We start from the raw sequence: 1090309 nt of genomic DNA on the forward strand, positions 1-1090309 counted from the left end.
TCTTGTTTCACATACGAATCTGACCGTGTGCCGCAAAGGGGAATTGGAAACGAAATTTTGGTTTTAAAAACAAAATTTCGTTTCGAAAAACCTTTGCAAAAGGAAATTTCGTTTTCGTGTTAGGTTTGAAATCGAAACAGAAGTTGGTTTGGGTTCCCCGAAGAAATTAGTTAAATATTACAAGCCCTCAATGAAATTGCGTCACAATTGTGTGACATTTTCGAAATACTCGAGTTGTTTTACGCGACTGTAAAGTGTAATGATGTTATTTACGTAGAAAACAGTTTATTTCAATGATAACATTCTCACCACAAACTAAATATGCGAAACTTCGCGGGTTTTACATCTAAGTAAAGCAAAATCGTGATTGTTCATCGTGATAAAGTGAATCCTGCACTATTTACGCCAAAAGATGATGAAAGATCTTGTTTCACATACGAATCTGACCGTGTGCCGCAAAGGGGAATTGGAAACGAAATTTTGGTTTTTAAAGCAAAATTTCGTTTCGAAAAACCTTTGCAAAAGGAAATTTCGTTTTCGTGTTAGGTTTGAAAACGAAACAGAAGTTGGTTTGGGTTCCCCCAAGAAATTAGTTAAATATTACAAGCCATCAATGAAATTGCGACACAATTGTGTGACATTTTCGAAATACTCGAGTTGTTTTACGCGACTGTAAAGTGTAATGATGTTATTTACGTAGAAAACAGTTTATTTCAATGATAACATTCTCACCACACACTAAATATGCGAAACTTCGCGGGTTTTACATCTAAGTAAAGCAAAATCGTGATTGTTCATCGTGATAAAGTGAATCCTGCACTATTTACGCCAAAAGATGATGAAAGATCTTGTTTCACATACGAATCTGACCGTGTGCCGCAAAGGGGAATTGGAAACGAAATTTAGGTTTTTAAAACAAAATTTCGTTTCGAAAAACCTTTGCAAAAGGAAATTTCGTTTTCGTGTTAGGTTCAAAAACGAAACAGAAGTTGGTTTGGGTTCCCCCGAAGAAATTAGTTAAATATTACAAGCCATCAATGAAATTGCGACACAATTGTGTGACATTTTCGAAATACTCGAGTTGTTTTATGCGACTGTAATGTGTAATGATGTTATTTACGTAGAAAACAGTTTATTTCAGTGATAACATTATCACCACGCACTACATAAGCGAAATTTCGCGGGTTTTACATCTAAGTAAAGAAAATTGTGATTGTTCGTCGTGATAAAGTGAATCCTGCACTATTTACGCCAAAAGATGATGAAAGATCTTGTTTCACATACGAATCTGACCGTGTGCCGCAAAGGGGAATTGGAAACGAAAATTTTGGTTTCGAAAACAAAATTTCGTTTCGAATAACGTTTGCGAAACGAAATTTCGTTTTCGTGTTAGGTTTGAAAACGAAATAGAAGTTGGTTTGGGTTCCCCTAAGAAATTAGTTGAATATTACGAGACTTAAATGAAATTGCGACACAATTGTGTGACATTTTCGAAATACTCGAGTTGTTATATGCGACTGCAATGTGTAATGATGTTATTTACGTAGAAAACAGTTTATTTCAGTGATAACATTCTCACCACACACTAAATAAGCGAAACTTCGCGGGTTTTACATCTAAGTAAAGCAAAATCGTGATTGATCATCGTGATAAAGTGAATCCTGCACTATTTACGCCAAAAGATGATGAAAGATCTTGTTTCACATACGAATCTGACCGTGTGCCGCAAAGGGGAATTGGAAACGAAATTTTGGTTTTTGAAACAAAAGTTCGTTTCGAATAACCTTTGCAAAAGGAAATTTCGTTTTCGTGTTAGGTTTGAAATCGAAACAGAAGTTGGTTTGGGTTCCCCGAAGAAATTAGTTAAATATTACAAGCCCACAATGAAATTGCGTCACAATTGTGTGACATTTTCGAAATACTCGAGTTGTTTTACGCGACTGTAAAGTGTAATGATGTTATTTACGTAGAAAACAGTTTATTTCAATGATAACATTCTCACCACAAACTAAATATGCGAAACTTCGCGGGTTTTACATCTAAGTAAAGCAAAATCGTGATTGTTGGTCGTGATAAAGTGAATCCTGCACTATTTACGCCAAAAGATGATGAAAGATCTTGTTTCACATACGAATCTGACCGTGTGCCGCAAAGGGGAATTGGAAACGAAAATTTTGGTTTCGAAAACAAAATTTCGTTTCGAATAACGTTTGCGAAACGAAATTTCGTTTTCGTGTTAGGTTTGAAAACGAAATAGAAGTTGGTTTGGGTTCCCCTAAGAAATTAGTTGAATATTACTAGACTTAAATGAAATTGCGACACAATTGTGTGACATTTTCGAAATACTCGAGTTGTTTTATGCGACTGCAATGTGTAATGATGTTATTTACGTAGAAAACAGTTTATTTCAGTGATAACATTCTCACCACACACTAAATATGCGAAACTTCGCGGGTTTTACATCTAAGTAAAGCAAAATCGTGATTGTTCATCGTGATAAAGTGAATCCTGCACTATTTACGCCAAAAGATGATGAAAGATCTTGTTTCACATACGAATCTGACCGTGTGCCGCAAAGGGGAATTGGAAACGAAATTTTGGTTTTTGAAACAAAATTTCGTTTCGAATAACCTTTGCAAAAGGAAATTTCGTTTTCGTGTTAGGTTTGAAAACGAAACAGAAGTTGGTTTGGGTTCCCCCAAGAAATTAGTTAAATATTACAAGCCCTCAATGAAATTGCGTCACAATTGTGTGACATTTTCGAAATACTCGAGTTGTTTTTCGCGACTGTAAAGTGTAATGATGTTATTTACGTAGAAAACAGTTTATTTCAATGATAACATTCTCACCTCACACTAAATATGCGAAATTTCGCGGGTTTTACATCCAAGTAAAGCAAAATCGTGATTGTTCATCGTGATAAAGTGAATCCTGCACTATTTACGCCAAAAGATGATGAAAGATCTTGTTTCACATACGAATCTGACCGTGTGCCGCAAAGGGGAATTTGAAACCAAAATTTTGGTTTCGAAAACAAAATTTCGTTTCGAATAACGTTTGCGAAAGGAAATTTCGTTTTCGTGTTAGGTTTGAAAACGAAATAGAAGTTGGTTTGGGTTCCCCTAAGAAATTAGTTGAATATTACTAGACTTAAATGAAATTGCGACACAATTGTGTGACATTTTCGAAATACTCGAGTTGTTTTATGCGACTGTAATGTGTAATGATGTTATTTACGTAGAAAACTGTTTATTTCAGTGATAACATTATCACCACGCACTAAATAAGCGAAATTTCGCGGGTTTTACATCTAAGTAAAGAAAATCGTGATTGTTCGTCGTGATAAAGTGAATCCTGCACTATTTACGCCAAAAGATGGTGAAACATCTTGTTTCACATACGAATCTGACCGTGTGCCGCAAAGGGGAATTGGAAACGAATTTTTGGTTTCGAAAACAAAATTTCGTTTCGAAAAACGTTTGCAAAAGGAAATTTTGTTTTCGTGTTAGGTTTGAAAACGAAATGGTTTATAACTTCGAATTATAATTTCTTTTCGAGAAACGTCTGCAATTTTCTCAGCCAACGTAAAATCTGCGTAAATTTAATGTTTACTTTGATAAGCAAAGTTGTGATTGTTTTCATTACAAGTAGTCAGGCGTCCCTTCAACCGTGCAGGTTTCGATCGTTTATGCAGTTTATTAGGCGTCTGGTTGTCCCTGGGCTTTTTTCTCATTAGATGCCCAGCTGCGACTCGACCTACATTGCAAGTTATTTTTGCGTTGCCCCACTGTGTTGGAAATTAACTAGTGCGTCGTAACAGTGTTGGTGATGGTTTTACAAGGCTGTTAGCCACTATTTCAATTTACAAAAACGTCATGCAATATTGAACATGTTTTGTGAACAAAAAAAAAAAACAATAAAAGCCTGTTTCGAACAGTTCCAAAATGTTCCGCACGTAGATCTCATTTGAATTCCCGTTTGAAAAATGCATGCAAACCAAATTTAGTTTTGATTTAACAACGAAATGCAAGTTGGTTTGGGTTCCGCCAATAAATTACTAAAATATCACACCACTTATGTTTATCAATAAAATTGTTACATAATTACGTCATAGATTTACAATAATAACAATCCACGAACTGCATGTTGCTATTCGAAAGTTTAAAGGTGTTATTTGTGTGAAAAGCAGTTTATTTTAATGTCAAGTTTACGCTAATTATGCGTAAATTGAATATTTACTTTGAAGTAAAGTAAAATTGTAATTGTTTTTATAATATTTAACAGAACAACGAACACTAAGGCGTGTTTCGAAACAATTCCAAAATGGATCGCACGAACATCAGTTATTTACAAGTAATCATGTTTCCCAACAACCAGGGCGTTGGAAACGCAAATTTTGGTTTCGAATTATAATTTCTTTTCGAATAACGTTTGCAATTTTCTCAGCCGACGATAAATCTGCGTAAATTTAATGTTTACTTTGAAGTAAAGCAAAGTGGTGATTGTTTTCATTACAAGTAATCGGGCGTCCCTTCAACCGTGCAGGCAGTGTTGCCAGGTAAAATTTTCTAAAACCGCCCAACGCCTTGCCAAAACTAGCCCAAAAACCGTCCAAACAAGACATTTCTGAAACAAGCCCAAAACCAGCCCAATTTTACTCTGACTTAGCTTGAAATCGACAACTGTTAGTGAATTGTCGCACTCAGTAGCTTTAACCTACCGCGGTTACGTTTTTTCACATTTGGTTCTGACCATGGCGCTACCTATTACGTTTTCTTTAATTGCAAGGAGCATTAATACATAGCAAAAACATTGCAATATTTGATGAATTTGGGTCATAATATAACTAAAACTAACAACTTTAAAAAACGCAATCAATTAAAACATGTATTTTTACAACTACAAAATCTCGTACATCTGTATTCCGTAGTTTCGTCATACGCGTGTGTAAAGCGATCAAACGTGGAAGCTGTAAGCATTATGGCAAAAAAATTTACCCACTACGAAAGACCTCTTGACTGCATTGTTTTCTCAAGCAATCCTTAGTTCATTGGTTACTATATTTTTTAAATTTGTTTGCAAAAATAAAATTTTCTCAGCACCATTGCTGCTTTGCAAAAACGACTCCAGTTGCATGGTTCAAGTTTCTGTCGCACCCACCCACTGCGTGTTTCTCTGAACGCATTATTACTCTCTGCGCCGTACGATTGTTTCGTTTGTCGGGAAATGAACGCATTGGTTTACTCTTGGTATGAGACATTAGTGCCAGAATGCGTGATTATAGGGGTTGAAAATGTCATTGGCGAACCCGCCCAATAAACCGCAACCCGCAACTCGTAAAAATAACCCGCAACTCGATGTTGAAAACCAGCCCAATTGGGCGGGAATACCGCCACCCTGGCAACCCTGCGTGCAGGTTTCGATCGTTTATGCAGTTTATTAGGCGTCTGGTTGTCCCTGGGCTTTTTTCTCTTAAGTTTTAAATGCCCAGCTGCGACTCGACCTACATTGCAAGTTATTTTTGCGTTGCCCCACTGTGTGGGAAATTAACTAGTGCGTCGTAACAGTGTTGGTGATGGTTTTACAAGGCTGTTAGCCACTATTTCAATTTACAAAAACGTCATGCAATATTGAACATGTTTTGTGAACAAAAGAAAAAAAACAATAAAAGCCTGTTTCGAACAGTTCCAAAATGTTCCGCACGTAGATCTCATTTGAATTCCCGTTTGAAAAATGCATGCAAACCAAATTTAGTTTTGATTTAACAACGAAATGCAAGTTGGTTTGGGTTCCGCCAATAAATTACTAAAATATCACACCACTTATGTTTATCAATAAAATTGTTACATAATTACGTCATAGATTTACAATAATAACAATCCACGAACTGCATGTTGCTATTCGAAAGTTTAAAGTTGTTATTTGTGTGAAAAGCAGTTTATTTTAATGTCAAGTTTACGCTAATTATGCGTAAATTGAATATTTACTTTGAAGTAAAGTAAAATTGTAATTGTTTTTATAATATTTAACAGAACAACGAACACTAAGGCGTGTTTCGAAACAATTCCAAAATGGATCGCACGAACATCAGTTATTTACAAGTAATCATGTTTCCCAACAACCAGGGCGTTGGAAACGCAAATTTTGGTTTCGAATTATAATTTCTTTTCGAATAACGTTTGCAATTTTCTCAGCCGACGATAAATCTGCGTAAATTTAATGTTTACTTTGAAGTAAAGCAAAGTGGTGATTGTTTTCATTACAAGTAATCGGGCGTCCCTTCAACCGTGCAGGCAGTGTTGCCAGGTAAAATTTTCTAAAACCGCCCAACGCCTTGCCAAAACTAGCCCAAAAACCGTCCAAACAAGACATTTCTGAAACAAGCCCAAAACCAGCCCAATTTTACTCTGACTTAGCTTGAAATCGACAACTGTTAGTGAATTGTCGCACTCAGTAGCTTTAACCTACCGCGGTTACGTTTTTTCACATTTGGTTCTGACCATGGCGCTACCTATTACGTTTTCTTTAATTGCAAGGAGCATTAATACATAGCAAAAACATTGCAATATTTGATGAATTTGGGTCATAATATAACTAAAACTAACAACTTTAAAAAACGCAATCAATTAAAACATGTATTTTTACAACTACAAAATCTCGTACATCTGTATTCCGTAGTTTCGTCATACGCGTGTGTAAAGCGATCAAACGTGGAAGCTGTAAGCATTATGGCAAAAAAATTTACCCACTACGAAAGACCTCTTGACTGCATTGTTTTCTCAAGCAATCCTTAGTTCATTGGTTACTATATTTTTTAAATTTGTTTGCAAAAATAAAATTTTCTCAGCACCATTGCTGCTTTGCAAAAACGACTCCAGTTGCATGGTTCAAGTTTCTGTCGCACCCACCCACTGCGTGTTTCTCTGAACGCATTATTACTCTCTGCGCCGTACGATTGTTTCGTTTGTCGGGAAATGAACGCATTGGTTTACTCTTGGTATGAGACATTAGTGCCAGAATGCGTGATTATAGGGGTTGAAAATGTCATTGGCGAACCCGCCCAATAAACCGCAACCCGCAACTCGTAAAAATAACCCGCAACTCGATGTTGAAAACCAGCCCAATTGGGCGGGAATACCGCCACCCTGGCAACCCTGCGTGCAGGTTTCGATCGTTTATGCAGTTTATTAGGCGTCTGGTTGTCCCTGGGCTTTTTTCTCTTAAGTTTTAGATGCCCAGCTGCGACTCGACCTACATTGCAAGTTATTTTTGCGTTGCCCCACTGTGTTGGAAATTAACTAGTGCGTCGTAACAGTGTTGGTGATGGTTTTACAAGGCTGTTAGCCACTATTTCAATTTACAAAAACGTCATGCAATATTGAACATGTTTTGTGAACAAAAGAAAAAAAACAATAAAAGCCTGTTTCGAACAGTTCCAAAATGTTCCGCACGTAGATCTCATTTGAATTCCCGTTTGAAAAATGCATGCAAACCAAATTTAGTTTTGATTTAACAACGAAATGCAAGTTGGTTTGGGTTCCGCCAATAAATTACTAAAATATCACACCACTTATGTTTATCAATAAAATTGTTACATAATTACGTCATAGATTTACAATAATAACAATCCACGAACTGCATGTTGCTATTCGAAAGTTTAAAGTTGTTATTTGTGTGAAAAGCAGTTTATTTTAATGTCAAGTTTACGCTAATTATGCGTAAATTGAATATTTACTTTGAAGTAAAGTAAAATTGTAATTGTTTTTATAATATTTAACAGAACAACGAACACTAAGGCGTGTTTCGAAACAATTCCAAAATGGATCGCACGAACATCAGTTATTTACAAGTAATCATGTTTCCCAACAATCAGGGCGTTGGAAACGCAAATTTTGGTTTCGAATTATAATTTCTTTTCGAATAACGTTTGCAATTTTCTCAGCCGACGATAAATCTGCGTAAATTTAATGTTTACTTTGAAGTAAAGCAAAGTGGTGATTGTTTTCATTACAAGTAATCGGGCGTCCCTTCAACCGTGCAGGCAGTGTTGCCAGGTAAAATTTTCTAAAACCGCCCAACGCCTTGCCAAAACTAGCCCAAAAACCGTCCAAACAAGAAATTTCTGAAACAAGCCCAAAACCAGCCCAATTTTACTCTGACTTAGATTGAAATCGACAACTGTTAGTGAATTGTCGCACTCAGTAGCTTTAACCTACCGCGGTTACGTTTTTTCACATTTGGTTCTGACCATGGCGCTACCTATTACGTTTTCTTTAATTGCAAGGAGCATTAATACATAGCAAAAACATTGCAATATTTAATGAATTTGGGTCATAATATAACTAAAACTAACAACTTTAAAAAACGCAATCAATTAAAACATGTATTTTTACAACTACAAAATCTCGTACATCTGTATTCCGTAGTTTCGTCATACGCGTGTGTAAAGCGATCAAACGTGGAAGCTGTAAGCATTATGGCAAAAAAATTTACCCACTACGAAAGACCTCTTGACTGCATTGTTTTCTCAAGCAATCCTTAGTTCATTGGTTACTATATTTTTTAAATTTGTTTGCAAAAATAAAATTTTCTCAGCACCATTGCTGCTTTGCAAAAACGACTCCAGTTGCATGGTTCAAGTTTCTGTCGCACCCACCCACTGCGTGTTTCTCTGAACGCATTATTACTCTCTGCGCCGTACGATTGTTTCGTTTGTCGGGAAATGAACGCATTGGTTTACTCTTGGTATGAGACATTAGTGCCAGAATGCGTGATTATAGGGGTTGAAAATGTCATTGGCGAACCCGCCCAATAAACCGCAACCCGCAACTCGTAAAAATAACCCGCAACTCGATGTTGAAAACCAGCCCAATTGGGCGGGAATACCGCCACCCTGGCAACCCTGCGTGCAGGTTTCGATCGTTTATGCAGTTTATTAGGCGTCTGGTTGTCCCTGGGCTTTTTTCTCTTAAGTTTTAAATGCCCAGCTGCGACTCGACCTACATTGCAAGTTATTTTTGCGTTGCCCCACTGTGTTGGAAATTAACTAGTGCGTCGTAACAGTGTTGGTGATGGTTTTACAAGGCTGTTAGCCACTATTTCAATTTACAAAAACGTCATGCAATATTGAACATGTTTTGTGAACAAAAGAAAAAAAACAATAAAAGCCTGTTTCGAACAGTTCCAAAATGTTCCGCACGTAGATCTCATTTGAATTCCCGTTTGAAAAATGCATGCAAACCAAATTTAGTTTTGATTTAACAACGAAATGCAAGTTGGTTTGGGTTCCGCCAATAAATTACTAAAATATCACACCACTTATGTTTATCAATAAAATTGTTACATAATTACGTCATAGATTTACAATAATAACAATCCACGAACTGCATGTTGCTATTCGAAAGTTTAAAGTTGTTATTTGTGTGAAAAGCAGTTTATTTTAATGTCAAGTTTACGCTAATTATGCGTAAATTGAATATTTACTTTGAAGTAAAGTAAAATTGTAATTGTTTTTATAATATTTAACAGAACAACGAACACTAAGGCGTGTTTCGAAACAATTCCAAAATGGATCGCACGAACATCAGTTATTTACAAGTAATCATGTTTCCCAACAACCAGGGCGTTGGAAACGCAAATTTTGGTTTCGAATTATAATTTCTTTTCGAATAACGTTTGCAATTTTCTCAGCCGACGATAAATCTGCGTAAATTTAATGTTTACTTTGAAGTAAAGCAAAGTTGTGATTGTTTTCATTACAAGTAAACAGGCGTCCCTTCAACCGTGCAGGTTTCGATCGTTTATGCAGTTTATTAGGCGTCTGGTTGTCCCTGGGCTTAGATGCCCAGCTGCGACTCGACCTACATTGCAAGTTGTTTTTGCGTTGCCCCACTGTGTTGGAATTTAACTAGTGCGTCGTAACAGTGTTGGTGTTAGTTATTTAAAGCTGTTAGCTGTTTAAAAAAAAATGAAAATTTTTTGTATAAAACGCATAAGAACGAAAGCTGAAGCGCATTTCGAAACCGCACCAAAGATCAGTGTTAGTCAAGCAAATAAGCCGTACCAGAAAAAGAATAATTCAGCGCCGCGGCAGTAGTGCAATTGTTATTATTTCTGGGTAGATTGAGCCCTGATGATATTTGAATGAAAAATCTTTTAACAGTTTATTTTATTTTTTTTTTTTTAAATTGACGCTTTATTCTGTAACCAATAGTTATTCACTCTAATGAAAGAAGGTTTTATGTCAAATTATTTTCGGCTACATTGATTTCAAAGTCTTTGTTCGGCACAGTTTTTCTTTGTCAAAGTTACGTGGTTCAGCGGAGGGCGAAATGGACAATTTCAGAAGGAGAAAGTTGTTTGCCAAGTAAGCTTAATTAACTTTTTTTTTTGAAAAAATGCTTGTTCTTTAATTTTAACTTTTGTGTGTTTTAAGTTGATGTTAAGTTTTGGTAGTGATGTATCGAAGCTTCGGTTAACCGAATTTATTTAAAAAATTTTATCAACAATAGCGTGTGGACCGCATGAAAAATTTTTAATACTATGAAGATCACAGTCTTTTGTGCGAAAAATCTTTTTTCTATAATTGTGTTTCACACATGACGTAACAATTAGCTATTACGAATGCGAGTTATTTATGTAAGTCGTAGCATTTACGATGCAGTTGATTGGTGACCGCGGTCAAACACATTTCGTTGCGATACACTTATAGGTGTTTAAAAAACTCAACAATAATGTAATGTACATGTTCTGTGCTTATTCTTCACCATTTTTTTGAACATTCTATGACCCGGAACATCATTAAATTAACACTTGTATGCAGCGCCCAGAGAAACAGCGAATAATTAGTGTCTGAATGAATCAATAGGTTTACAAGATTTTATACTGTTGTTTTTGTTTTTTTCAGGAAAGCAAAAAAAGACCAAAGGTTAGAGTTTGCTAATGTCTTGTGTTATGTAACAAAGATTTTACCACTTCACTAATTTGCAGAAAAAAAATTGAGCGATATCACCATAAAAGGAGAAAAGACCGCAAACACTCAAAAAAAATGTTCAACCCAGAAAGCAACATAAAAAGTATGCTTTATAAGTTACATAAATTTTATTCTAGGTTAGTCAATTAAAAACTAAAGTAAAATACGTGTAAAATTTTTGGATATGCCTTCAGTAACGTTTAATATACTTTGTAGAATCATCAAGTGGTTTGAGGGAATGCCATGCATGTGATAAGCTGTATAAAAATGTCACATACCACTACAAAACATACCATCCAGACATGGACAAGTCAGAATTCCTGTATGCCAGTAGGGCGAAGAAAAACAGAATTGGAAAGTATCAAAATTTTGAGGGACACTTCTGTCCCATTTGCGGAAGGGCAGTAAAGAATTTATCTAAGCATTATGAAAATTTACATAAAACAATCGACACCAAATCCAAGCAATTTCAAACTCTTGTTGCAAAGACCCAGATTGGTTCTTTGCAATCTGTAATAACTAAATATGAGGAGCACTTATCAAAGTTTGGAGTAGGGAAACGCAAAAGAGTTGACAAGGCAGTGGCCCACTCAAATGCCAACCAAATAAGAACTTTAATACCAACTATTGAAGTATTTAAAAACCCCCAAAAGATTTTTGAAAATTTAGAGCAACATTTGAAAGGTGAAGGTCAAGTTTCATCGAAAGTTGCATATTTGTCTACATTACTGAATTTCCTTAGATTTTACAAAAACAATCAGTTTGATTTGATTTCCGAGAAATGTTTAAATTTAGTGCATTCGGAAACAATGGACCTGCATGCACGCATAAACAAAGAGAAAAAGAGAAGAGAATTTTACACTAAAGAAAAATCCAGAAAGAAGTTGTCCAACATAAAATCAAATGCATATAATGCCATACTACAGTACGAAAAAAGCGAAGAATTCAAGAGAGTTGCAAGAATTAGAGCCATGTCTGAATCCCAAGTTGGAAACGAAAACCTGCAACTATTGTATGGGGATATTTTCTGCAGGGTGATATGCAGACTAGGCTGTAGACCATCTGTAATGATTGGTCTCCTCATTAGAGAGCTCCAGGACTATGAAAAAACTGACGAGGGCAATTACTCAATTCTGGTGGTGGACCAGAAGGACAAGCAACCGGCGTGCATTGTTTTAAATGCACTTGAATTACAAGACATTGAAACCACCAGTAAATTGGCTTGGATGTATCACAAGATAAAACCTACAGGGCAGTCACCAGTTTTTCCAACAACGTCAGCAAGAAACTTAGCAGCAACAGGCTCATTTAAAATGACAAATGCAGAATTTTCAAAAATTTTTAAAAAGGTTATTCCTTTTGTGTTTGAAAACACATCTTTAACGGCGACTGAAGTACGAAAACTCATACACACATGGATGGCAGATGAGCCAAAAGAGGTTCAAATTGCTGTGGCAAAAGCCTCTGGTCATTCACTTGCTGTTGCTGACCAAGTATATAATGTACAACACCCACACAGAAGGGTTGAAAAGGCTCGACTGTTGTTGGAGGCTCGTGCCTCTACATCTGGTAAGTGTTGTGTGTGATTTGTATTATATTAAATATATTTCTTCAGTGAATGGTTAACTTTTTATTTGTTTTTGACAGATGTTCAACCAGCACCATCACAACAACAAGATGATTTGCAAGGTTTGCACTATTGATTGCCTCTGTATAGTTAAATGTTTAAAGACAAAATAAAATATGGTTAACCTTTCAATTGTTTTTGACAGATGTTCAACCAGCACCATCACAACAACAAGATGATTTGCAAGGTTTGCACTATTGATTGCCTCTGTATAGTTAAATGTTTAAAGACAAAATAAAATGTGGTTAACCTTTCAATTGTTTTTGACAGATGTTCAACCAGCACCATCACAACAACAAGATGATTTGCAAGGTTTGCACTATTGATTGCCTCTGTATAGTTAAATGTTTAAAGACAAAATAAAATATGGTTAACCTTTCAATTGTTTTTGACAGATGTTCAACCAGCACCATCACAACAAGATGATTTGCAAGGTTTGCACTATTGATTGCCTCTGCATAGTTAAGTGTTTAAAGACAAAATAAAATGTGGTTAACCTTTCAATTGTTTTTGACAGATGTTCAACCAGCACCATCACAACAACAAGATGATTTGCAAGGTTTGCACTATTGATTGCCTCTGTATAGTTAAATGTTTAAAGACAAAATAAAATGTGGTTAACCTTTTGATTGTTTTTGATAGATGTTCAACCAGCACCATCACAACAACAAGATGATTTGCAAGGTTTGCACTATTGATTGCCTCTGTATAGTTAAATGTTTAAAGACAAAATAAAATGTGGTTAACCTTTCAATTGTTTTTGACAGATGTTCAACCAGCACCATCACAACAACAAGATGATTTGCAAGGTTTGCACTATTGATTGCCTCTGTATAGTTAAATGTTTAAAGACAAAATAAAATGTGGTTAACCTTTTGATTGTTTTTGACAGATGTTCAACCAGCACCATCACAACAACAAGATGATTTGCAAGGTAATGAATACGAACAAATTACTAAAATATTGTTAAAGTGTTTATCTTTGTCTGGCTTTTTGTTTTGTAGAGGTCAAGTTTATTCGAGTAGTGTTCTTGGATGATGGTGAATGCCTTGACATCTACCGGATTACAGATTTGAAAACGGAAGGCCGAAAGAAAATAAAACACTTTGAAGAAATAAAGGTGAAAGATTTGTGCTTCGCTCGCTGGCCTGGAAACAAACTGTTTTACAAGGCAGGGAGAATTGCCAAAGATGAAGGTAAAATGAATTATCAGTTCTAATTTTGTTAAGCATAATAGAATCATGAGTTGTTTTTGAATGCTGGGAAACAGTACATAATTTAAGCTTTTTTTCTGTGAACAGGTCGGTCAAGCTGCACACATTCTGATTCAGAGGCCTCAAATATGTCCCCATCAAAACCAAAAAGCTAACAATGAAATGCAATTTCAGCCTTTGATTAATGTTGTTAGTTTACATTAACGTTTTTGAGTGTGAATGGTCTGATTATTTCTGTCAAGTGTTATGCTGTAAATGACTTAGTTTACTTAAAATTGCCTTCAAATGCTTTAATATTTCTGCTGGTACCAAGTGTACGCTGTGAATGACTTTGTTCACTTATAGAAAAATTGCCTTCAAATGCTTTAATATTTCTACTGGTACCAAGTGTTTGCTGTAAATGACTTAGTTTACTTAAAATTGCCTTCAAATACTTTAATATTTCTGCTGGTACCAAGTGTTTGCTGTAAATGACTTAGTTTACTTAAAATTGCCTTCAAATGCTTTAATATTTCTGCTGGTACCAAGTGTTTGCTGTAAATGACTTTGTTCACTTAAAATTGCCTTCAAATGCTTTAATATTTCTGCTGGTACCAAGTGTTTGCTGTAAATGACTTTGTTCACTTAAAATTGCCTTCAAATGCTTTAATATTTCTGCTGGTACCAAGTGTTTGCTGTAAATGACTTTGTACACTTAAAATTGCCTTCAAATGCTTTAATATTTCTGCTGGTACCAAGTGTTTGCTGTAAATGACTTTGTTCACTTAAAATTGCCTTCAAATGCTTTAATATTTCTGCTGGTACCAAGTGTTTGCTGTAAATGACTTTGTTCACTTAAAATTGCCTTCAAATGCTTTAATATTTCTGCTGATACCAAGTGTTTGCTGTAAATGACTTTGTTCACTTAAAATTGCCTTCAAATGCTTTAATATTTCTGCTGGTACCAAGTGTTTGCTGTAAATGACTTTGTTCACTTAAAATTGCCTTCAAATGCTTTAATCTTTCTGCTGGTACCAAGTGTTTGCTGTAAATGACTTTGTTCACTTAAAATTGCCTTCAAATGCTTTAATGTTTCTGCTGATACCAAGTGTACGCTGTAAATGACTTTGTTCACTTAAAATTGCCTTCAAATGCTTTAATATTTCTGCTGGTACCAAGTGTTTGCTGTAAATGACTTTGTTCACTTAAAATTGCCTTCAAATGCTTTAATCTTTCTGCTGGTACCAAGTGTTTGCTGTAAATGACTTTGTTCACTTAAAATTGCCTTCAAATGCTTTAATGTTTCTGCTGGTACCAAGTGTACGCTGTAAATGACTTTGTTCACTTATAGAAAAATTGCCTTCAAATGCTTTAATATTTCTGCTGGTACCAAGTGTTTGCTGTAAATGACTTTGTTCACTTTTATAGAAAGTCCTTCAAATGCTTTCATAATTTTGCTAGTACTGAGTGTTATGCTGTACATTAATTTTCTTTATTCACTTTCCATCAAATAAAGTCTTTACGCTTAATAGTTCTGATGTATTTACATAATTTTGGGGATTTTTGACAGTTGTGATGTGTGTTGCTCAGCAAACTTATGTCGTTTCCGATTGGTTCACTGGCCAACGAGGTTACCGCCATGGAGAATACTTAGGTTCGAAAAGTCTTGCTACTTGTTTTGAATTGAATAAGGGTCAACCTTTTTTGAGACGTGTCAATCACCTAGAACGGCGCACGTTTTGGAGCAAATCATTCAATAAATCACAAACTATTTTGTTTATGAGTCTGAGAATCGCTGGGCTTTTTCTTATTGGTATCTTGTACCTGTAGGTCAAAAATGACTAGTGTAGCTTTTGCACTTTTAAATTAAATAAGGGTCAACCTTTTTTAAGACGCGTCATTCGCCTAGAACGGCGCACGTTTTGGAGCAAATCATTCAATAACTCACAAACTATTTTGTTTATGAGGCTGAGAATCACAGGGCTGTTTGCTATTGGTATCTTGCATGTGTAGTTTAAAAATCACTATTATAACTTCCGTACTTTAAAATGTAATATGGGTCAAACTTTTTTGAATCGCGTCAAGCCGTTTATTTGCTTGTTTCAACTTCAATTTTAATAAAATTTTGCAACGTGATACTACTGTCCATTTGATATCGGACTGTGGAAACCGTTTGCTTTTAATTACATTGACTTTAAATTGGAAAACGAATAGACGTTTTAAACAGCTTGATCCTTATTATCAACTCAAATACTACGAATTTCAGTCCTATGCATACAACAATGTGTTAGATATTGAATGATTATCGTTGAAACAGGCCGCTAATCAGAATTTCAAGTAGCTTGACCCTTATTAACTCCAAAACTACATAAGCCACAACATTAATCTTTGCAGTACTTATAGTGGATACCAACATGAAACAGCACAGCGAACTTCAGTCCTATGCATACAACAATGTGTTAGATATTGAATGATTATCGTTGAAACAGGCGCTAATCAGAATTTCAAGTAGCTTGACCCTTATTAACTCCAAAACTACTCAAGCCACAACATTAATCTTTGCAGTAGTATTAGAGGATGCCAACATTAAACAGTACAGCGAATTTCAGCACTGTACATCGAAAAATGTGTAGAATATTCGATGATTTGCCTTAAAACGGGCGCAAATTTTATGACGGTGGTTTGACGCGTTTTAAACATCTTGACCCTTATCAACTCTAAAAGTACGATAGCTACAGCATTCATGTTTGCAGTACTTATAGTGGATATCAACATGAAACAGCCCAGCGAATTTTAGCACTATGCATACAAAAATGTGTTAGATATTGAATGATTATCGTTGAAACAGGCGCTAATCAGAATTTCAAGTAGCTTGACCCTTATTAACTCCAAAACTACTTAAGCCACAACATTAATCTTTGCAGTAGTCTTAGAGGATGCCAACATTAAACATTACAGCGAATTTCAGCACTGTACATCGAAAAATGTGTAGGATATTCGATGATTTGCCTTAAAACGGGCGCAAATTCTATGACGGTGGTTTGACGCGTTTTCAACACCTTGACCCTTATCAACTCTAAAAGTACGATAGATACAGCATTCATCTTTGCAGAATTCATAGTGGATACGAACATGAAACAGCCCAGCGAATTTCAGCACTATGCATACAAAAATGTGTAAGATACTCGATGATTATCTTTAAAACAGTTGATTCGAATTTGATATAGCTTGTATCCACTGAAGTAGTAAACCTGCAACATTCATGAAAGTGCTCTTACGGGTCTATCCATCAGTTGAACAACACTATTCCGATATGAAATTTTTTTTTTAATTTTTTTCGCAATAGAAAATTTTGTTTACAGAAGTGAAATTTTATTTACAAACTCAAAATTTTGTTCTCAAAAGGGAAATTTTGTTTGCAAACTTGACATTTGGTTTACAAAAGGGAAACTATGATTTCGTTTGATGTTTACAAAAGAAATTGTAGTTCGTCGTGTTTCCGCCAAAGTTTTCACCTAGGATTGTTTGGCATTTTGATAGTGCATTATAAAAGTTTTCATAAAATCAACACCGAACATCTACCAAGCGTTTTCTCATTCCCCGCTACTTCCTAAAACAAATTAATGAATGCTTTTTGGTGTGGCAAGAAAAACATAAAACATGTAGCGTATTACGTTTTTCAATGATCGTCTTGACGTGGCTGCAGTATATATCTGCTAAATTTCAATTCGCTTGTATGTAAAAGTAAATACTAACATGCGATCACCTGTAAAAGACAAGGTTATTACGCGCTATACGTCAAAATAAAGAGAAGTTTTTCGGCATTGTCTGCTACATGACTGTGGTATTTGTCTGCTAAATTGCAAATCAATTAATTTAGTCCACCATTGCGACAATTAACAAGAATTTATATTTCCTAAATCGAAGTGTCCGACGAACATTTGCTACACCTACAGCTAAATCACGCAATTTGGGTTTGATTGTAATGCCAGTTGATGTAATCCAGTATTTCTATGATAAGATCGTTTAAGAACTAAGAATCAATCGCCAAATCAAGGCAAATTGTACCGCATATCTACATAGTCCTCTTGCGACACCATGCGAAAAATTGGAAATTTGAAAACAAAATTTCAAAACGAAAATTTCGTTTTCAAATTTTTTTTTTGTGTCGGACCGTGCTATAGGACGCAAGTTCTCCAGGCTTACGCAGAAGTCACTTGATTATTACAACGGACGATTTCTGGGTTACTTTTTCTTCAGCGTGCGTGCATTCGCGGTACGGTTTGGATATGTTATAATGCTTCTTTTACTTGGTGTAGGTTTTCTTATTAACACCCGAATGATTATAGGACTAGTTATTGCATAATACTGAATGGTACAATTGATTGATTTACACCAGAAATTCTTTTTTCCTAAATCATTTTTTTGTTTTTCAACTAATGTTCTAACACCGTTTTTGGTAAGCCACTGTTCCGACCCATTAGATCACATTGACCCTGTCTGCAGGTCACTAAAAACATTATTGGCTTTATTGCCTAGAACTGACATGTTGAAACACTTTATTGTGCATTTTGCAGGTTTTAAGTTACCTTACCATTTACTGCATTTTCTACGCCGGACGATCGAACGATATATCAGATTCAAACAATACTTCATACGGCGGTCCCACATTCCTTCAAAACTTCTCTTTTTGTGGCCCAAACGACTGTCAGGACCCGAACGTCACCCAGCGCAATCTGGTGCGATACGTCCCATCACAAACCACGGTGTATATCATGTTGGGCGCGTCTGGAGCTATGGTATTGATAGCTCTGATTGTTCAAGTATTTTTTGTCGAAAAGTCATGTCTTGAAGAGCTGGGCAAGGCAGTGAGCGATGTCGACCACGAGGTGTTACCGAGTGTTGAAATCGTCCTTTCTTCGAACGTTTCGTTGAACCAAAGAAGTAAACCTATTCCTGTTCAGCCCCATGTCTTACGGTCGATTCCAATTGCTGAGAGTTTTAACACTCAGCCACTGAGGTTCAAGAAACAAACCAAAAGTGAAGTAAGTATATTCCCTCATCTTGTTAAATTAATAGAAAAAACGTCAGAAATGTGACTGCAAGGATCGGCGACGGATCTGCCTTTACAAATCAATGTAATATTCCTAGGGCTCCAAAAGAGTAACAGACGATCACACCAGTATCTTGTTAAATTCTTGATTTTATCACTGTTGGTTGCTCATCTTATTACAATGATTTAAATTGGTTGACCAACATAATTACGCATAGCAATTGATGACAACGTAGCAGATCGTATAGTAGACTAACGATATTTTTTCAGACATAGGTTGAGCCAATTTTTTTAAAGTTCATATCTTTTTCTTTTAACCAGGATTATCTAAGATTAGCCGTGGCGTCTGTGCGAGAAACGTTTAATCAGATGTTGCGGACGAAGCAACTCCTTATCATTCCTGTAACATTTTGTACCGGTTTAATGCAAGGCTTTATTTATGTTGAATTGCCCAGAGCGTTTGCCTCATGTATCATTGGTGTCCATCAGGTATGTGCACGTTTTTAACAGCATGAATTGTGAGTTACAAATGATTACAACAACCATATTTTTTGAGGTTGGATTGTGCATGATCAGTTTTAATATTGTGGGTGCTTTGATAACGGTGTTTGTGGGAAGATATTCCTCCAAAATCGAAGAACAAATATGTTTGCTGATATCTACGTTAGTTGATGTTGGCATTTCATTTATTTGCTTGTTTTGGATCCCGACCGAATCTACAACGTGGTTTGTTTACTGCTTGTTTGGATTAACAGGCATTGGAAACGGAATACGTATTCCAATAAGTACAGGTACTGCTGTGATGCAATGTTGGATTCAAGTAGAATATGTTAAAAGTCAATTTAATAGTGTGGTAAGACTGCTGGACGACATTCTTTGGTAAATTTTGTGCAGTAATACAACAGTTTACATATCACATAGATTACATCAATTGGTCACTTTTTCTTTAATTCAGACCACCTATACTGTGCAATGCTTCCACAAAAAATGAATTTTGTTGTTATTGCAGGCCTAAGTATTATTGATTATCCTGATTTTTTTGCCAGCCACAAAATATAATATGATAGTTTGTTTAATTTCAACATTATATTTTGCAGAAGCAAAATTACAAAACGCAAAATAATTATCCTCAAAGCTTTGTTTAATACAGATGCTCATGCTGCCTTCTTTCCCAACAACCAAGAGAAAGCTATGGTGGTTTGGTCCATATGGTATCTGGCCGGGTATGCCTTTCAGTTTGGTTGGAGCTCGGCTGTTTGTGTAAGATACAAGATCTACTTTCAACTTGGTCTGCTTGTATTCAGCATGGCAACCTACAGTAGGTCATTTGCAATGTAGTAACTATAAAATTTAAAAGTTTAAACCTTTGCAGGTGTTGCTGAAGGTTTGCACAGAAAAGAAAATCGTGTTAAAACATCTTCGTCAGGCCTCCAATAGCCGCCCATTTGTAGGATTAGACTTTTCTGCAAATTTTGATTTTCATTCATAATTATCTGATAAAAGTTTCTTAAAAGGAACATAAATTTTCAACCAGAGTGTTAAAGAATTTTGCTGGTCTGTTTCTCAATAAACAGTTTTACAACAAGCGATATTAATACTTTGGCGGGTCCTGCCACACTCGGGTACTCGAATTCACTAATGACACATTTAATTTTTAAGTTTGTTTAATTTCCAAATGAACCAATATTGAAACAACACTAAACCAAGAGTAACCAATGCAAACGTAACAGCGTTTAACACATATTGTCCTTTTGCATTACAAAATGCTTGTACATTTGCTTGGTCAGATAAGCGTGCTCATGCGTTAAGGTTAGACAGGTTGTTCCCAAGATTTTACCCAAAATAAGTGATTGCGAAAGAACAAGCTAACCGCGTCACTGTTGTTATGATGATGATGACGAACAAAAACGAGAAAAGGAATGTAAAGTTCAAATTGCTGCGTATGTAATATTGTGGTTATTTAAGGGTGGCGATACGGACTGATTGCGAAGGAGTAAAAAAAATATTTTGTAGATCCCAAATTTTTGGCTTTGTTTTGATTTTTAGATATCGGGACATCAAAAAGATTGCCTACAAGTCCCTCTGAGCAACAATGGCATAAATATACAAAATATAACTTTAAACATGATGATGATTATGAACCACGTGAGGTTCCAACTTAAGTAACAGATATGAACGGAACCTGATTCATCACGGGAACAATTGTGGCGCTGCCACATTGAGTAGCTTTTTCGTTGAAACAAGATGAAAATCACTTCCAACATCGGTACGTGACGACACTCCTATTGTAGACGAGCGCCTACAGACACATGGGTGATTAGGAATCCCGTACACAAAAACATATGGCTTCACAATTATCATCAGGAGATATAAATGATATTGCGAAGTTTTGTGTTTTATTAGGGTTGTGTTGTGGAAAAATGCTAATTTCGTAACGAAAAACACTCTACCACGAATAAACTATGCAGAAACGTAACAGCATTTAATGCGACGTATTTCCCCTCAGCACCAACGAATTCGTTTATTTAGGGCTAAATGCCTTACTTGAAAAAAGTTCGCGCACACGTACAGAAAATAAAGACGACATGCAGCAACAAGTGACCATTTGACAGCGAGGAACTTGAGGAAAACAGGCGCAAAGGAGTTGCTGAATAGGATTGTCGTAATATATATTGTTGTGGCTGAAGTCACACCTGTATTAAGTTGTAAAAATATCACAAGTTTGTGTAAAAAATAAAGAAACATATTGCTTTCTTCAAAGGCACACATCAGTATTGAATGCAAATGTTAGGTTTTACATACTGTTCCGTCTTACCCAAACCGTCGACTACATCTTCGCGCAGCAATATACTTAAAAACAGGGAACGAATTGACGTGAGCACCGAAAACATTACTGCGGTGCTATTGACTGGTGTCGTGACGTACTTCAACGCTGCAAATTCGATGGTAAAAAACGCTTGTTTTGCTTCGTCAGCCAAGCGCTACGTGTTAACGTCCTGGCAAATAAAAAAGTTGTTGCAAATATTTTACCAAGGCAAGTGTTAAAGAAGGTATCACTGGCTGACCCAGTCACATTTGTTATAATAATGATGGCAAACGAACATGAGAAACGGAATTTAAAGTTTAAGTTTGCACAGTTTGTGATTAGTTCTACTATCAGTTTAGGTGCCTACAACTCACTGGTATCACTGCAATCCAGTATCAATATTGTCGACGGTTTGGGTAAGACTTGGAAGTGAGAAAAGTAGATTTTTTTAGTTATTATTACTGTCTTGTAAACCAACGTAATTGTTTTTGGCACGTAATGATAAAACATCTTTTTCATCACAGGTGTGACTTCAACCACAACAATATATGTTACAACAGTTGTATTCAGCATCTTTTTTGCGCCTGTTGTCCTCAAATTCTTGACAGTTAAATGGTCTCTAGCTGTTGCACTCGGGCTATATTTTCTGTACATTTGCGCAAACTATTTTGCAAGTAAGTTAAACTGAAGACTGAAAAACAGCAAAAAGTTTCTGTGATGGTTTCATAAACTAGACTAAATTAAATAAAAATAAAAATTTTCCGAAATTACGAACAGAACGTATGTCTAAATAAGTTGCGTTGCATCATCAAAACTTTCTTTTGTTTTTCTGCTTGTGCACAGATATTTATATGCTCGTTGCCTTTGGAGTGCTAGTTGGCGTAGCTGAGGCACTGGCTTGGCCATCTTTCATGGTTTATTGCGTGAATTTCGGACGCAAGTTCTCCAGGCTTACGCAGAAGCCACTTGATTATTACAACGGACGGTTTATGGGTTACTTTTTCTTCAGCGTGCGTGCATTCGCGGTGCGGTTTGGATATGTTATGATGCTTCTTGTTCTAGGTGTAGGTTTCATATTAACACCCGAATGATCATAGGACTATAGTTATTGCATCATGCTAATGGTACAATTAACTGATTTACGCCAGAAATTCTTTTTTCCTAGATAATTTTCTTGTTTTTCAACTAATGTTCTAACACCGTTTTTGATGAGCCACTGTTCCGACCTATTATATCACAATGACCCTGTCTGCAGGTCACTAAAACATTATTGGCTTCATTGCCTGGAACTTACATGTTGAAACACTTTATTGTACATTTTGCAGGTTTTAGGTTTCCTTGCCATTTACTGCATTTTCTACGCCGGACGATCGAACGATATATCAGCTTCAAACAATACTTTATACGGCGGTCCCACACTCCGGCAAAACTTCTCTTTTTGTGGCCCAAACGACTGTCAGGACCCGAACGTTACCCAGCGCAATCTGGTGCAATACGTCCCTCCACAAACCACGGTGTATATCATGTTGGGCGTGTCTGGAGCTATAATATTGATAGCTCTAACTGTTCAAGTATTTTTTGTCGAAAAGCCATGTCTTGAGGAGCTGGTCAAGGCAGTGAGCGATGTCGACCACGAGGAGTTACCGAATGTTGAAATCGTCCTTTCTTCAACCGTTTCGTTCGACAAAAAAAGTAAACCTATTCCTGTTCAGCCCCATGTCTTACGGCCGATTCCAATTGCCGAGAGTTTTAACACTCAGCCACTGAGTTTCAAGAAACAAACCAAAAGAGAAGTAAATATATTCCTTCATCTTGTTAAATTATGGATTTTATCACTGTTGGTTGTTCATGTTATTACAATAATTTAAATTGGTTGACCAACATAATTTCGCATGGCAATTGATGATAGCGTAGATCGTATTAGTAGACTAACGATATTTTTTAGACATAGCTTGGGACAATTTTTTTAAGTTCATATCCTTCTCGTTTAACCAGGATTATCTGAGATTAGCCGTTGCATCTTTGCGAGAAACGTTTAATCAGATGTTGCAGACGAAGCAACTCCTTATCATTCCTCTAACATTTTGTACCGGTTTAATGCAAGGTTTTATTTATGTCGAAATGGTCAGAGCGTTTGCCTCATGTATCATTGGTGTCGATCAGGTATGTGCACGTTCTTGTGCTATTTGTGCACGTTTTAAACAGCATTAATTGTAAGTTACAAATGATTACAACAACCATATTTTCTGAGGTTGGCTTGTGCATGATCAATTTTAATGTTATGGATGCTTTGATGACGGTGTTTGTGGGAAGATATTCCTCCAAAATCGGAAGACAAGGACTTTTGCTGATATCTACGTTAGTTGATGTTGGTATTTATTTTGTTTGCTTGTTTTGGATCCCGACCGAATCTACAAAGTGGTTTGTTTACTGCTTGTTTGGACTAGAGGGCATTGGAAACGGAATTCGTATCCCAATGAGTTCAGGTACTGGTGTGATGCAATATTGGATTCAAGTAGAATGTGCTAAAAGTCAAAAGAACAATTTGATTGTGTGGTAATTGCCAAAAAAAACACTGCATCTAGGCCAGTTCAACAGTACTATTTGAGGAAGCAAAATTACAAAACGCAAAATAATAATCCTCAAAGCTTTGTTTAATACAGATGCTCATTCCACCTTCTTTCCCAACAACCAAGAGAAAGCTATGGTGGTTTGGTCCATATGGTACCTGGCCGGGTATGCCTTTCAGTTTGGTTGGAGCACGGCAGTTTGTGTAAGATACAGGATCTACTTTCAGCTTGGTCTGCTTGTATTCAGCATAACAACTTACAGTAAGTCACTTGCAATTTAGTAACTATGAAATTTAAAAGTTTTAACCTTTGCAGGTGTTGCTGAAGGTTTGCACAGAAAAGAAAATCGTATTAAAACATCTTCGTCAGGCCTCCAATAGCCGCCGATTTGTAGGATTAGACTTTTCTGCAAATTTTGATTTACATTCATAATTATCTAATAAAAGTTTCTTAAAGGAACATAAATTTTCAACCAGAGTGTTAAAGAATTTTGCTGGTCTGTTTCTCAATAAACAGTTTTACAACAAGCGTTACTAAAAATGCTTGGTAGTTTAGTGCAGTTATTCACATACTTTGGCGGGTCCTGGCACACTGGGATACTCGAATTCACTAATGACACATTGAATTTTTAGGTTTGTTTAATTTTCAAATGAACCAATATTGAAACAACACTAAACCAAGAGTAACCAATGCAAACGTAACAGCGTTTAACACACATTGTCCTTTTGCGTTACAAATTGTTTATTACAAAGGCGAATGCCCTTTAAGCACACACTAAATACTTTTACAATAGCGTGTATAATTTTTCCATAGGTTGGATGTTACACAACATGCTGAAACTCTTTGATCACTTGGTAATTAGTTCAATATTCACGACACACCTGCGCGTCGCGGCACACAGTTTGAGAAACCCTTGTTTAGGGCACTATGGCAGATTAGGGCACGCTAGCATGTCACCACCTTCGTGATAGACAGCAACAGGATACCAATGTAATTCAAAACCAGACGAGATGAACTTGCAACGCTGCAAGTTTAAGGGTAAAAAGACGTAGTTTTGCTTTGTCAGATAAGCGTGCTCATGCGTTAAGGTTAGACAGGTTGTTCCCAAGATTTTACCCAAAATAAGTGATTGCGAAAGAACAAGCTAACCGCGTCACTGTTGTTACGATGATGATGACGAACGGACACGAGAAAAGGAATGTAAAGTTCAAATTGCTGCGTAAGTAATAGTGTGGTTATTCAAGCGTTGCGATACGGACTGATTGCGGAGGAGTAAAAAAAAATATTTTGTAGATCCCGAATCTTCGGCTTTGTTTTGATTTTTGGATATCGGGTCATCAAAAAGGTTACCTTCAAGTCACTCTGAGCAACAATGGCATAAATATACAAAATATGACTTTACCAACGATCCATGATACGCCCATGTGTTTTCTCTTGTTGCCTGCGGCCGCGGTACCACGCAAGTAGGTCATCTGCCATTGTTGCTCAGAGTGACTTGGAGGTATTTGGCACCAGCAGCCAAAATGTTCGGCCAGTTTTACCACTGGAAGTAGGAAACGTAAATTTTGTTTTGCACGTGCAAGTTTCGAAATATGATCAACCACAGCACAATCTACTGCACAATTGATTTAGCTGATTTCTTTCACACCAAAACTTTCGATAAGGCAACAGAGACAAACAACTCTGTATATAACTTGTGGAGGGTTCGATAAGGCATTCACCCATGCACAAAGCTTTACAAAACCACAATACTTATAATAAACAAAGGTGTAATTATAATATTGATTATGTATTTGCTGTTATATTTCTGCAAGGTTCATTACCTGAAGCATTTACGAACGCATTCACGTAACTTCCAACGACCTTTTTGAAAACTATCACGACTATTAAAAAGTGATGTAATGCATTGTCCAAAGAACAGACCATTCAATGAATCTTCTTGATGTCATTCTGATTCTATTTCGATTACGAACGTTTAAATTGATAACTCGATCTCTTGGGTTTACTATTTGAAGTTTGTTCAAGTTTTGCCATCTTTAATAACAACAGATTGTTTTTTCTAAAATGGTGTTTGATCTGAACGGAGTTTTGTGAATAAATAACACGCAATCCTAAAAGTGGTGACCCCGACGTGGTCTTGGATTTTCTGCAAAGAACTGAAATCGTGAGTATACTTTCTGTCTTATCTGTTGAAGAACTCCAAACCAAAGAAACATTCTCACGATCAATTTTCACCTTAAAGATCGTTTAAATTCGTTAAAATTAAGCTTATTTTCAGTTATCAGTGATAGGAACAATTGTTTCTGTGTTGTGCTGTGTTATCGTGATTTTCCCTCATACTTTTATTGTTGATTTTTAACATATGACTGTTGGCAGGATCTGATGGTTGGTCTGATGTGTGTTGGTGTAGTTTGTATTCTGACAGTTCTTGATATTAAATATTTCCTGAACCAAAATTTTATGCCAGTAAAATTATACCTATCATTTTGAAAAAAGGTACAACAGTATTATCTGAACTGAAAAAATACAAAAAGAACAGTAACTTTATTTCTGCAAGATAAGAGCAGCAAAGTATCATGCAATAATAGAGCAGTGCTGCACAACATTTGGTTAGATACCTTAAATGAGCAAAAGTGTAAAATGTAGACAAACATCAAATACCACCAGAGTCGACAAGGTTTTGGGATGCAAATGTTATGGCTGAATGGGTAGATAGTTCATTTTTGGTATTATTGTCATTGGTACTGTAACATGCGTCAGAGTAATCAGTATTTGTATTGCGCAATGCCTGCTGGTGTGCAGCATTGCACAAGTGTTGCACAACCCATTGCAAATCACATACAAGTCCAGTGTGTACCTGTAAATTTATTCTATCATTCTACCACTATTCTGCTAAAGCTCTACTTTACAACCCAGCAATTTGATGCAATTTGAACAAAACGCAGCAATTTGAACTTTACGTTACTTTTCTCGTTTTTGTTCGTCATCATAACAACAGTGTCGTGATTAGCTTGTGCCTTCGTAAGATCTTCTTTTGGTAAAATCTTGGCAACAACTTGTCTAACCTTAACGCATAAGCTCGTCAGTGTCTATGAAGCAGGTTTTATAGACATATTAACATGCACTAAACTGACATAGTGCTCAGAACGGAGGTTTCTCAAATACGTCACGCAGGTGTGTCACCTGACGCACACAACAGTCCCAAATCTGACGCACAAAACAATAATTGGTGAAAAAGTTTCGTCTTGCTGTGCAAAGCTCTAAACGAAAAGAATTATATGCACATGCTGGTATGATAATGCAAATATTGCATAAATCATTTTTTTGACATTTAGGCCTCAATAAAAGAATTTCTTGGCGCTAAAGGGCAACGTCGCATTAAATGCTGTTACGTTTCTGCATTATTTATTCCTGCATGGTAGAGTACAGTTTCACGTCTGTCTGTTATCAGGTAAGGTGCGTTGAGTAACAGTTCCTGTTTTTCAAGTCGCCAGTGCAAATAAAAACTATTCAAGAGCTTGTCCCTGTGTGGTCACGCTTCGCCAGTGTTGAAAAATAGTGAAGAAAGGTTTTGTGTGGGCTCTGCATATTTTGGAAAAACGGAAAAGAAGTCACACCTGTAATAAAATGTTAGAATATCACAAGTTTGTGTAAAAATTAAAGAAACATATTGTTTTCTTCAAGGGCACACATCAGTATTGAATGCAAATGTAAGGTTTTTCATACTGTTCCGTCTTACCCAAACCGTCGACTACATCTTCGCGCAGCAATATACTTAAAAACAAGGAAGGAATTGACGTGCACCGAAAACATTACTGCGGTGCCATTGACTGGTGTCGAGATGTACTTGAACGCTACAAGTTTGATGGTAAAAAACGCTTGTTTTGCTTCGTCAGCCAAGCGCTACGTGTTAAAGTCTTGGCCAATAAAACAGTTGTTGCAAATATTTTACAAAGGCAAGTGTTTAAGGAGGTATCACTGGCTAACCCAGTCACATTTGTTATAATAATGATGGCAAACCAACATGAGAAACGGAATTTAAAGTTTAAGTTTGCACAGTTTGTGATTAGTTCTAGTATCAGTTTAGGTGCCTACAACTCGCTGGTTATACTGCAATCCAGTATCAATATTGTCGACGGTTTGGGTAAGACTTAGAAGTGAGAAAAGTAGATTTTTTTAGTTATTTTTACTGTCTTGTAAACCAATGTTGTAAACCAACGTAATTGTTTTTGGCACGTAATGATAAAACATCTTTTTCATCACAGGTGTGGCTTCAGCCACAACAATATATGTTACAACAGTTGTATTCAGCATCTTTTTTGCGCCTGTTGTCCTCAAATTCTTGACAGTCAAATGGTCTCTAGCTGTTGCACTCGGGCTATATTTTCTGTACATTTGCGCAAACTATTTTGCAAGTAAGTCAAACTGAAGTCTGAAAAACAGCAAAAAATTTCAGATATGGCATCATAAACTAGACTAAATTACATTTGAATAAAATTTTCCGAAACTACGAACAGAACGTATGTCTAAACAAGTTGGCTTGCATCATCAAAACTTTCTTTTATTTTTCTGCTTGTGCACAGATATTTATATGCTCGTTGCCTTTGGAGTGCTAGTTGGCGTAGCTGAGGCACTGGCTTGGCCATCTTTCATGGTTTATTGCGTGAATTTCGGACGCAAGTTCTCCAGGCTTACGCAGAAGTCACTTGATTATTACAACGGACGGTTTATGGGTTACTTTTTCTTCAGCGTGCGTGCATTCGCGGTACGGTTTGGATATGTTATGATGCTTATTTGCCAGGTGTAGGTTCTCTTATTAACACCCGAATGATTATAGGACTAGTTATTGCATAATACTGAATGGTACAATTGATTGATTTACGCCAGAAATTCTTTTTTCCTAAATCATTTCTTTTTCAACTAATGTTTTAACACTGTTTTTGGTGAGTCACTGTTCCGACCCATTAGATCACATTGACCCTGTCTGCAGGTCACTAAAAACATTATTGGCTTCATTGCCTAGAACTGACATGTTGAAACACTTTATTGTGCATTTTGCAGGTTTTAAGTTACCTTGCCATTTACTGCATTTTCTACGCCGGACGATCGAACGATATATCAGATTCAAACAATACTTTATACGGCGGTCCCACATTCCTTCAAAACTTCTCTTTTTGTGGCCCAAACGACTGTCAGGACCCGAACGTCACCCAGCGCAATCTGGTGCGATACGTCCCATCACAAACCACGGTGTATATCATGTTGGGCGCGTCTGGAGCTATGATATTGATAGCTCTAATTGTTCAAGTATTTTTTGTCGAAAAGTCATGTCTTGAAGAGCTGGGCAAGGCAGTGAGCGATGTCGACCACGAGGTTTTACCGAGTGTTGAAATCGTCCTTTCTTCAACCGTTTCGTTGGACAAAAAAAGTAAACCTATTCCTGTTCAGCCCCATGTCTTACGGTCGATTCCAATTGCCGAGAGTTTTAACAATCAGCCACCAAGGTTTAAGAAACAAACCAAAAGAGATGTAAATATATTCCTTCATCTTGTTAAATTATGGATTTTATCACTGTTGGTTGTTCATGTTATTACAATGATTTAAATTGGTTGACCAACATAATTACGCATATAGCAATTGATGACAACGTAGATCGTATTAGTAGACTAACGATATATTTTTGGACATAGCTTGGGACAATTTTTTTAAGTTCATATCCTATTCGTTTAACCAGGATTATCTGAGATTAGCCGTTGCATCTTTGCGAGAAACGTTTAATCAGATGTTGCAGACGAAGCAACTCCTTATCATTCCTCTAACATTTTGTACCGGTTTAATGCAAGGTTTTATTTATGTCGAAATGGTCAGAGCGTTTGCCTCATGTATCATTGGTGTCGATCAGGTATGTGCACGTTCTTGTGCTATTTGTGCACGTTTTAAACAGCATGAATTGTAAGTTACAAATGATTACAACAACCATATTTTCTGAGGTTGGCTTGTGCATGATCAGTTTTAATATTGTGGATGCTTTGATGACGGTGTTTGTTGGAAGATATTCCTCCAAAATCGGAAGACAAGGACTTTTGTTGATATCTACGTTAGTTGATGTTGGTATTTATTTTGTTTGCTTGTTTTGGATCCCGACCGAATCTACAACGTGGTTTGTTTACTGCTTGTTTGGACTAGAGGGCATTGGAAACGGAATTCGTATCCCAATGAGTTCAGGTACTGATGTGATGCAATATTGGATTCAAGTAGAATGTGCTAAAAGTCAAAAGAACAATTTGATTGTGTGGTAATTGCCAAAAAAACACTGCATCTAGGCCAGTTCAACAGTACTATTTGAGGAAGCAAGCAAAATTACAAAACGCAAAATAATAATCCTCAAAGCTTTGTTTAATACAGATGCTCATGCTGCCTTCTTTCCCAACAACCAAGAGAAAGCTATGGTGGTTTGGTCCATATGGTACCTGGCCGGGTATGCCTTTCAGTTTGGTTGGAGCACGGCTGTTTGTGTAAGATACAAGATCTACTTTCAACTTGGTCTGCTTGTATTCAGCATGGCAACCTACAGTAGGTCACTTGCAATTTAGTAACTATGAAATTTAAAAGTTTTAACCTTTGCAGGTGTTGCTGAAGGTTTGCACAGAAAAGAAAATCGTATTAAAACATCTTCGTCAGGCCTCCAATAGCCGCCGATTTGTAGGATTAGACTTTTCTGCAAATTTTGATTTTCATTCATAATTATCTAATAAAAGTTTCTTAAAGGAACATAAATTTTCAACCAGAGTGTTAAAGAATTTTCTTTGTCTGTTTCTCGATATTAATACTTTGGCGGGTCCTGCCACACTCGGGTACTCGAATTCACTAATGTCACATTGAATTTTTAAGTTTGTTTAATTTCCAAATGAACCAATATTGAAACAACACTAAACCAAGAGTAACCAATGCAAACGTAACAGCGTTTAACACACATTGTCCTTTTGCGTTACAAATTGTTTATTACAGAGGCGAATGCCCTTAAAGCACACACTAAATACTTTTACAATAGCGTGTATAATTTTTCCATAGGTTGGATGTTACACAACATGCTGAAACTCTTTGATCACTTGGTAATTAGTTCAATATTCACGACACACCTGCGCGTCGCGGCGCACAGTTTAAGAAACCCTTGTTTAGGGCATTATGGCAGCTTAGGGCAAGCTTTAGCATGTCAACACCTTCGTGATAGACAACAACAGGATACCAATGTAATTCAAAACCAGACGAGATGAACTTGCAACGCTGCAAGTTTAAGGGTAAAAAGACGTAGTTTTGCTTGGTCAGATAAGCGTGCTCATGCATTAAGGTTAGACAGGTTTTTCCCAAGATTTAACCCAAAATAAGTGATTGCGAAAGAACAAGCTAACCGCGTCACTGTTGTTATGATGATGATGACAAACGGACACGAGGAAAGGAATGTGAAGTTCAAATTGCTGCGTATGTAATATTGTGGTTATTCAAGCGTTTCGATACGGACTGATTGCGGAGGAGTAAAAAAAAATATTCGGGACTTCAAAAAGGTTACCTACAAGTCACTCTGAGCAGCAATGGCATGAATATACAAAATATGACTTTAAAAAAATATGATCACGTGATACGCCCATGTGTTTTCTCTTGTTGCCTGCGGCCGCACGCAAGCAGGTCACCAGCCATTGCTGCTCAGAGTGACTTGGAGGTATTTGGCACCAGCAGCCAAAATGTTCGGCCAGTTTTACCACTGGAAGTAGAAAAAGTAAATTTTGTTTTGCACGTGCAAATTTCGAAACAGTTCAACCACAGCACAATCTACTGCACAATTGATTTAGCTGATTTCTTTCACACCAAAACTCCTCGATTGGAATGGTTACGTGGCACATGTTTGTGTGCAAGAGCTTAAATAACCAACTTAAAAACTTATAACCAGAAGGTTCAACTTAGCTTGGTATCGATAAGACCATATGTATTAACGCCTGGGCCCAAAGCACTTGTAATGATACCTTTTATACTGTCTTTCCACCCGTACAATTTATCCTTTCAGTCCAAGTTTACTGTGTAACTTGTGGAGGGTTCGATAAGGCAACAGAGACAAACCGTAAAGGTGTATTATTATATTGATAATGTATTTGCTGTTATATTTCTGCAAGATTCGTAAATGGGGTACAAGGGAAGATTTGAACCTGTTCCGTGACCTTATAGGCTACATTCACGTGTGGATGCACTTACCAACGTATAAGATAGAGACTAAAAGTACATATGTCGCCAGGACACAGAAAAAAAAGGTTTTTTGACTGTGCTGCTTCCTGCAATGTTTTTATTGAACAATAAGTTTTTACCTGGCACATGTGACCGTTTTATACACTGTAATTTATGTGCTTACGTTGGAAGCAGTAGCTGGACAATTGCTTACTTAACTCCTGGTTGGATATTGTTTTGACTCAAAGCACAGCACACTTCTTTGTTATTTAGTATCTTCTGCATAATGACAACGAAATCAGTCGCTGAATAATTGCTTTAGCAGACATACACCACAAAGGTGTCAATTCTAATGGGTGCAGAAAAGAAAAAAGGAAGTTCAAGGTTTCGATTTCGGTTGCGTTTTACAGGAGAAACCCCTCACCTGATCTCTCGTGCGGTAATCGAATATCACACCAACAGACAGCGGTGGCCAACCTCTGGCGCATTACATGATGCAGTGGTGGACTACACCTCATAGACAATAAATAAGAAAAACTACGGATTTTCCACAAAAACATAAAAAAATTAGGTCACTTATTGTTAAAAATGAGTTTACAGAAATTCATTCGGATTAACACGTTTCAAAAAATTAAAAGTCATCAAACTCGTGGCAGATCTAAATTGAAAGCAAAAATGTATGGGAGTGGAAAGGCCACCCCTGGACTACTAAGGTTACCATTTGTGAAAGATGCACAATATTTAATATCAGTGACATTTTAGCTTTTTGTCGTTTCTCTTTGACGTAAAAACTGACATCCCGCCCATCTCAAATTTGGACGTAATGTGGTTGCATTACGGTATTGGGCATCAATGGTGTTTTGGTCATACAATTTGCATGAAGAGTTCGGTAGATTAAATCCACACTAACCTACATAAATTCACACTTTCTGAGCAAACCAACGATTGCAATGCTTATGTGCACTGCGGCTCCTAGAAGGCAGTAGAAATACAAGAACCAACAAATCTGTTTTGTTTGTAGTTTTTGGCTGCCATTAAAACAAACAATGCAGACCTGCATTTATCCACCATACATTCTATTTGCAAAGAAACACCAAACAGGAATACACACAAAGTAATGCTAAAACCTGGCAGTGAAGTTTTGTTTCATGACAAAAAGCTTAAATGTGTGGTTTTCCAATCCTTAACACTTTGAGAATTCATTAGGCTTCATAATTTTAAAACTTGACATTAGTTATAAGGCCCAAATATTGTAGATGAATAAAACACATCCAATCAAAATAAGTTACATTGTTTGCATTTTATCTCTTTTATCATTAAACAGCTAACTTCAAATACCAGTATATTGCACAAATACACTTCATCAACCAAACCAAAACAGTAAATGTACAGAAGCCCGGTCAGAACAATCGAATTAAAAGGTACATTACAAAAAAAACTGCCATGGCAAACATAAAGAGATAAAAATACATTTTGCCATAACCTCCTTTGGATATATGCTTCAACTTTCTCATTGTTGTGCCGAGAAGTCCTTGTACTTTGTTCATATCATCATCCTATAAAAGTGGAATATGTTACCACTAATTCATTTATTTTTCTGTTGGGAGTACCAAAAATTGATGTTTCAGAAAATACTTTTAAAAAAAGATTGGAAACTAAACTGGATTAGTGAACCAAGCTGTCAATCAATATCCCTGTTAGGAGTTTCTGGGTGAACTGAAAATACCGATCAAGCAGATAGTTCCACAGATGTTTTATAATTGATTCTACTTAAACAAGTCACATAAACTGATGATGCCTTTTAAAGGAGAAATATATTTTTCCAATACAAAACATCTATAGAGATGTCTGCTTGAATGCCATTTGAGCTTTATGCAACTAATAATTTGCTTACCATGTCACCAATTAGGTTGTTTTGTCCACGGACTTCATCTCCAATATTTATGGACAGCTGGAAAATAAATATATGTTTTTACAAATTGTGACCATTGGCATTTCCTTGGATATACGAACAAAATACCAATACACACCGATTTTAAGACCTGCACTTTTCCACGCAAGTCTTGTTCTAGTCGATCATTTTCTTCTGCATACACAGACTGATCTGAAGCAAAAAAATAAATTTAATCCAATTGGATTAGAGTCAGTTCACAAAGCTGATATTCTGTGTTCATACACTGTACCTACTAGAAATTGTGTTAAGTAAAAACTTTATTATGACCAGATGGTATTTAACTAACATGCAACTTACACTGCAAGCGAGGTACGAGGTAGATTTTTTTTAGATATTTATTGTTACAGTAGAAAATTTATGATTTGCAATCTTTTTTCACATGATTTTTTGTGAAAATATAACACATTGGAATAAGACAATATATATCCGGTGGTATATTGTATATTATGCTTAATGTTAAACATCTTTAACATTTTCTGTTTTATCATTTCCTGTCACCTGTCAGTACAGTTTACCTTGCACGTGTGTCGGTCTCCGCATTGACAAATAGTGTTTGTTTTCTTGATACGAACAAAGGCGTAGTCTTCACTTTCAAACGTGTTATTCGTCTTGAGTGCGAGATAACTGGTGCTAATCAACAAAAAACAGAATTCACGGACAGTCAACCAGTCAAAATGTCAATACCGACGCGTCATTATTGGGAACTTCCCATTAACATTACTAAAACAATTATTTAAAATGGATCAAAACAATTACAACATGCCTGTGAATTCGGTGCTGACTGCTGTAAGATGATCGAACTTGAAAATTGACATAAACCCTATTTTGACGCAGAGTCATTTGGGTCTGAATTGATATTATTAGGGTATGTTTGGTTATGAAAGAATCAGGGTTAAATTCACCAAGTTAGATTAATCCAAGATTAAGCTAATCCTGGATTAAACATGGGATTATCCCAGAATACCCTATTCACCAACCGGGATTATATTTTAATCCAGGATTAAAGTACCGAAAATTTAATCCTGCTATACCCCAGGTTTAAGATTGGATTAGGTCGGATTTTTTTGCATTTTTGCATGACACGGAAGTTTAATTCGCATGATTAATACAAATTCATTTGTCAGTGACAAATTTATATTTATTATTTTTACAACAAACCGCATGATTGGTATATATTTTAGGGTGCTAAAACTTGGGATTAGTAAAATATTATGCATATGCAACTTATGCATTCCTTCAAAAAAAATATTTTACTTTTGCTTTTGTTTGCAAAAACATTTGCCTAAAATAAAATTTGCACGTTCGTTATTTATTTATTGCCAAATTAGTGCATTTGTTTCTTTCCATGATAAACTACAAACATAACATGACAGACAACTGCTCAAACCGCTTGATTTAGTTCAAACGCTAAATAGCCTTTTTGATATTTATGTGTGAGGATTTTTCGGTCAAGTGAATTGCGTTGTTGTTTTCTTCCGATGATTCGCAAATGTCCTGTTTTATTAACTTGGCATATATTTGAAGAGTATGTCAGAGGTAACTTTGTGTTGCAGATGTACCAGTTTTATTATCTTTCTGCTTAAACTTTCTTTTCTAACAGAGACGGAAGCGTAAAGAAGATACATGGACAAAGGAAGAGTTGTCCGCTGCGCTACACAAAAACAATGATCCATCAAATAAGAGGGAAAAGAGTAGTCGACATTCTGGGGGTTGGTATCTAATAATCAAAGATGGTTTCAACATTGCTTTTCATTCTCATGAAGTTTTCATTTCTTAAACACGATATTTCCAAATCAAGAATTACTTTTTGCAGACAAACCAAGGGAACGAAAGTCGAAGCATCATGATCTTGAAAGGGTAAAAATATTTTCTAGGGTTTAATAAGTTTGAAGTATTTCTAAATTTTTCATAGATGTTGGACGAACATGAGGAATCAGTGGGCAGAAAAAAACCAAAAGATCCTGAGTAACTAATTTGTTGTTTGTTTGACTTTACTTTGAATAAAATTCAGTACTTTATGGTGATTTGGTGTAGATAAAATGCCTCTGTTTTCCAATGTATAAAATATTGTTGCATGGAAAAATAATTTTCTTCCTGAGATTCTATAACATACTATATACGCCATTTCTGAAGGACCTATATTTAATCTTTTGTTAGGTTTGTGTTGCTAATGAAGTTTAAAAAAAGTTATGTGCAAACATGTTTGATTTAAACAAGTCAAAATCATCAATTTTGTTTATAAAATCAGGTTGCAAAGAGAACGGGCTGAAAGAAAAAGACGTGAAGCTCAAGAAAGAGATGATGCAGAAAGAAGAGCAAGAAAGAAACTTGAGAAGGAGAGAAGATTATTGGAGGAAGATCTCACAAGAAAAGAAAAAGTTAGTTACAGTTTGTCTATGGTAAATTATTATGATTAAATGTTGAACGGACATGTCTTTTACAATGGCGATTTTGCTTAAATAAGTAAAATATCTTGTGCTAATTGTCATTTCAGAAACAGAGGGAAGGCGATCGAAAACACAGAGACAGTAAGCATAAGGAGTAAGTAAGAATATGTGTTTGTGTGTTTGTCTGACTGTGTAAAAAGGAACTAAATCACACAAGACTATTTTATGATCCCGAACTTTCCTTCTTGCTTCTTTTGTATGGTTAGAATTGTAATAAAGATAGAGAAGAAAAAACATGAGGTCAATTGCATTTAAATTCAAAACATTGTTGACCGTGAATATAACATTTTGTTGATGAAATAAATCAGCCTCATATTTTTCATAGTAAAAGCGTATAGTTTTTTGTCCAAATTGTGTGTACATTATTTTTTTCATTTCAGACGAAGAAAGGTTGAAGAAGAACCTGTAGTGAAGGTATTCTGCCTTTAGTAATAAATTGTTATTAATTCGTGATTGTAATATGTTCATTTACTTTTGATTTTACAGCAAAGAAGCCACAGAGAAAGATCAGAAAAAAATAGGTAAAGTAACATTAAAAACCATGACTTGATTTTCAATAATCTCAACATGATTTTTGTAGGTCTGAAGAATATGAGGCTGATAAAGTAAGTGAAGCACACTGTTTCAACCTAAAGCCTAATTGGCTCAAGTAAAATTTATTAGAATCAATAGTTTTCATTCTTACTTTTTGAAGAATATATATGTTAAAAAGCTTGAGTTAAATTGTTGTTAAATTGTCGAGTCATGTTGTTTTAAAAGGAATTCTTGGGAACCAGTAATCAAGAGTAAAATTGCAAGTGTAAAACATGATCACGTCCTTTTCATCCTGTGATTTGAATGCCATTTTTCATTTTATTATTTCTCTGAAAGCAATCAACAATTAAACAAGCATAAAGATCATATTTTCTTGTGTTTTTTCTTAAGGAAAAGAAACGAAGAGAGCGAAAGGAAGAAAAGAGGAGGAGGTTTGTGTAACACCAACACTAAAAAAATTTAAACTTATATCAAACCTATGTTTTAGGCATGAAAAGGAGGAAGAGGAGAGGGTGGGTAGCTTGGGGTTGAAAGGTTTTGTACTGACCAAAAACTGCATGTTTACAATTTCCATGCTACAAGAGATTCTAGATTTCCTTGCAGTTGTTTTGTTTGTTAAAAAATGTAAATTTAGGTGTGAATGCTTTAATTTATTATGCAAAAACTGAAATAAAATATATTCTCCAGGTCAGAATTTAAATGACAATGTTTATATAATTAGAAATACAATGAAAAGCAGAAACACAGGCCAAACCAAGGGGACAGTGATACCAGGTACTTTGTAAATATTTCAACATTTACTTTGAGTTAATAAAATTTTTCTTGCAGAAATGATGAAGTACAGGATTATACACAGGTGACAAAAACACTTCTGTGTGGTTTTTTAAGTTTGTATAAATGCAGTGTAATATGATGTATGTTGCACTTTCAGAGTACACGGTCAAAGCACAAGTCTAAAACGTCAGAGAAAAAGTATGTTTTTATGATAATATGTTTTCATAGTTTATGCAATGTTATTGTTGTTGCAGAGATGCAGAGAAGGAAGAAAATGAAGAGGTTTATGACATTATCATTTGTAACCTGTTGTATTACAATGAAGAACAGAACACAAAATTATTACCAGGTACATTTTTTCTGAATACCTTTTTTTACTTTAGTACAACTATGAAGATGATGATTTCGAAGACTACGAAGATGACTTTGAAGATGAGGGGGCAAATGAAGAAGATTTCCAAGATTCAGAGGTTTTTCATTGTTTATCCACAAAAATATTATTTTTTTATCAAGATGTAACAATGCAGTTTGTGTGTAGTTTATAAAAAAATATATCATTGTTAATTCATTAATGCTTGTGTTTTGTAAAGTAATGTGTTATAAACAATAGTAATAATTTTTCTTAACAAACTGTAGACTTTGTTGAAATTTCATTCATTATGTATACCAGACCAATGAGAACACAAGTGAAATGAATGCGATCATCAGAGCAATCAATGAAGAAAATGAAAGAGTTGCTTCAGCTCGAACAATTTCGTCAAGAAGCGAACACAAACCTTCTGTAAGCTGTAATGCAATGTTACAAATTGTGCATATTTTCAACATTAGACTATTGCATTTGGCATGAAATGTTAAATATAGTGTATAATTGCAATTGTAAGGGATGTAATATTTAGCATGTTGTAATTTTGTGATCTGCAGACAAGTGTGAGTGGTTTCGAGCTATCAGGTCTTGTCAGCTCACTAGCCAGACAAAAACTATTTTACTTTGTGGTGACTTTGCATTGACATTAATCTATTACGTGCCAAACCTGTCAAGTCACTTGGCCGATCACAAACTTGAATATTCTCTGTCTGGCTACAAGACCATTGTCAGTCATCAGCTGCAGTGAAACCACTGAGCACAACTGTCTGCAGCTCACAATACGCAATTCTCCCATGTAACAAATTATGTTTGGTGTCGGTATTTTGTTTTATCATTGTTTGCAGACACCATCTGATGAGGAAGGTGGACGTTCTTCTCATTCCAGCTTCTCAAGTCTCGTGACAACCAACATTAACTTCTCCACTGGAAGGGGAAAAAGGCAGGGAGGCAAACTACATCGAAAAATTCTGTACGTAATAGTTATTGATTACCCACTACTTCTAAAATAAATAATTTCTTTGGCTGCACTCTGTCCTGAAAAAAATAGTTTGTTCCTTTATCGAATCCTTAAAAAATTGAAATAAAATAAGTCAGAAATTATGTAAAATGGCATATTCAGTAGACTTATAAATAACTTTAACTGAAAGTGCAAGAAAGTATTTATTCTGAACTAACATAAATCTTTGTTTTGAATTCCAGCAAAAGGCACAGGGATTTGGCTGCATTGATACAGTTGGATTTTGTTTCGATCGACTGTTTCGAACTTGCTCCTGTGACGGAGTACAATTTTTACATAAAAAGTTTTGGAGGCCAGAACACACGCCAGGTATAAAACACAGTTGAATTCCAGTCCACCCACAACCTTTGCATGCTTTGTTTTGGTTAATATTGTTATTGTAAGCACATTGGGACCAGCTTTACAATACATAAACAACAAAGTGCATGAATGTGCACACTTAGACTTGGCTCTGGGTGGATTTGCACATTCCAATGGGGGGTTAAGATGTGGTGTAACTGTAGACATCGATATTTTGTACTTAAAAAAAATGTTTGTGGATAAACTTCGAATTTGCAATAACTAATGTATGTTGTAAAAATTTGGGCTGTTAATAAATGTGTGCATTATTTTGTTGTGTTTTTAGGTTTCCACCCAGTGCAATGACGACTCATTGGAGGTTGACGTGCAAACTGAGGCCCCAGATACAAATGAATCATGGACACAACACCCACAAGATGGGCCTGCTGCTGCCGGGTGTAAGCACATAAATTTGTTAAAGTAATAGTAAGATAGGTATTCTGGCCGGCAAACATGCATTGCGTAATTGCACAGCTTCGTAAACTTAAATTCAAAGTTTGAAAACCACCACCCTAACATTTGCGTCGTTAAAATTCACGTGCGTCGTTGGAATAGAATTTTACTATTTTCCAGTTTTGTGTGTCTGCAGGAATTTATTGGCTGAGCACTCAATTCAATATAAGAATTTCCATTTGATGTCTTATATCGTTCACAAAAAAACACAAATACGCCTTTTTAGCATCATCAAGGTACAATGCGGACTCGGGTTACAGTTCCGCAACGTCGCTTTCGATGATGGAAGACACACGATCGTTTTCCCACTTCCTCCAATACGCTGACGAGCTTGTCGAGTCTTCGTTCATGGAGACAACTATGTGGGGAGGTTTAACCTCAGACCGACGAAGTCCCCTCTCATTTTGCGACTCCTGCACCCGTTTTAACACTAATATATCTTACCTACAAGGTTTGCTGGCTGGTTGGACTGATTTGGGACCAGTTTGGAAACTGCAGTCTCGAGCACATTTTTCTCTATTGGCGTTTTCACTGAGTTTCGTAAGCTAATTAATGTAATGACACGCTCGATAGAACGCTAATAACATAATGTCTAAAACGGCTTGGATTTGTTTTCTGACCTTCCTTAACAAAAGTTCGGCCAATAGCCTACAAATGGCACAAAAAAAGTTACTCTTATGTGTGTCTCAAAATGTACAAGTGAAATTGCATTTCCACAAACAAATATTTGAAAATCATTTCCAGGTCGAAATATACTGCTGACTGCATTTTGCAATGGAGCTATGGCGGTTGCTTTTGGTCCCGCAACCCAACATTTCTCAGCAAGGGTCGACAGAAAGTGTTTAATCACCGTGTGGAAAATAACCGACTCTGAAAACCCGAACAAGTAAGAAAAGCATTTGCAAATGTAACAATGTAATGTTTAAAACTTGGCAGAACAAAAACCTTTGCTTATACTTGACAAGCATACGTGAATGCATGAATTTGGAAGTTTTTGTAACCAATATTTCCTCATGAGCCGAAACAATCGTCTGTCGTTGCAAGTTTGAGTATTCACCTTGTGGTTTAAAACCATAATTGTGCCCGAAGGTCAATTTGTGTCTGGAGGTTAATCGACTCCTAAGGACAATTGACCTTAAAGGTTAATTGCAACTTCAATTATTCTTCCTACAGAGTACTTGTGTGCGATTCCGTGCCCACTTCTTGCTGCCTTTCGCCCTCTAACCAACATCATCTGCTTGTGGGAACAGTTGAGTGGATTTTATTTGATACATGTGATTGCTACAAGCGCTTACTACCATCTTTTTAACTAAACGTTGTAGGACGATGGATGTGTGTTGGCGTACGACTTATCCGAGCCGAGCACTATGCACCAAAAACTTCTACTCGAGAAGAAAAAGACCAACGTGTTTCGCTCCCCGACCTACACCACAGGTAGACAGTATGTTCCCTCTACTCTACAGGAATCACCTTATGTCAGAATGTTTTTCCGCCTATTTCTCTGGCCATAAAAATCAACGACTAAGTTTTGTTTCGTCTATGCGCACTTAAATTACCATCAGTATACCGTAACACCCAATATGTCTATACGAATTAGGTTGGAGGGACGATTTGCACAGCAGCCCAATAGTGGCGCTACACCCGTTAACTCCAGACGGCTCAACCAATCAGATTTACTCTCTTGAGGAAAACTCAAGAATATGTGTGTGGGTAAGTGGTCTATTGGAACCTCGAAGTAACTAGTATAACGCCCTAAATGGCTTGGAAAACTTGTTTATTTAACCCACAAAGGCCTTTTCTGCAGTTTTATTGAGTGCTTTTATAACTGTTCAAGGCGAACTGTAGTTTATTGATGTATTTTGAGTGTTAGAAATCTTTTTTGAAGTTGTAGGTTATACTCAAACGACGACTCGCATGACACGTCTCTTTTTGCAGCTGATTGCTGAGGTCGTGTCTGACGTAGACGATGACGTCGGCTTGGTTCCGCATGGCCGCATAAAATTAGTCCGAGGAATGGTCATCGACGTGGAAAGGTACCAATTGTTTTGACACGATTCCCAACAACTGTATTCAAAAGTTACAAAAGAAAAAGGGTCATTTGTCGTTAAGTTTTTATTATATATATTTCACCTACTATTAGGCATCGTCAGTATCGCAATCCAAGGCAAATTAACCTTATTTACATTTCAGTCCTGAGATATCGACTTGTGTTCAATGTCCCGACTCGAAAACCTTTTACGTTGGAACTGAAGGGGTAAGTTTACCATGTTTGATTAGTGTTTGATTAGTTTGAAGGGCGTTTGGAGGGTTTACGAATCAACTGTAAAGAACAGATTTTATTTGTCTTTAAACTGTAGCGCATTGTCATGCATCATAACTTACATCCATCTACACTGTAACCATCTTGAACCGAGAGTTATTACGAACCGTTATCCAACTATAGTTTAGTTCGTTTCTCTGTGATAATGGTCTTATAAACAGACATAAATTATTGCCGCATTTACCTAACAAAAATCATGCCTCTGGTGAGGTTCGAACTCACGACCTTAGTGGCGACTGCTGACTGAGCTACGGCTGCTCACCGGCTAAAGTGCTTCCCTCTCTGTAAACAAGGCCAGTTGTTTTTGTTTTGGAATCTCCTTCCTCACGTACTTGTTTATGTTTTCACACTTTCATTTTCTTCCGAACCAAAACAACGCGAACCCAATTTCCGTTTGAGTCGATGTGAGGGTAAGCACGCGAAACGGGAAAGTCGCCGATGCTTAATCATATCGGATGAGTTGACGGTTGGGTGTTGCGCAAGGTAGACAAAGGGAAATTGTTGTCGGATTTCACAAGACATATGCGTGTATGCGCCTTTCCAAAATTTCCAAGTTTCATGGTTGTTAGGACCGTAAACTGTATCGCATGTACGTAGGGGACCTCCACCACTGTAACCAGGCCACGCGGAAGTGTTACATGCTATCACATGACAGGACTGAATCGCCTCACGGCGCAGGCCCTTTATATTTCGCGATCTCAGCTGTCGTATTTGGTTCATAACATGTTTTTATGTGTTGTGTTTGCAGGGTAGCATTGTGAGCGTCACAAGGGACCAGCGAAAACGGGTGTTCGAGTCAAATCACGTGGGCGCGGTAATTTCAATCGCATTCAACCCGTCGGCGAACGAACTGATGTTGACTGGCCACCAAGACGGGTCACTGTGTCTCTTCCACATTGCGCAAGGTGATTTCACCACATATATGTACTAATAAACCCCTAAATCGCCATATTTTTCTCGAAAGCGACGCCTTTAATGACGTGGAATGTGGCTCAGGAGCGTATTGTTGCCTGTGATTGGTCAAATTGTCGGTCGTCGGTTTTTGTCGCACTTGATTCAACCAATCACATCCATGTGTGGGACTTGATGGCGATCGACTCTGCCCCTGCCGTTTCGTGCAAGTTAGACGAGCGGTAATATTGTTTCAGCGATGGTGGTTTAATTTTTACACAAGTTTGATGTTTTTACTCAGGGCATTGTCTCTGTGCGTTGATCAACTTTCGAAGAAATCAACCAGTCTAGTAAGTACAACAAGCGCTTTTTCTACGTATTTCTTGTTGGATTTTAACGAGCATTGGACGTTTAATGCATAGTTCTTTTCAAAAATTTCTTGAGAGAATAAAAATTAACTAGGAAAAAATTATGTCCATATGGTATAGTTAGGTGCATGTCAAGTATATATAGCAACGACGATTATAATTAAGTAACTTGGAGTACTGAAATGCGTTTTTGTAGCTATTTGCGTTCGAGAAATGCGACTTCGAAGTCCATCGGCTCTCTTCCCACTTCACCGATTTGATGATGTCAGACGAAACCGAAAATATGACGTCATCGATCCTTATGTTTGCTTGATGTTGTCTCGCGTTGCAGATGTATATTTTCCTAATAAACGTAACAGTGTCTATGAAGCAATGTGGCAACAATTGATGTTACCACTTCAGGTAGAGGGTATATGCTAATACCAGAAGTTTATGTTGGAGGTAAAACGGAACGTGAGTTTTGAGTTTAAAGAAAAATGCGGATAAATTTTGAAAGAAAACAAGCAACTTCAAAGAAATAGGAGGTATCCTGTTAGGTTGTTACGTGAGAGCACAGTGTGTACGCTAAGTCCTGCGCTGACGTCAAATTAATTTACGAAGCGATCGGTAAGCGCGTTTGGTAAATAGAAACTTCCACGGAAACGGTTCGATTAATCATGTGGCGCGTACGGGACGGAAGTTCTTAATATCTCGTCGTCGCGCGCCGATTGTGGTTCGCAGTTTTATTCACTGTTCGAACCTCGGAAGACAACAACCTAACTGAACATGGCTGCACAAGAAAACTGTTGCAACAGCCGAAAAACTTTTTGGGGCATACTTGGATTGGCTCAGGTAGGCTAAGTGGATATCTAATTTATATGTCATTCATTTACCAGCTTATCACATGGCAGATTGGTTTTTAATGCACTTGGCATATTTAAAATACTCGATAACCCTAATGGTTTTATCGGTGCCCGTTCCATTGACATACCAACTGTCGAGCAGTGGAGTTTAGGGTCGTCGTTAGGCAATTTCATTGACCAGCTGTTTTTGAATTCGGAGAGTTTAAGTCTGTTAAATTTAGTGTATTTCCCTACATTAACCATTACAACTTCCTCTAATCCACCGATGAAACACATGGGCACAGACAGCGTCTTTCTGGCTTTAATTCATCTGAGCATAACATGTTCTTTTGGTGTAGGTATGTGGCCTTCTCGCAATTAGCCTACTTGTGATGTGGAATGTGGCGTTCAACATGGGGTACCAGTGGGGTCACGGAAATCAGCAGTTCTCGATTCACCCCCTTGTAATGATCATCGGAATGGTTTATTTGTACGGCGACGGTAAGTTAAACATTTGGTTTCAAAAAATAAGATACGGATAATGTCATTCATCTTCTTATCGCTGGTTGATGCATCTTTGGTTAACTATTTGTACAGAATTTTGACAGCCAGATTGTTGATGTTATTAAATGTTAGATAGGGGTGACGCTAGACTTTCGGAGTACTTTTGGGAGAATAGAAAATAATTTAACCGATTTCGCCATGTTTTTTTTCAGGAGCTGTTGTTTTCCGGGTTCTAGAATGCATTGGACGTTTTCAAGCAAAGATTGTTCACATGGTGATCATGAGCATCATTCTGATATTATCCGTCTTCGGTAATATTTAAACCTGTAACTTTTTCGTAATTTCAAAAACGGTGTATTTGACAATACCTTTATTGCGTATAACCAATAATTCAATTCAATTTATTTAATTTTTTTCATTACCCACAAACAACGAAAACTTCGTAGAGGTAAAAACGATAAATATAATAGATTGCATAGTGATGTGTAGGCCATTAACAGTAGGAGTCTTTGCGAGAAAGTTCACTTCAAATATAAATAACACCAAGGGTTGTTTCATAGGAGTGTACACAGTTTTCAACTACCATGCCATGATGAAGTACGGTAACATGTACACAATGCACAGTTGGTGCGGAATGATGAACGTTGTTGCTTTTGGTTTACAGGTATGCCAAATACTTGTGCCAATTATCATCAATATTGCTAATTGCTTTGCTGTTTGCCCAATCCGTAAACCTTAGAAGTTATATTAACAAACCATGTTAACGAGATTTGTGTTCTGTCTGTTTTATTGGAGGAGTTCTACGTGTATTTGGGTAGGATATTGTATTGATCTGTAAATTAAAGGTAGCCTATAACCAAGCAAATGAACGATTTAACATGGCATGCTCATAAATCATAACACGTATAGAAACAGGATCTTGTTCGTGTAGGAAGTATATCGCAGGGTGCTCAACTCAAACAGTGATGCGTGTGATTTTTGTTGCACTAAGCCTATCTATCGCGTGCCAATATTTGTGTTGCATTTTTTAAGGGGAATATCTTACAAACTGTTTGCAAAAAAGCTGAATTAAACGTTGTTTGATTTAAAGTAATATTCATGACATTTTACAAGTAAAAATTATTTTTTAACCAAATTTTTAAAGTGCCAAATTTGGCACGTGTACCCTGTGTTGTGCACCACTAGTATAACGATTTTCTTGCTGCAAAAAGTAAGCCCGTTAGGTTAAATAAATTATGGTTAAATTTTGTATAAATATCTTTTAGTTTTTTGTCGGCTTCACCATCTTGCTGTGGCCTGGCGCCAAGGGGAAAATTCGCAACATTTACATGCCCATACATAGATACAGTTCATTCGGCATCATGGCGATCACAGTAGGGAGCATAGCCAGTGGCGTGGTGGAAGATCTACTTCTTTGCATGTAAGTTTGAAATAGGAAATTCTACGTTCTGAGAATCCACGAAACAAAGGAGTGCGTCATGACGCTTGCTTTTGTTTATCCGTAGCGTGACCTGCCAAGGACAAACTTGTTTATATTACAAGTATTTTAAACAAAACATGGATTTGTTTTCTCTTATACCACAATCATAACACAAACCCATATTGCGTAACGCTTGATCCGGATGTTTTTGTGTAAGCTACCCGTATCACGACAAAGTTGTTTACATATTTTGCTTAAGCGTCGTTATAGGTAAACCGACTTTTCGTTACAGCGACAACCGCGAGTACAGGGAGTTGCCACTTCACGCTGTCATTTTCAACGTTGTTGGAGTTCTTTGTATCGTTTATATTCTGCTGATAATGTACCTGACTTACCGAGACGACTGGAAACGGGGGACGAAACTAATACCGGCAGAGGGCGCTGAAGATGACCCAAAAGTTGACACCAAACAATCGGCTTCGGGCTCTGGCTCTGGCGAAACCGACAAACTTCTTCCTAAATAAATTGCAAATACCTGTTTTTGTTCTGTTAGTGTTATTTATCTTCGACCTTGCACTTAAGCCTCACTGAGTACTTGTTCGTGGCATGTCAAACAGTTGCGCAATAACTGTGTTTTTGTGTGGCATATTACAGTGTATCAACAGCTCCAGAATAGGATATTTACCTCTTAGTTAATCCACGTGTGTTGCTCTGCATTGTGTTTTAGCGTCAACATTTCTTCAAAGGTTACGCGAATTCCCTACTTAGTAGTCGTTTATATGTGCGTTAACTTTTTTATTTATTTTTAAACAAGATGGAAAAGTTTCAGGAGGTGTTGACGCCGATCCAGTGCAACAACGTTATCTATTTTTGTGTATAGTTCTTTGAAATAAAAGCGCAACTATCCTACTATGAACAGTGTTGCAACGAAACAGCAAGCGATTTCGCAATGAGTATTAACTGTATTTAAAGGGCAACTGCAGAAACGGTGTATGATATTATCAATTATGGGTGTATTTTGCCGTGCAGATTTAAACACTGTGTAAAATATTCTTTGTATTCTGCTTAGCAACATTCCTCACAAAGTTTGAAAAGAAATCCCATTAGCTCAGATTCAAATTTTGTAATAGCTTCATGTATAGGCAATTAATGCAAAGCATGTATTTTGGGTTGCTATATTTTCCATGCATACTACCAGGCCAATTCTATGGTTTATTTAAAACAAGTGTTGGTTTTTCACGTTTGCCAACTGAAAGACAACAAAGAAAAGCTTGCTGTTATTGTTTATAGTCTATACAAGCAAAACCTAAACTGAAGATGTAGTATCTAAACACTTCTCTCCGCCCGTAATGGCCTGACACCTCAGGAAAGACATCATTAGTCACATTTTAGGACGTTGCGCCCAGTGGTGCAATCGCACATCTACATAGCGAAGAATGGCTGCCAGGGAAAACTGCTGTAATAGTCGTAACACCTTCTTGGGTATTTATGGGGTTGCGCAGGTTTGTACTTGTCGTTTTATGTTTGTGAGCATGAAAAAGTTGTCGAAAAATTGTTTCAGTTATTTTGAGTTGCAATAATCAGAGTAATGTTAATAAAAAACTGGATTTAATTAACAAAAGATATTTTGTCAGGCTGTCACTCGTGCACCGTATCACTAACAGTATTCTTGTCAAATAATCATATTGCAGTCATAATAATTTTCACATTTTTAATTGCAAATTGAGAAACAGTGCAGAGCAACTGGTGTAACGAAATGTATGCTTTGTGTTGACAATTTTGTGCATTACATGCAAGTTATCCTTTTTCGATTTGCAGGTGTTTGGATTACTTGCAGTTATTCTGCTTGTGATTTGGCAATGCGTGTTCAACGGCGGATTCAACTGGCATGGCAAGTACGCCATGTTTGCAATCCACCCATTGGTGATGATCTTATCCATGGTATATTTGTATGGAAACGGTAAGAGTGTTCAAAAACACACAAATGAAAATCATCTGGTTACTTTTAAACAGGGTTAATTGAAAAATGGACTAAACATATTCAGTAATTTATGAAAATAATTGGTTTTCCAGATAAACGTTTGTTACAGTATCCGCAGTTTGAAAGAAATGGGTGCAGATCAACGATGCAATGTTTAAAATAAACCAGTAGTCGTACAGGTTGATGTCAAGATTCATTTACTGTTATAGGTGTTGTGCTGTACAGGGTCCTTGACCGTGTTTCGAAAACCAAGAACAAATACATTCACCTTACTATCATGTTCTTCACCTTGACACTAGCCACATTCGGTATGAATTCTTTTCTTCCATCCACAATTTGTTTTTGTAAAACCTGTGTTTTGTTTTAATTAGGAATTGCCACGGTCTTTGTGTTTCACAAGAAAATGCATTACAAGAACATGTACACCATGCACAGTTGGTGTGGCATGATAACTCTCGGCTTTTTCGCTGGCCAGGTGGGAGTCAGATAACATTTTGTCCACAATGTAATGCAAAACATTATCAAACTTCACTAAATGTTTTAGTTTTTGGCTGGTTTCGTCGTCTTCCTGTGGCCTGGCGTTAAAGGCAGTTTGAAAGACATTGCTTTGCCAATTCACCGATTTGGAGGATTCGTGATACTGGCCTTATCTTTAGCCAGTGTAATAAGCGGTGTACTAGACGATTTGTTGTTGTGCATGTAAGTTGATTGTTTATTCTATTTACATTAGTCCCGTTTGTGACATAACAATGCAAACGATCACAAAAGCTTTTTTCCATGAGAAACGTTTTTTGTCTGGCATTGTAATCAGATCTTCTTTTATCAGTAAAGTTGGTCGGTGTCTGTGGATGCTATTCCCTATTACCTAGTTTAGGAAACGTCGAGTGAAACTTAGCACATGATTGACTATATACAATATAACCTGTCAGTGTTTAGGCACACGCTAAGGCTAAGTCGACTTATGTGCTGATAAAAAGAGTAATTAACAATAGTTTAACTTGTGGGATTAACTGCATTTGATTTAAAATTTACAACAGCACGATTTTTAACATAACAGTAAACAAAGTATTCAAATACATTACATCTTATTATAAAGACAACATTAGACATTCGAAGTGTATTAAAATGCAGACAAATTTTGCAGAACAAACAAAGAATACCGCGAACTTCCGCCACATGCCGTGTTCTTCAACGTGATCGGCCTTCTTTGCATGGTCTACATTCTTCTGGTGATGTACCTCATCTACAGGGACGATTGGAAGCGCGGAGGAACGTTTACGAATCCGCCTGAAATGGCGATGGAAGAAGTTATCGAAGAGCCTCGAACAACTACCCCGGTTCCAGAGACTTCGGGACCAGGGGAACTGGAAAAATTGCTACCCAACCCCTAGTTTAAAGATGGTGTCAACCAGTGTGTTAAACGGCTTCGGCATGTGTATGATTGTAAATTGTTGAGCGGTTTGTTGATGGGCGTTATTTTATTCATATTGTAAAACAATGCTCAATGGGTATTATATCTTTGTTTTTATTTTTTAAATGCTTATATCGTGCATATGATTTATTGCGTTTATTAGATCATTGCTGAAATAGTGGAAAGTTTTTTTTGCAGAGTCATGACATATCTACATGAATAAAAGCAATTGCTATTATAACTAATTAAAAAACGTACACGAAGCAGTTAGACCTATACATGTCCTTAGCAATGTCAAAGCTTTTGCATGTATTCAATTTGTCCAATTAGCAACGATTGCATATTTACACATAATTGAGTACCTCCTGTTGTGTCTTTGACGGTTTGTGTACTTTACATTATTCTACCTTCACAATCTTTAAAACTGTTTGTTGTGCGAAATGCCTGTGTATAAAAAACAGTATCTTTAATATATAAATATATATTTTGACCACACCGGGATTTGAACCCGGGATATCCTGGCCACGAATCCCGATCAGCTTTTCTTCTTCGTATACGGGTCGGGCGCTTGACCAATGCTGCCAATATCTTCAACAGCGTTGATGCGAAATTTTTATTTTGCTCTCTTGCGCCGCTTAACGTCAGTAAAATAGTACAAATTGAAGCACAAATGATGTTTAATTTCATACCAGGGGTTGGCAGACTCACAGGCCAAAATTTTCAAACATTTTAAAGGCAGGGCCAGGCCCATGCATATTAGTTTAAAGTTGCCAAAATGTGTTTACACTTCAGTTCACGAACTATAAAACAATTAACTTTCAAAAGTTGCAACTGAAAAACCCAAAAAACTTTTAAATAACCATAAACTACAGCACAATAATTTGTACCACTTCCAGACAGACCAGATCAAACAATCGAACGGGCCAAACTTGGGCCCATGGGCTTTGTTTGCTTACGTCCGATCACTTTACGTTAGTTGTAAGTAATACGATGATATCAAAATTTAGTTATGAAATCTAACTTCCCACGTTTAGAAGCAGGGGTCGATTCTGCGGCTCGCTGGTGTTTATAGATTTCCGCAACGGGATTTTGATAAGTTTGCCGAATTCTGGTGTAGGTTACAGCCAAGTATGGATAAAATACGCCATATATACAAAGGTTTAACCAAACTATCAAGGGAAATGTACATTTCCCCGTTGGGACCTAGCAAAGTTGGGCTTTGGCCCGCGGCTGCAATAAGGTTACCGACCCCTCCTTTGCACTGCTTACTATCAAAATGGAACGTGGGAGTTTATGCACAAGGTTTGTGGGCGTGTCGTGAGTGTTGCGCTTATGTCAATTAATACAGCGGCACTTTTAGTGCACAAACACCGTTGTGTGCAGAAGTAACTCGCTTACTCAGCGTTTAATAGCAACAGCTGTTTATCTACAAAGCAAACCCCTTTTTAGATGCGCTTATAGGCGCGGTCGAGAGGTCACCAAACGCATGCGTTCATTGTAACTCCACTTTTCAGTGGATCCGGGGGTGAATGTAATTTTAAAATTGTCGTCCATTCGGGTAACAAGTGAAATTTGTCGATACTTAGTATGTTTCGTTTTTCTGACGCAAAAAAGCCTATTTGGCGGCACCTGTTTAAATTGCTACAGTATTCCAGTACTCTTGAACCACATCATTCTTAATGTTTAAATGGTTATTGCATTGCATGTGGTAATATGCATATTCCGACAATTTCATGAAGGGCTTTCATATCTTTTAAAAATATGTATTAATATTTCTAACTACACGGTTTACTTGTCCATTGTTTTCTTACTTGCGAACACAATTAACATCTAATTAAAAATCACCTGTTTGATGTCCATCATGATAATACAACATTACACGATTTAGCCGCCCACCCTATAAAGTAGGGGTTGCTATCTATGAGAAGCATCACATCTGCCAGGCTGTCACAAGTACGTTGTTTTCCTAATCGACCGTAGTGACGTGCGCATTTGGTGTGCTAAGTTTTTTAGTCGAGTCGGGAGGCTATATAAATTGATCGCAAAACTGGTACCGGTATTCTGTTTTCAGTGGACACAGTAGTCAACATGAAAGCACAAGTCATATTATTCTGTCTCTTCGTGGGAGCTTTGGGCCGCATCACTTACCACGGGTAAGAACAGACTTTTGTATACGTATCTGTGACCCCCGCGTAAGTACAGTATGAAATTTGTTTAGTTTATTTGAGTGTCCAAGTATCTTTTCCACCTTTTTGCAACTAAATCAACACAATAAAAGATGTAACTCCGGTATGTTATTATTAGTGATCAGGTACTTCGTATTCGCCCATCCACCAATGAACACCTGGAAATCCTGGAAAGCTTGGGTGATGTCTACAAGGTGAAAATATCAATGCCATAAATTTCTTTCGTTAGTTTTTCTTCTAAAAGTGTTTATATCCCTTATTTATCAAACTACAACCGCCTATCCCTATTATTAAACTATATAACTAGAACTGGTAGGTGCAACCGTTAACTTTGTGTTGTATTCAGTTGGACTTCTGGAAACCAATAAGAGCAGCCAAGGTTGCCGTCGATGTTCGCGTGCCCTCGGAATCCGTCCATATTGTCAAACTGGCTCTCAGAAAACAGAGGTAATAAAATGAGTTGTTCCATTTTTTTGGTTCTTCACCCCGTTTAACGATGATAATCCTGCAAACCCTTTTTCAGTCCGTTTTCTATAAAACATTAAACGAAAAAAAAGACAATTATCAATAGAAAAGTAGAGGTTGAATCCACATTTGTTGATAAAGTCAACTGCATCATTGCTCGAAACAAACGTTGACCTCTCAGTGCCGAAAACAGACGTGTAAGATTGAACGAATTATTGTTTTTAATAGTTTTCCATATGACTATATACACTCTATAATCCGCAAAACTGTATGTTAACTTTCTGTCAATACAACTATTGGCCACTTGCTTTGACTAAACTGCTGACTGGCCGCAGATTTTTTTGCGATTATCCTTTCCTTTCATTTTTGAGATCTGGCAGCATTTTATTGTAGAATTGACTACGATGTTTTCATCGAGGACGTGCAAGAACTTATCGACACTGAACGAACTCCACATCCTGAGGCAAAGGATTTGGCAGCATTTGACTATCAAGTCTACCACACCTTTGATGAGGTAAGACTGTTCAATACAAGCTCAGATTAGAAAAGAAAGTGCTTTTATTGCGTTGCAAGAAAAATATAAAGTTGGCGTCGTTAAGTATTTCACATAACCCACTGTAAGATGTAACGCATATAAATTATGCCGAAGGAATTTCCCTTCTTTAAAAAAAAACATGTTGTCAGTTAAAAACCTTAGACTAATACGAATTATTCTAGGTCCATAGATTAAATAAAATTATATTAAAACAACACTTACATGGAAAAGTCTCTTTAAAAAAGTTTAACTTTAATTTAATACAGGTACGCAATTAAATTTAATGCAATTTATTGGCCTATGTTTGCTTTGAAAACATGTCATAACTAAGGACTATGGGCTGGTCGGATATGCGGGGTTCGTTTCAGTCAATAGTAGGGGCCCGGTAGACATCTGTTATCTCAAAGCGTCACAAGTTTTCGACAGCAAATTTTAGACAATAGAACCTTTTTCGGGTATTCCTGTTTTTTTTTGGTAAATCGTGGGGCTCATTATTCGATTTTATTTTTGTAAACTTTATAGTAAAATTTTAAATTAGTAAAATTTTCGGGGCACGTGAACATGCCGCGGTATGCAGTTTGAGAAACCCTGTCCTATTACCATACTTATGTTTTGTAAAAAATGTAGATTCAAGCATGGGTAAGTGATATGGCAGCTGCATATTCATCACTGGCAACAGAACAGGTGGTTGGAACTTCGTTTGAAGGACGTTCATTCAAAGCTCTCACGGTTAGTAGCAAGATGCTGACCTGTTTCTTTTGCCATTCTTATACAAAACACCACGGAGTCGCTCATAATCAAAATAATAAAAAAATTACCTAGATTAATTATAACCATCAATCTCTTTGACTCAAAAAGTGGATTTATCACCTGGTGAATATTTATAAAATAATACACAGGGATTTCAATTACGCATAAAGTTTTTGACAGTTTTAAAAAATGTCGATCATATAAAGGTTGTCGTTTACTATGACTTTTAACTGTACGATTCCTTAATATTAGTGAAGGCTTATCTTTAGTAACTTGGGTAAAGGTTAGTTCCCAAAACGTAATAATATTGTCCTACATTCGGGATTATTGATTACATAGGTTAGTAGCGGAACAGGTCGACCCCAGTTTGTTATCAATTGCGGAATTCACGCCAGAGAGTGGGTGACCCCAGCAACCTGTATGTTTTCTGCTATGAAGGTAAGGTTTTGAATTTCTCTTGGTTTTTTATGATAGAACACACGAAATTCGTTGTTGTCATTTTGCAATAAACAAACCCAAAACCATATGCTTTTTTTAGTACACATTTTTTTGGTGCCGAAATTACACATTCATAGGTTATGGTAAATGACTTCATTCAAATTTGTCCAACTTATTTTGATGTAACTTTGAGCATCAATTGAAAATGGAATTTTCTTTCCTATTTGAGCGGGAAATTAGGTGTAAACATTTTCAAGTTGTAAGTTTGTTCTTTAGCTTGTAACCGGGTACGGTTCGGATGCAGAAATTACGTCATTGGTTGATCAAGTTGACTTTGTGTTTATTCCAAGCTCCAACCCAGACGGCTACGCTTGGACATGGAGTAATGTGAGTTCAACGTTCTCCTATGCAAAAACATCGATCATTCCAACTATATTGAACCTTATCTTGCTAATTTAATACACGGTAAAATGCTGGCATCGCAGCCATTTAATATCACGCTTCAACGTATTGGGAATCCAACTTTGATCCATGTTGATTGCAATGCCAGCGAACGTGATGCTGAGGTCGCCAAGAAAAGTTTTTTGCCACAAGGGAATAACTATTTTGTGTAAACAAAGCACCTTGCAATTTATCAAAACCGCAGGTGTACAACGTCTCATTTTAAATAGGTTTATGAAATAATTAAGGTTGCTGAATTCGTAACGATGTTCTGTAGGACCGCATGTGGCGTAAGACCAGAAGCACAGGCAACAGTCCAGTGTGTGTTGGAGTTGATCCTAACAGAAACTGGGACGCCAATCATTGCGGTAAGTTCAAAAACTAGTAAACCAAACAAGTGATCACAAATTTCAAATTTTTAGGCGCGGGATCAAGCACCAGTGCATGCAGTGACACCTACTGTGGCCCATCTGCGTTTTCGGAGGTCAGATTATCTAGAAAGTTCAAGTTACATTTGCGTTATTGTCCTCAACACATCTATTGCAAAAAGTTTTTCCATGAAAAACCTTAGCACCAATTTTTGAGGGCATATGTAACTTATTATATATATTACATATAACTTATTACATGCACAGTAACATATAAAGTTTAATTCCAAGTAGTTTGTACAAGTGTTATACCTTCCACACAAATTGTGTACGAAGACAATACCTAAAAGACACTACAATGTTTTGCAATTATAGCCCTGCACCATGGCACAGAAGAATTTCGTAGAGGCTCTTCCCAATCCCTTGATGTATGTGGATGTACATTCATACAGTCAACTATGGATGTTCCCGTATGGCTACACAACATCCCGACCCAGCACCTTTGGGACTTTGGTATGTAACCTGTTAATTGCTTCTTCAAATTTTTATTTTATAACTAAGTAGGTTGAGTTTCAAGGCCACACCAGGTGAATTTTAGTTTGAAAATCACTCGGGACAATTGAGAACGTAAATTTTCCATAACATTGTTATTTTGTGAAAATTTAGCCCTGACGCATGATCACGTTACATTGTTAAAGTGGTTGTTTTTGTTGAAACAGCGTTAAGTCATACTTAACAATTCAACATTATTTTAGGCTCAGATTGCACAAGACAGTGTTCAAGCCATCTTCGACACACACGGAATGGTCTACGAAGCAGGCCAGATTTCAACCACAATCTGTAGGTTATTGTAGACGTATTGAGACCAGTATAGAAATATTTTAAAATCCTTGCACAGATGTTGCCTCGGGTAGTACTGCCGATTACTTCTATGACACAACTGGTATCAAATGCTCCTTCGCTACTGAGCTGAGAGACACGGGAAGATACGGATTCGTGCTTCCAGAAAGGTATGTGGTTGCTTACAGACTGAAATTTGTTTTGCTAACTAGCGTGAAGCACTTAACAATAATCGAATTTGACTGTCGCTAAAAGTTTTAAAAATTGAATTGTGTTCGAAGCGTTTAAAACTTTCGCAACGTTTTTAACATGGTAAACGTCATTGCAGGTTGATTCAGCCGACAGCCGAAGAGTCGCTCGAGGCATTTAAAGTCATGGCACAAGCTATCGTCGATGGAAAATGCAATTAATCAAAACCCTTAAATGAGGGTCAATAATAATAAACGACTCAATTGATGTTATATTTGTTTTGTATTTCGAAGTGGGAATGGTAAACAGACAAAGAGAAAGAAGGTGCCTAACTACTGCCTGAAATATCTGTTGAGAATTTGTTCAATTTAGCGGAAAGTCAAAATTCTAGCCCAGAAGCAAACATTTAACTTGGAACCCAAAACAGCTTCACCAGTGTAATCATTTTAAACCAAGAAAAACAAAATTGCGTTTGAATTCTCAAAACCGTGACTGTCGGTCATCTAATAGTTTTCAATATGTTGGTATTGTTGTTTTGAATGTGGAATCTTAGGTTGTCATTTTTCGAACTACCAAGTACCAAACAGTTTATTTAAAAAAAACTTTACAATTTCAGAAAAACGTGATAAATTGTTCTGCAGTTTCCAACAATTTTGTAGTCAGAATCTGGTTAATGAGTTGGTTTAAATATAGGCTCATACAACCAACATTGCAAGATTCAAAAACACTCGTATTAACTTTCCAGATAATTTATTTAAAAATGCTGCAAAACTAAATATTGTTTTTGGATGTGTGTATACCATGTAATTTAAGGCCCTTCTGGCAAACAGAAAAACTAGTTCGGACGACGTTTCGGTCGTTATTCAACTGACCTTCATCAGGACAAGTGAAGTAAAACGACAACACGGCGATAAATAGTCACGCGTGAATAAAGGCAAAAAGACGAAAGAAGCATCACGAAAAAGCAAAAACGGGGAGGGGAGCACAAAGAATTGAAAATGCGCGCCAACAAGGAACGATACCGGGGTCTAAAGCACAGTGCCCTGAGGTGCGCAAGACCATCAGGTTCAATCAGGGGGCGTGTGTATACCATGCCCCCTAAAAAATCTGTCAACATTTAAAATGCAGAAAGTTTTAAAGTTAAATTCTAGATTCATCAGATGACAACCTATGACAACCCAACAAACCAGTATTTATTTATAGTGAGCTGCAGACAGAGCAGCAGTTTTGACCTAATAAGTCAAGTATTTGGACATAGTGTTCCCACCTTTGTTGGTTTCTGGCGTGTTTTACCCAGTTTGGTACCCAATGGTTAATGGCGGCTGTATAGTCACCACAAAGTGGAAATCTTGCCGGCTATTTAGCTGACAAGATCGTTGAAAGTCACAACATAACTGCACTGATGAGACCTATCATAGGTCGAAATAGTGGCCTTGTCTACAGCCCACTACAAAAAAACAGCATTGACCTTATTGTTTATAAACCAGTATTTAGTTTAGAAAACACCTCCCCCCGGGCAACACTATATCTGACTTGTGCCTGCTATTAACAAGGAAACCCAGCAACCAGCAATTCTCAAACTAAAAACGTATTAGTTTTGAGAACAAAAGTGGAGCACATGATAACTTGTTCCTTGAAGAAGTCTCACCGGATGGTGGACGAACGCCGATGGTAATAAAAATCTCGTAACCTTATGTTAGAAGAACAGTTCTTTAAAATTAAAAGTAGAGCGGTTTCTCACGGAAAAATTGCCGTCCGATTTTGTCCGCATCCGCAAATGTGAATGTACGTATCATGTGTACATTGATGCGTTCGTAAATATTGCGTATACGTAATACCAATGCAACGTGTAAAACAACCAAACAAAATCGTTTAAAATGGTGTTCAATGGTTAAGGTCAGTAGTCATTAAAGTGGATACTGGCTAAATTCGAACGGGGAGCAAAGGTTTATGTTGTAGCCAATAATTATATGATAAAATGCTGTACGGGTTATGTTAATTTATGCATTTTTCTTTCGATTTTCTTTCGCGTCACCGGTCATGGCACGGCATGACACATGGCCACGCATGTGCTTTTTATTTGATTCAACACGAATAAACAACAACCACGCCACAACACCATGATGAAATTAAAACAATGCTTTGGCAAGTCCATTTGTAAGATTTGTCCTTATTTAGAAAGAAAACTTACCAAATATTATTATTATTATTATCCTTCTATCTAATATACAACACTAAAAAAGGTTCGGTGAAACAATCCCTTGTTTAGTAGATCCCTGTAAACTTTGCAAAGTCGCTTAATCAGCTCGTTCCAGAAACAGCTGTTTGTCTACAGAGCAAACACCAAAGTTGTTTACTCGCTTATTCCGTAGACTGCGGGGTTAGTTATCGATGAGAAGTTGTTCATCTGTCTATTCCGTTGCATGTACATTGTAGGGAGCATTAGTGGCGTGTGCATTCGGTGTGCTGAGCGTGTCATATTGCGAGGCTACATAAACTAACTGTACAACAGGGAAGTCTATTTCCTTTCAGTGGACACAACATGAAAGCACAAGTCATATTATTCTGTCTTTTTGTGGGAGCTTTGGGTCGCATCACTTACCACGGGTGAGAACAGACTTTTGTATACGTATCTGTGTACGAAATATGGGATTGGTTTAGTTCATTTGAGTGTCGAGGTATATTTTTTGCATCTAAATGAATACAATGTAGATATCTCTGTGTGTTATTATTAGTGATCAGGTACTCCGTATTCATCCAACGACCAATGAACAGCTGGAAACCCTGGAAAGCTTGGGCGATGTCTACAAGGTAAAATAGAAAATATCAGTGCCATAAGTTTTGTTTAAATCGTGCTCGTTTTTGAGGGGGGGGGGGGGGGGGGGGGTTGAAATAATCAATTAGTGAAATTCACTTTTAATCACTGACTGTCGAACTGGTAGCTGCATTCGTAAACTTTGTGTTGTATTCAGTTGGACTTCTGGAGACCAATAAGAGCTGCCAAGGTTCCCGTCGATGTTCGTGTGGCCTCAGAATCCGTCCACTCCTTCAAAGTGGCTCTTAGAAAACTAAGGTATATAGTGAGTTGTTGTTTATATGTGTACTGAACTGTTCTTTTCTTTTTTTGGTCCTTTTAACGGTTTTCATTCTGCGACTCTATCCCCAGTTTTGTTCCTTCAAATCATGTATTTCAATAACAAACGCCAATGGAAAGGTAGACTTTACGACTGTGCGACTAAATATTTGTAGTTGATTGGTTAAAAAACCCAATTCCGACAACGCCGGTGATTGAGTCAGTTTTGTCTTAGTCCTTGTACACCTATGACCTTCCATGTGCATAAACTCCTATGCTCACTCTATGACAATGGATATTTACTTTCTGTCTTAGCACTTCAACTGTCGTCCTATGACTTAACTTCTAACTGACAGCAGCGAAACTAATTTTTCTCTTTCGTTTCATGAAAAGGTTGAACTTTTTACGAATATCTGTAACAGAAATTAGTGCGGCGCCCCTGCAATTCTTCCCAACGTTCTTAGTGGCGAGTCATTAAGGGTCTAAACCAGTGATTCTCAACCTATTTGTGGTTGCGTACCACTTTGAGGCAAACAATTTCGACGCGTTCCACTTACTTGAATGTTACAAAGTAACCTAGGGTATAAAGTAACAAACATTTTGGGATCACTTACGTTTTTTTCAACTCTAATCCCTACCCGCAAATTACGGAAAGGTGCTCGCGTACCACATAAAATGCCGTCGCGTACCACCGGTTGGGAAACACTGGTCTAAAAAAACAGTTTACCCAACCCGAACAAAAAAATGCAATTTGAGCAGGGACACAAACCGGCTATTGTGTTATCTTGGTATAAAATGCGGTGGCGATAAAAACGTATTAAACGACTTATCTCATGGTCAAAATACATAAAACAAAGTTCTCTTACGCCGTGTGACTCGTAAGCGGTAGTTAAGTCTTGACGTGTTGGCCAAATGTAAAACAGAGATAACAGCGTTAACTGCCTAAAGCCTACTCTAACGGCTTATCGCCAAGACCTCAATCCGCGCGGCCAACTCTTATGAATTAGTCAAACTATAACGCCCAAGAACAAAATTTAACAACACAAATACGTTTTTACCCATATTTTAATATCTAATGTCATCGTTGTTGTAGAATTGACTACGATGTTTTTATTGAGGACGTACAAGAACTTATTGACACGGAGCGAACCCCACATCCCGAGGCAAAGTCTTTGGCAGAATTTGACTATCAAGTCTACCACACCTTTGATGAGGTAAGACTGTTCAATACAAGCTGAGATTATTAAAAAATGCTAAGTGCTTTTTTTTGCGGTGCAAGAAAAAAATTAAAGTTGGCGTTGTTTGATCTCTCAAGCAACGATTCGGACATAATACGTGACGCAAACAAATTCTACTAATAATTGGAAGGGATCTTGCTTGAATAAAAAAAAAATCCTGTTGTCAGTCACAATACTAGATCTGCATACAGTAATCTAAGATATCTGCCAAACTAACGTTGTGTATTTATAGATTCAAGCATGGGTAAGTGATATGGCAGCCACATATCCAGATTTGGTTACAGAAGCGGTGGTTGGAACTTCGTTTGAAGGACGTTCATTCAAAGCTCTCACGGTTAGTAGCAAGATGTTGGCCCGTGAGACAGAACAACACAGCAGTCGCAGCTAATAACAATAAAACAAAACCAAACATAATTTTAGTTGTGTATAAGCTGCAGACAGATGGCCACTGTTTCGACCTAAAAGGTCTCATCAGTGCAGCTGGTGTGACTATAAGACGACTTTGCTGACCAAACGGCCAAGCAAATTCTTCCACTTAATTTTAGTTGTTCAAATCAACTTCGTTTTCTATCAAATATTGAAAATGCGCTTGACTTTCATCAACGCGTTTTTTACGTTTTAAAACAAACCTGAAAATGCCAGTGACAACATTTTTTTTGTTGAACACAACATCGCGTTCTAAAAAGTTGAAAAAAAACTTCTACTCGGAACTTTGTCGGTTTGATTGAAACTATTTAATATATTACTTTTTTTAAGAGTTCGGGTTACATTTGCAGTGTACTTGTTTTGCGAAACCTGATGGTTGATATCAATATATATCTAGGTCAGTAGCGGAACAGGTCGACCCCAGTTTGTCATCAATTGCGGAATTCACGCCAGGGAATGGGTGACCCCAGCAACCTGTATGTTTTCGGCTATGAAGGTAAGGTGGCATATTTCTCTTGCTTAGGACCGTATAGAGAAGAAAAAAAGAGATTGCAGGGATGCAAGTGCTGAAATCATTTAGTGTCAACGTAAACAATTATATTTTAGGCCGTCATTTTTACATTGATGAACCTTCTAGGCTCTGGTGCGCCGCACTTACTGCATATCGTTGTTTACGTTGACGTCGCACTTACCCTCTCGATAGAATACAAAATGAAAGAACCTACATAAAATCCGTGATTATCATTTACTAAATAAACCAACCCAAAACCTAAATTGGTTTCTGCACAAATTGGTTCACATTCAGCAGAAATCAATGGGTTTTAAACCATGTTGTTGAAAAGGGCTCTTCTGTGGAACGTATCAAGTAAAAAAATAAATTCATCTAGTTGTTAGAATTAGCAAAATCCCATGGAAGTAAAAATATCAATTTAGAAACTTTTTTCACATCAAGTCTACGATATTTATACATATTACATAACTGTAACAAGGAGCATCCAACATCGTCTTTTGGTGTAGTTTTGAGATTCTTTCCCTACTTGATCGTGCCATATTTGTAAAAAACTGTTATGTTTGTTTTTTAGCTTGTAACCGAATACGGTACGGATGCAGCAACGACGGCCCTCGTTAATAATGTTGACTTTGTGTTTATTCCAAGCTCTAATCCGGACGGCTACGTTTACACATGGAGTGATGTGAGTTAAACGTGTTTCTATGCAAAAATGAGGCTATCCTTTGCTCCAAATAATACCTTTACAATCTATGAGCAAAAATATGGTAAAGATTCTTTGACAGAAAAAGTGTTTTGCAATTTCTTAAAAGAGAATTTTTGTATAACGTCATATTTTAAAATGTTTTAGAAACATTTTTGAATTGGGGTTATTAAATAAAGGATATTCGATTATTCACAGGATCGCATGTGGCGTAAGACACGAAGCACAGTCGACGGCCAAGTGTGTAATGGAGTTGATCCTAACAGAAACTGGGATTCCAATCATTGCGGTAAGTTCACCAAGCAACTATGTGGATCAGCTTCAATTTAAAAATGCATTGCGAATGCGTGTGTTGGTGTATTCTCTGCAAGATTGCGTCCTCGGTTTTCATCCAATTTCCGTGTACAGATTATATTTAACTCATTTTCTGTGCATGTTATTTTGGTAAATAAAATCTTATTTCGCTGAACACGTGATGCACTGTTTAATGCTGGCTTTACGGATTTGTAAATGCTTTCCAATGTAAATTGTAACTTAAATCCCGTGCTTCCATAGGCGCCGGATCAAGCACCAATCCATGCAGTGAATCATATTGCGGGCCATCTGCATTTTCAGAGGTAAAAGTTTCTCTGGATAAATTGCGTATAATCTGCATTTATGTCTTGTTTATCCACCATTTTCGCAGCAAATTTTTGGGCTCTCTTCTGAGAGAACAATACACAAGTGTCAACTTCGGGACACAGTAACTTATAAAACGCATAATTTTAAAATGTTTTATGCAAAAATTCTACCCCAACAAATTTCGAAAAAGAATTAACACAAAAGCGTATCACTTGTAACTAATTTTGAAAAAGAAAAATTCAAATAACCTCACAATACAATTACAGCCGTGCACCTTGGCCCAGAAGAACTTCGTAGAGGCGCTTCCTAATCCCTTGATGTATGTGGATGTACATTCATACAGTCAACTCTGGATGTACCCATACGGCTACACGTACAACATGCCCAAGGACATCGTGACGTTGGTAAATCACAGTTTTGATTTTATGTATACGACATGGCTATAGTTATGTTTGTTGAGTTTTCGATACGTGGTATTCAATCTTTGGAAAACGTATATTTCTGAGGGATATCGTGACCTTGGTAAATCACAGTTTTGATTTTATGTATACGACATTGCTATAGTTATGTCTGTTGAGTTTTCGATATGTGGTATTCAATCTTTGGAAAACGTATATATCTGAGGCCAAATTAAAACTTCCTGTGTTTAAACTCAAATTTCACTAATAATATATCAACATGAATTTACCTGTGTTATTGAAACAATCTCAAACATGCCTTCGAAATCGAAATCCACTGTTTGTTTGTTTTTGCTTTTTAGAACGAGATTGCACTAGACAGTGTTGCTGCTATCCGCACCACTCACGGAATGGTCTACGAAGCAGGCCAGATTTCAACCACAATCTGTAGGTTATTGTAGACGAGAAAACCAGTTTGAAATTACTTCAAAATCCTTTTACAGATATTGCCTCGGGTAGTACTGCCGATTACTTCTATGACTCGACTGGTATCAAATGCTCCTTCGCAACTGAGTTGAGAGACACGGGAACATTCGGATTCTTGCTGCCAGAAAGGTATGTGGTTGCTATGTGATACAAAACTTACTTTCCAAATATACGCACATTTTATTTAGATCAATAACATTTTATAAAATTATAATTACCTGTAAAACTAAAAACCCTCTTGACAAAAGAGTTTTACTTTATTTAAAACATACAAAAATTAAGCTGTGGATGTACTTGAAGCGTTAATATAAGCCACGCAACGTTAACAACCTGTTAAACGTCATTGCAGGTTGATTCAGCCGACAGCCGAAGAGTCACTCGCTGCATTTAAAGTCATGGCAAAAGCTATCATCGATGGAAAATGCAATTAATCAACACTCTTTAAAGAAATAAAAAATATTAAACAGCTGCAGTGGTCTGCGCTCTTTGTCCTGTCTTTTGTAACATGGATAATACACAGCGAAACAGGGAGAATAAAACTTTACAAATGGTAGTTGAAATCTGGCCTGTCTCGTTGATTAATCCGTTTGTGGTGCGGATAGCAGCAATACTATCTGATACAATCTCTCTCTAAAGAGCAAAATAAAACATTTTTTTTCCGCTTTCTAACGTAAGATTTAAAATTTATTGTTCAGCACTAAAAAAAATTAAGTGAACTTTATGTTATCACATGACCAGGGATAAATTTTAACAAACTTGCAACGCAAAGCAAAATTTGTTTAGTTACAAGAAAGTTAAATTGGCCCCAAAAACCTACATTGAATTCCAAAGATTGAATATGACAGATCTCCAAAAACCCGACGGAAATAGCTTATACGAATAAAACTTTGAGTTACTGAAGTCATAATTTCGCTATAGGGATGATATACTTGTACGAGTAGCCGTATGGTTCCACAGTTGACTGTATGAATCCACATACAACATAGGGCTCAAAAGAGCCTCAACGAAATTCTTCTTGGCCGAGGTGCACGTCTTTTTAAGAGTTGACGATTTTTAAAACAGGTTCGAGGACATAATTTTGTATAAAAACCTTTTTTAAATAACGTGTCAACCGTTCTTTTAGATGAAAGTAGCGTACAAAGCGTTAAATGACAAGTTATTATGATCAACAAATTTGCAGCAAAAATGGTGGTAAAACAGAACGGAAATGCAAATAAAGCGCAAAATTTCATGAGAAATTCTTACTTTCGAAAACGAAGATTGGCCACAATACGCTTTGCTGCATGGACTGGTCCTGGTTTCTCTTACATTCGATTGTTTGGTTTACATTGGAAAACATTTACAGACGCGTGAACCGAGCCTCAAACAGTACACTTGACATATATTAAGCCATACAGTTTTGATAATTTAACTCCTGTAATATGTACTAAATAGATTTAAAACCAAAAATCAAGAAACTAATGTATGACCGTGGAAACCATTTCATCTGTCAGTGCTCCATAACAACATATGGCATTATTTCCCACGACTGAACCAACTATGAGTATATTGATCGTCATGTTGCGGTCATTAACTCAATAGCGTCTTTACCCGCACGACAATAATAGCCGAGAAATATGAGGGAACAAATTTTCTTTTTCATGTTATTCGTGGGCAGTGTTCTGGGAAGGATTGCCTACAATGGGTGAGTAATTTGATAGTGTAAGACAAGGTTACTGGTAAAACTATTTAAATAAGTATAGGAAGCTCCTAACAGTCTTATGGGCCAAAAAAGACTTAATATCTGATTAAACTAAAACGGCGAAATATATATATCAGAAACAACATAACAGCGAATAACATGGGTGCAGTGTAACGAATAATTGTTTATAACATCTCCCGGGCAAGTAAAAACGGTTTTGGATCAAGTTGTTACGTTAGTTCAATCTAAAAAACTAAACACACGTTTCTTACATGAAAAATATCAGCGATCAAGTTCTTCGCATTTACCCAACTACAGAGGATCAAATTAAGTCTTTGCAAATCTTGGACGATATCTACAAGGTTAAATAAATCATCATATAGTGTTTGCCACAACGCAAACTGTGCTTAATTTAAATATTTGTGAACAAACAGTTGGATTTTTGGAAACCTCCACGAGGCATTAACATTCCTATTGATGTCCGTATTTCTTCTCCTTCGGTTCAAAGATTCAAAGCATCTCTCCGCAAGAACAGGTTAAATGTAGTAATGGTGCATTTTGAAAGCATAAAGTTTCGTGGTAGGCGGAAATTAAGGAACATTTTGTGACATTACTTGTGTTACTTATTGACTGCCATTTACGTCTGGATTGGATTTACGAGTTGTCATTAAGGAATAGCAGTTTAATTTTTTCGAAACTTTTATCTTAAATTTCGTGTCGTGTTGTTATATCTTCGTTCGCAAGCATCGCTAATTACTCTTAGTATCACCAAAACTAAGCGAACTATGAACTTTAAAAAACTTTCTAAAAATACATGTATTACGCATGACAACTTGCAAAACTAATTCTTTGGAAAGACAGTTTGGAAACATGAAACACAAAAGTCGGCAAATAGAGTAAATAGTAATTCCTACGCAGAATCGACTTTGAGGTTTTTATCGATGACGTTCAAGTCCTCATTGATTCTGAAAGAACAGCCCATGCCGATGTCATGGATCTGGCCAGCTTTAACTACGGTGTTTATCATCATTTTGACGACGTGGGTATTCATTTCAATATGACCATTTCATGTCAACAGTGATTATAAATTATATTTTGGAAGATTCAAGCATGGATCGACATGGTTGTAGCTGAATATCCAAAACTAGCGATGAAATCGTTGGTCGGAATGTCACACGAAGGACGAAAGTTTAATGCCATAACGGTACGTACTATAGTATAACTCTATAGTTATTATAAACAGTACTATAAATTTGATAAAATAGGTTGCTTTCATTAGCTAACATTACAATACGACTGTTTTGGGCTTGATTGTTGTGGAGATATGATATAGAAAATTTTATTGTTGTTACAAAATAATAACAAAAATATCCCCTCAAAAACTTGTTTTTGTGGTTGCTGGTAAAGTTGTCTGTATTTTTGTATAAGATAAGCGGCAAGTCGGGAAATCCCCAATTTGTTATCAACTGTGGCATTCACGCGAGGGAATGGATATCCCCGGCAACTTGCATGCACTCCGTATACCAGGTTAGCACAAAAATTCGTTGAAAAGATCGAATTGTGATAAAAACTGGTTGCTTTTAGCTTGTCAGTCAATACGGCAATGACACTGCTGTCACTTCACTCGTCGACCACGTGGACTTCGTATTTATTCCCAGTTCCAATCCTGACGGTTACGTTTATACATGGGAAGACGTAAGTAAAGTGGTTATTGGAGTAACCATGGTAACTGGCTTCGGATAAAGTAAACCGCTGCCTTATTGCAACCATAACTTCTGTTCGTGTTCGGTTGGAAGCCGACAAGGCCAAAATAAGTTTGATAACCGTCTCCTTAATATTCCCGACAACACGTAATGAAGGCGAATATATTTTGCAACTGAGGAAGGATTGTGAAAACATATTTTTGTTGCTTGAGATTTTGTTTCCAGTTGCACGTGACAGAATAAAGGAGCAAGCAAAGTTCAGATTGCTTTTTGTGGTTTCCCCGAAATCGCTGCCAGAGACCGCCACACTGTGCTTTCCCGCTTATACGTTTTTGTTGTCTGATTAGGACCGCATGTGGCGCAAGACAAGAACACACACTACAGGTACCGTGTGTTATGGCGTTGATCCAAATCGAAACTGGGATTCGAACTTTGCTGGTAAGTGTTTGCATCTACCGCTGGGGGTCGTCGGCAACCTATTGAACACCGTGTGGCATGCAGTGTACGATTTGTCAAAACGTAAATGAATTTGCCTGCCAACCTCACTGTTTACCATTTCTCCCTGATCCTGTACGTATGTCAAAGTATTGGAATATGCACTTGCCGTAAATCACTCTGCGTGTCAAATATGTAAATCACTTCGCTTGTTAAACTCGTAAATCACTTGGCGGATGGCGACCCCCCTGCTGTATATTAGTTTGCTGACAAAATTTTACTTTGAAGGAGAGGGCTCGAGCACCGTGCCTTGCAGTGATACGTATTGTGGACCATCTCCATTTTCCGAGGTAAAACTAAAAGTTTAAATTATTGTGATTTTTTTATGAATCTTTAAATAAGCTTTTGCGATACAGCCCTGTGTCCTTGCACAAAAAAATTTCGTGGAGTCTCTTCCAATGCCAAAGATGTACGTCGATGTGCATTCTTACAGTCAGCTGTGGATGTTTCCGTATGGATACAAGTTGGACAAGCCAAGCAACTTCAATACACTGGTAAACACTTCTTTTAGGTTGCCTCTTCATTAGGAACACAAATCACGGATTTCCTCATAATTCTGAGTATAAAGAGACTGGCCCTTGTTGATAAAGAAAATTTTCTTCATTGTTTAGTCAAAAATCGCTAACGATAGTGTGGCGGCGATCAAAAATGTTCATGGAAAGATATACACTGCTGGACAGATTTCAACTACAATCTGTAAGCAGTTTTTACGTAACGAATTTTTTTTTGTGCCAAGCTTTACTACTTGTTATCTTGCAAACCGGTAGATGTAGCTTCTGGAAGTACTGCGGACTATATCTATGATAACGTCACTCCATGCGCTTTTGCGAGTGAATTGAGGGACACGGGAACCTACGGTTTTCTGCTTCCCGAAAGGTAGTCGTTTTTCCGTGTTCGTTCTTGGGTTGAAAATGCATGGAGATTAATAGGGACCTCGTCACTTTCATACACATATTTGTGATAAGAAACTAACTTTTTGCATTACTTTGATCGGTATTGCTTTAAATTGCATTTCTACGTTTTAAAATAGAAAGTGCAGTAATTGGTTTATTACTAGTATCAACCATTTTTAACTTCGGTGCAGTCCTATAACTGTGGCTATACCAATAGTACCAACGATTCGATAGCTGGGAGGCAAGAGCCTCTAGGAATCCTACTTTAACTTAAACCCTTCCCACTTGTGTGTTTGAACTGATGATTATCACTTGTTGCAGAGAAATTATTCCTACTGCCCAGGAAACCTTTGCTGGATTTCGAGTCATGGCGCAAGCAATCATAGACGGAAAATGCGAATCAAGAGTTTAACATTGTGTAAAATAGAACTTCAATAAACACGGATTGGTTCGGTATTATGCGCTTGTGTCGAGAATGAATTATGTTAAACTTAGAAGGAGTTGTATGGTAGCCTGTGGGTCGCCAGGACAAAACCAAACCAAACCTAAAAAAACAAATTTCGCGTCTTCCACCCACTCACATATGCGTCAGTATAGGTGTTAACACTTATTTTGACAAATGTTAACATTTAATATGACACCGCAGCTAACAAATTAACGTTTTGTAAACGTTAATAAAAAGTTTTTTTAGGACGGTAAGACGTTGCATAAACGTTTTTCTGACGTAAAAGTGTAGACTATACCATGAACGTTGTTAAAACGTTATTTATTACGTTATTTTCTTGCAAATGTTCCGTTTTAACGTAACATAGAAACGTTAGCACAACCACGCATTCTTCGTCGTCTTCACGTGTTTACATAACGTAAAGAAAACGTTATTGTCTGCACTATTCTCATGACGTTATTACAACGTCCAAACTCAACACAAGGCCGTATGTTAAATCCTTCATTTGTTTTATTTGCATTAATCGGAATCGGATGATAGTAAGAAACCGTATCGAATGAGCTGTTGCTAGCGGTAATCTTCTTCTGCAAATAAAAGCCTTTATACATTCGGAAATTCAATGCGTAAATAATTCGCGGTATTATGTTTCAAAAGAATACACTTGACGACGTAACCCAATGATCATCGTGCACATTAATAATTTGGACAAATATGCGTTGGGGGGGTGTAAGTGGGCACGGGGTCCATTAGCCGGGAGTAAGCTAAAACGCGCTGCAGTCCGTCTATGTGGGGGAATTGCTGCTGCAAAATGTGATGAGCCGAATCTATATGTTTATCATTGAGCCAAACGCCTGTGTCAAGCAATTCCTTATATAGTCCTGCTCGTTTAAAGAAAATATTGCTGACATATCATTTGCACAGCACCGTCGGGCCAAACAATGTTGTTTTAAAGCGCTTGCAAAGCATTTATGATCATTTACTTTGCGCTTTTATCCAATTTGTTGGACTTACTTGTTATATCTGAAGAACGCAAAATTGCCGCAGGCGTTTGAAAATATTTCCCAACTTTTTGGTTTCTTACCCCATTCTCTTAGTCCTCTTTTAGGATTAATTTACGTTTTCGCTTTATTGGAGGACGATAAGCGTTATCCATAAATTTCCGAACCACGGCGATATGTTTTTGGTCGTACAGCTCAGCAAATTCGTGCAACCCGTTTAATTTGCGCCTTTCCAATCTCATACGTTTTAATTCTTGTTGACTCTTTTCCATTACGCCTTGTGTCCTGTTGTTATTGCACAAAGTTTGGTAGGGTTTTAGGGAAACTTTTTCGAAAAAAATTGTGTAAGTATTGTACGCAGTGCTCTTCCCGTGCCGACCTAAACCCCGAACAACAAACTGCACCACAGCGCAATTTTCGGAAGATAGTGGTCACAAAATTTTGATATTATTTTTGGACTGAAGAACGCATTGGTTGGGTTTGAATCAGATGACGAAAAACCCAGATTTCGCTGCAATAACTACCTTTTGGAAATGCTGTTAAAATCGGTTTTCATTGCAACTTGGTTAAAAATGAGTCTTGTTCGTCTTCTTCTTGTTGACCTGTTTAGACCACGTGGCGCAATATTCCATTGTTTCTCTGTATATTTTTTTTACTCAAAAACGTCCCAACCGGCTTTAGCTATTTCGTGTTCATTTGCGCAAAAACCCGTGTTGCGTGAAACAAAATGTCGCCGATTTCTTCCATACTGGTGGCGGCCACCAACAGTGCCACAATATACATAGATTCTATGTGGCTTTTTTTGTTTTAATCCACAAAGTTCTTAAAATTTTTTATTATATGAAACGGTTTTTCGTGTAATTGTCTGTTGGTGGCCGCTCCAGATACAACAGATTAAAACCCATTAACGTACGATTCGAAATCCCCTATCATGTATTCCGTCAACAAAGCGCGAATTATCGCCATGGAACCATCGCAAATAATAAGTCTTATCAAGGCAAATTTATTTTAATCACTTAATTAATGTGACGTTATGCCTATTGGTGACAAATGTCGCAACAGCTAAAGGTGCCTAGGGTGGGATTTTTTACTACAATTTCATAGGCGTAGAAATGCGAATGATTTTTGTTTTTTACAACGCATCAATATACATTATGTCGTGCTTAGTTCATTAGTGAAAAATTTCCAAAGATTGTTGGGACCACAGCATTATACTAGGCGACGTGTTAACGTGTTGTAAAGTGCCGAGTAATTTATTCTTCTCATTCGGAACAGAACTCTTTTGCTTTTCTTCAATCGAAATAAGCGCCATCAATTTTAATAGCCGCATTTCTTGCTTTTTGTAAAACGGATTTCGATGTTACGCCATCTCTATTACCACAAGCCAAAAGTCTTCATCTAGACCTTTACAATATTCCAATTGTTTTTTAGAAACGCCACAGTTTTCTAATTATTTTTTTACGTTTTCTAAACGGGCACCTTTTAGGTAGCACGATTAACTGTTGCAACATTGTGTCGTGGTATTGTAGAATAGCTGACAGAAAAACAGCGCAACGCCATTGATTTTAAACCAACGTCAGCCACGCAGCCACAAAATTCAAATTTACACCGCATTTTACAATTAAAATATCGCTTTGAAATGCGTTTCTGGTTCCAGTGTGGTTAATATTCGATCAGTAGGCGTTCATTCAGATGCGAAAATTAGACTAAACAAGTTTGGTATGGTTGGAAAGGGTTTTTAATATAGTTTCCAATGGTGTATGAATGGTCGTGGCCGCGGTTTGATAAAAGTAGTTATGACCGATTTATTACAATATCCGTTTCATAAATAGTCGGAATTTTTTTAATTTTTTAATATTTTCTGAAACTACATGCCATTCTATGCAACTTGTGCTAAAATCATCGAAATCCATCGAGAGAAACAGCAAAGTTATGGGCACACAAAGGTCAAAATTTTTTTTTACTTTTTTTTACTGTAAATTATCATTATATAGGTAATGACAACATGCGGCCTTGTCGATTCTCCATTACCCTACGAATGTTATTTCTCCTCGGGTATTGTGAATGCAACATCGGATGAACAAAACGGAGAAAGTTGCGACCACTTTACCCAACATCTATACTCTTATCGCATGTGATGTCAGAATTAGTATGTATTACTGGAAAAAAACACTCACTGGCAAAATATTTTCGACAATTCTCCAGATTTAAGTATCACAGAAGAGGGACGGTATATTGCCATTTGCATCAATTTAAATAAAAAGATTTAACGCCAATCTCTCATCAAGGAGAGAAAAATTGCAAAAAAATGTTTCTGCAACTCAAAAAGCAACAACCCACACCAAGAACATATAAATGGTTGCAGCGACCAAACGTTGCTACGAACAACAAATGTATATGTTAACGCATATATGCCTTTAGCGCGTTTTTGCCAAGAAATAAACAGGAGAAGACGGTTTGGAAACGTATTAGAGAAAGACCCTTTTGAGCTAACTAACAATACATCTCTTGGGATTATAACTTGCTTGAAGTAAATATTATTCTGTTGAAATAAGGAGTTAAGTGAAGAAAACTAATTTGTGACAGCCTTTCAAGAAAAGAGAGGAGGACTCCCCTAAAACCACAGTTAAAGTCACATTAAATTTGGTTTACAAACTGACCCAACGACTACTTCGGCTTGTGTAAGTCATCGAGGGCTGTGGAAGGAAGTCTAGATTCTGTACTATTTCGTGGCCATGGTGCATGAGTGCACTGCCAAACAACTAAACTATTTGAAAAAAGATACCATCCACCTCATTGCGACGAGCCTAATGGGTTAAAAAACAGTGCTCAATTTAAAACAAAAAGAACCTAATATAGAAGAAGCGAGATAAAGCACGCGAAAGCTCGTGCTATAATAAAGTTATTTACCAGTCAGTCTCTTACAAAAACAGTGCACCAGCAAGCATTATAGGCATATACCAGAGACTGACACGGCAAGTTAAAGAAATTGAATAATATAGAAGAGGAATTGTATCGAGGAGCTCTGTTTTATGTGAGAAGAAAGAGCGTCTACCTCCACATATTTGATGATGGGAAGAGGAAGCGTTGGTTTGTTGATGAGCGAAAGCGAATTAAGATCAGGGGCAACTTCGTGCCCACTTTCTTGGTTCAAGATTCCTTTTAAATGCCTCGGATTGCGTGTTGGTGCACTTGACCAAAGGGTATGTGGATGGCTTACGACAATTGTAACAAGCATCTTTAAAGCCTCAGCAAAGAATGTGAGCATTGACGAGGATCCCAATCAAGGGCGAAATTCAATCCGCATCCAACAGGCACGAACCATCTTTGTGCCCAAAGTCGTTGGAAGCACGGAACCGGCGAAATTCCGGCCATTACCAACAGAGACAAGGTACACTATTGAGATAAAGTAGCTCACAACTGTCTTTACAACGAAGATAAGAAGTGCTAATGTTTACTTCTTGAGACAGCGAGAGGACGTTTCCACACTATTGCTAATGTATAAATTTATATTTAGTAAAATAATTTTGAATTGGATGTTTTTCTTTTTTTTGACAGATTTCTTTCATTGAATTTGACGAAAGGCTGTTTTGTAACCCTACATATCTTTGCGTAAATTAACAAACCCGGGCCGTGAAGCGCACGAAATGAGCATACATATACAAAATGTTTGTCGTAACTTTAGCGGATACTGGACCCAAAGAAGAGAGTCAACTTACACATAGTTAAGTGATATGCATGAATGGATTAACGAGATTCCCGTTGTCCCTATGTCCCTACGTCCCCAGATATATCTATATCTACTATCTAGCGCAGCCAAGGGCTTGGCAGAATTAGCGGGTAAAGTCCATTGGGTTTCACGAAAAATGCCTCTCTTTGGATCCTAATTAGGTGTAACTAATATTCTTTTTGAATAAGGAGCGAAGTGAAGGAAACTGTATATTCGGAGTGGCCCAAAACAAAAGCTATGCAAAAACCCGCATGATCTACTATTGAAAAGCAACAGACACAGGAAAGATTACCAAATACACAATACATTCGCCAGACCACGATTCTATGATGTCTCAAACCGTACGCATCACAAAATCCTGCGTCAACATTTACACCATCCAGAAGTTATTTTTTTCGGCGACTTAAATCAGCTGCAACCGGTTTCTGACCACGGTGGTCTGGCGGTTGCTGCAGGAGAAAACAAATGCTTCCGAAAACAACAATCAACGGCTTCGCTGTTTTATCGAACATGCCGAACAACATTTTTATAATGCGAACATTGCCGCAGACGAAAGCTTGTAAACGATGTATATAGAAGGATCTGCAGTACAGATGTAGATGATCGATTCGTGAACGTAATTGTGGCCGATGTCATTCGGTAATCACTGGCCTTTTTTCAAGCGAGTTTACAGTAATATACCAGTCAACACAGGTGCCACAATTACTACTAACTACACATTTCGCGTCTGTACAGACATGGAGATACTTGCTGGCGTACATTCTGTACACAAGTTTTACGGTGTTGACGTATTTTTATCTGTGGAGGTCTTTTTCCCCTTCCCCAATAATTTATCTGAATATACCTTGATAAATCAAATATGAAAAGTTAAACAAGGATTGTGTGTGACCACAAGGACAAAAAGCCCAAGATCTCTGTCCAACCCAAAAGAACCATGTAATACAGCGTTATATAATTTTGCTGCTGGGAGATACACAAAGAGGACTCACTATTATTACATGCGGCTTGCAAAACAAGCAGATTACAACGCCCACAGGATTATTTTTTCGACAAAAGCGACAAGTCGAAAAACTTTTTTTCCTGTAGAGAAAACGTTTTAAACGCACACAACTGCACTTTTTTTTAACGGATTTTCAATTTTTTTCAGGACTAATATTGATATATCTACATAGAAATGCCAAAGCTAGTATGTTGTTGACCATATTACATAAAGTAGACGTTTCGAACTCTTACTGGGTTCATCATCAGTACCATAATGAAATGAGCTAAACGCAGCAAAGAAGCGAGAACAACAACACCAACCAACATGCCGGATTCGCGTCACGTGAAAGCAGCAACGACGTTATCAGTTGCAATGCGTCAAGCTACAGTGAGGACCTAAATGTTGAACAGGTATAGGGGTTTGGGAGCTGTCATCAACGTTCAACGATGGTTTGTGGTGCTGGATGTATATTGCTTCGATAATTAGCAATTTGGATTTGACGTTGCAACTACGCGAATTCAAATTAACATGATGATCCCATTTTTTCCACAGGTGGTTGCTGACCTCACTTTCAGCTTTATTAAACATACCATATCGATCGATCGATGCCACACGGTGACAAGTCACGAATGTGCACCGAAATTTGCAGTGAAAAAAGCGGCCCGTGTTTTGCGCAACATACAGTCTTTGCTCTTTAACCGCGAAAGAAAAGTACGTATTACGGTCCTTCAATGCGCGTCGAAAGAATTACGGCCATTCCTTTCCTGTACCATATCTGTCTTTAATACGTCTGGTAACACAATCGAAATCGTCCTTAGGATTGTTTTCCACGTAATGTTCACCTCTTTCGACCTCGAAAAATTGTTCTTTGGGATTCGATTTCGCTTTTGACTTTGCACCCGCGATCGTCGATTTTTGTTATTTTTACGTGGCCAAAAGTTTTTGAGGTTTCGAATTTTGAGAATCAAATGTTGACAACGTGGATAATGCTTTTACAAACACGTCTATCTATTGTCAGTTTACTTTGAGAATTCTGCTTACGGGAGGCGAGACGGTCTCCATGGCGTCGGTCTTCTTGGCGTCGGGCGTCTCTTTCTTCGTGCACTTCTTCACTGGGGCGGTGTTTGGGTGGTCTTCTCGGCGTCCCCAGATGTTGGGATGGGCTGAAACTCCTCGCTGCTCTAGTAATCCGACGCTCTTCCTCCTCGTCTTGTTGCAACCTTCCATCCCGACTCCGATGCTTCTGTCACTTTCCGTTGTGGTCTGGTGGGCAGTTTGGTACTCCTCCTCCTCACATTTGAGAGGGACTCTGAAGCCAATCGCTGTACTGAGCCCATCGTAGGTACGATGGTTTGTCAACCTAGCAAATACAAATGTAGTAAACATACAAAGTTATAATATATTAGATCAGTGGTTCTTAACCTTTTAACCCGCCGAACCCCTTGCATCCTCTGCATCCGTCGAACCCCGGTTACATTAGTAATAAGATAAGCAAAAAGAGCAGATTAAACGGAATCCAAATCTAACACAATTTTATTGAATTTGGCTTACTGTGTCGAAGAAAAGTCATTTTCGCATGCAGGATGTTATATTTTTTTCGCAACTACAATACAATGAAAGATGGTTCGAGGAGAAATGACAAAAATGACACGGAAATTTCAAATTCGTTCACAATCCAACCTCCCCATGTCTACCTTAACTTATAAAAACTAAATATTTTTGTTTTTGCAATTAATTTAAAAGAAACATACGACTGAACTGTTCGCTGATTTATTGTAAAATCATTGAACCTTCGTTGAACCCCTAAAACGTATGGCCATCGAACCCAGGTTAAGAACCACTGTATTAGATTAATGTTTTACCTGCAGCGTTCTTTCCTGAACATTATCGCGGAAGGTTGGCCTTGATTTCACCGACTCCCGTCTGTTTGATGAATTTCTAGTATAACATAATGTCGTTATTGTAATAGTTCTTGCGTACATATTTGTAACATTTGTACTCACCGACAGTGGACCAGGCGTTACCACTATTCCCGCATTTAATTGGGGGAAATCCTGGAGAAGCCTTGACCACCACCTCTCGGGATTGGACAGTCCTTTTGTCAGCAGACGTCTTCATCTGAGAGATGGATTTCATCGTTACCAAGTAACTGCGAAGGGATGCTACCCTCAATAAACTGAAGATTGATTTCCTCTGCTGACTTCTCAATCAACCAAACGTGGCTTCTTGGTCGAAGGCAATAATCCAGTGTAAAAATCTGCAACATGAATCCGCGTATAAATTCCAATTCCATTAATGCCGCCATTCACAGGGTTGTCACCTTTCATTGCGAGAACGTCATTGGTGCCAAACCCTATGACCACAACTTTGAAGTCTTCAATGATAAGAAAGGACAAAAGTTCCTGTATTGCATGCCAAAAGTCAATAGAAAAAGATTTAGATGGTTTTACCTCATAAGGCAAAGCGTATTTCTGAGCATTGCTGTTAACAGAAACTCGCCACATTGTTTGCTTCCCAGATATGCCCAAGCCACACTTCTCCACTCTTGTAGACTGAAAACAAGTAAACAAAATAAACACATGTAATTAAATTCAAATATTAGCAAAAGTGCTTTTACCTTTGGCTGGGTGCAAACATTCAACCAGGTTTGAATAATTTTCTCCATAGCATTTCGATTTCTCCGATATTCGACAATGCTTCGCCGTTCACAAATGGTTTCTCAATGACAATGACTTTCTGTTTGTGTTTGCTTATATTGATGAAATCAGGAGCCACGTAGTACCCGATATCTCGGCGCATCATGCGGCCTCGAGTCTTTGCTGATTCCGATCACTCGACTCGCAGACTTGACAGATACCCCATGCCTAATGGAATTCAGCGTTAAAATAATTCTGGCGAGTGGACGAAGTACCCCGGGGTGCAAATAGGCCCCCAGGGAACATGCAAACTTGAAAAGAATGCGATCAGGGAGAACTTGGAACGGCTCCCTCCACAACACTGAAAAAAAAATTGGGTGTCTAGAGGCCAAACATATTGGGTGTTTGCCACAAACCATGTTGGGTTCATTCGTGGGGAAACCCAATAAACTTAACTGGGTTGTAAAAACCCAAAATACAGTTTGGGTTTTTAGTGTTCAATACCCAAAATACAGTTTGGGTTTTTAGTGTTCAATACCCACAATACAGTTTGGGTTTTTATTGTTCAATACCCAAAATTCAGTTTGGGTACTTAGACTTAATGCATTACACCACAGGAACTTTTTGGGTTGCTAGAACCAAACATCATGCCACTTTTGGGTTACTGCATCCTGCCTGGTAATTGAGGATATAAAATGCAAACGTGATAATCATAGACTGCAATTTATTTGCAGCGTTTCACATGAACACAACAAACGCAAAAGAAGCAAAAGCTGTGGCATAGCACAAATGTATATCGTACAGGTGCTGAAATCAAATTGTCCAAGTACATACTAGAGCCATAAAAATCAATGAGAGCTGCACACAGTAGTGCACACTGTTTCGACCTGTAGGGTCTCACCAGTGCATCTGGTGACTGCAGCACTAATCTAGCATTTTAACCAGCAGGCACGGTGTCCGCCACAGTCACCAGATGCAGTAATGAGACCTTGCAGGTAGAAACAGTGTGCACCACTGTCTCAGCTCTCGTTAGTTTTAGTTTTTAAACATCAAGCAATATTTACTTTAATCTTTGTAGTTACATTACAGTTTACAGTGCCTAAATGAGGTTTAAAGACATTGCCAGTTCCTTGACACTACTATAAGCCCCAGGAACATACATCTTTAACCAATACAATTGTAGAAACTGCAAAGCACGTAGCACATGTGGACAATATTCGTAATTTAGCACATAATAGTACGCAAACATTGAAATGATTGCCTGGATCAATGACTTCACTTCTAAAGTTGCCACCTTCTCACAGAAGATTAAATATTTCTTAGGGATAGTAATTGATCCGTAGACTACCAGAAAAGGCTGAAGACGATCAGGTATCTCATTGAAGATGTCATGATGAGTAGTGTTGGCCTGTCAATACAAGTAATAGCAGAAAAATGAATTACAAGTACATCTGAATTACAATTACACATCTCAGCCTTGGAAAATGAATGTTTATTAATATTCGACTTCAAACAGGTTAATCATTTACCATCTCATCAGAACCCTAGGCTAATTATGTACATATAAATATGATTTACCGGGCAAAGATCGATCAAGTATTTTTCGGGTCCACATTCCTTTTTGGTGTTGCAGCGTAACAGGTTACATAGTAACCATACCCCAATGATGATTACAGTTTCTTAAACAAATCACATATCATAACTTTATGGTGTCCACTGTACAAACTGTTTACTTTTCAATAATATTTACACAAAGACATTTTTTATCAATGGTTTAACAACATTAAAATCAGTTTCTAAACTTTAGATTTGTTCAAATATTATGCAACTCACCAATGGGATACGGCTCGTCAACAGGTAGATGTTGAAGAACCTTAGTTATAGACATTGATTTCTTTGGCCTAGCTTGAGCATATTGTATTATTTTGGTAAAAAGTGGCCTTGCACTGCTTTCAAGTTCTTTTTCAGTTTGTTCCCAACTTCCACATCTTGAAAATTCTCTCATGAGCTGAAAAATTGTAAATGTTTTTTTTTTTTGAAATATATCAGTTTGACAATGATACTGTAGTGAAACTAATTAAAAACAATATGCAACTTTACCTCATCATACAAAAATAAAGCCGGCCATTCCTTTTTAAGCAAATTTGGTGTGGGATTTTCTTCCAAAATATACTGCTTACGAAACTCAAATGTTTCGGTCATGAGCTCAGAGATAACTTTTTGGTTTCGGAGCACTTGAGCTTTTGAAAATTCTGTTTGAAGCATCTAAACCACAATTTGATTGATACATATACTTGGGACAAAATATGCATAGAAATGTCCATAAATTTACCTGTTGCTTTTCAATGTTGGTGGATTTATCTGTACTAATGGAAACACGTTTCACTTTCCTTCTTTTTGCAGCACGTGTGTTTGCCACTCCACTTTTGTTATTATTCTGTCTTTTTGATAATGGCTTATCATTTTTCAATTTTCGCACTTGCTTCATTTGGCTGTTTATTTTCTGGCTTATTTTTCTTAGCCAAAACACCTGTACAAATAATACCTTCTAACAACCATACATCATGTTTTTTTAAAACTAAACCAAATATCGTTAAATGTACACAGACCTTCGCTTCATCTGTACTGAGTGTAAGACAAGCTTTTCCCTGTTGTATAAGTGCCAAGACAGCCATTTGGCGTATTTTTCTTCCAGGATGCCTGAAAAGATTTTATGAAAGGCTTTATTAAGTGTAAAATTTGGCTGCATCAACACACCTTTCAAACTCTCTCATTACTCTGATCAATTCAGAAGTTATTTCTCTTTTCCCCATTTCACTTATTATTCCTGTCCGAAGCAATTCTTTTGCATGATAGCCAAAGTTACATAAGTCGATAGGAAACATTTTTGGGATTGGTTTCACTGAGTCACTGGACACAAAACTGCAATCTGAATACTCCTCAAGGCTTTCATCAAATTTGGCGCCTTCATAAGGTATTGTGGGCCCATTGCTATCTTTATCTATGTCTGAAGGCATTTCATCTTCTGCATCTGAACTTGAAAAAATTGGTTCTGTGTCAGCACATGATGCTGACTCTGTGTCAGGGCAAGATGCTGACTCTGTGTCAGCGCAAGATGCTGACTCCGTGTTAGCACTAGACAATGATCTAGTATAATCCCCCAAACTCATTTGTGCCTTAAATGCTGTAAATATCTTGATCATGTAACCACATGGTACATTGGGCAAAAGCCTTGCAAAAACATCAATGCTATTTATCATTGTCATTGCTTGGCCGTCAATTTTTGCATCTGCATAAATAAGAAGTATCATTTCCCTTTCAACTGCTTGACTGATCTCACTCACATATTTGGGGCATGATTTACCTTACCAAGATATGTTTTAATAAAATTGAGGCATAGGAAAACGTTAGATTACAATATATACTTGACAAAACAAACCTTTGAAGGCATTGCACACAGTTTCACATTCCAAGCAATCAACATCTTCCGATTTTAGTATCTGGCGAATAACTTCTACCAATTCCATTGTACTTATAGAGACCATTGTAGGTTGCAGGCAGTATTATTTTTTTCAGCTTCACTTAAATCACGCCCTGAAATAGGATTAGAGGACACAGGAAAAATTTAAATTGCCACATACAAACTGTTTGCAAATGCACAACGAATGACGAGTTGCGTTGCTAAATCCGTCTGAGCGACAACACGAGGTGCATTGCGCGGGAAAAAATACTTACGTAGACAAGTCAGGTAAGACTCGCCTTTTTCTCGTTTCTCTCTCTCTCTCTCTCATGTAGACAAGTTTAGTATTTTTTCCCATTTTCGCGATTGCGAAACCAAGTGATTCAGATTTCGACTTTGGCGCCTTTTTGTTTATGGCGTGGGTTTTTAGCAAGTACTAAATTTTACCGTCACACCAGAAGTTGACAATGGAGGAATCAACAATAACTGTTTGCAATTTTTGTTTCAAAAATTTCAAATCGTTTGTGGCGGTTAAAAGGCACATTTTTTCTGCGCATGTATTTGATCGCAACTTTAAGCTGGTTTGCAATATTGAGGGGTGTTGCGAACGTTTAAATGATAAATTTTCCCTACGAAAGCACGTAAAAAAACATCACAAATCAAAGCCTTGGAAATTGCCAACATCCTGGTACAGAAATTCGCCAAAAAGTGCATTTAATTGCCAACAAGACATTCTCCAAACTTACACTGATTTGCCTGATGATACTGTGGTTCAGGGCTGCCAGATGGTCAAAACACTTGACGGCCAATTTTTTTTCTCTCACGGCCAAAATTCGGCCAAATCACTTTTTTTGATTTTTTTTTCTCTTACGGCCAAAATTCGGCCAAATCACGTTATAAGTTTGATGATTTCTACAGAAACGACTATATAGCCGAATATAAATTCGTAAATTGTATGTTTAAAACACTGTTATCTATATGCTTATCAGTGGTTTCAAAACCGGTTATGTTGCTAAAACATTACGATTGCAGCATAATTCTTTACCAACTCAGTCAAGATTAGTTTATGACGTAACAATTTTTCGGAGACATATTTATGACAACACAATCGTCCACAAATCTATTGATAACCTGAAACCAGCAATGCCTTTTGTGCATTTATATAGTACCAAGTGAAATTCGGCCAAATTCGGCCAAATATCTGCCTTACGGCCAAACGATTTTTTCGCGGCCAGGCCGATTTTCAAACGGCCAAATTTCTGGAATTTGGCCGTGAAGACGGCCAAATGGCAACCCTGCTGTGGTTTATGCCGTTGATGATGACGATCCACAGTCAAGTTTAGATGAGCTTGATTCTGATATGATTCCATGTTCGTCCAAGGGTAGAAAAACAACCGATGATCTGATTTTTAAATCTGATCTTGATATCACAGCTTATAAAAATACTCTTGCCAATATTACAAAGAGGAAAGACACAATGGCCTTATCACTTTCACAACTTAAAACGGAATGTAATTTGACAGAAGTGGCCTTAACTGCCATTCAGAATTGGACGGAGGGGCTGTTGGAAGAGTGTGCCAGAACAATAATTGGAGGGGTCAAAAGTAATTTAGAAATAACACCAAATTTGAAAGAAGTTTTTACCCTGGGTATGGGATTGGCTAATCCTTTCCACGATGTTGACTCAGAATATCAACGGAAAAAACTACTTCCTTGCTTTGTTGTGAGTATTTGCCTTCCTACCTTACATGTTGCATTCATTTTTTTGGCAAAGTTGACAATGTTATTGTGACAAAGTATATTTCTGCAGCCCCCTAGAAGTCATGTCCTCTTGCAAACTCCCAAAAATGGATCGCATCAAGGAAGTGTAATTCATTCACTACAATATGTGTCCCTAATCGACACTTTAACATGCTTGCTGAATAACTCTGGACTATATCAACAGGTGGAACAATAAAATTGTTTTGGCATTCCTTTGATCACAGATTTTTTTAACATAGTTTACAGATCGATCAAGCAAAAGCTTGGAAATGTATGAAAACTTTATGGATGGAAACTATTTTAAACAACACTCATTGTTTTCTCAAAAAAAGCATGATATCCAACTTCTACTATATTATGACGGCTTTGAAGTGACTAATCCACTGAGTTCCAAAACTGGAACTCATAATATGGGTAAGATGAATAAATAGTGTGTGGTTATATTTTCATACCTGTAATAACAATGAGAAACAAATTTTGCATGATGTTTTTGCAGGTGCCATTTATTTTATGGTGTTGAACACACATTCCAAATTTATGTCGGCTGTCAATCGAATTTTTTTGAACACATTGTTTTACTCCAAGGATTTAAAAAATTCACTGATTGGGTGGAAACAAATACTTAAACCTCTTAATGATGACCTTTTCATCTTGGAAACAGTACGATCAATGTGCATTTGTGTATTATATGGTGTAATTTGTTTGTATTAATGTAACTGTAGAGGGGCATTAACATATTTGTTGGAAACAAGGAAATAAACTTAAAGGGCACCATTGCTCAAATGGCGCTTGACAATCTTGCTGCACATTCAATCCTTGGCTTTACAGAAAGTTTTTCTGGTTCCAACACTTTTGTTTCCCGATACTGTTTATGTACAGGAAAAGATATTCAAACAAAAGTATGTTTATATACTATTTATTTTTGTGTTTGTTAAAATGTTTATTGGACTTCCTTGTTTCTTATAGAACACTTACAAGCAATGCCAAATAAGAACAAAAGTTTCATATGAGAAATGCATCAAAGCCATTGAAACATCTGGTAAAAACCAGCAGGGTATCAAGTTTAGATGTCCTATATTGTCAAATTTTTTTCACCCATTTGACAATTTTGCTGCTGATGTGCATCACGATTTGTTTGAAGGTGTCATACCCTATATGTTAAAGCTTGTGCTACAGGTTTTTTTTTGTGTGTGTTCCTTGCAAAGCAGACATTTTTAACAGTGAGTTATACAACAGAACTTCACAGGCGAAAAGAAATATTTTACTTTGGAGTCGTTAAATGCAAAGATGACTTGCTTTGAGTATGGGGTTGATATTAAAAACAAACCAACAGCTCTTTCACACAGAAAACTTTTCAATGCCCAATCCAAAAATCTGAAACAAACTGGTAATATGATTGCATTACTCTTTTTTTTAAAACAATTAAATTTATGAATTTTGTTTGCCCAGCTTCTCAGTATTGGTGTCTGTCCCGAAAATTACCAATGCTGATTGGGAATGTTATACCACAAGATGATCCCACATGGAAATTGTATGTACTGTTTTTAGATATATTGGACATATGTTGTTCCCCAAGAATCAGTACCACCAGTATAACTGAACTAGAAGTCGCCCTTCAGGAGTTTTTCATTGAATTCAAAGTGTTGTTTCCGTATCAGTCCATTATTCCTAAAATGCATTTTCTTCTCATGTATCCCAGGTTTATCAGAGAAATAGGACCAATGTCGCAATTTTCTTGTATGCGGTTTGAAGCCAAACATAAACAATTGAAAAAAATTATTACAAAAAGCAACAATTACAAAAATGTACCATATACAATAGCCTTTCAACACCAAGTAAGTTTGGCTACACAAATATCCCAGAGTGATCTATTTTCTTGCTCCACTGACTTTGAAAAATGTGTTGGTGTAAGCTCTGCTGTTGCATTTGAGGGCTATAGTGTATTTCCCACTAAAGCACCCATTATAAGGCAAACAAGCTGTATTTTTGTGGATGGCATAAAGTATAATCTAAACAACGTGTTATGCACTTCTGTGGATAATGAAAACATTCCTACATTGTTGCATGTCAGAAACATTTTTTTAAATGAAGATTGTGAAACAATATTTGTTGGAAACCAGTTACTTTGTGATTATTACAATGAACATTTTCATGCATGGTCAGTCACACATAATGACAGAAGAGCTTATGTGTTTCAAAAAAACCTTGTATATCCCATTCCATTATCCATACATTTACCTTTTGGTTCATATGAGCACTTTGTTGTTCCGAAATTTAGACTTGAGTTTACCGTTGGCACAGCTCTTATTAATTAGTTTGCATTTCTCAGTCATATCATAGTGTGTGGAATTATGTGCTTGCAAATAAACACTTGGTAATTTATGCAAAAACTTCTGAAGTTAGATGTTATGTGATGCAAGAAATTACCCAAGCAACAGACAAACATTCTTAACACCCAAAATGTTGGTTTGGGTAATGTTTCAAATTACTCAAAAAATCTGCAAACATTCCCAAAACCCAAGATGTTGGTTTGGGCTTTGCATAAAACTTCCCAAGCAATAGACAAATATTTTCAAACCCAAAATGGTGGTTTGGGCAATGCATAAAATTACTCTAATAATAGTCAAAAATTATTTAAAAACAAGATGTTGGTTTGGGTGTTGTATAAAATTACCCAAACATTTTAGGTGAAATACTTTTGGGTTTTCCTTTACCCAATGTTTTTCCAAAGAAAAAAAAAGTTTACCCATTTCGTTTGGGTGTTCGAACGCAAGTAGTTTGGGTTTCACAAAAGTACACCCAATTGCTTTCAGAATACAACCCAAGTTTTTTTACAGTGAAGGCAAGGCTTAAATGTAATGTGCTCTTTTGTCCAGAATTGATGACGAAATTTTGTGACAACTATCTTCCGAAAATTACGTTGTAAAGCAGTTTACGCTGTCCGCACGGGAGAGGGCTGCGTATAACACAAAAACAAGTTTCTTTTTGAAAATTTTTGAAAAAACTTACCAAACCCGAGTAACAGGACACGAAAAAGTCAGGTAAAAGAAAGGAGATTAGAAGAGCCTCAATTAAACGGGCTACACTGCACAATATCTTTTAAATGCGATAATATGATTTTATTTAGGTGAAAAATAAGTGGAGTTAATGACTTTGAATAAAAAAGCCAAAGGTAAGATGCTGTTAATCATTTTCAGTAAACGTTTCGAACCTATACTTGGTTCATCATCAGTACTACTGCAGCAGGTTGCAGAAAAGCGTCGAGTTAATAAGGGACTACAACAAGCAACAAGTCGGAGGCGTGTAGCGTGACAGCAGCATCGAAAGCACAGAGTGACGTCACCATTTGCAGAGAGTCAAGCTGCAGTGCAGACCTAAGTGTTGAAAAGGTATAGGGTTTAGAGCCGTCATCAATATTCAGTGTTGGTTTATGGTGCTGGATGTAAACTGTTTCCAACATGAGCAATTTAGATTTGATGTTACAATTATGTAGAACTTTTGGCGAATTGAAATTGACAACATGGTCCGAGTTTTCCCACAGGTGGTTGCTGACCTCGCTTTCAGCTTTTGTTGAGGTGCTCATTCATGCGAATGGAAAGGTGATTTTATTCGTCCGCGGATAAAGTGAAACTTGCACTTGCATCCTGTGCAAAAGTGCTTGGAAATTCAGTAGGCGACGCGTGCAAAACTAAACAAATGATCAACGTCGCATTCGTCGCGCCCGTTACCTGTTCCACCTCTAATTTCTCCCTCACAGCATTCGCCATTAACAAAACACCATCATTATGAACGTTAGTTTTAACTCTTTCACCCTCTACAATTATTGCTCGGGATTCAATTCCGATTTAGCCCATTTTTACCTACACCCGCGATCATCGCGAAAAGAATTTGTCATTTCAAGTTCATTACATGACCAACAGTTTCGAGGTTTCGAAATGTTACCACGTTATTGTAAACTTGACCAAAGCATGCCACGTTCGGTGTGTGGATGAAATGCTGACAACGTGGACATTACTCTAACAAACATATTAGCTTACCTCGAGCCTTCTACTCACAGGACAGAGGCGAGACACACTGCATGGCATCGGGAATTTCCCTTCGTGCGCACTTCATTGATGACGAGCCAGTCTTGTTGTCGTTGGGACTCATTCTGGTATTATTTAATTTTGGTATTTTGTATCCTCCCGCACTCCTTAATTGGGTATTTTTTTGGGGGGCACTCTTTTGCTGCACTGGAGCCAACCAGACATGCGACCATTTGTCAACCTGGTAAATGTACAGTTTGTTTAGATACAGTGGGTTATAATATCATGTAGATTAATATCTTACTGCGCTCTTTCATCAACAACGTCAAGAAATGTTGGCCTCAATTACACAGGTTCCGCCTGTTTCATGAACTTCTAGTGCGACACAACCTTGATATCGCAATATTGGAAAAGTGGTATATGGAAAGAATGAATACAATTTCTGCATACCTTGGCGAATGGATAAAGAGTGTTCACCAAATGGACCAACTTTTTCTGTTACATACATAAATGGTGTACTTTTTATTAAATATTATCTATTTAGTCCACCGTTTTAAGTCATTAAGTTAAAACCACAAATTTTTACGAACCTCCTGTTCTATTTGTCCAGTCTGCAGTTTGGTTTGATAGATGTTCGTGGCCAAGATCGCTGAACAGCTCTTCATGAATGTCTAGTTTCTACTGTGAATTTAATACATATTAACTAATCTTATTAATTGTGTATGTACATTGAAAATATAGTGTATAATGCAACACAAATATGATCCCAAACACCTCATACTCATCCTGCATCTCACTCAGCCTATTATTTACATGGTTAAACCACATCTTCAAATCACTTATTACTAAATTCAACTAGGTTAATACCTTTGCAAAGGGTTACAAGATTTTTATTACAACCAACGATTTGTCTGCCATCCAGTGAGACTTCTTCAGGGTTATGTGGCAACAAGTTATCATGTATATATATACATTAACACAGTTTTTCTTTTCTTGCGTTTTTGGTGTTTTGTATATACAAGATAACTTAACCCTGTTGCCACATAACCCTGAAGAAGTCTCACCGGATAGTATACGAAACATTGGTATTAATAAAAATCCTGTAACATTATGCCAGAAAAACAGTTCTTAAAATTATTGCATAGTGTTTGGTTGACAACAATAAAATGCCTGCTGTTTTACATACATTTAAAAATAAAATTGTGTAAACTTGCAAACAACCCTTAGATATAAATTGCCGAAGTATCTCAAGGTGTCTGCAATTTGGTTTGATACATGTTTGCACTCCCACTGTAAACATACGTACACTTCTGATGATTTGAAAAATGAAGCTCCCGGTGAGTTTTGAACTCACGACCCTGGGCTAACCAGGCCAAACACTCCCATCAACTCAGCTACTGGAGCTCAGTGGTTTCGCAGAGTATATTGTGGCCAAGGTACACTGGTGCACAAGCGCACAACTTATTAGGCAACCTTCACATATACATAGGGTATCCCATTCTAGTTAAGATACAATTCTTGGCACGGTAATGGTCCTATTGTCTGTGAAAACAAATGCAAAACTTGCACAATGCCTTTTTTTTGTTTCAATTACCACAAAAAGATACTTTGGAACAGATCTAGGCTTCAAAATGTCATTGCAACACCACATCAAAATTAATGAAAAACAGTTCAAAAGGAATAAAAACAAAACAAGGAAAATCAAAATTGGCAAAAATGTTAAGCACAATAAGATTTAATCTTTGTTAAAATAAGTCTTTATTGTGTTTCAGGCCATAATTATGTCAAGTTTAATGGGTATAGAAACATCATTTCTAAATGTTAAATTGTCCCAACCTAACTTTATTGTCAACCAACTTTTGCAGAGTTCTCTTATGCCACATAGTTGTGTACTACCAATTGGGTACCATGCCATAAACGATTTAGTTTTGGTTATATATATGAAGATGTGCAAATGTGAAAAAAGGCTTGGTCAAAGCCAAAAAAACATTTGAGACAAACTCAATTTATATACATTTCAAGAACTTTTACCAACTTTTTTGTAGCTTTGTTCAATTATTTGTTCTGACAAAAGCTTTTTTCACATGGCTGTATGGTTTTGCAATACATTCAAGGTATTTAGATTAAAAAAAATTGTCTGTTCAAGCTTATTAACACAGGTGTTCTTTAACTGGGGGTCGGTCCCCTATAGGGTGGCGCGGAAGGTTGACAAGGGGAAGTGTTCAGAATAATTGTCTTGTAACAAATCAGAAATATATCTATGTTTAGTAGTTCTGTGTCCAAATACCTAATATTAATTTAGGCAAAAATATGGCTGTTTGTCAATATCGGAATGGTGTACACCAGATGTAATAAATAATGTCAGGGAGGTGACCAAAAAAGAAAAACAACCACTATGTTAGCATATAAACAAATGGTTAAAAACCTTACGTATTTTTTTAAATACGTTACGAAGTTGAAGTGACTTGCATAATATTATTGCTAACCTCAAATTACTTACAACACTCCTACAATTTCACCAAACACGTGGTAAAAATATAGCACAGACCACTCTAGCGGAGTTAACATTTTTGGCGGGAACGCAAGAACGCAAGTATTATCTTTATGTTATCTATGAAAAACAATACATAAAATTAATCATCTCAGACATAGTTTAAAAGAATCAACTTGGTGGTTACTAAATTAGTCAAACTTGGACAAAAATTTTTCCGCGACGTCTTTCTGAAAAAGATTTGCCGGTGGTAGTCGGCTACTATGTCGGACAAAGATTTATTTTTCATGCCATCAATATACTTGCACATTAAAAGGAACCTGAAAGCTAGCTCTTTCGTAGTCCTAAAAAGAGTAAATCGCAAAACAACGACCCACCATCGCCCAAAACGAGTAAGTCCTACCACAACAGCGACCCGCAAGTTCCCCATCAGTCCCAACCCATAGCAAGCTAACACTTACAAACTACGATAAAAGGTCAAAACGGCGACTTATAAAACCCGTGAGCTACTCCTCTTTTATGTTTCTTTCAATTAAACAGTAATCGCGCACTTTTGATTCCGAGATTTTCTTTTTTCACTCTTTAAGATAAATAAAAGCGAATAATTAAAGCGCGCGCGCTTCGCCTGATGGTGCTTGTGGCGCGAAGGGCCTTGGTTTTCGTGGACTGCATGATTGCTGCTGTCCAGTGGTAACCTGAACGTTCTTAACCAGATTGTAGTCGTGTTTTATTATTTCGTAGAACCTGGCTTACTGTGTGTTCCGCTTTTGTTACAATTATGCAATAACCCCCTTATTCTAAAACTCTCCCCTTCCAAAACAATTTTTATGGCAATCTTGTAAAACATAAAAGAGAATTTTCGGTTTTCATTTGCAAACAATTTATTGATCTTTAAAAATTCATAGCAAAAACACTAGTGTAAGATTTCAACAGTATAATGTCATCGCAGGGTTATATGAAGAACAAAACACATTAAAAAACACGCGGTTAAAATTAAAAACTACCACATGTTTTGAAATCGTTCGTAATCACACACAGCTGAGTCACCATAATACTAAACCACAGTATAACACGATATTTAGGTATTCGCTGCAATTAATGCACGTAAACTTTCCAACATATTAGTAGGAATGTCAAAATACACTTTATGATTAGGAAAACTGAGGTATATTTCATACAGGTCTTCTGGAGTAACACCTTCATTTGTTGGAGAACTGTGCCATACAGTTATAGAATATCTACACAAAAAAGAATCGTGTTTGCCGTTTTGCATGCATAATAAGGTGGTTTGAAAACGGCTGTGTTCCTTCCATATCGCATTGTAAAACTTCAACAAGAAACACTACGTCGTGTTCAACGCTGCGTTTGAAGCATTTGAACGAATGCTTTAAAACAAAGGCTTTTAAAAAATCTTCAATACAAACAAAAGAGCCAATACAATAGTCGAGAATCTCATGATACAGACGTATCGATTGTTGTACTACAATCATTTTCAGTGCAAAATGCAGGCGAGCCGGCAAAATTCTCGACTATTGCATTGGCTATTTTGTTTGTATTGAAGATTTACAAAATTGTCAGTTATGTTCCTAAATGTCTTTCTATATTTTTCAGGTCTTCATGAATTCGGCAGTACACAAAGCTTGAAGATAATCCTATTACAATCGTTAGTTACAAGAAATAGAGTGTGGGAGTGGGTGGGAAAGCAAAAAAAATATAGGCTGTGTTTATCTTACCGGTTTGACTTGGATAAAAGCCATTGAAGAGAGGGTATAGATTGCTTTGTTAACGATGCTCGGACAGGAAATGTAATCGCTTGACGAAACGAGCCACAATAGCTGTACATCTCTTCAACCATGTCACTGGTGTAAATTTCACTGTTTCCGATGGGTTTGTAAGCTTAAATTGGATACATTATGATTAATTTCTGTGCAAGCAAAGTGGGATTGAAATACTGTGTGAGACAAAATACCTGTAGTCCATCCCGGTGAGAACGTGCAGTCGAAAAAGTCGTCATTGATCATCGAAAAGAACTCTGTAGCATTAACTGGACTTGTCACTGAATTTGGGCCGGTTAATATGTCAGCATTTAGCCAAATGGGGAAAACCAGCTTGGATTTATATTCCTGAAGTATTTTAACCGCAGCCTTAACTGCCCCAGTGCTCTTGAAATCCAGTTTAACTCCTTTGGTTTTGTTGCTTTGGCTTATCTAAACAAAATAGACAAACGAGTCATATGGTTTGTCTCATAATAAAACTTCCGGTTCTTGCATCTGTCAAATACGAAATATTGTTAGTGGTCGGGCGTTCACTTGACTGAAACGACAGCGGTTTGTTTGCGGTGGTGTTTGAATCCACTTAATTTTGTAGAAATGGTTTTAACCGATCTACTAATTCAATACAGCTAAACGAGCTAAATGTAATTGAACATATCATCAAACAACCGGGCAGAACTTTAATTATTTAACGTTTATCAAAAACCGTCACAAAATAAAACAACATGTGTGTTTCACAATCGATTGCGATTAAATTCATTTGGATTGTAAACGCAAACAGTTGTTCGCGACCGTGTATAGGTGGGAAATTTAAATTGATGTATTCAAAGGGTTAAAATTCAGCCATGTTAAAAGTTAACCCAGTGGTGGTTATGGGGGAGGAAAGTAACTAAAACTGGTAAAGCTTAGGAACCACTGACATACGTGGTTGTGGCCGTAAAAACAAACATAGTTACCGAGTTCCGATACAAACGTCACAAAAAATACCTGTTGTAGAAATTCTGAAAGCGTGAGGTTGCTTGTGGACGCGTCTATGATGTCATGAGCCATAACAGGAAGTGATTCATTGACATTTGCTGTTCCTTCCGCGTAAAGTCGCACGTCGGCCTCCAACATCATTATGCTGCCATCTATTGTACAAAGACTATAGGTAGCCTTTACTGTATAGCTAAACTGATGTTTGATTAGCCAACATATCCGCCGCCTTGACGTACATGCGTGAATAGATTGGTACACGTTCACTTTTAACCAACGTATTTGTTGTTGTAAAGTACAGCAGTGCATTATTTTCAACCCTTTAAACCTTACCATCGAGCGCCAATTCTAGTGCAGAATGGCTGTTAACTCTGTGTGCCCACGAGACGTTCAAAGCTTCACGGTTTGGAATCCGAAAATAATCCAATGCGTTTCCACCCGAGTAGAACATTTTTGGGTACGTGTTATCACCTGTCGCAAAGTGGAGACCAATACGTAAATATGGAGAGATTCACCAGGCGTCGGGTAGGCTATTGTGTGCATTTTCAGAAAAGCTCTTCAACTAATCTACAGGCCAGCATTTAACCAATCTTTAAATATTGAGTAATCCTACAAAACATTTTGCTACAACTTAAAACAAACATCAAAATTAGCCACTACAGGTCTACCTACGATAGTAACACAATTTAAGCAAGCCACGGGCCACAAACTAGCTTGGAACAAGGGAACTTTACACAAACCTTCCAAAGCAACGAAACTTGCCGATAATATTGCCTTATGCAAAGTAGCAGCACAATGTTTTAAAACAGTATTACCTGCTCCAAGTTTAGTTTACTGAAAAGTTTTAAAGATGATCCCTGGGTGGCAACGGTTTGCGCAAATTAAGAGAATTGCATCAAGTCGAAGTTTGTTTATTTTCTCTATTACGGTTCTTTCCCTCAATGAAATTCATGGTATCCGGCCATTTATGTTTATTGAAAGAATTATGTAAAGTATGAAAGGAAACCGTGATTTTGGCGACCTTTATATAAACAACATTTATAAATTTAATTAAAGTGGTATATTAATGGGTCTATGTAATGGTTAAATATAACTGTAGTTTGCTCAAGCGACCAGTACAAATATATAACGCAACTAACAACACATAGGTAGAGCAAAATGAATTGACCCTGATTAATAGGCTTTCTAAAACAATACGAATATACTAACTGATTGCTTGTTTTAAAGGATCTGTGAGGCTACTGTATGCGTCGTAGAAAATTTTGGAAAGGTCAAAGTTATCGCGAACGTATACCATATCCTCGGTGTCCACTGGGTCAGTGGAAGCAGTCCAAATGGTCAATGAAAATCTGCAAAAACATATTGTCTCGTGTTATTTATTGTCATATTACAAGCTTAGCTTCGTGAGTATAAGGTTGAGGCAGCTTGATAACAATCACGACTTGTAAAGTTACATCATATTTTTTACAATGATTATTACGGTATCTGCATGGCCTTACGAAGTTATTTACAACAATTTTACTCACCTGTTACTTTGTTCTAGCAACCATAGAAACTTTGCCCATGAGTTTTTGACCAAAGCCGCTCTAGCTGGGAAAGTCACTTTTTGATTCAAGTCTTTTACTTTTTTATACATTTCGTCCATAGAATCCCAAGAATAGTCTTCGTTTTCCGCCAACGGCCTAACATACGGCCTCGTTCATTTTTAAAAGTGGAATGCGTAAGACACCATTACCTGTAACCAGTTGTCCACCCCAAAGATAAAGTTACATTGGGAAAAATACTGTTTACATTGTTGATGAAAAGGTCCCCGTTTATTGGACTGCCATTAGAATTTGGCCCAGCCACAATATCCGCATTAATCCATACGGGCTGGTGAAGAGAAGAGAGAAAAGAACTGTCAAAAGAAAACGAAAAAGTTTAAATACGCATAAACATAATAAGAATGCAAAGTTGCCTTAAGGAATTCAGAGCTGGTTGGATAACTTCATCACTTTTAATGTCCATTTTAATGGCCTTGTTTGAATCGGTTACAGCATCAAACCATTCATCCAGAGAATTGTCACTGACAGTCACTGGTGGATGAGCCATTATCGGTTCATTACTATTAGGTGATAGAGATATGTCTGCCTCCAAAACATCGTATTCTCCTGCAAACATATATTTGATAATTAGCAAAAATACATACATTGAATAGGATATACAAAATATCTTATGCGCCAGAAGAACAATTCTTATTAATTTACTATGCCTCATAGAAAGAATAGCACTATAAGATATACACCTATTATTACATACAGTGGCACACCTGTTAAAGCTTCGTTCATCTCATCTTTAGTATTAGCTCCGTGATAGAATTTTATGTTCAAACCATCTCCATCGGCTTCATTGAAATACTCAACTAGGTCCATTTCGGTAATTTGATAAATCGAAGCAACATCCACTTCACTCATAGTTGTCTGATGTACGCCTGTTACAGATTTGTCTCCGCATAATATTTTACTTACTATGTTTGATTGAGTATTTAGCAAAGTAGTAATGACAAAAAAACAGGAAATATCTAAGCCGTTATTACTTGCAAAATTACATACGTCAGTGCTTAGAGAGAAAGTGTTTCAATCCATGTTTAAACTTTTTACTGTAGTGACATATGATCACAACAAAAAAGACCATCGTGTATTATGACATTAGGCATAAATTATGCTCTGTTAAAATGTTGGGCAAATTGGTAACGTACATAAAACAACCAAGAGACACTGGTTCAAAATCGACGTACATTTTTGATAGTTTATAATATGTACAAACAGATTACTCAGCAGATATGAGGTAAAATATTTAGAGCATTATGTATAATTTCCTCTGTGATTCCGCCAAGTCGTTAAGGATCTGTGTGTGTGCACCATATCAAAACATGACATCAGCTTCACTTACAACTTTGTCTGATTCTCTAAAACGATCTGGTTCAGCAGATTTGTGGCAAAAAATTCAGTAATTTTACATCCGTTTTAGTGAAAACTCAATGTCGAATTTTCGTATATTTCGTGCGACGTAGACAAAACGCGAGAGAATTTTCATTTGCGAACAACATGACGCAGTCATCGCGCGCAATGTCGGCATATCAACGGCAATGACGAAGTTCGTCCACAAGGGATTTTAGATTATTACCACTGATTTCTCCGTATCGTTTATCACATCGTATGCACAGTTTTTAACACACTAAGAACGAACCTGTAGTAGAGGACAGCGTTGTCTCGGATGTTGTCGATGTTACAGTGGTCGTGCTTTGTACATCAATGTTAACATAGTGGTCTATGATACCATAAAGCACACCAATAGTAAATCCCAAAGAGATGAGAACGATAACAATTCCCAAAATCCATTTAATCGTTTTGTGCCTTTTGGCTGCCTTGGTCACTTTCTCTTGATGCAATTCATCGTCTTTGTCCAGCATACTGCTTACAAGCAAAGCAGTGACTCAATATCTTATAACTGGATTGCCTTAGCATAAAAATTACGTTACGCACAGCGCTGACTAGTGCAACATAGCTGTAAATGGTTAACAAAGAGAAACATTCGGAATAAGTTTGCTCACATTGCTTTGCTGCAGGACGTAATGTTTGCCTTTGCTCCATTTCCGAAAACATGGCGTAAGTATTTCACATATTACAGTAAAAAAGATGTCAAACACCAATAAGCCCTAAATAAGTACTTGGGGGTCATTTTGTTTAACATCGCAAAAATGGAACAGCCTCTTTAAAAGTCGGCTTCTGATTGACAAACATTTGTAATGACATGGTGCAGTAAAACTAAAGCATGGTAAGATGCATTATCGTCACCCTTACACCTCGTTGCATTAATCTTTGTTCCATTCAATTTACGGTCGAAGAAATCATTGTGTAGATAAGAAAGGCTGGTTGACACGAATAAAACTAATAAAAAAGGCCACAAGCATTTTAAAAACAACCCAACCAGTCTTGGTTTGCTTTGGCCCGTCTGATGTCACAAAAGAGTGTCAACAAACAAAGCGAGGCGATGCTTGTCTAAGGGCCGTGTCAAATATTAACCTGGTGGTTATACCAGGAACAGCCGAATTGAATATCTACCATCAAACCGTGATAGGGATAGCAACTAAGACAGCGCTGATAATTTGGTGTGTGCATGTGTTTTTACGTCACAATTCACCCTGGGGCGTTGTCTTCAGCCAAAACTCGGCGATGAGACGTGAGTAAATGATAAGCAAATATGTCTGCCATCCACAAACGTGGTTTGAAATGGTGTCTTACGTTAATAAATCTAGTTGTTTACTGCTTAGATTGCCAGTTAGGTAAAGAATGAAGGTAATTCGACAAGGGTTAAAGGAGCTCTGTTACAAAGGGCAAAGGTAGCTTAAACACAGCTTTTGGTTGGTACACTATTTAACCTAATATTTTGTAGTTGTTAGTGTGGAAGATGCGATAGAGAATTGTTTGCTGCTTGGGGATATAAAACGAGATAGGGTTACTTATTGCAATTACAAACAAAGCCTTGTTGACACGTGCGTGTTTTGAGACACTTCGTTTACTTGGGAAATGACATAACACAATTCAATGACGCCACTGTTGTGGAAGTGTGGATTTATTTGTGGATTGACTGTGGCTTGTCTCGCTTCAATTACAAACAGCAACGTCGCCAAAGACGGTTCTAATCAGTCTTCTACATTAGTGGTTGAAGTGGGGGGGAACGTTAGCATAAGTTGCTATCAAGGTCACAATGCCTACACAACTTCTCAACAGAACATCATTGGGAAAGAAAAAGTGATTTGGCGCCGAAAAAACAACGTTAGTAAGAATATCGTACTTCAAAATTTCAAGAAACGTTCAATTACCTTATGTTTATTGATGTTAATTTACTTGGAAAGGTGATAAATTCTTATCGGTAAGCCTGCAAGTAGGCGTATATCTAAGACTACCAATTAAACAATAAAATATTTTGAATTTGTTTTTTTTAAATGGCCTTGTATGGACTTGATGTTCAGCTTTAATGCAAGAAATACTAACGTAAGAATATTACGACGCAAGCACCAATTTTAATACAGATTGTTGATAAGTACTGGACAGATGTCAGCAACAACAGAGACGAAATTTGGTATTCCGGAGATAACTTGGTTTTGACAAACGTGTCCCTTGATTTCTCTGGCATATACGGATGCTTTTGGGGAAATTCTTCGTTGCCGTTAAATAAAATCTATCTTCAAATTGGATGTAAGTGCTTGCAGTATTTACACTAGTTGTTTGAACCCATTTAACTCTGAGCCAAATGATAGCATGACAATATTGCTCGTATTTCATGGAAACCTTGATCCTTCAAGGATAAGTTACGTCAGTGTTGAGAACTAGGCTACGAAAACCGCAGGGTTTATTTCTGATTGTTTCATACTGGACGAAATATTTGCTTTCCGTTGTATCAACAATTTCCTTCTGACAACAAATCGTTATCGCATGAATCAGTACTTACTCATCGTCGTCACGCGTTGCTATCGTTATTCTGGAATTGTCTGATAAAATAATATTTTGTATTGATCTGCAGATCCACCGCAACCTCCATACGGTATCTCGTGCGAAACTAACGGCCATTTGACACTTATGACGTGTTGCTGGCAAGGTGGGAGAGAAACGCATTTAAACACATCTTATCAAATGGATTGTCGTAGCAGCAGGTTTGTACGGCACTTTTTTCACTCAAATAACGTAACAAGTTGTTAACATAGTTTTCTATCAGACAAGAGATCCACACTCTGGTTCAAAATGGCTGCTTCGATATAAATTTGCAGTCTTTCACGAACGCCATGAGTCTAAACATAACAGCGCGCAACCAACTTGGTGTTTCGCATTCAGAAGTTGCGACCTTTGATCCACAGTACATTGGTAGATATTTGAACTTAAGCTGTCGATATAGTGTAATTTGAGATCATTCCGTGATTTGTTTGCAACAATCAAAATCCAATCGCATGCTTTTCCTTTTAATCTGTAAAGTGAGAATGGTAAAAGTATAATTGTGTTTCGAGAGGAGTATGTTTAATTCTATATAGCACATGGTGTAAGTTTAACATGTAGGTTATGTACCAAGCATGCAAAATAGATATTTTCGTAATTCATGAATCTAAATTTACACGATAGTTATTTCAATTTATGTGTTATTGGTATTTCTGTCATAGTAAGATACCTTAAATGTACCTTGAAGTCCTGTCACCCTAATTTTAAAATACTGCATTTTCGATCTCTTTTCCGTACCCGGGCCAGAGGGCATTCGCAAACGAACAAAGGAAATTGACAAAAAGGAGCCAGTCGCCATTTTTGCTCTAATTTGTTTAAAAGCCTATGACAGACGACAGCGTTTCATTGCTTATTTGCTGCACTTCTTGCGGCAATTATATACTTCTAATGAATATGTCTTAATAAAACCACAAATAAACGATCGCATATTGTTGTGAATATTATTAACTTTACCTTGTGTAGTAACGGGTGGTTAGGAAACAACCACAACCCCAGTCACTTTGCTAATTTTGTTGGATTTCAATGCGACTGGTATTAAATTTTCTCCCAACAGAACAATAATCGTGGATCGGCAAACTATGTAAAAACTACCGCGCATGTTTACAGATTTGCAAGCCACCAAATTCCGCTGCAACCAGGTTCACAGAAACTCTGGCCATGCGAGCGGAGCAGATCTGGTTTACAGAGCATCGTCTGTTGCTCTGTCTCGTTGATACCAATAACAGAGACTTATCTGAACTCACCCGCTCTTCTGCCCACATACACGGTGAAAGTTAACGCCTCCAACGCACTGGGCCACACAAACTCACTGCCGTCCATTGAGGTTCCGCAAATGTGGGGTAATTTCTAGCATGGAGCGTTGGTGGCATGAATACTACGCAATATATGCAGCGTATAGTATTCTTTAGTTTTATTATTATAAATTCATTGCACAACAATTATTTTGTCCCGAAAAATATGTGCGTTGTGTGAAAGACGTCGAACTGTTAAGTTGCACAGCCGGTCCAACAAAATTCTGCATGATCAATAAGTTGATTTGCATGTTTGTCGTGCATTGCATGAGCATGACGAGTCAGTCACCAAGCAGGGCGTTGCCTTGTCTTGCAGGACAATAAAATAAAAAAAACCTTTGCAGTCACACCAAATCCTCCTCGGAATGTGAGCATCGCCAGGAACGGCCAAACGGCCGGGCACCGCTCTACCTCCCTGCGCGTGCAATGGATTGCCCCGGACGTAAGCAGCCTCATAGACCTCGTCTACAAGCTTCGATATCGCATATCTTTCAGTGCTGATTCGTGGCACGTAAGTTCTCAGAAAATGGACTTTGACCACTAGTTGCGCGCTTTCTGTGTTTTCACAAGCGATATTCAGTTCTCCTTCCGATCTTATCCCAGCTTGTGCAGTATTTGCCCTAAAGTTTAGGGTATCGCTGACCTATAGCTTACCGTGGAAATTTAACCTAATAGTTGTAATTTATTTTACCCGATTTTAGCTGTATCGGTAACACTATTTGTGATCGATCGTTTGTTTGCACAAATTGCTTCACAGCTACAACAAAATTAGCTGTAAGTTGTAACAATGTTTTATTGCATTTAAAGCAATATTCGCATTGTTTTTGTGCAACGTCAGCAATAAAATGTTCAGCGCCTACAGCATTTCTTAGTCGTATACATTAGTCATCATTCAGTTGTCTCATCAAATTAATTTTTAATTAAGATATTTTTTCTTTTTTCCTACAACAGACTGTAGAAAGGATTACTGAAACCTCGTACGTTATCACACATTTGCGTTCGGGAAGCAATTATCATGTTCAGGTGGCAGCTAAAGCCTCCTCCGAAATGTTCAACGGGTACTGGAGCGACTGGAGTGAAGTGACGTCACGCCAAACTGAACACAACGGTAATGAAATGAGTTGCATTCATGTCGTATATCCTTTAAGACCAAACTATGTTTTAAAGTCGTTTGCGATATAAACGTTCGTTGTAGTTATAAACCGTCTTTTATTGTTATTGTACCTTTTTTCGATAGTACCCACATCGAAGTTTTTCTTCGAGAACATTCAGCTGACTATAGGGAATACAATCAAGACTGGTAGTTTAAGCACTAGATGGCGGCCGTATGCAAGAACGGATGAACCGGGTTTTCGTTACAAAATCTTCATTTCTTATGGCAGCACAAATGTCACAGTGAGTGCTAAATACATTAACATCAGTGAAGTCGTTTTGGGCATAATTGCGTTGATGACAATTATTATTTGTTTTAGAAAATAGTGACCCACGAGACGACCTTGAATGTTGCTTTTAAATCCAACACCTCGTTGGATGAGGTGCGACTTTCTGGTCAATATTGCAACAGCGTTGGGTGCTCCGTATCTGATGAACGTGCACTTGGTTTGAATCAAGGTTTGCACCTTCTTTGGAAACAAATCGAACAAACTTTGTTACGAATAAAGTTTAATTTACCTCAAATTGCAAATAAAATAATTTCCAAAAGCAAACTTTTGAAGCGTAAATGTCAATCATTATTTTTTGAATAAGCCGAACAAAAAAAAAATTATATTAACGCAGTGACATTGAAAAAATTGATCGTGTCAACGAATCATTATTTTGTACTGTTTTAGAATGGCGACCACTGGCCGGAATCAAACTTGAAATGAACGAAGGATACAAAAAAGTATATTGGCAACCCTTGGATGAACCGTGTAGTGCCAGAGGCTGCATCGTCCAAATTTGCCAGTCACCCAGGTTATTCGGCAGAACCTTGTCAACAAAACAACGCGTCCCGGCGAACGCTAAAATAAATATTTTGATCTAGGACGGGGACTACTTTCGAGGAGATGTTCGCCAACATTAATTTGAACACAGTGAGCAGAGCGCCAGGAACAAGAGTATGCGAAAACATTGCTGTCAAAACGAATTGTAATTCTGGCTCTCTGTCCGTGTATGGAAATAATGTTTCTCCCTGCAAAGTTTACTCCGCCAAAGTCCTGCAGCGATGTTCTTCGTCACAGAGCGAGGAAATATTCATCGAGTCTAAACCCTCCAACGAAATACGCAGTAAGTGACTTCTTGTTACTTTACCACTAACTGGGATTCTCTGAACAACAAAAATGTCCAACCATATACACAGACATTTCTTAGAGCGGAAAATTATATTCTTCTTTTAAACGAGATAAAAAATTAGTAGTTGAACAAGTTTTATGTGAAATATGTGCAAAAAAGGCACTTTTTTTAGGTGAAAATTTGTGGTTAAACGCATAACTGCGGTTTGTTTTAAAATTTTGTGTTAAATTCTAACTGGAACCTAATAAAGTATATATTACAAGTCATAACCCCGTTTGTGAAGTAACAAAGCGGAAATGTTGCTTGCGTAGATAACCCGATATTTCCGCCAATGGATTATCATGTCAATGAAGTCAGCGACAACAACCACCGAGGTTTAAATATTTCTTGGAACCGAAAATATGAATGCAATGGTGGCCAGGAATACACAAAACTCTCTGCCATTTACTCCCCTTTCGCCGGCGCAGAATGCAATTTCACACAATGTTTTGAAGAAGCGAGTTACGAAAAGGTGAAGAGTCGTTTGTTTATTTTACGCTTGTTGAGGCGCTGCGAGCAATATTAGATCCAATTTTGTGCAATTACATTCACAGATTCGAAACTGTTCGGCCTCTCAAGCATTGATTTCAAAGAACGTGTTCGGAGGAACCACTTACAAAGTGGGCTTGGGACATTGTTGCAGCGACGAATCTGTATCAAAAACGGGTTTACCATTTTGTTTCGTCGCGTCTGGTGTAAAACAAGTATCTACAACGATCAGAGGTAAGCGGTTAAACACGGAAAGCAAAGAATTAAGTAATAAGGATGTGCAAATTTATTTCATTAATATTTTGTTTTTGTATGCGTATTACGTTTGAGGTGTGGTGAAACGCCTCCTCACCTTCTGTAACGACACTGTTGCGACGATTTTTATTTGTTACGTATCGATGGATATTTTGTTTATTTATTTTCTTTGGATTTCAGCTCCAGGACCACCCCTGCATTTAACATGGAACGGTCACCCAAAAATCACGTTAAAATGGACGCCGCCGTTGCACAGAAATGGCAAACTCGACGGATACACAGTTTTTTACGGAAGAACAGCAAATAAAAATCACTCTATTGTTCATAAAACAACAGACACCAGCTTTGAGATCCCAGAAAGCTGCTCTTTGACAGCTGACGATAATGCCCTATGGGTTCGTGTGTCAGCCTACAACGTGGGGCCTAATGGAATCCAGCTCAGCGGACCGACTGTCAATGCAAGTGGTATTGCATGTGTGGCAGGTACGTTTGTTCTTTTCAGAATAACAATGTCCTGGAATAGCAAAACCATCACTGCATCTGATATTGTGCAATTGCATGAGAAGGCGCTATAAAAGACAAACAAGTTTTGTGTAAAACTTTTAATTTACTGCTTGAACATGAGTGGGTAATGTGTTTTAGGAGCTTCCGGAATGAGCAATTTTGCCGGAATATTTGTTGGACTTGCTATTAGTCTTGCGTTCATTTGTATTGGGCTTGTTTTGTGCCATTATCATCGCAAGCGGATCAAAGACGCCGTCCGAAAGGGGTTGTGGCCTCCCATTCCCGAGCCAATGGTCGTGGTTTCCTTTCAAGCGCACGACGAAGAGCAAACTTTCGAATTGACTTCAGAACCTCTTGATACAGCTTTGAATCATACGAGGTAAGCTGAAAGTTTCATTTGACGTGTAAGTTAAATACTTGTTTCACTAAAAAACTTGGAAAAACATGTAGGCGCACTTGATTTATCCATTCATAAAATATATTTATTAAAGCGCCCACGACGATTTGGAAAAAGTGGATGACATCAACGAGTCAATTTACCGTCGCGGCAACGTCAATGCATCCAACAACAGACATGTAGATGCGGTAATGCCGGGTGAAAGGACCACAAACCACCTAATGGAAGAAAGGGGGTGTTCCAGCAACCACGAGGAACGAGTTCGTTTATTGGATGACTCTGGCAGCCAATGTAAGCAATGGATTATTAACAACCTAATATCGCACACTGGTAAACAGTCGAAACCACGCAAGCAATTTATCCGCAGTTATTGGGCCCCTTGCGTAGAACGTGCTTCTTTACAATGTTTGGGCTAGTTTACTAAGTTCTCGTATTAATGTACCGCATTACATGTGACGTGATGTATGGGTGACGAGATGTTTGCCGAGAAAATGTAACAAGGCCTTTATTTCGGTACACACACAACAATGAGCACTCTATCAGCCACGTTTATTGACAAATCCTCCATAACTACATCGCCAAATCAACTATGTTGTTAAGGTGGCATTTGTTTATCTTTGCATTTCTGCTCGAAAAAGGTCAATTCACACGTCAACCGTCCCTTCCAGAAGATTCTGGTCTCTCCAGTCTTCGAGAGGTCCATCGTTTGTGTTTGACTAATAAACATTCAACGAAAAAAGGTCAAAGCAGTGGCTCGAATTTCACCGAATACAGCACCCTGTCTCCTCTGCCTCCGTTATTATCGCTTAATTCAGCGAGTTCGATTCCCGATGCTTATCCTGGCACTTCTCTTGTTTGTGCTTCACGTCCCACATCGTGGTCCTCCTTGCTGGTAACCGAAACTGTGCCACGACCAAACCGCGTTTCCAGCCTTCGGTGTTACTCCGAAAATAATCTTGACTACGTGAGGTATGGTGTGCTGTGATTATATATTATAGTTCAGATTTGTTTGCATATATACAGCCAAATTTAAACACTTTTTTATTCTATTTACATGTTTAAGATAAACAATTTAATTCTCTGTGTAAGTTTATTTGTAATTATTTACAATTTATGCTAAATTGAGCTATAAAAAAAAAATTTTTTTTTTAAATTTAACATATTAGTTTGGGTTAACAGCAACATTTCTTTGGCATTATTTTATTATACTTTTCCTACGTAAATTTTAGATACTGTAGAGAAAACGGAATAGAAATGGAAACTTCTCTTACCGACATCGAACAAAATCGTGACAGTGACACTCCCACCATATTGTACACAAAACTAGCGACCAATAGCCGGGGTGCGAGCACAACCTCCACCAACATCGACAATCCTTCATCTTTAAATACGGTGAGTTAAAGTGTGCAAAATTATTCACAAATTTGATCTCAAACACAATATAATTACAAGTGTAATGTTTACAATTACCAAAATTTCCCCAAATATACGCAATAACAGAGCATAGATGAACGCAAAAATTATGTAAATACTAAATCCTCAAAAAACTTTTATTTTGGTGACGTAATTTTTCCAAATGTTGTTTTCATTTTACCTCCAGCTTCGAAGGTTAGGTCAACGCGATGACTTTGAAAATGAAAGTGAGTCTTCACAGTCCTTGTGTGACTACGTGGGAGGAGTTGATCCATATGTAACAACACCAGCACACACTGAAAAACAAAACGAAGAAATGGCGAACTACAGCAAAGCAGCGACCTCGTCGCGTCGAAGCTCGGCCAGCATTTCGTCGCAGGATTCAATCGACCGATTATACGCTGTTGTGCGCCAAGGTGACAATCATTCTCCAGGCGGCGAGGAGATTGAGAGCTCCATTAATGAATACGTCACCATGGACCAAGCATTGGAAATGGGTGAAGAAGGGTCATCTCTGCCGGAAAACGATTTCATGTCGGTCGCTGGTGCTTCCAACCTTGCAGTGGCAGGGGATCTCGACGGATTGCCTGGGCTTGAGGTAAGTGTGGAATGCGATCGCGTCCGGCGCCAAGAGTTGATTGCGTTGTCGTTTGTGTACCTTACCACGCCTCGATTGCTGTACTGTTTACGTGATCTCGAGATTACCGGTTTTTCTAATCTATAAATATCGCGCTACGACCTCGGGCGCCCGACTTGCGGCAGCAATTACCGGTTGCTGTCGCGACTGTCGCAAGTGAAAGGATAACTTTCCTACGTGGATATTTACCACATTGGGCCCTTCTCCTGGTGTTGAACTGTGAGCCCCAATTTGCTATGAAAGAGATTTGTTTGTGAATGTCGTTGGGAAAATGTCAAATACACACGAAAAATCGTCATCTTCTGTTTATAGGATTCTGCACACCAGGCTGAAGCCGGTCGCCCCAGTAGTTCCGCACTGACAAGCGCCCTGAGCGAAATGGGCTACATTAGCGTCGCTGACGCTACGCAGATCGACGCATCGGCTTCGCTTCTTTCCTACCCGCAGCACCGATAAACACCATCAAAGCGTCTTCTGTTCAACTACACATAATGTGTTATTCAACAACACCGGGCGTGGTTCAGTCCAACAATGACAGATCGTGCGCGAGTCATCTTGTGACGCTACTTTCGCGCTCGCAATTGAATGGAACTTTGTGAACCTCCACGCACTAACATTGTTTTAGAGCCTCGCTACATGAATATTGACGTTAGATTTATTTATTTTTCTTTTTGTGTTCGTTTTGGTGACTGTCGCACTCAGTCCAACACTGCTATTCTTACTGCTTCTAACCTGTGTTGACCACCACCAAGGACACCCACACATTTTATTTTTGTATCATTGTGCTGAGAAACAATTGCAGAGAGAGACAACACCAAACACAGCACCACAAATAATTTCTTTCAAAATTACATTTATCTCAATCTTCCAGACGCCTCTAAACTTATTAACCGTGGATTTCAGTCTTGGTTCGGGCGAAGTAAAAACCGCACCAACTACAAATAACAAAATATACGTGCAATATAAAGTGCAGCACACGGTCATGTACTAAAAAAAAAACGCACGATAGATCAGCAGCGATCACAAGAGCCAAGCAAATAATAAATCATATCACACTTGAAAATCTGGTCTATGTATCAACTATACTTCTAAACACAGTGAGTAAAAAAGGCCGATTCACGTAAAACTACTTCGTCTCCCCTTTAAGGGATATTAAGTGTGGGGGGATGAGGAGGTTGCCGTTAATCCCGTTCCTCGTAACCAGGGATGGTCGAATCATCATGCCGTGTTTGGGAGGGCAGGTGAAGTAACGTTTTCCTTTTACTGATCCGTCGTTTTTACCCACCGGGGCGCAGAGATCCAATCCCAGCCACAATCCCGCGGCGAATTCTGTTGCTCCGATAAATCTGTATGAAGTATGTTTGAAAACAACCGCATCAGGGACTTTATGGATCCAGCAGACCAAGTATTAATAAGGTTTAAGCAGAAACTCAAACGCAACAAAGAGAATTTTAGGTTTCGACAACTAAACGTAACTTTAAATACAGCCCAGAGCAGGCTTCGAAATAAGTCGTGTGGTTTCTTGCGTATACAGTGGAACATGGGAAAATTTAATCGCCTCGATTTTGATCGCCAACTCCTCCCATGAACCGCTCGGGTTTTCCCGACTCAGTGCGTGATCGGATTATGTCACGTGCCTGTTTGTTGTCGGAGCGAGCTTGATTATGGATTTACCGCGACGCGAACAATAACCAACAAGCGGTGGAAACAATAAGCTTAACGACTTGCTTACTTTACTGTGGCGACTTGCTGGTTCGAGCGTAATTCCACTTGCATGTCCGGCTTCAGAAATATTGACTTTTTTCTAAACAGAAGCAAGTTGAAAGTGGGCATTCTACATGATCCTGTTCGTCAACTCTAGTTAACTGAGATTAGAAGTTAAACAAATGCTTACGCCACTGATTGTATGCACAGTGGACATAGAAATAATAATACCGGTCCCGACCTCAGCCATGGCTCAAAACATATTTAACAAGTCAAGAACACGGCCTACTCAGCAAAAAATTGCCAACTAAAAAAAAATCTTAAGTCAAAAATGCCTAATTACAACTCATCACCTCGAAGTCCCCAACGTATTTGAGCGCACTGGTCGACGTCTTTCGGTATGTGGAGTGCTTGGTGCAGATTTTGAAGTTTTATTCGTACTTCGCTGTTTTATTCTTTCAAGAGAGCCTGAGCGGCGATCTCTCGGTGTCGAGACAGGTGAAGGATCGGGTGTGTGCATTATTTCCGTTGCAACATCTGAGAGAACACAAGAATTATCCGTTATTTCTTGCCTGGTAATTCAAAATCATTTGCATGATTTAATTTGATTTCATGCACACACAAATATGTTACAGTGAAGATTAGGATTTCTAACCGTTTTCTGTCGCGTCACTCTCCACAATTTCTCTGCGTAGTTTGGACGGTGGTGCAAATATTCCCTTCGATTGGTCGCAAGTGAAATATCGAACTCCTCCTATGCTTCCGTCATTACGACACGAACCTCGTTTGTCCATTTCTACTCCGCACCACGTGCCTATGATTTGACATTAAAATAACATCCAGAACAACGTTTGTATATGAGTGCACATTTGAAACCAGGTGCAAGTAACGTTACTACAGAAAACAAAGGTTGTACAATGCAAAGAAAAATGTAACAAGATTTTTTTCCTAATTTGTACAGCTAAAACAAGTTAAAAACAAACCAAATCTAAATTTCGGCCAACGCCACAGCTTAAAACTACACAGGTAATTTAATTCATCATAAACAAGTTTACCAGATGCAAATTGTGTTGTTCCCAAGAAGCGGAGGGTTCCTAACTGTTTTCCAGCAACCACAACTCGTTCGCCAACCATTAAATCACAATCACCATCGGTTTTATGTCGTTCTGAAGCAAAAATTTGCTGTACAAATGTTGCTTTTTGGGAGGGGAGTAACACAAAATACCTTTGCTAACAAGTTTACTCTTGCTGGTTTCACAATTTTTATTGTCACATGCCACCACCACACAAGAAGCAGGAACAAATATACCATGGTTTCTTTTGCAACTGCAGTTAATAATAGTTGTATTTAAACCTAAACTATTTCTACCGACACCATAACTTGCTGTGCAAATACCACAATCAATTATTAGTAAATATCACTGACCTAAAGTATGACTTTCCACCCACAGACCCATCATTTTTCCCTTCAGGAGTCTCCAGCTCCACTCCAGCCCATTGTGAAGATGGATTAGACATTGACCCCAAGTATCGTAAGGTACCTGTTGCGTTTCACACATTCCGAAAACTATTATGTGGCTAAAGACAGCAAGCAACTCACCACAGAGTGTGTTGGATGTTTTATTTGATGGTGTTTTTTCAAGAGTAACCTTAACCCTTGATCCGATCGTCAACTTGGCTTCCTTTCTTGACTCGCGTTTAGCATTGGTTTTGGCTTTGCCATATCGTTGCCTAAATTGATTGTTATAATTAAACCTGTGCACAAACCATCTACGCTGTTGCTTACAAAAGTTCCCTGATATGGTTTGCCTTCATCTTTTCGTCTTTAGTGGTTAGATTGGAGGGAATGCAGTCTTCTGGTGTTCTGCCCAAGTCATCTTTGGAAGTGGTGCATGCACCTCTCTGTTAGTTATACACAAACATATTAAAAAACAAAAGGGATGTATAAAACAAACTGTTGATGCACCTTAATGGCCACAGGGTCAAGCATTTTCTATTCTTTACAACTTTTAAGTTTACAGGCCTTACAGCCCAGGCATTGCAGCCTTGCTGGATCAGCCACTTTTTCCGGCCTAACTTAAATTCAAAATTAAAATATTACAACCTGCAGTAAGACTTCGGCAGCACAGCAACTGAGACAGGTGGCAGCAATATGCAAACTTGTTCCATATTCAAAACTGCTACATAAACTGTCCACTGCAACAGGTGGCCAAGAATCGCTGGATTTCAAAAGCAAACCCACAGCTGCTGGAATATCGAAATATGCAGCAAGGTGTAAAGCGTTCATGTCGGTGTATATACTCCTTTGACTTGGATCAGCTCCTTGACCCAAAAGACGCTTTACTACTGACAGGGCATGCTTTTCTGTAAAAAAGATATATGTATCAAATACTTATTGATCAATAGAAATTTCAAATGTTACTATAACAACTTTGTGTCCACGCTTCTAGTTATAGAAAAAATGTTTCGCTTTTTATTAAGCATCTTCAGTTCTTATTTAAATAGAATAACTTGTGTCACATAAAAGAAGTGTTGCTGGTTAGGTGGATTTCATGAAGTAAAAACATTTTCTTGCTTGGTCAATAGAAAATTTACCTTTCACAAAAAGCAATGCAAACTGTGCTTTTTTGAAGTTACCAAAGAACAAGCTAGTTTTATGGACATCTTTGTGAGACTGTATATTATTACCTGCCATAGCAGCAGCCCGGATTGTATAATGCAAGATACTCATTCCTGTTGATTCATCAATATCATTTAGTTGTACACCACGTTGAATCATCTAAAGTTTAGTAGTATGCAGTTGTTTCATGATGGAAAACTTTGTATTTATTCACTTTACAAATGCAGTGGTTTCCCACGTCAAATTCAAAAGACACAAATAGCTCCATCAAAAGTTAGCTAGAAACAATTACTTTTATCCAAACAAATTAAATGACATAAGCCACATTGAAAAACTACATATGGATCAGCAAAAAATAATTTATTGTATAATACCTCATCAACAATAACACCAATGTTTCCACACACAGGGTTTATGAATTGTCTTGCAACAGCAAATAGTTGTGGTGCTGTTGTTTCCTTGTCGCGAACAAGCCGTTTTCCTTCACCGATGCTTGGATCCAGAAAAATCATATCGGTTTGCTTTAAATCCTAAGGAAACAATTATCATTCGAAAAATTATACAGTCTACTTAATTAAACTTTTGTTTTTAGAGAGTGCTTTCCACAGTTTTACAAAACCAAAAGTTTGTTAAAAAAAGGGGGAATGTCGACATTGCAAGCTTAAAAAAATGTAACTACAACCTCTAACTTACAATCCCAAATGGAAGTGGAAGCTCTACAGCGGGATGAATTGTAATATCCAAGCACTCAAATTCACTAGTTAATTCGGATGTTGAGGATTCATCTTGTGGCATTTCATCGTATGCGAGTAGTTCATTGTTAATATCTTTGGTTAAATTAACTTCTATATCGTCCATTTTCGACTGGATCACTTTATGCACATAAAATGATTAAAACCGTGTTTGTTTTTACAATACAGCACAACCTGCAACATCGGTACGACAGTATTCATCCGAAATAGTACTCGCAACTTTTACAAACGAACACTCGAACAGTAACAAACAAACAAACAAACAAATGTTGTTGTGTTGATAAACACGACACTAATAATACGCATCAGTTAACATAAACTCACATCGATTCGTTTTTATTCGCTTGACTGCATTTTTACGCATACTTTCCTCTGGCGCCAAGTTTGACTGTTCGACCCGAAGGAGAAGGTGAAAGTTACCACCCTCATTCTGGCAGAATTCTGGCAGAATAATTTTGCAAATTTGCCACATTCTACAAGGTACAACAGGCATTTACTCAAAAATTGCTTTTTTTGGATTAGAATCAAATTACAGAGATGAGCAAGCAGATCAAACCTCAAAAAACATTTAAACAACATTTTCCGCAGCTGTATCAATCAAAAAAATCGCGAATTAAAAAAATCGCCTGGTTTTGCGATTCAGCATAATGGCGGCATGCGAAAAACTAGTCTAATACAAAGAATTCTGCTCGGCGTTCTGGCAATAGGTGCCAATATTGACCAATATCAAGAGAACGGAAATTTAATTCTCTACAACATGCAATTAACAAATTTGAAATTAAGGTGCCGGATGACCTTCAAATCGCCGATTGAAGACGACCCGCTTTGAGCGAATCAGCAGCGTAATGGCGTAATGTCGGCATGCGAAAAACTTCCCTATTAAAACAATTCTGCTCGGCGTTCTGGCAATAGGTGCCAATATTGACCAATATCAAGAGAAAGGAAATTTAATTCTCTACAACATGCAATTAACAAATTTGAAATTAAGGTGCCGGATGACCTTCAAATCGCCGATTGAAGACGACCCGCTTTGAGCGAATCAGCAGCGTAATGGCGTAATGTCGGCATGCGAAAAACTTCCCTATTAAAACAATTCTGCTCGGCGTTCTGGCAATAGGTGCCAATATTGACCAATATCAAGAGAAAGGAAATTTAATTCTCTACAACATGCAATTAACAAATTTGAAATTAAGGTGCCGGATGACCTTCAAATCGCCGATTGAAGACGACCCGCTTTGAGCGAATCAGCAGCGTAATGGCGTAATGTCGGCATGCGAAAAACTTCCCTATTAAAACAATTCTGCTCGGCGTTCTGGCAATAGGTGCCAATATTGACCAATATCAAGAGAAAGGAAATTTAATTCTCTACAACATGCAATTAACAAATTTGAAATTAAGGTGCCGGATGACCTTCAAATCGCCGATTGAAGACGACCCGCTTTGAGCGAATCAGCAGCGTAATGGCGTAATGTCGGCATGCGAAAAACTTCCCTATTAAAACAATTCTGCTCGGCGTTCTGGCAATAGGTGCCAATATTGACCAATATCAAGAGAAAGGAAATTTAATTCACTACAACATGCAATTAACAAATTTGAAATTAAGGTGCCGGATGACCTTCAAATCGCCGATTGAAGACGACCCGCTTTGAGCGAATCAGCAGCGTAATGGCGTAATGTCGGCATGCGAAAGATTTGAAGGTCATCCGGCACCTTAATTTCCAATTTGTTAATTGCATGTTGTAGAGAATTAAATTTCCTTTCTCTTGATATTGGTCAATATTGGCACCTATTGCCAGAACGCCGAGCAGAATTGTTTTAATAGGGAAGTTTTTCGCATGCCGACATTACGCCATTACGCTGCTGATTCGCTCAAAGCGGGTCGTCTTCAATCGGCGATTTGAAGGTCATCCGGCACCTTAATTTCAAATTTGTTAATTGCATGTTGTAGAGAATTAAATTTCCTTTCTCTTGATATTGGTCAATATTGGCACCTATTGCCAGAACGCCGAGCAGAATTGTTTTAATAGGGAAGTTTTTCGCATGCCGACATTACGCCATTACGCTGCTGATTCGCTCAAAGCGGGTCGTCTTCAATCGGCGATTTGAAGGTCATCCGGCACCTTAATTTCAAATTTGTTAATTGCATGTTGTAGAGAATTAAATTTCCTTTCTCTTGATATTGGTCAATATTGGCACCTATTGCCAGAACGCCGAGCAGAATTGTTTTAATAGGGAAGTTTTTCGCATGCCGACATTACGCCATTACGCTGCTGATTCGCTCAAAGCGGGTCGTCTTCAATCGGCGATTTGAAGGTCATCCGGCACCTTAATTTCAAATTTGTTAATTGCATGTTGTAGAGAATTAAATTTCCTTTCTCTTGATATTGGTCAATATTGGCACCTATTGCCAGAACGCCGAGCAGAATTGTTTTAATAGGGAAGTTTTTCGCATGCCGACATTACGCCATTACGCTGCTGATTCGCTCAAAGCGGGTCGTCTTCAATCGGCGATTTGAAGGTCATCCGGCACCTTAATTTCAAATTTGTTAATTGCATGTTGTAGAGAATTAAATTTCCGTTCTCTTGATATTGGTCAATATTGGCACCTATTGCCAGAACGCCGAGCAGAATTGTTTTAATAGGGAAGTTTTTCGCATGCCGACATTACGCCATTACGCTGCTGATTCGCTCAAAGCGGGTCGTCTTCAATCGGCGATTTGAAGGTCATCCGGCACCTTAATTTCCAATTTGTTAATTGCATGTTGTAGAGAATTAAATTTCCGTTCTCTTGATATTGGTCAATATTGGCACCTATTGCCAGAACGCCGAGCAGAATTGTTTTAATAGGGAAGTTTTTCGCATGCCGACATTACGCCATTACGCTGCTGATTCGCTCAAAGCGGGTCGTCTTCAATCGGCGATTTGAAGGTCATCCGGCACCTTAATTTCAAATTTGTTAATTGCATGTTGTAGAGAATTAAATTTCCGTTCTCTTGATATTGGTCAATATTGGCACCTATTGCCAGAACGCCGAGCAGAATTGTTTTAATAGGGAAGTTTTTCGCATGCCGACATTACGCCATTACGCTGCTGATTCGCTCAAAGCGGGTCGTCTTCAATCGGCGATTTGAAGGTCATCCGGCACCTTAATTTCAAATTTGTTAATTGCATGTTGTAGAGAATTAAATTTCCGTTCTCTTGATATTGGTCAATATTGGCACCTATTGCCAGAACGCCGAGCAGAATTGTTTTAATAGGGAAGTTTTTCGCATGCCGACATTACGCCATTACGCTGCTGATTCGCTCAAAGCGGGTCGTCTTCAATCGGCGATTTGAAGGTCATCCGGCACCTTAATTTCAAATTTGTTAATTGCATGTTGTAGAGAATTAAATTTCCGTTCTCTTGATATTGGTCAATATTGGCACCTATTGCCAGAACGCCGAGCAGAATTGTTTTAATAGGGAAGTTTTTCGCATGCCGACATTACGCCATTACGCTGCTGATTCGCTCAAAGCGGGTCGTCTTCAATCGGCGATTTGAAGGTCATCCGGCACCTTAATTTCAAATTTGTTAATTGCATGTTGTAGAGAATTAAATTTCCGTTCTCTTGATATTGGTCAATATTGGCACCTATTGCCAGAACGCCGAGCAGAATTGTTTTAATAGGGAAGTTTTTCGCATGCCGACATTACGCCATTACGCTGCTGATTCGCTCAAAGCGGGTCGTCTTCAATCGGCGATTTGAAGGTCATCCGGCACCTTAATTTCAAATTTGTTAATTGCATGTTGTAGAGAATTAAATTTCCGTTCTCTTGATATTGGTCAATATTGGCACCTATTGCCAGAACGCCGAGCAGAATTGTTTTAATAGGGAAGTTTTTCGCATGCCGACATTACGCCATTACGCTGCTGATTCGCTCAAAGCGGGTCGTCTTCAATCGGCGATTTGAAGGTCATCCGGCACCTTAATTTCAAATTTGTTAATTGCATGTTGTAGAGAATTAAATTTCCGTTCTCTTGATATTGGTCAATATTGGCACCTATTGCCAGAACGCCGAGCAGAATTGTTTTAATAGGGAAGTTTTTCGCATGCCGACATTACGCCATTACGCTGCTGATTCGCTCAAAGCGGGTCGTCTTCAATCGGCGATTTGAAGGTCATCCGGCACCTTAATTTCAAATTTGTTAATTGCATGTTGTAGAGAATTAAATTTCCGTTCTCTTGATATTGGTCAATATTGGCACCTATTGCCAGAACGCCGAGCAGAATTGTTTTAATAGGGAAGTTTTTCGCATGCCGACATTACGCCATTACGCTGCTGATTCGCTCAAAGCGGGTCGTCTTCAATCGGCGATTTGAAGGTCATCCGGCACCTTAATTTCAAATTTGTTAATTGCATGTTGTAGAGAATTAAATTTCCGTTCTCTTGATATTGGTCAATATTGGCACCTATTGCCAGAACGCCGAGCAGAATTCTTTGTATTAGACTAGTTTTTCGCATGCCGCCATTATGCTGAATCGCAAAACCAGGCGATTTTTTTAATTCGCGATTTTTTTGATTGATACAGCTGCGGAAAATGTTGTTTAAATGTTTTTTGAGGTTTGATCTGCTTGCTCATCTCTGTAATTTGATTCTAATCCAAAAAAAGCAATTTTTGAGTAAATGCCTGTTGTACCTTGTAGAATGTGGCAAATTTGCAAAATTATTCTGCCAGAATTCTGCCAGAATGAGGGTGGTTGAAAGTTGTACATTTGGTTGTGTTAGTTTGTAATTATATTCCCTTATTTGTATGTGACCGCACCTGTATTTGGTTTTACTACACTAATAATAATTAAAACATTTTTATTGCAAAAGTAAAATCTGACCAACTTCATCAAAATGTCACTTTATGATGTACAAGAGGTTACAACACTTTCCTGTAATTCAAAAGATTACGTAAGTAATTTAGCATATATTTGTATCACGTATTTTGCGCAGGTGTTTGATTAAATTATGAAAATTTACATATATTTTCGATTCATTTTTAGTTTATACTGGATAAGACTGCAAATCACAATGTTTGGTTTCCATATTTTGCAGGTATCATCAAAGCAAATAATTTCATCACAATCATATTTGCAAGATATTGCAGTCATCAATGATTCTTCACTTTCAATTATATCGCATGATGATACAGCACTACAAAAAATTAATCTAGGTATGCCCTTTCGTTTCACATGTGCTTTTATATTGGTGCATAAAATTTGGTAATGACATAATAATTTTTCTTCTGTCCTACTTTAGATTGCATGGTTGATGCCTTATCATGGAGTGGTGATGGTTTGTTTTTGTTACTTGCTGACTCTTCTGGAACTCTTCACATAGTGTCCAAAAGATTAGGAAAAGTCATTTTTTCAAAATCCATTCACAACACAGATGATTTGAGTGATCAATGCAGTGCTTATTTTTGTGCAGTTGTTGCTATACAAGCAACCCAAAGCGGTAAGTTGGTAAATTTATTTATTTTTTGTTGAAAGCATTTGTGTCTTGAACACGGAACATATTCCGCATCTCATTTATGGCTGCGAAAATAACAGTCATTTGTTTATGTAGGAGTATACAACATTGCTGCTGCCATGAATACTGGACTAGTGAGCCTGTTTTTAAACGTTCCTCTACAACTAATAGATGATGGTAATAACTTGTAAAGGAATTATTTAGTGTTTTGTATGTTACTTGTTTTTTTATTTTTATTAGGCAATATGGACAGGCTACGTACCATTAAAAACTCCATAGAAACATCCACATTTGACACTGGTCCTTACCACTGCAACAAGATCATGGACTTATCTGCACAAAATATTGGAAACAGTTTAAAATTCTATACATCCGTAAATAGTTTTTTTGGCATCAACAATCTATTTCTCAGTCAAGGGGTTTTTCTAAATTGTGTGTTGGGCCGTTAGGTTTGTGAGGGTGGTCAAAATTTCTGTTCAATTGTCAACTTCATTTTACGCACAACTTATGCTTGACCTCTGCCATACCCGTTGCCATTATTACCAGTATTATGTCCTGTATTTACTGTTGTTATTACTGTGCTAAATTTATCCACAGTTTCTTTGAGTGTTTTTTGTTATAAATGTTTTTTTTGAAGGGGTTTGGTGATGATTTGTTGGTCTGCTGGGAATCCAACCAAACAGTGTTTGCCATTGAGGAAAAATCGACATTTAAAGCAAGTATTACTGCTTCCAAAAATTTTATTTGTGGGCTTCCAGGAAATTCTTCCTGCACTGGATTTGTGAACATATATCCGGTGTATAATTCCATTTTTTGCTTGGACAACGAGGTAAATGGACAAATAAACTTCATGATCTTTTTGGTGATGTTGACCATCCTGTGTTTTTGTCTTTGCAGGGTTATTTATATCAATTTGAAGCTAACTATTTATTTTTACTGAGATGGTGGCACAATCAACACTTCATTGACTGTGCAATTAGAATGCCCGCTTTACCCTTCAATCTTGACAAGTGAGGAACACTTTCAGCCACATTTTCACACATCCCTTCCTTATTGTTATTTTTTAAGATTTTCTATCGGTAGAGTGTATGGTTTAGTGAGAGACTCACACTCCGACACCCATATTTCAGTGTTCGGACTGCCGGACTTAAAAGAGGTAATATATTATTTGCCAAAGTGGAACCCAAATCTATGCTTTTAAACTGTTTACAGATATGCCGCTTTAATATTGGAAAAACAACAAGATTTTGTTCAGCACCTTGCAAGGTTGGGGATGTATTTTGGACAGAAAATGCGGTAGAAAGGTATTTGTAATATATGAACTAAAAGCTTTTGCATCTATGGGTATTTTTTTTTGTTTAGTGTGAAAGAGGACCAGGTGAATTTGGTTGTTAAAAGCATTTGTGCAGCTTCTCCAGACAATCGTCTCCTAATTCTCTTGCATCAACACAAGTTTGAGGAGGCTGTTGCATTTGCTAAAAAATACAACTTGGATCTACAAGATGTTTACAAACAGCAAGTAATTACACACGTTATATAAAGTTATATATGTATACATTCCCTGTATATTTTTAAAGGCTTCTTCCCTTCTGCATGCAATGCCTACAGTATCTGATGAATCAGGGCTGAAGATTGCATTTGAAAAATTTCAAGAATGTGCGAATAGGTAGATATTACAATATATTCTCCTGGAAACAACACATGCATTACCACTTATTTCTCAACAGGATTACTGACCCAGTATATGTAGCTGAGTTGTGCATGAGTGTTACATTGCCAGATATTTCAACCACGTACAAGTTGTTGAGTTTGGCACGAGACCACATTGATGGTGGAGGAAGATCATTCAAAGCTTCGGTTTCATCAGAATCTTCTAATGTTTCTGACTTTCACATTAGGCAGCAGGTTGTTAGTTGGAAAAGATTTACAACAGTACTGAGTATTCCTAAACCAGATACCATAGACATTAAAGTATATTCAAGAACTTTTTCCTATTGACATTTTTTACTTTAGGATGTTGAGTTATAAATCCACAAACTCTTGCGAAATGTAAAACTGTCTTAAAACATTGCAGATTGACAAGCTTCTTGACCTCTTGGCAACATTCCAAATAGCCTTCTCACAGGAGGAATCCAGCATGTGGTCAAGATTTCGCCAACAGAGTCTTCCCCGAGTTGTTGCTCTGCTTTTAAAAAGTGGGACATTGATACCAGCTGCTGTTCTTTGTTCTCGACATGAAGTAATGCAATTTTTTTTAAGGAAACATGCATGCCTTTACCCCACTGTGATGTTTTACTTAAAAAAAAGCAAGCATTAAGTGACTATTATGTACAAAAAATGCAGTTTGTTTACAACAAGTTTTATTTAGTTTACTTTAAATCTAAAATGTTGTTTATTTATAATAGTTCCAAAATCATATCATTGCCATGTGTTATTGGTGCTAACTACAAAATTACCTCAATAATATCTAATCAAGTATATACATTTAAAAAAAAAACATATCATTATGCTCTTTTTGCTCAAAAAAAGCTCATTTTTTTATATAGGCAGAGCTTGTATGTCACTTGGAGCAAAATGGTGCAGATAGTTTGAAATCTCTTCTTAATATTATACCTGAGGATTCATGTACTGATGAACTTGTCAGTTGGCTGGAAAATGTCATTCCCTCTTTTCTTGTGTCAACCATTCCTAACATTGTTGAGGTTTGTTTCATATTTGACTACATTGAATAACCCATGTAACCCACATACATCAAATCTGTGATTAGATCTTTCACCACTAAGAGGAATTATGAATAGCGAAAAAATTTTTTTAAACATTTACATTCTTTGTTGATTAATGTTGAATAAAGACCAGCGAACATCAAGAGTCATACCACTGTATACAAGTCATACAAGATGCAAGTTACTGCAAATTTTATTGGTTATGCTTGGCCTTGACTTGAATATCTCCCCTACACTATGCTAAACATTAATATTAAGCAATTATAATTATTTCAATTCTTGTTTTAACAGATATTGGCTGAATGGCTGCATTCCCGAGCTGAGGCATTGGAGGAAATATTCCCTGAACATTGGCCACACAATGGATTAAAACTCGCGAATGCATTTTTTAAAATTCAGAGACAACTTTCCACAACTGGTTCATTCAGGTTTTTACTTATGTACTGATTTTTGTTCATTCCCAAAAAAATATCAGACAGTTTAAACTCTTTTAGTAGTGTTTCTGTGTAAGGCTGCAAATGCCAATCAAAACAGTTAGCTCTGTAGATGTTATGGGTAGCTTGGTTCAAGCATAGATCCAGTATTATTTATATAGTTACTCATATATTTTGTCATAGGTTTATTTTTGTGTAAGTTCTTGGTTTGAAGAATATAATCTGTTAGCCTGTACGGTCTTCCAGATCTGGTTTTATAGTGCATCTGACTTTGTGACTCCCACTGTAGGGAGGAATTGTCAGCGACATACTTGATACACAAGCAAAAGTGCGATGCAGTGGCCAAACTTCAACTTCTCATGTCACGCCTTCAGCTGCTTTCCAAACTCCAAAACCAATATCACTGCCAAGTGTCCCTAAATGAACTTACCAAGGTATGAACTTTTTGTAAGATTTGAACTAAAGGAAAGCGGAAATTTCATTGTCATTGAAGTTTTGGGCACAGAAAATGCTGAAATTTACCATGAAAATATCTTATACACTCAACTTAAATATAACATTTGGAAAGTGTTTTGTTCTTAAGGAAACGACCACAAGTTTGACATTCCGTATGCTCGACAAAGTTGGTGTGCCGGAGCTCATTCCAAAGTGTCTCGATAACACAGTGCGGCCATACATGAGAGAACACAAACTAAACGAAGATGAGACTTTGCTGCAATACGTCGAAGTAAGCAAGGCAAGAATTGGGAAGTTTGTTTGAGTTAAACTTTTGTTGTGTTTTAGGAGGTGTTGGCTCATTGCAGGGACAATACACGTGGTGCGTTTCACTCGCTTCGTGAAAGAAAAGTTGTTGCAGTAATCAAATGTCTAAATACGGATAAGGTAAGTTGCTTTAGAGCAATAATTCCCAATCTTTTTGTGGTTGCGTACCACTTAGAGGTAAAACAATTATGACGCGAGATTACTTGCGATTTTTTAAATTGGAACTATTACCGCAAATTACGCAAAGGTGCTCGCGTACCACCGGTTGGGAAACACTGCTTTAGAGCGACACTAAACGTCTTACGACAAAGCCGTTGTGGTGTCAATTTTATGTATTTCTTATTTGTCTGCCACGTTTTGTGTTCTATTGGCATATGAGATGATTCTGTGTTCAACGTTCAGGTTGTCGTGAGGGCGGTGTGTTGTCTTGCCAAAAAAGCTTCTATTCCGTGGTCGAAAGATGTGAGGTCCCTCGTCGAAAAAGCATTGGCGCTCACCGAAAACTCTAAAATTGACGTGGTAAAAACACCTTCATGTTTACACAAACCCATAATTTTGTAGTTTCATAAAATACCATTGTGATTTCACACCCGGCATTCAATACTGCGCAGGTGAGTGGAAGAACTTCGTTCGAAGCAATGCAAGTGGAACTGCACCATTACGGCCACTTGGAAAGAATTCCCTCTATCACAGCAAAATACAATCTGCGCAATTTCTTGAACCGCGACAACTCTGGCAAAGAGGTAAGTGGTAAAAACAGCGAGTATAGATAAATTTACCCACGCTATCCCACAATCAAACCAACATTTACTGTACAGCGCTTTCTGCGCTACCTGATCAACCAAGACACCGATGAAGCGTTTGAAGATGCACTCGAAGTTGCTCATACATTCGCCCCAAGTCGTCATCAGCATCAGACACCGAAACAGCGGGTATACGTTTACCGGATTCATCGCCTTATCAAGCACGGCAAGGTAAGTCACCGTGTTTCGAGAAAGTGTTTTGTCCTAGTTGTATACAGAAACTATAAGCGTTAAAAGAGGCCACTGCATGCATATTTCATTTCCGACCTATTTGTAATTTTTGCCACCGAGCTTGTTTCCTGATCGTCAGCAGTACAATCATATAAATATGAAATTCCTGTTGCTGCCAGGCATATTGCAATTCAAAATGTACCGCTCTTCTGGCATAAAATATACATGTTGTACTTATTCGACGTTTCGTCTGCCACGCAGCGAGACTTCATCAGGTATAACGTAATTTCAAAGTAAACTGGATATAAATATGTGTGACTTCCAGATATCCGAATGTGTGGAAATATTGAAGAAGAACACAGATCTCGCCGAAACTCTCGTTGATCACGTGACGTTGCGGACTTCCCTCACTCTCGAAGAGACGCACGTAATGTGGGATGAGGAACGGGCAAATTACTGCCTTGCTGCGTGTCATATGATTGAGTATATGTTGCGCGATTATCCCGGCAAGTTGGAACCAGGCCAACGTCGCGAACTGGATGAACAACTCGTCACATTTCGAAACATACATGCCTTGCAGGTATAACACTTGCATTTGGGAACGTTACATTTTATGAAGTTGGACCAACATTTTTACTGCTTAAGCAATGTGGAGCCAATAATATGAATTGTGTATAAGCTGCCCAACGGATGACGGTGATTGTATAGTCACCACAAAGTGGAAGTCTTTGCTTGGCCGTTTGGCCAGCAAAGTCGTCTTATAGTCACACCAGATGCACTGATGAGACCTTTTAGGTCGAAACAGTGGCCATCTGTCTGCAGCTTATACACAATTTTTACTGCTTAGTTTATGTTGTTGTGCGCCAACCTGTAGTTATAATTCTCCGTGCATCTTAATACTGGTTAAAGGTTTTAATGTGTATCACATGTAATTAACATATTGCAGAGTAAACAGCAGAAGTAATAGTGAAATCCTAATTGACTTTTCTTGTTCGCAGACAAAGTACGACGAACGTTTAAGTTTGCAAGAATATTCGCCGAAGGAAAACAGAGACGCCATCCTCAATAAACACATTGTGTCGTATTACGGAAAAGATTCATCTTCCACTCAAGGAGCCATCGTCCATACAAATGTAACTTGATCTATTGAAGTATCATTGTGTTATTTATGCGCGCTTTGGTCCTTTTCCAGGTTTCTGAATTTGGCGACCACAACAACTTGTCCGTTGTCGATCAAGGGTATGTGGACAAAATCGACGTGAACAGTTGATCTGATAATTTTTTGTTCCCTCTTTACGTTGGTTTTCTCACCTTTCACATTAACGCGTATAAAAAAAAACACGAAAATTAGACGTCTTAAATATTGGACATCCCTAACTAATAGATATTTAAAGTCTTTTGGTAAAAGACCAACTCTTCATTAAACATTTTAAATCCTGGGCAGCAAAAGAGACGGGGAAGCAGAGGCAACTGATGATAACAAGCATTCCGCATCTAAACGCCATGATACTTTTGCTTCTGTTATTTTCCTTGCTCGTCTGTTGAAAGTTCCCCAACAAACCATGCAGTCGACGATCGCCCTGCAAGCCGCTAAGAAATGTCAAGTCACCGCGGCTATCAACCTTTGCCGGTAAATCCTCATTTATTGATGCCAGACTTGTATTTTCCCATCCCATGATTTTAGATATCCAAGCCGGAAGTGTTTGGTGTCGACAGTTTCTGGGGCCAATGTCGTTATTACAGCGTATTTTTGTATTTTGGATTCGAATGCGAATGTAACATGCGCAACAAAACTATCGAAATACCGCTTTATTCGTTTCACGTCCGGCTTTTGGATAATGCATAATTAGTGCACATATGCCAATTGTTTCTTTTTTAAAAGAAGTTTTGTCTTTAAGCAGTTACATTATTTTGTAGCAAGGCTTTTGTTTATTGACAGGGATCTTTACACTGCTTCACCGTGTCCAGCAACCGCAAAAACACTCCAGAGAGTTTCCCACATTCTCTTTAAACAACTTGAATCACACACGGACGAAATCGCTCGACAATTGCTTGGTATTTAACCTGTCTTCACTTTTATCACTTATTTCGTAATAATTAATATCGTGCCATTGTCTTTAGATCGTCTGTCAAAAAATTAATGTGTACGTAGATGTAATAAAAAAAAACTTTTACGAAGTATATATTTTTTTCCTTTAGATATTCGAGATCTCGTGGGGGCAGCAACCACCTGTTGCCATAAAAACGACCTTTTGGATGCAATAAATTTGTTCAGTCTCACTAACATTGCGAGTGAGGTTTACTTGGCAACTGATATGAACACACAGGACCTTTTATCTCAGGTACAACTGCTAGCGTTTATGCTTTTTGATGAAAAGTAGTGCGAATTGTCGCATCAATTGTTTTTTACGCTTTAAAGCATTAATTTTCCTAATTCCATTTCCAAACTTATCCGCCCTCAAAAACTTTGTCTTTATCCATGCAAGTGTGTTTCGACCGGACCGAAAGTTCGACGATCGAAATACGAACACAGCGAATGGATTCACAACTGGTACCATGAGACCGATGGTTTGAACCTGCGGGCTTCGGAAGTTTTGCCTCTTGTCGCCAAACTGAGAGATTGTCTGCTGACTTCGCAGGGTGCTTGTTTGTAAAGTGCTTCTTTTTGCACACTACATGTACCTAACATGGTTGTGCATTTTTGTAAAATGTTGTGTTTTTAACCATCCAAGTTCTACAACAGCAAAGAATCTTTGCTTGAAATAATGTTTTGTGCAGGAAAGTCGCTTGCCTGCACCCAACCATCCAGCATGGATAAATGTAAGTTTGCGTTGGGTCGTCTCGGTGACGTCTCCATGCAACTTGCGACACACCTGAAGAGCGGCCGCCACTGTATTCTTGCTCTCTACCTCATCATAACTTGCCTTTATAAGACGATCAGTCATTTGATGAACCACAAGTTGTTTTACCAAGTAAGCTTCCGCCGCTTAACTATAGTGTAGAAATAAATTTCCATGAGCCATTTTTATCATTAAATGTCTATTGTACTTGCTACAAATCCTCAGATGGTGAAGAGTTTGTACATAACCACAAGCACATCATTATGTCATACTTTAAAAAACAGAAGGACGGCACTGCCCGAAAAATTATGTCAGACCTGATAATACCAACCGTGAAGCAAGCCAAAAGCGAAATCAAAGGCTACATGGAAATTCTAATAGAAAAGGTAGTTTTTGCCATCACCGACGTTAAGCTCTAACAAATTTTGATAAATATGATATATTATCAGGTATTGTTAAGCCGAGACCCGGATGTGCCATTTGCTGCGGGTTTGTTGCTTGATCTGGAATCCGACCAAGCCTTCCAACTGCTGAACAACTTGCAACAGGGTGGAGGAAAAAACGTCAAGAGGATTTTGGTGCTTTGAATAATCCATTTTCTCCACATTTTATTTCGAAAGCGTCGCTTCAATTTATGTTTATTTGTTACTCAAACTCTCTGTACTTCGTACATACAATCAGTCAAACTTGTTGCAGTAAAATGGAAATCCATTGAAATCCATCTGATCTTAGCTTGTATGTTATTAGGGTGTTGCACAAACCGGACTTGCTGTGGCGAGACTAAAGTGTGCGTTCAACCACATCCCACGGTTCGAGTCACTCTTGCTTGATGCGAAGTGGGCACAGGAACTTTCTCCCATGCAGGTTGGTCCTTTGGGAGATTGTCGCAAATACGAATAAACACCTTGCTGATTTGCACTGACCAAAAAGTCATGAACAGGCAAATTTGCTATGGTGCGACATCGTTATATTCTTGCGAAACATATTCTGGATGTGCCAATTACCTAATTTTGCAATGTTTTGTGGTAAAATACCGTGATGGGATATTTGGTGCCTTTTTACAGATTTCAGCTGAAAATTTTGTGAACTCGGCACCGCAATGGAAACAGAAGTTTCTTCTGCGCATCATCGTCCACCCAGAAATCACCGGGTTGCTTATACTCGATTACTGCAGGTCTGTCCACTGAATGTTTTTGCAAAATTCGGCCGAAACCGAAACTTTTAGGATGTCACCGATGCGATTCGGCTCACGTCAATATGCTAGTGTGAAAATACGTGGCCATTTTAAAGATCGTTATGCTTCTACGTTTAATCTTAGAGACTACAATCTCGACCAGGATCAAGCCCTCATACAATATGCCAAAGTGTTGCTGGGTGCGGATTTGTACAATGCAGGAGATGGGTTGAGTCCCATATCTCCCGGCACAAGTCTGGTTTCCATTTCTCAAACCTCTGCGGCCATGTTGGCAGTCGGTCAAAGTTTTAAATCGGTCAAAACCCAATCGACCTCGCAGGAGACGAAGGAGAAGTTTCCGTGGAATAAAGTCAAGGAGGAATTGAGTCAGTGAACAGAAATGCAATTTAGCATAAACTGAACATAAAGTTTTGGTGTAAATCAAGTATTTATTTTGTTCTAAACATGGCGCGGGTTTAGTTTTAGTCGGCCATTAAGCTGGGTAACATCAATGTTATTTTATGTTTGTGGCCATAGTGTAAGACAACAACACTTACAAACATCTTAGTTAAGGCTACAACTACCTATAGCACGCGATGTGCTATAGGAGTTTTAACGATTTCAACAAACTATTCTGTCCTCAACATTGCCATCTCAATTCGGCAGAGTGGCTTGTCCAAAAAATTCGCGACAAGTTCGAGTTAAGACGTCAACTTGAGAAGTGTTTCCGAAATCACCTCTCACCATACGATTACGATCGTGCTGAATTCCTTCTTTGCGTCATTGATTCGTGTAACGCTAGCTTCGAAGGATCCGTGAACGTAAACAAGGTAACTTAGGCAGCACTGTACAATACGTTAGGGTGTGCATCTGCTCCATTGATAATCTTCTTCGTCCCGTATAATAAAACAGACTTTTGAAACTGATGTATTGATACCTGGATCACTTTGTTGTGTATAAATCACCACCCATGCGCAAAAAAAAAATAATTTTGTGCAAAAAAAAAGTTTAACGCGTCAAGTATTAGTGTTTGTTAAACTGTCCATAGCACGTTTTTGGTTTTTAACTTTATATTCTTTTTTTGAAAACTGATATTGGAAGTTAATCAGGATTGCTCTTCTGGCACTTAAGTTTTTAAAGTGTTTATTTAAAACCGACGTTTCGTCTGCCATCCGGCGAGACTTCCTCGGGGTTATTATAATGCATCAAACGCATAAACCTAGAACGCAAGAAACACGCAAGAAAAACACAAGAAAAAAAGGGAATAACATTGGCACCGCTTGTATCGTCGCGTAACCAGCTGTGTAGCGGGGCGTAACACTTGCAACAAGTTGTTGTAAACCGCTGGAAAGTAGTACATACATTGCTACTTGTCATTCATGTAATAAAACTTAAGTGCCAGAAGAGCGATTTTGATTAATTAGTATGGCTTGCAGCAAAAAAAGCAGTATATATGATATTGGAAGTGTTAGAATATATACTCTCAATGTTAAATACCGTTTATTTTAAAAAAAAACGTGTAATTTACATGCAACGATGGTAAGTTTTGGTAAATCTAGTTTACATCATCGTGCGTTTAAGGGATTGAGGTTGATTGAATCCCTGCGGAACGTGAAACGACGAAAGCCTCCCACTGATATTGAACTTCAGAGAATGTGGAATCCAGACCAACGCGAAAATCTTACCAACAAATCTTTACCTAAGCTCGCAAAGGACAGGTGGGTTCTTATCTTTATCTAAGAAGCCCTGATATTGATACATAACTGGTCCGCGCGCACGTGCGCAATAGAGTTATCTTTGCAAAGACAATTGACATAAACTAACAGCTTGCGTCTTAAAACGTAGCTCAAATGAGTGATATAAATTCAGTCACTGGTAATACGGAATATATTTCGACGCGTTATGTGAAATACGATACTTGTCAACTTACGTTAAATGCGCCCTACGTACATCGATGATGTTTTTTGCTTTCCCCAAGGTTGCCTTTGCATCCTTTTCTGTTTTGCGACTCAAACCAATCGTGGAAGATCTTAACCGCCGAAGTTGACGAGTTTTCCGCAAGCTTTCTCGCCCCCGCAGCCAAACTCCTAAAGATGGACGTTGACACACTTTACTTGACGGCTGCTGAGAACGTCATCAAGTTATATACTGTAAGTTGGGTTGTAACAATTAGGGCACACCTGACATCATAAGCAGGTTGATGCGGTGGAGGACGTTCCAATCATTTTTGCAGTTTGCAGTGAACTTGTTTTTACATATAAAAAAACAAACAAATGGTTGCTATGTTACCAAAATGCTCCCAATGACCAATATTATGTGTGTACACATAACAACACAATCAGTATCTGTATGTACATAAAATGATGTTGCAGGCGAAGGATGGTGAACGTGAGTTACCCGACAGTGAGTTGTTAGAGAAGATACGAAAACTGACCGAATGCATGGAAAACTTCCAAATGGCGGTTGCCATGGCGAAACGGGTTTCTGAAGTTCTGCCGTCTGGAGTGGAAAAAGTCTTGGCTTACAAATGGTGAGAAAGGCGGAGGTAGTAACGCTTATCCAAATCTTGTTTGAGTCACAGCCCAGAGTCATATGATATTTGCTATTCCGGCACAATAAAGTTAAACACGAAACCAAAATGCACCATCCTTGGTAGGCCTTAAAACCATCGTTTTATAAATATCCAACTTGAAAGCAGTGATCAAAAGTACCTCCTACCTAACTGCCCACCATTTTAAACAGCGGTTTCTGCATGTGTAGGTGTATTACCCTGGTTAACCGCTGGCTTGAAGAGATTTCTGAAAACTCAACTCAACACAAGACGATCTCCAACGCACTACAAACCCTTGCCTGGAATTACAAGCAAGCGGACACATATTTACAGCTGAAGGAAAATCTACTGGAAACGCCCGAACTTCGGAGCCTAATAAACAAACCCACAGATTTGATGGTGGCACTGTACAAGCACCCTTCCATTCTCCAGCGGTTTTTCGAACCCGGCAACCGATATCCCGGTATATTGTTGGATTTATGTTCTTAATACCTGAGTTCATTGTATTTTTTCCATGTGTGCAGTAAGAATATGTCATTTACAAGCAAAAGAGCCACATTACTCATTAGGCTGCAATTCAATATTTTTTTGCATCTTACGCGTGTATATACAGACATTCATCACGTCGCCAATCGTTTGGCGGAAATTCACAACGTCGATGTTGGACGACTAAGACGAGCACTCATCTATCAGTTGTTGTTAGCTGCTGACAAACCTGATTCCAACGACGAGGAAGATTCGGTAAATTTCCAGCTACTCTTGCTTACTCATATATTAACACCATTTTTTAAATTTGGGCGGCTAAATTTTTTTTATTTCTTTTTTTTATTCTTGTAACTGAAAACTAAAATGAAAGGGTCACGCGGGTTTATTGAGACTTGTTTTCAGGCTAAGCTGAATTTGTGCTGCTACATTGTTTTGACTGAAAACTAACACATAAGGGTAAATTTTCAAGCTTATTTTAATTTGTTGCGCGTTACAACAACTATTACTATTTATTTTTAATACGAGTTAATACTTGATAAACAGACGGTGGTTATCGAGCAGATGAGGAACAAGGCTCTCGCGCAATCATCCACACAACATGGTCAGGATGAGGAAGAAACAATCTTCTTACTGTACATCCTCTCACACGACAGTTCGCTTCAGCAAGCACAGTAAGTTACCTGCTACTCGCTATCCCACCATTGACATGAGTTCAATACTTGTCAAAGTGGGTATCGTACATGAATAAGTCAAGAACTGTTTGGCAAAATTATGTTTGGCAATCACATTCCTAAGCGCTTTCTTGTTATATGGTAAGCCAAAATACTGCCAAGTCGATCCCATTGGCCCTGCAAGTTAATATAGCAGTACGGGGTAGAACTTATTTACTCTCATGATTTCAGTTGATATTTTATTTTTAGATTGCTTGTTCGATGGATTGGGGATCATAAAAACAAAAAGTTTACAAACCCGTGTCGAGTCCGTGCCCTTAAATGTCTTTTCCATGTTGCCGATAATCAAATGTTACTTTCCTTGTGCGACAAAACTGCGGAACAGTTGAGGTAATTTTCATCCTGTAGATTTTTTAGAGTTCTTTTCAGAAATTGCAATACATTGTTAGGTAATTCTAGGCACTGGAACCAACAACATGTTTTTAGTGAGCTGCAGTGCACCTTGTTGACTGTTGAGACCTATAATGGTTCGGAACAGTGACCTTGTCTGCAGCTCACTTTAAACGTCATGTAATTGTGTGTGAAAGAACTCATACATTGTGTCTTTTGTGATTGCATGAGACGAATACTCCACAGGTGTGTCCCAATCACGGTTGACTAACAAATGTTTTCCGCACCCAGGTCGGAGTTGCGCGTCTTGGTATATCTCACAGAGTTGGAGGCGGCCAACTTCAAAATCACCGGATCAAACTTAAAACGAAGTGAAAAGTCGTCTGTCGCACGCAGTATTATAGCATCACCTGCCCACAGACACAATCCGCTTGCATTGAGAGTTGCCGCAGATATGTGTCGGGAATTTGGCTCCGTCTCATCCGATACGTGGGTGGTTTTGTTGCAACAACTCGTCTCTCTGCAACAGGTACATATGCATGACTGGTTTGTTAAAGTCTCGTCCACGCAAAAACTATATTAGATCAGTGTTTTTTTTTAATATTTTTTTGCAATATTAAAAAAAAGTTTTATTTGTATGTTAATTGCACTAAATTAGGCTTAAATTTACCCAATAACCGGGCCGTAAAAGTTGTTTTAAAACTTGACTGTTCGCAACTTCCTGAACGCTCTACGTTTCTGCGGGTAACCTCACTTCTTATGTTAAGGTTTCATATTTGCAACAATTACTGCCTGAAATATGCCGAGCATCGGCTGTTCGCTCCTTGTCCTGCCTGCCGTCAGTATGGCAGTCCTGCGTCACACTACCACTAGTGGCGCTCACACCACCTCTCGACGAAAATCAGGTTAGTGACGTAACTTGGGCCATTATAAACTTTTAACATTGTCAGTTGATCGTGACACTGTTGTGATTTTGAGATATTTCTTTCAGATAAATGTGGCTCTCGCCTCTTACCACTTCCTACTCAAATGTCCCGTTCTGCTTCGCACGGATCTTGCAAACGTCGCTCAACATTTTGAGGTCATCAATTTGTACGCGCTTGCTTTGGGTGAGTTATGTTGGAGGTTGGTAAAATTAACAAACAACGATCATAATTTTATAATTTCGAATGAAGCCTGTTTGTTGATTTCACCGGGAGAGCAAGAGCAAGCAAAAACACTCGCTTTGAATAATGAAAGGGAAATGCACAGACAACTGCAATATCTACATTCGGAGGAAAGACCGCTTATGGGTTACGGCATGGTAAACAAAATTATCTGTACTAAAGAAATTACGCCCTGTTAAAGACAAATAACACAATTTTTGGGTTACAGATTCAAAAGTACTTGAGGAAACTCCAAGATATGACCACACATTAGTATGTACAGCATGTACAACTCTCTCTACATGAGTTCCATTTTTGAGAAAATAAGTATTTTTTTTTGTTGCACACAATATATGAAATAAACGTAAGCTAATGTGGTTTTGCAAATTTTCTGTGATCCCGAACAGAGTCGGTTAACATCAGTTGTTTCGTATGTTAGTGGTTCTTAACCTTTTATAATGTCAGAGCTATAATCAAAACCTGGAGAAGCCGCGCGAAAAAATCAGGGCCAGCCGTAGCAGACAGAGGACCGATTTAAAAAGACCTGTTTTTGTGAGTAAACATTTGTGTAAATAAATTACTACTGATGCTGTCAGGAATGTTTTATTGCTGCAATATAGCTCTTCTGGCATTTGTCCTCTTGCTTAGAAGGCCGCCCAGCAAACTGCAATAAGGTATTTTCAAATAGAACCCCGCAATTTCTACGAGCCGACCTGCACTGTGAGACGTAAAAAAATAGTGGAGAGCCTTAAGTGCTGCGACCTACGATTAGACATTGGTTTGGTGGTCCTTGATTATGTAACCTATAATATAGGACACCTCATAGCCCTATTTATATATTTTCATAGTAGAACTACGCCTTTGCAAGCAAATTGTAAATTTTCTGATGAGAAGTACGTCAAAGGCCTTATTTGCTGCCCAATTTAGTTCTCCCACACATGTCAGTACAAGTTTTTGCAGCTTATGATTTCTATGCGCAAACGTATTTCCCGAATCTGTTATTGTGACGTATTTGTTGAGTTGCAGCAATCTCAGTCAGTGCAATGACGTGCAAGTTACGAAGTTGGTCATATTGTATCACGTGAATAGTGAGTTTTGGACATTTTGTTCTAAACAACTTCGTGTTCGTTATATAGGTCGAAAATTTGACTTAAATGGTAATTTGATTTAAAATGGTTTGCGGATAATTGGATTCAAAGTTTCAGTGACTTAACACGATATGGAGCAATGTTTGGGATGTTTAGGAATGTTATTTGGCAGTCGACGAAGAAGGTGTGTACAATATTTTTACAGAAAATGTATCAATATATTGTGTATATACTGTGCATAAAAACAGAGGCTCAGTAGCTTCATCGTAATTAAGATTAAATACTTAACTTTCATTGCTAATGTCGTGACTTCTGAAATAATTAGTCTATGTCATATGAAGTGTTACCAACCTTGCAGACCAAACTATTGTGCCCGAATAGATATTATTAGGATAAATAACTGTTCCTTAATAAAAGTTAATCAACTGCCTGGACTGTTATTTAAGTTTGGTCGTTTTACAGGTTGAGACACCTAGTTAAATACAAAGATGATGTTTCAAAAAATATTGGAGTTGAGTTTGAAAATCTTATGTTGGATGATCAACATAAACCCAAATATGGAACAGATTTGCCGTATGTGGTTTGTAATGTATTGATTTGTATAAATTTGTTGGCAAGCAAACTTTTTTTGGACACAGTGTAATAACACAAGAAGAAAAGGAGTACATTGCCAAACGCGACTACAACAAAATAATAGAGGAACAGAAGAAAGTTGATGCACAAATTAATAAGCAGGTATTTAATTTTAGCTTTAACACCAAGCGAGCTCCGTTTCGAGTTTTGAAAGTTTTAATTATCTGGTTCAGTTTGTATTCGGGGTTTGTAAATTTGTAAAGTTCCAGTTTGAGCAAATTAACCACCACAAAACAATTAAATGGTTCAGATTCGGTTCCACAATTAAAAAGTGCAAATAACCATACACAAGTGGTAACAAATGACATATACCAGCACACCATGGTTGTATTCTTTAGTTGCGCCACAATATTCTGTCATACAGTACAACTTGTTATGCGATGTATTAGATTCCAAGTATTTTAAATTGGGTCTAACTTGCTTTATATTATGTTGAATGTTATCCTTGTTATTGTAAGTTTGAAGTTAACAAACTTATTTAACACCAACCTGTCTGTAATGTTACTAAACTGATCATGATTACTGAATGCACACTAGCACAAGCATACACCTACTGCATCCAAGCAATGAAACAGCATGAACTTGAATTTGTCAATTATTTTCTTGTGCAACTTGTAATGAATTATTTGGGTTCAGTTCTGGTTTATCTCCCTGTTATTTTGTGTTTTAGTTGTTTGAGGAGGAAGAATTGATCCGTGTTGAAGAAGAATCATATTTAGAAGCTCAACGAGAAGCTGCAAGAGCAACTTCAATGACTTTGTCTTTAAAGGTTGAAACAAAATTACAACATTTCTTTTAGTTCCCTTTAACATTATTATGCACAAAGCAAAAATTTTCTGTCAAAAAGCAAAGTAGCGTGCAATGTTACAAAACTACTTAATCGTGTTCATACTTTTTAGGAGAAGACTGCAAGTCTAACAACATCTGAAGACAATGCACATAACAGAAACAGCCTCACACTGTATGTATTTTTGTATTACATGTTGAAATTATTTTTGATCAGAAATTTCTTGCCCAGGGAGGAAGTGGAAGATGATTTTGAGGATTTTTTGGAGGAAGTTCGATCGAGATCTGTAGCATTCCGCAATCAAGTCACAAGCAAAAGTAATGGACTTTTTTGGGTTTTTCAAACGTTGCTTAATATTTTTGTTGTCCAGACTCCTCTATAAATGTGCTGTCAGATCACTGTAATACATCAAGTACATCCATGTCACTTGACCGGGGCGGAGATGGTATGTCGAGTGAGGAAGATTTTATTCCGGCTGAATTTTCACATTCTAAAGGTATTGCTTCAGAATCTGAATGGGATTCATACACTTCAGGTAAAAATCAATTGTCTGTTATACATTGTATTGTAAGCTGACACATTTACCAGACATGTAATTCTTTTTGCAGGTGTAAAAAAAAACGAAACATCTTCACCTAAAAGACCACTTGAGAAGCGCTTGGACCCTGTTGGAATTGGCTCCCCCGGCGATTCAAAACCAGACCATTGGTAAACATGTATATGTTTCTTATTTATAAGCGTCAGCTATTGTTTACAGATACATAAAACTCTGTGCGGGTGGTGCCACACAATGGCATTACCTGTTGCTTTAAATTTTGTTTATTTTAACTACAGGGAGAAAGTGGACGATGCTCGTTCCCAGGCAGAGAGGATGTTTAGTATAACTGATGATGAAGATATGGGTGATTTTGTACATGCCTGAATTCTTTATCAGTTACATATGTGATCGGACATATGCTTACAACTGTTTTTTTTTGTGAAACAAAGCCTTGTTATAACTTAAAAATTTTTGTTGTGTTTGGAAATAGGTTTTGAAAACATTTCATTACTATGATTGATTCTGGGGAAAAAATATTTGAGCTTATAAAAAGTAGAGCACTTATGTTTCATTTTTTATTCATCAGCAGTGCCTGTCAATACAACACGTGGCTTACTACCAGTATTTACTGAAAACTTTATTTTATAAAAGTGTAATGTAATTGGTTGTCCCTATATGCTGCAGTTTTTTAACACTATTCGGCTGTGATATTTATTAACTTCTGTGCCTTGTTCCCAAGTTAATGTAAAATTTCGCCTTGAGTTTTTGTTTTTATGTTCGTTGTGCAATATTTTTCTGTCCGAAATTACAGGCAGTAAAATGCAAAAATACACATTGACAACGTGGAGAAACAATTTCTTTCTGACTTTTGTGCAACGAAACCTCTTCGGAGAAAAACACACCCACAGTTGGTTTCAAAAGGATTTTATTTGGCAACAGCAGTCAGCGAAACTATGTACAAGTGTACTGCATGCGAGGTTACTGAATAGTTTTTTGTTTCTATACAATACATTGCGCCGCGTCACCTACATTGATGTGGCCGGCGCTTGCAGCAACATAGCACAAAATATAAAGCAGGTAGAGTAGTTTTAAGTTAGTATATGAGGAATAACACAAAGAAATCTTCAGCGGATTAGCGTGCTCCGCGACCGGCAAAACAAACAGCGCGGCTAATGTTTTCGATAATGGTGGCGAGAGCAGCGAAGTCGTCCACACTGAAAACGTTCTGCGCATCAGTGCCCTCTGGCGGCGGACCGGCAATGTCGCGCAGTTCGCTGTCTATCGCCCCCCTGATGCCAATAGCAATAACCTCGGCAGACAAACGGAGAAGACTTGCTGGTGCAGCAACGCTGTCTTGTGCCTTGCCTGCAACCAATCACAAATGTATTTAGAAGTGATTTAAAGAGTTAATGTCTAACTTTGGCCGCGGAAGACTAAGCACAAATTTGCCACTGATATATGCAATGTTTGATTTCAGTTTGCATAAAAAAACAGCTTAAAAAAACAAAAACATTTGCAAACAAACTTGGTTGACTTACCGTCTGTGATAACGATGGCAACTGCGGGAACACCAGGTCGACGACCGTTGAAAGAACGGAAAGAGTTGGTGGCGGCAAAAGTTAACGCTTGTCCGGTCAATGTACCAGAACCACTATACACAATACTATTCACGGCTGCAATCATAAATAAGGGATTAATTTCCATTGGTTTATTATTATTATTGCCATATTTTATATGGCCATCACGTACCTTGGATAACATCGCTTGTATTGTTGTATTCATCGAGTTGGAATGCGGGATCCACGATTCGGTTGTATCGCAAGAAACCAACCTGAGCATCAATGCGAGATTAAACATTTGTGTGTTTTGTAAATTTCAATCCATTCAATGAGCATTCGTAGCCCACTGCGAGCCTTAAAATTACATCCCAAAGCGAGTTGTGATGACACTAAACAACTTCACAGATTGATTTACACTGATACTTAACATTCAGAAATTGGTGCCTGTCATCATCAAATTAATAAACGTGCCATATCAGTCTCTATGTGTTAACATTCAGAAACTGGTTTCAGAAAAAAGCACCTGTGTAGTGGAAGGCGACACCGAGAAGACCTCGATGAGGTTAATGATGAAATCTCGCATGAGTTCAAAGTTGTCAGTCCCAATACTCGACGAACTGTCGACGATAAACACAACGTCCATCACGGGTTCAGTCGGACACTCCGTAACATTCACGATGCCCTGTAATTAGAAGAAAAAACGTAGATTGTTATAACAAACATATAGAAATGTGAAAAAAAATTGGCAAAGGCCACCTATTGGACGCGAATGTAATACAAACGAAACAGTTCGCATCCTCGTGGAACTGTTGTATTTGTTTATGCACCTGACGTAGGCATTTTTCCGGGAAACAAGGAAGCAAAAATATTTAAAATCTAACTATCAAGTTACCTGACACAGCTTGATCTGGTTCGTGATGCTGTTCACAACTTTCGTGAGCGAGTTGAAATCGGCCACAGTGGTCGCGAAATCAGCGTCCGGATCCGAGGCAATCTCGTTAATTTCGACGATGTCGACGTTTCCAATACCGACAGCAACAACCAAAGTATTGTCCGCCTTCAGAAGTTGCGATGGCACAACAACGTCATCAAATGACACCCCTGTAAACATCGGTTGTCGGTTAAAAAACAATTTCGAACAAACAGTAGTAAAAGAGTAGCAGATCCACATACAGTATCACCGAATTTGTGAATTGTTTAAACTCACCATCCGTAACGACCACAACAATCTTCGGCACGCCACTTCTTCTGCCCGCTGCCTCTGTGAACATGAACTGGTGCGTGTAGTTTATCGCATTGCCAGTCAGTGTTCCGAAGCCATCGTATGGGATACGTTGAATACCCTGCAGCACTTCCGCCTTGGTTCTAAATTCGTTCAAATTCCAAAGTGGGTCGATCCGGTTGTTGTAACGAATTGCTCCGAACTAAAAAAACATGGAAGAGTGATTGAACTGCAATTTAGGCAAAGTATTTTTGGTGCCAAAGTTATCAAGATGATTTTGTACATTTTGATTGAGCTTCATTGACTTACCAACGCGTCTTCGGGGCCAACATTGAATCTCTGAACCAGACTAGTGACGAAACCTCGCACAATTCGGAAGTTTGCGGCTCCAATACTGGACGAGCTGTCGAGTACAAACACGACGTCCACCTGATCACTGCACTTTCCTGTGAGTCAAGATGATTTTGAATTTTTGTGCAATGAAGTTTAACCGGAGACTTGTTTTTTGTAGCTTTGTTTAATGTATTCTTTACGAAAACTATTTTCGCTAATTTGCTATCGCGTCATCTTGTAATTACCAACTTTTATTACAAAAAATTCCACATACATGTTTATCTTATGGCGGTGGGCATTAACCGAAAAACAATTAAATGTAGTTCGCAGGCACACGTGGCCATTTTAAGGTGACCCGCCGTATTTTGTATATAGAATAGACAAACTTACTGGAACAAGTTGGCGCCGCAGTGCTCCACTCTGCCACACCGACAGCGATCTCCTCACACACGAGGTTGGACATTCCGACAATCTGATATCCGGATCGACAGTTAAATGTGCAGATCGAACCGACGTTCACTCCATCCGTGCAAACAACGAAGCCCGATTCCATACCGACATCCTCGTGGTTCGGGGAACAAACTAAACGACGAGAAATGTTAAGATAAAGCGGTAAAATTCATTGTACAAATGCAATGTCAACGCATGTGAAATAAGCAATTACATGCGATTTACTTCATGTATTCTTAGCCAGCGGAGTCGCTAATACTGTTTCAGGATTTTAATTTTAATAACGTTCGCAAAATTTTCGTATGCTGTCAATGCAAAAATAACGAAAAAATCTTCAGAACTTGTAATGGCTCCTCTTTACATTTTTAACAAATAACAGAATGTAATGGTAACACGACACCTGACAGAATAAGAAAAGTGGCAGAACGTTACCTGGGCATTGTTGGTTGCCACACACTTGCGAGGTACGGTCTGGACCTGGACAACCGCTGTCGCCTGGACTTCCGTTCAAACAAGTTCTTGACCGTTGTTGGGTTCCGCCGCCACAAGTTGCAGTACACTGACCCCACGACTCCCAATTTGTCCACTCCGAGCATGGCTGCGAAGGCGAAAAGCGATTATTGAAATAAATGTTTGCAATAAAACTTTTGCTACCGCATGCGCATACACAAAATCTGTGGTATGGGAAATTTAAAGTTCGCCAATATTAATACGCAAACATTTCTGAAAATTATTAGCGATGTTTACCTGCTCTTGACAAGATCTCTCGTCCCCTGGAAGACCGAAACAACCGCGATCTCCCGGACTTCCGTTTTCACAGAAGCGATTCCTGGACTGTCTTCCACCACCGCATTGCACATTACATGATTCCCACTGTCCCCAGTTGGTCCAGCTTGGACACAACTACAAGGAATAATAAAATCATAACGTTATTTCTCTGTTTCGAAAATAAAATATCCAGCGAGATTAATAAAATATGCGGACTCTGACGGACTTCTTTTCACGCAGAAATGTGTCTACGGCAGTAAATTATTGCACTTTACAATTACTCAGTACGTGTATATAAAACAACCGCTCGACTCACTATTAATTTCACATTGAGCGTAGACAAATTTTTACCTGTGTTTCGCAGTTCTCAACTTGTTGGTCGGCTCCGGTGCATCCAAGCACGATATTTGCTCCAACCAAACATGACCTAGATCTGGATCTGGATCCTCCAGCACACGAGACGGTGCAGCTGCTCCAAGTAATCCAAGCAGACCACGTAGGACATGCCTGTGAAAAGCGTATATGTATAGCTGTGGTCGAACGTTACTAAACCGCAATGAAGGTTGTTAGCATAAGTTTTTTAACCAGTTTTGACTAGAATTGCGAACGAGGTATATATGGATTTATGGACAGAGGTAAAACTAAATTATAGATCAGAATTAAAATTAAAGAAACTCGGCATTTTCAATGTTCGGTTACAACAGAATTGAAACTAAACATCGAACTAGAATTACAAAAAATCAGGTTTTTCTCAACAAAAAAAGAGTAGGAACGATTCATACGCCAAGCTTTGCACGTTTCGTTCTGTATAATTTGTCGTGTTACTGAAAACTCATCATGAATAAAAACGGGCCGTTAGACAAAGCAGCATGTTTGATAAAACCAGAAACAACTAGGATTAGAACTGTTTCATTTTTTTCCAAATTTAGAGTTACTACAAATAGTAGTCGTTTCAATCTGGATACAGAATTGCGCAACTATAAAACACCAGTTCCAACAAAAGCATTTTGGGCCAGAATGAAACTGTCATAGGATGTAAACGCATGAACACAAATAGCTTTTTTACCTGGGTCTGACAATCGGCAGATTCCTGTATCGAACCAACACAACCGTCCTGTCCAACCGTGCCGAAAACGCAGCTTCTCGTTCTCTGGTAACTTCCGCCACCGCAGGAAACCGAACACTGGTTCCATGACGACCATGTTACCCATGTCGGACATTGCTGCAAGATAGCCAGGTATTCGAACGTGAGTTCGAGAAAAATAACCTTTATTCGACAAGTTTCAAAAACCTACCTGCTCGTTACAGAATTGCCGCTCATTACTTGCTCCCTCACAGCCGATCTGTCCAACATCCCCGTCACGACACGTTCTGGAACGCTCGCGACTGCTTCCGCCACAAGTGGCGCCACACGTACCCCAGTTCGACCAATCACGCCAGGTTGGGCAAAGCTACGAACCACAAAAAAGTGGATTTTTAATTCTGAAGCGAAGTCACTCGTCGACTTTCAAAATTTAATCTCACCGAATCGCCACAGGATTTTTCCTCGGTACTGAATCCCTCGCATCCGCTCCCGTCTTCTCTTCCGTTGATGCAAATACGTGATCTCTGGACTCTGCCTCCACCACAAGTCACAGCACATGAACTCCACACACCCCACGGTCCCCAGTACGGGCATTCCTAAAAGAACCAATCAAAAGTGAACCTCTTGCACCGCAAAAAGCAGGAAAATACATTTCAAAAATACACAAAAAATACACAAAAATACATACAAGTTTGACAGTTGAGAGCAATAGTTTCTCTTTTTTAAACAAACTTACACGAAGATTGCAATCATCTTCACTTGTATCTGAACCAACGCATCCCTCGTCTCCAACGTTACCATCAACACACGATCTTCTTCGGGTGACTCTTCCACCACCGCAAGTAAGACTGCACGTCGACCACTGACCCCAATCACTCCAGCGTGGACAGTTCTGCATTACATCGAAGGTTACATACATGTGCGCGTTACTTAACATACAAAATAACAAGTCATACCCCTGGGTTGCAAGGAGCACTTTCTTCAACCGGGCCTTCGCAACCGTGTTGTCCGGGAAGTCCATTCACGCAGGTTCGAGTGTGTTTGTGAATTCCCAAGCCACAAGTGACGCTGCACGCACCGAATTCAGACCATGGCGTCCAGAACGGACAAGGCTGCAAACAATGCATGTTTTCAAAAACATGTTTTGCCGGGCATCCAAAATACTAGCAATGCAGTTATTAACATCTTAAAACTGGCTTTTGTTGTCCGCGAAGCAACCACATACACACCAATCTAAATCAAGCTTGCCCAATAATTAAAACCAACAAAATGTTGTCAAAATGCTGTAGTAAAGACGTCATTTTAACACTACTTACTTGTGTTCTACACGCGATTTGTTCTTCTGTGCCCCCTACGTGGCATCCTATGGATCCAACAAGACCACCGATACAACTTCGAAGTCTCACACGAATTCCGCCACCACAAGAGGCGGAACAGCTCGTGTAGTTGCCCCATGGTGACCATTGCGGGCATCGCTGTAAGCGCACAGAAAATGTCAAGTCAGAAATATGAGACGAAATTCAACCAGTTTAAGCTAAGATTAATATTTTACCCGATACAAACTCTCTGCACTTCGAAAATAAACAGAAACACAATATTTTGACCAGACAAACACTACCAATTTTCGTCATTATTATTATTACCTGACTGCTGCATTCAACAAATTTCTCAGTGTCGCCTTGACAACCATCCTGACCGACATCTCCGTCCACGCAAGTCCTGCTCTCTCGTCTCTGTCCACCACCACAGGTGCTGCTGCATTGTTCGGTGCGTGACCACGGTGTCCAGTGAGGACAAGCCTGGAATTATGAAAAGCTCGTTACAAAATTTCTTACAGAAGCGGTTGTCAAAAGTTTGGTAAACACTCACGTTATAGTTACATCCTCTGGTCATTTCAGACGGACCAGAGCAAGCCTCCAGATCTATGCCTGAACATTCCCTTGATCTTCTCTGTGAACCTCCTGCACACGTGACTGTGCAATCTGACCACTCGCTCCACGTTGTCCAAGTTGGGCATGCCTGTGCAAGCAATTCAAAAAACGTAAAAACCAAAACTACCTTAATTTGACAAAATGCCATTTGGTTACAATATTTAGATATTGTCCATTAAATATAAAGTGATAAATTACACAAAAGCACAATTTATTTCAAATATAATACGTCATCAGCAGCTTACCTCTGTTCCACAAGCGGCTGAATCTAACACATAACCCTCGCATCCGATCTGACCCTGGACACCATTTTCACAACTTCTCGTCCTCTTGGTGGTTCCGCTTCCACATGAACGTGTGCATTCTTCCCACGAGGACCAAGGTCCCCACACAGGACAGAGCTGCACAGAAAATGACAGGTTTGATACCAAAACCAATTATCAATCCAAAGTCAAGCTGTAGAGGAGATTAATGGTAGCAATTTTAGTTTATAATCTTACCATGGTGGCGCAGACGACCGTGTCGACAAGGCCGCGAGGGCCATCACAACCTTCATCGCCAGCTTGTCCATTTACACAAACTCGTTCCCTGGATTTCAAGCCACCACCGCACGTAGCGCTACATGTTCCGAATTCGTTCCATTGTGACCAATATGCACACGGCTGCAAAGAATTAAACGTGTTGTAAATTTGTACCACAAACACGCTACGCCTAAGGGCACATCACAAAAAGCTATCTGATAAGAATACTGGTTGTACAAATGCTGATTATATACTAGGTTTGTATTTGTGGCACAACACTGCAATTTGCACCAACCACACATTTCTTTCTACCTTGACTTGACAGACATCTTCAACGGAAGAAGGTCCATCACATCCCATGTCCCCGACTTCACCGTTGAGACAGACACGCCGGTGGGTGTAGACGCCCTCACCGCAAGTCTTGCTGCAAGCGCTCCACGATTCCCAGGCAGACCAGGTCGGACAATTCTGATAACATCAACTATTACTCCGGGCGAACCTCACCACCAGATCACGTTTATCAAAGTTTACAGATTGTAGACACATATTTAAGTTTTTATCGGCTCTCCACGCACCTGCACGTTGCAATCTTCGGTAAGTTTGATGTCACCGTCACACCCGATGTCACCGAACTTGCCGCCTTGACAACCGCGAGTTCGGTAACGTGACCCAGATCCGCAAGTAAGCGAACATTCCGACCAGTCGGACCATGGAGTCCAAGTTGGACACACCTACAATGAGAAGAGCACGTATGTTTACAAACCGACAAAAAAACATTAAATCACAGTAATTAATTGCCAATGTCACTTTTTCTATCGACTTGCATAGGTTGGGGACATAACTAACAAATGTGACGTAATTTTTAGTGAGCATACTAAAAAAATTATGTCATATCCGTCATTGCCTACCATTGAGTTGCAGCCTTCCTTCTCTGAATCGCCCGTGTGACAACCAATATCTCCAACGTCACCGTTGAGGCAAAGGCGCACGTGACTTCGTTCACCTCCGCCGCAGGTTGCCGTGCAATCGCTCCACGATCCCCACTCCGCCCACGTCGGGCATCGATCCAACTGCAGAAGCGTTGGTGTGAATGTCGTCCAAGCACAGACTGATAAGTTTTAATAGTATTTTACCTCGCTACCACATGAGCTCCTTTCGCTTGCGATGCTGTCGCATCCGATGTCGCCGATAACTCCGTTCTGACAGGATCTCTGCCTCGAGTAGTATCCCACGCCGCAAGTAACGCTGCAGGCGCCCCACGACGACCAAGATCTCCATGATGGGCATACCTAGATAAACATTATGCACACATTATTAGTTTTCGTTGAATCGCAGAGAAGTTGCAGACTATATCTTTCATTTAGAACTGTTATAAGGCATAAAATGAATACTTTTTCTGCAAATGTTGATACAAGAAAATATGTTTCCCGAAATCAAAGTTTTACCGTCTGGCTGCAATTCCTCATTTGTTCATCGTCACCGCCACAGCCAACATCCCCAACTTCACCATGCAAACAATACCGCTTTCTGGAACTTTCTCCGCCACCGCATGTTCGACTGCACTGACTCCAAGTTTCCCATTGCGTCCACGAGGGACAGCTCTGCGTCGAGATAATTGTTTGTTTAAACATAAATTCAATTAAAAATTCGGTTCGTTAATAAAAAAATATTTAAAATAGCAAACGTATTGGACTAAAGAACTGATAACCTACAAAAGATTGTGTTAAGCCTGCAAGAGAAACGTGGTTATAGTGAACAAAAACATAAATAAGCTAACTTATATACAACTTATATGCATGTATACAAGTAGAGTTAAGGTTCTTGAATAAAGGTTAGTAAATAATACTTTAAGATTTCACAACTTAACATTCAGTTACAAAGCATATTAATCTACATCCGAAGGTAAAGTTAAGTAGGGTTAGTGTCCACGTTAAACGTTAAACGAGCAATGAAATAAATATTTCTGCAAAAAAATTTTGAATCAGCTGCAAATTGAAGCGAAGAAAAGAGAGAGAAAGAAAGTTAGAAAAAAAAACATGGTTAGTTTGGTTAGTGTGTTGCTGTTAAAATAAATGTTAAAAGGTAGGTTATAAGCAGTAAGGTTACGGGTACCATAATGTTACAAACCAGAGTTGCAAATTCACGTGTTAGTATACCTGCAAACACAAACAACAACATTAGTTACGTTAGTTCTTGAACTAAAGCAAAATCAGTTAAACAAACACAAATTTGTCAAACAAGTACGTTACATAATAAGCATGCATATATTATTCTTCCCCACTGGTCACATGTTACATTGCTATGTTAGTGTTAGCAGCGGTTTCGCCAGCGAAATGGTGCGGTTTCATGCCTTGACGTTGCAAATTTCTTCTTGTCCAGGTAGATCGTCGCATTCCACCGCTCTTGCTCCAGTGCATTCTCTCGATCTGAATCGCTTGCCCACACCACAAGTCCGTGTGCAAGTGCTCCAAGCTGACCAGTCGAATTCGATTGGACAAGGCTGAAATGAAAGGTTGTTGCATTTATGTGAAGTCACATTTTTTCTGATGCTACTTAAACTCGCTTGCCAACACGGAAAATGCACACGTATTTGAAATACAAATTCCTTACTTCGCTCATTAAACTAGACGAAATGCAAACTTTTATAAAACTCTCACCGCAATTTCACAACTGGAGCTTTCCACGTTACTGCCTTGACAACCGAGGTCGTTCTGCACTCCATTGACGCACTCGCGACTGTGGCTTCTCACACCAACCCCGCAAGTCGACGAACAACGAGTCCACGAACCCCAAGCTCCCCAGTAAGAACAAACCTACAAATCAAAACGGTCCAGTTTTCATTGAAACTAACACTAATCGAACATGGCGACACTTCTTGGTTATTCCATGATCGACAATAGTGTGCCTTTTTTAGGTCCCGGCGCCGAATCTCTTTGTAAAGAAATTCCGGACTTTCTAAACGAATGTCATCCGGAAAGTTCGTATCTTCGCGCGACAATAAAACTGCGCCCCCGGCAATCGCTCTTGTCCAGTTTAATTGTGTGTTGTTATTTTTTTCATCGGCGTGACACGATCAAACGATTCTTGTTGTATTTAGAAAGCGGATCAAAAAAACAATACCAAATATAACAAAAACGCATGAACGTCCGCGGATGAAAAAATTTGTCAATATTCGCGTGTGTAGGAATCAAACCTCTGTCGCGTTGTTAAGTTTCTGATAATTGTCGCAATTCCAAAATAATTGTTTAAAGCCAGTTATGGTTTTTGTCGGCGATGTTATTTTACATATTCATTATTCGAAACTCTGAAATCAGTTTGCAACATAATCGTAAGGCTTAACTCTTTGTGGGAAACAAGTTTTTATTGCTGTGTTAAAAGGAACAAAGGCGTTCGATTCTGACCTAATAGTGCATCGTTACGTCATGTTTTCTCAAAACCGATTTAGTTGCGGAAAAAAATTTCAAAAAAATTTAATATTTCAAGTCACCCAAGGGTCAAATTAACACTTCTCCAAAAGAATAAAGTTTAGTCGACGAAACTGACCAAGTCACATCTAATTCACTTACTCTCGTCAAACAGTCCTGGTCGTCCACGACACTTCCAACACATCCTTGTTGGCCGGGGTTTCCGAAAGCGCATGAACGGCCTCGAGATTGCTTGCCGACACCACAGGTGGCGCTGCAGTCCGACCAAAGCGTCCAATCCGCCCAGGAAGGACAGATCTAAAGAAATATGTAGGTGAGTATTGTTTCAAGGATATATTGTCTAAAAAGAAAGCTACCCATACACATTGTGCAGATTTTACTTTCAATGTAACGTGAATTAAAACCACTATTAAAAAAAACGCTGCAATTTTCAATAACTTGTATTAACATGCAATTAAAAAATAGCGTGTTCAGCAGTATGACGGTTCCTTACGCCAGTATTGCAATCCTCGTTGTTTTCATACGGTTCGGAGCAAGATCCGACGTCACCGACACATACTCGTTGTTGGCTTCTTCTGCCTCCTCCACATGACTTGCTGCATGAACCCCATGATCCCCAAGGAGACCAGGACGCACACGTCTAAAAATACAACATAATCGTCTAAATCTGCAACGTACGAACAAATGCCATCTTGCGTCAAAAAGTAATCGAACCGCGTCGTTGCATGAAGCTGATTCCTCGTTGCTTCCAGAACACGAGTTTCCGACTCCACTGAAGAGACAAACGCGGATTCTCTTCATCTCTCCTCCTCCGCAGGCGACACTGCAACCTCCCCAACTTCCCCAACGTGACCAGGTCGCGCAAGGCTGCGTAAACAAATCATTCCTTTTCAATATGTTCCAGTTTTCATTGGTTATGTTGTGATGACATTACAGCCGACAGTGGATAAAATCAGTTTTACTCTGCCATTTTTTTCCAAATTGTTCCACAGTCTTTTGCCAGAAATAATTTTACAAAAAAACAGCGATGCGGGCCAACAGAACATAAACTTAACGAATACTCACATGGCCGTTGCAGTACAATTCTTCCAAATCGCTTCCTAAACAACCAAGTTCTCCAGGCAAACCGTTTACACATATTCTCGATCTGTTCGTGGTTCCTCCGCCGCAAGAACGAGAACAAGGTTCTGGAGGTCCATACTCAGTCCAGAACGGACAACCCTGCAAATATTGAAAACCGGTAATCGAAAGTAATAACAGTATAATTAGGATTACGACTGGATCAAAACTGCATTTTTACACAAAAAGTAACCTACGCTCACACGATATTTCTAAGCGTGGTTTGACGACACTCAACTAAAATGTTAGGACTCACAAACACGTTGCATTCTCCACGTTCCCTCGAGCTTCCCTGGCATCCATCAACTCCTTCTCCGCCGTTCATACATTTCCTGTATCTTACTCTCATACCACTGTCACAAGACTTGTCGCATGGACCCCATTCATCCCACTCCGTCCAGAACGGGCAATTCTGAAACAAGGAAAGCGCAATTTGTAGCAAAGGAAACATCTTATTTTGCACGTTCGTCGCATGAACTCACTCCATGGATGCAGCTCCGTCTTTCTGAAATGTCGCCCTCGCATCCGGCATCGTTGACGTCACCGTTCACGCACTGACGCGTTCGAATCGACTCGCCGCGACCGCAGGAAACACTGCACACCGTCCAATGACTCCACAGATCCCAGTACGGACATTGCTGATTAAAAAAAACACCATTTAGTCGCTTTGTCAACAGCTGGGTCGGAAAATATTACAAAGAGCAAACCTTTGTTGTTAAATAGAGCCTATAAATGACACAAAACCCTACATAGAATTCATAGAATTTATGTTTCAGCATTTCATTAAAAGTTTATTGTCAATTGTTTTTTAGTTACTAACGCTTGCATCCAACCTGTTGGTTGCAGAATTCCTCTTGTTGACTGAGTCCGGAACAGAAGAAAGATGGAGCGTCACCAGCGAAACAAGCACGGGAACGACTTCGCAATCCACGACCACAGGATTTAGAACACGAACTCCAATCTCCCCATTCGCGGTAAGCGGGACAGATCTTAAGAGAATAAACAAACAAATTGTTAAAGAAAACATCAACCTTTATAAAGTAATTTTGCCAAAATACTGAAATATAATGTTTTTGATTATAACTAATAAATGCAAAATATTTTTTTTTCCTCAAGTTTTGAAAAGTCCAACTTCCCAACCTGTGGATTGCAATCTTCCACTGTAATGTCGCTTTCCTCGCATCCCACTTCTCCCATACTTCCTCCAACGCATTTTCTCGATCGAGATCTCCCTCCAACTCCACAAGATCTGCTGCAGAAAGTCCATCTGCTCCACAGAGACCAACTCGGACACGACTGAAATCAAATCCCGACACGTTAAAGAACGAAAATCTTCAACAAAACTCCAAAAAAACTCTTTTCCTACCGCTCTTCCACAGAATTCCTCTTCATGCACGGAGCCGATACATCCAAAGTCTCCGACTTCCCCTAGGACGCAGGATCTGTTGTGTGATCTGACACCTCCTCCACAGGAAGCAGAGCACGATGACCAGGTTGACCAATTAGTCCAGAATGGACAGTCCTGAAAGTAGATTAAGTTGCCGTTTTTTTTTCTCCTAATACACTTTTTAACGTTTAAATGTTACAATAAATTCAATAATCTTTGATACACTACGAAGTTTTACCGCTTTCTAATACATAACATTTTAGCTGCTAGCCTAGCTGCATAGCAGATGAAACGTCGGACAATAAAAGTCACGTTCAATAGTGCCAGAACGACAGATTAATAAAATATAATATGCCCGGCAGCAACAGCAACATATTATTTCTAAAACGTTCGGTTGAATAAAGCAACACTGTTGTCACACAAATACACTTATATGGCTCCTGTTGAACATGATCAAAGATTCGGTAGCAAGGCGTGTCACTTACCACAAAGTTGCATTCCTCCTGATCTGTGTAGCTACCCTGACAGCCGTTGTCTCCAGCCACTCCGTTTACACAGTTTCGTAATCTGCTGCGGACACCGCCGTTACACGGTTGCGTACATTGAGTCCATTGTCCCCATTCTGTCCAGTATTCACAGCTCTGAAAATAAGAACAACACCATTAAGAATAATCACACCGCTAACTTGAGACAAAATAGTGAACAATGCGTTTATATAAACACCGGGGTCGACTTACCCCGCGTATGCAGGACTGAATACCAACGGAATCGCCCTGACAAGCTCCCTCTATTGTACACGATCTGCTGTGACTTTGAACTCCTCTTCCACAAGTCGTAGAGCAATCTCCCCATGATCCCCACACTGACCACAGTGGGCATGGCTGCAGAATATAACACGATTTCCAAGTAAGTATAATGTTAACTCAAAACTCTATGAGATCACATTTTTGACTTAAACCAGAATGTAATGTTCCAACCAATTATAGCAGATCTGTTCTAAGTTGTCAATGTATTTAAAAGTACTAATAGTTTTGTTACAACACCGGATCTCACATCAAGGTTGCAAATTTCAGTATTGCGGTCTCCTCCGTTGCAACCGTTGTCACCCGGCAATCCCAAGTTACAAATTCGCGTCCTCGTCCTTTCGCCTCCACCGCAATTGGCGCTGCAGGAACTCCACGATCCCCATTGATCCCAAGTTGGACACGACTAAAGTACAGAAGATAGCAAGTTGATTCTTAGTATGCGCGTTTTTTCTTGGCTTACCAAATATTTTCGTTTGGAAGAAGAGCGAATAAAATTGAGCACACTATGTGCTGGGCAAACGAAACCCTTAGTCATGTTGCCCGCCTAGTGCCAATTTTATTGCGTCATGACGGACCAGCATAATTATCTCGCCACCAGTAAAGCCATATTTTTGGTGAAAAGGTAAACTATAAAAACCCTTTTATTGGTCAATTCCACGTACGATTGTGTTGCATTCTCTAAACTCTTGCGCCGGGTTACTGCATCCACGTTCGCCGAAAAATCCATTGGTGCAGTGGCGAATCCTGGACGTTATGCCTGTACCGCATGTCGCTGAGCACCGAGTCCAACGACCCCAGTTAGAAATGGTCGGACAGTGCTACAAATAAATTTTAATGCTCAAAATCCGACGAATCCACAGGAATGCAAATTTCTGTTATTTTAAATTAGTGAAAAACTTACGCGGTTGAAACACGTTTCTTCCTCCGAGTCTCCACCGATGCATCCGATATCTCCTGGCTTTCCGTTTCTGCAGATCCTCGAATGCGATCTCACGCCCACTCCGCACGTCACACTGCATTCCGTCCAGTTGCCATACTCACTCCACGTTGGGCAAATCTAAAGAAGGAAAAACGGTTGCGATCTTTTCAATAAAAAAGTAAACTGACATTAAAGTTGATTTTAACTATTAATTTTTACTGCAAAGAGGAAAGAGAAAATTTAATTTTGTAGCTGCAATAAAATGTAGTTATCTTACCACAGTATTGCACGGCTCAACAATGACGCTGTTGCCACGGCAGCCGAGGTCTCCAACAACACCGTTGTGACATTTTCTGATTCTAATCCGTGATCCTCCGCCACACGATACCTGGCAGTTGCTCCACTCCGACCAATCGCTCCAGAATGCGCAATCCTGAACAACGCTCGGTAACAACAGATGTTTGGTTTGAATATTAGGTTTATTCTCACCCCTTGCTGGCACATTTCAGTTATGACGCTTCTTCCAACGCACGCTCCACTTCCGATTTCGCCGTTTAAGCATGTCCTGACACGTGACCGCTCTCCTCTGCCACACTCTTCACTGCAGGCTGACCAGTTGCTCCAGAATGACCAGGTCTCGCAAGGCTACTCGGTAGTAGGAACAAAACATAGAATGTTGTTTTACAACACGTAAGAAAAAGTAAGAAATAGTTGAGAAAGCCTTTTAGCAGAAAACTTACCGCATCATTGCAAGTTCTCCCTTCAATAAGAGGACCGTCATGGCAGCCAACCTGTCCGTAAAGACCGTTGCTACACGATCGTCTTCTGTATTGTTGTCCACCTCCACATGTTGCTGTACACGATTCCCACTGCTGCCAATTCGACCAGCTCGGACAAACCTTAAACCAACACAGTAATATGTTTAATGAGGCAAACTTTGGACGTTAGCTTACTTTGATATACAAACCTGTTGGTTGCAGTTATCGTTCTGTGTTGTCACGCCAACACAGCCCAACATTCCGACCAATCCGTTGACGCAAATCCTGCCACGTGACCTCACGCCACCACCACATGTGGCCGAGCAACGTCTCCATGCTTCCCATGGCGAAAAGTAAGGGCACGGCTGTTATAAAATATATGGTTCAGTTGGACTGGCATGGTATTGTAGTATATTTTGGTTGTTGGTGTCATTGCAAGGATTTTTTTCCGAATAGTCGGTTCCCGGAAGAACAACAAGGCTAGTGAATAACTAAATCACTTATATTGCAGTTTAACCAACGAAACCTATTCGATTTAAATCGAATTTATTTTACAACATACCCGTCTGTTGCAGTACTGCATGTCATCTGTCGATCCCGGACATCCAATTGTACCGGAAACTCCGTTCACACATCTTCGAGATCTCACGCGAGTTCCGCCCCCACAAGTTTCACTGCAGTCGCTGAAGTTTCCGTACGGTGTCCAGAACGCACACGGCTGAACAGATGCAGAACATTATTTAACTCTGGTCGGTGATTCATACAAGGAATCAAGGAGAACAGAAATCACTTAATATGATGCGCTTGAGTGCTAAAGACTTAAGTTCGGTTCCGAAATACCACAGTTAACAGAATACTCCCAACGTCACCAACCTGATTGCCACAGTCCCTTGTTTCAACATTGTCTTCTCCACACAACGCGTCATTATTTTCCGAATTGACGCAGTAGCGAACTCTCGATTGAACTCCTCCGTCGCAGGTCGCGTCACACAGGGACCAGTGAGCCCAAGTGCTCCAGTAGGGACATGACTGCGTAAAAAACGTGTTGTTTATTGTGTTAAGTGGTGTTGGGCTGAACTACTCGACCGAAATAGGATATATCTGGTATATATATATAGTAGATTACAATCACATACAGCACAAGCAATTTGTTCTCCACGAGTAGACAAAGGACTAAATGAATATTTGTCACCAACTCACATCCACGATACATTGATCAGATTCTGTGGTGGATCCGACGCATCCGTCGCTTCCCAACGATCCTCTCACACAAACACGGGTGTGGGATCGGGAACCAATTCCACAGGAAACACTGCATGTGCTCCAAAGATCCCAAGAACTCCACGAAGGACATTGCTGTATTTGAAAATGTAAATATACTAAAACGGCGAATTTGAGATAAAATTTGATTATTTGTGGTGGCCTCATGACAATGTTACATCAACTCAATAGGGCATGAAAAAGGTATAGTTTGTTGTTTTGTCACATTGAAACGTAATGATAACGAAAAAAATATGATGTTGCATTCAATTTTGAATATAAATATTTAACAAAACAAACACAATTTGCCCATCGGCGCACTTAACAGCATAAAAAAAAACACTTGTGTATTTCGTAAAATGCATGTTTGGTTTGATCAAAAATGAGGGAATTGTACCTGGGAGTTACATTGTGTATATTCCTTTCTCACTCCTCTGCATCCGATAACACCGTATATTCCGTTCAAACATCTTCTGCTCCTGAACAACAATCCTCCGCCACACGACCGCGAACATTCGGAATTTTCTGACCAAGTTGACCACGACGGACATTCCTACATACAAAAACACCAGTGATGACATTTATTGAAGAATGTACCTAAGCAAGATCAAAGCGTATTTTTATGCAGAAAGGTTGATGTAAGTAAATGTAATGCAAAGAAAAACGGGATCTTATTCATGTCCAAGATATTCAGAATACTTTTTTTAAGGTTTGGGTAAAAGTAATTTATCATGTTCTACAGATCATTACAAAAACTTTCAACTCCTCATTCGAGTGACCCTAAAGATTTGCAATTACCATTGTGTTGCATTCAACTTCGTCGACAAGTTCTCCTCCGCACTCGTTTTCTCCATCAGCGGTGTTGAAGCAAACACGAGTTCTGCGTTTCGATCCTCCACCACACGAAGCAGAACAAGACGAGAAAAAACTCCAATCTCCGTAGTACGGACATGACTAAAAAAAATCCCAGAAAGTTGTAATTTATGTCGAAAACTTTGCGCTAGATGTCATATAATATATCTATATAAACGATAGAAGTACGACTGAAGATTGCGAATCATTCTACTTACTCTCAAATAGCAGTCGCGTGTTACTGACGTTCTTCCGAAACAGCCAACATCGCCTTCGACTCCGTTAGTACATGTTCGGGTTCTCGTGACGACTCCGTACCCACATGTGCGTGAACATCCACTCCATTCCGTCCAAGAAGCCCATGACACACACGACTGTGGATAAAAATTGCGGTCGATTTTTAAAAACAAATTCACAGTTTCATTGGCTTGTTTGGTTTATCACTGACAATGAGCAAACCCAGTGCTGTTAGTTTAACAAATAACATAACGTCGACTCATAAAAATAAACTTATTTTTTCTAATTATTGCAATGACAAACGTCAGCAGCCGAATATATACCTGTACCCTGTATTCTACTTACATGTGTGTTGCATTGGATCTCCTCGTCGGACGTTCCTTCACAATCAATACCTGATCGGCCATTCTCACATCTTCTGTATCTCCTCTGGGTACCACCACCACAAGAGGCGCTGCAGAAGCTATACTCGCTCCACGTTGTCCAGAAAGCACAATTCTGTGACAAATTCGTATTAGTCTGTGTTTGTTGTTTGGCTTCAGGCAGATAATGTTATTTACCGATTCCAAGCAGTCGACATCTTCTCGTGTTTGTCCGATACAACCGAAGTTGCCAACATCTCCAAACTGACAAGTTCTTGTGTGGAAACGTGTTCCGAAACCGCAAGTGACGCTGCATGAAGACCAAGAATCCCACGAACTCCAGGAGGCGCAATTCTGTTAACGTATTTTGCAAACCTTCTCAAAAACCGTTCGTTAATATTTTTCAGGCCAATATCGATCACCAATAACACGACTGTGCAACTTCTTTTTAAACAAGCAAAAATGACAAGAACTAATAGCGAGGTACACACTACCAGTAACCTACCTGCTCATTACAGGATTGTGGTTCGATAAGATCACCATCACATCCCAGGTCACCTGGCAAACCGTTTTCACACAGTCGAACCCTTTGGCGCTGACCACCTCCGCAGGGTCTGCTACACGGTGTCCACGGTTCCCAGTTGTTCCAAGTTGGACAAGGCTGAAAAAGTTTAATTACCTTTGCTTTTATCTGGGTAAAAAGCTGAGCAGCGCCGATCGTGCGCGAACGAATGTGATTTTGGCATGAAACTATCTGTAATATGCGTCTCACAAATTGTGAAGTAAAACTGGTGTAAAACTTACCACATCCCGACAGAAGTCAAACGCCTGGAGTAGACCAACACAACCAGCTTGACCCTGAACTCCGTTCAAACAGCGTCTGATTCTGCTTCTCACCCCTCGTCCACATGTCACGTCACAGTCAGTGTACGGGCTCCAGGGTGACCATTTTGGACAAGCCTGCGTAAATTACATGTGTTTTTTTCCTTTATTTTTGCGCATATCAGTATAATGTGATAGATCACTAACCTGTCCGTTGCAATACGAGTTTTCGATATTTTTGCCATGACAACCGGCCTGTCCAATCTCGCCAAACGCACAGATTCTTGTGCGGGTTCGGAGGCCGCCTCCGCACGTGGTGCTACACGTTGTATAATTTCCCCACGGCGTCCAAGATGGACAAACCTGCGGGCAAAAAGACTCAAATAAATTTAAAAAGAAAATGCAAAATTAATATCACTGTATACTGCTATTTTTGTTGCCAGGCATACTAATTAATCAGAATTGCTCTTCTGGCACTTAGTTTCTAACGTGTTTATTGGAAACCAACGTTTCGTCTGCCATCCGGCGAGACTTCTTCAGGGTTAATAACCGCAATTCTGATTAATTAATATCACTGATTCTTAATTTTGTTTAACTTCATCTGAATAGAAAAGTCAAAGCTATAATAATGCTGTTGTTCGACGTACGCACCTATCAAACCACACCGTGGTTCCGGCAAGAGAATTATTGACAACACAAGAGCAATTATTCAAAGTGCTTGCGATAAAGCATACACGACAAACTCACATTAAAGTTGCATTCCTGTGTTGAGGCGTCAAGTCCTTCACAACCTGCATCACCGGTACGACCGTTCATGCACCGACGAGTTTGTCGCCTTTCGCCACCGCCGCATGAGGCGCTGCACTGGCTCCACGGAGCCCAATCACTCCAGAACGCGCAATGCTAAAAAAGACAGTTCAAGACAATTAAAATTTAACCCACAGAAAAATACAAGTTACGTTGTGCTACAAATTTGGGTCTTGTTCGTATAAATTTTTAAGCTCTGTACTTACGCCTCGAATGCACGTGACCACGGCATCAGCTTGACCTTCGCATCCGCTTTCTCCAGCTACTCCACCCACGCATTCTCTACTTCGTCTGACATCTCCCCGACCGCAAGTTACACTGCAAGACGTCCAGCTATTCCAAGAACTCCACGATGGGCAGGTCTGCGTACAAACAAGGAATTCAAGATAACAAAATGCACAAAAGCCACTTGTGAGGTAGTTTGCTTTATCTCCTAATGGAGTTTATTTCGTTTCAATGTTGACACATGACATTTGGCGACACAATGTTTGAGATATTATAGGTAAATTCCAAAAATTTAACTTTGCCGAAAAAGGAGTAAAAAAATCTCATGCAAAACCCAGGCAAGTTGTTTACCCCTAGATTGCATTCTCCGTTCTCCACCCTGTTTCCATTGCAGCGAAGTCCGCTGGAAGAGGAGAAAGTGCAAGTGCGCAATCTGTCCCGATATCCCGATCCACAGCTCACCGAACAACTCGACCATTCTCCCCACGTTGCCCAAGCTGGACACTCCTACAAACCACACCTTTATTACCAAAGCAACGTTAGGCAAAAAGTGAACGACTTACAAAGTCGTTGCACAGTTCCGCTTGACTGGGTGCGCCGACGTCACAACCTTCGGCCCCCTCATTGCCGTTAAGACAGACACGTGACCGGATGCGAGTTCCGCCTCCGCAGAATTCCGAACAAACTCCCCAAGTCAACCACGTGGACCACGTTGGACATGGCTATAACAAAACAAGTATAAAGAAAATATTTAAAAGTTTTCACATTTGTTTGTTGTCTTGTTTAAAAGTTTAAAGAAAACATGTCACAAAAGAAGAACTGAACAACACACATTGAGTGCATCATTGAAACATACCACAGCGTTGCAATAATCCTCTGAGGAGGAAACGCCCCGACATCCCTTGCTACCGACGACACCATTAATACACGTGCGCTGCCGGGATCGAGTTCCTCCACTACAAGATAAACTGCAAGACGACCAATCGTTCCAATCAGACCACGACGAACAAGCCTAGAAACACAAATGCATGTAACGATTTTAGCTTCCAAAATATTCCGCATATTTCTACGGAGGAATCAGTCCATACCTCGTTGTTACAGACATCATCTTGTGTCGCAACTCCTTGACATTCGCCGTCACCCGGTCCTCCGTTCACGCAGTTTCTGTATCGACTTGTGGTCCCCCCTCCGCACTGAGCACTGCATCCCGACCACACGCTCCAGTCATTCCAATATGGACACAACTGTAAAATACGTAAATACGTAGAAAACGGGCTCTGGTAACATAAGCGATGCAGATGGCGATCACCATATCTTCCCGATCATATGTAAACTATTATAACACGATACTGCTGACTTCATCCCATCCTGTATTTCTTGTTTCAAATTTTGTCTTCATTACATTTGTTTTGCATACTGATTGAAGACTGTTATAACCACGAGTGTTGAAGCTAAGTATTGGGCGAGACAAAACTACTCAGCAAAGCGTGGCGAAGTAAACAGTTTCAACTAAGCCTGATGCGCATGTTGCTCCATATATCAGAACTTACTCCTTGAATACAGACAGTGGTCCTCGATTGGCTTCCGGTACATCCAATGTCTCCAACCTCACCATTAATACAAGTTCTCCTGTGGATTCGATCTCCTCGGCCACACGTGACGCTACACGATGACCACAAACTCCAACCAGACCAGGACGGACAATCCTGTGGACAGCAATCCGTGTTAAGTTTGAATGCAAAAAATAAGTTATTTTACGAAAAGTTAGTGACGAACCGCAGGGTTGCATGAATCGTATTCTTCTGTTGATCCTACATGACATCCAATGTCACCGTAGAAACCATCCTGGCAGATCCTTGAACGGATCCTTCTTCCTCCTCCGCACGTCGCCGAACACGATCCCCAGTTCTGCCACGTGTCCCAGACTGGGCAAGGCTGGTGAACAGTTGACATGTTAACACGTGATATATATGAAGTATATGTTATACGTGCATATGCGATATCTCACACAGATTTAACATTATATGCGAAAACTGACAAAACAATGAAATAAAAAAATGTGTAATACTGTCAAACAACCGGTTGCCTTTTACACGAACGAAACGATAAAAGCCGCGCAATTCCACTAGCCACGTACCACTTGGCCACAAGCTATGGATGCGGTTGCTTCACCAGGACATCCTCTTTCCCCGGCGACTCCGTCCACACAAACACGTGATCTCGATCTAGTTCCACCGCCGCATGTGGCGCTGCAACCTTCCCAGTTTTGCCACACTGCCCAGTATGAACATGACTGCAAACAACATACAAAAAAGTTGGTGTTATTCATTAAGTAGGGGCACAAGCTTTTTAATCAGACTTTATGGTTGTAATGTTACTAGAAAGAGACTCACCCCTCTGTTGCAGACGTCAAAAGCTTCTCCGGCTCCTTCGCACCCGAACTCCCCAAGTTGTCCGTTAATACAAACCCTTGTGTGAATCCTCAAACCCAACCCACACGTGACGTTGCAAGATGACCACGCAGACCATTCCGAAAGGTATGGGCATGCCTATGTAAGAAACATTCATATTTATAGAGAGTCAAACCCAGGAAGCAAAGGCTTCATTAAATGGGACATTTTACGGATTAACGTGAAACAAGAAAATTATTTCCTCATTTAATTTAATTGTAAACAATCAAGACTCACATTTATTCCACACGTTTGTTGTTCAAGCGATCGCCCGTTGCATCCTTCCGTACTGCAAGCTCTTGTCCTAACTTGCACACCTCCGCCACAAGAAGCGGTACACGCACTCCATTCGTTCCAGTCGGTGAATCTCGGACAAACCTTTAAAGTAGAAACAATTTAAGTCACAAAAACCCGCGGTTGCATTTTCAATTCCATGGCCCAGCGAAAAACAAAAAAATGCTTTCGGAATAAAGCGAACCTAAAAATATATCCGATTAAACTTTGCCAAACATCACACTTGTTTTTGTTAAATCTCCCAAATCCGGCTGTCGGAAATGAGTAGCCCAATATACACACCTGTGAGTTGCAAAGTTCAGTCTCGTTATTACTGCCATCGCATCCAGGATCGCCCGGGTTGCCATGGAGACAATTCCTGTAATGAATTCGCAAACCTCCGTTGCACGATGCGGAACATGGACCGAATTCGTACCAGTTTGTCCAAGATGGACACGCCTGACGAAGAAAGCAAGGTTCGTAACCAACTTTATCGGTAATCGCGAACACGCTCGCAACTTTTACTTACTTGTATGTTGCATTCGATTTCTTCAGTCAAAGTACCATCGCATTTTCCAGCCACGCACGCACGTGACCTGCTTTGGACTCCCCCGCCACATGTAGCGCTGCAGTCACTCCATGGAGAGAAGTCGGAGATAATCGGACAAGGCTGTAACAAAAATTGTATTACATGAAAGAAGCAGAAGAGCCACACTGATCATCAATATTAAGTTACTTTTTAACCTATAGTGAATAATTTGGGTAACTATTTAATGCAAACTGTTGTGAAATTAAGACAAGACTTGTCTTAATAGGCATGTGCCAGTGGCGGTGCGCGGGTTGCCCTGGGCTTTGCGCGCTCTACGCTTGCTTGGGTGGTTGGCTGTGTGCTGTCGCGCACGTGTTCTGTTGGTGTAGTTTTTAGTTCTCGTCCAGGTGTGTGTGCTGTTTTCTTTCGACCAATGTGTTTTTCAGTTGTTCCTCAGTTACAGTGACTTAAAGCCTCATTTAGCAAATAAACAATTAACATCATAACACAAACAAATATATACTTCTCGGATTGCATTAGAGGTAATTTGTTTTCATTTGGACAACTGACTGTCTTTTTAAAAACATATTTTCATCCTAGAAACAGGGTGAACATATTACCTGTGTGTTGCAAGCCCCGAGATCGTCTCCAGGTCCCTCACAGTCATTTTCACCAGGCCTGCCGTTGACACAAACACGTTGTCGTGTGTAACTTCCCCCGTCACATGTGCGCGTACACTGAGACCACGATCCCCAGTGACTCCAGTATGGACAGTTCTACAAAATGTTACCGTTTTGCCAGAAAAGTTCCATTTCTTCTAAAATGCAACAAAAACAACAAAGGGCGCTTTCAAAAAAACTTACTCCGATTTCGCAAATGTCGGTCTCTGTATTTGGTCCTCTACATCCACCCGATTCGCTTGAACAAACTCGAGTCCTGAAAATTTCCCCGAAGCCGCAGGTGGTTGAACAAACGCTCCAGGAACTCCAATCCCCGTAGGTCGGACAATTCTGTCAAATAAATAAGTTTTTTTTTCATTTATTCTTTTAAAAACAACAAAAGACAACAATTGGTTACTGGGAAAACATTATGCTAAAGCGTTGCACAGCTTTATTGCGTTGCAAAGTTAAGACTGACTCGTGGAGTCAACAGCAGCAAAAGAGAAACGCGGCGAAAAAGGCAATTAATCCTCTTCGCTAAAATGCGGTAAAGTGAGCGCTACAATGCCTTAATAGATCAATGCACAACCGTTTCCTTACCACTGAGTTGCAAGTAACGTAATCTACACCGGGACCAATACATCCTGGCACTCCCATGATTCCACCACTGCATGATCTGGTGCGTTCCTGATTGCCACCACCACACGTCTTGCTGCAAGACGACCAATCGCTCCAATTTTCCCAAACTGGGCAAGCCTGCAAAGAATAAACAACAAAATTAGATAAGATGGGTATGTTTTTGTTGAATGTTGAATTGTTGAATAACAGGCGAAACGTCGGTGAATAAAGTTACGTTTTATCTTTGCCAGAAGAACAGATTATTAAGTTACAATATGCCTGGCAGCAACAAAAACATTATAAAGATGGGTATGAGTTGCATGAAGGTAGCTAACGAATAAAACAAGTTTATTGAGTCAAAAATCGGTACCCCTTGGTAGTCACCACGTTGTATTTTAATAACGAGTTGATTTTCTGCCACTGTGTTTAACGACATATGCGCTTACCCTGACGTTGCAGTTTCCTGTTTCTGTGTCGTCACCGTCGCAGAACTGCTCCAAAATAGGATTAGCGTTGAGGCAAGATCTGCTTCTTGATCTGATTCCTCCACCGCAAGACACACTGCACTCTCTCCATGGTGACCAGTACGTCCATCTCGGACAGGGCTAAGGTAACAAGATTTGTTATTTGCAAGCGAAAATAAACGAATGAAACTTGGCAGAGGAAAGTTTACAAAAAAAATTATTATGTAAATATAAGGTTTACAGGCTTCGCAGCCAGGGCATTGCAGCCAAGCTGGAATCAGTATGTAGAAATATGTGTTTGAATTAATGACACGTAATATGTGTAAATTTATTTCCTTTACATTTCATGAAAAAAACGACAGTTGTCTGTAATAGCGCAATTGATTAAACCCGATTTTACCGTTTCGTTGCAGGATTCCTCCTCGCGGCTGTGACCGTTGCATCCACCGAACGAGGTACAAGATCTCGATCTAATCCGAACACCTCCGTCGCAAGTTGCGTCACATACTGACCACGTGACCCATTCTCGCCATACAGGGCACTCCTGCGAAAATGCAAAACAATTTGTTGCAGTAAAAGTGTAACCTGAAAACACTACCGGGCTTATCCACACCAACCTGGGAATTACAAGCAATTTCCTCATAATTCAGTCCGTCGCATCCAGAGTTTCCAGGGCGTCCGTTGATGCATGACCGAGCACGTGACTGGTAGCCGTTACCACAAGATCTCGAGCATTGCGACCATGCATCCCACGATCCCCATTCCGGACAAGCCTGTGGCCACAAACCGATCAGAACCGACATATACGAAGACGTCACTTGCAGGACCCACTTACCCTGTCGTTGCATGTAGCGGAATCCGACGAGCTTCCCGCACATCCAGCTTGTCCGGCTAACCCGTTGATGCACTGACGTGTCCTAGTTGTGCCGCCCGAACCACAGCTTGCACTGCACTGACTCCAGAAACCCCAGCTTGACCAGTAGGGACAGGCCTATAAGTCACGGCAGGTTTTAAAAGTGTAATATGAAACTGTCCATAAACAACCAAAACTTTGCCTAGCGTTCGTACGTTAAACTAAAAATATTTGTGATGACACTGCTAAGAGATTTTAAACAGCGTTTCTACATCTTCACACTTTAGTTTCTGATACAAAGCAATTCAACAAACAACTGAAATCAAGTTGTCACTACGCCTGTAACACCCTACTTACCAAACCATTACAAAACTGGTCGACGGTTGTGGGACCGTGACATCCGTAGTCACCAGGATTACCATTGTTGCAAACTCTGCTGTGAGATCGCCTTCCTCCACCGCATGAAGTTGAACATTCGGTCCAGTTTCCCCAGGCTCCCCAGCTCGGACAATTCTGTGGAGTTCATCGGCGTTTACAGCAAGAAATATTGTATTTCTGTGGAGTTTTGTTTTTACCTGGATCTGGCAGTTTCTCCTGTCCGTGCCTTCGCCTTCACACCCAACTCCAGCAACTCCTTTAATGCACTGTCGGGTTTTCATCTGAATTCCTCCACCGCAGCTAACTGAGCAAGTACTCCACTCAGACCAGTCGTTCCAGAAAGGACAGTTCTAAACAAAAACAACACTTTCATCAAACTACCCGTGACAACAACTGTTTTGCCTTTTTGTTAGATACCTTGCCTTTGAAAAAGCTTATAATGGGGGAAGTTAATAGCGTTAACAATAAAACGGTTTGAAATTCTAAATCCAATACGCAGCACTCACTCCTCTAATGCAGTCCTCAGTCTGTGAGTTTGATCCTTGACATGTGTGATCTTCATTGCCGTTAACACAACTTCGCTCGCGCGTTCTGCTACCACGTCCGCAGTCACTGCTGCATTGAGACCAGTTGACCCATTCGCTCCAATATGCACAAGGCTGATAAAAGTACAATTTGGTGATAAGTGCACGATTCTTTACAAAGCAAGGATAATTGGTAATTAAAATATACAAACAAAAATACATTTTTCCACTTGGCCAAGTGTATTTTACTTAACTTACTCTGCTGTTACATTCTTCTTGTTCCTTTGAGTTGCCTACATCACACCCTATGTCTCCAGGGTAACCGTTCTGGCAATTTCTCTCGCGGCGACGTAAACCTCCGCCACAAGGGGCGCTGCAGCCGGTCCAGTCGCTCCATTCCTCCCAGAGCGGACAATTCTTTGCAACAAAATGTTAATTAAAAACAGTCAAAACCTCAAAAATTGGACATTCACTCATCACAGCTGATTTGCCAATGCCTTGCATATTGTTAAATTTCCATTAAAATACGGCACTGAGACACAATTTTTACAGATATGTCACCTTATTGTTATTGTCCAGTAAACTTTCAAATTTAAATTTTTGTTCAGCGGCAATATCCAAGGACTTTCATTTTTTCTCATTTACATCCGGTTTAGATAAAAAGTATACGTTCAAGACAGCCAAGTGCACATTAAAATATTTCCGCTTTGAAATTACCATCTCATTGCAAAGTCTGCTCATGATTCTAGATCCTTCGCAAGTGAGTTCCAGCAGCGGGTTTTCATTATTACAAGTCCTCACGCGTGTTTTAAGTCCACCGGCGCACGTGACAGAGCAGGTTGTCCACTGCCCCCAGCCAGACCATGTTGGACACGTCTGTAATCAACAAGAGTCGTTACATTGCTTGAAGTTCCTTGAGCTGCATTTTTTTCGAAAACCGGTGCTCACCTCTGAGTTACAGAAATCATCTTGGGTGGTTTCCCCGCTGCATCCAATCACTCCAGGGAATCCGAATTGGCATTCTCGTGTTCTGTGACGTATTGCTCCACCACACGCAACTTCACAGGCGTCCCAAGATGTCCATTGTCTCCACGAAGGGCAAACCTATCATGGGAAAGGGGTAGCACAATTTTAGTTAAATGTACGTTGCAAACTTATTTCGGATATAACCACAAAACACGTATTCGCGTTTGGATAACAAGTTAATACGGAATACCAACATATGACAACAATAAGTAGTTGTTTTATTACCAGGAGGAAAGTTTGTTTTGTTTACCTGGTCGTTGCAACTTTCCAGCTGGTTGAGGTTTCCTTCGCACGTCTGTTCAAACAGAGTGTTGTCATTGATACAAAGACGGGATCGTGACCGTGTTCCGCTTCCGCATGTTTCCGTGCATTGGCTCCAAGAACTCCACTCGGTGAGGTAGGGACAATACTTCGTAATCACAACATAATTGCATTGAAATTCCATTATATTTTAAAAAGGTACAAAACGACTTGACTATAGCGTGGGTAAATTGGCATATAATAGAAATAACACCAAAGCTGCTCTGATGAGACATATTATGTTGAAACAGTGGCCCTGTCTGCACCTCACTGTAAATATGTCGCGTCAATAAAAACTAAACTTACTCCTCTGATGCAGGATTCCTCCATATATGCAGGACCATTGCATCCCGGTTCTCCGATCACTCCATCAGCACAATCTCTCGATCTTCTTCTGGTTCCGCGACCACAAGTCTGACTGCACTGCGACCACGCTGTCCATCCCAACCAAGACGGGCAGTTCTGCTCAAACATTTAGTTGAATTCACCGAACTGCAACGCAACTCAGCAAAGTGTGAAAAGCTTAGAATTGATAACCTTGAATAGAAAAGCCATGTCCAGCAAACTAGCTTTGGCTTTTCTGTTTAAAGTTCTAAACTCCAAGCTTTTCGTACATTGGTCGCCGTTATGAAGTATTTACCGTGCGAAAACTTCGCAGGCCTGAACATTCACATATTAAATTGGCCAAGACAAAGTCTAATGCCACTGTACAGGTTTGCCACTGTACCTTGACGTAGGAAAGCATATTTCCGTGTTAAAAAATAGTGAAACGAACGTAGCTCAGCAGTTTGGTTACATTTTGAATCGTAACACAGCGCATTGACGACAAAAAAACATAAAATCCCTGACAACACTTTAGTGAAACAGGTAGCAGCGGTTATTACCTCGGTGCTGCAATTGCGATACTGATCCCTGGATCCGGGACAGGGCATGCCTCCCCTCGCAATGCATACACGAATTCGGCGACTCGATCCCCCACCACAAGAGGCGCTACAAGCCTGCCATTGTCCCCACTCGGCCCAAGATGGACAAAGCTGCAAATTAAACAAGAGCATGATTCAATGTTGATGGAAAACCGTGCAAGCCACATTATGTACGAGTTAAACAAACCTGCGTAGCACAAACTTGAATATCGTCGGCGTTCCCTGAGCAAGTAAGGCCGCCTGACCCATCGTTGACACAAGTTCGTGAGCGAGATCTTGTTCCGGACCCGCATTTGACGCTGCACCCACTCCAAGTCGTCCAAGTACTCCAGTATGGACAAACCTGAACCAATTTATAAAATGGTTAAAGAACATGCACTCGTGTATTTTCTTGTATTTGAAAACTGGCAAGGTTTGCTTTTAGCCAAACTTACGTGACCGTTGCAGAATCTCTCTTCGCTTGCGGGGCCGTAACAACCGTCGCCAAGAGGTCCACCATTTACGCAGATACGTGACCTGGCCATGACGCCTCCACCACAAACTTCACTGCAGTTGCTGAACGGAGACCATTCCGACCAAAAGGGACAAGCCTTCGAAGAGTTGACACGTGTTATAAAAATGAAACGGGTCAGGAATTCGTCGCACTGCACTTACTCCCAGAGGACAATTTGACATCTCTCTTGCAGGATTAGGACAGCCCGGACCTCCAGCGACTCCGTTAATGCAGTTTCGCTCTCTGTAGCGGTTTGCTTCACCGCATGTTGTGTTGCAGCTGCTCCATTGCGACCAGAACGTCCAGTAAGGACAGTGCTGAAATATGATTGTAAATTAGTATGGATAATAAATACGTCTAGGCGGTCCTGCCTTTTAAAAAATTAAGTGTAAATAATCAAGGTTTATGTAAGCGCAGTGTTTTCAGTGGTGGTTGTAGGACAAATCTAGCCTTGAATGGTAACATACCCCTCGCACACAAAGCTCTTCATCGTCAATATGACCGATGCAACCTCGTACGCCCACATCACCGTTGATGCAGTTGCGGGATCTGCTTCGCTTGCCTTGGCCACAAGTCACCGTGCAAGCCGACCATTCTGACCAATTAGAGAATTCCGGGCACGCCTGAAAAAGGAAAGCAAGCATAAACTCAACAAGATGAATTTCTCTATCCACAGTCGAAAGACCCACGGAGAAGAAAAGGCTTTTATTACAGAACAAAAGATTAGTAGAAATACCTGCTCGTTACAAGATGCAGTGAGCTCACGTGAATCTGTACATCCCACCATCCCGAAAGAACCGAAGACACATCTTCGTACTCGAGAAGTTGATCCGCCTCCACATGAGCGACTGCACGATGACCAAGATCCCCACTCACTGTACGTCGGGCAGTTCTGGGACATATGACGTGTCACACGGTAATTGTACTTTCCAAGAGGACTTTTTCGAAAACCCGAAAACTTGTCACAAAATTAGTCTAATCAACTCATATGCCACAATTGCTGTAGAGGCAGGAACTCTATTTTTGGCAATCTCGTTGTATCGGTAAAAAACCTGCATTGTTCTTTTCGTTGGCCTGAACTAACCTTGTCGTTACATGCTTGATCTTCCAACAAAGCGCCGATGCATCCAATCTCGCCAACTTCGCCGTTCACGCAAATTCGAGCTCGTTCCTGGGATCCACCTCCGCACGTGACTCCACACGCTCCCCACTGACTCCACGGAGAGAAGTAGGGGCAAGCCTAAAGACGACAAGCCATCAGTTGTACAACACAGACGAAATACCAGCACATAACAAAACTTGAAACATGTCAAGAATTATCGTATGTGCTTTCACACTCCTGCTGGCCAGTTCTGTTAGAGATTTTTGTACGCGGAGCGGGCTTAAGGCAGGAGTGAGCTTTTTATCGGTTTTTAATCCCCCCTTTGTGTTTTTTTTTCACAATTACTGATGGCACTGTTTATCCAAATGTATTTGTCTGTTAGAAAGCCGACCGCTTTTATCGTCGGAAAGTAACGTTTTCAATTAAGGTCAGTGTTTCCCAATCAACAAATAATGTAGCTCTGTTTAGGGTATAGCTTCAAAAAAAATTGGGAATATGTGGTGTATGGCAAAAGGTCGAAATCGTTGTTGGGAAAGAATGGGGATTGATCTGGAATTAGTTAACAAAAATGTCCAGAAAGAAAGAAGGGTTTTGAGTTGTTTTTAGGACGTACTCAGACTATCATCAAAAGGGTATACTATCAAAATTTTAGAGTCTTGGTTGCGTACCTGTCCGTTACAGTATTCGTCTTCTTCAATGGCACCAACGCATCCTCTATCATTAGGTTCGCCATCCATACAGATTCTTGTATGAGTTCGAGTACCTCCGCCACAGGTGGCGCTACACGATCCCCATTCCGTCCATTGCGACCAAGACGGACAAGGCTGCCAAAAAAAAGCAGGTGTTTATTTATCTATCGTATGTGACCCGTACTAAGGAGACGACGTTCGAAACAAAATTCAGCAAAATTCGATCAATCTCACCGAGTTATTGCAAGTTCTTTCCTCGACGGGTGCCCCCTCACAATCCACCTCAGATATTCCATATTCACATTTTCTTTTACGTGATTGGTCGCCCCCGCCACATGTAACACTACACTTGCTCCAGTTCGACCACTCCGTGTAAAACGAACATTCCTGCGCAATTCGCGTTTTGAATTTATTCAAAGAGGCTTCTTGGACGTGATGATGTGTGCATTGATTTTCTCAGAGAAACATTAGTTTTTCAATGTACACTTACGATAAGTTACAATCAAAGAAACTTGCCTTTCAGTTTGAACTAATGATTGCTTGTTTGTTAACAATAAAATTTTAGGTATGTGGGGGCCAGCGTTTGTGACGTAATGTCAGGTTTTGTGAAATAAATGTACACTAACTTTTGCAATCGGACAAATACATTACTATAAACACAAAAAAAATACTACAAAAAACTGTACTGTATGTAAACCAACACTTAGGAACAAAGGCAATTATAATGTATTGTTATCAGCAACTCACGCCAACGACGCAATCTTCAAAGTCCTCAGTTGCACCGACGCAATCACCGATAACTCCCGGCGTTTCACTCGAACACACTCTGGCCCTCAGGCGATTTCCGCGTCCGCATGAAACACTACAAATCGACCATGCTCCCCAACCGTTCCAAGCCGCACATTCCTACAAAGCAGTTTACAACCCGGTAGTAACGTTGCAATTGTCACAAATCAATAACGGGGATGTTTGAGCAAAGAGTTGAAGGTCAAATTTAAGTTGAAGGTCAAGTTCAAGTTCAAGGTCAAATTCTAGTTCAAATATATGACGGAAGTTTTTAATTGTGTCTTTCGGAAATTATTTTTTGTCGATTATGTTATCCATTGTATCATGATCAATTTTCAAACGGTCCGATCTCAGCGTACGAATAACTTAGCAAATACTACAGGCAGCTAAGAAAACGTCCTTTTTATGGAACACATTAAATTTTTGATTTGTCATTGAGGCAGTTTCAACATAAATAACATACGCCATCGTTGCAGCTTTCCATGTCGTCACTGTTTCCAGAACACCCAAGGAAATGACTTTCATCCACCTTATTACATACACGTGACCTGCTTCGATAACCTCCGCCACAATCTTTAGAGCATTCATTCCACGATTGCCAGTTTGACCAAGTAGGACAACTCTGCACAAAAAGTGATATCATTATATATTGTGAAAACGTTTATCGAGTTTAATTTTTCCGATATTTCGCTTTTTGTATTATTTTGCTTTGTGCTGTTTACTTTCATTTTGTTATTTTCTTTGCACGATACGCACTCACACAACCCCATACAAACTTACAAAACTGTTACAATTTTCCACTTCGGTCGACAATCCTTCCTCGCATGTGAGAACGTCTACACTGTTAACACAAACTCTGCTTCTGGATCGGCTTCCACCGCCACATCTCTGTGTGCAGGAGCTCCAAAATCCCCACAGAGTCCAAAAAGGACAAGCCTGTATAAAGCATTAGCGTTTACTGATCAAGATCGTTGCACAGGTATTGACCAGGCATTTTTTAGATTTACGAAAAGTTAACGTTTATGCGCAATATCACATGACTGAATACTGCAGTTGCAAAATTCAAACATTTCTTACGTTTCCGTTGCAGAACTTTTGTTCCACATACGAACCGACACACCCTTGTTGTCCAGCCATGCCGTTCTGGCATTCCCTTCTGTGGGTTTGAATTCCTCCACCACAAGGAGCGCTACAACCACTCCAATTCTCCCAAGTTGACCAGGTCGGACAAACCTACATATAACGATTTTTTTAAGTGTTTGTATTTTCTTCGAACCCGTTTTCCCTGAAGCGTTTTCAAACTGGCGATGCCATTTAGGCAAAATTATAATATTTCTGTGATACTTCGAATAATAAAAGATCGCACTAACGCTGATAGTCTGCAACCGTTGTGAGTAATTTTGGATTTTCTAAAGCGTTTGGGTTTAAAAAATATTTATAAGTTAGAGAAAAAGGTATGTGTCTAGCGTATGGTGATGAGTATTATGAAAAAAAACATGTTCTTCTTTACTCATATGATATATTATTGGGCAACACGTTTACTGGCCAACAAATATACGCGGAATCAAGTTAACATAAAAACGTACGTTTCCGCCGCAAACACCGATGGCAGAAGAGAGTCCTTCACATCCCACATCACCGGCGTTTCCTCCCACACAAACTCTGTATCTTGTGTAAGTTCCAACTTCACCACACGATCTGCTGCACGTTCCCCACTCCGACCAATCAGTCCAATACGCACATTCCTGCACGACAAAAACTGGTTGATAGTTCAAACTACCTTTCCATTAAAACGCCGGAATCATTTTGTTGAGTGGAAACTAATCATCTGGTTTTAAAGTAAGTCATTGTGAAGGAATCGGTTAGAATTGACGATTGTCGCCGGAGCTTAAAATAAGTGGAAACAAAGTGGCAAAACTCACCCCACGAACGCAGCTGATTGTTCGTGCTTCAGTTGAAGTATTGAAGCAGCCGATACCCGAACAACTTCTTGATCTAAATCTCGTTCCACGACCGCAGGTTACAGAACAGTCGCTGTATTCAGACCACAAAGACCACGTGGGGCACGCCTAAACCGGAATGATTGGTTTTATAAATCATCGCCCAATAAGGTAAATTCAAGAGCCTCAGCCTATGTGTAACTACACTCCGCTGAATCCCCAACACAGGCTTTTTCACTTTATTGCAATGTTCAAGACTCAATTACAATAAACATTTGAAACCAAAAAGCAAAAATTAATTACACATTGCACCATAGTGCATCGTCGTTACCTGGACGTTGCACTCATTGCTTTCGATATACGATCCTTCACAACCGAGTGAACCAAGCCCGCCATTGACACAAGTCCTAAACCTGAATGTCCGACCTCCACCGCATGAGGCGCTACAGCCGTCCCATTCCTCCCAGGGGGCCCATGTCGGACAATCCTAAAACAATCGAAATTTTACTTTCGTCAATGCCAGGTGTTACATGAGATGAAGTCATACCTGGGAGTTACATGCAAGCTCCTCTGCTGTTGGACCTTCGCATCCCAGCTGACCCGCCTGACCATTCAAACACATTCGGGACCTTAATCTGACACCGCCGCCGCACGTGGCGCTGCAGTGACGCCATGGGTTCCACGCACTCCAAAACACGCAGGCCTGTGGAACAAACAGCAAGATGTGAAGAGTGAAAATATTGACGTAACTTCCGCTTTGTGTTGTAATATGGAAGATACTTATTTAACATATTGTGGTACAACAACACATTCAAAATGATGATTGGCAGAACTAGAACGGAGGCTGTTTATCTCACATTGCATGTAGAAATTCTAAGCATTACATTTATCGTCGTGGCAAACTATGTGTGAGCGATGTACAACCGTGATAACATAACTTACGTCCGAGTTGCAAGTCTGATAACCCGACGAGGGACCCGGACAACCAGCCGCTTCCTCTCCATCGATCACACAAACGCGCGAGTGAGATTGAATTCCACCTCCGCACTGTGCGCTGCAATCACTCCACGTTTCCCAAGCCGACCAAGTGGGGCAAGACTAAAGAAAGTTGAAGTTTACTTTCGTCGACAAGGTTTACAAGAAAGACAAGTTCAATGCCAAAGTTGACATACGGACTGCATAATAAAAGCGACACGCAGAAGCCAAAATTTTGGGCATGTTTTGTTTCAAAAGCACCAGATGAAAGGCTGTGCAGTACAAAAGATTTACTTCACAATGTTTGTGTGGCTCGTTGGTCTAGGGGTATGATTCTCGCTTCGGGTGCGAGATGTCCCGGGTTCAATTCCCGGACGAGCCCTTTTTTGTTCGAACTGCCGCATGCATTACAATTCACGCTCAATTAACGCAACTTACCCCGGCCTCACAATCTTCTCTTTCGCCAAGTTCGCCTTCATGGCAGCCAATATTTCCGAAGACTCCGTACAAGCAGGTACGGACATGTGACCTCACACCACGACCACAGGTGGCGCTACACGACGACCACTCGGACCAGTCGGCAAACATCGGACAATCCTAAATAAATTTTCAACAATGTTACAACATCAGTATCAGAAACAGCTTTTTCGTTTTAATTATGACAGAATGTGCTTAAATATTTGCAACACCGACAACTTAAACCAACGTGAATTACATTTTTTCCAACTTACCTGCACGTTGCAAAATCCAGTTTGCTCGGTGACTCCTCTACACCCAGCCTCACCCGGTTGTCCGTTGTTGCAGGTTCGTGTGTGGGTTCGTTGCCCACCACCACATGTCGCTGTACATTCGCTCCACTCGCCCCAATTGTTCCAGTAAGGACATGACTTCAATGAAAAACAACATATTTACTACATGTAGCATGAAAAATGGTTTATGATTTTATAGGTTAAGTTGGTTTATTCAACTACAGTTTTGCATGCAAGTATTGTTTGTCTTAAACAGCGTCTTGGTGTCGCTGGTAGAATGAAAATTCTCAGTTGAGAGATAGAATCAAGGAACCTGTCTTCAAGAAATATCGGATTCCTTAAACGCTTTTCTTTTCCACTAACTTGTATCACTATATCTGAAGTATTAACGGCTCGTTGGTCTAGGGGTATGATTCTCGCTTCGGGTGCGAGAGGTCCCGGGTTCAATTCCCGGACGAGCCCGAACACTTTTCACACGCATAACCAACTGCGTTAACTATTCTGCACATGTTATGGCACTGATGACAACATTTCACAACAAACCTGTGAATTGCAGGAAACACTTTGCACGAAATCTCCAGTACAACCGACCATTCCCCGATCTCCGTTCACACAATATCTCACTCTGCTCTGTTTTCCTCCGCCGCAAGTTCGGGAACAGCCAGTCCACTCTTTCCAATCTCCCCACGTCGGACATTGCTTGGCAACAAATACATTTTTGTGAAGATTCATTATCTTGTTGTTGTACCAAGTTGCGCCGTACTTAATTTAGACGTAAAATTTTATAATATAATAGGCAAATGAAATAAACAACCCATAAAGAATACCCTTATTATGCATGTCGACGCTTCTGAAACTTCGTTGGAACAACCGTCATCGCCAACGTCGCCGTAAAGACAAGTTCTCGAATGAGTTCGAACTCCTTCTCCACAAGAAGACGAGCAAACTGACCACTGACCCCAGACAGACCAAGTGGGACAAGGCTACAAAAAGGCGTATATTCAGATGTCAGTGCAATGCGAAATGTTTCACTAAACGTGGCAGGGAAAAACATTATACGCTTACCGTGGGATTGCAGAAGTCCTCTCGTCGACTGACTCCCACGCATGTGCGTCCCTCTCCAGCTCCAATGCAGGTTCTGGTTAAAACTCTTACGCCTCCACCACACGACGCCGAACAAGCGACAAATTCAGACCAAGAAGACCAAACAGGACAGTCCTAATATATCAAGTTAAAAGCGCGTAAGACCTTAATTTGTATCATTATAAAACCTAGGACTTGTAATATATTAAGTCACTTACAAATATGTTGCATTCCCCGAGCATTGTATCTTCGCCAGGGCAACCGGCCTCGTCGTTTCCAACGTTGATGCAGATTCGCATGCGCTCCTGTATTCCTCCGCCGCACGTGTTGGAACAAGCCGTCCAATATCCCCAGTGAGACCAGGTTGGACAAGCCTGAGCAAACATATATAAGTGGAAGCGCTTGAAGATATGCTTGAAACAATTGAACAACTAAAAATTGTGCATGTTGTTAATTAAAAGATTGCCAAAATTTGACGTAAAAATCATGACAAGATCTTGGATTGTAGTCTTACCAATCTTTTTCCGCAAAAATGGTCAGCTGACTACTGTTAAGTTAGGAAACCACTAAACTTCGAGTAAACAAATCCTTACATTTCCGTAACAAGGCTCCTCTACAGTTCTGTAACCTCTGCACCCAACGCTGGGGATGTTATTTCGCAGACAAATACGGGAATGAGATCGGACGCCGACTCCACATGTGACAGAACAAGATGACCACGTGGACCAGTCAGTCCAAGTAGCGCAAGTCTGCAGAAAACACAAACATGAAACATGGTTCGGATTCCCTAAATTCGGTACGGGTTTATAAGTTAACTCTTATGTACCTCTCCTACACATGCTATTTCGTCCTTCTCCGGTCCATCGCAGCCTTCGTCACCAGCGTAACCGTTCAAACATGTCCTGTTACGCGCCTGTCTTCCAACACCACAGTCAACACTGCATTCGCCAAATTCTCCCCATTGACTCCACGTCGGACAATCCTTCAAAAATATCAAGCGACTCAATGTCACAAAATATTGCAAGCAATTTGACCCGGGAACGTTGGCTTTCTTTGGGTGCATTCGTTTAAACTATATCTGCACCACTACAATTACAACAAACTTCAATAATTTTTCGACAAAAAGGAAAAATACCTGCAGGTTGCAGTTGACAGTCATTATTTGGTTTCCTTCACAGTCGTTCAAACCCCTTCTACCGTTCACACAAAGTCGCAACCTGGATCGACTTCCGCCGCCACATGAGGCGCTACAACCTTGCCATGAAGCCCACGGTGACCAGAACGGACAAGCCTGTTGAACGCACACAAAAAACAAAGATAATTAACTATTGTGGATTGCAATGCAATATGCTTTAAAATTTTACTTATGCTTCTACATTGCGGAACTAGCATAAACTTGTATTACATGGTTTGCTGTGGAATCGCCTGCCGCTAACGTTTATTTATTGCCGGTCACCGTTCGTAAGTCGAAACAAAACGAGACTCACCCCAACGTTGCAAGATTCCGATTCAGAGTCAGAACCCATGCATCCGTATTGTCCAGGTACTCCGTTGCTGCAAGCGCGAACACGGGAACGTGACGCAACACTTCCGCAACTCTCCGAACAACTCGTCCAATCACCCCAGCTTGACCAGACAGGACACGGCTGCACATTCACTCAAATTTATTATTGTTCTGATGGTTAAAAGACAGATATGTCATCGTACAAACCTGTAGGTTGCAGGTGTCTTCATTCATGGAGTGACCTAAGCATCCAACTTCACCGGCGTAGCCGTTGTCACACGATCGCTTCTGTCGTCTTACTCCGCCACCACAAGTCGAACTGCAATCACTCCACGAAGTCCACACCGACCAAGATGGGCAAACCTAAACGGAAAAGTCATTTGATGACTATGATATTTTCAACAAATATTCAGAACAATAATGCTGGCATCTGTTACGTGAAACACAGATATGTTTTATTTACTTGAGACGTTTTAAAAACGACTCATCCCATCATCAGTTAAATGCGCAATGTGTTTTAACAGAACACTGCCTGAATATAACAAACACCGAAAACACGAACCTTGTCGTTGCAAATTTCCACCATTGAGTCGTCACCTTCACATCCTCCTTCGCCGAACTCGTTGAGACACATTCGCATTCTCGACCTTTCCCCTCTGCCACACGTGACTGAGCAATCTCGCCACGGAGTCCATTTGGACCATTCTGGACATTTCTGAATAATGAAATATTGGTTTAGCATACAAAAGCCTCAAATCTATACTTTTTCCATTTACAAAAAAAAACGAAGATCATTTTAACGTTAATTTTACCCTGTTTCTGATGCGGTGGTTTTAATATAGCAACAAAATATATGATGTTGTCTTTTTAAACCAAAAAAAAGCAGAGTCGGTTTGTATTCAATTTCAAAATTTAAGTGAAGAAACTGGTTGTTGAAATCCCATCTTACATGTTCGTTGCACTTGAGCGTTTCAACAGACGGGCCGAGCTCAGTACAGTCGGCGCCGATAGGTAAACAAGTTCGTGTCCTTGTTTGACTTCCACCTCCACACGATGCTGAACACGAAACATATTCCGTCCAATCGGCCCAGTGAGGGCAGTCCTGAAACACGAAACAAAAACCCCTGTAGAGTCAAACACATTCTTTTGTCCCGAGGCTAAACCTCGGTCTCTTCATTCGCTGAACGTTGTCGATCCTTGGTACTGACCTGAACTTGGCAAATGTCGCTTTGTTTGTCAAGCCCGTAACAAAAAGATTCGTCGTTTTCGTCCTTGACGCAGATTCTGGTTCGTTCGCGTATTCCCTGACCGCATTGAGCGTTGCAAGACGACCACTCGACCCAACTGGTCCACGTGGGACATGACTATGATAACAAAATTTCAATATTTTACTCCATACAACAAATATTCTGAACCGTTTAATTACAAAAGAACTGATTTCGCGGAGAATAATATTTCTTACTACAGTATATTGGTGCTTCTACGTATTGTATCGTAATGCGATAAGTAAATTGCAGTTTTAGTCGATCGTGTGTTTGGTTTAGATACGAGAATTACTCCAGAAGTTTCATTTAGTCAGCCAAAACCTTAAAGTTTTTTTATGATGAGTGAAATCAAACATAACTCACCGGAAGACCAGTACACTGTATAGTTTCGGAGTTTGCACCTTCGCAATCTTGCACTCCTTCAATTCTGTTTACACAAACTCTTCGTCTGGTCTGTGATGCTTGGCCACATGTCACGCCACAACCACTCCAAGCACTCCATGGCGACCAATACGTACAGGCCTACAACAAAGCGGTTGATACGACATTTAATCCAAGCCCAAAGTCATACCACAAACTTAAAACCACATATTTCAAGGCATATACAAATGCACTTTGACTCACAACTCACAAGAATTTTTCGCTTTCACAAAATTGAAACCCGATTTGACTACCCGATATTTTGCACCCCTATGTTGTCCTTGTCAGAAATAGTAATATCTCTTACTTTGTGAAAGTAAAATTTTAATTCAACAGTCGGCGGTAACTATTGATTGATACTAACCTGGCCGTTACAATACGCTGTGTCAAAGGAGCGACCGATGCATCCCATCTCTCCTTCCCCAACGTCTTCAGAACATGTTCGAAGTCGAACTCTGGTTCCTCCACCGCAGTTCTTATCGCAGTCGGCCCACTCTTCCCAGTTCCGCCATTCGGGGCAACTCTGAGTAATTTTGAAAACAAATAAATGTTTTGCACAGAAGCTTTTATGCGTTTTTAAGAAATAATAATAAATTGCCAGAATGGAGTTTCAACAACAAACGGTCATAAACTGCAGTAGCAAAACACATGACGTACCTGGGTGTTGCAAGCCTCCATAAGTTCATCAAGTCCCTCGCACTCGTTGATATCCTCTTGGTAGTTATAGCAAACTCTCCTTACCGACCTTGAACCTCCGCCACATGTTGCGCTGCAACCACTCCAACTTCCCCAGCTTGCCCAACTTGCACAATCCTACACAACATATTTGTAATCGATGCAATTGGGGAAAGCAATGGTGCCAGGCGAACAATAAATCTCTTTAATTTTTGCATAAAAATTTTTGAAAAAAAACGACGTCACTTGTCAAAGAATGTGAATTAGTACAAAAAGCAGATAGTTATATTTTTAACGAAGTTTAACCAACAAGTCCTGTCACAAATATTCACAAGTAGCTAAAAGACAAAATTTCAAGCGTGTTCACCTCCGCGAACCTCATACTTCTCACCACAAATACTACTTCTTTTTTGTAACTTTAAGATGCTTACCCTTGTAACACATATTTCCTGTCGTTGGAACGATCCTGGGCAGTCTGTCACGGGTTCCTCGCCTCGCACGCACAAGCGTGTGATGATTCGAATTCCCTGACCGCATGTGGTAGAACATTCAGACCAGGATCCCCATCCTTCCCATGAACTGCACGGCTGTAGAAGGATACACAAGCTAATCGATCAGACTGAGACTACAGAAAAACTACTTCTAATTAAAAGAGTTGTAATGTCAATTCAGGTGTGCTATTACTGTAACCAGTTTACATATGGTGTTGTACACTTGGGCATTTCCAACCATCACAGTGAACGAACCTGTTCATTGCATGACGCTAGACGACTTGGAGCGCCAGTGCAACCATTTTCACCGGCAGATCCGGCGATGCATCTCCTCCTTTGAATGTAGGTTCCTCCACCACAACTTCGAGAGCATTCTTCCACATCATCGGGAGTCTCGGGCCAATCCTGCCAGGAGGGACAGTTTGTCTGCGCAAAAGCAATCGTGCAAATTTATCTTCTCTGTGGGGGTAAATTCTTGTTAGCAAACGTGAATATTTGTGTTTTATTGAAGGTGTAATCGTGCTGGTAAGCAATAAAAGGTTTATTTTTTAAGAAGAATTGTAAATGATGACTTTTACAGGACAGACACATGCATTTGTGTATGTTTTTTCTACAATAATAATGCATTTGCGGGGTTCTATTGTAAACCGGAGTTGTATATTCACATACGAAGGCTTTGGAACATGATACAGGGAAAAGTAAAGTTTTGATGAAGGAATATATGATAGTGTGGTTTATAGTTTGGTGCCAACCGACAATTAATTGAAGCATTTGAAACTAAAGATCAGCAATTTTCAGTCATTGACAGAGACTCACTCTGAGTATGCATGTTTGAGTTTCCGACCCTTCTCCTTCGCAGTTGGGAACAACAGACACATCTCCTGTACATTCGCGGGATCTGCGTCTATCTCCCTCGCCACATGTCACACTGCAAGGACTCCATGGTCGCCAGTTAGACCACAACGAACAAATCTACGATATTTTGTTATTATTAACCTAATAAAATTCCAAACTTTCAACATTGCAAAGTACTTCGTGTAGTTTGACTTCAGAAACATATATCCAACATGTAAAATCACACGTAAACACGCAGATATTAATTATCTCGTTTTCCTAAATTTGTAACGCCTACTACTCATATGAACCAACGCTGCGTCATTAACAGTTATTACCAAAGCCGGGAATTAAATCCTTAAAAACTTACCAACTCGGCACAGCCTTTGGTTTCAGCTCTCAAACCACGACATCCGGGACCTCCGTTTACTCCATATTCACAGACGCGAGTTCTGGTGACGCGAGATCCTCCGCACGTCACAGGACAATCGCTCCAGGTTGTCCACGGCGTCCAGCGAGGGCAGGGCTGCAAAAAGGACGACCCGAACCCGTTCGGATGTGTTGCAATTCCCCAAACAAAATCACCTATTAGTCGTCTGGGAAAGGTTAGTTGCGCCTTCGTTTTGAAGGCGGTTAATAGGAAGGAACCACGCGGGCGGTGGTGTTGTTAAAGGCGATATTTTTTAATATTGCCTGGAAGAGATTCCGCAGGATATTTGGCGAATCGCTTCGCCTGTTAGTTAAAAGCTGGGAAAGTCAAAGGAAAGAGTATAGAGTGTGAGAGTGAACCTCGGTCGTGTGAGTCGGGTTAGTGAATGCAACCCAAATCTGCTGACCTGGCCGTTGCAGTAAACTGTCTCGGATGCCGGCCCAGAACATTCAAGTCCGGGAGAAGAATGAAAACAGACTCGACGTCGAGTGGACGTACCGTTGCCGCACGAAACACTACAACCTGTCCATTGGCCCCAGTTCGACCACGTGGGGCAAAACTGTGTAACAGTGAAAGTTAAGTAATGTGTTGATGCGATCTCGACGCACGCCCAGTGCCTTGACGCACCTTGATGTTGCAGGAAACATTGTCGGTTAGGGGACCGGTGCAACCGCTCTCGCCGGGCTGCCCGTTTAGGCACGAGCGCGATCGGAACTGGCGACCACCGCCACAATCGGCGTCGCAGTTTCCCCAGTTGCTCCAACTGGACCAAGAAGGGCATGTCTGGTATTGCAAACAGGGGTTACACAAACCGCCAATGAATTCCACCTAAAACCTGTTTCGAACGAATCGCGCCGAAGACGCGGCGAGAACCCTAAAATATGCATAGCCCGGATAGCTGTTGTTACTATACCTGTGTGTTGCAAGTAGTGCTCAGGATGTCGACGCCGTCATCGCAGCCGATATCTCCCACGGAGCCGAATACGCAGACACGTCTTCTGACAATGACTCCCCCACCGCAGGTGACTGTGCATTCGTCATTCTGAGTCCACTGCGACCACGTGGGACAGGGAGCCGTGTTGCAAGTCTATTGATGATAACGAGCTTGATATATAGGGCTGACCAGGCGGAAATATGTTGCACTACAGATAATTGCTCACAAATATACTGATTACAATCGCAACAAACACAGATGTGCCACGACGCGAAATTACGTAAGATGTAATAACACAGGCGCGGGTGGGTTGGTACAAGACGCTTCACCCTCGACTAACCTCGGTTTGAGTTCTTTCTCCATCTGGACAGACGCCTTCGTTTTCACCAAAACCTCCGACACACACTCTTATCCTTGTGCGAGAGCTGCTTCCACAAGTGGATCCGCAGGATGTCCACTCACCCCATTCACCCCAGGTCGCTAAAATAAACAGTTAGTTTTTGAAAACCTTTCTATTCGCGCAAAACCACAACTAACACCGTTTAGTCATTTTGACTCGATCAAAACATCAATAGTAGCCAATTACACTGAGGATATTTTACCTCGTCCACAAGCGAAGGTTGCGACGTTCTCCACCACAGATAGCAGGGCTTCGAAGTCTTTTACGAAGAATGCGTACGTGCTGTCGGGGTCCGAAGCAATGGCATTAATCTCGTTTCTGTCGATGCGATCCGTTACAGCGATTGCCACAACACGAATTCCGAGATTTTTCAGTTGCTAAGAACATGAAAGTAACTTTATAGGTTGGAACGTGACAGACAACATGTCAGAACGACACATGTTTAAACATGTCTAATAAAGTCAGATAATTAAACTATAAGTTATTTGTACCCTTCATTGTAGCCATAATCAATAGTTTTAATCAGTTTTATACATAACATGCCAGTGGTTGGGAAATTTCGTTTTCAAGTGGCATATGTAACAAGGTAACTGTAAGTAACATAGCATAAGTAGCATAAGTGTCACAACCTACCACCACAGTTTCGCTAGGTTCGTCCTGGGCACGACCATCGGTCAATACAACGGCGAGACTCGAAATGTCAGGTCTGTCTCCTTCTGCTTCTGTGAACATATTAGTCGCGGCGTAGGTGAGAGCTTTTCCGGTGTGTGTTCCGGTTCCGTTGTACACGACGCGGTTGATTCGATCTATCAGATCCTGGCTGCTGGTAGATTGGGCAAAACTCCACAGAGGGTAGACGACCTTGTTATACCGAAGTGCAGCCACCTGCGACGGAATTTATATTGTCAAAGTCAGAGCAAAACTTTATACTTGACAAAAGGTTTCCAAAATGATCCGACGTAAACCTATCTAAAAGCTTTAATTCATTAACATGATTCGCTTAACTGTACCCCGCCTTCTTAAATCTATTTTATCGAGTAGTGCGTAAGTAAGCCAACATATGATGCAAGTCTACTCGACCCATAGGTAGACCACATTACCCGTGTTAAATCCAACCCGACGTTGAGGCGGCGAACAATAGACCTCATGAAACTTCTCACAGTTTCAAAATTCGTCTTTCCAATACTGCTGCTTGAATCGATGATAAAGCCGATATCAAGAAGTGTACAATCTGTTCAATAACATAAGTTAAACTTCGATTTTACGTTTTGGGCTATAGATATATCGCAACAGCCTTAACTTGAGCTGGCTAAATTACGTGATACTATTACTTTAAATTCGATACCGAAAAATATGCAGCTATTTGGTGATTTTTAATGTCAAACATTAAAAAATGATAAGTACAGTATGTTAGCTAACATCAGCGCTGTGGTCGAAGTGTTACAATTGCATGCACTGTATATTCTTTGTAAATACGACTTTGTTAAATGATGCGGTTAAAAGCAAGATTACATCAAACGTATTTCTGGCCTGCAAACAAGAGAACATGCAAACACTGTTAGTGTGGATTTATGTCAAAGATCAGTGACAAACTTCGAAATATTAGCGTTTGGTTAAAAAGCAAAGAATGCTATTTGTAAAGAAGGTGTTATTGTCAGTGGAGCATGACAACGTTAGTTTTGGTGTTTAAACTTACTGTCGAGAACCGGTTTTGGTGGGGGATCTGTTTCGGAAAAGAATATTGTAATACAACAAAAAGTCACAAAAACTTTTCGCCAAAACTATACACGTTTGTAACTTACCACATCTGTTCGTGTTGCAATCTAAAATTTCAAATGAGCCATCTTCCTCGCAACCTTCATCCCCGGGAACTCCAAACAAACAATCCCTGTATCTTTCCTGTATAAAATCGCACAACAATAACATTTGTTAGTATCCAATTTTTTTTTTAAATATGCATTTTCTAGAATTTCTAGTCATATTTTCCCCGGTGTGATCAAGACTGCACAAGTTCCTACCGTAAATCCGCCTCCACAAGTCACAGTACAAGGAGACCAGGGTGCCCAGTTGTCCCAGTATGGACACGTTCCTTCGTTGCACGGTGCAAATTCCTCGTTGGGTCCTTCACAGCCCTGGGCCCCGATTGTTCCTCCCGGACAATTGCGGAAACGTCTTCTTCGACCCATTCCACATTGCATAAACTCGCCCACATCGTTGCGACATCCACCCCACGGACTCCATTGGGCCCAAGTAAAACAAGGTGTCTGAAAGAATGCCAGTTTGTAAGTTTTTGGGAATATTTAGTTTGCTTTTTTTTGTATAAAAATAGTTCAAAGACAACACAAATGTAATGCTACCATAGATAATTACGACACTATAGGGAATATGGCAAAATAAAGGAGTTTTTTCCACTGTTCCATAGGTCTGGCAAAATGGTTTAAATGGATTAAAAGCTCACCAATTCGTCACACTCTTTCGATTCGGTAGGGGTTCCTTCGCAACCGGTCATTCCAAAAACTCCGTTTTCGCAAACCCTAGACCTTGACTGATCGCCGAAGTTGCAAGTAGCCGAACAAGGACTCCAGTCGCCCCAATCACCCATGTATGCTACAAACAATGATCAGTTGATGGTGACAGAAGTATTTTAAAAAGGTCTACATTTTGAAATGAATACATGCTGTTCACTTACGACAAGGGTCTGTGGCACATGTTCGCGCTTCCTGAGCATCTCCCTCGCAGTCATCTAGAGTCCCGTACCTACACGCCCTTGTTCTCGTTTGCACAGCTCCGTTGCAAGTTACACTGCACTCCGACCACTCGGTCCAAGACGTCCAGCGCGGACAAGGCTAGTAAGGAAAGATGTTAAATAGACTCAACATTAAACAAAAAACACAATATTTTCCAACATGGGTTCTCCAGATACTTCAAAATTTCGCACATTTTTTGCGTGTTGAATCAGAACAATTTGGTGATAATTTTACCTGGTCGTTGCAGCCTTGCGTCTCGACAAGCACGCCGCGACAACCAAGATCACCAGCCACGCCGTTGTCGCAGTTTCTCGTTCTCCTCTGAGTGCCTCCGTCACAAAACACTGTACAGTTGCTAAATGGTGACCACTGCGACCAGGACGGACATACTTGCGTGTTACACGTCACCGTTTCCGACTTGGCCCCATCGGCGCATCCTTCGTCACCAATCTGTACGACACAACAAAGTTCCCGAAATAATGTCGCTGCTGCAAATTTTTATCTGACCTCTACGAATAACTGCACGAAATCTGATTAAACAATGCGTAGGTTTTTTATAAATACATATTATGAGGGCTCTAATTTAGATACTCGGAAAAACTTTGCGAACCTGTCCATTTTCGCACGGACGATATCTGGTTGAAATTCCGACGCCGCAGGACAAAGAACAGTCGGAGAATGGACCCCAGTCTCCCCAACCCGAACATCTGTTTGTGTTGCAAACCTGCTCGTCAGTGTTGTCGCCGGGACAAGCGAAACCCTCTGCGAAATACACACGTTACGTGCTGAATATTATACACCTATCCCCGAGGGAGGAAACCCACAAGCACTCATACCCAATATTAACTTCTAATTTTAATATTGCGGTGATTGCGACAGTTTTTTTTTGCTGTATCTTTGCAGTATTCTAAACGCACACCCACCTGATCCTTCGACCAAATTACAAGTTCGGGTTCTGTATTGAGTTCCGCCGTCGCATAGGGCGTTACAATCGGTGTATTCGCCCCATTGTCCCCATGTTCCACAACTTCCCGTGTTGCAGTCGGCATTTTCCATAAGAACGCCGATACATCCGTCTTGACCGGGCAAACCGTTCTCGCAGGATCGGGAACGACTCTGTAGAAATGCAAAATCGAAAATGTCCTTCTACCACTTCGTACCAGACTTTTTCAATAGTACAATTGTTCTAAGAATAAAAAGACTGGCCCATACAGTTATTAACATTGTCAGTTTGAATTTGATGATTGCATAAGTTTTTGCCGAAACGTCTTAAACATGACAATGTTAATAACAATATAGGACAATCTTTTTATTCTCAGAAATATGAGTATGAGCAAATCCGTGATTTGTGTTCCTAACAATAGTTCTCTTTACAAGATATGATGTTAAATAGGTTCTCGCACTACTACAGCACATGTATAACATAAGCATTGTAATTACCATGCTTCCTCTTCCGCAGGGTCGGTCACAAGTTGACCATTCACCCCACGATGACCAGCTCGGGCACAGTCTGACGTTGCAACTGACGGTTTCTGAGGCAGAGCCTGTGCAGCCTTCCTGACCAACATCGCCGTTGATACACGACCTGGATCTGAACTGCCGACCGTCTTCACCACAAGGTTCTCTGCAACAAGATTCTTATAATTACTGAAGGCCGCTTATTACAGAGACCCAAAGCCTACGATCACACTTCCACACACATAATTCAAGTGATGAATATCAGTGATCGTGCGTCGATGACGTTTTGACGAAAAATCACTGTCAAAATGGCAAACTCACGAGCAGGGTGTGAATCCACTCCATTCGGACCAAGATGCACAAGAACCGTCGTTACAATCTTCGACTTCGGTTATTTCCCCGACACATTCATCCTCTCCCACGTTACCAAACTGACAAGCTCGGCTCCTCTCCCTCCTTCCGTCGCCACAAGAGGGTGTGCACTGTCCCCACTGACTCCATTCTTGCCAGACAGCACAATTCTATAATAGAAACGCATTCAGTGTTATGATGCTGTGGTTGCCATCACGATAAATAGTACACATTCATCTGACTATGAATTAAAAAAGTCAGTTCTATTCAGCAACATTTGCGTTTCGATTACAGTTGCTACAACTTCAAAACAGTCCATACTATTTCATCCAGAAAAACAAGCACTTACTTTGATAAAGCAGGTTTCCTGCATCTCGATCTCTCCGACGCAACCGACATCGCCAACTTGGCCGTTGATGCAATCCCGAGATCGGATTATCGTTCCCGATCCGCAGCTGGCGCACTCTTGCGTGATCGTCCAGCTTGACCACACTGGACAGGGTTGGGTTTCACAGGCGCGACTCTCGTCTGCAGCTCCGTCACATCCAACATCACCGACTTGACCTCCTAGTATTCCCAAAAAAGTGGGTAATATTGTTAGTTTTTGGTACAATTCGTTTTTGTATTCACAAAGTGTCTTTCGGAATTGTTGTGCTGTAAATTAAAACATGGGAATTTCGCTGGTGTTATCAATTTGTAACGCATCCCAAAAACAATAGATGGAAGACCTGCTACAACACTTATTACCCGCTTTAGTCTAATCACACAACCAAGTGACGACAAAATTTCATTACATCAACAGAAAAGCATTTGCGTCGTACCCGAACATTCCCGAAATCTGGTTTGAGCGCCGCCGCCGCACGACAATGAACAAAGACTCCACGTCGACCACTCGGTGAAGTTGGCACAAGAAACTCCAGTCGTGCAAACCACCGAATCGACCGTGGAACCACCACATAGACTGGCTTCCGTCGGTGAAGGAAGACATTCCCTTCTTCTCAGTTGCACGCCGTCGCCACAATTGGCGGAGCAGTCTCCAAACGGCTCCCATTGGCCCCAGTAGGGACAAACATTCTCGTTGCAAACCTCGTACTAAAAAGGAAGTGATTGTAAGCTTAATCCAGGCTTTCCGTGTATTTCAAGTTAAATTTGTGAGAAAAGCAACAGAAAAAAAAGATTTCATTTCTATCATATAAACTTTCAAGATCCATTGTGTCGCCTACTAAATTCTTACATTTTCGTACATGCCATGGATAGAAGATTAAAATGGTTTCGAGAAGTCAAAATCTACTTGAATGCAATCTAAATTCTCAGCAATATACCTTGGTAGCGTTGCCCATGCATCCCGGCATTCCTTCCGATCCGCCGACGCAAATTCTTGTGTACATTTGTCGTCCACCACCGCATGAGGCGCTACATTCACCTGAGCGTTGCCAGGGACTCCAAGTCTCGCATTGTTGGTTGTTGCAAGCTGACGCCTCGAAGGAATCACCTTCACATTCCGCGTTGCTCTCGGCAAACTGACAGGTCCTACATTGAAGATTGATTATTGAAAATCTACATGTTATTCCATCTTCCTGCTTCTATATGCTGGACAACTTGCAGGTGCTCGTCAAACAGATCGTATGAATATATTTGTAAATAATGACGATATCGGCCTCAACTGTCACAATGACAGCGCCATGTCTGTAGTGATGATACGACTATACACGGTAGAGCTTGGACATTATCCCTCAATTGACCAATTTTATAATTTTCTTGGGGTTATTTACAATACCTTTCTCTGCTGCGTATTCCTCCTTGGCATGACGCTGTACATTCTCCGAAATCACTCCATTCGGTCCACGTCGGGCAAGAACCCTGACCCTGACACGTTTGTGTGTCAGTGGAAAGCCCGGAGCATGCTCCAATACCTGGCACACCGTTTCGACACTCACGTCTTCTCATCTGTATCAAAAATAAAGACTTGGTAACACGAGCATCGAAGCCAATTATGACAAGTATTGATGTGTGGTTAAAACAGTGACATTGTCTGTAGCTCGCTGAAACGTAAGATGTTTATTTACTAAAGTTTGTAACTTACCCTAGTTCCGCTTCCACAAGAAGAAGAACAAGCTTCAAAGTCTTCCCAGTCGGTCCAGTACTCACAGTCATTCAAGGCACAGTCGGTAGCCATTGTGGCGTCTTCGATTAAATCACATCCAGTATCTCCAATAACTCCATTGAGGCAAATACGAGAACGAGTTTGTTTGCCTAGAAATGAAAGCAAGGTTGACAACAGGTCAAAAAAACAATAAAACGAAGCAAAACCAATAGAAAAATTTTTTATTTCAAACATAATTTTTACACCTACCCCCTCCGCAAGTAACCGGACACGCGTCGTAGGAACTCCACTCTCCCCACATTGCGCAATCACCAGTGTTGCAGGCGACCTCCTCTCTGCTGTCACCGAAACAAGTAAATCCATCGATTGCGTTGATGCATTCCCTGATGAAACAAACGAGAAAGTGTTGCCGTAACGCGCTTACAAGTTCGTGGGATCTTTCCGTTCGAAACAAGTATTACAACACAATACAGAAAGGCTGACAAAACAGAGAACATAGAAACATTTGCGACAAAAAAAAACACAAATAAACAATCGAAAAAAATATAAGCTGCTGCTTTGGGGTCTCAAGATGTCGGTTGCATTTTGCAGATCACCTTGTACGAGCTCTAACCCCTCCGCCACAGGTAACCGAGCAATCTGAATACCCGGACCATTCGGACCAGAATTGCTCGTTAAACAATTTGAAACATTCAGGAAGCGCAGGACACAAAACTGACTGAAATGAATCACCCACGCAATCACTCCCACTCTCGCAGATTCTGAAAAAACAAGTTCCTTTTAGCAATTGTGGTTTTCAATTCTCATCCACGAAACAGATTCAATCTTTCTCAAACTGTGCGGCCCGGCGTTCTGGTGCGTTGTTTTGAGTCGCGTAACAATTTATTTTTTTTAAAAAAAAAACGGTGGAAGCAACAAGTTAACTAATTCTTGTGCGACTGAAAATTGTTTACATAAAATTTTTGTTCTGATAGATTTGCAGTGAATCTTTCCAAATGCCTCGCATGCGAAAAAAACTACAGAAGAAAGCCATGATAACAATTTATGTTTCACCTGGTTCTGATACGAGGAACTTCTCCACAGGTTTCACTGCACTCGCTCCAAGCAGTCCATTGTCCCCATCGTGGACAATCTCCCGAATCACACGAGATAAAACTTCTTTGGTTTCCAGGACAATCCACTCCGGGAATGCCCCCAGTGCATACTCTGAAAAGTAGGAAAAAGGAGGTCTTTCCACAGCAATAATAAACCGGACACATCATCACATACAGTTTTGTAAATATTCCTAACAAATGACCATAAAACACAAAAATCACACAAATTTATAACTTCAAAGTTCAGGCATTTATAACGAACAAAAACCATCACACAGAATATTGAAAACGATGTTTTAGTAGTTAAATGCTCACCTGGTTCGTGTAAGTCTCCCAGGTCCACAAGATGACGAACACGCGCCGATTATTCTCCAATCCGACCACGATGGGCAGTCCACGCTCGTGCAAATCCTCGTTTCCGAATTTGGACCCAGACACTGAGCTTTGCTTGGACAGGTTCTTCAACAGTTCACAAAATCCCGTCTTTAGCGAAATGATCAAGTGCGTAGCAGCAAGCAGCATCTGACGCCATGCCAGCTGGTCGATGAATATTTGCGCCAAACAGTTTTGGAGCAAACAGACGAGCGTTGCAATCAGCATTTGGTGATTGTGAAAGAAGCGTGAAAAGCGCACGAAACGCGAAGCGTGAATAAGCACAAAACAAAGCGCTGTAATCATATGACTAATTCACTCTCCTTCGTGACATTAGCGTTTGTGTTTGATGTTCAAAGCGTGAGCACAGCACTGCACAGAGACGGATGCACAAAAAGAAGAATGTGACGCACAGAAATTAAACGATTGAACGCAAAAGCAAAAAGACACGGGTGGCAAGCCATTCATCATTGAGCAAACAGAAAACAGGGCATAAAAGCAAGGTAATATTGTAACCGAATTCATGCAAGCTGCGGCTGTAAAGCGAGCGAAAATATAAACAACAAGGCATAAGTTGGACAATCGTTCTTACCTTGTTCTGGAGGATACTCCACTTGCACACGTGGCGCTGCAAGACGACCAGTTGTTCCACTGCGACCAGTTAGGACACGCGGCGTCGCCACATATCTGTGTTTCGGCACCTGGGCCAGGACAAGCAACATCGTTGGGTTCGGCTCCGAAGTTAACGCATTCTCGAGTCCTGCGTCCAAAACGCATAGTTAATGGTTACGTACTGTGTTAGCAGACAAACATTTGGAAGTTTCTTATCCGACAAAGTGTTTAGACTTACCTGAGGCGTGAGCTTCCCCCGCAAGAAACGGGACAGTTCGACCACGGTACCCAGAGACCCCAACCCATGCAATCGCGCTCTTTGCATGTAATTTCCTATAAATGGATTTTAGATGTGTTTATTTGGACGGCAATAGTTTGTATATGCTAGTCTGTTGGTAGTTACTTCTAATTGCAAATTACACGTCCATAAACTTACTTCTCGCGCAATTCCCGGACAGTATTCTGAACCTGGGACCGATCCGACACAGCCCCGGAATTTAATTTGGGTTCCTTCGCCGCAAGTAGCAGAACAATCCGTCCATCCACTCCACAACAACCAATGTGGCACATCTATAATTGTATGTAAACATCGAGTTGAAAGAATATAAGGTTTAGCGAGAAGAAAAATCCAACAGCACATATTTTTATATTATGTTACCTTCTGATTGAGGTGTTTCGGTCACAGGTCGTGTTGTGGTTGCTGGTGGTGCCGTAAGTGCAGCGCATTGGATAGGAGCTGCATCACAAAAAGAACTGGCGTAAAAAACAAACTCCTTCATTACGTCACACCGTAATTGCAACTTTTGGTAGAAAAAAAAGTTAAAAGAGTTACCAGCAGTACACAAATTAGGCTTCAAACCAAGCAATGATACGAAAAATTAATGCAACGAAGCTTACATAATGGCAAGAAACACTGTTGTGAGTTGCCGTCAAAGCAACATCCCCTCCTGTATGCACACTCGAACGCGTTTGTTGGTGAACCGCAGGGTATTCTGAAAGGATTGATGTCGGATCAGTGTTTCACAAACTTGACACAAATGGGTAAAACATGTTTACAACCTACCTGTTAAAAGACGCAGCTTGGCAGCATTCTGACCTCGGAGGTTGGACCGTTGGTGGAGCCTGTAATTAGGAAAAAGTGAAATAATTGCCACCTCGTTCAAAAACACGCTACAATAACACGTGTAATGTAAGTTTGGACATGGAATGTTACCTGTGTTGTGGCGGGTGCTGCTGTAGTCGTTCCTGTAATTACAACAACAAATTGAGAATATTAAATTTTCCTTTTTGACGCCGAACGAAAAAACAACTTGACAACAGCAAACGCTTTCGGTCGGGGTATATAAAGTTACTTGCAAACCAAAAGGGCGTGACCACAAAAATTCGACATTAAATAAAGGCGCAAAACAAACAACACGCGCCGGACTTGAGTTAGAGCTTGCATTCTAACAAACAGGTAAACAAACACTCACGAATTTGGCAGAGGGACCCAGCGTAGCCTGGAGCACAGACACACGCAAATTGGATTCCAGAGCTTTGACACAAACCTCCGTTCAAGCAAGGTTGAGAGAGACAAGGATCTAAAAGCACAACCAGTAGGGTTTAGAGGTCGTAGGAATGATTTCCGAGTCCCGCCGCGGGCCTATGCGACGAAATTACTTCGATCATTTCTGCATCATCGATCTAATTCCGCCGCCTCCACGACACGCCCATTGATAGAACCAGGTGACGGGCGTTAATTTGTGAGCGCCGAGTGTCACCACATAGAGGGAAAAGTGATTATATGTGACCAACCGGAGGGATTAAGAATTTAATTGCCTGCTTTGATCAAAGGGCAAGTCCAAAGTTCTGCTTCCGACATACCGCAAGGCTCGAAAAAGTTATGTAATACAATCACACTGGTGATTACTTATTAGTTTTAACATGGCAAAGTGCGCGATAAGGCACAGTGTCCTGATGGTCGTGTTGTTTTGAGGAGTATCTTGTGCAAATAATTTTCATACGTTGTTGACAATTTTAAACGCACAGTTTGGAATTTAATCAATATTTAGTGATATGGGGTTTAATGCATCTTACCAGTTGGCCGATTGTCAATTTCACAGTTGGTCCCCACAAATCCAGAGGGACAAACACAAAAGTAGGCGGTGCCTTGATTGCGGCATTGGCCTCCATTTTGGCAGGGAAATGTTGAACATAGGTCTGCAAATAAACTTCCGGTAAAGTTTCCACACAAGAAAATAATGTTAGTAAGCAGCTAATTACCACGGCCAAAGAAGCATACACAGTAAAATTAATTCAGAAAAGGGAAATTGCTACGCTGACACTTACCAACTGGTACGGCTCGTCGGGTTATAAAGAACTTTCGGCTGTCGCAAGGTCCGTCGAACCACTCGGCAAGAAGATCGCTGAATGTACCGATGGTGTTGTGTGCCAGAATGTATAAACAATCCTCGTCACGCTGGGCTGTGGGTTCGAAGTAGCGGATTTGGGGCAGCGAGAACCAATTTTGGAAACCGACCTGGCTTCGCAACGGGATCGAAGTCCCATCACTCCAAACCCATTGGCCTTCCACCGCTGCGTCACTTCCGGCGATCCAGTACCCGGCTGCCCAAGGCGACCCATCCCATGTTCCTTGCTCAATCACACCAATATCAAATTGCAGTTGTTTTCTGACAACGGCCTGAATATCGGCATTGTTGATGATCAGAAGTTGTTGGTTGACGGTATTCGCGTAAAGCAGGGCTTCCCGGAACGTCACCCGCGCAAAGTAGTACGTGTAAATCCAGCCGTTGTATGTGAAGGAACGCACTAAAACCGTGGACATATGTTACATACAAACACTACATATAAAAATCTAGCTAGGTTTATGCAACAAGGTTATATAACACACGAATTTTAAAGCTATTATTTTTTAAATTTCGCAAGTTTATACGGGGAGTATACATCAAACAACAGTAAGGTGCCGAATACGCAAACCCATGTTTTTAGGTGTTTACACTGAAACAAAATTCTTCTTTGCAAGATTGCAAACACTGGATCGAAACGAACAACGAGTAATAACCTTGCGAGGCCGGTATGCTTGGTACAGTAAGACCTCCGGTTGTCCCTGCGACGCTTCCAGGTACCACACCGGCTGGAAAACCGAAGCCGGCCCCTTGGAAGGTCTGAGAGAGGACAACGGTTCGCCCATCTTCACCACCTTGTCGGAATGAACCCACCTCGGCGGTTTGGAAACAAGAAGGCTGAATCCGAAAGCGCAACAGTTCAAATACCAATTTTAAATCAAGTTGTATTGCAGGGAAGAGTGTGTTATGGGTTGAACACGCAACCAAATTCTTTTTTTCAATCAGGTGGTTTTGACATCATAGCAATTACACGATATTTTAAAATATTTAAAAAATGACAATACCGTTTCTTCGTCACCGCCGCTTTCCAGCTCATTATAGCAACAATCGTACACCATCGTACACCGCGTCTGGTCGCCCTGAGCCACCACATTGCCTGATATAGCAGATGTGAGGTTAAAAGTGTGCGCTGACTTGCAAGTGCATGCATTTATAACCTACCGGCATTATCTCTGCATGCATTTCGATCTGCTTTGCTAATATTGCAGGTCCGAGGATCTTCGATCGTGGCAGTGACGAGCAAAGCAGTTCCGTAAACTTCCTCGAAACTCCGCATCTGTTGTGCGAAGAATATTTATGTTTGTTAAAAACACGAAAACGCCATTACAGGTTTTGTTCCGGAGAACGAAATGTTTCATAAACGATGGCAATTGTTTCAAAATTCTATAGCTTTCAAAGGTTTGATATTTACGATTCCATTTGTGGGCATCATGTCTGAACCAAGTATAGCAAGAGTATACACACAATTTTCTAGTGTGATATGGATCCGAATCGGCGGTTTAAAGATATTTAATTACCTGTATATCGGGCATCGCCGTGGTTATCTGTGCCTCGGATCCAGTCATGTGGAAGGCCAGAAAAGCCACAAGCGCCACCGCGCGGCCAACCTCCATCTAGCCTGCAATTATAAGTTGCATGAAGCTTAAACGAGGATAAAAATTAGAGGTAATATAGAGACGGACGAAGCTTTGCCGCCAGCTTTCGCTCTGCTGCGTTTTCCAGACTGCCCCCAGGGCACGTCATATGATATTTACCGGGCAGTTAGCACTGTGCCTTACACCAGATAGAACGCTCGATCGCTACGGGCAACTCGGCTCACTTTAGTGCGCTGACGACGTCACTACGCACGACATAAACGCAAAGAAAACGATATTTTTGGCGCGTGTGGCATTTACATCATAAAGTTAAAATGCCAACTGACGGCGTGCATCATCTAAATACAACCAAATTTCAAACAGCTTTTCGGTTGACCGCAAAGTTCACGCAAAAGAGTCCATGTTAAACGTGGAACAAATTCTTGGTCCTTGAAGGGAAAGTCTATTTCCATATATTTTAAAATGAGCATTTACGTAATGATTACTACAGCTTCGTGTCTCCGTGGGAAATCGTGGTTTTTACCATTTTACGCAAACTAATACTTAAACGTCATACCTCTGGCGTGCAATGTTTCATAACAATGACAACTTAAAAATGGTGCATGGGCCATTGTTCAAAAGAAGCATGGTAGTCACAGAAATATTTAGGCCCCCTAATTTAACACCTTGTTTCGCAAGGCTTCGGAAGTGCGGCTTTGAAATTGACGCAGGAAGCGGGCGGCGGCGTTTAATTAGAAGGATATTTTGATGAGTATGGTCTTTGGGTTGACCGTGCCTTCATCGAACATAGTACGTACTGCCCCGGAGCTAGCGCCTATATGTAGGTGAAGTTTGCATTAAAATACCGGGGCAAAAGTATCACCATAAAATTAAAAACTATCTTATATTAATCCCCCTTCCTGAAGAACGCCATTTATAGCGACATGCGCTGCCGATAATCGCAAAATGTAACAACTTATACTGACGAATATGTTATTATGATTGGTGTCAAAGTTGGATTTCAAGCAGACCCAAAAATGATTAAGATATTTTAATTACAATACAGCAAATAACTACTCACCTTCTGGACTAATTAACTCTAGCTGACGATGTTTTTAAAGTCTGTCCTATTTTGATGGTTCGTTTCGGCAAATAAAATCAACAAGACAAATTTCCCAGCTAGTTCGAAAATTTGTCACGTGACAGAATGCCTGTTGCGTCCGCACTACTTGATCTCAGTCGCGAACTGGCTCAAGTCTCCACACCGCGACTCTTTCAACTTTTTTCGCCTTTTTTCTTCACGCGCAGCGGCGCCGGTTTTTGCGTGCAATCAAAGTTATTGGCTGACTTTAGATCAATTACTTGGCGTATATACTCGCACAACAAAGGGGATTTTTTTTCAATCGTATAATACTGTTTATGAAAACCATAATTTGTTTTGAAAAAACACGAGAAAATTTATTGTATGAGAGAAAATTCAATTGATAAATAATGATTGTTTTTGTCAAGGTTTTTTGGCATAGGCGTTGCATCAATATTGTTAAATCAATTTATTTCAACAGCTGTAGTAGTATTGATGATGAATAAAGTATAGGTTCGAAACATTTACTTAAAATGATTAACAGCATCTTAGCTTTGGCTTTTTTATTCAAAGTCATTAACTCCACTTATTTTGCACCCGATTTATTTCATTAAGTTGAAACATCACAACACAAAAAAGTGCAAACGAATATTGGACATGAAGATTATTTTTTGAGGTTTGCAAAGGATTACATACGAATGTTAAGTGTCTGTTAAAATCATGTGCTGTTGCGCTACTACGTTAAATAACCTACCTGCTTTCTTTAGGTTTTGTGCCTAATTGCTGGCAACTTTTGGTACGAAACTAAGCGAAATGCAAGATATGTTTGGCAAATTGATAAATTTTGTGTGTGACCCAAACACACCATTGACGATGACAGTTGCGGTAAAAGTGGCCAGGGCAGTTTCGACCGCGGGCGTTGTTTATATCAAACAAAGCAAACCTATTAAAAAATCGCCGTTTAATTGCGCGTTTGATACGACCTGTTGAAAACTCCGCCAGACTGCGTGCAGTTTACAATCAGGATTAGAAGCTTTCCTGGTGTTTGGGTGACAGAAATGCGGACAAGGGACAAAATCCATCGTTCTAATTGAAAACCCGGCAATTATCCCGTTTTACTATCCTCTACAAACCGACCACAAAACTTCACGCTTAACATTCTCTGTGCAAAATGTTGGGAACAGAGAAATACACTAAAAGGTGTATGGATCACATGTTCTTCCACCAAGCAGGTGCAAGTTGTGCAACACACTCACTGTGGCAATTGATTTGCTGATGAAGTTACTCGCCTCAAAGTCAGTTGTAAATCAATTTTCCTGTTGGTGAACCATTTGCCAAACGTATAACAGATAATTATAAATACCGGAGGAAATTTTTCTTTTTAACTTTTTCAAATAATAATTATGGCATTTATACGAAATACGTTGTTGTTTTGGTCGCAGACGTATGTACACTGCGTTTCACCTGGTAACTACATTGCAATATTATTTTCTGCTCAAGACCAAAATGTGTATGAGACTAAATAAACCCATAATTTTTTAAAAAATATCTGCAAGCGTTAAAATGTCCCCAAGCGTTTGTGGTATTCACTTCAAATACATAAACAGCACTGTAACATGAAGGGTTGTAAAGTGACACGGATCCCTAATTCGAAAGGATGGATAACGCGACTTTAATTTCACTGCAAACGACTGCTATACAGATTTTGTTGTTGATAGCCATATTAGCATTAGTGCCAGAGAAACAATTGCTTCTGACAAAATTGTTCTGCGAAAATGGACTCGGTTGCTTGTGCAAAACTGTGAGGTACGCGACACATACGTTTTGCGAAACAATGTGAATGGTCGTGAACCCTCAGACCGACCGTCCAACTCTGTGTTAACGGCATAATCGCATTACGAGAGTTCATCTCATGTAATTAGCATGTCGCTTTTCGTAGAATGTCAATTTTTGTCTAAAAGACTACGGCGAAACGCTATGAATGTAAAGCAGGTAAACTGGTTTGAAAAACAGGTGCGTGAAGAAGCAGTTTAGCAAAAAAAAATGTTTTTCGTAATGAAGATAATTCGTGTTCATCACGAACACCCTGGTTGCGCAACTTTCAGCTTTTATGTCAAGTTTGCCACAAAATATGTCCTTTGCCAACCCATTACAAACCACGAGAGCACTCTTTTTTCAAAACCACGAGGGCACAATTTTTGGATTGTAGTCGAATGTCACGGAGCGAACAATTCGCGAAAAAGTTTGTCACTGAAACGATGTCTTCATGTCTTATGTACAAAATTCGGCGGCGTTACTCAAATTTCTCCCTAATCCAGTGCCAAGGGTAGGGCAAGTGGTACTATCCTCGTTACCTAACATTTTTAGGGCTTTGTTTTTTCTTGGTCATGGCGGAATCAATACCAGAGGGATGTTAGTTGACAAAAAAAAATCGCCAGTTGACAAAAGTTTGAACGCGGGTTACTCGGCCACCTTACGAGGTAGCGACTAACCTTTTTCACACAAAAATAGAACGATTTAAACTTTTGTCAACTGGCGATTTTTTTTGTCAACTAACATCCCTCTGGTGGAATCAATGTGTGTTTACTTACATAGATTTAATTATTTCATGATCCATGTTATTCCATGGAGGAGACTTTTTCAACCTGCTACCCTTTGTAAAGAATGGCCTCACTTCTACACTCTGTTCTGGCCACTGCAAGAAAAATTACTGTATTGTCGATGGGTGAAACAATCAACGTTTATAACCAAATTCCACAGCCAATAAATTAAAATATTCTAAAAGAAAATCTTCCTATGCCTGTCGCCCTGTCCTTACAAAAAGAAAACATAAACTGTAAATGGTTCGCAACGCTATATCTTATAACATGGCAGTAAAACCAATAATAAACTAGATATGCATATTTGGCAATTCATGTGTACAGGTGCAAACCTATAGTGACCTTGCTATCAACTTTAGGAGGAATAAAAACTTCCAAGTCTGAGAGTTTAAAGGATTCCTGACACCCGTCCACCATTTGTTCCAGAAAGTTTGTAACGGAGGATTCTGAATTGCTTTCACCGAACTGTTTAGCAGGGAAAGTCCATATTTTTGGCATGAACGTGTTAAATAGTTCAATAGTTGTAGAATAGAGTTTTTGCAATGCTGTTGCTTCGTCATTGAAATGAAACAGGGCTAAATGGGCAACCACACTGTGTAGGTCCTCTTTCATTAAAAAGCATTGTTTAATGAGGGACTGTAAAGCTTGGAGGAGACCTTCTTCTTCATAGCGTGAACCCTCTCGGAGTGAAAACTTATTGCGCTGATGTTTGCGACGAGTTTTGGCACTTCGTCCGGACATGCGACTACTTCTGCTTCCTTGACTTGAAGTGGTTATTGTGCTTCCAAAATCTGATGCGATGTCCGATTCAACATATTCATCTGCCCCAGTCATCAGCATCTGAACAAGAAAAGTTTAAAAATTTGCCACTGCAACATGAAAAGGTTTTTAAAAATGCCATGTGATAACATACAGTGTACCACAGGTGAAAATTCACACTACAAATTGACACAATTTCTTCAAACCGAAAGGCGAATATTTTTTTGTCTTATGCCATTCATTACATGTCTGTTTTGCAGGACAAAGTTTAGCTTAGATTATGTCAAGAGATAAGAACTTCCTTACAAAACAATAGAAGGAATAAAATCACCATCTACCTTTAAATGTTTTTCCTTCTTTAACTCCCTAACTTTTATCAAGCGATTAAAATATCTGTCGAAGTTTTCTCTGTGTGAATGAAGGCTGGTTGTCATTGCATTAGCTGTAGTTTCAAGGGCAGGCACAACCAGGGAGTCAACAGCATCATTCAATTTGTTTTTGTAAAGAAGTTGCAAGGCATTAGCCCACTTCTGTGCCTTTATCAGAGCAGACAAACCGGAATGTACATTTTTTGCCTCTGTCACATATACATTGGCAGCTTCAATATGCCTATTTTGTTCTGAAAGTCTGTCAGCTAAAGTACATGCAAGTCCAATGTAATCCTGTTCAGAATACTTTAAAAATACAGCACAACTGAGGGCGTGCTCCCAGTAACATCCTTCCACAAAACATTTCAGGGCCCTTTTGTGCAGGTTGCAGCGAAACAAAATCAATCCTGCCTCTTCATATCTATGTTTTTCTGCCAGGAACTCAGCATAAAGCTTGCAAATTTCTCTGTGTTGTTCAGTGTATTTACCAAATACCTTTATTGCCTCCCTATACAGCTCGTGAGTTGTGACAAGCTCAATGCATTCCTGGAAATGTTCCGCACATTTGGCAATGTTATGCAGGGCACAGGGAAACTTTTTCAAAAACATGTCAATTTTGTATTTCATGTAGTTTTCTTCCAGCCCTTTTAATTCATTGAGGAACGGAATGTATTCCTTGGGGTCTTCGTTTGATGCCTGGGCTACCATCAGAGCAAGCTCCAGGTCATAAGTTGCAAGTGCTTCTCGATACAAAACTCTAGCATCCACCATAACATGCAAATGTTTCAAGGCACCGGCTGCAAGTGGGTTGTTGTCATCTTTCAATTGTTTTACTTTAATCAGTGCACAGTCAATTTCCGGCTTTGACTTGCGCACATGAGCAGTAAGTCCAGAGGTCAGATATTTTTCTGAGCAGGCTATTTTTCCCATGACCAAATCACATATTTTGTCCACTTTGCTTGACTTCTTGACAAGCAAAGATGTGGAGGTATTTTCTGGTGTTGTGTTGTAATACTGTTTATAAAGAGTTGAAGTTACGTCTTCTTCCAAAAGGTCACTGAGGAAAATGTTAAGATAATCACTTGACCCCAACTGCTCAATGAACTGACTTATGTCTTTGTAAAATTGGTCAGGATTGTGATCGTGAAACAGATTCATGTTGATTCTATGCTTCCTCATGATCATAAATGCCTGTCGATACTCACCTGAGCTTAAATGTACTTTCAAAACAGTCAACACAAGAGGTCTGGGATGAATCACTTCCAAGTTGCCGCGTGGCATTTGAAGTACAACCTTTGTATCACTGGAAGTTAGAGTAACTATCGTGGATCCACGTTCAACAGAGCGGGACAACTCTGAGACTGATGTAGAGTTTGGAAGAGCCAGATTGGTTGTTAATGGAGCATTTAACAATTGGCTCAAGGAAGTTTCTCGAGGAATTGAAATAAGTTTATGAGATGAGGTCGTGATTAAAATAAACTTATCATGAACTGCAAAAGATGTACATTCACTGTTTATTAAAACACCATTGAGAAAAAGCTGTTTTTCCAGGGACAAGCAAAGAAGTCCAAGAGAAACTTCTCCACTGTTGGTTCCAAATGTGGAAACGGCTTGTTTTGAACAAATAGAGGGCAACTGAATGTTCCCAAACTGTTTTGAATGTTGTGTTGGACTACCATCATCCGCAGAACAGTGAAATATTGTTCCTCGATTGTTTTGAATGACAATTTGCAAGCACTGGTTTTCATCCAAATATGGGGTTATGGCTACAACAAAACCATCTACCTTAACTTCATGTTGGATTTTAATGGTGTCTTCCTGTAGTTTCAGAAATAAAATGTAATCACAACCATCGTCATACTTTGTGGCAGAAGTGATAAACATATCATCTTTTGTCCAAACCATGTGTCTCATGGTTTGCAAGTCAAATAGATTAGTTTCAAGGTTAAAATTATGCATGGAACTGAATTGCAGTGGAGTGGTTGTATTTGAGAAACCATTTCCTCCAGCACACACAAGTTCAACTGAGCCATGTTGGGAAACGTCATTTTTGGTGTCTTGACGAAATGTTAAAAGCTGTCCCTTGTTGTCCAATACCCCGATTTGTTGTTCACCTGACTGGCAAAAGAAAACTGCATGGACAAAGTTTTTGATTTTAAGTTGGTATGCACACATCGGGGGTGGCACAGACATGGTCTTAAAAGGGGTTAACTTTATTAAATTTCTATCCACCACAGCAACATAGGACAATGCAGAACTGCTGCCACAAGTGTCACTTGAACGTGATAGATCAATTATTTCTGTATCACGATCAATTTCCCAAGCCCAGTTATAATAGCAATACCAACCACTGTCCAACAATACATGGAGAGAGTGAGGTTGCTCACTATCCCAACTAGCACAGTTTAATTTTTCAGCGTACTCCAAATGCTTTTTCAGTGACCAATGATAATTTGTGGAATACCACAGCTGCACACACGTTTTATTTAAGCCAGGAGTGGTTTCTTCAGCTACTACCATTAGTAATGTTGAGTCAGAGTTCCAGGCAAGGCTTTTCACGTTCATCTGCTTTGTTTCAAATGGCAGTGTGAATTCTCCATGTTGCAGACCGTTTAGTTCGAAAAAGACAATATCATGTCTTTGTACTTTGCGCTGTGTTGAGGCAATTAAGGAGCCAGATGGTTTCCATGCCAAGGAACTTTCTAAGCCAGATAATTTTTCTCCAGTGTATTGCAATTCTCCATCTCTGTTCCAAATCCTAACTGAGCGATGATTTTCCACATAATGGCTGATAGCAAAGTACTGACCATCACCTCTCCAAACAGCTTTTGTTTGCTGGTCATCGATTGTAAATGCACATTTTTCGGTCTGATCTGTTTTGCCAGCTACAAACTTTCCAGCTGAACCTTGAAACTGTGTTTCTTTGCTTCCCCATCCAACATTAACGAAATCTCCATCACCAAAATGTTCCGCTTCTATTTCAATTTCTTGCAGTGGATCAAAATCATGACTCAGCATAACCACACTACCACGGTTGGTCACCAAAAGAACTATTTCCTGATCAGGACTCCATACCATAGACTGAATTTCACAATCAAACATCCCAGTACTTTCAACAGACAAATCAAAAACACTGAGCAGTGCTATCTCCCCATGTCTCATTGCGATGCACACTTGTTCCTCACCGTACATGTATTGCAATCCAACAATACTTAGGTTCGTAGCATCAATGCAGAATTTAGAGTCTGTTAGGTCAACACTAAACAGTTTGCACATATTTTCTCCATCATAACCATCAACCGTTGTTTCATTAGCAATAAAAAATTTTGATGCTTCAGGATTGTTTGTGAAGAATTTTGCGTGTGATTCGACTCGCAGTTTCTTTCTAAACAGCAGTTTTAAGTTCTTCATGGTGAGTTTTTTACAAATCTCTACAAAAAGAATTCCTGATATCTACAAATCATGAAGACATTAGGCCTTTATGGATCAATAAGATCTGCATCACTAATTATATAAGTATTATGTGATACCATGTTTGTTTGACACTCCTATAAATCAGAATACAAGCATTGGTTCAATGTAATTAACACCATTGTTGTTGCCCACAGTGCACTCACATTTTAGACGTCATAAAATGAATTGTTGTTTCATGCTACAAAAATATATATAATGGTACAACACAAACAACAATTTAGTAAATTACATAACAACAGTATCTGCAATGTTAGATATTAATTCTTCACTTCAAGCAGTAGAGTCTTGGCGTTCTGATAGACTTCTTCATCTTTCAATTCAGAATTGTCGTCAACCAAGGAAGTCAGTTTTTCTATTGCAATCTTCAGGCGTTGCTCACAGTCCGGGGCCATCATCTCTGATTCTTGCAACACTTCTCGTCGTTTTTTAATGTCATATTCATCTTTTCCGCTTGCCTCCATATCCTCTAATTGCTTCCGTATAGTCACCGCCTCTTCTTCGTACATGGTCTTCTCTTTTGCAATTCTCTTCACCACCCCTGTTTGAATTTTAATTTTTTTCATGACACCCTCCATTTTTTATAAATGATATGTTAGACCTTTGAATAACCTGAAACTTCAAAACGTTAAATGTGATAAACCAAAAAAGCTTGGCATAAATCCTGCACCAGACTTTATAGACTAATGTTCTCACATGTTTCCATTACTCCACTTTTTTACCCATTTTGTTCCTAAATTGTAAAAATACGAACACTTTTCGTTTCGTAAATACTGGATCGGCATGTGGTTTCAGAGCACCAAGACGATAAAGCTATTTACCCGACAACCCAAAATAAAAATTAAATGAAGAAAGAATTGGGACATTTTACTTAACTTTAGTTAAAAGTAAAAGTAATTATTTGTGAAACTTTATTTGGAACAAATATTGTTCATAGCTTGTTCATTTTCCTATTTCGTAGAAATTAGTTGCAAAAATTTAACAATGCATTTTTACTGTTATAGGGATTTCCCTTTTTGTCCACTTCAATCATAGGTTTATAATTTCGGTAATTACAAAAGCTCGTACGAATAAAGTTTTCAAAAAGTCAAGTCTGTCGAAAACTGCAATTGTTAAAATTTGCTCCTCTAAACTCTAAAGCAACTGTTGCCGACCTTTTTTAAGGCGACCCTAATTACAAAAATCTATTTTGCAAAATACTCGCCATCCAAACATAAATGTCATGCAGTGACTTTAACCGATAATTAAAAAACTACTAACCGATATTTCAAAATCTTAAAAAAACATAATTGTTGCATAAAGGTTACATTGTTATGTCACGCGCCGACCGCTGTGTTGTGTGTAATTTCCGCAAGCTTGTTTTGCCTTCAATGTATGTTTTTAAACTCTGTTTCACACGTCCGACTGGCGCCGTCATTACCTCTCTGACCATCGTCCGATTCTCAGTTACTTAAAAAAGTGCGAAGCACTGATCAGTAAACTAGACACAAAACAAGTAAACAAAACTACCTCAAAACAAGTCGGAATTACACAGTTACAAAGTTTATTTTAAACCTACCACAAACTTACAAAGACAAATTTACAACCGTGGTCGGAAATCATTTGAATGGTTTTCTTCCCTGCAGCACCCGACAAGTTACGAATATAAAGTAAAGCAGCGTAACACGGGAAAATATTTTAAAGGCGACCAATGACGCAATCGTGGGCGTTGTAAAAAATGGCGGAGGCTTTCGGACTCGGCCCGGTTTAATAAACAACACAGGTCTTCCCAGCGGTTGTTCACGTAATGAGTCGTTGGAGGCCTGCAAGGCAGATTGGAGAGTTTCAGGTGCGAGGTAATTCCACCTCCTTTGGGTGTTCTTGGGAATCGTAAATTCAACTTCTGAATTGGAAAGGCAAAAGTCGACCAGAGTTGCGTATTTGCTGGTCGCTTTTATTCTGAAAACAATATGGGAATACAAAACGTGGTATAGTATAACTGTGGGTATGTTTTTAACCCCAAAAGGGTGAAACCGTGTGAATATAACATCGACAACCACAAAGATTAGAAGAAAATCGCCTAAATAAAAAAATTTAAAACATACCGCAACCACCGCCCTTGTGTTTTGGGAAAACCAGGCACAACCGAATAGTCCAATAACGCAAAGTTTCCTCTGGTCACTTGTTGGTCTGGAATGGGGGGCAGGCCACAACAATCTTCGAAGTTTTCCTGGATGAAAAAATTAACTGTAGTCGCTTGAATTTTTCGCAGCATATGATGAAAACACAAATGTTTGCTCTTAAGGTCTAGTCTTACCACACAATAGGCATCGACGGCATCAGCAACCCACAAAGAAAACACGGGTTTAACTTGTTTTAGCCACTCCATTTCACTTGCTTCAACAACAACTTCCACAGAAAAATCCTCGGCATCCACATCAACTACAAATTTTATTTTAAAATCATGGATCGTTCAGAACTAAGGTTAAATAATTCGTAACAACAAAACGAGTTTAATAATTTTTAATTTTTGGTCCAAATTATACGTTTGATTTTCGCAAATCCTTCTACCTGCGCAGTTTTCGACTGCACACATGAGATAGTCATCAGATGATCCGTTGCAGTGAAGACCGTTTCTGCTCGGAGGTGGGTTGTCGCAAACCCGACTTCTGTGCCTCAGCCCATAATCACATTTGGACGGACAAGGTGTAAAGTCACTCCACAAACCCCACATACCGTTGTTTTCGGTACAGGCCCAGTCATCGTCGTCCAAAACGAACTTATCTACACGCCGATAGGGGGACGGTAAAAATCGAGCTGCAGAGGTGTTTAGTGAGGTTTTGAGTAGTTATGAGCTGCATACAGGACCACTATTTCGACCCATTAGGTCTCATCAGCGCCGCTTTGGTGACAATGCAAGGATCTTGCCCGCGAAACGTCCAGGCGAAGACCACTTTGTGGTGACACACGATTGGTACCAGACTATTGGTGTAACCTATACTGCACAAACCAAGGTAAAACAATATGGCCAAGCAATGATAAAGCTAATAATGTCGTCAGGCTCCGCGTCGAAATGTGTCTAATATGTCGAAACAGTGGCCCTGAATGCATCTCATTTTTTGAAATGCAGCCTCCATTACAGAACCATGGATTGGTCGCAAAATTTTAAACATCGCACGTGCATTAATCGTAATTCCATACATTTCACTGCGGACGAGATGAAAATCATCCCTTGCACTCACTTGATGCGCACGAGCAATTATAAGATCCCGGTGTATTTGTACAAACTGTGTTCGGACCACAGCTCAACAGTTTATCACACTCATCCTCGTCATAACAGCTGGTGGGAAGTTCATTTCTTTCTTCAGAGCCTACACGATATCCTTGGGGGCAAAGACATATCGCCTCAGAAGCTCCAACAATTTTGCAGCTGAATGCGATGACTTATTAGAAAATAGTTCGAAAAGAAGGCAAAATCTACTTACCTGAATTGACATCTCCTACATTGATCGCTCAAGGAAAAATCATTTTCAATCAAAATCCGCACGTCTGTCGAGAGCTCGCAGGTGCTGCTGTTTCGTCCGTGAATTATTTCATGTCCTTTCGGACAATAGCAGGAAAAGCCGGGAACGTAATTCGAACACAAAGCGACACCTAAACGAAAAGCATAAATAAAAAAAAAATACCGGTTGCACCAAACGACAAAACCTTGGCAAGTATTAATTTCAGGACGGAGACACTCGTTCACATCCCGACAACTCCGACCATCCGAGTTAAGAACGTAACCCAATGGGCAAAGGCAGGTGTGACTTCCTACACCATTCTCGCATTCGAACTGGCAATCCCCGTTGTTGAATAAACATTCGTCCACATCCAGGCAAAGGTTGTTTGCTTCCGCAAACCCTACGATGCGTTTTAAAAGAAAATTTATTGTGAAAAGCAGTAAACAATAAAACTTTATCGCAGCTCTAATAAATGTATATTAAATAAAAGTAATAAAATGTTTTAAATTGGAACTGCTGTGTAACGGTACAACTGGAATCAGGCGAGGGTTATAACAGAGTTAAACGATATTCAAAAGTTGCCAGGTACGAAACTCAATACACAAAGAACCTTTGCTGCAGTGACAAGCATAGGATCCTTGCAAATTTTCACAAACAGCATTTTCATCGCAACCGGATAAATACGGGGAAGCGCATTCGTCCACGTCTGCAAAAACAGATTTGTATCATTAACAAACACAGGAGCAATCACAGCTAAGCTAAAATAGTTAGAAAGTAAATCCACCTTCACACTTTCTGCCATCATCAGTGAGTTTGTAACCTTCCGAACACCGACATAAGTAGGAACCAACAACGTCAACACAAAGCTGATCACATCCACCGTTGCGAAACTCACATTCATTTACATCTGCGAGAATGTTTGAGGTTTAGCAAACTAAGTTAGAGTAATTCTAATGCAATATGGAATGAATTATACTTAAAATAGTTTATTTATACTTATCACAAAACAAAATATATATATTCCTGATCAAATGTCAGGCTGATCCTGTAGTAAAAAGCTACTGCTTTTTTTTAGTGTTTCTTTTCCACAAAATTGCTTAAAAATATCACCATTTAAAACTTTTACCTATTTCATAAACTGTTTCATAAATAAACTAATTGGGCAACTTAAATAACAAAAGTTTTGGCGCTTACTTTGACACCCGACTGTCTCGGGAATGTTTTCATACCCAGAGTCACATCGACAGTAAAAATCACCTTCAGTATCAATACATGTGGATTGGGAAGAACACAAACCCGGTGATGCGACGCACTCGTTTATATTTTTACACCTGCACAAAAAATATAAACAAGCATACGATTGTATTCCCTGGAGTTTGACAAACATATTTAATCGCGTCGTGTACATACGTCACAGATTGGCCGTCAAATCTGTACCCGGCAACGCATCCACATCTCGGGGTGTTCGAATAATCCAACGAGCAAACCGCGTTCGGAAAGCTGCAATGCCTCAAGAGAGTCTCCTCATCGCATTCATTTTGCGCTGAAAGGAATATTTTTAAGCCGAAGTCCCAAATGTCAAAAAATCCAGCTACTTACGTATGCAGGTGGTTAGGTCGTGGTCGAGCTTGTATCCAATGTCACAGAAACACTTGTACTGACCGACCTGATTCACGCAGCCGTGTGTGCATCTGTTTGCGAGAGAACACTCGTCAACATCGACGCACGTTCGACCGTCCTTTATATATAAAATAAAAACAGTTTCAACAGTTGCTCCAAGACACTGGGGGTGTAAGACACCTCGTGAGGTTCATCTGGATTTGGATTACCTGGAGGAAATTTAGAAATCAACAAAACCTTTGTATGTTGTATATTTACCTCGTCCAATACAAAACCAGCCATGCAGAAACAAGCGTAACTCCCAATGTTATTTTCGCATCTGATTTCACAGCCTCCGTTGTCTTCCAGACACTCGTCAAAATCAACACAAAAGTCGTCTGTGCACAAAAAATACATTTAAAGTTACGAAAGCTTTCTGCGTTAATTTATTTTTGAAAGATATTGTGGTTTAGTTAAAGACAGAAGTGATTCGCGAAAGAATTGCAAAAGTCAAAGAAACGAACCTTGAAGCGTAAAACCTTCCTCACAAGAACACTTGTAACTTCCATGAGTGTTGACGCAAGTCGAGTATGGCTTTTTACACAAATCTCTTCCAATGCTGCACTCATCCACGTCTGCAACACAGTTGGTGTAATGTCATACAACGGGTCCCGAAAGTACCTTGACGGTACAGTAAATGGATTTTAACATTTGTGTTTATTTCACCTTGTTCGCAGCAAATCCAACAAAAACAAGAACAGTTAAGTATCTTATATCAACCTGAGCAAGTTCTGTTATCTGAGTTCAAAATCGTTCCTATTTCACACAGACAGGCCGACGTTTCGTCCTTCATCACGCAGATTTGTTCGCAAACTTGAACGTCCTCAAACGAGCAGGATAAATGAACACAATCGACACCATCACCCGTCATATCCGCTGGACAACTTCCACATGTGAAGTTGCCGGAACCGCCGTGAATACATGGAACGTCTAAGAATAGTTAAATTGCTTATCCCAAGTTACATCCGACATGATAAATAGTGGCACACAGGTTGTACAACAAGCATACTGTTTCATGCGAAATACCTGCGAAGCATTGGTGTAGCAAGCAAGGATTAATTGTGTACTGACAGAGTTGACCGTATTTCCATGGCGAACATCTGCATGAAGCGACAGTAATCCAATCACCGGTCGACAGGGGAACGTAGGTGGAAGCTTCTCGAACAGGTTGACCCTAAGAAAGTGGGGTTAACCTCATGTAATATGAGCACTGCGGCTTACATCTTTAAACACGCATTCCGAAGAGTTATTGCAAGGACAAAACACGGTTGGGAGAACGAAAGTTGTAAGAAGAGTTCCGTGTGATGCTTCGTCAGTCATGTTTGTTGTGCCACTTCCCTCTGTATCAACAGCAGCATCAGCGTTTCCTGATATAAACGAAAGCAAACTTTTAGTTTGGATTTACCATGAAACTGTTACATATTTAATTTTTCGATATTGAGTTTTATATCACAAAAAAATTTACTTCTTATATGACAACAAAAAACTCATTAAAAATGTTTGACAAATCACCTTGCTGGTTTGTGGCTGCAGAATACATTTCAATAATTATCGGATTCCGAAGAAACTCGGGAAGTTTGGTCAAATCGAACTGAGGTTCGTTTCCGTACATTGCTTCGGTAAAATCTCGAGTCTCAAACTCATCGTATTTCACGAGGATAGAGTAAGTGTAAGTTGCAAGACCGACCCGAAAGCTTTTCAGTGTTAGGTTTCCCGAAGATTTAGGTCCAAGGCGGAGAAAGTACTGCTCCAACGTTTTAGTCTGCCACAACATATTTGATCAAGCATGATTACGCTGAGAAAATACTCAGTTTAGCAATCAGTTGCCACAGCTGATGTGCGACATATGATATCTGGTTGAATTGAAGTTGTATTTTACGTTTTGAGAGTAAATGAAATTTCAAAAAACTGCTGTATTTGCAACAGCCTCGTCAATCACATTTCGTTTACAAAAGCGCAAACTTAACATGTCATGTTTTTTTGCGATTGACGAGGTGTTTCCAAGTAAACAAACTCTTCGGGGGGGGATAAGGGAAAAAGTTTGAGAGACACTGCATTAGAGTGTTGTTTTTATTATCATATACCTGTATACTGCAATCGACTTGGCTCCAGGTTTCCAAACTGATATGCAGACGAGAAGCGCAATTAACAACGGGAAGTGATCCTCCTGTGGGTTCTGTAATTAAACGTTCCTCAAAGGTTGCGATTGACGACGCGGAAGAGGTGGCAAAATTGACGCTGGACGAAGTTGATAAAGTACTGAGACAAACTTCCTTTGCGAATTGGGAAAAATTTGCGCAAGCGCCCAATTCCAGTTCAGGAATAGCTTCGATGTCGTATGTTCCCTGAATAAATTGCACATGCATTTACAATGAATGCGCATAAATGCATAACTTATGTAGCCCAACATGTTAACCACATTTCAAAGAAGCACAAAAACGTATACCGATATATAGGATAACTTCTGGTCGGGTTCCACGAAGTTTGTTTCCGAGTTGTTTCGAAGCAGCTGCAGAGTTGATACCTTCCACGAGTTCGCAATCTGTTTAATTAATTCTTTTGAAGTCAGACGAGGGTTGGGAGATTTTGAGGTTACAACGCTTGGCAACAAAAGTCCACCGGAAGTAACAAAATCATTTCCGGCGTCAAAGTCAAAATTTCCTGCCAAAAAGCGCAGTGTTGATATGGTGGACTGGTAAAAAAACAAAAGAAATATGTTTTTTTACCGAGCAGACCGCTACATTTCCCTATAAAACTGTATGGCAATCGTGTAGAAAACACCAACGACCGTCCTACCGCCCTGAAGCTCAAGATAGCGGTGTTTTTGAAAGCAAAATCCACGTTTTTGTGCAGATTTCCAATTTCCTCACCTGTAGAAGATAAATGTAGATATCTCTACAAGAAAATGTTAAACTGTAATAATTAATAAAAGGTCCATCATACAATACTGCGCACCACTTGTACAAGCAAAAAACAATAAACTTTAAACAGAATTAAATAAGCTGTACCTAGATAATGGGTAAAGTCCTGACTTAGGTCACTGCCGGCAATAAATTTCAGTTGGAGCGAATCGACATCTGCTGCCAACACTTCAGCCACAACTTTCCCGAACAACCCTCTGTAGTAAAACTGCACTCGGCTGAACACTGCCACAAACTGTGGATCTTCCTGTTGCTGTAAGTCGACCGCATTTACACTTGCGTAGATTTCCATTTCTTCGTTCTGAAGGAGAACGTAATGTCCAGGCTCGGAAACTTCAATCAAGGCTCCGTCAAGCGATTGGATAAGTGGATCACCGCCGCCATATGCTGTGGCCGACACGGTTGTTTGATCTACGCCTGAAAAACACACGAGAATTTGTGGAAGGATTGCCAACAATGCTCCCTTACAGTTATTTAAACCCTTAAAGCGGTTGATGCTTTATTGCGAGAGTCAGAAAAAGGGGCGAGCAACACAATAAACACGTGTATATAAGGCGGCAATCGCGACACAGGAAAAAGGCAATAGCACGCTTCAATGCACAGGCGAACACTACAGTTCGGTCGCCACACCCTCATAATTTTTAAAAACAAAACGCAATCTTACTGACAGAACTTGATTACAATGAAATCACGAATATATCACAATTAATACAAAAAACTAAATCACCAAACAAATTTTCTACATACCAGAAATCGGTCGTCTGCGCTCATAGAGTTTGCAGCGATTGGAAAACGAACCCCCTGTTTCTGTGGCAACACCGCAGCATTGTAACATCGGAACTAAGTCCTGATGAACATACTCCTGGCTACTCTTGTCATTAAACCTATGTAGTGGAAGAGGTTGGAGAAAAAAACAATCCTATCTACGTCATACATGTGCTACCTTCGAACAAACCCGGACATGTACCAGTTGTCCAAATCGGCCACGAGGATTCCGTCTTTGTAACAACAATCAACATTCCAACCTTCAGAGTCGGTGAGGACTTGGGTGAAGCAGTTGACCGAAGAGCTTCCCAGTTGCGCCCACGTCTTAACAAATCAAAGTATAAGATTTTTCTCAAAAAGACGCTTTGGGAACATTTGTTACCTTCAAAATGTCCTGAAAAGATGACGCCAACGTGTCCAGATAATGTTGAAATTCAATTCTATTTCCCCAATGGTTGGTTTGTTCCTGATAACATAGGCGGAAATATATTAAAAAGGACGAAAATATAAAACCTAAATATAATTTCCTTACCCACAACAAGGGATCCAAACGGACTTCAGCTTCGGTTGATGGACACGTATCTTTTATTGCCAAGTTTGTTCGGATTATTTCACGAGCGTTCCACTGCAAGCACGACGACAGTTCTAAAACCACACGTGTGTCCGATTGAAGTTGACGCTTACTATTTTTGGTGGTTTTAAGATATGTGATGATCGTTGAAAAAAAATTACCGTTTTTGTTTACTGAACTCATTCTTTCAAGGGAGAAAGTGTTTTGCAAAGAAGTTATGTTGAAAATAGGTTTGATTGTGTGCACCATAGGATCACTATCGATTGAATATCTGCAAGTGCAATAAAAAAATAAAATGTATTTCCAAAAATATATAAACTAAAGCAAACAGTGTACTTACACTAATTGATTTGCTTGTAGAGGTCTGTTTTTGCGCAAGAAGCCTTTGAAAACTGCAGGCCCCAGAGCAAACGTACTTTCGGCGTTAGAAGGTTTAGAGAACAACCTCAGCCTGTCATACGAATAAACTAAATACGTCGACTCGAAGTCTGAAGCAAGCAGAAGTTGGAGGGTTATGTTCTCTTCACGAGCTCCCCCAACTGTTTGCAAGCTTTCCCATTTTGACTTGAGGTTTTTCCAAGTTGCCACGACCAGCACGAGGGTTTTAAACGGCTGATCGTATCTATCCGAAACCAGTCTATCCACCTTCTGCAGACTGGAAACTGTGTGCTCCAGGGGATCCAAAGCGTCGAATGTTTCCACACAAACCTTTGAATCGTTCTTTAACGCTGCTCGCATCCACAGAGGAACCAACACCGCCTCAAAGTCTTTCATGAAAGGAAAGAATAGGATATGTCCTGGATTCTGGAGTGACTGTGCCACAGACAGTGGTATGACGTTTTCAGTTAACACAGCAGCTCCGTTTGGTGCAACGTACAGGTATTTATTGTATGACAGAATGTTTGAGGGCGAATCTCCAGGTAGTGGGATGGGTTGCGGCAACTTGGCTTCAATAAATCTACTTACACCTCCAGATTCAAACCCTTCCAAGCATTTTGCCGCGGTGGTTGGGTTTATCCACATCGAATTCACTGATGTCGGGTTTTGGATTCCATTCGGTCTAAACAGCAAGGGTTTCATGTTAGGCCTTAAAGGAAAACCTTTTTTTACATTCTTACTTGTTTTCATCGAAGTATTCGGACTCTGATTTGTTCTCACCGCAGCGCTTAAACTTTCCATTTGGATAAAGGATTGTTTCGTAACCCGGTTTGCATTCGCATCTTTTATCAAAAAAAAACACAGCAAAAAGTAGTAAACCAAACAAACGAAATTAATGCTTCACTGAATATACCTGTAACTGTCCAAGGCAACGAGATGGCAGATCCCTCTTCCCCTCAATTGGTCGCAACGGTCCGCCTCTTGTGCGCACAAGTTAGTGTGAGTATTAGGACAAGCTTGTGATATGCAACCAGTGAGCTCTTCTGTCGTACCTACAATAACAACGCAGCTAATCTCCGATATTTTCCTTTATTTTTTATCCGGAATAATAGATTTACCCCCACACTGAATGTCGTCCACCTGCCGGTGGATTTCGTCCAAGCAAACACGTGACCGGAAGTGAATTCCTTTTCCGCACAGAGAAGAACATTCACTAAGGTTGCTCCATGTGCCCCAGGATTTCAAGTCAGACGAACACGTTCCATTGCACACACATCTAAAAACAATAGTCGTCTATCGTCTTACCCATGGCCGCTTTTGCCGAAAAATAAGTTTTGAAAACATAACAGAAGAGATATTTTCCTATTTCGAAATAGTAAAAAAGGATATTAATAGTTGTTTGTCACATGACCATATAAAAATAATTTATAACCTGTATCCTGGACTGAGTTCAACGCAAATTCCATCTTCGCAAGAATGTTCGCTGCAATTAAGCGCATCTCTGCATTCGAAACCATTGCCTTCGTACCCTTTATTACACTCACATTCTGAAAATAAAAACGGTTAAGTTAGGCAAGGCAATCCACCGACAAAAAAAGTTTTACTAGTACGTGCCTTCATTTTCGTTGCACTTGGCTAAATGGTGACATCGCCCATCACATCGTTCTGTTTTCCTGCACAATCCACTGTCGTGTACAGATTCGTTTAGGCAGGCAACATGGCATGTGTATTTCATCTTGTCGACTGTACCTATATATATATATATAAATATTTATAGAATTTTGCGTAAATGTGTAATTTGTTACAAAATTTAAAATCCTGCAAAATGAGTTTGTACACAAGTTTAAAACAAACATACCCATGTTTAAAGGTGAAGTTTATACCTCCTGTCGTATGTTCATGTTTACACGCATTTTAAACCAACAGAAACGTAAACAAACACAAACTTTAATAATTTGTCAAAAATGCATGCATTTTACCGTTTACAAACGAAGTGCAACTTTCTTCTGGCACACAGACTCCATCTTGATTAGAAACCAGATCACCTTCACACTCACATGAGTATCCCTCGTACAAGTCACGACATTTAGATGGATGTTTACACTGGTCTATACCCCTTGCACACTCGTCCAATATCTTTGATCCACAGTCGTAATAAACGACATCACTGGCAACGTTCCTTTTGAATTCAATGGCGCCACTCTCGCCCTAGATTAGTACAACACAGATCAGACTTCACAAACAGAGAGTATTACTTTAAATTTCCAACCTGCGTTTCGCCGGCTTCGGCATAAGCTAAAACGTACACAGTGAGGGTCTTCCAACAAAATCGATACGTTGCGTTGTTAAGTGGTAGTTTCAAACCGTGTGTTGTATCTTCCAATATGAAACTACGGTAACCATTAACAATAGGCTGCTTCAGGGATTGCGCCAGCTTCTCAGTCAACACATCGTATTGAAAACACCGAGAATTGTTAACAGCGTTAAGGTATTGGTCTACACTCTGGACTGTCTCAATCATATCGTGATCGTAATCGCTGGAGCAAATATGCGAAATAAGTCGCACTAAAGGATCCTGGATGTAAGGCTCCGTCGAATATACGGAGAAACGCATAAGCAAAGGAACCATCCTGTTTGCAGTCAAAACAGGGCTTGGGCTGAGAAGTCTTATTTCCTCGTTATAAAGCCTGCGAAATGTTGCAACAAAATTACGGCTACAAATTTAGTTCTATTGACAAGCACTTATCTGACCTTGTTCCGGTAGGGCAGTTGACAATATTTATCCCATGTATTGTTAGAAGGTTGTTTTCAAATGTTTGTTCCTTCTTCACAAATAATCCTCCATCAATTTGTTGAACGAGGTGTATTTCAACCTTGAATATGACAATGTTGAAATATTGAAAAACTCGTGTGCATATAAAAAGGTTACATTTCAGTTAAATACCTGAAGATCGATGATGGTACTTTTGTCGTTGCAAAGTTTAAACAACGTTTCCTTCATCAGCATAAGATCAGAAATGTAATACGACAAGGAGAACACGTTTTTATTATCAGCGTAGGAACTCAAAACTTCCCCCACAGAAACCATTGTCTTTCCAATCGTCAAAGTAAAGCTTGTGTCGGAGAACTTCTTTGCTTTCAAAATAAAACTAAAGGAAGTATCATTTCTGAATTTGTTTTCCACGCAAAGAAACGTGTCCAATGCAGAGCTCCCGCTTCCGTATTCATTCACTGCCTCTGTGTTGTTGGAGCTCGTTGTGAATGTTGAGTTGTCGCACAACAGGTTGTGGATCTGGTCGCCTGGTGCGTGCATTTCCATCACGAAACGAACCGATAGGTTTTGGGCAAAGTCTACTTCTTGGTTATCATTTCCTATTTTAGACGCGAATTTAAAAGCCGCAGGGCCAAGCACATTTGGAAATGATAGGTCAAAAGCGTCGTAACAGGCAACGTCGGAAATAAAGGAAAACTGGTTATTGTAAGTCATCAAGTCGGCAGCCTGGTCGAAATTGGCCGATATCACAGCTTGCCACACAACATCGTTTACATATCCTGGTTCAGAGAACTGTAGGAGGCGACACAATGTGGGCGAAATTGTCATTCTTACTTCCATCTCGACCGGAGCCCATTGTCCATTTGCAAGTGTGCTTACATGCGTGACATGATTGTATTTCACAAAACTGGTCTGTTCATTTCCTGTTACTCCAACTATTTCCGGAATGAATTGGATGGAAAATATTTCGCTCACAGCAGATGCGCTGAGATCGCGTCCCGCAGTGTTCCACAAACGAAACCTTATTTTCAAGTTCGTCGCCAGTTTAGAGTTAAGTACAATTTGACTCGGAAATATAGTGTGATGATTTTCATCTTGACTAGACCATGATCTTCCTGTAACTTGTACATTGGTAACAGCGACCAAGTCATAGGGACACGACAATGTTATAGTTTTGTTTATCACGTTGTTCGTTCTTCGTCTATCGGGATATAAGTTATCCTCATCCAAAGTAGCCGTCAACTGCAACGGCCCGCAGAACTTTCCTTTGCCGCTAGATGGCTCAAATGGTATCGAGAAGTTTAGCAAATGTTTGACAGATGGAACAATCGAGCCTTCAAGTTTTATTAATTCAAGTGGATCAACTGTAGCTTCTATAGTGGTCGTCAGTAAGCGAATGAGACTCAAACCACTCGAAGCAACGTTGTTAACGTACAGTCCTATCTTTACATTCTCCAAAGATTTTAGTGCATTATTTTCTGGGCTGCAAATAACACGTGGTTTGATTTAAAATGCAACTTTACGCTTGGTTTATCGTACAACATGGAATCCAATTTTTAACGAGCTTAATGTATGATGCCTACCTATCACAGTTAACTCCAACGACCAACGTCACAGAATAGTTGACTTCTAATTCAACGACCGCTTTTTCCATGGAGATATCAAGCAGCTCAAGGTCAATCATATTATCGTCAGTAACATTACAGGCAAGTGTGCTAAAATCATGCAATGGCAAAACTAGGACGTTGTTGCCAACTTGTTTCTCAATTTCCAGAAGAACAGGTGGACCTGTTATGTGGTAATAAGTTCACTTCAAAGAATATTATATATACTATATCACATAAGAAACTGTTTTAAGATCACGTACCAATTATTAATAATAACCAATCACCGGCATTCGAGCATTATTTAAATATTCGCTTACCTTTGATCAAAAACAACAAATACAAGGGTGTACGGGAGCACACGAAGTCTGGAATGGTTGTTGTTATTTCCGCGGTTATTCTTGCGCTGTGCAATAAAACCTTTTACATGAAAAATCTCCTGGTAATCATTTTTGACTCACCGGTTATCATCCAACAGTACGTAATCTTGTATCGTTTGTCTGGTAATTGTTAATTCACGATTTTCGAGTAACTTGAGAATTGGTTCAGACGACACATGACCTGAAATTGACACAAAGAAATTTCCCTTGAACGACAGCAGATCCTGGAGGTTCAACCCGACCGCAAGTGAAAGGATGTCGAATTTCAAAGTAATCGTTTGTAGCTGGTTAACGTACAGCAATCGGTATGGTGACATAATTTCTACTGACGTGTTGCTGACTTGGAGAATATCATCTATAAGATATATAAAGAACGACAGTAAATCCTGGGGTCATATGTGCAAATAAATATGATCAAAGTCACTTACTGTCACAGTTGACAGAGGTCGGAAGAATTGCAAAGTCATTGGATGGTTGTAAGTCACGCGTTTGATTCGACACAGGAATAACTTCTACTATAATAAATTGTTGTCCGCAGTACAACGCGTTCCATCCCAGAAGAGGGTCAAATGGAAATTCGATACTGAACATGGCTAGGTTGCTATTATCAGATTCGTCCGTTTGAATGTCAGCAAACAGAATAGGACGCTTTGCGTAATTTGACAAACTACAGAAAAGTAACAAAATTTTTGTGCGATTTAGTTACGAATAGATAGCACGTAAGGTTATGCTAAGTGGTATGTTTGGGTTTTAAATATCGTCTGGATTATGTACAAAACAGAATGCTTACTTTGTTCTGGGTTCGGCCTTTTTGCTTATAAACCAAACGCGAATTTCAAACCAATCATGAAATTGTTGACGGATTGTGGTTGCGTTAAGTTGCATATTTTCCCGTCGAACATCGACCACCGCCGATAATTTGTTCGTGGCGAGTTCAGAAACGATTATATCGTTTGTTTCGGTGGGTTCTATCGAGAAGTCAACCATGCTATGATATGTTGAATTGTCACAGTTGATTGATGAAACTTCCAAAGAAATCCACCGAGTTGCCACATGGTTGAAGTGAGCTATGGTGAAAAATATAGACTTGTGTGACTACCACGTTTTTATATTAATTCTGAAGTTCAACCAAACGAAACATATTTTAGTAATCCGCATGTTTACGATATCACGCGCCATCGTAACATTTTACAACTCACGTGAACTAACATTGACCATCAGGCAAGGTTTGTATCCAACATTGCACAATTCTGGTGGAAGAAACAATTCCGCCAGACACCGCAATGTCTTGTTTTCTACATCTGTAAAGTATAGAAAAAATCTCATCCGGTTGGAACAAACACATAAACAAACTTCTACCTTCTTTCCTGAGGTGACACTTGGCAATTGCCGCATCGGTAACGATTAATCGTACATCGTTTTCACAAAACATATCGTTGCAGTTGGTAAGATACGCCACAACGTTGTACGCAATGTTATTGTGGGTATACCCAGAATGAATTTTTATGTCAAACACAAATAATTCTTGGATTGCTGGCAGGAGTGCCTCCGGAAAATTTATCAAATCAAATGAAGATATCAGCAAAGTTGCAGCATCGCAAACAACCAGCAAGGGTAAATTGGTGCTTGATTGGACAACTTTCCCTTCTATGGAATAAAAGCTTGACGTGACGCTGATCTGCAAATTCCAAACATGGTGGCAGAGAGATGCATCGTGTGGTAATACAACTGATATGTGCTTCTGTTTATCTTTCGTGTGGTTTGTGGATCGGAGGTATGTTGATTGCTCAATGCGCATTTTTGCGCTTGTTTTTACTTGTGTGTTTATTTGTAAGCACCTGGATATGTTAACTTTATCGCCTACAACATATGGGGATATTTGTTGTCTTTCGTCAGATTTGCGCAAAACCAACGACAAAAACACATCTGAAAAGTTGAGCTTTTCGTCGGTTTGTAAACTGTAAGCTTGCAAAATGTTCAGGTCCACATTGATCGGCTGGCGCAAGGAAACAACGTTGCCACCACTTAGTGAGGCGTCAACGATGCGGTTAAACGCATACAGACGATCGATGCAGGATTGCGTAGATACTTGTTCTTTATGCATGTTGTTGTTCCATTCTATTGTTTCTTCATATTGCCCTAACGAAAAAAAAAACTTATACGCAAATGTTTACAATACATAAATCAATTTCAATCACAGGTTTTTTGACAATGCACTTTTACAATTATCTCTTCTCGAAAGCTCACCCGTAATGTGAAGATGTTTTGACACACCGCTATCAGCAAGTACCAAAAGAAACATGTCTGAATAGTTGGAAGAAAACGCTTGGGAGCAAATTCGGTCAACATCGTGTGAGTGGAGATACAATTGTCCACTAGTGGCCAGATTCCCAGCAAACGGCATCAGAGGATCACTGGGGTGTGAGTTATTTATGCAATTCATTTTCTGGCAACAAATAATCGTGCAACTAACTCTTACCTATGGGCGTCTGGTTCAATGTAGTCAAAGCGTATGCTTGCTTTGTGTGATATCTCCACATCGTCATCCGACAAAACGTCGTCGGTGGAAAAATGTATCGAATACTGGAAAAAATCGATGTGATCGTCCGAAAGGGCAGAAAACTTGTTGATATTTTCTGGGTCGGTTGATGATACACGAAAAACAGCGTCGAACTTTACAGCGTGACCTGAAAGAAGTGTTGTAATGCCTTTGGCTTCAAACGCCGACACAGAGATATCCATTGCCGAGAAGTTTGTGCGCGACTCTAAACTTCCACAGCGCCACTGCATTGATGTCCAGGCTGTTGACAGGTTTGTGTCCGGAAGATCAACTTCCGAATTCGGAATAAGACTAATTCCAATATACCTATAAAAATACGCAGTGTTAAAGCATTTACTGACTGTTGTTCACTGGTATTTAGCTGATCAGCGACATATTTCTGTTTCTACTCTTGTGCCTTGTGTTAAAATTTTGTGCGGCTTTTAACATAATTACGCTTTTGGGGATTCACCAAAAGGGTTAGGTTTTTATTTACTTGAGTATTTTGAAAATAGGTTTAAAAACACTCCAAACCTCAGTGCAACACATGGAACGTTCAGGTGCTCCAGAGTTACCAACGTATCCACAACAAATCTTGTGGCAAAGTCTGGTTCCTCAAAACTGTTTCTAAACTTTGCACTAGGTTCAACAACTGCCTCTTCAGGAACGTTCATTTCATGGATTAATCCAGATAAAGTAGTCTTCGGAATTATCATGGGAACATTTTGCTCATCAGGTGCGTTGGAACTTCTGGCCCAAAGTCGCAATCTGTACGGATTAATGAAACAATGTTCCTGATCAAATATATTTTTATAGCGGTGCAAATTGGAATCTGATGGTGTTACGAAACGCGAGAAGAAATAGGTTCCAGAACAACGAGACCTTAATCAAAATAAAACAACCTATCAGTGACACCTGAAGAGATTATTCGAAATGGGAAGTGTCTGACAATCTTTCGTAGGAAGGTTGCAAATTACGTGAAACTCAACACGCAGCCGACTCCTGAAGCCAAACCACAAACGATCTTTCGTGTTTATGACCTAAAATAAATAAACACGTTTCACAATAACCCAAAACAAAAAGTGCGGAAAACTAACCTTGAAGTCAGAGAGGACAAATGGCTGTTTTTCGCACTTTACTTTGATCAGAGTTGACGCGAGTGAAGTGAATACGTCGCGTTGAAACGAACTGTGTTTGGTACGAACGCCCACAACCAGGGTGTGGAGGTCGCACGGAACTGATGTGAAATTTAGCGACAATTTTCCTTCAATGTTCAGCGAATCTACGCTGTAACCATCCAACTTACGCGAAACACCTGTTTTCGCAATAAAATCAATCTACGCTATATAAGCAAACAATTTACAACTTACTTGTGCGTATGTCAAGTGATTGAATAGACAGAGGAATGCTGTTTAGGATTTCTGCAGGGTTACTTCTTGGCGAAAGGTAAAATCGAAATAAACTAGCGTTGACTTCCAGTCCGGTTTCATAGTTCAATATTTGTTGAAGATTGACTTGTATGGAAACGTCTAGGTTGGTTTCTTGCGAATTGTTTTTGGAAAAAATTATAAACTTTTCTCCGTTAGGTAAAGCATGTAACTTTTGGTCATTATTTTCATCATATACATGGAAGGCTTTGAAAATGAACGTGGCAGACGACTGGGTGCAATCCACACTAATCGGCATCGCAAAAAAGTTGTTGGCGACTGTCAATTCGTCGGCGACAGATAGAACTCCAACCAGTAAGTAGATTCCTTTCATACAAAAGTCGTGGGAATTGTTGAATAGTTTTGACATCTGTAGTGGGTTGGGCATATTTAGTCTCGTTGTGAGCAACGTCTGCCCTCCCGTGATGCTATCATAGACTCGAGAGGTCATGTTCTCAAGTCGGACAGGCAAGTCATCAGTACTGAACAAACCGTCAGTGGAGAAGGCGGCAATCCACGTAATATTTGCAAGCCCTATATCCATTTCGTCAAGTGTGGTTACAATTACTCTTGCTTCCAACATCAGTGTTTCCCCTGCTTGTAAAGACGCTGAACCCAAGTTGTCTGTGTGTCTTTCAGTGGTAGTGAACATAAAATCGACTAAGCGGACTTGTATAATATCGTAGTCGCATCGCACGTTAACTTGTGTGATGGTTGCGAGTCTTTTCGCAATGGATGATTTGATATACTGTTGTCGTGAAAGTTGGGATGACAATCTGGATATGATTACTCCAATAACTAATTCACCGCACATGTGAGCTGGGAATTCTGCAAAAAATGTTTTACAAAACGTTTGTAAGAAGAACGTTTTTGCAGCTACAGCAATATATCCCATTCTTACAATGCTACACGCAAATAAAATATAACAGTTAGTACAAAATCAAAACGAATATAAAATAAATTGATTATTGTATCAGCCTTTCACCTAAACCATTTGTAAAATCATCCAATCGAACAAATGAACCCGATTGTACGAATTCTCCACTTAATGCAGAAACTTGGGCCTCCGTCAAATTTGCTCGCTTCAGTGACACAGCATTACGTCCACTGCGAACAAACGTGTCGTGTTCCTCGATGAAATACAGTATTGTGTATTTTAATCCAACAGCTGGCAAATCATCCACCACTCCCTGGTATTGTACTTCCAAATGATAAAGCTGGACATGGACGCCACTGTATAATGTGTCTGAAACGTGAAGATACAAGTTCTTGAAAAAATACTTTAAACAGATTCAGGAATGTGTTACCATACCTTTAGTATTGGAGAAAAGTTGGCGTCCGTTTACGAACTGAAAGTGTTTTATAACAAAGGGCACATCGCTTTTATAAAACCTCGCCATCTTTAAATCCACAGAAGCTATTTTCGTCCATTTGAGGCGGTCGCAGCTGACAAACAACGGCATAAATAGAGCTTTGTCGTTGCAGCTAAACACGGATATGCGTCCTTGGAGTTCTGCTTTGTATGTTTGTTGTTGTAAAACTGAGTCAACAAGAAGAAACGGCGACTCCTTCTCCGCTTTAAAACTGTGACTTTTCAAATTGAGCGTTGCCCCATTGTGTAAAAAATTGCTGCAGTTTGTGTTGTTGCAAAGGCTGATATACAAATCAGGATCAGTAGAACAGACGTGGGGTAGGGTTGCAATGAAAGCTGCACTAAACGTGTATTCTGTTGTATTGAGGCCAGTAGATTGTCCAACAAGGTCTTGGAGTTTGAAACCAGCCACGGAAATCTCTGAATCGTTTTGCGGACACGCTACATATATTTCTCTTCTCGACCTGGCATTAACATTGGGCTGTTCGTAAAACTGTACGACACTCGGGTCACTGACTGCAGAGGAAAATGTCCATGTGATTGTTGTCCAGCCACAAAGGGTTGGTTGTATGACGAGTTGGTCGTGGAATTTCTCAAACAAAGATTCGCTCTGAGAAAGGATTTCACTGGCGTTACGTTGAAACGTGTTAATTGACAAAACAGCGTGTCCGCAACTTTCCTCAGCACATTGAACTTTGCTTAAATAAATTGTCACTTTGAAAAGAACACCAACGTCACCCCCGGTAATTTCTTTAAATAGGTTCAGTACCTCATTGTTCCAAGGATAAGGCGACCCAACTGACACGAACAAGTGAATTCTGTTTAAGGTTTTCCCATCTGCTACGAACATCGGCAAAAGGTCCGGAAAGGCGACTCGCACAGATAAAGGTAGAGACCTTTTTTGGAAGAGTGCTTGGTTTAAAGGAAAGAATTGTTTTTCAAAAATGTTTAACTTCAGGCCAATAGCATTGTTTTGAATGATACGTTCATGTAGTTCATACGGTGGTGAGAATGAAACGTTCAAACTCCATACGTAAGGCGACGGAAAAAGAAAGTTGATGACCAAAGGATTCCGGACTGTAAACCTAAAAGTGAGGTTGACGATTTGGCCAGGGCGCAATTTCAACTGCAAAGTAGACACAGATGGAACCATATAAGAAGTCAATGCTTGACATGTCTGTTGTCCGACACATAGTAAGTTCAGATCAGCAGAGAAGAAATTGCTGCTTGGCAATTTTGTAATCATTCTGTCACCAATATACTGTATGGCTACTTCTGTGTCAATATCAACTACATCTTTGTTTCGCCAAACAACCGAGTTTACATCGGCGGAGATGACTCGAACAAGGTCCACTTTGCTTATGACCCAAACAGTGGAAGACGCCACGTTGTTCGTATTGTCGTATTCTGGAGGCTTTTTGTCATCAAGCACTTCTGCAATCACTCTGTGATGCATTTCGTAATCCATTGTGTTTTGATCAGTGCTTTGAATGTATAAGTTTCCTTCGACGTGTGTACTCGTCCTTTGACCAAGGCAAGTGGATTTCGGTTCATGGACAACGCTAATCACGCTGGTTTTCCTTGTAACTGTGTGAACAACGGGATTTTTGGAGTGGTTGCCGACCAACGAAAAAGAAAACGTGAAATCAGAGGATGACGTTGAACGAGAGGAATTACTTTGAAACTCGATCGCATCGATAACCGCGTAAAAGGAAAATGTCGCATTGGCAGCAGAAGCGTTCAAGTTCATCGTTTCCAGGTGGAAGGATCGAATGGCGAGATCCAATAGAGAACACGAACAATCGGTTTCTGGCTTCGGTGAGCACACGACATCAACGGCCAACACTACTCCCGTGTTGTTGTTTGATGCAAAAAGTTCGACACAAACGTATTTAAATTCATTGCAGATATCGAAATTCACTGGCTGAGTTTCAACGTGATGATTGTTGACTTGAATGAACCCAGTTGAGGTTCTACTGAAGCTCGGCAACTGTATAGCGCTGTAGTTAGCGAGAACATGGTTAGGAAATTTACCGCCAAGTAATGAAGACTTTTTGTTCGTATAGGAGAGAACCAGTCGCAACGCCAAATTGCTGCCTTTTGAAATGGTGCCCAAACCATTCCGGATCGTTGCATTGATCAAAATCTCAGACTCCAACCTTGGAAAAAACTTCTTTGAACTACGAGATTTCCACGAGAAAGAATTATTGACAAAGGCAAAACTGTCACCGTTGCAAAGTTTTTCAACAACTTTCTCATTTGATGCCACCCAAGTGGAGTCGCAGGATCCCGGAGAAACACAATAACCAGGATATTCACCAGCATTATCGATTGTTCGAGCGCATGTATCGGCATCTACAGCAAGCAGTGATCCAAACGTTGCTGTTTGGGGCAACAAGCAAAGGTGAGTGACATCATTGCAGGTAAGTTGCGATAAGTTAAATCTGATTGAGATAGTTTCGTCTGGTCGCGGATAAATGAGATATTCATCTGGTGGAGCGTATTGAAAATCGATGATTGAGAAATAGCAATTGGTGTCAGTTGAGTTGAAGACACATTTTTTCCTGTATGTGGCATAAAAAACTGGTGAAATCATTAAAAACGTGTTTAGGTTCCTTGAACGTGTTTAGATTAGCGGAATAGAACTACATAAACATAGGGTCGAGTAATATTTACTAATCACAATGAGCAACCCACTTACCCATTTTGAAGATAGCGCTCACTGTTCACAGATAAACCAATCAGAGAGATATTGAGCCATTTCAACCAAGATGAAAAATCCCTCACCACATTATTTTGACTCGTCCTTACTTTCAGTTGTAGTTCTGAGCTTGACTTAAACAATAACAAAGCCATAGCAAACAAGTTGTACAACAATGTATAAGCATAGGAACACAAATCACGGATTTCCTCATAATTCTGAGTATAAAGAGACTGGCCCATATTATTATTAAGGTTAATAACAATATGGGCCAGTCTCTTTGTACTCAGATTGAATAAGCAGTCGTAATAACAAACAACAGCGGCATGTCGTTGCGACAGAAAATTGGTGATAATTTACTTTTTCTGTCAAAACGTTTTACAGATATTTTGCTGTTATGTAAGATAACTTATTTATTGTCAGGATCATAAACAACTTGGCGAACAATGTTGCGAAAATCCCCACTCACATCACCAAAAACAACGAGCGACGAGTTATGGTCAAATTGAACATCACGGTGGTCGCATATGAACCACACGCTCTGCCAAGCCACGTTGTCACTCAAACTTCCCACGTCAATATCCTCGCCCAGACTGGTGGCGTTCGGCAACAAGACAGCAGCCATATGGATCAGTTTACCGCAAAGGTGCGACAAATCCAACCCATCAGCGGTGAGCTTTAAAAACAACAAACATCAGATCAAACATAGGAGGAAAATATATTTTACGCTCAACTTCGGGCGCATGCGGATTCAAAAATACCAAAATGCACAAAGGAAACCCCTATCCGTTAAACTTGGGGAGTGTTGCAGACACCAACAGATACACATAGCATTTAATACAAATATTCTCTATACTGTTGCATCCTACCTGGACACGTATTTTCCCACCGAGATCAAAGCTTTCGGTAGAAGCAATTTTTTCAGCATCTGGCAAGTATTCCTTCCTCAATATATACTCTTGGGAAGTGCTTAATACAAGCGGCAACATGTAGATGTCGTTGCTTAGACGTTGAACTGAGTTGACGTCATCCAGAGGAAATGCAATATAGTCGACTAGTTTCGACGCATTTAGAAGATGTTCGGATACCACCAAAGCCATGTGGATGTTGTATGCAACTTCCGGGGCCTTAAAAATCGTTTAAATTCCATTACGGATAAATTTGTAGCTAGAATAAGTTAACGTTCTGACTAATTTATGTGCTACATTTAAAGTGGATGCGAAAGTTTGAACGCCTTGACTAAGAGTTCGTCGAAAATGACCTTAAATATTTATTTGTTCTTGTATGATCTGCACTAAAATGCACACCGCTGATCATGACTTACTTTTCTTGTAAATATCACTTGTCCATGCAGTTTATATTCCACTTCTATTAGAGAGGAAACACGAAGTATCGAAGGTAACTTGAATTCTAAAATCTGCACGTCACTGTATTCTGTGATGAATAAAACTTCTAACGTGCATCAAAAGAAAACTACACTGAACCCTAAAGTTTTACCTGAACAGAATTCGTAAAAAAGTGGAAAGTTGCTTGAGGCAAAAGAACGAACCTCGTCTCGGTGTGGATTTATGTTCTCAACCTTCGCTGTTATCTGCGAGTCACTGCGACCACACATACCCAACGCAATCTTTTTGGACACATGGAAGGTTTGTTGAAACGTACCTTAAGATACATGGTCAAACCAAAGCATTAAAAACACTTCGGTTTCTGCCTTAAGATGCAAAACATGCCGTAAGATACCTTTTTTGAATGTCAGCATGTTCCCGTTTGTAATGTTTCATTTTGCCAACGACTTACCTTGGATCGGTCCTTGGCACCATCGGAAAAAATTCGCGTCGCAAGATCTTACAATGCCAACACACTTGTCGTCATCTTTCTCAATTGATCCGCACTGATGAGAGGAATCCAACTCCCACGGTTCACTTTTGCCCCAAAAGTTCTCTCCTGTTCGTATCAAAAGTTGGTAAGAATTTTTTTGATGGGAACGTCTATTTACAAAGAATCAAGAGCGTTCTTCCTGCAGAGCAGAGTTTTCCAAACGGTGGTACACGTACCACTTATGGTACGCGACGGTATTCTAGGTGGTACGCGAGGACCTTTCCATAATATGCGGTTATAGTTGGAATTCATAAGTGATTCCAAAATGTTCGTTACTTCATCCCCTTGGTTACTTTGTAACACTCAACTAGGTGGTACGCGTCGAAATTGTTTTAACTCCAAGTGGTACGCAACCACAAAAAGGTTGGGAATCACTGCTGTAGTGTTTACAAAACTTTACCACGTTGCACATATTTCTTCACCCTAATGAAGGTTGTTACGAGACAACGGAAACGTCGCAAGGAAGTAACAGTTCTGTTTTGCCTAAAGAGACTTTTTGCATTGTCAATAGGCCTGACAAGTCGGTAACACAGAACATACAATTACCTTCGGCAGGATAAAGTTTTGGAAAAGAAACTAGCGATCCGTCTTGCCAAGTCCAGAAACTGCGCGATGTGAGATTGTCCATGCCTGCAAAACGACAAGCAAAACAATGTTGACAAGTGTGTAACTGTACGAAATAAATTCACAAACCCATCCAGGTTTGAGTAGAGTCATTAAATTCCGCAATCTTATTGTAAATTGTGCTGAAAACTTCTGGGTATTTAATAACCGCCAAACGCCAACCGTCTTCCCTGCGAATAAAAACAAACTGAAAGTCTTGAAGAATTTATTCATACACCTTTAACAAAAAGCTCTGTTGAGTTCAAATGAACAAATCTGCCTGCGAAAGTGACGAAGTCGTTAACCGGCCTAAAAGCCCGTATTAAAGTAGAGCTTACCTGCAAGACTGGACAGACTCTTGGTAAGTTAGTTTGGGTTCGGTATGCAAGGTGTGAAAGTTTCCATACTCATAAAATTGAACGCTTGAAACGTTGCCTGTATCTGGAAAAACAAACTGGAATAAGCTAGTGCAAAAGCCAGCCCTGTGCCACAGTCAACAGCTGCACTGATAAGATCTTGCAGGTCGAAACAGTGTGTACACCCTGTCTGCAGGTCTCAAACTGGAATGTTTGGCACGTTTGACGAAATCAATGCAATATTGACAAATAAATTTTAATTATAATTTTCGCGCAAAAATAATTTAGTTTTTTTCTGACAGATTTTACTGAAAAAACGCCGAGCAAAAAATAAACACTTTTGGTTGTGTGTTGGTTGTGTGCTGTACCAGTACCTACCCTGAGGGAGCCTTGTTACCCTGAGGGAGCCTTGTTGGATAACAGGCGAAACGTCGGTGAATAAAAAGCTACGTTTTTGAATGTGCCAAAAGAACAGAATATTTAATTACAATATGCCTGGCAGCAACAGAACTCTTGATATTGTTGTTTGCTATATTCGATGTAAACAAAAGCGTGAAGTTCAGTGCAAAAGTCAGCTGCCGAGGTCTTGTGTGGAAACAGACTGTGTGGTGATTCAAGACAAAATAGATTCATGTCAGGTTCTTACTGGCAATATCCCAGAAGTTGGGACTTTTAGAACCCAAATTATAGACTATGTTTCCCGACTGTGATGAAGCTGTGATGGTTAAATGCGAGATAATCGTTTCCGGATCCGGTTTAACTTCCCGCAACATTTCGTCGTCACGGATGACGTTGACACTGACAAGTAAGTCCATATCTATAGTGGACGTTTCTGAAAAAGCGATAAACGAGTCAAACATTAAGTACAACAAAACATTGACGATAAGACATATAAACGAAATGGATTAATAAAAATATAATCTACCTCGTATATCTTCGAGTTGCAAATCGGCTAAAGAAAGCCAAGTGCCAAAATTTTTGTTTGTCCATTCATTAAAACATAATTGATCCAAATATTGCGTGGATATGAACGTCGACATCTTGTTATTCAGCGTAATTGATTCATGTCGATCCAAATCGTTTATAAATACCACCAAGTAATCAAGAGACCCGCTGCAAGTTGTGTGACTTGGATATACCTAAAACATATCATAAATTAGTTAAAAAATGTAAAATAAAAAGAAGTAATCCTTCATACGAATAATTTTAAAGTCAAATAATTCCATAAAAGAACAACGAGTGACAAATAGGATCAGGTCATTTACAATTTATTACGCCTTTTTTGCACAGTTCAGATCGAAAGAACTAAAATACTAAATTCTGCATACATGGATCACGTGATTGAGAAGTTTGCCCTTGTTCGGTTCAAAATATCCCGAAAGAAGAATTCCAATCTCTGCTGATGTGTTCCTGCACAATTAATAAACAAAAACATTATAGTTTTATTGACATCAGTATTGTAGTGAAACAGTTACCTGACTGGGTCGTAGCTGAGTTGTAAACTTTGCTTTAGAGAGGTTGGATCGCTGCTCAAGTAAACTTCGACAACCAAGTTGTTTTCCGGTATCGGCGCAACGCTTAATAACTAAAAATACATGCATGTTTTCCAGACAAAACATTGCTAACAATGAGGTATTCTTAATTTTCTGTTCCTACGGCTATCTATTGCATTAAAAATTCAGATTTTAGTTGTTATATCGATAGATTAGCCGAATACATTTCGAAACGGACTCTACCTCATGTGTCAAGTCCACTTGAAGGACTGGTCTCGCAGTATCGTATGGATTTGGTACAATATTAAGCTGCCATAAATCGTGGGTAACAAGGAATAAGTCGCCGGGACATTGAAGCAGAACCTAAAGATAAGGTCATTGCGTCAACATTCAATGCGGGAAACCTGGAAACATACCGAGTTTGCAAATTCGTTGTTGGAAATATTAAAATCACGAAAAGGATCAGCGATGGTTATTTCCAACACAAGTGAAACTTTGCCGCAAAACTCTGGATAAACTTTGTCAATTCTGTAAATTTCAAACCAGACAAAGATGCAAAGAATGATTTCATGCTAAGATATAGATAGATGCCTTATGGTTCCCAATATTACCTAATCGGAAACTTCTCATCAAAGAGGTAAGTCATCATGTTATCAACTGCTTCTTCATTTGTCAAGTAAAAATCTGACATAGAGATATTTCTGGAATATAAAATCTGCTTCTTGTCATTTTCTTTCTGTGGCACCAGGAAAGCATTCAGCAACCCAACGAATAAAGACATTGCACCTCCTACGCGAAGCTGGACCTGAAAAAAATAATAAATTTCCATTTGTGTGCAGACCAAGCAATGTTCCATTATACTCTAATTTTGACCACTTACAACAGCACTGATTTCATAACTTTTTGAAAGATTCATCGTTTGTAAATCATCTGCAATCGTCACAGATACATCTCCGTCCCCACAGAAACAAGAAGCTGGCAAAACAACGGAAGTTTCGCGCACTTTGTCTGCAGCAAAATTCATTGCTCTCCAGCCAATCGCAGGTTGCCATGTCAAAGCAAATATTCTCGTGAGACAACATTGAGCGTACGTCAATGATTTGATCGGTATTTTGAGATCCAAGAGCCAGGTTGTGCAGTCATTCTCATGCCAAGTTTCTGAGAAAGGTAAACCTGTTACAACTCAACGATGTGATAAATACATCCTTTTTCTACTTCCAAAAAAAGTTTATAAATTCACATTTTAATTTAGATATATAACCAATGTAAATACAATAAAGTGTTTTCGGTCACGATTAACTGTAGAAAATTATTTTTTTTTTAATTATAAAAATATCTCACTTAATTTTCAGTAAATGTATTCAAGCATTAAAAGCACTTATTCCGTATAAAACAAATCATTCGTTTATAGCCCAAACTGACATGTGTCTTAGCCAAAAATGGGACAACTTATCTGTTAGCTAATCTCCCAACCCTTTACAACAGTCATTGAATAATTACCAGAACCTATATGAGCTGGAATTGGTGTCCTGGTATTTATTTGATAATCGGTTTTAAATCTTACCAACCGCTAAACAACTTAGCAAAACTTGTTCTTTCGCGGTTGCTATGACTGTTAGACGCTCTACATTAACATTTCACCTTTGACATCACCTTCCTCAACGACAAAACCACTTGCAATGATGTCCGTCACATTTGAATCCTCGACCTCAAGGACGACCACGACGTCGAACGTAAATGCTTGCAAGATTTCGGCGGTTTTGTAGTTGGTTGTCAGTAAACCTTCTTGACATATTGTCAAATTGCCAAGCACCGCGATCCACTGCTTACGCTGTAGCGGCTTCAACAACTGAATGCCATTTGGAAGTAGATTTAGCGCAAAAGTGTCTCCATTGCATCTTGTTTGCACGGTTGTTCGGTAAATATTGTTTTCGATTTGGGTCTCGTACAGATAAAAGTTGGTACTTGAAACATTTTCCGCCAAGGAAATCCCAACGCCAAGTTTTAAAGATTTTCCGCACAGCAGTGTCGCTTTGTCGTCTGGTAGTGGCAGCATTCGTACAGATGTGATTTGTCTAAAATTCACAAACAACTCATCGAACCATTACTGTTGCCTAAGAAGGATTCATAATGTTTTTAAAGTATGTTTTGCGTTTTGTTCAAGTAACATTGTGTTCCTATGTCACCTATGACTAAAAAACATTGAATATATCATAAATATATAAAGCATCAATTATAATTACGCAGTAATATTTCATGCAAAAAGTGGCAGCTAGGGTGCATTACCTGGGCTGCCAAGCCTGCAAACCTAAATTATAATCAGGTTAAATTAAATATAGCCTAAGAATAACATTGGACAACATTGTTTTTGAATTTTTAATAGGACGCGTTACTTTTGGTTTGTATTACAGTCTTCAAAATACCCAGCAGCGAAACACAACAAACATGAACCTTTGCACAGATGACGTGTTAGATTGAAGCCATGCGTTGGACTCAGAACTGTGAGCTTGTATAGAAATCATAATTTCTTTCCCGTCCGCTGTTTCGAGGAAAACGTGAAATTCTACCCCGGGGAATCGTATATTTTCATTTCTGTAACGTTCAGGTAAACCAGCAACATCCTGAACGTGCAGCTCTGCTGTTATTTGCAAATCCAAAATTCCTCCAGTAATGTCCCACTTTGTACCACTGAACTCCAACATGTCGATTGACGAAATGACCAAGTCGTACAGAATGGCTGTAAAGGCCGAAGCCGGCAACAGGGGAACCAATTCACAGTGAACGCGCACCGGAGATAGGCTGTTGCTTTGGGTGTAGTTCAAAGCGTGTGGCGTAACTTGAAATTGCATGCTTACTTCAGCCATGGCAACACCATTCTTGCAAAGGCATTCGTGAAGTTCAACCTCGAATTGGGTGTGAATTGCAGTGGAGGATTGAGCAGGCAAGTTGTTGATTGCGAGCAGTGACAGTCCGGAAAATGATGCAAGAGGTTGGGAACAAGAAGGTTTTTGGCCCAACGCCAAAACATGAAGGTTGAAATCACTTCCTTTTGCCTCGTGAACTCCGTAGTTGACGAGCGTCCCCTTTATTTCAATCGAGCTGCTCAGTCGCGGCATCAGAGCAAAATCTTTCGACTGCAGGGAATCTAGAATCTAAAAATACATATTGGACTAATTAAGGCTCTCTTTGACACCTAAAGGTAAATAGGTTGTGCCTAATTGCAGTACGCCGCTCATTGTTTACAACCAAACGCACTTTTGACGTTACTTGAATTAAACGAACGATTATTTGCTGTATCATATACAACAACTACAACGGCTATTAAAACAGTGTAAAGTACCTTCATATAATAAAAACGTTGATAGAATAATATTATTGCAAAAGAGTCGTTTTGTAGCATTGTATGTAATTATAGACAAATATTTTTCATGTTCAAATCTTTTGCCAACACAAATAGAAAAGCGCTTGATATGGTTGACTGACCTCAATATTTTTCAAACCGAGAACTTCGCCAAAGCAGAGAACGTGGGCGACACGCGTCGTCTGCACAATATTTTCCGAACTTTTACCTCCGTCGTTCGCAGAGTGGCAATCGAGAGTAAGTTGGAACAGAATATCGTGACCGCACCATTCGACTGACCATTCCACGCCAAAACCGACCGACGTTTTCACACCCGACGGACTGCGTAGCTGCTCACCAAGGATAACCAACAGGGATGTCGTCTCGTGAAACAATTCTATTTCATATTGGCACCAAATTTCGGTGCCTGCTACCGCTTGCGGTGTTACAGCTACGTACGAGAGGTGTCCTGAAATTGTGTCGTCGCTCGGGTTGAGAAACAATCGGTCCATGGAGTCAAGATTTTCGATGTGAAATTCACTGATGTAAGATATGGTTCGGTCGGTTTGGCAAAATTCAGAGTTAACAGTTAAAACTCCCGAACGGAAGTTGTTGGATTCGTCTCTTTCCTTGATCTGGTGAACCAGCATGGAAAGCAATAAGGATTTTTAAATACAACGGAATAAAATCTATCTTACTTTCCCTGCAGTTCCCAGGGTCGAAAGTTCACTTGTACTGTCAACCCAAACACTCACATAACACTGGTTCAGGGGTTCGTCTAAACAATATTTCATGATCACTTTAATGCTCCCAAAAACGTAAACCACTCTTTAAATTAACCAAACAACGCACAACAATGCAACTACTTTCGAACGCACAGGTTTCTTGATTAATATTTCCAACCAATACCGTTGGTTAGTTTTTCCAAATTACAAACAAAAAAAATTTAGGAAATGTTGTACTCACGAAGACAGCATATCCTAAACAAATCGGTTTCCTTGAGTTGAAAAGTTCCACGAAAGCGCATTAGTGATCCGCTAGAGGCGATAGAGGAGCGCAAAACATTCCAGTCGTCTTCGGTCTTCTTGTATGGGATTTGTAGATCGGTACTTGGCGAAATCGCATTTTCTTTAGTCAGATAGAGCGAGAAATCGAAGTGGTGTTCGTCGTCAAGACCATTCAATAGCGACGGGAGAGCCAAACTGCGCAACATTTATCACAAACCTGAACACTGATTTAGAACAAAAAACGATACTATGACATCGCTTGGTCAAAGGAAATGGTTTAAACCTGGGGTCATTAAATATAACGTTGATATCCAAAGAAAAGTCGACTTCGAAAGATTCGTCGTTTGTAGTGGTTTGTCGAATCGCGGAAACCGACAACACCGGCAGCAGATCAATGTAAACTTCACTCTCACAATCAACGTAGAATGGAGTCGTCGCCCGGTTGTTGGAGGTTATAGCGAAGTTAAAATTAGAAACTCGTGCGCTGTTGCCATTTTGCAATTCCACATGAAGAAAGCGCTGCAAAATTTCAGATAAAAGTTAACTTCGCGACAATCGTGGGGGCCATGCGGCAATTAACTCAAACAAATCTAAAAGCAGAATTCACTCTTGCCTGGTTAGCACAAGGTGCGGAAACCGGGAACTCAATGTAACCCCTGGCACGATAATTAAACTCGTTTTGGTTTACGTTGAAACCAGCCCACAGCGGGGGATCCACCGACCACCATTCGTTGATTGTCTGCGAAGTAATATTAATAATATTTAGTTTTAACTTTCTTTTGACTTGTATAACTTGGTGCTTTTATAACATGGCTGATTAACTACAATGGAGACGGTACGAATCAAAATGTATGGGGCACCAGATTGAGTATCATTTGGGGAACAACGAAACGTCCACCAATAAGGCGCTGGGTGCCCATACGTTGCAGTCAATTTCACAAACGCGTTGTCGTGTGATTATTGGTAAAAACCATAACCATGCTGCAGAAAAGTGCCGTAAGCTGCAAGTCATCTGTCGTCTATACCAAGTCACGGGAAGCAATAAAATGATCCAACATCCTGTCAAGACGCGCATGATAGCTGTCAGCAATGGAACATCATAACACGAGTTAAAAACATCGTACGATACACACTGTGTTTCCAAGTATAGTTTATTGTCAGAAAGTTTTGAAATACTTTAATTTGATGACAAACAAATTTAATAAAAACATTAACTGATAACAACTGTCTTTTCATAGAAGGTTTTCATTACGTAACATTTTCACGTACACAAAACTTTAGGGCAACAAATACGCGCAACACAAACAAGCACAATATTATCTTAGTGCTGTTAAAACTCCTAGAACAATCGAAAGAAACATTCACACAAAGAAGTCGGCAATCACAGGGTAATGATCCGAAGCAAGTCCTGTTTCATTTATGACTCGTGCGTGTTTAACAATATGTAAACCTCTGTAGAAAATATAGTCGATGGGCCGGTCTTCGCCCCAAGCGGAGTTTAGAGTTGCCACTTTCAATGACTCTCTCGTGCTGTTGAACGCGTTGCTCATATTATACTTATGGTAAAGGAAGTCGAGATTCTTGGACATAGGAATCATGTTTAAGTCGCCCAGCACAATTACTGGATCAGGAGTCTGATCAAGTAGAAGCTGCAAGTAATTCATTTGAGGTTCAAGCAGGGCTTGGGCATCTTTCGATGCGTTAACGTACACAAAGTGAATACTGATAACTGATAGAATCCGAGGAGGTTTGTCTGGTTTCTGTGCTTTTAGAACTACTTGAACTTTGCTTACGCCGTAGTTATACACCACGTTGTCTTCCTGCGTCGGAAGTGGTTGGGCGAATTCCAATGCGAAAGGCAAACGCGAAACAATGCTGATATCCCCACCTCCGTTTCGCATTGGGTTCACAGTGAAATGGGCGTACATGCGGTTGTTCAATGCAACATAGTGTGTGTAGTCTGTCGAGCTGAAGAACGGATCAACTGTGTGCGATTCTTGCATCGCGGCAAGGTCAACTTTGTACTTTTGGACAATATTCGATGCCGTGTAAGCGTTTGCCCGTTCCAAAACACCTTTCCCCAACATTACATTAAACGTCATCACACGCAAGGTCGTCTTATTGAATTCCTCGTAACCGCCGAGTTCCGGCCCTTTGTACGTGCCGACTCCGTAAAGGGTGAAGCAAGTGACTACACTGTAAATCCAAAGGGTGGAAAACATAAAAAATGGATGTAATTTTACACCTTACGACTGTTTTTGCATGTTTTTTTTCCACCGTGTAAGGAACACCACCCGTTTGGTTACTATTTCGCACGTTGGGGTGTTTTAATACCACCATTTATATTGTGGTGTATGAATGGGTGATAGAATTCCACCTTTCGCGACAATGAATTTTTGATGTTTGTGTACCAGCGTTTATGTACCATTGACATGCTCGCACGTTAGGTGTATAAGAGGTAATACATTTTTGATTCTGTGTATATATAAAAGTAGTGTTTAGACGCTAAGTTACAAGTGGCTAAATCGTCCCGAGAAGGTAAGACTTTTATTGTCTAATTAACGTACATTTAAAAAAAATTACACTGTTTAAGTATATACTAAAATGTAGATAAAAAAACACACATAACTCGGATATTGCTTCCGACTTAATTGCATTGACGTAAACGTTGTCCGTGTGTCGATTTCTATGATCAAAGCTTTTGAGACCACGTGATGATGGTTGTCTTCTGTTTTCGACGAACGAAACGCGTGTGGTGAGTGAAGTATGTTGTGTTTTAAAGAAGTTAAACTTATGCTTTTGTGTGAAGTAATTTTTGATTTTCTGGTATTGCAACTTATTGTTCCATTAGGTTACATAAGTGTAGTATAATATTCGTTTTGGTGTATTCCATTTGTTCAGCCCTTGTTAAAAATTCTTGCGTTTTTGACAATTTTAAAGGGAGTGAATTACATTGTAAGTGTGACTGCTGATTTAATTTTGCTTGATTATGGAGATTGTCAGATACCCATGCCCATTTCGAAGTTGCAACAGTTTTTTTTCAAGTCGAAAACTACTATTAGCCCACTTGAGAACTGATCATGTTTCATCAAGACCTTTGTTGCTGCAATGCAAAATAGTTGATTGTGGTAAAATATATACAAGTATAAGAAGCTTTGAAAAGCACATTTCAAGAATGCATTCAAATTTGTTGCAATTGGAAAACACACCAGTGGCAATGGCTATTGAACAGACAGATATTAATGAGCCAATAGAAGCTGAGACAAGCAGTGAATTTGCTGAGAGCAGAGTTTACATTCCAACAGAAACAACTTTTGTGCACAACATGGCTAGATTTGTTTTAATGATGCAAGAAAAGTATTCACTTCCAAGATCAACTTCCCACTACATGATCAATGAAATGATGGGTTTGTTTTCAAGTTTTCACAGTGCTGTACTTGAAGCTCACTCTTCGACTTTGATCTTGAGTGAAGAATATCAATATTTAAACAACAAAGAATATTTGATGAATCTATGGCATAAAATAAAAAATGAAAGAGAATTTGCTACATACTGTTCATCAATTGGACTAGTGCAAGCAATTCAAGTAAATTTTGATGACAATAAGTCAGTTTTCTATGTGCCAATATTAAAGACCTTGACCATTTACTTGCAAAATTCAGAAGTATGGGAAGAATATCTAATTAACAGTTCTGCCCATTACAGTGATGAGATAATGCTTGATTTTACATGTGGGGAGTTTTTTCTAAATCATCCTTTCTTTCATGGCAATAAACAACTATTGCGGCTGCATCTCTATTGTGATGATGTGGAAATGTGTAATCCCATTGGATCTTCTCGAAAGAAGAACAAATTAACATGCTTTTACTTCACAGTTGGAAATGTGGGTCAAAAACATTTGTCATCTTTAAAAAACATTTTTGTTTGCCTTATAACACAATCTTCTTTAGTAAAAGAGTTGGGCTACAAAAAAGTTTTACAGCCTCTTTTGACCGATATCAATATTCTGGAAAAAAGTGGGATACAAATTAAAACCAGTTGTGACAGTTCTGAAACCATTAGAGGTTCAGTGGCAACTCTAGCTGCTGATAATTTAGGCGCACACGACATTGGCGGTTTCAGGAAATGCTTCAGCAGTGGAAAAATATGCAGGTTTTGCATGTGTACCTATGAGGACGTTAAAGTAAAGTTTAGGGAAGATGAATTCCAACTAAGAACACCACATATTCATAATTGTCATGTTAATGAAGTCCTCGATGATGCTAACTTGGCTTCTGTGTATGGGGTGGTGAAGCCATGTCCGCTTGCATGTATTACTGGATTTAGTGCGGTCACGTCACTACCACCAGACATAATGCATGACTGCCTGGAAGGTGTAATACCAACAACAATGCAGGCAATTTTTAACTACGTTCATTCAAATGGCATCATATCATATGCAAGTATAAATGAAAAAATTCGCCAATTTCAGTTTGGCAAAATAGATGCGAAAAATCGTCCAAGGTGTTTACCATTAGATGTTGTTCATCCAGGTGGAAAACTTCATATGACTGCTAGTGAAAACTGGTGCTTGTTTCACTATTTGCCATTTTTCATTGCAGAAGAGGTTCCAAAAGAAGACATTGTTTGGAAATTGTACAACCTTCTGGCTGAAAGTCTGGAAATTGTGTTTGCACCAGTTTTACATAAAGATTGGTGTGAATATTTACGCATAGTTACTACAGAGTTTTATGCAGTGTTTCAAGAATTTGCTCCAGATTTTCTCAAACCCAAGTTTCACTATTTGATTCATTACAGTAGGCTTATCTTGCTTTATGGGCCATTGAGGCAACGGTGGTGCATGAGATATGAATCATATCACAGAAGAATAAAGAAAATTGCTACTCAATGCAGAAACTTTAAAAACATTTGCAAAACTGTTACAGATAGGATTCAGTTCCAAAAATGTTGGGAGCTTAACGAGGCCAATACTGGTACTGACTTAACTTCTTTTCAACCTGGTGATTTTTGCAGTTTACCGAAAACTGTCACGACTTACCTTGTTTCATTGTATGGAAATCTAACAAATTGCAGTCTTTCCACAAGCAACCACATTACCATTGGTGGTTGTTTCTATGCAGTGAACTGTGTTTATGTAGTGGATATTGAAAATGATGTTCCTATGTTTGTCACTATAAAACACATTTTATCTGTTGACAGTTGTGTAATTTTTCATGCCACATATCTAAAGTGTGTTGCCTTTAATTCGATGTTGTTTAGTTATGAGGTGGTACCCGTTGATTTGAATTTGTTTTTTAAACCGGGCGATGAAGTTTTACATGGTGCATCCAACATAATTACTCACAAAAAGAAGTTATATGTTAGAATGAGGCACAGAATTATAAAATTAAATTCCATATGAGTTGCTGTTGGCCCTCATGAATTTAATTTTTATCTCTGGAGCCTGTATATTTATTGCTAGTATAGGATTGTGGCTGCCGTCTGGTTAAAACTTATTTTGTGTATTCCAGATATCCCATTTAAAATGTATCATGTTACTTATGGTAGCAAAAAGAGACTTGTCTCATGCCAAAGTAGTGACGAAATCTATGATGCTGTGGCAAATGAGTTCGAAATTGCTGGTGCAATAAATATTCAGATCTTTAACGATGATTTCAAAGAATGGGTGGACATGGTATCCCTAGAAGAGCTTCCACCAAAGGGAAAGCTTTTAGTTACAAATGATACAGGTATATAACAAGGTTAACATAGCAAGTGATGTATTTACTGAATATTCTTTTTTAGGAAATGCCACTAATGATTCACCATCCGATGAAACTACATTTGTTGAACATGATACAACCATTGATCCGGAAAGTTTGCGAATATGCAACTGGCTGTTTACATACAAACTGCCAGACTTTCCAGTTAATGTAACTCTTGAGCTGGATAAGCTAAACAATGGTGACAGACTTAAAGATACAACAAGAAGAAAAATTGTTCAAATATTATTCAATTCTGTATCATCACATGAATTGTAAGTTTATTTTTCGTGGTGATAAAAAAATGCATGCTGTTATTTTACATTTTACTATATTAACAGGTACCCATCTCCTCTGCAATACAGAACTGTATGCATGAAGCTAGTTGAAAAATACCCATTACTTGCTGATAAAAGTAAACACAGTCCTATAGTAAGTGATGTGTAATACCTTCAGTAATAATCAAATCTAAAATATTTTATCTTCTGTTTTTAGGGTACATGGGTTCAGAGCATCCGAACCAGGTTTCGGGATATGAGGCGGCCTTTACATTCTGTGGCACAAGTATCCAAAATGAAATCAAAATATGGTTTTTCAAAAGGCTCTACCTCAAATGAGCCTGTAAAAACTAACAAACCAAGACAGGTAGAATTATAAATACATAAATTTATCAAAATCTATGATGCACTTTGTTTAGATCACTCAAAATAGTGATGCAAGTGTATGTGACATTGAATGGATGCGAATTCAAATGCAACACGATCGGAAAGACTTTCATCTTTTGGATGAAAAAATGGGAAGCAGTTTTATTCATCGAAGGCAAGAAATCTTGGAGGGAAAGTCTGCTTTCTTAATTATTGAAAAATACCCTGCTCTGAAACTACCATCAATTGTAGGAAAACCTTATGTACTACAACAGACATTATTTAATTTTGGTGTTTTTGCTAGATTATTTCTGAACTACAAAGAATTGTTGGGAGTTCTTACAACTTTCAACAAATTTTCACATCAAATTTGCAGAAACTAGCAGGATGCACAAAGGCAAAGAATTCAAAGGTCCCAGACTTTCTTCAAAACTATTGCAGAAATGCAAATGGTAAGACACTGTCTGATCACATTTTCCTGTCAAATCATAATAATGCTTGGGTATTCAACAAAAAACTGTTTTATTTTAGGAGAAGCTGTAGAGCCATTAGTGGCAATTCCACTTCTTTTTCATGAAAAGTATGAAGATTGGATGCTTGACAGTCTGGTAAGTTCTATTTTTGTGAATTTGCAAAGGTGTAACATCACTTTTACAAAGTATATTATGAATAGTGCATTGTTGTATGGAAGCCTTTAGTATTGTTTTTGTTTTTCAGAGTGAGGACGGAGTGGATAGTCCATACCCAATAATAGTAGTTGAACATGGGAATTTGTTCTTACAAGTGGAGAAAAACAAAATATGTTTGTGCGATAGCATGCAGCAAGCAGTCACTTTACAAGTTGCTGCGTATTGGATTTTCGACATTAAGTTTCCAAGCAGTTGCAACAAAACAGTGCAATTGATTGCATGGATGATGAACCTGCAACAAAAAGTTGCAATTCCAGTGCAACGTGTGATAAACAAATTTCAATAAATAAATAAACAATCGTTCTTTATACACGTGTGCTAAGGTGTTTTCCTGATCGACATTTCCACCTGTAAGGGTAGATAATACTGCACTATTAGGGTGGTTTGTAGGTGGGTGGAAAGCAACACCTCATATAAAGGGGTGGGAAAAAATCACTCTGGGTGATACTTTAGGGACCACGCTTAAGGGTGGAAATTAATGCTGTTTACGATTTACAGTGTAGAAACAAAAACAAACCTAACAAACTCCACGAAAGTTTAAGTTCGAAAGTGCGGGTGCCTTGGGAAGAGCGCGCGGTTTGTCTGCTGCTAATCAAGTACCTGGAAACCACATTTAACGAAACAACGAACGTGATTCCTTTGGCAAGAGATAGCAGAATCGGAAAAAGAGCACAGATCACAGCGAAGGTAAAAATCAAACTGATGCGTTTCCAGTAAACGAGGGTCAGCAGAGGGATGGTTGAAAACACCCCCATGAAGTAAAATGACGTAAACGAAACTCCAATGTTGACAATACACACGGTCAAAGCCCGTCGGTTGTCCTTCAAACTCACGGGTGAGCTTGAGAGATGGAACAAACTACTCATCCACTGAATAGGAATCGTAAAAGTTATGATCGCGCCTCCCACAAAAGCTCGCCATGAGCGAAGATAAAATTGAAGGCTTAGGCCTAAACACCATAAAGAAGTGACCAACAACGCCGCAGACCAGGACCTGTTGTTGCACCTCAGTGTACTATGCAACAATGTGGCGGCAATGCAACCCAAGGCGGAAACCCACGCCAAAAGACAGTTGGCTGGATAAGGAAACTTGATATCAGACCAACGGCTAAGTAGTCCAGGGGAAAGCCCCACCCAAAGGGTGATCCACAACACCGATCCCATCGACAATGAGCAGAATATTAACTGGAAATAAAACGAAGCTGTTTGTCGGCGAGTCCAGGTTTTTCCAGGTTTTTCTTTGCGATCGTCACTTTCCAAATCCTGTGCTCGGTTCGCTTCAGTCGGCAACAACTGGAGTTCGTTTTTGTCCTCTGTCGCTGCACTGGAAGGCTGTGGTTTGCTCAACTCCTTAGTGATAACATGTACAGCGTTGGAGGCGACCGCTATCAATGCCACGGTGGTGCTCCCAGCCAAAGTCTGATGCAATATACCGGCTGTTGCGTTAATCCATCGAATATTCATTGATATTGCAATGGAAACCGGAACATCCATCACAGATGCAGACTCCTGCAAAAACACATGTGTCTAAGTACAGCTAGCACATACATGGTTGCTACAAGAAACAACAAAATTTAAACAACGTGCAAGTAACATGCACAAAACGTTTCTTAGAAAATGTGAAAATGATCAATATTGAATGTGGGATAAAACGTGTTACTCCATTGAAATGTTCAAAAAGGTGACATCCATGCTTAGTAAACGCATCCAAAGTTGCACTGCAAAATGCTTTTTGTAAAAGTCGTTTAACTCACGTTTCTGAACATAGATCGAAGGTGCAGAGGGGCCAAAAACAGTCCGGTCGAGTAGAGACAGAGACGAAGGACTGGGTAGGCATCCAGAAACTGGCAGTTGCAGAGAGGCAAAATTGAGCAGCTGAGTGTGACGATGAAAATGTCGTAAAAATCAGAAATCCATTTGAAAACCTTCCATTTCTGTATTATTCTCAATCTTTCTTGGTCATTTCCAGGCTCCACGTTCTCATCCGTGTGTCGACTTTTCCACGTTCGCCACCAGAAGCAAACACACCACACAGTGATGTCGGCAATGTAGAGGGAAAGTGGGGAGCAAAGGTGGACAAATAGCTGGTTAAGAAGGGCGAGCACATTGAAGTCAAGAACGTCGGGTCTGAAGTGCTGATACATGTTGGCTTCGATAAAGGCTTCGAAGAGAGCCCAGTAATACAAAATCAAACTGATTCTGGCCACATGGTTGATGCCAAGCAGTATCCGGCTGCTGCAGACTTTCATGGTGCCAAGTTAAACTATTTAAATACACTTGCTGTGTAAAATTAGGTTAGGCAAGTTAAACTACTTGAACAGTTCGACAAAAAACATAAACACCACTGCTGCTTCCGTTTTCCCACAGTTCGCATTGACTAAACAAGTGATTGCGGTAGATACAAAGCAATATATCGCAATTAAGTTACTCCCTTTTTTACCTAAAGCCACACACTGCTAGTAATTTGCCTCCGGAGTTTGCGTAACTTTCCGGTCAATAACAAAATCATTTTCTGTAGCGTCCCGTTATCCAAACAATAAACTTTAGTCAGTTTTAACGGGATGCGAGTCATTAAACGACAGCAAAAATTGACTTGGACAAGTTATAGCGTAAGCATGATTATAAGCACTGACGACTTTGGTCTTTAAATTTTTAAAACACCTCATTTTTTTTCACAAGTAAACGCAGCGACTGTTTTGATTTTTTAAGTATTTCACAAAATATTACGACTACATAGTTTATTACCAACGAGCACTTTAATGCGGTCGTAACATAATTGTTAAAACCAAATTATTCTTCTACTATTTTCTTTTCGGAACTAACCTTATTCTGGGCAAATTATATTGCACAACATTGACTCACGGTAATATTGACGACGTCGACGCTTCTCTCATAGTCAGCCGAGGACGATACACTGAACAATATGTTCACTGTCCCCGGTTCGGCTTCAACAATTTCCCGGCTCACATCGGGCGCCAGGCTGAGAATCTGTATGTCGAAAGTAGCAAGAATGGGGACGCCCCTTTGTAATGGATATTGCGTCCATGTAACTTTCACCGCGGCGTCGGTGATTTGGAAAATGTCGTACGAACATTGGACCAAAGCCTGTGTGGTTGAATTTGAATCAGTACAGCAAAAAACAGGATAAAGTCGCAAGTCATTTGGAAAATATGAACAAAAAATATTTCATTACCTTCTCCAATACAATGTTATTTGATGAATCCCAATCTTCGTTGCCGTAAGTCAGCAGCTCGGCAGCAACATACACCTGTCCGCAGTAAGCAAGGTCCACTGTCAAGATGCTTAAGGTGCATTTGCTTTCCACTGTAAGCACTCGTTGGGTTTCCGACCACTTCCATTTTGTGTTTACGAATACGTTCGAGGAAATGAAAAAAGAACGATAATAGATTGCTCCTGATAATGATATGGCCACAAGCTGTTTGTCGTTCGGCTCCAGTGAACTTTGGGTTTCCAATTCAGCATTTTTTGAGAGATACAACTGAATGGATGGCATCGAATCGGCAAAATAGTCCAAGGTCTGTAGAAGATTGTGATAAGAAAGTGGATGACAGTAACGTATATGCTTGGTCAAGCGGCTAGATTTTATGGTAACGAATAAATAATTATTTACAACGTGACAACAAAACGTCAGTATTAAATTTTGCGCGTTGTTAAATATAGTTACACAAGAAGCATAAAAGAATATTGTTGGCACCAAGTTGCTGATATCGCTGTCTGGATGTGGTCGTATTTCAGTTGTGACGGTGATTTGCAACTCGCCATCTTGCACGATCGGTTCCTCGTTTACATTCTTCAAGTAAAACATCACTGACGACGAGACATTGGATTTGCCAAGAGAAAAGTCAAACGGGACATTGCTGCATTTTGCCTGCGATAAACAGAAGTGACGTATTTAGCAATCAGATCAACACTTGACAACAACAAATATCTGCACATAACTGAGACAAAAAAATGCGAAAAGCTTTCTACAGACTAGTTTTCTAACATTACTGATTAGTCATTGCCCTGAAGTTATTGGAAGTTTCAAAAATTTTTTACACATCATGTGGCAAGTTTATTTAAGCTACATTTATATTCAGTGACTTTTCATTTACATTTTTAAAAATCAAACCCAAACGTTATGTACACATGCCTTTATAATTTGCATCTGTGTGTTATCCAACCACGATTCACTTTCACGGGATGACGTCACCATGCCGATGAAATACATGGTGTCGCGACACAGATACTGCGGAATGTACACGCGTGTGACAAGTTGAAAATAAAACGTTCCACCAAACAGCAATTGATGTTTGAGCTGCGAGGTTTGCGTGATACCCAGTCTATGAACTGAAAAGAGGTGTGTTTGACACAAGAAAATTTTTCTCGGCGATGTGTTTTCCGGTGTATTGTAGTTTACCTTCGGGTACCTCTACGAAGCTGTAAGGCCGCAGCACCCGTGTTTGAGAAATGAAAAAATTTAAATTTAATTCGAGTTTTCCGGTGGTCGTATTAGGTTGGATAGTGTGTCCAGCTGCGTTTCTCACTAATCCAGAAACCTTTGAAAAGATGATTCAAACTGAAAATTTTAGATGTGGGAGCAAGCAATTATCACCACCTTAGCAGAAACTGGAGCATTAGAAAAAACGAACTCCTGTCCAATTTCCAACGACATTTCCTCGAACGCGAATAAATTTCCCGGACATTTAATTACAACCGTCTCGCATCTAAACACACAAGCAACATACCTCTGTCGTTCGTTAACCTTTACAACAATGTTTAAATACCTAAATTAAACTTTATCCGAGTGAACCAAACACGTCAAACTTCGACCACAAGAAACAAAATACCTGACAGATCCATCTTCTGCAAAATTATCGATTCCTGGGGGCATTTTCCCGGATCCGAGCCTGACACAAATCAAGGTTTCGCTTCCGCAATACTTCAGTGCATGTTTTGGGTCCAGCAGAATTCCGTCAGCATCAGTGATACGGGATTCCGACACAAAACCACCTGAAGACTGTGACGTTTCCTCGTGGATAGCATGGACTCCAGAGGAAGGCGAGTACGGAAGGTAAACAACATTACTACAAAAATTTTATGGGTAAAACCGCCATTAGCGATGGACTTCACTAGGTGACTTATTGATAAAATTTCAACATATTCTGTTTAATATTTATATTCGTATGGGTACAAAAAAAACATTACAACTTTATTGGAGCCAAAATCTTTATACAGAAATTCTGTACATGTGAATATTTTATATGTTTATTTACCTGCTGACAAGGCTGCTGTCGGAACGTGATGAAAAGCAGAAATGGGGATCCACCCACTTCATGACGTCGTGTTGGTATATGGAGAAGTCAGAATTGCTGCTTGTTATATCAACGGTCAATTGAAAAGGACAAGACGTTGCAGTGGTCCAAGATTGACATTCCAATCGAAACTCTTTGACGGCAATACTTACTTTGTCTAATATCCGCCATACAATAAAAACAGCGTTTAAGATATTGGAAATGGAAACGAAAAGTGTTTTGTCACCGTTTGGTACAGAGAGTATAACGATTTTGTGACATATACAGCAGGCCTAAAACATGTATTAAACGCAAATTCAGCAACCAAGTAAAAATAAGTATTTTTTGGGTATAGCAGACGAGTGAGGAATGTGATTTACCGGAAAGACAAGCGATCGGCGAGTTGAGAGATGAGAGGAAAATTGTTTGTTGGTTGTTGTGATAAACGAGATCATTTAATTCGTCAGTTGGTTCAACCTCAAGCTGAGTGGAAAAATATGCAAAACTCAAATCAGGAAACATTTCCACCAACGCCACAGTTTTTTTCTTTAATTCAAGAGAATTTAAACGTTGACAGCTACATTACTACACCACCATCATTTTAATATTACGACTAAACACTAGTGTAAGCATATTTTTAATGATACCACAAGAGTGATGTTATCCGAATTGCACAAATTCGTTTCTCCGGTTGACAAACTTCGCCGGTAGGTGGCGTCCACGCGCACACTGTTGTCGTACATTGACAAGGAAGCTTTTCGCCTGAAATAAATAACATATGAAGGGTATCAAGGTCAATGATATCTCGTATATTTTCACTGCGGGAAGTAAAGTTCTGTGAAACTTGGACCATAGCGGATTTTATTTGTGCAAGTTACAAAAAGTCTCAAAACATACCTCGATCTCACAGTTGCCTCAAAATCAGAAACATCGCCTTGGACGGCATAATCTCTGTTATCCAAAAGGGCGCCTGATTCGTCTTGCCACATCAGATATAGAAAAACTGTATTAATACAAATTATAATTTTGCATATATTTTTTATGGATACGTTTTGCAAATGATTATGATGTTTGGAAACGAAGAAACATGAAAATAGCAGTTGTTGGATGGCATACGACTGGGGTTTTTAAATTAAACAATCAAAAACGCAAACCAAAAATACGGAAGAAAATGAGATAATAATAATGATTAAGTTGCAGACAGCGCCCACTGTTTCGACCTAACAGATATTCAGAAAACCAAACATATTTATCAACATTTTGTTTAGTAAAGGGACAGGAATAATATAACAGCAAGAGTTAGCACCTTTGTAGTGATTTCCGAACTCTGTGTAAAGTTTTATTGTACACTGTGGGTACATAGTACACCATAGATTAAACGACACGGATAATCCGTCGTTGCTGTCAAGCAGTAGATGCCCGGTTGACGTTATAGCAAAATCGGTCACGGCCAAAACGTCTGTTGAGAAGTATGTGGGGAAGTTTACCACGTTTGTCTAAGTGTTTTAGTTTAGAAACAAACCGTTTGCGCAACTTCTCATCACTCTCTGAACTCCGTAGTTGTTGTTGACGTCGACCTCCAAGAAACTGTCCTGTCCTGCCTACGCACAAATACAACAAAAACAAAATCGTTGATCCACAAATACTCACTCGCTTAAAAGGTCCCGTTACATCAACGAGCAATATACGGGGAAAAAGTAAACATGTTTTAACAAACATAAACAACAACGAAAAATATTCAAATAGTTGAACCAACTTACTTTCAAAATTGCATAAATCGGCCCACAGAAATCTGTCAGAGGGGCAGTGGTGGACAACGGGTAAACGTCATCAACAAAGTGACGCGTGATTTCGCCATTTGCCACCGCGCCCCCAACAGGGGACAAATACATCTCGGAAAATTGGTTCGACGTGTCGTCAGGAAAACCGGAGTTGGAAAACCAGAGTGACAAGCTTATAACATATTTGACCCATGGTAAATGTTAAAAAAAAATAGAACGTGACTGAGTTTTTTAAAAATACGCGACTCGGAAAATCGCTTTTGCTGTACAGCGGTTTGAACTGATGTATGAACAATCTGTCATTAACAGCGTTAATATTGATTTTGAACTTACCTATAAGAAATTGCAGTAACCGCGCCTTCAGCGGCACTACGTGCTACAATGTGTGACGTAATATGTGCCGAGCTCCCAATGATCGGAGAAATGGCGAAATGAGTGATCTCTATATCCTTCTTATCTATTGAAATGCGGTATTTTTAAATGGCTAAAGTCATTATTGTCAGACTTGGCGTTACTTACTAGAAACTTCCAGCGGCCGAAGCATCCCATCTACAGAACCTCCGAACCACTGAGTGGACAAATCTTTCGGCAAACCGTCTTCCAATAAAACAAAGGCGAAATAAAGATGAGGTTCCTTATTGTTCTGCAAGAAATGTTTCGCTCATACGTCGAGGTAAATACTACTTATTTGCTAACAGCTGGGATCACCAAACAATGGCCTGCCGGGTTTAGGCCCCACAACACAAAAACAATTTTTTAACACTACACTTCCCGATAAATCTCGTTTTTTTTCTGTACGTCACCACGCGACAAATTTGCTTTGCTTCTGCATTTCTGGCACCGTAATTATGAATTATTGCCTCATAATGCCCTTTACAAGGAGGTCATTTTCATAAAAATAATATTTTCTCGAACAGTTATCCGTTCACCGATCGGCACTGACCCACATATATATATAACTTAGGAGAAAAGTTTGGCGACCCCTGCTGGCCTATAGGAAAACAACCTCAATTTGGGAAATTGACTGTAAGCACAATAAACTGTCTGATAATAATGAGCACACAACACTTGGGTTTATCATTTTACACAAGTTGGTTTAGAAACACTCACCACGTAAGTTGCGAAATTTTCCCACTTCAAAACAATTTTGATTCCCGAAAAATGAACAGAACTATCTCGCTTTATAGAAATTCTGCTGACGTCTTTTGGCATTGTGATGTCACGCACGATTGAACAACGGCAAGTTACTGCACTGCAACTTGGCAACTGATTGTTCGCAGTCAGACATACCTAAAGTTTTGTGATCATTACAACCATCACTGGGGCCAAAGAAAAACGGCAAGATTTGTTGTACCTGCATGGATAGCAATTCACTCCGGATGTCTGAGTTGTAAATGTTGGTAAAGATTAAATCTATGTACAATGTTGTATCCACGTTCGACCAAATAGCGTCAACAGTGCCGATTTTCGGAAACCGGTACGATGCGTCGGAAATACTGGCAAATTCTAAAAAAATAGTACCAAAGTGAGAACTGAATTACACAAACTTCTGGACGTCGAGCATACAGCTACTTATTTGTTCACTATATTTTTTCATGATTTAATGTTTCGCTAGCTTTCGGATAGCACTAAAAATGCTGAAAATACCATCAATTTAAAAAAACACCTTACGACAAAATTTGCTTGCAAGCATAACGGAAAGTAAGCATATCATGCGTAAATAGGAAAAACAAAGGCTCGAAATATCTCTTACCTGTTTTGCAAAACACGTTAACAGCAATTTCAGTTGTCGCCATATCGACAGTTGGAGTTTTGAGTTTGCAAGCGTCGAGTAATTCCACGACATTCGCTGCCACTAATGACAACCGATCCCGGAGGTGTTTAAGCGACCACACCACGCTATCTGGAGGTTGTAGATTCGTCTCACCACAGGAACTTGTCATTAACTCAACCTCGTAAGGTGTGAGAGATGTCGTCCTTACACTGAAGTCAGCAACCGACCACCTGATGTTTGAGGACGAGTTGAAAGTTAGATGATCGCCATCTGTTAAGTGCAAAGATAGCGTTATTTAAACACGGTTTGTTGACGTGAAGTATTGGAAAGATAAAACCTGTTAAGTTAGGCGAAATAACCGTCTTTGGGAACCTGTTATCAACACGAAAAATGCACAAGAATTTGGTGACAGACGTTTGCAAGAGTCGAATAAAAAGTAACTTGGTAAATGGGTATATGCCGAAAGCTGACGTGTGTATCTATTACTGGCATCATTTCTAAATTATGGGGTTAAACAACTATAGTGATAACCTCACGATGCTGTTTGCTAAAATATAGACGAATACCTGAAAAGAAATAAAAAATAAAAAAAGGTTGACAAACCTGGCCAAAAAACATAGGGTGCAGTGGAAACGGAGCATCCGCCACACGATTGCAAAGTCCCATTTACAAACGATTGTATTCCATCCGTGTGTACATAACACACGTGATACCACATTCCTATGTCAAATTGAATTGTGATCTTGCGTTGTGAATCCTCAAGGTTGTCTTGCAGGTCGGAGCCGTACATAACCAAGATCAGGTCAAATTTCTGAAAAAGTCGAACTTGAAAGCAAACCGACATTACGAAAAGCAAATCTTAAACAAAGAATGAGATATTTTAGGATCATAGTAGGTAGTTGGCGTATTATAAAGTAAGAGTTTCGAGTAAAGTTACGTTTTGGCCATGGCGATTCGCGGAGAGAGTGAAATAGCGGTGCTCATCGTACAATATCACGCTGTCCTCAGATAAATGGTGAATATTAAACTCCAAACACATCGACCACAGATAACTTCGTGAGTTATTGACTCGGTTCAACTGCGCAGTCTGCAATCCATTCAAGTGAAGCTGCAACAAAACAACATTGGTAAATAAATAGTTGTAAACTGAAGTCAAGACAGTAATTTTTTTTTACTACATATATTAACTCGTGTAGTTTCATTGTATGTTTAATGCTATTGTAATATGTTGAACTAACGGCAAATATAAGTTTAAAAAAATCTTTCAAATGCCAAACAAAACACAAATATTACCAAAAAGTCTTTTTGATCGATAAACCGAAGATATGCGCTAAAATTTGCATTTGCACCGCATAGGTCGCTATTGGTTCGGATGGCATCTTTAACTGCATTTGTTACGTGCCCAACAACAGTTTGGTGGTTATATCCAATTCCGCAAGGTAGCGCCAGTGGGACAGTGTCTACCTGCAAACGAATACACTCATAGAAGTGAGAATTGGACCAACATCAGATATATAACAAATTAAACATAACAAACGTTTGTTCTGCTTTCAACTGTTGACTATTTATTGAAGAAAATGTAAAAATTTAACAGTCGAAAAAACTAATAGATTACACTTAACAATTATTCTGGTTTTAACCAAGCTTCGGTTACAAGTGGATGAGCTATAAGGATTGCATAAAACTCGGAAAAGATTTCATTTTCTTACTCAACGGTTTAAAGTAAACAGAACTGTAGGCTAAAGGACAGGAAATATATCAAAATGCGATGTGTGCTTACAAAAACTCTTGTGTCTTCGTGCGACAACTCGAAATCAACAACAAAGTCGGAAATGGAAACGAACGCAGACGGAAGAGCGACATCCAGCGAAACTTGGACGCTGGCCACAAACAAATCATCGTCATAATCGCTCAAGTAGTCGACACTGACCCACCGATTTTGCGGTTGAGTGTTTTTGTGGTCAATACCCAAGCTGTGTGCGGTCGCATGTAAACCGGTGTTGGTGGGAAACGAATCTGCACGAAAATAAAGTAAACATCCTGTTTTAATTTAATGTGAATAATTTCATGGGCAAAACCTTTTAAATATGCGATAATTGAAAAGTCTCATAGAAAGTTGATAACGTGTCGTATAGTGCCGTTGGTAACACGAAATTACAGGGACTTCTGCCGAAAACACAGCTTTCAATCAAAAACACAAACTTACCAGTCGACTGACATAGTATATTTGCCTTTGTCGAACATGAAGCTTCTACCCATACTCTGTCGACCGCATCGAGATAGACACAAACACCGAGGGTAGATGCGCTGTTTAAGGCCGCAGGTGTGTACGGCAGCGGCTGGGTGTCAGTGGTCACCCAATACAACTTTCCGTCATTACCATTGATAGTTGTTATGTCCAACCACACTCGGTGAACTGCAATCGCAGCCAAAACATAAGTGAGATGAGGTACAACGTAATAACTATTAATATAGTACATAAGGTGCCCTTATTGGTTTAGATCAGTGCTTCCCAACCAGTGGGTCGCGAAGCTATTTCAGGCGGGTCGCGAAGCATTTCTAAATGTTACAGTTTTCTATTAGATTGTGAAATTATTGCATTATCATTACGTAACAGTTATGCAACAATGTTTTTCATTCGTTTGGTCATATCTCATTGTGTGTCGCACAAAAAAACTTGCATTAAAAGTGTGTCGCGAACTGAAAAAGGTTGGGAAGCACTGGATTAGAAGATGGTGTGAAGGGCAGGGGTTCTTAAACCATAGGTTTTTTGGGTGGTCACAAAAGGAAAATACAACCTATGATTCATAATGAGACGTGCAATAATTTATTATCATTAACGTGTAGGCCATCACTCATCAAGTGGTCGCACTCAAACTTAGTTTTTAGGATTGGGTCGTTTAAGCTATGTAGTTGGGTGTGGCTACCTTTTGCTCTTCGGAGAAAGGATGAAATGCCATCTGAATAAATCTCTTCGGTTGGTAAAAACAACCTTGCACCAATCGTCTCACACGCTTCCTTTGCATCGGAAAATGTTGTCGTCGCGCGAGTTTCAAACGTGGCGAGTCTCAAACTTACACCTCCGAACTGGTACCAGTCTAAATTCATGACAGCAACGCAATGCCGTTTGTCACAACAAAACAAAAACGAACTAACCGTACAAAGAAGAGTCAAGTCGAGCAGACAACACGCGAAAGGAACTTTCATGTCGACCAGTTGTTTTCGTTACTTCGTTAAACTCTAAACTGCCCGATGAACTGGAAATGTTCCCAATTATGCGAAGGTTTAAAAGTTATGCGATTCAATCTGCAGTGTGGTAACTCTTACCTTTGCACATATACTGTATCGTTGCCTATCATTTTAAACGCGACTGAATCCGGAAGCCACTGGTTTCTGTCTAAAATGAAGCAACACGACGGAGAGGCACCACCTAGTGTTAACTTGTTTCCGGGCTGTTGGCCGCTTTCACCGCACACGTATTGTTCGTCAACCTCAGATAGCATCCACCAAAAAGCGGGCCGGTATTTTAAAGAAACAGCTTTTGATAACAGTGGACTTGTGCGCCAGTAAGGGCAACGTACGATGACAAATTGTGCACCTGCATTCATTGTATAAAAAAATATAAAAATAACGCAAGCTAACAAATGCGGTTCCCACCTATGGAGCTCTTGGAAAGGCTGAAAAGGCCGTTAGTGTACGACCACCGTTGGAGAATATCTTCGGTCGACGCCAGTTCCACAGTTTCTGAACAAAAGCAAGTATCTTTACACATCGTTACATGCAATATACAACGCCAAGAAAATGTGATGCAAGCAATTTTAATTACACACTCACCGTGATGTTGGCATGCAGCAATCACATAATAACACCACACAAGAGAAATCCATAATAGGAAAAATAACTCCATTACTGCACAGCACTAGACTTGCCGTCAGCAATCTACAGCTTGCCTTCAGTACACTGACTTGCTTTTGTGGCACAAAACTAACATTTCTAGCGATAACAGAGTCAATTGTGGCAGGGACATTATTTATTCATAAGACGAACAAAATTGTGGGTTAAACTACATTGTTTAGGAGATTAATCACCAAGCAACCAAGCTAGTGGCGAAAAGAAAAAGTGTCATACAAACCAAAAACCAACGACATCCCCACCGTCATGACGCGATAGGTCTTTTCAAGACGCAAAATGAGTTGTTAGCAACACTGAAACTTTCAACTTAATAGGTTTTAAAAGGAGATGAAACGTAACCAAAGTCCTCATAAAGTGTGGAGAAAGGTATTGTGCAAGGACAGTTTGCTTTCACACAACCAAACAACGAATTTAAGTTTGGTGAAGTTAACAACACGTTCACAAACAAGCCTTATTCGTCGAGCATTTCGACGCCGCCTCTCGCCTTTTTCTTTTTTCGTCCTTTATTCTTCTTTTTCTTTGGTTTCTTGGCGCTTGGGGGGTCGGGCGCGGGCTCGAACGTCATGGGCAGTCTCTTGCTCTCCACATAGGAAGGAAGTTGCTTGCTTGGGTCGAGTGGAATGTATGGGAATGTGTTTGCTGTTACGTGAACCCTTCTTCCTGGGTTGGCGTATTCTCTCTTAAGGTCATATATTACCCTGCACAAAATCACGCATAAATTTCGAAAATACGCAACGAAAATGACATTTCAAACTTATTTACGGTGAGAAACACATTGTTTTTTGCAGTGAAAACTGTATTTCAGGTTAACTCAACTCAAAAGAGCCCATCTGACAAAAATATTTGACAGGTTTGACGTTTAGGTTGTTATTTACCAGCCTTCATAAGGATAATGCGCGTAGTTCAACTACGATTGTCCATAAAAGTGCGAAAGAAGTCGAGCTGTCCGGGTTGGACCGATACACAAACAGAGGGAAGCTAGTTAACATGGTGATAAACGGACGGAAAAATATCTGCTCAACATCGTTAAGCGCCAATTCATGCTGTCCGCCCGTATAAATTCAAATCTTTTGCAAAAGCAAAACATGTTTGAAAAAGTTCATATACTCACGCTTTCTCCGGCGGGTCTCCCTTGCGCACCAAGATGTCTAAATGTTCGCTTTTGTGGGACAAGAGATAGTTGCCAGTGGGATAAACAACTGAATTTGAAAGTCGGTTGAATGCTTCATTCAACAACTTAGTAGCCTTGAATACGCTGCAAATAATAATGACTTGAAGTGAGAATTTAATGTACAACGCTAGAACGCCAGCTAAATTATAAACAGCATTCCAACTCTTGCGAAAAACTGGATATTTTTATGTTAATAAAACCTTACTTGAATCCAGTGGCAGTGAAAGTTTCCCTCAATGATTCCAAATCTCTCACAACGTCAGCGCTTACAAACTTTCTTTTCGAAGGATCGACATGACCTAACGAAAATAAGCTGTCTTTAAGAGCTGCAGACAGGGTGTACACATTGTTTCGACCTGTAAGGTCTCATCAGTGCAGTTGTCTTTAAATATGTTTGTCCTATCTACACGAAAACGTCAGGCGCCGAAGATAAACAGTTTTGAATACGATCTATTAGTTCTATAATTTCCTCCAACGTGTGGAAGCAACAAAGCTGGAGACAACTATCAAAATCTTTAAAATTAGAAGCGCCGTTTTGGGCAAAATTCTTGGATGAAATAAGCGCAAGAAAAAACATTTGCTTTCCTTGTTTTTGCTTTTTATCTTTGATCGTTGTCTCGACCAATCGTGTGTAAACTACAATACTCGACCAAAGCAAAAAAAGTTGTTTACATCTCAAGAGAACGACAGGTTGAGGTCGAAAGTGAAGGTCGACCCACTCACGACAAGACTCAAATGACGTCAGTTGTTCGTAGCCAAGTTCCGATTGATATTCCAGTTTTGTTCGCACCGCGACGAGACTTTTCACAGGATTCTAAAACAAACAGATTTTGCCAATAAAAGTTGGTCTAAATTTAAACAACATGAAAGCGGCATTACCATGGGACGTATTATGCTGCTGTATGAGTTTAGTAAATGTGGTGTCACTTGTGGTATGGTATTTAAGAGTGCCCCTCAATATGGTAGCCCGTTTCTGCTGGGGTTGTTTACGACAATACAATATAAATCGAACGTATAAACATTTTAAACACGAAATCATTATTGATCGCTTGCGTTTGTGTGAAAGTTTGAAAAACGACAATCTGATTTGGCAATTTTTTTTATTCCTTGTTACTGCCATCCAAAAAACGCTTGAAATATCACAGCAGTTTACCGTGTCTTTGTCGAGAATCAGATGACCATGATTAGTCCCTCGTATCAATACACGCTTGTCGCCAAACGACCAGAGGCTGTAAAATCGCGACTTTCCAGCTCTGCCATCGAGTGCCACCCGGTGGCTATTAAACATTGCAAATGAAAATTGCACAGAAAAAAATCAAAGGCATAGTGATTATAAATAAATAATTATATATTATTTCTGAATAAATTTTACTATGTAAGGTATTTGTTAAATTGACGGAATACACGATTTTTTTTCTGGTTTGTCTAAAAAGGTTAGAATGGTTGAATAAAAATTACCTTTTTTCAGACATTTGATGATGAATTTTTGTCGTCACGCTTTCCTGCATTTGACACTTCGATTTCTGTTCGTTCGCGGATTTCTGCATTCCCAAGATTTGTCCAAGGATATCAGGGTCGACAACAACCTGTTTGGATGACTTCGATGGTAATGGCGGATTGGGCTCGCTTGGCTTTCGTGTGGAGCGCGCCACATTTTTATCGCCGAGTGATTTTCGAGCAATTCGAGAATTTGCCACTGGTTTGGAACTCATTAAGTTTGCAGCGAGAGGATTTGGAAATGTTTCCATATTACGACCGCGGACAAATCTTTCTTGGGTTTCCATTTCCAACCCTGTACTTTCGGGTTCTTCCGTGTTCAACTTACTGCGCAGCTTGCTTAGAGTCAAGTCATCGTCGGAGGAATTTTCCACTTTAGGGTCCGCGTTTCCGTCAGAGTCGTCACTTTCAACACAAACGCGCTTTCGTTTCGTTTTCCGACCCGAACCTTTCGTGTCCGTATGTTTCCGAACACGTGACTCACGTTTGCGTTTGCGCGTTTCCCTCTTAGAACTGGAAATCGAACTTTCGTCTCCTTTGGTTGAGGAGGATCTGGTTATTCGCTTCGTGGGAGAAAGTAAGGGGGAACCACCGTCTTCGTCCCGAGTTGATGACGCGACTGCGTTTATTTTCCGCTCGAACACCGGGTCTGACGTCACGCCGTAGGTGATTGAATCTTGTGATGAGTTGGAAGTCTCCGGCTTGTCGTCGTCCGTAGCAACAGTGGGTGAAGTAACTTGCTTTGGGGTGTTCACACTCTCCGAGGATTCTTTTGTATAACGCATGAAATATGATTTAATTCGATTTGAATATCACAGGGGTTATTCTGACACGGAGTTTATGTTTTTATTCTGTGTAAAACGGGACTGCTACATCCTATAATATTTAAAATCTATAATTTTTAGTTAACTTTCTTTGATCTTGAAATTGTTTTTTTTCCATGGACATATTTTTTGCTACCGATAAGTTCAATAAAGCAATCAGAATTACCGTTCAACGCAGGTGTTTTACTTGACCACTGCAAGGATGTCAAGCCGGTTATGGAAGGGTGCTTCGGTCGCAGATTCAGAAACGAAGTAACTTTTTCCTCATTGCTGAAAGATTTCTTCCAAATATCGGATTTTACGTTTTCAATCTTTCCCTGAAAGGAAACGAAACACAGTTCAAATATCCACACACCCTAAGTTTTTCCGATAATTTTCCACCAGACTTAACTGTTTTCAGTTTTTTCGCTTGTGCTGCATTGGGCGTTGATATTTTCTGTTCCGAGCTGGATTTTTTAACTTTGGCAGATTTTTTCGTTTTCAGGTCACTTGACCCATCGATTTGTGGCAGTGATTCGTCGAATGTTTCATCATCGATAATCAACTCGTTCGTGTCAGTGTCTGAAGTGGGTGTGGGACTTGCGCCCATTTGAGCTGAAAACAAGGATATGACAATTTAAATTGGTTTTGTGTTTTTCACAGGCAAACGTGAGATTTTTTAAATGCTTTAGAACAGGACTTCGCGAGCATTTCTCTCGCCACCCCTGTCAATTGATTAAAGTTTTCCGCGGTTATTCGTGATTGACAGTCATCAAATTTGTATGTTTTTATCAAAAATCAGCAAATTTAATTAAATGGATGAAATACATCACTGGCCCATATATATAGTAACCATAGTGGGTCTAAAGGGATTTTTGTTTTTTGTTAAATCGTACAGTTAAATGTTGTATTTCGTGTGCCATTGATCAACTCTTAGTCAACCACAAAATTTGTGTGCAAACCCCCATGGGGTCGCAAACCACAGAAAAAGTACAGATATTTACATGTGTTGTTTAATTGTTGTTACATAGCGTGGTGCAAACCACAGTGGAAAACCCGCTACCTTTGCAATTGATCAACATATGTAATGATGTAAATATCGCTACTTTTTGAGTGGCTTACCTGGAGTCTCGTCCTTCGGACGAACTCTTATGGGTGATGACTTAGTCTGGCTTTCTGGGTTCTTTGCCACTTCATCACTGTCACTACTATGACTAAATTCACTTGTACTTTTGCTTTTTGGTTGTTCATCATCAAAAGAGTTCTCAGGGACTTTTTCAGTACTAGAGCTTAAAGGAGAATCACACAAAGTTTTATTATTAATAATGTTGAACACAACTAATTACATTGGTAAAATAATTTAGGTTAATATGACCAATTTTATACCTGTGAAGAAACACTGTGATGAGGATTACAGTAAAAAACATTCTCTGGTTTACAGTTTTTATATATTTTAAATTTATTGAAAAAAGGTACACGAACATTATTAGACTTTTCGGTGTAGTGAACTTAACTACAACATGGTACAATGAAAGTCAACATTACCCAGCATCAAGATTTTGTGGAAGAGCTTCATCAGGTTGTGGTACACGAAGTGGTTTGACCTCAGGTGTCATTTTAACAAGTGGAGTCTCAACTGTGTTGTATAAAGATAAGTGAATTATCCAACATACAAGAAAGAAGAACTAAAACCTGATGATTTACTGCTGGATGAGAGGTGATACTTGACTGCTTTTTTGAAATAGATTTCATTCATTTCCCTTGCGTTTAGACTCTTGCTGGGTAGAGGTTTTTCAATATAAGACACATACTTAGTTTCTCCGTCGATATCTAATCAGAACAGAGAAAATTTTAATTGGTTTAACTAGTTGGAAATAAAAAAATTATAATCAAAGAAATTGGATCACTTACAAATAACTAAAGTGGACAATACATTTTATATTGATTTTGTAAAGCAAGAAACTGATCACAAAAATAAAATTTGAATGAAAAAATTCTTCTTTCAGTAGTAATGTAGTCGATCCCAAACACGTAACAAAAAAAAAATTGCATCACTGGGCAAATGCAATTTTTAACACACAGGTTTCACCAGTACCTGAAAATTCCTCCACTGTCATAGGTACTTCCCATTCATTTTTGTACGGTGGCAAATTGCTGGCCAACATACAAAGACTACTAAGGCAAATGACAATGTCAGGCTTCCACTTTGGTACAAGCCTAAGTTAAGCAAATAAAACAAATAAGCAAATTGCAATTGCTATAGAAAATGCAAGTCCACCTACTTCTTGATTTCAGGATCAAGGCCCAATGTCAAGCGTTCCTGCACTCCTTCATAGCTTGAATGTCTGAATTGGCAAATTTTGTCACCACATTCAGGAAGGTGCAAATTTATTTCCTTCTGAAGAAAAGAAACAACAAAATAATGGTTTTCAGGAAGTCTAGGTATTTGCCTTCAATAAGTTTTCCTTTAAAAGTTTCACATGTATATGCAATGATGGAAGTGGTAGGTGGCGCTTAACTTAGGTTAGGCGTAGAGTACATCAGTGAACGTCACTTCAAAGTTTATCGAGTGTTTTAGGCAATTATGCTTTTCTGTTACTATCTTCAACAATATAATCTTCTTAGTCATTCCTTCCAATCAAAATATACTTTAAGCCTCGTGAATCCAAACAATATATGTTACAGAGTTAAAATTACAATCTAAGAGTGTCGAACAGAGACTAGTTAAGTTAGAAGAAAATCAGACTAGAATGACCAAACCCAGACTGTAACATAAGCATGCCAGAGCAGAGGAAATATTACATAAAAATCTGTATGAAACAAGTTGTAAATTATGAATACCTGCATTAATGCCACATGTAAGCATTTTGGAACAGGATCTGTGATAAACGGAATACATGATATTGGGAAGGTGTCTCGGTAGCTGTATTTTTGAACGTATTTATCCAATCTTTTTTGAGCAATTGACATAAATTTCTAAACATAGAACTTGATGTCACACAAACAAAACATTTTTGGAGGCAAGATACCTTCACATATTCCTGTACTTGCTGGCCAACATAGTCATAATGACCCGGGTTTTCTAATGCAACTCGAAGTGCATATTTTCCAAATTCCTCCTGCTCGGATGCTACTTTAGTTGCAATTTTTTGCAATGACGTCGGTAAACTCTGGTAAATTTAAAGTTTTTGAATAAGACATTTTGTTATCGTTCTAACAACAAAAAAACTTACCGGACGAAATGAGCCCGTTTTTCTGTACTTCAAATATGTTTCATGTTCAGACCTTGTTAACTTAGAAATCTTGATAGGATGTTGGGGCTGTTTTGATTTTGGTGAAGTATCTTTCTTTGATTCTTCAGGATTTGCATCCATTAAAATTGAAGCAAAGTCAAATCCAATCTATAAATTTTTTTAGTTACCTCCTTGATTTTATTGAAAGTAAGGTAATCTAAACCTCACCATAAATGAAATTACATGGGTATATGCATATTTACAGTGCTGAATTTTTTTAACAAAAACATGCATTACAAACCGTCTCCAATAGACTTGGATTTGCATATTTACTGCATTCTAATGATTGGTTGTAATTAGGACGATCAATGTCTAAGTTATCAAAGCATTTCCTCACTGCTTCATTCCATTTAAAGTTCTCCATCTGATCAAAAATAAGTCAACATGTAAAGTGTACAGTAGACCCATACATGTAAAGTACGTTAACATTGGTTAAATAAAAAGCTTTTTGCAATAGTACATGAAACACTATGGATGTTGAGCTACAACAATATGTAAGATGTCATGCTGCATACATGGTTTAAACAGTTACAAATACATACTAGCATGAATTTTAAGTTAGACGTATGAATGACATTACTTTGTCCACTGCAGTATTAACTGTCAGAATCCCCGTTGATAAATTGACAGCAAACAAATCATGTCATAAACCTATTTATGTAGATGTTTTTAAATTGAACCTTGTGGCGCATTGGTCTCTGAAAAAAGGTCAAATGTTTGCAAAATCTACAAACAATCAATGCGTGTTGTGATGCAGGGGCTGTCCCCAATGGAATAGTGGAAAATCCGTTCCCTTGAAGAAAAAAAAAAAAAAAACACAAAATATGTCCACAATCAAATTTGTTTTGAATACCAATATCCAATTATGATATTTGAAAAACAAAAACAAATGTGCAATTGTCAGTTGAGTGTAGTTTGCATTCAAATTTCGCAATATCAGTAGCTGGTGCACCAGAGTGACAGATCTGAGACTGACAAGGCGTCAACGTCATTATCAATTAACGTCATTGTTCCTGTAGCACATGTCGCGGACAAACCATCGTAACTTGTTGCAAGGCAATTTAAATATTACATTGTACATTGTTTGACGTAATGATCTGTCAAAGAGGCGGTCAATTTAAGCTATATTTTCGCAAAATCTTCCTGGGTTACCTGGATTTTCTTCCATACGCAAATTTCGTTATCATTTTAATTTCAAACTTCAAAGATTGCAAAGTTGTAAGGATACATAGACTGTTGTTTCACAAAAAAAAATAAATATTATCACCAATAAATGCCGCAGGTATCAAAAAAGTTGCCTAATAGAACCAGATTTAGACAGAATAAAAAGCTGATCCAATAACGTTTTCAGTCCTGCACCCAGTCGTGGCACTTATTGCTGGTACACATATGGTGTAGGTCACGTATAATAAGTCCCTCGTTGAATATAACTATATAGACTCCAAGTTTTTATAATAGCCTTTCCTATAATACCGTAATCATGTGAATAAAAAACGGGACCTGCTTTTTTGTTTTTTTATTTGCTTTATTTGCTTGATCGGAAGTTTATGAAAAGGTTTTCGCAAAATTTATATTTTAAGAAGATTTTACAAAATTAAAAAAAACGTTTTAAACGAGCATGACTCGCGCACCTTCGGGCTGGAATCCTACTACGATCTACTATTTTACTTCGATAGATTGAATTTTACTTCGAAAGACAAATGATAAACGGTTTAAAGTTCGTTGGAGTATTTTTAAACTCGATCGACAGTGCGAGTGCTAAACGCAAAAATAAAACAATGCGGATTAAATAAAAAAGTTGCATGTGAGACATTTTTCAAGTCGTGTCAGCATCTAATATCACCAAGTTATTGACGACCAGTTTTATTACAGCTAGCTCATGGAGCTAGAGAATCATGCTCAACATACCTCTACTAAAAACAATACTATTTAATTAATGTATTTAAAGTGTATTTAAGTAAAAAAAGTTATTGATTTTGAATAACTTGTAGGTTTGGAATCAAAAGACCTTAATTTGACATGAAACAACGTTGGAAATTATCGGTAAAATCACCTTTCTTTAAATATTTTGCTGCACAAATTACAGAAACAGTAATAGAACAAGAAAAAGACAGTCTTAACAGAAACGCAGTGGGGGGCGATCTACACAAATACATATAAAACTACGCACTTTCAGCAACAAGGCGAAGCTGAACTAAAAAATGAGAACAAAAACCGGTAAAAATGCAAAGCAAAATGTAACATAGGAACACTCACAACGGATTTACTCATAATTCTGAGGACAAAAGATACTGGCACATTTACATGTTTCTTATAATGTTTCTTTGTCCTCGAAGTGTACCAATCTCCTGTAATAGCTATAATTGTAAAGATAAATTGTTGGGAACTTTGTGTTGTTTCACTAGCACTCATTATAAATGCGTTAATACTTCGACGCCACCTAGTTGTTATTTAAACATAGAAGGCTGAGATAAATCATGTTTTGGAAATTCTGACTAAAAAAGGAAATTTCTGAAAGAGTTTTTACACCGACTAACACATTCACACGAATGTAATGTGAGTAAAGTTGCGTAACTACATCTCGAAATGTAAATCGTCATAGATTTTGGCTGTTCATGCGAATCGAAAACTGCGGAAATATAAGAAAGTAGCTTCGGAAAGATTGAAGAACAGTAAAACGCGTTCCAAGAGACAAGAAAATAGACGATTACACAAGGCACAAATTTGTGTAGTATTTGACAGCGCAGACATTCAAAATAGAAAAACGTAACCGCAAATCAATATTCGCTTACAGAATTTACAGCTTTATCTCTTCTTGGCGAACGATGTGGTTAGTGGGGATCACTGTATTCTTGGTAAAGTTCGAATCGTCGTGGGATTTCTGTCCAGTTATGGACACCCCGGAAGATTTGCGTCTAAATACGAAACGTAAACTAAATTTACAAATACATGTTGCAGATTTACAACGCTTTGTCGAATCAGGTAAAAGTTTGCAAAAACTTCCAGGTTACCTGGATTTTCTTCCTGGCGCATATTCTACCCCACTTCTGCTTCCCAAACTTGGTCGGAAAGATCGAGTCCGCCCAACTGCGTTTCGCCATCGTTTGCGGAAGTTGGTGCCGAGAAATGTGTACAGGAAGGGGTTCAGAGCGCTAAAGACGTGAAAAAAACGACGTGTTTGGTAAAAAAATCACCAAATAACAAGTGATTTACCTGCTAAGGTAGGCTAAAACCAACGTCGATTTGCGCAACAATCCACACATGGAAAGATTCAGTTGACTGCCGGCAACACGTGACAACATGAAAGAATGGTAAGGAAGCCAGCACACAACAAACACCAAAACCAGGCCGGTAACCATGCGAGTCACTCTCTTTCTTGTATTGTTCGATTTCTGCGACTTTGTGCCTGTTAGAAACGGTTTGCTGTCAAAAAACGAATTTTTTCCATACTTGGTCTGGGACATTATTGTTACTCACCTACAGACATCGGTTCGTAAATTTTTTTGATGATTGCTGCATAACACGCGCAAATTACGAGCAAGGGAAGGACGAACGCAACCACAAAGTTGCATACAATCCATTGCATTAGCTCGTAGTGACCAACCAGAGAGCATGCCCCTGCGACTTCTAAAATATCCGTGCTGCGAAAGTTCAAGAATAATTTCCACACCCGTCAAAAACCGGAAAATAACTTTCCAAACAATCTACTTACTATCCCCCCATCACCGTTGTTCCATTTTCACTCCTAAAATCACAAAATGATTATTTATATTTGATCTGACACGTGATTCTAAAGGAAAATTGCAAACATGAATATTAAATGTTTGTACTTACTCGTAATCCTCATCATAATCTCCCGAGTAATCTGTGTAGTTGTAATCAAATGTGGAGTAATCGTTAGCCACGGGTCCTAAATACAAAACGCTGTTTCTGTTTCAATCGCATGATATATACAGGTATACAGTTATATGTCGAGTGAACTGACGCATGTGAAAAACATTATGTACAGTTAGTTACATTATAGAGATAACAGTAGTGATTCGTACCTTCGCCGAAGCTGAGCTTACATTTACAATCTTCAACTTTTGCGTAAATTAATACGATCAACACAGCCAAAAATCCTGCTCCCCAAACTGCCGCACTGATGATATTTACAGCTTGACGAGTTCTAAATTTTTGAAACTTTGCACTCATGGCATGATTGATGGCAAAGTACCGATCGATCGACATGACAGTCAGGAAAAGTATAGACGCGTAGTAGTTCAACATCCTAAAAATGTTAAGAGGAATAAATATTGAACTAAAACAAAACAAAAATTTAGTAAATTGTTGTCTTCACAATTTCCAAAAAGTGTTCGTGTTTGTTTTGTACTGAAATGCAATCTATTGCAGCGGTCGGCGGAGAAAATTCGGAAAAGTAGGGAATTTTTATGATGTCTTTCAGGCCATTTCGAATTTCGGGTTTTGTCCACACTTTTTCGGCGATTGGGCAGAAAGATAATTACATTATTTTTGTAAAGACCACCGAACAGCGTTTTGCATATAATTAAGTTCCTTCCCAAGCTTGCAAAGAATCATAACAAAAAGTCCATATGAGTTAAGACGGCATGATATAGAATGGCTCCCCACCTTATACTTTCGGTGATTTTGCACCATGCTTCGCCGTAAGTCCATTGTCCAGCGATTGCAGTCCTCGTTTCAAATGGAAGTATGAATAGAAATAGGAAGTCGGCCGCAGCAAGTTGCACCACGTAAACATTCGTGACTGTCTTTTGATACTCCCTAAACATAACAATAAACGTTAGCAAATTACCTCAACAAGAAAGAAATCAAACCAATCTTACCGCAGTATGACTATGATGTAAATAACCACAAAATTGGCTACAAGGCCAACAGCTGCAATAAAGATCAACATTATAGGAAAGATAAAAGAAGATGACGTTGAAGTGCACTCAACAACGTCAGCTGGGCCTGTGTCGTCATCTAAAAACAATAAATGACATTTGACTTGTACAGTTGCATTGAAATTAAAACAAACGGCATTGTTAAAGTTTGTGGCAAAGGTGGCAGTGCTTGTAAAATAAAAAAATAACATCCCCTCTAACATAATGTTCACCATATACTTCTAATGTATGCTGTTGTATAAGGCTATCAACAGGACAATTAAGACCTAATGACAGTGCTATCGTCTTAAAGGGTAGCGCACCAAGGCAAGTAAAGCCTCCGCACCTTTGCTAGTTAAAACAATTCTAATGTCGTTCAGTAGTTTCTCATAAGCTTCCGTATCATTTCTTATGATGACTAATAATGATGTGCGTTTCTACACCCACGCGTTTGTAAACGGGTCATAGATAAATCAGCAAATATTAGCTCGAGCGCAAATATAGTTAAGAAAGTTGGCAATAGTTGCTCTATACAACTTACCCATAGTAGAAGCATTATCCATTCCCCCAAGACCGGACATTTCGTAAGTCCCCTCTGTCATCATTACACATACGCAGATTGTGAGCATGAACACAGTTTCTACGAACAAAAAAGTTGTTTTTCACGAATAGCCTTGTGCTTTATTATGCTCTCTCGACAGCGAGACTCCTGCACAGTCGGGAGCCCATACATACAAAGCGCTCCAGCTAGGCAACAATTATAATTCAGATTAGCTGTTGAGTGCACTGTTGTGCAATTTTAGAATGGAGCCACAATTTTTATCCATATAACCTACTCGAATGCGCATTTGAAATGCCAACCATTGGCCAGCACAGATGAGCGTAAAAATTGAACTGAGTTCTGCCACAAAATACAACCTCTATGCGCTTCACTTCCTGACAAGATGCATGTTATTGCAAGATTCTTTTTCACGCTGCCCCGGAAAATGATGCGAAATGGCGTCTGCAGGAAGACGTGACGGCACCCAACGCATAAACAACACAAAGTGAAGGGAAAATTTCTCCGATTTCAGGAGACGTGGATGATGGTTGAATGGCCAACACTGAATGGCACGTCGCGATTCGTTTCCTGTTATATACGATCGTTTGAAATGAGGCGCATAACATGCTATTGGTTGTTATTCAACATCCATGGATTAGTTTGTGTGTTGAGTACATTACACTTGGAACAAATGTGCCAAGTGGGGTAATCAACTGCTTACAAAGGCATTATTCACTTTCGTTCCCTGCTGCTGCGTAGACGTTTACGCAAAAAATATGCACAATTTTGCATAAAATTTAAAACAGCCTTATGATGACGAAACTGTTTTCTTCGGGTCCATTGAGGTCAAATGAACGCAATATTTTTTGGGTTTTTGGGAGAAAGAACCCGTGCCGAAGTTTCTTTATCTGCGACGACAAATTACTTAATACCGCGTGCCTTAGGTGCGCATAAGCTACACGTTATCATTAACAAATGTTTGTCGAGCACATTTCGAGGACAAACATCTGCTTCAACAAAGGAGGTGTGGTGTTGGAGGTTTTTCAATATAACTTGATGCTTCAACTGTACGCAAGACACAACAGTAGTAACAGTCGCCGAAGAATCAGGAACATCGCTAAAATGAATCACAGTTTGCTTTTGATCGCGATGCTTTTCATTCCGGTTCTAAGGGTTCGTACGTTTTTTTGTCTTATTGTTATGTAATAAATGTAGATTTACTTTTATATTCAGAAGGCCTGGAAATATTTTTATTGCTGGCTTAAGCTTCCTGTGAAAAATTATAACCAGAATAGTTTGTTTTAGGTAGTTGATACCATTTCGCACGTACAAATTGCCGACCTATTTCTTCTGTAGGGTTTTCCGCAACACAAAGGAACTGCTGAATCCTCAGAATTAATAGCGATAATGTGAGTGTTGATTCTAACCTAATTCTTATAAACGTGTACGGTCGCAAATGTTTCATATACGTTTCCCGGCAGAAAACAAGATTCGAAGGAATCCCTCACACCCATAGAACAAGTGGAAGCATCCAAAATAAACTCGATTATGAGCTCTCTACCAAGAAGTCCACAACAGCAGAAAAGTCGAAGCTTACCTTACTGCACGGCCGTTGGAAGTTGGTGCAATGTTTCAGCCGACTGTTGTGGATACCCGGAAGTCGTATGCGCGTAAGTAACAGCTACTATACACAGACGCCATTGCTCGGAAGCTAAACTGTGGTTATGTATTTGCAGGATATATGTGAGTGGTACGAGCTGGGCTACGTTGTGTGCCCCTCGTTTCATATTTGAGCAGAAATAAATGCCGCAAAACAACTTTTCTTGTGTTTTTCCCAACGCAAATTGACGAACAGCCACAGGTTTACAAAATATGTGTCGTGGTGAAATAGATCTTAGTCTCTATTCGTTCTTAAAACCAAACGTACATCACGCCGAAAAATGGACCAAGAAACAAATGGACAAAATTTCAGTCCCATATACCTGGTGTACAACTTTGCATTGCACAAGAACAAATTGAGAACGATTGATTGTTTCAATCCGTGTAAAATTACCCAATTAAATTTGACCAACTTCAACTATAAGTCGTCTTGAGTGCATAAATTGCGAATTAGGTCGCTAGGAGGTGAAAACGTGCTTGGTTGCACCCAATCACCTTCGCAACGCATCCGCTCGTGCTTACGTCACACCGTGGGTCCATTGATTCGGCAAACCAAGCGCATGTTTCGTTTAGTACGACATCGCCTTAAGCACGAACGCACTTCCGTCATTGAATGGTGCGCTTCAATAGAACGCAATTCATTGATGCAATAAACATTTGCCTTTTATGGGTGGTCAACTGGAGCTACTTGCTATAGAAAATGTACTCTAAATTGTTATGTCAATGGATATCACACTGGTAACCGTTTCAAAAGTAATTTGACAACATTTCTGTATCCACTTGCAATTGTGAAATCAATTATATGAAATATTGTGTTTGTTAATAGTTCCATGATATAGGAACGGTTTAACGCAGATAGCATTTTTTTAACGCAGAATAGCATTTTTGCGACCGCAAAGGCGGCAGATATTTACAACATTTAAACAAGGTATGTAAATGATCGCGTAGCTCTCCATAAAGCTGCGAGACTGGACTAAGACAAATTGAACAGCCTGTTTTTTCGCATTTTTAAACGAGGGCCAATAAGTTGTTATTAATGTGCGGTCCTCCCGGACTGGTAGCGGTTCGTTGTGTTTGGGGACTAATGGTTTCATCCTATTTAATATAAACAGATGGTTGCCTGTGGAGACCTTTTACAGAAGTTAACTTTTTAAATGAATCAGTTTACTACACTTCATATTTTAGGCAGAAAGCTAACGGAATATATATTTATTAAAAAAAACGCGTGGGTGTAGAAAAAGTTGAAAAGTCCGAAGTCTGCATCGTTGAAATTTAGCGAGGATGATGGCAATTCACATACACATTTCTTTAGCAAACATAAACTCTGCTCGTTCGTCAATGGAAGAAACGCAGAATTGAAACACAGTTATTGCATCACCTAGCGGCTAGGTTACTATGATCTCGTACATAGCACAGCGGCCAAGAACAAGGCGGGCAGCACAATAGTTTATTGCCTAGTCGTATTTTGAAACGTATCCTGTGTTGACCACACGTGAGATCATGAATTTCTGACAACAAAAGCTGGTCGATGAAGAACTCTGGTTGGCGTCATGGGCACTGAATTACAAAACAGAAAACAGATCCTATTACTTTTCCACGGGCGTAATTGCACAGTTTTCGCAGTGATAAAAAAAGTAAAAAAACTCAATTGGACATGAAATTCATAGTCGAGGTAAAGGTATGTGTGTGTTTTTTAGCACGCTAAACAAACCGATTGTGGAAAAAATGCATTGACGTTAAAGAATCTTCTCGGCAGGTATTTCAGCGTAAATTGTGTATATAGCAGTATTGAAACCGTTAGCCAAAAACTCGACAACAAGTAGTCTTGACCACAGCGTAAGTGTTAATTTTGTAATGATGTTCGCAATTACTTCTAGTAATGTTTAATTCTGTGTCCTCCGGCTGACAGACCAGTTCAGCACAGTGTAAAAAATATTTTTCAACCACAATATTTTTGTGAAGGTTGATTGTGTGGATGCACCAAAACTACTGCATTGGAGCGTGTTAGGAGACCGCGCCATGTTTAAAAATCATAATAATGTTATTGTAGTAATTTGTCCAAATCCGTAGAATATTTTTTTGTTAATGTGGTCAAATGATTAAGAGGCGCAATCCAGGGGTACCACAGAGTAAATATGTTAAATGCAAATGCCGCATAATATTTTCTATATATGTCTACAGTTATTTTTCGTAACCGGAATAAAACAATCCAGTTGCGGAGATGGCGTCTCCCAGACCGACAGTTTTTACCGGTTTGCGGCAAACCAGCACAGGACTAAAATAATACGTCGCTTCGCCCCGCTGCCACGTCACAATGGGCTTCTCGGATTCAAAGGTCAGAGGTTTAAGGTCAACGTGCGGATCGAGAGAAAGTTTCATATCACCAGCCACGCGCAACTCCACTTTGTGTGGCTTTAATCCGTCAAGGTCATCACAGGCCTGGGTGGAAGCTATACGAGTGCCGGCTGCCACGGCCGAGCGCTGGTTCCTCCATGACGAATCGTTTTTGATAGCTGCGATGTGGTAAGGCAGTGTATGGAAATGTATGCGAGTGAGACGGGAGCCTGGCGTCGAAGCATATTTCGCCATCATCCAGTGTATGATGTCCGAAGTGATCGGAACACTTGGTGGCCCGGCCAGTTGTTTTCCAGTGCAATGTGGACCGCCACCAATTTGACACACCATCCATAACTCTTGCTCATTTAAGCCAAGTGAATCAACCAAAGGAAGGATCTGAAGTAGGAAACGAAACTTTTGTCAAGCGTGTATGACACATTTTATGTTATTACCGCTGCACATAAAATCCAGTTTAATCATAAAAAAAAACAATACAATACATGCCTGTTTCAAAATTTCCTCCAGACAGTTGGTATTTGCCATGCTAGCTAACTCCACATGAATAGGAACATTGCTTTTCATAGATTTTAATAAAACGGAAATCTCCATTAATCTTTTCTTCCAGAACGGTGTGTCATTACTCTCCAACAAATGAAATCCTACCAGTTTAAACACAGGGTTCGAATTAGCAGTTTTGGAGTTGTTGCGACCCGTTTTCGAGATTATTGCGATGCAACACGCAGCAGATTATAAGGCGCCGCATTCTTCTTTATGTATTCATTCGTACACGCAACAAGCGCTGATGCAAAGAACGTTGTTAACGTTTCTTGGCAATGTCAACGACAATCCTCGTATTTTGTCAAGCCTCTGTTGCGCAAGTCAATGAAACGATGGCGATGTATGACGACACAAATATTGGGTTGACGAGTTTAAAACAGCAGGTTTTAAGCATAATGCACAATCGCGTACGAAGCAAAATTTAAGTATTGGAATTTACGTTGTAACGTTTTTGCGATACGTTTTTTTACCGCTAATTCGAACCCTGAAACAACATGCAAAATGTAGAAACACCTTGTAAACACTGTTTTAACTAACCTGACAGTATCACTAGGTCGGCATGAAATTCATTTAAACTCTCAACAAAAACTTCAAGGGCCGTCATTTGTGAGTTGCTTTTATCATGAGAAAAAATGAATCTTGATGCTATTGGAGCTTCAACACCAGACCACCTGAAACATAGATGCAAACATCTTTACATTATCATGTATCAACCGAACAGTGTTAGAACCAAAGGTAATAAGCAGTCTGAAAACAAATTCACACATACAACAAATTTAAATTAACCTTTCTCCTTTGGCATATTCTGATATTATGTGATACTCATCATCTTCAATGTGCAACTTTTTAGGAACAGACAGCAATGGGTGTAACAAGGGTTTTAAGATAGGACCAACTGGAACACCAAGAAGTACCTTTCCATTGTCTGGCATGACAACAGCAAGACTTTGAGCCATTAGAGCAGCATTTCCACCAATAAAATACTGTTTGATAGACAAAAATTGAATCAAATATGTGCATTGTGAAGAAACACCAGTATTGCATAGCTTTACCACAAGGACAGCAAGACATCATGAATTTTTAAAAAGCACCCAAGACGAATGAAAATATAAACCCTATATATACCTCAGTGGATGGAATCTTTTTTGCTGCAGTTAGCACACTATGGAATTCATCAAATGTTTGCATGTAGCGTTCACCACCAGCTCCTTTCGATAAAAAATATTTGAATGTTTGTTGCAGATCTTTAACAGTGTGCAAGATGTTGTGGTCCAAACTGAGTTCAGAAGATGTGTTGGAATTGGGGTCAAGCATAACCATTAACTTGGATCCTTGAACAATCAAATCCACATTTCCATTTACCCTGAAATTAGTTAAGATGAATTCTTACCGATTGCATACGAAATTTTTGTTTAAAGTTTATCACTAACACCGAAGCACCAACTACTGTGCTGTTCTAAGTGGATGTAAAAAAAACATGTAGGCTATAAAAGCATGATAGCAAAATCCTTACCCAACTGCAATCTTCTTAAAGCTTTGAGTTTGGGGTGGTTTTTGAATTGCCTCTCTCCAAGCTGCAGCCACTTTAGCTTCTTGAGATAATTCCAATTTGTATTCTTTTGCTCCATGTATGTGCTTTAACAAAGTTGCTGCATCCCAGGCAAAATAAGCAAGTGTGGCAGCAACAGCCGCAACCACTAGTGTAATAATTAAACTGGCAAACCCCATTTAAAAATTACCTCTGCGAAAAGTGGAAGAATTTTGCTCAAGACAGTTAAACAATAACACTTCCACTAATCGCGTAAGTAAGGATGCCAGCCACCTCAATGGTTTGAAAAGTTTAAACACCAAGAAGTACACGTCTTTCTTACGATTAACCATGCGTGTAAATTTCGTCGGTGTTGATCTTGTTTTATTGTATGTTGCTTTTCCGGCATTTGCGCGGAGCTGCATGTTCTTAATATGTTGAGGAAGAGATAAGGGGTCGCGAAAATCCCTGTTGTGTTTAAAAATCATTGTGAAACAGACAAATATTGTGACGCAACAAACATATTGAGTTTTTGAGCGGATGAGCGAACGTACTGTACACGTGCTAAATTATCAAAACAAACACATGTGTGTTGGTTATTATTTTGTAAATTTTTTATTTTACTGATCTGTATGATTTTGTGAGACAAAATTTGTCATTTGTAATATTATATAGGCTGCTTATGTTTGAACTAACCGTTTTCATAACTATACTTTTTATTCATTGGGATTTAGTAGAGGGTAACTTTTAATGGAACTGGAATGGAGGAGTTGACTATTAACAAATCTTTTGCAAAAAAGTACGACAAATACCGGAAGGCCGAGGAGCTACAAAAATGTATGTTTGGATGCTTGCATTTGGTATACCTCATGCTTGTGTTAACTTCTTGCTAACTTATGGGAATTGTTTTTGACTCATATTATCTAGTCAAAAACTTTATATCAAGTTGGTTAATGATCGTCTGTTATATTATCAGGTTAAAATTGTGATGTATAATTGAAATTTTTAGGAAATTTATACTGTTTATTCTACACTACCAATTAGATGACCTAAACTTAGCAACATTTTTTGCATAGTAAAAGCGCGATATGGGGTAGATCCGGAGAATTCAGAAAGCAGTTCTACAGAATCAGAAGATGAAAAGGCAGAAGCTGTGAACAAACAGTTGGAAACAGATTTCTTTAAAACAATTGCATGCCTGAAAAGAAAAGATCCAATCATTTATGACAAGGAAAAAAGTTTTTTCAAAAACACATCAGGATCTTCAGTGAGTTGTTTGATATAATCGTATGTCATTATCATTTTTACAAGTTCATCATCATTGGGCTAAATATACATGTAAGTTCTGCACTGGGTTTTTTTTTCACTAAAAATTTCTGTCAAATGACCGAAATGTCAGCAAAAATTTAGGACATTTTCAAAACTTCTGCAGTGTGTTTTTCAAAACTAACTTTTTGTTAAAGATCTGCAGGTTATATACATTGTGTAAGATGTTTTTGTTCAAAGTAGACTTTTATAGTGTTTTAATCGGTGCAAAAGTTTTACCTTACTAGGTCTAAGTTTTTTCTGGTTGGATACCATAATCTGTGCTAACTCTTTATTATATCTTTACCAGTAATATCTGACTGCCAGTTACTATGATTTTCATATTTTGTGCTAGTTACAAGAAAAATGTATTTTTCATTTAAGACAAACTCGGATGAAGAAAGTGACAATAATAGTAAAGATGCTGAAAAACCTGTTTATCTAAAAGACTATGAAAGAAATGTTATCATTAAACACGCCGGGTATGTTTGATTTTTTTCCAAATGTTAGCAATTATCATAACTCAGTGTATTTGTAGAGTTTATGCAAATGAAGATTTTCATCATACGGCTGTCGGTAGCTACAATGGGGAGCTGAATGAAATAAAAAAAAGTTTGCTTGAAGCTACAACACAACAGGAGACAAATGAAGATAGTGGAGACTTGCTTCAGCCAAAACTCATTGTATATTGTGTATTGTTTTTAATTTCAAAATAACCCGACCTAATCTTGATAAAAAATTGTACAGTCTGAAGGTAAACAGGCAATTCAAACAACACTGGAGGAATTGGATGATTATTGGAAAGACACAAACCTGCCTGAAGATGAGACATTTCTCAGGGATTACATTTTGCAACACAAGTATTTGGATAAGGATCAATATGATAGTGGGTAAGGAAAGGTGAAAAACGACTATTCATTAAAATTTTGTGCAGCCCAGCAGATCATGATGATTTGTATTATAATGTATTAAATTTTATATGCAACAAAAGCATGCTCAAGTTTTTTTGTGCATGTCAACATTGGTCAAATACCTGATCTCGATTCCAGATCAACAGATGCAGAATATTCTGACGATGATAGCGGGGGAGAAATGTTTGTTAAAAAACAAGAAACATTCGAGCGCAAATACAACTTCCGCTATGAAGAGCCAGATGCTGAATTCGTAAGCATCTCAATTTCCTTGGCTTTGGCAATTAATAAACAAGCGTGAACTGAATTTTAGATAAAGAGCTACCCAAGAACCATTGGAGATTCAGTGCGTCGAAGTGACAACAAAACCAAGAAGAAAAGAGAGGAAAAAAACCTGAGAAAAGAAGAGAAAATGAGAAAAAAGACAGAAGAGCTAAAAAGATTAAAACAACTTAAACGTGAGGTATGTAACTTTAACACAAAGTAAATTTTGGTGGAATTAGAACCATAAATCACCAATTGCCAAACTTACTTTTTCTTTTCGATACTTAATACCACAGTCACACTTTAAAGGGTTGGACAAACTTTCAAATCTGCTGGCCAGAAATTTTCCAGAAACAAGTGACACCTTGTAATGGGCTTACTAGGGCTTTTAGGCTTCCTGTTTTTGCCACTTCACCAATACTAGATTTTGTTTGTACAGCTGTATTATCATTATTATATCTTTAAGATCAGTCTTGTCTTTATTAATTATGTATGGTTTGAAGGAAATCTTGGAGAAGATCAACAAGTTACAAGAAGCAACAGGAAACTCTGATATCAGGTTTTCTACTCAAGATTTGGAGGGAGATTTTGATGCTGATGATTACGACAGAAGAATGAAAGTAATACTTTTACCCATGGAGTGTAGCAGACATTTTGCGAACAAGATAGTATATTAACACCACTATAACGGCCGCATGTTTTACATAAATCTTTTTGCATTGTTAAGACAACCTGTCAAAGAAAATGCTGTGTGAGTTGGTTTTTTTTGAAAACACTTTTTTGTGTAGGCATTATTTGACGAAAATTTTTACGATGATGCTGACATTCAAAAGCCGGAATTTTCTGATTTAGAAGAAGACGTGGAACCAGATTGGGACGAATTCCCATGCAGTAAGTTATTTATATGTATTATCTTGAATTTATGCGTTGAAATGTTCCTTGTATCCTGTTTGGACAAAGATTATACATCAGTGGTCGTTTTTGAAATGTTCATTTTTCACATGAAAATAAATGTGTTCGATTGACTTACTATTATAATCATTTAATTATTTTCATATCCTTGTGCAGGTAACAGGGATGGAGTAAGCAACGGTGATTACATCCCAGACTGCGAGCAACCGGAATTTAATGTAGGTGATCTTGTCTAGTCGTATTTGTGAGTTCGGTGTGGTTCATGTAAATTATTGGTTATGCATGGCTTAACCTACCCTTCCACAAATGTTCCATGTAAATCGAAACTAAGTGACACGCTTATTGGTTATGCATGGCTTAACCTACCCTTCCACAAATGTTCCATGTAAATCGAAACTAAGTGACACGCTTATCGGTTATGCATGGCTTAACCTACCCTTCCACAAATGTTCCATGTAAATCGAAACTAAGTGACACGCTTATTGGTTATGCATGGCTTAACCTACCCTTCCACAAATATCGGCTTGTGCCTACTTTCGTACCGTCTATATTTGCATTTAATTGTGAAAATTCCGCTCATAGCATTCCTGTATCAGAGGCGGGTGTTTTTTTAATATGCAAAGTATCTTTCGCAAGCCTAATAATATTCACGCAAACGTGTTTGCGTTCCAACTCTTTGGATGTAAATTATCATGTTTAAATTATTTTCAGATGGACTGCGATTATGAGCCGGAGAGTCGCCCACAGCGTCGAAATCTTGAAACGAACAACAAGCGAAAAAAACGATCCGCCTTTTTCGATGCTGTAGCAAAAAAGAAGCCGTTGTTCGACCCAAGTATACCTTATCCATAATATCACACTTACTAAATGATACATCTCGAAAAGCTTAACACGGCTCGTTTAAAATCCAGTAAAATTTGCAAATAACGAATAGAATAAAATTGCCGTCAGTTGCGCATATGCAAAGCTGTTCAGCCTCCGGTCGTCAATGCAGTCTTCAGTTTCTTTAAATGTGTTCATCACAGATACCGGCAGTTTTGACCAATACTTGGAAGAATATTACGCTCTCGACTTCGAAGACGTCATTGGTGACATGCCGTGTAGATTTAAATACAGAAAAGTTGTTCCACAGTCATACGGTCTCTCGGCCGATGAGGTGAGCGTAACGTACTTTATGTTAACTTGACGCGAACGTGAGCAATGGTAGTGAAATCTATGTTTAAAGTGGAAAGCCTAAATTTACCAAAATTCGCTGCAATAGTTAAATTTAGTGTATAAGCTGCAGACAGATGGCCACTGTTTCGACCTAAAAGGTCTCATCAGTACAGCTAAATTTAGGCTGAATACACAGCAGTGTTTTCTGCAATGGGTTTCTATTTCTTGGAATTAAACTACATGTTTGGCCGCTTATTGCTTGTTTTCCCGCTCTTTTCTAACAATTCAAACCATGCACGACGAATCAGGTATTTCCAAGCCTCTTCACTCGTGATCATGCGGCACAAAATCGTACACACGACACGAGCTATTTTATGTGTTAAGCCGCAAACATATAAACTCAGATTTTATCTTCGGACAACCGCACTCTCAACTCCTGGTGTTCACTCAAGCGTGTCGTGTGCCACAGTTCCGCCCACGACGAGGCCTCGGTTTCCAGGAAATTCGCGCGGAAAGCGAGATTAAAAAAGAAACGCCACTTTCAGACAAACAGGAAAGACGATCCCAGGTAAAGAGTAAATCTGCCCTGATAATTTGCTTCTTCCATTTACGTTCCAGCTCATGAAGGCACAACTTGCGGGCGTTTGGTTTTTACGCGTTTAGGATATTTTTTTTGTAAGTTCGCACCTTTTAAATTAACTAGTGGGTGTTGCGATGTAAGTTTGCGAAATCCAAGTAGTTTGGGGATGTAACAAAAATTTAAGTAGTTTGCTCATAATACGCTTAAAATAAAAAAAATATGCGTTCGGCAATTTGAAACTTAATGTAATCTCGACCTTCCAGTCAGTCGAAACAGGCTGTTTTCGACCAAAAATTGGCCGCTGCAAGGGTGTTGCGATGTAAGTTTGCGAAATCCAAGTAGTTTTAGGATGTAACAAAAATTTGAGTGGTTTGTTCACAATACGCTTAAGACAAAAAGTTAAGCGTTCGGTAATTCAAAACTTACTGTAATCCCGACCTTTCAGTCAGTCGAAACAGGCTAATTTCGACTAAAAATTGGCCGTTGCAAGGGTATTGCGATAAAAGTTTGCGAAATCCAAGCAGTTTTAGGATGTAACAAAAATTTGAGTGGTTTGTTCACAATACGCTTAGCATAAAAAGTTAAGCGTTCGGCAATTTGAAACTCAATCTAATCTCGACCTTTCAGTCAGTCGAAACAGGCTAATTTCGACTAAAAATTGGCCGTTGCAAGGGTATTGCGATAAAAGTTTGCGAAATCCAAGCAGTTTTCGGATGAAGCAAAAATTTGAGTGGTTTGTTCATAATACGCTTAGAACAAAAAGTTAAGCGTTCGGTAATTTGAAACTCAATCTAATCTCGACCTTTCAGTCAGTCGAAACAGGCTAATTTCGACTAAAAATTGGCCGTTGCAAGGGTATTGCGATAAAAGTTTGCGAAATCCAAGCAGTTTTCGGATGAAGCAAAAATTTGAGTGGTTTGTTCATAATACGCTTAGAACAAAAAGTTAAGCGTTCGGTAATTTGAAACTCAATCTAATCTCGACCTTTCAGTCCGTCGAAACAGGCTGTTTTTGACCAAAAATTGGCCGCTGCAAGGGTATTGCGATAAAAGTTTGCGAAATCAAAGTAGTTTGGGGATGTAACAAAAAGTTAAGCGTTTGGTAATTTGAAACTTAATGTAATCCCGACCTTTCAGTCAGTCGAAACAGGCTAATTTCGACCAAAAATTGGCCCCCGCAACAGCACTGCCGCACGCGAGGCGGAGTCGGGCCGTGAACTCATTTAGGGCGACTTGCAAATCGTGGCTTGTGTTGCAAGGTGTACGTGACGGGCTGCTAAACTAAATTATGCTTTTACCTCACGCTTGACCTTCAAGTAGTTTACACGATGTGTCGGAATCGAGACAGTTTGTGATAAGCGATATCTCTTGCTTATACCTGCATTCCCCACGCCCTTATATAAGGTGTTTCGCCATATATTCATAAAAATTAGAATGTAAAAAATTGTCCGTGTTTGCCGTCTCGTAGTCTATGTTATCAATTTGAACGCGGGTGTATTAAATAATCCACATCCTATTCTCCGAAATGAAACCGATATTGTTCTGTCATAACCTAATACTACGCTGGTTTCAGTGGGGAGGGCGAGAAAACGGAAGTCACCGAGGTTCCAGTGAAAAAGACCAAACTCAACTCGAAGCAACGACGACGCAAACGTGAACGCGAACAACGTCTTCAAGCGTTATCCATAACCTTGACCAACGCCAACGACCAAAGTAACGCGGTTCGCGGCAAGAAAAGGTTGCAGCGATCCAAGCGGGAAAATGCGGACTTGAAAAAAGTTTCTAAAATTGATGCCGAGCGCCTAAAGGCTTACGGTATTAAGCCGAAGAAAATTCTCAACAAACTTAAGTACGGAAAACCCCCAACTTCGAACAGTGCGTGATCAATACACGAAAAGGAATGCAAGGCGAGCTGTACGATTGGAATGTTCCAAGGTTGTTCAGAGTTCAACGATAGGCGTGGATTGCTTGTTTGATTTGTTGTCAATGAAATACAAAACTTTCCAAAGCGATGCCTTGTTGTTATCGTTGAACGTTATTACAGCAGACAATCCTGTGTTAAATTGGGAGAAAGGTACAAAATATACGGGCGTGGTTGGTATCCGGCTGTTAATGGAAGCGTGATTTTAAGTAACATTGCGTACCATGCCCTCTTTTCTGCGAAACAATGCTTGGAATCCTAAACGCGGATTTTAAAGATTTCGTTGGTTTAAGGAGATTGTTATAACATTGGGTGGGGGTCAAGGTTTGACACCGGTCAATTGAGCGCCGGTTACATTTTATGGCCGCCAAGTTACGACCAATCATCACAGCGAAGGTTCCATAAATAGTGGCTTGCCTTCACAATCGCAGTGCACTGGCCCGCAGGCAGATTACTCTTTTTCGCCCGGGGTCGGCACTAGAGCGTCCCGTAGTCCAAAGGCGGCTTGAAACGCCTCACAGGCACGCACACCTCGAGAAAAGAAGATTACACTTTTCACATGAAAGCGTCTTTGGCGTGCCCGTATAATGTTGCTGTTACTACGTAGTAACAACTGCTTAAGACGAACCCCAAAAGCACTTTGATTTGCGTGTAAACGAAAGTTGAACATGCGACAAACAATTTTACTTCCCTTGCGCTGATACGAAACTTTCACCAGCTAAATACTGAAACCGGTGTTTTCCAAACATTTTTGTCCGCCGAACACTATCAGGCTATTTAAGACGTCAAGAAAACCCCCACAAAACGTTAATGTCCAAAGACTTTAAGGGTTATTGATTTAAGTACAAAAAGTGAGATTAATGGAAAAACAGCATGGACCACCTCCCAATGAGCTACCTCCCTTTCTAAACTTTATTTGCAAAGAACCAACTTCTATTCAACAGTTATTGTAATTTTAAATGTCGTGGGTGTCTTGATCGAAACATAAGTATTCAATGACTACCACCCTTTGCGCAAAAATGTGTATTATGCGACCAAAAGCACTTTAAAATTATCTTCGATCGAGTAAGTAAATTACACTGCAAACACAGTAACGACCCAACTCCAAGTTCGTGGGATAGCTTGCACGTAAAAATGCAATCGATGTTGTGATATTGTAGTTCCAAAGCAGTTGTGGTTTTGCAAATAGCCTCGCGTTAAAACTTACTTTAGCCTACATGCCTTTGCCCAAATAACTGCTTCAGGTCGAAATCGTCAGAAAAAATGGTCTGGCTGCTCACGTTGTGTTTTTTTTGCGGACTGAAGTGGAGCTGAATTCTAAATACTTTACTTCAAAAAAGTTTATTTTACACTTTTATGTCAACTCCTTCTCACTGCATTCGTTGATGCCGTACATTGGTCAACACCTTAATTTTTCATTCGGAATAGAATATATTGAGCAAAACATGCTAGGTCGATATAAATATGCCCAAAATGCTTACGTAACCTGTAATAGGATGACGCATAAGTGTATCGTGGCAAGGCACGATGGAACCACTGCGAACCTGGCGATCTTATTCTCGTATTAATAGGTTCACTGACTTTGCATACAAGCTGCATCAGCGCCAATTTTTCATGACATGTCAAAGCGAGATATGAAAAATTTAATCTATCGGTGAAGTTCAAACCCTCCGACCAAGGTTAATGAGGACAACTACTCTACCAATTGAAATAGGGGATATGGACGTTTAGGAGTCGAAAAATAGGCATTCGTAGTGCCTGCCTATTTCTCATGTAAACATGTTACATTCCCAATTTACTTGTTTCACACCCACGTTAACTATTAAAAACCTATCGGGTTCAAAGAAAACGTAACTGAATCGCGGGACAACACACGTGTTTATTTAGTATTTTCCGCGACTAGCGTTGAAAATGTGTTTGTTATTATTACACGTAACTTGCACCGATACACAATAAGTTGAATAATACACAAGTCCGGCGGTTTCCTGGCATTGCTTTTGAACTAGGTTTAGAATACCTGTTTCACATGCGCCCAATTTCAAGGGTCTTCCTCGTCAATCGCTAGAGGCATCATTATCCGCTTAACGATCGGTTGCCACCCTACTTTGACAGCCAATATGTCGTGGAGGAGGGCTGCACACTCGTAAGACGAATTACAACTGTCCCTGAGTTACGATTACGACCCAAAGATTACCACGGGTGACAGTTATTTCAACGAACATAAATCCATAAACTTGACTGTGCAAACCAAGGGTCAATAAATACCCATAATCTTTACAGCGACTTGTTTCGAACATAATTTACTGATATAAAAATATTTAGAAGATTCTACTTCTTCTTTGGGGGTTGTTAACGAATGTGTATATAAGCAGCTGTACCCAACACTTGAACATCAAGCAAGTTGAGATACAGAGTACATGTATCCTATTTCGCAAAGGATGCGTACAAGTTTGTATGGCAAGCGCCGAGGCGGGTATTTTAAAAGAAAAGTTTTTCGACGCAACCGCATTTTTCTTGCGTCGAGACATTGAGGGAATCTTTAAATAATCCAATTATAATGTAATATTTTATTTACTCGAATGATAATTCACGTAAGGTCAACCAGAGGTTCAAACCACACCGCCTTCCAAACGCGACAGGTCAATTGCTTTGTAGATGTCAGCGTATCGAATTCAAAAGGTGAGAAGTGAGTGGGAATTGCTTATTCGCTTTTAATTGAAATTACCCGTGGAAAACAAATTGACAGGCGTGTACGTGACAAGCGTTGTCTCCGGCAAACAAATGCGACTAGCGGTAGCAGTTTACCAAGTGTCATTACTGTTTAGAAGGCGTGTTTATTGCGACAATCAAACATGTTGCAAAAAACGTCCTGTCAGCATCCGAAGAGCGCATATATATATAAGCCCAACACCCTGACTTGTTCAATGTAAGCAATTTTATGTGTTGGCCTCAGTTGTTTGGGTTAGTGCGTGCAGGTTCGAAAGAGAATTCATTTTGGTGACTAGAACTGGCGTAGGCGACAACTAAGGTAACTACTATGCGAAATTTAAAATAGGGTCCTATTGAAGAAACATGTAATTTGCGCCTAACACTAACTAATTCGCTGCTGGACTTTGATCACGCACGAAAAAAAAATTAATTGGTCATTAGTTAGCCGGATAATTCATATGTGCGGTGTTATTTCCTCGCCCAGGTAACGAGGAACTTACACCGAAAAAACAAGTTTTTTTATCGGTTATTCACTATTTTGTTAACTTTAACTGTGTATGGCAATTGCTCAGATAAATACTGCTAACTTTTTTGACATTAACGTGACCTGGCCAGCAACAACGTTTCAAAATACGGTTTTAATTTTTGAAAATGGCGTTAGGGTATTGTATCAATAATCCTACAGGATAATTTTTGAAAGCGCGTGGCCCAGGGGCAAATATTTGGATTGACACGAAAAGGAACAGACATGTTAGCCGGAAGCGTAGGGTGTGTATTAGCCGTCGGCTGTGATGCTGTTGACTTCGCAAGTCACTGCTAAGAAATTAAAAACGAACTTAAAATATCATCTCCTTCCAATTCTTACCCTTTGGTTTTCGCAGTTAGCATAGATCTTGTAGGTACTATGCGTTGCCCTTCAGTTTTGTTGTGGGCCGTAGCTGCTCTGGCAGTTGCTATTACTTTGGCCGAAGAAACTCCCAATGCCACCCAGAATGACCTTCCACGGGTTGAAAATGTTACGGACTTCATTCGCGAACAACAACTCAGGGAGAACATAAGACGTAAGTTTAACTGACATTGAGGGCGAAAAACAATTGTCAAATTACTCAAAAAATACAAATTTTTACATTTTTTTTTGAAGGTCTGGCATGCGACTCCGAAGGCGACTCCAACAGAGGATTCGAGAAGCCTGTTCACTGCATCAAAGGCGAAACGATCGATCAATACAAGTGTGGACAGAAAGGCTGTTGCTACAGCAAGAACGAAGAGGTAAAGTATATTCGAAATTGCGTTCAGTAGCATTTGTGAAGCATGTTGTAACGTGTCAAAACATTCAGACTGGCGAGGAAACTTGCATGAAAGCACAGAAAGAGGAGTACATCTTGGTCATGCTCGAGGAAGTCTACGAAAACGACCCGGAAAGTGACAACTTCCGCAAACAAACAACGTTTAACTCCGCCGTGCTTGCTTGCTTTCTTACTGGACGCCGCAACTGTGGATGTAAGTTACTGCCCCGAACCCAGTTATTTCGGCAGAAATTTTTTTGCTTAATTGGTCGTACTTAACGCAGTTAATAATTTTTTATCTTATTCGGAATTTGTGCAGTTTTCTTACCCTCACAAAGGCCTTACACTGTTCCTCCCACGCCTGCCACTGATCTCGGTCGTAAGTTTCATGAGTGAAAAGGGGATTGTTTGCATGTTATCGTGTTCTCGGTGCCGAGTGCATTTTTTTCGATTTTCCGCGCCTGCAAGCATTTGGGCCGTGAAATTTGAAATCCACTGATTTTAGTAGTGATAATTTTGTAGATGGAGTAAAAAAGTACACCAACTTGACCGTTATAAAAAAATGTTTTTTGAAAAAAATATTTTTTCGTTTAAAAACAGCAACACTCAGTTACTTTAAGCGTTTGGTTGGTGAAATTGTTGATATAAGTTTGGGTTTGGAGTTTTGGTGTCTTATCCTCAAGTGTGAAACAGAAACCACCACATTTTGTGTTCACAAATGCAGAATGCTTCTGGTTGCCATGGAGCGGTTGGAGCTCTTGCGAAGGTGTCTGTGGAACTCGTTTGCAAACTAAACGTCGTCGATGCCAGGGATGCGTTCCGGGAACAGGTTCCTGCCAAGGACCAACCGTCGACCACAAGTGAGAACAAAATCCACAGTCGTTTTTGTTGTGAAACAAGTTGTTAGAAAGCTAATATTATTTGTTTATCAGGTCTTGTGCCTCACAAGTTGGAATGTCTTGCGGCTACTGGAGTGGTTGGGGCGAGTACAATCAATGCAGCAGTACGTGCGGAATCGGACAACGCATGCGTACAAGACGCTGTCTTGGGGGCCAAGTCGGACAAAATGGTAACGTGCATTTTTCAAATTACTTATTTCTTGTAAATAACAGACAATGTGATTAATGAATAAAAAAGTGGATCAGACAATTTATGAATAAGTTCTCTTCCGGCCGGGCCTAATATACGATGTGTTCACTTCCAGGTTGCACCGGCGCAGAGAGCGAGTCGACAATGTGCAACACGGGAATGGGCAACAGTGGTACCTACATGTCCTGGGGTCAGTGGAGTGCATGTCCTGTATCTTGCGGTGGAGATATGCAAACACGCACCAGGGTATGGGATCCGACGAACCTTTAAACTAGTAGCAATATAAATTCTATCCCATTGTTTTTCAACTTGTAGAGACACACTTGCATGCAAGACGACATGGAATCAAGACCTTGCGGAACATCACAATGCTGCGGTAAATACCCGTGGTCCTCCTGGACGCCCTGCAGCGCAACATGCAACATTGTTCGTGCAATAATATTTTTATTATTTTCAAGGAAGAATATTTTTTACCGGAATGCTTACTTTTGCAGGGTACCCGTACACGCAAACGTTCTGACATTTGTGAAGCCATACAAGATGAAGTAGAAACCGGATCGTGCAACATGGGTACGTTTTCATGGTCTTGTCATAACATAGGAAAATAAATAATAAAGTACTACTTTCTCAATAATTTGCTCGCAAACAGGCCCGGGAAATTACGGCGACTGGTCACCTTGGAGCGCATGCAGCAAATCTTGCCCTGGCGGCATCCAGACTCGGGAGAGAAGCCATTCATGTAAGCCTGTTGAGGTTGTTTCAAAATCCTGCGGCTTTGAGGGAACATGGTCACAATGGTGAGCCAATATCTTAAATGCTCAACATTCACAAAAACAAAAATTTCCAACGAATTTTCGCAGGTCTGGATATACCGGCTGCAGTTCCACTTGCCCAGGTGGTGTGATGACACGAACACGCTCTCATACCTGTACCAGTGAGAAACAAATGGACTCTACCTCATGTGGTCTGGAGGGTGATTTTGGTAACTGGGGCTCTTGGGGTTCCTGCAGCAGCACCTGCTCTGGTATCAGAAGCAGAAATCGCTTCCATTCATGCAACAAGCCCACCCAGGCTGATACCCAGACTTGCGGCGGTGGAGGTAAGCAGATTATATTACTGTGGGGAACTTGTTAAGGTCAGCAGTTACGTTGTTGTTAACAAATAGGATACTTTGGCGAATGGAGCGCATGGTCGTCTTGCACACAGACATGTTTCGGCGGAATGCAAACACGTCACCAAGTACATAACTGCAACGGACAACGCAGAGTAAGTTGCCAAATTTTCAATGTCTATGAGACAAACCATAGTTTTGCATAAGACGCTGCTAAATGAATAAATCTTATGCTATGATAGGCTGAAAACCAAACATGTGGAAACGCTGGAAGCTGGGGAGAATATTCGTCGTGGTCCCTTTGTACTCGCACTTGCGGAGGAGGAGAGAGATACCGCACCCGTGTCCATTCGTGCCGTAAGTCTGCAACAAATGAGAATAACACACTTTATTTGTGATTTTTTATCTTTAAACGTTTATCACAACTATGCAGCAAATACCCTTTTGCGCGACGAAAGTTCAACCGAGCGCATCACCGAACCGTGCAATACACAGATGTGCTGCAATTATGGTGACTGGGGTTTGTGGTCACCTTGTTCCCAGTCGTGCAACAGAGGCATGACCGAACGATTTAGGTACAACAACTGCCCTGACATGCAACCTCTTCGAATGGAACAGGTAAGTCACAGCTTCAGTACACGCAGCATGCCAAACTAAGCTAATTTATTACTGTAGGCATGCACGATAAGCACTGGAGTATGGATGATGTGGGAGAACTGGGGAGCTTGCAGCAAACTGTGCCCAGGTGGAAGACGTACCCGAGTACGCGGCAACACCTGTAGCGATAAAAAACAGTCCCAGACCCAATTTTGTGGCCAAGATCAAGGATTTTCGGCCTGGTCCACATGGGGCGTATGCACCAGAACTTGCGGAGGAGGATTCCAGTCGCGTCAGCGCTCACCTATTTGCCCACCATCCACCCCAGAACTTGAGACCCGGTAAAATTCCCGTTTCCGCCGTTTAATTTCTATATTTCACAATCGTAAATTGTGGAAATCGTATAAAGTAATCTTTCAATTGAATGTTGCTGTGTAGAGCTTGCAACACCTTCCCTGGTGCATACCTTGAGCCCGATTCTTGGTCAAGCTGCTCTCGCACATGTCCCGGAGGTATGCGCCGACGCGTCGTCCGCCATTCGTGCAACCTTCCTGCTAAAGTCGAAACCGAGCAGTGTGGCGGCCCAGGCGTGTATCTGGACTTTGGACCGTGGAGCACATGCAGTTCAACATGCACCGGGACGAGGGTATGATCAAAACGCGATATATTGTTATGTTGGAACGCAGTTTAACGTGGAGCCTGTTGCATTATAGAGACGCGTCCAAATGCACCAGTGTGGAATGGCACCAAATATGGAAACACAGACGTGCGGCAATGGTGGGGCTTATAGACAATGGGTTGCGTGGGGAGCCTGCTCACAACTTTGTGCTGGAGGTATGTTATCGAATACTGTTTGGTACATCATTTCACCAGAAACGTTCATGTAACTAATTTTTTACTTGTATATCAGGCACTCGCTCCCGTAGACGATTTCATTCATGTCAGGGAACTCCAGATGTTGAGTCTACCCCTTGCGGCAGAGAACCGTTCTACGGACAATGGACACTGTGGGGTGCTTGCTCGGCAACATGCGACGGTGGAGTACAAAAGAGAAGACGTGAAGGATATTGCGGGGCTGAAAAGAACGAAGAGGTTTTTATATTTACTGGTCTGACTACTTTTAAATACATAGAAATAATAAAACGCTTCACCTTCGTTCGCAAATCTCACGGCGGTTGTCGTTTTGTGTTGTTTAAAATCTTTTTTTTTTCAGTCTCGTCCATGTGCGACCAAAATCTGTTGCACCATCCAGCCATGGCAGCCATGGAGCGCTTGCTCGGCAACTTGCTTTACTGGACAACAACAACGTGTGCGTTATAGCAGATGCTCCCCAGACACTCCTGTCAACACTCAAGTGCGATATTGCAATGCTGGAAGTAAGAAATATGATTACCCCTGTCAGTGCAAAGCAAAACCCAAACATTAAATTAAATACGTTTTTGAAGACGGTTTTACTAGCGAGTGGACAGCGTGGTCGGTTTGCTCCAAGTCGTGTGATCGCGGCGTGCAAACCAGAAGTCGAACCAATACTTGCCAAGATCTTGCTCCCCAATCACGCGTTTGCGCCACCCAGCGTTGTCCTTACTGGTCCAGTTGGGCAACATGGTCACAATGCTCGCAATCGTGCTTTGAAGGTAACCTTACGCATGTCATCAGTATAATATTCACGTACCCGAGAGGGAACCTGGACACCAAGTCCTGGTATATAGTCTTGTAAGAAACGTGTTTTTTTGCACAGGAACAAAATCCCGCGAGAGGTCTTGCGTTTTGGGACAAGCAGGACAAATGGGCTGCATGGGAGACACAATCGAAATGCTGCCCTGCTCGCTTGGAGTCGGTGCATGGGTACAGTGGACAAGTTGGACACAATGCAGCGCTACATGTGGCGGTGGATTTAGGAGCCGCACCAGGGATCACACGTGCGGAGCACCAGAGGAACAATCAGAAGCCTGCAACACTTTCCTCGGTAAACTTTTTTGGAGAAAAATTAATCCGTGCAACTTTTAATAACCAAACGTTTTCCATAGGGGACTACGGCCAGTGGGCAATGTGGAGTGTCTGCTCTCAGACCTGCGCTGGAGGATTCCGCACCAAAAAGAGAGTGCATAGTTGCACAGGAGACGTCGACGAATACACTGAGACTTGCAACACAAATAGTGGTGCTTGGATGAACTGGGGAGTCTGGTCACCTTGCAGCCAAACATGCGGGGGTGGAACTTACACTAGGGTAAATTTTGCTTCATTGCCGCCATTTATATATGCGCTGTACAGGCCGATTGGATAACTTGTTTCTTATGACGTTATGAAACCAATGCGGGATATTAATTGCAGACGAGGTCGCACACATGTGGCTTGGGTACCCAAATTGACACGGGATCGTGCAACACGTTCCTGGGCGACTATACTGCGTGGAGTAACTGGCAAAGATGTAGTGCTACCTGCGGAGGCGGAGTCAGGGCAAGAACCAGATCCCACTCTTGTGGATTGGCCGACGACGCAGACACAGACGTAAAATATTACCTCTAAGTTTTTAGCTTGTGTATTTACATTGGCCAAAACTATACATCACTATATTTCAGAGCTGCAACACTAACTTGTGCCCATACTGGTCTGGGTGGACTGCCTGGAGTGAATGCAGCACAAGCTGTGGCACCGGAAGACGGATGCGAAACCGCCAATGCCAAGGTGGAATGCCAGGTCGTGATGGCTGCCAGGGTGACAGCTATGAACAAGTCGAATGTAACCCCGGGGATGGATACTTCAATGAATGGACGCCATTTGGCCCGTGCTCCAAGACCTGCAAAGGCGGACAACAAACCAGGTAAGCTTTCATTTATCAGAGTTTTTCAGCAAACCGTTCGCATCCAAAATATTTCTTTTGTTTAAAACTTGGCATTTACAGAACTCGCACGCACACCTGCAAAAGACCCGAATTCGAATCCTTGGCGTGCAATACGCATAGCGGTGATTGGAGTGCATGGTCATCATGGTCTGAGTGCACAGCGACGTGCGGAACCGGCCGAATGTTTAGAAAGCGTACTCATAACTGTGGTGAGCAAGATGAGGGGGAAAGCATCGAGTGCAATGTGAATCCTGGTTACTGGGAAGAGTGGGCACAGTGGTCGACTTGCTCGGCTACCTGTGGAGGTGGACGTCAGACCAGGCAACGAAGACATACTTGTACAAGTCAGGTTGAAAGTGACCAACAGAACTGCGGTTCAAATCCTTGTGCCATTTGGGGTGGTTGGACTAACTGGGGAGATTGCAGCGCAACTTGCGGCGAAGGCACAACGGTGGGTTCTATAAGCGTCTTCATTTTCCATGTTTGCATTACTCATCAATTACAACGGCATTTTTTTAGAAACGTACACGATTGTGTTATGGTGGCAAACCTGGCGAGGGTCTTTGTACAACTACCTACAAGGGAGCCGACGAAATAAAATCTTGCAACGCAGGTATTGTAGTGTTTACAAACTGTGTAACATAGTCTCTATGTAAACATGATCTCCATGTAAACAATACGTCACGTGATATAAGATATATAGAATATATTCGCCTGGTTGTAATGTTTCGGTCATTACATTTCTATTTGTGTTTAGGTATGTGTTGTTCATTTGAATGGAGCGGATGGAGTGTCTGCTGCCGAGATTCAGTCAACATGGGCATGCAGCTTCGACTCCGTGGAAATAGGTGCAGCAACTTGTGGATGAATGTAACTCGAAGCTGCCCGAACGATCAGACAATCAGTGATCTTTCTTGGTAAGTTACGAACAATATTGGTACCTAATTCTCGGTCAGGTTGGTTGAGAACATCTGTTAACCAAGGTATGTTTTTTTCTCAGTTTCGACTATGGTGCCATATTCGAACGATCTGACTTGAACCCAGCGTACAGACGGCGCAGACGATCAGTAGAGATTGAAATGTAAACATACCCAAAACGACTGTGATTTTCAACACGTCTATATTGCAAATATCATCAACATATCACATTTGACTTTGTGCTTTAAATTTTATAATGCCAGTTTGTATCTTGCTTGAACAACACACCTGCATGGAGAACAATGAACGATAACTACAAATATTAAATACGCATTTGCTTTTGTTTCACCGACTTTCATTAGCCTTGCTTGCCGTTTTCTTTAGTAGGTGTTTGTATCTGTGTGCATTTATACATTTTTATTCGTATGCCTTTATGTTACAAAAATATATACTTTATGTTTTGAACCTTGTGTGAGATACTGAGGAAAGGTAGTCGCCCAATGATACGAAAACATCATCAATAGCCAGCAAACATCGTCTTTCTAATGCAATTGCTCGTCGATAGATTGTTGTTGAAAGAGATAAATATTTTCGAACTCTCATCGATTTAGAAAGCATGCAAGTGTACCAACTAAATGCCAATGGCAGAGTTATGATGTAAAGGTTACTATGTCAGCCCTACACAGTCCCTAAAAAGTCCATAAACAAAATTGGCTGTGCCGTTCATAAGCGCCGTGCAAGTAGAAAATGACGCACGAAAAACGTGGGAGAAGTTTTTGACCACACCAAGTAGGCACGGCCGATTATTGCTGTAGGGCAAGTCAGGAAGATGGTGGTGCTAGTCATATAGCAGGGAAAATAACAGGATTATAGCTCAGTTCGTTGCTGATACAAGTATACCACGGTCAGGTTTCTGCGCAAAGAGGTGAACAACGCACTCATAAATATAGATATGACTCAAATAACCGGTGAAAATAAATTTGGTGCAATGGTACAAAGATAGCTAAAACGCAGCTACATAGCAGGGGAGTGTTGACAATATCTTACTGTACTAATCTCAATTTACATGAGTATTAGAGTCAAACATAAGCTAGTCTGCTCAAAAGTAAAACTCGTATTGGTTTCAGATTCTAGCGATTAGGCTATGGCCGGTTCATATTTCGCAATTTCCCTGGCGTTGGCCTTGCTGGCACTTGCTTGCGCTACGACGCCGTCGGCTGAAAATCCTGCAGCTTTGACAACGGAATCACCCAAGATTTTCGGCGGATACGATTTGGATGAATTAATTTTGTTCCAGCAGCTTTTCGACAGCGGACGACGTAAGTTAGAAAACTGTTTCATTAGCACTGTTGATCCATAAGGATTTGTTTTATGTAATTCGGTCAGGATTCGTATGCGCTGCGGAAGGTGACACCGATAAAGGATTTGTAACACCGTCACCCTGCAAGTTTCATGACACTAATATAACCGAGGAAACTTGTAAACTGAGAGGATGCTGCTACAGCATCAACGAAGAGGTAAATTGTTGCTGTGAAAATTACAGGCACAGTAAGAAATGAACCAAGTGACAAATTGTGTTTCGATTCAGAGTTTCTTGTAAACTTTCGTTTCATTTGTTCATTTGTTCCTTTGTTTTTATTTACCAGTCTCTCATTGCGACGTGCACCAAGCCACAAGAAAACGATTATGTGTTGGCAATGTTGGACGAAATGGTTGAAGAGTTACCCGGGAATAGTAATAAAAAACAAGGAATTAACATTAATGACATTGTCGCCTGCATCACAACGGGTCGAACCGATTGCGCTGGTGTGTAGAGAGATTCGTCACATAAAGTTATTTTCTGCATAACATTATTACTACAAAATATACGTTATTATATTATAAAGAAATTGTAACGACGATACCGCAAATGTGTGTTAGGTTAATTTTGCAATTGTGTAATTATTAAGGTTTTTATTCTAGACTTGTCAACACTGCTGGCCCAACTACAAACAACCATCGTAGCTGCTTTGGCTGGAAACGAGTCAGCAACTCAAATTTTCATTGCTAATAATGGTGCAATCTTGACCCTAGTGGTCGACTTTAACCTGATTACCAACGACCAATTGACCAGTCTTCTGGCTTTGCCAGCGTTTGAGTCCATCGCCCCTTTATTTTCTGGAAGAATTGTTACCATTGGTCAACCACCACCATTTCCTTTGCCAGCATTTACTCAAGCCCCACCTCCGCCACCCCCAGTCACGCAACCTTTGTCGATCCGAGGTGCGCAATGTTCCGTATTTCAATAAATTATTATCGTAGTTACAGTTACTGCTACAAAGTATCCCGACTTTCGCGTGTGTCCAATTCGGTTAAATGGATGTTTAAGGTTGCTTCTGGTTCCCATGGGGAGGGTGGAGCAGATGCGAGGGCATTTGCGGCGCTGGAGTCCAAACAAGAATCCGACGTTGCAATGGATGCGCACCAGGAACTGGTAACTGTCAGGGAGCTTGCAACATCTACAGGTAAATACAAAATCAAAAACGAATTAAAGTTTAACAACCAGCAGCAACATCAACCTATATATGCCTATTTTCTTGTTGGCAGGGCTTGTGCGAGTCCGATAGGGATGATCTGCGGGTATTGGAGCGGATGGGGCAGCTGGGGCTCGTGTAGCGCTTCCTGTGGTGCTGGTCAGTATATCCGCACCAGAACATGTATTGGTGGACAGGTCGGAAGCCCAGGTAAAGTATTTGCAAAAAATGTAAAAATTGTTCAAGATATGGAAATCCAGGGAACTGCGTCGCATTATTTTTTAGTGGTTCGGCTTAAAAAAACGTTTATTCTGTTGAACATACTATGTTGCTGTTTTGCAAAAATTGGAATAAAATTAAAGATTGTGTACACACAATACACAGAATTTTTATAAAAAAGCGCATATCCCGAAAAGAAAAACCTTTTTGGTTTAGCGGACGTAACGCAGCCAACTAAACCGGCATTTATTCGTGTTGTAGATTAGACATGTTTCAGGGAACAAAGAAACTGGCCCACAGTTCTGTTCCCGTTAACATGTTTAATTTGTTTAGAACGTTTCGACACAAATTTGTGCCATCGTCAGTTTAAAAAAGGACATGTTTTTTCAGGATGCCTGGGCGAAACCTCACAAAGTCAAGTGTGTAATGCTGGCGACGGTTTTTACAGGCAATGGGGAGCTTGGTCAGTTTGTCCAGCCTCATGTGGCGGATCTATACAAACCAGAGTTCGGGTATGTCCCTTGACATTGCCTATAGTTGTATCATATTATCAATATAACAAACTTTTTAGCAACACACCTGCAAAAATGACGAAAGCCAAGGTCGAAACTGCGCAACAGTTCGGTGCTGCGGTAAACAACCGTGGAGCGCATGGTCGGGGTGTAGTGTAACCTGTTTTTCGGTAATGAAAAAGGGTTTGTTTGCTGTTTTAAACACTACGTCAACATGAACTTTAACTTAGGGCTCCAGATCACGATCGCGTTCCGATATATGTACGGACTTGCCAAACGAGGTACAAACAGAAGCATGCAACGCAGGTAAAGTTAATATTATTGTAATAGCTGACCTTTGGTCGACTTTCTTAATTTTGAACATATTCTATGTATAGGGGCTGGAAATTACGGTCCATGGACACCTTGGGGTGCTTGCAGTTTGACATGTCCCGGTGGAACACAAACCAGAGAAAGAATGCATTCTTGCCGACAAAAAGAAGTTCAGGGGCGAGCTTGTGGGCTTGTTGGAGACTTTGCAGAGTGGTAAATAAGTATTTTGTCTCTACTATCGCTATATTGTCTCGTATACATTGGGATCACTATCACATAATTATAATTTGTATTGTTCTGGTCTGTTTGCTTTTCGCAACGAAGACACGTGTTCGAACAAACACAAACACTTTCTATTGGAAAGAATTTGTGGAGATATTTAAACTGATTTGTTGACTTTACGTCAGGTCGCGATTCGGCCCATGCTCTGCAACATGCCCGGGGGGTGTCACCGCCCGAACTAGGGCGCACTCTTGCACCAATAGCATTCAGCGCGATGTTGAGACTTGTGGACCAGAAGGCGATTACGGTGATTGGGCGTCTTGGGGGCCGTGTTCTAACACTTGCAACGGGGCAAGAACCAGAAGTCGTTTTCACTCCTGTAACAAAAATCCAGACACAGAAACCGAACAGTGCGGAACCGGAGGTACAATTTTCGGAGAAAAATTAAAATAAACAACGTGCTACCGAAATCATTTTTGTAACAAAGTAATGATAATAATGCGTTGCGACACTTTATAAGAAAATTTGTTTTAGGATTTTATGGCGATTGGCTTTCGTGGGGTCCGTGTAGTCAGTCTTGTGCTGGCGGAACAAGATCACGAACGCAAATTCAAGTTTGCACGGCTGAAAGGAGGGTACGTATACTCGAGTGTGACATTATTGCACTAATCCAAAACATCTCACATTTTCTTGGGAATGGTTGTTTAGTCGGAATCGCAAGCTTGCGGAGCATCAGGCAGTTGGGGTGTTTATTCATCTTGGTCCACTTGTACGAAACCATGCGGGGTCGGTGAACGTTTCAGAAGCCGACTCCACTCCTGCCGTAAGCCAAAAAATTTCGATTCGTTGGTAGCTTGCATTTTAACCAATTTAAGTGTCAATCAACTGACAAATATGACCAACAGATATTCCAAAAGTATTTTATAAAATTATGCAGGGACAAACAGTAAAATTAACCGACGTCTCTGTTGGGCATTTCGTTTAATATCGCATCACGTGATCATGTCATTTGAATTATTTTTTATTTATAGCCAACACACTTCCCACCGGTGAGCAGTCAGTTCAAAGAGTGTCCGAGGCGTGTAATACGCAGATTTGCTGCGTATACCAGGACTGGGCACAGTGGTCATCTTGTCCTGTGTCATGCGGATGGAGTACTGCACAACGTCGGAGGGCCAACACCTGCACGCAAGTGGATCCTCAAATTCAACGTCAGGTAAGGGCCGCGGGTTTGTGTTTACCGAAACCGCAAATAATAAAGAATTGCCTGCAACGTTAATTAAGAAATTGTAAATGTGACTTAAATAAGGTAGTTTCCTTTGTATCTTTAAGTACTGTTACGGAGGATCAGGAGCCTGGCAGGCATGGAATGCGTGGAGCGTGTGTAGCAGCACCTGCCCAGGAGGTAGAAAGTCTCGCAGTCGTTCGCACAGTTGTTCCGGAAACAACCAAAACCAAGTCGCACTCTGCGGTGAACAGGGAGGCTACGGCGAATGGTCAAACTGGTCGACTTGCGACAAATCATGCGGTGGTGGTTTTCAGACGCGATTCCGCGCTCCTCTCTGCCCGCGGTTGAGGAAGAACGAAATAGTCACACAGTAAGTTTTACGTGAGGTGAATTTGTTGGTAAAACTGGTACTTTGGGAATTACATTTACAAAATCTTGGATATTACCTGTTATTTTATTGCGACAAACAAGTACGTGTGACCAATACGTGAGAAATAAAACATTGTTTAACATTAGATCTTGCAACACGGATCCCGGTGCGTATCTCCCACCAGACAACTGGTCAGCATGTTCCAGTTCATGTCCTGGAGGCACCCGCACCCGAATTACTCGTCACACATGTAACTTGCCCACCAAGGTCGAGTCTGAAGGTTGCGGAGGGCCTGGACAATTCCTTCCGTTCGGTCAATGGTCCAGTTGTTCATCTACTTGCACCGGCGTCAGGGTAAATTTTCAACGAAAATCATGATAAAATCAGCGTTTTCCCTAAAGTTGGCGTCTGGTTGTGTGAAATCAAAGTTTGATGTTTTAATGTAAATAAACTCGAATCTATGACATTTTCAAGCGCTATTGGTAGAAACAAAATCCAAAATAATGAAACCATTTCTGTTTCAAAATTTTCTTTTAGAGTAAAAATTAGAAATGTGTTGATGTGTCGTTGTCATTTTGTTAAGCTTTAAAACGCACCTTACTATAGAGACGAATGCAGCGCCATCAGTGCCAAATAAATCCAAACGTTGAAGAGGAGTCCTGTGGAACTGGCGGCTCATATGGTCCATGGGGATCGTGGGGTGAATGCTCCCAGTTGTGCGCTGGAGGTGAGCTGTAATACTTTTTGGAAGTAATAATGAACTTCATATTATTGGCTCAACTTTGCTTATCGTAATAATAAACAAATGAAATTTTATAGATTTTTGTTGCGTGCGCATCACTTACATTCGGCAAGGACCACGTGTTGCAGCACGAGAGTGCAAAACCAATTCTTGCTCAATTTTTCACAGGCGAGCGATCAAGATTTAGATTTCATAATTGTGGTGCGAGTCCAGATAGAGAAACCGTTGCATGTGGAAGAGAACCATTCTACCGCCAATGGACGCTGTGGGGAGCTTGCAGCCGCACTTGCGGAACCGGAGAACAGAAGAGAAGTCGTTTAGGTTTGTGCGGCAACGGCCCAGACGAAGCTGTAAGTAATTGTGAACTGCCACAGCGGTCAACAGTTTATCAATATTTTTACAAAATCAGGAGCGACAATGCGCCACCAATATTTGCTGCACCATACAACCGTGGCAGGAATGGACTTCCTGTAGTGCCACATGCTTTTCGGGCCAGCGAAGCCGCGTTAGGTACAGTCTTTGCTCGCTGAATACCCCAGTCGACACTCAAGTGGAAACGTGCACGGCACCACGTACGTATGCAGCAATTCAATAAAGCGTATAGTTATAGTTTTATAGTTAAAGTATAGTTAATGCGGGTCATGCATAACGCTGTACTGTTGACTGTTGCGAAAGAGTTGTGGTTGCTCTTACAGTTTTTTCGTGGAAGTGTTGTGATAATAACGGATTCATCAAAGTTTTTTTCTCTATTTATGATAAGACTTTGTTGTTTAGGGGAACTAATTAGTGATTGGACAGTGTGGGCACCATGCTCACGATCATGTGGGGGCGGACTTCGAAGCAGGAGCAGAACAAGCAATTGCCGTGTTTTGCCAGATGAGACACAAACGTGTGGTGGCAATTTGTGTCCGATCTGGACCTCATGGGACCCTTGGTCATCCTGCACTGCGACATGTTTCGCAGGTACATGATAAGTGGTCAAATCATCTTGTCTAAATGGTCCACTTTCAATACTTATTTTGAAATTTGTTTTGATGCATCTTTGAGCGGTTGAAACGGCTTTGATTTGAAATTTGGTTCGGGCCTCATATACGTTTCTTGATGACGACTCCTTTGATTTTTTTCACCACATTCAAATTTCAACGATTTCTCATTTTTTATCAAAATTTTTTATTTGGTGCAAAACGTTTTTCACCTTTTTTTAAAAAAAAACGTGACTCAATCTCTGCACCTTTCATATAGGAACCATCACAAGGACGCGTAGGTGCATAAACGGGCAGAGAGGAGATATCGGATGCGTAGGAGATTCGGGAGAATCCGCAAACTGCAACCTGGGCAATGGCCAATGGACTGGTTGGTCGTTGTGGACAATGTGCTCAGTGAGTAGATTTGGTCAAAACATACACAACTTTTTCGCACTGTGATATCTAATAAATGCACTTACGAAATGTAGGCTACATGTGCTGGTGGTACAAGAACAAGGACCAGAGGGCACACTTGCGGTATAACCCCCGAGTTTGAGTCGGAAGCGTGCAACACTTTCCCTGGTATGACGTATTTGGTTTGTTCGTGTATTTTACATTACCATAAACAACAAATATTTTAGGCGCGTACGGGCCGTGGTCAGTATGGAGCCAGTGCTCTCAAACCTGTGTCGGTGTATACTCCCGCAGGCGTGTACATACATGCATTGGCAATGTCGACGAGGAGACGGCCACGTGTAATGTAAATGCAGGCCAATGGACTCTATGGGGAAGTTGGACATCTTGCTCCAGAACATGCGGGGGTGGATCATACTCAAGGGTGAGTTTGAAAAAATAAGTGTAATTGCAACGGAACCAGCTGCAAACAAGCTACAACGGATGAAATTGAAACACCAGCACTAGCATGGAGATCTTGCAGCATGTTCAGAAGTTTTGATCACACCTGATCAGTTGACTAACGTTACAGCTTATTTATAGACGCGAAGGCACACATGCACCGATGAAGTGGAGGTACAAGATGGACAATGTAACACATTCCTGGGCGATTACACCCCATGGAGCTTATGGTCAGCGTGCAGCGCAACTTGTGGCAACGGAGCAAGAGGGCGCTCAAGACAACACTCCTGTGGGTTGCAGGACGATGATGATATTTCGGTAGGCGAAATTCGTGTGACAAAAAACACGCTTAAAAATCGATTCATGTATCCTATGCAGAAAATGATAAATAATCCTAAGTCGTCTGTCTGTTTCAAGTTTTTACGACATATATATTTCGCCTGTCTGTGCAGGCATCGTCAGTATCGCTAAAAAACAACACAACAACGGAGTTAACCAACAGTAATGCAAATGTAAAAATACCTTTTATTTTCTGCATTGATCCGTTACTAAGTCTCGGTCAGCCATAAGGACTACACAGGCGATTCATAGAAATCAAACTCTCATTCGTGTATCCTATGCATTCAGACCTGTAACACACAAGTATGTCCTTATTGGTCTGGCTGGACTGAATGGAGCGGTTGCTCAACAACATGTGGGCAAGGAGGTCAAACTCGAAGTCGTATCTGTCAGGCTGGAAACAATGGTCAAATAGGATGCTTGGGAGATTTCTTCCAACAAAGGTTCTGTGAAGCAGGAAACGGAACATTCGGCCCCTGGACACCATTTGGACGCTGCTCCAAGACATGCAACAGCGGCCTACAATCTAGGTTTGTTGGCGCACGTTAACCAGTCCTTTTCTAGATGGTCTTGTACAACTAACTTTTTGGTGGTGCAGACGGCGAGTAAACCCCTGTCTGGAATTACCCGAAGTTCAGACGGTGCCATGCAACACACAACCCGGAGAGTGGGCGGCATGGCAGTCTTGGGGTACATGCCCAGTTGTTTGTGGGGGCGGGACTGTGTCCAGGCGACGTTCCCACACCTGTGGTTTGAAAGATCAAATTCAAGTTGCACCTTGTAACACCGACCCCGGCAATTGGAGTGCATGGGGACAATGGGGTACTTGTTCTGCATCTTGCGGTGGCGGGACGTCAACCAGATCACGTCGCCATAGTTGCACAGGACAGGTCGAGACCCAGACGAGTATCTGCAATACGCAGCCCTGCGCCATCTGGGGAGGCTGGAGTAACTGGGGAGCCTGCAGCAAGTCATGCAATGGTGGAGTCGAGGTCGGTGTTTCGGAATGAATTTTAGTGTTAGTTATCACAAGACACCGGTCATTTGAAATAAGTCATATATGTTGCATAACCAAAATACAAGTATAGTTTTAATAGAAAGTTGGTAACTATATTGATTACGCCGCAACTTTCAGGAACGTGACCGTTTATGCTTTGGAGGAGATCCAGGAACAGGATTGTGCTTCATAAGCACCCTTAGCACAACAGACACGCGACCCTGCAATACAGGTGCGTTTTATTAAGTCTTGTATAAAAGCATGTGCAATAAGCCTCCAATATTACCACCAGGGCCATGCTGTGCATTTGAGTGGAGCGGTTGGAGTGTGTGTTGCGATTCACCGTCATATCAAGATCCAATACAGCTCAGATTTAGAGGAGATACTTGCTCTGGAATTTGGCAGAATTTTACAAGAATGTGTCCGGTTGGAGTCCGACGTACTGGATTTTCTTGGTAAGCTTTTAGCTATGGGTGTCACAGTGTAAGCAGTTGAATTATTACACGAACCAACTGTAAACAGTATATTGTTATTAAGTTTCATGTAAACTAAGGCTTACTTTTTTTAGTTTGCAACTGGGCGAGATCTTTGAAACTGCCGATATTTTCCGGGAGGAAAGACGAAGAAAGCGTTCGATCGAAGTTCCGCCGCCAATGTAAAAGCCTATTTACAACCAAGGCCTTGTAAAAAGGAACTAAACCTATTTTTAGTTGCGTTGTTTCATGCTTGCCAGGTTACAACATTGCTCGCCAATAACAACTATATTGCCCGTTTCATGTTAACAGTGCATAAACATTAAAATGTGTACAAACCAACAGACTGTCGTGTTTATTAATTATTTGTAAGATTGTTGCGAATTGTCCATACTGACGTGACTTGCGAAATGTCTGATGTTGGATAGACTATCTTGTTTTGATATGGAGTAAAATGTTTTAAGTAATACGACAAACTGTTGACTTAAATAAATCAGTTTTGTCCACCCACGAAAGCCGTCATTGCATCACCGACCTAGGTTTTCAAAAATTAGAGATACTAGCAACAAAAGCACCAGGTTCAAAATGCGAAGGGTTTGGCTTCAAAGGAAGCAATGCTGGATTGGATCGCTGCTTATATGTGACTCAAAATAATTAGTTACGTCAAAGTAACTCGAAGAAACCGCGAACATACGACAAACCAGCATTTTTCAGTTTTACAGTTTCACACTGATGTCCAGATGAATCCAGTTCTTCGCATAGCCAATTTACCAAGCGTTGTTATGCGATTATCTGGAAGCAGTGCAGGCGGTCATCAGAGGTGTTAATTTACACTTCCCCATCTAAAACAACGTTGTTATAACAATCACATGTACGGAAGCGGGTTGCTTTCAGCGATTAACCGGATTCTTCAGCAATCGCAACTCGTCCGCATACGCGAATTTGTTCTTGTTCAGAAAAAAACCTATTTGCTTTCTAAAAATCATGGGAACTGTGGAGACACATCCAGCACGTTTTCTAGAGGGAGGTTTTCCGTGTTTGTGATTTGTTGATTTTCAGTTGTGGACACATGTTCTTACTTGGTCGGGAAACAAACAAGGACCGTTTAACAGAATCTATGCTATTATTGATAAGAGTTGTTCAGTGGTCTGTGTTGTGCATACCAGTGGGCTGCAAGATCACGCATTTTCACTGAAAACATTGTATTTAGACGTGTGGACACAACAATAACAAAACCGACGTTAGGCATAGTTACGAATGAAATTTGCTACAATTATTATTAGACTGCATTCCTACAAGGCTTCATCAAGAATTAAGAAAAAAGCACAATTGAACTTCTGCAAAACACTGGAGTGAGCCACTAAACAAATGCCAAGGGCTTTCAAATAAGTTTGCATTACAATTCGATAGGTAAACTAAAATAATAAAAATTTCACCAGGCAATTAACTAAACAAATGCCAAAAAAACATTTAAATGATTGCTACATCTGCATTTATCACGCACCTAAGACATGATCTAATAAACAACATTGAAATGAATACAAAGAAATGATCAGCATAGCAAAACGAATAGAAAACTCAAAAGAAATTGGCAAGATTTTACCAGTTGTCAAGAAAATCAAATCCAGACTTTCGAAGGCTATTGTCCTGTACACAAAACAATTTTCAAGCATGGAAATATGCAGTTGGTCATAACACAAGGACCATTAACCATCAAAAAATTTGATATTTTTAGGGTTACACTTTTGGAAACATAGAAGCATTATAATATAAATAAACTCACATCGTTAACATCTAATTCGATTTTGAGTAGAGGAACATCTTCAACAACTTCAGTTTCACTTTTTGAGGAAACACTAGACGAGCTCTCAAACGTCTAATAGGTGAAAAATTAAATTCAGTGTTCGTGAAAAGTTTGAGTTATGCTGTCAGTTGTGTTTGTGAAGGTGGACTTACCTGGAAGGGGTCAGTTTTTTTTGGTTCCTGTGGTAAAGTTTTGTTTTTACGAGCCTCTTCTTCTTTCATTGCAACTTCAAGGTTCCGAATGGCACCTTGAAATAATAAGGCAACAAGATAACATAACGATGGTTGCTGGTTGTCAAAACACATATGCAAATATAGCAAAGCAGCCAGAAATTGCAAAGCCACAATAAAACCAATCATTGTCTACATCTTTGAGCAGTGCCAAAGAAAGCTACTTTCCACCAGTCATGTTTTTTTTGAAAAAAACATAGGAGACAAGAAGTTTGATAAAGGAAAGCAGGAAATAAAGCAAGATCTACTGACGTCTGCAAAAATTGCAAGAAAAGCAGCCATGCTAAAACAAACAGAAAGGAGGGCAGCGGCAGCAAAAATTACAGTTTTTACCTTCATCTTTATGCCCTGTTTGTATTGTTTCTTGTACATCTAGACACACAACACAACAAAAACAGTCATGCGATTCGTTAAACATCAAATTTAAGGCTCACAAGTTTGCTAAACATAATTGCTACAAACAAGAACAATCCACGGCTTACCATCTAGTGTAAGTGATGCTCGTGGGTTAATTCTTGATGGCAACTTGGCTTTCAAGGGGACACTTTTCTTTTTGCGTTCGCCAGTGATGAGACCATACTTTTGCTCCAACAATATGCTTTCAGTGGCGTTCGTGTTCTATAAACACCACAATCAGAGGAGAATAATTGTGTTTATAGATTCAGAAAGAAGTAATCATTAAATCAAGGACACCCTGTGCCTTAACTCTGCCTCATTCACATACTTCATCGGGTGGTGAGTCTATATGACGAAGTGGTTGCCTTGTCACAACAGTTTCAGAGGGTCTGCATGCAAAAAAATGGTGTAGTGTGACATTCAGGAATGAATTCACTGAATGAAAAACTCACTTGTTGCTGGAATCAATTTTTGGGAGGTCAGTCTGAGGCAATACTGCAACATTTTTTTGCTTTTTTTTAGTATCAGATTCATCAACTTGCGTTTCAGACAAATTCTCTTTTGGCAAATCCATGATAGATTGTGGTTTGGAAGGGTCGCCTGCTGCAAGTAAATATAGATAAAATATTAGGTTTAGTCTTTTGACTTCCACAAAGCAAACTGACATAATGTTATGACTATAGGTTGTGTTATGATACAGGAAAGCATACCTGGCTTATGGTGTTCTTGTATTGGCAGAGTTAGATTCATTTGACTCTTGGTCTCCCATGAGAAGGGCATAGAGTGTTCATCCTGCCAATCCTCCTAAGTTAACATCAATAATCATTCAATGAAATATTTCTTGACAACAACACACCTACCTTATCCTCCATTTGTTTTACTGTTTCCTGTCCGGTTTTAATTATTAGTGCAGGAAACACTGATTTACAATGATCTGGGATTTCAACCGGGGAAAGAGACTTGTACCTTTTATAAGAATAACAAATGTCGTTGTCACAGATAGTTTGTTAAAAGCATAGTTTTAAAAAAAAAATTAATTACATAAACACAACTTCCCATTAAACGCTGACTACCTATTTTAGAAAAATAGTGTAACCAAACAACATATACTTTGTAAAAATATTTGAAAAAGGGAAAATTGGTAAAAAGGATAAAGTTCCAGAGGACAAACCAGTGATGCAGTAAACATGGAAAAAGTAAAATTTTAATGATGGAACAACATCGCTTACATGTCAAATTTAATACTGTAGTGCCTCCAAAAAACATGTTGTTGCACAATGTTTGATACATAAAAATGTAGCCTACCTCATTCTAGCCTCAGTTGAAATTATGCTTCTATTAATTGCCTCTTCCTTTTCACTGACTTTTAACTTTGTCCAGGCACCTGAACAAAGCAAAAAAAAAACGTAATTGCCCTTGAAAGGCAGATAATAACACAACAAAAAGCTCACCTTGTGAAAAAGATCTTACGACTCTTCTTTTTGTTTCTATTACTCGCGCCGCCATTGGGTTAATGGAAGCAAAGTATTTGTCAGCACACTCCATTTTTTTCAAATCGGATGTCCATAACGCCATCCCTGCTATCAAAACTAAAAAAACAAGCTTCTGACAGACTTTAAAGTGCGACAAGGTTTTCGTGCAAATGCCACCCCAAACATGGGAAAACACTATTTTGCCGCAGAAGATTTTAGTTCCGCATCACCGAACAAAAGTTTCGATGCATTCAGAGAAACCAGAGTTGGTTTATTCTAGACAGAGTAAAGTAGTTGCTTTTATCGATTACTCGAGTCGGAGTCAACAAGTAAAAAAATAATAGGTTTTAAATCTTTACTAGTGGGAGTTAAAGTTTACCAAGACTTGCAATGGAATCCAGTTTTGCCAGGTTCATCCGGAGCAGTGAATTGGGGTTGAAGTCAGTATTTTACTGTGGGCACCTCTGGAACAGATTGGCCAAAATGGCGCAACTGGCATACCAATGGATGTTATTTAAATATATTTAAGGCGATTTGAAAGAAATTTGTTGCTTTCAAATATTTCCAAATTTGTATGCTTTTTCTAATATGTAGCCTAGAATCTGTTATTCTGTTTTTTCGGTCTCACCGAAATTGGAAGAGATGTGAGAAAAATGCAAGCCATTTTGGGCATAATGTCCAATACGAGCGTGAAATCGGCGACTCAAGGCTGATCGTTACATCGAGGAAATTATTGGTTTGAATATTTGCAAAGCGTTTTTATCACTTAGACAAATATTGTCAGAAGCAAACGAGCTGATTGCTTTTAATGCAGAAAATGCAACGATTGAAAGGGGGTTAGGACCAATTAAACAGCGATTCTTTGCTACAATATGTAACGCGCATCACTTACCCAACCTGCGGGAGCCCCCCACGACGAAGCATATATTACCTCATTGATTAGTCATTGCAATGTTAGCTATTATATAAGTGTTGCGCACCTTTTGGAAGTAGTGTTAACGCATGTTTTGGAAGTATAATAGTTTTTGGAAGTAAAACAGAAAACGTTAAATACCAGGCGGACACTTAGCCTACTGTATGCAATGTATGACACACACAAGCTTTAATCTGACTTATCCAATGTGCCTACAAATAGAAGGAAAAATGCGTGATGTTACTACTGGACAAACCATAGACGCATTTTAGGTATGGGAAAAGTATTTTTTTTTTCTTTATTTTTAGCCCAATGACCTAAAAATGTCTAAATCGTCAAAGTTCGGTTGTATCACAATTGCCATTTGAAATACGTTTTAAAAACTATTTTTGGGAATTGTGTAAGGTCCGGGGATAACAACAGTTTGGGGCGAAGGGTATATGCCTATACCTATAACATGTGATGTAGATTGTAGAGGAATCAATCTTCGTCGAAATGAGGAACTGAAACGAGATGGCCTGTAAAGGCGTCAAAAAGTCTGGGTGTAGAAGTAAAATAATAAAAAGCGATTCTAAAAGACCGAATTAAACAAATTTGACGTTTGACAAGCCACCTTCTTCAGAGAATATTTATCAAATATGTGGAGGTGGAAATTGTCGAGTGTAGTGTCTTCAGCGATCCGTGACCATTTACGCATGTGCAATTGTGCGTCTGTCAATGGATACCAGTGGCAAGCGGACGGGTTATTACTACGCCCACTTATTCACAACTTAGTTGGACTACAGAAATTTAGAACACAGAACAGTGCCTCCAAGTTATGCTACCTCTATTTGCAAGTAAGTTTTTGTAACATGCGACATACCGTTTTCGTGTACAATGCTGTTTACATTACATGTGTAAGTTTAACTGCATTTAACAAACTTTACTTGTGTTGCAGCTCGAGGAAGTGAAGGGTTATCTTTGGTGGAATGGGATTCAACATCCCAAGGTTTCAAAACAAAAATTGGGTAAATTCCAACATTTCCAAGAATATTAAGCATTGTATTAATGTACATTCTTTAGGTTATGTGATAAGCCAACAAGACTGATCAAGTTTTCAAAAGATGGGTCCATATTTGTGTGGTGTGATGGGGTCAAGTGAGTTTAAAAAACAATGCCTTGTTTTACTGTCTTATACTATGAATTTTTAGGTCATTTGTATATGACATTAATTCTCAAACAATAATTCACACATTAGAGGTACCAAAGGCCTCTGATCTGCTCTTTTCACCAAGAGGACATTGGTTGTGTACTTGGGAACCATTTGTTGGTATGTATTGTCTTTGAGAGATTTAATTTATTGACAATATTCACAATGATTATGTAGTCACGAAAAATAATCCGGGATTAAACAATGCAAAAATTTGGTGTGTCGAAAGTGGTGAATGCCTTACCAGCTTTGTTCAAAAAAGAAAATTGTGCTGGCAACCTGGTTGGTTAAAAGGAACAGAAGTACATGGAAGACATGTGGGAAATAGTGTTCATTTTTTTAACAACAATAAAATGGGTTAGTCAAAAAATCTGTACTTTGTAACCTGGGTATTCAGAACTGTTTCTTTTTCAAAGAAAAAATTGTGGAGAAATTTCATGTGGACAAATTGGAACTGTTTGAATTGTCGCCCAACACCAAACCTCCACACAGAGTTGCTTGTTATATCCGAGGAGCCAAGGGTGGGCCATCTTCAGTGAGAATTTTTGAGTACCCCAATTTTTCTCCTGACAATGTACTTGCAAACAAAAGTTTTTTCAAAGCTGACAGCGTAGGTCTATCATGAGTGTGTATCTATTATGGTAAGTCCTAATTGTTTGTTTTGTCCATTTTATTAAGGCTACTATTTTATGGAACAACAGAGGAACTGAAATACTAGTCAAAACAGCAGTTGATGTTGACACCACTGGAGAATCTTATTATGGGGAGCAGTCCCTCCATTTCATGTCTGTATCTGGTGAAACAGCAATTGTCAGTTTATGTATGTAAGAATGTTGTTGGGCCAATTTGTATTTTTATATGATCTAGAAACTTAAAATTATACTATAGCAAAAAAGGGACCGATCTATGATGCGCAATGGTCTCCAACGTCAAATCAGTTTTGTGTGGTGTTTGGATTCATGCCAGCTAAGGCATGCATATTGAACAGGAAATGCAATGTCATTTACGAGTTTGGTCCAACTCCTAAGAATGAGTGTTTCTATAATCCCCAAGTAAAAAAATGCTTGTTTTTTCTTGAAAAATTGTGTTTATTTGATTATATGCAAAATGTTTTTGCAGGGAAACCTGCTGATCTTGGCAGGTTTTGGCAACTTACGTGGAAACATTGAAGTGTGGGATTGTGAAAAAATGAAACAAGTTTCCCAATTTACTTCACCTGACACAACATATTTTGAATGGGCCAGTGATGGTGTTCACTTTTTGACTGCCACGACAGCGCCTAGGTTGCGTGTTAGCAATGGATACAAATTGTGGCACTACTCAGGTATCACTCTACACAAATTGATATAGTAACAAGGATGAAGCCTAATGTGTTTTGTTACCTGCAAAGATGGATTATTGCATGAAAAAGGAGTGGACACTGAACTATATCAGGTACTGTGGCAACCAAAACCGGAAGGAACGTATCCCATACCAGTGATCAAAAATGTTCCGAGGAGTGCTTTGATTAGCAAAGTTAAAGCTGAGAAACCAACTGCTTACATACCGCCGCATGCACGGGGCAATTCAAACTATTCCACTTCAAAGGTTAGACCAACTCCTTCATTAAGTAGTAAGCTTGATACAGGCCTTTTGTCAGACTTAATATAGGCATAAGCTGTGTTCAGGTACTCAGGTAAAAAATTTTGTTCGAATGGTATTTTTGGCTTTGATTTGATGACACTTTTGCTGCATAAAGATTTAATTTCTCTTTTAAAAAGTATAAACATGTCCTGTCTAGTAGAGAAGGAAAGCGATTTTACTAGAATTAACCCCAGTACGTTTAAAGTACATTGTTCCCATATTAGCATTATGTTCCACCACTGTCGCAGGGTTTGGCCCTGACGTCTTTGAAGCAGTTTTTGTATCTCACGTTCTCAGCGACGCTCATTCGCTCATATTGGAAACATTCTTATATCGAGTTTAAACAATTAGGTAGTAAATAAAATGTGCTTTAAACTTTTCAAGAGCATTGAGCCGGAAGAAGATATTGACGCCAAAGAAAGTCTTTCCAAAAGTGCACAGAAAAACAAAAAGAAGCGGGAAAACAAAAAGAAAGCTGCCAACACAAATGCGAGTCTTTCTAGCGAACAGCAGGACGTCGTCCAAATGGCAAAATATTTGTTAACAGAGACGTCTGTACCCCCATCAAGCGCAAATACAACAGCAAACGATAAAAAAATAAAGAACCTCAAAAAGGTAAGGCGTCGAAATCGCTTTTATATCGTGCTGATAACTTTGAAACAATTGTTCTTTGTAGAAATTGCAGGCAATCGAGAAACTCAAACAGCAACAAGCTGGAGGGAAACAACTTGAAAGGAACCAGCTTGAAAAGCTTGAAAGTGAGGACGCTGTAATCCAAGAACTAAAAGAACTTGAGTTGACAAGTTGAAATATATTTCCATCTACTTATAGTGTATCGTGCTGTGGTAACTTGAAAGCCTGGTTTAGACTATTGTGGAGGTATAGAAATGTTAGGAGACTATAATGTTGTTTTGCGTAGTTCGCCACCTGAATGTTTTTCGAGATAGACGCACTTGCACAGTCCCACTGTTTTAGTTATCTTGCATTGGCAAAAAACCCGTGGAAGCACTTTTTCTTTAAGAAATAAAGTGTGGCATATAACATATAAGGTGCGAATTCTCTAAGAATGTAATTAACACGGACCTTAAGAATAAGTGCTATTTTGATTGGCATCGTATGAAATACATGTGCCGATATAGAGTCCAGGTCAGAATAATATGTTGTTTATGTGTATTCGATGAAAATACCGACAATTTGGTGATTTCGTAATAGGACGAACACCGTGAAGAGATACTCTGTCAAAAATATTGAAAACAGCGTTGAGGGCATGATAAGCATTGAAAACTATTTGTTGGTACTGAAATTTAATGCGGTAAATGATTTTTTTTGCGAAAAAGCAAACAACACGCCTTAACCTCCAAGCGCCATTCTTGGAACACGCAACAGGTTAGAGATACTCTTAAATTTCTCGATTGGCCTTCCAACAAAAAAAATTAGGAGTTCCCTAATAACACGCATGTACAACAGCGAAAACTCCTGTTGCGGAAAAAATTCACGATCAGACAAAGCAGAAATTATCGAAGAATATAAGTACCAAGCACCAACAACGAAAATTAACGTTTAGACAACGAAAAACGTTTGGAATTAACGGCAACTAGCGTGGCTGGCATCTAGCCCACTTGGCTTTGGTGTGCGTTTCTACCGCGGCGATTAAGTCCCATGGTAAATAACAATAGCCAGACACTAAAGTTATCTGTCATGTACAACTAAAATAGATAAAAAAATTTCAATATTATAATCATTTGATGAATTTCTAAACTGACCCAGAGAATTAGGAGAACACATCTAAGATTTAATTTAGTGTATTTTGTTTCAAATGCTACGCTTTTCCCTACTAACGAGGCGGCAGAAGCGCCCATGCCAGTTGCGGCAACATTGTGCTATGTTGCGGCAACTTAGCTATCTTGCCGCAACTTAGCACTATGTTGCCGCAACTTAGCTATCTTGCCGCAACTTATTAGCTCTATGTTGCCGCAACTTAGCTATCTTGCCGCAACTTATTAGCTCTATGTTGCCGCAACTTAGCTATCTTGCCGCAACTTAGCTCTATGTTGCCGCAACTTAGCACTATGTTGCCGCAACTTAGCTATCTTGCCGCAACTTAGCACTATGTTGCCGCAACTTAGCTATCTTGCCGCAACTTATTAGCTCTATGTTGCCGCAACTTAGCTATCTTGCCGCAACTTAGCTCTATGTTGCCGCAACTTAGCACTATGTTGCCGCAACTTAGCTATCTTGCCGCAACTTATTAGCTCTATGTTGCCGCAACTTAGCTATCTTGCCGCAACTTATTAGCTCTATGTTGCCGCAACTTAGCTATCTTGCCGCAACTTAGCACTATGTTGCCGCAACTTAGCACTATGTTGCGGCAACTTAGCTATCTTGCAGCAACTTAGCTCTATGTTGCGACAAGATAATTTTTTTCAAAACGGCGCCCCATATGTAACACCCAGACGCGTCATAGTTGCCGTTACTTCCAGACTTTTTTCTTTGCCCATACGTAAATGTTCGTTTTTGGTGCTTTATACACATATTTCTCGACAATTTCTGCTTTGTCTGAACCTGAAATTTTTCCCAAAAGGGGTTTCCACTGCGGTTTGCCTTTTATTTTGAAACTCCTATCTAAATCAATGCATTTTCAGTCAATCTTTAACTGTACAATTATGACGCCAGGCCCATTATTGTCGCGAAATTGGAACCATGAATTAGTAGAAACAGTTTTGTAAATGTTCGCGGGCAATGTTCTTCTTCACAATAGAGTAACTGTTCCCAACCGGGGTTAAAAATTTACCCTTTGGGGGTAAAATTTGCAAAATTTTTACTGTACGGCGTGTAGTCTTTGATCGGTTATGCTTTGTCTAAAACATAACTTATTTTTACATTATTTCTTTGCTTCTCTGCAGTGTTTTTAAGTTCGGCAATTTCGTTCGGGCATACATTTCAAAACCTCTCTTTGCTTTTACAACAATTTTGCAAATTTAGAAAATTAAAACATATCGGGTAAATTTTGTCTTCAATGGCTGCCAGGGAATATATTGGAGAAAAAATGTTGGGAATGTTGCAATAGAGCATTATTATACTATTTTTATTAAGTTTAGTTTGAAGGAGAGTTCTGGACACAAACAAAATTTCATGTTGCTACCTAGTAAAACAGCAAAGCTGCCCACGTTCAACGTTTTGCTAAATTATTCTAAACTCGGGTGCAAAAAGTATCTGGAGTTAAGTAGTTAAATAAAAAAGCCAAAGCTAGAATGCTGTTCATCATAATGCTGGTAAACGTTTCGAACTGATACAGCATAGAGTACTGATGATGAACCCTGTAGGTATAGGCTGCATATCAGTATGACCGTATCTATGTGACGTCATGTTTGTTGTGACGTAATTTGGGTTTCACCGATATATCTAAATCTGAAACTCTGTAGATACTTAGGGACGGTACGGTATGTTTGATTCCGCAATTTAGACCCCTTGGATTTGTCCAACAAAATTTACCATTAGGTTGTGCAAACAGGTCCAACAAAATTTTTAATGAACCAGCAACGTATTGTGTCAATTTGTAGGCTACAACAATATGAGTGTTCATGTTACATAAATAAAAAATCATGCCCAAACGTTTTGCAAACCGCGGAAAGAAGCAAAGAGGTAGAGGCCTACATGAAACAGAAGATCCTGCCAGTTTGCAAAATCCAAGCATAGAAGGTGAAAATGATGATGACGATAAAGAACGTCACACAATCAACTATCCCATGGCAATGTGGGATTTGCAACACTGTGATCCAAAGAAATGCAGCGGGCGCAAGTTGGCAAGAAAGGGATTAGTCAAACTTCTACGCCTGCAACATAGATTTGCAGGCATAGTTTTAAGTCCAATGGCCACCGACTATGTTTCAGCTGGTGACCGGCAAATTATCTCTAGACATGGCGTTGCTGTTATTGACTGTTCATGGGCTCGCCTCGAGGATACTCCATTTTCTAAAATGAAAGGTGGTTATCCTAGACTTCTCCCCTATTTGGTAGCATGCAATCCCATAAATTATGGAAAACCTTGCAAACTTTCCTGTGTCGAAGCATTTGCTGCAACTTTGTACATTACTGGTTTTGTTGAAGATGCTGAATTTATCCTCAAACTTTTTAAGTGGGGACATGGGTTTCTTTCACTAAATGAGGATTTATTAACATTGTATCAGTCATGTTCCAGTTCTGCAGAAATCATTGCATGTGAGAAGAAATGGTTAGATGAAAACTCTAGAACAGACCATGATTCTGACAGAGACCCACTAGATATAGACTTCTCGCTAGAATGTGGAAACCCAAATCGCCTAGTACATGCTAATCAACATTCTAGCAGTTCAGACAGCGACTAATTTTTTTTCCTTTTGTATTAGCATTCCGTGTCTAGGACAGGCTAGTAACTGCTACACATGCCTTGTTAAATTGAACTAAACTTCAACTCAATAGATGTGCATATTGAATTTTTTTTTGTTTTGCATGTGTATAACTCCAATGTGTTTTTATGTTTGCAAAAGTTAACATTAACTGCAAAACAGCACAATGAGTGAAAATGATGCCCAGAAACTAAAACCAACAAAGTCCATTCTGAACTGGATGCCTAAAGTAGGAAAAAGCCTAAATGAACCAGAACGCCACAAGTTCAGAATGCTTGAAGAATCCCATGAAAGACCTTTCATGTGAGTGTAATTCGTGCTACATGCTAGGATAAATCCAATGCTCAAAAGATAAATATGTGAATGTTTAGGCCTTATCACCTTTGTGACCGGGAAATGTTTGCATTTATGCTGTGTGGGAGAAATATGGAACGAGATCATGCACGTGTAGCATGTGCTGAAGAATTTCACGACATGGTTGATTGCTATTCACTGCACACACAGGTAAACAATTATTGTTGTAATAATACAAGTAAGCAATAATTGTATGACAAATCAATAATAACTATTATTAACGATCTACACCAGTGGCCGTAACACCTCATTGCAAATAAAAAATAAGTTTTCAACATCAAACTGCCTCCTTAACTAATTTTCAGCTACACCCACCACTAATTGCAAAAACTGCCTAAAATACATTCATTTTCTTTCTGCTCCTGTAATTGCAATATGGACACCGATGCAACTTTACTAGATTATATTTTGGTAAAAAAAAAATGTTATACAGGTGCAATATAAAATAAAACATTTTGAAGAAATAAGCTGTGTATCAATTTACACCAAAACAATAAGTGCATAAATATTGAAGAACCCAACCACACCCAACCTAGTACGGTTTTTATTACTTCAACTAAACATGAATAAGTGATTTTTTGTGTAGGAACGGGGCCGTATTCGTCTTATGATGGCAAGTCAGAAAGTTGGTGACAAAATTCCAAGGAAATCAGCACAGTTTTGGCAATACTGATTATATTATTCGGAGCTTGCGGTTTTTGTTATTATATTGTGAGTGATAAATTAAACTATTGATACATTGCTTGAAGTTTTCCATCTTGCAATGAAATGGTGTAATGCTTGTTGAAGAGACTGGTTCTTGCTTATCAAATTTAAAGCAATACCAAGAAGAACCAAAGCTCCTCCCCAAATGTAGCTGCAAGATATTAATGTGTAAAAACTAGCAGTAGAAAAAGGGGTATTATCATACATACTTACTGTACAGTGAATGGCTTTGTAAAGAATATAAAGGAAAGAACAATGGTAACAGCTTTTCGACAAGTTGTCACAGTGACTGCAGGCAGAGCACCAAATGTACGGACAATTTGAAGAACAAACAAAATGCCGATATATCCAGTAACAGAAAAGACAAATATCATGAAAACACAATGAAGATTCTGCATGTCATGGATAAGTTCATGAAGTGGAATAAAACATTTCACTGACAGTAGAAAAAACATACCTTTATTAAAAAAAGGAACAGCCGAAGAGTTTCGTTTTGCCATAAGTGACCAAACAGGAGAATTAAAAATCCAATACCATAAGAGTAAAACACAACTTCGTCATTTGTGCAATTGTATTTTCTCATGGTTAGTTCTTGAAAGTTTCCTAAATGATGTACCAATTAGTTCTTGTCTATTTATAAGCAATATTTTAATTGGGCATGTGTATACCTATAAAAGCATCACAGCACAACGCCAGTGATATTAAAATCACACCAGTTGCATCAAAGTTTGGAGATACTTTATTATCGCCCCAAGTAAATATAATTAGTCCCACAGACATTGCAATACATGCTAGAAAGTCAAGCAATTTATATTCTTTTCCTGAAAAAAAAGGACAAAAATATTTGTAATTTGCTTTCAAACTTATGTAAACCAACTTACTCTGAATCAGAATACCACCAACCATTACAGGTATTAGTTTGCTGGACTTAAAAATTACTTGTGTTGGATAGTTCAAATAACCCAATGATGTGTTGGAAAATCCCATTGTGCCAATAGTAAGGAATGCAAGAAGAATGTATGACTTAATTGGAGCTCTAGAAACAAACTAGGTGAGTTTTGCATCTTAAACACAATGTATTTTGGGGTTTGATAACACATGGTTTTATCTTTTCTCAAGTCATTTTTCCAAATAATATTCAGTGTGAAATTCCTGTTGCTGCCAGGCATATTGCAATTAAAAATGTACTGCTCTTCTGGCATAAACGTTTATGCCAGAAGAGCAGTACATTTTTAATTGTAATATTCAGTGTTTTATATGCAAAATAAAATGATTTGTTTTTTATACTTCATGTAATGAAAGAATAACAGTTATTAAATTGTTAGATTTTCTAGCATAACTTATACTTTCTATAAGTTCCTGAGTTGGAGATACGTTCCCGCAGCCCAAATAATGAGTAGAGGCCAAACTGAAGAAGGGTGACAAACATGCCATTCTTTTTCAGCTCATCCACATGAAAAATTAGTTCCTGCAAAAGAAGTAATTCAAAATTAATTTGCTAATTACATTAAACAAATACAACTAAAATAGTAACAAAATTTGACATAATCTTACCTGACAATAACCATAAAGTATGAATAACACAAATATGAAAGATACACACAACAGAAACTGACTGCTTCTGGACAAGTGTGTGATGTCAAGTCCACATATGCCTGTTTGGGGGGATTTACCACTTGTGGTTAAAGGTACAGAAGAAGGTTGTTTAGTTGGAAGCAAATTCATGATGATCCCCCTAATACATTCATCACCTTATAGCCAAACCCACAATCCTATGTCAATACGATACCTATAAACGGGTTGGCTACATCATACCAACATTATAATCACAGGTTCGCTTATTTTTGTTAATATTAACACTAAGAATAACCTAATATGCTTGGTGGCAAGAAGGCACGTACTGTTCAAATGCCACGTAGGCTCTCTGATACAATCTCACCTACCTGCAGTATGCAGTGATTTTGTTTTTGCCGGCAGGTCCATAAATCGAAAACATTGTAACGCATGATTGCACATCTGATTGAAACATGCCACAAGTACAACAATACACGTTTAAATTTGCAGCCCGTGGTGTAAAAAAAATATATATTTGGCAACCACGTACGTAACCTCAGGTATATTGCAAGCACAACTGAAGCTTACTTTTTTTGCTCTGGACTGTGTATAATACAATCTTTTGTGTGGACGGTAAACATGTTGTGAATGAGTGCGCATGATAATCGTCTTAGTTGAACAATTTCCATGTAGTATTTATATTCTATGTCATGAAAACAATGGTGCTATTACCTGCACCAGGGGTTTTGGGTGTGAGTCGCATTTTAGAACTGTTTATTTGCGCAGACGGCGACAATTTTGATACGCATCAAAGCCCATTTTTGTATGTATTTTGCTTATCGAAACTGCCTGCAACGATGTTTTATGCCAACAAAATGCCCCTGCAGGACTGAACTACACAGAATGTATTCCAGTAAACTAGAATATACGAAAATGTGTCATTTTCGCATTTATGTCGCGGGCCGCACGTTGGGCACCCCTGTCGTATACAAACCCAATTTAATCGATACAACATGATCGATACAATATAAAATTTTCGTAGGTTCCAGTGAACTGCAAAATATTTTGTTCGGGCCTTAGGTTAAAACGAAATCGGGCCGTTCTTTTGGCCGAAATTAAATTGTACGAGTTCGAGCCAAAAATGTTGGGCTCGATTGCAACTATATTTATGGAGCGGTTTGCTTTGAAATTGGCACCAAAGAAAATTTGTAACCGGAAAGCAATGTGTAATTTCGCAACATCTCAAATTTTGTATAAGCTGCAAACATATGGCCATTATTTCGACCTATAAGGTCTCATCAGTGCAGCTGGTGTGACTGTCAGACGACTTTGCTGACCAAACGGCTAAGCAAAGACTTCCACTTTGTGCTAACTAACAATCACCGTCATCCGTTGGGCACCAAAATAGGTGCAACCTTACGGAGAAAACAAGGTGGATACACTATGGCCAAGCAAAGCTCAGCCAATAGTGCCGTCATCCCCCGTGTCACAATAATCATATGATAAGCAAAGTGGATCCAATAATATGAACTCAAATTTTGTTTGTAAAATTGCAGAAGACTTTAACGGGTTTAACTATTATTTATTCAGTGTTCTTTACGCATCCAAAACAATCCATCCTTTCTTGTGTTATTTCCCAGGATGTTAATATTCTCCATTTTGTTTTAATACTGCTGAGGTTTCAAGCCGTTTAGTGCGTTTGACTGGTTGTGCAGATAACCCTTTCGTGTCCCAAAAAGTGTACTGCATTAACCAACGTGCGTAAAGACACGCGCCAAGGTCAGCCAAAGCCTATTATTCATTCGCCATTGTTACGCCACACAACTGTTTTAGAGCTATCTCGCTCCTCCGAGGGGCAGAAAGTGGCGCAATTAGTCAAATACCTCGGGATTGTATTCAGTTGAACCATTGCACGCACGATGTTGCAATTCAAGTGCAATGTCCCCGCACTTGTGACGAACCAAGCATATTGGGAAATTCTTTCAAAAGTTTGTGAATAAACGTATAGATTTGAACATGGAAGAGATTATGAGATAAACACGTGCACACGTGCCACCCACGTGTTTATTTCTGCCGCTAGAACATGCCTGTACTCTATTATGCGTAACTTACAGTAGTTTTCAACAGAGTTTGTAAATATGTTGCAAACAACAAGATCCATTGAATCGCCAGTGAGAAATACCGTTCCGAACCGAATTATTACAAAGGAAAGTGGTCGTGCGCTGCTTAACGTGAAGCATACCCATGTAATTTGAATTCTTGCGCTGCTTTATCTTATATTTAACCCTTTTTGCCGTTTTTTTGTCTTTTTGCTTAGCCTTTTTTTCAATTGTACGCCTTTAGCGTCTTTTTTTTTCAACAAAAAAAAACTTACAGTAGTTGTTTTATTCGTTGTTTGTTATTTATGTTTTCTACCAGGTCTTGATATTTCCTTTATTGTTCACACGTTACGTTAACTGCTAGCAAATACCCTACAATCTCTACAACTTCATTTACTGTCAATTGAATCACTTTTGTACAGTTCTTATTTTCTTTAATTTTTCGTATTCATCTTTATGTTTCCTCTTAATCTTGTGTTGTTTAAAGAATTAGACCATGGGGTGACGCTTGCGGGCACCGAAAATCGAAAGGTTATTCCAGCGTCTCCCTGCCCACACACACCTCCATCACTTTCTTTCCGAATTTATTATCGTGTTTGGGCAAAAATAAACCAATGAATGAGATTATTTTGCGACTTTTTGTGACGTGTGTCGCAATGCTGTGTTTACAGGAAGTCAGTGACGTAGAAGAAGGCGATGAATCCCCAATTTCACCACAGGAAGTTAAACAACATGTTTGGAAGAGTTTGCTTGGCTTACCATCAACATATGTCTGAATGTCTTTGATGAAATGATTGTTTTGTTTTTGTGTGTCCACTGCATAGTTGTCTAAAAAACTAATCTTGTGCCGGACCGCTGATAAACGAGCAAATTGATTGACTTTGTCAATCACCCTTCTGTATAAAGTTTTAAGGAGGGGTGTTGGAAAACATAATAACTAAACAAGGTATTGTCTTTAGCCTAGAATTGTTCCTGAGTGTTTTATTGCAACAGATTGACACCAACATCGCGTCACAGGGTTGATCGTCGACACCGCAGCGCCAAGTGAGACTAAGCGGTCGCCTTCTTCTCGTTGCGGTGCCGGTCGAGTGGTACATTTATACGAGGGAAAAGTTGGCTCAGTAGTCAGTCCAATCGTTTGGTCAAGAAGTTGGTGCAACTCGTTGTGATAAAATGTCCGCTTTGCAGCCGAATAATTTACTTCATAACTTTGTGCCGTTGCTAGTTCCCGGTGGTGAAACGTCCACTGGGCAGTCAACAAGTTTTGAGACGACAGTCGGAGTGAACGTCAAAGAAATTATGGAGACCACGGGTTCTATACCGGTAGTGAGCGAGGGCTCTACCTTTACTGTGGCAGCATGGAATTATACTGAACAACAAATGGAGATGAATTTGTGCAAGGACAATGATGTGAGAAGAGTGACGTTGGCGGAAGCGATTGCTTGCATGATATCGTTACTAACTGTGTTGGAAAACTTTGTCGTGCTGGCAGCGATAGTAAAGGGTCCAAGGAGCTTGCGTAAACCACCATACTGGTTCATTGCCAGCTTGGCAGCTGCTGATCTTCTCACTGGTCTTGAAGTCGTCCTTGCAATCTTTGTTCCAGTTGGAAGCTCCCCGTTATCACGGATTGCTTTAAAGGCGAGTCTCATTTGTTTTTAACTTAAACCATTTAGGCGATGTAGCACACCCTTCGTTCTTCTCGGTAAATTAGCTTAGGCTCGATCAATGCGTGCCGTTTGCATCCGTGAAATTTGACACCAAACGTGCCTTAGCGCTGTGAGAATAGCGACCCGTGCTACAGGACCGACCGAATTTTTTCAACATTGCAAAAAAACGCGGTTGACATCTGCCTCATGAGGCGTGTGTTTCAGTTAAATTTGATAAACTATTTTCGGGCGCCATGTGATATCACGGGCAGATTCGCTGTGCTGTATATTGTCATGTGGTGTTTGGGTAAATGAACGCGGCGGGTCTGGGACACACTATTTATCACTCTTATGCCCATTCAGAACCTAACATCGATTTTTTATTTGCTTGCAGGGCATGCCGGTCTTTACATTCATCGTATCCATAAACAGTCTGGCGCTGGTGTCTTTCGATCGCTATTTGCGAATAACCCGACACTTGGACTACGAAAAACTGCTCACTCGCCGCCTGGTCATCCTATTGATTGTGATGTCCTGGTTAACATCATTCGCGGGGGCCCTGATAGCGCCACTGCTCGGTTGGTCATGTGCCGAGCAGCACTGCTGCGCCAATGACGGTAAGTTTGGCGCAACGTCCTTCTTGCGAAAGCGTATAGCACAAGTTACGCGCAAACGACTTCCCGTCTGGGTGCCTTTGCGCCACAACATGTAACACTTCCATTGTTTTCCTTGATATGCAGACAATATCAGACCTTATGAACAATCATTTGGTTGCAGGTGTTTGCGTGTGCATGCGCCAACAATATGGATCAGAAGTTTGCGACGAGCTCTGTTCCCAGTCGTTTGTGCCCTTCACGAAATCCTACATCATTAGCGGGGTTGCGTATTTCATTCTCTCCATCATTGTAATGGTTTATTTCTACGCGTCACTCTTTATGGTGGTGAAAAAGAAAACGTTTGGCAACAGCAGAAGCAGCAGCAGCAGCTCCACGGGCGATTCAAAATCGAAGGTAACTAAACAATTCCCGGTACTTCGCAGTTTTGCATCATATCAAAATAATGGGAAACAGCTCGTGGGTTACCAGCGCAAAATAACTTTAAAAATTTCACACCGAAACTCACTTTCCCGCGACATCATGTACTGGTGCTTACCAACACGTGTTTTTACTAGATATTGCCGTTCAACCAGGTGTAATAAGACGTGCACGGTTAAACAAAAATGGAAGTCGATATTTGGTACTCTTGCGGCTATCAAATCTATTTACTAACCTGGTTTGACGTCACGTGTTTCCGTTCGACTGATAGCTGCAAATGGCGGGAATATTTAAGACCCCCGCATGAAAGGAAATGACAGTCTTATATACTTGACGTGTTTTACGTGACAAGACTGTGGTACAATGTGACATGACGGACTACAAGCGACTTTTTACAATAGTTTCACAGCACCAATCAACAACCCAACACTTAAGTTCAGGCATTTTACAAAATGCAAAACGTGTAGAGATCGACCCAGACGATATGAATAAATGGTACTTAATTGTGACGTTGTACAAAAACAATCGTTTGGATCGGGTTCAACAAAAATCAACCAAATTAGAACGAAATACGCTGGATGTAGGAAATGTCGCAGTGCACGAAGCTCATCCAGCGCCACTTTCGCAACGCGGACTTGACAGCCTTTGTCGCCATTCACTTCCGCCTACAGCTCGATACAATAGCTTAGTGCCAAGTGGTTGTTGTCGAATGCTGACACTTCATAGTACCTTTCGAGCTGGGAAATAATATTTTTTCGTTGATTTTGGCACATTTTCTGACCACATCATGACATAAATTGCGTCACGGCCACAGTATGTTATGACACCGCCCCGTAGTTGTTCAATGTCGTGGGGCCGAACCGTGGGAACCGTTTCACACCGGTTGAAGCTGCCAATAGCCGACTTGTTCAAGTTCCCAATGCACATTTTTTTGTACACTCGGGACGCCATGCGAATTACCCAAACCGCGTTCATGGTGTCGCGAGGCGCAATTCTTCTGTCATCCGATGGTTTCCGCTTAAATCACGCCTATGCGCTGCTTTGTAGCTCACCACAGTTGAACCCCATGCTGTGACCAAATTACGCGCAATTTAACTTCATACAGAAGGCGGAGAGTTTTTTTCTATTTGAATTAAATTATATTTACTACTTATTGCAGGGTGGACATCGTTTCTCGTCGGTAAGTTGCTGAACGCGTTTTTAGTTGGGAGCGTTTGCCGCTCATTACAAACTGGCCTTGAACTTAATTTAGTTGCAGTGCATGTGGGGCCAAAGGTTTGTCGAATCTTTCCGATGTTTTTGCATGAAGCAGCGACAAATCTTTGGACTGTAGTATAGTTTCAGCACTTAGCAAATAGTGTGCATGCGATTTACCGCGCACTTGGCTGGTAAATGGATTTCCCCTGGCATTGACTAGCCGCCAAGATTTTTTTTAGTTTTTTTTCGTGAACCGCTTGTGTCAACCACATCAAGGCTGCACTGTTAATGGCAAGCGGCCTTTTTTGTTTATAGAAGAGGGAAGTTCAGTTGACGAAGACGCTCATCATCACTCTGGGGATATTCGTTCTCTGCTGGCTGCCGTTAATGGCTTTGTTTGTTGCTGATATGATTATCACCTACAGAACCGACCAGTTGAGCAACGGTAAATAACATTTTACATTGAAATATCAAATTCGAAATCTGTCGTGCAACAGATTCGCAAACGGGAAAAATAATTGTTGGCACAAATCGGTTGAACTGAAAAATTATTGATGCTTCATTTTGACTGAGAAAATTTACAAATTTTGGAAGTTAACTGCGTTTGAAAGTTATCAAAAACAAAACCGCCTTAATGCAAGAAGACATTTATAAATATGAAAAAATTAATTGATAAGCAATATTTTCGATGTTCTCAGGACTCGAATTGTTGCAATCCACAAATCTAGTTTTCACGATGTAGGGTAACAATTTTCTCGCGTTGTATATTGGGAATTCGCTGGCGCAGAGTGTGCCCTTTGTCGCCCAGAACCGGCGATTCGGTCATCCACTTTGGTTCGTTGCCAAAATGACTTGGCGGCGACATTTTTGCTAATTCCAAAATGGGACGAACCTCGCAAACTCATGTTTTCTCGAGATTGGGATGAGGTTGACTCGGGCGCAACGGTTTTGGCGACCCGAATAAGGAAACACTGTAGCCAGCGCAAACGGCACGCAGACATGGCTGGCGACGTGATCCCATCTTCCCAGCGTCGGTTGGACTTTGCCAAACTGTTAACAAATCGCTCTTATTTTTCAGTGTTTGACTACGCCCTCGTACCGACCGTCATAAACAGCTTCCTCAATCCCATCATCTACTCGGTGCGACTCCCGCGCATGCGTGACACCATACAACGGATCGCACTGCCGTGCATCTTTGGCCGATCGGACAGGTAAATTGTTGCAAAAATATACCATGCAGCTCACGGGCAAGTGCATCGTCATTTGCGAATCACTTTGGCTTCCGAACCAAATTTGAGAAAATGCGATGTGAGTTCAATTGAGAGCTATTTGTTTCCGATTGTTGCTGCGTGCTAATTTACTTCCGGTGCTCAGCGTCTGATCTTTGGGGGCAATGGGCTGACAGAAGCCATTCGAACGCACTCGGAAACTGTCCACTAATTGTCAACTAATGCTTCCGCTTGCGCAAAATGTTAATAGTTTATTCAAGCATTCAGTTTATGCAACAATCAATTTTCTGCAAAGTGTGTAGGATTAGTGAAATGCACCTGTAGTTGCGACTGTGCATGGTTTGCAAAGTATCTACATATGTATGTCATTGGCGTTGTAAAATTCATCACAGTAAAACAACGTCGTCGTACAAACCAGTGCATTAATTCTAGCATTTCCCTCGTCCGTCCCATCTTCCTGTCAACAAACTGATGACGCATATATGTTAAAACGCATGAAGCGTGACTTATTCAATGCAGATGGTATGGTAAGCCGGAAAATCGTCACAGCTCCATGATGTAAAATAGTGATGGACCCCTGATGGTGTGACCACACGTAAGCCACAAACCACTCGACAAATATGTGTGACAAAATATTGTGCCGTCAATTTTGGTCATTTTATTCATATTTACCACAACGTTTTTCTTTACTGCTATATTGTCAGCTTTCAGCTGCCACATTGGGCGGTGAAATTTTGTCAGGTGATATAATTACACTAATCGTATGTGGAAGCCGAGGCAGGTTAACCTTATTAGGACAAAAATGCACCCCCTGACACCTGATGTTAAAGCAACAAGGAATTGCTTCTTGGCGTGCGGTGCGGACGTCCGTTGGGCCGAAACGTGTCGCCACCTCGTCATTTAACTGAAACCCTTTCGTCGGCGTTGTTTTTCGTTGAAAATAAATGAGAATGTAAACAACGCTTTTGCGGGAAGTCGCTGACGGTTTGGCTTGTCGCGATAAACAAAATACTTCCTATTTCATGAGTTGAGTTGTCGCTCGCAGCGCGCCGAACTTCATTCGATTGCCATTGCGCAAACATCTGACATTTCCGGGCGAAGGGGGGAGCGGTTTGCTGCTGCTTGATTTCTGTTTGAGTGGCACAAGTTTTTGAGCCCATTCACGCCAGCAAATTTATTTTAACCCACGTAATCATTATGGTTTGTACATATTCGCAATGTTTGAACTCGAAGTTAAACAAATCACGATTGAATTCATTTTGGGTAAATTTTTTTACACCACAACCAAAGTCATTGATGGGTTTCTGTTTAGGTTACGAGGAGCCTGGGCAACAAATACATCTTACGATCGATCGATCCACAGAAGGTCGGTGAGAAAACGAATCGAAAAACTGAAAGGTGGATCGGATGAAAGCAGCAACGCGAGCTCGCGATCGGCCAGCAGACAGGCCCGATCCCGCCTCGCTTCTAACCGCTCCATCAACAGCGAAATGTCCCTCAGCCGCGAGTCCACTATCAACACGCCACTGGCCAATTGACGAACCGACCTGTAGCTTGTGACCTGACCGCACAACCCAAGGGAACCAATGACTCAGGTCTGCGTGCATTCTCCCAGGTCTGAAGTTCCTAGCACGGCTTTGACGCAAGAGGTCCGTCCAGACAATACCAGTAAACGCAGGTGTCCAGGTTGAGCGATTGCACCCACATTTCGACACTGTTCTGAGCAGCCGGCGAACTTTTTACCTTCCGCCTATTGCCAGGCTTTTTCCGACCAAAGATGCAATTTTGGCCATAGCATTCGTTCATCGATGCGTGTCGTGCAATACGGCACGTAATTTGTGGTTGCCAATAAGTGGGTTGGAGTAAGAACCGAGGGTCGATTTCAGTATTGCTTTTTGTACATTTCAAGTTATGCTTGTTCCCCCAACAATCGACCAATAAATTTATATAAAGAAGGCGATGTAACGGGGTAGAAATACCCTAAATTGGTCGGAATTGACATAGCCAAGCAGTTTGAACAAGCAAGATACTTCCAGCATTTGTTTACGAAACGTACTATATTTGTGTTTTTCGCGGCGCACCTTTTTCTTTTTCTTTTGCATAAAACGTCGCTTTTTTGTCTGTCCTTCCTACGTATTTATCGCTGTAAAGTTCTTTTGCATTTAGTTTGCCATTTGTTTTGTTGCAATGTAATAAACTTGAGAATTGTCCCAACCTCTCTCAAAATAGCACAAAGGCAGATGTGAGAATGAAATTCCGGGTCTCTCGTTCCGAGATGGTCTGTTTATCGATGCTGCAGGCCAGTAAACAACGCGATCTGCTGTTGGGACATGACTTATTGGGACCCGAAAGCACCGCGTATCGTGACTCGCAACGGATGCATCGCGTAGCGGAAAAAACAAGACGCGTGAATCGGCTACGTGAATCGGCCAGTTATAGAAGCCTGTTGTTGACACTGCATTGGATGGGTAATGTGTTCCCAGTTTGCAAGGTCATAAACATCCAAGGCATTCTGAAAAGTTCTTTTTGGGCACCTTCTCCTCACGTTGGAAGCGTTCCGTTTCTACTACATTGCATGCATCCGGCCAGGGCAGGAAGCCATACAACGAATCCTGACGTGACTTGATGATGTCACGGCGGCTGAGCAACAACAATCAACGTTCGCTCGTCGTCTCCTTTGTGACGTTAGCCGGCTGTGTTTATGTCTGTTATTAATGTTGCAGTTCCGCAAAACTGCGCTACTTGTTAAAAGAGTCGCTAATTGGATGGAAAAGCATGGCAGCTTTGTGGGCGCTTGCTGTTATACAGGAACTTGCGCGCACTGCCGCCAACAGCTTCCTTTCTGGTTGCTGATCATCGAGTGCTTCGAGTACTGATGGGTTCTTATCAATCTTGCACAATATACGTGTGACACACCAACCATATCTGTACAAATACATACCTCTCGCGGGAAATTGGCTAATTCGGATTTCCCATTCAATCAAATAGGATACGATTTATCATTTAGTGTAAGTTGCATGCATAGATTTTGTTTACATTAAATACGTGTATGATTGTACTGATAATATATTAACGGACCAAAATCTATTTCATGTTCATTTAAAGCGGAGTCTCACCAAACTTCGTACCACGGCTGAAAAAAAGGTGTTTACGTCGCAATGCTCGAGAAATCAATTTTGTTTTCTGAAACTCACGGCACTTTTGTAAAATTGTTTAGATTCTAAGAATTTGTGCTTGTAAAACCTTATACAAGGAGAAGAATTTTGGTAAAAATAATCTTGTAATGATGAATAGTCAATATACCCTGAGTGCTATAGCCCTTTGTGAAAACAGTTTTGTTGGTGACCTCAAATTAAAAAAATTGGTGTCAGCGATAGGATACTTTAACAACTCATATTGCTTGATTGTCAAAACCTTTCCGCCAAACGGCAGCTGTTGACGTAACAACCTTGATCAACAAGTCGCAGACACGGCCCGACACCGGAAGAAAACAATACGTTGCGTTTTTTTAATTATCCTTCCAAAAGGGGGCTTCGGCCAAGTGCGGTGACCTTTGTGGCGCATTTTACTGAGAAGTTTGGAAAACACCAGGTGCGGTTGATCATGGAAAGTGCCAAATTACTGGTTGAATTTCCAACATGTATAACTGCTGGAATTTGTTGACAATTAGGAAATCGCTTTGCAGTAATCCGCCAGCTCAATTGCTTCAGCGGAAGATAAGTTACTTTGATCCTTCAAACTTCGTTTGTTGCCACCGGACATGACCTACAGCTAATGAGCCAAATTGCCGGAACAAATATTGCATTGAAGTGGGGATTTTCTCCGGTCGCACGTCTGGTTTTGCCCCAAGACGTGTGAAGTTTCATAACCACGTAGGAACGTGACGTGTCCATGTCGAAAGACAAAAACAGGAACAATTTCTCGTTGCTGGTGTTCAGCCATTACCGCGAATTAAGTTGCACACACTTATGCAAGAGTGGTTGGCCGAACGGTTCTATGTCCGTCATCAATAAAGCTGACAGCAGCAGAACAACTGTATACTTACCAACTACATGAGATCCACTTATTGGATCTATAAAGCAGTTAACACGCTATCATCAGGGATGGCCACAGCAACCATTTCCATTTTGTTTCCGGCAGAAAGTTAATTTTTATTACGCTTTCTTGGGAAGGCAAACTGACGACAAACGACCACACAAAGCTACGGCGCAGGGAAGTCACACAACAAAAAGTATAGAACAGGTGGCCAAGTCAAAGAGGACAGCAGGCAATGTAATGGTGAGAATGCTTACGCACAATATCACATCACATTGCTGCAAATTTTCTAAACAAAGGGCGACAAATAAATAGGCAAAGCAAAATGTACTGTTTCTTACTGGAAAACCATCGTACGTACATTTCAGACTGGGCCGCCGCTTTGGGAGTACGGGGTAAAAACGTAGCGTGGAGTTTGCTGCAAGTTGGTGGGCACGGGCGCTCTGGCGCGGTAAGCGGCAACATTGGAAACCGGGTGCGTTTGCGAGACCATCAATACCGGTCGTGGCTGAACTGGGATGGCCATCGCCTGTGCAGGTACAGCTGCTTGGACAATCTGAACCGGCTGCGCTACAGGTACAGGAGCAACTATGGTGGGTACCAACTTCATGCGTTGAACGGGCTGCGGTTGCATGCTTGAGAGAGCAGTGGTAGCAGCCAACGCGGAAACGGGGACAGTCGATGTTTGAATGTGATTGAACGCCTGCGGTTGAGCGGTGGACGCAGATACCACTCGCGAATGCATGAAAGTCGGAAGTGGGATTTGGACGGATCCTTGAGGCAAAGAGCTATTAGCGGGAATGGATTGGCCGGTCGACACCAACACACCCGTGGCTGGTTTCTGGATGGTCGCAGTTTGGAGAGGCTGCTGCGGGACTACAGGGCGAGCAATGCTTACCACTCGAGGATTAACCTTTACTATAAACTTCCCAAGACTTCCAACGCCAGTCGCGGCAGAATTGCTTCGAATGTTGGCCGAGGACACTGACGCCGAAGTCAGTTGGCCGGTTTGGTTTGATAAAACTAAGTTGATAAGTTGCCCTGTGGGCTTGGTTATGTCAGTCGGGGTTGCCGAGTTGTTGGCATGAACTGACTGTTGAACGAGTTTGACAGACACAGGGTTGGTTACTATCGCCGGTTTTGCATCAACCCCGGACTGATGATTCTTGCTTGTTTCACCCGTTGATGAAGGCGTGACAGCAGCCGGAGGTTCATTGAGATTTGCAGCAGAACAAACAGATGTGACAGGTGGCGGTTGCTGTTTTTTGGGCGTTGGTTTCCTCAATATCGAAGCAACCGCGCGGCGGCGATTGCCTGTGAGTGAAATATGAGGAACCTTGTTTTCTACATTTTGAGATTGGGTTCGGCCAAACCTTGCTGTGAGGTCTTCAAAGCTGGCGGCTGGTTTCGTGTCGTTATCCACCCTCACAATTGGGGCGATACGACCGTCGTTAAAGCGAAGTGCAGGACAGACTTTGCCGTTCTGCAAACGGATGATGACGTTTTCCACAGTTTCGTTTTCCTGCACGCGATAAGTTGGCGAATCGGCAAGCAGCGAATTTTTCTTGCTGGGAGACCACGACACACTCTCGCTATAGTTTTCCTCCGTCTCTTCCTTCGCAACGCGCTGCCTTTTCTCTTTCTTTTGTTGGCGAAGAGCTTGTTGCATGGAGCGCCTTTTCTTGTCTTCCTGCTCCCTTGCGGCCTTACGCTGTTGCCTGGCAACTGCATCTTTAGCCAACACGCGATCGACAACTTCGGTAATTTCAGACTGGTCAGATCGGATGAGGGGGAGAAGGGAGGGACCCAACAAGCTGGTGTATTTTAATGCGAGGTAGAGGATTTTCCGAAACACCTACGAAAAATATTTCGAGTACAAATTATTGCCAGGGTTTTTTTGAAGCATCATCCCGCAGCAGCTTGCGCACTTTATAATTTTCAACTGAAATCGAAAAGCAACCATAAGGGCACCGTTTAGGTTTTGCCAAATTCTTTTTCATTGTTCTGTAGAACTCTCATGTTTAAGGACGCTGTTCCATCTTTCCGTTCAACACTTTTGATCATATTCTACAGGAAATTAAACTGGTGAGCACATCAACAATTGGTTAACCTTATTTTCTCGTTTGCTCCGTTGTCGTGTTCGTCTTTCGTTCAGACTCACAGCGCCACCTTCCAGTTCATCGTCTTGACGTTCCCTGGTTATAATTCGCTTCAAAGCGGCCACGTTGTCTGTTAAAACTTCCTCCAACTCTTCCATAGCGGCGGGCAACAGACGTTTTCGATCTGAACATTGATATGAAAACTCAGTAAAACAGTAACTGCCAAACAATAAATTCAAAAGCTCTTCTGGCAAAATGCGTGAAAAGGGGCAAAAAAGAGGGGGTAATCAAAGGGAAGACAAAAAGAATTTAAAAAAAAATTAAAGAGCTTTCAATTTATTGAATATTATGCCAGGTAGCGTCGGCAACAAACAGTAATTGTTATTTTTTTACATTTACCAGAAATCACAACCACATGTACAATGTTGTTGACTTGTGCAGCTAAAATATAAAAAAATATTTCTGCCCAAACAATATTGTGTAAAAATAATGAGAAAGACTTCAAATCGAAATCATTGCAAACTTTTTTTTGGCTTAAAGAATATCTTCTACCTTCATCATTTTCATCATACATGTGTGATGTTGGAAGTGATTGAGAGAGATCATCATCGGAGGACTCACAAACATAATCCTCATCTTCCTCATATCTCTTGGGCTTCCTTCTGGATCTCCTTAATTCCCTGTCACTTCCTGAATCACTCTCTTCCACGTATAAAGGATTGGGTGTCCCCGATCGTGTTGAGGAGTTTTCCATTGAAAGAAGAGCATTCTAAATGCAGGTGCAACTCTTTACCAATGATATAGTGTTAAAACAAACAGAATATTAACCAGGGGATTCATTAATGTGCGTTACCTTGTTTGATATTTCTTCCTCCCAAGGGTCACCTCTGAAGTCAACACTGTTAAAAGCATTTCCTGTGGTTGCCTTGTGAACAATTTCATCATGTTCTTTCTTCAGTCTGATTTTGACATCAAATCTTGCCTTTTCCAGCTTTGTTTCAAATGGCAGGAGCTCGTTTAACAGCCAACGCAGACGCTCTAACAGTGACGATATATTTCGAATGACGATTGATGGCTAAAAAACATTTAAAATACTGAAATTACCTTATTTAAATACGTTTTATTTAAATTATAGTTTTTAAATTCTGTAATACCTGAAACATTAATCATATATTGGACTGGATTAAAACCTATGCAAAGTGAAAAAAACAATGCAAAACCACTTTTACTGGTACTACCTTTTTAACTTTAACAGCTTTGGATTTCTCTTTATCGATGGTCAGTATTAGATCATGTAATGCACTGATACTGTCACACACCATTTCAAAATCCACAGACCCAAAGTCCGAGACTGGCTCCTGCATTTAATTATTTCTTTCTAATTAAATAAAATTGTTTGTTTGTTTCTACTCTATGATAAATAAATAAATAAATAAATAAACAAAATTTAGATAACTCACACAGAAAGCACTTGCTTTAAAAACAACTATGTCTGGAAATGAATTCCAGATTAAGCATGGTTGAGGTAAGGTGCTTTTGTCTGTTGGTTAAAACATTTTGCTTCTTTATAGAAACATTACAAACCTCTATTTCAATAGGTTTTCTTGATTTCCTCAGTGGTTTTCTTCCACGCTTCCTTGGGGAGTTAACTACTTTTGGTTTCTTTTCTTCTTCCACTTCACCGTCAACCATCATCTTGCTGTAGTTGACAGTTGTCCGCTTTCGCAAGCTGCGTCTTACTTCTTGGAATGGTTCAGGCGTTGATTGCCTTAAAAGTAGTAGTTTAGTGTATTTAATGTAAAACAAACACAACAGGGTTTTCTCCAGTATAAAATATCTACCGATGCGTTTTCCCGCGCTTTTTACGTGTGGGTGAATACGGAACATCATTTTCCTCCTCTGTAATCACAGAGACAACTTCACCTTGACTGTTACAGGAATCACTTATAATGGAAGAATCAATTTCAGTATGAATATGTGCATTGTTAGTTGTTGGTGACGGGGAAGGTAACATTGATTCTTTTTTCAAAGATCCATCATCACTTTTATGCATAACAGTTTCAATGGCAGAATTGTTTAAAACAGTAGTTGCTACATCTTCACAGGTGGTGTTCACTTCTTTTACATCTTCAACAGATAAACTGTCTGCACTTTTGTCTTCACAGTAAGAAGAGATGATGCTATTTTCTGATAGAGGTTGTGGAATGTCTACAGACATATTTGTGGGATTGTCGTCGCATACACCTTCGACAGGTTCACAAACAGTTTCGTTCAGATCAGTTGTGGAAACATTCACTATTTCATTGTCAGATTTATCTGAGGCAGCTGGGCTGTGTGGTTCTGCAGGTGAATAAAGCTGATGTTGTTGATTTGTGGTGTCATTTGACTGATCTGCACATGTGGTTTCAGGTGGTGGGCATTCGGTAAACTTAAAACTGCCAAACTGTCGATGTCTATAAATTCTGACATCATCGCCACAGAATTGGGGGAAATAAATGTAAACATTTCCTTCAACATCCTCTCCAAGATCCATGGGTCGAAGCTAAACAGCATTTTAAGTAAATTTCACATTTTTAGTTGTGCAATAAAGCATCTCAAAAAAGTTACTCACTTGTTCAGCAGGCAAAGCAGCAATATTGTTCTGAACACTTTGTGTCGTTGTTTGATTGTCACAAAGAGCCTTTACAGGACAAGATAATATGTCAAAAGTAAGCATGGGAAATTGGGAAAGCAACTTACTTTGATAATGTGCGCTTTTTGATTGTATGATAGGTCTCTGAATGATTTACTATCACCATTGTCAGTGACGAAAGGATTTTTCCATGACATAGCCTCAAAGAAAGAAGTGCTAAGACACAGTTTATCAGCGGCAACAACAAATGAAAAATGCTTCATGACAATTTCAAACCACTTTATTAGTTTCAATTTCAGTCGACGATTCCAAACACTAAAAAGAAATCATACATTAGCAATAGTGCCGATAATGTTTTTTATAGTGAGCTGCAGTCAGTCTAACAGGTTTCATCAGTGCAGCTTTGGTGTTACTTACAATGATCTTGTCAGCTAAAAAGATCTCACCATACCTGCACTGATGAGACCTATTAGGTCTGTAGCTCACTAAAAAGAAAAGTTATCAATCAAGATGCAAATCATACATGTAAGAGGATGGCTTAATTGTGATAGCATACCTGTAAGTCATTGGTGGCCTTTGATTAATAAGGTTGCGCTCATAGTAAGTGCTGAGGAATGAAGTCATGAGTTTGGCAAGATATAAAGAGTCGCTAGGTATGAGTAGACCCATCTCCAGGTTGTACATACTCAGCTCAGGCAATCTCAAAACTCCCTCATTTAAATTTAGAAACAAACCTTAAAACAACAGGTTTTGATTTATATCTTTCTATAATTGCCAACATGCAAATATACACAACGCAATACCAATTTGTTTTTAAACTATCTTAAAAAACAGGATACACATATTACCAATTTCTGGCAACACTGGACAGGTTTTTATTGTCTCCATGTTCTCAGATGTTTCCAGGCCATTAACAAACACAGCAGCAACTTGTTGATACAGAAGTTGTTGCTGTTTTCGTTCTCGATAGCTGGCCTGCTTTTCATCCTCTGCCATTATAGCCTCCTCACAGCGCACAAAGTCAAACACTAGATGGGGCTGATTGTCAAAGTCATTGCCATTAAAAATGTCCCGTAATCCATTTGAACCAAGTTTTCTGAAGAGTTAAAATTAGAATTGCAAATGAAAAAGGTCCCAAAAACTTATTACAAACCTAGCAGCAGGGTCTGCAACAAAACTCTCATTTACTTTTGTTGAGAACCTTCCATCTGAAGTTTTAGCAATGGTGGCACTTTGTTGAATTTCTCTGAAAAAATATCAAAGATCACAACTATTTTCGATGTAGGATTTTATTTCCTACTCACCGACTGAGTAAGCCTAGTTTGCTCTCAAAAAACATTTCCAAACGCTTTGCTTTTTTGGATATGGGATGGTCTGTTGTATTATACCTGACAATCGATAAAGCTTGAAAAGAATAATTTTACATCAGAGAATTTCAAACAAACCTATAGCAGTTTTCAATCATTTTTCGAAAATCTTTGGCTATTTCCACAAATAATTTGTATTTATTTTCTTCAATCTTTTGTAAGATTTTATTAAGCCACATTGGTTCCTTGATTTTAAGTTCGTAGTCCCACAGACCCAGGCCCTCTGTGTCTACTGGCTCCATAAACGGCCAACAAATGGTTCTACAGAATACAAACTTTGTGTTACATGACAACAACACCACAGTGCACAAAAATGAAAACTTGCCTGTTTTGTTTAATTATTTCATTTATTATCCTTTGTCCACAAAAAACTTCAGACAATTTTTCATCTTCACAAGTTTTAATTTCAGTACAGTTGTGTGGAACTTCTTCTGATACATCTTCAGCAAAATCCTGCTTCGAATTTTCATCATCCATAACAGGGTAATTTAATTTCTGGTATATTAATCATGCCACAGTAACTACAATTTATAATGGAATATACTATACTATTTGGGAGTTTAAAGTTCTAATACAAGAAATGAAAAATTGCTATAGTTTGCTTTAGCCTACATGTTAGATTGATAAAATCATTTTTTCTGATGACAAAGGATAATAACAAGGTAAACAACTAGACAAATATGCTTAAACGCAACAAAACACCAAAATACGTGTTTTTTAACGTATATTGTTTTTAATTTGCATTAGGAATTGCCCTTTGGCATTGGCATAAACTTCCGTTCTTTGGTTGCTGCAAGTGGAAAACACGCAAGGTTGGATGAATGAAAATAATGCCACTGTCATTCCAGTAGGTAAACAGTTCAATGCGTATTATAACATAGTCTATTCTCCCGCCAAAAGCAATCGAAAATATTATAAATATCTGTATAATTTATTCAATTCACGTGTTTTACGGTGCTTGGCATTTAAATTGAAAACAAAGATATCGAAATAAATAATAATCTTGCCCCGCTACGACGAAAGTCACTCAAGCGTATCTCGTTTTACAACGATTGGCATGCCCTAAACCTCAACTGTGAAAAAAGTTTTTCTTTAAATTTAATAATAAAGATTAACCACCACACACGTCATTAACATGCATAGCAAATCCCGATTTCATCCTCATTACTAATGGAACATATATATGGGCCCAGGGCATGTCATTCGTAGCAGGAACGGGCCCAGGGAGAGCGGAACCCGATTTGAAAGTGATGCCCGGCCTATATTTCACTCCAAAAAATTATCACAATTGGCATAATTGGAAAATTTTTACGTTTTTTTTCCTTCAGGTACACTATATTCAGCGCGGGGTCCCTTTTCAGTGCGGGAGCACGATTTGGTCGAATGTACCAAGGAAAAACGCCTTAGAATTTTCATTCGAAAAAAGTGACTTCTTTTTTAGCTACATCTAATGGTGATCGTGCCACAGCAGTTGTACGTCTAAGAACATTTCACGGCAGAGTGGTAAACTTCGCCAGTTCCAGTTTCCTTCTGAAAATTGAAGTTCTCTAAGCTGTATGGCCACATTTCAATGGACTTCAAAATGAAAGGCTTATTTTGTTTTCTACTCCTGGCACCGTTTCATTCCTACCAAGAGCCGGGCTGCGAATTCAGTTCGGACAAAACATCAAGGACATTTATTACGAAACAAAAAGAAGAAACAGTGAGTCAATAAGGAAACAACAACATGACAAGTGAAATGCAACTTGAAGGAAGCCAACAGGTTTTACTGTTCCAGTAGCACCAAAAATAATTTCTCCACTTTTGCATGCAAAGCTGTCCGTTGAGCGGTGCATAAGATGTGCTTGAAGCGTGCTGTGATGCGTAAAGCGTGAAAGCGGGATCGACTCGACTGCTACTGCTGCTGTTACTGCGGGGCCAGCGGAAGCGGGCGGACAAGTTGGCCTGGACTTGCACATATACGCCGCCCAGTGAATGGATTGATTAGGGAGGAAAATGCATTGGGAGCAGGGAATCAAAAACTGGGTCCGGGTGAACGGAAATCTCCAACCTCTCGTCCAACCATCTGTACAGCTTGGGCAACGCCACCTGCCGGTGAAAAAGATGAATTGTGTTCTTCCATGATCAACAGTCTCAAAATAATTTGATTATAGTACAACGAACTATACTATTTTTGCCTAATCTGTAACAAATATTCACATCGTTTCAATACTCATCTGTAAGAAGAGTATAATTTCTACCCCAAACATAATACAAAAACAGTGCGCAAAGTAGGTTGCCGTGCCATTATGGACTTTCTGTCCCAACGACGAAATGTCACGAAAGGCCCAACCCAAGGAAATTCTCTCTGCAGACACTCGTTGTACTCGACCCGTGACGTCAACATCACGTCACGGTAATAAGAAGAGCGCCAAACGTCAGTTTTTACTTTCGCAAATCTCTTTATCTAGCGATTATTTTGAGGAGCATCAGGGGCAGAACGCTCCCGAATTCCGACACTTCACTCTCCCAGAAGCTCCACACAAACGTTACAGGTTTTTAGCGTTTGCTTCAGAAGGCAAGAGTCGCACGGTCTACTGAAAATCGCCGGTATTGGCCCATAATATGCCTTCGCATGCTTTTGTCGCCACAAACGACTAAAAACCGGTTAAGTGGGGTTTGTTTAAACTTTATATAGCGGTCAGTTCGTCCGTGACTGACCTTGTTTGCACATAATCAATCAAGATGCTGCCAGGCGTTATCGTGCAGAACTGGTGACCAGTACTGGGTTTACGGCGATAAGTGGAAAACCTCTAAAAAACTGACTTTTTTAGTTAGGGTTCTTGAGGCCATTTGCTTCCATGTTTTACCTCAAACAATTCTTGCAAACAATATGTAAAACAATTAGGAAAGAATTTCTAATGGCGATGTAAAGCGTGCTCACAAATCATACTTATGTGTGTAACGAATCATGGGAGTTACATAAATAAGAATAGAACAAAAAAAAATTAAATCTGTTGGGACCATACAAGCAGCGAATTCGAAAATCGCTAAAAGCCTTTCTAGAATTATTCACCAACCTTTCGTCGTGCGGCTGCACTCAGCCTGCTTAACGTCTGTGCAAGGGACAAAATTCAAACCACATCAAGGCGTCGGAACATTCCACACATTTTTGCCACGAACCTCTTGCAAAGTTGTCGCGGAGGCCGTTGTCAAGTTATAAATTCTGTGCGACATCACATAGCCACGGGCCTAAACGGTTCAATTGCGCGCACGCCTAATTCAGCGTAACTGGAAACGTCAAAAGGCACAGTGACGTCACGGTGTCATTGGAACTCTCAACAACTTTCTATTTTCCGATGTGGGAGGGGCTTTTAAGCGCAAAAAGGCAACGAATTCTCACAGCGTTGTTATTTTGGTTCTGCAAACAACCACAGGTAAACATTCGCGTTGTTCACATGGGAAAATATTCGGCTGCTTACAAACCACGAATGCATTATGGGAAGATTTAACTGCAAAGAATTTTCACTTTTGGGCTTTTCGGGTGAATCAAGTGTGAACATGTTGTCGTTTTGTTCAGAACTAACATTTTTCAGGTGTCGCGTACAATTTTCATAGTCGACATATTTCACAATTCGGACCTATACACAAGTTATACCAGCCACCAATCTAATTTCAACCCAAGGCGCAAACGTAATTTCATAGGACACGATAATAGTTGGGTTTGAAAGGGACGGCGCCAGTCCAAACAACGGTTTTAGCACGGCGTGAGATCAGCGAAATGCGTCACTTCACTAAGCCACGACCCCTGTGGGATGCGGCTTTCAATTACACGTGGGCTTAAACGTGTTTCGCATTAAATAGCATAAAATCCTATCGAGCCGACAAGATCTTACCGTGTCAACAGATGTCAGCTCGTCGAGATCGTTGATAAGTTTCGTGGCGAGATGTTCCGTTATCAGCACCTGAAGCCACGATCCACGCGCAGCATAAGGGTTCCGCTCGTCAACGAACGCGCCCTCCACTCCTGGACAAGCATAAGCAAATATTATGCAATAATAAAGCAACACGCACAGGTCAATATTTGTCAACTGCTATGTAGGTGGCTGGCCCTGTGGCGTACGCAGAAGCGTCGCGGCTACATTGAAGAGGTTATGATATGTATTAAGCCTGTGTTCAAAATTAATAAAATTGGAACAACGTGACCGTGGCTCATTTTATATTCATATAATCCTCCAGGGTTGCCAACTATAGGGAGAATTCATTTTTTGTATCTAGCTCAGCATGGTATGGTTATATATGCTATTATGCTAGTAACTAGTAAATGGGGGGTCGCCAAAAACGCAATAACGGAAATATGCAAAAATCAGACGGTTCGAACGGGTGTTTTGAGCAAGAAACCGATCATTAGCACTCGCGTCGATCTTGCTTTACCGTGAAAACTGCATGGTTGCATTTCTCATATAAATGGATGTAATAAATCTTACGCACGAAGACATGTTGGCAGGAAGGTATATTTTGCTGCGCGTATACCTAAGATCAATGAAACCGCAGCCGACCGAGCGTAAACACCCTGACAGCATGCGCTTAGTTCCAGCAAAGTGGACACATGCTTTTTGTTATTATGATGGAATGTCACACTCGGAATGCTTATAATTTAGAAACCCATGCGAAACCAACTTAAGTACAGTATAACCGATAAAACACGAAGCTAAAGTTGATATAGAGCTCTCTTCATGATTATTATGAAGGTCAACGTACTTAAAACAGTGCCCTCCTAAATTATAACTTCTTTTAAATCTAACTGAGCAAAAACAAACTAAATGCCAAATACCCATGCGCTTCAAACACTTGATTTTTCAAGATCATTTAAATCACGATTATTAGTTACTGGCAAGTTTTACATCGTAATCCGCCCGATCGAACCGCGTATCCAGTCTGTTTTGATCGAAAAGGCGCACCCAGCCTGTTTACCTGTTGCAACAAACGTAATGGCCGTGTCGCCATTTACACTTTTAAACGTGAAGTGGCGACCGTGAAGGATCCTTCCTCTACAAGCGAGGGAGAGAAGGGTGGCGGCTTCTGGATTAAACTTCAAGTGGACGGCATCCAAGTTGCGCGTATACACGAAATCATGTCCCCCTTCTCCGTCATGCTGCCTGTCACTTTAAAATGGAACGTGGAAGTTTAAACCATTGAATTTTTTGACGTTCCCCAAAATGTCCCAAGCAGTAAAAGACTTGAAAAAGAGCACGATAGTCGAACTTACGAGTCATTTGACGTTGGTATTCGCTGCGTTTTCGCTTTTACGAGTCCTTCCAGAAACGCATCCTTGATTTGATTCGAAACTAAAATTTAAAACACAATGTCAGCTTTCAGCCACACATTTAAGATACGCTGATAACATTCAATTACGTCTATGGTATACGAATCCTTGTTGTATTATATTTGAAAAGTTGTACGTCTCACAGCAAAAATACATGTTTTTTTTAGTGTTTTACCCTTGTACACTTACCTTCTTGTGACAACATTGGTGGTCGGTGTATTTCATCTGTGTTTGCATACATAGGAGAATCTGATGAATCGATCCACGTACATTTGGCACTCACTCCACTCAAATTTGAGCCACTATTTTGAATGCCCTCATCAACCTTGTCCTGATGAAAAATAGTGTTTGTAAACATGAACTAAACAGTGGGTCTGTTTCAAGATATTCATTTTGTTGATAGTAATTTGTAAATATTTAACTAGTTGTTGCCGTGAGATGTGTTTCAGTTATGTTTGCTTGTCTCTGAAATTGCCTGACCAATCCTGTGTGCGCCTTGTTGCAACTCACTTACCTTACAGCACTAATGATGAACATGGCAGTGTTCGGAACGTTTTCGCCACTATGTTTAGCAAATTAGCTATGACTTTTCTATTTCATGTATTCAACTAAACATTCATTGCAAATGTTTTAACTTTTACCTGCAAGGATGGTTCAAGGTCAAATATTGTTTCTCCTCTTCTCATATCAGTGACAAGCCATGGTCCACCAGCTCTGAATACATTTTGCAAAAACAAATACGAAAATCCTTTACAGATCAAATAAACAGCTAATACATGGTCAAAAACCTTATTTTGTCATGGTCGTATTTTGGGTTTTATCACAAACTTATTGTTAACTTACAATGAATTAGGAATGACTTTTAATAAAATATCACACTGAAAATATTTGTTCCACTTAATTTCTGTATCAAATATCACAGAAGGGGGATATCTCATATGGTCAAATGGATGTACACTTACAAAGGAATAGTTTTTAATAGCTCAACAACTCCAGGCCCATTCCATTGTTGGGCTGCCTTCAATTCTTCTGCGCATACTCCCACAACCTACAGAATAACAAGTTTTTTTTTACTGGCAGAAAGTCAGTATTAAGCATGATGGAATTCAATCTTGCCTGAATGAAGGAAACAAATCCAGTAGGAGTGGTGATCATAGAAAGTTGTGGGTCATCTGTCATTAACATGTGTTGCAGACGTGAGTCACTGTTGTCAAGGGGGGCATGCCATGAAACATGATCACCACTATACAAGGCATTTTCTACACATCAAATGTATAGGTATCATAACCATAAGATCAGGAATTTTACAATTTTAAAATTAGTTGTATTTCATCACCACTTGACTGCAGCCCTTGGGAAATTTTATTAAATCTACAGTTTATTGGCATAATCTCTTAAGTGACATTTGCTTATTAATGGACCTGACTGAAAGACATAGCGCGCTAATGCCTGGAGCAATTCAGCCGGCCAAGTGGGTGGTCCACCATCGCCAGCCTCTTTCTTCAGTCTCATGGTTAACTCAAATCCAAATCCACTGGGACCTCCATTGTTTGCAGTCCTGGGAATAGCAAAGCATGTAATTTCAACCTATTTCATAACTTCCCAGTAACCATAACAGTGGCTTAACTGGTAAAGTCATGTAAAGTAGACACAATCTTTTTACTCACGGGTGGACTCTTCCATCTCCATGTAAATCAGAAAAGCCAAAAGTAATGTAATGCCAATGCTCTGGTATGTTTCTGTTGGGGTCTCCCTTATTGTAGTACATGGAAACATAATCCAGAGGATCAGGGCCACCCAGCCTGAATAATAGATCTTTTTTTATATAATTTGTAAAGGAGGGCTATTGGATATTTCAATGGTACTTTAGTTGTGGCCCAGTTACATGCTAAAACAGTGCTAATAAATGTTTGATTACGATCTTTCAGCACACCATAATAATTATACAGAGCACACAAAAAAGTAAACAATTAACTCACCAGTATTTAATTACAGCAGTTACTTGAAGAGGGTTTTGTTGGTCTGGATAAACTCGTCGACATGCTTGATATATTGCACTTAAACCAGGCGGTGGGTTTGGCACCATGTTGTGTGAACTGTTTGGCAACCTGGGTGACTTTGCGTTCTCTTGAGAAACAAATATTCCAGCCATTGGCTAGGGACTTAAAACAGAACAATATGGTTCAATCCTGGAGCATTCCATTGTAGGATAAACCTGCAACAAAGCATTATGTTTAATCAACTGTGTTAATCAGGCATAATCTCACTCAATATCCAACATAATTTCGTTGTTTTCAATAAGGCAGATAAAATAAAAGACTTACTCAAAAAGTAAGCCATAACATAAAAGACACACTTGTTTTTAAAAAAGACACTACGCATGTACAATAATTGAAGTACACTGAACTAAATCTAAACAGTAGAACATGTCGCAAATCTGCGCTTACAGCGGAGATTCTTTCGTCACATACAGTTTCCATAGAAAACATCACACTATCCTACCCAGTACCTACTAACCTGCTCACTCACATTCGGTGAACAGCATCAACCGGTCCACTCAACTGTGTGCAACCAGGACACCAGAGCAGTGTTTTGCCAGACCACCCAAGACGAGCCTGCCGCAGAAGAAAGGCTGTGTTATGCGTCGATTCGCACGAAACGTGGGCTTAGTTACAAATAAACCCGAGCCTGCGCAGACATTTGTTTACTTTTTACAGGCGGCTCAAAATGAGATTAAAGCGCTGCGGAAACTTTTTCTGCGCACTTCACGCCTCGCTTGACTTGCTCAGTCCAACCCTTAATTGTCAGAGTGCGACCAAACTCAGCAATTCAGATTTTTCGTCGTTGGTAGTACCCACTGATTTATGACGGCTGAAAATGCATTGCGCCATGGAAAGGGGGGAACCAGACACGTAAATAGCTGCAATATGTCTTCGTATGCTCTATATGTCACTTTAAACGACTACGACAATAAAACATGACAAACGAATGTGCAAACCCAGTTTACTTCAAGATCCAGACACGCCGGCGCCATCGGGCCACCGACATCGTTGATATTCCAAACTAAACTGGGCGCTTTTTGACAGTTTTCTTGTCTTTACATTCGTAACATCCCTTTCATATATCGGTACACAGATGGAAAAATACAAAGAAAATGGCCTACTGTAATTTCCGGCTATAGTAGGCCTATTTTTCAAATCACTTTGGAGGAATTACGCACTATGTACGGGATCTAAAGAGAAACTGAAGAACCGTAAAAAGTAGGTATTTCCTTACAGGGGCGTTTTCCGAACCACTTTTCCAGTCCGGATAGGTGCCACCCTAAAACACAGTTTTGACATTGGCGCCACCTTATGCCGAGTCAGTAATTAGGCGTTTCCTTATTAAAGTTGTCATGCGCACATAATTTGGTCACGGTTTCTTGGTCAGGGCTATTTTAAGGTGTTTTGTATACTGGTTGTACTTCGATCGACCAAATATTTCGATCTATGTCATAGATACCTGCACTTCTGCTGGTTTTGCGTTCACCGCTCGAATCAAGCAGGAGCGGAACCAGGAAGGGGGTCCGCTACAGCAGTGATTCCCAACCTTTTTGTGGTTGCGTGCCACTTGGAGGAAAAACAATTTAGACACGTAGGCCTACCACCTAGTTAAGTGTTACAAAGAAACCTAGGGGATGAAGTAGCAAACATATTGAGATTAGTTACGATTTTTGAAATTCGGACAATATGTGCTAATTACGGAAATGTGTTCGCGTACCACCTAGAATGTCGTCCACTAGTGGCACGCGTACAAGCGGTTGGGAAACACTGCCCTACAGTATGTGATAGGAATAAAGAATACGATGCGTTGGCAGACAAATGGCATGCGTGCTTTTGTCTGGCACATGGCGATATCCTCGTCTAACACCCCAAATCGCCGTTAAAACTTTATAATGTGTTTTGATAACCATTCCCATACTGGAAAATTCTGGAGCATTAAGTCTGCGAATTACAAATCTGGGCCAATATCTTTTTTATGGGAACTTCTATATTTTAATGAACAAAACCCATATCAGAGATATAGAATGAATCAAGAACAATGTATAAGCCCTTATGAACTCCGAAAACATTTATGACAGAATCTAGCGGACGATTTTCATAGCCGATGGAAGCGATGTCGGCAGTATCCAACAAACCTTCATACATTACACCATGACGCAGTAATATTTCATGCAATGGCATGATAGGCAGGATCGCCCCACTGCGCAGGTCCTTGCTTGGCGATCACAGCTAACGTATCGCGATTATGAGGTTTTCAGGCTTGGCAGCCCAGGCAATGCAGCCCACCTGGATCAGCCACTTTTTTCTTTGAAGGTTGCCTGGCAAGTTGTGCGCTTGCGCACCAGTGTACCTTGGCCACAATATACCCCGTGAAACCACTGAGCTCCTGTAGCTCAGTTGGTAGAGCGTTGGGCCTGGTTAGCCCAGGGTCGTGAGTTCAAACCTCACCGGGAGCTTGATTTTTCAAATCTTGCTTCGACTTGTCAGGAAAAAGTGGCTGATCCAGCTGGGCTGCATTGCCTGGGCTGCCAAGCCTGAAAACCTCATGTACATTACACCATTTCATTGTTGTAACATTTTTGAGATTTATTACACATATAGGCCTACATTTTTGCTGAAGGAACTAATAGCAATGACAAAATCCGCGTGTGACGCATGGCTCTCTTCTCGTTTAGTGTCCAAAATCACTATACTGCGTCAAATTGTGTAGGCCTATTTGCCTTAAAGCTTCGCTCTAACATGGAAATAGGTTCCACAAAAGGGTAAAGCAAAACTAAACTAAACCTATCTGCAACGAAAAAACTATCTGCTCAAAGGTTTTTCGAATTTTGTATCGTAACCGACCACTCCAAGAGAGATTTTTGGATCCGCCTGAAAGAGACTTTTATTTCTCATCTTTGGGATGAGAAAGGATTATTAAGGGTTAAAGTTCATCGTCATGTGCACTGTCAAAATCTGCGTCACATTGACCACAAATAGATTGGAAGCATTCTTTTTGTCGGTGACAGGGTACCAAAATAGGAAGAAAAAAGTGCTGTAGTACAATGCATTCGGAACTTGCAAATGAGCAATTCATCTTGATCGGTGATGTGTTAAATTTGTAAAAAGGAACACAAAGGACGAAACTTCCAAGATTGGAAGCATGGAACGGTAAATAGACAATGTTCAATTTCCTGTCCAGCGACAGACGGAGTAGCACCTGGAGATGGTGTGGTGCCGCCCTCTTTTGTTTTCAGTATTAGTCCAACACAGCGAAAGTTCTTAGCTATCTGTGGTGGCCGATTAATATCCTTGCACCAAACGCCGAAACTGTCAAAACGTTGATTTGGGTGAGGAATTCATGTTAAACACAAATCTTACCTAGGGTTTTGCTGTGAAGACGTTATATTCAGCCAAATGGTAGTGGAAGAGATATCTGAAGAAAAAAAATCATGTGTGATGGGGATAAACAATTTGTAAAAGTATTTTGACAACACCTAATTGTGACGCAAAAATGTGAATTTCAATCTATGTCAAGTATATAGGAGACCGGAGATATCTCGGACAAGGTATTTTACAATTAGGTGTTGTCAAAACACTTTTACAAATGGATAGGATGTTTTTAATATTAAATCATGTCTGCTTAGAAAATTATAATCGAAAACGTCAATTTATCAAAAAAAGAAACCAAGATTTTTAGCTTGTATGTGTAAGGTTATAGCCTATAAACAGGACTGTTGCAGTATAGCCTAATTGTATTTATGCAATTGTACGTATTCTTGGTTGACTAACGTCCAGCAATACGGTCATATTTTTGCAATTTTTATGTCGTCAGGTGGCCAGGTATACTTCAAAGCAAAAAATGGCGAAAAGACAACACTTTTTGAGTTTTAGGCTACACTGTTAGTTCATAGAAGAGAATAAACAGAGGCTATAGATGAAATGATCGAATTTTGGCAGAGAAAAAGAGCTCCAAAGTTTAAAATTCATTTGTTGGCCAGCAGATCCATGATAACAAAATAAAATTTAGGAATGTGGTTCAAAAACATGAGAAACTTTCAAAAAACCGTCCTCGCGATCCCCAATCTCCCCAAACCAAAAAATAATTCACATTTATAAGAGGTCAACATTTAAGTCAAACAGGTAAGGGAGAAAATGTCCCGAGAAGAGTGGACGTGCAAGTGAGTTTCCATGTTGCAATATTCGACATTACCTCTATATTAACATCGTAATCACTCAGCTGGCTTGCAGCCATTGTAGCTGCGCGTGTGACGTCACAGTCCATTGTTACGTTTAACGCTCAACGCTTTTTTGGTAATCAGTGCGTAATGTCCGACCAACTACGCAGTGCTGCCAAAAGCGACGCCAGGAAACGTGTTACAGCCAGTATTGTTGAGTAAACATTTCAGCATACCCAAATTGTATCTTTTGCGATGGACAAGTGTTCTGCTCGTACAGATTATACTTCAAATACTTACTTTCCTCACGAAAAACTGAGGAAATGTAGTTGAGCATCAGACTGTAGTCCACTTCATTGTTGACGTCAGCCATGTATCCATCAGTAAATGATCTACATTTTCTCCATGCTTTGTAGAATGTTAACCCATCAAGGGTCTGTGAAAGTTCCGATTCTACTGTAGTTTCTATCATCTCGATGCAGCGATTTCCTCTGAGAAACCCAGCACATGCTTTGCAAAAAAATTCTTGTAAATGTTGATTATTTTTCTAAGACAAATCAGAAACTTGATGAACCTCATGAATATTTTTCTTCCGTCACACAACTGCAGATGCATAAAGCGAAAATAACTGCAGTCTAGCGAGAACATTAGGCGTGGCCTTTTTATGTTAGAGGGGCCTAAAAAATTCTACTTACGTCTTGTAACAGCTGCTGCTGTCGCGTCGGCCTGTCGTTTATATCTATTTAAAGTATCGCCACGGTTCCATAAAGCGAAAAGCGTTCCTAACGCAGCAAAGATGGTCAAACCAACAACAAACTTGGTTTTGGACATTTTCTAAAGAAACTCTGCCTTCGGTGGCACACAGCGATATAAACTCATGAAGACTCCTCGACTAGATTTTAGTGAGACTACTACGTCAAGCCCCCGAGGCTATTTGAAGTAAAGGACACTGATATGCGTTGGCTAAGTAGTTGAAATGATAAACACGGTAGTTGGCTTGTGATGCCTTAATACGGAACAAGTTGACGCACTCCAAACAAAACCTTTGCGGTCGTTGTACATCAGGGCTTCTTCAAACTTCTTTGTTATAAAACTCTGCACTGGGGAATTTATATTCGACCCAAATTGAAAAAAAATTTTCCATTCCAGGTAAGCTAAAAAAGGTGAAAATAAAAAAAATTCCTTACAAATGCTAACTTGTTGTGGGCCACAAATGGGTTAAGGCCCTACATTCGAGAATTAATGTTGTAAACGCCACCAGAAACTATATCACTTGAGACAATGAGTAAAAGAAAAAATAAATTTATTACACAAAAAGGCAACAAATGGTAAAAACAAAAGACAGGCTGGTCAACTGGGGTTTGGGTCTAAATTTAAAACAGAATTCATGAAATCAAGTTCATCTGGAGAAATTTGTACATCGTCGAAATCAGAAACACTGCTTAAATCAAGTATATCAGATACGTCATGGAAACCATTGAAAAATTGGTCATGTAGCATAGGATTGGCGCAGCTATCCATGCATTCATTATTTGGTGATGAGATCACTTGGTTCGGGACTGATTGCTTCAAATATGAAAGATTTTTGCAAGTTTCAGCGATATGTTGGCTATTAGAGGTTGGAACATCAGCATCTCGTTCCCGTTCATCACTGTCCTGGCTGTCACCTCTACTTCTGTACCCCGAGTCACAATCATCACTTTCTTGCAAAGTCTTCGCTTTAGGTGGAACATTGGCTTTTGTTGATTGCGGGAAAAGAAGTTCGTCTAATTGTGAAAAAAATGGGTTACATTTAATATTTACAATGATAGTAAATTTATTGATTTTGCAGTTTTATAAAAACTTGCCTGTCATGTCTGAACAAAGATGAAAAAGTTCTTCATGTACATCATCCAGTTGTTGACATATTGGTGTAGAAACAGCTTCTGTAGCAATTGACAAAAAACACTCTGTTTTTTTAGGGTGGAACAACTGCCGCTGGAATAAAAAGTTCGAATGCACATAAGCATGTTTCTTCTTCACTGGATAAAAGGTGGGGTGCTGGGATGTTGAAGGCGGGCGATAACGGTACTCACAGGCAGTAGGGTATTTTAACGTCTTGGCAACTTTTCCCACAGGCTTCAGAACCTCAGAAGCAGAACCTTTTCTTTTGCGGCTGGAAACAGTCCTCTGGGGAGCACTGGGGAGTTTGAACAATGTCGCTAATGCAGGAACATGATTATTTGCTGGATCAGCCTGCAAGAGAAGACATCAAAATGTAAGTTTTGTTGAAAAAAACATCGTAGTCACATTCTAACAAGTTACAACCAGCGAATACACATAACAGTCTTTAAAAAGCTACTTTGGCCTCTAACCTTCGATCTATTGTCCTTGAATCCCACTCTCTCTTCAGGATTTGGTGATGAAACAGTTGTGATTGTGGTATCACATATTTCATTGTTATCACTTAAGTGTTCAGTGTCTACTAACAAGGGCTTGCACTTTTTAATATATGAAGTCAGCCACAGATCACTGATTTTATCACAATCGATTCCAAGCCTCCAGGCATGAGCCCTGGCCAATCGTCTGATTTTCTTTCGGATGACGTGCTTTGGAAGGTGCGGAGCGAAAAGCTCATGATGAGACTGTGACAGGAGCAGTGAGATTCGATCACTTTCTGAAATAAATGCACAAAAATATTTTAAAGAAACTGCCTACTTGGGACATTGATCCACAGTTAACAAAAAGCCTGTTAATCGTGTGCAAGATTACAATGCAATCAATAACAGGATAAAAATAATATTTTTGAAAAAGTTATTTTGAAATGTGCAGCTGATGTAATTCACAACTCTTTTAAAGCAGATTTATCTGGCTATAAAGACATACAAACAACGCACACAAATTCACACTTAAAATCGGAGTATAACATGAAAAACAAGCCGCAAAATCGACTTGGTGCAGTTACCAGTATCAGAAAGACATTTTATCTGTTGGTCTGGAATCTTTTTACGTTGTGATAACTTAGTATTAACTAGCTGATCATCTTTACTCATAGGGTGGCTGACACTAATATCAGTAGTAACAAGCAGTTTGTGTGACTTTTTTACTCGAGGTCTTTTCAAAGTCCTCGGTTTTCGCACTAGCTCATTCAATTTTATCAGGTAACTTTTCGAAAAACACACGAAAGGTCCCCCTGACATTCCTCAAAACAACAGGTTACACAATTTTTCTCCACTGATAAACCTATTTCGTGCCGACAGTTCACACGTAACAGCCGTTCTGCTTTCCTTCAAAATCCCGTCGCCATTTCATGAAAACCTTTGACCAATCACAATGCATTTCACATATCACGAAAATTCACACGACTGCTTTGAGACTAAGTCACATGACTAACAAGAACGTAAGCAACATGGAAATAATAATAATATGTATTGATGAACAGAGATTAGTAGAATAGAAATAGTTTAAAATAAAAATAAAAAACAACTTGCAGTGGTTTTTGTACAGATTGCATGCTTTATAAAGTTGTGCTACATCATCACAAAATGTTTGTGCGTCTATTGTGACGTCATACTCATGTGTTGTGCGATGCGATGCTAAAACAACAAATAAATTGAGGAGATACGTTTGCTTGATTGAAGCACGTAATTTCGTTATATTTTCTACTTTTTCTTGGTCTACTTTTTCTAAGTTTGCCGTGCATTCTTATTGTTTTTTCAAAACAAAAGTGTTATCACGTTTTTTTTTTGTTAAGAGGCGTTAAGAAGTTATTTAAAAGCAAATGACATGAGTGTTGGGCCTCTCGCTTTGGAACTCATTATCGTATTTTGTGTAACTCTTCTGCTGTTACATCACTATGGAAAGATTTTTAAGCAACACCCAGTTGTGACTGCTGCAACACTTGTGGCTTGGTATTTCAGCCTTATTATAGTTTTTGTTCTTCCCTTGGACGTTTCATCAGTAAGTAGACTAATATATTATTCAATTGCACTTACATCTATAGCACACACATGACCAAAACATTTTGTACAGACATTCTACAGACAATGTCTGTCATCAAATAAAAAAACTGCCATCGGAAATGATGAAGGAACAACTGCTGCATTAAATTTGTCAACAGCAAACATTTCGACACATGCTTTACCAGGTAAACTGATACAGTGGTAGCTTATATATACTGCTAGATATTATTGAAGGGTGATGCATGTGCTTAGAGCATAATTCGTAAAGAGCAAGTTGAGATTGTGGCAATGGGTATATTTATACGTATACAATTTGGTAATAACAATTTCGTGGTTAAAGTAATAAATTGGCTTTGAATTTAACTTAGCACAGATTGTTTTTTCAAAACTAATACGAAGCATGAAACAAACCGTGGCATCGATAAAACTTTCACATTTTTTGTAGAAACTTCACAGTCCACAAGTGTAGGCCCAACGTCTGTGTATAATAGCACATCTAATCGCACAGATGATATTGTTTCAACCATCTCGGCATTTACAAGCGCTGTTACTTTTGATACAAATCAAACATTGCCAACCAATATAGTTACTGGTACGTAGTGTTATGAGTGAAACCGTTTTTGACAATGCATAGATTGCATCCTTGCTTCTTGTTACGTTTTATCAAATAATATTTTTCATGTAATCAAAAATGTTTACTGTAATGGGGTCTTGTCATATTTAATCCATTGTTCCAACCTTTTCATGGTGTAAAAAACGATTCAGACCCATTTTGACTCACTCACTAGCTTTATAAGCTGATGTCAATTAATACTGGTCTACAATTCATTTTATCAATGCCGTTGCCCAAGTGGTGTAATTATTTTAAAGTACATTATTATGGATATGATGTACTTAAATTTGGTTGTGCTGCATGTTTTTGTATATATTATAAGGTGTTTCTATATTAATCAAAGTGATTGAATCACACAACGTTAAAACAAATTCCTAATTGTATTGCAATTCAAATGGATATAAGTATATATCTTTTTGTCAATTTAAAAAATTACCAGATTGTCTTGACATTTAAACTCAAATGTAATTCTCTATTTCAAAATCCTTTGCAGTACCTTCTCATTATGCTGACAGCGGTGAGGGATGTGAAAAACCATGGAGTTTCGTTCGTGCTGATACTTTGCCAGCAATGTGGCATATAGTTTACTGGACGTCACAAGTGCTCACTTGGTATTTTTAGTTTTATTATACAGTTACAACATATATGTCATTTACCTTTTATTTCCTCTACAGGTTAATATTGCCATTTATGCAGTCGTATGTTTGTGCTGGAGATTTTTCTGTTTTGGGTAAAATGAAGCGTGCTGTATTCGAGAACGCATTCTATTATGGATCTTACCTTCTTATTTTTGGGGGTCTCCTCATCTATGTTGCTGCTACCCCAAGCTTACAATTGGATTTGTAAGTCTGAACTTTGTTTCATGTAACTATGATTCTTGACAGCATACTTTATAGTCCACAGTTGAAAGTAATATTGATCACTGCATCAAATACTTGGGGTTTGTTTCTGTTGGTTCTATTGCTTGGTTATGGTTTGGTAGAAGTTCCACGCACAATTTGGAATGCAGGCAATATCCAACGAACCACTGCACGCACTTACTTCAAACTTGCCAAACTGAGTACAGAGAAGCAGGAAGCTCATGAGGACCTTGAGGACATGTTAGAGGTTAGACAAGAAAACATAATTTCAGTTATAAAGTCTTGTTTGAAAACTGTTTTTGAGACATTGTACAAATTATTTGCCATGAAATGTGTTTCATTAATTCAAGAAAAAAAACCTTCAAAATGTTTTTTTTTACAAAACTTTGGACATTAGGCAATCCCTGGCTTGTGTGCCAAGTAGGGCATGTAAGGTGATTTTTTACGGCATGTAAGGTGACTTACTGGTTCATCATGCAACCTGGATTGTGTTGCATCAGGGAAAAGGGTGAAGACACGTCTAAATGGGCAGTAATTGAGTGAATTTACACATTGAAATGAAAAATTCATAGAATGCGTCCAACGAATTGGGGCATCGCAATACAGTAAGGACTAAAATGGCTCCACATATTTTGGTGTGGTCATACAGGTTGGCACGCACAGTCATAAACAATTCAGCAAAATGTGAAAACCCTTGGTATGGTGGTTACGTTACGTGTATAATTATCTTTACCTAACTATTTGCAGGAAGTTAAAAAAGTTTCTGGAATTGTGCGCTACAATCATCCAGTCAGAAAGTTTGTGAATGTTATTATTACAAAAGTAAGTCTATCGTTCGCTCATTCTTTGTGCTGTGCACACCACATTCAAACTTGCCTTGATTTTCCAAGTGTCCAGATTCATTCCAAACACGTGCTAATCAAGGAATGGATGATTATGAAGACTACGATAATGGACGAAGTAGAAGTGACATTCCAACAGAAAAAACCCTAGTGAGAATTCACAGGTAGTTAAATGTGCTTAATGTTTTTAACACACTTTCCCAATATTTTTTTTTTGTACCGAACAAAGGCAAGTAATCCGGGCAGTACACACACAGAAGCGGACAAATGTGCAATGGAAAATATTAATGAGGCGTGCTTTGCACCTTGAAAATATCTCCAAAAACTTGAGCTCGATTGACAGGTAAAATATTAATATTATTGAAAGGGTTAGAAACATATCATGTATACATTTTTTTGTGATTCAAATGCAAGTTTGGACCCCTTTTTGTGAAATACTTTGGTCTGTTTTTATAGCCAAACAAACGCCACTGTATTTTTTTGTCAAAATCCGCGTGAAAACCAGAAGTTTTTTTTAACGTTGACCTAAAAACCGCATCGTGCTTGCACTCGCTATTGTTTCCAAACAGGTTGCATTGTTACCAAACACGTTGCATTGTTACGAAACAAGTGTCATTTTTCGTCATTCTAAGAAAAAAACGTTGTTTTTAGCGTTGTTGTAATGACAAGCGTTTTACTTGCGTGAAAGTCAATTAGTTTAGTTGTTGAACACGTTGCCAATATTACGCATGTTGAAAACAACGCTCGCATTGGTGTTAGCGCTCGCATAGGTGTAAAGAGCAACAGAAGGCCACCCCATGCAAAATAGTTTTTATTTGTATGTTTTCTTGATAACGTAAGCCACGTTTTGATTCCTTTTGGTTTGAAAGTAGTAGTAATAAAACTATGGCGCAGGCATTACCGCAAAAATTCCATAGCGTTACACAATTGCGCAAGCCAGAAAGCCACCGTTTATGTGACGATTTGCGCGAACACCGGCGTTCGTTTTTTACGATTCTCGACCACAATTAACCTTAGTTTACACCTGAAAATGGGGGAATTCCCAAACAAATTTGGATCCCCCTTTAAAAATCCTGGGTACGCCTATGATTAACCCCATAAGGCTTGAAGGAAACATTTTGTGGTTGTAGTTGTTTGACTACAGGTTATCTTTGGGTAAAAAAGATCGATGCAGTATTTTGTAAACCTGTGTGTATATTCATATTTTGAGCTTAAATAAACACTGTTATTATATTTTTGTAAGGAGGTGGAAAGAAGAATTTCCCATTGAAGAAGAAGAAAACTTTTGCTTCCGATCATTTTGCACAAACCAAATGAGTAAGAATATTGACATTAACAACTTAAAATATTGTAGCAGAAATATTTTATTTTTGCATATTTTGTTACAAATGATGTTTATCTCATACACTCCTTACTTAGACAGTTTCAAAGAATGGCACCTTCTTTCTGTGAATGTTCCAGTAACATAAAGTTAACATGTTTTCAGAATGGTACTGGTTCTGTTATTTGCAACCTTCACTTCGCAAAACGCTTGCTGCTTGTCTTGTTGTCTTTTCTCTGATGGTTATTTGGTCAGAATGCACATTTTTTAACGAAAGTCCTGTTTTATCCCTTTTTGCCATTTTTATTAACATGGCACGACGGAATTATGATTACTTTTATATTGAGGTATGTATACAGTGCTCACTTCTGGTGTACAATTTTTGTCTAGTTAGATCTTTTTATGTGGTTTCTTTTTTAATTTTTAGCTTGCCAGCTGTTTGACCATATCCTACCTATGTGTATGTGCATATTACACTGTGTTCAGAATAAAGTTGTTTAATTATTATTACATTGCTGGCCATCACCAAACCGATGAAACAAGTCTCATGTTCGTTGGCATGTAAGTAAAGTTGTTAAAACATTGTTACAATGGGACATAGTATTGAGCCATTTTGGGTTAGCAGTGTCAGCAACCAACTTTATATTTCATTGTTTTTAACTGTTTTCAACACTTTTTACGTGTGTACAGCATGCTGTGTAGACTCACTGCCCCACTTTGTCTAAACTTTCTTGGCCTCATTCATTTGGACACACACATCACTGGTGACCTTGGTGTGGAAACCTCATACACAAAGGTATAACATGTTCTGTTTAACAATATGATGCAGTCAACATCTATATCAACAAAAATTTTTGCAGATAATGGGCCACCTTGATGTGATTTCTTTCATATCGGATGGATTTAACATATATTTCCCTATATTGGTTTGCATCCTGTGTATTGCTACATATTTCAGTTTGGGACAGCGTTGTTTGTCAGCAGTAGGGTTTCAGAGGTTTATTGATGAAGGCGATGATATGACGACAGATTTGGTGGATGAGGGAAAGCAACTGGTCAATAGAGGTTTGAAACAAACTGATTTTGTTTAAAAGTTTTAATATTTGGTAATAGTACTTCACAATATGCTGTGTGTATAACAATGTTATTGATATTGATACTTAATGTAGAGAAACGACGTCTTCAGAGAGAAATGAATTCATTGAAAAGAGCTGAACGAGATGTTGGAAATGATATTGGAAACAGGCAGTGGCAAGGCCGTGTAATGAGGAAAGCAGAAGCTGGGTCAGGTATATAATGTGTTTTCCTGGTTGTTCAAATGTAAAAGCAAAGTATGAAAGTTATATCTTTTAACAGATCCAGACTCTTCAATTCGTTACAAACGCAAAAGTGATAAGCTGGAATTGTTGGATGATGCTGAACCAATGGATTACAGTGCTGTCACAAACAAAGAAAATATGGAAAGTGTTGAAAACTCCAGCTGGGGTAATAGTACAACAACAGACTGGGGAACATCCAGTTACCAAACATCTAGAAGTAACCTCTCCACTCGACCGCCTAAAAATTTATTTGATGATGTATAGTGTAGTTTTTATGTTGCTTATTATTGGTGCAATTATGTTTTAAAAAGTTATTTTGTTGGCCCAGTGCCAAGAGCACTTGCCCGAATAATGTTACTTCTTAGTTTGTTTATTTACTGTTCGTTGTGATGCACTCATTATATTGTATTGCTGTCCAGTACCTTGGCTGTGGTAAGTAGTTTTATTTGTAAAGGGCGCAAAATATTTATGTAGAAGTAAACTTGCTGAAGACTTCTATGGTATTGGTCCTAAGTTTGTTCTCCACCATTTGACAGGTGTTAAAAATACAGTTAACATTCTCCTTACAAGTGTTGTCTTAAAAAGCCCTGTTGCACATTCAAAAATTTACAATAAAAACAAAAACACTAAGTTATAACATCACAGTGACACAAATGCCTGGAAACATTCTGGCTAGAACAAGTTGGTCTTAAGCATGATTGCAATAAATTCATCTTCATCGACAGCACTGTCACCATTGTCGTCAGCAAATTCAATCATATCCTTGATCTCTTTTTCACTGAAGCGAACTCCAGCCTCACGACACACTTTCTTCAGAGAAGCAGCAGTAATTTTTCCACTTTCCTCTAAAATGTTATTTTTATTACTAAGGTTGTCTATCGAAAATCCATAAAAACCCTCAAATTTCACCAACCTGGGTCAAACATCTTGAATCCATGACGAATTTCCTCATAAATATCTCGGGAGTCTGTTTGTCTCTCAATTATAAATGCAAGAAAGTCTGCAAAGTTGATTTCGCTGAAATCCAGTGGTTGTGTTTAGTTAACAAGCTATAGCTGCAGTGCTGGTTTTACCCTCGTTTTTGCGTATCAACATCTGCAATCATTTGTCTCACTTCACTTCTAGTGGCACGAAATCCAAGAATTTTCATTGCTCGATGCATTTCTTTGACATCAATAGTGTTTGAACTGTCAAGGTCAAATGCATCGAACACAACCTTTAAATCTCTGATTTCTTGAATAGTCAGCTGCATGTAATACCAATTTAATATTTGGTAATACTAACAAGGCATAACTACTTGCTATTAAACAAATATATTTTCCCGGGATGTTGATGTTGTAAATACCTGTTCAAAGACTTTGGAAGGCAGTCTCATACCAAGAAATTGGCGTTCATTTATTTCGTTTGCTTGCAGAACTGTGAGTAACTAAAATAAAAGTTTTACTAATATCGATATTGGTATAAATGGTCATGTCTTACAGCTTGTCCCGGTGGGGGAGGTGTCGGTATATTTGTCGGAACCGCTTGTGCTGGAAATTGAAATTCAGTCGGCTTATTACCTGTTTCCACAGATATTGACTTTCTTTTCTTTTTGGAAGGCATCACAATTAAACACAGCTGTTGCGCGCACATGCATCAAAAGTTCTGGTTGTTAGTGACGCAAAATCGCAGATCGTCACACTTCGCTTACCGCAAGGGGCGTCGAGTCGAGTCGCGTAAAAATAATTTTTGGACAAAAAAATTACAAATGCAAAACGTTGCAATTATCAAACAGATGCCAGGTAAGCACAAAATAGGCAGAGTTTAGACTATCTTTTACGGCAGTGGTACGTATATCACAACTCAACTGCTGGGCAAGTACTTCTTGATGTAAATTTTTGCCAATAAGATTGTTTATTTGCTTCTGTTCAATTGTAATGCAATCATTTTGCTTAAATAAGCATGTCATTGTCTAGTATAATTGCCTAATAGTTTTTTTTAAGTAAATATATTCCAAACCCCAACCAATTTTGTTTACAATTGCAACAGCTACATTTAGAAATTATAAATCGTTGTCATAGCAACAGTCGGCGTGCAATGTAAAGCAGAATAAACTCAAACGCTTTTATTTTTTGATGTTGATTTACTTTGATCAATATTTTCCAAATTTGTTTGGTAGTGTTTAACAAGATTTTATTGGATATATACTTAAATTTAAATTGTCAGTATAGTTTCGATCACTTTAAAGTAATCACTGGTTGAATTGTTGGCCTATCTATATACTATATTATCACAAATTCACAATTACGGTTTGTGTTTCTTAAAACTTTTTTTGAGTGAGCATATAATTAGGTGTGCAGCTCCACAGAATAATTACAGTTCACAGCTTATGTTAAACAGAAAATCATTAAACTGTAGCTCCAAAATGTCATTGATCTTTATCTGCATCAAAACATAAGCTTGAGCTTACTGTATTGTCACATTTTTACCATAATTAAGGGCCAACTTGGCAACCTTATGCCTGAACATGTAACACAACTAATGCTTCATGTTTATTTAGGTTTTTTACAACAAAAATTTATATCAGTGAAAATGTCTGCATGATAGGCATTGAAAACAACATCAAATATGACAGACATACTGTGTAAGTGGATCAATGAAGAAGTGAAAATATCAAAGGAAGTAGGTAGGTATTAAATGAGAAAAGCTGAAAGGAAGAGTTGTTTTCGTACAGACTGTCTGAACTAACTCTTTTTTATCGAATTTAGGCAAGTCAACATTTGCTGAAGACTTTGCATCAGGGTATTACATTGGTGAAATTCTTCACAAGTTTCAGTTGCAAGATGACTTTGATAAGTTTTCAAAGGGTCACACAGCTGATGCCAAGCTTAATAATTTCACAAGGCTTGAGCCAACTCTGCATTTGCTGCAAGTATGTTTTGTTCCATTAGCAACATTAATTTACACCCCTAAAACTTTGTGAATATGTATTCACAAACCTTACGTTTGTGCAGTGGTGGCATTCCAATTTTAGCATCCGATTCTCTCACTAGCAGAATGTCATAGCAACCAGGGAAGTGAAATATAGGTCGATACATAATTTGTTAAAAACTTAAACAACCGGTTCATGTAGGTTATTAAATTACAAGAACTGGTTTGCAGGTACCGACTAAATCCAACAACTGGTTTTATGTGTTTATGCCAAGTATTTTTGTAAGCTTTCTGTCAGCAAAATGAAAATGATTGTGGCAATTTTTCAATCTTTTTTTTATGATAAACACTTTTTATATGAAACCTCCTGGCAGATTCCTTTTGATACAAACATCGCATACAACGTTATGATGTTGAAACATGGGATTGCAACCAGATTGTTGTATCAGGTAATTTCACCTTGTCTGCCATTGTATATCCCAGTTAACAAGACAACTTACGTGCATTTATGACTTGTAGCTGTATGTTGCCTTGCAAAGGAAGGTAAAAAGCAACCTGACAGGTGCTGCAATGCAAACAATGCGTGCTTCTGCCCCAATGAAGTTGGAACAAATTGAAAGTGGTCTTTATAAGGAGGTGGGTCTCACTAAAATACATAGTTATGATACATTGTAAACCTTGTTCCTCTATATGCAGAGGTTAAAAACACTACTTCCACGTGAATCTGATTTAACGCTAGACAAGGTGTCAGCCAACTTCGAAGAAAAACTAAAGGAAAATGAGAGAAAAGCCATGACTGAAAGGTAGTTGCAAAATCGTCAATAATCCTTTGCTGTAAAACCTACTCCCTACTATGACGAATACAGTTTGTATTTAAAACATTTGTAGATACAAGGAAATGAAAAAATATGAAAAAATCAAGCAAGAAAATAGACAAGCTGCTCTAGAAAAATCCCGCTTGATGCGTCACAAACAAACTGAACTACTGGCAAAGATACAAGCAGCTACTGTTCACATTCCAAAGCCACCACCTTCTAAAACTCTGAAGGTACAAAGTATTATTGATATTTTTTTTTAACATAGACCATTATGTGATTTTTTTGTGTTTAAGGCTATTAATGAGAAAAGAGAAGCAAGAAGAAAAGTAGAGGCTGAAACTGTTATGACTGAAATTGCTGGATTTGAAAAGAATCTCAAAAAGCTTGTTGCCCCAACATCTTCACAACAGGATGAAAGCAGGTAATATCCTTTTAAAATGTATATGACAGTCTTTGTCTGAAGACATTTTACCCTGCAAACACATAACTTTGTGATATTTTCTCAATAATTTTATATCATATTTTTTTGTTTGAAATAGCTTGGACAAAGATGACACAGGAATGGAGAGCAGTGTGGAATACCTAAAACGTATCAAAAATCGCTTGGAAGAAGATTCAACTGCAAGGGAAGAGAGAGCAAAGAGAAGAAGGAAGGTGCTTGTGGACCAAATGAAAGCTCATCACTCCCAAGAGGTAAAGCTTACTTTTCGAACAAAGCAAACACCATGTGCATTTACAAATCAATTCCTAATATGAAAAACCTGATATGTTTATGAGGGAAACGCAAAAAGTTATTTGAATGATTTACAATGTGCAATAATTAAACTTCATTTTAATAGTTATTTGCTTTCATACTAAAGCCTAAAGTTAACTTGCTCAGCTCTGGCATGTTCTCTAGAGGCAAAGCAGCAATATTGCTACTAGAGAATATACTTTACATGTAGAACATTTAAAACTGTAATTTTTTTTTTGAATAGTCGTTTGTATACAATGCAAACCAGTTTTGCATGATTTTGTGACATAGACTACAAAATTGCAGACAGTGACCATGCTTTTCTTCAAAAAAATTAGTAAATTACTTTAAACGAAACCGTTATTATAAGTTCAACGTGACGACAACAGATATCGGTTTTCCGCCGAGTACTGGAAGCAAATTTAACAACCCCGAACTTTCTTGTTTTAATACATGTTTTATATTTGCAGGAATCGCTACGGCAGGAACAAGTCGTTCAACGTCTTATGCGCCAATCCCAACAAGAAAGAAGAATAGCCGTACAACTCATGCAGGTACCAATCTGTACAGGAAAACATAATTAGCAAGTGAAAAATAATGCTGTATTTGACACATTTTGTGAAAGGCACGAAGGGAAAAGGAAACAATTCGCCAAAATCGCATCTTTCAAGAGAAGCAAGTTGAAGCTCGGAGGCTGAAAGATTTTCAGGAAGCTCTGGATCGTGAAGCTGTAAGTGTTACTTTGCACACGCCATATTTACGACTTATTAGCAAACACATCGCTTATGGGTAACTTTGTCAAACTCTTTTTACCTCCAGTTTTGTTTTTCAGACATGTAATGCATGTAATTTTAGTCTGTCTAATATGTCCATCTTAAGATACTACATTTTTGTATAAATGCTAAATACATGGGTGCAAAATACCTGAAGTTGATGAGTCCGATTAGGAAAGCCAAAGCTAAAATGCTATTGATCCTAAATACATGCTAAATGCATGTTTATACATACAGGAGTTGTGCAAGTTGGCTCGACAAGATTATGAGGAAGAAATCACACGGGAGAAGGAATTGCACGTCAAGATAATGGCTGAAAGGTCGCAAACACGTTACCGTCGACATTACAACGTATGTCAGGACACACTTGGTTCAATAGTGGATTTCTCCTGCAAGATTGCCGAGTACCGACTTCTCACTGACAGGTGTGGAAAGTGGTTGTTTTCTTCTTGGTTTTGTTATCTGAGGTGAACTTGCTTAATTGTGCCATGCAACAATTCGCAACACAGTGTTTGCAAATGGTAGCTAAACATAATCAAAAGGATTAAATATTGTGCAAGGCTTTTATGTTGTGATGTGCACCATTGTATATTACTATTTTCACGCTTTTCAAAAAATCTGTTATCAATTAAAGGTTATGCTACTTACTGTACATACGAATACATATATATATATGCACATTCGACTTAAACATTGTTATATCCATATATAAACGTATAGGTTTGGAGCTTGTGATTCTTATTTTAAAGTTCGAAATTAAAAGCAATGTCGTGAATAATTCATATTTTTCGAGTCGTTTTTACTCGATGCAATACAACTCAAACAGAAAAGTTCCTGATAAGTTGATTCGCGAGTGGCGTGAACTGCTGATGTCAGGAAAGCCCCTGTACAAAACCGAAACAGAAGATCAAGAAGCGGCTATTCAGGATGAAAAAGACGAAATATTGGACGGCCTCGACTTTGCAGAATACCAGGTAATTTAAAGCAGTTCCTTTCAAGTTTTGCCGAAAACTAAATTTAATATGCGTTTTAGCACATGATTGGCGAGTGGTTGCCTGGCGACGACGTCGAGAAGAAACCGGTTCACACCAACAACAATATTCTGGGTCACATTCTTCACAGAATGTTTAAGATCGTGGCACCAACTCCTGTAAGTTTTTATGTTAAATTACCGGCAATATTTTGACAAAAATGGGTTATCGACCATTTCAACTATATACATAGCAACTCATAAATATAATCAAATCCAAAATAAACTTTGAATGAAAAAAATTCAATTTTAGTAATTGATCTGAATAGCTTTCTATACATTTGCTTATTTCTTATGGTTTTACACTTTGTAAACGGTTGTGATTTCCCTCTACCAGCCACCTTCACCTCGTCCCGTATTTCCCGAGTTTCCAGTTCGTGCCGCAGTCCTTGGCAAGATGTTTTCAGGCAAGACAACCCTCATATCGAGGTTGGTGAACCAACATCGCCTGGTGCGATTGGCACTCGACCATCTCCTCTCCAAGTCGGTCGAGGCTTTTCAGAATGGCGAACTCTCCATATCACCCCGCGAAAGTAGGTTTTGAATAAACAAACTAACCTTTAAAGAACTCGCTATAGTTTTGCAAACAACTGCGTTCCCTGTGGCGTGCACATTTGCATTTTAAATTATTCTTTCGCAATGATTTCTTTCTACACAAAAAAGAGTCGTCTTGCTACAAGTTGTTTTAAATTGTTATGTTGGGTAGAATCGAGTGATGACGTACTTGTTAGCGTCACTTCCATCACGATTGAACCCCCAACACCAGCTCATGACGATAACAGGAGCGCACCATCCCTCATGGAATCCATAGTTAGTAAGTACCGAGCCAGTACTATTAAAGACAATATTCAGGCGAAGTAACTACATCGATAGAGAGACTTTGGCAATAAAATCAGACTACACGTAAAAAAAATTCTAATTATTTTACCAACTTCCTACAAACATCATAACGTCTCAATCCTCCCACATTTATATCAGTTGACGACGGAGAGGAGAAGAAAGATCCTGAGAAGGAACTGTCAGGTGAGGAATCGTCGACATCGGTCGACAAACAACCTCCGTCATTATCTGCACGCGCAAAACTCGGTCAACAAGCTTTGGTAAGTAATTAACGTCAAAAATAGGCCCTGACATTCACGTTCAAAGCAAAAACCTACACGGAAAAAATGTTCATTTCAGACTTATTTGAAGAAGGGTCAATCTGTTCCTGACTCCGTGCTGGTTGAAATTGTGGCCGAAGCCATCCGGAAAATACCAGAAGGAACCGGTTGGGTACTTGATGGTTTCCCCGCCACAGCGCAGCAGGCTATTTTGCTCGAGAAAGTTTTAACTGGGAATGATGTTTCGGTTGATGTTGGAGTTTTGAAGAGGAAAGCCAGCAAGTAAGTTAGATAAAGTTGCGACTAGCGTCATCTGTCTTCCCAAATGTTGTACACTGTATTTTATTTAGTACAATAGTTATGTCGGGAAAACATTGGGCAGTCTTTTTATTTTTTTGAGGGCAATGTCACAAGTCGCTAAAAACGATTGTCGCAAGTTAATAATAAAACGCTGTCCTCCCTGACGCAGGAAATCAAGTTTGGTGCAAGACCCCAAACCTGCGGTACCCCAGCCCCCCGCTCCTTGTGGTCTTGACGTCATCCTTGCCTTGGATGTAAGCGACGATCTTGTCCTAAAACGGTCTTCGGGAAGAACTCGTAAGTGCAAAAATTGAACAAAACCAAACTATGTCGCGCATATACTTACTCCGGGAAGACACCAAACAACTGTTGTCTTAGATTGCGAGCTCGACTGAAATACAGTAAATTATGACTCGTTGCTTGTTATTTGCGCAGAGGCCATCGAATCTGGGGAAATGTTTCACGAGGAATTTCGCCGACCACCTTCCGGTAGTCGCACGGGGATTGAGAAAGCAGAAAAGGTCGCTTCCGTTGTCGATCCAGCATTCGATAAGGAACAAGTTCAGCACAGAATTTCAAGTGCGCTCCAACATTTTCCCTCGATAGGAAATAACGCTCACTCCGCATTACTTCTGCCTTTCAGGTTTCCATGACAACTGGCCGAAAATAGAACAGCTTTATGGACAAATATCGGTTGTGCGTCACGTGGACGCTGAAGCTGAGTGCGAGGTCGTGTTTGGAGATTTGGAGAAAGCATTATTCGAAACTTTGCGCAAGGTAACTATGGAAACTGCGGATGCAATTGCGTATTATCGTAATTTTATGCTGGACCTTTCGTCTTCAAACAAAATGCATGATTTCAGATTCAAAACAAAGGTGTAGGAGAAGTTGCTGCTGTGGAAACTGCAACAAAAAGTGAAGACATTGAGAGAAAGTCGGAAAAAACCCAACCGCCGGTGGAGAAGACGGAGTCGAGACCAGGTTCTGGAGCGAGCAAGTGAGTTGAGCTGCGGGTTTGCGACTGTGACATTGTTCCATGGCGATCTTGTTCTCAGGAAATCAAAACGGTCTTCGCAAAGTCCGGACAGCAAATCACCGAAGTCTTCACCTCGCGGGAGAAAGAAAAGTGCTGAAAAGAGTGAGAAGGGAAAATCAAGAAGCCGATCCGCTTCTGGCAAAAGGCGAGCAAAAATTTATAGAAACTATGCCCAATTTTTGTCAAAAAACGCGCAAATGAATTGCGGAGGCTTAACACCAATTATCACAGAGCTATAAACAAAAAACGACTGTACTTAGCTGATTTTAACAGAGTTCACAATTTGCTCCAATAGCTCGAAAGGCAAGAAGAAATCTCGTTCACCTACTCCAGTTCCACCTCCGGAACCTGTTGAGGAAGAAGTTGTGGGCCCTCCAAAACCGCAACCTGGTGATCCCGATTGGGAATATGTTGATGATGATCTGCCCCTTCCGTTGGTTCATGCTTGCGTCCCGTACTGGGAAAACGCCGAGTTTCAGTATCTGAAAAACACCAAGTTCATATTTCGTGCCATTAGGAACGAACGGGAAGACATTATCAGGTGAACAATCAGTGGTGGCAAATTTTCTAGGCGGGAAAATGACAATTCTTAACATAGCAATGCAACTTTCACAATACAAACACTTTACGTCACCAGATACACGTATGAGGTGAGAAAAGACTTCCGCGAACATTTGAGGCGACCAGACCAGAAGCAAGCCTTCGTCACTCCATGGCAACAAGACTATAACGACATAGCCGATGACCTCAGAGATGATGACGAAACTAAAGCCGAACTACATCAGCGACTTGACGTAAGTGTCCCCATTGTAAAGTATCTGTACACGCCAGGAAGTGAGATTAGACTGTGGTCACAATTTGTAGCTATAAGTTTGAATTGTTTGCTGTAATGGGAGATCACCACAGGTATATATGTGTGTTTTAAATGGCCAGGATTTACGCGAGCGATTGTGGGATATTTGCGACACAAGGAAGGAAGAAATGGAAAAGGAGAGAAGTAACCTCATGACTGAAGGATGGCTTGAAGATCATCTTGGGCTGCTCACTAACAATTACTTGTCTCTAATGCAGGTACATTTCAATCCGTTCGACGGTTTATACATTGATATATTTTACTCATACAGATGTTCGGTTTGTACAGTTTTAAGCTGTCGGTCCTTGACAAAAAATGTCCGTAACGGGCACAGAAAGTGACGCATTATGTCACGATATCAAGTAGCGAACTATATACTCCAGAACCAGTCAGTAAACGAAAAAGCAAACAATTTTATTGGTAACATAATTTCAGAACCAAATTGTAACTGGAAGTGAGATGAACTGAAATTAATCCTAATCAAATATTAACATACTCTAATGAAAGGAGGATGAGTTAATTGTACAAAAAAATTGCGAGTATATTTGCACATCGTGATCGCGATTTCAAAACGACTCAACGGCATTGCAGGCTACGTGAAAAACAGCACCATTTGCCTGATTTGGACGTTGTATACCTTTGACTGGCGTGAAACCACACACGAAAAAACATTTCGACAACTCAGCTGCAGGCTAGATGATCAGTACGCAGCTCCTGCTTTGTCCGCTTTACACTGCTTTTTACCTCGCTTTATCAAAAGAAAAACTTTTCAACACTTGCTTGAATAAATGTTTTTCATTGCCCACATTGGTGAGATTGTATCACGAGCTGCCAGGGTGGAAACTAATGGCGCAAGAAAACGTGTTACAGGATTACCGTGTAGAAAGCTAAATTTTGGCCAACCATGTATTGATCTTATCCGACTTTCCAGTGTGAGATCGACCGCTTTCAAGACACGGTTCGGGTTGTGAAAGATTATTACGTGGGAATGCAAAGCAAACCACCCCCTGAAATTAAACCGGCAGGCGAGTTGCCTCGTATGCCTCTGGTTGACCTTGAAGTTGGCCAAGATGCCAGCGCTGTGCAGAGCTCCTCAACCATTGGGGGGTCAGTCAAATTCAACGTGTTTTTTTAGTCTGATGTGAAGTTTGCGGCTAATCAACAATTATTCTGTTCTACAGAGACTCGGCTTCTGTTTCACCTCAAGCTTCTCAGATTGACACCAAAAAAGTTACGAAGAAAGCGAGCGAGGAATCAACAGCAGGTTTCCATTTAACGTTAACTCATCCTGTGCATAAATTATAATTAACTTTATTGCCAAGTATATTTTAACTGTTGGTTTCGATATGTGTATCATGTTATTGGGTTTGTGCCAGGCGTATTGTAGTTTCAAAGAATCTGTCCTTCAGGCACAATTCTTTGAATATATGTTTTTTTTACGCCTGCGCAGATTTATTTTTTCATCAAACGACATTTTACCGATAATTATAGAAGAAAACGTAAAAACGTTGAAGCATGTAGTGCAATTTCTCAAATATTGCAATGAAGCGTATTAAAAATTAGGTGTAGTTTGTCAATTCCACAAATATTGGTCCAGATATGGTCGCAGCCGAAGGCGCAGTCTCGCCCGCGGAAAGCCGCACCAAAATTCCGCTCATACAGAGAGGAGCAACATTCAGCAACGCGCTGTCCGATGATGCAGCAAAGGGAAAGAAGGGGAAAGGAGCTCCACCTGCCGGCACTGAATCACCCACCCAGGATGTGAATTTGGAAGAAAAAACAATCGCAGATGGATTCAACTTTGCCGCGAGGTATAAGTTCTGTGGTGTGAGTTAGTGGGTCGGGAAACTCAGTGGATTTCTTCTTCGCAGTGTCGTCACTAATTGCGTACAAACTTGCATCTCCGAGAAGGAAGCGGAGGAAGAAGAAGAACGCAGACTTAAGGATGAGGAAGAGAAAGCAAAGGCTGTCCAAGCCAATGCTGACAAGAAAGGTTGTGTGTTGCATTCCCTTCGCAATCAGCGTAGACGAAATTAGCTGGTTGCAAATCTTTTGCCAGAATTTAACTGGTTCAGTATCAGTCGCGGATATAAGTAATAAGTCCTACAATAAAATGCGAGCACTCAATAATTTAATTTGGGGAGCGTTGTTGTTTGTCAACGCCAAACTCAACTGTGTTTTCTCAACAAACTGACTTAACGTCAATAAAACTCGCAGTGTTGTAATTCCAGCGGGCGGAGGTGGTAAAAAAGGTGGCGGGAAGAGTGCGAAGGGAAAAAAAGGGGGGAAAGGAGGAAAGAGCAAATCTCCCACTCCCACTCCTCCCACACCCGTGGAGGAGGAGAGTGAGGAGGTGAAGAAGAAGAGGGAGACAGCGGTGCGGATGCGAGACGAGTATTTCGCGGTTTTGCAGCAGGAGGAAATTTCCGTCAAACAAAAACTCGACGTCATCAAGTAAGTTTGGAAAGTTCAATTATCAAACATGCGAAAAATGTTTTTGATTCACTTTTAATCTTAACTTCACTTACATCTTACTTACAGAGTGAAAAAGTGTATCATAGCAATGAAATATAACAATATGTTTTTGTAAAAATACAGCAAGATTAAATATGCCCATTGTTCAGCGGTTGTGTGTGACTTTATTCAGGAGAAGAGCGACAACGACGCTTGGCGATCTTCGCGCGAATGCCGAGCAAAGCTTTGCTGATATGCTTGACTGGTTGGGTGCGCGATATCTACGTGAAATGGGAGCTATCGACAACCTGAGCGAGGTTGCTAGGCAACACATTGAAAATGGAGTCAAGATGAATCATTACATGAAGCTGGAACAAGACGTTAGTCGGCGTTTACTAATAATTGAGACATTTTTTTTTAATAATTATCAAGCTTTGTTCTTATTGATGGCGAATTTTCTTTTCTTAGGAATTCGTTATTGACCTCGATATCAAAGTTGTTCGAACCCCCAGTCCTCCACCACGCCCTCCAGCGGTAGAAACAACCACCCCTGATGCCTTCACTGTGGCCCAGATAGAATATCTGACGGCCCAGTTCAAACGTAAATTGACAGCATCTGTTGCCGCTGCAAGTATTGTGTCACGTAACCCTTGTTTTTTTTGTTCAGAGGTCGCGCCCAGTGGAGTGCTCACTAACAAAGCATTCGTGGGGTTATTGGCGGACACTGCAGCTGTGGCGTATGGCGCAGATGTATTTCCTGATATGTGGATGAACTTGACGTACCCACAGGTAAGCGAACGTTTAAAAAATCCAAGGAGGGATTCAAAAATTTTGATAATAGCTTGGTTCATTTGTTGACGATTGCAATAACAGTTTCTAAAAAGTTTTAAATCGCATATTCAGAATAATTTCTCATAGCGCCTATGCTCCCTAATACCAACACGAACAAACTGCGCCTCGGATTAAATATTTCTCAATCGCTTTATCGATCAAACACTTTCATAGTTTTTTTTTTTCACAACCAAGCGTTCCAATACCGGTTTATCAGAAAACACCCGAAACAAAGTATACACATAACTATCTGTGACGCAGCTTGTTGAGCTGAGCAACATCCTCTCTCCCGAATCCCAGTACATCGACTGGAGGAAGTTTCTTCTACTCGCTGCCCAACCTTTCCCACGTCCCTCGCCCCAGGATCTGTTGAGAGTGAGGCAGGATTTCACTCAGGTCGACGTCGCGAAGAACGGATGGATTTCCGAGGATCAATACAACAAAGTAACTGCTGACTATAATGTTTCTGTTGCTGCCAGGCATATTGTAATTTAATAGTTTGTTCTTCTGGCAAAATAAAAACGTAACTTTTTTGACCGACGTTTCGCCTGTTATCCAACAAGGCTTCCTCAGGGTAACTGGCGACTGTTTTGATTTGGACTCAGTAATCTGTGCGTTTCATGCAGTGCGAAGTTGGTTTGTGTGATGTTTTCCTGTTGGCTCAAACAAATGTGCATATACAAATATTTTAGTATTTTAGACATATCCTACGCTCTCTTTTGCTTGTTGGTAATGCTTATTTACCTTCCGTCGAAGGTTGATCTTTGGTTCAACGCTGGTGAGGAGGAAAGACCTGTTTCCCCGGAAGACCCGGAAGATCCTTATCCTTACAACCGAAACTCCAACCTCCGCAAATTGTTCTTCAAGATTTTTGCTGACTGGGAACAGGTTTGAAGCACTCGATATATCTTGTTCGTTTATAGTAGGCTTGTTTAAATTTTGGATTATTTCGTTGTCCAGATGCCTCCAAGAATCGATTACGTCAACATGCTCTTATATTTTGCGATGGACAGAGATCCTCTGCAAGGAATGTTCAGGTAATTGACTAAATAGTTTGTGGATTTTGATTGAACTCCCCGTGGTTATTTCCTAATGTATGAATAAAATTCGATATGCTGCTCACTATTACATTCAACAATCTGTCAAACCTCTGAGCAGAATGTTTGTTTCTGTATTTAAGATGTTGTTACCCGAACAAAAATCCCTTTGCGAGTTTGCGAGTTTCAAATACACTTGAACAAACACAATATTTTATTCACGTAGTTGTTGAGACTGTACATCGTAAATCTTATCAGTCTAAACATACTGATGCGTTTCCACAGGGCTTTGAGCGTGGCTTCAGGAAATCCAATGCCGAAAGTATCGAAGCGGATTGAAGGACCAGCAGTTGACAAGGTAACACTTTCTTGCTGATCAGTTCCAAATCGACGCTGATATGTCGAAAGTAGGCAAAATTCAATGATGAATCCTGATTTATTTAGGAATCGGAGGTTGCTCCTGAAGATGCGATTGGCAGCGTAGGAGGGGAAGGAAGTGCGAGGGATCGTCATCTTGATGTGGATGCGGTTCCGCAGTCTCACGTTTATCCACAAGCTTGGTGGCTCGTTCTCCACCACGGAAGGTCACGGATTGGAGATTCCCATCGGTTCTCCCTGTCCGAAGATCCCGAGGAAAAATACTCCATGGTGAGTGACGATTGGCAACGAAACTTCTTTTTTAATGTTAAGAAAGCCCATTGAATCTCTTAATTCCAAATGCAAGAACTTAACCGAAGAAATTATGGCATCATTAGGACCACATCAGGACATTGTACATGGAACTTGGTGCTGAAGATCAAGAATCGCTCCCAATTCAAACTTTGTTGCGACACCCAGTATTTGAAAATGTTGTTTTTGAGACCAAACGCCATGGATGCCCGGTACGTTGTTGACACATTTGCAACTTTATTAATAGTGGAAAAATAGTTAGTGCAGCCCACGTACTTGCAATTTGGGTGGTTTTGGGTTTCCGTTTGGGTTTTAAAGAAATTTTTATCTATTTCTGTTCTGATGCAGGATATTCGATCCATCTTTACGCGTCAAACTCTTCAAGCTCTTGACGCAGAAGATGAACAATCACAGGAAACGTGAAGCACAAAGTTTTAATGAACCGGTTACACTGTATATGCATTTTAATGAGTTTTTTATATAAACGCGTTGCGTCAATACATTAGTTAAAATTGTGCTACATTGCCAAGTATATCGGCTCGAATCGTTAGTAAAGTTTAGCTATTTATGATCTGTCAAGATCATTAGTTCTGTCCTCCAGCCTTGGTTTCGCCGCAAAGTTTGTTCTGTTATCCGCAGATTCTTGTTCCGACAAACGTAACAAGCGCATGCAAGCAAAGTTGCATCTTTTGCTGTTTTTTTTATCGGTTGAACCGGGATTTGATCAATCCGGGCCCCGCGCATGAAAGAAAGGGGCCCGCAGTTTATCAGGAAGTTCATCCCGAAGACATAAGTGATGTAGAGGTTTCTTATCGCCCCCCGCATGTCACATGACAGGTCCTACGTAGACAAAGGTTTATCTTTAATGCCGTTTGTCGAAACTCTGTCTCAGATTTTAGTATAGACAGGGCTTCGGTTTCATCTGCGCTGCAGTAACTTTAATTGTTTTGAATACTCGACAACGTTAGTTAGAAACACGCACCATTGTATTAAAAAAGAAACACGTTGTACGAATGGCACACAGGGCACGCTGCAACACACGATTCAAACAAATCGTTTCATTTCGGTTTCAACCACTTTACACGGGTAAACAATAGGCAGTTAGCTGATATGGACTCGGCAACAACAGTGGTTTTGGTCGAACAGACCACATTTCCGCAGGCTTCATTGGAGTACAAATGTAAGGGCATTGCGAGGCGAGTTTATGTACAGGGTTAATGTTCTGGGTAAGTATAAGCATTACTGTCACCATCTATATACAGGGTTTGAGGTAGTTTATCGGTTAGAACGTTGTTGGAAGGCTGCCGTCTTGACGGGTTTCTTGAGTAAATATTGACGAAATGCTACTTACATGCAAGTACAAGAAAATGTTATGTACATTAAATGACAAGACACTGGCAAAAGAAGTTATTTGTGAAAAATGCATTGCTGACAAAACAAATTAGTTGAACACTTTTTCGGCCCATATAAAACACCATGGAATAAAAAGGTAGAAAAATCGCATGTTAACAAAAAAGTTCATGTTTGATCTGCATGTTCATGGTGCATTGGTCATTGAAGTTTTAGCAGGCGCCACACACTTGGCGCACGATTCCCTCCGGCAAGCTGATACATTTGCAACTTTCGCATCGTCTTGCTGCTGCTACGCCTGCGAATAAGTTAAGGTTAACCAACCAAGCCATTTTTAAGCAGCAACAATATTATACACTTTTGAAATGTGATGTACGTCCGAAATATCGTTTTTTGCATTGCTTTACACAATTAGTTTGCCTAGTTTCCAACCTGTGAATCGCTTAGCAACGGCTGCAGTTACAAGTTTTCCGGCAGTGCGAGTTCTTGTGGCAAGTTGGTTTGCGCTCCAAACTGAACCGTCGGTTACAGACGACAACATATTCTGACACACGTCATTTGGCGAAACCAAAACCTTCAGACGTAAACAAACAGAGTTAGTCACGGCCACTTTAATCCCATAATCCATGCCATCTCTTACCTGTCTCATCTGATCAGCGATCGCAACCGGCTGATCTCCACGTATTGATTTTTTCGTAAAAGCTCCGGTTTTATCATAGCCCACAACAACGTTCTTGCTTGGTTTGTTGCCACGTGAAGTAGCGACTCCTTGGTTGCGAAGCAAGTGATAGTTGATTTCAAAGCTGCTGAACAGATCCGTTACTGCTGACACATCGACCTGAACAGAGGAAAGTTTTAATTGTTAACCTTTGAAATCAACAACAAAATTTACAAAAATATCTTACATTTGCTGATTGCTGACAATCACTGCACGTGAGCATGACCACATTTCTTTTGGATGAGGCTGCAAACGGATACAGAGCTGCTTGCTTTAGAGCTTCCATTGCAAGATGGCCGTAACTTTCATCCGAAGAAACAACCAAATGTTTCAGCATCTTTTCCAGGCTGTGTGCAGTTCCCATAACCAGTCCATCATTCGTTATTGTGTGGATCTGTACTCCTTTAGTTCCGTACACAACCAGACCGTAGCGTGAGACCTCGTTCGCTCCGAGAAGACGAAGGAGACGAGGAAGGGTCTCGCGAAGGTCGGTGAAACATGATCCACCCTCCATGACGAATACGGTTTCCATGGTAAAAGTTGATTGGTCAGCCGAGACTACCGGGCATGTCACGCATGTCTCGGGGGTCGAAATTTTCGCGCCAAGCTTATTGCACTTCAATCTGCAATAGAAGTTATGATAAAAATTATGAAAAGCTATGATATTGCCAAGCTTTGTCGTGACTAGTGATAAGAAAGAATTACAAGTATTCGGGGAAGCGTCTGATTTTGGTCACCATCCAGTCCCAATAACATTCGTATGATAAACTTAGTTGTGAGAAAATCACAATTACCTGTATGCAGCTGCCAAGCTACAAGACGTGTCCTGGTCGCAGAGTCGTCTCCTGCAAGCATCCAAGTATGGGCGAGGATTCACGACAGGAAAGCAAGCCCGCAAGTCTGAATCGGAAGACTCGAACAGCGCCTCACAAACCTGTAAAATTATTTTTCGTTGAGAAATTCTTTTACTTGGTTTTGACTTGCAACAATCTTCAGACTTACGTTGTTTTCTTCACGGCAAGAGGACGATGAGGTGGAAAGGGAAGAGCATGTCACCGAGTTTGTGTCGGTAACCACTGCCCAGCTCTCCTGTTCCTCCATTGGGTCTCCAAGTTTGTTTCCTTCCACATCCACTATGTCGTTCTCGGGTTCGTTGTCCATTGTGCCCATAAGACCGGAAACCCGACCATGGTAAAACGGTCCAAGTTGAAGTTGGCAAACAGCTGAACCGGTGGTTGTGCAAGTCAGAATCACGTCTCGTCGTTTGGCAGTCGCCACAATTTCTGAGTGAGTACGTACGATGCTAATGACGTCATCTTCGTACGGAAGGCGAACGGCTTGGGAATTAACGGTGACCTGAAACCATGAAACAACCGCTATATACTCTCTAGTTTCAATTCAGACGAAAAAGCAGGCTACTAATTTTACTTACCGAGTTACTGGAGTGAATCTGAAGTGTTTTCGAAACTCCCTCAGCGTCTTTGGTTTTAAGAAGATACGAGCTTGCGCCCTCAGGTGTCCGTTGCATCACAAGAGAGAAGTTGCCGTCCAAATAATCTTGGGAAAGGAGGTGAGCGCATCCGAGAACCTCAAGGTCGAACAATTTCCCGTCGAATGTGGCAATCTGTCTGTCATTTATGACGCTCGCGAAACCGGGAGATAGAGGTGCGGTGGTGTCTGCATTCCACTCCGCAATCCACCTGAAACGTTGCAGTATTTTCTTTAGATAATGCATCTTACATGTTTGAATCCCACACAGGCAAATAACTTTTGACATCAGTGTTTGATTCTACTACTTTGGACACTGTTGGTTACAAAAACGTCAAACACATACACGATGCTAAATGCGCTCCTAAAAATAATCACTTCATATTTTATGAACCATAGTATACTTTAACGTGTTTTATTTAAGAACACCAGGGTTTGATTGCAATACCTGTAGTAACTGTCGCGCATATTGTATCCAAGAATCTGTCTGATAACTTTGGTGGCCACAGTTCCAGCCAACCAATCTCGCAAGACGTTTGCTGTCGGCGTTGATCCTGTATTTAAAGATTTACCTTAATTTGTGTTTCTAAAGGAAATTAGCCTTGGATATAAGTTTTCTTTGTACCTAAACTTTGTGATGGATAAACTGTGGGGAAGTTAATGAGCAACTCCTCGTTTCCTAAGTGCAGAAGTTTACTGGAAGGTGCGGCTGATCCGGTGACAAGCTCGTACAACTTTCGATCGAGAGTATCAATTCGGTGCATAATAATCTGGAAAAAGGCAACAAAATATATTACAGATCACACAGAAAGATTTTTTTGTAAAATCCAAGTATTTTGCAAGCAACAACGTACCTCGTTTGTGTGCTTAACAAACATCCACCCTAACTTCGTATGCCCCGCTGCACCAAAGAATGATGCAGTACTGCGCTGCACTTCATCCTTAAGCACATTAATCAGGCTATCGTAGTAAGCAGTTCTCAGCTGATCGAGAGGCATGCCGAGTTTAGTGAGCAGCCGACTGATGTGTTCATTCTGACTCAGATAGCTCCGTTGCAGGTTGGACGTCTGAACATCTCGACATGCGGTCTTCATCCATGCGAATCCTCGTTCCAACTTGCTTTTGTAGGAATCCAAAAACGGTGTCTGCATAATAGATCAAGATTATTATAATATACTTGGAGTGTCTAAAATGAAACAACCACACTCACCATTTGATCTGAGGATGTATTTACTTTTATATCATCCATAAGTTGTAATAAAGCCCCTTCAACTGCGTCCAAATCAACGACGAGCTTCGACAAAGCGCTACGCCTCGATCTAAGAAACACAAACACGTGAAACATATGCGACCTTAGAATTATTATGCTTGTTTGATATTTGTACCTCAGCGTAAGTTGCATCCACCCCTCTACTGGTCGCGTTAAAGAAGCAAGCGCCACGTCGCTCTCACGTGGAATCAGAGGTCCAGAAGATTCATCCAAAAACACTCGGATGAACAACATGTCCGCATTGCTTCTTCCCATGACGGAAAGGTCACCAGCGTTGTTATCTAAAAGGAAGGCAAGTTTTACATGAGACATGTACTTAAAATCTAATCTATTTAGCTAAAGCTTACTGGTCGAATATCCCGAGCTGAGTGTAATGCCATCGCGGCCAACCACAATCGACTGCTTAAAGCGAAGAACCGAAGCCAAATCAGTCGAGATAAGGTACTGGGTACCGTAAACATCTAAATTCTTTTCAAAAACGATGCTTGCAGGCTTCAAGATCGGCGAAAGAACCTAAGTCAGGTAAATGTTTAGCATCAAGCTGTTGTACTGGAACTATTATTATTGTTGTCGTAGAATTACCGTAAGTTCCATGCGATCCAACACAACATTATCGTTCCATTTCAATCCCAGTTCCTTGGTTGGCAGGAGATCATATTTGGCGATGACAAACATCGAGCGAGAGCTAGTTGATTTAGCGTATGACGTCACTAGTCCGTAAAACAAGCCTTGGCTAGTGCACTCAACCGTAGCCTCTCCAGTGAAGTTCATTTCTTTAATTTGGGTTTTCAAGTTAAAGGCAGGTAATTCACCGGCATTGTGTAACTGATTTATGTCAACTTACCGCTGTCGTAAGTGTTGTTGTTTAGTGTAAAGGCAAAAATTTTGTCATTGTTGGTGTTTTCGCCGCGTCGCATCGTAGTCTTCATTCCGTACATTGTGCTACCGTAATTGTTCATCAGTTCCACAGTAAGCGATATCTAAAATTTTACAGGTGGTTAAAATTTAAATAATCATGAATTACACGTGAACAGACTGGGTTTTACTCACCTCTTCCATCTTATCTCCGCTCACTTCCGCAGTTCCAATCAAACGTTCTGTGTTTCGTTTATCCATCATCACCCTCACCTCAGACGTTTTGCTTACAGGCCATGTTCCGATAATCAATTCCTTTAATTAAAAATGTTGATATTTTTGAAACCAACTGTCAGGTGATTGTAAAAAATTGTATAAGCCGCAGACAGATGGCCACTGTTTCGACCTAAAAGGTTGTAAAAATTGTTTTGCCGACTTACGTCAAATGGCTGTTGAACGTTTATGTTCACAGTGACATAGTCAACATTTCTACTCGATACTTCGACCGATGCAGCCACTGCCTGTCCTTGGTAAGTTGCGTTGAATGAAACTGCCCCTGTACTCGAAGTCTTTTCCGCAGAAATCTCCAACATGGCAGGCTGTAAAATAACACATCAATGATTTTATTTCCAGCATATAGCTTGTTAGGCAACCTTTTTAAAAAGACACTCTACCTGATCAAACTGCGGCACAATCTGCGACAGATTTCCTGGTTCAACGGTCATTTTTGCAAGAAAACCTTGTCTTGAAGTCAATTCACTTTCCAGCGACGTCCATCGACCTATGAACAAGCATAACGATTTTTAACCTTCTGATGCTAAAATTGCGTGGCTGTTTCATTTTAAATATATTTACCTGTGACAGACGTAGGATGACCTTCGTTAACAGCTACACGTCCGAGTAAGGTGACCACTTTTCCTTGGTTGTTAAACGAACTGGAAATATCCAAACTCTGCATGTCGGCAATTTGGAACGGAAGCCTGACAGTCACATCAGCCTGAAAAATGGAACACACGAATAGTGAAAATTACCAGAAAAACAATATACACTATGTGAAAGGGAGTTTACCTGATAAAGACCGTTTTCGGAAACCGCAAGACGTTTTTGTGCGAGCAGCTTTTTTCCGTCATAGCTGACTCTCCAATCGTTCATGATGTGTGAATCAGAAAGTTCGAAATTACCATTGACACTTATCTGCGAAGGGACTTGTCCTGGGAATGGATGATTTAGCTGTGCTGAAAGTGTGTGTGAACCGTGCACGCGAGCGGGAAAACCACCATCGTACTGCATGCTCATGTTCACCAGCTTGGACTCGCCCATTTCGTTGGTCCAATCGGCCGTGGCAGCAACTTTAGCGCTGTCAGAATAGGCCACAGAGGAAGCCTCCAAATTAAGACTTTTTGCAATTCCAATTTCTGTTAGTTCATCGACGTTGTGCGTCACATTGAAGTTGATCGTTGTTGCCCCGAACTCTTCGCCAGTTTCTCTTCGTTCAACTAAGTATTGTGATTGAATCTGGCGGTCTCCAACGAGGCCAGACACCTTCACCCTTCTATGGAATGTTACCGAAGAGCTGTGGTCGGTTGTCTGTCCTACCAACTCCAACTGAGCTTCCATTAGGTTGTCCTCGTCGTTCAAAGGCATGCTTTCTGCAAGCCAAATAATGTTGCGATGGGATAAACCTCCTCCGAATTTGGCGCCGACATTCCCAATGCCACAGAAGACATCGACGTTACACATCTGGTCACCGGAAGCTTGGAACAAAACGTTGACCGCAAGTACTCGCCCGAAAATATTGTCATTCCGGGCATTAATTTGCAGTTGAGCTTGTGCGTTATCTGGGACAATACCATCGAACGATTCAAAACTCTGCTTTAGGTTAAACTTGGCAAGCAAGTTTAGCTCGGACTGATCGTCTTTGTTAACCTCGGCTCCAAAAAGTAACTTTTCTTCGTCATTTGAACGAATCTGGAGTTGATAAAACATGAGCTGCGCCAGCGCAGTGTCGACCATGGTACGTTCTCTAAAGGAAAAATTGTTGGGCAAACCGAACTTATCTTCCATCAGAGTGACGTTGTGTTGAACGGCGAGGACGTAAGACAGCGACCACTTTTCCGTACTATCAAAGCTAAACGTAACGTCCTGAAGTGAGAAGGCGATAGCTTGTTCGCCCATGACTGCTTTAAGCTCCGCCATAACCGACTCCGTTTCGGTTTCATCAATAAACAAAGAAACCATAATAGGTCCGGTCACAAAACCTTCGGGGATAAATGAAGGAGCATCGAGTTTCAGTTCAAGGTCAAGAAGAGGTGAAGGCTGATTTCGGAGGCTGAAAACTGACTTATTGCTGCTCGCATCACCGAATTCTACTTGGAAGTCCAATCCTTCTTCTTCCATCAGAGTATTGTCTTTGACGTTAATGACAAAATTTGAACCAAAATCGACAGACAACTGTAAAGCGGAGTTCTGCTCTTTGTCATAAACCACATTGAAGATACGATCGCCGTTCAATTCCACTTGTGTTCTGCCGGTGACTTGTTTGATTGTTGCTCTTTCCATGGAAGTAGTGACTTGTATGCTGCGTGGAACGCCAGCGTCAGTGAAAAGCAGAACGCCATTCTCGAAAGAAATCGTAGCTTCCATACTGCCACGTTGCGGCCAGTCCTGGAATTGGTAGCTTCCCGTGTGTCGCAAAACAGCATTGGCTTCATCAAAAGAAAGCGTCAATACTGCATTTACCATTGAGTCTTCAGATAAAGAGACTTCTCCTCGCAATGAGGCGTTTTCTGGATAAGCAAGAGCCATGTTATGCTCGGTGGAAATGTCCATTCTATAAACTTTAGTCTGGCTCTCCTCTCTGCTGATTCCAACAGCCGTGGTAAACAACTGCTTGCCAAGCGTCAACGTTAGATTTCCCTCTATGTCGTTGACTCCTTTAGCCACCCTACTTTTCAGCAGGTTCCGCATCGGGACGCCGAGAATTTGCCAAGTTTTCATGTTATGAGTAAGACCCGTTTCGAATTCGTAAGTGTGTTCCAATTCTTTGGAAAGCCTTAGTGTCGTTTCCAGTTTGCGCAGATCTCCAGAATAAGTTAAGTTGTACTTGTAATACGGGAACGAACCCTCCGCTTTACCACTAACAAAGGTGGCGTATGGAAGTCCTGTTATCAGTGTAAGAGTAACCCAGTCGTGATCTAAAGTAAGGTCGAATGAATTTGGAGTCAAAGTCAACGTGCTGGAATGACTTTTTCCTGATGCAGTAAGGTCGTAAGAATAGACGGTTACAGCGTTGGTGTCACCAGATACCTCTTTGTATGCATTCAGTTCAAAATGTTCAGGGATGAACACACCCAACAGGACATTCGAACTGTGATCAAAAGTCAGTGTGAACTCCTGTCGGTTGGTGGCGCCGTTAAATCTGCGCTGCACCAACATCTCGCCCAGTTTCACGCGCTTTTGATTTACATTGCTAAAGATAGAGAAACTAAAACCTCCTTCGACCTTCGAGCCGCTGGCTTGAATCTTTATTGTAGGTGGTACATCTTCCAATATCTCAAGATTGTGATCGAGAGAAAACTGCAATTCTATGGAGTTGGCCTTTCCGCCACTCTGTGCATTGCTGAGAGAGGCTTCGAATACTTTTTCACCGTTGTTGACATTTGCGGTTAGGGATGAATCGAATATGTAGTTGCCGACGCGGGTAATATTGACGCCGATGTCGATCTTGGAAGGCACACTCAAAACCGTGGACAGGTTGGTTACAAACACAAATGAAAGATCCATTCTTCCCAAAGGATACCGATCGCTGCCTATACGGTAAACGTTGCCATCCATAACGCTTTTAACCGTCCAAGTTTGGTCATCTAAGGTCAGGGAATTTTCAATGCTCAAGATCAGATCGGCCTTTGACGGAACCACAACTTCCACCGACGCACGAACAACACGTGGAATATTCAGCGTATCCAAGTCGTGGTCAATTTGTGCGGTTATGTTGGTTAACGGAACAGCAGTCACGTATGACACCCGGCCATTGATTTGGTTCAAAACTTCGTCCCTAGTCAGACGGAAATATACCTCAATCTCGGACGTGTACCTTTTGGCATTAACGCCGAGCAAACCAACTGTCTTTCGTGGCAACGATTCGGTGACTTTCTGCTGACTGGCGACATGCAAGTTCAGCGTGTTCAGGTTTCTGTCCAAATTGTATCCGGTGTTAAAGGAAATTTTCTCCTCATTGTCGGAAAAAAGCTGAACGCCAATTGAGGCATTGTTCAGATCTACGGTGTTGACCGTAACCTCGGCTTTTACAGATCTTGGCACAGTAATAATGTCGGAATGGATGTTATGGTCAGCATTAAACGTGAGAATGAACACGTTTTGCATGCCGTCTTCCTCTTGGTCCTTTGAAAAGCTTGCATTCGCAATTACCTCCATACGGACTCCAGGTAAAACGTCACGAGTCAATGCAGCTTGAAGACTAACACTTGCGCTTCGCACGGAGGCAAGCACAGAAACCGTGCCACCATCCATCCAACTGGCAACATTGTGATTAAGCACCCCAATCATTTGGAGCTGGTTGTGGGTTAGCCAGGTGTAAGACAACTGAGCGTTTACATTTGTTTGACCTGAACTGGCGTTAAAGCCTACAGCTGTTTCTTCATCGTTTTGTTTCAAATGGAAGCAAAGGCGGCTTTCTCGTGGAAGGTCAAGTTGCTCCATACTGTGATTTACCAGTATCACCAATTCCTGACGAGCTTTCTGCGGATTGCTGCCGACTGCGCCGGACAATACCAAGTTTCTTGGTTCTTGACCAGTTGACTCTTTCTTCACCTGAATGCTCAGTTCCGAAACACCGTCTTCGACAACCACAAGGCTCCAAGCCAAATTTCCTTGATTCGAATAGCTGTCCATGGTCATTTCGTAACCAAGTTTTCCATTGAGATTAGAAGGAGTATGCAAGTAAACAGATGCCGAGACTTTCCTGGGCATGGTGATCAGGTCCCAGTCGCTGGAAACTTCCCCGTATGCTATAGCACAGGTCTCGTTACGGAGATATGATAAAACAACTGTCGTAACTTTTGTTTCAGCAGAACTCGAAGATTGCGTCGACGTGGTCATGTTCAAGGACGACCGAATTTTGGCGAGATCAATTTCCATGTTGGTTTTATACACAGCAGGAATATTTAACTGCGTCAAAATGTCAATGTTGTGTTCAACGTGGAGCGCTGAGGAGTAAAGGAAACCGGAGTCAGACTTGATTATTGCAGCGCTGTTAACCATGGTAATACTCTTCTCACCCAGTTGGAGCGCAACATTCGTTGAAGATCTCTCCCACTTTCTCCACGATGAATCAACGCTAACTTCGATCTCTTTGTCGAAATTTACCGGCAGGTCGTGTGTGACGTTGATCAGAAATTTAATACCAGAACTCGAAACCGACGGAGCGACCACGTTAATGTTTAACAGTTGCCGAGTTTCACCGTCTATTGTAGATTTGGCTTCAAAACCATATATGTTATTTAATTCGTCCTTCTGGGCAGTCATCTCCATCTTTCCGATGTGGCCCATTCCCAATGTGTTGGATAACCAAGGCACCCTGTTGCGACCGCGAATTGTCGCCGTAATCTTTGATTGTTGAAGTTCGATGTTAATATTGGCTTGAAGTGATTTCTCGTCGAGGTTTATTTCAAACCCAAGTAACCACGAGCGTTCTTTAGGTTGGCCAACGAACAAAGTGAGGGAATTTTCGCGCGTGATTCCGAGTTCAGCCAAGTCGCCAATGTTGTGACTTAACTCCAGCTGCACCTCGTTACGTTTGTTGGTTGGGTCCCGCGACCATGTCACGGTTACATCAGCGCGGTTATTCTCGGCCGGCTGTAAGGAGTATTCCAAAGCCGTTGAGAAAGTCTGGTCTCCCCATAAAAAGTTGATGGCACCGCGGACGTCGCGGGGAAGCCCCTCGGTACGCACAGAAACCCGGACATTTTGCTCAGCATTTTTCAGAGTAAAAGCTACTGCTGCCACATTACTGCCGAGGGCTACATCAATTTCAACAGTGTGTTGGCCATCAATTCTTCGGTATGTGAATGCGATGCGTGTTTCTGATGGAAAACCCAATTCGTTCAAAGTTGGGAACGACTGGACGAACGATGCGTTGATTTCGAGACGGATATTCTCACCAAATGAATTTGCAAAACCACAAGTCGCTGTGATTTCACGGATTTCTGCATCAATGGTTTGCACGTAGGAAACGGTGACTGAGCTATCCCGCAACTGGACTTCAAAATTTGCTTTTAAGGATGACGGAAGGTAAGTCTGCAGTGATGGCGAGTTTTGGATGTCCTGTTGAAACTGTATCTCCAACGACGAATCGGAAATATTAAAAGTCGAAGCAGAACGGAAGTGGCATTCGTCACTGGTAATAGCAACGCTTCCACGGATCTCTTTCCAGTTGTTCTGCACCGACAACATTGTTTCAATTTGTGTTGCAAGGGGCATGCCAACAGCTTCCTTGAGGACGTTCATGTCGTGATTCAAGTTGATGGTCAGTGTTGCCGTTTGCTCGGCTTGATCAAAGACCGCTAAAATTGATCCGGACATTGTGTTTTCCGTCGCTTCTTGCGTAATGCGCGTTTGGAAAGTCATCCCATCCGAGGTAGGGGTTATATCAGCAGATATGCGAAGGCTGCGCGGAACGGCAAATCTCTGTGACACGATCTGCGTGTCATGGCCGGTATCCACAGACAATCGCAAGACAGGCCTAAATTCATTTGCTACATTTTCCATGCTAGCTTGAACTGTTGCGTGCAGTTGCTTCTCATCGAGTTGCAACAAAATTCCTCCGCTCACACTGCGCGTGTCTTCCGTCTTTGCAGAGTTGTGGAAAATTGTTACCCTGATGTGCCTTGGAATTTCGTACTCCTGTATCAGTTTTACACTGTCGTGATTAGTCTGTAGAACCAGCTCCTTTCGCCGGGTGTCCCTGTTGTAACCGTACGTGCTTTCGATTTTCATACTCTCGCTTAAGTCTCCGTATTGAAACTCCAAGTCTCCTCTGTAGCCATTTTCGATACCTGAAACGTCGCCGGTAATTGCAAAATTGGTGGGTAGTTTGGGGAAAGCATTTTGAATCCAGTTCACTGATTGGTCAACGGAAGCTGCAATTCTCCATTGGTTATCTGGTTGTCGGGTTTGTTGAAAGTTAATTTCGAACGATTGGTCGCCCACAGAGCAACGCATCATCATAACCGAGTCTTCACTATTGATGTTAGCATTAAGATTTACGTCAATGCTTGAAGCTAGCTGACGCCAAACCGACGATTCTTCCAGGTCTGTCGTCATATCCTGTCGTAAAGTTGCTTTAAAGCTGTTAGCGTTGTCGGAGGTAGCCATTTTCTTTGCGGTGAGACGGGCCGAGTTTTTCTTGCGTCCACGCTGAGTGCGAATCTCACCCTCATATCCAGAATCGTCGCTGGATCCGGCCGTGATGCTGATGGTAAAGTCATTGGAGATCGGCGCCTCTGGAATATTGTGACTGTTTTCCACCCGCATTTCGTACAGTCCTGATGCTGGCATTGTCATGGTAAAGGTCGTGTTCACTAAAAACCTGTTGAGCTCCGATTCCAAATTAACTGTTTGCATGTCGCCATTTGTTTGGAAAGATCCGCTAAGACGGAAATTCGAAGGTATTTGCATCAAGGCCAACCTTTCGAAGTTGTGGCTTTCATACAAGGTGAAATCGCCGTAATTTCCATCTTCGGTCGTTGTGGAAACAACTCGGGCGTTAAAAGCTTTGCTTCCGACTCTAAAGTTACCCGTCACATCGCAACGGTCGTTGTTTGCGCGTTTCATCGAAAGGCTCATGGCGAAATCTCTCGGGATGTCGTATTGTTGTTCCAGCCCTAGCCAAGTGTGGGACATTTCAGTGCGGGCTGCCCACTCGCCAGTGAGCAAAGTGAAATTGAAGCCGCTTTGTACACTTAAGGAATTTTCACCTAACATGGTAACGACACCAGCGAAAACACCAGCGGGAGTCAAATGTCCAGTCAGACGAGTGCTCATCACTGATGGTATCGTCTTTGTCAATTCCGCAAAATCATGTTTGACATCGAAAGACGCAATAATTGCATTTGCCGTACCATCGTACAAGTATAACGCGGAGACTTCCAAGCATCTCTCTTCGTAGCAGATCCTTGCCGACAGATTCTGTGAGTTCGGAATGTTCAAATAGTACAAGGAGCCTTTAATGGTTTGAGGAACTCCAGCACTGATCAGTTGGGGAACATCCTGCACCACGGTCACATTCATCGTTTTTCCATCCCTTACCATCTTCACTGCAACAGAGTTCACCTCTCCACCGTTGTTATTGAAAGTAATTTGAGCAGTGCCACCATCGGTTGTTCCGCTGGATGGCTGTAGAGAAGCGACAACGTCGTACATTTCTGGCACGCCCATTTGAATCAATTCCCTGAAATCTTGGTTGATGCCGAACCGAAGGGCGTAGCCTCTGGTTTCGCCGCCGGGCATTTCATTGAGTTGGGTTGTGACATCGAACTTAGAGTGACCGAACCACAAAGTGGCACCAACCTCAAACGCCGGCAAAATCTTACGTATCATATGACGAGCTGTAACTTTCATGGAATTGGGTAGAACTTCTTGTAAAGCGATAATTCTATGATTGACACTGAAGCTAGCTTCTCTGTGGGCGCGTTTTGTGCCAACTGCTATGATTTGGTTCGTGGTTCTTAGAGTAACACTTTGTGCGATACCATCATAGACCAACTCTACTTCCAACATCTGGTTGTCGTCTTCCGCTTGAAGCTGTGCACTAAGTCTATTGCTTCGAGGAATTTGGTAGTGGTTCATAATGGCCAAATCGTGCTGTAAGTTGATGGTCGCATCCAAATTCCTACTCGTTCTGCTAAGGACGACAGAGGTTTCCAGTGCGGCTACTTGGTCGATGTTAACGGTGAAAGACGGTCGAAGCTCCTCGAACGATTGAATCCATGAGGATAGTGAAGGATTGTATTTACCATCAAAGTTAAACACTATTTCAACATCTCGAGGCATCTTAAGTTGATTCTGCAAATATGGAATGTCGTGAGAAACCTGAAGCGACCTGGAAAGTTGGGTTCTTCCTTCCGCAGAACTGCCAGTCGGGAAGTGGATCATGACCTGAGTGTAGTGAGATCGTTGTTCGAGCATCACCCTGGCTCGCAAAGTGATCTGGTCTTCCTCTATGTTTAGGCGAGTTGATATTTGCATCTCCAACGGGTAACCTAAGCCTTCTGACAGATACTGAAAGTTCTGTGAAGATATGTAGCTAATTTCGTATCGATCCTGCGAGTGACGTCGCACAGTAAGATCGAGATCGATGTGCTTGCCGTTGCTAGTACGGAAGTTCCAGGAGTAGATCCTGCGGTTTGTTTCACCAGATTCCACACGCATGTTGGCGGTGCTATGTATAGCATCTGGAATGCCTCGCGAACGAAGGATTGGTACGTTGCTGGTCATCTCCAACACAACATCCATTTCCTGCTCACTGGCGCGAGTTTGTCCTCCTCCGAAAGATAAGTGAAAATTTCGGTTCGATGAGAAAAGCAAACCTACGCCGCACTCCACGCGATTTCTGTTTCGCGGTTGGGCTATTGATGCGCGCACAGAAACTGGCCACTTCTCCAAATCTTCCGAAGAAGCGAACAAACTGAAATCCACAGGATCGCGACTGATTTCTACTATGTAAAGCATTTGGTTTTGGTACGATTCTGGTTCAATCACCAACAACACGTCAAACTTAGTTTTGTCTTCGTTAACAACAGAGAAGAAAGCGAACTGTCTTCTCGAAGAACCTTCTCTTGACAACGCTACTTTCCAGCGTAGATTGTTAGGCACGAATTTTTGAAGTTTCAGAAAGTCGTGACGTGTTCCCATTTCTAATTCCATAACCTCGGTCTGGTGACCAGGTTGGTACCTGAATGTTGCTGTGAGACCCAGTTGTCGGCGCCATAACTCAGCATTAAATTCTGCACCAAACGTGTTGTTCGCACCCGCTAACAGTGACGCGCTCATTTCGACAGCTTTGGGAACTCCCATTCGTACGAGGGTTCCAAAAGTGTGACGAACGTTGTACGTAAAACCGTACATATCAGTTGCTACATCAACTCCAATCTTGCCTTTCAGTCGCTCTTGAAACATCGCGAAGTCCCACCACACTGAGTAGCCGCTCTTCATTTTTAAACCGAAAGCGAATTTGGAAGGGGTGTCCTGGTCTTCATCAGTCGTACTGGTAAAAGCCAAGTTGTGGCGCATTGAATAGTCGAATTTGTACTCGCGCTCTTCTGGGTTAAATCTGTATCCGGTGTTAAATCGAAAGAACTTGTACTGGTCGTCGATTCTAAATTCCATGTTGCCCTTTGCGTAACTCCACGGAGTAATTTTTCCGGTGAAAATAGCAGAAAAATTGAACGGAATATTGTAGCGAGTATTAAGTTCCTCAAAAGTGTGCTGGACGCTTACTTGGTAACTATCCTGAGCATTTTGCAATTCCGGAATTGTAAGGTGGACTTTGAAATCGTCAGTATTGTCATCCACGGATACTTGACCAACTAAACCAGCGAACTGATCCCCGTGAAATGCATACGCTTCAACATGGGCCTGCACCGTCTCAGGTACACCATAATAAGTCACAAAGTAACCGCTTGCGTCTGAGTTGCCTGAAAATGTTGTTGATGTTCCGTTGCAATTAACCGATGCCATAGCACGGATTGTGTTTTCGCTGCCCAACTCAAGCTCTCCATTTGCCCAGAAACCAATACAACAATCCAGCTCTTCTAGTTGCAGGGTTGCTGATACAGATTGTGGCAAGCCAGCGTTTTCCAGGTAATCAATACTGTGAGAAAGCTGAGCTGCCAGTTTGACGCCAGGGAATTCACCGTTCATAATGTCGCGCTGATAAATTGTAAGTTCCACGTGCTTCCTTGCTTCCTCGAAAAGTCTGGACATCCTCAGCCTAAATCCGTTGAAGACTTTGTGAACGTTGAACCTTGCGTTGAATTCATCAGGAACGCCTGCTTCATTCAGCTTGTCAAGGTTATGACTGCCGGTGATTGCTATTTCCGCGCTCACAGCATTTCCGTCTTCGTTTTGCCTGACATGCTCCACGTCACCACGAACGAATCGGTCATCCAACTTAACGTCCATCGCAATCGAAGACGTTGTTCGACTTTGGTCGGGGTTACTTGTTCCCTCCATAACCAAACTACCGCGAACCTTCTTAGGAAGAAGCACATTCGTCTGGAGCCAAGCCGAGTTGTGCGTCATATGGATTACCAACCTGCTGCGAACAGACCCAGCCTCCACGCGGTCTGTTGTCGCGCTGCAGCTGAACTTGGCTTTGAAGGAATCGACACGACACGTGACTTCCATGCCATCGCTTAGAAATCGGGAAATGACAATACTCGACTTCCGCGGAACGCCGAGATCATTCAAATAAGGTAAGTCCTGTCGGTGATTGAAGTTAAGTGTAAGAGCTTCGGCAACCTCCATCTGGATTTCCGCTTGTGCTTCTTGAGATCCCAAGGCCATGCGAATAGCGGTGCTGTATTTTGATTCCGGATTCCAATGTGCGGACAGAACCACCTCCGACAATATCGGGATAGGCATTTGCGTGTTGTGTTCCAACAAAAATCGCAAGGAGTACGGATCGACGGTCAAGTCCTGCGGTGTTGATAGAACGACGCGACCCGTCAATAGAACATCTCGAGCGCTGCTGATTTCAAGAATGCTGGAAGTTTCCTGCTGGTCACGGTTGAGCATTCTTAAGTTAATCTGCACTGGTGAGGGGATACTCAAATCGTTGATAAGATATGGGAGATTTTGTTGCATTTGGAGCAAAATTTGACGTTCATCTGGGTTGATTGAAGCGGAAATATTGCAAGCCCGTTGTTCGTCGTCTTCTCCAACGACAACATTCGCGCTGGCTGCAGTTTGTTCGTCGCTTGAATCAGCTTCTACTTCTAGTTTCACATTTCTTGGGAGTAAGGCGAATATATCAGCTATACTTGACATATTTTGTCGCCACTTGGCGTTCACCGAAAACGCTGTCGCTTGTGTGGATCGCAAGTTGGCTTCCATCGACAAGCTCTTGTCATTATCAATGGTTACATTGAATAACAAACCAGAGCCTTGCGATGGTGTGTTGTAAACACTAGCGTGATTTTCGAAATGTTCGGGGAATGTAAAACCCATGACTTGCCACTTCGAAGGAGATGTGTACTTCGTATACTTTGACAGATCAAAGTTAGTGAAATCCGTTGATCCAATTCGCATCTCGTTGGACAGGTGTACTGACAGGTCGTTCCAGAGGGAGGGGATTGTAATTTCCAACTCCGTACCGAACATGTGATGCATTTCAAATAATGGCGATGCTACGATTGGTCGTGCATAGAACGACATGTCAAAGTTAGAGCTTGTTGGTAAATACTTTGTCAACGCCTGGTCATTGTGCTGACATCCGAAGGAAACGTCAAACCTGTTTTCTGCACCATTCCATTTGCCGTTTGATGGAAAGTATCGACTTGCCTCCCCTGTCAGTTCCAAGTGCTTAAGAGCTTGTAAAGCGTCACTCCAATAAAACCTGAAAGTTGATACATTACATTCAAGAACACCAACAAAATCTAAACACAGCGGTAACAAAAGTTTTTTTCACGAAAAAAGTATCAGAAAGCCACTACACTTACTTTGCAGAGAAATTGCGGTTCATCAAGTCGGCGTTTGGAAACAGATTATTTTGTGTGGATTTCTCAGTTTGCACTTCGCCGACAAAACGGAGTTCTTTAGATGGGTGATTCAAACGGAGGTTTATCCTAAAAAACAGGTTGAAATATGAAAAACTTCGTGATAGTTTAATTTAGGTGGTACGTTTGGTCAAAAAGTATATGCATGCTTACCGCTTCGCAACCAGTATATCGGGAACAGCTCCAGTGGTTTCTTGACTCAGAGTAGTTGTTATCTCAAGTTGGTTGTTCCACAGACTTTTTAATGATGTTTGTCCTGAATAAGCAAAAATTACTGTAAAAATAGAGTGACATATACAGTTCCTTGTTACTCATTAGTTATTAACATACGTTTTATTTGTGTACAAAGTTAAATACTCAACAAATCGCACCTGTAAGCCTAAAATCGTTCTGCGGGATCCATTCCGTGTTCGTTGACCACTCAGTGGAGAAAAGGAAAATGTCCTCAGCTGACGGCAGCGGTTGTACGTAGCTCGAATCGTGGTTCAGCGTTCTTCCACGCTGCGACTCCCCTGCGACCTCAGGGCGGTAGAGATGCATCGACAATCCAACTTCCCGTTCCAAGTTGGTTATGTTGCTCACCATTTGCATCTGCAAAGTTTGTTAGGTCAGGCTAAAATGTACTGTGGACCATAAACCGAATTATATTGCTTATAAAAATCGTACTTGAAGTCCGCTTGCTTGCCCCAATGCGTAGTTTCCGAATACTAACATCCTGCCTGGTTCCACACTGCTCAGTCGTTGTAGGATAGATATAGCAGCCCACGGCGTCGAAAACTTGAGTTGACCTTCAAGCTTTGTCTTGCGTTCAGTTGACTTGTCCGATGCGAAGACATCAAAACTTAACGGGCTCGAGTCTTGGGAATTACTGTAAAATAGGATGTCAGATTTAACTAAATGATAGCAGAAAAAACATATAGGAACAATCTCAGTGCATATTACGCCAAGATTTGACAGCCTAACTATAAAAAAAACGTGCCTGAATGATCCGGTTAGAACCGCCATCTTGTTTTGTGACGTTGTCCAATCAAACACGTGTCGTAGAGATGCTCTATAGTCGACGTCATACTCGGGGACAGAAAGACTCCATGACGCCTCCACGTGGGTTTTTACATCGTCAGATAAGTTGGAAAGAAGCTGTTTGAAACACAGTCAAATTTCTCAGTCCTGACTTTTTGGTTTATTTTCAATAACTGGACAAAACATATGAACAACGACACGAATAAGCAATTTTTTAGCATTTCGTATAGTTTAAAAATGTTTACCTGTTTTATCGCAAACTTGCGAGTGTTCGCCTTTTGGTCGTACAAAGAACCATAGCTGATAACAAGGTTGGAGTCGAGCTGTTCGCCGGAAGAGCTGTGTTCCAGTTTGATCTTGTGGTTTAAGGAAGGAAACTGGGAGAATGAGGCATCTGTCACAATGCTCCATTGACTTTCCTCCTCGCTAGACTTATCATTGTACTGCAAGCAAAATTTACGTTATTCATATGTTTCTATTATTTTTTGCTGTTTTTATCATGTAGCGTCATGCAGGTCATCCAAAAATGGTTTGTAGTAATGATGTTTACCTTGTGTGAAAGTGTGACGGTCTGCTGTTCCAAACCAAACAAAGCGTAGTTGAGTGACAAATGTGTTCGGTCCCGACCATCGCGACTAGAGCTTCGCATCTGGCCGTCCGCGTTTCCTATTCCAGGAATCTGCACTCTCCCGTTTCCGTTGTAAGAAGCGCGGTTATTTTCCATTGTTTTCTCGGCATCAGCTGCAAATGTTGATCATTGAAATCAATAAAGAACGTGTATGTACAGAAACAGTCGAGAGATCTAAAGTGTTCTACGTACCCTGCAGGACAATCGGCTCTTGCAACACATTAGCAATTTCAATTCGACCTTCCACTTGTCTCCCCTCCGAATAACCGAAGGAGCCGCTAATGGTTGGCGGAGAATCTCTTCTTGAGGGCGTACTCACTCTGGCGTTACTGATAACGAAATGTTTTACTTAACTGAGTGCACCTGCTTTTGTTTTCTTCTCCCATGCCAAGTTGGAGATAAGACTTACCCATTCCAAATGTGACCCCCGCTACGCGACTTTTCGTAAAGAATATTTGCATCCACTAAGTATGACTGAATTTCATCAATCGTCACCTCGATTCCTGCGCTCTTTTCGGAGCCAGCGTCCTGTTTGTGTCCTGCAATGCAACAGTGTAAATCATTCCATTTCCGTTCGGTGCAACATAAAAACACGTCGTTTACCCTGTATTTGCAGGGAGCGGTCAGCTGTGGAGAGTCGCACGTTGAAATTGTTGCTGGTCGAGGTGAACAGAATATTGAGTTCTTTGCTTCTGTCAACTTGAGATCCGGGAGTGCCGACGAAGAAACGTGCAGACACCTAAATTCATTAGGCGGGTGTTGTAATACCGTGCGAACTTAAAACAAAACGTATGTTGGAGAAAAATGCTCACCTCATCAGGGATAGAAGATTCTCCGTTCGTCTGCCAGTCGTATCTTGTTTCGAGCAGGTAATAACTCAAAGACGGGTCGGTTTTGCGAATGTCGAACTGATAGTCAACCGGACCAGCGAACGGGAAAAATGGTCGCTCATCATCGGCACTATCAGAGTAACTTGGACCTGATGATTGGAAGCAAACCTGGGAGGACACAGACATTTAGTGGAAGGAGTTTATAATCTGCAGACAGATGGCCACTGTTTCGACCTAAAAGTTCTTATCAGTGCAGCTGGGTGGTCAGCAAAGTCGTCTGAAAGTCACACCATCTGCACTGATAAGACCTTTTAGGTCGAAACAGTGGCCATCTGTTTGCAGCTTACACAATTCATGTTATTGGCTCTTAACTTGGGCCTGATGATTGGAAGCAAACCTGGGAGGACACATACATTTAGTGGAAGGAGTTTATAATCTGCAGACAGATGGCCACTGTTTCGACCTAAAAGTTCTCATCAGTGCAGCTGGGTGGTCAGCAAAGTCGTCTGAAAGTCACACCAGCTGCACTGATAAGACCTTTTAGGTCGAACCAGTGGCCATCTGTTTGCAGCTTACACAATTCATATTATTGGCTCCACTTTGCGTAGTTAATAATATTCTTATGATAATGCCATAGTAATCGCCTTATGCAGCACTCCAGGTATGTTTTATACGTGCGATAATTACGTGTGTTTAAAATGCAATATACAAAAAATAGAACAAAGTAAGTTACCTGTATTCCGAGCAACTGGCTTCCCGTCTCAGTGCATCTACTTTCTGTGTTCATGGGTGCGGTTGGTACGAGAGATGTTCGATCCTCGTCTTGTACAATGAAGATCTGGGATCTGTTTTTTATGATACGTACAAAACGGTAATATATCATGCTACAAAAATACCAGACTGATGTCAATTGAATGATTGCAGGTTTCGGAAAAAAAGCCTTCACCACATTTTAGGGTGCTTTCTTAAATTATATAAGAACTGGAAAACGTTTCTGTCTGTAAAGACAAACCTAAAATTCACGACATCCATTCGATCTTGTGGAACATCGACTTTAACGCGAAAGTTTTGTCCGTCAGTGAGCGAAACAGTCCCGTTCACGTCCATCGAGGTCATCAATGTTGTTTGTAGGTCGATGCCCGCTCTTGACATGGCCCCAATGCAAGTGGACATGCTTGCCTTGATTTCCACAGTTCCTCTGCGAAACGTGGCGAAAAGTTAGCTTGCGATAAGAATGATTTTCTGGATAACAGCAGACACGAGACTTACTTTGGTTTGACGTAACCACCCACGTGGAAACCTTCGAAGAGGATTTTGTTCAAATCAATTTGACCTCCAAACGAAACGTCCATCGTGCTCGCCCCAGCTACAGTTAGAGTGAGTGGAAATCCGGCAATAGTTGGGACAGTCATGCTGCTATCGGCCAACATACGGCTGTGCTGCATGGAATACTCAGCACCTGTGAAAAATATACCCGTAACTATACTGTTCAAACAGATAAATTCACTCGTGCTTTGTGATAATGCGAGCGGTTACCGGTTGCAAGGTTGAACATCGCTTTTAAGCTTCCAAACCAGGAACCGGATTCGGTTGGTTGGACAATCTCTTCACCGAATTGTTTGAAAACCATTTCGTTTCCGAACATTCGCATAAAGACAGATGCCGAAGTTTCGTCTTCCTGATAAAGCAACGCAAACATACATTAAAATAACCATCGTGTTTCAAACGGTCGTGTTTGGTCGAATGACAAACCTTTGTTAGATCAGTTTGTCTTTCCTTGATTTCTTGCAGTTTTCCATCATATTTCGTCACAGCTTGACGCTTATTTCTCGATTTAGTTTTGTCTAATCCCAACATAGTGGCCAGGAAGGCGTTTTCTACACAACACAAAGGGATGGCGCATAAATAATATCCTAGTGCTTGACAAACCCTTTGCTAAATATTGCTGAGTAAAAGACACAACACTATAGTAGTAAGGGTAAACGTGTACCTTGAGCTGCCGGTCCGATCATTCTTTCGAGTGCACGTTCTATTCCCTGCACCCTTCCACCGATCTCAAACAAGTTAAAGGCGCCTCCAAACAAGTCTATGGTCAGATTTAACCGCGCGCTCCTTGGTATGAAAGACTTAGTTGACCACACGAGGTCGCCATCCATAGCGGCTCCGAGGTTCAACGTTTCTGCAATAGAAATATTAGTGTTTATTCTGCATTTTTAAAGTATCTCAGGGAATGGATGAGTTTTTTACCGGAGAAAATGGACTTCTCGTAGTAGGACGAATACTTTCGTTTGTCTTTGCTGAACTTATCTGACAAATTGCTTCTGGTGAAGAGCGCACGCAAATATCCTTTCAGTGGATCAGACGATGATTTGACTTCCATGACGTGATTCCAAATGTAAGAGCCAACCTGTAAAAATCATCGTAGTTAAGTCACAAGTAGTTAACAACGTTAAATAACCTTTTTTTAGAGAGTTTAACGTAGTTTAACAACGTTAAATAACCTTGTATTCACCGACCTGGTTAACTTCTTCAGTTTGCATGAGCAATACCACATAGCGAAGGACATCGGGTGATGGGCATCTCATCATTGCGCTGTATGCAGCAATCCGCACTTCTGAATCCTCTTGCTGGTCACTGAGTACAACCCGCAGGGAAGACCTCTGCACAAAGTATTGGTTGGGAGGTTATTGCCGTTTTCTTTTAAGCACCAACCAACATATTTATGCACAAAAGTTTTGCAACAAGGGCATTAATGGCATTGTGTTGCAGTTTCTGACAAACTCACGTCAGCAAGACAAGATAGTCTTCTGAAAGCCGTCATTGCTGCTAGACGAACATCTGGACTGTTTCTTGTTTCCAACACACAGGCATTGATAACAGGAATTGCAGTGCTTTGACCAGCGTTGCCCAAAGCTCGAAGTGACAAAATGATTCTTCGCTTTTCCATTTCGTTAGTTGTGTGGCAGTTGCTTCCCAGTGGGATCTAAAACAAGCAACAATTATAAATACAATCGTCGGTATTTCGCAGCGTTACATTATCGGAATGGAAAATATGTTTTCATTTCAATCAACGGAAAATATGTGGGGTTTGTAACTGATATATGCAAAGACGCTGTAAGTGATTTGGCGGTAATCACTTCGTGCCCTGCAGCGAGATTATAGATCCGGTGGCTCTTAATTACTGTTGTTCTGTAATGCGGCGGACACAATAGAACATCTGCGTGGCAAGATAAACAACCGTCTCCTGTCGCATTTGGCGCCAGCTCTGACTGTCGTTACTCCGTAAACAAACGGTCACCTGCAGCGCGGCGACTGCTTCTTGTATTGCTTCGTTGCGTTCGCACTGCATGTTGTCCCTGCAGAAACGGTTGACCAATGAACCCAAAGTAAGGTATGGTTCGGCGTTCATTCCTTCCAAGCCTTCGACCAAAGGCTAAAAATGACAATAAGAACGACTCAAATTTTGATTATTCGAGATAATTTCTCAGACACAAATTAGTTTTTACTTATCATGGGTTGAGCGAACATAAACTCTATCTTTATGGCTTGAAAACAGCAACTTGTTTTCTTCATTTTACTTACTACCACAGCCGTTATAATGGCTTCCGTCGGTTGTGAAATAAACGAAATCGAACTAATCCAGGCTGACTTTTGCAGTTCCTCCACGCTGTGTGATGAGATCAACTCCACCATGAGGCGAACACATGATTCCGTGTCGCACATCGAAAGTGAATCCAAGAACATTTGTCTGAATGCATTATTGGACTGTAAATCACACTAATCAACTGATATTAAATGCGACGAATTTGTTTAAAATGTGGTTTTGTTATTGTGTAAGTTTTGAAATCTGTTAAACATGGTTTTGGCTTTGAGAACCTTATTCTTGTGTGGTTGTGATGACAAAAAATGTGTAATTACAAAAACTGTAGAAGGTCGTGTCGGCTTTAAACCGATAGCATCAAGTAATTCATGCAGGGCACATCATAAAATATGAGTAAGGTCGAATGGCGACATGCTTGGGGGTAATTAAGATCGAGAAAGTTTAGTTTAAATTTAAGTGATGACGCAATTTAGACAGAACAGCCGTCGCTTTTAATTATGCAATTGTCGTAACTTGTAAATCTTGCTGTCGGCGAGAGCCCATACGAATGAAGACAGTAACAACCCGGGGCAAACAGCAAGTCATTTAATGACACGCGTTAACGCAACGACGTGTCTTGCGCCCATTTGAACAGGCCTTCCTACTTGTAAGAGAACAAACACAAGAGGATAATCACTAACAGAGATTTGCACCCACTTAATCTTGTCTTGTTGTGATGAACAAACAGAACCGCCCGCCACTGAGTCCCAGGCCCTGCGGAGTCCTTCTTTTTTCAGTGCTTTCATTGTTCCCACTATTTTCAGATATCCCGCAGGCAACAAATCTGGAAAAAAAACAACAGTTTTTGACATTTGCTTTCCCTGCTTTGTGTTGGTGGATCGCGAAGACTCACCCGACGGTGCATTTGGCGATACCAGATCACACATTTCCTCAATGGCTGTCGTCAAAGGTCCATCGTCTTCGCTTGTAAGATCCTCATTCGGTGTGTTTTCGAACATTAAAGTGGTCCGACGAACGTCCTCGACTTCAGTCAAAGCTACACATAATAACGCACGCTGTAAAGTCAGTTACCTTTGTTAACGTTAATTTCATGTTGTATTCCTACCTGTGGCGATCTCATCAAAATCGCGGACGTTTAACAATTCGAGGCTAAGGGTGACGACGGATTCCGCTCCTTTTGATCGATACGAGAGGGGCCTGAAAACATGTCTCTCCTTGCAGGTTGATCTTGAAAGCACACCCTCTTGTGTCCATGTTTGGTTACAGTCTTGGCTCGATTTCAGCAGTGATTTGCGTTTCTGCAACGGAAACATTGAAAAAATCAGTTACGTTTCAGCTGTGCTTTCAGGTGGCTCCGTACCGAGTCTGCTTGGTATTTGTTGAAGAGAATCGAGGTTTGGTATCTGGATCTTTCGCCGGTGCATTTCGTAAAATCTTTTGTTTTTCTCACAGTGTTGCTCGCACCGGGTCCAGATTCCGTCGAATAACTCGTCAAGCAAGTTCCAGTTACGTCCGACTATGAAACCACGCAAGTTGTTACGTTGTAAACTCTGTTTAATGACAAAGTAACTTACTTCGTACGAATCCGCTTGATTATTTGGAAATGTTTTTTGTATTGCAGAGAGAAAGCCTTTCTTGATGTTTAAGGTTGTCGTGTCCTCTTGTACATGGGAACAAATCTCTTCAACTCTTCCGTTCTGCCAGCTCAAGTGTAGAGGATGTTTCGATAGAGATTCGCTAAAATGTTGAATGGTAAGTTTCTTGACACACGACTATGTATTGGAATTAATAATTGTGATGAGTCAAGTCATAAATTCTATCAAACAATAAATGCATGTACAAGATTTCCAGCGAGGAAATTCATTCGGTGTTTTGTGCTTGGTGCGAGTTCGCAGTGAATTTAATACCAACGGGGCATGGCTTTGTAGCTCACAGCGTGCGTGACCTATTTAAGATGTGGTTAAGTGCCAAAAGATCCCGGACGTGGCCGACAACATAACACCCCCACCATTGTTTTTCTCCTCCCATTACTGTTAGCGCTGTGAGTGGTCAGCCGGCTAACGTCGACCGAAGTCCGTCCGTGCTCACTGCTCGGTCCAAAGGTCGAACACGGGCGAATGCAGCCGGCGGGTCAATCGGGTTGAAATACGAAAACGCCCGATTTTAAAACAAAACGTACAACCAACAGTTGAAGCATAGTCTTATTGATGCAGGCCACTTTGTGTTCTGGCAGACAAACAATTATACTAACAAGCAACAAAAGCAAATGGTATTTCTTTTTTTAGATGCGCGCCGAAAAGTAGGCCACCGGTTCTATTTACGGAAAACGAGTTTCCCGATTTGGAAAACATGTTTTCCAAAGTGATCACTTGGGACGCAGTTCGCGTGGGTTCGAAAAAACAAGTTTTCGCCGAAAAAGGGCGTATTGCCACTACGATATTCTGTATAAAGGTAAAAAAATAATTGTGTTTACCTTAATGTTTTGATGCTTGCCACGGTCGAACTTTGAATGTTTTCAAAATTGACCACAATGTTGCAAGCTCCAAGTACGTGAAGTGTAACTTTCGAACTGAATCCAATGTTACCAGTTTGTTGGTCGGCAGTTCCGCTAACTTTGCTCACGGCTTGGGTGTTGTACTCGTACGTGTACGTTTTACCAGTCGAATATCCGGAAACCTCTGTGACGGCTGTCAAACAAAGGTTTTTTTATATTTTCGTCATGAGTTTTTTAATCGAGCAATTACATGTTCGTTGTTAAGTGTCTAAGTGGGATTTTTAGTGCAGCAAAAATTTTAACGTTGTATTGCGCGTTAAGCGTTTGTTTGCAAAATTTAAGATAAATTGCGAGTGCATTCGTTGTGTTCTGCTCTACTATTTGCAACGTACAACGCTGTCACACGAAAGCAATTTTTCTGGAATTTCCTTTAAGTAATAATAACCGTAACATATCACAAAATAAAAATGGCACTCACCATAACAGGTTAGCGGACAAGATATCGGCTCCCTATCGATTCGCCCTGAATAAAACGTTTACATTTTGACAATATCCAGTTAAATCGTGTAAAATGGAAGTAAAAAAACGCTAATAATGTTAGAGACAATTGCGAAGGGAAACTTTGCTCAGATATTTATCTAATTTAACATAATTATATGTATCGAATATCTCGAAAAGAATTTTTATTCGTTGTAATTACAATTTAATTTTCACAAATGTAAATCACAAACCTAAATTATTTTTTGACAATTTTGGAAACAAGCAAAAAGCCATTGTTCCAAGTAAAGCTTCTACAAACGTTAGACCCAAAAAATGTTAAATTTAATACAGTATCATATATTGTGATGTACAACAACGATACTTACGAGAATATCCGTTCGCGACCAGCGAAAATAGGACGAATGTCCAAAACCCCATGTTTGCAATAAATTGCGTCTGGTCAGATTGTTAGTTGACTAATATTTCTTGTTATCATTGAGTTTCACTTCTTGAACACGATATCTGACCTCATTAGACAATTACGCAACGCGTCTTGTCCAGTAACAATTTCGTCTGCTTCCCTCTTGCAAGAACTCGCGTCTTTTATAACCGTAATGGAGGGAGCGAAGGTGCTGAGGGATTAAAAAAGAGAAAAGGCTGGAGCTCTTGCTTCGACCTGTAATGGAAAGAAAAAAGAAAAACATTGTCGCCTGTATTTGTTGTTTTGCATCTGGTGAACTGCGTAGACCTCTTGCTCTCGTGTTGTTCAAAACAAAAAATATCTTAATGGCAATCATGTACGTTTCGAGAAACATAAAAGGTAAATTTGCCAAAAAATCGGACCTTTACACCTTGCAAGTCACTAAAAGGAAAATATTTTTCTGACTATATGTGAACATGCTATCAGCTGGCCAAAAAGTATGAACAAAAGTTTTGTTTTTTTACTGCAACATTGGGCAAAATGTTTACGAATGATTTCCAATATTCTGAAAATGATATCGATTCATTACATCTGATAAACGTCAAAGAAAAGTGTGTTTTCAAAAAAACTGTCAAAAACAGATTGGAAATCCAAGTAATTAAAGTCGGCCCGTGGTCGCATAACAACCAGCTTGTGTGCGTCAGTGATTACGAAGCTGTAAAAGAATGTCGTCGTAAATTCATTACCTCGTTACTCAAATGAAGAAAACATTGCAAGGTCTAATGGGTCAAGTTTTCTAAAAAACAACTCCCTGTAGTAAATGAAGTTTGGCAACTGCGCAATGTGATTTCCCTATTACGAGGCAGGAATATCACGCGGGGTGACCCGGATAGCAATGAGTGCGAAACTCGCAACATCACGGCTTGGCCTGACCTCGTTAAACATGCGAAAGGCACACACCGATTTGCTGCAAACCGGATTATCAAGTAAAAATGCGCAACTTCGGCATGGCCGCCTTTTAATAAGATTAAAAGACATTTATTCGACAGGCACCGTTTTCCGCTGAGGCTTTTGGGCTTTGCATAATTTCCGGGGAAAGCGTGGGTAGGTTATAAGATTTTCTCTCAAAACAACAAAGACATAGCCGATATATTGAGCATATAGTGTCAACATCTAACCTTTTCACACCAAGACAAGTTTCGGAACATATCCAAAGTCGAAACAAAAAACTGTTGGCTTAAAATTTCTTTTATATGTACTCGCTATAATAACAAATAGTTTGCTGGTTTCGAATGGCGTATGTGCTAGCTGCAAGGAGTAATATGTATGCTGTTGCACTTCTAACCTTGAAAATTTTTGGTCCGATATATATTTTCGTGCTTGGACTCACAAAAATCACACTTTAAGGGTTGATAAACCGCACTAAGGGGTATAGGGGCCGAAAAAATCGTGTATGCGCAAAAGCATTTACGGCTCAGGACATTTTTACCACTGGCCGCTATATTGTTTGTAGTTCGTACTTTTGTTAAAAATAAACATAAAGAAACAACCAAGTTTTCCCTCATGCTTGTAATGAGTGAAGCCGCGAAATAACTAAACCAGCCAACCGTGCAACGCACCGGGAAGAAATCCAATTGTCTGCTCGGCTGGAGATCCTTTGCAATAAACCAGCAAGTCTTGCCGGCCTTCACGTGACGTAATATATTTGTGATTGTTCTCGTACTCTCTCATGCCAGGTCCTGTTAATTACGGTGTGCGAGCTGACCAACACGATAGCTTTTTCACATTCTTTTTACGTATACTTCAACGTTTTTTAGCATGTTTATTCAACCCAAACAATTTCAAAACTACATCAAAACTTTTATCAACAGCTACTTGATACTAAGAATGTTTGTCTACGAACCGCTATGTTGTTAGAAAGGCAGATAAACATAATAATAAACCTAATCTGTCAAATGATAACGCTTCCACACAAGAAAAAACTATTGGTCCAAATCTATCGACGAAGTACTTTGGCGGTGGTATTAAAAATACTAAGATAAAAAAAAGTCAAATTGGTATTAAAAATACTAAGATAAAAACGCACACAATTTAGCACAAAATGAACACAAGTAAGAAGTTTGAACTAGACGGAAAGTGAAAAACCGTTAAAAACAACTACTTTATTTGATTAAAATAATTAAAACAAAACATTTGCCAACGTGAATTATAAAAATACACAAACAATTTCTACATTTATTCGACAAGTGTCGTCTGTGACAAGTTCTTCCCATTGACGAACACATTAGTGATGTTGCGATCGTCCCCACAAAACAAGAACTTCTGAACTATCTCCTGTAAAACACAAAGCCCAGACGGTTAGCCATTTGCCGCTGGGTGACGTAACGGATGTGCCTTTTGTCGCACGATGTTGGGACCAGGCAACGTCGGTGGGCGGGCGATTGGCAGCATTAGTCAAGCGCCCGACCCATATACCAAGAAGAAACCCTGATCGGGATTCGTGGCCAGGACATCCTGAATTGTGTAAGCTGAAGACAGATGGCCACTTGCTTCAGATCCTGGTGTGGCAAGTTAGATGCAATTTATGGGACACCATTGTGACCACCAACCTACCTAAAGTTTTCGGTTTTGCGAACGTCAACACGAATCGAGCAAATTAATCAATTAGATGCTATTGCAAAAAAGCCAAATTACAACCACGCTTTGAAATGTAGGCTTTAGCAACAAAAGAAAGTTGCACTGGGAACTAACGAAGGTAATGAATATAAATTAAAATTGAATGCCCTGATAAAGAGTTGTTATTGAACTGCCTTAAATTTTGTATTGTAGCATGCGTCATGCTTGCGTTGTTTCCTGCATTTATTGTTGTCGAACCAAAAAATCAAGCGAAAACGCGCGGTTTTGCCAACTCATAAAACAAAAAAAGTCAACAAAAACTTTTTTAACCGCACCAAATTTTGTTGTGCCAAAACTTAACTTGGGACATGTTACATTGCCAACAAACAATGTCATTCGAAAAATAGTGTTATTCTTCCACTTCCACATTTTTCTTTCACGTTGGTGAAACATGAGTTCGTTGGTAATTTTCCAGTTATTTTTTACCTCTGTTGTGTTCTCTGTGCTGAAAACGATTTGCGAACCAGAAGCATTCACGTCGATCAAAAGTGCATCAAAACTCTTGCCGACGTCAAAGTTTCCGATTTCGTCATCCAGCTGCAGGGCTCGCGCGCCATATAGTGTTGCCATTCGAAAGGCCTCTTTGTAGGTAAGTGTTCTGCACACGAAATTTGACTAATTGAACGTATATTCCCGTGAAGCAGCGAAATTGGCACACAGCAAAAATATTCAATAAATTACCACTAACTATGTTTACCGATAATTTTCGCCGTATCTGTTTATCCGAATTGAACTGGAGACGTGCAGAGCGCGACGAATGGCGTCAAGAATGGAAGGTGAATACCCTCCAGCAACATCTGCAAAATATTGATTTTTTGCTTTTGTGGGTGTGCTAAGCATTACAAAAGTATTCCGACCTGTTCCCAAACAAACTTGAACGTCTCTGTCCAAAAGTTTTCGGACGTCGAGAAATCCACTAAATATACTAAAAACACAAGAGACCTCATTTTTACCTCTACTTAACTAATTTTAGCTGATACAATTTTCAGCAATTTCATATTACGATGCATGGCATTTACCGCATCGGACGACAACCCATTTTAACATTTATAGCAGGATGTTAATGCATGTAAACATACCAACAAACAGCGCAAACATTCCTACGACTTACGACAGGTTGGAATTTGGGCAATGGACGATGGCAGAACCTCGTTCTTTTACTTTTTCAAGTTCCTTGTCCGTCAAGTAAATGCCATGAGCAAGAAGAGTCTGCAAAACGAAAATAATGTTGTGTATATATATTCAAACTAAACTGGCTGTCCATAAAAACTATACCCCTGCTGTAAGCAACCCGTGCGCGTCATAAATGTCAATGTAAGTGTCATACTCCGGAAATTCGTTTTTCACTTGTTGTATTTCCTCGTGGTTTTCACTGATGTGCGTCTAAACGTGACGTTGATTGGTTTGCTTCATTTATGGAATTTTATCATGTTACTTGTATTCTGACGCCTGTCTCTCTTGCTATGCCACCAAGTTCTTTCATCAGCTCGCGTGTGCTCGAAAGTGCAAACCGCGGTGTCAGGATTGGTTTGATCAGCTTGTACTGCAAGATTTGTCATTTCAAATAACAAATATATTCTAAATGAAATTGTTATATCGGAAATACTGACATATAAAATAGACTAATTCTGTTTTATCATGTTTTTGTACAAACTTACATTCTTCTTTTCGAGTTCACTCAGAAATCTACAAAATGTAACAGTTTATGTCCATTTAGAATGAAAACAAATAAGAAAACGCATAACTCCCCACACCACTGCCCACCTTTTTGTCTCACGCAATGATTCTTCGCTCGTTTCTTGGTATTTTTTGTGTAACGGAGTGTCCATATTCACTTTGCCCACTATAGCACGCTGTCCAAACTTTTCTGCAAAAGTTTAATTTGTTCAGCAATAACGTTTAAAGTTTTAAGTGCATTGTTTTCACAGCTTGTCGAATTGTTCCCTTGTACGCGTGGTGAAACAGTTTCAGCAAGTTAATTTAAACAGATAGTTTCGTACCAGCTTTTTTTTGGTTCAGTGAAACGTTTACCAATATATCATATTCGAAATAGCACAAATCAACCAATTTAGAGTCAAATACGATTATTAACAAACATCGTCGAACCAATAAAATGCTAATGGAACATGTTCATCAGGATATTGGATTTATATTGCTTCCGGATGTCGTACACATACCTGCGATGTCGCATAACACGATACTAGCGTCGGTATGAATGGTAGCGAAATATGCGGCCGTGGTTGTTCCCTGTTGAAGCGTTTGCCGAACAACCTGGAAATCGCAAACGGCAGACAATTAAAGACCGCCTTGGCCGGAAAATAAGCGCAGCCTGGCAATTTCGGTACTTCAGTTGGATGTGGTTTATCAATTTGCGCTATAACATACAAAACAGGCAACCTTTGGGTAATATCGTTTTGCGTGGGAGAGATCCTCGAAGCGCATTTCAAACGGGAAGGTGTAGGTTTGGAGCCAATCCATGAGAGGAAGATCGCAACCGGTTCCTATGTAGCCATGTTGCGAAGCATGAATGTGAGCATCCACCATTCCGGGCATTATAAATTGCCTGTAAACATGATGGCATTAACAACATCAATTTCACATTATAAAGATGAAAATGTCTGGATTCACAGTTTGTGAAACTTCTGCTTTTGCAACAGTATGTTGTGATATTGGTATAGACCTGCATATTTACCCGAACTCGAGTCTTTTGATGATCTTAGGATCGAAATCGTACTCGGATGTCATGCGATCAACCTCCGCATTTTTGCGCAAGAACGCAATCTTTTTTTGTAAAAACACATAACAAGAATAACATATCTTAAATTACTCGCGAATCAATCTAATTCGCAAATTTATGTATATTCACTTGCATTTTTAATTCATGTTCTATTTTTTATATACATGGACAAAGTCTACCAAAACCTCAAATATTTTGCACAGATTTTTAAAGATTCTACCTTTCCGTGTTCGCGAATTCCGATAACTCCATCTTCTACAATCACCATGGGACTTTCCATCGTTGAGTGAACGATCGTCCCCGAAAATACACATGCAATTTTGCTGGACATGTTTTTCTAATAACCTTGACTGAATTTTTATTTTCACACAAATGTTGCTACGACGTTCGCAAAACTGGTTCAGCGTTACTACATGAAATATATAAAAAAAAATGCAGTTCGACGCAAACTCAAAAAAGGCAATCTTGCCTGGGGGGAATAGCAAACAATTTTTCACGTACGTAACATGTTCTGCAGCCAACGCGGAAAATGTTGGCCCCAGCAAGATTTCAGGCTTATCAGTCCAGGCTCAAGAGCGACCTCAAACATGGCTAATTCTAACATGGCTAAATCCAGTGGTGGTATTTAAGTATTTTAGCAACCGGTTCTTTCACTAGCAGCATGTCACAGTAACCGCGGAAATACAGTGCTCGAAGTGAAACATTGGCCTACACGTACGGTTGTTAACAACCGGTTCGCTAAGGTCATTAAATTCCAGGAACAGGAACCGGTGCGAACCGCCTGAATCCCACGACTGACTATATCTAACATTGGATGACTTAAGTACGTAACTTGCTGTTATGTCGGAGGCGACAAGTAGGAAAATCATCCCTTTTAAAGCGGAATACCGTCCGTAATTTTCCCGATAATAATCTGCTGATTTACTCTTCTACACTTTCCAGTGGCCTGTTTGTTGCTTGGACTGTCCAGCTTATCTACGTAGCGCAAGTCAACAACTTGACACACCAGCACCGAATTAGGTTAAGGGTTGAACTCCTTTTTGCTCGACTGCAGAAATGTTATATGATCGAACGTTTGCCGATGGAGCGGTTGCAAAAGACCCATTGTTCCGGTAGGTGCTGCCCAAGGTCAAGTCCATTTACTCGCATTTTAAGAGGTCTTTACCTTTAGGTGAAGCATTAGGTTTGCTTTGAACCTCAAGCTGGTATGCTAAATGTCTCTTGTTAAAAACATATACAATGCAGTGTTCGGAGCTACAACAAGCAACTGACCAACAAACTTTGTTATGGCTGATACTCTGCGCGGGGCAAACTTTGAACGTCATTTCCTATGTAGTTTGGCCTGACGCACGTTACACGTTTGGCCGACACAACACGACACGACTGACTGAGGAAAGATGCCCGGTTTGCGGTATTTTTGTGTCATGTCTTTCTGTAACCGGATGGACCAAGCACGCCAGTCATGCTACCACCCACTAACAACAGTGAGTACATCTCGTGAGTTCAGATGTCAAGAAACTATTCGCAGCACAACTATTAGTAAATCATTGAAAAGGGGCTTGGTAGTGGACATCTGCAAACAAATTATTTTTCGTAAATGTGGTTGGTGCGTTAACGGCGTTTACCTGACCAATACAAACTTGGAAAATCTCGTAGTGTTGCGCAACTTGCGTTGCAGGTAGTTCAGTACAGACAATAAAACCCATTGCCTGTGGGATAGGCAAACAATATAACCTGTAGGCCTACCTAATATGCCCCGCAAGTATGCCTTGATAAAATTATTAAAGGTAGCGGCAGATTAGCAGCAAGTACATTCCTGTAGTTACAATACAAAAGCAAAGCTTTTATAGCAGCTTAAATCTACTCCAAACACTTCACCACATTTTAGCTCATGCGAGGTTTTGTGCTAAACGTGCAATGAATCCCGCAAACATATTTTTTATCAGTAAAGCCATCTCCAAAATGCAATTTTCGGGCAGCAGCTACCCAACATCAGCCGGCAGCCCACTACGTTTCAGAAAGTCGCGTTCTTTGCGGGTGTTCGATTTCAAAAGGGCTTTGTCCAAAACGTCATAACCCTGCTGTTTTACAGATACACCCCTAAACATATACAATACTGTATGTGTTACGACACGCACCTGTCAATATTGCCTATATTTCGCAATACAAACCAACTATGTTATCTTTCAGCGCAATGTCGCCTGGCGCATTTTTCGAATAGTTACGACACGACTGACTTGTTGCTGCTTGAGCTTTTCTTGCCACTTACTACTTTGCAAATCTTTTGACAATACGTGCACCCAACCATAACACGGTTCACCTTGTAGGGTGGAGGGCTAACGCAGAACTTTTAACATGCGATCATATTACCGGAAAAGGAGCCAAACACATATATGGTGCATGCGACAATAAAACCTTACACGGGCGACAAGAAACACTATCACCTGTAGGCCTATCTAATATGCACTGCATCTTCGCCCTGATAAAATTCTTGAACGTTCTTGAACAAGCCAAGTGTAAGAACATATTTATATTATGTTCACAACGTTAAGTTTCTATTTATCGAACCAACAAAAAGGAGTGTTGAACAACATGTACATACATATAAAAGTGGGCAATCAATATAGGAAGCAAAACAAAAAAAGGAAGGATGCGTACAGTGGATTTGTTATTTGTGACGTAGGGTAGCTCAGTACCAGACACGAAACACTCAAATATGAAACAATAAAACGTCATGTGTAAAACTTTGCATAGAGCCATGCAGATATTCCGACACAGTGAGAAAGAAACGACTGTTTAATCAACACTTCAGGTAGGTGATACGCCTTTGTGTATGGAGATTATAAATGATGGAAAGTTGCAGGTTGAGTTAGTTGATCAAACAGTCTATTATAAATAAAATATTAGTGGTGAACCCTAGACACAAAATTTGTAAAAGAGTTCGCATTCTCGAAAAACTTTTCTGAACCAATTCTTTTCACTGCGGCCACTCTTCTCTTGATTTTCAATCGATTTCAGCACTCAGGCTCTTGATGGAAAGGATTGGCCGCGGACAGCTTCTCTGTATGCGACGTGGGCACGAATTTTCTTAGTCAAGAGTTCACGTCTTACCACTTTCACGTCTTCTTCCGCTTGGTGGCGAAGCTGATCAAAAAACAGTATGTGGAATAGGACACACAACATGACAGCAAAAACGCGTTTGAAGTGTTTGCTTACATGATAAAATATAAATACACTTGTAAGCCGAAAAGAGGGGTTGTTTTGTGTATCAAATTAGTGGGTTGGTATAACAACCACTTTTCAACAATTTACCTTTATTTCTCCAGTCAGTTTGATTTTCGCATCCTCAATCTTTCGCCTCAGTCCGTCCATGTCGTGCTGCAACCTCGTGACTAAGATTTTGCTGTTGCTCTAAGGTGGTGACGGTGAAGAAAAAAAGATAGTTATACTTGGGAATGAATTAGAGCAAGAAAAGCGATATTTTTTCCAACAATATAGAAGGGTTCGAATCTTACTTCATTTACAATCGGTAGCATGCCGTTTTACTACAGCTAGTTGAAAATCAAGATGCAAAATGTTTTGTTGCATTTGCAGCGCCGCAAACCGACGGAATGATCTTCTCTACTGATTGTAAGTATTCTGATGCGTATTTGATTCTAGTTGTTAGTTGCGTGTGTTAGCATTATTATTTCACCGGGTAAAAGTATTGGGTTATAGATAAAACAGCACTTGTCACAATATTCTTCACGCTCCATAATCCTATTGATTAAGAAGCAAATCTAGACCGTACCCTGATCAAAGTTATGATTACTTGTATATACCTCTAGTTACCTCGCGAAGATGCTTCCGCTTTATCTTAAAGCACACAAAGTCTGTCCGACGAATTACAAATATTGTTACACACGACGTACCTTAACGGAAGGTCTACTTGAGATAACTGGAAGGAATGTTGGATATCTTCGTTTTTCTGTGACCCTTTCCCCTTCGAGCGCTGAGACTAGTTTTCTATGTGAACTGCAAAGGAGATTAATATACTTTTGAAAGCATGGTATTTTTCAGGAAATTGTGAAGTACATTTCCCACATAGCTGTGATGGCCGCGTTTGCAGTGCAGAATACGTTAGGTTAGGGTTGGACTGGAGGGATTCATATAAACGAAATTTAAAAGTATTGATTCACTTACGAGTCAAGCTCGCTCTGCAGGCGACGGCAAATTTCTTCAAGTGGCATTGTACGCTTTTTTTCTTCAAAGAACTTTTTCTTCCACATGTCGCGCACTGAAAAAAACAAAAAAGTACAGTTTACCAACAAGAAAAGTTTCAACTCGAGCAGATAAACTGACCTTTCTTCTGCCTCGCACGAAACTGAAGCTGATTTCCTCAAACAAATACAATTAAATATTTCTGTTAAACTTCTATTCTAATATAATCTAAAAACTGCTCCTTATACCATACACCTATATAATAGTACTGCTATGGCCCAAATATGTCACCGCACTGATCTCAACAACAGTATAAAATATCCTGTACACACACGTAAACTGTTTACTGTACAATATGTTGCTACAACACACTATGGTAGGTGGATGCGGTGCATTGAGACATTTCATGATCGCCGTCGCAAAAATTGAGGCAGTATCTCGCCTGTTGCGTGAATGCACTGTTCGCAAAGTAAAGGCACTTGTGTTTAAGCTCTTTCGGGGAAACTTGACAACACTCCGCTTTGGTGCCAAGAGACGGTGGTGGAACTCCAGCGCCACCGTGTGTCATGGTAAAGCGAACTTTTTTCGGCGCTTCGCTGTTCACGCGAGGCAGTACAGAGGCAAACGAGGATTTTCTCCGGGCAATATTTCCTTTCGACGATTTTCGTTCGTGTAAATCCTCCTGAGATAGAATGCTTTTCTTCCAGTCCGCAGTTTCGTCGTCTTGTAAGCTACCTAATGGCGAAGTTTTATTACTTGTGGCCTGATCGATAATCACGCTTTTCAGCTGACGGAGTCTCTGTTTTATTGTAAGCTCGCGCGTTCGCAATCTCAAAACAAACAACTATTCCTCTGCACAAAACGTGTCAGGCCTTAAACTGACAACAACGAAGCATAAAAGCAACAGTCAGTTAATGTGTTTGGGTCATGAACACTTTCTAAACTGTGTTTTTGTTTTGACTTAATGCAATGCATAATTGCCGCATGAGGCCCGAATAACGTGCATTTCTGCACGGCAGCATGTTTTTCTTGAAACATTTCGAGCGGCAATCATCGCCAACCCCTAACAACGCAAAGGACATAATGGTTCGGAAGGTGTTCATAGTTGGACAATAAATGGACGAACGATAATGGAGGCTCAACGATCGCGTTACGACTTTATCATGTTTTGGAATCGAATTTCTGTTCGCGCGTGCTCCGATACTACTGACGTGGTACGCCGATAGAGGCCTGTCCTTGTCGTACACGCCGCGCGCTTCCAATCGCGTATTGCATTGAAGTGCGCTGAACGAGGACCGAGAAAATTGATTAATAAAACGACCCCTGCTCGCATCTCCACAATCACCACCGTTTTGTTGACAGTAAACACGCAACTATATTTTACACTGCAGTGGGAAAACGTGTAGGGCGCCGAACTCGCCACAAACCCGATCTTGCGCCACCTCCAGCTGGTGTTGGTTTAGGTTCGAGTCGAGTGCGTGACATAAGCTTGGGATTGACCCTGTGCTTCACGGGGAATGTCGCATTTGTATATTTAGGGTGTCTTTGAAAGCTTTATACCTTGTAGCCATATTTATACAAATAATCTCCGCTTTTGGAATATTGCAGCTAAAAGTGGTATCGCAATGATGGTTTACATGGACAAGACACAACGGCAAAAAAATGTAAAACGGTAACGCAGAAACACAGCTTGGCTACAATGCCAGTGGACCTTACAAAAGGGTACACAACAGCAAGCCAACACCGTGCACATTACGTGATCAAAAAAGCTGCCCCCCTAATGTTTGCCTCATAGGAACGCAAAAAGACATGCACCACTGCGCGTGTTGGCCACTTTGAGATAAGCTGTTTTAACCCCTTAACCCCGACATGGACAGTCGAAAGACCGCGGTCCTAAATACAGCGCCACAAAATTGTGTATACCTATCGGCTTCCCTCGATGAATCAAGCCGAAATGACGTTTCATGTCCATCTTAGTGTGGAATACGTAATAGCAGCCGGGCACACTGCACTTTTCACCTGTCCCTTGATTTTTCTTCTTGGCACTTTTGATGCGAGGAAATTGCTTTTCGAAGTCGGCGCTCACTGAAACTTGGACAGATTTATCTCACACGAAGCTGTTTAATCCCAGCGACAAAGCAGAGAGCCAAGAGCTATTGCGTGACTGCTGCTATAGCTGTCGATTCAACTAAAGCTTAATACATGTGACCTTTCCCATTCTAAACCCCTTCTAACCTTCAAAAGACCTAACTGAAATGTTTAATATTTCTATGGTATAATCCTGCACGACTGTGTTGGTACCAGCTCAAGCCATCCAAGATCTAAGTGTCGACAGTTTTTCTGAAAATTGGTCACAAAAGTTACCTGATGTGCGTTTCTGGTTCAGTTTTGAAGTTGCCACTTTCGCTTGCTTTACCAGCTCTTGGCGTTCCTTTTCAGCCAGGCGTCGACTACTTCGGGCGCTCTGCAGTTCGGCCCACAGCTTTGCTCCTAACAGAAAATACAATTTACGTGGATATCTCTTTGAATTTATAATATTGATAAAAACTATCTAAGTTACACCTAAAAAGCGTGTTTTTCCTAAAACCGGGAACAAGTTCGTGGACTTAGATTCTTATTTTTGATCAGAGTACTCGTTCGTTAAAGTATGACATCACAAATATTTGGTCAACTTAAATCTTACGGTCTGAACTACTGAGCCGCCGTTCCACCTCCTCATTCTTTGATGCGGCAGATGCTTTGGGGGGTGCCTGCTGTTTGCCAAGAAGAGACTGGTTGAAACGAACCATGTTAGAGTTAAAACAAAACACGCAACAGGTTCGCCGCAAATACCTTGCTTTCACTGGGTCTGGGTGACGACGCGGGTGACGTCACGACCTCCTGTCTTTCAACAGCAGGTTTATGAAACTTCGGAATGCGAATGGGAGATGGCGAGGCTTGTTGAGTGATTTCGTGGGGCACCTGACAAAACAAAAAGTCAAACAGGTTAGCGCGAGTACACACGACTGTGGAGGACAAAAACGTAATAAGAAGCGCACAACACTACAAATCTCTAACAATGGCTAAAGCAAAAAACGTTTTTGCGATTATTTTTACAAGAACAAGCATGAATGCGTAGGATTGACGTGAGCTAAGCTGGACGATTTCGCGGCTTTAACGAAAAGAAAACATTTGTACAAAGGAAGTTGGCCTTTCACAATTGCCACGAAACGTATTCACTCAGCAAGGAAGGTAAACAAAGCACAGTTGATATAAAAGCTGGAATATGTTAGTACATGAAACATAAATCACTGTTGAAACATTTTGTGCATTATTTTAGAGCAAAGCTTGAGATGATCACAAAATCTTTTGTTCCGGTATTAATACTGACTACTACTCGAATATGAGCGGGAAACACACGCTATTAAAAGACTACTAGCAAAAACTCAAACACACCAAAGGTAAATCATTTCAAATGCATGCAATATGATTGTTAGTAGGGTAGTTATTGAAATGAAATCAAACACGTGTCAGTGCACTACAGTCCCACTCAAACGATGTCTTACATCTGTATGATCATAAGAAATGGGGTCCGCAACTTTGGGGTTCAAATGGGCACCTTTTTCTGGGACATTTTCAGCCACTTCAGATGACGGACTGACAGCTTCATCAGCCACCTTGGGTTGTTTAAAAAACTCCCCGTCTTTTGGAGGTTCAGAAGTGGGAACGTCGTCATGTGTTTGTAAATTGTTTTCAATTTGCCTCTTCTGACTTAGTTCGAGACTTGCTTTCATTACAACCTTATCACTCCCACCAGTGTTTACTTTTCTCTGTGTGGGCATTCCGTCAGGATCGCCCCTAGACATTGCCTTGTCCAGATCACTGCCACTTTCATACAAAACACTTTCACTTTCTATTTCAAGCAATTTTTTCTCAAGAATTTGCCCGTCATCGATATTAAGGTTGGTTGTTGTTGTTGTGACAAATGCAATTACTGCAGTTGTTTCTGAAGATGGAATAACAGTGGCTTGCTGCTGATCTGAAGAACCAGAAATTGATTCCCTTTTTGGAAAAGGGTCAGTCTCCGAAACCTTGGTTTGTTCTGGAGTATGTACATAGGTTTCTTGTGTTTTAGATGGGACTATAAAATTTTGAGGTGATGCTATTAAAACAGGAGCAACAGGTTGAGGTTCAGCATTAACTGGGAAATCACTGTCATTTTTTTCCAATACTTGTTTTGATCTTTCATTTTCCATGAGCTGTTGGTGTTGAATTGTCATAAATTTGAGTTCTTTTTGAAATTCATCCTCTGAACTCTCATAATCATCTTCGTCGTCATTGTCTTCTTCCTCTGCCTCATCCAACTCTTCAGTAACTTGGTATTGTGTAAAGCCAATACCAGTATCATCACCATCACCGATAAGTTTTGCAGCAACAAATCCATTTTGTTGAGCTGCCATTTCATGATGCACAGTATCATGTGTATCTATAGATGTATCCTCAGATGGGGTTTCTTGTTCTGACATATAACTGTCATAATTTGGGTCGGATGCATTGGATTGAATGTAGTTTTGGTGGGAAATGTTGTTGTCAGGCAGTTTAGGCTGTCCACTCTGCAGTGTCAGAAGTCCATTTGGCTCTTGAATGGCCTCAGCTTTCTGTGATCCTTTTATATTTACAGGTCCTGAACGATCATAGAAATCATACTGGTGAGAGGAATCTTGTGAAGGGGATAGTTCTCCTGCTTCAGGGGTTCTTTGAGCTTCCAACTGGTCTGTATGTGAGCTAAGCTGTGTCATTTCATTTGTTTCATACAAAGACCCACTTTGGGATCGTTGTTCCTCTGTTGTGGCATTTGTTTTTAATATTTTAGGTTGATGATGTGTTGGATCATTTCGGGGACCGTGAGGTTGATTTTGGGAAAACTTTTCCTGTACTGTGCCTTTAACAATTACTGGTTTATGAAGACCATTCCATACCATTTCTGTTGGTTCAGAATTGACCTTTGCCGATTGTTTCTCATCTCCTGTTCTGTTTGGATTTGAAGATTGAAGCGAAGTTCTTGAAAACACAAAGTAATTTTTGTAAACCTGTATTTGAAATTTTCTTGAGAGCTGAGGCAGACGTATTTAATTAACACAAAAGAGCAAAATCAATATATTCAGTGTTGTAATTAATAGCAAACAAATTTTGATTAGCTGAAGTGGTTGCTTGGTAACTGATTAAAAGCGTGTGTGGACAGTAAATTAGGCCAGATGGCTGACAAAGGATTTAGAAACTGGTGGCACACACAAAAACTCTCAAGTGGCAGTTGTGTGAGAAGTGCTGTACTTGTTTCAAAACCAAGCACACATGCCATAATAAAGGGCCACTATTTGCACACAAGCTAAAACACTCAACAGCAGAGAACAAAGCCTGTTATTCAGACAAACTCTTTCAACAGTACTTCACTAAAAACTAATCCTTTCATGGTCTGGCAAGTAGTGCTCGAACGTTTCTTGTTACTTAAAACTTATTGTTGCAATTACATTTAGAAATGAAAAATAAAAACGTTTTCTTGCGCACATAGCTGCTTTGTTGATAAAGTAAAAATAGCACCCAAGCAAATTATCCAATATGTAATAATGCTTAAATTCACTGCTTAAAAATTACCTTATTTTGAACTGTGCTGAATCATCTGAATCACTTTGCTCTTGTTCCAAATAACCAGAATCGTTGTTGGTGCTATTTGTTGGGGGTTTTTCCTCCATCACACTGGATGGATGGGAGACAGTTCTGCTCTCTGCACCTGGAGTCAGGGTTTGGGGATCAACTGGTAATGTGGAGGGTTCTTGTTCGTGTAATGGGAAGTCAAGCATGGGGTTAGCATTGTATGAACGATTACTACTGCTACCAGAAATTGGTCTATCATGCAAACTGTATTCTTTGGAGTTACGTTGAGAATGATTGGAATGGTGAGTGGATAAGTAAATTGCATGATCATGGTTGGCAGCGCTAGTGTTAATGGGTGGGAGGGGAGAGGTACTGATAAATTGTCGCCTCTTGCTGGCAACACTGGTGATGCTGGGGTTGCCAAATGCTAGTGCATGGTGACGATCAATGTGTACATCAGAGGTTTTAAGTGCATGCAAATTTGTGAATGTGTTGTGATCACCAATATCAAAGGGGTCAAGGTCACTATAGGCTGGGGGGGAAACAAAACAAAAGTTTTGCAGTAAAACTTTTGTGTTTACTAAGGCAAATAAAAAACTAAGCATAAAAAAGTTTTTTGACAATTAGGAAGTATATCAATAGTGTACACTTCTTTTAATCGTCAACCAAAAAACTTTTGTCACAATCTACTGCAAACATAATTTTGACCAACATTGTAAGTGTCAACTTCAAAGTACACAATAACATGCAAAGCAAGTCCCATGCTTAAACAATATTAGGTGCATACTCAAATCTAATTAAATTTTCTATATTTATTAAACTATAAATCCAAATTTTGTGTGACAATTGGCAAGGGAGTAAATTAAATGTTATCAGAGGTGCACAAAATGGCTGTCTGCCCTATGTTGAAATTGAAACTAGGAAAGGAACTAATTGTAATCTTATATTAACCTTGGGATGAATTCGTTGAAGAGTGGGTTGGCATGTTATAATGAACCTTTCTCTTTTGCGGGCCATCATGTAAAACAGACTTAGCCTGGCTTGGCTGACTTCTGTTTGCTGGCAGTATAGGAGATACATCCTTATTAGGTGTCTTTCCATGATAAGGCGATGTGGCATCAGATGCTTGTCCAGGCATTGTTCTCCCCCGTTGCCCTTGTGGAAAGACAGCTGTGTTTTGGACTTCTCCATTAAAACTACTCTTTCCACTTATGTGTCGTTTTTGACGTTTCATGTCCTTGTGAGCTGGTTGCATTTCTCTCTGATTTTGAGAAGGTTGTGATTGGTGCATATCAGTTTCAAGTGACTGTCTCATCTGCTTGTTGGATTCCACTTGAGAGGATTTTAAACTTTCAGGATAATGTGCTGTGTTTGATTCAACAAACTTCTGATGCCGCTGTTTGTGTTTGGAATGTTGAAAACTGGAGTCAGTTACTAGTTCTGGAGACCCACTTTCAGTTTCCGAAAAAGATTGGTGCAAATCTTGCATTCTTGGCTTGATGGGTGGAAGCACTGTGTAGGTGTACATAGTGGGTTCCCCAGGAAGAACAAATATTTCTGGCATGACACTCTGTTGCAAACATAACTGGTAAAATTTCGTTAATCAAAAAAATCATTTTACTCACATGAGGTGGAAGAAAAGTTTTGACTTTCAGTTGTCTTTCTTGATTTTGTCGCACCTATACATTTTATGCATTAACACTTATATTTATTCCAATGGTATAAACAAAAAGAAAATTACCAATGCCAGACAACGACCAACATGCTTTAGGAACACATAACTTTGTGGGAAAAAATTTTCCCCTAGTTGAATTTGCAATTCCATTCGCAACTTAGCAAGGGGCAAATCTGGCAACACTCTAAAAATAAGAATAAAACTATAGAATCCAAACAAACAAACAAGCAAAACACTGAAAGTATTCTACCTGACAAATCCAACAGAAAACGTGTCTCCAATCACTTTATGGCTTGCATAATTAAGTCTCTCCACCCAGTGCTCAATAGGAACAATGGATATGTGTAGGTCAACCAACTAAATAATTAACACAACTGTTAATTTTCTGATACGTTTATAATGTTACAATAAACACAACAATTTAACATTTGATTTGCTCAAAAAAGTTAACTCACATTTTCAGAGGGCGGCCTGTAGTCGACCGAATCTCCGCCGTCGCTCATCTTCTTTGGTCGTAGTTTGCTCACACTGATATAAACATGGTAACCATTGCGAGATTAATGTTCTTAATCACTTCGGGTTGCACATCACACAAATTCCATGCATATTGTTAAACTAACGTGAAATAAAAAAAAATATTTCAACTCCAAACAACATCATTCGCCTGCAGTGTTTGCTCCGGAATACGCTTGCTGCGTTGCTACTCGCAACCATGCGTGCACATAGAAATGTGCAGCATGATTCACAACTGGCGGTAACTTTTTCCAAACGCCCAAACTTCACACTGCGTACTCTCACCACTATCGGGACATATCAGTTCAACGTAAATAAAGGCTTAACCCTTTAACATGAAACAGTGCCCGCGAGAGAAAGTACAGAGATTTTTCTACCATGTAGCTAACTTCTGACCTCCTGCGGAAATATTGTCAGACTGCAAATATTGGTGTATTTACCGACATCACATCCAATGGGCAAAATAAACAATACAGATGATAAACCGATCATCAAGGCCAACAATTAGCCAACAAGGTTTACACTAATGGAACCAAAAGAACGCAAGGAACTATAGGCACTTTTCTGGTTGTTTTATCGAACCTTTTATCTGCAGCCGCACTTTGTTGCAATTAAATCCGGGAACTCTTTCACTACAAGTTCGCCATCTATTTGGGTGATGTAATGCTGAGAATCAAAGGATACCGGAACACAGCACACTCGGTTCTTGGATTCCTGTTGGAAAAAGTTTCTTTTTACTGTTATTTTGCAAAAAAAATGTAGCACCATTGCATAGGCCACATACGTAGTTCAACAAAATAGCATGGTTGGTTGTGCTGATATGATAGGGAATTGGCGGTGAGCAGCCACCGACGCATTCCGATATATCCCAGTACTGTTTTCCACGTTCCGGCCAAGACACGTTGAACATCTGCAGAAGAACATTATTTTTTAAATTACATGTTGGGAATGAACGCAAAATATACCAACCCTTGTGGTATTTGCTTCTACAACGAAGGGAACTAAGTGACAGGGTTGCCGATATTTGGTCAGTCTCGGTGAATTAAGTAGTGTTGCGCGACCCCCTCTGCTGCTTTTGCGTAAACGATGATTAGACCTTTGATTCATTCCTGTTCCCCTTCGAAACCGGTGCCTTCGAATATATCGAACCAACGGACGCTTTCCAGCTGCAGCTAAAAACGCGAGCGGTTTGTGATCGCAAACAAAGCTACAGTAAAAAAACTTTCGTAAACACTCCGTTGGTGCCACTGGCGCCGCTTGCAAATTCGTTACCGCACCTGTTTGCCCACGGTTCAATGTTGTCTCCAACTGGTTTCGAACTAATCGATCCTGCCTTGGAGGCACTTTGTTTCGGAAGTGCAAAACAAGACCCAAGATGTTGTTTACAACGTGGAGAGTTCGCCTTCGTACTAAATAAGCCCATGAGGATGTTTAAATGCAAACACGTTGGTACGGCAACACACAGCACGCTGTATTAATTTTAAGTTTAATGTGCCTAAAGACAAATGTTAGCCTTTTTTGGATACATGGCGACAAATTTCGCAAACTTACGTCCACGAAAATATTGCCGCCGGGGTCTAACCGTGACTGAAATTGTCAAATTCTGAGATCGAAGTTGATGCCAGTTGGCCAAGAACGGTAAGCTTAAATCCAAAACAACAAAACGACCGTCTCCAAAAGGACAACTCAACTACATGCAAAAAAACATCGAATTTGTGTAAACAATGCTACAAAATTACTGTCGTACCATGACGCTTGCGTGCACCCTGTGCGTGACAGTTCCACGATGCGCAGAAGCCACAAAGCTGTACATGCCGAAAGACTCGCCAATATCATTTGGTCTTTTCCTAAGGAGCACAAGTTCTGCTGCCACCAAGTGTTGCCCATCCAATCTACAGTTTTCAGCAATGTGTAATAATGCAAAAAAACACCTATCTTATTGCTCAAATACCTTAATGTTGTAGGTCGCAAAGTAATAGTACCATTTGACTGGTCCCAATCATTTGTGTAAACTAATGGAACGACAGACGATGTTGTTTGACGAACGGAATAAAAGCTTTTCCAGCTCTTTTTTATTTTTCTTGATACAGTGAAGCATGGTGATACGTAATTCAATAATAAATTCTCGATGCTCCCTTCTCGGTTTCTCCAATTAGCTAAAGCTTTACAACAAAAAAACTTTAAAACACACAGAAAATTATATTTAGTAAAGCATATTTACCCGATAAATAACTAAAAATTGTTGAATTTGAACTATTTCTTTGCAGTGGAACACCGACATGTAAATTAGACTCTGTAAACAAAAACTGCTCAAAGTACACTGAAATTCAACTGATGTTTTACACTTACCGATGTGATCTGTTGCATTTCTAATGCTGTTTAAAAACCGTCTGCATTTTATTTCCAAATCTCTTCCTGGCAGATTGTTCAACCAATTTAAACTAAACACAATTATTTTTGTACTGAAAGAGCCAACGTCGGACAAAGCAACTTCAAATATGAATTACTCATTTCGGTGCTTTAGGCAATTGACCAAAAAGTCATCTTTGTGATCCGACATAGTGGAGGAATGAATAACCACTACAAATAAACATTTAAGTATGACACAAACTAAACACATACTCCGACAAAGAACCATTATTGCTGCTCTTACTATGCTGGTAAAATGGAACTACATGCCATTTCAGTAGGCTCCTATGGTCTGCCACAGGCAACTTCGTGATTCGGCAAATTGACGTGTTGTCGCGACGGTTGATTACATATTTATCAGCGTCGACAACTCCAACAAAAGATATACAAACACGATGTAATATAATTTTACATAGTCCATGTAACTACACCTACGTTATACTAAACATTACAAATTTAGGAAAATACTCGATTGACGCAATCATACAATACAAAACTGTTTTCTGACTCTATGATGTAATTTCGTTCCGCCCAATGATCGAAAATATCCCTGACGTGGTGATAAAGGTAAAACCAGTCATGTGGAAAGTAGTGAGAGGCGTGGCATGGCCATGGCCTACAAAAATGAAAATGTGTGAAAAGATAAAACAGGGCGAGCTTCTTTATATTATGTTGCATTTTGCATGCAAGGGTTATTGAAAAGCAGTATGTACACCATATTGAGGGGCAAAGAAAAACGAAAAGAAGTAAGGTGCAGAAACTTACGCATAGTTTAAACCAAAGTTGAGTAATTTGGTAATTATTGGAATAAAATCTGTTTTATAAAGTTGCAATTGCTCACAAAACGAATAAAAGATTTGAAATACTTGTTTAAGTGAATTTCTCAACCTAAACTAATCATGGTGCTTTGACAGATATATATAGGGTAAATTCAAAATGGCATCGCATAAATACAAGCTGTCTTGTGGTTTTGATTTGGGTTTTGAACCCAACCTACAGGAAGCATTGGAAGCTCGTAATGGCGAAGGTTTTGACTTTGTCTGTTTGAATCTCGTCAACCCAATGAAAAAAGTGTCTTTCGGTGATGCTGAGAGTGGGGACAAATTGGGGGATGAAACGAACCCAGATTTTATGTTGATGGGACAAGAATGGTGTTCATTAATTGTTGGAAAGATTTCCAAGTGGTTGACTTTACATTCTGATTCCAATTTAGATAAAGCTAACATGGAAAGGGCACTTATTCAAGAACTTAATTTTGCAGCCTACCTGAGCCTCCCAGCCATTTGGCTCAACATTCCAAGTCCTGACTGTGCAAGTCTTGCCAAGTGCATTTATACTCACTTGCTTACCAGTCACCATAACATGAGTGTGTGGGTAAATGTACCCATGACGTGTACAACCAAAGATATGAATGAAGAAGGTGAATCCAACCAGATGAAAAGAAACAATGTTGACACATGGCATTGGTGGAACAAATTTCGTTCACTCTGTAATCACCACCAAAGGATAGGATTAGCATTGGAAATAACTGCAGACTTACCAGACAAGATGGTGGTAAACCAATGGTTAGGGGAACCTGTAAGATCAGTTGTCCTTCCGACCAGCATTTTCCTCACAGACAAAAAAGGTAACCCTGTTCTATCAAGATCCCATCAGGCCCTAATGATGCATTTCTTCAGGCAGAATTGCCAAATAGTAATCACTGGAAATAATGAACCACCATTTGGCCTGAAAGTATACAAGCAGTATATTGCTCACTTACAAGATAACATTCCTCCCCTCGACCAATACGACTCTTTTAGCCGAGGTTATGAAGACTACCTCCAAGCACCCCTTCAACCTTTGATGGACAATCTTGAATCTGCCACATATGAGACATTTGAAAAAGATCCCATTAAATATTACCAGTATCAGGAAGCGATATTTAAGTGTTTAGCTGCCAAGAGCAAAAACATGGATGGTGTATCCAAGCTTGTGGTAATGGTGCTAGGAGCAGGAAGGGGGCCTCTTGTGAGGGCAACTCTGCAAGCAGCAGCCAAAGCTAACATATCAATCAAATGCTATGCAGTTGAGAAAAATGCAAATGCTGTGGTGACTCTGGAGTTGCTTAAAAGAAAGGAATGGGTTAACGATGATGTTACCATAGTTTCATGTGATATGAGAGAATGGGAAGCACCAGAGTTGGCTGATGTTATTGTTTCAGAGCTATTGGGCTCCTTTGGAGATAATGAATTGTCACCTGAATGTCTCGATGGGGCCGAGCGTTTTCTAAAGCCAGATGCCGTCAGTATTCCTACATCATATACATCGTACCTATGCCCAGTTTCTTCCCAAAAGTTGTACAATGAAGTCATTGGTTCAGCACTTCTAGATACGGACAAACCAAAAGAAACTGCCTTTGAAACACCATATGTTGTCCGAATGCATAATTATAATGAACTTGCTCAACCCAAGGAAGTCTTTACATTTGCTCACCCAAAATCAAAAGCAGAACAACCTGACCAGAAAAATGCAAGGGATTCCTTGAAAACTAAAGATCACCTGAGAAATATTCGCCATGCTGAGATGACTTTCAATGTTAGCAGCTTTAGCATACTACATGGGTTCGCTGGTTACTTTCATTCAACATTGTATGATGATGTTTGTATCAGCATTGTTCCCAAAACTCACTCCCCTGGCATGTTTAGTTGGTTTCCCATATTCTTTCCACTGCAGACCCCCATAGCAGTAAAAGAGAACGATAACATAAAGTTTGACATTTGGCGCTGTTGTTCTGCTTCCAAGGTGTGGTATGAATGGGCTGTCGCAGAGCCCTCTGTGTCACCCATTCATAACCCAGCTGGACGTTCATATGCAATAGGCCTGTGAAATGTGTTTGGTTCGTCCAAGTATTTCTTTTCGAGATTTACGAGTTTCCAGTGAGTTCATGTATAGTGTAATTATGTAATAAGGTGAAGTAAAATAACAATTGTACAAAATTTGTTTTATTGGTGCATCAGTGGTGGCTTGTAGTAGAGCACATAGTAGGATGTTTCAGCAGCATAATGATGAATTTTATTTGGACTAGATGTTGAGTCAGATGAATTCATTTACATGAAAAAATAAGATACGTCAGACATGTATTAAACTTTAAATAACTTGTCTCACATGGCATAAAATAAATCTTTGATTAAGCTAATGTCGAAAGTAGCTTTAATGATGATGTATAAGTTGGTAGCAAAGTAACACTTTTCTGAAGAAAGACAAATTCTGGTGTATTAAAATGGTAGTAAAACAAAAAGTTTAATATGTATAGATCAGATAAAAGCACAGAACAGTTGGGCATTTAGTTATCTGACAAACGAATCGAACCGTAAAATTAATCACTTCTGCACACTACAAACATCATTTGTAGCTCGCAAGTATGGTCAGTTATCTGGAAAACCCTTCTACCGTAGCACAGTCAATGAAAAACCTGCCCATCAACAAATTCGTTCGCTATACCATTGTCAACTGGAGAAAATGTCTGTTGTCACAATATCCCTAAATAGCAAGCAAATTAAAACATATCGAAAAGCACAACTGGACTAATTTGGCAACCGTGATATCTTTCCCTTACCTATATACCTATAGGTACCCCAACCAACACTCCTTAGATCCTTGCCAACCATATCCCAACACCTACGTCATCCCTAAGTCCTTGCCGGCCCGACTTAATCTTCCAATTTAACTCTGCAACATCCCCGACAACCCTGCCAAAATTTTTCATTAGAACACACACCGAAGCCCTGTAAATTCGTAAAAGCATAGAATTCCTTTGCACTTAGCAGGAAATCCTTAATGCGCCAATACCTGGCCCGCCTGTCGTTTCGAAGTAGCCGGTAGGGACAAATAAGCCCCGGTCAAAAAATAAAGACCGTTCGCTTTGATACTAAAAATAGGAGTACACGGCGGGGTCGTGAGTTTACAGACTTGTAGATGCGTGATTTAAGACGGGACCACGAGGCACTTCATTATGAAACCGTAGAACCGCAGGGGGGCGGACACACGCTCAGCACCCTCTCTGTGTGCTCGGAAAGCTCTTCCCAACAAGTAAATGTGATTTCGAACCCTCATCATTCCATGTCAATTGTCTGTAGCTGGCCCCAGCATTGCCGAGTACTTCGCAATGATCTTTAGACAGACAAGAAACACCGTGGTTCCTGTTGTACACTTAAGTTGATGTGCTCGTCTTGCGCGTACTTCGTGACTCATGCTGGTTTGTCTCAAATTGCTCCAGTTGTGTATACATTGCAAGAAAGTTATCTGAAAACTCACGAATGCTTTTGCAATTTGCACTCCTTCTGGTTTCACACAATAATTAACATTTGAAACCAGTCTCCTGCACATTGGACTTTCACAGAAAAGTTTTAGTATAGACTTCACAGTCCAATTTGTGTAGCTTACATCTGTGACGGAATTTAAATCATGAACAACCAAACTCAGTCGATGTGCAGAGCAGTGAACAAACGTGGGTTTGGGGTAGATGATTATGATACGGGCCTGAACACTATTGTCTTTTCCTGCCATTGTTGAGCATCCATCGTAGCCTTGGCCATGGAGTTTGCTTAGATTAAGACCAATTTTCTTTTCTTGGTTAATGATAGCATCTGCAATTGTGACAGCATCCATCCCTTGCAGAGGAATGAATCCAAGGAATTCCTCACGTATGGAGGCTATGTCATTTTGCTGACCTTGCGATGGACAGCTCCGTGCCTGAAATGTCCGCAGTTTCGTCTGCAATGATGGAAAATCCAGTTGAATTATTTGCACTTCTACAACACCATCTCTCAGTACTTCTCCAGAGAGAGTTATGAACTCGTTCTGTATGCGTACAGACGTGTATTTCGCATTTTTACTTGCATTATCCATGTGATCCTTCAGGATCGTGTCCCCTTCTTCTATCCTGAACTGCAGTATGTCACAGAAGTTACCCGATGTACTCTCCTTTTCCCGCAATGCAATATAAAGACTGCAGCAAAATAGAATGCTTGATAGGATAGGCTCCTTTGGTCTGCCACAGGCAACTTCGTGATTCGGCAAATTGACGTGTTGTCGCGACGGTTGATTACATATTTATCAGCGTCGACAACTCCAACAAAAGTTATACAAACACGATGTAATATAATTGTACATAGTCCATGTAACTACACCTACGTTATACTAAACATTACAAATTTAGGAAAATACTCTATTGACGCAATCATACAATAGAAAACTGTTTTCTGACTATATGATGTAATTTCGTTCCGCCCAATGATCGAAAATATCCCTGACGTGGTGGTAAAGGTAAAACCAGTCATGTGGAAAGTAGTGAGCGGCAATGCGGCAATGCGGCATGCCATGGCCTACAAAAATGAAAATGTGTGAAAAGATAAAACAGGGCGAGCTTCTTTATATTATGTTGCATTTTGCATGCAAGGGTTATTGAAAAGCAGTATGTATACCATATTGAGGGGCAAAGAAAAACGAAAAGAAGTAAGGTGCAGAAACTTACGCATAGTTTAAACCAAAGTTGAGATATTTGGTAATTATTGGAATAAAATCTGTTTTATAAAGTTGCAATTGCTCACAAAACGAATAAAAGATTTGAAATACTTGTTTAAGTGAATTTCTCAACCTAAACTAATCATGGTGCTTTGACAGATATATATAGGGTAAATTCAAAATGGCATCGCATAAATACAAGCTGTCTTGTGGTTTTGATTTGGGTTTTGAACCCAACCTACAGGAAGCATTGGAAGCTCGTAATGGCCAAGGTTTTGACTTTGTCTGTTTGAATCTCGTCAACCCAATGAAAAAAGTCTCTTTCGGTGATGCTGAGAGTGGGGACAAATTGGGGGATGAAACGAACCCAGACTTTATGTTGATGGGACAAGAATGGTGTTCATTAATTGTTGGAAAGATTTCCAAGTGGTTGACTTTACATTCTGATTCCAATTTAGATAAAGCTAACATGGAAAGGGCACTTATTCAAGAACTTAATTTTGCAGCCTACCTGAGCCTCCCAGCCATTTGGCTCAACATTCCAAGTCCTGACTGTGCAAGTCTTGCCAAGTGCATTTATACTCACTTGCTTACCAGTCACCATAACATGAGTGTGTGGGTAAATGTACCCATGACGTGTACAACCAAAGATATGAATGAAGAAGGTGAATCCAACCAGATGAAAAGAAACAATGTTGACACATGGCATTGGTGGAACAAATTTCGTTCACTCTGTAATCACCACCAAAGGATAGGATTAGCATTGGAAATAACTGCAGACTTACCAGACAAGATGGTGGTAAACCAATGGTTAGGGGAACCTGTAAGATCAGTTGTCCTTCCGACCAGCATTTTCCTTACAGACAAAAAAGGTAACCCTGTTCTATCAAGATCCCATCAGGCCCTAATGATGCATTTCTTCAGGCAGAATTGCCAAATAGTAATCACTGGAAATAATGAACCACCATTTGGCCTGAAAGTATACAAGCAGTATATTGCTCACTTACAAGATAACATTCCTCCCCTCGACCAATACGACTCTTTTAGCCGAGGTTATGAAGACTACCTCCAAGCACCCCTTCAACCTTTGATGGACAATCTTGAATCTGCCACATATGAGACATTTGAAAAAGATCCCATTAAATATTACCAGTATCAGGAAGCGATATTTAAATGCTTAGCTGCCAAGAGCAAAAACATGGATGGTGTACCCAAGCTTGTGGTAATGGTGCTAGGAGCAGGAAGGGGGCCTCTTGTGAGGGCTACTCTGCAAGCAGCAGCCAAAGCTAACATATCAATCAAATGCTATGCAGTTGAGAAAAATGCAAATGCTGTGGTGACTCTGGAGTTGCTTAAAAGAAAGGAATGGGTTAACGATGATGTTACCATAGTTTCATGTGATATGAGAGAATGGGAAGCACCAGAGTTGGCTGATGTTATTGTTTCAGAGCTATTGGGCTCCTTTGGAGATAATGAATTGTCACCTGAATGTCTCGATGGGGCCGAGCGTTTTCTAAAGCCAGATGCTGTCAGCATTCCTACCTCATATACATCATATCTATGCCCAGTTTCTTCCCAAAAGTTGTACAATGAAGTCATTGGTTCAGCACTTCTAGATACGGACAAACCAAAAGAAACTGCTTTCGAAACACCATATGTTGTCCGAATGCATAATTATAATGAACTTGCTCAACCCAAGGAAGTCTTTACATTTACTCACCCAAAATCAAAAGCAGAACAACCTGACCAGAAAAATGCAAGCAATTCCTTGAAAACTAAAGATCACCTGAGAAATATTCGCCATGCTGAGATGACTTTCAATGTTAGCAGCTTTAGCATACTACATGGGTTCGCTGGTTACTTTCATTCAACATTGTATGATGATGTTTGTATCAGCATTGTTCCCAAAACTCACTCCCCTGGCATGTTTAGTTGGTTTCCCATATTCTTTCCACTGCAGACCCCCATAGCAGTAAAAGAGAACGATAACATAAAGTTTGACATTTGGCGCTGTTGTTCTGCTTCCAAGGTGTGGTATGAATGGGCTGTCGCAGAGCCCTCTGTGTCACCCATTCATAACCCAGCTGGACGTTCATATGCAATAGGCCTGTGAAATGTGTTTGGTTCGTCCAAGTATTTCTTTTCGAGATTTACGAGTTTCCAGTGAGTTCATGTATAGTGTAATTATGTAATAAGGTGAAATAAAATAACAATTGTACAAAATTTGTTTTATTGGTGCATCAGTGGTGGCTTGTAGTAGAGCACATAGTAGGATGTTTCAGCAGCGGAATGATGAATTTTATTTGGACTAGATGTTGAGTCAGATGAATTCATTTACATGAAAAAATAAGATACGTCAGACATGTATTAAACTTGAAATAACTTGTCTCACATGGCATAAAATAAATCTTTGATTAAGCTAATGTCGAAAGTAGCTTTAATGATAATGTATAAGTTGGTAGCAAAGTAACACTTTTCTGAAGAAAGTGAAGACAATTTTGGTGTATTAAAATGGTAGTATAACAAAAAGTTTTATGTGTATAGATCAGATAAAAGCATAGAACAGTTGGGCATTTAGTTATCTGACAAACGAATCGAACCGTAAAATTAATCACTTCTGCACACTACAAACATCATTTATAGCTCGCAAGTATGGTCAGTTATCGGGAAAACCCTTCTACCGTAGCACAGTCAATGAAAAACCTGCCCATCAACAAATTCGTTCGCAATACATTGTCAACTGGAGAAAATTTGTGTTGTCACAATATCCCTAAATAGCAAGCAAATTAAAACATATCGAAAAGCACAACTGGACTAATTTGGCAACCGTGATATCTTTCCCTTACCTATACCTATAGGTACCCCAACCAACACTCCTTAGATCCTTGCCAACCATATCCCAACATCTACGCCATCCCTAAGTCCTTGCCAGCCCGACTTAATCTTCCAATTTAACTCTGCAACATCCCCGACAACCCTGCCAAAATTTTTCATTAGAACACACGCTGAAGCCCTGTAAATTCGTAAAAGCATAGAATTCCTTTGCACTTAGCAGGAAATCCTTAATGCGCCAATACCTGGCCCGCCTGTCGTTTCGAAGTAGCCGGTAGGGACAAATATGCCCCGGTCAAAAAATAAAGACCGTTCGCTTTGATACTAAAAATAGGAGTACTCGGCGGGGTCGTGAGTTTACAGACTTGTAGATGCGTGATTTAAGACGGGACCACGAGGCACTTCATTATGAAACCGTAGAACCGCAGGGGGGGGCACACGCTCAGCACCCTCTCTGTGAGCTCGGAAAGCTCTTCCCAACAAGTAAATGTGATTTCGAACCCTCATCATTCCATGTCAATTGTCTGTAGCTGGCCCCAGCATTGCCGAGTACTTCGCAATGATCTTTAGACAGACAAGAAACACCGTGGGTCCTGTTGTACACTTAAGTTGACGTGCTCGTCTGGCGCGTACTTCGTGACTCATGCTGGTTTGTCTCAAGTTGCTCCAGTTGTGAAAACATTGCAAAAAAGTTATCTGAAAACTCACGAATGCTTTTGCAATTTGCACTCCTTCTGGTTTCACACAATAATTAACATTTGAAACCAGTCTCCTGCGCATTGGACTTTCACAGAAAAGTTTTAGTATGGACTTCACAGCCCACTTTGTGTAGCTTACATCTGTGACGGAATTTAAATCATGAACAACCAAACTCAGTCGATGTGCAGAGCAGTGAACAAACGTGGGTTTGGGGTAGATGATTATGATACGGGCCTGAACACCATTGTCTTTTCCTGCCATTGTTGAGCATCCATCGTAGCCTTGGCCATGGAGTTTGCTTAGATTAAGACCAATTTTCTTTTCTTGGTTAATGATAGCATCTGCAATTGTGGCAGCGTCCATCCCTTGCAGAGGAATGAATCCAAGGAATTCCTCACTTATGGAGGCTATGTCATTTTGCTGACCTTGCGATGGACAGCTCCGAGCCTGAAATGTCCGTAGTTTCGTCTGCAATGATGGAAAATCCAGTTGAATTATTTGCTGCTTCTACAACACCATCTCTCAGTACTTCTCCAGAGAGAGTTATGAACTCGTTCTGTATACGTACAGACGTGTATTTCGCATTCTTACTTGCATTATCCATGTGATCCTTCAGGATCGTGTCCCCTTCTTCTATCCTGAACTGCAGTAGGTCACAGAAGTTACCCGATGTACTCTCCTTTTCCCGCAATGCAATATAATGACTGCAGCAAAATAGAATGCTTGATAGGATAGGCTCCTATGGTCTGCCACAGGCAACTTCGTGATTCGGCAAATTGACGTGTTGTCGCGACGGTTGATTACAGTATTTTACGGACCATAAAGCGCACCCGATTATAAGGCGCACTGTCAATAAATTGCTTTGATTAGTTTTTTGTTCATACATAAGGCGCACCGGGCTATAGAACGCAACGTATTTTAAGGAGTATGGGTTACCGTATTAAGCTCATTAAACAAAAACTTGTTACGTAATAAATGTAAGCAAGTCACAATAGTATGAATATCACAGTGGCTAGTTGCTTTTACCGTAGTTTATTGTGTAAGACGGTGGTATATTTATAACAGTATCGGTAATGGTTTGGAGTGTAGGCAATAAAGCACTACTTGATCCATACATTAGGCGCACCGGCTGATAAGGCGCACGATCAATTTATGAGGAAAAAAAGGATTTAAGTTGCGCCTTATGGTCCGTAAAATACGGTACATATTTATCAGCGTCGACAACTCCAACAAAAGTTATACAAACACGATGTAATATAATTTTACATAGTCCATGTAACTACACCTACGTTATACTAAACATTACAAATTTAGGAAAATACTCGATTGACGCAATCATACAATACAAAACTGTTTTCTGACTCTATGATGTAATTTCGTTCCGCCCAATGATCGAAAATATCCCTGACGTGGTGGTAAAGGTAAAACCAGTCATGTGGAAAGTAGTGAGCGGCAATGCGGCAATGCGGCAATGCGGCATGGCCTACAAAAATGAAAATATGTGAAAAGATAAAACAGGGCGAGCTTCTTTATATTATGTTGCATTTTGCATGCAAGGGTTATTGAAAAGCAGTATGTATGCCATATTGAGGGGCAAAGAAAAACGAAAAGAAGTAAGGTGCAGAAACTTACGCATAGTTTAAACCAAACTTATGTACCAAAGTTGAGTAATTTGGTAATTGTTGGAATAAATTCTGTTTTTTGTAAAGTTGCAATTGCTCACAAAACGAATAAAAGATTTGAAATACTTGTTTAAGTGAATTTCTCAACCTAAACTAATCATGGTGCTTTGACAGATATATAAAGGGTAAATTCAAAATGGCATCGCATAAATACAAGCTGTCTTGTGGTTTTGATTTGGGTTTTGAACCCAACCTACAGGAAGCATTGGAAGCTCGTAATGGCGAAGGTTTTGACTTTGTCTGTTTGAATCTCGTCAACCCAATGAAGAAAGTGTCTTTCGGTGATGCTGAGAGTGGGGACAAATTGGGGGATGAAACGAACCCAGACTTTTTGTTGATGGGACAAGAATGGTGTTCATTAATTGTTGGAAAGATTTCCAAGTGGTTGACTTTACATTCTGATTCCAATTTAGATAAAGCTAACATGGAAAGGGCACTTATTCAAGAACTTAATTTTGCAGCCTACCTGAGCCTCCCAGCCATTTGGCTCAACATTCCAAGTCCTGACTGTGCAAGTCTTGCCAAGTGCATTTATACTCACTTGCTTACCAGTCACCATAACATGTCTGTGTGGGTAAATGTACCCATGACGTGTACAACCAAAGATATGAATGAAGAAGGTGAATCCAACCAGATGAAAAGAAACAATGTTGACACATGGCATTGGTGGAACAAATTTCGTTCACTCTGTAATCACCACCAAAGGATAGGATTAGCATTGGAAATAACAGCAGACTTACCAGACAAGATGGTGGTAAACCAATGGTTAGGGGAACCTGTAAGATCAGTTGTCCTTCCGACCAGCATTTTCCTTACAGACAAAAAAGGTAACCCTGTTCTATCAAGATCCCATCAGGCCCTAATGATGCATTTCTTCAGGCAGAATTGCCAAATAGTAATCACTGGAAATAATGAACCACCATTTGGCCTGAAAGTATACAAGCAGTATATTGCTCACTTACAAGATAACATTCCGCCCCTCGACCAATACGACTCTTTTAGCCGAGGTTATGAAGACTACCTCCAAGCACCCCTTCAACCTTTGATGGACAATCTTGAATCTGCCACATATGAGACATTTGAAAAAGATCCCATTAAATATTACCAGTATCAGGAAGCGATATTTAAGTGTTTAGCTGCCAAGAGCAAAAACATGGATGGTGTATCCAAGCTTGTGGTAATGGTGCTAGGAGCAGGAAGGGGGCCTCTTGTGAGGGCAACTCTGCAAGCAGCAGCCAAAGCTAACATATCAATCAAATGCTATGCAGTTGAGAAAAATGCAAATGCTGTGGTGACTCTGGAGTTGCTTAAAAGAAAGGAATGGGTTAACGATGATGTTACCATAGTTTCATGTGATATGAGAGAATGGGAAGCACCAGAGTTGGCTGATGTTATTGTTTCAGAGCTATTGGGCTCCTTTGGAGATAATGAATTGTCACCTGAATGTCTCGATGGGGCCGAGCGTTTTCTAAAGCCAGATGCTGTCAGCATTCCTACATCATATACATCATATCTATGCCCAGTTTCTTCCCAAAAGTTGTACAATGAAGTCATTGGTTCAGCACTTCTAGATACGGACAAACCAAAAGAAACTGCCTTTGAAACACCATATGTTGTCCGAATGCATAATTATAATGAACTTGCTCAACCCAAGGAAGTCTTTACATTTACTCACCCAAAATCAAAAGCAGAACAACCTGACCAGAAAAATGCAAGCAATTCCTTGAAAACTAAAGATCACCTGAGAAATATTCGCCATGCTGAGATGACTTTCAATGTTAGCAGCTTTAGCATACTACATGGGTTCGCTGGTTACTTTCATTCAACATTGTATGATGATGTTTGTATCAGCATTGTTCCCAAAACTCACTCCCCTGGCATGTTTAGTTGGTTTCCCATATTCTTTCCACTGCAGACCCCCATAGCAGTAAAAGAGAACGATAACATAAAGTTTGACATTTGGCGCTGTTGTTCTGCTTCCAAGGTGTGGTATGAATGGGCTGTCGCAGAGCCCTCTGTGTCACCCATTCATAACCCAGCTGGACGTTCATATGCAATAGGCCTGTGAAATGTGTTTGGTTCGTCTAAGTATTTCTTTTCGAGATTTACGAGTTTCCAGTGAGTTCATGTATAGTGTAATTATGTAATAATGTGAAGTAAAATAACAATTGTACAAAATTTGTTTTATTAGTGCATCAGTGGTGGCTTGTAGTAGAGCACATAGTAGGATGTTTCAGCAGCATAATGATGAATTTTATTTGGACTGGATGTTGAGTCAGATGAATTTATTACATGAAAAATTCATTTACATATTTACCTTCTAACGTAGCACAGTCAATGAAAAACCTGCCCATCAGCAAATTCGTTCGCTATACATTGTCAACTGGAGAAAATTTGTGTTGTCACAATATCCCTAAATAGCAAGCAAATTACCTATACCTATGGGTACCCCAACCAACACTCCTTAGATCCTTGCCAACCATATCCCAACATCTACGTCATCCCTAAGTCTATGCCAGCCCGACTTCCTTTGCACTTAGCGGGAAATCCTTAATGCGCCGATACCTGGCCCGCCCGTCGTTTCGAAGTAGCTGGTAGGAACAAATATGCCCCGGTCAAAAAAACAAAGACCGTTTGCTTTGAAACTGAAAACAGGAGAACTCGGCGGGGTCGTAAGTTTGCAGACTTGTAGATGCGTGATTTAAGACGGGACCAGGAGGCATTTTGTCATGAAACCGTAGAACCGCAGGGGGGCGCGGACACACGCTCGAGCACCCTTTCTGTGAGTTCGGAAAGCTTTTCCCAACAAGTAAATGTGATTTCGAACCCTCATCATGTCCATGTCAATTGCCTGTAGCTGTTGGGTAACTGGCCCCAGCATTGCCGAGTACTTCGCAATGATCTTTAGACAGACAAGAAACACCGTGGTTCCTGTTGTACACTTAAGTTGATGTGCCGTCTGGCGCGTACTTCGTGACTCATGCTGGTTTGTCTCAAGTTGCTCCAGTTGTGTATACATTGCAAAAAAGTTATCTGAAAACTCACGACTTCACACAATAATTAACATTTGAAACCAGTCTCCTGCGCATTGGACTTTCACAGAAAAGTTTTAGTATGGACTTCACAGTCCAATTTGTGTAGCTTACATCTGTGACGGAACTTAAATCATGAACAACCAAACTCAGTCGATGTGCAGAGCAGTGAACAAACGTGGGTTTGGGGTAGATGATTATGATACGGGCCTGAACACCATTGTCTTTTCCTGCCATTGTTGAGCATCCATCGTAGCCTTGGCCATGGATTTTGCTTAGATAAAGACCAATTTTTTTTTCTTGGTTAATGATAGCATCTGCAATTGTGACAGCGTCCATCCCTTGCAGAGGAATGAATCCAAGGAATTCCTCACGTATGGAGGCTATGTCATTTTGCTGACCTTGCGATGGACAGCTCCGTGCCTGAAATGTCCGCAGTTTCGTCTGCAATGATGGAAAATCCAGTTGAATTATTTGCTGCTTGTACAACACCATCTCTCAGTACTTCTCCAGAGAGAGTTATGAACTCGTTCTGTATACGTACAGACGTGTATTTCGCATTCTTACTTGCATTATCCATGTGATCCTTCAGGATCGTGTCCCCTTCTTCTATCCTGAACTGCAGTAGGTCACAGAAGTTACCCGATGTACTCTCCTTTTCCCGCAATGCAATATAATGACTGCAGCAAAATAGAATGCTTGATAGGATAGGCTCCTATGGTCTGCCACAAGCAACTTCGTGATTCGGCAAATTGACGTGTTGTCGCGACGGTTCATTACATATTTATCAGCGTCGACAACTCCAACAAAAGTTATACAAACACGATGTAATATAATTTTACATAGTCCATGTAACTACACCTACGTTATACTAAACATTACAAATTTAGGAAAATACTCGATTGACGCAATCATACAATACAAAACTGTTTTCTGACTCTATGATGTAATTTCGTTCCGCCCAATGATCGAAAATATCCCTGACGTGGTGGTAAAGGTAAAACCAGTCATGTGGAAAGTAGTGAGCGGCAATGCGGCAATGCGGCATGGCATGGCCTACAAAAATGAAAATGTGTGAAAAGATAAAACAGGGCAAGCTTCTTTATATTATGTTGCATTTTGCATGCAAGGGTTATTGAAAAGCAGTATGTATACCATATTGAGGGGCAAAGAAAAACGAAAAGAAGTAAGGTGCAGAAACTTACGCATAGTTTAAACCAAAGTTGAGTAATTTGGTAATTATTGGAATAAAATCTGTTTTATAAAGTTGCAATTGCTCACAAAACGAATAAAAGATTTGAAATACTTGTTTAAGTGAATTTCTCAACCTAAACTAATCATGGTGCTTTGACAGATATATATAGGGTAAATTCAAAATGGCATCGCATAAATACAAGCTGTCTTGTGGTTTTGATTTGGGTTTTGAACCCAACCTACAGGAAGCATTGGAAGCTCGTAATGGCGAAGGTTTTGACTTTGTCTGTTTGAATCTCGTCAATCCAATGAAAAAAGTCTCTTTCGGTGATGCTGAGAGTGGAGACAAATTGGGGGATGAAACGAACCCAGACTTTATGTTGATGGGACAAGAATGGTGTTCGTTAATTGTTGGAAAGATTTCCAAGTGGTTGACTTTACATTCTGATTCCAATTTAGATAAAGCTAACATGGAAAGGGCACTTATTCAAGAACTTAATTTTGCAGCCTACCTGAGCCTCCCAGCCATTTGGCTCAACATTCCAAGTCCTGACTGTGCAAGTCTTGCCAAGTGCATTTATACTCACTTGCTTACCAGTCACCATAACATGAGTGTGTGGGTAAATGTACCCATGACGTGTACAACCAAAGATATGAATGAAGAAGGTGAATCCAACCAGATGAAAAGAAACAATGTTGACACATGGCATTGGTGGAACAAATTTCGTTCACTCTGTAATCACCACCAAAGGATAGGATTAGCATTGGAAATAACAGCAGACTTACCAGACAAGATGGTGGTAAACCAATGGTTAGGGGAACCTGTAAGATCAGTTGTCCTTCCGACCAGCATTTTCCTTACAGACAAAAAAGGTAACCCTGTTCTATCAAGATCCCATCAGGCCCTAATGATGCATTTCTTCAGGCAGAATTGCCAAATAGTAATCACTGGAAATAATGAACCACCATTTGGCCTGAAAGTATACAAGCAGTATATTGCTCACTTACAAGATAACATTCCTCCCCTCGACCAATACGACTCTTTTAGCCGAGGTTATGAAGACTACCTCCAAGCACCCCTTCAACCTTTGATGGACAATCTTGAATCTGCCACATATGAGACATTTGAAAAAGATCCCATTAAATATTACCAGTATCAGGAAGCGATATTTAAGTGTTTAGCTGCCAAGAGCAAAAACATGGATGGTGTACCCAAGCTTGTGGTAATGGTGCTAGGAGCAGGAAGGGGGCCTCTTGTGAGGGCAACTCTGCAAGCAGCAGCCAAAGCTAACATATCAATCAAATGCTATGCAGTTGAGAAAAATGCAAATGCTGTGGTGACTCTGGAGTTGCTTAAAAGAAAGGAATGGGTTAACGATGATGTTACCATAGTTTCATGTGATATGAGAGAATGGGAAGCACCAGAGTTGGCTGATGTTATTGTTTCAGAGCTATTGGGCTCCTTTGGAGATAATGAATTGTCACCTGAATGTCTCGATGGGGCCGAGCGTTTTCTAAAGCCAGATGCTGTCAGCATTCCTACATCATATACATCATATCTATGTCCAGTGTCTTCCCAAAAGTTGTACAATGAAGTCATTGGTTCAGCACTTCTAGATACGGACAAACCAAAAGAAACTGCCTTTGAAACACCATATGTTGTCCGAATGCATAATTATAATGAACTCGCTCAACCCAAGGAAGTCTTTACATTTACTCACCCAAAATCAAAAGCAGAACAACCTGACCAGAAAAATGCAAGCAATTCCTTGAAAACTAAAGATCACCTGAGAAATATTCGCCATGCTGAGATGACTTTCAATGTTAGCAGCTTTAGCATACTACATGGGTTCGCTGGTTACTTTCATTCAACATTGTATGATGATGTTTGTATCAGCATTGTTCCCAAAACTCACTCCCCTGGCATGTTTAGTTGGTTTCCCATATTCTATCCACTGCAGACCCCCATAGCAGTAAAAGAGAACGATAACATAAAGTTTGACATTTGGCGCTGTTGTTCTGCTTCCAAGGTGTGGTATGAATGGGCTGTCGCAGAGCCCTCTGTGTCACCTATTCATAACCCAGCTGGACGTTCATATGCAATAGGCCTGTGAAATGTGTTTGGTTCGTCTAAGTATTTCTTTTCGAGATTTACGAGTTTCCAGTGAGTTCATGTATAGTGTAATTATGTAATAATGTGAAGTAAAATAACAATTGTACAAAATTTGTTTTATTGGTGCATCAGTGGTGGCTTGTAGTAGAGCACATAGTAGGATGTTTCAGCAGCATAATGATGAATTTTATTTGGACTGGATGTTGAGTCAGATGAATTTATTACATGAAAAATTTATTTACATATTTACCTTCTAACGTAACACAGTCAATGAAAAACCTGCCCATCAGCAAATTCGTTCGCTATACATTGTCAACTGGAGAAAATTTGTGTTGTCACAATATCCCTAAATAGCAAGCAAATTAAAACATATCGAAAAGCACAACTGGACTAATTTAGTAACCGTGATATCTTTCCCTTACCTATACCTATAGGTACCCCAACCAACACTCCTTATATCCTTGCCAACCATATCCCAACATCTACGTCATCCCTAAGTCCTTGCCAGCCCGACTTCCTTTGCACTTGGCGGGAAATCCTTAATGCGCCGATACCTGGCCCGCCCGTCGTTTCGAAGTAGCTGGTAGGGACAAATATGCCCCGGTCAAAAAAACAAAGACCGTTCGCTTTGATACTAAAAACAGGAGAACTCGGCGGGGTCGTAAGTTTGCAGACTTGTAGATGCGTGGCTTAAGACGGGACCAGGAGGCATTTTATTATGAAACCGTAGAACCGCAGGGGGGCGCGGACACAGGCTCGAGCACCCTCTACGTGAGCTCGGAAAGCTTTTCCCAACAAGTAAATGTGATTTCGAACCCTCATCATGTCCATGTCAATTGCCTGTAGCTGTTGGGTAACTGGCCCCAGCATTGCCGAGTACTTCGCAATGATCTTTAGACAGACAAGAAACACCGTGGTTCCTGTTGTACACTTAAGTTGATGTGCCGTCTGGCGCGTACTTCGTGACTCGTGCTGGTTTGTGTCAAGTTGCTCCAGTTGTGTATACATTGCAAAAAAGTTATCTGAAAACTCACGAATGCTTTTTCAATTTGCACTCCATCTGGCTTCACACAATAATTAACATTTGAAACCAGTCTCCTGCGCATTGCACTTCACAGAAAAGTTTTAGTATAAACTTCACAGTCCAATTTGTGTAGCTTACATCTGTGACGGAATTTAAATCATGAGCAACCAAACTAAGTCGATGTGCAGAGCAGTGCACAAACGTGGGTTTGGGGTGGATGATTATGATACAGGCCTGAACATTGTTGTCTTTTCCTGCCATTGTTGAGCATCCATCGTAGCCTTGGCCATGGAGTTTGTTTAGATTAAGACCAAATTTCTTTGCTTGGTTGATGATAGCATCTGCAATTGTGGCAGCGTCCATCCCTTGCAGAGGAATGAATCCAAGGAATTCCTCACATATGTAGGGTATGTCATTTTGCTGACCTTGCAGCTCAACAAATCTTACACCGATGGACAGCTGCTCCGTGCCTGAAATGTCTGCAGTTTCGTCTGCAACGATGGAAAATCCAATTGAATTATTTGCTGCTTCTACATCACCATCTCTCAGTACTTCTCCAGAGAGAGTTATGAACTCGTTCTGTATACGAACATACGTGTATTTCGCATTCTTACTTGCATTATCCATGTGATCCTTCAGGATCGTGTCCCCTTCTTCTATCCTGAACTGCAGTAGGTCACAGAAGTTACCCGATGTACTCTCCTTTCCCCTCAATGCAATATCATGACTGCAGCAAAATAAAATGCTTGATAGGATAGAAAGAAGTTTTTGTGACTGGTTTGTTAACTGCTTGATCCATTTGACCCAAGATTGACAGCGCTGGGTTTTGCACAGCGTAGAGAAAACTTGTACAATCTTACAAGGCGCCTTTTTGCAAGGGATGTGATTGCTCGCGCAGTCGTTAAAATCTTTTATATTTAACAAAAGGGGTCACGATAAACGCGCCCATTTTCCCTCGATGTACTGGTTGAGGAAACAACACACAATACCTGCACAGAGCACCTTTCAAAAGACTTGAGTAGGCCAGCCATGGAGGATATTGGCCTATCCACGCGTGGCGGAAGGAGCGGGGACCATGATAATCGTTGTTATAATTGTATTCAATTGGTGGAACATATGTTTTGATCAGGAGGTCGTATAGTTTTTCATCAATCAAACGTTCTGTGATTTTAACGTATAGCCCTATGTCCCTATCTTGAGGCAAGTGACTGCATGGCCACTTTCGCAGGTGGTGTTTGGGGTGGAATTTGATTGGTTGCAGTGACCAACTGTTTGTTCCCTCTAAGCTGCTTTGTTGGTTCAGCAAGCGTTTCTGGTTTGTATTTATTTTCCTCTGATTTGCGTTTATTTAGAAACCTCCTGATATCCATTTTTTGTTCCTGTCAAAAAAAAACTAAAGTTCTACCTGCTAGCGAAAAACAACAGCAGCTAAACAAATACGAGTTGTTAACTAACTGAATAGAATGAGGTTTTACAACAGATAAAATGAATCAAGCATTATACTTATCAATAGCTAGGCAACAGCATACGCCATTGATGAATTTCTTCACTGTGTCTGTTTTTATATCAGATGAGGTTTGTATATGTAAACCCACTTCCGTTGAAAAGCTTTTGCCATTCTTCCACTCAGTGATAGTATATATTGTGTTTGTTGTGTTATTATGCCACATCGGGATTGGCAAGATGAGTAGCACAGTCAGATGATTTTTCTTCTGAAATACCGTTTCTGAAACGGCGATGGAGGTTTTAAACAGATTAAATGAATCAAGCATTATACTTATCAATAGGTCGGCAACAGGAATTTCGTTACGTCATTGATGAATTTCTTCACTGTGTCTGTTTTTATATCAGATGAGGTTCGTATATGTAAACCCACTTCCGTTGAAAAGCTTTTGCCATTCTACCACTCAGTGATAGTATATATATTGTGTTTGTTGTGTTATTATGCCACATCGGGATTGGCAAGAATGAGTAGCACTGTCAGATGATTTTTCTTCTGAAATACCGTTTCTGAAACGGCGATGAGACGATAATATCCCCCCCCCCCTGATGTTTTACACTTACCGATGTGATCTGTTGCATTTCTAATACTGTTTAAAAACCGCCTGCATTTTATTTCCAAATCTCTTTCTGGCAGATTGTTCAACCAATTTAAACTAAACACAATTATTTTTGTACTGAAAGAGCCAATGTCGGACAAAGCAACTTCAAATATGTATTACTCATTTCGGTGCTTTAGGCAATTGATCAAAAAGTCATCTTTGTGATCCGACATAGTGGAGGAATGAACAACCACTACAAATAAACATTTGAGTATGACACAAACTAAACACATACTCCGACAAAGAACCATTATTGCTGCTCTTACTATGCTGGTAAAATGGAATACGTGCCATTTCATTAGGCTCCTATGGTCTGCCACAGGTAACTTCGTGATTCGGCAAATTGACGTGTTGTCGCGACGGTTGATTACATATTTATCAGCGTCGACAACTCGAACAAAAGTTATACAAACACGATGTAATATAATTTTACATAGTCCATGTAACTAAACCTACGTTATACTAAACATTACAAATTTAAGAAAATACTTGATTGACGCAATCATACAATACAAGACTGTTTTCTGACTCTATAATGTAATTTCGTTCCGTCCAATAATCGAAGATATCTATGACGTGGTGGTAAAGGTAAAACCAGTCATGTGGAAAGTAGTGAGCGGCAATGCGGCTTGGCATGGCCTACTGAAATGAAAATTTTTGAAAAGATGAAACAGGGCAAGCTTCTTTATATTATGTTGCATTTTGCATGCAAGGGTTATTGAAAAGCAGTATGTAAACTTCCGCATAGTTTAAACCAAACTTGTGCACCAAAGTTGAGTAATTTGGTAATTATTGGAATAAAATCTGTTTTATAAAGTTGCAATTGCTCACAAAACGAAAAAAAGATTTAAAATATTTGTTTAAGTGAATTTCTCAACCTAAACTAATATGGTGCTTTGACAGATAGGGTAAATTCAAAATGGCTTCGCATAAATACAAGCTGTCTTGTGGTTTTGATTTGGGTTTTGAACCCAACCTACAGGAAGCATTGGAAGCTTGTAATGGCGAAGGTTTTGACTTTGTCTGTTTGAATCTCGTCAACCCAATGAAAAAAGTGTCTTTCGGTGATGCTGAGAGTGGGGACAAATTGGGGGATGAAACGAACCCAGACTTTATGTTGATTGGACAAGAATGGTGTTCTTTAATTGTTGGAAAGATTTCCAAGTGGTTGACTTTACATTCTGATTCCAATTTAGATAAAGCTAACATGGAAAGGGCACTTATTCAAGAACTTAATTTTGCAGCCTACCTGAGCCTCCCAGCCATTTGGCTCAGCATTCCAAGTCCTGACTGTGCAAGTCTTGCCAAGTGCATTTATACTCACTTGCTTACCAGTCACCATAACATGACTGTGTGGGTAAATGTACCCATGACATGTAAAACCACAGATATGAATGAAGAAGGTGAATCCAACATGAGGAAAAGAAACAGTGTTGACACATGGCATTGGTGGAACAAATTTCGTTCACTCTGTAATCACAACCATAGGATCGGATTAGCATTGGAAATAACTGCAGACTTACCAGACAAGATGTTGGTAAACCAATGGTTGGGGGAACCTGTAAGATCAGTTGTCCTTCCGACCAGCATTTTCCTTACAAACAAAAAAGGTTACCCTGTTCTGTCAAGATCCCATCAGGCCCTAATGATGCATTTCTTTAGGCAGAATTGCCAAATAGTAATCACTGGAAATAATGAACCACCATTTGGCCTGAAAGTATACAGGCAGTATATTGCTCACTTACAAGCTAACATTCCTCCCCTCGACCAATACGAGTCTTTTAGCCGAGGTTATGAAGACTACCTCCAAGCACCCCTTCAACCTTTAATGGACAATCTTGAATCTGCCACATATGAGACATTTGAAAAAGATCCCATTAAATATTACCAGTATCAGGAAGCGATATTTAAGTGTTTAGCTGCCAAGAGCAAAAACATGGATGGTGTACCCAAGCTTGTGGTAATGGTGCTAGGAGCAGGAAGGGGGCCTCTTGTGAGGGCAACTCTGCAAGCAGCAGCCAAAGCTAACATATCAATCAAATGCTATGCAGTTGAGAAGAATGCAAATGCTGCGGTGACTCTGGAGTTGCTTAAAAGAAAGGAATGGGTTAACGAAGATGTTACCATAGTTTCATGTGATATGAGAGAATGGGAAGCACCAGAGTTGGCTGATGTTATTGTTTCAGAGCTATTGGGCTCCTTTGGAGATAATGAATTGTCACCTGAATGTCTTGATGGGGCTGAGCGTTTTCTAAAGCCAGATGCCGTCAGTATTCCTACATCATATACCTCGTACCTATGTCCAGTGTCTTCCCAAAAGTTGTACAATGAAGTCATTGGTGCAGCACTTCAAGATACTGACAAACCAAAAGAAACTGCCTTTGAAACACCATATGTTGTCCGAATGCATAATTATAATGAACTTGCTGAACCCAAGGAAGTTTTTACATTTACTCACCCAAAATCAAAAGCAGAACAACCTGACCAGAAAAATGCAAGCAATTCCTTGAAAACTAAAGATCACCTGAGAAATATTCGCCATGCTGAGATGACTTTCAATGTTAGCAGCTTTAGCATACTACATGGGTTCGCTGGTTACTTTCATTCAACATTGTATGATGATGTTTGTATCAGCATTGTTCCCAAAACTCACTCCCCTGGCATGTTTAGTTGGTTTCCCATGTTTTTTCCCCTGCAGACCCCCATAGCAGTAAAAGAGAATGATAACATACAATTTGACATTTGGCGCTGCTGTTCTGCTACCAAAGTGTGGTATGAATGGGCTGTCGCAGAGCCCTCTGTGTCACCCATTCATAACCCAGCTGGACGTTCATATACAATAGGCCTGTAAAATGTGTTTGGTTTGTTCAAGTATTTCTTTTCGAGTTTTACAAGTTTCCACTATGTGAATGAGTTCATGTATAGTGTAATCACCATACAATGTGTCATGCTAAGTGAAGTAAAATAACAATTGCACAAAATTTGTTTTATTGGTGCATCAGTTGTGGCTTGAAGTAGAGCACATAGTAGGATGTTTCAACAACATAATGATGAATTTCATTTGGACCAGATGTTGAGTCAGATGAGTTCATTTACATGAAAAAATAAGATAAGTCAGCCACGTATTAAACTTGAAATAACCTTAATGCGCTAATACCTGGCCGACCCCGCCTGTCGTTTTCGGTTTTAGGCCTTTTTTTGTCGAAGTATAGCCAGGGACCCAAATGCCCCGGTCAAAAAAACACCGTTCGCTTTGATACTAAAAAGCGGAACTCGACTGGGTCGGGAGTTTGTAGACGCGCGATTTAAGAATAAGGGACCAGGAGGCATTTTATTATGAAACCGCAGAAGTATTACCATGCTTTCGCATAACAAGTCCGGATCGCCCCACTGCGCAGACCCTTTATATTTGGCGATCTCAGCTCTCGTATTTTGATCACGAGGTTCATATAGGCTTCGCAGCTTTATTGTGAATTGTACGCTTTGGGAACTATCCAAAAGTAAGTGGCGATTGTTATTATTTCGAATTTGATACTTGTGCAGGGACAGTTTCTCTGCACTTGCATTGTGTTTTATCGTTCGCAATTGCATCTTGAAGGGTTAATCTTGCTGCGTTTTTAGGATGTAATTCCAAAGGTTTTTAGTAGAGTTTTTTAAACAGCAGTCAATCTTATGTGCAATGTTGGAAAACGTTCTGATATTTCCCGCTATAGTTTAATAAGAAGTCGCCTTGTTACGTCATAAATCCTTCAATGCATCAGACCCCGGTTTTCCAACGTTCGCCAAAGTGCCAGTCCAAAAATTTTATTTCCGCCTTCTCCATGTTGCTTGCATTGCAATCTGTTGCTTTCTCAGTCCATGAGAATAAATTGAATTCTGCGCGATTGCTCTACCAAGCAAATGGCTGATTTATGAAACATGAAGCATAAACGTTTTATACAAAAACAACACTAGAAAAAAAAAAAAAAATTAATACCCTATATAAAACAGTGCAATCTTAATGTCAAAACAACACAACAAAATGTTATACAGTTGACTGACAGGCCCGAAGAGTTTCTCGAAAGTTAGGAAAGAGGAAATCACATTTCCTTCCTTCAGTGCCTGAGGTTTTGCACTAGTCAGTTCAGAAAAAACAGCTGTCTGAGGTTTTGTAAAACTGTAATTTTTCTACACAAGGTTGTCGCACTATCACAGGATTTAAAAAGTTTCTAAATATATATAAGGATGTGCAGAGTGCAGTTACGTCTCAGCACAAATATTACTGCAAGAGTAACTTTTTTGATACTTTAATGGATAATATCTTGACACATTCGGCAATATTGCAGTTATGACAACAAGTACTGGCAAATATTAGATGCACGTTATTCACAATGTTGTTATTGGTGATTGCGACATGTGCTTGTCATTATGAATGTAGGGGATTTCCCGTTCGGTGCCCGTGTGATTTACAAACAATCTGTTAATTTCTAGTTAAACATGAATAACTGATGTTTTTTTGGTAATAGGTGATCATTCAGAAAATGTGGAGTATTTTTAAAGAAATGAAAAGTTTGTCTATTTTTATGATTTTGCTTAACATGGGTATGCTGACAAAACAGCATAAACTCACTGAAGTAACTGAGGACTTAGGAAGCATTTCTGTACTTCAGTATGAACCTTCACCTATGGACTTTTATGAAAAGTACATCCACACAAGCACTCCTGTTCTCATCAGACCTAAAAATAAATTGTGGCAAACAGGGATTTCACAAATCACACCAGATGTCTTATTGGAAAACTTGCAACACATTAACGGCAAAGCTTATCAAAGGCCAATTTGGACCACCGGGTGGCCTGTGGAAGTAAGAGTTAGTTTTGAAGAATTCATGGAAAAGTCAAAAGACGAAAATTTGTACTGGGATTCACCACTACCCATTAATAGCACACTTATGAAGCATTTTCCTTTACCATTTGCACTTCACTGTGATGAAATATTGAACAAATTGGTTTCTACCAATCTCTTGTACACAAATAGTAAAGCATCTTCGGTCTTCCACCAGGATGGCTCTGAAAATATATTTCTGCAGTTGTCTGGAACAAAAACCTGGCTTCTTGCAAACTACACCTTTTCTGAACATGCATATGCAGATTCGTATACACTGCAAGCAGGACTTTCACCAGTTAATCCAGAAGAAGTTGACTTGACGAAGTATCCTCTAGTGTCTGACATAGGATTTTACAGTATCACCACCCACCCTGGAGATTTATTGTATATACCACAATATTGGTGGCATTATGTTACTTCTGCTGGGACACCCAACATTGGATTTAACTATTGGTTAGATGTATTTGATGCTAACGGCATTGAAAATTCATTCAGGATTGTAGAATATGTCAAAAAATTTGCTGAAATTAGAGAAGCAGCACCAGATCATATAGACTGTCCAAATCTTCAGGTTTCAATGGCACCAAACATGGAAATGGAAAGAAACACTGATCCTCCTTTTGATACTGTGTACAACATATATTTTGGCTCTGATGATGGAGCATTCTATGCCATAGACTCAAAGGGTAGTTTGTTGTGGAAACATCAAACTGGCAGTGATGCGGGTTCCACTCCAGTTTTAAATAATGATGAGGGTACTGTTTTCTTTGCTGGTGAAGATGGAAATTTGTATGCTTTTGATGCACTCAAAGGGGTAATACTTTGGAAGGCATCCCTAGGTGATGGTGTTGCTGCTGCTGTTAGAAACAGTGTCCAAACTTCAACGGTTATTGTTGCATCCCTAGATATGCACGTTTATGCATTTGCTGAGAATGGTACACGTTTGTGGAAAGCAGGGACATTTGGTGGTGAATTGTGGGCATCTCCACATATGAGTAAAAATTCTGTTATTGTTTGTGTAATGGCAGAGTCACATATGTCTAATACTGCCGAAATTTCATCGAACACTGTTCTCAAACTAGATTCTGCAAATGGGAAAGTTATTTGGGGGTACTCATCGGGTGCACCAGTATTTGCATCTCCGGCTGTTCCCAGAAGTGAAGAGATAGTTGTCATATCTAGTTATGACAACCACATTCACGTGATAGATTTTACGACTGGAGTTTTGATTTGGAAACTTGATATTGGAGGCTATTGTAATGCATCCCCAGTCATAAGTAAAGATGGTGAATGGGTGTTTCTGACAACAACAAATGGTGTTGTTATGTGCATAGCTATGAAGTCAAGGTCTGTACAATGGCAAACACATTACCAGGGAAGTGATGTGCTTTCATCTCCTTTGCTTACAGACATGCATTTGTTTCAAGCTATTAACCATAGTCTTTTCGCCCTAAATCCATTTGATGGAAGTATCATGTGGAAGTTTACTGGAAAAAACTCCTTTATATCAAGCCCAAGAATGGATATATATGGAACACTCTACATTGGATGCAATGACAACTTGTTTTATGCAATTAATGCAACCACAGGAATTGAAAATTGGCATTTTTCTACAAAGGGAGCTGTTGTTGGGACAGCTATGTTTTCACCAAAATTGATTGAAAAAAGTAGTTGTGGCGCTCTTTTGTAAACTTTGTAAATGTGACTATTTCATTTTGTATCACTGTATGAATAGAGATTCACTGCCTTTGAAAACCATTTCTGTCTGTGCAATAAATTACTACAATACTTTTACGTGGTGCAGAGTTTTGATATTTTCAATTACATCGAACTATATACCCACTTATTGAACAGATATTCTCGAAAATGTATAAAGCATAAAAATACACAACATGCACACAAAGAACCCTGCTATTCACAGTAAACTTGTGTTTAAATTAAAAAAATCCATAAAACGATTTTGGATATGACCCCTATCATAATATTTTACCTTAATCATATCAAAACATTTCAGATACAGCAGGCTTTCTGCATTTATAAAATATACAATATACTGCAAAGTAGAAGATGTATACGCACTAATCACCATCTTTGAAATTCATAATCTGAATCTTGTGTAAAGTACATAAAAAATCCAAGAATAGTCAAAAAGGCAATGATGTTTCCAGCCAAAACAAATGCACAGGATCCCCATTTTATCTAAAAGTGCAAAATAATGTTGGTTTAAAAATATGTCATCAAATAGGTCAAGACAAGTTTACAATTAACAATAAAAAAGGTACACTCTAGTACTTACAATGGATGCATGTGCCAAAATTACTGGCAGGCCAAAAGCTGATATCACGATTCCTGTGGTAAAGAAAACTGCCAGTTCTTTGCAAGCAGTACTTGTAGCATCAGCATCACCAGCCAATCGCTTGGCTATTATAATAGGGATCGGAGACATAAAATAGAACATCAAAACAAACAGTGGCCAGTAGACTCTAGAAGAACAATAGGAATATTATGAACATTGAGAAAACTTTAATTAAGCACAAATTACTTACCCAAACTGTGGTAAAACGCAGGATAACATGAGAAAAGTTAAGGATGCTGATCCAGCCAAAGCAAGTAATACCAACCTTAAAAATGATAAGTGTATGTGAATACCATCAATTGCTTAACCTTTATTAATTACAACTAACCCTTTTACAGCCATGACGATCTCAGAAATTGCTGAAATCACCTAAGAAAGCAAAATAATACTGTTTAGGTAGTAGTTTTTTCAAAGCAGGGATATAACTTTATTATTTATTGATTCACCACAAACGTTAAATGTTGTCCTTTCTGGCCATGTCTAAACAAATATGTGATTTACTACTAGCAGGAAGCAATGGAATATGGAAAACTTACCCACAAGTATGAAGTATATGGATGCGATAATTGAGAACCTCAGTCCTTAAGGGTCCACTTATTTGCAATTGCACTGACTGAGCATGTAGGCCTATGGCGCCTGGCGGCAATCACGAACTAATAGGCCAAACTGTTTTTCGTTAAATGTTAAGCGTCAGGTAAGTTAAATGACCAATAGCACACAGAGTAATATACCGCAGTTTGTGTACGGTGCACGTACCTTCGCTGATTCAGCTCACTTCGTAAAGCTTCTATTCTCTGTCACAAGATGTATTTTCATGTTCAGTGACCCATAACCTCACCCTATTTGGCGTGTTTAGTAAAGCGTAGCGGTCAATATGCTGTTGGCCATGGCCCCTCTTTTGAGCATGATAGGATGTGTCAGCGGGTTTTGTAAATTTGTTCCGTTTGTAATTTTTCGCCTTGTTTGCAGAAAGCGACCCAAAACTTTCTGGCGATGTTCTGTGGGATACGCTTCTAACGCACTGGGGTTTACTGCATGTATAAACTTTTACAGGGTTGTCAAACTCTACGACTCGTGGGGCAGAAATTATCATCATGTGAGCTAAGTGGACAAGAGTGTTTGTACAGTTATGAACCAAACGTTGCAACCGAAAACAAAAATATGTCTGTGTGGTGGAGCTAGAGGATTATTCTAAATGACATTCGTGTCGTGAAGCAAGAGGACTATTTAAAATGACATCCGTGTGGTGGAGCTAGAGGACCGTTTAAAATGACATCCGTGTGGTGGAGCTAAAGGATTATTTTAAATAAAATCCGTGTGGTGGAGCTAGAGGACTGTTTTTAATGACATCCGTGTGGTGGAGTTAGAGAACTATTTTTAATAATATCTGTGTGGTCAAAGAATCTATGGTGTTGTGGAGTTGGAGGACTGTGTAACGTTCAATTTACACCCTGACATTTCTCCGAACTCATCGATTACTTTGAATACCTATGGAAGTCATCTTCATCTCCCTTAAATAAAACGTTTGTTTCAATATAAAACGGACACAGAAACTGATAACAGAGCTTATCTCTTTATGTCTTGTGTTTGAGCGTATAACTAAAGTTAGGAAAATTCCGTAAATTTTAGTATAAACAAACAAAATCCCACAAAATGATTTACCAAAGCGCTACACGCGTTCTAATGAAGAACTCCTACCTAAACCAATGCATCGTTACTGGCAGCATTTTGACGTCAGGCCCATTGTTGACGCTATATAAGGTCGGAACCTTGAATGCTGCAGTGCGAACAAATCGCATTCACTTGGCACTCGCATGGATTATTGGCCAGCCTGTCAAATTATTGATGTTTTTCTGGTCCTTGGTGAAAAAAGTTTACTTCTGCTCTAGTGAGGAAAGTGAGATTATGGAACGCCCTCTGCTGCCAACCTTTCTTTTTAAATTTCTGTGTATAAATATTTCACATGCTTCTCAGACATGAATCAGTTTCATGTAATTGCATAAGTGCTTTCATTGAATAAATATGAATTGCACAAAGGATCCACACACACTTTTTTGCAGGTAGCATTTGTTTGCTATTCCTTAAGTCAGGGTTTCTCAACCAGAAATTCTCAGTGATCTATCCAGGGTCGTTTTAATCAATATTAAGTGGTAATGCCACAACATTGCTGAAATGATTATTTTCTATACATGCATATTATCAACATTAAAAATTTGACAGTGTTTTAAAACTTGTAACTTTGCAGTAAAGTATAAATTGCAGAAGAAACTACTATTGCAACAAAAACAGTAAATTTAATTGGTATGCTTGATGTTATTAAATGGGTATGCAGGGTCCCACCAGTTAATGATTTGGTGAGACATGACACCACACAAAATTACCGCTTCTCCAAGGTTGTCCCTATAATGTTTCACTGACAGAGGTTTTTGTAAATGTTTATGAAAAATCATTTTCACTTTTCGGCTCATCATATTTGAGCTTACAGTTATATATCCTTTGGTTATAATTAAACCCGAGACTTGGGTCTTGAAAAAATCCACATATTCTTTGCAGGTAATTTGCAGCACACAACAACCTTCTTCGTTGTTGATCCAAAAGTTTTCGGTGTACTTCTTCTGTTTTCTTCCTTTGAGGATGGTATGGTCACATTTTTTAAATTTAAAGTTAAACATGTGGCGCTTTGCATAGCCTGAACCTTGGACACTATGCCATTGCATAAGACACTTTAATCCATACAACACCTCCAAATCCTCATTGTGAGGATCCAGTTTTACTTTCGACTGGAACAGTGGATAACAATAATATAAACCTCTAATTACATTAGGTTTTAATTGTTTTCCTTCGTTTTTGGACATATATCTGTTCACATTATTGCTGATTTTTTTCTGCAACTCAGAGCACCGTCCCATTTTTAAAACAGGGTCATGTCTCAACCAAAGACGTTTATAAAACGCAACTGTAGTTGTGACATAATGAGATGACTTGCACAATAAAGCAAACTTTCCTATCAGTTCAGGTGCTATGTATTCTGACAAAATAAACCACAGATCTAATGGGTACACAACAAATCCACTTGATGGTGCATCCACTGGTTGAGATTCATTCTGATGATGATGTAGAAATGGTGATGGATCATCTTTATTGTCATTGCCGTTAGATTCACTTTCAATGAGCTCTTCTTTAAGAAATTCGGCTTTGTTGTACAAAGTTTTCACATGCATTTTACTCGGTCTGTTTGGAATTTTCTTTGCATCGGCAGAATGTTTTATTTTTAAGTTGGTCTGACTTGGAGGAAGGTGCACTGTCAACAACTTACTCCTTTTTGAATTTTTCTTCATGCCGCTGATTTTAACAGTATAACGGACCAACTCATTTTAAGAATATGTACTGACAATTCATGTATTTGCATGCAGGCATACAACCAGTCTTTTCCTGTATTCAATTCTCATATTTTCTTGTCAACTTGGTATTCTCAGTCAATCGTGAAGATCTGCAATCAAGCATGCAACTCCATTGTTGCGTAACACGACTAGTTACACATTTCTCATTATCTTTGTTCAGATAATTAATATTAGGTACCTGTAAATTTTAGAGATTTAAATCGGTGTTTCTCAACCCGGTGTTCGCAGATCGGTTTGTATTTTTGGTATAGTGGCCGTTTAATACCCCAGTGTCTGTTCGTGTATAAATTCTGACAATAACCACGATTCCTAGCGACGTTGTTTTTGGCAATTTAATGAACTCAGAGACACGTCGAAGCTTTCCAAATTCGTTGGGTTAGCTATAAAAGCTTTAAGTGTATTTGCTGTTAATACACCTAAAGTGACAACAGGGACAACCACGAACATTCAAAATGAGGCCAAAGACAAACGTGATAAGAACTACGAAACATGCGTTATAAAGTCTCGGCACAATTAAGCCAAGCGGAATAAATACTCACCGACTGAAGTCAGGTAAAATATTTGGATTTTGACTCATGACATGTCAAACCGCCACCCATTACGGCTTGTGTTTAAAACACACAAACGTACTTAAGGTATGCCATTTTCGACATTTTTAATTTTCTGGGCGAACAAAAATATATCACCGAAACGTTGAGAAACGTAAATAAAATAAAGTTTGCCAGAAGGGCAGTATTCAGCAATATAATATGCATGACAGTATTAGTAACAATTTATATCACTATAATCCTGACCGATCGAAATATCACCACCGGTAGCATAAACATATTTGCATTTATTTTCATATTAAAACAATTGTTTTTCCATCTTAATTTTAGCAAAAGTATAAACATCGCTTTTGGTTGTTTATTTGTGATTCTGAAGTTTTGTGGAACAACTTAACGAGCCGGGAGGCACTGTTTTAAACTAAAGCTGTGTTTGTCTTAGCAACCACGGCGGCTCGTCCACATCGAAAGGGGCGGTCTCATCGGTGATGGATAGTCCTGCGAAAGCATCGTTAGCGCAGGGAATTCAAATACGTTGGCAGTGGTCTATTCATCACAAATATCTATACCATCTGCAAAACTATCGACAGAGGGAGCTTTTCTTCACGTTTGTGTCTGTGTACATAACAGCTAGTACTCTGCCCCACGGGACGAATTAACGTTGATCAATATTCAAAGGGGGCGCTGCAATGAACGATTAGCAAACAAAGAGCTTACATACCTAAGACCCAAATAAATTTGAGGCCCCAAACAATTGCGTGATTGTCGTTTTAAGGTGACAGCCGCTGTCATCCATGGGAAAACGATTAGCGCGATACCGCACGCTTTTATTTGATGATAGTCGGATAGCATCCATCACCGTCGTTACAGGGGGCCTTGTAAGGATTAGAATAACCAGCAAGTGGCGTGTCGTTTTGTTGCATTGCGATTTAACCATATTAATGATCTGACATGTGGGCGGGCAATGTTTAACTAAAAAAGGCATCGTTTATCCGTGGCCTTGTGCGTCGAGATTCACACCATAGTCGCCTGAAAGCCGCGGGACTTCGCCTTCCCTTTTGTGATGTCAAGTGGATATTGGTTTTCTCCCCCGATCGTGGCGAAGCAATGGAAGCAAAGTTAAACAACGACATGAATGTGTTTGTTTATACATTAGTTATGAATATATGAAGTCACTCATTAGTTATAGTGATAAAATCATTTTTTATTACTGCTGTAGCTACACGAATGTGGTAAAATATAAGTACAAAGAATATATTTTTAATGTATTGCGGCCCACGGAACCAGCAACCACGCTAGAGTATTGAAGTTTTCGCAAACAATCATAAATTACCAGACCAGCCTCATCAGTTTGTTGCTTTATTGTTTTCGTGTGTTAAATAAAGCTCCGGTTTACACAAGAAATGCGTTAATTACCCTACAGTAGTTCACTTGCAAGGCGTGCGAAAATATTACGTTGTCCGCCAAGTGGGATGTGAATAACTTTGTTGCAAGGCCGGTTTCCCACTGAGTTATTCAACCCGCGCTAATTGTGAGGCCGTGCGTACAGACAATGGACAACAAATAAGATGTTTCCGAGGCGTCCGATCGCTCTATTGAGATGTCAATACAGGCCATAACGTCGCCATTTCGGTTCATTGGATTTTGGATAAATGTGGTTGTTGCCTTGTTTAAGAATAATTGCCTGTTCTAACAGTCAAAATTAAATCGTATACGCTAGAATAATTATTAATGCGAAGAGGATAGAATGCGTGTATGCAACAAGTTTAACCAAGGTTTGTGCGTTTTTTGTAATCGTTTTTACTTCAAATCTAACGCTTATTTGGCCCAAACAATTTTAACAATAATTCACCGAAACATTTTTTTAATTCATAAACCAATTACAGCAGATTTAGGTCGACGGTTATTACATTTTGCTGGGACTTCATTTCGTATCGGTCCGTTTCACTTCCACAACCTTCCCCACTTGCGGCAGGTGTAGAGTGATTAATGACAGGGCAAATGGGCTACTGCCAAGCAGCACGTGGCAATGAGCATCGGGCGATAACAATACGTGTTCGGCATGTGTGCCTCTCTCAAACGTTTAGTAATGCCTTGACGCTATCGGAGAGCACGCTGAATTCGATTTTGGTCCCTTATATGGAAAACCTCACAGAAAACCCAGCACAATACTTTCACGGTGAGAGTCAGAAAATGATTTGTAAACGGTGATTTACCGCGCCTCTTTATAACCTTAAAACTCTAATTTGTCCTCCTGATGCGCTATATTTTTCTACCATTAACTTGCCCTGACTTTAAAGATCGATGCATCATCGTTTGGCGAAGTCACTTCGTTGCCACAGAGGGGAGTTAATGAGTGGAAAAAGTTACGTGTGTCCAAAGACGAATGCGCATCCAACCAAAGTGTAGGCGCGCAAAAACCCGATAAGCGGCGCTCAGCCGACAGCAATCTTTCTTTTTGGAGGCCCATCATAACTTTTAAACCTCACTTAACGTCAAGGCAACATATGGGTTTTTAATGTTCGGTGAAATCAGCGTAATCAACGCAAGTAAGCACACTAAACGATGGGACCCCCTTCGACATTCTGACAAAATGCGAGTCTTCGTGGGACCACAACTGATTACGCTCGCTCCCCAAAATAGCGCCGAGACGCCTGTAACTAGATACGAAAACTGTTTTGTGGGAAGACTGATTGTCGGAATCCCGCTTTTGCGATCGTTTTCCCGTTTAATTTTCCTCCATCTCTCTGCAAACGCGCGGCGTGGGGCGCCGAGTCGTGTCTCACTTTCCCGTATAATCGGGTTGTGCCGCTAGTTGGCTTCAAACCTGTGTAAACAGCGACCGGTCTATTTGAACTCGCTCTGCATAAGATTTTTGAAAGCGGTTGTGTGGGTGGCCCTCGCGTACGTATTTTGCTCGTTTAAAAGCTGCATGACTGTGGCACTGGATCGGTTTACCTAAGCTCGCGTCTTAGGGCATGTTTACCTTGCACGCTTCAGCCACGTACATCACGGATCTAACCAAACTGACATACAGTGTCTGGCTGACAGGTTCGCTAATTACTTGAGGGCTGGCCTTTCTGTCACCCTGATTTTAAACTGTTAACCACATGGGTGGTCACGGCCCGGTCCAGGGATGATTTAACGCAAGTAAGCCTTGTTAACCGAGGCCCGTTTCTGTTGCCCTTTCGCTGATCTTCGTGTTTGACCACGCTATCTGGTCACCCTTTATCTTATCGCACAAATGTTTTGAACTGACTCCGAGATGCAGGTCAAAATTACCCACAGCATGGCTGGCAACAAGCCGGTGGAGTAAGTAACACACGTCAATAATAATACAATGATTGGTTCAAATCATATAGTTTACACTCTATTTGAAGAAAAACGATCAATATAATACAACAAAAAAAACGAACAGATTGAAATAAGAATAAACGCCGCAAAAACGTGTGACGATGGAATTTTTGAAGCACTTGATATCTGCCGCACCTAATAGATGTTAAAGCCCCCGCGGTCCTCCAGGGCGCAGGCTGTCAAGCGGCGTTATAAGATTCATCAACGCATTGGAGATTTACAGCGGGCGGATTGGAACGGGTATTTCGAGTTGGAGGTGTTGTCAGGAGTTTCTCGAATGCGTGATTTATTGCCGCATCGGGGCATCATCTCCCCCCACGTGGTCATGCATCGCCGGTTATCAGATGTCAAGGTCAGAGGCGATGAGAGTTGGAACTGTGCAGCAATCCTGTCGATTTCACTTTATGTCCGCGAAGTCTGCTGAAGGAAACGTTTCATGACACTGGGGAACTTCTGTCCGCGCTTGCATTTTCGCAAGGCTCCGTTAAGCGGTCGTCGGCCTCGCCGTACGGATTTACCTAATCAACATACGCTTGGTTCACACTTCGGTCAACGTACGTTACCATCAAACAAACCAAGTCTTCTTCATCGCTAACGTACACAAATATTTCAAGTTAACATTTTAGAGCGCGAACTCAATGTACCGACCTTGGCTTTATTTTCCAACCACAACTAAAATAAGGAAAATATTATTTACCGTTTTTAAATCGTTCCTCATCTCCTCCATGTCTCGTTTTAATTTCGCTCTTCTGTTTTGGAACCACGTAATCACCTGGAAATAAACACATATAATAATAAAGTCTATTCAATTCGGTAACCTACAAACACTGACTTGAATTATTTTAAAATCTAATTGTATGTGTTGACGTTTCAAAAATGTAACACTAAAAATGTTCTAATATTCGATTTGTAAAATCTGCAACCTATACATATTATACAAACCTGCGGGGCGGTTAATCCGAGCGCTTGGGCAATTTGGTCCCGGTCAGCAGGAGTCAAATACTTGTGACAACTAAATCTTTGCTCCAACACCGAAAGTTGGAATGAAGTGAAGGCGGTTCGACATTTTCTTCGTTTTACCCGAACTTGTCGACCGATTGCGATTGAATGCAACATGCTCTGCTCTGGAAAAAAATCAATTGTAAAATTCCCAGCAATTTTTAAGGCTAAAGGCACTGCTTTGTAATTTGTATTTCACCATAAAAGCTTCCTAAATAAGCTTCATACGCATCGCCACCATTAATGCTGGGACTATCATCGTAGCAAGTGAAGGCGAAAGACTACAGTTTGCCGCTCTTAAATTCATTCTTTGGTTTATTTTGCCCAAGGTATTTCAGTAATGAAAGGAGATGGAGAATGTGAGAGTATGGGCAGGGGGACGCTGGAGTAACCTTCAGGTTTTCGGTGCCAAGCGTCATTCTTGGTCTAATTAAATACTTTTGTAATTTCTTACTTTCTTCCATTCCTTTAAACGTGGAACAAGCAAGTTTTTCCAGGGCGTGTATAGGGGAGTCCGACGCAGATGTGTTGTCGTTTTGCTTTTCCGCCCTGATGTCCGCCGTCCGTTGCATTTCCTCGCATTCCGAGCTTGAATCGTCCATCGAAGAGGCGCCATTTTTTATTACGTCGCTGCGGCGCTTAGCGTGAGATCCATCGATGTGATGCGGGGGAGTGGGAGTCCTTCGTCGGCGTGCGTTTGTAAAGTTTGCGTCGACGCTAAGCCTTCGCTTCTTCGAGTTCCAGGGTTCGAAGTTGTTTTGACTTTGGCGCAATAGTGGAAATCTATCGGCCTGCGCATACCAAGCACTGAGCTGAGTTGCCCCCAAAGGACGTGTCAGATTAACGGGCAATAAAAATGGCTGCAAGTGCGACGCTGTGGCGTAGAGTCTGTGCAAATTTTCCAACCACTTTGGGTAGACGCCAGTGCTCCATGGCATAAAATCTCCAACCGGGAAGAGTGATTTGGCGGAAGAAAGCAGCGCTTCGTTGAAGTTGTCTTTTTGCGCAAAAGAAAAATCAATTTTATCAGCATCCTTTTCCCTCCGCGATAAAATATCGTCGATCGAAAACGGAGTAACATGTTTTGGAGATCTGTTTCTTCTTTCGGGTCGTGTTGCGTGGTACATCACGTCACACCTTGACTCTTTGATCTCCTGAAAGGACTTGACGGCCATCGTTTAACTTTGAAACTCAAGCTTTATCGATGCCTTTTCTATTTCTATTAGGAGGGTAATTAAAACTTGTTATAGACTGCTGTGCAGTTACAAATTAGGCTGCGAACTAAAGTATGCAGACATACCAGACCATCCGTACAGATGGAGAATTAGCGGTATAAACTGTGCCATAAAAGCATTCCCCGATCACGCTAACCTCATACATGCACGTCAACAACTATAATATCTCGTGTTTGACGCCTTGGCCTGAACTTGGCAAAATCCCTAGATCAATACGTTTAGTAATCCAACGTGCGTGTCTTGAGCGCAACCGCGAAAAAAATGGAATTTGTTTTGACTATCTACTTTCGTCACCAACCGTGACTAACTGCGCACCGGAATAAAGGATTTACCCGTGCTGCCTTCAGCCAGCTGCAGACTTCATGATTCTCTTTTACACTTATACAACGGCATCACTACGCAACGATAAATTGTCCTGAACTCAATACCCGCTGCGCATCGCTGTCTCTGCACATGCCTATCGCCTATATTGCGATGGATAACTAACCAGTTAATTTACAGCTTCGAAGTTGTTGTATAAATTATCGCAGAAAAATCTTTTTCTGAATGTGCTCCACGAACTTGGCGACTCTTTGCCCAACTCAATTTGTGGCCGGTGTTTTTAAGCGAGCACGTCTATAAAATCCAGTGGGAGAGAGCGCGTGCTTGTGGGCGATTTTTTCTTTCCTGAAACGCCGTGAGAGAAAATTGAGTCAGGGACGAAGGTCAGCGCACTCGCCGATGGACTTGTTCGCATGAAATTCCGCCTATAACTAGTTCATCGAACATGCGTAGCGTATATATTATTGACTGCGAATTGGGTCATTATTTTTCATGTTGCGTTGCTTTCTTACAAATCAACTTTCGTCAGAAAGTGTATTGCGCTTTGTCAGAGCTTTAAATAAATGAGAAACAAGTGTTACACTCGTACTGTTTGTATTGCAGGAATTATACGAATACAAAGAATAAATTAACGTTTCAACTTACTTTCACTGACAGAACAATTGTTGTCGTAATTTTTCACAATACAAAAATCAACCCAACGCATATAGTGTTGTATAATTTATCTCCTACCCCCTGTTTCCTTTCCTTTCACTCTACCATGTACTGTGATACACAAGACGAGAATCCTTGTTAGCAACAACATCTATCCGATGGACAAACATTGTGTAACTGACATCGCCGATGTTTTTTTCAACCGGGTGTCGACAGGGGATCGTGTAAGCACCGAGAAATTGGCTGCCTCTGGTAAGTTGTTAATCGCTCCATCTTGCTGTCCTGGCTACGCGATCGAACACTCATTACCATTCGATTTACCAAAGCTGTCGTCACTGTGTGAGCGAAGTAAGAACCATATTTTTTTGTGTTTTGTAGTTATGATTGTACCATGTTTGTATCGAAGTAATAGCAACGACCGATTTCGAAGCAGAAGTTTGAAAAGTTTTCAATTGACTTTGAAAATTCCTTGCGATATTGACCAAAACAGGCATGTATTTGACAACCCATCGCATCAAACGTCATGTCCCGCATATTTATCATCTTTACTGTTTTGTAGTGAAACTGTAATGAACTTAAAAACCATTGAAAACAAGGTGAGTTAATTATCGGATATTGTATTCTGCTTACAACAGTTTAATTAAACCGTCTACGTCCGATTTTCGTGTCCCTCTCACGAGTACTGTTGACACAGCCACGCCATTCACACTTCATTACACACGATCGAATCATTGAGACGGGAATGACTTAATTTCGCACCAATGGCACATGTCATCAAACTGTAAAACTATGCACGAACGATCAGTTTGCCGACAGATGTCAATCAACAATCATGTCAGAACGTGTGAACAAGATCATGAAATCACGTACCACGGATTTATTTGACCTTCCGTATTATTGATATTTCGAACGTCGTTTTTCGAGTTCAAGCATGAAGCGAATTGACACCTAACAGTTTTGGGATTGAAGAAACATTTTTAAAAAATTTTTAAAAAAATCGTTTAGGATAAAATCACTCAAATGTGACTTAACCATATTTGTCAAAGCAACGTTTAATGAACACCGCGAGCTGCATTTGAAATGTATGAGCTTTGTGAGGATCAAAAGTTTGAGTTTGGTGAGTAGCAGAATCATTTCATTGTTTTTATGAAGAATTCTTTAGAACCAGTCCTATTGGTCTAGGTTTCTTAAACTGTGTTCCGCGAAACGGGCTAAGGTGTGCCACGAAATTTCCACCAATTATCAAAATGTTGTGTAAAATTGTTTAACAGGAGAAAATAAATTACAAGCGCTTGTATATTATGCCACTGTAAATATTACAGAAATTGCCTTTTTCCTCCATACCACTAATTAAGAACAATCAGCGTTCGGAACTAAGGGCTGTAGATGCGGAGCTGGGCGTGTGTTTATCGGACAGTCAGTCCCCTAATCAAATACTTGGACAGCTACATTTTATGGCTTTTTAAATTAGTTTCAATTATTATTATAAACCCTATGTCAAACGCTTTTGTTATGAAAACATGTTTTGCTTTATTAAGCATCTTCAGTTCTAAAAAAAATAAAAAAAAATAAAAAGTTAAATGTTAAAATGGTAAAACCGTCCAGTGTGTTAGGCTAACACCAGAAGCTTGTACTGTTGGCCAGTTTTACTATTTTAACATATAACTTTGTCTTTTCTGTTTACTTTTTTCAGAACTGAAGAAGCTTATAATGAAGAGAAATGTTTTTTTTTTAATAATAAAAGCGTTTGACACAAGGTTTCTAATAATAATTAAAATTGACATTGAAGTTTTCACTTGTGTCACGCAAGAGAAGTCTTGCAAGTTAGGTTGATTTCGTGAGGTAAAAATATTATCATTTTTTGTATTAGATTAGAATTAAAAGTAGAGGTAAATTAGGTTAGAATTACCGGCAAAAAAAATTATGTTCAATTTATAGGCCTACTGTATCGGAATCAATTTTCATTAGAATCAGGATGGCAACAACTTTTACATCAAGATTGATACGTTTTGTGCTGTGCAACTGGCCTGTGTTTGCGAAACCGTGTCAAAATAAAAACATGTCGTTCGACAAAGAGCTCACTCAGTTTTTATCGTGTATGTTTATTCCAATGTGTGTTGTTTTTTTACATGTAAATAACTTTTTCCGGGCAGCTTCTCGCAACCGCTTACGATTTCAAGCTATCGTCACTTTATTCTTTACGGCGTAACTCTGCTTGCCATTACGACGGGAAAAAATTAAATCATAAATTGTATTTTTTCACAATATATTAGAACTAGAGTTACCGACATTTTGCTCCAATTAGAATTATCTAGTTGTCCAAGTCCTCTTACAGTGATTAACTAAATATTGACACAAGGTGGCGGTCGTGGTTTGTAAATAATTTCTAGAGGGAAATACTGCTGCCGGGTGCCCTTCCATATAAGGATATCCGTTTCCGTAGAAGTTGGAAGGTTGTGTTTTCTTATTTGCCGCAGCCTTCAGTAATGGTTGTGGATGTGAGAGTGTACATTTTATGTTACTGAGGAATGATGTATTTAAGAACATGTAGGCTACATCTTGAAATTTCAACATAACTTGTGTTTTCAGCTTTCTTCTGTGTGACGCGAGTGAAACTGTGTAAAATAGCAATGTCTCTTGTTCTCTACATTAGCAGTGTCTCCTCCAGTCAATCGGTAAGCACGTATTAGAGTTGGAATATCAATAAACTTTTTCCCATAGTCATGATGTAACTGTATGTATTCGTTTTGAGCAGATCAAGAAGCAACAGCAAAGGATGCGAGATGTGCTGTCAAGTAAAAACTATGAATTTAAAGAGGTGGATATAGCAGTACCAAATAGTGGCCATAAAGAGGAAATGAGAAAAAAGATTGGAGATCCGACATCATTACCTCCACAACTGTTTAATGGAGATAAATATCTTGGTGTAAGTTTTTGTTGTTCAAACAATTTGTAATAAGCAACTAAATTACTGTCATTTACAATGTTGCTCACCTCATAGGTTGTTTTGCATCCCTATTTGCATTGTAGTATGACCCTTAAATGTTTAATCATCACGTAGATATGCAGCTTTAATGTCAACTATATCATGCTTGCAATCATGCTTTGGTGTTGATTATATGTCAATTAATTCTGAGTGCAGAATGTAAACAACAGTAAAATTCTTTCAACCTTACCACAGGATGTTGATTGTGGTTTCTAGTTAATTTAGGTTGTCACACTTGCATTCATAAAATGCTCAAACATGCAGGGAAACAAATTTTGTTTTTAGCTAGTAAAGCATTGTTTATACCGACACAAATCCTGTGTGTCTTGTTTTACAGGGCTATGATGCCTTTGACTTAGCTGTTGAAGATGAAGTACTTGCTCAATTTTTAAATGTTTAATGGATATGATGCCTTGTCCTAATGAATGCAGTATATATGGACTTCCATTCAGCCATTAATGTTGTAATTGCTGCCCTGTTAAGTTGTTGAGTACACTGTCTACTAATGTAACCTGATTGTATATTTGTTCTGGGTATAATTGTTTTTCAAACGGGGTATTTTTATGTACATAGTTGCACTACACAAATCATATGTGCATTTAAAAGACCTATTTTAGCTGAACCCGCAACTTTAAAAAGAAAAATGTAATTGCACTGTTAAGGTATTGTTTTGTCTCCCTAATTTTTTGGCCATTGTGGTGGTGTTAGATACACCAACACGGTCACAATTAATAAATATATCAATGTTTTTTTTTTAAACAAGAGTGTTTTAATTAATGTAAGATGTAATTCTTGTCAGATCCTGTGAAAGCGTGCTGTTATTCAGGTACAAGTACTCAGTTAGCCTTAACTTAAAAGTAAATTTCCTGTTACAAGTTTGTTAGACTAACATGTATTACCATATATTTAACCTCAAATGCATAAAATATTTGTTTTCTTGCAAATATATATTGAGTCCCTTTGACAACAACATATATGCATGCAGCAAACAGGTTATTTTGACAGTGCAATGATCAAATATTGTGTAACCAGCAATAAAATGAATATATTTCCATATGGTTTGTTTGTTGCTTATTAGAAATGATAGTCCTTTTTTAATTACTGCTGTGTTAGTGATGCTTCAAGAAGAAAAAAACATCATGGAATTGTCTGTTAATTTAAAATTTGAGGTGAAAAACGATTGTGCATTGATGTTTAATAATGATGAACACTTAAACACTATACTTTTATATTATACAATGTAGTTGTTATATGTGTTGTATACAACACAACTGCGTTTTGTCAAACAGGAGACCCTCATCCAAAAATATAATACACAAATGCGCGATTGCATTACAATCGTTTTGTTTCCAAAACTGCTAAAAGGCGTATTAGAATATTCAACATTAATACAAAACAAAGAAGATGTTTTGTTTATCCTGCATTGTGAAAGAATAATTGAAGAGTAAAAAAGCGAAATCCAAACTTCGGCGGGACATGTGCAACACAATTCAAAAACCACAACCGCCTGCCACATAAAACGCTGCGGAGGACCACATACTTCGGACACCATTATTGTCTCAAAATGTTAACTGTAATTCATAGATGCGTCGAAACTTAGGTTTGTCCCATATATTTTAAAAAACGCAAAAAAATTTTACACTTCATTACCAACTCAAACAAGCATATAAATACTTTATCGTTGAGACGTATTAGCTGCACCAATTATACACGTAATTATGCGCCAGAGTGATTCTTGCAAATACTAAATCTCATTTTCACTGTCTCAATATACGGCCATGATAAAGCTGTGCAAAACTTTACAAACAAAAAAAAAATAGTATAATTTTGAAAGAACATTGAACATAGCCTATAAGTAATTAATATAGAAATTAAAAAACCATTCTACCAGTCAAGTGGTAGGTCAAATATCCCTGTAACTTGTCTTGAGATTACATTTCACCTGTTGGAGTGTATAAAACAAACATTGGGCTATTTGCTTGCTTTCGTTTTTCGTGTAAATTCAATCGTTTCAGTTTGAATTATTTTTACTTTCGTCATTGGTAATTTTGTATTCATTTGGAAATTAAACTCCAGCGTATTAATTATAATTTTTTTTAAGTTACCTTCGAAATCGGCGGAAATGGTGGATATTGTGCGAGAAATCGAACGCTCTGGTGAACACGCCCACATTTCATCCCATCCAGAACTTGACTTTATCAAAACATCAGTCGTTGCGACCAAGTAGCGTGAGGCCTCAAAACGGGAGGTTCGGTGATAACAAAATTTTGCCGGGTTGGTTAAGTGGCTGTTATTTACTATTGTATTTTTTGGTTGCCAGGCTATTGTAATTTCGTAACGTCGGTTAATAAAAATCAACGATTAATTGTACCAGAGGGACAGATTCATGCACCTACATATAGGCTACCTTCGTATATTTGATTTTTAAACGACCGGCGCAATCACCACAGGTACTAATAGATATTATGTCAAGTAAGGCAACACCGCACGATTTCTCAGAGTCGCGTAAACGGTAGTAAACAGCAGTTCGAACATGATTGCATGATTAGAGAAGAAAAAGCTTAGATAAGTAATTAACGCACGATTGCTGCTGCTTCTGCTTCTGCTTCTGCTGCTTGCAAACGCAAGGGGATTTTTTTCGTGCGGCGCAAATCGAGAACTGGCGACGACAACAAAAAACAGGGAACAGCGCACGCAAAACAAGCATTTGAAAGGTTATGACATTAATTTGCATGAGGTAGCGATGTGCATTTCACGGCCAGCGTTAAATGTGTGCGAGAAAGTAGTTATACCTTGAAAAATCATAGTTTTTTTTAAATCATCTAAAGTTGAAAGGCAATAGTTATGTGGCTGAATCAAAATACGACGGGCGTTGGCACGAAAAGCGTATAAGTGAAAATATTTGTAGCGACATCTGCTCACGTTTGAGGTTTTCTACAAACAATCGCACTCTTCCATTCAACATGATAGCACGGTGTTTTCCGATATTTGCTATTAAACAAATACTGGATGCAAGAATCGTCAAAAAACAATGTAATTTCGGACAATTTTGTTACGTTTAACTTCTAACCAGGTAGTGTTTCATCGCAGTCAATAGCGTTACAACAAATGTATTGTAAAGATGTACTTTTTAGTGCAAGTTAGTTTGTAATATATCACTATAGTACCAAAAATCTTGTCCATCATGGATTATGATCATTCCACGGGCGAGGAAGTGCAGGAAGAGGCTCAACAACAAGACACGCCCATTATTCAGACAAATGTATATGTGAGTGTTTCGAAACTGTAATACACACGTTTGTTTGCTACAAATTTTAGTTTAGTAACTTACTAAATCAGACAATCTTCTTTACATTGTCAAAAAATTTTTAATGAATATAATATCGCAGACTGGAGACGTTATTCACATATACCAGCACCCTCAAACCTCACAGTCCAACACGCGTCATACGAACGTTGAAGAAAATGGTTCGTGACAGTCATTAGTCTGCGTCGTTTCCGTTTTATCAATGCATACATGAATGCTAAAATGTAAACACATTGTCAATATTTCCTACTTTGTAAATTACGGTTTTGATTTCTCTTTTATTTTGTAGGCTAAATTAAAAATGTTTAATCCCTTACAGAACTTCTTTCCTCCTTTCGGGCAAAACTAAAACAAGAAAATCGGAAGATGGTGGACGCAAGGGAAATAGGATACATTCCTCTAGACATCATAGCTGACAGTAGCCAATATTCTGGGCTCAATGGAAACTTTTCCCAAGTGAATGTGGAAAAAAAACCTCAAAACATTGACATAGGTGACTTGTTTGTGAGTGCAAAAGCTCACGTCACTAACATGAAGGATCGTCCTCGTAACCAGGAAGCACAAACTCAGTTTATTGAAAAGTACTCGAACCTCGTAGGTGTCACAGGAGATGCTGGCATTGGTAAATCGACTGCAGCCCTTCAGTATTTAAACCGAACACAAGAGGATGATCAATCGTTCGCATTTTACGTATCCCTCAAGGACTTTGTCCATTTTAGTACGAATATTAGCGTCCTGACGTTTCTTCTGCAGTCAACAAGTAACATCGAATTAGGAAATCAGTCAGAAGAGGAAATAAGGGTTTTGTTGAATCATATTAACCGATGCGAAAAAGTGCACGTGATACTGGACAGTCTTGAAGAGGCAAGAATAGATAATTTGGAAGATTTCGGAGGTATTATGGGCATACATGAAGAGGGCAGTCCTGTTGACATCATGAAGAATATTTTGGCTGGAAACATACTCGTCAGATCGCGAAAAGTTATTTTCTCAAGGCCGACCACTTATAACCGTCTCGGCAACAAAACAAAGCCCAAGTTTACCGTTAAAATAACAGGGCTTTGCGTGGAATCACAAAAGCTACTTTGTGGGAGTATAGTACAGAAATTTATAGAACGGGAAGAGTGCAGTGAGGAAAGGGGGACACAGGTCATTGCTAGGTACTCCAGTAGCTCCAAGCTGTCTTTCATTCCAGTGTTCGCTGAACCAGTTGTTCAATATCTGTTGACAAATGACGTCGAATGCCAATCTTCATCCGGGCTTTATCTGTTTCTTCTTGAAGACTGCTGGAAACGGGATCGAAGTGACAATCTGTCAGACCAACTTCAGGAATTGTGCAAATTGGCATTCAACTGTATGTGGAACAAAAGAGCCCGGTTTCAAACCACAAAGTTCTGTACCATCAGCGACCGCATGAAGCGATTTATCCGTTGGAACGATCTGAACAAAACTGGAAGTTTTACGCACGAAACTTGGAGAGATTTTTTTGCTTCTGTTTACCTGATGGGCCAAGGCTTAGAAGAAGATTTTGCCAACATTTTAGTGAAGATCATAGACAGCGAGTGGCGATGGGTTCCAAAGTTTATATATGGAATATCATCATCCCTGGACAGACTACATGATATGGAACTCACATCATCCTCAAGTCAAGGCCGAAAAGAGAAATTGTATGAACTAGTTGAAAAATTAACAATCGACCTCCACAAAGTAGAAAGCGGAAACCCATTGGGTTTACAAAGCTTCTGGGATGAGAATTACACGAAGTTTAGCAGACGAAAGGACGACCGACTTTTGTCCAAGATCTGTAATATCGCCCTTGAGGCTCAAAGTGATGTTTTGAACAGGTCTGTTGCGCTTCGTCTCCCGAAAGAAATTCTTCTTGCTGGAGAAATTCTACCAGGTGACGTGGCTGGTCTTTGCCAAATACTTGCAGCTCGTCAGGGCGAACCAATCCGGTTCAATGTGGGTGATTTTACTGAGCCTGCTACATTTTATGGAGACGCCTTGCAAACATTTCTCACCGAAGTTTCTCCGCATAAGGTACGACTCTATTTTGCTATACGGTTTCGAACGCTCATCTGGCTGCATAACATTAGATATTGGCAAAAGACAGTAATCTCGTTTATGGGAAGATATTAATAGACTACAAATGATAATTTGCAACTATTTTGAATTGTAGTCATTATAATGTATGGTAAAAGTTTATTTCTAACAATGATTTTGTGTCAGGAGATCCTGGGCTGCTTAAAAAATTGTTATTTCTGACGGTCCAAAATCGATGTCAACATGTCTAACAGAGTACTGCTCTATATTCTCAGATCAAAAAGCTGCACGCCAAAAACGTAAAGCTTCACGTTCAACATGATATCACTGTGCAAAAAATTGCCGAAAATCTGGAAAGTATCGATGAACTACTGCTTCGAAACTGTGAGGATTTGTCGGCCTATGATCTGGACTTGTTTGTGAGAGGAATGAAAAACAGACTTTTCCCTGTAAGTACATGTGTCCACTATTCACCGTTATGCATCAGTTCCAAACAAAAAAATCCTTTATCGTGAAGTACTGCATTGACTTTTTGCAACAATGTTCGCCAATATTACAAACCAACTCCATAAATGTTGCGCATGAGCGACTACACATATCAGCATTGCGATTTTGACTCGACAAAACAATAAAATGCCTATACGGCTTCATACCTCACACCTACGGTATTATATTCACAGTTATATCTGGCGCAAGGTTGCATGAGTTCCTCCAATAATACTCGAACGCCTTAATGCATTACCTTCGCCTAAATTCATGGAAAGGCCATGCAAGATAACATACTTATTGCTCCTCAGATGCATTTGCTTGACTTGTCGAACACTCAGCTGGATGATTCCTGCATGGACATTATCACCTCCAACGTCGACATGTACGAAAGATTGGAGCTGATTAGATGTAACATCACCGCAGAACATGTTGCACCGCTTTCCGACAAAATTTTGCAGCGCAACAGTCCGGTATTATATTTGTCTGGTATGCGTGATACATGGCAAGTAAGGAATTACCCCAATTTGATTATTTAGTTGAAGTGGCTTCAGTTGGATGAAAACGATATTGGATGTGAGGGAGCAATTGAATTGTCGAGATGCCTTTCCATGATTGAAGACCTTGCCGTGGCAGATTGTAACATCTATGCCCGAGGATTGCGTCATCTTGCCAATGCTGCTGCCAACCTAGATCATCCGGTAGTCTTATAACGTAACTTGTATCCAAGTGACCTGCGTAGGAAAGTTGAATTTTATTTAGTTGCCAATTCTTGCGTGGTGACGGGAAAAACTACTGCCTTTGTTAAAAGCTTATTGTAGATCTGTCTGCCAAGACTGCTATTAATGTGGCCAAAGTTTTAAGATAAAAAGCTCAACATAAGCTCTATCAACGAATCCAGGATATAATATAGGTGATTACGCTTCATCGTTTCTTTCAGTTGATGTCGCTTTGTCTGGATCGCAATAAATTCGGTGATGAGGGAGTGGAAATTTTGTCAAGTTGTGTCAGTGGAGTCGAAATTCTTTCGATCAGCGAATGCGGAATAGAAAATGCTGGTAGTTTGTTCAACTCAATTCGATCACTTTCTAAACCCGTAAGTCAAATGAAAAATAATTACATGCAACATGATGTAAACGTTTAACGACGCTTTCAATCTTAGATGAATAAACTAAACCTCAGCGGCAACAAACTTGGACAATCCGGTGGTGAGTTGGCAAAATGTGTTCATAACATCCGGGGTCTCTACATTAACCGCTGTAGCATCGGACAAAGAGGAATGGACAATCTTGCGGACAGCGTATTCGAACTGGATCATCCTGTGAGTTTAACGTCAGTCGTACGAAAAAGGGCATGTTTGTATAATATATCTTTCATTCATAATATACCCTTGTCCTTGTAATTGCTTGTGAATTAATTCTGGGAATAATTTCCCCTCCCTGGCGATTTCCACCTTATTTAAAATGTCTCCACTATCTCAGAAACTTTCGTTTCAGGCTGTAATCTGTCTGTTGAATTAGACAAATATATTTCGCTTTGTCAAAAGCATCATCAGTGTCTATAAAAAAGCAAAGCAAGAATTAGGGTAAAAGAGGTTTATGACGTAGCTGGAGGAATCTCCTATGATCCTATTGCACAAATAAACCAATGCCAGCAGAAGGGTGTTTATGCGGCACAGAAATTAACTTTTCTCAAAATGTGCTCTGCCCATGGTGTGCCGCTTCCATCTAACTTCAGAAAAGGCATAGATTTGGATTTGTTGTTAATGCAACAATACATACAGTTTCGGTTTTAAGGCAGCTAATATCAATGACGAATCGGTTATGAACTAAGCTAGATCAGACATTATGCTGACATCCACAGACAAGATTTTACTGGCTCGTGGTTTAAACTTTGTTCCCACGCCTCGTTGGACATCTTCGTTGGAGTCGACTGAATGGCTGAGACTTCGTTTTTTCTGGAAAAGAATATGAGGAATTAAACCACATTTTTACCGACAAGCTTGCAATTCTATATTTTTCGAGACCAAACACTGAGTGCTTAGACGAACAGACAAAGACATACACGGAATCAATATTTGCTAAACTACGTAATCCGGAAGTAAAGGTGCAGCAATTGTTTCAAGAAAAAACAATCGTTCCTGTGACCTTCGTTGCAGTTTAAGGAAAATTTCAAGTTTGGCAAAGAAGAATGATATTGTGATATGCAAAATCTTCACTAAAATACGCGTTGATCATCACTCTCAATAATCACCAAAAGTAAAGCGTATCATTGTCCAACTAACGATTTTCACGGTTGGAAATGTTGTCACCCAGTTTAAGGAAAGGTTTTATGGAAAAACAAATGGTATAGCAACTTGATGTGAAAAACGAAAAACGGTTTGCCACTCGTTGGTCGGGTCGCCGTGCCACATGGGCCATTTTCGACATTTCGCAGCGCAACGATGGAACAGCGCTCTTGCATCATTGTAAAGATTGTCATCCACGCTCGTTTTTACAACATCCACCCATTGAACGATGTTACAATGTCACATCATTTTTTGAACAACCGCGCACCGTAAATTTGGACGTGGTTGAAGATAAATGGTTAAACACAATAAACGCAAAAATTATTATACAAACAATGATTTTACCTCGGTGCAAATTATGGGTTTGTTTGTCCACATTGCTTTAAGGCAGATACTGTTTTTTTTTATCTTTTCCATGTTTTTTATCTTCATCTTGTTTCTAATGTTTTCCTGTGTCTTATCTTTTCCGCGTTTTCTCAATGCTTCCACCCGTTGCATGTGGCAGAGGCGTGTTGTGAGGTAGCGGAGAGCCTTTTTTATTTTAACCTAGTTCTTGCTTTGCCTTTTTATAGGCACTGATGGTGCTTGTTAACAGAGCGAAATGTATTTGTCTAATTCAACAAGACTGACAGATTTCAGCCTGAAACGAAAGTTTCTGAGATAGTGGACTTATCCTTCTAACACCGTTAGCGGTGTAAATTAATTTTGTTTGTTTTTTTAGTTTGACAATTGAATGTTAACTTGGTGGTGAAATTGTCAGGTTGGATTCCTAGAGTTTGAAGACAATTTTGATGAAGGAGAAGATGACTATTTTATTGCGAGACTCTTGAGTTGTAATGGATTCATTGAAGATGGCAAATTTCGTGCTAGGTACTGTTAAGTGTTGATTGCAAATGGAAAAAAGATTTTTCTTTGCACTTCCAAGTTTGAACTTGCAATTTAAATTCATGTAGGCCTATATGCTTCGTGGATTTGTAAATATGTTTGCTTAGCGAAACAGCAGGGTACGCTTTACATGTTTCATGGGGCATGTTTTATACCAAAAGTTTTCTCACGAATAAATCATGAAACATAGCACCCAGTACAGTATTGTAATAACAAACAAAATAAAAAGAGTCGATATGCGTCGCAAAAATCCAATATGGTTTTGTCATTAGCAAATTTTTGTTTTTTTGAGTTTGTGAAACGTTTTGCGGCTCCACGTTGAACATTTCAAATTTTGTTTTCTGAAAGAGTGTTAACAAAGTAAAAATAAGTTACCACAATTTATTAACTTTTTTGGTTTTGTCATTGACGTTTCGTTGCGAATATTGTCGTCCTCAAATTCCATTTGTCGACAAACGATGAGGAAGTCAAACAAAAGAGGAAATTGAGTTCTTTTAAAAAGTGCACGTCATCCTGGATAGTCTTAAACAAGCGATAATAGAAGATATCGGATGTTTTAAACTCACGAATTGTTGCGAATCCAACCATCAGGATTACGATATGTTACCTATTATGGTTCTGAATGGATTTTAGAGCATTGACAAGAAATCTAGCTTTCATTTTATTCATGACTAACCACATTTTATCAGGGTCGCTGAAAAAAGTTTGAGGATTTCTAATGATATCATTGGGTTGCTCTTTATTGCATGAGTGTGTCCGGTGTGAATAACACGAAAGCGTGACGCTTTGACACACAACTAGAGACGGCGAAGGACACATATTGATATTTCTGTGAAAATAAATTGCGGTGGCGGTAAATGCCCACCGTGTAGACCTTTGTCACAATGGAAAGGGTACGTCACAGAGCAAACTAGTGATGCATAGGGTTTTCGTTTTGGATGAATAAGCTCACATGCGTGTGCTGTTGTCATGGCGAATTTTAGGGTGTTTGGGGTGCGGTTTTGGGCTATTTCAATCAGGTAGTTACTTGGTGGTGGGTGCTGCTAAAAATTATGGTAAAAATGGAGCACAAAATTCAGGCTGTATTTGTGGAAAAATGAATCGTTCAAGTGGCCGATCATTCGTGATTTTATGGAAGATCCATCTTAGATCTTCAAATTTTGATCAATCACCAGTAAAATGGTTTAGCCACCCCCTGGGGGCATTTGCCCCCCTGGTTAGTCAATATTTTGACAGAAAAAGCAAAAAAATATGGAACTGGATTTTGCAGAAAAATGAATCATTCAAATGCCCACTCATTTGCATTTTTTTGTAAGTCCCAACTCTTCTCCATGCATTGGTATCAAATATAGTTGATGAAAAAGTGTCAATCTTCCAGAAGGCTCAAAAAGTACTTGCTCTGTACTGTCTCATCCAGGAGCAAAATTTTGTTTTTAAACTTTAAAGAATATTAGGTCCCTATGTAAGTCACAAGACCCATCAATGGTCATTGGGAAACAAGCGGAACAGTCTCTAGGTGCATTACAGCAGAGGGCCTTGAAAACGAGATTTCTCCAATTTAATACCCATATAGGTCCTGGAGAGAAAGGCAAAGTATCCGCTACAGCACAATCACGCGTACATCGTATAAAGAACGCCACAGATTGATAATAATGTGCTCACAGTAACGCTACCTTGGCATACAAAAATATACCCGTGATTTGTTGCGTCTGGATACAGTGATGGGGATCCCGAGCATACGTGAAAGTCGTGGGTTCTAATGCGATCGACGATAATGGTGAAAAAAGAGGGCAAATCAAACGCTCTGGTAAACACGCCTTCTTTTCATTCCATTCAGAATTTGACTTTATTAAAACAACAGCCGTGGTGAAGAACCGTGAAGCCCCAAAACGGGAAGTACAGTGACAACAGAATTTTGCCGCGTCTGTAAGGTTTTACTATTACATGGGTTTTTGTATTAGGTTAAACTATTTTCGCAAAAGTTTAAAACTGGTCGATGTTAAAAGTGCTTTAAACCTTGTGTTGCTTTTACCGCCAGGTGCATTGTGATTTTGTAACGTCGGTGAATAAAAATTAACGTTTGATTGTCCCAGAAGGACAGATTCTTTGAAATTGCTACATATACCTTAGTTCATCTGATTTTCAAACGACCTGCGCAATCACCACAAGTACTAAGCGATATTATCTGACGTAGGGCAACACCACACGATTTCTCAGAGTTGCAAAAAAGGTAGTAAACAGCAGTTAGCACATGACTGCATGATTAGAAAAGCAAAAGTTTACATGTGTAAGTAACGCACAATTGCGGCTGTTGCTGTTGCTTCTGCTGTTGCTGCTGGTAAACGCAAGGGGATTTTTTTCGTGCAATAAAGGTTCTAATTTCGCCATGCACAAAAGGCATGGATTGAGTTACTAGCGACGACAACAAGGAATCAGCAACAGCGCGTGCAAAACAAGCACTTGAAAACCCATGGCATGACTTTGAGGAAGCGTAGTTTTACCACAGGCGTTAAACGTAAAGTCATAGGTTACGTGAGCAGAGCAGAAACAGCGTGTAGAATATCCTCAATTAGGCATTGTGAGTGCTTTTGCGCTTTGGCGTAATCTTTTTTTTCGGAAACAATAACAACTGTGTTGTACTGCATTCAAGAAACGCAATTCCATAATTAAATTTTCTCTTTTGCTCGTAATTGTTTTTTTTATTTTCGCCCGCAGACTAACCATGGTCTCTTGTGCGGAACGCGTCCTCGTTTTGGCTTTTTTCAAGCGCACTTTCACAAAGAGGATTTTTGCTTCGTAAACAGCACAGCGCAAGAAAGTTATACTGCAACATATTTGGATGGAAAGTTTGTTTATATTAAATTTTAACCATTGTAGGGTTTATAATTACTGCTTTTAAAGTTGGGCTCTGTGGTTGATGCAACCAGTTTGTTTAGAAAGTTTTATAATACAAGGCAATATTTTTGTGGCTGAATCAAAATACGACGGGCGTTGGCATGGAAAGCGTAGTAAGTGAAAATATTTTTAGCGACGTCTGCTCACGTTTGAGGTTTTCTACAAACAATCGCACTCTACCATTCAACATGATAGCACGGTGTTTTACGATATTTTGCTATCAAACAAATACTGGATGTGAGAATCGTCTAAAACCAATGTAATTTCGGACAATTTTGTTACGTTTAACTCCTAACCAGGTATTGTTTCATCGCAGCCAATATCATCAAAGCAATTGTATAAAGTATATATATTTTCCAGCGCAAGTGGTTTTTTATGGTACTTATATAAATTGTCCATCATGGATTATGATCATTCCACGGGCGAGGAAGTGCAAGCAGAGGCTCAACAACAAGACACGCCCATTATTCAGACAAATGTATATGTGAGTGTTTCGCAAGTGTGATACACACGTTTTTTGCTACAAATTGTTGTTCAGTAACTTACTATATCAGACATTCTTCTTAAAATATCAAAAAATCATTAGCAATGAATACAATATCGCAGACTGGAGACGTTATTCACATACACCAGCACCTCCAAACCTCACAGTCCAACACGGGTCAACCAAACGTTGAAGAAAATGGTTCGTTACAGTCGTTAGTCTGCGCCGTTTCCGTTTTATCAATGCATACATGAATGCTAAAATGAAAACACATTGTCAACATTTCCTACTTTGTAAATTACGGTTTTAATTTGTCTTATATTTTGTAGGCTTACTTAAAAACGTTTTATCCCTTACAGAATTTCTTTCCTCCTTTCGGGCAAAACTAAGAAACGAAAATCGGAAGATGGTGGACGCAAGGGAAATAGGATACATTCCTCTAGACATCATAGCTAACGGTAGCCAAGATTCTGGTCTCAATGGAAACTTTTCCCAAGTGAATGTGGATAAAAAACCTCAAAACATTGACATAGGTGACTTGTTTGTGAGTGCAAAGGCTCACGTCACAAACATGAAGGATCGTCCTCGTAATCAGGAAGCACAAACTCAGTTTATTGAAAAGTACTCGAACCTCGTAGGTGTCACAGGAGATGCTGGCATTGGTAAATCGACTGCGGCCCTTCAGTATTTAAACCGAACACAAGAGGATGATCAATCGTTCGCATTTTACGTGTCCCTCAAGGACTTCGTCAGTTTCAGTACGAATATTAGCGTCCTGAAGTTTCTTCTGCAGTCAACAAGTAACATCGACATAGGAAATCAGTCAGAAGAGGAAATGAGGGTTTTGTTGAATCATCTTAACCGTTGCGAAAAGGTGCACGTGATACTGGACAGTCTTGAAGAGGCAAGAATAGATAATTTGGAAGATTTCGGAGGTGTTATGGGCATACATGAAGAGGGAAGTCCTGTTGACATCATGAAGAACATTTTGGCTGGAAACATACTCGTCAGATCGAGAAAAGTTATTTTCTCAAGGCCGACCACTTATAACCGTCTCGGCAACAAAACAAAGCCCAAGTTTACCGTTAAAATAACAGGGCTTGGAGTAGAATCACAAAAGCTACTTTGTGGGAATATAGTACAGAAATGTATAGAAAGGGAAGAGTGCAGTGAGGAAAGGGGCACGCAGGTCATTGCCAGGTACTCCAGTAGCTCCAAGCTGTCTTTCATTCCAGTGTTCGCTGAACCAGTTGTTCAATATCTGTTGACAAATGACGTCGAATGTCAATCTTCATCCGGGCTTTATCTGTTTCTTCTTGAAGACTGCTGGAAACGGGATCGAAGTGACAATCTGTCAGACCAACTTCAGGAACTGTGCAGATTGGCATTCAACTGTATGTGGAACAAAAGAGCTCGGTTTCAAACCACAAAGTTCTGTACCATCAGCGACCGCATGAAGCGATTCATCCGTTGGAACGATCTGAACAAAACTGGAAGTTTTACCCACATAACGTGGAGAGATTTTTTTGCTTCTGTTTACCTGATGGGCCAAGGCTTAGAAGAAGATTTTGCCAACATTTTAGTAAAGATCATAGACAGCGAGTGGCGATGGGTTCCAAAGTTTATATATGGAATATCATCATCCCTGGACAGACTACATGATATGGAACTCACATCACCCTCAAGCCAAGGCCGAAAAGAGAGATTGCATGAACTAGTTGAAAAATTAACAATCGACCTCCATCATGTAGAAAGCGGAAACCCAGTCAGTTTACAAAGCTTCTGGGATGAGAATTACACGAAGTTTAGCAGACGAAAGGACGACCGACTTTTATCCAAGATCTGTAATATCGCCCTTGAGGCTCAAAGTGATGTTTTGAACAGGTCTGTTGCGCTTCGTCTCCCGAAAGAAATTCTTCTCGCTGGAGAAATTCTCCCAGGTGATGTGGCTGGTCTTTGCCAAATACTTACAGCTCGTGAGGGCGAACCAATCCGGTTCAATGTGGGTGATTTTACTGAGCCTGCTACATTTTATGGAGACGCCTTGGAAACATTTCTCACCGAAGTTTCTCCGCATAAGGTACGACAGTATGCTGCTATGCCAGGAAAATGTGTATAATCATGATGAGTCCAACAATGAGTTTGTGTCAAGAGTAACAATACCATAACATATCTTACCGAGTAATATTCGACCTTCTTAGATTAAAAACCTGCACGTCAAAAACGTAAAGCTGCACATTCAACATGATATCACTGTGCAAAAAATTGCCGAAAATTTGGAAAGCATCGATGAACTACTGCTTCGAAACTGTGAGGATTTGTCGGCGTATGATCTGGACTTGTTTGTGAGAGGAATGAGAAACAGACTTTTCCCTGTAAGTACATGTGACGAGCCTTGGAACACGCAAGTTTTTTAAACAAAAAATCCTTAAACCTTTTAATAATGCAATGCTTGAATTTCGTGACACAGATCGGATAACACCTTTAGTTTCCCAAGCAGTTGCTTGGCTATATGTGTTCTGTTGTGTTTCTTCTCCGGCAGTTCGTACCTAGTTGGGTAACTAAACGGATCCATGCCAATTGCAAGTCATCACAAAGTGGAATAGTCCCTTTCTGGTTAGTTAGCCGGCAAGACTGTCGCCAATCATCAGCTACACTGAGACCTGATCGGTCAAAACAGAGTGCACGACTGTTCGTATCATATTTTTCTTCACCAAATGTTTGTTTGAACATGCAAACATGTAATAAGCATCAAACGACTCACACCGCCAATTTTTTTTTATGTGCAAAGGCAATACTAAAATATTAAATACACCCCATTGCTCCTCAGATGCATTTGCTCGACTTGTCGAACACTCAGCTGGATGGTCCCTGCATGGACATTATCACCTCCAACGTCGACATGTACGAAAGATTGGAGCTGATTAGATGTAACATCACCGCAGAACATGTTGCACCACTTTCCGACAAAATTTTGCAACGCAACAGTCCGGTATTATATTTGTCTGGTATGCGTGATACATGGCAAGTTAGGAATTACCCCAATTTGTTTATTTAGTTGAAGTGGCTTCAGCTGGATGAAAATAATATTGGATGTGAGGGAGCAACTGAATTGTCAAGATGTCTTTCTATGATTATTCAACTTGCCGTGGCCGATTGTAACATCTATACCCGAGGATTACGCCATCTTGCCAGTGCTGCCGCCAACCTGGATCAACCGGTAGTCATCACATTACGAATTATGAAACCAAAAAGATTGGTTAAAATTGTGTGGTGTGGTGTGGTGTGGTGTGGTGTGGTGTGGTGTGGTGTGGTGTGGTGTGGTGTGGTGTGGTGTGGTGTGGTGTGGTGTGGTGTGGTGTGGTGTGGTGTGGTGTGGTGTGGTGTGGTGTGGTGTGGTGTGGTGTGGTAACCAAACTGCGTCGCTACTTTTATATTAATACAAGTAATCAATGTTACAAAAAATTCCAGAACGTAAACACTTATTTTTCTTCTCAGATGGAGTCATTACGTCTGGATCGCAATAAATTCGGTGATGAGGGAGCCGAAATTTTGTCAAGTGGTGTCAGTGGAGTCGAAATTCTTTCGATCAGCGAATGCGGAATAGAAAATGGTGAAAGTTTGTTCAACTCAATTCGATCACTTTCTAAACCCGTAAGTCAAATGAAAAATAATTACATGCAACTGAAATGTAAACGTTCAACGAAGTTTTCAATCTTAGATGAATAAATTAAACCTCAGCGGCAACAAACTTGGACAATCCGGTGGTGAGTTGGCAAAATGTGTTCACAACATCCGGGGTCTCTACATTAACCGCTGTAGCATCGGAAAAAGAGGAATGGACAATCTTGCGGACAGCGTATTCGAACTGGACCATCCTGTGAGTTGGACGTCAGCAGTCGTAACGAAAAAGGGCATGTTTATATTATATATTAGTACCATACATTGCAGGTTTTAAAAGTTTGACGTTTGAATGTTAACTTGGTGGTGAAATTGTTAGGTTGGATTCCTGGATTTCGGAGGCAATTTTGATGAAGGAGAAGATGACTATTTTATTGCAAGGCTCTTACGTTGTAATGGAATCATTGAAGACGGCAAATTTCGTGCTAGTGACTGTTAAGTGTTGATTGCAAATGTGTAAAGGATTTTTTTTATTGAGAGTTGCAGATAGGATGTACGCAGGTCTCCTGCAAGGTCTCATCAGTGCAGCTGTTGACTTTGGCACTGTGCTAGCTTTACACTAGCAGGCACACAGATTTCCACTTTGTGGTACCTTTCGGTCAACGTCGATGCGTTGAGTGCCCAACTGGGTGCCAAACAACAGAGATGAACCACCGTGGAGGTCAAAACAGTGTGTATACCCTGTCTGCAGCTCTAAATGATTAGTATGGCACTTTTTGCACATATTCCTAATTATATTTCTAAGTTTGAACTTGCAGTTTTTAATTCATATACGCCTATATGCTTCGTGGATTTGTAAATAAGTTTGCTGTCCGAAACAGTAGCTATAGGGTACATCGTAAGGGTGTGATAGTTTTAATGCATTTTAATTTGAATGTCTCGTTCTCGAAAATAAAATATTTTGCGTTTGTAAAACGTTTTGTGGCTGCGCGTTGAACATCACAAATTTTGTTTTTCGAAAGTGGGTTAACATAATAAAGATAAGTAACCACCATTTAGCAACTTCTGTTGTCTTTTTCGTTCATTTATAGCTGATGTTCGATGATAAAACCATGCTAATTGTATTTAATTTGAATGAATTCACGGTTGAAAGTTTGCGTTATGGGGCGTTGTGGGTCTCTTCTATTAGACTTATGTTCAATCAAGACTAGGTAGCAGATTTTTGCGGTTAATCGCAGTAATATAACAGTATCAAATGTATCAACCATTGGCGTACTTAACAAAGGACTAAAGGGACCATGCCCTTCCAAATATCTCAGTTTCAGATTCCTTAGGTTTGTTTTTTCGAATGTACAATTTGTCGCTTTATTTGTTTCATGGGGCAATGTTTTAAACCAAAACGCCACTGATATCAACAACAATATGGTCAGTGTCGCCAGTACTTTGTGCCGAATGAGCTCACGAATAAATAATGTCACATAGCATCCAGTACAGCATTGCAAAAACAAACAAAGCAAAATGAGTTGAGCTATATGTTGCAAAAATCTATTTTGGTTTCATTAGATAGGATAATTTATTATTACAAGATTTTTGGAGGTTTCAAACTCACGAATTGTAGCGAATCAAATTTTCAGAATGACGATATTACTTAATATGGTTCCAAATGAATGTCAAAGCATTGAACAGTTGGGCCTGGTTAGCCCAGGGTCGCGAGTTCAAACCTCACCGGGAGCTTGATTTTTCAGACCTCGCTCCGACTTGTCGGGAAAAGCGGTTGATCCAGCTTGGCTACAATGCCTTGGCTGCGAAGCCTCTGAACCATTGACCAGATATATTTTTTTGTTAGATTTGTTAGAAGTACTTCGATACAAATCAGACACTTGTAACTTTTGTGTTAAACTGTTAAAAGTCAATGATTAACCCAGCTGCATATAGTCAATTTGTATCGGACCCAAAAGCAAAGCGGAATTGTGTACCATCTTCATTTTATTGATGTCTAACTACATTTTTTATGATATGATCGATTGATAATAATGTGCTCACAGTAATGCGGCCTTGGCATACAAAAGTATACACATTATCTGTTGCGTCTGAATACGGTGATGGAAATCCCCAACCAATGTCGTTGAACCTTCTTTACAGAACTATCGCTGACTCCACAGCTTCCTGACAAGTGACGCTTTTTCGTCTTTGCGGGGCAAAGAAGGGCGAGTAAAATCCCCTCGGCATATTTCCAGCAAGGCAATCCGCTCAAGCGTCAAACATGTTGTTTGCTTTGACGTTCGGGTTTACTATACAGCGTTGTTCTGTTGGTTTTGTCGATTTAACGTCTTCGCGAGTTTATTCAAGTCGTCAATGTAGTTCAACAAAGATGAAGATTTTCTCGACATCCTCAGCTGAGTTTTACATCGTTCAGGGTTTTAAGGCTGGCAAAACGCTTTCTTCTGTATTGCTATTGCAGTACCGTTTCTTTTCGTGTTAGTTACATTCTATTAAGCATTACCAGTGAAAGATGAGTGTGTCTGAGCTCTATTATAGAATATAGTAGCCTATATTCGACAGTTTTTCGCAGTTCTAGATCAAGAATTGAGTGCAATCTCACAGACTCGTATTAAACTACGCTTTCAAATGAAAAACTGTAATATAGCAGTACAGCTTACTTTTGAGGTTTTCCACAAGCAATCGAACTTTTTCATTTGTCATGGTAGCAAGTTTTTTTTTCTATTTACCGAGATATGATGTGAATATTTGGTGAGAAAACGTACACCCAAGTAAATTCGGATAGTTGTGTTTCGTTTAACTACCAGCCAGATATTATTTCACAAATTCGTAGTCAATTGCATCAAATTGCATCAATTTATCATGGATGATGGTCGCTCCTCTTGTCATTATATGCAAGAAGAGGCTCAACAACAAGGAAAATTCACTTATCAGATACATGTGAGTGCTTTCAAGAGGTTACAAGCATGCTTAGTTGCTAAAAAGGACGCGTAGCAATATTCTATATTCTTGTGCAAAAGTGCCTAAAATTAAATTTTAATGAAAACAATATCGCAGATTGGAGACGATATTCACATACACCAGTACCACCAAACCTCACAGTCCAACACGGGTCATCCGAAAGTTGAAGAAAATGGTTAGTTACTGTCAATTATCACACACTACTTGTGAATAACGATTGTGATTTGACTCTTGTATTGTTCTGACTTATTAACACCAAATAAATAGTCCACCCATGCAAAAATTAATCTGTACAGAACTTCTTTCCTCCTTTCTTGCAAAACTAAGAAACGAAAATCGGAAGATGGTGGACGCGAGGGAAATAGGATACGTTCCTCTAGACATCATAGCTAACGGTAGTCAAATCTCTAGTGGCTATGGCGACTTTAATCAGGTTGAGGTCGACGAAAAACCTCAAAACATTGACATAGGTGACTTGTTTGTGAGTGCAAAGGCTCACGTCACTAACATGAAGGATCGTCCTCGTAACCAGGAAACACAAACTAAGTTTATTGAAAAGTACTCGAACCTCGTAGGTGTCACAGGAGATGCTGGCATTGGTAAATCGACTGCGGCCCTTCAGTATTTAATCCGAACACAAGAAGATGATCAATCGTTCGCATTTTACGTGTCCCTCAAGGACTTTGTTAGTTTCAGTACGAATATTAGCGTCCTGAAGTTTCTCCTGCAGTCAACAAGTATCGACATAGGAAATCAGTCAGAAGAGGAAATAAGGGTTTTGTTGAATCATCTTAACCGTTGCGAAAAAGTGCACGTGATACTGGACAGTCTTGAAGAGGCAAGAATAGATAATTTGGAAGGTTTCGGAGGTGTTATGGGCATACATGAAGAGGGCAGTCCTGTTGACATCATGAAGAACATTTTGGCTGGAAACATACTCGTCAGATCGAGAAAAGTTATTTTCTCAAGGCCAACCACTTATAACCGTCTCGGCAACAAAACAAAGCCCAAGTTTACCGTTAAAATAACAGGGCTTGGAGTAGAATCACAAAAGCTACTTTGTGGGAGTATAGTACAGGAATGTATAGAAAGGGAAGAATGTAGTGAAGAAAGGGGGACACAGGTCATTGCCAGGTACTCCAGTAGCTCCAAGCTGTCTTTCATTCCAGTGTTCGCTGAACCAGTTGTTAAATATCTGTTGACAAATGACGTCGAATGCCAATCTTCATCCGGGCTTTATCTGTTTCTTCTTGAAGACTGCTGGAAACGGGATCGAAGTGACAATTTGTCAGACCAACTTCAGGAACTGTGCAGATTGGCATTCAACTGTATGTGGAACAGTAGAGCCCGGTTTCAAACCACAAAGTTCTGTACCATCAGCGACCGCATGAAGCGATTCATCCGTTGGAACGATCTGAACAAAACTGGAAGTTTTACCCACATAACGTGGAGAGATTTTTTTGCTTCTGTTTACCTGATGGGCCAAGGCTTAGAAGAAGATTTTGCCAACATTTTAGTGAAGATCATAGACAGCGAGTGGCGATGGGTTCCAAAGTTTATATATGGAATATCATCATCCCTGGACAGACTACATGATATGGAACTCACATCACCCTCAAGCCAAGGCCGAAAAGAGAGACTGCATGAACTAGTTGAAAAATTAACAATCGACCTCCATCAAGTAGAAAGCGGAAACCCAGTCAGTTTACAAAGCTTCTGGGATGAGAATTACACGAAGTTTAGCAGACGAAAGGACGACCGACTTTTATCCAAGATCTGTAATATCGCCCTTGAGGCTCAAAGTGATGTTTTGAACAGGTCTGTTGCGCTTCGTCTCCCGAAAGAAATTCTACTCGCTGGAGAAATTCTCCCAGGTGACGTGGCTGGTCTTTGCCAAATACTTACAGCTCGTGAGGGCGAACCAATCCGGTTCAATGTGGGTGATTTTACTGAGCCTGCTACATTTTATGGAGACGCCTTGGAAACGTTTCTCACCGAAGTTTCTCCGCATAAGGTACGACTCTATTTTACTATTCGGTTTCGAACGTTCATCTCGCTGCATAACATTAGATATTGGCAAAAGACAGTAACCTCGTTTATGGGAAGATATTAATAGACTACAAATGATAATTTGCAACTATTTTGTATTGTAGTCGTTATAATGTATGGTACAAGTTGATTTCTAACAATGATTTTGTGTCAGGAGATCCTCGGCTGCTCATAAAAGTGTTAATTCTGACGGTCCAAAATCGATGTCAACATATCTAACAGAGTACTGCTCTATATTCTCAGATCAAAAAGCTGCACGCCAAAAACGTAAAGCTTCACGTTCAACATGATATCACTGTGCAAAAAATTGCCGAAAATCTGGAAAGTATCGATGAACTACTGCTTCGAAACTGTGAGGATTTGTCGGCCTATGATCTGGACTTGTTTGTGAGAGGAATGAGAAACAGACTTTTCCCTGTAAGTACATGTGAACAGTATAACACCGTTATGCATCAGTTCTGAACAAAAAAAATTCTTTATCGTGAAGTACTGCATTGACTTTTTGCAACGATGTCCGCCAATATTACAAACCAACTCCATAAATGTTACGCATGAGCGACTACATCAGCATTGCGATTTTGCCTCGACAAAAAAATAAAATGCCAATATATATGGATTCCTACCTCACACCTACGGTATTATATTCACAGTTATATCAAGCGCAAGGTTACATATGTTCTTCCAAAAATTCTCAAACGCCTTAATACATGGCCTTCGCCTAAATTAATAGAAGGGTTTTGCAAGATAACATACTGACTGTTCATTAGATGCATTTGCTCGACTTGTCGAACACTCAGTTGGATGGTCCCTGCATGGACATTATCACTTTCAACATCAACATGTACGAAAGATTGGAGCTGATTAGATGTAACATCACCGCAGAACATGTTGCACCACTTTCCGACAAAATTTTGCAACGCAACAGTCCGGTATTATATTTGTCTGGTATGCGTGATACATGGCAAGTTAGGAATTACCCCAATTTGATTATTTAGTTGAAGTGGCTTCAGTTAGATGAAAACGATATTGGATGTGAGGGAGCAACTGAATTGTCGAGATGCCTTTCCATGATTGAAGACCTTGCCGTGGCAGATTGTAACATCTATGCCCGAGGATTACGTCACCTTGCCAGTGCTGCTGCCAACCTAGATCATCCGGTAGTCTTATAACGTAACTTGTATCCAAGCGACCTGCGTAGGAAAGTTGAATTTTTTAAATATTTAGTTGCAAATTCTTGCGTGGTGACGGGAAAAACTACTGCCTTTGTTAAAAGCTTATTGTAGATCTGTCTGCCAAGACTGCTATTAATGTGGCCAAAGTTTTAAGATAAAAAGCTCAACATAAGCTCTATCAACGAATCCAGGATATAATATAGGTGATTACGCTTCATCGTTTCTTTCAGTTGATGTCGCTTTGTCTGGATCGCAATAAATTCGGTGATGAGGGAGTGGAAATTTTGTCAAGTTGTGTCAGTGGAGTCGAAATTCTTTCGATCAGCGAATGCGGAATAGAAAATGCTGGTAGTTTGTTCAACTCAATTCGATCACTTTCTAAACCCGTAAGTCAAATGAAAAATAATTACATGCAACATGATGTAAACGTTTAACGAAGCTTTCAATCTTAGATGAATAAACTAAACCTCAGCGGCAACAAACTTGGACAATCTGGTGGTGAGTTGGCAAAATGTGTTCACAACATCCGGGGTCTCTACATTAACCGCTGTAGCATCGGACAAAGAGGAATGGACAATCTTGCGGACAGCGCATTCGAACTGGATCATCCTGTGAGTTTTACGTCAGTCGTACGAAAAAGGGCATGTTTGTATAATATATCTTTCATTCATAATATACCCTTGTCCTTGTAATTGCTTGTGAATTAATTCTGGGAATCATTTCTCCTCCCTGACGATTTCCACCTTATTTTAAATATGTCCACTATCTCAGAAACTTTCGTTTCAGACTGAAATCTGTCAGTCTTGTTAAAGTAGACAAATATATTTCGCTTTGTTAAATCCATCATCAGTGTCTATAAAAAAGCAAAGCAAGAATTAGGTTAAAATAGGTTTATGACGTAGCTGGAGGAATCTCCTATGATCCTGTTGCACAAATAAAGCAATGCCAGAAGGGTGTATATATGCGGCATAGAAAATAAATTTTTCTCAAGAGGCTGCCCATTGTGTGCTGCTTCCATCTAACTTCAGAAAAGGCATAGATTTGGATTGCTGTTAACGCAACAATGCATACAGTTTCGGTTTTAAGGCAGCTAATATCAATGACGACTCTGTTACGAACTAAGCTATACACCCAGGGAAACGCCTGTCGCACCGTTTCGTCATTCGAAGCCAAAAGGCACTTCATGAAACGTTTCAACTGGCTTTGGAGGAAACAGCGCAATGTTCGTGCAACGCTAAAAACCTGTCATATTGGTCAAACAAAGAATACCATATGTGCAAAAAAGCCATAATATTGCAAAGCTGCAGACAGGGTGTGTACACGCACTGTTTCGACCTGTAAGGTCTCATCAGTGCAGCTGTTGTGTGGCACTGTGCTAGCTTTCACACTAGCAGGCACACTAGTCTCCACTTTGTGGTACCTTTCGGTCAACGTCGATCTGCAGGGTACCCTATACTAGGTACCGAACAACATAAAGAATACCAGGGATGGCAAAAGACATAGAAATCGGAAAAAGCTATCAATGCGCCTCAACAAACAGTAGGTAGCTGTAGCTTCGGTGCTTGACAAATCAGACATTATGATGACATCCACAGACAAGGTTCTAATGGCTCGTGGATTAAACTTTGTTCCCACGCCTCGCTGGACAGCTTCGTTGGAGTCGAGTGAATGGCTTCGTTTATTTCTGGAAAAGAATATGAGGAATCAAACCACATTTTTACCACCAAGCTTGCAATTCCACATTTTTCGAGACCAAACACTGAGTGCTTAGACGAACAGACAAAGACATACACGGAATCAATATTTGCTAAACTACGTAATCTGGAAGTAAAGGTGCAGCAATTGTTCACAAGAAAAAACAATCGTTCCTATGACCTTCGTTGCAGTTTAAGGAAAATTTCAAGTTTGGCAAAGAAGAATGATATTGTGATATGCAAAATCTTCACTAAAATACGCGTTGATCATCACTCTCAATAATCACCAAAAGTAAAGCGTATCATTGTCCAACTAACGATTTTCACGGTTGGAAATGTTGTCACCCAGTTTAAGGAAAGGTTTATGGAAAAACAAATGGTATAGCAACTTGATGTGAAAAACGAAAAACGGTTTGCCACTCGTTGGTCGGGTCACCGTGCCACATGGGCTATTTTCGACATTTCGCAGCGCAACGATGGAACAGCGCTCTTGCATCATTGTAAAGATTGTCACCCACGCTCGTTTTCACAACATCCACCCATTGAACGATGTTACAATGTCACATCATTTTTTGAACAACCACGCACCGTAAATTTGGACGTGGTTGAAGATAAACACAATAAACGCAAAAATTAACATACAAAAAATGATTTTACCGCGGTGCAAATTATGGGTTTGTTTGTCCACATTGCTTTAACGCAAATACTGTTTTTTTTTATCTTTTCCGTGTTTTTTATCTTCATCTTGTTTCTAATGTTTTCCTGTGTTTTATCTTTTCCGCGTTTTCTCAACGCTTCCACCCGTTGCATGTGGCAGAGGCGTGTTGTGAGGTATAGCGGAGAGCCTTTTTTATTTTAACCTAGTTCTTGCTTTGCCTTTTTATAGGCACTGATGATGCTTTTTAACAAAGCGAAATGTATTTGTCTAATTTAACAAGACTGACAGATTTCAGCCTGAAACGAAAGTTTCTGAGATAGTGGACTTGTCCTAACACCGTTACCGGTGAAAATTAAAGAGATGATTAAATTTGTTTATTTTTTTAGTTTGACAATTGAATGTTAACTTGGTGGTGAAATTGTCAGGTTGGATTCCTAGAGTTTGAAGGCAATTTTGATGATGGAGAAGACGACTATTTTATTGCGAGACTCTCACGTTGTAATGGATTCATTGAAGACGGCAAATTTCGTGCTAGTGACTAGTGTTGATTGAAAATGTAAAAAGATTCTTCTTTGCATTTAAAAGTTTGAACTTGCAATTTGAATTCATGTAGTCCTATATACCTCGTGGATTTGTAAATATGTTTGCTTTGCAAAACAGCAGGGTACGCTTTACATGTTTCATGGGGCATGTTTTAAACCAAAAGTTTTCTCACGAATAAATCATGAAACATAGCATCTAGTACAGTATTGAAATAACAACAAAATAAAAAGAGTCGATATACGTTGCAAAAATCCAATACGGTTTTGTCATTAGGAAATTTTTGTTTTTTTGCGTTTGTGAAACGTTTTGCGGCTCCATGTTGAAAATTTCAAATTTTGTTTTCTGAAGGAGTGTTAACAAAGTAAAAATAAGTTACCACAATTAATTAACTTTTTTGGTTTTGTCATTAACGAATTTTCGTTGCGAATATTGTCGTCTCAAATTCCATTTGTCGACAAACGATGAGGAAATCAAACAAAAGAGGATATTGAGTTCTTTCGTAAAGTGCACGTCATCCTGGATAATCTTAAACAAGCGATAATTGAAGATATCGGAGGTTTTAAACTCACGAATTGTTGCGAATCCAACTATCAGGATTACGAAATGTTACCTATTATGGTTCGGAATGGATTTTAGAGCATTGACAAAAAATCTTGCCTTCATTTTATTCATGACTAACCACATTTTATCAGGGTCGCAGAAAATTGTTTGAGGATTTTTAATGATATCATAGGGTTGCTCTTTATTGCATGAGCGTGTCCGGTGTGAATAACACGAAAGCGTGACGCTTTGAAACACACAACTAGAGAAGGCGAAGGACGCATATTAATATTTCTGTGAAAATAAATTGCGGTGGTGGGAAATGCCCACCGTGTAGACTTTTGTCACAATGGAAAGGGCACGTCACAGAGCATAGTGATGCATAGGGTTTTTGCTTTTGGGCTATTTCAATCAGGCAGTTACTTAGTGGTGGGTGCTGCTAAAAATTATGGTGAAAATGGAGCACAAGATTCAGGCTGTATTTGTGGAAAAATGAATCGTTCAAGTGGCCGATCATTCGTGATTTTATGAAAGATCCTAGATCTACAAATTTTGATCAAAATTAAGCACTAGTAAAAGGGTTTAGACACCCCCTGGGGGCATTTGCCCCCCTGGTTATTTAATATTTTAACAGAAAAAGCAACAAAAATTTGAACTGGATTTTGCAGAAAAATGAATCGTTCAACTGCCCACTCATTTGCATTTTTTGGAATTTCCAACTCTTCTCTATGCATTGGTATCAAATATAGTTGCTGAAAAAGTGTCAATCTTCCAGAAGGCTCAAAAAGTACTTGCTCTGTACAGTCTCATCCAGGAGCAAAATTTTGTTTTCAAACTTTAAAGAATATTAGGTCCCTATGTAAGTCACAAGACCCATCAATGGTCATTGGGAAACAAGCGGAACAGTCTCTAGGTGCACTACAGCAGAGGGCCTTGAAAACGAGATTTCTCCAATTTAATACCCATATAGGTCCTGGAGAGAAAGGCAAAGTATCCGCTACAGCACAATCACGCGTACATCGATAAAGAACGCCACAGATTGATAATAATGTGCTCATAGTAACGCTGCCTTGGCATACAAAAATATACCCGTGATTTGTTGCGTCTGGATACGGTGATGGAGATCCCTAACATGCGTGATAGTCGTGGGTTCTAATGCGATCGACGATAATGGTGAAAAAAGAGGGTGAATCAAACGCTCTGGTAAACACGCCTTCTTTTCATTCCATTCAGAATTTGACTTTATTAAAACAACAGTCGTGGTGAAGAACCGTGAAGCCCCAAAACGGGAAGTACAGTGACAACAGAATTTTGCCGCGTCGGTAAGGTTTTACTATTACATGGGTTTTTGTATTAGGTTAAACTATTTTCGCAAAAGTTTAAAACTGGTCGATGTTAAAAGTGCTTTAAACCTTGTGTTGCTTTTACCGCCAGGCGCATTGTGATTTTGTAACGTCGGTGAATAAAAATTAACGTTTGATTGTCCCAGAAGGACAGATTCTTTGAAATTGCTACATATACCTTAGTTCATCTGATTTTCAAACGACCTGCGCAATCACCACAAGTACTAAGCGATATTATCTTACGTAGGGCAACACCACACGATTTCTCAGAGTTGCAAAAAAGGTAGTAAACAGCAGTTAGCACATGACTACATGATTAGAAAAGCAAAAGTTTACATGTGTAAGTAACGCACAATTGCGGCTGTTGCTGTTGCTGTTGCTGTTGCTGTTGCTGTTGCTTCTGCTGTTGCTGCTGGTAAACGCAAGGGGATTTTTTTCGTGCAATAAAGGTTCTAATTACGCCATGCACAAAAGGCATGGATTGAGTTACTAGCGACGACAACAAGGAATCAGCAACAGCGCGTGCAAAACAAGCACTTGAAAACCCATGGCATGACTTTGAGGAAGCGTAGTTTTACCACAGGCGTTAAACGTAAAGTCATAGGCTACGTGAGCAGAGCAGAAACAGCGTATAGAATATCCTCAATTAGGCATTGTGAGTGCTTTTGCGCTTTGGCGTAATCTTTTTTTCGGAAACAACAACAACTGTGTTGTACTGCATTCAAGAAACGCAATTCCATAATTAAATTTTCTCTTTTGCTCGTAATTGTTTTTTTATTTTCGCCCGCAGACATGGTCTCTTGTGCGGAACGCGTCCTCGTTTTGGCTTTTTTCAAGCGCACTTTCACAAAGAGGATTTTTGCTTCGTAAACAGCACAGCGCAAGAAAGTTATACTGCAACATATTTGGATGGAAAGTTTATTTATATTAAATTTTAACCATTGTAGGGTTTATAATTACTGCTTTTAAAGTTGGGCTCTGTGGTTGATGCAACCAGTTTGTTTAGAAAGCTCTATAATACAAGGCAATAGTTTTGTGGCTGAATCAAAATACGACGGGCGTTGGCATGGAAAGCGTAGTAAGTGAAAATATTTTTAGCGACGTCTGCTCACGTTTGAGGTTTTCTAAAAACAATCTCACTCTACCATTCAACATGATAGCACGGTGTTTTACGATATTTTGCTATCAAACAAATACTGGATGTGAGAATCGTCAAAAACCAATGTAATTTCGGACAATTTTGTTACGTTTAACTCCTAACCAGGTATTGTTTCATCGCAGACAATAGCATCAAAGCAATTGTATAAAGTATATATATTTTCCAGCGCAAGTGGGTTTTTCATGGTACTTATATAAATTGTCCATCATGGATTATGATTATTCCACGGGCGAGGAAGTGCAAGCAGAGGCTCAACAACAAGACACGCCCATTATTCAGACAAATGTATATGTGAGTGTTTCCCAAGCGTAATACACACGTTTATTTGCTACAAATTGTTGTTCAGTAACTTTCTATAGCAGACATTCTTCTTTAAAATGTCAAAATATCATTTGCAATGAATACAATATCGCAGACTGGAGACGTTATTCACATACACCAGCACCTCCAAACCTCACAGTCCAACACGCGTCATCAGAACGTTGGAGAAAATGGTTCGTTACAGTCATTAGTCTGCGTCGTTTCCGTTTTATCATCAATGCATACATGAATGCTAAAATGAAAACACATTGTCAACATTTCCTACTTTGTAAATTACGGTTTTGATTTGTCTTTTATTTTGTAGGCTAAATTAATAATATTTAATCCCTTACAGAATTGCTTTCTTCCTTTCGGGCAAAACTAAGAAACGAAAATCGGAAGATGGTGGACGCAAGGGAAATAGGATATATTCCTCTAGACATCATAGCTAACGGTAGCCAAGATTCTGGTCTCAATGGAAACTTTTCCCAAGTGAATGTGGATAAAAAACCTCAAAACATTGACATAGGTGACTTGTTTGTGAGTGCAAAGGCTCACGTCACAAACATGAAGGATCGTCCTCGTAATCAGGAAGCACAAACTCAGTTTATTGAAAAGTACTCGAACCTCGTAGGTGTCACAGGAGATGCTGGCATTGGTAAATCGACTGCGGCCCTTCAGTATTTAAACCGAACACAAGAGGATGATCAATCGTTCGCATTTTACGTGTCCCTCAAGGACTTTGTCAGTTTCAGTACGAATATTAGCGTCCTGAAGTTTCTTCTGCAGTCAACAAGTATCGACATAGGAAATCAGTCAGAAGAGGAAATAAGGGTTTTGTTGAATCATCTTAACCGTTGCGAAAAAGTGCACGTGATACTGGACAGTCTTGAAGAGGCAAGAATAGATAATTTGGAAGATTTCGGAGGTGTTATGGGCATACATGAAGAGGGCAGTCCTGTTGACATCATGAAGAATATTTTGGCTGGAAACATACTCGTCAGATCGAGAAAAGTTATTTTCTCAAGGCCAACCACTTATAACCGTCTCGGCAACAAAACAAAGCCCAAGTTTACCGTTAAAATAACAGGGCTTGGAGTAGAATCACAAAAGCTACTTTGTGGGAGTATAGTACAGAAATGTATAGAAAGGGAAGAGTGCAGTGAGGAAAGGGGGACACAGGTCATTGCCAGGTACTCCAGTAGCTCCAAGCTGTCTTTCATTCCAGTGTTCGCTGAACCAGTTGTTAAATATCTGTTGACAAATGACGCCGAATGCCAATCTTCATCCGGGCTTTATCTGTTTCTTCTTGAAGACTGCTGGAAACGGGATCGAAGTGACAATCTGTCAGACCAACTTCAGGAACTGTGCAGATTGGCATTCAACTGTATGTGGAACAGTAGAGCTCGGTTTCAAACCACAAAGTTCTGTACCATCAGCGACCGCATGAAGCGATTCATCCGTTGGAACGATCTGAACAAAACTGGAAGTTTTACCCACATAACGTGGAGAGATTTTTTTGCTTCTGTTTACCTGATGGGCCAAGGCTTAGAAGAAGATTTTGCCAACATTTTAGTGAAGATCATAGACAGCGAGTGGCGATGGGTTCCAAAGTTTATATATGGAATATCATCATCCCTGGGCAGACTACATGATATGGAACTCACATCACCCTCAAGTCAAGGCCGAAAAGAGAGATTGCATGAACTAGTTGAAAAATTAACAATCGACCTCCATCAAGTAGAAAGCGGAAACCCAGTCAGTTTACAAAGCTTCTGGGATGAGAATTACACGAAGTTTAGCAGACGAAAGGACGACCGACTTTTATCCAAGATCTGTAATATCGCCCTTGAGGCTCAAAGTGATGTTTTGAACAGGTCTGTTGCGCTTCGTCTCCCGAAAGAAATTCTACTCGCTGGAGAAATTCTCCCAGGTGATGTGGCTGGTCTTTGCCAAATACTTGCAGCTCGTGAGGGCGAACCAATCCGGTTCAATGTTGGTGATTTTACTGAGCCAGCTACATTTTATGGAGACGCCTTGGAAACGTTTCTCACCGAAGTTTCTCCGCATAAGGTACGACAGTGTGCTGCTATGCCAGGAAAATGTGTATAATCATAGAGTTTTTGAGAAGATAGTAATAGCTTACAAATGATAATTTGCAACTTTTTTGTTATTTTAATGTGTCGTAAAAGTTTGTTTCCAACAATGAGTTTGTGTCAAGAGTAACAATACCATAACATATCTTACCGAGTAATATTCGACCTTCTTAGATTAAAAACCTGCACGTCAAAAACTTAAAGCTTCACGTTGAACATGATATCATTGTGCAAAAAATTGCCGAAAATTTGGAAAGCATCGATGAACTACTGCTTCGAAACTGTGAGGATTTGTCGGCCTATGATCTGGACTTGTTTGTGAGAGGAATGAAAAACAGACTTTTCCCTGTAAGTACATGTGACGAGCCTTGGAACACGCAAGTTTTTCAAACAAAAAATCCTTAAACCTTTTAATAATGCAATGCTTGAATTTCGTGACACAGATCGGATAACACCTTTAGTTTCCCAAGCAGTTGCTTGGCTATATGTGTTCTGTTGTGTTTCTTCTCCGGCAGTTCGTACCTAGTTGGGTACCTAAACGGATCCATGCCAATTGCAAGTCATCACAAAGTGGAATAGTCCCTTTCTGGTTAGTTAGCCGACAAGACTGTCGTCAATCATCAGCTGCACTCAGACCTGATCTGTCAAAACAGTGTGCACAACTGTTCGTATTATATTTTTCTGCACCAAATGTTTGTTTGAACATGCAAACATGTAATAAGCATCAAACGACTCACACCGCCAATTTTGTTTTATGTGCAAAGGCAATACTAAAATATTAAATACACCCCATTGCTCCTCAGATGCATTTGCTCGACTTGTCGAACACTCAGCTGGATGGTCCCTGCATGGACATTATCACCTCCAACGTCGAAATGTACGAAAGATTGGAGCTGATTAGATGCAACATCACCGCAGAACACGTTGCTCCGCTTTCCGACAAAATTTTGCAGCGCAACAGTCCGGTATAATATATATGTCTGGTATGTATGATACATGGCAAGTTAGGAACTATCCCAATTTGTTTATTTAGTTGAAGTGGCTTCAGTTAGATGAAAACGATATTGGATGTGAGGGAGCAACTGAATTGTCAAGATGTCTTTCCATGATTATTCAACTTGCCGTGGCAGATTGTAACATCTATGCCCGAGGTTTACGCCATCTTGCCAGTGCTGCCGCCAACCTGGATCAACCGGTAGTCATCACATTATGAATTATGAAACCAAAAAAAATTGTGTGGTGTGGTGTGGTGTGGTGTGGTGTGGTGTGGTGTGGTGTGGTGTGGTAACCAAACTGCGTCGCTACTTTTATATTAATACAAGTAATCAATGTTACAAAAAATTGCAGAACGTAAACACTTATTTTTCTTCTCAGATGGAGTCATTACGTCTGGATCGCAATAAATTCGGTGATGAGGGAGCCGAAATTTTGTCAAGTGGTGTCAGTGGAGTCGAAATTCTTTCGATCAGCGAATGCGGAATAGAAAATGGTGAAAGTTTGTTCAACTCAATTCGATCACTTTCTAAACCCGTAAGTCAAATGAAAAATAATTACGTGCAACTGTAATGCAAACGTTCAACGAAGTTTTCAATCTTAGATGAATAAACTAAACCTCAGCGGCAACAAACTTGGACAATCTGGTGGTGAGTTGGCAAAATGTGTTCACAACATCCGGGGTCTCTACATTAACCGCTGTAGCATCGGACAAAGAGGAATGGACAATCTTGCGGACAGCGTATTCGAACTGGACCATCCTGTGAGTTGGACGTCAGCAGTCGTAACGAAAAAGGGCATGTTTATATTATATATTAGTGCCATACATTGCAGGTTTTAAAAGTTTGACATTTGAATGTTAACTTGGTGGTGAAATTGTTAGGTTGGATTCCTGGATTTCGGAGGCAATTTTGATGAAGGAGAAGATGACTATTTTATTGCGAGACTATTGAGTTGTAATGGAATCATTGAAGACGGCAAATTTCGTGCTAGTGACTGTTAAGTGTTGATTGCAAATGTGTAAAGGATTTTTTTAATTGAGAGTTGCAGATAGGATGTACGCAGGTCTCCTGCAAGGTCTCATCAGTGCAGCTGTTGACTTTGGCACTGTGCTAGCTTTACACTATCAGGCACACAGATTTCCACTTTGTGGTACCTTTCGGTCAACGTCGATGCGTTGAGTGCCCAACTGGGTGCCAAACAACAGAGATGAACCACCGTGGAGGTCAAAACAGTGTGTATACCCTGTCTGCAGCTCTAACTGATTAGTATGGCACTTTTTGCACATATTCCTAATTATATTTGTAAGTTTGAACTTGCAGTTTTTAATTCATATACGCCTATATGCTTCGTGGATTTGTAAATAAGTTTGCTGTCCGAAACAGTAGCTATAGGGTACATCGTAAGGGTGTGATAGTTTTAATGCATTTTAATTTGAATGTCTCGTTCTCGAAAATAAAATATTTTGCGTTTGTAAAACGTTTTGTGGCTGCGCGTTGAACATCACAAATTTTGTTTTTCGAAAGTGGGTTAACATAATAAAGATAAGTAACCACCATTTAGCAACTTCTGTTGTCTTTTTCGTTCATTTATAGCTGATGTTCGATGATAAAACCATGCTAATTGTATTTAATTTGAATGAATTCACGGTTGAAAGTTTGCGTTATGGGGCGTTGTGGGTCTCTTCTATTAGACTTATGTTCAATGAAGACTAAGTAGCAGATTTTTGCGGTTAATCGCAGTAATGTAACAGTATCAAATGTATCAACCATTGGCGTACCTAACAAAGGACTAAAGGGACCATGCCCTTCCAAATATCTCAGTTTCAGATTCCTTAGGTTTGTTTTTTCGAATGTACAATTTGTCGCTTTATATGTTTCATGAGGCAATGTTTTAACCCAAAACGCCACTGATATCAACAACAACATGGTCAGTGTCGCAAGTACTTTTTTCCGAATGAGCTCACGAATAAATAATGTCACATAGCAACCAGTACAGTATTGCAAAAACAAACAAAGCAAAATGAGTTAAGCTATATGTTGCAAAAATCTATCATGGTTTCATTAGCGAGGATAATTTATCATTAGAAGATTGTTAGAGGTTTCGAATTGTAGCGAATTGTAGCGAATTAAATTTTCATAATAACGATATTACTTAATATGGTTCCAAATGAATGTCAAAGCATTGACCATATATAAGTTTTTGTTAGATTTGTTGGAAGTTCTTCGCTACAAATCACACACTTTTGACTTTGTGTTAAACTGTTAAAAGTCAATGATTAACCCAGCTGCATATAGTCAATTTGTATCGGACCCAAAAGCAAAGCGGAATTGTGTACCATCGTCATTTTATTTCTGTCTAACTACATTTTTTTATGATATGATCGATTGATAATAATGTGCTCACAGTAATGCGGCCTTGGCATACAAAAGTATACACGTTATCTGTTGCGTCTGAATACGGTGATGGAAATCTCCAACCAATGTCGTTGAACCTTCTTTACAGAACTATCGCTGACTCCACAGCTTCCTGACAAGTGACGCTATTTCGTCCTTGCGGGGCAAAGAAAAGCGAGTAAAATCCGCTCGGCATATTTCCAGCAAGGCAATCCGCTCAAGCGTCAAACATGTTGTTTTGATTTGACGTTCGGGTTTACTATACAGCGTTGTTCTGTTGGTTTTGTCGATTTAACGTCTTCGCGAGTTTATTCAAGTCGTCAATGTAGTTCAACAAAGCGATCAAGGTTTTCTCGACATCCTCAGCTGAGTTTTACATCGTTCAGGGTTTTAAGGCTGGCAAAACGCTTTCTTCTGTATTGCTATTGCAGTTCCGTTTCTTTTCGTGTCAGTTATATTCTATTAAGCATTAATAGTGAAAGATGAGTGTTTCTGAGCTCTATTATAGAATATAGTAGCCTATATTCGACAGTTTTTCGCAGTTCTAGATCTAGAATTGAGTGCAATCTCACAGACTCGTATCAAACTATGCTTCGAAATAAAACACTGTAATATAGTAGAACAGCTTACTTTTAAGGTTTTCCACAAGCAATCGACCTTTTTTATTTGTCATGGCAGCAAGGTTTTTTTCTATTTACCAAGATATGATGTAAATATTTGGTGAGAAAACGTACACCCAAGTAAATTCGGATAGTTGTGTTTCGTTTAACTCCCAGTCAGGTATTATTTCACAAATTCATAGTCAATTGCATTTAATTGCATCAATTTATCATGGATGATGGTCGCTCCTCTTGTCATGATATGCAAGAAGAGGATCAACAACAAGGAAAAATCACTTATCAGATAAATGTAAGTGCTTTTAAGGGGTTATAAGTATGTTTAGTTGCTAAAGAAGGTCGCGTAGCAATATTCCAGATTCTTTTGCAAAAGTGCCTAAAATTCGATTTTAATGAATATAATATCGCAGACTGGAGACGTTATTCACATACACCAGCACCCCCAAACCTCACAGTCCAACACGGGTCATCCGAACGTTAAAGAAAATGGTTCGTTACTGTCATTTATCACACATCACTTTTTGAATAACAATTGTGATTTGACTCTTGTATTGTAGTCTTGCTCTGTCCTATTAACAACAAATAAATAGTCCACCATGCAACAAAAATATAATCTGTACAGAACTTCTTGCGACCTTTCTTGCAAAACTAAGAAACGAAAATCGGAGGATGTTGGACACGAGGAAAATAGGATACGTTCCTCTAGACATTATAGCTAACGGTGGTCATATCTCTGGTAGCTATGGCGACTTTAATCAGGTTGAGGTCGACGAAAAACCTCAAAACATTGACATAGGTGACTTGTTTGTGAGTGCAAAGGCTCACGTCACTAACATGAAGGATCGTCCTCGTAACCAGGAAACACAAACTAAGTTTATTGAAAAGTACTCGAACCTCGTAGGTGTCACAGGAGATGCTGGCATTGGTAAATCGACTGCAGCCCTTCAATATTTAAACCGAACACAAGAGGATGATCAATCGTTCGCCTTTTATGTGTCCCTCAAGGACTTTGTCAGTTTCAGTACGAATATTAGCGTCCTGAAGTTTCTCCTGCAGTCAACAAGTAACATCGACATAGGAAATCAGTCAGAAGAGGAAATGAGGGTTTTGTTGAATCATCTCAACCGTTGTGAAAAAGTGCACGTGATACTGGACAGTCTTGAAGAGGCAAGAATAGATAATTTGGAAGATTTCGGAGGTGTTATGGACATACATGAAGAGGGCAGTCCTGTTGACATCATGAAGAATATTTTGGCTGGAAACATACTCGTCAGATCGAGAAAAGTTATTTTCTCAAGGCCGACCACTTATAACCGTCTCGGCAACAAAACAAAGCCCAAGTTTACCGTTAAAATAACAGGGCTTGGAGTAGAATCACAAAAGCTACTTTGTGGGAGTATAGTACAGAAATGTATAGAAAGGGGAGAATGCAGTGAGGAAAGGGGAACACAGGTCATTGCCAGGTACTCCAGTAGCTCCATGCTGTCTTTCATTCCAGTGTTCGTTGAACCAGTTGTTCAATATCTGTTGACAAATGACGTCGAATGCCAATCTTCATCCGGGCTTTATCTGTTTCTTCTTGAAGACTGCTGGAAACGGGATCGAAGTGACAATTTGTCAGACCAACTTCAGGAATTGTGCAGATTGGCATTCAACTGTATGTGGAACAAAAGAGCTCGGTTTCAAACCACAAAGTTCTGTACCATCAGCGACCGCATGAAGCGATTTATCCGTTGGAACGATCTGAACAAAACTGGAAGTTTTACGCACGAAACTTGGAGAGATTTTTTTGCTTCTGTTTACCTGATGGGCCAAGGCTTAGAAGAAGATTTTGCCAACATTTTAGTAAAGATCCTAGACAGCGAGTGGCGATGGGTTCCAAAGTTTATATATGGAATATCATCATCCCTGGACAGACTACATGATATGGAACTCACATCACCCTCAAGCCAAGGCCGAAAAGAGAGACTGCATGAACTAGTTGAAAAATTAACAATCGACCTCCATCATGTAGAAAGCGGAAACCCATTGGGTTTGCAAAGCTTCTGGGATGAGAATTACACGAAGTTTAGCAGACGAAAGGACGACCGACTTTTATCCAAGATCTGCAAGATCGCCCTTGAGGCTCAAAGTGATATTTTGAACAGGTCTGTTGCGCTTCGTCTCCCGAAAGAAATCCTGCTCGCTGGGGAAATTCTCCCAGGTGACGTGGCTGGTCTTTGCCAAATACTTGCAGCTCGTCAGGGCGAACCAATCCGGTTCAATGTGGGTGATTTTACTGAGCCTGCTACATTTTATGGAGACGCCTTGGAAACGTTTCTCACCGAAGTTTCTCCGCATAAGGTACGACAGTATGCTGCTACCAGGTAAATGTGTCTCATCATAAATATGTTTGCGTACATGTTTGATAAGGTTGATTTCAATATTTTTAATGATGCTGCTGCCAGTGTTATGGCACACTCATGCGAGTGACGAGTTTCCGAAGCACTCTGTTTGATCCCAATTTTTGGTCGATTTTTGGACACAAAGTAATGTTTCATGTTTCTAGATCAAGAAACTGCATTCCAACAATGTAAAGCTGCACATTGAACATGATATCATTGTGCAAAAAATTGCCGAAAATCTGGAAAGTATCGATGAACTACTGCTTCGAAACTGTGAGGATTTATCGACCAATGATCTGGACTTGTTTGTGAGGGGAATGAGAAACAGACTTTTCCCTGTAAGTACATGTGACCAGCCACGCAGATTTGAATCCAATTCCATAAATGTTACGCATGAGCGACCTCACTTATCAGCATTGCGATTTTTAACAAAAAAATAAAATGCCAATACGGCTTCATACCTCACACCTACAGTATTATATTTACAGTTATGCCTAGCGCAAGGTTACATATGTTGTTCCAATAATTCTCGAACGCCTTATTGCATTACCTTCGCCTAAATTCATGGAAGGCCAGGATCACATACTTATTGCTCCTTAGATGCATTTGCTCGACTTGTCGAACACTCAGTTGGATGATCCCTGCATGGACATTATCACCTTTAACGTCGACATGTACGAAAGATTGGAGCTGATTAGATGTAACATCACCGCAGAACATGTTGCTCCGCTTTCCGACAAAATTTTGCAGCGCAACAGTCCGGTACGGTGTTTGTCCGGTGTGCGTCGTATGTGGCAAGTTAGGAATTACCCCAATTTGTTTATTTAGTTGAAGTGGCTTCAGTTAGATGAAAACGATATTGGATGTGAGGGAGCAACTGAATTGTCGAGATGCCTTTCCATGATTGAAGACCTTGCCGTGGCAGATTGTAACATCTATGCCCGAGGATTACGTCATCTTGCCAGTGCTGCTGCCAACCTAGATCATCCGGTAGTCTTATAACATAGCTTGTATGTACTAAGTGACCTGCGAAGGAAAGTGGTAACTTTTAAATATTTAGTAGCCAATTTATGTTTGGTTCATGGTAAGTGTTCTGTCCTTGTTAAAAATTAACTTAGTACTGCCTTTGTCACAAGTTTATTGCAGAAGCGGCTGCCAGGACTGCTATTAGTATGTCTGAGGTTTTTAAGCTTAAAATAAGCTCCATCACCGATTCCGGAATATAATATAGTTAACGCAGTAATATTTCATGCTATGGCATGATTGGCAGGACCGCCCCACTGCGCAGGTCATTGCTTGACAATCACAGCTATCGTATCGCGATCATTAGGTTTGCAGGCTTGGCAGCCCAGGCATTGCAGCCTAGCTGGATCAGCCACTTTTTTCTGACAAGTCGGAGCAACTCACGACCCTGGGCTAACCAGGCCCAACGCTCTACCAACTGAGCTACAGGAGCTCAGTGGTTTATATGTGGTAGAGATCCCCCACGTATATATGAAGGTTGCCTGGCAAGTTGTGCGCTTGCGCACCAGTGTACTTTGGTCACAATGTACCCCGTGAAACCACTGAGCTCATGTAGCTCAGTTGGTGTAGCGTTGGGCCTGGTTAGCCCAGGGTCGTGAGTTCAAACCTCACCGGGAGCTTGATTTTTCAAATCTTGCTCCGACTTGTCAGGAAAAAGTGGCTGATCCAGCTAGGCTGCAATGCCTGGGCTGCCAAGCCTGCAAACCTAATAATATAGTTAGTTACGTTTCATCGTTTGTTTCAGTTGATCTCACTTTGTCTGGATCGCAATAAATTCGGTGATGAGGGGGCAGAAATTTTGTCAAGTTGTGTCAGTGGAGTCGAAATTCTTTCGATCAGCGAATGCGGAATAGAAAATGCTGAAGGCTTGTTCAACTCAATTCGATCACTTTCTAAACCCGTAAGTCAAATGAAAACTAATTACATGCAACATGATGCAAACGTTCAACGAAGTTTTCAATCTTAGATGAATAAATTAAACCTCAGCGGCAACAAACTTGGACAATCTGGTGGTGAGTTGGCAAAATGTGTTCACAACATCCGGGGTCTCTACATTAACCGCTGTAGCATCGGAAAAAGAGGAATGGACAATCTTGCGGACAGCGTATTCGAACTGGACCATCCTGTGAGTTGGACGTCAATCGTTAAATGTTAAATTCGCGGTGAACGAAAGAGGGCATGTTCACATAATTTGTGTTTCATTTAATACTGAATTGCAACTGATGCAAAAGGTTTTATTAGTTTGACAATTAAATGTTAACTTGATTGGGAAATTGTTAGGTTGGATTCCTGGATTTCGGAGGCAATTTTAATGAAGGAGAAAATGACTATTTTATTGCAAGGCTCTCACTTTGTAATGGAATCATTGAAGACGGCAAATTTCGTGTTGGAATATAACTTTCGAAAGGCTTAATTTATTTGTTTTGTAAATTTTTATTTAAATATCCTTTGCGTTTTTGTAGATATTGTGGGTATTTGTGCTGCAAAATAAGTACATCTGTTCTTTTGTTTAGTTTTAATTTCTTGGCGTAAAGTGAAATCACGAATACCGGATGCAAAATTCAACTTTCGAATACATTTTTTTGCCTCAAACAACTTCATCGGTTACGCTTTCTAGTATTCGGTTACACGTCTTGAATTGCAATTAAATTAATCACCCTAGTAACGTCAGGTGGTGGTCATGAAATCGCAATTTGGCCAATTGAGGAAATTAGGGAAAGCAATTAAGTTTATCTGTCAGAACAATGTCTTTGCAATGCTCTGATAAGGTCGTTTTAATTAACGACAGTACGAGCTGTTGTCCAAATACTTGTTTCGCGGAAGAGAGCAAATTATTGGTTTTGCAGAAATCTTAGTGCTTGTATCTTTAAATGCATCAAATTTAGTTTTCGTTAATACAAATATTTTTTTATGGAAAAAGATGGTATGTGTTCTTTTAGCTTCATGTAAGCCGTGATGAAAGTCGTGTGGTATTGTTTTAAAGTTTACGTCCATACCAGTGGTTTTCGACCTTTTTCGTAGCGCAACCCGAAAAGTCAATCCAACCAAGCGGCCCCCTTTAGTTTAGTTTAAATCAAGATGTGCAGTAAGTTATCAGCAAAGATTGCGAGTGAATAAATGTGCATGACGAAGCTTTTTCTTTGCTCACTTGACAAAATTTGTGCCTAACACCAAAACCCACTAATTGCTTGCGTTCATGCAGTACCAAACCTTTTGCGTGTTCGCATACCTCCTCTTTTCATCGTTTCGTTATCATGAAAATTTACGTCACGCATGATTTCCAGGTGATTTTGTAAAACAGTTTAGACGCCCTATGTAAACAGAAAGTAGGATGTAAGTTTTAGTGCCTTATGCGTGTTATTTATTCAAGTATATGTCTAGAATGCCCGTGCAGACTAAACATTGTGTCGTAATCATGACGTCATTTAAAAGGTCTCTAGGTCGCATTTGATATCCTGAACACCATGCATAGCAGCCACAATAAATAGGAGTCATGGCTTAGCGGTATATTAACACACATAGTGCATAATAAAATTGTTGTATGACAAAAAGATGCTTGCAAATTTGTTTTTTTATTAAGACATAGTACCTTAAAACATAGTAGTTTCATTAATTTAAAACAAAGTACACGTACTGCTCACAAAAAGTCATATATGACCCCGGTTGAAAACCTCTAGTTTGAATGCACATAATAACACATCGTTGTGAAACTCGGCACAAATTAAGTGCAATGGAACTAGTTGATCACGAGTGAAGTGGTAAGTTTTGCAACATAATTACACTTAATTATAACTCATTACAAGATAGTTCTCAGGGAATCCGGTCATCCGTGACAGTGCGTTGTTGAGCCAGTTCGGCTTCCAATGGATGTTTTTACGTTGGCCTGTGCCGTGTATTGTTAGATTTGTCGGTTTAACTACTTTATTACGCAATCAGACAATTCAGAACGTGTTTTAACAAGGTTTTTCTGGGGCTGTTAAAAGTCAATGGTTAACCGGGCAAGTGTTATTGTGGGTGTGATGACAAACTTCTCGCAGTCTCAAAGGGTAAAAATAATTCTATTTAACCGTATTAGTGTCGCAAGAGTTGATTATATTGGTGGTTCTAAACACGGGGTTCGCAAACCACCAAAGGGTCCGTGAAAAGGTCACAAGTTAAACAAGAACAGCATTCTCATTAAATTTGACAGATAGCGGTTAATTTTTCAATGTATTTTGGTTTCTATGATCTTTGTTAATTGTTTTGTCACAAGATTTATTTTAGAAATGTACATCGCAAGCGCTTCGCTGACGTTTGCGCAGGGCTAAGAAGAGTGGCGATTCTGTCAAGGGGGCGGTGATAACAATTGTTAAAGCTTAAAACAGAGAGTGAAAGAACAGTTAGTGGCGGTTTATGTCGTAGGTGGTAAATTTTATGTTGACCATACGAATATTAACTTATGTTGCGATAAGCAAATGCGCATTTTTACCTCATGAAGTAACTTTACCCCTTAAAAATAATCTGTTTCATAATTACAATCCTAGACTTCGTGCTAAACATCCTGATTTCGGGAAGAGTGTAATAGCTAAGAGGTTAAACAACCTTGGATTCTTGTTGCGAATTGTCAACGACTGTAATGTTGCTAACGTAGAGCACACGCTTTTACTTTCAGCTGTTTACATGAAAGATTTATTATGTTAGCACAAAAACAAACAGGTGCTTTGTGTCAATAAGTGGAAAGACATAGGTTACGTATATTGTGAAATTTCTTAAATACACAACGCTGGAATCTTTTCCATAAATTATGTAATGCTTACAGCGAATGTCGTTTCCAGTTATTGCATCATATTCCTACACTTATAGGCTGCAATTACTTTCAACGTGGTTCAAAGCGCGTATGTAGATGACTGACGACAACCTGTCCGTAGATTATGAAGTCGTGCACAATGTCACACCATTTGCCGTGTAACGATCGGCAACCGCATGTTGCGCAGCACTTTTCGGGAAGTTTCTATTTCAATATATTACTTTCAATACTTTAGCACTTCGTAAACGCAATAAACTAACAGTCAAGCATTTTACCTTATTCTAATGGTTTGCATCATAATTCCTTTACACAGTTGAATGTTGTGTAATTGGCTTTAAAAGCACCGCCATTATAATACTAACAGAATAAATGAGACAGAAATTTACTGTTTTTTGCAACGAAATACAAACCGTTCAAAATAAATAGTTACGTTGGATACATAAGTCTAGAAAATGCATGTATTTGGGTTCTTGTATGGTCTAATAAATTTTCCCTGGTTTGGCAAAATGTCGTCAACCCTGCCAAAGCATTCTAAACATAAACCAAACTTATACCGGAAGTTTTAATTGGTTTCGTTGCTTTCGGCTTCGTACTATGTTAAACATATAGAACACGCACCCACAAGCAACCACGCAAAAGCGCTATATTACACCTCACCCCAACCCTGATGGGAAATTCCAGGTGCGACATCGCTTCCGAGCCTGAGAAGCGTCAGTCACCCGTACGTGCGCTGGTGGAAACCGATCGCATGTGCACACTTCACGTAACCCGAAACCGATGCGCAAAAAAGGTTCGCTAGTGGAGTTTAAAATACACAAGCGATTGATAAACGGCGCAGTTGCTGCAGGTGCAAACGATAGGAAGAAGTCGCACACCGAGCAAGCAATAAGATATACGCAGTAGGCAAAGGTTTTTTGTTATGATTAAACGAAAAACATCGCGTTGATCGAACTGTTTATTGCTAAAATGGCCTAATATGTTACGACTTTAAATCAATCTGTTTTGACAGTTTATATGACTACATGTTTTGCAAAGCGCAAATAGTTTTTTAGCTAAAATTTTTTTTAATTAGCTTGTTACGCATTAAAATATGAAGCCAACCGTTTTTTCGAAATGTTCTAAGCATCTCGGCGTGTTTTTTGTTGTGCTTTTAAAGATCATAAACTATACAACTCTCTGTTGAAATGTGAGGTTGTGTGATTGTAATATAAAATTTTGATTCGCATATACTTCGTCTTTCAGGTTAAAACGATTTTATCACAACGATTATACCTGAATAAACACCGCGACTTATTATTGATCGGGTCCTGTTTTGTATCCTGTTGGTGGCTGCTTCGTCAAATATTTGCCTTAAAAATATGGCAATCAGCACCATTTCCTGGCTTCAAGAAGCCAACACGACCAACGCACCGAACATCTCCGTCGAAACAACGTCGTCGGAAAATACCACAGGGTAAAAATCTAAATCTTGTGACATCTGTGCAAAATTCACTTGTTTTTGTCGACAATTTTTCGCGTGTCACTGACGTGTGGTAAAAATTTAGTATGTTAACTTTTAGGCTGTTTTATTCAAATCCATCATTGTCTTTTATAACATTGATTTCACTTTCTTTCAGGTATCACTACATCTTGCCTTACAATGATACGTGGGTTATAGTATCGACTTGCATCCTAGCACTTTTCTTCGTGTTCGGCGTCACAGCCAACAGTCTTACCATTGCAGTGATCCGCACTTCTTCGAGACTGCAGTAAGCATATAGCAGCAAATTTTACACTTTAAAATACTGAACCCTACATCTTATGTTAATCTTATTTTTTTGTATTATGTTATTGTTACTGACAGCCATATTCTATGATAATAACCTTTCCTTCTGGAACAATTAACGTGACTTTTATTGTCCGACGTTTCACCTGCTATATATAGCACCTGCAAATGCTATATAGTTTCACCTGCTATATATATAGCACCTGCAAATGCTATGTAGATTCACCTGCTATATATAGCTGTATATAGGTTGGCTAATGCACCCTGATGAAGGTGAAATGTCGGACATTAAAAGTCATGTTAAAGGACAGATCATTCAAATAAAAAAAAATAAGTACTTTTTTGTATTCACAGAAACAGATATTACACTTTTATTACAAGCATGTGCGCATCTGACATCGTATCGTCTTTCGTCAGCATTCTCTTTCTTTATCGGCGGACGTGGGGTTTTCTGTATTTTGCATGGCCCGAGTTTTTCTGCAGGGTATGCTCACTTTTTCCAATTCGCCTTTTGTCAACTCTTCTGATCAAAAAACTCATTGACTATATTTTTATTGCAGTTGTACTGGGGTGTGGATTTGTGGACCTCATTTGCTACCGCGTTGCACATACTCTCTTTCGCCATATTGCGTCTAATTGGAGTAAAGTGGCCCACAAAATTCAAGCAAATATCGCCCCGACACATGGCGGTAAGTGTGGACAAAATTACCCTTAATATAGCCTCCAGCTCGCGTCGTAATCCTTTTATTGTCTATTTAGATGTGGATAGCCGGTATCTGGGCATTGACATTCTTCTGTGCCTTCATTCCGCACTTTATCTTCAACACGGTAAAGGAAGTTGACCGAGAGAACGACCCGGAAAATGCACGTTGGGCTTCGTGTAGTCTCGACCCTAAGTGGATTCCCACGTGGCAGGTGTACGTTCAAATAGTCTACGCCTTCTTCCTCTACCTCCCTGCAGCGCTCATCATCGGCATCTCTGCTGCCATAGCGTACATGTTGCGAAAGAAGCGCAAAATACCGGGAGACAAGCGTTCATGCGACCGACAACTTACCTCACTTTCAAAGAGCGTCGCTGAGTCTACAGAAAACGTGATTTCATCGGCAACTTCGCTCGGTTCAAGAAAACACCGACCAAAAAGCACGGCAGAGCTGCGACGACAAAAGAAAGACACCCAGGCGATCATCCAGCTTTTCCTTATCGTGGGTTCCTTTCTATTTGGATACATACCCCTGACAGGTGAGCGAGTCTATCCAGTTATTTTGCTTGTGTATTATTTAATATAAGCATGTGACGTGAATTTTGTCTTCTAACAGCTTTTCATTTTTACACCGGTTTGACTCTCACCGAAAGCAACAATGAAATCAATGCATTTGATTGGCGTTTTGCAATGATCCAGTATATATTTCTGAGATTTTCGGAGTGCCTTAACCCCATTTTCTACAACTTGGCCTCAGCGTAAGTTGTGACAATGCTTAAAGGACTATAATTGACTCAAAACAATGAACTATAAGGGTTTATGCGTGATAGATAATAATTGACGGAAATGGTTATTATGGTAATATAATATCCTAACTCATAATAAATTATCAACTTGATTGTTGACAGTAAAATGCGGAATGAGACGAAAAGGTTACTGCGGAGAATTTTGCGAAAGGAAGACCCGAACAGAAACTATCAACCAAGCCGCGACGTCGCGACGTCAAGCAACGTCTAATATATTTACTTTTCATTTTTCAAGGCATTTTTCTGTTTGTTTTAAGATTACTCGTTTTTTGGTGTCAATAAATACAAATCTATGTAGCTCGTTGCTTTGCTTTGCTTTGAGACTATTGTTTTGCTTGGAAGCTAAAGACGAAAAAAGATGACACAAATAAATATGATTAAACGTTCTTACGTCAGTTTTGCGCACGAAAATCATCAGCAGACGTCAATATTCCGTAGGCTAAATCGTTTGTCGCAAGGCGTGGATTAACTCAATGCTGAGTCAGGATTACTCCTTCCGTCAACAACATTGAGTTTTTCGCATTCAGTGCTTTTGCGAAGAACCACGTTACACCACGCGCCTAAAACTGTTTTATTTCCCGCAAGCAGTAACTATTAAGCTTAGGCACATGAGCTAGTTTGTAAACGTAATTTTATGCTGCATTTCATTGGACAGAGTATTCCGACATATGACGATTCATGAATTGACGTGGGCTAAATATTTATTAAAATACTGTGGTAACGGTGGAGTTGATCCAAAAAATATACAAACACAGCTCTGCGGCTGGATTTCTCAAGGGTTTTTGTGAGCCATAATTGAAGATCAGCAACACGTTTTTGACAAAAGTCTCATACTCTAAATCAGTGGTTCCCAAAGTGGGCGCCAGCGCTCCCCTGGGGACGTTTGCATTTGGACGGGGGGCGCTGGAGACTGAATGGGCGATTGGGGAGCGCTTGGTGACATGGCAAGTTTCCTCTTATAGCGTAAGTCTGTGTTTCCCAACCGGTGGTACGTTTACCACTAGTGGTATGCGACCGCATTCAGGGTGGTACGCGAGCACTTTTCCGTAATTTTCTTAGCTCTTACTTGGTGGAACGTGCGTTCTGCGCATTTACCACTCATTCAGATGGAAAAAGAAATCGTCTTGATATCGACAATTGGAGAGACTTACGATTGTTTTTGTCTGACGTGAAACCTAATTTTGAGAAATTGGTGTCATTGCACTAACCTAACCCATCGCAGTAATTTATAAGCAACAAACAAACTCGTTGTGGTTTTTGTCTGTTCTGTTGGGCGTTGTTAAATGACTAAGGTGTTTGGGGGGCGGTACAGAAAAAGAGTTTGAGAAACACTGCTCAAAATACAACCCAACAAAGAGCTGTAATAAACACTTACAAACAAAATACGTTTATTATCTTTTGAGGCAATAATAACTCGTGAAGCAATTGCTTTGTTAAACTGGTATCAAATGTACCATAGCTTAGATAGTTGGCCAACTGTGCAAAAAGGACATCATTAGGCATATAGTGAGGCGACGAATAGATTATATATTTAAATTTGTTTGCATGATTAATATATTTAAAAAAAAAACTTTACAAATGAATTATGTTTTCAACACTTGCTTGTTTAGTTGGCACATTTTAAAACATTATATTTACGGTGCAGAAAATTTAACCAAATTTTACGGGTCAATAAACACAGCTGGTCTTTGTGCAGAGGCATTTGTTTTGGTTCTTTTGTTTCTCTTGGCATCTGCTGAGTTTTTGCGTAAGTTTTTGTTTATACTCAGCAGCACAAAACCGCTGGACAATGTTTTGTCCATGAATGCAAGAGAGTGAGTTTGATTGGGTAAAAAGACCAGTAACACGCCAATATATTCGTGAAGCTACTGTCCAACAACTATTTTGCGTCGTTTAAAAACTAACGATTTGAAATGGATTTTGGTAGCGATGCTGGTGGTTCTGTGGAATATGGTCCGATCAGTTTTACTCCAACAGATGCACGGCTTTCAAAAAGGTAACTTTGTTGTTATGTTAGATATTTTTATAGGTGTGTTTGCTAAGTTTGCAAGAAAGTATGTTAAACAAAAATTTGTTAATGCTCTCTTGCATTGTGAAGTTATTTTCATGTTTGGAAATGTAATCATGTACCACTATTTTTTGTTCAAGTTCGCAATGCTAGTTCCTTGTTTTCCAATCTAAAATATATATACAGAATTTCAATACAATTCAGGAAGTTTTTACTAAGATGATGAGATTGCAAAGAATTAAAAACAAAGCTTAACAACCTCTAATTTTCGAGAATAATCATTATGATGTATACATATTTTTGTAGCATTGAAGATGAAATGAAATCGGAAAGCCCTCTTGGAGTAAGCAAAGCAAGAAAACCACTCATGCATCCCACATGGTATACAAACAACAACCAAAACAGTAAGGAAAATTTAGATGATGCTGTTTAACATTCAACAAACATTTATTGACAATGTTGTTTGATATTAGTAAATATGGCAGCTGGTGGATCGATAAATGTAGATGACGACAACTCTGCAGAAGATAATATAAAATCTGTTTCACACCATGATCTGCCTCGCTTGTCTATTACTTTTAACAGACACAAGTATTACAGTAGGCTTGTTGAACCTTCAGATAACCGATTGGTATGTTACATGGATATACATATTTTTGGCTGTTTACAAAATGTCTGTGTTTTTTTATCTTTCGTACCATCTTTTTGTACAGGAAATTTCAGCACTCTTATAGACATTTAATTAAAAAATTTTTGTAAATGTAATTAATAATAAATGTAATTAATGCCTAGTTTTAAATGACGTCTGTAAGCTGTACTAATTCTCCTGAAACTCTTTCTCCCAATTAAATGTTGATGATTTCCATTTCAGCAAATTCCCAATCATGTGCTTCCATCATCACTATTTCACATTATTCCAACAAAATCCACTGACAAACAGAGCAGTTTGGTTACAATGTAAGCAATAAATACATTTATATATTTTTAACTGGCAATTTTTACTGTTGAATAGTAATCAAAAATTTTATGTGTACACTTATACAAGTCACACAACACACCATTATAACTGCATAGACTTCAATACTGTTCTGCATTTATTAAATTTAGTATAATCCAAAACATTTTCAATGCATTTTTTGAAAACACAAAAGATTGTTTAATTTGCAGATTTGCAATTTGGAATACAATGATGGGGACTTCCCTTCTATCCATGCCCTGGGGTTTAGGCCAAGCCGGTTTCACTTTTGGTGTGATCATTATTGTATTGACTGGATGCCTCACATTATATACTGCATACAGGGTACTTCAGTCGAAAGAATTCATTGGTATGTAAGCACTTTGTCCTAATTTTTCACCAAGGGATAAAATACATTATCTCTCTTGCAGATTGTGAAGCATTTGAGTTTTCGGATGTTTGCAAGTTTTACCTCGGTCGGTTTGGAGAGTGGGTGGCTATCATTTTTGCACTTATTACGTTTTTGGGTGGAATGATGGTATACTGGGTTTTGATGTCAAATTTTCTTTATGTATCAGGAGTTTTCATCCACAGTAAGTATCGGACTTTCTTTCTCCTTGCACGTATTTTTTTAGTAACAAGTTGGTTTTATTTCATAAAGATAAAACAATTTCTTCCAATACGGAATTTGTCAACACCACTGGATCTGAGATATTGTGCCCATCTGGATTGCCTCATCCACGAAATTCAAGCCTACTTCTATCAGCTGGAAGCAATCATACAAACTCTGATGTATTCACAAGAGTTTGGAATTCAACATTGACTGTTCCAGTGTTTCTTGCCATTCTAGTGTTTCCACTGTTAAACTTCAAGTCTCCAACGTTCTTTACAAAGTTCAATTGCTTGGGTAGGACAGGATAAAAATTTTGCTTATAACAAGCCTCCTGACTGTTTAATAACATTTTCTGTACCACAGGTACTTTGTCTGTTTTCTTTTTGCTTGCTCTAGTCACCACAAAAGCAATAACATGGGGTTGGAATTTAGAGTTTCATATGGCAGCAAACGCAACAGACCATTTTTTGCCACAGTTTAGGCCGACATTTCCAGCACTTACTGGAATGCTGTCTTTGGCATTTTTTCTTCACAAGTAAGTTTTTTAATAAATCCTAATTATTTATATTCTTTATATGTTTTGCATTTTTTTTTATTAATTTGCAGTGCTGTTATCACAATTGTGAAGAACAATCGACACCCCGAGAACAATGTCCGGGATTTAGGTCTTGGGTACTTGTTGGCTGCCTTGACATATCTCTCTGTGGGAATTTTGTTTTATGGTTCTTTTCCCTTGTCGAAAAGTTGCATTGCTTCTGTATGTAATCTATTTACCACCAACATGATCAATGAAAATTTATAAATGTTATATTATTTCAGAATCTGTTAGAAAACCTTTCCACACTTGACCCATTTGCAGCGGGTGCTAGAGTTTTCCTTCTATTTCAAATGATGACAGTTTTTCCACTGTTGGCATACATGTATCGAGTCAATGCACTTTATGCATTGTTTCAAACAGCTTGGCCAGGGTATGTTGCAAAGGTTATTTTTGATGATGATTTGGTTGGCACCTCATTCATAATAATTTTGTTGAGTTTTGCACATAACTTTTGCATCCATGGCATGTGTCGAAAATAGCATCCAGAATATGAATGTTAATTTTGTTGCAGGAGGGTGCATGTCATCTGCGTCAATCTTTCAATTCTTGTTATGTGTGTCCTCATTGCCATGTTCTATCCTCACATTGGAGATATTATTAGGTTTGGAAATCTTTATTTTAACCTTGAAACTTCATTATAAGTTTTCCATTATACCACATATTTAGTCCCAAACATTGGGTATATTTGTTTGTCTTTGTTATCAATCTTACTTTTGTTCAGCTCACCTTACATTGTTTTAAGGCCTGTGTCTGTTAGTTTTAAGAATTTATAGTGACCGTCTTCACAGTTTACCAAATTGTGGTAATTATGATCTCTAACATGACAATAGGTAACTGCTATCATTCTGTTTAAAACTATGAGGAATCAATTTAATGCATTGTTATTTGGCCAGTATAAAATGTATGCAAGTAATTAAGACCCACAGCAGTAAACGAGTTTGCCACCCCTGTAACATATGCTTTGCTTTTTTGTTTGGCCTACAAGCCAATATCTATGTAACCATATATTTATTGAAACATTCTGCAGGTACAGTGGTGCTTTATGTGGATTGGTGTACATCTTCTGCTTACCCTCAATAATATACATGCTCGCGAGAAAACGTAGTGGCAAACTCACCGTGGTGGATATCATCTTTCATTCCTTCATTATTGTTTTGGGTGTACTGAACTTCGTTGCACAATTTATAATAACTCCCTCAAAATAATAGTTGGTTTTATCATTTTATCAAGTGTCTGTACCTATACTGAGACGTTACCAAGTGCAAAGCTTTTACCTTTTATTGTGTCTTACATTTTGGCCATGTATTTTTAACTATTCTATTTCTTGTGCGTAGGTACTTGTACTTTTAATGTGCAAAATAAACTCTGTACATTAGGTTGGCTTTTTTGCTCCAGCAGAGCACAGCAAGAAAACAATAATAGCCACATTGGTTAGGATATTTTATTCCAGTTCCACATGTGAGGACAAAATAGAACTCTTGAAATATGTAAAGGAATCTCCCAACAAGCCTATAAGACTTGATTCTGTTTGAATCAAGTGATACTGATGATGCTGCATTGTAGGCAATGTATATATGTGAGGGAAATACGTACCACAATTGGCACTGCGGTTCACAATGACAAGCAGTTTTTTGTTATTCCACCACAACACCACATATCAAAATTATGTTGTATTGCACATCACAACATCAATTGTAAAAAACATTTTTCATAAATAAATTATGCGATGATGTGATTATCAGGACATTATTTGTCTGTATTCAAGCTGATGCTGCAACATTGCCAAAAATACTTTGTATTTCTTGTCATAATATTCACATGTTGTGTGGTCTGGATAAATAACTTCACCACATTTGGACATAGACTGCATGGCATCCTTACAACAACAAAAAAAAGGTTTAAAATTTTGACTGCATTTGGCAACATGTATACCAACCTCAAGCGACTTAAAATTTCCTGAGGCATAAGCACCAAGTACGCATGCACCGAGTAACACTGTTTCAGGTTCTTTACTCAGAATAATTGGCATTCCTAAAAAATTTCTCTGTCAAGCAGGTTTGTATCCATGGATGAAAACTAGGTATTTACCTAACACATTTGCATGGACTTGAACAAAGTGGGAATTTTTGCTCAAACCACCACACATAAATATGGCCTTGATTTCTTGTCCATTTTTATTCAACTCATCCAATATATGACGTGTACCATTCTGCAAAGAGTCTGTACGTCACTCTGGATTACCAAAGCATAAACTTGTAAAATACGCACAGCCAATGCTTGTATGGCAGCAAGGTACAACATTGCAAGGTTTTCAAGTGAAACATCCAATGTGAGGCCACACACAGAACCACACAAAGATGGATCAGCCACTGGTGATCGGTTACCATGAAAATCTGGCCAGATATGCAAATTTGCAGTTAAAAAGTCAAGTCTGTCTACTCCAGATGATCTGGTGCTTGTTTGCAAAATATGGTTTAGACACAAGTGTCTGTGTTCCTTTCTGAATATATTTTTAACAAAATGTGACATTACACCCTATGGAGGATCCTTTTTTTAATTACCCTTACCGACTTGCAGCAAGCTCATCAAGTTGTTTCAAAGCTGGGTGTGAGGTAATGAGATGATCAATCTAACAATAAAATGCAGTTCAGAGTTTAAAAGATGTATTTTCTTTTTCAAGTTAGGAACTTGCCAGCTTTCCTGATGCACTCTGTCCAGCTTCATTTAACCACAATTTGGGAACCATGGCAGACAAATATGGACCCCACACCCCTTTGACAAACAATGGCTGGTCGCTTAACTGTGTATAAACTAGAAATTAAAACGCGTTCGACAAAATAAGCAAAATATGTCACCTACTGTCATATGGCAGGACGATGTGCCACATATCAGTGTAAGTCGTTCTGTAAGCGGTATGTCATTGCCTGAAAATCCATGGTCTTTTAGATCACTTGCAATACAACCAACGCCACCTGAGTAATTATTAGTTATTCTGGAATAGGTAACTCTCAGTAATAGTTGGTTACCACAATGGCCATCAATCAAAGAAGTGGCAACTGCAGTTCCTATAGGCAAGTTCATTGCTTTGGCAGCTTCAGCAGTGAGTCCATGTTTTATTGCATCCCCAGGATACTTGACTTCACATCCTAAAATATTAAACAAATGTGAAAATTAAAGAAACAATAAGACCTATAGATTTTTTTAAATTAACTAAATGACCAAAACATTACATTGGTACCAATTTTTTTGAAGTTATTTTCTGTAAGGTCTCCCAGTCCTATCTCATTCCAAAAATCTTTCAACCATCCTTTATCTGGTGTGTATCCCCATTTGCATCTGAGTGAGCACAAAGATCGGCTGCATGATCCTGTAGCTCGAAACGTCAAAAAATCAGGAAGGTCAAAAAAGTTTGCAGCTGACTTCCAAGATTGGTTATTCTGAAATAACAAAAGTTTGCTGTTGACTTCCAAGATTTGTTAATCTAAAATAACAAAAAGAATACAACAACAACCAATGTAACAATGTAGCATCAACAAAATACGTATAGCACAAAAAATATTTTACAATATAGGAATCTTACATTAGCACCTGCTATTTTACCTCCTTTAACCAAAGTAGCTTCGGTGGCTGCATTTCCAAAGACATTTTACCACCAACATATTTTAATACTTCATGTTTTTTTGAGTTTATCCTGTCTGCTTGTGCTTCTGCCCGATGATCCATCCACATAATAATGTCAAAGCATGTATTTTCTGATGTTTCAGCATCTTAAATTTCATCATTAATATAGTACACCAATTGGACTTGCATACAACATACGTCTTACCTGCACTTACACTTACTGGATTAAATTTTTCATTCAAAACTACCAAAGAACATGTTGCATCAAATCCAATTCCTTTCACAGCTTCCTTCGGAACACTAGCAACCACACCCTGGTATTAAACAAAACAAATATTTATGAACGCAAACACTGGGTTGCATAAGAAATTCATTTATTGTTTATTATACCTTGACCAATTTGCAACATTTCTGCCATATTTCATCTGAAGATTGCTCATAGTGACTGGGGTGTGGATTGTTAATTGTAATGCTTTCCTCTTTTTTGCACACAATGTTTCCTTGACTGTCTGCCAAAGCCACTCTAACACTGCCAGTTCCAACATCAACACCAACATAATACTTATCCATCATGCACAGCGCCTAATAACTTTGCCTTATGTTAGCTATATACCTTAAATTGCACTGTCAAAAAATCAACACATCTAATTAAGAAATATGGAACACAAAAAACACATGTTTATTAAAGGCATGTCCAACACAAAAAACACCAATTCGAAGAAATGCCTATAGTGCCTCAATGCTGAAACTTAATATTGACAAATCATTTTATGATAATGACAAACACCAAAACATAACAATTTGATTCATGGCCTGTATATGTCATACACCATGAGACATCTTGATAAAAGTCTTTGAACATCTTCCAAAGGAAGTTTTTTCTCTGTGTACCACAGAGGAGAGTCAGGTGATGTAGAAAGTTCTGGAATCAGGTAAAAAATATTTCTGCAATCTAAGGCACCCACTGTAGGACATTTGCTCAAGTAAAACTCAAAAAGCAGCAGTGGACACCGAAATGAGTTATTTTTATTTTCAATTAGCAACAATTCCTTTCCGCCCTTACTGGAAGGTTTTATATAACGCAATCCTGTTCGTTTGCCATAATATGATCTTTTGTCCTTTACTATGTCTGAAACAGACAGTTCGTAATGGTCTTGGGCTGTATATAGTTGGAAAGCTTTGGTTGTAAAGTACATTAGTGTAAACAACAAAACCTTAGGGTCACATGGACCGAGTTGATTACAGTCCCACAAGTGGTTTTCTGTAACCTTACTAATATGCATATAATGTCCATCTTGGTCAATGTTTTGCTCAAACAGTTTGCACAGTTCTTCTTGGACATGGATATAAATAGCATCATTAAAAATATTGTCCTCTCTTCCTGATGAAGTGATGTGTTGCTGCAAACCAAGCAGCATGTAAAACACACTGTCTGGCTTATATGCAGAACCATTGGGCCGGTTTACCGTGGAAACAAACTTTTCAAGATAACAAACAAGCTTACTTATTCTTAAGTTTAGTGGATCACAATCTTCTGAACTACAAGACTTGTTTGGGTCAATGTTAGCAACCCAAAGCTTCCATGTCTCCAAACCAAAATTTTTATCGAACGATAATTCAAGACGTGCTCTTTTCAGTTGCTTCACGCACCCATAATCGTCATCATGTTTTTCAATGTCATATGTAAACTTATTTCCAGGAATCACTTGCCGCAAGCATCTCATTTTAGACAAAATATCATCATCAACAATGGTTTGATCAACAAAATTTGATGGAGCACTCGAAAAAGCTTTTACAGGAGTTGTCTCTGGCTCTGGGGAAGCAACTTCATCAGTTTCTGGTCCTGGATCACAAACTTGGTGAGCGTTCTCTGCAAAGGTTATCATTTCAGCCTCAATTGGATCATCGGGGTACTTTTCTCTTATGTTCCTAATCACTTTATTTAAACCTGCAGGGCTCGAATCGGTAACCGGCCAAAATATTGGCATTGGTACAGGTATTGGAATAGGAACAGGATAAACCAAGGTCTGAGGAAGCATTTGAACTGGACATGGAACAGAAATAGGAATCGGAAGAAGTGCAATTGGAGGACTCGAAATTTGGGTTGCTTTGTTCTTTTTGGATATTTGCTTTTGGATAACAGCTTTAGTGTACGGTTTACGTGTTTTACAGATCTTGGCTTTTTGCTTAACTTTGAATCCTTTGCTTTTTCTTACAACTGCTATGGAAGCCACTGAAGTTGTGTCAGAGTCATCCTGGTCACTTTCTAATTCAAATGACCTGTCTGAATCAACCATTGTTGTACATTCATTAATTTCTTTGTTCAATAAATTTTTTTCATTGCCATGTGGATTTGACATGGCCCCTACTGCTATTCCAGCTTGACTTTTCATGTCATTCGACATGTCTGTTCGGGTGTAAAAAAACCAGTCAGAAGTTTTAGAATGCAACTGGGACAAGTAGGATTTCAGGCAGTGAAAAGAGCAAAATCCATGCACCGCTTTTTTGTTGCTTTCTATCGAACTTTCCGCAAAACAAACAACCTCAGTTTTAGAAAAACATCTAGCACAAAATGATTTTAATTCCTCACAATTTGCTTCAAATTTCCTAATGCAACAAACTGAACAAAAGCGAAAACTACAGTCTTTTTGAAACATTTCATAAAGTTCATACCACAAACCAGTGTTTCTGCAGCAAGAGCACATGTGCTGAAATTGGTGACATGACTTGAACAGGTCTTGACACTTTTGGGGACAAAACATTTGACATTTCCCATTCTTTATACAGATATCACAATCGGTTGAAACGTGTTTTGTACATTGAGCACACCTGTACTCCATGGGAGCACTTTCTTGGTAAGTGTCTAGACATGCCTGTGAGCAAAAACACAGTGATCCTTTATGTGTTGGGACAAAATGTTGAAGGTTGCTGAACTGTTGATTACAGTTGTAGCATATCTGGTTTTTAGGAAGTTTTGGTCCAAGGAAAGGGACAGATGTTCCCTGTAAGATGTCGCGAAGATTTTGTGACACGCCATTTTCACCTTCTGAAATTGCTTGGTATTTCGCACTCCTAAAGGAAACTGGAACCACTTTAAAAGACTCCTGACAAGCAACAGAACAAAAGAGTTTGGTTTCCTCATTTTCAACAACGGTAAGTTGTGCTCCGCACCGAAAAAAGTGAACTCCGCAATGATCACACGTGAAAAGTAGCTGTTGTTCTGTGGATTGTGGACTTTCGGCAAAATGAATTTCCACTAATGTTTCGTTAGTGTCCATATTGAGCAAAATTCTTTATAATTCCTGCATAAAACACGGTGTGTTAGCAGCACTGATTGTAAACAAATCAACGTGAATAACTACCACAACACATTGCAAAGTAATTTGCATGCTTGAGTGATGTCAAATGTCACGTGGTTGTCGCGTCCGCAGTCAACCAGAAATTTTGTCACAAAAGCTAATTGTCAGCCAGTTCGGTGCATCATTACTTTTGTACATCGTTTGTTTTAAGTTTAATATGTCAATCGTTTACTAATAACATTTTCCTCGGCGGGTAAAAAAAGCTGTTGTGATTATGCAACATGACTGAAGATGAATCAACTCTGCTAAATCTTTTCAATGATAAGGTTGGTAAACAAATTTTGTCATGTTCGACTTTGCCGTTATCGATTCGATATAAAATTGACTTCGTAGTTGACACTGTTGGGAATCACCGAAAGAAGTACTCTTCGATTTGTTTGCTCATGTTAGTACCAGATTAAATGATAAACGAATAACATTTTGCAACTGGTCTCTGCCTTGTTATTATAGAAGCAATATAATTACAATGATTATTTATGATCTCCTTTATTGTAATGTAGCTTGAAGAGGCAATGAAACATGTTCCCAACCCAACTTCAGTGCATCCAAATGGAATGCAAATGTGGCTCAATGCACTGCAAACAGGAACTGATGTACGATGGTTTGTCTTAAATTCATGTGCATTTTTACTATCACAATGTTTTATCGTTAAGAAAAGTGAAACTATTTTGCTAAATATAGCACAATCATAATAGTTGAAATAAGAGTTACAAACTTTTTTGACTTCCAAACCTGGGAATCAACCTTGTATTAAAATAGAAACCCAGAGTTAAATGGTGTTATCCTTATTTTGGCAGTTTTGGAATCCTTGAACAAATAAAGCAACTTGGCTTGTAATTCTATTGTATAAATGTTTTTCTACTAGGTACAATTTAGGCTTTCAACAGCCGAAAATGGATCGCTTCAAATTACTCTTGTACAACCTGAACCTCAAAACCATCGACAAGAATCAGCGACACAGAAGCTGGAAGTTCTGGTACTTTTTTTTATTGTTTTTTGTGTATTTTTTTGGATTCTCTTAAATATAAGGTTGGCATATATTAAGGTTTCCATTGTTGTCAGTTTTTTTTATGTTTATAGGGCTTGACTTTGGTGTAATGGTGGAGGCAGGATTAACCCTGTTCTGCTGTCAACCATGTATATTTGGATAAATCCTTTGCAATTGCAATCCTCTGTTATTATTTTTGAATTCTGAAGAAGAATGTTTTTTTGTATAGGAGAAAGAATCACATGAAAGTGATGCAAACGAACAAGAAAATCAGGAAGATTCAAAGAAAACTGAGGAGTGGGGATTGTTTCATAACAAAGGTCACATTATTGCACAGGTATTAACGTACAGCACAGCTCCTCACAACCATTATGTGCTTCTCAGTCTCTGCTCTTTATAAGTGCTCCTTTTAATTTCATAACAATTATTGTATTCACAGCCAATCAAGCAAAGTCCAACAAAAAACAAATTTAAGTGGAGTTTTGATGGTGGAGAAATTAATCTCTATGCTGATGGAAATGAAGACAAATATGATCTAGATGTTGATAAGCAAAGTAGGTCGAAACATATAAACTTGGAAATTGTTGGGTAATAAAAGTAAATTTGTTTATCAGCAGATAATGAAAAAAGCCTAGCATCACAAGAAGACAGTGGTATGTCCTGATTGGTGAATAAAAATGATGCAGTGATCTTTTTTATTTTGTGTGTAGATAATGATTTAGATAAACCCGGTGAACCTACAATATTGGTTTCCATAACAACTGAGGATTCTGTGGATGAATCTCCTTCAAGCAGGTAGTTTTATTATAATAAATTACTTTGTTGACTTGCAAAATCCATTGCTTGCAGAAAAGTTGTTAAATACGTGATTTTAGTTCCTGTAGTCTTTGCAGTAGTTCAAAGGAAAACAATGGGACTGTTAAAAATTATCTTTTATTATTGATTGTACAGATCTGTACAGTTTGCAACCAATGTTTTTGACGCACTTGATCGTTTCATATCTTTCTTGACAACTGTAGAATCACCTTGATACTTTACAAAACAATTGTTTCAAATCATATTTATGCATCAGTTAGACAAACAAAAATTTTACTTTGTGTCAAAATCGTTGTGTGCATGAGACTCATCCTAAGCGGTAATGTGACTAACCTTCAGATTCATAGCACCTGCTTTAGTCTATAAATTATTTATTTCTGCTTACAAATGTGACGAGATTCCTTTTGCTTTTTCTGCATCAAGCAAAACAATTGAGAAAAATTTACCAAGCACCTAACGGTCAGTTAGTTTTACTTTTTTTTCCTAACACTGCCATATTATATTCAGGGATCCGACCGAGGTCAAATGCGCCGATTCAAACGAAGAACGAACCGTGGTCGACCCCTCCTCATTTCCATGCGTGAGGGAAGAATGGTACATCAAGCTACCCCTTGAGCCCGGGAACAACCTGGTGGACGACGCGTGTGAGGTCGACACAGAATGTGTTGCGTTCGATATGCGCAACTACCTCCGCTGTTCATCGATTTCGCTTCGCAACTTTTCGCGCAACTACCTTCAAAGAACACAGGTTAAAGTCATTTTCTTGGTGCCTAATTTTTTGCTGACGGTGGAAAATCGGCCTGTTAGAGCTTAAAAACTGAAAACCGTTGAAACTGGCTGACAATTTAATTGAAAAAAGTTGAGATTTTTTAAATATCTCGTGTAAAGAACAGCTTTATAAACAACAAGGTGTTGTCGCTTTGCTGTCTTTTCAAATATAAACAGACAACAATTTGAAAAAAATAATTTTCCCTTCTGTCATTTTTAATACGCGGACTCGCATTTTTCTTGTGCCCCAAAGTTGTCACCACTTCAGAAAGCCTTTATACAGTTGGTTTCCTTCCCACATTTCAGGGCACCCTGAGCGATTTGCTCAACCATCCCAAACCGTGGCAGGATCTGTCAACTCGAGGTCGCGCCATGTACACGAAAATGATGGAATTCCTGAACGCAGAAAACATACGGGAGATCACCGAGAAGCTTAAGGAGGGTTATTCTTCCGGTATGTTCGCACCGCAATCTTGAAAGATGGTTTGTGGAATTGTGGATTATCCCAATTTCATCACAATCTGTTCAGTGCAAAGTTGAATATTTTTTTGAACTTATCTTTTACAGTTTAATTTTACTAACTTAATTCTCTTGAACAGTTTGTTGCTGATGAATAATTCTCTTGATTTGGCACTCCTTTAAAAAAAGACTGACTATTGTATTCAAAAATGCACACTAAGTTTCGCGAGTGCCTCTCGCTTCATCTGGTGTCGTTTAAGTTCGTAGACATATAAAGACTGATATGGCACGTTTAATAGTATATTTTTGTAAAATGAATAAGTCAATGTTAGTCTAAGTGCTGGATCAGCAGTCCAACTGTATATCATAAAAGCCACTGTGTTGGAATAAGCAAAACCTTGCTTGGCTGTTTTGCGTAGCGTTGTATGCAAGTAAGCTGCACACTGGTTCAAAACTTGAGAAAAAATCTGGACAACTCGTTTACTTTTTAAAGGCGATGTGCACCAGCTCTATTTGTAGCATATAGGAGGCCCTTAAGCTTTGTCAGGCATGTATACCCGTTAATACAACCCACTATCGTGTTTGCTGTTACATACATAAAACCCACGTAGATGGTGACTGACGCCCGTTTTGTAACATGCAAATAATGTAACACGAAGTGGTTGAACAGTTCGACCAGGTCCCACCATCCTTACGTTACCGAAGGAACTGATGCAAATGTTGGAAGGAGAAGAAATGCCTCCCGATCAACTTATCGATTCTCTGGCGTCGAACTTCCAGATCGAACCCGAGTATTTATTGGATTACTGCGAGGAGCAGATACGGAAATACGCAGCTGGTGAGTGCGTTGCTGTTATTTCGCTTTCCCTCTGCAACTGTTGCTTTTCAGATTGTTTTTTTTTTAGAAAATGGCAAGGAGGAAAAATCCGCTCCAAAAGAGAAAAAGGCAAAGTGAGTTACGTTTTGTTGCACGACAGCTGGCTGCAAAGGCGCTGTTCTGGTCCATTTTCGTGGATGTTAGCGTTTCTGCCGAAGTTAATTTGCTTGATTAAATGTTGACTGGTAGCAGTAATTTTTACTCAACTTCTTTTCATCGCACAACCTTGTACGCAAAAATTCCTTTGTAGACCACAAGGGCGCACGTTGCCTCCGAAACAACGGAAACACATATGTCCCGAGACCGGATGTGGAATTATCCTGGGATGTCGGATTGCCCTGAGCAGTAAGAACCTCCTGTGCTTTCCACGATCCACGCGTTTATCAAACTTATATTTGTTGCAGCTCATATGCTGACACACACCGGGAGTCGCCCGTTCAAATGTTCGGATTGTGACAAACGATTTGCGACCATTTCCAACAAGCGAAGCCACGAACGGCGACACGAGAAACGGACACACAGAAAAGTCAGCAAGAGGTTAGTTACAATCCACTGGTGATGGTTGTATCTAATGCATTACCAGGGAAGACGGCATATTTGTTCCGGAAATAATTTAAACTTTTTTTATATTGTTAAACATCTCAGGGGAAAAACTGCCCAGTATTGTTACGATTTCATATTTAAGCGATTATGCCTTCGCCCAGCGTAGTAGCACTGTGTTGCTGATAACCATTCACTAATATTAGCCTCTCTATCTAAAATTCGTTCTGTATTTGATCAAAAAATAATCAACTTTTTTTACAGAGCAATGCTTGTGGCAAGTTTACGACAACAACCTAAAGACTCGCAAGGAGCTAAGGATCCTGAAAATTTCGGTAAGAAACCGACCCGAAGAAGGTCTTGGCAAATGTAAAGAAAAACGTTGCAAATTTAAATCATTTACTTTCAGACGAAGGCAAGCCAGATCTGTCGTTGTGTCCGAGTACTAAAGTTAAAACTGACGTTTTGAGGTATGACTTCAGTAAATTCCCAGTTGTTATTTTTAGCAAAAGCCCAAGGCATGTTTTGTGGCTAAATGTAACCTATACAAAAACCCCGAAGATCATGCAACAAGCGCGCCGACGTGGCGCAGAATCTCGCAACGTTGGAAAGCGGTGTTGTAGATTGTAATGCGCATTGTGTTTGTTTAGGTACGTTTGCGGCGTCTGTACACAACGTTTCATTTCCCGTCCATTGTTACATGAGCACATAACTTTGAATCACACAAGTGCAAAAATGCGCGACCAGAACAAAGTTTACACTTGCCACGTGTGTCTCCGGTCGATGAAGACTGTCGCCGCCCTCGTTGGTGAGAAAATTGATTCCAAGTTAATAATTTATATCGTTTTTTTTGCTTATGAGAAAACTCCCGCTTTGCAATAATATATGTGATATTATTAATCGAATCATATACGTTTCTGTCACAAAGTATAAAACGTGTGCAGGTATAACGGTATATCTACGTTCTATCACTAAATATAAAATTACTTTGTTTTTGCTCGGTAAATATTAAAAGAAACAAACAATTTCAAAGAGTGAATCAGTCCGACTCAATTCAGTCAGTTAGAAATTTCTATTGCTAAAGAGGTCGCTTTTTTTGTTCAGTGCACTTGCGAACTCATACTGGAGATCGACCTTTCCGCTGCCCATCTTGCCAGAAGACGTTCGGCACCAAAGCCAACCTCTACCGTCACCTGAAATCCCACACTGGGGAGAAACCGTTTGAATGCGAGACGTGCGGGGCTCGGTTTACTGAAGCGAGTTCGGTTGTTACTCACATGCGAACTCACACTGGCGAAAAACCATTCGAGTAAGCGAATTTATTCACAAACCTTGTTGATTTCGCCATTCACATGTTATGTTCGGAGAGTCTGGCTGGCTTGTTGGCCGACATGGTCGTCGTTAGTGCAACTGTCTGCAGCTCACTGAATCATTATTGGCACATGTTTGTCGATTTCATTGTATCTCAACGCAAAAACAAAATTAAATGTGAATTTTCGTTGCGGCGTTCTTTTGTTTTCTCACCATTGGTGGCTGGATCTCTTTTTTCTTACCTCCGACTTGTTTTTTTTTGCCACCTTTCCAAATGAATATATACACACATGTATTTCTTGCTGTTTGTAATAAGTCGATCGGTTGTTCCAGGTGCGAAATATGTAAGAAGCGATTCACGCAGCGCGGTCCTCTCGATGCCCATCGTCGAATCCACTCCGACTTGCGTCCCTACCTCTGCGAAATATGCGGAGTTTCCTTCCGACAGAAAACCAACCTCCGAGCTCACGAACTTCGACACGCAGGGGAGAGACGCTTTCAATGCCAGAACTGCCCGCAAAAGTTCCAGTATAGGAGTAGGTTTAAGGGTTGTGCGTTAATATATGTCAAGAAAGTCAACGGCAAACCTGTCAATTATGTATAATTTCCTCGCGTTAATTAAACCTTTTCAGACGACTTGACAAGACACGTTCTAACTCACAGCGGTCACCGCCCCCATGCCTGCAGCATTTGCCCACAAACCTTCACCAGAGCTCAGTATCTGCGTGAGCACATTCAACGAGCTCACGATCTCAACTCGTAAGTTCCCCATCTTTCTTCACACTAAGTCACTTTCCTTAATTCCCTTCTTCCCACAGGTTTCACTGTGAAAATTGTGGCCTGGGTTGGGCAAATCGGGCAGCACTCGAGCGCCACCGTCCGGTGTGTCCGGTCATTCTTGTGTCGTCTGTGCAGAAGTGCGATTCGTGCGGTTTGGAATTCGACTCCGCAGCTTCGTTTGAAAGTCATCAGGCTTCGTGCGGTTCGCAGGATACGGCGGATAACCAGAACAAATCGTCCGGCAACAATAAGCTGGTGGTAGGGGACAACAAGCTTTAAACTTTGTTTTTCCAGCACAGGCTTGCTTTGCGGCTGATTTACCCTGGGTTAAAATAATGATAAAAAAAATTCTGCTAGTTTAAATACCGGGTTATAACAACAACTTTTTTGTACTTTTAGACGTTAACTGCATCAGAAGAAAGCAACATGGAATACACACCTTCCATGTTACAAGTAGTTCCGGTCGATAAAATCATAAGCGACGGAGTTCTGTCAGAAGGAAAAACATACCTGCTGTCAGGTTCGTACTCGCCGCGATATTTCAATCTTTTTTTTGGGAAAATAACCTACTTTGCGATTCACCAAACATCTCATTGATTGCGTCATTCGCTTTTGTCAACAGCAATCCCGTCGGAATCTGTAGACAACTCGCTCACCAACCCAATGTGCTGCATTGCCCCCTTGTCGCCTAGCGACGCCGTGTCGGGGATGGACGTCACGCCTTCCATATCGAGCGCCATGTCAACCGAAACCGACCCGTCGCTGTCTGCAACCAGCGTGGCGTCATCATTTGCGATGACGTCGGGTGAGAGCATGCCAATCCACGTGGCAATCATGAACAACATTGACCCTTCGCTACTGGATGGCAGCCAAGTGTTGGGCGAGCAGCAAGACGAAGGCAGACTTCCTTATATCACAAAAATAGCTTTGCACGGTAACCCGGGCGAGGGAGAGACTTGTTCCATCGATCCAAGCATGCAGTCACTGATTATCGCTGAAGAGGAGGGTGATGACGTGGGCACCGGAACGCGTTACGTGGTCGTCAGCGTGTCTGATGACGTAACGGTTTACAACACCGACACAGCGTAGCCGATAGCCAATCAGTCGGGTTGTGTTTGAGTAGTTTGCTGCTTATAAAAAGCTTAGATTGGAATAACTGCAAGTTCATATATCACTGTCTTTCAAAATACTTTGTTCTCATTGTGGGAATAAGCGTTTGCACAAACAACCTCGTTGTTATAAGCTGAATGATTCGTATAAGTATTGTTTAAAGTTGTGTTGTTATATTGGAGTTTTTTTGTTTGTGATATTGGTTACTGTTGGTCCACTTTTATGGAAGCACGGAATAAAACGCTGGCGACCGTCAGAAGTTTGACAAATTTTGCTGAGTTTATTTGATTCCTGACGTAAAAACAAAATTAGAGCTGGAACACATCACAGTAAATCGTAGGGGAGACAATCAAACGAGTCTACAGATGATCATATAAATGTGGGGCACTTGAGGTCATCGGTTGAATAACTTACAAACATCTACAACACTGTTTTGGAAGACGAGCAAAATGGTACCGTTAAATTTATGACAGGTCAATCCCAAACTTTGCAGGATGGCAAAGGGACGTCATTTCACGGCGCAAAGCGTTCAGAACATCATAAAAAAAACACGAAAAAGCAGTCCCAACTGTTTAGAAGTAAAACAAGAATCAACGGTACATTGATTACTTACTGTAAAGCGGTTGTAAGGAATTATATATGCACAAATAAGTTATATATTTATACGAGTAACAAACCTACACATTTGTCATACTACGCATCCGCCTGAACTTCATGCTTTTGAATAGTATCTCTATTATTTATAATTTGATCAAATTTGATCAATCCCACATCTGATCAACTTTGTTTGATCGGAGGTTGGCGTTCACGCAACACGCAAAAACGATGGCTAGTAGTTGAATTGTCATCAGGCCTGCCGTTACTCCACCAACCACACCAGAATACGTCGTTACCAGGTTGCTTATTGCCGAGTAACAGCCCTGTATATATACAAGAAGTAATTTTCCGTCGTGTCGACTTACAAGCCAATGAGACATAACGCTGAGCGGAGGTCGAGCAAATAAACTTTGCCTTTACAAGCCAAACTTTCAATATTTGGTAAGGGTCTTTCGACTATTTTACATTATAAAATGACTAATGGCGTCAAAATAATCGACTTAAACTGTGGGTTAAGCCAAACTATTGGTGCACTGCAAAATTTAAGATTTTAAATGTCATTAAAATGTTTTTCATTTTTAGCTTATCAGTGCGAAAGATGCAACAAACAGTTAGACTTACCGTATTCGCGTTGGAATTTAGTGCGTCAACGGTCGGGGAATTGAGACACACATCTTTATCGACAAACAATGTACTGCCGACACTCTGTCGCACGCAGCAAGATTCAGGCCACGGATTAACACCGTTGGTTTGTTGAGCGTATGCGCTGCCCGTAAAGTCGATCCCGTTATTGTACCCACAACATTGAAACTAAAAAGATATGAAAACGTGAAAACGTGAAAACGTGAACACGTAAATAACTTAATACCGGCACCGTAGTAAATGGAATACAGAATATGGGTTAAATCACTTCGAACATGACCAAAACTTGAACAATTCTAACCGAGGTATGAAGGGTGTCCCAACTTGTTGTGACTGGATTGGACGAATCAGTCGAGTAAAGAGCGATTGTCGCCAACGACGCCTCGCGTATCACTGGCTCAAACGTGGAAGTAAATAAAAATGCCAGAACAATTACCGCCACTTCGATCAGAAAGAACACCACCAGGAGTGAAATAAACTGAAACCAAAATAACAACCAGTAAAACAAAACGCAATTGCACTTTACCATTATGTCGCTACTTACTGTGACAAGGAGGCATTTGTTTTCCTTCCAGGCTCCACAGCATCCAAGGAAGGAAATGATTGCTACCAGGGAGCCAACTGCAATAACGATGTACGCCGCATATTGAAATATAACATTTGAGGAAATGGCGCTGCTAAACGACTGGTAATCCACAACCACCCAGATTCCAAGTCCGACTAATGTGAATCCACCTAACTGGACAAAACACATCTAAGTTATCGCTCTACGATGCCACAACTTACCACTTACCATGAATAAAACGTTGAAAACGACCATTAAAGTTTTGCATCTTCTGTAAGGTTTTTCCTCCATGTTTCTTATTGTCAGTTTAGTACAGTGAGGTTTCAGTGATAGTAACCGCTTTCTACAGACGCACAGGTATAAGTAGCCCTGTGCCTACGAGTGCTGTTGTTTCAAGTGTATGAAGACTCGTGATACACACTTACCACGTATTTCTGGAACAACGCAAATGACTCTCAAGACAATGGCGACTTACGGCTCGGGGGCGAAATTCGATTCCAGCCCCACGTGAAACAACTGTCAGGTTACACAATATTTTAAAAATACCTAGCAATATGAATGACCAACATTTCACAACGCTATGGCGAAAGTGGCAAATTTTACTTTATGTAACATGCTTGGTCTCAACAACATTAACAAGGTAGTATTCCTACTGCGGGTTATGCGGATTGGTAAGTTTTTAAGGTACGCTATTCATTTATTTGTGTGTTTTGGGGATAGGCCTTTATGAAGCGGTTAATTTCCTTTGACGCCTATTGAGATCTAACGTTTGTTGACTTGTAACGTTGTAAGTAATAGCGTGTTTGAGAAGTAGCGCATTTTTCTTCCCTCTCAAGGACTTGTCTCCAGCGTGAAGGACTCTGTAAACATTGAATCTTACACGGCCACGTTCACACTAATCTATGGGGGTATCGCATAATTGCATAGGAGGTAAATAAACAAAATTGCAAAGTGCACGCAGCGCAAATTGAACTCATAACACAGTAATATTTCATGCAATGGTTAATTGAACTCATAGCTGCTGAGTTTTAAGTTCCCCTATAGGCCAATAGCACCCAAGGTTAAGAAAAGCTTGCGCTTCTTGATACATACTTCAGGTTCAGCTCAGGACACAAAAAGGGAACAAATCACATGTTTCGCTTGGTTCACATGCAACAAGTTCTTCAAAACCACCTTACCTTTTCTTACAATAAACCTAGTTTGTAGTTATTGAAAGACGTACTGCCTTTTGCTAAACGTGATCGATAATAAAAATCCTTCTTGTCTGCATGATTTATGTTCTTTGACGTCATAAACAACATCACCAATGCCGGATTAACCTTATAGTCATACAAAGCACATGCCTTGGAGCCGGCGTAAAATCCAGGCCACTTAAAATAACCACGCAAATTTAGGATAAAAGTAAGCAAACGGCAAATATGGTTTGGGTCTTCTTCTTTGCATCGAAAGTTTAATTTATTTACAAACTGGACGAAAAATTGATAGACGAATACAATGTTTTTAGTGTTTCTGCACTTATTCTTTGTGAGCATACAATATTCAGGCACATTTCGCTATGGGCCCAACAAAACTTGAATCCAGCATGCTGTGCACTGAACGTCACACAGTCGTGGAATGGGCCTTGCATCGAAATTACGTCTTCGGATCAATAAAAAAAACACAACAGCCCACCATTTTTTCAACCAAATTAATATTTGTTCTTCAGTGAAGCAAAATCAACATCGGTTATATAAACACAACTACATTATTGTTTTGTACAGAAGCAGTAAAGTGGTTTAAAAAATTGAATACACGATGTTGCAATATGTGACAAATAAGCACAATTTCATTAAAGCCACCATTAAAGGGACTCAACTATAAAAAAATCTAATTTTATTTTTATCTCTAACGAAGATGCGTCAAAAACATTCATTGACAGAAATAAAAAACAAACACAAATGACATGTAGGCTATATACGGCTAAACCACAAACTTCTTCACCTTTACAACAAATAATTCTAATAAACGTAGACTATATCAACAGTAAATGGTAGTGACATATTTATTATTTTTTCGACATTTCCGATACACGAATAGATTTAATTAGTCGAAAAGACCGCGCCTCTGCTATGCAGACGCGGGTTAGTAATGTTTTTTAACTATATATTCGTTTAAACGTTGTAATACACGTTTTCTGCGGATTTGGAGGAAAACCGCACCGGTTTGGCTAGTTGTTCTTCTACCTCCGTTGTCAATAGTTTCCTCATTGCAAGGAGCGATAACACCAGATATGGAATTTGACCGATCACCAGTAATAGTGCCGTTAGACCAATCGCCAAGGAGTAAGTGTTTAATGAGGTTGACAAATAATCTTTACAGCCCTAAAAAAACATTGATTATGCGCGAGATTTTACGTAATAAAAGTTCACCTGTAGGAATGCTTGTAAAACATACCGTTGCCGCGAAGGATGCAGTCGTATTTTCGCTTTGCAAGCAGTCGTTCGTATTTACACCAGCGGCTTGTCTTATACAACACGAAGACGGCCAAGGTTGCAAATTAAAGGTTGTTTTGTCGAAAAAACTGTCTTCGTAGTCAGTACCGTTGTAAAACCCGCAACAATGATTCTGTGAAACAAAATGGTTTCTCCTTTAAATGTATAGTTTAGGGTTTCGCAACAATGACCTATGCCCCAGGACGTTTTCCAGGGGGGCAAGCAGAATCCGCACTGATAATGCTATATAGAAATTGATTAAAAATGGAGTTGTTTAGTTTTTTTTGGCTTGCCATCTATATTTGTTTAAGGACGAGCAGGGGGTCACAGATTCTTGATCGTTGCTCTGGGGAAGAGGTTCCCTAATGGTGCGAAGCTTACTTTCAATTTATATTTAATCTATTTTCATGTCAAACTGCATGGCCTGGCAATTATTTCAAGGGAAAACGTCAGCGAATGTCTAAAAAGGTCACTGCTTTTTATATGCGTGGTTGCTGCGGAAACGTGAGTCACCAGTTGTTTCTAGTTGGCAACCACTGCTCTTATAGGGCAACCACAAAGCATAAAAGGTTGAGAACCACTAGTATGGCCTATGTAGACCAAGGCTCTTTTGCGACCCACTTAAGGTCATGTTATATATAAAGATATTACAAACATCAAATAAAACTGTGAAATCCATTTCTGTCTCGGCCCAAAATTATCCATCTTTTGACATCAAATGGGGTCGCTTCCTACAGTTTAAGAAACTCTACTTTTTGCTATATGGAATATTGAACCCCACCGAGGCTTGAAGTTCGTCCCACGCGGCTGTCACCGTCGCCGCCTCCGTTGTTGTGCATCGGTAGTGACGCTTTATCGCCCCAACTGCAACCTCACCATATTGTTGATCGAATTGACCCAAGAAGGTGAATGCCATGGTAACGGCTACTATTTCCAAACAAGTCGTCACAAGCAAGCCTGCTATTGTCTATAATAAGAAAGGCTTCAAGTAAAGGTTTGAGTTTGGGGTATTTCTAACGAAAGTAAACACAGCGGCACTAATGAAAGATATTACATAAAACTCACCCCACCAAGAATGCATTTGTCGAGTCGTTGTATTCCACAAAGCGCCCACAGCGTTGTTATTGCAGCAATTACGCCGCCTGCTATTCCACAAAATGATGCTTCCTCCAGGATTATGTTGGAAGAGCCAACTAAACTTTGAATCATCTCATATTCCCGAATAACCCAGGCGCAAACGCTCAGCAAAGATATACTTCCAAACTACAATCAAACCCGATCACTTACAACAGAGTAATTGTTTCTTAAAAAACACAAGTACGGCCTGCAGCTAAAAGTTTACGCTGAAACAGTCCAAAACTGCTGGAATAGTTTTATAGCAACTATAGATATAGTAAATTTGCCAATAAACAGTTTTACGTACCAATATGAAAGTAAGAAGTAATCCAGTCAGCCATTTAGGTGTCTCCATTTTGTCAGATATATCACCAACAATTACAGTAACCAGCGTCCCTGTTCTGCGCTAGCATTTGCATTCAATTAAGACACGTAGTCCTGTTTGGTCTGACTTTTGCGATTTGATCTCGGGTTTCTTTGTGAAAGCGCTGAGCACAAAGAGACTATAACGTATACGAAGGCCGGAGCTTGTCGCAATTACGACAGCTGAAAGGGCGTTCTCAGTGCGGAACAAAAGATGGATTTTATTTGATGTTTATGGCATTATAGGTTTATTATGACCACCAAGGCCTAAAAAACAATAGTGTGGACAAAGATACAACATAATTCAACTTGTTGATCGCGCGCTTTTCAGTGGAATTCGCATCATAGCAAACTGTGTCTAAAGAGAAAGTTTTTGTTGGAGCTATCACCAACAAAACAACTTTGGCGCTCCTCAATCCAATCATTGTTATTGTAACCTTTTTATCATAAAAGCTCATAACAAAGATTAACTGATTAGCTTATTGAAGCATATTGAAAAAAAATTATACGCCTACATGTGAAAAAAGTCACAGCCCATTACAATATAACTTCCATGCTTTGTCATGATTACAGCAATTTGATGAACATATTGGACCTTTACTATGATTTGGGTCACTACTATTATGAAACATGTTCAGAATGTTGTACTTCGAATCTAAGTTTTGTAATTCATAATCGCGTTTGTTGCGTCTTGTATCAAAAATCGCACTATCCTTTTATTATTTTTTTTTAAAAAAACAACACATATTTACATTTTAGGAACCAAGTGTGTTTACTGCATTCTTAAAAATCCAACTCACAGGAATTATTGTTTGATTAAAGATATAACCAAGTGTCATCGATATAACAAACAAGAACACAAGAAAATGACACAGAGAAACATTGAACAATCGCAAGCAACATGGCGAGAGCTCCAATTGCAGCCACGTGCGAGTGTACTGTTCGTTCTATATAGTTGCCGCATCCCTGAAACAATAAACATATTAATGTCGACGTAAGAGGTTAATTAACAGCATAACTACTTGCAGTATAACTGTTGGAATTCCTTTGATCGGCAAACGACGAAGTGCAGTTGGATGAACTTATGTAATTACCGTCGATTGCAACCACACAGCACGATAGTGGCCACAATTTGCCGCTAGAGTTCGCAAAAGAGCTGCCGCTGTAGTCAGAACCGTTTGTGTATCCACAGCAATTATTCTGCGTTGATCGAATTTGAACATAATGAAAACAATGGTGATATTATTGGGAATGCTTATTTGATTCTTTTCCATATTTTTCGTGAGAAAAACCGAAACTACGAAATAAATAACGTGGTGCATCCTAATATCATCAGTGACTTGTGAAAAAAAAGACTTGTTTTCCAAAGATCTAGCGTATTGCAAACACAGTTACATAATGCTTGTGATTATTGGAGGTTTATATTCACTTCTCTTTGAAGTTTGTCCCATGCGTTGGTAACGGTAACGGAGTGTGGTGTCTTGCTTGAGTAATGCTTTCTCAAAGTTTCCAAAGCAACTGTTTGATATTCTTGCCCGTAGTTCGCCCAAAACGTAAACGCAAGACTTGCGGTTGCAATTCCGAGCACCACCATCACCACTGCACACACTGCGTACTAATAAAATTTTTGTTTACAATAAGCAGTGTGTGTTAGCAGACCAAACTCGTCTCACCAGGGATATTAAGATCTTGTTGTGTCGCAAAAGGCCCCAAATCCCCCACAACCCTATAATGATTGTCAAAGTTCCGGTTGCGATAAGGCAGTAAGTGGCATCTTCGAAGCTTACCGGCTTTATTGAAAGAATATCACTCGCTACCTTGTGTTGGAAGTTGGTCAACGAACCCAAGATAAGATTCAAAAGTCCAAGAAACTGTGCAGGTTTTTAGGTTTTATTTAGTGGTGGTCAAATATCTTGAAGACAATTTTTTTAAACATTTTCGTTGTTTTGACACAGACAGAGATGTATATGACCTTCCCTGGTAATTTTGTTATAGCATTTAGCATTTGACCAACACGAAAAGGAATAAAACACAAGCAATACAAACACAATTACGTCGTACAAGTAAATACATTATATCTAACTTACATACCATGCCCAAACTGATGCAGCCAATCAAGACACGTTTCAATCCCAGGAATAGCTGTGTTTCCATTTAGATTATTTTTTTAAATGCAATTCAATATTTCGGTTCCAAGTGCACCGCCACTGCGACAACGACGCCAATAATAATTTGCTGTTTTTCAAACTGCCATCGACACAGGGTCCCATTCAAAATTCTCGCTTCGCTGAGCCTCCTAATGCGCCCTTATACTGAATAAAGTCGCTAATTTCTGCCTCAGTTGTTCGATAAGAACGGCTATGTCCGAACCGACGTGAATAAAGCCTGTGGCTAAGTGTAAAGGGTATAATGTCACCTTTCGAACGGTTTTATTCGGTGTTTAAAAAGAAAAACCACAAACAAAGCCTTTTTTACAACTCCCTTTTTTGAAGCCTTTTTTATTGAGCACGTGAGAAAAAAGTGCAAATATTTAATAAGTCAACATTATGACTGGCTTTGTCACAAATTGCACGAAACACACGTATGATACAAAACCAACCGAAACAATTGTACGTATGTGGTAGAATTTTCATTCATTGACACGAGTATTATGTATTCGAGGGTGGATAGCAAACATAAGGTGCTTCGTGACATCGATGCGAACGTCATATTATTCAAAACTATCGACGAAATATCCATAGGGTTATTACCGTGCGGTTGCAAACAGTATATGAGAAAACCATTTGGCAACTTGGTGTAAAAAGTAACAACGTAGTACGACCTTTAAAAACATGATAAAAGCCTTCAAGATCAAAGATTGGAACACTCATTCAACGCCGACATTTACGTATTCCACAAAAAAAGAATTAAATTCGGAAAAAATGGGTAGAAGATATTTTAATCGGGGCGAATCCTGACTCACATTTCCATGTCAGTTCCTTGTTGTTTCAAATTAAACAATTTCATAAAACTTCACCTTGCATCAGACACGCTTATTGATTCGCCATATTACGATTGGTAACAATCAGCATTGCTTAAGACTCGTTCAAATCTAAGTAAAGACGGCTGGAAAATCCGTAGACTCCTTAGCTTATTGTCTACACGTATGCTTCCAAAGTGACAGGTTTTTGAATTCGTTGTGAAGTGCTACATTTTCTCCACAACGATCGATGTACTGTCTTTTGAAATGTTTGGTCACACATAGCAGCCTACGTCACATTTACAGTGATTATTTGTTACAGCACCCTCGTTCAAACGTGGCATAGCTATGTTTCACATGCTAATATGGAAGAAATGTAAAGAGGGATGTTGGGTTCCAAGAATATTATGTTGGACAGCACCGCCGGTTTTGTCGAAAAGCGGATTCAGATACTTGAGATTTGTCTCTTACAGTCAGTTGCCTTTTAACGGAAATAGACATGTGTGATTGCGTGAGTTTCGGGTTATGTTTCTCCAGTACAGCGCAAAGATCCTCAAATAGTCTGTTGACATTTTCACCCGTTTTAGCACTAGTTTCCAAGTACAAGGCTCCAATATCTTTGGCGTACCGCATTCCTTCGTTTGTTAATATTTCTCTGCCTTCGAAAGCCAGGTCCAGTTTATTGCCAACAAGCGCTATAACGGCGCCCGCAGGTCCATTCCGTCTTAGTTCTTGCATCCAGTACCTGATACCATCCAGGCTTTCGCGATTAATGAGGTCAAATACAAGAATAACAACCGACGCTCCACGATAGTACATAGGTGCAAGAGATTTGTATCTGCATTCATATATAAAACACGCTTATTATACGAAGTCACCATAGTTATGTAGCAACTATTAAGATGCATGTGTCTTACATTTCTAGAAGACAAATGAAACTTATGGTTTATTAAGGTTGCAACAATACCAAAACGCCAAGTTTTGCATTTGTAAAAAAGCGCGAGCGCGTTGGTTGCTGAATAAACAACACAACTATACAGCTGCAGTAAATGTCGCGTAGGCCTAATATAGCGTACAAACTTCATTGAAATACCTTTCTTGTCCAGCAGTGTCCCAAATTTGAAACTTGAAACAAGACCCACCAGCTGAAGTAAAGAATCTTGACTTGAAAGCGGCGCCTATGGTGTTGCCAATTTCACTGTCAAACCGGTCTTCCACAAACCGAAGCGTAATGCAAGTTTTTCCAACGTCGCAATTACCAAGCACACACACCTTTTCCACGCGACAGAAGGACATCATGTATCCAACATTCTGAACTACTGTGTAACTCCTGTTGTGAAGGAAGTATAGTTTCGCTAATATGGCAACCTGCCTAGTTTCGCATAAACTTCCGCGTGAATATGCAAGTCAGGTTACGCATGGGCTGAATGGAAATAGGACTTCGGCGGAAGGTGAATGCTCTAACGCCCGACAACGTTTATGGTGAAGGAAATTTCCACAACAACCTATTAGATTTTACCAGAAAACAATTCTTTTATTACTGCGTTTACCTTTAACTACGATACGAAGCATGGCATGCTGACTATTATTTAGGTTACGGTCGCCTGGCCTTACTAAAACGAACTTTTGTCTTCTGAAATATGTTTACAACTACCTCTCTTGTGGCTTACGTGAACAATGGTTGCATATTCAACTGCTGTGGAGCTGCACTAGACGAACAATAGCAGTTGCGCGTCTTGCGTTGGAAGAAGATTAATGCGTCAGACAGTTGCGTATTGCCAATTGCCAGCCACGCAAAACAATGAATCAGAAGCTTCGGAGGGCGCACGCAAATATAAATGACGCATGGGAATGCTCATTTAATTTTTTTTAATTAAAACGGACATCACGCTCAAAACTTTCGCCTACAATTTGTTGCCAGGAATTTAAAAAGAGAGTCAAAGGTACTTTTTATTATAAACACAAGTTCATCAAATTTCAAGTTGGACCATCGAAGCAAGAATTTCAGTAACAATAATAATCGTGCACATTCTACAGGAACGCAAATGGCGGGCAACGGCCAGAATAGATCCACAAAATTATTTTGAAACAAATACAACTACTGCAGTTATGAGATAAAATTAAAGTTATTATTGTGGCAGATTGTGGGGCATACCACAGTACAACAAGCTAATGCTAATAAATGGGCTACATGATAAGAGGTTAATAGCTGGTCAATGGCAAACCAATATATTTACCATGGCACAATTTCATAAGACCATGTACAGTTGGATAAAAATAAACATGGTTGGTTTAAGTGCCAAAGTGTTTAAAATGTTGCATCTAGAACATACAGCACATTTTTCCCTAAAAAGGAATCACATTATAAATGAATTAAAGCCATTTAGTTGTTTCGCCATTTGCTATAGATTTTTAGACACTGTAATGAAGCTTCATCAAATATCCCAAAATGTGAAAAAAAATTAGGCAAACAGCTTTCTAACATCTGCAAAAACCTGCAAACAACATTGTTTTTTTAATTGTTTTGCTCAAATGTTTGTTTTTCAAATGTAAGTGTATTACCTCCTCAGGACTTCTAGTGGCATCTACTTTTCGCACCTTGCCCAAGGTCTCATAGTGATCAATAATAGGCATTGTTTCATTTAAATAGGTTACAAATCTTTTTTTTAAACTTTCAATGTTGTCATCAGTGCGGCCACTGGTTTTGCCCCTCTCCATTATCCGTGCTGTGCACACCTTTGAAGCAGGAAATTCTTCTGAGTAGGATGTTAAAACAACAACTTGCACAAGCCATAGACGTTAAAACAACTTAGTTAAATTTTAGTTCAGTCAAATTTACCTAAAAGGGCAATGATATACCACAAATAAACACCCTACTATATAATTAACTACTTAAATTAACAACTGAAAGTAACCAACAGACAAAAACAATTGTCTATTACTTCTTCAGGACAGTCAAAAAACAAGACAAAGTCAACAAGAACTTTATCTTTCATTTGTTCATTCCAGCCATTAACATTGTCCTGGTTTCTTGGAAATCCATCAACAAGAATCTTTAAATTGCCAGAATCAAAAATAGCCTGGGACAACAATAATGAAATAATGTCAAACACCTAATTTACACACTATCAGTGCCTACCAGTAAAATACCTTTTCTAACAGACCACATGTGATTTTTACAGGAACTATTTTTCCTTCTTTGATGTAGTTTGCAATGAGCTGACCAACCTCAGATTTGGGATTGTTCCGTTCAGTTCGTAGCAACTCGCCAGCTGATAAGTGAGTGTATCCAAAATTCTGCAAAAATAAAAGCTAGTGATTATTTTAGACAGACTACAGAGGGGATATTAAATTGATTTTAACAAAATAATGCTTCTATTACAGAAACATAGCAAAGTACTTTGTTGTATTATAATTTAGACATATTGGTAAACTATTTTTTTTATCTTGACAATGATTATTTTAGACAGACCACAGAGGGGATTTAACAAAATAATGCTTCTATTACAGAAACATAGCAAAGTACTTTGTTGTATTATAATTCAGACATATTGGTAAACTAATTTTTTTACCTTGACAATTTTCTCACACTGGGTGCCTTTTCCAGCACCAGGCCCACCAAGCACCATAACCACTCTTGGTTTTTCCATTTTGGAACTGAGAATTCGGATTTGTTGAAAAACTCCACAAAATAGTTTCATCCAAAAATATCACTAGTTTAAAAAAAGTTTATCCAACGCAGTTGGTAAATTGGGCAACTTTCTGCATCATAAAATATCATGATGTATTGACACCGAAAGCCATGTTTTGGTATCTTGACGTCAGCATTGATTTTGCCGCAGAATGGGAAGTTAGTTATTACAACGCTTCGCCAATCTTGGAGTGTTAGTAAACTGAACAGGTCACTGTCAGATTTACACCCCAAGACTCACCATCCACAATTACACGCAGTATAGGATGCCACCCTCTCCAGTCCATCACAGATACACGGAGCAAAGCAACTATTTGACAGCAAAGCACTACGGCGGCAGAACGTCAAGAAAAATACAACTACACCGGGTCACAAACTTTTCTCCAAGCTTGATCCAAGTCTGTGTAAATTTACAATCTGTTGGAAGTTTAATGGTTAGGTGTTAACAGGACAACTACCAGTTATTTTTGGTTATATATTTGAATTGAAAGACTACACTCAAGTGTAGCGTTAATATTCCGACCGATTTCTATGCTGCATCGGCTTATATGTGGATCAAGTTTGGCGAAAACTTTGTGGCCCGGTGTAATAGAATCTTTCGTACGTCAACCGGCTTGATCGGTGAAGCGGAAAGGGTAATGACGTCACAATGCATATTTGCATTTTTTGGAAACATTTGATATATATTTTTTTTTTTAAATCATCCTCAATATTTATAGATTCCGCTTCTATCTTATACAAGTATACATTTCAACCACACGAAAAGCTATTTTTGCTGACTAATAGTTATACATGTCTTCGTGTACGGTGACTACACATGTTTTCCGCAACAAACGAAGTTTAAAGTTGAAGAAACTCCGATTTCGCTCCCTGTGACTTTTGGACCTCAGATCGTTATCGTTACAGGGTGGGTTCGTAGTTTAGAACAAGTGCCATCAACGGGATTGTTGTACTTGCGATTACGAATGTGGGAAGTGACTAATTTATGATAACCTGAAGTAAGTTTTTTTTTAACTTTTAAATGCTCCGCTTCTTCGCGTATAGTTGTTTTTTGTTAATTTATGCAAACTGTGTCAGATTTCATTATCTTGGAATCACGTCATTGAGATGTATTTTTTAACATGCAGAAAAGAGGGGATATGAACCGTTTCCAAGTTTTTCTTACACAAGGAATTGCTGCAGTCTTGCTACACTGCATTGGTTCTATTTTAATAAGATGGTGTGTCGCACTTGGTCCATATTCAGGTTGATTTCTTTTGTTAACATAAATGTAAAAACAATAAACACAGATATTTCTTTGTCTTTGTCAGGTAAAGGAAAAGCACCAATGTTTGGGGACTATGAAGCTCAGCGACACTGGCAGGAAATAACATACAATTTACCTGTTGACACCTGGTACAAAAACTCTTCCCAGAATGACTTGTTGTATTGGGGTTTGGACTACCCACCACTGACTGCATACCACAGTTGGATCTGCGGTTTATTGTAAGTGATTGCTGGTATTTTTGTGTTAACTTAAATTAAGAATTATGTTGGTCTAAAAGTTGTATTTTGTAGTGCTTTTTGTATAAACCCCAACTGGGTGACGTTAGAAGAATCAAGAGGAACAGAAAGCCAGCAACATAAGTTGTTTATGCGATACACAGTGTTGCTTGCTGATGTTGTGATATTTTTCTCTTCTTTGCTGGCCCTAAGACATGTTAGTAAGAAGGATGCGAAAGGAGGATATACTTCAGCTTCACATTTGTTATTAACATTGTTTTATCCCGGAATAATTCTGATTGATCATGGCCACTTCCAGTACAACAGTATCAGCTTAGGTTTTTTCATTTGGGCAGTTGTTGCATTTGAATGCAACTGTGATTTAATTGGATCAGTTGCCTTTTCATTGGCCCTGAACTATAAACAGATGGAACTATACCATGCCTTGCCAATATTTTGTTTCTTGTTGGGAAAATCAATGAAGCAGTCTTGGGTAAACTGGTAATACACTGTTGCTTGCACTTGGTTGGGTTTGTTACCGATTGTTTTTATTTACAAATCAGCATTGGAAAGATTACTGGACTTGGAATAACTGTGATATTTACTTTTGGAGTTCTTTGGGCTCCATTTCTCACCGATGTGGAAAGTTTGCTAACTGTCATACAGAGATTGTTCCCCCTTAATCGTGGACTATATGAGGATAAGGTTTCCAATTTTTGGTGTGCATTGTCACCTGTAAATACTAGTATTTATTTTTTAGCAAAGTTGTGTTTTTTATACATCATTACGCTTCGTTTTATAGGTACTCAAATTCCGTGAAATTTTTCATCAAGATTCACTGGTGAAATTATGTGCCTGTACCACTCTGATCTTATCGATACCTGCATCATTGCACACTTTTGTCTATCCAAGCTACAGGAACCTAAAATTTTCCTTGGTAGGCAACCTTTGTAAAAAATGTGTTTTTATTATTGAATATTGAAAAAAATAATAATAATTTTCTTCTTGCTCAGGTTAATGTGTCTTTAATCTTCTTTCTGTTCTCTTACCAAGTTCATGAGAAATCAATACTTATTCCAGCAGTGTAAGCACATAATTATAATATTCCAAGCGTACAAGTGACACATTTCTGTAGTTTCTTACAAAAACCTTTAAATTTCAGGTCTGCTTGTTTGTTATATGATGACGTACCTAGAATTTTGATTTCCTGGTTCCTGTTTTTGACTACATTTAGTATGAGTCCACTCTTGATGAAAGATGGATTAATTCTACAACTATTCTCCACTTCAATCATATTTTTTATACTTTGTTTTTTTTATCATGGCTTTTCCTTGAAGTCAATATCAATGATGTGCAGAAGTATTGGGATTACCAATAAGTTCTTGAGGAAAACTTTCGAAAATGTGGTTGTCATATTGGTAAGTCGGAGTATTGTTGTAAATGTGCATTGTGGTCTTTGACGAGAATAACATTTTTAAAAATATGTTGTTTTAGTTTTGGTCCTCCATAGCAGCTTCCACGGCATTGGTTGTTATGATGAACACTTTAAATCCACCGGAGAGATATCCAGATATATTTTCAGTTGTTATTTCAATGCTGTCATGCATCTGCTTTTTAACATTCTCGCTTGTTTTTCACCGACTGCAATTTTTTGGTGCCAACGAACAAAAGAAAATCGAATAATACCTTTTCGTTTAACAAGTATAAATAGAATTTACAGAATGTCTTGCAAACAAAAACCAACTTCATTTATTTCGTCAAAAACGTTTATTTTGTTTCTCCTACAATTAAAATCTTTCGATAGCGAGTTGTATTTCTCAATAATCTGTACTCATTCGATTCACATGTATCGCGGAGCAACGTTGGGTTGCGGAGTCGAAGGTTTTCGCGGGCTATCAATACTGTGACTCCTTTAAATAGCTGCTGCGATTGCGGCCAGAAAACATTGGCAGTGATGTTCCAAAACACAGTTATTCGGATTCAAATATTTATTTCATTTATCACGTCACAACCAAGACAATATTAGCTACCCCAGTGCTTCCCAACCTTTTTCAGTTCGACCCACTTTTAATGCAAGTTTTATTGTGCGACCCACAATGAGATATGACCAACCGTGATTTAATAGAAAACTGTAACATTTAGAAATGCGTCGCGACCCACCTGAAATCGCATCGCGACCCACTGGTTGGGAAGCACTGAGCTACACAATTAACGTTTTGAATTACGGTTAGAAACAAAATTATTAAAATTCTTACAAAACGTGTAGGTACATTGGAATAAAAGACCTAGGGTTGCCGAACTTTTGGGTTATGTATTTCACAAAAAAGACCATCATTTGGTTCTAATGGTAAACTCAAATATGTCCAGGATCCCGGCCCCGGAATACAGAAATATTTAGCCGCGTGATTATAACCATTATTTTCCTGCAAATGTAACTACATACGTCCCCAGGCATAATAGGCCTAGCTTCAATAGTCCAATCCTTTTTACCCTCTTTTTACTTTTAAACACCAAAAAGCAATTACAAAACAGGAACAAGAGCACCTGGCGTCGAACATCTTGAGAAAAATTGTCTTGCGTGTCGAATAGTAAAAATGTCGTATCTGGTGACTGACGCCTAAGAATGGCCAGGCTTATTTCGATTACAGCAGTGCTTCCCAACCTTTTTCAGTTCGCGACCCACTTTTAATGCAAGGTTTATTGTGCGACCCACAATGAGATATGAGCATATATGTTACGTAATTATAATGCAATAATTTTGTGATCTAATACTTCGCGACCCACCTGAAATAGCTTTGCGAAGCACTGGATTACGGGATTCTTGTACTTACATAAAGTTAGAATACAAGTTAAAATAACGACAAAACAATTAAAAACCTTGCATGTTGTTGGCTGCTATGTCTCTTTTAAAATCCGATTGAACGAAAAATGGTACTTGTTTGGTAACAATGCAACACTCTTGGTAACAATGCCACGTGTTCGGTAATAATGCTCCATGTTTGGAAACAATGGTTAGTTTAACGCGTTTATTTGCTGAACGTTAAAGCAAGTGTTGGCTGGTTTTTGCATGGATTTTGTCCAAAAGTTTATTGCGGTTGCGTTTATTTAGCAATCTAAACAGACAAATTTATTTGGGGTGGGGATCCCGAGCGATGATGCCATTTTTCAACACTACGTACGTAACCGTTTAGTTAAAAGCTGCTGTTTGATAGAGACTCGAAACACAAATTTCCCCCCCAAATTTTTTTTGCGTTTTGAAATTAAACGACTTCTACTGACACCAACGTATTTGAACCACTTTTCCCACCAGCATGTACGGTTAAAAAAAATGACAACTACATATGTGAATAGGAAAATCGTTGCCGCCCAATCTTCGAAAAAAGAAAATTAGTAAGATCGATGTGAATGTTGCAAGATTGGCGTAACCGATACGTTAGGCTTAATTAAGTTATTGTAGTAATTCAATTTATGGACTTTTGTAGATCACTATGGTGTTGGTCTGTACGTGGTACTGTATACCTATTATCTACCGGTAACTTAACAAGAGTAGTCTGCATCAAATGTTCTGATGGATCTATAATTGGTGCGTCGCAAGTGCAGTTAATCTTTCCAAGTGTGTCCCATGAGAAAAAAGTTGTCTACGCGTCATTCATGCTTCTGACGTCACAATGTTGAAGGTAAAGATTGGCTAAAAATGCATTGGTTTAAACAATGTGTGTGGTGCAGCGAGAAACCCTCTTTTTGGAAAATTTCGCGTTTGGGCAAAGCAGAAATTGTCGACGAATATCAGAACCAAGCACCAATAACGAACCTACACGTTTTAGCAAAGAAAAAGCGCCTGGAATTAAGGGCAACTATAGCGCGTCAGGCAGCTACTTGGCTTTGGTATGCGCCTTTACTGCAGCGATTAAGTCTCGATTGTGCGGAGTCCGACAAAAAGTTATTGGTCATAAGACTTTCTTGTTATCACACACTCACTAAACTACGTGATTTTGTAAAACATGCAAACAGATGCTGCAAGGAGATATGCTGAAGCAGATGAAACATGTGTTTTCTAAACCATAACGCCTGCTATTTATAGACTTAATATAAATATGGCTTGCATCAAAAAAGATTATTGAAAGTTGCAAATCGGTGTAAAATAATAAAAAAATGTGTAGGTCCACATTTTGTGTTAAATGTAATTCTGTGATCACGAAACAAATTGGTTTTTGTGGAAATCCCATTTTTGATGCGTTCAATATTTTCCACAATATAATTAACGCCATCAAAGGGGTTGCACAGAAATATATTTTAATTGGGTCGCAAAAAAACTTTAAAAAAACTCTGGTACTACAACGATTCGGAATATTTGGCAAGCTAAACATTAGGTTCTTTTACTGGTTACGTAACTGTTTAAATAGAAAAGCGGCAAAGCTTTTTAAGTGATTTAGTTTATGTTTTTAGTAAATAAAAGGAGAATTTTTGAAGTTTCAAACAACACTGTTTTGTAAACTAAACGTTATGCGTTGTTTGTAAATGCTGTATTGGAATAGTACGCAGTTAGTGATTTGCCATGTCTGTCCAAAGAAAAAGGTGTGTATAAGTTGTTTTGTATTTTGGAGTTTATTTAGTTGGTGATACTACTGTTAATATTTGCAAATCATTTAGAAATGCTTATTTGTTTGCTTTCACAGAAAAGCTGCCAAGTCTTTAGGTGGTCTATTTAACGAAGCTGCTCTCCAGGAGCTGGGAGCTCAACCAGAAACTATGAATGACCACTTAAACAGATATTTCAGATCAATGCAAATGGCAAGCAGCTCTACACCTTCAACACCAATGACACAAAGGGCTAGAAAGTAACACAGTTTTTACCATAGATTTGTAATTTTATGCAGGAGTCGTGCAAAAAAAGGACTAATACAATATATATACAAATATATTTGCAAAATGTTGGCTAATCCATGCCCATACACAATCAACATTTGTCAAAAACAAATCCTCTGCTGAATCACCACTTTCAGCCTCTATTTAGTTTGCAATAAAAACTCATGTTAAGTTCTCGGTTGAATCTATTCACATGATTTTCAGAAAGACTTTAAAATAAGATCTATATTGTTTAATTCAGACAGAACTCTTTAAATATGTATAGGAATCTCCCGACAGTCTTATGGGCAATAAGACTTGGTATCTGATTTCTTTAACAAGTTATTCATGAGAAAAAGTCATTTGTCTTTCTGTTGTGCCTGATGTAGATATTTCGCTTACAATTCGGCATCATCAGTATCACTAAAAAAAAATAACGCGGTTTGAAACAAAATGCAACACAAAAACATGAAGGTCTAAGGACTGCACACTAGTATCTTTTTTAATGATACTGACGATGCCAAATTGTCGACGCAATTTATTTATCGGAAACAATAGAAAGACAAATGACCTTAGGTTTTCCCTTTTATAACTTCTTTAATTCAGAAAACAATGAGATGGTGCATAGTTTAATATGTTTTTACTTCATATGTTTGGGTCTCTGGTAAATCCTGACTTAGTTATTTACTTTTTTTTTTGCTTCAAAATTAATAGAAAAACAATGTTTTATAGAAAAGTTCAAAAACAAAAAGTCAACAAAACTTCAAGTTTTGAAACAAGTATGTATTGTCCATTTGCATTTATATAGTTTTTAAAATGTTGCAGCATGTAAATCCTCTTTTAATCCAAATTTTAACAAATTATTTTGTTGTTAGGGAAAGATTCTTTCACATTTACTCAACCAACTGAATCTGGTGACACTGAACAAGTGAGGTTGGTTCAGCCAGCACCATTACAGCAAGGTTTGTTATAAACTAACTACATTTATATTTCAACAAAGCACATAATACTATCTAAAATTTAGAGAAAAAAAAATATAGAAATTGTAGCAGAAATGAATAAACTTATAAGGCCTCGCTTTTGAAAACAGTATTGTTGACGGGTTATTGACCAACGGCACAACAAACGATTGTTTCATAAGAGTCATCGCCGCGTGAATGCAGCGCGCGCGACTAAGAAACAAAGAAACAGCGGAGACGAACACTTGACCGTAGTGTTCGTTGTTCCTGCGTAGCGGGAAATTAATCGCACGTTCACACCCCACAAAACAATGTGCCAAAATGCTGAGGGGGGTGTTCTGACACCTAAACACCCCCCTAGATCCGCCACTGATTTAAATGTTAAACACCCTGACAATAATATTGCCCTGACATTAGTGAATGTTATTTTTTTGCATTTTATTATTATTTATATTTTTTTGTGAAATTACATGTGTAGATGATGACATAAAACAAACTGATGTATCCATGGTTGCACAAGACAATCAAGGACAAATGACAAAGCGAAGAAAAAGACCAACTGCCAGAAAAACAATCAAAAAGAGTGCAAGGTCCATTGAGCAGATAAACAAGTTGCAAAAAATGGAGAGAGACAAATCCAATGATAACCAACGACACAAAGAAACCATGGCAGAGACACAGGATTCTGCACAGAAAGAAGGTACAAGTCGTGTTAACATCCCAGATCAACTCTTACTTGAAGAAAATTCTGCACAAGACTCGTTTTCCCAATTGAAACAAAATGTCCCGTCCCAAAACGTAAAAACCAAAGGCACGACCGGCACAATAACACTGTTGCAATCGCTTCAAAATGACGGTTTGGAACCAGACAAACTCCATAGTCTTCCTAATGTAAAAGAAACATTGGAAAATGATTCTTCACCTCCATCACCCGCCGCAAGAGACGAATCGGCGCTGCATGAAGCCAACACCGGGCATGCACCCGACAGCGCTGTTCACATTAAAACGGGATCCAAAAATCCCAAAGTTACGGGCGACAAAGTCATTCCCAGACGCACAAAGGCGAAAGGAAAATTACAACAACAAAAATTAAAAGATTTGAGAAGTTCACATAAAACTGAAAAGCAACTGTCCAAAAGTCTGAGTCCCAAACTGCCCAGCGGACCGGAAACAGAAGTTTCTACAAAGAGGCGCAAAAAGGCAAACTCAAAAACTAGCGACACCTTGCGTAAGATGACAAAAGCACCTGAGAATGAAAACGGCAGTAATGTGCCCGACTCTGCTGTGCGTTCTACAAGTCCAACTAGTTTTACACGTATTACTCCAGGCTTGCGGAAAGGAGTGAAAATGCACAAAGGTACGACTTTCATACCTTGGTAAAAATATATATATTTTTTTTTCCATTCCAATAATGGCTATCGGTGGAGTAATAAACCGCTGAATATTGTCGTCATAACTTTTACTTGCTTCCTAACAAAACTTTTCCATTGACGCAGTTACGCAGGAGAGAACCAGAACGGGGCAATCCGACCACTTACGGTTTGTAAAACGGCAATTGGGCATCGCGCAAGAGACGTTACTGTTTGCTGGAAACTTTCGGGGTTCATTTGATACAAATATGGCCGGTATGAGTTGAATATAAACCATGACATGTATCAGTTGTTCGCATGGGAATGTATTTTAGGAAAGAAATCCCAAGTGAAGGAATCCGTGGTGGAAAATGTCATCAAGAAATATAACAAACTTTTGCTTCGACACGGGCATGGAAATTCAGAGGTATGTCGAATAAATATAAATATTTTAAATTTAGGGGTGACGATTCTTTGTCTCTCAGAAAGTTGACGACTTGTCCGTAAATGCTGTAAACTTAATAAGGGAAAATACCAACGTGCAATTCCACGACAAGTATTGGAAACGAGCTTCGAGGTATGTATATTTCTATCCAAATTACATGTTCGCGAACAAAGGCAAAGAGCTAACAACTTTATTTGCACAGAGACATGAACTTCACGTTTCCAGACGAAGTTCCGGAAGTCCACGCGGTTAACAAAACCCAGTTTCGTCGTTACGAACAACTCACCAAGAATATTGCAGGAACGAGACGCCACAGGGAGCAAATAGTACATCACAATGTTTTTCACCTATACCACGCAACGTTACATTTTGCTACAGCGATTACGTTTTATTCACAGTTTTCGCATCTCAAGCTGCTAATAGTGTTGCTGTACGATCTCGACGCGTTGAAAAAAGTCGGGGACAAGTTGCGAGAAGAAACGCCCAGCAGCCGCGTGGAGGCCTCCCTGCGAGCGAAAAAGTTTCGCACAGCGGTAAACGACGGTACGCGATTACGTCAGTCGATAAAAAATGACAAACTTCAAGTCTCTCATTCACACTTTTTAATGCAGCAAAGCGGGTACTGCAGTTTTTAAATGAAAAGAAGGAGACCTGACGAGTGAGGTTTTCGCCTGCGATCATTTCTTCAGCTTTTACTCAAGCTTTGCACAAATGATTGAGAATTGATTCTGGGAATCATTTCCCATTCTGTTGCAATTTGGCCCTGAAAATTTCCACCTTATTATATATATAACAACTGTCTAGGAAACTTTCGTTTCAGGTTAAAATCTTTCAGTCTTCTTTAATTAGACATATATATTTCTTTGAACCTAATTCTTAATTTGCTTTTATAGACACTGATGATGCTTTTAACGAAGCGAAATATATATGTCTAATTAAAGAAGACTGAAAGATTTTAACCTGAAACGAAAGTTTCCTAGACAGTTGTTTGCACAAATGAGAGCGAAATATTTATGTTCTCTTTTTTCAAGACAGTATTTGGTGCGCATTCGTATTGTTGTTTTGCAAATATAAAATGAAAGCTCTTGACAATTGACCTGTGTAATGCCGACCTTTTGTGTCAGAACTCATAGGTCCACTTGATTGTCCTGCCAATAACGACCGATTTGCCTGAATCCCTAATTTCGAAATATATTATGGATACACCTGCGCTGGTCTGTATAAGACCGCGTAATGTATTTATGCTAAGGTAAGTTTCGTAAATGGAAATTGCTCTCTTTCATGATGGACCAGTCTGTGGAAGGTTAAATACATCCGTTACTTTTACACAGACGTACCGGCAGCTGTGAGTGCAAAGATGTTATGAAGACCGCATATCAATATTTCTATTAAAAAAGTTTCGCCCGCGGGGAATGCCCGTCTTCTACTCCTTTGTCAAAGAGAAATTCAGTGATGTCACAAGGCAACCGGTGATGCATTGGGGTCAAATTTATGGTTGAATAAGCAGGGAGAGTCACGTGCTGTTGTCAGAGCGATTTTTAGCATGTTTGATGCAGTTTTAGCGCATTTTTTGCCCTTCTCAGTCAGCTAGTCATTTGGTGCTGTGAAAAAGTTAGTTGAAAAAGCATCAAAATGTGTTCATAGCTCAAAATTGAATCACAGAAGTATACCTTAGTTTGTGATTTTATGTTAGGCCCGCCTCTTATCCACGCATTCAGGTCAAATTAGTTGCTTAAAGCGCCCCCCAGGGGGCTTTTAGCTGAAAAGGCTGCAAATAATGTAAGTTGGTTTTGCGAAAAAAAGGAATCACAAAAACCTCATCCAATTTGCAGTTTAATGTTGACCCCAATATAATGTCGCGCCCCGGTACTTGGCGCGGAACGTCACACGAGGCGGAATTCCCGCAGTTAAAACGCGTATCTTTAATGGGCCTCAAACTCGCTCACTCAGTTGATGTTATTCTTGTTATCGAATGTGCAGTACGCACTCGTACGCAAGATAGAATGTATTCGAAGTGTAGACGATACAGACGTCGGGAGGAGACGAAAAGACACGTAGGACACGTGGACCCTTGGAACACGGTTTCTACACAGAAGGCAATGTGTTAAACAAATACACTTCACACGTAGTTAATTACAGCATAAGGCTCACCAACTATTTGGGAACCGGGAAACTCTGGACCACAAAGACGGTCCAAGCAGTTACTGTCTCGCACACCTAAACGAAACAGGCAACATAAACTACAAAGCGCCACCATGACGTAACACACACAATGCTTACCGATAACTTTGGGCGACAGAAGATTGAATACACCACGCTTCACGTGTGTACAAATGCAAGAGAGACACTGAGAGTACAAAGACAGCGTCAACACCGTGTGTAAACTTAGTCACATAAAAAAGGGCAGCTATATACTGTTCAGCGGAGCGAACTGACTTCTAAGTCATCGCAGTTAAATTTGCCAAAGTTACAATTTACACATTTCGGTTATCAGTCGTTACACACATATGTACAAATAGACTCACCAGAAAAATGCTCGTTCGCAACACAAAAAACCTTTTGCAGAATAAAATGACGTAGCACTGCGCTGCACAGTTGTCGGACACGAAAAGGCCAGAACCACGTTGCGTTATTATTTAAAACTTGGTCTCTTATTGTTAACGTCACAGACCGCATGAGATTGCAACACACATTAGTGTAGAGAAAAATGTGCATTCATAGAAATCGGCAATTACTGGCAAACAAGATGTGACACGCAACCCTTTTCTACGCTATGGCAAAAAAATTGTCACAGGAAAGTTGCTTTGGTTAGCCCCTGGGACTGTTTCTGCAATCCTATAGGACATAAAATCCTCCTGAAGGATCCTCAGATCCTTGCTGTGTCTTGTCTGATGCAGCTGCAATCATTTTTTTCTCTTTAAATAGTACCAGTAGATCTTCATGGGTCACCGACCACAGGAATTGTTGTGGGCAAAAAAGCAAATCACTCGGTATGGGTATTAATGCTGATAGCCTTTAAAACTTGATTTGGGAGATTTAATACTGATATGGGGCCTGAAATGGATAGATTTCTCTCCGTTGTTATCGTGTGTTAGACCCACAGATGCCTCTAAGACCTCTTTCGCAGATTTTCAGATGCCATAGCCTATATAAGATCCCTCAGGAGAAGAAAAATGTGCCGTTCGAGAAGCTTTTTTGCAGATCACATGCAACTGTAGAGAGGATCAGAACCTTGTGGTAAAATTTCCCCAGTTTCAAAGCCAACAATGGTGTTTATGCGTATATGCCCCCTTTAGATATTCAAAGGCCCTGGTGCGCCACACCATATGTAGACTTTATAACCTCCCTCGTTAAGGTCTACTGTTTGCAGAGACCTTCTTTGATTAGCAAACGTGGAATCGGCGCCGAGGATATAAGCGTTTTTATTCCGTTGTCGAAAATATACCTAAACTTTCAACATATCGCTGGAAACATATTTAATTTACTTTACATGTGTATATAAGCACCATCTTGCTCAAGCAACCCGCAGTCGAATGTCGTGCATTGTTCTGTGAGAAAACATCGCTAGGTTACGTCACAACAAGCCAACAAAAACGTTCTTCATCTTGCAATAAAGGAATTTCAAATAGGAGGAACCGAAACTTCGGCAATTTTCGGCAAAGTGGAAAACAATTCAATCGTATTGGTTCCTTTTTCGAAAATCGCGTTTAGATTTTTTTACAGCAAGTAAAACATCTTTGATTATCGTCAAGTAAAACATTCTACCAATAAAGCGTCACCAGTTGCAGGTTTAAACACGTTGCAAAGAGGTAACGCTGTGTTTCATTTTGTTTCATGGAATATAATCGGCTTGCGTCGTTTCATACAATTACGTTTGCGCGTCTATTTGTAAGTGAGAACGTTGAGAAACACGGCGCTGAAAAGCTCGGTTTTAACGTTTTCGGCGGCAAGCGGTCCAGTCTAGACCTGACCTACGCTACGAGACGAAAATTAAACGGCTTTTCGTTTGTTTACCTAACGCTATCCACGCGCCCAGGCCGCGACAAGCGCGGGGATTTAATTTGCCTTTTTCTTTTGAATCGCTTCAAAACGCCGCCAAAGCTCACGTGAACAAGACCAAACGTTTCGGCGGGAAACTTGTGTCAATCCTCAGCCTATTGTGATGTGCTTTGGAAATGCGGCACTTGTGTGTGCCATTTAATGCTGGTTTGTATTTTATAGACAGTTCAAGGTTAGATACAGAGTCAAATAAACTACTGTAGAACATTTGAAGAAACTTGGATTAAATGCCGGTTCGGCAGTACAGGGCTTGGCTCTTGTTTACACAACCGCCTTTAACGAAAATCAGACAAAACCGCGCGAAACTGCACGTGCATTGTGATATGTGGAATCGATTGTTGGGCAAGGGAGGAAGGATGAGCATTGCGTGTTTTGTATGAACAGATCAGTACATTTGGCGCGAAATGGGAACGGCCCACATCTTTCGATGCTTTGTTATGCGAGGCAACAAAGTGCTGCTGTTACATGTGTAGTTTTTTTTACCTATGAAAAGTAAAGGTTGATCACTAATTGAGTTTGTGCATCATTTCAGTGTGTTGTAAATTTATGTTTAAAAATGACATATTCTTGTCCGTACCTTCCATCAAGAGACCAGCAAAGTAGTGTTATGGTGCAATCATCAATGAAAGTACGCTCGCCAGGAATAAGTAACTACATGGAGTATGGTAAGTTTTTTTGTATATTGAATACTGCTGTGTTTAAATAATGATCGTTTGCATTCATCATAATAATATATTAACAGATGCCAACACATACAAGAACTTTATGTTTTGTTCAAACTGGCAGTGGCCCTCTGAGGCAATTTCTCCTCTTCAAATGCCACAAATGAACAGGTAAGGTTTGTTGCTTTTCTTCAACACTCTTTAATGAGTACTTTATTTATATGTGACCAACTAACATTCGGCATGTAACTAACAAACAACGTAAATATTTTCTGCAAGGTATGGGCATACTTCAGCTTTGCCATCACCTGTAAGCCACATGTTGCAACGTAACATGCATGTGAATGAATGTGCTTCTCCATCATTTGGTACTTTGCATGGCATTTCACCTAAAATTGAAGATATGCCTATCAGTGGTCATGGATTATCATCTTTGTCAAGCAGTGCAATAACTTCAACACCAACAGGGTATTTACAAGTTTTACTAATGAGAAAAACTCTTAATTTATGCTAACAATACAACAAAAAGCATGTGACAAATATGACATTATGTTGTGCTACTTCTGCTGCCAGGCATACAATATAAATAATGTACATTAATTTATGCCAGAAAGCAGTTCTATTTAAAATTATATTATGTATTTGTCTAAAACTCTCAGATACTCTACCTCCAAGATGTTTCTTTAATTGTACGGAAACCGCCTTTTTCAAAAATGTTACATTGGTTGTGTTATAGGTCAAAACGAGGTCGGCCAAGAGCAGATGTTATTTCCACATTACAATACTTCGGTTCCAATTCATCTTGTACCATTCGATGCCATATTTGTCACCGCGTTTTTCCCAGAGAAAAATCTCTTCAAGCCCATCTCAGAACACACACTGGAGAAAGACCTTACAGGTAATGTGTGTTAAGAAATAGTTGTTAAAACAACAAATCAATAATACATGAAAACACACTTGTTTCAAAGAAAAAATGCCCTGTAATTTACTGGGAATTCACCCATTTTCAGTTGTGCTGCAGTAAATGTGCAAGCCCACTTCAAAATCGATTTACATGTTGAAGTGTGGTGAAGTGCTCTTGATAAGTTGGCGGGAAAATTTAAAAAGGCTCCAGTTGGGCCACTTGTCTGGTATCGATTGATTGTGGCATGAACAGCATATTATTTGCAGGTGTGATTATCCCAACTGTACCAAGTCATTCGTGCAAAGTGGACAACTGAAAACTCACCAGAGACTCCACTCTGGAGAAAAGCCATTCAAATGTTCTGGTGAAGGTGAGTGTGTATCCATTTTAGTTTGAATGAACAAATATTTTGCAACCAATAAAAAAGTGATAAGGTAACAAAATAATGTTGCAGGTTGCACTGTGCGGTTTACTCATGCCAACAGACATTGTCCTGACCATCCTAGTGCCAAGTTGGTAAGAGATGATAGAGGAGCACTTGAAAGACTTCTTGTTGGTACCCAGAAGCAGGATTCAGCAATAACAGAATGGTTGGATAGATATGTTCGTCTCAGGTGATTTTTTGTAACATAGTTACAGAACAAGCGGCTGAAAATGTGTAAACACAGTTAAAACATTGACTATGTGTTATGTGTGTAAGCATTGAGTCAGGGACAAATGAGGTATTAAATGTAGTCATTAACTTTTACAGGTTGGACAGAACAAACAACGTTCAACGATCACATTTAAAGCGCGAATCTTCTGAAACAAGTGCAAGCTCTGATGAAGAAACTACAACCACAACCAAACAGCAACCAGAGGTAAGTGTTGTGTACACACTGACATAATTTATTTTACTATTGAATTGATGCAGTGTTTGTGCGTTACAACGCCATAAGTGCTTTGTGTACAAGAAGTTTACCTTTCTTTTGTAGGTATCTTCGCCGCTAATGAAATGTCCAGCAATTTCGCCAAACAGAGGAAACACTGTAAAACGCCAACTACTCACTGATGAAAACAAGGAGATTCCTTTCAGTAAGGCATTGGAACCAGAGGATGGGGCAGTGAGAATTCCCCTTTCCCCGAAGCGCATGAATCAAGTTGTCCAAGTTCCTAGAATTGATCCAAGGCAACCTGTGAAAAAGAGAATACTCGCCTACAACCAAATGCTAATGAAGCAAATGAAAGACCAATCTGACAACGTTAGTTTGCCACCAATTCATCAGCAAACATCAATGATATCATCAATAAGAGGTGGTTCACCACGCAGAAAATTAAATCTTTCCCAAGACTCCTCAATCTCCCCAATTCAAAGCTTGCTGCAACTGGAGCAGCAAAATTCACCGTCACAAAAATTTAGCTTCCTGAAAGAGCTGGAGTCCATCAATGACAAAGTCACCCCTTCAAAGCAAGCCAATACATGTAGCGTTATTGTACGAAGGGATTCAGTGGAGCAGAACATGTCAACATCACCACAAAGTTCCAGTAGTGGTGAAACATCATCTGACCGATGGGACAGTGCTCTGGCTCTTATTCAGTTGGCATCTAGTCCACCAACAAAAACTTCCAGCAATACCAGTCACAGGAATGAAGAGATGTAATATGCTTTATTGGTTTCTTGTTTGCTTTTTGCATAAAAGTTCCATGTTGGTTTTATGATTTTTTAATTGAAATGTTAAAATTTGTATGCTCAAAAAATATCCTTTGTTGAAATGAAGCATGATCAGACTTGTATCTTTACAACAATGTGAAGTTTTGTGTCATTATGCCTTTGTTACCACTGTTATCCAATATGTGGACTTTAATTCTTATCACAAAACTGCTTTTAACTGGTATTGTTCTACTGGGTAACTAGCGTGGGAAAACACAACTTTAAATAATAGCTCATCGCTACATATCATATTTGTTTCACTTAAGTTCACAACAATAGTCTTACGCTGTGTGTAGGGTACTGGTTTGTTGTGCCTGTTGCTAAGCTAACATTGTCTTTCCTTTTGCGTCAACACTGCCACTTTTTCCATATTCCAAAAACGTGTGCCATTGCAAGGAACCTTAGTTGCTGCTTAAAATTTGCTGGCTAGTTTTCTATATACACGGGGTAGGTGTTCCATTGCTTATTAATCATTATATACATACTTATAATTTTTGATGAAATGTGTGTCCAATTTTATCATTTTAATGTGAAATTTGCTTCAGTGTTAGTTGAGTTTTACATGTTATGTTCGTTTCAATATCTGGCGTTTGTGTGTTTTGGCAATTCTTCATGTTGAAAAGTGTACTTTTGCACAAGCCTGACTGTAATTGGCTAGCAATAAAAATAATCTGCTCATAAACAAACAATGTATTTGAACCCAACAAAACAGTCAAACAGCCGAGAAAAAACTATGCACACTTGTAGCCTAAATGCTGTTCATTAAATAAGTACATGGCCACAACCGCATCAATAAACATTACTATGACATAAGTAGAACTCAATGAGATTATGGCAGCTTTATATACATCGTGCTTGGAATTACTGTTCACATACTGGCCCAGTAACATCAGGTAAAGACAACAAGCCACAACCACAACTCCCAGGCACCAAGATAAGAGAGATGGCGGTGAAATTGATGTGGGGCACAACCTCTTTCCTACATGTGCATGTGTTACAATGCTGTGATGAAGCTTACTTTTTTGACTGCAAACAGGGGCAGCAACCTGGTTGTCCAATTCCTTCGCAGCAACAGACGAAGTACCTCCATTTATCATCACATCACTTTGTTCCGACTCGAACAAGCTTGTGCGAAAAATCGAGGTTTTAGGTTCAGTTTTTGCTGATGGCAGTGGAACAGTGGGAGTATCATGTTTAGTACTTGCAGCACCATGTTTTTGGTTGTCAACTAGCAAGGCATCATGAGTAAAGTTGAGGGCTTCATCACTGCTTCTATCCTTTATACTAGCGTGCCCATATGTAGTATTGTGATTGTGGAGGGTGGACACAGAATAGACTTCTACCAATGTGGGGGCATCATAATCAAAATGTTTTTTACGTTTATATCCCTTTTGTGAAGTTTCATCAATGTCTGCAATTTCCAACTTATGAACTTTTTGCTTGTCTGTGGCAAAAGTATCAGGTATTGTTTGTGGACTTCTTACACCAAGGTTCTGTTTCTCTTCTTCAATATTGTTAAAACTGTCTATTGTATTTAACATTTTTTGTGGAAAAACTTTTTCTAGAGTCGGCTTTTCACAAATATGTAATTTACTTGCAGTGCTTAAGTGTTCAATTTCATGATCAGACTGGTTCATTTTATCATTAGCCAAGTTAAAACTGCTTATTGTGGATGTCATAGTTTCCACAGAAAATTGTGATGGAACACCTGTCAAATTCCATCCAGTTTCAGTAATGCTATCTTCTTTACTTGGGTTACCACTATCTTGGTCTATGTCTGGAATTCTTACTATAGTTTTACTGCTATTCAGTGAGCTGACAGAAGGTTTCTGCTGTTTTATACTGGACTCTGTGCTACAACTTTCAATCTCATCCAAGCTTTCCTGTGAAGTTATTTTGTGTACTGAATAATTTGCATTTTCCACACTTGATCCCTGGCTTATTTCACGTAACTGTGTCATAAGTTCATTACTTGATGAAGTAATACTGCTTTTTTGTTTCACTACACTGTAGGACCGAACACTTTCTGTTCCCGTATCAGTAACTAAATCTGGGTAAGACCACCTTCGTTTTAAATCCCAACAGGTGTTATCAAAGAGAACATTTTTGTCATAACTTTCCTTAACCATGGTTACAGCATCTTGTGGTATATCACTGTGAGATATGCCAAGTAGTTTTAACAGAGGGGCCTTAATCATCTTTATAAATGGTAACTTCAACCCTGTGGTTTTGTCAAAAACAACGTGAGAGCAAAACTGATGCAAGTACTCCGAACTAGTTTTGATTTTGCATATGCTGTAAGCAGCTCTGTACAAAAGCCTCAACACTAATATAAGGGGAATACATGCAGCAGTTCCTAAGATGGCCATTGTTACAAACCCCTCGTCTCCACCAAATTGGTTTACTGTCGATTTAAACAAGTTTAAACCAAAAATCATGTTGGAGTCGTGGTCAACCTCGGGTAAAGCTGAAAAGAGAAATTGAAAACTGAGAGTAAAAACCATGCAAGCTGCATTTAACACCATCACGCAGAGAAACCTTTCGATCCTTGAAAGATATGAGTTTTTGGGAGAAGACAACAACGATATTAGCAAATGACACTGAATAAGTTTAAAAAATTTGTTGTCCCAAATACTTCGATGTTTCTGAATTTTTACTGAGCAAAGATGATCGGGAGATTTGCTTATGTCTACCTTAGACCGACTTGAATACCACATTGAACCACTAGATACATGGAACAGTCTGATACTCCTCAATTGAAGTTTAAATTTAGTCGTCTCTTTCATTCTTGCATAACCTACATAAGGATCCTCAACCAATAGCCAACCAACTACATCCAGGATCACATCATCAGAAAATATTTCTTCCGAAAATGACTGTAGTTTTAAAATACACTTTCCTTGGGAAGCACTAAGCAAGTAAACATGATCTGTGCCCCGTATCCACACTATTGGTGCATGCAGCCTCTCTGTTTCCCTCACTCTCACCATTAAATGATAATAACAATCCCTCAATGGTGTACACTGGTACTCAAAGCTTAGCTCATACTGGCATCTGTTTTTCCCCTTCTGTGGTGGGACTTCCAGCACAATTTCTGGCATTCTCCTGTGTAAGTAATACAATATCGGCAGGAAAACAAAAAGTGCGCACAATATGGCCGAAGATAACAGCAGTGTAGGGGTAGGATCAACAGGGTACATTAATTTCCATTTGACCTCTGATGTCAAGATGCTGATTTCTCGGATGGCTGGTGGTGTGTTAGGGTCAAGTGTGCCATGTATGACTAACTGAAACCACAGCATTTCTGCCTGAATGTCATTGTAGACCCATGTGGTGGCAATAGATGTGTAAGGAATATTAAAATCTATGTCCATGTTAGCCATACCACTTATCCCGGAATCACCATACACCTGAGAAAGAGAAAAGTTTGAACAAAAACACATTCACATACAATTGACAAGGCTTTTTTGTACTTTGAATGGACCAGCTTTCTTCAGTTGACGGTTGTCACCAACATACAACAGAGAGAAGGATGTTATGTCCGACAAACCATCATCAACACACATAATCATGAAGGCAAATACAGCCTTTGCTTTTCCAAGGTAAGCTTCAATTAGCCATGGCTTATTATCATTGGGCAAGTATGAAGCTTGCCAGAATGTAAGTGGGTTGTTGTCCCAGATGAATCTAAGAAAAACAGTAAAGAGAAACCCTTACCAAAAAAATATCAAATGTAACAGTGTTCAAACGCCCACTTTATGTCACGATGTGAAAGGGATGAATTAGATTCATACACATCTGAAAGGCTCATGTGTTTGTCATTAAATTTGAGCCATTGCATTGGCAATGACATATCCAATCTCTTGTATGGGGGGCCAAGGTGTTCCACAATATCAGCAGTGTTGTTTCCTGCAACTCGACGCTGGGTTGCTAAAAATGATTGTTTTGTGAGCACATGCAACTTTTTCTCTCAACAGTTTTTCCTACAACCTATTATGGGAATGTATTTGTTTTGGATTGAACTGCATATGAAGTCGATGTTAGGAATGGGGTCCCAGTTTCCCTTTTCACTGCACACAGTTTGTTTGGTCTTTGCTTTACCTTGAGAGGAAAATAATACATTCTTCGAATGTTTTCCACAGAATATTGCATGGAAGGATCATTAGCATGAATCAAAAGAAAATTGTGGATTTGATGGAAGCCACAACCCACCTTTTACCACATAATGGGTACCATTATTTTCTCCTATGGAATGTAACGATGAACATGAATACTGAGCAACAGCCATATGTAAGTTACTGTTCCAACGCAGCAAAGCATTATTTAATTTCGGAGGGACTGGACACACAATTCTTAAAATAACATAAATTTCAGGTATTAAGATTATGCTGAAGATGCCTAACAAATAAAACCTTCTGCAAGCAGTGGGTGCTGTAGGATACCACATTCCATCTTTGGCACAATTCATCTGAAGAGATTGCTTTTTTGTCGCACTAATCCAATAACCAGTGTCGCATGTAAGTGTGTATGTTGCCATATAACTTGTGTTTTGTAATGAGTTTACACCTTTTTCCACATCCTTTGGTGCATGACATGATAGAGGAATGCACTGAAACTGAATTAAATAACAGTGTTCATGGGGTTTTTGAGAACAAACCAACTTACTCTTCCTATGCTTTCAGACCAGCTGGCATTGGCCTGACAAACAAGCGTCGCTGAATAAATGCCTCTTGAGATCCACAATCCATCTTTACATTTTACTGTGACTGAACTTTCTGAACACAACAGGTAATAGGGTAAATAACTTTTTTATAAGAACATTAATCAATTAATTACAACCACAAAACACAGAAAAAATAAGGACAATTTTCCTGAGAACAATGAATAAACTTACGATACAAAAAACTGGAACCACTCAAAATTGAATGTGGGGGTAGGTTTGGCCTTCCACATGACACTGGTCTACATACTCCAGTAAAATCCTGCAGTTCGCCACTTTCCATACAAACCACTTGATCATACCCAGCCATTTTGTATCCAAACAAACATACAACAGTTAGAGGGTGACCATAGAGAACTTCAGTTTCCTTCAAATAGATTTTGTACTGAACTAAAAATGTTAACTAATAAAGTAAAAGCTAAAAGGCCAGGAAATTTTAAATAAAGTGTTCCTGCATGATACATGAAAACTCATTGTCAAACAAATAACAAAGTACAGATAGTGTTCTGTAGCAAAAAAACTCACAAAACATTAAAAGAATTTTCACCCAAACCCCCTTATAATGTCATATGTTAAAAATGTCAAATTTAAACTATCATTGATTATATGATAAAGTATAAGATTTGATCAAAAAGACATTTTTTGCAGGTTAGTTTAATTTCAACACACATTGTTCACAGATTTGTCGATTGGAGAATATGGACAAGATACTGGGAGACAGTGAGTTGTTTCCATGCTGGGAAACCAGTTTCCTTGATCATCACAAGTGTAAACTTGCACAGTTACATTTGGTCTAAACCATGCTCCAACGTGACACCTATCATTTCAAACAAACATTGGTTACATAAGCTGGCAAAGTGTTGTTGTTTAATTATGTTGTTGTAATATGTGTTCAACTTCTGCATAATTTATTATTTATGCATTTATCGATAAATGGACTTACTGGTATTTAGTTTTCCCTCCTTTAAGTCTGCTGGTATGCAAAACTTGGTCAGCAAGAGGCATTGTGTGATCGGTGCAAGTAATTACCGTGCAATTCAGTGTAGTCGGGTTAGGTTCAAACTGTCCAGAACTTGAGCAATATGTCTGAAAGTAAAACAAACATTTTAACATGACTCAGGGGTGGGTATAGGCATTTTCTCTAGGGGTTAACATCCAAAGCTCATTTTGGCACATTCATGGCAGTTTTGGTCACTAAAAATATATAACCATGCTTGCAGTGCACAAAGCATTTTAGCGTTGAATCAATTTGAAGACAACCCTTTGGTCTGCCACTGCAGCTTTTATTCAGTTGTTATAACACATTCTAGGATAGTGATTGCCCCAATCACCAACTCCAGGATCCGAACCAGCTGTGACTTAATTTACCCCACCCGATCAACATACTCACAGTGATGGTTGGTTTCCTGTTGTTGACAAAAAACATTCCATGGGGACAGGAGTAAGACACACTGATGTTGTAATAATACACACTGTTAGCAATGCTGTGGGCTGTAGCCATTTTGACCATCTGATGATGTAATGACAAGTTATCAAGCAGCTTTTACCACAAATGCATTATATTTACCAGTGGTGGAGCAATACATATCACTCTTTCACAATCAGCAAGGTGAATAAGTGGTGGCTCCCATCTCACCGAGGGTGAACATATTATATTTTGTGATGTTGTGTTTAAAACTTTGACTCTGTAACCGTTGTCACACTGAACTCGAAGAGTTGTACCGATAAGGAAAAAATGTTGTCTTGGGAAACCTTCGAATGAAAAAACAGGTAAACTGGTCTGTTATCAAGCTCAGTATTTACTATGTTACCCTTTAGGTTTAATGCATTGTCATGTACATCATAGAGTTTGGAATGCAGAGGCAAAACATCAGGTGCCCAACATGACAAGTGCTTGCACTTCTTTAAGGTATTAAAACCAGGAACCCAAGCAGCTGTAATGAATCACTTTTTAAATAAATGATTTCAACATAAAGGAGACTGATAATACCCATAGGAGAACATTCCATAGAAACCGTATTTAGTCCAACAGCAATTTCGTAACCGACTTCACATTCGTATTTCCACACTGAACCTATACGCGTGTCACCAGATGTATTTGCATGAAGCATAGATGGTGGGTCAGCACATCTGACACAATTCAAAATAAAAAACAACTTGCAGCACAAAAAAAAACAATATTATGTAAGAAAGTTATTCGTTTTTAACATACAATATTGGCTGATAATGGCGATGGCCATACATAAAAAAATTTACCTGCTTTTTCCAACCATAAAACATTGTAATTATCCATCAATTTAACAATATACCACTGTTTTATGTTTGAGATGCTTTTAACATATGAATTACCAACCACAGACATACTTAGAAGGACTGCAGGTTATGGCGATTGGATCTGGCTCCCACCTTCCATACCACATACAGGTTAGGATGATCTTGTCACCATGCCACAAACTTGAGTAACCACTCTGACATGCATATATGACAGTACTACCCACACTATTAGTTTCATTGTCCTGGTTGCTTGACAGCAGCGAGTTTGGTCTGTACAAACAGTGCTATGAAATGCAGGCACACAACAACTTTTCTGGTTATTTGTCACAATTGCACACAACTTAACATATTTGCCAATGATTAGTCCAGATACAAACTATACTTAATTTACTTTTGTAGCAACTGTGGACACTGAACTGGTTCACATGTATATTTGGTTTGATTTTGTGATTTTATCATTGTCCAAGTTCCATGACTGTTGCAAGTGAGTGAAAATGTTGTTTCATTTATCAGAGTGTTATTTTGACTTAATGCATATCCAGGAAGACATCTATAATACACACTATCCTGAAAATAAAATAATCAACTGTTTTTTTTTCACAAAATCTCTTGTTTCTTACTTAAAATGTTTTATTGTTCAGTTTAAAAGTAAAATCTGCACGTTGTGGTGTGACCAGGACAGAACAAAGACAAATTAAATCATTCATTTAGTGATAAAAAAAGGCAGCAACCTAGTTGCCAATTACCATGTAGCTGTGACCTGTGACAAGTGCAAATGTTCCATTAACAATAAGAGGTGGTTTGTCACATGAAACTCTCACACAACCAGAGCCAACATCAGTCTGGGTAATATTAAATACCCAGAGCCCATCTTTTTCACAAAGAGCTGAGCAAAAATAGTGCATAATTACACAAAACAAAAATAACAAATTTAACAAGTAAAATTTTAATCCGCATAAGAGTCAGAATATCTCATTTTTGGAATATTAAAAAAATGTACCTTGGATTAGGTTCGTATTCATTCCAGCCACTTGGAAACCAATATCACACGTATAATTGGCCACTGAACCATAGGTAGTTGTTGAAAATGAAAGGTAAGTAGCCTTTGGTAAAATTAAACTTGGTGGTCCACAGTCGAGTATGGTGCACTGTAATTGGTTGGGATTTGGTTGCCAAGTGTTGTGAGCAACACATTTTGATGAAACTTTTGTATGGTTTGCCACAGAGGAAAAACTATATCCAGAATCACATTGATAATGTGCCTGAAAAAGTAAAAGTTACCAATCACCTGAAATGCCTAAAAGATAAATTTACACCTGAAGTGTATTCCGTCAATATATTTTAAGATATGAACTCACTAAGATGAACATAATAAACAGTTTTTCTTCTAAATCAAAGCAGAAACAACAAGGCAATTTGGTTTACATTTGCTATGAGAGTTACAAAAAACTAAAATAATTTCACTTTTAGCACAATAATGGCTTTGCTGTTTGCATGTTTTTTGGCAGTAGGTAATTTGAGATAACACTTACAACACTGTGATATTGAGTTCCAGTGTATGTTAAAGTGGAGAACGGAGCATCTGGTGGTTTATGACAGTGAATTTTACTACATTTCATATTTTTCACAGGATCAGGGTTCCAATTAGATCCTGTGACACAGGTTGTGGTACCAGTTGTTACTCCAGGTCGCATTTCGAAACTTGACAGGCATCGTATTGTGGCCGTCCCATCAAGCTGATATGAGTGAACTACAAACCAAAATATTCATTGGGTGTCTTTTAAGACAAGACAGAAGCAAAGCTTCTAATTTCTGTTGAACTCACAACAATAAAAACCTCAGTTTAACAGTAAAAATAAAAATAATAAAAAATAATCTTTGCTAAATTACTTTCGACAACTGCATTTGCTGGAGGCAAGGGCAAGTGACAATTAAACTGTGTCGATTCTAAACAATATATCAGTTCTGGATTGGGCCACCATTTTCCACTTCCTGTAAAATAAAAAAAAACATCAACTTTAAAGAATCATATACCGTATTTTACGGACCATAAGGCGCAATTTAAATCCTTTTTTTTCCTCATATATTGATCGTGCGCCTCATAAGCCGGTGCGCCTAATGTATGGATCAAGTAGTGCTTTATTGCCTACACTCAAAACCAGTACCGATACTATTATTATATAAATAAACCACCGTCTTACACAATAAACTACGGTAAAAGCAACTAGCAACTGTGATATTCACTAGGCTCATTTTTTCTTTTGCTCATTGTACTATTGTGACTTGCTTACATTTATTACGTAACAAGTAAACTTTTATTAATGAGCTTTATATGGTAACCCATACTCCTTAAAATACGTTGCGTTCTATAGCCTTATGTTAGAACAAAAATCTAATCAAAGCAATTTATTGACAGTGCGCCTTATAATCGGGTGCGCTTTATGGTCCGTAAAATACGGTACACAAAATATTATAATGCTTTAACAACTTACCGCTGCAAGTAATATGTAAACTGGTTGTGTTGGCAGCAATATAGTGGCCAGCAATGCATTGCACAACAACTGTTGATTCATAAACATAATTCTGTGTTTCTGGAGCAACAATGGTTGCATTTTCAGGAACATAAGGTACCCCACAACTTAATGTGGAAAATGTGATGTCACCCACTGTCATGTTAACAGAGCCCTGAGCATGGTGCAAATCTCTGCAACACAAAAACCCATTGGATTTCAATTAATGCAAATCCTTTTAACACATTTTTAAAAAACAAAACCTTTTCTTCCTTTGCGTGGTTGTTTCTGTGGAGTTGAGGACAAGCCATTGGCCATCTTCATTACATTGCAGAGTTACAATGGATTGTAAGCCTGCATTTAATGACCCTTCATCGGCAAAATATGTCACACGATCAAGAAACTGTACACCACCGACCACCCTCGAAGAGTGCATACGTTCACCAGGATCTTTGCAGTGAATGCGTCGGCAACCTGTCATGACTGGACTAAAGGGCAACCACTCGCCTTCAAAACAAACAAAAAACATTAACTGTTGTACAAAAATGGACAACCTAAATGTCTACATACCCATACTCCCACACTGTAATGACGTCAGCTTTGCACTAGATGTTGCAGAAACGTAGCCATAAGAACATGATACATTAAAAAATGTGCCAACTGGAAAAGCAGTTGAAGCTGAAAAATGGAAATAGTAAGAGTATGACATGATTCATTTTTTGTCAGTCACTAACCTGGACCCCCTGGGTTGTCAGTTTTGATTTGTGCAAAAGGGATTACAGCTACGCTTGGACATGTAACTGGTTGACATGCTATGTTTATCTCAGTTGGATGCAAGTCCCACAAGCCTTTCAGCCCACAGGTAATAATCCACCATGATTGCTTGTACTGCCTAGTGAATAAAGTATTAATGTTGTACGGCGGTAAAAATCATTTTCTGACCATACACAAATGATAAAGTGATGTCAAAAAGGTACATCAGCAAACAGAGCACACTGGGTTCTAACTGTGAGTATCAGTTTATCACCTTTTATCAGCCAAAGTCGTTCGAACAAAATACATTCCATCCCTGCACTTGTATTCAACAGTTTCCCGAAAGTAATATTTTTCTGATGGATCTTTCGCAGTCATTAATGCATTCTCAACTGCCCGGGGGTGGTCACAAGTAGTTGCAACACAACTGAAGTTGCCACGGGAAGGCTGCCAGTTGCCATCAGATTGACACTTTGACACCATGGTTGTGGAAAAGGTATCAGACTGTCCATCTTTTATCTGGTATCCAAGCTCACATGTGTACGTTGCAGTTGATTGGTATGTCACAGTGTCCATAGAGAGCTGGGAATGTTCAACAAATCCTGCAGTAGAAAAGCCATAAAGAGTAACAGAAAAAAAATTTGCATGTAAATTCATACAAATAATTTTCTTCAAAAAGTAAAAAAAAGCATTATTTTTCTGAAAAAAATGTTGGTGCACACTGATAATAGATATAATAAGTTAATTAGCATTGACAAAGAGGATAACGAAAAACACACCTGGCTGCTTGCACTCCACGTCAAAACAACTATAACTATTAACATCGGGTTCCCATGATGTGGCGTAGGACAAATCTCCTTTCTCCAACACTCGCATTGGAGTGGCTATGCATGTGGAAGTAAAGGAATGTTCCGGACCACTTCGACCGAGCCACTTTCCGATGGGACATACATAAGTCACTGTGTCACCGTTAGTATACAATGTTGAACCCCCTTTATGTGTTGCCCCCGACAACAATACTTCTGGTGGTGTTGGGCAGTGGACAGGTTTACACATATATTTTGATTCCGCTGTTAGTTCCGGTTGCCACAATCCATCCAAGTTGCAGGACATGTCAATGTGAGAAGTTGTCGTGTCAATGGCATAACCAACACTACAGGTAAGGGTAACATGATCCCCGGCAACGTACTGGTTTTTGTACAACTAGAAATACACAAACAATTATCTGTAATGGAGTTCTATGTAATTTTTGGGTTTGAAAGGCATAAACATAATCGGAATATGTAGAAATGGTCGAGGTAAAAAAACTATTGCAGAATAGTATTGTTAGTTGGTACTTGTCAAACATAGGTACAGATATATGATGAGCAAGGTACGTAACCAACCATGAATTGTGATTTTTATGCAAGTAGTAAATCAAAGGACACCAATATTAGTATGAACTTGCAGATATACCTGTGAAATATTCTGAAATACAGAGTGGGCAATTTCTGGTAAACTGTCACACACCAACAATTCACAATCAATTGTGGCTGGAGGTGGGAACCACAAACCATCAGATTGGCAAGTAACCATCATGAAAGACAACAATCCCCCTATCTTTCGTCCAGGCATGCATGTGTAGGTAACCTAAACCCAACTGGAAATGTCACTCACAACTTTTTTATGTCAACAAATCTGATTGTCGGTAAATATAAAAACAATTGTTTTATGGAAGCTAACCTGGCTGCCAATTGTTAAATTGGCTCCACTTTGTGACGCAAACTTAATCGGAGTCGGATTTCTACATGACGAAATGCTACATGTGAGTTCTTCTGGATCAGGTGACCACAAGCCTTCCCGTGTGCAAACAATTTCTGAATAAACTCTGGCAAAGGTAAACCAGTAGCCCTAAAAAAATGCTGTCATAAAAAAGTGATCTGTTGTTTCTCAACAAAAAGCAGTGAACGGAATAATTAAGTGATACAATGCACAGTGTATTTGGTATGTTTCAGAACTAAGAATGAAAAATTATATTGGAAATTCATGGAGTTGATAAAACTAATCCTAAAACTATCTCACAAATCAATTCCAACTGCTTCCCAATCTAAAACCGAAACAATACAAAACTGCAGTATGAATGATTTAAACAAATTACTCAATATGAAATTCCTGATGCTACCAGGCATATTGCAATTAAAAATGTACTGATCTTCTGGCATAAAAGATCAGTACATTTTTAAATTACTTAATGCATACAATTGCAAATACACCTTAAAGAGTAATTACTTCAACATCAGTCAGAAAACAAATTAAAAACTTTCAATATGTCCTTATTACCTTATCACACTGGTATTGGAAGATGGAACCGTGATCCAAGGCTTCCATAGTAGTGTTGGGTGAACGTGTTGCATGGATGATAAAACCAGGATCTGAGCACACTATTTTTTTGCAATCAATTCCCTCCCCAATCACAGGTTGTGTCCAATTTCCCCATTTATTACAAACAGCATCAAACTCCCTTGAGCCAGCTCTGCAAGGTTAATGTTGTTTACTCCTAAAAGTTGGTGGCAAATAGTATGATTTGTTGGTCTTGTGACGGAGATTTTTTTGGCTAGGCTTTTCAAATGGACTTTCTTAAAACTACAATTGAATTAACACTTGTTTACTCCCAACTAGACTACTTTGAACAGTGCAACAAATTTTAACTTTTTACTTGGGCATCACATACTGTGACTAATGTTCTTTACAGAGATAATGTTAATGTAACACATTTCAAAAAACATTGTTCAACTGGCAAATACACCACAATCGCCAGCAATACTTCAGCAACCCCCAAAAATACACAAAGTAATTAAAACATATGACTACAAAATATTTGTACACCACAAACCTTTTTGAATCAGTGATACTTTGGAGAAAAACATTAAGAACCCAGTAACCCGTCTCACAATTAATAACTGCCTTTGATCCATAAACAGGTAAATATGTTTGATTGACTCCTTTTGAGAAAATGATTGGAGCTCCAAAGAGTTTGGAATTGGCATCAATGCTTATCATGGGAAATACACTGACAACAGAGTGGGAAAGTATTGTCGGTGCAGGGCAGACAACATCAACACATGACTGAAACAAAACAAAAACATGACACCATATTTTTACTATGGTTATGTCTTGACTTGGGGGTTGAGTTATGTCAGGCACATGGCAAACTGTCTATCTATCATAATACATAAAACATTTTATACATTCAAGTTTTCGCCAATGGTAAAAATGAACTGATACTATAAACACAATTCAATAAAACTGTAAGTTTGTTAATCAATAAATCATTAATGCTGGGTTACCGGAATTGCAAAAAAATGGGTAAGATTAATTTGAATTAAAATTTATCAACAATAATCATGTCACGTTTTTGTATAACATGACTTACTACTTTTGGATCATCTGGGTTTGGTCTGTAGGGCGTCCATTTCCCAGTTGCAGCACACACCAAAGAAAATGAGTAATTCCCAGGTTCCACCCACTTTCCAGTGTTGCAATGGTATGTTATGATTGTATCAATAGCAAAACTACTGACTAAAAAGCCCCCAAAAAAGAATTTTATTTTGAAAACAAATTATCACAGCAAAACAAGCTGCTAATAAATGCCCAAACACAACAATGTTCATTTTTTGTACTTATACTGCCATAGGTTTAAAAGGCGAGCCAGTTTAAAGTTAATGCATCACAAAGTGTTAACCTTTCTTGTAGTTCAACTCTGTGTGTTCCCAGGCATTGGGAGCTGAGAAGTCAGAGGCAGAAGTTTTGTGATTGGGTCGATATGTTACTGCCATTGTTGTATGTGGAAGATTAGGAGGTTGACCACAATCAACAAGAGAGCATTCAATATGGCGGGTGTTTGGATTCCACTCCCCAAAGCTTGAAAAAACATTACTTGGTTTGTTGGTAATAAAAATGCTGTTTGATTTTCAGCATCGCATTTATTTGCTTTTCTAAATTGCAATCAGTACAAAATCATTTTTTTAATAGTTGTTAGATAAAACACAATGTTTTTTGCCCGCTGGTTTTGTAACTTTTCATGTTAATAGTAAGTGTATTTGAAAAGATACCAAAAAAAGCAAACTATATGAAAAAATTATATCAATTACATTTTGTCATTTTTCTGTTTTAAAATTTCAGTAGCAAATTTTCTACAAATCACCATTACATCAGTACACTTAATGCCAAAGGTTATTTTCGAAAGGTTGTGTAATGCATTTGTATCGCAGAACACAAATGCATTGTTGAAACATATAGTTCAGCTACCTGTTACAAACTGATTCTTCATACAAGAAACCCTCCCTGTACATACAGATGTCAAGTGTGGTTTCCACAGTTTTGTCAACCACCCAATAACTTTCAATACCTGTTGCATCTCTGTTTCCTGCAAGTCACAACATATTTTTGAGAGCAAAATAATTCTAACCATACAACAGTAAAGCTTTTAAATATAACTCTATCTGTGAAAATTAAAACTAAACCCTCCCCCCCAAAAAATGACTTTCCCAATATGGGTTAGGTCATCAACTCCACAATTTTTCATCTTTTATACAAGGTTGTCTTTTACATGGACAGAATGTCGATACCTGTCACAGATAACTTAATCTCAGTTTTTGTTGAGGTGTCATCACTGACAGTTGTAAGGAAGCCACCGAAGTTGGCCGCTCGCATTGTCAGCAGTCGGGCATTACTTCCATCTTCTACTTTCATACATTCCCAATGTTGGTAAATATTTCCTTTTTCACATTTTTTCACAACTAAATGCACAGAATCTTCCTACAAACATGTGAAAGTCCCTTTTCACCGTCAAAAGACTTTTCGGAAACAACTAAACACTTCAAAAGTTTTTAATTATTTTTGAGAATTCTAATTCAGATAGCAACCAGAAAGGAATCCTAACATTGTACAAATTGCCATTCATAATGTATTTGCAGTCAAAAGGATATATGTAGTAATAAGTGTGCAATTTAATATGTTGTTATTAGGCAGAAAAAAAACATTCTTGTTTGTACAACCAACACTAAATAAATTTGACAAGCCTTACATTGAGCACAGGCAATGCAGCTGCAGTCAAACAGGTGTCTGTGTACTTGTTTTTTAAGTGAAATGACCAATGCCAGACCCACAAATTTCTCTCTGTGGCAAACCCAACACAGTCAGGTTGCATTAGAACCTCCATTGGTGGTGAATCCACTGTAACATGAGTGTCAACTATATCTGGGTCCTTTCCACCAGAAATGTATATACACTGACTCCAGTGCGGTGAGAAAAGTTTGAAAGCACGCCTGATCCAGTGTGATGCAGAACATGCATACCTTTCAATTACAAGTAAATTTGTCTAAGTAATTTTGATGATCTTTTCCACTTTATTGCACAACCAATGCAACTGGACACAGGTTAATTGACAATTACAAATGGGTATGTTTTTGAAACAAAACATTATCAACAAATTTAGGTATTTATTTATTATTACCTTATTACGTTGCCTGAATTTCGGTCTGAGCCTCTCATTATGGCACCAGGAACATTGTTGGGCCATGGACATAATACAGGAATGCACTGTGCCATGGTTGGTGCCATGGGTGACCAACCACCATCAATTTGACACTCAAACACAACCGTGAATTTGTTTCTGTCCAACCAGTAACCTGGACAAGTAAAAATTCACATTAAAAGACAGTATATGTATTGAAACTTCCTTTGATTACCTGGTAAGCATCTGAGTGTCAGCATTGACTTGTAGGGAATAAGACTTCTCTTTGGTGCCATTTGTTGTGATCTCATGCGCAAAAGTTTTTTGGATGTTGGAGCTGGGCAGGTAACAGTTAGACACTTTGTGGTACCAGGATCTGGATCCCACCTGTTTTATGTCGTCATTTGAAAAAAGTTGCACTAATTGAATTTCTGTGAACAGCTTAGGAAAAGCATTGCCTATCCCCAAGGCCACAACAATTGCTTCCTTTTGCTATAGACCACATTTATGGAAACGTATATTCCCAAAGTTAAAATCTGTCGGCTTTCTTATGAGTCAAACATTTTTCACCAAACAGCATCTTTAACAACTTATTCAATTAGATCTCAGGTTGGGTTTTGTTAAAAAAATTCCAATTATTTAAGAAGCAGCATTGATCAAAAACTGAACATTCACAACTAGTATTCATGAGCAATCATAAGGCTTGTTAAAAGTCACATAACAAAAAACAAACTAACGTACTTTGCACTTTTGTTACACTTCACTTCCATTTCCACCTTTCCTGGTTTTAACCAAAATCCCTTCAAACAAGTGTACTTGGCAGTGGCATTGTAAGCCAGGGATGGAGAATAGCTGAGTGCATTATCCATGGCAGTTGGCTTTTTACATTGTATCTGCACAACACACGCAAGTATGACTTATATTGTCTCAAAAATTAATACACTAGTCTGCACCGTCGTGCACAAATCCTGAAGAACAGGTTGCCAGGTTTCGTCTTCCATGCAAGTTGCGACATGTCTGTAATCACCTGATCTCAGTTTTGTTCCTTCTTTGCAGGTAAAAATTACCTTCTGTCCATAACTTGCCTTTCCTGGAAATTCAATAAGAGCATTAAACATCTGTTGAATGAATTTTTTCATTGAGACTACATTCTATGTTACACATAGAAAAGTCAAACATCAGAAAAGTATGTGTTTTTTCAAAGATGTAAATTTTATCTTACAAGAAAAACAAGGTATTTGTGTAACAAATAAATTAATAATTGTTCCTTTTTTCATTACTGACCCACCTTTGACGCTGTTGACTTGAATGTCCATTCCCGAAACACTTCTGGGAACCGTGCAATTAACGCGATAACATTTTAACCCAAACAACCAGTTTTCCCTCTCCTCACGGTCACTGACATAAGCACTCAATTCATCATTACCAGTTAGTTTCTTTAACTGTGTGGCAGACAACAATGTTGTTAAAAGCTAAATTTCATTGATGATGAATTAACTAATTTTGGAGTTGACAAACGTAACTTAAACCCAATAATAAAATTTTAAGAAATATTCTTCAACCAAATCGAACAAACGCAGTAAAGCTTTAGAAATAAACACCTCCCACTTGAAGAACTGGTTGCATGTAATTGTAGCGGTTTTGAGTGGATGAGGAAAGCGATAACCACGTTTGCATTTGAGAGTTATTGTCGATCCGTATGCAAACTGCATGGATGCGAAGTCACCACTTTCGAACACTGGGATTGAATTTTCAGGTTGAAACGGTGCATCACAATGCCATCTGGAATATCACCACAGTAGAAAAATTGATGTATGTTTATTCTACTCTGGGCCAAAGCATTCAACAAATAATAGAAAGTCCTTGGAACAGAATAATTCCAAACAAAACAAAAGGTGAAAAAAAACAGAGGAATTATTATCTGGGACAGTTGTCCTCAACCTTTTTGCATTTGCAGGCTGTAAATATTACAAGCAACTTTTGTAGCTCAGTGATTTGTAAAAACCAAACTAAAATGCACTAACCAGTAAAAAAGAATATTTAACAAAACTATACTCTGCACTTTGCACCCAAAGAAATCCATTTAGTCGTCTATCAAGAAAATGTATTAGAGGACTGGTAAAAAGTAACACAGATCATAGTTGACCTCTGCTACTTACTGTGCTTTTGTTTCACACACACTCCCTGCAAGCCTGGATGCACAAAACCTTGGTTCCAATCTGTGAATTTCCTTAGTGGTGATCAACATTGCCACGCACCAATCTGGAACTGGTTTTAGTGATGGTGAACTTCCATCTGTTCTTCGACAAAGGCTATCTCCAGATTCCTCAATCTGTTGAGACACTTATCCAATCAACTTAATAGGTTGGACAATGTTGTTCTCTTTATCTTATGTCACAAAGATTAACCTATGAGATTGGTTACCATCATATGTAGACATTTCTCAATGGCTGATAGGGTTTACCTAAAAGTTATTCGCAAATTATTCAGTCATAATAACAGCTTACATGATAGAGTTTGAAATATATAGTGGCCAAAAAGATTTTGTTTCGCACTAACAACTGAACAAACATTTTTCCAAAATTAGAGGAATTGGCATAACAATCTAAATAATGAGAGTTTACTTGGCATGTCTGTAGTCCTGAAGAAGAAAACTTATTTCCAGCCACAGAGCAAACATCATCTTGTAAAGGAGCAACATTCACTTCAGATCCATTTTCTCTTTTCATATAAAGGCAACCACACCATCCAACTCCTTTCATAAGTTATGATTTTAGTATAAAGTATGTATAAAGAGAGGATGATTTAAGTATAAAGTATGTATAAAGAGGGGATGATTTAAGTATGAAGTATGTATAAAGAGAGGATGATTTAAGTATGAAGTATGTATAAAGAGAGATGATTTTAGTACAAAGTATGTATAAAGAGAGGATGATTTTAGTAGAAAGTATGTATAAAGAGAGGATGATTTAAGTATGAAGTATGTATAAAGAGAGGATGATTTTAGTACAAAGTATGTATAAAGAGAGGATGATTTTAGTACGAAGTATGTATAAAGAGAGGATGATTTTAGTATGAAGTATGTATAAAGAGAGGATGATTTAAGTATGAAGTATGTATAAAGAGAGGATGATTTTAGTACAAAGTATGTATAAAGAGAGGATGATTTTAGTATGAAGTATGTATAAAGAGAGGATGATTTTAGTATGAAGTATGTATAAAGAGAGGATGATTTTAGTACAAAGTATGTATAAAGTCGCCACAAGAGGATGATTTTAGTACAAAGTATGTATAAAGAGAGAATGATTTTAGTAGAAAGTATGTATAAAGAGAGGATGATTTAAGTATGAAGTATGTATAAAGAGAGGATGATTTAAGTATAAAGTATGTATAAAGAGAGGATGATTTAAGTATAAAGTATGTATAAAGAGAGGATGATTTAAGTATAAAGTATGTATAAAGAGAGGATGATTTTAGTAGAAAGTATGTATAAAGAGAGAATGATTTTAGTAGAAAGTATGTATAAAGAGAGGATGATTTTAGTATAAAGTATGTATAAAGAGAGGATGATTTTAGTATGAAGTATGTATAAAGAGAGGATGATTTAAGTATGAAGTATGTATAAAGAGAGGATGATTTTAGTACAAAGTATGTATAAAGAGAGGATGATTTTAGTATGAAGTATGTATAAAGAGAGGATGATTTAAGTATAAAGTATGTATAAAGAGAGGATGATTTAAGTATAAAGTATGTATAAAGAGAGGATGATTTTAGTAGAAAGTATGTATAAAGAGAGAATGATTTTAGTAGAAAGTATGTATAAAGAGAGGATGATTTTAGTATAAAGTATGTATAAAGAGAGGATGATTTTAGTATAAAGTATGTATAAAGTCGCCACAAGAGGATGATTTTAACATAAATGATAAACATTCAAATTACAAATAAAACAACATATCATACTTTCCTGAGAAATTAGATTGGAAGTTGCATCATTGACAACTGCCATGGTGGCACCAGTTCTGTTTTGGAGACACTTGTGTGTTTCAAAGAATGTAAAGCTGGTAAAGGACGGTACAAGTCCCCTATGTACGATAAAATATGAATCTACAAGAGAAATTTGTTGATGAAAAATTTGAATTTAGGTAATCACCAACAATAAACTGTGCAACACCTGGTGGCTTTAATTCCCAATGACACAAAAACTTCAGGTCCTCGTGAGAAGCCCACAAAGAGAGCAGACCAGTGGCATGTTTGCCACCAACCACAATCTCACCTGTCAAACTATTGGGATCCACAACCAAGTAGTTTGATGAAGAATTTCGCCTAAAAAACATGTAATATTAGTTTTCGTATTTGACAACAAATTTAGGCAACCATCAAACACAAATTTGTAACTCCATTTTTTTGACAAAAAGTTAAGCATTATTGAAGTTGGATCTATTTGTACAGTCACATAACTGCCCAAGCTCACAGCTCATTAAACCTCACTGACCTTATCCTTAAGAGGTATCCACTGTGTGGGCCGCAAATAAAACTTTGGTTTACACTGTCAAGTGAGCAGTTTTCCAGAAACACACTATTCCTAATAATTCCATGATCGTTTTCACTGTCATTGAAGGTAGTAGCATGCAGACAAAGACCTGTCATGTATTTTTGTATGACTTTCACAATGAATTTTGTACAGTTTTAAACGAGTAGATTTTGCAATTTCGCATGTGCACTTTTACCTAAATCAATGTTGTATAGATGACCATGAGTTAACCACGTCCACCACAGGCCAGATGTATTGTCAAATGAACACGATTGCAGCAAAACTTTTCTCGTCTCATTATCGCCATACATGCACCTAACAACATGCAATAACTAAACAATTTCAGAAAAACAGAAACCTTTCATGAAAATTAGATTACTTGTTTCGTATTCCCATTAACAGAGTAATTAAGTCTATCAATTACCTGTCTGTGTACATAAATCTTTTTTCACCATTCAATATTGACCCCATGCTCTGAATCTTGAACACATGATACTGACGCAAGGTGTTTAGATACATGGTGTGCTTGTTCAGTCTTCCATCCTGACTCTGCCATACTCTTTTCGCCAAGTTCTCTTTACTTGCCCCAATATCTTTTACACCCAACCAGTACTCGTGATCTTAAACAATCATACACTGCATTTGGGTGCACCCTCTCATGATAACTCCTTCACAGTGGTACATTTCAAATACTACGAAAATAATGCTTGTCTTACTTGCATGTCCTTTGTCGGAAGCAATTAGCCATCTTACAAGGTCGTAAATTATTTTATTTTGTGGAAAGGCAAGATGTCCACCACGTTGAGCGCATCGCTTATTGGCATCTGCATAACTTGTATAGACTGTGTAGTTGGAGTGCACACTGTAGCAAGCTGTAATAAAATATTAAAAGAATTTTATTTAAACCATTTGCAAACCATTGCGACCGAATATGCAATAATCAAATGTTAACAAGAAATAAAACCAACAGGTTAAGCTATGTTGAGTAAAAAAACTCCAATTTCAAAAATCATAAATGATTGTTGTCAGAAGTTTGTATTCTAACAAAAGTCAACAAATAAATCCAACAAATATTGATGATTTTTTCTAAAATTTCTGCCTATGTGCAAGTCAAAACTAGGTTTAATATATACTGAGTACTACCCACTATAAAATCGTGACATACATTGATTAAATGATCTCCAACCAGGTGGGCAAGCTGGCAGACATGTGTGTTTACCCTCTGACCATGTCCCATCATCCTTACATGTCGTCTGCACCAAATTTTTGCCAGGTGCTGTCAGGTAGCCTTTTGAACACTGATATACTGCCACACTTCCAAAACTGTACCTCCGTTGTACTGTCAGCAACAATGCATTTGTGATTTCAGCTGGTGGTTTACAAAACACACGTTTACACTCAATGAGGTCATGTTGCCATTCCCCTGCAGATAAATAGAAGAAGATTACCATATAGAAATATCCTGCACACGCATTACCTTTTTCTGTGCACACTAGTTCCTGTAATATATATTGTGTTGATACATTGTAACCTTTCTTGCAGACGACTTTAATTTTTGATTGCACAGCGTAAAAATCTGCAGCACTGCCATAAAATATGCTTACCACCTTGAAACTGCAGAATAAAATCACAATTGAATAGAACCACATTTTACAGGTTATTACGAAAATAAGTGTTTGCTATTTTGGTTTGGTTGCATAAGTTCAATGAATACAACTTCATGTGTGAACATTTTGCAGTTTGCCTAAAATATTAAAAAACAAAAGTACGCCCTACAAATTATTTTGAAACAAAAAAATACCTTCTTAACACTGCTTTGGGAAATGTGCAGTGAAGTGGGCATTTCTCTATAGTCATGCAATACTGAGCAACATTTTTTTTCACCCAGCACCAAGGTCGAACCAGATTTCGAGTAGGGTTCCTGCAAAAGTTGTGATCTGGAAAACTCATGTCCCCGTTGTAATACAATCTCCAGTTAAGACACCACCATCTGCCATTCCAGTGTGTATATCCTTAATTAAATAATATTTTTGTATTACTTTGTTAGATTTTATAATTTTGTACCACAATCACAGAAACATGTATTTCCAGGTCAAAATCCACCAGCTTGGTACTTGGATACCGAATGACAATATACCAAGATGACTTATTTTAACCTGAAAATAAACGTTTTTGTGATCGTGGTATAAATTATACATAAGATGAAAATCGTCAAAGCTATTGCAACAAAATGAGAAATAATTCCCAGAATCGATCAAAGGTTCCATAATTTTTGAACATGTATAAGTGGGTATTTCATTGTTTAAGCTATGTTTTCATAATTTTCAAAATAAATATTTAAAAAGTTATTGAATTCAAATGAGTTTTTGGCGGCACCAGTGAATGACTGTCCTCGGTCACTATAACATGCTCCCCGTGTTTGACATGTGAATGGCAAGGCCTCTTCTCCTGTGGTAGCCTCCCATGTTCTTGTTGCAGTATCCATGACTACAACTGCAGGCAATGGACACCTTGAAAACAAAAACAACTACAGAAATAACAGACATTTAGGTGTTGACAATAAGGCCACATAACACAGAAAAAAAAGCTAGTTTGCGAGGGTTATAATTTATGTTCTAATTGCAAAGCTGCAGACAGGGTGTGTACATGCACTGTTTCGACCTGTAAGGTCTCATCAGTGCAGCTCTTGAGTGGCACTGTGCTAGGTTTTACACTAGCAGGCACACTAGTCTCCACTTTGTTATTTCCAGGATAATTATTGATGTTTTTTTCAATTCTGGTTACCTGGGAACCAAACAATCTTGCCAAGGTGTGTCAGGTTTTAGAGTCATACACCATGTATGGTCTTCAGACTTCCGATCCAAAATTTCCGTTGGGGGGCCTGGAGGTCTTCTACAACTACTTCCACTTAAATCAAATTTTGTCAAATTCTTTTGTGAAAATGGATGGCGGTGGGGTTTCTAATAAACATGATGCAATTTTTTAGTTGCATTTACAACACTATGGTTGTTCACATTACACTTACACCTAGTTATCATCACAGCATAGAGTTTTAGCATTTCTTAGTTGTGTATAATGTATTATTAAATAAAAATAAAAAATTTAGAGCAAAAAAATATTTTTGTTAAAAACTTGGCTGGCTCTACAAGGTACAACCAAATTAAAAAAAAAATTGTCAAATAATTCTGTTTTTCTGTTAGGGGAGTAATAATAAAGAGATGCAATTGCTAAGGAAACATTTGCAAAACATAACAAATACCATTGAAATCCATGGTTGGCATCTTAGTCCATCCCTTGTCCATGATCTAAAAGGCATGTAGATATTACATTAATAAAATGTAAAAACAGTTGCTGTAAAATACAAAATATGACCACAACAACCTTGAACCACGATAGTCTTTCATTTTTATCCACTCAAGAGCACAATCAGCCATTTCCGACACCCCAACTGCATTGCTGTGTGCAGTCTCTGCTTCCCACTTATCTGTGTTGGTTTCTTTCTGTAATGTATCAATTATGTTGGAAACAGTACACAACTTTTGTTGCAAGCCAATATTAAGCTTTTTGCCCCAAGTTTTTGAATGGTTGTTTTCCACCTCCCAGTGCAACTGGCTGCGATCCTACGACAGAAGGTGATTCTCCATGAGGAAATCACCTTTACATGGGCGCCTGATTCGATAACCTTTATGGTTTTATCGTTATTCGCAAAATAAATGTGATTTGATTTTTTTTATCATTGTTATCAAGGATTTAGCAAATATCTGTACTCGGCCAGCAATAGTTTACCTTCACAACCAGAATGTGCAAGAGTCCTAATTTGGTTTCAGCCAGTTCTGTAGACAAATAGTATTCTTTGTCTGATGCTGATCTAACATAATCTCCTTTTAGTTTAGTTTCATCGTAAAACACTGGGGCTGATTTAAAGATCCAGGACTGATATTTCAATCTTGTCATGTTACAAGGGCGCAGAGTGACTCTAAGTTGTTTTCCCTCTTCCACGTTGTCCAACATGGAGTCAAGACACAAATACAAGTCACGGTGTCTAATTTGTGTGACGACACCTGCACAAATTATTACATTTCATGAAGGACAAGTGACTTGCAATGTAATTTAGGATCCTAAGTGCCTTTGGACCTAAAGTAAAGGATTACCATAACACAATTTTATCATTTGTGAATTAATCACAATGTTTTGCTTAGAAAATTTAACGACAACACCCAGTTTTTCCGGCATGGATTTTTTGCACTTTTAATCAAAAATTACCTCGTACACTTAATTAACATATATACTGTTATGTAACTATGCCCTGTTCAAGTTTTTAAATGCCCCTGTTAGAAAATCACATTCAGAAGAATGTAACAGAAAACAGTAAAAACATTTTTCTGACCATACCAGACAGTTGCCATAAGAAAGCGGAGTTGTCGATTTGACAAGGAACAAACACAATTGTAATGTTTGTCGTTTCATTGACATTTGCTCCAATCTCAACTTCAGGTTTGGCACATTGTGTTAGATTGAGCAAGTTTTGAAGGGCAAATTGTTGGCCTATTGCTCCTCTGCTTTCAATAGACTGAAACTCTGTCCAAGCTTGAGGTTTTAATTGTGATTTTTCGGGCACAAACTTCCATGAAGTACTTCCCCTGCCTGGGGTTGGGGTTAGACATACTGAACTAAGACCTAAAACAAAACAAAAATAACATGTTACATACTGATATGGCCAGGGCAGTGAAATATGCAGCTTTAGGAACTGGCATATATTAAACTTCAAACATCTGCATAAGTATATGTTAATTATTTCAGTAACACATAATGCCCTATGTATTTTCGCACATCAACTAAAAGACCTTCAGATCAAAATCTGTTAGCATTCGAAACATTCCTCATGTATTAGAAAATAATGTTCATACCAGTAAAGCAAATTTTTCTGAAAAATACATGGCCAAACATATTACCTGAACATTTACACCTAAGAAAAAATTGGGTCATCTCATGCATCACTGTATAAGTTCCACCAACATGAGATTCCTTCTCCCATATCCACACCTGGGAATGTTCGTTTCTTTCACATTCTTCAACTACAGCGTAAGTGTGCATTTGGTAAGTAGCAAGACACAAACCACTTGCCAAGTTCTTCAAAAGTCCATCACCCAGCAATACCCACCTATAACATAAAACAAAGTCTGCACCATACATAAAGTTGAAACAGAAATAATTGAGAAATTTGATCCTACAGAATCAATCCAAATTTCACGTTTGTAGATATAACTAAAAAAAAGATAGTAGCTCAAACCTTTGGGATGATTGGTCTTTATTACATGGGCTCATTTGTAACAAGTTGGAGTCGAGTGCTACTGGCTGTGTAAGACATTTTCCACATCCCATCAGCATAGCATATGGGCCTGGTGGAGTTCTAGATAGCATGATGGAAATGGGGACTATCCCAACCTCCGGAAGCCAGGTGGTAAATAGCGAATTTCGTATTTCTGAAATGTGAACCTAAGAAAATATGTTTCAAAATATATATGTTGTGTACATGTTAACCTTGAAGGCAGATGCCTTTTACAAACTGCTGTACTTGCTGCATGCTGCATATAGCTAAAATAATGACACAAATATCAACAACCACCTAAAAACTACCTTTTTGGTTTGATTGAACACGACCTTGAACATTGATCCCAGCTTTTTGCTGTTGAAATTCCAACCAGATATGACATAACTTTGTGTCTCTATCCAATGCTGAGAGGAGGTGGATAGCTTTCGCTGGCATGGTGACAAAACTAAAATGTCACCGTGTACTGGAGCTTTCGATGAAAAACTAATGCACTCCTTAAAGGCAATGTTAACTATTGAGAATGATGACCACCAGAAAAAACGTTGTTCCTCTTTGGAAAAGTCACACAAATCAACCACCAATGAAATACTGTTATCAGGTTGCTGTTTTGCGGCAATGCAATGACGTTCTCCATTCTCTGGGCGCCAAAGAGACCGAATCAAGAATTGGTGTTCAATGTCAATTGAAGGAAACACTCTAAACAAGCAGTTTGCAAAGTATTACGTCTGCTGTTATGCCTTTAGTCTATTAGCCTTGACGATATTAGACAATTTCATACTGAGAGAGATTTTTTTGGAATACATACTGTGAGTTATACAAGCTATTGATCAATGCATAATTTTACTTGTGTTAGTGGTAATTTTTCATACTTGGAACTGCCTGGACCCGATATATCCAAGCAATCATCAACATCACAAGGGGAAGGAACCCTCCTCTTTGTCGCATAACACCACACCCCCATTGAGTCTAGATTAGGATTGCGGCAACTGTGGTCATTTTCCTTCGGTGGATAAAGCAGACCAGACGCCTTGGGACGAGTATGTTCTTTCACATTACTGCCAGGGGATGCCCATTGCTCACAAGGCACATCATCGTGTGTGGCATCAACATTTCCATAGTAGGTTCCACCCAAACCAAGTGCACACCCCGCGTCTTCATTACCCTTTCTGATTCCAGCTCTGGTCCATGGATTTGTTTCACCAACTGGTTGACCATCTGACACATATCGCAACGAGTGGTCAAATGTACCAGATTGTGAGGTGTCCATCTCCTCATAAACACCTGTACAATACAGAAACTCCAATGTTCATGATTTATATCTGGTAATATTGCAGAATTTATTGACCATGTACACATCTGTCAAATCCTATTTGTGTTTTTAGTAGCATGTATTTCCGACAAAACCTTCAATTGTTTTTTTGTTGCTTACCAACGTAGGATTTTGTTGTAAACCATTGAAGTAGTTTCACATTGTTAATTACTTCCAGATTTTTCAATGCCACCAGCGTCCAATTGTTTGCAGCACAATAAGCTTGTGCCTCCAAAAATGTCTTTCGCTCTCTGAAAGCCTACAACAACATTTTTATGTTGGATCCATGGAGAAATGAGGGTCGAAGTGGTGGATTATGTTGTTAGTTCCTTTGCATTGTGAAATTTAGTTTCATACTATCAATCGACATGGACATTGCTTAATTGTAGTTTGTATTTTTTGTATGATTTTTCAAAATTGTTGCAAAAGCAAAGAGAGGTTTTGAAATACATATACCCAAACATAATTGTATCAAAATTGAAAACACCAAAGTGAAGCAAACAAATAATTTTAAAAATACCTAATGGTTTTACCAAAACATAACTGTTTAAAAACTACTCGTCATGAACAGTTTGCAAATTTCTTGCTTTCAAAATATACCCCCAAGGGGTTAATTTACCCCTGGTTGGGAAACGTGGATCTCAAGTAAGTGGCTATTTGACTTCCAAAGCTTCTCAAAAAATTATTAAAAATTACATTTTACTTTTAAACAGAGTAAATGTGATATTATCAACTTGGACTTAGTTGTGGTGAAACAGAGTCTGTGATGTGGCCAGCTTTACTCTATGTTTTTCCTCCCGGCAACTTCACAAAGCAATGTGAAAGGTTTCAAAATGGCACAAAAACTTGATTGATACATACTAATAAAGTAATCTGTGCACCTTAAAGCAATTGACATCAGGTTTGTGTAATGAAGATGACACATAGTGCCATGAAGGCAAACAGTACTGGGGACATGGGTGAGTGTTGCATTGAACTATTCTGTAGTCTGATCCCTTGCAGTAGGTTCTTCCATACTTTGCACATGCTCGAAGAACTTGTTTAGTTCCACCACCACAATGTCTTGAACACTCTACAGGAGTCAATATGCCAACCGCACCACCACCTGAAAAGTAAAATATAAATGTTTTTCTTGGAAGAAATTTAATCTAGTCCTAACAAATGTAATAAAGCGGAAACCGACAAACAATTAGTAACATAAATTTCTTTATTTACCCATTGCAAGAAGCAATTTCGGGTAACATAAGATTACCTCGTTTTGAGCAAATATGAAGTCTATCTGTTTCAAGGATGTGAAAGTCTGTTGTTTGCCGACTGAACACAGAAGTCATTTCAAAATACAGTCCTGGGCCTTCTTTACTAATGGCAAGGTATTTTTCATTCACTTTATCTTCTGGCATAACTTTTTCTGGATCCTCAAGCATTACTCTGTTTGTAGGATTATCACCTGCATTTTTATCAGTGCTTAGGTTGTTTTCAGAATAAGCCCAATGCATTTGCATGAGGGCTTAGAAAAGTTGTTTGTCATAACCGTAAAAGCATCACACCATTAAATGCTTCAATCTCTATTTTAATAGATTAACATGAAACATGTTAAGATTATGACCATAACAATTTGTTGCAACTTTCTCAATATAAGGTCACAGTGACTCATTAAAAAACCATAAATAAAAATGCGAAATTAGTTTTCTTACATTGCCATCTCTGTGTGTAATCGAGTATATCACATGGTTTCAATTTGACGACAACCTCTGTTGAATTCGGGCCTGCCTTGTTTACTGCCAAACATAGGCCAGTAAACTCATGTCTTATATTATATTCAAGTCTCCATTGCCACCAAAAATTATCCAGCTTACGGCTTACTTGTCCTGGGCACCTTCGAAATGACCTGCATTGAATCATAACAGATGTTAATCTGTTTTAAACCCACAAGCAAACAGTTACCAGGGAACAGATTCACCACTTTCAGTAACATTGACATCCCAGCAAGTATGTGTTTCCCAATTCATGATCACCCTAAGAGGGTCCCATCTCAAGCCAAGTGGACAATATTCTTCATCACTGCGATCACTGCACTCATAGTATCCATTGCAATTCTGTTGAAATTGTGCAGAACTTCATAGTTTCATATTGAAAATAAGGGAGACACGTATACAGTTCCCTTGGAAATGTTTTAATTTTTTAAGTTGCATGCTGGATATTGTTCATGTTTAAATGCAATAATAGTTTGCATGCTTTAATTTTTTTTTAATTGTTTGTACTGCATTTTACATTAAGCTGTATTTCGTACAAAACCTTTGAAATATCAAGGCAGCGGCTTGTATCACACAAAAATTGGTTGACTCCACAGGTGTGAACAGGGGCTGTGCTGTCGCTAACAGGACTGGACAAAGCCTTTCTTCCCATTGGTAACATTGACCTTGATCTTCCAACAGCTTTTTTATCAGTTGATAATCTATTTCATTTCATAATCTGTATGTTTCAACTCAAACACAGACACATGTGAAAAAACACTTAGGTGCAAAGTTACCAATGTTTTGTCAAAAAAAAATAGTTACAAAACAACAGTTTTAAAAAAGTTGTTGTCAGTGGCTACTAAACTAATAATATACTAAGCATATTGCCACAACCCCAGACCACCATACGTGTTTGAACTGCAAAAATCACTTGGACAGTCTTCCACGTCATACTTGATACCATGACAGTCTAAACTTGCGCACGATCTAGTTCTCAACCTCTTGGAACCATCACAGTTTTTACTGCACTTACTCCAACTGTTCCAAGATCCCCACCTGAAGGACAAAACACAATGGATTTTGGCACAAATAAAATGAAGTAACTGCATTTGAGCAAACATGTGAGGTCTTGTTACATGCATTGTGACAGACTGCTTTTGTTTAATTTATGTTTGTTTAATTCCTTTTTTAGTTAATGAAACATGGCTCACGTGTTCAAGTTGTCACACAAATCACATGTTTGTGCACAGTTGTCAGCTACATACTGCCACTTGCAATGTCCCTGCTCTTTGTGAATAGCACAGAATGATGGGTGAAGTGTCTTGTCAGTGCATGAGAGGCTGTCTTTTGCCAAGATCCCATTTGGTGGTGGTGCTTAAAAACAATCACTTCATTAAAAAAACATAAACAAAACAATGGTCTACAATAGGCACCACACATTTAGAACAATTTCTGTGTTTTTAATAAAAACAATTAGTTTTTTGTTTTTATTAAACATTAAAAAAGAAAAAGACTGTTTAGAACAAAAATTATGATCATTGTAGTTATTTAAGCATGGCGCACTATAGTATATAAGCATTATGCACCATAGTTGTAATGACATTGATTTGAGATGTGGTAAAACCACAAATTTAATCGGATTTCAATTTATTTATAACTAACCGAAAAGTAACACGACAACCAAATATGTGCAAATTCCGCCGTTCATGATGACGAAAAAAGTTGTGAACTGTCATTTACGCTAGTTATGTGCGTAAGGAGCCATATCCTAAAACATACAACAAATCAACTTTTCATCCTTCCCGCCCGGTTATTTACATGTTTTGCTTGAATGATTTTTACTGTTTATGTTTTTTCAGGAATCGCATGTGACTGTAAGAAAATAGTTAAGATATTGGTCTATATTTATATTTTCCTGCAGTTTTTAAATAAAATTGTGAAACAGTAGTAAACGAACGACACTAATTTATGCAACAATTCCCAAGAAACACTGCCACCTACTGGTATGTTTTCATGATAACCAAAACTCTTTCTTTGGCGCGCAGCACTTTGGCGCAATTCGCTTCGTTTTGGTTTTAATTGGACGAATGCAAGCAGGTTGGCTTTGGCTTTTAAATCAGAACATTATTCGTTTTAAATAAGAAAAAAAAACGATGTAACGTTTCATCCGCTGGCTCAGCTTTTATTCACATAAATAGCATGTTTTGATTTAGCGAAATGAACCCACCGCACAAGAGGACTTTGATCCTGAAATTACGGCGTAACTCTGTACCGTACTTGCTGGCAGACTTAGTGCGAACTTATCAATAGCTTTTGCATAATGAAGCGAAGTGTAAAACACTGATTTGTAATGGAATGTGTTGTGTACCGTGTTGTTTCCATTGTAAACGTCAATGGAAAAGAGCGTTTCCTAAAACTGAACGCAAAACTCACTGTGAATGTTTTTTGTCCTTAACATGATCCTCCTTGTCTTTATATGCATATTTTCTTTGGCACTAGTGTTCATGGTAATCCACATGGAATTTTAAATTTTGTGTTGTTTTGGTTCAGTCTAATCGTTCTTGCCACAACTACTGGAAAATATAAACAGCAGTAAATGGGCTAAAACTGTTACTGGTTGCACAATAACTATATATTGAAAAAAATGACCAAGGTACAAGTTGTCAATGTGGAAGTGTTAGACAATCCTTCAAACTTCTTCAATCCTTTTCAATTTCAAATCACATTTGATTGTCTTGAAAACCTACGAGATGGTAGAGTTTATTACATCATAGTCATTCCTAGTTTTTTCATGTGGCAATAAGTTGTTTATTGTGTTTCAGACTTGGAATGGAAGATTATCTATGTCGGTTCAGCTGAGAGTGAAGCTTATGACCAAATTCTAGACTCTGTTCTGGTTGGACCTGTACCTGCTGGTCGACATAAGTTTGTCTTTCAAGTAATAAAGCACTACAAGTTTGTGAATTGGAGTGTTTTATTTATAGTTTCACTCATTTGTTTAGGCTGATCCCCCCAAACCAGAACGAATACCTGTGGAAGATGCTGTTGGTGTTACTATAGTTATTATAACATGCACTTATCATGGCCGAGAGTTCGTCCGAGTTGGGTATTATGTAAACAATGAGTACTCCGATGCAGAAATGCGTGAAAACCCCCCAGACAAGCCGGATTTCCATAAGGTATTTTTGTTTAAAACAGTAGCGATGTTCGCTTCTCTTGGGATGCTCTTGTGTTTGTGTGTTTCAAAATCATTTGTTTGTTTCTGGCCAGAGCATATGTATTTACAAAAACGAAGGATCCCTTCTTTTTATTGCAGCTAGTTAGAAACATACTGAGCACAAAACCGAGAGTGACAAGATTCAAAATCAACTGGGATGACAATGCTGCAGGCAGTGATCAGCAGCAAGATCCACCAACATTGGAAGGCAATGTCCCACCCTCCCCTCCACCTGGAGTTCAGTATAGCGAATCGATGCTCGAAGACATTCAAGAAGCAATGTGTGAAATGCCAAAAGAGCCATTCAAATCAGGACATGACCCAAACATACCACAACCTTCTACGTACAATGGCGAAAACTTCCAAAATGGCCAGAATAGCAGACAATTTGCACCATGCTTAGAAAATTCTATTGACGCCCTTGAAGCACAAATGCTAGTGGAGTGATTAAATTCCAATATTATTCATCGCAGTTAAATTGTCCTGATCTGCAAACTAATAAAGTTTGCTGTACTGGATTGTGGAGTTGTTGCCTTGTGGAACATGTAGTCGTTACTGACATCACCTACTACGAAGTAAAGCAAGACAGTACTGAACACTGGTCATAAAAAGATACTTTTATTTGTTATTGCACAGTATACAACATTTTTCAGTTTCAATTTGAAAGTATCAAAACTTGATGAATGTCATCAAAATCGTATGTTCTGTTCAGTTCAGTGTCTGTTATTTGCAATCCTGAAACAGTCTGTAAAAATAAAACATATGACAGATATGTAAAGAGGGTAAATCAGAAAATATCCAATGTAAAATTTTTTAACAGAGGGTATTTAGGAATGAGCTAACAAAAAAAAGATTTTAAAAATGAATGATATTTTTTTCACAATAATACAAACATGCCTACCTGCAATCCAGGTGAAATAGGCAGCAATGACAAAGAAATGCAAACAGACTCTTTAGGGGGCAACTTCTGAAGGTTGTACGATGATAAACCTTGCCACAACATCCGGGTTGTGTTACCATGCTTCACCATAAGGTTCTTTGCCCTTTCACTGCATTATATAAAGTTAGTCATGTCTAGATAAACAAGGAGGATATAGTTGCACCTGTAATTAGTTATCTTGCATTTCATCTCAAATGGCTGATTAACTTCATGTTCGTTGGGTGCGGAGGCAACTTCCAAACGAATATCACTTTGTGTTGTTATCTAAAAACAACACTTCTTGATAGTATTTTGTGATTTGCATACAGCTGTTTATCTTAAACACATACAGCTCTCTGAAGTTGGCTCGTCTGCAGGCGACCCCTTTCTCCAAAACTTGATTTCCAAACTATATCAAGTTTTCCGATAGCACTTGCCCCTTCGGTGAACACTTGTAAAGAGTATTTTGGCTTTAACTTTAGTTGGTACAAATACTGCCTTATTTCAGAGGGCTTCATGTAAGTCTGCAAGGCAACACTGCAAAAAGCAAAGCATTTGTTATTTTAAAGACCACAATGTCAATGATTGTAAATTTTTAGTTTAAGTAAAACAGAAGAAAATGAAGATTCATCGCCAAAACAATCTCTCTGCTGCTGGTAATAGTTTCTATAACTTACCTATTGGGACTGGCACCAACGTTCATGGGTTTGACATCATATGCAGGTGATGGGTCCAGATTAACCTTTTCCATGCATATTTGTGACTGTGTTATGTTTTGGATTTGTGTTTCCAGGTATACCTCATCACACTAAACAGACGTCCACAAAAATTGAAGATGGAAATAGATATTATACACACTATATTGCAATGAATTACCTCCACATTGTAAAATTTTGTTTTTACATCCAAGGGCTTTAAAACTTGAAACTTAAAGAACTTGCGGAAACTCTTTGGGGAATCGGCATCAGGTTTGTTGTAAGAAACAATGCACACCAAGCTAAAATCGTAAATATTTCAATTGAGGGTTGCAGGTGGACGTAATATGATATATAAAGAAAATATACATGTGAGTGCCAAGCTCTTTTACTTCATGACTAATCACTTCATCAAGTGAACTTCCAGCAGCCAGGTTAGGGATGGGTTTGGCAAGGGAAACTGGAAGTCTGTGGGACTCTGTTTGCAAATCAGCCTGCAAGGATAGTGGCAAGTTTTGTCATTGTGATCAACCAGATTTCGCAATTTACTTACTTTGAGGCTGACATTAGAAACACTTAAGTTACTTTCATTGATAACACTCAAATAGCTGACAAAAGTTTCACCCAAAAATATGTTGCCAAAGCTTTGAGGAAGTACCAGCAATTCACCTGCTTTGCAAAAAGAAAGTGTAATTATTTGCAAAAGTAGTCGAGTCATAAAACAAATTTAAAGCCTTCTGCATTACATCATGTTACTATTCATTAAACATACAAGTATGCTATGACCGTAAAAAGTCAATAATACCTGTGCCAAATGGCTCTAAAGCATTACAATTTCCAAGTGTGTTTGGATACAAATCATGTGCCTCAGCAGTGATCGGAAGTGATGATATAATGGATGGCTTTGTCAAACGCATCACTGCAAATACAGGAAAATGTTAAACGGTATACTTACAAATTATGTTAATTCTATCATGTATAAGAAGAAAAACATATTCAGTTCAAATTTTGCTTTCCTAACTCACCTCTCAAAACCAATGGATGTTCTTTGCTGTTATCCATACTGCACAGCTGTACATACCATAAGTTGCCGAACAGATTCAGATGAACTTTTATCCGTATTTACTCAAAACCTAACGTCAAAACTTTGACTCAACAAGTGTGTTACCTTTCTATGTTATGAACATCGGGGAACCCCCCAAATTACATCGCAATGCGAAGATTATGCATTTTTAAGTATTTTTCCATGGTCCGGAAAGAAATTATTCCAATCGGACACATTGTGGAAGTAAAAAAATTTACTCTATATTTTTACTCATTTTTAATCAAAGCCTAACTTTTTGTGACTATACTATGCTTGTCAGTTGAGGTAAGCGACATGCAACTTATTCAAGTTTCTTTTGTACTTGGCCGTAACAAACCAAAGAACACAATAGTGTTCTTTGAACAAACGCTAAACAGAGTAATCTCACATCCCTGGACTCACATGTGAAAATAAACACGAACATGGTTGTGGTGAATGATCTGTAATTTGTGCGCCTTTTGACTACTGACTTTTGCCGATTTCAATCAAACATTGGATGGGTGCCATCCGAAAACTCTTTTAGCATTGTATGTATTAGCGAAATGCAAGTTAATATACATTTGAGCATAACATACAGTAAATGTGCACTGCATTACAAGGCAAAACCAACTTAGTGTAAACAGAGCTACCAACAACGACGTTATTCATATGTCTATCCTTGCATTGTATACTATTGCAGCTGGGGCCATTGCTACGGTATGTTGAGCATATTTTTGCTTGGAACTGCTGCCATTTGCGATGCCTGCTTTCGGTGGTGGCGGCGGCGGCGGCGGAGGTGGCACTGGTGAGTTTTTACTACTGTATTCCACTAAGAAAGATTTCTGATTTCTGATAGGATGTTTCCCATCATAACTGTCTCTTTTTTTAGATTGTACATAATTTTTTGTTTGCATTTTGTTTTGAAGAGTTGCCGCGTTGGCTAGTGGATAGGAATGGCGCCCGTGCAAGTTAGAAGCGCTCAAACCACTTTGTCGTTGCCTTCCGTGACACTCATGTGCTGCTTGAGCAAATTTTTTTCTCATCGCCATGCTGTCTTTTTGAAATCCAGCTTCCACCGATCTAAGTTTCCACAAAGCTGCAGCGGAAGTTAACGCACTGTAGCTTGCCTCGCAATCAGAAGTGTCTCCGAAATTGGATGTACGTAAACTTGGCCTGGAGAGCATAGAGAGTGACCGCCTTGCTGTATTTCCGACGGAGTTCGTACTACGGTTCCCGGCGTCCATGCGCACCGGTATGGTAGTCTCTGTTTGTACACTCTTGCTTCGACATTTTTCCCTTGTCTTCCTTTCCGTGTACTCAACGTACATCTGCAAGGAACTGAGCTCCCCCTCCACCTGAAATCGGCGTCGTATTTCGTCGTTTCTCATCATCTGCGCTATTTCCTTTTCTTCTCGCAATCGCAAGATGATCTCGTTCTTTTCGCGACATTGCGATATTGCCTCGTTTTTTAGGTCTCCAGCCACCTGAATGGGTATCAAGCACCTTTAATTCAATGTCTATAGTAACATCTAGTAATATACTAACATCGCTGTAGTTTCTTTATTTTATTTCGCTTTTGGCGTTTCTGAGAGCATTTGTATCCAATATCTCTATAGAGTGTGCATGGGGCACATACAACTTACCCGGATAAAGTCAGAAAGCTCATCAAGCTTGATTTGAAGAGCTTGGTTTTCGGTCTTAAGTTGATCAACACATTTGTTGAGTTCCCGAACCTCTCGACCCTGATGAGAAAAACACACAGAAACGTTACGGTGAAACATTGAAAGCAACACCATCGGAAACACTTTTCCTACTTCCTTGAACAGTTTTACCAAAAAAACTTTTACTTTTGCATCTTTTTTCTTCTCAGGTTTGTACGCGTTTCCAAATAAGGAGGTGCGTTGCAGCTTGAGATTTTCAGCCCCCAGCTTCTTCGTCTGTGCCTTCAGATCCTGCATCTGCTTTGTATGGATTGCTTCCTGGAGCTTGAGGCGGTCGCGCAACGCCTCTTCTCGCTACAAAAAAATCGACAATGCTGTAAACGTTACTTGTAATCGTATTTTGTCGCCCAGTATACATAAGGCCATTATCTGAACTAAAGGCCGTCAATGGCAAAGCTAACTCCGCGGTTATGCCAAGGCGTTAGCGGCCATTATGTGCAAACGCTAGATCGAAACCTTGATACCCTTCGCGAACACACTACGATTGTATTGAAGAATGGTGATTGTATATCAGACAATCAATAACTGTTCTGACAAATGAAGTTCGGTGAAACGGAGTTAAAAAAAATGTCACACAAAAACGTTTCTTTTGTGCGACCGAGGGATTTTTGAATAGGCTATTTTGGGGATCCTAAAAGATTTTATACTCATACAAAGACATGGCTAAGAGATGTTGAAGTAGAAAGCTTTGGTCATAGCATATGTTTTTGTTTTTTTTGTATTTATTTTTTATCGTGACATATTATTGACAAGGTACCACAACAATTGTAAATTGAATTTACTGAAATATTTCGATTCAGATATGTTTCGCTAAAATCTATGTTTGTGGATTTCTCCTTCAAAATGGGAATTTAACTATTAGCATGTAATAAATAAAATAACATGCCTTGAGCGCCTCGTCGCGTTGCTGCAGGAGGTCGATACTACCGCGGTCCCTGCTTCTGCCCTCGCACGACATTCTCGGTTCATCATCTTGTGATGGAGTGGAACGATATTCAGCATACCGAGTCGTTGGATTCTCTCGACTAAATCTCGCTTTTCCTGTGTTTCTGGGTAACCGAGCACTGCCATTTACCAAATTTACTTTCATTCTTTCGCCAGTGTTAAACTGAGAACGCTATTATATATTAAACACGTGAATTTATATGCTTTGTATAATGGAGCAGTTGTACTACAATTTCACTACAGGATCTTCTCAATCTTTCAGTTTAATTTTGTCTGCTCCCAACTTGATCTTCACATATTGTCGCCTACTAAACTAACTCAACTATGCATGCCAACGAGTTAGGTAGATGCTAAGTGTTAGTGGTGAGTTCCAGGCATATAAAAGATGCCTAAAACAACATTATTCTGCCGGATGTGTGACATCATGCCTAGAAAACAGATCAGTTAAGGCAAAGAGGTCGCTAAGCCAAAGCATGGGGCAAGGCTTAGTCGAAGGCGTTTTACAAACTACGATTTGTTTATGACTTTGCTAATGTCGTAAGACCATTGTGTCGGACATTAGCTGAACTATTCGAAAGTTACTACACAAACGACTAAGAAAACATGGCCAGGCCAAGCGCTCACGCAAACTCACTTTGATAGTGATTATAGTTTTCGCGGAACCTTCGCTGGGCAGCTTTGTTTTCACTGTCCTTGTACCCTTTAGTCAGCTTTAGGTCCATGGCAACAATAAAACGCTATCCGGTCCCAAATTATTCGCCTTGTTATACGGACTTTGTGACAGGACCACAGCATTTGCTTGTTTTGCTAGGTCTTTTGTCGTGTTCTGGACAATGGACATAAACGACTGAACGAATTTCCCGATGTTTGTCATCCTAAGTTGTACGCACACACTGTCGCACTGCTAGTAAAAAGAGACGAGCCATAATAAGCCAAAAAGGTCATCCCCATTACACATTCGCGCAGCTTTGATATTTCATCCGAAAAAACGCAATGTTAATGCTCAATACTGTTGCTGCATAGTTATTTTTACACCCTTTACCTTACTCATCCTTGCTAACATATGCTATAAGTCTCACAGCACGTCTTGCCCAACAGAGCAAGTCAGGTTGTTGTTTGCCTAAAAGTCGGGGATAAAGGCGTCCTTTGTGTGTTCTGAAACAAACATCAGAGTGGTGTAGGGAAAAGGTACATTTATTTGTAATAGAAACACCAGCATATGGTTAATGTTTAACTTGGGGTGTAAATCTGTCACTTTTGATAATCTTTTCAGCTATTCAAGCAGAAATGTGATTTGCCTAAACATAAGTAGATACCTAAACGTTGTATAGGGGACTATGACGGCAATATAGCATTAAACCATGCAGTCTCGAGGACAAAAATCGTATTGTACAAAGTGAAAGTAATCGTTTTGTAAATTAATGTAAGCTTTTCGTTCGTTTACGATCCCTATGGGTTTGGCTTGTTTCTTTCTTATTGGGCGCAAAGTCCCTGCTTTCCTGACCCTTAGACACGCAACATAGAGCTTGTACATTGAAACGTCCTACTCATTTATTCGTCTTTGGAAGAGCATCAACCGCATACCCTTTGAAACTAGACTGTAACTGAATACCCGGTGCTGTATGCAACCTATACAAAAATATGAAAATAAATGTTCTAAATGTATTGCAGTTAATGAAAACCCAGTTGGATCTGCTTTTGTGCCAAGGTACCCAGACAGGCTGTCGGTCAAGCACCGTGTCCATTTTCAATAATATTCCAAAAATAACAATATGATTTTGAATTATATTTCTATTCTAGGGCAGCCGATATTATACGTTCAGCTGCTCAATGCCAAAGGGCGGCATTTTCATTATCATTTAAAAAGGGCACCAAACACGTCAGTGTAACTGAACAAAACAGGGGTCTGGTATTTAAATTTTTATTCAAGCTGTTAGTTTCAGCAATTGCGAATTTGTTTTACCATTTTTGCCAACGCCTTTGAAAATACGACCAATAAATCTGTTCCCATAATGTTCATGCTCTTTTGTGCAAACGTCAACGTATTTTATGTTAAAAAGGCGTTGACGTTGGATGACGTTTAATTACGTTCTCCGACGCGACGATACGCGAAAAAACGGCAAATGCGCTGAATAATTTACTTACATTCAGTATTGCTTACGAATTCGCCTTTGATGGACCGGTTTACTCAGAAATATTAGAACTTTTGAATTAGTGAACAGTTTTAAAAATATTGACAAACAGTTTATTCTGTAACATGCCTTTCTAGTTAAAATCGGTATTACTGTTAATTCTGGTGTTGGTAATAATACTCCTCGACATCAAATGAAACAGCCAACAATTGACATGTTGATGACGTCAATTACATGGAAGTCACAATTGTAAGAAAATTGCCCAAGGCTATGCAGCTGATAATTTTACCTATAGTGTTGTCACCTACCAAAATGTGACATATTTTATTTGACCGAAAATCAATATCTTATGCCCACGTGTTTGCTCTAAATTTAACGATTTTCTCGTATTCTGAGACGCCTGCTGCGGTTAAAAGCTGTCGAATCGTGACGTTAACGCACAATCAGTCATTTGGTGGTGGCACGTGCAAGGAAAGCATAAAGGTTATACTGCCAGGCCTAGAATACGTCTGGCTTTCTAGTTAGCCTCAGAAGATGTTCAACCATCTCAAAGGTAAGTTATTACTTATTTATTTCAGAGCAGGTAAATACATATACACAAAGGTGGACACAATCTCTTATATTTATTGCTTAAGTGTTATTTCTGTGGGGTAAAACCTGTTGTTATACGTCATAAAGTCTACAAGAAACTAACTTCCACAAAATGTGCGTTCTGGCATGAAGCATCGATATTTTTCCCGCGAATGCTGTTACTCTCGAATATCAGTGAACTTACGAGGCTTTATAAAATTGACTACTTTTTGTTTATCTCCCAGTGGGAAACTTAATTCTTCTTCCATGTGCTTTGATGCGCTACCAAATGGTTTTGCAACATTGTTTGCTTCTCTTTGGTTTAGTAATGTTGGGCAGTTAGAGGTGATTTATACCGTCTACATTGTCAGAACGTAGTGTAACAAGGTTAGTCTTTCCAAATGTATCTCAGTAGCGTCTGGTCTACCGGTATGTTATTTCAGAATAACGCCAATTGTTTCCGCCATACAGACAAAATCCGAGCAATGAGACATTCTTCCGGCAACGATTTGCAGCAACGCGCGGAAACGTTGACTATAACAGTGCGTGTCAACTGTAGTAGGCTATAGCACTAATGCGATAGTAATGCTTTTAATCGGTAGGTAGCTGACAAAATTGTTTGCACTTCCACAAACCTCACCACCTTGTGCACTGCTTGTACAGGTAGCACAGTGTATGTAGAGAATGAAAATAAGGCAAATATAAATATATATGGCAGAAGCAAAGTCTTGTTAACAGCTGTGCGTTATATTTTCCTAAATCTTGAAAATCGTTCTTGAGGCACGACTGTTAGTAGTGCTTAGCGGGATCATAGAGCTTGGTTACTGCTTAACGACAGACCATGGGCAGTGGCAGTATATATAGCACAATCTTTTATACCACGACGATTTACAAGCGTTTTCCAACTACAGTCGACTCAGCGCAACACGCCTGTACTTGGCTCAAGTGGTACATTCGGCGCTTTTAAACGTAATGTTGGAAGAGTGTCAGCGCTTCATGTGGATTTTCACAAATACGCGCCAACTCCAACCAGGCCGTGGATAATGTCTGTTGTCTTTTCCCATTATACGAGTGAGTGGGTAGCCTCTCCGCTGTACCAAATCCACCATGTCCGGTATTGGAATACTGAACTGTTTTGTAGAGATGTGTTGCGAAACTTTGCGCTATACACTGCTAGCCGTATTGACAGCCAATAATTAAACTGCAAATTGGCTTGACAGGTGGGCAGTACGTTAAAATCAATATGTAAAACATCAGGTTTACACGGAAGCAAATAAATGAATAAATGCGCCCGATAAAGTTTTGTGGGCGATAGCCAAAATGGACTTCAAATCTGACGAGCGCAGCCAATCCTCAAACATTTGCAGTTGGGAATCGTTTCTACAGAAATTTTCTTCGGAAATTAACAACAGAGGTATTAGGCGCGAAGACAGTTTCCATAGCGGTGACAGTGATGAAGATTTAATATCAGAAGAAGAATCAAACCTTAGAATTCAACAGCGATGGAATCAAAACACAAAAGCAAGTAAGTTCCATGTACGGAAGAAGCAAATCTTTCACCGCCACGTGTTTTTATTGCAGTAGTACAAAAGCCACAGTTACGTAACAATGGAAGATATGTCGGAATTAAACGTGAAGTGTACTTTACAATAACATTAGTATGATGTATGTGAAATTTGCTGAGAAACTACATGCTTCAGTGTCTATTTGTCAGAGCGATTTAGTCTTTAGCAGCTACGCGGCGTGATTTAGATTGGAAAACTTGTCGACTAACGAGATAAAATGTCCAGTCTCTGCGCAGTGTTTACACTGCAAACAGTACCACTAAAGGTGCTGTAATGTTACCATTGCTGCGCAACCACATACATTCCAGGAGTTCATTGATAAACACAAGTGCTGGTACTGCTGGATTTTGTGAACTAGAAAAGTGTTAAATTAGTTTTTTAGCTGTTCAAGTACAGCTAGTTGAAAAGAGCAAGAGGCATCTCAAAGTACTTAGAGTCGTTTGTCTGCCCAATCCAAAGAGGTGCTGTTATTCAGCGGAATCAAAGTAGAATCAGACTGCAGTTAAAACACGAGCTACTGTTTTGTGGTAGCGGAGCTTGAATGTAAGTATTGGCAGGCAGTACCGTCACGAACCAGCTACACCACAACAACCTTTTTTGCGTAACTGAAAATCATGTGAGGTTGGGCAGTCGCAATTGTAGTTTCGGTAAAGTGAGCCTATGAACTGAATGTTTCCAAAGTTTTTCTTTGCATAATTCGTTTGTTAGCGACCTGCCTTGAGTGCCGTTGCATCAGTTCGCTTGCAGTCAGCTACATGCTTCAAAGGATCGCCAGATAGCAGTTTTGTTTATCCATCAAACAAATCATACTTTCTTGCTCAGCTTAATCATCAGTCTGAACAACAGTTTTCGCTAAACAACGAAGTGACAGCGTAATAGATACATCCTGTAATAGATTCGATGAGTTGTGGTTGCCTTGCGTTCAGTTCGAATAATAGCGCAGCAGATAAAGGGTTACACATCTTTGCTACAAAGAAAAACAGGCCTGAAGTTGCTGCATTTACAACTTGCGGTTTTTCAGTCAACTCAATTGACAGACTGCAGGCTTTAAGCAAACATGTTTTGGAAGTGGTACAAAGGAAAGGCTTTTAAAGTGCAGTAAGTGAAACGCCGAGTGTGTTATCGGCACGTTTCCCTCATATCAGGTTTGAGCGTGTGGTGCAGATGGCAAGCAAGCCAATCCAGACAGCGGATTGTGTTGTTTAAGTTGAGTGAATTGTTTCTGTGTTTACAGTCAATACTGTATTGTTCTTACTGCAGTAAGCTTTGCTTTTGAGTAAAATCATCACTGATAAGTGGAAATCCCGCGAACATGTCCAATGTGCCAGTTACTGTCTCGAGTAAGTATGAGTCAAAAATTTTAAAGGCCAAGTAATTATCGGTACGAACAAAATGTCAGAATTGTTGTGCGTATGTTGGTCATTTCCAATTTTAAAAAAGAAACCAAAGGGGCCACGTACATTGAACAGAAGGTCGCTTGTCGGCTGATCCTTTAATTGAATTTGCGTGTAAGACAGGGGTACGGCTTATACCGGGTGGCACAAAGGAACCGACGTTTGTAGGCAACTTGCTCAACGGGAAAAGCAGTTTCATGCATGACTGGCTTCAAGCGCGGGCGTTTGTCTTCATGTTGCCTTGGACTGTTTACGTGAAAACAGTGATCCGACCATCTGCTTTTTTGCACGTTGGCGTTTTTATTCTCAAATGCCACAAATGGATTTCGCAAAAAATGTGAAATGCATGTTTTATTTTCTTGTGCTGCATTATTTATTAGAGCAAAAAGAGGGCAAGTCGTTCGCTTAATGAAATTTGCTGAGGTCGCACGTTTGCAAGTTTTTTTGCTACCTCACATGTTATTTCTGTGTAGCACGATAGGAGTTTGCACCACATTGAAATGTGCCTGTTTGTTTTTGTTTCTGACTTAAATAATAGCTCTGTACAAAATTTTGTTGTACATATTGGCGCTTTATTACACAACTTGCTGCGAGTTTTAAATATTTTTCATATCCTAAGTTAGATCAATCATTTGGCCTCATGCTACGACCTCAACAATTTTCAAATTTCGCTGAATTGTGCTAGCGACCTGTAATTAGAAAAAGTTCTGACATTCTTTATGTGCATGTTTACAAGCGAACCATATTGTGTATTTATTTGCTATTTGTATGCATTTCAGCAGTGGAAGAATCAAGGAAGTGTTTAATGGGGCGCTCCAAGTCAGCAGGAGACGCTGTTACGGGTCACCGTCCTCGAATTGCAGAATATGCATGTGAGTGTTTACCTTTGTTTTTCTAGCGCATATTTTGCGCCTCAACATTTCATTTCTTCCATTAGGTTTTGCGTAAAAAACTCAAAGGAGCGCATACTACCGGGAATGAAATGGCTTATGCATTTGTTTTTCAGATACCGACCCATTGGACTTGATTTGCGAAGATCAACGTCTTCGTCCTCTACAACTACGTCGTGCTTCCGTGAGGCTCCCGAGCCTTAGTGTCAGGCGACGAATGAGCGAATGGTCATACTCCGCCTACAGGTAGTAGAATTAGTGTTTGCAATAGGCCCTGTGTTGTACCAGGTCTCAGTGTAACATAATGAGTCTAGTTCTATTTCGGTCCGTGTCCTGTTTCAAAAATATCATAAAATATTCATCGACCACACTAGAAACACGCGTATGTTGTTGCCAAGGCATGTTGGTTACAAAACTCTTGCATATGCGTTGCAAGTGGAACCGAACTGAATACCCAGTTTGAGATCACTAATCAAGATTTAAATACAAGACCAACAACCATTTAACACATTTAAGTTAACTGATTTGCGGGTTGAAGATAATTTTTTGTTTGTTCAGGTAGGATGTTTTTAAACAATGCTCACAAAGATACCGGCCCTAGAAAACAAAATTATTGTAAAATCGGTGAGAATTGGATTGTGCTGACCGTGTTGCTTGTAAAACGAAAAATAGTGATTTTGAACTGTTATGGAGACAACAGGACCTGTAAACACATTTCAAAATCATTTCTGTGTTCAACATTTGGGATAAAATTAACTTTCCGAACAGATTTTGTTTTGTGTAACAGAATTTATTTTATGACTTTTTTTTATTCACCTCGCAGTCCGTTAGTTGGCGCAACAGAGAAGAAAGCTCTTGCACGACATTGTAGGAAAACAATCTGCAAGCAATTGGCAACATACGGCCATTCCAAGCAGAAAAACCTTTATAAAGATATAAACACTTGCTGTACTTCAGAGGAGCTAAGAGTCACAATTTACTGTAAAATAAACAAAATAAAAAAATAAGTATGAGACGACCACGCCCTTGCAGCCTATACAAACAGCACAATTTTGGAGTATGACGATGTGCGGATGTTTGCGAGGTTGTTTAAGGATGGAGGACAGTGTAGTGGAGGCGATATATCGTCGTCATCCCATTGTAGAACATACGCCCCCTTGTACGAACCCTCCCTCGTCCTGCTGCAGTGTCATGTTCGTATACGTATTTTCTCATGATCAGAAATTTTGCTAATCAGACTTCAAACATCTTGTGCGTTGACGTTGAATCTCATTGCCACCACTTTATTGTTTCAAAATTGTAATGCTGGTGGAAGGTTATGGGTACAGAACCTCTGATACAGAATTCGTTTGAAACTATCAGCAAACCACAAGTATATTACTATGACACTTACACATGTTCCTGTTCATTACTACGTACACGGAACATCGTCTGGAACCGTCTGTCGTGTCCTGTTACAACCACTTTCACCGTAATTCGATGACAATGTCACTGGCGTATTTTCCATTCCACAATGGATGGTAAACTGTAACACCATTTACGTTAAGGAGGTTTCGTTTGCGTGTGCTGCTAGTTTAATTATGCATTGCTGTCGCAGTGGGACTGAAGACAACGAATTGTGACGGGCCAGTAATCAATAAAAAAGGCGCATGCGGTGCTGCATTAATATCCAAACTAAAGTGTCCAAATGCCATATTTATTATGTGGTCGAAGTCGGTGCATCGGCGGCAGAACTGTGAAGATATGGCCGGGGGCACATAGTGACGTACAATGATATGGTTTGCTGTGCGCGGCCGTGCGGTATGACGAATAGTCTTGATGCAGATGTGTGAAATAAAACAGACAGGACGTCGCGGAAGCCTGCGTCGCGTTTGTGTTGTACTGCGAAAAAACCCACTGGTCGTGTTTTGATGCAATGAGATGCCGTTTGCAATCTTCGTTGGTTCATGCATAGTAAACAGCATGCCAGAGGGCTAGATTCGGAAAAAACTAAGGGAACAGTATCAGCATGCCAGCTTTGTCAGGTCCTCGGATGTTACTTGACAGAGGAGAAAGTGCAAATATTTACATCCGTATCGACCATTCTTGTGTGGCGATACATGGAGAGTTTATTGGTAATTGCGAGTTATGAATATATTGCTGTATGATAGAAAACGGTCATGTATGCTTCTTCCATAAATTGTGTCCTTGGTGGTGACAGACATATCCTTGCATTTGACGAAAGACGGGTAAATCCCACTAGATTTGCATTCACAGTATATCTTCGCTCAGATAACGTTTAATGTAAAATTAATGCGCGTTATCGATTGTGCTTCGTATGGCGCATTTACGTTCTGTTGCAAATATGACTCTTCGCTCTCGAAAAAGCTGTGTTGCAGCCACAGCGTGCGATCCTTGTTTTATTGGCGCGAAAGTTTTGTTGCTTGTATATATCATGTTGTGGGACTCGCTACTTTCATATGACCCTCAATACTGTTTGTGCGTCACGCAATTCGTTTGCTAATTTTTTCATGAATTAATCAAACTGACCCGTTCCGGCGTTGGCGCTCAATTGGTGTAAGGTTTCTTTGCTAACTCATGCTTACAAACCGAAATGTCTAAGTGCTGTAAATATATTTAGCTCAGGGGAAGTGGCTTGTTCTGGCAGCCAGCATCGTATACGTTACGGTCCCTGCTACTGTAGAAAGATGTAGTGGTATTTGTCCACTACAACATCTGCGTTTACGAATGTAAACAAACCGTTTTTGCATACTCAAAACAGTTTGAAACAGACATGTCAGGTTGTCATCCCGGATATATGCTTTTGTTGGTATACGCGAGCCGGACATGTTTTTGCGGGGTCATTAAAACAGCAGTGACGTTCTGTAGTTAATAGGTTCCACTCGCCTTCTAACCGAATTGCGTTAAAACGTGCAACAGTTTTAGTTGAAGCGTCAACCCATTAGGACGCCGGAAGAATTGATTTGCATGGGGGTCGTCGTCTTGCGGCAAATTAATGCATCTTGAAACGTTTTACAAACGTTGGGCAAACAGTACGACTGAGTGCACGGCAAACACACGACTTCGAAAGGTTCCTGAGAGCTTCTTTGTATAGTGCGCAACCTGACGACGACACTCTCTGTATTTGCTTTAGTTGGGATGTTTAGTTCATGTGCATTGTTGAGACGTCATGTTATGTGTGACAAACTATTTCACAATAATTTAATCCGTTATTAAACAGGATGAATTCGTCGAGAAATGCGCAGCGGCTGCAAATTTTCGTGTCGGTGCCAAATGTTGCCGTTACCAGTGGTTTGAGAAAAACCGTACGCAGTAGGCTGGTGGTTCCCATAAAATCAATAATTCGTACGGTTTTCTCTTATTCTATGTACATTGCCGGCGGTTTTGGTGCCACATTCACATCATAACAGACAGCCGTATTATCGTTCACGGGGACCAGTATAATTCCTTGTCAAAAGCACAAACGCTAATGCTCGAAAGGAATGCATTGAAGACGGTATACAGAATTTTGTTCGATGCGCTTATGAGGTATTGATTTATCCCGTTGTTTGGTGATTAGGACTGCGAGAAGACAAACATAATTATGTTGAGGCGCGTAATCCCCGTCGTCCGGAGTGCAATTACTGTGCCCCTACCGACGCCTGATCGCGACGCAATTCAGTAGTTCAGCACAGGGACTGAAAGCGCCGCCACGTTGCATTGGCTGGTATGCAACCGCGGTCCGCGGCTGAAATTTAGCCTTTGACAGCGCAGGGAGTTTGAGCAAGTTAAAAATTGTTTAAAGAGAAAAGTAAAAGGAGTTTACAGCGTTTGGGCAACCTACGCCAGCCAGAGACCTTTTCGTATGCTGTAATAAAGTGTGATATTCCCAAGGCCAGTGACGCCATTCGTGTAACCTTCGTGTTGTCTTTTCTCTGAAAGGGAACCTCTGCAAATAGAAATCCCAAGCTCGGCCGTATAACTGTCACTCATGAAACTTTCCAGCTAAAAGGAAAATCCACCAGCTCTTGCCGACGCGAAAACATGTCTACAAGTGAAAACAAAATCAGCCTACTCAACCCACTGAAATGTGCGTCTACTCACCGGCAAGCTAAGGTTAAGCGGCATTCGGCGTCAGGCTCGAGCAACTTCGACGAAACGGAACGCAGCAACATTCGTTCCTCGCCTGCCTTTGGTCGTCGATTCAAAAGGTTGGATACGCTGCCTGAAGGCCCAGCGAGTTCCAACACCACGTCAGTAGACCAGCACGAAAGGCAGGTTTATGATGCCCACGATGGTAGCAGTACCTTTCCCAAGATGGAAATACAGGAAGCGGACGACCCGATATCGCAGCCAAGCTGTTTTATTCCCCATCTTTCGCCAGGAACTCTTCGGCGCCTGGAGCAGAAACATCAATTTGCAAAGATACAACAAGAACGACAGAGAAGCGGCCTAATGCCCCAAGGGGCTCTTAGTCCCGGGCCCTCACCTCCTATTTCACCCCAGACAGTTCGGCGAATCTTTTTGAAGCAAGGGGTGGATAGACGATTTACAGTTGCAAGAACCAGGTGCATATTTTCATTTTACTACGTATGATTTTACACTTTAAGCTTTCCAATGCGTGCCATTTGAGCACGCTAAGAACACGGGTGCCAAGCTACAATGCCATGCTGGTTTTTAAAACGTTGAGTGTCGCCAACGCTTGTATATTTTTACCAGCGTCAGACACAGTTTAGAAGTGTAATTGCCGTTCTAGTGAGCCAACTAAAAGGGGAAGTGTTTATGTCCAGTTGAATCTGACCCTTGCATTGATTTGTAAGCCGATATTTCCCGTATACTCGCTATTCTCATTACATTGTGAAACGCGACCCGTTTCATAACAACACAGAGCAAAAAAACAACCTGTTGATGTATTTTATATTTTCATGCCGAGCACTGAAAAACAAGCGTGTCGAGTCTTGGGTTCGTTCAGAAACTCGTAAAATGCGTGCAGTTTTGGTTCAAAGCTAGTCGGCAAGTTAGTGAATAGCCTTTGTAAAAGCAGATAAACTTGCGTATGATGCGGGTGATGTGCGCAAGCTTATTTTTCACGAAAACGGTTGGTTACGGATCACCGCTGCCAATTGAACTGATGGATCTGATGCTTGGCAGGATTAGTGTGAGCTTCGATTTCGTCGCAAATAGCTGGCGTTGTACATTGCGTTTACCGTCAGTTATCATTTGAGCGTTTTGGTAGTAGAATGGTCGGGTAGAGTATTTTTGCCGTTACATGGTGTTTTTAAATGTGTTTTTTACGGTCCTCTAATGTGAAACTTGGTACAAATAGTCAATCGTACACAATATAAGTTTCGCCGCAAGTACTTGGGTGAATTATTGTGTTCAAAAGTGACATACTTTTAATATGCTTTACCAATACTCTGCTACATGATTATGAGCCCCAATGACAACCGACTCCTTTTTCCTCATACATGTGTTTCTGGTTGATGCTTTGTATCAAAACTATTACCCAAATTCGACGAACGGGAGGTTTTTTTATTATCGCTCTTTTAGGTCTATGACGGCGGATTCTGGCCCATACTTGCTTCATTAATTTTTCATAACTTGGAATCACACGGGCGACTGGTCGAATAAATACTTGCCTCACACAGCATTGTTTGGAATCTGTATCTTCTCAGTTCACACTTAATACATCGGGCGCATTGACCACGTGCCGCGTTTACAGGCCACTTGACCGCGTTGTTCTTGTCGCTTTGTTTGTGCAAGCAGCTTTATCACCCACTGGGGCCTCTCCAACTTTTATTGTTGTGCGCCACCGCGTCGATTGGCGTATTCCGATCACTCGAGTCATACCATGCTATAGCTGAATATTTTGTTTTTTTGTTGATGTGCCAAGAAGGAAGTGTATTGTTTGCGATTGGGAGGATTGACTCAGTGAGTTTAGTGATTAAATGAATCAGGGTGTCAGGCTTCAGTGTAGCTTTTAAATAGCTTCGGAGCACGAAAGGTTTATTGTTTTGTCGAACACAGCGCCCAACAGCGCACATTTTAAGACAGGCCTTCACTTGTAATCGACCGGCTCGAATTACAAGTGCCGACCGAGCTTTAGTTGCTAGCTGCACGCCTATTTCAAACCGGGAGATGTGTCCTGTGTGGTTTGCGCGTCGAAGTATAGCAAATCCCTCGAGTAAATTATGTATGCTGAAGACTTACGTTAGGGCAGAACTATTGCCGACGGAAGGGCAAGGCTCGCAAATTGTTTTCCTTAAAAGCGAGCCGCCGTTGAAAATGCGCATTCTTATCTGAAATAGTTCGCCGAAATAAACTCGATTGCGTTGCAAAGTGAAGTGAAGAAACATGCCCCGAGCGCCGTCGTGCTGCTTTGCGAGATGAAATTGTATAGCCCGTTCCCCGAGTTATGTTTGCGTGTCAACCCGTAACGAAACCTTGAATAGCAATAACGACAGAAGTCCGAAGTCAGTGCGTGCCTCGCACCCAGTGCCTGCAGTACCAACAGACAATGTGGGATTGTGTTTTTTTGCTGTGCGCTTTGACGTGTCGTGTTTCGTGTTTTTGTTCGCCGTTAAACTACAGCGTGTATATATAACTGCTGTTGTCGCGTAAAATTGCCTCGCTTTGCTACCAGCTCTGCGTGGCTATGACCTGCTTTTCCCGGTATTTATTAAGGGCTAACTTTTCAAGCGAACTCGACCGGAGAGCTGGGTCTGTTCACAAAAGAGCCGCACACAAAAGCAGAGGGAAAGCGGCGTGTGTTTGACCAGCCAACAACGATACGGCGTGGAACAAGTCGCACGTTACCTTGCTATAGGCTTTGCATGTAATTGTCCAGTGAGGCAGGCGTGGAAATGATCTATTGTTCAGCAAAGCAGTGCATTGTGATCGATTTGCGACAATAACGCAGTTTGTGGATGAACGGTTGTGTGGGTCAAAATGAACGGTTACAAAGCGACAATGAACTTCACAGGGCGTAATATTGCAGAGCGGTGCTTGAAACCAACTAAGCTGAGTTCCAAGCTCCCACAATAAACTTTATCGGTACAGAATCTTTGAATAACTATATGTGGACACTGCGCATACCCCCACTAAGCAGAGTTAAATACTTGCGAGGCGACGATAGCCACAGACGACGTATTGATCATATTCAGCAGTTAAACAAAACATAGTGTCCCTTGCATAACAAAGGGGCTAGTGGCAGTTGTACAGTTGGGCAAAATATGGTAATTTTGCATTTATCGAGCGGTCAGTTGTAATGCAACACTGGTCGGTTTAAAATTTTATAACTGACCTTCTGTCTGTTTAAAACGGTGCATAGCAGCAGCGGTGTCAAGGGGCCGGGTGCGATACCCTCGATTCATAAATATGTCATAACGTTAGACTGAATAAATAATGCAGCATCTGTTATCTTTGCATGTTTTTCTATGGTTTTGGGCGGCACAGCAGACGAGACATGTTTAGCATAAGTCAGCGAGAGGACCTTGTGTCGTGCATATATACGCGTCCACAAACAACTTTAAATATGCACCCCGCCAGTTACTCCCTAATCAGAGGGCTTTCCACAACTGTCGGGTTCGTCGTACGGCATGTGCGTCATAAAATGTCCGATTCAAGATGTGGTCTGTCGAACACATGTCACGAAGTTTTCTGGCTTTTAGCGAAAGACGTGCGACATTTGACGTTGCTGTATACACTACCACCGAACTGCAGGAAAGTTGTGAGGCAAAAGATCAGTGACGAAAGGAAGTCGAGGGAGGGGTAAAGTAAACTGGTAACTTTTCATATCTGATAACCTGGCTCAATTGTCTTCTATTTTCCAGCGTGTCACGTGGTCGGTAAGGTTTAGCACTGCTGCGGAATGTTTGCCGCCAGCAGCTTATCTGAAACGTCCGGCGACACTTGAGATACTAAAAGTTGACTTTACGTTATTATCGCTGTTTAACTTTGCGGCTTCCTTACGCACCAAGGGAATAACGATTTATTTCGCGCGGAAACACCGCGACTCAATCACTGTCAAATCAGGCGCGTTATTAAAAGCAACTCTCTGTGGTATTGCGGCCACAGTCTGGCATAGGAGACCTTGCAGGGTAACCTATTGATTGTCGCTTGGCAAGGACAAGGAAACGTTTTACGAACCTTTCGGTAGACGGTATGAAGTGAGTTGCTTACAAACAAATTAGAAAATTTCAGCGATGCTGAAGCCTGAATTGTGCTCGTGATATATTTTGGTAAATTTGAGATGTTTTTGCTACTTCAGGTGCAGGTGTTTTCTTTGTTGTATCAGCCACCGGAATTTAGTGCAATTTAAGTATATCAGATATACGCAAATCCGTTAGCGCCGGAAGTGCGACGCTGGCGAAAACAATGCTGTAACATCTGTGCTGGATTGGCTGGGAAATGGATGTATCCGGGCACCACATCAAAACAATGCCAAACAACTGCCTGTCTCAAGCGGAAGACCAGAAGATTTCTTCAACTCTGGCTTTCATCCCCACCATTCGACTTAACGATGTTGATGAACCAGACAACCAAGGTTCACAAAATCCAATTTTAACCCGACCTGTAACTTTCACCAAAGCTCTTTCCGGCACCTATTCCCCGGTGTCTTTGTCTTCTGACTCACCCTCCGCGAACCACCGATTTTACCCGAAAAGACATGATCCACTGCTGCAGGTTTTACACCCGGGTGGCCCACTGGTTGGCGGTTACCAAAGTCAGAGCAGTGAGGATGAGAGTGAGGACGAGGGTTACAGCCGGGAAGTGAAACTTTTAAATTCAAGGGGCTTGGGTAATGGCTATGATGACCACAACCGTCACTTAGTCAAGCCTTCGCATCTGCAACTTCCCGTCAAGCGCCCGCCCCATTTTCGGCGACATTCCTGTATATGGTACGTATAATTTCCATTCTATGCGGATCTTATGCGCCGGAGATTTTATTGTGAAAAAGGGGGCAATAGTATTCTCTCCGTTAGGTGGCGTCATGTGACCATAGTATCGTAACAAGGTGGGCAACGCAAAAGTTAAAACAAACCGTACCTTAATCTTCAAACCAACAACACCCAAGAGTGTGTTTTGGGATTAAAATTTGGAAATTAAATTTGAAATGGATTCAATTTGCTTCCGCTTCATGCTGTGCTGTAGCAATCTTTGACATCTAACGTTTATTCGGCGTAGACTCTTGCGGTCTGGCGTAATCGAAATTATTTCGCGCTTGACTTTCACGCCTTCCCGTACGTCACCGCGTGACGCCATTTGTCGTCACGCATGATTCACCGTCAAGTTTCGCAGACTCTCGCGCGTCGCTATTTCCTTTATTTGTTTGTGGGAACGATTTTGGTTTGAAATAATTATTGTCGGCTGGAAAAAGTTTCTCGCATGTTTTTTGTATTTTGTACCTTAAGGAACCAACATTATCCAATACTGACGCTGCTGGTTTACCCCACTTGGTAAAATCTAGTTTAACGTCGGCCGGGTTGACAATCCAGTTACAATCGACGCGCCGGGTGCTGGACAGCGTTTGGTACCACAATAGGAAGTAACCGACGGGTATACGGGCGTACAACCGGTAATGCGAAAATAGGTTTACCACAGAAGCTGTTGTGGTTGTTGCGGACTTTGCGCTTAGATACGTTGTGTATCCATCTTTCCAGGCAACAAATGTGCATGCAACATTGCAATAATGCTGCAGGTATACCTTCTGTTCGCAAGACCTTGTGTTGCCAGATTTTACAAAATGGTTCTATAAGTTCTGGCGCATTCCTGAAAAAGCAAAAAATCCACTTATTCAGTCTTTGGAAGTGATTACCAAAACTGAGACATGACCCTTGTTTTTTCGTCGTGAAATGACAACCCTACTTATAGGAAAGACGCTGAATTTAGGTGAAAACATGTTACTCGGGAGAAAGCGCCGATTTGTGGAGCAAACGAAAAACAAATTTCGGGTACACACATGTCCCGCTTATGGGTGCAGGCGGTCTTAATGTAGGCACCCGGTGTTTGCTGAATAAACATCGTTTATCAAAGAGCAGCTTTCGAAGGCAGGCAGTCGTGTTAGCACTATTACTTACTTAACGTATACCTAATTATGTGCTCACTGCCATGGACCAGGGCTCAATTACACAAGAATCAAACAGTGCCTTATCTGATAAATGTACAGATACTGTAATGCTTTGATTGCTCACAAGTTATTGGCTTGAGAAGGAAGTTAGGACTCACAGAGTGAGAAAAGATTTTCCCATTGAATAGTTTCGCGCGTGATTGGCAGAACGCATTGAGATTGTTTCATATCCTGCAAAGTTTTGCGCATAATGCGGAACCGCGATGATGGTCGGTTCGTATCTTGGACTGGGCCGCGAGTGAGTTCTAATAGCTTCAACTTTCGCCAGTAAGAGCTTGCAGTAAGTTGCAGAGCAAAAGGAAATTGTTGACTCTTCGACAGGACGGCTAGACTGCCGAGTGACAGCTTGCAGGAAAGCCTACGGCGGCGGAGTGGAAATACTCACAGTCGCCGAAGCAATAAAATCGCCAACCTATCACAAGTGTTATTTCCGTATGAACCACCTCACATGTTTTCATCAGGTACCAAACAAGCGGTTTATTTTTTGGCCTGTGTTGGCCACCTATGCCTCTGTATGTTGTTTCCGAGAAACGGCGTGTCGCTTTAACCCTAATGAGAAGAGGTGAAGCATAGCACGAGGAAACGGTTTATTGACTGCTTGCGTTCCCTCATTCGAGATGAATTTATCGAGCGATGGTCGTTTGAAATAGTGTTAGGTTTCGGTCGACCAGGCTGCTCGCTGTTTTCATAAGAGCAACCATGCAACCACGACGTTTGCTTCTGCATACTTGTATACATTTCAAGAGATATTAAAACAATATGTCTGAAACTCAGTCGCGCTTCCATCAAGCGCTGTGACAGTTTAATGTGAGACCTGTCTTTCCGCTTGGTTTGGCGAAAGTTTTACGTTTAAAAACAATGCGCGACCATCCGTTAAATGCGACTGTTTGTGCAACGCGAGCCACTTTTGAGGTTCCAGGTGAAGAATGCGAGGAAAAGTGGAACAGCAGCACTCATTCGTTTTAAGTATAACACGGTTGATTTGTAGTTGTAGTTGGAACATCAGTAGAGCCGACCACGTTTTTTTTTTAGATATTTAGCTGTTTTACTCGTATTGAAGGCAAGTGGGTTAGAATATAAACAAAGGCGCCACAGACTTTTAATCAGTTTTTGTCAAATGTATCGAATCATAAAATTGCAATAACTATTCTTTAAAGCGTGTGGATTAAAATTTATGTCATTTGTTGATGACGTAATCCTATATTGAATCAAAAACACACTTAATGTTTTTAGGGTTACTTTTTAAAAATACCATTTTCAACCAAAGTTGAAAAGTTTTTGAGGAAAACCGCTTTTTTATCTTAACACAAAGATATCACAAGTTTATCTTATCGCGGTTAGCCCAATCCCGCACTGCGTAACACAATTATTTCGCAAGCGCTCGACTGAGGGGGGGTCAGGTGCTCGACGCGCGGCGCTTTGTTTGGTAAATGCCATGTGACGTCAATCGAGAGCGGCGAGCGCACTTGAATGGAAACGGGTGTGAGGTGGTGGATAGGTATGACAACAATAACCCGCGGCCGCTTACGTTACCACGTTAATCATCGACGAGATTTCGGACCGAATTTTGGCCCCGTGCCTCTTGCCCTGGCCTTATTCAAATAATTTAATGCTCTCGTAAAATTGTTTAAATGACTCGTTACCGTCAGTGAGTTGATTGTGTGTCGTAGATTTGTGTATAGGCACACAACCTCCCTGTGAGGTCTTAATTTAACGAGCTTTGTTCCACCCATTATGAACCCGGTTTGATACTGTGATAAAACCGGTTGTTCGGTGTGCAGGCGTTTTGTTGTTTGCGGGCTAACGGAAATCATTTGTTTTCATCAAAGGCTAAATTTTAGTAAACACTCGTCTGCTAGGTCAGTCAATGAACGAGCGAACACCGAAAACTTGCCCTTTGTGCAGAAGGTTGTTTGCGAAATGTCAGTGGAATTCAGTGGCTTTCAACACTGCGAAACTTCGTTACCGAACACTTGGGAAACAGTACAGAAATTTTCGAAAACACCAAAAGATGTCGCGGTGGAAATAAAACGAGCGTCCAAACGCAGAGACACAAAAACGGCAGCTTCGCCTATTCAGCTGCGTAAAAACTTCCTACCACAACAGCAGCAGCAGTTGCTACCTGTACAAAGGCCGGCAGCACAGAAGCGCAATGTGATAGTGATGTCCAAATCGTCGCGTCCGATCCCAATTCCAGTGCGAAGGGTTTGTAGTAGTCCGAACACCCCTGTATCACGAAGCCCAGATGTCTCAAAAGTAAAATTACGGTAAGACGACAAACCACGTTTCGACCTACATGAACCTAACGTCTTTGCAGAAACACAGCAAATTTATGCCAGAACGGGAGGTATATAAAACGTATATACGATATTCATTCTAACCGTATTTGTTTGGCTGACCACAATAAAAATTTATTGGACACTCTTTGGTTAATGGAAAGTACAATATAATCCGGCGCCTTTAATGATTTGTTAATGGGATTATCAGCGTCGCGTCTCGGCAGTCTGACGTCATTATCAAGTCATCGTGGCGTGACGTCAAAGGATGCTTGCAACTGGCAAATCCAGTCAAATTGCATAATATTCATTATTTTAAATTCTGTTTCTTTGGAACTTAACGATAAGTTTCCAGTTATCGTTAATAACGTTCAATGCGTGCGTCAGGTGGTTACTGTGTTATGTTTCGAATTTTGCACTGGGTTTGTGTAATTCGTTGGTTGGAGGGACTGTGTGATTGTCACCCAGCCATGTCCACGTCCTACTGCACAAAAGTATATTCTATGATAAGAAATTATTGGATCGATGGAGAGATTGTTTTTGTTTGTTACTGGTCACTATAACTTCAACTATGGGGTAAACGGTTAGCGTTGACAGGCGAGAGTCGGTTAACACGCTTGATGTTGGCCCTGTTCTGTCTGCTGCCTTCTTCTCATTTTAGCGGAGATTGCCATCAGCTGCATTGGAATATATGTAATCGTTAGTAGTTCTTACATGGGTTCCGTAGTTAGAGTTGGATCTGTATATTGTTAGAGAAGGATAACAAAGGCGTAAGGATGCCTTTGGAACACAGTAGACACCGCTTGGTCTCGAGCACATCAGAACCACCGTTATTAACTAAGGACAGCAAAAATCTCTCCAGAGGAACAATGCTAAAACCTTTGCCCGTGAACGAGGCAATGATTAAATCGAGATCGATGCTGAGAACTTACTCCGGGGAGGCTTCAGGCAGAAGTTCTGTATCAGAAAGCAGCGACCGGAGATATGGATTAGGATCAAGTTCTCGCTCTTCATTTTCAAGAGAAACAATTCCATCTCGAACCTCTGAGGACACGAGCTCTTCCTCGTCAAGTAGACGTCGTGAAGAGTCGAGGTTGCGTAGGGAATATGGAACAGGATCTCGGGGAAGATACGGCGAAGGGGACGATGACGTATTCAGGCCAACCTCGAGTATTTATGAAAAAGTTGGCTCGGTAAACGAGGGTAATTTGGAAAGCACAAGAAGGTGGAGAAGGTATCGTGCCGCTGAACAATCGCACTCCCAGTCCTCATCGTCTCTTGCATCTCATTCCAGCTACGATAATCCAAACAAACAGGAGAGAAAAACGTCGGGTGGCCTCGCATCATTGCACAATTTGCGGGATTCGCACGCCAAACATTCTTCCACGATCATGCAACAAAGCACGGTGACGTCAACCTTGGCCCCGCCGTCGCCTGGAACGTACACGAAATCGACAGACACAAAATCCACCAGAAGCGGGTCGATGACCAAGTCCGCCTCGTCGCCTGAAATGGCAACAAGAAGAAGTGGCGCCACATCCCTGGCGTATAACACCCTGCTGCGTTGCATGGAAAAACACGCCATGAGCTCCAGGGGCGCATACTCCCACGAAACATACCAAAGTGAGCTGTCGTGCGATTACCAAAGCGCTCTGTTGTTCTGTCCGGTCCCAATTACAGTTATCAAAACGTCGCTTGGTTACGATCTTTACTTGACTTACGACGAGGACCAGATTTTATCGATGGTGAAAATGCAATTGAACGAACCAGATGCCGGTTTGTGGTAAGTGCAAAAAAGCATTGTTTCCCGGCGAGGTAGAGCGACTGTGATTCTCCTTTCTCTACACCCGTGTAGCGGATGCCCAGATTAACAAACTTGGTCGCTAGGCGTCGCTGTGATCTTGCTTTTTGATTTGGTTCGTCATATGGTTTTATTGCTGTCTCGCAAAGCTGAAACACTCATTTTCTGTAATCAACTTAAAGTTGCTTTCAGAACAAAATTTTAATTTTTCAGTTGTTTTAAATAATTATTTTTAATGTAAAACCATTCATTTACTTGACAAAGAGGGCTTGGTAAACACGCCTTTGCAAGCGCCCATGATGATTCACCTCGTCGCAATGACAAACCCAAGCAAACCGCATTACAACAGCCAACTGCGTGTCGTTTTCCGATGAGAGTTTTTACTGGGCAACACGCCCATTCCGCGCTATTCATCTGTAAACGCAGCTTAGCGACCACCATTCAAAAAAGTCGGTTATCACTGGGCAGAGCAGCCGAGGTGCGCACTGTTTAACTCTCCCTTGCATGGGCAATGCGGCGGGCACAAGTATTACTTCCTACATAGTACTTAGATACGCAAACAAACGTCCGCGTCATACTCTTGAAGTCTTTCTAGTCACGAAGCGCGCGATGCAGCGTAGCGCGTTATGTGAGAAAAAGTTAGGTCATTGTTGTACGACTGTTTCTCGTCGCGGTACCGAAAATGAGTAGTGTCGTAGAACCTCGAAGTTAAGGTTGCTCGACAAACAGTGAACCTAGACGTGAAGCGTGACAACGATAAGCGCTGTTGCGGTTCGACTGTTATGGAGATATCGGTTAAGAGGAGAAAAGCTTTGTTCAATCAGTGGGCTCACCAGACAGGGTTAATTCCTTCTTCCTTGTGCAAAAGCGATAGAACTCTGCAAGTGAAGTTGGAGACGATAGTAGCAGTCATGAGTGTCTTTAGCTGTTTATTTTATGTAAGCTTTCGTGACAGACGATAATACGTATTGGCGTGGCCCATGCACTGATTTTGGCCATGTGAGGTTTCGGATTATACCAAAATTCTTAACACGGAGAAACGTCGCATTCCACATTATATTATGTCCAAGGCGAAGATGAGACCGTCACCGTTGAGTATTGTTTACAACATTTCAACACCAACGCCAAAGGTGAAGCGAATATTTTCGTTCAAGTAAGTGGAAAAAAAAGTTTTGTGGTTCGGTAGAGGTTGGATTTGGCGCCTTTTCTGGACCTACATGTTAGTTAACTCAGTGTAACGCCTCCCCTTTAATTTCTGCGAACCGCAGGGGATGCAGGTGTATTTGGTGCTTTTGCTGACATTTGCAGGTGCACACAGGTCACACTTGCGGCGCTTTGTAAATTCCGATATCGTCACTGAAATTTCCATCATGCCGTGTAATGTATTGTTCGGAAAGATGTGTTGTCTTCATAAATAATTCCGTCTAAACGAGGACCAATTTAATGATTGAACGTAAAGCAAAAAGAAGGCAGCAACTGCCATAAAAGGTGACTTATGACAACATAAATATTTCGGAAATGGCTTAAACCCTTCAGAGCAATATGAAATGACCGATTGAATGAAGATTAAGTTTGTTTGTGTGCGTCAATGCTGATTGTTTTTGTGCAATTGCCTGCGTTCAACTTTCCGAAAATAAACCGCTCTCATTATCTACACATTAGTCAGGCTGCGCACTAATGACATCGATGTCCGATCGATTAAAAATTTGAAGTAATTCGCCGGTCTAAGATAAAACGGCAACAAATCAGCATCACCTTTAATTCTGCAGCCTCTGCTTCAGCCCTGGTCGTATTTAGCAGGCAGTATCTATTGGCTGTCTGAGAGGAAGTCTACCCATGATTGAGTGTGGGCGTGTGTTCATTCTGTATAGCGTGCTGATATAGGGTTGCGCAGTCGTGCATGAATGCGGTGATTGTTTGTAGTTGCTGGCATACTACCCATCATGACTAGTTTCAATCCGTTCAGTTTCCTACCGAAGACCAAACGAGTGGCGTTCAGGTAAGTCGTATTATCAAGATCTGTTCAGCTCCCATTACTTCTATGATGAGATGGAAATCTGTTTTCGTTTGCACTTGGACACGAAGTGTTGAGTCGAACGCACGCACGCACTTGCTGATTACTTTTATTGAATGCAATTTGTTGGACGGATCGGTGGTTCTTTGAGCGAGGCAAGATATTGAGGGTATAGAAAAGTATGGAGTGGGAACTGGTAATATTATTACCCGCGATAGATGAAATAAAAGTCCAGTCTCACCAAAGAAGCCACGCAAATTATACGTTATGTACAGTAACGCGCTTTTGTGTGCTACAGTTGCTTGACGATAATTTGGAGTTTTGTTTGCAGTTTTTCTGTATTGTTGCTGCTGAGGCATAGGCCACTGCCTCACAAATCTATTTTTGGCGCAGAAATTCCTAACCTCTCGTGAACGTTGTGCGCACACAGGAAGAGGTGTTTTAGCGAGCAGTGAGCAATAAATGAAAACATTCACTCTAAGTTTAGGAGTATTGTTATGTGCATATGCAAATGCTTCCAGTTTCTGAAAGCGTTTTCCTTTCTGCAAATGTTAAAAATCCTTTCCGTGAAAGGATTAAAAATGTAAAACTCTTGCCGTTTCCGCGCGATTCCAAACTTGTTGAAATGCAGTTGCCTGCGTTACAGATTAGGCAGGTTTTCATTAGCATTCCTTTCCTAATCCTCTGTAAGCTGTGCCGTTGTTGTTGCGCGCATACGTCGGATAACAATGTTTGGTCCAGGGGATTTGGCAACTTATGCTGCCATGCATTTGTTTGTATTTGCGTCCAAACCGAAGTGCTGCGGTGTTTCGTGACTTCCACTAAAAAGGAAATCACTTCAGGTGACAAACGACTTCTTGTCAGTGCAGCTGGTGTCGCTTGCAGTGGGCCGCTATGCCTTCAGAGAAAAACCTGACCCTCTTCGGGCAGTCGACCGTATAGTTGCCGCAACGGTTCAGCTCATCGCGTTTCAATGTGAGCAGTGGACTGTGTACAGAAAAGACCGAGCTATGAACTGTGAATTTGGTGCGAAACATTTTCAACATTAGACTTGTCGATACTCAGTTGACAAGCAGCGCGCGTTTGTACACTCGTCACTTCATAAGACAGCGCGCAACTTCCGTTCTGTGACGCGCCACCCACAGCTCTTCGATCTAAAAACGTGCCTGAGCGCGTTCAATATATGCGTAGGCCAATAAACCGCCTTGCGCCACGAGAAACAGTGGGCAGCGTTAGACTGAACTGCCTGTCCCGGCAAGCAACTTGTTAAAACGTGCGTTAGTCGCATACAAAGGAAGTGTTAGTGACAACAAGACAAAGAAGATAGAACCATCCGATGTTCTGAGGATGCAAGGCCGCGTACCGATTTAGAAAGGTTTGTGTACAGTAAATCGCGGATAACACGGCGTACAAGCCCCAGGCGATAAGCTCACAGAAGCATAAAAGTAGATTGGATTATATCTCGCCGGCGTTGTTACATCATTATCACTGTATACCTGCCAAACAGCTAATATTGCGTGGCGTAACTCGCCGTCGATCGAATAAAACTAAATTACGTCTCGTCGCCACCTCCCAAGCCGGTCGCGTTACACCACGTCAGGGAAACTGAAAAAAACTAATTTCGATTACGTCACTTGTGGAAGATTTCAGCGTTGACACAAATTTACAACCATGTGATAAAATGCGGACACTGGACTGACGCGCGTGTGCGTCAATATCAACGGGAGGCAGTGACGCGCACTCAAAAAACCCACAGAGGGCCTCGTTTGGTTGCTGTTGGCGTTTACTTCCCTCGGCAGTTGTATCGAAAAATGCCAGACACAAGTAGGCGAGTTGTTAGTTCGACAGAGGTTTATCCAAGCCTTGGTTTGTTTGTATGGTCGTCGTGCTTTGCTGCGCGTGACCGACGGAATTGAGACCAGACAACTGTTCCGTGTTATTTTCAGAAACGCTTGCTTCGTAGCGTTTGTTGTTGCCGCTTGGAGTTAGTATCGATTGTCTGTGCGAATCAGTATTTCTGTTGATTTTAGTGACCTAAGTTTGGCGAACATAAGGAATGGCTGAGAAACGCAACGCCAACATGGGCGACAAGAATGTTGGCATTTGCAAACAGATGTTCCCTGAGAGCACAGAAAGGCACGTGCCGAGGCCGTTGCGTGTAAGGCTGAGCAACCCAGAATACCAGCGCAGTTCATCTGGAGATACAACTGGAAGACGGTCGATAACTTTGCAACCGCGGAACGCTTTCTGCAGATCTTCCCTTCCTAACATTAAACCGCCGGTGTACGATTTGATTAGTTTTGTACATAGTCGTGTCTTGTTGAAAAATTGCTTTGAACAGTGTTGTCCCTTTCTGTGCTTTTGCGCAAAGATTTTGGCGTTTTTCTTTGGGTAAATTTTCTATCATTACGACGATTTTGTGTTGTTAAGTCAAAGTACGAGTCAGGTGTAAGACTATTTTGTAGATAGTTGAAGATGACCAAACTGGTAGTTATAAGGGATAAATTATATGACAACGTTTCTGACCATACAAGATGAGTTTCTTTCTGGTATCGAAAAACTTATTCTTTTCCTTGTTTTTTCAGCTTTGATGTGGAAAACGGTATTTCGCCGATGCGAAGTCCCAACGACCCACAGTCATCCCCGGGAATGGTCCTGCATTCTTCAAACATGCCACACAGCCAACGTCGCGAGTCTTTCCTCTATCGATCCGACAACGATTTCGATCAGGCGTCGCCTAAGATCGGTTCACGCAACTCGTCGCTTGTCGGCGACTCGTAAGTGTTTCAATTACTTCTTTGCTTATTGCATTGTATTTATTCTGCAATAGGAATAAGTGAGCGATTTACTGCGTTTAAACTATACGCTTTACAGTGTTTATGTTAATGATTTTAAAGCTACACTTTGGTAACTAATTAATTGCTACACGTTGACCGTGTTGGAACGTACGATGTCAAGGTTCTGTATCTTGTTACAGGCATGGAGTGGAGGACCTTATCGTTACGCCGTTCGCACAGGTATGCACCGGTCGTTGCTACATATACTTGTAGCCAGGGGCAAGTGTTTGTCATACTTTGCCTGAGAACGATTGTCTTCCAATATCTGTGACAAAGAGATACCACACAGTCATATTTTATTATGCGACAGGAAATAAAGGATAATGTTATGTCAAACTTTGTCGACCGGACAAAGTTCCCTATTGTAGAGGTGCACTTGAACGAGAGGCCTATCGATACCGTGCTAACGTGGCACTCATTTAAACATGCCCCGACCTTAATCCCCTCTAAGGGCTGCTCTCACTCCGTCCGCTACCATCACTCACGTTCCACGATATGTTTTAGCGACTTGATTGTGTGTTTTGTTGAAGCAAAAATGGCAATTTCCTCCAGTATATTGTGCCCTGCTAAGTAGAGGCAACGCACATCGCAGTGCTTTGTTATGTTTATATCTAGTAGCGTCGGTACTGTAATGGTGGCATGTCCGCATCCTTTACTGTTTTCGTCAAACACCCACCAGATAACAGTAGGCAGCTGTTCCTGTATTTCGGAGAATCGACGCAACGCCGTATACCTGCATTCTGTCGACAAACTCAATCAAAAGTGCGAAAATATTGCAATTGTGAAATATGACACGTTGATACTCGCTAGAACTCAAATGCCCAGAAATTTTCGGGTAATTTTGAGGTTTTGTCAGTTGAGCGGAAGTCCAAGGGGAAAGACCCATTCCCATACTGCCGTTTTCGGTATTTATGACGTTTTTCCGATATAAGCCACTAAAAGACCAAGAGTCACTATGACAGAAGACATGTCCGCCTGTGTCATATTTTTGTATGACAGCGAGCATTTATATTGCGCAAGCGTATGATGTTTGCTGTAACTCCGCCAATTTTTTTTGTTGCGGTTTTTTCGCTTCCATTCTCAACGTGAAAGCTCATCGTCACTTCGCGCCAAGTTCGCGGTTATTGGCATTGCGCAAACACTTGGAGGGCGCGGTGAAGGTTTGATTTATACGCGAACGAGCTTTTCTCCAAAGCTTAAGCCACTCGGTTCAGGGTCCTATTTTTAAACCAGTGGGACTGCGTAATCTCCCAAGCGTGTGATTCATTGACCAGCAAACAGCAAACCGTGGCTTACTGCGGACCGAGCTGATGTGTTTGCAATATGAGGCGCACGCCAACGGAACGTCGAGGTGCTTGGCGGGCCTTATTGTCGTTTCGTATGGCGAGTTACCCACAAGCACGACGATAGGGATGCCATATGTTAACCACATTTGCCGTTGACATATATTAATTTAAGTAGTGACGTTTTCTACGGTTCTTTGTGATGTTTGTGTAGTCGTTAGAAGGCGGACCTGGATCTTGCTTGTTTTATAAAATACTCGACCTACATTTATCTTATTATCCTGAAAGCAGCAAAAATATTTAATGCCATTCGTTGAAGGTCGCCACGTATTTTCATAAAATATAGATAACGTAACAACAGCCTTATGTACAGAATTTAATTCAAGCAACCTGAAATGTTCCACTCGAACACGACACATTTCCGTTGGGCGATATTAGGCGTCAAGGAAGGCTTACAATCGTGTGACGACATATTTGAGACCCTCGGTAAACTACTCTAAAAGCGGATTAGCGTCCAACCGTGCTTCGCGTCTGGTTGAAGAGGTCACCCGTGTTAATCATCTTCTATGTGCAAACGCGTTTAGATTGTAATCACTATACGTGGTAAGGTGGCGACCCATAAATGCACATCGTATTGGACATACATGAACCGGTCGAGTGGTGTGTAATATTGCAAGAGTCACGTGACAGTTGTATTCCAAAAATGCAAAGTTCTTTGTGTTGAGGCGCTCATTGGCGAAGTGTTTCTCATGTGTCATGTTTTTTTGCATAGGTACTTGCCAGTTTGCGGCGTGTGCGAAATGACTTCATCATGTTAACCAACATTCCTCAAAACAGGTAATTCAAATATACGTGTGTTTGTTTTTTTAATTGTGACCAAACGGTCATGGCCTATTTCTTTGCCAAGTGTGTGTAAAGAAAAGAAATTTGTTTTAAGCCATTTCATTTTTTAATCTTTCTTATACGCCCGCAAATGGCGGCCCATCATAAATATTCTAATATAAGTACAAAAATGAAGCACGATTACCTACACTGTAACTGAGTGCCGTATTATGACCGCCATAGGTACAGACCGTTAATTTGAGTCATTCCCCTCACTGACTTTACTTCCTAATTCACAGCCGGAGATCGCCGGTGGGACAAGGCAAACTGCCTCCAAGTCCGACTTTTAATTCATCTCCGCTTGGTCAACCGCCACTGACTCCCGGCACCGATGAGTTCCAGCAGCGGGCCAGCAACACCCTAGAAGAGTTGGACTGGTGCCTTGACCAGCTCGACACCGTCCAGACGCATCGCTCTGTGAGCGAAATGGCTTCAAACAAGGTAAAACCCCGTTTCAGTTGTATGTCATAAATCGTACAATATTGAATCGCCGTGAATAATAAATACCAAAATGACGTAAGTTTTCTTGTAGTAACACAATAAAGGCGTCCTGCATGCAAAAAATTCACAACGCACTTGGGACCAAACGTGACGGGCGGGGCTGATAACTTTATGTCGTTTTAACTACCTTGGGGATTCCACTTATTGTGCCAAGCCGTGCGTAATTCCGGACTGCTGATTTGCGTTTGATTCGTGAAGTCATGTTCGTAAAAATTGAAATTAAACCAAGCAAATATCCAGTTCCGTCACCACCGTAAACTTTTGTTCGTAGTTCAAACGGATGTTAAACAAGGAGCTGAACCAATTATCTGGAATGAGCAAGTCTGGTAACGAAGTGTCGGAATATATATCCTCAACATTCCTTGGTGAGTCCGGTTGGCCTTAGCTTCCGCCATTAATATCAGAGCGACGCTGAACGATTGGGTTGTGCCAAGATATTTTAACCCGCATGCTGACACTAGAGAGTGCCTAGATCTTGATAAAAACAATGATTGACATATTTTCGAAAAAAATATTCATTTAGTTAAAGCTGCTCGCCTGCTCAGTGGCATTTCTTGAAATCTGGATCTCAAGTCTGTTGCAGCTGGAAAATTTGTAGATTTCCCAGAGTGGGTTTGTTGGCTGGGAGTAAGGCCTGTCCATTGTTTCATTGACCTTTTTGCTGAAGACGGACGGATGTTCTATTTCCCACGTTCAGTCCGTGACGCACTTCGGGTCTTCCGCGCACGCCATGTGTCGCCATTGTTCGGTTATCATTCTATGCATGTCTTCCACGTCACAAATACATTGGTTACGTGGAAGTGGTTTTTTCGGTGTCGGTTCTCTTTCGGTTGTGCGAGACAAAGTGCACCCGGGCCAGTTTATTGACACTCAGTGAATTTATCCGCTAGAAAAATAAACCTGGCACCAGTAACGATCCTTTGCTTTGGAGACACTGGGAGATAATCCACGTTGTATCAGAAATCAACGCCACCAATGTTTGATACAACGTGTCCACATTTAAACGGGCCACGTTTTAGTGACCTATAACGATGATCCAAATCGGGAACTTTTTGTCAATTACAATTGACGTATTCTTATCGGCGTCCTCGGGCGGATTGTTCGGAGCAAAAAATTGTCCCCTTGGCCCTGGGGTTCCGGCTGCCTATTGGATTGTAATCGTTGGTCCGTGGAACGCCCTATCTACGCCACCGCGGAAGTCATAGGCTCAGAAGTCAGCCGCTATATTTGAGCCGCACACGCACATATGTGAGGAGCTTTCCGGAGTTGGGTTGCGGTATTGTGGAATGGCCATTGTTGCGAAACACAAGCGATACCCAGCCAGTTGTGCGTGGGCTCGCGCTACACTGCAGACAAAGCACGAACGGCGCGGAACACATTGGATTGACGTCAAGTAACCGAAGAACTCATTCAGGTCGGACAAGTCAAAACAAATAGGCGGAGGGGAGATCCTTGCGAAGCGCAGAATCTGGGTTTTGCAACTGTGTGATGTAAGCGAAACCGGGGAAATGTTGCGATGATTTCAATACTGTAACATCTATATTGAGGGATTGAAATCATGGTTTCACAATACTTAGGGGTTTGAAATATTCACTGTTTTGTTTAGTTTTAAACAGCTGTTGTCAGTTATGCGTATATTTTCAACGACAGAAGTTTCTGCAGGTTGTAGATTTTTTGTAAAGTGCAAAGTCCAAAATAATCACGAAGTTTGGGGGTTTTGGGTTCGTTTGCATACACGCCAGAGTATGTCTGGTCATAAACAAAATTAAACCCTCGACAATCTGCTGCATGTCATAAAATATTATCTCGCCAAACCGATCATTTGAATCGTGACTGCATACCGTTGTTCCAACAATGCGATGTCGCCCCATCCACCCACGTTTTTGTGTCAGTTTTGAAAAAAAAGCGTTTGGTCGGCGCAGGACTCAATTAGGAATGTAAGCAAATGGGACTGGGGAAATGAGCGTTGGAAACAATCTCCTTCAGTACTATATGATTTTTTTAATCGCTTTAAGCATCATTCTCTCGCGGGGTTGACTTGTGTTGTGGCTGTATAGAGAGTACGGATTAAATTTGGATTTGCGGCGTCTTATCTCCGGGAGCCTTCGCAAGTAAGTGCTCATTTCCACATTAGTTCGAATCCATCTGCTAAAGCGCGGAATGCCGTGGTTGAGATTTCGGCCCAAAAACGCGAACTTGGTTTATCGCGCTTTTCTCAAAGATCGAATTATGTTCGACATTGATGTGACCAAGGTCGCATTGACGCACGCACTGCCCTTGGCCAATTCGATCTTGATGTGTTGCGTCATTGCTTGGTTCGCCCTATCGACCAAAACAAACACGTGTTTTACCACTTTTACATCATTTTGGAACATTTTCATCATTTGGGTTTAAACACGAGTTGCGCTAAAGCGAAATTTGCAGATGAATTATCCACAATCGGCGCAAGTTTTCCTCTCGAGCTTATTGATCTGGAGGCAGCGCCACTCCGTCTCATGTTTTCCTGTAGCTACGTCATTGGGTAATTGAAATGATTTCCGGCTGTATCGGACTGCAGACCTTTTAAGCCTGAGCATGCATTGAAAAAAGTCTTTGGGGCAATTCGTTTTGGCGGCAGGATTCCCAGAACGAGCTTTTAGCAGAGAATTGTTTTTTGAAGGTTACTAGGCAGCATGTAGGCAAACCAAGGCAGTATATTAAAGAATGTTATGCTGTAGACTGATCTGTTGGTACCTGCGAGTTGTAGGTAGCAAGAGCTCAGAGATGCACTACGAAATATTTGATGGTCTCGGTGTGTTTTTACGTAGACGGAGGAAGAATAGGGAGATAGATCCAAACCAACATGTTGGAACTCCACAGAATTGTCGTACCCGCTAGAATGCCACCTTGGCCTGAGCGTGGCGGACGGAAAGTCGATGCTAATTGCTGTCGCCAAATTTCCTGCTATTACGGGTCGCCTTTGTCTCGCTCGCTGCGAGGCCAGTGCATCGCGTTGGTCTCCAGCTCCGTACTGGGTTTCGACTATGACGTCAGCAAGCCTTTTTCGCCCCACGTCGTCGGGTCCACGGTTGCACGGGACCGTTGAACGCGCATGAACACACGCGTGAGCCATGATCCAGGCGCGCCGGAGCCAGAGAGAATGGCTGACCGAGGCCTTGCGGCAGTGTTTAGTATGTAGAAAGAGTAGTGGGCGCGCGGAAAACGTTTTCTGTGCAGCACGGTTAGTCATCCGGGTTGTGAGATGGGGAGTGAATAGCGTGGAATTGATGTAAGTTTGACGTCAAGCGCTCAACCGCGTGACGAACGCGGAATGCGATCGCAATGAACGTGGCAAAGACAGAAACATCTGGCTTAGAGTAGTGCAGTGGGCTTTACAGTGTTATGGGTACATGTAGTCGATGTGGATGTTTATAAGATTGTTAGTACAAATGTGGAATGTCAACTGTCACGTTGATTATAATATTAGTAAACGCTCGTAGAAAAACATGTAAGTTCTGTTCAGGGCGCAATCATTGCAGCCGTCCGACGCCAGGAAAATTTTCACTATTTTTGTTGGGCTTCGTGAAAATTACGTGCATCGTTAAACCAACATTTAAGGAAGGTGAAGCGAGTTTGTTTGCCCATGCCTGTGCTTACCTAACACTGAGCGGATACCATACTTTTTTCTGGACCCACACCGTATAGTTAGTATGTTTTTCTATCCATGGCAGCCAACACCAGGGTGACGTTGTTTAGTGAGTGGATTATATTGCTTACTGCTGACTAAACTACAGGCCACACTCCACTGAACTCGGGTGATTTCAACCCAACTCTGACGTCCACTTGCGTCAGAGAATGCGAGAGATTATGATGAGTTGTCTTGTGTCTAAAATCAAACAGCGCAGTCATTCGCAATTTGATTAGTGGCAGGTGGTCTAATGTCGTTTAGGGACGGGGGAGGTAATTTCGAAGCGGATTTAACGAGTAACCCAAACAAAGGAACTGCTTATTTGTTCGCATGCGAACCGACGCTAAAGCAATTACCATTTTTTGCGATTGGTCACACGATGAACAGAGCCTCAGTAGTAGACCGTTGAGGTAGGACGAAATCGTTATGTGGCAATAGAGGCGAGGAAATTCGAGCTACGGGATCTGCTGAAGATGATTATCGGACATGATAGCGTTTTGAGCGCCTCAAGTGATCGTGCTTCGTGTATTGATTGTACGGAGAAAAACGGGCCTTCTTCGCAAGCAGTTCATCATCTCTTATTGTCCTTTGCGGGGTCAGATAATTTAGAGAAGCATGTTCAGTCGAGCAGAAGTATGTCGATCAATCGGGCGCAGGTTGTGTTTTAGCTTTAAGCGCCAGCCGTCTCATTTGCCATTTCTTTTGACTGCAGATTGTAGTTACGAGACGATTATTGTTGTATAAATGCTGCACTCGTGCGATGCCGTGCAGACCAAACTCGCATCGGAGTATTTTGCACAATTCCAAAGAAAAACGGAACACAAGCTGGTCGCGTTGTTTCACACTCAGGACGATTCGCAAATTTGCCTCGGCCGCTGGGCTTTGTTGCGGCGCCGGAACTTCCAGTTCGGACCAGGACGCAATGTTGGATACTTGTAGGAACGGTCACGCTACCCTGCGCCGTGCCTCCGACGGCATCGCCTTCACGGCGAGCAATGGTTGTGGACATATGACGCCTGGACAAAGGAATAGCTTTGTGTCGTCGCGCTGTGAATCGGAGGCCTGTTTCGGTCCACACCGTGTCCCAAGCCGTCGACCAAGCACGGTTCATCAACCCACCCGGAGCCTCAACACCATCAACCACGTCATTGCTGGCGACCACAACTTACAGCAGTTGCTTAGTGGTGCTGCGATGCGGTTACAGTACTTATTGTCTCGCGATGACAGCAATGCGTCGGTGAATTGCCCTGCGCCATTACTACCGCGAAGTGACAGTTGCGCCAGTGTCAGTACAGATTGTACGGACTTACTCAGGGATCAGCCCACACCCAGTTATGACGTGTCGTGGGACGCTCCAACCAGGACTTTATCCGTCTCTTTATTGTCGACAAATGGTGGATCCGCGCACGCAATGCCCAAGGGGGCGCCGACGGATTATACTCAGAGCAAAAACGCTACTCAGAAGGCCAACTTCCACCAGCCGTCTGTCAACCCAGAGAGCCCGCGATCACACCGACGTTTATCGGCACGCTACTCAGCCGATTCCGGCTTCTTCAGTATGTTTTTGAATAATACGATCGTGAATTTGTTGTTACGCGGCTTACTCTGCTAATCAGCGTTCGTCTGCTCGTCCATCTGCCGTGCGCGCGCTTTACCGCGACTGTCAACCAACTAAGCGTATGTACATGCAAATATACTTGGCACGTGGGGCGGCACGTTCAGCAACGCTTTGCGTCATAACGAACTGTGGGGCGTTGCGTTGTCTTTCCACAGCCTCTCGACCGCTACCCGCAACCCGCTTGACCGTGTTTATAACGTTTGTTTACAGACAATCAGAACGATGTCATGTCTCCGAACACAGACCCAACGGACGAACGCGACAAGCGGCCTGCCTCGCCCAACTACGGAGTCCTGGCTAAGTCCGGCAACCGTTCCCATCTGGTGAATCCCGTCGGGAGGATAATGGGAACAATTTCAGGTAATGTGTTAACGCGCTTTCCGTGATCTCATTACCCGCCCTTGTGTGAATATCACGTGATGAGAAGCAGACGTAGTTTTTGCGCAATCCGCCACCGCAGCTGCCCACTGTCGGAGTGTCCCCACTTGTGTAGCATGTAGTCACGCCTGTAGTAGGCCGTGCTATAACGTCATTTTGCCTAATGGAAACCGCCGTCAAGGGTACTTGAACTATGCCGATAAGTGGAACATTGCTTGGAAGCTATTGTAACATTGATAGCTGGTCTAAGTGAACAACTGTCAGTTTTCGACATTATGCTCTTGATCGCATGCTGTAAGTAACTTTTCTTTATAATGCAGGGATCAAAAATTGCAGCCGACACAAAGACACAGTGCTGAAGTGGCACAAAATTCCGGCCTACGGGGTTGTCGTCAGTAACGAAGACGCATTGGCACGAGTAAGTGCAACTATGTTTTTTTACGACAGAGGTTGATGAAACTTGTGACTTCTCAAGCTACTAACTTTCAATCTGTGTGCGACCCACTATGTATAAATCACAACAGTTTGCTGAAACCCAGCGGAAAAGGGAAGTTTACTTTTTTCGGCCCACGGGCTCGAAGCCGAGGTTCCGTAAAGCATTACGCCTGTTTGCTGTTACTGCCTCACAGTTCCTGCATACGAACGGCTTGCTCACAGTTAGCAAAAACTCGGTTCGCACGAACCAAGCCCGTCAGGCCTTGAATCCGTTAGTTCGCGGTAGTAGTGATCATGGGCGACATGGGTGTATATGCCTCTACTGTGTGGATGTCACTAATTTCCTCCCTTTGCGCAGGAGCTGAAAAACATCGACAAGTGGGGAGGAATTAACTTGTTCAAAATCGCCGAGATCAGCAACAACCGCCCGCTTACATGCGTTGTATTCCACCTTTGTGAGGTAAGAAGAATGTCACAGAACGCGAACTCTTATCTATTGCTTACCTGCTGTTTGTACTGATGTATATTATAGGACCATGTGTGTGTTTTAACAAGCACGTATAATTTAAATACTTCATTGGCATCAAGCGTTAGTTCAACCGAAGCCGAACAAGCCAACTTGCTTTAAGGTCACAGAATCTCTGCCGCCGGATCGATTGTGGTGTAAGTTTAGGGTACATTAGGCCAACACAGCCGGCAGCTATTTAAAGCGCCCTAGGCCATTATGTTGGTTTGCTTAAACATTTTCTAAAGGTTTCTCTATATGGTTTCTGCAGAAACGCGACATGTTCAACAAGTTTAAAATCGCCAAGGACAAGTTTCTCACCTACCTGATGACGCTCGAAGATCACTACAGGAACGTTCCCTACCACAACAGCGTACACGCAGCCGATGTGGCACAGTCTGTGCACGTTCTGCTTTCCTCGGCGGCACTTGATGTAAGTTAGTGTTCCCATAGCAAACAGATGCGAAACGCCGATAGAATTTATCCTTGCCGTGTCTGATTGATTTCTAGTGAGCACCAGATATGCGGCTTCCATGTGTTGATACTCGCAGGCCCTATCTACTGTGATCTCCTTACATTTTGCACGTATAATTACATCGGCGTTTTGTGTTTCCTCCGCAGAGCGTGTTCACCGACCTCGAGGTTCTTGCCGCCTTGCTAGCGAGCGCCATTCACGACGTCGACCACCCGGGATTGAACAACCAGTACCACTGCAATAACAGTAAGTGGCGCATTGACATTTCCTTTCGTCAAATTTAATTTGATTAAAATGAAGCGGCGCTGCTGCTGCAGTGGAGAGGTGAAGGTTCGAGTACTTTTCGCATTACGCACATTTTGTCGCTATTGATTCGATCCCCGCCCGTTTCAAGTTTACTTCAACGTCAATCCCTTTAGTTGGCGAGCCATCAATAATTCACGACGTTTGTTGCGACGGGTCGCCGTGTTGCTTCAAGCTAGTTGCTGTGCATTGATCACTGTTACAATTGCTTTATTTCACGCAGGCACGGAGCTAGCGATCATGTACAACGACGAGTCCGTGTTGGAAAACCACCACCTGGCAGTCGGTTTCAAACTCATGCAACAAGACTTCTGCGACGTGTTTGACAACTTTTCGCAAAAGCAGTGGCAAAGCCTGCGCAAGATGGTTATCGACATGGTAAGCCCCGCCGTGCTGGTCGAGGTCAGACTGCACTGACGATTAAATCAGTTTCACTGCTGCTTCGTATGTCCGGCTTATTGCAGTTTTCGTCCAGCTAACCATCTACATTATATGTACTTGACAGGTCCTTGCTACCGACATGTCGAAGCATATGCAGCTGCTGTCTAATCTTAAGACGATGGTGGAGACGAAAAAAGTCGCACGTTCCGGAGTGTTAATGCTTGACAACTACACTGACAGGATTCAGGTATAGGCAATATTTGTTAGTATTCGTCTGCTGGCGGCCGAAAAGAGTTACACAATTTCTATTTTAAACAACAATATGCGTTGTACAACTCCAAGAACGTCCTGTTTCTTGTACAACGTGGTTAAGATGATGCTGCTATAGTGTTGACGGCGTTAACAGTTGTTTAACAGTCTGTTTTCACGTTTGACAGGTACTGCAGAACATGGTGCACTGCGCCGACTTGAGTAACCCAGCCAAACCGATCGACCTTTACAAGCAATGGAACGAGCGTGTCATGGCAGAATATTGGATGCAAGGGGATGTGGAACGGGAGGCAGGAATAGAAATTAGTCCCATGTGTGATCGCCATAACACTTCCGTCGAAAAGTCACAGGTAAGAGAAAAGTCTTTATCCACAATCTCTTATTTGATCTTGGTTCTAAAAATATCGATACGATTCTATGATTTTACTTCTTTTGGGTGGATTGTTGCAGTAGTTTTTAGTAAATTTATAGGCGTTTTTGTTGTTTTGATCTTTCTTTGTTATAAAACATTATTGTGACATTAATCGTATTTGATACGCAATGCAAACACGCATCGTCGACAATTGCCATGGTTACATTTATATGGGTTTTCGCAATTCCAATCACAGTTCACGGCTAACTGATTGTTTGTACGCTCCAATTCAGGTCATGTTCATCGATTTCGTCGTACACCCTCTGCTGGAGACCTGGGCCGACCTGACCAATCCCTACGCACAAGATATTATCATTGAGCTCGCAAACAACCGGGAATATTACGCAAGTCTCGTCCCTAACAGGTAAAATTAAATACTTCAAAAATGAACTATAGGCATTGCCGTTTCTACGAAATTGGCGGCTGGTGCATTCGGATGGTGCAATAATACAAGTAAAAAATCACAAGTGAACACACGGAGTATTTAGTTTTAACGCCAGCATTGTAGTTTAACACGATTAACAAGGACCGTGGATCCCAACCACCAACACCAAACAACTAAACCACAGTTTTCTTTTTGCATAATTGACTGATCATTGTACTTTACAGTTGCCCCCATGATGATTTTTCTAACCATAATTGTTTCTTTTCACGCAGCCCGTCGCAAACTGGACATTCCAAATCTAGCGACGAAGGGACGATCGGTGCCGATTCTTCAACCGATTCAGCGTCCGATGGCGACGAGGAGGAAGATATTGGAACCCCGGTACCCTCCGGTCACCCGCAAAAGAACAACTTCCAGTTTCAGTTGTCACTTGACGACGATCCGTCGGCATCAAAAAAATCGAGCTCAAAAGCAGAGAAATCATGATTGCTGGTTGGTCGACTGTTCTGACAATGTTCAGACCGGTCGTCACCGCTTTACTCGCTGGCGGATGCTTTTCGTCAAATACGAACAACCGTGGTGCCCCATCCCTCCAAAGGCGCAGTCCGAACGTCCGAGACACACGCGCAGTCATCTACATTTACCTGGCCCGTTACCTGCGTTACAGCATTTCTTCACCTTGCGTTTTTGTTTTTCGATCGAAGTCGTTCGCTTTCATTTGATGGACAGCCGTTTGGTGCGCGGTAATTATCTGTCCTTCATTCGCCGTTGTTGTGGGTATGTTTATTTTTGCCGACGAGTCGGACACAGTGTGGCGCAGCTGCTGTATTTTGGCATTTGTGTTTTTGCGCCCTTTTTTACGGTAGTTACGCGAAACACTGCCACATTCACATCTTTTTACCTTTACGCGGCAACGGAATACCAGTTAATAAGGAGCCACAAGACCAATCACATACAGCACGCTTTAGTTCATTCACTTTTGCAGCAGCAGGTGCTTTTCATAATTCTTTTTCCAAATCACAGCTTTTCTCTACCACCCTTCCCATTTAAAACTCCTTGTCTGTAACTGTGTTTACATACGAAATATACATACAAATGTGATTTGGTTTTCTTCAGGCGACAATACGTGCTTGTTTTCGATGCGATTGCCTTACATACTGTCTTTAGACGGCCTGAACATTACTTCGTTAATGATTCAAAGCATTTCCGACAAGGTCTCGATAACCTTTTTGTTCGTTATTAAATAGCGCGTAAGCTGGTATGTCTTATTGCAGCGTGTAAACGATCTTCAACTTGTGTGCAATTTCATCATGTCCATTTTTTCTGTCTCTTTCTTTCGCCTTTTTCCGTTACCGGTTTTGGCGAGCTTCGATACCGAAATCGCGGCAAATTCGAGTGTTTTCATCTGTTGAGACGGAGTGCTACTGGTCACTGTGACGATGGTTCGAAGCTGTTTGAATGATCTTACACGTCCAACTGATGGACCCAGCTTGGGAACCAGTCTGTCCTATCTAAACATTTTCGAATGCAACCACCCAATGACCACCGATGCTAAACCTTTGAACTTCTTAATCCTTTTGCTGCCCTTGATTAGTATTTATTTTTGTACTTTGCACGTTCATTTACCCCGAAAACCCTTGTGGTAGATTTGAAAACTTGTTTAGGTGGTAGCAACATACGTAAACAAATGAATGCACCACCTTTATTTACACTCCAACCTTTACCGAATATATTTATGTAAGAACAGAACATTATCCACAAATTGTCGGCTATGCTGCGACCTCTGTCGCGAATTTCTCGTCTTTATTATGTTCCTTTTGTTGGTTGATAAATTTATGGGAAAATAAATTACCATTTAAGATGATATTTTTAGTTGTTCTGTTTTGAAGGGAAGTTGTGTTGTGGATAGCTTGGAACTTTTAGCGCAACCATGGCAATTATCAGGGGTGCGGTCATATTTTCATGTAAGAGGAAAATGCCGAACCTGAAGCAAATTTACTCCCATCAGCCTCTGGGAATGTAGTGTCAGCATGTTAAAGTACCCAGGCATGTTTGAAATGTCATTTGTTTCTATTGTTTTGTAGGTTCTAAATCGGAAGGTGTGTTAGTTCAGGCGCTCAGTTGTGTGAAAGTGTAACGGCGATGGGCAATGACAATCAACACCGTTTGAATGCAGTTGTGTTTGAATGAAAATAATTGCATCTGTGACGTAACAATGATCATTTTGAATCAATGCAAGGAGTGTAATATCTGTGTGGCATATTATCATTTGACGTTGAACAGGAGTTTGTGCTTTTACCAAAATGGCGAATCCAATATCAAGCGTAATGAATTCTTCGATGAAGCGAAGAGGAAGCATGTTTGATGGCTCTATGGCTCGTCTCGCCCCTGTGGGCTCTAGCACCCGAACATTTGGGTAAAAACCTTTTTGTGGTATTCAGAATCCAACATCAGTTGACTGCTGAAAGTGAATGCTACAAAAAAATGCATGTGTAAAAGTATGCTTTTGCCCTTAGACCAAATGCAAAGTAATATTGTTTGCTAAACAAACGATTGCGGTTGCAGGGAGGATCCCAACAGTCAAACATTTCTGATAAAAAAGTTGGCAGCTCGTTACCAGAATACATACAAACTTGAACCAGACCAACGTTTTGAGTGCGGCAAGGTCCAGGCAATTGCTGAACAAGTTTTAATCGTGCGTACTTTTTGAAACTGTTCGAATTTATTTTTTACCTAACCTTACTTTTCACAGGATTCTTTGGAGGATATGGATTATAATATAGGCGAGTGCAGGCAAAGGTGTAAAAGTATCGCTGACAAGATCATTAAAGCTGTCCAAAATCTAGGCTATAAAAGGTACTGATGGAACAGGCCTTGTTATCTAAATGTAATAGATATAGTCAAATGATAGTAACATTTTTGCGCTAGCTTTTAAAGTAACCTGTAGAACTATTTTGTGTGGGACATTAAACAGTAGAATGAAATTGCTTTTCCAGGCACTCAAATAAAACCTCATTAAAAACGTAGCACTTATCATTTCCATGTAACGCGGCATCACTTCTAATGACATTTTGACAAAAATTGAGCTTGGATTGCAATGGAGTCACACTGCCTGGGACCTAAAGATACAACAACCCAACCCTGAAAAAACGGTTTATTTTGTTGCCATAGACCAGGGGTCGGCAACCTATCCCCAGCCGCGGACCAAAACCAAACTCTGTAAGGTCTTAACAGGCCGAAGTTTTATTAAAATCCTGTTCCCTTCACTATGATGTTGTTACTCCTTGCGAATTCATTTTTTCCACGCGAAACTGATTTTTCAAAGGTAAAAAAACAACATTGAGTAAATTGCATTTTTAGGCACAAGATTGTTGCACTCGTCCATATTGGTCAACTACAAGATCAAGGAATTCGAGTTGGAAGCAGATGTTTGTGGGATGATAAAAGAGACAATTGGGTGTGCGCATTTTATGAGGGAAAGACCCTCTGGGCCACCGCCACAGTTTATGGAGTTTATTACGAATAGATTAACCCTGTTGTATAAAGTAAACTTATACGTTTGCCCCAAATACTTGTATGCACGCCAACACGCAGTTACGGAAAAGTTGTAATGAACAGTAAGTAATAAAGCGACGAAAAATGAAAATAATCGACCGCAGGTCAAACGAAGCTTATAGTTGGGTTTCGTGGTGAATTTCATCACTCCGCAACCAAACATGACGAACGAAAGAAATCTGCTGGGTTTTTAATGTACATCACTATTGCAATGGCATTTACGTCTGTGGAGTTTCCCTCACTACAGTATAAACCAGTAGTTTTGCAAAAATGTTGTGGTTTACAAACATTGGTTTTACATTTCGACGAGGTGTTGCAGTGTAGAACGAGATAGTGAGGCACAACATCGAGCGTGGGTCCTAATAGCTTTCGCAATTCCTCGCCAAAACCGAATGAAAAATGCGCAGCAAAATGAAGTGTTAACAACAAAAAGCGCAAGAAGATTGGCTGCGAATGCGCAACATCCGCACCGCGTTGGTGTAGAATGACCGTTTCAAGTAGTCAGTCTTAGATAGGAACATTCAAACAACGCAACTCGGTTATGCTGACAGACAGAACGCGGGGGTGTGCGCGTCAAACGTTAGGTCGCCACATCCGAGTTTTGGTGTTTGGTGGTAACTTCCGCCGTTTCATTTGCCTGTTCCTTGTCCTCGGTTTGTGGCACGATTTCGGTTTCTTTAGGTTTCGCATCCACGGATTTGGTTGTTTGCTGGTTTTTGCAAGGGGATTTAGTAGTTGGTCCTGGTGTCGTGTCTGGTTTGTCTTTGGCGTCATTGTCAGTGGAAGACTCCTTTGAGTCTGCATCGCTTGGACAGTCGGTCCTCGCTTCCAAGTGTTTACGTTTTTCCTCCAACTGCTTTTGGTGCAGGATTCGGTATTCCAGAGCTCTATAGATTTGTTCCGCATCGTTGATTGTGGCCTTACGAAAAAGAAGTGTTTTAAACTCTTGGAAAACTTTCACCTTGGCGAAGACAAGTAGTCTTACCGTTATGAGAAAGACTCCAATCTTTCCATCTTCTGTTTGAGCTGAAACTCGTACAGATTTTTTGCTCGCTTTATCCACAGTCATCTGGGCCCAGATTTTTGTGTTGAGAACGAGACGAAGACTGCCGTGTGTTCGCATAACTGTATTAACATAAACTAATTGAATATGTGGTCAACTCCATTGAGCAAAAAATATACACAACTATGAGATATACAAAAATAACTGCCACAACCAACAGTTCACAGCATAAAAAAATAACTCCACTTACAACATAAGATTATTTTGGCATGTACAGTGGCCAGGTGGTGTTTAAATTATAAGAATTAATTATATTTACCAAGTCTTGATTGGAAATGTAGATCATCATCAGAACAGTTTCCATCATTTAGATGTAATATGCCAACACCCCGTTCAATCCAGTTTTGACTAACTGCCTCAAACTGATAAAGCTTGCATTGCACCTAACAAACAGTTTATTTCATGAAAACAAATTTTTAGTTTTTAAAACAGGAAATACTTCGTGAGAATCTGTGCATTTTGCCGCCTGGCCATCAGAATACAAATTTACTTAACCTCACCCCCAGAACAGGAAAGTGTTTAGATCAGTTGACCACAAACCTATTTTAGTAGACTGTGTTGACAACCATCAATGCCAATATGACCCAACATCAGTTCAAACAAAATAAACTTCATCAGCCAAATCGATAGTGAATATATTATTTAGAAGCAAAAGGGCCACAATATTCATTATGCTGTTGTTTGGTACCTATTTATGTGCTCTCAAGGGATCATGCCAAGATAAAATGGACGAATCTGTTCTAGGCTAGCTTGCCAGCTAGTTGCAATGCACCAGTCACCAGCTACACTTACAATATGTTATAGGTCAAAACAATGTCATACTGTCTGCAGCAAAAAAATTGTTTGAGGAAGTCTTATAGACCCTGGCTACACACCTAATTGTCTTCAAAATGCTTTTTAAAACGTTACGTTTAATCCACACCTGCAGCACATTTTTCTCATCTTCCTCTCCAGTTACAATCTCCACTTCTGGCATGATTGTTCGGTTCTGGGAGGCAGCAAAATGAGCAGCAGCACTTTCCTCCAAACCCTTCAGATTTTGCACTTCTGGTGTTTTTGTCATTGTCGATTCATCGCCGATGCTTTGCTTCACGGCAGTGGATGAGTCCGCTATTTCATGCATTGTAGACTGATTCATTATGATAGTAGTTTATTCATTTTCCATATCACATATTCTCAGTAGGAAATCAAAATGTGTTGCACTTACAAATAATGATGACCAAAGTATGTTTGTGGTATTAAATTATTAGTTTTTATGTTTCTTTATTTATTCCAAAAGATATAAACATGCAGTTTTTGTTTTAAGCTTGTTATGCGTATAGATTCAAATATTAAAAACACTTTGATATCAATAAACACATTTCTTGTAAAAACATCATTATCAAACTTTTTGAAATGGTCGTATTGGATTATATCAACCCATTTGGAAGGAAAGGATTTTATTGGACTTTTTAGATGTTAAATTATACAATGCCAAATCACTATAAGATAGGTGTTGACAGTTTATAAAAGTTTCAAAATGTCAACTGCCATGTGTGTACCTTGTAGTTTGAGGCCAACATGAAATAACAATAAACAACCTGACTTACCTTCAGTGGTTGTAGTCTGAGGCATAAAAGATATGGGTTCATTCAATGAGCTGTTGGGGGAAACCTGGCAAAAATTTAGTGTAGTCATAACTTTTGGAAAATTTCTAAATTGTATTTTGTACACAAACCTTGGCCCGCTCAGCAAGGTTTTCTCCAAATACAAAACCTGAAGAGGAAACGTTTGATCCATTGTTGTCACCTGACTCATGACCTGATGCTTTGTTGTCACTTGTGACCTGCACAAGGTGTTTTTCGTATTTTTGTGAAATTTAACACAAATGTAATTATTCCATGTTTATTCATGGATTTAACATTGACAACCAGACCAAATGCAATAAAATTTCGTTTTAAATGTGGTGACTAAACTAATTACATATTGTGAAGTATTGTACACATGCACAATGATGACATTTATAAGATTTGTAGAGCTTTTCATTCAAATCATGGTAATCGTTTTCCCGATAATCTGGCATAACACCATGATACTTACCGTGGCACGATCTTCCATCTTCCTCCCAAATACAAAACCTTCAGTCGTGGTGTCTGAAGATGAGTCTCCAGGCTGTATGAACAAATTTTCCTTCTGGGTGTTATTTTCCTGTTGTAAATTTAGCTTAACTTGAAGTGATAATTTTTTTATTATTATTATTATTTATTAATTATAAGCAGATTGTTTGTTGCAAAAAAGGACAGCTTCTACTTTTTGTGAAAAGTTTCTGGTTTCATGTTAAGTAATTCGTGTTTCCAAATCAGTGGGAGTGTTTAAGAGCCCTTAGTGTTTGGACAAGGTTTGGTGGAAATAGTATATATAAATAAGTGTAGGTTATTTGGAAAAGGTTTATGGCGTTGCAATAACTTCCTGTCCTTACCCCTATCACTTATAAATGTCACTGTTATTGAAAACACAAAAATATATTGAAAAAAGAAAAAAAAACTATTTATCATCCAATGAATGGTTAACTCTAGTCATTAAATAATTAATAATGTTTGTGTCTGAATTAGTCCGTGGATTTTCCAGTAACCATAAGCTACAGGCAGTAAAAGGCAAAGTCAAACAGGTCTATTTCTACACTATGTTAATGTTTGTGACATTTAAAACACGAATTCTAAACATGGAACCTTGTCATCAGGATTGGTGTCCGTGGTGCTGTCTGGCAAGGAGGAATCATTCGATCCATTTACTTTGGCACGTTCCTGCAAATTACTTCCGAACACAAAACCCGATTCTGGATTGTTGTTTGTCTGAAGAGAGAGATATAAATCTGTAACTGTTTCTGCATTTGTCAAATATATTTGCTTCTTGCAGACTTTATTAGGATTGCAGCTTCATTTGCATGAAACATTATTGGAAACTTTAGTTTCATACAATCAGTAGGGTAATGAAGTCTGCAAGAAGCAAATATTTTTCATCAAAGCGAATGTTTGGGAGAAAAATGATGCCTACCAAACAACTCAAACAAAAGTTCTTTTATTGAAATTGTTTTTTTTTTATTTCATATTGAATGGATATTATTAAATTTAGTGAATTAAATTATGTAACGATAAGAATTAAACCATGCACCACCGCTGCGCTCATTGACAAAACAAGATAGTCGGGACTAATGAGATTAAACTGTATCTAAAAGTTTCCAAACCTCTGCTTCTTTCTTTTCTTCATCATTTACGTTTTCCTTTTCTACCGTAAGAAGAAAAGGGTTGCCCAAAGACACCACTGGACGACCAATTCTGGCTGGTTCGGCGGAGGATGAAGATTGGTCTAAACAAACAACAACCTTTTCTCAAACTACATTACAATAATTGTAGTACAAACTTGACACTTGGGAATATTTAAAAAAACAAGATTATTGATACTTTTGCCCCACAGATATCGCACAAATTAATTTTTTGAAATTTGTTCACAACAATGGCATGACAGTCAAGAAATACAAAAAATAGTATTTATATATAATATATATATATGTTATTATTGGTGAAACACAATTGTGGTTTTGATCAGTGGGCTTTTGTTTTACTGTGAATTAACAGAAATAAATACACAAAAAATTTTAAAAAACAATAAACTAGATTTCTATTAATGCCTAGTGAAAAAGCAAATAACAAATATACAAATCATCACAACAACAAACAATTTAATTTCAAATGACAAACAAGATTTCTAAACAAAACACAAAATATATCCTAAAAACTTTAAAACTTCGACAATTTACAACAATATTTGTTGAGATAAAAGTGAACGAATTAGACACAATATAAATACTATGCTTTATAAAATCCTAACCTGCGGATGCAACAGAAGTACCAGAAGAAACTGTGAGTTTTGATGGCTGCAAAAACTTGCACTTGCTCGTAGTACTGTCCACTGTTAAACAAACACTTAAATAAAACTTGGTTCAAAATGTTAATATGGTATACATGGTATACATGTGCTATATTGCACCTTCACCATCAGTTTGCTTTGGTACAGGCTTGGCTTGGCCGTGTATTAGTGTTGGTGGTTGCAACCGAAAGGCAGGTCTCTTTTCTTCAGGTTCACTCTCATCATTGATGTCAGCAGAAGTGCAGCCTGTTCTGACACGTTTCATTGACCTGGGTTTGGAATCTGAGCTTTCCTGGGGCTCAGTTTCTGCGGATTATAAAAAGACAGCTGTAAACATTTACCAAGCCTTTGGTATATTTGTTGTCCAACTGAAATCAATACTGTCTGTAATATTCACATAAGAGCAGTGCCATCATTTCATGTTATATTGTAAATATTACTGTGAAGCCAAAAAATACTTTTGTGTTACACATTTGGATAGATTGCTCTTTAAAACTTCTGCGGGTGTCATTTGTGTAAAATGTTATATATTTCTATATACTTGTCAGGAAAAAGTGGCTGATTTAGCTAGGCTGCAATGCCTGGGCTGCCAAGCCAGCAAACCTAGTATTTCTGTATTTGTAAATTACATGTAAGCAATGTTTCTCATGCTCTTTTTCATTTTCGACCACAAAGAAACCAGCTATCTCAAAGATTTAAAGACAAAAATTCATGACTTATTCAAGGGTAATTCAAATGTGGATCCACATTTTTTAAGAGTAACATAGGCCTATATGGGACGATAATGGTCCAGCTAAGAACCAAAAATGGTTATCTAAGTCAGATCCAGTGATAGTATAAGAAAAGCAAAAGAACATGAACATGAGAACACAGCATAATCATAGAAGAAAAAAAAAACACACTTTTGTACAAGACTTATTTGAAGTCATTAAAGGGGTCTGCTGGGACAAAAAATTTAAAAACACCGATTTAGTATGCTTGGAAAAACAATTTAAAGCACTCCTTTCAAAATAGACCACTGTTTCAGTAGCACTAAATTAAAATTAATTTTTAAATTTAAATAAACTTATTAATGTGTATGCTTCACTCAATATAAATCTACCACATCAGTATTTGGCATATAGAAACCAGAGTATTTTATTATTTTGAGAAGGGCCATTACAATACCAGCATTACTTTATACATATGCATTTATCAGGGGTTCCTAAACTGGGAGACATGATTTTGACGAGTGGGCACAAAAGTTGTTAAAATACTCCTTTAGTATTTCTGCAGAAAACCCTACAATCAATTTGAGCAAAGATTTTGCTGTTAGTCGGTAAAGCACAACTACGAGAGCTCCTCATGATGTCAATTCAGTCACAATGGTAACAGTGATGCAATAATGGTCTTCATGAAAACTGAAAATAGACTTTGACCACCAGGTATCATAATGAATTATAAATCTGACGCTCTTCTGGTGGAAAACAACAAATATACACCTTTTGTTTAAAGAGCGTCAGATTCATAATTCAATGGTCTTCATGTTGATGAAAGCAGTTTTAGCTTACCAGCTAGTTGTTTTGCTCTTTTGCTCTTAGAGACGACAAAAGCAAGGAAAAACTTAACTACACAGCCAACTTACGATGTGCATTGTCATCCACTAATCCACACATTAAACACCTAGTTTCCATAAAACAGCCCGTTTTATTGATGAGTGATATTAAAAATTAATAAAAAAACTTTTTTAAATTGATTTTTTTCAAGTAGTGGAGGTCACAAAATTTGGCAACAGGCAAATAAATGTCAGGGGTTGGAACCAAAAAAGTTCAAGTTACCTTCTTTTGTATGGCTGTCAGTGGGATTTGTACCAGAAGGTACAGTTGGTGCACTAGACATGTTTATTCCACTGTAATATATATCTACCAAGAGTGTCAGTTATTATGTAGTAAAATATCTAAGAACACAACACGGTTTTAGCAGCATACAAACAGAACTTCAAACAGTAATACACATGCAAAAACAGGTTGAAAGCTTGGTATTTTTCAGAAATATATGATAACTGAAAAGGTGGTGCTTTCTATGTCATCATTTTTGTTTTTATAACGATCCAAATGCTATGTTCAATACCGATTTCTAAATTTGTTGTGAAATAAATGTTACAACCGCAGAACCGCTCAGATGGCAACATTCATATTATAAAGCACAAATTCCCAATAGAAACACTTCATACGATTTGCTACATTTCAATGTGCAATATTTACACTAACAACGTTTTCCAAATTGCTAATAACTTTCAAGATATACACAGCACATTGCTTCGAACAAGTTGAACCACACCGGTGCTGTAAATGTAAACCATCGGGCATTGGCCTTATTATCGATACAATAACGTAACTAGAGGTGTCACATTTAACAAAACTACAAGGCAATCATATTGAAACCCAAACATAAATAGTGTTTTCTGGATTTAGTGTGCTGTGATTCCAGTACAGTTCTTCAGTTTTAACCGCACCGATCTGTTTTGTCCAGATATATGTGTATATTCTGTGAAAGCAATCGATGAAGTTCCAGCAAGGCTACCTAAAAAGATCTTAGTTTTCAACCACTCGAAATGCGAAGCTGTGTTATTCAATGGTTTATCGTTGGTTTAGGTAAATGCACAGGGAGGATTGGCTATTGGCTTATCATAGTCTAGATCCAGGGTGAGCTAACTTTTCCAACTCGCGGCCAAAAACTATCTACAATTTTGCAGGCTAAACCAATCGGCCACGTGGGTAGCCAGATTTATCCCGCGGGCCGCAGTTTGCTGATGCTTGGTGTAGGTTGTAGAATAGCCAATGTAAAGATCCAAGGTCCGCTGAAGATTGCGTTATTGCATAGGACCTACAATATTACCCAGTGGACATTATGATTTTCAAAAAGCTAAAACCGTCAATCGGTTGTCAACCCGGAAGCAGATAACCCGTAAGAAAGTATTCTTCCCGTCCTTGTCAAAATGCGGAATGTAGAAATAGCCTATATGTTCCGCCAACACTACTGGACATCGCTATTGTGCGATGTCGGCGATAAGCTGAATAAATTAGCTGTTCCTCTGTATGTGAATTGCCCTGTCGAAATGCTTTGACCCTGAACCATATTGCATGGGCGAAAATGTTGGCAGTATAAAACTTAATTAGCTTTGCCATGGGAATTTCGGTATACCTGGACGTCATAGGCCGACAACGTCGTGTCAGTTCCCAAACTATGTAAAAATTTTGATCGCGTGCCATCATATAAGAGCACACCAAAATATGTGGACCTTTTTTGTCAACACTGCGCGCGACCGCTTTATAATATGAATAAAAAAAGGATAAATTTATACAATTTCGGCACTTTTTAACCCCTTTTCCTGTCACAGCATAATTCCGGGCTTTTGGCAAAGTATTGTAGTACGAACTCCTATATTACTTGGCGACCCCAAATCCCAAGCTATATAGATTCTCCACATCCAACAAAGTTCTCTTTTTCGAACAAATTTATTTTGACATTTTCCTAAAAAAATTTATTATACACAATTTGTTATTATTGAAGAACATCAGATTCTTGGAACAGAAAATTAGTTCCAATTTCATGAAATTGTAATGTGAGCTAGGTTCTAGGAGCAACCACGTTTGGAAAGAGATATGGAACTCCAGAGCTCTTGCTCTGTTGCATAATCTTTGATGCCTTTTCAAGGTCTTCCATGCTGATTGCACGTAGCTGTGCCATTTCTTCAGCCCTATGAAAAACGTTTGCTTACTAAAAACATAACTTTTAAAACAGTGCATTATTCACTGTTTACGTTATGTTTTACTCCCAAGCAATAATAAAATCATGTTTACCAGAACTTACACACTACTTGGGAGTTTTACCTTTCAGAGCGTAAATGTTCATGAACACGAGCCACAGAAGCATGGCGACACATTTCTCTAATATCACTGCCACTAAATCCATTGAGGGTGTCAGCAAGCTCAGACAAACTAACAGAAGAGTCCAATTTTTCTTGAGACAGAACTATGTCAAGAATTTTTGTCCTTTGACGACCATCCTGTTAAAATATTTGTTTGCATTCAAGAATCAAAAAATTACTAACCTTAATATAACTACTGCAAGGTAATACTGACAGGCATTGGAACATGAAGTCGCAATGGCAATCGTCTCAGTATTGCCTGATCAATTTGTTCAGGTCGATTTGTTGCACCCATAACCATTATCTGGCTTTCATTATCAGATGATAAACCATCCCATAAGCTCATGAAGGTGGCTTTCATCATTGCAGTCACTTCATGATCTCTGTCAGACCTTTTCAAAAAGTATAGCTTTATTTAAATTGACAAATAATTACAAAAGGCAAGCAACTGAAATAAGATACACAATAAATTCATATTAGGAAATCTTAGACAGCTGTTTTAAATCCATCCCAACATATAAATAAATATATAATTACCTAATGTAGCCACAAAAAGACTTACCTCATTTGAAGGAAAACATCAATTTCATCAATGAAAATTATGGCTGGTTGCAATTTATGTGCTAAAGAAAATACAGCTGCTGCCAATTTCTGTGATTCACCATACCACTTGTCAGTAAGTTGCTGCATCTGTAAAACCAAAAATTTAATTGTTAAATAATAAAACAAACATACATCCATCCATCCATCCAGGAAACAGTGGGTTGATACATCCAAGTGGGTTGATGGTGGCATAGGTAATGACAAGCACACAATTCTACAATAGCTACATGTACAAATACCTCAATGTTAATAAATGTACATCCAGCTTGCTTTGCAGTTGCTTTAGCTATCATGGTTTTTCCGCATCCAGGTGGACCATACAACAATATTCCTATACATTGTGTAATAGAGTTTTTACAATAACAAAAGCAATCTTGATTTAATTTAAAAATTACCCTTTGGAGGCATAAATAGTTTGCACTGAGTAAAAATGTCCCTTCTGTGAAATGGCAATATAATTGTTTCTTTAATTTGTTCAACAATTCTATCCAATCCACCAATGTGTTCCCAGGACACAAGAATATCTGAATTTAGTTTCACGATGAAGCAGATCAAACAAATGCATGATCTTATTTTCAAATAGGAAATTTTATACTAATGATATGATTTAGCACTATTATAACGTTCCAAGAATGACAGAAAACCTGAAATCCACAAGTTTGCCATTGATTTGGTTTACTGGTAATCCACAAAGTGATGGTTGCATACATTTTTGTCGGCAAACATAAAAAACAGAAACTCACCTTTTGGAGTTATGAGTTGTGATGCAATGTTAAGTTCATATTCGGTAAGGTTAAGGTCTTTGACATTGTCTTTTCCAAGTTCTTTCAAAAGATGCTGTGCCTGTTTAAAACCCATTTTTTAGGGAACATAGTATACTTGTTGTGGTATACAACGTATTATGGCCAATTACAAACCTTTTGTTCCAAAGCCTTTTTTTGTTTTTTAGTGGGATCGACGATGTTAATAAGTTTATCAACATATTTGTACATGAAATACGCCGCTGCCCCAGTAGCCAATAGTCTAACGACCAAGTTGAGGATCTGTGCACTGCTCGCTGGATTTCCCGTATCAACATCAATTATTTCAAACTTCATAGCGAAGCATAACAGTATGCAGATCAAAACCTGTAGAATGAGAATCTAACCAAAAGAGGAACTTTGATATGGGAAGTTTTGGTTCCCTGTTCCGCATGATTAGCTACGCTATGGTAAATTTGGAAATATTTTTAGCAGAGGTAGGTCGAGGTTATTGTCAAACCATTTTGGTCCTTTCACATGCATGGCTTTCACCAAAATCACCAATTTTGCGGCACAATAAATTTTGGATAGCAATGCGCCACTTTTTGGCAAGGTGCCACTGCAGTATCAACTTACTTAACAGATGCACCAAATTTATTGAACAGCAAAAAAAGCAAACATAGTGGCTAGGTACAGTATAGAAGGCTACTGTTCAAAACACGTCAGCCACACCAAAATGTGTCTTCGGAAAATACCACAAATATTTCAAATATTCGTGAAGCGTTTTGGCAACATTGGAAATCATACAGAAAAAAACCCGAGCAAAGGGACGCGTACCAGACGGCGCTGTAAAGCGCATAACCAAAAAAACAATAATTGTTGCGATCATCTGAAACTCCTAATTTCTATCGCGCGAAAATGCGGTTAACTCCAGTTTTGTCGTGATGTGAGGTCAAATAAATAATTAAGGTGTACGATATTGACGAGAATGTATATAGGCCTGTAATGGATGGAGCAGTTAAGCATTCATCTTTTGGTCAAACACCGTCACATTTTAATTTTCAACAAAATAATATCATTTTGTTTTGCACTGATGACGACAACATAAATCAACATTATATACAGATGGTAGAATGGCATGGGATTCGAGTCAGGCGCCCATTATTAGATAAACCTACATTACTGCACTTGAAGAAAAGACACAGCAGCAACATTTGTCGTAAAATTTGCAGAACAGCAATATAATTCGAAATTTCAGTTATCTTGACTGGACTGTCAACATGTTTTGAGTGAATGAATTATTCTTCGAATATCTGATGCGCTTGTGGAGAGGGAAAAAATAAGAGACAAAAATGAAAAGCTTTTTGTAAAAAATACGCGTATTTGCATAATACAGTTAAGGCGCGTTAGCATAGAAGAGCTTGTTGAATTCGACTTCTTTGGTTGTGTCACAAGACAATAGCACAAGCCAGTTTTCGCGCACATAAGTTAATTTGGTACAGGAATAATCAGTGATAACTTTAAACTAGCTTGACCGCGTCGTTACGTTAACTCTAATTAAAGCATGAGTTTTATCAGAAAAAAACAGGAGAACACTCCCACAACACAGGCATAATACAGGATAACTATTTGCAGGTGACCTTACTTTTCATGGAACCATTAGTTGATTCTTCGTCTCAGACTAGAAGATCGCCAAGTCAGGGGGTTAGTCAAGCGTGAAACTGTCTGATAAGCTCCATGCATTTGTCGCTTGGGACGTAGACAGTGCGTTTTGTTTTTCAAATTACTTGAAGACCATTTGGTGGACTTGTATTGTGAGAGCATGTTCTTGCTTTACATTAGTTGGTCGATGTGATCATTATAGTTGGTATATAGCCTACAAGTGCCCTAATATCGGTGATAATACATTCGTTACCTTTCGAAAGACACGAACAGCGGAAAACTTAGAATGACGCGAGAAGGCAGAACGAAGTGTACATACAGCGTTTTTCTGAAAGAATGTTTGGCGACAAAACTGATGATTTGTAGTAGTTGTTTACTGGTGAAATGACCGATCTGTTTGGCAGAGACGACGAAGAAAAGGGCACGCTCGCCACAAACAGTTTGTATGTGTGCAGCTTGGCATATTTGCAAAAAGCTGACCATGCAGTAAAAAACAGGAATATATGCACCGCAAAGCCTATGAGTCTATGTTCCTCGTTCATTGAACTTGGGGATCTGTGTGTCGACACGCATTTATAAAACGCAAATACAAATTGCTGCCCGAACGAATATTAGGCATCAGAGCAAATTTCGTTCAGTTCAAGATTCAAAGAGGCGTGTTTATCAGTTCCAGCGCTTATTTTATTTAAAATTGCAGACTCAAGCCGTAACACAGAGGCATTACATTTTAACTGATGAAATGCGCTGCACGTGCAATAAGTAAGTATTGGTTAAATCGACCTTCGAAGGGCACTAGAATGATTTTAAACGTTCATAAACCAATTAACATGTTTCTATCTTTTTCCTGACAAACAGCGTATCGAAATTTTTAATATCGTGTTGTCACACTTTGTTTTGTTTTTTAAATCATGTCTTCCGTAACTGTGAGCGATGGCGAGGAAATGCATCAGCGTTCTTTCGAACAAGTAAAGGTAATTCGAGATCGTTCACAAGTTCTCATATTTCAACGTTTGTTGATTTTACCAAGTCCCACGAGCGAGGACTGCAAGCGGTGCGGCGCCCCAGAGCCCATAAAAGTGTATTTGGTCCATGATAATCATTGTTTGCATTCAAACGAAAACGTTTCGTATTTCTTCCACGATCTTAAGTGATCTGTATAATGATCTCGCACCAACTCGTGTTTCCTCTTCAGGGCTGTGAATATGAAGGGTTGTGGCTTAGCGCAAAAGAATCAGTTCATTTGCGCTTTTAATTCCGTTGTGTCCTGATAAAAAAAAATTAAAAACATGTGTTGTAGGTTGGATTTTCTCCTGCTTGTTGCCTTTCCATAACCGTGCTGCGCTGCAGAGATGTGTCAGTCTCCTATATCCGCGACAAATGTAAGCTTGGTTGTACTAAGATTTACATATTTTAGCAAGTAAAGGTACACTTACACCTTGCACCTTACGCAGTCGACACGCCGGACCCTCAGTTTATAATTACATGCCCTAAACTGGGAGGCACCAATTCTTTCAAAACCACCTCCAAGTCCAATTCTCCTACGTGTGAGATTAACGAGACTTTCAACTTTGTCTTGCCCAAGACCTTGACGCCAGACGAAACTTTTCCCGTGAAGGTATAGCCTATACATATACATTAAACTGTTTCAATTTCAGAGTTTAAAAGGTAAGTAGAGCGCTATTATTGTGGATTTAATAGATAGTTGTCAACTTTAACCTTGTGGTGGTAGAAATTGATTTGCGTGAACATGCAGCAAAAACTTAAACCACGCGTTTTGTTGGAACAAATTTTTCCAGATCGAGTTGTACGATGACGACATTTTAATCAACGATTTTCTCGGGGCAAAAACGATCGATGTTTCCAAAATGGCGATCGGCGACTCCGAAAATCACACTCTAGGTTTTGGAAATGTAAGAAAAATGCCGTTGGTTTCGATGAAACCTTAGCCCCTAAAATCTACCAAACCCAACTCTGTTTTTAGCACGGCGAGGTTGACATAACTATTTCCAAGGAAATGAGGTAAACGTCACATAGGATGTTTGCATGATATTTGAATATAACTAATGCGGTGCAACTTTTCATTTTACACTTTGTTGTCAGGTAGAATTACCCTCTCACCATTTTGCATTTTAGATCAACTTCCGATCTGCGACTTTCAGTGAGTTTACATGAGAAGGAAAGAGCCTACCGCAAAAAGAGATTTCCAATTGTTTTTGAAGCCCTACAGGGAATACTTTCGAAAGCTGATGCTCCTACATGCGTTAATGAGGTAAATTAAAAATAACAAAAATTAATGTTTAATGGTGATGATCGGTATTTCGTCACCAAAACAAAAAAAATATGAAGAATTTTTGGATAATAATTGCTCTCTACTCTTTCAAGCAGAAATGTAACATTTACATGTTTTGCATATTTGAACCGAACATTTAAATTTTGCTTACATTGTTCATGCTCTGTTTTTCCCTTAATTATTATGCCATGTTTTGCAATTTGCACTAATGATTCCGTGAATGTACGAAGCAACAAAATTTTACACCATGTTATATTTGTTATGAAACGGCACAGTTTGTCGTTAGTCACGAAATCGTTGACTTCAGATTATTGCGCATGCGTTGCAAATGACTAAATAATTTTGCCGCCTTTGTCGTGCAGGCGCCTGTGGTGTCTCTCGTTTGCTCTGGTGGTGGCTACAGGGCGACAGTTGGCATGTGCGGAGCAATGGAGGCCATTAAAGATGCCGGATTGATTGATGTTCTTAGTTACGCCGTCGGACTCTCCGGTTCGTCGTGGTAAGCACGATATGATGACATGGTGTTGTAGCGGTTATGTAAAGTTTCCATCCGATGTTATGAGTGCGAAATTTGTCTTCATATCTGCCTGTGTGTGTGTAGGTATTTGACAAGCGCGTACGCCTGGGAAGCCATGACGCCAGACAAACAAGCCGAATTCCATTCGCACTTGAGAGAGAGTTTGCAAACCAACATAATCCAAGACTTCGTCAACCCAATTCACCTGGCTAACTACAGGCTGGTTGATTGCACGCTTTAATTTTAAAAATTACAACTCAACAAACTTATATATTCTGCATCGAAAAAACGTCATTTACACAGAAAAGAAAGACAATGTTAAAAAATTTTGTTGCAACTTATCGTATGTTGACGTATGTTATACGGTGCAATCCAAAATATCTCTGCTTTGTACAAATGCATCAACTGGAGGCTAGAGGTTTTTGATTTTGAAAACTGAGGCAAAGACATCCAACATGCACTTCCATAACCAAGATATGCCTTTTTTACGCAGCAACTACATTCAGCAAAAAAGCAAATTCAGCCAGCCATCCTCATTCGTCGATTTCTTCGGATATTCAGTTGGTAAACACTTGCTCGGGGAGGAGGTAAATTTGTTTAATAAAAAATAAACTGCATGAAATATGACCTGCATGTTATGCGCCGCGATTGGGGCAACAACTGTCAAATCATTTGATTTGATCCTGTTTCTGACTTATTGCCACTTCAGGGAAGCTGCCGAATGCATTTGGATATCCTCATATATGCTGGAGTTATGGTTATTTTGTTTCGCAGAGGCTCGATAAACGTCTATCGGATTTGCAACCGTATGTAGAGGAAGGGAGGGTCCCTTTTCCTCTGTTTGCTTCTCTGAACGTTCGAAACACCGTGGCGGCCTCGAAATACCATGGTTTGGAAGCGTTTTATCGACTGTACATGAATTATTTATAATTCACATCTATGTCATTGCAATAGCATTTACCTGAAGAAATGTTGTTAGTTGTCGCTTAGAGAAATGTTGTTGCGTGTATAAACGTAAAGGCAAATGGACTGACAAATAAATAACTATTAGATGGGGCGATAATTTTTTTGAAAATTTACACTTGTAGCCTACCTGGACATATCCCCTTTTGAGATTGGATTTCCGAAGTTTGGAATGGGCGTCGACCCCTCGTGTTACGGGTCAACGTTTTGCAGCGGAATTTTATCACGAAAGTGTCCGGAGATGCCGATACATTTCATTCAGGGAATGTGCGGATGCGCATTCTCCATTCTGCTCAAACAACTCCTGGAGAAGGGCGGGGAGAAAAGCAATCATTTACTCGATCACATTGGTGCACTTTTACATCACTTATGACTGTATAGTTAAAATATTTTTTCAAGATAATAAACTATAACAATTTCCTCCAATTATCCTTTTTCAAAAAAAATACCTTTTTACATGACTACTCAGATTTTCATCAAAACTGTATATGAGTTATACCATATGTGTTACGTACACGTAACAATATGTGTTAATCATAACCGTGCAAAACTTGCGCAGACGAAGTTAGAACAAGTCGATCGCCCATAAAGAAGAACCCGGATGTTCATGAAATCGAGGTGGGTCGTTTTCCTTTACGATTGAATCCTAACTCCATGGTCATGGAAACTAAACAAGTTTGTGACCCAACCATACAAGGAAAACGAGTCATGAAAATCCACTGTTTACTGAAAGTGAAAACATTAATAGTTTGACTCCGATGCTTCCGGAGATACGGATGATGAAGATGAAGTTGAGTCAAATGCGAGCGCCACGCATCGACCGACGGGTGTGGATGGAATTACCAAAGACAAGTCTTCTGAAAACCAGGCTAAACCTTCGGCCATTGGTAAAAATAACTTTTGCTTCGTTCGTTGATTAATATTTAGGCAGCGTTTTTTGTCCAGCATTTGCAAATGAAAACAAAAAACTAATCTTTCTCATTTTAGATTTGTGGATAGATATCGTGAAAAAATATTTTACTCGGGGCTGGAATTTCGTGTTTGGAATAAAGAGTGACACAGTGAGTGCCCAATCATCAGTAACTGCAGACAGCACTCCAGAGGACGAGAGTTTTTTCGCTTCACTCAGGTTCATACGCTTTTTTATACACCAACCAACTAAATCGTTTAGCTGACAAACCCGCTATGATATCAGGGGATGGAGTTTTTTAAGCAATCGCGATGCCCTGATAGGAAGGACGGCTAAGGTCTTTAACGTGGCGCACGGATTCGACAACTTGAGCGTATTTTGCATGAACCCCTTCGTCGACCCCTCGACTAAACCTGGTAAAAAATCTGAACATTGTTTTCGTAACTGGCTAATTTCCTGCATAACATTTGTTGGTTGAATATTGCTGTGTTTGTATCAACTAGGCCTACAGTTAATAAACGCCTGACTCGACACATGTGTAGTTTTATCGCTTCCTGTATGTCATTTTGCTTCTTGCATTTCTTATTCATTTATGCAGAAGTTTATTTGGCAAAACTAAGTAATTTGAACTATTTGGTAAAGCACTGTACTGCTGTTGGTTTTCAGGTGAGCCCGTCATGGACAAACTGGTGATGGAGAGACACAAAAAAATTTCAACACGAAAGGAAGTCATCTCCATAGCAGATGCAGGTCGATATTTTCACAAATTTGGCACCAAAGCTGACAGAAAGATTATTGAAACTGTTTTTACAGGTGTGTTAAAAAACGTACCGACTGAACTTGCTCTTCGCCCTCAGCGTGCTACCGATATACTTGTGGTGTTGGATTTCAACGGCTATGCTTCGGATTCAAACTTCGACTACATGGTGAGATTTAAATTTTATAAGTAGTTACATAATATGTATGCTACTATTCTCAGCCTTACCTTACCTTTGTTGGATGTTTATTTGCTGCTGCACATTGTGCACAGTCACATATGATGACACAGAAGAAGTACAAAATGTTAAATTTAATATCACCTTGGGGAGAAAGTATTACGAAAGTTAGCATTTACCCAATTTTGAACCACGCTCGGAACTTTCAGCCTCTCCTTGCCGCCACAACCCACTCGGAGATTCAAGGACTCAACTTTCCCGGAATCGACTTCAAAGAAGTCACCGAAATGCCCCCGACAAATTTTTTCTTGATAGAAGGAAATGAGGAACACCCGACCGTACTTTGGTTCACTCTTTGCAACGAGAAGTTTAAAAACATTGAAAACTACAGGCCCCGACACTCCGAAGGTAATATATCTAACACTGGCGCTGTGTTAGGAATGTTTATTATTAGGGATGTGTCCACACTGAAAAAGAGATTCAGTCGAATCCGAATGTCTGCAGCCATTATTTGACCGAATCTCTAGGGCCGGATTTTTTTCTAACCGGGCACTGCATTTCCCCGGAGCGGTGTTTAGCCCTTTTTATGTTTCGTTATCTTCATCTTCATGCACTAAATATGGAAGTGATTGTTTCGTGTTATCCTATAGTATATTCATATGCATAAATCCCAACAACGCGACCCACATTTCCAAACATCGTTGTTCAAAGAAACAGGCCCATATCATATACGATAAGTCGGCCATATTGGGATTCGGCCCGACGTATTAATGTTGTAATATTTGAGGTGCGCTAAAAGCTATTTTTGTGCTTAGTAATCTTTTTTGTGATATTTTTTCCGGTAGATTGTACCGAGAGGATAACATGCATAACTTCCTATTGTTTGTTACAGAATTTACAACTGGGGAATCATTCAACAGCTTTCCCGTTTATGACCCCGGCAACCGCTACAGCACTTTTAAGTTCGACTACAGCCATGAGGATTTCGATCGTCTGCGTGATCTGATGTATTTCAACGTCAGCAGTCACAAAGACGTAAGTGATCTGTGTTTGAAGAGCCATTTAAAAAAAAACTTAACCACAATTTCTTCCTAGTAAAGCGTTTGGTGACCTATTCGCGTTTAAGTATATTCCACTAATTTGCCTTTCAAATCTTCGCCAGATCAACGTTTAGAACGTATATTATATTAAGAAGACAGTATAAATTTAACAATAAATGAAGTTCTTTTGATGGGAAATGCGTTTTTTTGTTTTGTTAAAATTTTGCTTGAAGAATATGTTTTGATGTTCATATTATTATCGTTTTGTTGATGTACTTCTTTAATTTGCAGGATATAAAAGAAGCGCTTGCAAAACATGTCCAAATAAAGCGGCAGCGAGGGAAGAAATAAAAGCTACCGAAAATTTAATGCCTTGATTCCATAACTTCTGGTCCGACGAACCTTTAAATGGATCTTTCAGAAGAGGATTTTTTGGTATCTAATTCAGACATTTTTCTCAAAATTATTTTAAAGGTCATTTAAGTCAGAAATTTTCTTGGACCTCAAAGTCGCAAACATGTATTTAAGTCTTACGGACGTTAACATATTCAATTCTAGGCCTGTCTGAGATTCTGGATGGCTATAGAACTATATAAAAGTTATTTTACTGCCCTCAATGAAGGACCGCTGTTAATTTTATCATAAAAACACACAAAACTAAAGGCATATTTTAGACCACGTGTTACCATTTTGAAAATATTTTAAAATTATTTTACGATTATTTGATCATAAAAAAATGCCTTCGCTGTTAGTAAGTTTTTGACGCTTTTTACTTGATGAAAGTTCGTTAATATCTCTGTGATAAATCGTGTTTACGTTTGTGTAAAAGTGTTTCTTTTTGACGCTGGTGAAACATTTCTTCTAAACTATGTAAAAAGTTCTTTTAAATATATATATATGTAATAGCTTCGGTAACTTCCTGTATTCCATTAAATGGTGTATGCAAGTAAATCTATTTTCTTTGTGATGTAAGACAACACACGAATATCATATTTGCACTTTTTTGTGTATACTTTTTTCCTGTGAATTTATCGCATGCAAGCTTTTAGCTCAACCCCTTTTACCAGACAAGTCCAAGCAAGGTCTAAAAAAATCGGAAATTTAAACTCACGACCCTGGGACAATCTGCACTTGCCTTGTCGAAAAATATATTTATACATAGTATTATTGGTCTGTACTTGAGTTGCGCGATAGTATATTGTAACCCATAAAAGTGTTGTGTATACATATGCCTATGTAAAAAATATATAACTTACATTTTTCTTTAACAAGTCCAAGTTAAAGTTGTATTGTTATTGTATATATTAAAGTAAAGTTATTCTGCATTGTTATAGCCTTAACAGGGAAATAGAGTGCCAGAAAAAAGAAAACTTGTTTGCGCAAATAATAACCTTTTGTTGTATAGCCTAGACTAATAGAGGGTACAACAAAGAACCAAGAAGCAAGCATAGGTCATGAATAAACAAGCCTTTGCACACAAGAACTTTTTCACTTTTTATTTCATCATTCTTTAAAGTCTTCTACATAGAGACCATCAGCTTTGTTTTTATCGTAGCAGTGCCCCAGCTTTACAAGGGTTTGGGTCGTGCGGCAGACGCTATAAAAAATAATGCGAAGAGAAAAAGATTACACACGCCACAATAAACCACTCATCCCATGCCAAGCATACAGTAACACAAATCAGATGCTTAAACAGGAACTAAAACATTCGCACTAAACGGATAATTGCACGTGAGAGCAGACTGACAGGGCGTGCTGCGAACATTCATTATCTTTGACGTAGATTAGACAAATGCTCCCCACAGACAAGAACTAGAAATCAGGCAATGACGAAAATTAATAGAAGACAAAATAAATAGGGTTAAGGAATTTGCAGCCCTGGGTGAGACAACCAGAAGAGAGCGTAGGCTATAGTGCACCATATATAAATCTCTACGTTTTAAGTCTTCGCAACTGTTTAGGGCATATGCAGCGTTTCCATCGGCCAAGACCGAAAATTAAACAGACTGTATTTTATGCGAAATTGTATTTATTTACTTGACCCGTTTTTCGAGGACACTGTGTAAATTACGGCGAAAGAATTATGACTCTTTTTCGGAGGCGAACAGATATATCTGCACATTTTGTTTTTTCACCTGGCTAATTCGTTTTAAATGAAAATAAAAGCACTTTTAGATGGGAAAAAATAGCACACAAGTCCAAAATAAGTACAAATATTATAGCAATGGCAACCCTGGGCTTAGAATCGTTTCCACTCGGTCGCTGTTCTCCTGTAACGCTACTGCTACGGCGCTGTACCAGCAGAAACGATTAAGACGTACGTAGCGTGGCCTACTATTTCACGTATTCTGTTAAATCCAGGGACCGCATTGCGCAAACTTTATTTCACCAACGGCGGCCAGTGAGTCCATACCGATAATTTCGCATTTATTTATGCCTAAAATTGTTATAAAAAGTTGTATTTAACAATTTTTCTCAAATAAAAATACATGATGTTATTCTGTTCTATAACAAAGAATTACCAATTTCATAAGCCTTTTAAGTTTTAACAATGTACGGCGACAATACAAATGTACTTTTATGCATTTGTACGGCCGCATGAATCAGCATCCACGACCACATGATGCCGTGCGGCGGCAGGTTGTGCACCCCTGGCCAAAACCGATCTCACCAAGAAAGCTCAAGCTACAAAATCATTTTACACAGCATAGCTTTAATGTGTCGGTCACTAGTATTTTGACGACTTGTTTTGTCTTCCAAATGATTTTCGTAATACCAATCTTTGTATTCATTGAAAATTGTGCAGGTATGAAAACAAAATAACAAAAGTCCAATGAGCGAAAAGTCACCAGGATGGAAACTGATTCTCCAGTAGACTTTTTCGCGCAAAAGCCATAAAAAAGAAAGAAATCAAGCTGTAAGATTGCAATTCGGTAAAATTGTCTCTTTTTGTTTTTTTATATTTAGTTGTTAACTGATGACCATATTAGTTACCAAAGATTTTTGTGTTTTTTTGTATCCAATGTGGTTTTTAAATGTTGTTTTCCCCAAAAAAATCACTGAACGCTTACTCGTTTTATTTGTACACGTATATTTTTTAATTTTTGTGATGCTTGTAATTTACTTTACCTATTTAGTACATTTAGCCTATCACGTCCATAATCAAGGTTGCCGTGGGCCATATCATCGATTTCTAAGATTTTTGCTTGTTTTGAACTTACATGCATAGTTTCCTTATCTAAACGTGCATTTTTTTGTGAAATATGAGTATTGGTATTATTGATGGATCAGCCAGGTGATTAAACAAAAACTTCGCCTCTGAAATCGGGTACTTGTCGGTCCTAGCTGGTGTACTGGTAACCCTGCCCTATAATGTAGGTATTGGAAAAAATGCTGTGCAATAAAAGTTACATTAACATATGAAAACAATGTGTTCGCCCGTACATTGCTCGCGCATTGATCACCGAAAATTTTGCCTTCAGATAGTAGGTTAGGTTGGAAACCCAAATCGTGTACAAAGATGACTACTTAATAATGTGTAACTTTGCAGATTCTTTGGAAAGAAAGTAAGAGAAAATACTGCTGTTATTGTTGTAATCAGCAAAGAGTTACTTTGAAGTTGGATAGAAATTGAACCAGAACACTTCAATCTGCTATTGGGGATCATTGCTGTTTTGAAACTTTCTCAATTTGTATGAATGCTATTTCAATAACTTTGCAATATTGCAATTTCATACCAGTGCCAATACAATCTGAGGATCTGGACTTAGTAGCAAGAAGATAAAAAGCAACATTCCAAGATTTTATTATTTCCCAGAAGTATATTTATCCTGTATCGGGCACATTTAGCCTTTTGAGAAATACGTCTCTGTTTTTATTTTGCATTCAATCTGTGTTGCCTTTTGCAAAATCAATCTGTTGACATTATTGAGTAAAAGACACAAGTTTGAACACACCTAAGGCCAGCAAGCAGTGGGGTGACCATGCCTCATGCTTAAAGCATGGCAAGGGTCCCTCCAAAACCTATAGATTTTGCACCAGCTTGGTTAAACCTTTCAGGTTCAAACAAGGTGGGTTCCTGTTGTTTAAATTAACATTCAAAAAATTAAAGGTTAATGCCATAAGATATGATAAATAGTCCTAAGTCGTCTGTCTGTTTAAAGTTTCTAGAAATATATATTTCGCCTGTATGTGCGAACATCATCGCTATCGCTAAAAAACAACACAGCAACGCAGTTAACCAACAGTAATACAAATACTGTATGTTGCAGAAACTTCAAACAGACAGACGACTTAGGACTATTTATCATATTTTGTACTAATCCGTTACCGAGTCGCTGTCAGCCATAGAGACTATACAGGCGATTCAAAGAATTCAAACTCTCATGCCATAAGAATCTCGCTCCGACTTGTCGGGAAAAGTGGCTGATCCAGCTTGGCTGCAATGCCTTGGCTGCAAAGCCTGTGAACCTCGTGCTCATGCCATAAGAGTTTAAAAATAAGTTAGAGACTGTTGTTGTTTACAACATAACCAAATGATTGGCATAAAGAATCAAATGCATGAATATGAATATCAAACTTGACTTTATCTAATGAGATTGTTATAAATGTATACATTACACTGATTTTATTATCACTGACCACTGATGTATTTCAATGTTTTTGTGTTTGTTCAACCATGTTTTTTATTCACTTTGTGTGGTCGTATGGATTTTGCTGCAATCTTGTTACCGGAAATAATCTTTCGCAGAAACAGCAAAAGCTATCACAACCAATTTCCTCATCAGCATTCACTTTATCTATCTGGAACAACCAACTTACCAACAAGTCCTTGGGAAGCGTTCACAGGCCTGAAAACAAGTCCATTTGGAGTGGGCCAAACTCCAGACTTGGTCCCACGGCAATAACATGTGAATCCTGGAATGACTCCATTGGATTAGGGGCTGTTGGAGGTTGTGAAATCATTACTTAAACTTTAACTTCTATATTTTTATATTCTTTTCATATTTTTGTCACCACAGTGGAGACCACCAGGAACAAGGACAAGTTAAATGCTACCTCATTGTTATCAAAGTAAGATTTTAAAGTGTTTATAATTATATATTTGCTCCAATACATAGCACCCTCAATCAAAAGAATTGAGCAATGGGTTTAAAAGCTCGAAAACGTTTTGAAGTAAGTTGAGCTATATTTGTTAAGTTACCATTACTATATATAGCACAGTTTCCAGGGCACTGACTCATGTAGTCTTAGAAGTGTTGTGTTGAGTCATAATTTTATTGTCTTTGTGTAGTGATGATATCCAAAATGAAGCAGAATTTCCATCACTGGGAAGCAATGATTCAACTGATGTCACTCCCAAAGTACAAAACACTGCATGGAGTATGATCATGTTTTTTTTTATTTTTTATTTAGACTTTTAAAAATGATTTGTTTTAGGTAAGCCCCCAGTGTTGAAGCCTTTAACCGCTGAATTAAATTGCAACCCTGAAGCTTCTGCTAATAAGTTGCATTCGGCTAATAGCATTTACAAAAGCCTTGTGCCAAAGTCCAATGTTTCAGGTCACAAGGTTAGTAAACACTTATTTGTTTGGTAATACAATATTTTACGATAGTTATATAACTTTGGCAATGTAATATTTTATAATGTTGCATAATTATTCAATATGACTTAAAGGTGTTCAGGTTTAACTGTTTAATCATCACTGAAACAGGAGGCAGCACAAACTATTTTTGTTTTCACAGCCATACAAAAGATCGACTAGTATTGCGAATGCAAATCGCTCTGTTGAAGCAAAATCTTTGTCTTTTAACAAAAACCCAGTTACCTCACATATTCATGTAAGAATGACATAACATAAAAATTGGCTACGTACTGGTGATGTTTTTATCCTGTAATGAAATGACTGTTATGTGAATTTTGTTATGGTTAATTGATTGCATTCCCTGTAAGTTACAATGGGTTTGCAAGGTTCGATGTTTTTGGAAAGTTTTTGCAGCCAACTCGTTGACTGTCAATGTTTATTCATTTTTCCTTCAGGCAAGCACCAATTCTCAGGAAAAGTTTTCAACAGGTATGCTAACTCATGATGGTAATTCAATGCTTCCCTTCAGTGTGAAGAGACATAGAAGAGGTAAGAAATATATACGATGCTATGAACTATTTTATTCTGGCCTCATGGTTGCGCTGAATATGGTTTTCGTTAATGTCATTTTTATCTATATCAAATAAAAAAATTTCTACATAATAATGGATTTTTTGTTTCTGCTTTCAATAAGGTTAAAACGTGAACATACTTTGCTTCAAGGTAAAAATGTATTTTTGCGTGAATTAAAACATGATGAAGTGGATGGTGGCAACACGGAAGTTGAAAAAAATGAGGAGAGTTCCACTGCAGCACAATTATCCCATGCTGAGGAAGAGCAGATCGATGATCGCTCAGAAGGACCAGGTAATAAATACTTCACAGACACAGCTAGTTTTTTTCGTTTTCCGTTGTAAATTTGTTCTGTTGCACTGATGCACTAAAATCATCCCAACGTTGAGGTTGGTGACCGTAAAAGTTCAATCGCCCATCCAACCGTATATCCCTTTCAAACCTTGTTTAGGTGCAATTGACGATCGGACACCCAATGGGGGACAGCAGTACCGCAAATCGTACGCGGTTGATTATTGGGAAGCGGTTTACGATGACGACAAAGGTAATTTTCGGTCGTCATTGTATTCTCGGCGATGCCATCGCTCGTTAACTTCCTTTCCTCTCGTTCCTTCAGACAACAATGACGTTGTTGGCAACGAAGGTGGCAGCGAAGCGGAACTATGCGGACAGGAAGAGGATAGGTGCAATATAAACGTGGGGGACGTACAACTATCCAGCTCTTTGGAAGCGGAATATAGGTAATAATACAGTTCCAGTTTTGCATCTGCTAGAGTTTCATTGCAATGTTGTTGTTGTTTTTTTAAATATTGGCTTAAACTCGAAATGGTTTAAAATGACAGATAACCATTTTATAGGGAAAATGTATGTACAGTTTTTTATGTGTAAGGAGGGATATCTTGTACAAGAAGATGTTTTTTTCTGTTATATGCGTATCCCCACAGGGGCCATATATTAGAAAAACAAAACATTGCGTTTTCTTTTCGATGCGTCAGATTGCTGCGCGAAATGGGTTGGACTTGCGACCGGAGCTGCCTCAGCGGGGAAGGAACGGACGATGAACCTCCACTCACCGACGACGAAATACGCGAGTTTTTCACACGCAATAAACGCAACGGACTCCTGGGCGTTCCCTCCATCTCCCACCGCACCACGGCTTTCCACGACGCCCTCACATCGTGGTCGTTCTCTAGCAAGGTCGTACGTCGCGATGACCGCCAGGTGTCGTCCAAGAGTGCCTCTGACGTGTCAACGCCACCAGATTGGGCTGACAGTCAGTTCTTCGACACCGATTCCGATTGATGACTTAATAAATTGTCGATATTACTTTATTTTAGCGCCAGATAGTGACCAGAGCGCATAGCTTTTTAGTGTTGTTTACCTTTTTTGCGAGCAGAGTTCTAAACCCGGATTTCGGGACTTTTATTCTTGTTGTCGACGATATTCCAAATTGCGAACAGTCCGCAGACGACATTTTAAGTTGCTTCACTGTTTCTATGATTGAAAGTGCAAATTGCTTCCCTTCTAGTGCCTCCTTTCTCCTTCGCACACACCCCTCCACATCCTCTGCTATCCTTATCTCAGTGCTGTCTATCTTAACATTCGATTTCCAAATGCTGGAAAGATGCTAAATAAGTAAATAACGGAAATGTCGCTTTCAATCAAAAGTGTATGTCATGCAATAGTTGCTCGGTACTCGCATTGGCTGCTGCTGTGTTTACTTCGTTCTTGTTGCAAACACTGTTGTTAGTCGCAGTTCTGCCGCGGATATGTTTTGCTTTACACATTTTTCGTTTCCCGTCGCTTTTACTGGGAATCGTGTTTCGCGATGTTGTATAATCTAAAATCTTTTTTTTTTCGGAATAAACAGAAAAATGCAATTAATGTTTGTTGCTGTCTTGAGCAAGTCGGTGTCTTTGAAATAAAAAAAAATCTGGCAGGTGATTTGTTGCAGAACATCGGAATGCAAGTTGCGGAGCTGGCACCGGTGTCTTCAATTTACCTAATAGCTTTCATTTCGATGGTAGCTGCATCTAAAAAATTAATGAGGTTCTGTTTGTTGGGCACAACTCCAAAACTGAACAAATTCGTATACCCTGGAAAAGGCTCACGTTATCAACATTACTCAGTGCATAATTAATCGCATCAGGAATCGGATAAGCTCGCGTAAAATCTATGAAGTATAAAAAATATCGTGCATTTATTTACCTGCAGGTAGCGCTAGAGAGTAATGGAATTGCTTGCGGGCATATTGTTTGAGCAACACAAGCACAATGGAAATTAACAGAGCGGAACAGTTGTAGTTTAAAGTGGGTTTATGTTGCAGTGGTTGGAAATGAAGTGGAATAGCATTACCAGAGTGAATGTTATAGGAACTGGTTAATAGGTGTAAGATTGTACACAAGCCTAGTGTTCTGACAATATAAATGTACCAGAAATTGAGTTGAGTTATTATTGTTAGTGTTGAAAGTTTTAGATTTAGATGTACTTTTAGAAGTAGCTACCATGAAAAGAAACAAAGCTTGGCTTCTTGTTCCTGATTTTATTTGTTTCCGAACACCTGGCAGTTTTTGCGCTGTATTGTTTTAACGACTGTGTGCGTTGCGTTTAACGTATTTGCCTGTAAGTCCTATTGAAAAGCTGTTAAAAAGTACAACTTATAATTGAAACAAAATATGCTGTTGTTCTACAGCGAGCCATACAAATACCGAGGTTACTAAACCAAACACACTTTTGAGACTCAAGCAACCGATGTATGAAAGAACTTTTTCAAAACAAGTAATTGCGCTTTTCATGGTTATGCGTTTGTTGAAAGGTGCATGTGTTTTTAAAGGATGTCAGTAAGTACTATATTTAGGTTGAAGCGCTGTCGACGATGCACGTTGGCCGATACAACAGCACACTTGACATTTTTTGGATAGCGCACCTTCGATGCGACCCCTTTTCTGCTCGTCAATAACAAACCCCCTGTCCACTTGTCAACTTGCGCCCAAAAAAACGAACCGAAAGGCTTTCACGCCAGGATGCGTTCCTCAAAACTTAAACGAATTAGTTGGTACTTGTCGGAAAACTTCAGTGGGCTTGACGCGTCGTTTTTTGCCATGTTGCACACCTATATGTTTTCCTACACCCCAGCTGCGTGTTACGGTTACCGGGCAATGCTCGCCAGTCGGTTACGAGTGGCCCTCGACGGGGCAACTGCGTGTTCTCCATTCTCGGTGACGTCCGGGCCGATATTGAGTGCTTTTCTACTCGCCAAGAGTGGTGTTGAGCGTGGACCACGCAACACTCCGCTATTTCGAGAAACGATTTTGTCCGTTAACTTCGGCTTGGCTTATGTCATCAAGATTTCGGTGGTCGAATTTTTCACTGCTGACACCGAAATCGCAACTCTGGTGCTTGCGCTTGTAACCCGCAGTGCTTTGTTCCACTTATTGCGCGAGCAGCTGTCTCGACGATTCCGCAGGTTCTGTTTCGCCGACTTTAACTTCGCGGGCGGTTTTGACCGTTGCGACGCGTTCCCCCCAGGAGGCCGCTTGCCTTTAAGTGACAGCTTGCGTCTCCCTGTTTAAACCGCTCGACCTCCCGAAACACAAGAATTGCATTAGGGGCAGTAACGACCGTAGCCATTAGCAGGGCCTGTGCTGGATTGCGCAGATTGACATTAACGGCGTGAGACAAGCGCCGATCGAAAAATCGACAAACCAATTGGTAAAACACCTCTATTTATTGTGCGACGCAAATTTATGACAAATCTCCCCACCCCAAAGATAAATGTCATTAAATATGCATCCGCACTTAAATTTTCCGTCAAGATGTTTTCTGTGACTCCTGTGTTGAAATGAAATAGTCGTGCCACATAGCAAGTCAAAAGTCTCGCCATGTCACAAACCGCATACATGGTGAAAGGACATTGATGATATCCAACATGGCCGGGTAGATCACTTTCAGCGCTCGTTGCGCCTTTTACGCGACCGCGGGCATTTTTTCTTTTCGACGGCAATTTCGTATCCAGTCCTTCAAATCTCTGGACACAACAGTAGTAGTGAGCGCAACCTCCTACTTGCACCACTGCAGTGAAGGGGTTTGTGTTGCTATCAGTAATAGTTGAACATTTTGCATTCCCGCAGGTGACCATGATATAAGAATTTTCTCTGATTGACCAGCGTGAAAGATAGCTGTGATCGTTTAGTCGACCTGCATTTGGATTACTTGACGTTGTTAAAGAAAAGACGAGCAAACAGTTGTTAAGTGTTGTAAAGGAGAATTGCAAACGGTGTCAGTGCGAAGATGCACCGGACAGTATTGTTCATAATTTTGACCCTGGCATGTATGACAGAATGCCGAAATCATCACAGAAGGAAAAACAGACAGTCCCGTGAAGGTATGTAGCTTCTTTGCTCAACAATAAATTGTGTGAGAAGTCATCTCAATAAACCCAACTCACACTTAATAACATCGTGTGGTGCTCACTTGTTTGTGGATCATTTTTGACCATTCAACATACAATAACCTTGTATTCAAAACTAAAGTTCCAAGTTAACCTTTTCCAGCTGCCACATCACATCTTTCAGGACCCAGTGGTAATTTGTTTGCATGTGTTTGTATGTATGTGTGTGTCAAGTTATACATTTGTTGTTGCCAAGCTGTCCATGTACAAGGAAAATATAAACTTTAATGTGTAAAAGTATGCTCAGGAAAAACGTAAAAGTTGACTTGAAGTAGTGCATTTAAACCTTGCATGTTTTGCCACAGTGTAAATGGTTGACAAAAACTGGTAGATAGCACACAGTGACACAGAGGAATACTGTGGAAAGCTTATTTGTATGGAGCAAGCATTCCACCCTACATATTATTAACATACCATTGCATACCACAAGAATTTGTACAAATTATAAAAATGCTGAGAAGCATGTTTGCAAAACGATATGTTGACAAAACTGACCACCCTATGTGCTTACCACCACAAGTGCAATATAGAAAAATGCCATTCTGTAAAGTAGAAAGTGCTTTTTGCTGATCTTTGCAAATGATGTCCTTCACTTAAATGATGACGTTGGATTTTTTGCAGCTGCTCCCCAGATCACTTTCATATCTGAGCCACAAGTTGGCTTGTCACGAAGGGAGGTTGCACTCATCTGCAACGCTACTGGTCATCCAAGACCGAAAATCGAATGGAAAAGGGACAATAAAAAGGTATTTCCCGTTAATTCTACTTCATGTAGAACTGCCTGGTTTTTTAAAAAAAATTTTGCCATTTCAAGTTACAACTCTGTTTGGGTTCTCAGCATTACCACTTTGTGTTCCGCTGTAGGTTCATCGTCACGAAGTTTTTCCGTACGAGTTTGTTGGTGGGTTTGGGAGCGTTTTGTGGATAGAAAATGCGAGAGTAAAACGGGATAGTAATATTTACACATGCCTTGCCAGCAACCGTTTGGGAAATTCTAAATCTACCGTTCAAGTCACAATCATTGACGGTAAGTGTCAAACTGTTGTACTCAGCGTTTGCCGAATTATCGATATTGCTACAAAGTACAATATGGAGTCACGGGTAATTTGTAAAGTGTGCATCTCTGTGTCTGGGTCCCTGTTTCAGGGAAACTACTGGATGCAAAACTTTGTTTTTTTTGCTGTAATGTTTCCAATTCCCATTGGACCGGTGGATTTTGACAATGCGACGCTAACGATACCGCAAAAAGTCGCCTAATGGGTTGTCGATCCAGCCCTAAATCCTTTAAAACGCAGCGACTGCATTTAGCGTCGCGTGTCCGACCACGCCGAGTTTTAGTGAAATTCATTTTGCCACAATGTGACAAATTCATGTACGATGTTTGAGTCGTTTCCAGTTTCCATGTCGTATCTCTATAAAACACTTGTTAGTCTGTCGTTACCGAAAAGTGTAATTGTCACAAGAGGCTATGTACATATTTGACATGTAGGCTAGTAGAGGGACAACCCTAATGCTACTAGAAAGACCGTTCCCCATGTCGTAAGATCACTGTTAGTATACAAGGTATGTGAAATACCGAAATTCGGTCAATGACGTAATGCAGTGAGGATTCGACGAAAACGCTCAAGTTTGTTATTACAAGCTCCCGTTTCTAAACCGGGCGGTCAATCCCATCGTGATCAAGAATCGTGACTTGCATACTAAAAACTCCAATCACAACAACTCGTTCTGGTGCCGTCGAACCACCGCCTGTTGTTCGTAAACAATGCATCAACGCCGTAAAACGGTTAATTGCCTTCACTAATGCCGCGGACGCGCTGCTGGGCTGTAAATCTTTGTGGAGGGTTGTGGCTCGCGCTACAGGTCAGATGTAATTGGGAGTCGTCAATTCGCATTGTCTTTGTCCATTGCGACGACGCATTCAATTTGGGGCGTCGCGCGTCGGCCGAACGGACGTGCAGTCGTCTGCGGCGAATCGGTAATAAGCATAATGCGGCCGGTCGATGTCAAAATTGGAGCAAGTTGGCTCGCGTGCTCGCTATTCCCTTTCCCTACTCGCGGCAGTTGTTTTGATCGAGTTCAGCGAGGATTAATTTCCGCCTCTTAACCGATCAAGATGCGGCTCGAAACACTTGCGCTTCCAGGGATGCGACCACTTGTCTGCCACTCGCGCTGTTTGGGTCCGAAAACATACACTCGGAAGGCAAGTCGACCGATTTGTGGCGTCACAACCCAAATTGCTCGCGTCATGGTATGTTGTGTGTTTTCCGAGCATATCTAGGGCGCTAAAGTGACAGCTGATGTTGTTTGACGCGTAGGTGCTGCGCTTGCCTCCTTTTCACACAGACAAAGTTGCCCCGGTTCGTCCGTTTTCTCTCAGCCTTGAGAAACAGACATCGCCTTGTTAGCTCGGATGTTTTTCATGTACACGCTAACGCTGTAGCACAAGGCATCGGGTTCCCCGTAGTTTTCCCGCTGAGGCCAGCGGGTAAGTATTGCCGCTTTGGATTACCCGAGCTCCTAATCGAGGCCGCGTAGTCGCACAATAAGGATTACTCGAGCATTGTCGAAACGGCGGTGGCAATACAATCGACTGCTATTCCTATTTTGTTGTGATTCGCACCGCCGTCCTTCCGTAGGCCAACAAAAGCCGCGCGGTCGTTTGGCAGGTGGTGCTTAGGGGAGTTTACTTTAGAGCAGATTATCAGAGCTTGCAGTCGGACGATTTTTTTTCTACACAAGCACCCCGAGGCACTCATAACAATCTCCTGCGAATCGCTAGCGAAAGTTTTCTCCGAACAAAACCAAACGTCACAAACGAACCCGCAAGTTGTCTCTGCGGAGTGAAACGCTTCTTGCTAATGGTTTTCCTGCGTATCGCCGCGCCACGGATCGCTCGAAAGATTTATCCGCGACGCGCAATTAAATTATAAAGTAGCGAAGATCGTGTTTTAAGATAGAAGTTATGGGACGTCTACAAGTGCCCTAATCACTTCATGTTGTGAGCCTAAGGAAAAATTCTCCTTGCCTCATTCAGTTCATTCCTAGGGGCGCGCGATATACACACATAGGAAAGCGTCTAATCCGCATGGAATGTTACCCCTTTAGATCCCCAAAAACGCACGTCTGATTAGCGTGACACGTTGGTATTCGCGTATTGTGGCGCACCGAAGCGTAACGCACCCTGGAACACAGTCTTTCGTCACCTGTAAACGTCTAAGCCAACAGAGGTTTGTTGTCGCGGGGGATGCGATCCAGCCCACAGTCCGGAATGATTCATTGGACATGCATCTCGCCGTCCAAAACACACATAGTATTGGGCACGTTGTGCGCGCCTGGGTTTGAGTGGCTTCGGGATTAGCTTGTAATCCCTCAGCCGACATGGAATGTATTAAAAACAGGCCAATCGTTACTGAACACCCAAAGTAGGATAGAACATGTCAATGACACCCAGAAATTTTACTTATATTTATCCATTAGGCAAGAAACTCACCCAAACCTGCATTGCGTGGTTGAATTTTTCCTGTCTATCGTAGTTGTAACTTCCATACCATAAGCAGCAGGGCCGCCTCAGCGATACCCGCATTATGGAAGTTTTTTATCCGGAATCGTGGGAAAGAGCATTGGCGTTCAACCGAAGCATATAATTTTCGCAAGTGCGCGTTACAGTTGCGACTTACGGGATCTGGCAGGCCTTTTGTTGCGACACAATCGTGTTTGAAGTCCAACTTTGCCGATGCACCCCAATTGGGAGCGTGCCTGATCATCTGAAAATCCGCCTCGTCAACGTCGGGTCACGTTCGGTCATCCTGAATGTGTGGTAATGATGACATAGTGCTGCTGGATAATGCTAGTATTTTGCCTGAAAAGTCTTTTTGTATTGATGATTAGATGTGTCTGCATCTGTAATAAAATGGTAGTAACCATTTTACTTGAGTCAAACAGTGTTTATTTAAAAAATAATTATCAGCGCCAGATGCAAATGTACTGCAAATTCGTGTGACAAGCTCAATCAACAAAGTTTAATAAATACTGGAGCTTCAAACAAATAATCGCCATATATTGCTGCATCAGCGTAATGCTAGTTCACACAAAGCAAAAAAATCTTGTTATGGCCGAAGTACAACATATGATCGTGCAAACAGCAATAACATCGTATGCAGCCACCCCCGGCACCTGTTGTTCCATCTGTTAGGTATTGACAAACGTTGTTTGTCGTCTGGGGCTAACCAGGCCCATAGCGAGGGCGTCGTGTTTGCTTGTTGTAGATGCTCAGTTCCTCGCAACCTGTACCCCACAACATGTCGCAGCGTCGTTTGTTTGCGTTGGCACCAACCTTGTACGCATGTACCACAAACTACATGGAATAGAGTGGCCATCGGTATTAACGGTGCGCAAATCGGCTTGTAGGTGTAACAAGTTTACGTCCAATTAGGCTGAGGTGCGAACCCACGCACCGTAAACAGCATTACAACCAGATTTGCAAGCACCTAATTGCGATAACCGACCTGGCGATTAGGCTTAAAGTGGCGTTGGGTCGCTAATTGTCGACTAATCGCTCAAAAACCTCAGGTCATTTGATTCACCTTGTGGTCGCCGGCAGATTGGCGGGATTAAGGAGCTTGAGTGATTGTGGAGACGCCCGGCCCCTTTCTTTGCTGATTGTTTCAGTGGCAAAGCGATTGACCCCGGGTCGTTTAGCGCAGTGGCGCCAATTCGTAGTGACTTGGGCGTTAGAGAAGTGTCGCTTTGGAGGGTTTTATTGTGAACTCTTAGCGATAAATCACTGGGCAGACAGGTTGCCGTCTGACCTTTGCGGAAACGACAAACAATTACTTAAAGAGCTTTGCCATTCATTTAGGAGTTTTAAATCTTGGTGAAAGGCACTTTTTGCGTTCGGTTTGTGACGCTGCAAGTCAGCTATTCATGCACATCCAAAGTTCCCAAGTTTCGTAGTTTTTGTATATGTGCTCTTTTGCTGCCAGGCTTTCATCCACAGAGACTTTATATAATTACGGATCCCTTGAGACAAACTCTCGGCCTCTCTTGAATTTTGAGCTAAAATTAACTCCGCTATGGCATGTTAGATAGCTGGATTAGCATTCAAACCGCCAATCACAAAATAAAGATTTTCGAAGTTTGTCACGGTGTTTCGAACGTAATTGAAGGTTTCTTGTACCTGTGGCGGATGCTTCTCCTGCACAATTACCCAGATGTTTCGGTTGTAGCAACGCAAAATGTCAGCGTGGGCCACCTTGTGTCGTGGGTCATCGCAAATCTACCGGAATTCTAAAAAAATACAACGTCGTGAACCTCGCATTCCAGCGCTACGAACTAGGCCAATTGATTACAGACGATTTAGCATGCACTTAATGTGATTGCTGCCCTGCGTCGCGAGAGCAGCGACCCGTACGATCGATCGACGATTGAGGATCGATGGAAAGCAAAGATCTCAAGCCTCCTCGGTAGCGCTGTCACTGGCTTGTTGACCGTTTTGTCTAATATCCGGCGTACGATATCAATCCATAAGTATTCAAGCTTTAGAGTTCGATTGGCAACGCTGCAACTCCCCCCCAAGGACCCTGATGTGTTGAGCATATGCACTGTGCTCTGTCATCTATAAGTAAAGTTGATAACGGACCGACACTCGGTGCAAATTAACAGCAATGGCTGGTGTTTTTTCCAGCGATATCTAATATCCTAAATTGTGCCAATTGATTGCATTCATAAGTTGTACCGAATTTTTCTTTTGTTTCCGAACAACAAGCAACGGCACCGCAAATACACACGTTGGTCCTCATAGTTACTTTCACCATCAGTCTTGTTGTTCTTGAACCCTCCCTTGGGCATAGACACGGTCGGCGAGCACATCTAAACCCGTTTAGAATGCAGCGGGTTCCCTCCCTCCGGCCCACCCGCGGTATCTTTGCTGAATAGATGCCCTTGGTGCGAAAATGTCTTGCTGTCAGACGACCAAACTGTGAAATTGTCTTTGGAAATAAATTCATTAAACGGAACGTCATTTTTCTTAGTTTTCCGCAAATGGGACAGAATAGGTGTGCAGCCCGTTCTTGTTGGCACCGAACACGTCAAAACGGCAGTCTGTCTTTTGTTTGCTGTCGTAAAACTGGGTGTGTCAGATACGGGCAGTCCGCGTAGCTCTACTGCGACGACACGCTCCATTTGTTCGCACATCTCCACAGTGAGTTAAGTGGCAGATTTGTGCGTGGAAGTTTGTGGCTGTGTGGGGTCCGGATGTCAAACATTTACGACGAATGTCATTTCTTCCCGCGCAATTCTGGAAAGAGATGTCACCCAATCGTCATTTACATTGAACACAAGGAAGGTTTTACTCAAAGTTGTAGCATCGGACGATGCTGACTGTGCGAGCAGAAATACGATAACTTTTGCGCAATATTCAGCCGCCGAGTGAATCATATGTACCTCAATATATGAGTCGTCTTTAAATTGAGAGGAATCGGCGGCATTCGACTGAAAATTGGCGGCCTATCGCACCGACATCTTGCTCGTTAGCGCGTGTTCAAACGAAACGCGAAACAAAAAGTGGAATTCCGAAACACCCGCGCACCTTTCGCGTCATTGCGCGTGGGGATAGCGATTGTTCGAATTACGCGTCTTTTCCGCTCGTGGTTAGTAAGTTCACACGCTTCGGGGTCACGGGACGAAGCTGACTCATTCGAGTGGAAGTCGACGGTTTGATCCGATCGACAACCGCTTACGTCATTTATGGAGGGGATTTGTGGCCGATATCTCCTTATTTGGAATTGATCTTATTGTTGTTTCACTAACTTTTGATGTGAGATTACTCTTTTGTAAGAAAGGAATCCGAACTGACGATGACAAAAAGTGACCTTACATCTTGTCATCATGTTCATCAACTCGAATGCGGTTAAATTGTAAACTTTCAATAGGGTATTATTACCTTGAAGATACAAAATGGTGCCAGTTTTCACTATAGTCTTGTTTGTAGTGTTGCAATGCTAAATGTCGACAACATTGGACTGCCACAACCCACATTCGATGAACAACAACTGCATTTAGTATCAAAGGTCGGCTTATAAATTCGGGTCGACACTCATGTTTACCGTCTGCGTCCGCGATTTTTATACAAAGGTTGCTGGAGTCGAAATGGCCGCCATTAACCCGGTTTCAGGGTGATTTAGGGTTGTAAAATGTCGCATGGGAACTTGCACAGAAGTCAACCGCGGTGGAAACTCACGACTAAAACTCCCTACCGTGAAGCATCGAGATAACCGATATTCGCTGCGAACATCGAACCAAAGTAGCCTTTGATGTAACTTGCGAGCTAGCCGTGTTTTCTACATGACTTTCAACTCTTCGCGGGCGAGCTGTTATGTGTGTTGTCGCTTAATCGTGGGCAAACACGAGGGCTGTTGACTCAACGCCGCTCGGCTTAGGTCCACAATTGAAAGTGGCGCGATGCTGGGGCTCTCGCGTGACAACCCACAAAGGCGGCCCGGGCGGAACCCTCTTTGGGCGCACACACATACGCCCAATGACGGTTTGCGTAGTACTCGCAAAATATGACAGTCGTGTTTGAGGACTCTCTTTAAATGTACCAAACCTTTCTCTTCCTTATAAAAACCAACGTTTGTCGCATGTATTCGAGTTGTTCGATTCCGCCCAAAAAATATTCAAATCTTTGAAATTTTGATCCATGATGGCGATTGTTCATTGAAGACGAGTGTTTGTGTAGAATACAGCAAACTACAGCGAAGGGCATGATACGAAATTGTACTACAACGTATATATGTGTTCCCCCATATGCGAGGTCCGTGATTACAAACAACATTATCCGGTCCACTGCTCTTTCCTCGCAAAAAGCCCAGGTATCACCGCTGGTTATCCAATATCCCAGGTTATATTACATCGCCACACAACTGTCGCCATTGTGCCTTTAAATCGCCTTTACGGGAACTTACCGACTAAAGCTCTGCGCTAGCGTTGGGTGTTTTCGCTTCACAATCAGCAACACCTCACACGAAGCAAACAGCATTTGTAACAGTAAATTGTTGCCTCTGGATGGTAAACAATATGCCTGGGATCCCATCTCAAGCGGACACTCCCACGATACAAAAAACAAAATTCTTTGCACAATTGCGACATCGAGTATCAACATGGTCCCTCCCCCTGTTAATATTTTCCCCGCCTTTTGCCTGTTTCGGAAATGTCCCCATCTGTTAGGGCGTAACAGCGACCTGACCTTCCGCATTTTTGTCGTCGTTCAGATAAATTTAACTCGGATCTGGGTTTCCACGGCAACAGAGTGCGTAAACTTTATGACAACACGCGCGCGGTTAGGTGCGACACCTTGATCCCGCCGCGGAGCCTTTCATGAGGATCGCGAGTCCCGAATTGAGTGGCCCAATGCGTATATCCTGTTTTGACTAACGGCAACGCGCGAGGGCCAGCGCGATGCTCTACGCATATTTCGTCATCTATTGTCACTCGAATCGAATTTTAACCTGGAAAATTTCGCGATCGGAATTGTTTGTTTCCTCGACACAACCGGCGTCTTGCATGTCAAGCGACCCCGCGCTTTGCTTTGGAGACTGTGATGTTCGGTATCCAACACCGACCAGTCGACTGCGGTTCCAACGTGAACCTCACACCGCGTTCAATCGTCACCCTCACGCCGAACCGTTTAGGGATAAGTTATACCACCCACGCACGCGATGCTTGGGCTTTCCGACGGTCTATCTCATTGGTTAAGCGTCTTTGACGTTACGTGCTCAATGTTTGGATTTCAACGATGGTTTTGAACCTCGGGATTCATCACTCGTCATGCGCAACCTCAATATAAGAAGGCCGGCTCTATTTTCGATAGTCGGGCGTTGTCCGATTTGATGCAAGTTTGATTGATCCCGTTCATAATATCTACTTCGCCACTATATCAGCTCCCCGGGTGTCCGAAGAGTCAGTGACCATCAATGGGATAAGATTATTGTGAAAATCCTAGTTGCAAGTCTGGTGGGCCGATGTTTTTAATTATATTGCTTCAAAACGATTCAACCTTCCAGACCGTGTTATGCCTGTTTATCGAGCTGGTCAAGACGTTGCAATGTGTCTTTAAATAACCAGGAAGCAACATTTTAACAAAGAGAGAGCAAATATAATTACTGAGGCGCCCTTATTTTGTCCTTTCCTGTCCAATCCCAGAAAGAATTGTGAATCAAAGTTCCAAGCTTGACCAAAACCCGACCCTCGAGCAGGCTCAATGCCCCTCGACTGTTGTGATTCGTATAAACTGAGCTCAGGTGACCATTGTTGTCGCTCGTCCCGTGCGTAGGCCCCTTATACACCCGTGTGAAGTTGAGACAATCCCATTGTCGCCCCCGGTGATGGGGCAGCGGGTTAATTCTGTCACGCGAAATTTTTCGGGTCTTGCGTTCGTGTGAACTATGCAGCTTTGACCCTTGTTCGTCAGAAAAGAATATTTCGAGATTTCTTTTCACACAGGGAGCAAATAATGTTTCATAATATGAGTTTCTGTTTTCACGACTTCGTTTTCATAGAAAACAGAATGTTGTTTTAGCGGCGTTCAAGATAAACAGCATTAAATTAACTTCGTTGCTGGTTCGAAAGTAAATAAACCGACCCGTATATGTCCACTGACGATAAATAGTTCTGTTGTTTGTGGTGCTGTTGTTTGTTTTTGCAGTGGCACGGAAGATTGATTTCTATAAGAAATCGTTTAAACGAATAAAGAAGTGCTAAGACTGCTTGGCGTGCAACAAGACAACAAAGTTTGTCTCGTAACGCACATGCGATTGTCTTATTCTGGCCGTTGCGTCGTTTTGAAACCGAGGAATGGCCCGTGTCTGACTTGCATGTGTGGAGCACGGTGGCATCACACTTAAATGCATTCCGCACGACCTTGGTGGCAGGCCGGGACATTTTCGCAGCCTCATTTGCCGCGATGGTTGTTGAGGGATTCGGTGTCGGGTTTCAGGTTCTCCATAGCCGGTTGAAACGTTTCAACCGCGATCGTTTCTTGTCAAGAAATCAACTCTCGGGCGGATTTCAATCAGTCAACCTTTGACGTGAACCGCGACAGGGAGCCCCGGCTTCCACCTGAACCCACCGCCCCGCGCCGTGACATTGCATCACATGACGCTGTAAAGAGGCGATGCCGATGTCGGGCTTCGCTGTTGCGCTCATGCCACTCTCCCATGACGGCCGGATCACAAGCGTGTCGGGAAATATCGTCTCGCGTCTACGCGGCCGGGCTTCAGGTGGCTGTGGTGTTCTGCCTCGGGTCCCTTGCAGTCATTCGTCTCGCTGATCCCCTAATCGCGACTTATCTGCGTTGCCCGCCTGACATTCCCCGTTCGTTACACACCTTCTAGCTTTACACCCGGTTGATGTATGGCATGTAGAGCTGCTAAGCCGGGCGTGCCGACCCCTGGCACCTTTGGCCTTCCTACTTTGGTTTTCAACAAACTTTATGCCGCGGTGTGTAGAAAATTACAGACTTCTTTGTGAAACATAACAGCGCGAATCTTGCTTCAAATATACGTTTCATTTGTCACTGTGTTACATCACTGCATTGCCGCAGTCGGATGCAGTCTCCTAATGCTGCACACAATTTGACGAGAATTGCGAGCGAAATAATCGCTTTACTTAATACAACCCCCGCTGCCCGATGGGACACAACGCGCCTGACACAAATTGTAAATGGGATTTGGAAGAGTTCAATCCACCCCTGGGAATTCGATTGCCGACCCGTTTGTCTGCGAGCGGTCATTCTGCATTAAACTCTAACTCTTGCTAATAAACCGCAGACGAGAAATGTGTCATAAGTTATATGTTGTTTCCAGACTCATCCAAACCGAGCGGTTTCCCGCATATCGCCATTAACCCGACCGTGACGACCGTCGAGCTGTCACGTGACACCGTGCTGCAGTGTGAGGTGGAAGGCAAACCAAAGCCGACGGTGAAGTGGTACAAGGACTACAAGCCGCTCTATGTCGACGGCAAGCGACTCTCGGTCGATTCTAAAGGTATGTAGGTCTAATGCTGGACTGCAATGTCTGTTTATGAGCAGACTCCCGCTATTTGTCGAGTGCTTGTTAAACATCGTCCGTGAACATGCTTTGGCTTCTGCTCGTTCGTGTTTTACATCAAACACGGTGGATAAAAGCGTAACGCAGAAACGCCAACTTGTTTGTGTTGGAACATTTTAAGTGTGGGAAAGGCAAACCTCATCGTGGTTTTCACTTTGCGCTCCATTTGCTCGTTGAACTGGTTAGAATTGAATTGTTGCAACATTAAGTTTTGATATGTCTATACCGGTTATCTGATCCTACTGCGACGTCAACAAAACCGAATCTTTTATTTGTGAATGTAAAACAAGCGCGTGTTGTATGAGCCAAGGCTTCGGGTTTGGTTAAATCCGCAGAGGGGAGCAGAACTTGCACTTACAAACCACATGTTCGGTGGAAATGTATTGCCTTCGTTGAAGCTCCTTGCGGCAACCGAGGTCAAGTGCGGGTTGCACACGATATTTCTGGGAATGGTTGATCCATGGAAGCTTTGGGGAAAGGCGTTGGCAACCGACGAACTTTCCCACCCTCAGTTGCTCCATGTCGCGTTGAACTGAACTTGCTTTGAAGATTTTTCGCGTTAGAGTTTACCGCGTATCATATTCCCATGCCGTCGCCGCCTCTCGTGTCCCAAGGGTACTGGCCTCCTCCTCATGCACCAATCCTCATCATCGCGCGGGTGTTTACTCAGCTGTTGTCCTCCGTAGTTTGATCTTGCCAACCCTCGTAATTAGGCGACTGCGAAAAGAGACAATTAGACTACAGTTCGTATCCTATGACTTAATGTTATAATATATGAAATTACGGCGATGACAACAGGCCCTTAACATAACCCGAGGCACTTCCAAGTGTAATGTTTATTTTATATATAGTACGTTTTCTGGTAACGTGTGGGTAATTACGTTACTATGATTCGCGATGTCAAATATCGTTCGTCTTTCCGACAATCTGTGTATATAAGACGTCGACCTCCCGTGAGTCTTTCCATGTAGGAGGCAATTGTTTGTATCTCGACTGGTGGGTGGTCGATCCAACCACTTGATTTCGATCCCTGCGTCGATGTGGCGAATGTCGGTGGTTTTGGTCGTCCATTTTTCATCGTCGACCCACACACAAACAACACACACGACCAATGGGAACGGTTACATTTCGGCAAACGAAAAGGGAATCCGCGCCCGCAGTTTAACGCGATTTACACATTCCAGCTCTTACTGGTTGTTGGTTGTTTATAAAACACAAAGGAACCTATCCTGCCCCCGTTCACCGTAGGAATGTAAAACTTGCGGCGGGTGTGACTTAGCTCCGAAGGAGAACACGCATTGTTGTTGGACAACCCGAAAGGAAGCCAGTCGCCCGTTCCGCGCATTCAGTAAAGGCGACGTCCCTCGCTCGGCACCCCAAGTAAAGGAAACCGTCTCCGCTCGCTTCAATCCAATTATTCAGGCTACAACACGTTCGCTTGGTAGTTTTTTTTTCTTCCAAAGTTTCCAAGCGACAAAAAAGCCCAAGCGGGTGTCTGAAAATTCTCAACACCCATGTGACAAGAACACCTTCATCACCTATCTATCTAACGCGTTCGTTTTTGTGCTTTGGCGCTTTTGTAAGGACAAGTAGTGTCTGCGATTAAAGATAAGGCCAAGCCGGTTCCTTGAAAGTGACAAGATCAGAATCGCTTGTCGATTATATCGCTGTCACGGGCTTTAGTAAATTGACACAGGTCTGATACAGGCGGTCGTCTGCTCCACATCCAGGTAATTCCTTTTACGGAGCTAAACCGGTTCAGGTATTTAATTATTTTGCGCGTTAGTTTTGGTTTGTTGTGGAGAATTAGAGCGCAGACCACGTAATAAAAATCTCTGTTTTTGATCAATACTGTAGCGAAGTGTTCCTTATATTTTTAATAATCTGAACACAAACAGAGCCTGACCCGGCAACAGGCCGCATGGCGCCACCGTCAACTACTCGCATACTTTGATTTTCCCCGGCATGTTGCGTATTCTTCAGTACAACCGCATTGTTTATGGTAAATCCACACAAACCAAATTACGCCTCGACGCCCTGCAACCTTCGCCAAATAAGGCTCTTGGATCCCTCGACCTGTGTTCTCGTCGAATGACCTTCGAGGTACATGCCACACACATATTTAAACCTCGCGGATCTGGGGCACTGCGCACTCCACAATTCGTTAAATTCGAATCGAGTTATGGCGACCATTGGCGTGGGAAGGACAGACGATGGCGTGCGGCCACCTCGTCAGGCCGAGCGGGCCTGGGACGTTCCGACCTTTGCTGGGGCCCGCTGGGAAACCGTACACTTGGGCTTATTAAAGTTTGACCTCGGCTGTGAAAATCTACACCAGACTCGTCGACCGCTTCCTTAAATCAAAGGCAGTTCCATGGCGACTGTGTTGCCTGTCATCGAAACTCGAGTGCATGTCGAATATTGAAACATTGCTTCCACAGCTTCACACATGGTTCCCGAGGTTGCTTGTTGGGAGTTTGCCTTCAAGGTGTGTCGCATCCCACCACGTTAGGTCGCAGTTTACCTATTAACGCCATCAACATTTCTCCCCAGCAGTAAAATTCTCGGTACCTTATTGCGTCACTGTCCCAATGTCAATGGTTTATTGACTCAAGTAGTTTACGCAGATTTAGCGGTAAATTGAATTCTTTTCTCATGCCAGAAACGCACAGCGGAAAGAAACCTCTCACCTCACTTTTTCGCGATTTTACTGCAGGTCGGACTTCCCCATTAGCGTCAAGTAAATCCGTCACCCCAGCGGGATCGCACCAATGCACGCGATGTGGCCGCAAGTGTGTTGTGTACGCTAATTACCAAGAAGTTCTCGCAGCCACCGCACACAAACGCCTTCTGACCACACCCACCGGGCCAACAGCCACAACAAATTAGCGTCCTGTCCTTCGGCCCCGTGATCGGCTAGCACTAATTGCGTTCTCGGGTTGCGAGTTGCGCCAAAGAGGCTTAGGGCTTTGTGGGTTACGGTTGGGTTCGGTGTAACAATTTGTCACTTCCTAAAATCTTCTCTGTTGCTTTTTCTGTGTTACATCAGTTTTTTCCGGGGAAAAAATACATTCTTATGCGGATGTTATGGAACAAAAGGATTTTTCCGACCATAAGGACTTTCCATCGAAAGACTTTACACAAATTAATTGATCCAGTTGCACCTGTGACGCAGTTCGTGACTCTTGACCCACGCTTCGAATCCGAACCCCCGTGTACACACTACACTGTATCTTTTCTTGGTACCTTGTGTCGCGCCTGAAGCTAACATTGTGGTTCGTGGAACAAAGTTCGCGTCATCGCAGCTTTTCCAAACACCGCTGTGTATACAGTCGGTATGACGTCCTCTCGCCCTTCACCCGACCGAGCTGCTCGGCTCCAAGGGTCAATTACACCTTTCAACGTGAAGGTAATGCAGAAAGGTCCACCATTGTCCTGTGAGCGCCAATTACGGCAATTTCTTCCTTATCTCATTGTGGTCGAGTGTCGACAAAGCGGACAACGACACATAATTGTACTATCTCCAGACACAATTTCCATGCCGGGCATCGCAGTTTCATGCCCCCGGGCTTGCCTACTCGTCTCGTCCTGTCAGTTTCCCACTCGCAGCTTTCCGCTTGGAGGAAAAAAACCAACGTAAACAATACTCGGAATCAAAGTTCTTGTTTTTAAGCAACCGGATAGTAAATAGGTTCCACAAGAGCAGGTTGTTCACCGTGATTACCCACACCCCGTTGTTTAGCTGCGATCAATATGGATGTCATATTGTGTGCTTATGGTGTGTTGTGATCGTGACACCCAGCATGTGCTCAGTGTCTTGTGACGTAGCTCTTACACCTTGTCCTGAATTACTTCTTGTCACCTACATTCAACCGTCTATCAGGTCAATTTAATTCGCATTCGTACAGAAGTCGTGTAAACGAAATTAGTTCATGTTTTCCCAATCCAGGAGACAAAGAGACGGTGGCGTCTTTGTAAAGGATATGTTTGTTATTCTTCTTCTTTCTCTTAACCATGCTCAATTAACTACGCCCTTTGATTACTGTAACAAGCGCACAAGATTGTGGTTGACAAATTTAATCAACCTGTATTTAAATTTCCGCTTTTATTTTTTATTTTTGAGTGTCCGGTACAGCAAAGGGATGCCTTTTAAACCAGCAAAAGGTCAAATTTTCTCTTTCGTGAATTTCAGTAACACTCTGTAAATTCCACATCGCTCGAAATCTTTGCGACTGTCAATCAAACGCCTTTTTCGTTTTTTGGCAATATGGACGAAATTGGATTTCGTGCCAAAAAGCAACCGCTATGTTCGAAAATTGTTTTTTTTTTAAATTGGGTTGAGCTTCACTCGCCCACTCGGCGGTGCCGAATGACGATGACGCATTTTGTAGTGGGTCACCGCTGTAAAACGGAATAAACATTCGTTCATTATTCATGGCAACGAAGCTTGGAACACGCTAAACGGTTCACGATAAAAAGGAGCGAAATTTTGTTCTTTCAGGTTACCTAACCATCCACAAGAGCAACAACTCGGACCACGGAAGGTATCACTGCGCCGGACAAAACCTTCACGGGACGATATATTCATCCGACGCTCGCCTCTACGTCCGTGGTAAGAACTTATTCGAAAACGCCTTTGGTTTGGAGCATCTAAACGCTTGACGACGATGCAGACTTCATGTTACGTTAAGTGATGAAGTACATAGCTGTATGTTTTTAAACGACGTGTGTAGATATTGTTTTTTTTCACAAACTTTAACACATGGAGGTGTGGTTGTAATGCCTGGCTCACTTACAACCAAACGAAAGTAGAATTTGCATTTCTTTAAACGCTGAAAAAAATCTTCGGCAGCATTTTACGGTAAACATGTATTTTTCCCTCACTTGCTTGGTTCGGAACACAGTAAGACCTGGTAAGTAGAAGTTTAAACCTTATGTCGTCTCTTAGCCCATTACCGATATTACCTGCGAGTTATACGATTTATAACTCGCCAAATCATGTTGTGCCTATAAAATGTGCTGCTCATAAATCTTTGCTCGATGTCAAGATTTAAGCTGAATTTGACTTCAGAACTTTAGGCGAGGAATGAATTGACTTGAAAGAATTTATTCCGAATTTGTTTTTTACTTTTGTGAGCCAACATTATTTGCGCCGCAAATGATGTTAGCTGAAGTGAGATGTCCTCTAATGTCTTGTGCAAAAAAGTCATCTATCCGGATTGATATCCCGCGTATTTCGCCGGTCGATTATTGGCTTTTACTTGGAGCTCAAACTGATGCGTTTTACGCAGTTCGACGAATGCGTCCGCGATTTTCGATCAAGCCGCACGAGAGTTACGAGGTTCTGCAGAATGGAAATATCAACATCACGTGTGTTGCTGTCGGAGCTCCGATGCCACACGTCAGATGGCAGAAACGTGAGACATGCGACCTTTGTTAAATCGAAAATTAGTTGCCTACCGTGAAGCGTGTTGATGTGACGTAGTCAGTATCCATAATATTAAATCACTTTGCTCATACCAATGCTGCGCACAAAAAAACTTGCCATTTTGTTTGCATAGAAACGCCCGACGGGTTTGTGGATATTCTGCCCAAGCCTTCCTCATCCTTCGTGGTTGGACGACTCACACTGCCGCTGATCAGCGTCCAGGAGTCGGCCAATTACTCGTGCGTTGCTAGCTCGCTGATGGGCACCATCAACACAACAACACACGTGCACGTGAAGGCTTTGCCCAAGGTAATGTTCACTGGATCGACTTTATGTTGTTATGTCGAACAGTGGGAACCCGTCTGAGAATGAATGTATCGTCTTGCTTTGCTCTTACTTCCCAACCACCCCGCACTCCCTCGCTATATACTAGCAAGGGAATCCCTTTACCCTCGTCTATTCCGGGCCAATTAAACCGACCCACTTGTATCGAGTAACAACGCCGCACGTAGAGCGCAACAAAACAAACTCTTTGTACACGTCCAGCCCCCGGTTGACGTCCGACGAATGGACAACGGCGAATCGGCCAATTCACTCTCAGTGACCTGGAGAACGGGTGACTTGGAGCCAGTCAGCAGCTATACCATCTACTACCGACCGTCAAAAAAACCACTCGGCTTCGATTCGTTGTCAGGCATCTCTTCAACCAGGTACGACAGTCTTGCAACTTGATTAGCATTGATTTTTAAGATCTGTGTTCGCCTTTGGCTGCTTGACTATTTTGCCTTCCTGTTTTAATTTCCGCAACCCACGACGAGCTTCCTTCGTCCAGTTCCGGTATAGCTATGGTGGCACGAACTGTTAAATGCCACACTATTCGTGTGCAACGTCCGCCCATCCCTGTTGTATTCAAGGACATGTTTTGAGCAATTCAACCACAATATGACCGCCCAAATTGCCTTTCCACTTCTGCGCTTGAATTCATTTGTTGTCTATGGACATGAACCGAGCGCTTGTGAAGTGGAAAAACATATGAATTCCAACCTATTCGTTGCAGCTTTACCGTCGCCGGGTTGGACCCTTTCACAGTCTACGAGATCAAAATTTCGGCCACCAACGACTTGGGAGAAGGACAAAAGAGCTCCAACATTTTTCTTCGTACTGGCGAAGCAGGTTGGTTTATTTTTTTACAGACGAAGTATGAACGGCACTGCATAAAGGTGCTGTACTGCTTGTACAGGCGACAAAGCGAAAGGGAAAATGGTGTCAAAATTCGACCTGTTCTGTAGGGTTAAATGTTTGTCAGTGATCGATGGACTTATAGTCGACAAACAAAAGTTTAAACGAAGTGTTACTGTTATGACGGCGCATAAACTGAACACTGTCGTGTGTTACGTGGCTGCGACGTCGTCCACTTGAAACAGTTTATCTTTACCCTGTGGCGAATGTGACAAGTCGGAACGACGAAAAATGTTGTTTGTCACGTGGGAAAACTTCCAACGACACACAGTGGAATATAAAGACAAGCTGATGTTATCGCATGATAATGGCTATTAACAAAAAATTAATGTTTTTTTTCATTGATTTCTTGGGAGGCTTTTGAGATACTTGGCGCTGTTCGGAAGTCGACAATTTTACAAGACGCTCGTAATATTTATTGTCGCATCGTCTTGCGCCACCTGAAGCGTTTGCAAAATGACGACACGAACGCAGATGTGTCAAAACTTATCGAGGTCGTAACAAGTCGGTCCCACTGTAGCAGCAGGTGCAGGGTTGTGTGCCTTACGTGTCATCTGTTTACCGATCTTCCCAATAAAGCGTGAGAGCCGACAGCTGGTGTATAACCGCGTTTAGGTTTCCCGAACCATCGCCTGTACCGGGAGGCAGTTGCTATTCCAAGAAAGCCCACAAAAAGATCTCGTCTTCGACTAATCGGATTGTTCGGCGGCGTTGTACTGAAAGTGTGCAGTTTTGTTTACGTCCGTCACGGCCCGAGGTGCGTGGCGTAAACACGGCGAAACAATAATGCCTGTTTTCATCTTCGCGGGTTTCGCGCCTGTGGTCCCGTTTCTGTTGCTTCGAGTGGGAAGAGGTGGAATTTGACGTGGGATTTACTCGTACTTGAACTTCTCATGTTGTTCGCTGGAATTCGACGATCGCTGCTAAAAATTGTTTTGGCGTTGTGACGTGTTTGTTAAATATTCAGAGATTAAGTGCTGTTGTTCGTGAATGATTGCTTGTAAACAATTCCCTCAGCATTGTTCCGATGCAATTTAGGTTGCTTCTGGTAACATGAATTACTTCCACTACTTTACTTAAATTCCAGTGTCGTTAATTACACTTGCCGTACTGAACGTGTAGCAATTTTGTTTTTTCAATACTTTTGTCAGATTAAGTAAGGTTGTAAGAACATGGTGTAGTTTGTTAAAAAGGGTCTCAACATTCTTCAAAACAATTCTCTCTACAGCACCGAGCAGCGCTCCTCAGCAGTTGACTGCATATCCGTACGGGACAAACACAGTGATGGTGTTATGGGCCGCACCACAAGTAGAGAACGGCAACATCACCAGCTACACAGTTTTCTACACCAGCACTCCCACTCTTCCCGTTACAGGTAAGCTAATACTGTGCCGAATTTTCTGTTTATTGGCGTAAAATTCGCCCCCAAAGACTATTACCGACGTTATTTGCACATTATTTGCTCAGATCGATGTTTCCATTCCAGCGGCCTTGTCACTCGTTGAATATTAATGGGCATATGATGACAAAACATATATAATCACACTGGGGTATTATCTCGTAGGTACAATGCGCGGATTTTGTTCAGCAATTTGGGTTCGCGTGCTCCAGTGCGGGCATCAATAATTTACCCGCCCGTCACAGATAAATGTAAAACGTGACATAAATAAATAATGTAAAAAGCGTTCGACTTTACCCCTGTCTTGTTACTGTTTGCGGGCGCCGTTGAAATGTGCTCCGCAGAAAGCAAAAACAAAACCGCAACACTTTTGTTCTCGGGTGTGGCACAAACTTCTTCTCGTCCTACTTGCAGAGTGGAACACGGCTGTGAGTGACAAGTACTTGGCGTCGTTGAAAGACCTCACACCACAAGCTACATACGGCATTCGCGTGGCTGCATCCACCTCAGTTGGAAGGGGTCCACTGTCATCCACCGTCATGGTGAAGACCGACCAACGAGGTGACGACCACTCTACAGCTAAAAAAATTTCAATTCTTTTTTGTTCTTGGAATGCAACAATTTACAATAAGTGTGACGTGGCGTTGTTAGTGACGTATGGTTGTTGAAATAAAACAACTTTGCCCAGGCCAATTACAACAACCAAAACATTACGAATTTTAATTTTTGTCACGGAGAGAGTTCAAGGTTCTCAAACTTTTTGTCTTTTTCCCGCGCAGTTCCATCCCAGCCGCAAAATTTCCGTGGCACCGCAGTAAGTTCCCAGTTGGTCCGGATTGAGTGGCTGCGTCCATACTATACAGGGCCTGACATAAACGACCGTGACGCGTTGGCAGCCATCAGCACCTACGTTCTCTCATACCACATCAGCTGCAACCTCTCCAGTCCGTGTCGTGTAAGTGTTCCAACACTGTCCTGTTTACTAGCGTGTGCCTTATCTTCGCCGGGAGTGCGTATCGTTAGCTGTACAGCACTGACGATAAGGCTTAAAAAGGTCACCGCTGCGCCGATTGCAACCAATAAGCCATGCACTTGTTGACCGTCCCTTGGTAATTGCTACCAACAAACTAGCGTCATCGCCCGAGTGGTGCCTCTTTCTGACGCCATTTCTTTATCGAGCCAAGCTTAAAAGTTTACCACTCAAAAAGTGCAATATTATACTTTCAACTGAAAGTTCGACGATTGTTAATATTTTTAGAAGTAGTCCTTATCCTACATTCGTTACAACTAGAACACAAAACGAAATTTTATGCAATGGTAACGGGTGTTTTCTTCGCAGGAGAGGAAGTTAACTGTTGGTAAAATCAACTCTTTCGCGCTGAACAACCTCCAACCTGGCACAGAATATCTGTTGAAACTTGCCGCCAAAACTTATGCCGGTGTTGGGGCGTTCACTCCTCCTATTTCTGTTACAACTCTTCCAGATTGTAAGTTTTTTTGCGTCGTATAAACTCTCTTTTATTATATTTTTAAACCAACAACGGTTAAGTGGCGGTTTTCTGTACTAATAAAGCGATTCGCTTCTCTGTGATGGTTAAATTGCTTTAGAATTCGATTAATTCGTTTTTGCTAACGGAGCGCCTTTCTTTTATTTTTATTTTTGCATCCGTTCGTGACCCGTCCACCATCCAACTCTGGAATGGCCGCGGAATGCCGTATATGTGTTGTCGCATGTGTACCGTATACCCTCGCTAATGCATGCTCGCGCGACACCCGGCGACCGGTGCAGCGCCCTCCGCCTCGCCACAAGATGTCATCGTGGACAACGTCGAAGCCGACTCGTTCGTAGTGAGGTGGACAAACCCACCACTCGAGCTACGCAACGGGCAGCTTACTGGATTCACGGTTTATTATCAAATCAATGATGACATCATCAAGACCAAGAGCTCTCCTTCCAACGTCACTTTCGCTACTATAACGGATCTGAGACCTTACACCAAGTACACGGTTTGGGTGACCGCCAGTACTAGGGTTGGGGAAGGTCCATACAGCGAAAAAGTCTCTGTTGATACAGCCGAGTCAAGTATGTGTGTTTAGGCTACTCCCGTATGGTTATGAATGTAACATTATTTTGTACGAGTCCTGGGTATTATGATGCAATCGGAATCATACCCACTATCGTTGCTTCTATGTCTATACCAGGCTGTTGATAATGCAAAAAAGAGGAGGATAACCTCAGCCTCAGCATGTAAACCCTCGTTATAACCAGTTATATCGTCAAGCTCGCTCAGTGTAAGAACGAAATATCGTGCATGGTATGCTGAAACGGACGTGCGCACACGCAAATCCGATACCCTCAAAGTGTACGTGTAAATGCGGGATCCTTTTTAACATCCTGCTTCCCTGCGTAGATCCTGATGTTTCGCCCCGCAATGTTCGTTTGGAACCAATCAACACGACGGCGATCAGCGTTGTATGGACTGCAGTGCCGAGCGAGTCGGCGAACGGCCAAATACGAGGTTACCAGATCGCATACGACGTGTCCTCCTCCACTGGAGGTCGCTCTCAAGTCGTCGTGAGCACCTACATGGAAGATTTTCTACCGGGCAACACTGGATATCTGGTAAGGCGCCTGATGTACGGTGTTATTACCACGTTTTGCCGTTTTTGTTTGTAGATGTAACCTTTTGATTTCGTTAACCCTGCCTTGCATTTGCGAGTCGGTATAGTCAGTGTAATAGGACTATGATCTAATATGACAGTCAAAATACGAATTCGTCTTGTTACTAAGTAGTTAGAATGTTAAGCGCGAAGATCAAGATGAATACTGCGTTTTTTTCGTATTCCCAACAATGTGTTAATTCAGTTGCTTACGTATCAGCAACGTATCAGTATTGTGTAATGTCATGTAGTGTCGTCGCAATGCCAACTTGCGGAAGCGTTACGAGAAGTGCATCAAACACATGGTAAGCCGCATCCGCTCGACGGCAATGCAATAACCCCAATCACACCTTCGCTACTCTGTTCTTTGGTGACAATAAACCAAACTTAATTTTTCCTTGACCTCTATACCTTATACTTACCAGTGGTGATAAAGGCGTGTTTTGTAATTCTACGGCGGATTTGGATTTGCTTAATAACTTGCAATAATCGCATGGGTTTGAGTGTCTCTATAACTGCCTATTAATTTTTAGTGGTGGATTTTTCTTGTTCGATTGGACCGAGGCCGTCACATAATGTAACGCATATTGAAGTACAACCAAATGTGTTTTTATAATTTCTGTCCATGTAACTCTGAGCAGGGAGTTTGTTTCTGTAACTGCATAGAATGGGAGTAATATAGAAAATGATAAATGGTTAACAGCACAAATAATTACGCGCGTTTTTCCCCCTTAATATGTTGCTAGTATCACAAAATCTGACTGGAGGTCAACAGCGACCGGTTGATTTTGCAATGGATTTGTTTTCAATTCCTTCCAAAACTTCTTGTTAATTTTTTTGCCTTTATCTTGTGTTGAACAATGCGGATGCCAGAAAGTCTGTACAAGTTAGACATCCTAACGTCTTTTCAGGAATACGTGATCACTAAACTTCAACCGAAGACGAGCTACAGCGTAAGAGTGGCCGCATTCACTCGAATGAACAGCGGTCCTTTCAGTGAAGCCGTCAGTGCCCTCACCAAAGGCGAAGGTAATTTTAAAAACCATGTTTACTCCATCGCATGGCGCACGAACACAATCACCGAATTAAAACTACTTTCTTGATATTGACAGTTCCCACGAAGCCCTCTTTGAGATTGAGTGTGTCGCAAGATGGGAAGGCTATCGTAAATTGGGAACCACCGCAGGAAACTCACGGACCTCTGGTCAGCTACACTCTAAAATACAAGTGAGTGGAATAAAGAGTTTATCTTTATTGTTTATGGTTGCAATAAGAGTGTGTGTGCGAAACCTTACGGCGACCAATCTTGTAATGGCTCATTTTCACTTCAAACCGTGTTGATTTAAAGGTGCAAAGACAACGAGAACTTCTACATCGGAGGAGAGCAGGGTTGGGTGACGAGAAAATTCGACAGCAGTTACACTCGCTTCAATCCCACTGACGTCTTCCCGGGGTGGACTTATCAATTTCAGATCAGTGCTTCAAACAGCGATGGTACACGGCCATTTCCCTCTGTGTCTGTTTTGTAACGAGCTATTTGACTTAACATTATCAAGGCATATTTTACATAATTCGTGAAAAAGCAAAACGTGAAAAAAAAATCTGTCGCGAACTGTTTTATCAGCACCTATGTTTACCATCGCTACTTTCATTTCAAGGAACTGGACCAGAGGCTGTCGCAACAATCTTCCTCCCGTCCCGACGCCCAACTTACGCCCCACGTGACCTGTCAGGGAGCACTATCGTTGACCCAACACCAGGCCGTCCAGGCACCGACCAACCCTTAGCAGTGCAGTTGACTTGGTCCCCACTGCCCTTAGAGAATAGCAACGGCCCCATAACAGGTTATGCTGTTTACTGGCGGGAATCACTGATGGAGGATGGAGCGAAAGACCGCCGCCAAGTGGTCGATCCGACGATTCTCTTTCACCAGGTCGAGCCTGACACCAAGTGAGTTTGGTTGGTTGGTGTTGAAAATATGTCCATTAACTGTACAGTAAATGTACGGAAACTGTGCATTCAACGATATACCTTAAATATCCGAACTCCTTAAACGCATCTAATCGTACAACACCGCTAATTGCTCAAACAATCTGTGTTTGTCAGATACGAGTTTCAAGTGGCGGCGATCAACGAAGCAGGTGAAGGTCCCAAATGTCCGTCGGTCATTGTGGAGGTTGCGCCTCTTCCTATTCCACTTCCCAACGACCGACCCAACATCACAGTACGGGATTTCACAGTTGTGGAACTCTCCTCAGGCGCCGCCTGGCTCAAGTGGCTTCCGTCGGACCAAGAAGTCGTCGCCCCACTCTACACTGTGTCTTACCAGTAGGTTGATTTCTGCCCCTATTTAATTTGTATTAAAAAAGACAACAAAATAAGTCGTATCATGCCTGTTATGTAAAATTTACATTTCTGTTTTTGCTTAAGTTACCTTTCTGTATGCCTTTGCCTACCATTTACGGTAAGTAGAACAGAATTCGTAACACTAACCTGTCATGCAGGACCTCGTCAGAAACTATGGTTCACCGACAAGAAACTCCTGCAACTCGATTCTTTATCGGCAGTTTGTCCCCTGGCACTGCGTATAACTTCTCAGTTGAGGTGTCTGGCATGCACCAAGGTAGTTAGAATATGGTTTGTGTTTGAATAATATGTATTGGCGTTCACCTGACATACTTGCCCCTGCGATTCAGGTATGCGAACCTCGTTCGGTGTCACGTGGATTATGGCGCGCACCGCTGTGAAGTTGATTAAGTACTCGCCCGGGATTCGCAATGAATACAAAACCGGTCCGGTCGAGGTCGAACTGTATGGCGCAGAAAATGCATTTGACGTTAAAAAGTGAGTATTCCGTGATCATTTTATGCGACACGGATCGTGTGTTAGTTGTGGTAAATGTTTTCTACCTGTAATTTTTTTGTCACAGGTATTCGATTATTGTGGTGCCGACTACCCAAGACACTATCGATATCGCTCCAGACGAGTTTAGTTACGACTACCTCGTGGCAAATTCCAGAACTTTAAAGAAAAGACGGCGAAGAAGACGAAGACAGGTAAATGCAACTTCAAATCTACGTGATCCGATCTAATGATTCGGCGAATTATTTTTTGCAATAAAATATAAAATTGCATTTAGGCTGACCAGGTTCTTCCGTTCGTCGTGGCCGAATTTTCTTCCATGTCTGAAGGTAAAAGGTTGAACATAAGCGACGGGGAAAATTACGGTGGCTTCGTCAACAAACGTTTATGGCCCGAGTACGAATACCGAGTTTTTGTTAGAGCAAGCCTTAAAGCAAGGGTAAGAAATCCCTTTGACTCACGTACAAATATGACCCAATAACCTTGCATCTGTTTGTTGGTAGGGACCCGAGGAAATCAGTTTCACATCGGGGCCGTTCTCGGCAGCGTTCACAATTGCCGACCCGACCGACAACGTGGTAGCTACACCCACCAAAGCGGCAAATAGTGCGGGAGCCACCTGGATTGTGGGACCGATCGCTGCCGGCGTCGTCCTCATCCTTCTCATAGTCGTGCTGGTCTGTGTGAAACGGTAAATTGATATTCGGTTGCTTAGTATTAGTAGTTCTAAACCTCATTAACCGTGCCGTTGTTTGCATTTTCGCTGCTTCGGATATATCGTCACTTAGCCCCAAAAGGTAGGTTATTACCTTAACCGATACCACTTTCCGTGTTGTTGTTGAATGGAACTGCTGAAATCCACTTTCGAAATTTACGTTTTTCATCACTCATCCGAATACATTTGCATTCATTTGTATAGAGTTAACAACATTCAAGTCGCATTCTTCTGCACATTTCCAGCTCCGCCGAGCATTTAGTGATGATGATATGGTATTGTGCCCCAAACTAATTGTGAACCGCATTTCTTCACAGTCGCAAACAAATGAAAGGAGAGGTGAAAGTGAAATACAGCGCCCCTGTATCCAAACACAAATCCACGACCAAACAAATCGAACACGACCCGGTTGAACTGAGAAGGCAAAACTGTCAAACTCCAGGTTTGTCCCCTGTCAACATATTGAATTAGGTTCCTTTTTGTACGTGTTTATTGATTTTGTAACACGGTTTGTTCAGGTATGATGAGTCACCCACCAATCCCTGTGCAGGAGTTTAAATCCCACACGGACAGACTGCGCGCAAACGACAACCTTAAGTTCTCACAAGAATACGAGGTGATTTCCATGAACACTTCATGCGACCACTTACGTTGACATTTCGCTAATGTTGCAAAACCATCGCCGAAAAAGTGTATTGTTTGCCCACCAAAAAAAACAATGAAGAAAATGCGTATTTGATTGAAGATGGTTGGCATCATAATTACCCGTTTTTTTTACCAATGACCCTAAAGGTTTTGCATAATTTTACGATGCTGCGTTTTTTCCACAGTCGATCGACCCGGGTCAGCAGTTTATGTGGGAACACTCCACGCTGGACGTCAACAAGTCGAAAAACCGTTACGCGAATGTGATTGCTTACGACCACTCCCGACTCACACTCTCGCCGATAGATGGCGTACCGGGGTCGGATTACATCAACGCAAATTACATCAGCGGATATCGAAAGCAGAACGCGTACATCGCTACACAAGGACCGACCAGAGAGACGATCCAGGATTTCTGGAGGATGGTGTGGGAGCAGAGAACGGCGATCATTGTCATGATGACCAAGTGTGAAGAGCGTTGTAAGGTAGGAGAAATATAACCATGCACTCATATTGACTAACTTCAGTATTTTGGGGAGAAAGATTTGTCGGCTGCACACGGGACAATCAATGCTTTGTATCCTGTAGGTAAAGTGCGAGCAGTACTGGCCCTCTCAGAGCAGTGATCAGTACGGTCTGATGAACGTTACCATTGTTGATGAAATTGAACTTGCCACATACTGCGTGAGGACACTTATTCTGCAGAAGGTAAGAATATGTTCAGATGATAAAGAAACTGAAGCGTATAATTCGCAAAAGAAACTCAATCCAGCTGTAAACTAACTTATTAAAAAAAGATCTTAAATATATCTTTTCTCATCATCAGTAGAAGTCAATGAACAATGATTGTCAGTTAAAGCATGTGGTTTAACAATTACAGTCAGGATAAACGCAAACTGAAACCAATGGTTGTTATTGCACAGAATGGCTACAACGATCGACGAGAAGTGAAACACTATCAATACACTGCATGGCCAGACCACGGTGTACCCGAACATCCAACTCCAGTTTTGAATTTCATGAGACGAGTGAAGGCTTATTACCAACCCGAGTTCGGCCCAATCGTCGTCCATTGCAGGTAAAAACCTTGAAACTGCACATGTGGTATCAAACATATGAAAACTATAGCGAAGCAAATCATCTTAAATTTAAATACACTTTTCTGTATTGCAGCGCTGGTGTGGGAAGAGCAGGCTGCTTCATTTGCATCGATGCAATGTTGGATCGCATTCAGTTCGAAGACACTGTTGACGTGTACGGACAAGTGACGTGCATGCGAGCTGAAAGGAACTACATGGTTTGTAGCGCTAGTCTTACGTCTCACAGCCTTGAATTCGATATGTGATAACCCGTTATCACCTTTAACAGGTGCAAACTGAGGACCAGTATATATTCGTTCACGACGCGTTGTTGGAGGCGATAAGTTGCGGAAATACTGAACTTCCTGCTGGAGATCTTTACAATCACCTGCACAAACTTACGTCACAGTCAGAAGACGGACCGGTGACTGGAATGGAAATTGAATTTAAAGTAGGTTATGATGAGGTGTAGGGGAAAGTTTGGCCGAAGTAAACAATTCCTGTCAACGTGCGCTAGTAAACAATTTCAAATCAATAAAACAAATCACTAAAATTTAGCAATAGTTGATTCTTTAACTGTAGTTTGTTATTGTCATTTTTTCACTAAATCTCTCAATCTAGCTTGTGGCAAAAACAACAAGGCCGCCAAAAAAACGAACCAGTATTTTTTACACTATGTTTTTCAATGTTTACTTTAGCGACTTGCCAGTCACAAAGCTTCCGCCTCGAGGTTTGTAAGCGCCAACCTTCCCTGCAACAAATTTAAAAACCGACTGGTGAACATTCTTCCGTACGAGGGAACGAGAGTTTGCCTTCAGCCAATCAGAGGCGTCGAAGGTTCGGACTACATCAACGCAAGCTTTATCGATGGATACAGGTAGGGACAGCTTCTTATTGTCGAAACCAATTCCTTAGAAAATTTCAATCTTTGCAATGTTGTAACTATGTACTGTTATGAAGCTCGTCAGTTATATTGACAGCCGGAAGCTTTTCCAGAAACTTCTCTAGTAAATTTTTCCAACATTGCCGGTGCAAAAGTTCGTTTTCATTACAGACAAAAGCGGGCTTACATCGCCACCCAAGGTCCCTTACCCGAAACTACCGACGATTTCTGGCGCATGTTGTGGGAACACAATTCAACCATCGTTGTAATGCTCACAAAACTCCGTGAGAACGGACGGGTGAGTAAAAACTTATCTCGTTGAACCGCGTTTTTTCCCAACCACGTGATAAACACTATTCTCGTATTCACAGGACAAGTGCCACCAGTACTGGCCCGTGGAAAGATCTGCTCGCTACCAATATTTCGTGGTAGACCCGATGTCCGAGTACAGCATGCAGCAATATATTCTACGCGAGTTTAAGGTGAGTTCATGTCGTCCCTGCGCTTGCCTTAGTGTTTAAATTTTTTCCATTATCCAACCTATGCAGATTTAAATGATACAGTAAATTTTTTTGTACAATATATGAAAAAACTCAATTTTGTTCAATTGTGAAATAGCAATTACTATCGAATTAGTTAGTGACATGTTAAATTCCAACAGGTCACGGACGCAAGGGACGGACAGTCGAGGACGGTTCGTCAGTTCCAGTTTACCGACTGGCCTGAACAAGCTGTGCCGAAATCGGGCGAAGGATTCATCGACTTCATCGGCCAAGTCCACAAAACCAAAGAACAATTTGGACAAGAAGGGCCCATCACAATCCACTGCAGTGCCGGTGTCGGCCGAACCGGCGTCTTCATCACCCTCAGCATCGCCCTCGAGCGGATGCGATACGAAAACCTCGTCGACATGTTTCAGGTAGTTAAACTTTGCTTTGCAGTGTTCATTAATTTTCGATTTACTTGCAATAAAAATTGCAAAAACTCTTTTTGGGTTACTGTAGCAAATACGCGATGTAAGCAGTGTTGTCTTGATTCAAAACGAACACGAAACGCAACAACAAAATATCTAAGTGTTGCCACAATTTGCAATCTTCACTTCCGAAATTTTGATAAGATTTCGTCAGAGCAAATTGTGGTGACAATTTCAACAACCGATTTGCATGCACTGATCCGTTTTGTTATCAAAACTGCCGCAGTAAATGTCTGCTAAACTACTCCAACAAATCAATTTCACACTTTTGTTCACAGACCGTGAAAATGCTGCGCACCCAACGGCCGGCCATGGTACAGACAGAGGATCAATATCAGTTTTGTTACCGCGCTGCGCTCGAATATCTCGGTTCATTTGATCACTACACGACCGGGTAAAAAACCTGCGATTCAACTCGACTGCGGACTCTGCCTGATTCTTCAAACGTGCTTCTGCGGCGAATTTGATCCATGGAAATGGATGGGGCCGAAAACCAATCTTGCTGTTGATCGGTCAACTTCATTTCCACATTCTTCCCCACGATCACCACCGACACTTTACCTATTATCAATTCGTTGAAGTTTTGCGTTCGCCTTCGGCAGGCCCGACCGGAAGGGCGCTCAGAGCAATGTTTGAAAACCGAAAGGACACACATTGCTCTTCCAGGTTTACTTATCGCGGCATTTTGAGCCCATATGACGCCCGAACGGCTTGCGGCTAACGTTTTTTACTGTGGAACCTATTTTGGGGTGAATATTTTCTTTTAGTCTTCCGCCACGTGCTTCTCGGTCCCAGTTGCGGCGTGTGACGCAAAAACAAGCGATCAGCGTTGGCAAAACATAGCACGTGAGACGCGCGTTCCTTTCCAAAACGCTCCCTGTAGCACTTACCTTTCTTTGCTTTTAGACTTAGTGTCACCCATGACACGTCATCAATGATGACGCCATCGCATATTAGAATCATGCCCGACGGACGCATTTTTGCGCGTTTAGTGATAGTGAGACGAGTGTCCGTATTTATTTCTGCAAAAGTTCGCCTTGCCAAACCATCCGAATTGTGGCAAATCCCCGGTTGTTGTCGCGGGGTCGACGATGGCAAAACTGCGTTTGTTTAACGTGTTGTCAACTATTTCACTACATGTTATGAACTTTGTTGTGCGCAATTGATGACGTACGGTATTTTGTTGTTGTTGTTGCTTGTTGTCTTCGCATTCGTAATAATAAAATGCACCGTGTTGTGGATTGTTATGTACGCATTTATTACGATAAAAACTCGATGTCATTTAGGACAGAACATATGTGTCCCATTTTGGGGACCTGAAATAAAATGACTTTTCAACTGACTCTGAATTTAACCTCGTCAGTTGTTTATATCGTTAACGTGTGGGGCAGGGTTGGAAACCTCTCGAATTTTTAGGGAATTCCCTATATTTTCGCAGATGCATGACGGTTTTTTAGGTAACATTTTGCAAGGGAGTTTGCGCATAGATGTGTTGCGTTACCGAAAGCGTAATGTGCGCATTTCACATTTGATTATATTTACCTTGGTGGCGAGACAGGTATTAAATATCAAATTTTAATTAATGTCTGCCGGTTGTTTACGTTTTGCATGGGCCACTATTAAATTGCAACCTATTTATACCGCAAGAAAAATATCCCAATTTTTGTTCTACGCCAAAAATATATTTACACCTGGGAAACTACATAGAAACGTAACAAGGGCACAGGAAGTTGCATCTTTACAATACCGAACAATGTCAACGTGTTTAATAACAACGGCAAAAATGAGGTAATGAGGTAAACATAAACAAAATTTTTTAGTTTCACCGTGAATTTTGCCAAAAAGTTATGATTATGTTTGATTAGGACAACACAAAAATCAAATGCGATTATCAGCTGACGTTATGTGATTGACGCGTTGGCAACCTCTGACATAAAGCATCTGTCATGACATTTAGTTACTATGAGGAGACCGCGGTAACTTACGTTAGTATGCTTCGTATCAGCCTGTACATCTGCAAGATATCAGGAGCTGTCGCTTGAGTTTGGCATGTCGATAGCATACGGAGATATCAATGTCCGCAAAGACGCAGATGCACCTTTATTGTAGCTCATTAATTGCCGGATTGTTGTTCACGCATTGCGGGACTATTAAAAATATTTAAATGCGTTTTTGCGTCCAATGAAGGGAAAAGATAATTACGGCACGTGTTACTCACTGTGTTAGGATTATAAATAATTGTGGATTTGTCAGACAAAGTTTACTATTAATACATGCCACGCAGCTAGTTTGGTTTCTGGTGAGGCTTCGACTTGTGGTTACCCGTTTCTCCAGGTCGTCACAACCAACGTACTTTATGTGATGGTGATTTGCGTAACCTTCAGCCTGAGGCAAAATATTTCAGAAGTTGCAATCAACTTTTTTCTCCCGGGGCAAGGTAAAAACGTGTTCTATAGTTTTGAAAACGATTTTTCAAGAAATCATGATTGCGAAGCACTTCCCGGCTTTAAATATCCCTAACTTTTTTGTCGCGTCACCTTGTCCATAAACAAGTTATCCTATATAACGTACCCCTACAGAGAAGCTGGGAACATGGTTAAGTCACGATGCAATGTCACGTCGCCAAAAACCAATGGCTGAGTTTCATGCGAAATTTTGCGTTTTTACCTAAATAAACAGCAAAGTAAAGAACTAAAAATAATTCAGATAGATTTACTTAAACAAGATGACTTCAATACGGGTAGTGTGAACAGTTTGTAACAAAATATGTAGGTTAACGTTAACGCAAAAATTAAGTCACCGCAAACGATACATTTAACAACTTTTTTATTGATTTGACGATTCTTGTTTTTACCTGTCGATTGTTTGGTGTTTAGGCAACGATCACTAAGAAAATGATGGATAAAATTAATTCGGGCTTGTGCATCTTTTTAATCGTTCTTACACAGATATCGATTTGGGTGCCAATGGGCCTTACCCTCACAGCACTAAATCCAACGGCATCTGTTTTGAAAAGTTTTGTGAACGAATCGTTTCGGGTGAGTGCTTTTCCTGTTGTTGAAGATTTTCCCTAAAAAGTGTATGAATATTATCCATAATCATTGATTTAGGTGAGATATCATGCATCAGCTACTGAAGAATCGATGTCGTTGGTCATAACTCTCGGTCAAGCGGTTTTAATAGCTGGCTCAGCTATTGGAGCATTGTCTGTTCGGTTTTGGCTGAATCTATTCAGGTGGGTTAATTACCAAACTACAAAACTTGTTAAGATATGACGAACAAAGTGTTTAACATAATTAGTCGTATCCGTAAACTATATGTTATAATGCAAGACAGGAAATCAACAATACTTAAAGAATAACCTGTAAAGCGAGATATTTGAAAGCATAATATGGTTTCTATGGGGGTTCCTCTAAATATACCGGGTTGGCAGGGTTGTCCGGGTCGGCAGGGTTGGCAGGGTGGTCCGGGTCAGCAGGGTTGGCAGGGTTGGCAGGGTGGTCCGGGTCGGCATGGTTGACAGGGTTAACAGGGAAATGCAGGATTTCCGCGTACCTCTAAATATGACAGGTCGGCAGGGTTGGCAGGGTGGTCCGGGTTGGCATGGTTTACTTGAAAAACAAAAATTATTTACTTATCTACACTGCAAACACTACAAACACTACCTACAACCCTGTCAGCTCCTAAAAGCATGCCCTGCATACCGTATTACCTGGCCAACCCTGCCAACCCGGACAACCCTGCCGACCCGGACAACCCTGCCTACCCGGTATATTTAGAGGAACCGGTTTCGATGTACCGAACACAAAGTTTGTCGAAACCTTTGAATTTAAACTAATTATACATTCGTTTCATTGCAGTCGAAGAACTGTGATGATCATCGTTCATTCGACATCTTTGCTCTCCGCAGTCCTCATGTCCGCAGTCGCATTCTTATCTCAATCTTATGAAGCTCTGATCCTTGGTCGCTTCATTGGTGGACTTGCAAGAGGTTTGGGATTCAATGTTGGACCTTTGTTCGTTGCAGAGATATGTAACAGAAAGACGCTTGCTTTGTACCAAAGCATGCCTGGTTGGATTCTTCTTTTTAGCGGTGCCCTTGGCAACGCACTGGGACATCCGTCTGTTTTGGGAGGACCGAGCACTTGGCCTGTAGTGTTGGGATTGCCTGGCGTTGTTTCTGTGGTGTATTTGCTATCTCTTCCGTGGATACCAAACACCTTGACGTGCCTTATGAATCCAGAGGGTTGCGACTCCAATGCAAATCAAACAGCACAGATTTCATCCATAAACTTGCTTAGAAAACTGAGGTGTGGTACCGAACAGGAAGTCTCCGAAGAACATGAAATCCTTAAAGCGGAAGTGGATGCAGATCTGCACGTTGAGAAAGCATCAGTCAAACAGATTGTATCCATTGGAAAATATCGCCGTCAGTTAATAGCCGCCGTTTTTCTTCAGTTTTCTTTTCAAGCTTGTGGAGAGCAGGTTGTGTTGCAATACACCAATGTGCTTTTCGAGGAAACTGGTGCAAACCCAGAACACTCGACATTTTTCACAATAGGTAAGCACACTGGGTTGCATTTCGCACTAACATACCTGCTGAAAATGTGAAACATAAATTTTAAAATTTAATGTAAATTTTAAGGAATCTTCGGACTGATGGCAGTTGCAACAATGTTAGGTACACCGTTGCTCAGCAAATTTGGAGGACGAAAAATGCTTATTGCCGGATTGTCTGTGTGCTCTGTTGGAATTATCCTTCTGATTGTGTCATCAGTCACAAGCAAGCACATTCCAAACATGACGTACGTGGGAATAGCTGCCATGGCCATCCTAATTATAGGAATAGCAGTGGGACCCCTTCTGACAATCGCTTCTCTTCCATCCGAAATTACAAGCCAAATCATTCGACCCAACGCAATGTGGTTAAGTGGAGCTGTCTTTTGGATATCTGGTGCCGGAATAGCTTTCATATTCCCTTACTCCATTGAGGCCTGGGGCGGTTATGCTTATGCGCCGTTTTTATTTCTAGTCATTTTTGAGGTATATATACTCATATATGAATGCAGTATGGCGTGACTTCCGCTTTCAGTTGGCCATTGCTAACACGTCATTTTAATTACCTTGCAGATCGTCTTCGTGTTTTTTTTCATTCCGGAGACGTCCAACAAATCTGCCCTGGCGGTGCAAAACTACTTTGAGAAAGGGAAAACCATTTTCGAAACTAAAAGCACCCCCGATCCCGAAACCACGTGCTATGAGAACCCTCATGCAATAGCCTGAACAGGATCTGCGTTTATTACAATACGCGTTCCACTTGTTCTTTTATTGCTTTGTTCATAAATCAGTCTATCGGTCTATTACATGTTCAATTCGGTTTTATATTATCGCTGTGGCAAGACACTGCTACTGTAACATACGTCAGATAAACCAGTACTTGTATTGCGTAATGCATTGCACAAGTGTTGCAAACCACATACCACATACAACCCATTGCAAACCACATATATACCAACGTAAGGCCTCGTTTGCAGCATTGCACAAGCATTTGCAAGCCCGTTACCATAGGCATTGGATATTTCGCAACTTCCGACCCAAGTGTAAACATAATTCTATAAGGAGACCCAAATGATTTATCCATCGAATGTTCTCCAGTAAAGTGATTCATTCAACATCTTGTTTACCACATAAAATGTTCTCCAATGCTTATGTCACACCACACATTTGTTCTTGTATTATATTAACCCAAGTGATGTATAGCGGCACGTGACTAAACCAACCAAATAAGCTTCCGATAGTCCAAGTATGGATAGTCATGTGCGCCTGTTAATTGGGCTCTTTGTATTCGGCTCGACTCTATACTCTATTCAGAATGATCGTCCTATATCCTTGATCTTCTATTCGGTGACAAGACACTGCTATTATTATTGAGACTCTACAAGCTATTCGCCGGCTTGGGATTTATTCCCACAGCTTGGTAATAAACTGTTTATTCGGATCCAACCGTTTGCTGGTGAAACCGACAGAAAGACAGATCGACAGATTTTGGATCAACAATTATTGAGACTCACGCGTTAGCGCCATCGAAGCCACAGTTAAGAGTTGGTCTACTGCAATACAATAGGTAAACCCTTACACTATCTACACTGAGACTCAACAAGCTATTCTCCGTCTTGTTAATTTATGCGAAATAATACAAGTTTATTCGAATATAAAACGTTTGTCAGTGAATCCTGCAAAGTGGAAGTCTGGTGAGATATTCAGGCAATTACTCGATCGGACTCACTGCGCCTGCGTCATAAGGTTCTTTGCCAGAATTGTTAAGTGACCAATTTGTGAATTTTAATATATTTTCAAACTATGACGCTACATGAATCACTGGAAAGCAGTTTAATCGTAATAAACTGTTTATATGTAATCAAATACGCCACTTTTGCATGGGTTTGACTTATGGAAGGGTTAAAGAAAAACATACAAAAGTATTATCGATGCAGGTTGTAGTTTGGCAAATAAATGCAAACATCCCTTGTGAGTCGCCCAAATCTTTACTCCAGACAAAAAACCTTATTTTCGAAGATTTCTATTTTTCGACATTACGGTTCTCGAAATCACTCAACCCAGACATGCATTTCGCGCCAGTTTTTTCCCTCGAGTCAAATAGTTTTGCAAGAAAGAATGGCAATTTCTTGATTGGGTTGCGTGGCCGATCTCATTTTCGTTTTACGTTGGGCTTGTGTTACTTCGGACATTATTTGATCGATCTATGTTGTGTTGTGCTGTGTTTATTTTTTCTTTTATCGTCTCGCTTAAAGATAAGAAGGACGTAGGATTTCCACTAACAAAGACCTTGTGTTTTTAGGTTTATTTTGGTTTTGTTAACTCTGTAGCATATTGTTTGTTTGTTTGTCGTCGAAATGGTTGTGGATGCTGCTGCTGCTGCTTCAGTTGATCAAAAAAATGAAGAAAAGGATCCAAGGTTTGTCCCAACTCCTATTTGACAACTAGACTGAAAAAAATGTCATGCGCAGAGGATTTATCGTCCGCGCAATTAACGATCGCCGAAACGAAATCCTCGCGTAAAAAAAACAAAATTTCCAATCTGGTTTGACTACAATTATTTCTCGCTTGTGTTGTTGTATATTAGAATTGTTACGTTTTTGTAATTTCTTTTTAGTCCCGAAGAACTTGAGACAGAGTACAACTTGAACATAGCCAATGGAAAAAAGAACCTGTTATGTGGAGATTTTCCTGAAGCTGTGGCTTGCTTTCAAGCTGCATGCTCATTGCAGTAAGTTAATGAGATCATCATATGCCCATTGCACATGCATTGTGTGTAACCAACAATGCTTAGTTGTTAACTTGTAGTTAAATATTTTTGTGCTAAGATTAGATTTGTTATACAAGTAATTAACTAACAAATCCACATCATATCAATTTTTGAAATGCAGAAAAATTGTGTCAGCAGGATAATTCCAATTTTAACATAAAAATACAGGTCTGAAAGGTTTGGTGAAACTTCCCATGAATGTGCTGAAGTTTTCTATCTTTATGGTCGAGCTTTGCTGGAGTTAGCTCGTGTTGAGAATGGTGTTCTTGGCAATGCTCTTAAAGGAGGTTGGTTAACTACTTCTAACAGGTGTAACCTAGACTGGATAAAATGTTGAAAAAACGTTGCATTGTCTGCACAAACAACAATCATCAAAATTGTTCAAACTTGGGCTAACTATGTTTGTATTGGTTTGAACATTTTGTTAAAGCTGCTTGGCATGTAACCCATGTAAATTTCAACCTCCAAAAGGACCTCCTTATTAATTATAATTGTTTGTTTTGTTGTTTGCACAGTTCCAGAAACTGAAGACTCATCAGAGTCTGAATCTGAAGAAGTTCAGTTTGAAAAAACCAAGAAACTACCTGGTTTGTTATATTAATTTCATTTTTTATGCATAAAATTCATTCATTTGTTTATGCTCTTTTCTCTTTATGTGATATTTTTGTAGAATGATTGCAATTAATGTGTGTAGCTATTGTACATTAATGGAGTAATGTAATATGAAATGTGTTGTAGTTTTGCAGTAAGTGTGTGGTACCTGCTTTCAAGTAACACAAGACAATTTTTTACTCTAAAAGTTTCATGTAGTAATTTGGGCATAAACAGAACTTAAACGTATGTATTTGATGCTAAAAGCAACTGAAAGGCAGCAACTGAGACAAGATGTTGAAGCTGCCATGGCAACAGAAACAGAAGATGGTGATGACACCCAAGATGAGGATGAGAAAAAGACTGAAGATAACAATGCAGAGAAAAAAACAGAAGAAAAAACAGAAGAGAAACCAGAAGAGAAGAAAGAGCAAGAAGAGCAGATGGAAACTGATGTGAAAGGTTGTCAACTTCATTCTTGTCCCAAAATCACAATTTGTGCCTTTCAGTTTGAAAGTCCGTTTTGAGTTGCTCACAGTGTGTTTTGTGTGTTGCACCATGGGTTTTGAATTATTCTTATGTTACTTGAAAGTGGTTGCCATGCATCAAATGTGTGTTGCCGTGGTGTGTGTTTTATATTTACACACATGTGTGAAAGGTTTGGGAAGACTTGTTCGTGAGGTGACGGATCGTTTTATCTCGACTGGCACAGTTGCTCATGCTGGGCGCAAGCAACTGTTTGGTAAATGTTGCATTTTGTTATGTGTTAAACCAGTGCTACTCAAACTTGCATGCAACACACCGGTTGCACTTTTTTTTGACATACAATGCACCTGTTAAGAGAATATATGTTGCATCATGATGTACACATGTTGTTGTGTCCGAAATTCCTGATTCTAATTTTGTCTGTATGCTGAAACTTTTAAAAGTTTTTTTTGGTGCGATATTATGAGTCGAACCATGCTGATCATTGTGTTTATTGTAAAACGGAGAAAAGTTATCTGACTGCGTGCTTGCCACAATTTGAGTAGCACTGTAGTAAATCTGTTAACACGGTGAAATTATATATACCTAAACTGTGCAATTGGGTGTGCTGTAACACAAAAATCCTGCATTATAGAAAAAACTTTGGAAACTGTAAAGGAGGAGAAATCGCAAACAGATGAAAAGGAAAAAGGTTTGATATTTCTGTTGTTTTTGTTTGCATTTGTTTAATACCTGAAGTGTTTCAGAAAAAGCTGTAGATCCGGTTAAAGAAGAGGCTGGACCAAGTGAATCTGAAGAAAAGACAAAGACCACAAATACAGAAGATGAAGACCCTGATGATATTCCCAACATGCAACTGGCCTGGGAAATGCTGGAACTTGCAAAAGTTTTGTACAAAAAGTAAATTGTTAAAAGTCTGACCAGATTGCAAAATCTAAATACAATTTTATTATATTACAGAAAACCCAAAAGTGACGAAAGCACTTTGCATGTGGCTCAGTGTCATTTAAAACTTGGAGAACTTGGACTTGAAATTGAAAACTATTCCCAAGCAATTGGTGATTTTCTTGAGTGTCTAGTGCTACACAAGGTAATTCCTTGGCAGTACATTTTAAACAACAGCTTCAGCAAAGCAGTTTTTCAGGAACTTCTCTCAAAACATGACAGAAGACTTGCAGAAACTCATTACAGTTTGGGTTTGGCATACAGCTTCCATCAACGTTATGACAACGCGTTGGAACACTACAATGCAGCACTTGGTGTTTTAGAAGCAAGAGTTGGTAATTTGTAGTTTAATTGTTTTTAGTTGGTTATGGAGACACGACTGTTCCTGGTTTCTGTGTGATACTGCAAAGAAAAATGAGTTTTAAAGTAGTTTTCCAATCTGAATGTGTAAAATGTTTATTTAAAAAAGGCAACCAAACTTTTACAAATATTTTTTAAATGGTTGCAACCCATGTTTTTGTTGTTTTTGTTACAGCGGCAGGATTAAACGGAAAATTGTTATCTTGAATTTTATCAGTGGTTATGCACATTTTCTTGTGTTTGCTTAGATTTCCTTAATGAGCAGATCAATGAAAATGATCGCAAACAAGAGAAAAATGAGGAGACAATGGAAGAATGTGCAGAGATTGGTGAAATAAATCAACTTATTCCCGACATTAATTCCAAGGTTCTTACTATTTAAAAGTATATGTACAGTCTTAAATGTGGGTAAAGTTTTGCAAACTCTGTTTAAAACTGCTGTTGCTAACCTGTGAGCCACGGGTAACCATTGACAATGTCTGAAATAATTGTTTGGTTTTACAATATCTGATGTCAACCTGGTTTGTAAGTACGGTACGGTGGCAGTTGTTGTTCTAATAGCTTAAAATGGTTGGTAATCGTTGGGTAAAAAGTAAAATTATAAGAGCCATAAATTTCAATATGGATACTTAATTAGATTGAGGATGTAATGCTAATGAAGAAACAAGAGGGGAGAATGACTGGGTCCCCTTTTCAACAATCACCCTCCGTTGGTGAAACATCATCTGGTTTTGCCGCTCCCTCAACTGACAAAGTGTGCGCTGTGGTATAAAAAAAATGTTTTTATGTAGGCTTTCTTGAGATTATTAGCAATTTATCACAGATTCCAATAAGGAAGGCTTCAGACTCTGCAGCACCACCAGCTGGACAGCAGACTAACGATATCAGTCATCTGGTTCGGCGAAAGGTGGTGCGATATGAAGTGGTTAAATTTTTTAAACTGTTAAACATTACATGGATTAAGAATATTTTCCTGCACCCATTTACACCTATCCTGACTAAATATGCACCACCAAAATATTGTAGATAATTTATCAACAAGGTATTCACAATTTAATTGAAAATGATCACCTGTGTTTAGCGTTCAGCTCCTGCAGATGATACGAGTCCTAAAAAGATGAAGACTGATAGTGAGACTAATGGGACCAACACCAATGGAACTAATGGATGCAGTGGTGATGCTACCAAGGTAGATATTAACAATACTGACTAATAAACTCCTGCCCAGTAATTGTTGTCGTTATGTTGGCCATCCAAAAATAAAATTACAAATTTCGCCAATATCGTGGGCATTTGAAATACTCTCTTGTGCATTATATAACTACAGTCTTCTTTTATATCCAATGTCTATTATCTGCCCAACAAATAAATCATTGCTCCAGTGAGTCTAATTACAAAACAAGACACCTGCTTTTGTATTTTTGTCTGTTTTTTTAGGTGGTGAAGACGGCCGCCGAGTTGAAAGAGGATCTCAAGACCGAAGGCAATACCAACGGGGTGGCGATGGAAAACTGATAACTCTTATGTATATTGCCCTCCAGGCCACCTCGACCACATTTTTCTGTTCCATGTGTATGACAAGTTCGTTTTTTGTTTTGTATTTACTTTTTTCTACGGGATCGTGGCCGCCTAACAACTGCCTTGCACCAAAACAATGCTTAAAGTGGTTCGAAAGTTTGTCCAGAAGGAAGTGAGCGAACACATAACATGAACCGTTACCGAAAGAAGATTATTGTCGGAAGGCAATTTAAGATCCTACTGAAGTGTTTCGTTCGGTCACGTGGTACAGAAGTTAGTGACACGCGAGTGTCCGTGTAATGGTTTGAATACGGTTGCTAGCGCGGATTTGCACAGTTTAGGGTGAATCAGCCAGAAAAGGAATTGTTGCAGGGTGGGGCTGAAAGTTTTTTTTTAATATTACACATACGTTGTTGTGATTGTGTTAGAAAATGTGCACCCCTCCAAACTGTTTATGTCCTATGTGAGATTGCTGTACGTCGGGATTGACTTGCCAGGGACTTTTGAATGTTACATTTTGGTACAAGCTTACATATAAAATAGCGTAAGTCAGTAATTGGCAATGCCCATTTAGTTCGCCGTATCACATGATGGAGTTACCCGTATAGCTCGTCCCGACCATCGGGTCCATCGGGAGAGGAAAGCTCCACCAGTGCCGGTTTATGTTTAGGACACATATTTGTTTGTGTAGAAACCTTGTCTAAATGTAGGTATTCGTTTCATAACAACTAAAATTCCGCCATAGCGGAGGCCGTTCAGGTCGCTTTTTTCTGTGTGACGTTCAGCGGTTAACCGGCCTTTACAGGACGCTACAAAGGTGTATTGATGTAAATCATCTCCAATACTGGAATAAATCGTCATGTTATGTTCGTGGCAACAAACGCGAACTGCATCTACCCAACTACAACCTACTGCATGCTCCACCATTCGTGCAAATCAATTTTGACGACAATATTTAATGTTGACGATTTTGATTGACACATTGCACAAACACCTAGGTCAACAGTTAGCAAACAAAAAAATGCCTGTACACACAAAGCGAAATAGTAAAATGTTCAAAACGAAATTAAAAAAGCGCATCTTCAATTGCAACTTCATAATTATGCCACAGTTAAAATTACGTATTTTGCTACAACATTGCAACATCGATCTTGAATAATGCTACATGATAAAATGGAACACCGCACATTAAATCAAAGCTTACTCCGGCGCAATTAATCGGAACATGTTTTCAATCGACTACAAAAATAAAGGTATATTTGATCACAATGACATGAAAAGTCGTTTACTACCTGGGATGACAACACACAGTGAGTTTGCTCCAAGTTTGATTGGGGGGTGTTGATTACCACACAATTAGCCCGACAGGGTTTAATCACTTCAAAGAAGGCAGCTGGACGATGATGAATTTTCGAGTGTTCCATCAAAACGTTTGTCGCGAATCGAGTATGACGCCCCAAACATCGAAAATGAACTCCTGCGGGAAGCCGAAGTCTCCCAGCTGGTCGTTAAGGGCTGTTAAGAAGTCGTCAGGATTTTTCTGAGTTTTGCCGCACTCCCAAATTGTGCTTGCTGTTGAAGTCAAGCAACAAGATTGTTACAACAGGATAATAGAAACATTACAGTATAGTTGTCTTACAAAGTTCCATATCTCTGATGCCCAAAAAGCTGTCAAGTAGATCGTCGATTTTGGCCACTGCCTTTCCTTCGCTCTCAGTCGGCTGCAATGATATACATTAAAATAGTCATTACTGGCAATTAACCATCAAACGAACAAGCCATTATACTACACTATAAAACCGTGTGCCTAATGGTCGACCACATTAAAGTTTATTGTCTCACATTAAGATGACCGCCATAATATAAAGTTGTCCCCACAATGTAATAACACTGAAGGTGCAATTTGGCTGTTTCCCCTATGTGACTCTTTTTTGACAAAAATATGGACCACGCAAAAAAATCATAATATGGGGTGATATGACTTGAATCATAGTTCACAGCAGTTTGACAACCCTTTGTTTTATTTCTACCTCGAGAAAAGAAAACCAACTTGAATAAAGACTCAGCAACAATTTGCATATGTATATATATACGTGTATAAATATCTATGGAATGTGCGGCATACCAGCCTATCTATTTTGATTGCTGTTTTGAATCTTTCAAATGGAATCTTACCACAGCTTCCAGTGTTGCAGGTCCCTTCGATCTCAGTCTTAAGGTTGCTTTTCCACTTCCGACATTATTCGATGACACAGGAGGTGCCTTTGAAGCTCCACGTTGCGAAATCATGTCTGCAAAGCAAAAATATTATATATGTTATATTTTTTCTTGAAATGGCAGAAACTTAAATCCTGGAAATAATTTACCAGCTGAGCAATGTAAATATGATTTAACACTAGTTAAACACCAAATGCATGATCAACCAGCATTAAACAAACACACAGTAATTGAAGGATAGCACCAACCAAATGCTTTTTGTGGTTCCACTAACACAATTTCAAACGTAGTGTTCAGAGGTATATCCTTTAACAACTTGGCCACTTGAAAGTGTCTGCAACCAACTGTAGTTTGATCGCCAATAGATTTTATAAGATCCCCAACACATAACGTTTTGCACTGGTCAGCTACAGAGTTGGCCTAGCACCAAGAGATGAAACGTTTAGGAATTATTGTTGTTTTGTTGATCACATAAACAAACCTTGATTCGCTTTAGAAATGGATAGCCTGCCCCATTGTCTGTTATAGTAAGTCCAAGAGCTGGTTCGGTTTTGGTTAATTTAATCGTCTTTGACTGCCCTGGTGTCAAACACATATTTTAAAAACTTCAACAAATTCTCATTGTTTTTTTTTGATAATAACAGGACGTTTTCTTACCTTTAACATGAGCAAATATAAAATCTTCTAAGCCAATCTGGCCACCCAAGAGTCTGTCCATTTCACATTTGTGAGTGTTCAAAGTGCAAAAGATTACCTACAAAATAACAAAATTGTTACACCACCGGAAAATGGACAGACTAATCTGATTAGCCATTTACATAATAACAGAGGCTTACATTAGCCCAAGTACATTAACATCACATGACAAACTAACCTCTGTAACAGGAATGTTGAAAGCTGTTGCAATCTTGCTGTACAATTCGCGTATGTTGCTAAATCCCTCAATACGTGCAGTTGGACTCCCATGAGCAAGCTATAACACAAAAAATACAATTCAATAAGAGTATATATATACCAATCATGAACAGAGGTATTACCTGAGCATGAAACACAAGCTGAGGTTTTTCAGGTTCCCGGGCAACTTCATTTCCGTTCACATTCTCAATTGGATGTGCTGCTTGCTTTGTTGGGGCTGCTTTCTTTCTTTTGAAAGGATTGTTGAAGGGCATTTTTTTTTTCAAAAACCAAACAATTAAAATAACAAAAACATTTGAAAATTATCGTACAAGGTTCTGTCAAAAAAACAACTGCTTTAGCTCAGGCTTAAAATACATCATACAGTAAACCTCAGTTAGGCCAGATTAGATTTGACAAAGAAATCAAACCTAATCTGGTATAGTATTACAAAATTGGAAAACATTGTTTAAGGCTAATGTAGTGTAGATGCATTAGTCTTTGACTGCCCTGGTGTTACATTCAACGTCGAGGGCCACGTGTTTTAGACCCCTGGTCTAAACTGTAATTAACAGAAAAAATTCATTTAACATGAAAAGAAAAATGGTGGACCAGTAAAAAATTAACACCAACCAGTGGTTGAGAAACACGGGTCTGCAATGTTGTAGACAAAGCATTTTAACTGTGAATGCTGTTATGAATAAACATGCAAATGAAACAAATACACACAACACTACCTCATATATTAATACATCATCATGATAAAATATTTACTCAGACTTTAGGGCAAAAAAGAAACCTATAACACGTCCTGGGAAAACAATATTTCAACACTTTCCAACAATGAACGTACACGTACCGTACGTACGGATACCTGCCGCAATTGCCAAAGTCAAACAATGATCACTCAAGCAGAAAAGTAAAGTAGCTTTTGCTCTCTAGCGCTATAGTACCTATCGGCATGCTATTTTTAGCAAATGTTTTTTTTAATACTTTAGAACACAAACTAACATACGAATTAACTTGTTCAAATCCTTCGAAAACTCAGTGCGACCCTTTTTTGTGGTTGTTCGTAAGTTCAGGGAAAAATTTCCACTTTGTGTTCTTTTTACTTGATTTGTTCATGACCTTTTGTTTTTTATTTTTCACTGCTTTGAACTATATGGGAAAGAATTAAAATTTTAAAGCTCGGCAAAGAGGGTAATATATTGAAAAAGAGTTTATGCTCTTACACAAATATATTGATTAATGTATTGTAGGGATTTTGGCTTGACGTAGTTCGAATATTTATTGGTAGTTTGTTTAAACTTGGTCTTTTGAAACCGCCTTTTTTATACTCTTTTACATTTACACCTGTCTTTCTGGCGCCTTCGCTAGTTATCTCGCTTGCGTTACGTCTTTAACTTGCGCTACTTCTTTTAATTGTCTCCTTTGTCGCGTAATCGCAGCAATTATCTCTTGGTTTCTGTCTCGTCTTTGATGTATCCCTATATATTTGCGACTCTTTCCACAAATAAACAAATCATGGTTTTCGATATCACAGATCATGGTTTTCGATCTCACAGATCATGGTTTTCGCTCTCATAGATCATGGTTTTCGCTCTCATAGATCATGGTTTTCGCTCTCATAGATCACGGTGTTTGGTCCCAGTTTTCGGTATTGTTCTGACAGGACCTGCAGGCAGCATGTTGTCTCACCGTGACTTTCTGGACAAGTTTGATGTCGGGTCTTCGCTCATGCTGAAACCTTCAGCATTGTCAACGTATACAACAAAAGGGGACGAGTCTAAGCCAAAATCATCCAATCTGTGATCTAAAAGTGGAAATCGTCATTGTGTTTACAATCTGCTGCGTCACTTCGCAACACGACACACAGCATTTTCATTGTTACCAGTCATGTGGAACAAAGAGAAGACTGAAGAATGAGTAGGGGAAAGTGGCATGTTTTTTGTATTTAGGAATTGGTTAGTTCATCAAGAAAATGTTGATATATTCTCGTTTATTTGTACTGGTATTTTATTTTTATTCAAGTCGCCTTTGTTCTGCACTGTCATTTTATGTAACAAACGTCGTAGACTTTTGTGCGCTAATCCTCGAAATAGCCTTCAGAGTTTTTAATTTATCCCTAATAGAAATTCAAGTTTTGTAATATTGTTAACATTCAGAGAAATAAAACTTGTCATTTAGATATTACAATATTTCTGGAATCAGTGGACGCTTTCCTTTGCTGTAGCATTGGTTTTATTTTTACATCTATGAGGCCATTATTATTATAACACAGTTATTGCAGTTGCTGTTTATAAAAATTAAGTATATTTTTTTGTTTGAACAAAATTGTTAACATCTGGCAAAATGAGTGAAAATGAACTAACTCAAGAGGAAATTCGCCAGAAACGTCTTGCCCACTTATCAAGGGGAAGAGATGAAAGATCAAGTTCAACAACAATGTCCTGTAGCTCTTCAAATGACAATTCCCAAGTTTCCTGCTTGTCTCCCAAGCAGAAAATTGCCAGAGCATCTGTGGAAAATGGTGATAGCAATGAAATGGATGTAACATCTGGATTTTCTGTTGAGCAATCCAATGAAAATAAAATGGAAGTTAATGTATCTACTAATGATACTAAGATGTCTGTTGACCATCAGCCTTTTCCTGTTCCACCTACTGAAAATGGAAAGTCTCATTCTTTACTGGATCTTTTTGAAAGAATATTTGCGACATCCAATAATGGCAAGAATTTCCTGAAAAGCATTGTTTCTATTGTTGAAAATGTGTCAAGTGTTCATTCCTTGGCATCAATATCAAGTTGCATTGGAAACATACTAAATCACAGAATAATGGAAATAGTAGTGGATTTGGCTTCTAGGACTGACAGCCTAAATAAAAATTCTGTGGATGGGTGCCCACAAACTGAAGAGATAATTATCTTTGAGTATTTACTGAAGTGCTATGATTTAGCTTCTATAACAAAGCAAAACTCAAGTCAAAGTAATACAGGACATGTAGTAGATGAAATTTGTAAGCAGAGCATAAGCCATATATTTTTGCTGCTCAATGGATATTTTCCTTTGGAGACTGTGAAATCATTTGGTGCTTTAACTGTGTATATATCCACTGCAATAATACAACAAAAGTTGCCATCTGGGTTTTTGGTTGATTTCATTCAAGAAGCACAAAAATGTGACATGCTGGAAAGTATATTTGAGGAAGTTTTAGGACATATCCGTCTCAACATTGTTAACAGTTCAATGGCTGAGGACAACCATCTTTTGCCTCTAATGGCCCTTTCCGAATTATGCCAAGTGGTAAGCGGTGCTAATTCAAGAGAAAGGCCAATCTGCACTTTGTTGGTAAACATGAAACAGTTTTTGCCAGTTTCTCTTTCTGATGCTATAGGTTTAGAAATGCAGAGACTTTCCTTTTTGGGTCCGTTTTTGTCGTTCTCTGTGTTTGCCGAAGATGATGAACAAGTGTCTAGAAAATATTTAAGCAATGACAACCTAACTGGTGAAAATGTAAAATTCATCCAGACCTCTCTACAAGGCCAGTTAGGAAAAGTAAGAGAAGAACAGTTCAAAATATTTCACAGTATGCTATTAAATGTAAAGTCTCGAGACTTTGCTGTTCAATATTTCTCTGCTGCCTTAAAGGCAAATGAAAAGTGGTCACAGCTGCATGCCAACCAAACACTGCTTGCCAAACCAGGCTTTATGATCAACATTTTAGTTGTTCTACAGAGACTTTCATTAAAAGTTCAAGTGCCCAAGGTTGACCCTATGTACATACACAGCACTAGTTCACGTGTCAATGTGTCAAGTGAAACAAGAATAAAAGCCACTTCTGAAGAGGTTGAAAAATGGCATTCAAGTCTAGCAAGTTCATCTGATGTCCCCAAGTTTTTGACAGAATGCTTCTTTTTGACGATGCATGCACATCACTTGTCAGTGTTGCCGTGTGCCAGAAACTTTTTGAGAAAACTCCGTGCAATCCATGACTTGCATTCAGTTATAACTGAGGTGCAAAACACTCAGGACAAATGGAAAAACACACCTCTGGAAAGCCGGAACAAAGCGATGTTGAAACGATGCAAGCAGCAAATGACAGCCTTGATGAGAGAAAAAACCTGTTACACCATAGGACTAGTCGATGACAATATGTTGAGTCAATGCATAAACTTTTATACCTCTTTTATTAAATACTTGCTTAAATTGGTTTGCCCTGCTGACATAAACTTACCTTTGTCAGATGAAATCAACCAGATGTTTGTTATGCTGCCTGAGTATTACGTGGAGGACATTGCAGAGCATCTCCTGTTTGTCATTCAGTATGCACCTGGGGCAATAGATGATCACTTGTCCAGTGAACTTGCCACATTTTTGGTGATCTTTGCTTGTTCACCAAACTACTTCAACAACCCATACCTTGTTGCAAAACTTATTGAAGTTATGTTTGTGATGAATCCTAACATACAGCCTCGTGTCAGACATCTGTATGAAATGGTTGAAAATCATCCACTTGCCGTGAGACATCTTGCTTCATCGCTAATGAAATTTTACACTGACATTGAAACCACTGGCAGCAGCAACGAGTTTTACGATAAGTTCAGCATCAGGTACCACATTTCAATAATTTTTAAAAGTCTGTGGCAAAATCCCCAGTACCAGGATGCTATAGTGGAGGAAAGCAGATCCGGTCATGAGTTTGTGCGGTTCGTAAACATGTTGATAAATGACACGACTTTTCTATTGGATGAAAGCCTTGACTCCCTGAAACAAATCCATGAAGCACAAGAAGCAATGAAGGACCAGGAAACATGGAACAAGATGCCGGAAGACACAAGACACTCACGCGAACGACAGCTGCAACAGGATGAGAGACAGTGCAAATCTTACCTCACACTAACCAATGAAACTCTAGACATGCTGCACTACTTAACACAACTGATTCAGACACCATTTTTGCGTCCGGAGCTGGGTGACCGGCTGGCTGCTATGCTTAACTTCAACCTGCAGCAGCTCTGTGGACCAAAATGCAAGGACTTAAAAGTGAAAAATCCAGAAAAATATGGCTTTGAACCAAAGAAGTGGCTCGAAACCTTAACTGACGTCTACCTTCATTTGGATGGACCCAAGTTTATTCACTACGTCGCAAGTGACCAACGCTCATACAGCAAAGAGCTTTTTGACATTGCCATTGTCAGAATGGAAAAATTTGCTATTAAAAGCAGCTTTTCTCTTGACCATTTCCGTCTCTTTGCCCAGCGGACACATGAGCAGTTTGTTAAGCTTAACCAAACAGAAGTTGATTATGGTGATATTCCAGATGAGTTCAAAGACCCTCTAATGGATACCCTTATGAGAGACCCAGTGTTATTGCCCAGTGGTCACATTATGGATCGAAGCATAATAATGCGACATCTTCTCAACTCATCGACAGATCCATTTAACCGACAAGAGCTTAAGGAAAGCATGCTTGAACCTGATTCAGGTTTACGACAGAGAATTGATCATTGGATCAAAGAGAAACAACTTATGATTTCAAAAAATTGCAATAAGTCCTAATTGTAAAATACCATTGATACCAACTTTATTTATTCATGTTAAGTTTGTATGCGGCATTTATTGTGGTGAATGCTGCTGCCATATACATTCTGTGCTGTGTATTGTTGATAAGCAAAAGTTGTGTGTTATGAAACATAGTACTTTAATAAGAACCATTAATGTTGTTTCGTGTAATATATCTGACTTAACTTGTCAAAGTGGCACTCCATGGGTGTTCATATAAAAAATGGTTGTATTTTGTTGTGGTTCCACCAAGCATTTGCATACTTGCATTACCCATATGTGTTTTCTCCTTGCTAGGATTCATCTAGACACTGGAAAAAAATGTTGTGTAGTCTGTGCAAAAAGTGTTTGCAATTTGAGTCAAAATTTCAGTTATTCTCTGCTGCATGTTTGTCAACAAAATATGTTCCGAGTACACCACAGTGGATAACGACAAAAAAAGATAACCATCAGAAAATTACAAAAGATCAACAAATTATGTTGGAAAATTTGTCGCTCATAAAGTTTAGGCATCTTCCTACCGAAGTACAGTCACTACAAGATGCCATCAACTATGCAAGTAAACTCGAAGATATACCTACTGACAATATTGAACCATTAACATGTGTTCTGGAAGACATGGCTCTTTACCTTAGAAGCGACGAAATAACTGTTGCCCCTAATGAACATGAAATTCTGTCAAATGCAAAAGTAACGTTGGAGGACTACTTTATAGCACCACCTGGAAATATAACTTTGGAAGAAAATTAGTGAATAAATTCAAGTATCATGTAGTATGTAAAGGTTATACTTGGTTGAAAGCGCCGTAAAATTTTTCAATCGCTTTGTTTTTTTTCAGAATTTTAAAGCTGTTTGATAACTACAACTGTAGGGTTGCAGTGGTTAATGTAAGCAAGACCTGGCAACAAAATGCCATGGGTTCAGGAAGTTCAAGGAAATTGCGGTCTGTGAGTGTATCAAAGATTGATAACAAGATCAAGCTTGCTTCACATCCAACAAGATCGAGCAGTGTCCCTTCCAACTTGGGATCCACAAAAGTTCACAAACAAGCTGCAGATGATGTAACACATACTTTTAAATAGGATTAAAAAAATATTCTTGTGGTATGTGATTTAATGCTGGCATGTACGCATATCAAAGCATTTGTGAAAATAAGTTTGACTAAAATAAATATTTGCGTTTTGCGAAACAAAAACCTTTGCAGCGCGTAGTGTAAATACAGAGTGGGCACTAAGTATCCAGAAGCAAAACTATTTTATTTGTTTAAAGTCTATGGCAGTCATTTCTTTCTTGTTTGCAGACGCTGGCCGGCCAAAACCGGCAAAATGGCAAGCTTGTCACAGAAGGAAATGTAGTTTATCCAATCATGGAAGTGAACCAAGTTCCAAGACCAGTTCCTAGGAAAGTTGATGCCAATGGTTCTGTGGTTGAAAACAGCCAGGAATGGACAGCCACAGAATTATACAACATTCTTGTAGCAGAGTCTTGGTTGGGCAAGTCAGAGTTGCATAACCCCACTCATTTGTTATTGTTGGATTGCAGGTGGGAAGTTTTGGTAAACTAACAGTTGTTGTAACTGATTTAGTGACTTTAATGTTTTAGGTCATCAGAGGAATATGAGAAGTCCCATGTTATTACAGCAAAGCATTGCAGTTCCTTACTCACAGAGTTTGGCTGTCTTCTCAGCATTCCAAACCAACTGAAAGAGTTTGACATGATTGTTATGTAAGTTTCAGTCAAAGTTCCTGATAACCGATTCCGGGAATCACTTCCCATACCTGACTCATAGTTGCAACGATTTCCACCTCTTGCTTTTGACAACATTATGGGAAACTATGTTTTCTGTGTTAAAATCTATTGACTTTCGTGTGAGACAAATATATTTAAGTTTTAGTCAGAGTCAATGGTTTTGTATAAGCCGGAGTTGGAAAAAATACCACAACTTCGACCTCTTTAACTAACCACTGAATGTCAGAGTCATAGACATATTAATCCAGTTAACAACACTTTTAAACGAAAGGAGTTGGAGTCAAACAAAAATATTTTTGCGTAGTTGTAGGCGACTAATTTTTTTGCGACTTGTTAGCTCTGGTTTCAGTACAACAGATTAGTTGATGAAACTTAATTACCTTTTCATGACAGACATGATGATGGAGATGGCAGTGTTGGTACTTCACTCGATGCTGAAAATATTTCATACTACAAACTGCATTCTTCCTTTTCCATTTTTCAAACCAAGTACCCATTTTTGTGTACTCCCAAAGTTATATCAAGCAAGGAACAAAGAGCTACAGACACAAAGGTATGCATTTCTGTTCAAGTATATCTTCAATTGTCATACACATGTGTTTATGTATTACAAGACATGGCCATCAGAAATTATTGAAAGCAGTTTGTATCAAGCAACGGCTAAACATGCTACCAGTCAAGAAATCGTGGAACTACTCGGTAAATTACACCAGTCAAAATGTTGTGTACTTGATGTATGTAAATACATAACTTTTGTTATAGGAATTACACATATCATCAACATTACACTTGATCAACCAAACTTGTTTTGTGACAAGATAAAATACATGACTATAAGGTTGGATGACGAGGCCCAAGTTGACCTTGCTTGTTGGATTCCAAAGACATCAGATTTCATTTTCGATGCAATTAAAGAGTGAGAAACCAAACTACCTTTTTTGCATGAAAAACTTGGACACAAATAAGCAAAAATTAAAATGGCATGGGCATTGATCAAGGAGTTTATTGCGTTATGCCCCTATCAGAAAACAACTATATATAGGAAAACCTAACGAGATTTCAGGATTAGGTTCACAGGTTACAGAAGCTCAGTGGTTTCACGGGATATATTGTGGCCAAGGTACACTGGTGCGCTAGTGCACAACTTGTCAGACCGTCACATACGTAGATCGAGATCGCCAAATATAAAGGGCCCTGCGCAGTTGGGCGACCCTGCCTTGCTATGCGAAAGCATGTGACAAACCTGGTTATAATATATATAGGAAAACCCTCAAATACCCCATTAAACTGCCTTGTGTTCACATTTATGGAAATGCTTTTGCTTTTTAGTCCATTTGCTGTTGGTAAAAAGAACAAAAACAAAGTTCTAGTTCACTGCAATATGGGACGAAGCAGAAGTTCCACCATTGTTCTTGGATATCTTATGCATGTTTCAAAATGGTCTCTAAAAGATGCCAGTGAATGGCTGAAGGATTGCAGACCGACTGCTAAACCGAACATTGGATTTCTGGAGCAGCTTCTCTCTTACGAAAAAAGTGTGTTTGGCAGAAAAATATCCGATTTCAAGGAGTTGCCATTTTAGTTGTGTCAGTATTTTGTAGCAATCTTGCACTTAGTTTTTACATTGTATTCGCACATTTTTTATTCACTGTTAGTCTTATAGCTTTTATATTAGAATCCTATATATGTATAGAGAGAATTTATTTTTGTACTGTTGGCTTTTATAATTTTTGCAATCGTTGAAAACCATATTTGTTGCAATTATGACAAATTTTGAAAGCCATGTAGGCCTACTAAATTTATGCTGTAAAATTGTATTGGTTTGAAATAGCTTATGCAGTTCGCACTGTAATTGTTCGTGTCTTATATTTCAATGCAAATTCAAGTAGCAATGATTTTATCTAATCCAATTGTCAAAAGCAATTTGTACCCATGACCATTTTTGCACACTGTTTTTTTATACTTTCACCGAGTTCTACAATGCAGAAACACAGTTGCACCATATGTAAGCTTTTGATTTTCTGTCTCATCCTATAGGTTTAATTAATATCGACGTCACTGCTCTAAACCCGAAAGAAAACATGCACTTCGGCCAAGCGTACTCGTATGTATATTAATAAACAAACGTACTGAAAATAAATTAGCTAAGTAAGAGTAAAGCAAACGTGAAAAGGCTCCAAGCAGGTCGTAGGACAACAAGATATCGATGTACAAATCACACGCGATGAGTAAATAACATCACAGTGACAAAACGCTTCGCACAAGGGGTCAGGCTGGAAAAAATAAAGCTACGTTGCCTGGCGACCGATTTCGTAAACCGCTCAGAAAGCTTACCACATTTTGGCAGACATGTTACCGAATTCACTTAATGCACAAGGAAATGTATATTAACTTTATATTGCACAGGTGAGAAAAAATATGCTTTGATTTTCCCGGCAGTGTCCTCCACTTCTATATTGCCAAAAAAAATTCTCCAGAATGCACAACATCGAGTATGGAAAGAATATTTTTCTTGCACAGCGCGACATGTTTGGTCCGCATGGGATTGAAGCAAAAAGAAAACGGTATATTTTGGGCCGTGCATTACATGCTACCATGCACATAAATTAAACATGCTTGAAATCAAGAAGAATGGTCGACCACGATCTTCTGGAAGATGCAACGGTCAGGCGGCGTTGTTAACTTTCCACACCTTAACAGTGCGGTCGCTGGGGAACGAAAAAGAATAAATGAAAGAATTTAAAAGAAATATTGTTACGAGGTAGTGTTCTTGAAAATTATGACTAGTACCAAAATAAACATAAGGACATGCATTATTCCAGCAGGCAAGCATAAATTTGTATGTTAAAGCTAGTTACTAGACCAAGTGGTTGCAGGCCGCTTTGAACGGTTGAACAACCCACCCCACCAACATATGACTAAGCTAAAAGCTATTTATGACGGTACTCCACCAAAAGAATCGGGAAATGGGAGAAATTAAACTGAATCATGCAAAATTAAAAAACTTTTGTATTTTTTTTTTGAAAAAAAAGAAGTGTTAATCAAGTTGAAGGGTACATTTTGGGTGTAGGTGTATTTTAGTTCATCAAATCAAGAGATTTGACATAATCATGTTAGAAAAAGCAGCTTTAAAGCTGTTATTTGTGATTGTAACTAGGTGGTAGTATTGTGGTAGTGTTGTGATTGTGTAGTACTTTAAGGAACACTGGTGTTCAAGGGTCATCTATCCCGCTTTCTTCTCCAAACTTTTATAGTTGTATCGCTGTTAAGAGATGCAAGGTTAAGTAATTTAAATCCAGCCAAATATCTTCTGTCAATACTTTTATGATAAAATTTGGTGACACAACCTCTCTCTACTGGTGATGAAAAGACAAATTAGAACAGGTCCTTCAAAAATCTTCCAAATTTACATAAATATCTAAATCACAAAGTATCTTTAAACTGTAAGATACTGGAGCTGTTGGTAATAAGCTTATTCAAGGACAATGATCTTAACCACAGAAATACATATTCACCTTGAAGCTGTAAAAATGTGTTGTTTATTTGAAGCAATGCAGTTGATGGTCTCTGAGTGAGCGCGAATGGAACCAATGGAACCAAAACTTTCCATATCCCACAACTTCAGCATTCCTCCCCTTCCACCTGACACCAAGACTTCATCGCCGTCGTTAGATTTGATAAGATCCATTGCACAAACCCAATTGTTGTGTGCTTGATATAATGACTAAAAAAACATTTTAGAGAATTATGAGAAATTAAGTATGCATGATAAAACAAGAAATGGTGTAGTGAAAGATATTTGTTTGGTACTCAGTATAGGGTACCCAACAGATTGACATTCACCGAAAGATACCATAAAGTGGAATATAGTGTGCCCGTTAGTGTAAAAGCTAATACAGTGCCACTGTCAACAGCTGCACTGATGAGACCTTACAAGTCGAAACAGTGCGTGTACTGTCTGCAGCTCTCCAATATTATGGCTTTTTTGCACATGAATTTGTTAAATCTGGCACAAACTTATTTTGCAGCAAGGCTGTATTGCTGTATATGCGGAGAGAAATTAATTGGCACTTTTATACAATTTTAATGGGCAGAAATTGTTTTGGTTCAAAAAAAATCTTTTCACACTCAATATTTACTTTAATAACAGACTTTGTTCCCATATTCCATTTCTTGATGGATTTATCTCTAGAACCAGAGAAGAGTATTTGTGAAGAAGGCGAATATGCAAGCGACTCAACTCCATCCATGTGCGGAGGTTCAAGTGCTTGTGAGGGATTGATATTTCCTTGAGCCCCATTTGAGTAATCGTAAACCTGAATCAGTCATAAAAAAATAGTGATTACCTTAAAACTACCCCATTTGCCAGATTGCCTTCGAGCTTTAATTACTACTGATTTGTCAGTAAAAAAGTTTGTTAATTGAACAATTAAACGTTAATAAAGTTAAAGTTTCTTAACTTGATGTAATAGAACAGCTACATTGTAATGACTTTGAATAAAAAAAATCAGCAGTTATAGATTTTAATGACACAAAAAAACAAGTAATTTATTGCACCTACAAAGTCATCATATTGTTACCTTTATGCAATGATCTTTGGCACCAGTGATCACAGTGGATTCATTTTTTGGGACCACAACAGTCATGATGTTGCCAGTGTGCCCAGTTAGCTTGCCAATGACCGAAAACCTGAAAATTTAAAAGAACCACATCAAACAAAGTTTACAATTAATTGCGTCAAATCATCAGTACTTGTTTAATTCCCATATTTTCACATGGGTTGAGGCAGCACAAAAGAGCATCTTGGAATCAGGACTGAGTTTGACGTCGTTGATTTGATATTCGTTGTCAGGCATTTTATTGGTGCGCGACATGGTTCCCATGAAGTTGCTTGGCATGTGATGTGTTCCCGATGTGCTACAAACACAAAAACAGTATTTTTTTGGCCTTTCAAAAATAATCCAATCACATCCAACACATGAAAGGCATTGTTAACTCAATATATCTGCTATCTGTGGTAAATATGAGATAAAACAAAATAAAAAATGTAGTTACAAAACATCTTTACCTCAAAACACGAACACACTTGGCATGACTTCGAATGTCCCACACTTTTATGTAACACAGTGACACACTGTACACAAGTCCTGTGAGCGGACAGTGGCGGACAATCTACAAACAAAAATATCCACGTTTTTGGTATAAATTGCAAAGAAGTATACTTTCATTTAATGCTTAAAAAATTGATAAACAAAACAACTTCAGATACAGATGAAAAAAACTCGTACATTGACATTATTGGGATGGCCATCTAATGACATGATTTCTTGTCCTGTGACAAGATTCCATACTTTTACTGATCGGTCTGCAAAACAACCAGTTAGGAAGCAAAATAAAGATGCGCAAAGCACTTGTATGAAGACTCATTACCTTTAGAGGCAGAAAACAGCAAATGGTCAGTGGCTTGAACAGACAACACTGCCTTATGGTGACCTTCAGCGACGTGGCTACAAGTTAGTGGTGACGATCGAGGAGTGGTTACTTTTTGGTTGTACACATTCATACGTCCCCTGCACAAAATTATAAAATAAATTTGTATGAAACAATTGGATTTCTAGACCCAAGGCATGTTTGTGACAAAATTCAACACTGCACCAACATTATAACAGGGGCAGCTTAGAAAAGCGTTCAAAACTATTTAATAGAGGATAAGTATCCCACTGCATCTAAAGCCAAACCATGCTGTACACTGAACAATGAGCTCTAACACAATTGAGAAAAACAAGCAAGCCAGGGTATCAGGATATTTCATGAATGAGGAGACTGCAGATGTTTTCATCTTGCACAAATGTTAAACTACTGCTACTGAATTGATCTCATGTTACTCATTGCATGCAACCACAACAAATGTTACCTCTGTCCAGGCACAGTAGCCAATGTATAGTCACTAAAATAGACATCACCATTTAATACCCCTACATGCTCTTTCACACCCGCTACCATGATCCACATGTATTTTTTACTATTTTCAAACTTTGATTGTCATGCCAATAAATAATATCTGAGAGTATGTGTATATGAAATGTTATAATTAATCAGATACAATTTGGTAGCAAGTTTTTTTGCGAAACTTCATGTACCCCATTGAAAAAAAACACACATTTGCAAAACAGAAACAACTGAGTATGTGTTCACATACTGGACCAATATGCTGATAGTTTACATTTTCACCAAACTGTATTTCAGTGCTTCTCAAACTATAGTTCACAAATTGTAATTTTTGGGTCGTAAAACAATTGGCTTTTGTAGGAACCTCGATATGTCATGCTTTCGGTAGTTTATGTAATTAATTGTGTGCTGCCCATACAGGGGTTACAAAAAAACTTACACGGGGTCACAGAACAAAAATGTTTAGAAAGTTGCAGATTATGGGGCCATGTCAAAAACAATCACTAACTTGTTCGATCTTGGTGATGACAGAGCATAAGTTGTGAGGCGTGAAAAAACATTTGCAGGAATTGATGTCTTTACTCGAGGTGCAACGGGCGACCCAGGCGGTGTCTCCAGTATAGAGGGCTTCACATCACTATAACAAAATGCGTGTTTGTTACAAGATTGTTTGCATGTATGTTTAAAATACCGACTTTTCAATTTTGATTTCCGGGGCAGGTTTTCGCTGTGGCTCAGTTTTGTCTGTGCTTGAGTCTTCTTTCGTGTAAGTTCCCAATCTTTGTCTTGGAGTTATCTGCACAATATACTGTCACTATATACTTGCATATGAGTAATTCTTTGTTTCAACGAGTGTTATTCCATCCCCAGACTATTACCTGCTCAACTGAATTATTAAGCGAGTTGTCAAAGTTTTTGATGTTTTCATCTGTGATCGTTTCATTTGGAGATTTAAGTTGGTCAGGTGTGGAAGTTCCATTTATCAGCCTTTCACCGCTTGCAATCCAGTCATCATTCTCACCTTTGTGCATGTAGATGTTCTGGACAGGGCTCGCCATTCCATGTAGCAACTCCTGTTCAATGAAACATGAAATTACCTCAACAAAACTGCATAAAAGGAGTTATGTGGAGGTTAATTCTTGGCATAAGATTAATTTAAAAGATTCACCAGTATTTTCAGCAAATCCACCGTGAAACCTAAGGAGTCAACAACACACACATGCAGATGTTATTATCACTTATAACCACAAATTTCACAACACAATGGGATTTTCCATTAATCAATCCATTGTTTCAATTCACCTCTACATTTTCAAGTATGGTTGGTCTAAAATCAATCAAAATTGTGTTACTTGGGGTGTGGCTGTGCGACGTCTAGCTTTCACTTCCTTCGGCTGTGGTTTAAGGTTTCCATCGTCTTCAGCTTTCAACACATTGATGGCAGGTTCAAAACTATCATCCCCACGGCCCGGTGATGATTCCCTTGAGCTTGTGCTGCTGTCACTTGCATATCCTGAATAATACAAAAATGTTACTGCTTCGTGTCATTTGTCTGTTATTGACCAGATTTTTTGGGAAATGTAAGTAAACGGTGCTTGTATGATGACGGTGATTTGTATAGTCACCACAAAGTGGAAGTCAGAAAAGTCGTCTGATAGTCACACCAGCTGCACTGATGAGACCTTATAGGTCGAAACAGTGGCCATCTGTCTGCAGCTTATACACAATGTAAGTAAACATTCAAGCCATCCGAACATACGGCCCGAATGCATTTCGGCACGGAAATTACGTTGAGCATAAAATACACCATGTTTCTTAAACTTGGGACAAACCCACGTGCAGACAAGCAACTTAAAAATCATTGATTTTTGCGAAAGTTGACCTTTGTATCACAGAAACTTTTGTAATATACCACTTGTTTTAAATGCTGAATATATGTGGTAAATGTATAAAAAAATTCGAAGACTGAAATTTTTACTGGCATTTCACTAAAACAAAATTGGTAAAAATGGACTACTTACAAAGCCATGTCTAAATATTCAGTCCTAATGTAATTGTATGACAAACATAATATTGCCAACAATATATTGGTCCCTCACCTTTCATGTACTCGTTAATACACTCAGTATTACTTCTATCTAAGTTGGGACCTTCTTCCAACATGTAACGCATCAGGTCATGAGCTTGCTTCGAGGCTTGCTCAGTTTCACGCAAGCGTGATTGTAAATCTTCCATCTGTTGAATACCAGGGTGTACCACCAACCTTGCTCAACAGCGTTTTTCAAGGTTAATATCACTGACCTTGCTTTGGGTTTGCACTCCAAAAGCAGACTTGTTGACAGCTAGTGAGAAGAGGTTTTCCAGCATGTATCTCGCTTCATTTGCTGAGCATGTCTGGATTACACTCGACACCATTCCATTGTCCTCCATGGATTCTTCCACCTTTAAAACATCTCCTAGCTAAGCATGCTATGGTACACTTGTGTCTAATTTTTTTTTTACCTGCATTATTTCCATTTGGCATTCCTGGATTTGTTCGTTGACATAATCAATATTTTCCTGCAGTGTGTCCTCCTCGTCCTTCAGTTGTTGGCGCACAGAATATTTCTAAAAATAAGAATGAGTTCAGCATGAATTTTATGAAAGCAACTAAAATTTTGTTCGACGTATTTTTTTGCAGCAACAGATTTGTTATTATCCTTTACCTCCCCCTTGACAGATGCTTTAGTTCGTTTTCGATGAATGTGTTCAATGTCCCTTTGCAATCTCTCCCTATCCTTAATAAAGCGCTCCATTTGTTTTTCAATTCTTGATATTGTTTCCCTTTGCATTACAACATCACTGATCTAGAAACCAAATAAAAACATGAACATTTCTGATAAAACTTAATTTCTTAATTGGTTTCAGCTTCTAACCTTGCTTTGAACCGACTTCCATTTTACTCGTGCAGTTCTTGAGGAAAATTCACTTGAAGCTTTTCGTGTTCTGTGCTGTTTTTCTGATGCCTAAAATCAAGAAGTTTAGTTAGGTTGTGGTTATTGTGGCAAAAAATGCCAAGAAAGTTTTACCAGGTTTTGAAGCGGTGTACTTGGCTTTTCAACAACAAAAGTTGAATCCAAGGTCACTGCATCACAAAAAAGGTTGTCAGTGAAGGCATAAACCGGAAATATAAGGCAAATAATAAAAAACAAACAACAAATTTGTTCACATGGTTGCCATGGTCATGCTTACAAATCCTAACAAACCTGGTTGCTTAGATTGTTGTAGTTTTCCATATTTTCCTGATATTGGTTTAAGTTGTTTTCGCAACACTGAAACCTCCTCCTGTTTGCGTTTCATCATCAGATCTTTCTTCTTGTTTTCACTTTCCAAAGTCCTCACTTTGCTCTGGATGAAATTTATTGTCAGCCATGTTTTTAACTCTATCACCTTTAGTTAAAATTTACAGATTTTTGTCGAAATTCGCGCTTTAATTTCATAATCTCCTTCATCTGTTTATTGTCATGCGCTTTGCTCCTTTTCTGATCCTCTTTCATTTGTTGAAGCAAGCGGACCTGGACACAACATAACAAATGTTTTTAATTGTTATGCATGCAGCAAAGTAGCTCATTTGTAAATGTTAACTAGATTTCAAATGAAGAAACAATTTGCCAACAATGTACCTTTGTTTTCTTCATTTGCTCCAGTTCATTCCTTAATGTTTTGAGTTGGTTGGTTGATCTTGATTGTTCTCGTACCAGTCTATCGTGACTTTTTTTGGCATCCTGTGGAAAACAATAATTCAATGAATTAGATGGAAACGATTCATGGACACCTTTAGGACAAACCTGCAGTTTTGACATTTCTTTCTTCATGGAATCAATCTGCCTCTTGTACTGAGAACGAACCTTGCCTGCTTCTTCACTACCAGCACTTGATTTTGTGTCTGGAGAACAATGGATTAATTACAGATACCAGTATTTCTGTAGTCCAAATACAAAACATATTGAAAGATTTTAAGAAATTTTAGAGCCAAATGACACAAAACACCTTGAGCATTGATCTCACCCATTAAAGTTCAGCAAATAGCAATATGTTGTCAATTTATGGTGGGATTTTAATGTAACAATTATGGGCAGGCAACATGTTTTTTGGATGGCAACCACTGGGAAGCAAGGTTATGAAAAGCACAGCAAGCGCTTTTGTTGTGTCCCACAAGGGAGATTTATAACAATTGTCAGAACTTGTTTGGACATTTTACAACATGTAAGAGTTGGCAATTTACCAATCCTGTTGAGAACTTTGTCCCTCTCCACTTCTGTTGCCTTGATTTTGTCAGACATGAGACGTAGTTTGTCCTCGTATTGTTTCTGCATCATATTCATTCGTCTCTGCATCATCTCCAACTCATTAACAAGCTTTTGTTTCATGTCGATTTCGTGAGTGATGGTCGCAAATTCCTCTTGGACTGATTCTAAAATATTTACACAGCAAAACGAGTGAATATGATGTCATATTTTTGACAGAAAGTGAAATAAAATGATGGTGAAAATTTTTTGGATTACAAACGAAGAAATATTGTGTTAAGATTGTTCCAATATTTTTTTTTTGTCAAATTAGTGTTATTTTGCATTAAATGAAATCATATTTCTTTTTTAATTTATTTGGTTCGTTTTTTTTTAGGACCAAATACTAAAAACTTATCTTTAAAAAGCAAAAACTCAAACTAACACCACCATTAACCCAAAACAAATGGAAATGAATGGAATGCAAAAAGCAGATCAATCAGCAAACAAGCAAAGAAATGTCACAAATCGTGTAAATATAATGAAACATATGCATAATTTGAATAGTTTTGGTTATAAGATCTACAATGTCTTCTTAATGATTAACTACAATTAAAAACAGGTGCAACATATGTAAGCTACCATCACTCTGAGTATCTTTTTCTTCGGCTACAGGTATTTCTGTCAAAAAATTAGGTGGACATTATAGCAATCATATACGAGGCATTTTTATAATCGTTGAGAAAAACTGCAGGTGTTTTTCTTTCAAGTAGAGATGTAAGTTTATTCAAATAATTTTAAAACAAGCCCTTGCTTAATTGATATGACAAAAGGGATGTTATAACTACCTGATAATTCTTCATCATATTCATCCATGCTTTCCACATCATTTTCATCCTCAGTAGTCGCATTATTATCTTCAGCATCAGCTTCAGAAGCCTCCGTCTCCGCATCTGACACACTCTACAAACAACATCAGGTATTGGTGTTTGTTGAGATTACAATCAGATATGAATAAACCTGTTCAGATAGATTTCCATTTACGACCGATTCTGGTTTTTCTGCATCGTTTTCTTTTGTGGTGTTGGTTTGTTTTGTTGTATTTCTGTAAAAGAAGCTTGTTTCTACAATCTTGAGAACTTCAGATTTTTCATGTGTGTTTTCTACAGACCTTGTCTTTTTTTTTAATTTAACTTTCTTCTGTTCCAGTTTGTCAATTTCTTCCTTTGCGAGGTCAAGGATTTGTTTTCCATTGACCATTTCTGGCATTTCAAAATCAAGGGAAGCTGAAAAATAGGATGCAATATAATAAAAGAGAGTAACATAGAATGTCAACTACAAAAACATTTATTATCTGAACTAACTGCCACTAGAAATACAACCGTTAATGTCAAACATTTTTCCAACCCAGAAATATCAATGAAATAACATTAAGCCACTGGCATATAACTGTTAACATTTAACAAAGGGCAATGACATACCATTTAAAGGTACATGGATAGGACTGGTAATTCGCCGGAATGGTGAATTGCTGTCAGACTTTCTTCTCAAGTTTGAACACAAAGCCTCGCTTTCAAGGAGTTTGGATCTATTAAAAAAATAACACTAAACTTCACACAAGCTGTATAGTTGTTCTGGTCATATGAAAAATAACCAGAACAATACTAAATCTTGCATGCTTGTTTTCATAAGGAAACAGGAAATTACAGGTCTCTAAATTCAAATAGGTGTCAAGCATTTGGCAGTAAGTTCAATTTGTGTATGCACCAACTTCTGCTATTTCATGTCCTAAAAAACTCTATATGCCAATAATGGTCAACCTGAGATCTTCGATTTCGTTGATGTAGTTTTTAATCATGGATCCAACTTCTTCACTGCCCTCTCCATCACCTGACAACTTGCTTTGAGCAACTGACGTTGACAAATCTACCAATCGCTGGTTTTGGGTTTCTATGGTGGCCTGTAATTGATCACAATAATCAAACTTTGTATGGAAGGTGAACAGGACAGCTAATGGGTAAAAGCTGTTGACAGAATATATATAGAAAACTTATGGACAACAATAGGGGTGAACATTTTTTTCTCCGGTTTACATGAGGGTTGTCATCTGTTACCTGCATCGCTTTAACTTTCATTCTTAAATTTTCGTTATCTCTCTGTAACATGTTGTTTTCCTGGAACATGTCATTGTAAGCCTCTACCCCATCCTCTCCCACAACCCTCTTGCCCTGTAATTAATCACACAGTTAATGATGTACATTTTAATTAACATATATTACATAGTAATGGACTTTAAGTTGGATTCTGTACACATTCATCAGAACAACATAAGAACTTACTGTTTTGTATTCAGTCAACTCAAGCTGCAAGGCTGCAATTTGTTGCCGCAATACTTGTATTTGTTTGCTTGTGCTATCCTGGTTCGCAGTTACTTTGTTCTTAATGTTTCTAGCTCGATTAGCATACTTCAGTGTATTAAGGGTTTCCATGAAGTCGCTATCCGATGGACTGATGCAAGCAATCATAAGCGTTCGACTACAAAATGAACACATAGTCATTAATGTGTGTTCCAGTTACTAGTCCAAAGTCACATGAAAATGTGACCAATACCTATTTCCTCCGAGTGAATCTTGTAGCAGTCTTGTTAGTTTTGAGTCCCTGTACGGAACATGTGAGGATTTCTTGCTTACATCACCCAGCGCACTTATTACATTGCCAAGAGCCAACTGTAAACAATTTGATCAAATAAGCATATGTACCTGATACATGGATACAAATTCTCACCAATCCACAATTAATAGAAATTCCCTCCTTGGCTCTTTCTCCCGTCGCTCCAGTTCGCTTGAGTCTCTCAGATCCGGCCAAGTCAGTGAAATGAAACTTTGCTGATAAAGTCTCAAATTCCAATTCTGACTTGCTGCAAACAACAAATATTTTGAGTGTCACACTATTTCTTTCAAAAGTAAACAATCGAATTACACACCCCTCAACTTTCGGGGCTGATTCTGACTCCGGTGTGGAAGCTGCACTCTGCAAATAAAAAACCTGATGACTTTTGCAACTCATTAAAAAACAACAGATAAACAGAAATCTTACCCCAGATGATTTTGATTTGCAAACCCTTGTTTGTTTGATGTGAATGGAAAATATTGCATGAGATCTGGAGCTCTGTGCGTTCATTTGTGTGGCAGCAGTAGTCCGGTTCAATGCTCCAGCATGCAAACATCTCAGTGTCTGTATGTAATGTAATGTTTTAAATATGTATTGTTGGTACAAAGGATAGTTTTGTCTGGTGGTTTCATGCCTGGGCTTTGATATGACAAGAAATTTGTTTGAATAGTTTTATCAACAAAATGCTGTTTAAAGCACATGTATTTTGACAGCAATATCACAGTTAGCTATAACAGTAACTTACAGATATATTATTCGTTGACCATTACAAATATTTCTCTGCAATATTTTGTTCAAAAATCATCAAATAAAACCAACATACTGGGAATCAGATAGGCCTTATACAAAAACAAGTTGACAATTCAAGATACCTGTGGTTATCTCTTGGAATTATACAAGAAATGACAAAGGTTAATTTATTGTCTGAACAAATAGTGAAAGGTCATTCTCTGTGTACAGAGTCAACATAAATGCCCATTCTTAGGCCTGGCAAAGAAAGTTTATTAGCCACAAATCTCCCGATATCATTCAGCAGGGATTTACTATCAAAACAAATATACATGTATCCGCGTTTTCAAAGAAACCAGGTTGGCTCAACCCCTCATCAAAACATAATGAAGGACCGTTTCCTTGGTTTTCCATTAGTATTTAAACAGCTGATAACAGCAACTTGGTGTGTTTGGGTCGAGTGCAATAATGCTCGCATCAAGTGCTAATTTGGGTCATGTCAAAATGACTTTTCATGTGGATACAATCGTGTTGGGTTCGTGGGCCTCCATATCAAAGGCCTTTCAGAAACCACTGAATGGGAATTGGGATTTCATTTCGGGGGCAGCTCACCTCTTCAGCACTGGAAACCTGCTGTGCTGTCACACCAACTGTGTAAATATTTCCACTTGAGTCTTCATGAATTCGAATGGATGAACGGCCCTGAATGTAAGTTTGATGTTATTGTTACTAAAAGTCTATGTAAAGGTTCAATTACAATTATGTTTATTTGAGTTCAAATCTAGATAGCTTAATCAAAACAAAATCACTGAAACCACAAACTTTGGTAAATATGTGTTTGTCAGAAACTAGTTTGTTAATTTTCAAGTGCCAGCCCCATTTAACATTGTCAAAATGCCACTTTTTTTAAAATGTTATCATCAAGATTTATACCACAAACTACACAAGTTTTTCTTTATGCATTAATTACATGAACATCGCATACCAAACAACAAAGAAATAGTTTTTTTGGGGGGCCATTATAAAAACAATACCATGAAGGTTTGTGTTCTAACCCTGTTATTTGGATCCCTTGTTGTATCGAACAAATCAATAATTTCCTCATTGTATAACTCCATAAACTGGGCAGTGACGTTATACTCTGGCAGGGGAAGGTCATTTTTTGTAGCTTCTGCTTTTCTGCAAAACAAACCCTTTTGATACACAACATACTTTACTGTAAATACTTTTTTTTTAAAAAGACATTTTACTTATTTTTTAATTTCCTAGACAATCGTCAATAAGAACTTTGCCATTTACAAACCTTAAATTGATTCCGTCAAATAAATGTTTCATAGCTCGAGGAATGACCCCAAGTTCATCAGGGGAAGTTGTAACATCAAAGCCAGTGCCCATGGTGTACGTTTTCCCAGATCCAGTCTAAGAAATTTGAAAAAGTTTGGTTTTAACCCTGAATTACAACACAATCAGAGATAAACTCAATTTGTTCATAAACACATAACAGTCTTTTAGGAAGTTATGGAATATTTTTGTAAGAATTAACCTGTCCATATGCAAGAACAGTTGCATTGTATCCTTCAAAGCACCCTTCAATTAAAGACTTTATGCAATTATCGTAAATACTGTGTTGTTCAGTTGGAGTATCAAACACATGGTCATAAGTGAATCCTTTGTCTTTTCCAAGAGTAACCTAGCAAAAAAAATACAAATTTTAATGTTAAATTACACACCTTATCAACATTGCATCCCTTTTACAATTGAGGAAAGATGTGTTTGTATGAACTAATTATCATAAAACCAATTTAGGTATTAAACATACCTGGGGCTCCGCTGGTGTCACATATGTACAAATTCTACATGCTTCTATTTTCTCTCTGGCAAGCTGGGGGCGAATTCTGTAAAAATGAATGTAAACAATGATTCAATTGCACTGTGTCTGTTTAGGCAGCAAATTAAGGGGTGTTGCATTACATTTTGTTGTTACACAATAAACATGAACCTCTGGATAGAATACTGACTAACGTGAGTGGGCGTATCTATAACACTGTTATGATAACAGGGTTTGCAACCTTAGCGTACCAAATGCTGGCCAACATTAAACAAGCTTAAAATATACATAATAATACAAAACTTAATACATAATATTTCATTCATATGTACACGCACATTGTTCTTACATACAGCAATTATATATGTGATATCATTTATATAAATTGTCACATCCATCCCCAATATAATGATCTGTTTCCACCATAAATATTAATACATAAAATGCAATCATAATTAGCATCATTGGCTTGTGACTTTTAAATTCCAACACAACACAACCATTTCTTGAACATTTTATCAGCCATGAATGACCAACATGTGCTAACAGGCAATCACAACCTGCAGAATTAGCAAATTAATAAGGGTTTCAGACCTATTATCCTACTGTATAATCAAGGTGGAATAACAACAAACTAGAACAATTTGCAGAATTAGCAAATTAATAAGGGTTTCAGACCTATTATCCTACTGTATAATCAAGATGGAATAACAACAAACTAGAACATAATTAAATAAACATTCCATTTGTATATACCTTACTGCAACTCTTACACTTGTAGCATCATCATCGCTCATCTTGAGCTTGTCAAATGGACACAGTTGTACACAAAATATGTATGATATATTTTACATCTGAAATGGTATAATAGTTTTTTGTCAAACATTATACAACGTGCCTCCCGAGTGCCGAGATATAAATAATTTCTGGCCAGAAGGTTAGTTATCAGCGATTACCAACAAATCAACCAAGAATGATTTTTGTTCAAGCATACTCCAGTTCGCGCCTACTTACACTTGTCTTTGCTGAAACACCGATATTTTGTTCTTCAGACAGCACGGAATATTTTTTATGCATGAATGAATATAATTTTGCACAATTGTTTATATTCACATATTACACCAAGCTAATGAAATAAATGTATGTTGTTTTGTTCTTTCAGCTCATAAAAATAAATTACCTATTTCTTAGATTCAATTTTTGTTTAAACGTCAATGAAAACAGGCACGAAGAAGAAATATTTGATTTACATAAACGATGTGCAACAAAGCGGAAAAATTTTAACTATCCTCGGGGTATTTACATGTTTTTCTTTATATTTATTTACGTTCAGAAATGTTTATTCATTACTCGACCAATAATTGTGTAAAATGTAGCGAAAGAGCCATTTAGTTGCGCACGAATTTGTTGATTTGTCAATGTATATTGCTGAAGGTTTGTACTGCTCAAATGCATGAAACAACCTGTCGTCTGCGATAAGTTTTTTTTCGTTATCACAGTCAAATGTAATGAGTTTGGATTGTTTAAAATATAATTTACCATGCGAGCCAGTTTATATTGAGTCGTAATAAATATGTCAAAGTCGTATCATTTCAGTGCTAAATTAATTACAAAGACTGTGTTTATAGGATCGTTGGTATAGATCAGTGTTTTTTTTAGGAAATATGTAATCATTGGTAAAGACAAGAACAGGTAAATGCGTGCAAAAGTTGTTCGGAATACATGCTTATTAAAGACATTGGAAAAGACAAGAACAGGTAAAAACCGTTGCTGCACGAGCACGTCGAACTGCAGCCAAAGCAGGAAGAAAAAGATTCCCCGTGAAATGAATCTGCCAAATGTTAATACATTATCTGAAGAAGACGTAGTAAGAAATATTATATCTTAGCGAAATCTTGAGCGATGATCTTCGGCTAACGGCAGTAGCAGTGGCTATCCACTAAAACGATGACTCCAAAACTGCAACCTATTACCGTATTTTACGGACCATAAGGCGCAATTTAAATTTTTTTTTTTCCTCATAAATTGATCGTGCGCCTTATAAGCCGGTGCGCCTAATGTATGGATCAAGTAGTGCTTTATTGCCCACACTCAAAACCAGTACCGATACTATTATAAATAAACCACCGTCTTACACAATAAACTACGGTAAAAGCAACTAGCAACTGTGATATTCATACTATTGTGATTTGCTTACATTTATTATGTAACAAGTTTTTGTTTAATGAGCTTTATACGGTAACCCATACTCCTTAAAATACGTTGCGTTCTATAGCCCGGTGCGCCTTATGTATGAACAAAAAACTAATCAAAGCAATTTATTGACAGTGCGCCTTATAATCGGGTGCGCTTTATGGTCCGTAAAATACGGTACGTAACAAGTAAACTTTATACGGTAACCCATACTCCTTAAAATACGTTGCGTTCTATAGCCCGGTGCGCCTTATGTATGAACAAAAAACTAATCAAAGCAATTTATTGACAGTGCGCCTTATAATCGGGTGCGCTTTATGGTCCGTAAAATACGGTAATCAAGCGAAAGCCTTCTATACAACGCTGATCGACACATGGTGCTGTAGCGAACTTGTTAATATTTCCTGTTGACTGACCACATATATTTTCAACCAAAGTTTTAAATTATTGAATACTTTATTGTTGCAAAAACTTTTCGAGTCTGAATGTTTTTGACTTGTGTTTGATTATAAGTGGAACAATTTCTATCGTAACAGTGAATTTTTTTGTTTAATTGTACGCGATACGCGACAAATGTGTGCGGCTTCTCTCAAATCCAAATGCTTTCGAGCTTGTGGTGTGATACTGTGATTGAGTTTGATTTGTCATTTTTAAGTCCTGCGAATTTGGGAAATGAATTGAACCGATTTGATGGTCGGGGTTTGCACTCCGTCAAAATTAAATGTTCTAAAACTATTGATTATTATTTGTATGTGTTGCAGGTGGATGTAGAATAGTGAAAATGACTTTTGTTCACTTTATAAATTGCATTGCTCTAGCGTACGCACCTTATGTTGTCACCTACAAGTCTTCAATTTTGTAAGTTGGCAGTTAATTATCCATTCTGCATATTATACATACTTTTTTAACAAACCTTACATAAAAATACAGGTCCGAATACAGTGCACTGTGGAAAGTTTTGTTTGCTGGAATGATATACATGTTGACACAGCTTGCAAAAATGTTGGCCCTGGCAACTTTTTTTCCCACCCTTGAGCCATCAAGCTCTGGAGCAATAAATTTTGTTGGAGAAATTCTTAAAACAACTGTAGATATGGCAGATCTAGCCGGAATATATTTTATTATCAATCGTACAGTTGGCAAACCTGAACTAAAAGGTAAAAAAAATTGTACATTTTGCTAAATTAAATGAAATAAAATATTTGTTTTGTTTTTAGTGCTGATTGCTGGTGTGGGTTGGGCTGGAGCACAAGTTTTATTTTCAAATTTTCTTTCATTTTGGTTTGGAGCACGTGGTCTTGAATTTGATTGGAAATACATTCAAATGGCAATAGATTCCAACATTACTTTGGTAAGAAAATAATGAAATAGAAGTGAATACAAGATATTTATTTTTACCAAATTGAGGCATTACTTATTGTAAGCCTTTAATAAGTGCCAATTTTTATTGGAAACATTTGTATATAGGTGCATATTATTGCCACAGCAGCACTGGTATGGACTTGGACAAGAAAGGATCTAAACCGAGCACTGCTTCCTATGGTCACAGTGTTACTTGTTTTCAGTGTTTTTCGCACAGTTATTGCTGGCATTCTAGTGCAATCATTTTCCTTCAGTTCCTGGGTACACTTACTGCTTAAAGGCATCATGACCTTTGTAACTGCCGTGCTATCCTTGCAGTTGTATGTTGGCTTTACCGAATTGGCTTCATGATTTTGTGTTGTTTGATTTGTTGAACTATGTGTTTATATACAGTGGAGTGAGTAAACCATGTTAAAAGTTGTTATGCTTCAAATTGAACAAAATGAGCCACAATTTGCAAGATCAAAGTGTTCTCTTTGCAAAATGTGCGTGCGGTCACACATATACTACCAGTTAAAATTCCTTTTGTTGTGCTAATAATTAAAATCGCTGCTTCATTTAACCAAATGTTACTTAACTCTTGCACGCAAGTGTTTAACCTTGAATGTTGTTATAATTTGTGTATAAAAAATCAGCAAACAAATTTTCGTTTTGCAAATGTTTAAATGCTGGAAAGGGATTGACCGCAGATAAGAAAAGAACAACAGCAAAGAAGTTGCCAAAATTCTCTCGTACATAATTATCTTGAACAAAAAAACGAGTGACGTTAAACTTAGTTCATAAAAAACGAAAGCGCTTACTTTTGAGGTTTATCCCGCCTCTGCGTAGGTAAGTTTGGGGTGCAAATTTGAATCAATAACTGCATAATTTTCTTTCACTTTTGAATCAGATGCCCCAACACAAACTTCGAACCCCTTTCTGCAAGAGTTACCGTAAACCGGTCTGACGACTATGTAACGTCAAACAAATATCATACATGCGCATTCACGGGACAACTAAAGTAGAACTGGTCATTACCTGCATTGAAGTTTCAAATATACATTTAGAAATAGCAATAGCTAATCTCTGTTTGGGTCAGGGTTGCTCAACTCGTGTGGGTTAAGTATGACCAGACCAAGTTACAGCCATCGCTATCACCAATAAAAAAAATTCCGTTTTTAATGGTTGTGTCCTTATATCAAATAAACTTCATTGCTAATGGTATTAATGTTTGAGAAAGTCCTAAATCGATTCGGCGTGATAAGAAAAGTTTGAAAGCTTATTCCAGATCGCATAGCCACCCTGGCTTAATATGTTAAATTTTGATTTCATTCGATAGCAGGAGGGTATAAGATTGTTTTTGCAAAAGAACAGCTTGGGCCAAGGTTTGTGCAAGGTTTTATCGACGAAAGTGTACATCGGACCACCGTTTTTTCATGTTTGTAAAATATGAATTCATATTTCTTCACTTCCCCTATCGAATTTTTCAAATATTTTAATATCGTTTGAAAGGTTTAAGCGCGTAGAATGCTCTGCTTCAAAATTTTTGCCAGCGAATCTTGTTTTCGCAACTTATGTCATAATACGCAAATCATCTTCATAACCGAATATGAATATGTTTTTAAATTTTGGTATCGTTACAAACTTTAGCCTATGAACTATATCGTGTACAAATATCATGTGGCTATACCTCGTAAGGTGGCCGAGTAACGCGCGTTCAAACTTTTGTTAACTGGCGATTTTTTTTTGTCAGCTAACATTATATTGTCATAATATATCAGTAAATTTACTGATATATGTTCCCGAATCTCTCGGCGTTACAGCGCAGTTTTTCCGTAATAAGTTGTCCCAGTACTTTGCTAGACTGCACTGTGCAACATATTTTCAACGAAAATAACGTTTGGTAAAGCTAAGCCAACTTGAACTGCACCTTTTGTATATCTGTGTAGCGGCTCGTATGGGTCGTTAAAATTTTTTTGTAGCAACCGCAAGCCACTATTGTTTTCATTCGTACAAAATTCATAACAACAAACAAATTTTATTGCAAAACACTGCTGTTATTTTGTCTTACATGAATGCAATCTTTGCCTTTATTCAGTCCATTTTAACTGAATTTATAAAGCGGTCAATAATATCGTATTCCGTCAACCGTAACGTAGCACGCTTGAGTAATCTCGCTTCAGCGATGAGTTGTCAACGCGTACACAATTGACGTTTTTAAGTATTTTGATTGCAACAAAGGATAATTCCCGGTTTTCTATAGTTTCAACTCTACATACAAGCGAACCAAGACTGTTGTAAGAAAGCAAGAAAATTCAGGTACGTTTGTTGGGTTTGTAGCGCGCAACTTGTACCCGTACTAGTGATAGTGAACTTGGGTGATATAGTAAGTATATCACATCTATTAATGGCATACACATAGCCATAGTGGGTCGCATATAGGTCACGTTTTCGCACGTGATATCTTATATAATAGCAAGAAAAATGGTTATATACTGGTGTTACCTAATGTACATAATGTAAAAAGGGATAAAACACTATTAACCAATTCAGAGTTCATATCAGAGCATTTTTGCATCTGCAACTTATCTAATGCACCTACTGTTGCCCACGGATAAATTTTAGAACCGGTTTTTTTTGACATACAAACATAATTGTACATTAATATTCCTATTTATATCAACAGAAAAGTGTGAATCTGTATGGGGCAATGGAACTAATCCCAGATTAGAAAAAAAACATCTTGAAGGATAAATCCTCGGCCACTTTTATGAAAATTTACATATAATCCATGCAATATAAATTAGCTAATGTAGCAACATACGTTTTTTTGTCCGCACACTTAACAATCGCCAGAAAAAAAATCTGCCTCGCAAATAACAAACTGTCCAATCTGGGACCATCCTTTTTATATTCCATAGTTTCTAAAAGCAAGCTCATTCCTACCCTGCTTAGTTTTATAAATAAATGTTGTTTCCGACTGACAATGGAAGTTGACAAAGCAAATGACCTGAAGTCATGTTTTTATTGAGTGTGGAATACAGGTGGCGGCATTTTATAAAAATCACAAAATCGATTTTTTTTTGTGTTACTTGTTAAACAGCATACTAAAAACACCATTAGGTGTGTTTGTGTTTGGACACAAGAGCATTTTGTTGTGTTTTATAATCTATGTACTGCGACCCAGTGAACAAATAATGTTGCGACCTAGTCAATGAAATACAATTACAGTGGTACTGACACTATATGCTGTTAATGCACAATGTGAACAGTGATGCAAAGTTGCAAATTGTGCATAGTTGATTAACCACAAGCACTTACAAGTTGCAAAACTGGAAAGACTGCCTTCATAGTTTAATGCCCCAGGCCACATGTGGGATCATATAATCTATGAAAGTAAAAGGTCACACCACTGTATTCTCTTGCAATTTGCAGTGGAAGACTCTTGTGAACAACTAACTTTCTGAAATAGAACAGTATGGCACCGAACAAAATTTCAAGAAATGAAAATGTTTCAGCAGGAACAATGAAGGCCCTAATCTTGGTTGGAGGGTATGGAACCAGACTGCGTCCCTTGACACTCAACAGACCAAAACCACTTGTGGAATTTGGAAACAAACCAATTATGCTGCACCAAGTTGAAGCTTTGGTTGAGGTAAGCAACCTATTTTCCTCGTGTAAAAGGTTTTCAGTTGAGAACAAAAAGGCTTGCCCATATTGTAGAAAAAACATTCATGCTTTATTTATTTAAACATTTTGGCAACAACTCATGCCAACATCAATTTATTAAATTTTTGATAAAATATTTTCCTCAAACAAAACATGGATATGTTTTTTAAAATATGGGCGAGACTTTTTGTTCTCATATTAATTAGTACATCTAGGAGTAGTTCTCCTTTTTAAATTATTTTTTTCTTAATTAGTAAAACTTTTTTTCTGTTCTCATCAGGCTGGTGTTGAGACTGTTGTGTTGGCTGTCAGTTACATGTCTGACAGTCTTGAAAAAGAAATGAACATACACGCAAAAAGGGTATGCAGAACTGAAATCTATTTTTTTCCAGTGTGAAGAAACATGACTAACTCATTTTTCTTGTGCAGCTTGGAATCAACATTATTTTTTCCCAAGAAACTGAACCACTTGGAACAGGTAATATACTTGTAGCGGACTTAAATGTTTTAAATTTACTTGTTTCTGATATTATATATTTTGTTATTGTAAGGACTTAAAATATGTGTTGTAAACAACAATATTTACAAAATTGGTTTGATTAATTTATAGCTGGACCCATTGCACTCGCTCAAAAACACCTGGTGGATGACAAATGCGACAAACCCTTCTTTGTGCTAAACAGTGACGTTATCAGTGATTATCCCTTTTCAAAATTATTGGAATTTCACAAAGGCCACGGGAAGGAAGGAACTATTTGTGTGAGTATTGGTTCGAAGGAAATATTCCTTCGCAAAGAAAGCCCTAACATATGCTTTATCATATATTGTTCATCTCAATTTTGAAATTTGAAGTAGTTTATATATTAAACCCATTGGCCTCAATGTCTTCTGTAGCCCTTAAACGAATTAACAGTGTGTTCATTTTCTTATTTTCCCATAGGTTGCTAAGGTAGAGGAGCCATCTAAATATGGAGTTGTTGTTTATGATTCCGACAGTGGAAGAATCCATCGGTATGTTGTCTTAAAAAAGGTGCCTTTGTTACAATTTAGTTGGTTTTGAATTTTTACTGCTTTTTGTCAGGTTTGTGGAAAAGCCCCAGGAGTTTGTTTCAAATAAAATCAATGCTGGCATGTACATCTTCAGTTCATCTGTATTCAAACGAATGAAGGTAGAATGGGTTTGTTGCTTTATATTCAACATAGTTTTCTTAAAATAGAACTCTCTCTGATTCATTTCTTTAAACTCGCTTTCTCCTATGTAAGATTAAGTCCGTTTTATATATTTTTGCTTTGTTTTCCACAGCCCAAACCCATGTCTATAGAAAGGGAAGTGTTTCCATACATGGCCGATGACGGTGAACTCTACTGTATGGAGTTAAGTGACTTTTGGATGGATATAGGTCAGCCAAAGGACTTCCTAAAAGGAATGTGCTTTTACTTGACTTCATTGAAAAAGAAAAGCCCTGAAAAGTTACTGAAGGAATCGAATGGTGTAACAGTTGTTGGAAGTGTCCTAGTGGTGAGTGACCTGTGACCATGTTTGTTTTATCAAATCATTTTATTTGGTGCAAAACACACAAGGAATGGACCCCGATAAAATTATTATGTACCCATCTACATTATTACTGTTAAAAATCACATTTTTCCTCATTTATGAACATGTGGAATTTGCACTTTTCCTCTTGATTTCATACTTTGATTTACATGTATGCAGGATGAAACTGCAAGAATTGGGAAAAACTGTAAGATTGGACCAAATGTGGTTCTTGGTCCAAATGTTGTGCTGGAGGATGGTGTGAGGATTAAACGTTGTACAGTCATGCGCAAAGCTACTATCAAATCCCATGCATGGCTTGAATCTTGCATTATTGGCTGGGAATCAACTGTTGGCCAATGGGTATGTATTCAATAAATATGGCAAATATTATGTAGTAAACTGTATTGTAATGAACTGTTTATTTATGGATAATCTGTTAAGATCATGATGGAATTTAAAACTATTAAAACCCCTGGGTTATTATTGCATGATGTTTTTTTTATCAATTAGCATGTATGATTAAAATTCATTGAGAGTTTTTAATCTCACAATGGTTATGTTGGCAGGCCCGTCTGGAAAATGTCACTGTGCTTGGTCAAGACGTCAACGTGAAGGACGAAATTTATTTAAATGGGGCACGGATATTGCCACACAAGAGTATCGGTGCCTCTGTTCCTGAACCCCAAATCATTATGTGATCATATGGTACTTTACTACACGCAAATGTTTTAACGGTTTTATCCCACACATTATTGTGTAATGTGTTTCTTCAAGTAGGAACATAAGCTGTAATATTGCTTTACACAAGCGCAATGCAGTACAGATATAAACCTTCTGTCTTGATTTGATGTGTGAAATGTGTAGGAGATTGCTTTGTACTTGTTACCTTATATTTATGCAATGTACATTCCTTTTAGTTTAGTATCGCTTGGTTACAAAATTTCTGAAGCACAAACTTACTTAACAGCATTTGCTACCAGCGGTGCCTTTGCTCTTATTCCCTTATCCATGGGGATTCCTTGCTTTTTGTTATGTTTGAATATTGTAGTCTGAAATCTGCACTATTTGCTAAATAGAAGACCAGTTGCATCCAAGTAGTATTGTCATTACCTAGTGTCATTTCTCGCTAAGCCATTGTATTACATCTAATAAAAATATTCAAGTCCAGTAAATGGCGGTAGACTTGTATTGTAACATTCCAGTATTATACAAAAGTACATTTTTCAACATTATACCAATATTTTGACCAGAAAGTAGCACTGACTTGCGTCACATAGCAGCGCACAAAGCACTCACCAAGCATGCTTCGTAATGTTGGTAGGGAGATTTCAGCCTCTAACATTTCATGTTGTGTACAAAAAGCAAAATCCTGGGGAACATGGGCAAACACAGCAACACAGTATCGAAAATAATACAATGATCATAAGGTGCAAAGCCTATTTAACATGCAACATGCAAGGTAGGCTGCAGGTTTTGCAGTGTACGTATAAAAACCAAAGAGAACAACTGCAGCTGTTAAAGAGAATACATGCAAGTGCAATTCTGACACCAATGCGAAAATGGCCAGCAGTTTCAAACAGGCGCAAATGGTAGTACAAGTTTCACGAATCGTTGTTATTTCTTTTTGGTGTAAGTTTTTGAAACAACGCTTGATGGATTGTAGTCGACTCTTGTACGACGCTTCAGATCATTGTTTCTCATCAAGTAATCAGCAGCAAGTGCCCGAGGTCCTTGAAGATTGAAATGGTATCCAAGCTTTTTAAGGGTGGTGTTTTGGCCCAGGATTTCAGTCATCTCCTTCTCAACCTATTTTGTGAATTTTTTAATGAAACTCAATGCATTTGCATCATTTTTTTTAACAAACATGAAAGGTTCCTAAACCCGGAACCACAATCAATATACAATTTCGAAAAGTAGAAACCACAATCCACAAACCTTGTTCCCAAATTGAGATCTTTGATTGTCGATTCTTAGTTCTTCCAAAACATCGTTATCCACCAAAGCATCAAGAATAGCAAGCACGCCATCTCCAGTCATGAAGTTGCTCTCGATGTTGAGCACTTTTAGAGTCCTGTTGATCTGAGATTTAACAATGAATTACTTATTTGATCAGCAAGGCTTGCGAACTCTTAACATTTATGGCACACATGATTTCAAGACACTTTCACCTTCATTCCATCGATGTACAGTAGCCAAGTTCTCATTAGAAAACCCTTATTGTGATAATTTATCTTGCAATCACCAGGTAGTAAACACGAAAAATGTTGACAATACTTTTATATATAACATATAACCTTTCTACAGAACCTCATACAGTTCATTTATGTCCAGAAATGTTACCTTTAACATATCAGCTACCGCAAATGCAATTGGATCATTAAGCCTTGTGTTTGAAAGTGACCATGTGGTGACGTTTGTATTCATCTTCATTTGTTCAGCATAGTCTTTCAATGTATGTATAGGAATATTCTGCACACATAGAACCAGTTAAAATAAATTTGATTCCTTTTTCAATACGTTAAACAAATGATAACTTGGCAACATTATCCATATGTTCTGTGTTGCAATATGGCTTACATTTTCCAAAATCGAAGTGAATCTCATAACAAACCTTAATGTTATTTAAATTGACTTTTGTCAAGGTTGAATCATTTTCAGATATTCTCTGCAAGGTATCTTCAACATCAGTTGGGTTTGGAGGTTCATTTACTTGTGTCACCTGTATTATTAAACATCCTCTCTATTACCAATCTGCTATCTTGTAATACAAGAGAACACGTCATACGGGAACATAAGTAGTTTAATGGCCTTGTCAATTTCCCCTAAACGTTCAGTGCCCTGGAGCTATGAATATATCGTTACACAAGGCTCTGCATATACAGGTGTACATAGCCCATAAAGATTAATGTGCATGTTATCGGACTGTTCAAAAGTGAAAGTTACCTTAAGTTCACATTTTGTCATACTGGTGAACCCTGTCTTGTTGGCAATGTCTGTCCCCTCCAACGAACTGTAGAACTGGTCGTTGTTCATTAGAGTGTGCATTCCCAAGATAGCTGTTTGGCAAAATATTTTGATCGTCAACATCTCACTCTCACACTTTATATCCAAGCTCACTTTTCAATAATATCTACTACACATGTGTCATGTACAACACCTTTCCAGCAACCAAACAACAACAAGTGACAAGAAAATTGGATACCTGCAATGTCTGTTAGTTCAGCTTCTGTGGCATTATTCAAACACTCCTCGAGTTCGGGGTCAAGATTGGCTGCTGGTAGTGATGATTCGCTCTTTTTGGGTGCTTCAAAAACTTTACCCCTTTTTACCCCAGGTTTATATGGGACAAATTCCTCTTCATCTTCTAATTTCTTGGACTGCAAACGATAAAAATATCACGGTCAAAAGATCTTCACACCTTGAACATTTTAAAATCATAAAAAATACAAAACTTGCTTGTCTTTGTAATTAGGTGGAACTTCATCATATTAGATGCGTTGTTGTGTATTTTTTATTAACAAAACATTAGAAATGTCCAGTATTCAGCTTGTATGTTTGGTGGAATGTTTAAATGTTACCTCTTCTTCAATATAATCCAATAGTTTTTCCCGGTCCAGTGGCCCAGTAGGGTCTTTTTTGGTTTGGTCTTTTTGGCGATATCCCGCTGGGAGAAGTTGATTCTGTAAAAGGTAATGATAAAATCAACAAGTACTTCTATATGAAAATCAACAAGTAACACATCAATAATACAAACAAATAAAAGCCTATTCATTTCCCAGAAGTAGACAATTAACACCTATTTGAAAATAAAATCTGTGTCAAATAAAAAGACAGACATCTGGTTCCAATGGTCCTTCAACACAAATAGTTCTGCCATACAGTAGTAATTCAAGTGTCATTAATCAAAACACTCATAAACATCCAATTAAAGAAAACATTCAAATTGCTTTTAACAATTGAACAATAATTTTTACATAAGAATATTTGTTTGTATTTTGATAGATGTCATTTCAAAAAAAAATATTCATGTATATATAGTCCGCCCACAACAGTCAATTCTTATTTAAAATCAAAACTGCAAAGCTTTTACAACATGTTGTCCATAATCCATGTCAAATTAATCCATATTTGATTTTGTGATCCAGTTGGGACACCAACCACAACCATTGTTCCAAATTTAAACTATTTTTGTAGTTGTATATATCAAACTTCCAATATACATTGGATCATGTTCAGGGTTCAATGTAAACTCACATAAATACATAAATTAATCTATTGAAGATTATATGTTGTCATTCCAACAAAAGTAATATATACATAATCCACTTTATTTGCTCAACATACATCTGGATCCAAATCATCCAAATCCAAGGTGAGCTGTTCCAGTTCTTCTTCGGTAAGTTTATTTAGAATTTCATCTTCATCTATTTTTAAATATTTTTCATGCTCTTGTTGCATGGCACTAAACAAGTCAGACATGTTTGCTTTATTACAATAACAAAGCGCCACTAAATTCTGCAATACACTATATAGCATTTAAAACTTAGGTATGAGTAAAATTAATCACTTTTCATGTGAGTAATGTAATGTATCAATTTTTTGTCTGTGTTTGTAAAGAAACACGTCATGCTATTGCATATTTCAGTAAATAGACAAAAAAAAACATAGGTAATAAACTCATACATATTTAAAAACGTGTAAAAACAAACAAGAAAATGCAATTACATTCATATACTCATTTTGCTTGGAACGAACTGAAAACCTTTTAAAGCAATCAATGCTTCCAAATTGTACACTGATTTATATATATATGAAAACAGCCACACAGTGCGTCATCCTACGTATCTTATCTTTCCTTGTAGCAAACAAGCAGTTGCATTCATTCATACACAACATGTTCCGTTTAAATACAAATGTACCCACACAGCACAACGCCATATTTGGTTCATGCACGGCAACCGGTAAGAGCCCACGGTATTTACACAAAACTTCTTGTATCCCGCCATCAACGGCAAACATTGTAAACTGTCGACCAATATAGGCCAGTTCAATGTTTTCTTACGTCAGAGTTAACAAAGCGTAACATGACGACATAAGGAAATGAGGTAGATACATTGACCACATAACGGGGGCATCGACGCAAACCAGATTATGACGTCACAATTGCTTTTAACAATGGACAAGGTTGTGCGTGCGTCAAATGTGCGTGAAGTGCGCTGTAGTCTGAAACGTGTCAACTGAACCGTGAATGTTTTGAAGAATATAATGTGGGTTGGGTAGTATTATAAAAACAAAACTATTATATTTTGGTTTTAAATGCTACTTGAATTTCAGCTGAACATCTGCAATGCTTCTGTTGGAATATTACATCTGTGGAAATAAAGTATAATTTGAATAAGGTAAGAATTACTGTTAAGTCTTTAAAGCTCATTTTGTGTGGTCCTTTTTACTCCTTTCCAAAAATGAAATTATTTTATATCATACTATGGATATGGTAGTGTCGTATATTGTATATTGTTTACATTGGATTTAAAAAAATGGATATTCCTGTATGATTCTTGATTGATAAAACAAAATTGTAACAAAGCTTTAACACTGCAGATTCTGCAAAGATAGAAGCCACCCTAAATAAGCTGCAAGAAACCAGATACAAATTTCCAAACATATTTTTTACAAAGTTGAAATCTTTATAAAACACACTAATCTCATGTTAAACAGCATTTGTGTTATATGTATATTGTTGTGTGTATGCTAATTGTGATGCAATAAACTGTTTCTGCCACTGCCAGACAATGCAAATTTAAATGAACTTTCTTTGGGCACAAACATTGCACTCTTTGTCACATGTCGCTACAAAAACGGTGCTATTTGTTTTGTAATCAATTTCTCTTTTTCATGGCGAACTAAGTGCATTTCAGGCTTTCCAAATAAATAATGTTTGCTTATATGTTGATGGACTGCATTTTTATGTTGTGTTTGAAAAATTCCTACCACGCCCAGGAGGCTTTTCCATGTGGTCGTTGGCATTTTTGATAACCCAGACGCCTCGCCAGTAGCCATATGAAACTGGGTTGAACCATATAATACAGTTGAAGAAAACACAATACTTAAATAGTATGGTCTTAAAATCACTCTGCAGAAGTGTTACACCTCTCAGGTTGAAGCCTGATTGGTCAGTTTTACCATCGCAAGGTATGGTATGAAATTCACTCTGCGAAAGTGTTACACCTCTCAGGTAGAGTCCCGATTGGTCAGGTTTACAATCACTCTACGAGTGTTACACCATTAGGGTCAAAACCCAAAGGTATGGTAGGAAATTCACTTCGCAGGAGTGTCACACCTCTCAGGTAGAGTCCCGATTGGTCAGGTTTACCGTCACTCCAAGAGTGTTACACCCTTTGGGCCAAAACCCAAAAGGTACGGTATTACATTCACTTTGCAGAAGTGATAAAACTAAAAAAATTGGGACATTGTGGTTGTTATAGTATAGTGAATAAATTTCATTTGGCTTGTGTTCTTATTTGTTTAACAGATTGTAATGTTGTTTGATTTACAAAGTGCACACAAAATATTTATCTTTTTTTGCTTGCTTCTCTGAAAAACCAACACACATGATGTGAAACCACTGTCCACATCGAGTGCACTCAATCCAAACTTTTTTTAGGGGATTGGCGCCTTCATCTCCATATACTTTACATGTCTCTATTTCATTTGTGCCTTGAAGACACTTGCCAGCAATTTCCCTAAACATTTCAAGTCTAAAGCTGTAGGTACAAACATTTTGCACAATTTTTTCTCCAGTTGCCAGCCATTTTGCATACATACATATCATCACTCCACAGCTTGATCCATCTGGCTGTTTTGTTGTGTGTGGTATTTCCACAGTATTAATTTTCCAACCAAACTTTGTTGCCATTAGACAATTCACCATAGCTTTTGCAGTTTGAACATTGCTGTCTGTTTTTACACAAGCTTTGCTACTGGGTCTATGTACAGCATTTTTCGACCAGGGATGTTATCTACAAGCAAAACCCAGTGGAAGCCTGAAGAGTTCCAAGGTATAAACAGTGTTTGTTTCCCTTGCAAATTCATCCCTTCCCAAACTTTTTTAATTGAAGCTTTTCTTTGTAATATTTGAGCCACTGTCGAACAAACATAAAGTGTGTGTTGGTGCACACCAGTTAATCGCCACAAGTAGCTGCTTGTGGCGATTAATGCTTCCACGCTACACCATAACTGAAATCTAGGCCCAACCCACATTAGAGTATTTAATGCTTCCACGCTACACCATAACTGAAATCCAGGCCCAACCCACATTAGAGTATTTAATGCTTCCACGCTACACCATAACTGAAATCTAGGCCCAACCCACATTAGAGTATTTAATGCTTCCACGCTACACCATAACTGAAATCTAGGCCCAACCCACATTAGAGTATTTAATGCTTCCACCAATTATGCTTCCACGATACACCATAACTGAAATCCAGGCCCAACCCACATTATATTCTTCAAAACATTCACGGTTCAGTTGACACGTTTCAGACTACAGCGCACTTCACGCACATTTGACGCACGCACAACCTTGTCCATTGTTAAAAGCAATTGTGACGTCATAATCTGGTTTGCGTCGATGCCCCCGTTATGTGGTCAATGTATCTACCAGGAAATGACTGGCTTACCAGGAAAAAATTGTGTTGGAAGAGGTTTTGCGAGAGCGTGCAGTTTATTAACACCCGATTCAAATTGTTTTCGACGCTTGAAGCGTGATATAAGATAGTAAAAATCACCGCTTCAAGCGTGCTGTGGCAGCAACACGGGCAACATCTGTTGCTCTCTTCAACGCTTCAAGCGTTCGGAGCAACAACACAGACGTATCTTCGTTGTAGCGAGTTTGCGTCGCCTGCTGTTTTTAATCGAACGCATGTTATGTTGCCGGTTGTCCAACAGGGGTTGTGCGTAAAAATGTGCGCTTCGGTGCAGTCACTTCACTCAACTTCACCGAGTGAAGCAACTGCACCCATCACTTCACCCGGTGAAGTAACTTCACCGATCACCGTACTCGGTGAAGGGACTTCACCTTATAACCTCACTCGGTGCAGTCACTTCACTCAACTTCACCGAGTGAAGTAACTGCACCCATCACTACACCCGGTGAAGTTACTTCACTCGAAGTTCCTGGTGTCGCCTGCGAGCCCTTCTTGTAATAACGTAGGTGAGTCATACGTGAATTTACTATGTTTCTTTTATAATAGGATCAAAATGAATTTTTTTCCTGACGTGCATGGTTACAAGAAAACACTGACATCATCTGCAATATGTGTGCTATGTGATGAGAATTTTAAAGATTTAGAATATCATGGAATAACACAGCATTTTAACAAGGCATATCACCTAGTATGTGTAGGGCTGGAAGGTATGTTAACATCTTTAATAGAACATGGTAGTATTGAAGGTTGAACTTAATATTAAACATTATGTAATAATTAATTTAACATTATATGCTGTCATTTGCTTTTTAAAATGCTGTCTACTCTAAATTACTACCAAGGTTTTTCATTATTATAATTTATAACCGGGGTTCATATACATGGCTGACATTAAGGTGGTTTTGAATATGTTACTTTACAGGTTATTGTTTGCCTTGCAAACTGCCATGTCAAAAAAAATTGAAAACCCAACAAAAAAGAGGACATTTCCACTGCCCAAGTTGCGATGCAACCATGACTAGGCCTTATACTTTAAGGCGTCATATACAAGGTAATAAACTGACTATGACTTTGCTAACTTGCATAGCATGCCATACATGTTGAGGTAAACATTCATTTCTTTCCTTTTACCAACCACTTTGTTGATTTATATTTTGGAAGTATAAAAGTGTAAGGTGTTCTTCTGTTTGTTAAAGAAACTTGAAATGTTTTCCTTTTTTAGCTCAACATCACTTTCATGTCAAGAAAAGTGACAAAGTAAATACACAAGGTAGCACTTTTTTAAACTCAGTGGACAGTTTATTTACTTACCAGTGTGTACCTTTATTTACTCAGTGAACCCCAAACTTTCAAATTACAATTGTGACCATTGTGGAAAAAAATTTGGCAAAGAAAAAAATCTGCAAAAACATGCATTAATTCATACAAGATCCGCCGATCTACCATGTGTGTGTGTCGACAAAACAAATGGAATTTATTTTACTGCTTTCACTAAGTCAGGAGTTTCAGCACCTATCCATGTAAAAAGCCACAAAGGGAAACAAATACAACTTTGTGAAATTGAAGATTGCAATATTACAATGCAATCTGGGCTATCGGGAAATCCTGGCATTGACTGTGTTCATTTGAAAGCTGTATTTAATGCAAAGCTGGCAATTATAGTACATTTGGATCCTACATATCTAAAAGAGCTGAAAGATTTAAATGTCATTGGACAAGACAAAAAATATTTGGATATGCAAGCTGCAAGTCTTGAAAACAAATGTCCTCTAGTCAGCTATGCAGATTTCACACAATTTGGAAGAAAAAGCAAACTGATGTATTTTTCAGTTTTTACAAATGTTCAGGAATATTGGTGTAGGTTTGGTCGGGTGCGAGTTACGTTTGACAGTGAGGATGGTGAATGGTCTTGTAAATGTCCACAATCTGGTGAGACGACTACTTGCCCACATGAGAATGCAGTCAAGTGGTACTTGTGTCAGGTTGATAAAGATCTACTACTGAAACACACAAGGTGATGACATGTTTAAGCTGATAAATGTAGACATATACAAAGGATAATTTATTTTGTGTGAACCTAGTGCTTATATTACTGACAACATGGCAATTTTTTTGAAATACTACATATTTTTAGGCCAGAAAAACCTGTTACATTGGATGATGAGGCCTTAATGAATTATTTTTTGAAAAATAAAAGAATTCCAGAGATTATTTCACCCGATTTTTTGCATTCTAATGCTCCACCAGAAAAATTGGAACCTTCAGAGACATCTTGTCCAGTATGTAGCAGTGATATAAAGTTTGCAGCAGCAACAGGTGCTACTGTCTATGGATTTGGGAAACTGTGGAAAGGTGTGTATTATTTTATTTTTTGACATATTTGGATTATGGCTTTAATCTTCAGGTGTGCAAGTTGTTACAAAGAAATGTTCATCTTGCAACTTCGTAGTAAGGTTTCAAAACTTTGAAACAGGCTTTCATAACTACAACAATCTAACTGTAATTTCACTCAATCTTTGTGAATATCTCCAAAAAGGAATTGAGGTAATGTCTAGGGAATGTCATAAGTTGTGCACCCTTAGGGTAGATGTTGCCAAAGAGTAGTTCATTGCTTTGTTTATCCAACATTTGTATTTAAACACAGAATCATGTAAATGTTGAAACAGCTTTGAAAATGCTGTTTCCTACAAAGCTGTCGGAAGAAGAACTGTATTTACCCTTTAACAAAATAAGGAATGCATTTTACCACTACTGTGCATTAGTTGATTATAATTATGAATTTATGTGTGTGAAATGCGGACCACACCCAAAGGTGGTTATAGGAGATGGAAACTGGAAGAACACATGCAGAAGGCCTGGTATGTGCTTTGAAACCCAGTGGAAAGATGCATTTGTATAATATATTTGTTACAGTGAAAAGTGCAAAGTTAAAGAAGCATTATAATGATGACATCAATATAACTCAACTATGGTGCAGGTATCAAATGGAAATTATTGGAAGAGGGTTTTATGGTGTGTTGTTTTGTTGATAATCAAATCTGGATAACTTTTCATGCTTGGTATATTTAGGAACGAAGGAAAATCCTTGGAAAGTTGAAATAAACTATGACAGTGTGGCTCCATGGATTGGTGAGGCAACAAGAAAAGGCTCCTGCTTACCTAACACGGAATTTTAAAAAGTGTCAATCCTACAAAGCAACCTGTCACATGATAAGAAAATAAAACATGTTTCACAAGAGGAAATTCTCAATGCTCTTCATCAGTCATCACAAGTAAAGAACCATATTTTTACTATTCAAACATAAACAAATTACTATTGTAGACTTCTTCATCAATGCTTAAAGATCTATGCTCCAGTATTGGAATAGACAACTCCGGAAGCTGTGATGACTTGATCAACAGGTTGCATGAAATGGTTCTCTTCAAGGATATTTATCCAAAAATGTTTCGACACATTAAAAAATGTGGTGGTAAGCTAACAAGTTTTGTATTTGTAACACAATAGTGACACTTTTTATTGCAGGAGGTATTGTGCATTTTCGATGTATCCATGGTGTTGCACTTTACATAAAGTACACATTGCGACAAGAAAGTGCCCGAGATTATATTGATGGCATGCTCTCTTTTCACAGCCAACCTAATGTTTGCATTACAGACATTGCATCACAGGTATTTGTTTTATGGTTGCAATTCCATTAAAAAAATTAAGGTTTTTATTTTGTTCTATTTAGATTGCCCACCATGGTGAAAACCGAAAAAAGGGAATGTTTCGGCCTAATATGGGAATGCTATATGAATGGAATGAATGCAACAAAATTCTGGCTGAAAACGGAGAACTTCAACCTACAAGAATAAATTTGCATGATTCGGTTTGTGATAAGTTTCTAAGTCTTAATGACAAATTTCATCACAAAACCAAAAAAAGAGGACCAGAAAAAAGTTTTAGGGACATTCGTATGTGCGAAGATTTGCATGTAAATACCAGCATTGCTGAGCAGTGTAATGCTTCAATGGCCAGGGATCGGTATGATTGGTTTAACTACATACTAACACATTAGTTTTAACAATTTCTCTTTTATTTCAGTCGTTCTTTTTGCTCAATGGGGGTAGTAAACTTTTTGTACATGACACGACTGAGCATGCATTTGCATAATAATAGCATCAACAAAAAGTTAAAAAAAAGGACAAAACAGCACTTTGGAGTACATGCTTACAACATTCATCAATTTATTTCGAATGGTATGGTCATGTAATTGTTGTGTCATAAAAAATCTGGGTCAACATGGCATACAGCAGGATACTGCTGTAATGGGAAATTATTGTCATTTCCCACAATTCACAAAAAATGATTTAACTATATGTACAAATTCACCTTGCTTTTGGTAGGCTAACGTCTTTTCAATGGACATCCATATTTTACAATGCCCTTTCTCCTTTTGCCTTTTCTCGCAGTGCCAACCGCAATGCGTTTGGCTCAGTGACCATACAGCATTCTTGATTCTATGAAGTAAATATCGGTTAATCCGAATTCCATATGCTGGACACCACACGCATAGGAAGTTTTGGGTTATCCGGGGACGCTTTAGTTGTTCAAGCCTGACGTTATCATTAGATACAGTATAACTCGATTAATCCGAATTTGATTTATCGAAAAAATGCTCATTTTTTATAAGCGAACGGGCCGAAAATTTGGCGATTGGTAAGTGAGACTTAATGTCACTAGTAAATAGTAAATGTTACGACAAACTTCTGTTAATTCGGATTTGATTTGTCTGACACATTTTTACGGAATAGACGAATTCTGCATTGTCCTGGGTACCCAAAAGCATTGCCTTGCGAGATAAACGTGACAATTGACATCGTGCAAGCAATTGTATGGAATGGTGTTCAGTCAGCCGAGTGATTGCAAACATATTTTTTGCGGGGAAACATATAATAGAATAACGGAGACGTTATGTTTTGCCTATCTACGGCAGGGGATGCATGTTTTATTTTATATATATATAAGGTGGAAAGGAATTGAACATCGCCATACGTTTGAATTGATAGCACTGTTTACTTATTTGGTATTTTCTGTGAGAATTTTCGTGTCTAATGGCACTGAATTTATTTTAATAAGAATCAGATGATCTTAAAATATGATCATTCATTATACCCCAACCATTCCCGTTTTTGTGTTTGTTTTATTAACACTGCAAAGCTGAGCGAAACATACAGGCGCCTTTTAAAGTCAACATTGACTGATGCAAATTATAGTTGGCAACCCAGAGGTGCCGAAAGGTTTATTTGCATCCAATCCCAAGATGCTATCGCGACGAAATTCGATGGTTTCTGTGTGGCGAATTGACAGAAAACTCAAACGCCTGGTTGTCGATGCCATGTGCGGCACTGTAGTTTGTATGTCCCCTCTGAAGGCCGGTTTGTCCCACTGGTGGCTGGGAAGACCTTTCGGTGTTTATCCACGGCGCTGGAACGGGTTGCATGGTGGAAGGTAAGTAATAGGGCTGGCTGTAATTTGACGACAGCGCCTGCTGTTGGGTGCCGTTGTTGGTCGGCTTGTATGACTTTCCGATAACAGCCGAATTGTTCTTTAAGTTCTTGCCGCTCGGATAAGTATAGACAAAGTCACCAATGCTGGACATAGTTGCTCCGTTGTCAAACCTTCCTCTATCAACTCTATACTGGTGCTTGCGCTTCTGAAACTGCCTCGAGTCTTGCCGTTTGCCTCGCACGCAGCAGTATATGAGCGCAGAACCGATGACAAGGACGATCACGCCGCTTATGATGGCCACGATGAGCGCTATCTGGAAGTTGCTCAGACCCATGATACCGTTGTCTGTGGAAAACAAGTGGTGCCCGGTGTTACTCGTTGGTAAATACAAAAATATTACCAACGTACAAACATATACATTGCAAACTGTAGACGATATACAAACGGAAATGGTATATTTTTAATAGATTACAGGAACTGCAAAAACAACATTAACAGCTATCAAATGGCCGCGGGTTCTGGACACTTCCCATAGTAAAAAATCATGTCATGGCCATATTATCAACACAATTATACTACGTAATAAGTTTTCAATGCTTGAAGCTTGACTTACCTTCCTCACAAATGATTGCTTTACCCGACCACGGGTAGGACGGGTTGCCCACGCACGTTCGCTTGGGTTCACCAACCATCGAGTACTCTTTGTGGCACGCGTACAAAATGAAGGAACCGTAGGGAACTGTGGCGTTTGTGCTGACCGGGATGTTGTAGCCAGTCTTGTTATAAAGACTCCAGGTTCCGTGTTGCGGCGGCTGCAGACTACTCGTGACGTCACAGGCAATTTCTGAAAATACGATAAAAATTGTACTTCATGCGAACTCGCTCTAGAACTTTAATTATCTGAAAATCCCGGGTTACAGCAACAACCCTTCCCTAAACTTGTTTCTGAAAACGGCAGAAAGGCGTAAACAACGGTCGGAGTAATTACATGTGAACGAGTGTCGTCGTGGATTAACTAGCACTAACTACCACCTTCACGTACGTCGACACCCACCACTGTTTGGCAGTTTTTTTCTTACTTCGTTGACTTGGTGTCAACTTGTTTGCTAGCACAACCAAGCAGTAAAAAGTTCTACTAACGTTCTAATTGCCAAGTCTGATATGGTAGTTAGCCCTCTAAATATGCCTTTTTACTTGACGCAAGGTTATCTCGATTTCAAGATGCTCTATCGGTTTAAAAACTAGATAGAAAAAATTCAAGATAACACTTGCACCGTGCGCTGTACCTTCGCATACTGGAAACACGGTGTCGTTTTCGTTGCTCCACTGTCCATACTTGTTGCAAAAAATTTCTGTTTTTGCGCCCGGAACATTGGCAAACTCATAGCCCACTGGACATCTGTAAGTGGCGGGAAGCCCGTTATACCTAAATTTTCCAACGTCTCTCAGATACACTGTAGTGTTGAGCGGAGTGGGTGGCGGGCATTGAACCGCTGGAATGCAGCAAAAAGTTTAGTGTCACACCCAACGATACACATAAGCTTTCTGCGAAAATGGATAAACACCTTCACATGGATTGTAGCTATCGTTCCAGCGCATGTCGTTCTCGCAAATGCGAACTTGGGAGGTTGAAAATAATTTGTATCCCTCATCGCAACCCAGAGTGACGACGGTGCCGGCTTCGACCGTATCATTTCTGGAACCTTTTAATATCACTACGCCCTCATAAGGAGTCCCGACGAAGTTTCGGCAAGCTACAAAAAAGCGAGAGTTAAAGATTACGCATACTTATGCACAGCATATAAGCGTTAGAAAATATGTACATACAAGCGTAAAACGAATCAAAGATGCCATATGGCGTGTTTTGAAAGCCTTAAATTTTTCCATGCCGCAATTGCAAAACTTACGACTACGATATACGTTTAGAAACTAAAAATGCGGCATGGAAATTAGAAACTACAAAATGCGCTCCTTGAATTCCACGGTGACGTTATTCGTATTTAGGGGCCACAAGACGTGACGTCACAAAATATTTTCTTACTTGAATAGAGATTGAAAGCTTTAAAGTGGAGTTTAAATCCCGATTTTTCGACTTCACCGTCACTGGCAAATTCGATTCTGATTTGATTTCCCGACGAATTTAGTTGTCGATAATATTGTACCCCACACATTGTATCCAACCAGTTACTTGGGTCCTTCTCTGCGCCGTTGTAGATCGAGAGATAATCCTGCACACAACCTTGCTCCGCCAATGGCCCTTCCAGTTCAAATCTAAAAATGAAAGATTGGCAACAGTTTCGCGAAAGTCTTTGCAGTCGAAATCTACTCAAGGTATCAGTATTTCATATGTGCCGTTTGGTCAATTGTTTAGTGACCACTTTCTTCTGACGACCAGTCTTGCACGATTTCTGTGGTAACGTATATCAAAACTTGGTCGTGGGACCTGAATATTAGGATCTTACATTGCAAAATTAGGAACACTATTTACGGATTTACTCATAATTCTGAGAACAAACAACTATAGATAAATAAAACATGTCTAAGTTTTCAGCAATATAAGTCAGTCGGTTTGGTATCAGGATTATTGGAAAACAAATTATTGAATGTCTTCAATACGCCAGGTCTCCATACACTCATCACTCACTCAAGGATGGTAAGTTGGATGGTGTGATCTGGTGCTACGGTTACAACCCACTGGCAACTCGATCTGCTCGGGTATAGACCAGGATAGTTCGGAGATACTATCACACCGTTGTTTTCGAAAACGCTGCCGCCACATGCCTTGTCTGTCTGCAGGTCGTGTGTGTCGTCTATACCAGATGAAAACAGCGATAAAAACCGTTACAGATATACAAGTAATATTTTTATTCCTTAAAAGAAATCCCTTTTAGTTTTGCTTTAAAGTCAAAACAAAAAAATTCCTTATGTTTGGGTTCACGATCCGTTTGGATAACACGAAAAACATCTTACTTTCGTACAACTTGATCCACTTTCTCTCGACGTTAGCTGGGTTGCAGGAATATCCATTTCCTTCGTACCCTTCCCCGCAAACACAAGTGTAGCTGCCAAAGTTGTTGAAACAGTCCGCATGTCGATCGCACAAATTTGAACCAGGCTCCGAACATTCGTCCATATCTACAAAAACGTCTCCACATTTACACACCTGGAATTTTTTGGAACAAGATGAGAACACTGAAATTCATACCGCGACAATTGACGTCTTTTCCAGACCATTTTCCGTTTTCCTCGCATCGCAACTCGCCGATACGTTGACCGTTAGCGAAAGGGGCGAACCCCTTTTTACATTGGAGTGTTACAACAGAATTGACGGAATACGATTGGCCGACGACTGTAATACCAATCTTCGTCATTGTGGGTTTGTCACAATCTGAAAAAAAAAGTTTTAGCTGGCTTGGACGCGAAAAGCCCTAGATCACAGGTGTTATATAGACATGCACACATGGTTACCATCTGACCAATGGTTTTCAGAGTGGGCACTATCGTCCCCCAGGGGCGTTTGCAATTGTAAAGGGGGTGCTGAGAAATATGGACAGTTCAGCATTTACACCTGTTATGAGACCAATGATATCAGGATGAATTAACCTGATATTTTACGTTTATGTGTCAACAATAAATTCAGAAACTGGTGTTGTTTCACCAACCTTGTCCATCACATTGATAAATCCTTTCAGAAATGCAAAACAAATTTGTCTTTGCTGCATAATTTTTTGCTGATTAAGAGCGCGTTTTTAAATCACGAACCTCTTAAGGGGTTCGATACAAAATAAAAAGCGGTTCTACATCAAATATAAACACGCTGCAGTGAGATGACGTAAAATGTCACAACTTGTTGAACATTCCTCATTGCAAGATTTAATGTAGGCCTAAAATGGTTACTTTCAACTGCCATAGTCTTCCAAATTAATCAACAAACCGAATCAATAAAAACTAAATACACAAAATACGCATCTATCTTAAAAGTAAGCACTTTCATATTTTACAAATATTGCTCGCGGAAATCAACACAAATCCTTAAAAAGGTAGAAATATGCAATCCTGTTTATATTGAATGTAGATTGTGGAGTTGAATTCTATGTTCAGTTATGACATCACAAACTATTTCTTTGCTGAAACTTCAAACACATTTTTTTATGACATTGCAAACTATCAAAGAAAAGATTTTTTTGTTTAGGTCTCAGTAAGTGGGCCAACAACTAAATTTATAAAAGTGCCTCATAGTGACATTACCTAGTGCTAATTTATTGTCAAAAAGTACATCTGCTTACCCGGCAGACAGCGGTATTCGACTTTCACACAGTCGTCGCCATCTTTGCATCTACTCCCTTCCTCGTCAACGGCAACACCAAGCGTGTCACTGTTCACTGTTATCTCACAGTGTTGCTGACCGACACAGATGGCCCGGATGCGGGACAACGGATCTGCTGGGCCGCATTTTACAGTTTTTGGATCATTTCTGTACGAGAAGGCGCTCTCCACGTTAACTGAATTTCGATCGGGGCATTTCATTGTCATTTTTCCGACTCCACACGTGATCAGCTGCTTCATATCTGCGTATGCAATAATAATTTGGGTGCGTGTTATGGCTTGATCAATTTATGAAACTATAGTTAGGCCTACAGCTGCATATCACCGCTTGTCTTGGAAGTATACACACAGTGACACGAACGAAATTAAGTTATATGCCATCACAGTACTATTACCAATTTTTTATGATTTGCGGCACCCCCAAAATAAAACACTTTGCAACGTATTTTTACGGCTCCCCACATACTTTTCAACGTACCTTCAACAACACTTGGTTCTTGTGCATTGGTTCTGGTGTAGAAACTTGTGAGTGAGGCAACCATTAGATACAGGCATATTTCCAAATAGCGATCCATAGCTTTTAGAGAACACTAACTTGCAATAACGAACACATACAATCACAGTCGATAAAACCAAACACTTTCGTTGGTCCCCTAGTAACTACACACAATCACATGACAAATTAATGACGTGTGATTGAAACTTGAACGTAAACAGCAGCCGACACAAATCCGGGCATAACGCGATTAACTAGGGTATGGAGAAGCACCTTCATCATACGTAGAAAGCCATGACCGCAGCTGTAAATCGCCACCAAAAAGAGTCGGCGAAACTTATAATTGTCCACGCTAATTTGGAAACTACTCTGTTGCTGCCCAAGTACTAACGCTGCTGTTCTGCAACTTGAAACATACACGGAAAATCCCAATACAAATGATCTGTTCACCGCTGTAGGTTTGGCTAATGACTAAAGGAAACGTTAAAGTCTCGTTAAAAGCATCTGCTATTGTTTCCATCACGTTGTGTTCGGCGCGATAATTGTGGCGCTACAAGTCATCAAGCAGGTTCTGAGTGTGGCCTCTACCCCGAGGCGATTCACAACAGCAGACAAAAATCCTAACATAACGTATTTGTAGGTATGCACAGCGCGTGGCGACTTCGTCGACCACCGAGGTTTCTTTGTAAAAACACACTAAGGTTTCTTTGTAATTCTTTCGCTTTTAGCGATAAAAAAAATCAAGCAAAACTGTTGTACTTCATTTTTACACATTCTGGAAACTTTTTTTTTAATGAAATACTACCACAATACACATGCATGATGTTCATATGCAAATTAACGTTTACGTTTTTTGCGTAAATTGTAATAGGGTCAACACCTCCATGCAATTTCCAAGTTTATAGTATATAAAGGAAGTACTTCTTGCCCTTTTTGCTTGAAAAAGTGTGTACCGTGTTTAATATTAATCAAGTTAACTTACTTCTTATTTTTTCGATTCCAGAGGCAACTTCACTAACCAAACACTTTTGAACAGAAAACCTACAGAACACGCCCCAAACTGGAGGGTCGCACGACCAATTTTATACGTCGCAAGGACTCCAAGAATATCGCGCGAAATAGAAAATATAACTGTACTATTTATGCAAAAATACGCCTCCAGACACGTATGTTGAATCACTCGTGATCCTTTTTCAGGTAGAAAAACACAACCAAGATGAAAGTTATGATGATCTGCTAACAAAAATATTGTTATCTATGCAGCTGTAGTTGCTGTTCTTTACAAATAATTGCAATCTACATATATATATGTAGGTGTAGAAGTACGTTTTCCACATTTGCAAATCAATGAACAAACCTGAACCCAATGTGGAATCCAGCGTTTTTCTGGTACAAGTAGTTTTTTACTTCTCTGGGTGTTGGTGTTCCATCTTAAAATTAAAAAAATATGCAGCTTTTGTTAAAAATAAATAAACTAGTAGTTTCGTCCACGTTAACCACTTCCGTTTGTGAATTTACTCACACTTTGTTGTTCTGAAATCTCGATTTTAGAAAATTTAACAGTACTATTTTTGCAAAAATACGCCTCCAGACACGTAAGTTGAATCACTCGTGATCTTTTTGTTACAAAACTAAAAATTAGCTGATTTACAAACTTGAAGGGTCGTGGCTCGCGGGAAGTAGTGATCGATAATAAGGCGTCGCAAGCAAAAAAAAATTGGGTAACCCTGCTGTAGAATTTACAATACGTGTTACCCACCACAGCCAAACGTTCGTTGGATATGGACCATAATTTAATAGACCTTCTTTAAAGCGAAAGTTGTAGGCTGTTTTTGAAATAACTCAGTTGACATAACTTGCAGCCTTTGTTTATACGGTTTAATAAATCTTGTGTGAAAGTCGTAAAAAAAGTTCGTGGATATTTGCACTTGGAGAAAGTATTTCTTGATTTTACGGACCTGCAATTGCTAAAAACATGACCAAGAATTTCTGAAAAAACACTTTTCACTCCTTCTACTTTTATTCATTGTATTTTTTTTAGCATATTTTTTTTGGGAGGTTGGCCACCCCTGTGCTTTAAGTTGTAACATTAGCCCACAAGCCATGAACACCTTGCATTTATATGTCTCCGTCCGGCAAAACTCCCAAGAAGTGGCGTACTTCATGAAATAGTGACTTCAAATCTTTTCGGTCACAAAATTCGGAGTGCAACTCTTCGGAAGCCCGGTGTTTCAGTGCTTTTGGATCATCACATTTTCATGTGAAAATATCTCAGCTGTTTTAAATGAAGTGATTTTCCTACAAACTACACAACGCCATGCTTGAAATAAACGTCTTTGAAAAAATTTGCCGGACAAATCGAATACGGATCTACTGGTGACAAGTCTTACTCACCAATCGCCCATGTGCTTGTGAAAACCGACTAACTCGTATCTTTGGCCAATCAGGTTTCCACCTTGAAAATTGCTTGTTTAAATGAATGTCAACTTCCTTCTTTGTTTAGGTGATATATTTCACCGCTTTTCCGGTCATTCATGAAATCTCGCTTACGTGCCTGGTTTGAAATATGGCCCCGACAGACAGCGTGCTATATGCATTGACGCCTCATGTAATTTAACAGCTAACCTCACTGAAAACTTTCAGTCCATGATGTAACGTCTCCTCCGCTAAATCATGATGGTAACCCTGCAAAAATGTTTATTTCTACAAAAACATGGAAAACCCATATACACATATCTAACTTGGTGGATTTGAAATTAAGGCAAAGCAAGCGAAACGAGGCACAAATTAACTTATTTCACCTTGATGAAAAGGAGAAAAAAATCACCAGGAACCAAAATTAACTGACACATTACGTCCATTACATCAAACACAACATGAAGAGTCAACTTTACGAATCAACTAGGGTTAAAGGTAAAAGAACTATGTGTATGGCCAACAAACAACTCCTGGGTGGCAGTAGCAGCAACATTAAGAAAAATAGATAGAAAACGTTAGGCCATACAAAAATAGGTGGAAACCTCTGCTTTACTGAGATCGTGGTGCGCTTGCTTGTGAAGAACACACCGGATAACTAGTAACAAGTCTACTGTTTGCCGCTGTTGCTTGGTAGGGAAGGCAAAGGTGGGTTACCTTCCAGGTATTGTAATACGAGGTAGAAAAATACAACCAAGATGAGAGTTATGATGATCTGCTGACAAAAACATTGTTATCTATGCAGTTTTAGTTTTTCTTTACAAATAATTGCAATCTACTACATATATATGCAGGTGCAGAAGTACGGTTTTCACATTTGCAAACCAATGAACAAACCTGAACCCAAAGTGGAATCCAGCGTTTTTCCGGAACAAGTTGTTTTTCTTCTTCCTTGGGTTTCGGTGTTCCATCCTAACATTAAAAAAGTATGCAGCTTGTTAAAAAAATAAGCTAGTAGTTTCTTCCACGTTTATCCATTTTGGTTTGTAAATTTACTTACACTTTGTTGTTCAGAAATCTCGATTTTCTCTGGTGTCTTGGGGACAAATGTAGTTTTTCTTAGCGGTCTTCGCCTGGTTGCACTGCCACTACAGAAAATGTTGCAAAATTTAAGAAAGCACTTAACACAAAACCAAATACGTTTCCAATGCATTTTAGGAATGCCACAAGAGATTATGGAAGCAAACCTTGTCCGATTCATTGATTAGGTTAGAAGTGTTGTGTCAAATCCGACTGCATATTTTGTGTACAACTTCAGTTCATAATTTTTTTTACAATCCAGACGTTGTATGTCTGCTGGCTAATTTGGTAATTGGCTTTGATAGTCTTGTCAGTAATTTTGAGTGTTGGAATTATTACTTAATTTACATATGTTACTTCCAAAATGGTCATGCTAATTTACATATTGAAGAATATGTGCAATTGCTAAAATTTGAAAGAGGACGCACCACAACCACAAGAAACACTCACTCTAACCTCAAAATCAAATTCAGTGGCAAAATAGTGTGACAAAGTAAACACGTGCAGCTTTTCAACCTCACACAATTCAGTACAGGAAACGTGAGTCACCTACCAAACATTCTGAGCACGTTTTAAATATGAGGAAGGAGGGTGATTTGGGGAGACAATGGTTTCATAGCGGGTAGAAGTTCGTGCATGTGCTGCAAATTCTGGACTAGAGAATCCCACCATTTTACTGGGTGGCTTGTGTGGAATCCCATTTTTCGAACGTTTCTCTACAGGGGTCAAATTTTTGGACATTCTGCTTTCTTGTGTTAGTGTGGTGGAGTGGCTAACGTCTGCCTTGTGGACGACAGTGTTGTTATATGAACTTTCGGCAATGGTCTCTTCGTCCACTATATCAAATGGCTCCTCATTATCACTAAATTTTTCAAGGGTGAAACCACCACTGTCACTACTCTGCGTCAGGGACTTATTGACAACCTCAGACAAAGAAACATTCACCCAAGAAGGGGTTAATTCACTGGGTGGGGCTGTAATAATAGAAGGGATGGGTGATAAAGTGCTGGGTTTAATTACAAGAGTCTCATTACGGGGTTTGGAAGGTTTTGTTGGTTTCCATTTTGGGGAAAAGTATGAAAGGTTTGGAGTGGACTTGTAGCTGAAAGAATATAATCAAGTATTTCAACTAAACTTGTATTTTAAATTACATCACATTAATATAAATTTTTTCAATCGAGTATCAGTTTCGCAAATTTTTATGTTTTCACTTTTACTGGTGAAGATTTTGTTTGTTGTTATGAAGTGGTTAAAACCAATATCCTTCTACTTACAAAGTTGGTTGAGTCAAAGAAATGTTCTCATCTTGGTTTGAAGCTGCCATTGATCTTCGTTTATTCATGCTGCTGCTGCTACTGCACGGCAAAATTGGTTACTTTTAATATTGGTAGTATTTTGAAGACAAAATCAGACTTGACAAACAATAAACATCATGCAATTGCAAAACACTAAGTCACAATTCACCCACGCATTCCTACTAAAATTATTGCATAATTGCATAACGCTATTTAGGGACATGGACAAAATTCAGGTGAGCAAAAAGTAATATTGTGCAAAACACCATGCTCAAACCTTTTCACTACAGGAGCATTGGATATTGATGTTCTATTGGAGAGACTTAAACTGCACATAACACAACACAAAACATGGTTTACTGCTCAAGTCAAAGTGTCAGAGCTTTTCCATCGAAAAACAAACATTTTTCAATAACAATATATTAAATTTACATTTTGTCAATAAATAATAATTGACAAGTCAGAAAGGAGCACTTGAAAATAGTTACATATAAATACCGAGTGGTGGCATATTTACCTTGAACCAAATACAAAGTAACCAGAATAAAGACATGGCTGAAAGATCAGACTCACCTTCTTCGAGATGAAACTTGAGGAGGATTATCAGCAATCAACATTGTACGTCTTCGACTCGAGCTTCTGGTAACTGGGACTGTTGGAACAGCTTCTTCCTCAGTTTCTGCATACATATGTAGTCGCTATTTGTTTGGCATTCAAGGGTTCCAACAACACCATTTTTTACCTTCATCGCTATATTTTTCTTCTTTAGCGTTAGCATCCTGTTCTGCAGAGTTACTGGACAGCAACTTGCTCAGCTTCTTTAAGTAGACATTTCTTGTAGTCTCTGGTCAAAATCAAAATTATTATTTAAATAAATATATAAAGCCCAAAACACTACCTGTTTTATAGAACCATAATTTATTCATAAGGTACAAATAATGCACAGCAAATGCTTACGGCCAATTGGTCCAGGTTTTACACCGAGCTCTTTTAGTTTAGCAGCTATTTCGGTGTTACTCAAACTGTTTAGGTCCTCGATTCCATCTTGTTCAACTGCTTGTTTCTCCACTCTTTTCTAGAGGAATTGGAAAGTAACAGAAAGTTTCGAATAATCTTACAAATGTTCTAAAAACATGTAACTAAGCAATTCAGGTTTGGTTTAGCACATGAGGACAGAACCTAAAATAATTTACAATCTTAACATCTTCTATCGTATTTCTGGTAAGATAGTTAATCGAAATTGTTGTATTATCCTATCTGGGTAATAGTAATTACAGCACAGTTTCACCTGGATTTTTAAGAAAAATTCACCAATAAATTATATAGAGATGTAAGTTTAATGCCAGGAGAGCTTTACGGTCATAACACAACCCCCCAAAAAGATTTTAAAAGTACTTAATCCATGTTAAATGTTGAATTAATATAAATTCAAAGTTCAGTAAATAAATTATTGTTACTATAGCAAGAAAACACCTGCTGTATCAGGTTTCCATGTACAAGTCAATAACAGTACCAATGGATTAATTACAGTAAAAATTGTTTTCTATATTTCTTCAAGTTCAAAGATTGTGACCTAGTTTGACCTCATAAAACAACCACATGGGGTTTTTACACAGGCTTACAACCCTGTGACTGTCATAAAAGTCACCCTGGATAAGTAGAATTACAGTAAGCAATAAATAACCTCATCACTTGTCTCTTTCATCTTATTTTCACTGCACCAGAAAGTGGGCATATACTTTTCATACCTTGTTCTAGACTGGTTTCTCTCTGGTTTTACTATTGCCTGCACTGCAACATGTTATGAATTACAATGTTAGTTTCCAAAAAAAAAACCCTTCACATGGTCAACACATTCTGTGTTTACCTTCTGTTACAGTATTTTCATCTGCCTCGTCTATAGTTGACATGGAAATAGTTGCATCACCAGCAGCCTAAGAAGTGTGTTTATTTATATCCACTGTATTACACTCTGCATAAGACAAATTATACTGAGATGGCTGTTTTACCTGACTGATACTCGCTATGCTAACATTTAGATGTTTAGTTGCAACAAATATCAAGAACAAAGATAATTCAAGCAATTCACTCAAAACATAAGTATGTGGCAGCAAAGTTAATGTCTTCATTGATGAGTGTGTTTATTTCGCAAATAAATGTCGGTTTATAGCAGAATTAGAGCACTGGAATTTAATTTTTCAATTTTTTGTATACAAGTAATCTTACATGATATTTAAGAAGAGTTTCACATCACAATCATAACTTGATCACCGGGACAAGTACAACCAAACTCACCTTTTTGGTTCTCCTTCCAGAATATGAAACAACATGCACGTCGTCATCCGATGAAAATTGGCCATGACTGTTTATGACATTGTTGTTGTACAATTCGACAAACACTGATTTTTTTGCTGTAGCAGGTGGAGGTTGAATTCCTTGTAAATATAATATAATACTGTTTACATTTCAGGCAATTATTCGAGGAAAAAATCATGTTACAACAACTGCATATTACTGTTAAATGTCACACCTAATTAACACAATATACATTTATATGTGGTGGAATATGTGCAAATATTACAGTGTAAACATTAATTGTTGGTACAGATAGTGACAATTTGATTAATATTGATCCTACCATTAGCAATTAACTGCTCCCGCAACTGATCCTTTGTTAAGCTTTCTCCACTCATAGTAGTCTTGCAAATAGCAAAAAATCAAATAAATTACAATCACACAAGTATTGAAATTGAAAGCAACTGTAGGCAAACAAACTTTCATGGGAATAAAAAATAAAACATCCATACAGTCAAGCAATCATTTACCATGTTTTCAAATAAAACTAGGTTGCAATTTGCAATAATCCGCTAATGCAAGGTTATATTGCAAAAGCAAGTAGGCTATGTTTTCCTGACAGAAATGCAAAACATTTTTAGACAAAACATCTGTATCGATTTTGATATGTATGTGCCCATAAGACACACACATTTATAATTCAACTTTACTTGTTGGTTGCACAACTTGCAGCACATATAGGAAACAAAAATTACATACTTTTGCTTGTAAGTCTTAAAGTCTATACTTTTTGTATACGCTATGATACCGATTTAGCATGTTGTGCCAACAAGTTATTTAATCACCATCACAAAACGTTTAACACTGCGCAAATATACATCAGAATTTTAATTCAAACACTTTACTCAAGACGCGCTGATCTCTAAATATAACAGTAACATAAATCCCGCTTCAACAACATGAACCCGGTAAATAGTTGTTTTAAAATGGAGGGACTTTTTCGGGCTTGTGATTGGCTGAAACAAAATCACATGACCAAAACAATTTACTACGATCAATTGTACCGGAAATATACAATTTCGTCATTCTATAATACTAATAAAGTGTTATAATCAGCTAAACTTAAATTGTGAAGTAAGGATTTAAACTTAAGTTGTTCTTTGCAATGCTGCATTTAGACTATCCATTATTTAGATTCTCCGTGAGGAAATCACCTTTACATGGGCGCCTGACTCGATAACCTTTGTGGCTTTATCGGTGCCCATGCCATTTTATTACTCTGTATATTGTTCTTACGCGTAGTTGCTTTTTTTCGCAAAATAAACATGATTTGATTTATTAGTTTTGATAATTAATAAATTACATCTGTCTATACTTGGTTAAAGAACATCACTGCCGGAGTCATCACAAACTGAAGTTTGTTCTACAATTAATCTGCCATTACTGGTGCGCTAACCGCGAGGTCTGCGAACAACGCCAAGATCAATCTTATACTGGCTATCAAACCTATGTATAACATGAAAATATAAAAATGGAGTGGACACTAATTAAACCACAATGAATATCGAACCAGAAGCCTATGATTTCCTAACGGACAATCACCGTTTGCAGTCATGCTCAATGGGAGGTGAAAGTTTTTGACAGGTCGCATCAGCCGTATAAATCACCGTAAAGCCAACACCAATTTGGTTAAAAGAACGAATGCAGCCATGAGTACGTCGGGTGTTGGTAATGAAAAGGAAAAAAAAAACATTAAAAAATCTGACAAAATAATTAAGAAAGCAAATGTTCGACAAACATAGAAGGAAAAACAAAACAATTTCATGTTATAAGCGAGACGGAATGGTGCAGTTAAAATTGTAATGTGCGATAATTGCAAATTGGTCTTTCAAATGAAGAACTAGTGCGTGCCCTGATAGAAGGATCTATTTTCTCCCATATTTTTAAACCATGTCATGGTGGTGTTCACCGGAGGGTTAAATAAATTCTTTCCAGGTGCATTTATTGCGGATAAATGATAGTGCGCAAGGCACGCAAAAGTTCAGCTACGTTGGCCTACACTTGATCCGCAACAGTATGAGTTAATGACAATGTGAAGGGCCGCCATAACAGTATACGGATATCGACATTGATTTTAATCGTGTGTATATTCACGAGGGCTAGAGTACAAATCGCACACAAAAATTCAAAAAAAATATACAATTGTTTTTTTACCATGTTACGTGTGTCATGGTTTTCTTTTTGCCGTTGGTTTACAAAAAATAATTTGTTTGGAACCAAAAGAATTTGATTAAGTACACATCTGGGCAGTCAAGACAAAAACTGTTTTGTATTGCGTCCGTTGTTGTTCTGTGTGGGGCATTTTTTGTGTAGCTGCTCATAGATATTTCTTGAGGTGAAAGTTGTAGCAGAGGTACACATACCTGGTCGTTATACCCCGTGGACACCCCTGGATACATCTATAATTCCAGTCATTCATTTGTTTTATATTATATGATTATATGACTCCAAGAAGACCTTGCAAACTTGAAGCGCACGTGGTGCACGTGGCGCACCAAGAGGACCTATAGTATTAGAAGGTACCTGAGGTTAGCAGTCAGGTAATTTATTTTGAATGCAACATTCAGTATGTCGCAAATTGCCACTCTGGTTTGTTTTGGATACCAGACATGTGTGTTCTCAGCGGGTGATCGTGGATCGGTGAACAAGGTTTCCTGTAAGTTACAGGCGCCAATATTGTTTTGCTAATAGTCATTCATTTACAGCATGCGATGACTTGAAAGCCTTTTTTTTGATTTTATATTTAAATGTTGCAAGGAGAGAAACATAGGTTTTGGTCTGTTGCATTTGATTAAATACAATCATGTTGCTTTACGTCCTCAGGATATTATTAATTAGTATATTAAACAATAGAATGTTTACCTCAAATGAGGAAATTATTTTAAATGACACATTATCAGCATTTGGTGACAATAAAGCCAATGAAGATAATGTTGTTCAGGTAATACAAGATATCATCAAAGGGCTTTGTCAAGAGCACAACTATGAAGATCAGTACTTTTGGATGTGTAAAGTTTCATATTTTATGCTCCACAAAATAGTAGATGATCAAATCATTATAAGATGTCCACCATCTCACAATCAAGTAATGCCATGGACTTCCTTTTTTAATATCATAAGAAGAAGTTGTTTGTGGAGTTCTGTGTTTAAAATGCTATTCCCACTTTGTAATGGACATTTGATGGAATTGTTGCTTCGCAAATGGAGAGAAGTTAGCACACATAGCCACCTGGATAGCTTGGTGCTTCACATTGCTATGCTTTCATCATACACAGAATTCTTGAGTGAAACCAATGACACTAGCATCGTAACCCAAGCAAATTGTTCTTGTAACATTCCTGAAAAAGTCTCTGACTTTCTAGGATCCTTTACACCTATTTCCCTTGATGATTTGTCCTTGGACCAAGAAAGGGACATTCTTCTGTCCATTTCAGTGTTGGGCAGATCGTTGGAAAAGGTTTCAACAAACAATATGAATGCTTTGGCGTTTCACAACATTTATCAAACGTTAACAAGTGATTCTTATGTTAACTGTTCTGAAAAACAGCAGTGTTTTGTTTTGGAGGATTTACTTGCAAAACAAGATGTGCTCAGTTCACGAAAAACTTTGGCACCTGGAGTAAAGGAAACATTTCAAAAGGTTATAATAAGTATCAAGAGTGTTGTAGCTTTATTTAATGATTCACATAAACTAGGTTTACATTTAATGGACACTTCACAAAAATTAGAAGCATTTATTGGCCAGTTTGATGAATGCAACAACTTATCTGCCGACTATGACGGAATGACAGTTGAAAAATGCATCTACAGCTTGAAATACCTTCTTTGTGATTATGATGCAAGCACAGACTTTCTACTTCAACAAATGTTGCTTGACAAATTGCAACCGGCTAAAGTAACAGAGTGTCTTGAATGTTTTCAACAAAGCAGGGAGTGCTTGCTTAGATCACAACACTTAACAGGTTTATTCTCAATTTTGCAGCAGTACATATCCAAATATAAGAGCAGCATAGATTCACAAATAGAAAAACAAATTCTGCAGCAATGGATCTCTATGGTCAAAGACTTGATAGTTTGTGGTTTCCAGGACATGCCCTTTGAATCTAAAGAAAAACTTCTTCAAGATCTATTGCAAAACTCCACTACAGGGAAATTGTGCATTGACTATTTAGGAGGAGATTGTCTTCCGACTGCAGCAATTAATGAAACAAGAAAGAAAGTGAATTTAGTATTTAACAAAATTGTGTCTCTGAGCTGTGATGATAAGAATGTTGTTGACAAGATTTTGAATGTGGCTATTCTTTCTCCTTGTCTTACATTACGCAAAATAGTAGAGCAAATTACACATCACAGAGAACACCATGAACTGCTGGCATCCGTTCTGGACAAATTAAATATACTAACTGTGCTTTCCGATAGTGACTCAAACTCCATTTTTTTAAATACAATCTTTGGCATTCTTTCTGAAAATCCCAATGAGTCAGAGTTTGGAAATGTAAAACAGTTTTTTTCCTTGATTCTGGCAGAATGCAGTGGGAGCTGGAAACCTGTACTCGTGCAACAACTTTTTCACAACTTTCTATTGCCTACCATACTTCCTGGAAAGAGCAATAGCTCAATTTTATTGAGTGACGCGGTGGAAATTTTTTCTTCAATATTTGTAAATAAGGAAGTTCTGAGTTTTCTGACATTTGACAGCATGATCACTGTGGCATATGGTTTTGTTTTAGTCATAGAGGACAGCTCAGATGTTTCAGATGATTTATTGCAAACTATCATCCACAACTTGCCTGATATAATTCAAAGAACTGCAAATTGCTTGCATACTTTGGAAATCAGTAAGAGGCAGCATGCTACAAAATGGGCTCATTATATCTGCAAGTCTTTAAACTGGCGCTCACAGTTGTATTTCAGGCCCCTTTTTAATGATTTAAAATCATGTAAAACAATTCTCCCTTCATGTTTGCAAAGTGTCTGTGACTTAGGTGGGGAAACTGACAATTTTGAGTTTGAAGAATTTTATGGTAAAGGAACTGGTCTCAGTGCTTGGTTGCAGTGCCTCACTGTTGACCCAACCCTGATCCCTATTACATCACTGAAGTTAAATTTTACCAGTGTTGAAGACCAAGATATGTTCTACAACGGTATGACTGTGGCCTTGTGCCAAGTGTTGCCACAGTGCATTGGTGAAGAATGGAAGGCAGTAACCGAGACTTTAGTAACTCTGGTGTCGGAGGAAAAACTGTATGTGCCATTAAATTGCAGTCAACCTTCCAATGTGGTCTATCATAATTTCAAAGAATGTATTGTGCCATTAAGCATACTTGAAACGCTACAAAAAGTTACAATGTTAGCAGCTAGTTCTTGCTGTAGCGATTATATGACCATGTTTCTATGGTGTCGATATACAAAGCACCATGCGGTGAACGTGAAAAACCTATATCAGAGATGGACTACAAGGAAAGCATTTGACCAACAACTGTGCTCATTCCTGTTGTCAAGTTTTTTCTGCCATGCTTGTGCGGTTATTTACCTGTTGCAAATGAGCAAAAGTCTGGATTTAACAAAACCCTGTGAATCTTACTTTGTCCTTGCCTTGGACTTGCTGAATGATTTTGGAAAAGTGCAGTGTAACTTAACTGAGAAAACTGAAACGAATGCAAAAGACTTGTTAAGTTTGAGGGAATATATTCAACAGAAAGCACAAATGCTGAACATGGTAAAAATTATCACCAACGACCATTTCAAAAATACTTTAGAGTTAAAAATAAGCAATCTTCAGTAGTGTCTAATTTCAGTTAACTCCAGCCCAGATTTATTACAAAAATGTCAGCGGTTCTTCATCTTAATATTATGATCCTTTTGTGTTTAACTATTTACCTGTTTGCTAATTTTTTTTTGTCTTATTTTTTGCTATTTGCAGACGGGGGGTTAATTTTTGTGTAAATGTAGCATGTAAATAGAGCAATGAGTCCTGCACATTATAGCCGAGTGTCCACTGAGAGTGATGAGGAAAGTTGCGAACAACTGAATATTGAGTTTCGAAACTCTCCAACCAGAAACAGATCCACATTTATTGGTCGACACCTCCGGATATCTGGAACTGAGAAAAGGCCTTCTCCCTGGACAGCAGAATGTATATCTCGTTTGATTGTACTGTTCATTATATGGTTGATTGCAATTGGATTTGCAATAACACGATTTCCTGTTCACAAGGTGAGCTACTCATATCATGCTTTTATTTTTTCACACAGAAGTTTAAAAATGCCTTGTTCCACATGTAATCTTCCACCACCATGTTTAAGCTTCATGCCTTCATATATAGATGTAGATATGTTTTCTCTTAACCAATCACATTTGAAGTATTGGGTGAATGCATGGAATGCAGAAACTCTTGTTTGTGTTTCCAATTGCTGACAGTCAATTATGATGTTCCACATAATTATAGTTTCACAGTCATGAGGGTTGCTGCAATCATGAAGAAATGGATCACCATCACACTGTTTACCATAAAGCAGCCGTAGCGGCAGGTACAAATTTTTCATTGTTTCTCAGGCATTTGTTTTGACCCATTCAAAAAATTAATTTGGCTGTATCGCTAGAACAATTTGTCGGCACAGTTTTAAACCGACCAATGTATATACTATTTTAGTGCTGTTATTTTTTTAAGGTCAAAAAGAGTGTTCAGCTGTTGGTGTGAATATTTTAAAACAAGGAGGGAATGCTGTTGATGCAGCAATTGCTACATTACTCTGCGAGGGAGTCGTCGAACCACAGTTCAGTGGCATAGGTATATGTAACAATGCATCTATAATGTTATGTATTCTGACTCTGCGAATATACTCATATTTTTGTGTTTGGTTCAGGTGGTGGTTTTGTGATGACCATATATAACAAGGCTGGCGATAACTTTACTGTGATTGACGCAAGGGAAACGGCTCCATCGAAAAGTAACCGAACAATGTTTGGAATTGGCAATGCAACAGATGAAGCATTGCATGGAACCTTGGCTATTGGAGTACCAGGAGTATTAAAGGGTTTTAGGTCAGTTGGCTTTTTGCTGTGAAACTTATTTTGCTTTTTTCTTGGCCAATAATAAAATTTTGTATACAAGCAATTGCTTTCTGTAATCATTAGGTTTACTGGCATCACAGCCATCTTTTGCGAATTACCCTTGAGGTGGCTTACCAGGATAATTGTTTGTTTTGACAGTTTGGCCTATGAAAAATATGGTGGCCAGGTACCTTGGAAGAGCCTGTTTGAACCAGCAATTGCGTTGGCCAAGGAGTACAAAATAAATGGAGAACTTGCCACCAAAATGGTTGAAGAACAGTCTGCCATTTTGGGGTCTGAAGAGCTCTGTTCCCTATTTTGTGACAAGACAAAAACTGGTGTTAAGAAAGTTAATGATGTGGTCAATAATCCTAAGTTGGCCAAGACATTAACAGAAATAAGCTCTAAGGGAGCTGAGATATTTTATAACAGTCCAAAGGCGGAACAAATGGCTTTGGAAATTCAAAAATCTGGTGGTATTATCACCGCAGCTGACTTTAAAAGTTACCATGCTGTGGAAAGAAAGCCAATCAATGTCACTCTGCCAAATTCACAATTTAAACTGTTTGCACCCCCTTTGCCATTTGGTGGTCCAGTACTTGCTATTATAATGTCTTTGATGGATTCCTTTAACATAACCGGCCAACAATATGCCAATGATCCATCTCTACAATGGCACCATGTAGTGGAGGCATTTAAACATGCTTATGGTGCCAGAACTCATTTTGGAGATCCAGCATTCGCTGTCAATTCTTCCAAACTTGCAGAGAACTTCATTTCATCGGCGTTCATCAAAAGTGCAAAGGCAAAAATAAGTGACAAGAAGACCTTTAAAGATCCGTTGTATTATGGTGCAACACCAATCAGCACGAGGCTTCAGGACGCATCTACGACCCATGTGTCAGTGTTGGCACCTAACGGTGATGCGGTAGCTGTCACATCAACCATAAACTGGCATTTTGGTTCACAATTTCTTTCCCCAAGCACTGGTGTGCTGTTCAACAATGAATTAGCCGATTTTAATGTTCCAGGTGTGTTGCCATGTAATGTGTAACAATTGCGGATTTTGTACTCATGTAAACTGACTTTTTTGCGCAGCAACTGCCGATGATCAAAACAGTGATTTTCCAAACTTTGTGGAAGCTGGAAAGAGACCTCTGTCTTCCATGACCCCTTGCATGTTGTATGATGAGAAGACTAATGATGCTGTGTTTATAATTGGTGCCGCCGGTGGAATGCACATACCTACTGCTGTGGCAGACTCACTTATAAGGTAGATGTGGAATATTTTCATTCACTCACGACTTAAACTGTAACATAGTTGCTGGGTGACACAGACAGATAGGCAGCACATTTACATTATGCCTTGAAATGATGAGGACAATACACTTTGTACCACATTGTTATGTTTGATAAAATTAAAACTCCAGCAACTTAAAGGCAAATCCCCAAGTTGTCTATCAGGGACAAGGTCAACCTTTATATTTTATAATATTTTTTTGCAGTAGAATTTCACACAAATCATGCATTTAAGTTTTTCTGACTTGTTTTTCAATTTTCAATAATACTTTGACTGATAACATTCTTATGTTTCATCAGGTTGTTGTATTTTGGCACTGGTGAACTAAGTGATGCCATTAAAGCAAAGAGACTTCACCATCAACTGTTGCCGAACAACCTTTATTATGAATCTGGTTTTGACGAGTCAATAGTAAACAACTTGACGCTGTTGGGCCACAATGTATGTTGCCTTCTTTTACTAATTGTTGGTTTAAATTTTATCTTGTACACCAATCACTTGTCGCAAACTAGAAAAATCTGGTGTTTTTAGGAATATTATGTTACAATATGAATATAATATTACAATTACCGAAACATATATTTATAAATGGCAACAGGTCGATACTGTGAAAAAGCAATCTTTTGTGTAATATTAATGAAAGGGCAGTAATTGTCAGGTCATCCTTTTTTATCGGAATATATTCAACTAAAAGTCATCTTTTTTCTTTTAGTGTATAAATTAAAGCTCCATGTAAACCAATTACACAAAATGTAAATTATCATTTTTCTAATTATTTAGGATGCAGTGTAAGGAACACACCTTTAAAACTAAATTTTATTCTAAATACTTTCCCATTAAAAACAGGTCGTCGTTTCACCAAGTTCAGCAGTGGGTCAAGTCAATGGTGTCAAAAACCACATTTCTCATGTCCATGCATTTTCTGATGAAAGGTGTGAGGGAGCTGAGGCTGACGGCTGGTGAATCTCTTCAATAAGACCACAAAGTGACTTAGTTAAAGCTGTGGCATGTCATGCTTCCTATTGTTCATTGAGCCCCGCTGTGTCGATGGTTGAAGATTTTATTATTTTATTTGTGTTGAAACTATTTTACTCGGACTTGTATATTTGTGATGCGAACTATTTTGACATATCGTGCTGTGTTTCTTCATAATTCAGAGTTTTATTGTAGAAAAATTTTGGCTTCACTGTGTAGAATGCTTTATTATGGTTTAACGTATTTTAATGAAATATTTGATGTCATTTGGTTGATCAAGCGTAAATTGTACCCGTGCAATTCAATCAGAAATTCATGTAAAAAATGAGTTCTCATTGCATCAATACCATTGGTTTGTTTTAACATCACCATCATGTTTCTTGTAACAGTTTTACTTTTGAATGTTCTTGTGGAGCAAAGATTATTTATGTATCCAGTATTTAATTTTTTTTCCCGCAGAGCAAACCTAATCAATTCTAAAATTTGTGTTTTATTCAGAGATTAACTTTTGTTTTTTCTTATTTGTAATATTCATGAAGTAAGCGACGATATTTCAATTTACGTTAATGACCTGCACGAAATCAACCTCAAGCATTACTTGGTGGTGCTGGTATGTTGTTGTTGTTCTTGTTTTTGTCCTCACTACACCGGTTGTTTTAATGCATAATACAATCACTTAACTTGTTTGGAGTAACAAATCCGTTTACTACAACTTCTAAATTACTTTATTTACATAACAAATGAAGGAATTAAATACAGGTGCTATGTAGAAGACATACAATATGTTTGACCGATATTCACAATAAAATAAACACTTTAATACATCTGGAAGAGCATAGCACTAGCATGCCCAGGCCAAAGTGCCTATTAGGAATACCTGATTAGACATTAACGGGAGGTTCATGATAAAAAAAGATGCACACTCTACTAGAGCAAGTTAAGGCAAACAGGTATTTGAACTGTTTCACAAATTGTGTCTGCAATCACACTTACTGAAAGACATAACACAGAGTTAGGGTCATAATAAGGTGGTGTTAAATGACCACACTGTCAGAAATTACAAAACCAATAGTGTTCACATTTACTCAAACAATTATGGTAAAGACAATTTACTGATCATTATTAATAAACTTTGGACTAACTTTCACTATTAGTAAAGCCATGCAGAAGCTTGTGGGCAAGTCTCAAAAATAAAATGTAAAAATATGTAGCGTTGTCTGAACAACTGTTATGAATGTTATGAAATGTAAAATACGGCAATACCATCAATTAATACAAGTACAGTTTAAAAAGATACACTTTGCATGGTTTGTAAGAAGACAACATATGGATGCATAGGAAAACGATAACCATCAAGCTGTGCATTTAATCATGAAAGCTTGCATTTATACTTGTGTGTGAGCAGATAATATGAGCAAATCACAATGTTAGACAAAACATGGGTATTAGGTGTTACATTGTACATAAATAGGCAAACACCACTGAATATGTGCATGTATACAAACTAAAAAACTTCTACAAGGGTAATGGGGGTTTGCAATGCAAGGCATATATTTACATTCTTAACAATAAAGACAGCTTCAGTGGGGTTCACAGGCCATCATAGTATCCCTTTGCTTGTTTGAGGCAACCACGACAGCATTTTTGATAACTTGGGCACCACTTTCAATATCAGCATCCGTCATTTCCAGTGACACAGCAATTCGTATGCTTGGCGGCCAGTCCTGCTTCAGCTCATCCAGTTTCAGTCGACTTGCCACTGTGATGCAGACACCATTCCTGGAACACTGCAAACATGATACAAGCATGTATTTCAAGACAGGACCAACTGAACATGTTGCTCATAACTAAACATGTAAAATATGAATGACGTTTTGTTCCACTGTGTGATAAAAGTGAACTTTGTTTGTGAATTGGGAATAATATTTAACACACAATATTTGAATGTTTCATCACCGCAATAAAAACTGAATGCTAAAAAGCTTGATATTTGATAAAAAGACATTTGTCATTTTAGATGCAAAATACCCATTGTTTAAACTCACTTCTTCCACTACATTATTCAAAAACTCCACATCTTTATCTGGTGATACAGGAGATGATCGACGAATGTGAAATGAAGGGGATTCATGATAGCCGATGACTTCTATTCCTGGAACACTAAGAGATATTTGATGTTATTAATTGTGCACAACAGTGGTTTCACTGTAAATCGAATGGAAAAAGATCCTCAAAAGTATTAACCTGTGTAACAGAGACTGCATTTTGGAAGCCTTCGCTCTCAGCTGGGAGAACATATCTTCAGCAAATAAAACACAAATTGGTTTTTGAAGTTGAATAAAAAACAAACAGGTTGGTTTCATACCAGGGTTCTCCTGCATCATGTTGAGAGCTTCAATGGCTGCCCTGGCAAGAAGTGGAGGTAGAGAAGCAGAAAATACGTAACCTTGTCCGGACAAACGCTGGTGGTTTACAACATGATTTGAACCACAAGTAAAACCCCCAATGGATGAGAGGGAATATTCCAAGCTGCTGCTGATAAGGTCAATTTTTCCAACCTGGTGATGTGTTTAATTACAAGTGAGTATTGGGTTCTTTAGATGTAAAACAACAAAAGGATAAGTTTGTCCATTCCATTTTTTGTATCATTTCTCACTCATTGACCAAATGTTTTTATGAAATGGCAGAAAAAAATTAACGTGAAATGCAGAAGTCGAAAAGCAACAAAATTTTCGCAGACATTTCTCAGAAATAAAGTTGACTCATATTTTGTAAGTTGAAAAAAAAAAATTAACTGCAAATCACTATTTTACGCAAATCAAAGCAAACATTTACTTGTTTCCAGCGACTGCTTTCCAGCAATAAATACACTTTAAATGTCTTACCGAGATGCCGAAATGTTCAGCAATTCCTTTTCCATGTTCTCCAAGCACCCCAAATGACAATGATTCTTCAACAATGAGTCTCACTTTATATTTATACTTCAGTTCAAGAAGTTTGGGAAGGTCACATAGTTGTCCTGTGTTGAAATACAAGCCTTCGACAACCATAAACTTTCTCGTTACTCGAGCTTTCTTGGGATTCTGCAAACAAACAGAATATTTTTTGAATGTCACATTGTGGCAATGTTTATTCAGGCGCCAACAAATCAGACTGCCCGGCACTTCAACGAACAGCATTAAACATGACACATGAAGAAAAAGGCAATTGACGCATGTTAAGGTTCGATAATACGAAGTAGTCGCTACAACAAGATAAATAAGTTTCCAACAAACAGAATTTATTACTGCACATCTTGAATGACCCTTACAAATTACTCCAGTAAAAAATGCACATCATTTGTATGCTCATTGTTTGCACAATTTATAAAACTTAATGTCATATTTAAGACAAACAAGTTTTAATAAAACCAACCAGTTTGTCTTTTTCTTGTTGTTTTTGCAGTTTGGCTTCCAAATCCTGCACGTCATTGTGCTTAAAAAATACAATCCTGCTTCTTGATGCATGGAGACCTTTCTGAATTGCAAAACAAACTGCCTCATCCCTGTCATTACAAACATCATTTAACATGGATTAAGATGAGTAGCAAGAAAATGTGCACTCACGCAAAAATAATGTCTTCACGCTTTGAATAGGCCGGAATTGCACTTGCCACAGAGGAAAATCCATAAGAATATAAAATTGCTTCATCCACACCAATGTATGCTGCCAACCTGTTCTCAAGCTCCAGATGAACATCTGTATCCAATATAAACAGTGGTTTAATAGGATTCTAGAGTTTTACAATCCATGCATCATTCCCTTTTTTTGTTAGGGGGCATTTTAATATGCAGAATACACAAGTAGTCTCCAGTACCAAGAATTTATCATAGTTATTTTAATTCAATGTTAAATGCTCCCTAATACTCACCAAAAGTGCCATAAAATCCTCTGGGTCCACAAGCGCCTACTCCATATTTTCTGATGCATCCTTCAACTTGTTCTTGGATCCTGGGGTGGCCGGTAAATCCAAGGAAGTTCAATGAAGCAAAATTGTTGCAGGATCTCCCATCGACAACTATCTGCTTTCCAGGACACCTGGATTATGAATGATGTTAATGACATGAGCACCTAGCTTTTAGAAGTTGCAAAGTCAAAGTGTTCTCTTAGCTTTAGAAGTTGCAAAGTGAAAGTGTTCTACTAAATGGGTAAAAAAAAATTGGGTAAAATTTTTTTAGGGTCTGTGTTCCGAATAAGGATCAGAAACACAGGTCTACATAAAATTAATTTTTTTAATGGAACACAAGTTTTGCATTTTACAAAATTGTCAAAAGCAGAAGTATCACGCATTCTCAAATACATCAGTAAAAAAACTTACCCATCTACCACACGGTAAGGCTTTGAGGTTTTCTCAAGTGGTGGAACTAATGGTTCAGGTTGCCAATCACTGATCAGTTGTTCCTCCTCTTCCTTGGTTAGTGGGGACTTATCTTGAATCTTGTAACTTTTGGAGAACACAAGCCTGATGATCCAGATTACCAATAAACCCTCAACAATCAAATGATACAGTGGAGCCTGAAAGAAACACAATGGGCATGGTTTGGACGAGTAAAATAATGTGATTCAAGGTGACAGTTTCCTAGTTGCAAATATTTTACCCCACTCGATTGAATACGCTGCTAAAACCACTAATAATTTTTATTTCATTTTTAAATATAGACAAATTTAATGACCATAACTTATTTTGCTTTAATTACAGCTAGATTTTAACAAAAACAAACAAGATGCTTACATGCAAAGCAGAATGGATGGCTTCTGCTACAACCCATGGCTTGTCAGAGTCCATGTGCAGTTTAGTACTTCAAATTATAAAAAAACTATTACCAAGTTTACCCTGACAGAGAGAAAGTGAGACAATGATTAAAACTGGGACTTTTGCAAAAGTGACAAAAATTATGTCAATCATAAAAAGTATTAGATATGAAACACAACCAAAGTTAAATAATATCGTCTTTGCTACAACATCGAATTTTGCAGGACGTTACAACAAAAAACAAATAGAGCAACGCAAGCAGTAAGAATGTCCTTTTTAACATAATCAGTTTACATTTTAGCATAGTCAGTTTAGCAATACAATTGGAGAATGGATATGTGTAATGAGGTTTAAAGTAAAACTTTTTGCATTAAAAAGTTGTTCTTGAGTAACATAATGTAAACACACAACCAAGGGCTTTCACAGGAAAATTTGAAATAGATGGAAAACAGTAACAATCTGTGGTAAATTACGTATGCAGCAACATCACATCCAAAATTTAAACTTTGTTACAATGAATGCATGCTGACCAAGTATATGGATATAAGGACAGAAAATAGGTTACTAGACATTTAAACAAAACAAACAAACACCACAATACAGAAATATCAATTGAAAAAATGTCTCTAAAAGTGAAACATGTCATGCAAGGATATAGATTTGTGTTGTACTTTTGCACTTGATTATGCTAATATATATAGTCAGAAAAATGGAAGAATTTTGCCTGCCTATTTAAATTTTTAAAGTATATTCCGTACCTGAAAAAATACCATTTTTCTGGGTATTTAAAATCATTTAAATACTGCATAACTATATCACACTATAGCCTGATAAAATTGTGACTATTTTCATGACATTGCTCAAGAAAACAAATTCATTGACTATGGATTTCTTCTGCAACACTTCTTATTGTATTGGCAGCGTTCACCATGTCATTGTCGTCCATGGCAGCCATTACTGCAATGCGGATGCTCGGAGGGTAATTGTTCCTTGCCTCCTCATGTTTTAGTCTGCTTGCCACCACAATGCACACACCTTTCTTTGCACTCTACATAGAATCATTTTTGCAGAGACCAATATGCTCATTGTAAAAAGAACCAAAATACATAAAACCGTGCGTAGTGACATCATGTAAGAGCTACTTGTCGTAATCAAAAATAAACTAACTAAGCTACTCATGCCAACCTGATCAACTATAGCTTTCAGAAATGCCAAATCTTCCTGATGAGAAACTGGGTTTCTTCTGACGAGGTGAAAAGATGGAGAATCAACATAACCTCGTATTTCCAAGGTTTTTATTCTGCACCAACAACACAAAGTAGAATATTGACAACAACACTGTCACAGTTCCTCTCCATAGCTTGTAGATACAAAATTGCCTTTGGCTATAAACACTGTTTATAAACTGTCAACAGACACATAACAAAAATTTTACCCAGATAAGAGCTCCTGCATTCTTCTTGCTTTTTCTCTGAGACGAGCAAAGCATTCTAGCAAGTAGAATAGCAGTTAATTTTAGAAGCAAAAAAATATAATTGCATTGGAAGAACCATTTGCATTGTTTAATTCTAACAAAAGTGGCAAAATACACAAAACAACAAGCCAGTTTCCATTAATGGAAAGTGTGAAACTTGTAAATCATACTACTAAATTTTAACCTTACAGTTATAAGGACAGACAGCCACGATAAACACATTCTGAAAAAACTAACCTGGATCATCCTCAATAATATTAAGAGATTCGATAGCTGCCCTTGCAAGCAAAGGGGGTAACGAAGCAGAAAACACATAACCCTGTCCAGACAACCTCTGGTGGTCAACCACATAAGCTCTTCCACAACAAAAGCCACCTACTGAAGCTAATGAATATTCCAAGCTGCCAACCACCAGGTCAACCTTCCCAATCTGTAAAAAAAAAGGAACTTTTTTCAAAGTCTTACTGGATCAACAGTGTGTATAGGTGAGATACGATGGAAAGTGCAGAGTAGGCAAAAAACATTTAATAAAGCAACATGTTGCCCGGAAACTGCAACAGTGTTTGCCAAGCAAACACAGTTAAACAATTTCGAAGTAAATTGTTTTCCTTCTAAGAAAACCTACAAAAAAGTCTTTTCAAACATATCTAAATGTAATTTTATATCATGATTAAAATTACACCAACTCAACATTTCCAAGTAACAAACAAATTTGTTCGATAATAAATTGTTTGCCTGTAGACAAATGCATATAATTCATTTACTTACAGGAACATTAAAATGTTCAGTGACACCTCTGCCATGTTCACCAAGAACTCCAAAAGACAAAGATTCCTCAACAAACAGTCGGACCTTATATTTATACTTCAACTCCACCAGCTTTGGCAGGTCACATAATTGTCCGGTGTTCATGTAAATTCCTTCCACAACCATAAACTTTCTTGTCACTGAAGCTTTCTTGGGATTCTGAAACAGGAAAAAGTTTCAGTAAAATATTATCAGACTGCGCTTAAGGATTGCATTACTTTCTTGTCTAGCTTTTCTTGTGCTTTTAATTTTTCTTCCAGGTCTGCAAGGTCATTGTGCTTGAAATATACCACATGGCTTCTTGAGGCCAAGAGCCCCTTTTGTATGGCAAAGCAGACTGCCTCATCACTGCCAAACAGAAACAAAAAAATAGTAATATGACAGATGGCAGGATTCAGGATATACCAATAGGAAACAGGCCACAGCCATTAAAAAACATACGCAAATATGATATCTCCCCGCTTGGCATACGATGGAATGGCACTTGCTATAGTAGCAAAGCCATAGGAATATGATACAGCCCTCTCAGATTTCATGTGCTTTGCAAGACGGCCCTCGAGTTCTTCATGTACATCTACATGAACAAACATGTTAAAACTAGAAATTCAGAGAAGCGCATTTTACTTGCCCACTGTTCCATAAAAAGCCCTGGGACCACAAGAACCAACTCCATAATGCTTGATGCAAGACGAAGACTCTTCGTTTATCTTGGAGTTTCCTAGAAGGCCAAGAAAGTTCATTGATGCAAAATTAAGACATTCATGACCATCCACTACAATGTGCTTTCCTGGGCTCCTAAAAAAGAGTGCAAGATCCTGATAATAATAAGAAAAATGCACAATCCCATTCCCATCTGCATATACAGTTACTTTTATTTAATGAATTTCAACAACACACCCTGTGACCAGTCTGTATGGTTCAGCAGCAGCAACGGTTTTCTCTAATGGGGGGACAAGTGGCTCAGGTTTCCAATCCTTGACTAGTTCATCCTTTTCCTTATCAGTCAATGGTTGCCTCTCACGCAACTTGTAACTTTTGAAAAAAAGAAGCCGAATAATCCACACAATTAAAATAGCCTCCAAGATGAGATGATAAGGTGGTGCCTGAAAAATGTATTTTTTAAGAATTTTGAGAAATATTATTTCTGAAGATAAAGAAGACGTTGTTTTTACTTTTTAACTAAATCACTTTATCGATTCATAGCATTATAGTTGAATAATCAAAAAATAACAATAGACCAATATCACTGTAAAACTCTACATATTTTATTGCAAAAATTATATATAATTATTTTTTTCAGAAACTACCTGAAACACTGAATTCAAGGCTTCGGCAAAGACCCATTGTCTTGGTTGATCCATGCCTGGACCGCGCCTCAACATAAACAACAAAAAACAAACCAACGGCAACTTTTAACAAACAAAAGTCGTTCGTTCTTACTACCACTCATCCGCTGCGGCAATACTGAGATTTAAAAAAAATTTAACTGCACAGTGCGTGTTGTAAAAATTGCCTGCCCTTTTTCTGATGTTCATGTTTCTCATAACAGGCATGCTGCGCAAAACATGTTGGCAAAATACGTGAAACACATGGGGGGTGCTGCATTATATATTTCTGGCCTTTATTCAGCGTAGCCTGGGCGAGTTAAACTGAAAATACTTATATTTTAGTAAAATATCTTTTATCCACACAACATTTTCAATTAATCGAACACATCAAAATTGGGGCAGGTGGCCTAATTTTCATGGAAATAAGGAGAATATTTTTATAAACTAGGTCGGGACGTAGACTAAAAGTATTGTTGCAGATCAAATTATGCAAGCATGTTTATACGCAGACGGAACGAAAGGCAGACGAAGTTAAGGTTTCCTGCAGAACTCGACGACAGACATTTTTTATCGCAACTTGTCATAGATACCCACTGCGTTATCCGTTCGATCATCATACCTAATTATACCCGGCATTAACTGACCAACAAGTTCAACAGTTACTTGCTTCCTTATTAACTTCTTGTTCTCGCGCTGACGCGCACGTTACGCACGCACGAACGCACGCGCGAACGCACACTCTCTTGGAATGTAATTCTTGTATCTTGAAATTGACCATGTCACTAACGCGTTTGGTTACTTTAATTCCCGCCGCCTGATATTGCAACGTGTCTTTCAATTTAATAAATCTGCTCACAGAGTCACACGGGTTGGTTATAGTTGCAACACGCAAGGCAAACTTTAGTTCAGTTATTAGCAGCATCCAAGTAAAAAACATTTCATGGAAGTGAAAGACACTAAAGAACTTGAACTTTATCATAAGGACAAATCCAGTGCTATTTGTAAGCCGGAACGATCCTGAACTGCCGTTCCGGTAATTCAAGGGCTGGTGTGGTGTTCCAAATATAGTTACGAGAAAATGAACTTAAATTTAGTAAATTTATTCACCTTTTCAGGAAATCTCAACTATAGTAGCCTTCGCAAACACACAGTGGTTTATTTTTTTCCTCTTAATTCAAAAGTAGTATAGACCCTAGCATTCCTGTGAATAGGGGAAACTACTATAATACTTACATCAAGCGAACATTTTGGGGTACATACACAATGGATGGTAATGAGAAGCATCTACGTTAATTAACAGACTGGGTTTAACTTAACTCTCGACCAGTTGTTTTCTTAACCTTTTATGCTTTGTGAAATGCCCTTTACTTTTCTGTAGGGTAATCCTCCATCAGTCCATGTTTTCTAAAATATTTCCACGCCAACGAAACGCATGTAAGTTCTACTCTAACTTACGGCTTCAAAAAAATACTATTTAGGGAATTAGTATTCTGAAAACTACCATCGATATTTTTTTCGCGCCAATGGGCAAATAATATAAGTTATATATTTGGATGACATACTCCGACAAATTTACATCGGGCTGTTTCATTGCCAAATAAGCTTAACCATAAACTCACGATTTTATTTGGGATATACATGGGCGTCCGCAGAACAAAAAAATCGAGGAAAATATAATTAATATTTCTATGTGACTTTTGTTTTTCCGATTCTCTGCCCTGACAAGTATGCATTAATATTCGTTTTCTATGATGGCATATACCCCCTTCGTGCGTCCATGTACATGTAATGTAGCGTTTAGTAATTATAATGCCCTTAACCCAACAAAAAATAATACAAAAACCATTGGCAAGTTCTGGTATAATATGGCCTAAGTATTTAAATATACTTAAAGATTTAGTTAATTTTAACAGGTCGCAGAAAAAGCACACGCGGGTATCATACATCTATAACTTCATTTAAAAAATAATTTCTATTCTCGGCGGGAATGGAGTAATTTCTTTTATCATTTTTCTTTAATCCTTTTATCATTTTTCTACCTCCGGTCTGTTGTCATGCGAATAAAGTTTCACCGACATACATAATTCATTTGTAGGAGCGAACAGCATGCGTGCGGGGATCTTGTCATATAACAGCTACATTCCCATGCGAAGACCAACTGACGCAACACATAAACGCTCTATACTCGTTGACTTATTCATAACGTCGGTTTAGACTAATTTTTGTCGGCTCTTATCAAAAAGGAAGCGAATTTGTACAGCAGAATCTTCAAATTTATTACATTGCACAACATTGAAACACCGTTCACAAAAAGGTCGAAATATTTTTAAGGAACTTGGGATTGTTAAAATGTAAATGAAAGCATCGTTTTATCGAAAACTGTCAGGTTCATCTGACGAACAATCCTGAAACGTTTTTGCCTCTGATGAGGAATCAGCATCCTGACATTCGGTGGCATTTTCCTCGCTGTCTTCGGCCTCGCTGTTCGTCGGTTTCTCGTGCAAAATTCGCCCAAGCTCTTCTATATAGCTCAATGCCATCTGGAGCGTTTCATACTTGGAAAGTTTTCTGAAATGATCGTATCATTTTTAATGGGATTCAACAAAACGCCCTAAAGTACTTATTATTAAAAGTAGGGCAATTTTTTTTTGGCAATTCATTGATCTTGAAAAACAATGACCACAAACGAAAACAAGGAAAAGAAATATTTGCTTGCTGTAAACTTGTATTTATACAAAAAGATGAGACTAAATTGAGATGAGCTCACCTTCGCCTACTTATGGACGGGATAACTTTCCTCAACGAGTCGAATGCATTGTTGAGTCCTTCCATTCTGCGACGTTCCCGGGCATTGGCAGCCTGGCGACGCTTTTTGCGCGAAGCAGTTCGATGTCCGTCGTTCTAAAAAAAATTACACTTGCGTCACTAATAAAGTTCACCGACGATACAACAAACAAAAGTGGACTTTAAGGGTGGATGCACATGATGGGGGCATGCAAGGCGTCGACGGCAGCTGCCAATTGCGTGCAGCAAAACGTATAAGCTCCCAAGTCGGAAGAGATTGCACACCCGGCGTCGTGTGTCACAATTAAATAACAATTACCGCGACACCGCGCTCGCGTTGCGCGACTTGCAACTGTTCCACCTTGGGGCAAATGGTGGGGCGTGTGCCGGGTTTGCATACATAATGAGGAAACGAGTCATAATGGCGATTAAGCTTCTTTAAGCGACGATTTCGCGCCAATGGCTATTGTCTCTATCTCTTGCAGATGTCACGCGTATTCCCTTGAAATTGTTTGTTAGCTTTTTATGTCCGGTCTGCGAGCAAAACTTGGCAGGTGCGCCAGTTGCCAATGTTGAACAACGAATGGTCGTCACGTACTATAGTTTTTTTCAATATATTTTAAGAAAATATATGTTTGGTTTATGGCCACAGTATTTTTGGCCATAATTTTGTGTTGAAATAACTCCTGGTCATATGGGTAGCAACGCATCGTCGAGATATATTATTAAAAAAAATCAAATATTTACCTAGATATTGTTTCAATATTTATTTTCTAAAAAAATATTCTATTGTTCACAAAACCATGTTGATGCAAACACAATAAAATGTATTAGTTTAAGCTTCAAAGTCAAAAATAATATTGTACGAGTTAATTACATAACTTTCAACTACACAAAAACAGCACCCGACATAAAAAAAAACGTCACAAACCTTTCTGGACGCGAGATGTTCGCGCAGCTCGTTTAGGTGATTGTTGGCGTAGAACGAGTTGTCACAGAACGACATGTGGGACATTGTTTGTTGGTTGTTCCAAGTCCAATCATCTGCCGGTGTCTGCATGGGGTACGCAGACGTTTCAACAAGTGGTTGCAAAAGCGACCCAACATCGAGTTGCCTCCGTTGCAAATCGGCAGCACTGAAATCATTTTCACAATCGCTATCCTCATCCAAGTCATCTTCCTCTTGAAATGCAACTAGATCATGCGAAACATCATTCGAGGGTAAGGCAAGCGAGCCTGGGATGCAGTCGTAGTCTGCAGTGTTACTTCTTTGATGCAGGCGACTCATCACCGTTGAAATAGGTGGGACGGTTCGACCATTTCCAGTTTGCATTGCCGATAGATCGCCTGCATTAATCTTCTGGAGGTTTGCCGAATTGTTGTTGTTATTGTTTGCACTTGTCGCAACTTGCAGGTTACTTTCGTTTTGCTTAACACTGGTGTTTTCCCCAACAGGCAACCACATAACATCTTCAAGTCCAAGTGCTTCGAAAATCATTTTCTCTGTGCAATGCTGCTGTGACTGCGACTCCAATCTTTAAATTTGGTTGTTATGGCGCAGACAATTTGAATTTGTCGAAGTCACCTGGAGGGAGGCGCCTTTTTAACGGACAGTCGAAAAAATGCACGCGCCTGCATTTTTAATGAGAGTAAGCGGAGAGGCGACCTCTTCTGTCTACTGGATTGTCTCATGTGCAATTAACTTATCGACGCTACCCGATAATTTATTTTGTACACAAAAGGTCGGAAGAAACACATTACGCTTAGATACGGTATGTTTTGATAGCACCGAAGAATACGTATTCCGACATCTGTTTACTTTCAAGAAATTGTTATATTTACATGCACCGGAAGCTCGTTTGCCGAATTTATTCGTCCCAGTATTTTTGCAAGTTTCGGCCGAAACCAATTTTTTGTCATAAAAATTTGCACATGTTTAAACATAGCTTAATGCATATTTGTAATAATTTGGTTTCTATTTCAACCCTGCAACACAATTTCAAATTTTGAGACAATATCTCTTCCAGAGTACCGAGTGGGATGCAAACAGTGATTCGGTCAAATAAAAAATAATTCTGCCAAATTGTCAGCAAATACCACATTTGATGAATTTACTTGATGTAAATACCAGCGTCATGTGACATTGTACGAAAATAGCATTGTACGCAACAAACAATGGTAAATGAAACGGCCTATAGAATGAAACTGCAGATGTTGTGACTCGGTCAATTTTTTTGTGTTGATTGGTTGTAATCTTTCGATTTTATTACTTTGGAAGTGCGATTGTGGACAGTCCAATGAGTTGCACGAACATGCATGTCAGTCTAGGTACCAAGGTCAGATTCTTTTGGGCATTAGTGATTACAGTCGGGTAATACATGCATGTTGTATAACATAAAAAAACTTTTTATAAACACTAAATTTGATTAAATTGGACTGCGTTAACCCACATATGTAAACTACTGCAGTACTTCGATGTAAATGTAATGCATTTGTTAAGCAAAAAAGAACTTCATCCTGTACTCACACGCATATCAAAAAAATGTCCAGTCCGGTAGAGAACGAATTGCAGGATAGGTGGATGTCAACAATAAACGGTTTTTACACAGTAAAGTAACCTTATGTAAGTAGGTTCGGCTATAAAACGGCCAATCACTGCATAAATAATTTTGTTTTGCAAGATTAGTTTAAGCTCGAGTACTACCATGACATCTTCGGTTTTAAAGGAGCCCGCTTACAAAGTTTTGTTGCGGCAACTGAATGCCTTAACAGCAAGTAACCACAACGGCAATGACAGGCCAAATTACAATAAATGGGATTTCCACCTAACAAGTACCCGGAAAACAATAAGTTGTACAATTACTTTATGTAACACATGGATTCAAGGCACTGTCATCGAGGTCCATGACGAAAGCATGATCGTTGATGATGGCACTGGTAAAGCTGTTGTAACTGGCTTGTCTAATTTACCAATGGCGATAAAAGGCATTCAAGTCGGTGATTTGGTGATGGTAATAGGTCATTTAATGGGAATGACACAAAATGATGATCATGCTTTGGTTAAACTGAGAGCAATAAAAATCACTGACATAAGTGGAAACTTGAACTGTAAATTGGGCATTTGGTGGCAAAGAGAAGTTGAAGATGCACAAAACCATATTGTGGACATTCTGGCTTAGAAACTTATACCCAAGGATTGAGTTATATGTTATTTTAATTCACAGAAGTTGAAATTGTAGAATTCAAATGTCTACTAAACTGTCAGTGCTCAAAGAAGATGAAACCAAGTTGCTGAAACTGCAGGACAAATTGCAGGATCAACTAAAAAGGTTGCAAGTAGAAGAACTGGCTCTTCGTAGCATGCTGCAAACCAAAACTGCCAACCAGATTGAGGAGAATATGTCATCGCAGTCAACAAATCCACATACAGAACAATATATTGGCAAATGAATTGCTCAGTATGATGTAGAGGAATCCATGATCATGGGCCTTAATGGAAGAAGAAAACCACAAAGAAACTTTTTGATTGTCATTAAGTTTTGTGACTGATGCACATTGAGTTTTATATCGCTGCTCAATTACATTTTTTATTGTGTTAGCTACCACTGCACCTTGAATTTATCAATCATCTGTCGCAAACATATTGTCGAAATCCTTGTTTTTTTTACTTTTATAGAATCTGTGTAGATTTAAGTAAGATGCAAATATAAATAAGTAAAAACATCATGTCCCAACAAACACCATTGGTATCTGCAATAACCAAATGGCTAGGTTTGGTAAGTAGTTCTTGTTTTGAAACAGAAATTTCTTTGGTAATATCCAAAACCTTATGTTACAGAGAAGAAACAAAATGTGGCTGCGTTATAAGGATGATATATCAACAAGGTGCTACTGTTATGATCATATTAAACTTTCTACATTAAACTGTTTCGGCATAGTTTTCCCATATGACCTCATTTTAATACTGATTTATTTGGCTTGAAAGTAGATTACAACCAACCAGAATTTTTTTTAAAAGTGACTATAATGTAAGCAAGTTGTTTTATGTAAAAACAAAATAGTTTTAATAAGAAGACCTTTGCATACCACAGTTAGGAAACCACTAATGCAACCATAACCAGAGATTATCTTTGGTTGAAATGTAATTGAACTATTTCTTTCAATGAAACAGAACCATCCCAAAGCCCAACTTGCCTCCTGGGGTAAATGCAAAATTATCCAACAATTATTACTACACAAGAGATGACAGAAGAAAAGTGGCCCCCCCTTTTGTTGTCATGAGTGCGTTTCAGTCAACATCCCAACTTGAAAGTGGAGCAAAGCAGTTGGAGGAGAAAAGGTTACACACAACTCTTTGTGATTAAAAAAAATACGTATACTATAGCTGATTTATTTTGAATAAAAAAGCCAAAGCTAAGATGCTGTTAATCATTTTAAGTAAACGTTTCAAACCTATACTTGGTTCATCATCAGTACTACTACAAGTGGTTGCAGAAAAGCGTTGAAACCACCTTTTAGTACTAATGATGAACCAAGTATAGGTTTACTTACAATGATTAACAGCATCTTAGCTTTGGCGTTTTATTCAAAGTTATTAACTCCACTTATTTTGCACCCTAGCTGATTTATAAGTAGTATATTTTAAAGGCTGGAGAAGTGGTCCTTTCTATAATTATGTAAAACTGTAAAAAAAATTAGCAACTTTTAGGCACTAATAGCTGTATAAAATCCTATGTAAATAAAACCAAATATGAATATTTAATAAGTTTTTCGCCATTCCATTTAATGCGAAATTTGCTTCTTATCGATTTCGTTTCCAAAAGCATAGCGGATATTATTTTGAGGGTCCGGTAAACCAATTTTTTTAACACGCAATGTCGCTAAAGAGCTACTTATTGTCAACTGAACGAAACCGTACTGCAGTCTCCACCCTTTAACGTAAACAAACGCGTGGGAGCAAGAATACTTGACTGTTGTTGCCTCGATTCCCACCAGCGAGGCACAACCGCACACCTCGAGGTCATAGCCGATAAAAGCCTGTTGGGCCAGAAAGGGAATTGTGGGTAATTTAACGTGGTGTTGATTTGTTTTACCGGGTCGCAAATTTCGTCTTCGAAGCAGCCCACCCTGGTAGTTGATTGCGACCAGACGTCTGTCGCCTTTGGACACTCTTCCAAGTGGTCACCTGATGCTAAAATGCTTGTCTTTGTTTAATACAATCGCGGAATGTGTCGACCGTGGCACTTGAACTCTTCCCACGGGGCCTTTGTTTTCCAGTTTGGGGCGCGGGAGGTAGGAAACAGATCCCACCGCGCTGTGTGCTGGATTTCGGTGCGCGTTTGTCCTGTAAGAATGGGCAACTTTGAGTCATTGCACTCAAAGAATATTTTACCTGTCAAAGACTCGACCAAAGAGTTATTGACATTATTCTTTTGGGACAGTAACTGGGGGTGAACCATTTGGCTGAAAAATACAGTCGGTTAAACGGCAGTCACGTATATTTGCTACGTTGTGTGAACTGTGTGTTAAATGTCTCCGTTCAATTTTTCTTCGAAAACTTTGTTCTCTGTTTCGCGCGGATATCTCGTGGCTTCCCTTTCCGTCTTCCGCCAACAACGGTGTCCTCGGCACCCATCTCGTCTGCCAAAGGTTGTTGACGCTGCCGATTGCCCCGATCCGTAAACAAGAAAGTGTTCGAAAATGTCGGTCTTGCCCTAATACGTGCTCGGCGACAGGAGGGCTTGGATGAGTCGGGTTTACCAAACGGCTTTTTGTCATTTGTTCAAACGTGGGCGCAGCTGCGCATTTCGCGGAATGTCAGAGTAAGCGGGGTTTACACGTTTGAACGCAAACGCCTTTGCGGTCGCACGGCAAACATTTGCCCCTACCCCGTAGGTTGACAAACTAATCAGGCGCTAAAAAGTGCCAATGCCAAAAGCCGCCGCCAACTCGAACGAAATCCATTGATCCCGCCGCTGCCTGCCATGATTTAAAAACTCACTCCTCGTGCTTATTTCTGGTGCTGTAAAGTAACGCGGTGTTTTGGGCCGAGGGATTTGTCATGGTTTGACGCGGGAGATTTCACTCGACGCCTGGTGCGCAACCCGACACTGGGTGTGAGCTAAACATTTGCGCGCTGAGAAATCGCCCTCATCACTCCACATCCGAATCACATGATATCATTTTCGTGTGAGGTTTCACCGCATTTCACTCTGCCGATGTTGTCGAAAGGCAACTTTTATACTGGAACCTCTAGGTGTTAACGGTGTGGTTAAAACCGAGGGGTCTTTCGGGTCAGGCCGACGCCCGGATATATTCTCTTCGTCTGTCATGAAGAGACAATATTTCTGCGTTGGGATCGGGTTTTCTGGGTCATATCAAGTCCCTACACGTAAACGTGCGGTCATGCCGACATGCTTCCGCGGTTACCTTGAAATCGGGTTTTAATGAAAGCGCGAAAGGCGAAAAGTATTAGGTGAAATAAGTGACGTTGGACGATATCTCTCTAATTACGAGACGGTTGGTGAAAGTTCGGTAATATTTTTCCCATTTTTTGCTTTCATTTGTTGACCCAATATTGGTCATTGGTCAAGACTGCTTTGTCCAAGGGGAAAGCGCTGCATTCAATCACAATATTTATCCGATATCTTGTCCTGGTATTTAGCGGGATGCTACAACAAATCTACGTTTCGACGTTTGACTTCGTGTTTACAGAGCGTGATTGGCGTTTTGCGATAAACAAAACGCAAGCCACCCGATCGTCGACTTGCAGCGCGGCTTTACGCTTGTTGCACGTCGCGCCCGGCCGATCACAGCGGTCCCGCGTAATCGTGTTTGTCCGCGTGTTGCTTTTACGCCTCTCGCGTTACGCGCGCGGCGGGTAATCGGCCCCATAGACATTTGCGCCGGGATGAAAGTGGCGATGAAGGCGGGACCTGCTTATCCCGAGCTCGATCGGCCAACGTATCCCGGTCTCGACGAAAGACGAGCGCCACTGTGTGGAGGTTGTTGTGATTGCGGGGCAACGAGGAATCCTTCTCACACGGTCCCGTTTGCCTCTCGAGACATCGACGATTAACCTCCGATGTCTCTCGCTTTTCTGGGGGGTGTGGAAGGTCGCTTCGGGTTTTGCTAATCTCCCGTGAAGTTTTGCTTCACGGGAAACTAGCGACCGGAATACAAACGAAACATGCGCACAATGTTAGTGAATGAATATCCCGCCGTAAATTTTACATCTGGCGCCGAACATTACTTTTTCCATGACTTGCTGTTTGCTGTTTCCATTTTGTTGCCCCCCAGCTGGCCACTCTGGGTGCGTAATGTCCACCCGCGGTGTTTGTGAATCCGACAAAGCGTGAAACGTCCTTTCGGCACTTTGTGACCCTCCCAATGAGCAACCCGCGACCCCGGTTAAACCCCAATCAGCAAACCGCCTCCATCCTATCGCATTCACGGCGAACGAAAAACATCCTTTCTGACTTAGAAACGTCATAACCAACGTCACCAAATCCTAGCAAAAATGTCCCGCCTCAGTAAATACGGACAAATCATCGAAAGCGGTCGATGTTGCTTTTTTGATGATTGTTTTCTGTATTTTCATTGCAGTGATTCAACCACATCGCAGTCTCCTGCCCCGGTTTCCTCCGTCAAGTTGCCAACTCCGGGATTCCCCACCCAGTGGACGTTGTCCAGCGACGAACCGTATCTCCGTAGATGAACGAATCGTTCACCCGAGTTGTTTGAGTCACTTCTTGACCCTCCAATAAATATAAATTATTTTCTGTGCTCGAAAACCGACGAGCAGTTTTTTCAACGAATGTTTATTTCAAAAAGAATAAAACTTTGAATATGCGAAAGACGTTTGTTTTTCCAGCCGAGCGATTCCGCAACGGTTTTCTTTTGCACAACTATATGTAAAATACACTAATGGGAGTTCGACTTGGTCGTGGAAAAGCAGTAAAATTCTGTAGCTTTATTTTTGTAACTTCTCAGTTACAACTCATTAACAAACGCTCATTTCAATCGAGAAAACTTACTCGTCGGTTACAATTAGTGATGGAACGGTTAAAAGTGGGCAGTCAAGACGAATGACGGCTCGAGATGAGGTTCGTCTATGCGTGACAGGCGCGCACTGCTTGATTAGACAACAACACATTACAAGGAAAGCTTTCCAATCCACTCTGAAGCCTTTGTTTTGGGTCAAGGTCGTACATGTGTGTTTGTATCTCCGCCACAACCTTGTACGGATGCATAAAGTTGAGCTACTGTTAGGATTAACCGCCTCATTACGCTGATATTCGCGCCGATGGTGGCGCCGCCCGTCAAAACCTGACACACTTTCGTGCCTGGGCTTAAAAGAGTCCCGGGCAGGATGTTTGTTCTGCGTTAATTGCATTTCGCATTTAATCATATTCGGGCGAACGCCTACACAAGGGAACAAATTTAACGTGGAATTATAGTTGCGTCCCTGCGTGCAAGGTTAGTTTGTTGAAGGGACCCAAAGCCTATCTCGCTGCTCACCGCATCCATCAATTTCTGGCGATTAGTTCTGTTAGTTTAGCGGAAAACCGGTTTATCGCGCAAAGCATGTTAAACACAATTGATGCGTTCCCCGAGGAAAATTGTTCGTTTCCCGTCAGCCACAAGTCCCCACTACCATATCTGGTCGCCACACAGCCCCGTCTCCTTTAACTAAAGAACATCGGACCCAACAATTAACCTTTCAGCTGTGATTGTGTGTCAACACCGTATTAATACAAAGCTGCTCAGACTCCGCTGGCAGCCTTTCTACGCTTTAAGAACAAAAATCGAATTAGCGGCATTTGAGTTTCGTTTTTCGGTCGCGCACCCCGGTCGTGTAACAGCAACTGTCAACCGATGCGCCAGTCACGGACCCAATTTCGACATTGATGTTGGGCTCGCTGTGTTTGGGCACGCACATTACGCGGTGTAACGAATGAAACAAGATGGCCGCCCGGTTGAGCAAGTTTAAATTAGCAAGGATTAGCAGGCTGCGCTCGGGCGGACTGGGCCCCTTTACCCCGTTCCAAATACGGGGTGTGCAGTCCGCAGTGAATCAGTTACAGCACGCGATTGAGCCAATCAACCTGTTTGCGAACAGTGAACTTCAATGTTTGACGCTCCTCTTGTATTGCTGGCGAGCATCGGGATTGCGGTTAAACGTTATTTGCCTGGCGCCGCCCACTGCTATTGTCGTTTTCAATTTTCCGGCGTCCGGCCCTGATTGAAGTTTGCCTGTCAGTCTGACTCTGAAGGAGCGCCCCGAAGCACGCGAACTGGAAACAGGCGATTTATGTTTGTTCCCCTGTTTAGTTAAAACAATTTGCCCCAATCCATCAAATTCCGTGCATTATATGCTGTCCACTGTGAAGCGCAAACCCACTTATTAACAAAGGATAATTCGTTACAAACTGGCAAACTAAAATAGGTGTGGAAAGTAATGTTATTAGACACATTGTCATAAGACACAATAATGTTTGCTTCAAACAACACTTTCTGACCATTCCAATGCAAGACCATAAGTACTACATGCTGCAAATGCGTGTGTCTGCAGACATGCTTGAGCTTGATTGCGGTTTGATAACATGATTTTGGTAACACTTTAATTCTAGGGAAAATTTCTCGTGGTAAAAGTGTACGGGGCAGAAAACCACAATTTGATTATGATCACTTAACTTAATCCACCACACCCTGGTCTTTCATGTTTCTCTTCACGATCAGTTACGAAAAGTGCGTTTCTTCCTTGCATTAAATTTTTGTTTTAAATCTGTTTTGTTTTTTTGAGGAGTAAAATAACATTCGTTTTTATATTAAAAAAAAAACGATTCTCAAAGGCATGATAAAAAATAGTTGTCTGTCTGTGATTTGAAGGCGTACAATCTAAATAGCAAAAAATCTTGATTCATATTGGCTACATTGCCCGTTACAAAAATTTGAAACGACATCCAAATCGGACATTTTAAATGGACGTTGGCCTAAACAACGCACAACGATTTTTTTTGTCGCGTATTCGTTTGACAGACGGCCTCCCCTCATCGAATAACCGATAATCGCTCGGTCCAGGAACATAAGTGCGGTGTCTTGTTACCAAATAAGATTTGCCGGTCGGTATTTTGATCTCTAAATTTGTTTCTTCAATTTCAGATTTGTTCGCCGCATCACTACTTGAAAAGGCGCGCTCTGCTGTGTCCAGTAATATCGCCGGCGGATTACAAACAAGTGTCTTGTCCTATGTAACGACAAACTTGGAACGTCGACCTGGCCGGCTGGGATTACGTTATTACTGTTGTGTGCGATAAGTTTGGTCGCTTTTCTACTTTTGAAGTCGATATGCTTAATGTTGCGGGCTCCGTTATTCGGATTCGTCGCGCTTCAACAAAAGTGATGTCATTTTTTGGCCGTGACAAATGTATTGCATGAAACCAAACTGAAAAACAAATCAAAACAGACTAAGCACGTTAAAAAATGCCCAAAAAACAACAACATAAAACAAGTTGTTTACACAAAGTAAAATACGCCTTTTAAAACGCAAGGCAGCAAATATGGAAACTGTCAAAAGCGCGCAAATAATATACTGCATAAACAAGTGGAACATGTTTCAGGCGTTGGCGTGACCTATGATTGACTGGACAGTGAATGGCGTTATTTTGTTTTTTCTCGGTGGCGTGGATGCGTAGTTACCGAACACTTTCACAAAAGGTTGAAACTGCGAACGATGACCATGGCTTTTTTCCGTGTCGCTTGCGCACGTAGCGTTGTCCAAGATTTTGCTTCCAAAACCCGGCACAGCAACGCCATTTAAACGCGGCACATTTTCTGCAGGTTTTGCGAACTTTTCGTCGCAGAACTGATGAACATCATACACCTCAGGCGAACAATCCCGTCCAGAATCGCTTTTCTCTTGCGAATATTTCGCTTTGTTTATTCCAGGGGAATTTAGACAGCTTTCGTTGTGTTTCGAACTTTTACAACGAGGCGGCGTCCTTCTGCTTTCGCTTGTAAAACGTGCTGTCTGTTTCTTGTTGTTAAACGCGCCAGCCTTGGGCACATGTGCATGAACCATGCCGGGTTCCTGACCGAATTTCATCACATTTCTTGCGTAAATCATATTGGAGAGGCGCAATAAATAGTTGCGTAACTGGACGTCATTGGATGGTGGTGTACCCGGAAAAGGCAACCCAGAAAACCCGACGGCATTGGAGTTGAGTGGCGAGTACTTCAAAAAGTTCGCGATGGACGTCGTGTAAGCTTGTAGGGGGATGTTGTAAAGCCAGTGGCTGTCAACATTTTGCCGCACTCCGTTTATCAACTTACTGTAAGGCCGGGCATTCGTCGGTGGTGGTCTTTGGAGTGGGAATACTTGATTGAACGGGCAGAGGGGATCGGTGCATTCTGGAAAACCAGGACACATTCCATTCGGTTCGGAAATAAAACCACTTTCGATTCTTTGTTGATGTCGATCGGAGAGCACTGAATGCATCGCTTCCACGTTCGGCTTGAGTCCTTCGGTAGGCATCAGCATGTGGCTTGACTTCAGTAGAGAATTGGAAACAACACCGCCATTTTGAACATTTCGTATTGCTTGTATGTTCGGCGAAGTGTCAGCTTTTATTACCGAAACATCAGACTTCCTCCTTTTGGATGCACTGCTGCCACTTTCACTACCACTGTAGTTGCCGTGATCCACCGGGGACAACAATTTGGGAGAAGCGAGGCTTGCTAAATCGGTTCCTGGGGTTTCTGGGGTTTTTGCCTTTGTTTGTGGAATCGGTGAAAGATTGCTCGAAAGTGGCTTCTCGGTAAAACTGCCCGGAGAATGATTTTGGTGTAACTCAGCCAAATTTGTTTTCGGTGGCCAGTGCGGCCGAAAATTAGCTTGAACTTCCTGCATTCTCATCAGGGCAGAGTCACGCAACGGTGACGATCTCGGATAAATAAGTTGGCCACCCGCGTTCCGTGCAACTGGTGACGGCATCGCATATGGTTTCACGGATGCGACTCCGCAAGCGTACGACATTTCCCGCTGCATCATTGCGTCGTCCAGCTCCTTGTCGGCGAACGCCTTTCTTTTTCGCATCCTCTCGCTGAGCGGAGGAAGGCAATGTCGCGAAGCGTTCTCTTGGATGCCTAAAAGCTTGAGTTCAACATTTGTTCGCGATGTTTTTAACTCGCCTCTTACCGTTTAACATTGTCTTGGTAAGGGATGTTACACTGCGAAGTGTTTTGCTTCTGGCTCGTAAAGCTGCCGTCCCATCATCCGATCCCAAGCGTAGTTGCGAACTGTCGGAGTTCGACGTTCTTTGGTCGTTGGAGTCAACTCGTATCCCTTTTTTGACGTCGGCTGCTTGTTGTCTGCGCAAAGCGACCTGTAAAAAAATTTCTTTAAAGTTTTGTTGCATAGTGATTCGCAAAAGTATTTGTTTTGTTTTTAAAAAAAATGCATCAGAATTTGGCCAAAAGTTTCGTGAAATGTTTGGTGGGCAATATGGACACTGCAACTCATTCATTCACTCACTCACTCAGTCAGTGTGGTGTTCAGTATTTCTGACGGGGGACCTGCCATTTAGTCGCTGTTAAGTGGTATTCGTCTGCGACAGATTGCAGATCAAAGCATGGACGAAATTAAATCCCGAAAAATTGTTTGCCTGGCGTCCCTCTGTCCAACTTAAATGCAACAAAATAATGCTGCCGCCCCCGTGTTGTATCAACAGCCTGCCAAAGTTTTGGGCAAAAACAACACACTTCAGTTTTGGATTAGTCATTAGCTGGACGTCTCTACCTAAACTTTTACCTTGGAAAAAGGCACATCTAGGTTTTCCTGCAAGGGGGCCTTTCAAATTTTTGTAACCTGTACAATTGTTTGCTTGTCGGAAAGAGAAAAGTGATCTACTCGCTATCAACAAGCGACGTGTATTCTTTTCATTTTAAAGTGTGCGTTGCTATGCAGACAGGCACGATTTTAAAGAATCATATCACGCTAAACCTAAAGACTCGATTTGGTGATGATATAAAATCTTCGAATAACAAATGCTACGTGACAGAAGCGTTGTAAATCATCCACTTCCTTTATTCGTGCCTTTGCGCAATGCGTCGTTCGCCAAAAATGGCTCCTTCCATCGCTATTCCTTCAACGCCCAAGCTCCACAGCCGGTCGATTGTAACGAAAACGCACGTATTGGGGAACATATATTTGGAGAACGGAATGCGTCCCATTGATAAATAGAGATCAGGCGGGTCTCCGCTTTGTTTGAGCCGCGCCTCATCGCCATCGATCGCGCCCAGAGCGCAAGGCGAGGCACGCACGCCGATCTGGTGGAACCAAGCAGTGGCGGGCGGCCGTTAGAGTGGTGTTCGCTTACCATGTTGACTTGCGTCGACACCGCACCTGTAACACGACCGGAAAGTCTTGGCCTAAATCCCCGTAGAAACCTCGCAGTGAGCGCAGATGCGGGACAGGGCGGGCGCCCATGTCATCGCGATGTCGCTTTGATGCCGAACTGCTCCGTTGAAATATGCCCGAACGGCACGTGACTTTTGTCCACGTGAAAGGCGTAAAACCGACCCGCGGCAGCTATTCATGTCTCGGTCATAAAGGCCATGTGCTGACCGAGGGTCCCTTGCAGTGCAAAGTGGGCAACAATTAAAGAGAAACAACATATCCGGACAAAAATATTTAAAGTCATTTCTTATTCTTTTTTTTCAAGAAAAAGAAAGTGCTCAGTGGGGATTTCGTGCACGGAATGAGTCAATATCGAGGGTATTTACATTGTTTATATTCCAGCGAAGCGTTTTTTATCGAATCACGGGTATTGTAAACAGATGGATTTCGTCAGTCCCACGAGGTTAGGCGCTTCGTTACCCCGCATTCGGTGGCCCCGCAGTTTCCCACGATAAAGTTTGGCCACGGGGTCCCCTTTCTGCGAAACTTACGGCATTGGTTACCGCTTTTTGTTTGGGTCGACCGAAAACAGACTCACAACTTCCGCGCGCGACTCCTTAATGGCCAAACTTTGCCGTTCTGATTGTGCATTGCGAAAGTCAACAGCTGCGCGAGGCGGTCAAGTACCCGCACACCAACCTTCTCACGTGGCAGTCTGACAGTGGCGTTATATGACTTATCCACAGTGCACCAAAATACATAAAGTTTCGCTTTTCGCCTGGTTGTTTGTAAACATAGCTCTTGCTAGGTGCTCATTTTCAATCGAGTTTCCATCGGATCTTCTGGGTTTCTGGGATCAACACGATCCGTTCCCACTGGACTGGTTCTGGTGGTTCTATTTTCACAATCATTGGCGAAGGCATTCACAGGCGTATACCATTTACCGTCGACAAATGGACTTTGTGATTGGGAACTTTGTTGCGGGGTCATATCACCTTTGTCTGCGAGGCGTCACAAACAGAGTCCGCCATTACCGTATTCATAATATGGCCGCTCTCCTACAGCGTATACACAAGCAACAAAGTTATTTTTGGCTCGGATTGATGTGGGTATGCTGCCGCTTATCAGATAGCTGACTGGGCTTTATGCCCTATGAGGCGTGTTGCTAATTTAGGGGCTGACCCTTCGCCAAAATTGCGTTGCCTAAGACCGTAATCATCGACCAAAAACAAGGTTTGCTCTGTGCCGCCCTAAATAGTTTCTATTTGCACGCGAGCAGCCTTTCATTTTGCCGAGCTGTTAAGCGCATCGATCATGTGTTGACAGCATTCCTTAACCGCAAAAAATTGTTAGTTTGAAACCATAGGGGCGAAGATTTCGGAAGCAAGGCCGCCTTCTACCTATTTTTCCATTTGGAATCTTTATTATTTTAATAATGTGTCTTCATGCAACTCTTCCACTTTTTGTAACATTTCAGCAAAACTTCATGTACCAAACAATACAGATGTCCTATATGCCTTGAGTGATTTTAACTATAGAATGAAATTTAACAAAGAAATTTTTCTTTCATGTAAATTTATGCCCGTGCATTTACCAGCATTGAAAACGATTTATTGGACATCCATTGTTTAACGACCTTCCTAAGGCGGTTGTGTAATTACGTGCTTTTTGAAAATACGCAGCTTTAAATTTCCCATTGTCAATTTTTCAAGAGCTTTAAAAACCATCCTGTGGTAAAAGGTGTATGGACTTCCAACATCACTTTCGATTTAAAAATAATTATTTAGATTTTATATTTTGTTTCAGAAGTATTTGTTAGAACTTATCATTATGCCGCCATTTTGATTTTGAAAGTACATGCAAATAAAACAAGCTAATTAACGACTCGTAAAATGACGATACCCCTGAAGGAAATCGCTTCAAATCGTAGGATATTCACTTCCAGTTACCCGTGGCTCAAATTGTCTATGCTGTTAAAGTCTTATTACAGACAGTATTTCGAAAGAAATCTATCCAAGTTTGCTTAGAAATATTTAAGGTTTAGCAACAATTGATTGATGCTCTTACCTGTGCTGCCATAATCCTCTGTCTTTCCACCACCAGGAGGCAATTGGAACATTGACAATCTCTCCATCTGCAGTGACGCTTGTGACCCTTGAGAGTGCTGACGACCCCATGATTTCGGCATCTAGCGCATTTCGGCGTGCGTAGGGGTTTTCTGGAACTCGTCGCCTCCTTCTGACCGCCCTGCTCCGGCGAAAGTGTTTCACGGCACAAGTTTTCATCCACTGACGGGGATACAGGGGGTATGTATGCCTTCACAATTGATTCAGTCATCATATGCAACAATTCTTAAATTTGCTATTGGACAAAATCTGCTGTTTAAAAATACGTTTCTGATCACTTGTGACAACTTTTAAAGAATCGTAACTCCAGATCTGCCAGTGAAGTTCACTAATCTTAGTGGGCACGTTTTGTAACGAGCGAAGCCCTAACATCTGTCTCGCGTTCCGCCGTTCGCCGTCCACCCAAACAGAGAAAGTGCCAAGAAAAAGTTTACGAACCCTCGCGAAAACCGTTCTCTCGCCTTTTTGCCCCAAACCCGATGCCATTTTACGTCGATATATCTACAAACTGTCAAACTTACTATTTAATCACACCCTTTTTTACAACTTCGCAATGAGTACCTTTTCTGAAAAACACATCAAGATGTTTGAAACTCCATGTTTGTGGTTCTCTCAGAACAAACCCGGACCCGTTTTTTGGGTGACCAAACCACACCTAATGCTTTTGTTTCGCTGGGGATTACGCATATCGACTTTCTCGTCGATTCAGTGACTTAGACGTAAACGGAGGTTGCAGCATAACATAAGGATCGATTCACAGCGCGATGAGTCACATTAACGCTATTTATTAGATCACACCACAGGCCTGGGTGGCAACAGACCAAAGCGAATTACTCAAGTCGGCGTATAAGTTGGCCCGTTTCTCACCCCCGCAAGATACTTAACTCCTGTTTTTTTTTACACGCTTCAATACAATTAGACTTTCTCCTCACTAAGCTTCCAGGCGACTAAATTATTTACGAATAAGGTCTCCAATAAACAAAAATAATAAATGTAACATCCTGACGTAAAGCAAACTGCGTTATCAAAATTGAATACACCTTCATGTTGATGATCACACAAATTGATGCAACTTCATTTAGTTTGAAAATTATTTTTATTAGTGTTCTTATTCTGATTAAAGACGCACAATCAAAACATGCTATAACTGAACATAACGTAACCTGACATACAACATACTGTATGATTGTCTAAAACTGGCGTCGTCTACGAAATCCGCAAATTGGGCGAGTCACACGTTTGTCATCAGCATATCACAAAGCTGTGAACCACAGCTCAACAAAAGACAGGGAGCACCTGCCCGCTGCAGTGACCGTTGAGACCACTTCGGGAAGTTCACAGAGGAAATGGCGAAGTGCTTGAGAAAACATGCAGCCCCTGACAACACATTTGGCTCAAGCGATTGATCCCACGCAGCCAAGCCGAACTAAATTGCATAGTCTATATCGGCGATCACGTAACAGATGGTTCGGATTTCAAAGGGCTCGCGAAGTTTGCTCACCGTTTCGCGTGTCCGTTGATTGAATGAAGGGCCCAAAGTGGACAAAATTGGGTAATTCGGTGAAACACAAGACAACCTTGAAACTTCAAATCGGCACGCTAAAAAAAGGGGAAATATAGGTCTTGTCAAGCAATTATTCGATTTGTAACAAGAGAAAAATCATAAAAAAGTTCCGATTTAGGAACCAATTGTTTTTGTGACGATATGTATGTCGTCCAACACGCCTTAAATGTCAACAAACTAATTCTGCAAAAATGCAACTAATCATATGTCCTATTTTGGGCGAGTTTCGGAAACCATTTCATCACAATCCATCCTCTTCAAACATTGTTCGTGAACTAGCAACACTGTTACAAAAGCTTAACGATCATTACTGTTAGAAAAGACAAATGTACGAGATTGAAAAAAACACCTTCCCCTGACAGATATGCATTGATTCTCGTAAAGCCTACAACTGATACAAAAGCGCTTTATCAGAATTCAAAGATATATTTTCGTTTGTGAAAAAGAGCGTAGAAAAAAAAACATGTTTATGGTTAATGTCCGGGATAGCTCTTCGCTGACCTAATATTTTTTTTTTCTTTCTCATACGATGCTTACGTTCTTGCAGTTGCAAATGACAGTTTTCCTTTTAGGGAATTTCCCGCAAGAAATGCTGCATTCTTTTGCTCTCTGGTGCACAAAGTGACCTTTGTAACCTTTTGGCAAAGCGACGTTGTTCATATTCAGACCGGGAAGATGGAAGATTTTCAGACTTGGACGCAATCAAACTTTTTTGTCGGCGGTGCTTTCTGTGCTATTCTTATGCTAACGATGTGGTTGCGACGCAAAGGTTTGTCAAAAAAAAAATTAAATAACCTATATTTACATATATTTTCTACTAAGGTCTGGAATACATCCTGGTGAACTACCGGTGGTTGATTGTATGTTTATTTCTTCTACCTGCTTCATTTTTATTTGATATCTACATGTACGTTCGGGCAAAGTTTATTTTTAAGTTCAACAGTGCTCCAAAAAAGCATGATGAAAGAGTAAGAGCAGTGCAGAAACAGGTATGTTATCAAACATCATTGGTGTATTTTATATTTATTAGCTAATGTATTGTACCACCAAACCGTTACCTAAGTGGTTTACTTTTAAATCTACTGCACGTTTTCATAAAAGGGACTTGTTTTTTGAACAAAGCCTGCTTTGATATGTTATCTTTCCTAGCTTTGCCAATTTGTTTTTTTAACAGGTGCGAGAGTGTAAAAGCTCAGGAGATGGAAGAAAAATGTGTACAGGAAGACCGGGGTGGGCAACAGTGTCAATTAGACTTGGAAAGTACAAGAAAAATATGAAAAAAATTCACATCAATCTGATGGACATTTTGGAACTAGATACACACAGAAAGGTATTTTGTTTGTCCAGACAATTTTTTTGAAATTACTGTTTTAACTTTAGCTTAAATTGCCAATTGTTTTGGGGTTATTGTGTTTACGTAATAAATTTGTCTGTGCAAAGGTTGTAAGGTTGGAACCGTTGGTGACTATGGGCCAAGTGACTTCACTTCTTCTACCACTAGGTTGGACACTTCCTATTGTGCCAGAGTTGGATGATTTGACAGTTGGTGGTCTGATAATGGGAACAGGTCCAGTTCATAAGATATACAAAACTGTAAAATATACATATGGATTAATCATTTATTGCTAAAATTCCACACCTGAAAGCTCCTGCACAAAACTAAAACTTAATAATTAACTTTTAAGGTGTTGAAACTTCATCCCACAAGTATGGCCTCATGCAGCATGTGTGTGTTTCATATGAGCTGGTGCTGCCTGATGGTTCACTGGTCAAGTGTAGTAAGGTAAAAATGCTGATTATCCAACAATAGACATTTTAAAAACTTTTTGATTCTTAGGAGGAAAACCAAGACTTATTCTATGCAGTTCCTTGGTCATATGGAACTTTGGGTTTTCTGGTGGCTGCAGAAATTCAAATTGTGCCATCTAAGCCTTATGTGAAATTGACATACCAACCAGCTAACACCAAAAGTGAATTGTTGAAAAAATTTACAAACGGTAAGTTACCACAAGAATGTAAATTTACCTAGCATACATGATAATGCACAAAACAGAGGCATTGGACACCAAGAAAAATGACTTTGTTGAAGCTCTGGCTTTCTCAGAGAGTTCCGGTGTAGTTATGACGGGAAACTTTGCTGATGTTTATGAAACAGGCAAGGTAGGTGTTGTTTATAATACTCCTGAGCATTAGTCAGCTCCCGACAAAACTTTAACAAGCTCACTCCATTTTTTTTAATTGTGATCATTTACTTACAGTTGAACAGGATTGGGACTTGGTACAAGCCTTGGTTTTTCTCACATGTTAAGCAATTTTTAAACTCTGGAACAACTGTCACAGAATACATACCTTTGAGAGATTATTATCACAGACACACCAGAAGCATATTTTGGGAGCTGCAGGTAAAACGACATCAGAGGACTTACATGGAGAGTGTAGTGTTTTTCATAATATCTTACATTTAGGATATAATTCCATTTGGTAACAATCCACTGTTCCGATTGCTAGTGGGTTGGTTGATGCCACCCAAAATATCCTTGCTCAAATTAACCCAAGGGGAAACAGTGAAAAAACTATATGAGGAACACCATGTTGTCCAAGACATGTTGCTTCCAATTCATAAACTTGGAGACTGCTTGCAAACATTTGAAGATGAAATCAAGGCATGTTTGTATGTGTTAAAATGAGATAAGCACAAGGCCTGACACATTTCTTACAGCTATACCCACTTTGGATTTGCCCATTCTATTTGCCAAATAATCCAGGAATGCTTTCCCCATCTAATAAAAAAGGGGAGATGTATGTTGATGTTGGTGCATATGGAGAGCCACACACTAAACATTTCAACAATGTGAAGACTATTCGAAGCTTGGAACAGGCAACCAAGTCATTCGGAGGGTGAGAAGCGTTACCAGTAGCTTTTGTTTCAAGGGTCATATTACCAACAGTGCTGGTTAGGTTTCAGATGCTTTATGCAGACAGCTATATGACCAGGGAAGAGTTTCGGCAAATGTTTGATCACACCCTGTATGATAACATGCGTAAGACTATACCTTGCTGCAATGAAAGAATGCCTGAAATATATGACAAAGTTCACAAAGAACAGTAGCTTGCCTTTTGCAAATAATGTCCAGTGATATTTATAATTTTTATTTCAGAAACAATTGAGCTTTTTTTTACTACTGCAGCTAAACATGCTAAATGCGTGGTAAGCACAATAAAAATATGTGTGTTGCATGCAAGAAATTTTGACAAATTATTTTCATATAAAAATTTTTATCTTGTAATTGATGAATACATACATTTGTTGATAGTTCTATAACTGTTTTTGTCTTGAACTGCATGTTGTGCACTTGACTACATATGATGCACAGAATAAATGTTCAACAAACTCTTTGCCAGCCCTGTCATCATGGTAGTCACATACACTTTTCTTGTGTGATGTGAATATAGTTTGTAAAATTTTTTCTATTTGTTTTCTTCTGCTTTCTTTGAATGGTCCTTTAAATGGGATGTTTGGGTCCTGCAAACAAAAAGATGTTTTAAATTCATAAAAATGCCGGGCCTATTTTTATTACTAATTTAACATCTCCTCAACATAACATAGTTACAAAACAGTGGAAAATACTTTGGATGGTTAAGACACATGCATATGCTCTCTACAGAAAAATGTGGCTAACTAAACAATCTACTGCTTTGTTTAATGAATTGTAACTGCACCTTATTTCTTTTATGACGGTGGAAATCGCTTCCGGATTAACTCCAAGTTCACAAAGCTGAACGCAAACCTGGAGCGTCTCGGCGTCTAACCCACAGTTCAAAAGTTTCGATATTTCCAACAAAGTATCCATGGTCTCTGACATTTCCTTGGTCGAATCCATGTTACACGTAAACTAGAAAAACTGCGGACAAACGAAATTAGGCAAAACCAACACAATTAAAAAGTTTCTAACTGGTGCTCAAAGTAATCCAATGAGCGAAAACGTTTGCACACGAAAAGTATGGAATGTATGCCGATGTTGGCTTTTGTGTTCATATGCTCATTGTTGGATTTACAACTTACATATTTCTCTTGGACTCATCGACAAGCAGGCAAAGCAACAGGATATGGTTTCACTGTATAATTTAGTTTAACTAGACTGCACAAATACAACTTCAATAATTTCAAAAACCACAACATGCGTCCTCTCTTTGTTTCCAGTGTTCCCTCTCATAAACCACCATACCAGCCATGTTGTACAAGGAAACTGTTTGTTTATGTGGAAGTCAAGTTTATTTGAAAGAAAAACAATCCAAAAGATCCCATCAACTACTTCTAGCATATTGAACTTTTTTAAATCACGTGGCAAACTTCACAAATCAAAAGCAATTGTAAAAAAAACGATTGGCTCGTTTATACAAATAAATAAACCACCAATTCAAACACATATCAGCACATATCAAAATTTAAACATTTAGCAGCTGCTTCTACTAATTTATTGAATAAAGGGGATTCACGCGCAAGTCGCTTTCCAATTCGTCTTCAGGCAGTTTTGCGTCACAAGGTGTGGCGTACACGTTGGTATCGGAACCCACTGTTTTATCGTCAACGCAGTCGGGCGGGAGATCATACGTGTGCTCATCTTGTTTCGCGGTGATTGACGCGTAGTCCTCATCCATTTTTAAAGCTGCCGCATTCACTTGTTCGCTTTCAACGTTGCGCCGGAGAATTTCGGAAGATAGGGACATGGCTGTGGGACGAAACAGCTTCGCCCGTGATCCCGATGATGCAATCGTTCCCGTGCTGGTTATTGAAAACAGTCTTGACGGTTTGGGTTGTGAACTAGGTTCAATAGTTTGGTAAATACTTTCCGGTTCATCTCTCACACTCAGGTAGCCAGCATCGGGCAAAGGTGATGGAACAGTTGTTTGTACCGATGGTTCAATGCCATGTTGCTGGTAACAATAAAAACAAACTCTTTTAAACTCTTGTAACATATCCTAGAGCAGTGGTTCCTAACATTTCCAAAGCTGTGACGTACTTGTCCTAACAAAATGTTTACATAATAATTTTGTTTTTATCAAATCACCGCTTACCAGTGTGGTCCAATCTTGATCATTCGAATCTTTGAAAAAGCGCTTCTTTATGACGTAACAAACTACAACTCCAATCAAGAAAAACAGTAACACACACAAAACTACCACCACTCCGGTGAGGTTTGCAGTCTTTGACGTCGACTCTTCAAGAGTGCTTGCTCCAAACTAAAACATGTAAAAAATACCGCACGTGTCATAACAGCAGCATTCTTGTGTATGAAAAACACTCTAATATTACCGCCAAAGATGTTGTGCTTGGTTCCAACATCGTTGAATAGTTCAGACCCTGATACCTTGGGACAAGAGCTCCGGTTGTAGATCTGTGACAAAAAACGTTGGAACGGATCGTTGACCATATGTAGGAGTATGGATCTCAGTCTGTTTTTTTTCAGTATCACATATCATGCCAATAAACATGTGCAAATCGCATTTCCAACGGTAGCCATTTCAACATATGTTTGGAAAACCCCAAGACATGCTTACCGTTGAGATGTGTCAGCTGACGTAGTAGTAATGTTGGAACAATCGCAAAATATGATTTTGGGTTCATTCATGCAACCTTGCTTTTCGTAACCGAAATTGTCCAAGCAAACGTTTGAGTTAATGAGAAACCCCGTGTCGTCCCTGCAACGTAAAAACACATGAAACTTGTAGATATGGCTCAAACAACACTGCCAACATATAATATTTTAATCGATATTTATTTCAATAAAATAAATGATATCAGAATATTTATCACACACGTGCTATACCCGCCGATAATGTGTTTTCAAAATACTGGTTTGTGGGAAACTCTGCTGTTTTAGAACAGTGCTTTACAACCCGCTCTAGGTTATGAAAATCTGTCGTGCGGATGACAATCGCCCGACAATCTTTCTAGTTAGGACTTTTTTTGTCTAGCACAATGGTGGATATTACATACACCGGGCGTTTCACAGTGTGAACCGCATTTCAGAGTTTGGTTTGCACGTACCACAATTATTTTGGTACGTATAAAAGACGATATTTGTGTGTCTGCGGTGTTGTTTCATGCAACGAAATGCCACATACACTTTGAGAACTGTTAGAACTGCATCAAGGATATTTTCAATCTACTGGAACGTACAACCCTCATCATGTTGTTCAAGCTAATGGGTGTCTACCGACCGAATGTTAATCACAAACGTCATAAAAATTAAATTTCTTCGGATATAACAAGTTGGGTGTGGTTTGAAAGGTATTTTAGCAAGCTTTCTGATGGCATAGGATAGATGGGGCCGAGGATTTGTAGACGAAGTTATTAACGATATATCAAAATGGATATCATTATCTGACTATAGAATGTGGTCTGTAATTTTGAAACCAAAATCGTTCAAGCCTATATAGACCTTCTTACAGACCGCCTCACCAATCGACAGTTCAGGCTCAGTACAGCGCCTCCTTTTACTGCGTCACAGTACTGTGCCTGAAAAGTGGGCATGAAAATGCAGTAAAAGACAAACCAAATCGAAAACTTAATGCGCATCGTCATGAAATATTGTCGAGTGTGTTAGCGGTTCCCGAAAGTTTGCTTGGATCCGTTATTCACGGCACTTTGATATTTTGATGTGATATAGTTTTGTGTCTAATCAGCGCATTTAGTTTTGCTGTAACCAAACTGGGAGACCTAGCTAAAAAAAGGCCGAGACATCGGTACGGGTTATATATCTCTTATATTGATGATAATGTTCTTTACGTATCCAAAATATTCTATGTATTCTGGTGTTTTACCTGACTGTTAATTAGTTACACACGTTCTGGGGTAATTTAAAAAAACAACAGCATCTAATGCGCTAGGTCGCATAATACGAATGAAACTTTCGTGCCACAAAAAAGTGAGGACAGTCTGCAAAAAGGTTGAAAAGCACTGTTTTAGAACATATATAATCCTAACAGGGCGATTTTGTGACTGAAATTATGTATGATCAATTACATTGTCTTTCCAAAACAGTTTGAATAGCAGAAATTTAAGCGTGCTATGATATTGTAAGCGCAACTTACTTGCAGAGACAGTCTGTGGCTCCTTCCACCTTGTCTCGCCTGTCGCAATAGCGATATTTTTCTCTCCACACAACTGAGTCATTGATGGGGCAGCGGAATTGGTGGATCGAAAAGTATCTTGTCATACCCTTTCGCGCTGGTCTAAACCTACCTGGTCGTGGGTGATCACGTACCATTCGTTTCTTTGTGCCAAGCTCTTGACTTTCACGAGATTTAATGTTCAGTTTTGTTGGCGCACATGAAGTTCTGGTTGTGAAATACGTGCTTGTCCATAAACCCGAGCCGTTGATTACTAGCAAAAGTTTCTGTAAGAATATTATTGGTGTACATTTTTGTACAGTAAAATTTTACATCATGCATTATTCTGAACCTACTTGTAAATATTCGTCCCAGCCGGACTCGTCCGCGTCAATCCGATTTAACATTCCGTCAACCACGGTGGGATTTAACATGTTCAATCCGAAGCAATGATTGACAAATGCAGAGCGGTAAAGATTTTCTCGAAACAAACCGCGCTGACATTTTTGCTCATCTCCGCAAATGTATTTGCGTTCAAGCTGCCCAATTAAAACGTCAAAACGTTATTTTTAAGCACAAAAAATATCGTGGCTAACATAGTTTGCACTCTTCTTTTTTCAATACAACAAACGTATTAAATCTTTAATGCTCAAATTTAATCCACGCAGTTTTAACTTATTAGGGTTATAGAGAAAAAATACGTAAACATGTTATGTTCATTTACAACGAGGTTTCACTTACTAAACACTTGGCACAGTCTTCTGTATGGTCTATGCTCCAACCGGTTGGATATCTTCCAGTATCTTCGAACAATGCATCGCATCGTCTGGTAACCAACACAGCCACCAACAAAATACTTTGCTTCACATACATTATCAATTTGCAAGCAGCAGAAAAACTAAGTTTAGGATCACTTCAATAAACAGCACTTCAAACTCGCTGGTGTGACCTACTGTAGTTTCCGTTCATTCAATCGTAAGAAGAAACACCTCAAGCAAATGACGTTTGCGCGTAATGATCCAGACGAAGTTCCACTAACGAGTTGACGGCGACTGTGGCAATTATGAGGCTGATTAACTTAACAACATCCCACACGCCTTCGGGCGAATATTCGTTCACGATTTTAGGAAGTGGGTTTAATTATTTTTGAAAAATCGAGTTTATTTCATCATTAATTTCCACCATTTTGTCGTATGGGTGGTGCAGAGAATATATTTCTATTGCTTGGTGATATTAGGTATTATAGAAACGAGCCGACTAAAATGGGGGTACGAAGCACATCTTGTGGGGAAGACCGTAGGATCGCGGCGTCACAACTTAAATACAAACAGAAATACAAATTAGAGCTATGCTTCTTAACTCGCAAAAGGTTTATAAATACGACACATCATTATTACTCCTGTCAAACGTACGCGAAAGAGAGCAAAGAAATATAGTGTGCAAACTATCCGTGGGACACCAAAGGCTTACTTTCCATATTGACGATATTATCCGATGGACATTTTATTCCTATGTCTTGTTTATTATGATGAATAAATTTGATTTTTTATTCATAATTCATAATAGCATAAAGTTACCAATTTTAACGAAACTAAAGCTAACTTGCAAGCTACGATCAGCTCGTGTTTCGGCTTCGCGATATTTGATTTTTTTAACTTTAGGCACGCGCTGGAGCCATACCACATTTCACACTATGTATAGTAAGTATAATAAGGGGAGGGAGTGGCTAACTATCTATCTAGTTTCTTCGGTATAAACCATGCAATACTTTCCTGAACCTGAGCCAAATTCTGCTCCGAATGCTATACACCACATGTGGCAGCAGAGCACAAGCAAGCGCGTGTGTTGAGTGACAGGTGCTTCGGGAAAGAGTCAAGAGTCAAGTAATGGTTGACTGACTTGGGAGTTGGGACTTACTAGTTGCGAGTTGCGACCAGTAGTCAGTTAACAAAACTAAATATTGTCCCAGTCATACCCCAAAATTGTTTGCAAAAATTTATTTGCCTCTTTTGCAATTTGAAGAAATTGTATGATAGAATTTGAAACAAATATTAAACTTCAAATACAGTGGGGTATCTGTTGTGCAACTTAAGTTTTTTTTGCCTTCTGCAACATTAACGTTACAATTTAAATATTATCTATGTTGAAGTAATGTTGTAATGTCGCACTCTAGCAAAGTTCGGCAACTTTACAAATGTATTCTACGGTTACATGAAGGCTTACCAATTGAACTCAAAGCTGTTGGGGACCAGTACGTGAAAACTGAATTCAGAGCTCACAAAAATTGTTCTCCTGAGTTCATTCCCGAGTTTATGCATCAGTGGCAAGCATACGCTCATACATTACAAGTTCAACTTGGAGAAAATCCAACCCATTCCAAAGAAGTTGGAACAAGTCTTCCGGTTGAGGCACTGGATGAATTCTCAGAAGATCAAATTGTGCAGTTGCATGAGTTAATGAAAGAAACCTCAAAAAGCAGCAAACAATTTGACCTGAAAAACGAACTGGAGTAATCTCATAACTCAAGATGTGTTTAATAATGCACCCAGCCATGCATCGTGTCAAACACACTTTACTCCGCAGGACAATTTGTCAAAGAAGTGAAATGTTTTGTGTTATGTTTCAACGTTATTATCGACCATACAATGAACTTAATGATTTTAAAAGTGGTAGCCAAAGCATATTTAAAAACATTCGTCACATACTATTTCCTAGGCATGAACCCTCAAACAAACAACCAGCTTTGAAAGAACATGAAATATACAAACTCCTTGAAAAAAATAGCAAGCCTGCCAAGAAAGCATTGCAGTAAATTGTGTTTTTGGAATAAAACTTTTTTGTGTGAATGTGTAGGAATTATTTAGCCACAGCCATGATTATGACAGAAGCTGGAACCGCTGGATCCCTAGCTCAGTTACCTAAAAACTTCCTGTTTACTAAATTTTGTTATGTAGCTGCTTCACCACACCTGTTGGTGACCAAAGCAGGAACAGTGACCACAGGTTACTGTTCAATGATGCTGTAAAGTTTGTTTATCTGTTGTCTGACAAAGAAAACAAAATTTACTACATCATCTAAATGCTTGTATTGAGTATTGACCAACAAAAATGTCATAACAAAAACTTTTGCTGGGGCAATTATTATTGCTTTTGTGACAGAGGATCACCAAACTGTGGCAATGTTCTATATACAATGATGACAAAGAAATGGGCAACACTACACAAAAAACAATTTGATTATTTGGAGTTTGTTAAGACCAAAAAAATACACTAAAAAAAGACAAACACCGGCAAAAGCAACAAATACAGATGGCACGATTTTCTTCAAATACTGCAATACTGCCCATTGAGAACATTTCCCAGTGTCGCGGCAGAGCAAGCTTTAAACACTGGTGACAATGACAGAGTTACATTGGTCAGTTTCTGTGTAAATTAATACTAGCAATAAGTCTGACAAGGGATAGTCATGGGGAAAATGAAGCACCATGATGATTATTAATTACGGTTAAATATCACTGATAACATTTCATACAAAAGCACACTTTTGAAACTGCAGTTAAAACAAGGGCAGTGCAAGTTTCAGACAAATTACAGAATTGATACAGAAAGTATATGTAGAAACGTCACCAAAGCCCAAACGGAAAGAAAGTGCAACAGGCAAAACAAGATTATCAATTACAATTTGGCAACCAAAACTAAATCGTTCTTTATTTAAAGTTAAAAAGTGTTTTTTTTGCCTCGATCTGTCACAAGCACTAAAGGCCATGCAAAGCGGGTGCCATTTCCTCGCTGACATAAAATCGCAGGTAAGACAAACACAATTATCGATTTCGGGGCCTGGTAGTGGATGAACAGTGAACAAGAGCACAAAATGAAGACACAAACAAATGTTCATGCAAGCCTTTGGGTAGAAAAATGTCGGACAGTGTCACATCAAGCAAACGACTTCCCTTGGTGTATGGCAAAAACAAAGATAATAGGTTTGTGTTGTTATGCAGCACCACACTGAGAGGCAAAAATTGTCACTTGAAGGAAAGGGCAAGTCAAAGTAACAATGTGTAGGATTAAATTGTTTGATCAGGGTGGTCAACTGTCTCTTTTGCACCTCAGCAAATTCAGCATCGTAATTAACACATTAAAAAGCAGTGCGACAAGGTTGCTACTATTAATAGAAAAGGATCAACTACAGCTAAAAACTAGGTAGTGAGCACGCTACTAAAAGGTAAAAAGGGTTTGTACAAATAAAATACAGCAGTACAGGCTGTGCAGCTAATTTGTGTACAAGATATCGCAATAGATATTATGTGTCAGGGCATTTGCGTCTTATGAATGTACCAAGGAATGCGTTGGCAAGTTGACAACGGAATCCAGCAGATTGGACTGAAAGGTTTGCTCTTTGTCAAACACTTGGGGTATCATATCTGAACTGCATTGATCTCCAATTTCTTTGCTGTGCATTCTTTGACCTTCCTGCAAAATTGGTGAGTTTTGGAATACAGCAGTTTTGGCAAAATATCCAGTGTGTTTCTGTCTGGAGGCTGCTGCCCGCTTTGGTCTGGTATTGTGACGCTTGCTCACATGGGCCATTAACAGAAGGTTGGAAGAGAAGCTGTGGCCACACAGCAAGCATAGGTGTCGTCGTGTTGTGCTGTGGTGCACAACAGCAATGTGACTTTTCAACAAACGCATGCTTGAAAACTGGCGTCCCGGGCAATGCTGACACTTGTAACGAAGCAGGCGTCGTTTTAACTTTCCAAAGCTACAATTCACATTATATAGCTTGTAAGACTTCCTAGAATTGGACATCCTGCTTCTGTCCAACAACTGCGGCTTCTTCTTGCCACTGATCACATGACTATTTTGTGTCTCAGACAAAAGCTGTTCCAATTGGGAGGAACCTTCCTTGAAGGTTTGTTGCGAAATATTTAGAGTTGTGTTGGGTTGACTGCTTTCTTCTGCACTTTGGTTTCTCTGCAAAAGAAAAATGATTATAATGTACAAACTGCCAACAAGAAAACTAGTAATAATGCACACATTTTGATCCTGGAACAGACACTAACCATAAAAGTCTTTGCTGAACCCATATTATTGCTCAAGTTGTTATCATGCACTGAGGTAATGCTGGTAACTCCACAGTCAGTAATGTTAGTAGGCTGAGTTGTATACATGCCATTGTAGTTTGTGTATGAAAAAGAAGTCTGATGTCCGCAAATTTCCTGGGTTAATCATTTTTTGTTAGTGTACAAGTGGAAAACACCATTTGCATGCCAGATGTAACAAAGTATAACCCAAATAAAACAGTATTTTATTAACCAAGATATTACATTCAATTATTTCTTTTTTCAAACCCTTTAAGGCACCATTGTAAAATGCTGAGCAAATACGATTAGAAATTAGTGCTTAAATAAACATGCTGAAAACACCACAGTTGAAAGACAAGTTCACCAGAACTAATATACTGCCATCTTGACTAATTGAGGGTTACAGCAAGTCATTAAATTGGAAATCAGCCAAAAAGAGCATATTTTGAAACAGAAGTATCACATAAATTTAATCCAGTAACTGCAATGGATTTCAGACTCATTGAGTGAAACATGATAAGTGTAGTTGCAAAAAATCTGGATGGTTATTCAGCACTTAAAACTTTCCACAAATATTCACATCCTGGTATTGGTTGTTCGTTCAAAAACAAACTTTTAAAATCTGCCATATCTAACATCAAGATAAGTCATGTTGGTTATCTGATCGAACAACTTTTTAGTTGTTTGCTTTTGGTCCTCAATATTATTTACCAATAACTTAAAGGCTTATCGTTCAGCAATGTAATCCTAAATGTATTTTGGCTTAAGTATAGATAATCAGTGCTGACACCTACAAATTTATCAAATAATATGTAGGTTGATCCATCTGAAACAGATTTCCTTCTTGTTACCCAATTGAAAAGGGTGTTAAAATTTAACCCTAAATCCTCCTTTTTGTAACTTTTACCAATGTTCCAAGAAAAAAAAATAAAGGAAAGGCAATGTATATCTTAGATAGTCTCGAAATCCACAAAACACCAATACACAAACCTTGGGTCGCTTTTTATGTTCTTTGGAAGTGACTGGCCTGCCAAACTCATCAAATGATTTTGCACTCAAAATGCCCTTGTTGAAACCACTTGGCCCCTGAAACAAGTGGCTGTACTTGTGCACCATTTTTTCAGAATGTTTGTTGTTTTTGGCGAAGTGCTTCCTTTGCATGTGCCCTCTCAGATGGTGAGCAGTAAGACAACGCTTGCCACATTCAGGACAGTTGCATGGATTCAAATGAGCTGTGTCTGGGTTTTGCACTTTAGAATCAACATGGGACCTCATGTGACGCTGCAGGTAGCATAATCTGAAAATATATAATTTTTGTTACACCCAACCAATCAACCAACCACCCACACCACAAGCCATAACATGATCTAATTGATAATGTACTTAACATCAAATAAAATTTTCATAACAATAAATTGATCAAAATCATCAAAGGCAAAATGATCTTAAGGTGCATTCACCTGTCAAATGTAGAGTCACAATCTCTGCATTGAAACGGTCGTTCACGGAGATGCACGAAGCGAATATGGCGCTTGACATTGCCAGCCTGTGCAAATCTCTTGTTGCAGATGCAACATTCATGAGGGTTTGCACTCAGATGAACAGATTCCACATGCTGCATAAGATTGTCAATCCCCTAAAAGAGAATAAACAACAGTTATTGGACATAACACCAAAGAAAACATCTAATAACATACTTGGTATATTTCATGACAGACAGTACAAGTAAATCTTCCATTGTCCTCGTTTGCATCGGTTTTTACAATCATACCGTTGGTAGACAACTCTTCACTGTCCCCATTGGCAAACGGGCTTTTCTTTTTCTTCGGTCGACCCCGGCGGGCCAGAGCTGCAGCATCATTTGTTTGAGGATACTGCATGCCCGCGCTGCCATTCTCATCTTGATGCAAGGTTTGTGCAACTGGCTGCCCTTGGGGGTCTTGCTTTAACGGATCTGATGCTATTTCTGAAAATGGCACTGCAGGTCCTGCTACAAACACTGATTGGCTCACTGTTGATGGCGTCAACACAGATTTCGGTCCTTGAGTGGAGGTGCTTACTTGAACTGCACTGGGATAATGAAAGTTTGGCATTGGAAGGTTGGACTGGAACACTGATAGGCTTGTTGGTATGTACTCGCCGGAAGTGAATGGAAAATCCTCATAAGAAAACTCAGACAATGTTTTCATCGCCATGGAGAAAGCTTCAGAAACAGAGCTTGTCTCTTTCATTTCAGTTTGGCTCGTGGAAAGTTGACACAATTCAGAATTTGGTGCAGTCAGTGTTTGCCTTTCTGCTGATGGATAGCTATTGACAGGTGCCAGTGGCATGACAGAACTGGAAACTTGACCGCCAGCAGGTGCCTGCTGATATGCAAGAGGAGGGCGAGTCACCAATGCCTTCATACTTTCAATAGCTTGCACACCAGGTACAGCATGTGGTTGGTACATGGAGTGTGTGAGATGCATTGCCTTGGGATCACTTGGATTTTGAAGCAGCTTTTCTGTGTTCATCCTGTGCATGGTCGAGTCATCAGCAACTGTTTTTGGTGCAAATTGTAGGGCAGAATGGAGTTGCGAGTTGTCTTTTTGGGATGCAAGATGAGCCTGGTTTACATGTGGCTCAACGACGACTAAATTAAAAAGTGTATAGAGTTGGTAAATACTACTAATAATTGAATGCAAAACAAATACAGTTATTGATTTAACACAAATCAAGACATCCATCACTTGGCCTACAAACGTTTTAGTTGCAAACAACATACCAGCTGTAGTGTTTGCAGTGGTTGGAACAACTGAGCTGGAAGCATGGGATCGAGCCATATGCTCCTTCAAGCCTTCATTGGAAATAAACGACTGTTCACAAATTCCACAGGACAAAATGTTCCGTGCATTTTCCCTGTAAATGTAGACAACATATTTTTTCATCCATAAACGTCAAAAAATCTAATAATAAAAAAACTAAAATTGACACAAAATGATCAAAATTGCAGCAATTTGAGGAAACACAAAAACTTCGAAAGAAAATAAGTGACTGATTTCCTTTAACTGGCTTTACAAATAACCCTGGTATAGAAAAGCAGTCGAATATTTCCTACATATACAATGCAACTGGCCAAATATATTCGACAAAAAAGTTCTCCTTTCAGCCTGGCCTACTTTATAACTAAAAGGCATTTGAGAGCCCAGACTTCCAGTTCCAAGGCATGCTCACAACTCATTACACAATTTCCCAATTCAACACATTAAATATGCATGATACACCAAGTCAAAGAGTAATTTTATAGAATGTCAAAGGCAATCACCCATATTACAGGCAACCTGCACAGTAATTTGCATCAAGCAATCATATATTAGAAGCCCCAACTATTGTGGCTGGTAACACATCAAAAACAGCGCAAGACTGCTTTCCTTATTTCAACAATTGCAGCCAACCTCCAGAAAAATGAATATATCAATAAATCAGAAGCAAGCGGCAGATTTTAACCAGAAAAACAGTCATGAATTATTTAAAATCTCTATGCTGAATAGAAAACAGCAGTGCAAAACTCCACTGACAGAGATGTATATTGTTATTTGTGTTATTATTAGAAGCCCGACCTACTTAAAACGTCAATAGTGGCTGGTAGTCATGTGATATCCTATTTAAAATGTTTGTATAAAAAATACTTACATCCAATTAGAGCTACTCACACTTCTCAACTTTCTACATATAAAACTGCAAATTTGTTTCACAAAATAATATATCACTGTTGGTTTTAAAAGATTTTATCAAAAAGACAGCATCTTGAAAATGTTGAAACACAAGCAATCATTTATTTCTTTATTTCATTACAGCAGTTTGGAGTCATTGATTGATTTTTTTTTTCAAGTTGACACATATTACATAAAAATATTTGGACAACTACTTTTGTGAATGACTCCATAACAGGTATATAACTTACCCATGAAGCTTCTTTATGTGTCGCTTAAGATTTTTTTCAGATGAGACGGTCTTATGACAAATCTCGCACTGAAATGTCTTGCTGCTTCTGTTGATGTTTTTCATGTACTCCGCATCCTGCATTGCATGAAGCGATGAAGCATGTGATTCTATTTCTGTCAGGTTTCTATAACGGATTCCGCATCTGAAACAAAAATAGTGGGTCAGGCAATATACCATGAACATTTGCCCTGATATTTCAAAGTGGAATAAATAGAAAGTTCGAAAAAATATATTTCTAAAAACACTATTTCCATTGTAGGTCTTAGTGTTAGATTGTCTGAGGACAAATGCCATTTACACAAAACAATGTTTGCTTTGTTGTTTACAGGGCTTACTAAAATTCTTTCTCAGATACAAACCAAATGTTGGTTGTTGATTAACTGTGTTTACAGCTGTCAAGATTAATCAAAGTTTGTTTGAATAACTTTAGTCATTATCAGGCAAAAGAGCAGAAACTGTGATAGTGAATGTTGCAATGCAAAATAGGCGTTGTCTCAAACCATCCATTTATATTTTGATGTTTGAACCACTTAACAAATGCAGTGATAATAATGTTAGTGTGTGACCCACTTACAAACAGCCTACTTGAGTGAATGGAAAGCAAAACAAAAGTCTTGGCTGCAAACTATATTTATCATCTTAAATTGAATTGTTTAAGTCTCATCCATAATGCTTACAGTCTTTTAGTAAAATTATGTGTGGGGTTTGTTGCTCATTTCACAACCTTGATATTGCAAAGCAAAAGACTTGTAAGTTAGATTGTGGTCAAAGTTCCAAACTTAATTGTTGTTTATTTTTAGGGCATTAACAAATTGTAGATTGTTACTAAAAAGGTGCATAAACACTTCTGATGCATCAGAATGTAAGTAAAAGCAAACAGATTTTTTATGTATTACACTACACTACCTAACACATAAATGACTCTTGCTGGAAATGCCAGGGTGTGATGCTTGGCAATGACGTGTCAGAGTGGTTATTGAAGCGAAGCCCTTGGAGCACTCTCCACACTGATATGGGTGTTCACGATCATGGACAGACAGAAGATGCCTCTTCAAGTGATCACCTCTTTTGAAAACCTAACGACACAACATACACTTAGTAATCACTTGTGTTGTGGCAAAAACAATGTGCACCCTTTACCAAGAAGTATATACTTAAAGTTACATCCTAACACAAATATACATTTAAGATCTTGGTTTACGTTTCACATAAATCTTTTTTGCCACATAAATTACAAAAAAAATATTACAGTAGTCCTTTTTGTGTCAATAACGTTCGGCCAGTTCTTACACTTATGACAACTTACCTTTGAGCATTTCGGACATGGATATGCTCTTTTGTTCGAAGTTTGCTGTGGAACTGATGCTTCGCTGTCCACACTGCTTGAAACACTTTGATTTTCACCAAATGAGCTAGGTGACTGCATGCTCTCATTGGCACTTTGCTGAAAAACTGATCCATACTGGCCGTTATTTGGCCATGGTCCATTGCGACATTGGCCACTAACCATAGGAGAGTTAGGTGGCAATGAGCTGTTCAACTTGGGTGAGTGAAATTGTGGCATGTGAGCTTGATTTACCATATGATTGTTGTTGGTATTTTGGGTTGAAGGATAATGCATTGGTGGCTGTTCATTCTGGCCTCTGTAAGGCGATTCCTGGCTAACATCACTGGGAGTAATGTATTGGGAACCTGGAGGATAAGTAGACCGATGTGGAGTCATTGGGTTTCTAGGGTCCTGTATATTCGAGGCTTGGGGTCTGTTGTGGTGTATCTGTGGCACTGGTTGTTGTGGATACATGTGGTTGGAGTAGTAGGCACCACCATTCTGATATGGGGGCTGTCCGCTTGGCTGGTTAACTGGTTGCTGAGGTTGTGGCACTACTCCAGAGGCTGCAAATAAAAAAGTTTTTGTTCATAAACTAGCTATCAAATTATTCAATTAGGATGAGGGCCATGGAAATTAGTATGTACAAATTTTTATTTCTGTTTAAAACTTGTCATAACAAACAAAAACACTTACGATATGCATGTCTGTAATGGTTAGGTGGGTATTGCTCTGCTGAGTAGTAAGGAGATCGATTAGGGTCAGCAATATTCATTTTTCCATCAGATTCTGGTTTTATTGAAATGTCATGCCTCAAAGAGGATATCATATTACATGTGACTATGTACCTTTTACAAGAGTTATATAATAAACTTTGGTAAGTAAGCAAAGTAACCATAATTACTGAGAAAACATTTTTGCCCTTTGCTATAAAAATGCATACATGTGATTTTGTGTAGCATGTTTTTTGTATTTGTTAAATAAAAAGCAAAACAACTACGGTATTAAAAATAAACATGTAGGCCTATGTCCGAGTCTGATAAAAAAATAAACTACTGGGTGGGCTCCGTATGCTCACGCACAACAAAGTAAGAAAAAAATGTCGTTTTTATCAAATTAAATATAAGAACATAGAATAAAAAGTGTCGCTGTTTGACACACTTGTATTTTCTCGATCTCAACAAGCACCACGCTTACTTCGTAACAACTTCTAAAAAGTTGTGACGCGCTCCTTCGGCTTTTGTTTGTACGCGCATGTTGCTGTCCGCTTCTGGAAATTACAAGATCACTGCAGTGAATAAAATCTCTGGTTGTATCAACTGATCTCTATTAAACATTGAGATCATTGGGTTGTCTGTGAATGCCGACCAAACGACCACTTTTCATTCAACTGTAGTAATACATAGACAATTCAAATGCTTTTGTGAATTATTGTTAAAAAGGTGGTAGTTATTCACCGTACTATTTTTAATGATATTTTCTGAAAAGATTTTCTGAACGCCATTTGTTGACAGAATGAAATATTCCATGTTAACATATAGCCTATGTCAAATATTGTTACTATCAGTAAAACTTGAGACTAATTAAAACTATAATTCGGATTACGAAGAATGCATCTTTTTGTTGTTTACTTGATGTGATACGTATATGTATGTGCAGTGTACTGCGCAAAAGACAACAAAATCAACTTACAATAGGCTCCTACTGTGACTCCGTGTGTAGACTTATTTTATTTACGAATGACCAAGCGCATTGGTGACAGTAGAGCGCGTTACCGAGATAAAAGAATTACAAAACGTTGGTGACTATAAGCGAACTAGTTTTTCAAGTAGCGTGTCTAAGAGTAAAATTCGATGAATCTTCGATGGTCGTCGTTTCCACTTGTCTTAGTCGCATGGCTGTCACGATCACGGTGATTTCTTTGTGTACCCTACATAAAAAAAACTGGAAGAAAAATGAGCAAGGTTTTTTCAAAAAGGTACAAATAGTGGTGTATATACGTCAGTGACCTTTCTAGCACATAAGGCTGCAGGCCCATGACTGAACCGTGCCTCTGCTGCGCATGGATGACTTTCTAACCAGAAAAATGCTTAGACCAGGTTTCACAATTTACCATTAACTAACGTCAAGCTCGTATGTCAAACGAATAACTAACGTTTTTAGGCTACATAAAAAAAATGATGCTACAGATTTGCTGACTGCACACGATAATTCCAAAATGCAAGAGTCTTCAGATTCGGTTGCACTCACGTTATTATTTGAGGATTTCTCAACACTTGCTAAACAAACCAAATAATGGTCATCAAAAGTGTAATTATTCGTTGCGGTTTATCATCGCTTTTGAGCAATGTACAATTTCCTTCCGTGATGCGAACACATCATCATTTACATCAACTGATGCGGTAAACATTGTTTCATTGTGTTGGTAGTTTTTGTTATGCCGCTTTTATTTCAGTTTTCCGAACATGTGAAGTCGTATAGACGCTATTTTTTTTTAAAATATAAAAATTAAAAATGTAATCGTACGTGAGCCCGTTTGTTCTAATGCTGGGGAAGTGACACATAACTTTTGTTATATTGTTTGTGATTTTTTTTAACAATTTTTATATTTGACTTTTGAGGTAGGGCTATAGTTGCGAAAGTGACTTGTGGGTTCATCTCATTCTACTTAGAATGGTTATTTCATAACAGCCGAGTTAGTCAGGGAAAAAACGCACTGTTTATCTATAGCCCATAATACGCAACCCAGAATTCGTGTCAAGCGTTTTTTTTTGTCAAATGCAATGACACGTGCTTCTGGCACGCCGTCGTAATCACGAATATTGTATCAACTTGCGTCCGTGAGTGAAGTACGACGAAGGGTCTCTTGTGCAATTTTGCGTTTCCAAACAACATGAATTTTTAAATCTGTTTTAGTTAAGTGAAAATTTTAAAGCAGGCCTCTTCCACTTTATTGCAACTGTAAATAACTCGAAGGGTCCCATGCAGTGTCTCGATAGCCTGAGCGCGAGTTGAGTTCTGCCTCGTCCTATAAAGCAACCAGAACTCAGACAATTTCCCGAGTAATTAGTGTATTGAAAACTATTACCGGCTTCATTAAATCGGTACGTTACAAATCTGCAATAGAATTACGATAGAATAGAAGCGAATAGAGTAGAGTCGAGACGAATGCAAAAACCCAATTAACAGGTGCACATGACCATCCATACTTGGACTATCGGAAGCTTATTGATTGGTTTAGTCACGGGCCGTATATACATCACTTGGGTTAATATAATACAAGAAAAAAGGTGTGGTGTGACATAAGCATAGGAGAACATATTATGTAGTAAACTGGATGTTGAATAAATCACTTTACTCGAGAACATTCGATGGATAAATCATTTAGTTCACATTTTATGAGGTTATGTTAACACTTGGGTCGGAAGTTGCGAAATATTTAATACATCTGGTAACGGGCTGGCAAATGCTTGTGCACTGCTGCAACCGAGATGAATTATGCAATGCTCATGAAATGCTGCAAACAAAACATTACACAATATAATTGTTGGATTCTCTGGGTATGTTTCACAACCAACGCCAGCGCAACTAATTGACACAAATTTCTTCATATTTAGGAAGGTTTTGTGTGATAGTCGGGGAAAAAACAATTGTATAAAAAGTGCAATTTAAAAAAGAAATGATTCAGTAAAAATTACTTACGTTTAACTCTTATTTCGATTGTGATCAATGTACCATAAGAAATAACAACAAATGCCTGTCGAGCACATATGACGTAAGTTACATCTTACATGGGATGCGTTTTCATTGGTTAAACTTGGGGGAGTTGGAGTTGCGGGAACACAATACTTCATGTGTGACAATTGCTTAGGTCAGGAGTTCTTTTAGCAACTTGGCTACTGCAGAGCATTGGCATTGCAACTCGTCGGAACAAAAATGTTTACAACAAAGTTTTTTTCTCTGCACAGAAGTGCCCGGTTTGCAAATGCTTTTTCTCGTGGGCAACACAATATCGTGCAGGATCATCAACCCAGTTCCTTGTCGAAAGCTGTTTTTGAGGTGTGTTTGTGCGTATTTGTCATTTTGTGTTTGTTTGTTCACAAAATGCTCTGTGTGTGTGCAGCGTGAAGCAAAGTACGGAGCTCACAACTACGATCCTTTGCCTGTTGCCATAGCAAAAGGAGAAGGTGTTCACGTGTGGGATGTGGAAGGAAAAAAATATTTTGATTATTTAAGTGGGTACAGCAGTCTCAATCAAGGTCATTGTCATCCAAAAATTTTAAAGGCTCTTGTGGTAAGACATATTGTGTAGAATTGGCTTACCCTACTACGCTGATTTGTCATCTTGCTGGTTATTTGATGTGTAGGAACAAGCTTCTGAATTGACCCTGACTTCCAGAGCTTTCTATAACAATGTTTTGGGTGAATTCGAAGAGTATGTTACAAAACTGTTTGGTTATGACAAAGTTTTGCCAATGAACACAGGTAAACCATTAATGTTGCCTTGCACTTATTTCAATAGGAATTTCTTGAAACATGTTATAAGTTTTTATGCGCAAAGTAGATTTATGAGCTCCCTAATATTTTCAATACAGTTTTTCTTTTTTAGGTGTGGAGGCATGTGAAAGTGCATGTAAATTTGCAAGACGTTGGGCATATGATGTAAAAGGTGTTCCAGAAAACAAGGCACGTATAATATGTGCAGAAGGAAATTTTTGGGGAAGATCAATAGCAGCTGTCTCAGCATCTACTGATAGTGATTCCTATGCAGGCTTTGGTCCTTTTGTACCAGGATTTGAAATAGTTCCCTATGATGACATCAAGGCACTTGAGGTATTATTTAACAACACTTATTGTGCCATTTGTTATTTGACATTTAAAAAACTATCTTTTTGTGATTACTTTGCTGCAGAAAGAGCTTCAAAACCCCGATACTGCTGCGTTCATGGTGGAGCCAATTCAGGGAGAAGCTGGTGTCAGAGTTCCTAGTCCTGGTTATTTAACCAAAGTTCGCGAGTTGTGTACCAAGTACAATGTCCTCTGGATTGCAGATGAGGTTAATACAAACTTGTTTGCTTGATTACTGAAGTTATAGTATTTTTTCTGTTGTAAACAGGTACAAACCGGCTTGGGTCGAACTGGAAAGCTACTTGCTTGTGATTATGAAAATGTAAAACCCGATTTAATTGTTCTTGGTAGGTGTCTTGAACATAAAAAAGACCAAAACAAAAAAAAAATTACTTGTAAACAGGAAAGGCACTTGCTGGTGGAATGTACCCTGTTTCGGCTGTTTTGGGAAGTGATGAGATTATTTTGACCATTAAACCAGGCCAACATGGTTCAACATTTGGTGGGAACCCTTTGGGATGTAAAGTTGCTATGGCATCCTTGCAGGTTAATACTTTTATTACTTACATTTTATTACATTAAACTCAAGTGACTTTGTTGGTAGGTTATCATGGATGAGAACCTAATGGAAAATGCCACCAAGTTGGGTGAAATTACAAGAAGCGTTTTATCAAAACTTCCTGGAGAAGTTGTCACCACAGTCCGGGGCAAGGGGCTTTTGAATGCCATTGTAATAAAGGACACAGCCTGTAAGTAAAGTTCTATATTCAAAAGAAAGTAACTTTTTTGAAGCTATTTAAGGGTTTGTTTTAACCATTTTTTTAACCAATAGCTATGGGTTACAATACAAATCTTTATTGGTGTAATTTTTTGTGATTGTTCAGCATTTAATGCATGGAAAGTTTGTATTCGCTTGAGGGACAATGGAGTTCTTTGCAAACCAACTCATAATGACATCATACGCCTTGCACCTCCACTTTGTATCAATGAGGACCAACTTAGAGAAAGCTTGTCAATTATTGAATCAGTTATCACATCTTTTACCGGATAACATAATTCGTTAAAAAGCAACACAAAACATTTACTTCCGTACCATTTTAAAGGCTGAAAAGTTTTAGGATGCCTAACGCCATTTAATGTACAAAGTTTTTGTAGAAGCATGCCCCAAAACAATTTTAAGTACAAAGTAAGACAATAAAAAGAGAATGTTTATTATTTATTTATGGAGCACTACAGTACCTGTATGTAAAGACTTCAATATAGTTGTTATAGTCATAGAAATATTGACCTAATGCATTGTAATAAATTTACCTCGAATTAAAATATTTACTAACTTTTACAGTATATTTTCTGTGTTAAATGCCACCTATTGCTTGTTTTTTCTCTTTTTTATCCTACACAATTTTATATATTACATGGGAAGCTTGTTCCTACAGAATCTGTGTTTTTGTACACTGTTTGTGGTTTTCATTCTAGTTTCACCTTGTAATAGAATTATGTCTGAAACACATCATGTGTAAATACAGTTGGTGCCAAGTCATAAATAAAAACATTTTGTGCAAACAGCAATTACCACTTGGTTAGTTTTCTTAAATTGATTTAGAATCAAAGCTGAGAAATAAGGCACAAGGCAAAGATGAGTAACATACAAAATAATCGGTGTTATCTCCACCAACAAGGCAAGCGATAGATAACCTTGATAAGCTGTGTAATGCGGATAACTTTCCAGAGAGCCAGCGAAACTCGCCATGGAAGTTTGACCGCACCACCAGAAAAGAAAAGTTTTTTATTTGGGCTATATTTAACGAACTGTTCGCGTTCACAAACAAGTATATAACACAAATAACACAAACAAGTATAAAAGAACGTGCACAGAAACAGCAAACTTACCAACGCAAGAAGCCAAAAAGTACCAACTTCGATCCACGATAAATTGCAAAGGCACTAGCGTTTTATTGAGCACTTACATTTAACTCCACGTGAAAAATTGGAGTCTTTTCAGTTGACTGCTATGCACATCCGATTCCGCTACAAACAAAAACAGCTTACTGCACGTGATTGATTGATTCTCACGTAACAAAGAAAGCAAAACTGGCCTTGCGACATCATAGACTATGTGTGGGGCATTGTGACGTAACCATTATTATAAAACACAATCGCATATAAAAGTGCAAAAAAAATTTGCACTCCCCCAAAAATGGCAAGTTGCAGACACGTTCAATTAAATCACTGGTCATGGTGTGAAAACTTCGACGAACTAGGTCCATCATTCCATGATCTTTTTTTGAATTTGTCACAGTCGTCAGGGGCATGGGCCCCGTTGCACAGCAAACATCTTACTTGCACGCGAGTTTTGTCCTTTCGGCGTCAAAGTTGCCACAACGTGAGAAGGGTCTTTCTCAATATGTGCAAACATCAAACTTATACAGTCCTTTCGTACAGAAGTCCAACAGCACAAATAATTTCCTCAGACCACCCCGCTCGTTGTCTTGAAAACAAGAGGTCATGGTCTGTTCTTGACATCTTTGTGGGTTGAAGTGAGACTGGTAGCGGTTTCGCGTACCGCATCTCATCATCAGGGGTCATCGGATCCACACACATATTTATCGGTAGCGTATACGCTTTCGTGACAGCTTAAAATAAAACAAAAAAGTATCCGCCGGCGCAAAACGTGTGTGTAGACACGGCCTATAATAGCAAGTATCAAACTGACTATTAGATTTCCTCGGGAGTGTCATGATGCGCGTCCTGGAACGTCTTTGATAGCGACAAGATATTTTGGGGACTAGCACCATACTTGCGCTAGTATGAGGGATCTCATCAGACGCATTGGTGATATAATTTGCAATGAATGGTCCAGGGACGTTCACAGGCGCTTCCATGTGTTGCGCAATTTTGATCTAAATTGTGGACACGTGCGCCGCACTACTTTTAACGGCAATTGTGGTCTCGTGCGTTGCAAAACATTTGACAGCAATTGTGGACACGGGTTCGAAGAGGGACGAGATTGGGTAACAGGTGCTTCCGCCTTAGCTTCCGGGAGTTGCAACTCGCGAAGACTTTGCAAAGCGTAAAATTCTTTAGTGATACACCATCTTTTGTGACAGAAGAACACAATATCTTAGCCGAAATCGGGGCTATGACTCCTTGGACCCCTAAATACGCTAATTGTAATGCGACAACCCTGATTATTCAGCCCAAGAATACATCACTTTTTTGGTTGTGGCCGCCATTTTATCTCATACATCTATTAACATTCATGCAGTTTTAAATGTAAGTGGCATAAAATATTTTCCATTACGTCGGAACATTCGCAATTTGTGTTTTACTGAGAGTGCACATTGCACATCACACCAAAGAAAACAATATAAAACCTCTCATTCGCTAAAATTGTTTCTCTCATTGGCTAGAAATTTTGTTTTGATGTTTCAGCAGTTTGTTATGTTGTGACTTGTGATCCGCGAAACCGTGTTCGTGCCTTTGGCAGCAATGGTTACATAAAACAAACCTAAGTTAGTTAATCTACAAAGACACTATAAACATGGTCGATTCATTTTTTGCCGCAACTACGGATCTGGACAGAATACTGGACGAGTTGGAAGAAAACGAGGTCCCAGCTAAATCTGGTAAGCCTAACGTACCGCTTACCGGTAGAAAACAGTAAATGTTTACTTATATTTCAGCAATGTTAAATAAACAACTTTGTGAGCAAAATATGTTGGTAATGTACAAAAATACTGCTTTGTTTTTAGTTTCCTCTCCTTATGCAGCAGCAAAGGACCAGTCTGTAAGCCCAGGAAAACATAAACAATCAATTCCTGCATCAGCTTCCATCGTAAACCATCAAAACACTGAGGCACCTTGGGATGCAGTTGACGATAATACTCCACTTTCCAATGGTCTCAACCATGAACCAGATGTGGGGCTTGTGAAGCCAACCAACAAAGAAACTGACTTGTTGGTTGACTTTGGTGATGTGTTGGCACCACCATCAGTTGATGCAGCACAAATAAACCCTCCTGTTCCTAGTTCTTTCAGTGAATTGGATATTTTACTGTCGCTGTCTCCGGAACCTTTCTGCAGTAATAATTCAACTGTTGTCAGTAACACTATAAATATTTTACCTGAAATTCCTTTAAATCATGGAAAAGAATCACCAACCCATGTTGAAAATGTTGGTAAAACCGAAGAGCTGATTGTTCAAGATGTTAATAATGATGCGAAAGCTGTTGGACTTTTATCCTCACGAAACTCGGTTGAGGAAGAAGAAGCTTTGCTCAATGAGTTTGAATCATTCATGGCCACAGAAGATGAATCACAGATTGTTGATACCAATACATCCACTGCAACAGAAGCAGAAAGCGAAGAGCAACATGCTAAAAGCGAAGTTGACAAAATATGCAATACAAGTGGTAGCACTCCTACAGAAACCAACCACCCTCCTTTGGAGCATGTAATTAACACAGATTATGCAGAAGATAGTATGCATGAGGAAAATGATGAACCAACTCAACCCTGTAGTGAGTTATGTTTGCCCACAGATAATGTGGATAATTCCACAGTACTAGTTGACGATGTTGGTTTAAACAATGTACAAGTTGAGGAGCAACCTGTGCCAAACAGTATGCCTACAACAGACATTTCGCAACCAACCACAATAAGCGTCAATCAATCCCATGATCGTCAAGAACCTGATCAAGAAATTAATGGCCAAACTTCAGTGGATATGGGTGATGGAATTTCCGATCAATCTTTTCCGGATTTTTCCCCACCTTCGTATTCTGCTGTACTGGCTGAAGACAAAGCTGCTCACAGGCAAATCTTACAACCACAGCGGCAAGATGAAGCACCACATCATGGTGGGTATACAAATATTTACAAATAACTTTTTGTTTTGTTTATCATTTCAATTTAATTTAATTGTGTTATAATTTAATTTACAGGTCTGGAAGCCAGGAATATGGAGGTTCGTAAATCCGTTGCATGAAATTTACACGGTTTTGTAAAATTGAAAATTCCTTTAACACTAATATTAAAAATATTTTGTAGTCAGTTGAATGAGATGTTTTTTTTATTATTTTATGCATTAATTGCATGATCGATCATTGAAACATTAAAATGATTAAAAAAAAGGAATTCTTTGTCAACATTTGTATTTTCAAACTAAGCAAAGTTGTTGCGAAAATAGATAACAATATTTGGTCCAAAATATGTTTTTGCAGCCTCAGTTGCACGTTGACTCTCAAGACAGTAGATCACAAGACAGGACTGATCGGATCAGTCAACCAGTTGTACATACATTGCCAATGCCAATTGTTTCACGACCTGGTAAGCACAAGCCAATATGGGTTCCAGACAAGGAGAGTCCTGCATGCACCAAGTGTGGAACACCATTTAGCTTCACAAGAAGAAGGTAAATTTGTAGATTATTGTTGCACATTAATCTAGAGCATTTCTCTTTTGTTAATTGACAACTTTGCTTGATCAAGTTTTTTTGATTAAACTCCAGCACATATTGTAATTTCAACATCTTGGAAACTGTATTCATCTCCTTATGTCATTACAAGTTCGTCAAATGCATCCATACATGTAAACGTTTGGTTTTGAATCTAATGATGGTTGCATATTTTTTTTGTGGTACACATAAATTTTAATATGCTGGCAGCAGAAATACAACATTTTTGTCCAACATGTCCTAATCCATATTGTTAAATTCATACAATTTCTTTAATCGTAGCTGTTTTATGATGTTCAGTTGTATCTGTAATACAACTATGAACCCAAGTAATTGAAATTTTTAATAAGATGCTGTTTCTCAAGAACTGCTAATGATGTACTAAAAATACATACACCCCAACATCAAATAAGCATTTGACCTTTTTGGAAAGGAAATCGAATGGACAAAGGACTCAATGTTATGCACATTTATTTCACTGTGTTGTTGCAGACACCATTGCCGGGCATGTGGTCGGATTTTTTGCAGCACTTGTTGTAGTGAGAAGGCAAAACTAGAGTACATGGAATTTGACGAAGTCAGGGTTTGTGTGGAATGTAATGCTGAAATTTTGCGAGGTAGAAAATATTTTGTGTCAAGTGGTTGTTTGCTTGTAATATAAATAAGGTTAACTTTTATGTCCATTTTGTGGTTGTCTGTTGTATTTGAGCCTGCCTACTGCACAAATTATAGTCAAACCTAATTATAGATATTTTATAGGTAGCTTTTTCGTTTGTAAATATCAAACTTAATTTAAATCCATCATTGGTGTTTAGCTGATACAATGGCAGCTCAAAGAAATGTGGTATTACCCTCGCCAAATATGCCTTCTCCACCCTCCAGTGCACCCAGACCAGTTCTTAAGGCAACAGATAGCGATGCTTCAGGTATTTAACATAAAATCACTCCATATATTTTTGTCATAAATGCACTGTTGTTGTAAGATGCAGGAAACAACACAGGAAACTCAAAAAGTGTGAGGTTTTCTGATGGAACCCGTCCAGATCACCCTGATACTCTTCCCGCTACCCCTCCACCACCAAGCAGAATGCCAAGGTATTTTTACAGCTAAACAATTTGCATTTAGTCTTAAAATTCATGACGGTAACCTTTAACACAGGGCTGGTAGGACAAGGCAAAGGAACCCCGCACAGGACTCACCATTTCCACCTGTTATTGTTGGCAAGTGTATTTTAGTACCTACTCACTGGTAAGACCTGTTAATAATATTTTTTGTTGCAATGCAGATACTTACGATGATGGTAGTTTGGTGATAGAGGAGTATCCTGATCAAGCCCTGATAACAACACTACTCCAACCCGACAACCTGAAGCCACTGAGATTTGCACTTGGGCCTAATCTTTATGTTTCTCTGCGTGTTATTAAGTGTAAGTTAATGTAATAATCCTTGCAAGGCTTCATCTATATGTAAAAGACTAACTGATAAATCGGTTTATTCAATTAAACCTTATTTTATGTGATCCAGTCAAACCAACTGGATTTTTGAAGCACTGTATGTAAACTAGTGGGGCTATATAAATGTCAATGTAAACACAACCAGTCCTCTGAAAGTCACACCAGCTGCAATGATGAGACCTTTTAGGTCGAAACAGTGGCCATCTGTCTGCAGCTTACACAACTACATAATTATAACATTTTTTGAGTTGACTTTCGCATGCAATATAGTGTAATTGGTTCAGGTACAGCCCACAGCACAAAAAATCAATACAAAATACTCTTACCAACTGTGAAGTATTCTTTATTTACTGTTCGGCTTTGCAGACAAATCAATTCCATGCTACTACTTTGTGTCACATGGACTGGACACAGTCGGACAGGCTGAGGTTGCATTTATTCTACAAATTAAACATTCTGCCTATGACTTGCCTCTTCATGCTTTTACCATTTATTCCTTTCTTTTCACTAATTCAAGAAAAGGAAAACCTGTTCATGCACTTGACTTTGTTCCTGCTTCTGACATGTAAGACTCTGTAATATCTTTATGCTAAATATTGGCTGATTGGTAAACATCCAAATTATTCAAGATCTGAAATTAAAAACATTAAGAATGTGTAACGCAGTTTCATACTTTGTTAGAAAGCACATCTTGGACATTGTTTTTAAAGTTGTTATTAGATCAATGTGTGCTACATATATCAATTAGCAAGGTTTAGCATGAATGTAAATTTCACGGAAGCAATACAGAATAGTGATTCAATTATTTTTTGACCCACACTGCCCCCAACATATTGCAAGTCATATTTTGTTTCAGGATATCAGAAGAACCTTATTTTGGAGTGGCTGATTTAATTGGCACATTATTTGTGAGAAAAACCTTCCAGATTATTGATTTGGAAGAAGAAAGTGGTAAGTATGTCTTGCCAAGTGAATTTGTGGACCATTTCGTTCAGGTGTCCCAATCTTCATTTCCTCCTTCTCCTATTTGACAGATCCCTCATTTTCGTCACTCACAGTCAAACCATCTTCTACATTATTTGCTTTGCTGGTCCACAAATCTGAAAAACCGTGGGCCACCTTGTTTCCTTCACGATTGCTGCTTGGTCTCGGTGCCAGCTCAAAAGGTACACTCCAAAACATTTTCATAAAATTACCAAAGTAGGTATTTCTTGCCCTAAATTTAAACAATAAACTTGTACAAACAAATGAATGTGCCCAACGCAAAATGCTTACTCTTAATTTAGTTAATACCTAATATTTGGTCATTGTTGATGTTTCCAGAATTTCCCTATCCTATCACGAACAGCTTGGAAAGAAAGTCGGTTTATCCAGAAACTGCCAACACGATACTTGGGATATTGTGTGATTTAAGAAACTTCAAGTACAAGGTTGTTACAGTGCCTGGACTGAGTGTCACGATCAAAGAACATGGTATTCTCATCAGCATACCAGTTAACAGGTGGTGATAAAACTTTTAACGCTCTGCACTCCTAGTTACATTAACGGTTGAGTGCTAAAAATGTTTACGAGGCCATACATGCCAAAATCATATTTAAACATAGACGCCATTTTGGGCATGATGTCAGTAGTTCAACAGCTGTTGTTAGATGTGAAAAAAGTTTGTAAGCTTTATAAATTATAGGTAATTAGTATGTAGCTTATTTGTATTAGATTATAGCAAATAGCCACATGTTGGCATTCAACCAATGTACCCTTAAAAACATGCTGGCATCCAGAGTGTTAATTTTCATATATAGCACTAGGTACAGGAAGCTGCAATACTTGGCATATTTGAAACATTAAGCCAATTTCCTTGAGCACACTGACATTGGAAGTGTAGCAATGGAACATATGTTTGTCCCAATTTCAGAAAGCTGATTATCTTTCAACTAAAGAATTACCGGTATTATTATGTAACAATGCAGTTCTGTGCTTTGTAGGTTTAACGAAATCGTGAAGATATTGAATAGTTCCAACGAACATGTTCTTGCGCTTGGCTCTGATGTTTTGTCCTGTCAAGATGAGAACTTTCAATCTCATCTTGTCGCTGTTCAAGATCACTCCAACCTTTCCTACCACACTGAAGTACTTCAAAGAAGTTTGAGTAACGTAAGCTGAATTGTATAGAAAGTTAAAATTAAACAATTACCAATACAACCTGTGAAAAAATGAAGTTATGTTACTGCAATCTTTAAACATTTATCTTTTAACACTTGCCTGTGTAATTTTATAACCAGAAAAACCAAGTTGTACAATATTTGAATAATGCTCTGTGATATAAAAGAAAATTGCTTTCACCACCAAGTTCACATTAGAAACTGGTAACAAATAAACTTAAGCCACCGGCAATGAAAAAAGGTTTTACTGATCTTTATTCTTCATAACAAAAATCATGGCTGTGCAGTTTTATTACCAGTTGGATGTTGTGTTGCAGGTTGGTGAAACGTCACCAGATACAGGGGTGGCATTTGTTGTGTTTAATGGTTCCTTGAAATCTGGCCACACCCAACAAGCTCGCTGTACCATTGTTGAAGGTCACAATCTAATATATGTAAAATAGTTAATTGTGAAATTTGCTACAATTCTATGATAAAATCTGCAGATGGTCTGATGGTGCAGATTTTGCCAGAAAAGATGGCTGCACTAAAAGAGGCTTTAAAGGCAATGGACGACTTTTTGATTAATTGCAATCCGCCAGAACAAGACACCTCTGTGGTAAACTGTGTGCTGTAGTTTGTACTTTGGTTAAATAAACAAGTCCTGTTTTGTTTTACGCCACACTTAAGAGCATTGACTAAATTCTAAACTGTAATCTTATGGCATTAATGGAAAGCAGCCTTTAGTAAGTCATTAAAGAGTGTGATGTCACTGTTGGTTTGTTTATTGTTCAACCCAGGAAACACAAGCCACGAAACAGACTTGTAAGTTTGTGGAAGTTAGATGGGTAGCTGACGATACGAAGTTCAACATTGGGTAAGTGTTTTTCTATTCCATGTATAAGTTTAAAGTTAGTCAAACATATTTTATAATGTTATAATTGATGTTATTCTGTACCACAACACTAGTGATGTTGCCAGTCCTAAAGTATAGTTAAACTGGTATAGTTAACAGTGAAATCCAGCCGGGTAATTTGGACCCGGCTGTTTGCTTTTGAATCGTTGTTAAAAATCTTGAGCAGTATGCTTTGTTATGGTTAGTTTATGGTAAGTTGAACAAATAAGAGTGCGACATTCATAAATGTGATAAAACAACTGGTCGGTCATGTGGTTCAGTCTCTGTATAAAATATCTTCCTTAATTTATTCAAAGATTGTATGCTTAAAGAGTCGTTCCAAACCCTCGACATATTGAGCACCAAATACAGCACATTTTTGTAATGACACTTTATGTTTTAATATAGTGTAATGACGTCACAAATCATTTAACTTTGTTCACTGCGTGTGACGCAACTCGCCACGATAAAATCAGTAACAAACAACCAAGAACGGGAGTATTGTTTTCTGCAGCAGGCTCCAATATCGAGTTATTTGCAAAAAAAATGTTAAGTGTACCCGGCCGGATCCGGATACTATAAATTAGTCAATATACTGATTCGACGCAGCTACACACACACCCTTTTCAATAAATGTCAGTATGGCAAACACCCTTTACGCAATGCTGACAAAGCCCTCAATTCCTTTTATGTATATTCTTAAATTAATCCATAATATTGTAATATTAATCTCAGCTTATCCAGCCCGATTGACTTCATGTCATTCGAGGGCGTGATTGGGTATAATGTTCAAGGAAAAAGTGAAAAGAAAGGAAAACAACAGGTGCTTAGATGGAACCAGGTACTTGGTGTTTATTATTGTTGCGTTTTTACCTGTATTAAGACTTAGTATTTACTTTTCCCAAGGTATTTTTCTTCAAAAGCACCAACGACGTTCTTGATATGAGCAGATTGGCAAAACAAATGGCCGACGGCTGTTTTCAAGCCCTGGTTCCTCAGATGAAATTGTTGCGGAGTTCAAGACAAACCAAAATTGGGATTAGATTCAACATTCACCCAGATGATGTAAGAGCTTGTGTTAACTTTTCCACAGAAAGCTTTTCTTACAGCATGGTAAAATACAGGCTCATTTGTAGTAGTCCAAAGGGTCTGTACCTGTCCGTTGCTTTTAAATAAAACAAAGCGAAGTTACCGATTGGTGGTCATTGCTGGTACTACAGTAACAAGACGGACGTGACATTTTGTGCAACTGTGGTTCATATTAAATAGTTTGCAAAAATTTGCATTGCGTCAAGTGAACATTTTAGTCAGTTGTGACCGGTTAATTTTTGTTTTCTTCTTTATATGCCCTATCACATTCAGCTGTTTTCAATTATTATTCTTTATTTAATTGGACCCTTCTTTTGCCCGTTTAACAATACGTTTTGCAACGTTATTAGGTTGGTTATGCCGTGGGAAGTCAGGGCATGCCATTGCCCGACCCTTGTCTGAATGCATTGGACGAAAATTTAATATTCCTTCTTCACGATGCCTCTGCCAATCTACATAGAGAAGATGACGTGGTTGTATTTGAACTGATTTTTTGCGTGTTGGAGATGAGATCAACCTGGAAAACAATGCAGTAGGGTTTCCGAACGACTTACCTGTACCTTGTATTGCCATTCTTCGTGCTATGTTTTGTACATTTTCGATTTTACGTGAAAAAGATGTCGAGTCTCTGCTTGTTTTTTTCACTTGACATTAGCATCTTGTGCAATTGGTGCAAACAGATAAAACACAACAGTGGGTCTGTCTATGATTGTGCATAAATGTGCTATATACGTTCCTAATACATTTCAAGAATGCGAATTGTGAAAACTATTTCATGGCCGTTTCTTTCGTTTCCATGACCTATGCTTGGTGAAACATATTACATACGCTTAAAATGTCTTGTCAAAAGTATTTATTTGTTACATTTATCGCGTTGTTCAACGTGGACGCAATTCTGTCGGATTAAACTTTGTTAAATATGCAGGTCGGTGTGCGATGTTGTCCGGCTCCTAGATAGTATTTTTCATTAGATGACAATGCTGTTGAATTGATACGAGAAAGGTAAAAGCATAGTATATTATAAGTAGTATACTATGGTAAAGCATAGAAAGCTATTTTACCATAGTATACTATGATTTTACACGCATATGATTTCCATGAACATAGCCGGACAACCAAGAAACGCTTCTGCAAAAGAAAAACAAATAATCTTCAAATTTTGTCCGAGCCTCAGCTAGCTTCCAGCATACACTTTACACAACAACCAGTGTAACATTTTTGGCAAAATGGAAGTTCTTTGGGAAGACAGAGATATTAGGTTTGACTTGACAGAACAGTAAGTGACAGTATTAAATGTTTTCTTAACCGATACAGATACGTGTATTGTGAAATTCCAGGCAAATGAACATGCGACCAGGTGAAGAACTGGTAGATGTTTTTAATTCCGTTGAGGACACCAAGGGAAACAAGGGCAAACCAGGCAAATTCATGGTTACGACTTTGCGTCTGATATGGCATTCACTTAAATTTCCAAGAGTAAATCTCTGTAAGTAGGATTTTGTGTTTTTGATGTCAATACTAATATAATACAGTGAAAATGCTGGATGTTGAGCACACCCATTTGTATCCTTAATCAAAAGTAATTCCATGTTAAAACATTTCTGTTGTTTTTTCTTGAATCTGAGTACAAATTTGCAGTTGTATTTATTAAATCAATGTCTATTGTATTTTGTGTTACATTTTAGCTATTGGATATTCCTGTGTTCTCAATATTACTACCAAAAGGACGAGCTCTGTGAGTCTTTCTTTGCTGGTCAATGACAACAAGCTTTTATAGTGTTGTTTATTTCACAGAAAATTCGAGGAAATTCTCAGTCATTGTGTCTTTCCACAAAATGCAACAGCAACCGTTTCGAGTTTGTCTTTACATGCGACAATTCTAACAATACACAGATGTTTGTAACTGTGTTGGCAATTTTTAAGTACGTGAATGCTATTTCACCATGGCATGTAAAGGTTGTCAATTTAAAATATGTATAATTCTTTTTAGAGCATATGATTCCAGTAAACTCTACAGGGATTTAAAGCTGAGAGGAGCTCTCATACAAAACAAACACCTCAAACTTTTACCCCAAGTAATGTTTATTATTGCCCTGTTCATTTTGCATGGTGGTCAAAAACTTGTTTCACAGGAGGAATTATACAATAAAGTGAATGGTGTTTGGAATTTATCAAGTGACCAAGGAAATCTTGGCACCTTTTTCATCACCAACATCCGTGTGGTGTGGCATGCCAACATGAACGAAAGCTTTAATGTCAGCATCCCCTACTTGCAGATTGTAAGCTATTTTACTAAGGTGTGTATGATTTACAATTTTGTCCATGTCTGCTTTTTTTAGCAAAGTGTGAAAGTACGGGATTCTAAGTTTGGATTTGCCATGGTTATTGAAAGCACTTGGCAAAGTGGAGGTTATGTATTGGGATTTCGAATTGACCCATTGGAGAAACTACAAGAAACTGCCAAAGAAATACAGAGTCTACATCGTGTGTATTCAGCAAGTCCTGTCTATGGTGTGGAACATGAAAAGAACATTGATCAGGTCTATCTTAAGTATAGTGACTGGAAAAATTATACATATAACAGCTTTGTAGTAAGTTTTAAAAAGTATAGTGACTGGGACTATGTACTTGCTGCATGTTTTATAATTTTCCATTACATGTTGTCGCTGCATAAAACTTTTAATTTTGCTTGGAAATAATGTAATGCCATGCAGGCAAAAACCTGCTTATGGTCAAATCAATTGTTTTAAGTTAATAACCCTACAATTATGAACACTGTTTATTGATGTTATTCTACACATTACTGTAACCGTTAATTTTCCAAATCTTAGGTCAAAGAAGATGCTGAAACTGGAAAAATTGTCAGGGGTCCAGTGATGGAGGATATTGACATTGACACCAGCATAAAATCTGACGCTTGTGTGGCCTACTATGCCGATGATATGACAACAGATAACTCAACTGCTGATGAACCAGTGCAGCCAGTATTTTCTCCAGATCTCGGTTTGGCAATTGAACCGCTGAAGCCAGGTTACACCTTGGAGTCTTTGTGGAAGATATTTTGATTGCAGAAATTGACATTGACCAACACTGTGACTTTAAGGACTACAAAAGTTCAGAAAAGTAAATGAATGACAAAACAGTGCTTTGTTGCGGAGAATATGTACAAAATATCATTGTTTTTTTGTGCGGAATATTTTTATGTATTTCTGTACACTTCTAGAGCTCCAAAAAGAGTAAAACTTTGTAACCAAAGCGAAATCTTACACTTCTTTGCAAAATGAAATGTTTGTGTACATTATAAAAGCTATTTTTAGTACATGTCTTTGGTTTTGAAATACCACTGCAGAGAGTTTTTTTACAAGGTTTATTCGTACACACGAGGCGGCAAAAACAAGTTCATGATTTATTGCGCGTCAAGATTATTATTTCAATGGAGCAATACATGCGCACGGATCGATTCCTAGACGCCATTAGTTGTTTTGTTTTTGGTACCGGAACAACAGGGACCTTGCATGCGGCTTGCAATAGGGATTTATATATTCTCGAGACCATGTCTTATTTGGGCCACCCCTCTGTCGTTTGTTTTTTTTAGTTCAAAATATTTCCACATTGGACAATTTTGTACAAACAGCCTACCTTTCACAAAACATCGTAACACAAAACAATATTAGTGGCGGCACTTCTAAAGTAACACAAGACGATCAATTATTTCTGCAATATACCGCTAGTTTTAAACATGTAAATGCCTGAGAAGATTGTGGATAGCGTGGTTAGATCCTTCAGTTTGTCCCAAGTAAACTTTGATGGCTGCTGTCATGTTCCGTTTGTTGTCATCACTGATTTTGTTCAAACGATCCAATTCCATCCGCCAGAAGTCTTGCTCTGTTCTCTTGAAGTCGTTTTTAAACTTCTTTGACTTGTCGATTTTGAAGAGTCGTGTTCGCATTTCTTTTCTAAGAATTGTATTGAAATTTACGTGACTTAAAATTATAGGCTACAATTTGCCTTAATTATAAGTTCGACTTGACTTTAAGTTTTTACCTCAATTCGGGAACTTTATCGTAATAAATCTTTGGCTTTCTTCCCACGTTAGGTTTTAGGATGCTAACCCGCGGAAAAGGCGGTAGTCGTGTGCTTCCCTCACGGGGTGGTCGAACAATTTTGTCTTCTTGCTTTTCCTGCGTATCGCGGGTCTCTTGCACTGTGCTGTAATAAAAATTGATACGCCATAGGTCGAAGCATCAGGTGCAACGTTTAGAATGCGCAAGAACAAACCTATTTTAATTATCAATTAAATCTTGTTGCCTAGTTTAATGTATTATTTTTGCAAATGACAATTATCACAGCACTATCTTATTCTATTACTGCAACGATAACTCGATTACCTTACGTCTTGTTGCTCGACCTCCATTTCGCTTGTTAACTGTGTTTACTCACTGTTCCAGAAGGCACTTTGTGCTGAAAACTTCTGTTACATACCACTTTAAATCATTTCTGCACCAAGGGTAATATGACTGATATCGTTACGGGTGGGCTGGGTGTCAAGTTTCATCTCTCCCTGTATTGGCACGAAAAGGTGTGTTCACAACATTTCTCTCGTGTCAAATTACTCTTTGTTTTGGAGTAGCATAACGAGGAAGTAATGTTGTTGGGATAAGCACGACGATAAACCAGGTCGGTGACATCTTCCTTTCTAAGTAGCCCTGTGGTGTTTGTTCAACCAACCGGAATGCACACAATTCAACACCTAAAATAAGCGTGCCACTGAGAAAGGTCCCAACCCTAGTGGTTTAGGACATAGAACGGTAATACAAGTCTCATATCATATATGTTGACTCAAAACGTACTGGGATTTGGTAAAATGATTTCCCAAAACAGTTTTATTTATTTATATTTTCCAAATGCAAAATGCTTCAAGGCATCATAGGTCGGTCAATACAGATTTAACACTTTGTGCACGAATAGGAAATATCCGCTTTATGTGGCAAACAGCACGTAGGTCTAACTGTTTGTTTTGTACGGATAAATTGCCAAAAATTTGTTTCAAACATTATATTGTAAGAACAACAACCATCGAAAATTTACAAAAACAACACGCTATTCTTATCACCGCCAGATGTCACAAAAGAGCCCAATATAGATGGGAAAGTCCCATGCTAACCTGAAATTGTTCGAGCATGTTGTTTGTTCTTTTGTATTAACCTTTGAATGTTTGTTTGTGTGTGTTCGCCTGTATGTCGTTAATATCGATGTTTTTTTAGTGTGTTTTATCGTACGTGTATTAGATACCTCTGAAACACCTTTCACTTATTACTCCTCACAAGGCTTTGTTTATATTTACATGGTTTGTACCATGTTGTTGAAAACCTGTTGCAATCATTTTAATATTTACAATTTATTAATGACAGAAACACATTGCATCATGCATTGTTAATTTAACAAAAAAATGTAAGAATAGTTTAATAAAACAGCCATTCAGGGGGCCAGTTACCTTTCCAGATGTTACCAAACCTTGGCTACTTTCGGGGTATCGACTGTCCAGCTCTCAAACATGGTAGAGAGTGTGGTCGCCCCTACTGCCAGTTTAGGCATGCAGACATCACAGCAGGCAAGTACAACATCCATGATTGGGTGTATTTCAACATTAACTGGATTTTTTTATCAGGTTGCAGCAAAGTTTCAACTCCCATAAGTTTGGATGCAGTGAACAAAGCAATAAAGAATTTGAAAAACAGTATTGGAGAGATTTCTAATATTGCTTTGTCAAGTGACAGTGAAATAGACCAATCTGATACCAATACAACTGAGCAATTAACAGCATACAAACCCTATCATGCAGCTGCTGAACTGTACAAAGGGATTGGAAACTCAGGTACATAAAAGTTTGTGCACCATCTGTGCAATTAATGTTTGCCTGAAAAATCACTTGCACAAATTTTTAATTTTTTAATTAGGGGTGTGACATTCATAGTCTTCCCATTAGATTTGTTAATTCATAAATTACTCCCGCAGGATGTATGTTGTTACAATAAACATACCATTTGTTTTAGAAAACTCTTCAGTCCAGCCCATTGACCACAGTACTCTACAACAAAAACCTTTGAGAAAATCTTTTCTTCAAGGAGCTAAAGGACCATCAAACAAACACTTTCGGTAGTAAGACAATGTGGGCCCTTTTTTGCTTATCTTATTATCATTGCATGTTTCTAGATCAATGTGCCAAAAGAAGAAGTCGAAAGTTAAGTACACTCTGAAACCTTCATCACGACCAGTCAATGATTTGGAATATGACCCTTTGTGTAACTATGATGTCCCTGATGTTACTGAAAAGCAAAATAAGCAAGGTTGGATGGAATATGGCATTTCTGGAAAGTGTTTATGTTTTGCTTATTTTTTTATATCAGCAGATGAATGTAATTCTTCTGATGTTGAAGATCTCCCATCCACTGACCTGGTTATTGATGATTTTAGTGAGGAAAACAATGATGAAGAGGTAGTAGAAGTTATAACAACAAAGGAAGAATGTAAACAGAAAAGAAGTGTCATGACCAATGATAACAGCAACACAAAAACTCTTGAACAAAAATCAAATGCATGTGATGTTGAAAAGCCAACCGATGATCAAACCAGAGAACCTTCAAGTGGTGTCATTGATTTAACGCTCTGGGAAAGTGACATTGATGATGGTGTTTTAAAACAAGCAACACTTGACAAGGTTAAAGATGATGATCTTTTTGGCACTGACAGTGAATCAGATGTAATGGTTGTAGCTGATGAAAATGCTGGCAAAAAAGATACTGGCAGTAGTGGGGTGGTTGCAACACCAACTGGACCAAGTACCCTTAAAATACCTGGAACTGATGTCATATCAAAACAAAAGAACTGTATTAAGACTTCACAGAGCAAAGCAAAGACAAAAAACACCAAGCAATCATTTAAGTCTAAGGGGTGTGAAGTTGATCCAAGTAAAGCCCCACAAAAGAAAGTGAAAAATGAAAAACACCCAGATTTAAAAAAGAAACAAAAAAGGAAAAATAGTGACAGTATTTCTAGTAGGCCTAAAAAGATTCAAGCAATGGCTAAAACACCAAATATTGCTGATTATGTTGACAAAAAGGAGATTGAAAAGTAAGGTTTTTGTATTATATAATAGGTCATGGCTCTTTTGACTGTGTTGTACTTTTTGGTAGACTTGATGAGGAACTTAATGGTTTGAATGCTTTCGAAGAATGCTTTCAAATTTACAAGGAAAGCTTTACCAGTTCTGGAACAAAAACTAAAAGTGATGTCCAAAGCAATAATGACAAAATTCAAGCTGTAAGTTGTCAAAATGGGTTAGAAACACTTTTTTTTACTAATTTATGAAAAGCAGAAAGTGCAAGACATTGTCCCAATCAAAGAGCCTGTCCAGACTGTAATTCCTCAAAAGTCTGTGAGAAAAGCCCATAATTCTGCGAGCAGCTCGGCGCAAGCTTTACTGAGGGTATCAGGATAAAAGTTTATAATCTACTTAGTTTATTGTACACAATATTTTCAAGGTACCAAAGAAGGCAAAAAGATTTCCGACACCTGCTCAGGCGATGCTTGATAGGTTGAAAATTCTCAAAGAAGAGGAACAACTGAAGATTCTAAATGCAGCAAAGGCAAGCCTTTCACAGGTGTGACTTTTTTTTTGAAACAGACTTAAAAAAATCACTGTGATTTTGTTTAAGCTTTCCAAAACATCAAAAGGCAGAGTTGCTCATTTCCCATCAAGAAATATCAGTTCAGGTAGTTTGAGCATTTCAAGGAAACACCAACTGGCAAAACATGTGAATGACACAACCTCATCAATGAGTGTTCTCCCTGCTTCATCCGGTCATGTGCGAAAACCATTTGCGGACTTGGCGAGGTTACTCAAGAATTTTGTAAAAAAAAAAATTGTTAAGTCTACAGCGCTGGAGTCACAGTTGTCTTTAAATTGTATTTGCACTATACCAGTAGGTTCCATTGTGTGGTCTTACATTCGCAGGACATAATTTTATTGGATGTAATGGCTTACTTGGTTTGTCTTTGCACTTATGAAAAACTATGCAAATATTTCATATTGCAGGTCTGTAGGTGATATCACCAGTCAAGGAACAGTAACAAAGGGCTGTAAGCGTGTCGCTCATGCCCAAAAAGCCACGGCAACAAAGAACAATGAAACGATGGAAAAACCAAGAATACAACCTGACAGATTTTCAAAAGTAAAGTCTGTTTTGTTATTGTGGTGTCGAAAAAGAATTCTGGTAATATAATTTTACAACAAAAAAAAGTAACAAGCAATTTTTCTCAGGTTCCAACAAACATTCGACAGAGGTACCTGACATTGTTTATTGATGAATGTATGAGAATTTTCAATCAGGATTGTCAAAAAGCTTACACCATGGTAACTTTGTTAGCAGTATTGATATCAGAAATTTTAACATGTGCAATTAATAGGCTGAAATGGAAGAAAAGCAATGTAAGGACAGAAGCAACATGAGAAGCATTTACATGAGCGTAGCTGCTAGTACTTTGAAAAAGTTAAGATCAATGGATACCATTGCCACTACGAAAAATGATGAAACAAAAAAAGTAGAATCATCAGAAACCCCAAGTGCTGTTGTGTTCAAAGCCAATGGTATTCGTGTGGCTCACGGAAGCAGTGCAATAAAAAATAAGCCAGGCAAATTAAAAATTAAGCCTGATCTATCAACAAAGAGACATGTACCAAAGAACAAACCTAAACAGACTTTTTCAGTTTTGCCAAAAGAAAATCACCTGCAGTTATCAAGTGAGTGCTCTGTACCATGTTGGAATGTTAAGCTAAAAAACACTGCTATTTATTTGTTGTTGAAAAGGATTTTTTTGTGATATGCATGTTATTATAACATGTAAAGATGTCTTTTTTACATAGATGAGGAAATTTATGAGCAAATGTGTAAGTATATTATGACCGAAGAGCAACTTGATGAGAATGGGTATCCAAGACCTGGCAATGTGCCAGGATCCTGCGAATTTAGGGTGGAAAAACAAAAGCTAAACAAAGACCCAACCAAGTAAAAATTTGAAATCATGATTTTTAATGTTTTGAAAACGAGCTGTGTACATCAGGAAAATTTGTTCGCGGTGTGGCAAAGAATTTGTATTGTACAAAGGTGGCCGCTTTGCCAAGCAAGATGACGAGTGCATTTATCACTGGGGAAGGGCTTACATCACCAAGGTGAAAAGAATGTTAAAAAATGCTTCGAATAACAAGTGTTTTAACGAAAAAATATTTTTATAGGTTGGGTCAACCCGAGAGAAGCGTTACAACTGCTGTCAGAACACAGTTGGATCCGAAGGATGCTCTGTCGGCGAGGTAAGTTTAAAAAACGGCGATATGCCACGTCGGCAACTCACCATCACCAAGGCTACCTTTCTTACCTGACGCTCACTTGCAGACCCACGTCCACCAAGACAACAAATTGGACACCAGCGGTTACGTACAGACACTGGACAAGTCATCCGAAGGCAAAATGCCGGGAATATACTCTCTGGATTGCGAAATGGTATAAAGCTCTAAGTGTGTTTTTCTGTGAGGATGACGGAAAACATATGATGCATGCTGAACTACTTTATACTCTACCAAAACTAAACTACGGCAGATCCGGCCCTCAAGGCTAGTTCATCCGGCCCGTCGAAGTTGGTCACTAAAACGATAAACAGGTGTTTTCACCACACTGTCAGATTAATGTTGGTTTTATTTTGTGAATCACTACATGTAGGCCATTTTGTTATCCTGTTTACAAGTTCCTCTTTCTTTACTATTGACAGAAAAAATTATTGTATTTAAATCTCCTGCACAAGGGACTTTTTGGTAAAGATAATTTTGTGCTTAACGGTTACCTATCCCCCGATCATCACTGCTCACGTGCATGGCCGTATCCAGGGGGGGGGGGAGTCCGAGGGATCCGGACCCCCCCTTTTGTAACATATTTTGGTCTTTTTTGATAACTAAACAAACGCCACTGTATTTTTTTGTCAAAATCCGCGTGCAAACCAGAAATTTTCTTTGACGTTGACCTAAAAACCGCATCGTTTGCATTCGCTATTGTTTCCAAACAGGGAGCATTGTTACCGAACACTTGGCATTGTTACGAAACAAGTGTCATTTTTCGTCAGTTTACGGACGAAACGTCGTTTTTTAGTGGCCACGTTGTAATGACAAGCGGTTTACTTGCGTGAAAGTCAATTAGTTTAGTTGTTAAATTTCCATAGCGTTACACAATTGCGCAAGCCAGAAAGCCACCGTTTATGTGACGATTGGCGCGGCGCGAACACCGGCGTTCATATTTTGCGATTCTCGCCCACAATAGTTTATACCTGATAATCGGGGAATTCCCTAAAAAAATTTGGACCCCCCCCCTTTAAAAATTCCTGGATACGCCCCTGCTCACGTGTATATATGACCCTTCGTGAAAAAAATGTGTTGACCCCCAGTCTTTTTTAATTATTTAATCAACGTTTTCTCTTGCTGTCATTGCGTAGGTACAATCCACTGTCGGCCTCGAGTTGGTTCGTGTCAGCGTTGTAAACTACAACTGCAACGTTGTGTATGACACATTTGTCTATCCTGAAGGAAAGATACTGGACTACAATACAAGGTGGTGTTCTGCAAAGCCCTAAATAAACAAATCCACTTTAGCCTGCGCCCCATCATCAAGTTTACCGAAAATACGTTCTTGCAGTCGATAGGTGGTGTAACTGATCAGAAAATATTTCATATGATGTTTAAGTGTAAATGTTTAGTTTTCACAATTTAACCAGAGTCCCCCATGTAGATGGAGTGGAGTCACCGACAAACATCTCGTTGGGGTCACAACTACACTTCGCGATGTCCAAGCACAGTTTCTCAGTAAATTCTCGTCGGACACGATTCTGATGGGGCACAGCCTCGAAAGTGACCTCATTGCACTCAGAGTAACCCAACGCAATTGTTTTTTTATGTCATTTCTCAACAGCACTTTTGCCTTGACAGATAATACACACCTCGGTAGTGGACACTTCCATTGTTTTTCCCCATCGGTTGGGGCCCCCGTATAAACGTGCACTGCGCAATTTGATGTCGGAGTATCTTGGGGTGTTAATCCAAAATGCTGGTAAGTAAAAGTCGACAGTTGGTGATGCATTATTGATTTGGTCATCCTGAGCTTGTTTCTCGTTTTATGAAGATGACGAAGGTCATGACTCGTCTGAAGACGCCAGTGCGTGTGTCAGGCTTATGAGGTGGAAGATCGAAGAAGACATGAAAGTCAGACGACCATGAAACGCCACATTTGTTTTATTTCTGTTGCAGTATTTCCGTTCTGTAAAACAAGTTGTCCTATTTTTTCTGCCTTTGTCCTAATCGTGTTTTATTATTTATCAAAAACTTTCTTTTGTTCTTTGACATCATATTTTCATCGTTCTTTAATGAGTGCTGTTGCTAAATAAATACCTTTCGCGCTTTTGAAATGTCAGTAAAAGTTTTTGAAGCTTGCCTTTTTTGTGAGGCGTTTGGATTTAGTAATTCTTATTACTACATGTTGGTTAGAGGGAGAAAATGGGTCAAATTAATCGATGATAAACATTCAGTTCGGCCAAGCACATCACTGTTCGCAGTACGCAGTTATGTGAAATTAGGTAAATGCTACGTGAATTCCTGAATACCAATGTCCGCAATTAAGATATTATTGTTCAGTTTAATTGGGAAAAAATATAGCAAGGTCGAATCTAATATTGAAGTGACAAATAGATTTATATGAGTCCTTATTTTTACACATGAATTTTATGAAAACAGAGGCCCAGAGGTCACCCCAGCTCATTTGTGGCCCTTTGTTTTATCCTGGTTAAGTTGTCATGTTGGAGCAATCAACGACGAAGGTTCGCCGTCTTTGTTTTTGTTTTCATGATTCTAGAAACAACATAAGACCCAGACTGAAACGATGATCGATTTCATACAGTACAGCTGATGTTAGTTGTGCATGGATTAATTTTACAGTATAATCATAATCACGTGCCCTCATCAAACACATCTCAACTGTACCCTCTCCAATGTACTGTGTCGTGTAATATTTCTATCTGATTGGGGTTGCCGTTGCTTGCTTGCTTGCTTGCTTGCCTTTTGCCATTTGTTGACCGTTTTCAGTTACTTGCGGTTAGTATTTAGAAATTTAGACGTTTGGTAATTGGCTTGGTCGCAAAAAATGTTTGGCCATAAATTTTATACTATAATGTACTGATACATAAGCATTGTAGCGTAATGTTTCTGGGAAAAAGCCAAATGTTTTGTAATATTTCAGGAGCAATTTATACACAGGAACACAGCGATACTACATGATACTTTTATGCAGAAAAACGTAACTTAGTTTGCCCATAAAGTAAAGGTTATTAAATAATTGTTAGGAAAGAATATTAATTCAAGACCTTTACTGCAAAGGTTATTAAATAATTGGTTTTACTTTAATTTCGCAACATTGATCTGACCACAAAATTTCTGTCACTGCATTTGTGTAAAGATTAAATTCCTTAATTACAGGACATTTGTCATTATTATTTAAAAAAAGGTACATGATCAATCATATTTTTGGCCTACTCTAAGCTTTATTTGTTTCAAAAAGGCTACATAATTTAACATTAGGAAGAGATACCACAGAGTTTTTTTCGTATACTGATAATATCAATAATAATACATTTATCAGTTGTTGGTTAATGCAATTCCCATGTCATCACACTGGTAATAAAGGACTGCTGATGAAAAGTCAACTGTTATGTATTTACATTAAAAAATATTATACTTCATCCTATAGAGCAGGGGTTCCCAAACTGGGATCCGCAACGACTGCGCAGGGGTCCATAATGATACCTTAAAAAAACCATTGGTATGTCTTAAACAGTGCGTAAGCAGTAATCACTGCAGTGATGATAACTGGAGTGGTTTCGTAAGCTTTACAATACATACATTGTACAATTGCTCTACTTTTGAGTGGTTCTTACAGTATCCTTGTATCTAACAACTTCAAAGTTGTTTAAAATTTGTTCTTTTTTACATTTCTTTTACTATGCGTCTATGACGTAAGAATGCACACTTATCGCTATTGTTTGTAGTGTTTTCAATGCTGATTGCGTTGCAAAACGATGTGACATAAGTCCGGGGTTCGACAAAATACAGGTTCACAAAATGGTGTCCGCGGCCAAAAAGTTTGGGAAACCCTGCTATAGGGGGTTTAAGAAAGTAAATGATGGTGTCTGGTAATAGATTTGCTGAATATTGCAACAATATGGTACAATAATATTTGTCATATATCCATTCTAAATATGGTAATTTCCTAGATCATTGCCACCATAGATGATATAATCTTGCGCTGGTTATTAAATGTGTACTACAGACATTGTTTAAAGTCTTAAGTTTGCTTTAGAATTGCAATGTTATCAATATCAAATGTTTCAACAGATTTTTTTACGCAAATTGTCAATAATCAACTCTCATCACTTGCTAATGCTCTTAACAATAACAAAACATTGTTTGACAAACCAAAATGTCAAATAATTGTCATGAGATAATTTGTACAGCATAGGGTATAATTGATTTTTTGGTCACCTAAAACCAACTTTGAGCAGTATATATTTGCATATATCTGTATCTGCCAGAAATTATAACTTGCTTAATGTAACTTGTCAGTCCGTGCTAGCCACGCACATTTTTTTATTTTTGTATGCAAGTTAATGTGTCAATAAATATCAAAATACCAAGTGGATGTTGTTACAATACATGTGTATATAGTATGTTGGTGTTGGCTACATGTGAAATTTATCTTAAGACAACAAGGAAGTACGCATACCATTGTTTTGTAAGACTTGCGAAAACTGTTGTTCTTAGCGTACCTTAACAATGCTTGTATTGAAAATTGTGATAGTTGTGTTTCAGCAAACAATACATGGTGTTATAAGTTGTGCAATCTTCTCTGTAAACAACACAGTAAATTTGTTTTGCAGGGTGTAAGGTCGCTATTGTTCTGTGTTTGTGCTGCTTTTTTCCAAAGTTCCTGAAGCAACAGTATTTCTCTAACAAAGCCACATTTTAACAACAAATACAGAGGTAAGTGTACAAATTGTTGCGCCAGGGTGCATTTTTAACTCTAACAGCGATGCATGACGTTTTCATTGCACACTATCTGTCGCATGCCAAACATATATGTAGGACTTTAGGGGTGATCTTAAAACCTGTTTGCAAAGCTTATTCAGTGTTGCTGGATAAAAAACTGTACATATACAATTTACGATGACACTTACAAAATATTTTTTAGCATTCTTGATGAAAATCCCTTTTCAAAACAATGGCATTCCAAATATGATGTGCATGCCCAGTGTTACACTTTAGCAGTTTTTTTTTATTTTTACAAAATATTGACTGCAGTATTTAAAAATCGATGGACGAAAATGCAGCGTGAAAATATTACCTTTAAATAAATAGTTGGAAACAAATATTTGACAATGAATCACCAAACAAAGTGTAAATATGGCTAGCATTTCTGCACCAAAGTAACCTTTTTATGCTTCTAGTGCAACATTAATAACAACGCATCAAACATGTAAGGCAAATGAAAGTTTTTTTGCACTCAAATCAGTGGACTACACTTTAAAAAGGCAAACCTACCAATCCAAGAAACCATTTAATAAAACAATTACTTGTAATTAAACCCAAATTACTACCAGCTGGTGCAGCAAATTCAAGACAAAATCAACCTTTGGAAATGGAGCTATGTTAAAGGTCATGCATAAGAAATAAAAATCAATACATGTCCTTATGTTGAAAATTTGGATTTGATTCAGACAGGGAGAATGCTTTTGGTTCAATATTAGGCCCACTGATTTTAACCGTGGAACTCAAAGTTTTCTAAAGCCATCTGATTCAATAAAGGCAATAATAATATGTTCTTGTTCGACATTTAATGATGAATGCTTCCAGCAGGTTTGGTAATTACATACAGGCTGCTCTGGCATTTCAACAAGGTTTGTTTTTGTTAGTACCCTGCTCAAGTAATCACCATGATGATAAATGCCATAACTCTATGAAAAACGTTACCACAAAAACAGATCCAGGGATTAAGGAAGATGAACGTTTTGTGGTTTCATGACACCCAAGCCCGCGGCGTCGTTATATTTTATTCATAAAGCATTACGTTGGAATACCCCGTCCGAAACTATCCAATATTCAGGACCTTTTGCTTTGCGCGTGCGTCATGAAAAATTCAATAAGGTAAACCATCGGTGACGTACAAACTCACTTTTATTCAGCGTTGTTGGGAGTTTGTTGACGGCGGAAAACTAGGCGGACCGAAAAGCCTAGACCAATATGTTGCGCGTTTTAATGCAGGCAAAACCGCCCTGGTCAGTTTACGCATGAGGTTTCAACTGATTTTATTGATTGTTGCAAAGGCATGTTGATTGGTTGGGAAACCATCCGCTCCATTTTGTGACCCAGTAGCTTGCCAATTTCCAGCCAGGCGTGTCTTGGAGAATCGTAGATCGATTCATTGATTTTCTTCTTCGCCAAACCTCAGTTTTGTATACCAGCGTCCAGGCAGACGCTTCTCTTCAGCTGTATAAATTAGCGCGTTTCAGGCGAGGAGAAATTGGTAAACAATCCGCATACAGCAGTGCCAGTGTGATTCAACGTTAAAAATCAGCTTATTCTTGCATTGCAGGCGTGTTTTATTTAGGCCATACTTTGTTGTGAGTAGTTTAATTAGTCACTTTTCAACCAACAGCATGAAACACGAAGCGGGCATTGAGGTGGGTGAGCTTTGTGAACAATAGTTTTGCCACCTGGTTTAACCCAGGAGGTTTCGCCACGGAAGTGGGCGACAATGCCCCTAATTAAATTCAACGCGTTTTGTCCCTTTGGGCGTCGGTCGCCTGTCAAGAGTAATCGGCGTTACTGCAAAATCTAACCGTGTACATTGATTCGCTTCACGGAAGTAAGTTTACAGCCCATTTCCAACGTCTTAATGACGTCGGTTCCTGGAACCCATTAAAAGACCAGTAGTAAGTGGGCTCTCGCTGATGACCTATATTGGGAAATATTGAATTTTTTTCCTGCTGGGGGCCATCTGTTGCGCTCGCCGATATCTCGAGCTAGCTTCAAAGGATACGACGGGCAACCCAACTCGCTTGTGGACGCACGAAAGCCGCCTGCACAGCGGAAAGCTTTAGCGGCACGGTCGTGCACAATCGATGAATGGCATTTTTTCCTCTCACTTGTCTTAATTAGTCCATTACACTGGGAGCGGGCATTGACCGCACAATGGGCAAGATTCATATGAACTGCATGGGTGCGGGAACGACCAGCAGCTCGCAGGCGTGTAGTATTAGAGAGGTTTTTACACAGTAGTCAGGTCAAATGGTGCAGTGTGTACAGCGGGTTCGTTATGAATTATTGATGAAAACATTAGTGTGCGCTTCTCCAATCTCCTGTCCGTGGTAGTTGTGTGCTGGACTGTATTTAAATCGAAAACTTGTCGTTGCGTGAAACTTCGCTGCGTTTTCCAATTCGGTAACGATGTTAGCAAAAGGCGTTTCTTTCAGTGTTTTGTTTGCTTAGTGCCGGCTTGGGGCGGTTGACACAGCGCTAAAAAATGAGATGGAAATTCTTTATTTGAACCGGAACGGTCTCGTAGTATTAACGCCCTTTTTCTCTGCCACGCCGACATGGTGTTGCCTGTGCTAACGTAATTTACCAACCATTGTTACAGATGGCAAACTCAAACGCTTCGAACCCGGCACAAAAGGATGCGGCCGACCAAAATTTCGACTACATGTTTAAGCTGCTGATCATAGGCAACAGCAGCGTTGGCAAAACCTCATTTTTGTTTCGTTACGCCGATGATTCGTTCACCAGCGCATTCGTCTCCACAGTGGGAATAGATTTCAAAGTGAAGACCGTATTTCGACACGACAAGAGGGTCAAACTGCAGATATGGGTAAGTTGCTAGTACGCGCGAAACTTGGTCTGGTCGGTATGCGCTCAGCTGTTGCAAATGACACTCAAACACCCCAGCAAGTAGTGTGACCTGTGGTTAAAAGTTTCGTCACACAGTCGTGGCACTTTAACCGACACGCTGTATACTCGGATTCCATCAATAACACTCAAAACAGAGTAGGCATGACGTCACTCATTGGTTGTATGTTGGCAAACAGGACACAGCCGGCCAAGAACGCTACAGGACCATCACCACTGCTTACTACCGCGGCGCCATGGGTTTCATTTTAATGTATGACATCACAAATGAGGAATCTTTCAACAGCGTACAGGACTGGTAACTACCCTATACTGTTTTGGGTTGAGAGGAGCATCTTTCTCAAGGCATATTCAATTTCCACAGGTCCACACAAATCAAGACATACTCGTGGGACAACGCTCAAGTCACGCTAGTTGGCAACAAATGTGACATGGAGGACGAACGGGTTATTTCAACGGAACGTGGCAAACAGTTGGCTGATCAGCTTGGTATGGCACAAAGCCATTTGTTGCAGCTCTGTAACCTGAAGTTAAATCCTATTAAACTTTTCAATGTTTTGTAGGTTTTGAGTTTTTCGAAACGAGTGCAAAAGATAATGTCAATGTGAAGCAAGTTTTTGAAAGGTATGTATTGCATGTTTTTGAAATAATGTTGTTTTTGTAAACTTGCAATTCGTTTGGTTCAAAAAATGACACTGTGCTGTGGTTGCAGGTTAGTGGATTTAATTTGCGACAAGATGTCAGAAAGCATTGATGCGGATCCAACACTAGGCAATGCAAGCAAAGGTACAACTAATCTCGCCAAAGATGAATCTGGAAATTCCGGGGGCTGCTCCTGCTAAACACTGCAAAATTATTTTAAATCCCAGTTAACATTCTGAAACACAAGTTTTGGTACGAGAGCCACACGTCTTCAAGTATTTTAAGTTGTGTATGGATTTTTTACATAAATTTATTAACTTATGTTGCTGTACTGGAAGCAAAAGATGTTGTCAGACTCGCCCATTCGTGAACAGCTTGTTACAAAAGCAGCGAATTTCCCTAGTTTGTAGTAGTGTGCAATAGTTGTATCCATTTTTGTATAGTTTATTGACGTTACAAATATTTCGTGTGAAGAACTGCATCATGATCCCAGACCAAATCTATATATCAAGTCCATAACTACCCACACACGCTCCTTAAAAGTTTTATTCTGATATATTTGTTCTTTTTTCTGTATCGCCGTGTTGTGCTGTAATTGTATTATATATAAACATTTTGCACACCCCCAGTTAGGGGTTAGTAAGGGGCCTGTGCATTAATGGTGTTTTGAACTCCGAATATTGCTGTTCGCTTGCGTCCAATTCAATGAAGCTTCATTTTTGGTTAATCGACTGCTCACAACTGCCATGTTCCATGTTTATTTGTGCAACATGAGCCAAAAGTGTCCATGGAATATGCTACTACATAATGTTGCATACATCGTTTACTTGTGTTTGGCAAACTCTCTGGTGTTGTTAGTCCCATTTAATAAATAGCTCTACAAACACATGTTTCAGCAGTCCGCAAAGCTTTGGGAATTTAATAGCATTGAAACACATCCAAACTGCACTTGATGTAATGGTATGCTGCAGTGTAAAAGAGCCAACCATGATTATCAGCATCTTACTACATGTGCTATAAATAAGGCAATGTTTCCAGAGAAACAAATACAAATTTATTCACACATTGTTTATGCGACCCCAACACAAATCAAGGTCATACAATCGGATAAACATAATCACTGTGGCTTCCTGTGTATGCTAAGCATCCACAAGTTGTCACTATAGCCATGAAAGTGACTGAACGAGGACTTGAGGCAGTACCAGCAATTGATGTAAAGTTATATTGAACATAGTGAACATGGCTCCTAAACACTGCATACCACAGCAAAGAACACATTACAGACATTGTTTAGGGAGTTAAAAACTAAAAAGGTGCTCATGAGTATTAGTTATGGTTTCATTTTACCAATGTCTTGAATCAAAGATGGACCCAAAAGGCAGAAACAAGCGAGACATAAGATATATGAAAGACAACCGATTTACTACAATAAACTTGATACATATTTAATTAAAAAAATATGTGCATCCTGTCGAAAAAACTATCACATGTGTGGTTAGTAAAGGTTTAAAATTATGAATAGCAATGATTTATGTTAATGTTCGACATCAAATACGTGAATTAGTGCTATTCACTAGAATAACATTTGGTTAATAGATCATTGTTATTTTGCGATCAAGCGTATAAAAATAAACAAAGAATACTTGCAGACATAAATGCAAGTACCCGCTTGGAACTTGTTAAGTCCCTTTTTCAATCTAATTTCACTAAGCAATGCACACAAAAAAATCTTCCTAGAAAAAAAAGACTTACAAATTATGCTTTTTTCTATGAAAAAAAAAACATTTATAAATAAAAGAATTATTTTAACTGTTTAACAGGTAGAGAAAAACTATACATTGAAATTGACCTAATAAGTATTTACATCAGAAAGTTGTTTACGTGCATCTCGTCAAACCCCTATCAATTTTAAGGCAGCACAAAGATTTGCATACATGTGCTCTGCCTGGCCCTACCCTAGCTCTTCCCTGCAGCCAAAGGTATTTTAGCCGGAGGTGCCCCTAGCCTAACCCTAGCAGATGTGCAGCTTGCTTTAAGAGTGGAGTGGTCCATCCCCTAGATTTTAGTAGCTTGATAGCGACCACCCTGATGATGAAACATTGACCTAAAAAGAAAAAATTCACGTTTTTAGGAAGAAACAAAAGAGTGTGGTTTAGTTGTTCTTGTCTTTATTAATTTTTACAAATACATTTTGCATTGCAATTATTGAAAGACCTAAAAAGGGGTGATTCAATTCATTATGTTAGTTTAAACCAGTGTTTCTCAAACTTTTTTTCTGCACCCCAAAAACTCCTTAATCATTTAACAATGCCCAACAGAACTGACAAATTTATTTGTTGCTTGTCAATTAATGCGATGGGTGAGGTTGGTGGAATGACACCAATTTCGTCTGATTTCTGATGATTCAATACCAAACTCTAGTTAAAAACAAGCAAACCATACCACCGAAAATCCTCATTTTCGAATAGCGATTATTTAGCGTTGATTGATGACACATTGTGACATACATAAAATTAGTTGTGACGTCACAATCAATAACTTCTAGTTCAGCATGTGAGAAAAGCCCTTTTTTAAGTAGCATAAATTATACAAAGATTGGACTGAATCATTTGGGCCAGTGAATCCTTTTTGTGGTTCATACCACTTGGGGAGGTAAAACAATTTCGTTGTGTACCACCTTATTGAGTGTTACAAAGTAACCTAGGGGGATAAACTACCAAAAATTTTGAAATCAGTTAAGATTTTTAAATTCGAACTATACCCGCAAATTACGGAAAGGTGCTCACGTACCACCTGGAATGCGGTACCACCGGTTGGAAAACACTGACTTACACTATAAGAGAATATTTGCCCTGTCACCAAGCGCCCACCAATCGGTCATTTATTTCCTAGCGTCCCCCAATCGCCCATTTGGTCTCCAGCGCCCCCCTTCTGATTGCAAACGCCCCCCGCCCACTTTGGGAACCACTGGTTTAAACAATGAATATTGTTGTGTCCTTTACAACTTACCCCATGTGACCCTAATTAGCCCCCATAGGAGTATTAGTTTAAACCCCATAGTTTGCACTAAGTCGTTCTTTAAGAGGTTGAGGAAATTGTTCACAAAATCGAGTCCAAGATTCATCTCCAACTTGATCTTTGAAACCATGTAAAATCTGGCAATAAAGAAAGTATTGGAAACACTGATCTAAAAATGAAAATCAAAATACAAGTTACTGTTTATACCTTATAGAACATTTCTTTAAGATCTGGCTTGGGGTGAACCCATGAGGCAACAGCATCACAGAAGAAAATAAAATCCTACAAACAAAGTTTTGTCAAACATTGTGTCAGTGTGTAGGGTTTTTTTTTCAACAAACTTACTTGAACAATTCCACCCGGGTTTACACCAATCATGGCACACATTCCACGGAAGGCCGAGTCTTTTTCCTCATTATCTCTTATGTTGCGAAGAGACGTGCACCTTAAAAAAATAAACTTGCAAATTTGCATTGAACACGACAGGAAAAACGAAACCAAAGTGTTCTTGAAAACATCACTATTCTACCCAACAATTTAAATAGACCAGCAATATTTTGCAACCTGGGTCATTTGTATTTTGTGCTTACCATGGCCTTGTAAACTGGGGCATCATAGGAGCAACATCGGCAGGACATACAAAACCCAGACGTCCAATCGTAATTGCTGAAAACAGGTTTTATTTTTTATCGGATGTACACACAAAAAATTAACCAATAGTACCAGTGTTTTCGAGTAGAGTTTTCGGTGTTCCTTGTTGATTTATTATCACGACAAGTGGACTGACCATCATGGAAACAAACGGCTGCATCTCGGAACCTGACATTTTCAACAATGTTAATTGAACAGACAAGTTCAATACAAAAATAATAGAGCCAATCATGATTGGTGAACTGTAGATAAACTGTCCTTAGTCATATAGTTACACAGATAAAACCCTGCAGGTCGAATATTGGCACTGTGAAGTTCCTAAACGATATGTAATGTCTGTATTTATGTTGAAGTTACATGTTGTTGACTTAATACTACATATGGCACAGCAATAGCTTTATGCAACCAGCAGTTATGTTAATATTATATTTTGCATTTAGTATAGCACAGGCAGGCCATTGTTTGTATATTAAAGCCTTATTGACATGATGCAGCAATTTAAATCGTGACCGTTCTGGTGCAATCTTTAACAGGCGATAAAACATTAAATGGAGTTCTTCTGCCACAAAGTGCATACTTTTGCATTGTTAATATGTTTTATTCATGGCATTTTAGTTTGGATAAAATTAGAAAAATCAAGGCTGCAAAAGTTCAGAAACTTAACTGGTCCAGAAGTGAAAAAAGGTTTGAGAACCCCGTTACTGCTTTATAGTACTACAGGTACTTTAGTAACAACTTTGGACATTTTTCATAAACCTACCCAACTGAATCGAAACTTCTCCTATTGCCCATGTGGCATTGTTACACACTGATATCAATTCTGGGTTTAGGTTCTGTGCAAGAACAGGCATAAACTCAGCAATACAAGGTTTCACGTGTTGAAAGCAGGCCTTCGTGAGATCCCCCAGTAGGGCAAAGGAGCTTTGCCTCACTTCCGCCATTGCATCCTGAAAAAAATTGGTGGTTTCAGAACCCAGAGAGTAAAAATTTTCATTGGTCAAACTGTAAAAACATTTGATGATACAAAGCCACCAGTTTAGAACACTGGTGCAGGTCTTAACACAATGTCAGGTTTCTTCCATACTTGCACTGTTCACGCACACTCAAGTGAGTAATTCAGGACAGTGTGAATTAGTATCAATGTCTATTACGTTCTCTTGTGAGATAGTGGCTATTTCTTGACATGACAAGTCAGTCCCATTACATTTTTATGGGCCCCCAGCTATTAAATTTGTACGCTCTAACTATTACAAATCTGCTCCAGGCCTGTAGTTTGTGACCCATTTGTGTTGGTTAAGTCTAAATTTAACCTTGTTTTGCTCAAAGTTTACCTGCATGCATCTGTACATCAATTCAAGAACATTGCTCTTTCCAACAAGTTGTTCAATGCCTGCACCCAGCCCTTCAGCCAAACCAGACAATAAATCAAGCGCCACGATCATGAAATCTTTGTCGGGAGGTTCAAACTGTTCTTGGTTTTGCATATATGACTGCAAAATAGCTTTGAATGAATGCGAAGGCAAACCATCAACATCAAAGAAATAAAAGTAAACTTACAATACTGTGTTGTAGCGTGTTTTGTACAAGGTTGACACACCGATGAAAAACTGGCTCGCAGTAGGGAAGAAAACCAGTTTGCAGGGCTGTTGCTACTGACGACAGGCACTGCACATAGTGCACATTGTGACAAGTTTACTCATGCAAAACTCACTTTTTTGCACAAAATTGCTGGTTATTACTTACCTCCAATAAAGGAAAAAGATCTTTGTCCTCATCACGTAGGCTGTTCCACTTTTCAATCAATGGCGGCATTAACATTTGAATGAAGTCGGGTTTGTTCATGTGGTTGCCAACTGAATCAGCGAGTGTTCCTAAATAGGAAAAGACAGTTATAACGGTGGGCAGTGGCGGATCTAGGGGGGGGGGTGTGTGTGTGTTTAGGTGTCTGAACACCCCCCTCAGCATTTTGGCACATTGTTTTGTGGGGTGTGAAAGTGCGATTAATTTCCCGCAACGCAGGAACGAACACTACGGACAAGAGTTCGTCTCCGCCGTTTCTTTGTTTCTCGGTCGCGCGCGCTGCATTCACACGGCGATGACTCTTATGAAACAATCTTTGTTGTGCCGTTGGTCAATAATCCATCAACAATACTGTTTTCGAAAGGGCGACCATATTTTTTCTTGATCCGCCACTGTTGATGATCAGTGAGGAAACTTACCAATTGCATCATATAAAATCAACAAGTTCTTGTGTTGGTATTTGTTGAATGCATAAACCAGGGTCTGAAGAATGAAGTGCAAATAAGGCACCAACTCTGTACACGCTTCCTCTTCTAACGTTGCAAAGGCACTAGACAAAATTACTGACAATTACAAAAATTCCATGAAATTATGGTTAAACTGAAAAAAGAAAACTTTTCTTAAACTAACTAACGATCATTTTTTAACTTCAATTACCAACGGAACACAAGAATGCTAACAGATTTAAGAATTTTGGACCCGGTGATGCAGCCTGACAAGATTATCAAGAATTTAAAACAATACCTGCAGGCAGCTTCTTGGACACGCTTGTTTGAATCGAGTATTCGTTTTAACAATTCATTCATCAATGGTTTTAGATACATGTCATGTCCATGCTGTTGAGAATTTGTCACTATCCAATGTGCATATCTAAATCCAACAAGCGTTATAAATAGATAACCATTCGTACAATTCCATTGTTTATACCAGGGGTCAGTAACCCTTTGAAAGCACTGTGTTAGTACAAAGTGTTCAGTGGTTCAGCATGCCAACTTTTTGTTCGAACACCAAAATATATTCACCCTCTGTAGTAATGAAGACTTTGCGGCACCCCATTGTATGACTTACAGAGTATTTTAAATTAGGGTAAATGTTAATTTAATCATTCCATGACAGTTAGATGCAATAAATCCCACACTTGTCAAGGAAAATACTACTGTAGCGGAAGTTGGAATCTCCCAAACTCTCGAAACCTTGCATGTCAAGTTTGGCACACTTACTTGGGGTTACTGAAACCTATTTCATTGTGAATCCAATTTTAAATATACACCACTGCCTTATATAAACCGCTATTTCTAAATTTAACAAACTGAAAATAGATGAATATATTTACATGTATCTATTGTGCCATATGAAGAGATAAGCAAGGTTTGTTTTCTTACTATTATTTGTGCTTGTTTAACAGATCGTGGTTGCAATAAATCGCAGTACGATGAAGGTTATAATGAAATATTTAAGATTTGCAAACACTACCATACCTCGACAATGTCCAGCATGTAATAGACCGCACCAATGCTTTCTTGTCATTTAATGTTTCAGTCAAAAATGGGATGAGTTTTGGCAGGTGGGGAAGCATTCCGTTCATGCAACCTAACCAAACAATGCATTATTGTTGACATTTTGGGTATCAAAAATTCACAATATTCATTAAGCTTCTTTAAAAGCTGGATATCCATGATGCAAAATATGTGACTAAAGACAAGCAACATGATTAAAAGATGCATTATGTGTAAATTTTAAGCAGTTTGAAAAGCCCTTTTAGAGAGCTTAAAACACGACTATATACATATGTGTAATTTAGCAACACCAGCACCTTCTGCAATGGCACCGAGCACAAGTATTCCAGATTCTCGGAGAACCCACTCCTGATGAAACAACAGTTCATTCAATTTCTCAAGAACAAATGGAAGGAGGTCCTCATGGAATACATTGGCAAGCACATCGAGACCGGCAGCAGAACACTTTCCTGCAACCATTTATATAATCTTGTACATGTTTTACATCATAATATGTCTAAAATAGACAAAGAAAAAATGAAAATTTTTGTGTATAAAGTCAAAGATAAGTATTTTTCCACCTAAAACCTTATTGGCTTTGTCTAAAAGAACCACCTAAAACATTTCTAGGACATAGAAGTGGTTTGGGCAATTTCCAGAATAAATACATGTAAAAAAAAAATTTTTTTTAGTGACAAATTAGCAAACTTGAATATTTTACAAATTCAATTATGATGCTGGCAAATAGGATCTACTTTTCGACTTAAATCTTACTTAAATTCCAGTCAGACAATGCGTCATCGTCATCAATTCCACCTTCATCGTCATCATCCACTTCTCCACCTCCGTTATCCTAACAATGCACAATTTTTTTGGTAAAAACGGCTTAAACTCTTCGCACAAACAATTTTGTTGAAAATTTAGCATTTGAAATAACACAGAAAAACCTGGATGTCAGTCACTCCATAAAGCCTTAACATCACTTACACCAGCTGCCAAGTTATGCTTTTCCCTCAACACACTAACTTTCATCAGCCTCTGGTTTAAACTGTCTCCACTGCAAACATCTCCCTGATTGTTAAATATAATTGTGCTCGCCTGTGAATGGCATCAAAAGAAAAATACATGGAAATTCTGTTATCTTTCACTCCATTACTGATGGTGGCATGTTGAAACCTTTCAAATAGTATCTATACCATATTATAGACTATTATATATTCTAATGATTACACTGTAAACATTTGCACCTTATTACCACATTAACTTTCTCACTTAAAATAAAGATATCACAACAAATAAAAATAAAATAATTTAAACCATATTAGTAATTTGATTTTAAAATGAACCCTTGCATGTGAGTAAGTTTTGTTTAACCTGCTGCTGCTGCTGTCCGTCATTTTGCATGCTGTGCACTTTGGATTTATGGAATCTCGGTTTAATATCCTCATCCTTATCAGGAACCATTTCATCTTCTTCCACATCACCCTAATATAGAAGATAAGATGCAAACAACAACACGGCTAATATCACACCCACTTGAATTTTAATGAGTCTGGTCAACAAAACAAAGTTAATCTTACCTTCAACAAAATTACATCTATCTCCGAATACTTCATTCCATTGATCAACACAGGAATTAATCTGCATTGATATTAATTGTTAGTTTTATTTGCTTGCTTATTGAATGACTTGTTTCAGAAAATACAATTTTTTTTTGTAAGTGTGCAAAATAAAACATAATCAGAAAATCCTTATCACAACACAAAATCAAAGGTTCTTTTATATTAAAAAACTGATTATATAAACAGTATTCAACCATATAAAAACGTTTATAAAAAAGCGTGGATCTCCCACTGACGACTGGATTGGTTTGGGATTAAAGCGCTAAAATTCTTTCAAAAAGTGATAACTAGGACTGGCCTAGATTTCTACTTAATCAGCCAAGCAAGATGTTTTTTTTTAATATACATATTTCGCCTACGCGGTATCCTCAGTATTCTAAAAACAACAAACAACAAAACCACCAACTGCCACAAGTGCTAAACTGCCGAAACTATGGCATATATGTTGCCACATGTTTGATATGTGGCGACAACTACGTCGGCCAAACAAAAAAAATATTTTCCACAAGGTGGCGTGGCCATAGAGTGTTTTGGGGTAAAGCCAACACAGAGATATACAAAAGCAAAGACGATAAAGCTGCTCTTTTTAGGCATTACGTCAGCAAGCACAACACGGTGCAAAGCACAAAGCCTAGCCTGGATAAATGCTACTACGTAACGTTTGCTGAACAACCTTGCTGCAGAACACTTGACGTATGTGAGGCGAAATGGCAGGCCATAACCAATGCAATAATTAACATTCAACGCATGGTGTTGCCCAGGATACGATAAACGTTTTCTTGTTGTTTTATTTTATTTTTATTTACATTTTAACCTTTTAAACCGTTCTAATCCATCTGGTGTGGTGCCTGTAAATGTTATCTTTACACCCGCGAGCAAACCGCTGACGCAACAACGTTTTTCGTTGCTACCGTTCAACTGCTGCTATGCTTGTGTGTTTTTTATTTGTTTTGGTACAGGATGGCAGTCTGGAAGTGTGTACATGTTAGTCTTAATGTGTGCTAAAGGTGCAAATCACTACGATTACTCTTGTTATTTTTAGAATACTGAGGATACCGCATAGGGTAAATATATATATTAAAAAAAACATCTTGGTTGGATGATTAAGTAGAAATCTAGGCCAGTCCTGGTCATCCGTATTTAACCAGTTACCATTAACCAACAGGTTTGGGAATTATGTGGGAAGTTTAAATTCACATGACAAGCTTTGCAACACAAACACTTTTTCAATCAGCTTCAACAATAAAACATACCTCGGTAGAAATGGAGGAAGGACTTCTCTACAATCTGCGGTTTGTTCCGCAAGTGTCAACCAAAACTCACATGCCTCCAGTGCCACAGTCTCATCTTCATCTTGCGTCCGAAGCAACATATACTAAAACATAATATATTACAACAACATTTGCCCACTGTAAAGGCCCTAACTTGGCAGCAAAGCAGAATCAAAGTTACTTTCTCCGGACAAGTCTGAGTAAGATATATAAAAAAAAACAGCTCGTACATTCGAAGAAAGTGAAATTGCCATGACACCAGGGAAAACAGGTTACATGGAAATGATAAAATGCAACCATTAAATACCTACCTCCACAATGTTGTTCATTTGCGGACGAAGCTTGTCCATTCTCACTTCCTGCAGCATGACAAGTGCTCGACAAACATTCTTCCTTACTTCTACGTCATCATCATTTGCCAATGAAAACAAACCCTACAAAGCAACACTTTGTAAATCTTTGTGAAAGTAAGTCAGAGGGCGAGTGACAACACAAGTTTTTACCTGAATAAAATCATCAATGTGGTTCATCAACGCTTGCGTTCTACTTATAATGAACTGGTTGACACAGGATACAGCATGTGATCTAAATCAGAATAACATATAATGTGGTTACATGCAGGATGGCTACAGTACAAAAACTAAAAAAATTGCTTTACCGGATTTTAGGACTGGAGTGCTTAAAAAACTGCAAAAACTTTGGAATCATTATTTGCAAAGATTGTTGAAGTTGTGGAGAATCGAGCTGCTCGGCACAGTCCTCACATACTTTTTGCAAAGCACCAAATGCACCCTAGAAGCAGGATAAAGACTTATTAATGGCAAACATACTGCATGTTGTGTATGTTATTCAAAACTTAACATGTGTCTTCAATGTCAACAGATTGGGAACAGGTTTGATACCTCGCATGTGTTGTAATCTTCAGAATCCAGTAACACACAAAGAGAAGACAGCAGATCTTGCCAGTTCACCAGCTCACCCTTTGCAGCTATTGTTGTGATTAATATGCCAACAGTTGCACGAATTAATGGGGATGGGTCTCCAACCGCTTTCAAACATTCCTGTGTGAATTTAATGAACATTGATTTTTATTAACGCTTGTGGATGTCAGATTGTATTTGAGGGTACATGGGGAAAATGCCAGATAAGTTTTGTCAGGTTGTATGTTGGTGATCAGCTAGTAGAGCTTTTATTTTATTAAAAAAACAACGCGAAAAATTGAACTTATTTTAGCCTATTGATTTATAAATTGGCTTATTTAACATAAAAACAAATATACTAATTGCCTACAAAAATCAATAACTTTACACACAGCTGACAACAGCTCATGCCTAAAAAATAATCTCAAAGCCGCTCATTTATATTTAAGCATAACACATATGTTGAAAAACGATTTAGGTACGCAACACCTGGCAAAAAATGCACCTATGCATATGTATGAATTTTTGCGCTCAACTGTTAACTTAGCTTGTGTGTATATATGAGTTATTTAGTACGCAAAGTGTTAAAATGTTAGTCAAAATGCAGTTTAATTCAGACATAAAAACCAACACCAAATTTTGACCAAAGCCAAAAATGAACATTTTAGGCTTACCTGTTTGATAAAGTCCCCAACATTGGAGGGAAATTGGTTATAATGAGCTCTAACATTGTTTTTAAGGATCAAACCAGCAAGTGAACGAGTAGGTTCATCTAAAAGATTTAATGAAATTATTAGAAGAGCTAAATTATGTGCTACAAATTCACAACATTATACCTTCTGTGGTTAACTTTGTAAGAACAAATATTAGATAGTTGTTAAAGTCTGGATACTGATTCAGTTGCTCCAATTTCTGTGTATAAGAAAATAGTTTAAGTTCAACTTTTGCAACCGTACTCTAACTGTTTTTATGCACAGTTTTATCTCATTAACAAAAAAGTAAAAGAGTAATAACTAGCAAAAGTATGCACAAATACAATTCCAGGGCAAAACTAATGTTGTTCATACGAACTTGTTGGACTTGTCGTTGAATCTCAGTATCTGGTGATTGTGACTCTTTCAATAACTGAATAATTTGTTCAAGCCCTGATGAATCTGGTTGCCAAGTCATGACACCAATCAAAAAAGTTTGGGGCTTCAAATAAATAATGACTAACACCCAAGAAATTATATAAACATATGTTATATGCATTTATCACAGTTTGGGTCACAAAATATGAACACATTACCCATTTAAACACACGCATATTTATACACTTCAATTTAACCATTTCATAAATCGTTTGCTCGTGCAGAGGCAGCACGAGCAAACGTTACAATTTTTAACGGACTTTTAAACAAGAGTTTTTCAAGCATTTCACATGAGATTATTCACTGAATTTAATGAAAATAAAAACGTTTAATCACAACAAAGAAGTTTAGGCCAATTCAAAAAGACCGCAAGAAAATATAGGAAATGTCGTACTTCCCTGTATTTTCGGAACCAGAACTGCCGCACGTGCGCGCCACATAACGACTGCACACTGCCTGCGCTGCAAATAATTTATTTTAATTTTATTCACCGCGTTGAACCTAAAATTTAATGGACAATCCACTCAAAAAATCAGAAATTATAAAATACATTGTATATGCCAGTGTTTGTTAACCTTTTTTGGGGCGTAGCCCAGATACCTTGAGTTAAAAATTGACCCATTATGTTGACCGCGCTTTCTTTGTTTTTGTTGTTTAAAAAAATCCACTGGAAAATTGCGGCTCATACTTGTAGTTTGATGTTTTTTTAGCTGGAATAGTTTTTGTCAAAAAATCCTATTATATCGTTTGTAGTGACCTATAAGCTATTGTTTCGTTTGATGCCAAATAAAATTTGTGAAGCCATCGTACCATTATTGTTTGCCCGCCTCTCTCGAAATAGGCCATTTTGTTTATTTTTTTGCGGGAAAGGTAGTACCACAGACTACTAAGTAGTACACAAGCCACAGTCGAATAATTAAGTGGGACACAAAAACTTTTAAAAAGCCTGTTTGACAATAAGACATATCAGACAGAGCAAACCAAAAGGAGTAGAGACGAGAAGGTATGGACCAGACAGGGGTTACTGCGCTGTACTTTTCATATTTCGTAATGATAAGTTACAAATTTTGACCAAAGCCAAAAATGAACATTTAGGCATTTTAGGCGTAAAGTGTATTGTTATTTTATTTTGTCATTCGTTTTCAATTGGAATTAATTTTAAAGTCATTTTGATCTTAAGTTATTTGAAAGACATATCGGGTCAGATAGACGGGTATTGTTTTTAAATTGGGACTTACACATTTGTCCACATGCAACTTTGATACAATCCGATTTGGTTTATAGAGGCTATAGTTAACCTTTAATTCTGCCCCCAGCTGTCGCAACTGTGTATTCGGCAGTCTTTTTTTTTTTTTTTTTTTTTATTGAAATTCGGCAGTCTTGGTGGGGAGGTACAGACTATTTTTGTAGCGCCACCATGTGGTCACTTTATAGCCACCAAGTGGTTTTAAATGTTGCTACCTAGTGACAGGCTGTGTTACTGCACTTTGAATAAAAAGTAAGAAATAAACAAGTTAATTTAACATTAAAAATACACCCGAATGAAATATGTAAACATATCAGACTTTTTACATAAAGGATGATGTTATTTATTTAAAAAAAATACCTCGTCATGTTTTTTTAAGTTGTTTCGCGATAAATGTACGACGAAGCTAGGCTATTTAAATGCAAAAGCCTACTTTATCACATCAACAAAAGCAGTTGGTAAATTTTGTGTTAGTTGCCGTCTGTTTGGAAATGTTGCTTTGGTCGCTTTCGGGACCTTTCTGGGTATTCCAGAGCCTTGAATTATCCCAGAGAATAGAAAACCGGAATTATAGAATATTTTGCAACTTATGGAAGAGGTTTTACAGCAGGGCCCCAAAACTTCCTCTCAAATATCAAACCAATGTCCGAAGCCGAAATAAACTGCACCATTTTTGTACAGATAGTTTTAAACAAGCCAATATATTAGGAGGGTGTATACCTTGTGGCAAATGGTGTATATAAGTTATATGTGTGAAACAAGTAAAATAATAAAACTTGTGCTGGAACCCGACAATACGGCGCTTTGCAGTGTTGTTAGAGTCGTGCCTCATAGCCTACACATCACATATAATATAGGCTGCATGTCTGGGCTACATTCCGAAACAGACAAAAACGACACTGGGTCAAACAATATGTAAGGAACTTTAAAATATTTAAATTCACTACTTTGGCAAGATCAGAAAAGTACTGTATGTGGATGTCGTTGAAACACACGTATCCATTCACGCATAGTTGACAGGGAGTTGGACGAAGATGCATTTGCGGTTCAACTCTGTTAATTGGGTCGTTCTTTACATTGCAATGTGAAATGACAATTCGTGACCGTTTGTCCGCCGAAGATTTTTAACATTGATTGACTAATTGTATGGATTTCATAGCAAATGCGAGATGATAGAAGCTTCGCTGTCAAACAAAATAGTGTTGTAGGATAATTTTGTGACAGCGAATAGTCAAGGGTGTTTCATATGGCTTAGTTGGGATTTTGTTTTGAAGCTGTTGTACAGATGTCGCTGTAGTTTCTTCCGTCAAGCCGCCTATTTATTCCACCGTTGTGGGTGTTAAGCCCATTGTGTAACGTGTATTCAGGAAAATTGTTGAGAGCAAATTGATGATCGATTTGGCTCCTGAGAATTGCTAGATCAGAGCCGTCGGCCTGACACAACTTTCTGGAACTTTCAGATGGTCATTTACTTTTATAATCCAATGTTTCTGGTGCGGGGATGTAAACCTTTATCTGTACGTTTGGACATGGCGACTTTAATGAAAAATTTACACTTCTCTTTTCTTTGTCTATTGGACAGGCTGATGTCAAGTCACCCTATAGCTTTCGTGAACATTTAATGAATCATTGCATTGTGATGACACAAATTCGGTGGTTCCTGCTATACACCCCGTGAAAGACTTCCATAGGATTAGGCGGTTGCTGGCCAAATGTACAAATTCCTACTTCTTTGTGTTTCTTGCTCCATTTGTAGCCATATATCTCTCTTAATTGCAGCGTCTCGCCATCATCATGCTTTAAATACGCAAATCGGATAAAACAAAACATAAAATATTCGAAGACCCACCACGTGCATCATAACAAATATGTTGTATTTTATTATTTTTTGGTTTCATTGTAACTTCTTTTTTTGGGCGTCCCTCATGGCCGACCATTCACAAATAAAGTAAAATCGTTTGTATTTTGTGCAAAATAACCACTACACCAGGGGTGCACAACCTTTTTACTATTGCCGGCCGCAACACACACACCAACTGTGTGCTAACGGCCGCCACTGAATATACTGCTTTTCCAACGATATACTCCTGATAATTACGACAAGTTGACGTGAGCATTATTTGAAAGGAATGGAAATGATTCCATACCTGAAAAATGTGCACTATTTATCATTTACATTTGCCAAATTACGTATATTACAATGTAATGAAATGTCGAATTATTCAATGGCTGCATGCCTTGTTTTTGCACGCTAGGTTCACGTCTCCATCATAAAATAATCCACTTCCCATTTGGGATTAAACGCCCTTTTCTCTGTTTTAACAACCTTTTGCGTTTTAGCGACATGACTGAGTGATTCCACTGTTTAGCTTTTTGACAACTGTACATGCGTACATGACAATTCACCGACATGCTATTAAGGTTTTATGACGACACCATCCGTATTGTTGCGTTTTGTCTCGGTTGCGGTGGCTGCACCAGTTACTACTCGCTACAGCGAACGAATGTGGATAAACACGGAAATGGCCCTAATGAAAAGCTTAACTCTTGAGACCCTTTCAAAAACCAGTTTCACGAGCAACGTCTGCCGCCAATGCATATATTTTGGTATAAATGTGCCGGCCACAAAAAATAGCGTCCGCGGCCGCAGGTTGTGCACCGCTGCACTACACGGGTGAACAATATAAATTCAAGAAATATACTTGCGTGGCCACCGATAAAACATCAAGAGGTTACCACACACCAATCTACAGCTACCCAAAAGTGCCAATTTCACTTGAATAAGTATGGTTAGTTTGGCTGTATTATGGTCGTGTTTTATTTTTATTATTTTTTTATCATATTATTATTTTTCCACTTTTTTTCAATTTAAACCTTTGGAAAGTTTCTTATATTTGATATAACTATTTTTCAAGGGGATTACCCAAAATGTAGAACTGCAAATCAGAAAAGTGGGAGTATTGCAGAGTTGTTTATTTGGGCTGTATGTTATGTTTGCCAATGGTTATGTTTTATTATCTACGCGGAGACAGGGATGTATTAGCACGCTATAAGAAATTAAAACACAAAACCGAATAACGTTACTACAAAAAACAAATATTTTGCTTTAGACTCATGGAAAAATGAACATGAGTGAGTGCAGCTATTTAAGAGCGGATAAGATTTTGCTGTTATTCGTTGCAACAATCATAATTGTTTGCTTGTTGTGTTTGGGAAAAGTTTTAACAGCCCAAATGAATGAAAGAAGAAGAGGAAGAAAATTACAGAAGAAAATTGATGGTCCAGATCCTCACTGGTTGTTTGGCCACCTAAATCTGGTGCATAAAAATAGTAAAAAAAACATTTTTTGAAGCAATTTCTCATAAACTGTTTACCCGTTTGGTATACTTGAGTTTATATTCTTTTGCAAAGATGTACCTTTGGCCCATCAAGGTCAATTTAAATTAAGTTTTTGTTGATATACTAAACTTTATAAAGTTTATAATGAGATGTGTCGATACAGTAAAGTTTTTTTTAGCTGAAACCTAATCAAAAAACTATGGAGGAAGTCTGCAAAAGATGCAAAGATTTTCCCAAAATTGGACAAGTATGGTTTGGACCATTTCTTTCATATGTCATGTTGCACCATCCCCATGTGCTCAAACCAATTTTGACAATTCCTGGTTAGTAATCATACGTACCATTTTTGACTGCTTTAATTATGTTGATGTGTACATTAAAGAGAAGAAAGACAACATGGCATATCGCTTTATAAAGCCGTGGATAGGAGATGGCTTGCTAGTAAGCAGTGGAAAGAAATGGCACAGGAATAGACATTTACTTACCAAAGCATTTCATTTTGATGTTCTCAAAAAGTATGACAGTTGGGCTTTTGTTTAAATGTTGTACCTTATTGTTAATGTTACAATATTTCCCGAAATTTTCATTAAAATTTGACAGCTATCATATACCACAGGTATACAACTGTTTTTAATTCTTGTTGTAATACACTATTGAGCAAATGGGAGAAAATTTCAACTGAAATGACCATTGAAGTGTTTGAACATGTAAGTTTAATGACATTGGATGGCATGCTGCAATGTGCTATATCGTGCACAACAGAATGTCAAACATTCAGGTGGGCGTTTTGTTTGTTTTGTGTAAATAATCAACATTTACACAATATCAGAAAATCTTCTTCTGCGTGTAACCACGTTCAAAATTGTTAAAATTCATTAATATGCTTGCCTGCAGTTTTACCTTTATTTGGTTTGTTTAATTGTGTTGCAGTTTTCTTGTTGACAAATTAAAAAACAATGTTTTGCTTCAGTGCAGAAGATGTGATCACCACTTCTGAACACAAGTACATATCAGCAGTTTATACCCTTACAACCCTTGCAATGAAAAGAGTATTTAACCCATTGTATCATATTGATTTGGTCTACTCATTGACCCCCAGTGGAAGAAAGTTTAAAGCTGCGTGCAATTTTATTCACAGCTATGATGAGAAGGTAAAAAAAACTTTTATGTTAATAAATTGTTTTTCTCTTGTATTTTGTGGTTATATTTTGTTGCTTTGTAGGTTATCAGGAAAAGGAAACAGGATATGCTTGAAGTTTTGCGCCAAAATGGCTACTTTCCTGAAAGTTTTGAGTGTTTGAGTACTGAAGAAATAGAGTACATTTCAAATCAATCTAAAGAAAAGTACTTGGATTTTCTGGACATTTTGCTTCTAACAAGGGTATGCCAATAATTCAGACTGATCCACCACCAGATCCAGAAAATTAAATAATTCATAAGCGCAAGAGCCAATAATTGTTCACCCTTTTTTAAATAAATTACCTTTGAATATCCTAGAAACAGAAATGCTGAACGTGCGTCTTCGATTCAAGTGGGTCGCAGTTTTACCTCATCAGCATTAACTTTTGTGTACAGGACAAAGACGGCGGAGGTCTTGCAGACCGCGAAATTCGCGATGAAGTTGACACTTTTTTGTTCGAGGGCCATGACACCACGGCGAGCGGCATTTCTTGGGCGTTTTATTGTCTCGCCAGCAACCCAGGGTACCAGAAAAAATGCCGTCTTGAAGTTAGAAGCGTGTTAAAAGGACGTACTGATGTGACATGGTAAGTAGTCGTGTCTGTCACCTATACCTTGCTCGTGCGCGGAGTTTCCAATTTGTTACGGTTTTCGGACCCCATAAAGACGATTCACCTACTGCAACGCACAGACAATAAGATCATTGTGATTTAGCTGTTTCGTTGGCGTTAGGGTGTCACAAATGTAGTTTCTGTTCTACAGAAAGGCGTCTAAGTGTTGTCACTGTAGGTCCTCCTCGGTCGTTTAGAATCGTAAACGCACACGGATTGGAAACCGTCGCGATAGTGAAAGAATAAAATTGGCTTTGTCTGTAACCTACTAACGCCGTTAACGAGTAGCTTAAATATAGGAACGACCTTCCCCACTTTCATTACCTCACCATGTTCATCAAGGAAGTGTTACGCTTGTATCCACCTGTGTTTGCCATCGCTCGGACTACCAGCAACTCTGTGACTTTCGACCGCGGCTTTGGCGAAGATCAGCATTCCCTTGACGACAAGCCGGTAGATTTGGGTTCTTTGTGTACTTTGTGGGTCACATGACATTGGTATTGGCAAAACGAATAGTGACACGTAAAGGCGCTCGAAATTTCGTCGGAACTTAACAAATATTTGTGTGCTTTGTGTACTTTGTGGTCACATGACATGGGTATTGACTGAACGAATAGTGACATCTTAGCGTTTGAACTTTCGTCGGGACTTTACAAATATTTGAGACACGTGACCAGTTGGTGGAGAGTCTCGCCGACAATTTCCTGTGTTGTGGGAATTTCCTTTGACGGCACAGGTTGATAATAGAACAACCCAATCTCTTGTTTATCTTGCGATTTCAGACGAGTGGGGCAAGTTGTGGAATGACGCTGGGAAAGTCCACGAACATTGGCATTCCACTCATCGTGTTGCACAGGAACGAAACCGTCTGGAAAAACCCCATGGTAGTAAACAAATGGGTTGAGTTTGTTTCTTACGCTTAGCTAGCTTTTTTTCCGAACAATAGGTTTTCGACCCATCACGATTCGACAAAGAACGTTCGGCAGTTCCATCACCATTTGCCTACCTTCCCTTTTCAGCTGGTCCTAGGTAAGCTATATAGTCTAGAATTTTTTTAAATACCACAATGACGCTGTACTTTTCGGAGAATCATTGAAGCAAAAACAACAATTGGGTGCAACCGCAAACAACTCAAAATATATTTATATCCCCTTTATTCCCTATAGCAGTATTTTTCAACCTTTTTGAGCCACGGAACATGTATTCGGAAAATTGTTGTATTTTTATCAAAATAATCTTGCGGAACACCAAATTGTTGGAAGCACTGCGCGGCAATGTACTTAACCAGCAACAGGCTGGCGCAATTAACAATAGAACATTCAAACAGGTTATAGTGGATGATTACTTTCATAAAAAAAGATTATCGACCCGTGTTCCACGGAACATCAGTCAAACTAATAAATTTCTTGCGGAACACCTGAGGATCTTTCACGGAGCACTGGTGTTCCGCGGAACACCGGTAGAAAATCACTCCCCTATAGGAAGCTAAAACTCGTATAGCCACTCTTAGCAACTACACGTATATTTATGTGACCGTTTCTCGGGAAGTTACGATTGGAGCAAGTACCGAGGGATAACAACAAGTTACCTGATATGGCACAACCATATACAATTTCACTCGTCGATCCCCTAAAAAGGCGGGATGTGCCTGTCGACGGTTTGGGGTCGATGACGTGAGATTAAAATACATTGTTTTCGCCATACTTACCTTGCACGCTTTTCGGAGCAAGTCCCACGAAGGGGGTACACAGTTGGCCTATACGAGTCTAATGAGTCAAAGTTATCAAATTTGGCCCATGGATATCGTTGTTTGCTTTGAAGCTAAGTGATTTCCTATGATGGCGGCGTCGCACCAGCACATTTTGTTCTTCTCAAGGCCCCAGTTGCGGACTCGCGCAAACACAAACCAATAACAATATCCTGATGAAGGTCAGTTGAATAACGACCGAAACGTCGTCCGAACTAGTTTTTTGCCAGAAGACATTACCACAAACCAATAACGTTTGTTTCCAAACATCTTGGCAGAATGAAAGTCCTATTACATTTGTAATTGCCATTTATTTTCAATCACGAAGAGCAAAAAATATAGTTGCATTTTCCATTATACACCCAAAAATACCTGCCGTGTTGTGCTGTGTGGTTAAACAATTTTCAAAGCCAAATTTAAGAAATCCATGGTGTTTGTCTATCAAATTACCTTTTTGGGTCGGGGTCAATCCCGTTACGCCCGATACTTACTTGTTCCAAAAACTGACATAGTATACAGTCAGACTATATGAACATACCGAAGCCCCGCTATCCGACCCAGAACTCCTAGAAACGAATACCAATGCTATCCATATTTTTTTCCATTTTGTTAATCCGGATGCCCTCCTAAGCCATCAATATTTCATGAAAGAAACATGTTTATGCCGGAATATATTTATGCATTTAAGATACATTTATGCCTTAAAGATATATGTATTTCTTTGAGACGTCACAACGTTTTCCACTCTTTTTCAGAAACTGTATAGGACAGAATTTTGCCATGGCGGAAATGAAAGTTGTGTTGGCAAAAGCTCTCCAAAAATTTGAGTTTTATCTTGATGATCAGTGTCCAAAGCCTGAGATATTTCCAATGATCGTGTTAAAATCGACCAATGGAATTCACGTGAAAATCAAGAAAGCCGATTGATTGCGCAACCTGTTTCGTAACCATAATGTATTGTATTACCAATCATCATGATGTCGCAAAAATTGTGCGCTTTGCTGTTCCGGTAATTCCAACCATGCTGGCATTTTCATATGCAATCGCCATGCTTCTCTTGGAAATTGTATTCGATATGTTTGAAAGATGTGCAATAAAATCAGCTTAAAAATGTTCCGTTTGTCTTGTTAGTTGCTAAAATCTGCCATGGCCTTGTTATAGCGCTAATGCTAGATTTTCAAGATTTGATACCGACAAAGTCACCACAACGGAGTCACGTCTTCCCCTGGCCAGTCTGACCATAGGTCTGGCAGTCAGAAACTACGTTCATGAAATGCTTCTGGAACTCACACGCTTCAATTCAAATGCAAAGCGTAGAATTTTCAACAAAGAGAAAAGTGAGAGGGGCGAAAATTCAAACTTGTGCAAAAACTTTAACACGACCCAGTTAAGGCCTAGTAGGTCAGAGATGATAAATAATTAGGCGTTTGGGATGGTACACCCAAGATTTGGAAGAAAAGTATGACTTTCAATAAAACCCAACGCTATTCATCTCTTCAAAAGATGACAGCACGTATATAAATGTTAAGTTACGTAACCGGCTACAGTGAGTCAGCAGAATTGACCGAAGCGTCCTGTTCCCTAGTTACGTGGAAGCAATGTATTGTTTTGTCGTTTACTTTTCTCACTTTCCAAATTGAAAGGGCACTTTTATAAAAACTCCTGTGTAACCTTTATAACACATAAAGTTATTAACCATGTTGTTTTATGTGAGGATGTACGTGCACGTTGGTTACAAATGTCACGCTCGATTGAGTGTGTGTGTTAAAAAAGAGAAAGGCGAGAGAAGGTGAATGAAGGCAGGAACTTACCGGTTACCGGCTTTTCCTTTGTTGATGTCAAGCGTCACCCTATTATGCAGTACATTTTTAAAACATGTTGGATGCACCAACCATACGCAAATACATTAGGAAACTGTCAAGGAAGGAAGAAATCCACATTGACAAACTGCCAATTGCAAACAGCAAGCCCTGTTTAAACAGACATCAACTAATAGTGAGTTTAGGCAGCATTTTAAAGCTTATTCAACTGTGATCATGCAATGTATTGTCAGGCGTCTTTAACATAAAACATTTAGTACCAAGCAGCGTGTTAAAATATATTCCGAAGAAAACGCAAGCTGCTAGCACATTCCATGGTGGTTCAAGAGAACAGAAAAAGGCGGTGCCGTATAAATAGTAGCGTAAATCGAACATCGCCAGTCATTGGAAAATAGACTACAAAGTAGATTGTTTTGTATTGTGATGCTCCTAGCATTACTTGGTCTTATACTTGTATTGCCATTTGCAGACGAAAGGGCCTTCGATTGATTTCATGATGACAGTGCAAAATCAGACCTAATCGATAGTCCTATTGTTAAAGCATAGCTCGGGAAACAGAAATCCTTTGAAGGGATGGGTAACACATACCTGTCGTTTATTCACAAACTTATGTCGGGTCGAACGATTTCGTAGTTTGGATAATGTAATTGAGCAAAAACAACATGTTTGCCAAGGCATTAAATAAAACTGTATACTTGTTTGTTTTGCATTAGAATAGTGCAGGTAAGAAGCCTTATGGTCTTTGTGTTTCCACCAGTATGGCAAAGCCCCAAGTATTGACAGGTCCTGTAGCCACCTCGTCAATTCCGCCGCCCAGTTTGCACGGATGCACCAATAAGTAAGGATTACTTAGTTTAAACATTTGTTTTGTTTTAGTTCTGTGTATTGCAGGTTGTACTTGTGTGTGTAAAATAGGAAACCGCCCAATAAAAACCGCCAATATAATTTATTATATTTTGCAAACCTTACTCAGATTGGCAATTTTTATTTAACCTTTTTAAAGGAACCGAAATTACAGCAGGTCAGCAGTGAGCATTCCTATCGTTTGATTGTTTCAAATTGTTTTAAAATCATATTAATGCGCCTTCCCTAACTGGATTTCGTGACAACCATCGAAAAGATATTACAAGTTTACCGAGCCAAATAATAAAAATTAGAAAACTTCCTCCAATTAAGTGCACGAAACAGGCATGTTTTTTTACTTTAGGGAGTTGTTGCTGTATTTTGAGAATACTTACAGTCTTGATGAATGGATTTTCACCAGCATCAAAGGTAATGTTCACCCGCACTAAGATATTGCAGTGAAAACACCTGATTTTTTGCAGACGAGAAAAGTTTCTACAAATGTCCAGACCGTTTGCGGTTGCCTCTGATCTTTTATTACTGCCATCCGGCCGTGGTATATGTCAACAAACTACTGCTGGCTGGTTTTATAAAGGTGGGTTGCAGTTTCGATTGCTTCAGTGCTATTGCGCACTTTTGGGCAACAGCAGGTAGACGTGTTTTTTCATGTTCAGGAACGTGTTAATCCGGAGTTCGAAACCATATTCGAAACAGGGGTGGATGAGATGTCGTGGGACGATACAGAAAATTACAGAATGGGTGGAGCGTACGTTTGGCCGTCCCTTGCAGCCGTAGTCGAATATCGACAGAAGGTACAACTTCGCCCGATAGATTCTTACAAAAATAACCGCGAGCTGAAAAAAGCACGTCGGGGTCGGAAAAAAAAACAACCACCAGACTTCGCAGAAATCCATAATACTCTGCGCAAAAATAATAAATATGGAACAAACAGCTTTGGGCTTGTTCTTTTTGCCAATAAGGTCGACTTTGTGTTTCCAAAAATTTAATTTTGAGTACGCCTCGATTTGGCTTATATCTGGCACAAAGTTGTAATTATATTCTCCCCGTCCTGTCAACATAACAGTGCGGTTTCAAGTAATGTTGTTTTCACAATTGTAAAAGGTGCGAAACATCGTCAGAAACATAATCCTTAAAAACGATATCGATTTTCCCGTGACGCAAGACAGTCCCTGGTGGGCAATGTGGATGGGTTTGGAGCACGAACGGATTCACTTGGAGACTTCGTCTGTGCTAATCCGACAGTTGCCAGTGGACATGGTCGAAACGCCGATTGGATGGAAGTACGGCCCTCTAGTTGCAGGTGCTGTGCTGTTGCTGTTTTAACAACAAACGTTGTTGGAAAAAATGCTCGTAATGCTACAAAAACAAAATTTGAAAATTTTTCGGGGGGGTTTGTGTCGAATCTAAAGACGTGATAGTCGATGATATTCAAGAATTACGTGCTGGCCAAAAAATGACAGCAAACCTAAACCACAAAAAATCTCACATTTTACACATCGAGTTGCCTTTGTAAACGCAGAAAATTCTGTGAACGAAAACACGATGGTTTCCCAAAATTCGACTTTGGTTCACCTTGGTAAGGATCTAAATTGTCCGGCATGGGGCTGGGACAACGAATATGGAAGCCTGGATTTTGAGTATGTTTATGACTTGAGGTTTGTTGTAAAACAGTGTTAACTTTCTCCCTCAATTTAGTGTTCCCAAATTCGAGGTCTCTAAATTCATGGTCACCAATCGTGAAATGCTTCAATTTATAAAAAGCGGGGGTTATCAAGAACAGAAATACTGGTCCGACGAAGGATGGCAATGGGTTCAATACAAGAACGCCAAGTACGTCCTTAACTTATACAAAGGGTACAATGAAATTTGCATGGTCATGCTTTGTCATCAGGCATCCGCCATTTTGGGTTTGTAATGAAGGATGTAAGTCCAACTGTGGCGCGGATTTGGCCAAACACAGTCACTGCGCAACGGCGACATCACAGAGTGAGATGAATGGAACCAACGGCGTGAAAAAATATTTGTAAGTTGGAGCCACGCCAGACTGTGTAAACAGCATTATACGATCGGTCACGTAGTCCATCATCAGATTCAGAATGATGTTTGACGTGGTCCACTTGCCTTTGGACTGGCCGGCCGAAGTCACATACCATGAAGCGAAGGCGTTTTGTTCATGGAAGGGGCCAAAATTTCGCTTACCAACGGAAGCGGAAAGTCATGTGATTCGTGGTCTCGACGACTTTGACGTTGAGCAACTGGCAACAGATCCCGTGTACACGGAAAATGTTACCGATGTTTACAATGTCAACCTTGCATACGGTTCGAGCACAGTAAGTATATTTCTATGGGTTTTCACATCGTAAATTCCGAAACGAATGTATATACCTATCTATGAACAAAAAAATGCTGTTTATAGCCGGTTAACCTCTACAAACCATCGAAATCAGGATGCTACGATACGTTTGGGAATGCTTGGGGATGGGTCGAAGACCATTTCAACGGACTGCCTGGCTTTAAAGGAAATATGTTTTATGAAGATTTTTCAGCACCGTGCTTTGACGGAAAGCACACTATGATACTTGTAAGAAAATTGCCGAAGTTCCCACTTATTCACTCCTAATTACATATACAGAGTCGGTGCGGTTATTTTCCAAATGAAGGCAAAAAATTATCCCTGACTGCAACAAGGAAGTATCATATGTCAAAGCCATAAAAAACATTAAATTATAACACAATTCTGTGCCTGTGCATATCGAATTAAAAATATGTTTTTTTTACAAACAAATTTGTTTCCGGGATATTCTGGTGACATCAATTTATCGTTTGTTGTTTTCGGCAAGGGTGGTAGCTGGATATCAACCGGAAATGAGGCATCCCGTTTCGCGAGGTTCGCTTTTCGTCGACACTTTATACAACATGCTGGTTTCCGCCTAGCGCGATCCGTGAATGAAGACACTCCCGCGAAAATCGTTGAGACTCCGGTATACGTGCTTGGCTGCGGATCACCAGGTGCATTTAATTACTATTGCCCTATTGTGATTGCTGGTTTCATGCGTTGTTTTGAGATTGTCTAAAATACACCTGGCGGTCCGCGTATTGCCCAGTTCAAATGGTTTCAAAGCTTATTAGGCCAATGCTTTTTCCAGATGAAACGGTAGATGAGATGCCGATTGGAACAAAACCATTTAGCCAACCCAGCACCAACCCACAATATGTTGAAGATTCCCACGCTTGGTTCAAAAAGATAGTTGAGCAACAGTACTCGGTCAACGGTGCGAACACTACAGAGCCCGTTTTCAAACGTCTCCGCTCGTTGGCATGGGAAGCTGCGACGCCACAACATGCAAGTCGCATCTTAGTGATTGGGTGCGGGCCGGGAAAGTTGGCTTTCGACTTGTCCTCGTTGTTTACCGAGGTATGTGAGGATTTTTAAAGGGTGGGCACTGACCGGGTGAGGATTCAGAAATTTTCACTTGGGGGTTTACTATACTAAACTCATTGTAACGCAACAGTATAGCGTTTGGTTGTTAGAAAAGAACATGGTCAAGCATGCGCCGAATGAATCCGTCCCTGGCACTGACACATGCTAATTGAAATGACGTTTGTTCTCGACAATTCTTATGACGGATCGCTTTTATCGAGGCTATGTCGTTTAGATTGTTGCGTGCGATACATCAGCACGATGCATTGACCTAGCTCTACAACTCAAATCAATTGGAAAACATTGTCTTGCAAAAGGTACTTATTCAAACAAGTTCACATGCATTGCACTTTAAAGCAGATTTTTAATCAGTCGAAACTTTCCCTCCTTTTTTGACAAGATTGCCCAGTTATTTGTGACATAAATCTCAAAAACCATCAATCCAAACCTACTTGCGTTTCTATCAGGTCGGTTACTTTTGCAGATGAGAAGCAACAAAACGGCCTTTCATCAAAAAACGGAAACGTGATGCACGTGTTTCCCCCGGCGGAAGCTGTGATGAAAAATGTTGACTTTAAACAGGTTGATTAATACTTTATTGCCCGTACTTGAGCCATCTGCCTACCCACAAGGGGAACTCTGCAACGTGTTCAACGATTCATTATTATTATACGCAAAAGTGTCCAACTCAAAATGAGCAAAAATACTTTATTGATTTTGGTACAGAACTGCGTGTATTCATGTCTAAACTTTATGTTTTTTAGCTGACATGGATTCCGTGTGAGTTGCGCGACTTCAACTTGATTATAAACATGTATCTAGACAGAGCGGACAATGCACTCGGTAAGCGAGCAAGACATGTAACGAAGGAAATAAAGCATGCGTGGCGCCGTAGCCACTGTCATGCTCTATTTCATTCGTCATGGTTTGTGATAAAGATTTGTTGGCTTAATTTGCAGTGTGTGAGGTCATTTTTCTGCGGTAAATATATTGAATTTTTTTGATTAGCATGGATTATTCGCATGCGGGAAATGGTCAATCAGACGTCCTCTGGTAGGTGCATTTTCGTCAGTCGCAAGTGGTCTTACGAAAAGCTCAAGAAAACCTTGGAACCTGATCTTGCTTTAGAGAAAAGAGAGAAAGTTCAATGTAACAACTCCACTCAGCTCTTCGTCACTGTGTGGAAGGGAGGGCAACAATTCGACCAATAATGAAACGCTTTGGGCTTTACTACGTCAGCTATAATACAGCTTTTGTACAGAACTACGCACGTGGCTTATGCTGCTGCAACAATAGCCGCAATAGATGGCGCTTAACTTCTATTGCTAGTCGTGGGCTATATAGTTCATTTTACACACACATGTATTAAACATATTGCACAAGTCAGCGAATGCCTTTGGAGTGATAACGTAGCAATTTTTGACTTTATTGCATTGATTTAAATTTAAGTATTTAATTTAAGTTCGGTGCACTGCAACGTGTATTGGAGCTAATACAGTTTTATGTTGTGTGACAAATTCGTATGGCGGATATTTCGCTTTTATCATGACTACATGTCGTTTCGATCGTTGCGTGGGAAACAGTTTATGTAGCTCCACGTGCTTGTTGCTTCCGCCGTTTTAATTAAAATAACTCGGGTGTGTGGCTGGCGCTTATCAACGTTTTTTTCGATGTAGCTTTATGTGCATTGTTCCTTTGACCTTTGTAATAAATACAGCTTACTAACTGCTCACATTTGTGTGTTGTTGGGAAATGCTCTGCAGCTGTATATTGTTTTAAACGCAGTAAGGCGATATCACATCATCTACTTTTGTGGTTGCTCGCAAAAACAAAACTTCGTAGTAAAAGCACTGTCAATAAATTTTACATGCATTACCACATTTAAGTTTTTGTTCGTAGGAAGTCTTTTGAAAATAATTATTATTTAAAGCATTGTTCAAGAAATTTAACGCCAGCACCAAAAAGTATATAAGGTATGAGATGTTGTTGCGAAAATTTTCTGTAAGTTTTAATACAAAGTTACACAAATACGTACAAAAAGCAGCAAACTCCACACAAGACAATAATTTCACATTAAAATTAAATCGGTGTAGATGCCAATTGTTATTCATCTGTGTAACCCGAGCTTGATGTCAATGCACGAAGCAAGAGAGGGTGCATTTTAATGATTGGTAATTGTGCAATGTCTTTCAAGGTTTCCTTAATAAACAGAATCAGACTGAGTGAAGTTACTACAGGTTAGTTTCACAGCACATACCTCAGTTTTGGGGTCGCACTTCTGCATGTCAGTAATACAATCAACAGTGTTTTTAAATGACATTTCATCAGTACATTGATTTTGAATCAACCTTTTCAGCAATAGTTTCAGTATTTCATGAATGTGAGACTGAAATCTGGAATAGAATAGCAAGTGTTAACACTATTGCACTGTAGTGTATATTTCAATACCTGGGCCAGGTAACTTTTACAAGAAGCCTCACAATTGTGACAGTTTCATTGTAAGAAGTGGGGTCTGAAGATTCCAATTGTTGATGTATAAGTGGAACAAGTTTTTTAAAATGTCTTAATGCTGAAAGTTTCATGAATGAAATGAATTCAGTTATGCCCTGTAGGTATAGTCTGGAAAATACAAGATAGTTAAGTTCGATGCTTACTGTCTTGTGCCATTTTATTCAAACTTCCTGAAAAAAGGGGGTCATAAGTTCTAAAACATTTCTGTACTAAAATAAGTATATACTTCATACCTGATAATTTGCACATTAGTGGTGGTCATAATGTTAGTCAATAAAACTTGAAATGTCAAATCATATCTGGATACAGGATGTGGAGCATCAAATTTTATTGGATCTCTTTCCAAAACAGAAATGCACTTTAGTATACAAGGTAAAACGCTTTTAATCACTGCCGGTTCTGTCAAGTAAAGTTTTTTCCCCAGTGCATCATATATTACTTCAGCTCTTCCTTGCTGGCTACAAAAAAAAATTTTGACTTGCATAAAATTCTTGGAAAATAAACTAAACAACCGTATTTCTGCTTTTGGAATTGAATTAAGGATGGTGCTTATCCCATTGACTCCAAGCAATACGATATTGGGATGAAAGTCATCAACAATCCACAAAACTATAGGAAAGATTTTGGAAATGGAAGTAGTGAGGGAGTCAAATGGACAAACTTGCAAAAACTTCACAAAACTTGTGTAACTGGCTGGATGACATTTCCACTTGTCCCTTAAACATAAAGTTAATCAAATAGAATTAAGTATATGATGCATAAATATTTATTACCTTGATAAATCATTGCTTAGTATTTCCAAAACCTTCATTACAACATGGTGGTGTTTGGATAAAAGGGCTGTTATTGTTTCACATTTGAAAATATTAATAAAAACTTGAAGAAGATTCTTGACTGCCTGACTGCATTGTTCACATGTCCAAGGTTGACATTTGTCAACAAACATGAAATACCAAATAATAACATAATGAGCATTGGATGGAAAATTCGCTGGCACAGGTTTATCGACAAAGCTTTGAAAATATTTCTGTATTTCTTGATAATGGCTTTGTAATTTGACATGAGTTTTGCTATGCTTCAATGCTGCATATTGGTGATTTTCTGCATCTTGTAATGAAAGAGGTTTTACTTTCAGTTCCAAATAAATCTTCAAAAAATCGACACCTTCCATCTTCATAGCAGCTGACCGTATTTTTCATTTGTCTAACTGCATGTAGTTGCATTTGAGGAGCATATACTCTAAAAACTAATCATTAGATGTTTTTCAGATTTGCAAACATTTTTGTATTAGGTTGGTTTTGAGGATATGATGAATGATGCCCATAAAATGATAGCCCAAACAAAAAGTTCCATATCGAAACAGAAAAGGTTGTTTACTGTTACTTTATTTGTTGTCACCTGGACTTTGTGCCGTATTCAGATACCCTTCACAGTAGGTATACAAATAGCTACACTCATTACAACCTAGGAGTTATTTATTGTTTCAACTATGTGGACCTAAAACCCCAGTTATTGATTTAAAGTTTAATTATTATTTACTTTTAGCATGAGTTTCCATCGAGCAGCAGTATTATTAGAAATATTGGTAATAGCAACAACTGCATTTTATAGAATGCCACAATTTTTTATCTATCACTCCTTAGTTTCCCCGTACCGATTGTTTTGGTTTTGTTGCGGAGTGGGGAATAGTAGGAAACATTGAGGGAGACAATCCACGTGTTTTTTTGGACAACAACGTGGGCAAATAAGCTTCGAAAAACATTGCGTTCAAACTACATTCTACATCCTTTGAACAACTGCGTCGGCAAACAAGTCAGAAAATGCACTGCGTCCAACGTACATTCTGCATTTTGTGGACAACTGCGTGGTAAAATAAGCCAGAAATGCATTGCGTTCAATGTACACTCTAAATTTTGTTGAAAACCGTGTGAGCAAGTCAATCAGGAAATACAATATATCGCGAGAAAGACACATAGATTTGGTATGCTTGCAGCGCCATTCGTAGTCGTGTCGTGTGATGTAAACCGCCTTTGATGTGTGAGTAACTGACTCCGTGTGCAGACTTGTTTTTTATTTAATAGAACGATTAAATATCAGTTGGTTTGAATTTAACTGTCCATTAGTGTTCAAATAGAATTGAAACACGTGACTCAATTATGAGTTAAAATTACCATAAGGATCGTGGGTGCGTAAGAGCGCGATGAATTTAAGTCGGGAACATGCGTGGTGCTAATTAATACAGCATGTTGATTACAGACACTTTTGCATTTCAAACATTGCATTCTGAAGAAGATTTAAACAGAACTGAATAAAATCAACGGGTGCGAAAAAACAGTTTTTCATGCAAATGGTGTGATCTCACTAACATTTTGTTAAGAGTATTGCTGAGAGTATTGATTTTGAGCATGCCTTGGGCAGTTTTAGTATGGATTTGAGTAGGTGTAAATATAAATTCCAATGAAATTAATTTATGACTTTTATTGGATTAAGGTGTTTAGAATCCGAATATTTCTACCACTGCATCGAGAAAAAGTTGGTTGTGGCTATACAAACGTTTGGGTACAGCAACCCTTCAAAACCATCGTATGGTTTGTACTAAACTACCCAACCTACAACAAATTTTATAGTGCCGTATTTTACGGACCATAAAGCGCACCCGATTATAAGGCGCACTGTCAATAAATTGCTTTGATTAGTTTTTTGTTCATACATAAGGCGCACCGGGCCATAGAACGCAACGTATTTTAAGGAGTATGGGTTACCGTATAAAGCTCATTAAACAAAAACTTGTTACGTAATAAATGTAAGCAAATCACAATAGTATGAATATCACAGTTGCTAGTTGCTTTTACCGTAGTTTATTGTGTAAGACGGTGGTTTATTTATAATAGTATCGGTACTGGTTTTGAGTGTAGGCAATAAAGCACTACTTGATCCATACATTAGGCGCACCGGCCTATAAGGCGCACGATCAATTTATGAGGAAAAAAAAGGATTTAAGTTGCGCCTTATGGTCCGTAAAATACGGTATGCATACGAAGTTGTCTCCCGCAATGTTTCCTACGATTCCCCACTTTCCAACCAAACCAATACAATAGATACAGGAAAACTAAGGAGTGATAGTTACCTAAAAATCCGAATGTACGTCAGTTCTACATCAAGGGAAATCACCGAAAATGCTTTCAAAATATGTGATGTTTTCATTTGCATGATTTCCATGACAAAGAAAGAATTTGACCAGGTGGGCCTAACTTTTTTGTTTTCTTAGCAGCTCTGGAGTGATTTCGTTCAGTAAACTGTAAGCGTACATTTCTTCTTTCTGTAGCTATGTTGTATTGTTATTTGTAAAACACGTTTACAACCATGCTACGGTTTTCGCCCAAAGTTCGAAGATTGCAGAGTTTTTCGCCATACACACGCTTGGTCACCAATTTTTCATCGAATGGACTGAAACATGAAGCTCAACGGTTTAACGACTTTGGCATACAAATGTTGTCACCAAAAATGCACGAACAAACTTTTCAAGAATGCTACAATGCACGGAGTAATATTGACACTTCTGTAGACATCGAAAGAAGTATAAACTACCTTAAAAAGTTTGGACTTCTCAACAACAAAAGTGACGTAATAGATGATGTTAGTTTTGACTTACCTAAGCTAAAAGGAAACAATCTGGACGAACATTTTCAAAATATTGCCAAACAGCAAAGTCAAAAGTATTTTTTGATGTTGTTTGAATTAGTACAGTCCTCTCTTCCCCCCATGCCTAAAACAGATAAGTGGTCAAATAGACCAGGATGGACCAGATACATACAAACAAAAAATGGACAAGTCATTGAACCAGTCGACTGTCCAGAGGCAGGTGGCTTAATTTTTGATTGTGAGGTATTGGTAACTGAAAGCAAACTTCCTGTTATGGCTGTTGCTGCATCTGTTAATTGCTGGTATTCTTGGACAAGTAGCAGTTTACACACAGAAAACGAAATTAAATATGATATTAACTCTCTTATTCCTTTGGAATCTAAGGATTCCCACAAAAATCCTTCCAAGAATGATCCAAAGCTGATTGTGGGTCATAATGTATCCTATGACAGAGCGAGAGTTAAAGAACAATATTACAACCAGCTGTCAAATGTAAGGTTTTTGGACACAATGAGTATGCACATTGCCACCAGTGGGTTTAATGTCAAACAACGCAACATTTTTAACTCAACAAAAAATGCAACAGTAGAAGCAAGTGAGGGCAAGGCTCTGAAGCACAACTGGATTGACGCTGGCTGTACTAATTCACTTGCAGATATTCATAAGTTTTACTGTGGAAGCAAGCTAGACAAGGCAGCCAGGCAGACATTTGTGGAAGGGAACAAAGAGGATGTTAAAAGGGAGTTTAACATATTGATGGCTTACTGTGCAAGCGATGTTGCTGCCACTCACAATGTACTTCAGAACTTGGCACCTCTGTACTTTAAAAGATTTCCACATCCAGTGAGTTTTGCTGGTATGTTAGAAATGGGCCAAATGTATCTTCCTGTAAATCAGAACTGGGGCCGCTACATCCGGTCCAGCGACAATGAGTATAACAGTTTAAACCAGCAGTTAAAAAGTCACCTGATGACTTTGGCAAATGATGCTTGTCATCTTGCGGAAAATGAAAAGTTTTCTGATGACTGGTGGCTGTGGGATTTGAATTGGGATGTAAGGGAATTCAAGCTTCTAAACAAGGCTCGCAAAGGGTGGGTCCTCCAAGCAGAAAACAATTACAGTATAACTGATGAAGTTTCCATGCTTCAACACACTTTTACAAGTAAAGAAAAGCGAGCTCTTGGCAAACAGGAAAACCCCAATGTGGCTGTTGAGAAAACAGCTGTAGTGGAGGAAATAATCAACACTGCTAGCTTTCTGGGTAAAGTTTCTAGTCATCTTCCAGGCTACCCAAAATGGTACAGTGAACTATGTGTAAGGGAAAGTGACCCTGCTTGGAGTCAGGGGCCTATTAATATGTCTGTTTTAACAAGAATAACAGCGAATTTGCTAAGATTGACATGGTTGGGATACCCCATACATTATGTGGACAATTTGGGATGGGGCTATCTTGTCCACAAATCAGAAAAACATTTAAATAATGCTTTAAAACATGGCCCAGTTGATCTAGAAGAGATTGATTCTTCAGATGATAACAACAACCTTGAAAGCTTTTACACGAAAGCTGAGCAAGTGGAAAATTTGCCTCTTCAGTACACTTTTCATCGATTGCCACACAAAGATGGTGGTGAAAAAAATGTTGGCAACCCCTTGTCACATGCATTTTTACCACACATTGAGTCTGGAAGACTAACTTCTGATGATGCTTCACTTGCACAACTTTGCTTGGGTATTAACAAAATTTGTTCCTATTGGAGAAGCTCCCAAAATCGTGTCAAAGAGCAAATGTTTATCTCTTTAAATAATGATTGTTTTTCAGACAGTGTTCGCAGTAAGGTTTCTCTTGAAAACAACTCACCGGGAGCAATCATACCACAGGTTATAGTGAGTGGCACTGTATCCCGGAGGGCTGTGGAAACAACTTGGTTAACTGCAAGTAATGTTCAGAGTGACAGAATAGGAAGCGAACTAAAAACCATGGTTCAAGCACCACCTGGCCAAAGCTTTGTTGGAGCAGATGTTGATTCAGAAGAACTTTGGATTGCTTCCCTGCTTGGGGATGCAGAATCGATAGGAATACATGGGTGCACTCCTTTGTCATGGATGACTCTACAAGGTAACAAACGTGATGGTACAGATCTTCATAGCAAAACTGCTACAACAATTGGTTCCTCCAGAGATGAAGCCAAAGTATTTAATTATGCGAGAATGTATGGTGCTGGAAAGCGCTTGGCATTGCAAACTTTAATGCAACATAATCCCCAGTTGAGCAGAAATGAAGCAATTGAAAAAGTCAATTCTCTTTATGAACTGACCAAGGGCAAACCAACCTTCCAGCTAAGTGAAGAAGGATTGTGGTGTTTGAAAAAAACTGGAATTAAAGTGAACTTTTCATCACCAGAACAAAGAACTTTAGCTTTTGATGAAGTGGTTAAAATACACAATGCAGCTACTTCGGCATTTGGAAATGTTAAAAGCATAAAGCGCAACAGCTTGGTTGCAGGGAGGAGATGGGTCAATGGAACCGAGTCCCACATGTTTAACAAACTCGAAAAAATTGCAAGGCAGAAGAATCCAAAAACTCCAGTATTGGAGTGCTGGATAAGTCAAGCTCTAGAACCGAGTAAAGTGAGTGATGAATTTATGCACACTCGCATGAACTGGGTTGTACAAAGCTCTGCAGTGGACTATCTGCACTTGCTGTTGGTTGCTATGCGCTGGCTCATCAATGAATACAAGTTGAAAGCTAGGTTTGTTTTAAGTATCCATGATGAAATTAGATACCTTGTTGATGATGGAGACACCATGGCTATTGCCCTTGCACTTCAAATTTCCAACCTTTTGACAAGATGCATGTTTGCCTACAAACTTGATATGCATGATCTACCTTTAAGTGTAGCTTTTTTTAGCTCAGTTGAAGTGGACAAAGTTTTACGTAAAGATGTAACCGACAACTGTGTTACCATATCAAACCCAAATGGTTTGCAAAGTAAATATGGTATTCCTTTGGGAGAAAGTTTGGACATTTATGATTTGCTTAGAATAACTAATGGTAAATTAGCAAAATAAACATATACACCCCAATGTGTGCTCATATAAGTGTTTCATTTCTTCACATTCTGTTCACATGTCTTTTTCAATGGAAAAAGCCTGATTTTTTTTACATTTTTAGAGGTGGTTGGTTATATTTAAATATTGTGAGTGGCTAATTTACAACAGATGAACAGATAAGCTGGTCATGAATGCTTACAGTGTCCCTGATGACATTGACAGACCTCTGTTTGGTGTAAGCACCAGACGGGTAAGTTTGAAATATGTACTTGTGGTGTTATTTTTAGCAAGCATTTTTTGTGTTAGGAAAGGCTTCTCAACCTTATTCTGGGAATTGCTACCACTATGTGTGTGATCGCCACATTTATCAGTGCCTTTGCGCAAAATACAAAATCTGGTGCAGTGATTGCCATTAATATCTACTTTGTTATCTGCATCGGGTTTGTTTGTTGCTCTCTTTTGCTTTTGGTAAGTGGGTTGGTAAATAATGATGTGTATCATGGCTGCTTATTTATTTTCCGAGTGACTACATGAACTACTTATTAATTTTTTTGTTTTTAGATTCATTGGTATCGTCAGGGAGATGTTGATCCAAAATTTCGTAAAATGATTTATTTTAATTCTATCACAGTGGTTATGCTTTGTGTTTCTGCAAACTTGTACATTTATAGTGTTGCTGGTCAGAGCTATAACAATACACAGTCCTGACTATTTCCTTTTCTTTGATAACAGACAATAAAATACACACATGTTTCTGATGTAATTTGTTGCCAACTTAATCTTACAGACCTTAAATAAAAGGTTTTAATTTATACATACACTTTTCTGATATAATGATATTTGGATGGCCCTTGTTAATATTAAGTTACTGCTTTCTGTTTATCACCCACAATCACTGTGCTAATGATCTCCTGTCATTAATGAAAGTTGTATATTGATTTTATTGCATAGAAAATATTTTGCTATTGTTTAAATACGTCAATAAAAACTTTCCGAGGGATGTGCATTAAACCAGATTGTTTCATTGACTTCATTTTCTCTGAATGCTTTTTTAAAATCTTTAGTTTTCTTGAGTAGTCTCCACCAGACTTGGATGCAAAAACAAATTAGTGTTAGTTTAATGAAATAAATATAACATGTCATTATTACTTACACACTTGGCAAGTACATCTTTTTTAAGAGCTGATTTTCTGGTTAAAAATGAAGTTGTGTGAAATGTGTAGACAGTGAGTTTAATTAGGTATTTGGATAACAAAATTGTGATATCTTAGTGCTAAGATATTAAATTAAGGATGTTAGACGAATCTGTTTTAGTTTGAAGTGTGTTCATTCAAACATACGTTTCCCGGGACAGTATTTTTTTTCCTATCGCAGCCTGAATGGAAATAGGATAGGGTTGAGCTGGTAAAGATGCTTTTAATTTTTCACACATTTTTCGTCCAAGTAGTTCAGCTTTTTCATATGCACAAACTAAACAGATAAAAAGCAACTTTAAAAGTTTTTGCAAAAGTATGAGGAACTATATTACCTCTCGATAAGTCTTCCACAAGAAATCCATTGATGAGAATGTCAATTTTTTTTAAGTCCACAGTTTCGTACGTTGACTCCTCATAGTCCAAACTGCATGGAGTGCATTTATAGATTTTGGAAAGAATGATATGAACATACTGCTACCTTGCATAGCCTGATGAAATGGACTTTATTTCGTCATAAAAATCGTCAACTAAAACTTCGCTTGATGGCATTTTATATATTAACACAGTTTGTGTATCACTTATGTTGCTCTCTGCAATTTGTTCACCAGTGTGTCTCTGCAGACATAATAAATGTTAGGATAAACATAAAAATACAATACCTATGACCAGGAAAATAGTGTAAAATTAATTTTAGTGTTCAGACCACTGATTTCAAGGAAAGGCCAAAATTTACCTACATCACAAAACTGTTTTATTGCTATGCTGTACTGGACAGGGGTAACAATGGTGGCTGTAACAACTGGTTGTAAATACTCTTCAACTTCGGTTTCATCAGGAAAATCAGATGGTTTTGTGATGAGTATTTCCACTGACTGTTTTCTTCCTTTTTTTCGTGAAGCTCTTAGTATCGCTGAAAAGAAAAAATATCATTTTTGTGGGTATATCATGTGTCCACCAGAGGCAGCATATCTATCACAATCTTTACTTCATAACAGTCTGACTAATGTCGTACCCTTGTAAGTAACATTGGGCATGGTGACAACTGTATCAACTTGAAATTCCTGCTTTAGCCGTTGGCGGAAAATATCCATGTGTAAAAGTCCAAGATAACCCACAACAAATCCTCGTCCTGCATAAAACTTTATAAAAATGGTCCTTGTAAATGTGTCTTAAATATTAACCTAAAACAGGACTATCAGTTTTCTCTACTGCCACACTTCTATCATTTAGCATCAGTTTGTCAATGGCAGACTGCAGTGCATCATACTCAGCAGGAAGCGGAGGAAAGAGTCCAGCATATACAACCGGACGCGATTTGACAAATCCCGGTAGGGGTTTAACTGGCGAGTTCTCCTTGAAAAATGTGTCACCAATCTGGGCCTCGGAGATACCTTTCATACCACAAATAATATAACCAACTTGGCCTACAAGACAAAAAACACAAAAGTTCAATGTTGCACTAAAAACAGATCAATCCGATCACACAAGCCATAGGCTTTGTAGGAAGACACTACTAACCTGGGTACAAGATTCCTGTTTTTTCACGGCCAGGACGAAGAATACCCACTTCCTGCACCACATATGACTTTTTTCCTTTGTCTTCTCTTGCTGACAAAAACTCGGATGTGATTGTGTCACCATTGCGAAGTACGCCATCAATTACAGTTACATAGGCAGTGACACCCCTGTGCATCTCAAATATTGAATCAAACAACAACACTTTCAGGTTATTGTTCACTTTGAATGATAAGGGCTCACGCTGAACAGGTGAAGGCAATTTGCACACAATAGCCTGAACAAAATTGTATTTTGTTTGCATGTTGACCCGTGCAATTTAAACTTACATTCAGAACTTCATGTATATTTAAACCATTTTTTGCAGAAATAGCAATTATATCTTCAAGCTCTGTACCAAACGAGCAATGCATTTCTTCCACCACACGATCAACATTTGCAGTTTTTAGGTCAATTTTGTTAATAACTGGAATTATGTGTAAATTGTGCTGTAAAAACAAACAAGCTGCTGAGTGTCATTCTTCTACAACAAAGAGCCAATGTCCATACCTCCATAGCAAGGTAAAAATTTGCTAGAGTTTGAGCTTGTACACCTTGTGTTGCATCTACTAACAATAAAACTCCTTGGCAAGCAGCTAACGACCGTGAGACTTCATATGAAAAATCCACATGACCCTTCACCACAAAATTTAACTATGTTTATAACATTAATACCACCAAGCATAAAATTTTTATACCCACAGGAGTGTCAACAAAATTTAGGAGGTATGGTATGTTGTCGTGTTCATATATAATGGATGCAGTCTGTGCTTTAACAGTGATTCCCCGTTCGCGCTCAACTTGAAGACTGTCCATTATCTGTTTTATTCCCTCAGATTTGGAAATGGTGTCGGTAGCTAACAATTAAACGCACCGTGTTTGAATGTCTTTGTTTTTCGAAGCACTGTTTTACTAACCTTCAAGCAGTCTGTCAGCCAAAGTACTTTTACCATGATCAACATGGGCAATTATTCCAAAGTTTCGTATTCGTTCAGGTGGGAAGGATGTAAGATCAACAGCACTGATTGTAGATTTACGTGAGTACAATTTACTTGTGCTAATTTTCCGATGCATAACAGCCACACACTTTTGCAGACAGGTGTTACATATAAATAGTGGCCTCAACCTGACAGCCATAATTAACATACCCAACATAGACTCTGAAAATTACAAGTACGCTTGAATGATAAAATCTAAATGGCAGTAAAACAAAACACTCAAAAAGGAATTGCCATTAAATACCATAAAATCAGTGTGAAAATATCAAAATAACCAACAGTACACCAACATGATGTTGTCATAAAATATTCATGCAACAACAACAAACTCAAGAAGAAAGTTACTACAGTCTATTGTAAATAACAGAAAAAGGGTGAACAATTTGATACAATTAAAGTCGACTTTTGTAAGCTTTGGTACAGTAAAAGTTTGCTATACAGTAAACACATTTTTGACCATCTGGCAAGTATAACTTTTGTAGTATATTGTTAGATGCATGGTGATCAAACAACTTCACAGTGCAGACAAACAAAGAAATAAGAGTGATAAAATACCCTTTTTTGTTTTATATGGTCATGACACAGACTGTTTACAGGTAATGCATGGGTGTTTATTGAGTTCTTCAATGATGCGCTGTTGAGAAGGCTCATGTAGATGCTTGTGAAACAAAGACTGAATTGTTCTTCTTCGTACGGTTTCACTCTCTTGGGCATTTCTGTTACAAATAGGCAATACAAGGAAGTTAGGTGACTACACTGACGTTAAGTTGTGCATTTGCATTGTAACAGCTTGCTTTGTTACATTTCCCTGCACAATTACTTTTTTTTCTGCACAGAACCACAGTGCCAGTTACGTATTTTACCTTTTTATTAAAATAGGCCCCTTTATACACTTACAAAAGTTTTTATTAACTTAGAAAAGTGCAAAAAAAGGAATCCTAAAGATGTGCAGTTTAGTCCATCAACAACTTACTGCACACAGGCAATGTTGTTTGGGTCACATAGATGGGTCATTAACTAAGAAAAATAAAATTAAATAATATGCAGTAAACTTACCCTTCCCATTTTGCAATAAAATGATCCAAGATCAGGGCCACAAAGAGGTTGATGCACACCACTGAAGATATCAACCACCAGGCAATAAAATATATTTGTGACCAGGGGCTGACTAGTTCAGTGAATGCAGTCAGGAAAACACCCCAGTTATTTACAACCATCACATCCCACAAAACAACCTTTGAATCACATGAAAAATAGTGAACAAGTAGTTTTTGAATCAATGTGACAATGTTATGAGCAATGGAGAATGTCACAGATGCTTTTGACAAATAAGTGTGAAGAAAGAACATGATTCAGGTTTTTAGGAAGATGCACATCTACCACGCAACACATGTGTGGTATCTTGCATGCCCTTAGGGGTTATATGACAAACCACACTAACACAAAACCTATCGTTCAACATCAAACTATGTAAGTAATCGTGACTGGTACAGGAAAACCTGCAAATGTTATCCCCCTGTAAATGGCAAATAGATTCTAATAATTATGTCATTTCACCTTTTATTACTGATGCTTATATAAATAAAAAGTTTTATGATACTTTTCTATTGAATTAAAAAAAAATCATACCAATGTGGCTGCAAAATCGTTGAAGTTGTTTGCCCAGTACTGTAGCTGTTGGTACGTTCCACAAACATAATCAATTGGAGTTGCCAAAGTTATGAAGTCAGAAGAGTTTGCTGAAAAACAGAAACAAAAATTAGGCAAACTCTGACTTTAGTAGCAATTCCAACATAATATGTTACACACCTGCAACCATATCATAAGGCAATCCCTTGGGTGGAACAATTGCTTGTTCAAAGGCCATCATGCCAATAATAGCAAATACATAGTATATAATTATGATGATTCCTGCGAATGATTTAAGACTTCTGATAATGTCAAGCATAACACTTGTTACAAGGGCCATTGGTCGAACATTGGGGATAATACGCAGGAGCCTCATCAACACCAATATATTCACTATTCGTGCACAGTCCCACAGAGATAGGCCTGTTGATGAACCAGGGTTTGTACTAAAGAAGAAAAAAAGTTGTGAAAATAACAGGAATTATAGGTTGGTGTGAAAGCAACTTCTTCGTACAACATAGATCATTTAGTGTGAAGATTTTTTTAAGTCAAAAAATGTAAAAACAAGTAATTGAGAATTAAGTAAAAATTGTTCTTGTACCTGTGGCCATACTCTGCCAGTTGAATTAGCTCAATGGTAAGCAATGCCAATGAAATCACGCCATCGTAGAGACAATTTAAGTTAAAGAAATACCTTTTGCCCAGAGAAAGAATTTTAAGCACTTGTTCACAGATGTAGTAACCTGCATAAACAACACAATTTAAATTCTGCCTGGTATGTGAAAGTACAGTACCTTACCAACAAAGACATAGTTCATAATGTTGAGGCGACTAAACACCATTTGGAAAGCTTCCTCATAATGTATAACAATTTCAACTGTCATTAAAATTGCATTGAGCAGTACAACAAGATTGCCTGCCATGTTAAAATACTTGTGCAAAACAACCCTTTGCATCACAATCATGTAGGATGAATTCCACACTGGAACTGAAGTATTACAACTACTAAGATGTTCGTCAGCATGAAAGACAGTAAAAAAGTTACCTCTTATGTGAGAATTCCAACTGGACAACATTAATGCATCAATGTTTTGAAATAGTTCACAGAACTGGTTGTAGGTTAAATACATTGTATTCTGTTTGGAATGGTTTGTGAGACCCATTAGAATCAGTCGGCGCTGGTCAGGTGACATGTTGGCTTTTATGGTTACTGCCTTCACTGTATCAATAGACACCCTAAACAGCATGTTTACAAATTTTGCACAGAGTAAATAGACAGCATGTGACAGGTGCATGCTGTTGAAACGCCAACACATTAACATATTTCTGGTTAACTATGAATAATAACCAGAGTTGCCATTGGCGTGTAACTTACAAAAGTACGACTGAAAAATAAACATAATTTTTGTAAATTTTCTTTCGTGTTTAAGTTTTAGTAAACACACAGCATTGCGGGTTCAAACAAATCTGTGCAAAATTTATTGGGAAGCAAAGACTCCAGACACAGGATCAGGAATGTTATAAAAGTTGGGAAAAGTTTGCATTGAAGATGATTGGAGCAAAGACAAATTAAAAAATAGACATCAGTAAAAATAAGGATATTTTAATATCGTAGAAAATTTGTATTTTCTGTTAAAATAAAGACAAATCTAAACTATTGGGGATGAAAGGCAACCCTGATAATAAACATTGGTCACTGACCCTCTTTGTTGTAAAAGCAGAATATATATATATATAGAAAACAATAGCAAAAATAAACAAATAAAACCAATTACATTATAAAGCCACTTAGATCAAGACCATCAAAATCATGCAAAACTCACTGTGGTTCAGTTTCTGAATCTGCAGTTTTGGGATCAACTCGTGACAATGAATGAAAAGCAGCTGAAAGAGCAACACATCTTCGAAAGTAACTAGTCTAAAAATTATTAAAAAAGCAGGTAATTGTCTAAATCAAATGTCTTGTAAGTTGGTTTTTCAGATTTTAATACATATCACTACCAAGAGGACAACAGTCTAGGAGAAATCCTAATAATAAAGGAGCTAAATGGCACAGTTGCGGAAATTTGAATAATAGCGTGGCTGTACAATAATGGTAACATAATAATAAAAGTGGAAAAAAAAGAGAAGTAATAAATGTGGCATATTTTGAAATTATCACCAGTAATATGCATTTTAGAAACATCGGTTATAAACAAAACAATGCCCTATGACCATAGTATGGTAAAGATTTCCCAAAAATCAAATTTATTCATACCTGCATTGAGCATTTAAAGTAGCCACGAAATTGGTTGTAAATAATAGCAGTCAACAAGTTGAAAACAAGAAATGTTCCAATCAAAGAGAAAATGATAAAATACAGTGCATAAAACCTGTATTTCAAAAAAAGTAGCAATTAACTCCAAGCAAAAGTTTTTGTAAAATACTAAAATTGCCTGTTTTCAGAATAAGAAGGCATCATCACATCAGGGTTATTGGCTGTAGTGAGGAGTACAACAAGCGAAATTAAAGCTGTATCGAATGTTTTGAAGTATTCTTGCCATTCAGTACTATTGAACTCCTCACCATGTGTGGCAGTTCCATTACTATTATGACTCTAAATTGAAAAACAAATATATATACTAAATAATATTGCAATAAAAACATAAATAAACAAAACATAGCTGTAACATACATGAGGAAACACCAACATTCCGAGCATGGTGAAAAAGTATAGATGTAGCGAGAGCAGGGTAAGAACTGAGGCAATTTCAGGGAGCGTATTCCACATCGCTTTTAAGGTTTTTTTAAGCATGGTAGTGTTTTGGGCCAGAAAGTATGGCCGAAATAAGCGCCGCACCCGTATTCTAAAAAAACACAAGATTTTGCAAAAGAATATATATGTACAAAAAAGCATAAAAGATATTTACCTGTACACATTGTTTCCAAGAACCAGAGAAATAACAACATCAACAAATGACAATATAATCACCAGAAAACCACCAGTTAACCATGGATTTTGGCGAATGAAGGATTTTTCGGGGTTTCGATTTGTAGTTAAGAAGCACTGAATAATGTTGGAAAGAGACAAAATCGTCAGGCAAATGATTTCAATCCCCTCTGTAAAACCTTTGGGCATTTCCACTCTAAAAAATTAAAAGACTTGAGCAAGGCCTGGTATTCACACAACAGTAAAGTTACCTGACATTTCCTCTTCTTGGGTCTGATGACCAGCTTAATGAAGATGGAGTTTCAAAAAAGGCCAATATCAAAATCAGAAAAGTTGCCACATTCACTGAATATATTATAGGGGCAGAGTGAAACCATCTGTACAGCTTCAGTGCATGGTGTGATGCCTTGTGGTGTATGCTTCTGTACTGAATTGCATCCTCAACAAAAACAAGGCCCTGCAACAGGACTTCTTCCTTTTCAGTTTCATTCAAAACAGGTTCCACTTTTTGTGTTGCTGTCAAGTTATTACTTGTAGATGCTTGAAATCGAATGTCCAAACTATCATGATTGAGTAAATGTTGTGTGTGGCTATATCCATTTTGCTCAGGATCGAGTGTTGCTTTGATGGAAGTGTCTTCAGCGTTGGGTTTTATTTTATCCATCGATTTAACAGCTGATGCAGAAGTTGAAAAACATTCCAGATTACACGAGTACCCGTCGCTCATTAAGGTACAATAAATACTCTCAGACAGAATGAAAGTAAGGCAAGCACAGCATTACTAAAACAATATGTTTCGGACCTGTAAATAAATGCTGATGAGATGATTGCAGAAGCGAACATTTTGGAGTAACAAGAAAGTAGATTAGGTTGCATTTTAGTAAAGACTCTAACATTTTTACAAATTCAAAATATTTTTATTGTAAAACAGTTGTCCTAACTTTTTCACAGTCACGAACCCTTTTCATATATTCATCGATGTCTACCAAACATTTTAGACCCCTACCTAAAATCTACCTACAGCTTTTGTGACATACGATTTGTTCAAACAAAACATTTAATGTGATAACAACTACAGAAACCCAAATATTAGAGCCTATAAGAAAATTTCTGTTGAAACAGAACAGAATATTTGTAAATTTTAATGCAGTCGTGGGGTCACCAAGGACAATAAGAGGGTCACAAAAATGTTTTTAACAAAAAAATGAAAATGTTCACTGCGACCAGGTGGCCGTAGTGTCATTGCAAGCTGTCGACAGTTGCCTTGTAAAAAAAGAGAATAGATAGTCATCACTAAAAAATAGAGTGAATATCGCTATCAGGAAAACAATGGAAAAGAATAAGCCAACTGACACATTCCTACATATATGATTGTATTGATAAATCACAATTTGTTTCAAGAAATTATGAGACAGACTTTGTAAAACACTCAACACGACCTGAAAAGTTACCGTGGCTTTAACATATGTATATAGGCTACAGAAAAGGAGATCAAGGAGGGTGTTGCAGGCTGCATGAAAATCGTTGAAAGGAGTCATGAGGAAAAAAAGTTGAGAAACACTGTTTTTATGTTAAGCCTGCTTTTGCTAATTTATCTCACAGATCTCTTGGGAATTTACGAACATCGGTTGTGAACCACTGGTTTAAAACAACTTGGTTTAAAACAACTCCTACTTTTATTACAGAAAAACATGCTTTCCCCATCTTTTCCTAATCCCCCCAAATTATTTCAATAATAACACAAATACATCAACAACAAAGCAGCATGCAATCATTAACTTATCAGTTTGACGAAACTAAATAATTTAAAAAAATTAAGAACATTATTAACACAATTATTGACAATTTAACCGAAATAGAAAACATTGCGTTTGTAATAACCTTCGACAGAACCATTTATTTCATCACAACAGCTGCTTCTTTTTTCTTTTTGGGCTGCTAAGTTACGGCCAAGATAGGTTGTCATCCAAATTCAATTACCTGAACAAAATCGGTTGCTTAATACGTGACTGCCGCACCGTTGAGGGAAAGTGCATACAGCGCGAGGGTATAGGCAATGCACTCTAAATATTAACAAAGTAACCTATGGTGGACGCAATGCAGTGTATAACAGAAAGGGAAAACGGTTTAATTTATATTATAACCCCTTTATAGACGAAAATATGTGCTTTCCCTGATCGCCGCGGTTGTTATGTGTTCAGGCATCCGTTTTTGTCCAGACAACTGATCTTGGGCGACAACGTATTTTAGCCGTAATGGTACTGCCCCTTTCTCTTTTTTGGGGTGTGTGACCAGTCATGCGTTCACAGAAGAATTCTGTCGCTCCAGACGAGAATACGAGTGCTTCTAGTTTCTTTACAATGCTTAATGTTGACATCTAAAGGAATGTTTGAGACTTGTGTGAACTGTAAAGGTATTTGCAGTAACCTATGTAGCACTTTAGAGATTTAGAAAAAAGGATTTTCCTACTGAATACGATTGTGTAAATAGCTTCCTCTAATAATGTATCATACAAAATTTTTATTGTGTTTTTGTAGATCTTCGTATGCGTGTTGGTGATACTGATAGGGTTGCCACACCATTAGTCTTATGACACCATGAGTCGCAGAAAACTTGTGGATGCAAATGTAACAGATGCTTTGAAAAGAAGATATCCATCAAAACATTATGTGAGTATACAAACCTATTTTGTGATGGTAAAGTTTACTGAAAAATGATTGCTAATTAAAACAAATATATTGAAAAAGTTTACTTTGAAATCGATCAGAAGAAAAAAATTCCAATAGACATTCTTTTACTTTCAATTGGATGGTTATTTTGCCGAAGTTGCGATAAATTCATTCGTTACTTTGTTTAAATCCGTTCTATGTGTTAAATTGTTTTGATGAGTTATAAAGCACTTTTGTTTTCGTAGGTATATGTGATTCAAGTAAAATGGAATGACGGAAGTGACACCATGATATTTAGAAGATACAGCAAGTTTTTTGATTTTCAGGTAGTTTAGACAGTTCTATCACATAATATTTTTTGGCTATTTAATTGTCTGATTTCCATGCCAGTTCTTGTTTGTTCAGGTGTCCCACAAAATTTATGATTTTGACATGTAAAATATGTTTAGATTTCCCTGTTGGAAGCTTTTCCATTGGAAGGAGGATTAAAAGATCCAGCTGCCAGAACAATACCCTTTCTCCCAGGAAAAGTACTGTTCAGAAGAAGCCATATACGTGAGGTTGCTATGAAACGACTAAAACCAATTGATGAATATTGTCGAGTAAGTGTAGTTTGGCAATTCTCGCATGTTTGCCTGTTGTGGAGAATGTACATTTTATTCTGTATTGATCAATTCATTCTGGTGCCTTAAATCTTATGTGCTGAAGGGTAACCCTATGCTGGCTGCTGTGTAATGAATTTTTAATGATATTGATATTCTATACTCAAAAGAACCATTAAGTCGAAAGTTGAACCAAAGTTCTTTTAGGCACTCATTCAACTTCCAGCAAACATTTCACAAAGCAACCAAGTTTTGGATTTCTTTGAAAGTAAACCAGAAGATTTAAACCCACCCCAGGAGTAAGTAGCCTACATGTCAACAAAATTATTTTCAAAATATTTCAGCAACAATTATATACATATTCTGGAAATGTTTTTTTTGTGAACATTATGCTACTTGTTTACTAATGGATAAGTCACAGCCAATGCTAATGATTAAGACGTTAAATTTCATCTGCACTAAAAATCTCAGCATGTTACATTTTGTTTATGAATATAGACCAAAACTTGAACTGTTTTGTTTCAGTTAAATTTAACACAGATTTAAGTTAGTTACAATAGGTTTCATTCTGAGTTTTTGTTTACCACAAGACACTGCCATGGGCAATCATGAATGGAAGTGATACCAAAATTTACTGTTAAATTGTGGGATGTTTGTATTACAGGGATACTGCTAACAAGAAAAGGAGGAAGGATGAATCAGGTTAGTGTCGATTATCTGCACTTTTTCTTTTCTAAACATTGACCAAATAAAAGAATGAGTCACCTTATCCCTGTTTTATCAAGATCACCAGCTCTAGTGCTGGACAATGAGTCATGTTTTTTCCCATGTGCTGTTTTGTGTCCAACCACATATCTTTTAACATTTTAATGAGTTTTCTATCGTTGTTGGTGAAAATCACAGCACTTTTCTTGTTTCAACCATTCACAGGGAGGTAATTCATATGATTCCAAATAATACATTTTTATAATATTTGCTTTTGCCAACATATAAAAAGGTCTTGCATACTCAATAGTTAAGTCCAGACGCATTAGAAGAACAAAATCTCTTGGTAAGTGGTGTTCGCATGTGTGCTCAATATTCATTGTGATGTAACAATTTGTCCGTCATGTGGTCTCTTTTCACTTGTTATGTGCAGCATGTGTAATGTTTTGACAGTTGGTTGAAATCCAGAATTTTTCTTCAGTTTGCGACTGAGCTAGTTTGAATCATACGAGCAGTTTTTAATTTTTAAGAATACATAAAAAAAGTTATTATATCCAATATTACTGTTCAAATAAATTAAGCTATAAAATAAAAAATAAATTAAGTTTAATTTTCACAAAAATACCATCAAATTCGAATAGGAAAGCCAAAGCTAATATGCTGACCATTGTTAAGCATATGTTTCCAACAGTGCTGTGTTCATCATCAGTGCTTTGAATGTGTGCTTAACAATGGTCCACATACTAGCTTTGGGTTTAGTATTCAAAGTAATTTACCTGAATTCTTTGCACCCAAATATATCAACAAACGTTATGCATTTTTTCCATATGTGTTCATGGTTTGAATATTTTGTATTGCAACTCACATGTTGCATGAGTAGAACAATTATGAGCAGCAAATTGTCCCAACCCTAAGCTTTTTGCACTGTATAGCTTGTTTTAACATATTGCATGCTTGTGTTTGAACTCAAAACCATTAATAATACAACAGTGTATGGGTTGAGAACGGGAACAACTTGTGAAGTGGGTATTAATACCAGCAAAATCAGCGTGAAATATTGTTTTAATTGTATCTGGCCTATTGATCAGTACTTAGATAGCTTTACAAATCATTTTGTTTTTTTAAATATTTTGTATTTATTTATATGTGGGTTTGCTATTTTGTCACAATACAATCCTACTTATTGTAGTGCAACAAAATGAAAACTTATTGTTTGTCATGAAAATATCAGAGGATTGTTTTTTTAACAGATATCGGTGAAATATCTGGGCCCATACCTTTGGAACAATATGTGGCTGTTGCCGATTACACTCGTACACAACCAAAAGAACTAACCGTCGAGTCTGGCCAGTATTTGGAAGTTATTGAAAAACACGAAAATGGCAAGTGTTAAATTTGTTTCATCGTTTTTTTATGAGGACTTGCTGTAAATACTGTGTATAATTATGCAGGATGGTGGTTTGTGAGTGATGAAGAAGGTGAACGTGGATGGATTCCTGGTGTATACTTGGAAAAAAGAGATGGGACGCTTGAAAATCTTATTACCAAAGAAGCGGAACTTGGCCAGGGTATGCTGAAATTGCTCGGTTTCAATCAGCTATTTGTGGAATGAAATTAGTCATACAGAGAAGTCTGATTTGCTTTTCTCATTATTTACTTTTATATTTTATAAATTACATAGGTGAGAAATACATTACAACAGCCAAATTTGTTGCAAGCAACGCAGACGAAATAAGTTTTGGCCTTGGTGTTCTTGTGGAAGTCCTGCAGAAAAATCTTGAAGGATGGTGGCATATCAGGTAACAATCTTGCGTAAGCTATGCCATGTGCTCTGACTCAAGGGGTCATATGCCATTAAATCCTGAACGACTTCCTCGTCACATGTCGAAAATAGCTACTCTGAACTGTATTGTGTTTTCAGTTACCAGGGAAAGGAAGGATGGGCTCCAGCTTCCTATTTGGACAAGCCTGCCGATGTCGTGCTCAGACAGTCCAACAGAAATGAACATGGTGTTGAAATAATATCGTCAGTCCACGAACTCAAAGCACATAGAAGAAGCCTTCCGTCCGGCACAATTAATGCTGTTGTTCCGTCCCCATCCTCTGTACCTACCCTTTCAAATTCGGCCACATCTAGTCCAAAGCGACAGCAAGTTGCCAACAGGCGGAGTAAGGAATACCATTCCGCATGTTTAAATTCAGGTTTGTAAAATAACATTACAGAAAGTTTTATGTGATTTACTATTTATTTAAAGCTAACAAGCAATATTTTTTCTGTGTTTGGCAATGCATGTTCTAAATTTCATTAACAAATAAGTTTTTGTACAAAAACATGTTTTCAGTGTAAATATTGCAACATGAATTACAAAAACAGTGCACCAGCAAGCATTATAGGAATATTGCAACAATAAGTCATTGTTATTGCAGCTGCAGTTGTTTTAAGTCCAAAATCCCAAGTACTGCCCCCACCGAAACGGTCGTCAGTGAAGCGTGGATCACTTGTTCAGAAACCACAAGTACCCCCACCTTTGCCACCAACCTACAAGTTAGCTGCAAAGGAACCAGTTTATGAGTATGTTTCCAAAGCCCCATTTGTGGCCAATATTCCAGAGGGAGTGAGCTTTGACCAACATGCCAAAGTGGAGGTAAGATCTAATCACTGAGAAAAAAGAAAAATTATTCTTGAACATTAACATTTAATATAACGGGTTTTTTGTTAATCACAACCTTTACCAGGGTTTCTTTAACTAGGATCCAGGCTAATCTGACAAAAATGTCAAACTTGATTCTGTAAGCTTCATAACTCTAGGTTATGGTGTTGTTCTATGCCGATATGTCATAACCGTGGGGTTGTGAGAAAACTTTTTCACAAAAAAGGTTTGAAAACCCTGCCCTGTCCAATACAAAAAATGCAACATATCAAAGACATATACTCCCATTGCACATTATTTTTGTATTTGTTTTGAACTGACACGTCTGATTTAGATTACATTTATTGGCAGGTAATTGAAAAATCACCTGGTGGTTGGTGGTATATTCAAATTGATGGAAATGAGGGTTGGGCTCCTTCTTCTTATATTGAAAAGCAATTCAAGGCAAAGTCTGTGAAACCACCTGAAAGACCCAAACCCCCAAAGCCTGCTGTCATATCTTCTACTGATTCATCAACAAGCCCTAAACGTCCATTGATAAAATCACATTCTACGTCATCTACTTGTGAATCAGGAAAAGTATTGTCCGCCATGAGACCGTTGCCACCACTGCCAAGTGCAACAAAGCCCACCGTTGGAACTCCAGATCCACTTTGTCATGCCAAACCCAGCACAGCCGCCTCAAAAGGAAGTAATTCAAACTCAACAAATATCCTAAGCAGCACTTCCAAAAAGCAACTGCCGATGCCAGCAGCTGCAGCCAATGTCAGTTTGAATAAGGTTGAGTCACAGGAAACCAAACCTGCAGCGGAAAAAGAAATGAGAAAGTCCGTTCCGAACAAGAATGCTGCAACAGTCAAGCGTACCACTACTCCCCCAAAACGTCCACTGAGACCTCAGACTTCCAATGATACAAACAAAAAGCCAACTGCGTCCATCACTAAAAAGCAGCCGAACAAACCCCCGGCTCCAGCATTGGGTAAAAAGAAACCAGTTGTCCAAGCAAAGTCAGTTGGAGTGAATGAAAATTCAGTAGCAGCAAGGGCCTCAAAGATTGGTGCAGAGATTAACTTACGGAATGCCTTAAAACCAGTGGAAAGGAATGAACAAAAAGGTGCAGCAAAAAAATCATTAACTCCACCACCAAAACCCCAGTTACAAAATCGAACCAAATCAAAAATGGATTCAAAGGCACCGACTTCTGTCAGCTCCATGCGGTCAAAATTTCAAAATGATATGAAGACCAGTGGCCCTGCCAGACCCAAGCCTGCTATTTCCCACACAAAACCTTTACCTCTTAAACCAAACAAACCTGCATTTCCACAGGCCAACAATATCAAATCCAGAAATGTCAATGGAAATAACAATACCAATGGCAATAAAAATGAAATTATTATTGGCAGAGTGGAATCATGTTATATTGCTCCATCTGAAACACCTAAGCCTTTGAGAGGTTCGCCTGATGGTCAAGTTGATGAAGGTTTCGTTGATGAAAGGGGCCGCAAGTGTGAAACCAACTCAGAAAACCAACCCAGGGACGAGGACGTAGCCAAGCCAAAGTGCCGATATGTAGCTGTGGCTGACTTCATGCCAGAGAATCCTGGTGAAATGGCATTTACAGAGGGTGCTGTTGCCACTCTAATAGACAAAGCAAAGTCAGATTGGTGGTACATGATGATAGGTGAGGACAGTGGATGGGTGCCCTCTGGATTCTTCGAACTGGAATCGGGCAAAACAACAGAGATTAATCTCAATAAGAATGCTGTTGTTGTTGGACCTATTGTTCCCATAAACCCTGATACTGTGTACAGTGAAATAGATGACCCAGATGCTGTGATTGAAGGGCAAACGCCTAACCTGAGGTGTGTTGTAATTACTGAATTCACAGCAACTGAAGAAGGCACTATAAGCATTGCTCCTGGTGATGTTTTAGAGGTGCATGAACAAACTGAGTCATGGTGGTTTACAACGGTTGTGTTTTCAAGTTGCAATGATGAGGGCTTAGAAGGCTGGGTCCCATTTGATCACCTTCAGATGCTTTAAAGTTTTTTATATTTTGAAGTGAGTTATTGTTGTAAAATTGTGTCACTGTTCTCATCCATTTTTAGTCTCATTGCAGAATTTTCGTGGTCTTTGTAAACATACTTCCCATGCTTTAGTTGTTATGCAACATAGGTCAGTGCTTGAACTCAATTAGATTGTCTCCAGCATTTATGTGTTTGTCATTCGGGTTATTTTGGTGCTTATATTACACATTTGGATATAGTAGATTCCTTGCATTACCTTCTTCAAATTTTAGCATGTGCAAATAATATTTTTTTAACTTTGCAATCATTGTTTTCCAGTGTTTTATGCTGCCTTGTTTTTTTTTATTCATTGCACTGAATTTTTACTTGTACGCTGGTGGCATCAGTAAAAGAAAACAAATCCGTGGAGAGTGTTTATTGCAGGTCAAAACAGAATATGAAGAAATTGTTTTTAAATCGTAAAATGGGAAGTTCCGATCGAGTTAAATTTAAAACCAATATTTTTTTTGACAAGGGTACAGGAATGAAGCAATGAATCTATCTACAAAATTACACTGAAATGATGACAGCTTTAGCTTTCGGTGGTTTACTTCTCAAGAAAGTGCTTGTCGAACATGTATTCACCCAAGCCAGTGCCAACTCTTTTCAAGTTGGTGATGTAGTCTTTCAGAGTCTTAATGGCCTCGACTTGTTCATGCAAGAAGTTAGCCTCAATGAAGTCTTGAAACTGTAGAATTGACAAAGAATTTAATAATTGAAGACTAAATGTACAACTTATCATACACAAATTACACACCTCAGGATCACCATTGCCAGTTTCATGGAGAGCCAACAAGCTTTTGTTGACATTGACCTCAAGAGCAAGTGCACATTGCATTGCCTTCAAAACAGTGAAGGTTGCCGGATCAAATGCACCTGGAGGCTACAAAAAAACAAGGGAGTAGTAACTTTTCAATACACCATTAGGGTACATGTTTGGGTTTGCATGTATGGCTACCTTTATCTGAAAGTAACCAGTGGTTCCACCACGCTGGTTGTGGTATTTCACCAGTTTGTCAGCATGCTCCTTTTCCTCCTCTGAACATTCGAGGAAATACTTGGCAACGTTTTTTAGAGCCACGTCATCACGGTCAAAAAAATGTCCCTGCAGGATAAATGCAGGTTAGAATTGTTAAAAATTAGATAGGTTTTGAACCAACAATGCTTCTTACCATTGCCATGTACATGTAAGAGGCATACAGTTCCAAATTGATCTGGTTGTTAACACCATCTTCACAGCACTTCAGCCATGCTCCAGCATTGTTTCCCTGTTAAAACACAGTTCATCTGTTTAATCTAGAATCAAAAGGTAGCCTAACATGTCCACATTAGTTTACAATTGAATAAAACTTACCGAGGATGAACTTTGTTCTGCCATATTTCTGTAGTAACTTTGTAGACGGCTTTAAACTTGAAAGATTGCACTTTTTGAAGAGAAAACACAGTAAAACTATAGGTATGTCTAGCAGAGATCCGTTCGTTCACTGACGACCCAAGAACCCTACAACTGACGCAACAAGAAGCGGTATGAAGCGTAATCCTTCGTGGTCCAGGTTATAATACGTAAAAGGACGGTTGTTTACTGCCTACTGTGCTGTTGTCGTGAATCGTTTTTACGCCCTGTTACTGCGCCTGAAACAAACACAAAAAGAGGGGAGGGAAATCAACAAGTTAGAATTTCTCGGTGTCACGAGACTTATCGTGAGTCAGCATTACTTCCCGATATTTTCAGTGAACGTTGTACTCCCTGCGGTTGTCATACAAAGACTAATCAAATACAGGGCGTGTGTTCAAGCAAATGTAATAGTGCTGAATCAAGCTTTTCGTAATGACACAAACGTTACTTGGCAGACAACACCAAAAAGGGAATTTTCAGCTTTTGGCAAGTTGCAAAAACTGGGAACTGCACGTTTTGTGGCTTGAGTACACAAACATTTCCACATGTTAATTGTCGTAAAACTAACATTAGGAGACTATATTTCGCTCGATCAGTAACATAAAGTAGTAACATAAAAATATATCATTTTACCTCACAGTTGTGTTAAGTCGTCACAAGAAGATATGATTGGCAGTCAAATCGAAAATATATGCTCCTATTTGGGATTAAGACATAAGGAATAATTTTTGTGGGTCGCGCCAAAAAGTATTTGCGGACCCCGTTGTAAACGGGCCTTATGTTGACAAGACAAAATAATTTTACTTGCGAGAAAGCCAATTTTTTATGATGTATTATTCTATCATATTTAACATAATGGGTTCATTCATTTAGATTGGTTCAGGCATCAACAATTGTCGCTCTGTTTCTTGTCATCTTGATTGTTTCAATGGTTCGTCTTCCATATAGGGTAAGGTGTTTTATTTAAAATTTGATAAAAGGGTCAGTTTTAAACCTTTAATAATTGTTACTCCCATTATTTCACAACTCAGAAAAGAGAATTTCTTGGTGTCACGAGACTTATCGTGAGTCAGCATTACTTCCTGATATTTCCAGTGAACGTTGTATACTCCCTTCGGTTGTCATGCAAAGACTAATCAAATACAGGGCGTGTGTTCAAGCAAATGTAATAGTGCTGAATCAAGCTTTTCGTAATGACACAAACGTTACTTGGCAGACAACACCAAAAAGGGAATTTTCAGCTTTTGGCAAGTTGCAAAAACTGGGAATGCACGTTTTGTGGCTTGAGTACACAAACATTTCCACATGTTAATTGTCGTAAAACCAACATTAGGAGGCGATGTTTCGCTTGATTAGTAAAATAAAGTAAGCAACTCATGCGTGAAAATTGTAAATATTGGTGTGTGTTTCGTCAATTTTTCTCTGACACTCAAACTTCAATGCGCAGTTTACCTAACCTGGCATTTACGTAACTATGAAATGCGTCATATTCGGTTCAAACATGCACATGATGGCAGTTTCGCCAATCGTTAATTTTGTTGCGTAACTGATTAACTCTCAGTCTCGTTCACAAAATAGTAGGGCTGCGATACATTGTTGACAGTCTGAACAAATAAAAATGAAGTTTGCATTGAATAAATTACTAGCACTATACATTTTTTGTGTTTTTTTAAACTTTTTACAGATACAACCAGATTCAGCGCTAATTCAGACGAATTATGACCCTCTTTCTGGCCGCCCTTGAATAACTGCAGGACATATTTAAAGGAAAATAATTTCAACAAAAGTAACAGCTACATTTTAGGAAAACCCAAACTTCAGAAGTGTATAACTTACGACTTGGGAGTGGACATGGCCACCGTCGAGGCATTACTGTTATGAAGGGAGTATTGTTATGTCATATCGACTCGCCGTAAAATGGTTACTGCAGTATTGCTACAATTATTCAGCGAAAAATGTGAACGTTCATGCACGCAGAATTTTTTTATGATCAATAAACCAAAAATATCTTGAGTATTTCAGATTTTGTAAGTTAACAGGGACTGATGAATACATTGACCAACAAGAAGTAAGGAAGGCGGTGAAAAATATATCATTTTACCACACAGTTGTGTTAAGACGTCACAAGATGATATGATTGGCAGTCAAATCGAAAATATATGCTCCTATTTGGGATTGAGACATAAGGAATAATTTTTGTGGGTCGGATCCCGTTGTAAACGGGCCTTATGTTGGCAAGACAAAATAATTTTACTTGCGAGAAAACCAATTTTTTATGATGTATTGTTGTATCGTATTTAACATCATGGGTTTCACACGTTTATGACGCAACACCTATGTTGTTAATCATATCATACTATACTTCTAGTAGTAGAATACTACGTTCAATAGAGACGCCAACCAAGATAGTTTCTCGAGATTACATACATCTCATTAACTATTTTGTTTATTTGAGGGTTTTTTATTTTATCTTTCAACCGTTGGCTGGTATGCGTTGCCTTTTATTTGATATTTTAAAGTTGTGTTTAATTTTCTTTGTATGAATAGTACGAGAAAACTACGTACGCAACCTTTGAATAGTACGCGATTAAAATAGCTTGTATAAAATGTACTGCAATGTGATACGTACAACTAGTTTGTGTAGCGTAGGTTTGCTAGCAACGTAGGTAGATGTTTGACACCAGACCCAATGTTTGTTCCTAAACAAATAAATAGGCTTGTGTTTTGAGGCAACTGAACTTTAAATTATCTAGTTTAAATTACAATCTCCTTTGCAATACCAGAAGTAAAATTAATGTTTTTGTTTTATCATAATAATATATCATTTATTGTTTTTAGTGTGGTAGCCTATATGTTGTGGCCAGGTTTGTGAGAGTGGCACGCCTTTAACTACTTATTGTAACAAGTTTTTTAAAAGTATGGTTAGGAAAAGAAATGAAAATGATCCACTTCTATTGAATGATCTCACCCCAAACAATGTATCAGACAGGTGAACTTTCTGACTGTTTTGGGCAATTTACACAGAAAAAAGAAATTAATATGTGTATAAAAAATTTTGCCTAGTAAGTTATCGCTCAGTTATTATTTGCTCAATAAATTCCTCTGTGCGAATTACAAAATTAGTTCTTGACATATGTCAGGGCTTTAGTAAACTGCCAACAATCATGTTTTGTGATGCAGTCAAGTGTCTGTGCCAGGAATTGAAAATGATGGATTTGATGAAAACAGCTTTTTTGGAGATGAACCTCATGAAAAACAATCAAATGGCACAAAACGACGATTAAGTTCTTTGAAAATCATGATTTTGGATGTTTTACTAATAGCTTTGGAATATTTGCAGGTAAGTTATCAGTTGTTAAGTTTACACTTAAATTTGGAAGTTGCTCAAAAGTACAGTTGACTTACTCCCAACAATGCCATAAATTTTCTAATATTTTCAATTCGTTTGTACCTGTCACCAAGATGTAATAAAAATATGCTGCCAGAATATGCTCCAATATATATTAGGGATTTTTAGAAACACACAATATAATGTATAACTTTACTGTCAAAACTTTTACAGTTCTTTGCATTGTTACAATCTCTTTCACTGCGTTGGACATGGCCACTCACTTGGACAAAATCCATGTCATTTTTGTTTATATTTAACTTGGACTTTTGGGAACTGGTGAAGGTTAATAGTGGCTATTATACAGCTGCAAGAGATGCATTTGTTGCCAGTGATGATGTTCCAATCAACTATGGGTATGAGGCAAATAATTTGTTAGTGGGTTCTTTTGCTTTGACATTATTTACTTTTGTGAAAAGGGCAATGCTGCTGGGATGGTTAATTGCTCTTATTGTAGCAATAGTCATATTTGCATTTCTAAGATGGAGATTGACACAGCATCTTAAAATTTCTGGCTATAATAAGCTTATGCATGTATTGGTTATTACAGTTCAGGTATGTTGAAGAAGTATTTTTCAATAAAAAATTATTTGGATAATTCATCATGTTTTTGGAATTATTTTTTAGGCCATAATCCAACATTTATTTGAAGGTTTTAGCATTGCCCATAGGTGTACAAATAGCAAAAATATTTTGGTGCCTGCCCACAACCAATTCCATGGATGTGGCGAATTCAGTAGTATGTTGGCAAGGAGAACATATATTGTATGTCGTACTTGGACTCATTGTTGGCATATTTATTTTTGTTGTTTATCCAATCTGGCTAATTTTTGTGATACGATTGGAGGTAAATGACAATTCTTCCTTGTGATACAAAGATGTGAAAATACCCTGTTTAAATCAGGTTATAAGTTCCAATGCAAGGAAACACGAGACCTACCTGAAGTTGAAGTATTTTGAGTATATATATGATCTGGATGCATCTTGGGTTAATCGGCAATATGTCAGCTTTGGAAGTTTTGTTCGCTTGTGGGTGTACTGGAAACCTATTCATCACTTCTTTAAACTTTTGGTTTTAATCTTTTATGCTGGTTTATTTTTTGACAGGTAATTTAAATATCATTGGTTATCTGACAATTATAACCACAAGTTATTTTATTTAGATTGGTTCAAGCATCAATAATTTTCGCTTTGTTTCTTGTCATCTTGGTTGTTTCAATGGTTCGTCTTCCATACAGGGTAAGGTGTTTTCTTTAAGATTTAATAAAAGGGTCGGTTTCAAACCTTCAATAATTGTAACTTCCATTATTCCACCACTGAGAAAAGAGAATTTATTGTGCCACCAATGTATGTATATTTGGAATGTTAAATAGCTCATAGCCCAAAACAAAAGTCACTATAATATACCTCATGGCAACAATTGCTATGTTTACTTTGCTTGTGCAATCACTTGGTATTTCTATCCTTGGTACTTTGTTAATGCTTGGTTTTTAGTTTTTAAATTTGTTTGACATACATTTTTTTTGAAAATCAACATAATTGCCAACTGGTGCCCATGTCTATCATGCTTGTTTTTTTTAATGTTTCATCTCAACCCTCTGGCTTCTTTACAGGTGTTCAGTTTTAACTTTCCACTTTTATGGAGTTTCCTCTGCTTGTGCTCCAGTTCAGTAATTGGTGCAATGCAAAACATTCCTGGTATTCAAAGTGCCTTTCTTTTACCAAGCTATATAGAAGTAAGTTAAACTGTCGATATGATAAGTGTGATGGTTGATATAATTTGACTTACTGTGTTTCAGTCGGAATTGATTCTAATCAACATTGCATGGCTTGTAGGAATGATTTTGTTTGCAGTTTATTTTGGTTTGAGATACACAAAAGTCCTTTGTGGTAGTAAGTCACTATGGCCCACTATGTTGAAAAAAGGTGGTGATGGCCCAAACAAAAACACTAAAAGGTAAACCTGTCTGTCATATTGTGTCTAGAAAATCTTAGAAAATTCTGTTTCAGGTATATGATAGCGGCGATCAATGGTAGAAAATGTTTAAAACAAGCACTAAATTGCCCTGCTTTGCTTGCACCCGTGCATTTGTTGGCTCACCACATACAAGTTGTGAATGCATTGGCCTGTGAGGCTGAGTAAGTTTCAGTAACCACAAGGTAAATGTAAATTTTACAGCTTTTATCGATGTCATTTTAGGTACATCGATAACCCACTCCACACTACTCTCCGCGATGTTCTGGATGATCTAATTGACCTTCACAGCAAGTTGGTTCCCCATTCAATTTTCACGCAGTCCCTGAAAAAACATGTCCAGAAAACTGTTTCTGATCTCATGGAGGTTTGGTTGCATCAGATTATATTATGATATTTAAATAAAATTTCCTATTATTTTACAAAAAATCAAAATAACTGTAATTAATGATAAATTTTGCACAAAACTTTAAACAACTTTAATCAATTAATGTTTTAAGGTGTTGCCTGCATTTACTAAACGATTACACCAAAGGGAGTTTGATTTGGTTCTGGTGCCAACTGTCCGTAGAAGACTTCTTTTAAAAATGTTTGCTGTATCCTGCTTTGTGCGTGGTCGCCAACAGCAAAGACCTCATGAACCAGGAGTAAGAAAACTGTGGACAGCTCCTGATGCTAATCCACTTGCATATGATGAAGGTTTTCATGAGGATACAGAAGTAGAAAGCATCATAAACATTGAAAACATTGGTACAGATGCTATTAAAGTTACAGTTAATAGAAGTATTTTCATACATTACATTTTTAGAACTTGATGAAGCTGATGCCAGGTTGACTATTTCACGAAACAGGTAACAGTATAAAAATTAAAAATCTGAGTGTTTAGAAACAATTCCGAAACCTTAATGCGTAAAAAACAACATGATAAATCTGTTTGAAACAACAATCATGTTAAGAGAGTTGATTATAATGCAAATACGCAACTAACAAAGGATGTCTTCAAAACCAAAACGTCCCATAAACAAATAGTGTATTTTTTGTAGCTTTGAGACATACAATTTTGCTGGAGAAGATCCTGGTCCATCAACAACTGATGTTTGAATGATGATATTTTACTTTAATGTCAGCCATTTTACTTACAATTTGTTGGATACTATTGTGACTTCTGCAAAGAATTAGTTTTGTACACAACACGTTTTTATGACCCCTTTGTTTGTTGCTGCCCCTGTTTCATAGTGCAGTAGATGCCCAATCAAGACCATTTGGATGTTTTTGTTACTATACTGTGATTTTTCGTCTGCACTGTATTGAAATTTCACTGTACGAATTTATTCACACTGCACAATAAAAGTTTATTTTAAGTGGATTGAAAATATCTTCTAGCTTGCAGTACTATCAATATATGCGGACGAAACGACGTTCAAACGGATAGATCCTGTTCCTTTTCCGAAAAATATATTTCACCTAACAAGACATCCGTTTTGGCAACTACCAAGGGTGTAAAAGGTATTCAAGTACAATCCTAAGTAATTATGTCAAGCATGATGTTTCCACAAGTGTTGTTTGTGCGAACCTGAAATCAGATAATCCAGAAACAACATATTCACCACCGACTTTTTTATGGATTCTTTTACAAATGCCCTTTCATCCGCATGATTGTGCAAAGTTCATTAGATTTGCTAAATTATCTTTTGTAAGTACAAAACTGTTCTTTTTGTGGCTATTAAATACCGATATAAAAGATTTCTATTATTTTTACCACATGATGTCAGTGTGGCTGGCACTGTTGCTTGGCAACTTTTGTATTACAATGTCGGGGAAACACCTGTGTTTTGTTTCGAAAGTGAGTTGGCTTGTTTTTAAATAATCTTTTAGGTTTTAAACATAAAGTGATCTCATGTTCTCGGGAAAATTTAGCAGTTTGTCTTGTTTATTTCCAAATCTTAATTTTGTGTAGGAATTAACAAAAGTTAGTCATGTTGTCTGGTAACGAAGATGATGAGGAAGCTGGACCTTCAGTTGATTCAATAAATCCTGAAGAACGAATACAGGCAAGACGATTTCGGATTCATAAAAGAATCGAACAACAAAAAAGGCATGGCATAAAAACCTATGTAAAACAAAATACCCAAATAATGAGCATTATCTTGTAATCCATATCCTACAGGATTTGTTGAAATATGTTATTTATTGTGTATAAGCTACAGACAGATGGCCACTGTTTCGACATAAAAGGTCTCATCAGTGCAGCTGGTGTGGCTATCAGATGACTTTGCTTATCATATGTCATTTATGTTTGTATATTGTAGAGAAGCTTTGGGGGAGGATGTTTCAGCAAAACAGGAAACTGGTGATGAAGTTGGAAAAGGGAAAGAACAGGTAGAGGAGAGCAGGAAACGTCTCACAAAACTACGAAGTGATGGATTTGAGTTGGTGACAAATGTTTGTATTGCTGGAAATGCTCGTGAAATGCTGCACCGAGTACAAGATGCAGAAAATACCCACAATAGGTAATTTATTATTTTCGAGATATAGTTAAAGTTATCCTTTATACTGTGAAATTTGTTGGACAAAGTTTTCATTATTTTAGTCTGTTTGTGAGAACCAATTTATTGCATGTTTATATTGTATTTGAATTACAGAGTTGAGAAGTTGGAGGCAGAAGCGAAGGCATCTGCTGAGAAATTCGAAGAAATCAGCAGGAGGTGGTCTGCAGCACGCATGAAAGAAATTCCACATGATCTACATGACATGCTTGTGGAACAAACTCGTGGTTGTGACACTGTTGTAGATGAGAAGAATAAGCTTATCAACCAGCTGCAATTGGTAAATAAATGCAATATATTGTTTGGTAATTCAAATTCTACGGCAGGCCTTATCAGTCTCTGGTTTCTTTAAACTGTTTTAAATGCACTTCCTGTGCAGATTGATTTTTAAACACATTTAGCCTGAGCTTCCATGAGCTACCATCCGCTTACTCAAGTGACAAATATCTCAACAAAATAAAATGAGAAAACAGTGCTCAAAACAAGAAAGAAAAATCATGTAGCATTGATAAATTGTTGCCATTTTGTGCCAGCTGGTGTGTGTGTAGTGGCTCATTAGGACCCAGTTTCTATTGAAAAAAAAAACAGTTGATATGGCACTGTTCAGTCATTCCTCTGGCCTGTCTTAGTAATTTCTTGCCATTGACCCTCGTGTCTTCAATGCTATGGACAGGCTTCTTGAAATGGGTCCCTACTGGTTGTCTGATATGCCATCCAAAAGCATGTGTGTTACCATATAAAAATTATCCCATAAAATTGCAGGAACTCAAGCAAAAAGATGATGAGTATGTAAAGGACTTAAAAAAACAAGCGGAAGAAGTTGACCTGATGATTGAACGCATGGAAGAACAAGTCAAAAATCTTACAAAATCTTATAGGGATGAACTGTTGCAAATTGAGGTATTACATATTAATGTGTTAGTGTTAATTAATGTTAAGTTAATCATGTTATGACCATTACATGATCCATGGAAAATTTCACAGCCAATATAAAAAGTAGACTTTAGCTAGCTACAGACAGTGCACACTGTTTCAACCTATTAAGTCTCACATAGACTTAACTATCATGAAAATAAATATGTTACTCTTTAAAATAGTTTGTTGCAACTGATTTCAACTTTTTGTACTGATTGCAGACTGCATTCATTGATGAAAGGGGTACAGTACTTAAAAATCAGAATAAGAAATGGAGCACAGGAATGCAACAGCGCAGAGACCGTGAGGAAGACTATCTAAAGATGAGATTTAAGAGAGTTGAAGACCATGAAAATCAATTGGACTCTTTGCGCACAAACGACACAGAGGAATATAATATGGTGAAAATTAAACTTGAAACAGACGTCCAGGTAATGGTGTTTTTGTTAGATTTATTACACAACATGCTCCAGTGTGTTAATATGTAACATTTATGCAGATTTTGGAACAACAGTTGCAACAAATGAAAGCCACTTACCAGCTTAACCAAGAGAAGCTTGAATACAACTTTCAAGTGCTCAAGAAGCGAGATGAGGAAAATACAATCACCAAATCCCAACAAAAAAGAAAAATTACACGGTATTTTTATCACCAATCTCATTGTGATGTCTGTGTCAACTGTAAGTAACCATCCACCTCCATGCAAGTAGAGATTTTTGCCTGACTCGATAACCTTAATGGTTTTGTCGGTGTCCATGCCGTTTTATTTCTTTTGTGTGCAGTTGATCTGTGTAATTGTTTTTTTTGTATACACATGATTTTTTCTCAAAAAATTTCTGTGTAGTTTGCAAGATGCGCTAAACAGCTTGAGGCTAAAATTGTCCAAACAAGAGAAGCATTACAAAGATGAGAATCAAAGTTTGGTGGATGAGTACAAAAGAATTGCTGACCAATACAAAGAACTGCATAAGAAAATGAGGCAAGAACCCCCAAAATTTACTTGTTTAATCTTGGAGTAAATTACATAAATTTTTCACTGTCAAGTCATTCTGATTTGTTTCCTATGTCCAATATTTACCAATAAAAGAATATTTGGCATCAACCCAAATTCAGGACACACATATTAATTGAATTACTTTTGCTTGAAGGGTTACAATAAACAAATATAGGCACAACAGAATAATCTAACACAACACCTGCACATTACTGTGCTTCCAAACTGCCAATGTAAATGTTTTCTTTATTCTTTGAAAGTGTATTCTTGATTTAACTTACCATGGTTTGTATGTGCAGGCACTTTTCTGCCACAGATCGTAAAAAGTTTGAGGATGTTTGGCGGATGAATGAGGAAGAAGTTCAGTCACTTGTTGAAAAAGTGTTGAAAGCAGATGAGACAATTCATCATCAGCAACTTGGTCTTTCCTGGCACCCACCAGAATTGTAATTATGCTCGAACATATTGTTTCTTTTCTGATGTAACTCCAACACATTATATCCTATCCAAAGAAGGCACTTTGTTTTTCCAGAAAATTTTTGAAATCACATGGGCCTCTGAAAGTGGAGGGCATTGACCCACGACCAACAGCTGCTTCATTTGCCAAAGAAGTGTTAGGTTCGAGTGACGCCAGCACAACCATGCAAAAGCCAGATGAAGAAGCTGATTCCAAAACTGGCCCCAATGTAAGCTATATTCTGGCATACTGACAATATGTTTGAAATATAAAAGTCACAGCTAATATGCTATTAACAGCATAGTTCAAGTTATTAACTCCAAGTATTTTGTACCCAACAATATGTTTGTTTTACACCAGTCATTCCAAAACACTTCCAACCAAATAAAAGCAATTTTTTTGACATATGTTTTGAGCAAGGTAATGCAATCAAAACATTTTGTTAACAAATAGTTCTTTGTTTCCTTAAAACTGTCTGCTAGCATTATATAAAACGTTGGCTTGACAAATGGGAATCATTGCAAAAAAATTCTAAAATCAATGAACTTTGCCATCTTGTTTCAGTTTAAAATTGAATTCATAAAATAAGTTGATTTAACTATCCTTGTTTTGAAATCATGTTAGAGTTCTCTGTCACTTGGAGCAATTAAAAGGATGCTGGAAGTCTTGTGCGATGAAACTGGATTTTTGGTTGAGGAAAAGTTGAACAAACTTCTGCAACCTCTTCAAAATGATGAACGATCATTGATTAAACTTGATGCAATTTTTAAGGTCGGTTACATGTAATGTGCTACTTTTATCTTGGTGTGCAATAACTATTTCCAGTGTTTGACCATTATTTTGTGTATAGGCTTTGAACATTGAAACAGAAGATGATGTCAACAAACTGGCAAGTTTTTTCTATCAACAAGGAAAGTTAATTGCAAAAACCGAAACTAGTAAGGATAAGTTGTGACCACACCTCTGTGTAACATAACTGTAATAAACCATCCATCAGTTTCAGATGATGGCAGTGTCGCCACTGAAGATGGAGAAGTGCAACAGTTAACCAAGGGCAAGTTGTTTGCTGCATTTCTGTTGCAGTGTAATAATAATGTGTGATTACAGATGAAGGTGGTAGCAGTGCTTCTGACACAGAAGGGTTTGTACAACCTAATCAGGTGCTACCCACATTGAAGAAATTCATTCAAGAGCACATAAGGCCAACAAAGTTAGTATTTACATTGGTATTTATAAAGTTAGTATTAGCAACAGTTGTTTTTTATTATCTACTGCCTGCTGTAAACATTTTATTTGTTCAAATGTGTATTTTGCAGGGAAAAGCACAGAGGTAGCTTAATTGAGGGGATGGCATCTTCAGCTGATCGCGACTCTTCACAAGATGCAGCTTATTGGGATTCCATGGCAAATGTGATTGACGACCATAAACTCAAGATGTGGGATGCACTTGCTGATTCCCTTTCCAAGTACCAGTAAGTAAAAATAGCACAAAATTTTGGATCGTCAGCAAGCACTCCTATAGAATTGTTTGTGTTTTCCTGAATAAAATCTTTGTAATGATGTTTTGCAGCTCTGTTTTACTGGAAAGAGCTACCAGGATTCGTGAAACTGATTCTCTCCGTCAACAAAATGCAGAGCTTAGAATGCTACTGCATCAATACATCTCATCAAAGGTAATATCAAACAGTCAAATTGTGCTATTTTGTATGTTTGAGACATTTTGTTGTGACAGGTCAACCAAGAACTAGAGATTCCCCCTACCAGAATTCTGCAGTTGGAATACAGCTAAACTGAATCAATTATTTATATATAGACTTGATATATTATTGTCAAACGTTTTGTTGTTATAATACAATGACAAACAGTACCACATGTACTTTTTTCACACCACAAACAGGCAATGTTGGATTAGAGTAATAAGCAGTTACAAACATGCAGAAGCATAAATAATTTGATGCCAAAGTTAAAGTAGGGAATACTATGTTTATTAAACACAATTCCGATAAAATATGCAAACATAACATTAATATCACAAGCATTATTGTGTAAAGAGTAACAAAAAATGTAGCATTGCAATACCAAATTGTATGTTTTTCAATTTGTGCAATGTTGGGTCAATTTCACTATCTGCAACAACTAGATTTCACTGTGTGCCATGGTTAGCTTTGAGTTGCATAGAGATCAGACCAGGGTGACCCTTTAGGCTTGGGCTGCTTCAACATTAACCAGATTGAATGGATTTTTGGGTGGGACAGTTGTAACCATTCTTGACATTGGCCCACGCTTGGCAAAAGGTGAAGTGTTAGGAGGGGTTGGTAACCTCCTGTAACATAAATGTCAACAGTGCAAACAATGGTGTATCTTGGCTTACCTGACAGGTATATTAACATGAAAAATTAATCATACCTGTGCACATAAGCAGTGGACGGAGGTTGTGGGGCAGGATACATACTGTGTGCTGAATGAATGCCAGTCCAATGAACAGACCCTTTGTATCCAGGAACATTTGGACGGCTACAAAACAAAGTTTCTTACATATGTTTTAGCAGTGCCAGAATTTTAAGAATGCAAACTATTGCACACATTTTATGATGATTTTAATTAAATTACAAAATTTACCGTGCAGTATCTGTGTATCTTGGCTTGGGAGTTCTCAAAGCAGTCAGAGGCTTGTATTCTTCATAAGGATGATCTTTGGCTTCAAAGTTGTAAGCACCAATAGACCCCCTAAATTTAAAGAATTTACTTTGTGTACAAAGTGTTTGTGAAATATGTATCTCTTACTCATAGTTTGGAATATGGCCACTTTTCCGAAAATGACTTGTGCTAAAAAAATACAGCAATTAGAAGTTTTTTTACGTTTTACCATTTTGTCAACATACTAGCTGTACGGACGGTTTCCATGACATTTATCACGCATTTGAAACCAATCCCATGATCTTCCTAGAGTCTGAAACAAATAACAAGAAATAACTAATCAAACCCCATTTAGCTCATGCACAAGGTTTGTGTTTAAAGTTGTTTGATATTCAAATTCAGGCAATTGTTTTGACCCTTAGTGCTCACATAAATATTTACTAAATACATGTTGACCCATCTAATTAGATAAACAAGCTATATAGTATCCTATTGCTAATAATATTTCTCCCCACCATATTTCTCTACACTCAAGTAGTTATTGAAAATATAAATTTTTGCAAAAAACATCAAATCAATCTACCACCATTGGTTGCAGCTATAGACCCTTACCATAAAAAAGTATTCTTCATAACCTTTCTGACAGACTAACTTTACTGACAACTGTACTTAACTGTTTATTAAATATGTTGGATCACTTGCCAATAAACAAGCCCTGAACATTGCTGAGTCACTCAGAGAAGAACTGTTGTGTCTTCTACCTCTCAGCCATATCTGTATCACTAACTGTGTTGAACATTTTATCGTATTTAAAAAAAATTATCTTCTTAAGATCAGCACCTGGCAAGAATTTGAAACAGCTTCATATCGCTTGGGCCAAGTTGTTAACTGCTGTGAAATAGGATCAGCAGTTTTCTCAAGTGTGCTTTCACAAGCTTTTAACTTAGGTGGAAGGCGTGCATCCCAATCAACCATTTCAAAATTCCTAAATGTAAAAAAATTAGATATGTGGCTGTTAGTATTTCTCGATCTACAGAAACTTACTGTTGTTGTGTGCTTGTGAACATATATTTTTTAGCTGCTTCATCTCTCCAGTTTGCAGGTTTGAATACAAATGAGCCAACAAGGAGATTTTCCTGGGCATTGCCTGGCTTTGGTATCACCTTATCAGGACTAGTCCAACCCCCACAGCGTGAACGTAAAACAATGTCGGATACCTGTATAAATCAACACAATGCTATAGTTTGGAGCTTAATTCAAGGGATATTGTTAAATATTGTTAAACCACACTTTTCTAGCACTCCATGTGGCTTCTCTTTCTTCAGGTTTCATTTCTTCAACCCATGGGGCCTTTGGGGGTGTTTGTGGCCTGCTGCTGTTTGGTGGCTTAGTCGTGGGTGTTCCATGCTGAACTTTGTCAGATCTTTGAACCATGCTTGGAATGCTTCGATAAATGAACTTTACATTGAAAAGTTTGCTTCATAAAAATAGACAAAATCCACAAAAAACTATTTTTTTTTAAATCAAGCACTGATGGTTTGTTCTTGTCCAAATATTAATGTTAGATTTTTAATAATGTCTTTGCTGTTTCATGTATTATTTTTGATAAATAACAAAGTCAGTTTGTTAAATTATGTTGCCTAGTCAGAGCATATGTGGTAAACATGGAAAATTATACCAAAAAACATTGTTGGCATTAGTTTACTTTTTTACGTTGCTGCCTAAATCCTCATCTGCTCCTGTGCTGATAAATCCAGAGGCAGGGTCAACAATAGGGTGATTATCTCGATGCGGAGCCAATGAGTAACCCATGTGTGGAGCTTGGGCATGAATGTTCCATTTTACAAACGCTGGACTGTCTTTAAGTCTTCCCTAAACATATGTTTCATTTCAAACTTACATAGACAACACAATATCAAATTTAAAGTTATTTATGTGAAAAAAAGTACTTGAAAGCTTGGATAGTCGTAGTGTCCATCGGGTCCACGTATCGTAGGAAACTTGGTGTGTCGTAGTGAACGATGGAACTCTATTTCTTCGGCAAAATTTCCTTGGGCGTTGGAGTCCGATTTCATAATAGTGCTCATGTCAGGACGTGGGTGTACCGACGTTTCCGCCATTATTACTTTGTTTAGGAAACTGTCTTTGCACTCACAAAACGAATATTGACCACCAATATATAGAATCTCTGAAAATGCGGGAACTTGCTATCAAGCGTCACTACTAATATTCTGTGCCCATAGAAACATAGAAATCGCCATTTTTTGTGTTGGAACAAACAACAAACATCGAAACACGAATGTATTAAAATAAAACAACTATCAATTGACTTAAAATAAACTCTTTGATTTGCTTTGTAGCAATGATGTCGATTTTGTTTTTTTCTTGCTGAAGCTTAATCGTTGTCTGAATTGCAGCAAAACGATTTCATGGAGCCGGTTCGCACCGGTTCTATGGAACCGTCTCACGAAATTTTATTAGACAAGCGAACCGGTTAGCATTGCTGGTTACTGCCAATGGATTTTTGTAACAGAATCCGCTAAAACATATGACTTTTGTGATAGAACCGACTGACAAAAATTTGAATCCCACCATTGGAAGTAACGTGTTTCTTTTGCTCCAATTACAATAATCACTCACGGGAAAGATCACTACTATACCTTAGGTCTTTACAAGCTTCAATAATCATATCAACAAAATTAGAACAATTATGCAGTTCCTCTTACTAGTACGAGTTTATTTGAATAGTTTATATTTGAAAAACGTTTTGGATGGGTTTCCGTAGCCACGAAAAATCTCCTGAACAAGTGAATCTAGTTACAATTTTACAGAATTACTTCGTCACCTACTACAGTCACATTTAAATTTAGCAAAAATGTAGGACTCGTAAAATAGCAGTTTTTGCTGCGATTTCGGACGAATATTAACCGCCAGTGCCCTACTACAACTAAATGTACCAGTAACGAACCCCATTATTGATGCTGTTTGAAACACTGAGCAAGAAAACCACAACATGTTTTGAAAGAAACGAAATATTGTGAAGCTATAATTCAACCAACGAATATCAGAAGCACCGCATACAGCAATAACAAGAATAAACGAAAGAGTAGTAACAAAGACATGATGCAGAGCTTGTGATACTAGTGAAATTGACACTTGGACACAAAAAACAAACATTTCATTTGATCAGATAATGGTTGAACGATTGCTGCAAAACAGGGGTTTGACAGCGCTGTGACCAGCACAGTCGATGGAGAATTAAAGCAATGGCAAGCGTCAAAAAGCCTTGCAGCTGGGGTTAAAGCAAAGTCAGTGTAGTTTCCATTAATGCAAGCAACGAATATGAAAGAAAAACGTGGTTAACTGAAAAGTAACAACAGGAAAATGAAAGTCAGGTATCAAACAAAACGTCACAAGTATTTTTGCTTCTGTTTTAGGTAATAAAGTGTAAAATTCGTTTTTTTTAATGTTTAGTGAAAGGCGTTGGTATCGAATCACTGTGAACCCAAGAAACCATTGGCAAGGAGGTGTTGTTATGTGGTTGCAAATCTGGCATTGAAAATATGTTTGGCCTTGAACAATAATCGACAATAAAAACCTATCTAGGAAAGGCACAGTTTTGTTGCACAGGTGCTAACGAAACATAACACTTTGTTGTTTGTGTGCTTCACAATGGAACAAAACAGCATCATGGCATGGTTGTTTCCCCAGGAGTGGGGTTGCTAAGTTAGGCGGTAGTTGTTTGGTTAATGCCATGAATGATAACAGTACAATACAGAATATGGGGTACGAATCATGAACAGAGTAGCAAAGAAAGAAAAGTATAATGCACAGTTGCCAATGCAGCACCAAACAATACTCGGGATTATATGCATATCGCTGTCACTAACACAAAAAAGGCTTAAAATGCAGCCAAACAGTAAAATACATAAAACAGTTCTGCCCCTAAAATCACCAATGCCCACTCCCAAGTGAGATCAAGCACCATAAAAAATGGGCAGTTCTTAAAAAACATATTCAGGCAACCACATTGATGTGCAAGTTAGACTAACTGAAAAAAAACATGCACTGACCAACAAGTGAGTATACATAGGAGGTTGGCCACCAGTAAAATGCCATTATGTCACAGTTGGCAAATGAAATCAAAAAGCTGTTGACGTTGTGATACAAAATAAACAATTTAAAACGAAAAAATAAATCTTGTGAACCAACTGAGTACATTTGAATAAAACTGAACGGAAACGAAGATATAGGAATATGTAAACGTACTTTCAGGGACCATAGAGAAGGAACTGAAACTCCAACGTGGAACGAGGATAACACATGTAAAACATTTGCAGGAACATAAACATGGAATGTACATCTTGGCATAGATTTAAATGAAGTCCTAATGGGAATCATCTAAAAATGTGGATTGCAATGTCCGATACCAGTGCATTCAATAATATAGCTTTCAGTGGATGGTGGTGATGCCTGTGTGATGTTAAACTTGGCCTGCAAAAATTGTTGAGCATCGTAAGTGGCGTCAGAAACCCAAAGGTGTACTATGTTATCCTATGAATTATGATTTATACCTGAGTCATCATCTGGGTAATATGCATGGCAGTTTGTGTGTGTAAAGTGATTGGCCCAGTTTTAATCTTCGAATAGCCAGCAGCAAGAGCCATGAAGACAATCAGCTAAAAAAAATTATTGTATTAGATATTAAGTCACAAAAAATTGATTCTTCTCAAAATAATTGGCCATACACACTAAATCCAACCACAACATGTCAAGCCATTTTTCTACTGACCTGGTCCTGCATATATTCGTCCACACAACAGCCATAGGAAAGATTTCGCAGTAACATCTCCGCTGCATCCGCTCCAACTTGCTCTGCCTGTATTCCTTTGCGACCAAGAGCAGAACCAGACAATCTGCACCCTGTACACAATGCAGACAGTGAAGTTTGTCCCAAGTAACCTTACCAATAGTTCACCAATACAACACACCTGTTGTGGTTTCAGCCACAACTATGATGCCTGTACCATTGCCAATGACAGCATTCTTGGGTTCTTGTACTGCTTGTATGTTAATTGGTACCTCTCTGTAGGATCTCCAGAGCACAGATGTAGCCGACTTTGCCATTTGCTGTGCAATCTAGTTTAAAACAGATGTAACGGAGTTGAACGCATCTAGAAAAAACTAAAAAAGCAATTGGTGATGACGTGTGTTATACCTTAAAAGGAATTACTCCGGCTACAAAAGCCCTTCCAGTAATGCGTCGAATACTACCAAAGTTGGTCATGTTAATAGGTCGTAACTGCCTGACAGGTGAAGCTTGCACTGTAATCTCGCCCCCACCTCTGGGAAAATATCCTCTGAAAGCATGAAAAAGTTTTAATTCCAATAATATTTTTTAGGAATAAGTCATCTTTCTGCTTCTGAAATTGTGTAAGTCTACATTATTGCTAGCCTGGTTAATACCTTGTGGCAATTTGACAGTCCATTCGAACACCAAATTGTTCCAAAGTTGGCTTGAGAACCTGGGTGGTATAGTCGACTTGTGGCGCCATTTCAGCATTGGTTCCTCCACGAAGTGTTACATGTGAAGCCCCAGGTGTAAACATGAGACACGGCAAAGCAACTTGAAGTAACAGGCTCACCGCACTACACAAACATTTTGCACAATATAATTTCTGTTTATTTGAAGTAGTTTGGTGAAGGAGAAAATAAAGCTCAGAGAACAGAAGTAATTTTTTTTCAATTTTACAGAACTATTGTTTAACCTTTGACTTACCCTGCAGTTCCAGTGTCAGCCAAAAACGTTCCACTCTGAAGCATACCAGGTATGAATGCAATGTATTGTGAGCCAACCTGGTCACCATTCAGTTGACCAGAACACAAATCACGAACCAACTGCATTCCCGTCATGTGTTGCGGCCTAAGTCAATTATAGCACAGTAAAGTATATGCAATAAATCAAATGTTTAAAATAAAGTAATCTGTAGACCTCATACCTGAGCCCAGGGTTTGTACGATTTGCTCGAATTCGATTAATTGAAATTGGCTTCAGGAGAATTGCACTTAATGCTGTTGCAATGCGAAGAATTTGTCCACCCTTTAAATATAAAATATCAAATAAATGTGTTTGTTACAAGCTCATGCTAAGTTTTTTAAGCATTGGTTGTGCAATTAGCTGTGATGGTCATTCGACTAGTGCATTACATATTAATGCAGTTTACAAGAAACAAGCTGATAAGATAAATGTTACATTGTACCCTGATAGCATAAATATATATACATAGGCTATATATATATTGCATTAAAGTATAGAAAATACCCCTTCCATAATTCCACCATCGATTTCAGTGATGTCGGCTGACTCTGCATCATCTGAATTTGAAGTCCAACGATTATATCCATTTGTGTATGGTGGAACTGTTTGTGATTGGTAGCCTTTAAATGACATGCACCATAGGAAAATTAACGCAGTAGTAAAAAATTAGCAGACCTGTACGCTGGATTTGATTCTGCTCATGTGCTTGGCTAGATGCTTCTAAGCTTTGTTGAGCCACTTTCTGTGGAGATGTTGTTGAATTGCTTGGTTTGGAAAAGTTGTATTGATTCTTGTACTGATGTCCTAAACCTAAAAATGGAAATTTAGTTAACTGTGGTATTGAGGTGTTGTCTTATATATTACCTGAACTGCCACTAGCCATTGCTGCATTGATAAACAGTTTACTGTGATAAATTCTAGTTAGTTCAATCATCCAATAACAAACAACAGTATATGAATTTTCCTTGGCAGCAGCACTATCAGCTATGTGATGATATTCTATTTCACCTACAAAGAACCTACATCAGCTTAATAATTGCATATATATATGCAATCTTTTTATTTGTATAGTGTGTTATTATGTGGATGAACTTACAGTACTTCAAACAAGTTTTACACCAACTATCTGAACAAACGTAAATCGCACGTGCACCGTCACCGATTGGTCTCGTGTTGCGTCGTTGTTGTGCAACTTCACCAGACAAAGGTCAAAAAATAAAACGTACGTCAAGCTAGGGGAAAAACAAGTAACGCATTTGATTAGGATATATTGCGCAACAACATAACACTTTATGACGACATTCAAACAAAATGTAAAAATATAGAATATAAAAATTATACAAATTTATCACAAAAACAATGCACGTGCTATAATTGTTTAATCTCAACTTATAAGATTCATATTTACATGAAATAACTTAATTTTACTGTGGGTTTTCGAAGAAACAATACAATTTCGGCAACATAACAACAACACATGAACACGTTTTGCACAAAGACAGACACATCGCAAACAACGTTTAATCCGGGTCGAAGGAAATTTACATTTTATGCCTAACTTTATTTTATTCATTTCTGTTTATAAATCCACGCAAATGTAGTAAATGAGTTCAATTTAACTAAAAATTTTTTGTTGCATGTATAAGAGTGGCTACAAAGTGGATTGTTTGTAGTTGGAATCGTATTTCTTCAAGCGTACACCTACGGAGCGGAATGGGTTTTGCAAGATGTACGCCAATATTATGCCCTTCATATCAAATGCATTGCCAGGCACTTTTAACCGATTTGGCCAAAGCGGGCCCTACATTTGAAACGAGGTCCACAATTTCCCATGAAGACCAAAAAAGGTCAAACCGAAATGAATCTTTTTACGTGAAATACTGGCCACGCACTTCCTGGGCCATGGCCACATTCTAAATCAAATAATGTTAAACTGTTTTTGCAGATATACCAGCCTTCATGTTGAACTGCTGCTGATTGATATTTTTATATGTTGCATACTTCTGCAATGGCAAAGGGTTTCATCCATGCCAGACAACCAAGAAAGTGGTCTCTTTATTGTCATGACAATGCTAACAACAGTATGGGGCAGACTTTTTATTCTCAGAATTATGATATCTTGTATTGTTACATTTTTCATATTTAATGCTTATTTGTGGTGTAGAGAAACTTCACCCTCTTCTTTGAAGAAACTAATTGAAAGCTGCATGAGCTGATGTAACTTCTTGGAATATCATGAAGCAGTTATCATGTATGGTGACTGGTAAAAGTCCATGTTTCAAAACCAAATCACTAAAGTTTATAATAGTTTGCACGAAAGTTTATTCACTTCTTTCATTTGGTTCTAAATATGGCATGTCAATGCAGTCAAAAACGTCTTTTTCGCATGTAATTGGAATAGGCTCACCAGGTACTCCTACAAAATAGACAAATTCACATGATGTTTTTATTCAATCAAAACAATCCCATTACTTACCTGTAGAACCTTGTGGTCGGACAGAATACTCATTAATTGTAAATCCCTGGTCCAGGGCATGTGCCCTCATCCGCTTGTTAAACATGTCACTTCCAGTGAAGTACAACAGAGAACAGTAATACTGGTCACAAGGAATAAGCCTGTATTGGATACAGTTTTGTCAAACAAACAAAGTCAATAATAATAATTCAGCCAGTACAACTACTACCGAATATCTATTCTTCTATGAACATCATTTGAAGAAGTATCTGATTTGCCTTCTTTTAATTTGCACACTCCCTAGAAAGTAAACTTGTTGTAGAACCACGTACGTTACAAAAAGACAAGTAAGTACCATAAACTTTGTGTCGCCCAATGATATGGTATCTGTCACAAACCCCTCTGCAGACAACTGATTGACAACCAATTTCAGCAAATCTTTCTGTAAACACAAGCATAAGAAAAGGAACAGACTTACATATCATTACAACATATTGTTAATAAATACTAATTAATTAAAACAAAATAAAAAATAGCATAATGCAATACAATTACCGATTTTTTACTTTTTGATGAGTGTGATGAATGTGTTACCAACACATCAATATCACCGCTTGAAGCAGCTCCCCTTCTGTAACTACCACACACAGTGGCTGTAAATTTAGAGTCCACTTTTGATATAGAGGAAAGTACATAACTCTGCAAACACATTAAAACTTAGTCAAAAGATGATGTTTAAAAACTAAAACTATATACTTACTTCTAACAACACCATTTCATCTCGTGGAATGCGGGTCTCAAAATCTTCGAAGTACCTTGAAGAAAAAAACTAAAATTAATGGAAAATATATTATTGCAAATGACGTACTTTAGTCCAATAGCTTGATGGTGATTCAAAGCAGATGAATTCTTTTTGAGGTCTTCCAAAGTTTGAAACCCATTGTCAAAGAGTTTTTTTGCAGCAACAGGTCTAATTTTATGAACATGGATGCAAAACTAATTTATAATTTTGCACAATTTACACAAAATATATATCCATACCCTATACCAGATATTCGCGTAAACAAGGCAATTGCTTGAGACACATCGTCTTTTCTTATCTTTTCCAGTTTTTGTAAAGTTCCAGTGGTTAAAAACTCATTGATTTTTGCAGCTATTTTTACTCCAACACCCTCCTAAAAGCAAACTAGAAATAAATATACAATACACAGTATTTCTATGAAATAAGCTAACCAATTTTTTCGCTTCTTCACCACTTTTAATTTGTGTTGGGTGTCGTCCTATGACACTAGCTGCTTTCCTGTATGCATTTGATTTGTGGATTGCCCGATTTACGTTCTTTTCGAAGTCCGATAATTCTGCACGCAAGTATTAAATGACGTTTTTCTTCAACATTCCACTACATAATAACTTACCTATTAGAAAATCACAAATGCTGGAGTTAACATTTGAGGCTGGTGCCTTTCTTTTGCTCATATTGGATGACAAATTTCCAGAAATTCAACTCCTTTTGCCTTGCAAAAGCCATTCACGGACCAACTGATTTCGTTCGTTCGTTCTTGTTCCACTTCTGGGTATCTGTAGCGCCAATAGTGGTCACCATTTTATGCAAGTTTTGATCAATTGAGGGTGCTGTGCAGCAACCTATAGTAAAGTACTGACCGCAGTTGACCCTCAGCTGGTTTTGCTCCGCTACTACAGCTGGAGTCTGCACTCTGCAGTCTAGTAGGTGGTTTGAAGTGGGAGGCTGAGTGTTGTGGATGTGTGGCCACGAGCCCTTTACTATTCGTACGGTCCTGTGAAATGTATTTCGTCAACTATGTTTATACTCGTGCCGCAAGTTGTCTTTGGACTGCTGAACTACATAAGAACACGCTTTGAGAAAAGCAAAACCAAGCAAGGTTTTGAATGGACGGTAAGTTACCGTAAATGTTTTAATTTTGTTCTTGCGTTGGGATCCCGGCATTTGAATTGTATATGTTAATAGTAAATATCTTGTGAACCACGAAAATCGGTTCACCTGAAAAAGGTTAAATTAAATGTAAAACTGATTGCTTTTACAGGAAGCAAGTATTGAGTTATGTGGATGTTCAACACTTTCACAACAAGTCAATGTCTGTAAAAACTGTTTCTGTCAATTCTTTGATGCTGTAAGTATGCTTTAATGTATAGCCAATGTTATTTTTGTAAAAAACTTGATTTTGTATCACAGGACGTCATCCAATGCTTTGAGTTTAACTGGAATAATTTGGAGCAATTATTTAGTTTCCCTTTAAAAGATCAAATACATTCAAAAGTTTTGAGGTAATGTTTGTGAAATTCATTTATAGTTTCACAAAATATTATGCCTGTGTTGTTCACAGGACATACTCCCAAAACTCGATATGGAAAGAGGTGTCACTTTCGGAGGATGATGGGCTGTTTAAATTTATTGGTGATCAGAAAGATGGTAAGTACTGCAGTTTTTTCCTGAAACTACTTTCAAACCAATTTTTTTTCCATTTTTAGTCACAATTATTATTGTCGATGGGGTCGAATCACTGGACTGTCCTTCATTTTTGTATGTGGTAAGTAAGATTCATTTTGCTTCACAACCTACAAAACTTTTATGTTCATGTATGTTTAAAATTTTAAGATGCACTCAGTGAAATGCCAACCAAATTCTTCAGCAGTAAACTTGTTTCTCCAACATGTAAGTGCTTGTGACTATCATTCACTGTATTATCAGAAAATTAAAAATGGAAATATTGGTTTGTGTTTTCCAGGCTTCTGCATGCTATGCTCGTATTCTTCAACAATCACCAGAATCTTCTAACAACAACCAAGTTGCTGCACTGCTTTCTGGTACACTCATTGTTTTTATTGTCCTTTTTTATTACTTTTTTAGGTGTATTTGGGCAGTTCTGTCAGTTAGAATGTAATAATGAACTGTTTATTGATTAATAAAATATGTTTTGTACTAAATGCTTTGTTCTAATTCAACTTGAGTTTCAGTGAAATGACACTGCATTTTCTTGCAGATAATCTAATCAATGCCGCTGATGCAACGGATATGCAAATAATGCTCAATACTCATGTAAGTCGGTAAATTAAGCAGAGAAAGGAAGTCTATCAAGCAGGGAAATTTCCAATTGTAATTGATTGGTTCTCAGATCAATAAAACCCATCTTCACATCATTGCTTAAATTAGATTTTAGAGTGACACTGTTCATTGGCTCCAATGTGAACTTATTACTACTCCAATATATGCGCCTATTGTGGTCATACATTGGCAAACAAATTAAATTGATTGTAATTTTACACTGAATTGACTCTCATATCATAGTACCTTGGTAAACAATAGTATTCCCTGGTGCCAATGGCCATAATAGAAGCAAATTAGTAAATATTTACTTATTATGCAAGTGTTTGAACAGTATTGTTGAGCTAGGGATAAAATTTTTGTGAGAACCTGTATGTTTGTTTTGTAGCTATCAGATCAAACATCTTCAGAAAACTGTTGTATTCTGCTGGTATCCCAAGAAATCAATCAAATTCTCTGTCAAGTTGTTGGAAAACATATTTTGGACTTTGAAATTTGTTACCCGGTAAATGAAATTACTTTTAGCAAATTTCTATTTTTTGCCGCCAAAGTACTCGAATCACCCTTTCATGAAATGATTTTTTTATTTTTCAGGTGAACAATGATTTGTTTGGAAGGATATGCAAAAATGGGCGATTTGCCATTGTAAAGCAACACAATGTAAACTAACAGTGATTCATCACACCAGCATTTTCAAATTCCAAACATCTTTCTTTCTTTACAGAACAACATTTCCGACTTGGAAACTTTGTTCAGTACTGATATCCGATCAGCTATTTGCATTCCAGTCCATGACAAAATCTCTGGTCAAACCATTGGCATTGTGTGCTTGTGCAACAAAACTGAGAGTCAGGGGTGGGTTTGTGATTTTTACTACGCAAGATAGTAATAAAAAAATGCTCTTTCCGCTATTTCTAGGTACACAAGCAATGATGTGGCGGTGGTGAATGCAACCATGTCTCGATCTTGGACAGTTTTGTCCTCGTCTTTAAACTTGCAGAAAGAGAAGAAGGCACGGAGTGAATGTGAAGCAATGCTGCAAATTGCCCGCAAGCTTTTTAGCAGACTTGGTTTGTTTTGTATTAGAAATAAATTTATAAATCCACATGACAATTACTTCTGTTAGAATTAAATGCCCAATACAAAAAAATCATTCTTGGACTAAATTCAAATAAACGAAATTTAATAAAAGATGTTTAGGAGTTCCATGTGTTTTTTAGATGATGTCAGCATGCTTCTGGGTGAAATTATCCAGGAAGCAAGATGTCTTACAAATGCAGAAAGGTGCTCCGTTTTTCTTGTGGATAACGAGTCAAGAGAGTTGGTTGCTAAAGTTTTTGATGGCATTGTAACCATGGATGAGGTGAGTAACAGGATTCATTGTTATTTTTATTTGTTAGTTGAGTTTTTTGTTGCAATCGCTCCGCTAGCCAAGATGTTTGTGGCAATTACTTACTTTAAGCTTTATCGATTTGGTGAGAAACAGGAATTGTAGCAACTTTAATTTTATACGACCCTTACCTTCAGTCACTGGATCCAAAGCAGTATGATTTCGAGGTATTCCTATGTTCAGCTTGCCTGGTCCAAGTTTGCCTGAAATTTTGTTTTGTTAATTTTGCATGATATTCTTAGAAAATAACTTTTATAAAAAAAATTTTTCAGGCTTACTAATTTTTTGAGCGTATCTTATTTTCTGTTATGTTGTTTAAGTTTTGTTTGTAAATATTTTGTTCATGGGGTGCATGATTTTTTTTACTAATTTTATTCCTGTATTATACCTTTTTTTTAGTGCATATTTTTGTTATTTAACAACTGTTGATGTTTGGTTTTGCTACTTTGTCGCATTTATTGTCATTGTGGTAGCTAAACTAGGCAGTCTGTATAATGAAGTGTATTAGAGAGTCTGTGGAGTGTTTAAACAATTAAAATGTGCTTAACCTCCAGGTGGGTGCTTTGCTTTTTGCTTTAATTTCTTCCACTACAACAAGGATGTTCAATCTTGTTGTAATGATGAATAATTGATGGCAATCAGAAGTTACTAATGCCCCAGTTTGCCTGTCTTGCCATTGCTTGCCCCAATTCTTTGCTCTAATAATTTGTCAAAGTGATCGCCGGTGGCAGGCGTGCATGTAATGGTGAAATATAACAGCGCAAAAAAACTTTTCGTGTGCAAAAAATGTTTTGCTGTCAATAATTAGTTTTTATACTTTTGTAGAACATGAATGAGGTGAGAATTCCTCTTGAGCAAGGCATAGCTGGACATGTTGCAACCACAGGTTTGTTATCGTCATGCCGAAACTAATGACAGGCATATTTAACTTACACTCTTTAGGCAAAACTCTCAATATATTGGATGCCTATTCCCACCCGCTTTTTTACAGAGGTATTGATGATGCTACTGGTTTTCGAACAAGGTTCGTGCTTACTAGTTAGTCTTTTTCAATTGTAAAACAATATCAACTAATTTTGATTTTTTTGCCAGAAATATTTTGTGTTTTCCCATCAAAGATCACAATGGAGGTAATTAAATGCATATTTTTGTAATAAAGAAACAAGTTAATAAAAATGAACTGGCTTGGGCAGATGATTGTAGTGAGAATAAAGTTGACAACGTGACATACTATTTTTTTTTCTTGGCACCAATTGTAATTTTCAAACAATAGGTTGAATATAGTTAATTTTAACATGCATTTCTTTTCAGTGGTCGTTGGTGTTTCTCAACTTTGCAACAAAATCAAAGGTAAGCATCGCGGATGACAGCTAACATTGACCCGCAATTTCCTGGAATATTGCGTGAAGCCTTCTCGTCTGTCACTGTTAACATTTGTGTGTGATGCAGGAAGTTGCTTTACCTCCTACGATGAAGAACTTGCTGAAAAATTCGCAGTTTTTTCGGGTATTTCAATCAGCCACGTACGTTCTGAAATCAGTGCCCTGCTGTGAGCTTAGTTTACAACGGATCTAATGCAACTGTGTCGATTTACAGTCACTTCTGTACAAAGAGGTCGAGGAGTCACATTGCCGAAGTCGTCTTGCCAACGAGCTCATGTCGTATCACATGAAGGTGCGTATTTTTATTTACTGTTCACAGGAGTAACGTAAACCCCGCCGTGTTAATACTTTTTTCGCCTGAAGTAACGAAAATAAATACAAAAAACGTTTTTTTGCGATTGTAGTGTTTTGTTAAAAGCGCAACGTGGTATTGACAATCAGAAAAATAAGTTAAAAAAATTGACTGTCAGGTGCGGGCTCAGAGAAAAACAATTCAATTTCAACAAAATTACAAAAAAAAACACTTAAATAGTTCGTGTGAACATGAATAGAATGCTACCCGGTGAACAGAAATCTGCTTCAGTTTCCGCAAGCAGCTCAGTTGTGCCAAACGCCAACACCGCAAATCAAAATGTTTCAACAGCGTTCACGTATTTCTTATTGCAGGTCGACAAGGAGGACGTGGCAAGCAACATACCATGCACTGTGCCTGCCATGGAAACTTTCCACCCGGATTTCGACAAGTTTGTGTATCCGCCTCGCTCTTTGGCCAACGACCTGAAAGTCAAAGTGAGTTATTAACAATTCCCGAAAAATATCTTCAAACGCCTTGTCGACAACGAAGTTCCAGCACAGGGAATAACGCAATGTACCGCTGCGTAACAGCATTTCCTCTACAAAGCTGTGATTAGAAGGGTATAATCTGCCGGCTCGACCTTTCTGTGCGTGTCTATATTGGTTGGGATGCTGTGTATCATTACTCTCCCAGCGTAATGCGTTTAATCCTTGCAGCGCGCAAGCACCCTTTAATTAGACTGATGGCATAGGTCATGATCAACTAAATGGGGGTCGCGGTTGTATTTAATGCCATTCACTTCCCTACCATCAATATCTTGTTCGTTCTGTCGTGTACCCTTTATGATAATTTACAATTTGGTTTACTGCGGTAAGGCATGTTAGAGTTACGTTGTGTAATTTAACATGCCATGGTCGTAGTTCACGTCTCCGCGAAAACAACCAACTGTAAATAGTGCCTTGGCATTTTTGTTTTCATCTCAGTAAAACATTGTAGTAAAAGTTTATTTATATTTTGGGTCTAAACGAAACCTGCGATAAAAAAAAAAGAAACCGCACCATTCGGAAATCCAGCCGTTTTCAATTGCAAGCGAGAGCAGCGAGTTCGATTTCCTATTAACCCAATTAACGATCGCGCCCTCGCCTTAATTTTGCGCTTCATCGCATGTCCATATGACACCTTCCCAATTGCGTCCCTGACAGGCGTGCATCTGGATGTACGAGGACTTGGGGTTAATCAACAAGTTCCACATTCCCATGCGAACTCTCGTGCACTTCGTACTGATGGTGCGCAAGGGATATCGCCACCCACCATATCACAACTTCGACCACGCCTTTTCCGTCATGCACCACGCCTACCTGATCTCAAAAAACCTGCATTTCAACTCGAAACTGAGGTAAGACGACCCGAAAATATGTTAGCTGGACCGCAGAGCGGCAGTGATAGATTTTTTGTGCAACAAAAGCTGGTAAAGGTCATAAAAAATTCATTTTTTTACATCGGTTCTCTTGTTTGACTGGGATTTAACCTTTTGTTGTCCTCCCGTTGTGATCAACATGCTTACAGTCTGGTTTGACGAACAGTGCGTTAATCTGTTGGTTCCAATTCCAATAAGTGGACTTTGACAGTTGACTGGGAAAAAGTGGTGGTCCACACATTAACCCAATTGGTCCCAAATTATTTTATTGCTTTACGATATTTTGAAATATACATCTCTTTCGTTGCATTTTTCATTTTAGTTGTACTTTTCTGAAGGTTTTGACTCTTTATGGCGTGTACAGACTGATAAATACCTTCTTGATTAACGCCATTTAATTTATGTCGGTCTGACTGTTGCAGTATTAATGTGTCTCGTGGGTGTTCTCCTTAATACGCGAGCGACCGTGTTGCTAATAACGCTCATAAAATACAGTAAACAACCAACAGGCAGGCTGTGATTGACGCCTACATTCCATTAACTTTCCGGTGGCACCAAATGGTAAACCGCATGCCTTTTGTTGGCAGTGACCTGGAAGTAATAGCATTGTTGACGGCCAGCATCTGCCACGATCTCGATCATCGCGGCACCAACAACGCCTTCCAGGTTAATTCGGTGAGTTTTACGTGTATACGCCTTTCATGGGTCCGACCGTTATTGAACGCCGTTCCGTAGCCTTGAACTTAATTTGTGACGCAACTGCCTGCCAGCTGAAATATAAACCGCATCGACGCTTCACACATTAGTGGGCGGTTGGTGTGCGTTCTGTTTCCATTGTACAAGTTGAAAGGAATTCTAAAGGAATTTTCGTTTAAATTGTAAGAAACGGTTGTTTGCGTTGGTTTTTCACCAAAGGGCCATCCACTTTTATGCTATTCTGCCTTAAGCTTTGGTAGTAACTGCACTGAAGGGCTCCTAATTTGCCTTCCCTGAAGTAAGTATGATCTGTTAAGTAAGTAGCTACAGTTATCAGCTTTGTCCACACTACTCCGTAACCTCATGTGAAGAAAAATCTGAACCGGTCATGTCACGTTCAACAATGCATTGTAAGTGTAGACAAACGTAAAGATTGTGGAAAAAAACTTATTTATGCAAAAAATGTAGCATAACAATTTGATGAACCGAAAAATATATTTTAATTCCAGCACAGCGTCCTGGCAAGTCTGTACAGTTCAGAAGGATCTGTTTTAGAGGTAACAATATGTTTTTTTCAAAAATCAGAAACGAATCACCTTTGGTGTTGCCGCGTTTACAGCTCAAAATGCCTCAAATATTGATTGAATTTTTAATGTAATTTTTTTTGCAGCGTCACCACTTCGCACAAGCAATGTGCATCCTAAACACATCGGGCTGCAACATATTTGAAAACATGAACAGGAAGGTATGAAGCGGCTGTTGTTGTTCATGTATAGACGCTTTGTTTTAATCAGGCGCAGTGAGTTTGTTTACACTATAATGCACGGAAAATGTTTAACGCGTTGACAATTAACTGATCACCAAGCGTGTTAAGTTATGGGTTGACGTCAAGCGGCCTTTCGACAAGTTAAAGAAAGAACATACAACCACACAGAAAGTTAAATATTGTGAAATAGACTATGATCGGTTATAAGCAAATACAGATGTATTTACTCTGTATATGAACCTACGCATGTAAAGCGTCAATATTTAATCATGTTAACTGTCACCACAATAAGAGAAACGTGTCAAGGAAGACAGAGGTGTGAATCAAAATATGAACTCACGGTTCTCCGTATTTGTGGTAGGAATACGCTCGTACACTGGACCTCATGAAACACATTATACTCGCAACGGACGTCGCCACCCATTTACAAATTTTGCCTCAACTTGAAAAGATGGCTGAAGAAGGAATGGATTTAACAAAGCCTGACCAACGCGAGCTTGTTTTAGCGCTCAGCATGACAGCTAGCGACCTCTCCGACCAAACCAAACAATGGGAGACCACTAAAAACACGGCGGTAGGTGGAATTATTAGCTGTGGAAGCAGATATCTGCTTTGGTGATCAGATTTTACGTACAAACATCTGCCAGGTTTACTATTGTTATGTTCGTTTTGTTGTCAGTTCGATAAACCCATTCGGGATTTTCACAGTAGGCAGGTGCTTCCGACAGCCAGAATGTAAAATTATTGATAAACGTTGGACAGCAAAGTCCATTTTTTTATGTTTTTCCGCCTGGTTGCCTCCGAAACCAAGAACTAAATGTGTTTTCACTTTTTTCAGAAACTCATATACAAGGAATTTTTCTCGCAGGGTGACATGGTGAGTCCCATTGTGTAGATTTAAACAAGAATCATTTCACATATTTCGGTGTCTAAAGTTCGGTGTAAACTCTTGATGCAGGAGAAACGAATGGGAAATAACCCGGAGATAATTTACGATCGTGAACGAGCTTGCGTTCCTCAGCTACAAATCAACTTCATGATGCACATCGCCCAGCCGGTGTACAGGTATCATCGTAACTAACACAACAACCAACTAAATACTATTTGTAAAACTTTTGCTACACGTGTTTATTAAGGACGTTGGCTGCTCTGTTTCCTGTGTACGATGAAGTGCACGAACGCGTTAAACTGAACATCGCGAAATGGCGTCGTGTCGAAGCCGAATTCCAATCACGTGGCCTCCCTAACACCGACTCATTGGATTTTCTTACGGATGAGTTTGATCGAGACCTCTTCGAAGGCCTCAAGTAAAGGCGTAGAAAAAATGCAGAAAATGGTCGTTCGAAGTTTACCACTACCCTATTGCGTATCTCTGTCTCCAGCTCGTCGTGTTCCTTCTGTTCTGTAGCGCCATCGCGCGTTCAACATGGTCAGCTTATGCACTCCACTCACTGTATAGTTAAAAACACTTCATTATGATCGATCGCTATTGCAAGCACGCCGCAGATGTATTCGTACCTTCAAAAAGCTTTCACTTACCTGTTATGAGATATTCGGGTCACCGGACAGACTCCCAACAAATTCGCTGCTTCTTTTGTGGAACCTTCACTGTACAACGACCCCTGTGCGAGCTCCGTTCACTTACTGCTGTACAACCATTTCCTTACCTGTTTGTCGATTTGCTATCCTCGTTTCACCGGCGGATCGCTGTGTCCCCTTTGTGTATATGTAAGACGATGTGTACCAACGCGAACGATTTTGTTTTTAAGTTTTTTTTTGTTATTAAAACCCAGTTGTAGCGGGCTACGTGTTGTTTGGGGTTCAATAGGCAGTTCTCGATAATATTTTCTTTTTAAACACACGACAATTTACGATTTGTTTCTTAATTTATTCCTGGTCGTGCACCAATGACGCCAGGAACAAGGAGTTGAGTTCACAACAAGTGTAAAGAGACACAAAACTGATCGAACGTCTATTTGTCTTCTGCTGTGTTGGCTCATGCAGTGACGTCGACTTCGTAGGATTCCTTGGTCTGATTGGCAGGTTTATTGAGGTTTTGGGGCAGATTGCAAACCAAGTAAGGACGGACAACCTTGTTGCAGGTGTTGCACGTTTGCTTGATGTAGACCTAAAAATTTAAATAAAATTACCAATTTCGGCCAGCTAGTGCCAAAGGGAATAGAATTGTTAGGCCACTCGAGCATACTGTTGCGCAAACCCGGTCATATATGTAGCCTTACGACACAAGATGGAGTGAAACCAATGGATAAAGTCAAAGCAATAATTTTAAAAGCTGTTTTTTTATCCCGCGTTACTTCTGCATTAGCATCAGAGAATAACAAAACTAGCTCATTATGGTGTCATAACGTTGAAAGGTACACATTGCTACATACAAAAATGTAGATTGTACAGAATCACCATTTGTCAGGTTGTTTTGGCCCACGTCAAGTTGAGTTTGGGAAAGAAGGCCCACACTACTAAATATGTTTGACACTCTAAAGCAGGATTTTCAATGCTATGAACCGGATTCAGATTTCCCGCAAAAAAAACAAACATACCAAGAACAAATTAAGAGGATCCAAGTGAGCCGTGAGCCCAATAGGTTTGAGAACCCCTACCCTAGAGTGTCAACAATGCGTTAATTATACCTTGCAAGTGGCACGAACGCACCACAGGTTGCGACTCGACCAACCCCTCAAACATCGTCGGCAGAAGAATTGTCCGTATTTTCTTTCCAAGTCCCGTTCTCGTTTCGGTTCGTTAAGCACGACCACAACAGAGTCATCGTCTCCACTAGATACTGCTCCAGACTTGGAGGCCTTCATGGAGTGTAGGGTTGTATAGTGTAGGCTATAGGCTGTAATAATGTTTACGTGCTACCTTGGAAGTATTTTCCTGCTGCTGTTCTTTGCCACCACCAGGATCGTTTAAGCTGTCCTCCGGGCTGTTCTCTTCGCGTTTCTCTTCTTTCTGTAAGTAACAAACGTAACCAACTCTCACAAGTCTTAACATGTTTGGTACTTTTACCCTGCCGCTTGTAGAACCTATGGTTTGAACCGGAAATTTTCTTCGATTGTCTCCTTGGGCTGCAAACATGAATGAGAGTCATTGAAAAGCATATTCCAGCTCACGCGTAATTTAACATACATTCGTGCAAAGGGCGCCGAATGGTCGTATTCCTTGGAATATGTGGCGGGGCATCGGCACGAAGAAACGACCTCGGATGTGGATTTAACCATGGTTGTCGCTGTTGAAAAAACTAAACAAAACAGAAAAGCAGTTTTCCCACGTGGAACACTGCACCAAAGCCAAATGTGGAAAAGGTGCTTGCTGTTCTTTACAAATACATTTTATGCACAGTAGTGTGGAAACAGTTAAAGCGACTTTAATTTACCATACCATCCAATGGATTTAAAAAAGTTTTTTTTTAAATGCGCACTTTTAACCCATAAAATTGTAATGAGTTTAACTGAACTTGTTACCTGTCCCCCGGGGAAAGGGGGAGGTTGTCGCACACCACAGTATGTGGAATTGTTGCTGCTTCTAGCAGCGTTGTATTTTACTTTTGGCAGAATTCGTACTCCGGGACCCAAAAAACCTTTGGTTCAAAGTAGTTGTATATAATATATAGTGCAGTACTTACTCTACAAAATATTTTTGCCTGCAATGTTTTATGCTTTTGGGTGAAATATAAAATTAAAAGGCATGTATCTCATCACAGAAATCACAGACTATTGTGTTTCATATACCTTTGGGTTTACTTGGCTTTCTTGAAGCGGCAAATTCAAAACGAATGTCTGGTACTTGTATTCCTTAAATTTCATCATTGTATAAGAAGTAAATAAGCAAGACATTATAAAGATGAACTGCGAACAGAGTAATCACCCTTTTCGGATGTGGACTTTACTTGTACCGACGCTTCAGTGGTGCTTTTTCTACAGAGCTGAAGATCTGGATTAACTTGCTTGAGAAGTTGTACGAGGTGTGCCCTGCGCAACGCTTCTACTCGAAGCTCCGGCGTTAGGTTCTGTGCAATATGATTTAAAATTAAGCTGACAACAACAAAAACTGGACATATGTGCCACATTTTAATTCGGAAAAGGGTTCTGCGGTTATATGTTGGCCTGCAAAATTTCTGGGCGAGCATCAATTTGGTTCCAACCTGCCAAATAAGTGTTGGTGATCTGACCGGGCTCGATTGGCCCATGTCGGTAATTACTTCATTCTGGTTGTTGAGTTTCCGTGTTGTTGTATTCCCACCCTCATAGTCCACTATACATAAAAATGTTAACCTGCTAGTAGCAAGAAAACAGGACGTTTTACCTTTGGTTGGTTTTTCATGCGTGGAAAGGCGAAAAGCAGCTTTAATGACCATTATATAAAAATGTTGCACAAAAGTTTGTACAACTACTCATCTACAACCAATTAAATTATAGGACGTCTTTTGAAACTAAAACCTTTTGCTCTTTTTAACTTCTTGGCACACCATGTCCGTTCGTTACTTCGTGAGAACGCACACTGATCCACTAAAGCGTTTATCAAAGTTGCGTGGAAGCGCCAAAGGCATGAGCCTGGAATGAAAATTGGCCTCGCGGCGAAGGTGGAATTTCAGGTACACAATCTTCGGATGGTATCCTGTCATCTTAAAAACTGACCGAAATTAAATTTATCTCTTATGTTTGAAAATTGTGAAAATAAACATTTGGTACCTCAACATTGTAACATTTGCCTTTGAGAAAAATCAATTGCTGATGTCTTTGCAAAATTCCCGACACACCCCATTCAAAACCTGTCACATGTATATTTACAGCTGCAGCATCAGATTTTGTGAGCCATACAACAATGTTGTGGGATCCTTGATTGAAAACAAACTTTCAATGACACGATTTCTTTCCAGTAGCTGCTCGAGCCCACTGAGTGGAGAACGTCGTTTATTTTTTGATAACAATCTGGCCCAAAATAACGGCATTTTGTGTTATTCATTAATTATGAGGTAGGTTTACTGAAGCAAACTTGTTAAAATAGGAATTACAGCATGAGAAAGTGCTTTTCGTTTTGAATTATTGAGCACCGACGTTTCCAAATATCTTGCCAACTCGTTTTGAAACCCTTCTTCGACAGATCACTGCCATTGACAAAATGAAAATGTTGGCGGGGGACAAAAAGCCTTTTGTGCGAGAAACATGTGAACGATATCGGACCACGCGAAGTTATAAATATTTAATAGCCAAAATTAAATGGCAATGTAAAGAGGTCTGAGTATTTAAAGTCGCTTTGCGATCAAGTTTGAATGCTTGTGTTGGTATATTTCAGAACGTTATTTGCATCAAACGAAGCGCCCGAAAAATCTTTTCTTGTGGTTGTGCTACATGGGTCTCAGAGGGCTTTGAACGTGGTGCTTCAGGCGAAGGCGGTTCCACCACATCGGTCATCAATAGCCGGTGTGTGACGAAGTTCTAATTGCCAACCAACGGCGAAACCTACGAGCAAATGTTCTTGTTGTGTTTTTTTTTCGAGTTAGAAAAACCAACAGTTGTTCGAGGTTTTTCTTTTGGTATAATTGTTGTTGGACAGTTTCCCCGTAATATGTATTCGTCGACGTCCGATCTGACTCGAAGGTTTCGGAAAGCGGCACTTGGAAGGTTACCGGAAGATTTAACATCCTCGTCAGGTAAAAGTTACTAAAATTGTCTCGCAATTTATTTGGTTGTTATTTTAAGTTTCATCAGAGTTTTATGCTTTTTATCACGAATTTAACATAAATTCTTGAACCAACTGAAAAACACACAATTGAACACTGGCAGTGTCAGCCATACACGGGGATAACCGAGACTTAATTATCATTCTTGGCAATGTTTAACGTGTTTGTTAAAAGCCGCCATGAAAACATAGAGGTAAGTCAGTCAAGTCAATGGCCATTTTATCACCATCTGATCGAGTTTGAAAGACATAATTTTATGCGTAGACATCTTATCATGAAACATGAACAAATATATGTGCAAAGGTGAATGAACAAATATGTTTTAATGTATACAGACCAAAATAAGAATACATTTCACGCTTTTGAAAAAAAAATAATAAACCAAAGCGTTTGGTGTGATATAGACGAAACAGAATTAGCATTGCCAATTCTACAGTTTTCGGAATCAGCATTACTAAACAAATCCTTGGTGTTCCCACAATTTTAATCTTGAAATATTCGTCACGAACTGAAAGTCAAATATTCAAAATCAAAATAGGGTATTACCCTGAATAAAGAGTGCTTACAGCTGGTTGCATTTTAGAGATATCGCCGTGTATGCGCTTTAACATTGTGTGTTGTGTAATACATGAGTTGTAAATGTAAAATACAACTGTCTTTCTATAGCCATGTCGTATACATGATTTCAACCTAACGTCATCAATAGCAATATGTCTGACACCACAATAAGTTGCAGGTAAAGATTTGCTGAAAATACATTATGGTTTAGATAAGAATTCAATGAAATGCACATAGTGCACCGACAAATCCTTTTGAGGGGAAGACTTTATGTTTAGTCAAAGCAAAAACATAGTAGACCTACCAAAATACACTAAATCAAATAAAAAAGTCTTCTCCCAATTCTCTAAGTCAGTTTGGAAGAGTCCTTCAAAGAATGTTAATATTTGCATCAAACCAATGGACTTGGCTCATCACAAAATATCAAACAACAGTTTTGGTTATATACATAAGAAGGCTGTGTATTGCCATTGTATTTTTGTGTTATACTACGTCGTTTATAGTTATTACCAGTAATGTAAATTAGATTAACCTGTGCACAAATTACAACATAGTGGTGCTAATTTTATGATTTAACATTGTTGAAGTAATTTTGTGTTAACAAGCAACTGATTGTGATTCACAAATAAATACCCTGTATACCTGTTTTATCATTCTACCAAAATGCATTTGTTTTTAGCCTCCCTGACAACTGCCTTCAAAAGATCCAGTGCAAGTCCATCTGGCTTATCACCACTCCAACAAGGAAATTTGAAAAAACTAGTGACCCCCAAGCTTGCTTCTGTTAATATTTTTTTGTGTTGCAACCCTGATGGTAGGTAGAAAATTTTTGTTTTGCTTGACCTTGTCCTAGATTGTTGAAATGGCAGATTTTATTCTTGAGAGAAGAGCAGTAAGAACCAAGGTTGCAAAAGAAATTTTACAGAACTTTGAGGACAGTTGGGATGTTGAAATTAAGGTATCTGTTGGTGTTAAGCTTACAATGGTTACTTTACAAAATGATAAAATTGCATTTGTCTGTACAAATAATTATACTATCTGAGTTTGGTTGCACATTTTTTTAATTCCATCGATTTGTGTGTCAGATTGTTGATAGGTATAAACCAGCTGGACACAATTTTTTGTCACATGAAGACAGAATCAAGGATATTGAGCACTGTAAGAAGACTTCAATGTCAGTTTACTTTGTGGTAAGTTAAACACAATTGCTTTATGGAGACAATATTTTTCCTTATCTGCTTGTTTTGTAAAGGTCACATATTTATATCACAGGAAATATTCCCCTATCACAGGAATATTTTCCTTATCTTCTTGTTATGAAAAATATATTTGTGTCACAGGAATTTTCTGATGCCTTTACAATTTACACATTTATTTAATTTGCAGGCATTAATTGGTCACAAATACTGGGCAACAAACATTCCTTTATCGATATCTGCAAGTATTTTTGAGGTATTTCTTATATCTGCCTATGACAAAAGGTTTGCAAATTGGAAGTTGCTTGAAGGTTGCTATGAGTATGACCAAAACTCTGTTCCAGCCAAATATGTACTGAAGAAAGAAACAGTAAGATAAGAAACAATAAATTAAACTACAAATAACATTGACAATTGGGGTTCCTTTGCTGGGCAGATGCTTGCAACAAACGACGGAGGCAAAGGCCGGCTTTTTAATTTACATGCTCTGCTTCGACGATTAGCACAATTTTGTTTTGATCAGAACCTGTTATCTAATGTGGAATTAAAAACGTTTCTGATTTCAAGTACGTATCTTATGACCATAAAAACATACAATCAATATATCAACAGTATAAATGTAAGCACATTAAATGGCTGTTGTGTTTGCATAAGTCTCTTAAAATCCAACCCCCACGTTTGACTTTTTAAACTTGATGTGTAATTTTTTTAAGGTTTTGATGAGGAACTTCAGACAAGTTTATTTGACAAAACAGTGCTTGATCCAGGTCGTTGCATGTGTTATATAAGAACAATAACTGGCATGGAGCGAGACATGAATATTACCAGAGTTCGCAATTATGTGGATGTTGCCTTGGGAAGTGCCAACTCCTTATCCTCTAGCTATGTTTCAAATGAAATGTTGGATTTACCTGCTCAGGAGAAGATAAACCGGATTAGAGAGGTTGGTGACTTTCAAAAGGGCTGAGATATTGAGTGTTCACTATTTTGCCTGGTTTAAGCCTTAAAAGCACACACATTATTTTTAGGAATGTTGGTAAATGCTATGTGTGTTTACATGTAGTTACAATTTTACAGAAAAGCATACCTGATGTTGTTGCTTGCACTAATGGTCAATTAAGAGTCTACACATGCTCAGTCACTTGGCTTCCACAAACAGGCTTACAGCAAGAGACTCACAAATCCTATTTGGATGACTTTAGTCATCAGTTTTGTGATACTGTTTCAAGGATAACAACACAGAACATTGACTCTATTCGGTCAGTACATGATGACAAGTAACATGATTGTATGTGGATTGTTATACTATTATTTTTTTACAGGCAAAGTGCTTCAAAAAGTGAAAGTCTATGCCACCTTTTACTGGCTAAAAATATTTGTAAAAGTTTTAAAAACACACATCCCGACATCAAGGTTCAGTTGTTTGACTATATTTGTGGGCTGTCCAGATTTCCTTTGATACTTTTCGGAACAGGTGGCACTGGCAAAACCTTTTTGTTGTCATCTGTTGCTGATGATGTAATGAACACTATTACAGATGCAACCAAATGCAATGTTTTTAAACATTATTTATTACTTGCAGGTTCACACCCACATTCCAAATGCGGAAAATGCGATATCGGTGATAAAATTTGTAGGAATGACCATCTCCAGCTCATATGTTCCTTTACTTCTTGACAGTATTTGTAATTATTTAGAAAACTGTTTTCCCCACAAAAAGACTGTTCCTGGTCTTTGGTGCACAGGTATTGAAACACAACATTCCGTCAAATAATGTTTTGAGTAATTGTGGCATTAGTAACACCACTACTTTCTATGCTAATATCCTATTTAAACAATTGGCAGATATTTCACATCTTCAGAAAAGGCTTGAAAGTTTATTGGCATGTGCATCAAGAAAAATGCCAATTCTTATTTTGATTGATAACATAACTGATCTTGTGGATTTTCAAAGTTATACCTGTTTATCTGATTGGCTGCCATGCAGTTTGCCTGAACACGTCAAAATTATTGTTTCCGTAAACTCAGACCACTTCACATTCAAAAAAATAATTGCAGAAGCAAGGTAGACAATTTCTTTTAGTTTTACTTTTAGCTTATCCCAAGGTTATTGGCAGGGAAAAGGGTTTTCCTGTAGTTGGTACGAGATCTCTGAGTCAAAAAGAGTATAGTAATTTTATCCGAACAAAACTTGATGAGTGTGGAAGACAAATTACATCTGGACAATATGTTTATGCCATGCAAGCAACCAGTACAGGTAATATATTGCTTTGAACACCGTTATAATGCAACAAATGTTTTGGTTTGCAGAAAAAAACAGTGAATACGCTACTGGATTAGCTGCCTCAGTATTGTCACATGCCAAACGGTAACTAGAAAACCATTTAGGAAATAAGAATTCACCTTCCAGCTTTTTTGTGTTTTTAGTTGGAAATCTTCATCTGAGGTGTCTGGTAATGAAGTTGGGTATGGAGAAGCAGGAGTAATAAAAAAGCTGTATAAGTTGTTGCAACAACAATATGGACAACACTTGGTGCATAGGGCAATTGGTTTTTTGACAACAGCTCACTATGGAATCACTGAACAGGATTTGAATGGATTACTCCTCGGGACAGATTCTGTGCTGAAAGAGGCTTTGCAAAGTCTAAAAAACTGCAATGATCTGCAGAGTCAAGATGATGTGCACAATGCCGTAGCAAACTGTCTTACTTTGTTGCTACATGATTTATCAGAATTTTTGTACAGAAAATACATTGGAGGCTGTCATGTTTATTGCTGGCGAAGAAGCATAGTAAAAAATGCTCTGCTCACTACATTCGATGCATCTGAAGTTTTGAACTTAAACAAGTGCCTTGTCACATATTATGTCAGTTACATGAAAAGAAAATCTCAAGCACCTTTGAAAGAACCATTAAAGGCTGTTCACATATGCATGGAGTTATATTCACATAATCAAATTAAAGAATCACGAGAAATTATTGGGTATGTTTTGCCTCTTAGCTTTTCATGGCTGCATACAATGCTCCACTCAGTTGGAATTGTTCAGTTACTATGTTTACTAGAACATGCCTACAAGGTTAGCAAAGATCGTTCGATTCTTATTGTGGAAAGAGCACTACGCCTGGCATTGCCTGTAATTCACAGATCACTCAATTCGTTTGCGGGGGAACTTTTCAGTCGTCTTTCCTACTTTGCCTCCACTTTTCCAGCAGTTAAAAACCTTATTATGGAGTGTGTTTCGCAACCAAGAACAGTTCCCTCTCTGTTACCAGCTGGCATTCATGCCCAAGCCCCTGGTGCCCCTCTACGTGTATCCATCAATGAGCAACAACAAATATCTAGGGGTTTAATTGTGTATGAGAAGCATTTGCAGATGTGTCTCACATACTGCTGCTCCCGAACTCTGAAAATGTTTGATATGTGCAGTGGTGATGTAATCAGAGAAATTTTGTTCAAGGAAGAAATTGAATGGATAAAAATATCCACTAATTTGAAGGTACAGAAATAGGGTAAACAGACATAATGTACTGACAAATTAATTGCCTATGTTTCAGTTCATCGTTATTTTTCTACCGTATCATCAAAACATTTTCATACTTGACGAGGTAACTTGTACCTGTGATCACAAACTTTCACTGTCAGGGTGCTTTTATAAAGGTGAGTTTTGAAAATAATTTATTTGAATGCTTTCTAGCTCTTTCTTACAATTTTAGAATCAGAAAGTGTGCCTCCAAGATCTGTTGATGCATTTCTATCTGATTCACTTGGAGTGTTATGGTCAAGACATTACAGTTCCACAGTCGTTGTTTTCAGCTTATCCAAAGGAACAATTATCTGCACTATTTTGTGTGTGGAACAGGTTAGTTATGACATGGCAATCTTTTGCATTACTTTTATAAACAATACTTTTAGATAGAAGATTGTAGGATAACTGAAGATGAAAGAATGGTCATAGCTTTGTCATTGCCCCAAAGCATTTGGTTTTACAATGCTAAAACAGGAGACAACATTGAATGCTTACAACCAGTCACCTTTTCTGGTAAATTAAAGTCTTATACTAACAGATCAATATTGTAAGTTAGCTGTCTACACTCAGGTGATTCAATTCTGCATGTTTTTGAGAGTCTCAACCACCATTTATTGACAGTACATGTGAGTGGAATTATTAATGTGTGGAAAACACATACTGATACCCTGCAACATAAACTGGAGCTCGACTCAAGGTGCCATATATACACATCTAAAATGGCCACATCATCAATTACTATAGTTTTATTATGAAGGTCCACCAACCAAGAAATACAGCCAACTGTAAGTGCAACAATTTCATTCTGTCGTAAAAAATTGGCGATCATCAAGCCAAACGAAATTGACATTTGGAATCTAACTGACTGGAAAAAGGATTGTGGATTTGTTTCAGAAGATAAAGAAGAGTTTTGCACTGCTGCTTTTTCCAACAAAGCAGAATACCTTTGTGTCACCAAATTCGAAAATCCATGTTTGTACGTTTGGCACACTGAGAGGTAAACTGTTATAAATGCCTGCAACTTTATCTAAATTTTCCATAACATATGCTCTGAACAATGTTGATATTTGCAAACTTGATTGGGAAATCATTTTAAAATCTACACACAATATTTTTCAGCCCAACTTGCATTGCTGTATTTTATGGGCATACTTACACCATCAGTGGAATTTGCATACCTCACTTTACATCTCGCCAGAAAAAATCGATGTGGGTTGTGACTTACGAAAACTGCCAATCAATCAAAGTGTGGAATTTTGAAAATATGTCATATATTCCAACAATAACCACCACTGGAAGGTGAGCTTTACAAAATAATTTAAAAGAGCTGGTGTAAAAGAGCAACAATTTAGGCCCATAGAGAGCATATGTTGCATTGAGCACCACACAGTTACAACTGATGGCAGTGATACAGCAACAGTTTGGGATACAACAACTGGCTGCATAAAATTTGAGTTAAAACACTCTTCAGCAGTCACCCATTGTTGTGTGTCATCCTGTGAAGTGGTTACAGTTGACAATGGTGGATATCAATATGTATGGAAAACTGACACCGGAAATAACCTCATTAAAATCAAAGGCCCAAAAGTAATGCATTGATGTAAATTTGTCACAAGCTAATCCTTGATACAATGCATGTTTGTAGGTTGAGCGACTGCTTCTAACCCCAAATCAGCAAATGGTTGTGACCATGTTTAAAGAACCAGCAGAAAGCCAGCCTGGTGTCTCATGTGCATCAAGGGTATGCTGATAACAATATGTTGGTACATGCATGGTATGCAATACATGCTCTGTGCAGGTTTGGCATCTTGAAACTGGCCAAGTCATATGCAGCTTTGATTATCACCTAGCTAATGTGCAAGTGACATCAAAAAATACATTTCTAGTGGGAATTTCAAATGATGGAAAGCTAAATGCAATCAGTTTGTGGATGGGAATGCTGGCAAAAGTATAATTTATGGCATAATTCTGAAAAATGTATGAATACAACAGTATGTATTCTTTTCAGGTAATTTCCAGCCCTGGAGGAAATATAACTTTTCTTCATGCATTATCTAAAAGAGATGAAGTGATTACTGTTGATTCCAATAATCATGTTTGTTTATGGAACATTGGCTTAGGAACCAATATCATCACTCTTGACATGAAAACAACCATAATGCGCGATGTAACACTTGCGGTATAAAAGCATGTAGAGTTGATATATTTTCAAAAATGTTGTTTAGATATGTATAAGTGACTCTGGATCAGTTGTTACAATGATGGATCCCAAGCAAGGGTTTAAAGCGCTGGAGATGCATTCAGGAAAACTGAGAAGTGTGGAAACAAGGCACATCCCAATACTATCACAAATATCAAGTGATGGCGTTTTTCTATTTTATATCAGCATGAAAACCATACAAGTAAGATGTGACATAAATCATAAGAAGTTTTGTAGTTTCAGACCCAAAATGTTGTACTTTTTTATACAGAGCCAATCAAGTATTGGTTTAACAATAATTCTTTTTAAGGCTATGGATGGGTGGCCACAAGAGGCTGAGTACAACTTGATAATAGCCAAGTTAACTACAGGAAAAGTTGTCACTGTTTACCCATTGGAAAGCACACCAACGTGCATGAATATTTTAAAATCTGGAAAGCAGGTTGCAATTGGAGTTGAGGAAGGCCGAACAATAGTTTTTAACTTTATTACTAAAGGTGGATAATTGTTTTGGTGTAGATGTATTTTAGTAATATCAATAGCAAAACCGTGGACTTAAAAACAGAATGAAATTTGTATTGCAATTTTTATACAGATATGCCAACTGTACCAACCACATTACATCCCAAAAACCTCAAAAGAAACAAAATGGATCCAAAAGACAAATGTGATGGAATTTGGCACACTTTTGAGCCTAAGTAAGATTACAAAACTTATTGTGTCTATGAAAAGATAAACTAACTTTTTGATCACTTTAACTGGTAACTAGATATGAAGCAGCTCCTTCAGATGAAATGTTTGGCTTTAGACAACGTTACTCCAATGGCCAAAACAAACAATTTTCACAGACAAAGCATTCTGGTTCTTCACAAACACCAAAGGTATTTTCCGTTTCAATTGAACTTTTAACTCCACCAAAAAACTGTTTTCCCCTGACAGGTGTCAATACATGTGCAAAGGAAGTCTGCTGAAGCTGGAAAGTCAGTGAATTTGTCACGGATTAGCAGCAGTAATAAAGTACGAGTGTTCATGTAAAATCACTTCTATTAGATCCTTGCGAAAAAAACAGTCATGTTTGTCTTGGATACACTGTATTCTTTTTTGATTTGAAGACCAAATGAATTAAAGAGATCTATGCACATGTTAACAGCTGATATGGCAATACATGAATGGTGCTTCAGTATAATTTATGGAACATGGCACAGTTTAATTGCATGGAACATATGTACAAACTGGACAGGAAAGTGTTAGTTAACACTGGTTGCAATTACAAAGGAAACTTCGATTTATCACAGCAACGACTCAAAAAGTAACAGACGTCTGTAAATAAGGGCTAAAACGTCATTGCAGTTAAAAGCAGCAAATTTAAATTTCTGAACTACTCGATGATGAACTGGAAGGTAAATAAGTTTCCCCAGGATGAAGCTTGGCATTCGACCATTTCCTAATCAGTTTGGAGTGAATATACTGCAAATGAAGATATCACACAGTAACCCATAAATACCTGATGTTTTATCAAATATTCAGATTAAATGTTACATATTTTATCTATCAGTGCATATTATGTGTGAATACATGAGGTGAACGGGTAAAATCCAAGCATGCATAAAAGTGATCAGTTAAATCCGCATCACATGTTACCTCAGCATTCTTTGCTTCATGGAATTGCACTGTGCGATGTGATGTCTTCATCCCAAACAAAGTTCTTGTCTTATTCTGTCAAACCAATTAAGGTTATTTTTGTTTTAATACCCAATACAGTAATGATTCATTAAAAATTTAAACACACATAGCTTACAAGAGGAATTAAGACACATGCAAAAAACAATTCCACCATGCAACCCCCTCTTCATGCTCAAAAATCTCAATCAAAACTCAGATTAACAGCACATCACAAGTAATCATATTTTACAATAATTAATCCAGTTTCAATTTGAATGCCGACTGTTGCGATGAGATATTTCAGTTCCAATCTGAACACCAAAAGTAAGTGGTCTTTCTCAATGTGAATTATCTGTTTTAACCCCATAAGGTTTCCGTGACACCAAAATGTGTGCACACAAAAGTCGAATTGTTTTTTTGAATTGTTAATCACTCCAATTCATTTGTGCTGTCACAAAATGTGGGACATAAGCATCTTCGAGGTGTGAATACTGGTGGCCACAACAAACCTGGCCCGTGTCTTCACTCTGTTGTCTTCGCACCTGCACTTTCTGTGCATTAAACTGGACTGATTGCTCTGTTACAGTGGCACTGCGAGAGAACAAACCCCTTGAGGAGAACCGCCGACCAAAAGAACTGCTAGGTTTGACTTGTGATGTAAAAGCACCAAGTGCAGTTTTCCCGAATGACATTGCAAAGCGGGCCACAGGGTTTGATTCTTGTTCTTGATTGGAAAGATTTTCCCGACTTTCTTGCCTTCTTACATTCTGTGGGTCCTGAGTTCACCACAATTTACAACAACATGCACAAAAACTGTTAATGTTGGTCAATGAAATGCCGCCATTTTGTCGCATTTGCATCAGCCCCGTTCATTCAACAGCAAGGTAAAAATAATGGTTTCACATGCCATGATAACCAACAGACAAAATTACCTTGAGTCGTTTAACAGATGACTTAGATTTAAGTTTCTGTGTTGGGTTGAGAATATGTTAGTAACAGAAAACATACACTAATAGCACAGTGAAATAACATAGGAGTGACAACAATGACAATTACTCTACAGAGAATCTACATCACTTTTGGCAGAAAATTACATTTATCATTAATTTAAAATGTCTGCTATGTATTCAAATACCTTGACGGTGAACTTGATACTGCTTCCTTGGAGTTCAGGTTCTTCCAATATTTCCTCATAGAAATATTTCCAACTTGACTTCCACTGACCGAGAATATCTCCAGTGTGTGTATCAATAACCATTCTAACCAACAAAGCCAATTTAAGTTTCTGGTAGGTGATACTAGCACATTTTACGCTCAATAGAAACTCAAAAGACAAAAAATGCTAAGAAAATTAGCTATATTAAGGAAAAACATGAACACAGTTAAAAATACACAAACCTGTCTGTGAGCAAAAGAACTGATTTTCGGTCCTTTTTCAGGGGGGCATGGTCCAAGTAGGTGTTATCTTTATAATATCGACCATGATCAACTTCCTACCAACAAAACCACAGAGTAAACTCACTACAATATTTTCAACTACTAATTTTTTATAACGGTGACACCAACACATGCATCTGGAGCACATAAGTCAAGGTGTGGTAAACTACCAGCAAAATAGCAGCCCCTTGTGCTCGCTTCCATGAATAGGGTTGAATGATCCCTGTTTTCGGGTCAATCCATCTAGCTGGACGAATCTTGTGTACATCTTCACTCATGTCTGCAACTCTACAGAAGGAATATTATAGGAATATTTTTATCGCTGGTGTATTTTGTTGGAAAGCAAACCTCTGTATTCCCTCAAAAGTGCTGCTTGCAAGATCGACTACACCACTTACTGGACGAGCAACCACACCGATTAAACCTTTTCCCACCCCCTTGAAAAATCCAGCTGCCCCCTCTTTCTTGGCACCTTCAACTGGTTTTGTTACAATGCCAGTGACTCCACTCACAACACCCTGAAATAGGAAGTCACAGGTAAATTTTGACAAGACAATATTTTAAATAGAGGTAACATACCATTACAAGTCCTTTGCCACCCCGAGCAAGACCTTCTTTGACATCAGCCGGCTGCTTGTTCTTTGCCTCAAGACGCTTCTTCTGGAAATCATCGTCCATCGTTATTGTAGCAATGCCTTTACCCAGGGCACCCGTCACCTTGGAAACAGCCCCTGCCGCTCCCCCTGCATTACAATTATTTTAAAATCAAATGTTTAAGAATATTATATTTCAAAAAATGTCAACATACCAACAGTGTGCCCAAACAAACTGAGGGCACCCAGACCTAGGCCTTCAAAAAATTCTCCAGGGCCTTGAATCATGCCTTGGTAAGGCTCATAAAACAGACTGGTTACCCCTTCAGCAATGCCTACATATGGAAGGTAAATGAAATAAAGCTATACAAAAAAAAATGTTAAAAATTTCAAATTATATTTTTCTCACCCATAACTAGGCCATATGGATTTCCAATCACATCCAAACCAAGAACAAGAACATAGAGTTGTTTGATAGCCTGTCCAGCATAATGCACCACAATCGCTTGTTGTAAATCAGCACTGCTCATAAACTGGTACCTCCTCTCATAATAAGCAAGTCTGCAATTTGAGTAAATGTCATGGTTGCATCAATCAACGTTTTATTGTACAGCTGGTCACCATACTTGAAAACTATATCATCAACATCGGACAAAGTGACTCCAACTGATTGCAGGACAACAGAAAATGCACTGAAGGGCAGAGCGATAACACTACCAGAACCACCTTCACCTTTTGTTTCTCCAGATTGGTTTTGCATTGAAAATGATACATGGACCTTTGTGTAAATACATTTTAACCTTAAGAAAATGATTTTTCAGTAAAAAAGCCAATTTAACCTTAATTGGTGAAAGATGGAGATTGTCATAAAATATAACTAAACTCCCTGTTTCTTCTTCCATGTTGATTTGTTTTGTTGCTACTGAAAGGTCCTCTTTGAAATACTGAACTTCCTGCGGGAAAAAGGAATTTAGGGTTAAATTAAATTTTAAAGCAATAAATTTCCATGATTTTGTACTTGTTGTTGAGTGACTTTGATTTCCTCAGCACCAAAAACAGGCAAAATGGCAGAGATAAAACCCATGTCCAGTTTCACACTGAATTCTTGCACAAGAACCTAAAAAATAGCAACAAAGATTCTTTTTAAAATAAAATATCATTGCAATTGATCGTCTCAATTAAAATAATAAATACTGCTACTTTTTTTTAAATTTGAAGTTGAAAGTGTATGTTGCAACTGTGGCAGGTTAGCTTGATGTAAATTCAAGATGGCCTACAACCACAGAACATCCTCACTACACACAAGGCAAAATATTGGTGCTAATAAAATCTTTGTTAATTTAGCAACTACAAACAAATGATATATGTCAGTTTGCCTGAAGGTTTTTGATGTGAGTAAATGTGTGGTTTTCACTGTTTCGTTGAATCATCACAACTTCAATAAATGGTTTAGGTGTGCTGTCGATTGCAATAGATTTTGGCAGAGGAATTGGGTGGAGAATGACAGGAAAGGTTGCACCTGGTAATTGACTGTCCATCTGCATTCTGTTTATCTGATTCAATTACAGAAGATTGTTTCAGTTGCCAAGAAAGTATGCCCCTGTTTAAATTACTTTTCAAATGCCAATAGAAATTGGAGTATAATCTACAGTTTCAAATAAGTTAAAAATATATTTAAACATATGTTACTACACAAATTACGCAATTATATTTCAAACAAACTGTGTACAGTTGCTTTTATGGTATATGGGCAGCACCTTTAATGGGTTAATGATCAAACTATGGTAACACCAGTCTAATTTTATAACACACACATGACGCCTAATTTTGAACCACATTTAAATCCAAATACCTTTGCGTGAACAGACAGTTGATTTTTTGTGGACGAAAACTGAAACCACAAACCGGGAGTAAAAGAACGCTGCAGAGGACATTCTTTGGGTTTAATCACCATCATCTTGGTGAGGTCAAACACACGATCATCCAGTGCCACTGTTTCTGCAGATCAGAAACAATGGTTTACTATGGATAAAGTTAAACATTTCCAACTCAAGAGTTACCTTGGGAGGTGGAGCCATTCTGCAGTTTCTGGTAGCACGTTTCCAACAGTTGGCTGTACTTTGTCGCAAGTGGTTTCCACCTTTTGTTTGGCTTCTCTTCCCAAACCAGGCCTGAATAACAAGAAAGAGAATTACACTTTCAATCTGTGTATCTTGGAGATGATAGAGCTCTATGTATAAATAGTACATAAACTTGTATACTGAACTTATACTCTTGCAGTATAGAATTCGCGATCAACTGCATTTAGCATGGTAGTTGTAGTCAACAAAGAAGACAATATACAATCTGGTTAGTCAGACCTGAACTCGTCAATGCCAGAAAAGCCACTTCTCTGTGGGCAGTGCTGTCGGTGAGTGAACATGCCACACCATGAAGTGAAAGTGTGAACTCTAAACTGTTGCGTTCAAACTGCAAGGACTGCTGCGCAGCTTTTGCCCTTGCTTCGTTTGACGTGAAGAGCAAAGTCCTTTGCAGACCATCCACAAACAGAACATAATACACCTGAACACACGCGCACACAGCTTTATTTAAACTGTTCTTATATTAATAAAATCTAAAGGTCAGCATTTTGTGAAAACATTCCAAAGAAAAATATATGATCAGTTTATGATTGAATTGGAATCAAATGCAATCACAAAAAAGTCATTTCGTTTTTCTTGATTGCAAAGGTTCTCCACATTATTTGCCATTTGAACAAAAAATGCATAATCAAACAAATATGCGGAATCAGGTTATATTGAAGTTCTTACAAAAGTAGACGTCACCTACAATGATACACATAACAAACAGAGCAAGGACAGAACGCGAGCATTTAACACTTGTGGAATCACAAACAATAACAACATCATTTCCATGTTATGTCCACTTCAAGCAACATTGCAGCAACATATGGTGAATCTTAAATTAGTTGTTAGGTTAAATTTACAATACTTTAGGCAACGGACTAAGGATGGAAAAAAACTCATTTATGTGAGCAGAAACAACTTTTGCTTGGCCAGTTTTCCGTTTGGTTTGGGTAGAGGGTAAGACACGCTAAAACCAAACTTTTTGCTATAATGTCCTGGTGAACAGTTTTAAAAGTAAGCCTGATCATGTAAACAAAACTTCTTAGGTAAGAGTGACTGGGACATGCTTGTTTAGTTGCAACATGTTAGTGATATAATCAATGATACATTCAGGTAACTTCACTATGTACAACTTGAATTCACAAAAACTTGAATAACTATGTAAAACTTGAATAAAAATCTCTTAAACTTTGATTTAAGTAATGTTTTTTGCTTGATAAAGGGTGACCAACTCATTGAAGTAAGTTAAACTTATTGATTATTTCACAAGCGTCTTGAGTTTTATCATTGTTATATTCCATAGCTTGTTAAATGTCACTAATTCAAATGTCTACGTTAATAAAATCCTTATCCTATAAAAAAATTAATTATTATATACAAGCACAATGATCTGTGATTGAATGGACCGATGTGGGAAGTAGTTTTTCATTGTTGTGAGAAGTGGTATTTCATTTTTAACATAAAATAAAGTCCTATTTATGAGCAAATAATATGAAATATTTTAGCATATAACTTTCCACCAAAAACATTCATTCGTTATTAGTGTTTGCAATGAAGCACAGACATAAATGGTGATGAAGTGTTATCATGCTGCAATTTGTGTACCTTACTGCCATCATCAGTGGAAGATATTTTTTGCCGGATGGCTCCAATAATCTTGGAACCCTATACTTGGAAAAATGGTTTGAACCACAATTCAGATTAAACAAACTAACTTAACAAACAGTATATGTCAAAAAAACTGTGTGTCACAAGAATACAGTTTTTCAAACTCTTATTATTAAATAGCATTTAAAACAAAAAAAAGAAGCAGGAATCTAAATTAGACCTTGCCAGATGCCAAAAATGAGCCAGCTTTTTCTTGAAAGACATCAAAGCTTTCTTGATTTCCATTTGACGACTTCCACACCATTTCACGTTTGGAATTTGTATCGGACCAAAGTATGTGGCGAGTATTTCCGGCAGTAATCTGATATTGGTTTTCTTCTTCTTTCTTACTGCTCTGCCTGCATTTTGAAACAACCAAACATTGTAATGTGATATAAATTTAAAAAATACACAAAGAAATTGAGATATCCGCATCAAGCAACCTATACAATAGCAAAACAAAGCAAAAGTATAAGGAGCAATTACCAACAACTAAAAGTCAGATCATTTGTGTCATTTATGACCAAAACAGCTGTTGCTCCTTCATAGTAATTTCTCAAGGAGATGTCAACTGACAATTCAGTTACAGATACCTCCACAAACAATGTTTTATCACCGAGACGAACAAGCACCCCACTGTCCAACTTGTTAAACCTGATACATAAAAATAAAAGTTAAAGTTGTTTGCTTTCCTAAAATTTAAGCGTTTAGAATTTTTAGAGAGTACATAATAAAAATAACTGATCATTTAAAGCATAAACAAATGCAACATTGTGCACTGCTTTTCCTTTCACTTTCTTAGCTACAACTTTCAGGAAAGTTTTATGGGTGGTTTTCTATTGGTTTCATAAATACTCTATAGTTACACCTTTTTACCTGAACTTGGTGGAAACGGAGTTTTCATTTCCAAGAAGTCTTGCAACCAGACAATTCTCTTTGTATTCCGGCCACAATGTGATGTTTTCACCAGCAGCCAATTTTTTCCAGGTTTTGTTCGGGTCGTCTGATTCACTTACTTCAACATCAAGTTCAGACTTGTTGTGGAGAGAGAAGTACGGAGTAAATGTTACCATCTTTGTGAGGTTAAAACTGCTCAGTGATATTTGGGTCCCTGTGAATGATAATTAGGAAATTTTTTTCACCAACACCACAACGTCATACACAAATCCGAACTTTAAATACATAATTAATAGTTCATGACCAAATATACCCTCAGTGTTGCTAGTTTTGTATTTTTTTTTTATCTTCACCTAAAGTAGAAGAAATTGGAGGTACAAATGATATGATCTGCTAGTATAGTTTTTTACTAAAAGTTTCGGATAATCCAAATGTTTTCAATTGCTAAAATGTTTTCTACACTGTCTACAACAACAGAGGATTATTGCAGCTTATATGAGGTCACAGTTGATTGTCATGTTTGCCGCCCAATGATTTTTAAGCAGTCCAGCGTTTTTCTTGAATTGCAAATTATATAGATGTCGAAAGTGTGAATTAAAGAGGTTTACTGTACTTATGAAACAACCTTACTGATACCCTAGTATATAGAGAACATTAAAACAAATTTGTTTGGTTTATCCAGTATACACCTGGATGAATTCAAATCAAATCCAAATCAATAGAGGTTTACTGTATTTACTAAGTAGGGTTTTTTATTTGTAACAATATCTACAGTAATTTAAAGGTGAATCCGAATAAAAAGTGCACTTACCAACTATATAGTTAAATTCCTTAGTTTTGCAAGTAATAGACCCTGAGCTGCCAACTGTGTCAATAGAGAAAGAGTCGCTGAATGATGATTTGCAAACTCTCAATTGGAACTTATTTGCAGAAAGAAAGGACTTGGATGTATATGAAAACAAGATTACATCCTGGAAACAAAAATAACAAGGTGAATATTGAGTTTACCAATCGCTGCGTCAACGATAGGGAACAGTGTGTCTATTTCCCGGTGCTTTATAATAACTAGCTGTAACTGTTGTTTCCCACCCTTTTGATAACATCATGTGATTTCACAAGCGGTGTTAGCGATATATTTTCTCGTGGTGATGCGTTCCCTTGGTGTTGGTTGTGTGCTGTACCAGTACCATTACCCTGAGGAAGCCTTGTTGAATAACAGGTGAAACGTCGGTGAATAAAGTTTCGTTTTTTTTTATATGTGCCAGAAGAACAGATTATTAAATTACAATGTGCCTGGCAGCAACAGGAACATTATATTTGTGAATTTAAGTTTACCATCCAATAAGCATATCCGAGCCATACCTGGCCACTAGCCTGGTGTTGTACTGCCTTATCTGGGTTGTCATCACTTGCTTTGTAGTCCAGTGGAAATCCTGTCTTGTTCATCAACCAGTAGGGAGAGTAGAGAGTAACGCGCATTGTTCCTCCGTTGTATGCTGTAGTTGTTTATGTAAAACCGTTTACACCAGGGGTGCACAATACTGGTCACGCATGACAAATTAGAACCACAGTCGGATGGATGATGGCACAATTAAAATGTTGTGGTATATTTTGCCTCTTTGTTTTGGAAGGGGGCAGAATAAAAAAAAAAACAAGAAACAAATGAAGAGAGATTAAAAATGTGTTTTCAACCAGGATGCATACGGCCAAATAGCATAAAAATATTTGGAATCATTCTCTCTCGTTTTAAATACTTGACATGCTCCCCTGGTTTACACTACACTGTGTAGTCTACACATACACATTACAGTGCTTTTTCACATACTAATTTGTTTTGCCAGAGTAATGGATGTCGAATCATTTTGAACATCACTAAATGTCCAGGGTGAAAGTTCCTGATAACCAGCTTTGAGCGAAATTGAAGATTTCCAATGTTTTTCTCTGTAGGATGGCACCTGTTGATTAGACAAAAATGAATTTGTAAAAGATGTAAAATTGGTAATGAAAACTTTAATGAAACTAATTATCAAACGTAAACAATTTATCGCGTCGTTATCACTTCACTTGTAAAATCCCATGCATCTATATACAAGATTTAAAAATGAACATGCAGTCAACGCACCACAACTTTGATGGAGCTTTTTCCAATTTCTGCATCGAGAATTTGAATACTCTGGCCAGCTTCCAATGTTTCATTTTTTGCTTGGTAACCAACACCACATACAGTATATTCAATAGAGAAAGGCAGAAAGTTGGTCAAGACAGCACAAGGTCTCAGATGGATTGCAATACCTGTTTGACTGGATTTCTCACCTAAGAAATGATATTTTGTATAAAAAACGGAGCCGTGGTTAGGTTAAAAACAGTTCCGCATTTGATGAGAAATGTTGTGTTTGGTATATTTCTATTTCCCAATACAAAAAGTACAAAAACATGTATTATTGCACCGCTGAAACCTAAATTTTTTGTTCCCAGTTACCTTCCGGGGAGGTGAGTACCTCGTCCGCAAACTTAACATTTACAAACAAAGGTTGGGGAGTGGACTTGTCGGTCGCTGCACATCGAATAAAAGTCTCATTGTGGAAACCAGGGGTGTCTAATGCTTCTCTCCAAGAAATCTCACTCATACTCCACGACTTGCTGAAATATGAATGAACAGTAATGGTTGAAAAAATTAAAATATATGTTTCATTCCCAAATATACACAAGATTTGTTTTGATAAAGTTTACATGTAAGACCAAAAGCCCCATTTCTCAACAAGCATTAAGAAACATATTTTGAAATAAAATGTAAAGGTTTACGTCAAACTTCTTTATTTGTTTTAATCCTAAAACTTTAAGCTTTCATGTCCCTGAAAATTACATCGAACTTTGAAATAACCAAAACACTAAAATTTAAAAAATTTATCCACCTGTCAGTACAAGCTTGAAGCAACAAGCCACCTTCTTCAATATGCTGTAGTGGAACAATAAATCTCTTTTCGGGAACGATGGTACCGAGTTTTTTTGAAGAGGATTTTGCTTTCACATCAAAGTTAACAGACACATGGTTGTAAATTACAATTTTGGATTGCAGGGTCACTGTTTTTATGCCTGTTAATTAAAAAAAAAAATTATTAAAAAAATTTTGAGTACAGCATACAAGCAAGAAAATGTTTATGACCAGATCTGCCCAATTTAACAGAGTGTGTCTAAAAAACAGAGCACAAAAAATCTCAAGCTTATACCTGCAACACTGGCAATCACCACATCAAATGATATTTTTTTTTTCTCCATTTCCAATGTCTGCAGAATTGTACCGGTGCGAGTTATGTTGATGGGCGATGATGGAACAGTTTTTCCAGTAAGTTTAATGAACACATCATCTCGTCTGAGCATTGCTTCTTGATTCAGCAGCACAGTCCACAAATCATGGTCACCCAATTGCACGTAATCAACCAACAGTTTCTTGCTGTCACCAAGTTTATATCTGTAACATTTGTGTCTTGGGTAAAAAGTATTAACAGGCTAAGCAATGTTTCTCAATATGCATACGTGTAATTACGTCTGAAAACTAAGAAAACAACCAAACTAGTCACCATTTATTCTGCAGACTTTTTAAAGTGCTGCACCATAACAGCCATGATATAAGAATAATTAATAATTACAAAATTAAAAAATGTGATTAATAAATAAAAACTGGATCAAAAACCAAAGGCCCCTGGCAGGCTGTCGATCGCACACAGTATCAATAATTATATGTTAAAATCCCAACAAAGCGATCTTTGGACAGCTCAGATGGATTGAAAATTAAAATCTTGTAATGCAAATATTAATGCATACCCTTGTTCCACTCTTTCCTGATCTTCAACCAGACAAAGCGCTTTTCCCAGGTCAACAAATACATCATAGCCAAGTTTGTTCTTAATCACAACAGTGGCACCACTTTGTTGCACCTCTGTTAGGGAAGTTATTGCTTTTAATTCAGGTTTTTCTTCAACCTTCAACTTCTGTGAAAGTGCTGCATCTTTAAATGCACTGGCAAGTCCATTGATGGTCTGCAAATGAAATTATTTTGAGGGGCAGTGTACACCAAATTATTTTCTATTGTGAGCTACAGACAGGGTAACTGTTTTAACCTGACAGGTCTCATCAGTGCAGCTTTGGTGTGACCTACAATGATGTTGACAGCTAAATAGCCAATCAAGACTTTACTACAAAGTCATCGTCATCCGAAGGGGCCCCTGTCTACAGCTCACAATCATAAAACATTGCTCACACAACAAGTTATGTTTGGGAACATTTCTTTTGTGTTCTTGAAATAACGTTCAGTACTTTTATATTGTGTTTGGAACTAATGGGTTTATGAACATGTGTAGAGTTAATGAATAAAACACTAAAAATTATGTATTTTTAACTGAGAATTACAGTACTAATGACAACCTACTTTTAATGCTGCATTGCTGATGGTTGTTTGGAGAAGATGTTTCGATTCCACAGACACAGCCATTAATGCTGGGAGTTGTGCTTCATCCCCATCCTCCTCCGTCTGTATCAAAGATTATGAAGTTACAGAGAATTCAAGGGTACAGGCTTACGTTTAAATCATTCTCACTTGTGAAGGGATTGTTTGCTGGATGTGGGCATCAAGTTTCCAAGGCTCATATTTCACCTTAAGCAAATCAGAACCAACTTCCACAGGTTCAATCAACGGCTCCCAAACCGACAGAGTATCATTGAAATATGCTGTTCCAAGTGTTACAGTGAAGTCGCCACTCATGCCAGAACTCCAGTCAGACACATTGCCTGGATGGCATGAATATTAGTTTGGTGTGTTCGTGCATATTCCTATAAGACATGTGTGTACCTTTCATTGTACATTCAGCTATGAGAAGTGGCACAGTATGATGTCCCGAACCCGTCTCCAGTTGAATGTGAAGAAGTGGAAGTGCAATTTTGGCAAGTTCCTGTTTTCCAGTGTTGATTTCTTGAACAACTTCTAAACAATGCAAAATAGTCAAAACGAGTCACACAAATTTTGATGAAGTCGAACCTTTTTTGTCAACTGGACTCGATCCAACGTCCTTCATGAACCACAAGTCCAAGGCATTTATCTTAAATGCATGGGATTAGTCACAGCAAAATCAAAAACAGTTTTAACATAACACTAACCTCCCGTAGTTCACCAATATTTGTTGATAATGTCAAAGATGCTGTGGAATCTTTCTTGCTTGGCAGATCGTCGGCAGGAGGGCTCAAATGTGCAGCTGCCTCACTTATTGTTGTGATGATAATCGGGGATGCCTTCAGACGTATGTCACTAATAGCTACATCAAAATCCTGCATGAAAACAAAAATTACTAATGCAACACTTTTTCTGATTACACCATGGTTAAATAAGCAGTAGTCCTCCATACGGGCAACATATTTAGAAAATGACACAGAGCAGATTGTTACAACATACAGATGCTGATTTATAGAGTTTAACTGGCATTGCATAACTTATTATAAACATCAAAGGAAAATTCACATACAAGTGGCAAATTTTAAAATCTTTCTTTGCTGTTAATTCAAGCAATATCTAACAACAGGGAACACTAATTTACCTGAACAGTCTCTGATATGAGGCCAGCTACTTTGATTTCACAGGGTGCGAGTATCTTCTTGTGTGTATATGGTGTTGGTGGTACTTTGTTCATGATGTTTCTAAATGAGCAACCATCCAAGTGCAATCCACTCAGGGAAGCAGATAGCTGTTAAAAACCTCATAAATTAGCACATATCCTAGTAACTCACATAGAGTGCGGACAATCAGTGTAAGGGCGATCTTTTATTTGAAATCACCAGAAATATTAATTTTCCCATAACAGGCATCGTCAGTTTCTGTGCTCATTCAATTTAAATAATTGACGCCAAACGTCCACACTCTATGTAAGTTATTTGGATACTTGACAAGATAGGACAGATTCATCGGGATCACCCCACAAATAGGCTGTATTCTTGTGGTCTTAATGACATTTTTCTCTTAAATTAGCACATATATTATTAAGAGGCTTTTTGTTTAATTTATGTAGAACAACATATAACAGGTAAAAGAATGATAAAAGTTAACCACATGAATTACCATCTGTTTTTTTCCATCCGGTGTAATTTCAAAATCAAGGGTAACTCGCATTCCCAGCACAATAGCCTCAGAGTTTAAGGACCTCACATCAGTCACGAGAACAATCTCTGGTTCCTCCAATGTGAAGTTCACCTTAATTGCTTTCGACCTAAATTAGCCAAACAACAAATTTATCAAAAATTACCATCATGGATAATATGCACAAAGCCTACTTTTCAGTCTCGGCAACTTCAATTTCAGAAGCATCTTCTTTGGGTTCTGCAAAAACTGCTTCTTCAGTCGAAGCCTGTACAGGTTCCTCTGTGCAAATATTTGCGAAATAGCAAGTTTGTATTTGTAATTTATATAATACATAGATACAAATGATCTTACACAATGACGTACACACAACTAATTTCTAAGACTCATGGAACACATTCTGAACCCAATAATACCGATTGATGTAAATACCACTGACTTTTACCTTCAACACCTGTTGCACTTTTCACTGCTTCCAAATCTTTTTCTAATGAGCTAAGAAAGAAGTTGACCAACTTCATGATAAACTCCACACTGACAATAATGCTCATTCCAGACACACAAGCCTTAACATCCAAAGAACCATTTCCACTTTGCACAATTGCGGTGGAAATAATTTTTGTGTCTGTTAACAGAATTTAAACCAGTTAAGAATCATTCTTATGTGTGCAATATTCCAAATATTGTATATTCAACCAAATCTGAATATTAGTGACAACATAACCAGGACTAGATACCTATACGCTGGTGTCGTATAATTTTTACATGACTCCACAACCCTGGGTTGGACGTTGGATGGTTTAACGTTATAATAATTAATTTACTACTGGTATGTTGTCTTGAAATTATGAAGTAAAACTACACACCATCCGCATTGTTGCGATTTTGTATTAATTTAGTAATTCCGTCCCTATGTGATTCTCTCTCGTCACGCAGAACAAGCTCTCCAAGACCAAAATCAACATCCAGCGATTGATCGTTCCTCATAACGACAGAAGCTCTGATCCGATCAAATTGAATCTTGGCAAGGGACAACTTCCGATCCTCATCAGAAAACAATTGTAGTTTTACAGAATCCAATTCAAAAAGACCCTTATAAGCAAAAAAATGTCAAAAGTTTTACAAAAATATCTTCTGTTAAGCTGGTAGTTACATTTAGTGTTTCCCAAACTGCGGGTGGAATGATAACCTTGCTGCTTGATTTTGTTTTAACAACTTTATCAGTGGTTGATGTTGTACTTGCTTTCTCAACTGAAACAAATTTTGTCAATTTTAAATTAAATATTACAATGCACAAAGAATAAGGAAAACTTTTAAATTGTTTTGCATTTTTTAAAGAAAAAGTTACCAGCTTTATTTTCCACAGCAATTGGTTCACTGTCGCCAATTGCTTGTCCACCTTCATTTAGATTTTCATTGAGAACTTTCATTATTGAAGACATATCAGGTTGGCTAAGCAGCAAAGAGATGGGGGGCATGAGACCGTTTATTTTCACATCGGGAATATCGTGGAACCAAGATGCTGACAAGTTACGAGCAATCTAGAAATTTTACAACTTAGACTTTTTGTTCTGGTCCAAATGCGCTGATTTTAGGAACTATGTGTTAACTTACCTCCACGACTAAGGTGATAGGTTCTAGGATGTTGATTTCTTTCATAGTTGTTAACTCCTTGTCAAAGGAACACTTTGCAACTTTGACGTCTGTAAGTGAAACTGTCATGTCATCTTTTACTGCTGGACCCGAATCACCAGTTCCAGCAATTGAAAATTTGTTGTTCACCTGTAAAAGTCAAATGAATATGCATATGAAAAGATGCTCAATTTCTGCATGCATACAAAACATTAAATTTACCTGCAACAGAGAGGCCAAATTTTTCTTACAAATAAAATAACAGTAAAAAAATGCTTCACTTACATACAAGGTACCAAGATTGGCAACTATTGCATCAAATGAGTTCGAGTTGGTTGGTATGACAACAGTGGGAGCAGACAGGGTAACATCCAGTGCCACACGGGGATTGGTGTCTGCCAGCTTTTGGGCCTGTTCTGCAGCTTTTTCCTAAAATTTGAAAAAAATTAACTTGAGTTTTTGGCATGTTAATGGGTGATCCTTTTACCTGGGCAGCTGTGCCAGCATCGATTGCTGCTTGCTTTGCATCTGAGAAATTTGATACAAAACCCAGGACAGATTGAACGAACTTGTTCAGAAATATCACTCTCGTACTTCCAAGCTAAAAAGTTCACATTACATTTTATAAAATCCAGTAGATTCAAATTGTATGAAAAATGATCATCCACATGACACCAAAAAAATCATCCACATGGCAACAAAAACTTTATTTCCAAGGCATTTCCCGCAAACCAGGTGTATATGTTGATACAGAATATATGTATGACCATGAGTGCATTTATCACTTTGCGATTAAAATACCGGAAGAAAGCCAAACAACATAGGAATTTGACCATATACCAGAAACAATTAACTTGCACTTTGCCAGTAGTGAAATCTTTAAATGTAAAACGTTGGAGAGATCCAACTATGAAAATTGTCTAAGTGCCTTCAACAATTTTTAAAAGTAAAAACTACCAGCATTCTGAGTGTTCTTAACACAAAAAATGAACTATAAGCACCTTCAGTTTAATACGCGTGTCCACATTGTCCATGTCCGCAAACTTTTCTTGGCCTTGCGTGGCCTCATTGTAAATTGTCAGTTCCAGTACGAGAATGTCTTCACCAACAGCGCAGACTATGTCTCTATACTTGGTATCCGGTTGAGCATCAATGACCAATACATTACGCAACTTTGACTTCACTGAAATTGATGCCGGTCTCATAAACACAGACACATGTGCACCTTCCACCTGTTGATTGGAAAATTAATGTCATTCTTACACCAAACAAAACTGCTATTGATTTTTCATCAGACAATGTTCAAGTTTTTTGATCAAAATTATTTGATTTAGTTTATCCTAAGCAAAAAATGCATTTCCTTAAAAGCAGTTAAACCAATATAAAGATTAGTTTGGGAAGTTGGAATTTATTAACACAAGAATCAAACTTTGCAAACTTCCAAATTTACAACAGTCAACCTGTTGTAATGTCTGTGTATATTTAACTTAGATATTTAATCTCTCAGTTACCTTAAGGTCCATTATTGATTTTTTACTATCAAGCATTTCAATTTCAATTGATTCGAGTTGTGCTTCCAAATGAAGGTTTATGAGTTTGTCCTCATGACTACTTTTTGCACTGACAAATGTTGCATCTGAAGCCACGGTGGTGCCTAAATAAATTTATTAAATAAAAAATAATGAAAGATTTATAAATTAATCAAAAATAAAATGAAAGTGGCATGTATCTAGTGCAAAGTAAAACATAAAATGTGATTGTGCAACTTTATATTGTGGAGTATACATGTTAAAATCAGCATTATTAGATCAGAAAATACATAGAATCACCTACTTGATGTAATAGGCTTTACAGCTTCAGTTGTTTCAACAGTTGCTGTTGTTGTTGCAACTGTTCCTTCATTACCAGAGGTAAGAACACCAGCAAGAACTTGACCGAAATCCATTAACTTCTTTGTGGCTTGAGCATGAATTCCCAACTTTAATGTTCCAAACCTTTAATATGGGAAAATGTCAACAATTTATTTCGCAGTTAATGGCTACATGTTTGTAATACAACATCTGAAAAAGTTCAAAATTGTTACTTGATCAATATTTTTTGCTCTGTGCTCATATGAACTGTTTCGAATTCTGGTGATTGTGGTTTCACTTGCAAGAATTCAACATGCAGAAGGTGGGGAGAACCAGCGTGAGCTTTCGAGTCGATGAGATATAATGGTGAGCCATCAGGTTCACTAAACTACAATCAATAGTTTCTTTTATAAAACACACAATACTGGTCAATCTATTCATGCAATCAGTCTCCATTTTTTGCCAGGGACTTTGCCTCACATGCAAGTACTTGGAAGTGTATTTGTCTTTAGACACACAGCCAAATGATTTTAGCCTTGAAATACTCAGTGTTATCCAAAATATTGGTTTCTTAAATTTTATGTTACTTTGGCATTTTTACCTGGAGAAGTCTTGTCTGTAAGGAGCTCAAGTATAAAACAATGTCAATATCCCACGTTCTTACAGCAAGTGAAAGAGTAACTGTGCCAACTTCCAAAACAAGAATGTCACTTCTTTTTTTGGAGTAAAGCTCTTCCGTTATTGTGACAGACATCTTGACAAAACATATCGGAACAAATGATAAACAGTACCCAAAAACACTATCAACAATCAATTGCCAAAAAATGGACATTACCTTCTTTATGCTAAATTTCAATTCCAAGTCTGTCATTTGCTTATCGGGTTCATCCTTTGTTAATAATGCACGACGGACAATCTTTTCATCAGCGTCACTTCTGCATAAAAAACACAAGAACTTTCTTTCTGTGTCATATGGAACAATGCATTTATGGTTGGTATAATCGGTTGGACCACGATGCTTCATTGCTACGTTCTTATGAATGGTTTGGTTAGAATGTTTGGAAGAAATTTTTACCCAAGGTCGGACTCTGCTGTGAAAAATTCTTCATCCTCGGAATTAAGAGATTGCTTTGATCCAGAAAGATTTGCCCCGAGTGCCTTTTTCATCACTTCTTCATCGACTTTGTTTGTTTTCCATGACTTGTTGACCTTTCAATACAAACAACATTAACTTCGTACAACCCAGACACTGCACAGTACAATTTACTAATATGAACAGAATAGCCAATACAGTGCTGGAAAACTTCATGTAAACATAGCACTGTATTGGCTATTCTGTTCATATTAAAGATTTACAAAACCGTTAGTTATGTTCCCACAATTTACTAAGTTCACTACCTATTTTTAGGTAAAGTCCATGAATAAATAAACATGTGTTACCATGATTTCAGTTTGTTGCGTCTGGATGTCTGATGGTGGAAGAGGGATGCTATTAACCAAGGCAAGTGCATCCTGAAGTTTACGATCAGACATTTTAATACTCAACAATGGGATTTCACCACTGATTTTCATCCTGAACACACAAAAGTTTAAGGATAGAAAATCCAAAATTACTCACAAAAAGTTGCAGGCGATCAGTGCGATTTTTAATTATAAAGTATACAGAAATGTTAGTTTTGCCTAAACGGCAGTTTCTGTACCTATTTAAGAATAGAAAAAGGATGATGTTATTTGTGACAACATACCTGGGAAGTGATGCATCATTAATGACCATGCACTTTTGGAAAAGAACCTGTAGGTTAATTGGTTCGAGGACATGTAAAGATGAGACATCAAGTTTTCTATTTTCCCTCCAGTTTTCACCTGGTGGAAAAGCAAACTCCAACATGAACTATTGTCACCATGCAATGTGAAATTATCTAAACCTTTTCTTGCGAGTAGTAGTTGGATTTTCTTTAGTTCAATTGAAAAATTATCGTAGACCTTCGACCTCATTTCCTCAAGATCTAGCGTTTCATCCTAATTGGAAAAATTAGCAATACTCACTATGTTCAAATTAAAGGGTATGTATGGTTAAGTGCTGCAGTGTATTGGATTTAGTTGCATGCACTTGTGGAAATTACTCGTCTATTTTAATGACTTTAATTTATTCCAAGGAAAGGTGCGGTATTTTTCAGTTAAGGTTTGAAGTTAAAGGGTAAAACATCTTGTTACTGAATGTTATACCTCCTTGATCTGTTGTGTCCATGCAAACTTTGAAAGCTTCTGAAAACCAAGAGAAAATGAAAAAATGCAAAGCCCATGCCAGGCCAAGTGCAAGAAGTCGTGCATAAATAAAGTTCAAATACATGAGACTATTACGCTAATAAATCCATCACACAATGTCGCCATGCCAACTTCTTATTACCCACAGCACGAACATCTGTCATTATTGTTCCACAACAATGACAGGAAACAACTTTCGTGCAAACATAACAGACAAATTCAGCAAGTGCAGTTTGAAAAATGTCTCAGCCAGGCTACAAGACTTAACGTGCTCAGTAACCATGCAAATACACCATTACCTTCTTTTTCATCATAGGAATGCGACCCTGATTATCACTCTCCAAACTTAACTCTCCAAGATCCAATACCAACACATCTGGATCACTATAATGAAAAAATGGTAAGGTTAACATAACAACATTGATATCAAGACAAAACAATAGTTTGGTGTGCCCATTATCAGTTATGTGGCTAGCATTTGCTTTTACATAGAATTTTGGAAGCAGTTTTTTTTGCAATAAACACAAAGTTATAATAAACAAAGTTTATGCAAAAATAAACAATCCAAAGGAAAATGTTACTGCAGTAAGGGTTGGAGGTTATATATATCCTGCTATGTAACTAGGAAATACTTCCACACAGGTTGCACGACTAGCACTTCCACTACTAGTTGGAGGAACTACAAATAAAATGCTTAGAAACACAAACGCAGCTTTACATAAACCCATCCTGGCACACAACTGTTGAGAAAATTTGTTGCTGTAAGTTTTATTCTAAAATGGAACTTCATTTGTAGCATGTTTTTTTTGCAGGATTTGGCTACTTGCAAACACATTTGCCGTTTTAGGTTTTTGTGGTTTTTCCAAATGTGCCCTACCACTATGATCACAAGCAACATTTAGATGCCATATTTAGATATTTTGCATTTTGATAACCTTAAGTTTCCCCTTTGCAAAAAAAAAACCCTACACCAGCATGAGCTGAATGACAGGATATGCCTTAAAATAAATTACTCACTCTTGAAAGACACCATTACGGGGTACAACAATATAGGATGAGGCAAGACTGATTCCAATTTCCAGAACATTCCGGTTTTCCAATACATGCTGGAGACCAGTAGCAGTTTGCTCACTTATGTCATCATATGCTGATGCTGCAACTGCTCTCAACCTTAAATTACACACATTTATTTATACTTAAAGTTTAGGAAAATATCTTTACCCTTGTAGGGTTGAAGAAATGGGGCATACAGTTTGATAGGATATTTACAACACATAAGAGCTAGTACACAGGATTATAAGTTAAAAACAACTCTTGAGATGAAAATCTAAAAGTTAGCTACATGCACTACTTTAATTAAACTTGAAGAACGTTATATTGGTCGAATCATCCACCACAAATCAAATTTAATTCTAGACTCAACTGTTGCAGTTGGACGTCCTCTGGGGGTTTAAAGAAAGTGAGTAGATTGTTGATAGTAATCTGATAAAAGGAATCGGAAATGAAATCGAAAAAGGAATGCGAAGTCAAAAAAGTTGGATATTTTGAAAATTGTGAGTTGGGAGTTCGTCAGTACACTACTTAGAAAGTTAGGTTTGAATGATTTTAAGTGAACATTAAAATTTTTTAAGTAACTGAAATGATCGGCAAATATTTAAGAAAACCTAACAAAGACATACAGCATCATAAACAATCTGCAAAGGTTGCGAGTTGACGATAATTCTTTGATCACAACCTTCATCCAGTGGATTCATTTCAAACAAGACAGTGAGTAAGTGTTGTTTATCAAGTCTGCAAAACAATACAGTACAAATCGGATGCAAAAAGGTTTAGCAATGCTTTAACTAACTCCGTTGATCCATCAATGTTGGATGAAATAATACTGGGTACCAATGTGTCTTGCTTCATTCCTTCCACTTGGAATGAACTCATGTGGGCTGAAACTCTGCAGTGAACAAGTCAAGTATGTGCTGAAATTTGCTAACCAACTTATAAAGTGAACTGGATTGAATGAGTTAAGTTCTTTATCAATTGAAAAAACTTTAAGTTTAAAGTTACAGGTCAGTTTTAATTTTATAAAGTTCATTTCTGTAAGAAATTCCGTGATTGTAAGGCAATCTACCCAAGTCCATTTGCGGAGGGCCGCTGTTCCACAGTTGTTGAAACATTGATCAATCGCAAACTAAGTAAGTCATATTGGGAAATAGATTCATCCGAAAGTTCCACCGATATCTATAAATAGAAATGATATTGTTTGTTTAATACACCCCCAATTGGCACCAAATATACCTTTTTCAGCTGTATATTTAGCAACATCCCAACATACGACTTTTCAAAGCCACTGTCATCAACTATTTCTCCTTCAGAATAACCGATGGCTGCATAGAGACTAGACTTCTCCTCCTCTGTCATAACAGAATCAATGCCTGTTTCAAAAGAAACTTTTAGAAACGTTCTAAAATCTTGTTACATGAGTAACTTACCAGTTTTTGATTCCGCTTCTTTTTCTGCAGTTGGTTTTGTTTCGGGGGCAGGGGTTGTTTTGCGACTGAAGAACCCGCCAAACCAACTTGAAGAACTTTCATCTTTTTTCGATTGATGAACTGATTGCTTGCTTTTAATCTGTTTTCCAGCTCTTGCCAACTGTGATACAAATATTTTATTTTTATTTATAACTTAAGAGTAATTTTAACATCAGTAAATATTGTATTTATGTATATTTTGTGGAAACAAAGTCAAAGATTTTTTTACTGATTTGAAATGTTATTTATTGCCATTATACCATTACCTCAACTTCTGCTTTTTGTCGGGCCAGCGTTATATTCAAAATGCTCAGGTCATTTTCCAGTACAATCAACTGATCAAGCAAAGCCTGAAAAACATGGTAATACAATGAAGAAAATGTTCATGCATTCAAACAAGAAAAGATTGTTCACCTTTGAGGGTTTTTTCTGCTGTAATTTCTCTTTGTACTTTGCCATATACTGGCGAACTTTCCTTCTGTGCTCCTTAATGTAGGACCATGACCAGTACATTGGTCGGGAAACTAAGCCAGTTTCTAAAATACTGTTGTAGGCATATTTCCACCTAGGTATTGAAAAATATATGAATATTGTTAAATACCATGGATTTCTTGGAAAATTTTAATTGTCTATACTTAAATTATTTGTAAATTGCTTTGTAATTTAATTATTCTCATGCCTTTAAATTGGCCAATACAGCCCACAATATAAACAAGGATCACATGAAATTGATTTGGCAAACTATTTCTCAGAATTTTCTGAGAGGTTGAACAGATTGTTTTTGATTACTTTATCACACCACTGATTGTTGTTTGGGCATCTAATGGATTACACATTAATTTAATCAAAAATGTATTTGGCCTTCTACACTTAAAAGTAAATTGAACAGTACATCGTGATAAAACACCTACAACTGAGAACTCTAGATAAAGGGTTTCTTTGAAATACGAAGCCACTCACTCACAGGAAGAAGTTAACATGTGTTGAAGGGTCGAAGCACTTTGATCAATTCAAAACATGCAAGGGAGGGGCCTATATCCGCAAGTAAAGTTTAGAAACACCTACCACTCTTTGGCGTTTCCAAGAAGAGGTGTGGTGGGACGGTATTTACGGAAAGGTGCGTTTAAAACCATTCGATCCATGCTTTCCACCAACTGCATTATTCCATGGTACTGACTATGTTGAAGTCTGAGACCAATTTCTTCGAGCACCAGGGTCAGCATGACTTTAGGTTTGGACAACTCACTGTGTGGGTGAGGATTTATTCGCGCTCGAGCTTGCAAGTTGATGGGTTTAATAACTGTTTAAATATGTTTGTTGGTTAACAAAAGAAAAACAAATGCTTAAAATCAAAGAAACATCAATAATATTGAAACAGGAATGTCCACATTATGTTAATGGCATAAATTTACATACGATTGAATGAATTTCCTGTGACCACAATACTCAATCTGTTGACACTTATTTTCCATGTAATCAATTAACAGCCTATGTTGTATTGCTTCGCAACAACCTACATTTATTATTGTTGAACTGAACTGTAAAATATTACCAAAGACAAGGAATACCACATATTTCAGGTATGGTTTAGAATATAGGGTCACAAACATTGGGAGCAACAATTCCATCAACCATGTTTTATATGCCATTGCCAACATACATATAATCAAACTTACTATAATGGAAGTCTGGTGGTATTGAAGTTTTGTTTGCAATTGTGCTCAAAAATATTTGCAGCTGCTCTGCTCTTGGTGCATCTGAAATAAAACAAAAATAAATAATTTTGTATAATATATTTGAAGGAATGATAAAACTAATGAAAAAAATTCCAAGAAATACATGCATAAAACCCAACACAAAGTACTAAAGTAGGTCTGACACCTGATATGAATGCACTAGGTGTGGGATTCCAGTAAACTGACAGACAATCAAGGTCAATCATCTTGTATATGATTTTAACTGACTCATCAAGAAGACACGGGACCCAATCCTCATTGGTTGTCTGTTAAAATTTATTGGAATGAAGGTATGTTAATTGTTGGTAAAATAATTATTGACCAAGCCTCACCTCAAAGCTCAGGCCATGCAGCGTAATACCCAAGGCAAATGGGTGGTCCTTGACAGTCACCTAAAGTAAAAGCTTCAGAAATGCAAAACATGGAGTATATACATGTAATATGTGGCTCATTACATGTCTTGCGATTATAAATGATGTGCAAACTAAAAATGTTTAACATGAATAACAGCTCACATCACTAAGCAAAATTCATTGCGGGAAACGTTTCAGTTGTTTCTACTACCATCCATTATTCATGTTAAAACTTTATAAAACCACGAGCTACAATTCCTAAACATTTTCAATACGTGATGTTTTATTATTTTAATTTTATTTTTAAAAGTAAAATTAAGTGACAAATTATAATGATTAAACAAGTATTGTTTGGATTTTGTTGGTTTTGACAGGCATCATCATGGAATAGTGTCAGTAAACTTGTAGAAATGTCACATGCAAAACAGCAACATTATGCAATAGTATGTGGCCTAACATGATTATTTTCCGTAAATTTCCATAGGGATTGTCTGTAGGATAGGTACTAACAGATTCTGTTATTACAGCATGATAAATGTCCGTAAAAAAATTGTAACCGCATCTAATGACTTCATAAATTAGGTATATACCGAAACCGAACACCCCCCTTATTTTTTTTCTAGATCCGCCACTGTAACAGAACATATACATTGTTTACACTCACTTTATCCTCATATCGGACATGAATGTTTTTGACATGGATCTGTAGATTCTTGATAACCTGTGTAGCAAGTTTTTCCACAAACCCATCTTGCTTCTCTTCCTTGGCTACAAGCAATGCATTTTATAAAAAGCAAAGTTAAAACAAAAATTTGTATGTGCATCGTTTTCTACTCCTGGCTCACGCAAAATAAAACAAAAATTACCACCATACTAAGCTGCATAATATAGCAAAATGCCACAAAATCAAAATTGCCCATTCATAACTTACGCTTTAGTTTTTGCAATTGCTGCTCTTCAATAGCTTTTAATTGTGCCTGTTTGCTATCTTCCTCCTTTTTCTTTTCTTTTTCGTCATCATATGCAATGCCTGTCAAAATTAATTTTTATTGAAAACTGCGTTTGATATCAAATTAAATAATGCTTACTGCTGTTTGGAACAGTGAGTAAATAAAGTCCATCAAGGGTTGCTTCCACAGCTTCTTTATACAAGTTTTTCCATGGAATCTTTAAAGTTAACTTACCTTTAGTAAAACACAACAACATATTTATAATGGTGAAGTGACTAAGGCAACATACACAAACCTACCAATGTAACCTGATTTAATTTGAACAGGAAGGTCCAAGTCTTTCTGCAAAAGAGAGTGGACAAACACCATAAACGATTGGGTAAATAAATGCAAAATTCTTTTAACTTGCAAAGACAAACATCTTAAATGCTATAATTATGTTAAACGTGGTATTACCAAGGCATCTCCTTTTACATGAAGATTTTCCAAAACAGCATCACCTGAAACAAATAAACAACAAATGCAAACACACAAAGAAACAATAACTTACAATTGATTACTCACTAAATACATTCAGTAGATTTATTTGATGGATATTTTTATTGGACATGTTTACACCCTAACACGACAAGACAATTGACAAACTTTCCATCAGAAAATAAAATAACAACAAAAAATTACACACTTGTTCCAAACAAGGCAACATAAACATAACAACACCCACCTCCCCAAATTCCAAGTTTTAGTTGTGAAGCATCAAGATTTTCAATGTACTCCCCAAGATATTTGTTCATCAAATCCACCACAAGCGATTCAAACACCATTTTGATGTCTAAATTCTACTTCTCGGTGAAACGCTTCCTACAGGACAGTGCTACTTCAACGCTTTCTGTGATTATGAGCAAAATAAATGTAAAATATATCAATTGATATTGCCTATCCAATCCGATGAACTTTTTCTCGCGGAACAAAACATATCGCATAACTAAAGTCTTACGCCGAAATTTAACACAATCTTGGATTTGCATTTGTTGTCTGTTCACCGACGCCACCCAAAGCTGTTGCAGCTGTGCCACTCTTTCCAACAACAGCGTGTATTCTGAAATGCAAACACGATGACGTAATGGTGCTGCACTGCGATGAACCTTCAAAAAGTCCCTGTTGCGAGAATTTAACATCGGTGGACTGCATGTGGTAATGCGACAACAGAATGGTCCCGGAATAATTCCCGGCCCAACCCATACCCAGACGGAATGAAGGTTGCAGTACCGAATGCTATTTTCAGTGTGAGTTGCTTTTGTGCGCAATGCTTCGTAGCGCGAAACTTTTTCTGCGAGGAAAAATAAGAAATAGGAAGGAAATGCTGATGATCGAGCGTCGCTAAAATAGTGGAAAGTGGTCAGGCACAATTAAGCATATGTATCAGTGCAGTAACAACATTCTGTGTTCACGCCGCCGTCGATCGTTTACATCAGGGTTCTTAAACTTATGGCCCAGGCGTTATGACAATTAATTATGCAATGTAGTTAAGATTACTTTGAAAATGAAAGCCAAAGCTAAAATGCTGTTAATCATTAGTAAACGTTTCGAACACTAACTGGGTTCACTAATGATTAACAGCATTTTAGATTACTTAAACCCTAGTTAAGATTACTTACTTACAAGGAAATCTGAAAACCTCACGTAAATAATGCGAAACTTGGGCTAATTGCTGTTAAAAAAAATTCTTTTTCGTCGGGCTAATCAAAGTTCAAGGGCCTAGTTTGAAGTATTCCATGCCCCGTTAGATCTGTACAATGGCGTGTTGTTTTAGTCTATTGCGCGCCCATACTTGGATTTCGTTCTGTGCTTCGCGTTATAAACACCAAAACGTGTCCAATTAGTTCAAAAAATTGTAAACGAAATAAGAGGTTTGTTGCTGACGCTACCAGACATCATATTTAATAATTCAAAGCTCTTCTGGTATAGACACCGGTATCGCGTTCTTTTGGTTGGCGCGCAATTTCTTAAATCTTTTTGTCTTCCCTTTCCCGTTTTTCCAAATTTTGGCCTTTTTTCACGCGTTACTATTCATCTTCGTGTTTGCGTTTAGGTCTACATACTTGTCCTGGCGAAGCTAGGTCTGTTGCATAACGACCGAAATGTCGACCAACCTAATAATTATTGCCAGAATAAGAGCCTTATTGAATTATTGAAATAGGCTAACCAAGAGGTTCTTTGTCAGTCCTAATAATACGCCGATAGTGTTGTTTGTCCAAACGATAGAAGGGACGTTAAAAATACCTGGAAACACTTTTTTGTCAGTTTACGTTTCCATACACCTTTGCTTAAACTTAAGTTTTTTACGTTGCTTCTGTATTTAACACTTTGCAGAAACTGATAAAAAATGCCTTTTTTCAGGCAAAATAAATTTTTATGGTATCCTACGCCACGAATCCCGATCAGGTTTTCTTCCAGGTGGGTCGGGGGCGATGTTTCCAACCGGGTTATGACATTACTTGCACGTCAGCAATAAAACTACGCTCTCAGTGGAGAATTGTGGTAAATCTTGATAAAACCGTCATTTGTCTGACAAAATCATCCGGATGGGTTGTAAATATGTTACCATACACAACGCTTGACATAGTCTGCCATTTTTACTTCTAAATCTAATCGTAAAATCGCCAGTTTGGAAATTTCGCAAGCCCAACGTATCCCCGCCATCACTGCTAACTTGCTTTTTGGTGCGAACTCCCAATGTGGTTCTAACCTTCCCTGTTACATCTTGTTTGCCAGTAATTGCCGATTTCTATGAATGCACATTTTTCTCAACACTAATGTGTGTTGCAATCTCATACGGTCTGTGACGTAATAATAAGAGACCAAGTTTTAAGTGATAACGCAACGTGGTTTTGTCCTTTTTGTGTTCGACAACTGTGCAGCACGATGCTACGTCATTTTTATTCTGCAAAGGGTTTTTTGTGTTGCAAACGAGCATTTTCTGGTGAGTCTATTTGTGTGTGTAACGACTGAAGTACCAAATAACCGAAATGTGTAAATTGTAACTTTGGCAAAGTTAACTGCTCTGACTTAGAAGTCAGTTCGCTGAACAGTATAGCTGCCCTTGTTAATGTGATTAAGTTTGCACACGGTGTTGACGCTGCCTTTGTACTCACAGTGTCTCTCTTGCATTTATACACACGGAAGCGTGGTGTATTCAATCTTCTGTCGCCCAAAGTAATCGGTAAGCATTGTGTGTGTTACGCCATAGTGGCGCATTGTAGTTTATGTTGCCTGTTTCGTTTAGGTGTGCGACAGTAACTGCTTGGACCGTCTTTGTGGTCCAGAGTTTTCCCGGTTCCCAAATAGTTGGTGAGCCTTATGCTGGACTTTACTACGTGTGAAGTGTATTTGTTTGACACATTGCCTTCTGTGTAGAAACCATGTTCTAAGAGTCCACGTGTCCTACGTGTATTTTGTTTCCTCCCGACGTCTGTATCGTCTACATTTCAAATTCATTCCATCTTGCGTACGAGTGCGTACTGCACACTCGACAACAAGAATAACATCAACTGAGTGAGCGAGTCTGAGGTCCATTAAGGATACGCGTTTTAACTGCGGGAATTCCGCCTCGTGTGATGTTCCGCGCCAAGGACCGGGGCGCGTTCAACGGACGTTATATTTCCTACAGATGTAACTATATAATTAGGCCTAACTTACAACTCAGTCAAAACCAGCATGTAATAGAAAGCACAGCCAAGTTATTTAAAAAAATAACACAAATGCAGTGGCGACATTCAAGGATTTCACGGGAGTTCCTGAATCCCATCTTAGAATTTGCCAACAGATTGTGAAAAACATTAATACCTGCTTCAATTACACATGCAATCACTTGCATTTAGAGTTTGATTAAAATATTGAAGCACGCTGGTTTTTGATGACCCTGGAAGCCTTATGGATTATTATTTTAATCAAGTTGCACGAGACTTCGGTTGATTAAGCCTGGTTGATGACTAAATATTGTTCACAATTAATATGCATGGTTAGCATTTAAGTGAATGTAATGCCGCGAATTGAACTAACTTAGAAAGCGAATACAAACCCTGTGACAAAACAAACAATCCATATGGGGCGTAACATCCTTTGTCTTCATGGTGGTATGTTTTTTACCAAACAAGGAATCAAACTACGAACTGCAAGAAAAGAATTGTTTAAAACATTTGTTAGAAAATGATCCTCGGGTACTCGGCTCTAAAGAAGTCACTATAAAAAAGGTCTTTCCTGGCGGGCACTTAGGCCTACGTAAGACCGGTCCTATGATGCTTTATTCCTTGCAACAACACACAGACCTCGTGTTATGAACCGATGCGTATTAAAAACTTGTATGATTTTTGGTGGAAATTGGTAGATATTTAGAGTACAATGCGTTTCACATCATGCCGTGAAAACTACTAGTATGAACCACATGGGTAAGTATAATTATAGTAAAGCAACCAACTAAAGTAATTTGCTGTCGCAGATAAATGAACAATGCCTAACCGAGGGTTAGATCCCTCTGCAGCTATCAAGCAAGTTCTACCTACAGGGGTAAGGATGTAAAATCTAATAAACAAACTTTCGTGAAATTAAAGAACGTTTAATCTTCCTCGTATTGAATGTGTTGTCACGAAACTTGACTGCAGTTGAAATCTCGCGGAATTAATGTTTTTATTTGGCAAATAGAAAATGAACGCATAGTACAGACGTGACACAGCCCCGCTGTAACATCAGATCAGTATCATGTACAAAATATTTCGGTGGGTTTATATGAAATGCAATTAGAGTCGCCCACGTGAGAACGAAAAAGAAACACTGGCAAAAGGATAAATTAGGCATGCGTAGAACATGGCGAAAAATCGGTGGCAACGAGGATGAATTAAGTGTACTTGGGTTTGACACGAGCAATTTTCAAGGTCAGACTGCAACGAGCGAATATATAACGAGGAACATGTTGCGAATCAAGGCAAGGACATAATTTAAAAACAACTGGCAACATTGCACGGGCGTGAATATCCGCCGATGGTTAGATAGACGTACTGCTTTATGATTTCGGAAACGCACTCGGCCGAGAAGAAATAATATCAACAAGAATTCGCGCGAAGAAAATATCAAGGAGTAATAATCAAGGAAGCAATTACGCACCTCAGACGCGGAGGCGTATATACTGTAATTGATAGAAATGCAAGAAAATACACCAAGTAAAGCGTCTGTAAGCTTTTAACAGTGTCGGACGGATTGATACAACAATACGGTATACTTTGCTAACGAGTGCGCAAAATCAAAATATCAAACAGTTATTGCACAAATTTGCATGGCTGGCGGCTCCCAAAACTCGACTGCAAGAAGAATATCGAAAGTGAATTAGGACTACTGGTCTGCAGACTTCAATAAGCAACGGAAATGCAAGGATGCTTCTGTTTCTACCCAAATAGACTGGCCATGTCGTTTTGCTGTTGCTGCTGGGGCTGCTGCTGTTAAGTACAAAAATAATAACGGCCGAGTTGATTATATAAATGGATACAAAATACAAAGAGAAAAACGAAAGTCTAAAATGCAGGCATACGGGTTGGTTGAACATCGCTTTCGTTTTACAACCGATACACGCTTATACCACACCGGGCCAACTATTTTCGGGGCTCCAATGAATTGTAAATAACGTACTAGTACCATTAGAATCAAAATACTCACTTGGCCGCTAAAGTTGAAAGGCTGATCGAAGCCAGATGGAGCTCCTCCCCCGAACATACCAAACGGATCTCCTCCACTTGCGTCACTGGGCCCGTTTGCCGGAGGTCCTCCGAAGGCAGCATCTTGACTCGTACCACGGGGAGCGGGTGTTGGGGCTTTCGGCGGTCCTGCGTTGTTGTTCGCATCGTCCAGAGGGACCCCACCCACAGACTGAAGAAGGTAGTTTTCAAAGTTTGGAGAAACAGAGTCTCCAGAGCGAGGCGGGGGCTGCGGCTTGGCCATTTGGTAGTTTTTGAACATGTCCTTTTTACTGACTGGCTGGCTGCCCATCCCTGGAACAAGACTTGCAAAAGGATCAGATTTTTTGGATCCTTCGCCCTCCGTACCACCATTTTGTTGCTGAGCATTTGACGTAGGGGCAAGCAAACCACTGCTGGGACTCAATGCATCCCCAAAAGGATTTTGTGGTGCTCCAGTTTGGGCCACCGCTGCAGTCGGCGGGCGCATGGCACCGGGTCGGGCAGGTACAGCTGGACTCGGGCCCGAGGGAAACATGCCACCACCCATCTGTCGTTGTTGTTGTTGTGGAGGAAATCCCTGCCCAAAGGGGTTGGATGCCGGCATACCAGGAGCAGCGACACCCATGCTAGGCACTGAAGCTGGCTGATACATTTGTTGTTGATGCATTCCTGGTGCAGGTTGTCCGTAAAAACCTCCCACAGCCTGTCCTGGCATTCCCTGGTTCATCTGAGGCATTCCCTGGTTCATCTGAGGCACTCCCTGGTTCATCTGTGGAGCTAAAATTTGTACAATGTAAATGATTATCTAAGTAAGCCACAATTGCAAAAACTAGTGGGTGAACATTCTAAATGTGCCTTTTTTAGCTTTTTGATTAGGGCTAGAATGTACAACTAGCAATTATTTGTACCATTGAATGAAGCAATGATTTGGTCTTTTGTCAATTTTCCGCCAGGTACTGGTGCAGGTTGTTCCGCAGGCATGTTGAATGCACTGCTCAGCTCATCAGCATATGACGCATTCTTTGTTAGTCCATTGCCAGCTGCAGCTTCACTCTGCCACAGAACAAAACAGTTTTAATTTTTGACAAAGATACTTTTAAAATGTTAACAACAGTATGCTCCAGTCTTTTTATATTCAGTACTTTTTTTTTTTTTTGAAAAACATTTTTCGCGTTGACAAAAAATACAAGCATCACCCATGCAGTAACTGAGAAAAATTCATGCAAAACCAACATCAAAAGAACAAGAAAGGTGCAAGAAAATACAGCCCAAAAAACCAACTGTGTCTGCTTAGCAAAAGGTGCTTATTAAACATCTAGCAAGTTGGCAATACCGGGCTGCTACTACTGCCTGCTAGGTAACCTTCTTGATCAGAACGATTAGATGCAAGGCTGAATGAAATGGAGCTACTGGAGCAGTTATCATCAAGGAAAAGCTGAATCTGCTCTACTTTGTATTGGGATCTATTTCGTTTTGCTACATGCGGAGGTTGCTTAAGTTTGGGAATGCTCGACTCTTTGCTCTTTGATTGCTACAAAACATTGAAATGTGGACTTATACATTTAAACTATGATGAGAAGAGAAAACTGGTAATATTTTGTATTCTGCAACAAACACTCCAATGTTTATGTTTGTCACATTAAGACTACAACAAAACAAACAGAGTTAAAAATATTTCTATATTGCTGTTTTTTTGTTAGCCAACTTTTGCCCATTTGTAGAACAAAAAAGAGTTGATTTTAAAAGTCAACTACTTGTTAGAACACAGTCAATACAACAAATCAAAGCAACTTAGTCTTTTCAGGATATGCTCTTAACTTTAAAGCAAAACAAAATAAAAAACAAGAGTTAGTACATGCATAAATGCACATGCCAGGCTAGGAAGCAAATGGAAAACCTTTTCTTCTGATTCATCCGTGGACAACCGGTCCAACTGCACATCAGTTGCAAATACTGCAGACTCAGATAGACTGTTTGAAGCTACATGCACAGGTGGCATTGCAGGGTTTCGTGAAGGAATAGGAGGGGAATGTATGGTAGCCTCAAGGGGAAAACCATTTATTTGAGGTAGATCCGGTGGCTTGCAATGGGGGGGTTCTGTATGCGTGTCTTGGTCATCACTCTCACTACTCTCCTGAAGGTCATCGTCCACTGATGTATTTATCTCCGAACGAGGAGGAAGAGGAGGTGGCGGCACAGCGGGAGGAAGACTTTCCACAAATTCTGGAGTGACTTCGCGCTTTGGCAGTCGTGGGGGAAGAGGTGGAGGTATTGGGCATGGAGTAGTTGTTGCTGGGTTAGAGTGATCTTGGTCAGAGACATATTCATCGGAAGAGTGAATTTCTTCCGGGGAAGAGTCGCTTCTGTGAGGAGTGACATTGGTTGTCTCTTCTATCTGCACTGCTTGAGGTGAAATGTCATTATTAACTGCAGACTGGTCAGGTTCGTCTTGGTTTATGACACTTAACTTTTGAGAGTTCTCCTCAAAATTGTCGGTCCCAGTTGAGGAAGCCTTGGTTTCAGTTTCAGTAAGTAAGTTTCCAAAAATATCTGCCACATTGTTGAAGGGATCTTTGAGAGGGTCCTCAAAATGGAGCTCACCAAAAGGATCACAATCTTCAAAATCTGCAACTGAAATTTCAGCCTTCTTATTTTGGGGAATATCTGATTCAGCAGTTTTCTCCAAGCTGGGCTCAGTAGAGATTGCAGCAAAAGAGTCATTAAAACATGCAAATTCATTTCGAGTTTCTATTTTACTTGTTTCATGATCCTCACATGACCAAGGATTTTCGCTTTTCTTTGCATTTGTGTCTTTAATATTATCAGTAACTTTGGGACTTTCCTCTGACTGTGGAGTCTCATCAAATTGTGCCCATGACTGAGTTGTAACTGTTGTTTCATCAGGAACAGGTGATAAAGCAGTCAGACTTGAGGTAGAATGCTGGGAGTCTATTGAAGACATTGAGTTTTGCTTTTGCAACCTACTGCCTCCTTTTGTCTTGAACATGGGAGGATTATGTGAGTCTGTATTTGCAACTCTCAAAGACTTGCTCGATTGTGCTGTAGGTCTGGCTCGCGCAATTGAGGCAGGAGGTGGAATCCGCTCATTTGTTCTTATGTCCATTTTTGATGTGTCGGGAACAGATGATATTGATGCCGATGAATATCCCCTGCTTAGATGTGTGGGATTTTTTTCACTGCTTGTTGTTGACGAGCTGCTAGAAGTTCTCTGTAGGCGTGACGATGCTGAAGGTAATGACATGGTGGTTTGAGAGGGTGACTTGTCATCAGACATAATTGCATTACTTGATGCACTTTTTTGTTGCTTATTTTTGCGCTTTAACGAGTTTTTGTTTCGATCGGACTTTGATGAGAAAAACAGGTTGGAGATGGACAAGGATTTCCGTGGAGTAGAAGTTTTGCTGTTCGTACTGGAAATTGAAGACATGGAATCTGAAACATTCTCACTTGCATCCGCATTGGACTTTTCAACTGGTTTGCTTTTATCTGCAGGTAGGTTGGTGGTGGGGGAAGTGTTAGCGAGACTGTCTGAGGAACCCGACTTGATACCAGTGGCAACCATAACTTCCTCAAAGAAAGAAGCGTCGGTTTTTGATTGTCGTAAATTTTCGCTGCTATTGTTTCCTTCTGGTGTTCCGATTCGCTCAGACATGTCCGCATGACCTACACTGCATGACTTTGTGAGGACTTTTCCTGTGGGTGGCTTTGTGGCAGTGTTTATGTCTGGGCTGCCTCCTTGCCCACCAATAGACCCATGTCGCTTTTTTGTTTCAGACTTGAAACTGGGCCAGCGATGGGAGTTTGTATGGCCGTGCCATGAAATGGCACTTTTTCCACTACTTGTTCTGTGGAACTGATCAGTTTGTGGTGTTCTTGATCCCGAGTTGTTGGGTTTGTTTTCGGTTAGAGCACTTGATGTACTTGCCATGCTAAACTCACTGCTTAAGCTGGAAATATCACTCAGGTTCTACCACAAACAACATAGCCATTTAAGAGTGAACACAGCCATATACCAGATGAGTGCTCCACAACCCATGTACTGTGGGGCCAAAGTGTGCTGCCGAATTTTTTTAGTTTGCAAGTATGACCTAAGTGAAAAAGGTTGTGGAGCACTGTACTAGAAGACTAAAACTATTTATATTTAACAATATCACTTGAACAGTGTACATATATACCAACAAGTCAATTTTATGAAAACCGATTATTTAAATAGCAGTTCAAAGTTCTGAAACCCCTTGTCCTTACAAGGAATTTTGCAGAAAATTTGTTTTAAAGTCAGTTTTCTCCCAATAAATAACTAACTATAAGCACACAAACTTTCTAGAAAAACATTACAGAAATAAATGTCACATTTGCAGAGATTGTTAGGTGCAAGTGTTAACATACCGGCATGCCAAAAAGTGAATCGCCATTTGGACCAGGAGTGTCGGGTGAAGTTGGAGTATTTTCTGGCCATGGATTGAAAGCATCAGATCCAGCCACCTGAACAAAATCAAACAAAACAACTTTGACACCTGTTGTCTTCTTGATTAACACAATAATGCATTGTATTACTTCCAAATCCTAATGCATATAAGCAAGCACAAAATAACACCCTTTTGCTTACATAAGAGTTGTATTTAACTGTAACACACACTAAACACAGTTTACTCAAGATATTTTCAGCATCTAAACAATTACCACTCATGAAATGTCATCATGTTTATGATGGAAGGCTGTTGAAAAGCCAACCTCGGGGCAAGTTACTGTCTTTGACACAAACAAATATATACTTGACATGGTTGTCTGTCAACTTAGTTTTGCTGTACCTGTTGTATATCTTGCAGTTGTTGCTCAATGTCAAACAAGTTGCTGCCCTGAGCTTGTGGGGCTGGTTTATTGTTGGGCACAGCATAAGTTTCCTCAGCAACACCACCAGTTCCATTCTACATCAACATGTTTTCACATTAAAGGTCATGTGCATTGTCGATTTTATCAATTTTACGAATGTGAAACATTTTGCTGAGAAGCAATTCAATATAAATAGAAAAAAATTAAATGTATTTTTTGAATCTTGACATGAACTTTCATAAATTAAGTATTGGCATGTTTGTAGCATATCCTTGTTGCTGAGAAAACCCAAAGGGAACACAAAGCAATACATCCTACTTCAGCTTCTTGTTTGGCCTGTTCCATTTCCTTCTTTTTCATGTCGTAAACAACCTGAAACAGGTCTCGCAATGCAAGAACAAGATGCTCTGCTACTTTTGCAGTCTTGATACCAAAGAACTTGTGCTTTCCTTCACCGGGGCCATAAATATAACCGAAAGCTCGTCTGTCAGTAAGATCGCGCGCTATGAATGAGATTCTGTGCACAGGGTGTTCATGCTCCACTTCCTGCCAAGCATTCAGCATCAGAAATAAATACAAATACATTAAATCAGACAGAATGACATCAGTTGACGTGCAATGCTGTCAAATGTATTGTGATGATTGATGTGCGAGCATGTTTTGAGAGGCACATGGCATTAAAGTGTCAAATAGTCAAGTTACTTACTCCGTTTAGCAGATTGATAATTCTCAGGCCTTTCAATGACACGTTTACAATAATCTTCTGCTTGTGTTGCCCAGAGGCTTTCACTGCTGCCTGTTAAAACAACAATTAAACACTATCGATAAATTAGAAAAAGATACCCACCTTTAACTTAAGAATTGATTCTTGGCACATTTTGTCACCCCTTGATTCTGGAACATCATCGATTCCAATTAATTTTGCTTTAAAACTTGTTCCACTGCCACGAAATCTGGCTGCTGGATCTTTTACTTCAGCTTTTAGGTAAAAATTAGGTCAATAAAAGAGAAAAATTTTTCAAGTTTCTAGACTATATGTTATAGAATATGTATTTTGTAATGTTATGTAAAAAGATTTAAGCGATACACTTAATTTTATTACATTCTATAGTCGTTGATTTATCAAACTCAAGTTGCTTTTACTTTCACTCACAACTGTTGTTTTAAGACCATCACAAAGTTGTACAAAATGTGCACACTGAAAAAAACTTAAAATCAAACAAAAACCTGTTTCGCTGGCTGGAGTTGTAGGCTCATTTAGCTCTGAGGGTGTGGTTGGGGTGGTAACAGTCTGACTGGTGTCCGTTTCCATCACTATTTTTTGAAAATTTTAAACAAATGACACAAAAATTATTTTGAAACACTTGAACTGCAAAAGAGGTGAATAACTTAGTTGGCCATCAGGCACAAAGTGGACGTTGCAACATGATACATTAATCAAGTTGTTGGTTAAGCGACAATCTAGCAAGCTCGCTGATTCGTCATATCCCACTTGATGTTAAAACATCAACAGGTCATTTTTAACAGCTTGTAACATAAAACACTCATGATGCTAGCATGCATTAAAAAAATTGTATTGCCCTAAAACTATTCCGTCAAAAAATGACAGCTGCATGTAAAATACAACCTTACTATTATATTCTGTATTCAAAATTTTCATAATTCGTTTCAGTAATGCATTTTTTCGCAATAAAATAGAGAAACAAAATGGCCGATTCAATTTCTGTTTTCAACAATGTAAGATAAAACACATCTCTGATATCACGGACCTTTTCTTCTCATAAATTAAACTGTGGCCTGGGTAACACAGGGCACGAACAGGGACACGCACAAAAGATTAAGCAATAAAGTTAAACATTGATAGGCAGCTTCTGCAGGAAACGTAGAACTAAACAGATTAGGTCAATAAAACCACTGCAAGCACACACTGGCAACGTTACTGCGTTTGTTTGCAATCAGTGTCAGGGCATGCCATGCACTGAGCTTTCAACAGCTAGCTGACTAGCTTAATGATCAAACAACTCGGGTGCATATCACAATGCATATTATGGAAAACAGCAAACACATTTTGGTGGAATACTTCTAAATGAACACAGTACTGTTGTTGTTTGTAATGCAATACTCAATATCATTTAAACCCATCACAAGCAATTAACGTTTGCCGAAATACATGCACTAAATAGGCACAAGAGGAAATGGGATGGTATGACAAACTGAAAAGTACACAACAAACAATAAACATTACAACATTAAATAAGAGGTTTATAAATCGCGAGGTACATTTGTGTGATTATCACAAAATTATAAAACCTAATAATTATATGTTTAATAGACCCAACCCACCCTATTGGTTCTTTTAATATGGCCCACTGGGGGCTGGTATAAATAAGTGCCGTTTAAGCATATGGTTCATGCTGCTGATAAATTAATTGGATGTTTTTTTACTTTTCAGTCACAATTTTAAATGTTAATTATTGTAAGTAGGTTAGGAATGTTAACACAATCTCCCTTTAAAACAAATACAACAGCAGAACAAACCAAAAAACATGCAAGTGCTTAAGATTAACAGAATTTTAGGGCTTTGACACATTTTGTGTTGAGCCTTGGCTTTGGTTGCTTTTTTATTGTATTAATTATAGTTTGCAATAAACAACCTTTTTGTAAATTCCCAATGAATAGTAACATTACATTCTGAAAAATCTGCAAAGAAAAATAACTATTCAGATATTTTACTCCTCCATCCTATAAATATTTAGAGATAAACTTGATATAGTTCAACAAACTGTTTTAAAGAAGTTATACTATCAATCCACTGGAGCTACTGATACGATAAAAACAGCATTAAACACTTCTACAAGTAATGACATGCCTGATTAGAAGAAAAAAATATTCAAAATTTTATCTGCTCAAAAAAATAATACGTTATTATGAAAAACATTATTCTGTCTGTGAAAAATCCGCTAATGACAATTATTAATTGACAAAAAAATCCTCACACTTTTCAATCTGGATGACATATGATTTTTGGTCTTAGTCAGTGCAAACACTTAAACAGTTCAGCATTTATATCATATGGGCATATTAACCTAATAAACGTTGACAAACTTATTTTTAAGACAATTTTTTTTAACAATACACGTCTACCACTGTACTCGTAGTTGCACAACGCGTATGAGTTTTTGACCAAGCCACTAAACGGTACACTACACATTTATTAATTAGCTGCCATCACATGAAAAAGCGAACTTTGTCGATCTAATTAATATACCAGTCGTCAAAACACAGTTCAAGTAGCAGTAGCACAGCACAGCACAGCACAGCAGCGTTTAATTGACAAGACAGACTAGTTTACAAAATACAAACCATTTTATCGATCCGCAAAAATTCATATCAACATAAACTCATTAAACGAAAGTTAGACCGCATATAAGTTTGGCACTCTTTTTTAACGAATTGAAAAAAATTAACAAGTTAACAAACACAACACAGTGACTGGAAAAATAGTTTCAAGTGAACCCAGGTTCACACATTCTCACCCTGTTGCGCATATTACTAGCAGTGTTTGTTCCACTCCACAAACCGTTTCTCCCGCGACTCACTTGCAAAGCTTTACCGAACTTGCGCACCAAAGATGAATCCATCCAGTGCATTTTCCTATGTTTACCATTTTTAGTGGCAGAAGGCTGGTTTAACTTGTTATTTGCCTCCATTATGTCCGAAATAATCCCATTCTTTGTTGATTTTTTTACGCCACACACAGTTTGAGATTTACTGAACTATACTGTAGCGATACTGGTAATTAATATTGTCACATGTAAATAATAAACCAATAAAACTTTACAAGAGACTATCGTCCCTGAGGGGTCAATCGTACCTCAGTTCCCCTTTTTGCGAGTGATAGAAAAACTGAGCCAATGTGTTAGAAGACTTTCGGTTTGTGTGGTGAATGTATTTTAGATCCAATGCTATTGCGAGCATATAAGAGTGACATATGTGGCACTTGGTGATAGCACCACTTCTCCTATTAAAAATGTGTTCATGCTATATTTGTCCACAGAATCAACCAAAATTGTTTGTGCTGTAGAAACCCCCAGAAGTGTGACACTTTTGAAAAGTGAAACGCATATTGCAACTAATTTATACTCGTCTGGTGTAACCAACAAAAAAGAATTAAATAGATTTTATCAGCTTTTTCTGGACTCATATAGAGGGCGCTATGATCTAAACCAATGCCTTTTCAGCCAATCTTTATACCTGCGGCATTGTGACGTCAGACCTATTGTTGACAAGGAACCATGAATTACACAATGTGCATTATTGCGAAACCTTTTGATATACCGCTGTAGGTCTGTCCTGAACACAAATTTTTCTAGTGCTAGGTGCATCAGCCTGTTCTTCAGTTCTGCTAAATTTTTGTTGCTATTGCAGCCATTGTCTGTTATTTCTCACATATTAGTAATTTCTTTCAAGCATATATGATGTGCTGTTTTAAATACATGGCGTCCTATGCTAAACTTTGTTCATTATTATGAACTCCGTTGTGTTCACACATATCGCTGACAGAATACATTTACCGAGAGGTGGCGCTCCAGCATTTCATTTGTAGTGGACGCTCGGCGTTGTATTGAATGAACCGCGGGTGACGACACGCAAAGCACAACACACGCTTCAGCGTCACGTCAATTCACTTGCTTGTGAATAGGGCAATGGAAGTGTCAAGCTGTATGAAGGTGACACACTTTTGCAAGACTTCGGACTTGCCGTGGTCTTTAAACTGACGCGTGAATGACTTGCATTGTTCACCGCAAGACTGTGACGCTGTGTGAGACAAATTGAGTTAAGGCCAAGGCTAAGTATCACAGCGAGTATGCAATATATTTTTTAAGGCCATTGGCACTGTTTCGAGTATATTTGCTGTTATGTACGATTATGTATTGTAACTACTTTAAGCAATTGAACTTAATTTCAACGTGAAATTGTTTTCAATGGACGTTGTTCAATGTCACAGTCAAGAAAATTTGTCTGTCTATATTTTATAACGGATATGAACGGAAACGGTGATTGTGTTTGTGGACAATATTAAATGATTAGGTATCAACTAGTGATCAATATTTGGCCAAAAAATTTTTGCTTTTCATTCATAAATTACTTACAATTATTGTTACATACAGGCATACAGCTACAGGTTTTATCAATGTAAAGTCCAATGTAAGGATTGTAACTGAGGCGTTTATACTGATTCTAATGTTCTGTTGTTATCCGACATGGTATAGGTTCATCTCAGTTGAACTGCTATAATTGTGTTTTTCCTGTAAACAGTTGATGACATCAGTCCTGAGATGGCCATGTCTACTTTGTTTTCGATAAAGGAAGGAAATGATATGTGAAGCTTTCTCTAATTACACACATACATGTCAGGCCATTCATAGGATGTGGGAATAGTGATTCTATTTAAAATTTTATAGGCCTGGTTTGTCAGAGTCCTTTGTGTGCTTACTGTTTTCTCATGATTGAAATGTACGTGTAGGAATGGCAATGCTTTTTTTTAATTTTGGCAGACAACTTTTTGCAGATATATTTGTTAGAAATGCAATGAACATTTCTGATGTCATTTTGTTCTATTTGTTATTACATAAAAATTGGTATTGTGGAGAGGTCTGTACAAATGCAATATTGTAAGGTCGTAAATCTGTAGTTGAATGTAATTAGTTCTTTGTGTGAGTAACTCTATGGTCCTGCAGGCCAGTAGCCGCAATAGCGTGTTGGTGGAATGACTCATTGTCTAGTTGTAAATTGGGCTTGAGCTATTTTAATTGGAGTCATATTCCATTTATAGGTGCCCATCATTTCACTTACTTTGCACAAAGAATTGGTCTCTATTATGATATTGTAACTAAATGTAGAACAGACATGTGCTTGTTCTGATGAGACTTGCGAAACAATGAAGGCAGGAGAGCTGCAGCAGGATGCCGAAACTGTGTCTCCAAACTTAACTCCAAATGGGTTAAACAAACTTAATGGAAGGACCAATAACAACAGCCTTAATATTGGTAAGAACAGGTTAAATGCACTTTCAGGTTCTGGGCAAAATATTTTCTGTTACTTATTTACCAATGGCACATTAATTTAGATGCATTTACTCTTCCAAACGGCGTGGAAGAGCACCAGAATGTTAATTTGACCACCTATGAGAAGTTCCTTCACACATTGCAATGTGACCAGCGTGTGCAGTGGGAGTTGGCGCTGGGGAAACGGATTGGATTTTATTCCCTGCGCGGTGAACTTGGTAGTGGCAATTTTTCACGTGTCAGAGCTGGAGTTCACACCTTAACAAAAGGTAAACTTTGTGCCTCAATATTATTGTTGCAATATATTGTGTAGCTGTTGATTTTGTTTAATATTTGAGGTCGCATTGGCTTAAAGGTTATTTATCAACATAAATTCAAAGCTGTTTATACCAAAAGATGCCACTCCGTTGTTGCCATTACCACTTCAATGTGCAACTGCAATTAAGTGGGTGCGATTACTTCCTGAATTGTGTAAGCAGCAGAAAACACAACTAAAAGTTTGAACTAAACTGCTTAGTGGCACCCACCTATGTCAGTTAGTGTGTTTATGTTTTGTAATGCTTTCCTTGAACCTATCATTTTGGAGACACAATTTTGCAATTTCTCAATTACTTAATCCATAACGAAGTAGCTTTACACAGTGGTTGAGCTGGACTATAATGTTGAGGCGAACGGAATGCGAAATCTTTCATTATGTTTACCTCGCCGCTTTAGTTTATTGGACTCCGGGCCTCGTAATTCGATTTAATGTGCTTACGGTTTGCTGTGGCTACCGATACGACGCCGACCTCTTTACGATCCATAGAGCGAGTGGCGATAAAAATCTTGGACAAACGGAAAATGGACAAAAAAACGAAGCGTCTGCTTTCTCGCGAAATATCCAGCATGGAGAAGCTGCACCATCCCCACATCGTACATCTATACGAGGTATAGGACTAACCACCGATGTTGTCGCTTAGCTTATTAATATTGTGTTTGTCTGCAAGGGAGGTTAATATGTCACGCTTTGTTTGTTTGGATTTTGATTTGTGTTGCCAAGCAAACAAATGCATCGGCCGAGACCTATGATGTCGGAACGGTCTGTTTTCACAGTTGCTAACGCGCGCAATTGAAAAAGCTAATTAAAGGTCCAGTAGTGTTTCCTAAAACATCATAACTTTGTGTATATCGTGCTACTGGAGCTCAATATCCATCACTAAATCAAATGAAAACACAACACAAAACTCACGTATTAAGCGTTGACTAACAAGCTACAACGTTTGTAGCAGGTTATCCACAAGCTACAACGTTTGTAGCAGGTTATCCACAAGCTACAACGTTTGTAGCAGGTTATCCACAAGCTACAACGTTTGTAGCAGGTTATCCACAAGCTACAACGTTTGTATTGCAGGTTATCCACACAGAGACGAAATTAAACTTGATCATGGAGTACGCAAGTGGAGGCGAACTTTTTACTCGCCTCTCTACACAGGGAAAAATGCCGGAATCCGAAGCAAAAGTCGTGTTTGCACAAATAGTGTCCGCCCTGCAGCACATGGTGCGTATTTGCATAATGCATGACCCCACGTCGAGTTATATGTCATATCGCGTGCGTCACAACGTTGTTAAATTTTTCTCGTTTTTTCGTGGAACCGTGATATCACGAATGTGACAAAAGTGACCGTAAAAGTTTTGCGATTGGGGGTTTTGCGCCCTTGTTTGTCTAGTTTTCCTCAATTTTCGATGAAACTTCAACAAAACTTCGTACTTGCAGCACCAGCACCGCGTCATCCACAGGGACCTAAAAGCCGAAAACGTCTTCTATTCCGAAAAGCGCCACGTCAAGGTGAGGTGCAGAGGCGGGATACATGACGTTGTTGTACAACGCAAAACGGCCGTTGTCATTGTAGTCATTGCAAAATACACGTTTTATTGCCTGATCCGGTTTCAACGCGCCCATTGTGTTCTCTGGCGCCAGAGCTAAGATGCTGCCTTGTCACGCGGCGCGGCATTGATATGCTGTGGGGTTCATCGATACAACACTACAAACCGCAGCTGTAGCTTTGATTAATATATCAAGAAATGTGAAGGGATAATATGTAAATCCGAAAAACAACCTTAAGGTATAATAGGGAACAAGCGTAGGCCGTTTTATCCCAATAGCCGCTCGCCTCGTCCTTTTCGTCCGGCTTGTTAAGCTGGTACTGCGTTGAAGTGTACGAATCGATTGATTTGTTTCGATCAAAGTACCACTTGTTGTTCCAGCAAGTACTCAACTCTAACCCCAGATCACTTACCTGCGCAGGTCGGTGATTTCGGTTTCAGTACGGAGGCCAACAGTTCGACTGAGGCCCTAAACACCTTTTGTGGTTCCCCGCCCTACGCCGCCCCCGAGTTATTTCGAGATTCATTCTACTTCGGCGAAAGTGTGGACATTTGGGCGCTCGGCATCCTCCTATATTTTACCGTCACCGGTGGGTTGTATACCGTCGCTAAACATGCGTCTCTCTATTACTCTCCGTCGTCTAACTTATTTCTACAATATATTTCAAAAAGTGACTACTTCAGTTGAAAGGTTTCAACGTTTGCTGCATGTGTTGGTTATTGGGTGATCATCCGTTATTCCCAAACAGGTTAAATACAGATTCCAAATGTCCTAGTCTCAATCCCTTGTCTCAATTTTTCTTATCACATTTTCAAGGAACGATGCCGTTTCGCGCCGACACAGTTGGCAAGTTGAAAAAACGAATTTTATCCGGACAATTTTCCATCCCGTCTCACGTCTCATCCGAATGCAAAAACTTGATTCGCGGAATACTGAAGCATGTTCCATCAGAAAGGTTTACAATATCGGACATCAGGAGCTCGGATTGGCTCGCGCGCACCGCTTATCCCCAGCCGATGGGTTACTACAGGTATGCGATATGGCAATAACAACCACTGTGACCTTGCTGGGTTTTGTACCTTGTTAATATTTTATGTTCAGCTATTGAGGCGGAATTACCACACACTGTTGGTCGTAAATTACATTCAATTAAATTGAGAAGAGATAACGCTCGTATGTTGTATTGAATCTGACCGAGCAATGTAAGAATTTAATTCAACTTTGTTTACGACACAATCTGCAGCCCATTGCAGGCCAGCAGCAGTTTCGCTGCGTAATTTCGTTTTACGATTGAATATACGGTGGAAAGATATAGACAGACAATCGGCGCGATACAAAGAGTGTGAGGCAAATTTAGAAATAAATTGGACCAACACAATGGGACGTATTTGTAAGCGGACATTGCGTGGAAGCTATATAGAGGCGACCCTCAATTATCTGTTTGTCTCGTGCGTTTACGATTGAAAAACCGAACTTATTTGATCCATCGCAGTTTCCCTCGTCTGGCAAGAGCAGCAGGCTCAACGGGAAATTCATTGGAAATCGATAACGAGTGTATTTGCCCAATCACGGCTCGGCTCTGAGCTTAGACGCCACGCACACTAATATGTTCCCTGCATTTTTAAACCTGCGTCAAATCCTTTAAGCTTGTTCCGGGATAAGCTTCATGTTCAGGCTCAATGCAGCAATTTTGTGGTTTAAGATGCAGTGAATTGGGTTTGTCCACAGATGTAATCGTTGTTATTCCCAGTAAGCGTGGTACATGCTAATACTTACGCCCCGTGCATACTCCGCTGTGTAAGGTGGGATTTTCCATTACCTCGTATTTTTCCTTCCGCTGGGGATTTTGGTGGGTGAATGATGATAAACCACCTCGCACAGTTTATGGTTGGGGCAAATTGCGGTTATCGGGGGGCAAATAGTAAGTGCAGTTCCTCAAAGCGTGTTTACACACCTTGCCCTTTACACACCACGCAGAGGATCGCACTCAATATTCCCCACAACACGCAGTTGTTTATCGGGACAAAGGAAACCCGACGCGTCGGTCCTGAAACATAAAGTTGTCGGTCGAGCTTCCATTTTTTTGATGGTAATTAAACCATTGACATCCATGTGTTGTTTTTGCCGGAGCCTTATTGTCGCGCGTAATTTGCGTTGTGATTAAAGCTCTGTCTTGAAATTTGTGGCTCATTTGCCGTTAGCCATCAGCCTACGTATACATTTGCGCAATCAAGTGCACCAGCTTTGTTGTGTTTGCAGACTGGAGCCTACGCAAATCAACCTGAAGGAGTGCAAGCCTGAAGAAGCGTACGCCCTCTGTTACCTGGAAAAGCTGGGTGTCGACCAGGGACACTTGAAACGCTTCAAGTTCTCCGCACAGGAAAGTCATTCGCCCTTCTCCTGGCACTCGAAAAACGTTAGTGTCTTGTAGTTCTTCGTGTAGTTATTCAGTTAATATAAGGTGAAGAACGAATCTGTCGAAAGACTGAACACGGGGGCCTAAGATGCAGTGGGCTGAATTTTTTTTGTTCAGCGCGCAGTGTAAAATCAGTATCTACAATGTTTTTGAAGCAATTGTTTAATTTTAGGGTGTAATACCGCGTACCGAGGGGTTACTGCGTGTCATGTTATATATCGAAAAGCCCGACAGAAAACTGTATTCCCGAAAATAGCAACGCTCGCGGTCACAAACCAAACTTTGCGGCCTCCCTGAAGCCCTCCCGGACTGCTCGGCTACTTTACACAAAATCAATAAGAGTGGGACCGCGGTCCGGCTCAGGGAAGTCAGATCATGCCTGGCATTGACAACACGGTCGACTCGTCGTCAACGCAATGTCGGACGGGGGTGTGGAGAATCTAGCGTTTGAGAGCCATCTCTCGGGCGAGCTTTGTGGGTGTGAGGCCCGTCATATCGCAATGTTGTTGCACCGTGAAGCTGAACTTGTGCTTTTTGTGTTGGTTCCCATGGCGACGGCACAATAGGCACTTGTCAGACACTCGTCGACGGTTACACAAAACGTATGCGTTAAGTAGTTAATTCAGGAAATACAAGTGGTCACTGAGGCGTATCCGCGTTTTTGCACGCCACACAACAAACGTTTGCATTATTAATAAGTTCTGATCAACCTTTCTCTTCTCCATAATTTGTGGTCACGCTGACACCCATACAATAAACTAAGCGCCTTTTATTCTAATTTTGGCGTCCGTAAATATCACGAAATGTGTTGTGTGTGTATAGCAACCGCATTACATCCTTTGATCCAGTAATTTGTGCCACACCCAATCCGAACGACCTGTTGTGCACACACTCACCCTGCTTTACTGACTGTTGCAGGGCACTGCTGACGCAACGGAATATCCTTTGATCCCTCGCCGACCGATTTTCGGATTGCCGCGCTCGCAGCAAATCACTTTGAGTGAAGATTTCCAAATAAACGAGTTTAGCGCCCTCGTGGGAACTTACCGTATTTTGCTGCTGCGAGCTCACAAGCGACTCTGCGGCCCGTCCGGCAACGAGGAACTTCGAAAATTGCGAGCTTTGACGGAACACGCAATAAGCAAAACTGGCGACCCGGAATCGGACGCATCGACACCGCCCTGGACTTGTTCCCTGTGCGATATTGCGCCCTCCAACGGCCACATGAAATTCGATAAGCCGAACCCGAGAACGTTACCTACAGAACAAGCGTCGAACTGCGAGCCTGAGCAGCGGGGAAACGGGGCCAACAAACGCTGGCTAGACGCCACGTTTACTGTGGGGACCACACAAAGTACTAACGGCGTTGGTCGTCATGGCAACAGGGCGAGTGGTTCGGGCTTTACGAGCACGACAAAGTCCAAGTTTTGCGCCATCCTCTGACGTCCAGCGAAGCGCGACGAGAAACGGCCTCCCCGTATGGGTCGTTTGTTGTTGCGAGCAAGTTATGTTTTATTTCTTCCCAGTGCAATGATCGTTTTACCTACTTTTCATATTGTTCACTCTGTTTATTTCGTCTTTTCCATTTCCATTTCGCAAGCATTTGTTTTCTATTTCGCAAGCCTTCCTAAAGAACAAACGATTCCCATCGCTGGGGACCGACTTCCCCGGCACGTTATAAGTTGTTACACCGACAAAGGCAGCGCACTTGAGTGGTTTTCAATGCTACACAAAACCCCTGTCGCACATGATTTTATGCACCTTTTTTCACTGTCTATTTGCTTTGGAAATAAAAGCGACTAAACGTGTTGCTTCGGCGAGTTTAGTCAGACTGCGACTCGAATCATCAGATCACAGACAAACGCCAGCTGCGAGCTCTTTAATCAAACTGAAAAAATACAGCACATGTAAAAGAATCAAATACTAATTGAATTGAAGAGTATTAACAGGTTATGTACAACGCAGCATTGTAAGCAATGGCGGCTTAAAAGCCGTGGTTCGAACGCATACACACGAAGCAACTCTTTGCTCAACAAATCAAACGCACGCGTTCCGACACCTGAATACCAATGTTTCGTACAAAACGCGAACGAGCAATAAATAGTAAAAACTAAAAGCAACTTTAAAACTGACGACGTTAATGCTGTTCCGTCGCTGTGCGAGGCCTTCGAAGCGTTGAAGGCATTAAGAGTTGGCTGGGTGGAGAATAAAGGCCGCAGAGCAGATGCACGTAAACACATACGACGAAAATAACGAGTGACACAAATAGGGTTGGGTATCCGTTTACACATAGACGATTTCTGGACAGCGCGAACTCGACAGGTGGCAACCGGAGCAAATAACGACACTCTTCACACTTGCAATCTTTTACCACGCAACGCACGGAAAAGCAAGAAGAATAGTTTTGACAGCCAACGGAAGCCGATTCGAGGAGGAATCTGTTACGCCACTTTGCATAGCGCAAGTACACCAAGTTTTGAGGAAAACGTACGGACAAAACCTTTTTGAGGTGAATGTGAAAATTTCGTCTAAAATTTACCTAATTTCGTCGCATTTTCTAGAGTATAAAATTGGGTTTTTGCATAGTGGCGTGTTGGCGTAAACAGGCCTAGGCGGTGCCCAGACAGTAACGCGAAAACGGGGAAATTTGGAACAAAAGCATTGGAACGCGTGATGTCGTACCCGCAGCGCTTCTATCGACAATTTGAAGTTGGCACGTGACTCGATCAAGGCGGGAAAGAATTCAAGTTGTTGTCGCACTGCAAGAAAAAACACCTTGAAATACTGTGCAGGTAAATACATTCATAATCGCCGTTGAAAATTATGGCGGGCAATAACCACCGGCGGTACCAACCTAGTGTCCCAGGAAGCGTTGGTATTTAGTTCATTATCTGATATTATTGATGATAAATATATGTTGGTTTGGCCCTCAGTAAAACAATGACAAATTTTTGTAATTGATATTACCTGGCTGGTGGACGCCCAGGTGGGGGTGGAGGAGGCGGAAGACCACAATTATAAACACTTGCTGGGGTTTGCGGCTGGGTTGCCGGAGTTTCCCAAGTTTGCCCCGAAGGTGGAGGGGGCGGGGGTTGAGGCGGCCCCGCCGACGGTAGCGGGGGTGGAACGGGGTACGTGGCGGCGGTGGTCGGGTAAAATTGCACCGAATTTTGAAAAGTTGAATACTGGGCCTGGGTTGCGGTTGCAATGTTGGGGTAATTGAGGTTTGGTGGGGGGTAAAACTGAATGTTCTGGGGGTAAAAACTGCCACACTGCTCTGGGTTCCAGGCGGGGTTCCACTGTTGGTGCTGTTGGACCGGCGGGGGGTAATTCCCGGGGAGGGGCTGATTGGTTGGTTTGGGGTTCCGGTTCCTTCCCCAACTAGTGCGACCCTCACTGGAGGGTTTTCTTCCGTTCCAAGGTCTGTAATTATGGGATGATGAATGTTTACAGATTTGACATGTTCGTTACTGACGTAGTAAAATACCTCACCTTCGTTTCTGATTATCCCGCTGCTGTTGGTTGCCCGTGGATGTTTTATAAACAGCTGCGAAAAAGGAATACTTGAGACCTTAAACCCGGCACAACGTTATGCACATGAACAGCATGCGAAGTAGAAATGCTCCCCCCTATATTTTGTTTGGTGGGGACATATATAATTTGACCCCAAACAAATTGGTAATTTTTAATGTTTGATATTTTCGCGTCCTCGAACATTAAAGATTTTCACGTGGTTGTGTGCTTAGTTTTATCGGGAGATTTGCGTTACTCTGATGTTTGGTCATTTTGTGATAACAGAAAGTACGGTAACAGAAAAGAAAAGTTTGGTAAAACTACTGTTTTGTTAATGTCGTGATTGTCCACCCCCGATAACTTACACGGATCAAAACATACAAAAGCAGACGCACTTGAAGCGAATGTTAAAACCCTCTGCAATAATCTTAACATCTCAAACTCAAACTGTGATGAGTGCCATTATTGTTGCACTCTATCTATCGCGTACCAAACACCTGTGTGGCCTTTTTCTTAGGGGTGGTGGCCCAAAACCTCTTTACAAAGAAGCTTAATTGGACGTTGCTGGATCTAAAACAGTTTCCAACATTGTTTTTATGAAAATCAGCCCGCGTGCCATTTTCAAGCCTCTGTCGTGCCAAATTTGTCACGCATGCCATGTGTTATGCACCCCTGATAAAAATGATTGCTACATTATTGAGCTACATCCAAATGCACACCTTTACTACCGGGAACCACAGCAGGGCGTGTTGCATCCTCGGATTTGATAGGATCAAGTTTTTCAATGACAACAGGAGCTGATGTAGCCAGGATTGCCTCCATGTTACTAGTTTTATCGCCACCACCAGTGGGCGTTGATGTAACGGTGGGTGATTGTGAAGTAGTGGATTTGCTCTCATCATGTGGATGCGATGCAGCGTAGTCTGTCAATAAAACGGTTATTGCAGTACACTGTTTACTTAATACATATGTATTATATATCCTTCATAAATATTCCCTGTGTTATTTTACACACTTGTTCAGACGTCCTAGATGGAATTTTCATATTTTACCTGTTAGCTTTGTACAGGCTCTTTGCTTTTTCGTCTTCGGCCATTGGATGGGTTGGACGACGTGCCTTTCCTCAGCTCGGTCAGAAACGTCATTGGAATTACCAGAACACCTGTCATCGACGCTGGGTGGCGCTATAGACGTGTCAGAAAAATGGTGTCCTTCACACGCTGACGATCGCGATTCTTCAGAACCAGACAGGTGGGGGGGGAGAGGCGAAGGGCCGCTCTCTTTCCTGATGGGGGAAGTGGGATTTTGAGAAATTTGCAGCAAACCGTTTGTTTCGTGTTTCTGCGGCGAAACGCTTTTGCGCTGCCCCGCGTCCTCGTCGATCACCAATTCCGGAACGTCGGGACTTCGCAAGTCATCGTAAGGTGAGAAATTACTCTCCGCTTCCTGTTTCACGCTCGGGGAGTCGGAAACCACAGACTTCCCGAGGGCATTCCCGTTTTCGCGGGTGACAACAGGTGCGGTGGTAGCGACTGGGGTGTAGTTGCGTTTTGATTTTTTTGGCGGTGTCATGTGCAGTTCGGTCTCCGGCGCCGAATCAGTGGCCGAGTCGAGCTGCGCAGGTGAATCGAGTGCTTTTGTAGCAGCGGTTGCTTGTTTTAGGTGTCCAGCATTCACAGACTTTGTACTGACTATGCTGCCAACCATCTTTGCAGCTGGAACCTCTTGGTATACTGCAGCCATGGAAATTACGTCTTTAACCGAGGTTTCCGTAGGCGTGAGTGGAGAAAAACTACCGTCGTAAGTCGTCGTAACTTTTGCTGTTTTCATTTCTGGAGCTGTGGGTTTCGCTGCCACTTCCACAGGTGATTTCAGCATTTGAAGAAGATTCCCTTGTCCTGCCACACTCTTGTCACCCCCCACGGGCGGGATTTTTACCGAAAGAGGTTGGGATGAAGGGGGCGATAATTTTGCGGTTATAACCTGTTGACTCGATGGGGGCTTTGGCGAGGGTGTGGGATGTGGAGTGGAACGCTGGGATAGTACAGACATCATAAGCGGCTGCTGTCCACTGTTCAGTCCGAACATGGATTGGGAATTGAGATGCGGGGATGAATGGATGTGAGGATATAGAGAGGCGACTGTGCTTGCGGCACCGTGAAGTGGAGTGCTGCCCAATGGTCTGTGACTGAGCCCAACTTTTCCTGGCGCGGCAAAACCGGCGGCTCCCATGGTCTGTCGTTGCTGGGGCGACAAATATACTGGGCTAGGGGACGGGTTAACGTGTCGTGCCTGTCCTTCTGGGCTCATAGGCGACGTACGCGGCATGGAGAAGCCAGCGTGGGGCGGGGACATAATAGACTGCAATGGCTCGGATTTAATGTACTTGGTCGTGACAGAGCATGAGTTTGCCATAGTGACGACCACGGATGACGAATCTTGGCTTCTGGGAATTGACGTGGTCACGTGAGCTGCATGTCCGCCGTCATGTAGCACTTCACCGCATGCCCCAAGGCGTGACGGAGACCCAACTCCTTTGTACACAAGGCTTTGAATGTTGTAGCGATGCGGTTGCGAAGGGTCGGCGGTGGGTCTGGGCGTGTGCGTTTTAGTCGAGTGTAGAGAGGTCGGCGGCCACTCGACTTGGTCGATGCTGTTTGTTAACTGGTGCGGTGGCAACACGCCGCTGTACTGTCCAGACGCCCCGGGTAACACAGCAGGTTTCTGGTCGTACTGGGGGACATGGTGCGGATGCCAACCCTGTATGGACATGTGGGAATTCACTGCCTTGCTCGGGGCAAATGCGGCAGCGAAACTTGCGACGCTCGCCGGGGTGTCAGGTGGGGTAACGGGGGAGAACTCAGGCGCGCCGACGAAGCCGTGAGCGTCAACTTTAACGTGCTGTTCACCGGTGTGAACCTTGCCCGTACGAGGCGCCGCGTGTTTAATCTTCTTCTTTTTAGCCTGAGGCGGTGCTCCGGCGCCTGGAGATATTTGCTGTTGCTGGAGTGCAACCTTGGCCGCTTTGTTCATCATGTGTTCTTCGTAGTTGTCAAGAACCTAAGAAAATGACGTGTATTATTACTTTTACGGAAGTTACAGTGCCGTTTGTGTGTTTTTTTTGCGTTGGTGTATAATACTACACGCCTAATACAAAACAATTTACCTTTGCAGGAAACAGAAGACGCTGCTACGTGCTGTCGTTGCGAATATTTAAACAGAAACTCAAGTCTACAGTTAACTCATAGTTTTAATGCACTGGCGTAATACGTAACACGACACATTTACAAGACAATAACCACCTGCTGAACAATTTCCATCGCTCTCGGGGGAAGTTGAACCTTTTCTGGCGAACTGACGTGGGGTGGGGGAGTCGCACCTGGAGCCCCGAGCGTACCCAGTGGAGTCCGTGGCGCCGTCAAGTGTTGCAGGTCGTTGTATGACGTCACCAACCGAGGATCAGGTGGAGTGAGGGAGTTGTAAATTGAACCTGTGTTGAAAATTGACAACGCTCATGGTTAATTTGATGCAAATATGGAGTATTAATTCTTGGTGTAACCCAATGTTTTCCTTTTTATTTGTAAGCGAAACCATGCAGGGTTAGTTATGTTTAATCGGAACCCGGAAACGTCAGGTGAAATCTTTACGTCTTTCATCAAAGCTGACGATTTGTTTCTACTTGGCTTTGTTCTTATGCGTTTGTTGTCTAATGACTTCTTGTTCAGTAGTTGTTGCTTAAAATCAAGTTGCTCATTGAACCCTTTCTATTCTGTTATGAAACCGTGGGGTTCCGTGGGAACCCCTCGTGTGACCAACTCGCTTGGCGCCTAATTTTTTTTGTACTTAACCAAAATCAATTAAACTGTTGTATGTAAAACTTACTAATAGAATGGGGCAATGAAGCGTGACCGTCCAGACTGTGATGTTCCAACATTATCAAGGCGTTGCGAAGAAGGTCGTTCACAGAATCGTGTTGAGGGGTTTGCTTTTCCTTGCCGGTGTCGGTATCTGACGTCATCTGGTCGCTTTTGATCAGTTGCTGACCTTCCAGCTGCGCACATCGTAAATATACACGGGATTCAATTGTGAAATCAGAGTTTTGTCTAGGTTTGTTTTTGTAACTGGATTGCGCGGTCTTATGGTTTTCAAAATCAAATTCCGAGCAAAACTACACAATACGAGGCTCGCGGGAGTGTGCTGGGAAAAATAAACGTCACAATGCCTTTCCACAATGGCTTGCTCGCCATACATCATAACATCTGGCAATTACTGAAAACTATTTCAGAATCTTACATTTTGAACTCTGCGTGTACATACGTCACTTATTCGAACATGGGAACGACCGATCACAATTTTTTGTTACCCACCAGCGAGCAGTTCTCCTGTTTGACCAGACACAAGCTTGCATTGAGTTGTTGGAGTTGAGCTTGCAGTCCTTGGTTTCTTGCTTGTTCGGCGCTTATTATCGAATAAATGGTGTTCGGATCGCGGGAATCCATTTGCAACTGCACACAACAATCAGTTTTAGAGAGAATAATCAAATGGAATAAAACAACTATTTTGGGATTAACTATTTTTCGATTCAACCAAACGTATTATACTTGGTGCTGCAGAGAAAACCCACAGGACACAATAATGATATAAAAGTATAGAACAGGAATGTCACAACACCTCTTTAAGTCTGTTCTGTGCAAGTGCCGCTGCTTCGTCTGTGAATGTCCTAACATCGGCCAGCAAAAGACGCAGAATGTTTTGCAGTTGGATTCGTTTCTGTTGTTCCGCCTGAAGTTGCATTTCCAGTTTTTTGCCGAAACTGTCGTCGACTGCGTCACACATTAATCGCAGAACTCGCATTTTCCAACGTTCTGCAAATCAAGATACAAGTTCAACTTCAATAATGTCGACATGTGGGGACCTATTTTTTCCATCCACACACGTGTTTGATATAAACACGTATTTCAAGTCTGCCACTAATGACGAGGTTTTTAAAGAAAACAGATTGCCAAGCGACAAACATTTTTCGGCAACTTATTCGAAATAACGATCAAATACGTGCAATCTGAAAGTGTGTTTGTACACGGCTGCAAGTAATACAGGTTTCCGCAACACATCTTACCGAACATGAAGTCGAGAGCATAAAGTTGCTTCTTCTTCAAAGCCGAGCTCGGTGAGGAAGAGAGTGACGTCACAATCGGTTTGCTTAAATCGGCAACATTCACAAACTCCCCGGGGTCTGCATAAAACAACGTTCACACGTACATAACAGCAAACTTGAACTGGCCAAAACTGTATTTGGATGGATTCACGCGCGCAGCGTGTACGGCGCCAGTGATTACCACAAATCATGACTTGTGTCAAATCAACAGGAAGCACGTCCAACTAACCTCTAACATCACTTCCAACAGTTTTGTCATGGAGAAACTGTATTGCACCCATCTGCTCGTAATTAATTTTCCGTTGGTTCTTACATTTCCTCGGATCGAACTGTGGTAACGTGGGCGACGGAGCCCGATTTTTCTGCAATTTCATGAGATTCCATGTGTTAAAAATGTTATCATATCTTAATTGCCTCCTGTACTTCGGTATCAGAAGACCCAGCGTGTTTGTTATAGTGCAATACAATCTTTACTCGTCCTTTTAGCTATGTCACTTTTTTAAATGTAAATAAAACACATTTGTTACAAACCTTTGGAGCTGGTTTTCGGTTACTTCTGCGAACCCGTTTAGGTTTGACAACAATAGCAGTGGCAATTTCATCGGGTGAAATCAACTAAAATACATACAAATGTTATTTTACATTGCTTTTCACACACACACACACACAGGACACAAACACACAGAACATTCCAGCAAGACTTGTTTTTTTTTATCAAGGGTGCAAATCTTATTTGGAATGATATAAATAATTAATCACTGAGCGAAAGAAAACCTCCCTCTTAAATGCTTACAAGCAAAACAATTCAGACTGCTAATGTTAGAAAACCAACCTTCTCATTAGCTGTGTCTTTTTCAATTAATTTTGAAGAAAGTTTAACTCGCTTGCTGGAAGACTTTATTTTTCCACTTGTTCTTTTCTGTCCTGCTCCATTTCTCTTTTTTGATGGCAGCATGTATTCATCCGATGATGATTCATCCATATCCACACTTTCTGATCCATCATGGACTCCATTGGTTTCAGCAAAGTCTGAACCTTCGTTGTTTTCACTGTCACTTGACAACTCACTAAGCTTTCTTGCTTTCTTTTGCTTTGGCTTCACCGTTATACCTCCAGGAGCAGGAGTGGAGGAACGTGATGAAGGCATAGAATCCCCTTTCTTAAAACACAACAGATATGTGAAGACGACCAAGGATGCTGACAACAGATGTGTTTATTGGAACTAAACTATGCACAAAATCTTGCTGGTAATAGATATTTTTAATGAACTTTTTTAATTTAGACTTGATCAAACCTTTCTGATGCCGTTTAATCTTTTTGCAGTAGGTGACAACCCTTCAAACATTGCTACAAGAAACAAAAAATATAGATTACTTAACAAACCATGACATAATAATGACAATTTGAAGATCCACTTGTTGGAGAAAATTTCGTAAGTAAGTAACCTATAGCGAATACCCAATTTAAATACCTTCTGCTGGTGAGTCCAAATCCAGTTTGCCTCTTATCTGAAACAAAACGTCACGTTGTAAACGAACTAATTTTCATAGTACAGGAAGGATACTCAAGAATAACATAAAAATTATTAAGTTTGCAAAAAAAAAACCTTAATTGATATCAATAAAACCCTTAACATACCCGCAAGGCCATATTTAACGGTGTGTTTCTGAATGAAACAAGACAACAAAAACATGCACTATACCATGACTCATCGTGGAGAATTAACACCAACACACTTCTTCATGCAAATAGGACAAGTGAAACGTTTTAACAAGTAATTCTCCTCAGTTTACTCACCATCTTATGTGACGGGCTGCTCTCCTTGGATCTTCTGTTTTCCATTTCAAATTCCTCTCTCAGTTTAGGATCTTTTTGAGCAAGAAAATATCTTTCAAGCATTGTTCGGTCGACCACCTAAAAGCATAACATTTAGTTTGAACACAAAATAACTGAGATGGCACAGTTATGCTGTAAACAAAGCAACGACAAGTAACCTGCAAATAGTAAGTAACAGGGTTGGGGGTCCATGACACTGATCCACGAAGAGGTGAAAGTACTGACACTCTTAGTATAGTTCCAATGTCTAAAAATAATGTAACTTTATCAGGGAGTGTTAGCAAAAAAGCAGGCATTTTTAGAATTTTTTTGGGTCTCCCTAGCACAACACAGACAAAACTTTGTATTTAGATGTAAAACGAAAACTAAACAGCATTTACTAACCAGATAAATTTCGGTCTGTAATTCGAAAGTTGACTTGTGCAAATGCTTTTGAAGACACAATCCTGCAACCCTCTTTCAGATTGGCAAATCTCAACTTTAGCTGGTGATCCACCTCAGGTCCAAATGCATAGTTGTTGACAAAAATTACACTGCAAAAACAATACAAACAAAATTTGTTCATGAAACTATATATATTGCATAATGTGTGCCATTTCAACTTTGTATTGTGGACTCACGTTGCTTGTGCAATACGCTCCACCCACTCGTCATCTAGAAAATCACCAACTTCCAGCTTAAATGGGCGATATTTTTTCCCATACCATTTCATCCATTTTTTAAACTCTTTGTCCATGTTCTGCAATCAAATGAAAATTACAGGATTACAAAAACGTAGTATAATTCTGTGACAATGTATGGATGTTCATACAAAATGTTGAAGACAAAATATGTAAATTTCAGGTAAACAATGACTAAATCAGTGAATGTATGTATGTATATTACCTGGGAGTACTTTGCTGGCAATGGAGCTTTCTCGATACCCGTGCACAGTTTGCACGGTGAGGCAGCAGTCACTTGCAAAACTACCTGGCCGACACCTGCAATAAACATGGTGTAAGAAATACGACGCCAATATAAATTGAGCAAAACATCTGCAATTAGCAAGAAAACCCCATACTGTGTGTTTGTTTCATCTGCATATCGTACAAAACGTACCCAGTACACAGGATATATTATGCAGGAAAACAATGTAAGTAAACTCATAGAACAAATGGGCAAAGTCAACCCCACAATGCTCTACAGTTTAAACAAACACCAACGTACCACTTCCCAAATCCAAAAATACGTCTTCTTCTGTAAGCTTCAACTCTGTCAACATTTGATCAACCAAATCAAATGAAGTTTCACCGTACACTTCAGGTGAAAACGGTTCATACTGATTCAGTTTTTCTGGTTCAAGCACACTGTGGTTATAGACCTACAATATCCAACAGGGTTTTTTTTAGGTTTCACCTTTACTATAAAAACTCTATGGCAATTAGGTCAAATTTCACTACCTGTTGCATAATATGTTTGAGGAGACCAACAGAGGGTTGTGTTTGCAATAGAGCAGATTTGCTGGTGCCTTGCCACTGAATAGAATTGCAACAGTGTTATATTAAATGTATTAGCTTCCCATGAATGCTGGTATGTAACACTGGACAAACTACATAAGCGTTGCCTTCACAATGGTGACTTGGGTTACATTAAACAAGGGACCATTGATTAAATGTCTTTTTCCCGTCATTCGGACAAGGTGACAAAGTTGTGGGATTTTTTTACATTTTAAATCTTAATTGCAAATTTTAAGTAGTAGGTTTAAACTTGAAATGAACAATACAAGAGAAACAAAAATATAGCATATGTTACCAATTGTTTCATTATTTCAAAGCCCAGATCATGAATAACAAGAGTATACAGGAACTAATGACATAGATTGTCATACAATACAATGTGCAAGTTAGGTTTAGAACACAGACATTAGTTAAAACTAGTGGTAACAGGCAACGCACAAATAGATCAACATGTGAATTACAATAAACAAAAGTAAAAAATAGCACGGCACCATTCTAACACACCCACATTTCAAACCGCGTGGAAATTAAATTTCTGACACTTACCAATTGCAAAATTGAATCAATTGCCCTGTTGTACTTGTTGCAAAGTTCTTTCATGCTTTCAAAACTAAAAAAATGCAGTTTTTGTGTGATCACATTTTACTTTTGATATGCACCACTTTCATTTATAAAACGATTTCATTTATAAACAGAAACTTACAAATATGTTTATACAATTTGTTTCTTACTTGTTTGTGTTGTAATTGGCAAGAATGTGTTTTTCCATTGCCATTTCCAAGTCGGGATAATCTTTACACACCCACCTATCACAAGCAAACACAATTAGGTTTCTGTGACACTATTATTGAATCTGCATATTTAAATACAACAGTGGAACATATGTTACAAAAGTTTGCATCAGCCTACCTGATGGTATCAATAATCTCAAAAGCACCATCTCTTGAATCCTAAAAAATATCAAACATTATCAAATATCCCCAGACAAAGACTACAGACATATATCAGCTTACATATTTTGGTAAAGGCCATTTATAAATTGCAGATTCTGCACCAGCGGGACTTTTTAGACGAAGAACCTTCCCATCATTTTCACCACCTTTATTCATCTTTTCTACTGCTGTGAATCAATTCAAAAAGACATTTTACAAAAAGTGACATTGGGCAATATAATGTTAACATTGTGTTTAGTGGTATGAAAATTAACCTAGAACATAAACACAAAACGAAAAGCCTGTGAAGCACATGTGCAGCCACAACTAAAACCCCTGATTAGGCATTTTGTCTTAAATCAGCAACACCGATGCATCAAGATCTATCTTCTATAGAAATTTAATTATTTGAAACAAAACGTTTCTGATTGAAGTAAGAACTTATTTAAAAACTGTTGCAACCATGTTGAAAAATACTATTTGTCAGCGCAAAAACAATTTCACTCATGTAAGCGTCATCAGTTCCTTGTTCAACGAGACTTGAATTTAATGCTTCTTTTCTCTTTGTAATATACTACACTGACATTAATTCAAATAATTTTGTTCAATTTAAGTACAGTAGGCCTACTTAACAACCGTTAGCCAAGAAAACACAAACACTTACCAGGTGATAACCAATGTGTTTTAAAGTTGTTTTATTAGATTGAAAAGGAAGCACCGTTTACATTCAACCATCTTGGTGATACATATTTTTTTTCCAACTATGTACATACACATTCACTGCCGACTGCTGTACATAATCATATACACTATATAGCAGAATATCATCACCTATTTTACACAACAAAAACAAAGAAAGTAACCGTAACTAAAATTTAATGTTGGCTTCATGATCAGTTTTTGAACTTAACAAACCTAAAACGTCTTTTTACGAAGGTTGTAAATTAAAACCTTGCTCACAACAAGAACACAAAAGACCTCGCTTTAATAATGCGCGCATCATTCACAGCAAACCGACTGAGTGCGCCGTCGCGCGATTATTTTTTTTTTTGACAAATTACGCCCAATGTCCGTTGTAAAATACCAATCGTTGTGAATGTACAACTTGTCATTATGTTCTCTGTGGCATTCTTTCGAAAAAATGTGCCAATTTTTTTGTTTTTGATAAATTGTTTTGTTGGTGATTTCTAGACAAAAATAATATGTTTTATAAGGACAATAAGGACAAAATTGCCATTCGCCTGTGGCCTTGGTTGCACAATCCCCTTTTTGTAAACTTTGTGAATTTGAAACAGACATACTTTTTTAACATAACTGGCGGTTTTGTACGTCTTTAATATGAAGTGCCATTAGTTTGTTTTTTACCCTTCGTTTTTATCACTACCACAAGCAACTCTGTTCGGCTCTAATCTTAACAATTGCGCTTATCGCCTTCATTTTACATTGAAAATGTTTGTAGAAAACAATCGAAACGTCTGTATGAAGTTCTCTACCATTGTATGGGTTATCTTGTTTATATTAAAGACATACTTTTGTTCCGTCAAAAAAGGATAATCAAGACATCAATTAACTGGTAACTAATATCTTGTATAATTCTTATATTTTTCCGGGAATGGTATATAAACATCGTTAGATGATTGGACAGAAACCTCTTTTTATTACAAACATTCACAAATAATGTTTGTCAATTTATTCGGATATTTTAGCTATTACAATCGTAAGCACACAAGGAAGAAACTGATATGACCATATTTCTTATGAAATTGTTTCTGGTGAGCACAGTTTAACAAATGTTAAACACAAAATCTTATCAGTGAGTAATCATGTTTACTGTGGACTTGAACTAAACATGCAACTACTGACAAATAAGCGCAGCACAAAGATTATAAGAAATTGGCAATGAGAAAGCATGAAATGGACTTGTAGTTTCTGTTTGCAAAGCATACAGCAATTTTAGGCTTTCAGTTGAAAATTCAAGTAGTAGTGAAAAGTAATGCAGTGTGCAAAAAGAAATGAGTGACAAAAAAAGTAAGTGGCACTGAAAAACACTAGCGCAAGTGACCAACCAACAAAAACATTTCTTTTAAACATTGCTACATAAATTCAAAACAACATTGAATTAAACAACGTTGTAACAGATGGACATGGAATACCTTGTAAGTTAATTTATCAACAAAACATTGGATAGAAACAGTTAAGGACCACACAAGCAAAGCATGTAGAGTTCTTTAAAACAAATAAACTTGGTTGAACAATAAAACATACAAGCTGCAAGCAACTAATCAACAAGTAGAAATGCATCAGACAAACATGTCGGGCAATGCAGTTATTACTCTAAGATGTGCCACACAGATAACCACTGTGCCCCATGATCGCCTTATAACGCTTGGTGATCTTGAAGTATTTAGAACAAATAACAAGTCAAGGTTAGGGGTAGTGTATTTGTTATCCCATGTTGTCCAGTTCTGGACTGTCATATGTAGATAGCAGAGCAGCATCAACTGGTTCCATACAGGTTGGACAGGTAAATGATCTCATAAGCCAATCGTCAATGCATTCAAGGTGGTAATAATGCATACACGGCAGGTATCGGATCGGTTCATCTTGTTCAAAATCAACCATGCATATACAGCATCTAAATATAAAAGATGGATTACACAACTCTAATTTAACACAAAATGGATGTAATGCTGTAATACATAACATTGTATGCAAGAATATTAGGGCATGCAAATGTACACAAAGGATGAGTGGGCTACTGCATATAAAACATTTTTCTTCTATACTCTGTTGGCTACAACAGTGTGTACTGCCTGATACTGATGATGCCTGCACAGACAGGCGAAATATATATGTCGTAAAAACTTGAAACAGACAGACGACTTAAGATTATTTATCATTTTCTGCATTGATCCGTTACTGAGTCTCTGTCAGCCATAAAGACTACACAGGCGATTCATAGAAATCAAACTCTCTATTTTGGATAAGGTTTTAATTTTGTCATCTTAAACATGCTCTGCAACGAGTTGGTATGAAGATTCGTTTTTTGACAAATAAAAGCAGCATGGCAAAAATGTAACAGCTTTAGGTTATTTATTTCTTGATACTGTTACCGACTTACTCTCGAATCTTTTTTCCTGAAATATTAGATTCATCCCATGTGCTTCTGGGCAGGTGATGTATGAGTCCTATCCTTTGCGCTAGTCTTACTTGTTCATCTTCAGTTAGTTCCTCTGCAGTGCAAGACTGCCCAGGACTTAGATGATACATTTGCTGATTTGGTTGTTCACCCTTAAGACAAAAAGCATGTAAGTTAACAAATGTGGTAACAACCCCTTGGAGGTCAGATATTGGGTAGGTTTAATAAACAAAATAACAAACTTTCGAATCGAATTTTATCTTGGACAACTAAGTCTTTTGAACAAAAGGCCCTGTACAACATGTGTCATAGTTAGACCCGGTTTCACTTTTCAACACATGTCACTCATACATAGAAAATACTTTTCAATTAACACATGATTTTATACAAAATATTTTTATACTTTATAGTCCCAATAACAATAGTATGTTCCTATGTTTCAGTGTAAACAACAAAAAACTTACAGTATCTGTTTGAAATGGCATGTTTGGCAAAGATGAACTAACAATAGTTTTTGGACTTCCTGACAGAGGAACGAGTCGTACATGAGATTTATGCTTTCTGCCATTTTTGTGTCTAGATTGATTAGATCGGTTGTGATGAGGTATATCTCTACTGTTGGTCATCCCAACTGCTCTATCAGATTGACTACTAGAACCAAGATCCCCACTTTCGTCTAAGTCAGATGCTAATTGGTTTCCCATGCTAATAAATTTTGCTTTGTGTGCAGCAAATAATAACAAAACTTTATTTTACAGTTCATGTAGTACATACAACTAAAACACTGTTGGCTTAATTATGGCAATACTCCTGAAACACAAATCATCATCAGTGTATTTACTTCAAACATCAACTAAAAATACAAGAGTAGTTTCCACAGTTAATACAATAGAAATGGACAAAATGTGTCAAACATACAATTTTGAGCAAAAATTACAGTGCACATAACTCATTTAACTAATAGGACTTATTTCTGCATGATGTCATTTCACCTTGGTTGCTGATATGTATTAAGTTTATCTTATTATGTTCGAGTAAACAAGCTCACGGATATTTGTTACATAACAAATAAAGTGTACAAACTACTTTCCTGGGTCAAGTCTGTCTGAACAGTTAACAAAGAAACACATTTAATTCTTGCATACTTTCCTATTGAAAATATGTTGTAATAACCTTTTAGACTCTTGCTATTGTATGTGTGCAATTTACATTTAAGCTGAATAGAGAACAATGTTTGTCTACGTTGTATCCCCTACTTTCGCTATTGCAACCTCACGAAGTTCCTGACACACAGGCATGAGATTTACATAGTGTAATCTTAAATTCTTGACTAAAAGCGGTCTCATTAACAGTGCGCGGGTCAATCAGATGATTTAGATCAGCTGACTGACAAAGACCCAACCTTCTTTGTGTGATGTCGGCAGCGCGAGAAAAAAGCAGTCACGCTATCAGACAAACAAACCGAGCTCTATCGGTAACTTCTAGGAATTGACTCATATAGCACCTCAAAATTTTGTCGCAATTCAAAAATTTGCGACTCAGTCGCGACACTCTGGTTGTGCTTTGTTTGTTGCGCAACAGGCTACTGGGCCCATCAGAATGACAAATAGTTTTGTGCGTTGTGACGCCCAATACTTTTGTTTACATTTTTAGCGACGCCTGTTTAAACGCATCGCCGATTTTGTCACCGGTCATGCCAACTTTTGCACCAAAAAACGAAAGGTGGGACAGAAAATCACCACAAATATATTTTTCATCAGTCGTCATCATTACGCGACCCAGTCCAATTCTCCATACGTCTCGCATTCGGAAACGCAGGCGGAGATCTGTTCACCGTCACCTCTATTTCATATTTCAGTAACATGCACGGAAATGTTGTTTGATGTTGTAACTGTGGCGTTTTTATACTTCTGTTTTAAACATTGTTTTGCCAGCATACAAGGCTTTGACAGGTGGGTTTTGAAGAAATCCATTTTTTTGTAAAACTGCAGCTTGTGAATAATGCCGGCTTGTCTGCATTTTACACTGGAAATGATTGTAGTACAACAATCAAAACATCTGTAGCATGAAATTCCCGACTATTGCATTGGCTATTATGTTTATATTGAAGATTTACAAAACCGTGAGATGTTCCTTAGTGAATAATTGAAAAAAGTATACTGTTTGATGTTAATTTATTCCCACAATCATATCTTATTCTATAATTTGAAATTTGTGGTGTAGGTAAAACACCTACAGCAGTTCGAAACTGCTTAATGGTTTAAAACAGAAGTGTGTATATTTTCAAGTATACATAGCATAGTATACATAGCAAAAAGATAAACAAATATTACAAGTTTAACATGTCACATATGCTGATCAACAAACATGGTTAAACCAAAACTATCATGTTAAATTTCCATTTTTTTCTTATTTTAAATATCGATTTGTTTGTGTTTGCTTAAGATAAATATAGATTGTTTGGTTTTGTTTGGAACAACTAGACACTAAACACCAACAAAATCACCAGTCCAGTCACTTTTATCAGTGAGTAATCAGCTAAAGCAAGGACATGTGCGCATAGGTTCACACAAATCTGACTAGCACATAGATTTATGAGTATCTTTAAAACCATTATGTGTGGCTGTGATCCAATCACATCGATGCAGTGGCAGTATTCGTTTTTTATTTTGTCTTGCAAACAATTTAACACCCCCCCCCCAAAAAAAAAAAACTACACCACATTTGGCTAATGGTATATCCAATGTAACAGGTAGACATGGGAATGTCAGGTTTTCAACAAATATTTCTACAAGTAGAATTGATCTGGGAATAGGCTATTATATGTCATATGAACCAAAATTTTAATATGAGAACCTGTTCATTGATTCTGTATGGAGGTGGAGGTATGTTTTCCTCATAATCACTGTTTTCTTCCCTCAGTAGAGATATATCATCATCAGTGGTTTCTGACCGAAAGCAGTTTCCCATTGTTTGGCACAGAGTCTCGGCAATTTGTCTACAGCAGGACATTGAAGACTACATGTCATGCGTAAGCAAAAACAACAACAAACGACCACGAAAAAGTCTGAAAATATGGATGGGAATTCACGACAAAACCTTCAGTCTGACAATGAAAGAGAAAGTAAAAGAATGACAACTCACAACAAAACAAAGAACGGGTATTTCCCTTTACCGAAAGCTTGATTTTTAGTACCGTAACTCGATAAAACCCGCAAATCAAAAATGTGCGTGTCATTTACACATTTTCCACATGTTGTTTACGGCATCAATACACACATCTTCCAACTCTCGATCTATTTTACCGTGTGGTGAACACACTTGATAGATCGACTAGTTGCACTGATACAGTGAATATTATACGACGTACACAAAATTGACAATTCAGTGGATTCGTTTGCGGCACACCAAATTTGAATCCAGTTTAATTTTGAAATAGCTGTTATTGTACTTGCTATTACAACATTTACTTCGTCAATTTAATTATGGGTACGCAACAGCATTTTCAGTATAAACCCGTTTGCGTGAATAATTGCCCATGGGTTAGATACGCGATAATAGGCACACACCAGTTCCAGATTAAGAGCATTTAGTTTCTACAGAGGAAAAAGCCTATTGCAGTAAACAGGTTTATTGCAGTGGTCACGCGCATGCCTGAACTTTTTTATGTATTTTCAGTGGAAATTGATCTGTTTAAATTGCATATATCGTGTAAAACTTAATTAATAATGTATAGCCTATACATTTCATTGAATAAATCGCTTGAAACGTCAACGGACATCTGTCCCTCTTAATTGTTTTACAGTGCCATAAGTGAATGCGGCCTATGACACATTATTAGTTTAAAATTACAGTGAATGCAATACTCCATGTTTTCCTGCGTGCGTACATTTACTACAACTCCTTTACAACTAACACAAAAACAATGACATTATTCGGCTGTTTGTGTCAACAATAGGCGACTGTGAGGTCATACTACGACAGAAATGGTGACAGGTTGTAAACTAAGAGCACACATGAACTCTCAGAGGCAAACCCAGGCGTTGCCATTTGGACGTTTTCACAGCCAGATTTTAGCTATATTTGGCCGTTTGAAAATAGGATTGGCTGCGAAAAATTCATTTGGGCGAATTTTAACCGTTTTTGAAATTTTTGCTATATTGTAATATATAAGGACCGACCACGTGAAAATGTTTTATTTGTTTTACCTGCAGAACGAAAATTTCCGTAATTTACCCTAAAGCCGCATTTTTAGCAAAACAACACGGTTAGACATAAGCAATAATTAAATGTATTTGTTCAGAAACGTACATAGACTTAGTATGCAGAGCAAAGCAACCCAGTTAATAAAAATGAACAAGTAAGCTACATATCGCAAGATGGTTACGTACCGACTTGAAGAACAGTTGCATCGGTAAAAGTACTTGATGAGCAAACTGTGTTGCGAGTTTTGGCCGGCTCTTGTCATCGTGACTGTTTGCATTGCCTGTTCTAGAATTTTTTCTTCAACAAATTTATATTAATTTTATGGCGTGATCATCAAAATAGTCTGTACTCGAGTAGTGGTATCACACTGACGTGTTTGTTGTATTTGTGTATGAAATCTCCATACCATGCCATAATAACGAGTTGTTTTGCTTTTACAGAAATATAATTTACACCATCTGTAGGTAAGCTACGTTTAACACAATGTCAGTTAAAGAAAAAGGTAAGTTAAAACCAGATTTATTGCAGTTTTTACATTTTAAGGCAATAAAAAATATTGTTACAGGAAGCACTGCTGGTCTTTGATTCTGCCACCACAGCACAGAGCTAGAAAGCTGCATAAAATTTATCTAAAAGTAAGTTATCCATAGCAAATAAATATCATTATTCACTTGTTTTTTTTTTAAAAACACAAGGCATTGTTTAATATCTATATGTAAAATCATCAATATGTTTCAGGACTTACAGCTTTTCCATAACGTTCCACAGAAGAACTGTACAATAGTAAGTAGTGTATTGCCTATGTTTTATGATAATATGTTAAATATATGTAAAAGTTTTGTAAAGATTGTAACTCAGGGTTGGGGGATATTTTTCGAATCATCACTTTGTTGGTGCTACTGGTTGTTCACTGTCAATCTATATTTTTTTAAAACCAAACATGACATTATGTTCAGCATTTTTATTCTAATGTATAATTAGGCATAAAATTGTAAATGAACTTTATAGATCTGTGTTACAATGGGAAGTGACGAACCAAAACCTACAGAATGTGACATTTCCAAACCACAAACAGAGGTTGTGTATAACCAACATTTACCGCACCCTCACTGCATTGAAAAGGAATCCAACTATGCACTATCTGCAATTAAAACAAACTTATCCAAAGCAGTGATGATGCGAGATCTTCGTCCAGGTGTCACATATTGGACATCTCAACTAACTAGGTACATACGGCTCTATGGGCTGAAATTTTCAAAAGGAGACCACCTTATATTTGTGAAACTATTCTATGAGATTGTCACGCTACCTCAGTTAGAAGGTGTGCTTGTTGAGCAGTTCAGTATTGTTATGACAAAACTTCTGAAGAAGAGAGAACTGTTAAGTAGGAATGATCTTACGCTGCCGTGGAAACCATTGTACGCACTTTTTGAGAGATTGGCATATTCTAAAATGGAGCAAATGGGCCTTGAATGGATCCCGCAAAATATGGACAGTAAGCTTCGTAGTTTGGTCAGAAATTGTAGGTCGCTTTTTCCACCTGAGACCACACAGGAAATGTTGGATGAATGGAGGCCACTGCTCTGCCCTTATGATGTAGTGATGAGTAAAGCTTGTCTGTACTTCGAATTGTTTCTGCCTACCCTGGTTTTTGATGAAAGTCAAGAAAATGTATCTTGGAAATTGTGGATGGATGAATTTTTTACTTTGTGGAAAAATGTGAAAAATGGACCATCTTGGGAAAAGAACTTTGTGAATTTGTTTGCACGCTTAGCACACAACAATATTGGAAGAATTGACTGGAGGCCCCACATTGACACCTTGTTTATGCGTGTTTTGCGCTCTTTTCAATTGCCTGTTGGCAAATTACAGCACACCTCTGCACTGTCCCAATCTCTGCCTATGGACACATGTTGTCTGTGGATTGTTTCTATGTTAGGAGGCCAAGCAACGGACCCTGTGTTAAAAAACTTACAAGCACTTATTGATGCATCTGAGTCATATTTTCATCCATCAAACCATGGTCGGTGGGTGACCAATTTGAGTAACTTTTTACAGCAGTTAACTGTAAAGTTTGCTACCAGGATATTTAGAGAACGGTACAAGAAAAAATTTTGGGAACCCGAAGTGCCAGAATCACACTTAATTCATGATGAAGACATTGATGAATTTGTTAAAATTTTAAAACCTGTGACACTTTTGCTACTTTTTGGAAAAATTGGGTCACTGGTAGCCTCTAAAATTCTGCAAATTCTGGCTTATCTAAGACCCCAAATCATTGTGCCTTCACTTCTTGAGAAGACTTACATTGCATTAAACACACTTACAGAACCTCATCAGGCCAGGGCATGCCTTTCAGCTCTTTCTTCTACACTCAGTCCTGGAATTCATGGATGTGCAGAAATGAAAGGCCACGTCCTTCCCCTGCTTACACAATGTCTTCCAGCAGTTGATCCAAATGATCTCCCGAAATCAATGTTTGCTTTTCAGTTCATCAGCACTTGTATGTCAATAATACCAGTTGTGGATTGCAGTGCAGCTGCTGAGTGCAGACCTGATTTGTCTGAGGATGACAGAATACTGTGTTATTCCACGTCAAGTTTCAAGGACTTTGCTTTACAGTTCATGGACAGATGCTTCGTGTTTTTGGAAAGTTTGAAGCAGGAGCATGGGTCTCGGTCCCATGAGCATTTAGAAGAGCAAGACATTGTTGCAACTTCATCGGAAAGCATGACAGAAAAGTTGCTTGTTACTTCAACATCTCTAGTTTTACAACAAGCTTCATCAGACATCTACAAAAGTTGCTTGAACAAGGTTTTTGAATTTGCCACTAATAATCTTTTAGAAGGAAACATTGCGTTGTTCACAGCTTCCAAGTTGTTTGCAGCCACTGTCAAGGCAAATCCTTCTGAAGCTTATTCACTCTTTGTACCACATTTTTGCAAAGTGATTTTTGATTACTGCGAGGAGAACCCTGATGTCAAGACCGAGGAAAAATTGGACAAGAGATTGTTGTGGGACATGACTGTGCTGTGTGAAATTTGTGTTGCTGGTTCAAAACATCTTTTGAAATATTTTGATGATTTGCTAAATGCTGCCCAACTTCTTATTTCCTTCAAGGCAAAGCAAAGCTACACATTGGGATCTAAACTACTCACCTATTGCCTGATTGGATGGAGTACATTTTATAGCACTGAACACCGTAGTGTTTCTCATAGTTTTGACCAAGACCCATCCACCTATTTGGCATTGGATGATTGGGGATCTTCTACAAATCCTTGGAAGCTGAAAATGACATGGCATGTGCCCGAAAAGGTTGAATTGGAGGCTTGCTATAAAATTCTGGACAGGTTTTTGGAGCCACAGCTGGTAACACTCAAAAAGTTTTGTGAGGGCTCAGAAAACTTAGACAAAGACGAATTGTTGAAAATTCTGACAATGATAAATGATTTGCTTGCTGGCTCCTTTCTGCTGCTACCTGTTGAGAAAAAAGATATTGTTCAGGTTCCAAATGATTCCAAAACAAATTTTCACAGCTGGCCTGTAAGAACATTAGAAAACCTTCCATATTACCAATCAGTGGCGTTGCAAGAGGGCAGAGTTGGTTGGAGACGTAAAGTTTTCAATGTAGTCCAGGAAACACTTGACACTATTCTGAAAACAAGGGAAGATGATGTGAAGGCCATCTGCAGCATTATTGACATATACAGTAACTGTTCCCTTATGCATGAAAGGGAAAAAGCTATATTTGACCAAAACTGGAAGGTCTTTTCCACCTACAAAACTATGATGAGTGATCCTTTACATAAAAATAAGCAACGGAACCGCCTATGTTTGGTTGACAGAGTAGTGCTGCAGCACTCAATGCGCATTCTTGCTGTGGAAAGATCATTCTACACCAACATGCACCACTCAGTTATGATGGATCTCATCAAACTGTCCACCTCACATTACATGAAGGTGCGCAAATCTGCACAGTCTCTATTTTTCCATGGCCTTGGTCTCATGCCCTCCAATGCCTACAAGCATTATTTGCCACCGATTTTGAACAATTTAAAAAGTGATAAACCTGCTGAGCATCAAAAGTTTAAAGGGTCATTGTACCTTTTACTTGGCAAATCCAAAAGTAGGCAGTTCTTAGGATATCTCCACAAATGGGATGTTTTGAAACAAGTTTGGCCTACTGTGATCAATGCACCACACTCTGACAAGCCTTCAATTGCCAAACTCTATGAAAAGCTGGCAGGGAAAATCCAGCAAGTGTTTAATACAATGGGTGTGGAAATATGCTTCACTGATTCCTGTCTAAATGCAGCCAAGGTCTTACAAAATTCCACTGATCAACCACTGGTACAAAAATTTGATTCCCACCAGGCTATGACTGATGGCATCTTATACAATCAGAAACAAAACACTCAAAACAAGGAAACATATTTTACAGTTGTTGATAAGTTGGCAGATTTGTATGAACATGGAAATCTACCCTGGAAGCATTCCAACTTTGCTCTTGGTATGTTGTCTCTATTGTTGAGATATGACGTAAGGGCCCCAAGGCGCATTACTGCTCTGTTTACTGGCATGCTTATGGATGACAGTTTGTCTGTGCGTCGATTGGCAGTTGCGTGTGTCGCTTCAATTATGAAGCAGCAAAAGCGAAAACATGCAGTTGTTTGGAAATCCTGTGAGGATGTCACTTCTGTTTCTCCATCTTCCACAATATGTCCAGGAGATCGACAGGATAATGTTTGGCACCAGTATGACGTTAACAACTTACCTGTGACAAAAGTTCAGTTTGAGAAATCAACTTTTATTGACAAGACACACTGGGGATACTATACATGGCCAAAAAAACTTAAAACATATGATGCTTTTAACAAGCAACCCAAGTTGAATCGATGTGTTGAAGAGTTGGCCGATGAGGAGAAGCCTGTCTTTAACTTTTTTATGGACCCCCATTTTGTGGAGAAGCTAATAGGGTACTTTTGTTTAGAAAATGAAAAAGGAAAAGACAAGTTTGATAGTAAGCGGATGGACATGTTTAGAGGACTTTTTAGAAATTTTGGAGACATTCTATGTCCACTTTTCAGACCACACATTGAGAAGTTGGTGCAGGAAAAACATGAAACACACCAGCGTTGTGCAGCTGAATTCATAACAGGAATGGTGATGGGCTCAAAGCACTGGAACTTTGACCAGTTGGAAAACATGTGGCGATGGGTGATACCTGTGCTTAAAACTGCAGTTGCAAACATAAGTACAGAAACCATGAAAGATTGGGACAGAGCATTCGGCCATATTGTGCAAAATAGGGACCCAAGGCGAATTCACTGGGTTTTAAAGTTTTTGGTGGAAGAACCTGAATTAGAAAGTCCCACGGCACTGATTGAAGGAAGCAAGCTATATGTCTTACAGGGTGGCATTCATCAGCAAGAGTGGCGTGTGCCGCAGTTACTTCACAAAATACTACAGATGGCCAAGCCGAAGCTAGGTCATCCGTACAAAAATATTCGGAACAGAATCGGCAGCATTATTGCAAGCATATTTTTGTATGACATACAGATGCTTGAGAAGCAGGTTTCTGACAGAACACCAAAAGTAGACACACTAATTGAATCTATTTTGCCACAGCTTGAAAGTTTAATGTCTGACGAGACACCTCCATTAAGTGCTGCTTCATCTACAGAGTCTCCTCTTGGATCATATTCCTCTACAAGTAACTTACCAGAGGTTGATGTGGACTTTAATATACCCATGGTCATATCAGCACAAGAAGGTGATGGGTCCAGTCTTCCTCCTGCTTTGGTTGAACAGATACAAAGTGGCCTTAAAAAATTATTGCCTCCTGGGTCACCCATTCCTGAAATTACAAATCTGTCAGATGTGCAAAGTTATTTGCCACAGAAGCTGTTGTCATTAATGGCAAGAGAAAAGAAGGCGGATGATGTGCGACAACCTGTCGATGACTCGATGGCAATGGCTGTTGATATGGACACAGAACGAAGTGAAAGTATTAGAACTTTCAAAACAATCCTCAAATGGTTGGTCAGTGCACAACGTAGTATGTTGCAACCATTTAAGATATCAATGCTCAAACTTCTACCAGTGATTTGCAAGTTATACCCAGTAGATCAACGAGCTGTGCAGGCAGTTGATGAAGAATTGCATCGAGATACACGCTTGTGCCTTTCTTGTATGGCACAAAGCTTTGTTCTGGAAAAGGATATAACGCAAGTGTTAGAAGCAATAGAAAGTATATCCATGTCCACATCCTGGCATGCACGCTACTCTATATTGCCGTATATTCAGGTGTTTGTTTACAGTAATTTATTTTCAATTTTACATAACCAACACCACATACAAAGGCTGGAATCTGTGATCCTAAACATGCTTAAAGATGAAAGATACGAGGTTTCCAAGATGGCAAGCATCACACTCAGTGGATTGATGCAATGTGGTGTGATAAATTACACCCAAGATCTGCTCAAGAAGGCTAAAGATTTGTGTAAAACCAAACTTAAACCAAAAAAGAAAGCGACAACAGGAGAGCAGCAAGGTGACACACAGAAGAAACTGCTGAAGCGACATTCCGGGGTCCTTATTTTAAGTGCCTGTGTGTTGTCATCCCCATACTCTGTCACTGATTGGATGCCTGAAGTCCTAATGTGGTTAAGTGGACACTTGCATGATCCTCAGCCCATCCGTGGAACAGTACAAAAGACATTGTCTGAGTTTAAACGAACTCATCATGATAACTGGCATGAGGATAAATTGAAATTTAGTAGTGATGAACTGGCAACACTAACAGATCTTCTTGTTTCACCCAGCTACTATGCATGATATTTAAGTGTTGATATTCACTCTTGTATCCATGTCACAGCTACATAGTAGTGGCTACTTTTGCTTCACTTTGATTTAACTTGTGTTAATCCGCACGGTTCTTCTTTCTTTACTTTTGTCTGTACTTGATTGTTGTTTTTTCAGACTAAACAGAGAAAGCATGATAAGATGATTGTAACATCAGATCAAAATGTAACATTATATTATAACTACCTAGCGAAAAAGTCTTTTATCAGTAAATGATGTGTTGCATGATGCAATAAATTAGTGCTTTTTTAAAAAAATGGAAAGTATACATGTGGATGTACAAAAGGAAGAGACTAATTGTGAATATTCCCATTGCAGTTGTTGCATTAGACTGTATTAAGGCTAAACCTACAATCAACCAATTTCTACGTTAAGTATTAACACATACAATCACAAAACAGTAGTGTATTTTAACCACTGCTTGCAAAAATAGTTGCTGTAATTCAACCTATTTACTGAATCATCTTTTTTCTGTGTGTTTGCCAAGTCGTATGGTTTATTGTGTATGTTTTATTACAAGTATTTGGGATGTTTTATGTTGTACGAACTTCGATTCTGTTTGGAAAAGCACTTGTTCGGATTGATGTGTCATTTGTTACTTTTCTTGTTTGTCGAAAAATTTGTACGCGTTGTCAATTTAGGGAACCTTAACTTTTGCAGAAGACTTTCTGTTTGGGGGACAAAAATGTGACAATGGTTGCTATTTAACTTAATACGAAGAAAGGCGAAACCGTCGTGTAAACTCAAAATTGCGGTCTTACAACATCATTGTTTTTCCCACATATTGTGATGAAAGTAATCTCACTTCACACAAGAATCTTTCACAAAGAATTCACAAGAATCCAATGTAACCACTTGCCGGGGCGGCAACAACTTTGATTTCCGATGTAAAACAATCATGTATTCAATATGCGGTATTTCGACTTGAACATAAGTGTGTTTTCAAACAAGCCAAAAATATATTTCTGTGTGACAACAAAACAATACAGGCGTAAGTAGTGCTACATGCAATAATTGACAAAAAAAAACGCCTTTTTATTATGCGACTCCAAAAAAATCTACATTTAACATTTTATAGATATTGCAGCGTACCTAATGATTTCGGCCAGCTGGTGTGTTCTTGCTGCAGACTACTAAATTTAAAACTCCGTGAACAGACTTGTTTATTGATTGAAACACACGTTTGCAAAATCAGGCGGCGTAAAGTTTGATTGTTCCAAACGCGTTACAGTGACCGAGCGAGTAACTTCTACCGCGTGCCAGTTGCTTAGTTAAATGTCCGAGACTATAGTTGGGTGGCAGAGTGAATAACAGCGAATTCACAGAGTAAAGTGCGAACGGGTATTTAACAAGTTGCAATGAAAAAAAGGTCTGTCATCGACCCGTATGCCAGAAAACTGCTGTGCGAGTTCTGCAGGAAAGCCTACTCCGCGCGTCTACAGCCTTCGGTCCGTCTGTGCGAAAAATTAAGTAGAGAAACATCCGTGTTGCTACAAAATTAACTAAATCTGGCCGTAAAAACACTTTGTGTCTTCAAGAAAGTGAGTCTGCTCATGGAGTTAATCTAGCTTATTATAGAGAACACGTCAGGGCAGGCTAGATCCGAATTGAAACATATTTGAAACGCTGCAGTCATTTCCCAAACTATAGTTCAGGTAAACAAATGTAAAGAAAAAACAACTTTGTCCATGTCACATTGCAGGAAAAGGCATTCAGTAGTAGGTCTACAGCACCTCTTTAAAAAGCTGCAAATATCAAGCGGATTACGCAAAAAAAAACAACACACTTATTTGAGAATAAGTGCCATATATACTCGCCGCTGTTTCATCTCGCCGTTACGTAATCAAGTCAAGTTTGCAGTATCGCCAGCCTGGATATCATTGAATGTTTCTTGTTCTCATGTCCTGACAGGACGACTGAATCGGCTTAGCGGGATGGGAAATATTGTTACAGTTCCACGTTCGACAGCAATACGGGGTGAAAAATAATTTCTTTATCCGCTCTTGAAATTACTTTCTAACACTTAAACATAGCCTATGTCGGAAGCCTGGAATTAAATTGCGCCACAATGCCTTCAGTTCTTTGAATCAAGAGGTTCGCGTGGTGTTGCTGACCCCTGCGCCAAGGTGCCTTCAGTTCTTTGAATTTGAGAGGTTCACGAGGTGTTGATGACATGTCCAAAACTTACGCTAACTTTTAGCTGATTTGCCGTTTTTCCAGACCTCTAGGAATATCACATTCCATTTGCAACCTCTTATTGTAATAAAGTCAGGTGTGTCCAGAGACAAGGTCTTCGAGCACGCTGCACAGTCAAGCATCAAGTGCTTACACGTCGCTGCAATTACCTTTTTTATACAATTAGGTTTACGCAACATATTTGGAGGGTGCGCCTCAGTGTAAATGGTGGACATCTTGCTACCATATATCCTGGCTAATGGACCGAGAACGATGGGAAATGTTCTGCCACGGTCCGTCGGTTCTCTGCGCCACGGTTCCGTCCGTTCTTTGAATTGAGAGGGTGAGGAGGTGATGATGTCCCCAAAAATGTCTGAAACGTGCGCTAATTTTCAGATGAACTGCTTATTCTTCAGATATTTGAATAATCACACCCTATTTTAAGAAAACGCAGTTGCGTTTGCCACAGTAGAAAAATACTGGTGTGTCCATGCAGAGACAATATATTTAAAGAATGCAAAATTTGGCTTTTGGCATGCTGGTGAACTATTTTGGTACAACGCGTCTTTTTTTTTCAATACGTTTCTGTTGTACTTATTGCTGAAGAATATAGAGCAAGCGAAACCGGGGGCTTTAAATCTGTACTACAATTTTGTACGCCAATTTTCGGTCGTGGTCTTATAATTCAGACAGATATTATTCTTTTGCACATTTGGCGCAAAATGTTTATTTCTACCATCGAAAGCGTAGGCCTATACGTTAAAAAGCCATCGAATGTTTACTCTATTCTTGTTCGAAGACGCAATATGAAACAACTACATCAACTCCACTAATTAGTAGGCCTAACCCAGCAAACACACAACGTAGTTTCGACGTTCGCAACGTCGCTGGAAAGTCGAAAATTGGTTGCATACCAGGTAATTTTCAAACTAAACGTCGTATGAAAGTTGGTAACACTGACGTTAGTAATGAACGTTGTCTTCACCAAAAAAGTACGTCATAAATAACGTAAGTAAAACGTTCACTATATACGTTAGATAAAAACCTGAATGCAACTATTTATGTACGTAAATTTTAACGTAACTGGGACGTAACTTCGATACGTTTCAGAAAACCCCAAATCGACCATATTTGCACGTAATTATTGACGTAACCCAGACGTTGCTTTGAAACGTTTAGTACAACCCGAACGCGACTACAATTGCACGTCAATGTTAACGTAAGAAAGACGTTGATTTGATACGTTTCGACACAACCCGAACGCAACTACAATTGCACGTCAATGTTAACGTAAGAAAGACGTTGATTTGATACGTTTCGATACAACCCGAACGCGACTACAATTGCACGTCAATGTTAACGTAAGAAAGACGTTGATTTGATACGTTTCGACACAACCCGAACGCGACTACAATTGCACGTCAATGTTAACGTAAGAAAGACGTTGATTTGATACGTTTCGATACAACCCGAACGCGACTACAATTGCACGTCAATGTTAACGTAAGAAAGACGTTGATTTGATACGTTTCGATACAACCCGAACGCGACTACAATTGCACGTCAATGTTAACGTAAGAAAGACGTTGATTTGATACGTTTCGACACAACCCGAACGCGACTATAATTGCACGTCAATGTTAACGTAAGAAAGACGTTGATTTGATACGTTTCGATACAACCCGAACGCGACTAACAATTGCACGTCAATGTTAACGTAAGAAAGACGTTGATTTGATACGTTTCGACACAACCCGAACGCGACTACAATTGCACGTCAATGTTAACGTAAGAAAGACGTTGATTTGATACGTTTCGATACAACCCGAAAGCGACCACTATTGCACGTCAATGTTAACGTATGAAAGACGTTGATTTGATACGTTTCGATACAACCCGAACGCGACTAACAATTGCACGTCAATGTTAACGTAAGAAAGACGTTGATTTGATACGTTTCGACACAACCCGAACGCGACTATAATTGCACGTCAATGTTAACGTAAGAAAGACGTTGATTTGATACGTTTCGATACAACCCGAACGCGACTAACAATTGCACGTCAATGTTAACGTAAGAAAGACGTTGATTTGATACGTTTCGATACAACCCGAAAGCGACCACTATTGCACGTCAATGTTAACGTATGAAAGACGTTGATTTGATACGTTTCGATACAACCCGAATGCGACAACAATTGCACGTCAATGTTAACGTAGGAAAGATGTTAATTTGATACGTTTCGATACAACCCGAATGCGACCACAATTGCACGTCAATGTTAACGTAAGAAAGACGTTTTTGTTTTCGGAAAGTCCTAGTTCCTGTATTCTTACGTTCCGTAAAACGTAGAGAAGATGTTAATTTGATATATTTAAAAAAATATAATTGTGAGTATTTTAGCAGGATATTATTATTGACAAGATAGGCCAGATAAGAGTGTTGTAAAATATCGTTAATATTTGAGGCGAAGTGGGCTAGACATTGTTATTAACACGCTTTTGATTCATCATTCAGAAAGTTAAATTACAAACAAACTATCTGGGTTAAGAACAAAAATCATTTTCGCATTCGCTTAAACTCTTGGCGCGTGTTATCCCCCGTTGATGCAGCCATTAATTCTTGGCCGCAAACGTTTCACATGGGAAAAAGGTTTTATCAGTCAAAATCTGACAATTGTTTACGCTTCAGATATTCCTTTGCTCAACGTCGACCGACTCCCTTCGCGTCAATTCTAGTGCAATAGGAAACTTTTCAGGATTGGATTTCATAAAACTGCTAAATTTGCTTTATTTGAAATCAAACAAACACCTAAAATACGGACTTTCCCATTACAGAGAGCGATTACATTCAAAATGAGAGTGAAAGTCCAGAATTCGTTTTGCACATAGGTTTTTACAGTTCAACTCAAAATAGCGTGTACTAATAATGTGCAAAATTTGATTTCGATTGAAGTTGAAACAAACGAATGAGAGACTGACAACTTGTTTAAAGACAAGGCACGACTGGCGCGCTTTGCTAATGACCGGCCCATTGAAATGCTTAACCGTTTCGTTCTTGAAAGCCATTCCAATTAAAAGAAAGCGGTTTTTGCAGTTCAACTCAAAATAGAGTGTTCTAATAATGTGCAAAATTTGATTTTGATTGAAGTTGAAACAAACGAATGGGAGACTGACAACTTGTTTGAAGACAAGGCACGACTGGCGCGCTTTGCTAATGACCGGCCCATTGAAATGCTTAACCGTTTCGCTCTTGAAAGCCATTCCAATTAAAAGAAAGCGGTTTTTGCAGTTCAACTCAAAATAGAGTGTTCTAATAATGTGCAAAATTTGATTTTGATTGAAGTTGAAACAAACGAATGGGTGACTGACAACTTGTTTGAAGACAAGGCACGACTGGCGCGCTTTGCTAATGACCGGCCCATTGAAATGCTTAACCGTTTCGCTCTTGAAAGCCATTCCAATTAAAAGAAAGCGGTTTTTGCAGTTCAACTCAAAATAGAGTGTTCTAATAATGTGCAAAATTTGATTTTGATTGAAGTTGAAACAAACGAATGGGAGACTGACAACTTGTTTGAAGACAAGGCACGACTGGCGCGCTTTGCTAATGACCGGCCCATTGAAATGCTTAACCGTTTCGCTCTTGAAAGCCATTCCAATTAAAAGAAAGCGGTTTTTGCAGTTCAACTCAAAATAGAGTGTTCTAATAATGTGCAAAATTTGATTTTGATTGAAGTTGAAACAAACGAATGGGAGACTGACAACTTGTTTGAAGACAAGGCACGACTGGCGCGCTTTGCTAATGACCGGCCCATTGAAATGCTTAACCGTTTCGCTCTTGAAAGCCATTCCAATTAAAAGAAAGCGGTTTTTGCAGTTCAACTCAAAATAGCGTGTACTAATAATGTGCAAAATTTGATTTCGATTGAAGTTGAAACAAACGAATGAGAGACTGACAACTTGTTTAAAGACAAGGCACGACCGTCGCGCTTGGCTATTGACTGGCCCATTGAAATGCTTAACCGTTTCGCTCTTGAAAGCCATTCCAATTAAAAGAAAGCGGTTTTTGCAGTTCAACTCAAAATAGAGTGTTCTAATAATGTGCAAAATTTGATTTTGATTGAAGTTGAAACAAACGAATCGGAGACTGACAACTTGTTTGAAGACAAGGCACGACTGGCGCGCTTTGCTAATGACCGGCCCATTGAAATGCTTAACCGTTTCGCTCTTGAAAGCCATTCCAATAAAAAGAAAGCGGTTTTTGCAGTTCAACTCAAAATAGCGTGTACTAATAATGTGCAAAATTTGATTTCGATTGAAGTTGAAACAAACGAATGAGAGACTGACAACTTGTTTAAAGACAAGGCACGACCGTCGCGCTCGGCTATTGACTGGCCCATTGAAATGCTTAACCGTTTCGCTCTTGAAAGCCATTCCAATAAAAAGAAAGCGGTTTTTGCAGTTCAACTCAAAATAGCATGTACTAATAATGTGCAAAATTTGATTTCGATTGAAGTTGAAACAAGCGAATGGGAGACTGACAACTTGTTTGAAGACAAGGCACGACTGGCGCGCTTTGCTAATGATCGGCCCATTGAAATGCTTAACCGTTTCGCTCTTGAAAGCCATTCCAATTAAAAGAAAGCGGTTTTTGCAGTTCAACTCAAAATAGAGTGTTCTAATAATGTGCAAAATTTGATTTTGATTGAAGTTGAAACAAACGAATCGGAGACTGACAACTTGTTTGAAGACAAGGCACGACTGGCGCGCTTTGCTAATGACCGGCCCATTGAAATGCTTAACCGTTTCGCTCTTGAAAGCCATTCCAATAAAAAGAAAGCGGTTTTTGCAGTTCAACTCAAAATAGCGTGTACTAATAATGTGCAAAATTTGATTTCGATTGAAGTTGAAACAAACGAATGAGAGACTGACAACTTGTTTAAAGACAAGGCACGACCGTCGCGCTCGGCTATTGACTGGCCCATTGAAATGCTTAACCGTTTCGCTCTTGAAAGCCATTCCAATAAAAAGAAAGCGGTTTTTGCAGTTCAACTCAAAATAGCATGTACTAATAATGTGCAAAATTTGATTTCGATTGAAGTTGAAACAAGCGAATGGGAGACTGACAACTTGTTTGAAGACAAGGCACGACTGGCGCGCTTTGCTAATGATCGGCCCATTGAAATGCTTAACCGCTTCGCTCTTGAAAGCCATTCCAATTAAAAGAAAGCGGTTTTTGCAGTTCAACTCAAAATAGAGTGTTCTAATAATGTGCAAAATTTGATTTCGATTAAAGTTGAAACAAACGAATGGGGGACTGACAACTTGTTTAAAGACGAGGCACGACCGTCGCGTCGGCTATTGACTGCGCACGTAGCAATGCTTAGTCGTTTCGATCTTAAAAGCCAATTAAAAGAAAGCGGTTTTTGTGTTGTAAGACTGTGCATAATTTTGCATCGCAGGATAGTAAAGGACAAGTCTTTCCAAAATTGTAAAAGAAAACGTAAACGTGATGGAAAGGCCTTTGTGTGGTTTTATAGATGCTTCTAAACATCTGTTTTTAGGAAATGGGGCAAGGTCAGTTGTTTTTAGAGTGATGATTTGCAAATATTAACGTCATATGCGCAGTATTTGTCCCGTACACAGTTCGACAAATTCTACATCCCTTTGACACACACACTGTGATTAATTGGGACTGTCCACCGACCTCGCTATAGTTCGTCCCTTATGGATTTGCCACAGCGTGTGGTCACAGTTCGGCAAGTCAACGCACCGCATACCTCACATGTTCGTAAAAGAAAATTTGGCGCTATCTGGCCTTGCCGCGGCTTGTGGGAGAGAAGCCGGTTGGCGGGAAAGTTTTTCAAAGTACCGTTGGATTCCTCTCGGGAGGGATATATTATTGGTATTGGCTGCGAGTCAAATCAAACTTATGGGTATCCTCCAGTCTTTTGACATGTCAGAAACAGAAATAGCATCAGATGATATTATAGTATTATACTATGATAGCATACCCTTACAACATATATTTTGTTTGCTTCTATTTAGCAAATGTTGTGTTTGTTGTTGGCCTTTAATGTACTTGGATTGTTTTGCAGCTTAATCGTTTGTAAATGGCTTTGGTGTGAAATTATTTGTTTGTTAAGTTCAAAAGTTCCATGAGAATCATTCTGAAAAGCAGGACAAGGAACCTACAGAAAGTAAAGGTAATTTAACTTTATCGTTGTATTGTATATATTGCTATTTTTCATATTTCATGTACAGTTACGTTGGTTCCAAAATTATCAAAGACATGTGTTTTAAATCTTAAGGCCCGTTTACACTACAGACGATTCCGTGTTTGTTTTATTGTGCGCGCGTGCTGAGTTGTGCTGGGATGGGATGTGCCGGTCTGTGCTGGGATGTGCTCGCTTTTGCTCGACGAGCATAAATTCGGGCACAGTTGGGCACATTTCGGCACACATTGATGCGAGAGTGCAAGGCGACTGCTTAAAAGGAGAGGACATATATTATTTTAGTGGTGGTTGTGTGATGCGGCCGCGTTTGACATGTGAGCGATTGTTTTTAAGAGTATGAAATGGTGCCGTAACTGAATTACAAAGTGGTGTGTGGAACGGTGTCTCAGCGGGATGCTGCTGTGGAAAACCTTTGTCCTGTTTCAATTATACCATCTTTGTTTTCATAATCTGTGGTGTTTGTGTCAGCATATTGTAGTGTTACCTTGCGTCGTAAAAAATATGCAAAACATTACATGCCTTAACTGTGTAAAACAGTACATGCTTTTTGTTGAAGAATATGTACAGCCAATAACAACAACTTTAATTTGTATCTATAATATCGCTGGCGGGGCTGAGAAATGCAAGTCAAGACTGACAACCTTAAAAAATTATCAACGTAACTTATCACTTGCACTTGTCGGTTTCGTGTTCATTACAGGGAAATCCCTCAGTCGTTCTCGATTATTCCAGTAGTGTAAACGCCGTGTGTGCCAGACTGTGCTGTGCCGTGCCAAACTGTGTTCGTGTGTAAACGGGCCTTTACAACAAAACCTGATTTTAGATATTCTATTTTCTCGGCGGTACTTCTGGGAATGTGGAAAAAAACGAAACACCCACAGGACAAATGAATAAGTAGCTGGTTTTGTCTGGATACCATAATAATGAACTTGTAGCGGATTATTTAAATCAACTATAGGGTGTTAAATTATAATTATAGAGTATAAAAATCTTTTTTCCAGATAATACTTGCTATGCGTATAACATATTATGTCCCGGTACTGCGGTACATGTCACGGCTTGTTTAATGCACTTTAAAGTTAAATTTCCATTTTTACAGGAGCTTGCCGAAAAACTACATTCTGCCCCCAAGAAATCAAAAGGAAGTGGGTTGTTTTTTTAAGCATGCACGGAGAAGGCAATGCGGAGAGAAAGGCAATGTGGCGACTTTCAAAGGGTATGTTTTTGTGTAAATTTTAAAACTGTGTCTTAGTGTGTGACACTGCTGTATAAAACTTTAATTATATGGATTGGTGATATTCTTGCTTTGTTTTTGCAGTACCCCTATTCCAGCAGCGGATTATACGACACCACTGTCTTCATATTGACGGATTTAGCATAGTATTGTTGTGCAGGGATTATTTTAATAAATTATTTTATGTTGACAAACTGCAGGTGGTGCTTATTGTGCAGGCGTTGGTAAGATAAATCAAAAATTATTAATTAACAAAATCTAAATTTTTTGAAAGGTATATCTGGCGTTGAAAGGAACGTTTCAAAATCGTCAGATCATTGTCAGATTAGACGTTAATTGCAACGTTAGCCCAACGTTCCGAAACTATGGCTAAACAACGTCACAGTAGTCAATGTTTTTACGTTGAAGAAACATTCGCGTAAACGTTTTATAGACGAATCCTGTGACGTAAAATGTAACGTAAAACAAATGTCCTTTCGCGACGTAAACAGCTACGTCAGGAAAACATAGTTTCGAGTCGACATTTCTACGTAAACATAACGTTGTTACGAATGTCCAGCCAACGTTGGTTTTGAACGTTACTGTACAGAACGTCATTTCTACGTATGTGGTTGACGTTTTTAAAAACGTTTTGAAGACGTAGTTTCGAGTCGACAGATTTACGTAAAAGTAATGTTACAACGAATGTCCAGCCAACGTTGGTTTTGAACGTTACTGTACAGAACGTCATTTCTACGTATGTGGTTGACGTTTTTGAAAACGTTTTGAAGACGTAGTTTCGAGTCGACAGATTTACGTAAAAAAAACATTCCGACACTACGTAGATTAGACTAAAACGCAACCCGAAATCTACGTAGAAATTACGTCAAATTGTTTGCTGGGAAGTAACTTACAAATGGTTGTGCGTTAAATGAGAGTTTACAACATTGTCGAATCGTGGCCACGGACATGGCAGCAAAAACCAAGTGATGGAGACTATATTTGCTTCCAAAAACGGCATATAAAAATAATTTTGGTTACAGCTGACAAAATCACGTTTTGAGAACAATATTTTGCACCACCGACGTATTTATTTTCATCGCATTGTCGACAACATGTCACAGCAAACGTTTGGCATAATTGTGTATTTGAAAAGCGCAATGCAAATAGTGCACAAGCATTAATATATATAGACACACTACGGGAACATGAGGAAGCTGGCTTTGTAAGAAGGCATCTGTACAGCACTACTAACAAAAATCGACCGCTTGTGTTGACACATTCATTGTGTTCAGTACATATTTATCAGACACTAATTAATCTCTTTTTTTTTTAAAAAAGTAAATTGTACAACTATTCGTTGCAGGTAAAATACTACATTTTGTTGTGTTACAATGCCAACGCTTTGCTTTAAAAACCAGCAATACGCCAACAGGAAGCACCCCAGCATTTTTTTTTCAAGTCTAGACTCTACGATGTAATCCAAGTGGTTCTTGCTTTGTCCCACAGGGATTAATTAGTACGAACCTTTTGGCAACTGAAAAACAACAACGTATTTCGGTAACAAATACATCTTTACTTAACTTTTGTTTTGTACAAAATTGCGTGCACTTACAGCGTTGATCAATGCCTGATCGAGATCAGCAATCAGGTCCTCGACATTCTCCAAACCCACCGACAAACGAACGAATGTGTCACTAATTCCTAGAGCTTTCCTCTGTTCGGGTGGCACAGAAGCGTGTGTCATAATGGCTCTACAAATTGTTTGAAAAATATTTTCATTTTAAATTTCTTGGGTATTCGTTGGGTAGCTGCTGATACAATCACAACCGGACTTCAACATTATTTCGCGCATACAAATTGAAGACTTGGCACTTTGAGCGACCTGGCATAGGTCAAGAAAGGGTTGACAAAAGCACTTACGGGTGCTCTGCAAGACTTTCGTAACCTCCCAGACTCTCTGCCAAGGTGAACACTTTCAAGTGTGTAAAAAAGTTCTTGCAGTTTTCGAGATTTCCCTTCATCCAAAAAGCCATCATTCCAGAACAACCGGTTGCCTTAAACATTCAAAGTTTTGTGATCACTACAGTGTCTAACCTGCTGCCTACAGGCATACCATCTAATCAATTACACTCAAGAGGACAAGAGAATAAGAGGATTAACTTATTGTTAAACAGGAAATTGGTACATAATATTATCCATCACTTGTAACCAACCTGCTTCTTGATAACTTCAAAGTGTGGATGTGAGGGTCTTCCAGCATACATAACTTTGGTCACACGTGGATTGGATTCAAGAAATTCAGCAACAGCAATGGCATTTTTCTGGTGCTGCTCCATACGCACTGCAAGAGTTTTGAGTCCACGATTGACCAAAAAACAATCAAATGGAGATGGAACAGGTCCAGTGGCTGCAACATCAAGTAGCTTGTTAGCGTGTGAAACAAAACTATCACCACAGTTATAAATGTAGTTCTATTAGAAAATTACCATATTGCAGAAACGCCAGTTGCTTGTGCATTTCCTCATCATTTGTTGATAACAAGCCCATAACTACATCACTATGGCCATTCATGTACTTTGTGGCAGAGTATAGTACCACATCTGCCCCAAACAGCAATGGTCGCTGTGAAATTGCAATGTTATAATTAACCCTTAGAATGTGTTACCTTTATTTGTTAGCAAACCTGAAAGTAAGCAGACATAAAAGTGTTGTCAACAACAAGTTTGATATCTCCATGCTCTTTAATTACTTCAGAAACAGCTTTGATGTCTGTCACCTTCATTGTTGGGTTGCTTGGTGTTTCCACCCATACCATCTGCAAGTTATTGTTTGGGCATGAAATTTGCCATCAACAAGAAAACCCAATCAAGAACAGAATACTACCTTGGTATTAGGTCTCAGAGCAGCTTTAACCTTTTTCAAGTCTGTAAAATCCACAAAGGAAAATTCCAACCCAAATTTTGAAGCAATTCGGCTAAAATACCTGTAAAAAATGTTGTGTTAATGATAGCAAAGAATGAAATATGCTATGATTTTACTGTACCTGTTGGTACCACCATACACATCATCTGTTGAAACAACATGGTCACCAGATTTCAGCGTGTGAATTAGTGTTAGTGTAGCAGCCAAACCACTTGAAAAGGCTAGGCCTGTCGAAAAAAGTTTTTTGTCATTTGTCATTTAACAAAATTGTTTCACTACATTACCGTATTTTGCTCCATCCAATGCAGCCACACATTTTTCAAGTACAGCCCGTGTTGGGTTTCCACTGCGACTGTATTCATATCCCTATAAAAACAAATGACATAATTATCGTGCACAAACTTATTCTGACATAGCATCTGTATACGTACAGTATGATTACCAGGTGAATATTGCTTGAATGTAGTTGATGGAGTAATTGCAGGAACAACCATCATGGATTTCCATTGTTCTGGTTCCTGTCCAGCATGGATAGCATCAGTTGCAAATCTGTTCATTTGCAACATAAGTTAATAAATCTTGAAACAGCCTTTAAAGTAAGTTTGCTGATAGCTAGAAATTTTTTTACCCTTCAAATGGTTTTCCCCATGAAGATTGTTTTTTTTCACAGTTTTCTGTCATTTTGTTAATGATCGTTAATGTATGTAGCCTATATACCAAATAAAAATAAAAGTGGTCTATTGAATGTCTGAATAGAAAAACAAAAATTAAATTATTCTCCTTGCAGTTATTTTTTAATTACCAATACCAGCAATGCTTTGATGCCACTTGCAAGAGTCTTAAAGAATGCCTGCTTGCTTACATTTTATATATTATTGCAAAAAATTACCCATAATTGGCGCAATATAAATCAGCTGCTGCAATAACATACAAAAAACGTTGCGATCGTCCAATTAACGATTGTCGAAAAAATCCTCCGCGGAAATAACAAACATTCCAATATGGGTGTCTTGTAATTAGCAATAATGTGAAATCTATTAGAACAGATTCAAGAAAATGCTCATGCTATTTTTTGCACCACGTCTATTGTTCATGTGCGTAATAGCTTTGCGTGCAAAAAAGTATATACAGAATACAAACAACCACGTGACATCGCTATCAGTTAGAATATGTCCCAGTAATGCACTTACTAACAAATAAAAACTAAATTTCTAGCAAGAACTAGCATTTTGGCTACAGCGTGATAACTCGCACCTTTCTGCCACGTCTACACCTTGGCCGCGTTGACTCCAACTCACAAGCGCGACAACGCCGTCAGATGAACACCTGCCTCCTTTACCTTAGGTTTTGATTGGATTTCGAAAAAGGGGCGGTTCAAAAAAATGCTTAGTCACAGTCGGCATGAGAAATTATTGCGTCATGATGACAATGTCACAATTCTGGGAACTGAACAAGATTGGGAGGCTTCAAGAAAGTTCCACACCAACACAAGTATGTTCTTTAAAGACAAAATGAAAATGCCAACAAAAAGTAAAAACTTTATGCTTGCATCAGTGCTTCCACTGAGTTCAAGCGTTCCAGTTAGATTTTTTTTACTTTTTACGCTGGTTTGTATTGATTTCCGTTGCGAAAGCACAATATCAAAAGCTACAGCATGCAGCCATATGTTTTGTAATAGTGGATGAACAAGCATTTTTAAACAGAAACCCACTCAGTCCACCGCTATGTCCGGAAAGCGTCGACCAAATTTTTTTTGCAAACAAACCATTTTAGGGTCAATCGTTTAAATTTAAAACTAATACCGTTCATATTTTTCGTTTGTCGATTTTGCCCACACAATATAGATGACGCGCAGACAAATTTGCGCTTATTTTGCATTTTCTTGCAAGAGCAATATATATATGTCAGATTTGAGCATGTCATTGCAGAAGCACGATCTATTGTTTAGAGCAGTGTTAACCCTTTTACGGTTACGTATACTACTTGGAGGCAACATAACGTAGGCTATATAGCACTAAGCTCCTTTGAAAGTAATTTCTATTAGATAATCTGCCTGTTTGTGTTTCTGAATCGATTATTATGACTTACATGCAACAACAAGCAGTTCAATTTAATGGGCGATCTGCGTTTTTTGCTCTCTGTCAGCCGAACGTTTTTATAGGCACATACTTTTGGTCATTGCGCACCGGGAATCAGGTTCGTAAAAACCAAGGCGACTCCTACTCGAACATTCTTGTGCATTATTGCCTTTGTATGTCGGCTGCCTGAATATCATTGAACGTTTCTTGTTCTCATGTCGTGACAGGACGACTGGATCGACCGAGAATGATGGAAAATGTTGTCACAGTATTCCACGTCCGGTTTTCATAAGCTCAGCTTTCAGCAACACGAGATGACAAATTATTTCTTTATCCGCTCTTGAAATTGCTTTCTAAAACTCAAACATATGTCCGAAGCCTGGAAGTAAATTGCGCCACGGTGCCTTCAGTTCTTTGAATCAAAAGGTTCATGTGTTGTTGCTGACCCATGCGCTACGGTGCCTTTAGTTCTTAGAATTTAGAGTCTCATGTGCTGTTGATGACCCCAAAAATGCCTAAAACGTACACTAACTTTCGGATGATTTGCCTAATTATTCTCCAGATATTTTTGAATGCCACATCCTGTAGGCAAACGCAGTTACGTTTGATATTGCGAAAAAGACAGGTGTGTCCAGAAACAAGATATCGAAACAATGCACAAGTTTAACGTCTGATTTTGACATGGGCTTGAAATTCGGACGGCCTAACATTGCTGGAACCTGATATGTCGTGCATCCGACCAAGTATGTCTACATGTTGAAAAAAGCTGACCAGCAGTAGTTAAATGCATTTGGCGACTTCTGTGGATTCGTCATATTGAGTTGGAAACATTATAGAAGCTCTCACTTCTGCAACAACTAAGTCGGTAATGTCAACCGATATTTCGACGATCCAGCGCTTTGCAGTGTTAATAGAAACGTGCCTGATAAAGAATTTTTTGGTGGTATTGTTGAACTCGTTTGGTACACTGCGCTTGTTTCATCAAACGTTGCTGTTGTATCATAATATATAGCAAGCGACACGTAACCTTGTGGACGAAGTAACCAATATTTTGTAGGCACCATAAATTTTATTAATGAAACACCGTAAATACACGTATAGAATACTATCACGCACAACCGCTTGGGGAGCACATAATGTTATTGGTAAAAGAGGTTATATGCCTTCACGTGACTTCATCAATCTCAGTGTAAATAGCCGTTCATGTTCAATCTATTTGTTTAAATCATGCTCTTCTGCATGAAATGGATTCGCTCATGACGGACATTGTCGGACTCATTTACTGATGGTTACCAAGTTGGGTCAATATAAATGCCGTCAACACATTTATTTAGAGAAAACATTCTCTCCCGCATACCCTAAGAAGCTTAGCAAGAAAATTTATTACAGCAATTTAGAATCAGCTTTTCTAACGTCCATCCGCGGTCATTCTACGAGACTCATCAGACGCTCTTGTCCTCAAGATCTTGGTTAGAACAAAGCAGCAAGTCAGCATATTTCTACAGACGGCTACACGTGCAGTCTGCACCAAAGATTTGATACAGGATGAAACTACACGACATATCTTAGTGGAAAATTTTCTCAATAAAATGACTAGAAACATCCGCATCGTTTTGCGCGCACAGCACCCGGACACGCACCTGGTAGAATTTGGTATGTTCCATGACCGGCAAATCATCCGGTGTAAATCAGGGGTGGTTTTGGGGTTGGTAGGTATAGAGGAAACCGGGGATAGCTCGGACGGTTTTGGGAAAATTGCTCATATTTTTTTTAAATTATGAACCACATTCTTAAATTTTATTTTGTTGTAAGTAGTAAAGCATTGCTCAAAAAACGGTTTTTCGTTCGTTTTAGCTCGCTAAAAATGTTTATTCAGCCCATTTTTTAAACAGGTCTCAAATGTCGTGACTGGGGATATCTCGGACAGCTAGTTTTAACAGACGTTTTTTTTGTTATTTAACAAATAACTGAAATCAAACTTGGCGCAATATCAGCATTAGGGGCATTAGCGCAGAAAATATCATTCAAGCTTTCGGGAATCGGGGCGTGGCCACTTATCGTTTCGACCCTTCCACACGTTCATGCTTTGGGTAAATCGTGTACGTGCCAAAATTCAATCATTTTATCCAGCCTCTGTTTATTCTCTACTATGACCGATAATTTTTCATAAAACTCAAAAATTGTTGCCTTCTCGCGATTTTTTGCCATGATGTCCGAAGTATCCCCGACCACGTGACGACATAGAAATTCTTAAACTATGGCCGTATTTTTAAAGGTTACACAAAATCATCATTGTCCTATCCAAGAATACATATTTGATTATGCAATCAACCCAAAATTACTGCATTTTGATTAACTGTGACAGATATATAACCTTCCACATACAAATTGAAAAACTTGGTTTCACTGATAAATTGACTTTTTCGATTATAACTTTTTAAGCAGATATGATTTAATTCCAAAGTTCCTGTTAACGTTTGATGGAGACATAAAGCTTTTGTTATTTTGGTGTCGCTTGGCACGAATTCCATCTTTAAGGGTGGAAATTACCATGCACAGTGGTAAGACATTTTTAAATAAAGATGGTTGTTTCCGTCATTCTATATGCTGCGTGGCCAAATGTACTCTAGGCCCTAGGGAATGAAATCCTCGTGGGACCGGGTTTGATTGATAATCTGTGCTACAATAGAAACGAATAGCATTTTTATTTGTGCATTAGTTTATATGCATTAGTTTATATGCATTAGTTTATGAAGCGCATTAGTTTATTAAGCGATAAAATGCACCAGTTTATGATGCGATTATTTTCTGAAGCAATAAAATGCATTAGTTTATGAAGCGATGTATTCGTCCTGTTAAAGCGGCAATATACAACGCAAAAATGCATTATTCTTTATATATTTCCAAACGTAGATGCAAAGACAAAAAGCGGCAGCGTGCAATTCCGTTTGGCGCCAATAAAATTCGCCTCCCGTCGCGCATCGTGACAGACATGCCGTTACTCTCAATTTTTTTCCTTTATTGGAGCGCGCAACTTCAAACGTGAGGAATGCCGTGGCTGCGAAACCTGTGAACCTTATGATCGAACGTGATGAAGTTTGCTTTGCTGGAAGCATCCAGTTTTGGGGGCATTATGAGGATTTTATGACAGTTCCAGGTCTTGTTGAATAGTTCGCTATTTGTTTAAACTTGGTGTTGGGCTTAAAAGTTTTCAAACGGGGAGTAGAAACTTTATAAACAGATGTTTTTTTCAGGTATACTTTGAGCCTTTTAAGGTAACATATAGCAGCCTATAAGCTCTATAGCATTGTAATTATGTGCAATTCAGTTGTTGTTTGTTTTGTGTTTAAAGTATGAAAGCCACATTTGTGTTTAAAATAAAAAATTGTAGTTCGTATTTGTAGCATTGTTCCTTCAGCATATTATGGATATTCCTTGTCCTTTGCCTGACTGCCCAGTCAAAGCCAAAAAAAGACTGTTGCTGCATCATCTTCGTCATGGACATGCGACCTATTATGCATATACCTGTAAGTTGGAACCTTGTCACTATACTTACTCTAGTATTCGTAGTTATGAGAAACATTTGCAAAGAGATCACTCAGATGCATTATCTGTACGGTATGTACAAAGATGTTGCGGGGCCATGGACTGTGATTTTGAAAGTGAAAGTCAGGAAGAAGATGATGTTTCTTCTGATGTCACTGACCTTGAAATTCAAAAAAATGGATTTATGGACACACCAAAAATGAGTTGCATTTATTTAGTATGTTTTAAAGATTTGAAACAAGTTGTGCGCTGTGAAAAGCGTGACCTATATGAAAAAATTGCTGCCGAATTTAACATAGAAAAACCAATGAGGTTGTTACAGTGGAATAATGACTTTGATGAATGGATTGATGTAAGGGATTTGGAAAATCTACCAAACAAAACAAGGTTAACTATCAAACTTACAGGTAACCAAAAATTAAAGTATTTGTTTGGTGGTAGTTATATTTTGTGTTTGCTTTTTAGATGAATCTCCCTGCAGTTTGACACATGATGGAACTTCTAAAGAGCCTCATTCTTTAACCAAGAGTATGTTGTTTATTTTAGATAAGATACGCTAGAGATTTTTAAATATTTTACATTTGTTCTACTTGTTAGTTATTCGGAAGTGATAAGTAAAATTTTTTGTGTCATTTATGATTTAAATGTAGGTGCAACGAGTCCAAGTTCAGAGTCCACTTTGCCCCTTGACTCTGATTCTCTAACTGCAGAAGACATATCATGTGATTCAAGTTCACCCAACACCAGTAATATAGTGCCAACAGTGCCTCCTCTTAAAATATGTAAGTACTTATTTAGTAGTTTTGTTATCAATACACAGTGTGAAATACAGTGTTATGTTCTGTTTTTAGCTGAACCGATGTCTTTAATATCCAGTAGAGTTCGGAATAATAAAAGCTGGATAATTGATTATCATTTGCCAAAGGTTCCAGTTCCCGTTATGTTAGGCATTGAGGCTTGCAAGGGAAACTTAGCAAATCTTACTTCTTCAACCAGAAGGGGAATAAACCAATGGTTGTTTAATGATATAAGTTCAAATACATTGTACGTAAGCACACATATCGCATGTTTTTCCCTTATCTGATGAGTTTGTGCAACATTTAGGTACCCATCATCACTGGAATACAACACTGTAATAATTACACTGCTGAGAGAATTTCCTTTTTTAGCTGACAAAAACGAACAAAACAAGATGGTAAGTGTTCCAATTTACAGTGTGTTACATGGCCTGTAAATTAGTTGATCATCCAGCAGCTTCTTGCCCATTTTGTTTATCAGGGTGGCTAAACTTTGATACTGTTTATTGTAGGGAACATGGTTAAATGGCATACGTCAAAAATTCAGGGATGCACGTCGATCCATGTGTCATGTGCCCGAAGTCATGGCAATGAAGAAAAAGTATGGAAGCAAAACCCAACGCCCACCAGTAATAGAGACACAAATTACACCTGCAAAACGACTGCTTGTTAAGGCAGAGGTGCGTGTTTATTTAAAAAATAATATAATATAATAAGACCAGTGGCGGATCTAGAAATAATATGAGGGGGGTGTTCGGTTTCGGTACCTAGTTAATGAAGCCGTTAGATGCGGTTAATTTTTTTTCATTTACCATGCAAATTCCGCTTTAAAAAACAGGTAGCGCAATTACGTAGTTAAGCCAAATATCGAACAACTTCCTCGAAACACAAGACTTTTAACTGCTTTTGTGCATGTGCACATGTCCAAAAACAAACCCTATATTACGTAACCATGGGCGTGTCCAGAGTGGGGGGGGGGGGGGGGGGTTGAGGGGTCCTGACCCCCCCTTTTGTGAAATATATTTGTTTGTTTTTATAGCTAAACAAACGTAACTGTATTTTTTTGTCAAAATCTCGGTGAAAACCAGAAAGTTTCTTTAATCTTTACCTAAAAACTGCATCGCGCCTTGCACTGCATTGTTACGGAACACTTGCTTTTGTTACGAAACAAGTGTCATTTTTCGTCAAGGACGAAATGCATTTTTTAATGGCAACGATGTTGCAATGGCAAGCGGTTTTCTTGTGTGGAAAGTCAATTAGTTTAGTTGTTGAACACGTTGCCAATAATACGCTTGTTGAAAAATACTGTTAGCTCACGCAAATGTGCAAGGAGGAATATGAGACCACCGCATGAGAATAGTTTTTATTTGTATGTTTTCTTGAAAAACTAAGCCCACATTTAATTCCTTTTAGGTAACACATGTATTTAAACCTTTCTTTCAAAGTCGTGGTAATAAAACTACGGAGCAAGCACTACCGCCAAAACTCGCATACGCAATTGCGTAAGCTGGGAAGCCACCGTTTATGTGACGATTCACTCCAATACGTTTGTTTCATAAGCACTCATCGCCCCATGAATGCAGCGCGCGCGACCGAGAAACAAAGAAACAGCGGAGACGAACTCTTGACCTTAGTGTTCGTTCCTGCGCAGCGGGAAATTAACCGCACTTTCACACCCCACAAAACAATGTGCCAAAATGCCGAGGGGAGTGTTCTGACACCAAAACACCCCCTCCTCCCCCCTTAGATCCGCCACTAAATAAGACTATGTTTGTATGCAGAATGTTGCAGAAGATATACACAGTATCGCTGCACACGTTAAAGCAATGGTACAGGAGTGCAACAGAAATGTGAAAAACATGCAACTTATTCGGGATCGCATGCGAAGAACATTTCTACACAGACAAGATGAATGCAAAAATGGTTCAATGACAACTATTGCCATAATGGAAAAATATCCAGCATACCAGTTTCCCGTTGTGGTACGTATTACACATTACACTGTTCAGTATTTAACCACCATCTTTTATATCACCTAACTAATTGTACATAGACTGGGCTAATTTAGTCTTGTTTGTGTTTAGGGTTTTCTGTTTTGTTTTTGAAATGCATTTCAGGATTATAAAAATAAAACTTTGATTTTAGATATTTGACGAGGCACAAAGATTGTTTAAAAAGGATCTCCAAAAAGAATTAGAAAGTGCCAGTCATTCCATTTTGCCCAAAATTAAGAAAGCATTGGAGCCAAAATTGAAATCAGTGCCAGATGCATTGCTTCAGCTTTTAAAAGGAAATGGTAAGTGAATAAGCTTCTAAATCAGTTAACCTGACGTGTGTAAATCTAGGATGTCAAATTGTTTTATTTTATTTTGTTTAACCTGATCATTTACTTTCAGAAGTGCTGTGTTGTATATCGCTGCTTTTTAACAACAAGTTGAATATGATCATTCAATATTCTCACCATCAGGTATGTAAGTGTTTTTGTGCCTTTATTGCAGTTCATTTCGTTACATTCGACAAAGCATCGCATCGCGGTAAAGTTGGCTGAAAGACATAGGAGTGAAAGTGCGGCCGATTTTTATAAGACTGACAGCCCGAAAGCACGCGTCGGCCGCGAGCTTTGATCTTTTCCCAGGGGTCAGGGAGAGGTTCCGTCATGCTGTGCGCCTAGGCGTCGATTTTGTAACGTTTTGTAAAATATTTGGGGTGACCTTTTTTAGATTTAGAAATACGCAATAACTATTTCGTCAGCCGTTGCGCGACTGAACATGTTGAAATGCGGCTGTTCCGTCCGTGAGTGTGAAAAATGCGCCATGCCTGGAAAACGTCTTTACACATTTTTGCTTGTCATTTTCGCGATTGAAATGCGGCAGATACGTCAACAACCACTGGACAGTTAGTATACAAAGATTTGCTATGACGTAACAATGCCGATTCTTAACATTATGCTGCAATAACTGCTACACTTGCGATTGTGACGGTAAATTGAAACTAGCCAAGGCGTATTGTGACGTATGTGTTGTTTTATGACAATATTTTTTGTTGCAAACGAAAACCAGGGGTGACAATACATACTTTGTCACCCCTGTTTTTTGGGAAGGGGTATGTCAATTTTTTTTTTTAATTTTTATTTTGTTTGCTTCTAGGAAGACAATGTGACAACGCCTTATCCTTGCATTTTGGCGACCGAGCATGCCGGCCCATCTGTATATGTGCAAAACCGTTGGTTCTGCAATTGCGCAACGTATGATGATGCACTCCTCGTACTTATTACATCGTATTGGATATTCGACATACAGTTTCCAAAAGCCCTTACGTGCGCACTGCAGCTGTTGTCGCACATTCTTAAAATTTCAGAAAAAATTGTCAACTCGACAGTACAAAAGTTCGTTAACTCGCTTTAAAGTCGACTCTCGCTTGTTCGTTTCTTATTTCTTTCGTGGTTCCGTTCTGCTTGTTCTGTTTATGCGCATTTTCTTTTAAATAAACGTGAAAGGCAAGCAATTCGCCGAGTGCAAATATTAGACAAGGCATTCGCCATGTTACACCAATGAACGTGAAAAACGTTAAGGATGGAAATTACCATCATTGATTTTTCCATCCTTAGGGTCCCCATATACCATGGTAGCATGGAAAAAAACATCCAATCGTGGACCACCTAGGGACTGGACGAATTCCACCTTCTGGGTAATTTAGCGATTTACAGTCAGGGTCGCAGCGAAGTAAAACGTTACGATTGCATATTCACCTGCCTTACAATCCGTGCCGTTCATCTGGAGGTTGCCCACAGTCTGTTTATAAAAAATCAATGCCCAACGATTCGTTTATAGCTGCCCTTCGTCGTTTCATTGGGAGACGCGGAGTACCAAAACATATCTTCAGCGACACTGGCACAAATTTTGTTGTTGCAAGCACGGAACCAGCTTCAAATCTCTGAATTTCTGCTTCAGAAACAGACGTCGTGGTCATTCAACCTTCCTGCTGCAAGCCACATAGGTGGCGTTTTGGAACGCATGATTCGTTCTGTTCGTCGAATTATGTCCTCGCTCGCTGGTTCCCGGGTGATGTCTGATGAAGTCCTGGAGACCTTGTTTGTGAAAGCTGAATCCATAATCAACTCAAGACCCCTTGTTCCGGTGACATAGGGACGAAGAACCGCTGACCCCGAACCATCTCCTGCTGATGAGACGATCCCCCAACCTGCCTCAGACGATTGCAGAGAAAAATGATTGCTATGACGGCGTTGGCGTTAGGTACAGTTTCTCTCTGACCATTTCTGGAAGAGGTTCGTGTGAAGAATACCTGCCGGCTGTCACTGCTCGTCCAAAGTGGCATGATTCTCATCGCAAGTTTAGAAAGAATGATGTCGTCCTACTTGTGTGCGAGTGTAAGTGCCGTTCGAAATGGTCGATCGGTCGATCGGTCGAATCAATGAGACGTACCCCGATGAAAATGGAAAAATTTGCACGGTGGGGAGTGTTACAACGCCACTTGTATGCTGTGAGTGTGTTTTCTATGTTGTGATTGTTTGACGTCATCTCAATGTGCCGTTGTGCGTCACACGAACATTTGTCTTAGTGGAACACTGCTGCCTGCCACTGCTGTATGTAGACTTGTTTTTTCTACCAGTTCTGCTGACCTATTGTAAATTTATGTTGTATTTGAATAGCATATTGCATAAGGATAATTTAAGTGCCATTGTTTTCCGCTTACTGGTTGATCTGAAGCCTCACGAAATTTGTGACTCTGGTGCTATAATAATTCGGTAAGCACAATTCGCTTATTTTTCTGTGTTTGCTTTTTGGTCGCTAATTCTTCAACTGTTTGTGTAGAAACCGCAGCTCCTTTGTTCGTTTTCACGGAAGTGGGTTGCGCGTTACGCGACTATTGTAGTAATTCCCCTGTTGCACTGTCCGGGCGCAAGATGTCACTCCCACCCGCATGCTGTGCTACGTTTACGGACCATAACGCTTCCCAGTAATATGTTTCCCACCTCCATGGTCATTCAGCCATAGACGCCTTGTGACGTAACAATGTGAACATGAACACAAAATCGTTGTTACGTCACACAAACCGTTGTCCATGTAGAACCCTGGTACCTGCCAGTGCTGTTGTGGTCTAAGTTTTGCCTTAGTCAGTTGTCGTGTACTGCTTTATGAAACTAACCTTTATGTTCTTTTTGAATTAAGACAATTTAAGGCAAGTTTAACTGCAAGTTGTCATCTGCTGCGTGATAGATTTAAAAAAAAACGATATTTTGTGATTCTGGTCCCAAAATAGTTCGATCAGGAGAATTTGTGTATTTAATTTCTCTGTGTATTTGGTCACAAATTCTACACCTGTTTGTGTTAAAACCGCAGCGACTTCGGAAGAAAGTTGATCTGTTCCTTTTGACCGGATTGGCTTGCGCGTTACGGACCATATCCCTGCTGGTTGCACTGTCCTGGCGCAAGGAGTTACGCCTGCCCCGCTGCCAAGGGCAGTGCAACATTAAAAATTTGTCGGATTTTACTGTATGCCTGTGAAGTATGTGTTGCGGCTGTAGCTGAACTGTAAATCAGTTAATGTGAAACGATGCTTTTCGACCTGCTTGTATTTGGAAACCGTTCTCTGTTTTTTTTTCGAAAGCAAAGGCAACCTTCTCTATATGATTTCTATGAAGATTTGAAAATTTTACACGTTGTTGCAAAACAATAATACACATGTTGGAGTAATACACCACAATAGACATACACGATACACTTATTGCTTGGAAGTTTGGAACTGTGTGGTATTTTAATGTTGTGAAACGTTTTGAGTCTAAAACGGGACAGCCATGTGCATTAGGTATGGTGGGTTTTTTGTATACATTAAAATAACGAATTGCCTTGTTCAATGGCTGAATTAACGACAGAATTAAGTTACACCACGTGCACTGTGCAGTGTTTGTAAAGATTTTTATTTCTCATTTTAGTTCCAAAGCAGTTCCGGTGGAGAAGCTTCTTGCCATTGGATTTATTTCCACTGGTGGTGGACTTTTGTTTGGATACGATATGGGCATCATATCAGGAGCATTACACCAACTTGAAGTGCATTTTGACTTAAACTGCACCCAACAAGAATTGGTTGTTAGCTTTTTGCTGCTCGGCGCTTTTGTTGGATCTTTGCTAGGTGGTTACCTCATAGACAAATTTGGAAGAAAGCCATCAATCATATTTGCATCCATCCTGTTTATTGTCGGAGCAGTTACTCTTGCAGCTTGTCAAACATACAGTGTTCTGCTTTTTGGGAGACTGATCTTAGGTTTTGCAATGGCTTTGTCTGCTGTGTCAGAATGTGTATATGTATCAGAGGTATCTCCGTCTAACATAAGAGGCCAACTTGTGTCACTCAACGAGTTAGGAATAACAGTTGGAATTTTAATTTCCTATTTTACTGGACTTGCTTTTGCTCCGGTTTTAGACGGATGGAGGTACATGTTTGGTCTCTCATCAGTTGTTGCAATAATAGTGATGGCAGTTATGTTGTTTTTGCCTAAAAGTCCCCGCTTTCTTCTCCTACAACAGAAACGCATAGAAGCAAAAGCTGCATTAACACAGCTCAGAAAGCACACCACAAGTGCTAGTAGAGCAGATGAATTAGTTTCAATGGAGAAAAACCTTAATGCAGACCATACATCCTGTATTTCTCTGTTTTGTAACACACGCTTGGTTTTTCCAATTGTTATTGGTGCTGGATTAATTGTGTTTCAGCAAAGCACTGGTGAACCAAATATTCTGTTTTATGCATCCACCATCTTGAAACAACTTGGCTTTCAAAGTGATGTTGCAGCTGGATTGGGATCTGTTGCACTTGGAGTATCAAAAGTACTATCCACCATACTTTGCCTTTTGTTTATCGACCGCTGGGGCAGAAAAAAATTCTTACTTGCTGGTTGTATTACCATTGCAGTGGCTGTCTTTGGAATAACTATTATTGCAAGTACAACAAATATTGCTGGACAAACTGTATGCGCCTCTGCAAACGTCACAAGCAATTCCAATGGTACCATTGGCAATTTTACCGGACAGCCTCTTGAATATAATACTCAAGCGAAATGGTTATCTTTGGTACTGTTGGTGATTGTTGTTGCAGCGTACTCCTGCAGCTTTGGCCCAGTAACATGGATAATGCTGGGAGAGATTTTTCCTACATCTTTACGTGGCAGATTATTTGCCCTGGTTACAAGCCTCAACTGGGCCATGAACCTTATAATATCATCAACATTTTTGGAATTTGCTAAATCTGGTGTTGGTCTCACAGCACCCTTTGCTGCTAGCGGCATTTTTGGTGTAATAGCAACTGCTTTTATCTATTTTGTTGTGCCAGAGACCAAGGGTAAAACCCTTGAGGAAGTGCAATCAATAATGAATGATGGAATATGTACATTTGTACAAAGCAAGTGTTCTTGTTATCACAAACAGACTGAAGCCTTACTGCCATTAGTTGAAACTACTACCTGAACCTTTGTTTTGAGCATATTTAAAAACACTGTGCAAATGTATTACTTAATATACACAAAATTCACACTTTATGATATTGCATTATCACTTGACATTTTAAAAATGTATATACCAGTTAAAATGATACTTTGGTTTGCTGATAAAATAGAAGGTATGGTGACCTTGAAATAAAATTACCAAAGTCACCATTAAGTGCCTTATTGACACAATCCTCACTTAATACACGAACATCTTCATCGTCGAACCTGAGCCATTTATCTTCTGAAATTTTATCTGAAAAGGAAAAAAAACTTTTTTTTAAATCTTGTTAAAATCTTACAACATGAATAATGTTATTTTACGTACCACTTTTTTCTCTATATCTGACATATGACAAGTAATGACCACCAGTTAGTGCTGCTCCACTGTGAATTACTATAGCAAACAATGTGTAGTTTGTGTTTTGATTGCAATTAACAGTGCACCATTCTCGTAAATCAATAGTTTGTGGTATTTTAAATGAACTGGTTATTTTTGAGACCTGCAAATTTATTGTAGTTACTACATATAATAAAATGAAGTTGCAATGAACAAACTTACAGTTGTTTCACTGCCATTGCAGTCCAGAGCATTTGAAAATTGCTTGAGATGAAAGGTCGCGATAGGTGGAAGTTGTTTAAACTTTGTGCATTGCCCACCTTCTGTTAACCTGCAATGAAAAAAAAATAGTTATATTTGCTCAGTTGCAGAAACAAATCCATTAGCATGTGCATACAAAATACCCAATTTGGTTGTTATTTTATGATTACCAATATTAGTTGGCAGTACCTTAAACACGAGTTGCAAAAATATTTGTTATCGCCATCCAACAGTTCCTGTGCTGTGTATTTGGTCAATGCCCATGACAGACTGCCACTAGTTTCCTTTACCATATACATAGCAAAGTTAAAGAAAATATTGGTTAATATTAAGGTACAGAAGGAAACACACATTTATTGCTTTTGTTCTGATACAATCTTGTGTGCTGGGCTTTACAGGAAGACTGATGTCCTGCATAATATCAAAAAAAATTATTACCAACCACAGTAGAAACAGATCATAAAGCTGGAAATTTTTATGTCCAAAAATGTATATTTACCTTGATATTATCAAAAAACATACCTGAAAAGATTCCAATCTTTCAACTTGATTTTCACATTCCAAACACTTGATGGTAGTTATGGAATGTCCGTAAAAGAGCTGTTTGATAGACTTATCCTTATTTGACATGTGACCACTATTAATAATTTGGCTCAAGTTATTGATTTGCAAGTGGTTGTTTTTCTTTGGTTGATTTTTTGAAGTATTTGTCTGGATTCTGTATTGCCTTTTGATAAATTTATTTCTAAATTTAATCAACTTTTGGTATCCAGAAACTGATTTCTTGGGGTATTTGCCCATTGCAAAGCCTGTGTCAGTCCTAAGGTTTTTAGAAGGTGGTTCATCTGTATCTTTTGTATAATTTGTGCCCAAGCAAATATTTTCTTTGTTTTCTTGTAAATGGTGATCACTGCTCGAAACCCTTTTCCTTTTTAATCGTTTTAGACAACTCGTTGACACTATAGAAGTTGATAATGACTCTGGTACTTTTGGGAAATCTTTGCAAGAATTCTTCACTGCAGCCTGCTTCAGGTTACTTGCAGCAGTTGAGCTTTGTGAGGAGAAATTTTGTTTTATCACCAAAGTATTACGCAACTTGTGACCGCCAAACACCTTGACACGTTTTTGCTTTTTCCTAGCATCAACCTAAACATTCAAATAAAAGTAAACTTTTGCAAGCTTTGCAAATAACAAAACAATTTGACTAACTTCTGGTGCTAAATCTAAAGATGGGGGATAGTCGCAAGCACTCAGTATACAATGAAGGCATTCCTGTGCATCTTGTTGTGTGTGTGCTTCGAACAAAGGATATCCAGTGCTAAACCACAACTATATGATAAATAAGTTTATGGTTGCACATCAAAATGACTTACCAAAAATACTGAAAAAATTTGCTTGGGCGAACGTATCTCAAAGCTTCAGTAAATTCCAAATCTTTATTTTTATCTGTATTGCTTTCCAATATTTTTAAGATTTTACTTTTTGCTGTAAACATTTCACCATACAACAAATCCAGTTCTGCACCAAAACACAGCATAAATGGTTTCAGTGCTTCAATAGAAGTTTACAATATACAGCAAAATATATTACAAATATATCAATAACAGTTAGCCTACCTTTAACAATATTAAAATTATTTGTTAATCTCTCTTCTGGAATGCTTGTTGTTTCTGCTTCACATTGAAGTATTTTTTTTAATTCCTTTAATCTGTCAAGGAATCCAGGGCAATATAACAATACCTGGGAAGGCAAAATTAGGAATAAAATTTGAGAGGGTCTAAATGAAATGAATACGTCAGAACAGGAAAGTAAGCCTAATTTAAAATTTAGGTTCCCACCTGCAAAATACTGTTTAAATAACAAGAGTTTCCTATATTCTGAAGCCCGACAAACGGTATCAAAGGACCAGTTTTTTCATGGTCGATTTCCATTTCAAAGCAGTCCATCCAGCCATCGGCACCCAATTCCAAATTAAATTCAAGATGCTTTGGAAAAGGCGGGAAATATAGGTCACGTGATGGTTCCCAGAACCGCGAAGCTGGCACTAGAATAAAGAAAAGGTTTACTAATTTAAATCCCCTTTTGTACCATTATGTATCTGAAAAAGTGCACTTGTTTGCAAGAAACTTGCTTAATTAAGTTTGCTTCGTTTTACATCAATTTTGTTTGTTGGCAGTTATTTTCCGAAACCATGATTTTCGCATCAATGAATTTTTAACGAAAGATATGCATGTAAAATTCGATAAATTAGGGAAAAATAAAACACAAGATATCAATTAGCAACAGTTGGTCTAAAGACCTTAAGATGATAATGCACATGACTGCCGTAATAACTGGTACATACAGATAGTGACCAGAAAGGTTATAGGCTTTTATGTCGGCAGACAAACTATACAGCCAAATCATTAAAAACTCTATATTGAATATACCAACGCCATAACTTTTATCGACTACAGCCCGCGTTGACCGTAGTTATGCCATCTGGTCAATCCCTAACTAAAAATCGTGCAAGGACGTCATCCCTATGAAGCAAAGAAAAAGAAACTAAAAAATGCAGGCACTCATGAGGTGGCCTAGCTTGCATAAATCACCGTGTAATGCACCTGCATCGGGAAAACTTTGGACCGCTTGATTAAGGCATGTAGACGTACCTGGCATAAATGTGATGACATGTAACACGCAGTAAAAAACAGAAATCGAAACTACCGTTTCGGCGACAGAAACACATATTGTGATTAAACGAAGAAAAAACAATACCAGTCCAATAATAGCCTACAAAACAAACTTTACAGCATGCAGTTTGTCATTGCCCTAAGTTGATCCGACTTCCGGACTGTGTGATTTTGACAGTCTACCATCTCTTAAAACCCAACATCAAGAAAGTCTCAGTCCGACATCATGCTGGCTGAAGGTCTCGTCGCCGATGGTCAAGCAGTTCATGAAGCAAGTTCGATCTGAGACTAGACCAAGATTTGGACTAATCTGTTAGAGTCGCAAACATATAAGAAGATATCAAAGATGACACAGTAACAAAACATAAATGCTCGGGTTATGCAACAAAGAAGACTACGAAAAAGTAGCGTTAATTGAAAGACGTAAAGCAAGCGAGATAACTATTAAGCGAAGGCGTCAGAAAGACGGGTGTAAATGCAAAATAGTGGATAGCGGTTCCGAATTGCCGAGTTTAAAAAAATAACAAGCCAAATTCGCTACACTGGACAACTAAATAAAACCCAAATGTGATTTATTCAGTAGGTAATGTCGAGGATTGTGATAAATGAATTTTATTTTCCGTTTTACTTTAGAACTGATGATGGCTATTTTGCAAACGAATATAACATGACAGACTATCCTATTTTTTTTAGTTTGATGCAATTGATTTTATATTGAGTTGTTCAGGTAAGGGGCCATCTTACCTCATTGCAGGTAAAATAAACTAAATAGGCCAACTACGTTTAAACATGCCGTCAAACTTTCGAAACCAATGTATGTAGGTTATTTTATTGAAATTTTGCTGTAATATGGTTCTGGCCTTGTCCCAAACGCATTTTGGATTTAAACTCGCTCTTGATATTTAAAAAATATCTTGCAGAGTTAAAAACGCTGTGACCTGGAATTTTACGATCCTCCAAGTGGTACGTAAAGTTGTTCCACTTCACGGTAAGGTGGAAGTGACGTCACGCACAGTCAAGTGAAAATCTGAGTATTTTTGTTGTTTTGTATGTTCGACCTTTCATATTAGTTTGACAATTTACTGTTTACGAAGATTTTTGAGACTGGCAATGGCCGAAGATTTAAGTGCCAGTCTGACCAACTATAAAGTGCAGTTAGCTCAGGTAGAAGCCGCGCTTTCGGGCGATTCCGAAAATGAAGAACTTTTAAAGCTAAAGCAGGATCTTGTGGAGGTTAGTAACAATTCTCTGGAAAACGTCGTCCAGCACCTAATTTGTATATTTTTTTAATGAAGGTTATTCAATTAACAGAAGATTTATTAGAAACCGAAACTTCCAAAGAAAAACAAAAACAAATTCCTTCATCCTCAAGAAAAAAATCATCATTCCGCTGGACTGCTGGAGACAAATGTCTCGCATTACGAAGCGTCGATGGAAAGTAAGAAATAGTTAAAATAAGAAATGATCCAGACCTATTAATACCTCCACCTTCTCCCGGCAGCTTCTCGATAACCACCTACGGTTTAAAGCTGTTCGGTTCTCGTCAGTTCACTGCACATGCTATCACGACGGGAAAAATAAAATTATTATTATTCCCGATGCTTTGTTCCAGATATTATGAAGCTGTGGTTGAAGACATATTGCCTGAAAGTGAAACTGTTGTAGTAACTTTTCCCCAACATCAACAAACTGACATATGTCAAACATCTACACTGCGACCGCTACCTGTTGGTGGAGACAGAATTATTCCAGGGCAAAAAAGTAAAGCTGCCATGAAGTAGGTTCATGACTGTTTTTTTATATCTGTCATTGCGCCCATATTCGACATAATATGTAATTTTATAGGAAAGAACAGCAAATACAACACCGGGAATACAGAAAAAAGCGCAACCTTAAAAAGAAAATGCGAGTGAAGGAAAAAGAAGCAGAGTCTGAAGTTTCGAAGAACAAATGGAAGGATTTTAATAAAAAAGTCTATTCAAAAACATGGAAAGGAAGAGTGAGTGTATTTCATTTTATTTAATGAAATATTTTAGCACCGCCATTGTGTTTTGCCAATCATACAAAAAAGAAATACATAGGCCACTTTTAAATTGTTGTTAAATCTGTACATCAAAGTATGGGCTGTTTTTTGTCGATTATGACCAAACCCTTGCCACATTATTTGCTAAACTCTAGATTGGGGCCTGGTACCCCAACTTTGTTTTCAAAATGTACTTTATATTCCTTAAATGATTGCTGTTGTAGGTTAAAAAGAGTATCTTTGCATCACCTGAAGGGGCTGATGGTAAAGTGGGCGTTGGAACATGTGGGGTTGCTGATAAAAACATGACGAAGTATGATCATGGAGCTAAATACAATGCTCGACATTTGATACCAAGATGAAAATGTCAGGACAAAGTTGATGAATTTCAGAAACACAATCTATGGAATATTTCCAAAGGTCAAATTTGGATGACCTGAGTTTTTACATTTTAATTCCTACTGTTTTTGCTAAACCCAGCTTGTATGAGAGGAATGGTTTGGTGTGAACCAAATAAACTGCGACTTGAAAATAAGTTTGTTTTTATCATTGATTAATCAAAGCCAGGCAACCTCAAAAACTTTTTGCTTCAGTCTCCTTTATCCCTCCTTCAACTGAACATAACAATTGCATCAACATTATTTGATCACCTTTTATTTGCACATTTGTGTTATAGAGTTGTTTCTGACATTCATTATATCAAAAAAGCTCATTAAATTAAAAACTGGGTTAGAACTCTGGCGAACGGGAATAAATTACTATAATGGTAAAACATTCCTGGATAAAAATGCATATGAATAAATACAATACATAGGGTATGTAAAAATGTGGAACCAGCAGACTTCATAACATACATCTGCATGATAGCGATCCAAAACAATTGCTGATAAGAAGCACATTGGGTAAAAATGAAACATCCAAGCTACACGCATTAAAAATTACTTTAAATTGGGATGAAGAAAGCTTGATAGTTCAGAAAAGTTAATATTCAACAGTGACCGCCTTGGTTTTTAAATATTCATTCAGTGCTTCCTCACCTGAAAGTTGAAAAAAATGCTGATTATAAATAGGAAAACATTGTTCACATGACTTTGTAATACTATCATACATGGAGGTCATAATCTCAGAATAGCCTTCTTGTTTGTTATTATATATACACAGAGAAAAGTAGGAATTATTTATGACTTACCAAGATCTTTCCCAAAGCCAGACTGTTTAAAGCCTCCAAAAGGTGCAGCGACATCTGTCTTGTTATAGGTGTTGATAAACACAGTGCCTGCATCAAGCTTATCCGAAACATATAAAGCTTTACTGATGTCCTTCGTAAATACACCAGAGGCCAAGCCATACTCAGTGCCGTTGGCACTTTTAATCACGCCATCAATATCCCTGTAAAAAGGGTTATTGAAATAAACATTGAAGGCAGTTATGTGAATTGTCGTACCCCTCAGCAAACTTTGATACCACCATGACTGGTCCAAAGGATTCTTCTTTAGCCACATACATGTGATCGTAGACATCAGTTATAACTGAAGGAGTCATGAAGAATCCTTTCATGTCACAGCGCTTTCCACCATACACCAATGTTGCTCCTTCGTTAACAGCAACATCGCAATATTCGACAAGTTTCTCCAAGTGGGATCTGTTTAATATTTCCATCATATGGGGTTTCAATAATTTTTTTTTGTTACTCACTTATGATTCTGCGGCCCATGGTCAGTACTTGCATCCAAAGGATCACCAATTTTCATTTTTTTTATTTCAGCAATTATGCGCTCAACGAATTCATCATGAATGGATTCCTCGACAAATAGTCTGCCTGCTGCAATGCAGTTCTCCCCTTTGTTAAAAAACACAGAGCTCATGCCCTGCAAAATAACAAGTCATTTAGTCAACTTTAAAAACAAAACAACTGAAGTATTTTCTTACAAATCGCACAGCTTTGTCCATGTCACAATCTTTGAAGATGATCAGTGGTGACTTTCCACCAAGCTCAAGAGAAACTTTTTTGAGGTTACTCACAGCAGCACTGTAAAAATATTTTTAATGTTATAACACAGTAAAGAAGGGAATATCTCTGAAATTAACCAGCCAACAAAAGCAACATAGTTGATAAAATGTCCTGGTGTAGCAAAATATTCATTGCAGAATAAATTGTGATCTATTGTTTGTTTGTTAGAAATCAATTATATTTCAATGGGAACTGCTAAGCTTTTTCAAAACAAATCATATTTCTTTGGAAATGAAATCTCAGTTCTTCTTCTGAACATTCAGTGGCAAATATCAATTGTGAAAAGTTACTTGCCTCTTCATGATCTGCTTTCCAATGGGAGTGGAACCAGTAAATCCAAGCTTCCTTATGTCAGGATGATCAGCCATGCGTTGTCCAATGTTAGAACCAGCTCCAGGTAGAATATTAATGACGCCCTTTGGAAATCCTGCTTTAACAACCAACTCTGCAAACTAGTAAAGGCAAAGGTTTATTTGATATTTCCTGAGTATTTTATGAGACTCAAATATATTACTTATCTTTTAAACTAAGTCACAGACACATCACAATATAATCTCTGAGAGCTGCAGATAGTGATGTACACTGCTGCGATGTGCAGCTCTCAATAATTAATATGGCTTTTGCATGTATACAATATAATTTGTTTTCACAAAATATTATACCTTCAATGCAGTAAGTGGGGTAACTTGGGCCGGTTTCAATACCATAGTGTTTCCAGCAGCAAGACAAGATGCCATTTTCCATGCCAACATCATCAATGGATAATTCCAAGGAATCACAATGGCGCACACACTAAATTACATTTTATTTTATATATTAAATATTGAAAAGAAATGTCTGGGTATTTACTTAAACTAAATATATCTTACCCAATTGGTTCACGTTTGGTATAGGTAAGGTTTCTGTTCGGATGAGCTTGGTTGATGGGAATAGTTTTGCCATGTATTTTGTCACACCATCCAGCAAAATACCTACACAATTATTTAATTTCATTAATTGAAAGTGTTTCCAGTGCCCAAATATGTAGCTTTCCAACATACCTAAATGTTTGGATAGACATTCCCACATGAGTCTTCAGGGCAAGGGTGTAAACTGCTCCTGAATCAAGGGATTCAATGGCGGCCAATTCCTCTTGGTGTTGCTCCATCAGGTCTGCAATCCTGAATGCCACAAAAATATGTGAATAATGAGGACAAGAAAACAAACATGACCACAAGTAAAATATAACTTCCTCTTCTTACTGCATGTGGATAAGATTGATTAAGGGAACATATTAATGAGTAGATAAACTAACAGTAACAATAGATTTATTGGTTGATGTTTTAAGATTGGTACACGATAGACAAATTGGGTGCATTAAAAACAGGTTTACTGAGACATTGAAGCTCCTAAAAGCTATTTCTCCAATACTAATCAGCTTTCCAGCTACTGGGCTGTTGATTTTTTCAGCTGCAAGGAACTTATTTAGTTGATTACTTAAACATGAGAGTGCCTCTGTCCCTAGGGTTCATGTCCCTCCAGCTTCCCTCAAATGCTTCTTTTGCAGCTTCAACAGCTTCGTCCACATCATCCACAGTTGCTTTCGAGACACGACAAACTACCTGCAAGCAAAAATTAATGTTAAGTGAAACACAATGCTTAATAAATACGAAACTTACAGATTCATCGGCTGGGTTTATTGAATCGTACTCATCTCCATTTGACGCGTCAACAAATTCGTTGTTAATAAAAAGCTGGTGTGGCATTTTTAAGGTCATTCCGAGAGCATTTTTTTCAACATAATCAACATCCAATTCTTCTTCAACTTCCAAACCTCTTGACACACGAATTACCTGCAAATCAAGTTTAAATTTTAACCAGTTGTTACAAAGATAGGTTGCAATTCATGTTTTAAAAAAATGTGACAACCTTCTGAATAAATTGCTCAAATGTGGTGTTCATGTAGACATCTTCATTTTTAAGAGAAACTCCAACCCGCTGTCTGGCTTCCTCCACCAGTCTTAACATAAAAATTAAACAATACTTTCTGATAGACAAATGGGTAGTTTGTACTCATACCTGACAACATCCATAGAACCAGCACCAGATTTGAAAAAATCTGTATCGGATACAATATCTTTGTTTAGAATTCCAGTCCATGCTTCTAAAAGCTTGGCTTTCATTTCCAATTCTTCTTCAGTCAACTCCAACGTCTCCGAACCTTCTGCTTGTCCAAATTTAGAAGCTGGAGCCATTCGCCCGTCTGAGTATTGAATGTTTTTAACATTGATCTGAAAAATTGCAATATAATTTTTCGCACAACAAGATAAGCTAATAGTTGTAACCTTTTTTCCATCATTTCCATAAATTAACAATCCATTTTTGTGGATAATTCCTGGTTTGGTGGCGCCTTCAATTGTTACTTCTTCCCCAGTAGGAAGTTTGCTTCTGTGAATACTTGAACCGTAGAGCGTAACTTCCTGCAAATGAAGGCTCAAATTAAATTCTGTCCACGTTAATGAGCAGATTGGTTTACCAATCAAGGAATCGAAAACATTTTCACTGTTTTTCCTTATTCCTGTATCTGTTTTTCTGATTTAACAAATAAGCTTTACCTCTCCATTAATAACAGTCCAGGCACCAGGAATTTTGTCATTGCCTCTGATGAAATTGTGCAGATTTAGTGCTGACTGATTCCAATCAATTTTTGCAACAGGTTTTTTCATTATGCCTTCATATGATGCACCTTCTTCTGGTTGCACAATTGTTGGAGCTTTTCCATCAGCTATGAGTTGTACAGCTTCACCCTATAAAACAAAATAGAGTACACGAAGACACATAAATTGACCAATTAGAAATACCCATACCATTGCTTTTATGCCTTCTGGGTACAAAAATCTGTTGTACAAGTCATCTAGTGTGTCATTTTGTTTAATGTCGCATTCCCTTTGCAACAAAATGGGGCCAGTATCTAAGCCATCATCTGCCCAAAAAATGGTAAAGCCAGCTTTTTTATCCCCTGACATGATTGTCCTGCACAAAATACAATTACTTTAAATGTTGTACAGGATACTTTAACAAGTGTACATACCAATTAATTGCAGAGGCTCCCCTGTGCTTAGGTAAAATTGACGGATGGTAAATGATGGAGCCATGTTTAGGATGATCAATGACATTCATAGGTATGAATTGGGAGCAAAAGGGCATGACATTAAGTTCTGCTCCACATTCCTTATATTTTTCAACCACTTCAGGCAAAGGTTTGCCTTTCAAACGCCACCTTTTAAATTTAAACACTGGCACCCCATCTTGACTTGCTGCCACAGCTGTAAGAAATTAAAAAACTGTGATATATTGAGCTGACTGTCATAATGAAAAATATCATTAAATACAATTTTGAAACGGGGTTTTAAATACCTAGAGGATCTTGCTTTCCTCCAACATCTGGAATTGTAAACACTCCAACTATTTTGTGACCATTCTTCCTTAAGATATTGTACGTCTCAGCCCCAAACATGGACTGTCCTATAACAGCAACTTTCATTTTGTTTGCCCAGTACTCCTAAAATGACAAAATAATCTTGATAAGAAAAAAAAATTGCAAGCCACATGCATTGATTGCAATGTATGATTGCACATGACCACGTGTGCAAAATCTTTTAAACGGTGCCAAGTTAAAGTTTAACGATTATGCAAACAACGATCTGCTTTTTCACACCAATCCAAACGCAAAACATGCTTATCAGCGATTTTTCAACCAGGCGATATATTTTGTTCCAACACACGAAACTTATTATTCCAGTCTTAGTTTGTTCTTTCTTTGCATGACAGCCAGTGTGGAAATAGCAATGGGACGTGCAAAGCAAACATCTCACCTGCGACGAAGAGAAAAAACGCTTGGGTAAACGGCACAATCCCAACATTGCAACTGTCACTCTTCGTTCCAAAATTTGCTAACTATACGCGACCGTCACGTAATAACAACAGCCAAAGGCGACCTTGCTCTGCAGGCACAACGATTAACAATAGATCATCGGGAAGGTGATTTCGTTCTTTCCAAAATCCTTGACCCTTCCCAAAGCAGCGTATTCAGTCATGCGAATCGTGGTTTGTTTGATTATGGTTTTCTATCAGAATTGCTGAGAAGTGAGTTTCGCAATACTCGACTCTTCAAATTTCACTTGAAATTTTCCATTGTAGCAGGCACGTGTGCAAAGTTGAAGTTTCACGAAGTTAGCCACGAGAACATTAGCAAACTGAAGCCATTGTTGCAATGCAAAGTGAAGAAACATTTTCCCACGAAGTACATTTTAAAACATCTAAATTTATTAGCACGTGTGCAGTAAAACTTCGTTTGAAAGAAACAACACTTGCAAGTGCATGTGTACTTTACCATCGCTTTTGTAAATTTTGTTCAATTACTGAATATGATCCCTACACAATTGCAACCACTGCTATATATCTTGCAACAAAGGTGGAAGAAGAGCATATGCGTCTCCGGGACGTAGTGAACGTATGTCACCGTACAATGCATCCCCAATCTAAACACCTGGAACTCAACACCGAATTTTGGGACTTAAGGGACACCATAGCATCATGTGAATTGCTAATGCTTCGAATACTGAAGTTTGATGTCACTTATGTTCATCCCCACAAGTTTTTGCTTCATTACCTGATGTCCTTGTCTAACTTGTTTCACAGAAGAGTATGGGAAACCAATCCAATCAGTGATGTTGCTTGGTCAATCTTGAAGGACAGTTACTTGTCTAATTCTTGCTTAGACTACACACCACAAGCTCATGCTCTTGCTGCAATTGACTTGGCAATCAAATGTTGCAGAGTGGAGGTACCACTGTCCAACAAAGCAGAGACTGTTTGGTGGAAGGCACTCTGCAACACATGCACCAAAGAACAACTCACTCATGTTGAAAACGAAATTGTTGAGATTTATAATATTGCTTCTGATATTAAATGACTTGATTTTTCAACCTGCGTCTTTTCTGCATTGCATTATCCTTGCTCTATGTTTGACTACAATTTAAACTATGATAATGCAATTACACAGCTGTCAACCCATTCACACTAGTGTTGTTTTGAAAAGCAATTTTTATATTTTTGACAAAAATACACAAATGTTAACTTGCAAATGACTGAAATTCAGATGATTTGTCACTTGTGATGTTTGTTATAGTCAAACTGCATTTTTCCCCTTCGACATCCCCAAGCATGGTTAATGCTGTCCATAATTGATGTATTCCATTGGGATGAATTAGAATTGTTCCAACACTTTTGAACTCATCAAAATATTTCAGAACAGGGTCATGACCTATTCCAACCTGAAGAAGTAATATGCAGACAATTTTAACATTGCTGTATACTTCGAAACAAAAGCATATGGACAAGATTCAATGGTAGTGTGTATTCTTGTAGCAGTATTCTATTTGGGGCAAGAGTATTGAAAACAGATTACCATTCCATGTAGAGACAGCATTGCACAGTATATGGCTTTTTCCATTTGTTGTTTGCTAATAGCAGCATTATCAGATGTTTTTCTGTTAAAATTAAACAAATGTAATTACCTATTTAAACAAAATTATATTGTAGTACTCACAGCAAAAAATCAACTCTTAGTGAGACACTGCGGGGGGGTATTTTTCCATGTAGAATATTAAAAACTTTTACATTTTCTTGAAAAACTGACATGTATAAAGAATGCTAATATTATCACATTAACCTAGTTTGGTTTTCTGGAAGTGTAGAATGTTGTTGCATAAGATGTATAAGGCAATGTGACATCATGGACTGTAAAAATTTAACTAAACAACACATAGTCCTCTCCTTCAATAAGATTAAGGGATGCCAAGTTGTCCTCAAATTGACCTTTGGTCAATCCAAGTTTGACACAAATAATAAAAGGCTTTGGTGCAACTTTGAAGTGTACAATAGGTATCTTTGGTTTTGTTTTTTGCAATGAAAGCTCATAAGTATAGTGTACTTTTGCAATCTTTTTTTGATCAACATCACAAAAACAAGAGACTTTTTGTTTGTTATCATCAGAAATGTCTCTAAAAAATTTTCGACCCTGTTTCCCTGCATTCCAGATTGTGAAGCTTTTCCACTTGGGCAATACAGATTTTTCCAGAGCCTGTAATCTAAGATCCCATATTGTTTGCTCAGAAATGCTGTGTGTGGTGGCATGTGGATGATGTCTATATTTAACCAATACTTCATCAACTCTGTGCAACTTTCCACCCATTTCTAAAAACTTTAAAAAGAAGATATAGTCTTCTGGAGTTCCACTGCAACCTTGTACAAAACCACCAACTACATTGAAAATAGACCGGTGGCAGAACCATGTTGGCATAACAATTGTAGGCCCATTGGAAGTATAGATTTGCAGGTAAAGCTGATCAGCTGTCATAGTATTGATCCAGTGTGTGTAACGATGTGTTGATTCAAGGGGTTCACGAATAACCTAAAATTGGGGCCATAAGCATTTGTACATAATAATGCAGGCAAAACAAAAATTACTTTCAATTGCACATTTTAGACTGTTACCATACCTTGCAGCCTACAAGATGATTTTGTGACAACATGCAAGCAGCCTCAAATTGCATTTGAATTCGGTGCGAATGCATGACATCATCTGCATCAAGAAAGCAAAGGTAATCCCCATGGCTTGATTCCACTGCTCTGTTTTTGGCATAGCCACAACCTTAAACATGGAGATTGTTTGAGGAATATGTTTTTGTGCAAGTATTTGAATATGTGGAGACTACATGCTTTTAACTCACCTCTGGGAGAGCCAGACTTGTTCTCCGAAAGTATTAAATTGATGCCTCTGCAACTTAATCTAGACGAAAAACTCAAAATAATGGCAACAGATGCATCAGTACTTCCGTCGTTGTAAACGCATAGTTCGAGTGGTGCCGAATAAGTTTGGACCACAATGGAGTTCATACATTCATCCAACCATTTTTCCGCGTTGTACACAGGAAGAATGATAGAAACAATCGGTTGTCTTGCCGATGGTTTTTCAAGTGAATCAGTCATTTAAAGGTAATAGCAAGCCATTGATTCAGACCTTGATTGGAAAAAGAGGAAATGTGTGCTGCAGAACACGGTAGACAAACAACCATTCACTTCGGTGGTACACATGTTTCGCGCACGCGTTTACGATGGTTTTCCATGGAGGAGTAAATTTTCATGCCTACTTTTAAACTTTTGGTCGTAAACGCATCACAAGATCATCAGTTAGTACAAGAGAGTTTAAATTAAAGATAATTTAAATGATAAAGTCGCATAGGATTAAATAACATATACTCACAAGCATATGTGATTAAATCAAAAGTGTTTTGAACCCACAAAATTTGTCGCAGACGAGGTCAAATATTTTTTTATTGGTAACATGTAGTGTCATATACGGTAGCTTGTTGGTTTTACGGCACTGTTTTTGCCTTATTGCTTCGTCGTCATGTGTTAATCAAAATGTTTGGGAAATGCCCGTCGTATCGTAAGGAAGGCAAGCATGTAAAAATAATGTTTGTTCGGTTACGAGGCGTTAAACAAAAAAAGGGAGCCCTATTCAAGAAAGGTTGCGACCCAACAGTCAGATACTCTGCTAACGAAATGTTTGATTACGATGTGTTTGGTTTCACAGAAGGCTGTTTAAACATTTAGATTAACGCCACCACGCATTGTTCTGACGCGCTTTTCTGCACAGGCCTGATTAATCAGTCACTATATAGGCTACACTCACCATTTGTCGTTTTCGAAACTTAGTCGCGATTGTTTAAATTGCTACTGAAGTTTACGGCAATAGGTTAGTTTGTCAAACCTTTTGTTACAAAACCACCTAAACGTCAAATACAATGTGGGCGACACAGAAAAACAGGCGCTTGAGAGAAAATTTTGACCAGTGGCCAGAAAATATGTACTGGTGCGCTTACCAAAAAGTAAAAAAATTAGTAAAGATAAACTAAGTTTCGCGAATCTGACAGTATGTGAAACTCCAAACCGTGCCTGATGGCGCTTCTAGCACATACGTACATCACACTCGATAATTTTCTTGATACCAATGTATTCACATTCACAAACCTATTACGATTGACTCCGCTTACAAAACATCAGAGAAATGCAGTATCTCGAGTCAGTTTGTGCTAATTGACAGGATAGAATAGAACTGAACCGTGTTTCCTTGTAGGCCTACATGTTTGTAGTTATGCTTCTTAGAGCTGATTTAGTCAATGATGTTATGTAACACGTCAACCAACTTAATACAGGAACATGCGAGCAAGATAACATCTGAGTAAATGAGGGCATTTTTCAGCGGTAACGGTAAACAGGAAAAATAGCGCAGTAAACAGGAAACTCATGATTCGCAAGAAATTGGAAGACGCTGTAGATATTTAATAGCCTAATTAGGTTATATTCGTGCAATAGGGGGTAAACAAGTTTGCAGATTGAAAAGCAAGAAAACTATGTGACGTAGGCATTTTTGGGCCACGTGCGCAGACGACACTGCGAGTATTGAAGGTCGCGGTAATAGAGTTTTGTCAAACGTTTGTTACAAACCATCTAAACCTGAAATACAATGTGGGCGACACAAAAAACAGGGGCTTGAAGGCAAATTTTGACAAGTGGCCTGAAAATACACATAGGCTATACTTCTGCGCTTTTACTAAGAAATAAAAAAACTAGTACAGGGCCAATTCGTAAATTAATTTTATGAAGTCTGTGAACAAATTAAATTTTACAGTGAAGAAGTTACCAAGCTTGGTCTTTTCTGTCCTTGGCCGATACGCTACACTTTTGTGGCCTGTACTTTCTTTGCCTAACGGTTACAGACTTTCTTGTACGTATTTAAAGGTTGGTTTTCTCGCCTCACGTGGTGTTCAATAAAAACAGTTTATTTCGGCACAGTTAACGAACAAACAAATAATAACGAATACTTTCAGAATTAGCGGTTCACTCATTATTAACTCACAAACAAAAGTTTCGTAAAGGACCAACTTTCATTCTCGATTGGAGGCGCCACGTAAATTCACGCAAAATCGGTAAGCGGTACACACCGTAAGTTAACTGTCAAGCCTTATCAGTTGATTTATTTAAACATCTATGAACAGGTTACAACAAAAACAGTGTACTACACATGGTTAACTTTACAACACATGGTAAAGACAGCAAACTGACACAGTGGTACTAGACTTTTTACAATGAAGACTTATTAATGGTTCCGACTTCGCGCTAACAATGGGCCTGACGTCACATAAAGCTGCAGGTAAAGTTTGGCTAATAGTGTATTGGTTTAGATAGAGGAGTTATTTACTAAAACGCGTGCAGCACAGCCCTAAATCCCTTTGTGGAAAAAATTTCACGTATAAGCAAACCAGAAATTGTCGAAGAATTAAGTACCAAGCACCACAAACGAAAATTTAGGTGAAGAAAAACATCTGGAAGTAACGTGATCTAGCGCACCTCGCAGCAACTTGGCTGTTATGTCTGTTTTCAATGCGGCAATAAAGTCTTGACAGCAGACGGACACCAAAGCTTATCTGTTAGGTACTAATATTGCTCGACAATTGCGGCTTTGCAAAAAAAATTCCTACAAAATGAGCTACACGCGTTGTAATGAAGAACTCCAATCTGAACCAATGCATTTTCCACCAATCTTACCAGTAGCAATGTGACGTCAGGCCGATTATTGACGCGAAGTCAGAACAATGAGTATTAGGGACATTATGACATTTCCATTTTTGTGAAATTACCTCATATGGAAACTTACGCGCACAGAAATTTTACATGGGGGAGTTAATAACATGCTAAAAATTTGTGCCCTCGATATAGCATTACATTACTGGTAAAACGATAGGTGACAAATTTCCTGAGTATATATTAGTAAAAGCTCCGGGCCTTCTTGGAAGTAAGAAATAGCACTCCTGTTGAGAACCACTGGTTTATAACGCATTGCGTCTAGTAGAATAGATTACTGAAACACTTTTTTTATTGGGCTGAGCATGATTTGATTGAGAAAAACGCTATAAAGTAAAGGCGTCAAAATGTATAATTAGATGTCTAATATGACAAAAGGCTACGCAATGCTGAATATATGACACAAAAATATGATATCAAGATATTTTCACGCCAACGCGCATGGAAAAATGTACTACCGATCCAACTGGAACCGTGAAGTTTTTGAACCCTCCCTAAGCAGGATTTCTGAAATAATTATTTTACCGGAACAGTGTTCCGGACTATTCCGTCTTTCATTCATCACCAATGCGGCCCGGTTAGCTTGTATATCTTTGCGAGAAACAAAACGTAATTATATTGCAAGAATGGCCCATCATTGTGGCGGTCTGAATTATTATCGTTTTTCTTCACCACACAGCAGACCCAATATTTTTTCACCCGGGGAAAACATGTATCACAATAGCACAACAATATGAGTCAAATAGTGGAGAATAAATTCAGTTCACGACAGAAAACTACGGTGAACGCGGAATAAACAGTTGTGCATTAGTGACCTAGGATGGCTCGGGAGAGTCAAGACCAAGTCGGTTGGAATTTATCAGGTTAACGACGTAACTAAAATGACGTGTTTGGCCTGTTCCGCTGTACAGCAATTTCTGGGGCTCGTTTGATTTGTTATTTTTACGTACGTTCACTGCCACTGAGTTTGGTTGAAGCAAGTTTTGCTTTAGTTTTATGCTGTGTGTTTTTCTGGCTTTTTTGTTTTTTACTGATTTTATTCCACAGCGGTATGAATATTATTGTTGGTTTCAGTAGGACTACATTTCAAACCATTAATTTAGTTTTGTGATATGCTATGCTACAAGCATGAGAGTACCATATGTTTCAATGTTCGTGGTCAATCATTCTGTTGTAACCCAACACTGCGGTCGCAACGATGAGCAGGGCTTCAGTTTTATTGCCTGTTGTGGAGTTTGCCCATGAACCTCACTTTTGTTTGTTTTATGGGCAAATATTCACCTGCGCCAAAAGACAAGGCTTTCTATTACCTTCTTCAGTAATATAATATTCTTAGTTATCACTTTGATTGAAATATGTAATTTCCTTCAAGCTTTGCGAATTCACACAGTTATACCATACAAAATCAGTATTGCAAGTCTCATTGTATAGAATCAACTACAATGACCAGACTGTAAACAAAAGCAGTCCAGAGCAGAGGAAACAATTTGCGCTGTAACATGGACTAGCACTTGAAAGTTCAGATGGGAAAACAGGGTTTGCTTAAAAATGCACACATGCTTTAAACATAATTATTACTCAACTCAGCAGTTGCCTTTGTAATGATAACGTAGAAATTGCTTTAGAAAAAAAACTTTTTGTACTGATTTGACTTGGTAATTATAAATTCCTTTCCAAGGTCTTGTTTAAAATAAAGCTACATTTCAGTTTTGTGTGTTCATTACAAAATTCTTTGAAACCATTTTGTCTTCTACCTTTTATTGTAGAAAAATGGTTAGGTATGTGAAGGTACTTCATACAGATAAGTTTACGCATGGTAGTTTTGCAATATTCAATGAAGAATATCCTGAAGTCACCCAAACCCCGAACTACTCCAAAAAAGACTTTAGTTACACATAGGTAAGTACACTTTCTTGAAGCATAGTCTGTCTATACTTCATGCATTCATTTGTTTCATGAATGTAAAGAAACAGGTTGTGCATTTTTTCTTCATGCCTAATTTGTGTGAGATATTTTGTATTTTGTCAAGTTATAGTGTAATTTCTTTTACTTTGAGATTTTATTGTACAGTCTGGTATAATGTTTCAAATTATATATGTGTACTCTTATAAAGTATGTACCTCATTATTACCTAGCTGTGCCAATCGAAATATGGGATCTGTCTGTCACATCCTGTTTCATTCTTGTATTGCTGACGTGGCCCTGTTGTTTGGGAATTGTATTGTTATATGATACATTCCGTTAGTTAGGGTCATTTGTGTAAGAATATCTACATGATTGAGTAATGTATGTGAAGCATTTGTTTTTAGCTTATGTTTGTGTTTTTTTTTCACTAGCAATTCTATTACCAACTACTTTAAAGTTAAGCAGCCACTTGCAAGCACCCAACAGGTATGCACTATTTTAGCATATGAATGTTTATTTTATCTGATTGTGAGTGCATATGTATCCAGCCCAACAAGCAAGAAGTCATTCTTTGCTCAAAAGGCCAGAAAAGAGACAAGGACAGATCTTTTTATGACTTACCAGCAAAAAGAATTAAACAGGTGGTGTAAAAAGAAGATTGTTTATTAAGTAGTATAAGATTTGTCAAGTCGTAGTGTTTTTGCCTCATTTTTGGTTGTACATCTGTATATATCATGTTGTATAAAGAAACAAACCTTCAGGTTTTTTTCTCTTCTTTTTTGTTTGCATTTGGATCATACAATTTAATTTAAAACTTGGTTTTGTGGTGCTTTTTACCTGTTGGGTATTTCCCTGGGAATAAATGCTGCTTTACAGCAGTGCCCACGCAACTTAATTTTTACCAGAGCCACATACCTTATGAAATGTTAAGTAAGTATATTATAACAATATTAATAAACACAATGTGTTTAAATGCCCAAGGGAGTTTTATTCTAGTTTGTTTGAAGGAAAATATGGTAGATTCTAAAGCATGTTCAAATTTTTTTCAATTTTTTATTGTTTTTGTGCAGGAACATGTAGATGTTCAGGAAGTGATTGTAATTTCTGATTCAGAGGACAATTATGATGAAGACAATAATGTATATAATGAGATAAATAGTTGAATTTTTTTCGAATATACAGTATGTAACCATATGCTCAACTACTTGCAGAACAACAAACACCCTAAAATGAAGCAAAATGAAATCATTTGTGTGGAAAATGATGGCTTTATTTCCTCATCTACGCAACGCTTTCACCCCTTTCAACCATTGACTTTAACAAATCAGCACCAAGCTAAAAAAACTTTGTTGGAAACAAAAATCAACAGAAGTAATGGTGCCATGAACCAAAGCAAGTCTGCCTGTCCGACCGCAACAGGGAAAAGTCAAAATGTGGAAAGGAATGTTTGGGCTGACATGCCTAACATTCTCGACCACGTTCATTATCCAGAAACCTCAACACAACCAAGTGCAACTTCAAGCAAAATGAAAGCTAAATTTCCTACCAGAAGAAAACTAATACACAGCAATATCAGTAACACTAGTATATCAACAGGACCCACAAATGATGACAGGCTTCATCCAAGTTGTAAGAAAACCAAACCAAACATGCAACACTCGGATTTACAAAGCGTTGAAAAGCTTTTAAATGAACGTCTAGTTAAGACTTTTGAAATAAATCATGAACCAGCTAGAAACAATGCACACACATTTTCAGCTACAAACAAAAATGGCTCACATGAAAACATACATAGAAGTCAGCAAGATGATGACAACTGTTTTGGTGATAGTCTGATGAATCCGTTTGTTGTGGACAATGTTGACGAAGATGATAGTGATGATGTTGAACTTCCAGAGTTTAATGGAAGTGGTATTGCTTCAGAAAAATGTTTAGAGAGCGGGAAAATCAAAAGTGAAGCAACCGGGTAAACAGCATGCCAGCAACTTTATGTAATTGGCTCAAATTTACTAATAAATACCTTTTTACTTTCAGATTGTCAACCAAAATCATACAGAATGAATTGGTATGATATATATATATATGTAAGTTCTTGATGTATCTGTAATGTTTTTACATGTATATGTTTAGGAAATGGACTTTGACAAAAAATTTCCAAACTTAAGAGAAAACGAGTTACTTTCATCACAGGAATCGAACTGCAGCATTTCTCCTGTTTTGGAGGTCAGATCAGTTAATATTATGACTTGAATTCACAGATGTGTGCAGCACTTAAACTTTAATTTTTGGGTAGAAACTGCAAGTGGCTGCTTCCAAGTCCCTGCCATTGACACCAAGACATGCAAAGAAAGTGTGCAGGACTGTCAGCAGTAGTGATTTGCTTGAAAACTCCCCATGCGTGGTAAGGGCATAGGCATGTAGTGCTTACTTTCTTATTGTCTCAATTCCAATTCATCTTTTTGGTGATTAAGATGCATGAAGCTCCACCACCCAAACGACAAAAGCTGCACTTCACTTTAAATCGAATGGTCAGAGATCAAAGAAAAAAGTTGGTGTTTTCTTCTACATTTCTTATGTGACTTTTTATTTTAAAGCTCTATTTTCGGAAGTTCGTTGGGACAACAAACAGGCTAATTTTTTGGCAAATACAGTAGACCTCAATTTGACCAACAAATTCATCTAGATTAGGACTTCCAAAATAACTGTGGCTTACTGTAGCGGTAGTTTGTTTAAAGATCTTAATTAATCTCTACACAAAATTATTATGTGCTGTTAAAAATGTGACACATTTTTTGAAAGGTTATCGATGCCAAGGTTTAATTGAAGAATGTTATTTCACAGTGAAGAGTTAAATCAGATTGAAAAAAAGTTGATGGCCAACATAAAGAAGGGTGGCTTCAGCAATTATTTTGAGCACAGCAGTGAAGATGAAGATGCTGAATGTTTAGAAGAAAATGAACACCTGGATGTCCTAACGAGGTTTAAGTATTGATGCACTTGCAGGAAAACAGATTCGGACAATTTGGTCAAACTCTGTTGTATTGTTTTTTTTTTGTTAGAATGGCAAACAGCAAAGATGACTGTCTGTCTCTGCCCAACACTCACCAACCAGTGAAACTGGTGAACCCACAACATTTCTGTGCTTTTTATTGTGTTCACACCATACACTGTGATGTTAGTTGTTCAAAGTAAGTTTTGATTTACTGCAGCCAGTAGGCAGCGTTAATTGATTATAATGTTTTTTGTCATTACTTTTAGGTTTAACGTTGTCTCTTTGCTTCACTCAATTAAATCTGGTCGAACAGAAGAAATATTGTCTCAGAAATTTTGTGAAAATGCAGATATACTTAACATTCTGTATAAGGTAACAATATGCTTTGCACAATACTATTTTTTATTTTATTCGAAGGATTAAAAGAAGTTATTTGTAGGTATTGTGCTCTTCCCATGATGCTATTCTTCTAAAAAAATCTTTTCAAGCTTGCGTACGTTTTTTTGACCACAACGAAGTATCAAATATTCATCTCAAGCAGTTTGATGAAGCAGTTTCAAACATTGGTGTGAAATGTGCAGTATTTACACCTTTACACAGGTTTGAAATGGCATTATATGCATTGTAATTAAGTCCCAACTATAGAAATATTCAAACAACATATAAAAGTTTGGCTTTTCATTAGGATGGCACTATGAAAATACTTACAAGCAAACAAAAGTATGGGTAAGCGGTTAAGGACATACCTGTTGAATCATTAGTATTCCAATAATGTTACTGCGCATGAAATCATTACTGTGTACTTTCCAAAAGAGTAATTACTTCAAACCAGTGGTGGGATTACAATTTTTTGTCAGCCGGTTCTATCACAAAAGTCATGTTTTTCAGCCGGTTCTGTTACAAAAATCCATTGACAGTAACCAGTAATGCTAACCGGTTTGCTGGTCTCATAAAATTTCATAAGACGGTTCTATAACTTGCATGTTAAATTAGTATTTGGTTAGAACTAATGCAACAACGCAGGGCAACTGGTTTCTGTGGGGGTACACTGTGTCATGTACAGTTGTACAGTTATGTTATGTGAAAAATTGTGTGTTTAGGCCAAATCGAACAAAGAGATTGATCTGCAAAAAGTGCAAACTTACACTACCTTCAAATACAATGTGGCTGCAAAACCTACTGTATATCATCAAGGTAACATAAAACATAGTCCGTCAAACCAAGTGGTTGCATGCCTGTTCACCAAAGTATAATTTTTTTCTTCGCAGATAAAAGCGTTAATATATATTAGAATGTGAAAACACCATTCCGTATTCTCAAGTGATCTTTTATGTTCTAGATTGTTGCTATTGCAGCGGCCAAAAGTAATGACAAGGTCTTGGATGATTTTATTTTGCCCTACCTCAAACTTTGCTGCCTTGCTCTTACAAATACCCATGGCCTTTCTTTTCACTTTGAACTCCAGCAAGCCCTTGCCTCCCTTGTTCTTGTAGTTGACGATTGGCCCAAAACGGTAAGTGTAGTTTTCAGGCTTCCTTATGTTGGGGGACAATATTAGTAAAATATTTATGCCACAAAAGTGAAGTTTCAACTGCACTAAAAAACATCATCACGCAAAGACATATCCGACTTTCTAGGAAATCGCTTCGTCAACTCAACTTATGTGTTTATGTGTTCTTTATTCAACTTTAAAGTTCAACAAAGTTTAATATGGGCACTCATTTTGTGGTCATACACATTATTTCAGCGAGGTAAAGCAGTGAGGGAGGTCCTGGACGCAGTTCGCGATTTACCCACGTTAGACCACATCGTGGGGAGCATACCAACTTGCAACGAGCGGTGTTCCCAACTACGTCGGACCATTGCACAAACGGCTCTGCGAAATGCTCTACCAATTTCCACATCGAAACTGTCGCCAGTGGCAACGTCTTCCTTCGATATGACGGTAAACACACTGTGATTGATTTCAATTCAAACAATACTTAGATCGCATATTAAACTGATCAGCCTTCTACAAACTTTTTTTTGCATTTTTAAAAATAGTTTAATACGGAACTGCCACTACAAACGCTAATTTGTTCCGCGACCTGCAAATTACATTTAAGTACACTATATGGTGTCACTACCCATATAGTTTGAGAAGCCCTGTTCCATATCAATTTTGTACGTGGCTGTTTTACCACGGTATGTGTGTATGTGTTCCACCAGCTATATACTATTGTATATCCATAGACAGAACAATATATCCAACCACCGCTAATTTGTTTGTTCACGCAGCACCTTGTCCGTTTCGCACAACGACTGGAAACCACCCGCTTGCGGAAGTATGTTGTTGCCAGGCAACCCAGCGCCACAGAAAGGGATGTGTTTCATGCGATGCACGCTTGCGTGTCCATGCTTCAAGCCTGTATTGACAGTCATGCTGCCGCGAATACCCAGCTAAAGGTACGACCTTTGTCTATGAATAAATTCCAAAGCCTTTTAATCGCACATATTAGTCTTGGAAGTGCTGACACTTAAATTCGCGCGTCTTATTCAAACAGAAAAAACAACTTGAGGACATCTCTGGGAGTTTACGCGCCCTCAGTGTATCCATCCGCGACAACGGCTGTTTGTATTCTTCCGAAGCGAAACACTTTATCCGAATCGCCGTATCCGAACTGCATTTGCGAGTGCAAGCTCTACCCATTACGCGAAGCGTAAGTTTGAAAAATGTTCTACCTATGACTGAATGGCCACTTGTTTGGATTTTCCTATTTAAAGGGCAACAGAATATGTAAGAAAGCGAGCTTTTTTATTGTGTGTCTTTATGCCCAAGAAAGTGTTTGGGGTCTCGTTGCGAAGTTGGATCAATAACGGCATCATTGTTTGTGTATTTTAGTACCAACAGAACATATTTAAGTTCCTCGGCTCGTCACGCGTCGATGAACGCATTATCGGCGACGACGAACATTCGCGGAACGACGGAAATCCTTTTCGTGACGGGCAAATGGCCAGCAGCTCAACGAATGGAACCAGTTCATGCATTTCCGATAGAAGTAGGGGCGCCTATAAAAACGTTTCAACGACCTTAGATCGCAGCGACGAACAAAGAAAAATATGTAACAATTCCTTGCATTCTTGTGAGGTGTCGGAACTGGTTTGCACGCTGCTTGACAGAGTATGTTGTTCAAAATGTTAACTGCGTGTTAACACAAAAGACTCGTGGGTGCCAAATAAATGCTTGTTATGCACCACAACTAGGAAATGATTTTTTAGCTGAATTTATCGTTAGTGTTATTTGTGAGTACAAATAGCTTCGTCGGCACACATAACTTAGCCATTTCAGCATTGCTTGCCTTTAATTGTCGAAATTTCTGTTCATTTTAGCCTCGCTTTTCGTGATAACGATTCGACATGGCCCATCGAAGTGTAAGCTCGAGGTTTTTCGCAATTTCGTTGTCGATAATTTGTTTTTTCGCTTTTTGTACATTCGGCAATGAGCAAAGCTTTTCAAATGCCGTGTTCGTTTTCATTTCCTTTTTTCTTCTGATTTCTATATTTCTTTTGCTTTTACATCTGAGATTTAATTTTACGTGCTATGTCATAAAGGCGCCCTTTTTCGCTACAGGGCAATCTTCCATTTTCATTTCAAACCACAACAGCTAATTTCTTTTTTTGATAGTTACAGGTGCGATTTCGAATACGACTCGACAAAAGGTCGTTCGTGTTTTGTTTTTATTTTTTTGTCACTTTAATGAGGGTGATATTTTTAACCGAAAATCCCAAGGGACTTGATTTGGTTGTTCGAAAAGAAAATAATGGAAAAAAGTTATCAACTACAGTGCTGTTGTTGCACGTTCCTAATTTTAAAAAGTTCAAAGTCTGTACAAACCAAAAACAATTCAAAATGTACTGTTCTTCTGGCATAAAATATACTGTATTTATTCGACGTTTCGTCCGCCATGCGGCGAGACTTCATCAGGTATTGACTAAAACAAGTTATATATTTTTGGAATATATTTGCGACTGGTTGAAGTCGAAGGGCAGTGACTTACACAATAAGAAAGAAATGTTTGAAATGAAAGCCTCCAGTTACGAGTTCATGAGTGAACCTGAATGCTATTTTGCTAATAACAGGTTAACATTCGCGCTCAATTATCGACGGGAACGAACACGAATTGGTGGTTGTCTGTCAAATGGGGGCGGCCAACATGAAAGACTCCGGTTGTTGACAAAACAATTCAAAGCCGGTTGTAATCTTTAAAAAGGGAGTTGAAAGCGTTGTTGCGCATACTCTCTGAGATATGGCATAGTGAGCGCCGACTTGTTTTACACTGATCGTCGCCCGCCCTTTCATTCAACGCACGTAACCCAAAACTAATCTAATCCCTCCATGTGGCTTGCTTTGTGTTTCAACAATTGAATTACCAACAAAACAACAATAAACAATTCAATATTGGAAGCATCAATTAAGGTACCTCGCGCATTGTTTGTCGTGGAAGTGTTGCTGGATTTTAAAGGCTATAGTTGCAACAAACACAGCGTTTTATTGGGTCAAGAGAGGCGGAGTCATGTTTACCAACTATGGTTTTGAACTAGTTTTTATCATATTAAAGTTAGTTCAACAAGTTGTTGTGCGAAGGAAAACACCCGTTATTTGTTTGGTGGTTATTATGTGGTTCGAGTTTCCTAGGAACAGGACCGTGAGAACGCGATGAGGTTCGGGTGGTGGGGGGTCGCAACACCAAATATTGTCGAGTGTCACATAAAGCGATCGTAATGCCAGTTACAGGTCGTCATCCTAGTTGTCAGTTGAGCTTGGGAGTGTGACATAAAAGTAAAATATTTGTTCAACCGATAGGCCGCTGTTCAGTTACCAAATCGGGACGTGACAGAATTGCGATTTGCGATCGAAATTCCCAGCGGCACGAAGTCAGACGCCAACGCGTGGGTAGAGAGCACAAAAACACAACAGCCTGACAGGATTTACGGTTTTGTAGTCTCGGGAGTTCTTTCGTTATCCGTACAATATCATAGCTGCCTAGACGTCACTGCTGCTGGTTGGTGAAGTCGATTTAAAAAGTTGGTGAATACGTTCAGTTATCTTGCAGGGGTAGATACCACAAATACAGATTTACGCAAATATGGCAGTGGATATCATTTTCAGAAACACCCAGAAGCCCTGCATGCATTTTATTGATACAGAAGAAGATATTATCGGTATGTATATATGCAAGGTTGCCATTTCGTGATTGTTACTAAGATTAGTGCTTATTTATTAAATCAAAGACGGATTATTCGTGATATGGCGAGGTGTTGGATCTAATTTTTTGATCCATGCCGAAGTAACCCTGCATACATGCCTTCATTCAGCCTATATTTCTTCAATAAAACACATTTACCAAACCTGAAATTTGTGCGTAGTTTGTTTTAGTTCAAGCGTGCATGTATCATTGAGCACGCGTGCCCAATTTGTTGTGGTTGGAAAATGGTACGCTTAAAAAAAATTACGCTAAGTTCAGCGTATATTCTATCAGGCTTCATAATTGCCTTGTATCAGTATTCTTTTCGTTGCACCCGATCAGCATTGTTTTGCAAAAGTGCTTTCAAGTTATACATGCGTAAAGGGGTTGTTTTTTTAAATACTACAGCAAGTTAAACTACTTGAAAAATAAGGTGTGGGACGCGACCGAGTATAGTATAATCTAATTTGCCACGCACCCTCAGATGATTTGTGCATCCCTGATGTAAAAAGGTTTGTGTTGTAGAGCAAGAGCGACGGTTGAAGAAACCGCGTCACAAACGGTTGGAGTTTGTTGCCGGGTGGAATATACACCAGTTAGTAAAAGGTCCGTGATGCGACAAACCGGCAAACGACATTTCGGGATTTTTTCTCATTACTCCCGATTAAAATGGTTTGTTATGAAATTAGACGCAAGAAAAAGTAGACCAATGCTTCATACGAGAGCTGGATTCCATCTTAAGTCCACGGTTTCCGACATTTCGAGCGTCTTCGAGATTGGATCAACTCGTTCCTCGCGAACCGGCACAGCTTCCACGAAATCGTCGAATCGTTCGTCCATAACAACTGTATCGTCTTCAACCCTAAATACTACTTTCAGGTGAGAAGCATAGAAACAAGAGACAATTTAAATGAAACAACAAAACATTAGGTTTGCTGGCCAAGCCGTAGCTGTGAACGCCGGGTAAGAAACTGCACAGTGGGACGACCGTATACCCTGTCATGTGATTATATGAAACACTTCTGCGTTGTCTGAAATAACAGAAAAAACCTTTTTTTTTTCGTTGACGTCTATTGCATTCAAGCAGTTTAAAGAACTAATCTTAACAGGTTTTACGACCTAATGCATTTTCATCACATCCATGGATCAAACATTGTGCTGTCATGTGACCGACACACAGCAACTCGCAAGTCCAACAACTTTTGTAACGGTTTGGTGTTTTTGCACAGACCTCTTAAATGGGGAGAGACCATTCATCTCAGATTTAACAAGGTAATTTACTACAATAAGTTGACGAATGCACAGGCATGACTTCAGTTAACCATGCATTAGATTCGTCCGGATTGGCGGGGGTGTATTCGCCTGGGCTTCACCCCGCATAATCCTGGCCGATGTGATCCGACTACACTTCCAAGTTACGCCGTCCCGGATTTGAGTCGCAAGTCGCGATTTTGGGCAGTGCCCATCAAAGAGAAGTACGGAACTAAGTACAACATTTTCTCGTTTGTTTGCCGAGGTATGATCTGGCTTTACGTTGTGGTGGTGAACGTCACAATGCCACAATCTAGTTTGTACGCAGAGGATGGATCGGTGAGTTACATGATCAACAACGAAAACAAAGGAACGTTTTTAACGGGACTCAACGTAAAACGGTCCCTCTGGCCCATGATTGATCTCTATGGAAAAGTGGAGGAGCTCGCGGTGGTGGATGAGGAAACTGCAAAACATGGCGCTTCCGTCTTGGCGCACACAAGTACGGATGATCACGATGACGACGAAACCGGGTCAAGACGTAACAGCGCGGCCAAAGTGGCCGACAGTTCGACATGCTTTCATGAAGTTTGTGGGCAAAACGTGAAAATGGACTCCCAGCGAAGGACGGCAAAGCGATTCGATTCGTTCTGGAACGCGCTAACGTTTACCTTGCATCCTTTGCGGTTGTTCGATATCATTTATTTGGAAATTGGAAAAACTGAAATCAATTACGCCGGTAAGGGTGGACATAAATTCATTTAGCAGATCTCTTTTTGAAAATAAATTGAAGAGTGCGGGCACAGCAAGAAATACAGGCGAAAAACTTGGTACAACATTGTTAAACCATAATTTGGCAGTAGTCTGACTCGGCTGAAATACAGGGCAGTTAATCACTAAAAAATAAATTCAAGCAAATAACTGATAACGTGTACAGAAAATCGTTTCTCCAGAACTGTGGAAGCTGCCATGGTTTATCCGGGACATTGTGTTTGTAGGCTCCCTCGGTGTAGGAATAACAAACATAAATCCAAGTACTTTGTGCTGTGACGATTTACCTGACAACGCGGATCTCCTTTCAACGACGGCAGAACAATATTGGAAAATTTCCCGCGACATCGAATCATCACAAGGTAATTTTCGTTCGATAAAATACAACATACGATAAAACGTGAAGAAACTTTGCCTAATTTGTGGCAATGTCGTGGCGCGGTGCTCTGCAATCTTTTTTCACTTACGTCACACTTCCGAACACTTTTGTAAGAGTTATGACGTCATATATAGTAACGTCCAACTGTGGTAACGTTATAAGTTTAACAATTGTCCTGTTGTTTTCGCACCTGGCATTGTCTCAACGCCACATTGATGTAGTTGCAGAACACTGATGTAGTGCAGTCGTTTGAAATAGTACTGTTGCAAAATTGCAGTCAATTTAAATTGATTTGTTTTACTAAATGTTTTACATAAGCCATATTTCGAGAAAATTTCAACGTTTGATTTACTTGCCACAAACGTCATTTAAAGTTTTTTTTTCACAATATACATTTTAAACATAACAATTTTCACATCTTTGTTTTTGCAGGAGATCAACTTGGCTTCATGCTCGACAAGAGCGGGTGTCTTTTTTACAGCAAAAACGGTTTGCCGAAAGTCCAACTTTTTTCTGACGTGCCAAGTCTTGGATCAAAGTGGTTGATTTTCGATGTTTATGGAAGAACGACCATGATTAAGTTGTTGGGTGAGAAGTGTTGGACGATTTCTTGCGTTTTGTTTAGATGCCAAACCTCCACGGAAAAGTCCCTCATATGCCTACAGTCTTAGGGAAAAGTAACGCTCCAGATGTTGGGCTATGTTTACAGAACTACCGTGTCTTGTCAAAAAAATAGGTCAACAAATATATGTCGGCTTCATTTGGTTATTCAATAAAACAAAACACAATCAATATAGAAATAATTACAGGTTAAACATGTCGTAATTACAACAAATGTATTTCAGGCCAGATTAAAAGCTTTGATCCGGACTGTGAGACCACCGTACAAAAGTACGCATTCGAGCGTGACGAAATCCACGATGAGGAAAGTGAAAAGGAATGTCTGATGTGTTTTAAGCGCGATCGAATTAGAGATTGCACTATACAACCTTGTGGACACCTTGCACTATGCAATTGGTGTGCCATTACTTGTATGGTAAAGCAACAGCTCAGGTAAACACTTTAATTATGATTTAGTGTTCTGTTTTTGTGTAACACAGCTAATTGCCGAGATAACTCTTGTACTATGTTTTTTGCAAAACCGTAAATTGAACTTTTTATTTACAATATGCTTCCGCGTATCGGTAAAGGTGTTCGTAAGTGCGTTTATCCCACAAATTTGCCAAAGCAAAATTTCTTTCTTTGTAGATTCATTGTATGTCCAATATGTGGTGGGCCGGTGAAGGACGTGGTTCGCATTTTGCGACACAAAGCAAGCGAAGAAGCGGTGTCGGATGAAATGGATTTAGACGCCGAAATATAAAACTTTTTACCTAAAGTAATACAGAACAAGGCCAGAACGCGAGTGGAGAGAATACGTCGAATTATATGGAAATAGATACGTTGGGATGGTGGAGATTATTGAGGAGTTCCCAATCTTTCTGCAGCTTTTATTTCACTGACCACTATGCAGTTAATCGCAAAGTAAAACAATTTGAATACCACTCAATTTTCTACTGATGTTGCAAGGCAGTGTATGTATTATGGTTTCTTCGCGTACACAGATTGTGAAACATGCATGAATTGGCGCTTCCAAGGCGCGACACGTTGTTTACAATGACTCATATTGTCGCTAATTGTGAACAGCACAATGAGTGTTAGTGTTGAGAACTGGAGTGTCAGACATTATTGCTTGGGATTTCCCCCTATAGGTGTTTATTACCGCTTTAGAATCGGGCAATTTAACTTTGTGGACGCGGTAATAGCATGAGTCGCCCCTTTGTAGTGTATGGTCTGTTGATGCAAACAGAACAGAAAAGAAAAACCTTCTTTTGGCGCAAACTCTTGTGGTTATTTTTGTTGATATCCTGATTTTACAGCCACTTTTGACAACAAGTAGAATGTTGTCTTCAATGATCTGGTTGCTTTCCGAGAAGTTATAACAAACCGGAGAAAGGGAATGACGTCAGAAGCGAAATTCAACAAAGATATGAACACTATGGTGAAACAGTTACTAAGAACGAACATAAAATAAACACATGGCAGCAAGTAAAGGTCAATGCAGAAAAACATAGCAATTTTGCGGTGAAATATCTAGGAGGTGTTGACCACGTGTAATTGGATTGGCACAAAAACTGGGTCTTTAAAACTAACATATAAAAATAATAAACCCTACAGGGTAGAGCACACCGATAAAAGAGCCATTGATCTTCGCAAAAGGAAAACCGGAATCTTTCTTCAAACAAGTAAAACCTTGGCGGTTTCAAGCATCTTTGCATAAGACTGACAAAAATTCGTCCAACGCTTCCAAAGTCTGGTCGAGTTCCAAATCGTTCACACCGGGACTCTCGGTTGCCGGTAGCGACCGAAGTGTATCGGAGTTGTCGTCACCAACGAGCGGTTCTACCTCGCATTTTTTTGAAGGCGTTGAAAGTATGGAATTCACCGGTGGTCGAACATCTGCTACAGGATCAACCATATTTGTCGCTGAAATTTTGCAATGTAATTGCTCGTTACCATCGCCATGCCCCGTATTGATGTTGTTATCTATATTATCCACGTTACTACCTTGTGGAGGATCCACGTTCTCTAGCGTGTTGTAAGGGATTGGTCCGTTATTTGACAGCGGCTGTTTACTGTCAACACAGTTATAAGTGGGGTCTGACGGAATGTCTGCCCTTGAGGCGGTGTCTTGAACTGGGTTGAAACCTTCATCGCAATCGGTGACACAAACGTTGGTAAGATCGATGCTTTCTGATTCGTGGTTTAGCGTTTTGGTGGCGACGTCCGATTGGATATTCCCATTGTCATCTTTCTTGCCCTTTTCAGCCGAATCGGCCCGTGGTACATCTTCGTTGGCAGAAATCGATGTTCCGTGCAGTTCAGACAAGGTATTAGCTGTGGAATCTGTCGGACCGATCGATGTTTCGACAACATGACAATCATCATCATCATCATCCTCCTCGAGATTAATGACCTCACAAACTTGTACAGGCTTCTTGTATTCCCTCAACGATTCTGTTGAACAATGCTCGGGTTTAATTCACTTGTTTTAAAGGCGTAAAGGTTTTATTGCCACCTTATCTTGCCAACTAAAAGCAGTTCCTCAAACTCTAAAGTAACATGTAGACATTTTGCCTCTAAACTAAAGGGCATTTTGGGTGTTGTGCCGCGAAACAAAAAAACAACCCTAATCTAACCCCAACAATGACTAAGTTTTCGAATCCCGAATGGACGTAAAAGGCTTTTTGCACAATAGGTTATTGGAGGTACTATTTGGAGGTAGGTTTTTGGCTACTGGTAACGTCCCCCAAAAACAACTGTACTTTTTTGGTATTTTTATACTTGGGCTGGCTTGATAACATTCTTACTTGTCCGCTGCATTCCTGCGACATGCACACTTTCCAGTGTTTTGCAGAGAGTGGAGATCCGCACATCATAATTCGTGCTGGAACGCAATCCAACCAACCGCACTGAGGTTTGCTCGGGAGGGAGAACTTGTTTGGTCGGCAAACCCACGCCTGTGATTATGGACGTAGTATTTATCTTTGGGCAAGGCTTAGATAAGGGGAGTTTATACGAACCCCTGAAGACAAGCTGATAGTGAGTGACGGTGCAATTCATAGGAGGAATCCAATGAACGGTGAAAGAACTGTTGGTGATGTCGGTGAACCAAATAAACGTTGGTGGTCTGGGTGCGTCTGATAAACCAGTTAACAAATGAATCGAGATGTTGTTTCCTAGATATCTAATATTTATTTGTAGATTGTACTGATGACTTTAACATGATGGCCAGGCCATTGCCTAGTCCCAATATTTTGCGTAATATTCTACTGTTTTGTGTAAATCCGTCAAAGCAGGAACTAAATTGCGGGCACGTCTGAACCAAAACATTGTTTACTGAAAGTAAATCTATTATTTCAGTTCTGTTGTCTGAAAAAACACATGAAACAAAAAGGTATGAAGCTGGTGAAAGACTTGAGTTTTTTTCAAACCTTCGGAGTCGAGTGATTTCTCCTTTTTCTTGGTGGATAGAAGGATTTTTCCCTCATTGTTTTTGACAAAGCATAAATCCGGTAGTGGTGGTTGGACTAGATCGGGACCTAAATAAAAACTTATTTCTTAAAAGTTCCAACTGGGGAAAAAAGATATCAACCTTACCTGCAGACAAGGGTAATTTGGTAAAACTGGGTTGACTTTGTCTTGGTGTTTTCTTTTGGACATGGGTGTTGTGTTTTTGTTGGTTAGATGGTGATCGCAAGGGTTTCAATCTCTTCGATGAAAACTTGTAAGGATTAAACATAGAAGGAGGTGCTGTTTTCTTAGGAAATGTACCGCCTAATTCTTTTAGTCCAAGTGCATTTGTAAATTGCTTGTTCAAAGATGAATCAACTGAATTCTCCTGGACATCACAGCTTTCTGATGTGTCATCCAGGGAAGGGATGTTGTTATTCTCATTTTCAGGTTTTTGAGGACTTTCTCCAGCTGGAGGTGTTTGTAGACTGTGGCCAACTTTTAACATTGGGGAAGGCATTTGAACAGCTGAGGAACCAGCAGTAGATGACTTTTTCTTTTTAGGTTTTGTTGGATTGTTGGGCTCACAATTGGTGATGGTTGATACATCTGATAAATTAATGTTGATTTTCAAATTTTTTAAATAAATTTTTTTTTAAAACTTAAACCTCCGGTGCCACTGTTTTCTTCAGGAGTGTCAAGATCAACATTCACTTTTTTTGGTATCAACTGTTTCCTTGGCTGCTTTGCGGTGCTGTGGTTTAAACTGACAAAATTGGCAAATATAAATAAAGTCATTGGAAATTACATTTAAGTTCACAAATGCAGTACTATGTCATGTTTTCGAGGGCTACTTGTTGTGCTGCTTTCTCCAACATCGCATCAAGATTTAATTTACTTCGTCGCTTAATTGGTGGCATTTCACTAGTGGCCTGTGTTGTGTCAGGTGACCTGTATCAGTAACTTAAGGTTTTGTATTTGAAATAACATGGCATGCTAGAGATACATTAAATGCTTTCTTGTATTTTTTAAGGGGACAGTTTGACATGTTTGATACCTTTTTCTGTCGGGCGACAATTTTGTTTCACTCAAAGGAGGGGATGGAGTCTCACTCCTTCGTTTCTGTAAAATTGTCACAATTAAAAGTCATTAGTTAGTGATTTTGAAAACACTACCTTAAAGTTATTGTTTGTATGTTTTCTTGCGCACAGCTTTTTCACAGAAGAATGCTGATCTTTTGATGTTGTTGTGCCACGACTAGAAGACTTACGTTTCACATGAAACCTAAAAATACATGAAATTTTAAATGTTTTACAATGCAACTTTTGCTATGGGCGGATTACCTGCTGATATGTTTATTCACAGCAGTTGGACAGTGGGAAACAAATTTGCACAACTTGCAACTGTATTCTTTGCTGTAATGTTTGTTGTAGGTTTGGGCATAGAATCCCAATTTTAGGCCACATTCTAAGCATTTAGAATTTTCACAACCTCTTTCAAGCCTTTAAGAGCACATATGTCAGTTTAACAAATATGTACAATATGTTAAGATGGAAATCTACCTTATGTAGATGCTGCATTCCTTAATATTTGGCTGTAAAAGACCAAGTTTGGCAGTCTTGGCTGGCGGACGAGGTGGAAGTTTTCCTTTTAACGTAAACAATTGTTTCAAAAATGTGAAACCAAGTCCATTATTTATATATACCTTGTTCAATAACCATGGAATTAAGCATACTTGTTTCAACATGACTTTGAAGAAATGATGGTGCAACTTCCTTTGATTTCGTAGGAGACAATGGATGATGGGAAACTTTAACATTAATCTAAAACAAACTTAAATTATATAGAGGTCGACCATTGCGGTTTATCAACAAATACCTTATATTGGTTGGGTTTTTTTGGCAAGCAGGTTTTTGTGTGGGGCGACAACACGGAGGAGTGGTCATTTTTTAAGTGCTTGGACTTGTCTGTGGCTTGAATAAACTGCAAGCGACACTTACTGCAACGTATGTTTTTTTTCTGCAATGTAAAAAGCTCAGTAATAAAACAATACCACTATAACAGCCGAATTATTGCATTAACCAAACCTGTAACCTTTTTATTGCCTTTTTTACCTGGACAGCCATTAATATAATTTTTACTTACCCGATGTTGCAAAACATGTTTTAGATATGAATTAGGGGTTTGCAAAACAAACAAGCAAAATGGACACATCATCGACCTTCCATTCTCATGTACTTGACTGTGCAAATGTAAAACTTGATTTACAAACAAGCTCGTAAACATACTTTTGAATTTTAAGTGACAGACAGAATGCTTTTATGGCACAAGAGGAGTTTAGAATGCTATAAATGCAGTTTCTTACCGGAAATGTGCCATTAAGTCAGAGTAGAATGAGGACCGGTAGGAGCACAACTTGCACATGTAGGGCATCTCATTGCATTCATGCTCTTTTTGCATGTGCTGAAGCAACTTTTCTTCGTTTTTAAAATTTAACTCACAGATACGACATGTGGCTAAAATAAAACCAACTGGTTTTAGGCAAATGCACACAACAACAATAGACAAAGATTTTCTCATCACATACATGCAGCTGGGACGGTAGTATGCACGGTCTCTAAGTGGCATTGCAGGTGAAACGGGGAATCAAAATGTCTGTAACAGTGGCTGCAAATGTTAAAATCATTGATGTTTTCATTTTCCTCCCAACCATTTTCAATTTTGTGGCGGATATGGCTCATAAATCTGAAGAAGCAGACACATCCCGAGCTAAGGACACGGGCAACATTTATTTTGTAATACCTTATGTTGTTTCTCAATACTTTCTGGCAGCTATAGCATGTAAACTTGCTTCCAATTTTCTTTTCTTTGTACCTGGAAATTTTATTTAAGTTCAAAAATAATTTAAAATTGGTTTTCAGTAAAACCTACGTTTTTCCCAAGCATGTGCCATAAAAGTATTGATCGACTGTAAGATGAAGAACTTTGCTCCCATTTGAATCAGATGCTGGGGGATAGGTTATAAACATCTTTTGGGAAGTACAACATTGGTCTACAAAACAGTGATGTACTAGTAAATTTAAATGAAACCAAGTTTAAAACTACTTACCTTTTAAATGGGTGTTAAATACCCTAAATTCAGAAAATGACTTATTGCAGTGTGGGCAAATGTATGGGCCACGGTTGGTTGAAATGCATTCAACAGTTTCAGTAACTTTTCTTATCAGGTTATCACTGTTAATTAATTTTTTCATTTTTTATTTATCTCTTTAGAAGGAAAAAAGCAACTTTGGTGATTTCATTCAAGATTGTCAAACATCCAAAGTGGCCTGCAAAACGTTTTTATTACATCTTTCATAGGCATAATCAATAGGCCCATCTAGCAAAAATGCAGATGGAAAGCCATTTGAAGTAAAACTTTGAGCATGAACTTCAACTTAGTTCAAGTTCTAATAATAATGCTGTAACACATATATACAAAATACCATTTGGGGTATGGAGTGTCCAAAATATAATGTTTGTTTATTTGCCTTTGGGATTTTTTATGCAAATGTTGAATGTGTAAAGTAACCAACGCTTTTTTGCACATAATGTACTAGTCGTCCTGCAAAGATTGCAGAATAATTATTGATTTGGAGTACCACAGGTCGTCATGGTGACAATATAGCCGACATATATTGGCTGACCAGTCAAGCATAATGGACATTACAGTGGAGGATCTACATAAAATATGCAAAGGGTGTCCGGTGCGGTGGCTATTTATTGAGGCCATTAGTTGCAGATACATTTTTTACAGAGATTTATGCGAATTCAGCTTTAAAAACAAGTAGCATATTGCAGTATTTAACGCAAAATATCGAACAACTTTGATCCGTGAAAGCACACAACAGTATTAGGCAATATTTCACATCCAGTTGGATTGTTTTTAATCCTTGCCAATAAAACACAAATACATAATAACCTAGACCCGGACGTAGTTTTTTTTTGTTTAGCTACATATATTTTTGTTCGAATCTTCTCAAACAATTGCTCTTACAGCATCTATAATAAAATTGTAATGGAAATGAAAAATCTACAAGGAAGTGGTTTAAAAAAATGCTTGTTGTTGATGGATCTTTGACCAACGGTAGGACAAACAATTGTTTCAAAAGCAGTCATCGCCATGTGAATGCAGCAAACATGACACACAACCATATAAAAACTGTTCATTCCTGCATAGCGGGAAATTAATCACCCTCACAACCATTAAAACAATGTGCCAAATCGAGGGGGGTCCGACAACTAAACACCCTCTAGATCCACTGAAGATCAGTGAAACCTATGATAAAATCGCTTTCGTCAACATTGCAGCGTTTTTTTGTTCGCAACGGCTCAGATGATTTTTCGCGGTAAATTACGAGGACAGATGACGATATCTCATCCGGTTTTCACCAGACGGAAGGAAATTATCGAACACAGCATACAAATCAAAAAAAAATTATTCAAATCCACATACATGTTTTCATCAAATTTTAGGTTGATCGCGTTCAGAGCACTCGATAACGATGCAAAGAATGTTCAATTGCAGACATATTACACAGTAGCTATAATTTTCATGTCTGTGTTTTTCAACTGGCCTATACAGCAATATGTGAACCCTCATCAGCACCCACGAAAAATTCGAAGACTCTCTTTTGTTGATGTCCCAATACAAAATGAGCTTTTTCGCTGATGCGCCAATTCAGCACAGAGAAGGAAGTATTGTTTGGGATATCGATGGGCCACAATAAATGTAGCCTATATGTTCCCAACTTAGCATGCGCGCATGTTACTAAGTTACGAGCACGTTAATATGTTGCATGTTCCTTAATTAGGTACGCTACCGTGAAATGTATTCTAAGGTGCATGTACACTAATAGAGAACGTGCTGCTTATTAACGCGCGTGTACTTTATTATTCCACATGGTGTCGCTTTTATTCGGATTTTGACACTGTTGGCCAGGCTTTAAATAACGTGCACGTTCGTTATGAAGGTACACGCATGTTATCTAAGGCTGTGATATTTTCAACCGGTGTTCCGCGGAACACCAGTACTCCGTGAAAGATTATTCCTGTTGTATTGTTAAAACGATTTGCGTGAAACTGTGAGTTTGCAAAAACATTTTGGTGAAAGTTATCCGCAGATGGCGTAGCAATGAATGGATTTCAAGGTGGTCTACACGACTTTTTTTAGACAATACTATACTTTCGGTGCATCAGAAACGAAATTTGTTTTACAGAGTTTTTTAAGTTGGCCAGGCGCTACTGATACGAACGAGTCAAGAAACCCCGCCAATGCTGCGGTGCCGCTGGCGCAATGAGATCAATATTTTGGGCACGAATCCGCAAAACACAACTCGGGAATACAGCGCAAATCAAGGACGAAAGTGGAAAGCAATATACAGTTGTGTGAAACTTAAATTGTTGCAATCAGTTGTGATGTGACAATGTTCTAAAATGTTTAATGTGCTTATTTAACGTAGCCTACACTCAAGTCAAAGCGGTCAACTTCATACGACTGTTATAATTAACTCTAATTGTCTCAGAGATATTTAACACTGTCTCAATGACGTTAGCGCGTGATGGTGCTCTTGTAAAGATTTCTTCTACCTCGTCTTGCAATGTAATCAGACCTTGGATAATTCTCTGGATAACGATTGTATTGAAATCTGTTGGGTGGTTTTCTTAGTCACTGCTGGACACATTCTGTGGGAACACTAACGGAAGGCGATCGCTTGTGTGTTATCTGGGACGCATTGGAATGGTTATTTTATTACAAGAATAAAGATGTGGTGTGACAAAAGCATATGATAATATTTTATGTGGTAAACAGGTGTTGAATGAATCACTTTACTTGAAAACAATCGGTGGATAAATCATTTGGGTCACATTATGGGGTTATGTTTACACTTGGGTCGGTAGTTGCGAAATATACAATGCATCATGTAACAGGGCTTGCAAATGCTTGTGCAATGCTGCAAACGAGGCTTTACGTCACTATGTATGTGGTTTGCAATGGATTGCGCAACACTTGTGCAATACTTCTCAGCAAAGACATTGTGCAATACAAGTACTGCGGTTTCTCTGACGTATGTCACACGGCCACCGTCTAATACAGCAACCAAAAGGTTAACACCGCAATTTTGAAAGACTTATTAGGATTGCGAACGATTCGCTCGTTTACTGGTGCTCACAGATTTTTTTCTCACACGGCGTTTACTTCAAATACTAATGTAATAATATTCAGCAAAGTTGCTAATGAACATGATAAAAGTTACATGGTTTCGTGTCAAAACAGTACCACGGTACCTTATGATAACTTTTTATCCTGCCGCGTTGTCAACAACTCACAACAGTTTGGTTACAAATTTATAGCAAACAAATTTTAAAACCACACTGGTTTACGAATTTTGCTACAATACCCTCGATTGGTTTTGTCGCAATATGCTTCTACAAAGCAAAAATATAAGATCTAGCATTAGGCCAAAAATATCGATCGTTTCTGAATACAACCTGGCAAATGGCACCACTGATTTTTTTGTGTTATTCGATTACACTTAAAATTGTAGGTTTTCGGGAACAGTGCACATACGGCATGTAGGGTTTTATGACACGATCCCACGATAAAATTTTGTGTTTAAAGTAAAAAATAAAACAAATGGAATATAACTAATATTGGGGTGCCTCTAAAATGCCATTGTAGGCGTCGTAGGCATTGTATGCATGGAGTCTAGGCGTTGTAGGCATATAGGCCTTGCAGGCATTGAGTCGATACCTATGGACTCAATGCCCACAATGCCTACTATAAACCATGTGTGTTTTTGATGTTCGCTGTAACGAATACTTATGCAAAGGAGCAACGTAAGTGATAACAACTTCTACATATTTTTGCAACACAGCAGATATGGCATTAAGATTGGTTGTGTATGGTGGCAGCGGTGCGTTGGGACGAACTCTTGTTGCAACATTTAAAGCAAGCAATCACGTAAGTGAATGTAATTCCTTGTAGCAGTAGCCTAAAAAGAGTTTGAAGATGTAAAGGTTAGGTTTGTACTTAATTACTTTGTGTACAGAATGTGATTTCAATTGATCTCGTCAAAAACGACGCTGCCGACAGCAATGTGTTGATAAAAAACCTAACATCTTGGCCAGAACAACACCAGGAAGTGGTTGATGGAATGGCTGCTGTTCTTGGGGAGAAGAAGGTTGATGGTTTGTTTTGTGTAGCTGGAGGATGGGCAGGTGGAAATGCTGCCAGCAAAGGTTACATTTTGACTTTAATTTGTCATCATATATTGTTTAATTTTTACATTGTTGTGTTTTAAGATTATGTGAAAAATGCTGATTTAATGTGGAAACAAAGCGTTTGGAGTTCTACAATAGCTGGAAGCTTAGCTGCAAAGTTTTTGAAAGCTGGTGGTATTCTTACTTTAACTGGGGCCTCCCCCGCAACTAGCGAAACACCTGGTAAAATGTTTTTCACAACATTGAATTTGCATATGAACTAAAGACACTTTTTGTAGGAATGATTGGATATGGTATGGCAAAGGCAGCTGTTCACCAACTATGTAAAAGTCTTGCCTCTTCATCAAGTGGATTACCAGAGGATTCCTGTACTGTCTGTGTATTACCGTAAGAAAATTACTTTATTCATTTTAACAAGTATGACAAAATGTTTTGATTTGTTACAGTATAACTCTTGATACTCCTATGAATCGAAAATTCATGCCAAAGGCAGACTTTAGTACCTGGACTCCATTGGAATTTCTTGCACAGTATGTTAAATATACATAAATTAATATTTGTATGAACTGAATATAACATATTGCATTACTACAGGTTGTTTCTCAAGTGGGCAAACCAAAAGGAACGCGTGAAATCTGGAAGTCTGTTGCAAGTTAAAACTACTGGTGGTGTCACTGCTTTAAATGAAATTTAATTTTTAATGCATGTAATTTTAGGCACAACTGGTCATATTGTAAACAATTAAGGCCTATGCAGTTAAGTCAGTATGCAAACTGTTTATGTGCTAATTTTCCTAGTAAAACTTTGGTTACTGTTTCAGGAAATTTTTGCACGAGATTTAAGGTAGTGTTTGTTCACCCATGGCTGTGTAGTTGTGCAATACCTACTGTGGTCGTAATTTTATTTTTGGTGTGTGGTGTAGTTGTAGAATGGTGTGTGGTTGTTGAGAAAAATGTAGTTTCTGCTATTAAAATTGTTTTAAATTACTGCAATTCACTGCCTATAATAAACATGTTCAACAAATAAAAAAAGTTTTGTGTGAATTATCTTTCTCGACATAACAATAGTTCAGCAAGTCATATGCACATCATAAAAATATATTTAGCACACTGATCCCAGCATCCTTGAACACAACAGTTTTGCAAACATAAATCAAAAAATCGTTTTTCTTGATGATATTTTCCTCCTCTCTGATGAGTCACCACTAGAAGATATTTTAGTTGAAACCACTTCAATTGCAACTAAAATCAATACAGTACCGGTAGGCAGCATTGTGCAAGAGATGCATCATGTCCATTTTTAGTTTAAGTTTTCTTTCACCACAAATAGTCCGCATTTCTGGAAGCAAACTTTTCAAGAACATCTCATCTGCATCATGCATGTCTTTGTACGATTCATTGGAATGAGATGGCAGATCATTCCAATCTAAATTCAATTTAAGTATCAAATACTATCGCAACAAACAACTAGTTTACACATTTTTTTTTACATTTTCTCCGTTTTGGATACGATTGCTGCTGTTCCTCATCGCCAGACAGATCACTTGATGCTGAAATGATGTCACCATCCCTGTTAGTTTGACTATTTTCATTTCTTGCTCTACTGAAATTGTGATCATTAACAACTACAGTCAGAAGTTCCGATTCCTTTTTTGACTTCTTCCTGTTGTCTATTAATGTTGTACTATTTACACCATTACATCACAACAATACCTCACTGCTATGATTTAACTGAATCAATTCATTTGTATTACCTTTAGAAAACTCGTTGGCAGAGTTGGTTGAACATTTTCCTATGAGGTAATTTACATGTACATAAATTAGATGAAACTTTTGCAGTTTAAAAATTTGAGATGTATTTTACCTATTCGAGTTTTGACATGCTGTTGGAAGTTTTTGCTTCGTGTTATAATTTTTTTGCAGGAAGGGCAATGAAAATGACTCCTTCTGTGTTGCCTTCCAAGTTTGTCAGGATTAAGGCACATTTTTCTGCATGGCAAGCAGCAATCTAAATGTATGTGGATAAAAAAATTATTTGAAACGTAAGTCAATATTTAAACTATACTTACAGCTTACAGTATTGTAAATGAAGCATATGGAGTGGTTTAAATGTGCTGATCGAAGATGCTTCTCCAAAATTTTTGGGTCTGAGATTTGATAGACACATAAAGGACAGTCATTATCAGTAGAAAATTGTTCAATATAATCATCAAATGTTTGATCACAAAAAAATGTCAATTTGTCATCTTTAACTGGACTGTTCCGACGTATATCCAAATTATCATCAGGTTCACTGATGGTACCCAGATCTGCAAACAAAACCAGCTGCATAATGTTGTAACTCAGTTTAAATTATTGCTAAAAAGAAAAAAAAATGTATTTTGAATACAGAAAAGTTGCAAGTATAAAATGGGTCTACAATGCTACATATACAGCCTACCATAGATAACTTACTTTCTCCTTGTTTCTGTAATGCATCTTGCTCTTGTGACTCTTCCATACTGTAGCTGAGTTCGTGAGTTGTATAGTTTGTTAAATTGTTTTTTATTTTCAACCAACTCCAACAACAAATCAGAAATTTATTTTTCTCATTTCCTCAAATTGATTTATTTGCAAGTATAAGCTATAATAAGCAGAAGTTTGTTTTGTCACCAACTTTGTTTTTCGTTATGTGTTCTACAAATTTTTGGGCTTTTGCAGAAAAATCCAGTTGGTAACACTGCATGCTGTAGCTACTTCACTTTCTTGCTTAGTACAGTGCCGACAAACGTGCACAATCAGATCAGAACATAAACAAACACAACAGAAAAGCAAGTAACTGAAATTACATGCCACCGGCATCTCGACTAACAAGCTAACAACATGGCTGCCGGCTTGGTGGCAAACACGGATCTACGTTTTCTATTGTTTCATTATGTCGCTGCGGCAGTGGCACATGGAGATCAGAGATGAAGTGCCACGAGCCAACGACTCAGTGCCACTGCACTGATGTCACATTTTGGCAATCCGTTTCAGGGTTCCGCGATTGGCTTTTTATGGCCTAATTTTCACTAGTTTGGCCCTTTTTTTGTTTGACTTTTATCACTTCAGATACGTCAATGTTTTTTGGACAAAAATTTTAATTTATTTTGCGTTTCCCTGCTATTCATCGTTACGGGCATTTTCTGCAATATAGGCTGTGTAATTGATAGTGCACCACACTATGAAAAGTTTTGATACCAGGATAACTCCCACCGATGACCATTATTGTAACACCCCTGTAGATATCATTAAGACGATAAATTTGCAATTTGGCCTTTTTTAAACTTAACAACAAAAACACCTATTTTGTAAACACGAAAACTGCAAAAGGGAAGTTATCATGTAGCCTACAAACGAAAAAAGTTAATGTTCACCATACAATTTGTTACCAACACAGGAGCCCCATCCTTTGGTGCCTAACACTTAAGTTTTTTATTAATTATCGGTTCCCAGGTTTTGCTTCAGCTGTGTAGCTGTTTTGTGCTGATGGTTAAACAATGCGTTACACTTCACTAGTTGTTGTTAAAGTTCACTATTACCATAAAATCCGCCACAATCTACTACTAATATATTTTTCGCAAGATAGGTCGTTGTAGAAACGTTAGAATCATCAGGTGAGGTTAATGTTATGACATTACACCCACAATGACGTCATGTAATGTCAATGATCGAAGAAACACAGCATTCCCGTCTCATTCGCTCAGCGTACAGAGTCAAACCGTTGCTGCTAGCCATACCTTTTGGTTTGCCAACAATCAGAGACACACAAGCCTTTTTTTTGTGACGTCACAGTGACATATTTTTGTATGATGTCACAGCTTGCCCTAGACGTTGAGGTAACGTAATTTGTGGGTTCTCCTATGTTTGAAACTATTCGATATCTGCAATATTTTCCAATGCAAACAAGGTATATTTGAAAGCGAACGCCGTCAATTCGCCACAGCGAAAAAGCTTTATGATTATGAGTGCAGTTTTCTACATTTTTTAGTTAACGTAGAACCGGAATACTTTGGAAATATGTTTGATGTGGATGTACCTTAAGTTTTACGCAAAGTTGCCAATACCGTGTTACATGCATTTTAATGTCAAACCTCTTTGGAATACATTTTGTTTCCACAAATACCTTGCCAGACAAAAGAATACTTTTTTTTGAAAAAGCAGAATACTTTTTTTTGAAAAAGCAGCTTTATTAAAACAGGGTTAAATTGATCTTCTTGGCCATTCAACACAACAGCCCCCAAAAAAATTCCATAACAAAATACAGTTTTGCTACTTGGAATCATGTCCAGTGACCATCCTCAGCGACAGGGCTTTCCATGAGATTTTCACCTCTGCAACATTTAAAACTTCGTAATTGGGTTATGAAGCGTATATGGAAGCACATGGTGGAAAAAAACTAAGTTTCCTACATGTAAACTGCATTGTGCAGAAGATGAAGCATGTCCATTTTCAATTTCAACTTTCTATCATCCGCCACCTTTTCCATTTCAGGAAGTAGGCTTTCTAGAAACAGCTTGTCTGCCAGTTGCCTTTTCTCCCTGTTTGACTCATATTGCAAAGACTCTTCATGAATGCCAGAACCTGCAAATGAGTTTTATTAACTTGCCACCAAAAACAAGTTATTTCTTACTTTTCTTCTTCTTGTTATCCGAGTTTGTTTGCCTAAATTCTGCATTTGCAAAAAAATTTCTTGCATTTGTATCGTCTTCACTAGTTTCAAGATTATGTAATTCCTGGTCATCCACAAATACCGTCACCACCTCAGGTCCATTTTTTACCTCCTTGTTGGGAGTACTATCTGAAATGGAAACAAAACCAAATTGCGGTATTCGTTTATTCAAAACACCATAAATATTTTTTAGTTCAAAAAAGTTAGCCTACCAGGGGTTTGGGGGAATTCCCCATTAGAGTTCTGTCAACAATGGTTAATCAGTAAATATGGCATTTACAAATAATTTCCAGTAGGGGGTTTTAGCTTTAAAAATATCAGTTAAAAAGTTACACCGAATCAAGAAGGTTGAAAACCACTCTACTAGGGGCTCAAAATAATTTCACACATACCAAAGTTCAATTTTGTCATAGGCTGCTTGAGTGTTGCGTGGAGGGCACATCTTCCTACATGCAGCCAAAAGTGTTATCTGATTTGTTTTTCTCAATGTTTAAATAAATCTAAACTTGGTACCTGATCGTGACGTAACATGTTGTTTAAATCTTGCACTTCTCAACATTACTCTTTTGCACCATGGGCAATGAAAATGAGTTTTGAAACTTTGTAGTTTTGAGCTGAGGCAATTTCTTTTGCATGGAAGACAGCAGTCTAATAAATAAAATATTTGTCCTCGTAAAAAGTCTAATCTAATAAGCATCCACTAAACAAAATAAAAAACAATTTTGAAATAAGTCTAATAAAAAATTTGCACTTTTTTATGACAAAAATTGTCCTGAATGGGTTTCAAAAAAACTGTGAACACATGCAGCAATAAAACAGATTAAGGGTATTACACTTTTGTTACACTTTCAAACAAAAATACAGTGGAATAAATGAGAAACAAATATTCAGATACTTAGTAATGTTGTGATACCAACATGTACAACGAAATGAAAGACTTTATAATGTTAACTCACAAGTAGTTTCTCCACAAATGAACCACACAGAATAGTTAAGATGAATAGTCTGAAGATGTCTAACCAGCTGGGATGGAATGGAACTTTGATGCTTGCACAAAGGACAACTGGTGACTGCAGCAAATTGGTCAACATACTCATCAAATGTTTGATCACAAAAGTATGTTAGTTTTTCATCCTTTAATATATTGTGTTTGTCCAAGTCAAAAGAAACGTTCCCATTTTCAGAGACATCCCCATCTATACAAATTGTACATGTTTTTCTTGTTTTATGAACTGTTTTTAACAATGACAATAATTTTAACAGAAACAAGACAATTTTGTTCACTTATTAGTTTTTTTATACATTTTTGCATGTTAAAAAAAGTCCTACTTGCTACAGCATTACATTGAAAATAATGCTTCACTATATACAAAAGAAAAGCTAACACAACGGATAAAAGTAACATACCACTGAGTTTAGTGAAAGAGTTTTGGGTTTTTAACTTTTTTGTCTTTGTAGGATGGTCTTTATTGCAAATAGTTCTCTGTGGTCGCTTTTTTCCTGGCTTGTTGTCTAAAAGTTTATGTCTTGTTTCCTTTACCATGTTAAAAAAATTTAGCAAATAAAGACGAAGCTCAGCAAAGAAAAACAAATTATTATAATTAACATTTAACACCAAATGATTAGCTTCAAACAAACTACAATGCAATGACTAAAGTTGAGTATGAATAAGTTATTATTGGGAATAAAACATGTATCCAGAACTACACATGTATATGGCCTATAGCTACACGTTATTGGTATTACTTACATTTGGATGACTTTACTTTTTTGACAGTTGTTTCTTCTGTACAATGAAGCTCTGCACAAATACACTAAATTATTCGCAAATCTGTTTTGCTATATATATATACCATTGTTGTTTATTTGTAGTTGTGTTTTCATGCAAACATGTTCATTGTGTTAAAAATTAAATTTGCATTGTGAATTTGAATCCTATGCTTTTGTGTATGGAGTCTGATTTAACTGAGCAACATTTTAATGATGAAAAGAATTTTTTATTGAAAACCTGTCATACCACCAATGTGCCTTCGTAAGGTAAAGCCCCTGGAAAATGATTTAGAACAACCAGGACAATGGAAATGTCCATGTTCCTCTGAATGCATGCCACAGGAAAGTTTGCAGAGCAGGGAATAACCTGAACCACAAGAATGCCATTTGCAAGCAAATAAAAACAAAGTGAAAAATTTAAGTTAAAAGATGAAATTTCCAGACAATGGAAAACCTATGCAATCTAGCATGATAATTCTAAAACTTTTTTAAAGCTACAATGATACCTTCTTCATGATTCCACACACAAACAACTCCTCTTTTTAAATGGTTTCTTCTCACATGATATGGCATATCTTGTATACCTTCAGCAGTACAAAGCAGGCATTTCTCCCAACTCAGGATTACTTCATTGATGTTTTCACTTAGCTTCACAAACATATTTAAACACCACAAAACCTAATTGCAAATTCAGCTTGAATAGACAACAAAAACATTTTTAAAAGTTTTACGTGTTGGTATAGGCAGATTTTCACCAGATCTGCTTTTCACAAGGGCTGTTGGAAGTTTTTTCCGGCTATTGTTTACACGCACTTTCACAAAACCTAGTTGCACAATTTGTTGCACATTATGTACCAGCACATACCGTTCAAAGTCAGCGTTGGCCTTGTCTGGCGTCGGCGGCCTTCACCAGATTCCCACAATTCTCTGCGGCCTATGGCAGATCAGGAGTCATTGAAAAAAATGGATGCTTACTTTGAAACGGGAAAAAGCAAGATTTTTAATTTGAATAGAAAGGCCAAAGCTAATATCCTACTCATTGAGCAGACGTTTCAAACACCACTGGGGTCGATCGGCGCAAGCTCACTGGGTCGATCGGCGCAAGCTCATTTTGCATCCCAGGAAAATTTTAGTTTTTCGCCCCATTGGACCACTTTCTACCACCAAATTGGCTGATTAATTAATTGCTATTGTAGAATACACGGTTTTGTTAGACAAATCGGTATATGGGTCGCACGTTTTTTTTTACGAAGTGATGTGCACCCCCAACAGTTTGCGCCCCAGGTGGTTGAAAGTTCGCCTCATGGACGCGCCGGCCCTGTCCATGTACTCTTTCACGTGTTAAACATAGCGAAGGAATACTTGATGATCAGACATATGAGAATAACTTACCACGCCCTAGCAATGGTTTCGAAGAATTAGCTGCCATGGTTGCACTTCTTAACCATTAATTCACGCGTAACCAATTATGAATTATATCAAAAAAAACTTGGTGACTGAGCACGAAACTATGATTTGGGCAGTAGGTGAATTAAAAAGCCGCTCAGTGATTTACTTACGAGCTGTGCGCTCAAATGTAAGCCTATACTGGTAAATTTAAAAAAGCGACTTATTTTCAAACCGCAGATTGATGCATCACTCTCTCCATAATAACACTGCGTGTCAATAAAATGCATAATATCCTATCCGATGCTGTTTCTTTTAACATAAAAAAACGTCGCTGTACCCAAGTGTGTTCTGCACAACAAATGAAAATACTACAAGTAAGCAACAGTACCAGATGTATTAATCTGCAAATAAATGGTTGGAAAAGCATTTTTATCCTAAAAACGGACAAACATTCCTCAAATTGCTCGTTTTTGGGATCCTGTAGTCTGTGATACTCGCCGACTTCCAATTTTTCTGTTGTTTGTTATTAAGTTTTTTTGTGACGTGTTATACCATATTAATAAATATTTGTTCCACTTATGATAAGCTAACCTTAACGTAGCATTCTGTTTGACAATTACACATTTTGCCATACCGATAAACTACACGAATCGGTGTTAACAAACTGCCGGATCCAAATTATCCGGCCGGATTTGTGTGATAACTATCCGGATCCGGTCGGGCCGGATAATTTGGAACTGGGAACATCACTAGTAAATCATACCACCTACCTGTCTTGCAACAGCATCACTGGAGCAGTGGTTCCCAACAGGCGTGATTGGGCCCTTTTGGAGTGCCAATTGTAACCTTTAGGGATGTCGCGAGCTTTACATGCTTACTCTGGTGATTTTTTAAACATATCATTTATTGCTAGCATAATGCCATATAGAGGGCGCAATTCTTTTAGAGTTTTGATGATATTAGCTCTCCCATGCGTGGCGGACTCTTAATTGTTTGTCGCCATTAGGTGCCGCAATATATTTACAAATTCCGAAGGGTTGGCTTGAGCCAAGAAAGGTTTGGGAACCACTGGACTTAATTTATCTCCAACGGCATAAATATATACAGCGATTCCATCCATACGAAGTCACAATTACCTGATGCAGTGAATATGAAATTTTTTAGGGGCCGCAAAAAAATAAATATGAAACCTTCTGCGTGGGGTCGCAAAACCGACGCACTTTGACAAGTTGTTGTTTGTGCTTAAATTTGTGTAAGGTTCAATGTACATACAGTATGTTGCCAATACTCAAGAGAGTTGCTAGAAGTATGTTGTTTTGTTGTCACACATTGATTTTGCTAATGTTCGATTCTTATGTTACAGTTATATCGTGTTTGCCGCGGGCGTAGCTGATGGTAGTGAAACCGCATCTATGGCTCTGATTTTAGTCGTAGTACCTTAAGGAGGTTGTTACCTCACAATACGAGTATGTACAATGACCATTGTGACGTAAAAATTTTATCACAGAGTTTCTCAAACTGTGTATGACTGCAATTGTCGTTTTTATCGAAGACACCAATCAAGAACAAACAGCGTTTGGAACCAAAAGTAGCCTCGAATCAAAGCAATTCGTTTACCTAACCAGGGTCACCTGTTCTTTCCTTTTTTACTCAAACTGGCTTCAAAGTTTGTTGTGCCGCATTCAAATTGGGAGAATGGAAGTGTGTCGTAAGCCTAAAAAGTTTGAGAACCTTTAAACTATTCCATACTATTGCTTTATTTTCCATAAAAATCCACATGTGAGCTTTTTATTGCATCCACCACGAATGCCAGTTCAAAACGTGGTATTTTCAAGTAAACAAACCATGATGCAGTTGGGCCGTGCACTTATGGAACATGGCTTGTTTGCGAAAACTCACGAACACTTCGACCAAGATGTTAATCACGTCCCGTACTTTTATCAGATGATCAATAATGTAATCGTTGATGTATATTGTGCATATATAGATAATCGTTGATGTTTATTATGTATATATGGATAGGCGTTAATGTATATTGTGTATGCACATAAAATCTTTAGGTAAGTTATATGTAGCAGAAGAAGGACGAGTAACCGGACAGCCTATTGCTTATACCGCATATCTTACGAAAGCCACTCAGAAAACCATTGATGCCAAAAAATGTTACAAAAACAACAAACGTTAATCACAGCCAAATTGCATGCCACAGTTCCTGTCTGTATAAAAATCGATTAAATAACTTACTAGGGAAATAGATCATTACCCTGAAAGATTCCCACACAAAGGCTATATGTCAACAGTTTATTGCAACATCCTGTTAATAATATACCACACAGCGACACAGATTATAGTAAATCACCAATCCAACGTCAATAAACTTTCAACGTAAATCAACAAGGTATTTTCCTACACCCATGCCCAACCAACGAAGTTTCATCACCAAGTATCACGTTCATTTACTTGTTTTGCGTGTTTGTTATCATCCTTATTTCAGAGACATCGACGTGCGCCGGTGCTTTCAAAGCGAACAACACGGCCTCCGCGGCATCTTCGGTCTGCAACCATTTTAAATCCTCGTACCAACCTTTGCCGTTGTTGAGTGGCGTTCTGTTCAGCCTAATAAAACTTGTGTGTCATACAGAGTAAAACCATGTTAGTAATACGAAATTTGACAAAAAAAAACAAATTTATCAATGTTTGGCTTTATATGAAGTTTTCGTGCGTATGAAAATGCACAAATTAACCTTGTGTGGGGGGTTCATGATTATTATTTTGGCTTACAGACGTTTTTAAAAATTGTGTAAGCTGCATACAGATTCCACCTATATATGGTCTCATCAGTGCAGCTGGCGGGACTATCAGACGCTTTTAACATGTTAACATCAACGTTGCCAACCCTTGCTCTCGTGTGCTTTAAGAACTGAAAAATAAAATGTTAATCTCGAGTACAAAAATTGTGGGAAGAACCTTGGAGAGAATTCACTTTCAGTCCTTCCTGGTGAAATGGCCGTGCATCGTATGTGGGTTTTTGCTTCGATCAACTCATTTCTTAAACACTGCGTTATTGCGGACACGGCGAACTTGGTAGCAGAGTACATCGACAAATGTATGACTCGGTATCCGGACATGCCAACAATATTGATCACGTGACCGTCGTCGACCCCGCTTTCTCTCATAAGCTTCACAGACTCCCGGCAGCCAATGGCAACAGCAACCATATTCACATCGATCATCTCCCTCCATTCCTGCGGTAAAAACAAGAACTTTACTTTTGTTTTTGAGTTTAGTTTGTATATAGAGTACCTCTGTACTTCCGGAGAGAAGGGGGGCGTGGTGTGCAAGCGCGGCGTTGTTCACACAAACATGCATGGTACCAAATGTCGAGCGAATGAACTCAAACATTTTTAGCACTTGCGATTCGTCTTTGACGTCACAGCGGTAAGGATGTACTAGCCCAGTTCCCATCTCATTTACGTCATCAGCTAACCTATTCAGCTGTTTTTCGTTTCTTGCACAAGCCACAACTTTCATTCCATTTTCCGCAAGCTTTTTGGTGATTGCATTTCCAATGCCGACAGAAGCCCCCGTCACTAAAGCAATCTTACCAAACCAACGATCCATTTGCAATTAAAGTTAAAAAACACAGTTTCCACCTATACTGCAATTGGAATGAATGATTGATAGGTGCGTTCTAATTTATTATGCGTACACAGTTTTGCCAGTAAAGTAAATGTCCACTTCATTTAGTCTCCCGTAAAAATTTGATAAACAATGCAAACAACGGATTGGACAATTTTAAAATAAAACAGTTCTGTTAACGTCTACTGAAAGATAAAATGCGAAACCGGTATCTGGTAACCACGTTGCCATTTGCCGAGCCTTTTTTCTAAACATGTTGGGAAATCCGGTGAATGAAGCTCAGACTTTTTTGTTTTGGACATAGCATTGTAGGCAGTAACATATTTAACTTCGAAAAACTTGTTACTGTATCGGCTACTGTTAAATTTAAATACAGCAACTGTTTCACAAATAGTTGAACGGTTAAGTGCATTCCACCCCAAGCAACCGATACGCTCATACAGTAATTAGTCATGTGGTTTAGCGCACTTGCCGTGATAAATGCACAACAAAGCTGACCAAACCAGTAGAGCCACCCTTCTACAGCGAATAACCTTTTTCTTCTTCCTCAATTAAGGTCACCCCACGCAGTCGAGGTTAACATAGCAAACTTAATTATCCTTTTTTCCCAAGTCAGGCAACCAATACCATGATACTTTTCGTAACAATTGAAAAATTATGGATGACAATCAACGGCCAGAGCAGTTGAGAAATTCCTTGTTCAAATAAGATTTATCAACAATAGTGCATTCACTGCATGCTATAAGATGCGACGTGAACTACATTTACATTTGAGGGCCGCACCGAGTTTACATTTGGGACTTGCCGCTAAAATTCTAGCAAAAGGTTATAACGCTGTGCGAGAATAAATTCGCCGAGCAAGATATACATTGACAGGATTGCCAGCCATCTGGAAATATAAGATAGGTGACTGGGAAATTTTTATCATCCCAAACAAATTTACTGATTGATGTTGATGTTGTAGTATTACGATATTATAACAACAGAAATAATTAAATGATAGTTATTTTAGAAGTTGACCTTCCGGATAACCTTAGAAATAAAGGTGGTATGGCACCTCTGGCTATGCACACTATCTTGGACAGAATACTGAACAGTTTTTAGTGCATATTTTGCGGTGTCTCTAACACATGTTTTAGTGTCATCACTTAGGCATGCAAAGGCAACAAAGCAGTGACATTTTCCGGAATCTAACTGCATGTAAAGTTGTTGGCAGCCGCAAAATCATTTTTCACTTTACTGTTGGCAAAAGTCGCATCGAAATCCACGAATCTGTACCACGGCATGACAGCACCGGAGAAAACATCGATCACCACCACAAGTAAGCTGAGCAACTTCCCAGTAAGTGCACTGTGTAATCGATTGATAACGTGACGACTACACAGCTTCTCTGACTTTTGCGCAGAGGTTTGTTATCGTTATTTCGGTTCTCCATATCATACTTGCAAACTGAGGCTGTTAATCGAATAAACTATCTTTGCCTTTGGTATTTCTCCAAAGTCGACAGCTTTCCTATACGAGTATACAGCCCAAACACATCAACATTCTGAGGTTACAACAATTTAAAACCAAAAATAAACGTGAAGGCGAATAGTTATTCTGCAACAACAAAAAACATTGCTTGTTTTTGCTTCGATTCAATTTCCTGTTGCAAAAACGATAATTCAAACTGATCATTTCATTTTGCACGGAAACCTGCAACACCATATAACAACAAACATCAAAAATAAAAACGCATGTCCACCTATAACACCATACATGGCATAAATTATAAATCAAATAATAAATCAACCTCAAAAACGCGAAATGGTTGGCAGCGAATTCGGTTTAACTTTTCGCCAAAATTAAATCATAATTAAGTCCATCTCGTATCTAAAACTTCGTTCCCGTCACAATATTTTCGTTTCAATTCAAGCTAAATTAAGGGAGGTGGTAGGGGTCCAAATAATAAAGGCTGTGGGAAAAAAAAACGAATCAAACCCGAAGTTGATGAATTTGAATGTAATACATAGCCAGA

General features: G+C 39.1%; 151 protein-coding genes, 3 long non-coding RNA genes, 2 other non-coding genes and 6 pseudogenes across 216 annotated transcripts; 85 read left to right on the top strand and 77 right to left on the bottom strand.

Annotated features, from left to right (window-relative positions):
• The first annotated feature begins 10319 nt into the window (after positions 1–10319).
• Positions 10320–14394, top strand: LOC145905886 (uncharacterized). Its single transcript, XM_082993207.1, has 13 exons — positions 10320–10366; positions 10907–10927; positions 10990–11075; positions 11189–12550; positions 12620–12661; positions 12745–12786; positions 12870–12911; positions 13117–13158; positions 13242–13283; positions 13367–13408; positions 13492–13533; positions 13604–13795; positions 13901–14394. The coding sequence occupies exons 1-13, from the start codon at positions 10332–10334 to the stop codon at positions 13966–13968; spliced, it is 2058 nt and encodes a 685-aa protein (XP_082849333.1). The 5' UTR covers positions 10320–10331; the 3' UTR covers positions 13969–14394.
• A 4194-nt stretch (positions 14395–18588) lies between these two features.
• On the top strand, positions 18589–20282 carry LOC145904834 (protein unc-93 homolog A-like). Its single transcript, XM_082992404.1, has 5 exons — positions 18589–18837; positions 19167–19334; positions 19402–19508; positions 19943–20163; positions 20218–20282. Exons 1-5 carry the CDS (start codon positions 18589–18591, stop codon positions 20280–20282), a joined length of 810 nt encoding a protein of 269 aa, XP_082848530.1.
• Positions 20283–21931: 1649 nt separating this feature from the next.
• On the top strand, positions 21932–23862 carry LOC145904993 (UNC93-like protein). Its single transcript, XM_082992415.1, has 6 exons — positions 21932–22067; positions 22176–22325; positions 22495–22715; positions 22977–23444; positions 23647–23814; positions 23857–23862. Exons 1-6 carry the CDS (start codon positions 21932–21934, stop codon positions 23860–23862), a joined length of 1149 nt encoding a protein of 382 aa, XP_082848541.1.
• A 232-nt stretch (positions 23863–24094) lies between these two features.
• LOC145917874 (uncharacterized) lies at positions 24095–24608 on the top strand. Its single transcript, XR_014405729.1, has 3 exons — positions 24095–24137; positions 24315–24482; positions 24537–24608. It is a non-coding gene; the product is annotated as an uncharacterized LOC145917874 (long non-coding RNA).
• A 3621-nt stretch (positions 24609–28229) lies between these two features.
• On the top strand, positions 28230–30913 carry LOC145905148 (UNC93-like protein). The gene is made up of 8 exons (XM_082992431.1): positions 28230–28365; positions 28487–28636; positions 28805–28986; positions 29283–29750; positions 29956–30123; positions 30212–30332; positions 30627–30794; positions 30849–30913. The coding sequence occupies exons 1-8, from the start codon at positions 28230–28232 to the stop codon at positions 30911–30913; spliced, it is 1458 nt and encodes a 485-aa protein (XP_082848557.1).
• Positions 30914–33503: 2590 nt separating this feature from the next.
• On the bottom strand, positions 33504–35050 carry LOC145909796 (BET1 homolog). The gene is made up of 4 exons (XM_082997129.1): positions 34905–35050; positions 34466–34539; positions 34330–34386; positions 33504–33991 (listed from the first exon to the last, which is right to left on the bottom strand). The coding sequence occupies exons 1-4, from the start codon at positions 34927–34929 to the stop codon at positions 33836–33838; spliced, it is 312 nt and encodes a 103-aa protein (XP_082853255.1). The 5' UTR covers positions 34930–35050; the 3' UTR covers positions 33504–33835.
• Positions 35051–35803: 753 nt separating this feature from the next.
• LOC145897786 (cytoplasmic dynein 2 intermediate chain 1-like) lies at positions 35804–44254 on the top strand. Of its 2 annotated transcripts, none has more exons than XM_082986239.1 (31): positions 35804–35925; positions 35990–36098; positions 36188–36246; positions 36302–36354; positions 36638–36767; positions 36884–36930; positions 37217–37250; positions 37323–37357; positions 37417–37441; positions 37761–37801; positions 37858–37882; positions 38092–38144; positions 38199–38226; positions 38302–38342; positions 38399–38426; positions 38528–38614; positions 38815–38925; positions 39354–39478; positions 39709–39835; positions 40152–40263; positions 40545–40769; positions 41063–41204; positions 41492–41567; positions 41641–41752; positions 41916–42028; positions 42254–42351; positions 42509–42572; positions 43387–43543; positions 43603–43771; positions 43831–43879; positions 44094–44254. In XM_082986239.1, the coding sequence occupies exons 1-31, from the start codon at positions 35917–35919 to the stop codon at positions 44208–44210; spliced, it is 2601 nt and encodes an 866-aa protein (XP_082842365.1). In that variant the 5' UTR covers positions 35804–35916; the 3' UTR covers positions 44211–44254. The 2 variants fall into 2 exon arrangements, with proteins under 2 accessions (XP_082842365.1, XP_082842357.1); XM_082986231.1 differs by having other exon boundaries at positions 36203–36246.
• A 381-nt stretch (positions 44255–44635) lies between these two features.
• LOC145912172 (transmembrane ascorbate-dependent reductase CYB561-like) lies at positions 44636–47242 on the top strand. Its single transcript, XM_082999581.1, has 6 exons — positions 44636–44728; positions 45078–45219; positions 45435–45533; positions 45783–45886; positions 46488–46642; positions 46935–47242. The coding sequence occupies exons 1-6, from the start codon at positions 44663–44665 to the stop codon at positions 47164–47166; spliced, it is 798 nt and encodes a 265-aa protein (XP_082855707.1). The 5' UTR covers positions 44636–44662; the 3' UTR covers positions 47167–47242.
• An 836-nt stretch (positions 47243–48078) lies between these two features.
• Positions 48079–50588, top strand: LOC145911258 (transmembrane ascorbate-dependent reductase CYB561-like). The gene is made up of 6 exons (XM_082998547.1): positions 48079–48144; positions 48461–48602; positions 48833–48931; positions 48995–49098; positions 49168–49322; positions 49768–50588. The coding sequence occupies exons 1-6, from the start codon at positions 48079–48081 to the stop codon at positions 50012–50014; spliced, it is 813 nt and encodes a 270-aa protein (XP_082854673.1). The 3' UTR covers positions 50015–50588.
• A 1534-nt stretch (positions 50589–52122) lies between these two features.
• LOC145905296 (carboxypeptidase B-like) lies at positions 52123–56467 on the top strand. Its single transcript, XM_082992493.1, has 13 exons — positions 52123–52187; positions 52339–52414; positions 52567–52667; positions 53079–53199; positions 53848–53949; positions 54310–54408; positions 54685–54795; positions 55127–55217; positions 55272–55333; positions 55593–55730; positions 55973–56057; positions 56116–56227; positions 56386–56467. The coding sequence occupies exons 1-13, from the start codon at positions 52123–52125 to the stop codon at positions 56465–56467; spliced, it is 1245 nt and encodes a 414-aa protein (XP_082848619.1).
• Positions 56468–58788: 2321 nt separating this feature from the next.
• On the top strand, positions 58789–64130 carry LOC145905381 (carboxypeptidase B-like). The gene is made up of 13 exons (XM_082992604.1): positions 58789–58853; positions 58982–59057; positions 59219–59319; positions 60413–60533; positions 60790–60891; positions 61381–61479; positions 62066–62176; positions 62393–62483; positions 62750–62811; positions 63082–63219; positions 63576–63660; positions 63717–63828; positions 64049–64130. Exons 1-13 carry the CDS (start codon positions 58789–58791, stop codon positions 64128–64130), a joined length of 1245 nt encoding a protein of 414 aa, XP_082848730.1.
• Positions 64131–65652: 1522 nt separating this feature from the next.
• LOC145905473 (carboxypeptidase A2-like) lies at positions 65653–68883 on the top strand. Its single transcript, XM_082992720.1, has 12 exons — positions 65653–65742; positions 65815–65915; positions 66299–66419; positions 66483–66584; positions 66809–66907; positions 66965–67075; positions 67431–67521; positions 67807–67868; positions 67935–68072; positions 68190–68274; positions 68346–68454; positions 68793–68883. The coding sequence occupies exons 1-12, from the start codon at positions 65653–65655 to the stop codon at positions 68881–68883; spliced, it is 1200 nt and encodes a 399-aa protein (XP_082848846.1).
• Positions 68884–70006: 1123 nt separating this feature from the next.
• LOC145905565 (uncharacterized) lies at positions 70007–70697 on the bottom strand (annotated as a pseudogene).
• Positions 70698–75640: 4943 nt separating this feature from the next.
• LOC145905654 (uncharacterized) lies at positions 75641–80910 on the bottom strand. The gene is made up of 14 exons (XM_082992947.1): positions 80702–80910; positions 80020–80551; positions 79872–79962; positions 79595–79792; positions 79363–79527; positions 79096–79270; positions 78841–78941; positions 78510–78670; positions 77409–77490; positions 77077–77178; positions 76840–77028; positions 76630–76744; positions 76540–76564; positions 75641–75986 (listed from the first exon to the last, which is right to left on the bottom strand). The coding sequence occupies exons 1-14, from the start codon at positions 80805–80807 to the stop codon at positions 75641–75643; spliced, it is 2388 nt and encodes a 795-aa protein (XP_082849073.1). The 5' UTR covers positions 80808–80910.
• A 1668-nt stretch (positions 80911–82578) lies between these two features.
• Positions 82579–85230, top strand: LOC145906342 (uncharacterized). The gene is made up of 7 exons (XM_082993765.1): positions 82579–82667; positions 82723–82897; positions 82980–83143; positions 83206–83382; positions 83450–83659; positions 83720–83870; positions 83933–85230. Exons 2-7 carry the CDS (start codon positions 82753–82755, stop codon positions 84796–84798), a joined length of 1713 nt encoding a protein of 570 aa, XP_082849891.1. The 5' UTR covers positions 82579–82667; positions 82723–82752; the 3' UTR covers positions 84799–85230.
• A 4720-nt stretch (positions 85231–89950) lies between these two features.
• Positions 89951–95197, bottom strand: LOC145905743 (protein FAM151A-like). The gene is made up of 11 exons (XM_082993057.1): positions 94960–95197; positions 94055–94189; positions 93704–93896; positions 93482–93643; positions 93273–93428; positions 92956–93095; positions 92080–92217; positions 91759–91901; positions 90969–91206; positions 90733–90895; positions 89951–90237 (listed from the first exon to the last, which is right to left on the bottom strand). Exons 1-11 carry the CDS (start codon positions 95195–95197, stop codon positions 90078–90080), a joined length of 1866 nt encoding a protein of 621 aa, XP_082849183.1. The 3' UTR covers positions 89951–90077.
• A 995-nt stretch (positions 95198–96192) lies between these two features.
• Positions 96193–105188, top strand: LOC145893802 (uncharacterized). Of its 2 annotated transcripts, XM_082982149.1 has the most exons (19): positions 96193–96563; positions 96821–96986; positions 97312–97441; positions 98385–98617; positions 98914–99080; positions 99521–99677; positions 99807–99964; positions 100042–100180; positions 100399–100522; positions 100593–100834; positions 101152–101351; positions 101434–101602; positions 101804–102106; positions 102266–102506; positions 102619–102815; positions 103163–103493; positions 103754–103916; positions 104125–104535; positions 104887–105188. In XM_082982149.1, exons 1-19 carry the CDS (start codon positions 96333–96335, stop codon positions 105028–105030), a joined length of 3906 nt encoding a protein of 1301 aa, XP_082838275.1. In that variant the 5' UTR covers positions 96193–96332; the 3' UTR covers positions 105031–105188. The 2 variants fall into 2 exon arrangements, with proteins under 2 accessions (XP_082838275.1, XP_082838283.1); XM_082982157.1 differs by lacking the exons at positions 96193–96563; positions 96821–96986; positions 97312–97441; positions 98385–98617 and adding an exon at positions 97568–97649.
• Positions 105189–105326: 138 nt separating this feature from the next.
• Positions 105327–109873, bottom strand: LOC145893813 (CAP-Gly domain-containing linker protein 4-like). Its single transcript, XM_082982171.1, has 13 exons — positions 109592–109873; positions 109273–109428; positions 108967–109057; positions 108383–108642; positions 108065–108180; positions 107879–108009; positions 107705–107819; positions 107504–107604; positions 107334–107444; positions 106934–107092; positions 106632–106815; positions 106307–106378; positions 105327–105920 (listed from the first exon to the last, which is right to left on the bottom strand). The coding sequence occupies exons 1-13, from the start codon at positions 109754–109756 to the stop codon at positions 105701–105703; spliced, it is 1881 nt and encodes a 626-aa protein (XP_082838297.1). The 5' UTR covers positions 109757–109873; the 3' UTR covers positions 105327–105700.
• A 4639-nt stretch (positions 109874–114512) lies between these two features.
• On the top strand, positions 114513–129663 carry LOC145900293 (kinetochore-associated protein 1-like). Its single transcript, XM_082988848.1, has 47 exons — positions 114513–114588; positions 114733–114850; positions 114937–115134; positions 115246–115326; positions 115390–115523; positions 115787–115978; positions 116047–116159; positions 116218–116305; positions 116362–116453; positions 116512–116668; positions 116727–116815; positions 116877–117054; positions 117224–117388; positions 117696–117851; positions 118164–118300; positions 118596–118740; positions 118890–119033; positions 119090–119188; positions 119471–119587; positions 119680–119811; positions 119887–120042; positions 120368–120622; positions 121041–121175; positions 121235–121281; positions 121487–121672; positions 121982–122097; positions 122242–122384; positions 122529–122682; positions 122821–123014; positions 123167–123268; positions 123332–123460; positions 123630–123746; positions 123947–124056; positions 124201–124442; positions 124723–124886; positions 125638–125774; positions 126035–126206; positions 126429–126586; positions 126817–127070; positions 127221–127348; positions 127637–127764; positions 128014–128154; positions 128446–128683; positions 128922–129059; positions 129146–129263; positions 129330–129457; positions 129529–129663. The coding sequence occupies exons 1-47, from the start codon at positions 114532–114534 to the stop codon at positions 129571–129573; spliced, it is 6627 nt and encodes a 2208-aa protein (XP_082844974.1). The 5' UTR covers positions 114513–114531; the 3' UTR covers positions 129574–129663.
• A 768-nt stretch (positions 129664–130431) lies between these two features.
• On the top strand, positions 130432–133190 carry LOC145908000 (uncharacterized). The gene is made up of 9 exons (XM_082995174.1): positions 130432–130571; positions 130850–130960; positions 131026–131122; positions 131691–131789; positions 131920–131981; positions 132039–132124; positions 132178–132342; positions 132416–132515; positions 132642–133190. Exons 1-9 carry the CDS (start codon positions 130519–130521, stop codon positions 132727–132729), a joined length of 861 nt encoding a protein of 286 aa, XP_082851300.1. The 5' UTR covers positions 130432–130518; the 3' UTR covers positions 132730–133190.
• A 124-nt stretch (positions 133191–133314) lies between these two features.
• LOC145905832 (uncharacterized) lies at positions 133315–189715 on the bottom strand. The gene is given in 160 exon segments (XM_082993171.1): positions 133315–133710; positions 133884–134018; positions 134095–134176; positions 134428–134586; positions 134797–135005; positions 135112–135328; positions 135436–135572; positions 135850–136041; positions 136342–136507; positions 136657–136812; positions 137029–137184; positions 137744–137899; positions 137973–138128; positions 138202–138357; positions 138498–138653; positions 138718–138873; positions 139078–139236; positions 139405–139560; positions 139631–139780; positions 139938–140093; positions 140193–140354; positions 140526–140681; positions 140789–140944; positions 141122–141283; positions 141347–141502; positions 141659–141814; positions 142564–142713; positions 142871–143026; positions 143780–143935; positions 144132–144278; positions 144353–144505; positions 144704–144859; positions 145014–145169; positions 145240–145395; positions 145591–145746; positions 145898–146053; positions 146124–146279; positions 146630–146785; positions 146882–147025; positions 147198–147353; positions 147613–147768; positions 147852–148007; positions 148147–148302; positions 148359–148514; positions 148610–148768; positions 148837–148992; positions 149190–149345; positions 149501–149656; positions 149828–149983; positions 150285–150440; positions 150686–150841; positions 150958–151113; positions 151322–151474; positions 151537–151692; positions 151844–151999; positions 152143–152298; positions 152368–152523; positions 152908–153063; positions 153174–153329; positions 153544–153699; positions 153756–153914; positions 154049–154204; positions 154281–154436; positions 154743–154898; positions 154969–155127; positions 155330–155485; positions 155586–155741; positions 155880–156020; positions 156219–156374; positions 156445–156585; positions 157065–157220; positions 157308–157454; positions 157704–157859; positions 158168–158326; positions 158586–158729; positions 158803–158958; positions 159021–159176; positions 159396–159551; positions 159614–159766; positions 159923–160075; positions 160199–160357; positions 160658–160816; positions 160889–161044; positions 161217–161375; positions 161573–161728; positions 162151–162300; positions 162377–162532; positions 162624–162779; positions 162844–162999; positions 163150–163305; positions 163419–163574; positions 163767–163922; positions 164453–164608; positions 164708–164860; positions 165221–165379; positions 165723–165881; positions 166040–166195; positions 166337–166492; positions 166846–167004; positions 167182–167328; positions 167531–167686; positions 167747–167902; positions 168142–168297; positions 168613–168771; positions 168906–169061; positions 169467–169622; positions 169751–169906; positions 169989–170141; positions 170225–170380; positions 170600–170755; positions 170833–170988; positions 171142–171297; positions 171494–171652; positions 171718–171873; positions 172073–172225; positions 172460–172612; positions 172725–172874; positions 173139–173297; positions 173560–173718; positions 173853–174008; positions 174302–174457; positions 174617–174787; positions 175178–175333; positions 175566–175721; positions 176032–176184; positions 176253–176408; positions 176539–176712; positions 176900–177039; positions 177162–177336; positions 177593–177844; positions 178060–178190; positions 178656–178682; positions 178762–178858; positions 178978–179223; positions 179418–179566; positions 179649–179805; positions 179941–180156; positions 180317–180468; positions 180630–180822; positions 181147–181330; positions 181486–181685; positions 181865–182082; positions 182337–182607; positions 182838–183045; positions 183293–183462; positions 183599–183768; positions 183869–184002; positions 185678–185845; positions 185936–186030; positions 186134–186267; positions 186356–186433; positions 186595–186689; positions 186761–186819; positions 186911–186927; positions 187152–187277; positions 187774–188505; positions 188759–188939; positions 189107–189198; positions 189264–189378; positions 189620–189715. Coding segments are annotated over 160 exon segments (25374 nt in total). The 3' UTR covers positions 133315–133477.
• Trnap-cgg (transfer RNA proline (anticodon CGG)) lies at positions 168485–168556 on the top strand. Its single transcript has one exon. It is a non-coding gene; the product is annotated as a tRNA-Pro (tRNA).
• On the top strand, positions 169314–169385 carry Trnap-cgg (transfer RNA proline (anticodon CGG)). The gene has a single exon. It is a non-coding gene; the product is annotated as a tRNA-Pro (tRNA).
• A 3738-nt stretch (positions 189716–193453) lies between the features above and the next one.
• LOC145893922 (elongator complex protein 1-like) lies at positions 193454–197908 on the bottom strand. Its single transcript, XM_082982325.1, has 2 exons — positions 194455–197908; positions 193454–194197 (listed from the first exon to the last, which is right to left on the bottom strand). The coding sequence occupies exons 1-2, from the start codon at positions 197893–197895 to the stop codon at positions 193670–193672; spliced, it is 3969 nt and encodes a 1322-aa protein (XP_082838451.1). The 5' UTR covers positions 197896–197908; the 3' UTR covers positions 193454–193669.
• A 124-nt stretch (positions 197909–198032) lies between these two features.
• LOC145893929 (tubulin-specific chaperone A-like) lies at positions 198033–198570 on the bottom strand. The gene has a single exon (XM_082982337.1). The coding sequence runs from the start codon at positions 198531–198533 to the stop codon at positions 198216–198218; it is 318 nt and encodes a 105-aa protein (XP_082838463.1). The 5' UTR covers positions 198534–198570; the 3' UTR covers positions 198033–198215.
• Positions 198571–199553: 983 nt separating this feature from the next.
• On the bottom strand, positions 199554–209351 carry LOC145905923 (mucin-like protein). The gene is made up of 33 exons (XM_082993289.1): positions 209336–209351; positions 209164–209278; positions 208850–209007; positions 208645–208783; positions 208472–208573; positions 207694–208413; positions 207515–207624; positions 207315–207427; positions 207165–207248; positions 206961–207106; positions 206765–206901; positions 206105–206434; positions 205823–205966; positions 205543–205757; positions 205181–205441; positions 204609–204858; positions 204318–204463; positions 204123–204270; positions 203817–204026; positions 203561–203671; positions 203316–203434; positions 203037–203175; positions 202848–202980; positions 202632–202768; positions 202222–202344; positions 202048–202143; positions 201643–201837; positions 201420–201588; positions 201177–201364; positions 200506–200718; positions 200252–200376; positions 200040–200164; positions 199554–199893 (listed from the first exon to the last, which is right to left on the bottom strand). The coding sequence occupies exons 1-33, from the start codon at positions 209349–209351 to the stop codon at positions 199554–199556; spliced, it is 5757 nt and encodes a 1918-aa protein (XP_082849415.1).
• Positions 209352–212157: 2806 nt separating this feature from the next.
• Positions 212158–212692, bottom strand: LOC145901369 (uncharacterized). Its single transcript, XR_014402515.1, has 3 exons — positions 212570–212692; positions 212429–212514; positions 212158–212292 (listed from the first exon to the last, which is right to left on the bottom strand). It is a non-coding gene; the product is annotated as an uncharacterized LOC145901369 (long non-coding RNA).
• A 17873-nt stretch (positions 212693–230565) lies between these two features.
• On the bottom strand, positions 230566–238526 carry LOC145912355 (uncharacterized). The gene is made up of 4 exons (XM_082999803.1): positions 238032–238526; positions 236786–237786; positions 234972–234979; positions 230566–231395 (listed from the first exon to the last, which is right to left on the bottom strand). Exons 1-4 carry the CDS (start codon positions 238524–238526, stop codon positions 230566–230568), a joined length of 2334 nt encoding a protein of 777 aa, XP_082855929.1.
• On the top strand, positions 235037–236564 carry LOC145913078 (sterile alpha motif domain-containing protein 3-like). The gene is made up of 7 exons (XM_083000613.1): positions 235037–235116; positions 235287–235377; positions 235441–235590; positions 235643–235837; positions 235894–236041; positions 236121–236197; positions 236307–236564. Exons 1-7 carry the CDS (start codon positions 235037–235039, stop codon positions 236562–236564), a joined length of 999 nt encoding a protein of 332 aa, XP_082856739.1.
• A 10622-nt stretch (positions 238527–249148) lies between the features above and the next one.
• Positions 249149–256510, bottom strand: LOC145905961 (uncharacterized). Its single transcript, XM_082993302.1, has 18 exons — positions 256383–256510; positions 256044–256166; positions 255743–255910; positions 255539–255679; positions 255351–255485; positions 254792–254907; positions 254605–254726; positions 254202–254339; positions 254055–254145; positions 253632–253798; positions 252922–253124; positions 252697–252847; positions 251668–252475; positions 251363–251486; positions 250882–251023; positions 250415–250508; positions 250150–250293; positions 249149–249736 (listed from the first exon to the last, which is right to left on the bottom strand). The coding sequence occupies exons 2-18, from the start codon at positions 256164–256166 to the stop codon at positions 249490–249492; spliced, it is 3114 nt and encodes a 1037-aa protein (XP_082849428.1). The 5' UTR covers positions 256383–256510; the 3' UTR covers positions 249149–249489.
• Positions 256511–257578: 1068 nt separating this feature from the next.
• On the bottom strand, positions 257579–261650 carry LOC145902874 (somatostatin receptor type 2-like). Its single transcript, XM_082990967.1, has 11 exons — positions 261604–261650; positions 261227–261325; positions 260647–260785; positions 260432–260584; positions 259849–260072; positions 259637–259712; positions 259515–259547; positions 259280–259443; positions 259016–259208; positions 258814–258954; positions 257579–258717 (listed from the first exon to the last, which is right to left on the bottom strand). The coding sequence occupies exons 2-11, from the start codon at positions 261312–261314 to the stop codon at positions 258600–258602; spliced, it is 1329 nt and encodes a 442-aa protein (XP_082847093.1). The 5' UTR covers positions 261315–261325; positions 261604–261650; the 3' UTR covers positions 257579–258599.
• Positions 261651–264093: 2443 nt separating this feature from the next.
• LOC145900760 (ADP-dependent glucokinase-like) lies at positions 264094–267603 on the bottom strand. Its single transcript, XM_082988882.1, has 6 exons — positions 267294–267603; positions 266906–267143; positions 266567–266763; positions 266318–266451; positions 265727–265881; positions 264094–265618 (listed from the first exon to the last, which is right to left on the bottom strand). Exons 1-6 carry the CDS (start codon positions 267506–267508, stop codon positions 265067–265069), a joined length of 1491 nt encoding a protein of 496 aa, XP_082845008.1. The 5' UTR covers positions 267509–267603; the 3' UTR covers positions 264094–265066.
• A 443-nt stretch (positions 267604–268046) lies between these two features.
• Positions 268047–274389, top strand: LOC145905650 (protein KRI1 homolog). 2 transcript variants are annotated; one of them, XR_014402767.1, is made up of 14 exons: positions 268047–268145; positions 268385–268575; positions 268998–269095; positions 269152–269296; positions 269361–269503; positions 269663–269777; positions 269838–269987; positions 270292–270408; positions 270577–270679; positions 270857–270918; positions 271412–271535; positions 271726–271856; positions 271980–272163; positions 272260–272330. XR_014402767.1 is itself a non-coding variant. In XM_082992907.1 (14 exons), the coding sequence occupies exons 1-14, from the start codon at positions 268070–268072 to the stop codon at positions 274315–274317; spliced, it is 1929 nt and encodes a 642-aa protein (XP_082849033.1). In that variant the 5' UTR covers positions 268047–268069; the 3' UTR covers positions 274318–274389. The 2 variants fall into 2 exon arrangements, 1 of the variants encoding a protein (XP_082849033.1); XM_082992907.1 differs by lacking the exon at positions 271980–272163 and adding an exon at positions 274008–274389 and having other exon boundaries at positions 272260–272423.
• Positions 274390–286038: 11649 nt separating this feature from the next.
• On the top strand, positions 286039–295014 carry LOC145897042 (uncharacterized). The gene is made up of 29 exons (XM_082985203.1): positions 286039–286226; positions 286294–286424; positions 286554–286713; positions 286870–287169; positions 287276–287411; positions 287494–287630; positions 288030–288151; positions 288211–288321; positions 288382–288457; positions 288529–288676; positions 288871–289109; positions 289220–289320; positions 289394–289508; positions 289717–289901; positions 290018–290283; positions 290430–290637; positions 290890–291010; positions 291194–291375; positions 291435–291597; positions 291800–291988; positions 292268–292404; positions 292479–292572; positions 292632–292828; positions 292987–293163; positions 293473–293714; positions 293783–294176; positions 294320–294413; positions 294474–294636; positions 294750–295014. The coding sequence occupies exons 1-29, from the start codon at positions 286052–286054 to the stop codon at positions 294838–294840; spliced, it is 4854 nt and encodes a 1617-aa protein (XP_082841329.1). The 5' UTR covers positions 286039–286051; the 3' UTR covers positions 294841–295014.
• Positions 295015–295837: 823 nt separating this feature from the next.
• On the bottom strand, positions 295838–298737 carry LOC145907826 (uncharacterized). Of its 2 annotated transcripts, XM_082994939.1 has the most exons (11): positions 298536–298737; positions 298390–298468; positions 297945–298050; positions 297795–297888; positions 297537–297687; positions 297413–297473; positions 297171–297306; positions 297022–297060; positions 296611–296705; positions 296438–296530; positions 295838–296301 (listed from the first exon to the last, which is right to left on the bottom strand). In XM_082994939.1, exons 1-11 carry the CDS (start codon positions 298657–298659, stop codon positions 296254–296256), a joined length of 1026 nt encoding a protein of 341 aa, XP_082851065.1. In that variant the 5' UTR covers positions 298660–298737; the 3' UTR covers positions 295838–296253. The 2 variants fall into 2 exon arrangements, with proteins under 2 accessions (XP_082851065.1, XP_082851066.1); XM_082994940.1 differs by lacking the exon at positions 297022–297060.
• Positions 298738–300036: 1299 nt separating this feature from the next.
• Positions 300037–303431, top strand: LOC145900570 (eukaryotic translation initiation factor 2A-like). The gene is made up of 12 exons (XM_082988867.1): positions 300037–300305; positions 300407–300476; positions 300532–300606; positions 300660–300778; positions 300836–301015; positions 301075–301268; positions 301337–301478; positions 301547–301710; positions 301778–301982; positions 302049–302245; positions 302666–302896; positions 302958–303431. Exons 1-12 carry the CDS (start codon positions 300287–300289, stop codon positions 303087–303089), a joined length of 1728 nt encoding a protein of 575 aa, XP_082844993.1. The 5' UTR covers positions 300037–300286; the 3' UTR covers positions 303090–303431.
• Positions 303432–305558: 2127 nt separating this feature from the next.
• On the top strand, positions 305559–306800 carry LOC145911108 (18S rRNA aminocarboxypropyltransferase-like). Its single transcript, XM_082998742.1, has one exon. It carries the CDS (start codon positions 305884–305886, stop codon positions 306643–306645), a length of 762 nt encoding a protein of 253 aa, XP_082854868.1. The 5' UTR covers positions 305559–305883; the 3' UTR covers positions 306646–306800.
• On the top strand, positions 306683–307762 carry LOC145912047 (uncharacterized). The gene is made up of 3 exons (XM_082999824.1): positions 306683–306969; positions 307038–307170; positions 307607–307762. The coding sequence occupies exons 1-3, from the start codon at positions 306833–306835 to the stop codon at positions 307691–307693; spliced, it is 357 nt and encodes a 118-aa protein (XP_082855950.1). The 5' UTR covers positions 306683–306832; the 3' UTR covers positions 307694–307762.
• LOC145909373 (adenosine 3'-phospho 5'-phosphosulfate transporter 2-like) lies at positions 307737–309691 on the bottom strand. 2 transcript variants are annotated; one of them, XM_082997066.1, is made up of 8 exons: positions 309669–309691; positions 309280–309514; positions 309072–309193; positions 308607–308761; positions 308394–308546; positions 308183–308328; positions 307939–308117; positions 307737–307876 (listed from the first exon to the last, which is right to left on the bottom strand). In XM_082997066.1, the coding sequence occupies exons 2-8, from the start codon at positions 309448–309450 to the stop codon at positions 307744–307746; spliced, it is 1059 nt and encodes a 352-aa protein (XP_082853192.1). In that variant the 5' UTR covers positions 309451–309514; positions 309669–309691; the 3' UTR covers positions 307737–307743. The 2 variants fall into 2 exon arrangements, with proteins under 2 accessions (XP_082853192.1, XP_082853728.1); XM_082997602.1 differs by lacking the exon at positions 309669–309691 and having other exon boundaries at positions 308439–308546; positions 309280–309658.
• A 2825-nt stretch (positions 309692–312516) lies between these two features.
• Positions 312517–318693, top strand: LOC145896382 (cannabinoid receptor 2-like). 2 transcript variants are annotated; one of them, XM_082985098.1, is made up of 7 exons: positions 312517–313019; positions 313422–313644; positions 313805–314037; positions 315221–315241; positions 315574–315703; positions 316337–316469; positions 317800–318693. In XM_082985098.1, the coding sequence occupies exons 1-7, from the start codon at positions 312552–312554 to the stop codon at positions 318023–318025; spliced, it is 1434 nt and encodes a 477-aa protein (XP_082841224.1). In that variant the 5' UTR covers positions 312517–312551; the 3' UTR covers positions 318026–318693. The 2 variants fall into 2 exon arrangements, with proteins under 2 accessions (XP_082841224.1, XP_082841225.1); XM_082985099.1 differs by lacking the exon at positions 315221–315241.
• Positions 318694–320659: 1966 nt separating this feature from the next.
• LOC145896844 (uncharacterized) lies at positions 320660–327187 on the bottom strand. Its single transcript, XM_082985131.1, has 15 exons — positions 326946–327187; positions 326699–326881; positions 326558–326641; positions 326407–326499; positions 326102–326349; positions 325810–325987; positions 325361–325568; positions 325233–325301; positions 324463–325163; positions 324206–324389; positions 323860–323979; positions 323475–323696; positions 323174–323390; positions 322633–322805; positions 320660–322377 (listed from the first exon to the last, which is right to left on the bottom strand). Exons 1-15 carry the CDS (start codon positions 327095–327097, stop codon positions 320887–320889), a joined length of 4323 nt encoding a protein of 1440 aa, XP_082841257.1. The 5' UTR covers positions 327098–327187; the 3' UTR covers positions 320660–320886.
• A 1094-nt stretch (positions 327188–328281) lies between these two features.
• LOC145891562 (suppressor of fused homolog) lies at positions 328282–334651 on the bottom strand. 2 transcript variants are annotated; one of them, XM_082981938.1, is made up of 12 exons: positions 334455–334651; positions 333905–334140; positions 333593–333727; positions 333347–333483; positions 333042–333184; positions 332888–332973; positions 332567–332639; positions 332115–332256; positions 331869–331947; positions 331574–331764; positions 330496–330626; positions 328282–328708 (listed from the first exon to the last, which is right to left on the bottom strand). In XM_082981938.1, exons 2-12 carry the CDS (start codon positions 334075–334077, stop codon positions 328604–328606), a joined length of 1395 nt encoding a protein of 464 aa, XP_082838064.1. In that variant the 5' UTR covers positions 334078–334140; positions 334455–334651; the 3' UTR covers positions 328282–328603. The 2 variants fall into 2 exon arrangements, with proteins under 2 accessions (XP_082838064.1, XP_082838063.1); XM_082981937.1 differs by having other exon boundaries at positions 334443–334651.
• A 2242-nt stretch (positions 334652–336893) lies between these two features.
• LOC145912462 (uncharacterized) lies at positions 336894–339003 on the bottom strand. Its single transcript, XM_082999933.1, has 4 exons — positions 338820–339003; positions 338425–338634; positions 337328–337382; positions 336894–337276 (listed from the first exon to the last, which is right to left on the bottom strand). Exons 1-4 carry the CDS (start codon positions 338953–338955, stop codon positions 337060–337062), a joined length of 618 nt encoding a protein of 205 aa, XP_082856059.1. The 5' UTR covers positions 338956–339003; the 3' UTR covers positions 336894–337059.
• Positions 339004–339410: 407 nt separating this feature from the next.
• Positions 339411–341397, bottom strand: LOC145907751 (uncharacterized). Its single transcript, XM_082994933.1, has 4 exons — positions 341069–341397; positions 340479–340780; positions 339972–340359; positions 339411–339890 (listed from the first exon to the last, which is right to left on the bottom strand). The coding sequence occupies exons 1-4, from the start codon at positions 341301–341303 to the stop codon at positions 339475–339477; spliced, it is 1341 nt and encodes a 446-aa protein (XP_082851059.1). The 5' UTR covers positions 341304–341397; the 3' UTR covers positions 339411–339474.
• Positions 341398–341859: 462 nt separating this feature from the next.
• LOC145894509 (G-protein coupled receptor-associated protein LMBRD2-like) lies at positions 341860–347518 on the top strand. Of its 2 annotated transcripts, XM_082983128.1 has the most exons (16): positions 341860–342063; positions 342136–342250; positions 342511–342657; positions 343172–343289; positions 343353–343520; positions 343575–343785; positions 344286–344360; positions 344429–344544; positions 344610–344723; positions 345624–345697; positions 345867–346048; positions 346129–346262; positions 346392–346497; positions 346562–346766; positions 346871–346990; positions 347058–347518. In XM_082983128.1, the coding sequence occupies exons 1-16, from the start codon at positions 341890–341892 to the stop codon at positions 347282–347284; spliced, it is 2286 nt and encodes a 761-aa protein (XP_082839254.1). In that variant the 5' UTR covers positions 341860–341889; the 3' UTR covers positions 347285–347518. The 2 variants fall into 2 exon arrangements, with proteins under 2 accessions (XP_082839254.1, XP_082839262.1); XM_082983136.1 differs by lacking the exon at positions 342511–342657.
• A 58-nt stretch (positions 347519–347576) lies between these two features.
• On the bottom strand, positions 347577–348655 carry LOC145894526 (uncharacterized). Its single transcript, XM_082983144.1, has 5 exons — positions 348500–348655; positions 348366–348446; positions 348094–348266; positions 347934–348037; positions 347577–347865 (listed from the first exon to the last, which is right to left on the bottom strand). The coding sequence occupies exons 1-5, from the start codon at positions 348650–348652 to the stop codon at positions 347693–347695; spliced, it is 684 nt and encodes a 227-aa protein (XP_082839270.1). The 5' UTR covers positions 348653–348655; the 3' UTR covers positions 347577–347692.
• A 902-nt stretch (positions 348656–349557) lies between these two features.
• On the top strand, positions 349558–362054 carry LOC145892642 (sperm flagellar protein 2-like). The gene is made up of 40 exons (XM_082982023.1): positions 349558–349685; positions 349768–349931; positions 350305–350379; positions 350450–350566; positions 350627–350733; positions 350819–350978; positions 351042–351169; positions 351288–351441; positions 351952–352035; positions 352107–352211; positions 352492–352679; positions 353081–353228; positions 353288–353404; positions 353622–353817; positions 353991–354098; positions 354263–354384; positions 354464–354666; positions 354854–354981; positions 355120–355263; positions 355328–355461; positions 355548–355681; positions 355740–355865; positions 356016–356261; positions 356358–356514; positions 356654–356791; positions 357505–357680; positions 357755–357837; positions 358171–358384; positions 358445–358566; positions 358805–359027; positions 359221–359407; positions 359496–359628; positions 359695–359816; positions 360120–360302; positions 360615–360746; positions 360819–360895; positions 361181–361253; positions 361340–361543; positions 361651–361776; positions 361913–362054. Exons 1-40 carry the CDS (start codon positions 349628–349630, stop codon positions 361985–361987), a joined length of 5571 nt encoding a protein of 1856 aa, XP_082838149.1. The 5' UTR covers positions 349558–349627; the 3' UTR covers positions 361988–362054.
• Positions 362055–363126: 1072 nt separating this feature from the next.
• LOC145908431 (uncharacterized) lies at positions 363127–389530 on the bottom strand. Its single transcript, XM_082996076.1, is given in 50 exon segments — positions 363127–363212; positions 363347–363488; positions 363555–363752; positions 363820–364255; positions 364427–364566; positions 364635–364988; positions 365065–365332; positions 365569–365674; positions 365746–365890; positions 365975–366265; positions 366331–366439; positions 366506–366671; positions 366738–366903; positions 366973–367163; positions 367235–367370; positions 367441–367560; positions 367686–367844; positions 367920–368026; positions 368101–368242; positions 368314–379879; positions 379983–380108; positions 380193–380295; positions 380411–380630; positions 380706–380907; positions 381019–381176; positions 381305–381502; positions 381610–381800; positions 381880–382016; positions 382097–382226; positions 382291–382426; positions 382500–382685; positions 383251–383362; positions 383530–383715; positions 383787–383976; positions 384054–384195; positions 384270–384394; positions 384508–384696; positions 384765–384924; positions 385034–385177; positions 385303–385500; positions 385816–385950; positions 386100–386265; positions 386815–386941; positions 387011–387154; positions 387224–387416; positions 387479–387634; positions 387693–387855; positions 388592–388796; positions 389085–389135; positions 389479–389530. Coding segments are annotated over 50 exon segments (19653 nt in total).
• Positions 389531–391522: 1992 nt separating this feature from the next.
• On the bottom strand, positions 391523–395326 carry LOC145903906 (guanine deaminase-like). Its single transcript, XM_082992096.1, has 13 exons — positions 395147–395326; positions 394882–394970; positions 394587–394752; positions 394367–394460; positions 393954–394056; positions 393848–393875; positions 393625–393732; positions 393465–393572; positions 393301–393398; positions 393047–393114; positions 392887–392986; positions 392616–392787; positions 391523–391847 (listed from the first exon to the last, which is right to left on the bottom strand). Exons 1-13 carry the CDS (start codon positions 395255–395257, stop codon positions 391749–391751), a joined length of 1344 nt encoding a protein of 447 aa, XP_082848222.1. The 5' UTR covers positions 395258–395326; the 3' UTR covers positions 391523–391748.
• A 2115-nt stretch (positions 395327–397441) lies between these two features.
• LOC145893180 (uncharacterized) lies at positions 397442–407043 on the bottom strand. 6 transcript variants are annotated; one of them, XM_082982063.1, is made up of 15 exons: positions 406888–407043; positions 406683–406789; positions 406499–406616; positions 406383–406436; positions 405709–406327; positions 404758–404893; positions 402672–404166; positions 401959–402087; positions 401810–401897; positions 401491–401616; positions 399109–399202; positions 398838–398940; positions 398758–398781; positions 398239–398337; positions 397442–398070 (listed from the first exon to the last, which is right to left on the bottom strand). In XM_082982063.1, the coding sequence occupies exons 1-15, from the start codon at positions 406933–406935 to the stop codon at positions 397948–397950; spliced, it is 3363 nt and encodes a 1120-aa protein (XP_082838189.1). In that variant the 5' UTR covers positions 406936–407043; the 3' UTR covers positions 397442–397947. The 6 variants fall into 6 exon arrangements, with proteins under 6 accessions (XP_082838189.1, XP_082838186.1, XP_082838185.1 ...); XM_082982060.1 differs by having other exon boundaries at positions 401810–401879; positions 404758–405289; XM_082982059.1 differs by having other exon boundaries at positions 404758–405289.
• Positions 407044–407530: 487 nt separating this feature from the next.
• Positions 407531–409505, bottom strand: LOC145906002 (uncharacterized). Its single transcript, XM_082993412.1, has 10 exons — positions 409453–409505; positions 409295–409386; positions 409167–409238; positions 408881–409107; positions 408693–408821; positions 408497–408635; positions 408223–408354; positions 407915–408117; positions 407730–407855; positions 407531–407659 (listed from the first exon to the last, which is right to left on the bottom strand). Exons 1-10 carry the CDS (start codon positions 409503–409505, stop codon positions 407531–407533), a joined length of 1302 nt encoding a protein of 433 aa, XP_082849538.1.
• Positions 409506–410272: 767 nt separating this feature from the next.
• Positions 410273–412322, top strand: LOC145900792 (protein arginine N-methyltransferase 5 pseudogene; annotated as a pseudogene).
• Positions 412323–415023: 2701 nt separating this feature from the next.
• Positions 415024–417053, top strand: LOC145899809 (protein arginine N-methyltransferase 5 pseudogene; annotated as a pseudogene).
• Positions 417054–418207: 1154 nt separating this feature from the next.
• Positions 418208–419178, bottom strand: LOC145906101 (zinc finger MYM-type protein 1-like). Its single transcript, XM_082993531.1, has 2 exons — positions 418982–419178; positions 418208–418858 (listed from the first exon to the last, which is right to left on the bottom strand). The coding sequence occupies exons 1-2, from the start codon at positions 418985–418987 to the stop codon at positions 418208–418210; spliced, it is 657 nt and encodes a 218-aa protein (XP_082849657.1). The 5' UTR covers positions 418988–419178.
• A 1013-nt stretch (positions 419179–420191) lies between these two features.
• Positions 420192–422418, top strand: LOC145900405 (protein arginine N-methyltransferase 5 pseudogene; annotated as a pseudogene).
• Positions 422419–423411: 993 nt separating this feature from the next.
• On the bottom strand, positions 423412–430904 carry LOC145917906 (uncharacterized). The gene is made up of 4 exons (XR_014405733.1): positions 430862–430904; positions 424022–424160; positions 423672–423784; positions 423412–423548 (listed from the first exon to the last, which is right to left on the bottom strand). It is a non-coding gene; the product is annotated as an uncharacterized LOC145917906 (long non-coding RNA).
• LOC145917904 (protein arginine N-methyltransferase 5 pseudogene) lies at positions 424464–426460 on the top strand (annotated as a pseudogene).
• On the top strand, positions 430445–432493 carry LOC145917905 (protein arginine N-methyltransferase 5-like). The gene has a single exon (XM_083003213.1). The coding sequence runs from the start codon at positions 430457–430459 to the stop codon at positions 432386–432388; it is 1932 nt and encodes a 643-aa protein (XP_082859339.1). The 5' UTR covers positions 430445–430456; the 3' UTR covers positions 432389–432493.
• Positions 432494–434050: 1557 nt separating this feature from the next.
• Positions 434051–436166, top strand: LOC145894131 (uncharacterized). The gene has a single exon (XM_082982605.1). The coding sequence runs from the start codon at positions 434058–434060 to the stop codon at positions 436089–436091; it is 2034 nt and encodes a 677-aa protein (XP_082838731.1). The 5' UTR covers positions 434051–434057; the 3' UTR covers positions 436092–436166.
• A 24-nt stretch (positions 436167–436190) lies between these two features.
• LOC145894141 (leptin receptor gene-related protein-like) lies at positions 436191–437548 on the bottom strand. The gene is made up of 5 exons (XM_082982616.1): positions 437294–437548; positions 437086–437126; positions 436948–437022; positions 436698–436884; positions 436191–436600 (listed from the first exon to the last, which is right to left on the bottom strand). The coding sequence occupies exons 2-5, from the start codon at positions 437097–437099 to the stop codon at positions 436484–436486; spliced, it is 393 nt and encodes a 130-aa protein (XP_082838742.1). The 5' UTR covers positions 437100–437126; positions 437294–437548; the 3' UTR covers positions 436191–436483.
• Positions 437549–438853: 1305 nt separating this feature from the next.
• On the bottom strand, positions 438854–440215 carry LOC145908200 (transmembrane protein 183-like). The gene has a single exon (XM_082995425.1). It carries the CDS (start codon positions 440093–440095, stop codon positions 439052–439054), a length of 1044 nt encoding a protein of 347 aa, XP_082851551.1. The 5' UTR covers positions 440096–440215; the 3' UTR covers positions 438854–439051.
• Positions 440216–444294: 4079 nt separating this feature from the next.
• On the bottom strand, positions 444295–446231 carry LOC145906186 (uncharacterized). The gene is made up of 4 exons (XM_082993642.1): positions 445511–446231; positions 445000–445181; positions 444755–444829; positions 444295–444575 (listed from the first exon to the last, which is right to left on the bottom strand). The coding sequence occupies exons 1-4, from the start codon at positions 446229–446231 to the stop codon at positions 444492–444494; spliced, it is 1062 nt and encodes a 353-aa protein (XP_082849768.1). The 3' UTR covers positions 444295–444491.
• Positions 446232–449796: 3565 nt separating this feature from the next.
• Positions 449797–451306, top strand: LOC145909152 (SH3 domain-binding glutamic acid-rich protein homolog). The gene is made up of 3 exons (XM_082996475.1): positions 449797–449941; positions 450022–450192; positions 450590–451306. The coding sequence occupies exons 1-3, from the start codon at positions 449897–449899 to the stop codon at positions 450650–450652; spliced, it is 279 nt and encodes a 92-aa protein (XP_082852601.1). The 5' UTR covers positions 449797–449896; the 3' UTR covers positions 450653–451306.
• Positions 451307–453419: 2113 nt separating this feature from the next.
• Positions 453420–459255, top strand: LOC145906282 (NACHT, LRR and PYD domains-containing protein 13-like). Its single transcript, XM_082993731.1, has 9 exons — positions 453420–453520; positions 453642–453720; positions 453879–455599; positions 455878–456051; positions 456400–456561; positions 456628–456789; positions 457029–457184; positions 457251–457409; positions 459136–459255. Exons 1-9 carry the CDS (start codon positions 453437–453439, stop codon positions 459253–459255), a joined length of 2817 nt encoding a protein of 938 aa, XP_082849857.1. The 5' UTR covers positions 453420–453436.
• Positions 459256–464212: 4957 nt separating this feature from the next.
• On the top strand, positions 464213–467245 carry LOC145903538 (uncharacterized). Of its 2 annotated transcripts, none has more exons than XM_082991627.1 (7): positions 464213–464719; positions 464841–465014; positions 465470–465631; positions 465698–465859; positions 466138–466293; positions 466361–466519; positions 466640–467245. In XM_082991627.1, the coding sequence occupies exons 1-7, from the start codon at positions 464303–464305 to the stop codon at positions 466757–466759; spliced, it is 1350 nt and encodes a 449-aa protein (XP_082847753.1). In that variant the 5' UTR covers positions 464213–464302; the 3' UTR covers positions 466760–467245. The 2 variants fall into 2 exon arrangements, with proteins under 2 accessions (XP_082847753.1, XP_082847760.1); XM_082991634.1 differs by having other exon boundaries at positions 466591–466703.
• Positions 467246–468551: 1306 nt separating this feature from the next.
• On the top strand, positions 468552–475336 carry LOC145906385 (NACHT, LRR and PYD domains-containing protein 3-like). The gene is made up of 9 exons (XM_082993831.1): positions 468552–469200; positions 469318–469396; positions 469518–471235; positions 471514–471687; positions 472038–472199; positions 472266–472427; positions 472673–472828; positions 472895–473053; positions 475220–475336. Exons 1-9 carry the CDS (start codon positions 469123–469125, stop codon positions 475334–475336), a joined length of 2805 nt encoding a protein of 934 aa, XP_082849957.1. The 5' UTR covers positions 468552–469122.
• A 2835-nt stretch (positions 475337–478171) lies between these two features.
• Positions 478172–483257, top strand: LOC145903505 (NACHT, LRR and PYD domains-containing protein 3-like). 2 transcript variants are annotated; one of them, XM_082991593.1, is made up of 10 exons: positions 478172–478298; positions 478546–478670; positions 478795–478873; positions 479035–480752; positions 480950–481123; positions 481579–481740; positions 481809–481970; positions 482150–482305; positions 482373–482531; positions 482652–483257. In XM_082991593.1, exons 1-10 carry the CDS (start codon positions 478208–478210, stop codon positions 482769–482771), a joined length of 2946 nt encoding a protein of 981 aa, XP_082847719.1. In that variant the 5' UTR covers positions 478172–478207; the 3' UTR covers positions 482772–483257. The 2 variants fall into 2 exon arrangements, with proteins under 2 accessions (XP_082847719.1, XP_082847726.1); XM_082991600.1 differs by lacking the exon at positions 478172–478298 and adding an exon at positions 478359–478484.
• A 1727-nt stretch (positions 483258–484984) lies between these two features.
• LOC145903522 (NACHT, LRR and PYD domains-containing protein 3-like) lies at positions 484985–489852 on the top strand. Of its 2 annotated transcripts, XM_082991611.1 has the most exons (9): positions 484985–485073; positions 485192–485270; positions 485404–487124; positions 487330–487503; positions 487766–487927; positions 487994–488155; positions 488934–489089; positions 489156–489314; positions 489470–489852. In XM_082991611.1, the coding sequence occupies exons 1-9, from the start codon at positions 484996–484998 to the stop codon at positions 489584–489586; spliced, it is 2808 nt and encodes a 935-aa protein (XP_082847737.1). In that variant the 5' UTR covers positions 484985–484995; the 3' UTR covers positions 489587–489852. The 2 variants fall into 2 exon arrangements, with proteins under 2 accessions (XP_082847737.1, XP_082847743.1); XM_082991617.1 differs by lacking the exons at positions 489156–489314; positions 489470–489852 and having other exon boundaries at positions 487766–487963; positions 488091–488155; positions 488934–489075.
• A 3369-nt stretch (positions 489853–493221) lies between these two features.
• Positions 493222–495531, top strand: LOC145906278 (growth hormone secretagogue receptor type 1-like). Its single transcript, XM_082993700.1, has 7 exons — positions 493222–493428; positions 493592–493723; positions 494095–494224; positions 494301–494429; positions 494500–494980; positions 495058–495199; positions 495350–495531. The coding sequence occupies exons 1-7, from the start codon at positions 493334–493336 to the stop codon at positions 495456–495458; spliced, it is 1218 nt and encodes a 405-aa protein (XP_082849826.1). The 5' UTR covers positions 493222–493333; the 3' UTR covers positions 495459–495531.
• A 1422-nt stretch (positions 495532–496953) lies between these two features.
• On the top strand, positions 496954–500750 carry LOC145900389 (neutral amino acid transporter 9-like). Its single transcript, XM_082988855.1, has 12 exons — positions 496954–497243; positions 497562–497659; positions 497729–497886; positions 498127–498212; positions 498423–498580; positions 498642–498803; positions 498872–499117; positions 499187–499358; positions 499430–499580; positions 499643–499791; positions 499933–500022; positions 500449–500750. Exons 1-12 carry the CDS (start codon positions 497161–497163, stop codon positions 500624–500626), a joined length of 1731 nt encoding a protein of 576 aa, XP_082844981.1. The 5' UTR covers positions 496954–497160; the 3' UTR covers positions 500627–500750.
• A 214-nt stretch (positions 500751–500964) lies between these two features.
• LOC145887745 (FGGY carbohydrate kinase domain-containing protein-like) lies at positions 500965–503669 on the bottom strand. Its single transcript, XM_082978953.1, has 12 exons — positions 503433–503669; positions 503248–503356; positions 503022–503188; positions 502660–502858; positions 502448–502567; positions 502281–502393; positions 502114–502221; positions 501989–502050; positions 501690–501921; positions 501510–501630; positions 501358–501452; positions 500965–501297 (listed from the first exon to the last, which is right to left on the bottom strand). Exons 1-12 carry the CDS (start codon positions 503613–503615, stop codon positions 501160–501162), a joined length of 1647 nt encoding a protein of 548 aa, XP_082835079.1. The 5' UTR covers positions 503616–503669; the 3' UTR covers positions 500965–501159.
• Positions 503670–503732: 63 nt separating this feature from the next.
• LOC145887744 (uncharacterized) lies at positions 503733–506338 on the bottom strand. The gene has a single exon (XM_082978952.1). It carries the CDS (start codon positions 506318–506320, stop codon positions 503849–503851), a length of 2472 nt encoding a protein of 823 aa, XP_082835078.1. The 5' UTR covers positions 506321–506338; the 3' UTR covers positions 503733–503848.
• Positions 506339–506506: 168 nt separating this feature from the next.
• On the top strand, positions 506507–514313 carry LOC145887716 (uncharacterized). Of its 2 annotated transcripts, none has more exons than XM_082978907.1 (22): positions 506507–506667; positions 506902–506994; positions 507267–507377; positions 507619–507726; positions 507829–507943; positions 508004–508042; positions 508100–508184; positions 508713–508953; positions 509280–509427; positions 510103–510270; positions 510338–510383; positions 510560–510654; positions 510714–510846; positions 511114–511184; positions 511259–511319; positions 511500–511657; positions 511954–512158; positions 512494–512696; positions 512793–512919; positions 512979–513198; positions 513340–513460; positions 513563–514313. In XM_082978907.1, exons 1-22 carry the CDS (start codon positions 506623–506625, stop codon positions 514027–514029), a joined length of 3060 nt encoding a protein of 1019 aa, XP_082835033.1. In that variant the 5' UTR covers positions 506507–506622; the 3' UTR covers positions 514030–514313. The 2 variants fall into 2 exon arrangements, with proteins under 2 accessions (XP_082835033.1, XP_082835034.1); XM_082978908.1 differs by having other exon boundaries at positions 508007–508042.
• Positions 514314–514316: 3 nt separating this feature from the next.
• LOC145887718 (tetraspanin-18B-like) lies at positions 514317–516283 on the bottom strand. Its single transcript, XM_082978909.1, has 5 exons — positions 516083–516283; positions 515834–516028; positions 515591–515767; positions 515269–515457; positions 514317–514970 (listed from the first exon to the last, which is right to left on the bottom strand). Exons 1-5 carry the CDS (start codon positions 516143–516145, stop codon positions 514812–514814), a joined length of 783 nt encoding a protein of 260 aa, XP_082835035.1. The 5' UTR covers positions 516146–516283; the 3' UTR covers positions 514317–514811.
• A 1062-nt stretch (positions 516284–517345) lies between these two features.
• LOC145907993 (tetraspanin-1-like) lies at positions 517346–519993 on the bottom strand. The gene is made up of 5 exons (XM_082995161.1): positions 519749–519993; positions 519391–519588; positions 519107–519292; positions 518288–518458; positions 517346–518214 (listed from the first exon to the last, which is right to left on the bottom strand). Exons 1-5 carry the CDS (start codon positions 519794–519796, stop codon positions 518005–518007), a joined length of 813 nt encoding a protein of 270 aa, XP_082851287.1. The 5' UTR covers positions 519797–519993; the 3' UTR covers positions 517346–518004.
• Positions 519994–520806: 813 nt separating this feature from the next.
• On the bottom strand, positions 520807–522010 carry LOC145906474 (CD151 antigen-like). Its single transcript, XM_082993931.1, has 4 exons — positions 521896–522010; positions 521478–521675; positions 521234–521419; positions 520807–521004 (listed from the first exon to the last, which is right to left on the bottom strand). The coding sequence occupies exons 1-4, from the start codon at positions 521956–521958 to the stop codon at positions 520807–520809; spliced, it is 645 nt and encodes a 214-aa protein (XP_082850057.1). The 5' UTR covers positions 521959–522010.
• A 306-nt stretch (positions 522011–522316) lies between these two features.
• On the bottom strand, positions 522317–524442 carry LOC145905969 (uncharacterized). The gene is made up of 2 exons (XM_082993315.1): positions 523857–524442; positions 522317–523601 (listed from the first exon to the last, which is right to left on the bottom strand). The coding sequence occupies exons 1-2, from the start codon at positions 524060–524062 to the stop codon at positions 523169–523171; spliced, it is 639 nt and encodes a 212-aa protein (XP_082849441.1). The 5' UTR covers positions 524063–524442; the 3' UTR covers positions 522317–523168.
• A 253-nt stretch (positions 524443–524695) lies between these two features.
• LOC145895645 (UMP-CMP kinase-like) lies at positions 524696–526722 on the bottom strand. Its single transcript, XM_082984447.1, has 5 exons — positions 526336–526722; positions 525914–526060; positions 525706–525843; positions 525326–525499; positions 524696–525258 (listed from the first exon to the last, which is right to left on the bottom strand). The coding sequence occupies exons 1-5, from the start codon at positions 526462–526464 to the stop codon at positions 525226–525228; spliced, it is 621 nt and encodes a 206-aa protein (XP_082840573.1). The 5' UTR covers positions 526465–526722; the 3' UTR covers positions 524696–525225.
• A 576-nt stretch (positions 526723–527298) lies between these two features.
• LOC145903752 (dolichyl pyrophosphate Man9GlcNAc2 alpha-1,3-glucosyltransferase-like) lies at positions 527299–529713 on the top strand. 2 transcript variants are annotated; one of them, XM_082991888.1, is made up of 9 exons: positions 527299–527452; positions 527582–527699; positions 527765–527939; positions 528012–528437; positions 528500–528671; positions 528739–528873; positions 528950–529020; positions 529099–529354; positions 529431–529713. In XM_082991888.1, the coding sequence occupies exons 2-9, from the start codon at positions 527594–527596 to the stop codon at positions 529617–529619; spliced, it is 1530 nt and encodes a 509-aa protein (XP_082848014.1). In that variant the 5' UTR covers positions 527299–527452; positions 527582–527593; the 3' UTR covers positions 529620–529713. The 2 variants fall into 2 exon arrangements, with proteins under 2 accessions (XP_082848014.1, XP_082848022.1); XM_082991896.1 differs by having other exon boundaries at positions 527308–527361.
• Positions 529714–532351: 2638 nt separating this feature from the next.
• LOC145909698 (uncharacterized) lies at positions 532352–536575 on the top strand. Its single transcript, XM_082997056.1, has 11 exons — positions 532352–532511; positions 532613–532774; positions 533514–533560; positions 533657–533743; positions 534219–535097; positions 535237–535365; positions 535425–535516; positions 535575–535666; positions 535737–535860; positions 535933–536077; positions 536146–536575. Exons 1-11 carry the CDS (start codon positions 532492–532494, stop codon positions 536187–536189), a joined length of 1821 nt encoding a protein of 606 aa, XP_082853182.1. The 5' UTR covers positions 532352–532491; the 3' UTR covers positions 536190–536575.
• A 3555-nt stretch (positions 536576–540130) lies between these two features.
• On the top strand, positions 540131–543519 carry LOC145902671 (uncharacterized). Of its 2 annotated transcripts, XM_082990742.1 has the most exons (8): positions 540131–540258; positions 540336–540426; positions 540535–540723; positions 540992–541153; positions 541426–541529; positions 541614–541773; positions 541911–542019; positions 542134–543519. In XM_082990742.1, exons 1-8 carry the CDS (start codon positions 540150–540152, stop codon positions 542797–542799), a joined length of 1590 nt encoding a protein of 529 aa, XP_082846868.1. In that variant the 5' UTR covers positions 540131–540149; the 3' UTR covers positions 542800–543519. The 2 variants fall into 2 exon arrangements, with proteins under 2 accessions (XP_082846868.1, XP_082846877.1); XM_082990751.1 differs by lacking the exon at positions 540535–540723.
• A 30176-nt stretch (positions 543520–573695) lies between these two features.
• On the top strand, positions 573696–575362 carry LOC145915290 (histone chaperone ASF1A-like). Its single transcript, XM_083002719.1, has 4 exons — positions 573696–574261; positions 574331–574446; positions 574511–574687; positions 574825–575362. Exons 1-4 carry the CDS (start codon positions 574153–574155, stop codon positions 575170–575172), a joined length of 750 nt encoding a protein of 249 aa, XP_082858845.1. The 5' UTR covers positions 573696–574152; the 3' UTR covers positions 575173–575362.
• Positions 575363–575378: 16 nt separating this feature from the next.
• LOC145915264 (trafficking protein particle complex subunit 13-like) lies at positions 575379–577513 on the bottom strand. Of its 2 annotated transcripts, none has more exons than XM_083002718.1 (10): positions 577365–577513; positions 577145–577258; positions 576893–577008; positions 576709–576833; positions 576521–576641; positions 576322–576452; positions 575995–576181; positions 575829–575929; positions 575627–575774; positions 575379–575470 (listed from the first exon to the last, which is right to left on the bottom strand). In XM_083002718.1, exons 1-10 carry the CDS (start codon positions 577399–577401, stop codon positions 575381–575383), a joined length of 1170 nt encoding a protein of 389 aa, XP_082858844.1. In that variant the 5' UTR covers positions 577402–577513; the 3' UTR covers positions 575379–575380. The 2 variants fall into 2 exon arrangements, with proteins under 2 accessions (XP_082858844.1, XP_082858843.1); XM_083002717.1 differs by having other exon boundaries at positions 576893–577011.
• Positions 577514–577953: 440 nt separating this feature from the next.
• On the bottom strand, positions 577954–580573 carry LOC145908358 (uncharacterized). The gene is made up of 4 exons (XM_082995624.1): positions 580010–580573; positions 579250–579417; positions 579046–579144; positions 577954–578886 (listed from the first exon to the last, which is right to left on the bottom strand). Exons 1-4 carry the CDS (start codon positions 580211–580213, stop codon positions 578068–578070), a joined length of 1290 nt encoding a protein of 429 aa, XP_082851750.1. The 5' UTR covers positions 580214–580573; the 3' UTR covers positions 577954–578067.
• A 3441-nt stretch (positions 580574–584014) lies between these two features.
• Positions 584015–619014, top strand: LOC145898252 (3',5'-cyclic-AMP phosphodiesterase 4C-like). 5 transcript variants are annotated; one of them, XM_082986705.1, is made up of 18 exons: positions 584015–584295; positions 586509–586601; positions 586736–586865; positions 605404–605595; positions 605796–605835; positions 607711–607775; positions 608060–608261; positions 608593–608686; positions 613817–613966; positions 614305–614402; positions 614778–614879; positions 615196–615357; positions 615546–615645; positions 615926–616080; positions 616208–616330; positions 616521–616703; positions 616999–617129; positions 617423–619014. In XM_082986705.1, exons 1-18 carry the CDS (start codon positions 584091–584093, stop codon positions 617634–617636), a joined length of 2439 nt encoding a protein of 812 aa, XP_082842831.1. In that variant the 5' UTR covers positions 584015–584090; the 3' UTR covers positions 617637–619014. The 5 variants fall into 5 exon arrangements, with proteins under 5 accessions (XP_082842831.1, XP_082842839.1, XP_082842817.1 ...); XM_082986713.1 differs by having other exon boundaries at positions 586512–586601; XM_082986691.1 differs by lacking the exons at positions 584015–584295; positions 586509–586601; positions 586736–586865 and adding an exon at positions 590628–591166.
• A 421-nt stretch (positions 619015–619435) lies between these two features.
• On the top strand, positions 619436–620683 carry LOC145898153 (dynein light chain Tctex-type 5-B-like). The gene is made up of 4 exons (XM_082986589.1): positions 619436–619566; positions 619716–619845; positions 619903–620006; positions 620511–620683. Exons 1-4 carry the CDS (start codon positions 619454–619456, stop codon positions 620674–620676), a joined length of 513 nt encoding a protein of 170 aa, XP_082842715.1. The 5' UTR covers positions 619436–619453; the 3' UTR covers positions 620677–620683.
• Positions 620684–620718: 35 nt separating this feature from the next.
• LOC145898130 (ran-binding protein 3-like) lies at positions 620719–627612 on the bottom strand. 3 transcript variants are annotated; one of them, XM_082986580.1, is made up of 12 exons: positions 627492–627612; positions 625795–625980; positions 625636–625716; positions 624992–625113; positions 624477–624599; positions 623848–623919; positions 623486–623593; positions 623358–623421; positions 622691–622878; positions 622028–622151; positions 621691–621830; positions 620719–621624 (listed from the first exon to the last, which is right to left on the bottom strand). In XM_082986580.1, exons 1-12 carry the CDS (start codon positions 627550–627552, stop codon positions 621286–621288), a joined length of 1608 nt encoding a protein of 535 aa, XP_082842706.1. In that variant the 5' UTR covers positions 627553–627612; the 3' UTR covers positions 620719–621285. The 3 variants fall into 3 exon arrangements, with proteins under 3 accessions (XP_082842706.1, XP_082842699.1, XP_082842693.1); XM_082986573.1 differs by having other exon boundaries at positions 623848–623937; XM_082986567.1 differs by having other exon boundaries at positions 620720–621624; positions 623848–623955.
• A 1553-nt stretch (positions 627613–629165) lies between these two features.
• LOC145902005 (outer mitochondrial transmembrane helix translocase-like) lies at positions 629166–631361 on the bottom strand. Its single transcript, XM_082989841.1, has 8 exons — positions 631105–631361; positions 630931–631030; positions 630583–630711; positions 630427–630518; positions 630147–630274; positions 629799–629976; positions 629547–629722; positions 629166–629413 (listed from the first exon to the last, which is right to left on the bottom strand). The coding sequence occupies exons 1-8, from the start codon at positions 631282–631284 to the stop codon at positions 629284–629286; spliced, it is 1113 nt and encodes a 370-aa protein (XP_082845967.1). The 5' UTR covers positions 631285–631361; the 3' UTR covers positions 629166–629283.
• A 2081-nt stretch (positions 631362–633442) lies between these two features.
• LOC145902746 (cytosolic phospholipase A2-like) lies at positions 633443–640515 on the top strand. Its single transcript, XM_082990849.1, has 20 exons — positions 633443–633560; positions 633887–633968; positions 634041–634204; positions 634386–634499; positions 634571–634608; positions 634723–634858; positions 635242–635378; positions 635481–635615; positions 635890–635983; positions 636171–636285; positions 636485–636709; positions 636919–636977; positions 637108–637246; positions 637347–637488; positions 637555–637685; positions 637936–638019; positions 638083–638195; positions 638414–638612; positions 639097–639239; positions 639536–640515. The coding sequence occupies exons 1-20, from the start codon at positions 633498–633500 to the stop codon at positions 639593–639595; spliced, it is 2373 nt and encodes a 790-aa protein (XP_082846975.1). The 5' UTR covers positions 633443–633497; the 3' UTR covers positions 639596–640515.
• A 1596-nt stretch (positions 640516–642111) lies between these two features.
• Positions 642112–647282, top strand: LOC145903450 (uncharacterized). The gene is made up of 11 exons (XM_082991534.1): positions 642112–643314; positions 643995–644196; positions 644266–644317; positions 644538–644626; positions 644684–644814; positions 644990–645085; positions 645285–645378; positions 645553–645696; positions 645854–645946; positions 646019–646142; positions 646398–647282. Exons 1-11 carry the CDS (start codon positions 643246–643248, stop codon positions 646702–646704), a joined length of 1401 nt encoding a protein of 466 aa, XP_082847660.1. The 5' UTR covers positions 642112–643245; the 3' UTR covers positions 646705–647282.
• A 2254-nt stretch (positions 647283–649536) lies between these two features.
• Positions 649537–680085, top strand: LOC145906106 (receptor-type tyrosine-protein phosphatase delta-like). Its single transcript, XM_082993500.1, has 38 exons — positions 649537–649786; positions 650474–650598; positions 650717–650879; positions 660715–660897; positions 665462–665572; positions 666252–666377; positions 666522–666697; positions 666935–667098; positions 667446–667561; positions 668856–669002; positions 669441–669587; positions 669806–669981; positions 670366–670513; positions 670816–671109; positions 671438–671649; positions 671939–671992; positions 672599–672716; positions 672800–672914; positions 673036–673181; positions 673346–673637; positions 673794–674015; positions 674192–674310; positions 674384–674531; positions 674617–674743; positions 674827–674988; positions 675053–675240; positions 675582–675706; positions 675783–675880; positions 676095–676394; positions 676498–676617; positions 676833–676987; positions 677083–677206; positions 677278–677439; positions 677687–677865; positions 678043–678169; positions 678243–678353; positions 678533–678790; positions 679123–680085. Exons 1-38 carry the CDS (start codon positions 649693–649695, stop codon positions 679240–679242), a joined length of 5952 nt encoding a protein of 1983 aa, XP_082849626.1. The 5' UTR covers positions 649537–649692; the 3' UTR covers positions 679243–680085.
• A 1656-nt stretch (positions 680086–681741) lies between these two features.
• On the top strand, positions 681742–684127 carry LOC145906571 (solute carrier family 2, facilitated glucose transporter member 7-like). Its single transcript, XM_082994045.1, has 5 exons — positions 681742–681882; positions 681955–682079; positions 682705–683405; positions 683490–683887; positions 683975–684127. Exons 1-5 carry the CDS (start codon positions 681742–681744, stop codon positions 684125–684127), a joined length of 1518 nt encoding a protein of 505 aa, XP_082850171.1.
• A 1574-nt stretch (positions 684128–685701) lies between these two features.
• LOC145902202 (protein HGV2-like) lies at positions 685702–690261 on the top strand. Of its 5 annotated transcripts, none has more exons than XM_082990085.1 (15): positions 685702–685820; positions 686019–686132; positions 686340–686458; positions 686687–686758; positions 687030–687224; positions 687421–687504; positions 687883–687939; positions 687995–688148; positions 688209–688338; positions 688393–688528; positions 688802–688920; positions 689191–689319; positions 689377–689463; positions 689635–689742; positions 689991–690261. In XM_082990085.1, exons 1-15 carry the CDS (start codon positions 685759–685761, stop codon positions 690066–690068), a joined length of 1644 nt encoding a protein of 547 aa, XP_082846211.1. In that variant the 5' UTR covers positions 685702–685758; the 3' UTR covers positions 690069–690261. The 5 variants fall into 5 exon arrangements, with proteins under 5 accessions (XP_082846211.1, XP_082846217.1, XP_082846223.1 ...); XM_082990091.1 differs by having other exon boundaries at positions 689377–689460; XM_082990097.1 differs by lacking the exon at positions 687421–687504.
• A 686-nt stretch (positions 690262–690947) lies between these two features.
• LOC145897476 (PDZ domain-containing protein GIPC1-like) lies at positions 690948–693516 on the bottom strand. The gene is made up of 8 exons (XM_082985789.1): positions 693326–693516; positions 693163–693261; positions 692946–693042; positions 692770–692867; positions 692537–692708; positions 692247–692362; positions 691711–691792; positions 690948–691643 (listed from the first exon to the last, which is right to left on the bottom strand). Exons 1-8 carry the CDS (start codon positions 693455–693457, stop codon positions 691495–691497), a joined length of 945 nt encoding a protein of 314 aa, XP_082841915.1. The 5' UTR covers positions 693458–693516; the 3' UTR covers positions 690948–691494.
• A 1955-nt stretch (positions 693517–695471) lies between these two features.
• LOC145906711 (ubiquitin conjugation factor E4 B-like) lies at positions 695472–699040 on the top strand. Its single transcript, XM_082994167.1, has one exon. The coding sequence runs from the start codon at positions 695535–695537 to the stop codon at positions 698739–698741; it is 3207 nt and encodes a 1068-aa protein (XP_082850293.1). The 5' UTR covers positions 695472–695534; the 3' UTR covers positions 698742–699040.
• A 546-nt stretch (positions 699041–699586) lies between these two features.
• LOC145906721 (serine/threonine/tyrosine-interacting-like protein 1) lies at positions 699587–702429 on the top strand. 2 transcript variants are annotated; one of them, XM_082994178.1, is made up of 7 exons: positions 699587–699805; positions 700045–700286; positions 700347–700469; positions 700887–701046; positions 701108–701192; positions 701256–701409; positions 701823–702429. In XM_082994178.1, exons 1-7 carry the CDS (start codon positions 699659–699661, stop codon positions 702073–702075), a joined length of 1164 nt encoding a protein of 387 aa, XP_082850304.1. In that variant the 5' UTR covers positions 699587–699658; the 3' UTR covers positions 702076–702429. The 2 variants fall into 2 exon arrangements, with proteins under 2 accessions (XP_082850304.1, XP_082850311.1); XM_082994185.1 differs by having other exon boundaries at positions 699757–699847.
• A 155-nt stretch (positions 702430–702584) lies between these two features.
• Positions 702585–716790, bottom strand: LOC145906670 (kinesin-like protein KIF21A). 6 transcript variants are annotated; one of them, XM_082994158.1, is made up of 42 exons: positions 716691–716790; positions 715926–716001; positions 715650–715796; positions 715410–715525; positions 715162–715285; positions 714719–714808; positions 713804–713941; positions 713691–713737; positions 713492–713624; positions 713318–713433; positions 713047–713242; positions 712822–712935; positions 712528–712667; positions 712189–712295; positions 711879–711993; positions 711728–711812; positions 711556–711670; positions 711350–711388; positions 710707–710895; positions 710270–710367; positions 710105–710206; positions 709889–709996; positions 709688–709829; positions 709511–709566; positions 709358–709447; positions 709148–709288; positions 708945–709049; positions 708744–708884; positions 708542–708677; positions 707795–707955; positions 707321–707515; positions 707138–707238; positions 706951–707079; positions 706408–706440; positions 705924–706063; positions 705782–705858; positions 705562–705665; positions 705246–705410; positions 705074–705182; positions 704633–704809; positions 704009–704217; positions 702585–703755 (listed from the first exon to the last, which is right to left on the bottom strand). In XM_082994158.1, the coding sequence occupies exons 1-42, from the start codon at positions 716729–716731 to the stop codon at positions 703713–703715; spliced, it is 4890 nt and encodes a 1629-aa protein (XP_082850284.1). In that variant the 5' UTR covers positions 716732–716790; the 3' UTR covers positions 702585–703712. The 6 variants fall into 6 exon arrangements, with proteins under 6 accessions (XP_082850284.1, XP_082850256.1, XP_082850264.1 ...); XM_082994130.1 differs by having other exon boundaries at positions 702585–703201; positions 703688–703755; positions 713492–713737; XM_082994138.1 differs by having other exon boundaries at positions 702585–703201; positions 713492–713737.
• A 2102-nt stretch (positions 716791–718892) lies between these two features.
• Positions 718893–720124, top strand: LOC145907476 (BOS complex subunit TMEM147-like). Its single transcript, XM_082994881.1, has 4 exons — positions 718893–718985; positions 719058–719284; positions 719345–719478; positions 719595–720124. Exons 1-4 carry the CDS (start codon positions 718909–718911, stop codon positions 719838–719840), a joined length of 684 nt encoding a protein of 227 aa, XP_082851007.1. The 5' UTR covers positions 718893–718908; the 3' UTR covers positions 719841–720124.
• Positions 720125–722946: 2822 nt separating this feature from the next.
• On the top strand, positions 722947–725845 carry LOC145914272 (mannose-1-phosphate guanylyltransferase catalytic subunit beta-like). Its single transcript, XM_083002081.1, has 9 exons — positions 722947–723123; positions 723418–723498; positions 723567–723615; positions 723748–723896; positions 724078–724148; positions 724219–724306; positions 724441–724656; positions 724852–725034; positions 725241–725845. The coding sequence occupies exons 1-9, from the start codon at positions 722947–722949 to the stop codon at positions 725370–725372; spliced, it is 1146 nt and encodes a 381-aa protein (XP_082858207.1). The 3' UTR covers positions 725373–725845.
• Positions 725845–729195, bottom strand: LOC145914283 (tropomodulin-1-like). The gene is made up of 8 exons (XM_083002090.1): positions 729019–729195; positions 728253–728354; positions 727877–728051; positions 727618–727730; positions 727286–727393; positions 727015–727143; positions 726610–726753; positions 725845–726480 (listed from the first exon to the last, which is right to left on the bottom strand). Exons 1-8 carry the CDS (start codon positions 729151–729153, stop codon positions 726289–726291), a joined length of 1098 nt encoding a protein of 365 aa, XP_082858216.1. The 5' UTR covers positions 729154–729195; the 3' UTR covers positions 725845–726288.
• Positions 729196–733963: 4768 nt separating this feature from the next.
• On the top strand, positions 733964–736636 carry LOC145906659 (uncharacterized; annotated as a pseudogene).
• Positions 736637–737588: 952 nt separating this feature from the next.
• Positions 737589–742855, bottom strand: LOC145908795 (CUB and sushi domain-containing protein 3-like). The gene is made up of 10 exons (XM_082996129.1): positions 742679–742855; positions 742161–742442; positions 741080–741262; positions 740845–741009; positions 740519–740684; positions 739916–740145; positions 739440–739628; positions 739161–739367; positions 738488–738718; positions 737589–738219 (listed from the first exon to the last, which is right to left on the bottom strand). Exons 1-10 carry the CDS (start codon positions 742773–742775, stop codon positions 737690–737692), a joined length of 2280 nt encoding a protein of 759 aa, XP_082852255.1. The 5' UTR covers positions 742776–742855; the 3' UTR covers positions 737589–737689.
• Positions 742856–745385: 2530 nt separating this feature from the next.
• On the bottom strand, positions 745386–750263 carry LOC145903723 (uncharacterized). Its single transcript, XM_082991853.1, has 11 exons — positions 750125–750263; positions 749782–749921; positions 748444–748561; positions 748229–748330; positions 748060–748165; positions 747764–747814; positions 747466–747546; positions 746745–747293; positions 746172–746259; positions 746009–746083; positions 745386–745886 (listed from the first exon to the last, which is right to left on the bottom strand). The coding sequence occupies exons 1-11, from the start codon at positions 750177–750179 to the stop codon at positions 745782–745784; spliced, it is 1470 nt and encodes a 489-aa protein (XP_082847979.1). The 5' UTR covers positions 750180–750263; the 3' UTR covers positions 745386–745781.
• Positions 750264–752552: 2289 nt separating this feature from the next.
• Positions 752553–755720, top strand: LOC145905976 (gem-associated protein 4-like). Its single transcript, XM_082993328.1, has one exon. It carries the CDS (start codon positions 752645–752647, stop codon positions 755624–755626), a length of 2982 nt encoding a protein of 993 aa, XP_082849454.1. The 5' UTR covers positions 752553–752644; the 3' UTR covers positions 755627–755720.
• LOC145905982 (glutathione hydrolase 1 proenzyme-like) lies at positions 755682–759853 on the top strand. The gene is made up of 8 exons (XM_082993342.1): positions 755682–756057; positions 756290–756371; positions 756512–756631; positions 756708–756885; positions 757054–757925; positions 757993–758167; positions 758494–758635; positions 759041–759853. Exons 1-8 carry the CDS (start codon positions 755809–755811, stop codon positions 759155–759157), a joined length of 1935 nt encoding a protein of 644 aa, XP_082849468.1. The 5' UTR covers positions 755682–755808; the 3' UTR covers positions 759158–759853.
• Positions 759854–759904: 51 nt separating this feature from the next.
• Positions 759905–764063, bottom strand: LOC145905983 (serine palmitoyltransferase 1-like). Its single transcript, XM_082993358.1, has 10 exons — positions 763941–764063; positions 763527–763723; positions 763080–763246; positions 762775–762907; positions 762584–762713; positions 762055–762252; positions 761535–761727; positions 761414–761468; positions 761215–761329; positions 759905–760956 (listed from the first exon to the last, which is right to left on the bottom strand). Exons 1-10 carry the CDS (start codon positions 763992–763994, stop codon positions 760750–760752), a joined length of 1449 nt encoding a protein of 482 aa, XP_082849484.1. The 5' UTR covers positions 763995–764063; the 3' UTR covers positions 759905–760749.
• On the bottom strand, positions 764043–767691 carry LOC145905991 (serine palmitoyltransferase 1-like). Its single transcript, XM_082993369.1, has 10 exons — positions 767550–767691; positions 767140–767345; positions 766871–767037; positions 766684–766816; positions 766461–766590; positions 766204–766401; positions 765673–765865; positions 765397–765451; positions 765147–765261; positions 764043–765009 (listed from the first exon to the last, which is right to left on the bottom strand). The coding sequence occupies exons 1-10, from the start codon at positions 767622–767624 to the stop codon at positions 764836–764838; spliced, it is 1446 nt and encodes a 481-aa protein (XP_082849495.1). The 5' UTR covers positions 767625–767691; the 3' UTR covers positions 764043–764835.
• Positions 767692–769939: 2248 nt separating this feature from the next.
• Positions 769940–771852, bottom strand: LOC145906760 (uncharacterized). Its single transcript, XM_082994245.1, has 3 exons — positions 771286–771852; positions 770338–770471; positions 769940–770138 (listed from the first exon to the last, which is right to left on the bottom strand). Exons 1-3 carry the CDS (start codon positions 771850–771852, stop codon positions 769940–769942), a joined length of 900 nt encoding a protein of 299 aa, XP_082850371.1.
• Positions 771853–773811: 1959 nt separating this feature from the next.
• Positions 773812–778226, top strand: LOC145906567 (NADH dehydrogenase [ubiquinone] 1 alpha subcomplex subunit 7-like). The gene is made up of 4 exons (XM_082994005.1): positions 773812–774130; positions 774193–774239; positions 774526–774693; positions 777960–778226. Exons 1-4 carry the CDS (start codon positions 774080–774082, stop codon positions 778069–778071), a joined length of 378 nt encoding a protein of 125 aa, XP_082850131.1. The 5' UTR covers positions 773812–774079; the 3' UTR covers positions 778072–778226.
• Positions 778227–780850: 2624 nt separating this feature from the next.
• On the bottom strand, positions 780851–786125 carry LOC145908575 (uncharacterized). The gene is made up of 3 exons (XM_082995880.1): positions 785821–786125; positions 782554–782740; positions 780851–782501 (listed from the first exon to the last, which is right to left on the bottom strand). Exons 1-3 carry the CDS (start codon positions 786091–786093, stop codon positions 780973–780975), a joined length of 1989 nt encoding a protein of 662 aa, XP_082852006.1. The 5' UTR covers positions 786094–786125; the 3' UTR covers positions 780851–780972.
• A 1958-nt stretch (positions 786126–788083) lies between these two features.
• LOC145887788 (delta(24)-sterol reductase-like) lies at positions 788084–790552 on the top strand. Its single transcript, XM_082979007.1, has 11 exons — positions 788084–788212; positions 788266–788432; positions 788618–788773; positions 788884–789010; positions 789129–789226; positions 789281–789440; positions 789497–789603; positions 789702–789845; positions 789909–790106; positions 790163–790341; positions 790402–790552. Exons 1-11 carry the CDS (start codon positions 788119–788121, stop codon positions 790550–790552), a joined length of 1581 nt encoding a protein of 526 aa, XP_082835133.1. The 5' UTR covers positions 788084–788118.
• A 275-nt stretch (positions 790553–790827) lies between these two features.
• LOC145887789 (mitotic-spindle organizing protein 1-like) lies at positions 790828–791386 on the bottom strand. Its single transcript, XM_082979008.1, has 2 exons — positions 791164–791386; positions 790828–790966 (listed from the first exon to the last, which is right to left on the bottom strand). Exons 1-2 carry the CDS (start codon positions 791322–791324, stop codon positions 790912–790914), a joined length of 216 nt encoding a protein of 71 aa, XP_082835134.1. The 5' UTR covers positions 791325–791386; the 3' UTR covers positions 790828–790911.
• A 447-nt stretch (positions 791387–791833) lies between these two features.
• On the bottom strand, positions 791834–793469 carry LOC145906850 (uncharacterized). Its single transcript, XM_082994347.1, has 5 exons — positions 793465–793469; positions 793003–793143; positions 792758–792839; positions 792520–792684; positions 791834–792378 (listed from the first exon to the last, which is right to left on the bottom strand). The coding sequence occupies exons 1-5, from the start codon at positions 793467–793469 to the stop codon at positions 791914–791916; spliced, it is 858 nt and encodes a 285-aa protein (XP_082850473.1). The 3' UTR covers positions 791834–791913.
• Positions 793470–794534: 1065 nt separating this feature from the next.
• LOC145906946 (uncharacterized) lies at positions 794535–795429 on the bottom strand. Its single transcript, XM_082994426.1, has 3 exons — positions 795298–795429; positions 794913–795095; positions 794535–794843 (listed from the first exon to the last, which is right to left on the bottom strand). Exons 1-3 carry the CDS (start codon positions 795427–795429, stop codon positions 794535–794537), a joined length of 624 nt encoding a protein of 207 aa, XP_082850552.1.
• Positions 795430–796715: 1286 nt separating this feature from the next.
• On the top strand, positions 796716–797069 carry LOC145907049 (succinate dehydrogenase assembly factor 3, mitochondrial-like). The gene has a single exon (XM_082994519.1). It carries the CDS (start codon positions 796716–796718, stop codon positions 797067–797069), a length of 354 nt encoding a protein of 117 aa, XP_082850645.1.
• A 564-nt stretch (positions 797070–797633) lies between these two features.
• LOC145895042 (uncharacterized) lies at positions 797634–805790 on the bottom strand. Of its 2 annotated transcripts, XM_082983791.1 has the most exons (10): positions 805644–805790; positions 804927–805513; positions 804527–804696; positions 803580–803762; positions 802401–802534; positions 801334–802268; positions 801097–801272; positions 800627–800933; positions 799616–799771; positions 797634–799526 (listed from the first exon to the last, which is right to left on the bottom strand). In XM_082983791.1, the coding sequence occupies exons 1-10, from the start codon at positions 805774–805776 to the stop codon at positions 798879–798881; spliced, it is 3429 nt and encodes a 1142-aa protein (XP_082839917.1). In that variant the 5' UTR covers positions 805777–805790; the 3' UTR covers positions 797634–798878. The 2 variants fall into 2 exon arrangements, with proteins under 2 accessions (XP_082839917.1, XP_082839925.1); XM_082983799.1 differs by lacking the exon at positions 799616–799771.
• Positions 805791–808765: 2975 nt separating this feature from the next.
• Positions 808766–811355, top strand: LOC145894860 (ornithine aminotransferase, mitochondrial-like). Its single transcript, XM_082983528.1, has 9 exons — positions 808766–809006; positions 809071–809241; positions 809315–809432; positions 809557–809780; positions 809860–810003; positions 810064–810142; positions 810199–810341; positions 810400–810544; positions 810680–811355. The coding sequence occupies exons 1-9, from the start codon at positions 808884–808886 to the stop codon at positions 810844–810846; spliced, it is 1314 nt and encodes a 437-aa protein (XP_082839654.1). The 5' UTR covers positions 808766–808883; the 3' UTR covers positions 810847–811355.
• Positions 811356–813232: 1877 nt separating this feature from the next.
• On the top strand, positions 813233–821749 carry LOC145894881 (zinc finger FYVE domain-containing protein 9-like). 2 transcript variants are annotated; one of them, XM_082983552.1, is made up of 20 exons: positions 813233–813421; positions 813548–814654; positions 814739–814761; positions 815018–815208; positions 815743–815867; positions 816066–816176; positions 816234–816345; positions 816410–816471; positions 816537–816677; positions 817072–817270; positions 817562–817656; positions 817740–817871; positions 818029–818206; positions 818688–818856; positions 819182–819281; positions 819350–819462; positions 819644–819720; positions 820474–820579; positions 820645–820803; positions 821178–821749. In XM_082983552.1, the coding sequence occupies exons 1-20, from the start codon at positions 813337–813339 to the stop codon at positions 821361–821363; spliced, it is 3471 nt and encodes a 1156-aa protein (XP_082839678.1). In that variant the 5' UTR covers positions 813233–813336; the 3' UTR covers positions 821364–821749. The 2 variants fall into 2 exon arrangements, with proteins under 2 accessions (XP_082839678.1, XP_082839685.1); XM_082983559.1 differs by having other exon boundaries at positions 816240–816345.
• A 192-nt stretch (positions 821750–821941) lies between these two features.
• On the top strand, positions 821942–824113 carry LOC145896489 (BBSome complex member BBS5-like). The gene is made up of 8 exons (XM_082985106.1): positions 821942–822103; positions 822165–822313; positions 822513–822562; positions 822622–822749; positions 822818–822902; positions 822960–823106; positions 823167–823367; positions 823659–824113. The coding sequence occupies exons 1-8, from the start codon at positions 822054–822056 to the stop codon at positions 823890–823892; spliced, it is 1044 nt and encodes a 347-aa protein (XP_082841232.1). The 5' UTR covers positions 821942–822053; the 3' UTR covers positions 823893–824113.
• A 105-nt stretch (positions 824114–824218) lies between these two features.
• LOC145896505 (uncharacterized) lies at positions 824219–825346 on the bottom strand. Its single transcript, XM_082985107.1, has 3 exons — positions 825216–825346; positions 824872–825036; positions 824219–824783 (listed from the first exon to the last, which is right to left on the bottom strand). Exons 1-3 carry the CDS (start codon positions 825239–825241, stop codon positions 824561–824563), a joined length of 414 nt encoding a protein of 137 aa, XP_082841233.1. The 5' UTR covers positions 825242–825346; the 3' UTR covers positions 824219–824560.
• Positions 825347–826242: 896 nt separating this feature from the next.
• On the top strand, positions 826243–832354 carry LOC145898804 (RNA exonuclease 1 homolog). 3 transcript variants are annotated; one of them, XM_082987440.1, is made up of 20 exons: positions 826243–826438; positions 826496–826702; positions 826881–826983; positions 827041–827174; positions 827235–827958; positions 828021–828147; positions 828203–828313; positions 828369–828488; positions 828543–828721; positions 828923–829058; positions 829148–829240; positions 829294–829627; positions 829751–829892; positions 829948–830056; positions 830120–830194; positions 830277–830384; positions 831364–831479; positions 831657–831795; positions 831854–831974; positions 832047–832354. In XM_082987440.1, the coding sequence occupies exons 1-20, from the start codon at positions 826330–826332 to the stop codon at positions 832139–832141; spliced, it is 3282 nt and encodes a 1093-aa protein (XP_082843566.1). In that variant the 5' UTR covers positions 826243–826329; the 3' UTR covers positions 832142–832354. The 3 variants fall into 3 exon arrangements, with proteins under 3 accessions (XP_082843566.1, XP_082843574.1, XP_082843558.1); XM_082987448.1 differs by having other exon boundaries at positions 827238–827958; XM_082987432.1 differs by having other exon boundaries at positions 827041–827958.
• A 2477-nt stretch (positions 832355–834831) lies between these two features.
• On the top strand, positions 834832–839402 carry LOC145898836 (ras-related protein Rab-3-like). Of its 2 annotated transcripts, none has more exons than XM_082987478.1 (6): positions 834832–834952; positions 837609–837836; positions 838054–838172; positions 838239–838363; positions 838438–838498; positions 838587–839402. In XM_082987478.1, the coding sequence occupies exons 2-6, from the start codon at positions 837609–837611 to the stop codon at positions 838714–838716; spliced, it is 663 nt and encodes a 220-aa protein (XP_082843604.1). In that variant the 5' UTR covers positions 834832–834952; the 3' UTR covers positions 838717–839402. The 2 variants fall into 2 exon arrangements, with proteins under 2 accessions (XP_082843604.1, XP_082843597.1); XM_082987471.1 differs by lacking the exon at positions 834832–834952 and adding an exon at positions 836611–836649.
• A 38-nt stretch (positions 839403–839440) lies between these two features.
• Positions 839441–850791, bottom strand: LOC145898826 (transportin-1-like). The gene is made up of 25 exons (XM_082987459.1): positions 850366–850791; positions 850131–850206; positions 849969–850066; positions 849277–849435; positions 849033–849166; positions 848878–848959; positions 848686–848808; positions 848357–848478; positions 847062–847122; positions 846856–846966; positions 846256–846334; positions 845799–845951; positions 845464–845575; positions 844730–844855; positions 844405–844535; positions 843929–844056; positions 843743–843850; positions 843517–843675; positions 842946–843132; positions 842258–842353; positions 842125–842200; positions 841880–841979; positions 841742–841816; positions 841526–841671; positions 839441–840620 (listed from the first exon to the last, which is right to left on the bottom strand). The coding sequence occupies exons 1-24, from the start codon at positions 850543–850545 to the stop codon at positions 841564–841566; spliced, it is 2784 nt and encodes a 927-aa protein (XP_082843585.1). The 5' UTR covers positions 850546–850791; the 3' UTR covers positions 839441–840620; positions 841526–841563.
• A 4002-nt stretch (positions 850792–854793) lies between these two features.
• LOC145899314 (cytochrome P450 4F1-like) lies at positions 854794–859606 on the top strand. The gene is made up of 11 exons (XM_082988059.1): positions 854794–854987; positions 855188–855332; positions 855392–855524; positions 855626–855787; positions 855980–856160; positions 856232–856390; positions 856585–856775; positions 857099–857252; positions 857582–857683; positions 857746–857828; positions 859302–859606. The coding sequence occupies exons 1-11, from the start codon at positions 854799–854801 to the stop codon at positions 859471–859473; spliced, it is 1671 nt and encodes a 556-aa protein (XP_082844185.1). The 5' UTR covers positions 854794–854798; the 3' UTR covers positions 859474–859606.
• Positions 859607–861048: 1442 nt separating this feature from the next.
• Positions 861049–866383, top strand: LOC145892817 (uncharacterized). The gene is made up of 16 exons (XM_082982036.1): positions 861049–861204; positions 861574–861638; positions 861692–861804; positions 861884–862021; positions 862332–862530; positions 862750–862867; positions 862926–863060; positions 863122–863253; positions 863320–863560; positions 863647–863811; positions 864071–864239; positions 864377–864645; positions 864887–864968; positions 865136–865233; positions 865416–865494; positions 865660–866383. The coding sequence occupies exons 1-16, from the start codon at positions 861125–861127 to the stop codon at positions 865860–865862; spliced, it is 2286 nt and encodes a 761-aa protein (XP_082838162.1). The 5' UTR covers positions 861049–861124; the 3' UTR covers positions 865863–866383.
• A 113-nt stretch (positions 866384–866496) lies between these two features.
• On the bottom strand, positions 866497–868811 carry LOC145892833 (TELO2-interacting protein 2-like). 3 transcript variants are annotated; one of them, XM_082982038.1, is made up of 6 exons: positions 868702–868811; positions 867936–868408; positions 867396–867878; positions 867100–867270; positions 866909–867044; positions 866497–866850 (listed from the first exon to the last, which is right to left on the bottom strand). In XM_082982038.1, the coding sequence occupies exons 2-6, from the start codon at positions 868337–868339 to the stop codon at positions 866755–866757; spliced, it is 1290 nt and encodes a 429-aa protein (XP_082838164.1). In that variant the 5' UTR covers positions 868340–868408; positions 868702–868811; the 3' UTR covers positions 866497–866754. The 3 variants fall into 3 exon arrangements, with proteins under 3 accessions (XP_082838164.1, XP_082838165.1, XP_082838163.1); XM_082982039.1 differs by lacking the exon at positions 868702–868811 and having other exon boundaries at positions 867396–867620; positions 867675–867878; positions 867936–868689; XM_082982037.1 differs by lacking the exon at positions 868702–868811 and having other exon boundaries at positions 867936–868689.
• Positions 868812–870380: 1569 nt separating this feature from the next.
• On the top strand, positions 870381–874005 carry LOC145887695 (DNA polymerase subunit gamma-1-like). The gene has a single exon (XM_082978874.1). It carries the CDS (start codon positions 870526–870528, stop codon positions 873871–873873), a length of 3348 nt encoding a protein of 1115 aa, XP_082835000.1. The 5' UTR covers positions 870381–870525; the 3' UTR covers positions 873874–874005.
• Positions 873919–874578, top strand: LOC145887698 (transmembrane protein 243-like). Its single transcript, XM_082978880.1, has 3 exons — positions 873919–874105; positions 874162–874323; positions 874417–874578. The coding sequence occupies exons 1-3, from the start codon at positions 874043–874045 to the stop codon at positions 874561–874563; spliced, it is 372 nt and encodes a 123-aa protein (XP_082835006.1). The 5' UTR covers positions 873919–874042; the 3' UTR covers positions 874564–874578.
• A 201-nt stretch (positions 874579–874779) lies between these two features.
• Positions 874780–877760, bottom strand: LOC145887697 (translation factor Guf1, mitochondrial-like). Of its 4 annotated transcripts, none has more exons than XM_082978877.1 (13): positions 877523–877760; positions 877308–877462; positions 877116–877241; positions 876896–877054; positions 876570–876843; positions 876233–876475; positions 876064–876180; positions 875789–875961; positions 875530–875666; positions 875384–875475; positions 875196–875325; positions 875009–875045; positions 874780–874943 (listed from the first exon to the last, which is right to left on the bottom strand). In XM_082978877.1, the coding sequence occupies exons 1-13, from the start codon at positions 877758–877760 to the stop codon at positions 874818–874820; spliced, it is 2007 nt and encodes a 668-aa protein (XP_082835003.1). In that variant the 3' UTR covers positions 874780–874817. The 4 variants fall into 4 exon arrangements, 3 of the variants coding, with proteins under 3 accessions (XP_082835003.1, XP_082835005.1, XP_082835004.1); XR_014399275.1 differs by having other exon boundaries at positions 874832–874943; positions 875009–875128; XM_082978879.1 differs by lacking the exon at positions 877523–877760 and having other exon boundaries at positions 877304–877434.
• Positions 877761–878177: 417 nt separating this feature from the next.
• On the bottom strand, positions 878178–882957 carry LOC145887696 (two pore channel protein 2-like). The gene is made up of 13 exons (XM_082978875.1): positions 882413–882957; positions 882142–882357; positions 881907–882078; positions 881668–881828; positions 881490–881604; positions 881056–881150; positions 880278–880468; positions 880032–880220; positions 879834–879975; positions 879413–879678; positions 879233–879342; positions 878660–878838; positions 878178–878319 (listed from the first exon to the last, which is right to left on the bottom strand). Exons 1-13 carry the CDS (start codon positions 882886–882888, stop codon positions 878178–878180), a joined length of 2454 nt encoding a protein of 817 aa, XP_082835001.1. The 5' UTR covers positions 882889–882957.
• Positions 882958–884486: 1529 nt separating this feature from the next.
• Positions 884487–891218, top strand: LOC145887778 (uncharacterized). The gene is made up of 13 exons (XM_082978995.1): positions 884487–884574; positions 884699–884830; positions 885076–885156; positions 885280–885432; positions 885640–885731; positions 886097–886134; positions 886448–886483; positions 887388–887519; positions 887589–887705; positions 887819–887936; positions 888059–888339; positions 888565–888782; positions 889140–891218. Exons 2-13 carry the CDS (start codon positions 884759–884761, stop codon positions 890829–890831), a joined length of 3030 nt encoding a protein of 1009 aa, XP_082835121.1. The 5' UTR covers positions 884487–884574; positions 884699–884758; the 3' UTR covers positions 890832–891218.
• Positions 891216–892393, bottom strand: LOC145887779 (ferritin heavy chain-like). The gene is made up of 5 exons (XM_082978996.1): positions 892209–892393; positions 892027–892122; positions 891813–891959; positions 891612–891737; positions 891216–891542 (listed from the first exon to the last, which is right to left on the bottom strand). Exons 1-5 carry the CDS (start codon positions 892230–892232, stop codon positions 891402–891404), a joined length of 534 nt encoding a protein of 177 aa, XP_082835122.1. The 5' UTR covers positions 892233–892393; the 3' UTR covers positions 891216–891401.
• A 2705-nt stretch (positions 892394–895098) lies between these two features.
• Positions 895099–898979, top strand: LOC145903766 (uncharacterized). Its single transcript, XM_082991907.1, has 14 exons — positions 895099–895239; positions 895431–895590; positions 895813–895994; positions 896058–896193; positions 896291–896485; positions 896543–896745; positions 896802–896877; positions 897252–897374; positions 897438–897595; positions 897649–897777; positions 897839–897980; positions 898114–898363; positions 898422–898464; positions 898657–898979. The coding sequence occupies exons 1-14, from the start codon at positions 895169–895171 to the stop codon at positions 898712–898714; spliced, it is 1926 nt and encodes a 641-aa protein (XP_082848033.1). The 5' UTR covers positions 895099–895168; the 3' UTR covers positions 898715–898979.
• A 457-nt stretch (positions 898980–899436) lies between these two features.
• LOC145893730 (dynein regulatory complex protein 1-like) lies at positions 899437–904392 on the top strand. The gene is made up of 17 exons (XM_082982105.1): positions 899437–899456; positions 899571–899708; positions 899923–900123; positions 900256–900439; positions 900922–901059; positions 901296–901505; positions 901574–901713; positions 901919–902053; positions 902368–902514; positions 902601–902754; positions 903150–903296; positions 903376–903463; positions 903523–903579; positions 903633–903735; positions 903842–903997; positions 904096–904198; positions 904258–904392. The coding sequence occupies exons 2-17, from the start codon at positions 899590–899592 to the stop codon at positions 904312–904314; spliced, it is 2139 nt and encodes a 712-aa protein (XP_082838231.1). The 5' UTR covers positions 899437–899456; positions 899571–899589; the 3' UTR covers positions 904315–904392.
• Positions 904393–904425: 33 nt separating this feature from the next.
• On the bottom strand, positions 904426–907377 carry LOC145893746 (protein SPMIP7-like). Its single transcript, XM_082982106.1, has 10 exons — positions 907112–907377; positions 906868–907034; positions 906453–906606; positions 906207–906379; positions 906003–906147; positions 905408–905475; positions 905310–905351; positions 905145–905252; positions 904932–905039; positions 904426–904848 (listed from the first exon to the last, which is right to left on the bottom strand). Exons 1-10 carry the CDS (start codon positions 907280–907282, stop codon positions 904725–904727), a joined length of 1260 nt encoding a protein of 419 aa, XP_082838232.1. The 5' UTR covers positions 907283–907377; the 3' UTR covers positions 904426–904724.
• Positions 907378–908213: 836 nt separating this feature from the next.
• Positions 908214–912429, bottom strand: LOC145895582 (RNA 3'-terminal phosphate cyclase-like). Of its 4 annotated transcripts, XM_082984393.1 has the most exons (12): positions 912077–912429; positions 911845–911988; positions 911656–911790; positions 911485–911600; positions 911162–911262; positions 910942–911085; positions 910629–910811; positions 910381–910522; positions 910154–910301; positions 909955–910085; positions 909737–909841; positions 908215–909656 (listed from the first exon to the last, which is right to left on the bottom strand). In XM_082984393.1, the coding sequence occupies exons 2-12, from the start codon at positions 911912–911914 to the stop codon at positions 909564–909566; spliced, it is 1368 nt and encodes a 455-aa protein (XP_082840519.1). In that variant the 5' UTR covers positions 911915–911988; positions 912077–912429; the 3' UTR covers positions 908215–909563. The 4 variants fall into 4 exon arrangements, with proteins under 4 accessions (XP_082840535.1, XP_082840519.1, XP_082840527.1 ...); XM_082984409.1 differs by lacking the exon at positions 912077–912429 and having other exon boundaries at positions 908214–909656; positions 911485–911537; positions 911845–912036; XM_082984401.1 differs by lacking the exon at positions 912077–912429 and having other exon boundaries at positions 911485–911582; positions 911845–912036.
• A 470-nt stretch (positions 912430–912899) lies between these two features.
• LOC145894586 (DNA polymerase beta-like) lies at positions 912900–914988 on the bottom strand. Its single transcript, XM_082983207.1, has 10 exons — positions 914851–914988; positions 914669–914793; positions 914477–914610; positions 914304–914405; positions 914196–914250; positions 913991–914134; positions 913791–913877; positions 913665–913735; positions 913457–913596; positions 912900–913396 (listed from the first exon to the last, which is right to left on the bottom strand). The coding sequence occupies exons 1-10, from the start codon at positions 914909–914911 to the stop codon at positions 913302–913304; spliced, it is 1014 nt and encodes a 337-aa protein (XP_082839333.1). The 5' UTR covers positions 914912–914988; the 3' UTR covers positions 912900–913301.
• A 156-nt stretch (positions 914989–915144) lies between these two features.
• Positions 915145–924266, top strand: LOC145913995 (cGMP-dependent 3',5'-cyclic phosphodiesterase-like). 2 transcript variants are annotated; one of them, XM_083001772.1, is made up of 29 exons: positions 915145–915350; positions 915499–915585; positions 915648–915739; positions 915799–915884; positions 915944–916002; positions 916071–916127; positions 916201–916279; positions 916456–916511; positions 916906–917022; positions 917112–917177; positions 917242–917372; positions 917436–917587; positions 917738–917880; positions 918045–918074; positions 918733–918793; positions 918850–918931; positions 919000–919037; positions 919219–919257; positions 919357–919430; positions 919504–919581; positions 919956–920078; positions 920787–920980; positions 921589–921676; positions 922207–922254; positions 922368–922442; positions 922825–923037; positions 923302–923340; positions 923422–923528; positions 923600–924266. In XM_083001772.1, the coding sequence occupies exons 1-29, from the start codon at positions 915255–915257 to the stop codon at positions 923772–923774; spliced, it is 2685 nt and encodes an 894-aa protein (XP_082857898.1). In that variant the 5' UTR covers positions 915145–915254; the 3' UTR covers positions 923775–924266. The 2 variants fall into 2 exon arrangements, with proteins under 2 accessions (XP_082857898.1, XP_082857906.1); XM_083001780.1 differs by lacking the exon at positions 918045–918074.
• Positions 924267–924459: 193 nt separating this feature from the next.
• Positions 924460–926943, bottom strand: LOC145910350 (uncharacterized). The gene is made up of 9 exons (XM_082997443.1): positions 926626–926943; positions 926349–926490; positions 926213–926275; positions 925946–926061; positions 925611–925722; positions 925491–925549; positions 925344–925433; positions 925112–925282; positions 924460–924591 (listed from the first exon to the last, which is right to left on the bottom strand). The coding sequence occupies exons 1-9, from the start codon at positions 926836–926838 to the stop codon at positions 924460–924462; spliced, it is 1098 nt and encodes a 365-aa protein (XP_082853569.1). The 5' UTR covers positions 926839–926943.
• A 1101-nt stretch (positions 926944–928044) lies between these two features.
• On the top strand, positions 928045–936713 carry LOC145910970 (NACHT and WD repeat domain-containing protein 2-like). The gene is made up of 29 exons (XM_082998202.1): positions 928045–928134; positions 929402–929536; positions 929592–929680; positions 929808–929912; positions 930109–930288; positions 930355–930484; positions 930632–930861; positions 930996–931177; positions 931241–931436; positions 931501–931663; positions 931764–931983; positions 932036–932175; positions 932229–932286; positions 932346–933414; positions 933473–933575; positions 933632–933777; positions 933831–933957; positions 934015–934141; positions 934202–934441; positions 934564–934743; positions 934797–935031; positions 935090–935185; positions 935243–935392; positions 935453–935611; positions 935670–935846; positions 935955–936141; positions 936240–936342; positions 936414–936525; positions 936584–936713. The coding sequence occupies exons 1-29, from the start codon at positions 928050–928052 to the stop codon at positions 936677–936679; spliced, it is 5220 nt and encodes a 1739-aa protein (XP_082854328.1). The 5' UTR covers positions 928045–928049; the 3' UTR covers positions 936680–936713.
• A 19-nt stretch (positions 936714–936732) lies between these two features.
• Positions 936733–962493, bottom strand: LOC145910961 (intermembrane lipid transfer protein VPS13A-like). The gene is given in 74 exon segments (XM_082998190.1): positions 936733–937111; positions 937286–937360; positions 937816–938082; positions 938442–938565; positions 938705–938799; positions 938914–939031; positions 939092–939261; positions 939323–939486; positions 939552–939671; positions 939746–939897; positions 939963–940114; positions 940176–940289; positions 940355–940453; positions 940713–940889; positions 941189–941334; positions 941397–941507; positions 941697–941898; positions 943068–943127; positions 943291–943468; positions 943596–943763; positions 943986–944220; positions 944818–944977; positions 945369–945502; positions 945832–945961; positions 946129–946319; positions 946486–946646; positions 946919–947099; positions 947234–947475; positions 947829–948043; positions 948433–948791; positions 948853–948984; positions 949039–949099; positions 949158–949325; positions 949592–949738; positions 950110–950257; positions 950322–950409; positions 950573–950752; positions 950994–951219; positions 951281–951378; positions 951476–951668; positions 951742–951909; positions 952045–952188; positions 952247–952360; positions 952761–952991; positions 953271–953413; positions 953593–953753; positions 953843–953997; positions 954211–954363; positions 954445–954544; positions 954685–954818; positions 955050–955182; positions 955355–955472; positions 955535–955628; positions 955836–955874; positions 956174–956258; positions 956892–957044; positions 957298–957356; positions 957554–957665; positions 957724–957819; positions 957997–958106; positions 958164–958300; positions 958358–958517; positions 958663–958746; positions 958811–958961; positions 959462–959696; positions 960073–960153; positions 960278–960398; positions 960465–960524; positions 961150–961253; positions 961417–961515; positions 961574–961669; positions 961735–961777; positions 961892–961935; positions 962160–962493. Coding segments are annotated over 74 exon segments (10260 nt in total). The 5' UTR covers positions 962260–962493; the 3' UTR covers positions 936733–937009.
• Positions 962494–966111: 3618 nt separating this feature from the next.
• LOC145904295 (uncharacterized) lies at positions 966112–973435 on the bottom strand. Its single transcript, XM_082992360.1, has 10 exons — positions 973240–973435; positions 972860–972990; positions 972719–972808; positions 972331–972558; positions 971991–972107; positions 971569–971664; positions 969059–971149; positions 968070–968214; positions 967142–967938; positions 966112–966924 (listed from the first exon to the last, which is right to left on the bottom strand). The coding sequence occupies exons 1-10, from the start codon at positions 973322–973324 to the stop codon at positions 966874–966876; spliced, it is 3831 nt and encodes a 1276-aa protein (XP_082848486.1). The 5' UTR covers positions 973325–973435; the 3' UTR covers positions 966112–966873.
• Positions 973436–977060: 3625 nt separating this feature from the next.
• On the top strand, positions 977061–984162 carry LOC145887772 (serine/threonine-protein kinase NIM1-like). The gene is made up of 9 exons (XM_082978988.1): positions 977061–978062; positions 978143–978349; positions 978886–979007; positions 979471–979617; positions 979834–979905; positions 980365–980533; positions 980761–980974; positions 982204–982360; positions 983279–984162. The coding sequence occupies exons 1-9, from the start codon at positions 977954–977956 to the stop codon at positions 983801–983803; spliced, it is 1722 nt and encodes a 573-aa protein (XP_082835114.1). The 5' UTR covers positions 977061–977953; the 3' UTR covers positions 983804–984162.
• Positions 984163–984224: 62 nt separating this feature from the next.
• LOC145905753 (uncharacterized) lies at positions 984225–996119 on the bottom strand. 3 transcript variants are annotated; one of them, XM_082993054.1, is made up of 27 exons: positions 995957–996119; positions 995374–995474; positions 995270–995310; positions 995092–995166; positions 994907–994970; positions 994304–994378; positions 994071–994224; positions 993750–993844; positions 993485–993603; positions 993249–993397; positions 993023–993111; positions 992826–992942; positions 992500–992536; positions 992323–992375; positions 991861–992187; positions 991560–991643; positions 991258–991390; positions 990990–991106; positions 990545–990738; positions 990241–990378; positions 989756–989924; positions 989176–989363; positions 986926–988933; positions 986593–986796; positions 985853–985907; positions 985328–985783; positions 984225–985119 (listed from the first exon to the last, which is right to left on the bottom strand). In XM_082993054.1, the coding sequence occupies exons 2-27, from the start codon at positions 995467–995469 to the stop codon at positions 985104–985106; spliced, it is 5253 nt and encodes a 1750-aa protein (XP_082849180.1). In that variant the 5' UTR covers positions 995470–995474; positions 995957–996119; the 3' UTR covers positions 984225–985103. The 3 variants fall into 3 exon arrangements, with proteins under 3 accessions (XP_082849180.1, XP_082849172.1, XP_082849164.1); XM_082993046.1 differs by having other exon boundaries at positions 995374–995477; XM_082993038.1 differs by having other exon boundaries at positions 995374–995480.
• An 824-nt stretch (positions 996120–996943) lies between these two features.
• Positions 996944–1001570, bottom strand: LOC145896147 (RING finger protein 11-like). 2 transcript variants are annotated; one of them, XM_082985019.1, is made up of 3 exons: positions 1001288–1001570; positions 998414–998583; positions 996944–997927 (listed from the first exon to the last, which is right to left on the bottom strand). In XM_082985019.1, the coding sequence occupies exons 1-3, from the start codon at positions 1001441–1001443 to the stop codon at positions 997738–997740; spliced, it is 516 nt and encodes a 171-aa protein (XP_082841145.1). In that variant the 5' UTR covers positions 1001444–1001570; the 3' UTR covers positions 996944–997737. The 2 variants fall into 2 exon arrangements, with proteins under 2 accessions (XP_082841145.1, XP_082841137.1); XM_082985011.1 differs by lacking the exon at positions 1001288–1001570 and adding an exon at positions 998896–999966.
• A 1505-nt stretch (positions 1001571–1003075) lies between these two features.
• On the top strand, positions 1003076–1010164 carry LOC145903469 (proteasome activator complex subunit 4-like). The gene is made up of 4 exons (XM_082991552.1): positions 1003076–1003139; positions 1003203–1003272; positions 1003376–1003420; positions 1003646–1010164. Exon 4 carries the CDS (start codon positions 1003658–1003660, stop codon positions 1009472–1009474), a length of 5817 nt encoding a protein of 1938 aa, XP_082847678.1. The 5' UTR covers positions 1003076–1003139; positions 1003203–1003272; positions 1003376–1003420; positions 1003646–1003657; the 3' UTR covers positions 1009475–1010164.
• A 10042-nt stretch (positions 1010165–1020206) lies between these two features.
• Positions 1020207–1022794, bottom strand: LOC145887749 (cystathionine gamma-lyase-like). 2 transcript variants are annotated; one of them, XM_082978970.1, is made up of 11 exons: positions 1022679–1022794; positions 1022482–1022599; positions 1022335–1022416; positions 1022172–1022277; positions 1022012–1022111; positions 1021812–1021943; positions 1021615–1021750; positions 1021342–1021535; positions 1021049–1021182; positions 1020741–1020879; positions 1020207–1020662 (listed from the first exon to the last, which is right to left on the bottom strand). In XM_082978970.1, exons 1-11 carry the CDS (start codon positions 1022729–1022731, stop codon positions 1020642–1020644), a joined length of 1215 nt encoding a protein of 404 aa, XP_082835096.1. In that variant the 5' UTR covers positions 1022732–1022794; the 3' UTR covers positions 1020207–1020641. The 2 variants fall into 2 exon arrangements, with proteins under 2 accessions (XP_082835096.1, XP_082835088.1); XM_082978962.1 differs by lacking the exon at positions 1020207–1020662 and having other exon boundaries at positions 1020705–1020879.
• A 5064-nt stretch (positions 1022795–1027858) lies between these two features.
• LOC145911059 (sterile alpha motif domain-containing protein 3-like) lies at positions 1027859–1031875 on the top strand. Its single transcript, XM_082998304.1, has 10 exons — positions 1027859–1028081; positions 1028140–1028202; positions 1028325–1028456; positions 1028526–1028718; positions 1028779–1028869; positions 1028984–1029151; positions 1030253–1030453; positions 1030617–1030767; positions 1030868–1030938; positions 1031618–1031875. Exons 1-10 carry the CDS (start codon positions 1027859–1027861, stop codon positions 1031873–1031875), a joined length of 1551 nt encoding a protein of 516 aa, XP_082854430.1.
• Positions 1031876–1034159: 2284 nt separating this feature from the next.
• On the top strand, positions 1034160–1035952 carry LOC145894030 (solute carrier family 2, facilitated glucose transporter member 10-like). Its single transcript, XM_082982469.1, has 2 exons — positions 1034160–1034297; positions 1034425–1035952. The coding sequence occupies exons 1-2, from the start codon at positions 1034287–1034289 to the stop codon at positions 1035950–1035952; spliced, it is 1539 nt and encodes a 512-aa protein (XP_082838595.1). The 5' UTR covers positions 1034160–1034286.
• Positions 1035953–1036067: 115 nt separating this feature from the next.
• LOC145894021 (ubiquitin carboxyl-terminal hydrolase 1-like) lies at positions 1036068–1038542 on the bottom strand. Its single transcript, XM_082982458.1, has 10 exons — positions 1038409–1038542; positions 1038187–1038310; positions 1037944–1038088; positions 1037780–1037888; positions 1037093–1037716; positions 1036922–1036981; positions 1036760–1036854; positions 1036532–1036640; positions 1036298–1036472; positions 1036068–1036225 (listed from the first exon to the last, which is right to left on the bottom strand). The coding sequence occupies exons 1-10, from the start codon at positions 1038514–1038516 to the stop codon at positions 1036068–1036070; spliced, it is 1707 nt and encodes a 568-aa protein (XP_082838584.1). The 5' UTR covers positions 1038517–1038542.
• A 1699-nt stretch (positions 1038543–1040241) lies between these two features.
• Positions 1040242–1041810, top strand: LOC145916064 (survival of motor neuron-related-splicing factor 30-like). The gene is made up of 5 exons (XM_083002770.1): positions 1040242–1040475; positions 1040538–1040680; positions 1040855–1041019; positions 1041088–1041241; positions 1041490–1041810. Exons 1-5 carry the CDS (start codon positions 1040353–1040355, stop codon positions 1041625–1041627), a joined length of 723 nt encoding a protein of 240 aa, XP_082858896.1. The 5' UTR covers positions 1040242–1040352; the 3' UTR covers positions 1041628–1041810.
• Positions 1041811–1041900: 90 nt separating this feature from the next.
• Positions 1041901–1047325, bottom strand: LOC145916031 (cytosolic 10-formyltetrahydrofolate dehydrogenase-like). The gene is made up of 19 exons (XM_083002768.1): positions 1047131–1047325; positions 1046673–1046817; positions 1046347–1046581; positions 1046123–1046288; positions 1045871–1046062; positions 1045601–1045735; positions 1045335–1045546; positions 1045185–1045275; positions 1044935–1045108; positions 1044753–1044877; positions 1044317–1044436; positions 1044146–1044247; positions 1043939–1044068; positions 1043571–1043728; positions 1043195–1043294; positions 1042961–1043133; positions 1042710–1042907; positions 1042455–1042654; positions 1041901–1042302 (listed from the first exon to the last, which is right to left on the bottom strand). The coding sequence occupies exons 1-19, from the start codon at positions 1047176–1047178 to the stop codon at positions 1042247–1042249; spliced, it is 2760 nt and encodes a 919-aa protein (XP_082858894.1). The 5' UTR covers positions 1047179–1047325; the 3' UTR covers positions 1041901–1042246.
• Positions 1047326–1047371: 46 nt separating this feature from the next.
• LOC145916080 (cyclin-Q-like) lies at positions 1047372–1048342 on the top strand. The gene has a single exon (XM_083002771.1). The coding sequence runs from the start codon at positions 1047529–1047531 to the stop codon at positions 1048228–1048230; it is 702 nt and encodes a 233-aa protein (XP_082858897.1). The 5' UTR covers positions 1047372–1047528; the 3' UTR covers positions 1048231–1048342.
• On the bottom strand, positions 1048255–1049072 carry LOC145916096 (uncharacterized). Its single transcript, XM_083002772.1, has 3 exons — positions 1048867–1049072; positions 1048726–1048807; positions 1048255–1048591 (listed from the first exon to the last, which is right to left on the bottom strand). Exons 1-3 carry the CDS (start codon positions 1048956–1048958, stop codon positions 1048391–1048393), a joined length of 375 nt encoding a protein of 124 aa, XP_082858898.1. The 5' UTR covers positions 1048959–1049072; the 3' UTR covers positions 1048255–1048390.
• Positions 1048959–1050620, bottom strand: LOC145916047 (queuosine-tRNA galactosyltransferase-like). The gene is made up of 3 exons (XM_083002769.1): positions 1050050–1050620; positions 1049819–1049970; positions 1048959–1049730 (listed from the first exon to the last, which is right to left on the bottom strand). Exons 1-3 carry the CDS (start codon positions 1050306–1050308, stop codon positions 1049068–1049070), a joined length of 1074 nt encoding a protein of 357 aa, XP_082858895.1. The 5' UTR covers positions 1050309–1050620; the 3' UTR covers positions 1048959–1049067.
• Positions 1050621–1054257: 3637 nt separating this feature from the next.
• LOC145897081 (uncharacterized) lies at positions 1054258–1061568 on the top strand. Its single transcript, XM_082985253.1, has 19 exons — positions 1054258–1054865; positions 1055303–1055357; positions 1055420–1055512; positions 1055942–1056010; positions 1056083–1056837; positions 1056906–1056936; positions 1057002–1057094; positions 1057165–1057272; positions 1057343–1057419; positions 1057713–1057850; positions 1057931–1058059; positions 1058130–1058235; positions 1058303–1058463; positions 1058964–1059057; positions 1059203–1059376; positions 1059611–1059808; positions 1060141–1060308; positions 1060407–1060562; positions 1060745–1061568. Exons 1-19 carry the CDS (start codon positions 1054780–1054782, stop codon positions 1061042–1061044), a joined length of 2991 nt encoding a protein of 996 aa, XP_082841379.1. The 5' UTR covers positions 1054258–1054779; the 3' UTR covers positions 1061045–1061568.
• Positions 1061569–1062874: 1306 nt separating this feature from the next.
• LOC145893645 (protein neuralized-like) lies at positions 1062875–1066885 on the top strand. Of its 2 annotated transcripts, none has more exons than XM_082982098.1 (10): positions 1062875–1063065; positions 1063614–1063694; positions 1063778–1063967; positions 1064198–1064360; positions 1064421–1064604; positions 1064668–1065078; positions 1065338–1065472; positions 1065922–1066077; positions 1066335–1066542; positions 1066738–1066885. In XM_082982098.1, exons 1-10 carry the CDS (start codon positions 1062990–1062992, stop codon positions 1066850–1066852), a joined length of 1719 nt encoding a protein of 572 aa, XP_082838224.1. In that variant the 5' UTR covers positions 1062875–1062989; the 3' UTR covers positions 1066853–1066885. The 2 variants fall into 2 exon arrangements, with proteins under 2 accessions (XP_082838224.1, XP_082838225.1); XM_082982099.1 differs by having other exon boundaries at positions 1064318–1064360.
• Positions 1066886–1067778: 893 nt separating this feature from the next.
• Positions 1067779–1072804, bottom strand: LOC145893599 (uncharacterized). Of its 4 annotated transcripts, none has more exons than XM_082982097.1 (20): positions 1072652–1072804; positions 1072474–1072594; positions 1072345–1072416; positions 1072130–1072287; positions 1071908–1072058; positions 1071688–1071784; positions 1071421–1071561; positions 1071248–1071365; positions 1071105–1071189; positions 1070886–1071044; positions 1070718–1070826; positions 1070600–1070664; positions 1070374–1070493; positions 1070211–1070308; positions 1069690–1070151; positions 1069524–1069631; positions 1069113–1069229; positions 1068900–1069049; positions 1068097–1068546; positions 1067779–1068015 (listed from the first exon to the last, which is right to left on the bottom strand). In XM_082982097.1, the coding sequence occupies exons 1-20, from the start codon at positions 1072794–1072796 to the stop codon at positions 1067792–1067794; spliced, it is 3150 nt and encodes a 1049-aa protein (XP_082838223.1). In that variant the 5' UTR covers positions 1072797–1072804; the 3' UTR covers positions 1067779–1067791. The 4 variants fall into 4 exon arrangements, with proteins under 4 accessions (XP_082838223.1, XP_082838222.1, XP_082838221.1 ...); XM_082982096.1 differs by having other exon boundaries at positions 1067779–1067988; positions 1068046–1068546; XM_082982095.1 differs by having other exon boundaries at positions 1067779–1067991; positions 1068046–1068546.
• Positions 1072805–1076403: 3599 nt separating this feature from the next.
• LOC145902344 (dihydropteridine reductase-like) lies at positions 1076404–1077841 on the top strand. The gene is made up of 6 exons (XM_082990279.1): positions 1076404–1076545; positions 1076634–1076823; positions 1076887–1077027; positions 1077084–1077192; positions 1077252–1077335; positions 1077400–1077841. The coding sequence occupies exons 1-6, from the start codon at positions 1076465–1076467 to the stop codon at positions 1077497–1077499; spliced, it is 705 nt and encodes a 234-aa protein (XP_082846405.1). The 5' UTR covers positions 1076404–1076464; the 3' UTR covers positions 1077500–1077841.
• On the bottom strand, positions 1077839–1079642 carry LOC145902333 (uncharacterized). The gene is made up of 7 exons (XM_082990269.1): positions 1079259–1079642; positions 1078874–1079113; positions 1078669–1078812; positions 1078559–1078597; positions 1078295–1078474; positions 1078065–1078230; positions 1077839–1078009 (listed from the first exon to the last, which is right to left on the bottom strand). Exons 1-7 carry the CDS (start codon positions 1079302–1079304, stop codon positions 1077958–1077960), a joined length of 867 nt encoding a protein of 288 aa, XP_082846395.1. The 5' UTR covers positions 1079305–1079642; the 3' UTR covers positions 1077839–1077957.
• A 1347-nt stretch (positions 1079643–1080989) lies between these two features.
• On the bottom strand, positions 1080990–1083955 carry LOC145902701 (uncharacterized). 3 transcript variants are annotated; one of them, XM_082990802.1, is made up of 10 exons: positions 1083771–1083955; positions 1083512–1083631; positions 1083245–1083295; positions 1082902–1083006; positions 1082451–1082564; positions 1082008–1082142; positions 1081887–1081940; positions 1081456–1081623; positions 1081235–1081406; positions 1080990–1081171 (listed from the first exon to the last, which is right to left on the bottom strand). In XM_082990802.1, the coding sequence occupies exons 1-10, from the start codon at positions 1083922–1083924 to the stop codon at positions 1081105–1081107; spliced, it is 1140 nt and encodes a 379-aa protein (XP_082846928.1). In that variant the 5' UTR covers positions 1083925–1083955; the 3' UTR covers positions 1080990–1081104. The 3 variants fall into 3 exon arrangements, with proteins under 3 accessions (XP_082846928.1, XP_082846920.1, XP_082846911.1); XM_082990794.1 differs by having other exon boundaries at positions 1080990–1081156; positions 1082451–1082690; XM_082990785.1 differs by having other exon boundaries at positions 1082451–1082690.
• A 3039-nt stretch (positions 1083956–1086994) lies between these two features.
• On the bottom strand, positions 1086995–1088298 carry LOC145909737 (dehydrogenase/reductase SDR family member 11-like). Its single transcript, XM_082997092.1, has 3 exons — positions 1087957–1088298; positions 1087621–1087898; positions 1086995–1087269 (listed from the first exon to the last, which is right to left on the bottom strand). Exons 1-3 carry the CDS (start codon positions 1088272–1088274, stop codon positions 1087110–1087112), a joined length of 756 nt encoding a protein of 251 aa, XP_082853218.1. The 5' UTR covers positions 1088275–1088298; the 3' UTR covers positions 1086995–1087109.
• Between the last annotated feature and the right edge of the window lie 2011 nt (positions 1088299–1090309).

Source organism: Ascidia mentula, chromosome 1, assembly GCF_947561715.1.
Source record: "Ascidia mentula chromosome 1, kaAscMent1.1, whole genome shotgun sequence".
Taxonomy (NCBI): domain Eukaryota; kingdom Metazoa; phylum Chordata; class Ascidiacea; order Phlebobranchia; family Ascidiidae; genus Ascidia; species Ascidia mentula.

Coding starts and splice junctions, on each gene's coding strand:
- LOC145905886 (XM_082993207.1), top strand. CDS start 10,332: ATGGACAATTTCAGAAGGAGAAAGTTGTTTGCCAA. Junction 12,551..12,619: donor CTCTACATCTGGTAAGTGTT/GTGTGTGATTTG, acceptor TGTTTTTGACAG/ATGTTCAACCAGCACCATCA. Junction 13,409..13,491: donor ACAACAAGATGATTTGCAAG/GTTTGCACTATT, acceptor TGTTTTTGACAG/ATGTTCAACCAGCACCATCA.
- LOC145904834 (XM_082992404.1), top strand. CDS start 18,589: ATGGTATTGATAGCTCTGATTGTTCAAGTATTTTTTGTCGAAAAGTCA. Junction 18,838..19,166: donor AGAAACAAACCAAAAGTGAA/GTAAGTATATTC, acceptor TCTTTTAACCAG/GATTATCTAAGATTAGCCGT. Junction 19,509..19,942: donor ATATGTTTGCTGATATCTAC/GTTAGTTGATGT, acceptor TATATTTTGCAG/AAGCAAAATTACAAAACGCA.
- LOC145904993 (XM_082992415.1), top strand. CDS start 21,932: ATGATGGCAAACGAACATGAGAAACGGAATTTAAAGTTTAAGTTTGCA. Junction 22,068..22,175: donor CAATATTGTCGACGGTTTGG/GTAAGACTTGGA, acceptor TTTTCATCACAG/GTGTGACTTCAACCACAACA. Junction 22,716..22,976: donor TGATGCTTCTTGTTCTAGGT/GTAGGTTTCATA, acceptor TACATTTTGCAG/GTTTTAGGTTTCCTTGCCAT.
- LOC145905148 (XM_082992431.1), top strand. CDS start 28,230: ATGATGGCAAACCAACATGAGAAACGGAATTTAAAGTTTAAGTTTGCA. Junction 29,751..29,955: donor AGAAACAAACCAAAAGAGAT/GTAAATATATTC, acceptor TCGTTTAACCAG/GATTATCTGAGATTAGCCGT. Junction 30,795..30,848: donor ATTCAGCATGGCAACCTACA/GTAGGTCACTTG, acceptor TAACCTTTGCAG/GTGTTGCTGAAGGTTTGCAC.
- LOC145909796 (XM_082997129.1), bottom strand. CDS start 34,929: ATGCGGAGACCGACACACGTGCAAG. Junction 34,540..34,904: donor GAGACCGACACACGTGCAAG/GTAAACTGTACT, acceptor TTTTTGCTTCAG/ATCAGTCTGTGTATGCAGAA. Junction 33,992..34,329: donor ACAACCTAATTGGTGACATG/GTAAGCAAATTA, acceptor CCACTTTTATAG/GATGATGATATGAACAAAGT.
- LOC145897786 (XM_082986239.1), top strand. Junction 36,099..36,187: donor GAGTAGTCGACATTCTGGGG/GTTGGTATCTAA, acceptor TTCCAAATCAAG/AATTACTTTTTGCAGACAAA. Junction 40,264..40,544: donor TGGGCCTGCTGCTGCCGGGT/GTAAGCACATAA, acceptor ACGCCTTTTTAG/CATCATCAAGGTACAATGCG.
- LOC145912172 (XM_082999581.1), top strand. CDS start 44,663: ATGGCTGCACAAGAAAACTGTTGCAACAGCCGAAAAACTTTTTGGGGC. Junction 44,729..45,077: donor GCATACTTGGATTGGCTCAG/GTAGGCTAAGTG, acceptor CTTTTGGTGTAG/GTATGTGGCCTTCTCGCAAT. Junction 45,887..46,487: donor TTGTTGCTTTTGGTTTACAG/GTATGCCAAATA, acceptor AATATCTTTTAG/TTTTTTGTCGGCTTCACCAT.
- LOC145911258 (XM_082998547.1), top strand. CDS start 48,079: ATGGCTGCCAGGGAAAACTGCTGTAATAGTCGTAACACCTTCTTGGGT. Junction 48,932..48,994: donor CTTGACACTAGCCACATTCG/GTATGAATTCTT, acceptor TGTTTTAATTAG/GAATTGCCACGGTCTTTGTG. Junction 49,099..49,167: donor TCGGCTTTTTCGCTGGCCAG/GTGGGAGTCAGA, acceptor TAAATGTTTTAG/TTTTTGGCTGGTTTCGTCGT.
- LOC145905296 (XM_082992493.1), top strand. CDS start 52,123: ATGAAAGCACAAGTCATATTATTCTGTCTCTTCGTGGGAGCTTTGGGC. Junction 52,188..52,338: donor GGCCGCATCACTTACCACGG/GTAAGAACAGAC, acceptor TGTTATTATTAG/TGATCAGGTACTTCGTATTC. Junction 53,950..54,309: donor GTTCATTCAAAGCTCTCACG/GTTAGTAGCAAG, acceptor TTGATTACATAG/GTTAGTAGCGGAACAGGTCG.
- LOC145905381 (XM_082992604.1), top strand. CDS start 58,789: ATGAAAGCACAAGTCATATTATTCTGTCTTTTTGTGGGAGCTTTGGGT. Junction 59,320..60,412: donor GTGGCTCTTAGAAAACTAAG/GTATATAGTGAG, acceptor TCGTTGTTGTAG/AATTGACTACGATGTTTTTA. Junction 63,220..63,575: donor CCAAGGACATCGTGACGTTG/GTAAATCACAGT, acceptor TTTGCTTTTTAG/AACGAGATTGCACTAGACAG.
- LOC145905473 (XM_082992720.1), top strand. CDS start 65,653: ATGAAAAATATCAGCGATCAAGTTCTTCGCATTTACCCAACTACAGAG. Junction 67,522..67,806: donor CTGGGATTCGAACTTTGCTG/GTAAGTGTTTGC, acceptor TTTACTTTGAAG/GAGAGGGCTCGAGCACCGTG. Junction 68,455..68,792: donor GGTTTTCTGCTTCCCGAAAG/GTAGTCGTTTTT, acceptor CACTTGTTGCAG/AGAAATTATTCCTACTGCCC.
- LOC145905654 (XM_082992947.1), bottom strand. CDS start 80,807: ATGGTCTCTATAAGTACAATGGAATTGGTAGAAGTTATTCGCCAGATA. Junction 78,942..79,095: donor TGACGAGCCGTATCCCATTG/GTGAGTTGCATA, acceptor GATTTGTTTAAG/AAACTGTAATCATCATTGGG. Junction 76,745..76,839: donor CGACCAAGAAGCCACGTTTG/GTTGATTGAGAA, acceptor TCCATCTCTCAG/ATGAAGACGTCTGCTGACAA.
- LOC145906342 (XM_082993765.1), top strand. CDS start 82,753: ATGTATGAAAACTTTATGGATGGAAACTATTTTAAACAACACTCATTG. Junction 82,898..82,979: donor AACTGGAACTCATAATATGG/GTAAGATGAATA, acceptor ATGTTTTTGCAG/GTGCCATTTATTTTATGGTG. Junction 83,871..83,932: donor CAAAAATCTGAAACAAACTG/GTAATATGATTG, acceptor TTGTTTGCCCAG/CTTCTCAGTATTGGTGTCTG.
- LOC145905743 (XM_082993057.1), bottom strand. CDS start 95,197: ATGCTGGACAAAGACGATGAATTGCATCAAGAGAAAGTGACCAAGGCA. Junction 91,207..91,758: donor TTTCAGAATTTCTACAACAG/GTATTTTTTGTG, acceptor TATTTTGTTTAG/ATAAGCCAAAGCAACAAAAC. Junction 90,896..90,968: donor CTCACCGGGATGGACTACAG/GTATTTTGTCTC, acceptor ATCCAATTTAAG/CTTACAAACCCATCGGAAAC.
- LOC145893802 (XM_082982149.1), top strand. CDS start 96,333: ATGACGCCACTGTTGTGGAAGTGTGGATTTATTTGTGGATTGACTGTG. Junction 100,523..100,592: donor CAAATTTGCCAGTCACCCAG/GTTATTCGGCAG, acceptor ATTTTGATCTAG/GACGGGGACTACTTTCGAGG. Junction 103,494..103,753: donor AATAATCTTGACTACGTGAG/GTATGGTGTGCT, acceptor CGTAAATTTTAG/ATACTGTAGAGAAAACGGAA.
- LOC145893813 (XM_082982171.1), bottom strand. CDS start 109,756: ATGGACGATATAGAAGTTAATTTAACCAAAGATATTAACAATGAACTA. Junction 107,605..107,704: donor GGTGGAAAGTCATACTTTAG/GTCAGTGATATT, acceptor TATTAACTGCAG/TTGCAAAAGAAACCATGGTA. Junction 107,445..107,503: donor GAGTAAACTTGTTAGCAAAG/GTATTTTGTGTT, acceptor TTTTTGCTTCAG/AACGACATAAAACCGATGGT.
- LOC145900293 (XM_082988848.1), top strand. CDS start 114,532: ATGTCACTTTATGATGTACAAGAGGTTACAACACTTTCCTGTAATTCA. Junction 123,015..123,166: donor ACCACAAGTTGTTTTACCAA/GTAAGCTTCCGC, acceptor TTTAAAAAACAG/AAGGACGGCACTGCCCGAAA. Junction 126,207..126,428: donor ACGTCATCAAGTTATATACT/GTAAGTTGGGTT, acceptor ATGATGTTGCAG/GCGAAGGATGGTGAACGTGA.
- LOC145908000 (XM_082995174.1), top strand. CDS start 130,519: ATGGAGCAATGTTTGGGATGTTTAGGAATGTTATTTGGCAGTCGACGA. Junction 131,982..132,038: donor AACAGAAACAGCCTCACACT/GTATGTATTTTT, acceptor TTTCTTGCCCAG/GGAGGAAGTGGAAGATGATT. Junction 132,516..132,641: donor GATTCAAAACCAGACCATTG/GTAAACATGTAT, acceptor TTTTAACTACAG/GGAGAAAGTGGACGATGCTC.
- LOC145893922 (XM_082982325.1), bottom strand. CDS start 197,895: ATGAAGAACTTAAAACTGCTGTTTAGAAAGAAACTGCGAGTCGAATCA. Junction 194,198..194,454: donor AGAAGGAAAAACATTTAAAG/GTAGATGGTGAT, acceptor TTTCTTGTTCAG/ATGCTGATGACTGGGGCAGA.
- LOC145893929 (XM_082982337.1), bottom strand. CDS start 198,533: ATGGAGGGTGTCATGAAAAAAATTAAAATTCAAACAGGGGTGGTGAAG.
- LOC145905923 (XM_082993289.1), bottom strand. Junction 203,672..203,816: donor AGATAACAGAACTTGCTCAG/GTTGATATAAGA, acceptor ACTGTGTTGCAG/ACGTGGATGAGTGCAGCATT. Junction 200,377..200,505: donor TGCAGTCGAAAACTGCGCAG/GTAGAAGGATTT, acceptor TAAAATTTGTAG/TTGATGTGGATGCCGAGGAT.
- LOC145913078 (XM_083000613.1), top strand. CDS start 235,037: ATGATACAACCATTGATCCGGAAAGTTTGCGAATATGCAACTGGCTGT. Junction 235,117..235,286: donor TGCCAGACTTTCCAGTTAAT/GTAACTCTTGAG, acceptor CTATATTAACAG/GTACCCATCTCCTCTGCAAT. Junction 235,378..235,440: donor AAAGTAAACACAGTCCTATA/GTAAGTGATGTG, acceptor TTCTGTTTTTAG/GGTACATGGGTTCAGAGCAT.
- LOC145912355 (XM_082999803.1), bottom strand. CDS start 238,526: ATGAAAGTCTGCAGCAGCCGGATACTGCTTGGCATCAACCATGTGGCC. Junction 237,787..238,031: donor TTCGATCTATGTTCAGAAAC/GTGAGTTAAACG, acceptor GTGTTTTTGCAG/GAGTCTGCATCTGTGATGGA.
- LOC145905961 (XM_082993302.1), bottom strand. CDS start 256,166: ATGGAGAACTTTAAATGGAATGAAGCAGTGAGGAAATGCTTTGATAAC. Junction 255,911..256,043: donor ATCCAAGTCTATTGGAGACG/GTTTGTAATGCA, acceptor AAAAATTTATAG/ATTGGATTTGACTTTGCTTC. Junction 253,799..254,054: donor CCACAAAATCTTGATGCTGG/GTAATGTTGACT, acceptor TTCTCCTTTAAG/CTCTAGTACTGAAAAAGTCC.
- LOC145902874 (XM_082990967.1), bottom strand. CDS start 261,314: ATGCTCACAATCTGCGTATGTGTAATGATGACAGAGGGGACTTACGAA. Junction 260,786..261,226: donor GGATAATGCTTCTACTATGG/GTAAGTTGTATA, acceptor TATTGTTTTTAG/ATGACGACACAGGCCCAGCT. Junction 260,585..260,646: donor TACATCATAGTCATACTGCG/GTAAGATTGGTT, acceptor TGTTATGTTTAG/GGAGTATCAAAAGACAGTCA.
- LOC145900760 (XM_082988882.1), bottom strand. CDS start 267,508: ATGGGGTTTGCCAGTTTAATTATTACACTAGTGGTTGCGGCTGTTGCT. Junction 267,144..267,293: donor TTTAAGAAGATTGCAGTTGG/GTAAGGATTTTG, acceptor AACTAATTTCAG/GGTAAATGGAAATGTGGATT. Junction 266,452..266,566: donor GAATATGCCAAAGGAGAAAG/GTTAATTTAAAT, acceptor TCTATGTTTCAG/GTGGTCTGGTGTTGAAGCTC.
- LOC145905650 (XM_082992907.1), top strand. CDS start 268,070: ATGGAGGAGTTGACTATTAACAAATCTTTTGCAAAAAAGTACGACAAA. Junction 269,096..269,151: donor GTTATCATTAAACACGCCGG/GTATGTTTGATT, acceptor GTGTATTTGTAG/AGTTTATGCAAATGAAGATT. Junction 270,919..271,411: donor GCGAGCAACCGGAATTTAAT/GTAGGTGATCTT, acceptor AATTATTTTCAG/ATGGACTGCGATTATGAGCC.
- LOC145897042 (XM_082985203.1), top strand. CDS start 286,052: ATGGCCGGTTCATATTTCGCAATTTCCCTGGCGTTGGCCTTGCTGGCA. Junction 290,638..290,889: donor CTACTTGCACCGGCGTCAGG/GTAAATTTTCAA, acceptor ACCTTACTATAG/AGACGAATGCAGCGCCATCA. Junction 293,715..293,782: donor AACAGCGGCCTACAATCTAG/GTTTGTTGGCGC, acceptor TTGGTGGTGCAG/ACGGCGAGTAAACCCCTGTC.
- LOC145907826 (XM_082994939.1), bottom strand. CDS start 298,659: ATGGCGTTATGGACATCCGATTTGAAAAAAATGGAGTGTGCTGACAAA. Junction 297,688..297,794: donor ACAAGAACACCATAAGCCAG/GTATGCTTTCCT, acceptor ATTTACTTGCAG/CAGGCGACCCTTCCAAACCA. Junction 296,531..296,610: donor AAAAAACTGACCCCTTCCAG/GTAAGTCCACCT, acceptor TTCACCTATTAG/ACGTTTGAGAGCTCGTCTAG.
- LOC145900570 (XM_082988867.1), top strand. Junction 300,779..300,835: donor TACTTGGGAACCATTTGTTG/GTATGTATTGTC, acceptor ATGATTATGTAG/TCACGAAAAATAATCCGGGA. Junction 301,016..301,074: donor TTTTAACAACAATAAAATGG/GTTAGTCAAAAA, acceptor TCTTTTTCAAAG/AAAAAATTGTGGAGAAATTT.
- LOC145911108 (XM_082998742.1), top strand. CDS start 305,884: ATGCCCAAACGTTTTGCAAACCGCGGAAAGAAGCAAAGAGGTAGAGGC.
- LOC145912047 (XM_082999824.1), top strand. CDS start 306,833: ATGAGTGAAAATGATGCCCAGAAACTAAAACCAACAAAGTCCATTCTG. Junction 306,970..307,037: donor TCCCATGAAAGACCTTTCAT/GTGAGTGTAATT, acceptor GTGAATGTTTAG/GCCTTATCACCTTTGTGACC. Junction 307,171..307,606: donor GCTATTCACTGCACACACAG/GTAAACAATTAT, acceptor TTTTTTGTGTAG/GAACGGGGCCGTATTCGTCT.
- LOC145909373 (XM_082997066.1), bottom strand. CDS start 309,450: ATGAATTTGCTTCCAACTAAACAACCTTCTTCTGTACCTTTAACCACA. Junction 308,547..308,606: donor TGGTGGTATTCTGATTCAGA/GTAAGTTGGTTT, acceptor CTTTTTTTTCAG/GAAAAGAATATAAATTGCTT. Junction 307,877..307,938: donor ACAAAGCCATTCACTGTACA/GTAAGTATGTAT, acceptor AATATCTTGCAG/CTACATTTGGGGAGGAGCTT.
- LOC145896382 (XM_082985098.1), top strand. CDS start 312,552: ATGTCCGCTTTGCAGCCGAATAATTTACTTCATAACTTTGTGCCGTTG. Junction 313,020..313,421: donor TATCACGGATTGCTTTAAAG/GCGAGTCTCATT, acceptor ATTTGCTTGCAG/GGCATGCCGGTCTTTACATT. Junction 313,645..313,804: donor GCACTGCTGCGCCAATGACG/GTAAGTTTGGCG, acceptor ATTTGGTTGCAG/GTGTTTGCGTGTGCATGCGC.
- LOC145896844 (XM_082985131.1), bottom strand. CDS start 327,097: ATGGATGATGAAAATTCGAAGCAGGATTTTGCTGAAGATGTATCAGAA. Junction 326,882..326,945: donor GAAATAATTAAACAAAACAG/GCAAGTTTTCAT, acceptor TGTATTCTGTAG/AACCATTTGTTGGCCGTTTA. Junction 325,164..325,232: donor CTGCTTTGCCTGCTGAACAA/GTGAGTAACTTT, acceptor AATGCTGTTTAG/CTTCGACCCATGGATCTTGG.
- LOC145891562 (XM_082981938.1), bottom strand. CDS start 334,077: ATGGCTGGAATATTTGTTTCTCAAGAGAACGCAAAGTCACCCAGGTTG. Junction 333,728..333,904: donor ACTGCTGTAATTAAATACTG/GTGAGTTAATTG, acceptor TCTATTATTCAG/GCTGGGTGGCCCTGATCCTC. Junction 332,257..332,566: donor ACCTTGAACCATCCTTGCAG/GTAAAAGTTAAA, acceptor ATTTTTCATCAG/GACAAGGTTGATGAGGGCAT.
- LOC145912462 (XM_082999933.1), bottom strand. CDS start 338,955: ATGTCCAAAACCAAGTTTGTTGTTGGTTTGACCATCTTTGCTGCGTTA. Junction 338,635..338,819: donor AGCAGCAGCTGTTACAAGAC/GTAAGTAGAATT, acceptor TTTTTTGCAAAG/CATGTGCTGGGTTTCTCAGA. Junction 337,277..337,327: donor TCTTCACAGCAAAACCCTAG/GTAAGATTTGTG, acceptor ACGTTTTGACAG/TTTCGGCGTTTGGTGCAAGG.
- LOC145907751 (XM_082994933.1), bottom strand. CDS start 341,303: ATGTCAGGGGGACCTTTCGTGTGTTTTTCGAAAAGTTACCTGATAAAA. Junction 340,360..340,478: donor TCAAGGACAATAGATCGAAG/GTTAGAGGCCAA, acceptor CTTCTCTTGCAG/GCTGATCCAGCAAATAATCA. Junction 339,891..339,971: donor TCTTTGTTCAGACATGACAG/GCAAGTTTTTAT, acceptor TTTCACAATTAG/ACGAACTTCTTTTCCCGCAA.
- LOC145894509 (XM_082983128.1), top strand. CDS start 341,890: ATGAGTGTTGGGCCTCTCGCTTTGGAACTCATTATCGTATTTTGTGTA. Junction 342,658..343,171: donor GCCAACCAATATAGTTACTG/GTACGTAGTGTT, acceptor AATCCTTTGCAG/TACCTTCTCATTATGCTGAC. Junction 344,724..345,623: donor AACTTGAGCTCGATTGACAG/GTAAAATATTAA, acceptor TATTTTTGTAAG/GAGGTGGAAAGAAGAATTTC.
- LOC145894526 (XM_082983144.1), bottom strand. CDS start 348,652: ATGTGCGCGCAACAGCTGTGTTTAATTGTGATGCCTTCCAAAAAGAAA. Junction 348,038..348,093: donor GTTGATACGCAAAAACGAGG/GTAAAACCAGCA, acceptor ACTGGATTTCAG/CGAAATCAACTTTGCAGACT. Junction 347,866..347,933: donor ATTCAAGATGTTTGACCCAG/GTTGGTGAAATT, acceptor ATAACATTTTAG/AGGAAAGTGGAAAAATTACT.
- LOC145892642 (XM_082982023.1), top strand. CDS start 349,628: ATGACAGACATACTGTGTAAGTGGATCAATGAAGAAGTGAAAATATCA. Junction 354,667..354,853: donor TTGAAGAGGAAAGCCAGCAA/GTAAGTTAGATA, acceptor TCCCTGACGCAG/GAAATCAAGTTTGGTGCAAG. Junction 358,567..358,804: donor AGCCAATGCTGACAAGAAAG/GTTGTGTGTTGC, acceptor TTGTAATTCCAG/CGGGCGGAGGTGGTAAAAAA.
- LOC145903906 (XM_082992096.1), bottom strand. CDS start 395,257: ATGTCCAGCAAAATTGCATGTGTATTTTCGGGGACGATCGTTCACTCA. Junction 394,753..394,881: donor ATCAAAAGACTCGAGTTCGG/GTAAATATGCAG, acceptor TCATGTTTACAG/GCAATTTATAATGCCCGGAA. Junction 391,848..392,615: donor GCACAGAGAACACAACAGAG/GTAAAAAATAAC, acceptor TGTGTTTTACAG/GAGATAGTTCAGAAGTTCTT.
- LOC145893180 (XM_082982059.1), bottom strand. CDS start 406,935: ATGAGCGACGGCGGAGATTCGGTCGACTACAGGCCGCCCTCTGAAAAT. Junction 401,898..401,958: donor CCAGACCCAGTGAAAGCAAG/GTATTTGCGGCG, acceptor CGTTTCAACCAG/TCTCTTCTTGGCAAACAGCA. Junction 401,617..401,809: donor GCGGCTCAGTAGTTCAGACC/GTAAGATTTAAG, acceptor ATTTTCTGTTAG/GAGCAAAGCTGTGGGCCGAA.
- LOC145906002 (XM_082993412.1), bottom strand. CDS start 409,505: ATGTCGGATCACAAAGATGACTTTTTGGTCAATTGCCTAAAGCACCGA. Junction 409,387..409,452: donor TGCCTAAAGCACCGAAATGA/GTAATTCATATT, acceptor AATTGTGTTTAG/TTTAAATTGGTTGAACAATC. Junction 408,355..408,496: donor GCGGCAATATTTTCGTGGAC/GTAAGTTTGCGA, acceptor GGGCTTATTTAG/TACGAAGGCGAACTCTCCAC.
- LOC145917905 (XM_083003213.1), top strand. CDS start 430,457: ATGGCTTCGCATAAATACAAGCTGTCTTGTGGTTTTGATTTGGGTTTT.
- LOC145894131 (XM_082982605.1), top strand. CDS start 434,058: ATGTGGAGTATTTTTAAAGAAATGAAAAGTTTGTCTATTTTTATGATT.
- LOC145894141 (XM_082982616.1), bottom strand. Junction 436,885..436,947: donor TGCGTTTTACCACAGTTTGG/GTAAGTAATTTG, acceptor TTGTTCTTCTAG/AGTCTACTGGCCACTGTTTG. Junction 436,601..436,697: donor TTTTGGCACATGCATCCATT/GTAAGTACTAGA, acceptor TTGCACTTTTAG/ATAAAATGGGGATCCTGTGC.
- LOC145908200 (XM_082995425.1), bottom strand. CDS start 440,095: ATGAAGAAAAATTCAAAAAGGAGTAAGTTGTTGACAGTGCACCTTCCT.
- LOC145906186 (XM_082993642.1), bottom strand. CDS start 446,231: ATGGCCGTCAAGTCCTTTCAGGAGATCAAAGAGTCAAGGTGTGACGTG. Junction 445,182..445,510: donor GTTTAAAGGAATGGAAGAAA/GTAAGAAATTAC, acceptor ATTTTTTTCCAG/AGCAGAGCATGTTGCATTCA. Junction 444,576..444,754: donor TGAGGAACGATTTAAAAACG/GTAAATAATATT, acceptor TATGTTGATTAG/GTAAATCCGTACGGCGAGGC.
- LOC145909152 (XM_082996475.1), top strand. CDS start 449,897: ATGTCTCTTGTTCTCTACATTAGCAGTGTCTCCTCCAGTCAATCG. Junction 449,942..450,021: donor GTGTCTCCTCCAGTCAATCG/GTAAGCACGTAT, acceptor CGTTTTGAGCAG/ATCAAGAAGCAACAGCAAAG. Junction 450,193..450,589: donor ATGGAGATAAATATCTTGGT/GTAAGTTTTTGT, acceptor CTTGTTTTACAG/GGCTATGATGCCTTTGACTT.
- LOC145906282 (XM_082993731.1), top strand. CDS start 453,437: ATGGATTATGATCATTCCACGGGCGAGGAAGTGCAGGAAGAGGCTCAA. Junction 455,600..455,877: donor CCGAAGTTTCTCCGCATAAG/GTACGACTCTAT, acceptor CTATATTCTCAG/ATCAAAAAGCTGCACGCCAA. Junction 457,185..457,250: donor TTCGATCACTTTCTAAACCC/GTAAGTCAAATG, acceptor TTTCAATCTTAG/ATGAATAAACTAAACCTCAG.
- LOC145903538 (XM_082991627.1), top strand. CDS start 464,303: ATGGAACTCACATCACCCTCAAGCCAAGGCCGAAAAGAGAGATTGCAT. Junction 465,632..465,697: donor TTTTGCAACGCAACAGTCCG/GTATTATATTTG, acceptor TTGTTTATTTAG/TTGAAGTGGCTTCAGCTGGA. Junction 466,520..466,639: donor TATTCGAACTGGACCATCCT/GTGAGTTGGACG, acceptor TGAAATTGTTAG/GTTGGATTCCTGGATTTCGG.
- LOC145906385 (XM_082993831.1), top strand. CDS start 469,123: ATGGATGATGGTCGCTCCTCTTGTCATTATATGCAAGAAGAGGCTCAA. Junction 472,200..472,265: donor TTTTGCAACGCAACAGTCCG/GTATTATATTTG, acceptor TTGATTATTTAG/TTGAAGTGGCTTCAGTTAGA. Junction 473,054..475,219: donor CATTCGAACTGGATCATCCT/GTGAGTTTTACG, acceptor TGAAATTGTCAG/GTTGGATTCCTAGAGTTTGA.
- LOC145903505 (XM_082991593.1), top strand. CDS start 478,208: ATGCAACCAGTTTGTTTAGAAAGCTCTATAATACAAGGCAATAGTTTT. Junction 481,124..481,578: donor TGAAAAACAGACTTTTCCCT/GTAAGTACATGT, acceptor ATTGCTCCTCAG/ATGCATTTGCTCGACTTGTC. Junction 481,971..482,149: donor CCGCCAACCTGGATCAACCG/GTAGTCATCACA, acceptor TTTTCTTCTCAG/ATGGAGTCATTACGTCTGGA.
- LOC145903522 (XM_082991611.1), top strand. CDS start 484,996: ATGGATGATGGTCGCTCCTCTTGTCATGATATGCAAGAAGAGGATCAA. Junction 487,504..487,765: donor TGAGAAACAGACTTTTCCCT/GTAAGTACATGT, acceptor ATTGCTCCTTAG/ATGCATTTGCTCGACTTGTC. Junction 489,315..489,469: donor TATTCGAACTGGACCATCCT/GTGAGTTGGACG, acceptor GGAAATTGTTAG/GTTGGATTCCTGGATTTCGG.
- LOC145906278 (XM_082993700.1), top strand. CDS start 493,334: ATGGCAATCAGCACCATTTCCTGGCTTCAAGAAGCCAACACGACCAAC. Junction 494,430..494,499: donor TATCGCCCCGACACATGGCG/GTAAGTGTGGAC, acceptor TTGTCTATTTAG/ATGTGGATAGCCGGTATCTG. Junction 494,981..495,057: donor TGGATACATACCCCTGACAG/GTGAGCGAGTCT, acceptor GTCTTCTAACAG/CTTTTCATTTTTACACCGGT.
- LOC145900389 (XM_082988855.1), top strand. CDS start 497,161: ATGGATTTTGGTAGCGATGCTGGTGGTTCTGTGGAATATGGTCCGATC. Junction 497,887..498,126: donor AACCTTCAGATAACCGATTG/GTATGTTACATG, acceptor TTTCCATTTCAG/CAAATTCCCAATCATGTGCT. Junction 499,118..499,186: donor TACAAAGTTCAATTGCTTGG/GTAGGACAGGAT, acceptor TCTGTACCACAG/GTACTTTGTCTGTTTTCTTT.
- LOC145887745 (XM_082978953.1), bottom strand. CDS start 503,615: ATGATGGATAAGTATTATGTTGGTGTTGATGTTGGAACTGGCAGTGTT. Junction 503,357..503,432: donor AATGTTGCAAATTGGTCAAG/GTATAATAAACA, acceptor GTTTAATACCAG/GGTGTGGTTGCTAGTGTTCC. Junction 502,859..503,021: donor AGCTACTTTGGTTAAAGGAG/GTAAAATAGCAG, acceptor TTGTTATTTCAG/AATAACCAATCTTGGAAGTC.
- LOC145887744 (XM_082978952.1), bottom strand. CDS start 506,320: ATGGACACTAACGAAACATTAGTGGAAATTCATTTTGCCGAAAGTCCA.
- LOC145887716 (XM_082978907.1), top strand. CDS start 506,623: ATGACTGAAGATGAATCAACTCTGCTAAATCTTTTCAATGATAAG. Junction 508,043..508,099: donor AGCATCACAAGAAGACAGTG/GTATGTCCTGAT, acceptor TTTTGTGTGTAG/ATAATGATTTAGATAAACCC. Junction 512,159..512,493: donor ACTGGCGAAAAACCATTCGA/GTAAGCGAATTT, acceptor CGGTTGTTCCAG/GTGCGAAATATGTAAGAAGC.
- LOC145887718 (XM_082978909.1), bottom strand. CDS start 516,145: ATGGAGGAAAAACCTTACAGAAGATGCAAAACTTTAATGGTCGTTTTC. Junction 515,458..515,590: donor GGGACACCCTTCATACCTCG/GTTAGAATTGTT, acceptor ATATCTTTTTAG/TTTCAATGTTGTGGGTACAA. Junction 514,971..515,268: donor TAAATTCCAACGCGAATACG/GTAAGTCTAACT, acceptor GTATATATACAG/GGCTGTTACTCGGCAATAAG.
- LOC145907993 (XM_082995161.1), bottom strand. CDS start 519,796: ATGGAGACACCTAAATGGCTGACTGGATTACTTCTTACTTTCATATTG. Junction 519,589..519,748: donor TACTTCTTACTTTCATATTG/GTACGTAAAACT, acceptor GTTTGATTGTAG/TTTGGAAGTATATCTTTGCT. Junction 519,293..519,390: donor ACAAATGCATTCTTGGTGGG/GTGAGTTTTATG, acceptor TTCTTATTATAG/ACAATAGCAGGCTTGCTTGT.
- LOC145906474 (XM_082993931.1), bottom strand. CDS start 521,958: ATGGAAACACAGCTATTCCTGGGATTGAAACGTGTCTTGATTGGCTGC. Junction 521,676..521,895: donor GCTGCATCAGTTTGGGCATG/GTATGTAAGTTA, acceptor AAACCTGCACAG/TTTCTTGGACTTTTGAATCT. Junction 521,005..521,233: donor GGGACAAACTTCAAAGAGAA/GTGAATATAAAC, acceptor CGATCAACGCAG/AATAATTGCTGTGGATACAC.
- LOC145905969 (XM_082993315.1), bottom strand. CDS start 524,062: ATGATGTCCTTCTGTCGCGTGGAAAAGGTGTGTGTGCTTGGTAATTGC. Junction 523,602..523,856: donor GACACTGCTGGACAAGAAAG/GTATTTCAATGA, acceptor ATATGAATGCAG/ATACAAATCTCTTGCACCTA.
- LOC145895645 (XM_082984447.1), bottom strand. CDS start 526,464: ATGAAACTATTTTGTGGAGTTTTTCAACAAATCCGAATTCTCAGTTCC. Junction 526,061..526,335: donor AGTGTGAGAAAATTGTCAAG/GTAAAAAAATTA, acceptor TTATTTTTGCAG/AATTTTGGATACACTCACTT. Junction 525,844..525,913: donor CATGTGGTCTGTTAGAAAAG/GTATTTTACTGG, acceptor TTGTTGTCCCAG/GCTATTTTTGATTCTGGCAA.
- LOC145903752 (XM_082991888.1), top strand. CDS start 527,594: ATGAACCGTTTCCAAGTTTTTCTTACACAAGGAATTGCTGCAGTCTTG. Junction 528,672..528,738: donor TTTGGTGTGCATTGTCACCT/GTAAATACTAGT, acceptor TTCGTTTTATAG/GTACTCAAATTCCGTGAAAT. Junction 529,021..529,098: donor TCAATACTTATTCCAGCAGT/GTAAGCACATAA, acceptor TTTAAATTTCAG/GTCTGCTTGTTTGTTATATG.
- LOC145909698 (XM_082997056.1), top strand. CDS start 532,492: ATGTCTGTCCAAAGAAAAAG. Junction 532,775..533,513: donor ATGACACAAAGGGCTAGAAA/GTAACACAGTTT, acceptor AATGTTTTATAG/AAAAGTTCAAAAACAAAAAG. Junction 535,366..535,424: donor ATTTGATACAAATATGGCCG/GTATGAGTTGAA, acceptor AATGTATTTTAG/GAAAGAAATCCCAAGTGAAG.
- LOC145902671 (XM_082990742.1), top strand. CDS start 540,150: ATGACATATTCTTGTCCGTACCTTCCATCAAGAGACCAGCAAAGTAGT. Junction 540,259..540,335: donor AAGTAACTACATGGAGTATG/GTAAGTTTTTTT, acceptor ATATATTAACAG/ATGCCAACACATACAAGAAC. Junction 542,020..542,133: donor CAACCAAACAGCAACCAGAG/GTAAGTGTTGTG, acceptor TTTCTTTTGTAG/GTATCTTCGCCGCTAATGAA.
- LOC145915290 (XM_083002719.1), top strand. CDS start 574,153: ATGACCAAGGTACAAGTTGTCAATGTGGAAGTGTTAGACAATCCTTCA. Junction 574,262..574,330: donor TCTTGAAAACCTACGAGATG/GTAGAGTTTATT, acceptor ATTGTGTTTCAG/ACTTGGAATGGAAGATTATC. Junction 574,447..574,510: donor GACATAAGTTTGTCTTTCAA/GTAATAAAGCAC, acceptor TCATTTGTTTAG/GCTGATCCCCCCAAACCAGA.
- LOC145915264 (XM_083002717.1), bottom strand. CDS start 577,401: ATGGATAACAGCAAAGAACATCCATTGGTTTTGAGAG. Junction 576,182..576,321: donor GTTGGTGCCAGTCCCAATAG/GTAAGTTATAGA, acceptor TGCTTTTTGCAG/TGTTGCCTTGCAGACTTACA. Junction 575,471..575,626: donor CTATTTCACCTGGATTGCAG/GTAGGCATGTTT, acceptor TTATTTTTACAG/ACTGTTTCAGGATTGCAAAT.
- LOC145908358 (XM_082995624.1), bottom strand. CDS start 580,213: ATGAAAGTAAATTTGGTAAATGGCAGTGCTCGGTTACCCAGAAACACA. Junction 579,418..580,009: donor AACGCGACGAGGCGCTCAAG/GCATGTTATTTT, acceptor ATTTTTTTGTAG/CGAGAAGAGGCGTTGCGCGA. Junction 578,887..579,045: donor AGCTTTCTGACTTTATCCGG/GTAAGTTGTATG, acceptor ATACCCATTCAG/GTGGCTGGAGACCTAAAAAA.
- LOC145898252 (XM_082986683.1), top strand. CDS start 599,780: ATGCCTTTGGAACACAGTAGACACCGCTTGGTCTCGAGCACATCAGAA. Junction 608,687..613,816: donor TATATCCTCAACATTCCTTG/GTGAGTCCGGTT, acceptor GTTTGTTTACAG/ACAATCAGAACGATGTCATG. Junction 616,081..616,207: donor GCAAGATGGTTATCGACATG/GTAAGCCCCGCC, acceptor TGTACTTGACAG/GTCCTTGCTACCGACATGTC.
- LOC145898153 (XM_082986589.1), top strand. CDS start 619,454: ATGGCGAATCCAATATCAAGCGTAATGAATTCTTCGATGAAGCGAAGA. Junction 619,567..619,715: donor TCTAGCACCCGAACATTTGG/GTAAAAACCTTT, acceptor TTGCGGTTGCAG/GGAGGATCCCAACAGTCAAA. Junction 619,846..619,902: donor TTGCTGAACAAGTTTTAATC/GTGCGTACTTTT, acceptor TACTTTTCACAG/GATTCTTTGGAGGATATGGA.
- LOC145898130 (XM_082986567.1), bottom strand. CDS start 627,552: ATGTCTAGTGCACCAACTGTACCTTCTGGTACAAATCCCACTGACAGC. Junction 625,717..625,794: donor AAAGCAAACTGATGGTGAAG/GTGCAATATAGC, acceptor TTTGTTTAACAG/TGGACAGTACTACGAGCAAG. Junction 624,600..624,991: donor AAGAAAAGAAAGAAGCAGAG/GTTTGGAAACTT, acceptor CTCTCTCTTCAG/ACAAACAACAATCCAGAATC.
- LOC145902005 (XM_082989841.1), bottom strand. CDS start 631,284: ATGAAGTTTGAAATAATTGATGTTGATACGGGAAATCCAGCGAGCAGT. Junction 630,712..630,930: donor ACAACTCATAACTCCAAAAG/GTGAGTTTCTGT, acceptor AACTAAATTCAG/ATATTCTTGTGTCCTGGGAA. Junction 629,977..630,146: donor GATGTTTTCCTTCAAATGAG/GTAAGTCTTTTT, acceptor CTTTTTGAAAAG/GTCTGACAGAGATCATGAAG.
- LOC145902746 (XM_082990849.1), top strand. CDS start 633,498: ATGTCTTCCGTAACTGTGAGCGATGGCGAGGAAATGCATCAGCGTTCT. Junction 635,379..635,480: donor GGACTCTCCGGTTCGTCGTG/GTAAGCACGATA, acceptor GTGTGTGTGTAG/GTATTTGACAAGCGCGTACG. Junction 638,196..638,413: donor ATTCAAACTTCGACTACATG/GTGAGATTTAAA, acceptor CGGAACTTTCAG/CCTCTCCTTGCCGCCACAAC.
- LOC145903450 (XM_082991534.1), top strand. CDS start 643,246: ATGGCAAGGGTCCCTCCAAAACCTATAGATTTTGCACCAGCTTGGTTA. Junction 645,086..645,284: donor CAGTTACCTCACATATTCAT/GTAAGAATGACA, acceptor TTTTTCCTTCAG/GCAAGCACCAATTCTCAGGA. Junction 646,143..646,397: donor TCTTTGGAAGCGGAATATAG/GTAATAATACAG, acceptor TCGATGCGTCAG/ATTGCTGCGCGAAATGGGTT.
- LOC145906106 (XM_082993500.1), top strand. CDS start 649,693: ATGCACCGGACAGTATTGTTCATAATTTTGACCCTGGCATGTATGACA. Junction 669,982..670,365: donor ACCTCTCCAGTCCGTGTCGT/GTAAGTGTTCCA, acceptor TTTTCTTCGCAG/GAGAGGAAGTTAACTGTTGG. Junction 674,016..674,191: donor CTCTACACTGTGTCTTACCA/GTAGGTTGATTT, acceptor CCTGTCATGCAG/GACCTCGTCAGAAACTATGG.
- LOC145906571 (XM_082994045.1), top strand. CDS start 681,742: ATGGATAAAATTAATTCGGGCTTGTGCATCTTTTTAATCGTTCTTACA. Junction 681,883..681,954: donor TTGTGAACGAATCGTTTCGG/GTGAGTGCTTTT, acceptor TCATTGATTTAG/GTGAGATATCATGCATCAGC. Junction 683,888..683,974: donor TATTTCTAGTCATTTTTGAG/GTATATATACTC, acceptor ATTACCTTGCAG/ATCGTCTTCGTGTTTTTTTT.
- LOC145902202 (XM_082990085.1), top strand. CDS start 685,759: ATGGTTGTGGATGCTGCTGCTGCTGCTTCAGTTGATCAAAAAAATGAA. Junction 686,459..686,686: donor TGGCAATGCTCTTAAAGGAG/GTTGGTTAACTA, acceptor TTGTTTGCACAG/TTCCAGAAACTGAAGACTCA. Junction 688,149..688,208: donor GCAAAAGTTTTGTACAAAAA/GTAAATTGTTAA, acceptor ATTATATTACAG/AAAACCCAAAAGTGACGAAA.
- LOC145897476 (XM_082985789.1), bottom strand. CDS start 693,457: ATGCCCTTCAACAATCCTTTCAAAAGAAAGAAAGCAGCCCCAACAAAG. Junction 693,043..693,162: donor TCAACATTCCTGTTACAGAG/GTTAGTTTGTCA, acceptor GTTATTTTGTAG/GTAATCTTTTGCACTTTGAA. Junction 691,793..692,246: donor CTGCAACACTGGAAGCTGTG/GTAAGATTCCAT, acceptor ATATCATTGCAG/CCGACTGAGAGCGAAGGAAA.
- LOC145906711 (XM_082994167.1), top strand. CDS start 695,535: ATGAGTGAAAATGAACTAACTCAAGAGGAAATTCGCCAGAAACGTCTT.
- LOC145906721 (XM_082994178.1), top strand. CDS start 699,659: ATGGGTTCAGGAAGTTCAAGGAAATTGCGGTCTGTGAGTGTATCAAAG. Junction 700,287..700,346: donor TTGTTATTGTTGGATTGCAG/GTGGGAAGTTTT, acceptor TTAATGTTTTAG/GTCATCAGAGGAATATGAGA. Junction 700,470..700,886: donor GAGTTTGACATGATTGTTAT/GTAAGTTTCAGT, acceptor TTTTCATGACAG/ACATGATGATGGAGATGGCA.
- LOC145906670 (XM_082994138.1), bottom strand. CDS start 716,731: ATGAGCGATGATGATGCTACAAGTGTAAGAGTTGCAGTAAG. Junction 709,997..710,104: donor AGCAAATGAAGAAAACAAAG/GTACATTGTTGG, acceptor TGTTGTGTCCAG/GTCCGCTTGCTTCAACAAAT. Junction 709,050..709,147: donor AAGCATCTGTCAAGGGGGAG/GTAAAGGATAAT, acceptor TCTTATTTTTAG/AAATATTCTGTGCGCCAACA.
- LOC145907476 (XM_082994881.1), top strand. CDS start 718,909: ATGACTTTTGTTCACTTTATAAATTGCATTGCTCTAGCGTACGCACCT. Junction 719,285..719,344: donor TGGCAAACCTGAACTAAAAG/GTAAAAAAAATT, acceptor TTTTGTTTTTAG/TGCTGATTGCTGGTGTGGGT. Junction 719,479..719,594: donor TAGATTCCAACATTACTTTG/GTAAGAAAATAA, acceptor ATTTGTATATAG/GTGCATATTATTGCCACAGC.
- LOC145914272 (XM_083002081.1), top strand. CDS start 722,947: ATGGCACCGAACAAAATTTCAAGAAATGAAAATGTTTCAGCAGGAACA. Junction 723,124..723,417: donor AAGTTGAAGCTTTGGTTGAG/GTAAGCAACCTA, acceptor TGTTCTCATCAG/GCTGGTGTTGAGACTGTTGT. Junction 723,499..723,566: donor TGAACATACACGCAAAAAGG/GTATGCAGAACT, acceptor TTTCTTGTGCAG/CTTGGAATCAACATTATTTT.
- LOC145914283 (XM_083002090.1), bottom strand. CDS start 729,153: ATGTCTGACTTGTTTAGTGCCATGCAACAAGAGCATGAAAAATATTTA. Junction 727,731..727,876: donor TGAACTAACAGACATTGCAG/GTATCCAATTTT, acceptor TTTGCCAAACAG/CTATCTTGGGAATGCACACT. Junction 727,394..727,617: donor TGACAAAATGTGAACTTAAG/GTAACTTTCACT, acceptor TTAATAATACAG/GTGACACAAGTAAATGAACC.
- LOC145908795 (XM_082996129.1), bottom strand. CDS start 742,775: ATGGATCGCTATTTGGAAATATGCCTGTATCTAATGGTTGCCTCACTC. Junction 740,146..740,518: donor ATCCAACTTACCATCCTTGA/GTGAGTGATGAG, acceptor TTTCATTTTTAG/ATTTGAACTGGAAGGGCCAT. Junction 739,629..739,915: donor AGCTTTCAATCTCTATTCAA/GTAAGAAAATAT, acceptor GCTTTTTTGTAG/CTTGCCGAAACTTCGTCGGG.
- LOC145903723 (XM_082991853.1), bottom strand. CDS start 750,179: ATGAGTGGAGAAAGCTTAACAAAGGATCAGTTGCGGGAGCAGTTAATT. Junction 747,294..747,465: donor TCTTTGACTCAACCAACTTT/GTAAGTAGAAGG, acceptor ATATTCTTTCAG/CTACAAGTCCACTCCAAACC. Junction 746,260..746,744: donor AAACGTGCTCAGAATGTTTG/GTAGGTGACTCA, acceptor CATTTTCTGTAG/TGGCAGTGCAACCAGGCGAA.
- LOC145905976 (XM_082993328.1), top strand. CDS start 752,645: ATGTTGCTTTACGTCCTCAGGATATTATTAATTAGTATATTAAACAAT.
- LOC145905982 (XM_082993342.1), top strand. CDS start 755,809: ATGAGTCCTGCACATTATAGCCGAGTGTCCACTGAGAGTGATGAGGAA. Junction 756,372..756,511: donor TAAAGCAGCCGTAGCGGCAG/GTACAAATTTTT, acceptor TATTTTTTTAAG/GTCAAAAAGAGTGTTCAGCT. Junction 757,926..757,992: donor AGCCGATTTTAATGTTCCAG/GTGTGTTGCCAT, acceptor TTTTTTGCGCAG/CAACTGCCGATGATCAAAAC.
- LOC145905983 (XM_082993358.1), bottom strand. CDS start 763,994: ATGGACTCTGACAAGCCATGGGTTGTAGCAGAAGCCATCCATTCTGCT. Junction 762,714..762,774: donor CGTGAAGACATTATTTTTGC/GTGAGTGCACAT, acceptor TTGTAATGACAG/GGATGAGGCAGTTTGTTTTG. Junction 761,469..761,534: donor CATGATGCAGGAGAACCCTG/GTATGAAACCAA, acceptor TATTTGCTGAAG/ATATGTTCTCCCAGCTGAGA.
- LOC145905991 (XM_082993369.1), bottom strand. CDS start 767,624: ATGTTGAGGCGCGGTCCAGGCATGGATCAACCAAGACAATGGGTCTTT. Junction 767,346..767,549: donor CCTTGAATTCAGTGTTTCAG/GTAGTTTCTGAA, acceptor TACATTTTTCAG/GCACCACCTTATCATCTCAT. Junction 766,402..766,460: donor AAGAAAAGCTAGACAAGAAA/GTAATGCAATCC, acceptor TTCCTGTTTCAG/AATCCCAAGAAAGCTTCAGT.
- LOC145906760 (XM_082994245.1), bottom strand. CDS start 771,852: ATGATTTTCGAAGCACTTGGACTTGAAGATGTTATGTGGTTGCCTGTT. Junction 770,472..771,285: donor AACATCTCGCGTCCAGAAAG/GTTTGTGACGTT, acceptor AATTTTTTTTAG/AACGACGGACATCGAACTGC. Junction 770,139..770,337: donor CCGTCCATAAGTAGGCGAAG/GTGAGCTCATCT, acceptor CGATCATTTCAG/AAAACTTTCCAAGTATGAAA.
- LOC145906567 (XM_082994005.1), top strand. CDS start 774,080: ATGTCCCAACAAACACCATTGGTATCTGCAATAACCAAATGGCTAGGT. Junction 774,131..774,192: donor TAACCAAATGGCTAGGTTTG/GTAAGTAGTTCT, acceptor CTTATGTTACAG/AGAAGAAACAAAATGTGGCT. Junction 774,240..774,525: donor AAGGATGATATATCAACAAG/GTGCTACTGTTA, acceptor TCAATGAAACAG/AACCATCCCAAAGCCCAACT.
- LOC145908575 (XM_082995880.1), bottom strand. CDS start 786,093: ATGATGACTGAATCAATTGTGAAGGCATACATACCCCCTGTATCCCCG. Junction 782,741..785,820: donor AGAGGATTATGGCAGCACAG/GTAAGAGCATCA, acceptor ATTTTTTTACAG/GTCGCTTTGCGCAGACAACA. Junction 782,502..782,553: donor TACCAAGACAATGTTAAACG/GTAAGAGGCGAG, acceptor TCAAGCTTTTAG/GCATCCAAGAGAACGCTTCG.
- LOC145887788 (XM_082979007.1), top strand. CDS start 788,119: ATGGAAGATTTTCAGACTTGGACGCAATCAAACTTTTTTGTCGGCGGT. Junction 789,227..789,280: donor CACTGGTCAAGTGTAGTAAG/GTAAAAATGCTG, acceptor TTTGATTCTTAG/GAGGAAAACCAAGACTTATT. Junction 790,342..790,401: donor GCAACCAAGTCATTCGGAGG/GTGAGAAGCGTT, acceptor AGTGCTGGTTAG/GTTTCAGATGCTTTATGCAG.
- LOC145887789 (XM_082979008.1), bottom strand. CDS start 791,324: ATGGATTCGACCAAGGAAATGTCAGAGACCATGGATACTTTGTTGGAA. Junction 790,967..791,163: donor ACCGTCATAAAAGAAATAAG/GTGCAGTTACAA, acceptor TTTTGTTTGCAG/GACCCAAACATCCCATTTAA.
- LOC145906850 (XM_082994347.1), bottom strand. Junction 792,685..792,757: donor CAAGCACAACATCTTTGGCG/GTAATATTAGAG, acceptor TACATGTTTTAG/TTTGGAGCAAGCACTCTTGA. Junction 792,379..792,519: donor ATCAAGATTGGACCACACTG/GTAAGCGGTGAT, acceptor TATTGTTACCAG/CAACATGGCATTGAACCATC.
- LOC145906946 (XM_082994426.1), bottom strand. CDS start 795,429: ATGTATGTGAAGCAAAGTATTTTGTTGGTGGCTGTGTTGGTTACCAGA. Junction 795,096..795,297: donor AAGACTGTGCCAAGTGTTTA/GTAAGTGAAACC, acceptor TTAATTGGGCAG/CTTGAACGCAAATACATTTG. Junction 794,844..794,912: donor GCTGGGACGAATATTTACAA/GTAGGTTCAGAA, acceptor ATATTCTTACAG/AAACTTTTGCTAGTAATCAA.
- LOC145907049 (XM_082994519.1), top strand. CDS start 796,716: ATGTCGCACTCTAGCAAAGTTCGGCAACTTTACAAATGTATTCTACGG.
- LOC145895042 (XM_082983791.1), bottom strand. CDS start 805,776: ATGATATCCTCTTTGAGGCATGACATTTCAATAAAACCAGAATCTGAT. Junction 804,697..804,926: donor CATGTCCGAAATGCTCAAAG/GTAAGTTGTCAT, acceptor TTGTGTCGTTAG/GTTTTCAAAAGAGGTGATCA. Junction 799,772..800,626: donor AACATAAAAAGCGACCCAAG/GTTTGTGTATTG, acceptor TGATTAACCCAG/GAAATTTGCGGACATCAGAC.
- LOC145894860 (XM_082983528.1), top strand. CDS start 808,884: ATGTTTACAACAAAGTTTTTTTCTCTGCACAGAAGTGCCCGGTTTGCA. Junction 809,433..809,556: donor AGTTTTGCCAATGAACACAG/GTAAACCATTAA, acceptor TTTCTTTTTTAG/GTGTGGAGGCATGTGAAAGT. Junction 810,342..810,399: donor TTGCTATGGCATCCTTGCAG/GTTAATACTTTT, acceptor CTTTGTTGGTAG/GTTATCATGGATGAGAACCT.
- LOC145894881 (XM_082983552.1), top strand. CDS start 813,337: ATGGTCGATTCATTTTTTGCCGCAACTACGGATCTGGACAGAATACTG. Junction 814,762..815,017: donor TGGAAGCCAGGAATATGGAG/GTTCGTAAATCC, acceptor ATGTTTTTGCAG/CCTCAGTTGCACGTTGACTC. Junction 817,271..817,561: donor TTTGTTCCTGCTTCTGACAT/GTAAGACTCTGT, acceptor ATTTTGTTTCAG/GATATCAGAAGAACCTTATT.
- LOC145896489 (XM_082985106.1), top strand. CDS start 822,054: ATGGAAGTTCTTTGGGAAGACAGAGATATTAGGTTTGACTTGACAGAA. Junction 822,314..822,512: donor ATTTCCAAGAGTAAATCTCT/GTAAGTAGGATT, acceptor GTTACATTTTAG/CTATTGGATATTCCTGTGTT. Junction 822,750..822,817: donor ACTGTGTTGGCAATTTTTAA/GTACGTGAATGC, acceptor AATTCTTTTTAG/AGCATATGATTCCAGTAAAC.
- LOC145896505 (XM_082985107.1), bottom strand. CDS start 825,241: ATGGAGGTCGAGCAACAAGACGTAAG. Junction 825,037..825,215: donor GTCGAGCAACAAGACGTAAG/GTAATCGAGTTA, acceptor TTTTTATTACAG/CACAGTGCAAGAGACCCGCG. Junction 824,784..824,871: donor GATAAAGTTCCCGAATTGAG/GTAAAAACTTAA, acceptor TACAATTCTTAG/AAAAGAAATGCGAACACGAC.
- LOC145898804 (XM_082987432.1), top strand. CDS start 826,330: ATGTTACCAAACCTTGGCTACTTTCGGGGTATCGACTGTCCAGCTCTC. Junction 829,893..829,947: donor CTAAACAAAGACCCAACCAA/GTAAAAATTTGA, acceptor TGTGTACATCAG/GAAAATTTGTTCGCGGTGTG. Junction 831,480..831,656: donor ATACTGGACTACAATACAAG/GTGGTGTTCTGC, acceptor TCCCCCATGTAG/ATGGAGTGGAGTCACCGACA.
- LOC145898836 (XM_082987471.1), top strand. CDS start 836,626: ATGAAACACGAAGCGGGCATTGAG. Junction 836,650..837,608: donor AACACGAAGCGGGCATTGAG/GTGGGTGAGCTT, acceptor CCATTGTTACAG/ATGGCAAACTCAAACGCTTC. Junction 838,173..838,238: donor TTCAACAGCGTACAGGACTG/GTAACTACCCTA, acceptor CAATTTCCACAG/GTCCACACAAATCAAGACAT.
- LOC145898826 (XM_082987459.1), bottom strand. CDS start 850,545: ATGCATATAACATATGTTTATATAATTTCTTGGGTGTTAGTCATTATT. Junction 849,167..849,276: donor AAGATTACAACACATGCGAG/GTATCAAACCTG, acceptor TCCTGCTTCTAG/GGTGCATTTGGTGCTTTGCA. Junction 848,960..849,032: donor CACTCCAGTCCTAAAATCCG/GTAAAGCAATTT, acceptor ATTCTGATTTAG/ATCACATGCTGTATCCTGTG.
- LOC145899314 (XM_082988059.1), top strand. CDS start 854,799: ATGAGTGAGTGCAGCTATTTAAGAGCGGATAAGATTTTGCTGTTATTC. Junction 854,988..855,187: donor TGTTTGGCCACCTAAATCTG/GTGCATAAAAAT, acceptor AGTTTTTTTTAG/CTGAAACCTAATCAAAAAAC. Junction 856,391..856,584: donor ACATTTTGCTTCTAACAAGG/GTATGCCAATAA, acceptor TTTTGTGTACAG/GACAAAGACGGCGGAGGTCT.
- LOC145892817 (XM_082982036.1), top strand. CDS start 861,125: ATGGCAAAGCCCCAAGTATTGACAGGTCCTGTAGCCACCTCGTCAATT. Junction 862,022..862,331: donor TAGTCGAATATCGACAGAAG/GTACAACTTCGC, acceptor CAATTGTAAAAG/GTGCGAAACATCGTCAGAAA. Junction 864,969..865,135: donor AAAACATTGTCTTGCAAAAG/GTACTTATTCAA, acceptor TTACTTTTGCAG/ATGAGAAGCAACAAAACGGC.
- LOC145892833 (XM_082982038.1), bottom strand. CDS start 868,339: ATGAAGATGGAAGGTGTCGATTTTTTGAAGATTTATTTGGAACTGAAA. Junction 867,045..867,099: donor GTAAAAGTTACCTGGCCCAG/GTATTGAAATAT, acceptor ATTCTATTCCAG/ATTTCAGTCTCACATTCATG. Junction 866,851..866,908: donor AGTGCGACCCCAAAACTGAG/GTATGTGCTGTG, acceptor CTGTTTATTAAG/GAAACCTTGAAAGACATTGC.
- LOC145887695 (XM_082978874.1), top strand. CDS start 870,526: ATGCTACGGTTTTCGCCCAAAGTTCGAAGATTGCAGAGTTTTTCGCCA.
- LOC145887698 (XM_082978880.1), top strand. CDS start 874,043: ATGAATGCTTACAGTGTCCCTGATGACATTGACAGACCTCTGTTTGGT. Junction 874,106..874,161: donor TTGGTGTAAGCACCAGACGG/GTAAGTTTGAAA, acceptor TTTTTGTGTTAG/GAAAGGCTTCTCAACCTTAT. Junction 874,324..874,416: donor GTTGCTCTCTTTTGCTTTTG/GTAAGTGGGTTG, acceptor TTTTGTTTTTAG/ATTCATTGGTATCGTCAGGG.
- LOC145887697 (XM_082978877.1), bottom strand. CDS start 877,760: ATGTTGGGTATGTTAATTATGGCTGTCAGGTTGAGGCCACTATTTATA. Junction 877,055..877,115: donor ATTTTTACCTTGCTATGGAG/GTATGGACATTG, acceptor TTGTTTTTACAG/CACAATTTACACATAATTCC. Junction 876,181..876,232: donor AACTGATAGTCCTGTTTTAG/GTTAATATTTAA, acceptor AGTTTTATGCAG/GACGAGGATTTGTTGTGGGT.
- LOC145887696 (XM_082978875.1), bottom strand. CDS start 882,888: ATGAGCGACGGGTACTCGTGTAATCTGGAATGTTTTTCAACTTCTGCA. Junction 880,469..881,055: donor GATTCAGAAACTGAACCACA/GTGAGTTTTGCA, acceptor CATGCTGTTTAG/GGTGTCTATTGATACAGTGA. Junction 880,221..880,277: donor TTGGAATTCTCACATAAGAG/GTAACTTTTTTA, acceptor GTAATACTTCAG/TTCCAGTGTGGAATTCATCC.
- LOC145887778 (XM_082978995.1), top strand. CDS start 884,759: ATGAGTCGCAGAAAACTTGTGGATGCAAATGTAACAGATGCTTTGAAA. Junction 884,831..885,075: donor GATATCCATCAAAACATTAT/GTGAGTATACAA, acceptor TTGTTTTCGTAG/GTATATGTGATTCAAGTAAA. Junction 886,484..887,387: donor TAGAAGAACAAAATCTCTTG/GTAAGTGGTGTT, acceptor TTTTTTTAACAG/ATATCGGTGAAATATCTGGG.
- LOC145887779 (XM_082978996.1), bottom strand. CDS start 892,232: ATGGCAGAACAAAGTTCATCCTCG. Junction 891,960..892,026: donor CTTACATGTACATGGCAATG/GTAAGAAGCATT, acceptor TTTATCCTGCAG/GGACATTTTTTTGACCGTGA. Junction 891,543..891,611: donor CTGGCAATGGTGATCCTGAG/GTGTGTAATTTG, acceptor TCAATTCTACAG/TTTCAAGACTTCATTGAGGC.
- LOC145903766 (XM_082991907.1), top strand. CDS start 895,169: ATGGTTAGGAAAAGAAATGAAAATGATCCACTTCTATTGAATGATCTC. Junction 895,995..896,057: donor GATGTTCCAATCAACTATGG/GTATGAGGCAAA, acceptor TTTTGTGAAAAG/GGCAATGCTGCTGGGATGGT. Junction 896,746..896,801: donor GCTGGTTTATTTTTTGACAG/GTAATTTAAATA, acceptor TATTTTATTTAG/ATTGGTTCAAGCATCAATAA.
- LOC145893730 (XM_082982105.1), top strand. CDS start 899,590: ATGTTGTCTGGTAACGAAGATGATGAGGAAGCTGGACCTTCAGTTGAT. Junction 900,124..900,255: donor GCAGAAAATACCCACAATAG/GTAATTTATTAT, acceptor TTTGAATTACAG/AGTTGAGAAGTTGGAGGCAG. Junction 902,054..902,367: donor GAACTGCATAAGAAAATGAG/GCAAGAACCCCC, acceptor TTGTATGTGCAG/GCACTTTTCTGCCACAGATC.
- LOC145893746 (XM_082982106.1), bottom strand. CDS start 907,282: ATGGCGGAAACGTCGGTACACCCACGTCCTGACATGAGCACTATTATG. Junction 906,607..906,867: donor TTAGGCAGCAACGTAAAAAA/GTAAACTAATGC, acceptor CATTTATCGAAG/CATTCCAAGCATGGTTCAAA. Junction 905,040..905,144: donor AGATACACAGATACTGCACG/GTAAATTTTGTA, acceptor TTTGTTTTGTAG/CCGTCCAAATGTTCCTGGAT.
- LOC145895582 (XM_082984393.1), bottom strand. CDS start 911,914: ATGATTGAACTAACTAGAATTTATCACAGTAAACTGTTTATCAATGCA. Junction 910,812..910,941: donor GCTGACACTGGAACTGCAGG/GTAAGTCAAAGG, acceptor ATGTTTGTGTAG/TGCGGTGAGCCTGTTACTTC. Junction 910,523..910,628: donor GACTGTCAAATTGCCACAAG/GTATTAACCAGG, acceptor TCATGCTTTCAG/AGGATATTTTCCCAGAGGTG.
- LOC145894586 (XM_082983207.1), bottom strand. CDS start 914,911: ATGAGCAAAAGAAAGGCACCAGCCTCAAATGTTAACTCCAGCATTTGT. Junction 914,406..914,476: donor ACGCGAATATCTGGTATAGG/GTATGGATATAT, acceptor TCATAAAATTAG/ACCTGTTGCTGCAAAAAAAC. Junction 914,135..914,195: donor ATGAAATGGTGTTGTTAGAA/GTAAGTATATAG, acceptor ATGTGTTTGCAG/AGTTATGTACTTTCCTCTAT.
- LOC145913995 (XM_083001772.1), top strand. CDS start 915,255: ATGTTTATACTCGTGCCGCAAGTTGTCTTTGGACTGCTGAACTACATA. Junction 919,038..919,218: donor CATCAAAGATCACAATGGAG/GTAATTAAATGC, acceptor ATTTCTTTTCAG/TGGTCGTTGGTGTTTCTCAA. Junction 923,038..923,301: donor AGACCACTAAAAACACGGCG/GTAGGTGGAATT, acceptor CACTTTTTTCAG/AAACTCATATACAAGGAATT.
- LOC145910350 (XM_082997443.1), bottom strand. CDS start 926,838: ATGGTCATTAAAGCTGCTTTTCGCCTTTCCACGCATGAAAAACCAACC. Junction 925,434..925,490: donor TAGGTTCTACAAGCGGCAGG/GTAAAAGTACCA, acceptor TGTTACTTACAG/AAAGAAGAGAAACGCGAAGA. Junction 924,592..925,111: donor GCGTTCGTGCCACTTGCAAG/GTATAATTAACG, acceptor TTAAATTTTTAG/GTCTACATCAAGCAAACGTG.
- LOC145910970 (XM_082998202.1), top strand. CDS start 928,050: ATGTATTCGTCGACGTCCGATCTGACTCGAAGGTTTCGGAAAGCGGCA. Junction 931,437..931,500: donor TGTCATCTGTTGCTGATGAT/GTAATGAACACT, acceptor TATTACTTGCAG/GTTCACACCCACATTCCAAA. Junction 934,442..934,563: donor TACGTTTGGCACACTGAGAG/GTAAACTGTTAT, acceptor AATATTTTTCAG/CCCAACTTGCATTGCTGTAT.
- LOC145904295 (XM_082992360.1), bottom strand. CDS start 973,324: ATGGAAACGGACACCAGTCAGACTGTTACCACCCCAACCACACCCTCA. Junction 972,991..973,239: donor AACTCCAGCCAGCGAAACAG/GTTTTTGTTTGA, acceptor TTTACCTAAAAG/CTGAAGTAAAAGATCCAGCA. Junction 966,925..967,141: donor CTTTCAACTTTAGCGGCCAA/GTGAGTATTTTG, acceptor TGTACTTAACAG/CAGCAGCCCCAGCAGCAACA.
- LOC145887772 (XM_082978988.1), top strand. CDS start 977,954: ATGAAGGCAGGAGAGCTGCAGCAGGATGCCGAAACTGTGTCTCCAAAC. Junction 978,063..978,142: donor TAACAACAGCCTTAATATTG/GTAAGAACAGGT, acceptor ACATTAATTTAG/ATGCATTTACTCTTCCAAAC. Junction 980,534..980,760: donor CCTATATTTTACCGTCACCG/GTGGGTTGTATA, acceptor CACATTTTCAAG/GAACGATGCCGTTTCGCGCC.
- LOC145905753 (XM_082993054.1), bottom strand. CDS start 995,469: ATGAATAAAGGTGGTGAAAATGATGGGAAGGTTCTTCGTCTAAAAAGT. Junction 994,379..994,906: donor TTGATTCAATTTTGCAATTG/GTAAGTGTCAGA, acceptor AATTCTATTCAG/TGGCAAGGCACCAGCAAATC. Junction 990,739..990,989: donor TGCTCTCGACTTCATGTTCG/GTAAGATGTGTT, acceptor CTTGATTTGCAG/AACGTTGGAAAATGCGAGTT.
- LOC145896147 (XM_082985011.1), bottom strand. CDS start 999,135: ATGGGAAACCAATTAGCATCTGACTTAGACGAAAGTGGGGATCTTGGT. Junction 998,584..998,895: donor TGCCATTTCAAACAGATACT/GTAAGTTTTTTG, acceptor TTTTGTCTTAAG/GGTGAACAACCAAATCAGCA. Junction 997,928..998,413: donor TCAGGAAAAAAGATTCGAGA/GTAAGTCGGTAA, acceptor TTTTATATTTAG/ATGCTGTATATGCATGGTTG.
- LOC145903469 (XM_082991552.1), top strand. CDS start 1,003,658: ATGGGAAGTGACGAACCAAAACCTACAGAATGTGACATTTCCAAACCA.
- LOC145887749 (XM_082978962.1), bottom strand. CDS start 1,022,731: ATGACAGAAAACTGTGAAAAAAAACAATCTTCATGGGGAAAACCATTT. Junction 1,022,417..1,022,481: donor ATTCACCTGGTAATCATACT/GTACGTATACAG, acceptor TTGTTTTTATAG/GGATATGAATACAGTCGCAG. Junction 1,021,183..1,021,341: donor TTGAAGTTATCAAGAAGCAG/GTTGGTTACAAG, acceptor TGAATGTTTAAG/GCAACCGGTTGTTCTGGAAT.
- LOC145911059 (XM_082998304.1), top strand. CDS start 1,027,859: ATGGACACACCAAAAATGAGTTGCATTTATTTAGTATGTTTTAAAGAT. Junction 1,028,082..1,028,139: donor GTTAACTATCAAACTTACAG/GTAACCAAAAAT, acceptor TTTGCTTTTTAG/ATGAATCTCCCTGCAGTTTG. Junction 1,028,203..1,028,324: donor GCCTCATTCTTTAACCAAGA/GTATGTTGTTTA, acceptor ATTTAAATGTAG/GTGCAACGAGTCCAAGTTCA.
- LOC145894021 (XM_082982458.1), bottom strand. CDS start 1,038,516: ATGGACTGCTTTGAAATGGAAATCGACCATGAAAAAACTGGTCCTTTG. Junction 1,036,855..1,036,921: donor TCAGAACAAAAGCAATAAAT/GTGTGTTTCCTT, acceptor TATATGGTAAAG/GAAACTAGTGGCAGTCTGTC. Junction 1,036,641..1,036,759: donor TTTTGCAACTCGTGTTTAAG/GTACTGCCAACT, acceptor TTTTCATTGCAG/GTTAACAGAAGGTGGGCAAT.
- LOC145916064 (XM_083002770.1), top strand. CDS start 1,040,353: ATGGCCGAAGATTTAAGTGCCAGTCTGACCAACTATAAAGTGCAGTTA. Junction 1,040,476..1,040,537: donor TAAAGCAGGATCTTGTGGAG/GTTAGTAACAAT, acceptor TTTTTAATGAAG/GTTATTCAATTAACAGAAGA. Junction 1,041,242..1,041,489: donor CAAAAACATGGAAAGGAAGA/GTGAGTGTATTT, acceptor TTGCTGTTGTAG/GTTAAAAAGAGTATCTTTGC.
- LOC145916031 (XM_083002768.1), bottom strand. CDS start 1,047,178: ATGTTGGGATTGTGCCGTTTACCCAAGCGTTTTTTCTCTTCGTCGCAG. Junction 1,045,547..1,045,600: donor ATGGAAATGATGGAAAAAAG/GTTACAACTATT, acceptor GCAATTTTTCAG/ATCAATGTTAAAAACATTCA. Junction 1,044,878..1,044,934: donor TAAACCCAGCCGATGAATCT/GTAAGTTTCGTA, acceptor TTTTGCTTGCAG/GTAGTTTGTCGTGTCTCGAA.
- LOC145916080 (XM_083002771.1), top strand. CDS start 1,047,529: ATGCAAAGTGAAGAAACATTTTCCCACGAAGTACATTTTAAAACATCT.
- LOC145916096 (XM_083002772.1), bottom strand. CDS start 1,048,958: ATGTCAGTTTTTCAAGAAAATGTAAAAGTTTTTAATATTCTACATGGA. Junction 1,048,808..1,048,866: donor CTAAGAGTTGATTTTTTGCT/GTGAGTACTACA, acceptor TAATTTTAACAG/AAAAACATCTGATAATGCTG. Junction 1,048,592..1,048,725: donor TGCTGTCTCTACATGGAATG/GTAATCTGTTTT, acceptor TTACTTCTTCAG/GTTGGAATAGGTCATGACCC.
- LOC145916047 (XM_083002769.1), bottom strand. CDS start 1,050,308: ATGACTGATTCACTTGAAAAACCATCGGCAAGACAACCGATTGTTTCT. Junction 1,049,971..1,050,049: donor CAAGTCTGGCTCTCCCAGAG/GTGAGTTAAAAG, acceptor TCCATGTTTAAG/GTTGTGGCTATGCCAAAAAC. Junction 1,049,731..1,049,818: donor ATCATCTTGTAGGCTGCAAG/GTATGGTAACAG, acceptor CCCCAATTTTAG/GTTATTCGTGAACCCCTTGA.
- LOC145897081 (XM_082985253.1), top strand. CDS start 1,054,780: ATGGTAGTTTTGCAATATTCAATGAAGAATATCCTGAAGTCACCCAAA. Junction 1,056,937..1,057,001: donor AAATCATACAGAATGAATTG/GTATGATATATA, acceptor GTATATGTTTAG/GAAATGGACTTTGACAAAAA. Junction 1,059,377..1,059,610: donor TTGACGATTGGCCCAAAACG/GTAAGTGTAGTT, acceptor ACATTATTTCAG/CGAGGTAAAGCAGTGAGGGA.
- LOC145893645 (XM_082982098.1), top strand. CDS start 1,062,990: ATGGCAGTGGATATCATTTTCAGAAACACCCAGAAGCCCTGCATGCAT. Junction 1,063,968..1,064,197: donor ACCCTAAATACTACTTTCAG/GTGAGAAGCATA, acceptor TAATCTTAACAG/GTTTTACGACCTAATGCATT. Junction 1,065,079..1,065,337: donor AACTGAAATCAATTACGCCG/GTAAGGGTGGAC, acceptor TTGTGTTTGTAG/GCTCCCTCGGTGTAGGAATA.
- LOC145893599 (XM_082982094.1), bottom strand. CDS start 1,072,796: ATGAAAAAATTAATTAACAGTGATAACCTGATAAGAAAAGTTACTGAA. Junction 1,071,785..1,071,907: donor GACTTAATGGCACATTTCCG/GTAAGAAACTGC, acceptor ACATTTGCACAG/TCAAGTACATGAGAATGGAA. Junction 1,069,632..1,069,689: donor CAAATTACCCTTGTCTGCAG/GTAAGGTTGATA, acceptor GTTTTTATTTAG/GTCCCGATCTAGTCCAACCA.
- LOC145902344 (XM_082990279.1), top strand. CDS start 1,076,465: ATGGCATTAAGATTGGTTGTGTATGGTGGCAGCGGTGCGTTGGGACGA. Junction 1,076,546..1,076,633: donor CATTTAAAGCAAGCAATCAC/GTAAGTGAATGT, acceptor CTTTGTGTACAG/AATGTGATTTCAATTGATCT. Junction 1,077,336..1,077,399: donor CCATTGGAATTTCTTGCACA/GTATGTTAAATA, acceptor GCATTACTACAG/GTTGTTTCTCAAGTGGGCAA.
- LOC145902333 (XM_082990269.1), bottom strand. CDS start 1,079,304: ATGGAAGAGTCACAAGAGCAAGATGCATTACAGAAACAAGGAGAAA. Junction 1,078,598..1,078,668: donor GCATGTCAAAACTCGAATAG/GTAAAATACATC, acceptor ATTACCTCATAG/GAAAATGTTCAACCAACTCT. Junction 1,078,231..1,078,294: donor GTATCCAAAACGGAGAAAAT/GTAAAAAAAAAT, acceptor AATTGAATTTAG/ATTGGAATGATCTGCCATCT.
- LOC145902701 (XM_082990785.1), bottom strand. CDS start 1,083,924: ATGTTTGTGAAGCTAAGTGAAAACATCAATGAAGTAATCCTGAGTTGG. Junction 1,083,632..1,083,770: donor TGTGTGGAATCATGAAGAAG/GTATCATTGTAG, acceptor CTTGTGGTTCAG/GTTATTCCCTGCTCTGCAAA. Junction 1,081,941..1,082,007: donor ACATGTTACGTCACGATCAG/GTACCAAGTTTA, acceptor GGCTGCATGTAG/GAAGATGTGCCCTCCACGCA.
- LOC145909737 (XM_082997092.1), bottom strand. CDS start 1,088,274: ATGGATCGTTGGTTTGGTAAGATTGCTTTAGTGACGGGGGCTTCTGTC. Junction 1,087,899..1,087,956: donor TTCTCTCCGGAAGTACAGAG/GTACTCTATATA, acceptor TTTTTACCGCAG/GAATGGAGGGAGATGATCGA. Junction 1,087,270..1,087,620: donor GAAAGTGAATTCTCTCCAAG/GTTCTTCCCACA, acceptor AAGTTTTATTAG/GCTGAACAGAACGCCACTCA.